The sequence below is a fragment of the Zalophus californianus genome, chromosome 12 (assembly GCF_009762305.2).
Source record: "Zalophus californianus isolate mZalCal1 chromosome 12, mZalCal1.pri.v2, whole genome shotgun sequence".
Classification (NCBI taxonomy): Eukaryota; Metazoa; Chordata; class Mammalia; order Carnivora; family Otariidae; genus Zalophus; species Zalophus californianus.
Window position 1 is genome coordinate 69,168,076 of NC_045606.1, and position 1,153,433 is coordinate 70,321,508.

The 1,153,433-nt window shown below is 39.1% G+C and overlaps 11 protein-coding genes, 1 non-coding gene and 3 pseudogenes across 33 annotated transcripts in view; 7 read left to right on the plus strand and 8 right to left on the minus strand.

Annotated features, from left to right (window-relative positions):
• Positions 1-4,088: 4,088 nt before the first annotated feature.
• Positions 4,089-432,643, minus strand: DOCK4 (dedicator of cytokinesis 4). Of its 10 annotated transcripts, none has more exons than XM_027573297.2 (53): positions 432,274-432,643; positions 240,665-240,748; positions 238,373-238,413; positions 235,895-235,950; positions 231,831-231,927; positions 226,976-227,124; positions 221,890-221,974; positions 214,865-215,016; positions 196,653-196,734; positions 195,332-195,392; positions 191,294-191,426; positions 187,199-187,287; positions 171,404-171,529; positions 162,517-162,641; positions 161,520-161,682; positions 155,562-155,668; positions 144,180-144,336; positions 139,160-139,257; positions 138,968-139,051; positions 138,709-138,809; positions 136,606-136,687; positions 135,385-135,555; positions 130,874-131,066; positions 119,271-119,398; positions 116,964-117,098; positions 104,215-104,313; positions 93,595-93,689; positions 82,683-82,758; positions 80,629-80,729; positions 80,127-80,185; positions 70,200-70,348; positions 68,411-68,496; positions 63,915-63,941; positions 63,675-63,770; positions 62,774-62,834; positions 58,545-58,638; positions 51,485-51,633; positions 49,688-49,774; positions 47,784-47,888; positions 42,698-42,839; positions 41,058-41,224; positions 38,308-38,394; positions 24,545-24,721; positions 23,743-23,826; positions 20,047-20,166; positions 19,587-19,708; positions 19,138-19,258; positions 18,007-18,088; positions 17,768-17,877; positions 15,386-15,458; positions 13,255-13,368; positions 9,989-10,050; positions 4,089-6,718 (listed from the first exon to the last, which is right to left on the minus strand). In XM_027573297.2, the coding sequence occupies exons 1-53, from the start codon at positions 432,308-432,310 to the stop codon at positions 6,278-6,280; spliced, it is 5,922 nt and encodes a 1,973-aa protein (XP_027429098.1). In that variant the 5' UTR covers positions 432,311-432,643; the 3' UTR covers positions 4,089-6,277. The 10 variants fall into 10 exon arrangements, with proteins under 10 accessions (XP_027429098.1, XP_027429102.1, XP_027429103.1 ...); XM_027573301.2 differs by having other exon boundaries at positions 19,192-19,258; positions 432,274-432,472; XM_027573298.2 differs by having other exon boundaries at positions 6,278-6,715; positions 432,274-432,472.
• LOC113911144 (serine-threonine kinase receptor-associated protein-like) lies at positions 75,464-77,014 on the plus strand. The gene is given in 4 exon segments (XM_035723235.1): positions 75,464-75,491; positions 75,494-75,540; positions 75,542-75,830; positions 75,833-77,014. Coding segments are annotated over 4 exon segments (1,047 nt in total). The 3' UTR covers positions 76,516-77,014.
• LOC113911147 (thymosin beta-15A) lies at positions 333,061-333,654 on the plus strand. The gene has a single exon (XM_027573306.2). It carries the CDS (start codon positions 333,115-333,117, stop codon positions 333,250-333,252), a length of 138 nt encoding a protein of 45 aa, XP_027429107.1. The 5' UTR covers positions 333,061-333,114; the 3' UTR covers positions 333,253-333,654.
• LOC113911145 lies at positions 334,839-335,353 on the plus strand (annotated as a pseudogene).
• LOC113911146 (60S ribosomal protein L38-like) lies at positions 429,186-429,514 on the minus strand. The gene has a single exon (XM_035723236.1). It carries the CDS (start codon positions 429,460-429,462, stop codon positions 429,250-429,252), a length of 213 nt encoding a protein of 70 aa, XP_035579129.1. The 5' UTR covers positions 429,463-429,514; the 3' UTR covers positions 429,186-429,249.
• Positions 432,644-432,841: 198 nt separating the features above from the next.
• On the plus strand, positions 432,842-537,731 carry ZNF277 (zinc finger protein 277). 5 transcript variants are annotated; one of them, XM_027574427.2, is made up of 13 exons: positions 432,931-432,992; positions 448,597-448,654; positions 492,058-492,259; positions 497,496-497,584; positions 497,857-497,939; positions 517,468-517,559; positions 520,743-520,865; positions 523,106-523,238; positions 530,078-530,145; positions 531,765-531,861; positions 534,067-534,109; positions 535,510-535,684; positions 537,378-537,730. In XM_027574427.2, exons 3-13 carry the CDS (start codon positions 492,171-492,173, stop codon positions 537,562-537,564), a joined length of 1,179 nt encoding a protein of 392 aa, XP_027430228.1. In that variant the 5' UTR covers positions 432,931-432,992; positions 448,597-448,654; positions 492,058-492,170; the 3' UTR covers positions 537,565-537,730. The 5 variants fall into 5 exon arrangements, with proteins under 5 accessions (XP_027430224.1, XP_027430225.1, XP_027430226.1 ...); XM_027574423.2 differs by lacking the exon at positions 448,597-448,654 and having other exon boundaries at positions 432,842-432,992; XM_027574424.2 differs by lacking the exon at positions 448,597-448,654 and having other exon boundaries at positions 432,842-432,992; positions 520,755-520,865.
• On the plus strand, positions 470,406-470,509 carry LOC113912113 (annotated as a pseudogene).
• A 91,872-nt stretch (positions 537,732-629,603) lies between the features above and the next one.
• On the plus strand, positions 629,604-651,875 carry IFRD1 (interferon related developmental regulator 1). Of its 3 annotated transcripts, none has more exons than XM_027573841.2 (12): positions 629,607-629,932; positions 634,497-634,601; positions 634,747-634,831; positions 635,517-635,641; positions 637,560-637,717; positions 640,372-640,422; positions 640,505-640,683; positions 640,765-640,873; positions 644,042-644,176; positions 648,276-648,404; positions 648,817-648,912; positions 651,138-651,875. In XM_027573841.2, the coding sequence occupies exons 1-12, from the start codon at positions 629,842-629,844 to the stop codon at positions 651,225-651,227; spliced, it is 1,353 nt and encodes a 450-aa protein (XP_027429642.1). In that variant the 5' UTR covers positions 629,607-629,841; the 3' UTR covers positions 651,228-651,875. The 3 variants fall into 3 exon arrangements, with proteins under 3 accessions (XP_027429644.1, XP_027429642.1, XP_027429643.1); XM_027573842.1 differs by lacking the exon at positions 629,607-629,932 and adding an exon at positions 630,778-630,801; XM_027573843.2 differs by lacking the exon at positions 648,817-648,912 and having other exon boundaries at positions 629,604-629,932.
• A 3,791-nt stretch (positions 651,876-655,666) lies between these two features.
• Positions 655,667-666,103, plus strand: LSMEM1 (leucine rich single-pass membrane protein 1). Of its 2 annotated transcripts, none has more exons than XM_027574531.1 (4): positions 655,667-655,898; positions 659,690-659,818; positions 661,532-661,660; positions 665,506-666,103. In XM_027574531.1, the coding sequence occupies exons 2-4, from the start codon at positions 659,695-659,697 to the stop codon at positions 665,634-665,636; spliced, it is 384 nt and encodes a 127-aa protein (XP_027430332.1). In that variant the 5' UTR covers positions 655,667-655,898; positions 659,690-659,694; the 3' UTR covers positions 665,637-666,103. The 2 variants fall into 2 exon arrangements, with proteins under 2 accessions (XP_027430332.1, XP_027430331.1); XM_027574530.1 differs by lacking the exon at positions 655,667-655,898 and adding an exon at positions 657,020-657,111.
• Positions 666,104-724,407: 58,304 nt separating this feature from the next.
• On the minus strand, positions 724,408-724,713 carry LOC113911665 (60S ribosomal protein L37-like). The gene has a single exon (XM_035723362.1). The coding sequence runs from the start codon at positions 724,696-724,698 to the stop codon at positions 724,408-724,410; it is 291 nt and encodes a 96-aa protein (XP_035579255.1). The 5' UTR covers positions 724,699-724,713.
• An 89,735-nt stretch (positions 724,714-814,448) lies between these two features.
• LOC113911058 lies at positions 814,449-866,485 on the minus strand (annotated as a pseudogene).
• Positions 866,486-890,630: 24,145 nt separating this feature from the next.
• On the minus strand, positions 890,631-919,130 carry TMEM168 (transmembrane protein 168). Of its 3 annotated transcripts, XM_027573541.2 has the most exons (6): positions 918,959-919,130; positions 917,555-917,696; positions 913,442-914,698; positions 899,967-900,109; positions 897,650-897,924; positions 890,631-892,657 (listed from the first exon to the last, which is right to left on the minus strand). In XM_027573541.2, exons 3-6 carry the CDS (start codon positions 914,567-914,569, stop codon positions 892,110-892,112), a joined length of 2,094 nt encoding a protein of 697 aa, XP_027429342.1. In that variant the 5' UTR covers positions 914,570-914,698; positions 917,555-917,696; positions 918,959-919,130; the 3' UTR covers positions 890,631-892,109. The 3 variants fall into 3 exon arrangements, with proteins under 3 accessions (XP_027429342.1, XP_027429341.1, XP_027429343.1); XM_027573540.2 differs by lacking the exon at positions 917,555-917,696; XM_027573542.2 differs by lacking the exon at positions 917,555-917,696 and having other exon boundaries at positions 914,474-914,698; positions 918,959-919,125.
• Positions 919,131-938,279: 19,149 nt separating this feature from the next.
• BMT2 (base methyltransferase of 25S rRNA 2 homolog) lies at positions 938,280-1,032,515 on the minus strand. The gene is made up of 5 exons (XM_027574678.2): positions 1,032,209-1,032,515; positions 1,015,611-1,015,752; positions 999,925-1,000,095; positions 959,465-959,579; positions 938,280-941,492 (listed from the first exon to the last, which is right to left on the minus strand). The coding sequence occupies exons 1-5, from the start codon at positions 1,032,366-1,032,368 to the stop codon at positions 940,863-940,865; spliced, it is 1,218 nt and encodes a 405-aa protein (XP_027430479.1). The 5' UTR covers positions 1,032,369-1,032,515; the 3' UTR covers positions 938,280-940,862.
• Positions 995,144-995,277, minus strand: LOC113912090. Its single transcript, XR_003516710.1, has one exon. It is a non-coding gene; the product is annotated as a small nucleolar RNA SNORA31 (small nucleolar RNA).
• A 118,102-nt stretch (positions 1,032,516-1,150,617) lies between the features above and the next one.
• Positions 1,150,618-1,153,433, minus strand: part of GPR85 (G protein-coupled receptor 85) — a 5,568-nt gene continuing 2,752 nt past the window's right edge. For all 4 annotated transcript variants that reach the window (XM_027574011.2, XM_027574010.2, XM_027574008.2 and 1 more), the window contains one exon: positions 1,150,618-1,153,433. This exon is cut by the window's right edge and continues 129 nt beyond it. In XM_027574011.2, coding sequence (XP_027429812.1) covers positions 1,152,280-1,153,392 — 1,113 coding nt within the window. In that variant the 5' untranslated portion in view covers positions 1,153,393-1,153,433 and the 3' untranslated portion in view covers positions 1,150,618-1,152,279.

Consider the following 1,153,433-nt stretch of genomic DNA (forward strand, 5'->3'; position numbering starts at 1 on the left):
TCTTATGTCAGCCTCCTGAAATCTCTGTCTGTGGGGTCAGATGGAGGAGAGGGGTGAGATTTTTATTCTCTCTAAACTGAGCAGATAAAGTACTGGAACTAGTTCCTCGGGCTTAAGGACTCTTGGTAAAAATTTTGTAGAGTACTCTTGGGTTACTGATCGATTTCCTCCCAGAGATGGTCTTTGTTTTTCTTTGCTTGTCTTTTATGCCATTTGTCATTAAAACAAAAACAAAAACGAAACCAAACCCACCACAGGGCAGAATGCAGGCATGGACCATAAGTCAACTGTTCAGACTGGCTTCACAGACAGGTGAATTCAATGATTCTCATCAGACCAGTGTCTGTTTAGACAAACTTTGTTTTGGATTAATGTGCATATGAGGTAAAGGCTATTGCTATGGGACGTGTTGGAAGCTAAAGCTACCGAGTTGGTGGGCATGAGTCGAGCACTTAAAAGCTGTTAGAACATTCACCACCTGACCCAAAGGCTCTCATGTTAGGATAAGTTGGTCACGGAATGGATTAGATTGACACTAGGTCACCCGGAAACCTCAAAAAAAAGTCCAGTGTGATGAAATATACTATAAAACACACAATCTCTAACCTGTGGCACATCCCTCCTAGGTATTAGCATGCCTCCAAGAGATCCAAGGCTGAGCTAAAGTTGTTAATGTGCACATAAGAGAAATAGGATGAGGTTTTTTCCTTTTTGTCTTGTTCTGTGTCAAAGAGCTTGAGTTTGTGATTAGTGAGAATATTCCCTGTGGTCTTCACCACTGGGGAGGGTGCCCTTACCAGGATGCACCTTGGTGGCCAACTAGAATGGGGATCTGAGACATATATTATTAAGCAGCACTCTCTTTGTCCAGCCCTGCCAGCGTTCAGGAATCTAAGAGGTCCCAGCCCACAAGGGACCTTTGTTGTCTCAACCTTTGTTGCTTATTAGTGCTGGCCAAGTCCCATTCCAGTACTGCCTGCCTAGTGTCACAGATTAGCAAGTCTGTGCCTGGAGGTGTCTCCCATTTGTGGGAGACTGGAGATTCCATATATTCTCACCACCTGTGCAACGGTGGTCTTTGCTCTCTTACACTATTTTTGGGAGTAAACTTTTGGATCATAGAGAAAATGACATTTTATGTCTCACGTAGACTTAATTCTTAGCCCAGCTAGAACAGAACAGAACCTTGGACTAAGGAAAATTTCTTCCTCCCCTTCACTACTGACATCCCATTATAGAAAATGAGAATTTCTTTTATTCTCTGTGCATACAAATTCCTTCCTCACCCTTGTCCTTCCAGTCTAATTATATTATAATTTGGAATTAGATCAATATATGTTTTACTTTTCCATGACTATGTAAATATTATAGGTAGCGATCCACACAGTGTACTATATAATTACATTTACTTTTACAAAATTTTTTTGTTCTCTGGAATTAACTTCATGTTTTTTTTCACTTGCATAGCTTTCTAGAAACCCATGTCCTCCATCTCTCAACACTCAACAAAAAGTAAGGACTTATTCTTCATTAAAGTTCAAACACACCAGACTTTTTATCAGCCTCATCTTCTTGGGAACAACAGTTCACTCAGGAGACTGTGGGGTTGACTACAGCTGGTCAGGTCATTGTCCTCACTTCTAGGTTTTGGATTCCTTCACTGATTGTGAATGACAGGGGTAAACTCTGGATAAGTGAGGTTGTACTTGTGTAGAGAATGCTAAGGGTTTTCTAGCTTTTGATACAGAGGATGTTCCTAGCCATCTCTTCTCTGGGATGAAGTATTTTCAGTAGGTGCCATGTGAGTATCAGCATTAGCTTGTTACTTTTCTGTCTTCTCATCTCTCTTTTTCATTTCCTTTGTAAGGATATCAATTTCCTTAGCACAAGATTCTGTAAAAGACTTATTAACATTTTCTCAAATTTTGGGTAAGGCAGCAATATTTTCTTCCCACATAGCACAAAATACTGCATCAATAGCCAGTTTCGTAAAGATATTGCTGGTGGCATTAAGGCTGGTGGCATTAAGATTGGTACAACACTTTTGGGAACAGATTTGCCAATATACAAAAGAATGATAAAAATCATCATTCCTCTGCCTTTGCAATTTCAGTGTAGGGATACATTGTAAGGAAGTAATCTGAACATGGGAAAAGTTGTATGTAAGAAGAGTCAAAGTGGTATTATTTGTAGGAGCAAGAGCTTGGAAACAATATAATGTCAATTAACAGGGGAATGGCTCAATGAATTATGGAATATATACCTGGCCTTTACATATATGTTATATACAAATACATACTACAAATAAAGATAAAATAAGGATAATTTGTCCAGGTTTACTGTGATTATAACTATATAAAACATACACATTGAGAACTGAAACAATCTACCCCATACAGCTGTTGTTTGCATGAATAGGACTCCATATTCCAATGTTCATTAGCGTAAGTTTACTCTACACCGCATCTCTTGGAGAGGCAAATAACTTTATTGTTCATGATAGGAACTTCTCAACAGATCTTATCAAATTATCAGAAAGCATCAACTGACAGTTATATCCTAAGACTTTTTGAACCCCTCAACCCAAAATTCTCGCCTTGCTATTTCCATCAAATCTGAACAATTATATCATGTTTACCCAGTCTTAATGCCTGCTCATTGAAAGTCCCACCTTAAACAAAACTCCAAAATTTCCGTAAAATCGGATCTTGCCCTTCCCTCCCTGAGACGTGACCAAAGCTCTATAGAGGTGTGGAGCTCTCACTAGTGGCAATGAGTCAGCCCTATATTAGCCACAGGTTATGTTGGTGATACTTGGGGAACCATACTCACCAATGTAGAAAAAAATTGAAAGGGATGTGTAAAAATAATAATAGTTATGTTAGGGGATTGGAATTTGGTCAATTTTTCAAGTCTTTTTTACGATACTCTTATGTAATGAGGGCATGGCTTATTTCAATCATCAGTAAGAATTCATTTTGGTACGGCCACGTTTTAATATGTAAAGATCAAATAAAGGCAAAGCTGTGCAACTTGTTACTCTCTTTGTTGTGTTTTGTAGAACAATCAATAACAATCCAGAGAGAAGACTACTTAGGTAGGAAGCAGAGCTATTCATATTGTAATTACGCTTGTAGAATCGAAATACTTATGGGCTCTGTTGTAATGAAAATGATCCAAAAATGCTCTAAAATCACTTAATGTTGAGAAACAATCAGGAGGACATTGACTATGGCCTTTAAATGGCTTTTGGTAGTTAATGGGATGGAGGCTTTAGACAATGGCTTGCTTAACACTGAGTTACATAAAATGTTGTAAACCTAACACAGCACAGACACATCTCACAAAATTAAACGCCAGGTTCTGTTAACAGAAATCTTGTAGTCGATGAGTTTTCCAGTGTTTGTCAAATATGTCTCCCATCTTTTTATGAAAATCAGGGAGAAAAGCTGGCCTGCGTGCGGATAGAGTTTGTCAGAGCTGACAAAGGCAGTTTTCTTTGTATGCCTGGCAGTTATCTGTCTTGTGTCAAGTTTTCCAATGTAAACAAACCTGGATGGTTTTAATATTTTTTTGAGAGAGCGTGTGCACACGCACACCAACATGGGGGTGGGGTAAAAGGGGTGGGGAGGGGCAGAGGGTAAGGGAAAGTGAGAATCCCAAGCAGGTTCCATGCCCAGCATGGAGCCCAACGGGGGTGGGGGTGGGGGGCTGGATCTCAGGACGCCAAGACCATGACCTGAGCCGAAACCAAGAGTTGGACGCTCAACTTGACTGAGCCACCCAGGTGCCCCAGTGACTTGATTTTTTAAAACGGCTCTGGTTAGGTTAATTAAGAGTCCACCACCCAAGTAAGTCTTACTTCTCTACTGGTAGTAACCAATACCATTACCTTTTCAATTTTTTTTCTCTAAGGCATAAATAAGCTTTGTCAGGAGAAGGGCATCAACCAAGGCAAGACAAACCAAAACAGAATCTATCAACAAAGGAGTCTAACAATTTCACTACGATGTGACCAAGAGATTTACACAGCTTCTGTTCCAGGTAAAGACACACTGATAACAGGAATAAAGACAGTTATATTAAGATTAATCAGGTAATTTTATTAAATATTTACCATTCAGCAGCAACCAACATGGGGAACATCTGAGCTAACAGAATCTTTTGAAATGTTCTATATAGCTGCTTCAGAAATACACACACATGATAAATTGAACTCTTCATTGCCAAAAAACTTTTTAAAAAAAAAAATGGCGTCAAGAGCAAATAACACTGATTTATACAGTGCCCAAGCACTAGTCAACAATCTATTAAATTACAAAGGAAAAGGAAATCAGAGAAGCTTTGTTACCTTATGCATGTCAACTTATTTAAATGGAAGGCTTTACTTCTTTAAAGCAACAGGAATATGGAGCTTCCTATGTGTGTGTGTGTGTATATTTTTAAGAATGTGATTACAAACACAAAGTGTTATCATCAAAAGCAGAAGCTAGTTCCAGAAATTTCCGACTGCAAAACTTGTAAGATACAAAGCTAAAATTCATATGTTCCTTTTCTCAATAATGAATACTTCCACTAAACATAAATATTTTAACATATATTAATTTTTCTGACATTCAAAATTGTAAAGTCAATATGGCAGAATTATTGTTAAAAGCACATATGTACAAATATTCTTTTTCCATACATAAAGTATTTGGCATAATTATAACAATCATACTGCATCCACAACTGTTTGCTTTTATTTTTACTTTTTTTTACACATAATGGTATCTCTTATTAAAATTAACCAGTTATGTACAAAAATACTTGAACATTTATTATAGAAAACCTCTGTAACCAGCCTCAACAGCGTATACCTGCTGAATGGTTTCATTAAGAGAATATAAAAAGTGGTCACTGCCTTCCAGGTAAGCTATCAACAAAAACAAACACGGTTAAACTAAAATGAGCTTCCCAACAAAAGAGGGAAAATATTTAACAGTAGGATTTAAAATACAGTTCATATTTATTGTCAATTGGGTGTTATAAACAGTCAGTAAAAGAAAAAATCAAAGATACAAAATACATTACTACAAACAAGGTGCTTTTTCCCCCTCTCCCGCAACTGAGGCATAAGCATCCCTCTCTAGATCTGAGATGCTGCGTAGCAATACTCAAGCCAGAGAGGTCTACAGCCATCTTACCCTTCAAAAAAACAGGATCAGCCAAGAAACCAAGCTCCGGTAGAAGCTTGGAGAGTTGTGAAGAATTTTCTATTTGGTGCAGGGTTGAAAGTTAATGCCCTTACCTTTTAAAAGTCCTTTTGCCATTTAATCATGCTAATATATTTTCTCTAAGGTTTTTTTCTTCGTTTACGCTATTGATTTAATACTGTCCTGTATTGATTCCTGAATTCTTGTTAATGGGACACATTAATTTGTGCCTATTTAACACGTGAACACCTGCTCTTCAGTGACAAATGCTGCAGAGGAAACTATTAAGTACGGAAGCACAAGATTCAAGTAAACATTTCTCCCGGGGTCTTTTGCTTAATCTAGCCGATTGGAACTCTGAAAGTAAATTGCACCTTGAGAAGAAATACAGTAGATACCATGATGTCAGGGTACTAGAGGATTTACCAACCGATTCACAAAGCAGAGTTTTAAGAAAGTAGACAGTGGTCAAATGTCAAAAGCAACCTTAAAGAATTATTTTGTTTCAAGAACAAAATAATTTGCAGCCCTACTCCTTGCAACCTCTTAAGTATATTGTCTAAGTAGCCTGCTTTAACTTGTAGTTCTGCTAATGTGCACTGATCAGTCTGTTCACGGAAAGGGCCAGAAATCTCCCCTTATTTACAGAAGTCTTCTAAAGTAAGGACCATTGTGTTAGGCTGTGCATTGACTTAGTAAGCTTTCTCGGAGTATCAAGTATTCAGTAAAAAGTATACAACAACATCACGCGCCATAGTGTTCAACAATATCCTATTGGCTTTAAGATGAAACTATATAAAAGTGAACGTAAAAAGATACCAAAGAAGTCTTTAACACTATTTACCACTTTCAAACGAGAGACATTGTAAGGAAAGTCAGCCATACTTCATGTAACGTCTGGCGTTTGAGATCAGTAACTTTTAATATTGTGCAACATATTAATAAGCAAGTTTTAATTCCATTCATTGAAAGACAAATCTGAGTAAGTTATTAAAGTGCCTACACTAAACGTCTCCTCGTCATACTGCCTATTCTCTTGTAAACGGCCAGGACTCGTCGTCGCCGGGGACCTGCAAAGGGACTCACAACTGCGAGACCTTGCGGGGCAGGGGCCGGGGTCGCGGGCCGGGCTCAGTCCTCCGGGTCCCGTTCTCCAGGTGGCCGGGCCGCGCCGCCAGCGGCTTGGGGGGCAGCGCGGGCGGCTCGGCCGTGACCGGGATGGAGAGGCTGTGAGGTAGCGGGACCGGCCGCCGCAGAGTCCGCTCGTACACGCTGTAGGGCGGCGGCGTTTTGCTCTCCTTGCGCCCCGGCTCCTCCGACCCGCTGTAGCTCGGCGCCGGCCCCGCCCCCGGCGCCGACTGTTCGTTCACCTGATTTTCGAAGCCTGAGGTTTCCGAGGTGCTACACCGACTGAGAGAAGAAATCCCACTGCTGTAGCTGCCCGACAGGACGGGCGAGTTGGAGATCAGTCCTGGGGAGTGGTACTCCACCGGAGAGGGGGTGAAAGACTGCACGGAGCCCTGCTGGAAGGGAAGGGAAGGGAAGGGAAGGGGGGGGGGGGCGAAAAGCCGGAGGGGAGGGAGACACAGCGGAGTCATCAACACTGTTCTGGGCTGCACGTGTACCTCTCAGATCCATGAACTCAAGCCCTCATCCCCGGTGCTTGGAGTGGGATTGTATCTGGAGCCAGGGCCTTGAAAGAGGGGGGTACCTTAAAAGGAGGCCTTTCGGGTGGGCCCTCATCCGATCGGACCTTATAGGCAGAAATTTGGGTACAGAGGCACGAAAGGTGGGCAAAGACCCTGTTAAGGCAGAGGGAGAAGGTGGCCATCTGCAAGGCAAGGAGAGGGGCCGCGGGAGAAACCCAGTCTCCCGACACCTTGTTTTTGGATCCTGTAGCCTCCAGAACTGTGTGAAAATCCATTTCTGTCGTGGAAACCGCCCAGACTGTGGTGCTGGCTGGACTAATGCAAACACCCAGCCTCTGACTGGAGGCCGTGTCATTCTCTGCAGCAAGACGGGCCTCAGGCATTCACCTGCCTTTCACTCCGTTTACCTCGCTGCCCATTTTACTCATTTTCAGGACAGAACGAGGCTAGCAGTAATCAGGAAGAAAATTCAGAGGTATATAATTAGTCCCATCATTTGAGCAGAAACCGGCAGAAACAACAGAAAGCTTTGGGAGTGCCACTTCCCCCTTCTAGCTCGGCAGGGATGGGCTCAGAACTGGAGGACAGGAGCCGGGGCAGTCTGACTGGGGTGGGGGACGGGGGTGGGGGAGGCGTGGGAGGGGGTGGGGGAGTGGAGGGTGGAGAGGGGGAGTGGGCCTCCTACCAAAGACCTCAGGAAGAGGAGTGAGGCACCCTAGGCTTGCACTAAAGTCCGCTCCCATTCCAGACCGGTGAGCTGAAGCAGCAGCACATGGGCAGCTCTAGACTGAACTGGGACCTGTTTCATCTGGCATGTTTTTTAAAAACCTGACTTGGTTACTAAGTTTTTAAAATAGGAAGATTTCACAAAACCCCAGATTTTTGGCATTTGATAAAAAGATGAGAAGTTCTATCAACAAGGGCTTGCTCTCTCTTAATGGAGATAATCTTTTGAAACAACTGAGCAGGGCCTTTCCCCTGGAGATAGGGCATGAATTCTTCCGTTTACCATATCTGTATGGTATCTTCACATTGTATTCTACCAGCTTCCTTCACTCATGCATGTTAGCTGTCTACTCAGTTGGCATCTGAGTTTGCTACTTCCCTGACTGGCATCCTATGGAAAAGGAGCCCTAAGTGATGCTCCATGTGAGGAGGGTTCTACTGGGAAATGTTGCATCCTATGTACTCCTTGAGTGCATTCAAAGCATAGTAGCATGTTACAGTCTTAACGATCAAGAAAATGAAAGGACGTTGCAGCCCAGGGTTTTCTAAACTTACCTGAGTACAGACCATTTTTTCATTTTTCAAGTGATGACCTATAAAACTACATTCTATGGAACACATTTTGTGAAAGGTTATCCTAGATTAACTCCACCTTGGTCTCTCTTTTTAAACAAAATAATACTGGGAGACACAAATAAATTCATTTAGCAGGAGCCTAAAATTCAGCGTCGCCAATTAAGAGACCCAAATTCACTGCTGTTCACTGTGAACAATTAGACCGCAAGCTTAAAATAAGGCAGGTAAACTCAGTCTTCTCCACAGGATTAACTCCATCATTTAACTGCTGAAAAAACGAAGTTAAGGCAATAAACTGCATCCTAGGCATAGCAAAGCTTGTAACTTGGTAGCAGTGTGCCCTCTAATGTAATGCAGGAGTCATAACAGAAATATTCCCTTCATTTTCTCTCCAAGCCCCATTTGTATAGATATGCCTACAGGGCTACACCTGGCCAGTTAGAACATCACCAGCTCTGCAGAGAGAGAAAGTATATACCACCTTGCTAAATGGGACTGTTTGGTAGCTACTTGAATATTTTTATCCCTTCAGTTCTTTTTACAGAATCAATCTCTAAGACTTGCTGTCTTATTACTACTCTGCAAAATCAAGCTGGAAAATGCAGATGTTAATTGCATAGCAATATGTGGGAGCTCCTTTCGAGTAAGGCTAAATGTAAGATGTGGAAACATCATGTTGCTTCCTTTTCCATCACATCAACGTGACAGTCTATGGCTTCCAGAATGAATGCAGTCACGTGTACGTTATGATTAACAGCTGCATTGCAGAATGACAGAAAAACTAGCAAATAATTTGCACTCTCCAACAAATTTCTGCATCAGAAACGTTGGCAATGCAAATGAAATCACACTTCTTTGCAATTTTCTCCATTTTGGGGCTTTTGTTTTCCAGATTCTCAGTTTCTATCAGCAACTATCCTTAGCAACACAGATGCATTGGATCACGACCTGCCCCTATGTGTTTTTAGAAGCTAATTTGTCTTTTTCTTTCACATTAGCTAGAAATACCTCCTCAACAGAAAGGACACGGAGCATGTAAATCCTCACTCAGATACAAAATCATTCTTTTAACACTCACTTCAACCCCATATTTGCCTCTGGTGCAGCAGCTCTGAACACCAATGCCTATAGGTACTGACAATCCTTGCAGCCAATCTGATTCAATTTGGATAGAGACTAAATATTATTCTTTACCTTCATGAGGGATTTTGTATGTTTAGCGATGTTAAATAGCCTACGTTTACCTATCAATTTAAACGTCTCACCTTTAAAGCTTTTCAATTTGTTTCTTAGAAAATTTTTAATTCATTTTACTGTCGTATTTTTCACGATTAAGTATATATCTCTAATGTAAATGAAAATGTTGGTATAAAACATTAAAGGAGGAAAAAGTTGGGTTTGACTTTGTCAAGTGGTTGGGACAGAAGCAAAAAGGCACAGGAGACCATTTTCTAGGCTTGTTGACCGAGTTTTTCAATTTGTTTTTTTTTTTTTTTTTTGATGTCCCTGAAACCAGAAGACCAGACTGAAAACATCCTAGGAAATACAGTGGGACCATATTTCTTTCCTAATTCAGTGTATATGCAGATTCTAGTCTGTACATTTTCATTGCCACTATTTGGGTAATGAAGCTAATAATCTGAACACAAATGGCTCCAATGGAGGACGCTCCCTAAAGGAAAGCCTAGTAAGTTTTCTTACCAATCTTCCTTCACCCATTCTTTAGATGTTCTTTGCCTGGTCTGTACCTATGAAAGCAGCTCAGTGATACCAGGGATGAATCATAAGGAAAGAAGGAATGTGGGGCCAGTCTCTCGCCTGAGTCTAAATACGAGTCTGTACCTTCAATGGAGATCTCCCAGCAGGTGAGGGGGACACGGACGTTGTATGTCTTGCTGGTGAAGCTGTAAACAGAGAGAGGAATGCTTTGAATTGAAAAAAACCAGAAGGTTCATTATCTGCACATGCCCTCTGTGTACAAACCCATACAGATGATCCAGTGCCTAAAGACCTCCTAGGCAAGGAGGGTAGAGGAGAAACTAAATGACGCCTGTCCAACACGGACCCCTCACCAAGACACGGGAGAATTAGTGAAAAGTCACCAGCGCATACATGATGCTATGCAGAAGTGACAGGAGCTCGGACTGGTCCAATATCCCATTTCCCAGAAGTCCAGGTGCTTTTCCACTGCCTGATCTGTTTCAAAAGGTGCTTTTAGGTGTGAGGTGCCAGGGAGAAGGCTTTGGAAAATAGCTGCCGACTGTGGTCTGAGCAGCAAGGAGACGCACACCATCTAGGCCGGTTAGAAGGGGTCCATGAGCATAAATTGACACCAGCCTCCCCTTTCACTTCCCAACACTCCCAAAATAGAAAACCCTTGGCCACATCCAAACAAGAAGTGAGAAGTTTTCCATTTCTCTCCCTCATGCTTGTACTCAGGTCTTCCCTTTGTCCCTGGGGGGTGGGGGTGGGGGTTGGTGGTGGTGGTAGTGCTCTATGGATTTCATCATTATGGCAAAGAAGTGCTGTCTCTCTGTTTCTCCCCCTGGGTTTTCAAGCCCTACAGCTGGGAGGAGGCACGTGATGGCACTGCTCTGTATGCTCGGGGGTCAGGTCCAGCCCCCTGAAACACAACCATGCGCACGGAAAGCTGCCGTGACACAGTCAACACGATGAGGATAAGCCAGATTTCCCAATTCCACCTACAGAGGTTTCACTGAGTTCAGGGTTTGTTGCTCTGTGATCAGCTGCCCTTCTCCCAGCTGCCAAAGTGAGGTTTGCAACTCTTCAGAAAACTAGAGAGAGGCTGAAGGAAATACAGACAGACAGTTACGGATCTCCCGACAGTGACCACGGATGATGATGTGAGGACAGACCAGGAGAGCAATCAGTGCAGAAGGGAGGGCAGCCCTGCCAGGTAAAAGTGGGAGAGGAGAGGTCACCTGTGTGCTCTGGGTGCTAGCGCACCAGGGGGAGTGGCCCTTTGCGGCCACGTGGGGGTGTGCAGCCCCTGCCTTGCGCACAAGGGCATGCCGTCAGCACCTGCCACTTTCAAACACCAGGGTTCCTTCTAGCCTGTCGGTTGCGGGGGTGGATGACAGAAGGAAGTCCTGTGTGAGTGGAGAGACAGACACTGACTGGGAACCATATTCCTGCCACTGCTGTGTGTGGCGGAAGCCGAAGTTTACTGCCGCTTAGGCTCCTCTTCCTCCCGACGCAGGCATTCCGTGACCCCACCACCGTGGACTCCATAGCAGCCCTTGCAGCCACAGCCTGTCCACAGAGATGTTTCTCTAGAAAGGCATTCTCCCCCACAGACCTAAAAGAGTGCCATCAGTATCCTTGCCTCCAAGTTTGACTGGGCCTAGGATCTTAACTACCATCAATATTACTGTTCCTCTGAAAATGCCTTTCAAGTTTCTGACATGACTGATACAACCAGTTTAAGCTGGAGACTCCTTGAATCTCTGTACAGCCTGAATAAGATACAAATTACTTGGCTGATGAATCTTAACCATCTCGGGCCACAGTGGTATTCTGATGCGGGTTATCGAGGAAGCCTGGTTATTTCTTGTTCTGCTGAAAAATCACACATGCTTTTCAAAACCTATTGGTGACTTTTAGCTTTGACAAGTATAGAACAAACTGGGTAGCACACAGTTGTTTTTTTTTTTTTTTAAAGTCAGTAAAAAAAGAAAACAAAGATGAGATGCTAAAATACAGCAAATGAAACCTGAATGAACCCAGAAAAATCCGTGAAGAAGATGATGTCATATTTTCTCTTGCTTTTAAGGCAGTTGTATTGGTAAAGCTCCAAAACCACTCTAGATGTGTGCAAATGTTGAAAAGACTCTCCCCATCACCAAGATAGGCAGAGTCAGCAGAGTAGGTCTTAAAGACTTTACCATATCAAAGTTACCAAGGTCACCAAGCAAATGGCTTATTCAGTTGGAAAGGGGGTCTGTTATTGCTATAAACTCATAAAGTTTCCTAAGAATTTTCAGTGGTTCTCAAAATCTAGAAAGGTTTGGTAAAATACCAACTCTAGGGCCTTACCCCAGAAATGGTGATCTTCTGATTCAGTAGGTCTAAGACTAGGCCTGAGAATTTGCTTCTTATGGGCTCCTGGGTGGCTCAGTCATTAGGCATCTGCCTTCGGCTCAGGTCATGATCCCAGGGTCCTGGGATCGAGCCCCACATCGGGCTCCCTGCTCGGCAGGAGGCCTGCTTCTCAGACCTCTCCCACTCCCCCTGCTTGTGTTCCCTCTCGCACTGTCAAATAAATAAATAAAATCTTAAAAAAAAAAAAAAAGAATTCGCTTCTGAAACCACCACCCGAGGGGCAGTACCCTAAACCAACCCCTTGGGACATCTCATTTTTTTTTTTTTTTTACGATTTATTTATTTAGAGAGAGAATGCCTGTGTGCAAATGAGAGGGCATGTGGTGAAGGAGGGGCATAGGGATAGGGAAACAATCTCAAGCAGACTCCCCGCTGAGTGCAGAGCTATATGCAACATGATGTGGGGCTCGATCCCACAACCCTGAGATCATGACCTGAGCTGAAATCAATAGTCAAACCCTTAACCGACTGAGCCACCCAGGCGCCCTGAGAAATTTCACTCACTCTTGAATACAGACCTCTCTAAGCAAGGGATAGCAATGGATGTCCCCACAAGCCTATCAAAAATTATAGTCAGTCAATTCCTATGTTGGGGCCATGTGAAACCCTGGCATCAGTCCTGAGAAAGAGTGAAGTTGGCTGAGTTAGCAGAGGTTGATAAGAATGAGGTGGTTCAAGCAAAGGACAGAGAAAATATTAATGGCTCGGCAAAGGTTAGGGTACCTCCCCAAATTTTAAGGATGGTGCCTAGCAGGAGAACAGTCTACAGAATCTGTCTATGGAGTTTATAAGGGACGGAGTACTGTCTGACTTCACAGTAGCTAGAAAGTTCAGGAAAGAGGGAAAACACTGTAAATGAATTAAGCTACTAAGGTTTTGACCTCAGACCCCAAATGCCTACCTTTCTCTGAGGAATTCACGACAAGCTGGAGTAGTCATAAAAGTTATTTTATAAAAGTGATTGTTCAAACGCTTCAAATACCCACCAGTTTGTGTGGGTCTTGGAGGGACAGGGGGAGAGAGAATTTTCCCACTATCCGACATGTTCTTGGCTTCTTTCCCACTGTCCAGGCTCCAGCTGCTAGGGGTGGGATTCACAGCTGGAAGGGAATAACACAGCTAAAAACACATGGTCCACTTTGTCCTTCAAACGCTTGAGATCTTAGAAGAAAGTCAAAATTATCCAGAATGAAAAAATCAACTGGATTTAAAAAAAAAACTTAAAACCCCCCCAAGAGACCTCTTATATACTAAACCTTTATTTAATTTTCTACCTCACAGTTATAGTTGACATTTAATTGGGTGTTAGCATGTCTATTTCCTCTCAAGCAGTCAAACAGAACTACAGATCTCTACCCTAGAACCGTAGAATCTTGTTGAGAATTACAAATGTGTTTTAGATGCTGGATAACAGATGGAGGATGTAGTCACTAAAATATTTTCTTTTTTTTTAAAGATTTTATTTATTTTTATTTTTATTTATTTATTTATTTATTTTTTTTATTTATTTTAGAGAGAGAATGAGAGATAGAGAGCATGAGAGGGAAGAGGGTCAGAGGGAGAAGCAGACTCCCTGCTGAGCAGGGAGCCTGATGTGGGACTTGATCCAGGGACTCCAGGATCATGACCTGAGCCGAAGGCAGTTGCTTAACCAACTGAGCCACCCAGGCGCCCCCAGATTTTATTTATTTTTAAAATATTTTCAAACTTGGTTTTTAGTGGAAACTTCTGGACAAGTGGCACCCCAAAAGGCAGAAGGCAGTGACGGACTAGTATTTCAACTACCTTGCAGGATGACCACGACACACCATCCTGTTGACCAACTCTTTGGGAAAAGGACCCTTGTTCCTGAAATCAATGGATTATAATGAAGTATGTCCTAAAAAAAAAAAGTAATTTGGAATACTGACAGTATCATTCCTTTTTTGTAATTTGTCTGTTCCATGCTTCAGTAAGATGCAGAAATATGGAACAACCCTGTTAGGAGCAAGGGCAAGCCACGGACGATTATAAATAGCTGCTAGGAAATCAGGTTTCCAAAAGCACGTCTTAGAATTTCTAGGGGCTTGCTCCCTGTACAGACACTGCCATCTGATGGACACGGCTAGGATTTCAACATTTTACTCGAAATTACCACGTTACTTTCAGGGGATGGAATCACCACGCTTACAATAATTTTTCTCAGTTCGTTTTAAATTGGCTTTGTGGTTTTCTTTGGTAGAAGGGCTGAGAAAAATACTAAGTTCTCCAGGCAAAGATTAAGATTCAACGTGTAACATTCAAGCAAGATTTGTGTTTTAAAATCATTTCGGCTACCGTCTCACTGATTTCAATCTCCCAAGGAAAGTTTTAATGTTAATCTATCCATGTAGTCCAATGACAATACAGTTCAGTTCTTAATGAGGGCAATTAAAGTGCACTTTATGGGAACATTTCATTGGTGGCTCGATTCATTGGCTTACGGGACCGCATGGATTTTTGAGGCTTGACCCTGCGCGAGGCATATAGGTGACTTGCTGTAGGCCCCCACCTGCACGGTGGAGAGAGTCACATTGAATCTGCTCTTCATCGCCTGCCGTGTTGCACAGACCGATGCTAATTGGCTATTAACTGCTATGCGTGTGCTTCTCATTTTTTGTGTGACCTTGAGGCAGGGCACACTCCATCACGCACTGGATTGCAATTCTTAAATAGTATCTGAGTCACCACAAACAAGAGATGAACTGGCAGAAGGAGCTTTGTAAGGGAAACAAAGAGTGGGACCGGGGAATCCATTTGGGAAGGTGCTATTTTTCACTGTGCTGAATAAGTAGCCTCTTCAGCAGCTCTGTTTCAGGGGCACGGGCATTGCCTGGGTGACCGGACCCCAAAAGCCATGTAACTGAGGAGTTCCTAATTTGCTCAGATTCTGCTGTTCAATCCTACAAGAAAACAGTTTTGAAAGAATGCATCACAAAGGACTGTCTCTCATGAATCCCCTAAAGGGCAAATTAGTCCCAATCATTAAAGATCCGGAGATCTGCCTTCCACATAGACACATGACGGACTGGAGAAAATGAGGACAAAACAAACCCTGACGCCTGCCGGGACCGATGACGGGGCTGGCTTGATACCCACCTTTCTCAGGTGCAGAAAGATTTGGGTCACTGCGTGGCAAGGCCCCTTCTCCAATATGATTAAACAGCAGCCTCTGCAAAGGTACAAGAGTCTATTTTTACGGTGCAATATGCTGTCATGTAAGACCTTCTAGAAAATGAGATGATTGTCTCATAACTGAAACTTTGGGTTCAAAATCATTTTTATATGGTACATGATGAGCCTGGGAACCAAGAATTCAATTACATTTGAGGAAAAAAGGGGAGAAGAGTCTTAAGTGTAAGAAGTTTGTATTAGATTTTAAATGTAAGTGGTAAATATGTTTTCATAATAAAATGGAGGGAAAAACAGTAAGCAGCAGATAAGCTATGGTGCTCTTTATAAATAAGAATGCTCAGACTGACAATATGAAATGCAGATAAGAATTAAGAAATATTAGCTCAAAAAATCTCTAGTGAATGGACATGTTTTCAATCCTACGTTAAAAACATATGAAATGGACAATATTCTACGATTTTTAACCCATGAAAATGCCAGTTTTACATGGTTCTACCTAATACGTTAAGAGAAAAAGTGCAAGTCCTTTAAAGTAGATGCACCATAGCAATGTGTATTATTGAGGTTTTGGCAACTACACACTGCTTCACATTTTACCAAAAGCGGAAAAGTCGGAGGCTAATCAAGGAAGGCTTTCAGAGTCCCCCATGCGGGCAACACGAGCTCCTGGAGCAGATGGGACCAAGTGTGAAATTCCCTTGCAACATCAAGTGACAAAGGGAAGGAAAACTGGTGAGCTGGTTCAGCCAAACGCACTCAGAGAGAATTTCTGCGAGACATCAGTGTTGTGCAGAGGAGGTATCCTGGGGCTTTCGGGAAGATTACACAATCAGCAAAGATAAACCAATCAAGCCACATCCCACTCGCTCTCATCCATTTCCAGATGCAGCTACAGACTTCTGCCAGGGTGGTGTAGAAAAACAGAAAAATTAGCTGGAACATAAGTAAGTATTGTTCTCCGCTCCTAAATTATTCCCAAATCATCAGTAAAACGCAGGGCTACCCAAGAATCTTCACGTTGGAAACCACCCTTCACAGCCCCTGAAGTGCCCAGAGAACCAAGCCCTTGGCCCTGCCCTCACCTGGACTAAGGATGGATGTGGGAAACAAAGGCAGAAGAAAAATTATTCAATTTCCTTACTACCTATACAGCCCATTGACCAAGTCCTTGAAACAGGCAGAGGGATATTCCTCTAGGGACTCAACTGCCTTGATGTCGATACTTCGCTAAGGACAAAAGGCAATCCTAGCCTGACCACATCCCCCGCCCCCACCCCCCCACCCCCAGGATGCTGTAAGCCTACTTTAACATATAAAAATTCTTTTGGAAACTTCCTCTCTAAACCCCCCACCCCCCAGATACATGTTGGCAATCATCCCCCAAGCATATGGCCCATCGATACGCATCTGAAGGGTCTCATGAATCAGGTTTTATTAGACGGCAATAAATGACACTTTCCCAACAATAGCTAGCCCCTCAAGGTCCTGGGAACCTTGCTTCCAAATTCCTTAGAGACTTACGCTATCCCCACCACCCCTCCCAACTTGAAAGTATATAACGGGCCGCTCCTCACGACCCCGGTGCCGCCCTTTCTGCCCACGGGTCCTGTCCCCATGCTTTTATAAAATCACCTTTTTGCACCAAAGACATCTCAAGAATTCTTTCTTGGCCATCGGCTTCGAACACTAACATCTTTCCTACATCAGGATCACTTCAAAATCAAGTCCAGGCAGGAGCTAAGGACCATGGTCCTTTACTCCTGGGGGTGGAGGGACAGCGAAAGCCTGTGCACTGGACTGCTCCTCCCTCAACGCATTAAAGAATAGCAAAGGTGAACAGAAATTGTCCTTGCACTCCTGGGTACCTCAGAAAGGAACCAAATGAAGCTCTCTCAAACTAGGTAGAGGCCAAAAGAAAGGCTGCTGGACAGATCATGTTTCTCCTCAAGGGTCTTTTGCTAATGGAGAAAGTTGCTTGAAATTCCTGCTACACACACATGCAAACACACACAGACACTCCAACTCATTCACCTAATTACCCTTGTACTGTTTAAATAGCAGCAATGAACTAGAGAGGTCAAGGAGGGAAAAATCATTTCCCATTTTCCGCTCCACTTTACTGCTCAGGCAACAACCCATGTATCAGTATCAGAAATATGGCTCCAACAGAAACTTCGAACAACAGGCATGGAGCAGAGGTTCACTCTCCACTCAGATCAACTTGTCTAACACAGCCCATCTGGTTGCCTCTGGCAGGTACAGGGTTTTTCTGCAGAGATATGTAAGCAATTTCAGACACTTGCTTGTTTTCTAGTATCTCCACGCCCCCCCCCCCCAAGGGACTACCTGAGAAGGTTCCACAGGTGTTGGGTAGATGGCACTGCATGGTCTCTCTCTCGGGGACAGGCAAGAGTTTTCTCTGGAATGTTTGTGTTTGTCAGACAACAAAGGGGAAGCTGAGAAGAGAAGGAAAGGAAGGATAGTCAGGGCGTGGTGCTGGATCTGCCTGAAGGACATGTTGGGCTGGGGTGCCAGGGCCACAGCTCCTGGGGCACCCTCAGTCAGCCCCATACCCTGGCACTGACCTCTGGCACTTGATGGGGCAGAACTTGTCACATTAGGTGAAGCAGAGTGAGTCGAACTCAAGCTTGAGGTAGATGGACTTGGCTGCAAATACATGGGAGCTGTTATCATCCACTGCTGAGAGGCTCCAGAAAACAGTGACATACTGAAAACAAGATCCCTGTCCTTTTCTTTCAAAGTAGCCAAAAAACAAACAAGAACAAAACAAAAACGAAAAGAAAAAGGCCATTTAGAAATAGAGAAAAATCTCAGGCTGATAAGGAAGCCTGTCTGAATTAATCAAGAATCCAAGATTTAAAAACAAAATACTCTGGGGGAAAAAAAAAAATCTGAGACTTTGACTCCAGCCAAAGGAACGCATTTGAATTAGTTATTAGTTTTCTGGATCTACTGGGATGGAGGAGCAGGTAGCCCTTGCTGACTAACGGACAAGCAGAAGGACCCCCAGCCTAGGGCACAGAGACAGGGGAGTGCTTCTAAAAAGCAGAAAATGCACCTTCTTGTTTTCTCCAAAAATGTGCTCAAGGTATGAATTTGGCAATATGTAGTATGCCCCTTTTCTAAAGACAGTGGTGAGGAAAATTTCAGCTTCTTCTTACTAAATTATTATAAACGCTGTATAAGCAGGGTCTAAATAAAATTCTGTGTTGCAGAGTTACACTGACTAATGTCCTTAAAAACTATTTTGTTTCTTCAGTAAAAATTTTTACTATGAACATTTTCTGACATGAGCAGAAGTAGAGAAATTGTATAACGGCCCTCTCAACCGTGTATTGTGAAGCAACGAGGCCAGTTAGCAACGCTAAGAGGTAGCCAGGATGTGGTGACAGGCTCCAAGGGTCCCAAATGGAAGAAGCAAATCAGAGGCAGGTTTCAAAGCTAACCCTGTGTAGTTCGCCCAGGCTTTCCCATTCTTGCTCACGTTTCTGAGAGTGGAGGGGGCAGTTTTGGGGGAAACCTCTTTGTAGACTCCAGAGACCAACAAAGCAGTGAGAGTGTTTAAAGGTTTGTCCTTAACTCAATGTTCTTGCTCGCAGATCTGTTCAATAGCCCAGCAGAGTGGACAGAAACTCTCATGATTGAGACAGAAAAGGAATACACACGACCAGACGATTAAAAAGCCAATCAAGTACCTGCATGTTAAAGACTTCATCAGAGCTTTCTGATTGCCCTGTAATATTGCTTACTTCAGCAGAAGCTTGTGAGGACAGTGAGGAGGAAGAATATCGGTTGACAGCTGGGTAACTTAATGGGCTGTTTTGGGGGAAAAAAAATGGTCATTAACTCAGTCTCTGAATTGCACTTTATCACATGCTGGCATGGTATAAAACCAAATGAAAAAAAATATGTACACCCCATTTTGTTGTCTCCTGTTTGCCTCAATATAATCAAATGTTTGATTTTATTTATTTCTCATGCTGTTGCTGTTTTACCAGTGGCAGATGTCTGCAGCTGCCTCGCGGGTTAATTATTTCATTAAGAAATAGCGTATTTGACAAATTGTGCCATAAAGAATGAGAGAATCATTCCAGATCATCTTGGGGGGATGCCAAATTGTGAGATAATTCAGAATATGACTTACCTGCGTCTGGGAATTACCCTGGTACCATCTGGGCTCATAGAAGCAGGTGCTGAGTTTCTACACACGCGGGGGCTTCCATTAGGAAAATGGACTGGACTGGCTTGTATACAAGCAGAGAACTCCTAGAGAGGGAGTCAGGGGAATATTTTAGACGAGTAATTAAAAAAAGGGGAAAAAGAACTCGTGAGGTATTTTAGCATATTGTTATGAAATCTTTACGTAAGGTTATAAAGGTAAGTTTCAGTATTATCAAGCTTTCTTGCCCTTTTTTATTTTCATAAAAGTTGAACAGGGCAAATAGAAAATGATGCAAAATTTTAATACTGGAGGACTCCCTGGTAAGATGGTGCAGTTTGGTAGAAAAACCAAAAGATGTCACTATTGGATACTTCATCGTCCCGCTAACAAACAGCAACCGGCAGTGGTCACACTGCCCCCTATGGACACTTTGGGTACGTACCTGTATCCCTAAACTTGACTTCATCACAAAGAACTGGTCGACCAGCTTTTTGTGTAGGGGTCTCATATCTTGAGGCACAAACTTTTCGTGCACGGCCAAACCAAATTCCAAAATCTGTGCCTTGATAACAAGAAAAGGAAAAAAAACCCACATCAGTGAACAATTCCACCAAGTGCCTGCTAGAGGGTCAAGCACTGTACCATGCATTCTGCATGAGTCATGGCTAATTCTCTCAACCCCACAAGAGAGGAACAATCCTTCATTTACAGGTGAGGACACTGAGGATCAGAATGATCCTGAATGTACTAAAAGACAAATGGGGATTCAAACTTAGGTCTTTCTGATTTTCCTCCTACCCGAAGTTTCTTTCCCATGTATTTTAGATTTGTAATAACAACCCTTTTAAGCAGTTATGTGTTGCTTGGCTCCCCTCTGTACTTCACAGGATTGGGCAGGAGCTGCTCCCTGTTGGCGGGGTCAGGAGCTTCTCCCCAAGGGATCTCTTCTCTGGATGGTACACCCTTTTTCAAGGTACACCTCTTTCTCTTCCATCAGGTTCTGCTGTGCCCATCTCTCCTCTCCCCGCCCCCCTTTTCAGAATTTGGTTGAGGAAGACATGGAGGTAGAATAGGAACAGGAATTCTATAATAGTTGCCCTTCTTTTTGTTTTTGATAAAAATGATTATTCTGGTTCACTTATAATGCAATAAGGAGCAGCTCCTACTTAAAAAAAAAAAAAAAAATAGGTTTTCTGTGGTGAGGACCCAGAAGAGATGTACACAAACAATTCAAGTTTCTTTTGTTCTTCAACTATGTATAGTGCTTAATTCCTCTGAGTATCAGCTGTCTTTTACATTTAAAAAAATGCCCCCATGCTAATGTGGTCAAAAGAACAAATTCCACGGACTGTGAGAAAAGCAAATCACACCATCACCACAGTGGTTTTTATCTTGACATCTTGTGAAGATTCAAGATTGAAAGCTCAGGTCAAACAGGACTGAGCCTGGTGGGTTAGAGTGTCCAGCACCTTCTGTACGTGGGCAGGACTGTGGCAGCGCCTACCCACCGACAGCATATCTGCATAAAAATAAAAATACCTTAAACCTCAAGGACACCTTTACAGGGAGTAGTGAGAGTGGAGTGGATGTCTGAGGCATAAAGGAAGAGTCTGATGACGGGAGAAGGGCATGGAAGAGTTGACCTCAAGGGTAGGAATCCAGTTTCCATTTTAAACACTCGCTGTAAGACTGTTTTGTCCGAATCACGTTGCAGGCTGGGCTCTCCCAGAAGCAGACGTTGGCATGGAGATGAGGATGTTTACCGGGGAGTCACCTGGCATCACTGTCTGTGTGAGGGAGCGGCAGAAGCAGGGCTGACTAAAAAGAAGTCCAGACACACAGCAGTCATGTCAGCCTCTGCCGACACCAGGGGAGCTCTGGGCCTCAGACAGGCTGTCAGAGTTGTGCTGTGTTGGGCCCAGAAGGCTGGGCTGTATATCTCCTCTCCTCAGTCACTGGATTTGGGCCACCCAGGAAGGTGGTGATCGTGGGCCAGGCAGCATGCTGCAGCTGAGGCAACAACAGTGTCTGTCAACAGCCACCACTCCCATCAGCTGGGCCAACAAGTCCTTTCTGGAAAAGCCACCAGGGCAGGGCATCTCCGAGGCCTTCAGGTAGTTTATCTGAACCACCTCACAGAGGTCCAGCTGAGGGTAGTGGCCTTGCTAGCCCTAACCCCTGCTACTACGGTCTCACAAAGATGGTGTGACCTGCCGGAGGTCACATGGCAGTCACTTGTACCGCTTATCCTATGATAGAGATATAAAGTCTCCTATGTCACGGTTCTTTCCACAAGGCCCTGTGAACATAGGCAGGATGTGGAGGAAACAAAGGTACCCAATTTTATTTTTCTTGAGAGTCTTCTTGGTCCTTTTAATTTTAACTCTGGGGAAAGAATTCAGTCAAACTGAATACACCAATAAGAGTCCTGCAGTGAGGCAAACCACTCACAAGAGACTGTGCTCAGGTTAAATACTGATCATTAAATATCAACAAAGGCCACAGTCATTCCATAATCCTAAGAACTGGATAACCTAACTTGCTCACTCCTAGTATCTACATCACCCCCAGGGCCACATCGAGAACTTAACTTATTCTCGATTTCCTTGCAGGTCACCTTAAAGTAACTCCTTTCTCTTTTCTAGAAGCTGCATAACTGACCCTCTTCCAGCCATGGTACTTGTCCATGGCCACTTCTGTCACCCCAGTATTAAGTTCTGTGGATTAAGCCTGCAGAGCATAAAATATGGATGAAAATCAGATACAACCTCATCATTTTCTTATCCGAAAGGGCATGCCTTATTTGTTGATTAATTTTGTATTATCAAGTAGAAGGAGATGCTTTGGTCACATTTTTTCATACGTATTCCATTTTTTATGGGTGTTAAATGTCCTTATTTCCTATTTAACTTAGCCTCTTAACCATCATGTCTCCTACCTCAGAGGTTTTCAAACATTTTCAGGCCAAGAGCTAGCTCCAGGAACATAGCAGGCAAGAGATTACTCTAGTTCTTTGTACTTGCTGGAACTAAATAAATAAACTATGCTTCTTTGGAGTAGAAAATGATGAGCTTGTATCTCGTTTTGTCCATATCCTATCATCTATAGGCTTAGTCTTTGTTTTAAAGCAAAGTCTATTGATTGCCCCTTACTATAACATTTAAGTAAGAATCTCATTCCTTCACTCATTCATTTATCTATTCATTTATTTTGAGTTGGTCTGAACTTACGTGAGCCCAAAATTTTGAGTGAAAAGTTGGCATCAAGCCTACAGCAAGTCTTTAGGGAGAGAACGTTCTAACACTATTCCAAGAGACTACATGAAGTTGTCCATTTTAAGGGGCTGCCATAGTTTACTCATTTTTAAATTTATGTTTGCATTGAAGTGGGAAGTAAAAGTAAAAATTAGCAAGTTGGAATACATTACAGATGAATCTATAATGCTTGGCTGACCTCTTCTGTTAGAACACTGACGTAGAGCCATTTGCAACGACATGGATGGAACTGGAGGGTGTTATGCTGAGTGAAATAAGTCAATCAGAGAAAGACATGTATCATATGACCTCACTGATATGAGGAATTCTTAATCTCAGGAAACAAACTGAGTGTTGCTGGAGTGGTGGGGGTGGGAGGGATGGGGTGGCTGGGTGATAGACATTGGGTAGGGTATGTGCTATGGTGAGTGCTGTGAATTGTGCAAGACTGTTGAATCACAGATCTGTACCTCTGAAACAAATAATGCAACATATGTTAAGAAAAAAGAAAAAGAAGAAGATAGCAGGAGGGGAAGAATGAAGGGGAGTAAGTCAGAGGGGGAGACGAACCATGAGAGACGATGGACTCTGAAAAACAAACTGAGGGTTCTAGAGGGGAGGAGGGTGGGGGGATGGGTTAGCCTGGTGATGGGTATTAAAGAGGGCACATTCTGCATGGAGCACTGGGTGTTATGCACAAACAATGAATCATGGAACACTACATCAAAAACTAATGATGTAACATATGATGATTAACATAACAATAAAAAATTAAAAAAAATAAAAAGAACACTGACGTAGAAAACCAAGGAGATGGGTCTCTGGGAACTATGCAAATCTAGGCAGGAAAGAGAGCAAGTGATTGGCTTTTGCCCCCACCTTACCTGCTCAAGCATTAGCTCTCTTAACCGTGCAATTTTCTCTCCATCTTCAGGGTGACTTAAGATATATTCTTTGACAAAAAATGCCTAGAAAGAGAATGGAGAGTCAGTTCACTTCAGGAAAGTTAAAAAGAAAGTGAAAGACACAGCTGCTTCTAAAGACCTGGCATCTTCAAAGAAACACCACCGAAAACCGCATGTGTGGGGCAGAAGGAATGACTCCTACTGTGGGCAGCTGGTCAGAAAGGGCATATAAGGAAAGGGTTGTTTAAAGAGCCGCGATTGTGTAAATAAGTGTCTCTGGTAAAGCAAGCAAATAGCAAATCCAAATCAATAAGCTTTGTATCCTAAAATAAAGTGCTTTAATATTCAGTATGACTAAAATGGTGGCCTCCTCACCTTCCAAGCTGTTTTGCCTTTCTGTTTAAAACCACAAGGGCAGATGAAAAGTCCATTTAAAGTACCTTCTAAACAAGATCAGACATTTCTATGCCCATGAGTCTCCTTGGTCAAGGAAGTGGTTTTAGGTAGACATTTATTAAACAATCTTGATAATTTCACCACTTTATTCATCCAAGCACACACACACATGCACACACTTTTATCCCCAAAATACCACATTATCGGCAAATGGAATAAGTGTGCATCACAAATGACTATCTGTTTGCTCCATTTAACGAAGAACTCTGTGTCAATTGTAACCCGATATTAGCATGCAGATGTGTGTGCATATTTTGAAAAAAGACTTCTGAAGCCCTAAGAAATCAAATTTAAAAGCTTTCAGACAACAATACCTAATCCTCACCTCTTGATACCTGGAAACTCCACCATTAACCGCAGCATCTATAACTCCATTCAGGCACATAGTCAAGGGATTAATATTCTGCATCTGTCTTGTCTGACACTGACTAATCAGAGTCTTCAGCTGCTGATTCTTATTTTCCAACACTTCAATTGCATTTTCCAGAGGACTCATTTCTACCTGAGAAGCAAATGCACATAAACATATTTTGGATTTTGTGACATTCAAGAAGAAAGTAGATTATCCATGTTCTGAATTATCTGTGCTCCCCTTTGGCTCCCATCAATAACTCTAACAGGGGCTATACAGTAGAATAGACAAGGATGTGGATGACAAATTAGCTGTTCACTGAAAGGCCTGGAAAGTGAAGGGGATTATACTGATTGGTCAAAATGTGGTTGGGATAATCAGCAATCATCAATCATACATTAGAACTGCAACAAGCCATGTAATCCTTAAAAGAAAATTCGAGGATCTCATGTCTGTTAAAACTTATTTTTCTTTTCTTTTGAAGGGCTAAATATTCAGGGGCCCTGCATATTATTATCACCTTTCTAGCTGCTTACTTAATGCAGAGCACCACAGGAGATACAAAGATGCATTTACAAACCCTCTGATGTCAAGGAGCTTTCAGCCCAGTTGGAAAGATGGGACGTATGCCCATATGGACCCCCATATGCATATGTAACAGCACCATAAGGTGGCACAGGATGGTACTCGGTTGGGAGTTATAGAAAATAAGATAATCATATATGCTGCAGGATCTATTTGTTGAAGGAGAGCCAAACAGAATTATAATGATTTAAAAATTCTAGGTTATATGGGGAACGTAAATGTGAAAATGATGAAAGTGTTCTTCAAATGTTTAACATTGTGGCCATTATTGTCATTGACATTCTCTTTGAGGAGAAGGTCTGCCAAGCTCTTAGCTGTAAAGAATTCAAGCTTACAATAAGCACATTTAAATATTGGTTTTTTCAGTTAAGGAAACAAATTAGATTTTTAAAGGTCACTTACATCATCATAAAACAACACTGAAAAGTACTAGAATAATGTGACCGTGTCAAAATTAAGACGATACATTCATCAAGAGACACTATGAAGAGAAGGAAAGATAAGCCAGAAAGGAGATGTTTATAACATATAAAACCATCAAAGAGCCTATGTCCAGAATATATAAAGAACTGTTAAAAACAAATAAGAAAAAGGCAAACAACCCAGTAAAAAATGGGCAAAACACTTATACAGGCACTTTACAAAGGAAGAAATCCAAATGGCCAATAAATATATGAAAAGGTGTTGAACCTCACTTGTGATCAACAACATGAAAAACAACACCACAGTAATATACTACTAAGTGCTCACTATATGGGGCAAAAATAAATAGGACAACAGCAGATGATGGTGAGAATGTGTGTACCAGACTTTCTCAATTTTGGCTGTTGGAAGTTCAAATGGTTTCAGTCACTTTGGAAAACAGTCTGGCACTATCTACTAAAGGTAAAATCTCTCTATTATATTTTATGGTCCTGCATGCAGTTCTATGTAGGCATATACCCGAAAAAAAAGTGGAGTAGGAGATATGTATAGATGTGTGTGAAGAAACGTACAAAAATGGTCATAAATGTCTTGAAAATTCCTATCCATTGATAAAAGAATGCATAAGCATATTGTGGTATGTTCACACAATGGAATAGTATGTAGCAATGCAAATAAACTTCAGTCACAGGTAATAACATGGACTAATACTACAAATAATACTGAGTGACAGAACCAAATTATAATAGAATATACACACTATGATACTGTTACATAAAGTTCAAAATCAGGCAAAACTAAATTGACTTGTTTTAGAGAAACAAACTTTGGTCATCAACCAAGCAAGGGAATGGATACCATATAAAGTGAGGATAGTTGTGACCTGTAAGAGAAAGGGAGTGAGTTGCCACTAGAAAGGGGTACATGAAAAGCTTCTGGGGTGCTGCTGGCAATGTTCTGTTTCCTGACTGAGTGCTGGCAAGTGGGTATTTACTGTCTATTTAGGAAAATAAACATTTGTCTTATCATCACAAAAGCTAAACCATAAAGTAAAAGTCTGAGGACTCTAAAGACTGAAAGTTAAAAAGACATCTTAGAAAGCAGGACAGCAGTTGCCAGGGTTTTGGGAGGTGGGGAAAGGGGAAATGGCCAATGGATAGAGAGTTTTAGTTTTGTGAGATGAATCTGTTGCATAACAGGGCACACAGAGTTAACAATGTACTGTACACTTAAAAATAGTTAAGATGGAAAATTTTATACGTGTTTTGGCCAATGGTAAAAAAAAAATCATGCTCATCTTTATAAATTAAAATGCTATTAATATGAAAAAAAATTTAAAAAGCAAACAAAATGCGAGAATAGTCCAAGATGGGGGAGGGGTAGGAGACCTTAGTTTCGTCTGGTCCCAGGCATTCAGCTAGTTATCTATCAAATCATTCTGAACACCTGCAAACTCAACCAGAGATCTAAGAAAAGAATTGCTGCAATTCTACAAATAGAAAAGCGACCACTTTCTGCAAGGTAGGAGGTGCGGAGAAGCAAATCCGAGGGGATATATGGGAAGATAAACCGTGGGGGGGAGGGAGCCTCTGTAAACCCGCTACCTGAAAGTGATATAGCAGTGGAGCACAAAATCAGAACTTTAAGAAGTCTGCTCGGGTGAAGAACGTCACCTGAAAACGGGGCACAATCCTAGGAGGGATAGTGTGGCCTTAGGATCCCCAAGGTCACAGGAATACCAGGGTGCCAAGTGTGGCAGAGTTTCCAGGCACTGGAGCGGGTTGCAATTAGCGAGCCCAGGAGTGGGCTTTCAGCCCGGGGTTGCCATATACCACAAACAGCAGTATAGTCAGGAGACTGCTCTCTGAGCAGGGGCCCAGTGAGGGGCAGAACCCCGGTGAGAACCCCTCTTCCTCTGCCGGGAGAAGCGGTGCAGGTACATGTCACAGGAGTCTTCAAGGTTTGGAGACTCAGAACAGGGTTGTGTGCCTGACACAGAAATGCTCAGTCACGGGCTGGGTGAGCACGGAGTGCGGATGGAGACAAGAGAGACAGGAGTGACTGCTTTTCCCTGAAGGCGCACTGAGGAGTGGGGCCCTGAGCTCTGGGCTCCTCTGGGGCAAGAGATTGGGAGGCCACCATTTTCATTCTCCTCCTCTAAAGTTGTGTGGAAAACCTTCAGGGAACAAAAGCCACATAGAGCAATCCGGACTCACTTACTTAGCCTGGCCCCCTGGCAAGGGCTGTACAATTACGCCCAGGGAAAAGACACCCGAGAATCAGCACAACAGGCCCCTCCCCCAGAAGGTCAGCAGGAACAACCCGCCAACACCAAGTTTACCGATCACAGAAAACTGCAAAACTCCAGTGCCAGGGGAAAAGAGTATATAGAATTCATGTATTTTTTTCCCCCATGATTCTTTAGTCTTTCAATTTTAATTTTTTTCTCTTTCCTTTTTCAACCAATTTCTTACTTTATCAACTCTTTTTTAAAAATCTTTAAATTTTCATTTTTAGAGTTACATTCTATACTTTCATTGTATTTAATTTTATTTTTGTATATATATGTTTTTCTTTCTTTACAATTTTGGGATGCAGTTTCTTCTAACAAACAGACCAAAATACACTTAGGATATAGTGTATTGCTCTGTTCTGTTCACTTGTCTGATTATATTCTCTCTCTCTTTTTTAAAAATTTTTATTATTTTTTTTCGGTTTTAGCTCTTCTGATTTGTTTAGTGTATATTTCCTTGTATATTTCATTGTTGCCATTTTAGTATTTTGTTCTTTCATCTATACTTCTCTGGATAGAATGACAAGATGGAAAAACTCACCTCAAAAAAGAGAACAAGAGGCAGTGCTGACTGCCAGGGACCTAATCAGTATGGATATAAGTAAGATGTCAGAACTACAGTTCAGAATAATGATTATAAAGATACTAGCTGGGCCTGAAAAAAGCATAGACAACACTAGACAATCCCTTTCTAGAGAAATAAAATAACTAAAATCTAACCAAGTCAAAATCAAAAAGGCTATTAATGAAAGGCAAACAAAAATGGAGGCACTAACTACTAGGATAAATGAGGCAGAAGAGAGAATTAGTGACATAGAAGACAAAATGATGGAGAGTAAAGAAGCTGAGAAAAAGATAACTACTGGATCATGAGGGGAGAATTCGAGACATAAGTGATACGACAGAGTGAAACAATATTAGAATAATTGGGATCCCAGAAGAAAAGGAGAGAGAGAGAGAGGCAGAAGGTATACTGGACCAAATTATAGTGGAGGACTTCCCTAATCTGGGGAAGGAAACAGGCATTCAAGTCCAGGAGGCACAGAGAACCCCCTTCAAAATCAATAAAAATAGGTCAACACCCCAACATATAATAGTGAAACTTGCAAATCTTAGAGACAAAGAGAAAAATCCTGAAAGCAGCTCGGGGGGGGGGGGGGGGGAAGAGGTCTGTAACCTACAAGGGTAGAAACATTAGACTGGCAGCAGACCTGTCCACAGAGACCTGGCAGGCCAGAAAGGACTGGCATGATATATTCAGGGTGCTATATGAGGAAAATATGCAGCCAAGAATACTTTATTCAGCTAGGCTGTCATTCAAAAGAGGAGAGATAAAAAGCTTCCAGGACAAATAGAAACTAAAAGAATTTGTGATCACCAAACCAGCCCTGCAAGAAACATTAAAAGGGATCCTTTAAGTGAAGAGAGAGCCCTGAAGTAACATAGACCAGAAAGGAACAGAGACAATATGCAGTAACAGTCACCTTACAGGCGATACAATGGCACTAAATTCATATCTTTCAATAGTTACCCTGAATGTGAATGAGCTAAATGCCCCAATAAAAAGACACAGGGTATCAGATTGGATAAAAAAACAAGACCCATCGATATGCTGTCTGCAAGAGACTCATTTTAGACCCAAAGACACCTCCAGATTGAAAGTGAGGGAGTGGAAAACCATTTACCATGCTAATGGACACCAAAAGAAAGCTGGGGTGGCAATTCTTATATCAGACAAATTAGATTTTAAACCAAAGACTGTAATAAGAGATGAGGAAGGACACTATATCATAATTAAAGGGTCTATCCAACAAGAAGATCTAACAATTGTAAATATTTATGTTCCTAACAGGGAAGCAGCCAATTATATAAACCAATTAACAAAATTAAAGAAACACATTGATAATAATACAATAATAGTAGGGGACTTTAACACCCCACTCACTGCAATGGACAGATCATCTAAGCAGAAAATCAACAAGGAAATAAGAGCTTTGAATGACACACTGGACCAGATGGACTTCACAGATATATTCAGAGCATTCCATTCTAAAGCAACAGAATACCCATTCTTCTCAAGTGCACCTGGAATACTCTCCAGAAGAGATCACATATTGGGTCAGAAATAAGGTCCCAAATGGTACCAAAAGATTGGGATCATTCCCTAAATATTTTAAAACCACAATGCTTTGAAACTTGAACTCAATCACAAGAGGAAATTTGGAAAGAACTCAAATACATAGAGGCTAAAGAGCATCCTACTAAAGAAAATGAAATTGAAATTGAAAATGAAAACACAACTGTTTCAGGTGGTCCAGGAGGGGAGTATATAGCAATAAAAGCTTTCTCAAGAAACAAGAAAGGTCTCAAATACACAACCTAACCTTACACCTAAAGGAGCTGGGGAAAGAACAGCAAATACAGCCTAAAACCAGGAGGAGAAAAGAAATAATAAAGATTGAGAAGAAATCAATGAAATAGAAACTAAAAGAAGGGTAGAACAGATCAATGAAACTAGGAGCTGGTCCTCTGAAAGAATTAATATTGATAAACCCCTGGCCAGACTAATCAAAAAGAAAAGAGAAATGACCCAAATAAATAAAATCATGATTGAGAGAAGAGATCACAACCAACACCGAAGAAGTACAGACAATTATAAAAACATATTATGAGCAACTATATGCCAACAAATTAGGCAATCTGGAAGAAATGGATGCATTCCTAGAGACATATAAACTACCAAAACTGAAATAGGAAGAAAGAAAACCTGAACAGTCCCATAACCAGCAAGGAAATTGAAGGAGTAATCAAAAATCTCCCAACAAACAAGAGTCCAGGCCTGGATGGCTTCCCAGGGTAATTCTACCAAACATTTAAAGAAGAATTAATACTGATTCTTCTGAAGCTGTTTCAAAAAACAGAAATGGAAAGAAAACTTCCAAACTCTTTTTATGAGGCCAATATTACCTTGATCCCAAAACCAGGCCAAAGACCCCACCAAAATGGAGAATTACAGATCAATATCCCTGATGAACATGAATGCAAAGTTCTCACCAAGATACAAGCCAATAGGATCTAATACATTAATAGGATTATCTACCACAACCAAGTGGGATTTATTGCTGGACTGCAAGGTTGGTTCAACATCCACAAATCAATCAATGTGATACACTACACTAATAAAAGTAAGGACAAGAACCATACGATCCTCTCAACAGATGCAGAAAAAGCATTTGACATAGTACAGCATACTTTCTTGATTAAAACTCTTCACAGTGTAGGGTAGAGGGAACATACCTTAATATCATAAAGCCATATACAAAAAGCTCACAGTGAATATCATTCTCAATGGGGAAAAACTGAGAGCTTTTCCCCTAAGGTCAGGAACATGGCAGGGATGTCCACTATAACCACTGTTGTTCAACATAGTACTAGAAGTCCTAGCCTTAGCAATCAGACAACAAAAAGAAATAAAAGGCATCTGAATTGACAAAGAAGAAGTCAAACTCTCACTCTTCTCAGGTGACATGATACTCTATGTGGAAAACCCAAAAGACTCCACCCCCAAATTGCTAGAACTCATACAGGAATTCAGTAAAGTGGCAGGATATAAAAATCAATGCACAGAAATCAGTTGTATTTCTATACACTAACAATGAGACAGAAGAAAGAGAAATTAAGGAATTGATCTCATGTAAAACTGCACCAAAACCCATAAGATACCTAGGAATAAACCTAACCAAAGAGGCAAAGGATCTGTACTCAGAATAACTATAGAACACTCATGAAAGAAATTGAGGAAGATACAAAGAAGTGGAAAACGTTCCATGCTCATGGATTGGAAGAAGAGATATTGTTAAAATGTCTACGCTACCTAGAGCAACCTATATATTCAGTGCAATCATTATCAAAATACCATCAACGTTTTTCACAGAGCTGGAATAATCCTAAAATTTTTATGGAACCAGAAAAGACCCCAAATAGCCAAAGGAATGTTGAAAAAGAAAACCAAAGCTGGCGGCATCACAATTCTGGACTTCAAGCTCTATTACAAAGCTGTAATCATCAAGACAGTATGGTACTGGCATAAAAACAGACACACAGATCAATGGAACACAATAGAGAACCCAGAAATGGACCCTCAACTCTATGGTCAACTAATCTTCGACAAAGCAGGAAAGAATATCCAATGGAAAAAAGACAGTCTCTTCAACAAATGATGTTGGGAAAACTGGACAGCCACATGCAGAATGAAACTGGACCATTTTCTTACACCATCCACAAAAATAGACTCCAAACGGATGAAAGACCTAAATGTGAGACAGGAATCCATCAAAATCCTAGAGAAAACACAGGCAGCAACCTCTGTGACCTCAGCCACAGCAACTACTTGCTAGACATGTCCCAAAGGCAAGGGAACTAAAGGCAAAAAATGAACTACTGGGACTTCATCAAGATAAAAAGCTTTTGCACAGCAAAGGAAACAGTCCACAAAACCAAAAGACAACTGACAGAATGGGAGAAGATATTTGTAAATGTCTAAGCAGATAAAGGGCTAGTATCCAAAATCTATAAAGAACTTATCAAATGCAACACCTAAAGAACAAATAACCCAATCAAGAAATGGGCAGAAGACATGAACAGACATTTCTGCAAAGAGGACATCCAAACGGCCATTAGACACACGAAAGAATGCTCAACATCACTTTGCATCAGGGAAATACAAATCAAAACCACAATAAGATACCATCTCACACTGGTCAGAATGGCTAAAATTAACAAGTCAGGAAACAACAGATGTTGGCAAGGATGCAGAGAAAGGTGAACCCTCCTACACAGTTGGTGGAAATGCAAGCTGGTACAACCACTCTGGAAAACAGCATGGAGGTTCCTCAAAAAGTTGAAAATAGAGCTACTGTATGACCCAACAATTGCACTACTAGGTATCTACTCCAAAGATACAAAGGTAGTGATCCAAAAGATACAAATATAGCGATCCGAAGGGGCACCTGAAACCCAATGTTTAAAGCTGTAATGTCCACAGTAGCCAAACTATGGAAAGAGCCCAGATGTCCATCGACAGATGAATGGATAAAGAAGATGTGGTATATATATATATACATTGGAATACTACTCAGCCATGAAAAAATGAAATCTTACCATTTGCAACAATGTAGATGGAACTAAAGGATATTATGCTAAGTGAAATAAGTCAATCAGGGAAAGACAATTATCATGTGATCTCACTCATATGTGGAATTTAAGAAACAAAACAGAGGATCATGGGGAAGAGAGGGAAAAATAAAAGAAGAGGAGATCAGAGAGGAAGACAAACCATAAGAGACTCTTAATCATAGGAAACAAACTGGGGTTGCTGGAGGGGAGTGGGGTGGGGAGGCGAGATGGGGTAACTGGGTGGTGGGCAGTAAGGAGGGCACATGATGTGATGAGCACTGGGTGTTATATAAGACTGATGAATCACTGACCTCTACCTCTGAAACCAGTAATGTATCATATGTTACTTTTTTTTTAAAAGTAAACAAAATGCAATAAACACAGGCCAAAGACAAATAATAACTTGGGGAAATATTTCCACATATATTCCTAATTATCGATATTTCTCAAATACTGAGGAAAACCAGAGGGAATAATCAGTGCATTCACAAAATAAATAGAAATGGTAAATAAATATATGAAAATATCTTTTTTTAAAAGATTTTACTTATTTATTTGAAGAGAGAGAGAGAGGCAGAGGGAGAGGGAGAAGCAGACTCCCCCCCGATCAAGCCTGGTGTGGTGCTCGATCCCAGGACCTGGGGATCATGACCTGAGCCAAAGGCAGATGCGTAACCGATTAAGCCACCCAGATGCCCTGAAAATATATCTTCTTATCTAGCATTCAACAAATGCCAAAAAGAAAAAAAATCAACCCTAGTATGATCATTTTCATCTGTTATTTGGAAAGATTAAAATAACACAACACCCAGTGTTGGAGAGGTTGTTGGGAAAATGGGCATCCCCAAGAATAGTTATCCCTGATAGACAGGAAATAAGTTGGTACATGCCATTGTTGGCCCATGAAGCAAAGGTTAAATTGTCGACTCTTTGACAGATCAATTCACTTTTAGGGAAATTATTCTAAGGAGATGGTCAAAGAAGTGTGCAAAGATATTGTGTAAAAAATGTTCATCGAGGAATTATTTTCATCTAGCCCCCAGATTGTGATCTGTAAATCCTCTTTACCACTAAAAAGGAGTCATCGGAGAAATGGTTGCTTTAAGGTCTGGGGCAAGGGGTGTGTAAGTGAGCATGGGGTACCTAGTCATCCCAGTAAGCCAGGAAGGCAGCTGGGAGGAAGACATTAAAGCAGTTGGCCTGTGATCCACGCACTCTCTTCAATGGAGGAATAAATATGCTTGGGGAATAGAAAAGAAGGCAGGTGATTGGGTCTTATCCCCTTGTCAATTGCACCTTCAAGGAAACAGACAAATTGCCCGGAAGAAGAGATGGTATCTGTGTCCTCAGCTAAAGAGTTGCTTATACTAGTAACACCCAGAAGCCAGAAGACATGATTTCCTACAGAATGTCCCAGAAATGTTTTCTAACTCTCTGTAGTATAAAATGGAATATTTCATAATGTAAATTTACTCCCTGGGTGAGGAATCCTGTGAATCTTACTTAGAGACTCCATCTATTCCACGTTATTATTGATGTGGGAAATAAAGACCTGGAGGACAAGGCTTGAGGTCTCAGGTGTCTTCTCTGCTTCATCTGAGGCTCTTGATTGCCTCAAGTTATTAGGAAAGCTTGCTGCTGATTTGACCATCCAGTCCTTTGTTTTAGCTCTGTAGCAACTATTGGGATACTATCAAAAAGACTCAGAAGTCAATTTGAAGAGGCTCCCAACGGGCAAAAGGGAAAAACTTGAAAAATTAGTAAGAGTAATAACTGCAGTGGATTAAAAAAAACAAGTATGCTTAAATCCATGAATTACTAATGATACTAAAACCAAAACCAAACAAATAAAAACTTCTTTGGTCACTTCTGTAGGCTATTATTCTTCCTTTGCTCTACCTCAGGGTAATCATATAGTGGATGAGGGAACGTTTCTCATTATAGAAGTGTTCTGATAAATAAACAAAGAAGGAGTGATAAAATATCACCATTTTGTGATACCTAATAGATTAGGGCTGTCATCATCAGTGGCTGCCCACACAGCTACAAGAAAGACACAACCAGAAGCATGTAATACCACCTATGAAGTACTCTGGCAAAAAAACAATAAAAATAAAAAATCCAAAATAACAACATCGTATCAAGCCTCCAAATCTAACTGCCAATTTACAAAAAAATAGACGGACAAAGAAACACATTAAACTACCCCAATGGTTCAGTCTGCAAATTGTAAGGCAAAAAAGCAATTCAGGGAGAACCTATAGATCAACAGAGACTTTAAGAGACCTCTCAACCCATTGCAGTGTATGGCCCTCATTTGGATCTAAAATCAAACAACACATGATAAAAAAACAAAACTCATAAAATAAACAGACCCTTGGTGAAGTGTGAATGCTGCCTTGATATTTTATGTCAAGGAGTTACTGTTAATTTTTTAGATGGGATAATATATGATATCGTGGTTATGTTTTTTAGTTAACATACATAATTATTTATAGATGAAATGATACGATGTCTGGGATTTACTTTAAAATAATCCAGTATAAAACAGGAAGATGCTGGTAAAACAAAATTGGCCTTTTTGACAGTTGTTTAAGTAAAATGATGGGTAAATCAGGTTCATTATATATTTTCTTTACTTTTGTATGATACAACTTAAATTTAAAAGGGACACTGGATGTTGTGCACAGAGGTGACTGCAGGGGGTTAGGGTAGAAACACATGACCACTTCGGACACTACTGCAGAAATCAGACACTAGATGGTGCTATTAGTGGGGACTGGTGAAGAGTGCACGGATTCTGCCCATATTCTGAAAGTAGAACCACATGATTTTCTGATGGATATTATGTGACATGTGAAACTATTCTCATTATCTGTAGTTGGAGCTTAAAAAGTCATCATACATTTCTTTTGTAGTTTTTTTTATCTTGTTTAAAATTTTTTAAATGAGCTTACTTATTAACCGGAAGAAGTACAGATTTTTTTGTTTGTTCTCAAGACAATAAAAACAATTACTGAGAAAAACAGTAGTTCAAAGGCATTGTCATCTTCGAAAGAATGGGATAATATATTCTGGGGCCATGATTTAGAGAATAAAGGCCCACAATCTCATCTAAAACCTCTGGTGCCAGAAGTTTCACAATTCAGAAAATTTCAGATTTTAGAAACATAATATACAGCACATGGAGTCTATTATGTAATCCTCAAACAGGGTCTGGGGAAATTCTCTTTAACCAAATGCATTAATATTTCTTCAGTAACACATAAGATCATAAACGGTCTTACATCAGATCAGGTTAGGCTTATTACCAATTGAGTTGGGAGCTGAACTTAGGAAAACATCTTTTGGTTTTCAGAATCTTTTAGATTTTGGCATTGTACATAAGGAATTTCAATTCAGGGTGGCATATATTTATTTAGTACCTACTATGTGTCCCTGATCTCAAGGACCTTATATGCCATGCATCGAAGCAGTAAACCAGCAACTTTAATAAAAGGTGGGGACATTCCAGGCAGTGGGAACAAGAGAAAGACATAAGGTTGTTATGAGTGGGCTGTGTTCAAAGAACAAAGTAGCCCAATTTAATTTGTTCTCTTTGAAAGAATGTAAGATTATATATTCTAATAAAGTAGGCAGCTGATGTTTGAAAGGTTGTTTTGTCATGCTTCTTTAATCATTATCAGCATGGTACTTTTTAATGAGTATTGTGTGCGTGTGTGTGTGTGTCTGTGTCTGTGTGTGTGTGTCTGTGTGTGTGTGAGTGCGTGCGTGTGTCTGTGTGTGTGAGTGCATGTGTGTCTGTGAGTGTGCGCACGCGCGCACGTGTGTATGTGTGTGTGACAAGGCTGTGGGGGGGTAATATTTCAAAGGTTAGGATCATTGGTGAGGCCTCAGAGAATTTAACGCTCGGGGTAGTAAGCAGCTGAAAAGGTTCTCTGAATCAGTAATGCAGGGACAGATGACTAAGAACATTTCTGTGGATTGGGCCCATTCAGCATGAAGCATAAGACTTTCTCAGACTGTTTAGCAGCCTCTACTCTTCCACGGAAGGCACCAGGGTATACCATGTAAGCAACCAGCTTTGCGGACTCTTGACGCAGACTCTACAAGAATAGGACTACGCTGAGGCAGTCTACTGAATTGAGTTCCATTTCTTTAGGAAGCCATGTGAATTTTTTAGCACTGTAAAAGGAAAACACCATTAAATCCTTATCTTAATCAAACATGATAAGCTGAGTGGTTTCAATACTTCGTGAGATTTCAGGTAGAACAAGCCATTCTTGGAAGACCATTTGGGCAGGAGCTGCTCTTACATATTCAGTGACAGAGTAGGCTTGTTACCTAAATAGGAAAGGAGTTAAATGAAATTTTCACAATCGTCACTTTTTCAATCAGCTAGAGGACTATGGCGATCAAAGACTATGGCTTCAGTCCTGATGGATGTAGCAAGGGAGGGAGTAGGCTGCTGCTTGGTTGCAGGGCTGCCACCAAGGTGCCGCTAGCCCGAGGGGCGACACAGGCAGCAGGCCAGGTCTCACCCCGATACAGCTGCTGTCAGCACCAGACCTGGGGCCTGGAGCTGGGGCCTGCTTTAAAACCTGAAGGGTTCTTGCGTGCTGTGGTTTCCATAGAATGACACCCAATGGTCTCCAGCTGGTGTTCATCCAGGACAGCTCAGTGAGACTCACAAAGCCACCTCCCCTCTACTGCCACCAGGAACAGCATGGAGCTACTGGAGCTCTGCGCTAGCCTCAGGCTGCCTGTAAGGAAACTGAGCTTGAAGAGCTGGCTGGGACTGGCTGTCCAGGCAGGAAAATCTGGGTTTGAGTCTAGCCTTTTTCAACGTCTTGATGTGATACCTCTGGCAAAGGCTTTTAACTTCTGGTTAAAACTTGTAAAAAGAGGGAGAGGGATACATACCTCATAGTTTCGGTATGATGATTAAATAAGATAAGGTAGAGAACCTCTTCCCACCGGCCTACAGTCATTCGAATTCCAGCTCTTTTACTCAAGGGCCTGCAGGGTTTCCATGCTATAGTCATAGTTCTTTTTGAGGAATGCCTCTTGCTGGCCAGACTAGAATACTCACGTTCCCCTCCAAGCCTTGGTCACAGGGGTCAACACCATAAACATTCACTACCTTACTCTGTGTGCTTCCGGGAACTTGGAGTCGACAGCAGAAGCAATTAATATATGGCATGACTCCCGGTGAGCAACTGTGATGAGAAAGTACTTGAGAATAAGCTCTGATGCTTACCACTTCACGCTTTTCCACTTCAAACCAGCGGGAAATTCCAGGTAAACTCTGCACCAAGTATAATGATGTTCTCTCCACCCAGAGACTCTACGGAATACAAAACAAATTAAGTCCCCAAGTGTCCCTTCTTCCTAGTTACTGAGCTATGACTAACGTTAGCCATTCGATTTGGTCAGGTTTGCTTATTTCTGTAGGCTTTTCTTTAGTATCCCTCTAGCATGTGGGTAATCCCTTCATACTCGTGAAGCCTTCATGGTAAGATACCACTGATGCTGTGTTAATCATTCCCATTCTGTGTTGTCGGACACTTTTTCCTGTGTGGAACACATGATCTACTGCAGACAGCAAGCTTAAAATAGAGTAACAGGCCACCACAGTTATTTCCTTTGCTAGTTCTTTCACATTCCAATTTAAACCCCTTCACTCCTTAAGGTCTTGCCATTTTTATCTGGAAGGGGTAACAGTATCAGCTAGTCAACACAGGTTTAGAATAATAACATCCTCATGGAGGAAAGGTCCATGAAGAATCACGTAGCTCCACCTTTCTATTTTAAAAAGGGAGATGCTAAGCATCAGGGAGGCAATGTGACCTGCCCGGGGGTACATTCTAGTTCCCAGACTCTACCTACTGGAACTTCTGACTTCCTCACTGCACCACATTTTCTCATGCCCATTTGAACTGCCATCATCCAGGAGGATCTGTATTTCAAGAGCCGAGGCTTCCCCTGGCCAGGAGAGCACCCCCTTGACACATGAAGCCTCAGCTGCCTTGATAAAAGCCGCTGTGGGCGACAGATTTCTCTTTTGTCAACCATGTTTCTCTGTCTATGCCTCATTTTTCTCAAGAGGATATGAAATAGTGCCACTTATCCCAGAACAACAGAAACTGGGAGGATTTCTTCGTGTCAGCCAAGATAGACTGAAATGAATACCGCAGAGTCCCTGTGCCAGCAGCTGGAAGCATCGTGGCGGTGAGAGGGAGGTGAGCATGGAGGGAAGGGCTCAGGGCAAAGAGAAAGGAACGCTGGGCTCGAGGTGCTGAGGGAGAGCAGAAGGAAGCAGGCAGGCAGAGCAGCCTGTGGGAGGAGGACGGCACTTCTCAGAGGAGGTGACACGTGAGCGGAATGCTGAAGAGTGAGTAGGAGTTTGCCAGGCGGAGGGATGGGGGAGCGCTGCAGGCAGCAGGAAGCAGCCCGCGCAGAGGCCCTAGCGAGAGAGAGCGAGCGAGCCAGGGGCTGGAGAAAGGGAAAAGGCATGGCGGGAGATGGGGAAGAGAAGTTTGGTGTCGCTGGAGCCCCAGAGGGAGGGTGGGCGAGCGGGATGCGGTGCAGATGAGGCTTCTGAGGGGTAGTTTTGTGCCAGATGCTGAGGGCTGGAAACACAGGAATGAGGAGCCAGACTTATCAATATTTTCTAGGGGGACTGCTATACCACTGATAAATACGCTGGAAATGAGCTGCAGCAGAAAGTGCAAAGGAGAAGGTACTGGAAGGTGTGGGTTGTAGTATAGGGTCTCCGGGTAGTTAGAATGTGACTTTGAGCAAGTCACCTGCCTGACTCCAGCAGATCTCAGACTTTGTATTCAGTGTCACCACCTGCAACGAAAGCTGTATCATAAACTAATGATCGTTAATTGGTTTTGTGGGACACAAAGAAAAATGTAAGTATCCAAAAGGACTAGAAGTGATCATGGATCTTTTCAATGACATCCCAGTACTGTCTTCCAATAGTGTCTCTGCCTTGATAGGTAACCCATCAGACCTCCTTGCACAGAGGACTGCCCTGTGTGGAGGCCCATCAGGACACTGCAGAATGACCCCAGCTTCCCCTTCTGATCACCCGGCTGTTCCCCATTCCTGGAGCTACTGCTGTGGGTGCTGGAAACTGACGCTTAGGCAGAGGTGATAAGGACAGTTAACATCAGAGATCATTGCTAATAGCGTTAGGAGGACGTTTCCCAGCTTAAGTAGAGACTCTGTGATAAAAGAAGCTAAGCCAATTAACCCACAGTAATAGGTCAGTTTTTTAGGGGGGGAAATACTGACTAACCGGGGATCTATCTGGTCCCACTTTGTCACTGTTATCAAGGAAAGAAGAGATTATAACGTATCTGTGGCACAATCCCCCAGTAGGGCTATTAGACAGCCCAAGAGAGCTCGGGATGGCAAGGCTTATTACGACTACTGAGAATGGACGACTCAGCACATACAAGGAGTCTATGGTTGGCTTTCACTCGGTGTCTTCTCAGAAGTCCTAATGACACACCATTCTAACAAGAAAAAGCAGATCACACAGAAATCATTCACTGTACCAGCAGTCTACCTAACTGTTCCCTGTCTCAGATTCTTCATTTCCCCTGTCAGTTAAGCATTCTTTACTCACTGCACACTGAGAACAAATATCCTGTGGTCCCCACCGTTGGTTCAATATGAGTGAATAAGAAGGCTGAGCTCAACTGTGACATCTCAAAGACTGGTCTCAGGACCACCACCAGCATTGTCACAAAGAAGCTGATTCCAGGCCTTTCTCTCAGACCTACTGAGTCAGGATTCCTGAGCTAAGAAGTCTACTTGGTTAGAAAAGCACCCCCACGGCACTCTGATATACAGCTGAGTTTGAGATCAACAAGACTCAATGGTTTCTAGTCCCTTCTGGTTCTATCACTTGACTCTATTCTAAATAAATACTTACGGAGGGGCTTGTTCCAAAGAGCTCATGGGAAATTGTATGTAATAAGAACTGCACGGTACCTTGAATTCATTTTCTTTATCTTTAGTGCCTTTGTGAAATGGTCTGTCATAGCGGAATTTCCAGATATGATTCACTTTATAGAAACTTTTGATGTTGTCCGGAACACCCTCTCTCTGCAGGACCTCCTGGCTCTCTGGGATGGGAGTCACGGCATAGATCTGCAAATCTAGGATTAAAAAGTCAAGGAGGAAACCCGACTTGGCAAACGCCATGGAAATCCAGCTTGAGCTGAGCTGTGGCAGAGAGCAGAGAATGGGTAAACAATCTGGTGTTTCCACTGGGTCGAAGTCATTTAAAAAATGCCAAGAAGGGGCCAAGAACTCAGTTCATGACAAATCATTTCTCAAACTACAGGCCTTGAACTAGTTTTAGGGAGGTGATTCTGACAAAGTATCTGTTTAAAATGTCTATTATGTGTGAATTTATCACTGATTTTCTTTTCTTCTTTTCTTGGTGGGGGGTGGGTGGGAATGGCTTGGATCTTAGGTACTCAGAATTGTATAATACAATAATACAATTGTATTATTCTAATTCTTAAGAGACATTCCAAGCATGTCCCCTCTTAACTAATGTTTGTTTGTAAAATAATGTATCAATACCCATGCAACCATGACCAAAGACAATAACCAGTTCTGACAGTGATTTATATTTACCTGTGTGATGCTCTGTGTCTCCAGCCTTCCCCCACTTGTGGTATCACTCTCCCAAATCTTATACTGATAAGCAGAGTGTTGTTGTAGTTGATATTTAAAAAATTACATTAAAGGGGTATCATATGAATCATTGAACACTACATCTAAAACTAATGATGTACTATATGTTGGCTAATTGAATTTAAATTTAAAAAAAATAAAGGGGTCTCATATTTACTTGTATATTTACCTTCTTCTCTTCTCAAAGAAGGATAGCAACATATTTTCCCTTATGTAATTTCTTGCTTCTGTTGCATTTTATTTTCTACTTTGAAATGGGATCCGTGATTATCAATGGTTGTTTCTTGTCTTCTTCAAGATCTTAAGTTTTGGGAAGAGACAGAAGTATTCACAAAGGAGTGCTGGGGTGAATTCCTTTTGTCTCTAGTGCCTGGATAATTTCAGTTGAGTTGTTTGTATTTAGATAATGAAAGTGTCAATTACACAGCAATCATCAAAGGCTGTCCAAAATGCCATGGCTAAGAATCCCCCAGTACCTTAGAGATACTAAGGTACCTCCTTCTCTGCACTTCCTTCCAGAATAAAAATATCAAGTGAAAAGGGGGTGAATGATATGTGCTAGGAAATATAATGCTATTATTTCCTCCAACTGAAGCAGTTTCCACAGGATATGTTGGAGGAAAATTATTCTAAGGGAAATCACTAAAAGGAGCTTTAAAAGCAGGGTGGAGATATGGAAAAGTTTTAATTAAAAGGAAAAAAAAATTCTTTACTAGAATCCTTAAGGGATTTCCTTTCAACTGACATTGTGATAATAACTAGAACAATTCTGTTCAGAAGGAGCTAAGCTAAAATCAAGATGAGCGAGAAAGAGGGAAAGTAAGAACATGGCAAAGGGCCAGAGGCTGAACAACCTTGCAGGAAAATACTCTGCAGCTAACGGCCAATAGCTCTAACTGCAATGCAGCCCATCTAGGTGTGGATACACTGAGCTTCCGCCTGGAAGATGGTCTCATCAGGCTGGTTGGCATGCTGCATAGCGATGGCGTGGGGGAACTCATTCAGCATTCTCTGTTGGAAGGCCTCCAGCCTTTCGTAGTCATGCCCTCGACACACAAACTCCTTATTCTGGAGGTGAAATAAACAAAGAAAGGAGAGCCATGTAATTGAGTGCGTTCCTTACAGAAAGAAGCCAAAAAAGAGGACCGTGGCAGGAAGTGAGCACATGCCTCACATCCACACACTGTAACAAACCCCCCCAAAAACAGTCTGAAAAACTTGCCCAGATGTGAAAAATGCAAGGCAAGGATCCCGAGCTTCCCTCTCTATTGCTTTTGGTCAGAGCCCCCAGCACGTGCCCCTCCTCCCGGTTCGTTTGCTAAGGTGCAAAGAGGCATCGGATTCTCAGAGCACCAAACAAAGCAATCATGTTCCCTCTAAATGCTGATGAGCACATGTGTTAAAGATTTTTTTTTTTTAAAGAAGAAGAGAGCAGGAGGGGAAGAATGAAGGGGGGTAAATCGGAGGGGCAGACGAACCATGAGAGATGATGGACTCTGAAAAACAAACTGAGGGTTCTAGAGGGGAGGGGGGTGGGGGGATGGGTTAGCCTGGTGATGGGTATTAAAGAGGGCACGTTCTGCGTGGAGCACTGGGTGTTTTGCACCAACAATGAATCATGGAACACTACATCAAAAACTAATGATGTAATGTATGGTGATTAACATAACAATAAAAAAGATTTTTTTAAAAATATAAGCTGGGTATCAGAGTTTAGTGGATAAAGTCTCAATAGGGAGGAAAAGAAAGTAAATGCGATCTCCAAAAATGCATTTTATTGCATTCTTTATCAAGGCCACAGAGATGGGCCTCCACACTGGATCCCGGCATGGAAGAAAGGAAGACTGAGCCTGTTTGTACTCCTGCTCTCAGCAAGGCTGGCCCAGGAAACTTCTCTGCCATCACCAACTCAGCTCAGCTTCCTGTGGCCAAGAATCTTATTTACTGGCCCAAATTGAGATTTAGGATTTGTAGGGACTTGCCGAATGTTGGATACAATTTTTTTTCTGTTTTTGTTGTTGTTGTTGTTGTTGTTCGTTTGTTTTGTTTTAGAAGATGTATAAGTACTCTGTGGGCCGGGACTGTCTCTCGTTCAGGTAAAAATGGTGAAGGTTATCCTTGAGGTAGGCTAGAGAGCTGGAAAGGTGGGCAGGTTTCTTTAAAGCACCTTACTGCTCAGGTTAGGTAAGAGGGAACTCTTCCAGCTTAATGGTTATGAAGTTCCAACTGCTTAAAACAGCCAATGACGAGGCACTCTGTACATATCTTACTTAACCCACTAAACCTGAGAGGTAGTCACTCCCACATCCTGCCCCATTTTAGAACTGGGAACCGAGGATCAAGATCCTTCTGTACTTTGTCCATGCGTACTGTATTCAAGCTCAGATGTGGGACCAAGGCCTGAGCTCTCTCTGCTGAACATGGCTGGTACAGCCAGAAAAAACTCCTAGTTGTTACTGGGACCACAAAAGGTTGTGGGTGACATGCCCTGAAGATCTTTAAGAGAAAGAGGAAGTGGTTCGTGGTCTGGGGGAGCTAGCTAAGGCCCAAGGTTCTCAGCCTGATAAGATTCCTATGCTTGCATAAAACGCCCTAAGGAAGAAATCTGAGCCAGGGGCAGGGGGCTGAGGGTTGCAGCCGAGAAAAAGCAGCTGCAGAGGAAACAGCGGAGAGTGGGCTCTGAAAGCCTGTCACAATTCCTCATAAACCCCCAAATCACGATCCTTTGGTAACACAGGCTAAGACAGACTACCTAGAAATCAGGACCCCCCCACAAGCCCATGTTTAAAACTGTCTAGATAAAAGAAGGTATACCTTCTGATGCTATGTATTTTTTATTCTACTCAAAAGATAATAAATTTGCTTGATAAAATAAGACTACATATGTATATATACGTATGTATATATACAGCAGTTTATAAAATCAGGGGTTACTCTAAGCATATAATCATTCAACGGTGTTAAGAAGTCATTCTGAAATAAAAATAAATTTGGGGACTGATATTGGAGTTGTCAAGAAATTAAAAGGAATTAAGCACTTCCCCCATCAATACATTTTTTTTTTAATCACAGCTTTGATATAGTTCACATACCATAAAAGAGACCCTATTGAAGGTTTTTAGTATATTCACAGACCAACTATCACCACTGTTGAATGTGAGAACATTTTCATTACCTCGAAGAGAAACTCGTACCCATCAGCAATCACTCCCTGTTTCCTCCAACATCCCCCCAGCCTCTGAAACCACTAATCTACTTTGTTCCTATGGATTTGCCAATTCTGGACATTTCAAATAAATGGAATCATACAACACATAGTCTTTTGTTACTGGCTTCTTTCACTTAACGTGATATGCTTAAGGTTCATATATCAGTACTTCATTCCTTTCTTACTGCTAAATATTCCATTGCATGGATATATCATATGTTGTTTATCCATTCATCGGTTGATTGTTATTTAGGCTGCTTCCACTTTTTGGCAATAGTGATTAGTACAGCTATGAACATTTGTGTACAGGTCTTCATGAGAACATATGTTTTCAATTCTCTTGAGTATATACCTAGGAGTGGAATCAGTGGGTCACATTTGTTAATACTTAAATTTTTTTATTGTCTTTTTCTTTTGAAAAGGAAATACAGATCTATGGTAAAAAAAAAAAAAAAAAAAAATTCCCAAACAATACAGAGCATCAGTGAAAAGTAAATCTCTCTCTCATCCTTGACCTTGGTCATTCTCCTCAGACAAATCACTACTCAGAGATATTCTGTGCACAAAGAGATTGTCAGTTTTTCACGAGGGTAAAAAAACTACTCAGATCATACACTTACGTAAATGTATTAATTTACTGCAGCTTGAAAAACTGTCTTGGAATTGATCAACAAGGAAATTTTTAATGTTGATATTTGCTTTTTTTTTTAATTGAAGGACAGACTAGAATATGATTTCCTAAAAAGAGGCCCAGCCTCATGATTCTGAAGGGTGTGGTGCCCTTTAGAATAGAGGGTGACCCTTCTCTTCACTTTGAAGAAAATGCCATTTATATCTAGAAAAGCTGTTTTGAAAAGACTAATAACATAGGTTGATTTTTTTCTAATTGACTTTCTAACAAAATTTATTTTATTAGCCAATATAGTTTTCTAATTTGCTAAATTCCCTTTAAAATTGTGACTCCTAAACTTCTTCCGATTTTTATTTTTATTTTTTTATTTTTTATTTTTTTTTAAGATTTTATTTATTTATTTGACAGAGAGACAGTGAGAGAGGGAACACAAGCAGGGGGTACGGGGAGAGGGAGAGGCAGGTTCCCCGCTGAGCAGGGAGCCCGATGAGGGGCTGGATCCCAGGACTCTGGGATCATGACCCGAGCAGAAGGCAGACGCTTAATGAATGAGCCACGCAGGTGCCCCTCTTCTGATTTTTAAAAAACTTTACACTTTCAATTATCACAGTTTCATTTACAAGATAAACATCTAGGATACTTTACAGTGCACTTGCTAGCTGAACTCAGAATTTGATCAGGGCTACAATATGACTTTTGTGGGCCCCTTCCTCTATAAAAACTTATTAAAAAATCATACTGAGAGACTGATTTGGTATAGGGACAAATAAATACATAATAATCTAATGTATAATACACAACTTAATATACATTATAACAATTTCTTCAACCAAAAAAATTCATTTTTCTTCTGATCTTTAAAAGAAATTAAAATACTTTTGTAGGCAATATTATGACTCGTAAACACTGTACCCACTGTATGTAACAGATTGATTGGCCCTGAGTATGACGTGGAAGAAAAAAGTAATCTTTTACTTTGCCTGATTTTGAGCCGAGAAAGGAATGGGGGTCTGCTGCACCAGAGTCACGTCTGGACCCTCCTGTGGGGTCTCCAGCCCTCTGCGCCAGACTGTCCCCCTTCTACTCACCACCTGGATCCTGGTCATGTACACTGGGCAGGGGGTTGCTGATGACAGCCCAGGCCTAGAATGTCCACTTTCAAAACTTAGTCTTTCAAAGTCAGGGGGTTGCTGATGACAGCCCAGGCCTAGAATGTCCACTTTCAAAACTTAGTCTTTCAAAGTCAGAGAGTGTTCTAAACCTGTCTCCGTTTTTGATCCAGAATCAAGCTTTCCTTTGTCCTTAGATCCATCTGCAGAGTCAGCCTTGTGACTGACTCTGTGTACACCATCATGCAGATTCCCTTTTAACCCAACAAGGAGATTTTTACTTATGTCTTCATGGCACTGAAATACATGGTCATTTCAATCAACCTGTCATTTGAGTGTATGCTTGATGTAATACTAAAATGAATTTTTGCCTATGGTGTTTGGATATTTTGGACTCTAGATTTACATTTAGTGTGTATATATATGTGTATATATATATATATATATATATAGATATAAACTTTATATGTAAATATATGAATAAACAAATACATATAAAACTTTCATTCTAAAAGGGAGCTAAGTTAATGATTATTAAACAAATAATGCAGTCCAATCTTTCTCCTCTCCCTCCTCCTCCAAGGACCCCCATCTTATATTTATTCATATGTGCTGGCAGTTAAAGCAGGATGCAGGGCAACACAAACACCAAAGTATTTGTATGCTGATATCTAAAGTTTGTAATGAATTCACTCAATTATTCCAGATACTTCTCCTTAAATTACTTGGGGAGGTACATTTCCTCTTCCAACCAGTGTTTTCATATAAGTAAGTGTAAGTAAGATGTTATCCACTGAAGGGTTAAGATAGGTAAGACTTTTCATAAGATACAGTGAATTTAGAAATTTAGCAGGGAAAATCAAATCATTACTTGATAGCCTGGGAAATTATTCAAAACAAGGTATTCTAGATTTAGTACGGTGTCTGCACACTAAAAAGTTAAAGGAAAAATCTCATGATGTTATTGTACTAAAAGAACAAAATGCCATTAAACATCTTGGTTTCCTTGATTGGGATATCTATTTTGGAAGTATAACAGCAAATTAAATAGTGTTTTAACTTACTCTTAAGAAAAACGGAAATTTTTTCCCATAAAAGCCAACTCTGAAGAACTCTGGTTCAAGACGTTGCTGGTCCATAATTTTGTCATACAAAGAGGCTTCCATCATCTAGGAAAGCAAAGGAGAAGTTCTAGGCATTTTATCTCATCCTTCAGCTCCCCCTATTTATAGAAGAGTATATTTCTTCTATACAAAGGAGAACTTCACTGTAGTTTTCAGTTTGCAGAAAAGAAGGTTTCACTCCCTTTCTGTGCTTTAAGGCAGGGAACAGCAAACTTATTCTGTAATTGGCCAGAGAATAAAGAGTTCAGGCTTTTCAGGCCATATGGTCCCTGTCACAACTACTCAGTCCTGCCAGGTCCACAGGCTACAGGTTGCTGACCCTGCTTTTAAAGGATCAAATATTATTCCATGTTCTCACCAGAGAAAATAATTTCTATGCACAAAGCCTATCAAGAAAATATTTTCTTCACAATTAAATGAATATGAACATGAATTTAAAAAAATGAACGAACTATCAGAGGCCAAATCTTTCTGGAGAATTCTAGTGCCAGATGTACTCACCTGTGGATTTGGTTCTCCTTGGTCATGGTAATTCAGGACATGTGGAAGGTGCAAGCTTGCACAGGTTGGACAGGGATAAACCAAACCCAAGGAGACCCATCATGCAAAGTGCTGTCTGGGCTGAAAGCTCTTAAGTGTGTCTCCCACAATGTTGGCACTATGAAGCCCATAAAGCTTATGGTTTTCCATTCATGGTATTATCATCCCCAGGGTTTATGGAGAAAGACTAATATTGCTCTTGAAAACTTCTCCCCCTCCCCCTGCCCCCAGTAACAGCACCCCAAAGAGCAGTTGGCATGAAGTGTAATGCTTTGGGTTTATAAAAATCGGAGTGACTATGGTACCCAAGGGCTCTCCCGGGTAAACACTGTAACCTCGCTTCTGTTACGGGGGTGTATGCCAAGAGAAGCACAGAAACGTTTTTATATAAAACTGCAGTGCCTGCCAGCGCCAGCATGATGGACTGAAGTTAAAACAAGGTTTTGTTTTGTTTTTTTTTTTTCTCTTTGGTTTTCATGCTGGGAGAAACATCGATGAACCACTGGCATGAAATACTACACCGGCAGCACAGGACCAGTTCCTACAGGCTGAATGAGTTACGTGTGGGGTAAGGGATTTTATGAGCTGTTAAAGGTTGACAATATCATCTCAGAAACCACTACCTCAGAATTAAAAGGCAACATCATAATCTTCTTCCTATTTTAGAAACCCCGCAGAGCTTAAATATGGTAAGAGGACACAAAATGCTCATGGCTCTTAAGAGTAAGGATTCAGAGTGCAAGAGGGACCCATTTGAACCTGAAAAGAAAAGAAGGGACAGAACATTTGGTGCAGGGACACAGCATATTGAACTCCTGAGCTCCTGGGTACTAAGACCTTGGTTCAGGTTTAGCAAATCAAACACGTTGCTGAAGTTAGAGAGATGACACCTATAGAATTTAGCCCCGAAACAGAAATGGGTCAGCCAGCCATGTCTACTGTTTTGCTGTGCAGATTATGGGACTAAGAATAGTATTTTGTGGTAGAGCTCTGCATACAAGTGAGAAGCTCTTTGAACAGCGTGGAGATTTCTCCTCAATAAACTAAAAGAATTAATCATGGATTAGATTTTACATTTCAGAGGTGATGTTTAGAAGAGATCAAAGGCTCACTTCTGTGTACTAATCAGAAGCACTTGCTATTTCTCTAAATAGCTGAGTATGCTGCAGAGGAAAGACTTCTCTTAAAAAAGCTTTCTGCAAGACAGGTCGAGATGATCACAGAGTTAATTTTATAGAATGATACTGGAAAGTTAATGAAAAAAGGATGCCATTGCCTGATTAGCATGCATCCAGGTTCCTTACCCTCATCTTGCTCAGGTTTCTGTAGTCATAATAACTCTCATACTGCTCTGCAATCTTCCGGCACAAGATGATGCCGTTCTCCCAACACTGTGGACAAACGAATGATATAAATGCTGATGATCCCACGACATTTACTTATTTCCACCCAGAGGTCAGGGTGGGACTGCTTTCAGATCATCAAGCCTTACTTCTTAATCTTTATAACCTACCTTTAATAGTATCACTGCCACTTTAAGCTTGATAACAGCATGCAATGAACATGTAAATTATTAAAGATCCTTAGGAAGTGAGAAAATATGATCCACCACAACAGGCATTAACATATGGTGTGGAAACATTTTCTGGTGTCATTTCAGAATCATCATCTTGAAATAACTACAGTTCTACCATGGCCAAGTAGATGAATAAATGGGCCCTCGGTGCTAAGGAGGGAATTACCACTGACCCCTAAGGCCCAATTATCCACAGCTGGATACCTTGCTTGGCTCAATTGCACTTGTAAATTGTGGGGATCTAACCCAGCTGGTTACTCTCAGCAGAAATGCAAAAATTCTTTCATCTAGCCCAAGTGTCAGCAAACTTTTCTACACAAGGCCACAGAGTAAATAATTCAGGCTTTGTGGGCGATACAGTCTTTGTCACAACTACCCAGCTCCACCATTAAAGCACAGAAGCAGCCAAAATGGATAAGCTTGTCTGTGTTGCAATAAAACTATCATCTAGGGACACTGAAATGTGAATTTCATGTAATTTTTCATCTGTCAGATATTCTTTTTCTTGTGGTATCTTTCAAACACTTAAAAATGTAAAAGCAGTTCTTAGAATGTGGGCGGTACCAAAATGGTGGGTGGCGAGCCATTTGACCCATGGGCCATAGTTTGTAACCCCTGATCTAGCAAAAACCCCCTGGAAGGGCCAAGATAAGCAGAACCGAGATTTTATAACAACTTATCCTATAGATGGAAACTTCACCAGAGGAGGATGCAAAGGCATTTCCTTGCTATTAATGTAACAAATGATATGTCAGGGTATTTAGGTACATAATAAAGGAGGATAGGAAAGAGGCAATTTCCTTGCATCAAATTATGCAATTATGTTTTGTAAAAGAATGACAGCCACTGTTTGTATTTTAGTCTCCTGTTTAACCTTGGCATTTGGGGAGATATATTTAAATCGAAGACACCAATAGCATCCAAATGTTCAAATCAAATAAACAACTGTTGTCAGATTCTTAAGTCTTCCTAAAGGGTATTGCAAGACCTTGAGGAGGGAGATGGGGTGGAGTGAGGTAACGGGCTGAATGGCATCATCAGGTCAGTGAGGTTTTTCGATACCCAGTGGCATCTCTTAAAACTATGACAGGATGCCATAACATTCTTTAAACAAAGTTAGTTTCATTTATTTTACCTTACCAAAAAAGTGGAATGGGGCAGAATACATGCTAATCTGGGGAGGTAGGTGAGGGGTGGTAATGGTTTTTCAGAGAATAAAATACCTGGGTGTCAAAACCTACAGAGCAGTGTTTTTCAGAGTATAGCCCCAAATTTGTACACATTGCAATTTCCTCAAGTCCTTGTTAAAGTCAGAAAATCCCCTGCCCCATGCCAGACATACCCAATCAGAATGTCCAGAGGTGGGACCTGGGAATTTCAGCAAACTCCTGGGTGTTTTTAATGCACATTAAAATCTGAGGGTGCCTGGCTTGAGGAGGTGGGCATGAAAAAACTATAAATGAAAGGTAACATGACACCAGTACAACCACCTTGAGAGAGGCCATGGGTGGGTAGGGCTACTTACTTTGCCTCGGTCAAAATTTTGGATGATAGCCAGGTGCAGGTGCTCCTTGCGTTGCCATTCTGTCTGCATGGGGTAGGTCAGGAACTCCCGGAGGGGCCGATCGGACCATTCCAACAGCTCATCGTATAACAGGAGAGTATATGCAGCCTCTGAAAATTGAGTGGGAAGGCAATGATCAAGACCAGGACCCCTGGACAGCCTCCCCTCAAACGGGGCTGGTTTGGGGCAAATTGGAAAAAATATTTTTTGAATTTCATGATAATGAAGAAAAATGTTCAGGATATATGCAAGAGCCAGTTAATGAGTGATGACTTCCCCCTGAAAGATGGAATTATCAGAGATTTGTATTTCATCTTTTGGCTCCCTACATTCATTCTTCCCCTCACGTCTCTTCCCATACCTCTTCCTTGTTTCTACAATGCCTGTATGCTGCTGGCATAATAAAAATGTTTAAGGATATATTGTTGGAGCTTGTTCAAAGAAATAGGGAGACATGCCTCTGACTGTTGGGGAAGTTCCCTGGTAAATCACTTGGGGTGAGACTGTGGGCATCTTCCAAAGGATGTGATTAGGAAACAAAAAATGGTAATTAAATTCTTTTTGATAATAAAAGGCTGAAAAATTTGAAAATGGTGTTTGGTGGCAGGGTTACGGTATAGGCAGAATTTGGGAGGGACAAAGAAGCCAGAGAGGAGCTAAATGCAGAGAAGAAAAAGAAAAAAAGAAATCTAGTAACAGAGGAGGGATTAGAAAGGGCAGAAGTGTTGGTAAGAAGTGTGTGTGTGTGTGTGTGTGTGTGTGTGTGAGAGAGTGAGAGAGAGAGAGAGAGAGAGAGACAGAGACAGAGACACAGAGAGAGATGACTATTGTGTGTTGCGTGGTATGACCCTCAGTTGGCCCCACAAATCTTCAGTAAAAGTTACTTAAGTCATTACATGTTTGGTGCGGTTGGGATTTCCTGGGAGAACACGTAAAGAAGTAATATTCTAAAATATTTTTTTTAAAGATTTATTTATTTATTTGATGGAGAGATAGAGAGCACAAGTAGGCAGAGCGGCAGGCAGAGAGAGAGGGAGAAGCAGGCTTCCCACCGAGCAGGGAGCCCGATTTGGGGCTCGATCCCAGGACCCCGGGATCATGACCTGAGCCGAAGGCAGACGCTTAACTGACTGAGCCACCCAGGCACCCAAGAGGTGATGTTCTGTATACACACATGGAAATGGTAATCTATAGGCTTAAGCACAGTTGACAGGTAGTGCATTTAACAGAGTACTTGCCATTCTGCAGGTCTCTTCCTGAATCTTAAATATGGCCAAACAAATCAATAGGAACCACAGTTCCATTGTCACTGATGAAGGACTCCAATAATTATTTTGTTCCTTTAATATTATAGTAACCAACTCATTTATTAAATGGAATAAAGTAGACAAACCCTTATGTTATTAATCCATTTAATTATCATCCCTGTATGTCTCTTAAAAGATGTAATAGTTGGCACCTGGGTAGTGCAGTCGGTTGGGTGTCCAACTACTGATTTCAGCTTGGGTCATGATCTCAGGGTCATGAGCTCCAGCCCCGCGTGGGGCTCCACACTCAGCGCAGAGTCTGCTTGAGTTTCTCTCTCCTTCTCCCTCTGCCCCTCCCGCTCGTGCTCTCTCCCTCTAAAATAAATAAATAAATCTTAAAAAAAGATGTAAGAGTAGCTTTTAACAAAATATCAATAAATAGTCATTCTTAATCTTCATTTATTTGCCTTAAGAGTAACTACACGTAAAGCTCTAAAGTAGCAGGTTAAGTCCTATTACTATGATTTGGCCATCTCAGCGTGTAAAATGTAGTTGTAATAAGAAAGGCCTGGGTCCCTATCACTTTTCTCTTGCCTCTTACTTGTGGAAGTCCTGTGAGGCACAGGCTCTGGCCTTTTTTCTTCTTAATTACCTTTGGTGAGCTTAGTCTCCTGGCTTCAATAACTGCAAAAGCTTTCATACCCCACCAGCAGTCTCTTATTCCCCTCTGTTCAGTTTGCACACGGTTACCAGTATGATCTTTCAACTGCAAAGGATCATATTGCTCCCCTGATTCCAAGTAGCCAGTGACTCACAGTAGCTAACAGTAAATGTAGGATTCCTAAAGGGACAGAGAAGGCTGGCCATGATCTGGTCCCTACCAACCTCTGCTCACATTTCCCACCGTCCCTCCTCATAGTACACGTAAGAAGGAGCTCACTGATGTTTCTCCTAAGAAGCCTCCAGCCTCCCTGGTTGGAGCCCCTTGACCCATCATCAGCTTTTGCTGAATGAAACAAGATGCATCCTGATCCGGAGGTAGCTGTACCAGAAAGCTGCCCAAACGGGGACGGAGGTACCTTCTGTTTTAACGGGCACTAGTCAAATTCTATCTTGTCGAAGTTGTACGTGACACGGACAGAGGAGAGTATTGGCTAAAGGGTATTGGTAAATTGGCGGATGCAGAAACAGAGCTGAATCACCACAACGCAGGTTGCCAAGGAAGATGGCTTTTGATGGGACAAAAATGATAATAATGACAGTCAGATCTGCGCTGTATCTGAACAGCTTTCTAGTTTTCTGAGCCCTCCTGAGATGACTTCCTGATCTTTAACTCCCCACATATCCTTACAATAAATGCCAAGCATCTAGGAAAGCCCTAAGTGTGTCCTTGTTCCTCTGTGTGAATAATCCATGGTTCCCTTCATTTACCACATGGATGACAGCTGCAGCCTCTTACCGACTGCTCCTTCAAGCTTTGGCCCTGCACTGCTGAGTAACTCCCTTTTCTCTTAATACACAGCTCTGGAATGATCACTTTTGTCTCTCAGATTTCTTTTGTGTCTCCCCCAGTACCCAAGAACTAAAAAAATACCCTTGCGAGTAATCATTTCCTAGTGAAAAGGATGAAAAGGACCAAGCGAACCCCTTCCCCCGGCTGAAGCCTTCAGCTGCCCACAGGGAGTGACTGAAAGGGCCATGAAGGTCAAATTCACGGAGCCAGAAAGTAGAATGGTGGATGCTAGAGACTGCGGGGAGGAGAAAATGGGAGGTTACTGTTTCATGGGTACAGAGTTTCGGTTTGTGCAGATGAAAAAGTTCTGGAGACCGAGAGCGGGGATGGTTGTGCAACCATGGGAATCATACTTCGGGCCACTGGGCTGTACACGTAAAACCAGTTAAGATGGTAAATTCTATGTTACGTATATTTTACCATAATAAAAAAAATTACAAGGGTGGGGGGCAATGAAGGGTTTTTAGTCCATCGCAACTGCTTTCCAAATCATGCTTGCCCTGGGGTGGTCCAGGGGTGAGGCAGAAGATGAGGGGTGGGTGTGCCCCTGTGGAGTCTGGAAAGATAAGCAGGGATTGGCAAGCCATCAGAAGAAGCTGACTAATGACTGAATGGTGACATGGAAAGGTGTGGAATAAATGACACCTGTCTCAGAATCTGATTCCGGACAAGAATGATGTCTCTCAGGGGTCAATGGTGTGTGTGAAGGAAGCCACACCGTGTCAAAACAATGTGGTAAGTGCTTTACTGAAGCCTGAAAAAGGTGCAATGGAAAAAGAGTTGGAATCATGAACTCAGCGCATGGGAGGGGCGGGCATGGAGTTGCTGTGGGAAAGAAAAGGAAAAGAATTCCGGGAAAAGATAGTAAAAGCACACGCCCTTAAGGATGGAGACAAGGAAGTGGTAAGATGAGTTGCATAGACAGGGGTTGGTTTTATTACGATGCACCTTGAATAAAGAGTTTGAACTTTTTTTTTTTTTTATAGAAGATACCAACTGAAAACTGTTGTATCTAGAGAAGGGGCTGGTGAAATTGTCTTAAAGGGCCAGACAGTAAAAACTTTATAATTATAATAACATAATTATAATGATTTATAATCTGGCTTGCAGGCCACATGGTCACTGCAACTACTCAGTTCTGCCTTTTGTAGGTACAGAAGAAGCCACAGACCATGGCCGCCTCAGTGGGTGTGGCTCAGTTCTAATAAAACTTTTTTCACAAAATCAGGTGGTTGGTCTGCAGGCTGTAGTTTCTGCCCCTGCTCCGGTGCTAATTAAAAAGCAGCCCAGGTGTGAGATGATGAAGGCCTAACGGAGGCAGCTTGAGTGGAAACAATGAAAAGGACGTGGTTTTGAGAGATTGTTAGGAAGGGAAATCCACAGAACACGGTGACTGATGATTTGAGGGAGGCTCAGAGATACCAAAGAGAACATCAAGATCTCCACACTGAGAAAAGAGTGATGCTGTTAATCGATACAGTGAAACTGTAGCTGGAAGCATTATTTAAAATCTGGCCACACAAGGACCATTTCAGAAAGGATTACTTTCTTTTAAAGCTGGATGAGGGACCACAATTCAGGAGTTCCTGGGAAGAATGGTGAGGCAAAAGACTCAGATTTATAGTTCCTACATCCAGTTAAAGGGTTCTTTTCTGGTTACGATGTAGTGAGGACCTTGTATCGTATCTTTCCCCAACTAAAAACCCTAGGCACGATATATAAGGTAACTCTTGGAAGATTCTGAAGAGTAAATAAGAGAAGGTGGGCAGAGTAAGAAAATCAATACTCAAAGAATGACCATAAAAGAGTGAGTTCACGGTTTTTATTTTTTTGCCTTTCATATCTCCTGGCTTTGCCGTCCTGGTCTCCTGGAACTACAAAGGGAAACGGAAAGAAAAAGCTCCCAGGAAATTTCCTCTGGGCAGAGGGTTGAGATGAGGACCCTTCTGGGGTCCTTCTAGGACCTTCTAGCCTCCCCCCAAGTCCTGGGAACACAGCGCAAAGCTGCGGTGCACACAGGGAGGGCTTCACAGTGGAAGCAGAGGCATCCCCGGCTTTCTTATGTTGAGTGCTTGGCCCCCAGGAAGACCAGCTGTAGGGAGTGCATCACGGTGTGGGGAGGATCAAGTCTTGGCTTTGACTAATTTGACTCCGATTAAGTGAGAGTGCTAGGAAAAGGAGCCCTTGGGAGAAAGGAAAAGTGAGGAAGATCACAGAGAGGAGGCACACAGAGAAAGGGATTTTTAAATGTTGTGTATGATGTCCTGGGCTCACCTGCAAGCTGCACGTACGTTGAACAGACCAGAATCAGCATAACAGAGCTTTTGAGAAATGGAACTATGGTACAGACCACTGGTTAGGTCCCAGGCTCTCCCTGGGTGACATATATGCAGGACAGACCAGAACAGTATGGCGAAGGCTTTGAAAATTAAGCAGACATTGGAATCGCAACCTTCAGAAGGTGGCTTAGGACTTGAGGTTTGAATCTAACTGGACTGTCTGCTGAAATTAAAAAAAAAAAAAAAAAAAAAACCCTCAACATTCTCCAGAAGGTTTGAACAGAACCCAGAGTCTCATAATATTCAAAATGTTCATGAAACAACCCCAAATGACTTGACATTCAAAGAAACAGGATAACTGAAAAATTTCAAAGGGAAAAGGCAATTAACAGATGCCAATCCCAAGATTCAGTTGTTGGATTTACAGATAAATACTATGAAGCAGCTATTATAACCATGCTCCTTAAAGTACAAGGGAACACTCTTGAACAGAAAGATATAATTTCCCTACAAAGAAATGGAAGCTAAGAAAAGAAAAGAAAAGAAAAGAAAAAAAACCAAAAGTGGGAAAGGAAATTTTAGAAACGGGTGATACAGTAACAAAAATTAAAATTTCACTGGAAGGGCTCAGTAGCTGAATGGAAATGGCACAGAAGAGTCTGGACTTGCAAATGGACCAACAGAAGTTATCTAATTTGAACAAGAAAGAAGAGAAATTGGGACAAAAAAAATGAACAGAGCCCCAAGAACTTACAGAACAATACCAAAAGGCCTAACATTCACGTCCCTCCTAGTTCCAAAAGTGAAGGACCAGTGCAGAAAATACATTTGAGGAAATAATGCCTGAAAACCTCCCAAATCTGGTGAAGGAAATAAGTCTGTAAATTCAAGAAACACCATGGACCCAAACAGGATAATCTTAAAGAAAGCCATGCCCATATACATCATAATCAAACTGCTGGAAACCAAAGATAAAGTCTTGAAAGCAACCAGAGAAACTTATACATTATACACAGGGACACAATTTAGATGACTGTTGATCTCTCACTGGAAACCATGGAGGCCAGAAGACAGCACAGCAACATTTTTCAAGTACTGAAACAAAAGAACTATCGAACTAGAATTCAATATCCAGCAAACGTATCCTTCAGGGATGAAGGCAAAATGAAGACATTCTCCGATGAAGGAACACAATAAGAAATTCTTCACCGCTAGATCTACTTTTTTGTTGTTGTTTTGTTTTTAGAGATTTTATTTGTTTGAGAAAGAGAAAGAGAGACAAGGAGAGGGAGAGAGAATGTGCAGCAGACTCCGCACTGAGCACTGAGCACAGAGCCCAGAGCCCTACTCAGGGCTTAATCCCACAACTGTGAGATCATGACCTGAGCAGAAACCAAGAGTCAGCCACCCAATTGGCTGAGCCACCCAGGCGCCCCTCACCACTGGATCTACTTTAAAAGAAATATGAAGACAAGTTCTTTAGGTTGAATAAAAATGATAACAAAGAGGAACTGAGAACTTCCATGAAGGAAGAAAGAGCAACACAAACAGTAAATATATGAGCAAATTTGATAGACTATTTAATCCTCTTAAATTCTTTAAAATAGGTATAACTGTTAAAGTAAAAACTACTTTATCTAGTGGGGTTTTCAATGTATGCACACGTAATACGTAGGACAACTACAGCATAACGTTATTTAACTTGAAGTGGTAAAATACCAACTGTAAGTAGACTCTGAAAAGTAAGATATGTATTTTGTACTCCCAAAAGCAACCTCTAAAAAACAATGCCAAGAGATATAGTAAAAAAGCCAATAAATTAAAATGAAGTAGCTAGAAACAGAGATCCAGTTAAAAATTTCAATTTCAAAGTACAAATGCTTGAGTCCTCAGCTCTAATTATACAAAGCAAAGGAGTGACCATGTATAATATACCAGAGTCCAGCCCACTCTCCCCAGCCTGAGCCAAAAGACAGAATTACCTGTGAAGTTTTGCGCTTTGAGATGCAGATCATAGAGTTTGTGGATGTAGCGTATATACATCTCTTCCTTGTTTAGTTCAGTCTTATAGAAGTTCTGTAAAAAAGAATACAAGTATGGATCATTCCTCAACAGTTAGGCCTGCAAATCGCTGCTTTTTACTCTGTGAAATTCTGTGTCTGGAACTATAAGAATGGATGTATTTTTCTATATAAATGTCTTTTTAAAAATTAAGGAAGGAGGCCCAGTGATATACTTTCAATGCAACACTGTGTTAAACATTACCTAGCAATTATTGGATAAGCTGGTAATGCTTGGGGAGTGTTACTGCCAGTGACTCACATTTCTTTGGTACTCTATTATTTTTTTGTTAGTGTTACTGTCTATTCAACTAAAAAAATACTAAAAATAACAGATGAAGCTGCTTACTAAACCTGAGCACTGATATTCAAAGGATAGTTTAATTTCAAATAGCACACATATTTGCTCCTTAAGGAAAAAAAAAGTTTCTAAGATCTATAGGTAAGGATGAATAAAAATAATGTAAAAGCATTTTTTCTTCCCCTGAAGAATCACATAAAAGAGGGTAAATGAAAATGCTCTTTATTGGTAAGGTATTATTCTGAGTTTCTTGTGTTGGAGTTTCAAAATCTCCAGTAAAGGGATTATTAACAAGAGATTTCAAACTATTATTAGAGGTGCATGCTTATCAAAGATATTTTATTTTTAAAAAAGTATCTGGATCTTACTAACCTTCTCTAAAATGTTTTTAACATTAGTTATGAAAGATTCAACTTTGACTTACCTGGACACATAATGTTGGCTTTTTAAAGCTGTAAGCTATAAACATCCACATGTACTCCTTCACCACATCCTACAAAGTACCTTAGCCCTCACTGAACTTAGTAAACATAGGAACAAAAATGTACATGACATTAGGTTCCAGCAAAAGCAGGATGCCGTGAGGTTCTAAATGGGGCACTTATTTTAAGCAGATCATTGTGAATTATGAAATCGCTGCACAAGCCCTCTGAACTGTTATCATTGTTGTTGACTGATCCTCGCTGGTATGGGGAAGACGGGAAAATGAGCAGGGATAGGGGGAAAGACCAGGAATTCTAAAAATCTTTGAAACTGATTAGCTAGACAGGGCTCTGGTGATGAACCGAACTACCCAGTGTGGTTGCTTAAATTGCACTTGGCTTCAAGCCCGTGGACCTTCTGTCAAATGCACTTTCTGTCCACTACCTAATAGTGTCTGTTCTTCAATATGAGAACTCTTATAACCTTGAGATACTGACATGTAGTTGAATGCCTCACAGATTTTTTTTCTTCCAATTTATACCACTATCCTCCCCCTTTTCCTCTTGTCTCCTATAGATCTTGGCATTCCTTAAAAATCTAAGTAAATAATGCCATTCACATCTCTCTTATTACGACCAAATTCATTTTAACTAGCAAGATTTGTTGTACTGTAAACACAAGTCTAACAACCCCACAGCAGGCTTTTTACATTATTAAGGGATGATTTGCTCTAATAGCTTTCTGGTAAGAAGCAGCATTTTTGGGGGAACAAAATAAGTGATCACTCTGTAAGTGAATAATTCTCCTTAAAAGTTAAAAAGAAGAAGAAAAATCTCTCCAGTCAGTAGATGAGAATTTTTCACATATGTCTGGCAAAACTTGTGACACAAAGAACAAAACAATAATTGCATTTCCTAGTATGAGTCATGTCAAACATTATGCATTTTGACCAATTTAACACTACAGTTTAACTTCAATCTTGTGAAGGAAGCCAGAGCTCTCCTGAAGACAACCTGGAATTAATCTTTCCAAAGAGTTAAGGAAATCTCTAAGAGGAAGTGAGTAGCTGAAGACAACCATATTACTACTAGAAAACATCAAGAACTTTCCATATGGACTAGAAGCTAAAAAGATTAGCTTCGAAGTTATATACTTGGCACTTTGATAATAAGCATTCTTGTGCTAGTTTGAAATTAGAACAGCTTTCAAAATGTTAACATTTTTGGGGCACATGGGTGGCTCAGTCGGTTAAGCATCTGCCTTTGGCTTGGGTCAAGATCCCAGGGTCTTGGGATAGAGCCCCGTGTCGGGCTCTCTGCTCAGGGGGAAGCCTGCTTCTCCCTCTCTACCTGCCTCTCCCCCAGCTCATGCTCTGTCTCAGATAAATAAATAAATAAATAAAATCTTTTTAAAAAATGTTAACATTTTCTATACTGTTCTTGGTCAATGTAAAGCCAAAAGGATAAATTCTTTGTGTCAAGTGAATTCTGCTGGGGCCACTGATTTTATTAGGTCTCTGGCTTATTCCTACTGGGCGACTACACATATTTCGAGCAAGCATTCATTCTTTCATCCGGGGAAATGATCTCTTCTGTTACGCCAACTGAGGAAATGAACCCAGAGTCTGCATGTGCCTGTTTACCTCCACACAGAGGGCACTGTGGCAGAAGATGGAGACAAGGGAAGAAGATTCTTCTGGAATAAGATCAAGGTTGTCCTTCGAGGTTATTTATGCAACTCTGTGGCCAGTGTTGGGGAAAAGCTGGGGTTAAGCTGATGGACTAAGAAGACTGAAAGCTTACAGAGCACTTGGCCCTTCTGCCCAAACACTGATGCACAGGTAGGGACATAGAGGCAGCTCGGGCTGAGGATCTCGAACGTGGTAAAGGGCTGGCAGTAGCAGGCAAGACACTGGGGAAGACTTAATAATGACGATGTTTGAGGTTAGAAATGAGGGCTCAGAGGGGAGGTGAGTGGGCTGACCTTGTGAGTCTGGCCTGGGGGCCTGAGGTCACTGCTGGGTCTGATGACAAAAATTATGTCAGAAAGTGCGCCAAAAGATGGGGCCGGGTAGAGGGCTCTCGGGTCTCACTATTTTTAGTGACCGAGTTGGGAGGTGGAGATGTGGGATAAGAGTTCAAATGTGGAAAAAAAAAATTTAAAAAATAAAGAAAAGAAAAAAAATGCAGAACAAGCATTGGGTGTGGTAAAGGACACAGGCATCTACTCGGAGGTGAAGCAGGGTGCAGCGAGGACACAAATCAGGGAAACTGATAACAAGAGAGCAGAAGTCCTGAGCTTTGACAGGGGCTGTGAGGGGAAGACACAGAACACATTGGAAAGACTGAAGCCGGTGAGTTGGACAAGACAGATGAGAGTGGGGGCAAAAGACACTTCCACGGTGCCGACCAGCAGGGCACGTGAGCTATTCCAACAGAGTCAGGAGAAGAATATCTGTACAAGTACTTAGAATAGCTGATGAGGTTTCATCTATTCTGCAACATGAGAGAAAGAAACCGTGGCATCACAAATTTAGACCTGGAAGCAGTCACATAGTCCTGTATTTCATATCTGACTAAGGGAAACTCTGCAAGGCATCAATATTAATATATATATTAATATATATAAGAATTATATTAATATATGAGAATTTCTATATTAACTATATATAATTAATATATAATTAATATAAATATATATATATCTAAGAATGTCTCTATGTATGGTCATTCTTTAGTTCTGTGGTGAGAATACCATCCTATTTATCAGTTAGTGATGAGACATTTTCATACAATTTAGTTTTCCAGGACAATTGTGGCTTAGCCTGTCTTCCTTACATAATATTTAATTTTACTCCAAAAAAATGTCCTCTTTGGGTGATCAATTATATGGTCATCGCAGTTATAATGCAAAACTTCACAATAGTGGTATTAGACAATTTGCAAACAAGCTAGAGAGTGAAAATTAGTATGTTAAACAGAAATTGTCATTTGTTCACAGAAGAAGAGATGACTAATATTCATTAAAATGTAGAATGAATATAAGAAGGAGGACAGAAAGAAACTGTCTATACAGAAGTAGAAAGACCTCTCTATCTGGGGACATGGTGCCTTCTTCTAGGAAAGCCACAGAAGACTCCCGGATGGTAAAGCTCCACAGGAGAGGAGGGGGCATCACTCTCTGATCTCACAGAGCCTCGGGGGGCAGGGGGGGGTGCAGTGCGTGCATTCTGCAATGTTCGCAGCTGAGAATTTTCTGGGATTTAATTCAACCTGAAGCTTGCTATGCTTCTTTTGAAAACACTTCCAAGCTCTTCTAAGAAACATCCAGATAAAAACACATTGTAAACTAAAAACAAACAAAACAGTATTTCTGTGAAAAATCAAACGTTAGGATATAAGGAGGAAAAGGGGAATAGTTTACTAACCAGAAGGCTAACTGTGCAGCCAATCTTTTTGCCATCTACCTCTCCCATTTTCATGCAGTCCCTAAAAACAAAAAGCAAGAGTCAGAACTCAGAACTTCCTTATTAGGGGCAAACACAGTTTCTTCTGGGGGAGTGGGGTGGGGAGTACTGTCAGAGACCCCAGGCAATTCGCAAGTTGCTGTAGAGAAGGAGGCTCTGGGGACTAGGGGAGTGGCCCCAGGCTGCAGGATCTCAGGAGAGACGCTCCTGAGCACCAGTTTCTGCTGCACATTTCCCTTGCCTGTGGGCTCCACTTCCTCTCATTCGCGCAGGGTGTGGGGCGGTGGGGAGACGGTGGAGTGAAGATGCGTTCTTATACACCTTCTTCCAGCGGGGTGGGAAATAGCTGGAAGCCTGGCCATCAACAACAAGAATGAGGGTTTCATTCTTAAAAGAAAAATACCATGCATTTAAGTGGGATGAACTGCTTTAACAGTTGAGATAATTTAAAAATCAAAAAATTACATCTATGAAAGGTAAATAGTGTGTGCTTCGCACCCCACCTCCCTTCATAAGAAAGCAGCCTGACCGTACAATTCTCTGTTACACTGTCTTCACCCTAAAACGGAAGGATCTACTGGTTCTAATGGCTGAGTCTAAACACCAAAAAAGATCCCTTTACTCATGGGACTCTGAGAACCTTCTCAATTCACTCAGACTTTGAAAGAACAGTCCACCGAACAAAAGAGAGAAAAAGGGACAAAAATCAACTAAAAACTCAGAGCCAGCGAGTTAGAAGTCCATTATCTTACTGCACAAGGTTCTGTGGGCTGATTAACTCCAGCGGGAAGTTGACTGGATCCTAACTCTCTGATTTTCCAGCTGGAGCGCAGCACTTCTGGGAAGCAGGGACTCGGCTTACCTGTAATCTAACAACCTCTCCATCAGACGAGTTACAGTGGCAATTAATGAAACGCCACTTTCCCTCCATGTTTCCCGCTCAATTTTCTTTAGTAGACTGGAAAAGAAAGAACCCAGGGCATTTTCAACATTTATTTTTATCAGTCACCATGACAACCATCTTACTTTCATCAGTACCTTAAATGCCTTAGCAACCACTGCAACATCTCACAAGTAGCACGATTTGCACACAATGTCTTACCTAGGATAGGGACCAAATAGTGGAATTCTAATCCAGGAAGCATTGACAAAGCAAATTGATTTTCAGATTATCCAAGTCATAAAACACGAACACATGCATATGATCATATTTTCAAAATATACAAGCACCCCACAGCTCAAAGGCATTCTCCCCTAGCTTCTCTCTTACACTAACAGAGGCTTGAGCCTTACCACAGCAAACACCGTGAAAAGCGAAAACAGGAGTACCTCTAAGTTTACTTTGAAATAAGATCTTGCTGTTATTCACATAAAAATGTTTTCCTACCTCTCGGTAGAATGCATCTTCATCCAGGCAATTTTACTGCAATGCAACTGCTAGAGGAAAATCCTTGTACAGACGGTATGACGTTTTGCGTTTTTTCCTTTCCCTTCACATTTGCCCACTCAATACATATTGTACTATCTGTGCACTCAACAGTTTCATTCATTTTGTCATTAATCACAGGGGATTGTCTATGTGGTTGTTAGAGCAGATTGATGACAAGTACCGAACCACATTCTCTCCTCCTACATTTTCCCTAATCTTAAGCACCTTGGAGCAGAGGCACTATGTAAACACAGAATCACAACAATCAGAATAATCAGGATCTGTTTGACTTTCACTCCTGCCTCTTGGCAAATTAAGCATACACTTGGCAAAGCGTTTATGACTAAACTTTCCCAAAAGATAAAAGTAAGAACACAGGCATGGCAATGTGAGGATCCTTCCCCACCCCTCTGCATTTAATGATCTTTTCTGTCTAAAATCTTGTTTCTCTTTCATCTTGGTTTCGGGAATAAGAGAGAGAGAAAACATTTCTCACAAGTACAATCTAAGCCAATCATATATTGTGTTTAAAGGAAAAATAAACATTAAAGAAAAAAGCCATTCTGCCAAAGCTAGCTAGCTTGCTTCCTTGCTTCCTTCCTTTCTGTGGCTATGTTCTCTCCCAATTTCCTTCTCTATTTCTTCTCGGTGTTGCCATTCCAACACCAGCCTTCTGTCTTGTCTCCTCATCTGTTGCCTCTGCATCCCTGAGCATTCGTTTCCTGGTTTATTCTGAACTGCTTCCTAGATTAAGTGGGGGGAGGGAGGGAGAGAAGCTGTACACCATGGGATGGAGCCCACCCTGACTAATCTCCCAGGGAAGGTCCCCTAGCTTGTTTAAAATGTGTTTTCTTTTAAGAACCCTCTGAACAGCACCTGTTTTAAGCTTAAATGCCAAACTGGTATTGAACCAAGTACTCAAATGCAAATCTGCCTGCCAAAGCAATGCAGGATGATGTAGAAATTTCCCCAAGTGACAGCCCACACCTCATATACTTTACAGGCTGAAAAACAAAGAACTCAAGTTAAGTAATAATTCTAAAAATATATGGAGACTTCTTTTATGGGCATGAATTTCATTAATTTGCACAGCCTCCTGATGCAGTAAGAAATCAGAGCTACATAAACCCTCTTGTAAGAAAAGGCACAGCTCTGCAGAGTCCGCTTAACCTTGACTAATCCCAGACCCAAATGTTAGGACCAAGTCTAGAACCCAATTCATGTGCTTTCACAGCTAGGCTTGTTCTTTCAGTCGGGAAGCTTGTTCTCCCAGTTTATCTGATACAAACTGAGAAGGGGAGCCCATCAGAAAGAAGAAAAGAGTCTAGATAACTTCGGTGAGACTGGGTGTTTTTATTTGGTCTATAATCATGCCCATGTGCCCATGCTGAGTACACAGGGAATTCATCCAGTAACAGTGAAGGGTGATTTCTTATTGCTAGTTGACAGGCAATGGGCCTCCATAATACTGGAGAGCTGGATAAACCAGAATCCTATAGGATGACATAATGCTCAGCAGGTTCTTACTCTGTGAAAAAATATTAACAGGGGGAGGTAGAATCTGACCCTAAATCTGCTTCTCTCTATAACATCATACAATGTTGTTGAGGCCATCACTCCTACAAGAAACACCTGTGTCTGCCCATGCTCTACTTAATCCAAAGAGTCAGACACCTGAGATCTGTGTCGCATATCCACTCTAAAATTAAATGTGTGATCGCCATATAAAGACCTCTGAAATGACCTGGAGTCTTATTTAATTATTTAGTGCAACATATGAGAAAGAAGTGAGAGGGATGGTGGCTCTTCTGGAAAGTGCCCTACTGTGTGCTCCCACAGCACAGTCACTGCAGCATCCCCAGCCCTAGGAGAGTACCTGACCCAGGGAGGTGCTTGGTAAATAAAACCAAACAAGTGAACCAAGCAGAGCCAGGGGAAGCAGAATTTAGTTCTGACACTCTATGCTGGAGATTTCACACTGGTGTCTATGATCTACAATTGCAGCATTATCAAAAATAATAAATCCTGACTTGTACTTATTCAAAAAGATGGAGTATGGGTCCATGAAGATAATGTTGGGGGTAGGGGTGGGGAAAGGTGAGCAAGCTCTTAGGAAGGAAACCACGGCAACTCCTACATGTTCAGGAAGCAGGAAGCTACTTTCAGCTTCTGAACAAATTTGAAGAAGTTTTCAATATGAACTACAGAGAACAAATGAGAATCTGTACCATAACGGCATGTGTTCCTAATTCATAACGTGTGCAGTGACTCACAGTGCTTATACTAATTCATGGTGACTTCTATTGCCGAAGAAGTATTTCATTGTTTCCTGAAATACAGTTAGCTTTTCACTTTCTTTTCTGAGCCCAGGTAGTAATGATATTTAATTATCACTTTAGGTTTTATTTAATCCCAATATGCTAATGAGAAAAGCATGAAAGAAAAATATTTATAGTAACATTTCTAATAATATGCTAAAAATCACAAAAGAAAAATAATCTCCATTGAATGAATCAGGCACCTTAAAACAGTCTTAACTAGAGAGGTTTAATATATTAATTACTGGTTTGATTCTAATGTCAAGGTACATCTTCTGTTTCAAAGCCCCATTTATACACAAGCAATCCAAATTGCAAGCTATAGGCCTTTATTAAAGTAGATAAGAGGCACTATAAAATGATGTATTTATTAATCTTGTGAATTTATTATAAATAATTAATCACAAATCTCAAGAGATTCATTTCACTGAGTGCTTTCTCATTTTAGTTCTTTGTTCAAACCAAGGACTAGTAACTGAAATGAGAGGAGTTTTCAAAGGCAATTTATTACACTGGATGAGGTTTTAATCAGAGTTCTTGCTAAACTCCAGCTGTCATGAAACACAGACGCTTTGTATACTAGAATGAACGAGGGCTTGGTGAATAATTACTAAAAGTTCCAGTTTAATTACAGTATCAGAAGAAAATGGTTTTGTTCAGGAGTCAGTACAAAGAATGTATTTTATCATCACCCACCATCATCCCAAGAAATCTGTATACCCCTTCTTGGCTTTTCCTTTGAATGTAATTTTCTTAAAAGGTTCAGGGATGATTTTGAATCAGGCAAGTTGAAACCTATCAGTCACTAATAATACTTTCTAAACCTGGATACTAATATATCTACTTTTCTAAATTAATGATAATAAAAACCAAGTATACAACTTGGCATTTGGCTATCAGTTCTGAAGCATTAATAGTTTGACGTGACGCTTGGGCACACATACAAGGCAGAGCATACTCTGTGACAGAAAAATGTATCGCTGAATGATTTCTGTACTTCTGAAAGAACTGCAAACATTTTCCAGGCACAATGAGCTAGTCCTGCCTCCAAAAAGAAACACTTTATCAATATACTAGGACTGAAAGTGGCTAAGATCCATAGAAAACTGTAGAGAAAACAAGTGTTGGAATTAAACCCCTAAAGTTCTAGAACACTCTTACATGAACTCTCTGGCCATCTCACACTGTGATGAAAACTTGGGATAAGCCATTCACCCTGGACTGAGATCACATTCTATTAGGAAGGACAACCTCAAACTCCCCTTTAGTCTGTTGTTGTTCTAGCTTCCATCCAAATCCAAATCACAGAAATTTACTAAAAACGACTTGCTTCTGCGATATTCTAATAAGAACATTTAGAAAGCAATTAATAATGCTGAGTGAGCAATCAGTATCGATGAATCAAATCAAGTGCTGAAAAACAGATGCCAGGTAGGTTAGTTTCCCCATCAACAAATCAGCCAAGGATATCCTGCTTTGGAAAGCATTGCACACGAACACCATAATCACACCATTGTCCCTCCCCCCCCCCACCCGCCCCCTTTTCCCACTCTTAACCCTACTTAAAATCATTATCTTGCAGCCCCAGCTTTAATTCTTAGGCTTGAAAAGAGTGAGATTTGTTACAGAACACAAGTGACCTGACCTAATCAGAGATTAAAATAAGGAGCCAGGTCTAATCATCAACATAATAAGATTCATTCACCAGAATTAGGCAATTATCCTTTATTTCACACTCCACAAAGACAAAGCACTCCTGTGAGACCCAAGCTGTCTTTGCAGCTCTCAGCCGCCCAGCACTGACACCAAATCCTCTGAATGGAATCGACTGGAGATACACATATTACTCACATACTGTTGAAGAGCTCGCGGTATGTTTCATCACCTTTGCCTTCGGACATCAGGCTATCCAGTTTGTCAATTAGCTTGGCTTCCACCTGAAACATACCCAAATATTACTCCCTTTCCTCCCCTTCACAAGTGGGATCTCTAGGCAAACCGAAAGGTATTTATATCTGCAAGGAAAAAAACCACAGTAAATTTTGTGAAAGCAACATTAGCATAAGCTGTGGTTAATAGCAGACACCCCCTTGGAATTCTAGAGGGCTAACGGAGATGGAGCAACATGACTTCAAACTCCCAGAGGGGTATCATTTGCTGCCACCAAAGACATCTATTTGTTGACTCAAACACAAATGCTAGCAGCCCAGCTTAAACATTTGAATTTTTTTAAGAGCCATAAAAACTGGCAAGTCTACTTATTTATTTTTTTTTAAATCACTAGATGTGTAAGAACATTAGCAAAGTAACATACCCACAGACATTAATTTAAATCTCTGATGTGTTTTGTATCTATTTTCTTTCTCAAAACAGTTCGAGGTTGCACTAAATCTTTGCTCAAGTTGAGAACTTGCCTTATCCATGTACAGATGGTAGATCCATAGAAAGAGTCTAAGTCAGCAATAAGCTACATGAGAGAGAAAGGACATATTTCCCGAAAAACTGCAGTCAAAACATTTGAATCTTCAAGAATGTAAACTCCTTGGGCCTTGACTACCAGGAAAGCAGAAATATGCCTTCGTCTAGCTGAGACAGAAAGACAGAAAATGAAACACCCCTGCATGGCCAGAGAGAGGTAAGCCACTACAGATTGGGAGGGATATTTGACTTTGTCAAAGGACTAAGTTCAGTTATTCCTTTGAATCAAATTCTAATAAGGCTATGAAGACCAAAGGGAAGGAGAGTGGCCCCGCCCCCCCGCAGGTACAATTTTAAAATAGCCTTCCATTCAGTTATTAGCTTTCTTGAAATGAGGTATCGAAACAGGTAAAATGCCATGCTTCTGCAGTAGGAGGGTTCTGTGTATGCATTCAGCTCGCTCGCAGAGTTGATAATCATTCCCCAAATTTGAGAAAGCCTTCATTTGGAGAAGCATGAAGGCGGGGGGAAGCAGATCCTTCACACAGGTGACTGAGTACAGGTCAGTGAGGTGATTATTCGAACAGAAAGAAGGCGACTATCTCCAACTTGAGTGACCTGGCGTGGCAAAAGCAGCTGATTTCTTATGTAATCTGGTTTTGTAATAAAAACATCTATTCTTTCCAAAACTGGAGCAGAGCAGTCAGAACCTATGTCAATGAGACATAATAGGCTCATCCAGGAATCTAGATGCAAGAATTTCCACTGCTCTCCTGTTTAAATTAATTATCAACACTTCAAGCAAAAAGCAATGAAATACACTGTGCATCAAATGCTCAAAACCTAGCCATTCACCAGGTGCAATGTGCAGACCACAGAGAGGTCAATGATTTTAAGAATCATTAAGCTTCTGATTCCTCTGTGTTGTGTCTAACTGGGAACAGATCAAGTCTCCGCCAGCTCTTCAACAGAGACCCTGGAAATCACAGAAGTTTTCAGCAGAAAGGGATTTTAGAGCTCCCCCAGAGGCTCAGGGGAACATAGGACTGCAGAGGTGACCAAGGCCACCAGGAATGGGAGAAGGCAGGTGAGGCTGGAATCTAAGTCCCTTGACAGCTGGCTCAGTGCTCATTTCCCAACTCGGAGTTGAATCTGGTAGCTCAGAGATGCTCGAGGAGAAATGAAATTCTCCCCAGCTGCTCTGAGAAGCTCATCCGCCTACCTGTTTAAAATTGCCACTCCGCCTCTGCTCCCAGTCCATCATATCATGAAAAATAGGAATCATGACATTCCGGAGATCTGGCTGGGGTATCAAGGTCACTTCTAGGAAAGGGCCAATCAAGGCAGGAATAAAATGAAGCTTGTGCTCTCCTAAATTGAATAAAACATTTGAGTTTCAGTATATTTAATCTTAGTAGGATTTCAGAAAATTAATATCATTAAATTTATTATAAATGATTGCCACAAATATATTCAATTATAGTTGTCTCTCCAGGCAAGAAAGTATTTCCCTAAGCAGATATATAAACAGTGAATTTCCATACGTTGATTAATATTTCTCCATCATTTTTCATGAAAAAACTGTGGATTTACTTTTTCACAGTTCAACCAAAAGCTCTGAGATACCATGAAAAATTACACCACAAATTAAAAACGACAAATTAAAATTACACCAAAAGTTAAATCATTGGGAATTGGTTATGTACACTCTTACACAGTCACACATCAAAATTTTTATGCAGTCACTAAAACTGAGGCTTAGGAAGGATAATAGGCAAAGCTTTTCGATAGAATTGAAAAAGCAAGGTACAATACAGTATGGACAGGTACGTCTTACATTAAAAAAAAAAAAAAAAGCTATATGTAATAGTCAAGAAGATTATATCCCCTAACGTTAACCATGAAGGTTATCTCTGGGTGGTAAGAGTAGAGTCAATTTTTATATATGAAAAAAAGTGGTCCCTGCATTGTACAAATTTTCTTATGTTTTTAAACATAATAAACAGCCTAATAGAAAACTAAATGGTAATCCAAAAAAGGGGAATGTGAGTTTTCTAAAAAGATTACACTTTAACAACAGTGAACTCAAAATGGTGTATTAACAAAGTACACAAAGTATGGTGCTGATGCTTCATTGAAAAGGAAGGTAGAGGGTCGGATGACACTGATGATTTCATCTAGCAGATGAGTGTCGTGTTCCATCCATTACACTAATGGTGTATGTTAAATCTCACAGTTTTACTTTGATAATAAGAATACTGCATGCAATGGAAAACACATCACTTCTCAAGTGCTAACCTTGAGCATTGTGGCTGAAAGCATATGACACTTAAAGCATCCATTTAAAACCCATAGAACAGGTTGGGAAGCTGGGCAGAAGAGAGCTGGCTTCATGATTAAGATAGTTTCCCCCTTATTATTCTTTTCTACCTCTGATCTTTTAGTAGTAAGGATCAAATACACACAAAATCATATCGTTCAGAGTTACTGGCACATTTTGGAGTTACATACCTTCACATTAATTTTCAATTTCTCTTTGTTTTCTGTACTAGGAGGCATTAGGGTGGCCAAAGAGCTCAGAGGTATACAAATCCAGGGTACAAATATACAGTTTACATTTATACTGACTTTAGAGGGGCTTTTATTTTTTATTTATTTTATTTTTTTTTAAGATTTCATTTATTTGAGACAGAGAGAGAGAGAGCACACACAAGGAGGGGCAGAGGGAGAAGGAGACTCTCCACCGAGCCAAGAGCCCAAGACCCTGAGATCATGACCTGAGCCAAAGGCAGATGCTTAACTGACTGAGCCACCCAGGCGCCCCTTATTTTTTATTTTTTGATACAGTGAGTGGTGTGGGGCAGAGGGGCAGAGGGAGAGGGAGAGCATCTTAAGCAGACTCCATGCTGAGTGCCCGGATACAGGGTTTGATCTCATGACCCTGAGATTGTGACCTGAGTGGAAATCAAGAGTCAGATGCTTAACCCACTGAGCCACCCAGGCGCCCCTAGAGGGGCTTTTAAAAGAAAGAATAGGAAAGGAAAAATTTGGAATTGGAAAAAAATGATGAGTGAGATTAGAGACAGACAAACCCAAGTGGGTGTTTGTGAAGTCATTGTGTTTTGTGACTGAAAGTGCCTAGAGACAGTTCAGCCATGTTCAGGATGTGGCCCCCAACCCTTTTCCTCAGTGCTATGGGACCTAAGCAGGACACAAGTCATAGGCCTCGGCCTATCCGAAAGTCCCTTTCCTTCCCAACACTGAGGCCACATCGTCTTTTCCTTTCTCTTTGAGGTTTTTCATTAAAAGTAACTTGTTTGCTCACCATCTTACTTATCCATACCCATTATGTGTGAGGAATAAACTTGGCTTAGAATTCTTTTTGCTTTCCTACCTTTCTCTGTGACCCAGGTACAATCGTATCTCTCCCAAGGGACTCCTTAGTTTTCCTCATCTGACCAAGAACACCTCCTTCTTACTCATCAGAAGAAACTTCCTTATTAATCTAACCTGGTGTATTTTCCTCCAAAAGAATGAATCCTTTCAAGACGGACAAACTCACTGTGGCAGAATAAAGAGAACCATCACTCCACAGTTCTTCTCCCTGTATCTCCCCCATCTTCCCAACATACGCGTTTCAAGCAGGGAGCGAGCAGCCAGCTTTTGCGACTGCTTTCCTTGGTTACGTCTGTCAGGGCAGAAAGGAGCAGCAACCTGAGCTCCATCACTCTTACTGTCATTTGCAAAAGCCTGACCCACTCAGTGCTTACTCAAGACATCCTGACAAGAGAGGAGAAGAGAGAGAAATGGGAGACGGAGACTTCTGGCCCAGCCTGAGATGAGCAGGCCTTACATACGGTCCCTGAGCCTGCCCCTAGGGGATGGCTGCCGGGGTTCTGGGTCCACCACAGACGCTGTGCCCCAGCAGAGCCACACTCTGAAGGGACCAGGAACGCAGGACAAAGGTCACCTTGACATACGACCAATAACCAGGATGGCCTCCCCACAGGTGTGAGACTATGTAAGACACCAAATCTGGGCATAGCTTTTGGGTGTGTATGGGGGGAGGGGAGATAGAAGTGGCAAGAAAGACAAAATAAAACGGAATTTCCTGCCAGCCCGAATAGTCCTCCCTTGCCTATTGAAATGAGACTCAGAGCTGCTACATTATGATCTTCGTTTTTAATCTTTCCTGAGCCTGGCATCCTTTGGCCTCTCTAAAGAACATCAATAGCATGCACTTATTTATCACTGTTTCCCTGAGTATTTTTGAATTACTTTGTTAAAAAGAAAACTCTATTTATAGACATTTTACAACCTGATTTTCTTCTTTTTAAAAAGGTTTTTACTATGTATTGTTCGGTGACAGATAAGGACTACATTTATCCTGGTGAGCACTGAGTAATGTACAGAATTAGAATTATTATGTTGTACACTTGAAGCTAATATAACATTGCATGTTAATTATACATCAATAGAACATTTTTTTACTATGAAAAATCTTACAGGTACACAAAATTATAAAGAATACTAAAACAAATCCCAACATACCCATCATCTAGCTTGAAGAATTATCGACATTTTTGCCAATCTTGTTTCACCTATCACCCCATTGATTTTTCTCCCCTCTAGGGTACTTTAACGCAAGTCTGAGACATCATATCATCTTTAACAGGTGGGAATAGACAGATAGATATATATAATCACAATGCCTTTATTACTTCTAACAAAGGCACACAATTCCTTAATCTAAAACTCAGCCTAACGTACACCCCAATGGTTATAGCAGAAATGTCCACAATAGCCAAACTATGGAAAGAGCCTAGATGTCCATCAACAGATGAATGGATAAAGAAGATGTGGTGTATATATATATACAATGGAATATTATGCAGCCATTAAAAAACCCGAAATCTTGCTATTTGCAACGACGTGGATGGAACTAGAGGGTATTATGCTAAGTGAAATAAGTCAATCAGAGAAAGACAAGTATATGATCTCACTGATATAAGGAATTTGAGAAACAAGACAGAGGATCATAGGGGAAGGGAGGGAGAAATTAAACAAGACAAAACCAGCGGGGGAGATAAACCATAAGAGACTCTTAATCTCAGGAAACAAACTGAGGGTTGCTGGAGTGGTGGGGGGTGGGAGGGATGGGGTGGCTGGATGAGGGACATTGGGGAGGGTCTGTGCTATGATGAGCACTGTGAACTGTGTAAGACTGATGATGAATCACAGACCTGTACCCCTGAAACAAATAATACATTATGTTAATAAAAAAAAAGTAAAAAAATAAAACTCAGCCCTATTAAAATTTCCCTGATTGTCCTAAAACATGTCATTTACAAGTGGTTTCCTTCAATCATAATCCAAACAAAGTCCTTACACTACATTTTATGGCCTTATTTGTGACTGACAGTTGATAGGCCACACCTATTTTTAAATCACTGTACAGGAAAGCATGAAGATAGCCTTATTTACTGAAAACATAGTTTGGGAACACAGAACCTGCATAAACCTGAACAGACTCTCACCAGAGAAAACAATTTCTCCTCGATTAGCAGAGCAAAATTTTGAGCTATGTATGACAACAGCAAAATAAACTTTACTTAAATGATTTCTTTTTAAACTGAAGATTTAGTATACTTTCTCCATCTCTAATTGTCAGCCACATGGTCTTGTTTTGAAGTATTTAGGGCATCTGCTACTTGGGCTGCTGAAGTTTTATATTTATGAGCACAAAACGGCCTGTTAGGGAAGTATTGATTTTTCTATGGCAGTTACAAGACACTATGTTTGCAAATGTGGAAAAAAAAGCCCACTTTATATTTAGTAAGAATGTTAGTTCAACTAAAAATAGCAAGAAAAAACTTACTCTTGAAGCACAATGAATGCCAAAGGTGGAACACAGTAGTCAAGACTAGTCTCTTTCTTTGCAGACTATTCCTCTAAGCATAGTACTAATGTGTAAAATTTGGGGGGAACCTATGCCTTCCCCCTTCTCTTGACAGGGCATTTTTAGTCCTTCCACTTGGAAATGAAAATACTGAGGAAAAACACATTTAAGAAAAGGTATTTACTTTTCACTGCTTGATCTCTACTCTTCAAAAGTACATTATTTTATCAAAACCACAAGGAAATGTCACCTCACACCTGTTAGGATGGCTACTGTCAAAAAATAAAAAAACAGACGGTGCGGGTCGTGGCCGCCGGTTCTCCGGTTCTCCCCCTCCCCTACTTTCCTCCCTCCCTCCCTTTCCCTCCCTTGGCGGCTGTGGGTCGCCCGTCGCAGACTCCCTGACCCATCCCCAACCCTTTCCTGACCTCGGTGCTACTCGATTGGCCTCTTTTCCCTGTTTCTCGGCCCAGCCCCAACCCCCAGTGTCAGGGTGGGGGCCTTGAGCCAGAGGCTCTGCGGCAGAGGAAAGAAAAAGACAAGACGACCCTCGGCTCCACATCCGGATCGCTCGGTTCACCGCCGCCATGGCAATGAGGCAGACGCCGCTCACCTGCTCGGCCATACGCGGCATATGGTCCATTTGGCCTTCAGTGGCATCACGCCCCTATGGCTATTTCTTAATCAGTGCTTGCAAAGACGGGAAACCTATGCTACGCCAGGGAGATACCAGAGACTGGATTGGAACATTTTTGGGTCATAAGGGTGCTGTTTGGGGCGCGACATTGAATAAGGATGCCACCAAAGCAGCTACAGCAGCTGTAGATTTCACTGCCAAAGTGTGGGATGCTGTCTCAGGAGATGAACTGATGACCCTGGCTCATAAACACATTGTCAAGACCATGGATTTTACGCAGGAGAGTAATTACTTGTTAACCGGGGGACAGGACAAACTTGACACATATATGATTTGAACAAGCCTGAAGGAGAACCTAAGGAAATCAGCGGTCACACCTCTGGTATTAAAAAAGCTCTATGGTGCAGTGAGGATAAACAGATTCTTTCAGCTGATGATAAAACTGTCCGCCTTTGGGATCATGCTACCATGACAGAAGTGAAATCTCTAACTTTTAATATGTCTGTTAGCAGTATGGAATATATTCCTGAGGGAGAGATCTTGGTAATAACCTATGGACGATCTATTGCTTTTCATAGTGCAGTAAGTTTGGACCCAATTAAGTCCTTTGAAGCTCCTGCAACCATCAATTCTGCATCTCTTCATCCTGAGAAAAAATTTCTTGTTGCAGGTGGTGAAGACTTTAAACTTTACAAGTATGATTATAATAGTGGAGAAGAATTAGAATCCTACAAAGGACACTTTGGTCCTATTCACTGTGTGAGATTTAGTCCTGATGGAGAACTCTATGCCAGTGGTTCTGAAGATGGAACACTGAGACTATGGCAAACTGTGGTAGGAAAAACATATGGCCTTTGGAAATGTGTACTTCCTGAAGAAGATAGTGGTGAGCTGGCAAAGCCAAAGATCAGTTTTCCAGAGACAACAGAAGAGGAGCTAGAAGAAACTGCTTCAGAGAATTCAGATTCCATCTATAGTTCAACTCCTGAAGTGAAGGCCTGAGCACTGGGCATATGCCACAGATAATGTACCAGTTATGGACTAAAACAAGCAAGCAGAGAAAAGCATCAGCCTCACAGAGTTACTCTCTGCTTAAGGCAAACATGAGCAGTAAATAATGGGGAATGTGAATTAGCTCCAGTGCTGGAACTAACTTGGTGTTACCTGAACGTGAAAAGGCAAGAGTATCAGATGAAGGCAGGTGGAATTAGGCTCTTGTGGTATGATGGCCTGTTGTCTTTTTAATGAATGTGCAAGCCAACATCCAATTTCTCTTATTACAGCTAGATTTCTTGTAGCTGTTTATGTTATTATGGAGAAGAAAAATATATTGGCCTATTTTTCTGACTTTTCCCTTAAAGCAGAAAGCCTTTTTTTTTTTTTTTTTGCTTTAGTTGTAAAGAAGAGGGAATACATGATAAAGTAATGGTTTGATTTCTCTTTCATTGTACATTGCTTCTGAACATCTAATTGTTTTAGTTGTCTAAATAAAATGCCTCTAAACAAAAAAAATAAATAAAATAAAAAAAGGAGGGGCGCCTGGGTGGCTCTGTCAGTTAAGCGTCTGACTCTTGATTTCAGTTCAGGTCATGATCTCAGGGTTGTGGGATTGAGCCCCACATCAGGCTCTGTGCTGGGTGTGGAGCCTGTTTAAGATTCTCTCTCTTCCTCTCCTTCTGTTCCATGCCCTGCCCACACCGCCCCGCCCCCCAGCTCACACCCACATGCGCATGATATCTCTCTCTTTTTAGAGAGAGAGAGAGAGAAAAGAGCAAGTGTAGGCAAGGATATGGAGACACCAGAACCCTTGTGCACTGTTAATGGGAATGTAAAATGGTGTAGTTACTGTAGAATACAGTATGGCAGTTCCTCAAAAAATTAAACCTATAATTACTACATGATCCATTGCTCAAAGGTAAATCTAGGGGATATAATGATCAGATTTGAAAATCATACAGCTCTGTGCTTAAAAGCAGACTCAATTACATGCACCCTTTATTCCTTGTTCTCCACAGAATGGAAAAACCAACCTGTTTCGAGCATATGCAAGAGTTTCCACACTTCTAGGTAAGTACTGATGACCAAAATCTGATTTAAAAATACTGTTCAGTAAAATTTGTGTTTTGTGTTTGTGTATTAGACTAACTGGGTAGTTTCAAGTGGCAAAAATGTATTCAGTACTCGAGTATTATTTCCTCTGTATTCAATACTCTGAGTATTATTTCCTCTTTGCAATTTGTTTTCTTAAAAGTTAGTGTTTTTTATATCTACCAAAAACTATTGAAGCTCTTGATTTCTGAAGTCATAAAGCTTACTTTATTAAAACATGATGATTCGTTTTTATCAAGACTTTTTTGTTCCACAGAAATCAGACAAAAAATATGAGATTTAAAAACTATGCTCTGGGGGTGCCTGGGTGGCTCAGTTGTTAAGCGTCTGCCTTCGTTCGGCTCAGGTCATGATCCCAGGGTCCTGGGATCGAGTCCTGCATCGATCGGGCTCCCTGCTCCGCGGGAAGCCTGCTTCTCCCTCTCTCACTCTCCCTGCTTGTGTTCCCTCTCTCGCTGTCTCTCTCTGTCAAATAAATAAATAAATAAAATCTTTAAAAAATAAAAACTAAGCTCTGTACAGGTATGGACCATTTTTTCTTATATGTCTCCAAATAACGTGCACAGAGCCAGTGCCTCATGAACTATGTTAAATTGAATTTATTGGCCTGTTCCATTGAGAAATGCACATCTGTAACTACCTGAATAAATTCTTCTTTAGCATTCAAAATACTCAACGTGACATATTTATAGGTAAACCAAATTATAACAAATATATTTTCATATTCCTAAGTAACAAGCTGACTTAAGGTCTATAAAGGGTGTTAAAACAGTACTCTGAACACTTAATTTTTCCTATCATTTTGTAAAAATATATGTTGGAAGAGAGGTTTCAACAGTTCTGAACACTTTCCCATTCTAGTTATTGTACAATAGCGGTAACCTTTAACATTCACCTTCTGTTTTGGAAGTCTCAGAAAAGTCAGGACACAACTCTAGGGAAATAATGCAAAAACCAAGGAATGAAGTGAAAATTTACACTCACCCTGCATTTGAACTATGTCATGCTGGGAATTCGTCATTGAGTATAATGAGCCTTTTCTAACAGACTGCCAGAACTGAGCTAGAGCTAGCCTCTAGGGCTGGGAAAACAGAGAAAGGGGAGAGTATCTAAAGCAGTGCTTTTCAATCTTTAGTCAGGAACCACCTGGAGAACCTGTGAAAACTCAGCTGTGTCCCACTCTCTAGGTGATTCTGTCTCAGTAGGTCTGGGGTGAGGCCAGATAATTTACATTTCTCACAAGCTCGCAGGTGCTACTGTTGCCTGCCTATTTCAGAACCAATGTTCTAAAGAGTACTGACATAACAACATCTTGTTAAACTAATGCCAAATGTAATATGGACACTACAGGGCTTTGAAAAACAAAGAATGAACAAAACATAAAGACTGAAAGGAGTACTCTTCAAATAAAACAAACTAATGCTATTTTTGAGCTGAATCTAAAGACACATCATGGACTTCTTCTGGCTGGCCTGACAGTTGGAGGTTGCTTTCAAGATGCTAACTCACTTTTTTTTTTTCCCTGAAATTACCAGCAAGCACTGAACACTGGGCTCAATTATATGTAACAAGGTTCTTCCTCAAATTGCTATGAATATTGCTATGTATATATACAGATCCTGGTCAAAAATCATTCTGTAAATAAACTGAAGTAAAATGATAATGGTTCTATTTTCATTTACAGAAAACAAATCCTGCCATTTACAAGTTGTGCTTGGATGAAGCCCATGAGAAAAGATATTTAGGTCATTACATACTCAATTCAAATAGGCCCATCACTTTAATGAATCACAAGAAGTTTACAATGCAGTAATAGTAAAGGAATACTATAAACTTGCAGAGTTAGCATACAAAATTAAATAAGTTGGAATCTCTAGAAAGAAACCCTATGCCAGTGAGATTATAAAACAATTTATTTTCCAAATATTATTCTTTTCCATGCAAACAGGTCTGGGTCATCAATTTGCTGGAGTAGTATGCTCTATCTGCTGTGTCAGATTAACAAAATTGAATCTAATAGTTTCTTAGCAACTGCAGAGGCTTTAAAATCCTTTGGGTATACTCTTTATGATATAGGTCCATGGTGTTTTTAAGAGTTCCGGTGCACAAGTCAATGTTTCATGAAGGTAATTCTAAATCTGTTATGATTCATAGACTCAATTCAGAGTTCTAGAAATTTTGAGTTGTTACAATCCCAAATTCTGAAAGGTTAGCTCATTGCTAAAAATGTGTGTATTATTGGAGCAATGCTAGATTATAAAATTCATTATTCATTAATAATGAAATACACAAAGGTAAGGTGATTTTTCAGACAGATACCAATTTAAAAATTAGTTATAACCATATTCAATGCCAAAATATCAATTACTTTCTATGGATGACTTTACCAATTTAAACATTTGGATTCAGACACTGTCACTGGTAAGTCGCCTACCTTCACTTATACAGTTAAAAGTACAGTGATAAACTGTACAATGGAGGTAGCTTCTCTTTCCATTACTTACCTAGGTTTTGCCACATGCTAAAAATTTCACAACCCATTGTGACGCGCATGTCACCATACCTGAAATAAAACAAAAAGCAAACCTGATACAAAACCTTCAAAACAAAGAAGTATTTGTGTCTTTTTGGAATAGAGAAGTATTTATGTCTCTTCTGAATTAAAAGACACTATGTTTGTAATTAAGATGCTTAATGTAGATGTCTTGATGCTTCTAATGCAAATCCTTGTATAAATCCTTTAATAAAACAGATTTGTCCTCTATTTCATTTGCTTCTATAATATATTGATTCCTGAAAGATGGAGCTCCGCCCCCCCCAAATAAAAGTATAAGTAAGTTCAAAATATCCAGAAAAGAGTGCTTCTTGTCCTCTTGCTCATTGCTTCTCCAATGTCATTTCCAGTTATGGACATCTGATTTACAAATCATTTGAACTAAACACCCTTTTAAAAGCACAACATTTGATCTGCCTCATATCCCCACCCAATTATACACTGATACTTACTTTTCTAACACCTTTTTCTTTTTGGAAGGTGTGAACATCTCTAACTGCAGACACAACTGGTTTATAAAAATGACCGCAAGGTAAAAGTAGGAATCCCAGATCTAAAACAAGAAATATTTAAATGTTATAGTGTTACAAAAATATTTACAGATTAAGTGACATGATCTCTTGGATTTGCTTCAAAAATGATAAGTGGATGGGGGTACAGGTGAAATAAGATTGGCCCTGTGTGAATAATAGTCGAATCTGGAAATGGGTACATGGGGGTTCATCACCCTATTCTCTCTGCTTTTACATATGCTTGAAATTTGCTGTAACAAAGTAAAGCAAATAAATATTATCTATTTCTATACTGTTTCAGTGCCTTACCACAGGTTTCTTAAGCTCCCTGGTATATGTTAAATGTTTTGTTTCTCTTATAATATGTCTGAGTATCTCCATGGAAGCTGAGGTATAAGTTGGGTTATTTTATTCCTGTGAGAATTCATTTCTGGAACTCCTTTTAATAGAGAATTAAAAAAAAAAAAGGCATACACTTCTCTGGATATGCTAATTGCTTTAAATTCAGACAGTATAAAAAAATTCCCTGCCCAGACATATCTTTTGAGTTTAAGGTTTCTTATACCAAAAACAGCACCAGAAAGAGATCAGAATAAAATTCCCAGAAATAAACTTAACCAAAAACATATGACATAATGGAAGGAAACTACTTCACGGACACCAAGTAAAATTAGAAATAATAAGGAGAAACACTGTAAAGAATTAGTATCTTTTATATATAAAGAGCTCTTACAAACAAAAAATGTAAGACCAAGCAAAATAATGAACAAAAGTCAAGAAGAGATATTTTACAAAATATGAATTTTAATCAGTAATTTCAGGTTGGTGTATATATAGGAAATCAAATATAATTGGTATAACCCTTAACTCAATAATTCCACTTACAAATATGTATCCAAAAAATAATTAAGGATATGTGCCAAGTTTTATTTTGTAAGAAGGCACATAGAAAGAGTGATTTATAAGAATAAAATAGCAGAAACAACTTAATATTAAAAAGTAGAGTTGTGATTATGAAATTTTCATATATTTATTACTGTATGGTATGATATACATACATAGTATGCAACCTTTAAATTCCATTGGTTTTACTGATTTGTGCTTTTTTATATTTTCTAGTTATCCAATAGGGACAATTTACTCAATGTTGAATATGAAAAATGTTATTTAAAAAGAATAGGAAACACAGATGCCAAAACCCAAAAACATCGTTAAGAAGGGAAGCCAAAATAAGCACTGCCCATCTTTGTTTACCAGTTATCATTTTCCATTTAAAAAATAGTATATCAAGGGGCGCCTGGGTGGCTTAGTCGTTAAGCATCTGCCTTCAGCTCAGGTCATGATCCCAGGGTCCTGGGATCGAGCCCCACATCGGGCTCCCTGCTCAGCGGGAAGCCTGCTTCTCCCTCTCCCACTCCCCCTGCTTGTGTTCCCTCTCTCGCTCTCTCTGTCAAACAAATAAAATCTTAAAAAAATAGTATATCAAGAATTCTTAGGCATATCAAATTATATTATAGATGTAGAGAAAGTTCTGCCTTAAAGAATTTTGTTTCTTTTCATTAATTCACTCTAAAAAAAATGTGATGATGGAGAAGTAAAGGAACTGAAGTGTTTACTTTGTAAACATTTTCTTCATATAAACTCTACTTTAAAAAAATGTCTTAAAAACCTATGTTCTAAGTTCCCTTTGTCACACATGAAGACCATACAATAAAGAATGAAAATTTATAGTAACAACAAGGAACTACCTCCTCTTAAGCACTATGATTTCCACTAGGTTGATAAGCATGATTGTAGCACTAACTTGTTCAGAAATATAATGACAACTTCTAATATTATTCATCATGAAAACTGATATAGCCCAAGATTAATTTAGGGCAGGTGGAGTAAATGTGTTTTCCTATTATTAAAGAAAGAAAATATGGTAGGTAATTTCCTCAAGTATAAGGTAAAAGATTTCAGCTCAGGTAGGAGTCATCTGGATGGATACTTACCTTATAATCAAAGTTTTCATTTAAGAAGTTCTTACGAAGTGCATCAGACAGGTATAGAACTGTTGTAATAATAACGCTAGTGATAAAAAAAGAACATTTTAAGTTGGAAACTCTGCATTAGTGAAAATCATTTATTAGGTAGGAATCAAAAACAATTAAGGTAAAAGAAAACCTACAGGGGGCACCTGGATGTCTCAGCTGGTTAAGCGTCCAACTCTTGGTTTCAGCCCTGAGATCAAGCCCCATGTCAGGCTCTGTGCTCAGCTTGGAGTCAGCTTGGGATTCTTTTTTTCTCCTTCTCCCTCCCCTTCCGCTCACCACCGCTCACCACCCCCCGCCACTGTCCCCAAATAAATACATAAATAACTAAATTTTCTAAAAAGGAAAAGAAAACCTTCAGGAAGCATGTGGAATAATATTATTTGAATACCATGCGCTAACTTTTTAAAATTTTCTTTAAAGTAATCTCTATACCCAACATGAGGCTTGAACACATGACCTCCAGATCCTGAGTCACATGCTCTACCAACTGAGCCAGCCAGGTGCCCCCAGTGTGGAACAATATTAGATAATTCATATTTGAAACAGAAAAAAGGGACATCGGGCAAAAAAAAAAAAAATCAATCACTGAAGTTGGGTTCTTTGTAAAATGATACCCAGATCTATGAATTCATATGACTCAGGCAGAAATATATTAATCTCTTGATATTTTGTAATGCTTTTATTAATTTCTGAACAAAGCAAAATGATTAATCCAAATATAATATTCCATATTTAATTAACATGGAAGAAAGCCACACTTCAAAAAAATACAGAAAAAGAAATGGAGCCCAAAGGTGAAATCAATAAAATGACAGAATATATTGAGTATTTGAGGTCTTCTCTCTTGTTCTCCCCCTTTTAAGGTGTTAGGGGTCATGCAAGAGTTACGGAAGGCAGACTCCCTCTCTCCTCGTGACAGAATGCCACTAAAGAAACAATTACAGACTGTGAAATTGTCTATAACCCAGCACTAAGCTGAGAGAAACTGCCAGTGGGTGTTAAGGCAATTCAGAAAATGGGGCATCTCAGGGCTGGAGAAATTAGGGGAAGCCTGACAAGGGGACATATGCAGCCATGTGTAGCTTGCTAGGGAGATTAAAAGAGGATTTGGTGAGCATTCTTGGTTAATCCTAGAGTTAGGCAATTCATTCAAAACCTGCTCCTTTTTGTAGCTATAGGAATTGACATTCAAAACTGAATGCATATCCAGTTGGTTTATTTAATATTACATATAGCATTACACTGAAACAACACAGGCCATTCCCCAGAATACAATAAACTAATGGTGTGTGTGTATATATATATATATATATATATATATATATGGTTGATACTCAAAATCTCCTCAACCTTTGCTGAGACGCATGCCCAATGGAGTGTCTGCTGTCATGAGACTCTAGTTCTCACCACAGGATTTGGAATCAAGGGGTAGAATTCTATGACCACAAATAAAACAAAAGGAAACAAAACACCCCACCAACTTCACACCTTGATTATCCTATCGGTAAAACCTAGACTAGAGGGATATTTACTAATTAGAAGAATATTTAGAGGCTTTGAAGAACATAAAGTTTCATTATTGTTATCTGCTGGAAAACTCACTATGATAGCCTTCTCCTGGGATAGGAAAATATTAATAAGACAAAGGGGTCAGATGGTTGAATGAGAATAGCTCAAGGTAAAAAAAGGGAAAGAGAAGAAAACCACCATTTCTCAGGCACCTGCTCCACCATGAGTAAGCGTGTACATTTTATATATGTCAATTACATCTTTCAATGACTTTTACTGTGAAAGTTAGGTATAAGCAAAGCCTATGAAAATGAAAAGTCCTGTGGTGTCTCCAGTTTCCCAAACAGCAGATATCATCAGTGAATTTCCTACTAAAGAGATAAATCACCTGCAAATAACAGTATAAAGTGGCAGTTTTCCATAGCCACTAGCAGAATCAATGATGATAACTGAAGAAATCATTAAAATTCCCAAAGTAGTTTATCTAAAACTTACATTATGAAACTAAAGCTTAATTATCAGAAAATGGAATGCTATCAAGCAAGGAAGCAGTTCATTCTTAACATGTGGTTCTAAGCACAAACATTCTGCTATGGTATTCAATGGAGAAATACACACAGTCCCACGACACCTGAGTTTCACATAAAAAAACCACCTTCTGGCCCACGACAGTAGCATAAATTGTTGTTCAGAAACAAGAGCATCCAGTGCTAGTGAAACATGGCATATCCGGGATTTAGACTATTGGGTCTAAGGTCCTGGCAAGCAGCCAAAACATTCAACTTTCCAAAGTAAGAAGGTTATTCCACAGCAAAGATGATTCATTTGTTATTTAAATGCTGGGTCCCAAACACATAAAATCCAGTTCCCTGAACTGTGCTCACTGGTAAACAATGTGGAGCCTCTGTGACCTTATTGTCAACCAGTGAGTCTTAACCTGGTTGCTTCCTGGAATCACCCAGGAGCCTTTAAAATACAGAAAGATACCCCCAGAGATTCTAATGAATGGACTGGGGTACAACCTGGACATCAGGAGTTTTAAGACTCCCAGGTGATTCTCCTGTGCACCCAGAACTGAGAACCACTGTTCCAGAAAAAGCAGTGCTTCTCAAACTTCAGTGGGTACCTGGTGATCTAGTTTATAATGCAGATATATGACTCAGTAGGCCTGAGGTGGGGCCTAAGATTCTGCCATTTCTAACAAGCTCCAGGGGATGCTCATGCTGTTCATCCTTGGTCCACCCTTTGAAGAGCAAAGCTCTCCAGAGGCCTAAGCCAGAAAAACATTCCAACAAACTCTGCTTCACATTCTCCTGGCTTCTAGAATTTCAGGCCAGTCATTATACTTGGTCATTCTTTAAGGGAGCATGCAGTCCTTGTTCTAGATTCAATACCTTGTCCTCTCACCAAGGTCGCTTTGTCATTAGGCACAAGAGGCAGAGGGCATAGGACCTACAATCTTTTCAGGAGCTTTGGAAAATATTGAGACCTGAAAAGATGTTATGGGACCAAAAATTAAAACTGCAAAATAAAAACTAAAAAAAGGTTAATTAGATGTCTGTAGAATGCAACATTACTTATATCATTTATTGTCCAATTTCATATTTAGGCAACTTCTATTGTATTAAAAAAAAGTATAGGTTACTTTTTACAACTTCACAAGAATTCCTAAATATACAGAAATGCTGAGAAATCACAAGCAGTTGGAGTTAAATGACTCACTCACAGGCCAATAATTTAAAAAGCAAAATGTAAAAATTGCTTTTTACTTTTTTTCTTCAGTAAAATTTGGCATGTGGGTCTATTTAATATGTTTGATAGGCTGAGAGGTAAGGCCTCCAAAAATAAGACTTCCCAGAACCAGAAGGACCTAAAGTGAGTCTACTTCAAATACTTTGCATTTATGCTTAAAACATTCAGCCCAAGTCACAGAGGCAGCTCCCAGAGCTTTTTTATGGTAACTCGGCACTGAGTCAGGATCCTGGCACACAGGTCTCCAAGCCAGCTAAAGGCAGTTATACATTATTGCTCCTTCATTGTAGTCGATATCTGTGGTGTTTAGGGATCTTTCTTTACTTGTTCTAATTTTTCCAGAACAATGTGGCTCCTTTGGTTTTATTCTTTTACTCATGACTCAGTTTTTGAATATAAGGACATTTCAAATCTCAGCACACCACTTCAATAGCCAAGAAAGGTTTACAATCTGTTACTACAAATGGTCAAACGACTGATATCTGCCATAGAAGTATAGGCACAGGATGATTCCGACAACCTTCATCTGCGGGTATGAGCAGATTACAGCACGGTAAAATTTACACAGAAAAGAGGAACTGGTGCACAGGAAATCAAAGTTATTGCTTCAAATTTTCAGTTGCCACCTCATTCTGGCATTTAGAAAGTTTTTTTTTTAATTTTATTTATTTATTTGAGAGAGAGAATGAGAGAGAGAGAGAGAGAGAGAGAGAGAGAGAGAGAGAGAGAGAGAGAGAGAGAGAGAGAGAGAGAGCATGAGAGCGGGGAGGGTCAGAGGGAGAAGCAGACTCCCGGGATCAAGTCCCACATCGGGGACTTGATCCCGGGACTCCAGGATCACCTGAGCCGAAGGCAGTCGCTTAACCAACTGAGCCACCCAGGCGTCCCTAGAAAGTATTTTTGAAGAAATACTACCTCCCTGCTCTAGAAATCTCATCTATTCTAATTTGTTGTAAACTACTCCGACTTGTTAACGTGCTTAAGCAAAAGCCCACCTCCACAAATTATACCTGGACTGGGAGAAGCACCTTTGTGGATAAACTGGGTATCAACAGGACTAATGTTTATACAATGAAAATCTAGGGAATTCTAATCATGGAGAAAAACAACTTCCCTACAACCTGGGGGGTTAATAGGGGCAGAAGAAATCAGCACAAAGACACTTGGGGCAGATGAAAATCCTGGAAGGCCATCAAGGGAACCGATCTAAGCTAGTGGTCCTCAAACTTCAGAGTCATGACAAAATCACCTCGAGGATTCATAAGACTTCAGAGCCTTACCACCACCGATGGCCTGGTGAGTTCCAGATGGGGCCCAACCAGACGATTCTAATGCATGTGATCATCCTGTCTTGTTTTGAGGACTGTGTTACAGATGGAGGAGAAGACAGCCAAGGGTTGGAACTTGGAGAGCAGTGATGTTGGGGGATCTGGCCTTGTTAACCACTGCTTCACCAAGAGCCTAGCCCACAGTAAGTTTTATTGAATGACTGTAGCCTCACAACTATATGTAAACCTATCTTTGTTATACTTACTTGCTGTACTAGGTAATTCTAAAATGAGAAGCTTGTAGAACATTTTATGCCTTTTTAAAAAGCTATTTTGAAGAACAGACTGAAGGCACTCCAAGTGGAGGGCACAGCATAAGCCAAAATGGAAGCAGGAAATGGAGTGATTGTGCTTTTAGTCAAGCCTGCCGTATGGGTGAGGAAGAACAAAGATTGAAATGGAAGGATTTAGGGATTTTAAAAACTCCCTTGACCTTCTCCACTGAGCGGTACTGGCAGAAAGTCACTCGTGTCAACAGGCTCAGTTTTAGCCTATCAGGCTCAGATCTTAAGGAAGCCTTTAGTTCATGGATTCATTCTTCCTACCAGCTCCTCACAACTCACCAGGACATGGAGTATGCGGGAGGTTCTTGTGTAAATATTTGCTGTCATTATTGAAGTTTGGCACATTCATCTGAGTAATAGATAGTTTTGGTAAAAATCAGCATCTTCTCTCTCCCTTGGACTGTAAAATTGTTCAAGGATTATTACCCTAGTAGAAAAACACCACCACCACCAACAAAATACAGTAGTAGTGGTGTTGGTGGGTACCCAACAGATTAGCTGCTTGACCACCCAACTTTCCATCGTCTCTATCACATACTCTGTCTTCCCTCCTGTTACAGTGCCAAGGCTCCTAGCTAAGGCCAAGCTTTTTTTGTGTGCACAATTTCAGAGCTACTCTAAGTGTGGCAAGCTTCTTTCATTGAGAAAGTCTTACTACAAAAAGCACCGTCAGCTAACCTAAACTGCATGCTTACGTGGTTGGTTTAATTTCCAGTGCAAGCTGATTGTGCACAGGTAACAGGCAGTTCTCAAAGGGCACACTGCAATTCTGCACTTGGCCCAACCCCACTTCCCACGCCCCCAGCTTGTTCCTTCGCTTATGCCTGTTTTCTTTAGTAGCACCAGTATTTCTGTCTTTGCTAAGCCATTCCTCTTTGTAAACTAAAACACTGTATTACTCCATATTTTAAAGAGTCCTTGTCCCTTAACTCCTTCCAGATGTAGCCCCATTTCTCCGCTTCCTTTCACAGCAAAACTTCTAATGAGCTGTTTCCACTTTCTCAATTCCTAGCTGTTCTTGAATTCACTCTAATAAGGCTTTCTCCTCCATCACTGCGCTGAAAGAGCACATGCCATGGTCATCAATATCTACACAACACCGCCAAATCCAGGGGCAACTGTCTTCATCATCTCCAATCTCCCAACAGCTCTTGACACTTCTACCTTCATGAAATACCTTCTTCACAGAACACTATACTCTGCTGGTTCTCATCTTAAATCATGGGCTGCTCCTTTTCAGTCTCTTTTGCTGGATGCTTCTCCATGTTCTGGCCTTTAAAATGGCAGCATGCTCTACAGCCCAGTCCTAAGTATTTTTTTCTTTTTAATCTACTCTCTTCCAGGTGATCTCATTCAGTGCCATGGCTTCAAATATCATCCAATGATCCTCAAATGCACACCTCCAGCCCTAACCTCTTCCCTCAGCTCCATAGAAGCAGGTTTAGCTTCCTCTTCTATGTTTCCATTAAGATATCTAAGACTATTTCAAACTTCTGTTTCACATAAGATTCTTTACCTTCCCCACCCCCAAAGCTGCTCCTCTCAGTATTTCCCCACCAAAGTGAATGGCACCACCATTCATCCTTCTGTTCAGGCCAAAACTCTAAAGGCCATCTTCCATTTTTTCTCTGCCACCCACATCCAGTCATCTGCAAGTTATGTTATCTCAATCTACAAAATTGATCTTCTTACTACCTTCACTGCCATCTACCTGTTCAAGCCATTAGCTGGATTGCTGTATTAAGCTTCTAACTGGTCCTTCTTGGTTTCTTTTTTAAAAAAATATTTTATTTATTTATTTGAGAGAGAGAGAGAGAGAAAGAGCATGCACAAGTGGGGAGGGGGAAGGGGCAGAGGGAGAAGCAGACACCCAACTGAGCAGGGAGCCCACGTGATGCTCGATCCCAGGACCCTGAGATCATGACCTGAGCTGAAGGCAGATGCTTAACCAACTGAGCCACACAGGTGCCCCCTTCTTGGTTTCTCTTAATGCTTCTCTACTCCCTAATATTTGGGCCCTGTCTTCCTCTTCTAACCTCATTGTTACTGGTTCCTTCTCTCCTCATGTTCCAGCCACACTAATAGTCTTTCAGTTTCTTGAATGTGCCATATTCACTCTGACCACAGGGCCTTTGTATAAACTATTTCTGCTGATAAGAACATTTTTCCTTTGCTGTCTGCCTGTTAACCCCTGCTTTGACTTTCAGCTCAAGTTTCACTTCCTAATGAAAGAGCCTTCCAATCCCAGTTCAGAACAAAGTTCCCCTCATAAACATCTTCAAAGAACTATGCTCTATCTTTATGGCATTTCTTTTATACTTTAGGCATTGAAAAAGATTTGCCGAGTGGATGGGTCAGTAAATGAATAAATGAACTTCCCTAAGAATCTTTGGTTTCATAAATCACCTATTTGCTACACTGATCTCATTTGAAAGCTAAATTAGTTGAAGGTAATAGTCAACTAAATAATTCAGTGTTTGGTGAGAAAAAGCACACACACAAAAAATGTATGCTATGTTTGAAGCCAACATGCACACAAGATAAACAAAATAGGGGCCTGAAATGTCAACTGTAAGGCCAGAAGGTTTTACTTTCCTCAGTAAGCAAGTCTGTAATAAGATTTATCTCTTTGAAAATGTATAAAGCTGTGACTTTATTTTTGTACTATATTTTGCAATGTGTATGGGAAGGGGGTGGAGAGAAGCTTGTCTCAAAGTGTCCTGTATTTTTGGTACTTAATTTTCATCTCCCTTATGTTCCTTCTTTCTCAAATTGAGCAGTTGTTCTCATCAGAAACATCTACCAAGAACTTAACAGTGGGGACAATACAACTTTGCACACAAGCAAGAGACACATGTCTCATCCTTGCGCAAGTTAGGCTGGATGCCCTTACCCGATATTAGACATTCAGGTGGAAAGAAACACAAGACCATACTAATTATCAAGTGTCTGGTAACAGCTTTTAGTAGGACTTCAGATAAAGCAGGGAAGCTACAGGATTTGGGACAACACAGTTTATAGATGAAAGTTAAAGGCATTTAACTTACTTGAAAACACAGGAAGAAAGGACCAACACATCAAAGAATACGTATTTTGAGGGATGAGCTAGCTATTCAGCTGAGCTCAAGGGTAGGGCAGTGGCGACTTCTCAGCTAGTTACTATCAATTTGACATGTATTAGGCACATAGTAGGTAGTAAATGTGGGAGTCTGGGTAAAAATGCCTCTTTGAGGGGCCCTGATCAAATATTTGTTTAAGTTAGCAACATGGAAGAAAGGTGGTCAACCTCAGAGACGTGGATCTAGCTCCTGCAACTTGCGCCTACATAGTTTAGCAAAGTGGTCATGTTTTCTTTCCAATATATGCTAACATTTTTTTAAAGAGATTTTACTTATTTATTTGAGAGAGAGCACGCCAGAGCACACACAAGTGCGAGCAGGGGGAGGGGCAAAGGGGGAGGGAGAGAGGGAAGCAGACTCCCTGCTGAGCACGGAGCAGAGCAAGGCAGGGCTGGAACCCACGAACCCAAGACCACAACCTGAGCCAAAGTCAAGAGTTGAATGCTCAACTGACGGAGCTACCCAGGTGCCCCTGCCCTTTAACATATTTCAAATGTGTTTAACATCTTTCAGAAATTGGCTTTTCTACCAATATTATAGTGGCTAATCTTTTTTATGGATAGAGAAGAAATAGTTGAAGGCTTATTTCTGGAATATATTGCATTCATAAGGCAAGAAAAATCTCATTTGGTTTTGTAATTTGAATGGGAAATGGCTAGGGTGGTTGCATGGGGAGAAGAGTGGGAAGCAGAAGAGCAGAGGGCAGTGTCTGTTCCGACTTGGGGTGTTCTCTACCAGACCCTGGAGTCCTCTCTCCAAATTGGGACGGACTTGCCATTGCCGGTGGAAAAACAGTGCCCGTTTCTTATCAGCACCGACTTGAGTGGCAAGAGCAGGATGGTACTGCATTTAGCAAAGGCTGATGGCCTTTTTCTTGGATTTGCTTTGGGAGTATCTTCTGTTTAAATGTATTACACAGAACTCATCTTAAACTAACCCATGCTCCTGTTTGGTCAACACTGTAGATGAAAATCTTGAACATCATGTGTTTACTCAAAAGCAGAATCTATACTTCTAAGTCTGTTACCCATTTGTGTGACCATGAATCTTCATAAATGGAGTGGAGATTTTTAGGTAGAGAGAGAGAGAGAGAGAGACAGTGTTTAATTTTAAAAAGCCACGTTGTGGTCACGGTTTTCAAGAAGCTCAAGCAGAGCCTGTGTGCATAAGGAACAAAATGTCAAATTTATTTTTGGTTTGAATTTTTGCCATTGAATATTCTAATTCAAGTCAAAATATTCCTCTGCACACAGGGCAGGCATAATGACCACATGATGATGTTGTGTGATGCAGATGTCAGCAGCCTGGACCTCTTCCGAGCTGGCTCCCTGGACCACTTCATAGCCCTCTGCAGAATGTTAGATCTTTGGTAATAAGGCCAGATTCATGACCAATCGCTCCCTTTAAATCTATGACATCCGGACATCCAGATGAAAAGATATTTGATTCTACTCACAGATATCAAACTAAATATGCTAAATTCTAAAGAGAGCTATTTCAGGAGTTTCAATTAGTCTTGAACATGGAAAAGCTGCTTCTGTACTTATGTAAAATATAATATGCCATATTATACTATTTGTTACTTCACAAGTTTTTAACACATCGTTTTAACACCTCCACAGCTATAAATGTATACTGCAGCAGAAGCCATATTAGACATATCTTATCAAAATCCAACCCTATATTCCTGGGGCTCTTACCAGCACCATACCTGGCATCTGGGGAGGACATATGGTGTCTTTGGTCTATGGATAGATACCTGGAGAATTCAACCTTTATCCTGAATATGAGGGTGTTCGGGGCCGGACAAGAGGAGGAAGGAGAAGCAGGTAAACGTAGACGTGAAGGAAAGAATGCTTATGAGACAGGGTAAATTACGAGTGTGGAAGTAAACATCAGCCAGTTTCCTAAAGAACTTCACCTGCATTCTGTATCCTGAGATGACAGAGACAGGAAACATGAGAGCAGACACCGCCATGACACTTACTCTCTGGGAAGGCTCCTGCCATTCTGGCAGCTGCCTAATCTCCTTTCCTGGCTCCTACTCCTTCAAGTACTGACTCAGATCTTTTATTTTTTTCCTGGATATGCCTAATACAAGCTAGTTTTGCCAACTTCCAGAGATTCAACTTTATGTCAATATCTCTCCAAATGTCTTCTCTAGTTCCAAATTTTGCTGAGAGCATTATTTTCAGCTCTCTACTGGCTATATCCCTTGGCTGCATAAAAGGAACTTCAATCTTCATGTGTCCAACTCAGGAGTCATATCTTATCCCCAGTGCTGAGCACATGGTAGATGCTTAATATATCCTGCTGAGTTAAAATGAATTAAGAAAGATTAGAAAGGACTCAAGTGTCTAGCAACAGGGCTGGTTAAATAAATGATGGTACACCAATTCAATAGAACATTATATGCCCATAAAAGAAAAAAAGAAACATAAATGAATGAGGGGCTTTCTATGGATTAATGTGGAAAGACTGCCAGGATTTTTAAGTGAAAGAGCAAAGTGCAAAATAGTGTATATGTTATGCTACCTGCCAGGCTCTGTATAAAAGAACACTGGAAGGTCACGCAAGATGCTAATAAAAGTGGTAACTACAGGCTGGGGGTAAGGAATAAATACAGTAGATGGGAAGGGGTTTTTTCAACGTACGCTCTTCTTATATTGTTTGATTTTTGAACTATGTTAATGTATCACCTGTTTAAAACAAATAGTAATATATATTTTTTTTAAATGAGAGAAGTTAATTCAGAGACAAAGAAAAAGAATCTCAGGATTTGAAGATTTCAAACTTGAGATCAAACTAGAAAAATCATTTTTGTATCTCCTCTCCTCCATATAATGAGCTGCAATCATGATCAACTTAAACGTCTTACTTGTTAGCCACCAAGCGCATAACAGTCCAGTCCTTTGGAAACATCTCTGGGCGTATCAATATCCGGAACACAGTAAATATCTGTAGCAGGAAATCCTTGGATAGGGAGGAAACAGATCATTTTACTGAGTTATTTTAACTGTCAATGCACACACACACACACACACACACACAGCACTGTTGTTGCCATTTCCAAAGCAACTACAGAGAAGGAAGCCATGCTTCCATAGCTCACCAGGAGAAGGAATCATCACTATTCTATTCTCAACACCCACTGGCTTGCTACCCTTCCCAAATGTTCTCTTTTCCTTTTCTTTCTCATACACGGTGGAGATGACCTTTCATTCCTCTTTACAAACTCTAAACATTTAGATTTTATAAATAAAGGGGAAGACTGATAGTTGAAGATTAACAGGCAAATACATTCTTTCTTTTATTATAGTGTCCTCAACATCAGAACTTTTCATAGCGAGAGAACGATCAACAGATCTTCCTATTAAGTAGGTGTCAAAATTTAGAAAGTTATGTTCATTAAAAAGCATTTTAAGCAAACACCCAGGTTTCTTCGAGGGCATTCTGAGGATGCAGCATTAATGTTATGCATGCAGGTTTACAGAATCTGAATGTGCTATGTAGAATACACTCAAATAAGGTTGTGTGCTAAGCTGAGCCCAGTGGTGAGTGCTTCATAGCTACGACGGTGTCAAGGAATTATTCAGAGATGCCCTGCCAGAGGGCAGCGGTATTTACTGAGATGTTATCTTTAAACTGATCACCTAGAAACATTCTTGACAAGAAGCTACTGCCAGACACAGAAATATCTCTTCTTAAAACATTTCAAGTGATAGGGCCCCAAACGCTGCAGCATATTACACTTAAAGGGGACTCAAGGAGACGATATACTACATGTACTGAATGACATAAAGCATGCCCAATCAGAAAGAGATTGCCTCAGTCTAGTTTAGATTTGTTAACTAGAAAACTTAAAGATTTGTTGATAACCTCAAGCAATGCTAGGAAAATATATCTACCAATCTGATTGAAAGCAACAGTATGGTGCTGCTTAATTAAAAAAAAACACACACATGAGTTTTATTTATGAAATCCAGCAACACATTATGTGAAACATGTAAGCTGCTTGAATAGAAGATTATGGTTGTCATTCATATCATCAGAAGATAGGAAGAATCTGAAAATATAAGAAACATGTGGTAGCTCTGTGTGTGTGTGTGTGTGTGTGTGTGTGTGTGTGTGTGTGTGTGTTTAACATACTCTAACAGCTTTGATCAAGCCCATAAATATTTTGACACGAATTTATTTTAGCTTCTTTGGCATCAACACACATACGTTGATATGTGTAGTATGTGCCATGTGGAAATATGCCCACTAGGTCATTCGCCTTTAAACGACACTTCCCATGTAGGCAGAATCACCAGACAGAGTTTCCCAAATGAATTCTACTGCAGGTCAGACAATTTGGGGAAACCCCTCACATTCCAGCCCCCTCTTGGGAAAGTAGGTCATTAGCATACTAAAACGGTGAGAAACCCTTCTTAATGCATTTCTAAAACTTGTTTCAAAAAAGTTTTTCAGTTCATTCTTTTGGGTTTTCCAGACATGAACATATATAATCCCTGCAAAAATGGATGTCTGCATTTACTTTTCAAAGAATTATATCCTACTTCAGTTTCCTATCTGGTGGCACTTGCTTAGATAGATGTTTTAAAAAAAATCCTGAAGATGGGGAATCACTTCTCATAGTATACAGTGACTTAGGAATAGTTTCATTTCTAAAATATTGAAATTTCATCTTTTCCCCTCACGACTTTTAGGGAATCGGAAATTGGAGGTAGCACCCTTAGCAATGGGTGTGTGTATGGGGGTTGGGGGGTAGGAGAGAGTGATGGAAGATGCACAGAGAAAGAACTGTCTGAAAAACTGGTTATAGCAGGCAAGACATCTACCTTCTGGGCTGGCAACTTTGGTTGCTCTTCTTTTGTAGGGCTGGGGTTAAAGGGAAAGTTATTCCAGGTGTAGGAGCTGGGGACAGACCATCTGTTTCTGTGCCATCTTATTTTCTTATTCCCACTTATCTCACAAAATCAAAGGTGTGGCGGCGTGCGACACTGGGCCAACGCCCACATAGTGCCAGAAACCTTTGCTTCCCCTAAGAAAACTTTTTAGTGTCTCAAATAGCTTTCTGCAGTACCCATGCAAGTTTCATCTACCTTTATAGAATCCAACGCATTGTGGCAATTTTACAATGACAATGAAAAGCCATTTCAGTGAAAATCAGAAAATCAAGATTTTAATCCTGACTTGGCAATGAACAAGCCCATCGACCTTGGCAGTTTATTTAACCTCTCCAGAACTGAACTCTCATCCTTGGAAACTATGGAGCCTTTAAGGTCCCTTGTAGTGAGACGTGATTTTGAAAAGTCAGTATGATCATTCATCTATTATTATACTAGACAAATGTTTTTTTCTTATTTCTCAGCTGTAGGCTAATGTTTCATCAGAGGGTAACATAAACACCTTCTACTGTGGCACTCCCATCATGTGACTGAGCTCTGCAAGGATTTACTATCAGCTGCCATGCTACTGGTTTCATTCAAACTCAGTTCCAGTATTTTAAAGCACTAATACCTGAATTCTGGATTCTTCAACAGCCCTCTGTCTGTCCTCCCCAAATCCACCGCTGTTTCCCCGTCTGCCCTAAGTACTTTTCAGCTCTCATCATTTCACTGAATGTGTGCTTCTGCATACATATATACGAAATTATTTTGCACACATAACAATAACTAACACATCTTCACCATAATTTAAAACAAGAACATTGCTATAATAATATTCCTATTTGGATAGCAAGAAATAAGTGTTTCATATGCCACTATTTTAAAATTGGTAGCCTGGGAGCAGTTTCTTCTGTTTGTTTACTTCAAATAGCACAACATGGTAACTTAACTGCATTACTAGTTTTATTCAAATCAGGGTTCAAAATAGAAAAAGAAACAGTGAGGTGGTACTTTACAGAAGCACTTTTTTCTGCAGTGCAAGAGGTTCAAGTAAGGAAGTTCATGTGAAAACCACAACAGTAAAAAGGGCCATACTCAAATAGAAAAGAAAGCAAGAGCAATTTTTTATGATTTTAGAAATCATCACTAACATTTATTCATTCATAAATATTGAGTGCTTCATTACGTACCAGGCACTGTGTTAGATGCTGGGGACACCTAGTGGGGTAAGATACATTCTTTTATTTATTCATGCAAGAATATTTATGGAGTGTCTGTGACATGTCATTCCACAGTAAGTTGAATGGAATGCTTGCCCTAAACGGAGTGTACAGTTTGGCGGGAGAGCTGAATGCTAATCTAAAAACCACACGGATCTATGCATGCGCTGCAAGTGAGGATAAGTCTGAGGACCAGGTATTCCACGGAGAGGGAAGAGCAACAGCATGCCTTAAAGGCAAGAGACGACACAGGGCTGCCTGGACTGCAATGGGGAGTGGCAAGAAATGGGGAAATTTATCCTGAGGGCAATATAAGGCAGTGAGGGGCTTTAGGCAGAGGCGTGAGAGGATTAAATTTGTTTTTCACTCATTTCCTGACTATATTGTACAAAAAATTGGCTTTGTGTTTATACAGGATACCGTGGTATCAGCATAGCACAAGACAGAATGAAGCTGATGCAACAGAATTAGTGAGACACAGGAGGAGGTATTCTGAGATCATGAAACATGAGTTAAGAACTCAAGAAAAGAAAGCATCACGACATAAGCAGATAGACCAAGACATGGTCACCTTATAACAAAAGCAATGCCAGGGACAGAGCCTTCTAGGAACACATTTCCTTCACTTATAGTCAAATATTATCTTAAAAAATTTTCTACAAATTTCAAATGTGTAACATCCTTGGTATGGGGCTTGAATTCAATTAAAGGGTGTTAATAATTATTATCACATTGAAATTCATAACCTTAAAGTTGAATATCTAAGCACGTTATGCAAAAATAACTCCCAAGTGGTCTTCAGTCTTTGAGAGCTAGAGAACTATTTTTTATAATAAAATAAAGGCTCTAAGTTGAAATAACTGTACAGAAAAAGATGGTTTGTGAGGTATGCAGACATTTATTAAGAGGGTTGTTTCATTCAACAGAGATATATTGTTCTAGGCTCTGTGCTTGGGACACAAAGACATGGTCCCTACTCTCAAAGAGCACAGTCACCAAGGATCCAGGGAAACAACATTTAGAATGCATTGTTGGGTGCTATCACAGAAGGTGGGGAAGAGTGGGGGTGCGGGGGCACCATATTCTCTGAACACTTCATAAAGAAAGTGATTCCTGAGCTGGATTTTACAGCACGAGCTGAAATCAGGGAAGGATTAATCGGGGGTAAAATTAAGCAATTCAAGTGAGTGAGTAATGGTAGAATAGGCATTTCAGGGAGACACAAAAAAAATGATTCAGAGGAATTAAAAACTGTATGGTTGGTCTGGAATACGCAAGTAAGTTTAACTGGCTGTCATGAAAGGGGTTTGGACGAGGATGGGGGATAATGACGATGGAGGGTCCACTGCGGACAGAGGTTACTTGGCAGAGACTGGGTCCTGTCCTGCAATAATGTGAAGTCCTCAGGGTTTTCAAGTTGGACTGTTACTTGATCAGATATGATTTTTCAAGGCTAGGGGGCCAGTACATGGGAGACAATGAAAGGCTGTAATAGTGCTGTACTTAACTTCCAGAACAGGTATATAACCTCCTGCTTAAAGTAGGGTTCTCACAGTTCTATATGAAAAGTCATAATCAACAAAGAACAGGGGCACCCGGGTGGCTCAGATGGTCAAGCGTCCGCCTTCGGCTCAGGTCATGGTCCCAGGGTCCTGGGATCGAGTCCCGCATCGGGCTCCCTGCTCCGCGGGAAGCCTGCTTCTCCCTCTCCCTCTCCCCCTGCTTGTGTTCCCTCTCTCACTGTGTCTCTCTCTGTCAAATAAATAAATCTTAAAAAAATTTTTAAAAATAAAAAAAATAAAAAATCATATTGCATTGGGGGCAACTGGGTGGCTCAGTCGGTTAAGCATCTGCCTTCGGCTCAGGTCATGATCCCAGGGTCCTGGGATCGAGTCCCGCATCGGGCTCCCTGCTCCTTGGGAGCCTGCTTCTCCCTCTGCTTCTCTCTCTCCCTCTCTCTCTCCCTCTGTCTCTCATGAATCAATAAATAAAATCTTTAAAAACAAAAACAAAGAACAGGAGCCTCAGTGCTTTCCATGTACAAGAAATACCATGGATATGGACAAAACCTTAGCCCTCAGCAGAAGGTGGGGGTATAATAAAACATTACTGACTACAGAAGGAGAAAAAAGAAAAGAAACAGCTCGAATCACTTCCTGGTCTTTGCCTTTGTTCATCTCTAAAATACTGCCATGTTCCAAGGAAGCAAAGGGCTACACAATGCAGAGTACCAGCCCTCTGGTCCTTGCTCCTACATAGTCCTGTTGACATTGTGACTCACACCACTCACACAGAGCACCTGAGGACCCAGGAGAAGAAATGGCATACTGTTCAAAATGCCAGGAGCCACTCCAACAGTAACCCTGGAGACATCCTGATTCTTCAAGCAAGAACGGAATTAAAACACCAAGAACTCCATACTTTCAAAATTTGTTTTCATTTTCATTTCATTTAGAGAACCACTGTGAAATGCTTGGCCAATATCTTTCTTTGAACTGATAAGAAGAAAGAAAAAAGCAGTGCTTTTTTAGCAGTGCCAGGGATAAAGAACAACAAAAATATTAATTGGAACATCTCAACATATAATTTCTCAGTATCAAGGAAGATTTAAAATCCATATATCCCATGATCTATTAGTTCGACTTCCAGGAATTCATTCTACAGCAATAAGGGCACAAGTCCATAGAGCCATGTGGGTCATGATGTTCCCCGCACTACCCTTTCTCTTGGCAAAAGTCAGAAACATCCTGAATGCCCAGCAAAAGGGGAATGATTAAATTATTAGCATCCATAAAGTGCAATTTGGAGGAAGAAATGATACAGTGATATCTACAATATTCATGACATATTATTGTGTGAAAAAGTGCAACTAATATGAATAGTAGGATTCCCATTAAAAATATGTATGTATATATCATAAAAAATAGTCTGTGAGGGCAACCTTATGTATCACCAGTAGCTACCTCTGGGGATAGAATACATGTGTGTGGAGGGGAGAGGGACATACTTTATGACTTTTAACCAGTAGGTAAAATGGGAGTTTTAAGGTCTAATCCCAGTATCAGTTATAATTTTCCATTAAATACCACTTTATTAAGCTGTACCTTTACTTGTATGCAGTTCCCTTATATATTATATATTCCGTTTCTAACCTAAAGGTAGATACAAAAAAAAAAAAACAAAACCAAGTAACTCTCCTTCCATTAATTTGGCCTTTTATGCCCACTTCATGACTGGAACTGCCTTATTACTTTTTAAAGAGTTGACAAATGAAATTTTATGCAATTTGATGGCAAAGATTTTGGTTGAACAAACTTCATTAAAGTATAAGAAAAAGCTGAGTTTAGCTGCCTGAGCAAAGAGCTCAGATGTTAATAGAATTCCAGGCCCTCTCAATTACTTCCTTGCGGGGGTGGAAAGAGTTTGGGGGAGGTTAGCGGGGAGTAAAATGAGGCACTGCAGGAAAAGTGTTTAGCACTGCATGGCCCATGGCAGTGGGGGTGGGGGTGAGGAGGTAATCTATAACTGTCAGCCACCATCACTGTTGTTTATATACGTCACACTCATTTATAACGATTTAGATGCTCTTAACATTAAAGCATTAAGAGAGATTGTTTTATTAGTCTTGATATCCCCAATGCCTAGCCAAGGTGCTCAATAGATGTCTGTTGAATCAAATAATTGAATTTGTAATAAAATCATAATAGTGCCTACCTCAGGGGGTTGAGGATTAAATGAGTTATATGAATCAGTCTTTTAGAACAGTACCTTGCATGTACAAAGTTTTATTTAAGTGTTTGCTGTTAGAGGTCCTCAGTTTCTTTACTACAAAAGTAAAATCTCAAAGTATTCTAAAAATTCGGTTTTATAATCCATTTGGCAGCAAAACCTGACCTGAACTATTCAGTTTTTGTTTAATCCCACTTAGAGTGAATATTTTTTGACTGCAGAAATAGTAAGATATTTAATTAGAGTGGCTATCCCAAAACCTACTGGAGGTCCTATATCATACACAGTATGTGCACCACATTATCTTCCTGAAATGTCAAAAGCTTTTAATTTCTAAAATACACGTGCTAGTAAGGACTTTGCATAAGGGACTGTGGACCAGTGTTACTACCTTTGAAAGATCTTGTAATGTAGGTTTTAGTAGCAAAAACAGGGGTATTTGGCTTTGAAGAAAAATGAGAACAAGAAAAATGGATCTGTTAAAAGGTGACCTCTGAACTTTCAAAATACAGATTAAAACCAGATGACTAATTAGCTTTTAATAAAATAAGTGACCTTTAGCTTGCCTTCCCCCCAGTTACTCCCCTTCCACTCTTATACTGGGAAAATGATCTTCCTCCAGTTAAGGCTACTTCTGTCTCCTCCTGCTGCCTTCTCAGGGAACCTCACTACCCTCTGCACTTCTTCCTTACACCTTCAGCTTCTCCTCTACCAGCTCGAATCGTTCCTATTTAAACATGCTTAAGTCTCCTCCATTATAAATATTCCCATGATATCCAAAGTTCTCTGTCAGTAGACACCTTATCCTCCTTTTCTTGGAACATGTTATACATCTACTGCATCTTTTTCTGTTTCATTCCTCAATTCATGACAGCTTGGCTTCTCACCATTGCACTGAAATTGCTCATCGAGTTCAGCAACAATATTAAAGGACCCTTTGAGGATCTTACCTCACCTCCTTGCAGTAGCAAGCAGTGTCCAACACTTCTTCTTTGATGCTTGGATTCTACTCAGATCCCTTCAGTTACATACTCTACACTCTCCTTGGATGTTCCCATCTACTCCCATTGATGTAAATGACAATTTCCAAATCTATATCTGCAGCCCAGCTTTCTCTCCTCAACTTCAGACACTGTCTATAAGACATCTCCATTTTGATGTCCCTCAGGTGACTGAATTCTAGCTGAAACTGGATTTATGTTTGCTCCCAAACCTGTACACCCACATCTCCTGGGTTCCCCATGCAGTGAATGGCACCAACATCTGGCCAGTTGTCAAAGAGCCTGGGAGTCATCTTCAACTCTTCTTTCTACTTCACCTCTTTTATAAATTCAGTCACCAGGACCTGCCAATTCAACTTCCTTAAATGTCCCTAGAATCTACCATCATGATCATCTCACTTTCAGGCCATAGTCATTTCTAGCACAGACTACTGCATCAGATCCTTTATAGGGTTCTACCTCCTGTTTGACCTTGGCTAATTCATTTTCAGTAGCACAACCAGACAGGTTTTTCTTAACTCAAATGGGATCATGGCTCTCCCCTCTTTCCTAAAACCCTCCACAGAGTCCAAGTGTCCTCAAAATAAAATCCATACACATTCGGAGAGCCTTGTGTCTTACAACTCTCTTCCTCATACTCTATTAAACAATCAACAAATGTTTCTTGAGTGCCTATAATGTGGTGAGCATGTTCTGGGATCTGAGGATACAGCAGTGAACCAGCCAAAGCTTCACACACCAAGGAGCTTATAATCTAGTAGTTAGGGGTTGGGGATTCACAAAAAACAAATAAAGTAAAACATTCCAGGTTTGAGTAACTGTTATAAAGGTGGTGTAGAAAGTGCTTTGTCAGTTAGCATATTCTGGTATCATTTTAGTTGAGAGATCTGAATGTCCTAGCCAAAGGTAAGCCCAGCACACTCCTACTCATCTCTTAGTTCTCAGCTGAGACCTCTTGGGGGACTTTTTCTCATGTCATGAGTTTAGGTTGGCAGCAATTCCCAGATGCTGCAAAGCACCATGGGCTTACCCTGGGAGTTCACTACCTGTGGGGTCAATGCCTATTACTTGACTGATTTCTCCCCCTACAGGGACTGGACAATTTGTACCTGGCCACATAACAAAACCAATAGTTGCCTGAATTTCTCAATCGATATTGCTTAAAGGGTAGATGAAGTAATTAATAGCATTCAATAATTTTCCTGGCCCAAAGGCCCAGTTAATTTTGAAGTGGGAAATTGTGAAAAGGTGTGTGGCTGACTGAAATGAGGAAAGGCCACATAAAACACTTTATTCATGACTTCCATCTGCTTTATTATTATTAATGTGAATAATAAGGCATAAAACTCAATACCTAGATTAAATTAATCATGATTTTCAATGTGTGCTTCTCTATTTTTTATTCCCAGGCTCTGTAAAAATAAGTAGCCTTTCCTATGGGGAAATTTTGAAACATGAAGTCAAAGGCTTCTTACATAAAACCTAGTTCCTTAACTGTTTTACATATTCAACTTCTGAAGAAAGTTAATGACTGCACAATTATCTTCCTTTTTAGCCACATGGATTTCTGTGTGTAGAGTGGGCATTTTCTAAGGCCTTTTATCTGTTTTTAATTCTAAACTCAGGATTGAAAGTAAACATGAAAAACATATTTTTAGGCATGGATATATGCCAACTTACTTTCTGCTAGAGAGACTGTATCTGCCCAAACTATTCTTTGTTTCATGATTCAGCTTGTCAACCACTCCAAAGTAACTGAAAGATGCTTCTGAGGTCATGCAACATCTTCCAGATCAAAGATAAGTGATCCCCGTCCATGATCTATATTAAAAAAAAATCTACAAGTCTTCCCCTGAGGTGCTGTGAAGGCTTCCAGTCACGCAAACATTTCAGCGTGACTGTTCCTACTGTCCTGTAATTCTCCACCACGGACGTGTAAGTCCCCTTCCATTACGATGGTTTACATATGAATGTGTCTGGAAAACTCAAGAGATGAAAGAGAAGTAAAAGTAAATGAGAAGAGATGACAGGTCATTCCTCCAACTGAGGACAATCAACTTCTAAGGTTTTAGTGAACACCATGAAGGAAGCACTGAAACTTCCTAAATCTCAGCAAAGATTGAATTTTTATAAACCTGGCATCAATATTTTCTATTTAATGTCAGCCTGTCACACTAGCACAGCATATTGATTAGACTGTAGCTGATAGAGAATATCAAATACAACTCTGTTTCTCTGGGGTCAGAACGTTGTAGCCAGAACTCCTCATTTTGGTTTTAGAGGGATCAAGTCAGATAATGTATTTATATATTCACCTTTACCTTCTATAAAGGCAATATTCCTAAGTCCACCTAACTAGAGTTAGTCTATTTGCTTTTGTCTCATTAGGTCTGTGATTCTGTTTTAGTTTATTGGATTTTGCTGATGGTATTTCAAATCCTATATCTTTGTACAAAATAAAAGTTAATTGCTTTGCTTGAGTAGCTGAAATCTTAATGAGCCAAGACAGATAGTCAGGTATGTGGATGAAGGTGAGAAAAAACAGCTTAGAATTTAACACAAACAGGTAAAACAACTGTCAAGGAACTATCTTAACAATGATGATGAGAACAAGGAAAGCTACAAAGACATAGGAAATTAAAAAAAAGTCACTTACCCTTAATTCTTCCTTTGTATTGAAACTATCAAGAAGTTGTTGATAATGTCTATCTGTCATTTGTCGTAATAAGGACAGGAGACAAGCCACAAACTCCCCCTAATTTAAAAAAAAAAAAAGGCTTATTTTTTTTTATTAAGAGTAAAAATGAACATCAGTAACTTACTTTGGACTGCCCTCAAATAGAACACTTAAAAAAACCCACTAGGATCTAAAGTCACTCTATGAAGTCTTTAAATCTAAAGTAACAATATTATAGTCCAAATTTCTCGGTATATATGCATTTCCAAATTAGGAGATTTGTTTGTTTGTTTGTTTGACTTGGGTGGAAGCTTTTCACTAGGAAACTAATTTCACACACTTAAAGGAGGTAGGGCAATTCACTGAGCATTTACTCTACCTTAATTCAGTATGTCATTTGAACCTCATTATCAGTGCTATGAGGTAGGGGGTATAATATTTATTTAAAGACAATAAATTGTATGTTCAGTGGGCTAAAAGACTTGCCCAAAGTCACATCACTAAAAAGTAGAGGAGCTGAAGTTATCTATATGTCTTTCTGACTTCAAAGCTCTTCCTGTACCTCTTGCTCCATTTGTGAATTTACACAATCTCCTCCAACTCATTTGAGTTCTGGTCTGCTGATGGGCAGGGTATAGAGAAAGCCATATATTACAATGTTGGTTTCAAACTCCTTTTAAAAATAGCTTAATTGTGATCCTTTTTTGTTTGGGTGCTATGTGATTGACTCCCAAAACGTCCATTCTTAAAAATTAATAATGAAAAAAATAGCATCCATAGATTTGAAGACCTATAAAATCGCTGTCACTTGCTTGCATTTCCCAAAGTACATCTAATTTAAAATAGTTATGCTCTAATGCAACGGTTTTTGCTCAGCAAAAATATTTATCTACTTTTAATGAGAACAATAACATTTAAAACAATATGAACACAACAGGAGAAGCAATCAGTGGTAACTGATGGTAAATTTACAAAAACATACTTTAATTGGGAATTGGTGGGGGTTGTTTTTTGTTTGTTTGGTTTTTTTTTTGCATTTATGTGTAAAGAGGCTATAGACTCACGTGTAAAATCAGGAATTGAAAGTTTTCATAATTGGGATTTTCTAACAGAGGCAGCTAAGTCAGGAAAGTCAAATGTATCCCTTCCAGCTGCCAAGGAAGGTCTGGAGATGCTACCTAATCACCAGGTCAGGGTAACCAAAGATGCAGGTTGGCTTCTTGCATAAGGATAAACATTTGTAACACACAAGTATGGCAAATAATCATTTCCACACACTTAGTGAGACAAATATTTAAGAAACTAACAAGTAAAGGCTAGCAGAAATCTATCTTCTAAGCTCAACATAATACTTTGTTAATGAACAAAGAAACTCTTGGTACTTAACACTAGATATGGAAAATTTAAGGGCACAATGATTCATATTTTAGTGCATGTGTGTGAGGAAACAATCCAAGGCTAGGAAAATAATAAGCCAAAAGGAATGAGAGAATACCACCTGGTGCTCACACAAGACTGGGAATAGTATCTTTTTTTCACCAGCAAGACTGGAAAAACCTTGCCATATCAGGGGATCAGAATACTAAAAAAGACCTTTTCTCAGTAACAGGGAAAAATTACACCTAGAATAAATGCTGCTCTGATCCTACCTAAGAAAGTTCATAAGCAAGATATGAAACAATTAAATAGTTCCTAAGAAACTTAACCTCATTCTGAAGTGAAGTTCAAAGATACTTCTAGGAATTAAAAAACCTATTTTCAACAGCATAATATCCACGATGTCTGGCATTCAATAAAAAATTACCAGGCATACAAAGAAGCTGGAAAAAATAATGATGCAAATGAGGAAAAAAAATCAATAAAAACAGACACAGAAATGACATAAATAAGTAGAATTAGCAGTAAAAGACATTAAAATAGCTATTATTACCGTAGTCTATATATTCAGGAAGCTGTATGAAAGTTTGAACATGTTAACTTCAGACATGAAAGAAAGCAAAAGACCTAAATTGAGATGAAGACTATATTGTGTGAGATGAAAATTTACTTAATAGAACTAATGGCAGATTAGACATCTGCAGAAGACAAGATTACTGAACCTGAAGACAGTAGAAACTCTCCAAAATTAAATTAAAAAAAAAAAAGGAAATAAAAGAAAAACCATCAGTGAACTATAGAACAACTTCAAGTAGCAGAATATATATGTAATTGGAGATCTCAAAGAGGAGGAGGGCATAGAAAAAGTAATTGAAAAAATAAGGGGAAAAATTTCAGATTCTCTGAAAACTATAAACTTAGGTATTAAAAAATTTCAACAATTCCTAAGCACAAGAAACATGAAAAAAATACACAAAGGTACATTATAATAAAATAGCCAGAGATAAAGAGAAAATATTAACAACAGTCAGTGAAAAAAAGACACATTACATACAGAGGAACAAAGATAAGGATGAGATATATCTCATTAGAAATAACATAAGCTAGAAAACCATGGAGCAACACCTTTAGACTACTGAAAGAACAAAAACAACTATCAATCAATCAAGACTGTGTTACCCAGCAAAAAATATTTCAAAAAGAAAGACAAAATACTTTTCAGACATTCCAAAGCTTAAACAGTATACCACTTCTATTCAACATTATACTGAAGGTTCTAGCCAGTGCAATAAAACAACAAAATAAAGGGATATGCATTGGAAAGAATAAAAAAACTCTTTATTCACAGACAATATATTTATGTACATAGAAAATGCTGTCAAATCTAAATGAGCTACTAGAACTACTCAAGTGAATTAATCAATGTCTCAGAACATAAGATCAATGTACCAAAATCAATTTTACTTCTACAGATGAGAAATGAGTCATCAGAAACTGAAATTTACAATAACATAATTTATAATACCACTGAAACATGGAAGTACTTAGTGATATACAGGACAAAAGCTCAGCACACTGAAAATCATAGAACACTGATGAGAATAATTAAAGAAGACCTAAATAAATAGAATATTATGTTCACGGGTTAGGAGATTTAATATTGTTAAGATGTCAATTCTCCTCAAATTGATATACAGATTCAGGGTAATCCCAATCAATATCACATCAGGCCTCTTGTGGGGTAGAAAGTGACAAACTGATTTTAAAATTCATGTGGAAATGTAAAGGACTTGAAATAGTCAAAACAGGGGCGCCTGGGTGGCTCAGTCGTTAAGCGTCTGCCTTCGGCTCAGGTCATGATCCCAGGGTCCTGGGATCGAGGCCCGCATCGGGCTCCCTGCTCCGCGGGAAGCCTGCTTCTCCCTCTCCCACTCCCCCTACTTGTGTTCCCTCTCTCGCTGTGTCTCTCTCTGTCAAATAAATAAATAAAATCTTAAAAAAAAAAAAAAAGAAATAGTCAAAACACTGTTCAAAAAGAATAAAGTTGAAGGACTTATACTATGTGACTTCAAGACTTATTGTGTTATTGGTGTCAAAACAGAAAAAAACAGATAAATAGAACAGAAAAGCCCAAACCAAAAAACAACCCAAATGTCCACCAAAGGGTGAACGAATAAACAAACGGTAGTATATCCATATAAGGTAACACCATTCAGCATTAAAAAAGAATGAACTATTGATACACACAACAACAATAAAGAAACTCAAATAATTATACTGAGGGAAAGAGGTCAAAATGTCACCACCCCCCATCAAAGAAAACCCTAAGAGTAACTATGTACTGTATGATTCCATTCATATAAAATTCTAGAAATGCAAACTTATCTGTAGACAGAAAGCAGGTCAGTGGTTGCCTGGGGATGAGGTAGTAAGGCGGGGCAGGAGGGAGGAAAGAGAGTGGGGCACAAGCAAACTTTTGAGAGTGATGGACGTGTTATTTATCTTGATCGCGATGATGGTGCACAGATATAGACATAGGTCAAAACTTACCAGCTGTATACTTTAAATATGTACAATTTTTTGAATGTCAACTACATCTTAATAAAGCTTAAAAAAGGCATTATGACAACATTTACAGAATGGAACAAGGTGTAAGTTATAGTATTTTTGACTATACTATCAAGTTCATTCCTTGTTGGGTGGACACCATTAACTTCATTTTACAGTAAGATCTGTTAAGGTTAAGTTATTTATCCCAGGTTTCACAGTTAGAAAATGGTGAAGCTGGGATATGAACCCAGGTATCTCTGGTTCTTCTACCTACTGCTCAGACTGATTTGATTTTATAGAGGAAATATACCTGAGTTTGAGGTCATAATTCAAATATAAATAGCCATATAAAAATCTTATCAGTTGATAACCAATGTCTGACTTTTTAACCTCTCTATTAAGTCTCAACTTAAAAACGCAAATCTATTTAGTAGAAACCCATTTAATTTCTCATCTCTTAGTTCTTCTACATCCTAGCCATATGATCTCTAATATAGCTACTATCTTCATATTCTTAAAATGTTTATTCCTAAAACATACCATCCTGTGAATAGTGACATACCTTGAAGTAAAAAGAATTACATATTCTTGCAATAATTTTAGTAATGAGAAGAAAAGTTATTAAAAAAATAGACTTTCATTACATATTTATAGTCAGTGTACATAGGAACACTTCTTTGAATACAGGTTACTATCTATATTTGTCACATCTGGTGTAGACTGCAAACAACTTATCCTGGTATCTAATCTTTGGCACATTTATGATGTGTTCTTAATCCGAACATCTACTCTGCAATGTCATTTTATGTATTCACTTAATCTATTTAGGAACTCTAAGCACATTTAACCTGTTAAGAAGCCTAGATATCCACTGGCCATAGCAACACTTTTCTAGGTATATCTCCTAAGGCAGGGGAAACAAAAGCAAAAATAAACCAGTGGGACTATATCATAATAAAAAGCTTTTGCACAGCAAAGGAAACCATTAACAAAACAAAAAGATGACCTACTGAATGGAAGAAAATATTTGCAAATGATATATCCAATAAAGCATTAATATCCAAAATATATAAATAACAACACAACTCAACACCAAAAAACCCAAACAATATGATTTAAAAATAGGCAGAGAACCTAAATAAACATTTTTCCAAAGAAGACATATAGATGGCCAAAAGGCACACAAAAAGAGGCTCAATATCACTCATCCTTAGGAAAATGCAAATCAAAACCACAATGAGGTATCACCTCATACTTGTCTGAAAGGCTAAAATAAAAAAGAGAAGAAACAACAAGTGTTGGAGAGGATGTGGGAAAAAAAAGGAATCCTCAATGCACTGTTGGTGGAAATGTAAATTGGTACAGCCACTGTGGAAAAGAGTATGGAGCTTTCTCAAAAAAATTAAAAATGGAAATACCATATGATCCAATAATTCCACTATTGGGTATTTACCCAAAGAAAACAAAAACACTAACTCAAAAGGATATATATACCCCTGTGTTTATTGCAGCATTATTTACAATTTAAAATAGTTAAGACACAGAAGCAACCTGCATGTCCATCAATTGACAAATGGATAAGGAAAATGTAGTATATATACATAATGGAATATTATGCAGCCATAAGAATGGATGGGATCGTGCCATTTGAGACAACACGGATGGACCTCAAGGGTATTATGCTAAGTGAAAAAAGTCACACTAAGAAAGAGAAATATCATATGATTCCACTCACAAATAGAATCTTAAAAAAAATGAATAAACACACAAAAAGCAGAATCAGACCTATAAATACAGAACTGATGGTTGCCAGAGGGGAGGGGAGTGAAAGGTTGGGCAAAATGGGGGAAGGGGAGAGGGAAATACAGGCCTCTGCTTATGGTACGAGTAAATCACAGGAATAAAAGCAGAGCATACGGAGTACAGTCAGTGATACTTCAACAGCAGCGCAATAGCACAGACAGTAGGTACACCTGGGGTGAGCACAGCATAAGGTACAGACTCATCTAATCACTAAGTTGTATACCTCAAACTAATATAACATTGTGTGTCAACCATATTCCAAAAGAAAAAGAGGCTTAGATGTCCAATATTTTACTAAAGTATTTTTCATCTATAATGTAATTTTTGTTTGTTTTCAAAATATTTTAAGTGTCCAAGGGTGCCTGGGTGGCTCAGCTGGTTGGGTGTCTATCTTTTGGCTCAGGTCATGATCTCAGGGTTCTGGGATTGAGCCCCAGGTCTGGCTCCCTGCTCAGCAGCGAGTCTGCTTCTTCCTCTCCCTCTGCCCTTCCCCAGCTTGTGCTTTCTCTCTTATAAATAAACACAATCTTAAAAAAACTTTAAGAAACCCCAAGACTCAACAATTTGTTAAAAAGAATCAATGAAAACCTTCTTGGCCAAGATTAGCTTTGTTTCAGTGTGGGAGTTATCTACGTATACATTGCCTTTAAAACATTATGTGTTTCAGTGGCTTGCATCCATTTTATGTATACGTTGCGTATAGTGGGCATTTCTAACAATAATTGAGAATAACAAGAGTATTAGATGGTTACAACAACGGCCCTCATGAAACCTTCTGTTATACACATGCACTATTTTTTCCAGAAATTTCTTACAGAATTCTGTATTCCTCCTCCCCCTCAACCAGAAGCCCACAGTGCATGAAAAGTATAGACAAGTGTATATTTCTTAGACATGGCCTATGTTGAGTTGAGTCACCTGCACCATTAATGGTGCTAAACCAAATTATGGGCAAAGAAAGAAGCATTTATAAATTGTAAGGAACTCTGGAGTCCAATTAGTTGAGGGTGTGAGCAAACGGCCATATACGCTGCTGTTTTAACTCTGCTTCCCCGTACAATGAGATTTTTGAAAGGAACCGATTACAATGGTGTTTTTTCTTCTTTCTAGCAAGAGAAAGCATTCTAAAGTTTAAAGAACAGTTGGTAAAGGAACAAAAAGTACAATCCCTTTAAATAGTAAAAATAAGGCTACTGTTATCTAGAATTATGATGCAGCGGAAGCCAGTCCTCCCGTTAGCATTACGGGGAGGCACGGTGACAGCCATGGGACCCGCAAGAGAACTGGAACACTTCGCCATGACGCCCTGTGGGAACTGCTTTCACCCACAGGACGTCCACTTATTGTGGGCACTTTTTCTGCAAAGACTGCGAAGTGTTCAATGTAGGACTGCCATATAAAGACCGCCTATTATTCAGAGAGCCTGTTCTCCATGAGAAAATGGTAAAGAAATTAAGTCTTCAGTGCCCACAGAGGACTGACTCTGTGAATGACCAGCTCATTCTCCTCACCACAGAATTAGTTATAACAATGTAAGTATTCAGCAATCATAATAAACACTACTGTGACTATTGTTGCTACTATAATAATGACTAAAGTAAACTGATACTGTTTAAGCCCTTACAGATGTGATGAAATCCTCACAGTAACTGAGAGAGGTCCAATTATTTTCTGTTTTATTTTTTTATTTTTTAAAGATTTTATTTATTTATTTGAGAGATCAAGAGAGCGCACAGAAGGAGAGGAAGAGGGAGAAGCAGGCTCCCCGCTGAGCAGAGAGCCCACTGCCTGGATCCCAGGACCCTGGGATCATGACCTGAGCCGAAGGCAGATGCTCAACCAACTGAGCCACCCAGGCGCCCCTATTTTCTGTTTTAAAGACAAAGGAACAGAAGCTGAGAGATATTAGTAAATTGCCCAAGAGCATGCAGGTAATGAAGTGGCAAAGTAGGATTCAAAGCAGATCTGCTTGCGTACCCTGAAAAAAATGTCTTACAGCATAAAACCAAAGGAGCCAAGTAATTCAAGTGCATGTGTGCCAGCAAATTTCAATCTACATACCTTGTGAGAGTTTGGTTTTTTGCAAAACGGAGGAAGGTACAACATAGCTATGCTGGGGAAAGTTTCTCTTTATGTGATTTTCCTAAAATTTAGAAGGATGGATGAACACCCTGCCTGCCTTACCCCCAACTTCATCTGCAAACCTGATTCAATGCCTTCAAGTCTCTTACTTTGCATTGATTATTGTATGGTGAAGGCCTAAAGGCCATGCATACCCCAGAGAGATTTGTCATTGACAACTGTGCCTCTGGATACAAAGCAGTCTGAAAAAGTGTTTTAGCTTCTGACCTCAGGCAGTCTTTATCCAGAGCCAGCATTTGTTCTGAGGTTTGCTGGGCTATTTATAATTTTAAAACTGTGTTAGAACTCTATTGCCAGGAAACAGTTAAAAATGTCACCATCAAAACCATATAATGAAGGAGAACTTTCTTCTGCCTTGGAGAAGATGGAGTAGATATATTTTTACCTATTCCTCCTGCTAAGTACTACTTTACAAACCTCGCTATTACATAGAGAACAAAAAGAAGAGTCTGAAGGTGGAGAAAAGAGAGAGCAGTCTGACCAGGGACCTTGGGACCTGAGGAAGGACATGGTACTGCGCTCTCTGGGTTTTCTTTCTGCTTCGGGTATCTCACACCTGGAGCTGAAGAAGCTGGCCAATTACACCAACAATTACAAACAACAAAAGTTTACTCTCTTTGGCCAAGGGGTCAGATAAAGGGTGGTTTAGCAAGACAAAACTTTTAGTAATAACTGCTCTACTCCAGTTGACGATCACAAAAAACTTTGGCCTCACCCACACCAAGTGGGGAGCTTAGACTTCCATGCTCACAAGGCTGTGCAGAGATGCCCTAATAACCTCCTTAGAGAAAGCCAAATTGGGAGCTGGTGATTTCATTGCCAATGGTCAGTGTTAGTGAAGATAATATGGGGAACACAAACTTCGACCTCCGGCCATCAGGAGTTAGCACCCTCCCTGCTTCCCCTGCCAAGTAGTATCACATAAAGCCAGCTAAAACAGAAGGTTTAAGTAAGATCCAAAGTCTTAGAATATAAAAATGTCCAGATTTCAATTACAGATCACTCATCATACCAAGAACCAGGAAGATCTCAAATTGAAAGAAAAAAGACAATATATGTCAACATTGAGATAATAAAATGTTAGAATTCTCTGGCATAGCTTATGCAAAAATTAACTCAAAATGGTTCATAGACTTAAATGTCAAATATAAAACTCTAAAACTTTTAGGAAAAAAAACCTAGGAGATAAACTTTAGGATATAAGGCTAGACAAAAGAGTTCTTAGACTTGACATCAAAAGCATGATCCATAAAAGGAAAAACTGATAAAGTGGACTTCATCAATATTAAAAACTTTTGCAAAAGACCTTGTTAAGAGGATGAGGAAACAAGCTATGGAAAGGGAGAAAGGATTTATAAACCACATACTCATAAAGGACTACTATCTAGAATATATAAAGACCCATGAAAATTCAACAGGAAATAGCAATTCAGGGAAAAACATGAAGAGACATTCCACCGAAGAGGATATACTGGTGACAAACAAGTATATGAAAAGATGTTCAGCATCATTAGCCATTAAGAAAATGCCAACTAAAATCACAATATTACTACCTATGTAACAGAATACACCCCCCAACAACAAAAAAATGACACCACCAAATGCTGAAGAGGGTAGTGAGAAACTGGATCATTCATCCATTGTGTACATGAAAATGTAAAGTTATATAGCCACTATGGGAAACAATTGGCCAGCTTCTTTAAAAACTAAACATGCAGGGACTCCTGGGTGGCTCAGTCAGGTAAGCATCTGCCTTTGGCTCAGGCCATGATCTCAGGGTCCTGGGATCGAGCATCGTGGGGCTCCCTGCTCAGTGGGGGGTCTGCTTCTCCCTCTGCGCCTCTCCCCGCTCACGTGTGCTGCACTCTCTCTCTCTCTCAAATAAATAAAATCTTAAAAAAAAAAAAAAGTAAACATGCAACTACCATACAATCCAACAACCACACTCCTAGGAATTTATCCTAGAGAAGTGAAGACTTAGGCTTACATAAAAACTGGCAGAGAAACACTTATAGCAGCTTTGTTCATAATAGCCAAAATCTGGAAACAACCCAGGTGGCCTTCAATGGGTGATGGTTAAACACACTGTTGTACATCCACAACATGGAAACTACTGAGCAATAAAAAAAAATAAGATATATAAATATGTAAAATAACTTGGATGAATCTCCAGAGAATTATTCTGAGTTAAAGAAGAAAAGCTTATTACAAAAGGTTATCTACTGTATGATTTCATTTCTATAACATGCTTGAAATGACAAAATTATAGAAATGGAGAACAGATTTGTGATTGTCAGGGTTAAGGAGGAGGTGGAGATGGAAAGGAAGTGGGTTTGACTATAAATACAACACGGGGGATCCTTGGGGCGATGGAAATATTCTGTGTCTGGACTGTATTAGTGTCAGTACCCTAGTTGTGGTATTGTCCTGTAGTTCTGTAAGACCTTACCACTGTGGGAACCGGGTAAAAGCTGTGTAGTGTTTCTTACAACTCTGTAATAATTCTTACAACTGAATGTGACTCTATAATTATCACAAAATAAAAAGTTTCATTAAAAAAACATGAGAAAAAATAAAAAAATTCAACATAAAAAACCCCAAACCTTCAAATCCATAATGAACCCCAACAATGTTGTTGTATTAAGCAACAACATGTTTTGAGCATTTACTCTGGACCAAGTAGTGCACTAAAGAAGCCAACCCTCTGATGTAGGTACCACTTTCCACGTGAAATTGAGAAATCAATCGCTTGCTCTTCTTTCCTTTAAATGAGGCAGTACGGCTATTCCATGTATTAGGATGTTTTTTATACTATCTTTAACTCAGTTTGTTAAAAGAAAGAGTTTAACTTTATTTCCTCAGGTGAATCTCAGCTCTGAAAGCAGAGAAAATAAAATTCAACACAACTGTTTCTCCTGGAACAGTCAGGAGAACTTGGTAGGAGAGTCAGGGCAGACTTTTTAATTTTTTAAGTAAAAGTAAAAATTATTTTCATCAGGGGCTAGGCAAACATTCTTCTTTTTTTTTAAGATTTTATTTATTTATTTGACAGAGAGAGACACAGCGAGAGGGAACACAAGCAGGGGGAGTGGGAGAGGGAGAAGCAGACTCCCCACTGAGCAGGGAGCCCGATGCGGGGCCCGATCCCAGGACCCCAGGATCATGACCTGAGCCAAAGGCAGACGCTTAACGACTGAGCCACCCAGGCACCCCATAGGCAAACATTCTTCTTTAAATTTTTTATTGTTATGTTAATCACCATACATTACATCATTAGTTTTTGATGTAGTGTTCCATGATTCATTGTCTGTGCATAACACCCAGTGCTCCACGCAGAACGTGCCCTCTTTAATATCCATCACCAGGCTAACCCATCCCCCCACCCCCCTCCCCTCTAGAACCCTCAGTTTGTTTTTCAGAGTCCATCATCTCTCATGGTTCGTCTCCCCCTCCGATTTACCCCCTTCATTCTTCCCCTCCTGCTATCTTCTTTTTTTTTTTCTTAACATATATTGCATTATTTGTTTCAGAGGTACGGATCTGTGATTCAACAGTCTTGCACTAGGCAAACATTCTTTTTTTTTTTTTAAAGATTTTATTTATTTACTTGAGGGAGAGAATGAGAGAGAGAGAGCACATGAGAGAGGGGAGGGTCAGAGGGAGAAACAGACTCCCTGCTAAGCAGGGAGCCCGATGCGGGACTCGATCCCGGGACTCCAGGATCATGACCTGAGCTGAAGGCAGTCGCTTAAAAAACTGAGCCACCCAGGTGCCCTAGGCAAACATTCTTAAGAGAAAGGTTCTATTGTGGAGATTTATAATGAGAATGGCAAAAGCTGACATTTTTGTAAATATATGAAAAGTATAGCATCTACTGCCATTTCTGATATTTGGAAGAATATGCTTAATCAGATCTAAAAAAAAAAAATTCTTGGTCAACTGAATGTGAGTTTTATTTTTTATTTTTATTTTTTTAAACATTCTTTTTTTTTTTAAAGATTTTTATTTATTTATTCATGAGAGACAGAGGGAGAGAGAGAGAGAGAGAGATAGAGAAGCAGAGGGAGAAGCAGGCTCTCCACTGAGCAGGGAGTCCAATGCGGGACTTGATCCCAGGACCCCGGGACCATGACCTGAGCTGAAGGCAGACGCCCAACCATCTGAGCCACCCAGGTACCCCTGAATGTGAGTTTTAAATAGAACCCACCCATCCATCCATCCGTCCATCCATCCATCTCTGTCTATAGACAAATACACACACATAAAAATATATACACATACATAAACTATCAGATACATTATTTCTTCATTTTTTATAAATCATGTTATATTGAGCTTATAAAATAGCGGAGCTTGAAGGTTACTTAGAAACTACCATGTCAAACTTTCTCATTTCATAAGCTAAGGAAACTGAGGCCTCCCCAAATTAAGATGCTTGCTATTCACAGTGAGAAATCCAGAATTAGAACTCAGAACACCTGACTCCTGTTCCTCTATTTCATTATTCTTATTTCCTCAAGCAATCTGATGGATAAAAAGAGAATGAAAAGTTATCATGAGGACTAGGGAAACACAGAATCATGGGCTAATTTAAACTGGGCAAAGTGAGAGCTAATAACAAATTTGGCTTTCTGAAATTAAACGTATCTTAATCCAAGATCTTTTAACAAACAGTGTTTTTTATATTCATTCCCTGGTAAAATGTAAGTAACCACATGTGTATTTGAAATACATATGGGTCACTCTCCCAAGGCCAGATTTCCCAGCTTCCTACAGCAACCCACCCTCAAAGTGACCGAAGCTTTCACAAGCACAACTATGCTCTGTTCCCTGTGCCATTTGCTTTATGATCTTACAGTGACATCCTGGAATTGGAGCCTCATGGCAGAGCCGGACGGCTGAGGTCGACTGGTGATCTCCAATATGGTTCTCAGCAGGATGTCCAGCAGGCTGGCCACTATCACATCTATTTCCTCCAACACAGATTTCTCCTTAAGAGAAAAAAAATAAGGAGTTCAGGAAATGGTGGCTTAATATATGTATTAATCTCTCTTTAATGGAAAGGGGAGAAAAAAACCTCACATTTCCAAATACAGAATCAAAAAGTCAGAGGATTCAAGAACTTGACAAAACTGGACCTCACCTACGTCACCTAAGTAAATGACCTTCTTTTACAGAAAACAAAGGCACAGAGAAGTTCACAGCTTACCCAAAAGTATGCAACGAGGCTGGGCTGTGGCTATCGGACATAGAAATGAAAAGGTGGGGTGATGTCCTGGAAAGCACAGCAGATGAACTGAGAGCACCAACTATGCACAGCCCATTGTGTGATGGGGCCCAGGCAGTTGGCCTCTCCAAGTCGGATTCCTCACTGCAAGCCCCTCCTGGTTCCCAAAGTCCTTAGTTTTTTTGATTTCAGCTTGTGCTTACATATACTCTTCTCATCACTTGAGTTGCAAAGGTCATTTTCCAAAACTCTCTTTTAAGTGCAAATGACTATTCCTATAAAAATTATTTTTAGGAAATCCTCCATGTAAGATGGGCAAACAGTATTCAGTGTAGATGAACACCATGAGCTCCAGACTGGATCTAAGGTCAGTGGCCGTGGTGGGTAACTGCTTCTCTAAAGCAAAATTAATACTTGTAGCCAAGTCCCCAGGACTTGAAAGAGAAACCCAAATTGCTCTGCACAGACTGAATGTAGTAGAGTTGGATTCTTATTATACCTGCACAAGACAAAAAACTCTGTGTCCAAAGGCTCCCTACCAAGGAGATTGCCGTTCCAAAAAAGAACCAGCCAAACAAACAAAAACTTTTACAAAGTGTGAGTTTGAAACCGCTTTTTGGCCAGGGTTTCATGATAAACTTTCTTACACTTGCAAGAAAACTACCATGGTTTCCCCTGCAGACCAGAGTTTCTGTTTGAGTTATCAGGTAAGTCCAAAAGCTGACTATAACTTCCAAACTGACAGACAGGAGAAATTTTTAAAAAAATCTTTTCCGCTACTGTTGATAGTCGTTTTCAGTTTTCTGCAGTGAACCATCTCATTTAGCAGAATTAACACAGGAAAGTTTTAAAGCAAAACTAACATTTCCCCCCTGTCATCACTCTTCTCCCCAGTCCCAGCCCAACTCTGAGGCCTGGCATCCTGGGGATGTGTTAAAATCAGTGATCCCTCCCTGGGCAGGTCTCTCTTACTACATTTCTACACACAGAGCTTCTGACCTTTTCCTCTCAAGTACCAACCCTGTTTCCAGTGCTGGGGCCCTCTCTCCTTTCCTTCCACTGGGGTTCCACTCCAGCTCAATGCTGAGCCCTTCAGAAAGCGATCATAAGTAAGAGTGACAAAAATGGGGAAACTGTAGCTGAGTAGTAGCAGGGAGGCAGAGAAACAGGAGTCCCAGCACTGCACTGGACCAGCTGTCGAAGATGAGTATAATGCCAACTCACAGATGAAGATTGACAGAATGAGAACAGGACGTCCTTTACATGTGAATTTCACATGAGTCCCATGAGCCATGGACATGAATACTCAAAGAGTTGTCCCCATTTCTAAGTAAGCATGTGATTTTTCTCTATTTGCCCTGCATCCTCTAATGCAACTGTGCTGTAGCGAGAGTCAGGTATACCCACAGGAATTCCCAAATCCTTAACAATTTAGTGATTACTGTTGTGGCTGAGTAATGACTATAGTGCAAGATACGCTCCTTGTCTCCTGGGGCTTTCCTCTGCTTCCACAATTTCTGCAGGGGAGGGCCCAAGGGCCATGGCCAAGCTCTGAGCATCACCATGCAGCCTTCCACAGAATGGGTCCAAAAAGACTTCACTTTGCAGGCAGTAATTTATTCTTGCCACAGAGTATTCATCATATCAAGATTAAAGACACATGTGGGAGGCTTTGAGATTTCTAATTTTTCTCACTGGGTATTCAGTTCTTTCTCGAAATACAAGTTTAGGAAACCCAGGTTATTTGGGGTTATAGCAATCTTACAAGGTTAAAAAAAATTATTTCAGAGGAAAAGCAAAATGTCCAACCCAGCTGGAAGTAAAAAGGAGAGTCTCAGAGGGTTACTCTTCAGTGTGGTTTCTCTGAAGACTTTAACATTTTTATTTCCAGAAGCCATTTGATGGGAACTACATACTATGACCTGTATTTACTTACTGAGCTATTTTTCTTGATGAGACAAAATACGTTGCTAAGGATACGTGCGCACATGATCAAGTCCTTCTGTTCTTGCAGGTGCATGTGGAGGTGATGTAACACGACAGGCAAGAGAATGTACCTGGAATCTGGAGAGAGAAGAAGCGTTAGTGTCACACTGGACAGTTCAAGCCAACCTCATCCAAACCCTTACCTGTTCTTTAATTGTAATTGTTAAATGATTAACACAGAGAGTTAAAAGGTACATGACTGATGTTGAAAAACAGTGGTTCCTTTCCCCAATCCATGATTCCTGCACTCAAGAGGCCTTTGATTCTCATGCTGAAATAGGTTATTTTTTTAATTGTTTGTTTTACCTCCAAATATCTACATGGCATGCTTATCTGACCATTTTCTGATTTTTCATTGAGATTGACCATCTACTGACTTATTATAGTAGATGAGAATTTGGTTTTTTTTACCCTCTTTTCTTCTCCCCAGTCTCAAAAAACAAACCAAACAACAAACAAAAAAACCCAAAAAACTATCCATCTATCCTCTCACAAATTCTGGCTAAATTAACATTTTCTATTTGCTACCATTCTGATTTCCAGTGTTTTGCACATGACACCCCCCCCCCATTTCTGCTTCACTTTCATTTATCTGTCTTTGAAAACTTTCAGGAAATTATTCCTGGTAATTCAAAATTGCCTGATTGTGTGCCTTGCCTTGGCCCTTGAAACCTATAAACTCATGTCCTTCAGCTCTGGGAACTTGCCTTGAAATACTTGTAGGATTATTTCCTTCTCTCTAGTTTTTCTGTCCTCTCTCTGGAACTCTGACTACATTTACATCATGAATGTCTTAAACTATCTTCTTTTCTTGAGTATTTTTTCCTCCTTTTGTCCAACTTCCTTATCTTCCAACTCTTCAACTTTCTTATTTCTGCTATTGCATATTTAATCTTCAAGCGTTCTTTCTTATTTCCAATGGGGCTGGTGTCACAGGTGTGTGCCCCCTGTGCCATCACACAGGTGCCTGTGCTCAGAAGGGCTCTATACCTGGTTTCATGCTCTGTGCTCCCAGCACGAAATTCCCAAAAATTTTCAAAGAAGAGGTACTGTATTTTCATTATGCAGCCACTCCTGTTTATTTCTTGAATGATATTCATTTATAGCATGCTTCATGGATTTTTTTCCTCTGGGTTAGTCAGAGAAAGTTCTGTGATTTTTTTTTTTCTCCTGGAATTATCTTTTTCTTTTTTTAAAGATTTTATTTATTTGACAGAGAGAAAGAGAGAGAGAACAAGCAGGGGGAGTGGTAGGCAGACACAGAGGGAAAAGCAGGCTCCCTGCTGAGCAAGAAGCCCCATGTGGGGCTCGATCCCAGGACCCTGGGATCATGACCTGAGCTGAAGGCAGACACTTAACCAACTGAGCCACCCAGATGCCCCTTGGATTATCTCTTTCTTTCAAGTTCTTTTTTCAAGTGTTTCTTCATTTTGGCCTCTGCTTTCACATTAAAGGTATTTCTACAAGTATCTGGTGATTGTTGGTTGTCTGTCTTTACAAGCAAGGTACTAAAATGCTAACTGGGGAAAAAAACCACAACCGTGCTCTTCAGAAATCTTATGAACTAGTGAAGCTTCACAGCAGGAAGGGAAGGCACCCAGATGATCCAGATGTTTCATCAGGGGACCCCCAAAATTCAGACTCCAAGATGTCTTTTTTTTTAACGTTATGACCCAGATGTGTTTTTTGGGGGGGCTGGTCCCTTTCTCTACAGAGGAATCTGGCAATCCCCTCTCTGGAAACCATCATCTTTTAGTCATTTGAAATCAAGAAAGGAAGGGGCAGGTAGGGGTCTCTCTGTTTAATTGTGAGGCCCCATTTATGGTGTGGATCCCGTTCTCTGATCTCCTGAATCTATTCATATCTCATTTACTTTCTTTAGAGAGTGAACTTCCCATTTTTGGATTAATTAGAGAAGGGGGCAGGGGCAGGGTACTAACTGTTCCTTCTAAGGATTTTTTTTTTAAAGATTTTATTTATTTATTTGACAGAGAGAGACACAGCAAGAGAGGGGACACAAGCAGGGGGAGTGGGAGAGGGAGAAGCAGGCTTCCCGCGGAGCAGGGAGCCCGATGCGGGGCTTGATCCCAGGACCCTGGGACCATGACCTGAGCCGAAGGCAGACGCTTAACGACTGAGCCACCCACGTGCCCCTCTAAGGATTTTTTTTTTAATCCAATTTTCATATTTCCAGCACCTTTAATCTTCAGATATCTGGTATTTTCTTTTTATTTTCATAATTTTTCTAAAGCTTATATATCTTTTTTAGTAATCTCTATACCCAACATGGGGCTTGAACTCACGACCCTAAGATCAAGAGTTGCACGCTCTTCCAACAGAGCCAGCCACGTGCCCCTAGATAACTGATATCTTCCATTCCTGATCCTTTCTAGAACCACCCTGAGCCATCTGCAGTTCTGTGGAGTAAACTAGTTTGTTCCTTGGCTCTACTCCAACTCCACACACCTGTGTGTGTCAGCCTTCTCTTGTCTACTGTCACCTGCCACTCAACTTGGTAAAAACTGTTGATATTTATGTGTTATCTCCTCTCCCATGCTCCTAAACTTGTGAGATTACACATTTTTCTAAAAAAAAATTCCTTTACCGACCATAGATACAAAAATGCTTTTTACATCTTTAGCAAATCAGTTCTAGCAACATGTAAAATACATAGTACTTCATGACCAGAGAGGCTTATCTTAAAAGCAAGGTTTGTTAAACATCTGCAAATCATACTTGCATACTTTCATCAGGGAAGAAAGATAAATACAGTCCATTCCTGTTATTCATGCCGGGTAAGGTCTAACAAGACACTGGCAACAATGAAACAGCAAATAATGTATCATTTATCCTAGAAGCAATATACATATAGATACAATACACATCCCACATTGATGACAATATTAAATCCTAAAAACAACTCATTCAGTCAGATTCTACTTTCTTTATATTACAGAAAAGAGAGAGATGTTCAGAAGCATTAAGTGACTTGCCTGAGGCCACCCCACTAAGAGGGGCCACAGGTGGTATTCAAACTATGCAGTGGTCCCAAAGCTTGAGCTTCTTGCACTGCGCTGCACTGCCCCCTACTGCTCCATCCTGTAGTTAACCCTGTGTGAGGGTGGGAAGGAAGGCAGAGCGTTGCCTTGTCTGATCTTAGCTGGGAATGTGTGCACTGGGCTACTCAAAGTTTTCACTTCCCTGGGCATGGCCGCGAATGAACGTGAGAGCGTCACAGGGATGATTTTGAGGTTACAAATACATTTTAGTACCTGAATCCATAAATAGTGAATTTTGACTGTACAAGTATCATTCCTCCATTAGTGGAAGTCTTATATTGATCCCTACTTTGTCATTAAATAGGTATTTGAAATAGAAAGGTAACTGACTCATGCAGTATTCATTTCAATCTTTTGGAAAAGTAACAAGTAATTATGATTATCGTCCTGAGTGTTTGCTTTTCAACAGGATGTCATAAGCACAAAATTACTGTCTGTTGTGTGCCCATAATGGTCATGTTATTTGTGGATGTGCCCACTTGCAAATGCCCTAGCCCCTTTCCCTGATCTGCTTGGTTTTTTAAAAGATGTCAGTGGTGCAACAATTTAGATGGATTATTCTTGATTTATTAAAACCCATGTGTCTTATAAACAGTTGCATAAATTATAATTCAACTAGACTCACTCAAGAAAAAATGTACAGTTTAAATAACACTATACCTACTAAAGAAACTGAACTTGTAGTTAAGAACCTTTCCACAAGAAAAATGCCAGGCACAGATGACGTCTATGAATTCTACGAAGTATTTATGGAAGAAATCACATCAAGCCTACAAAATTCCCCCAGAAAATAGAACAGAGAACACAACTAACTCTTTTTATGAGGCCGTCATTATTGATGCCAAAATTAGAAGTATTACAAGACAAGAAAACTACAGATTGCTATCTCTCATGAACACAGATGTAAAAATCCTTATAAAATTTTAGCAAAATAAATCTAGTTATATATATATAAACAACTTATATATATATATATAAACACAATAAACAGGGTAATCATGAAGGCAGATTTGGTATAACATTTTAAAGTCAATCAATATTAATTCACCATATTAACAGATGTAGGAAAACATGCAAAATTCAGCATCTATTCCTGATGAAAACTGTCAGAAAGCTAATAATAGAAGGTAATTTTCCCAAACTGATAACGAGCCTTAATGAAATGCCTATTTTTATTTCATTTTTATTATTATTTTCTTAAAGATTTTATTTGAGAGAGAAAGAGCGTGAGTGGGGGAGTGGGATGGGGAGGGGCAGAGGGAGAAGGAGAAGCAGGCTCCCTGCTGAGCAATGCCAAGGAGGGGCTCCATCCCGGGACCCTGGGATCATGACCTGAGCCAAAGGCAGACGCTTCACTGACTGAGCCACCCAGGCGCCCCTGAAATGCCTACCGTTAGCTAACATAATACTTAATAGTGAAAGATTGAATGCTTTCTCTTTAAGATCAAAATGAAGGCAAGGATGGCCAGCCTCACCAACTCAATTCAACATTGTAGTCGATTCCTAGCCAGTATAAGATACTTCCATAGGTAAAAGAATATATGATTCGGTATCCTAGTAAAAATCATAGGGAATGCAAAATATTTGCAACTGGAAAAGTGCCATTATCAGTGTTCACATGACTTCTCTTATTGGTTTATCAATACAAGGGGGTTTGGCCTTAGGTTTAGCGTTAAAACAAATCACACAAGGCACTGCCTTCTTCACTTCCACGAACATAGATCATTAAAATCCAAACTTCTGAAATAATTCACTGCAGGCTTCCTTTAAACAGGAAGCCTGACCGGGAAACTTAAATACTCATTTATAAATCAATTACTTGACAAAAAGAACCAAGGAAAAGAATCTAAAAAATTACATGACAGGAGTCACTGCCTGGTGACGACTCATTAGGAAGGAAGATAAAGCTTATCTGGTATGTTCCTGCAGTCAAATGAATTTGATTTCTAAAAATTCAATTTGCAACCAACTGTTAAGAGAGTATCTCCTGCACAAAAAGTAGGGTAGACAAATAATTCGTGTGCGGTGTGCATAAAAAGAAATGTATGACTACCTAAATAGATTTGCTTTTTCTCCATTATTAGGGCAATGTCAGCCAACGCAAATGATACAATCGGTGGGTAAATGCCAAACAAGCTGACTGGTTAAAATGCTAATTCTTACCTTTAAAAGGAAACACCTGGACTCATCAAGCAAGACCAAAGGAAAAAAAGAAAACCCACAATTGGACAGGCACTAACTTTCCATAATTTAACAATAGAATCTGTTACGCAGTTTGTCCTTGAAAGGGTCAACACACTTATATTCCACATCTCAGACGAAGCTCACTGTATTATGTATCTCATTGAGCGTATAAAGGAGTGACTCTCATTTCCTTTTTATTTTGCCCATACACACTTGAGTGGGTAAAGCCCGCTCCCATCAGTAATTCTCAGTGCGGAGGAGAAGCAGCTGTGAAAAGCTGATCGATTTCCTGCTTGGGGTTCACTGAAGGAAGTCACAGACTGGTCTTTACCTCCTCTACCAACAAAGACTTAGACAAGGATCCTGGAAGTGAGCATCGCTCCACAGAGGAGCAGGGTCAAGGAGTCCTGCGGTGCCATGCACGGGTGCCAGTCGCTGTCCACACCGCGGTGCAGCATGAGCTGGACACTAGCAGGCCGACCACCGCCCCTGCTCCCAGACAGCCCAGGAGGGGGGCATTATAAAGGCGGTGGGCAGCGACCAGCCCGAGGCAGAGCTAGCGGAATGGCAGAACACCTGAATTCAGAACTGGGTTGGGTCTTGGCTATCAAAGCCACCAGTAACTGAAATGCCAATGTCACAGACAGCAACAAAACGAGGCTTTCACACACTGGAGGACAGACAACCCTCAGAATGGAAAGGACAGCACACAGTGCAGGGGCTATGTTCTTCCGCAGACAATGTCAGAACTACAGAGTTACGACAGGAGAGGCCGAAGGATGATCTCTGACCCAGATTTCATCCCACCCTGGATGCCTCCACCACCAGGTGCCCTTCCTAAAGCAAACTAGATGCGATGAACCCTTGTTACCTTTATCCATTGAGCTTGGCTTCTGGTCTCGGCCTCCCACTGCCCAAGCTGTTCTGTTGTCATATTCATGCTCATCCTTTTCCAGTAAGATTTTTTTTTTTATACACATCATTTATTTAATACCGGTTGCTGCTCAATCCTGATCCTGAATGCATGACCCACTACGTAGTATTCATTCATGAAACCTTTACTGAACACCTACCATGCACCAGGCACAGTTCTGGAAGCCGGAGAGATCCCTGTGATCAGAACAGATAAAGTCCCTGGCCTTGGTGGTTTTCCTTCTGGAGCAAGGGATGAAGACAGACTTTAAACGACTAAAACCCAATTCTTTATTCAGTTCCAGCCATGTTAGGTGTTCCAAGAAGCAAAAAACAAAACGAGCATGAGAGAGAGAACTGAGTAAGCAGGACAGAGAGGAGATGCTTGAGAAAATGAGAGTTAAACTGAGCCCAGCAGGGTGAAGGGGGATCACCTGGGATCGGAGAGGAGCAGGAGAGCATGGGTTCAAGCAGAGTGAAGCATTAAGAGATGGGATCAGGGAGGTGGGCAGGGTGAGGTCACGGGGCCTGAGAGATCAATTCTCTTCTGTGTCCTCAAAACAGAGCACAACCAGGGGATGTGAGCAAGGGAGCTGGGACGGACATCATCTGGTGTTGAGTTTCCAGAAGGGAACTCTGGCTGTGCAGATGGATGGGAGAAGGGAAAGGGAAGCAAGGACGGACATGCCTGAGGGAGTGTGGGCAAGGTGGCGGTGTGGAATGGACCCGTGGCAGGATGGGGGGAAGGGGTTCGCCAGATATGAGATGCTGTGGAGGCCCAAGAGTAGTCTCAGGAGAAGAGGAGATGAAGGGCGGAAGGGAGAAGAGGGTTCCAGGACAGCTCTGAGCTTTCTCTGGCTTGGTGCTGCCACAGACTGAGACGGGAGGGGCTCGCTTGGAGGGATCAGAGGTTGGAGGTGCCTGTGAGTCATCTGTGTAGAGAAGCCGAGGACAGACGGCTGCTCAGGTTTGGAGCCTTAGAGGAGAGATCTGGCCTAGAAATACAAATGTGAAAGTGGCGTCAGCACGTGGGCCACAAATTCAGGTGAAGGAGGTGGGGTGGACCCCAATTCTCATTCAGGCCTCCCTGCTACGCAGCACCTCCTTCCCTTCCCAAATCACAACCGCTGCACCTTATCCATCATAATTCCTTGCTTGAAGTCAGCTTTCACGGTAGACTAGCAGCAGACTGAGGGCAAGAACTGATGTTTCCCTTGCTACAAGCATCTCTAACATCATACCTGGTGTGGGTTCTGCCCACAATGCACATTTGCTGAATGAATGAACGACACCACGAGTCTACTGGACACGAGGGGCAGCTGAAACAGAGATCCCTGTGTCTTCATGCTTCCACACGGCTAGAACGGGAGGAGAGCAGGATGCACATTCTCGGGGTCTGGCTTACAGTGACTCCCTCTGCTGGTCCTCGCCCTGAGCCGCCAGGGGAACGCAGCTACTCCCAAAGCTTCACTGTAAAGAGGGCAACTGTTCATGGAAATGAAACCAAGACACACATCCCGGCCCTGATTTCCCCTGAAAATCAGTGCCGATGTGGATGAGTGACACGTAAGGAATGAGAAGATACAGCTTTCAACCGTTCCCCAGGAATGTGCTTGCTCATGCCAGTCAGTATTGAAAAGTTCAGAAAAAAAGATAAGAAAACAGTTTAAATTGGGCCTTGACGTTTACATTTATTTTCACACAGATAAAACTTAGGGTCAACTATGATTTTGGTGATGCTTCCTCCCCAAACTCTATACTTCAGAACGACTCTTTCTGCCATTGCCAAAGTGGTCTTCTCCAAAATTTAGACCCTTTCCTGGCCCTCAGGAAACAGGAAGAATAGAATTGTGAGGAGAAAGTGAAAATGAGTTGTTCAAGTTTTACACTTTAAATATGTCTGCCTGGACCCCAGATGACTTAGACATCAAATACTGATCTACATAGATTCCAAATCTTAGCACTGGCCTTCAGGTTTGACCAGATGCCCTAAACTCTGACCCTGGGGCATGACTAGGTGTGGGGGGAGGCGTGATTCTTCCTGGCTGTGGAATGGCTCCAGCCCTGAAGTTGCCCAGAGACCCTCAACTCCACCTGGCTTCAGTCTTATGACTTTTGTGGTTCCCTTCTTGTGGTGTTGACTATATGTGTCCCTCTGTCTTTTCTCTGTATTAATTTCTAATCTAAGCTCAACCAGGAGTATTCTATAGTCATGCTGGTGCCTAAGCATCCTTCCTCTGCCTTTTTTTTTTCTCTTTGGAATTTTTGTCGGTTTTTATACATCAACCTGACTGTGCCATGGGGTACCCGGATATTTAGTTAAACACTATCCTGGGTGTGTCTGTGAGAGCATTTCTGGATGAGATTAATATTGGAATTGGCAGCCTGAGTAAAGCAGACTGCCCCCCTCAATGTGGGTGGGTCTCATCCAATGCACTCAAAGCCTGAATAGAACCAAAGGGGACAAAATGGAGAATTTGCTCTCTCTGCCTCTCTTTGAGCAGACACCCGTCTTCTCCTGCCTTCAGACCTGGACTGGAACTTTCACCACTCTCTCAGGTCTCCAGCTGACCAACTGCAGATGTTAGGAATTCTCAGCCTCCATCATCACTTGAGCTCATTCCTCATAAGAAATCTTGTACACACACACACACACACACACACACACACACACACACACACACACACACACCCATCAGGTATGTTTCTCTGGAGAACTCTAACACAGGATTCGAGCACAAAGACACCTGTTAGAACTATTTGTCTTTCCTAGGGAGCTTATAACCTCTTGTCTTTTTTTCTAAAATGTTCTGAAATTTATTTCTTAAAAGTGTGGGCCAACTGTACTCTGTACTCCTCTCTCTGGATAATATCAACTCTCAGAAAATAAGGTCACTTTCTCAGATTCTTCTCACTAACCATTTCTATCTATCTTCTATCTCACTAACCATTTCTTTGCTGATCAGAATTAAGCTGAGAGTAGCAACTGTCTTCACCATACTCTATGTTCTGAGAAGTAGGAACTGTCAAAAACTATGTATTTGATCTTTGATGATGTATCCAGTTGATACCCTGTAATGTCCTTAACTCTACTTTATCTTGTCCTAGTTTAGATTTATAATTTTAATTCAGGAAAGTGTCATTTGTAACGTCCTTCTAGCTAAGATGTATATACGCACACAAGCGCAGTGCTCTGAGTCTCATTTTTTAAACTTTTAATCCATAAATAAAACTCATAGATTTCTAAGTGTCTTTTTTCCCCTTCATATATGCAGGTGAGCTATCACAAGCTTTAGACCCTGTCTGTTTTACCCATATGGGGCAGAGAGAATAATGATCTCCCGAAGATGTCCATGCCTTAATTCCCAGAACGTGGGAAGCTGTAAGGGCAATACAGACTCTGCAGAAGTGATTAAATTAAGGGCCTTAAGATGATGAGATTATCCTGGATTATCTGGATGGGCCCAATATAATCACAGGGGTCCCTGAGGATGAAAGAGTCAGAGTCAGAGAGAGATCTGGCAATGCTCCACTGTAGGTTTTAAAGATGAAGGAAGGGGCCACAAGCCAAGGAGTGCAGGTGGCCCCTACAAACTGTAAAAGGCAAAAAAGGAGATCCTCTCCTAGACCCTCCACAAAGGAATGCAGTCCTGCAGACACCTTAATCACCTTAATTATAGCCCAGGGAGAAGCATTTTGGACTTCTGTCCTATAGAATTGTAAGATACAAAGTTTATGTTGTTTTAGACCATTACATTTGTAGTAACTGTTACAGTACCAATAGAAAACTAACACCAGGTACGTGGTCTGGACTTCTACCCCCTACACTTCGCACCTCTGTTCCTAACCCTGGAGGAGGCCCTGATCACTGAAGAAGAACCTCTATGCCTCTGAGGAGCAGAGTTCGCAAACCACTGCAAGAAACATCCTTTCTTCAGGATGAGATGTTTTCCTGGGGAGAAATTAGAAGGTTTGAAATTTCTTTTATTTCCTGAAGTATCATTTTAGGGAAAAAACAAAACAAAACAGAAACAGAAACAAATGGTCCATCAACAGGAGAAAAAATAAATTAACCAAGATAAATTCATTCACAGTGGAATACCATCCAATAAAAAATAAGTAAGAAAGAATGAACCAGAGCTGTATCTAGTAGCTTGGATAAATATAAAAGTATATTAGTCAAAAGGAAGCACTCTATGGAATGACATACAACATAATGTCATCATACAAAGACTGACAGGTATCTGAAAAGATGAAAAAAAGATATATTTTTATAGATATGTAATAAAGGCATAGAAAATAGAAACAGGAATCTCTGATAGTGGGAATTTCTCTGAAGCAAGTAAGTACATGCAAGAGGGCCTAAATATATCTGTGGTGACCAATTTCTTAATAAAAGACCTAAAGCAAATACCCGACACTGTTGAGATTTATTAATGATTTACTATCTTACACTCTATTCTTGTTTGTACGTTTAAAATGTTTTACAATAAAATAATGTAAAAAAAAAGCTTTTTTTACTATATTTGAAACCCTATTTCAAAAATATTAATACACACATATGGATTCATGTGGAAAGAGAATTCTCAGTAGAGTCAATTTTTAAAAGCTTAATTTAGTGATAGTGGTAGAAACTTTTTAAACTTTAAAATGAGACTGGTATTTTATTTCAGGAAAAACTAGAAGAAAACAAAAGGCAGTGGGATTTAATAACAGATACTATGACAAAATCAACTTAGTAACTGGTTACTTGCTATTAGAATAAAATACAAAATGACAATACATCAAAACTTTCACTCAGTTTCAGAACACAAATTGATGGAAACAACTTTAAGAACAAAAGAGACAAACACATAAGGATCATATCAGGTCCCCATAAGCATCTCTGAAAGAAAATGTTAAATTTTGCTGAAGAAAATAAAATAAAATCTAGGGCACCTGGGTGGCTCAGTCAGTTAAGTGCCTGCCTTCAGCTCATCATAATCCCGAGGTCCTGGGATCGAGCTCCCTGCTCAGAGGTTAGCTTGTTTCTCCCTCTCCCTCTGCCTCTCCTCCCGGCTCGTGCTCTCTCTCTCTCTCCCTCTAATAAGTAAAATCTTAAAAAAAATAAAACCTATAACAAAAAAGTAAGCCTGCCTAACATCACAACTAGTTTGTGATTACAATCAATAAGTTAATCATCAGGATTTTCATTCTTTCTAGAAATAAAGCTTTGCTAGTCATGCTCCTGTATTTGGCTACTTAATAAATTTATTCTACTATCCAAACATACAGTGCTTTCTCAAAGAAAGGAATTTTCTGCTTCCTCTTCCTAATTGCTTCTGCTGACCTATGACTACCCTGGGTAAGTAATGGCTTTCTGGAAGCAATGTTTCATTCACGAGACTCACCACCCTACCTGGATTGGTATAAAGCTGGCTTTCCACGGTTTTGCCGATGCACTGCAGCTTCACGGCCTGCAGGGAGTCATCCACATGCACGATGGTCGGCAGACTGCCCAGGGTGTCCTGCACCAAGTTGGCCACTTCCCTGATATCAAAGAGCTTCAGGAGCTCTGAGTATACAGCTGGGAAGGAGCTCAGAAATACAGCCTTAAAAGGAAGAGATTTCAATCAACTCCAAGATATACCCGAGAAATTTGCTCTAAAATGTCAATGAGTTTAAGACTGTGATAAATAATTTTGAACGATAAAAAAAATGAATGTAAAATCGTTCCCATACCAAAGCTAAAAGGCTGCAATTAAAAAAAGTGTAGCAAAATAGAACCATGTTTTAAAATGTGCAAGGGTACAATATAATAAAACTGAGAAATTCTGGAAAATCACCGACATTAGCAAAATGATTGGCAAAAAATTGCACAGAATCAGCAAAATGCAGCATGATCAAATGGAAAGAATGCTCAACCAAGACCTGGAATGCAGTCACTTATATTTCCTTTCTTTTTGGAGAAGGTTTCTGAAGTGCTCATCTAAATCTCATTTACTTTGAAGAAACCAAACGCATTGATTCCTGAAAGCACTGAAGTTGTGGTTAAAGAAAAAAACAAGAAGACCTCAATTATATGTCCTACTAGCTTGGCCTCTGATCAACTCTGTGACCTTGGACAAGTTTAACTACTTTAGCCCCCTGGGTTTCAGTTTTATCACCTGTAAAATCAAAAGATCTTTATAACAAACCTTTAGGTTGCTTTGAGATTTACTGTAACCCTAGAACTGTGTGTACTAAGAACAATATTCTTTATGTAAGTGGAGAAGCCTGATAACCATTTTTTAAGGGAAAAAAAAGATGCTAGTATCAAATCCTAAGGGGCACACATTGGACCAGGATTATACATCAAAACAAACCTGGTCTTTTAAATTTCACAAAAAGGAGGGCAACAGAAGGAAGCATCGACCAGCCTCAAGTCTACCAAGTGGGGGAAGGAGGCACATGTTTCTAATATGCTAATATTCAAGTGCTAGCTGGCTTACCAATGAGATCTGACACCAGCAGAAAGTAGGTCGAGTCTACATGTGCTGATGATTCAAACACAGACTCAAATTCAAATTCATGGGTTTTGGCATTTATCTGTATAGCAGCGGCAGAAATATCAAGAAGAGCCAAGACACGTTTTTGACACCAGAACCACCAAAATGCTTCAGGGGCTAAAGTCAACAGCTATGTTCTCCTTGACTCTTAAACATTACAGATTTACTTGTATGCATTTAAGATTAATAACTTGGTATTCCCTGTTAAAGACTATATCTATATAACCTTCATTTCACTCAACAAAGAGCTGAGTCATACAGATGAAGTAAAAAAAAATAAAATACAATAAGATGAGCCCAGCGTTCTGATTACTGAAAAGTCAACTATGTTGATATTCCTCAGGAATCTTTTCATTAATCTATTTATTCTGTATTTACAGCTCTTTACTTCAAAAATGTATTTGAATGTGCCTGCAGTGAAGATACATGTCTTAAAAAGGATAAAGGTACAAGAACCTTGTGATAAGAGCAGAATGATAGCTGGACCAAGATATCTAAGCTAAGATTTTTATTGCAAATAACAAGAAAAGCCTAAGTTTATTTTGACCTTCCTGATAGCCAAGACAAATAGAGAAAGAGAATTATTAGGAATTTGGGACAAGGTTTTGGACCTCAACTCCTTCTGACATCTCTCTTCTGCTCTTGGGGATCCAGGGTGGGGATCTGTCTGTGGAGGGGGAATCGAGAGGCACAGCTCCAACGGCTGAGTGAGTTGGCAGCCCTGTTGGGGCCGGGCTCCCAATGACAGAGTCATTAGTGAGCTGGAGTTAGGGCAGGAGGACTAAATGAGCAACCCGACAGAATGAAGATGGCCTGATCTGTGGGGCACTATAAACGGATCCAACATGAAGGTTTTCTGGGATGGCTGCTCTGCCTCCAGAAGACAGAATTTGCCTTGAGTTGTAGCCCACAGTGAAAAAATGCAAAAGAGAGCAAGGAAATTGGGTTTTTGAATTTAAGGCAACCCCCACAGTAAGACTTGGACTGGTGGATATTCTTGGCTCTGGACGTGATTGGCAGAATTCTAAGATGACCCCCTAGACCTTTTTTCCCCGGTGTTGTTCCTGTGCCTAAGTTATGTTACATGGTAAAAGGGATTTTGCAGGTATAATGAAGGTCACTAATGAGCTGATCTTAAAATACGGAGATTTTTTCAGCCCCATATGGGCCTGACCTAATGACATGACCCTTTAAAGCAGAAGTTTTCTCTAGCTCATGGTGGGAGAACTCTGAGAGATTTGAAGCATGAGAAGGATCTGACATACTGTTGCTGGCTTTGAGGATGGAGAGGCCACATACCAAGGAATGAGAATGGGCTCCAGGAGCTGAGAACACCCCTCCTCTCCTCCAACCCCTTGCTGATAACCAGCAAGGAAATGAGAATCTCAGTCTTAGGAACACTTGGGAGATTCTGAAAGTGAATTCTTCCCCAGAACCTCCAAATAAGCCATCAAGGCCAACACCTTGATTTTGGCTGTAGGAGACCCTAAGCAAAAAATCCAATCAACCTTTCTTATCTACAGAACTGTGAACGGTTGTGAATAAATGGATGTTATTGAAAGTCACTAAGCACATGGTTATTTGTTACAGAGCAACAGAAAGGTCATATGCAGGGTCAATCAGATTAGTGACGTCTTCCTTCTTAGAAAAGAGAACTATGAAGGTGTGGGGTCAAAAGGGAACTTGGAATTAAAAAAGGTCTAGAGTATTCCCTTTTCTCCCAAAACATAGAGGGACAAAGTCCTCTTTGCTTGGTAAAGAAAACTAACCACCTCGTCATTTTCTATGAATTCTCTTAGCATCAACCTAAAAGAAAATGATCACATCACGTGGGCCTGTGTCATTTCAGGGCAACTACTAAGATGCAGTGGAAACATAACTAAGGAAAAAGAATATTTCTCTAACTTTATAGAAGGGAAAAAAACCTCTTGAGTCCCTAGGAAGGCATGTCATTGAGAAACCATGACTTAAATTTACCCTTAAAAGTAAGAGAATACTTTTCAGATGTGATTAGGTAAGTTTTGCCCCTAAAACTGGTAAAGGTTTATGATTAAAAAAAATCTCAATTAAATAGCTTTTATAAAAGTAGTGAGTTTCCTTTAGAACTTTGATCTAAAGGAATACATGATTAGCTTGTTGGATTATCCTTTTCAAGTATCAACTGCTGAAAGTAGGGTTTGGCTAGTGGGCAATTTGACTTTGAGGTATCTGGCAAGTTCCTCAAGCGCAGGGATTGTGCCGTTGGCAATAGAGGACAAAATGCCATTAAAAGAGCCTAAATTGTATCCTTGCCCACATGTAAGATTGGCCCACTTATGTAAAGAAGAGATTAACAAGCCTGGTGATAAGTATTAAAGACGGCATGTACTGCATGGAGCACTGGGTGTTATACGCAAACAATGAATCATGGAACACTACATCAAAAACTAATGATGTAATGTATGGTGATTAACATAACATAATAAAATAAAATTAAAAAAAAAAAGAATAGCCCCCAAAAGTCAGAAAAAGCACAGTACTATTATTGGAGGGTTGGTACATTTCTGGTGTTTTACCATTATATGTAATACCTTCCAAATGTCAAATGGCACCAAATTATGTTACTCTAAGGGATCTAGTTAGTTTTGTCTTCTAATCTCCCATTTTTCCCCCTCTAATTCTCAGTGATTATAAATCTCCAGTCTCCAGGGGATGGCAGCAAAGAGGCTGCTTCTCCATCTGACAGGTTTTTAACCAAGTCATTCGAACTAAAATTGTATCAGAAGGATTAAGAAAACGTAAAGTAAGGTATTGAGAATGATTGCTCAGAACACATTCAAGGCCGTGCTACTTGGAAAGTGAATAAATCCCGCTCTTAAACAGAACCCGTGGAGCCACTCCAGGTAATAGCATTTGGCAAGAGCTGCTCAGCATTGGTCATGTAAGATCAGTCCCAGGACGATTAGGGTCAAGTTAAATAAAACAACATGCAGTTTAGCCAAGTCCAATACAATGAGTCTCAAGCTGACAGATTAAAATGCAGTGCAAGGCTTGGGGTAAACAACAGAAACAAGTCGGCTCCAGTGAACTTCCTTCCCCGAGGCTGATGCTGACGGCGTGTCTACTCATCGGCATGTGTTTTGGGAACCGAAATCCAGGCTGCTGCAGACCAACAGCCTCCCCTCGAAGAGTGAGAACAGTCGGAGGAAAGGCAACCTAACTTCTGCTCTGCTGGTGCTCAGAAGCTAGGGGACCTTTTAAAAGTCTGCCAAGTTGTTTACGCTCCATATATCAACTGGAGCAATGGATTTCTCGTGGAGAAAACATTCGCTTCCGCTGCTATGTAAACACGAATAAACTGGACTCATTTTTGCTCTACCAAGCAGAGATGAATAAACATTACCTGTGATTGAGATAATGCTCCTGACCCTTTGCTCTCTTGAGAAAGGAAGAAACGAACCGACATAAGGAGCTCCTGAATGCAGCAGCGAAATTCCTCTTCATTTTGTCCCCCGGTGGCGAGGGAAAAGAGCCTTCGAGATTGCACTATATACTTAAAAATATATTCTTGTGCCTTAAAATGAAATGTTTTACAAGTTAGTCTCAAAGGAAACCGAGAGTATTTAACGATGACACGGCATAAAAACCATGGGACAACATTAGAATTTTAAATTATTGATTTAAACGCTAAGACCCCCAATGAGATTTTCGAATAGTATTTGCTTGTGGGGGAAGAGCGATTTTTCTCTGATGCTAATGAGAGAAAATGTATAGCTAATTTGAAAATTCTTTGTAATTCTCAAGAAGTATGAACCTGAAATGCTTTTTTTGATCCTCAGGTGGTTTTTAAAATTTAGTTAACAGAGAGATACTGGTCTGTTTCTCAAAAATTATTGTGCTTTGCTGGCAGGTACTCTTGCCACTTAGCATTTTACCTGCTGTCAGACCAACATGATCAATTTATAATTAGGAAACCACTTGCTTTTAAAAGTGCACACCTGTCTACTTTTACCTACTGACACCAAATAGAGTGGCACTCAATGAGAGGACATGAGAGGCTCAGAGCAACTACTGGACAATTCCTTTAAGGACTTGTGTTCTTCATGAACATGTTTGCAAGTCAAGTGTTAGCATCTCCACTGAGCACCGAGGGTCCAGACACGTGGGCAGCTTTAAACCACGAGGCCCAGTAAAACCTCAGGTCTCTTCACTGTGAGCCCTGCCAAGCCACCCTAATACTCTCTCAAAACTTCAAATTGTTCTCAAACAGCCTCTGTCAGGGTGTTGGAAGCAAGAGCCAGGAACTTCCAGGCTTAACTGCCTCTCTGTGGTCTTCTGTCCTAAGACCTCCCTCCTGCCAACCCTAGACTTCACTCCAAGGGTTCTGGAGCTCAGAGGTGTAAGGATTCAATCCCAAGCAGTTCCAGTGGGTGAGCCTGGCAAAGTTTCTTTCAAATTTCATCAGCTCTGGAGGAGGATAAACTGATTAAGATCCTTGAATTGGAATGCCGGTAATACATCATCACCAATTACTGTCTATGTAGAGGAAAGCAATTAGTTTAGGCATCACCACCCAACAGTTCTGTTAAGACGACGTTATCTGCTATTGCCAGCACGTCATTACCTTCAACACCTCCTGGATGTGTTCCTGCCGTTCTGCTTCCGTTATCCTGTCCACATACCACTTGAGAACTTTGATGAGATCTCTGAAACACAGGGGAAAATATACAGAAGGTGGACTTGGTCGAGTTCTCAGTTAAAAGCCAACAAATCCAACATTTTTATCACGAGGAGGCTTCTTTCCCCATCAGTCTTCACCGTTTTCTGTCAGACGGCTTAATCTGATGATATTAGGAATGTGCACAGCAACATCTCTACCTCTCTTTGAAGCTTCCTCCCATTGAGATTCTCCTCAACATGGACACATCCCATTGACCCTGCTGTTTCTGGCAAAGCTTCCCAACGGGCAAACACAAATACCATAGAAAAGGACTTTGGCCAAGAAAGGGCTTGGAAGCCTGACCACTTGGTCCATCTTGGACAACTGATAATTGGGATTTCTTCCCCAGTGACCATGTAAACAAGCTGGATGAAATATTCAGCTGAAGGCCAAAGGGGGTGTGGGGAAGGATAAAGCAACAACGCCCTACTTCAAATCACATGCCCATGGACTGATCTAGCCAACTCTCTGACCTATGGGAAGAACAAGGCTTATCATCAGAGCGCCTTAGTGAGAGAATTTCCAAAGCAGCCAAGTTTGGTTTTTTTTCTTTTTTAAGAAACAAAATTTGAATTAAAAAAAAACAACAATTCTCAAGATTGCAGTCTTGCTACTTTTCTTTACCTTTGTTCTGTTCTTGGTTTCTGGGAAACAGAACAATTTTTTAAAAATTCTCCTCTTTTCTCTCAGTCAGGGAAGAACACACGGATGTGGTACAAGGCAGGTGCTGCCTGGAGTTAAGTTATTTTGAAGATAAAGGTCAGTGAGTTTCTGACCACCCATAGCCCAAGAAGACTCCATAGGCCTTATCTGTCTTGTTAGGAATGATTATCCTGCTCTCCTGGCCAACATAAGGTGTTAGAAATTACACCCTTCCTCTCCAGCTTCCACTGATAATTTCAATCACAAGTGAGATGTTACCAGGGCCCCAAATGTTAGGGCGAGTGGCAGAGTCGGGCCAATGTTTCAAACTACCCCTGATACTACATTTGACCCTCTGTAAAAATTCATTGAAATGTTGGAGTATTAAATCTTCACATGCCTTGAGAAGGAATACCCAAGGTAATAGGATCAAATGCTTATTTGATTACTTATCTTTTACATATCACATGATGGAGAAAAAAGGGCAAAACACAATTCCATCTTTTTTTAACACACTTTGGGGAATAAATGATTGTGCGTGTACATGGCCTTCGTGCTTAAGGTATCAGGTAAAAACATGGGCAGAATAGCAACGGCAGTGTTAGAATAGGGAGAAAGAACTTTGGGGAACATTCCAGGGCTGTATTTAAGCAGGGCCAAAGACCGGGAAGATGTTATACATAGCAAAGAAAGAGAGAAGCTGTTGCCTTCTGGCAAATATCAACTAGGCTGCAGGGAGGCGGGTAAGAGCTACAGCTTGTCATTATTCATTCACTTTAGCCTTGTCTGCAGAATCTGAGCTAATAGGAAGGGAAGAGCAGTGAAAATGGCAGCTCCTATCAAAGGGTCGAGTCCATGGCTGACCTGCTTAATGTCGTCAAATGAATCAGCATGCATTAGGCAGGCGGTAGGGACTCAGTAAATATTAACAGATAAATGAATGAAGGAATTTAAAAAGATAGGATGACAAAGGCTGTTTTCCCTTCACATCTCTTTCTTAAAGACTTCTAGAATCAGGGAGGAATGTGGTGGTTAAATGGGGTTTTTGGCAGGCAGACTGAAATAACCAGGCATTTCAGACGAAAGAATATCACATGAAGTAGAGACAAGAAGAAAACACTTTATATTTTAGGTTTTAGGAATAGAATTCAGAAAGGTTTTTTTTTTTTTTGGTCCTTTTAATCACAGTAAGTTGCAGCCATTAAAAAAAGATGTGAGAAAGGAAGAGACTGACTCAAGAGACACTTCAGATGTTGTGGTTCATTTCTTCCTACACTCCCTTTTAAATTTTCCTATATTGCTGGTTCTGCGTAGAAAAGCTCAAAAGGAACTGCTTCTAAACCAATTATAAGATAAAGGCCTTACCTGTATGCAAGTGCCCCAGCAAAGTGACTCTCAATATAAGTGTCCATTACAGGTTTAAAATGATGGAATTTGCTATCTTGCAGCAAATTTATTATGTGAACCTAAAAAGAAAATTGGGCTTTATAAAACCGAATGCAAATTAAGATTTTTTTTTTTTTTTTTTGGTTCTTTTTAAGTGCACATCTCAGAAAGGGCCTTATGAAAGTCAAGACCAAGAGACAAAATTGTTAGGATATAATTAAAGTGAATTTAAACTCACCAAAGAATCAAATACTTTAGATCCATATTTTTGGGAATTTTCATCTAAAATTCCAAATAAGGTATCCAGTGTATCTTGCAGAAACTGTTAGATAAAGAAGTAAATTAATAAAAACAATATCATCTGTCCTTCCCCTCCAAATACTCTTTATTCCATGAATTTCCAAGACAGGGATAACAAAATAGCATATACCTTTACTATCTCTGAGCCATCGATTTCTTTTATTTTAGAAAGACAGCCTGTGATCTTGTCTGGGTGGGTTCTCCATTTCAAGAGATCAAGCATATCACCTTTCCAAACAGAAAAGGAAGATTAATTGCCTTAGCAGAGAATAATCCCTCACATGAAAGTGTTCCACTGGTAAAAGCTTACACATGTTGCCTACCCTCCTGGTCACTCAAGTTTCAGGCTCCCGCAGACTATGACTAGCTCTCTAGGATGGCATTTATTACCATGTATTCTAATTATTTCTCCCTTCCCAATGCTCTTGATTTACAAACTCCTACTCATCCTTCAGTTCCCAGATTAGCTGTTGCTTTACCCAGGAAGTCTTTCCTGAAACATCCACACTGAGCTGTCTCTGCTTTGTGCTCTCACCTCACAGTGGCACTGACCTCACGATTTCAGTTGTTTATTTGTCTTTGCCCTTACCAGATTGTAAACTCCAAGGAAAAAAAAAAGCCGCCATGCCAAATTTGGCCCTATGGTATCCCAGCATGGGTACAGAGCATGCACACAGCAGGCAGCTGATAAATATTTGTTGAATCCTTTTCTGCCAAAGTGGGAGTTTCTTGAGGGTCAGGAACCTGCTTTATTCATACCTGCCTCCCCAACACACAGCACTCTGCCTAGCAACCAATTCTACCTGGCAATGAAGGTCTTCTTTACAATGTGACCCAAAGCTGGCAGGACTAGAAGGTCCCTGCACAAGGATGACAAGTCTGGTCAACTGCTGGATCATCTAGTGAGCCCCTGGACCTGAGAGGGCCAGTTTCTGGATGCCATGGTCATCATCCATCCCAGATTCTGGGCAGGTGCAGGGTCCAGGTCTTCAATTTCCTCCCCTTCCAAAATTGACAAGACACGGGCCTGAGTCTAACAGGGTCCTCTGAGAACCTCTTCACCTGGCGAGGGAGAAAATCCTTCCCTCAGCTTTCCTGGGCAGAAGTTAGAAAGGCTCCTGAACATGGTGGCCAGCTTCACTAGGCGCGGGGGGGACAAGCGTGTCTGGAAGCCAATGAAAGCAGGTAAGAACTGACAAGGCTTGTGTATGCAGGAAGCACACAGGGCAAGGGAACCTGGCAGGGCTGGCTTCCCAGGGCTCAGTGGGGTTGAAAGACTAGAACAGCCAAGAAAGAAGCCAGGAAGGATTTTTCAGGCTTAACAGTGTGAAGTCCACTTGAAAGCACTCGTTTCAGGAGAAACCCAAATGGGACTTGCTGAGAGACAGAAAGACCAGCATGGAATCAAAACCCAGAAGAAAACAAAAACAAGAAATCAAGGAAGAAGTGGTTGTGATGAAAAAGAAAGATGATGCAGTGAAGAGAGATGAGAAAAAGCATAAGAATCTTCAGAGGAAAGAGAAGCAAACTTCACCAAAGCCAGATTCAAGAGAAAAGCATTACAAAGGACTTACAAGTGAGAAATTTAGTATTAAATAGAAATATTTATCTACATCAAACAGATAAGAGGACAGTTTAGAATTAGAAAAATGAAGGAATTTTAAGAATAATGGCTGTGAAAAAGAACTTTATGGTATTTTCATAGAGGAAAAACCCGAATATGCTGAATATGCATGTCTAACTCAGACATCCTAGGGGTGCGATTGGGACCTTTTAAAAAAGTATTGGTTCTATTTAGAATAGGAGGTATTTCCACAGAGGGAGACGTCGGCAGAGGGAGCACCGCATTCTTCTCCCGACTGTTTGCTGCCTCCCTCCCGTGGACTTCCTACTTCCTGCGTCCAACTGTCGCAGGATGCCTTCCTGCCCGGGCATCTTCTCTTACAGTTCCGCAACGCATGACCCCTGCCACTCACTCTTCACTGCCCACTCCACCTCCGTTCCAGCTCCCCCGCCATCTCCCTCCTCTCTTGCCTGCTCCTCAGAACAAGGCCGTTGCAGGGGCGTCCAGGGCATAGCCCAGCGTGAGGAGTGTGTGCGGAGGAAGGAGGGGGCTCTGTAGGCCTCCAAGGGGCAGCCCCAGAGGCAGCAGTGGGAAACCAGGAACAGCACTGTCATCGGCAGAGCTGGAGAAGAGACGACAAGGGTCCAGACAATCAGATTGGGATGGGGCTGTGGACCTTTCCTGCAAAAAGTCTGATGAATCTCTAGACTGCTCATAATGGAGGAAACGGAAGAGTAAAGCAGTGTGTCCATCCGGATGTAACGAATCATCTCTACAAAGTGCTCAGAATTAAGTCAGAACTGCCACCACTTAGGGCTCTATTTTAGCTGTCTGAAGATACGCTGGTTGCAAATTAGGAGCTATGACCTATTGCTGAAAATGCGAATATGCTGTATGTTTGATCATACCAAGAGCTAGAAAATAGGTGGATGACATAATCCCTACTCCTTTTTTTTTTCTTTTTCTTTTAAATCACACTCTCAGGAAGAGACTGAATGAACGAACCACTCATTATTTGGGGGGGAAGGGGATGTGGGGAAGTCAGCAACTCTACAATTATCTGTTAGGCTAAATTTAAGCACTGTTTTTATTTTTAAACTTTTTTAAAAGTTGTGTTTAACAGCCCAAGGAAGAAAACAAATAAGTAAAATAATTTCTTCCCTGACCCCTACTTTTAAGAAGCTTAAGATACCTCCTTGGTCTGGCAGTCACAGACATCAGCAGGGTGCTCCGGCCTTGGTACACTTGCCCTGAACAACACTGGACTACAGAATATGCGCAGAGAGACACACTTTAGGGATCGTGAAATGCAAATCTGCTATAAGAAACTGTTCCTAGAGACTGTATCACTTGCTAAATGCCCAATTGTAATGGAAATGGGATCTGCATATTTTCCAATTTGAGTAAAATGAATACAAAGCAATTTAATTCCAATTTGGAACTGGATTACTTCTACACAGAAATGTGTGTCTAGCATGTAAATTTCAGAAAGATCAACTAACTTCCTTCCTCCTTCCCATCTCTTTGAAACACAGGATTTATTTCCTGGTTCATTTTGAGCTGTGTTACACTGACAAGGTTAATCAAAGTCAAATGATAATTAAGCACTTATCAGTGTCCAAAAATGAGCCAAGCATTGTCCATATAGTGAGATGTTTAATATAAAGATTTTTGAATAGGTTTATTTACCCGTTTCTACCTGAAAATGTTCTCTGCTTTTACAAAGTAGCAACTTCTAATTTTTAGGATTTGGTTCTGTTTTACATTCACAGTTCAGTCTAACGCCCTAAACCTGAGAACAAGAACAAGTTAAGTCTGCAGGGCCCAATACTTTGATGGCAGATAAGCTATTGCTAGGATTATCTGTGTGGTTGGCAGAATAGTGGCCCCACAGATGTCGACGTCCTAATCTCTGGTACCTGTGAATATGTTTACCTTTTATGACAAAAGAGATTTCACAGATGTGATTAAGTTAAAGGTCTTAAAATAGGGACGACTATTGTGGCATATATAGTGGGTCCAATGTAATCACAAGGATCCTTAAGAGATAGAAGCTGGTCAGAGTCGTGACCATGTCCAGACGCTATGCTGCTGGCTCTGAAGACAGAGGAGGGGCCATGAGGAAGGCAGGTGGCCTGTGGCCCCTGGAAGCTACAAAAGGTAAGCAAAAGGATTCTTCCCTAGAGGTTCCAGAGAAACGCAGTTCTGCTGACACCTTGATTTTAGTCCAATGAAAAGGATCTCAGATTTCTGACCTCCCGAATTGTTCAATGATAAATGTTTGTTGTTTTAAGCCAGTAAGTTTACAGTAATTATTCCTACAGTGAGAGATAACTAATACAACCTGAAGTTATTCTACCAGAGGCGATCAGTTAAATGTGAACCCTAGGCTCTGTGACATCATACACACAACTAATCCACACAGGCTAAATACAATTTCTGTCTAAGGGAGTCAACAGCAGGTTGATTTTCTTATCTTCATAATCTCCACAGGGTAGACTGGCACCATAAAAAACACGAGAGGTTTGGTAAATGCTTTATGAACCTTATAGAGTTCTGCCAGTGAAGTTTTTATCTAAGTAAAATCATTCATCACTGAATACGGATAAACTCTTGATGTTTCTTAACTTGGTGATGGCTACCTTCAACCAAATTTACTAAAAATACACAGTTGATTTTGAAAAATATTTCTCCAAAAATACTTTTGGAAGGGAAAAACAAACCTAATACAAATGTGAAAGGATCACTTGCCAAAGTCCTACATAGATATAGCAGCACGGCAAGAGAAACTGAAAGGTATCTTAAAAGAGGTCAATATTTTAGCACGACATTTTACATCTTTTCCGAGGCCATGTTCTAAGAGAAGAAATACTTTTCCTACCACAAATGCTGTTCTGTGACACAGAAGAAAGAACTAATAGTGCTTACCCATGTTTAGGTACAGGAACACTTTATGAGATTCAATACCTTATTATGAAGTGATTCTCCTCAACATAATGAATCTGACTTATTAATATGGCATTCAGAATGCTAGCCAGAAGCCTGACATGGCAACTGCGAAGAACTCAAAAATGTTTAATTTCCTTCCTTCATTACAGGTGACGTTTTCACGACAATTTTCCAAGGAGAAGAACTTGTTTTATTAATCATAACTTGCTAAACAATCACTGACATAAAAAGTATGGTAGAATAGAAAAGCAATATCCATCTAATTAAACAAAAAACAGCCTTTATTCCAAAGCCTGCAATTAGCACAGTTTATGGAGCTATAAAACAAGAGAGATTAAGGTGGTGGGTGGTGTTCTTTGTCTCTTCCTCTCTTCTTTTTAAAAAGCAGCTGGTTTTGAAGCATTGTGCACTTGGGTTTCAATAGTGGGATAATTTTGAAGTCTTTAAATCACATGCATTAATAGGCCATTGGGTCACAAAGGTTTCCATTTTACTGGAGATCACAAACAGACGGATCAGCAGTTTTTCTAGTGCTAAGTTCTTAAATAGAACACTGGTGTTTATTAAACATGTCTACCAAAATTCACAGGAGTGCGTAAGTACAAGGGCTTTCAAATAAAACAGCATTATACGTTACCATTCTGTGTGAGTTTTGTGGAACAGAGAAAAGATGTTATCCAAAAAGACTCCTTTGTGGCCTTGATAGCTTGATGATTATTTCCAAGGAGGATGCCCTTGGAAAAGGGAAGTTTGAGGTAGCGGGTAGTATCCTGAAGATTTGTGTTTTCTTCACACTGTTAAAAATATTAAAAACAACATAAAAAAGGGAGGGATAAGAGACCTCATGAAAATTATTAAGCATAATTTCCATTTCTGTTTACGAACTGGGAAACATTCCACACGGGATTACAAAGAGAATTGGCTTTTAAGTAAAATGCAGCAAAAACAGAGAGAAGGAATTAAGCACGGATTTTGGGCTCAGACCGATTCGGGTTCGAATCCCAGTTCTGCTCCTTCTCCCAGGAGTAACTCCATCACGTTATCTCGCCACTCCAGATCACCATTTCTATCTTTAAAACCTTGGCGTGTTGTCATAAGAATTAGGTTCCATAAAGCCTTTTGCACAGTGCATGATACACAGGAAGTGCTCAAAAAAGTCGTATTTGAAGTGACCACAGCATTTAAAAAAAATGCTTCAATTCTTCCAACATCTCATCTGAGGCTGCTACTGAACAGCTCCTTGCTTTGAAAATTGGTAATTAAAGGAAACTATTTTTCAGGGTCCTCTAAGGGTCCTACCATGTGAGAAAAATCTCTACTTCACCGAAGACACCAGCTAACAAATGTAAACGGAATTACGAATTTAGGAAATATAGTTTCATATCCCTAAAGTAATTCTTTAGTCAAAGGTTGTCACTTAATGCTAAAATCGGCAGGAAAACTGCTGGATAAAGAACTGGACATTTGGGGTGCCTGGCTGGCTTAGCTGGTAGAGCATGTGATGCTTGATCTCAGGGTCATGAGTTCAAGCCCCACGTTGGGCGTAAAGCTTACTTGGAAAAAAAAAAAAGAATTGGACATTCTTACGACCCCAATGTACCAACACACAGATTACTTCCCAGTGGCAGGAGGACAAATATAACCACACGCACGGTGGGGTGGGGGGGGATCAAGTTGTCACTACATTGATATGGGACTGTGCAAAGATACATATTATCATCTACAGTGCATTCTTACTACAGATGTTGAACCTGAATCTACCACAACTACAGCTTTCACTTCCACTTCATAGTCAATACAATGGACAGAACAACATGCTGAATAATACTATAGGGAAGCAACCAGAAAAAACCCTGAAGGCAGCACTTTCTGCAGGATGCCTGGCTTTGTCTCTTCAAGTCCAACATTGGCAGAAAAAAGGATTGTTCTAGACTAACCAACACTTCAGCCAAATGCGACATGTGGTCCCAGATTCGGATCAACCTGCTGAAAAGGATTTTTTTTTTTTAATTTAGATACTGACTTTAGCTCTAGATGAGATTTAAAAAAATAGTGATTAGAAAATCATTAACTGAAAAGGTGGGTTACAAAATATAAATATTATGAAGCAACTAAGATGTTCTTCAGTAGGTAATGTGGTACACCCAGACAATGGAATACTATTCGGCACTAAAAAGAAATGAGCTATGGAGTCATGAAAAGACATACAGAAACCTTAAATGCATACTACTAAGTGAAAGAAGTCAACCTGAGAAGGCTGCATACTGTATGATTCCAACTATATGACATTCTGGAAAAGGCAAAACTATGGAGACAGTAAAAAGATGAACGGTTGCTAGAGGCCGGTGGGGCAAGGATGAATAGGCAGAGCACAGCGGATTTTTAGGGCAGTATGATATTATGGCCACATGTCATTATTCTTTTGTCTGAACCCACAGGATGTACTATACCAAGAGTGAATCTTAAGGGAAAAACTATGGACTTTGGGTGATTATGATATGTCAATGTAGGTTCATCCTTGGTTTAAAAAAAAAAAAAAGTACCATTCTAGTGAGTGAGGTTGATAATGGGAGAGGCTATTCATGTGAGCAGGGGGGCAAATGAGGAATCTATATCCTCCTCTCAATTTTATTATAAACCTAAAACTGCTCTATAATATCATTTGGATAAAAAATACACGCAGAAAAATATCTAGAAGGATATACATCAGAAGACTGATAGTTACAATTACCCAGGTAATGAGAGTATTATTGTTTTTATTGTGAATTATCTCTATACTTCTTTGTAATGATAAGTGTTTTTAAATTACAATTCTGAAAAAAAAATATTTTAACAGATATAGAACTGGTATAACAGGTTATTTTGAGTGTAAGTTTTAAAATTCACATGAACTTTATTTCTTTAAACATCTTCAAGGCTAGTGTCTTGGTAACAGGCAGGAATTTAAGCACAGAATCCCTTTGGCATTCTAGAGTACTATGTGTGATTCATAAAATACTTTTTAAATTTTAAATAATAAATCTTTAGGAAAGACCTAACAAGTTTATTTTTTTTTTAAAGATTTTATTTATTTATTTATTTGACAGAGAGAGACACAGTGAGAGAGGGAATACAAGCAAGGGCAGAGGGAGAGGGAGAAGCAGGCTTCCCGCGGAGCAGGGAGCCCAATGAGGGACTCGATCCCGCCTGAGCCGAAGGCAGACGCTTAACAACTGAGCCACCCAGGTGCCAAGACCTAACAAGTTTAAAGAAACAGAATCAGACTACTACAAGATGTTCTTACTAGCACACCTGCCCAGTAACAGGAGTACCTATAAACACAATAAACAGCCTCTATAATTCTCTTCTAGCATTACAACCCCAAATGTTTTCTTTTATTATTGGGAGATACTTCATGGAGACAGCAGAGTGCATGAAACACACATATAGGGTTTAGATTATCATTACAAAGTGAACACTTCAAATGCCTTCTTCAGAAAAAGTGCTTAGGCAAAGTAATATTCTAGAACCCTTGACTGCCATCCCCTCCCGTCTTGTTCCTGGTGTCAGGGCTTGGACCACAACGAGTCACACCACCCTGCACTGCCCCCATTTCCTACCTGGATCTGTGGGGTCAGGAGCACACTCTGGTCTGCCGGCCCTTGCCTGACCTGTGCTCCACCTGTCTCATCACCACTTACTGTGACTGAAGTTTCGCGCAAACACAACGGACATACTGTCCAGCTATTTCTAAGCCTTCTCTTCAGGAGCTGGAGCTGGCCCTAGCATGCTATGCTCCATCTGTTCACAGAAATTCTGCTCCTATAGATAGAACTCTTATTCCCTCACCCATCAAATAATGGCCTAGTTCATGAGCCCTTTTGGCACCTTTCTTAGCATTTCTGCTTGCTATGCTCATGTAGCTCCACTGGTAGTCATGGACTGACCACTTCTGTGATTGAAGATATGACGGCCGTGTCATGTCCTTAGGGAGTGCGTGATTAGAAGACTTGGCTGCCTTCTCCTGGGCTGATCACTGTGGCCAGATGAGCGCCACCAGCCCAGGTTCACCTCACCTCTCCTCCAGCCTGGGAGCGTCAAGACCTCGGCATCTGAGTGCGTGAGAGGTGTGACACCTTGACAATTTTTTTTTTTTTTTACATTTTTAAAAATTTTATTATGTCATGTTAATCACCATACATTACATCATTAGTTTTTGATGTAGTGTTCCATGATTCATTGGACACTTTGACAATTCTTACAGCTTTAGTCTATCCCTCTCAGTCAAGTATAAATATAACCACTAACATAAATATTGGGACACAAAAGTTATTTCAAGATCTTCCGCCAAGAATACTGGGTGGGTGTGAGTGTGCGTGTGCATGTGTGTGCGTGTGTGCGTGTGCTTGCATGTATTCGTAGAGGAAGAGCAGGTGAAGAGAATTCGCCCCATTAATTCAGAAAAGAAAAGCACATAATCACTCTTGTGTCTCTATGAAACTTTGGATGATAAAACATTTGCCAAGAGTTCGACACTGATTTTTTTTTGTCCAGTAGGAGTCAAAGGACATAATGCTAGGTGTGGGGTCAGAGCTGGAGGTTTTAATCTATTTCTGAAGAGCTGAAGTGGCCTCCAGAAATTGTACAGAGCAATCTCACAGCATATCTTTTGTTGTTCCCTGAGGTTGTTAGCGTGCATCCTTAACACATCATACAAACACTGGAGACTTGAAAAGCAATCCAAGCAATTACCATTTATGATGGTTTACTACATGTCAGGCACTGCAAAGCACTTTATGTGCATTTTCTTATTCTCATAACAACCCCATGAAGCAGGACGCTGTAAGCTGAGGAGCCGTGTGATGTGCTCGACGTCACATTATCAGTAAGTGTCAGAGTCGAGATTTGAACCCAAGTTTGTGTTCAAAACTACTAGGGAACAGCGCCTCCTTCAAATGTTGTTTTCACCAAGTTTTGAGTTTTGCTATAATGAAGTAAACATTTATTGCTTTACAGGTAACATACTGAATAGTGGGTAAGGCTAAGAAAGACCAAAATGTTCAGTTTTCAAAAAAAGGGTCTGTTTGTGGGAGACACCCTGGGAGGCAGCTCAGAGTGGTCTGTGGAGCTGAAATAGCTCCATGTCAAATACACCTAAGAGCCCTACAGCGAGATGGGTAGGTTCTATTCTGAAACCACACACGGAGCAAGGATGATCATGTGACATGGAGGCAATGGGGAGCAAGACCAGGTAGGAACAGATAAGGCACGACACAGGAGCTTGGGAACACAACAGGTGAGTTAGAGATCATCTGCCAATTCATCTGATGAAAGAGAATCAACTGTAGAGAAACTGGGTTGGGGAGCAGTGAAGAAGAGAAATGGTGTTCCAGAAGGGAGGCCTCTAAGGCAGGGGCAGGTATCAGCAAGAGCTGAAGCCAAGAAGGTTCTCCAGCCTTTCATGAGGAAATGCACGGTGGATTAGCAAAAGCCAGGCAGTGAGGAAGAAAGAGTCAGCAGTAAATTCCTCAGGCATTCTTTAGCCAGGTGGGAGAAGGGACTGTGCGGGGAGTACAATTCCGAACCAGGGTATGGAGTGGAGAAACCAAACAGAAGGGAACAACTCCGCTCCCTGACTCTGAGGCTAAGAGTCCATTAAGTCACAGAAAGGAAGCTGGAAAAGGATGGTGCGGCACTGCCCGTGTGTTAACCAGAAATACTGGTACAAAAGAGCCGGGGCTGAGTGTCTGCAAGCCTGTAAGTCTGAGACTGACCACCGTAACACTACAGCCCCTCCATGAAGCTCTAGTGCACACAGGTGAGCAGGCATCTTGTCACCACAGTCAGATCCAGTTACACCCCTCAATGAGAGGAGTGGTTAAATACGAATCACTTGCTTTCCAGGGATACTCGCACAACTGTTTTGGTTTGGCCATAAGGACAACTTTTTCATCACATCCGGGGCAGACATGGAACAAGGCAGTGAGGACATGAGAATAATAAGACACTGTCCTCCGCGCTCCCTCATGACGGACACTGCTAACGTATTATGGGGTGATGGATATATGATGAAAGACAGATGACGGAAGAATGAACTGAGGCACTCCTTCTGGGAGAAACAAGGCAACATGACCACAGCCTCTTGAGGCTGCTACCGGATTAGAGGAACAAAACAATGTCATTGTCACGGTAAAAGACAATTCTCTGTGTTTCCTCCGATAGGCTGGGATCTGTGCAAGTCATCTCAAAATGGTGTGAAGTTAATTTATTACAAATTAGAAAGGGAGAATTGAGAACCAGCCCTCTGCTTTATTACACTTGAGACTGAAATCAGACCTGACAGGAGAAATGTGCTCAGACTCTCACAGAAGAACTAAATGCAGGCTTTGGGAAACAGTGGTGGTCTCAATGAGCTTTAAGATGATACCGCCTGGCTCACAGTCTATTCCTCTGCCCAGGGTTAAAACCAGTTGGCAAAGCAATGGATGGTGCATCATTCCCCAGGCCATGTTTTCTGACCCACCTTTTAGACATGTAAAAGAGAGATGCAATGGTCAGTCAAGAGCAGTGTTCCAGAAACATCATATCTGCAGTAATACAAACTATGTGACCAAGCGATGAGCATCTACATTTTATGCAGAAATAAACTGGTATGGAAATTCATAGTACATTAATCAACTTAAGGGGTCTATAATTTCTGTACTGCAGAAAGTACTGAATTAGATTTTAAAAATACAGTAAGTTAAGACAATCCAGTTGGAACTGTATTTTACCAGTTAATCACAACCAGATTTAAACAGTTGTGGTGGCAAAAGACCTTCTTTTAGGGACTCTTTCAGTATGATTAGCCATCCTGGATGATATTATTAAAAGTTTATTAAATTCCTATTTGTCGGTCCTTTAACTTGGTATTAAGAATGTACCAAGGATGGGTGCCTGGGTGGCTCAGTCGTTAAGCGTCTGCCTTCAGCTCAGGTCATGATCCCAGGGTCCTGGGATCGAGCCCCGCATCGGGCTCCCTGCCCCGCAAGAAGCCTGCTTCTCCCTCTCCCACTCCCCCTGCTTGTGTTCCCTCTCTCGCTGTGTCTCTCTCTGTCAAATAAATAAATAAATAAAATCTTTAAAAAAAAAAAAAGAATGTACCAAGGAAATAAACACAGTCCCTGTCCCTGAGGGCATGATACCTCTGACCTCTGCACTTAGTACCCATGACAAAGCTGTGAAAAGGGCCACTGGATTCCAGCCCTGCTGGGGAAGGGGCTGCCTGACTTCAGTCATAGAGAAGAAGGGGCTCACCAAGCAGGCAAGAGAGGAAAAGGCCTTTTATGTGGAAGAAATGGTAGCTATCAAGGCACTGGGAGAAGAAAGGCACATAAAGGAGACTCCAGGGCCATGGCAATTAAGTGCAATGTGGGATGCTGGATTGGACTCCCAAACAGAAAAATGACATTAGTGGAAAAACTCATGAAATTCAAGTACCTCACAAAGGTTAATTTAGTTTCAATAAATATGCTAAGGTTATGTAAGATGTTAACATAAGGAGAACCTAGGTGAAGGGTATACGGGAATTTTCTGTACTGTTTTTTGCAACTCTTCTGTAAGTCTAAAATATCTTAAAAACACCTTTTTTGTTGTTGTTGTTAAAGTTCAGGTATATTCAGACAACAATGTGTACCTTAGTAAGGCTGGAGCATGGGATTTTTCAATACAAAAAAGCCTTGGAACTGCCCTAGACCTCTCAATTAGGAAAAACCCAAGAGAAAAGCTCCGTTTAGGACCTGCTGAGTTTGAGGTATTCCTGGCGAAGCCAGCTGTGGATGGTCAGTAGGCTGGTAAAATCTCTGGGCTGGAAATCCAGTGTGGCCATCGGCAACAGAGACGTGATGGTGAGAGAACCCATGGAAGTAGCTGAGATGGTTTTAGACCGGAGGAGTCACAGACGATGGCCAAGGATAAAATCCACGGCAACACCCGCATGTAAGGTGTGGATAAAGACAGCAGGGTCCTCAAAAGAGAAGAAGAATATAACTCAGGAGAACACCGTCGGAACAGACCAAAGAACGTGGGATTTTCAGGAAGGGTCATCAATGGTATTACATGCTGCAAGGAAGTAAGGAAAGATTCTGAAAAGTGGCCAGTGGCTTTAGCCACTTTGGGAAGACTGACGATGTCCCGGTATAATTTGTAAGAATGAAGGGGCTTTTGGACATCCCATTAATAGCCTCAGGGCTAAGACCAAGTCTGCCTATTAAGTTATCTCAGCCATTTTTTCTTTTTTCTGTTCAGCATGGCACATTTCTATGCTAAGCATATCAGCTTACTTCTAATTTTTAAAATGTTATAGGCGTTTCATTTTTAATTTCTCTCATGCTGAGTAATAAAACAGGGGTTACGGGACCCAGGTTGGGCACTAGTGACTACGAGGGAGAAAGTTCATTTGAGCTGTGGGGACAGAAGCAGCCTGAAGAGCAAATGGAATGCAAGGAAGTAGAGACGGTGAGGGAAGACCAGCTTTTCATGTAGACTGACGGTGATGGCAAGGGAAGGAGTGTGTGGTCATTTAAAAAGGTTTTTGTTGTTTTTGTTTTTAGGAAAAAGGCTTGAGCAGGTTTATGATCTGAGAGAATCCTGCCAGAAGAAAGGAAACAGATATAGTCACAGGAGGAAGGGCAGGGTCTCTCAGGAGTCAGGAAGGAGGGGGATCCTGAAGGAAGCAGGTGGAAGAATTAGGCTTGGAGAGGAGTCTTGTCCCATCATCTGAGACAGGAAGCAGGAAGGAAGGGAAGGATGCCTATAAGTTTGCAGGTGGCAAAGGAGAGAACACGGGAAGTTAAAGTTCCTGTCTGATGGCTTCTGTTTTCTCTGCTAAGTAGAGGGGAAGTGGTTGGGTAGGTAGAATGGTAAAATCTTGTAAACAGCTCTCTTCGGGGCTAATCTGTAGTAACTCATGTGTCTCTTTCACCCTTGATGATGATAGTTTTATCGATAAGAGGTTTGAAATTTTATGTAGTCAAACTTACAAGTTTTTGGGGTTTTCTTTGTACCTGATTTCTAACATTGAGCCATTCTTAGAAAGGCCCTCCTTACCTCAATGTTATAAAAATGTTCAGTCATATTTTTAAGGCTCTTATGAGTTTTTTTTTTTTTTTTTAAACCTTTAATCTGGAACTTGTTTTGGTCTAAGAAGCAAGGTAGGAAATCCAGTTCTTTCTTTTCCTCCAACACCTATCATGGTCATCTCAACACTACTTATTACATGGGCTATTTTTTCTACTCAATGATTTGAAACCACTCCTCCTCCCTTTTTTTTTTCTCTTTTCTACTTTTTTTTTTTAATAGTAAATTTAAGGCTGCAATTATCAGCAGGCTGTGTGCCTTCCTCCCATGACAGAAGAAGGATAAGCATTATGTTCATAATACGGTTTTATAATCATTACACTACAAGAGGCCTTAGGCTGAAACTGAACTTGCTGGCTCAGTACCATGAAAAAGAAAACCATGGCATCAACTAGACTAAAAACAAAAGTTGCTATACTTGGCGAGAATCCCACACCTCTTTATATAAGCAACATTGAATAATGCTAATCATAAGACAACACAGCTACTTACGGTTCTTCTGTGGAGCTAATGCTTCCTGATGGGTCCCCTCGAAGTAGGTCTGCCCAAAATTAGATAATCTACAGACATCATTCTGAGCCTCCTTTGTGGTTCAGAAAGATCACTGGGAACATTTGCCTTTTAAATTGCTCAAGCTCAAATAAATAAATTTTCCTATGCTTTATGGATCAGAATTCTGAATACTCCATGAAAATCTGTACAGGGGCATGAGCAGATTCAAAGCTCTGCTTCTGAGAAAAGTTTGCCCTTGGCAACCGGCACCCGACAGAACTCTGATATCAGAGTAGAATGGTTCTCTGGGGATCGATACCAGTTGAACTCCTAAATGCTTCCGTAGAGAAGCAAGGCCTGCTACCTGTCCTCCTGGCATCTTAAGAATATGGATGTCTTTAAAAACCAACCGTGAATCTTGGCATTATTTGTATTCATTTAGAGGAGTCAATCTGGACTTGACTGGACACTTAGCACCTGCCCCAAAACACTGTCTAACCCAGAGGTGAGAAAGCCCACACTTGATGTGCCATATAAGAGTGATTCATTCTTCTATATATTAGTGGGAAAACTGGAGCTCACTTTTAATTAACTTAACCCTGCCTTTTCTGAGTCAAGATTTAATGTTACACAGAGACAGTATCACAAACACTCATACAAAGTACCATATGGAAAACTGTAGCTAAAGACATTGCCTGTCATGTATCTCACAAAAGGCACCTCCCACTTAACAGCGAGATAAACTGATCATCTCAGGTATCTAGTACATTGACTTCCTCTGTTCGCTTTACTGATTAAGATACTTTTTCCTTTGTATTTTAACATTGTAAGCATCTTTAAGTCCATTTTTGAAGTGGAGAGAACATAAATGCCAGAAACAGAAGGGACTTGAACTGTTTTGTTCACCACTACATTTCCAGAACCTAGATTAGTGCCTGACTTTTCATTCGTGGTTGATAAATGTGTTGAACAAATAACTAGAAAATAAATGATTCAAGAAACATGCACATACATATCCATGCGCATACCAGCAGAAGTGACCAGGTGTGTTGTGCACTGACACTCATTTTATTAGCAATAATCCAAAGGTAAGGGAAGTTTTTGTTTGTATCTCCTTCATTCATTCAATAAATCTTTGCTGCACACCTAAGGTGTGCCAGAACCCCTGACAAAGTTCTCACTCTTAAGGGACTCCTAAATCTATTGGGAGTAAGCTGAGGGAGCATCAGATAATTAGGAGAGTGTTATAAGTACAATGGTAAGAGATGTGTGCAGATATCTAGAGAACTCAGGGGAGGGCAGTTGGCCAGGTAGGAACACAGGGAGTGGGGGCCGGGGAGTGAGGACTATTCTTCTGATGAAGGTTATGGCCAAGGTGAGCCTCCAAGGATGAGCAGGAGTTAGCCACGAAGAGACGGAAGGGAAAGCATGACTCTAGGGGTGCCAAGGGCAAAGTCATAGCAGGGAGAACCAGCAGCCAGTGGGGGAAGGAACTAGAAGGAGCTGGGTGTGGCCATGGTATCAAGAACAGAAGCACTCAGAGGTGAGGCAGTGGGAGTCGGAAGCCTTGAATATCCTGAGAAGTCTGAGATTTATTTCTTCAGCAATTGGGAGTTTTTTTAAGGGGTTTAAATTGAGAAGAGGCCCCTTTAGACCTGCGCCTTAGATGGGTCACCCCAACAGCTGATGAAATCTGGACCAGAGGGAGACAAGAGCCAGGTGGGCAGGACCACTTAGCTCAGGAGCGAGCTGGTAAGAGCCTGGAATGTCATGTGATTCCAGAAACAGAGAAATGCAAAAGAGAAGTATTTTGAAGAAAATTCTGTATTTTACAGTGACTAGTATGCTTCATTACTACTAGTATTCCCTGATAACTTCTAAGGAGCTCTGGTTTTGTGAACTTTCTTTTTATTGCCTACTACAGTATACTTCGTTCCCAATGTTTTTATGACGATTCCTGATGCACAAAATAGAAAGTAACAACTGCTGATGTTGTCTGGACAGAGGAGCACCATATCTCTGCCTGCTTAGTGAGAGCAGCAAACCAGAAACATGCAATGATGACCCTGCTAAATTTACTCCTGGGGTGGTACCGAAAGCACATATGTACTGGAAATATTTAAAAACCTATTTGTAAGGTTATTTAATCCTCTCACAGCAATGGAAAGAACTTTAAGGTCAACACAGAGACTTTCTCAAACATCTACACCTAAGTTAAGATAAAGATATTAATCATCTTTAAAACACATTTCAGAATGACACAGAACACAGAGACCATCCTTTCAAAAAGACACACTCCTTGCCAGCAATCTTCCAAAAGAGTATTTTTTTCAGTCATTTTTTTTCTCTTTTCCAGAGTGATAACAGGATAATGAGTTAATAATTCAGCCCTGTTTATCACAGCCCGTCGCCAACATCTGACTGATGTTACCTTATGCACGATGAGCTCATGAGTGCCATCTGGAAGAGTCCTACCATCTTCCTGCATCAGGGGGACGAAGGAGAAACCAAACAGTTTCTTCTCTCCTTTCTCCTTTGCTGTGAGAAAAGAGAGAAAGAATTATTTGCTTTTTAAAATGCCTGTTTACACACCTGTGTTCCGACTCACAGATTGCCAACAAGCCTGATCATCAAGACATACAACGCACACTCACCAGTTCCCTCTACACAATTGAGAGCAGCTTTTTGATGAGACCTCTATCTATAGCAGCCACCCTCCAACCCATATTCCTGCCCTGTAGCCTGCAAAGGACACTGCTTGATGAATTTTCTTCATGGGACTCAGTACCTGAAATTATGGTTTTAAAAAATTTCTGGATTGCCTGTTTTTTTTTTTTTCTCTTCATGTCCTACCCTCCACTCCCAGCCGTAAGCATCACTGCGGGCAGGATTCTATGTTATTTTGTTCTAAGCTTGGTCCTCAAAGAGTGCCGAGAACATAGCAGGTTCTCACCAAGTATGTGTTAAATCCACGAACAAGTGAATGAATGGACGTGAAATTCAAAGTTTTGTTTCCAACTTGTGCAAAGGTAGTTTCTAAGCTCTGCCTTGGCCTATAATAGAACTTTCCCTATGTCCATGTGTGTGAAGACAGCCCTGTGGAAGCTACTTCCCTGGGATCTTAGACATGTGGATAAAAAACATGAACTGCTATCTATAGCTTAAGAAGAGCTTATTATAGTAGTATTTTGGAAGCTGGAAATGGGGCAATGAGGTTTTCAGATGCCTAATGAAGACTTACAATGGCTAGAAAGGTCAAGGTCATTGGCAATTATTTACAGAGAAGGAAATTGAGATCGCATGATATCAGGAAATTTGCTCTAGATCTCGAGTACCATTCCAGTTCTTTCCACCAACTTTCCTTTTCTCCAAAAATGGAGAAAGCATTCAACGAAACTGGTTGGTTCTACTGGACTGTCTCCTTGTATTTAGATGGGCAGGGAGGAATTCCAGGGTCTGCAGCCTATACTGGGCTGGACAGTTATTCTTTCCCACACAGGTGTGGAAGTGGAGCATTATACTTGATAGAAGAGTTCAGCTCTGGGATGCAGGAAGGCCTGAGCTAGAGGAGTTAGATATGGTGACCTTGAAGATCAGACAAGAGACTTAGGAACACATCATTCCCTCATGATTGCTTCTGGGGAAGTGGGACACCACACAGAGAATAGTAATTTTGGCTTGCTGGTTTTGGCCCCTAGCAATAGGATATCCCTGAAAATGTGCTTCTAGAAAAGGATTTTCTTCTAAAGTCATTAATTTCAACCCCAGAGAGAAACTGGGAAAATACCACTGTTCTTTCAAGTTAAGTGAAAATCACAGTGAAGATCTCTAGGATGAAATTTCTACATCAGTGAGAGTGCTGGCTATGGAACTTACGATTTAGGTAAGTAAGTAAGATTTAGGTAAGTAAGAAGATTTACTTAGAAATACTTTCCTAAGTTTATGTGATTACCTTTTTGGTGTCATTTTTGGTATTTAATTTGGGAGGGTAACAAAATTTCGTGAATGAATAAAATTAGCAAAGGTAAGAAACAAAGCAATAGTTTCCCCAAATTTGTCTTTTGTTATAAAAGAAAAATAAATAGCAAAGTTTAAAGTACATGGCCTTTTGTCCTGAGCCACTAGATCAGCACCAATAAGGTGAATGGACTACGACGCCTAACATGACCCCCTTTTACTAATGAAGACCCTACGTTTATGGATTCCACCTCCTAACTTTCCAATCCATTCTTTCTAATACCCTAACTCCAACAACTGTGTCCTGGGACCTCCAATTTACTGACCCCCTCTCCATGCCCCTCTGCTCTCACTTGCCATTTCTACGCTTCATCCTTCTAATCACTTCGAATCCTCTCTAACCCGCTACCCCTCCATGCTTCTCATTATTGTAACGTTAACATTGTACTGGGCAGAAACCCAACTTGCACCTTAGTCTACACGTGCACCATACTAATCTCACTTTAATTATGCACATTAACCACACATGGGCCCTGAGCTGGGCAAATCTGCCACATTTTTCTAACCAGCTCACCTTTCCACTTTTCCAGATAGGGATTTCATCCATCCCCTTCCCTTCTCAAGCCGCCAATACCTCAGCATGTTCCTTACTCTCAGCAGATGCGCAGAGGGCTCCCACACGCTCCGCCCATTACCCCACCTGCATGGGCCCTCCTGCACTATGCCTGAACCGTCCGCTTAACCCAGAGCACTGGACCCCATGCTTCCCTTCCTCAAGGGCACTGCTCCTACATTTGACCCCTCTTTCTTCTACATCATCAGCTTGTCCTCTCTACCAAATCATTTGCACCAAACATGTTTTAGAACTCCATCTTAAAAAAGGAAAAAAACCCTCCCGTGACCCACCGTTCCATTAGAGTTACTATCCCATTTCTCTGCTCTTTTGTATTCTTTAGAGCAAAGTTTCTGGAAAGATCTGTCTGTACTACTGCCTGCCCTTCCTTTCCTCCACCTCACTCTTGGACTCACTCGCGCCAGGTTTCCATCACCACAAATCCACTAAAACCACTTGTTAGGTTCAATGACTTCCATGATGCCAAACTAGGTGATAATCTTTCCCCCTGTCCTCCACTTATTTATCACTGGCACCGGACATAGCAGATCAATCCTCTCTTGAAAATCTTTCTTCTATTAACTTCCTGGATTCTCCTTCTACCTCACTGGCTATTCCTTCTTAATTTCCTTAATGGCTTCTTCTCATTCTCCTCAGATCTCAATGTGAAAGTACACCAGAGAGCCGTTCTTGGACTTCCCTTTGCTACCTAAACTTACTGTTTAGAAATCGCATCCGGTGCCATGGCTCTGAAAATCATGGGCATCGGTGATATGCTGGAGCTGGCTGGTAGTGCCTCGCAAGAGTTGACACTGTGCATCTTTTCCCAACTCCAAGTTCAGTGATGGTCATGTTGGTAGCCTGGATTTGGCCATGGTGGGAATATTTACTCGATGGAAATCAGCAAATCCTATAATTCAGGGCTCCCCTCTCCCCCAGCTCAAGTTGTGGTTATTAAATATTTACAGCACAGCACTGAACCGTATGTCCTCCTTCTCAAGCTTAAGTCTCCAGCTCGGATTGCATTCAATTGTCTATTTGACATCTTGAATGTCTAAGAGACTTCTCAGATTTCACATGCAATGTTTGGTTTTTGCTCTCCAAAAATTTGATTTTTCATGTTGCCCTCTCTCAGGCCAAAATCTTGGGGGTCATCCTTGACTTTTCTCCTTCCTTCATACCTAGTCTATCAATAAATCTGTGAAAAAGAACTGACCTACTACCATTCTAATGCAAACCATTTTAACCTCTTACTTGGAGGACTGCTAAAGCCTCTTGAATGGTCTTTCTGTTCCCACCTACAACCTATCATACAAAAGCGGCCAGCCTCTTCTTTAAATCTAAATCCTCTAAGGGCGCTCCTTGCTCCAAACAAAGTCTGAAGTCTTCCCCATGACTTACAAGACAACATGGGATATCTGGTTCCCTTGCTACATCTCTGGCCTCATCTCCAAACTCTCTCAGCTGCTCCTTCTGGCCTCCTTGATATTCCTCAAAACTGCCAAGCATGTTTCAAGCTTAAGTGTTTTATATTTACTGTTCTCTCTGCCTGTTAATAGTCTTTTCCCAGATACCCAAAGGCTCATGCCTTTCTTTCAGCTTGTTGCTGATACATCTCATTATCAGAGAGCTTCTTTGTAAAATAGCAACACAGCACCATCACTTTCCAGCACCTAATCCCAATTTAATCTTCTTTACAGCACTTATCACGGCCTGATATAGTATGTACTTATTTGCTCAGATATTGTCTGTCTTCCCTTTCTAGCACAAAAGCCCTATGAGAGGAGATATTCAGTTGTGTTCACTCGTGTATCTCCAATACCCAGTAAAGTCCTTGACACACAGCAAGTGTTCAGTAAACATGTGTTTCATGAACAAAAGATACTTCTTGAATAAATATATGTACACAGGGGCGCCTGGGTGGCTCAGTCGGTTAAGCATCTGCCTTTGGCTCAGGTCAGGATCTCAGGGTCCTGGGATCGAGCCCCATGTCGTCAGGCTCCCTGCTCAGTGGGGAGTCTGCTGCTCCGTCTCCCTCTGCACCACCCACCCCCACCGCCGCTCATGCTCTGTCTCTCGCTTTCTCGCTCTCAAATAAGTAAAATCTTTAAATACATATAATATAGGGCGCCTGGGTAGCTCAGTCAGTTAAGCGACTGCCTTCGGCTCAGGTCATGATCCTGGAGTCCCGGGATCGAGTCCCGCATCGGGCTCCCTGCTAGGCGGGGAGTCTGCTCCTCCCTCAGACCCTCACCCCTCTCGTGCTCTCTATTTCTATCTCATTCTCTCCCTCTAGAATAAATAAAATCTTTTTAAAAAATAAATACATATAATATATATACATATACACAGAGAAATACTTGGGAGCTCGTGTGATAAAGTAACTGCTCTGATTATTCAGTTTATGGGCTCATGGAGATTTCTCTTCTTTATGCTTGTGCTGTTTCTTCTGAATTTTGACAACGAATATTCAAAAAACAAACTAACACCGTGAACAAGGTTCGAAATACAAGGACAGGAGGACAGAGATCTAATAGGTTTTACTGAAAATAGCCTTTTTTTCCCTTTTCCAAGTTCTAAGTTAGAACAAATTTCTCCAAATGTTCTTTCTCCCTTTTCTCTCATTTCATCTTTGTCTCTTTTTTGTACCTTAAAGCTCAAAGCTCGTATGAGCTCGACTGAGAATTTGTAACAAAGATTGGGGAAGGAATGCTATAGCACCGTTCCAAGTGCTCTACGTGTTGCCACTCGTAGTCTTTTCCACGACACTCCTCTGGGCATTTGGAAGAACGGTAAGACCTTGCTAGTCATCGCCCTACATTCTGAAACATCCAGCGAGTCATCATTACTGGAGCTCCCTGAGCCAATTCCAAAACATGCATCCCCGCAACAGACAGTCCTCTCTCTGAATCCTGGGTGAATGACACAGCACTTGGGCGAGGGCACCGCCTGTCTATGGGCACTGCCCCCATTCTTCCCAGATTAGAGAGAAGTCAGCCATTTCTCCAGTAACGTGATTCCTCTGCGCCTCTCGTTTGTTCCCGAAGCAAGCACTTCTGGTAGTGTCTAAGATACACGTCAGGGACACAGGGATGCCAGAAGATGGGAGTGAGGACTTGAGAGGTTGGTCAAGGGTGCAAAAGAATTAAAAGAGAGATGTCAAGAAATGAAAATTTTAGGGACAGTGATGTTTATATGGGCAAATCCTTTATCATCTCTACATCTTGGGATTTTTTTAGTTCTGTAAAATGAAGCAATTATTTCGCATCATCTCTAAGGCCTATTCGACTGATAATTACTTGGCACGGTGATGCAGACATATGCAAATCAGATATAAATCTGAGCCAATCAGAGGCTTTCCTAGGGACTTCACAGGCCCAGGAAAGTCCTCGTGGTTTCCCTGGAGCTGCCTGAGAGCTGGGTGAGCTCTTGGCTGGAGAGCAGCAGATGGGTCAGGACTGCCTAAGCCCCCTGAGCCAGACAAGTTGTTAATGCTGTGTGTCTCCCCTTTCTGTCTAATCTTTCTAGACTATGAAAGTGATAAACTCATTTTTTATGAAAACGATCAATCTAAGGAGAACCCTGTAGACTTCCGTATGTATTGTTTCCCTCCTTCTCCTTCCTGTATGTTTCCACAGAGGTTATTGGTTCTTTAAGAAGAAGTGAGCCCACTCACCTCTCAGGACCCCACTGACCCTCATTCCTCCCTCTTGCGGGTCTCTGCTTTGTCACCCTTTCTGCAGATTAGCCCATACTGTCACCACAGCTCAGCAAGCACCTTACCAGAGCACAACAAAGCCAACCCCAAGAAACACTTACTGGAACAATGCCGAAATTCAAAGCGGATGTGCGCGCCCCTGAATTTATCCACAGGAATAGGAAGTTTGAGCAGTTCGGACCACCTGGGACTGTTGTTATGATAAAGCACAAAGGAGTGGTACTCACTAGCTGGCGGCTCTCCAGAGCCGAAGGAGATAAAATCCTAACAAAGGAAACATGCAGGTTAAAGACAGCCTCGTTTAGCGATTATCTGAAAAACAGCAGAGCAATTGTTTTGCTCTATCTGCCTGCTCTCCAAACTGCACTTCATGGAGAACAGCCTCCCCCGTCCTTTGCAGTGCTGTTTTGCACCTGCTTCTGCCAGTGGCCGCGTCTGTTTAATGCTGACGCACATCTCCCAGGGCCTCCTGTGCCGAGGGTGGACCTCGGGGACAAGCACGAGACGGGCAACGGCATGCCCAGTTTGGAGTTCACCTACGCGGTGAAGTCCTCAGGCTGCTGCTGTCACAAGCCTCTTCTGTGCCTCCCTGGGAAATGCAGGAAGCTGCGAGGCTCGCACGAACAACTTCTCGCATAAAGGAACCTGCTATCACCGCCCCAATCAGTAATAGCCCACTCCGCATGGCCTATTTTGATCAAAATGAAAATACATGGGACTAAATGTGGCAGTTTTTATTTTTTTTATTATTTTTTTTAACCAGTCGCCAAAGACAAAGTGTTCACCTCCAAAACTAAGATAGATGAAAGGGGGAGAATGGAATGACAATAAAAATGCTACATTTAAGGAAGAGCTGCTGTGAGGAAATTCCTGCCACAATTCATGAGACAAGCCGACTGTAAAACCTTCTTGTTTCTCTACTTTCTTTTCTGGAAGGTATTTCAATGATTAAAAAAAGGAAAGAAAACTATACAGGGGTGGAGGAGAAAAATATGATCGAAAAGACTGCAAGTACAGAAATTAACTGATCACATTAGAGGTGAACCCAAAATGATGACACGGGATCGTTTTAGCAGAAAGTACCCAGTATTCACATACCTTTAAGATCTGGCCACTGTTCTCCACAATGAACATGGTCACTTCCACGTTTCTGGCCACGCTCTTCCCTCCTTTCTCAAATTCGCCCCTTTCCATAGTGATGTATAAATCATTTCTCATTTCACCTAGTAGGAAAATTAAAACCATGTTTATATATATTTATGTGTGTATGTGTGTGTGTATAAAACTAGGAAGTGTAATAAAGTACACTATCAAGAAAAACCTTAGTTCATAAAATGTACCATTATAGCATACATATAAAAGTAAAAATACTATATTTACACTTTTATATAAAGGTTCCCACCCTCACTGCCAATATCCAAGAGAAGTGAAGACCAGCCTCTGCTGGTCTGAATTTGCAATACTGAAAATGTACAGTTAGGAGGTGAATATGGGGATTGAGTAGGAAGGTGTTGTCAAGTTTCACCATTTTTCAATATTTCCCTCATTTCATTTATGAGGTGTGATTACAAAATGACAGCCTAGCAGGGTGGCTCAAAGAAGCCAGTCTTAATACTTTATAGACACAACACTTAGAGTAGAAGAAATACCCAAGTGCAATAAAATGACAGGACTGCAAAGGGTAGAGTTACAATTTAAATCTTTTCCCAAAATTCATGGACAAAATGATCTCACTGCTGGAAGAATCCAGGTTAGTGCTTTATGAACACAGATGTAGAATAATTCAGTTAGGCAGACAAGCTTGGCTGCAAATTCCTTACCATCAAGCTATAAAACAAATAAGATTCAAACTGACATATTCTATGAACACATATGCCATTTATTTTTTCTCCATTAGTGATTTATAAAACTTATTGCCCCAAGAAAAAAGAGAAATTTGATGCCAATGAGCAAACTTAGGCAAAGAGCCTGAAAGCATGCTTTTACCTCTCCTATAAGAATTAAGGGTAAGTGGTGAGTGAATAGGGAAGTGAGAAAGAAGTAAACAGACTGTTACCAGAAAGTTTTTGAAGATAAATACTGGTAAGGTTGGCAGAGTTGAATTCACTTTTACTTAACAGAGCTTTCAAACATTAGAAGAATCACCGTCAATACTCTTTTTTTTTTTCTCTAATAAAAAAACCTCTCCACAAAAAAAGCGCAGATCGCTAGAAGGAACAATAACCATACAAATAAGACCACGACTGGGAGATTTAGAAAACTTCCTGACCAAAGTGTGTACAAGAAAGTACCCCAGCTTTCAAAACCATGGGGGAATACCAGTGTGACTGGTCACCTTCCTCCACGAAGACCAACTTTTGATGATGGCATCATTTACGAATGACCTGAGCTGACCAGGAAACAGATGGGCCATAAAAGAGAGAAAATGAGTAAGTTCCAAAAAGGATGAAATTACTATACGTATTCATTACCATACACATACACATCTTTAATATAAGTGCATTTTAACAATTTAACAATCCCATTACAGAATGAATAGTACATTCACAGACTCTGTCCTCTGACTCAATCAATTACAACCAAATCAAAATAGGCCTGGTATTGCTAATGGTCTGCACACGTGCGATTTCAACAATATGTCTGGGAGGAAATTCTTGACAATAGTTTCCCCACTAACAGATTCGGCAGATAAAAAAGCAACACTCAAATCAAGGTAGCTGAGAGCAAGAGAGGTCTGTTAACAATAGTAAAATTCCTTTGCTTCTTGGAGTAGGTGACACATAATGAGTAGCTCTGCTTACAAATAGACCACAACATACACTGATTAATGGGAAGTGTAGCTACAGGGGTTTCTACCTTAGGAAGTTTTCATAATGAGTCATTAGCTAGTCCAAACCACATGGGGATTAATTGTCCTGCAGAATGAGGAATGTTTCTTGCGGAGGGGCTTTCCACTCTCATCTGCTGGAAGGAATGGCAACTCTGACTTTCGCAAAGGCAAGAGGGGATGAGGGAGGCTTGCAAGCTGACCAGTTTTGCCCACGCTGTAGGCCAGGCCTGAAGGAGGAAGAGGGGCAGTGGGGAGAAGTGTATAGCCGGTGCTAGGAAATTCTGTCTCCACGTGGTCATGCCGCAAATATATTTTGAGTACCCACTATGTGCCAGATAATATTCTAGGCCAGGTAGACCAGGTAGACCCCACTGTGAACAAAGCAAAGCAAAAATCCTTTTCCCACAGAGCTGAGATTCTAGGAACGGGGAGGTCTTTAATAAAGAAGTCAAATATATAGCATGTTGAATAATAATAGGAAGTGCTGGGATAAGAGTAAGGCCGAGAAGGGGCCAGAGAGAGTGACGGATGGGGGCCGAGGGGGTGTTATATGAAGAAAAGACCTCACGGAGGAGATGAGAGATCTGAGGAAGGGAGGATATATTTTGATCAAGGAGCAAGGCTGAAAATGGCATTAGCTTCCCAAATCAATCCACAAAGCCTGTTTCGCTCACACCACAGCTGGACTCTTCTGAATTCAGAAGAGATTGTAAGTTCAAATAAGCCTGAAGGATACAGAGTTACAGCACGACTGGAATAAAAGATCTGGATTCAAGTCTCTCTCTCTCTCTCTCTCTACTGTCTGCACTGTGTGATTGGAGTCTAGAGAGGGCAATATAAACCTCCAGGCCTCACGTTTCTGTGTTATTAAAATGGAGGTGGGGTAAAGGCAGAGGCAGGGGTAAGAGAGATGGTCGGAGGGACAAGACTACTTTTTCATGTTATGCTGTGTCTGTGACTTAGAGAAGAACTTCTGAAATATACACATTCGTAAATAAGAGCCCCTTATGCACACGCTCTCCTTTTCTGGTCTTTAACAGACACTATCCCTGCAACCCCTTTCTCTCTTGCAAACCCTTTAGACTCAAGTAAGACTTCTCTGAAAAGAGAACACACGACAAGGAGAACATTTCTCCTGGGTGACATTCTACACGCGTCTCCCCAGGAATTCTGCAGCTGCCGTGGTCCAGTACTGCGAGGTACCGCATCTCGCCAAAACATGCAGCAGGCTAAAGTTGAAACATGTGCGAATTAAAATCAATACACTTGAGGTCAGCTCTGGGGAAAACTAATAAGCTCAAATGGTGTTAAGAAAGCATCTTGGGTAATTAAGAGAGAAACCATAAAGTGGGTATGAAATGGAGTCATAGCACTAGTGTGAAAAGCTATTTTCCTGACAAGGTTTATTAACACCTTGCACCTCTCAAATTTAATACTCTGTAAATTTGATGTGCATAACACTTTCTTCTGTTCAGCAGGCCCACTGGCTTTGCACTTGTGAAAGGCTTCTGAAAATATCACTGTAGACAGAAAAAAATGTAAGGTCACAACAATGGGAACAAATTCAGAAGAGTTCAGCGACTGCAGTCAAATGGGGTCGATTTATGGCTTGACCTCAGTAGCCAAGAGGTTTCCGTCAGTAGCTGAAAACCGTGATCTTTGATTCTGTGCTATGAACTCCTTGGATAAAGCCACAGAGAGCAAGCTCACCACATCAAGCAAACCACCGCACTCAGCCATGGGCTAATCAAGTGCCTTAATCTGTGCTGGATATTTGTTAATATTTGTGGAACTGGAAAAAAAAAGTTTCTGTCCCTTAGTCAAAAACAAATCAACATATGTCTAAGACTAAGAACTTAAATTATGCTAATGATGAGGACAGTAGTAGCAGATAGATGGTAGTTAGGGACTTTGCCAGGCACTATAAAGACAACAGCTCATTAAATTCTCACATCGAAATTTTAAGAAGGCCCTGTTATTTCCATTTTATTGATAATAAGACCGATTTGTAGAGATTAAGAAATGTGTCCAACATATTATCAGCTTATATTAAAATAAAATCACATTTTTTTAGTATGAAAAAATGTAATTCAACAGGGTGAGAATGGCCATCAAATAAGTGCAGTTCAGCTTTCTTCACCACATCAGTGCCGTGAGCAAGGAAGGTATGAGTCCTTCTCTCTTCTGCACTGGTTGGCCCAGGCCTGAAGTACCGATTTTAGTTCTAGAGACCATCTTTACTGGACCAGGACAGACATGAGCAGTATCACCCAGATCGTAAATGATATGGGGAAAGGACTCAGAACTCATCAGAGGAATGAGGGTGACAACAGAGTTAACTGAATTTAAAAACGTTGAGGTTTCAAGCAGAAAAACTCAACCCAATGGGTAGAAGGTAGAGAGAAACTTGACAGAGGTCATTCTGAGATATGATGTGTTCTCGGTCATTATCAATATTTAAGTATGTGCCAGAAAACCATCACCAGGAACCTGAGGAAGGAATTCATGCACTGGACACACAGGCTGGGCTGCATGGCCCTTCATGTGTGCGGCAGGCAGAATAAGGACACCCCCTGCACTCCCAAAAGATGTCCAGGTCCTAATCCTGGGAACCTGGCAATGTTACCTTACACAGCAAAAGGGACTTTGGGGCTATGATTAATTAAGTAAGGATCTTGAGATGGGGAGATTCTCTTGGATTATCAGGATAGGTTCGATATAATTACAAGGGGGGAGAGGGAGGCAGGAGGACCAGAATCAGAGAAAGGGGATGTGATGAGGAAAGCAGACATTGGAATGATGTGGGGCCGTGAGCCAAGGAGTGTGGGCAGTCTCCAGAAGCTGGATAAGGCAAGGAACTGAATTTCTCTTAGAGTCATCAGAAAAAATGCAGCCCCGTTGATAGGGCTTGCTTTTAGCCCAGTAAGACCTGTATACATTTTTGAGCTCCAGAACTGGAAGATAGTATTTTTGTGGTGTTTTCAGCCATCCCATCTGTAGTGATCTGTAACAGCAACTTTAAGAAGCTAATACAATATGCCATCCATTCCCAAGATTCTATCACTTCATGATACGTTCATGGGTGGGGGGTGGGACAGGGACAGACCACAGGTAACTGGAAATCAAAGCAGACCACAGAAAGGAAACATTTACGGGTGGGTTGAAAACTGAACTTTGGAGTTCTCACATAGAGTGCACTTCTGTGAAATGTTTTCTCTGCTTTTTTTTGTTGTTGTTATTCTCATTTTTGTTTTACTTTAGGAGAGTATTATGAGATATTGAACTTTTGGGGGGCATAGCTTTTTGAGTTTTGCTTATGCCTCTTAAGCAAACAATGGCAAACACTACAATAGCACCCATGATAGGCCTGCCAGTCCTGTCTTGACTCCTGTCAAGACAGGAATAGGGATGGGCTGTGGCTCTCTGATGTCCATCACACTCCAGGATGAGGAATGGACCTCTGGTAGGGCCAGCTGGAGAAAGTCCTACACCCTTGAGTAATGGGGTCTGTAACTTCAACATTTTGGAGGCACTAGCCCCTCCCCCATTCTGATTTGGGGCTGGAATCCCACCTCAGCATAACATGGAGGATCCTCAGCCTCCACCTCTCTCGGATCACTGTGGTATTCATTGGCTGAAAGACTATGACCCCCACCCCTAGCATGATCGTGGGGTTCAGGTCTCAGCCAAGTGGTTACACGTATATGACATGGAGGCCCAGTGACTCGGACTGAGGGGTGGTGAGGTTTGATTTAGGATGTATTTTTAAGGAAGATCAAATCATATCATACTGGCTTCCACCTGCTTTTACCCAAAGAAGGCTTATCTCAGGCAATTCCATCTGCTGATATGCATGTCTCTGTCAGTGACTGATAAAGAATAATAATATACTTAAAAGAAAAAAAACTGCATATCTTCTTAAACATGAGACAAACATATGTACAACATTTCTCTTACCCTAGCCTGTAAATCATTATCTAATCAACTTTGACCACAGAGAAATTTGACTTATGTGAATCATCACCTAACAACGAAAGAAAAAAGAGGCTTACTCTGAATGACGCTTGAAGAATAAACTTAAGTAAATCTTGAGAACACTGTCAAAGCTACTTCCACGGGCAGCCACTTGAAACATGGGCTCTGCTGACTGTTTTCAGCGTGAGCCTCTAGCCTCCAAATCTCAACCCCTCCCTCCTCCAACACTCCACAACTTTTACTTAATTCCTTTCAGAGTTAGGAGCTTCACAGTCTTTCCTCCTAGGAAAGACTGAATGTACCGGAAGGAATTAATTAGGGGTTTCCCAAGAAAGAATGACAGTTTGACTAGTTGATACATGGGAACAAGCCTCCAAGGGAACAGGGCACAAATGGGGAAGATAAAGTAGGAAGGCAATGATTAAAGCAAAGACCATTTTGCCTAGAAAGAACCATTAAAGTCAGAATGAGAATGGACCTTCAGGGTGGGAGAGGGCTCGGCCTGACCTCCCATGACATTCCGGACACATCAGCCAGCTTTGCTCCAAAATGTCTGGTGGATGGAAACTTCGTGCTTCCCGATATACAGTACGGTCTGTTAAGACATTTAGAGGCTGGCTGTCCAATACCGTAACCAGTGCCACATGTGGCAAGTGAGTACTTGAAATGGGACTTGGCTGAAAAGAGACATGCTGTAAATGGACAACAATCCCCAGCCTTCAAGGATGGAGGTGAAAAAAAGAGAGTATACAATAAATCATTAAGAATTTTTTACATGAATTATCTACTGAAATGATACCATTTTGGATGTAGTGGGTTAAATAAAATACATTATTAAAATTAATCTCAACTCCTTCTTCTCACTCTTTTGAAAGTGGCTACTAGAAAAGTTAAAATTACATTTGTGGCTCTCATTACATTTCCACTGGACAGCACGGACTGAAATATTTTTGCTGCCCTCCCCATCATGGGTCAGAGAGCAGACGATGGAACTTTCGGCAGAGTTATGTGGTTTGTAGGCAGCAGTGATGGAGCTTCAAAAGAAAGTGACTTATCCTCTTTGAAAATTAGGCACTCTAAGAAACAAAGTGCTGGATGACCGACCCTTAGCAACAGGGAAGGGTCATGGTAGCTGGAAAGCGTGTGGCCAGATCACCTCTCCTCACACTAGATGACATCTCAGACACATGCCCCTACAGCTGCCAGACCAAGGGGAGAGTTTCTGTTTCTGTGTTTTTCCCATTCCAAAAAGAGTCTGGCACAGATTCCATGCTATCATGCTCAACAGGAGTTTTGTGTATGCTCCTGTCAGTGTCAAGACCACAGAAAACTCCTTCTACGGGGACGCGGCAGCTGTGTTGATGAATCTGTCCCCTTGGTCCAAGCACAACCCTCACCTGTCCAGATCCCTATCCGAACACAAATCAACTCTGAAGGATGAGTCTAGAAAGTGAAAAGAAAAAACCATGCCAGCAGACGGTCAGGGCAATACTGGCCTCAGAAATGTGCCCATACATTTTCTCATTGAAGAATTCCGCTCAAGTTTTCATTAGAGCCACCAGTGAGAATTAACTGACAAGTCAACATTCTGAAAATAAAGGGAAACAGAACAATGAACATATGTTTGCCAATGGAAAAAAATTCCACTGAGTTTAAAGTTGCTTTCAGCTGTTTATGTAAATACACATGTCTTTCCCTTCTTCCTCTAATTTGGAAGATTAAGAAGCCACACAAGAAAAAGGAGAAGAGAAAAAGAAGCAAGAGCTTTAAAATAATCTCTTGGCATCCCCAGCACTGCGGACTTGTGTCCGGGAGGACTGATTTCCTGGGCAGAGCAAACCTCGCCGCTGTAATGTGGTGCAGCCGGGGGGACAGATGCGAGCCTTCTTCCACACAAAGTTCATTTCCATCATTAAAGCCAGACAGAAGTGGCATGAGCACAGCACATCCCAGACAATTATTCAGCTGGTGAAGTGTCATGTGGCTTTATGTTTCTCCACTTCTCAATGATACTGCCCAGAGACCAAGCTGAGGAATTCTTCCAGCAGCTGTCTGCATTCTGTCTGGAAATATGTTTTTTATATTAGATTTACCCATCAATTTGCTTCCCAGTGGCATGAAATTTTTTCTTTGTTACAAAGGAAATACCAGTTATTTATAGCAACTGAAGGAAATAATGAAGAGAGTCGCTGAGTAACAGGCCACCAAGTAAACAGTTCTATAAACAGTCATTTTCAACAACAGTAGCATTAGATGCTCAGGCACAGCGGGTGCCCAGGCCAGGTCAGGTCATTTCAGGAAATTTCCAGGCTCTCCCTGAGCCCTCCCTGCACGAACAGATTTGCATAAAGAGATCCTGAGATGCTGCAACAGGGCAATGCTGGTCACTTTGTGCATCCCATCAGGTCTTCATCCGCAGCAGTCTTACCATCCCTCTCACACTTGTGCCGGGAGCCCTGTCAGATGCAACTTCCCGCGCTTGCTTGCACACACGGGATTTAAACAGATTTACCTGATCTCCTTTCTAAAAATACTGTCCACAATTTCAGAGTATTTCAGTTGGTCTACTTTTCTCCTGGTTGTAGAAGGTGGGATGTGGGGCACTGAGAAAAGCTACTACCTGGCATTTACTTGAACAGTGTGATTCTCATGAATTGCCACCTTCCCTACTTAGAAACAGACACTTTTTTTGAGTCCTTTTAGGTTGTGAAAAGAGACGTGAATAGATCTCAAACAGAACTAGGAAGGGTGTAGAAATACATATGGTATTTGCATATGGCTGCTTATTTACATATACATATCTTGGTAGAAAAATCCTCCAAGAAGGGCGAACTGCTGCTCAGTAATTATTCTTATCAAAACCTGTAAGGATTTCCCCTAAGTGACTTCATCAACATTTTCCATCAAAGGGTAAAATATTTTCTGGATCCTACCCCGGTTTCCCTTCTTATCATGGTCATAAAGGAAGCGGCATGGCCCTCCAAGTTACCCACCCTATTATAACCAAAATGTAAAGATATTTTTAAGAAACTTTTGCTTATTTATTATCATATACCTCATTTCCTTCTTTAGCATGGTCCGTTTGAACTCTTCAAACCTGACAATTTGAAAAATTTCTCAAGTGTCAAAAATAGACATAATACCCATATGTCAACCTTTGGTCCATCCCAAGTCACTTACCAGGCATAATAATATTAGAAAAACCCAACTTCCTCGTTATAGACACTCCGTGAGAAAATACTGATGAGTATTCTCTTCTGATTTGTTCAATGTCTCCATGTAATAGCTGTAGGGAAACTGCTAAACCTAAAATAAATGAGAGATACCAGAGTAAAAAATAGAAGGACAGAAATAGCATGAATGGAAATCTGAACTTGCTTCAACAAGCCCACAACTATAATAGCATTGTTTTAAATGAAAGGTTACTATGCAGACAAAAATCCAAACAATCTATAGGAATCGTTTCTAGAAAACATTTTTCCAACTTGACTACCTGAGTTTTCCTGTGTTTAAGGAGGTTCATAGCGAGTGAACAAAACTTGAGCAGAACACTAAAAAGAGGAAGTCTGGTTTCTACCCCCTACAACCTCTTCTCCAGCCCCTCCCCCGCCAGACGGAGATGTCCCTGCACAGACATTCACGCCAGCAACTGTCCATGGCTACCTGTCCCTAGAGGTCCTTGAACTCTATAAGACCTATGAATACTTACTAAACACCATAAAGGTAGACAGAAATATAAAGTCATATAATTACTCAAGGATTTTAGGGATATTCATAGACATTTTCTTAAAACTTAAGCAAAAGGCGCACCTGGCTGGGTTAAGTGTTCACTCTCGGTTTTGGCTCAGGTCGTGATCTCAGGGTCGTGCCAATGAGCCCTGCGTAAGGCTCCACGCTCGGCTTGGGATTTTCTCACTCTCTCTCTCTCTCTCTCTCTGCCCTTCCTCCTGCTCATGCACACCCTCTCTTGTCTCTCAGATAAATAAATAAATAAATCTATCTTTAAAAACTTAAGTAACAAAAGTGATTATAACAAAACCAAGATTCTATTAATATTATGTGCGTTAGAAACTCCTAATGGTATTATTTTCTACTGAGAAGAATTTAGCAGGACAAATAGAAGGATATTTAGTAAAATTACCTTTTTTCTTAACCCCAATTATAGTGACATTACTAGAGTGTACATTTTTCCTCTCTTTTCCCCCCAAATCTCAGGCAAGAACTACAGAAATTAATGCCATCTTGTGACTACGTTTGTATATTTCTGAGATGCTACTTCTCTTTCTGCTTTTTAATTCCCTCTTGTTTTTCTTCTATTATTTTAAACAAGAAACAACAACAACAACAAAAGGAATGGAAAAAAGTCCATTACTTACATTAGTGATAGAAAATGAAGCCGATCAAAGCAGACTTATTTTTAAAACTTCCAGTCATCATTAAATTGAACTCAATTTTTTAAATTTATTTTCTTATTTGTTTTTAATTTAAATTTTAGGTAGTTAACATACAGTGCAATATTGGTTTCTGGAGTAGAATTCAGTGGTTCATCACTTACATATAACACCCAGGGCTCATCACAACAAGTGCCTTCCTTAATCCCTATCCCCCATCTAGCCCATCCCCCACCCCCCCACCCCCACCCCTCCATCAACCTTCAGTTTGTTCTCTATCATTAAGAGTCTCTTCTGGCTTGTTTCCCTCTCTTCCTTTTTTTCTTTTTCCCTTTCCCATATGTTCATCTGTTTTCTTTCTTAAACTCCACACATGAGTGAGATCATGGTATTTGTCTTTCTCTGACTTATTTCACTCAGCATAATACACTCTAGCTCCATCCATGTCATTGCAAATGGCAAGATTTCATTCTCTTTGATGGCTGAGGAATATTCATTGTATATCAATATACAACACCTTCTTTACCCATTTATCAATGAACATTTTGGGTCTTTCCATAGTTTGGGTATTACTGATAATGCTGCTATAAACATCGGGGTGCATGCATTCCTTTGAATCTGTATTTCTGTACCCTTTGAGTAAATACCTAGTATGAACTCAATTTTAAAATGTATTTGGATGGTGGACTCAAGAGGATGATAAATCTGTGCTCCAAAGATTCTCTACCTATATCATGACTTACCATGTGCAAGTTATTCCCCATTCATAATTTATTGTACTACAAAGCTATCTCAAACATGAACCATAAGAATGACAACAATCATGCTCGAATAAAAAAGAAATGCAAAGATTATTTAGCACACATCTACATAAGGATCTTCCTTTGGTTCTCCCTCAACAGTATGAACAGTATGAACAAACAACAAAAGCAGTGTCTTGTTAGTTTGTTTGCTTGGTGTTCGATGAAGTGGTTAAAACATCAGGAAAATTTGTTTGGAAAAAAAAAAAAGCATTAGGCTCAGAGAGAAGATGGAGCCTTTCCTGGGGCTCAAATCTGACCTAGATGGGGCATACCCAAGGGTCAAGGACTAAAGAAATGAAGAACAGGGCAGGACGGCATCATCATGTCCTCACACTTTTTGGTGTGTGGGTCCTAAAGAATTTAGGCTAGGTTAAATCTGGCAAGTACTCAGGAACTTTAATTAAATGTTCATTCCATTTTTACCTACCTGTCCTTCATCCCCCTCCCTGCCCCCACTCCATTTGAGTTGGGTGACTGAAGGCAGCAGAATGGAGGTGCATCTGTCCCCCAATATCCACAAGGAATGACAGAGGGGAGTATAAATGGTCTGGATGGTTGGACGGTGAAACAGTCAGTGCAGCTTTGGGATACTTCTATGTCGTGCTATTGGTTCCTTTTAAAACCCAGAGGCAGGAGGATGAAGACAAACTAACATGTGTTATAATCCATCTGTCCCAGCAGCTATTTCTTCCTGACTCACGCTCTCCCACTACCCCCACCTCATTACTGGTGTTTCTGTTCTCTTCCCGCTTCAGTCCTCTTGCCTTCAAAATACTCACCCACACCATCACCATCACCACTAACATCATCAGGAGCTGATATTTGTGAATAGCTGCGTGTGCCAGACACGCTACATAAGAACAGTCCCTCCCGCTGGGAAGAACACTGTTCAAATCTGGGGTACCAGAAACAATGCTTTCAAATAGAGAATCAGATGGATTTAACAAAATTCTTGAGGTCCTGTAAATTCTTTTGCAAGTGAAGATCAATTTACTAGGACTTCTCATCAAAGGATCCGATCAGAGACACTGGCAACATTATGTAGCACGTGTAAAGGAAGAAAAGAACTGAAAAGTAAATGAAAAGCAAAGACATCATGCTATTAGGGGTAGGGGCTGGAAGATGGTAAAGTGACTAGTATTCTGGTTTTGCCCTATCGGAGCCAGAATTCATTTACCCATTAGTGATTTTTTTTTTTAACGTGAGCTGAATACCTAACAAAGGATAAAATAATGAAAAAAAGAAAAGCATTCAGTCAGAGACAGTGCTTAAGAAAATCCAAGATAGAAAAACAATATGTATTAGGGAAGGATATATGTAAACATGAAAAGAGAAATACATCAATGTACTCTAAACAGTAAGTGCCATAGAGATTAGAGAATGCAAAAGGATAGAGAGGACCCAATTAGGGGAAAACAGGGAGGAGCCAGCTAGTAGATAAGTGAAGGAAATGAGGAAATGACAGGGGGATATCAGACAAAATACTACTGAGGGGGGGAACATTGCATTTAAGAGTTGAATGTATCCTAAAATTTGGTTAGAAGGTTCGGCAGTTTTCATTCTGGAGGTTTAGAAGATATAGATTAAAGCCCTAGGTGTAATGATTTCATTTGTCTTGCTGAGTGATACCAGTTTGGAGGAGAGGAAAAGGTACTGCCATTTTGAGGTGACTCAATTTCTTCAAACTAAAGAGCTCACAGATAGTCAAGAATTGGAAAGGCCAACTGAACTGTGGGCTTCACCACAATTTACTTGGCTCTTCCTAAATTATCAACTCAGTTTCCATTTAAAGAAAGAAAGAAAGAAAGAGAGAGAGAGAGAAAGAAAGAGAGAGAGAAAGAGAGAAAGAAAGAAAGAAAGAAAGAAAGAAAGAAAGAAAGAAAGAAAGAAAGAAAGAAAAAACAAACAAAGAAACAAACAAAGAAAGAAAGAAAGAAAGAAAGAAAAGGAAAAAAAAAACCTCCCTCAACACTCAACATGCAACATTCAAGAGTGGTGTACTTTTTCTTTTTTTTTTTTAAAGATTTTATTTATTTATTTGACAGAGAGAGACACAGTGAGAGAGGGAACACAAGCAGGGGGAGTGGGAGAGGGAGAAGCAGGCTCCCCGCGGAGCAGGGCTCCCTGGGACCATGACCTGAGCTGAAGGCAGACGCTTAACAACTGAGCCACCCAGGCGCCCCAAGAGTGGTGTACTTTCAATAAAAGAAAGAAAAAACATGATATAGTGTGAGTCCACAGGCACTAAACCACAAAGAGCCATTGCAATACTACTTATTTTTCAATCAGGGAAACTCCTGATCCTATTTTTATTGTGGCCCTTAATTACCATGACAAAAACCAACAGGTTGGGTACAACAGTCACCAGAACAACAAGAAATAATGCATTAAGATGAGGAAACTACTCATCACTACTAAGGAGAGACTAATCAAACAGTTACCCATTCCAATTAACTGAGAATTAGCCCTGTCCTTTCAGGAATGGTCATTTATGACACAGGGTATGTTCTCAGAGCAGTATTTTTGTTTCTATTCCTTTCCTTGTCAGCCGACTTCTCTGTCCTCACCTTACCTGCTATCTCTGGGGCTGGGACTTCTAACTAAAATTTTATGTGTTGTACACCTGAAACTAATATAACGTGGTATATCAACTATACTCAAAAGTGTTTAATTTAAAAAAATACAATTTTATTTTTACACTGAGGGAATTTGAAAGTTCAGGGAAGTTTTTTTTTTTGGAAAAAACAGGCATTTATGACAACCAATAAGCTGAAGAATTAGGTTAGATTTTTAATTTCACAAAATATATCAATCATGTTTTACAATCACTTTTTCTCAGTCCTTAATCTAAGTACCAAAAATGAAACTGCTAAGGGAGAACTGTTCCTCTTTTTAAAAGAAACAATCATTAAACTGAATGTTTTTATCTGCCTTGATGTTTAAGAGCCAATTACAATGATTTGATATCTAATTTTAAACAAAGCATAGACATTGATTAATCTTGAGACTGTCACAAAATAATGTATTTTTCACGATGAAGCTCCGCCTACAGAGCAGAGGTACAGGAAAGAAAGGCTTCGTATCTGTTAAATCAAACATGGTTGATTATTTGGTAGCTCCCATTTCATAGGAATTGAAGTTAACTCACTCCATAAGATGGCTCCTTATAAATTCATGAAGTTCTGCACTTTTATATAAAAAATGCCAAGCACAGCATGATTTATAAGTAGCAGGCAAAATTAATTTTAGACTAGATCAGCCTTTTTGCCACCAATGAACCAAATAACGTGTAGCTGTGAATGTAGAGCAATGCAAAAATTAAAAAATGACAAATATAAGTGATAAATACAAGTAGGCAATGTGCACAGACATATGGGAAGATGGGAAAATTCCTAATTGTACAGGGGAAGCCAGAAAAATAAACAGGACTCATGGAGGCCATAATTAATTACTCTTTTTCTAAACACAACAGTAAGTCAAAGGAGAATTTTAAATAAAGGAACCACAATCCAATTTGTGTTTTACAAAAGTCTTCTTAGTGTTATTTGGCAAATGGGACTGGGTAGATAGAGTGGAACTGATGAGCACAATTAAAGGATACTAGAGACACAAAGGCAGGAAATAATGGAGGCCATGCTGATATGGTTACAACAGAGATGGGGAAAAGTGGTAAAAAAGCTACATATTGGCATACAAGAAGTCATGTCTTTATGGAATATTCGATGTGGGGGAGTGAAAGAAAACAAGGAATCATGGAAGTCTCCTGAGTGTCTGACCTGAGAAACTGCAGAAAATGTGGCTGTGTAGAGTTGAGATTAGTTAAGAAAACAAAGGAGAAGAAACAGCCATCTATACAGCCTTTTATAGGTGTATAATTGACCTTTAATGGTGTTATGTTTTGTAAGATTTTATTTATTCGTTAGAGGGCGAGAGAGAGACAGAGAGAGAGAGCACAAGCAGGGGGAGTGGCAGGCAGAAGGAGAAGCAGGCTCCCTGCGGAGCAGAGAGCCAGCTGTGGGACTCGATCCCAGGACCCTGGGATCATGACCTGAACCGAAGGCAGACGCTTAAAGACTGAGCCACCCAGGCGCCCCTAGCGGTGTTATTTTTCATGAGGATTTAGATTATGGTCTGGGTCACTTGCTTTCAGCCTGAAGAACTTTAGTACTTCTTTTTTTTTTTTTCCAAAGATTTTATTTATTTATTTGAGAGAGACAGAGAATGAGAGATAGAGAGCACGAGAGGGAAAAGGGTCAGAGGGAGAAGCAGACTCCCCGCTGAGCAGGGAGCCCGATGTGGGACTCAATCCCGGGACTCCAGGATCATGACCTGAGCCGAAGGCAGTCGCTTAACCAACTGAGCCACCCAGGCGCTCAAGAACTTTAGCACTTCTTGCAAAGCAGATTTGTGTGCAAAAAATTCTTTGTTTTTTGCTTTTCTTTATTTTGCCTAGAATTTTGAAAGATAGTTTTTTGTTGTTTTTTTTTTTTGCTGGATCGAAGATTCTTGATTGACACTTTGGTGGGGCTTTTTTGTTTGTTTTTTGTTTTTTAAAACGTTCAGCGCCTTGATTATGTCATCACTGCCTTCTGACCTCCACTCTATTTTATGAGAAGTCAGGTATTTATTTCCCAGGGGTTCCCCTGTGTATGATGAGCAATTTTTCTCTTGCTGCTTTCAAAAATTCTGTGTCTTTCAGCATTTTTACTATGATGTGTTTGGGTGTGGATCTCTTCCTGCTTATCATACTTGATGTCGCTGGGCTCCTTGGATGTGCAGATTAATGTTTTCCATCAAATTTGGGAAGTTTTCTGCCAGTATGTCTCCAAATATTTTTCCTACTCTTTTCTTTCTCTCCTCTCCTACTCCCATTTTGTATATGTTGGTGCACTTGATGGTGTATTTTTCTGAGGTTCTGTTCATTTTTCCTCATTCTTAAAAAAAACAAAACAAAACAAAACAAAACAAACAAAAAAAAAGGCACTTTTCCAAAGTCTCCACTTTCAAGAATTCCCACAGGCTTAAATTTCCCCATACTCTGTTTTGAATAAAGTCATTTCCTTTCAGGACAGCTTTTGAATCTTCTCTCCTTATGAACTGCCTCTTCCCCCCTGCCCCCGGGACGTATCTCTGATCCATTACTCCAGAGTTGGAGGTGGGTACAGTGGTCCATTCTTTAGAGTGACACGTCTGCCTCATGGGCAAGGTACCAGGCTGGGGCAGTAATCTCTGGTTTTTTCAATTGCCTCTCTTTGTGTGGCACCTCCATCCAATGAGCAAGCTGGGGCAAGCGCAATTGATGCTCCAATATTCTTGGCCTGCTGCATCTCAGGAAGAGCCACTGTCCTATGAGTGGGGGTAGGGTAGAAGAAGGGAGACCCCCCCCTACCTCTCAGCCACTTTTGCCAGAAATGTAGCCTCTGCAACTCAGAGCTAAGGGAGATGAAAAATGCTGGGAGTCTTTACTTCTTAAATCAGACATGGTATCCCATGACTGAGAGCTCAGGGAAGGAGTCTCATCTTCTTGGTCACATGTGCCTGGAGTAGAACATCCATCATACTGAGCAGGGGCAGATGAGAAGGAGCAAGTGGGTTGTGGCACAGCTGTCACCAGCTCTCTCTACTCTTATCAAGATTTAGTCTGACTCCTGAATAAGTATCTCTTTATATACTGTATGCTCTTAGAAAAATGTTCAGATCTTATATAAATATACGATCGTTACCAGTTATAGCTTTCAGTTTGGAGTGCATCTATGCAGCTCCTCAGGCTGCTCTTCTGCAGTAAAACTCTAAAAACACTATTTCTTTCTTTTTTTAAAGATTTATTTATTTTAGAGAGAGAAAGAGAGAGAGCAGGTGGGGGAGGGGCAGAGGGATAGAATCTTCAAGCGGAATCCCTGCTGAGTACAGAGACTGACATGGGGCTCAATCTCATGATCGTGACCTGAGCCAAAAACCAACAGTTGGACACTTAACTGACTGAGCCACCCAGGCGCCCCTAAAAACTATTTCTCGATAGTATTTGAATACTTTGTGTTTGGGAGGTAGGGGCAAAGGGTAAAACATAATTGCTAGGACTTCTAAACTTGAAGTACAAAATCACTAACATCATGAGGTAGCAGCAAAACTTGCAAAAGATGGTATTATTAGATTCTTTCATAAAATCATCTTCAGTAAAATGTGCTTTTAAAATAAATACACTAGAAGCATTTATCTAATATGGGTCCAACTCCAAGCCAGAGAGAACTTTCAGGGGTAGATCCTGGCTGCATCAAGTAGTAAAACCCTGGTGGGATTATGGGAGGTATTTACAAAGAGATGTCAGAGACAGGATCTCAAAGAGGAGGAAAGAAAGGAAGCCAAATGTCTAGCAGGAGCACTGTCAAGTGAGATAGCACTGTTGGAAAATGAGTCAATGAAGCAAAAGTCAGAAGCACTAGGAAGATACTAGAGCGTCAAAATGAGCCAGATTAGATAAAGAACTAAAATGGGAGCTGTGACAGCACTAGAAACCTCCTGAATGGTTAATTACATGATGGAGGGGCCTAGTTGCTTAAATATCTGTCCAACAGGACCAGATTACCCAAACAACAACTGTTCTTTAACACTGTCTCCATCTTGAAAATCTAGACAGTATATTATTAATGTTGCCAATGCTCAAATTTGGGGATGTAGCTCTTCTTTCAGATATACTTTCAAAGCCAACTTACAGAAAAAAAAAAAAAGATAAAGTAAAAGAAAGTCACTCTCGTTTCTTAATAGTCACACCTCTATTTCTGACTTTCAAACAGTATTATTCAGTTTGTGAATGTGCCTATCCCTGACTGTTTCTTTAAATCACCTTAACTAGTAGAGGATGTGATTTTGACACCACTGAGGATAATCAAAGGGTCTGACTCTATACTCATCTTCTGAAGATCATTTTCCTGAGATTTCTGAATAGGTAACCCTATCGATTGGGATGCCTATGGTCTATCATGTAAAAGGTATAAGTATGCACAAATACTCTTGTAATTATAACTTCTAGTCCACAGATCTGCTATTTCAAAGTTTTGGGAAGACTTTAATGCTTTCTTTAAAGAAGTGGTTAGCCGATGGCTAAGAGTTACAGCAAAAATAAGATTGAAGGAATACCTAAGTTATGGAACATCAAACTAAAAGACAGAAGAGACATCTGAAACTGTTTACTTTCAGTGAGTCGTAACCAGAAAAGAAATTTACTGACCAGGAATGAGGGATGGAGAGGGGCCCACTGGCATGCAGCAGAAGCTGTAATTGTAGGAGTAGATGAGACCATTCAGAGGAAATTCACATTTCCTCCTTAACAGAGGCGAATTTTCATCTTAAAATGTCCTTATTATGATTTTGGATATCGGCATTTCAATGGTTTACGTAAGGATTCTGTCAAGGTTAAAAAGTTGTTTGTTTTTTACTGGTATATAATAATAGTCATTATTATTAATTTGTAATTTTTTCAAAACACAAAGCACATAGTAAGCCACTGGCTGAAAACTATTTTTTAAAAATGTACAGAGAGGGGCGCCTGGGTGGCTCAGTCGTTAAGCGTCTGCCTTCGGCTCAGGTCATGATCCCAGGGTCCTGGGATCAAGCCCCACATCGGGCTCCTTGCTCAGCAGGAAGCCTGCTTCTCCCTCTCCCACTCTCCCTGCTTGTGTTCCTTCTCTCACTGTTGTCTCTCTCTGTCAAATAAATAAATAAAATCTTTAAAAAAATGTACAGAGAACATACCATATATGAGTATAACTTAACATCCAATTATTTTAATTTATTCAAATACTTGCTTTTATAACCTGCAAATTTTTTCTATATACCAAATCTTCCAAACAGTACTGCTAATGATTATGTCTAAATTAGCAAAATATAAGTAATTTGGAGAACAAAAATCAAGCTCTAATCATTACTTCCATTAGTTTATAATTTGTTTTTTTTTGATACTGCATGAAGCTTTAAAAATACCTTAAAGCATAGTTTAATACTATATTTGAAATTCTTTTTTCCTCACTGTCATTAAAAGAGAATGGTTTAGATTAAAGGAAAATGAAAAGACATTACAACTGCATGTGATATAGCCTGGGTTTCTTTTGTTATAAAGCACATCGAGAAACCTGTTGAAATATGAGTAAGATCTATAGATACGAGCATTACATCAATGTTAATGTCCTATTTTGATCATTGTACTTTGGTTATGTTGTCATGTTCTGAAGTAAGCAGAGGCAGAGAGGAATCATGCCTGCAATTCATTCTCAAACAGCTCAGGGGGAAAAATGTATGTGTTGTGTGTGTGATGTATGTATATATATTTGTGTGTGTGTGTATTTTATGTACACTGTATATATATACACACACACATATATATAAACATTAGGAGCACTGAAGCAACCTTAAGAATTACACCAATTCAGTAATGCTATAAATGATTATAGAGAGAGAGAGCACAAGCGAGTATGGAGAGAAGAATAAAGCAAACGTAGTAAAATGTTAACCTCTGAGAAATTAGGAATTCTGTGTACTACCCGTGCAACTTTTCTGGAAGTAAATTTGGTTGAAAACAAAAAGCTTTAAAAGAATAAAAAAGACAGCATGCTTTAATAGCTAGGGAATTTCAAAAGTGAGCAAAAAGGTCACATCCCACCTTTCTAGCCAAGAGATGGTGCCAATAAGTACCAGCTACTTTTAACAATATTAGAAAGCAAAGTTTCTAAATGCAATGTTCAAAAATCAGGAGCATTGATACAATCCTCAAGAATTCTAGCAGTTCAATAGTACTGAATTAAATGACCGCACTGCACTGTAAGGGTAGGATGTCCAACCCCAAAATGCAATCTAACCATCAAAAGCCTCCTTTCACCTCAGCCAAAGAAAGAACACTGTTCACTTCCTATATGGAGTTAAACTGCTCTCTCTGCATCCATGGGCTCCTCATCTAGGTAATTCCTTTGAATTTTCTGCGGGGGTTAAAACGTACGGTTGGTAGGAATGCAACCGTGTATGCTCACCTTGCGAAGGCAAAAAAAGATTGCAGAAATTGACCTGATTAGTCAATATGATTTCTTCTAGCTGTAAACTACACGTGCAAACTGCAGGAAATAGGATTTCATAAATACACAGATAATATGAAAAGATTTTGAAGCTTCTCTCAGGACATACTGAACCAGAGCCAATGATTTTTACACAATTTACTTCAAGTCATAGAAGTGAATTTGCTTCAGTAAATCACACTGGCTCAGTCTTAGTTCACATTCCTAGCATTCAACTGTTAATGTCTATTGGAGGTGACATTTATAATAACCATTTGCTCAACAAAACTAAGCCAGGCTCATGTCATGAATATTTTTAGAATTTCAAATTCTTACAATATTACTTTTAGATTTTAAAATTCCCACAGAGCACAACTGTGGAAATTTCGAATTACTCAACCTAGCTAAATCTGACCAGAGAGATATGTTAATTCAATTATTATTTTTTTCATCTTTAAAAGCTAAATGGATCACTTGCAATTTTCTCCCAGTTTCTAAACTCGAAGGTAGTGGTTAATGTGCCTTTGCAATATAAGTTTTAGGTTAGAGGCGGGAAAAAAACCCAGTTAACTAGACAAATCCCTTATCTATTAAACAGACAAAATTACAACTCCAAGAGATAGGAAGACATCAATGAAGCATAAAGGACCTGGAAATTAGCTGGTAGAATTTGTTCCCCAAACTAATTCAAACTTATTCTTTTTTTTCTTTTTTTAGTATCAGTGACCAAGGAATAGTGGGAGGAAAGCAGGAAAAAAAGTACTTTGTTGAATGAACTCAGTTCTCTTGAAAACATCCAACTGCACTGCTTCCATTTAATCAACAATCCCATGGTTCAAGGAGAAAACAATGGAAGTCAACCGATCTAACCACTGTGATAGTTTGAACATCAGGCACCCCAATTTCCAACTTCAATTTTGTGTACCCTTCCTTTCCCCACTATTTTGTTTTTAAGGGTTTTAAGTAACCTCTATACCCAAAGTGGGGCTCCAACTCATGAGCCCGAGATCAAGAGTTGCATGCTCTTCTAAGCCAGCTAGGCACCCCGCTTCCCCCACTATTTTTAAGTAAGGCATTAGAGGGCCTCCCTCCCAATAATAAAGCCAAATAGCTCCTGACTATCTCTCTTCTGTTCTTACAAGTGCCCTTCTACAAGAAGGAGAATAGATCAAGGTGACATAGAACAATCATCCACCAAGACTGACGGGTAGAAACTTCAGTGGAAAAACCAGAAGGGAAGGCAGATAGATGCTGGCGGCGGGCAGCTGGCTGGGGCTCAGGCTGAAATGGAGAAGTATGGAGAGGGGTGGTCATAAGAACAGGAAAACAGACAGGGCTCTGCAGCAGAAGCCAAGTATAAAGAACATATAAGCTGGCTGCCTAGGAATCAAAGTATTGCAGTAGGCAGCAAAATGGAGGAAGGATTCTGCCAAAGGTGAAATCTTTCATGCAGGGCTCTACAGTACAATGGCTCCTTTCACTCTTTCCAAAGATGCAGCAAGTAGTTTTTCATTTCAGTATGATGGTTGTAAACAGACCAGGGAGCACTCAGGGAATAAGGTGGTTTAGATGTCACTTACTGGTAGTCTCATTCAGCGTTCTAGCAAGAATAAGCGGTCCATAGGTCAATAAAACTGACAAAGCACATGGAATATGGGGAGCATGTCTATAAGCACCTAGAACTTCCTAAGGAAATAGAATGTGCTGCCCTTCCCTCCTGGAGTTAATCTGTGTAATCACAAGGACAACAATTAAATTGAAAAGACCTAGGAAGAGATATTAGCAATCAAATCAGGAGAGACAAGATGGAAGACACGAAGTAGGAAGGCCCAGTTCAATGATCTAACCTATCAATAATCCAACTGTGTCATTCTCAAAGTCTTCATTAAGGATATCAAATCAGGACCCGCTCTCAGAAAATGAAACTGACTTAAGAAAGGGGTAGAATATTCTAGATGATGGCTCCAAAGAGAGTAAACGATAATAGCTAACAAGGAATAGATATTCATCCGTATCAAGCACTGGCCCCCCCAATAACACTTAGAAGATGATATTACTGTTATCCCAGTAAAACTTTGATTCCAACCTAGGACATCCTATTTCCACAGGCAAAGCTCTTAGAGGCTATAATCTCTCTAAGATGACTCTCATCTATAAGCAGAAAGAAATGTGTACTTTGGCTTTACTGGAACCTTGACCTCACAGGATATAGAATCTGTTATGTTAGGAATCTATCTGGAGGTATACATCACAGCCTATCACTGAGACCTTCACCATGATTCAAGAGGCAACTGGGAATCACATCAGAGTCTGGACAATGATATATTCAAACAATCCAAGAACAGAGGAATTTTGTTCTGCAAGAGGAATAATGGAAAGAGGAAAGGCTTTGGAGGCAATAAGGAGTTGGGGAAAAAAATCGATTGGAGCAGGCAAACACATGCTGCTTAGTCAAGACTGCATCTGTGATGATAAGGAGAGAAGGCAATGCATGAGAAAAATCACAAGGTCAGGGTTAGTTTTACATTTGTTTATTCACATAGGAGGCAAATTAGGAGTAGTGGGACTCCTGGGGAGAGGCATGAAAAGAATTGAAAAAAGCTTTTATTTTTTTTTCTTAAAGATTTATTTATTTATTAGAGAGAGAGAGAGCACATGCGCATGAGTCAGCATGTGAGGGGGGAAGGTGCAGGGGGAGAGAGAATCTCAAGCAGACTCTCCGTGTTGAGCAAGGAGCTCAACGTGCGGTTCGATCTCATGATCTTAAGATCATGACCTAAGATGAAATCAAGAGTTGGATGCCTAACTGACTGAACCACCTAGGCGCCCCTGAAAAAAACCTTTAAATCAAGTCCAGGGCAGCACTATCTAATAGAAATACAATTGGAGCTCCCAAAGAAATTAAAAATTTTCTAGTAGCCATGCTAAAAAAGTAAAAAGAAATAAAATTAATTTTAGTAACATATTTTATTTGATCCATTATCTCCACAATGTTGTCTTTCAACATGTAATCAATATAAAATTAATGGGATATTTTACTTTTTTTTTGAAGTACCAAGTTTTTGAATTATAATTTTATAATTATAGCACACCTCGATTCCAGTGCTGTGAACCTCCTATCTGGTGCTCAATAGCCACATGTGGCTAGTGCCCGACGAACTGGACAGCACAGGGTTAGAGGGTAATTAATGATAAAAAATAGTCCATGGTATCATGAAGCCCTGAAAGGTTTAGAACAAAACTAACCAGGATTTAGCTAGAAGTCTACCAACGAATATGGCAAGATTAGTGTTAAAAAAGTGGTATCTCTGCCATCTTACCGAGGGCATGTTTAAATTAAATCCTTTGGTCCATACACCAGTGCTATTTTCATTCTTCCACAAAAAAAGTGAAGACAAGTCCATATCCCAGTTTCTAAAGTATCTTATCACTTCTGGGACACCTGGGTGGCTCAGCGGGGAGCCTGCTTCTCTCTCTGCCTCTGCCTGATGCTTCTCCTGCTTGTGCTCTCTCTCTCTCTCAAATAAATAAAATCTTTTTAAGAAAATAAAGTATTTTATCACTTCACGTTGTATTCTACTACTACCACCTCTTCCCGATCCTTTAGGGACTCTGCCCTCAACTGCTCCAAGTCTCTTGTTTATTTAGTGGCAGCTGGAGGACTTCGTGTGGATTATTTAAACCCAAGTTCCCTCCCCAGCTCTTGGGAAAAGGAGGAGAAACTGACCTCACCACTCATTACAACCTGAATGCTGCCACATGTGTGACTTGTGGATGCTTAGGGCTCTCAGTGAACCACAAAAGTTTCTGTCTGCAGTTACTTTTTCTTTGTGGGTCAGTTTGGCCTAGTAAGATGGGCACAGTTCTGAAAAGAAGATCGTTTGAGTTTAGATTCTTGTTCTGCTAGATTACCAGGCAGGTTGGACTAGAACATAAATATCTACACTCAAGTTACTTTAAAAATTACTCTTAAAAAACAACGCATTCAGTTCAAATAGATTAAAATTTGCATTGTTTTTTAATGTCAATGAAACCACACAGCTACATAGTTTATTTTGCTTCAATATGGGTTTGAAGGGGCCACAGGGAGCAAAGAATAGTCACCCAGTATTGTCCACTGATCAAACTCAAAGATGTCACTATACATGCTATATAATGCAGTATCTATGAAGTTACCAGGTTAAGAATATGTACCACGTATCATATGATGCTATATATTTCAGTTCCCTTAACAAGTGTGCCTACATTTTTCTGTATGCGAAACTGCAGTCAACATCATTCATCTTCCTAGCCAATTTCAACACATGAACCTGTATGTATGTTCCCAGTACACAGCGCTGCTCCCAGCTATAGGCAGTGAAGCATGTTTTTCTTGGACCTCACTGACGGATTTCTGTCCATCAAACCTACTCCACACAACAGTCAGGAACCCAAACATATTTGTCATTTGGGTTTTAGTAACTGGAAACAATTTAGACGCCTCACGACTTGGTATTATTGAACAAATTCAGATACTCTGCCTTGTTTCAAACCGGAACAGAAGACATTTTTTAAAGAGAGTTATGACTACAAGCCTGTCATAACACAGGGAGACGTACCAGATTGTTCGCTGCACATATTTAAAGTTATGAAGCAAATGCAGAGAAAAACAAAGGGCAGTTCATCTCCTTCTTACACAGATATGTAAAATAAAAGGCCTGAAATGAAAAGTAGAAGGAGAGTCAGCCAGTCCCACATACTCACCTGCGTTGGAGCCCGTCAAATTGTAACGTGCATTCAGCTTCTTGATGATGTTCTCATGGATTTGGTACCACTCACTCTCTGTGTTACACCTATGAAAACATCAACACTCTGTTAAGCTTTGATAATGGATGAGATCAAACAATGACCTTAATAGCACACCTGCTCTTTCTGGAATAACCACCATACTGAACTTCCTTAAATCTCCTTGGGAACTCCCCCAAACTAGTCAGTTTGGGATAGCTGCCCCCGTGATGAGCAGGATGCCTGTATCTCGTAAATGCATGACCACCTACGTCATGCCAGAAGTGGCTGTGATGAACCCACAATTTATGAGAGTTCCCCTCACCTCCAAACCTCAGAGAACAATGCACACAGCAGAAGGCAGGGCAGACTAAAACCCTATTAACTGAGTTACGTTCTTTGGGCAAGGTATTCACGCTCCCTGTGCCTAGATTTATTCATCTGTGAAAAGGGGGGTAATATACTACAATTAAATAATAAGCTTGGGCCTAGGATAATGCCTGCCATATACTCAATGCTCCATGAATTTAGTTCTCATTCATGGGTCTCTACCTACTATAATATGACCAAGTTTGGTTAGCATCGAAATGCAGCAAAACAAGCAAAATGTAACTGAGGTTAACACAACTTACAAGGGGGTCATTAAAAATTACCCTTGCCCTGAAGGGTAATCAAAGTTCCCCAGCTTTTCCGCTTCTGGCCTCAGAGGCATCTTTCCATCTTCTTATTCTCATAGCCATCTGTACCTTGTTCCTTTAGCACTTGTCACTTGCTAGCTCATGTCATCTTTGTTCACATGCTGTAGTTCACCTAGGAAACTTTTAAGGTTCTTGAGGAATGGATCCAGGACCTAGTGATATGTGTCCCCCCTGGGATTTTGAACACTGTGGGTGCTTAAAAGCATGCGATGCATTAATGAATGGATGGATGTCTCTTTGTCTGGCAACTCCTGATGGCTCCTAAATATTGAGGTTGGTCATCCTTCCTTACTGCCGTGACTGCCCTGGTTAGGCGGGGGGTGGGGAGGGTGGAGGGGGCTGTCTCCCTCACCTGAGTATGTTTGTAAATCACTACTAACTTTTATTAGCCCCAAATGCTCCCTTCCAAGGATCCTGAATATCAAGATTCTATACACTATCAATCAAAATGTTCCATAGTAGATTCCTTTTCCTTGTGATCTCATCTGTAGCTGATGGTTCACAATTCGATTACATGTTTATTTCATCACCATATGCTTTTCCAGGATGAACATGATGGAGGTCATTTTTGAGCCAACTTAACAGTAGGGTACCAGACAGAGCACTGAATCTTAGAAGGCGGAGAAATTAAGATGAAATGAAACGATCCCACCTGCCCAGCTGCAGGACATTAAATTGTAATTTAGTATATTCTGCCTCTAGTTTTCTTATTTCAGCTCAGTGGGGAAGGAAGAGAGATGGCTTGCTTCCTATTAGTGCAGTGACTCCAGAATTCATGCTTTTAACCTACAAAACTCCAAAACTCCACGTAAAATCAAAGCTTCAAGTATGTGACTGAAATAGCTTCCAGGCTCAGTTGAGGTATTTGTTACTGTTCCATATTTGAGTCCCAGATGGGTTAGGGATTCGGTCACACTAACAAATAGAAATTTCTTCCAAATTGTTTCTAACAGGCACTTCTTTAAAATGTTCTACTAAAATCACACTTTCTTCTTAATCTACAGTGACTGTTTTGATTGGCTGGCATGTTTCCTGAAACAGATTCAAAATTTGCTGAGCTGGCATTTTTAAGGGCATCTCTTTTCCAGCAAGAATAATCTAAAACCCTATTTGATGCTTATAAAAAACAGACAGTAACAACCACAAAGAGCAATATGATTTATTTTTATGAGAGCGAGCATCTCCCATAGGCAGAGCTAGAATTCCTAGGTCTTCTTCAGTAGGCTACCTAATCAAGGGTGACGCATGTGACCATCGGTCCTGTTTTCCCAATGGCGAGATAAATATAGGGCTTGTTACCCACACGTGGAAAGACTACCCTAAGAAATGATGAGACTGTTTATAAGGAATTCTAGTTTTCTTAAAAAGCAAGGCCACACAACAGCATCATTATCACATTACTACACAGCAGTATCAAAATAACACCCGAAAGCATAGGACCTGAGACAGCTCAAGTTTAGGAGTCAGGTAGTCCTGACTTCAAATCTGGTTCCCGTTCCAATTAGCCAGGCGAATGGGGGCATCATCTAGCCTCTCTGTCCCCTTACGTGGAAATCAGAGCCAATAGCATCTGCTTCATGGGTATGTCACGAGTATAAAGTCACATGATACATGGAAAATGCTTAACACAGTTCCTCGCACGTAGGAAGCACAGTGTAAATGCTGGCCAATTCTCCCCAGAATTACTTCAAATACATTATATTTTATGATCACCAGTAGAGTTTGGAAAGAGGATTATCATGGAAATTGAGGGCTGCCACATGATAAAAACAGTGAGTTGTACTACCCACTAGTTTCACCCCAAGTTTTCAAGTTTAAAATCAAGGTCACCGATTATATCCCTCTTAAAAGAGAATAGACAGGATTGCCGGTCCTAAACCACGGGCTATAGACAAATCTTTGTCAACTAATTAGCAAATGTGTGGCATAGGTCCCGGGGGCACTGGGTGGAGGATGGATAAATCCATGAAACCCTCCAGGAGTGGTCAAAAAACAATTTGAAGTCTATGTCCTACAGGCAGTGGGCCATTTGTATTAACCTAACATAGGAAAACTATTGGCATATGTTGGGTATATCAACTCCACAGACAGAAATGAAACGAAAGCCAGCTCACTCATGGAGGTGGCCAGCAGTACGGTCCTCAAACCAGGAATGATGGAACCCCACCCCATCCTCCTACCCACTCCCCCTCACCCGACGGTGAGGATATCACTGTATGTCAACTTTCAATTTCCAAACCTGTGGGGAGATGCTCAGGGTGGGGTGATCTGAAACCATGTGCATTTAAAAAGTCAACTAACTTAGGATTTTTTTTTTTTTTAAGATTTTATTTATTTATACAGAGAGTACAAGTGGGGCAGGGGGGCGGCAGGCAGAGGGAGAGAGAGAAGCAGACTCCCTGCTCAGCAGGGAGCCCGATGTGGGGCTTGATCCCTGGACCCTGGGATCATGACCTGAGCTGAAGGCAGATGCTTAACCCCCTGAGCCACTCAGGTGCCCTCTAACTTAGGATTTGGAATACATTAAGTGATTTTCTTAGTAGAATGCTATGAGTTGAACTGTGTCTCCCCCTAAAAAGAGAATATTGAAGTCCTAAGACCTAGTACCTCAGAATGTAACCTTATTTGGACACAGGGCCTTTACAGAGGTAAACAAGTTAATATTAGGTCACTGGGGTGGGGCCCCAACCCAATCTAACTATGCCCTTATAACAGAGGGAAACGTGGACACAGAGATGAAGGCAGTGATTGGGCAATGCATCTCTGGGTCACAGAACACCAAAAATTGCCAGCAACCACCAGAAACTAGGAGAGAGAGGCATGGGACAGACTGTCCCTCCCAGCCCTCAGAAGCTATCAGCCGAGCTGCCACCCTGACCTAGGACTTGGAGCCTCCAGAACTGAGACCATCCCAACTCCCGAAGCTTAAGCCTCCCTCCTCTTCCTGGCACTCTGTTGGGCAGAGCTAGCCAACTCCTAATACAGGAAATAGAAGGGAAATCACCCACCTGCGCTTTCTCTTCCTAATTCTAATTAGTTTATGTTAAAAACTATGTCCGTTTTCCAAGAACAAGTTAACTCTCTGAGGGTAAGGACAGGTTCAGTTTTTAAATTCAGAGGAGGTACTCTGTGAAGGAGACAGTCCACCCCACACTACTCTGTTTGTATCCTTGGGTTCTTGATTCCACAGTTCCTCTGACTGCTGAATGGTGACTTGGCTCGCTTGCTGTGAGTTTTCAGATTGAGTTTCTGAGGGTAGCTCATAAACTCAACCCTCCCCCTGCTTTCCCATGTCCCCCTTGGAGCGGCCTTCACCACATGGGATGCACGTGTGCCTCCGCACCCACCCCAGCCCCTCCATGCGCATGCTTCTTACATGTACACCTTCAGGATGAGGTCATCTTTTGTCTCTCCTGTCAGCAGGTCGGCAATGCTAAGAACTGCACAGCCAAAGGGGCGCCGGTACTGGACGCTACAGGCATTCTTTTTCTCTCCTGCTCCCATTCGACCTGTTCAAGTGAAAAGCAAACATGGCCCATGCAGCCATTTGACCGGTGCACCTTAAACAGATACAGAGGCACTATCAAATGTAACTGCGCAATTAAAAGGGCCCAGAAGATGCTGCTTCAGTTCTTGACTCTCCTTTCCAAGCACCTCGCTGTGTGACCTCAGGCTCATCGATGAAACTCTGGGCACCAGCTGTCACCAACAAAACATGGAGACTGGAGCTGATCCCATGTTTGGGAACCCTCCCCCAAGGACTCATGAAGGTAACCCAGGAGGTTCAGGTCAATAAATTCAATAATGGTGCCCATTTCATTTTTCTATTTTTAAAAAATTTCCAAACTTAAAGAACCATTTCAAATATTTCACTTTGAAAGGAAGCAGTGTGAGATCCCCTGAAGGTAAAACAAGTAAGCAAAGATGAACAAATGAGCATGCAGGCCCTTTTCCCGACCCAGGGCTCAGGCTGATTATAATTCAGCCAATGGCTGAAATCTCCTAGGATGGTTTTCACTCTTGACACAGTTTTGTTTCAATTGTTATATATTTTTAAGTATGTTATTGAGATACTGTTTTAATTTATTATTATATTTGCCAATGGATTATTTGAAGACAGAAAGCAGAAAGAATACTGAAGCTGAAATATAAGTTAATGTGAGGAAAAGTAATGAAAAAAATATGCAAATCTGTTTCCAGGTGCTTGGCAACAGATATAGAAGTTGTTTTCCATCTGAGCAAAATTCTCCCATAGCACATCTAGAGGACTCCAGCACTTCCCAAATCCAATGTTAAAGAGGTTAAAAAAAGGGGGGGGGATGGCAATATTCAGTTTGGCTTTCATTCATCAGTAATAAAGTAAAACTAACATGGCAATGCATCATTTTTAGGGAAATGTTTACAAATAGCATGAAAACTTCTTATTTTATCAGTTAGACTCAAAACTAAAAAAACATGCCAGTTGCCTTTTAGATGTGCAAAATTCAAAGAATCATGTTTTCATGACATGATGCTGTAATATGTGGCTAAATTTCAACCCATGTTTTAAAATAAATTACACTGGCAAATCAAACACTTCATCATGTCATACTTGAATTTATCAACCAATTATACTTTTACTCACAAAACTGACAAACAAATTTACAACTCTGACCAATTGTGAAATGGGAGAAAAAAAGCCTAGGTTATCTCTATTTTGAATATTATTACAGATTGGATTAGGATGAAATATATCCTCCAATCCTTACCAACATCACGATTTATGTTTCTTGCTTAATCATTCCCTTGTAAATGCAAGACGACAAAGTGACTAGAAGATCTCTGAGTGGAGTATTTCAAAGTCATTTGACATCAAGCAAGAAGTTTAGTAGTAAAAAACAACCACAAAAACCCTGCAACTCATCACAATTATTTCCACGGACTCCTCTGGCTCTAAATTCCTAGAAGTTTAGGCAGAGCAGGACTAGCACCCTGATTTTTTTGACCCCCTTCAGCTAGAACTGCAGGAAAGGAAAAACTGTAGGTGACTGGGGAGGGCAGCCCCTTACGGGGGATGCAGGAAGTGCTCCCTCGCAACTTGAAGACGGCAGGGAGGTTTCGGTCCCTCTCTGACCGCTGGGCACCATCACTCCTGAGCCTCCACACCGCTCATGTCCTCAGACCCTCATTTCTAGTTTTCTTTCCCGGCTCTGCAGGCACCACACTATGGATACCAAAACTTTGGTCTAAGCCCTGTGCTGAAAAGACTCCTTGATGCCAGTCCTGGTGTTCCGAACTCTACAATTAATAAAAGTTCACAGTTCTGGTCAGATTTCTAGGAAAATTCTCTGAGCAGAAAGGAAGGTAGGCATAGGGAAGTAGAAACAGAGAGGTGGGAAAACCTTTAGCAGGGTGGCCAGGAGGATAGGGAACTATTTATTTCTCTTTTTTTCCCCACCTCTTCTAACCAAAATCCGGGCTCAGATTCTGAGCCAAGGTGCCATCGCTCCCCTTCTCTGCAGCCGGTGACGGTCAGCGTGCCCTTTTCTTACTAAAGCAGGTACCAGGGACATTCTAGAAAAAGTAAGAAGTATCTGTCCCTGATAGACAAGAATCCTCTGCTCCTTAATTTCATTGCAGCAGACGAAGCCTTGCCCTTTCTTAAGAGTTTCTTACCTTCAATCTAATTTCTTCTCAGTCTCAAAATGTCAAACCAGTAAATGGGACCGGACCATCAGGCAGCTTTTGCAGTAATCTCAGTGAAGGATTAATTTGACCAAAGCCCAGGGGGTAAAGGGGGTAACAGGTAATTTCTAATTCAACATTCATTCTGATGGCTTAACGATCATAACAATCTTAGGGGAAAAAAAATGCAACCACTAATGCAACACCACATATTCAAAAGATAGCCATGTGACCGGTAACATTCACGTGGCTTCCTCAGCATTAGGGCCCCCCCAGGCCACAGGCGAGCAGGGCCTGGAGGTCCCTTTCCGCATGTGTTTCTACCATCCAAAACCTGCAGATACCCTTCTAAAAATCTCTGAAAGCAAAAGGAGTTTTTCTCTAGATACTGTAGATTATATTCAAATGCAATGTTTACATGAAGGTATCGAAAACCATATCTGACATGAACAAATGGCGAAATTATGAATTTGAATGAAAAGAACACACAAAGAATTATCTAACAAACTGCACCCCTGCCACCCTGGGAACACAAAAGCTTTCTCTCGTAAATACTCAGCAGCATGCATTCCAACTTTTCCAATATTTTTAAAGATTCTTTTCAATTTTTTCCCATATCTCACTCATAAAAAGAAAATTAAAACGAAAAACAGTTTACTTTTTTTTTATTTCAACTGCCCCTCAAATCAAAAATTGGCATACAGTGAAAATGGGTTTTCAGAACTGATTATTATGAGAAAAAACAGAAAATCTACGTTAGAATGGCAACATGTTTTATAGTCTCTCCCAATGCACAATGCAGTTAACAGATGCATAAGATAAACGACTATAAAAATAAAGATCACGATGCAGGATTACATGGCAATATATGACTATCCTGCAGAAGTATTCCCAAGCAAATAATGGAGCACAGTCAGTGAAGAAGTGGGAATCAGTTACCAGTATCAGCTGGTTAGCTTTAATAGAAAAAATGTGTAGGCTATACCATTCCTCATTGTACCTAGCTCCTCTGCCATAAAATACCTGCTTTTAGAGGCATTTTATGAGTAAAAACAAATGCACTTATTCTGGCTCTGTGGTGCAAGTTTGGTGTAGAACACCCAAAGCGTGCTCTGCAAGGTATTAATAAATGTTACATTATATAAATGTTTCCACGGTCAAATCAAATGTGGAGAAAGCTAGGGCCAACAAAGTTAGAGAGGCATTTTAATATTTTCCCGGAGGACTTCTGAGACCCTTTAATGAGCTGATGATATTATAAAAGTGGAAAAAGTATACAGCAGTCAGGGTTTCAGAACCTTTTACTCGTAGCACTTTTTGCAGTCATGCTCTGTAGCATTCTGCACTTTGGAAAATGCCAATTAGTATTAAAATTTTCATAAACTTGTAGGAAATCCAGAGCCTAGAAGAAGTTTAATTAATGCTGTTAACAGAAATTAGAATTTATAAAGACAAATACCAAATTTTGAATCAAATATGCTTAGGGAGTCCAATAAAACAAAACAAAGCACAACAAACTACCTAATGACTTAAATGGAAAGAAAACAAAGTCTATTTATGATGCATGAGGAGGCTATCTGTGAGTTTGGGGAGACAAGGGAATAATTCCCCAATGCGGTGATTCTTAGACTCCAAACTGGCTTTCCCTTCCTTCTGATCCAGACAGCAAAGAAATCACACCAACACGGCAACCTTTCAGCACCTCTTCCCCCTGCTGTGCACATATCACACTGCCAAGTGTTGGACTTACCAATTCGGATAATGTGCACAGTGATATAGATGTCCCTTCTTAGCTCGCTGCTACCCAAATCCTACCGAAAAAAAAAAAAGGATTATTTTAAAACTCATAATTTATATAGAAGTATGAAAGGTCATAGCACATTATTCCCACAAATAACAGAAGGCAAAGGTAATGTAGACATTCTTAATGGAATTTTGTAGCAGAAGCACATAATTCAAATCCTGTTCTAAAAATACCACCACAGTCAACTTAATACTCTTAGTCTATGGATGTCAAATAATGCTTAAAAAAACAAAACAAAACAGCCCATTCTACAATAGCCAAATTATGGAAACAGCCCAAGTGTCCATCAACTGATGAATGAATAAAGAAGATGTGACACACACACGCGTGCGCACACGCACACACACAACGGATTATTGCTCAGCCATAAGAAGAATGAAATCTTGCCATTTGCAACAACAGGGATGGGGCTAGAAAGTATTATGCTAAGCAAAATAAGTCAGTCCGAGAAAGGCAAATACCACATATTTCACTCATATGTGGAACTTAAGAAACAAAACAAATGAGCAAAGGGAAAAAGAGAGAGGGAGAGACCAAGAAACAGACTCTTAACTACGGAGAACAAACAGGGTTACCAGAGGGGAGGTGGGGGGGGGGATGAGTGATGAGGATTAATGAGGCACCTGTTGTGAAGAGCACCAGGTGTTGTATGGAAGTGTTGAATCACTATATTGTATACCTGAAACTAATATTACACTGTGTTAACTAACTGGAATTTAAATAAAAACATAAAATAAAAATACCACTAGAAGTTTACAGTGTAAGTCTACTGATGTCAAATAATACTTAAAAAAAAATTCTTATTTTAATCTCTCACTCATTCTTTAAACATTTATTAAGTACATTCTAATTGCCATACGTCATGTGGAGTATAACAGTCTCTAACATACACCAAAGGAACAGAGGTGTGTCTAGGATTCTGGGCACTACTGTACTTTGGTGTTTTTGTTTGTTTTGTTTTCTATCGAGCACTTTTACTTTATTTTATTTTATGCTTTTTATTATTATGTTCAATTAGCCAACAGATAGTACATCATTAGTTTTTGATGTGTTCAACGATTCATTAGTTGCGTATAACACCCAGTGCTCATCACAACACGTGCCCTCCTAAATACCCAGGCCCACAGCCCTGCCCTACTGTACTTTGTGTGTTATTTACAAAGTTTAAGCAAAGTCACTATGTTCTCTCACAATAATTTATTTCCCTTAAGAAACATAAAGTACAATTAGAAGAATCCGCCTCCTAGAGGAAACAAGATCCACTTACCACAAAGAGAGAGCAATGTCGTTCTGGCTTATCTGGGGCTTTGGGAAGTCCGTTTCTATTCAGCCTCAAAAAAAATCTTTCACTACAAGAGAAAAGAAGTTTAATATTCTGAAAATTATTTGATATCTAAGGACTTCTCACTCTTCTAGTTACTCTTCATCTTAAGAGGTAAACTCAACATATTAGGTCCTTCATTTGATGTTAAAATTGCTGATGTAATTTAGGAGCATGCCCAAGACAATAAGCATTTGCTTCACTTTTGGCAATACTGGCAAATCAGCAACTGCAAAAGCAGAAAACATAAATATATATGCAAACAAAAAATTAACTTTTAAAAAGAATAGGTTTCCGTATCAGTGACATCATTCTTAGCACTCCAAAGAGTAGAAACAAATGCACTATGGGAAAAAAGAACATGACCTAACATGTTTTGTGTGTTTGTACCTAAGAGTATTGTTTTTCATGTTGTGTCATAGTATTTAACATCATATAAGGACACCATCCTGCGTGCTAACCATCTAGTAGAAGGCTTAATTTTTTGTGCTCTTATAAATCTATCATCCAAAACACCAAGAGAAGGCCCAAGAAATGAAACTTGAATTTGCACTGGTCCACAAAGGAAAAGGAGACCTCAAACTCCCCAAAGAACTTTCATTTATAAATACAGGGTCCCCACATTCAAAACAAACACAAATGCTATTGATGAGCCACTAATTCAATTCAATATATACTTGTGGACATCATTTAGATCCAAGGTAATGTTACCCCATTTCTATTCAAATAAATAAAAAAATAAATAAGTAAAATAGAGGGGTGCCTGGGTGGCTCAGTCGTTGAGCATCCGCCTTCGGCTCAGGTCGTGGTCCCAGGGTCCTGGGATCGAGCCCTGCATCGGGCTCCCTGCTCAGCGGGGGGCCTGCTTCTCCCTCTCCCACTCCCTCTGCTTGTGTTCCCTCTCTCACTGTGTCTCTCTCTGTCAAATAAATAACTAAAATCTAAAAAAAAAAAAAAAAAAAGTAAAATAGAAAGAATATCAGCCCAAGGAAAATTAATGTACCAGCAACCATGAGCTTCTGAATTTCAATATCCTGGTGCCTATGACAGAATCAAATGGCTGCCTGCCTCGGGCAAAGAACACACAGCCAACATCCACAGAATGCAGTACTGGGGTATTAGCACACAGTGTGGCCTTGGTTAGAGTAGCTTCAGCCTGGGGACCAAGCAGGGAAAGAGAGTGTAGGGCATTAGTGAGGCTCAGAACTACCAACTCTATCTCCATGCTTATTCACCACTCGATCCTTGCCTTAAATAATGGCTCTGTCAACCCAAATCTCCCTTCTCTCATACAGGGGAAGAAATGAGAGCCATAACCACATCTCTAAAGAAGCATATGGATAAGAATTTATGACATTTTTACTCTCTTTTGTGATTTAAATCTAGATAGATACATGTAACAGATTCAACTACCTGGCTTACCTTGGTTTTTTTTTTTTTTCTTACATTATACCTATTCCTGCCCTCTTGTATGAGAAAGGGCAACCAATGCACATTTCTGTGGGGTCATTTCCACACCTATTATCTGTGGGTTTTTTGGGTAGTTTTCCAAAGTGGTGACTGATGAGGTCTGAATGAAGAGAATATAAATTGCTGCAAGGATTCTCAAATGAAGCTAAAGTTCCCACATGATATAATTCTGAAGGCGGGGCTGGGAATGACAGATCCAACCGAGGATGCAGAGTTAAATTGATATTACCCAATTGTCACTTACTATAATTCAAGGAGAAGGGCTGTAAGCTTTCTTCACAGTGGAAGAAAATTCACTATTTTTTCAAATTTCAGATATGCTTAAAGGAAATGTATAAAAATTCACCTTCAGATAAATGAATTATACTTAAATAATCATACTAGGTAATACTATTTTTGAAAGAATTCACCATTTGATGGCCACTCTGCTAAGGACTTTACGGGAATTGATCCTCGCTATGCCCTTATAAAGACAGTACTACTATTATGCCCATTTTATAGATGGGAAAACTGAGAAATAGTAAATAGTTTTGCCCAAGATCACAGACCTGGTACATGGCTGAGTATTGATTCTATCCCATGTGTTAATTCAAAACCTTTGCACTTCATATGAATACTATAAGGTAATTTTTTTCTCTGTTTTATAGAAATAAAGAGCAAATATTTCCAGAACGTTGAGATAAGAGAGAAGTCATTCATCTGCTTGGGACACCCACTGAATCAGTCAAGCCTGGTCCTAAGAGTACAGGGTCACTCTCTCCCCACACCCTTCCTGGCCTCATGGGAATGAAAGAAGTGGAAATCTGGTTTAGCAGATTTCACAGCAGTCCCTGGCTTAAAATAGTTCCTTGGTAGTTTGCTCAAGGAAACATACCTAGAGAAATAAATTGGGAAATAAATTATTTTATTAAACAAATGCAGAGCTCCAAAATGATTTAAGAACCTGGCTTTAGTTAATCAAAACTCCTGAGATTTAAGATTGGTATTTGGTTTTGCTTCTTACGCATCAAAAAACGTTTATTGATTATATTTTAGCCCCAAACACAAGCAATGTGACCATTTTCCCATCTTCTGTATCACGGACAGCATGCACTACTTTATATTTTTACATTTTTTTTGAGATGCACTTATGTTTGAGGCTCCTTTTTATCCCTACTGGAATGTTTAAAACAAATTTCACTTTATCTTCCGACAGGCCAGTCTAAAATAATGAATACCAGTAAGATAAATATCCAAAAGTCAACAAAGCACTCTAGATATTAACACCTTACCTTCAATACTGATATAAAATACCCCTCCATATTTGCAAGTTTCATCAATATTCTGGTAAAGCAATGTTTCCTAAAGTATTCTATTTCAGAAAGAGATTCCTTTTGCTCTGTCACTATTTTAATTTCACCAGTCTAGACAGAATCCTGTTATGCAAGTATTATACTATATCATATCCTGTTTCAGAAAGAATATCAATATGTACTAAGCCAATGACATATCCCCTCACTTAAGCATGCCTTAAGGGGGAGATAAAAATAGACTGACGATGGGTACTATGGAAAAATAACTCATGTGCAATTTTTTTAAAAACAAGACTTCTATTAAAAGGAAAAAGAAAACCTTTGTGGCCAATTTAAAAAAAAATCTTTTTTATTCACTTAGTGACAAGTTATTATACAAACTCAAAACAAGTTCTCTTCAGCTTTGGTGACGCAGCAACTATTTAACCAGCAAATGGTTTCAGAGGTAAGCAGAAGACCTATAGCAACACATTTCAGACTCTTCGAATTACAAATAAATATCCCCTCACCCCTAGTGTGGAGAATACCAAAATGTATGCCTTCAAAGCTGGGGGAGAAAAACCAAACAAATCACTGACATTTCACTCTGGTATATCTTCTACAATTCTCTCACAAACTTTTGTGGCCATGCACAAAGGCATTTTCGAGACTCTACTGTAAGGAAAAGGGTGATGTCTATGATTAGAAAACAAAAATAGTTTTTGTGAGCTTTTTAAAAAGTGTCCTATGATAAGATGTGAAGACCTCAATTATGTCGTTTACATTTTTTTCCTAATCATAACGTGTGTGTGTGTTTCTTGCTAATACATTGTGAGTAACTAGAGTACAGGGTGATCATCATTAACCTTTATGTCCCCAGCTGCTAGCCAATGACTTGGTACTGCCTCAGTGTTTAATTAAAGACCGAACAAATACAATCTTTTAGGAAAAAAAAAATACAACACAATCCAGATAACCGGGGAGCTTTATTTGCCTCCCTAAGTTTCCCTCTCGTCCCCATAATGTCCTTTACTTTATGGTGAGAAATGCATGAAATTCTCCAAAGAGACATTTCAATCAATGGTGCCTCCCCACCAGATGTGAGAGTCACCTAATTAACTTCATGGCACCCCCAGATTCTAGATCATGCTTTTAACCTTGTCCCCATGCACATTTTATATCTTTATTATATTAAACATACAGTAATGGAAAAATCTACAGTGACATCATATATTTCCAAATGAGAATACTGTGTCCTTCTTTATCATCAAAGAATGAATAAGCAAATAGAAACAATTCCAGAAACACTGAGAAATGTGAGTTGATATTACCAGCAAAGGGGGAAAAAAAAGTCCTCATCTGACTTTTCCATATACTGCCATGTTCTCCCAGAGGAAATTTCACTGTCAGAGAAATTTAGTGTCCACCTGAATTCTGTGTGTGAGCCATTATTATAAATCATTCTATATTATAAATCAACAAAGACAGATTCTTTCTTTGGAAAGAAAGAATAAAAAACCATAATTATTTATTATCTATGACTTGCCTTCCTCTAACAAGGATTTAAGGAAACCAAGATGATGAAATAAAAGCGTAAATAAGCATCTCCAGGATGGCCCCAGGGGAAAAATAGTACAGGTAAATATTACCCTGTGCTAGGCACCACGATTTACACTTCACATGGATTTTCTCACTTACGTCTCACAACCGCCCTACATGGTAGGAACCACCTCCATCCCTACTTTCCATATGAGAAATCTGGGGCTTGGAGACATTAGGTAAATCGGCCAAACTTACATGATCAGCAAGGGTGGAGCCAGGACATCAATTATTCAGGGCCTGACTCCAGAGTCTCAGCTCTCAACCACAATGCTAAGCTGTATTTAAAAGAACAGATTACCTTGAACTAAGGAGAGCAAGACTAACCATGTCACGTGAATGAAGGGTTTTTATTGTGAATGTTTTCAATAAAATAACAAATAATAATGAAAACACATGTAAGTGAAAATGAATGAATGAATGAATGAATGAAGCAAGCCACAAACGCATCTGTGTTTAGGGAGTTTACATCTGTGCACCTGCTCAGCTGTGCTACTGCATTCCAACATACTCAAAAAGATCTCTGATAATAAAGAGTGTATTTCCATAGCAGAGTTTGATAGAAAAGTTCTTACCAGTGATCAGATAATGTGGAGTGTACAATAGGGATGTGAAGCCCTCTGATGTCTTCTGTTCCCATTCTCAGCAGGACATGATGCTCTGGTATTCTTGCCCCTCTGCCTGTCATAGCCACTGAGAAGCAGTCACCCTTCTGTAGGAAAGGCCTTGCCTTGGGTCTTGGAGGTCTGCAGGCCAGATGTGGGAGGGTGCTCCCAGCCTTCTGGGTCATCCTATCAAGTGGCTCTCCCATAGGGTGTTCCTAGGATAAGCAGTTGGCTTCAAAGAGCAATGCATCTAAAGTTAGGAATGGCCAACGCCAAGGAGACTTTTCTATTTCTCTGTATGGATTCATGTTTACCTCTCTATAGTTCCCATCTTGTAAGAAGCAAAACTGCCCGGTGATTTCAGATTACGTGAAAATTACACAACCTGTACTTCATCCAAAAATATGTGAGTGGGGAATATCTTGGGTTGAAACATGTGATGTGAAAGATTAGTAGCCTAGACTGATCCATCTACAAAATATTACAAAGAATATTTCCAAAACAGTTAAATCACTGAAACAAATGTAGGATCCCCAAGAGTAACAGTAACAGAACAGAGAAAACACTCAGATGCTCATGTTCCGGGAAACTAATCAGAACTGTCTGGTTCTTTTACACTCATACTTTATGAAACCATTTGAACAAAAACTACTACACGTAGTAGTGCCTTTGAAAATGCAGAGTCACTTGTTTCAAAGTTAACTTTGCCGTGTGTAAGGATAACAATTAATATCTACTCTACGATGAGCAGAAGTGAAGGGAGACACACCAGGAGCCAAGGCAGAAACAGTGGGAGTGAGAGGTCGAGGGCAAGAGTGAGAAGACCTAGGGGCACAGCTTAGCTGTGCATGATCATTCCAGAGCCTCTATCCACAAGGGAGGAGAATGCAAACATAGGGTGATTTCATGCTTCTGTTTCACTACTTCTTCATTTTCTCAAATGCTTTCTGACTGATGAACCGTATAAGATATTGCCAACAGTCTGAAGGGGACCATTACCGTGTTCTTTCCTAGAACAAGTGGCAAAGGACAACCCAAAACAGGAAGGCTCAAGCAACTTTCCAAATGTGGACTAACGCCCCCCATAAGCCGGTGCTATCACCATTCAGGCAAGACTCTGGGGACATGGGTGGAGGCTGGGCTGGCCACTGGACCAAGGGCTTCAGTGCTCACTGTGGCACAGAGGAAAGATGACAGGAATGCTCAGTGGGAAACAAAGATACTTGCCCACCTTCTCATCCGGGGGCTCCTAACCCAGGTGTGCATAACATGCTCTTGGGAGCTGTATAAAACCTGGGCCCTAACCTGGACATCCTGACTTACTAGGTCAGGATGGACCTAAAAGCTCCCTGAATGTATAAAAGCCCAGTCATGTTTAAGGACCACTGTTTTGACCCAAATACCCAACAAGTTAGAATTGCTGGCTGTCTTTTACAAGAGTCATATATACCAGAAAACAGGCAATGCATGCCTGGTACCTTCAGGCCAAAGACTTTTTGCTTTTCTTCTCCCAACCATATCACCAGACAAGGGACAGTTTCTCCTTGGCAATAAATGAAACAACTCCTCAAGCAAGACTTCCTAAATGAAGCTATTAATGTGCTTTCTAATTTTAAAAACTGAAGCAACATTAGGGTCATGAGCTTTTTTCTGATTATAGGGAAATGGAAAGAGAGTGACTGTCGCTACCAAGGTTTTTGGAATTCACCTAAAGAGTAGACAGATTGAGTTTTCTGTTTTTAATATTAATATCCATGCCCAGATTTACCCTAAAAATATCTGAGGGTGAGGGACTAAGCAACCAACTAATGTGATGGCTTTGTCAGGACAGCAAAGGATTTTTCAGTTGAATGATACAAGGGGAGATAATTTTTTAAACTATAGTCAACTCTATTGCCAATTCTGAACATCATGCTGATTCTTTCTTACTACTTAAGATGACTGAAAAGGACTTCTTTTCAGAGAATAAAGCTATCTGAATCAAAACTCTTTCTAGAAAAGTGTAACTCAATGAAAAAAGAAATTCCATGCTTTTTAAAGTTATAAATAAGTGATATACATATCACCTGCCATTTTACATTGCCTGTGCTATCCATCACTGACTGATGAATTTTAAAAAATGATCAACATTGACTGATTTGAGAAAAACAGTAATGACTATAAGTTCAAAAGAATTGAGACCCCAGAAATCCCAATGTTGAATTCAAGTAATATCCTTAGAAATAACTATACCATTTGGGAAACTCAGGGAAATACTTGCTTGTACCATCTCTAGAGAACTCATTAAAAATTTCACTAGAAAACAAGTTTCTCAGAGAAGTAACAAATAGTAGGCAATGATAGGACCTGGTCAATAGCAACAGGAACCATGAAATAAGAAGGCCTATATAGGCAGAATATCTTATGCTTATTCTTCTGGGAATTTACATAATTTGATCATTATAGATACTGTATCTTTGACACACCGTGAGGGAGGAAACACTCTGGTCCATGCACGGTAATTATTCTGACCTTTCTAACAACGCCTCTTTGTTAGGGAAAGCACTTGTAATAAGAAATCTTGAAAATAGAGCATCCCTGAGCTTAAATATAATCTGGATTGAAGCACGCAGTTCCTTGAAAGGAAATCTTAAATGAAAACAGAATAAATAATAAAACTGGAAGTCAAGCCCTATAAAACCACTAAGTGCAACACATCTTTCATGCATTTATTATCTCAAAAAGATGTTCTATTTTTTTAAAAGAAAATAACCAAAAATCAAATTTCCTTTCAACAATTTACTGGCAGATTCTTTGTATTCATTACAAGTTTAAAAACTGAAAACTATCTAAATCATTATTAAATACTATTTATTTAGCTAAATGACACATGCAATTGGGCTTTTTAAAGGTCAAATGATTTTTTTTTAAAGAAAAACAAGACAGCTACAAAGTGTCTAAACTGATATACAAATGTTAATGTGTATAAGAACAGGTACATTACTTTCCATAGAGGTTATAGTTTCCATAAGTTTGAGAAGGAGCCGAAGGTACCAAAAAAGTTAAAACACCTTGCTTTAGACACTGCAAATATTTTCGTGAAATGGAAACACTATATTGGTTAAAATACAAAGAGATGGTATAGAAACTATCTTTAAAAATACTTCTTGACTTAAAGCTTAAGAGTATTTTCAGTAGCATTAGAATCCAAGTTCTGGAAGGACAGGGATTTTTTTTTCCTGTATTATTCATTGATGTGTCCCCACTTGCCCAGATCAGTGCCTGGCTCTGAGGAGGACAGCAGTAATTGTTTGCTCAAATGAATGAACATCAATGACTCAACAGCCACAGTGTGGAATCATGCTCAATGGAAATAAAAAGAAGACCTAGTCTCCGTTTAACTTGCTGTCAAAAATCTCTAAATAGAAATACTGAGGAAAAGGCACTGTATATGTGTCTGCCAATTTTTATTCACATTTTTTAGCATGACAGATTTTGCAAATGATGCTCCATAGGGACAGGTCCGACTGTGTGCTTCTGATGCACACAGAGTAACACGAAATAACTCCATCAACACTCCGGAAGCCCTCAACACCTTGAGTTCTCCCGCTCACTGATAAGCACATCCCCACCAGAGTAGAAGGATGACAACAAAAATGAAGACAGTAATGGCATGATCTTACAATGTGTTGCCCCAACAACAACAAAAGACTTATAAGCTTCCTACAACCGGCAATGGCCACCCAGTGGACACAAAAAGATGATGAGGGGATAAGGTCTTCTCTTCAGAATAGGTGCCAACGAGGACCCTATCATTCATTATTCCTTTGTCAGTGCTCAACCGTCTTACAACAGAAATGGCACCGAATACCAAAGCAGTCCTTGAGAGATGGGTTGCTCAGTGTGACTGTAACTTCTTCAGTGGGGAACTTAGGAAAACGAAATCTGAATTCCCTACAAGCAGCAAACACAGCGCAGAGCAAGAAAGAGATGACCAGCTTCTTGGTGAGAAGAACACCAACCTGGTCGTCTTTCAAAACACAGGAAAGGGGGTAAAAGGACCTTCTGGTCATAGTCTCCAAGACTGCACTGTCTAAGTAAGAAGAGGCAAGGAGCCAGAATGAGTGGGGAGAGCTAAGAACGAGGAAAGCCAGTTCTGAATCCACGGACTCTTGAGTTTTCAGTTTTCTGCCACCTTGAATTTCCAGCCACTTATCATTACAATCATGTATTAATTTGCAATTTGAAAAATAAATGCAACTGTAAGGCTCTTAAAATGCTACAGATAAAAAGAGTGGATGGCTTCTGCCCTGTGTGTTCTCAGCACGAATGAAGTTATTTCTCTGCTTCTTTTGTTTTAATTTAGATCTTCCTCCTGGTCCGTTTCTTAAAATGTCCCCGATGAAAGACATCACCACATCTCCAAAGCGATTATTTGTTGTTGTTTTTTTTTAATATGTGACACAGAAGTGTGACCAAAGGGGAAGCAAACCACAAAATCTGATTAACTCCAAAGTGGCGACGGTGGCAATTTTCACGCACCTGCTGGAAGAATTAAGTGATGGGAAAGAAGAGGGAGAGCGGGAAGCGGTGGCACCTTTAAACAGGAGGCCCCAAGGGAGGTCACTGTGGGTCACTGATGGACAGACACCCACAGTAAAATGTGTGCCAGCACGTCTAGACACAGCAGGAAACACTCGGGGCCATACGGCATAGCTCATGTCGCCACAATCCAAGGAGGAGCTCTGAACGCCTTCTTCATCTATTTTTGTTCTCAAGCAGAGTTGTGCTCCCTGCATGTATGGCCAGACTTTGTCTCTACATTGTTGCCGTGCTTTGGAGAGGTTACAATTTTGAGTTAGCTTCGTAACCCAAAACTCTAAGAAGAGTTCTGCCAGCTATCTTTCAGCATTCACAAACCGTAAATGCTCTTCATTTATGATAAAAATATCAATGCTGAACTCATGTGATCACACTCCAATCAGTTGCAAATGATGTATGAAATGAGAAATTCTAGCACAGTGCTCGGAGAAGTAAAATTTCTGATCCGCCCTCTTAACTGTGTTATGTACAATACGTACAATGTACTACAAAGCACACAACACAGACACACATTTTCCCTAGTCTGGGCTGAGTAACCATTCTCTCTGACAGCTGCCTTCTATAAGCTCTTGAAAAATTTTCCCAGTACCTGTAAAAACAAAATAAAACACCACTTCTTTAATTTCCTTTAAAAAATGAAAAGACTATTATTAGATCACATCTGCCTCGGAAGAGACCTATCAGAAGCTACGGCTGTCATTTCTTTGCTTCTCCTCATCATGATGCTAGATTCCCAATCTTTTCTTTCTTTTCCAACTCTGATGCTTCAATCTCCATCTCGTCAGCACCTGCTTCGGACCCCGACTTCCTGAGCACCCCCTGGAATTAGCTGTGTAACTTGGGAGCCAGGATTCACTACCCCTTTCAGATGTCTCTCTTCCGAGGGGCCTCACCACACACAGCAACTCTATTACTCCTCACTAACTCACTTCCTATCACACTTCTGCTCAGCGTCTGCTCACCATGTTCCTGTAAATCACTTTCGGCCCCCACTTCACTCTCTCTTTCGCTCTCCAGTGACAGCAGATCTTGCTTCCCAGCCTTACCTATACAAGATCAAGGTCACAAACCCAGTCTCTCCATCTCAACATTTTCTGTCCATTTCACTGCCCTCACCTCCCTTCCTCCCAAAGTAGATTCCTTCCCCTGCATCCTCGATCCCTTCTGCCATTTGCTCCAGGATTCGCCTTTGAATCTCCAGTAAGGTCTCATTCTGCTAGCACCCAACAGATGCTCCCAGGTAGCCTGTGTCATGAGGGAATGAAGGAACAACTGAATGGGCAGAGGTAATCTGTCATTCACAGAACTGTTGCATTCCTTCACTTTTGAGAGGCCACACCTGTACTAATTCAGAGTTCCTGGGAAGCTGGTGCTAATGAAGACACAGGATTTTGCTTGAGCATGTAAGGTATTTCCTTTCACAGAATCTTTATTCATCTGCTAAAAGCTGCTACACTTTGCTTTATATATAAGTCAAAGCTTATGCTTTAAAGGTAGTGTTATAATGCACATATTATAAAATACTGAATGTCCTAGACCTTAGGAAAACATTCCTCTCAAGTTGTGCCAAATCCATTATCAGGGATATTATTGTCAGTTTATATAAACCCAGGAATATTACCGTAAGGCAGAATGGATCCAAGACCATCCATGCAACTAGTGACTAGACCGGATTAATAAACCAGTCTTCTTCTTCATTGCTTTTTTGCCTATGTGCAGAAAACATCTGAAGCAGGTAGCTCATTAACCATACACACTATATATTGATAAAAGTTAAACCAGGAACCCATATACCTACCACAGGGAACCCACAACCATTAAATTAGCTCCACTATATGGCTCCACCTATCCTTTTATTCTTTGTTTCCCTTTTTTTTTCTTCTTGTTGCTGAAGTATTTTAAAACAAATCATAACCCTGATGCCATTCTATCTGTTTACTAGTACACTAGTCTCTCTGAATCTTACCTAGACTATAATAACTTGTACCTAAAAAAAATCAACAATAATTCCTTATAAAATGTAAGAATTCAAGACCAAATACTATTTATCATTTCTGGTTATGTTAAAGTATATTTCCTATTTGGGTTTTTGAAAATCGTAATCGTTAGAGCTACCATTTACTGACCAATTACCAGGTATCAAGCATTATACTACGAAGTATATCTATTATCCCATTTAATCCTCATATAATCCTGAGAGGAAAGTGTTATTATCATCTTCATTTAGCAGATAATTAACAGCCATAAGAAAAATGAATTAACTCACCCAGGCTGATTCAGCTACTGAATTAAAAACAAAACAAAACAAAAAACCCAGGATTTGAACCCAGGCTCTCTGACACCAGAGCTGGGCCATTTATAAACTATATAGTGGTGCCCGTACCAGATATAGGAAGATATGTGTCTTGAGGACAGAGATACATTCAGACATACTTCATAGTTCTGTATGAATTCACGTTTAAAAAAACCTGTGCCCCACCAATAATATTCACTACTTATCTTTTTCATAAATGACAGAATTATGATGATATACTAAAAAAGAAGGTGATTGTGGGCAACATAAAATTTACATGGAAATGAGGCATTTCAAAGAAAATGAAGACTGTATGTATTTCCTACCATGTATGATGGTAGGAAAAATACATAACTTCAGGAAAGAATGCGAATAAGGTACCGACAGAAAATAAATTTTATCTGAATTTAACTACTATGAAAAGACTTTTGGAATTGAATCACCAGAATAAGACTTTCCAGGAGTACTACCCTGCTGCTATTTTCTCAAATAAAAGCCCAAGCCAGCAGCATGCATGCATGAGCAGCCCTGTACTAAGCTAAGTACCCATTTGTGGCACTTAGGTCCTATTAAATAAATTCTCTGATGAGAATGAAATACAGTAATAGATTAGTCGTGAAACAAATTTACAGCTTTAATTAATGAAGCCTTAGGATACATCAGGAAACAAAGTAATGAAAGTTATAAGGGAAGTAGTCAGCCAGTGAACGATGTCATTTTCATTGGCCCATATAATTTATAGTCTGTTGTAGATTAATTGGCACATATCCACACAGGGAAGATATGAATGAGTACACACATGCGGAGCTTACAGCCTATGGAAAACAGAAGCACCGGGAGTACTCCTGTCACCGAATTTTTCAACAACCAATTTTAAATGCAAGCCAAAGGAGACATTTGTAGCATATAATGTCAACTAGTTTGATTTCTTTATATATATATATATATATGGACATATATAAATATATACATATATTAAATATATATATATATATATATATATATAAAAAAAAAACCTCCTGATATTCCCAATCCTATAGCTCAGTTTATGCACATCCACGTCTTCTGCAACCCTGTCCCTTTCTCTGGCCCCTGGCTCATCTCCCTGCCTGCAGTCTCAAGCCCATTTCCTCATGCCTCCGAAGGGACAATGATCCACCAAAGACTTCCCCTGTCCTCTGAGTGCAGCCTCTCCTTTGTTACTAGATCCTTCCTGTCAACAAGCTCATTTTCTCTCCCACTCCGGTTTCTTAAAAAAACAAACCCTCAACAGACCCCTTACCACACACCGGTGAATAAAACTTGGTTGAGGAAGAAAACAGGATATGATAAGTACGAAAGATGAAGAGAATGGGTATAGAAAAGTCATTCAGAGTACTGACACCTGCTGAGGCTGCAAGTTAAAATACCAGCCACACGACATACCAGCTGTGTCACCTATTAATCACTCTGTGCCTCAGTTTTCCCATCCATAAAAAAATGAGGAGAGTAATAGTACCTACCTCATAGGGTTGTTACAAGGGATAAATAAGTAAATATTTTCAAAAGAGCTTAGAACAGTGCCTGGCACATCATAAGCATTATGTAAGTGCTTTGTTAAATAAATAGAATAGAAAAGAAGAAAATAAAATTACAGATGGTATCTAGGGAAATGACTGCCTGACTTTTCCAGCTGTAACCTTGCAGACTGGGGAAATTACAAACTTTCAACCAGACAAATGTTCTCTAAAACCACTTTACTCACATAAAACGTAATTTATCAAACTCATTTTTCTACTGATTATGTAAATGTCAAGACCATACAAAACTCAAATAAATTAAAGTATGTTTATTTGCTGATAGTTGAGTCCAATGTAGCTTTATCTGCAGGGGGCTCTGGGCTGGTGCTGTTACACACGGAACTGGGGAAGGTAAGCTGGGAAAGGACAGCTTAGGTGTATGTGAGCAAGATGGTGTCAGAGGTTCCCTAAGTCTTTTTCGATTACTTACAGCAAGAGTTGTCTTGCATCAGAGGCCTAACATTCAGGGGCACCTTCGGGTAGAAATTGTTTTGAGATAAAATTAATGGGCTTTCTAAGCACGGTCCAGCTTCAGTGACAGTTTAAGTCTGTTTTTGGAAAACGTACCCTTCCTGGTATTGAGGAGACACATGTGGGTCACTGTTCCATTGAGTGAACCAGACGGTGACAATTTTCATATGTTATCTCCTTTTGCATTTGCCATCTCCAAGTACTGCTAAGCTACTTATCACTGGCACAAAGTAAGAGTGGATGCTACTTTGCTTTCCATAAAGTACTTGAGAAGGACTCAATTCAGAAAAGCAATTTCTGTAGCACAGAGTACTTTCGTGGCCCTGTGTTAGGTTTAGTATTATTATTATCAATAATTTATAACAGCTTATTATTAAGACTACCAGTCTCCGAAGTTCTAACTCTGGCCAGTAAAATCCTGCTTGACTACGCAAACTTTCTGTGCCCTCGTTTTCTCACCTATAATATTAGTGCTGATGATATTTTTAAAGCACTTAGAATGAAGTCTGGAAAATGGTTAGTGCTCAGTAAATATATGCACTTCAGGGGCGCCTGGGTGGCTCAGTCGTTGAGCGTCTGCCTTCGGCTCAGGTCATGATCCCAGGGTCCTGGGATCGAGCCCCGCATTGGGCTCCCTGCTCGGCGGGAAGCCTGCTTCTCCCTCTCCCACTCCCCCTGCTTGTGTTCCCTCTCTCACTGTGTCTCTCTCTGTCAAATAAACAAATAAAATCTAAAAAAATAAATAAATAAATATTGGCTGTTTGCTTCTTAGAGGAGGAAAGTTAAAAAAAAAAAAAAAAGTCCCAACCAGTTGTCTGCCTTGTGGGGGGAACAAACAACTACCTCTCCTCGTACCTCCTCCACATGTGCACATGTTGGCCCTTCCGCCTATACCCGGACAAGGTAACTTCCTGTGATTAATGATCAGGATCAATGCTATAAATATTATACTTAGAATGTGTTTTATTTTTTGTATATTACAGCACTCATGATCTTCTTTAACAACAAAAGCATTCACTTAAATATACCATCTTTTGTCTACAGATTTACATTGTTTGGACTGGACTTGGAACTCAGGAAAAAAAAAATCAAATGATCAGATTCCTCAACAAATTATGAGAAAATTTAAGAGGGAGAGAGGGAGGGAAACTGTAGCTGAAAAGTGACTTGTGAAACTTATTAACCAGCTGTAATACATCTTATAATTTACAAATTCCTTATCTGGCGTTCCAGATAAGGAATTTGTAAAGATTCCAGATAAGGAATTTGGGATTCCAGATAAGGGTTCCAGATAAGTGCTAATTCCAGATAAGGAATTTGTAAAGTTACATGAGTCCATATGGGAAAACTGAAGGCTGGCAGGAGATGGATATTGGATCATAATGGAATACTAATTTCTTATTAGGCAGTAATATGGAATTCCCCTTTTTAGATATACCCCAAAATATTTACATTTGAAAATAGGATGTCTGGTATTTGCCTCCAAATAATTTGGGGTCAAGGAGGAGGACCGGAAAGGGCTATGTTTACAAGACCAGGTCTGAGCTGATCACTGTTGAAGCTGGAGGCAGGTACAGCAAGGCTTTATGATACTATCTGACCTTTTCACAGATCTGAAATTTTCAAAAAAAAAAAAAAAGTTTAAAAGAGAAATGCAAGTTGATTTTAAAATACCCATACATCCCACACTGTTGGACCTAAGAAAAAACACAATTTCTCAAAATCATATTTTACCTTTATAATACCTTTTTCTGAGAAGATGCAAATACTTTACACTCATGAGGTAGGCTGGGAGCAATGTGGGAAGCCAGATTTGTCACCAGTTTCAAGATGAATGAAAAGACAGAGGGGCAAGTGAGGGGGTCAGGGACGGCAAAGGTCAACTGCAAAGACCAGAATCAAGTCCGGTCTCCAGATCTGCGCATCCCAAGGCCTCTTCGAAAGGTAATGGTGACATTGCCCTGTGCCATCAATGGAAACAAAGCTACTCACAGCAAGGTTCTGAAAACTCCCTAAAAGAATCATCACTGTGTTGCCCAAGGTCTCCGAAAATCAAGAAAATAAATCTGACACGGTTCCATCACCTCGTAAGCATATATATTCATTCTTACTTATTCTTTTGCTGATCATCTTGACGGTGATTACGGGTGCAGAAGTAGTGAAGAGGGATTTAGGCTTGATTTCTTCTAGGGTCACTACTTATCAGGTGGATTATCAGAGGAGTGTGTGTGACAGAGGCAAGGGGGAGGGGAAGACAAAGAAGAGGGGGAGGGAGAAGAGAGAGGCAGGAACCTATGGCAGCCCAACCATGGCAGAGAGCAGGAAAAAGGCCCAGCTCCTGGTCTGAACTTGGGGACCACAAAAACATATTTTGGGGATCGGGTACCCAGGTTATTTTCCTACTTTCATCAAGTACATAGGAATAAAAGAAGGGGAACTCTGTTGCTTAAAACCTAAAAGGATGTTTCAGGAAATTTCAAAATGTTTATAACAAGACAAAACTAAGAGAGCGGCTAATATTAATCCGAAATTAACACGCTCCTGTGGTGATACAATGTGAACATTAATGGCAAAGGGGAATTTATATAGTCTTCAAGACCTTAGCTTAACACGAATGAGCAGAAGAGTGACCTCATTTCTCCCTTTTACTTTTCCTATATAGTTTGTTAAATATTTTCTTTTTAAAGATTTTATTTATTTGAGAGAGAGAGAGCACATGAGAGGGGGGAGGGTCCAAGGGAGAAGCAGACCCCCCCGCGCAGCAGGGAGCCTGAGGCGGGACCCGATCCTGAGCCCAAGGCAGTCGCCCAACCGACTGAGCCACCCAGGCGCCCAGTTTGTTAACTATTTTAGAGACAACATATTATATAGACAATGTTATGAGGAATTCTTGTTAAACTACCTGGAAACCAAGCTCTCTAAGACACACCTCAGTATGTTAGCAAGTATTATCTCTTCATAATCTTTCACATTTCTAAAGCGCGGGCTAAGCTGCAATTTGGATCTGTTTTTCAAGCCTTTATTTTCTTCCCTTTTTAGCACTGCTGGTTTGTGTTTCTAACTTACTGATTCATGTCCTTTAAAAAGTGTATAAAGCAGATTTTGAAACTATAATCATTGTTATTTACACAGCTTACAAATTCTGTCCTTCCTGTCCAAAAATACTATCTTTAAATTCTATGGATTCGGTCCACTTGTCAAGAATAGAAGGTACCCTTACTAGTAGGTTATGATTAACACATAAATTAATTCACCAAAGATTTTATAGCTATAAATGCATTAAAAATAAACTTAACACATATTTCTTAGAGAAAACAAGTATTTTTTTTAACCAGGAGAGAAATACTCCAGAATTATTTTGTGTTTAATTTTCTTAATTTTTTAAAATTAACATAATAATGTATTATTTGTTTCCAGGGTACAGGTCTGTGATTCATCAGTCTTACACAGTTCACCGCGCTCACCATAGCACATAACCTCCCCACTGTCCACCACCCAGCCAGAATTATTTTGTGTTTATGAAACAAAATACGTGGCCCAGAGTTGCTTAAAATTGTCGGCATTTTAATAAGCATCATTTTGTAAAACACGGTAAAGTTGGGTCATGTGAGATTTGTGTGATACAATTTTAATCTAAATTTAAATCTTTTAATGTAAAAGGTGGTGTGCATTGTGTTCAACGTTAAAACAAATACAAAAAAAAAAATTTGAAACATAAGGAGTGGAGGCTTTTGAATAACCACCAAAACATTCACTACAGGTTTTTCCTAAATATTAAAAACTTGCCCTAAGAGAAGACTCTGAGAACTGAGAAAGAAAAATAATATGTGAAACAGTTTACCATTTCGCAGTTCTGAAACTCTAATGGGAAGGTTTCCAAGTACTTACCCCCTCTTGATATTATCTAATGCAGAGAGGACAAAAATAATGCAATTGTTTACCACAAATGTGAAAAATACATGTTGACCTTGATAAGCAAACCAACTTGGGGCTTTGGAAATATTGTCTTCCTTGCATTATCAATACAAAGTAACTCAACAGACCTGATATCAATGACATACTTTGATTTAGTAATCATTATCATGGTTCTACACCCCTTTTGAGTTTTTCAAAGAACTTCTGTATGCATCACCCCAATTTAACTTTCGTGGGAACCTCCAGAGGGTAGGCAGTTTAGAAATTCACATAGTTCTACAAATGAGCTCATAAAGGAAAAGTATACAAGGTCATATATCCTAAAGCTTGTCAATTACAAATGCTCACCGTTCCAACATTAAGAAATTCCAGTCCTGTTTCCAGATGCAGTTACCTGATTGGTCGATTCTCTTTACTGTCAAAGAGTGAGAAGATGACCTCAAGCTCCTCCCCCAGGTTAGAACACATGAGGCTCTTCATCTGCACAAAGAGGTGGTGACTGCTGGCCTGCACTGGGGTGTCTTTCTTCCGATGTCGGTGCTCCATCTGAATAACACCCCCCAACAAAAACACGATCAGCGTGGACTAAAGAAAACAATGGGGTCCAACAAACTAGTTAGCTACGGTAAGATTATGATGTCCTGTGGTATCTTCTTTCTCTTTTCCTGTGGATTTGGCATCTGGTTGGATGTTACATTCCAAATTTTCTTCCAACTTCTAAAATAAGAAACCATGAAGTTTGCAGACTATCAAGGAATCTTGCCTTAAGAATTTGGTTTGTTCTATCTATCTATCTATCTATCTATCTATCTATCTATCTAATCTATTTATTGACGGAGAGGTGGGGGGGGAGAGAGAGAATCTTAAGCAGGCTCCACGCCCAGCGTGGAGCCCAACATGAGGCTCCATCTCACAACCCTGAGATCATGACCTGAGCTGAAATCAAGAGTCAGATGCTTAACTGACTGAGCCATGCAGGCGCCCCAAGATTTTGGTTTTAAACCATTAATGTTAAAATGATACCAACTTGCTGAGTAGATTCAGGCAGCATGATGTTCAAAAGATTCTACTGTTCCCTTATCAATTTCCAGGGTGAGAATAAATTATTAGTCATCTTTAAAAAACCCGACTAAATTGTATCTGGTCATTCACTGATGGTAGCTGAACAATGCAGCTGTGATTTCACATTTTTCATAATTAAAAGTCCTGTTAAAGTATATTAAATTGCAAAACTGTGGTAGTTTTCTGAGACACGCTGTGGCAAGTGATATTCAATCATGAGAGCAAGAAAATGTTTCTAACTTGCCGTGGAGCTAACAGGGCGGCAGAACGGGGAAGCCGGTGAGATGGCTAAGGGGAGAACAGCATCCATGTCCATCTTACTTCTGCCTAGCGTAGGCTACACTTGGGAAGCAGGATCAGAAGTGAACATTAACACAAGCTGAAGGAGGAAAGTAATCACCGACAGTTCCAGGGTGAAGAGAACATGGGGGTGATCAGTCCGGAACACACACTTGTTAAGTGTCTCTTATGTGCCAAGCAGTGGGAATGCACTGATGAGCAAAACCAGAAATAGCCCCTACCTCCATGGATCTTATCTACCAGGGGGAGCAGACACCAACAAAATCATCCCACATACAGACGGGAAACTGCAACTGTGACAAATGGAGGGGAAGAACCAGATTATCACGACGATCTGGAAGGATGCGATCTGACTTGTGTCTGGGCAGTCAGAGCAGGCGTCCTGAGAAAGGGACACTTTGGCCAAGAGCCAAAGAGGCAGCAGGACCAATGAACCATCTAGGACAACTACGTGCAGGAAAAAACCCAGTTGTTCTTCCCCCAATCTACTATAGGCAGATATTTCCATAACAGACAATAAAGATGTCATGGTAATATTAGAACGTTATGAAGGTTTCTAAACCTTTACTCATCACTTTTGTACTTGGACCAGTTACAAACAGTTCATGGTCCAGCTAGTTCTTGGACCACCTTCAAGGAGAAGAGATTCAGGGCAAGAGCGCAGGGGAAACACACACAAGGACCGTGTATCCACAGAACAGGTGCTAAGAATGAGGAGTATTTTTGCTTTCCTAACCCAGATTACTAATGGCCACCTCCTCTGGCTCACTAGACAATTAAAAAAAAAATAGCTTAGGAATTAATCCCACAGGAATGGGGTAATATCCTTGGCTTAGGGGTAAGGCACCTAACCCTGTTTCTACATTAACCATCTTTTTTATGTTTCTTAGTTCAACGATTCCTGACTGACCAAGATTTGAAAGGAAAAAACACCATCTAAATGTACAGTTGTAAATGCAGCAGGATGAGATTACCAGAATTTTTCATGCTTTTATCTTTTAATTTAAACTACTCAAAAGGTAAACAGTTAAAAATGCAATTAAGCAAATGCATCTGTAATCACTGTATACTCAACAGGTACAATGGACATCTCTCTGCGAAAGTGAAGGGTACACTTTCTTGTAAAGTGCACCTCAGCACTGTGTTATGTGTTAGTGATAATTGCTAGAAAAAGCTTCCTGCAGAGAAATATTCTAACTATAGGGGGCAAAAAAAAAAAAGTGTAATTCTGCCTTGTTTTCTGAGAAGGTCGCTCTGTTTTGTGCTTTTAAAATTTCTTTTTTTACCAAAGCAAAAGAAGCAGCGTACGTTCATAAAACTACATCTCTTTAACTCACAAAGAAGCCTTTTATTTTCTGAAAATGCTAACTTATTTACGGATATACTTAAAAGTTTAGGGTAACACAGCATAAAATACTATGAAGAAATGAATGACTACTAAGGACTAGAGTGGGAAAAACAGGTATAAAAATCTTATTTAAATAAAGGACCTCAAAGAGGCATCTGGTCTTTATTTCAAACAGTGCAAAGTTCCTAGCATCAGTCATGACATTTACTAAAAATGGAGCAAAAAAAAAAAAAATTAGCTCCTTTACTGATGCAAGGAATTCAATATATCTAGATCAGTGGTTCTCAACCTTGACTGCACTTTAGAATCACCAGGAGAGCTTTTAAAAAATACTTATGCCCAGGACCTATCCCAGAACAATTAAATTAGAATTTCTAGGGGATGGGGGTCCAGTCAGTGATAGTTTTAAAAGCTCCCCAGGTGATTCTAATGTGCAATGAGGGCTGAGAACTATTGATTGAGATCATATGCAAAGACAGGCAAATCAAAGCCGACTGAAAAATGCATTGTTGCATATTCTGTACAATTACTGCCTTGGAACCATGGATCTTTGCATGCATGCCTGTCCTAAGCCTGTCTGCTTCTACCCTGATTATGCACATGTGACATGAGTCATCACAAATGGCACCAAAATCTCCCCTTCTCTCACCCACCATTCTTCCAGGTCTGGAAAAGATGTGGACGTAAGTAGGTTATGATGACTTGTTTATCTCTTGGTAAGTCACTACAATGGGGAACTGCTAAAAATATCTCTGTGAAAATATTATTACAAAAACAAAATTAAAAAGGCATGTTCACACTTCAAGGGCTATAATTTGGTAGTTATAACAAACAGACAAAAATCCATCTGTGAAATAAATTACGGTTACAAAGGCACCTACCAGACACTCTAAATGTGCTTATAATTTAACTAGACCTTTGATTAGGAAAAGAAACAGATTCATTCTAAAGATTTATTGAAGGGATGCAAATTTTTAATCCTCATATAATGTATAAATTACTGGGTGGATTGCCTATACCACAGCTTTTCCACTTCAGCACTACTGATCATTTGGGCTGGATATTTCTTTGTTGTGGGGGCTTTCCTGGGTTTTGTAGGATGTTTAGCAGCTTTCTCTGGCTTCTATACACCAGACCCAGTAGCCCCTCTCTCCACCCCCATCCACCCCACCCCCAATTCTGACAACCAAAAATGTCTCCAGACATTGCCAAATGTCCCCTGCTCTCTGTTTGAGAACCCCTGGTCCACCCACTGAGGATCACAAAGCAAGAAGTTAACATAATCTTATAAAACCAAGAAAGGTTTATAAAAAGATACTCTGTATGCACAGATAACCAGAGAATCTAGCTAAGGCTCTCTTTATTTATAGGCGGACTGGGATGTGGCCTTTGGCAGAAAACCAAACGTTCCAAGTGGACATATGTTAACACTGTGAGGTTTAGCACGTTTTACTGGTTAGATGAACATAATTAGGTGAGAAAGACCTGCTAACAGGGCTATCCAAAACCTAAAGCAAGACTTTTTTTTTTTCTTCTAATGATGCAGTATGGATTTAGCAATGTACAAACATCTGTGTTTCAAATAGGACATGGAGAAGACACAGTAAAAAAAACAAAACAAAAAACAAAAAAAACGAACAAGTGGCAACAATCAATCAAACATCCTCTACTGGGGCATGCATGCCATGGCCCTTGATCCGTGATGATAAACAACAACGACAGCAAGGGACTGAAGGTGACGCCTGCGAACTCTCCCTGGTGAAGTCAATATAGTCAGTCCCTTTTATATTGCCCAGAGAAAAGGACCAGTGCAATGGACAATCTGATTATTGCTAGGCCAGGGCATAAACAGAAACCTGCCTTGAAGATAACAGGTCCTTTTGAAGTTTATAATAATTTGGGTTATTCTTGGGCCACAAACAGTAAAATACAACCACTACCGGGAGAAATTAAATTTTCATGGAAAATCAGAAATGAAGACTCTGGGCTAGGATCTGAGCTATAAAAATGGAAAACACCCTGGCCTGGCAGTCACTACTCATCAGTGGTAGTCCCCTGCACCAGTGACAGCCATTGCTCATCAATCATAGCCCAGATGAGACCCCAGAATTGTATCAACATGGCGCTCCTGGCGGCCATCACAAACAAATCAGAATGTTGAAAAAGATGAAATCAATTTGCCATCCCATATAGGACATTAGGTGAAAAGAACAAAGATAAACTCACACACATACAAAATCAAACTAGAAAAACTAAAATATATTTGTGTCAGACACTGTTAGTTGCTTATCAAGTATATGCCATCCCTAGCTAAATACAGGGATGTGACTATGTTCTGGCCAATGAAATATAACTGCAAATGTGGTGTGGAAATTCTAGCAAAGCTCTTTAAAGTCTTTGAACTAAGAACCTTTCTTCTTCCTACTGCTGGAGAGCAGACGTAATGGCTAGAGCCCTTGCAGCTGTATCGAACTTGGAAGTATCCTTGATGATGGAAACCATGTACCACTGGGCAGAAAAATAAGAACCTTATTACTTTCGACACCATGAAACCACACACAAGCCCAGAACTTCCTGCCTCCTGGCTTGCATATTGTGATAAAGAAATAACTTTCTATCATGTCTAAGCTTCTATTATTAATTTCATTGAACACAGCCAGATCTAATCTTAAGATTTAGCATATAAGGTATCAATCACTCTTGCCACTTGCCTCTCTAATAAAGATAAAGCAAAGGTGAGCAAGGAATGAAAATCAACTGAATGCTTAGGTGCTCTGCAAACATTAACTGTCAAGGAAAGGTCATTTACATGCATTTATTTAATCTTCCTAACAAACATGGTAAGAATTATTTCCTTACTTAACAGAGGAAGAATGTGAAGCTCTGAGAGACTAAGTGATAAGCTCAAGACCACAGACCTGAGAAAAGGGAATCCAAATCTAGTTTTTTGGATCTAGACCCATGGTCTTTCCATAATAACATGATGACCTCAAAAACAGTGACTGCTTATTAAGCAATCGGTAATGCTTATTAAGTGTAAAGCACTGTACAAGATTATCTTGGGCATGACAGAAAAAGTATAAGACAGTGCCTACTCTGAAGAAACTTCCAATCGAGTGAGATTAAAGAAGTGAGAGACACATTTGATGCTCAATGAGTTAAAGTAACTGCAATAAAGATGCTCCACTAGAGGATGTGACTCGCAAATAAGTTATACAGATTTTACTTGTTATGCAAGCGAAGAATTAGGGATAACTTCAACTTGAAACACTCTTATTTTGTTTCCTTCCTCCTTCTTTCTCTGCCTCCCTCCAACTGACATTTAAATGTGGTTTTGCTATGTGCCAAATATCTACTTAGCAATGATACCACAAAGGTATGCCACACAAAACATCACTCTCAAGAAGCTCAATGTGAAGGGCATTCTCTACAAAAAGCAGAAGTAATTCCAACTGACATAATAAGGTGTAGATAGATAATCTGAACAGATCAGCGACTAAGGAAAAAATTGAAAGTGGTAGAAATGCTTTCTAAAAATCAGACATAAGCTCTGATGGGCCTACTGATGATTTTTTTCCCCACATTTCTCAGATCCAGATCATCTCAGGTCAAGAATTTCCCACTATTCTATGAAGACTATTGTACACTTGGGAAGCTATCCAGAAGAGGCAGGATCTTCCAAAAAGGAGTCTTCTCCTTTACCACAGGAGCTGTTCCTCTGAACATTATAGTAAGACGCATGGGAAACCATATCAAAGTAAAATTACACTGGCGTAATGGCCTTTGAAAGCCCTTCCCGGCCACAGTCTTCTTTGATTTGGGGTTTTAAAAGAGCTTAGTTAATATCAAGAAATTAGGTAATTTTTATACAAGTATTAAGATATAAGGCTCGGGGCGCCTGGGTGGCTCATTCGGTTAAGCATCTGCCTTTGGCTCAAGTCATAATCCCAGGGTCCTGGGATCGAGCCCCATGTTGGGCTCCCTGCTCAGCGGGGAGACTGCTTTTCCCTCTCCCTCTGCCTGCCGCTCTGCTCACTTGTGCTCTCTGTCAAATAAATAAATAAAATCTTAAAAAAAAAAAAAAAGAATACAAGGCTAAATACAAGGCAGATTGGACCAGATTTAACTTACCATGTAACTCGGAAAAAACTCAAGTCATAGGTGATGGGCAATATGATCAAATATCTTAGAATTATTAACAGACTTCAGCACTGAGGATGGATTAGGGCCTAGAAGGGGTGGGGTAAGATCAGCAGTTGGAGACAGTGAAGGAGACACTTTCAAATGGATTCTGCAGATAGTGGTAATGGGGGCAGGGGGTGGGGGTAAAACATGTTGGGGAAGAATAACTAGGTATCATTAGCTCCAACACCGTCCTGGAACACAACAGATAAATATGTATGATTTGTAGGCATTTTACTAAACTAACAAAATGTACAAAGATGTACAAAAGAACTTAAAACTTCTTTGGATTTACTTCCTAGTATCTAAGACTTGAGAGCGCAATAGAGCACATCATATGATTCTGGAACAGGTAAAGTACCTCAGTTATTTACTTGGGGCATGGTCACCTCAGCTCTCAATTCTCTTTATTTGCTCCAAATTAAACTTGGAACATCCTGTTCTTACAAAATCAATCAAGTATGAAGAGCACCATAGAAACCACAAAATTAGCAGTGAGGCTGTGAACCAAGATTTCTTGTACCTACCAGTCGGTAGAGCTCGGTAATGCTGATGTCCTCTGGATCTACCATTGCATACTCTTTCCTAGGCACCAGGTCCAGTCCCAGTTGTCTAGAAAACACATGGCAAAAATTTGGGGAAAAAGTCACCTCCATAGAAAATATTAAAGATCACTATTTTTACTGTGTCACCTTGAAATTAGATATGTCGCCCACCATCCTTCTATTTTCTGCCTCTAGTAACTGGTTACCACATTTGGAGTAGCCAACATAACTAGGCTGGACGTCGGGCCTAACTTGAGAAAGATGACAAAGGCAGGTAAATCGAGGGGATAGGCAGGCACTGTGAGTGGTGTGCCCCTGCCCCTGGAGGCCCCAAGAACTATCACCACAAAAACCCTTCCATCGTGGACTTGTGTAGAAACAAGAGCGAGACATACATTTGTTCTAGAAATCAGAGTTGAGAAGAGGGAGGTTTGGCCGGCAGGCTTTGATCTAGCACTAAAACACCTAGTTATATCCAGAGCGAACACATTTCTAATGTGAATCTCTGGCAACGTGTGTGTAGTCCTCAGTCTTAGAGAGTTCTGGGGTCAGTCATTAGGAGAAACTTAGGAGAGGCAGGGGACAGAAATTAAGGTAGCACAGTTTTAGGCCTGGGGTGGCGAAACGGTTTAAACTCTTATGTCGGATTGACACAACTGACATGTGGCTTACTGTGCTGAGAAGTGTTCTAAGGTTATCCATCCAACCTCAGTGGGAGCAAGTATGGTGACTAATTTGTGACATCCTACCACAGATGGAGGAACATCAGTGTAACTACCACTTCGCCTCTAGTGACCTTGGTGACATCCTCCTCTCCAGGGTGCCCACTTGACTACAATGAGAGCAACATCGTATTGTTCTCTTCATCTCCTGAACCTTCCATGGCCATCCCAAAGATGTCACGATGTCTTTGTGATGCCCTGTAGATCAAGGCCAAGATACTGTTTCTCTCCCAGACTCCCCTCAGTTACCCCGTTCCAGGTCTCACTGTTAATTCTCTGATAATTTTTCTGTGTCCCTTTCACATCCTTTTCTAACACGGAAGCCTTCTGCCACGGCATTTCCAGTTATAAAACCACAGCTTTCTCACTTGTGTATTAAAAAAAAAAAAAAAAAAAAAAAAAATCCTGAAATTCTGTACCCTCCCCCAAACTTCATTAGAGGCTTCATAAGTAGAACTTATTGATTTGGCACTGACTTCAAGCCAGGCACTGACCCAGCCAGGCTGAGGGACAGCTGTTCTTAAGAAGGTTACATGTCTGTGACATTCTTAATGGCAGTAGTTGTCCTTGACATGAAAAAAGTTTAATTTTCTTCAATTATGTTTCACTTTGAGAAATTTAAAAATCACACTTCCATTCTCTAATTTTTGTTGAACTTTCATATCACAAACAGCACTGTGATTTGTTTTCCAAGTATCCATGTCTCCCTGTTATAGACTGAATGTGCCCTCCCAAAATGTTTATGTAGAAACCCAATATGGCCAACCTCATCATGACTATATCTGAGGATAGGGACTATAATAAGGTAATACAGGTTACATGAGGTCAAAAGGGTGGGGCCCTAATCCAATAGAACTAGTGTTCTTATAAGAAGAAGAGACCCCAGAGATTTCTCTTCTCCATGCAAGCACAGAGGAAAGGTCATGTGAGGACACAGCAAAAAGGCAGCTGTCTGCAAGCTGGCAAGAGAGTCCTCCGCTGGTACCTTGATCACGCACTTCTAGCCTCCAGAACTGTGAGAAAATAAATGTGTTGTTTAGGCCACCCACTCTATGGTATTTTGTTATGGCAGCCCTAGCAGACTTATACATCCCCTTGGTCCACCTCACCAGGGATTCCGATAGGGTCTGTTCCCCATTCTTCGTCCCCTCCCCCAAGAGAGAACCACTGCCCTACATTATAAGACATCATTTGACACCAGGTCAGTACTGCTGAGGAAAGATTATCACGCAAAGTAAAGAAGATATATAACCACACATGAATCATGGCATCAACCTTACCCACAGCTCCTTCTCTGAGAAGCTGTCCTACCCTGGGAGGCATGAGGAATTGCTGAGGCAGTCTAGTCATCTGACCATCTCCCCTTCCCGAGCCACACCTGACTGGCCTGGCCCACAGATAGACACACCTGACCTAAGGACAAATAATCCATGGACTGCCCAATAGCTTATGAGTGGCTGGTAGAAAATGCTCAGTCTAAACAGGAATAGTAGATTTTGACTTTCAATGAGATTCCTTCTTTGAGAACTTGGATACAGAAACTCAGAGCATCAGCCATATGCCATGAGGAAGAAAAGATACATGAAGGGCAACTAGTCCCTATCACTGTAGAATGAGTAAGGACCAATTCTAGCTGCACAGGTTCTGGAGCAGATGTGAAATCCAGAAACCTCCCAGGCTTGGGGCTCCAGGAGCCTTTAACTTGCAAGTCTCTCTCTCTCTCTCTCTCTCTCTCTCTCTCTCTCTCTCTCCTAAAGCCTTAATTGTTCAACTTCTGCTGGCTTCCTGGGTCCTAGCTGTATGAAGAGAGTTTCCTCCGTATCGATTTTGTTTTGTTAATTCCTAGGTATATCCTTAGGATAACTCTCCCAGTGTTTGAGATTTTCCTAGCTCACAGAACAGGATCGGGGCTGTGCTTTAATATCAGAAAGAAGAAATGAGGGAAAATGAGAAAGGAGAAAATGCTCAGGATACAGGAAACCAGAGCAGGGAGGGGAGGGGCACATTCTTTGTCATTTCAGTCACTGCACTGCTCTGGGCATCAGGAAAGAAGGATGAACAGAGTCTCCCTTCTGTATGATCTTAGCAGGAAAAGTCAAAGGACAGCACAGGACTCTATGGGGAACAGAAACGGGTACCATTATTTTAACTCTGTGTGACACCTGCAGGTGAGAATACTTCTCTTCATGGCTCTGTTAAGGAACAAAAGGAACAGCTCCTCCTTCTCTTCCTCCCAAGCTTCCCACACGCAGACAGCTTCTCTTTACCACTCTTTAGCAGTGTGACACACAACTCGAAAGTGAACGTTCTTAATTTATGGCCATCCAGAGATCTACATGCGGACAGATAATTTTGCAGGACAATCTGATCTAGTTTAATATGCAAGAGAATGATCTGAATTTGCTTTTCATTTAGCGCTATTCAATAAGAAAACGGATTTATACTTACAAGAATCCAGTAAATGCACAATCTGTGTGCTGAAAGTTGTTTTCAAGTTAAGGGGTCAAAGAAAACCAAATGAGACCTCAGAAAATTCATGAATTTGAGGATGAGCTATATAAATTATATTGTTCATTTTCACGCATCAATGTTTTACCAACTTACCATAAATTAGCCACAGAACTGCCCAAAGTACAAGCTAGAACTTATATGAGTCATGTTTCAGTCATAATTAATGTTTTTCTCTCTGTCATCATCTTCCTTCCTAAAACTGAAAAAGTATCTTTCTGCCTCCTCTATATTTCTAAGCTATTTTTGATAAGCTACTTCATCCAACTTTCTTCCTATTTACAAACTAGTCTTTAAACGAGGACCAGCATAATGACTAAGAGCCAATATAAATCAGTGAAAACTCAAAGTTTTTATCAAAATGAAAAAGAAACACTTGATAGACAGCATGGGTCCCCTTCAAACAGCCTTGAGATCCACCCTGCCTGGCCTGCCTCATCTCAAACAGCAAGACTGGAGGCTCAGTGCAAATGGCTGCCACGTTTTCTTCCTCAGGAAATGCTGTTGGACTCCTACTGCCCTGGAGCCGAAAGGGTCCAGGGACCTCCTCTAGTTCAATGTACTCCTTCCACAGGTGAAGAAAGTGAAGTCAAGAAGGGCTCAGGAATTTGCCTCATGTCTTAAAAAAGCAGCATTCCTAGTCCAATGTCCTGTTGCCATTCCACATCTATGGCTGTTTTTTCTTTCCCCCCACAGGTATCAATCTTGTAGAGGTAAATAATTTAGGACTACCATACTGCTCATCTGTAAAAGGATGAATGGCGCATCGTACTCAACAAAATAACAGAAGTACTCAGGGTGAGCATGAGGCTTCAAATGTATCGGTAGGTCCATGTGCTCCTATATGAAGATGTCATGTTCAGCAGAATCAAAAGTGGCTTCTGAGAGAGCAACTTCCTGCAGTCAGAGGAAGCAGCGCTCTAGCTTCAAATCGGCTTTTCCAGATTCAATAAGAGGTGAATTTATCTGTGGTGTATGTCCTGCCATTTTCTCCTTCTCTACCGGCTTTTCTTTTATTCTGTAGCCCTAAGATCCTCTGAAGGTCCAAATAGCCAATGGGGATTTGGAAGAGGAAAGGAAGGGAGGACATGACCATGACATTGAGGGACCTTTTAACTTCCTGCAACAAGCCTAGGATTATAGTCAAAGCGTATTCTAATTTCTCACCCACATATTAACATTCATACTTAGCACAATATCAGCCTTGATCAGAGCTATAAGTGATGAGATTTACTAGAAGTGCTTGGCGGTTATTTTTAAGATTAGTCAGTTTTATTTAAGAGTAAATCTTGGTCTGCTTTTTACGAGTTCTCCCAAGCAGCTCCTCAAAGGGGCCAATACATACACACAGGCGGAATCAGAGCAATAACGAATGCCCTACCAGTGCACCTGTTTTAAGACTTTTAATAGGAGGTATTAGCATCAGTGTCTCCCTCCAGATTACTCTGGTGACATACTACCACGATACGGAAGGGGTATATATTAAAAGCAAATACACATGCCAAACCTAAAGCTTATTTTTAAATAAGACCTATGGAACAAAAGCCATATCTGGTTGATCCCTGTAAACATTTCATATTCTGTGAGCATGTGCACACTACCTGACCTCACAGGGCACTAGAGAACAAACAACATCCTGGTGCCCTCACCAACCCTAGAGGATACGGTTCTCAGCTCCATCAATGATAGTCTTCCCCTAAGCCCCCACAAGGATAAAACTGCAAAAGCCCCATCTGCTGTGTTCTGGAGATATTACCGTGCACTGGCTCACACCAATGCAGCATATGTCACCAGGGACCCCCCCCCCCCCCACCACCAATGCGAAGGACAGTACTCACTCATTGCCCCAGTCCAGGCGGGCAGTAATGTGACGCTTCACATCCTTCATCCGGTCGTGGGTCAGATGGCCCACCAGCACCTGCCGCCGCAGATCCAGGATTTCATTCATGATGTGCCACAGCCGGTGGAAGAGATCGCCTTCATTTCTCTGGGAAATACACAAATGTGGAAGCGGTGGTCAGTCCCCACAGTGAGTGGTGAGGAAACCACACAGGAGACGTAAGGCCAAGTCCAGCTTCCCTCCATGTGCTTGCCACTCTGTGGGCAGACTCTCTGTTAACGGCTCCCTCTCCCCTCACACTCTCACATACACCCTCTGCTCTATATGCTTTCATCCAGGCTCACAACACTGCTCTCCAAGGATCCAACTTCACTTCTCAGACTCCCCGGCAGAGAGTCCTCACCACGCCTCCACACCTGCTGCTTACATACTCGGGCTCCTCTTCCACCTCAAATCCTCCTCTCTTTAACTCCGTCCCAATTCTACTGTCTTCAAGCCTCCACCTGAATCCACCTCTGTCAGGAATCTTCCCTGACAACTCTCACCCACATTCTTTTTTCTCTTCTCTCAACAGTGGCTGCACATAATTCAGGCCAATTCAACGGAAAATGCTGTTTGCTCATTATTTCTTGCACGTTGGTCTTAATGCTTTACTGTATCTCCCATCATAAGCTGGGTACACAGAGGGCTCTCAAACTCATTCACTATTGCTATTATCTGGTCACTATTCAGACTTCTATGAACAAACACTGTTTTCTTTCTTACTTGTTAAATATGCGTGTAGATTCGATACTCTCCTGTGAAATTCGTCAAGCAAGGCGACTTAATGTAAGGAAGATGTGTTAAACTCCCAGCTTCAAATCCTGCTTTTGCTACTGACTCGTTTTACAGGCTTGGCAAGTGAGTTCTGTCATCTGTGAAACAGACAGTACTACCTTCCCATAAGGCTGTTTTGTGGATTGGAGATAATGTTTGTGAAGAGAGCAGGACAGCATTGTAATGAGGAACACAGACTTGGGAGCCTGACTACGCGATCTGCATTCCAAGTCTGCCATTTACTGGCTAAAAAACCTTTGGCAACTTATTAACCTCTTGGTGTGTATTTTCTTATAGCATGGATATTATAATAACTACCTGATAGGGTCACTGTCAAGATTGATGAGTTAATATACCAAAACTGAGAGTAATGCCTGACCTAGAATAAATATCACCTAAGTGTGGGCCGTTATTAATACTGTTACTGCTATGGGCTTGGCCCAGAACAAGCCCTCTACTAATGTTGTGTCTTCACCAAAAGCTAGCCTGTATCTCTTACCCAGAGACACTGAGGGCAAAGCCATTTCTAAGTATCTACCCTTCATCTTTCTTAACCAGAAGCTATGCTTTTACTTTCTACTAAAATATTAGTAGAGGACATGAACAGTGATATGCAAGGATTGAGATTATCATACATCTGAAGCCCTCTGCAGTGATAAACTGCCAGAAATAGCGAAAGTTCTGTGTGATGGGGAAAGACGCTCGGTCAGAACACATTTTTTTTTTTAATTTTTAAAAAGTCATGATATGTCTTCTACTTTATCAAGACTTGGTGACTTGGGAGTGTTTTAATGTTCTGTGTAGATGAGACAAATGTGCTGGCTGAACAGCAAAGCATTCTCCCTTGTCCTCTGAGATACAAATAATTGTGCTTGCGACATTTAAAGCACTCTATTGAGCTTGTTCTTCTATTACCTCTCACTCTACTCATGTTATACGCTCCCATACGAGTCACTACAGACACACTGTAATGCAATACTCTGGTAATTCACTGCTCAGGGTCTGTGCTCTCCACTGGATATAAGCCCCCAACCACAGACGCTGTGTCTCCCTTGGGTAGCCCAGCAGCTGGAGAAGGAGTGGACACCTTGATTTATAGGAGGTCATTTTGTGGATCTTGAGAGGTAGATTCTATTTAAGTCATAGGAAACAATAAGGGAAGATCAAGAAAAACTTGAGGTCAGTGGTCAGTGGAAAGGTCCACAAGAGTCAAAGAAATTACATAAGGAAGATATAAAGTAAGCCAAATCTTATGCAGCAAAATGGAAAGCCAGCTCTGTTTAACTGACTATCCCAGTGTGAAAGTCATCAGCCCTGCTCTCGGGGATGGTGTTTTGCAGTTGTGTTTTTCTCATGATGTCACCTCTAGTACTTAAGTTGAAGAGAATGCTAAGATGAGAAGGAAGCTGGATCCTTCATAAAAATGAAAATCAGCTGGTCAGCTTTCCTTTTATGGAAGGGGACGCAGGAAGCCTGACATTCTGTAGCCCTAACCAGCAAACCTGCCCTCCTAATGGGAAAGTAGTACATATCGGGTCTGGGCTCACAGCTGGTCATAAAATGATGAGTCTGGAAAAAGCGTACTGTAAACACTGGACAGTTATGAAGACTATTTAGAAATATGAAAAATGCTCTTGGTTTAACATTAAATGAAAAGGGTAGGGGTACGATATTCAACCCTTGGAATAAAACAGTATCTGTAAGTTCCTGCAATATATGGGAAACATAGCAAAAAACTAATTGTATTAGTGTTTTGGAGAACGGGTACGTTTTCATTTGCCTCAAAACGAAAACAGCACAGGTTTTGAAGCAGCAGATTTACCTTTAGACTCAGGCTTTACCATTTAGCATGAGACCCTGAATAGGTTATCTCTGCTAAAGATTTGAGAATAAAAACAATTTGGCAGAGCCCCAGGGAAGAAAGTTATAAAATAGCCAGGCAAAGGCCTGCACAGAAGTACTTAATAAAAGATGGCTGCTGTATTTCTCCTAAGCTTTTTGTGGTTATATTACTGGTATTTTATTAAGTGATACTTTAAAGAACATTATTTAGGCTCTTACCAATGATATGAAAAAGAGCAACTAGCATTTCTCAAGTATTTACCATGAGCTTCTAAGCTAAATGTTCTACTTATACTAAGTATATCTCATCAACTGCTCACAATTTATAAGATATGATTATCCTCATCAAACATCCGCCAGTGGAGAAGCCAGGCACCTTGAAACTATTGGAGAAGAACAAGGATGAACTTGAATCAAAACACTGGGCTCGAAACACCTGTATAAAGAGAAGAGAACCCAGAAGGCCCAACACAGCCAAGGCAGCCTCATTCTCAAGGTCGAAAATCTGTTATCTCCAGGTTCAACTTCATATTTGTCCCTAACATAACTGACTACCATGTCAGTATCCAGGGGAACTTTTAAATAATTCTCTCTCTGTGTCCATTATTCAGGACATCAGGAGGTGGAAAAGTTACTCCTAGAGCTTACAACACATAGATTTTCAAGCCAATCAAGTACGTCCCCAGAAGAGATGTTCACAACCTGAAAAGCAGGTAAAAATAGCTAGGTAAGGCAGAATCAAGAGGAAATTCAACTTTATTCCCCACAAGCTGCCACATAAAAGGCAACGTGCTGGTGCTCTAGCTCAACTAATGGATGACACTTACACTGCCATTATTTTTATAACTCTTCTGTTGGGTATTTAAGATGCAATGATGTGAACATTTCCAATAGTTTCATTTCCATGTTAATATTATGCACAATGTTATTTTAAGTGAAACAAGACTCGGATTTTATATTCTTCCTAATATAAATTTTTTTTCAAACATCTGAAAAGGAGATCTGCATTTGCTTTGTAGCTTCTCAGCACAGACCCCTTGAGTTCAGTTATCTTGACTTTGCATTTATCTCATTCCAGCAAAGCTCAGCCTGGCATTTCATCTAAGACTGTCTTGTGGATTTTAGTAGTGAGTCCTAAAGCCACCAGCTCCAGGAGGGCATGGTCAGAGAAATCCAACATCAAAAGGGTTTTATTTTTAAGATTTTCTTGCCCCAATGAAATATCCTATTGCATTTTATATGTAAGAGACAACGAAAACTGTCATTCTGTGCCAATGTCCTTCACTAATTTGGATTTCCTCTTTGACAAGCTGTTTCAAATCGTTTTGTCAGGCTAAGTACACCTTTGTATTTTGAACGCATCCCTTCAAATGATTAAGCTGTTCTATAAATGTCTTCGAAAATAAAAGGAGAAATAGTATTCATCTTCCTCCAAACTTCACCACCCCCAAATTTGTGCATATTCAGAGATCCAAAGTGAGACCACTAGATTCACACCAGAATCCCAGCCCAGCCATTTTCCAACTGCGTGGGTGACAGCAAGTACCTCACTCTGCCCCATGTTCCTCATTCGTAAGCTGGGGTCATCATTTCCTTGAGTGATTGTATGAAATCACTGCATATGGAGTACTTCCCCAGGGTTTGCGACATAGTAAGCTCTCAATAAGTATAATTTGTTATAATAGGTAAATAAGTACATAAAAAACTACTCCCCAAACATTAACCTGACCCCCTCCTTTTTTTTAAGAAACGTTCCTTTCTCTTGTATATTTAAAATATTCTTGTTCATTTGGCCTAAGAAGTCTATCATTTTCAGTATATTTGAATCATTTACAGAAAATTAAAATACCACCAATACTCCAATTGCACTGAAAATAAATTTCTTTCTCCTTGAAAATTAAAAATACTCAGAAAGCCTGACCCTAACTAGCTCCATGTAAATCATTCTAACTGATGAGATGCCAGAAAAATCATCGTTTACATTCCTGCAGCTCAAAAAAGAACTTACAAAGCCCATGCTTAGTGGACACACAGATTACAAGACTATGTCTTATTAGGCTCTGTATCTCTGATTTCTGGAGGACCGCTAGTGCCTTAAAGCAAGTGCTCAATTATTAGTTGATGCTGACTCCTGTTCAAGTATTTCTTAAAACAATTCTCTATCCAAAATATTATGCTGTTAAAAAGTTACTTACCACATAGAGCTGTTTCCACATGGTTCCCCAGTCTCTTAATGTTGATGTCATTTCTGTTATAACAGAGTCTTCAGTGGGAATAACCATTTCAAATTGTCTGTGAAATTAAAAGAGAAAAACAAAGTCCACATGCAATTATCATAGATAACAATTTTCTCTGAAATCCTCTGAAAGACAAAACTAGGAAAGGAAACTGCCTGTTATTTTGGGTTCTGCAGACAGTAACGAGGATCTGATTAAAGACCCATGTGAGGAATGTTATGTGGGCCACGGCAGTACAATACCAAGAGGACCAGCCACTTCATCCACATCAAGTTTGAGGAGTGTGATGAGAAGCAGCAATATCAGAAGACTTCTGCTCCAGCCACAATGTGACCACTAAAGAACAACTGATTTAACCTCCCAAGCCCAAAAGCCTTTATGCAACATGAGGTCACTGAGCCTGCCTAAACTACGAGATAGCTTTTGCTTTTCAAGCACTATGACCATAGGACTCACAGGGAGTAACAGACTTGTTCCATGATCAGGATATTATGGCTGCAAACATCCAAACTAACTTCGTGTTAGAAGTATCTAGACACCAAGGTACAGATTAAACACTCACTTGATCTTATTAACACTTCATTTTTATTATTTATAAATGGGACCAAGAAAAACAATTAGTCTATTAGTAACGTTAGCATGCATCACTGAACTTAAAAACTTTTGCAATCACAGATGTTTGAATATCCATTGTGCAATATTCCTCTCTCCGATTAGGGTCATATATCCTTCCTGTTTCTTCTCTAAAAATGAAATACTATACTTGGAGAACATTCATACCAACACCTCCTAGGTATGTAAGTGGTCCTGATATTGAGGAGATACATGAAGCTATGGACAAAAAGAAAACCCGAATTTCCTTTATCCTCCGTGTCTATCCTTGACGTACAACAACCTTTTTCCTCATCTCGAATTTCTTTTTTCAAATTCTTTTCAGTGAGTGTGTAGGTTAAAATGCTTAAGTGGCTATGATTACTACAACTTCTCAAAAGAATGCTACCAGCTATTTAATGGGAATTATTTTCTTAACATTTGAGTATGTATGTTTTCAAGGACAGTATCTAATATGTACAAGGTAATAGCATTTTAGACACTGAACCAGGTTGTCTAGATGATCAAGGGAAAATTACTTCTTAGCATGAGGCTAATAACTGCTCTGTAGTTCTTCTGTAATGCTATATCCAAAGGGTGTATAATTGTCTTTTGTAAAGTCTTCTTGACAGCAAGTAAGAGAACTAAAATCTTCACCAAGAGAGCATGATTTCCTCATTTCAGAGTGCTGCTAAAATACTTGCTCTGTGAATATTTCCCCTCTTTCTACAGCTTAAACACAGCTGAAAATATAAAAGTAGGATTTAAAACTAGAAATAAAAGTAAACAGTAGTATATGACTTGCGACATACACAGAACCTTTTATGAAGTCTGTGTGACATTTTCAAATGATAGTGCCTTTATTTTGCTTTTGAAGCAGCTGTTGCAATTTAACTGATGAATATTTGGAGACAGAGATTATAAAATGATCAGATGTAAGGTCAAGAAGGGAACAATGAATTTCCAGGACAACTCGACAACCTACTTAACATTTAAAAAGTGGCATGACCTCAAGCAGCAATTAAACACTATAGAAGTGGCCTCGTTGTTCATAAACCATAATTTAATTTAAGGACCCCCATCAGCCCGACAATGCTCTGAAGACCAAGGAACGACCAAAAAGGCAATCCAATCTGTGAGAAGTTGATTTGGGGTTTGTTCAACCAAAACGTAAATTTTCAAGAAGCTTTATAAAATCGCCGATTTCGGCAAAGCAGTTGTTTCCTCTTAATTATATCAAAACCAAAGTCAACGTTCAAGCAGTTGTAAGCAGTGGCCCCTGAAATTACATTTTGTTCAGTTATTCGTAGATATCCTTTATTAGAGTATAAGGATACAAGATATACTTATTCTGAGATATACTTCATCCCAGTGGGCCATCAGGCTGCTGATCTTAAAATAAGAGAGGTTAACATCAAAATCCCAAAGAAGTTCCTCTTTGGGAAAGCAATCACCTGGTAATATGTGTTCTCAAATGTTCTCAGGGTCAAGTTTTTCTTCCAGTTAATGGTCCTAGAATCTAGGGTCTCAATCAATTCCAATAATTTTTTTTAGAACCCAAAAATAAATTTGGGTTCTACCCTCAACGTTCTCCTGTTACTTAATGTTCATGATGCCCTGTGTCACATGGGGAACCACCAACCAAGTCTTAAACTTACACAACTAAATTTTGAGACACCTTTAGCCTTATTTAAACTTCCTCAGGCTCAAGGAAGGGGACCAGACACACACCAGTTACTGCCTAGGACAAAAATAAATAAATAAAAGAAGGCCCTTATTTTGATAATGACCCACCCCAATCTGCTGTGAGAGGGAGGACTTCCACTGGGTGGAATGATGCTTGACATCATCTTTGCTAGCATCCTCTATTTCCCTTGCTCAGGGTGTAGGGTGGGGGCTGAGTGGCCCTTTGCTCTGCAGAGTTAATGGGGTAGGGCTGGTCTTGGGACAACAGCCGCAAAGAGAAATGGTTGCACGGGTCTACCCAGGTGGACACTGTAAGGGTTAGGGTAGAGCCCCTGGGGTTTCCACACTGTCCAGCCCAAATCACTAGAGCAGAAAGGTCGGAACAAAGAGTGAGCCTATGGCCTAAGTATTTTCTAGAGTTTCTTCTGGTTTACTTGAAGGGAGTTGGACAGTGTCAGAGTAGCCTGGTAGGAAAAACACCAAAAAGACTGATAACTCTACTTAATTCATTTCTAGGTGGGGTACAGCTGCACAACCTTCCCAAAGGACACACGTTTATTAAAAACAGTAGTAGCAGTGGTAATTATTCATATCAGAATTATGTTTTTAATTTACTATTTTAAATAATTAGTACTGCTACTGCTAGTGATAGTAATATTGCTTAAAGTAGCACGTGTGTGTGTGTGTGTGTATACAGTATAAGGATCTCCTACACTTTTATCTATATAGGTAACTCTCAGGGTATTTATACCATAGACTCTCACCCACCTGCATAAGTTATTTCAATGAACTAAGATAAATACTTTGCCTTTATAGACAATGGATATAAAAATCATCCATTTAAACAGCATCCTTGGAACTCTTTTGGTAAAACTCAAGTTTGATGATGTCATTTACTATGATTTAAAATGTGCTTTAGTCATTCAAATAAACTGCTATTTTTTTTCTACTTGAAGTAAAATGTAATTTTTATGGCTGAATCTGCATGGTTTCTTCTGTCATAAAACGACAATCGTTCAATGGTCCAGTGCGTATTCCTTGTGACACTGGCAGTGAAGGTTTGGGTCCAAATCCATGACCCACTTATAATGAATGATCTGCTCATGATAACCACTTAGATAAGCAAGTTCTGCTGTTTTATACTATGATACTTTATTTGAATGATCTGTTATCCTGACAGCTACTTCAAGTCCTTTTGGAAATAGACTGGAAAAACTTCCAAAATGTATGAGAAATCTTAGGTGATCAATGAGCTCAAAGAACAGAAAAGTCATTCCCTAAAATACAAGAGTGGCTTTGTGAAGTGGTCACACAAGGATACGGTACGATCCCCAATTAGGAAAAAACAGTCAGACTTGGCTGCTTATAATCAGTGGTAAATCTCGGAAATTCTTAGGGTTTGAGACATGACTCAGCACTCCATGGGCTGGCTGCCATGCTTCTCTATATAGCAGGAAACCAAAAAGAACCAACTCCTCCTGCTTAAGATTAGTCTGATTCCATGATCTGTGGACCACGAGAGACCTCTGATGCCCTCGGTTCTCCTCTAGTCCAGCACATGCAGACGTAGGGTATTACATTTTCTCCACCAACTGCCTTACTGAAATCCACCTTTATCAAACCACACAGACAACGGCAGGATCTCCTGTAGTTCATTTGTCAAGACGATTACTAAGCCTTTCAAATTCTCAAAAAAGCAATGGTTCTGTGAAAATCCTCTCACATTAATAAAACTCATTTCTTACCCTTTGTTCTTCACACAGGCATTTTTCAAGTGAACGTAGCTGGAAGGAAAGATACCCTGCGGGAGAAAACAGGAGGTTATGGTGACAGGTGACTGGTAAGGAAGGGGTGCTTTCACAAGTCATACAACTGTAACAGTTCCAGGAACAGGGAAAAAACACATCTCTACCGCACTGCATCCATTCCTTTTATTTCCTACCATTCACTAGTTTACAAATTCAGGGATTCTTGAAAATAAATATAATCAAAAAAACTAAATCTCACTCAAAAGCATATTCTTTATAAAAGAGAAAAATTTTAAGTTTTCAGGAATTCTGCATAGAATAGAAAGCATGTTACACTGAAGAATTTTTTAAATATTGCATAGTTTTTTAATATTGCATTAATTTTTGTTTGTTTTGGTAGTTGTTCCTTTTCTTCTCCCTAAAACAGTTGTGTCTATTTTAAAATATACACTAAAAAGGGGCACCGGGGTGGCTCAGTTGTTCGGCATCTGCCTTCGGCTCAGGTCATGGTCCCAGGGTCCTGGGATCAAGCCCTGCATCAGGCTCCCTGCTCTGCAGGAGGCCTGCTTCTCCCTCTCCCACTCCCTCTGCTTGTGTTCCCTCTCTCGCTGTGTCTCTCTCTAAATAAATCTTTAAAAAATACACACACACACACACACACACACACACACACACACACACACACACAGTAAAAAAAAAATACCACTATGAATTGGGAGACAATACATATATTATGTGTTATGGAAGATCTTTTTTTTTTTTAAGATTTTATTTATTTATTTGACAGAGAGACACAGCGAGAGAGGGAACACAAGCAGGGGGAGTGGGAGAGGGAGAAGCAGGCTTCCCACAGAGCAGGGAGCCCGATGTGGGGCTCGATCCCAGGACCCTGGGATCATGACCTGAGCCGAAGCAGACGCTTAATGACTGAGCCACACAGGTGCCCCTGGAAGATCTTTGATGAAAACACAGCAGCAATTAATCACCAGGCTGCATTCTGATGGAACAAAAATTAAAGAAAAGACAGCATGCTAGCTTGAAGCTTTTTATTGTAGAGAAAAGATAGGGCAAGGAAATTGTTCCTTTGTTCTAAATGGGAAGTTGAAAGAAACAACATAAAAAAAAATTAGCATCAGTTTTATTGTCCATTAAATGATAACAACCTCTGAATGATTTTTGATGTATCATCAAATGACAAATTCAATTAAATATTTAGGAAAGCAAATGTCATTTGAATATGTTATCACCATTGTGGATCCAAGGATAACATAAAATTTAATAAGCAAATTCTGTACATACAACAGTAGTAAATAGACACACGTTAAAAAATATATTTTTTCTTCAAAATTTAACTCAATATGGTAGGATTAACAAACAGAGTAATTATAATTCATAAGAAAAAGTCAGAACTTGAGGTTAGAAGAGTGGCAGAAATAAGCCATAATATATTTTTTCAAAATTATTCCAAATGGATAATTAAGTACTGAAGCTACATTTGCATGTGCCTTGCAGATGTCCAAAAATAACTTTAAATGAGGGCTAAAGTATCTTAAAAAATTAAATTTTTACACTGTTTTGTTCCTCAGGCTCTCTTTAGAATGACCAAAAATAAATGAAATACAGTTATTAAACATAGCTGGATGATCTAGAAAAAGGTATATTTAAGCAGAAAGGCAGGCAGAAGAATTTAGACTACTTACATTACATTCTGAGAGTAAGCAATGATACAATTTCTTATCTACAATCCTAATAAAGCCAGAATTAAACCAAGAAATGAACATGACATGCAAGAGAATATTACAGAATGTGGGAAGTATGGATGAAAGTTGGAGAGATTAGAATACAGTAGACAAACACAGACAATAAATAGTAAGGATGAGTGTCAAAGTCATAAAGTATACAAATGACAGGTAAAACAAAAATCATACTACTTCCTACTGTAATTCCTGAGGATGTATATGAACATATAAAGGATGAGTCTTAATTTCTGTCTGGAATGGTAGGAACAGGGAGATCTTTATAATATGGTTTCCCCATGTTTCACCTGCCCAAACCCAAAAGGGAATCTTACTAAGCTGCTGAAATCCACGTGTTTCTCTACACCACTCTTTTACAAATGACACCACAGAAAATTCCAAGATTAAATACCTCTATTCAATTTTTCTTTTGGAATATCTATTTCCCCCGCTTGAATTTTAATTTCACTCTCTGCTAAACTAACACTTCAAAAAGATTTTGTTTATATATAATGAGCTTATTAAGGTCTTCTCAGTACAAACTGCAAGAGCTATATAAGATTATCATTTGAGTAGCATGTCTTAACTATAATCCAAGTTCAAAGGAATTTCCAAAATTATGAAAATCTGTATTGCCATTTGGCATTTCAACTAAGAGTCCCAACTGTAATTTCAATTATAAAATAAAATAACTTAAAAAAATCCTATAATTATGACTATGAGTAATATTTTTCATTACCTTGACATTTGGGTTTTTTAAGGCAAATCCTCTGTACCAGCCTGCGGAGAAATAATCATGGTCATTATTTTGATAAACCACTGTAATATTTTAAAGAAAAGAAATGATAACAAATAAATCTGTCCTTTACTGATGGAATTTTACCCTATAAATAAATATTCTGTGTATGAACAAGATGGGAGTTGGATTGGGCGAAACTATAGCTCAAGTGACTACTAGTTTGTGTTCTATTAATAAACTGTTTAAGAAATTGTAATGGAAATTTATATGAAAAATAGAAACATGCATAATGGAAGTACAGGGCTTGGAATCAGAATATTGGGCTTAAATTCTGGCTTTTCTACTTATCAGATTATCTTATTCTGGGCAAGTTAATTTATGTGAGCATAGTTTCTCCACATTGTATAAAAGGCTACATTATGTCTCAGGGAAATTCAAGAATCTGCACAAGATTTAATGTTTCCAATTTCTCTTTGCCTGACTACAAGGCCCAGATCCTATCACCAAAGCATAGGTAGGGCTCAGCCAACAGTCACAGAGTAAATTTGCACATCCTTAAGCCCATCATCTAGGGTTAGGATCAGTCTGATAGCATAAGAAGAGGGAAATCAGGTATCATCCATCAAGAAAAGTGATGGGTACTCTTATCAGCAAAACGTCCTACCGCCTGAGCTCACCCTAACTTTCATTCTGTAGAATGCCTATGACTCAACCTCCAAGCAACTCTGAATCAGTATTTTACAGCACTATCCTGAAAGAAGACTGTATCTTTTTATAGTTTAAAACAAGTATAAGGTATATATGTGAAAATGTATAGCAAATAAATATCCCCCATAAATGTATTATTTTCAACTTACAGTTTCTTCATGGAACCATTTTGTTTATTGGTAAGAAATTACCATGCAACAAATATTTTGTTGAATTGGACTTTTTTGATTAATTGGAAATATTTGAACATTGTATTTAAATATTAAATATTTATATAAAATAATTTATATAAAATTTCTATAAGTATTAAATATAAATATTAAAATTTGTTTGTTCCTTATAAGATATATTGTAAAATGCCATGACTAACAGCTTTAAAGTCAGTCTGAAGAAAGCAAAATGAATTGAGCAGAAACTATCTCAGGATTAATAAGATCCCTTAAAGACAGATCCAAGAAATATATCCATTCTTAATTATTTTAACAGAAACCAAAACTTTTTGAGAACTGCAAAAGTCTCATAGAGAGGTCTCTGTCAAAGGTTTTTAGGTTACAAAACAGCTTCCATTAGTTATGGAGCCCATTTTCATGCACCAATTCAAAACAGATTTTATATTCATCTGTATACAAAGTAAAAATAGACAAAATGCATCTGACAATAGTATGAAAGACCTTATTATATTTTTAAAGATATCATTTACAGTACACAGAAATGTCCATGTATCACCACCATTTAATGTGAGGTTCTAAGTAAATATAAGAGTTCTGTTTGGAGGAACACAGTTTAATGAATCTTGACATGACAGAATGTTATCATATTATAAATTCCTATTAAGAACAACATTTCAGGAGGAAAATGGGTGGTTTGGGATATACTGATAGGGCTTTAAAATGTGGTCATCTTGTTAACGAGGAAAAAAATAGTCATTTCAACTGGGATCTTTTTAAATACGAGAGCTTAAGGGTGTTTTGTGGAACAGGAATGGAAACATTTGACAACATATTAAGTATTTGATTTAATGAGTTACATGCTGCATAAATTAATAAAGTTCTTACAATATATTCCACTAACATTTCAGATGCATTGAATAACTTTAGTTCAAGTTTGGGGGTGGCAGGGAAGAAGACTGCTGACTAGAGCAGAGTTGGCCTTGGCAGGAGTCCTCCCCAAGGCGTCTGATTACCTAACCTTGGAGAAGCCATTTCTGCTTTGGACCTCTGTTTCTTCCTGTCCTGGGGGACCGAGTAGACCCTTGAGATTCTGAGAAAGACCTTCTAGTTTGGCACTGAGTTATGAATTCCCACAAATACAGTAGCTAGCCTCAACTGCTTTCTATGGTGGCATCTAGTGACTATAAGGAAATAATATTAAGAAAAATATATCAGCTTGAAAACAGCAAATGATGCCTTTCCATAAGCCAAACACTGAATACGCAAGAAACAAGCTTTGCCAAAAATGGTTCACTGGGACCACTGGAAAAATCCCAGAAATTAACAGAAGGACAGAATTTGTAAACATTATGAACTGTCCAATGGTGAGGAGGTTGGTTATACAACCTCAAGTAATCATCATTAGCCCACTTACCATCACACTTTTCCAGGATCTGAACTGTATCTCCAATTTCCAATGACAGGCCATACGAGACAGTTCCTCGAAAACTGGCAATAACTGTAAGAGATGTTACAGAATATATGAAGATAATCATATCAGTTATAGCCAGTTATACTACTTACTATTATATGTTACTGACTAGGAAAAATGAATGTGAAGAAGAAGTACACTTTGAGAGCTAAAACCTGCTGTCATATTTAAATTTTACAGATTTTTGAAGAGAGTCAATCTAGTTTATATATATATGTATAGTTTATATACTTTGCCAACTTCTGGGTCAAATAAGTGTTATAAATATGAATTCTAAAGATACGGAATTTACTAAAATAATACAAAATACCAAGAGTATTACTCAATAATCTATGTGACAAGATTATTTCCTGACGAGCCTGGGTCACTTACTGCTATATTCACTCTTCATCCAGATTCCTTGCCCACCGTAGTTACTCAATAAATATGTGTTCACTAACAAATGATGAATACATATCTTACTTGCTGTTTAGCTTGGTATACTTTTCTATTAATGTTGCTTGAAGGAGATTTCTTTTTTCCTAGACTGTAAGCTCCTCAAGAGAAGAGACTGCATCTATTTACTTGCTAATATGTCCCCAGGGCTTAGCCAAGTATGTGGCATAAAAGCAGTCTTCTTGAGTAGTAATCAATAGTAACATTTTATTTGGTCATGACTAGACTCCTCCCCTAGGACTAAACACACAGCCACCATGCCAATTCCCATATGCCTTAACTCTCGGAATAGGGTGTGTGCGTCCAGGGGTGTGGGTAGGGTGTCACCATTCAGCCTTAGCTAGTGGTTATAGACTGGCTGGTTTCTGAAACATTTCACAGGGCTGGGCAGGACAGGATGTTAATACCAGAGAAAGTGTGGATAGGTTAGTCATGTCTGGGTAACTCGAGGAGTTACAGAGAGAACGAAGCACAATAATTCTCCCCAGGGGAGTAATGCCTGAGTCAAAAAAGAGACAAGGATGGAGAAATAACAAAAATGCACCTCAATACATGAAAAAAGAAGAGACATCTCTGGCTCAATACAGTGCACTGTAATCAACTTGCAATTCACATTAAAAAAAAAATGATAGTAAACGCTTTGAGCGATTTTTAAAAGACCAAAATTTTGGAAGTGAATTTTATAATTCTGTCTCAGATAGTGAGGTTTAGATACACCCCCAATCCCCAAAATAAATTATTGCTACTGTTGTGAATGTATTTTAAAAGCTTGAAGAAACACATGAATCTGTCAAAAATCAGGACATGCTGATAAAAAATGGGAGCCCTTTGATAATCTCAAAACAAAATTAACAGTAGAGATCAAAACACAGGACAGAAAATATAACCCACAGTACATGAGATGGATGCAAATAACTGTACAGTAACCAAGTTAGAACATTTTAGACAAGCACTAATTCATGATGTCATTCTCTAACTATAGTCATAAATACCATATGACCTCATATTGATGTGCTAGATGTTCGCTCAAAAAATAATACAAGGTCTGTGTATCTTGACAGATTATCTCAAATAATTTTCAGAGACCTCTTCTTCTAAGAGATCACAACTGAACAGACACTAGACTGATTACAGAGCAAGCTTGCACCCAGAACTGCCTTTCTACATTCATGAAGTTACCTTGACCGCTCACAAGCCTAGTGGTTCCACACTGCTCCTCTTCGAGATCTAAGTGCATGGACTCCCCAACACAGCTCTCTATATAGCTCTGACCACTCGTAAATGCCCTGGTAACCCCCAAGGCTGCATGTCCTCTCCTAGCCCTCATCACCTCCTTGAATACAGTAGTACCATTCCTGGACTTCATCTCCTCTTCCTCCCTTCATTCTTCAGCCCACTCAATCCAGCCTTCATTGTGCTCTGAAACCACTCTCGTGAAGTCACCGTCCCCTCACTGTGACCACACGCATATCACTTTCAGGAGTCTATCTTCTCTTGAACCGTGTCTCTCATACTCCCCAGCCTTCTTCTGCAGACCTTTTCTTAGCCCTGTTCTTAAATGTTGGTGTCAGCCCACATTCTATGCCCAAGATGCTGAAGCATCAAGGCTGGGGAGCAGGACAATAGCATCAAACTTGGCATCATGAGACATGAGTTTGAGCCCAGGTCTTACCAGTTATTAGCTGTGTAACTTTAGTCAGGATACCTCTCAAAATCTGCATCACCTCCATCAGGCAAATGGGGGTAACAATAAAAGAACTGCAAAAGGTACTAGAGGATTAAATAAGGCGCCTTTTGGAAATAACTCTCTACACTCTCTGGGACATTCTAGTCATTTAATAAATACCTCGGTTATTTAAACTCTACTTTTTCCTTTCTACCCATATACATTCTTCCTCTTTGGAGAGAGTTCCAAGACTTCTAGAATCACCTGTTGACATGTGGTTTGCCAAGTCCCTCTCCAGTTCTGATTTGTGCCCTGAGAATCTGACACAAACTTGCAACTTGTGTATCTCTGTTCAGATGTCTAAGCACCTAAGACTTAGCATACCTCCAGCTGAACCCGTTATCTCCCCTCATCCTCTAACCAAATCAAGCTATTTTCTTTCTCCCAATCACGTATTCTGAAATGTTAATCTAAAGTATTATTCTATTGACAGTCCTGCTTTATCCTGCTATTACTAAGTGGATTTCTCTGTATCCCTCCACAGGGCCGCTGTGAAGACTTCTAGGTGTCTCCCTGGTTGTCCTTCCTCAACACAATGTCCACGATGCCCCTAGTTACCTTTGATTCTGTCACCTTTAGGCTTAAGGTTTTGTGGGTTTTTTTTGTTGTTTTTGTACATGTTTTTCTGTTTCTGTATGTAGCATCAGGATAATTTTTATATTTCTTCCATTAGATTTCTATTTCAAGGTGATTAAACATATTGTGCAGTACTGGACAAGAGCTTGATCAGGCTAATTGTTTTCCTTTTATTTCATGCTGCCATTTAGCTCATACAATCCTTAGGTGTCTCCAAACCAGATCCTCCTCCACCGTTCCCAGTTCTATTGAATGCTAGCACTATCCATCGACTGGAAAGGCCAGGAACTCAGGGGTCATGCATTGGGCCCCTCATCCCCATATCCAATCCATCACCACATCACAATCTTAACTCGGAAGTATCTCCCGAAGGCAACTTTTCTCAATAATTCTGCTCCCACCACTCTCCAAGCCTTGCCTGGCCTTCTCCCATGCTCTCCCTAACAGGTCCATGTTCAGATACTCAGTATCCTCCCCAATCCCCTTCTCACATGACAGTTAAAAAGGCCATTTCAAAATGCACATATGATGTCATCCTCCTTCTAAATATCTCAGAGCTCTGAGAATAATATTGAAATCAGTACCACAGCCTAGAAGGTCCTGCCCTTCTTAACCCTGACTTTCTGTACTCCAGTTACAAAGACCTTCTGTCAATACTTTGGTTACCATACTCCATCATACACTGGACTCTGCCCATGGCTGACTTCCTGCAAAGACTCTTCCTTTCACTCCTTGCCAAGTGAGGCCATATTCCTCCCACAGATATGAGCTGAGTGGTCAGTCACTTCTAGGGCAGCCTTCCTTGATGCACATCCCCTCATCACAACTACATGCACTCGTAGCAACATAGACTACCCAACCACACTCATGTGTGCACATTTTTGAATGATATCTCCTCAATAAACCGTTAAGTTCCACAAATTTAAGGACTGTGTTGCTCTTAGCTCCTCACTGTATACCCAATTCAGTACAGAACTTGGTACTCAATCTGAGCTCAGTAAATCACCACTGAGGGAATGAATGAGGGTGTGGTCATTATTGCTAAATACTCTTATCTTAAAGAGGCAGGTTCCTTATTATTGCCAACACTATTTTTAGAGGGTACTCAAAATTTTAAGATCCAAACTGTATTACCTATAAAAACTCATGCTTTCATAGGAATTGCTGAAACTGGGATGACAGTTTGTCTGGGTTATATCTGTGTATCATCTCATTTCTTATCCAAGCAGTCTATATGGGTGAATGCTGATTTTACTCATCAGCTGTATAATATTTGAAAACAAATAAAAGCATGCTAATAAGTTCTCAATCTCACTGGGCTTCAGATGCCTCCTCTATTAAAACAAAAGAGGTAGACAACATAACCTCTGCTCAGTCATACCCCAAATAACAGCAAGCTCTCTCTTGCAGCCCTCAGTGCCTTTATACATATTATTCCCTTTTGGGGAGTTGCCCACCCACCGCTTAGACACTGGGAACTACAAGTAGTCTTAGTTTGAGTTCTAGCGCCAAGGTTAACTCTTTTGATTTCCTGATGCTACCCTTTTCCTTCCCCCATCCTTGCTTCACGTGGAATCAATTATTCTCTTATCTGCGCTCCAAGGGTACTCTGACCACACCTCAAAGAGGGTAAGGCACCACATAATATTATACCACTTTATTCATCTGTGTCTACTTGAGAATATGAACTATTTCTAATTCACCTTCAAGACCCAGTATATGAGTGTCTGAGTACAGGAATGGAGAATGAACACACACATGGAATAAAGCCACTTAAAAATAGCATCCAGGTTTGAGAGATTCACAGAATGTTAGGGTCACCTCTTACAGCCGAGAACACCTGAAAGTAGGTATTAAACTGCAGATCACATTAGAGAGTTGCACTTTTTTTTTAAGAGTTTATTTATTCATTTCAGACACAGAGATACAGAGAGAGAGAGAGAAAGAGAGAGAGAGCATGAGCAGGGGGAGAGGCAGAGGCAGGCTCCACGCCAAGCCAGGAGGCCGACGTGGGGCTCGATCCCAAGACTCCAGGACCACGACCCGAGCCGAAGGCAGACGCCCAACCATCCGAGCCACCCAGGCGCCCTAGAGAGTTGCACTTTTTCAAGATATGGTTCAGGCATGACTTTGAACTTTACCCTCTAAAATGGCAAGGCATTTTCAATCTTTGAGTTACACAAGGAACTCCACCTTGCAGGGTACTAAACTTGTCAGTGGATGGATGAATGCTGTATTATTTATGCTTTGGGTTATGAAAAAGAAAGTCGAAAGGGAAAGGCAGTTCTAGGCAAAAGAGCAAAAGATTTGAAAAAAGGAATGGCTCATGTTTAGTAGTGGGAGCGTGTGATGTATCATAAACTAAGCAAACTGGTTTAGCAAAGCCAAGATTCACAAGATAACATAGGCTTTCACAAAACCTCAACTTGCATTTCCATCAAATATACTTTATGTTATTTTTAGATTCCATTGTGGATACAACTTTCCAACTAAATCTCTTTAAGTTCCTTCAGGGATTTTTGCATGAAACAAGTCTTTTTAACAAATAGTTGAAAATCCACTTTGTCCCCAGTTATTCTAAAGAAGCTATGGCTTTATAAAAAAGTCTTCAGTGTATACTTTCCAGGGGCATTTTTTGCCCCCAGTAATGCTGGAGTCTACTGAACATGACCACACACTGTCTTGATCCCTTGATTTGCTTTTGTTTTCTTATAAACAACTTTAGTAGCTACAGAAAAGATCACAGAGAATGAACTCTTCACAGAACTGAAAATGTAAAGGTCCAATACTATTGTTTCAGTCACAAGCCTTGAGAGTATAATTTTAAACAGCACATATAAACTCCTATACGGTTTTGTGTTCATCTCTGCCCACTTGTTATTACATAAAGAAAATTATTTGGATTAAAAAACATGCATATAAACTGAAGTTATATTCAGGTCTTTTAAAAATACACACGTAAGATCAAAGTGTTAAATGTAAAGCATAATCATCTTGAAAATCATATCATAAATAGATTTTTATGTTATCACTGTTATCACTCCTGTTATTCCTTTATATAATAATAATCAGTTTAGTACCTATTGACAATTTATTTGAAATTAAATGGCTGTGGGAAACATCCTCATATAGACTTGGAAGTATTTTCTATGAAGATAAAAAGAAAGCAAAATATTTCTGTGAAGCAGGGACTCATACCTTAGTTTCAATGATACTGTTTGTTCATGCAAGCAACAAACTCACATTTTAAAACTTTTAAGCACTATAGAGAAATTCAATCACAGAGTTCTATGACTTTTAAAAGCAAAAATAGAAAAAAATGATTAAAAAAACTACTCTTAAGTCAATCATGTAGCTCTACATCACAGACAATAATAAGTTCATCATCATTGTCAAAGTAATATTTACGTGATTCTGCTCACCACAATTCAACCCTGGCAAAGGCTGCCCCTTGCCCTTTATGGGCTGACAATCGAAGATGAATGGAACATAATGTAAAAAAAAATAATGAAAATGCTTTGTCCCTTGTGACACAAAGGAAGGAAAAGCATCTCTCAAAGTCAGAGTTTGGGCTTCATCTTTCTAATAATAGGATCTCCGACTCATGAACAGGTAGTGGTCTGAAAGGTCACTTGTGAGCTATTTACAACACAGAACATGGTGCTATTGTCCTCAAATCCTGAGACTAGTCCACAGAATCCTATTTAATACAAAAATGAAACTGCTGTTTTTCGCCACAAAAAATATGCTATGACTGCACCAGAAACCAAATAAACATGTTGATGTGAGCAACTGTAAAATCTTGACGCACAGCAGTGACAGAAGACAGTGATGAAGCAGGTGTTGACCATGTAGGCATGCTAAAGAAACGCTTCCTCAGAGCACATTTAAAAGTGGTTCTTGCCTGTGTCTACATTCATTTCACATTGTACGTTCAGCTCTGGCTTGTCACGGATGTATCTACATTGAGGTTTATCAGTTTTGAGTGTCATTGGTGGTAGGGGGAGCACAAATGGAAAAGGGGAGATAGTAGGATTTCTGAAGGACCTGGATAAGAGCTGGAAGAGACATAAAACGGGAAAGGAGATTAATGAGAAATTCTTCCCAGGGACTTTATTTCTTGAAATGGTGAACTGTGGAAAGAGACAAGGGGTCACCTCTCCTGCACATGTACAAAATCCTCCTGTAGGCAAAGATACAATATGGTGGGGAAAACCAAGATACTAGTCTAATCAAAGACTCTTCTTTCTTTATAGCTGTCTAGAATAGGGCTTGAGGGCAGACAGAAGTCACTTGGAGATGTCTATTGGTACCATCACTAGTACAGGACAGAACTGTCTTTCCACAGGTCCTCTCTCTTTCCCTTCCACAGGTTAGGAGCAAAGTTGTCATTCCTAACCTCAAGGGACTCCAGGCTGGCTATCCGCATGACAGCAGGACTGTGGAAGCAGATGGCCCAGAAAGACCGAAGAAAAAAATCAGATGAAATGTGGGAGGGGGGCACCTGGGTGGCTCAGTCACTTAAGCATCTGCCTTGGGCTCAGGTCATGATCCCAGGGTCCTGGGATGGAGCCTGGAGTCGGGCTCCCTGCTCGGTGGGGAGTCGGCTTCTCCCTCTCTCTCTCTCTCTGCGCCTTCCCCCCACCCACCCACTCCACTTGTGCTCTCTCTCCTCTCTCTCAAATAATAAAAAGAAAAGGGGAGGGGGGAGAAGGGAGAGGAGAGAGAAAAGAGAAAAGAAAAGAGAAATGTGAGGGCAGAGATGGAATGGGAGCTCCTGAATATTGCTTTGATGCTGAAAATGAACTAAGGAAATGAAAGAACTGCTGTGCTCCTTCTCATCCTCAGACTTGCCATGAGCTTGGGATGTGGCTCCGTTCTGGAATGGTCCATGCCCGAAGGCCTCGTACACCTGCAGGCACACCTGAGAGGCACAAATGTAGGCATGCTGACAAGCAGGATTCCATTCCGATACCACAGTCACTACGGTCAGGCTTGAGACATGTCCCATGACTCCCTTCTGGCCTGAATGACTAGGAATCAGAAGCGCACTGAATAAAGTATATTCGTTTCTGACATTTCACAAGGATCACCTGAAAATGTATTGCTGTCCTTGACTGTTAAGAGGACAGTGCTCAGGCGCCTGGGTGGCTCAGTCGTTAAGCGTCTGCCTTCGGCTCAGGTCATGATCCCAGGGTCCTGGGATCGAGCCCCACATTGGGCTCCCTGCTTGGCCGGGAGCCTGCTTCTCCCTCTCTTTCTACTGCTTCCCTTGCTTGTGCTCTCTCTCACTCTCTCTGTCAAATAAATCAATAAAATCTTAAAAAAAAAAAAAAAAAAGAGGACCGTTTTCTCAGGGACTGCAGACCTTCATTCTGCTTGAACCACTGCCATTTGGACCCAAGGTAAACATCACGTCTGGGGGAGGCTGCTGCAACACCAAGAAACCCTCTTCAGAAACGCATGCCCTATTCTCCCAGCTGCGGAGAGCGTTAGGGCAGGTGGCCCTTGGCTGCCAGCCCCCTTCTGGAATGGTCTCTGCTGAAGAGAGCTGCTTGGCCCAAGGTCATGCCCTCCTCCCAGGGTAGCCTGCATCTGGTGACGGACCGGGTGGGAGTAAGAGGGCCACGTCCTCCTGCTACCGCTTGGTACCACTCTGAAGGGTCACTCTAGCTCAAGGGACCAACGTTGTCACTGGGCCAGCCTACAGGTCAACTTCTCCCTCTGCCCTGTCCCGCTTCTTTCCGCTCCCCTCCATGCGTGTGAACCCCAAGAGCACTCCCTGATAAACACCCCACAAGCTAATCTCCAGCTGAGTCGGCTTTCTAGAGAGCCCAACCTGCTACCAGCTTTACAGCTTTACCCATTCAGAATTTCTTCCTTGCAAAAGTTATTTTCAAGGGAGAAGGAAAGTAACCTTATTGCATTACTACGTTGTGTTAAGGGTTTTGCTAAATTCTTTAGGTATTATTTCTAATCTTCTATGATGTAGATGTTTCCATTCCCACTTTAGAGATATAGAAAATGAAGAGGAGAGAGGCAAACAAGGAAACAAGTCAGTGGTATCAGGAGGGAATTATTCCACCTTAAGACTCATTTGAAGACACTGTCACTGTGGCAATAAACGAACCAGTTTTATTCTCCAGAGTTACAAACATATTCTTCACCTTCGTTTTAATGCTACAAATGCAAAGGCATTTGCCTAAGCGGCTACAAGAGTAACTGAATGTCAAACAATAAAACTCTGAACTAATTATTGCATCAGCCTATCAGTACTTTTTAAAAACAACTTAAGATGATAGAAAAGGTTATGGTTTTGGCCAAGTGCCAGCCAAGAGGAGGAAAGAGACAAAGTTTAAACAATTATCTCAAAAGCATCCCAGCACTTAGGAAAGGGAGACAAAGTTAAAGAGAGAGCTGGAGGCCTGGGGCTTAGCTCCCCTACTTATGAGCCACATGGTCCTGGGTCCTTCCATTTGCTATCCTGGGATGACGTCACCTACCTGGCCTTGCTACGGAGATGTCACAAGGATCACACAAATGTATGAAAATGGGATTTGTAAGCCTACAAAATGTAAGGAAATATGGGACATTATATTTTCATCATCATTGCTAACCAGAAACTTGGAGGCTGGACCTGAGTCTGTCCTAGGCAAAAATACACTTACAACAGTAAGTCAAAAACTCATTCTGTTATTACAGCTTCTTGGAAATCATTATTAACAAGTTAAACTTAGAAAGATTCAGGTTTAGCCACCTGAGGGAGATAAAAAAAAAAAAAAGCTGATAAAACAGGACATCCTTGGCAAATGAGACTGATAAGGAAAGTAATGGAGCAAAGTGGGATTTTCCTAAAATGCAGAGATAGGACAGGAAGGAGATTCCGCTCCAAACATTCACTTTGCCTCAACAGTACTTGTCTGAGGGGTAACAGCATCAGGAGGGAAAAATTACAAGATGGGCTTCATGTCACAAAGTGGAATGAAGTAAAAAGAAACAATCAATGCTTTCTTTCCCCATGACCCAAAGGAAGAATTTTCACTACGAAGCAAAATACCATTTCCAAGCAAACATATTAAAACTACCACCAACTATTTGGTGTGTGTGTGTGTGTATATATATATATATATATATATATATATATATATATATATATATATATATATAAATAGATGATATATATAGGATATATATACATATATATGCACATATATGTGTGTATATATATCTCATATTATATATACACATATATAATGTGCTCTTTTCCCAGTGTGAGGTGGTTAATATGAAAATTATGCTATTTAGGAGAATTTCTGAAACACAGGATTAAATTTCCTGACATTTAGGGGCGGCTGGGTGGCTCAGTCGTTAAGCGTCTGCCTTCGGCTCAGGTCATGATCTCAGGGTCCTGGGATCGAGCCCCACATCGGGCTCCCTGCTCCATGGGAGGCTTGCTTCTCCCTCTCCCACTCCCCCTGCTTGTGTTCCCTCTCTCACTGTGTCTCTTCTGTCAAATAAATAAATAAAATCTTAAAAAAAAAAGTTTCCTATTTTTTAAAGGTGTTTTTGCTATAAGGGAAGGGAAAAAAAAAATAATCTGTTGTCTTCCTGTGCCTTTTCTTCCCTCTCATTTCTCTCTCCAAGAACTAAATACTCAGTCACAAAACAGAGCAGAACTGAAGGGCATACCTGGACCTCAGCATCTATGCCATCTGTACCACAGCGGAATGACCCCCAGGCCACCCCAAATTGGGGAGACCCCAGCTTCTTGTCGCAGCCTCTTCTAACATTCTGTCCAAACTAATACTCAATCCTGTCTTATCTCTGGTCATTCATCTCCCCCCAAACAGTGAAGCATGCGTATTTCTAGTTTTTCCTCCATAAGCTTTTCTTTTTTCAATTTGAAGTTTGACTTCCATTCCCAAAGTTGACTTCTCAAAAAGTCTGCTAGTCTGTCACCTGCAACTTGCATAATTCCCATCTGAAGGGAATCAAATTTTACATTCCTATTTATTACCCCCCTTCTGCTCTGATAATTAAGCCAGCTTCCAATTTTGAACAAACACTAGTTCTGACTGGTTTGGGCCATTGAAAACCAGTCACAAACAATTTCTTTAGAAAATGGGGAGCCAGGAACAGTTCAATGGAGAAATAAAACAAAGTCCGAAGTTTTTTCAAAAACCAGCTCTTATACACTTATCCAGCCTTGTCCTTCATAAACTGTATTCAACAGTCACAATGAACCTCTTATCTGCCTGAGCAAATGCTTTTCCCTCTACCTGGGATTCGGGCTTCCTATTGCCTTTCCCCACCAGGTGTTCTTCAAAAAAACTCAAGCATCTTCTTCAAGAAAGGATTACTCCATGTACCCCTCCCATGTACATCTCTCTGGTACACTCATCACCTCTAGTTTTGCAGCTCCTTTATGTTTCCAGTGCCTAGCACAATGTATGACACCCAGTGAGGACTCAAAAAATATTTATTGAATATACAGCATAATGAAATCACCAAGGTGTGCAATTTCCTCATTTATTCAGCCAGCGGCCACCTTCTTCTGTGTGCCAGCTCCATGGTAGGCACTGGAAATACAATGGTGAAGACAACACTTGGCACCTGCTTCACTGAGTTCATAAATCATGAGAAAGAATGCTTCTTACATCTTCTGGTTCCTACAAAATGCATTTATTTTGCAGCCCCAGTAACTTTTTTTTTATTTTTATTTTTAAGTAATCTCCACTCGTAATGTGGGGCTCAAGCTCACAACATCAAGAGTCACATGTTCCACCAACTAAGCCAGCCAGGTACCCTTCCCCAGTGACTTCTAAATGTACACAAAACTGACACACTTACAGTTCTATTTATTCTTATGTGGAAAAAAACTGAATCCATGCCTATTTTGTTAATGTTTAATTTTGAAATAATTTCAGATTTATAAGAAACTTATAAATTGATACATCCTTAACTTCCCTTCATCAAATATTAAGATCTTAAATAAATAGAGCACACTTACCAAAACCAGGAAGTTAATGTTGATAGAGTTCTATCAACTACCCTGAACAGATCATATGCAAATTTCACCAACTGTCCAAATGATGTCCTTTTTTCTGGTTAAGGATCCAATCCAGGATTCCACATTACATTTCATTGTTATATTCCATTAGTCTCCTCCCATATAACAGTATCTCAGTCTTCGCGTTTCATGACCTTGATGCTTTTAAGAATACTGCCCAGTTATTTTGCACAATGTCTCCAAATTTAAGTTTGTCTGATATTTCCTCATGATTAAATGTAGGCTAGGCAAATTTGGCAAGAATACCAGGAAGTGATGATGAGCCCTACTCAGTGTACCTTATCAGGAGAACTACATTGGCAATGTGTATCATTACTGGTAATGTTAGCCTTGATCACTTGGTTAAGGCGGTTTTCCCACTATAGAGTTACTAGTTTTTCTTCTGTAATTAACAAGTATCTTTGAGACTATGCAAATGTACTGTTTTTCATCATACTTTATAGCATCCATTGAGGATTCTTGCCTGCAACCTTAGCCATTTAACTCTGATGTTTTTTCATAGGGTTATTCAGACACAGCTGAATTATCTTAATTGCAGTCAAAACCTATAATGGATCCTTTCTGAAGTGGGCACAATATCCTGAGTTTAGTCTTGATTTTTTTAAGCATAAGGCATAAAATTAACACTACTGCTACCAGAGGCATCCTTGAGATGACCTACTCATATCAAACAAAATAAAACCTTAACCTTCACTTGTTTTAGAAAGTGAAAAAAATTAATATTTTTGCTCAATTTTCAGTACACCACGTGTCTTCTTCAGGTACTATTTCCTTAACCAATGAAAGTGTGTGTGTGTGTGTGTGTGTGTGTGTGTATTTGGTCAAAGACAGCTTTTGAACTGTTCCAACCCAACATTTTTAAGGAAAATTGGATGCGTGCTGTCATTAACTAAAGCCATCTGCAGGTCTGAATTAAACTTTTGGGTCTTTACTGTACTTACCGGTGCCTAATAAGGGAATCATGGTAAAATTTGCTACTTCTTTTATTTCATGGAAGGAATCTAGCCTTCTATGATGGCTAATTGGTCAACTTGACTGGGACTCTGGGCATCCAGATTAAACATTATTTCTGGGTGTGTCTGTGAGGATATTTCTGGAAGAAATTAGCATTTGAATTGGTGGGTTCAGTAAAACATTGCCCTCCTCAATGTCGGGGTGGTGGGGGGGGGAATCATCCAACCCACTGAGGGTCTGAAAAGAACAAAGGTAGAAGGAAGAATTCCATCTCTCTGCCTGACTGCCAAGGTGGAACACCAGTCTTCTCCTGCCCTCAGCTAGGACCTCCAGTTCTCAGAACTTTATCACCAGCTTGCATTGTGGGACTTCTCTGCCTCCATAATCACATGGAACACTACAACAAAAACTAATGATGTAATGTATGGTGATTAACATAATAAAATAAAATTTAAAAAAAAGAATCAATAAGTAGATTCTCAAGTGACCATATAATAGCCTAATCGATTAAGCAGCTTATATGATAATTTCACATGCAATGAAAACTAGGGGGTAGGAGAGATTTTTATAGAGGAGGTACACTTTGGGGAGGTGGTGAGGTACTGGCCAATGTGGAGAGACAATGGGCATAAGCTAACTCCTTCCTAATAGCATGTTTCTCATCCTGGTCTCCTAGAAAACCTCCATCCCAGAGAGGACCACTAAACCTCACCTGGCCACGACCTGGTGATCCAGCCACACTGCTCAGTGCCCCCAATACAAACTGCATAATTATGAATACATCTTGCTCTTCTTCCTTTTATCACTTCCCTTTTCCCCAGAGGAACATACATTACAAACACATCCCGCTTTCAACTCCACTCCCACCTCAATACCCAGTGCAGACCCAACAGCTACTTGATCTGTGGGAGCTGAGAGAATGCATGTGGGAGTTGGCTAGGATCTGATAGGTGCCCAGCCCAGCCACTCTTTAGATTTGCAGAGTGGTATGACCAGAAGAGCCTTATAGAAATAATCACAGTATTATATTATACGGTACTTGTAAACCTGGTATTTGTGTGGCTCATTTTATCCAAGAAATTCATCTAACCCTATTATTTCCACTTTATAAATTCTCTATGAAGCCTTTCTGTTCCCCCTCAATTACTATTTTTAAAATTAAAAGATATTAAAAAGAAATGCTGCCAGTTTATCTTTGAGATTTTAATGACAAGTTAAGGCAAAACTCATGAAACTATAATGGCCAAATCAGGGAACCAGGATAAAAATGAACATTACCAATTCAGCACTTATCAATTATAAATGAACTTTTAAATCCTTCCTCAGGGTTTTTAGAGGGCACCAAGTTTCTCTGGGGATAGTGCCTCTTCCAATTTTATCAACTAATGAAGGAACTGCTTCCCAAACCTTTCTTCTCACTATGAATGCCAGCTACTAATCCCAGATGTTGTCTATAATAACTGAAATCTGGATTCTTTGTTAGCAAATTGTTGCACTATTCGAAAGAAACTTTTTAAAACTTTTTAAAACTAAAACATTCCCTCCCCCAACCACATTCCTCCCACACAAATACATCTCATTTTTTTTTAATAAAGATTAGAAATCACTGTGCATGGCTGGGGTTAAAAATCTTTGTAACTATTTATTCTTTCCCCTCAAACAATGAAACTCGCCAAATAAACTAGCTAGGTTTTCCAAAATATCTTCAAAAACAGACAACAGGTCTGGTGTTAGAGCCAAAAACCAGTCATTTATTTCACAATATGTTAATTAGGAACAATCCATTTATTGCAGTTCCTTGGTCTGAATGATAATTTTGCATTTGTTTTTGTTTTTCTGAGTATCACTGGAGGTGACTCAGTCTGGTCATGAACTAAATCTGACAATGTGAATGCCCTCGGGGCTTACGTACAAAGTGGCTGCCTTTAATATTCTAGCTAGTGCAGAGTGAAATAACAAGTGCCCAAATACAGTAAGATTAGAGAAAAAAATTTCAAGCAACATGGAAAATTTATTTTTTGGAAGATAATCTCAAACTGCCGAAAATAACCTCAACATATAAAATTAAAATGATCATGTGTGTGGTCATCCACACACTTGGTGTGTGGGAATTTAAGGAGAATTCCATTTAACAAAATCAGAAGAATTAGGACCTCAAATTCCTAAGCAGCACTAGAATCAGTTACATGTCCATGAAAAGTACATGTGAGAAGGTATGACTGTTTCTTCTTTTATTAGTGACTATAATTAAAAGTATCTTATTTTAGCCTCTGGTGACGGTTGTAAGTTAGTTATCCCTTATAAAGCACTGACAATTTACTAAAAGTTAATAAACATAGGTAAACAGAGTGAATTCTTAAAGTTAAAAAGCAACCCGTATAAATGAGTAATGTAGTTATTTCTAAATATAAATGAATAGATCAAAAAGTAACTATAGGCTATCAAGACTCCAAAATAATAAGCTCAAAACTTCTGAACTTACCAACTTGTAAACTTCAAATACAAAAATGTAAACAAGTGAATATAAATAAACATCACTGTCCTCTCCCCTAACTCTAGCTCTTACAGCTGAGTGAAGTTTCAGTAAAAGATTAAGATACTTCTTGAAAGTTTTTCTCAGTTACTAAGTTTCAAGGTCTTTTTGTGTACTACATATTTGTGTCTTTTTTAACCCTTTCAATGAATCTGGAGTAGCAGATCTGTCTACTAGAGAATGAGGTTTTAAAAAAATTCTGCATTTTCCTCTGAGTTCTTAAAGACATGGGTGTCCAAGAAGGTCATTTGTTTGTTTGTTTACCTAATAAATGTAGAACAAATCTATACTATGTCAGGAAATTCCAATTTACAATTGGAGCTATAGTTAAAAATACCAAACATTACAGGGGAAAAACTTTCCTACACTGGGTCTAAAGCTGGGCGACAGAAAAAAGTCCTAAGTGCTTCTCAATCATCTCTTCCCCACCAGTTGCCCCAGTTCTGACAAAAACAGGCAAAGAGGACATATTAACCAAGATCTCATCAAAACAGAGAAGCTAACATGTACCCACCCTTCCCTCCATCAAGCTATTATTTCCCTTTCTTTGCCTTAAGACTGAACCTTTTTCAGTTCATGATACATACATAGAAATAACAGATCATTCTGTCAGTTTCCCAAAGACTAGTGGGGTCCTGCTAGATGTAAGATACATCAAGTGACTTAATGTGCATCAATCTCAAATTTCCAAGATGAAAAAGTTCAGCTTCATACAATTCTCTAGCCATGAGAGTCCTTCTGTTTGTTTTTAACAACAACAAAAGAAACAAAGACCTTCTCAGTTTGAATCCCTGATGCCCTTCATTCAGTCTGCAGCTTGCTCCTAGTGACCTTGAGAAAACAAATTTCTGAATTTACATTTGTTTATGAAAAGGAGTTGTCAATCATTTATTGAAGCCTTTGGCTTAAATGATCAAACTTTTAGTATCCCAAACCCAAGGGCTATCCATGTAAGATCACAGGATTGGGAAAATAGGCTGAAATGGATTTTGTCTTCTACGCCAAAGAGCCACTCATACCCCACAAGTAAAATTTTTAAATGAAATGTAATAAATGAACAAAAGCTGGGTAAAAGAGCCAGGGAGCTAGAGCATAAGGAAAAGGGGCGGTAGCTGCTAATCACAAGGGCCTGGCTTTAGACAAATATTATCTCCAGATTTAGGTCCTAAAGACTTGAGGGTCTATAAAATAGTGTAGTTTTAAGGAGTTAATTTCGGCTCCTATAATCAAAAAGCACACTGCTCTCTCTACAGCCCCACTTCCTTCTTCCACACATTCGAATACTGTCATGAGTAAGTTTTAACATCAGGAAATTTGGGGCAGGGGAAGTGGACGTCTCTCGGATTTACAGATTCACATTTGATTCTATAGCTGAACAGTATGTTTACATATTATCATCTGTATTTCTCATTCCCAGTAATTTCCTATGCTCCTAAGCCTTCCTCCCACTGGGGCAGCTGCATGGCTTCCAAGGGACAACAAAACAAAGGAGACATGCTCAGTCTTCTATTTCCCAAACAGGCCTGCTCATTTGCCAGGCAAGAGTTGTGAAAATCAAGGCTTTCATTAGCCAGAGCCTGGCTTTGCTGGGATAAGTGTCTTCCAAACTCCTAAGGCTGTCTTTTAAATATCAAGAATTAGAACCTGGAGGACTCAGAGTCACGGCTCTAAGATACAGAACATGAAGATGCAGAAGGGGAAGAGCTCTTCCAGGAGCAAGGAGGAGGCAAGCCAGAGGGTGGCATACAAACCTCGGGCCTGTCTGGGATCCTACTGGGGTCAAGACCCATGAATGGAGAGAGAGGCTGAACAGAGAGTCCCTGATGGAGTTTGGAAATTTCAAAGCAAAGGGGTCTATGCTCACCGCTCCATGGAACTCTGGGAGGGCAGCAACAATAACAAAGTAGAGGAGAAATGGCAGGCCGGTATAGTTAATAAGTTGGGTCTGAATTAGCTAGCCTTCACACCTTCCCTCAGGCAGCCTCTCCCCCTTGAGAGGGCAGTAGAAGGCAGTTGAGAATACAGAATCACACTTCTACCGGGTCTGCAGAGGCTGTGGAGTGGACAGCCCAGAGCCCGGGCTGGATGGACTATGAGCTGAATCTCAAAGGCTCAACACCACCAACTAGATCTAAGGTGGAGACCAGGTGAGGCTGGGAGATGGGCCCATTACCATGTCCTGCCCATATCAGGAGACAAACACCAGTGTGTATGTGGAAGACAAAAGGTGATGCCCAAAGCCATCATACTATTTCTCAATTGTTTTGGTCCAGAAATCAGCCCTTTAGATTTGGGCATAAAAAAAGAATAAACTGCTAGAATGAGTATCATGAGCTTTAAAGCACGGACTTCAGCAAATCCATGTTGTTTGTTCAGAAAATTACTTGTTTGTTATTGGCCATGTTGTATATAGGTGAGGTGAGTCCCGGCGATAAAAATGTTATAAATATATCTGCTCTCAAAGGGCCTATACCTACATGAAGAAAAGGGCAGATACAAATGAAAAAATAAGTGAAAACATCAATCCTTTTTATCCTTTGAGTATCCCTGAGTAGCTAAAAAAAAAAAAAAAAAAAGTAGTGCATGAATTCCATACACAGTTCTCGCATGTAAGCTGAATAAAAACTCCCCTGCAGTACAGGAGGAAGTCTAATACCTTCCAACAAGCAAGTTAAGCTAATCCACTCTGTGAGTCTGTCAGCTTAAGCATTTGGTATCATCCACAAAGGATCCCATCATTTCCATAAATGCACCCAAATCTACTCAGTCAGCTAATTTTCCCCCATCTGTTATCAGTTTCCTTAAAATCTATGTCTTTTCATTTACTTACTGCACAGGGAGTAAGATTCTCAAACCACTCGTATTTGTCAGATAGGACTATACAAAAAAACGGACCAAGACTTTTTCTTTTTCTCATTTTTTTAAAATCAATCTTTAGAATATCAACTAATGCATGTTTGCTAAAATATACATTAAAACAACACTAAACCATCTAAAGTAAGAAAGGAATGTCTATTCCGTCTCCAGCTGCCTTCTTTCAATCCCACTCCCTACAATTAACAGTTCGTTCTTTCTCTTTCCCGCCCTCTCTCTCCTTCCCCCTCTCACATAGTGTTTTTACTCATTACCGTTAAACTTGGATTTGTTTGGTTTCTGCAAATTCGGGCTCATCTTATACATATTTCTCCCTGACTTGCTTTTTCATTCAACAACACAAAACTAGGGAAATTCCTTATGACAATGTAATGCCTGAGATGCACAGTGGAAAGTATCTTAATTCATGGAAGCAACCTGTTATCAATGGGCATTCAGGCTCTTTTTTTTTTTTGCAAATTCAGACCAAAGCTCTTTCTTACAGGTGTTCTGCAGAGCACCTTCTCCCCACTTCCCTGGTTGATACAGGCCAGGTAGGTTACTGACCCAACAGAACGTCCAACAGACCACAGAGCCGGCTAACGCAAGCCCAGAAAGCCCAACGTCATGTTAAGGGCACACCAAATGCTATGTCTATAAAATATGCATCTGATTATTTATGCTCCTAAGTAATGTCAAAACTGTAAACTGAGAAAGCCCTGCAGCCATCAGCAGGGACACGCTTTACTTAGCACTATTCTGTATCATGACAGCACGAGGAACACTTAGAATTCAAAATGTTACCTTTCCCTCCTCACATGCGTCTCTGCTCTGTCCCCACCAGGGTTTCTCCCAGGGGAGGCTGCAGTATGTGCTTAGCAAACTATAATCACCCAATCAGTACATGTTTATTAAGCATCTGCCACAGACTGGGTAACACTGTCCAGACTGAGCCACAAACCTGTGACGATGATTCCTCTCAGCATCTCCCCACAGGAGGTCTTATTATCTGTACTCTCTAGAGGAAGAAGGCTGAGCCCGGACAAGTGACGAAGCTTGAGAGCCGTTCCCAGGAGGGTTCAAACCCCCGTCGGCTGATGGATGTCCCCGCAGTCATTAGCGCTCCTCGAGAGGGGAACAGCAACACAGCCGTGGCGAAGAGAATCATGCGAACTTCCAAGCAGGTGAGCTCCAATCCCATGTCCGCTACCTATGAACTGCGGGCCCTCAAGCAAGCTATGACCCTTGCTTTGGCAAGTTTCCTCCAACTGTAAAATCGGGATAAGGACAGTATGTGCCCCGTCGGGTTAGGTGAGGACAGAATCGCTGAACACCACAGCAACAGGCACTGCTGGCGGCCAGTATGCGTGCGGCCACCACTGCTACACTCACCGGGCAGGTAGGTCACGTCACAGAACGGTCCCTGACCAAATGCTTATTCCCTCAATTTCTAACCTCTGTGATTTATTGGATGCAAATTCCTACTAAGCACTGGAAACCAAAAGTCTGCACACTGCTTCTATCCAACAGAAGGCTTCTCTAAGCAGCCTTCATGACAGGATGTCCAGAGTTGCTACGGAAAGCTGAGGCAAGCGTGCGTGAGTGGCAGTACTTAGGCTGTAAGATGCACTTGGAGCAGAGTCCATGCAGAGAGCTTCAGCAAGGGCCTCTGGGTTCCCCTCCTTTAAGATTCGGCATTTACTTCCATTCAAGTTCTAACGAGGATCCGATAAAACCAGGCCAAGCAATGGGGCCAAGTTACACTCCCACTCATAGAGATACGGCATCTACTTCTCCTGGGGCAACACCTCAGTAAGAAAGTACAGTATCAGACAGCATCATGCCTTCTGAATCAGAAAGGAGACGTTTTACGGTATTGTGCTTTCTACAATGCTTAAAATCGGTAATGGTGAGGGATTTTTTTTTTCCTTCCCTAAACTTTGTTCTTGGAATCCACCCACTAGATACTCCATCCCCTGAATGGTGGTAGTGCGGAACTTAGACCACATCATCTCAGCAACTCCAACATCTGCAAGGAAAATCCTCAACGTATCAATTCATACTATGTCTCTCAGGAACTAACAAAAATAATTCTCAAAGTCAAACTTCCTCTTTAATCTACAGTCGAGCTCTCTTCATGTCATTAAAAAAACAAAACTTTGATATTTACTGTTGCTAATTGCTAGCCAGGAGACCAAGTGATACCAGTACCACAAAGGGTCTCTTTCCCTTGCTTTGTCAGTCATTTGCTGGCCAACAGCTTTTCTTCCCAAACTGCTTTGTTTAGGCTCTTCAGAGGCAAGACGATATTTATCATGTACATGCTGGTTAACCTTGACTTGGTTTTCAAGAAAGACTATGTGTACCTTTGAAAAGACATGATCAAGGATACAACACTCAATTTTCTAATAAAATGACTTCATAAAGATAATCAATTTGCCCTAAACTTTAATGCACTCAATTTTCTAATAAAATGACTTCATAAAGATAATCAATTTGCCCTAAAATTTAATGAGTATATAATTCAGGTGTCACAAGAGGCCTCTCTCAGCCTGCTGGCCTTCAATATCATCTAAATGCTGACGATTCCCAAATGGATCTATCTAGTTGAGACTCTTCCCTTGGATTGCAGATTAGTACACTCAACCTTCTGCTTGATACTGCCATTAAACTGAACTCCTAATCTCCTTTTCCCACCGAACCCTAGTCACCGGTCTCAACTCCATTCTACTCCCAGCCCTGTGTCTCCCGAAAGTGCACTTCCCCTTCTAGACGCTCAGGTCTGAAACCCAGGAGACACCCTTGCCTCTTTTCTGTTACAACCTTGAACCAATCCACCACCAAGTCATGCTGCCTACTTGTAAAGTATGTCTCGAGTCTGGTCACCTCTTCCCTCTCCCACTAATACCAGACTTGCTCAAACCACCATCGTCGCCAACCTGGGATATTGCAATCGCCTCCCAAAGCTCATCCTACTTCCAAAACCTTGGCTTTCAGTCAATCCTCCACCAAGCAGCCACAGTGATTCTTCTAAAACTTAGGCCATGTCATGTCTCTGCTTAAAATAACACAATTTCTCCTCTACTGTTCCTTGACAGACATTGGTTTTTTTCATAGGTTGGGCTCTCACAAAGAGTGCTGTTATCAAGACCTGTTGTACTCAGCCACGTATAATGTAAAATTAGCAAAGTGATACAAAATCTTTCACAAAATTAGCCATGATACAACTCCTTCCTCATTATTTCATGCTACTAAATACATTTACAAAATAACCAAATCTCCAAGTTTAGTAACTTGGGTCTGCATAACACAGCTGGTCATTGCGAAAGCACTAATCAAGAGAAATGTTCAAGACCCACCTAAAGTACTTAGTGACAGTAATGATAGTACAGATGTCTTCCAAATGCTGATATAAGCCAAATCCTCCACGTTCACTCAGCAGCTCCCATATGCTGGCACCATGCTGGGTGCTAGGATCAGGTGATGGATAAAAAACGCCATTTCTACCTTCTCTTCACTGAGTTCCCTTAACTCTCCCTGAGCTTCCCGGTCCGCTCTTTTCTACGCATGTGAAATCACTGACAACTCACAGACCCCCCTGGATGAGGACAGGCAATAAACACAGACCCAGCTTCCAATCTACATTGTAGATGGTAGCAACACACTGTTTATTTGAGCTATTTGGGGTATTTCTTGGTCTTTTTGTCTTAGTTCAGAGTGCTTAGTTATCAGAGCAGCCAAGGACATGATAACCTACCCTACCACTATGACAAACTCCTCTCTCAGCCGCACTCATGCTCCTTCGGGTCTCAGCCCCTCTGATTCTCCCTCCGTGCAGGTGCCAGCACGATGCACCGCAGGCAGAGCTGGGTCTCTTCCAGGTAAAGCCCTTCGGTGCCCACGCCCGCGACTGCTGAGACAGAGTTCACATCCTCTGTGGTGTAGCCCATAACTGCCTTATTTGGGGACCTCCTCCCTCATCATCTTTTAATTGTATCAGCAACACCAGATCCTGTAGTTCCTCCCACTCATGAGGCTGTTTCTTAATTCCTACTGTCTCACTGTGAGTCCTTCTGATGGGAGCAGCCTGCACAGCTTCATTCCCTGCTTGGTTTATTCTAAGTCATTTTAATTCAAATAGAGGGTATCACCTCCACCAGGCAGCCTTTCCTGCCTAGTCCTATGCACAGAGCTATCTCCCCATCCATAAGGCTCAGTTAAGTGTCCTGACTTGGTATCCCCATTATACCCAGAGCAAACACCTCTCACTATACTCACCCGTGATGTGTACAAGCACCAGTCTTCCCCACAAAAACTTTAAGTTCCCAGAACTTTGTCTAACACAGAGTACATTATCTAACACACGGAGGGTATTTCATAAAGGCCCCATTAGCACCTTCACAACTGTCCCCTAGAACAAGGGTCAGCAAATGATGCACCACCAGCCACATACAGCCTGCCACTTGTTTCTGTAAGGCCTATGAGTTAAGGATGGTTTTCACATTTGTCAACGCTTTGAATAAAACCTAAAAAAGAGCACTAATTTGTGACATGTGAAAATGTTACGGAGTTCAAATTTCAGCATCTGTCAACTTTGATTGGATCACAGCCATGCTCACTGATGCGCACACTGTCTACGTCTGCTTGGCAGTGCATGCTACAGCAGAGTTGACTACCAGCAGCAGAGACTATAGGGCACCCAGAGCCTCCAATATTTACCATCTGGCCACTTACACAACAGGTTTCCCGTCTCTGCTCTAGAAACCAACTCCTTTGCCTATGACTCTCCTAGTCATCACAATTTAAGAGCACTTTGAATTGATACGAAGAATGCAACAAAAGTTCACATTAAAGAGAGTCCAAAAGATCCCAAGTGGCTGAAGAAGAGAGATGGGCTCCAGCTGGAAAACGGTTTTGCTCAGAAGAGAGTTTTATGGCAGAAGCAGCTCAGCTGCACCAGCTGAGGACAGGTTGAGTTTGGATGAACTCATGTGCTACTCACTGGCACTTTATAATTTGGGGGCAACTGTAGAAAATGAGATAATTCAACCCACAAATATGCTGGAAAAACCTGATGCTTTCATAGAGTTCAGAGGGACAGATCTTTAAATACAAAGTAACTTTGTACACAGGCAGGCTACCTTTTCTTACTCATGTCTTTATGGATTCTGTTAACTAAAGAGAATAACAAATTATTAGTAACAATAATTTGTACAAAATTGATAGGCAAATAATAAACTAAGCTCGTTTGGCTTTTGCTATTTTGGTCAAAGCAGAAAACTAAATGCACTTTAAAAAACAGGACACTCATGTGCTGGGAACCTGTGCTGGACCAAAGAGCCTTGAGTTTAGGGGGCCACAGACACATGAGCTTAGGAACAGAGGGAAAAGGAAAAAAATAAAAAATAAATAAAATAAAAATAACCTCCATTTTTTTAAAGGTTAATTTGACTTCCTTCACCAAACCCAAATGCCCTTCAACAGTCATTTCTTAAGCGACTGAGTGCCAGGCAGAGAGGCTGAGACATGGGTGAGTAAATCACAGTACTTTCTCTAAACTCAGAGTCTAGGGAAGCGATGGACACGTGCCGCCCAACGGTGACAAGGCAGTCTGAGAAAGATGCCATTAAAGCCGTATACCGAGAAGAGAAGAGAGGCACAGAGGTACAAAGAGGCTTATTGACAAATCCGGGAGATGGAGGATAAAGCCTCTAAAGAAACACAACACCTGACTGAGTTTTAACGGATGAAAAGGATTAGAGAGAGAAAGGGGAAAAAAGGGCAAGCCACTTAGGAACCCACAAGGAGGTAAGTCTCCCTAGAGCATAACGTACAGTTCCGAGAGGGGGAAAAAAAGGCAGTGGAATTAGTGAATCCACTTTTTTAAAGATTAACTTGAAGAAGGCCCCAACATAGGAGTATGTTCCAAGGCCAAGCTCTGCAAGGGCTGAGACTCCTAGGCTAAGAAGGTGGCAGCAAAAATAAGAAATGGGCTCCGACATCCTCACAGACCTCTATGGAAACATACAACTTCCCCAAGAGCAAAAGCATTTTGTTGGCAGAGCGGAGGCTGAGCGCTTGCCTCAAAAGGACCCACCCGTACTTGCTTGGAAACTCCCACCCCCCGGTTCCCAGCACACAACTACCTCCCCTCACTGGCATGATCTCAGCAGAAGTCACTGGCTGGATTGTAACTGCCCAATAATACCTAAAAAGATTGACTTAACCTCTTCATATAAAGAATCATCACATGGCTGAAATCAATGGGAATAATTTCAACCCAGAAGGAAAGCTTTCTGAAAGAACCTAGATGAAGTGAAATGGAAACTCCGGAAGGAATGAACATCTCCGATCATCGTCTGCACACATCCCAGCAGTGCTCTGCTGTCTGGCACAAAAAGGCTCTACCTGCCTCATTACCTCCCCTTAGTCCCTTCCTCTCTCAGCACAGAGGACACACCTCCCACACCAAATCATACCTCAATTCTGTCCTGTGTACTTGTGATTTTTTTTTTTCAGACTTCTAATTGTTTAAAAATAATAATGCTGGAGCTAAGACGTTTCAACCGAATACCTAAAATGTACATCAGATACCCAGCAGGGCTGATCCTCCACTGTTACGATACAAGCAAGGTACATTCTGAGCTTCCCCTCCTTTGTCTTTTCGCATCTAGAGCTCCTTCCAACTGCCCTTGAAGACTCTGTGGCTGAGCTGGGGGCACCCAGCTGGGAAATGTGCCTGCTCATTCCCTAGTTCTGTCTCCCATCACCGGGGCCCATGAGACCTGAAGCAAATCTGATAAGCTAATCGTTATGAATGTGCTGGCACAGAAAGGCTAAATGGCCAGTATCAGGAAGCATAATCATTTCAGCTACAGGCTTTTGCAGGAAGATTATACATCTACCCTCCCAACTTCCCAGCCCGGCACATCTGATTCACCCTGTGACCACAGGAGGATGAAGAGCACTTCAGACCCCTCAGATTATGCAACACAAAACCACTTCTTTCACAGGTAGGTCCTGGATATTAATCTGTTTTATAAAAATGAAAATCCTAAGCCACTTCCAGGGGTAAAAATAAATAGGGAAAAATCATTCATAAAATGTCATCATTCATTTTCAGCACAGGACCAGCACTTGGTGTCTGCAACATCTCGTGAGAAGTCAAATCAACACTGGAGGAGTCCTGTTATTAACCCTTAAACTTTCGTGCTAACATGGACAGGACTTGTCACTTTCATTTGGATAATCTCAATTGTCAGCCAGCAGTCACTCTTGAACTTAACGTGGAAATTTATTAATTCCAACAGACAGCAGTGCTAATGAACACAGTAACTGCACTCACTGGTTGGTTTGTTTGCTTGTGTTGACAGGAGACACTATTATGAACCGATCTGATCCCATTTAATCCTTGGAAGTACAAGGGTAAACTACTAGATGCATCACAGAAATTATTTTTTTAAGAAATATGGCCGAAACTAAACAGTGTCATGATTCACTGTTTTTCTAAACATTCATGATAATTAAGTAGCTATAATCTTTCAAATAAGATCTGAATGTCTAAAATTTAACAGAATTTCTGGTTCAAAATGACTTGAAGAATTTGCTTTCATAACATAAGCAAAGCAGTTAAGGGGGAGACCACTACCTCTGCAGGAAAAACTTTACTGGTGTCAAGAACTTTTGCTACTATCATGTGTCTACTTCAAGTGCTGGCTTCAGATTCATACAGACCAACAGAGAGGACTAAGACTTTGGTTTGCAGAAAGCAGAAGAGATGACCTTTTAAGCCAAATCAAGTCCCACATTTGGTCGTGAAAGAGCAAGTTCCAGGTATCTCTTTCCTAAGGAGAACATTTGGTCATGAAACAGCAAGTTCCAGGTATCTCTTTCCTAAGGAGAACACATAACACCAACATTGAGCGGGCGCAATGGGATGCAAGCTCAGAATGAGTCTGAACAGTGAATGATCAAGTCTGAGACACATGAAATCCACTGTACAAATACAATCCCTGCCCGAAGCCAACCATACAGAATCCACTAGGCTGTGTTAATGCAGCTAAAGATGGATTCATAGTTTCCAAGTGTTTCTAAAATCACACCGAAAACACAAAATCATGAAACACTAACAAGGTGAACTGACATTGTGCACTGTGTTTTTTATCTTTTCTAACCATTTTCTAATCATTTCACTCAGTCCCTGTACCTTGGAGGGGAAAGGCCCCTCACATTTTACAACCCTTCTAGCCAGGCACTGAGCAAGGTCTAGCAGATTCTTCCCTCCAACTTCAGCCAGAACTGATGAGAAAGAAGAGCTTTCATCTTTTGGGACTCTGAGCTCTAAGAGATGCAAAAGGCTGGAGCAAGACAGAACTTGCTAGAAAAGAAACCTTCCCAGAGGGATGAAGAGAGCTCTGCGAGTACAATCAACTCCCGGAACCAGCAGTTGCTCCTGCAACAGTCGGCACCTCAGGTTTCCCAAGTTAATGAACATTTTTAGCTAGTTTGAATTTGGGAGAACTGCCACACGTAACTAAGAACAGCAGCCACATACTACACAAATACTCAGAAAGGGATGCAATGTAAGGCAAGGGTTGGAGCCCATTAAGGGAGAGGTTACTGGCTCCTATTCTCTTGTGACTTGCAGTTCATCATGGTGAACCCATGCCTGTCTGCCCCCTTCAGTTAGTATAACCAAACCAGAGTAGAGCAGAGAGAGAAAGGGCAGGAACATCATACAAATAGCAGAGCCATTACACAACCATGGCCATGACCTACCAACAATCATGCCATAAAATAAGAGATGCCAGCAACCATGAAAGCCAAGCAAGGATGACCCTGGATCCAAGGCTGCTGAAAAGAGGGGCTGGTCCAGCTCCAGTCGCAGTTCAGGCTGCTAGAGACAGTGGCTTGAGACAACAACATTTTACTTCTCAAAGGTTCTGGAGGCTGGGGGCGCCTGGGTGGCTCAGTTGGTTAAGCGACTGCCTTCGGCTCAGGTCATGATCCTGGAGTCCCAGGATCAAGTCCCACATTGGGCTCCCTGCTCAGCAGGGAGTCTGCTTCTCCCTCTGACCCTCTTCCCTCTCGTGCTATCTCCCATTCTCTCTCTCTCAAATAAATAAATAAATAAATAAATAAATAAATAAATAAATAAATCTTTAAAAAAAAAAAAAAAAAAAGAGTTCTGGAGCCTGGAAGTCTGAGATCAGGGTGCCAGCACGGCTAGGTTCTGGTGACAGCTCTCTTCCAGGCTGTACACCGACTTCTCACTGTACTCTCCTCACATGGCGGAAAGAGCACATTGGCTCTCTGGTCTCTTCTGATGAGGGTTCCAGCCTCCTGACCTCATTACCTCCAAAGTCCCCACCACCAAACACCATCCCAATGGGGTTAGATTTCAATATATGAATTTGGGGAGAACACAAATATTCTGTCCGTAACAGATCCCTAGCAAGCAAGGGTGGCCTTCACCTAATTCCCTGCTGACCCAACTAAGGGGTCATCCTGCATGCAGTCAATTGACTCCCTTTCTTGTCTGCTGATCTTCAGCGGAGCTGGAGTATCACTCTCTCACCTATTTAAAGCAGGATGGGGGCTTCTGGGCAGCTCAGTCGGTTAAATGTTCTCCTTCAGCTCAGGTCATGATTTCAGGGTCCCGGGATTGAGCCCTGCATCAGGCTCCCTGCTCAGAGGCGAGTTGGCTTCTCCCTCTCCCCCTGTGACCTCTCTTGCTCTCATTCTCTCTCAAATAAACAAATAAAGTCTTAAAAAAAAAAAGGTAGGATGCCAAAGGGTTTCTCTTTCGGAAAGCTTAATTCCACTCTCACTCTTCATGGTTTCCTCCCTCCCTCCCTCCCTCCCTCCTTTCCACCCTTCCATCTTCCATCCCACCCTTCCGCTCTCTGTCATTTGGCCTTCTTCATATAAGCTTTATATTGTTAAAGACGGATGACACCTTCCTACAAACTTTTCAAAACGCACACCCAACCCAGTACCCGTAACGTCCCACTGTGTGCACTGCTTGCTAACCCATCATCGAGTCAGAACCTCTTCCTCACACCTCCCCCTCCCCCTTTCGTTGTCTTGAGCTGTAACTCATGGGCAGACTCATAGCGGGGGAATTTGCTATGTGTAGTTCATCATTTCAAGCTTCTTCAAATTAATCTCATTGCTACAGGGCAGTTTCTTACTTCCCTCCAAGAACATTTGTGAAACTATTAGATTCACCCTTGAAAAATACAGACTTAGAAGGGAGATACTGACAAATCAGAATTAAGGTGAGGCGAACATCTCGTTAAAATGTCTCCTGCCAAAATGCCAAGAGATACATACAGTGTCTGTTAGACACTCAAATCAACCAAATCAAATGGCACTCCTTCCTGAGATTCACAACAAAAAGCATGTTTACCAAAAAAAGAAGGCAGTGGGTTTGCATGACAAGGCTGGCCATTATCTCCATAGGAACAAGACTAGAAAACACAAGCCTAAATGCTGAATTCACCAGAATTTTTAATCTTGTCGTAGGACCCTTAAGTAGGTCATAGCAAGCTTAAAAAAAAAAATTGACAGCAAGAAAAGTGTGATATGTGACAATGTGTACACCATCTCGGGAAGAAAAGTCATATTTTGCTATTCTGACCAAACCTTGACTGCATTAAAATTATGAAATATTTAGGAAGACAGTGTACAAAAATACCTTCTCAAACAGAGAAACTAGGAGTACTATACCATCTTTAGCCAAAATATTTGATAACTGATTAGGCTTAAAGTGCTGCTTGCCTTAAATTGGAAATCCCAAGGGAATGGCTATAAACACCAAATAAAATTAAGATGTTATTTATGCAACTAAGCTAATTTTTGAAAATAAACCTTTCACATATTATTGAAGTGAGGTCTCACATGAAGGCTGTTCTTGGCTTCCATTTGGGGGGCTGCTTCCTTTACTTTAAAAAGAGTCTTTTGGTATTCTGGCATTCATTGCAAGTCATCAAAGTACTCTGGAAGGATCTGTCTTATTCTGAATTCCTCACTACACGATACTGTGTTGCAGTCAGATTCCTGTGTATTACGTGAACACCATATAAAACAGCAAGTCCAGAAGTGGCTGGAAGGTAGACTAGATTGTATTTCCAGCCATACCTTTGTGAGCCTACATTAGTTACTTTTATTGTCTCATTCCCCACCCCCAATGCCCCACCCTCACCTAAAAAGGGGGGAAGTGGTAGAGAGGGGGTGAAAATAAATGTAAAATAATGTAGTGCCTTTTATTCACAGTTTCAAATGAACACTTAAGTATCAACTGAATAATTTTCCCCAATATACTTTGCTTTCTATGAGGAGAAAACATTCTAATCCCAAGAGAAAAAAAATCATTTCTTATAATATCCCCAAAGGAAAGGAGAAGGGAAGTGTTATAGCACTCATTTATTCAGCTAACCAATGTAAATAAAGTAAAACTCATCGGAATTTTTCTTTTTTTAAGATTTTATTTATCTGACAGAGAGAGAGGTATCACAAGTAGGCAGAGCGGCAGGCAGAGGGAAAAGCAGGCTCTCTGCTGAGCAAGGAGCCTGATGTGGGGCTCGATCCCAGGACCCCGGGATCATCACCCGAGCCGAAGGCAGCCGCTTAACCGACAGAGCCACCTGGGTGCCCCAAAACTCATCAGGATTGTTTCTAACTTCAGTTACTAAATGCATCTGTTTATTTCAGCAGTCATAAATCTGAACAAACAATCCAATAAGACATAGAGGTACATTTTAAATTTTTTTCCCAATTTTTATATTGCATGTATTCCTGGAAAGCTCAATAAAAGGCAAATAATTCCAGAAGAAAAACAAAATACAGACAAATACAACAGAAATCGAAAATAGGCCAAACTTCTTTATCTTTCTAGACTAGAAAAAATGGGCTAACACAAGCAAATATAAAAACTATCATATCTCTTGTTATCTATTGTTTGAGGCTTAAAGAAAAAACGATGAAAAAGCACAAAACTTCGAGTTTATAAATGGATTTTTGAATAATCTCAATCCCATTCATTAAAACAAAAGAAAGCCAAACAAAACAAAAAAACACCTATGGGAGGGTAGAGATAAATGTCCTTTATTCTGATGGCACATGCTACATCCTGGTATTGAATTCAGCAGTACTTCTCAAGGTGTGCCTTAAATTTCCTTTTGAAATTTACTTGAAATGCTTTCTCAACCTCATTCAAAACTTCAAAACTGACCCTCTTGTAAGTTGTATCAATCACAATGTAGCACTGTTTTTCTGACCATATTGGTTAAGACGGGGCTTCCTTTTTCTTGACTTTATGGGTTACGACTGCTTGATCAGCTCGTGTAGACACAGGATTATTAAAGCAGCTTGGGGGAGGGCAGGGACAGAGAGCTGCCACTGTTCTCAATGTTCACTGCCTCAAATAACGCAGCAGTCCTGGGAATCTGAGCTACTCCACTGTTGGGGGATCATAGTCTTCTTTATACTTTAAAAAAAAATTAAATCTTTAAAGAGAATGAGTAAGCTCAACATAAAACCCACATCAGCATTAATGTTTCAGTGTTAAATAAAGTGCTCAGTGTGAAGCAATCCGTAGAAATAGAAGTTTCAATGATAACATCTAAATTTATAAATCCTGCAATAAAGGAGCATTTTCAATTCATGGGCTAATCTATTGTGCTTTTGATTGGGTTTGGGTTCTGAGCTCCCTCTCGAACCTTTATTTTTTATTTAAAGGGCCTAATGTTTTCCTTTGCATATATGTCAAGGGGTAGGGGAAAGGGGGGGGGAGAGAAGTTGATTCATATGTGTGTCTGGGGGCAGGAAGGGGGAAGGAGGAAGAAGATATGAGGATGAATCATGTGGCCAACTGAGAGAACCAAAGTTTTACAATGGACTGGGCAATTTTACATAATCAAACAAGATTATGAAAAGTACTTCCTCAAATGGCTAACGGGAATTTTATTTTTTATTTATTTTTTTTAAAGATTTTATTTATTTATTTGACAGAGAGAGACAGCGAGAGCAGGAACACAAGCAGGGGGGAGTGGGAGAGGGAGAAGCAGGCTTCCCCGGAGCAGGGAGCCCGATGTGGGGCTCGATCCCAGGACCCTGGGATCATGACTGAGCCGAAGGCATACGCTTAACGACTGAGCCACCCAGGTGCCCGCTAACGGGAAATTTTAAATATCTTTTTAAAATGAATAAACAAGGGAAGGAAACTAGGTGTGTGCCATCTTTTGAAACGTGGCCACTGCAAGAAACAAAGACTGCAGCATACCTCTGAGTCCTACCCTGTGTTATCCTGCCAAGAAGTGGTAATGAGGAAAAACAATGAGCTGACCGAAACCCCAAGCAGACTCACTTAAACGCTCTCAAGTGGAGAGAAGCTGAATTGGAACTCTTTAAGGAAAAAAAAAAAACTGCTTGACACGAGAATCCTGCACTTCCCCAGGTGCCCCAGGTTGGCCACATTCCAGGGTACGAAGCAGAGTGAGGGTAGATCTGACCCAGCCGTGGCCACACAGAGCAGAGACAGGCCTAGGTCCTTTAAAAATACATAGAAAAGAGAATATCCCAATAGGGTGACCAACCATCCCGGCAGGCCTGGAACTAGGAGCATTTCCTGGGATGTGGGATTTTGAATGCTAACTCTAGGAAAGTCCCAGACACACCAGGATGGTTAGTCACTCCAGGTCCAGATCCTCCAACAAAGGCCATACTCTGCTCCAGCTGACTTCTCCCCACTCTCACACCCTTGGCTTAGGAGTACTACAGTGAGGCTGCCAGCCCGCCCTCAAATTGTACGTAGGGATTTGATAGACAATTTAGTCCTAGATAAAGGGGAAATAGGATCAGGTGGATTCACATCTACTTGATCTGAACAAACAGATGCTGTGGAAAGTGGCCTCAGTTATGCATGAGTGAGATGAAATAGGGACAATTTAAAAACTATACTAAAAACATACAAGAAAAGGATCTCACATGCAAACGTCAGATGTGGAACTAAGATTGTAAGGAACATCACCTTAGAAACAGCACTTTCAGTGAGGGTTTCACATTCTATAAAAACTTCATACAACTATGAAGTCTATAAAACAAGGACTCAAAGACTAGATGATAGAACAAAAGGCCAAGATGAAAGGAAGATAGCAGAAATAAGGAGATTCATAGAAAATAAAACATCATTAGCTAGCTAGTAAACAAATTAGAAATAGCAAGGGGTAGAAGAGACGAAAATCTAATGGCACGAGTAAAGGTTAGAGGTAATCATGCTGAATGTGGCAGGAAAAGATAAAAAAAAAATTAAAGGAAGTAGAGAGAAGGTGACATTTGATATCAAGATAATCAAATGTAAGGATGACTGTTGTTTCTGAAGTAACACGTACATACGCACACACACACAGGAAAGAGAAAAGCAGCATTCATATTAAAAAAAAAACTGGACTACAGGGACACGTGGGTGGCTCAGATGGTTCAGCGTCAGCTCAGGTCATGATCTCCAGGTCCTGGGATCGAGCCCCGCATTGAGCTCTCTGCTCAGCGGGGAGTCTGCATCTCCCCTCCCTCTGCCTCTCCCCCTGCTTGTGCCTGTCTCTGTCTCTCTCTCAAATGAACAAATTAAAAAAAAAAAAAACTGGACTACAAAGAAGAAGGAACCATCATGCATTGTTGGTGGGAATGCAAAATTGGTACAGCCGCTGTAAAAAAACACTAGGAGTTTCCCTCAAAAAATTAAAAATAGAATTATCATATAATCTAGTATTTCCATTACTGGGTATTTACCCAAAGAATATGAAAACACCAATTTAAAAAGATATATGAACCCTATGTTTACTGCAGCATTGCTTATAAATAGCCAAATTTGGAAGCACCCAAGGGTCCATCTATAGATGAACAGATAAAGAAGATGTGATATACACACACACACATATATATATACATATAGATATATATATACACACACACAATGGAATATTACTCAGTTCTAAAAAAAATGAAATCTTGCCATGTGCAAGTGCATGGATGGAACTAGAGGGTATTATGCTAAGTAAAATAAAGTCTGAGAAAGACAAATGCCATATGATTTCACTCACATATGGAATTTAAGAAACAAAACAAAGAGAAAAAGAGACAAAAAAACCCAGACTCTTAGATACAGAGAACAAACCAATGGTTACCAGAGGGAAGGGGGGTGGGGGATGGGTGAAATAGGTGATGGGGATTACAGAGTACACTTATTGTGATGAGCCCCGAGTGATGTAGAGAATTGTTGAATCACTATATTGTACACCTGAAATTAATACAACACTGTACATTATTTATACTGGCATTAAAAAATTTAAAACAAAACAAAACTGGAGTACAAAGAATTATAACACACTAACCAAAAACTCTCCAAATAAAGGAAGAACCAAAACTGCAGATCAAAAGGGCATTCTCATGCCAGGAACAATTTATACATAATACAAAAGAATTGAAGCAATGGCTTAAGTTGTTGAACAGAAGAATAAAAAACCTTCTGGACATCAAGTGTAAAAAGCAAGCCATCTACTAGAGGGAGAAAGACCACAAAACTAGGTGACTATAGACATCTTCATAATAATGTTCAATGGCAGGAGATAGTGGGGCCATGTGTTTAAAAAAAAAGGAACATAGGACCTAAAAACATTATATTATTAAATAGTTAATTTGTGGTTCAAGTATAAAAGCAAAACACAGGCATTTGCAAACATTTAAAAAAAACTCAGGAAATAGATAATCCACGAGTATTCCTTTAGAATAAACAAACCAAAAAAACTACTTGACCATGAAATCTGGATAAACAAGAGATGAATCAAAATAAAGAATTCAGAAATGGAAAAATTGTGGCAAAGGACCGTGGTGAGCACAGAATCTATTTAAATATAGAACTAAGACTAAACAGCCAGGGGATTATGACTGCAGATCAGAGTATGAATGCTGTAAAACCTGAAAAAACAAAAATGAATTCAAGCAACAGAAGGGGCAGTGGGATGAAGCACCAGTTTGTTCATTCTTCTCTCTTTTTTTTTTTTTCCACAGGAAGACAATCCATAATATGTAAGATGCTTAAATTTAGTTAAAACAATTTTCAAGTTGAGGTATACTTATACATAATAAAGTACACAGATCTTAAGTGTACACTTTGATGGGTTTTGACAAATACATACATTCGTTTAACCAATACCCCAATGAAAATACAGAACACAGATGTCACTGTAGAAAGTTCCCTTTCCAGCCTATCCTCCAATCATCTCATAGGCAACCACTGTTCTGATTTCCATCACCAAGGACAAATTTTACCTGCTCTTAAACATAATATAAGTGGACTCATAAAATATATGCGCTTTTGAGTCTGCCCTCTTTGCTCCTACCATGTTGTGTATCTTTACAGTCCTTTCCTTTCTTACTGATGGATACAATTCTATTATATGTACGTACCACATTTTGTTTGTGGACATTGTTTCTAAGTACTTATGAAATAAACATTCTTTTTCTTTTTTTAAGATTTTTTACTTATTTATTCATGAGACACAGAGAGAGAGAGGCAGAGGGAGAAGCAGGCTCCCTCAATGCGGGACTCGATCCCAGGACCCCGGGATCATGACCTGAATTGAAGGCAGACATTTAATCGACTGAGCCACTCAGGCACCCTGAAATGAACATTCCTGCACAAATCTATTTGTAGACACAAGGTTTCAATCCTAGGGAGTAAATGTCAGTGGATTACTGGGTCCTAAGATCTTATTTTTATATGAAACAATTTCCTGTAGGGCCTCTATCACTTTACATTCCCACTCAGAGTGTATGAGACTTCCAGTTGTTCCATATCTTCATACAAACTTTCATTCCAGCCATTCTGATGGTTGCAGAGTTGTAGTACCATGTTGACCCCAACCTCTTAATGGTCCTTAAGTCTTTTCCTTACCTTGGAGGCATTATTCTAGATATTAATGCTTTTATGATGAAGAAACTTAGAAATTCAAAAATCCCTCCAGTTTCATTCCATTAAATATAATGCTTTAAATTCTAAAACAGCATGTACAACATGAACACACTATTATAAAATTATGCATACCAACCTACCTATCCACTCATTCATTCTTCAAGTCATGAATTTGCATAATACTCCACAAATGATAATATTTTATTTCTCGCATGTATGATGATTTGGAAATGATCTGTAACTGTCCTTTTGTGTTTTTCTACATTCTTCGAATTTTATAAAATGAGTATGTCTCATAGCTTAGAAATGTTGTGAAGTCATTCTTTATTGCTTAGTGAAGATCACAAACCATGTAAATGCAAATAGAGAAAAATATGGAGGTGAGATCAAAGTCCTCTTGAAAAATAGCCATCTCTATTTTGAGGACTTTCAACTCCTCAAAAACTCTGTAGGGAGGAGCAACAGAAGAGGCTTAGGGGTGATAAACACTAATGTCATCATGCCACACAACTGGATGAGGACTGTAGATCATTATGTCAAGTGAGGCCAAGAACAAACAGCTTGAAGGAGGCAGTATTGTCACTCCAGTGCCACCACTGGCTGTGGAACTTCAAGGGCACTCTGGACAGGCTACGCCCTATACTGTCCTGAAAACCAACACCAGTGGGACCATGGGTCTCTCCCAGGTGACAAAGTAACAATAATGCGAAATCCAAGTTGAATCTGGATAATCCTCAATCATGAAAGTAAGTCAAACCCTGTTTGGTTCTATGGAAAGGACATAACTTTTGTACCAGCTACAGCCAACTTCAATCCCTGCTCCTTAGTTACCATCTCCAATGTTGTGTTACAATAAAAGGATCATGTCTACATCCGTCAATGGGAACTTTTTTAAAAAGCCACATATTAGACCAACTGGAGCAATTAGACTACCTTCTGGGCTGAAGAAATGGTGCCTACCAACATGTTCACCCACAAAGATGTCCTCTTTAGGCTGGTACTTCTCCTCTGAGAGGTGGTTTAGTCTCTGCACAACAAAGACTAAATAACAGGAAAGGGATTTAAACAGGGAAGCAGACAGAGAAGCTTGGAGTATTAACATTCATATACTGTGACATATTATATTGCTTCGGGCTCAGGGAATCTCCAAGATCCCCCAGAATCATCAGCCATATTGAAACAAGCACTTCAAATGCATTCCACACTTAAGTATAAGTGATATCAGAACTGTCTCCAACTTTTACATTATTATGTCAGTGGAAAGATATGTACTGATTACGTACAGTATGAGGAACCCAGCACAATTCCTGCTGATAAGGTTGAATTATCAAGCACTTACTGTGCTATGTAGAAAATTGAAGATTTTAAAGAGAATTTCATTTGGGGGCCTTAGAAATGCATAAATCTAGTTTTAAACTGTTACTCATTCTTCTTCTTAAGTAATTTCCTACTTGAAATCTTCTGGTTTTTATATATCATACCTACCCTTAAAGTAACCCTGGAAAAATGAGCATAGAAAGCAAAACATTCTCTTTCCAAAGGAGGATGTCCAGATTCCCAAAGAGCTGAAGACTTGCCCCGCAGGCTACCTCTATATCTAGACCTGTGGACTTCATTAGATCCACAAATGTCCCCTGTTTCCTTAGCACTGTGTTTTAAAACAATTATAATTACAGCCAACATTTATGAATGAGGAGTTTTTCATAAATAAATTTAATTTCCAGCTTTTCTTGAAAAATCAGAAAAATCCTGTTACTCTGGATCCTTATTTCCCATGTTAATAACTCAGTGTGATTTACATAACAAATGACCCCTCTGGATGAAAAACATAACCAATTAACCCTATTCTTTATTATTACTTATTACTTGGTCCTGCCCACTCATGCCTGGCACCAATCAGCATTTGAATTTTCAGCCCCCACCACACAGGAGGTGTCTTCTACTATAACTACCTTATTCATACTGCTGCCTTCATTAATAAAGTAAGAGTGAGTTAGGCAAGGTTTTAAACCATCTTGTACAGAGCCCAGTAGCTGAGAAAATCCTCTCCCTATATGTATGCAAAACCAATTTAAAGTGAGGTCAAAATGTTTTGCAGAGAAAATTTAATGAGATCAATATGAAATACAATAAGTGATTAGATGGAAATCCTTCAACAGGATTCTCAAGTGATAGCAACTAAATTTCCAGTTTCTGTGCTATCAAATCTTATGATTAGAATTCTAGGTAAAAGGTCATCATATTTAAGTGACACAAATAGGGGAAATTATGCACAGGTAAACTCTGTGCTTTTGTTTTAGAATGTTCAATAATAAGGATCTGATTAAATAAATCATGGTGCTCCATACAAAGGAAGACTAGCATTAAGAATGATGTTATACAAGGAAATACAACCACATGAGAAATTGACCAAGAAGTAACATTCAGGGAAAGGAGCATGCTGTAAAACAGAAAGTCCAGTTATTACGCATATATGCGTTAAGTATGTACAATTATATAGATGAGATTCTATAAACACACATTTTAAAAGACAAAGTATGTACAATGCTTAAAGCAGTTCTCTCTGGGTAGTGGATTTATAATTATTATTTTCTTTCTTTTCTTTTTTTTTTACATTTTAACAATAACCAAATATTTTTTAGTAAGACAGTGATAACAACCAGTTCAGCCTGAGATGAAGCCTAAAGTTGAAACCAGTAGTTGAGACATCTTATGAACTATTTTCCTTAGGTTTAACAGGGAAACACTGATGAACGCCGCCGATAAAAATCCTTCCAGAGTCTCCAGTACCCATCTACTGTGACAGGAAGGTCACAGAATGCCCAATTATTATAATTCTTTTCAGGAGAGGTGAGACCCTGAGGTGTAGCTGTCAAAGCAGATAAGAATATACAATTATAGGAGTTAAAAAATGTATTTCCTCTGACCTCAAGGAAATGGGGGAAGTGAAGAAAATGGGGTCATAGTATATTTCCATACTAGTCAACAGTTTTCATCAAATTACAACCTTGAACAAATTTTAAGTACCAAATATGGCACAACTCAATGTATATGAACAGAACAACAAATTTTAGGTAAAAGGAGGGTCACTGACAAATCAACTGTTCAATGCATAATGAATAATTTCAAAAACAATAAAAATTAATTATTCCAAATCACAACTACTATGATTTAACAATAGATCTGGACATAAAAATCCGGTCTTCAAATTGCAAACCCAATACTGTTTCTACTCTATCACCCTGCTTCTTGTTCCATTTCACCATGGGTGTAATACAAGACTCAAAAGACATTTTAGTTATGGTCCCTGTATTCCTATGAGCTTTCCTGTTAGCAAAGACACTTCCCATTTATGAGTTTCCTTTCCTTATCAATAAAATGAAGAACTAGACCTCCATGATTTCAATGACCCTCTCAGCCCTAAAATTCTATGACTTGATGGCAAAGAAAAGACATTCGCTGGGGCCCTAGACTGCCCCTCTTTGCACCACGTAACCTACTTCTAGCCTATTGGGTCAAGAGTGGCCGCCCTCATAGGGCAGCACACTGCCAATGTAAAGATTCTCCAGTCCCTAATGGAATACAAGCAACCAGCTGCAAGGTGATGGAAGAATAATATTCTCTGAGGATGTTTATCTATCATTTTAGTGCAACTCTATTCACTGGAACAGACATCACTGTAGTCCAGAGAAATCAGTGACCAGGAAATGAACACACCAGGCCCCAAATTCAGTTCTTACTTGCCTTAGGACAGGAAGATCATGTCAAAAAGTGTGAAAGAGAGGGGTGAAAGAGAAAGCTCAGTTAAGTATCTGACTCTTGATTTCAGATCAGGTGATGATCTCAAGGTCCTGAAATTAAGCCCCACATCAGGCTCCAAGCTCAGCAAGGAGTATGCTCCTCTCCCTCTGCCCCTCCCCCCAGCTCATCCGCTCTCTCTCTCTAAAATAAATAAATAAATATTTTTAAAACAAAAAATGTGAAAGAGGATACTGGACCACAGATAATGAGACAGGATCAAGAAGTCATCAAACACTATTGGTAAAACTCACATCTAAGACAGCAAAGATTAATAAAACTTGTTACATGGGGAAAGGGTAGAAGATGAATATGTGCTAAGTAAAAAGTCCATAAACACCACATGACAAAAATTAGAGCAAACACACCAGGGGGAAAAAAGGTATTCCGCTGGTAATGCACAATCTATACAAAATAAACTTGTTGCTGTTCTACTGCTTGCTATGTGAATGATCAATCATCTATGGACAATAATAGATCTGTCAACTCACTTTACTTGACACTTCGGACATCAGGCACAAGAAGGAAATAAGCAGACATTATAATCTACCCAATGAAGTAGAGTGTGACCTTGTACATGTCTTGACCAAAACTAGGTCACCAAATCTTCTTTATAATCAAAAAATCCTAATCAATAATCTCATTATCTCTCTGAAAAATTTAACAGTTTTACTAATAAATCATATTAAATTCTCTACCCTCAAGAAACTGCCAGAAATCAACTCTTAACCACAAAGGATGGGGTCTTAAAAACAGGAGCTTACTTGTTTGGATCTGTACACAATGATGCAATGATAATGTAACAACACACCAATGAGAGGTTACAGTATAGATAATCAAGACATTGCCTAAAAGGTTAAAGGCAAGATGAAGATCTCTATTAAAAAGGCAGTCATAAAAGCCATCAGTGGAGAAAAAGAGGTGTCACAAAATCATGAATGAGTAGTAAAAAGGCAGATAAGCCATTCTGATAGAACATAATCAATTTAAAGAACAAAATAAAGTTCCAGATTTTTATGTCCAGATCTATTGTTACATATTAGTTGTGATTTGGAATATCATATCAGAGTTTGTTACCAACCAAATACAAGCACCAGTAGATCCAAATGTCAGGGAGAGAACAGACAACTCTGGATTGAAGGGATATGAGAATATTTGACTTCACCAGGGCTTATACATAATATTTGAATACCCCTAGGTATCAAGCTAATTCTGGGTCCCCCAGAAGTTCTAAGAAAAGTTCTTAGCTTCCATTATGAAATAAGAATCTTAGACAACATTTAGCAGGGTACACTATTTTGCATCTGAGCCAGGACACTCAGGTTAAAACACAGACTTTGTGAAGATCTTGCAACTAGTAAATTAGAAAAATAATAAAAATAAATATTATTAATACTATTATTATTACAGCTGCAGCTTCATTTGGATTGCACTATTTAACAGGTTTTGCTTGAAGTGCTTGACATATAACCTGTCAATTAATCTTCTCAATTACTCTATGGGGTAATTATTTTTATCTACCCCCATTTACGGATAAGGAAACTGAAGACCAGAGAAACTAGGTTATTTATCCAAGGTCACAAGGTGATTAGAACCTAGAAGGTGTGTTCCAGAATCTATGCTCTTTAACAGTGCCCACCACCACTGTTTATTATCTCTGGTTTGTATGTTAGTGGGACTTGCCCCATTTTATTACTGTAACTTCATGGATGGTAGACTGCGTGCTGGTTTAGAAATAAGGGATGAAGAGCTGAGTGATATGGGTTTCACCAACAACCTACATGCTCCTGGGTACCTCATTCTACTTTCCTAGGCTTCAGATTCTTCATTTTCATAGAGTATGTTCTGTTTTAGATGCTCTTAAATGTTATTTTTGTCTAATGCTCAAAGTACATGAGTTTGTTCCTCTTACTTTTTTTTTTTTTAAACATTTTATTTATTTATTTGACACAGAGAGAGACAGCACAGCAGGGGGAGTGGCAGGCAGAGGCAGAGGGAGAAGCAGGCTTCCCGCTGAGCAGGGAGCCCGATGTGGGACTCGATCCCAGGACCCTGGGATCATGACCTGAGCCGAAGGCAGACGCTTAACCATCTGAGCCACCCAGGCGCCCTGTTCCTCCTACTTTCATCATAATATGCCATAACAACAATTTTGTTCTCTAGCCCAAACTTCAAGTCTCAGTCCACACTCATCTATCCAAGATCTCTCTGCTTGTGTCTAATACGTACCTCAAGCATACCAGATCCAAAATCAAATTCTTTCATCCCAAGCACACCCTCCAAATCCCCTGATCCCCATTCCTAATCACCCTATTAAACATAACTTTCTCCTACCAGTTCAAGACCAAACACATTACAGTCATCCATGATCCTGAGTCTCCTCTTTTTTCACACTGTACATCCAATCCTTCAGCAAACCCAAGGATGGGTGCTTCAAAATACAACCTGAATTGACCACTTTTACCACACAAGTACCCCCATCCCAGCTCGAGCTCTTCAGATTCTCACGGGGACTACTTCAACAGCTTCTAACTAACCCCACATCACCCCCAAAGTTTCTTCCCCTGCTTCACAGGGCAGCAACCAGAAGGATACTTCTAACACCAGAGTTCAAGTCTCACCTCTTCCGCAGAATCCTCCTGGGCCCTTCCCCTCTAGCTCACATAGAAAGCGCACACCCTTCACACCATGCTAATAAAGGCCAAGTGGTTCCTCACCCCAATCTCCCCCCCACCTTGGGGAACTTACCTTCTGCCATCCTCCCCTTGCTCATTCCAATGGCCACTTGAGCCTCTTTGCAGTTCTTCAGATAAACTCAAGCACCCCTCCTTTGCTAGTTTTTATATCTGCCTCTGCAGAACACTCTTTCCCTCAGACAGCTGCATGATCTGTCTTACATCTTTAAGGTCTCTGCTCAAACGTCACCTTACAAATAAAGGCCTTTCTGACTACAAGATAAAAGTAGTCCCTACCCACTATCAAGGTCTATACCATTACACTAATTTACCTTTATCATATTTCCTATACCTCCACCTCCTCATCACCTCATTAAAATATGACCTCCGTAAGAGTAGGTAACTATTCACTGCAATGAACACAAAGACGTATAGTATCTGATATACCGCAGATTCTCAGTAAACACTTAGTAAACAAATAAAGAAACCAGCAAATAATTATCACAATGTATTATAATATCAATTGATACTGAATGCTTGTCAGCGGAGAACAGGGATCAAGTCTTCTTTTCATCCATACACACTCAAAACTTAGCCCTTGCCTAAAAGATAATAATTGATCAATAATATTTACCAAGCAAGAGCAATTTTTTTTAACCTTGAAATATACTACTTTCCATAACAGGGTAAGAACTAGTAGATTCAAAAGTCATGTCTCTAAATCTGATAGGCTGGTGAAAGCATGCCATTTTGTTCAAGAGAGCACAGTTAACCAAAAAAGCCCTAACAGACATCAGAAACACTGCCCTAGCAAATGTTACCATTTAAAAGATGAGGGAATATAGGTCAACTGCCATTTGCCAAAAGTTAAAAAAAAAAAAAGTATATTAAAATTCATGCCTTATAATGTGAAGTTAACAAAGCAACAGCACTTTTTCCATAGAGTAAAAAGAAAGCAAATTCCCTTTAAGCTACCATTTTTAAGTTTACACTCACGACATATGGAACAACTGCTTAAGGAAATCAATGTTCAACACCCTGTCCCTTGAATAACAACTGCACTTAAAATAAACAGAAGAACTTGCCAACTGAAAACCTACATCTCATTTGAACATGCTTTTTGTGCTGGATATACTTGTTATTCGCTAGATTCTGGGATGTTTAGCGAGCAGTTGTTTAAAAAAAAAAAGGCAATCCTAGGCCATTATACTTTAAAATCTATACAAGACAACGTAAAAGGTAATCATCACCCACATCCATGCAAATAATCATCATTCATACAACTTTGGAATCAACAAAACAGATAGCATCCATCAGGGATCTTTGGATACCAGTTAGCTTGTATCCAAGTCTGGGGCTAGTATCAAGAACCAAAGGTCTCATTCATCACACTTCAAACATTTAAGAAAATTTAGAGAGTTGAAAAAAATAGATTTAGGGAAATTATATTCCTTCATAAAAAAATAAAAGCCAGTAATGAAAAAGTACAAACCAAGATAAAGGGAAATAGTCTCCCATCAAGCTGCCAAACTGAAAAAGAAGAAAAAAAAAAATCCTTCAGTGTAAATTTACACCTAATATTTCTGCTTCCAACCAAGATGGAGTAATAGGAACAAGATTTAATCTGCTGCCTGAAACAACCAAAACACTGGATAAAATCTATGTAACAGTGGTTTTCAAGAAACTGGACATGGGACATTGATTGACAGTGATTCTTGAGAGAGGGATACACATGAGGTGAGCTCTGTGATTGCCCCAGCTTAATGCCAGGCCAAGGAGTACTGAGGAAGAGCCCAAATGGAGCCCAGCAGACTCTCTGAGTTGAGGAAATAGAGTTGGAAGTCCGGGGGAACCAAGGAAGCTTAGAGTAGAAAAGAGGCTAGAGTTACCCAGAGAAATAATTGCAAAGGTCTGCAGAAGTTCTACCTTGAGCATTCAGAATACTGATTAGTGCATGCATATGAGGAAACTACATGAGTCTGAGGAAAGAATCACCCTGAAGATTTAGAAGGAACAGTGTCTGGAACTCACAGAAGGCCTGTTCCCAGAAGCCAAACTGGAAAACCTCATAATTCATGGGGCATTTGGTAGAGAAGGGTTTTGCCTCAGTAGTGGGTGAAAGTACCCCTAGACTAACCACTACTCTGTCCTAAAAAAATCTTAAAAGACCCAAAAGGATTAAATTAACTATACCCCAGCATAAAGGTTAAGAATATTTATAGGAATTTATTTTTTTTTAAGATTTTATTTATTTATTCGACAGAGAGAGATACAGTGAGAGAGGGAACACAAGCAGGGGGAGTGGGAGAGGGAGAAGCAGGTTTCCAGTGGAGCAGGGAGCCTGATGTGGGGCTCGATCCCAGGACCCTGGCATCATGACCTGAGCCGAAGGCAGACACTTAACGACTGAGCCACCCAGGTGCCCTATTTATCGGAATTTAAAATATCCACCCAAAATGGTAAAAGCTATTAGAATTTGCAATAAGAGAAAAAAACCAGAAATGCAAATATTCAGGAAAATATGGTCCTTTGTGTGAACAAAAATCAGCCAATGAAAACTGACTCAGAACTAATACAGACATTACTATTATAAGCAAAGACACTGGAATAGTAGTACAACTGCATTCCATACATTCAAAAGTTAAGTAGAGACATTGAAAAGATATTAGAAAGACTTAAATAAAATTTTTAGAGATGAAAACTATCAGGCATAAGGTGGGGGGGGGGGAACCACTAATGGGATTAACAAAAAAAAAGGACTAGTCAATTTGAAGACAAAAATAGTAACTACCCAAAATGAAATAAACAGAAAAAAATTTTAATTAACACAATATCAGTGATCTATGCAACATCGAGTGGCCCATTACATGTGTAACTGGAGCCTCCAAAGGAGGGGCAGGGACAAAACATGCATTAAATAAATAATGACAAAAATTTTTCCAAATATGATGAGAACACAAATCACAGATCCAATAAACTTAACAAGGGCCAAGCCTAAGAAACATGGAGAAAACCATACCACACCCAACAGAGATTGCTTAAAACTGGTGATAGGACAAATTAAGGGCATAACGAGAAAAATACACATTATGTACAGAGGAACAAAGATAAGAATAATAGCAGACTTTGTGTCAGAAACAGCTGCAAGTAAGAGGAAGGAAGAGAAATATCTTGAAGGCACTTAAAGAAAAAATATCCATCAACCTTAAATTCTACCAAATATAAAAATATTTCTCAAAGACAAAAGTTAAATACAGACTTTCCAGACATTCAAAAGCTGAAAGAATTTATCACCAGCACACCAGCACTCCAAGAAATGTTAAAGGAAATCCTTCGGCATATGAAATGTATGGAGGAAGAAAAGGAATAAAGAGCACCAGAAATGTTAATTACATGGATTTTTTTTTCAATTTGCAATTATTTAAGTCACTTTACCAGTAAGTTGACTGTTTTAACAAAAACAATAGTAATCTACTCCACAGCTTAAAATGTATTTATGAATAAAGTGTGACAATAGCACAAAAATCTGAAGGAAAGAAACAGAAGTACACTATTTTCAGTTTTATTCTCCATGTGAAGTGGTATTATCACTTGAAGGTGAACTGTAAGTTAAAGATGTGTGCTAAAAACTCAAAGTAACCATTAAATAGCCAATAGAAGCCAAAAGAGATTTACTTATTTATTTGTTAGAGAGAGAAAGAGAGAGGGAGTGAGAGCATGAGCAGGTGGAGCAGCAGAGGGAGAGGGAGAAGCAGGCTCCCTGCTGAGCAAGGGAGCCCGATGCGGGACTTGATCCCAGGACCCTGAGATCATGACCTGAGCTGAAGGCAGACGCTTAACCAACTGAGCCACCCAGGCATCCCAAGAGAAGCTAATAGAAGTTGATAAGCCTATAGAAGAGATAAAATACAATCATAAAAAAATAATCCAAAAGAAGGCAGGAAAAGAGGAAACGAGTAAATAACAAATGGGACAAAGAGAACGTACACACCAAGATGGTAGATAAAAATCTAAACACGTCAATAATTACATTAAATGCAAATGGTCTAAACACCACAATTAAAAGGTAGGGGTTCGGCGCCTGGGTGGCTCAGTTGGTTGGGCGACTGCCTTCGGCTCAGGTCACGATCCTGGAGTCCCGGGATCGAGTCCCACATCGGGCTCTGCTTCTCCCTCTGACCCTCCCCCCTCTCATGTGCTCTCTCTCTCGTTCTCTCTCTCTCTCAAATAAATAAGTAAAAAAAAAAAAAATCTAAAAAAAATAAAATAAAATAAAAGGTAGGGGTTGTCAGGTAAAAAAAATCAAGACCCAGTTATATACTGCTACAACAAAAGCAATTCACATATAAAGGCACCAGTTAACTTTAACATGGCAACATTAACCAAAAGAAAGCTGGAGTAGCTATATTAATATCAGACAAAGTAGATTTCAGAGCACAAAATATTAGCATGGATAAAGTCATTCCATAAAGGTAAAAAGGTCAATTCAGTAGGAGGATATAACAATCCTAAACATTTACATACCTAAAAACAGAGCTTCCAAATTAATTACAGTGAGATCAAGCCAGATGTGCTGGAAAGAATGTGATATTTAGAGGCCTACAGACCTAAAACTCAATATTAGCCTAACCACTACTAACTTTGTAATACAGGGCTTCCTATCTTGATCTATGTTATGAGTAGTCTCAAACCCTTCTATTTGAAGGATGTAAGAGAACTTGTCTCGGGGAGCCTGGCTGGCTGAGCTGGTGGAGCACGTGACTCTTAACCTTGGGGTTGTGAGTTTAAGCCCGATATTGGGCATAGCTTAGTTAAAAAAGGACCGGCCTCGACAATTAGCATAATGTCCGATACACGGGAAAAACTCAAAATTGGTTATTATCCTCTCCTTTTACTTGTCACCGTGACTGTTTCAGCATTCCTTCTAAAATGAGAGATCTGCCATCATAAATAAAATCTGGCATTTTCCCTCAGAATTTAAAGAGGCTTCTCCTAAAAGTCTTCAGAATATTGGTCATCTTTGGTCCAGCTTTGTTTTTGTTTAAATTTTTAAGGGAGGCCGGGTGCCTGGGTGGCTCAGATTGTTAAGTGTCTGCCTTCAGCTCAGGTCATGATCCCAATCCCAGGGTCCTGGGATCGAGCCCCACATCGGGCTCCTGGCTCAGTGGGGAGTCTGCTTCTCCCTCTCCCTCTGCCTCTCTCCCTGCTCATGCTCTCTCTCCATCTGTGTCTCAAGTGAATAAATAAAATCTTTAATAAAAAAAAAAAAATTTTAAGGGAGGCCTCCAACTGAGATAAAAGGAAAGTGGACTATGGTGGTAGTTCTGTTACCATCCAATGGTAAGGTCAGTGGGTCTATTCCCTGACTTTAAATTAACTATACACAAGTCAGAACAATTCCAAACATGGTGTTTACTTTCCCAAAAGCCTTTACTGTAGTCTGCTTAATCCACACGTTATACAATTGACCCTTGAATAACAGTTTGAACTGCGTGAGATTTTTTGCATAAATACAGTAAAGCATAGTAAATGTATTTTCTCTTCTTTATGATATTCTTAACATCTTCTTTTCTCTAGCTTACTTTATTGTAAGAGGAAAGTATATAATACACATATAAAATATGTATTTATTGGCTATTTATGTTATCGGTAAGGCCAAAAGTAGGCTCTTAGTTAAGTTTTGGGGGATTCAAAAAAGTTATATGCAGATTTTGGGCTGCATGGGGAGTCAGTGCCCCTAACCTCTCCATTGTCCAAGGGTCAACTCTATAACATTACACTGATCCAGAAAGAAATACTTTTGGGTATTGGACTCCAGTTGGCCTTCCACATTGTTAAATAACTATTTATATAGAAAATTAAAGGTAGTCATTGATATAAATGACATATAAAAGTATTCCTGATAATACTTTTTATTTTTCTTTTCTGATAATACTTTTTAAACAAAAGCCAAGTGTTGGAATTCATTGGAGAACTCTAAAACAGACAAACAAAAACAAAAAAATGAAACATTGAGCTCCAGCTTTGAGAGCATACTTCTTTCACAACAAGGAAACTGCTAGTCTCAATTCCAATTTTTCACTGATTTAAATGTCTGCATAAGATTTCAGGTTGTCTGGGGCACCAGTGTGGCGCAGCCAGTTGGGCGTGCGACTCTTGGTTTTGGTTCAGGTCGTGATCTCATGGTTGTGGGATTGAGCCCCGCATCAGGCTCCACTCACAGTGTGGAGTCTCCTTGAGATTCTCTCTCCTCTTCCTCTGCCCCTTCCACTCATTCTCTCTCTCCCGCTCTCTCTCAAATAATAAATAAATCTTTAAAAAGAAAAAGGTTTCAGGTTGTCAAGCAAATTCAGATTGCCAAGTATTACTAAAATCCAAATTCTGAAGCTAGAACATCCATGATCTGATTTTAACTCAGTATTTCAAACTTAGTAATTTCCCATTGGGCATTATACAGATGAAAATGAATTGTGAACATCCATCCTTTGCAAGATGGCCTTTTGGGCTAAGAGTATAATATGGCCACTGACCCCAGTTTAAAAAAAAAAAAGGATAGTATTAGGTATACATAATATTTGTACTGTCTAATATTACTATACAATACTATGCTGACACATAGAACAATTAGTGTACAATAGAAAAGTAAGGTGCTATTTTTAAGGTTTAGGAAGGTAGGGCAGTAGAATAGCAGAAGTAGGGCAGGGAGGAGTTGTGAGGCAAGATTTCATGAATGAAGCTGGAATTTCTCATGGCTTTCGGGATGGAAGGTTCAAAACTCTCAGAGGATGAGGTAGGACACTTCAGCAACAGGATTTACTCATATGATGGAGGGTAAATTTAATGGCACCCGATTAAAAGAAACCTTTAAGTTTCTGCATACACATTACACTTTTAAGATGGAAAAATATCAATGACACTGAATTAGAGACTCTTTTTAATGACCTCTTTTACTAAAGAGAAGAGGAACCAGGAACTGTGAAGGAGGAGTTAGGAGAAGAATATGTAGGCTTGATACTTTTTGATGTTAATTTCTGAAATAAGATATCTGAAAATGATTGCAATCATTTTTTAGAGAAGTCATTAATAGGTCAGAAAAAGATCAGACAAAAGCATGGCATTTTCTAATAATAATAAAAAAAAAACCTAATTTGCACCTGGCTGCAAATATTTTTTTCAATAAAAACTTGAGAGCATGAAGGAAAGGAACCTCAGGAGCTGTTCAAACAGTACGTTATTATATGAGATGATCTGATATCACTATGAAAAATATTCAAGCATTTTTTTAAAAGACCAAAAACAATACTCTCATACCTTCCCAAGACTATTCTATTTCTCAGAAGACTTACTTTTAATTAAAACCTAAAAAAAGGTCTAGCTAGGGACATCTCTATATAGCTAATGTATATTTATAGATCTATATTCGTAAGTATTTTCTTATGAAATATAGACATATTTAATACAAAAGTATATATATATATGTATATATACATTTTAAGCTATCCTTTAATATCCAAAGCCTAATTTTGCTCTTACAGCAAGTGCTATAAATACAAGTTGTGTTCAGAAGAATTTTGAAGTTTCATTCAACGTTCTTCATTATTTTCTATCCCTTCCCCCTTCTGGGGCATAGACTATATTACAGATTCCCATGCTAGATTTCTTTGAAATCCATTGTAAGGTTATCTTATTTCAATGATGGATCACCGAACCTGTTTCCAACATACCAATTTACCATCTGTATCTCCACATTCTGTCTTGATGCCCTAGACCCAGCCATGGACTGTTACACGAAAAGCTTCACTGCTTCCCACTCACTCACTGCTTCCCCCCAGCAGTAATGGTTGCTGCTTCCTCATAGAGGCAGTTGGGCTCCTACACCCACCCCCTCCCACCATTCTCCTTTGATATGTCTCTGCATTGATTTCATACTCCTCTCCAATATTAGTAAGCTCTTAATTCTTCCCCTCGACAGTCTCGTTTTATAGTTTTACAAACTAAGGCCCACTATAATTTGCATAATTTATACAACATATACAGTCTGTCCATTTTAGAATCAATTGAGAGAACACACCCATGATTCCAATTTCTTGTTCTGCTTCCTATACTGGCAAACTTAAGGGAGTTAAAAAACCAAGTGAAAGCCCAGTTAAATGCTACAGTTCCCCCTACCTTGTGTTTATTTATTTCAATTATTTTTATTTCAAAAGACTCATATATAATGAGACTCAATGCTCTTACCCATTCAAAGCCTAGAGCTAATAAAAGCACTGATTCTTACTGACCAGCCATCATTCTGGAGAGGCAATGGCAGGCCATAAACCTTACTAATTATAGGACAATATTTGGCCACATGCAAGACCCCAGGGTGTTATTTATATCCTATTTCTCAGATCAAGTTCAAGGGTTTGAAGTTCAAGGGAAGGACAAGCAAGATGCCACAGTCAGACTACACTGCTGCAGACCATACCACAAGATGAAACACAGGCAAGTAAAAACACCCTTGCTCATCTCATTTTTATAACTTATTCCATGTGTTTATCTTTAAACAGATTTTTCTGTAAGAAAAAAGGAGAAATCATTCTACTCATTTCATCCCCACTCCGATCCCTGTTTCTCAAAAGTTCAAGAATGTAACCCTGACTCCTCTTAGGGAAGAAAGCACCATTAACTAGTACAATCCAAGGCATCACCCAGCTTAATTACAGTGTCACCAACATGATAATAACAAAGTGGTCTTTGCAAATACTTGCCTATACTCAACTTAGGCTACACAATATGAACATTTGTTTTGATAATTTATTTAGAATTTCCCTTGCTTTCCCACTCAATGGTATGAATGCAGTTACTAAATCTTGCAAAACCAGAAATGTCTATCAGAACCTGTGGGAGAAAGGTCCAATGTTAAAGGCACTGTCAGCCATACTGTAATCCTCACAGGGAGAGTCAATCATCTGGGCTGGAACCTGACCCAGGCACGTAGGGGAGGGGTAGAGAAGTACAAGTTGCAAATGAAAATGGGAGCTGGCCCAGCCTGCTGAACAGGCAAACAACAAAAGTTCAGGAGGTCACCCCCCTCTGAGCTTCTCTAGCATCCTCCGTGTGAAGTCTCAAGGCTCTTCTCAGAAAGCACTCCTCTGAAGAAATCGGGGACTAATGAACAAATAAACGTATTCAGAAGAGTGAGGTTCAGAAAATGAGTACCCTGATTTCTGAACTGGGTCACAAAATAACGACTCCCTCATCATTTAGGTCTGGGAAGGCAAAACCTTAAATTCCTTGGATAGAAGTTAATTAATAATACTTTCCAATTCCAAAATGGTGAGATCTATCATTATATACCTTGATGATGTGTCCCCATGACAACTGACTTCCAAGTTAAAACCAGAGAGCCCAGATGTTCCTCTTTTGTAAACTAGCCTCTGAACTGGGAATCACTGGCCAAAAAAATTTTACAAAGTAATAAGATACACTATGTATTTTTCAGTTCCTGTGGATAGAAAAAAGATTTTCCTACAACATTGGATTTACCTGCAGCTGCTCCCAAAACCTTTTAAATAAGTCATTCACTACATTTTTGAATTCACTTCTTTTAAATTTATTTAGAACTTTTCTTCTGAAAATATTACGGTTAATTTTTGAACCATAATAAGATAGGCGATATTTTCAAAGTCCTTGCACTTATTCCAAAAGAGACTAAAGTAATTTAAGGTATATATATTACAGGAAGTTAAAAGAAATTTAGCTTGTTTAATATAAAAAGAAAATAAGAATCAAAGAAATGTGAAGCAAAAGAGTATAAAAGGATGAAAGTATGAGAAAGCCAGGAGTGGCCCTGATGCCCCAAATGTATTCCCTGCATTTCCATATATTGCAAAAGATGGAACAGATGGAACTCAACACCTTATGTTTAGTACAAAAGATGAAAGTGGCTCTAAGCTCTTCCTAAAGAAAGGCAAAGAGGGATATGATCACTGACAAGAATGTCAAGGTCCGTAAGCTAAAGACCAAGAGACAGCAAAGGAGAAGCACAGTGAGATGTGACAGTAAGATCTGAGGAAATGTTTTCCTTCCTGTCTTGAATCCAAGCGTCCTCTGCTAGCTTGAGCTGGGGAGGCAGGAGGGCGGCAGGGGGGAAAGGGGTAAGGCAAAGGAGATCCCAGCCCTTCCACACGGCTTCAACAACAGCAGCGCTGCTTATTTTTTTTACATAATTGGCCCTCTGTAATCGGTTCTTTTTAAAAAGGGTTATGTGGCTTTATTTTAAACAAATCAACAACCATTGATAGAGTTAGGTCTGCAAGATGAGCCAGTGAGGCACAGAAGAACAGAGAATTTGTGTGTGTGTGTGTTTGTGTGTGTGTGTGTGTGTGTGTACAAAATACATATATGTAAATTTTCTACCTTAGAAATAAATTAAGGGGCACCTGGGTGGCTCAGTCGATAAGAGTCTGCCTTCAGCTCGGGTCATGATCCCAGCATCCTGGGATCGAGCCCCCCATGGGGCTCCCTGCTCTGCGGGAAGCCTGATTCTCCCTCTCCCACTCCCTCTGATTGTGTTCCATCTCTTGCCATCTCTCTCTCTCTCTCTGTCAAATAAATCATCTAAAATAAATAAATAAATAAATAAATAAATAAATAAATAAATAAATAAATAAATAAATAAAATTAAGCTCTCCTAATGTGTACTGTCTGAACTCTCCCTGGTGCATTCTCTAAGTCACATGGTATTGGAATTGTAGGGCATCCGGAGAGCAGAGGGGAAACTCCACCCCCACCCCTGCCAGGGGGAAGGGCACATGCAGTTCCTTACTTTTAGCATGTTGTGAAAGACAGCAATGCACCTGGGCCAGGCTAAGTGGATTTACAAACAAGATTATATCAGTATAAGTGAATTTGCTTACAAAATGGGCAAATGCTTAAAAAGATTCCTGAAATCAAAACACAGATCAAGGATAACACTGATAACATAAACAGATGCACACCAACAAAAAATGGTAAAAGTGACACTTTCATGGATTTACCTTAATCAACCATATGTTACAGATAAAAATCAAAGATCTAATCGGATCTGGAAATAAAAGGGCTAAACAAATCATGCAACACAAGGCTGATATAATCAAGAAAACTATTTGAAATATTTTATACCCATTCTTTTCTTTTAAAGATTTTATTTATTTATTTGAAAGAGAGCGCGAGAGAGCACGAGAGAGCGCGAGAGAGCACGAGAGAGCGCGAGCAAGGGTGGGAGGGCCGGAGGGAGAGGGAGAAGCAGGCTCCCTGCTCAACAGGGAGCCGGACACGAGGCTCAGTCAAGCCCAGGACCCCAGGATCCTGACCTGAGCCGAAGGTAGACGCTTAACCGACTGAGCCACCCAGGCGCCCCTTATACCCATTACTTTTAATAACAAATTCTGACCAAACTCTATTTTGTACATTAGATATCAACTATTAAAATCAAATATCAAAAAAAAACTTAGTCCAAAATTTATCAAAGTGCATACTTTAAAAATGGCTGCAATATTGTACATAAATTATAATAAAAACAATGAGGCCAAAGATAATAAAGTACTTAGAAACCAACCTTCAAATGGCTGTACCACAAAGAAGCTAAGATTAAAAATAATGAACTGGGGCGCCTGGGTGGCACAGTCGTTAAGCCTCTGTCTTCGGCTCAGGTCATGATCCCTGGGTCCTGGGATCGAGCCCCGCATTGGGCTCCCTGCTCGGAGCGAAGCCTGCTTCTCCCTCTCCCTCTCCCTCTGCTTGTGTTCCCTCTCTCGCTGTGTCTCTCTCTGTCAAATAAATAAATAAAATCTTTAAAAAATAAATTAAATAAAAATAAAAATAATGAACCATATGTAAACACACTGCTCTCATGAAAATGATATCATTATGTTCTCTGACTAAAAGGGTTTGATAGTACTAATAAATATTAAATGATAAAGTTTATTTTGCTTTCATCTCTTCCTATAAGAATGTTTTTGTAAGTGCTTTATATTATGCTTAAAAGGTATGTACTACGTGTACACAGCTTGCGGGTAAAAATATGTATTTTGGGAGTGCAGACTCATTCTTTTACCAGCGGAGTTTGAGAAGATCCTGTATGAACTATATAAAGTAGAAATGTCTGGATTGGATAGGTACCTGCAGAGAAAGAATCCCACTAGCAGTAACAGCGTCTTATCTTTGCCCCCACACCCCTGTCTATATTCCTCTATCTTCATTCCTACCATGGTAAATGTATTTTTATAATATGCAGTCTAGGTAATTCCTTTTTTTTTATAAATCATTAAAACCTCTGTTACGAGAAATAGCTAGTACTGTCTCCTCTATCCCATGAAGGCTCCAAAGCAATAAGAAGTGATGACACAATATAATATGCCTGAATTATTTTTGTAATACGAATTACCCTAGCATAATTCACATTACATTTCATTGGTGACCTTTCATCTAAGCCACCCTACTTGATTAGAATCTCTGCTATGTCTTTTCCACCCTTTCAAATGCCTACCATCATGCACGGGGCTTCCATAAACTAAATTTGTCACCTGCTCCCTGTTTCATTAACCCAATCATGAACACATTAAATACTGAGTCCCTTGAGTCAAGGCTTCATGTAACCAGTTCTCAGAGCTTCAGTCAGGCAAGAGCCTTGATTACAGTTTTGTTTGCTGTCTTACAGAGAACATGGCCAGATAATAAGCAAGAAGACAATGAAATAAGCTGGACAGAAGAAAGGGAGAGAAAAGGAAAGAAAATGAAGCCAAATCTAGGAGCAGGTGCTATGGGTGTATATTGACAAAGGTCGAGGCCGACTTCCGCTTCGTCTTACCGCATCTACAAAGGTCACATTGTCCTCTTGATAAGTAAAGGCAGAGAGCTACAGTTCAGAGAGGAGAAAAACAGCTCTTCTGAAGTCACAGATCAAAACTGAGGGAAATGCTGAGTTGGGTGAAAGGTTAAGCTCCACTGTAAGGAGATCAAGGCTTTCTGAATCTGATTTGGCCTATGTTTCAGAAGACTCAGGAGGACGACCTGTTCAACCACTCAGGACATTCAGAGACAGAAGTCACAACAGTGTTCTTACACACATGTAGTAATTTCCCATTCATAACCTTATGCTGCAGCATTTCAGAATTTTTTCAATTCAGTGAATATAAAATCATCATGGCAGAACTTAGGAGCCTACTCCCTTTCACTTATGAAACAAAGCTATGGTGATGATCCTCTATTTTCCTTCATTTTCATTTAACAGCAAAAGCGACATATGATTATTCTCCCAACTCAGGAGGGAATATAATCAAAGAGAAATCTAGATATACAACCCTGACTAACCAACCCCGTCTCCTCCAAGAAGTCTCTCCTCTAGGTTTAATAGGGATGGTTGACGAAAGCAGAAATTTTTTGATTAATATAAAAATTAATATAAACATGGACACATCAAAAGAAAAAAAAGATGAAAGCCATGGGACAGGGAGATTGATAAGGAGCTCCAGAAATGGGGCTATGGACACTTTCCAATGGCTGCGTCTAAAACTTTGAGAAATCTTTCTTTTCAAATACTGGCATCTACTGACCTCCCTCGTAGCACTCCATACAGATACAACCACTCACTACTACTGCTGTCAGTGTCTACACCAACTCTGAGTAAGATGAGAATACATTTAAGAACCAACAAAAAAGTTTTAAGGAAATTCTTCAGAGAAACCTTAGAAAATTTCCTCAGCATAATGGAAAGAATTAAGATCATATCCAAGGTGGTGGCTAAAAGGGTTGCCAGCTCCAACAGAGAGTTGCTTTTATTTCTAACTCCTTCCAGGAGGAACTACAGAGAAAACAAATGGATGAGCATTCATCCTTGATTTTTTTTTAATTTTATTGTTATGTTAATCACCATACATTACATCATTAGTTTATGATGTAGTGTTCCATGATTCATTGTTTGTGCATAACACCCAGTGCTCCATGCAGAACATGCTCTCTTTAATACCCATCACCAGGCTAACCCAACCCCCACCCCCCTCCCCTCTAGAACCGTCAGTTTGTTTTTCAGAGTCCATCGTCTCTCATGGTTCGTCTCCCCCTCCGATTTCCCCCTCTTCATTTTTCCCTTCCTACCATCTTTTTTTTTTTAACATATAATGTATTATTTGTTTCAGAGGTACAGGTCTGTGATTCAACAGTCTTGTATAATTCACAGCACTCACCATAGCACATACCCTCCCCAATGTCTACCACCCAGCCACCCCATCCCTCCCACCGCCCTTGATTTTTAAGCCATCTAAAGATCAAAAGCAAAATCTAACAGGAAAACAATGGCCTGAGTTCATCAGGTTAAGATGTATAAAGGTAACTGAATAATCCCTCATGTCCTACTTTACCACGCTCTCTCCTTCTGCATTCCTTTATTTCACACAAATGAACACTCTCCAATATAAAAGGGAAAGGACAAAGTTGAAAACTACTCACCTTTCCCTCCCTGTAACTCCCCCCTTTCATATTCGGATGTCTTTCCCACAAAGGGATGATGATCACACATGGGTAGATGAGCGTTTCCAGTAATGACCCCTAGGGATGGCTTCGAGGCCACAGCCCCACAGACCAAAAAGGACTGCCTGCGCGCCCTCTGGAGAACAGCAGCATCCTGCCCGGGCTGGCCTGCTCAATACCCTCGAGGACTGCAGAGGTGGTCACACGACCAGGCAGTTGCAGAATTCAACCACAGATGTTCACAGTCACGAAGAGGACAGCCACGCTGGGAAAGACTGTCATGGAGTGCCAGGCTTTGGGGTTCATGAGGTAACTCAAGGCAGATGCCCAGGAGTAAAAATCAAACAAGGCCTTGCTTCAGGGGAGCTGAGCCCTGGGCCTGCTACACACCAGCCTTCCCGTCACCTGCTTGCTACTACCCTATCTTTCCATCTGATAGCAAACAAGGATCAGCGCCCAGCGAATTGGCGATAAGCGCTCTGTGGCCACTTGCTAAAGTCTTAAAAATAAATACACCAAAATTTTCCTTTAAAAAATAATTATGAATGTAACTTTGATTCGCAGTAGTAGCCTTTCCCAAATTTTATTATGTGAAATGACACTCTAGGAACATGTTAATAATGTTCCACCCACACAAAAAAATGGTGTACATAATTTTCAAAATGTCAACAGGTTCCTCTGTTGGAGAACTTCCCAGGTCTTTGTTATGTTAATCTTCACTGGGAATCTCCCAGAGAGGAATAAAGTCATGAGAGAAATGTTGATTGAGGCCAGACCGGCATCATCTCATATTTTTTACATGGATTATTTTACTTAATCCTTAAAACAGGCATATGCAGTAACTAAAATTATACAGTATAAAAATAAGGAAATTGAGGATTTGAGAGATCATGATAAGACAGCTAGTGAGTAGCAGAGTGGGAACTTGAACCCAGATCTGGCTCCGAAGTCTGTTTGTTCTTTTTATTCAATCACTCACTCACGCAATCACTCACTGGGCTAATAAATATTCACTGTAAGACCCTCCTAATATGTATTCTGCCCTAATCACATTGGTAATTATGACCACCATCTCTCCTCCCACTAACTTTATATTTTTAAAAATTTCAAAACTACCCAAGTTGAAAGAAAAGCACAATGAATATCCTCCTGACCTTGAAATTCACTTTGGGTAAAGGAAAGTTTCAAAAGAAGAGAACCACATAAAGGAAGTCATGAAAGTGGGAAAAAGCACTATAAACATTCATAAGACATTCTGAAGGAACTCTCTTGCCTCCAGTAAAAACAAGGCTAATTCTTAAATCTTGTATTTTATTCCAAAGCGAGGACAGGTGTCAACATGTGTATATTTAGATAGTGCTTCATACAACACTTCTTAAGGAAAATATTGTAATGACCACCAAGATGTGCTAAATACATCCTTACCTATTCTGTATCTTCAGCGCCAAAAACAATGATACCATGAGTGATGCCTGAGGGTCGACTTTACACAATTCTATTTGTAAATGCATGCATATAGGGAAGTACCCATTCTCTGATTTTAGCTGTGTCCTTCCTGATAGTACAACAGCTCTCCTGCCTTTCCATCATGTGTTACACTCAGGTGAGACTGTGCCATCTGCACACAGTTGACCTCCCACGCCCACCCAAAGGTGGAGCAGTCACGTGCGGGAAAACTATTAGAGTCCACCTAAAGGACAAAGAGCACACGGAATTCCCCACTTTAAAATAAACCACAGAGGTGAGACATGGACAATACCTTCCATTGTGACCAAACCGGAAAGAACCATCCTGAAGATCACAGCTATGGCTCAAGACGAGCCCCAAGTGAGAAGCCCAGGGGATCTCGAATGCTGGGTCTGCGCTGGCTATGTGCCAGCCTCTCGTTCCCAGCCTTCTGCCATCCCTCTACCTCACATGATGCAACTGTGAAAAGGAAGGGCGGTTACTGACGGGACTCGTAAGATTCCTCCATGCTTCATCTCCTACTTTATGTTCTGTGTGTCTCACCCGTGGCCCTCTCCAAGATGTAACAAACCGTGAGCACAGTCCCTGCTCGTGTGTTATAATGCTGCCAGGGTAGGACTGGGAGATGTCAAGTGTGAGCATACCTTGGAAAAGTGGATTGTAGAGAACATCTGTCATAATTTCATTTGTGGGCTCCCAAATTCCATTCTTTCTTGTCTTTTTTTAAGAGGAAGGGGACATCTTTGACAGCTCCCCATTCTGTGAAACCTCCCCTGAGGCTTTGGTGCAGCCATGAGACCAGGTCCCACCACTCAAGATGTGAGTTTTGATTTGGAAATGAACCCTGTGAGGAAAAAAGACAGGCCCAGGACATCCATTTTGCTGGCCCAGGTGATGCAGAGGAGTGGGTGCTTTGTGGGTCTCAGCAGAGGCAATGTGGCTCTGGGGGTGGTGCTTGCAGCCATTCTCTTGTCAGACTAGTCCCGTGGGGCAGTTCTAGAAAATGGGCACGGAAATGTCACCTACAGCATGTTTCTACATCCTTTCAAGGAGTCTATACAATAGCTAATATCCCATTATAAATCTCACTTAAACCAGCTAGGGTAGATTCTCTATTATCTGCATCAAAAAACCCTGGCAGATACAGAATTCTCTGGAAAGGAAAGGTTTTGAAACTGCAAAAAGTCCCAGCCAATGGAGCAAAAATTTCATAAGCCAGTTCCCACTTCCTACCCCTCCAACTGTAATAGAGGTTGTAGGGACACTAAGCCAGTCTCTCTTTTGTTCAGGGTATACCAATTTAAAAAACTGAACTTGTTATTTTATTTACTGTAATGGCACAGACTCCCGTCTTGGTCCTAATAGCAGCTGACAAACAGGTGCTCTGCTTTGTTAGACTGACTCCTATGACAAATGGGAGAATTTGTCAGCTACATGCTGGCAGCTCTTACCAGATGAACTATGGCCTGCCCCAAACTCCTATGCCGAATCCCTCATCTCTAGGACCTCAGAGTGTGACTGCATTTCAAGACGGTGCTTTTAAAGAGGGGATTAAGTTAAAATGAGATAATTCGGGTATCCTAAGAAAAGGAAATTTGGATACATACAGAGACACCAAGGATGCCCAAGTACATTTAAAACCGTGTGAGGACACAGCAAGAACGTGGCCATTTGCAAGGAGAAACCTCAGGCCCCAGGAGAAACCAACCCTGCTGAAACTTTGACCTTGGACTTTCAGCCTTCAGAAATGTGAGACAATAGATTTGTTATTTAAGCCCCCTGGTCTATAGTATTGTGCTACGGCAACCTAAGCAGACTAAACCAGCAGCAAAGAAGACACTGACTGATGGGACATGAAATCCACAGGGTAGGTTCCAGCCTTCATTCCACCAGTTACTAGCAGGGGTACTTGGGTAACTAGTTAAAACAACGCTGAACCCATCTCTGCACTCTCTCTTCTCTTACTGCATTGCAGACATACTGCTCTTCAATTCCGGAAACATCCAAGCATTTGCTCACCTTAGGGTCTGCGTGCAGCATGCCTCTGCCTAGGGACTCTTTCCCATACTCTTTGTGTGAGTGGTTCTTTCTTAGTCTGCAACCCCTGAGACTTTGTGCCTTTCTCTGAGTGGATACCCCTAACCATTGTATCTAAAATTATTCTCTCTCCGTGCCTTACTTTTAAACTACTTACCATAATATAATGATTATGTTTGCTTGCTTGGTATCTCATTGTCTTCCCTAGTCAAACACACATCATAAGGGAGAATATCATGTCTACCCATGTATTCCCAAAGCCTAGCAGGGTGGGTGCGGAGCTCCCAGGAAGCCCTCAACAGATAGTTGATGAATAAATCAGTGAATTGGCTCCCAAATTCTAGTCCACTGAATGGTGCTGGGCTGCCTGTAGAAACTTCCTAGGGAACTTACAAATCCCAGGCTCTAGCCCTAAGACTCTGTTTCAGTTGGCACAGGATGGTAGCAGTTTAATAAATTCCCCAGATATTCTCATGCACAGTTAGGTTTGGAGTCACTGGACGAGATAATCTCCAAGGTGCACTGCAAAACTAATTTTGTCTCCAGACCTCTGGGTCATGATACTGTTTTCCCTTCAAGTTATCATGTAAGCTGTTCCAAGTAAAAACAAACCCTGTTTGTGGAATTATTAAGGAAGAGCCCCTCCTGTCACCATGTGATAGGACACCAGGCATCCAAAATAGAGCTTCTGACCAAGAACAAAAAAAATTTAAGGGAGTGCCGTGGCGCTACCAAAGATAAAACATCAGAAGTCCACAATGACAAAACATCAGACGCCCAAGGACAGAACACACACACACTGCCTGTCACACCTGAGAGTAAAAGCAAATGGCCCAAGATATGAACTCTGGTTATCTACAGCTGTGAATTCATGGGTGATTTCACATACTTTGTTTTTATCTCTTTTAAAAATGTTACAAATGAACATCATTAAATTCATAATCAGGAAAAAACAAACATGCAATTAAAAAAGAAGAAGAAGAAGAAGAAGAAGATTCCTATTCCTGGAATCAAACCGGATACTGCCATGATACCAAACAAAACACACCAACATCCTACTGTGGAGAACCTGGCCCGAAAGGCCAAGGAGGGAGGGCTCTTTCCTGTGTGGTTGGCCAGAGCAACAGAGCCATTCCAAATAGGCAGGAGAGAGGGTATGGGAATGAGTCAGCCACGGAGGAATTCCCACAGGAGGTACTTCAGCTAAGTCTTAAAGATTGGAAAATAGACTGAGAGAGAAAATTCAGGTGATAACCAGAGGTCTGCAAAGGAAAAAAAAAAAAAGTATAAATGACATGCTAAAGCCCTGGGGCCCTTCCCTGCTTCGAAGCAGTATTACTTTCAGGAAACAGGCAGGGACAGGTTTCCTGACAGCTCTTTTAGAACGGATAGCTCCTCGCCCCAGGACCTCTGGGGAAGAGCAAAGCTCCCTAGAGAAGGACAGATGTACAAAACATGCCTTCAAAGGCCACCGCTTGAAATCCTTGGAAATTCTTAAACCCTTGCCACCTGAGTGCTGCGGGAAACTATAGCAGACACCTATCACAACTCTGACTTCTTTGTCACCACCAGCAGTTTAATTATTAGCATTTTTGGTGAAAGATATAGAAGGGCTTAGGCGACAGCACAAAGGTATCCAGGCTCAGCCCATGAATCACTGCACTTAGATTTCATCTCAAAGCAGATATGCAATTACGTATATACAGAGCCAAGAAAATCATCCCTGTCCCACACAATAAGGGGAAAAAAATGAATTGAAGGAAAATATAATAAACTCTAGATCTCGGTTCCGGCATGATTTGTTGTTCTTGTTTAATTGCTACTGGGGAGTCGGACAAGGAGACCTGGACTGTCTTACTCACAACTCAGTACTGCCAGTTAGTAAGAAGAGTGACTTTAGTCTTGCAACCCCTCACGGTCAGTTTCTTCAACCGTAAAATGGGAAGGGGGTCTTGTATCCCTCCCTGGATCCTTGAAATGATCAAATGATGTTAGATGACCTTGTAATGACCCTGGCAGTTCTATTTTCCCAGGTTGCTTGGGTTAGATAGAAAGGCAGGATGGCAGAGTGGCTTTGGGTATGAATTCCAGCTGCATCCCTTGTAGGTATATGAATGTGGGCAAGTTACTAACCTCTCTAGGCCTCAGTTTCCTCATCTATATGATAAACGCAATAATATCTATCCCATAAGTTTAACACGAAACATTTCAAAAATAATTCACGTAAAGTGCCTGGCACCGTTCCAGATGCATTACAAATACATACAAATTATTATTTAATTATTACCTCCATCTGAGGCAAGGAGAAGCCTCCAAGGCAACCTAAAGAAAACCACACCTTCCCTGACAGAAACTTTCAGGCATCCCCCAATGGCCAGAGGGAGACTCGCGTTTCTAGAGAGTCCGTTTCATCCCGGCATCCCCAAGCACCTCCCATAGTCCCCTGCGCTCTGTGGGTAATCACACTCTGGTTAAATTAATGGTCCCAAGATGCTTCTTGGGGATTCAACGAGCCCTCTGACAGATGCAGGATCTCTATCTCTGGGTTACCCTCCAAGTGGTACACTAGAGAATCCCTTCTTTAATGAACTAACATGAGAGTACCCAAGAGAAGCAGTTAAAAACAAAAAAAGAGGAATATTAATAAATGATAACATCAGGATGGTTTCTCAACTTCTATCTCTGATTCCACACTTACACAAAATGTTTCTCCTTTAGAGCAGTGATTGTGCCTGACATTTAAAATGCATTTTTTTAAAAGATTTTATTTATTTATTAGAGAGAGAGCGAGAGAGGGAACACAAGCAGGGGGAGTGGGAGAGGGAGAAGCCGACTTCCCGCTGAGCAGGGAGCCGGACGCGGGGCTTGATCCCAGGACCCCGGGATCATGACCTGAACCAAAGGCAGATGCTTAAGGACTGAGCCACCCAGGCGCCCCTAAAATGCATTCTTGAAAAAAAATAAAATAAAATGCACTCTCAAGTACCTTGAGTAACAGTGACCAGCTATTCTGAGCTCCTAATGATTACCTGTTGCCTGACAGGAGTACTGTCAGGCCATGAGTAAAACAATAAGCTTTTGTCATCAGGTGGATGATGGCTCAATGCCTTTCTTCTAACAAGAATGTGTTATCTTTGGCTATGTAGACTAAATACTTTTATAATGTTCACACCTTTGCTCATCTTCTCCTTCAAGCATTCACTTGACCAGTTATTAACGAAAGACACAATTCCTGCTTTCAAGGGATTCTCTGTCTAATGAGGAAAGCAACACGGTGTCATTGGTAGAAGGTAGGGCTCCGCAGTAAAAAGAACTTATTTAAACATCAATTCTACCTCTTGTTGGAAGACTTGGAGAAAACTGCTCAACTTCTCCAATTCTCTTACCTATAAAATGGGGGAAAGAGTACCTAGCAGTCTCCTGACCAGGATTAGTGCCCTTGTAAGCAGAAGCCAGAGAGCCAGCTAGCTCTCTTTCCACCATATGCAGACAGCCCCCTGCAAACCAAGAAGAGGGCTCTCCCCAGACCATGCTGGCACCCTGATCTTGGATCTCCAGCCTCTGGAAATAAACGTTTGCTGAGAAATCAATGTTGTTTGAGCCAGTCTATGGTAATTGGCTATAGCAGCCTGGACTGAGACATTATTATTAGTGGTGGTAGATGTGCAATAACAGAATCATGTGTGGGCTCATGTCAGAGCACAGGGTAAGAGTAACCCACTTAGTGGGAGGAAACAGAAACTCCCAGGGGAAGAAACTACGTACTAGAAACAGTCAGACGGACAAAAGAACAAACAGGAAAGATAGCAAAGCCAAAATGGCATTTGCCTGCAGGCTTTTTTTTTTTTTAAACTATGAAGGTACAAAGAGGATGTAGCTGGATGGCCCACAGTTCTTTGAATTTTTCTTTGAGTAAATATTACTGTTTACCTCACGTAGACAAATATTTAAAGTAAAGCACTGGGCAGAAGATGGTTCGCTACACTGGATTTCTTTCAAGCAAACCAACAGCGCTTTGGGTTGTATGACAAAAGGAAAAAACAATTTGTTCTACAAAGCCATTTTGTTTTTGAAATGGTAACACTGGTTACGATGCGACTTTACCATGGTCCACAATGGGACCCTCCTCTTTAAATACCTGGCAATTTTGTTAATATCTGATACTGGCAATAAATGTGATTGCTCTTGCAAAATTTTTTCTACCGTCCTCAGCCAGTATTATTTACTTCATCAGTATTACTTAGTTCTCATTCATTTTTATTTTCTTCACCTCTCGTATCTCTATCTTCGGCAGCCCCTGCCTGGTAGAGCATACTTAAATATGTCAGAAAAATCAATACGTGTTGAGTGAAGGGGGAAAAATTTTTTTTTACATAATTCCTTAGCCATTATTATTAAGGATAGTTTGAAATTTAACCGACCCTACAAGATTTAAATTGTAAATCTTTATTATTCTAGCACCTGAAAACAAAAACATCTTTTTAAAAATGGTTATAGTTCTATTTTTTTCTTTTTTCAAGATTTATTTTTTTGAGAGAGTGAGTGAGTGCAGGTGTACGAGTGGGAGGAGGGGCAGGAGAGAATCCCAAGCAGACTCCCCACTGAGTGCAGAGCCCATGACCCCTGAGATCGTGACCTGATCACGACCAAGAGTCGGCTGCTTAACCGACTGAGCCACCCAGGCGCCCCAGTTCTATTATTTCTTTAACCGGAATGAACTCAGGAATGATTCTCTCTCAAAAGGAATGTTATACAAATTGTAAAAGTATTCCATTCTCAGAGCAGTTTCAGTCTTCTCAAAGGAATTCAAGTGATTCAAGTTCTCTTATTTTCTACATCTTGAATGTATTTTTATTCACAATTACCTGCCAAGTTCTTATATTCATATTGGCATGTCCCTGCCCATAGCATAGAAAACTAAAAGTATACTAACTTGAGGAAAATGCACCAGGAGCAGTACGTAATACTGACAGAAATAAAGCTGGGAGTTACTATCTGAATCCTGTCAAAGGAAGTGTAGAGCCTTACCTCCTAGTTTTTAGTTAGAAGGATTAGTCTAATGAAACCCCAAATTACTCCTCTTTCTACAGTTTTAGTGGAGTTTGTCTCTCAGAAGTTGAATGAAATACATACCCTCATCCTGATCAACTCCCTTTACTACAAACCAACATGAAAATTAATTCCTGAGTCATAACCTGCTACATCGCCATAGCTCCTGGGAATTGGAAATATCTTCTGTTTTCCTTTTCAAAGGCTCTAACAAAAGGGCTTCCATTTTCATTTGCAAAACTCTAATAAACCAGAATATCTCTACGCACTCAGGAATGACAATGAGCTCCTAAATTTATTACCTCTTTAGAAATTCTCACATGTAAAAAAAACTAGCCGTGACCAGATTATCAGCTTGGAAAAATAATATAACAATAGCAAGTCAGTCAACAATCTGTTTTTATTTCATTGAATCTTTACTAACACCTACAAAAGACATTATATACAATATATAGGCCATTATATATGCCCCTGTGATCCAGATCCCTTATCTGAAACCGTGGGGCCAGATGCCTTGTGTAATAAAGCGTTTTTCCAGGTTTTACAAAGGCAGTTGGGGGGCGCCTGGGTGGGTCAGTCGTTAAGCGTCTGCCTTCGGCTCAGGTCATGATCCCAGGGTCCTGGGATCAAGTCCCACATCGGGCTCCCTGCTCGGCAGGAAGCCTGCTTCTCCCTCTCCCACTCCCCCTGCTTGTGTTCCCTTTCTCTCTGTGTTTCTCTGTCAAATGAATAAATAAAATCTTAAAAAAAAAAAAAAAAAGGCAGTTGGGTTAAATATAACTTTCCCAGACAGATGCCCATTCAGGATCAGTATTTGTGCAGCAACATGGATGAATATTATATCAACACGTTAGATTAGGTATCACTATCAAATGAGATATGAAAATGTTTAGATTTAGACACTTGGGGATTTGGGGGTAGCAGATAAACAAGATACAATTCCAACATCAAAAAACTTATAAACTCAAGGAAGATAAAACTCATTATCCGTCTCAGCCAGTTAATAAGCCATTATCATCTCAGTACCAGCTGGCTGGCCGCTGGATCCTAGGCGCACGGGGACCCTGCTCTGAACTCAGCAAAAGCAGCACCCTCTCCTCACAGTCCATTTCAGTTCTGTCGTTTCTAAGTTTTAATAACCTAACCTCTTCCTTACAGCTGCAACCTTCCTGACACGGCACGGTTCTCTTCTCACCTTGTCGGTTTCCTTGGTAACACCTTTATACCTAGTTAACAATTTTTTATATTAAAGTATCACTATTCAAATAACTAGTGTAGTTACTGTCCCTGATTGGATTCTGGCTGATAAACTAGCTACAACATGCTATAATAAGTATGGGAACACACATCATGGAATAAAATACTCTTAACAGTGGGGCCAAGGAAAGACACTGAAGAGTTAATAGCTGAATTAACCCTACATGACAAGAAGGAATTCACCCGTTAGAAAAAGGGGGAAGGAACATTCTGGTAGAAAATACAACAGCAGCAACCACACAGAAAATGCAGAGCCTCCTCATGAAAAGAATTTTTATGGGGGAAAGAAAGGAGGCCAGGCTGGAAGACAGGCTTTTTGCTGTTACTTAGTAATGTTTTTTGTCAACAAAAGAGAGCTACTTAAGACTCCCATGCAGTTCCCTGCATTGGATGGAACAGCACTGATGGTGGTGCAGTGGACAGCTTCGAGGGGAAGTACAGCATAGAGGAGAACTTGGAGATCAGGAAGAAAGCTTAATGCTAAGACAAAGTCTTTCCTCTAAAGATTTATATAATTTAACAGGAAATTCAGACACAACTCACTAAATACTGTATAATTAAATTTAACTAGTTCCCATATTTGGCAGCAAACAGTGGAATTTTAGACCAGTCCAAAAAATGGGATGACAACTTTAATTTCTGACCTAAGATTTTTATTACAAAGTACTTCTACATGGATTCAACCACCCTCCCACATACACACATAGAACAATGAAACTTGTGAGCATGTAAATGTCAGTGGGGCTACACTTTGCCTTTATGGGGAGGGGGGAAGTTCCCTAGAGAAATGAAGAGTATATCAGGAATAAACTCTTCCAGTACAAAGGAAGTACCCAAATAAATGCAGTGACTACTGATTTCTTAACTTGATTTTCTTTGAACTCCTGGATAATACAATTATCACTTACTCATATCCTTGCATTATCTGTTGTTTTATCTTCTCTTAAGCTAGATCATAAAATTACTTTGTCAAAGGGAAGTATCACATGTGACACCTTTCCTATACTCTTCTAGAGTCTGTCACAGTGAATAAAAATTCCTAAAATATTTCTTGATTTATATGCTAAAAATACAGTATTCTCAGATATTCATTTAGAAAACTCTATAACACATACCACATGAAACCATTTTGTTAGAACAGTTCCCAGTAATTTGAGGTGAACAGTGCGATTTCTGTACTTTTATATCCCTTGGAAACAAGCATAACACCTTGTTCACAGTAGGTATATAATACATATTTGCCAAGTTGAGCTGACCAGGGAAGAGAACCGAGGGTCTTTAAAATATTGTGAAATCTGGGGTGCCTGAGTGGCTCAGTCGGTTAAGCGTCTGCCTTCAGCTCAGGTCATGATCCCAGGGTCCTGGGATCAAGCCCTGCATCGGGCTCCCTGCTCAGCGGGGAGCCTGCTTCTCCCTCTCCCACTCCCCCTGCTTGTGCTCCCTCTCTCGCTGTCTCTCTCTCTCTGTTAAATGAATAAAATCTTAAAAATAAAATAAAATATTCTGAAATCAGATTCTTCATTATTTTAGGGTCTGGACAATCAGAGTTAATAGAGACAAACTGGATTTGGCAAAAATAGTTTAAATTTTTGGAACTCATTTTCATATCAAATAGGTATTTAAAAAAAAAAAAAACAGATGAAGAAAGCTTAGGACACCTTGGCACACTTCCACAGATTATTTTAATGATCAAAGACATCTGGCTTTTCTGACTATTTACGGAATTCCACCCTAAGGCCCACTTGATATTTTCAAAATATGTTTTGCAATATTTGGACATTCTCCAGGTGGCTGGTTTAATTCACATTTCCTCAAACACTCATCTTATTGGAAAGTTTGATTATTATTCCTTTATGGTTATAAATAAGCCCTAAATTCTAGGTGAAGTGTGTTCAGGGTTTTATGAAACAATATGAGTTTCTTTTAAAAATTCATTTTTCATTCAAAATTGAAACGAAGCTTAGAACCAACTGCTTGAGTGGTCAGAAGTCTCATTTTTCTGCATAATAATATAGGTAAAAACTAAGCATTACACAGGGTTTATTTTTCAAGAAAAAATACTACATTTAATTGTGAGATAACTAAATATACTATTTCTTAAAGGTTGACAGGCACAGTATTGTTTTCATAGCCTAAAACAAAGACAGTCTTATTTAGAGATTCTTTTCTCGAAGAGATCTGTTAAACATAAATGTCAAGGTGTGTATGGTAAGTAAAACAGTCAGACATGTTTGATTTTATTCACTGTGAAGCCAAAATGGGAAAAAGGGAGAGACAAGTCAATGAGACAGGGGAAGAGCAACTGAATGCCAACCAATATCCAACAAATAAGATTAATGTCGGTCAGTAGTCAGAAGTTCAAAACCCACAAGCAATATGCTTTTCTGATTTAAATAACTTGAGATAAATCTTTCCTCCATCCCCAACAAGGCCAATTACATGGTCAATTAAGTTATCCAAAAAGGAAAAATGGTACAGAAGTTGCTAAATATCAGGGCGCCTGGGTGACTCAGATGGTTTAGCATCTGCCTTCGGCTCAGGTCATGATACCAGGGTCCTGGGATCAAGCATCAGACTCCTTGCTGGGCAGGGAGCCTGCTTCTCCCTCTCCCTGCTGCTCCCCAGCTCCTCGCTTGTGCTCTCTCTCATGCTCTCTCTCTCCCTGTCAAAATGAATAAATAAAATCTTTAAAAAAAAAAAGTTGCTAAGTATCTTACTAGCAAAAAAAAAAAAAATGCAACATATTTGGGATACTTCAGAACATTAAAAATAAAAATGGAGTAGTACTGACATCGGCATGATGGGAAAAACAACTCCTATGAAAGGAAACCACATTAGAACTGTTTTCATCTTATACTTCTAATACTATGAAAATATTTTAAATATTTCTAGAAACTAACATGACTTTTAAAAATATGTTGTTTGTAAGACAGAATTATGAACCAGTTCTGCTCTGTGAAGAATAATGAAGTTTTTGGAAAAAATCTTTCACCAATAAATCACTTATAAGTGCTCCATAATGAATTGTGGGTACCACGTATTATACTATCATGTTTTAAACCACGGTGTGTAACAGACTGCCTTCAAAGAGCACCTACAATTTATTTATTTATGTGTGTATATATGTATGTTCTAACACGCCAGTTCTGTCTGCCGTATCACAGCAATATTTAGGCTGAATGTTGATACTAGAAAGCAGTGAGTAATACTTATAATTTTCTCCATAATGCTCTCAAATTTTTATCCAATATGATTCATTGTAATACCTTTGGGAAATAAGAACTATAATCAGTAAACTTAATGGATTAAAGGTAGCTAAAAAATGTCAAAGCAGTCTCAGAAAGAGAATAATCATAAACGTTAATCACTTTGTGGTAGTTATGCATTAAAAGTACAAGCCAAAGTGAGTGAAATTATGACTATTTATTGAACACACCTGCACAGATATGATGCTAATTACTGATCATGTTGACAAATACAGAAAACTGTTCTCTACTAAATGGTATACTGATAGAAGATCAACTCCAGATACATAAATGTATTGGATTCTTCTTGAAATTTTAGGGCTATCAGGTATATAAATATAATTTTACCTTTCGTCTGGTTTTAGAGATGGTAGAAGATTCTTTCTTTGTTGGTATATCTAAATCTGGGCTTTCCTTAAACCAACCAGAAGTGCCTTTTGTCTCACATTCTGCCCCGAGGTATATTTACTACCATTAGAGCTGCATATTTTCTAACATGAAATAGAAATGGTCTACAATTCCCCAGGTAAATGTTTCTTCCTCTTATTAACTCTCTGCTACTTTCATTACTAAGAGCAAATATTAGGAGTCTCACTATTTCAGGAGAAACTTTACAGATGCAAGCAGGGCACAGAATGACATGGTGATTTAAGGATAATATATCTGAGTAGGCAGGATCATTGTGGATCATCAAAGGAAGGTGGTTTACGAGTCTGTCATGTCAGGTTCCAACAAAGAATGCTTAATGTAGCTCCAACCTTCCTCCTTAAGACGAGATGGTCAAAGAGTACATAACACATTGATAACAGTCCATCGTCCCCGTAAGCCAAATGGAAGGACAGGCAGAGGCTAGGAATGTCCAAGTAAAGACACACAGAGGAGAAACTCATGTACCCATGCATGCATGCAGTCTGGATCTCTGTTCTAAATACGTATCATTACTACCATTATGATTTATTAGATGCCATGATACCAGCCAGGAAGAGCGAAGTAAAATGAAATAATTTATAAAAATCAAACAAATACAAGTGAATTCCTATGCATTTGTTTAAAAAAAAAATTTTGCACAAAAACTGGAAAAGACTTGGCTTGCTTGCATTTTTGTGTAGATAAGGAACCTAGAAGTTTTACTTGAAGAAAAACTCAGTCTGAGTCAACTGTGTCATATGAAAATACGTTCACCACCAAAAAATAAAATTACTAAAATAAAAATTCATATAATCCTTGGACCACCATTAGAACCACAGCATCCAGTAAAAAGGCCATTAAAACATCCCAATGTATTCTGCTTTTAAATTATATTACACATAAAATGTACTTTTAAATTTTGACCGTAATACATCCAAGGGCACTGACAAACCACAGCTAACCCAGAGGTGAGCAGCATAGAAAGCAGTCTAGACACTTTGTCTTACAAGGAATCAAAGAGGTGGAAACTTTAAGACTATAAAAGAGAAAAATACTTCAAGGGTTGGCGAAGAGATGTGTCCTTGGTTAAGCTAATTAGCTTCTCTGTGCTTTAGTTTCCTAATTGATAACAAACAGATATCATAAAAGTACCTGTCTCAAAAGGTTGTTGTGATGATTAAATAAACTAAAACAAACCCTGCAAGACTGCCTGGCACAGAACTGATCTCAAGAGGGGCTGGCTCTCATTAGCAACGCCATTATTTTCTAGAGCCTCCAGGGGGCACAATTAGGAGCAATGGGGACATGAAGGTAAAGAAAAACAGATATTGACTGAATATGAGCTATAAATCCTACTTTCCTGTTTCTAGGATTCTTTACCTTCATTTTTAATCAAATCAAGTTGCATTGACTTCAGACAGGTCAGTTTTTAAACTCCTATGCTTCCTTAGCTAATTAAAATTGTATCAAAAGAGCTAAAGTTAGACCAATTTGCTTTTATACACATTATTTACATTTAAAAAAAAACAACATTCTTAACTGACCTAAATGTGGATCAGTACACTTTCTTAAAAGCAGGATTTCCAGATAAAATAAGAATGCCCAGTGAGATTTTTGTATTTTGTAAGTATGCCCCTATTGTACGGAGCAGACTTGCATATAAATTTTTTTCATTGTTTACCTGAAATTAAAATTTAACAGGGTGTCCTGTACTTTCATTTGCCAAATCTGGCAACTCTACTTAAAAGGGTAAATGTTAACAAACCTCAAAGGAACCGAAAATATTTTGTGGTTTTTTTTTTTTTTAAACAAATTTTTTGAGGATCCCTTTTCACTTAGGATGTTTTCTAACATTGATAGGGAAATGTTGCCTATCTGCCACTTTGTTGTTTAATCGACATTTCAGAAAATTTTTCTCCCTAACGCACCCTTTAGTCATAGTATCTCGGATCTCCAGTGCCAGCTTCAATTGCTCAAGAAGAGGTTACAATCAGCCACATACTTGTGAGGACCTGCAAGAACATCACTTCCCATTTGGCAAAAAGGAAGACAGACCTGATGGCAGACTTTGGTTTTCCCCTCTGGTAGGCACAGATAACATAGTTCCTCTATGCCAGGAATATTTACACAACTAACCTACCCAACAATTTGAGATGACCACTGTCCGAAAACACACCTTCTATCATTTTCCTCAGGCTCCACAAGTACACCATCACCTGAATACTATAAACTAGCCACTGGATGCAGATCGGGAGGTATTGTGAGGCTTCAGCATTTATATTTATGTCATTAAAACCTAACATTGTATGATTTATGGGGTGTAAGAGATGAGAAAGCAAATTTAAGTAACTGTTCTAGGTGGTGTTCACCAATATGAAAGAATTTTTAAAAGGGCACAAGTGACCGCTGTGGGGTATTTCTGGAGGGTCTCCCATTAACAAAAATGCCAAGGCGTGAAGAGGCAGGCAGTGCCAGAACAGCCTCTTCGAGAACTGAAACAGGAAGAATGCCACAGAAGAGGGGAATGAAGTCTGGGGAAGCAGTGAAGGTTTGGAGGAGCTTCACAGAATGTGGGCAAGCTGTATTACATGACTCAGTTTCCACATGACCACTACTTGTCAGGGTTGTCAGGAACAAACAAGACAATCCATGTGAAAATATTCTGCACGCTATGAAATCTTTAGGAGATGCTGGTCATTGTGGTCATGAATCAGCATCCAGGGCTCAGGGTGAGGGCAGAGTCCTATGGGGAAGTCTGAGATGGAAAGTGGCCACAGGAGTATTCACTATGTCCTGCAGAACAGACCAGGTAGACAAATAAAGGACATGGAAGCAGGACCCTCAAGTGAGACTCTTCCAGACAGCCCCTGTGAGGGAAGTCATTTTATCCTGATGATCTTTGAGATTTATTTTCAACCTTCTCTTATTGTATGCATTTTATCAGCTACCTCAAGTGCTCTGTAGACTGTAATAGCAACAAACCAATGTTTAGAGCTCCATTTCCTAACATAGTAAGCACTCCTCGCACAGCTGATGTTTAGTACATGTGTATTAAATAAGTAACGAATGGCTGTTTTCTTTAAGGGACCAAAAAGAAATGGTAATTGAACTTGGGATGTGAGAATGAAAGGAGGGAAAACTATCTAAGGTACCTTAGTCCAAAATGTCAAGGCCAAAGGAGGTAGATTACAGAGCAATGGGGCATTTAGCACAGTGCTCCTGAGTACAGGCTCTACAGGGAGCATACTTGGCTTGGAGCCCTGCTCCCTCTCTTACCAGCCATGTGACAAACTTGGTAAATTGCTGATCCTCTCTGGGCTTCAGAATCCTCATGTGTCAAATGGATATCATAACCACACTTATTGCAGAGAGTCATGGTAACTAAATGAGATTATATATGGAGAGTTTGCCACAGGTCTCTGGCATGAAATAAACACTCAATAAATGGTAGCAGGAATAGCAATAATAGCAGTAGTAATGAAATACTGAAACATGAAACATTTCTTTGAAAAAACATATTTCATGACCAGAGTGAGAGGACATCTAGGCTAATGACACCATGCTTTGTAAGATCTCCAATACACAATGTTTGGGGCACCTGGGTGACTCGGTTAAATGTCCAACTCTTGATTTCAGCTGAGGTCTCAATCTCAGGATCTCACAGTCATGAGTTCAAGCCCCACACTGGGATCCACACTGGATGTGGAGCCTACTTAAGAAAAAAATACATAATGTTCAACCCTGAAATTCTCATAAATTACAGAAGTATCAGTAGTAGAAATAAGAGTCACCACTAGACCCTCATCTGTGGTCTGGAAGATCAAAGAACACTCCAGGTAGGGAGCTGATAACTCCACAGGAAAGTCAAAGGGAATGGAAGAATGGGTAGAAAGAAATAGCGGTGGTGGGCTCTCTGGTATGAAATCTACTTTTTTCTCCCCCTAGACTGGGAAATGATAGAATTGGAAATCCCTCAATAGGCTGGCATTTCTCATCAAATCAAACATTGTGATTATAGTTTACTGCAAAACTTGTTTCTCTTCCTTTAAGAAACTAGAAAATCCTACATCAAATGTATTGTTAAATGAAACACTTAACGAATGGAGATGAGGGGGCACTTAGGGATAGTGGCAACTCCACTTCTCTCTCCTACTTAGATTACATTACATTTCTACTACATTTAAGGTTCTATATTAAAAAAAAAAAAAAAGGAGAGAAAAAACTAACCACCATATCACTTGCTGAGACACTTCATATTAAAAGCAACTATCTGAGATCGGCAGTGCCTTTACATGCATCTGGAAAATATGTAATTTTGTTTTGTTTTGTTTTGTTTTTTAATTGATTGATTTTTTGAAGATTTTATTTATTTATTTGATGGAGAGAGACACAGCGAGAGAGGGAACACAAGCAGGGGGAGTGGGAGAGGGAGAAGCAGGCTTCCCGCGGAGCAGGGAGCCCGATGCGGGGCTCGATCCCAGGTCCCTGGGATCATGACCGGAGCCAAAGGCAGACGCTTAACGACTGAGCCACCCAGGCGCCCCGAAAATATGTAATTTTGTAAACATGGTAAAAATCCTATTCATGTGATTTAAGTAAGAAATAAATTTGAATTAAGGAAATATCATTTATTATAAAACATATTTAAACAAAAACCATTTTATTACTTTCAGTTCATTATGGAAATTGTCAATTCAAAGTCCACTGGGTGTGCTTTGTGAATAGAGTAAGCACACTTCAAATTAGCTCTAATTTAATTAGCATTGATTATATCCCCCAAAATAAATGTTCTAAATTTTATAATGTACTATTTTTTAGTAGGTTCATAACACTAATCTTTTTAATAAACCCTTTCTCCATCGACTGCACTAAGGTAAACTTCAGTGCAACTTAGGTAGAATGATTATGAATTATGAATTAGAATTTTATATTAATAAAATTTTAAAGTATTTGAAAATAATTTTATTTGGTTTGTGAATACCACCACAATTGCCTCAGGCTTTCACATCTATCATCTCCACTGGTTTCATTTACAAGCACCCAGAGATTAGGCAACTTGACACTAGAAGTTCTGTGAGTTGGTTGAAGATAAAAGATTAGAATCTGAAAATTCTAGAGTTACTAGTGTAGTACATGACCCAGTTGCTATAACAAATTGAATTAACCTCTATTTCCTAGGGTTTTACCTTTACATGCTGAGTTAACCCCTTACTCCCAGAAGTCAAATGCCCGGTAATACCAGGGATCCTTTCTGAGACAAACTGTGCAGAGAAAAGTAAAGAAAAAAGGTTACCAAGTATCTAAAATAGCCATGAAAATGCCTCACTTCCCAGAAAAAGGCCTTAAATCCTCATGTAAAATTTATTTCTCCTTACCTAAACATGATTCTTAAAAAACTTGGTTATCTGTGTACAGAACAAGCAGGATGAAAGGCAGGGTTAATGGCAGGGTTTTCAAAGGTAAAACAGTATCTGTATGTAACATCAAACCATGTTAGATAATCATACCAATGACCCTGGTTATTGGGATAAATTAGATACTGTTTGGCAAACTTTTTCCCTCTCCACCTTCACGAAAGAGGTGTACTTCCCTGATCTACTGATGTTAGGCTCAGTCACTTACTTACTTTGACCAATGGAATCAAGTCAGATGTGATACAAGTACCCTTGGGCTAGCCCTCTTGTATCTCTGCAGTCAACATCAGAAAAGCTTCCCTTGGTTTGCTGCCCCTTCAGACTGGGCCCCAGAAGAAATAATCTGTGGAACAGACCTAAATCTACTCCACACTGAGGACCCAAGCCCAGACCAGACAGGCAGGCAACATTGCCTAGGACACTCACTCCCAGCCTATCAGCATCCTGAAGAATGAAATTTATTTTAAGCCATTGAGTTATGGGATTGTTTGTTATATAGCAATAGCTGACTGATGCAGTCATAAAGCAAAAGTTAGAGACGTTTAAATTGTCTCTGCTTAAGGCACTTACACTTTTAGTAAAATTTGTATCGGAAGCTCTGAAAATATTTTAAAGTTTAGCATTTGAAGAGGTTAACTTTCAACTGGCTGGAAAAATCATTTAAATGGAAAACATCCCAAAGCCACTACTTAACAGTGTGATGCACGGTTCTTAGGAGTTGAATGTCCAGAAAAAGAGAACAAGCACTTTCTTTAAATAAAGTCTGCTTAGCTTAGCTGAACAGTAGTACAAGACCCTGAGTTAATACACATTCATCAGGTTTCACACTGCTGATGAGCAATAAGAAACAGTCACATGATGCTGTGCGCTGAGAAAATGTTTTCTTCACATCCCACAAATAAACCAGTGGAGGAAATTTTAAGACCTGAATAATGAAAATGAAAGAAAACCCTCGCTTTCTTAGAGAACCCCCCTTTCTATCTGCACAGAGTGAAGTAACAGATTCAGATTGAGTGCCAAATTCCAGGGACATGATTTGCTACCATTTTATTCTATCACTTACTCAACATTTCCCATATGTGGCAGGCTTTGCGCAGGGCATTTCACCACTATCACTTCAAGTGATAACCTAAGAAGTATGTATTATTACCATCTGCACTTTGGAAAATGAAAAAGCTAAACTGTAAAGGGCATGAGTAACTTGATAAAGCTGTCGAACTAGGAAGTGGTCAGGCAGCGATCTAAAGCCAGGCTGCCTTACTCCAAACCAGTGCTCTTACTCATATCCTATACCATGAAAAAAATACTTCTCATATCTCCACTTTGAAATTTCCATTCAGAAATGACCATGGAGATATTACCACAAAGCTATCTTCCAATCTTTTCTCCCCAAATCGAAGAGATCTAATATGGTAACATTTAAAAAGAAATACTTCATGGCTCCCTCTTAACCCCCAAATGCTTACATGTAATCAAGCCATCAGGATGCTCACAGAGCAATTTCAAACACCCTTCAGAAATCAATAAACAAGCTTAGAGATTAAAATTCCATACCTGATCAAAGACTGATGGGGTGTGCGAAAAAGACACAGGGATCAAAGTGGCTGAGAGTGTTCTGGGGAATGTTGCCTGTCTGGTCTGGGCTTGGGTCCTCACTGTGGAGTAGATTTAGGTCTGTTCCACAGATTATTTCTTCTGGGGCCCAATCTGAAGGGGCAGCAAAACAAGGGAAGCTTTTCTGATGGTGACTGCAGAGATACAAGAGGGTTAGCCCAAGGGTACTTGTATCACATCTGACTTGATTCCATTGGTCAGTGACTGAGCCTAACAACAGTGCAGCAGGGAACCTCCTGACCTACGTATCTTGAGTAGATCCGCTGAAAGGGCAGCAGCCAGACATCAGGTCCTTGTCGAAGGAAGGTAAAAGTCAACGGTGCCACCAATGAGTTATTTTTGCCAAAGGAGTAAAGAAACAAACAAGCCTGAATCTCATCACATCTCTGGATGGAAGATCCAATTTACAGGTTCTAGAGGAGCAAGTGAAAGGATAGTGCCCACCATGTGAAAACCAACAGCAATATGGCACATCTGAGCATACAAATGAGCTCATCATGTCAACAAGTCAATGGCATGAGGGGGGATAAAAAAACAGCAGCAGGGGAGGGAAGGACAATAATAAATAAAAAACTTAAGAGACCCAATAATCACTGCAAAATGTGAACTCTGTTTAGATCCTAAACTGGAGCAGAAGCAAATCCTTGAGATTACCAGAAATACGGACTGGCTGTTAATATTAACTTTTGAAAAACTGTCTCCATTATATTAGGTGTAATGATTAAATGATAATTACTTTTAAAACTAGTCCTTCTCAGTTGGAAATGCATACTGAAGAATTTTGAGGCAAAATAACATCCTATCTAGGATTTAACTTACAATTCTTCAGAAAGAGGGGGGGGAAAGGATAATTAAGATTGACAAATGTGTATAATTCCTCAAGTTCAGAAAACACATGCAGGTATTTTATACCACCTTTGTATACATAGATGTTCAAGTTTCTATAATAAATTTGGGCGGAAAGTGAACTCAAGAAAAACTAACACACCATAGCTAATGCCCTTTTAGATATGGGGACTATTAGTAATGCTTCAGTTAATGTTCTCTTGCCTATCTCTCTCTTTCCTTTTCTTTTAAAATTGTAGTTTTGTGTTAAATAAGTTTGAGAGAAGTTGTGTTCTCTACAACATGAGAGTCAATAAAACTAAAAAAAAATAGAACTTAAAGCACCAAAATTCATTCATTCAATAGTTGTTGAATCGCTACTTCTCCTCACCAGGCAAAAACTCAAGGCTGTGGGGACAGAGCAGATTCAAAGACAGAGGTGCCTCTTGTTAAAACAGTGGTTGCTAAAAATCTGGCAAATGTCAGCTTCCCCATTACAATCAGAAATAAGGATGTGGTAACAGATGCAATTTCCCAAATCAACTTTGGCATGTAAAATGTCAATAAAACCCAGCTCCAAAGTCACATCTAACTGATCTTGACGCGGTTTATGCTGAGCCCAGGCCACCCTGCCCAAGCTCATTAATTGTTAACTGTGAAGCACATGCAGGGGAATTAAATAGTATTCAAAGATTAGAATGGGGTTTTGTCACAGTTTACATGGTCAATAGCACCAGGAAAAGAAAAGCAAAAGCACTCGGGACGATTGGAATACTCCACCCCCACCCCCACCACCCCTGGAGGGGAAAAAAAAAAAAAATCAGGAAAGGACCAATTTCAGTGAGTTAACAATGCGTGCTAAACCCTTTGCAAGAAGGAAAAAAGTCAGAAAAATTAGAGGACCCTCAGGATTCTCAGTTCTACATTTTGTCACCGGGACTGTGACAAGCCATTTCCGTCTTTTGGGTTCCAAGATGCCAATTGAGATGATGTCAGTTTCCAGTGCGGATCCCTCTTTTCAATGGCAAATTTCCACCCATTCATTTTCCTACCTCGAGGGATGATGTTAATACAGGCAGGATACCCTAATGGTTAACATCGCCCATTCTAGAGCTGGATGGCCTGAGACTGTCCTAGCTCTGCCAATGAGTTGCTCTGTGATCTTAGGAAGATTCCTTAACCTCTCTGTCCCAGTTTCCTCATCTATAAAATGGGAATAATACTAGTATCTACCACTTAGGGTAACTGAAAGGATTAAAAAAAGTAATCCATTTAAAGAGCTTAACATAAGAGGCTCTTAACTACAGAGAAGGGCTGCTAGAGGGGAGGTGGATGGGGGAATGGGCGAGATGGGTGATGGGGATTAAGGAGGGCACTTGTTGGGATGAGCACTGGGTGTTATATGGAAGTGATGAATCACTAAATTCTACTCCTGAAACCAATACTACACTATATGCTAACTTAAATTTAAATAAAATAAAATAATAATAAAGAGCTTACAGTGACACTTGGTAAGTACTCAATAGTGCTTGTTATATATGTTGTCAATGTAAAAGACACACTGGATTCTGAATTTTCTTCTAAAAAAAAGAATATATAACATCTCAATTTTTATGCTGTTACATATTCAAAGGCTATATTTTGAGGAAATATTGAGTTAAATAAAATATTACCAGAATTAATTTCACCTTTTTCCTTTTATTACTTTTGTAACTTTTTAGTGTGCCTACTGGAAAATTTAAAATAGTATGTGTGACTGACATATTGGACAGGGCTACTCTAGAAGGCTGATCTCTGGACTACAGACCCATCACTTTTCCTCCTTTCCAGAGTCACAGATTAGATTTGTTGAATTTAAGAACACCTGTGCTACAGATGATCAATAAGACAATCTCCACCCCCGCCAACCCTCCAGGCCTAAAGAAAGCAGAAGAGATTCACAAGGGTATTTCTCAGGTCTTTCTTTACCTGGAGAAGAAGACTGTACCCATTTAAGCCCCTCCAGTTAACAACGCACGTGCTACTGAGGTTTGAAATGAATGGTATAGTCCATACATGACACCCAGAATCTTCCCTGTGCCTTCTGAAGGCATCAAGAACTGAAAAGCAACAAACTTGTGTAGTCCATTTTATAAACTTGTTCTCTCTTCTGGAGTATCATGGAGCAATCGAATAAGTCTGTCTCCCCTTTTGACCACATCAGCAAGCCACACTGCATTCTGTCCTAGGTGTGATGTTCTCCCTGACTCACAAAACCACCAAACATTCAGGTGAGCACTCCACAAGCAAACTATTAAAGGTTTTCCTGTGTCATGAATAGAGTCAAGGCCCACTCTCAGCTCCGCTAACACCACACCCTCACCAAGGCCGGTTATGCAGGAACAGTGATAAATGAAGATGCTAGGGACTGCATGAACTATTTCTTGCCTAACACACTATAAATATTCACCCTGTGCCTCACCTTCATCCACCAAAGGAGTATACATGCCACACTGGTCTGTCATTTGTGAGGAAATAAATGAACATTTATTGTCTACCATGTATGAAGCATTACTTTAGGGGGTGCACGTTTTATTTCTTCATCCCCGCAACAACCCTCTGAGGTATTTTACACTTTCCAACAGATAAAGATGCTGAAATCCAATTATGTGCCTATAAAACGGCTCTCTGAAGATCTGACATGTGTGCACTTTTGATCTCAAAGTTCAGAGAACTCTAGCCAAAGAAGTGACGGCCTCTGTCTACCTCAACGGGGAGAATCCGCACTCCCGCTTGTCCTTGGACCTGCCTAAGGACTTTGGGCCCCAAGCATCTTCAAATCTCTTCAAAACAACATCTGAAAGCACTCTAAGTGAAAAAACAGTTTCTCCAAAGGATATTGCACTGTGAAACAGCTCAAGATGACCTTGCCTCAAAGAAACCACGATTTGCATTAAACTTCCTTGCCTTTCTTTTTTAACATGTCCGAGAGGCAACGGTGGATCAGAAAGCCATAATCACTATTCCAGTTTTGAAATTGCACTGGCCTCCTTTGGAATAAAATGCACAGACAGCAGGCTCTGGGTACCAATAAATTACACGCACCCCCCCACCCCCCCGCAAACTTCAGGATGTCAGAGAGGTGCTGTGCTCTCAGTAGGCATTTGGGAGAAGGTGGAACAGAATGCTGAAATCCCTACCAGCCTAGAAACTCAAGGTGTCCTGAGGAATCAAAACTCCAGGTTAATGACAAAGGATTTACCGTTCCTATCTTTCCCATATAGGCATTATTATGGAAGATTTGGGCACTTGTGGAGATAATTACAACGGGAAGACAGAAAAGAAAGTAACCCGAATGTGGTGAAAGTATGCTGCTGCATTCTTAAATAGGCAGATAGTTACACTGTTGCTTCAAAGGACGTAAGTGGGTACAATATTATCCAGGAGTTGCTTACTGGTCACAGATCTTAATAAACATTAAGTGCTTCTTATCCTCTGTGCTTTCTCCCAATGCCCCCTCCACCTCCTACTCCCCACAAACCACTGTTCTTACTAACACCATAATGAATTCTCTCAGGGCAACTAACTTGTTAAAAGTATCATCACTTAAGCTGGTCTACAACCGTCATTAATCTTCACAGAAATAACCTACTACTTAATATTGCTGGTTAAATTAAAAGTCATCATACATTTCAAAAGAGGAGAAAAACATATTAATATTACCACTCTGGACTCTGGTGGTGACTGCCCTCCTGGCTGATTCCTGTGCACCAATAATTCTAAGAAGCAAGTCTAAGAAGCAATTCTAAGAAGCAAGTTTAACCTGTTTTAAACATCACTGCAGTAGAGCTGATAGTCTGCAAAGATGTTGTTTCTTTTAAATGAGAAACATGGTATAAGCAAACCTACCATTCTGTAAGGAAACTCTTATTACTGTAATACTTCACCTCAAAGACTAGTGCAAAAAAAAACCAGTGATTTTGATCCTAATTTTTAAAGAACAGAACATCCGATGGCCACCTCGTATGAAATTAGCTTTATAAAGCTTGCCTTCACAAAAAAAAAATTAACAGCTTCCAGAAATATAAGGGAAAATCAAAGAAAAAACACAAAACTGTCTAAAATGGTTATTGTTAAAAAATTTTTTAAAGATTTTATTTTTATTTATTAGAGAGAGAATATGTGCAGGGGAGGGGCAGGGGGAAGAACAGAGGGGAGCAAGAGAAGGAGACTCCCTGCTGAGCAGGAAGCCCTACCTGGGCTCCATCCCAGGATCCTGAGATCATGACCTGAGCCGAAGGCAGAAGGCAGATGCTTAACCGAATGAACCACCCAGGCGCCCTGGTTATTGCTGAAATTTAAAAATTGTAAATTTAGTTTCTATCTCAGAAAAACATACCGAGCCTAGGTATTATAAGACTATTTCATTTACATGAAGTAAGTAGAAAAACATACTGAAGTACCGGCAACTGACTAGAAAATATTTATATAAAAATATACATCAACAGTTTCTTTCAAAAGCATATTCATGCCATCTTTCTATTTTAAAAAATTGTAATTCATTTACTTCCACTAAAATAATATGCTCCTTACTTCAGTAACACTGGTCTGTTGTAGGTTAAATTAATGGTCATCACAAGGAGAAAAAAAAAATGCAATATTATCAGGTCAAAGCTCAGGAATGAGCCACAGGGAATTTTCTTTTGTGACAGAGTGACAAGCTATATAGATGAAGGGAGATATGAGAAATAAAACTGCATTTCAGCAAGGCCCATTCCTCCTCACCTGAAAGCCTTATCAAATGCAGATAATTTTAAGTCAAAACATCTTCCAAAGATTTCGAGTTTACACCTGGAGATTCTCTAATCTTTATCAGTACTACAACTTAGAAAAGGACACTTGGCAAATTACACCAGCTTCGTTGTAGCTAACTTGAAAGACAGAAACATGACAATTGTCTATTAAAATAAAACATATATAGGGATTTAAAATGTATATGATACTCTGAAATGAATAGCACATTATGTGTTAATTGAATTAAAATTAAAATAAAAAATGTATATAATAGAAAATGGTAGAATCAACAACAAAGAAAGTTCTAAAGCTGAAAAAGAACCAACTCTTAACAGTGTATTTCAGTGATCTTAACAGGAACTGTATTATGAACTTTTCACAGCAAAAGAATAATTTGCAGTCCTAAAAAAAAAAAAATCCCTCTATTTACTATTGATCAGCCTTCCACTTGTATATGGCAAAAGTTAGGCTTATTTTATACAGAACAAGGACAAGATGGAGTCAAAGAAGGCAATATAATAAGAAAACAATACTGAATTACTAGAAATGGACAAAGACTTTGCAGTTCCTAAAGGAATATAAAAGGTTTACAAGGAAAGCAATGGGGAAGGTAAGGGATTTCAACTGCTTTAAGAAATACTTAGTTTAGATTCACTTTAAAATCAAAGGAGAAACAGTGAATAGGAGACAAAAGGGGAGTCAAACCCCAACATTCATTTAATTAATTCATTCATTTACTTATTTTAAGAGGGAGGCGGGGAGGGACCTGGGGAGAGGGAGAGAGAGAATCTTAGGCAGGCTCCACACCCAGTGGATTGACTCCCAACCCTGAGATCATGACTCGAGTCAAAATCAAGTCAGATGCTTAACCAACTGAACCACCCAGGTGTCCCAAAACCCAACATTTTAATCTCTTAAGAGACAGAATATATTATTAAGTGACCCAAGACATTTCTTGAAATAATTTGGATCCATGAATCCTATGAATAAAGAATTCAGCAAATATTTCACAGAAGTCTTTTTTCTCCTAATTGCTCCGGTGATAACCCCACCAACAAAGAGCTTCATTCTTTCTAAACATGCATAATAACTTGAAATACTTTTATAAAGTTCACTGAAGTAGAGAGGGCCAAAATAAATGCAAGAAATTTTAAGAAACAAACCATGAAACAAAAATATTTCACCAAATTCCCTGAAGAAGACTGAATAATCAAGTTTCATGAATTTAGGTGTAACCAGAAGTGAAAAAGCATGGGTATAATTAGGTCTCTCTGAGCAAGTTCTACAATTAGGTAAAATTATGTCTGTGTGTGTGTAACTGGGGGAGGGGGCATTCTTATCGCATCATGTATCATGTACTAATTTTGTTCTCTCAACTAATTACGTGGCTCTAGAAATTGGTATCAGGTCTCACTTGCCTCTTTGTCACAACACAAAGCATTGCCTTTATACATTTGGTGCTCAATAAATGTTTATTCAGACACAAGGAATTCTAATGCTTTTGAATTCTACTTAGTAGCCAAGACAATATTAAATGTCAATGAGGTACTCCAGAGTGAGTGAGATTTGGTGTTGGCCAAACCCAAAGACTAAGATGTAGCTGATTAGTAAAGTTCCCAGTGAGATGACCCAGAAAGACATAAGCCAAGACAGCACAGAGGTGAGCAACTGGGCATCCCAACAATGGATCACAGGGCACAGCACTGGGGAATGCAAGAACAGAAAGTCAACTGGTGTCACAACATATATGCAAGTAGTCTGTGTAAGGGAGGCAGAGTAGCAGGGTCTCAAGGGCAGGATTCAGTCTTGGGGTGGGGGGGGTGAGTGTCTGTCTATAGAAAGCAGGGCACCAATACAGAATAAATGAAATGCCGATCAGATGGAGCGCACCAAGGCAGGGCATGAGAATGGAACCCAGGACCTGGTGACCACAACTGGAGCAAATTCTTGTCCAAAGGAAAAGAGAAGAAGCTGAATGAATAGAACCTGAGTAACCAATCACAAAAGAACAAGTAGTAGAAGACTTCTGGTATTAAGTCATCAAACCATCAAATTAAGGATTCTTAAACTTCCTTGGCTGGGAAAAGGATTGGTTCTACAAACTGGGAAAGGTCTAAACATACTAGAAGGTTTGAAAAGCTCTAGGTAAAGGGATGAGGATTCAGGTTGTTCTGTGAGCCTTCTGTAGACTACACATATGTTTTGAACATTATTTTTATAGCGAAAAGCTTAGTCACACACACCTTTGCAGTTCTGTTTGTAGTCATCACGCAAGCGTAAGCACAGACAGAACTTTTTCAAAAGTTCTGGGCCTATTAATTCAAGGCCAGTTGGTACCACCTAAGCTGAGAACAGCTTATTCACAACTTCCTGCATCGGGCTGAGATGCAGGAGGCAGCAGAGAATGTTAGAATGCCAGCCAGAGTAAGCCCCGGTCCGAACACAGAGTTTAGGACACCAGAAGGCTGCCCACAGCAAAGCAGAAATGCCTCAGTGAAGTTCAAGGGATTCCACTGTGGCCTTCAGCACTGAAATTTTGTTATGTAACAGGGCTTTAAATACTCCATACAAATAGTATGCTCTCTCAGGAAATATTTTCTCTTCTTCCGCCCTGCGTCTCAAAATGTTTCCATACTGCACAATTATTAGAAATGACTTGAATGTGAGGAAATGCCAAAATTAAAAGGCGTAAGCACTAAAAAACAGAAGGATAACCTACATCCCTCTGCTCAAATTCTCTGAAAATATTCAACTGTTAAAGGAAATTGGACGTTTTTATTCTATAAATTACATATATATTATAATTATATATATAATCCTACATAATTTCCTTTAGTGGTGAATAGTTTAATATATACATATGTATGCATATATCACACGATTTGAAAGAAGATAAATACTAGATCCAAATTAACACAGACTGAACTTTAAATAGACCAAGAGACACTTCACAACACCTAAAAAAAAAAAAGTGCATATTAAAATTTCTTTAAAACTTACTATCACCATTTACAGCCTAGAAGGGCAAATAAATAACAGTCCACAGAAATAGCAGACACTAGCCCTGATAACCAGATCTATAGTAGGACCCACCACACACATGCCTCTCTTCAACAGTAGCCCCTTATTCTCTTTAGCAGGAAGAAAATAGTTTATTGTGTTCCTAAACACAATCGATAACTATGTACTGACTTGTTTGTTGACTCATTCAATGCCTGCCTGCAACACTTCACTGTAAGTTCCATGAGGTCAAGAAAGGGGATAGTTCTGTTCACCACTAAGCAACTATCCTAGCTCATGGTGGGCATTCATTAAAACTGATAGATGGATTGACTGAATTCATGAACAAACACTACTTTCTTTTAGGTTCATAGACCTTACATCAATCAGAAAAACTTGCCTTTCAAATCAACCAAGTATGAAGTTGTCCCAGAAACCCCATAACATGTGGGTCAAAGGAAAGTCATAGATAGAGCTGAGCTGACAACTGGCGAGACAGACACACAGCAGAAGAAAGAACTACCCCTTCACTCGTACTTAGAAATATAGCTGGTGCTACTGAAGCCGATTAATACATTACTACTGACATGATTATAGGTAAGATATAAAATTAAGAATGAAAAAATAATGAACAGGTTTTATTTTCGTGGAATTATTGCACAAATTAAACACCGATAAATATTTGCAAAACAAGGACTCACAAATAGTATTTTATCCTTTTAATTCTAGGCTAAACCGTATCTTTCTTCTTAGACTCCACAAAATAGTTTAACAAAAATAAATTCTGGCACTGAAAATGAGCTGTGTTTCAAGCCTACGTATGCCAAATATCATACCTCTTTCCCACTGTGAATAAGGAACATTATGCATGAAGCATTTCAAATGTTTTGGTATAGTTACAATTCAGGTATTAGTAACTATGTAAAGCAATTGTTAAATTACATATCTCCAAGGAAAAAATTACACATAATTCTACCCAAAGATAAGTGAGTTATCTAACTAGAGAGTGCTCTTTGCTCTATCTACAGCAAGCTCCTTTAAGATCTTGGGCACTCCTGTAAGATTCCAATGTAGGATGCAATGCATCTGGATCCTGGGTTAACACAGTATACCAGGCTATCCATTCCTTTGGGTTTGCTTGTTTGTTTAAGGTTTATTTATTTGAGAGAGAGAGCATGAACTGGGGGAGAGCAGAGGTGGAGGGAGAGAGACAAGCAGACTCCCTGCTGAGCCCGGAGCCCAGATGGAGCTCAATCTCAGGACCCTGAGATCATGACCTGAGCTAAAACCAAGAGTCCAGACTCTCAACTAACTGAGCCACCCAAACACCCCTATCCATTCCTTTGAGAAGACAGATACACAGCAGCTATTCAAAGTCAATTTGTCATCCACAGAGGCAAGGTGGGCATGAATGCTCCAATATTTTACATAAGCCTCAGAACACCTCCATCTTCCCCCACCAAGCCACCTGAAGGACTGCTTCTTTCTTAGGATTCAGACCAAGGGCCCCAGCTTTGCCCCCATCCACTGGGAAAGCCTTGCCACAAAAAAAAGAGATAGCTATTCCCTCGTCTGGACTCCCACTCTACATCCAGGGTTGCATATATAAAAGTGCAATGGAATTACTTGTTCACATCTCTCTCTCCCCATTACAATCAGAGCTCAGTGAATTCAAGAACCCCACCACCTTCACTCCCATATCCCCCAGGCCCAGCACATAGTAGACATTCAAATGTTCACCCAAGGCAAAGAGGAGGTCAGCAATTGTGATTACTGAAAGCTAGTGATTTCTTCCTCCCTCCTTCTCTCTTCCTCCCTCTCTCTCTCTCTCTCTCTCTTTCTCTATGTCTCTGTCTCTCTCTTCCACATGTGAGCAGGGCTAAGGGAAGCATTTAAAATAAATTCCCCCCTTAAAGAATGGTTTATATACCGAACTCTGATGTTTGAATTCAGACTTAAATAACCAAGTGAACAAAGCAATACTAACAGGTTTCTAGGAACAGCCATTCATCTATTGTAAGAGTCTCCTGGGAACCAAGTTTGGGTTGTGTTACAAAAGGACAGGGCGGGGGTGACACACACAGTGAGATTTCCAGTTTTGGCACCACTTCTAAAGATGAGAATTATAGTAACAACCCACCAAAAAATGTCATCTACTCAGAATTAACAAGCAATTTTATCACAGGCAGACAGTCCTTCAGAATAAATTCAACTCCACTCTCCCAGTTGAAGGTTTACTATATATTTCACATACTAGTTAAGAAATTCATCCATAATATCACCCTCAAAATGTCTTCTGAATCAAGATGATGGTGACCCTGCCTACGCCACAGCTCTGGTCCCCAGAGGGGTGAAATATCTGCTATAAGGAGAGAGGCTTGATTTTTACACACGGTTGCTTAGCATCAAGTACTTCTATGTCAAAAGACAAATGGCACCAATAAAACAGCTTATTACAAAGGCTACCAATCAGCCCTAGAAAAGTCATGACCCAGTGCCAACTTCCCAAAGCAATTCTCTCAGTTGAATTTGATATTTATTGTTGTTATGATTTTCCACACAATGAAATCCCTCAGAATCCCTCTCCCTTGGTATTTTTTTAACTCAAATACCTCACTATCCAACCATAACTTTTTTGCCTTTCCCACACTGGCAACTACAATCATTTTTCCTTTTGCCCTCAAATAGATCTACAGTTCATTCCCTACCCTTCTACCCTCCTTATCCTTCACCCTTCCTTTATTTTTTTTTTAATTTTTTATTAATTTGACAGAGAGAGACACAGAGAGAGAGGGAACACAAGCAGGGGGAGTGGAAGAGGGAGAAGCAGGCTTCCCGCCGAGCAGGGAGCCCGATGCGGGGCTGGATCCCAGGACCCTGGGACCATGACCTGAGCCGAAGGCAGACGCTTAACGGACTGAGCACCAGGCGCCCCACCCTTCCTTTAAATGCTGATGTTCTGAGGCCGTTCCTGAGATTCACACACACCCACATCCACACCCACACACCCACACCCACACCCACACCCACACACCCACACCCCCCCCCACACACACAGAGTGGATCTGTCCCTTCTACTCCCAAACTCCTTACTCTGTGGTTTATGTATCTATCTTCCACTGCCAGGCTGAGGTTTTTGAGGACAGGAAATATCCTTGACCACAACACCTAATTGATAGCAGGTCTCACTAAATATGAGACTAGTGACTAAGCAAATGAGAAACTGTTATGTGGGTAAGGAAGAAAAAGAAAACTAGAAACACTGTGATTTCTGAAAACAAGCATAGCATAGTGGTTAAGAGAAAAGACTCCAGGGGCGCCTGGGTGGCTCAGTCGTTAAGTGTCTGCCTTCAGCTCAGGTCATGATCCCAGGGTCCTGGGATCGAGTCCCGCATCGGGCTCCCTGCTTGGCAGGAAGCCTGCTTCTCCCTCACCCACTCCCCCTGCTTGTGTTCCCTCTCTCGCTGTGTCTCTCTCTCTCTCTGTCAAATAAATAAATAAAATCTTTTAAAAAAAAGAGAGAAAAGACTCCAGAGCAAACTGCAGGGTTTCAAATCACAGCCCTGCATTCTGCAGTTGTACGGCCTTCGGAAAGGGACCTACCTTATGAAATGTTCTGAGGAACAATGGAGTTAATGTCTGTCAAACACTTAGAAAAGTGTCTTTAAACATTCCAAACACTTTGAGTATTGGAAATTAATGTTTACACAGTGAACTGGCCTCTAAGAATTCTGGTTAATCTAATAAAAACTTTAATAAAATATATTTTTTCTTTTTTTTTTTTTGAGTTTTCTTACTGGAAAGGAAGCCAACTCATAGATGCCTTGACTTCTGCCTCTGGTAATGCTGACTTGTACACATGTCTGCCTTTACTTGTTATAACAAAGAATTCATTTCAAGTATCTACAAATTCAACTCAACTTAAATGAACACTTCCATTATAAAACTTATAAATATACCCATTTTTCCCCAAACAGTGTTTTAGGAAAAGAACACATGATTAGTTTTTTAAATTGTTAGATCAAAATCCCCAAACTTGGAGAACACATGGGAAAAACAAAGCATAATTTTTCTAACAAGACTGTAGGTGCAGAGGTACTGAAAGATGAATGGGAACTTGAGGCTAGAGAAGTCACACTCACAAATTCACAGCCCCAGGCTCATGGGAGCCATGTGGAAAAGCCCAAAGGACCACCCCCTGGCCTCAGCAGGAAGCCTACTTACCCAGGGGAATCAGACCTACAGAATATTTGGTCATGGCCCTTAAAACCAAAGGTTGAGTCTTAGGGCAGTATAGACTGGTAAAAGATGACCTATATAGGACGTAAAAAATGATAAACCCATGACTGCTCTGGCCCTAAGAAAAGTCCCCAACAATCTTACCCTTTTTCGGAGACCCAGGACCCATCTTACCTATCCCTCTGGGCCATAGTGCCCACTCTCCAAGGACCACCTGACCAGCCTGAGCTTTCTTGCTCAGCCTACTGCACCCCATGCTCTATTCTCCCCTCCCTACTGAGGCCAGTGTTGCAGGGCAGGCTCTCCAGGAAAATTCAATCTGAATTTTTCCTAGAATTGCAGTCATTAGAGAACAGGGGTTAGGTAGGTTAATGCTCTCTCCATCTTATAATGATACTTCCACAACAGATGTGTTATTGCTACTGTGTGCTCTGGAATATGAATCATACCATGCAGCAATTATTACTGAATTACTTTTAAGTACACCACTGAAACAGAATGCCTCATTAACCAAGCCATGCTCTCTCCATTTGCGAACTAATCATTAGAGTAGGGCACTCTAAGAAGAAGTGGGGGAAAAATTCCCAACTCAGAACCTTTACAGCTTTTTTTGCACATAATTGCAGGCCGTGGCTTGTGAAATGTGGCTCACTGATTGCAAGGGAAGCACCCAAACTCAATATTAACCTTGACTTTTTACCAAACTCTGAGAATCAGTCATCAGAAGAAATCTGCTTTTTCCCCCTATACTGGACAGCGTAATTTAGAATGGACAAGTGTAAAATACCACTGCTTAGGAGAAAAATATCCAAATGACCTCCTGTGTTTTAGATTTCTGCTAAGGAATGTATGAAGAATATAAAAACTAGAAGGCAGAAGTTTCAAAATGCTTATAATATGGTGGGGAGAACAGAGTAAAAGGTAAGTTTAGATCTAAATAAGGTAGTAGATAATTAACCCAAGGTGTGATACCAATAATCAGCAGTAAATGGGCTTATTTACTAAACAAGGGTGAGATCAGTAATGCTGGAGGTGGTAGGTGCAAGACTAACCATTAGGAATCAAGAAAGGGATTAAAGCATTATTTAAATTATCCCTTAGAAGTGAGCTTAATAATCTTCTGGGAGCATTAAAAAATGGGAAAATACTTGCCATTATCAGAAACATGTCAGAGATCATATGGGGGACATTATTCTGATTTTATATCCAAGAAGAAAAACTCTTAGTCCCTATCACCTTGGATGCTGATCTGAAACATGTTTAGGTTAACTCAAAGGTGACAGAATCCTGTTATTTTTCCTTATTTACTAGCTTTGATTTATTTTCAGTCTTTCTCTAAATAAGTTATAGGAAATCACAATAAAGAACATAGCATTAAGTTTAGAAAAACAAATTGAAAAATTAATATGAAAATCTAAAACTCTGCTAATATAAAACAGATATTTAAAAAAGAAAGTAGACACCTACCATAATGGTATATAGGACCTCTTTGTATTATTTTTACAACTTCTTACTAAATGTATAATTATCTAAAAATATTTTTTAAAATCATCATGAGAACAAAATCAAAATGCAAACATTATAACTGCATGAGTTAACTTGAATAACTATGGCAAAGTTTAAAATTTGGTAGTAAGCTTCCTTGAAGCAAAGGCATAAAGCCACCAAATTCTAAAAGAAATTTCTCCTAAGCTTTATGGTTATATGAAGGATGGGAAAACCGGTAATGAACACTGGACTCCACAGCAGATTCTGTTTGGCAGTTCCCAGACGCTATGGTCTGAATGTTTGTGTCTCTGCAGAATTCAAATATTGAATCCTAATCCCCAAGATGATGGTATTAGGAGGTTATTAAGTCGAGAGCAGAGCCCTAATGAGTGAGATCAGCGCCCTTATAAGAGAGGCCACAGAAAATCCTCTTGTTCTACCATGTGGGGGAACAGCGAGAAGATAATTGTCTATGAATCAGAAAGTGGGCATCACCAGACACGGATTCTGCTAGCACCTTGGTCTTGTACTTCCCAGCCTCCAGAACTGTAAGCAATTAATGTTTGTTGTTTATAAACCACCCAGTTTCTGGTATTTCTTTACAGCAGTCTGGTCAGTTAAGACATGTATCCAGTCTTTGGCAAGAGGAGATCCTAACATTCAGGTACAGCACTGGGAGGTGGCCATGAAACCCGAAAAGAACCTGGTACCTCGAGGTGCACATGGATACAAGTCCTTCAGGCACAGTGAATGCCCCTTTCTTTTAGGCAGGTTTCTGATCAAAGCTGTTTGCCAGAAAGGCTGAGGTTACACTCTAATCTGCTCCCCGGGACTGACGTTCCCAACTGCTGATGAGGACAACTCTAAAACACCAAAGATCAGACCAGCAGACAGCAGAGCAGAACCTGGAGAGTCAAGTTGAGATATTTAACCAGATCTTTCCAAGCCAAGCACAGACACAGAGGGGGTTGCCGAGGCGGCTGTGGGCCAAACAAGACATCCTCTTGGACATCAGCAAAGATTTTCCCCTGACATTAAGATGTGTATTTGACAGAGCTTCTAGGTATCAGCACATTGGAGGATGGCAGAAATGCTCTGAATCTCTTAAGTTTTCAAAATGGGAATAACTAGCTTCTTAGTCTAACCCAGTGATCATTTTAAAGTATTTCCAAGGAATATCTAATTCCAGGAGCATGGCTTTCTGATAAGGCCTTTGATGTCACTAACCCCAGAAAACTGAATGAATTGGTGAGTTACACCCAAGCATTATTCAACATTTGCCAACTGAATGCAGAGAATGACTGCCCAAGGGCAGTTAAGATTCATGTGTGGATTTAAAAGGTATATTAAGTTCTATTTTGACTCCTGTTTTCACCTTGAGTTTGTAAGAATGAGAAAGGATGTATGCAGAACGTCGTCCTGTGTGTGGAGTGGCGTTGGTCCAGCCGTTGGCCTTTCACCCGTCTTCAAGCCATCAGTCTTTCTTTTAGTCAAGATGAGTGATAAGCCAGATTTGTCTGAAGTGGAGAAGTTTGACAGGTCAAAACTGAAGAAAACTAATACTAAAGAAAAAAATACTCTTCCCTCAAAGGAAACTATCCAGCAGGAGAAAGAGTGTGTTCAAACTTCCTAAGATGGGAATCTCCTCCCACAAGCAGTTTTCAACAATGCCTGAGTGTCTAGGTTTGGGGCTTGTTTTTTTGTAAACCTATGTGCTTGTAGAGATTTTAGGCACCTTCTGATGCTTCACACCCATACTCCCTGGCTAAGATGTCAGGAGTAGCCAATGTTCCCTTACGTTCATTTTTAAACTTTCCATTGACGCATAAACTCCAGCTGGCAGATGTTGTCCATAATCCCACCATTGATGACCTTTGTGTGTGATGTTCTTCTACCCCCTACAGGATAAGCTACTTTTCACCTTCTACAATGGGTGTCTCCATTGCTCCATAATCTTCATGAAGGGGCATGGGTTTGCAGATTTTCACAGTTTATTTTCATTTCTAATGTGGCAATAAAATAATAAATCAAATCAGAAAAAAAGAAAGGATGTATGCAAAATGAGCATTACTTAAGTCTGAAGGAAAAAGAAGAGTAACATATTATTCTGGCAATGTTTTTTTTTTTTTTAATTACTTGGCAGCATTTTGCCAAATCCATAAAGAAATCTTAAGTACCATGTTTTGGCCATAGATCATTTCCATAGAGCCTAATAACTACACTAAATTTTTGAACAGTTGATTTAATTAAAATTAAATTCAACAGATATTTACTGACCATTTATTATGTATGAGGCATTAAACTAAGACCTGATAAGCCCACTGATACAAGGCTCTGTCTTCAAATACCTCACAATCAAATCAGGGAAAGGAAAAAGAAGGCACATCATATGTATAAATAGCCACCGTTTTGGACTGAATTGGTTCCCTCCTCTGCCCCACAAAAAATTAATATACTTAAATCCTAACCCCCAGTACCTTCGAATATGGCTGTATTTGGAGACAGCCTTCAAAGAGTTTACTACAGTTAAATGAGGCCATATGGATGGGCCCTTGTCCAATCTGGCTGGTGACCTTCTAAGAAGAGGAAGAGATACCAGCGAGATATGTGAGGCCATATGCGGACATGAAGAGAAGTCACTAGTCAAAGAGAGAGGCCTCACGAGAAACCAAACCTGCTGACATCTTAATTGTGGACTTCCAGCCTCCAGAACTGTGAAAAAAACAAATTTCTGTTGTTGAAGTGACTCGGCCTGTGGTATTTTGTTATAGTAACCCTAGCAGACTAACACAGCTACTCTCTGGGGGAAGTAATGATACATACCATAAAAGGAAAGTTGTATTTTATTTTATTTAATCAAAGGAATCAAGAACGACTTCATGGAAGTAGCCTAGGATGGATGCAAGGAGTTCTGAAAAAAATGAAGGTGCGGGAAGAGTGGGGGAAGAAATCACTGCAGGAATGAGCCAAGATCACAGGGTGGGCAAGGAGTAGAATATCTGGCAAGCAGCCAGTTGCCCAGTTGGGTGACGTCCTCACTTCCCATAACCAAGGAAGTAAGATCCTATTAAAGTCATATAGCAAGGGCTTTGAATGTCAGCATGAGGAATTTATCCCGAATTTGGTAGAGGCAGGATTGCAAATAAAAGAGAAATCATCGGTGTGCGGCTGCGCGGGGCTTCCCATCCCTCACACCAGCGGCTCACTCCGCACTTTACAATGCCTTTCACCTGAGACCCCTTCCAGCACCCTACGTTGGATAACGATGATACCTTCCTGGGAAAACTCGGGGCTTCCAAGAAACTGCCATATAAGAACCCAGGTCACCTTGCTCAGCAACAGGAACCCTGGAGTCGGCTCCGCTCAGCTCCCACAATCACCTCCATGAGGCGGGATGTTTATTTTTTTGATCCTGAGATACCAAAGGATGACCTGGATTTCCGCTTAGCAGCCTTGTACAACCACCACACAGGGACATTCAAGAACAAAAGTGAGATACTCTTACACCAGGAGACCACCCAGGATACCCATGGAATCATCAAGACCCAATTCCCTGGAGAACTTTTACCCCTCCTCCACCACCTTCCATCACTTCCCAAGCTCACATCAGACACTGGATCAACCCTAAGAAGGAGTTTATCCACAGCATCCAGGGATCCATAGTGTCCCTTCATACTGCAGCCACCAATGGAGGCTACTCCCGAAAGAATGATGGTGGCTTCTTCTCTACCTAATGTTGACAGGTCCCTGGACTAAATTAATCATAGTGGTACATCCTGCTGCCCACCTCTATTAGATAGAATTGTGCTGGAAAAAAAAAAAAAAAAGAGAGAGAAATCATCAATTATATGGCCTTTAAGGGCAAGAGGAAGGACTATTTCAGAATATGGAGAAGTGTCTTATAGAGGGCAATAAAGTTAATAAAGTTTCTTAGTTTTTCTTTAAAAAAAAAACAACAAACACATGTGGGGTGCCTGGGTAGGTCAGTCAGTTAAGCGTCTGCCTTCGGCTCAGATCATGATCCCAGGGTCCTGGGATCGAGCCCCACGTCAGGCTCCCTGCTCAGCCAAGAGCCTGCTTCTCCCTCTCCCTCTGCCCCATTCCCCTGCTTGTGCGCGCACGCTCACTCTCTATCAGATAAATAAAATCTTAAAAAAAAAAAAAAAAAACACATGTACACCAAAGTTCTAAGTACAATTTATTGTAAAATTCTACGATTATTATAATACAAACATTTCTGGGATTACATGCTCAGATATACAGTGATATCATTTCACTGCAAGCTAGTCCAAATTCTGAAGAGCTTGCAAAAATAAATGCCACTCTCTAAAAAAAGAAACTACCCTGAATTCTAAATTCATATCCATTCCATAATATGTTAGGTGTTACACCCAACATAGAAATGATGCATATCCTTCTAGGAAACTGAACAGAAAGTGACGGAAATAAACAAATCCCTCCTTAGAAGCCTCCTATGCCTCTAAATTTGATAGTACAAGTCAGGGAGACCCGTACTCTCCATCTGAATTGAAATTCCTACCTCAGTTCATAAATGAGAATATTTTACACCATTAATTGCACTACATATTATTAGACCATTGAGGACACTGTTAGATCACTCTCTTGGAACAAGGCATTTATTTATACTCCCTTAATTTGCAGACCCCAGTGAAACTTAGACAATTAAAAGGGCATTTAAAACTTAAGTCAGTAAAAGAACACCGGCCAAACCCATAAGTTTCCACAGATATCAAAATAAACTAAAAACTCATTTCAGGAGCTGACCTTTAATTACATTCTTTCTATTTATTGCAGACAAATGTCAAAATGCCCACATGAATGCATTTCAATGCCAACAGAAATCCAGCAATTGCTGAAGAAACCATAAAAATGGATGCTGTAATCCTGCCTCTTAGGGATGGAATCTAATGGAATGTAGGGGATTTTAATTTGCACTAAATAAAGCCAGAATCCTTATTTCTAAATGTTGCTACGGACCAGGGAGGTAAAAGTGACCAGTCACTTTCAGTGTTTGGCCCCATTTTATTTATTGAAAGAGGAGAAAAGGAAAGAAAAAGTATTCCAGTTCGAATCCTATTTCAAAAGATGGACATGAGAAGAAAGCGCTTTACCTCTCTTGAAGGATTTCTCTCCATAGGAGACGTTTCTTTCCTTTAGGCCACATGGTGACATCCCAGTGGCATGGCTGGGAGGCCAGGGTTTCCCCCATGCAGCAGAATGGGCAGGCTGGTGCCCATGAGCACCCAGCAGGGGCTCCAAACAGTCTTCCTCCCACTACCATTTCCCCAGGGAAACAAAACAACACAAAAACAGGAGTGGGCAACAGGGAACCCTTTCTTGATTGTTGTACAGACAAGATGAAAGATCTCTGCTGATCAGATGTCTTCCCTCCCAGTTAGGATTACAGAGGAGGCAGCACTGAGGGTCAGACCCCTGGCCAACTCAGTTTCTCTGCAGCCCCAAATGAGACACAGAGAAGGAAAAAAATATCTGGTAAACTTAAAATATAAAAAAACAAGACTTCTTTTGAAGAAAATGCTATATAAAGTCAAGCAATCCAACTCTCACACAAATGGTACCAGTTCTCATGATAAAAACTCCTGGGCCACCTGCTCTCTCAAGGTAAAACTAGTGAACTAAAAATATGAATGTATTGATTTTTAGGGATATTGTGTCTCAGACGAAAAGCAAGGTCCTCAGGTTTTAAGAAAGTTTAGGGAGGCTGGTTATTGAACACATGCTACAATATTTGTGAGCAACTAGGGTGTGCTTCTATATATAGCACTATTTTTTCTGTTAAGCTGCAGTAAAATCATCTTTAAACACAGCATTGTATCCAAAAGCAAAGTCATTTGTGGATGCCCTCCCAGAGAAGCCAAAAGACTGCCAAACATGAATACGAGCCTCCAAGTCTCCTGATTCTGGTTTGTTTCATTAAAATGTGTATTTAAAAAAAAAAAAGTAATATATTCACAGATAATTCCAATAAAGGTAAAAAAGACTTCAAATACTAAAGAATCTTGTCTTAAAACGTTGTTAACACCTGCAGAACTCAATTATGATTAGCATATAAGTCCAAGGAAATGAGTATCCCATACAGCTACGTGCAGTGGCCTGCATCTCATACGTCTATCTACGCACATTCCTCATTCTATGCAAAGTCTTACCCATCCATCTCAGAGCCTTAGTCTTCAAAGACATGACTCAATTATTATATGCCAAGATACCAAATTAAATAGGACAGGGAACATTTCTGTGTTATTACCCCTGTACTGGGGCTCTGACATTGGGCCTGTCCAGAGAAGAGCATGTGGCAAACAGGATCTTTGGGCCACCTTTGTCAGCAGATGAGGCAGGGAAAAGGTCAAATCTCACAACCATTACACACGGGGTGGGGAGGGCGGGTCGGGGGGGGGGGGGGTCATCCAGAAATCTCTCAGCCAAGAAGGTGGAGGCCCTGCTTTCCAGGGCTGACTTCATCTGTGTCTGGAGTGACTTCCCGATTGCAGCCTTTCAGATCAGTTACTCCCCACTGCCATCTCTCAGACACTCCCACTACAGACCCAGTGTCCAGCCCTCAGGGAAATCAGACAGGTGGTCAGCTGGAGGCTGCGATGTGAGCTGCTGCTCACATCCCACAGGGTCAGTGCAACCTACCTCCCCATGGCGACACATCTGTCAGCATCTTCGCCATTCAGAATGCACCCAAATCTAAGCAGAGAATTCCTGCCTATGTTCCATCTATTTATCTTCTGCAAGCCCCCCTCACCCTTTTGACATCCCCCCTCGGGTCTTTACATAGCAGAGTACAGAATGTTCAGGAGAGCCACATCAGAAAAGGGGGTGTGGTCATTTCTGAGAAGCACCTACAGCAGGTGATGTCACCAAGGTACAGGAAGAATTGGCCCTTTAAGCTCATCATTTTTGGGGCACCTGGTCCTGCTACAGCTCAACAGCGGATTCTTGACAGCACTGAAGTAGAAAAGATGACACTAAGGAGGGGTTGTGAGAACACTGGGGAAGGATGGAGCCACCTCAGCCCAGGCAGTAACGGCTTGAGGTGTGAGCAATGGACAGGAAGACACTGCCTTCTGTGTGGAGGAGATAAGGGACTGCCTCAGTTCCGGTTACTTCGGTCTGCGTGTCTTTAGGACATCTCTGAGAGTTCTGGTCTCAGTGGTGTCTGTATCAGGCTGAGAAAAACACTTTAATTTTACAAATTAGTTGAAAATCACCAGTTTACATTTAGATCATTTACCATAGATTCAATTTGCATCTATGTGGGGCATTTATGCTCATCATTTGTTATCACTTTATCTTAATTCCAGTCAGTAATTTCCATTTTTACATATCTAGCCATCTTTTGCAATTTTTCATTGAATACTTTTAGTGTTTATAAAGCCTTTACTCAGAAAACTTATCACTGCACAACACTTGAGTTTTTGCTCTCAGAACTCATGTGATGGTGTCCTGAACTGGAGAGGCCCTGGTTCCACAAGTGAAGCGTCAGGGAGGGGTAAGGTTCCTGTTCCAGACGGACTATGACCTGCCTGTCTCACCTGGGATCACTAGATATTTTCATTAAGTCCAATAGTCTCCCCTCCCCTACGGTTTTGCTTTCTACAGTTTCAGTTTCCCGTGGTCAACCACTGCCCAGAGGTAGATGACCCTCCTTCTGACGAACGGTCACGAGGTCAACAGTCACCTAACACTACATCACAGTGCCTACCTCACTCACCTCACTTCACTCATCTCCTCGGGTAGCCATTTTCTCATCTCGTAAGGGTAAGTACAGTACAACATATTTAGAGAGAGAAAGACAGTCACATACTTTTATTGCACTGTATTTTTATCACTATCCCCTTTTATTATCGGTTACTGTTGTTAATCTCTTACTGTGCATAGTTTATAAATTAAACTTTACCATAGGTATGTATAGGAAAAAACATAGTATATAGAGGGTTCAGTACTACCCACTGTTTCAATCATCCACTGGGGGGGGGTGTCTTGGAAGTACCCCCAATGAACAATGGGGAACGGCTGTACAGGCGTCTTCATTCATGAAAAGGAGAGATGAAGAGTCTACGTAACACTCATAATACCTTCCCCAAGGCCGTTATATTTCTCCTCAGCTCCAACCTGGGTGAAGACTTTTTTCCACATTCATCAAGAAGATTCCTCTCAGAGTAAACTGTGAGTGAGCAATATGGGTTTTACTAGAGTTCATGGGAAGAACCGCCGGGGCGTTCCCACCCACGGAATTGCACCAAGACCTGTAGGCCTATCTCTTTTCTTGAATCTTTCTCTTCAGCTCCAGCTACCAGCCCGCCTTTCCCTCACCTTTGCATGACAATTCTCTGAAACTCATTGGCTTTTGTGTCCCCTCACCTGGCACTTAACATGGTCTTAAGGACCCAATGAGCTCTTACTGTGAGAGAGCTGATTCTAAATTCAGCAAACCATAGATTTCTCACAAGGAAGATCCCTGGAAGGCAGAAGGGGATTACCAATAGGGGGAAAAAAATTATACGATTGCATATTCAATAAAAACGAGCTTGCAAATAAACAACAGCAACAAATTAGGTCAGAGGCTACCGTGAAAGGAGCCATTATTAGAGAATTCCTGAGGCAAAAGTGGGGCGTTGGCCAGTTCTAGCAGTCTCAAAACCAAAACGATTTGTTCCTTAGTTCTCAAATACAAAGCCCAGTATCTGAGACCGGGAAGGGAAGTCTTGAGTGACCCCGGTAAGCGCAGGGCTGAGGAGGGAAGGACGCCTGTGCGAAGTCCAGGGCTTCTGACAATGAGGTCAGCAGCCCGGAGGGGGCTAACTTCTGGCACTATAAATGATTTTAAAAAGGAGACAAAAAAGGAAATCATGACTATTAAGGTAAGTAAGAAAGGGAAAAAAAACCTTTGAAAATTGATTTCTCTGTATCTAACTCCACAGAAATCTTCCCCAAACAGAAAAGCTACAATAAGTTTAGCTTATTTTGGATACATTTAAAGGAGTAAGAAAACTGCCTATCAGGACTTAGCCAAAAGCAATTTTTTTTTTTTTTTTTTTTTTTTTTACCCTCCCCACAACCAGTACCCTTACTTGACTTCCCTGTATCATTAAAAGTACTATTGCTGAGGAGGTGAGGGGGGATGAGGAAAGTAGCTGAAGGGGATCAAGAGCACACTTATCACGATGAGCACTGAGCAACTCTATTCAGTACCTGAAACTAACACAACACTGTATGTTAACGACACAGAAATTACAAAATTTAAAAATCCTTTGCAGACATACACACATACACTTCTGCACATTTGCTAGAAAAAAAATGTGGTATAATCTATACAATGGAGTATTATCCGGCCATAAAAAGGAAAGATGCACTGATTCGTGCTGCAACATGGATGAACCTTGAATGTATCACATCAAGTAAATTAAGTGGAACACAAAAGACAACACAGTGTAACTTTGAACACATTATACTAAGTAAATGAAGCCAAACACAAAACACAACATAGTGTATTCCACCTATATGAAATGCCCAGAATAGGCAAATCTAGAGAAAAAGAAAATAAATTACTAGTTGCCCAGAGTTGGGGGTTTGGGAGGAAATGGGAATGACTGCTAACGGATATGAAGGTTTTTTTGCGGGGGGGGGGGGGGGGAGTGATGAAAATGTTCTGAAATTGTGTTGATGGTTGCACAACTCTGTCAATATACTAAAACAACCAAAATGTACATTTTAAATGAGTTAATCGTATGGTATATGAATTTTATCTCAATAAAGCAGTTCATTTAAAATAACATAAAGAGGGGCACCTGGGTGGCTCAGTTGGTTAGGCATCTGCCTTCGGCTCAGGTCATGATCCCAGGGTCCTGGGATCGAGCCCCGCATCGGGCTCCCTGCTCCGCGGGAAGCCTGCTTCTCCCTCAACCACTCCCCCTGCTTGTGTTCCCTCTCTTGCTGTATGTCTCTCTGTGTAAAATAAGTAAATAAAATCTTTAAAAAAAAAAATAAAATAACATAAAGAAAAATAAAAGTTTTACTGCTTTCTAAGTTCATTGGGCTCAAAACATCTGTGCCAGGTTTTGGGAGTTTTCATCTGACCATCCCCCAAACAGGTGCCAAATGCTGAAAATCCGACCTACCGCATTGTGTTCCATAAATGAGGGCGTGAACACACCAGCCATCCTGGTCAAATGTTCGTGGCACAGTCACTCCCCATGACTAATATTGGAAAACACTGGCTCACTTAGTAATGCTGATCTTCCACATGTTGATGCACTTCATTACACCCTATCAAAATATCGCAAAATCACATCAGAAAAGTTTTAAAGTATCGGTACACTAGTAAGTTCACGGTGACAGACACAAATATTTCAAAATTCTCATTTTTGCTTGAAAGGACAAATTTTATCATTGGCAAGAACTGCTGTCAAATGCCTTGAAGTGACAGGCTCGTGTCGTTCATTTCCAAGAAAATGTCTGCCAAATATCCAAGTCTGAATGATGATAATATGTCAATTAGCTCCCACGAAAACACGATGCTCCCTGAAAAACGCAGCCAGTTCATCGTGCAACCCAAACATTGTGGAAGGGCTTTCCCTCCAGACAACCAACATTCTCTCGTATGCAGAAGTGCTTTATGAGTGCTTTCCGTTTTGTCACAGAGAATGTTAAAGAGATGTGAACACGAGGGTTGAGATTTTTACTGCTTCATCAAGGGCATTCTTAAGTGAAACTGGTATTTTTCCTGCAGGTCCAACAAGGTGAAAAATAGGACTGCAGCTTGTGCCATGGCCTTGATTTCTGCTAAGGCACCAAAAGTTTCCCAAGCATTGGTTTTGCACCATTAATACGAACACCAAACCCAGTGAAAAAACACTAGTAGTAACATCTTAGTATTACTATGAAAATAGCTTCGTCTTTGCAGACCCTTCCCCAAAAGAATCTAGGGAGACACCTAGGAGCCTGCAGACTCCACTCTGTGAACCTCTGGTTTCGATCATTAAAATTCCTTCCTAATAGGCCTCCCTATCTCCAGCAATCTACACAGCAGATCATTTTTATCTCAAAATGCTGCCAGACGCACTTATCTAAAGAACAAGTACAGGTATCTATCCCTCCTGCCCCCATCAAAATCCTGTGAGTGCTCCCCACTGAAACAAAATGAACTGCAGATTCTCACAGTGACATTAAAGATACTCTGTGAGATGACCTAAACTGCTTATTCTGCCGGGCTCCTCCATCCCCTGCACTCGAACCCTCTGTCTAGTCAAAAAGAACATAGGGTCTCCCAGCTTGACATGTGCTTCTATAATTTCCTCTGCCCAGAACACACCTGTCAATATTCAATGGTTCCTTAAACCTATGGTTTTCACCCCTGGCTGCTAGTGAGAATCATCTGGGGAAGTTTTTCTTTTTTTTAAATACCTATTTTTAGGCCCCTCTTTCCAAAGATTTGATTTAATGTGAACAGGGCCAGGCCTGAGAACAGGTATTTTGAGAGCTTCCTAGTGACATTTTGTTCTGCCTCAGTGAGACCATTTTATGTGCTATTGCCTGGAGGAAAGCCTCTTGGATTTTTCCAGAAGGGCAGGTACACTTCCTCTCTGGACACTTGAAGCCTCCTGTTCTCACCTCCTCCACAGAGCATTTCAGTTCTGCCTTATAACCTATTGTTCTATTTACCTCATCTCCCAACTGAGCTGTGACAATCTTTTTTTTTATATAAAGATTTTATTTATTTATTTGAGAGAGACAGAGCACGAGAGAAAAAGAGAGAGTGAGCACAAGAGAGAGCACAAGCAGGGGGAGCAGCAGAGGGAGAAGGACAAGTAGACTCCATGCCGAGCAGGGAATCTGATGGGGGGTTCGATCCCAGGACCCTGGGACCATGACCTGAGCTGAAGGCAGATGCTTCACTGACTAAGCCACCCAGGCGCCCCCATTTTAACTATTTTAAAGTGTACAATTTGGTAGCACAAAATAGATTCACAATGTTTTGCAACTGTCACCACTATCCAGTTCCAGAACTTTCTCGTCACCCCAAGTGGGAAACCCATCCCTGTTAGCAGTCATTCCCTATACCCTGCTTCCCCCTAGACCCTGCCAACTCCTAACCTGCTGTCTCTATGGATTATAGGACATATAAGCCTATCAAAACAGACAAGTAAGCCCCATGTGTTGCTGGCTTCCCTCTGACGGCTTCCCAACACCCACCATTCACAGGAACTCACAAGTTGCAGCCCCTCTGAAACCCACCTGCACAAGCAACTTCAGACCGTTTTTCAAGCAAAAGTGCCCTATTTATTGTACTATTTATGTATTTCTTAACCATTTAACATGTGTAAAACCATGCTACCATTTTTACTTGGTTCCTATCTTCTTCATTAATGTGTCCCTGAATACATTTTTGAATGCTGGTCCCTAACCCTATTTTCTCTCTCAGTGCTGTGGCTTTCATCGCGCAATTTTGGACAGCATGGTGATTTTTAGGAACGCAGAAGTTGCAGGATAGTAGAACTGACTATATATATGGCTTTTACTTCAAAATAGAAGCTTAGGTCCAAGACCAGGCTTTCATGACCTGCTTCTTCTTTTGCTCTGACTCAATCCTGGACATCCAAAGACATCACTGCACTCATGAAAAGCCTCTCTCCATCTAACTACTGTTAGAATTTATTCTCATACCGTATTAAGTAGGTAGAGCCTCCTCCTCTGTAGTCAGAAAAATCCATGTAAGATTTCCTGCACAAGATACAGAGCTATTATATAAAGAAACTCTCGTTGCCCTCATCAAATCACCCATTTTCCACACAAATCTCTGATCTGCTTGCAGATCTCTTATTTACAAAAGAATGACAACAGAACCACAGAACCAAGATTGGAGGAATTGTTTCTCTCAAACTCCCTGGAGCTTACTTACACCATACTCAATTTTCCCCTTCTTAAATGTATGGGAATTATCGAGCAATTTATTGCCACACTTAACCAGACTTAACTGGACTCCTTCAAATGAAAATCATTCGGAGAGAGAGGGACAGGGGCAAGATGTTGGTTAGAATAAACAAGCGAGCTTTCAGAGTAATTTGAGAAGAACATTTTGGCCCCTCAGTGTTCCCAAATATACCATCAAAATAAAATTCGCACTTCATGTAAAAACAGAGTAACAATTATTCAATGGCTCTACATTATATAGAGAAATAGTTGCAAAAAAAGCCTTCCTCTTAAGTCTCATAGTTGGGCAGCCAGTAGGACTTCTCTGCTTGCTTATAATACCCCTTTACTGCCTTCCTCCCCTCTGTAATGCAGACTGAGATGCAAAACCATCTTCTCTTCTAATTCCTAGAACCCCTGGCCAGGGCCTGTCCTCAACCCATGAATCAAACAGGCCCGTGTGGCCCAACAGGCAGTGACAAGAAGGGACCACAACTGGGGTAGCTGTTAGGTCACTCCACCTCTATCGCTGCTTCCCAAACTTCACATTCGGCTGTGTGCATGAATTTGCAGCCCGACTCCTTCAACGACTAACCCAGAAGGTGCACCAAACCTTCACTTCCCCTTAAATGCAGATGTGTCTTTCCCTGGAAGTCTAAATGCTCGGTGCCCACCAACAGCCCTCATGCATCTCCGCCTTTTCCTAATGAGACTGCATGTATGTGAAAAAGAAACAGCGATAGGGCCAGTTAGTCACCCCAGTTAGCTCCCTGTCTCCAACAACTGTTGGCAGTAAAAAAGTCCAGGGAGTTATGTCATTCCACCAAGGACCCCGGGCAGGAGAGGAGATGGGAATTCAGCCCCATGACAAGAAACAGAAACCAGGGGCGCCTGGGTGGCTCAGTCGGTTAAGCGACTGCCTTCGGCTCACGTCATGATCCCAGGGTCCTGGGATCAAGCCCCGCATCGGGCTCCCTGCTCCGCGGGGAGCCTGCTTCTCCCTCTCTCTCTGCCTGCTGCTCCTCCTGCTTGTGCTCTCTCTCTCTCTCTCTCTGACAAATAAATAAATAAAGTCTTTAAGAAGAAAAAGAAGAAACAGAAACCAGAGCAGAAAAAAGCCAAGGGGGAAAAATGGCAGAGGAAGATAGGAATTGAATGAACTGCAGAATCCCAGACGCTTTGCTAGAACCCTCTACCTGCCCCCTACTGTCTCTATGGATTATAGGACATATAAGCCTATCAAAACAGACAAGTAAGCCCCATGTGTTGCTCTGTCTCCCTCCCTATGCTGCAGGAGATCACTACCAGCTCAAGCACGAGGTGCAGGGGTGCAGGGGAAGGGATGAATGCCTGAGGACGGCACAAAATTGAGGACAGAGTAATTCCCAGCCTTCCCAAGTTAAAAAACCAACATGGTCTCAAGATCTCAGAATGGCTTTATGATCTACAGTGCTGCTGGCACTGAGACACCTCAGACACGTTAAGGCTGGCACCAGAATCTACTACTTATTGGAACAGCATCTATGGCAACTGCATCCTACACAAGAAATACAGCCCTTTGATGAAAACGCAGTGCAGGGCAGTGACAAAGCATAGGTTCTGAAGTCAGATAACTTGGCTTCAGATTCCAGCACCACTCTGTTCTGGCCTTGGTTTCAGGCAATCACCTTAGGATGCATTTATGAACTAGCAGCTCTCACTTATTAAGTACCTACTATATGCTAGACACCATGCTATATACCTCGTATATGTTATATCCTCATAAGCAAACTGCAAGATTAAATAACTTGTCCATCACATAATGCAGAAATGCTGGGATTTGAATCGAGGTCTGACTCCCAATCTCATGCCTCCTTCCTGTCTCAAATAGTATTTCTACATTACATATGCTATCTTCTGGATCTCTCAATAAAGAATCTCTGAATTCCAAGCAGTCTTCTCCCTGCTTCATGGAGAGCAGGACTTCATGCTGTGACTAGATTCAATGAATTCTCTCATGTGTTCTGTTGAGCACAGGTGCCTAGTGCTTCTTAAGAAGGCCCACACCCATTTTCCATCAACAAAGTGTGGAGCATAGTCTCCTACACATCCACAGAGAGAAAGTTGTGTCTCCTTTTTGTCCACAGTCACTAACCTCTTGGCATGAGGTTCTTTCTCTCCCTTGAATTTTCAGAAGCTTCCCTTCCAAGCTTCCCACCCCTATAATTTCATCATCCTTGTCTAGGAACTCTTCATCCACTTGAACATGAGAGAACAGAAAATATTGTTTGAAGACTTTTACCTTTCACAAGTTAGATTCCATTTGCAAACAATCAGCAGAGAAAATAACTCAAAGCAGAAAGACTCACAGACCAACATATAGATATTTTAGGGTCTGTAGGCCTCCTTCTTCTGGTTCCCCATTATTCTTCTACATGAGGAATGTGGTTCTGACTATATGCATCCACAGAAACTGCTCCCACAAAAGTCACTGATGACATTCCAGATGCCAAATGATAATTGATTTCTTATTTAATATAGATGAAGTTCCCTTCCATTTGAATATAGAGTAGGAAAGTTTTCCACCACTACAATACTTTGTCAATTTCTCCATCCAATTCTATTAGTATTTGATTTGCATTTATTCCTGAATGCAAAAAAAATTCTTAATTGAATTGTTTTATCTGATATTAATAATGTCATACTTGATTCTCACTTGCCATTGTTAACAGATCTTAGCCTGTCTTTTTATTTTTAGTTTTGGTGGGTCATTATGTTTTTTTAATTGTGGCAAAAACCAAATGTGCCATCTTAACCATTTTTAAGTTTCTGGTCAGGAGTGTGAAATATATTCACGCTGTTGTGAAACAGATCTCTGGGACTTTTTCATCTTGCAATTCTGAAACTCAATACCCATTAAACAGTGGCTCTCCCTCCCCTCTCACCCCCAACTCCTGGAAACCACCATTCTACCTTCTGTTTCTATGAATTTATCTACTTTAGAGGTGGGTCATTATGTTGCAAGACCATCTCTTATAAACAGCCTTTAGTTGGATTTTTTAAAACCCAATCTCAGTTTGAACCCTGCAGCGTTTACCCCAAATGCATTTGTTGAGATGACAGAGATGTGTGAATTTATTTTTTACATTTTGTTTAATCCTTTTTGTTATTTGCTATGTACTTTATCTTCCATTTCATTATAAAGAATAGAATATGTCTTGAAGTTATCTTTGTCTTTATCAAAAACAAAGTAAACCCTGTATTTCTCTAATGATAAAGTCCAAAGCAAGGTCACTTGCAATTCTGTCATATGCAGCAATAAAAAATTCAGCACCACAAAAGAATGACCTGAAGGGATGGTTGTCTTTGTAAAAAGTACCATGAACAAACTTTTGACTTACAGTCAAAATAAAGGCCTAGTTAATTAAACCCAGTCTCCCAACAATCATTTCTTTAATTCAAGCAAGTCACATCTGGAATTTTAGCTATCAAGGTAGGTAACCTCCTACCCATGGAATACTCATGGTAAATTTTACATTCTGGATCCAATACGAACTAACTAACTTCTTACAACGTCTATCTGTTAAATTCAAGACAGGCAAACTAAACTTCCATTCACTCCTAAATCAGCTGTAATGAGGAAGGAAATCTGCTTTAAAAACTAAAAAATATGTTCCAAACCATAATAAGGAATGTATCTAGATAGAAGGAATCTTTCTAGAAGTAACAGAAGGGCTATCCACAGGGAGGTTGGCACCCCCACTACTCTGTCCTTATACTAATTATAATCAGGTCTTTACCATGAAAATAAGGTATTAGTTTTCCAGATCATGGAGAAAACACTTTGACATCATAAACCAACAATTCCCATGGCTTATTCTTACACGTAACACATCAGGTGAGTGAGAAATGGTTAACATGGACAAACTTTGTCATTTACACTTAAATAAGAAATCAACTGATGAGCATTCTACCTAGACCTCACAGCCACACTAAAGGATACTTGACCAGCAATAACCCCTTTTCCGGCCATGGAACAAATCCCAGCCCTATTTTTCCTTCCCCCAGTATCAGAGGGAAGATCAGGGCCTGGAAACAGAACAGTAATTGAAGAGAGGTCTAGCCACTCACTGGCCATGTGACTCGGGAAATCTCATTTTTCTCATTTATAAAATGGGGATAATATCATCAACTACTTCATAAGACCATTTTAAGGATAAAATAATGGATTATCAACTACCTAGCACAGTGCCTGGCCCATAGGAGCTACTCATTAAATACTGCTAAAAACAACAACAACAACAAGAAAACATTTGTTCCATTACCTTGTTTTTAATTCAAGGAACAAACCCACATCCATTAAAGTGATACATTTACTGATACATCTCATGTATAATTTAGTTTCCTTTTTTTCATCACTTTCCTAACTATAACCTGCTTAAGCTTCTAAAACATAGGCTGTATTTGAATCTATTCCTGTGCTGAAAAGTGATAAGAAATAAACAGACTGAAATGAGATATTCATACCAAAAATGAGGTTGGTTCCCAAACATCACAACATCTTTTCACAGGGAAACTTCATGTGTAAGCGTGGCCCTAAAGCACAGAGTTAAACCGGGGCCCCACTGGGAAAACAACAAATCTGAAAATCCATAGCTGCACCAAATTTGAAATTATAAACAATACTAACTCTACGTTGTAAAAGTTATGTCCCTGATGAAGAGATGGGTGAGTTCACTCTCAGGTAATTGTAATATCTATTACTTTCTATAATATCTTTATGATTTAAATTACAGTGTGTAAGGAAAATCATGTTTCAGAGACAATGCTTCCCCCACCCCCACAGGATGACCCCAAGGCTTCTCTATCATGTCATTTACGGTAATCATCTTGCCTCTCAAAAATCCAAGCCAGCTATTTAAAACATACTAAGGTTAGTCAGATTCTTTCTTTCTGAAATATGAGGTGATTTTGTATGTGTGGTTGCTTACAGTGACTTCTAGACAAAACTCAAAAGTTCTTCTCAGTAGGTTGGCTCCCGATGAAGGCAACAACCAAAGCACTCCAGGTACCATCTGTACCTTGTAGGGAGCTGCAGTTAAAAAAAGCAACTGATACTAAAGAACAGGTATAGAATAATGACTAGAGCACTAGAGGCAAGCCACTTCTGATAAAATTCCATCTTCCCAAGATATATTGATCTTCATCAAGTTAATTAGCCTAAGACTTGGTTTCCCTCATCTAAAAAAATGGGTATTATAAGTGTACCTAGTCATGGATCTGCTACAAAGTTCAAATGAGACATGCTTATCAAGTATGGCATTAATTATGTTATCAATAAATGGGACGTTCATCATCACTACTCTTCTTATTAAAGAATCAGCAATGGATTTTTCTCTCTTTCATAAAACTAGAGCTAATGAAAACATTAGCAATTTTAATCAACATAAAAATTCATCAAAAAGGCATAATATTGAAATCCTCAAAGACAGAGGATCTCTGAGTATCTACCATAATCCAAGAAGTCACGCTATTATCCTACTCAGTGCCCTTGACAGCCCAGCAAATTAGGTATTATCATCTCCAAATTAAAGATGAAGCGAAAGCTCAGATAAATACCCACAGCTAAAATGGGGAAGAGTTGTATGTTCAACACCAGCTTCATCATCCCCAAGTCTCAATCTGCACATGAGATCTGGGTGCCCCCTGTGGTGACTGATACTAGCAGTGTCCCACTAAATGTTTGCCAGTGAAAACACTGAAAAGCAACAACAAAATAAACCAGTATTACATAACCAAAAGCATGTGTGAAAGTGCCTTTGCAAAGAACATCTACTATGGTTATGACTTGCTTACTTACTTAAAAACATTCAGTTAAACAAATAGGACCATGAACACATAATTTAGACACCCCCTTAATATCTACTGGCAAGGAAAGGCCATCCAATGCTCGAAGATTCCGAATCCTGTGCCTCACATGACTTTGTGAGGGTTAAAATACTATCACCTTAAAAACTGAGCCCTCTCATACACTGCCGGTGAAAATGTAAAATGGTATAGTCACTCTGGAAAGCAATTTGGCAGTTTCTTATAAAACTAAACATGCACTTACCATACGACCTAATAACTGTACTCTTAGGCATTTATCCCAGAGAAATGAAAATAGCCCCAAACTGGTAATAACCCAAATATTCTTCAATGGAATGGTTAAACAAACTGGTTTATATACTATGGAACAGGACTAAGCAATAAAAGAAATAAACTACTGATATAAGCAACAACTTGAACAGATCTCAAGGCATTATGCTTAGGAAAAAAAGCCCATCTCAAAAGATTATATACGATTCCACTTACATGATATTCTCAAAATGACAGGATTATAGACATGGAGAACAGACAAGTAGTTAGCAGGAGCCAGAGAGAGTGCAGAGATGGGTGCACTAACAAAGCAGTAGTTAAGGGGGGTCCTTTGTGGTGACTCAACAGTCTGTATTCTGATTATGGTGGTGGTTCCACAAACCCATACATGGAATTAAACTGCATCAAACTATACACACACACACTAGGACACCTGTAAACTGAGCAGAGCATGTAGTCAAGGTAACAGTAATGTACCAATATCAGTGTTGTAGTTTGATGCTGCATCACAGCTAAATAAAAGGTATCGTCTTTGGGGGAGCTAGGTGAAGGGTACATGGAACTCTTCATGTGTAAGTAACCTTCTGTGAGTCTATAATTTTAATTATTTCAAGATTAAAATAAAAGTTTAAAAAACAAAAGGCGCGGGGCGCCTGGGTGGCTCAGTTGGTTAAGCGACTGCCTTCAGCTCGGGTCATGATCCTGGAGTCCTGGGATCGAGTCCCGCATCGGGCTCCCTGCTCGGCGGGGAGTCTGCTTCTCCCTCCGACCCTCTTCCCGCTTGTGCTATCTCTCATTCTCTCTCTCTCAAATAAATAAATAAAATCTTTAAAACAAAACAAAACAAAACAAAACAAAACAAAAGGCGCCTGGGTGGCCCAGTCGTTAAGTGTCTGCCTTTGGCTCAGGTCATGGTCCCAGGGTCCTGGGATCAAGCCCCACATCTGGCTCGCTGCTCATCGAGGAATCTGCTTCTCCCTCTCCGTCTGCCCCTCCCCCTGCTTGTGTGCCCTCTCTCTGTCTCTCTGTCAAATAAATAAAATCTTTAAAAAAAAAAAAAAAGTCCCTAGCAGCTTTTTAGCCCATCCATATGTAGATACCTGTAAACAGCCTGGGCAACATTCCTCTTTTCTGAGGTTGTGATTTCCCCAAAGTTCCTCAAACTAGCAGCAGACTGGAGATTCCTGTCACTTAACTCATAGAACGGTTCTCTATCACACCTTTTCTAATGGAATAAAATGCAAATGCAAATGTATGAATATATCCACAGTTTTGGCTTTCAATAAAGTCATTCCCTCAGTGTTTGAGTCCTTGGGGATCCTGATCCAATGCACAGGGCCTTGATTACATCTAGACTTGGAAGCACCTAACTCTGCCTGGAAAGGTCATGGGAGGCTTCCTCTAAGAAGTGAAATCTGAGCAGAGTCTGAAGGTTGAGGCGGACGTCACCTGGCAGAACTAGAAGGAAAGAGCATTCCAGGAAGCTGCAGGCCTGGGACAGCACCCCAGGTTTAGCCCCAGGTTTAGAGAGCTGCCAGGAAGGGGGAAGGGGCTGTGACGACAACACAACAACCCGTGGGAAAGAAGCGGTCTTAAAGGTCCACAGTGCCACATCCTAAAGCTCAGGGACACACACCTGCCACACTCCACCACACACAGGCAGTCTCAACACCTCTCTTTACATTTTGTTTAAGAGACCTACATTAGATTTTGCCTCCTCACATGCACACCTTTTGCTAGTTAATATAAATAAGGTATCATGGTTCTAACAATTTCCCCAATAATTATGATAATACAATGCTTTGTTGGTTTTCTAAGCAAGGCAATGGGGCAGTAAAATTAAGCCTGTGAGGAATGATATCAAAATCACTAGCCCAAATTATACACAAAAGCTAAAGGAATCTCATGCAACATACTCCGAGTCTGTTTTTATTCAATCTTGCCCTTTCTCAAAGCTGGTCTATACTCTCAAAATAAACTTAAGCCATGTTTTACGTTAGTAATTGTGGGGAAAAGTAAAATGGACAGGGGGTAAGTAAAAATACAGAGGTGTCCTACCAAAAGGAGCCAGTAATTCTTGCTTTAACTTTAACAGCTTTTTTCACTGTGGCAGTAAAATATTAATGGCCCTGCAAAGTTGAATTCACATGGGCAGTAATTCACAATCTCTGGAACAGAGTCTTTATGTCAACTCATTACGTCAGAAAAAGTTACCAAAAATAAATCCATTTGACTTCCAGTATTTTAGACAATAAATAGAGCCATTTCTCCCAATGTCAAATTAGCTTTGAAATACACAGGCTTATAATGGTGAAAACCCCCATGTTATCAAAGAAATGGCATGCCATATCCCATAAATATGTCTTAAAACTAACAAATGTGATCCTGCTTCTTGTAGTTTTGAGCTGTCTTCTGTTCTCTGAATTAATCTAAAACTCTGAGTATGAATTATGTGCTGCGTACTGGATGGGATCAGCTCTCCCTACAGTTCCTGAGATTGTTTTCAAATGTGCTGGACCCATGATTGATCAATGAGTCTACAATGACCAGAGCATCAAGTATATGCAGTAATGTGATCTCCCGTCTACCTGGGGAGGCAAACAACTCTTGTAGGATACAGGGATGCCAATTTAATGGACAAACATCAGGGTAAGTCATTCACCTCATGAGGTACTTAATTGTCCACAGCTTTCACAAGACAAAGAAGAATCCAAGAACCTTTCTATTTGATAAACCTCGGGCTTTTTGACGGTAATAACTGTCTTTACCTCTCTATAGCCCCAGTCCCTAATACAGTGCCTCTTAATAAATGTTTTTTGGCTGAATGAATAAATGACAGAATGAATGCATGCCTGGTGCAATTCAAGAAACAGTTAAAATATGATATATGCATTATTTATTCATTCACTTATTTTTTTGTTATGAACATTTATCAGGTGCTCATAATGAACCAAGTACCATGCTAGCTAATGAGGAAGACAAAAAAAATCGTACGTCACAGGGGACGTAATCAGAGATGTGATAGGAGAGAAAGACATGACCCAAGTGACCCAAGAGAAGAGAAAGGGAAAAAAACCTAAGTACGGTCATAACAAACTGCATGGTTTCAAACTGATACCCTGGTATGGGGGATGGAGGAGATGCTTTTAAATTCCATCCCTGGAAAGAAAGCCAATGTCCTGCTGGAAGGCAGAGGACTAACTCAGACACAAGGGGCCTTCATATGCTTCTCATCTGTGGGTCTGAAAGCTGTAAAACTCTCATTTCAGAAGCATTTATTAATATCTGGATTGAGGGCAAAGATCAAAGGGTTGTGGGACCACAGGTTGGCAATTCCTCAGACCATTAGGAAAACAGTGGACTGTCATGGTGTTTAGTTTAGGAGTTTCACTTTGATAGGATCCCTTAACCCCATGTAAATTGGCCCCCTACTTCAGAACCCGAGGTCATTTTCTTTGTGGTTGTTTTGTCTTAACTACAGGGATTCCTGAGGAGGTTTAAGCCACACAGTTTCAAAGGCACAGTGTTACTTGAAATTCGGTTCAACACAGTTAAAGAACAGATTGCCATCCCAAAAGGATTTCTAGCTATCACGAACAAAAGAATGGAACTTAACCAGGAAAAAGCTGGGGGGAAAACAGGACACGTGGTCATCCCAGCCGGGTGGGAGCTCCTACAAAGGATGCAATGTTAAAAATAGAATCAACAAACATTCACACGGAGATGGTATCTAGAAACAGCACAAAGACTGATGGCATCCCTCCCCTGAAAGGACCTTAAAGGAGGAAGCTACAGACCACAGGCATGCCTATACACAGCAAGGCATGCGGATTAATGCTTTAAAGGAAAAAAAAAATTTTAAAGGACTTCAGTCTTGCTATTTCACCTACATTCAATGTCTTTGGTTAACAAGTAGGAAGTAGCATGGAATATTCAAAGAACAGAGAATGGTTAGTGAAAGATGAGCAGAATATTCTCTGACCTTAGGGAAACTGACTCCTGGTTTAGGCTTCCCCTGAGGCAGTTGGCCCCATGGCTTGACAGACCCACTGTCCTTGCAGAATTCACATTAACCAGTCCTAACGGTCAGAAGTCCCGGGTTTCACTCCCAGGTTTCAACTGACAAGGTTAAGTGAAATGGATGAATCCATTTAGGATTCAGGTACCTTAGAATTTAGAATCCCAAATCCCAGAATCACCACACACCCCTAAACTCCAGAATTATCTACTTTCTGAGACTGCCAGATCTTCAACCTAATTCCCAGAATGGGGCTACAGGTCCTAACTCTCCTTTTAGGAGTTGGAGGGAGAGGAGGTGCCAGGCAAGGGTGAGGTGGTCATGTGTGTACCTGCCGGAGTCACTGAGTCTCTGAAAGGCAGAAGCATGTCCAGGTATAGTTCTTTTTAGCTAGACCAAAACAAAAAGGGAATCCAGGGCTGGCTGAGGCAGAATTTATCTTGCCATTCCATAAATGTTCTTGTCATGAGCCTTCTTAAACTTCCTCAAGTATATAAACCATGCTTTCTTGTTTAATTTTATAATTAGGTCTTTCAATTCTGTACCTCCTTGCCTCAGTGAAAAAGAATATGGTAATAAAAAAGCTGCTTGGGGGCACCTGGGTGGCACAGTCAGTTAGGCCAACTCTTGGATTCGGGTCTGGTCATGATCTCAGGGTCGTGAGATGGAGCCCTGAGTCAGGCTCCATGCTCAGTATGGGGTCTGCTTGAGATTCTCTCTCATCGCCCCCCGGGCCCCCGTGCTTGTACATGCTCTCTCTCTCTCTCTCTCTCTCAAAAAAGTAAATCTTTAAAAAAAATAAATGGATGTGTGCTTATAAAGGACAAAGACTGCTTTCTTTGGTGAATCATCATATACAGTCAGGTGTTTATTACTTTGGATTGGAGTTTCTCAAACTGTGAGTTATGTCTCATTAATGGTTCCTAAAATGGCTTAAGAAATCAATTTTTTTAATGGAACGGAGTGGGGTGCAATGGAATGGAATAGAATGGAATGGAAAAGAAAATATCAGAATATATCACATGTTGTCAGGTTATTATTTGTTGAAACTTGTACTATAGTGGAGGCTAGGATTTAGCTTTCAAAGATAAAAAACAAAAAACAAACAAACAAAAACACCCTATTCTGAGTAATGTCAACTTGACATTTAGAAAAATATAAATGCACTATTCATACAACTCATATTACTTGGAATTCTTCACTCCATTACAATGATTCAGAACCATTTTAATTTTAATTAGACAAAATCCCATACCCTTTACAATTTAGTCTCAAGAAAAAGGATATTAATAGAATGGGTTGAGCCTTTACTACAATAACATTCCTCCTCCCTTAAAGCTTGCAGTGACACCAACAGCTTGAGGGAGGGGTAAATCCACCATGGAAAACCACCGAATTCCTAAATGCCTAAAGAAATCTCCTCCAAAGACAAGGCAGACTGAACCAATAAATCGCAGAAACTGACCCGATGAACTGTACGAGTGTTTGTACTAATATTTCAAAATAACTTTTAAAAAGTTACAGTAGAAAATATATCTATGACCAAAAAATCCAGATTTTAAAATAATATCAAGGTAGGTTTCAAAAAACCTTCATGTGTGCTATCATATTTAATAAGAAAATGCCTGGCCTTTGATTCAATGAGGCAAACTCCATTTCTCAAAGTGGCAGTAATATGTCATGATAAAAAAACCAAAACAAACAAACAAAAAAACCCTTTACTTCAGTAATTTTCTTAATCACTATTCACCCTCGATTGCTGTAAAATTTATTTCACCCTTAAAAAATATCATGCAAATAAATTTTAAATACAAATCCAATCTTTACTTAATAAAGTCCTTTCCGTATAATTTACTCTTTCTAAATCCTTGGTCAATCAATTTTGCTCTAAGACATAATTTGCTTTAACTAAGACATAACTATTCTGAGTGGGCCCTTTAAATTGATTCTGTTATACTGCTAAATTAAAAGTCAGTATATTTTTCAAGTAAATATGATCCAAGCTTATTGATAAAGATGGAGTAAACTTTAAGTCATTTAAAAATAGCTAAAACCATGAAAGTAAATGGCTTTTTAGTATCTATTTAAGCTTTACCTTTCTCTCCTTCTTTATGCTTTTGTCAAAACTATGGCATTAAAATCTCAATCTCTCTCTCCCTCTCCTTCCCTGAACAGTACCATATATATAATAGGTACCTGAGGAAAAAAAATATTTTCTGAATGGAAAAATTACACAGGACACATTAAACTTATTCTAGTAGCCAATTATAGCCAAACTTATTTATTAAATTTCATTCCCTAATGCAAGCTCTTATTAGCTATATAATTTATCTCCTTCAATCAACAGAAAGCCGTCAATCCAAACCTTCAGTACTACATCCACTCAACTGGCAGCTTGCCGTCTCGGTTAAGCTGTGTGTCGACTATTACACAAGGAATTACGGAACATTTAAAGCTAGAGATTCAACCATTAAAATCTTAAAAAAAAAAATAATAAATTAGACCCAACAGCTTTTTCTAACTCTCTCTCTTCCAAGGGTTACATACGATTCTAAACATTCCTCCCACCAAAAAATGAAACCGCTCCCAATTACCCCAAAATATAATGATGAAAAATTGAATTTTGTTGCTTTCCCAGGAATATCTGACGAGGCTAGTGGGTATAGAAAATAATGAGAAACACCAACCATCCCACCATCCTTGTCAATTCCCCTCCACATTCATCCTAATCCCAGGCCACTTGCTCCCAAATAATTATCTAAATCTTCAGCCAAAAGGAGGAAGACCAAGTATTAAGCAACAAACAAGAATTAATCAGATTTCTCGCTCCTGTAATACACCACCTGCCACAGGTTGAAAGGAGAATTCTCTGGGCCAATTTCCAAAGATGTCACTATAAATTAAACATACTCTCATAACTTTTTACCTCACTGTGGTTTAGAACCCAAATCAATAGCTTGCAAAATTTCGAAGAAACTGAGAGGGGGGAAAAAAAAAAAAACTTGTTTCATTTTATGTCTACTGTAAGTGTTTAAAAATGTCTTAAAGTATAGAAACTATGAAGAACCAGCAACACACAAAAAGCCATTATCTGCTTGTAGATTTTTCTTTCTGTGGTTCACTTCTCATCTGCAGTCCTAGGGATGGCTTGTAAATCACTGGGTCTAAAATCATGCCAAAATTCCCACACCCACATACAAGTACAATGCACTCAGGGAACAGAGGATAATTTTTATTAGCTTAATCCAAACATATATGAAAAGATAAGTCTGCTACAAAATTCAGTAATTCATTCACTTACTCACATATGTTTGCATGTAGCACCTGCTATATGTCAAACCCTCTGTGGGAGGATTATGTGGCAAAGATTTGTCTCCGCCCTCAGAGCTTGTAATCAGGTGGAGGACAAAAGAACAGATAGAAATAATTAGAGTTCAAGGTCAAATGTTGTATATGCCATCAGAATGACATAAACAAAATAGGATTCAAGAAGAGGCAAATTATCACTAGTTTATGTGGTCATGCAAGGCTTTTTAGAGATCCAATTTAAATGGGGTCTTGAAGGGAGAATAGCATTTTGAAAAGCAGAGATGAATGGGTAATTTGAGAAATGAGAAGACAGAGAGCACCGACATTTCCCAGAACGCTAGTGTGTATGCGGACACTGTGCTGAGTTTTCATTTATAATAGCTTGTAATTCCTTTTCAATGGGGAAACACGATGGGATTCAGCTGTAAGATCTGGAGGGGAAACAAAACAGTAGGCAAGACGGGGTGGGAGCAAATGTTGCATGCCTCCAATTCTGAGCCAGAAAATCTGGACTCTACCAGAGAGAAAAGTAAAATAGAATATTACCAGCTATGCTTCTGAAGGACCAAAAAGAAGAAAGAAAGGGAAAAAAAAAAAAAAGGAAGAAAGAAGGGTGGGTCACATACTGCTATCGATGACTGGCACAGAGAATTGCTAAGCACATTTTCTATTTTTTGTGACTGTTCTGTGGTACCCTTTATATTTATATTACATAAAAAATATCAGGATTTGAAAGGGTCCTACAAGATCATTTATTTCACCTTCTACCCAATTGCATAAATCCCTTTACATCATCCAGGAAAAATCCTCTGGCCAGTCTCAGTGCTTACACAATGGGCAACTTTACACTGAGCCGCTGCTATGTGTCAAGCCCTCTGACATAGGAGGTTACATTTCTCAGCTGCTTTGAGAGGGTAGGAACCATTTCCTTAAACTAAAGTCTTCCTACAGCTTGGTCCTTCCGTCCTCAATCTAGAAGAACACAGGACATTTTTCCATCTAAGACATGCTTTCTTCACATTGTAACAACTATAAAATCAGAAGGAGCCTTGCCATTAATTGTGTCATCATATTAATTGGCAGCAATTTTTCTTAGTAGTGAACAAAATAATGATGTATCTTATAATCACTGGTCTCTCCAATGCAATAAAACAAATCAGATAATAATGTCTTATACAGGTTTGGCCTAACCCCTCTTCATGGGCTAATCTCTTCTGTGACAAATGTCCTCAAAAGCAGAGGTGACAAGTATAGGCCCTGGACACTGGGGGACCCACAGCAGTCCCCCATGTACTAAGTGGTTGACCTTGACCCAAGTGACCCTCCTTTGTACTTCAGTTCTTTCATTTGAAAAATGGGACTAAGAAAAAGACCTGCCTCCCAGACTTTTTACGTGTCCATTACATGGAATAACACATGTAAAAATCCTCTGCGTGGGGTTTGGCACACAATCAACATTCAGTAAATTGTTACCCATTATCATCAACTACCTCTAGACTACATCATTTCTTCCCTATAATCACCCTCCATAAGACAAGGTTTCTAAAACTTGCCCACTTCTGGATCCACTCCAGTTTGTCAACATCCTCCTAAAAAATCTTCTGTCCAGAAAGGAACATGGTATGTTCTCAGTGGTTCAGAAATACAGGAGGACAATTATTGCCCTTACTCTTGACATTGAATATAGAGCAAGGGCTACTGCCTGTTTAGTAGAGTTGAAATAGAATGACCAAGAAAGCATCTGTCAAAGAATTTTACAAATTACATATTCGGGTAACACATGTGAAAACCGAGTCGGAACACCAGAATGGCAGAATATGGGAGCACCTGGGGTGGCTCAGCCGTTGAGCAAAGTGACTCCTGGTTTCAGCTCAGGTCATGATCTCAGGGTCCTGGGACTGAACCCCGTGTCGGGCTCCGTGCTCAGCACGAAGTCTGCTTGAGATTCTCTCCCTCTCTCTCTCTCCCTCTCCCCCTGTTTGCACTCTTTCTCTCTCTCACTCGCTCTCAAATAAATCAATAAATAAAATCTTTAAAGAGAGAGAGCAAATGGCAGAATACTGTACCAGAAGAGGACCTGACTGGTTCCTGACTTCAAACAGATTAGAAAAGCTCATCACATGCCCGGATTCTGAGAGGAGACACCACAGCACCCTGTCCCTACCCAACTCCACCACAGCTGCCTGCTCTGCAGAAAGCTGGTGGTACCAGCAGCAGCTCCTGCAAGGGCCACTCTGTACATCCCAAACTAGGGCCTCTGGGATTTGGGAAACAATCAGTCATGGCACGGACTCTGGCAACCTCTCAAACGGCAAAAGAAGCTACCTCCCACCTGTTAAGTAGGAAGCACAAAATTATACCCCAAAAGGAGTATAATTTTGTCCTGGTGCCCGTGCTGGCTACCAGAAATCCTACCGATAAGCCTATCGTGAGGATGAGGGTTCATCTATAATAAACAATTGTCATGGGAAAAAAAACAAAAACAAAAACATTATTAATCCCCAAAGCAAGGCAGGCTGCCACAAAAAAAAAAAAAAAAAAAAAAGGTTTCTGGTTCCAAGAACCAGTAATCCCAATGGCAGGCACTCCCACTGGTTCTTTGCAGAGAGGTTTCATCAAGACTACCATTTTTGAAATATAAAGAACAATCTGTGGAAAAGAAAGAGCATAGGAAAAGGGCAATATCTAAGTCTACCCTTAGAATGTTTGAGAATGGAATTTCTCTTATTTAACCAAAACTGAGAGGGAGCTGGGAAAAGTATCACATTAAGGAATTCAGCAGTAGGCCGGTACTTTCGGTAGCCAGGTGTGACAAAATAGTAAGTGTGTTACGGACTAACAGTGATAATTCAAAGTTTCCCTGAAAAATATATTAATAAAATCAAGGCCACACAACTAAGAGGACCAATAAAGATGCAGTGAAAGGACAGTGAGGTCCCTGACTGAGAAGGAACAAAGAGATGGCGGAGGCTGGGGAGTGAAGAGAGCAAGACAGCCGAGCTACTGACAAGAGTGACTGATGTGATAGGCCATGGGCAGCACTGAATAGAGAGAGTATGTTAGCTGGGGAAAGAGCAGAGGAATAAAGGGACCATGAGAGGCTCCAACCAAGATACAAGTTTTGCTAAGACCCAGTTTAGAGACAAAGTAAAATATAGTATCCCTACTCAAGCACCTTGTGGTTAAGATGGGGGAAAACAGGCCCAAGCGACTTGCCTTCAGGCTCTGAAGCTAAAGCACCAACTAAGCCAAGATTGGACACCATAGTTCCCAAGTCCAAATTCACTGCTCTTCCCTCTCAAAAGCTGTTATGGAGTCCCAAGAATAAACACTAACGCAGCTGGAATTCTCTCCAGAAAAATCAAGGGTTAAAATGCATGGTTCCAATGAAGGATAAAAGGAGGTTAGAATAACCAACCAGTACAAGGCTCTGTACTCTCCCCGAGCAAAAGAAACTCTGAAATGTAGACACGTTGGTGCCACTACCCCCCACCTCCCTCACTGGACACTGTCACCCACTCTGATGCAGCAATGTGCAGACCACACCAGAGCCCATGGACCCAGCTCCTACATGTTTGCTCTACAGTGTTGCAGTATGTTCCACAGAGAACATACCTTTTGAGATGAAATTCTGAAGGTGAATTTCTGGGGTTTTGTGTCCTTCCTTAAGATTAATTTCAGATTGGGGCACTGGGTGGCTCAGTCAGTTAAGTGCCTGGCTTTAGCTCAGGTTATGATCCCAGGGTCCTGGGATAGAGCCCGGGGTTGGGCTCCCTGCTCAGCGGGGAGCCTGCTTCTCCCTCTCCCTCTGCCCCTCCCCACTGCTGGTATACTTTCTCAAATAAATAAATAAATAAATAAATAAAGATTGATTTTTAGATTTTCTAGTCAGTTTATTTTTTCATGGAAATAAAACACAAATATTAAGTATTTTAAGTTGTTGTGAGTTCTGAAAAAACATGTAGAAATGGAATATTGAGGTTTTATTCAATGTACCTACTCCTCCACCAACAAAAATAAAAAACTAAGCTCAAAATCATCTTACCTGATGCATTATAAAACAAAACAAAACAAGGCAGAGACAAACACACATGGAAGGATTGTTTTTGTCTTGCCTTTCAGTCTCTCTTATAGCAGCTCTGCACAAATCTCAGAGAAACAAGGCTTTGGGAGAATTCCTTTTAAGTCCTGTTGGCATCCTTCCAATGCACAAAGCCACATGAGGCAAATGGTCGGGATATATATTCAGACCTTGTATTGATACCTGACCTTGGGCAGGAAGAGCACATGCTTGTATACCTGGTTTTCAGGAGGCTCTACAACTGGTGAAGAAATCTAGTCCTTCCTAAATGCCCTGTCTTCCTCCAAACTGCCCTAAGAGTCTCCTCATGACTACTGCCAACCCTGAATGGCATCGCCAGAACGAACAAACCCAGCTTTCCTGTCACCCCCTGCGAGGAAGCACCCTGCATCATCAATCACCAAGGTACTGCCTCACAGGTCCCAGCTCAGATACAACAGCTTCATTTGCAAAGCTCAGAGGTTCTCCGAATTTTTTATATTCAACTCCTTCAAAAATCCTAAATGCCACCACAATCCTCTACTATTAAGGTCAGAAAAAAGTCTATAGACTCTAAAAGATACAATCTGTGATGGTCAGTTTCCTTTGTCAGCGTGGCTAGGCTCTAGTACCCAGTTATTCCACCAAACACCACCCTAGATACTGCTGTGAAGGGGTCTTGTAGATGTGGTTAACATCCAACAAGTGGGTGACTTTAGTTTAAGACAAATTATTCTTGCTAATGTGGGGAGGGCCTCATCCAATCAGCTGAAAGGCCTTCAAAGCAAACACAGAGGTTTCCCTGAAGAAATTCTGCCTCCAGATTGTGCCATCAACTGCTGCCCAAAGGTTTCCTTTATATATATATATATATATATATATATATATATATATATATATATAAAAATGGGATATAATATGAATAGAATATATATAAAATCTCCTACCAGTTCTGTTTCTCTGGAGAGCCCCAATTACTGATACATAATCCAGTTCCCTATGTGCATCACTACAGACCTTCTAAAATGACGGTGGCAAATGCAAATGCCAATGGGGGCTGGACAGGTGACGTCACTGGGCGGAGTGGCTGTGAGACAATAGAGGGCCCTGACCGGGCTGCCTCAGTGTCCGGGAGACAGAAGGGGATGCTAGGAACTACATTCCACTGGGAACATTTCTACCAAGAGGGGACAGCAGTGTTACCAATGGAGAACCAGGGTCACTGCATGTTCTGCTTCTTCAAGAGAAGCCAGTAATACATGCTTTGAAATGTAACCCTCACCCAATTCTTAAGTACAGGTAACTAATTCAAATTTAAGAATTCTAGTCATCTGAGCCTATGGAAATCAAATAAAGGGAGTCTGTGAGCCAGAAGGTAGAGAAGAGAACAGGCTCTGCAGGCATAACTCACTTAGTCCTGCAAACAACCCCACAGGCAGGTACTATTCTTACGCCCCTTGTGCAGACAACCAAACTGTAGCACAGGAGATTAAATAAGTCCCACAAGGCCACGTGGCTAGTAAATGGGCTGCCAGGACCCCAGCCCTGGCAGAGGACAGAGCTGCAGACAACCCTGCTTACCTGTGTCTAGAGTCCTCATACTGAAAAGCTTGAGGCTCTTCGTTTTCTTTTCTGTATGTTGTATGAAGCTTGTAAAGGCAATCATGGAAACTACAGTAGAGAAAACGTGACACAGAAAACGAGGCATGGGGAAGGTCTCACCCACGGAGAAGAGCCAACTAGTCAACTGCTGCCTCCCTCCTTTACCTTTCAACTCTGAAGGTGCACTACCCGGTCAGGAAAACGAATCACTAGTGCATCTCCAGCGAAGAGCCTGGCAGGGCTTTGGCATGATCCTTATTTTCTAAGTGTTAAATTCAACACTCTAGTCATTGAAAAAGTTTAGAAAATGAAACAGTGAGCCACTGAGTGCCTACCATTCAGTTTGAAAAATTAAATGTCCCAAGTACAACAGACAGCTCACATACATTCCTGACCACTCAGAGAAGCAGCCGGGAGCCTGAATTTTCTGAGTGATCGTTCACACGTACGTGCCAGTGTTTACACTGTTACCTCACATGCACATAAAACATCTAGTGCTGCGCTGCATGCTCTCACCCCGAGTGTATACACCCTTCCTCAACTTCATTTTACTTCCTCAACATGGTGCCTTTGACGTTTATTTCTACTATGACGTGACATTCCCTCACATAAATATTACACAGGGTATTTATCTATTTGCTTGTTATTATTTACTTTGCATTATGCACCACACAACCAGGCAAATTCTTACACAGCTCTTCCTGTGCACAAAGGCGAGGCTTTCTCTGAGGGTGGATAAGCAGGGGTTCTATAAGATGTTAACATTTGGGAAAGTGGAATGAATGAGAGACGGGAGAGGATTCTGTACAGTTTTTGAAAACTTTCTGTAATTCTAAAATTAGTTCAAAATAAAAAGTTTTAAAGAAAGAAAAAGGACACGTCCTTGGGGCCACTCAAAGCAATTCCCAGGGCACCCAGGTGGCTCAGTTGGTTAAGCATCTGACTCTTGATTTCGGCTCAGGTCATGATCTCATGGGTTGTGAGATCGAGCCCAGCATCAGGCTTCGTGCTAGGTATGGAGTCTGCTTGGGATTCTCTCTCTCCCTCTGCCCCTCCTCCCTCCCTCTCTCTCTTTAAAAAAAAAAAAAAAAAGGCACTTCCCCCTGGGACTGCAAAGCTTTGGGCTAAATACCAGGCACAGAAGAAGCCTCCAGAGCCAGTGGCAACAGAAAGAGGCTTACTCCTGAGCACCCAATCCCAGAAATGTCACAACACTGCCAGAACACGGCTGTTTAGAGCGATTCAAATACCGGAGCTTACATATGGTCAAGTACGGATAAGTAAAATCAAAGTAATTTTTTTGAAAATTTATAAACCAAGACAGGAAGGAGTTTTTTGGGTTTTTTTTTTTTTTTAAGATTTTATTTATTTGTCAGAGCGAGTGCGTGCACAAACAGGTGGAGTGGCGGGCAGCAGGTGAAGCAGGCTCCCCGCTGAGCAAGGAGCCCAACTCAGGACTCACTCATAGGACCCTGGGATCATGACCCGAGTCGAAGGCAGATGCTTAATGGACTGAGCCACCCAGGCATCCCAAAAGGAGTTATTCAAATTGAAAGGACAGCAAAGATTCATTAGAGTCAAAAAGTCTCCCAAGCTATAGCACCTCTATCCAGTACATGAAATGACTTGTCTTTTTCGTTAGGTCTAAATTGAATGCGATATATTGTTCCATTCTGTGCATCTGGCAACACATCTAAAAGTTTGAGACCCCATAAACTATCAGGGACAAAAACTCTCTGAGTACAAACATCTCTTCTTTCCAACCAGTCAGATATCCTATGCAATGAGAAAACCGCGTTTCTGTAAAGGCCCAGCGACTGGGAGTGAGGAGAGCTACACAGGCCAAACCCAAGCCCAGCCATCTCTCGGAAGCCTGCCAGGACTAACCTCATCTGAACCACATCACTCATCTCCTCCTCTCTCCCTCTGGACTGCCACATTCCCTTTGGCCTCAATCACTTAGCACTTGTACATGTTTTGATTGGGATCATCTGTAAGTCCCTGTTGTGTTTTCTCTTCCTACACTGATTATAAACATCTCAAGGCATTATGTCAATCCATCAACAAGGGCAATTGCCAGAATAGAGCACCAAGAAGCTGCAGTGGAAAAGGGGATAAGGCATAGTTTCTAGTAAGATCTCTGCAAACACAACCTAAGGATGTTACAGTCTTTTGGGGGACTTAGTTTCTTCATCTTTCCTCAGTTTCTAAGACAGTTTCCTCCCATTAAATTCTATGTGTAAATCACTCAAACATTTCACTTCCCTCTACTGACAGTTTATTAAGTGCAATTTACATGAACCATGGGAGATACAATCTTTGCCAGTAAGAAACATCTGATTATTTTATTGCATATTTTGGTATCTCCCACAACATAAGTAGCCCACTATCAACCAAAGACTACCTAACAAATGTTGGTTAAAGTAACAAAGTGAAAAAGCCAGTAGCTGGGGAATAAAAGCCGCAGTGGATCCATTATCTAGTGTGTTTTCTCTATCTAGCTCTTCAGTCATGGCCCACTCAGGAACAGTGTGACATTTTAGCACCATATGGCTCAGCGAGGATCCAAAGGCCACAGCAGAATCTGCCAGGCCATTTGGCATTTCCTACATTTGCCCATGAGGATGGCACCAGGACCCCAGCTCACAGCTGCAGCCTGAGTCAGGTCTAGGAGAACCGGGGTCTCCCCAGGATGCCAGGTCAGCAAGTAGCCAGGGCAGGGGCCACGGAGTTTTGTGGTTCAGCATCCTGTCGCCAAAACTAATCATCTAGTGCTCATTTTACGCAAATTTCTGGCATGGCTGAGAAAACACACTGGCGGTTTTGTTTACCTTCCATCAGAGGTATCCCGTAATCACATCCTACACCAACACGCCATACCTCTGAAGCATGTTGCAGTAGGCTCGCTTTCCTTGGGATGCCTGAAAACATCAAGGAACCTATCAGGACAGGGAGAGCACAAAGGTGTTCCCATCCCAAAATGACCTCCTTTTCCATAGGCCTGGATTTCATCGTTAGAGATCTTTTTCCTACTAGGTTATGAAACACCTCTTGCTTGTTAAAACTTTTTAAAGTGGTATGCTTTATAAGCTATAAACTCAGAATTTCTCTTGTGCCTCTGTAAGGGCAGCTCCCTATGTCATGGAACAAGATTTACATGGAGAAAAGGAGAGAAGCAGAAGGTACCAGGGCTGGGGCTGGGCACCGTGGGAAGGGATAAAGGTAGCAGCACCAGAGAGAAGAGGGAACACGCAGCAGTAAAGCCCTGCAGAAAGGCACAGCAAGGGTGCATCGGAGACATTGGCCTACTCAAGGTCTGTAATGAGGGCATTTGATAAACATAAGTATTTGGAGTTAGGCCGTGATCACTGAACCACATCCTTAAGCAATACTTGGCTTTAACTGGCCATGTCTCATTACTCCAGGCCCTAAAATCCCTCTTAAATAACATACACACACACACACATACACATATGCACTAATAAACTCCCATCCTAGACCTAAGATTGGTTTGGCTCACATAAAACAGAGCCACACGCAAGCATATGTTGTTCAGGAAAAGGGCCTTGGGGCTTGCAATAACGCAATGCTATCTATGTGGAGACACAATAGAAGTCTTCCCAGTTTATAGTGCCAAAACTGGCTATTCGGGGGATGAGATATTCCAGACGGGCTTACCATTCCTCATTTAATAAAATTCATCTATATAAAAACCTAACAGGGTCATTAAACAGGATTTTTATACTTCCTTCAGGCTCACCTAATTCCATCCTTTCTCTAGTAACCTTTGCATTCCACTAGGCATACATAAACTCTAGGGATGATTTTAGAAACATGATTTGCATGGAAATGTTTATACTCATCTGACTTCTCCTCTAAAATCAGAAGTCCAGGTCACAACTTAAACAAGTCACAGAACTTGTTAACTGGAAGAAAAAAAAAATAAAAATGATGCAGGGAGGCTACGAGATCAAGTATGTAAAAATTAATTTATGATAATTATTCCATGTCATCTAACTTCTCTTGAACTGCATACTTTGTTAGAATGTGCACAAATGTTTATTTCCAATATAGAAAATGAGAGAAATAGAAGTTATAACATTCTAATAGGATAAAATGTGCCTCCCACAGCCAGAAGCCCACAGAGCAAATCCAAAGATCCAACATATAAAAATCACAATGGGGCAGAGCATATCAAATACCTATAACATAGACCAGTCTTGGTAGCAGAAACCCAAGGTGACTTTATACATGGATTCAGCTTTGGGAAGTGGCTGGACCTTAAATGCTTTGCCAGACTTTGTGAAATAAGGCTTTTTTTTTTTTTAAGGCTGGCATGGGAAGGAGTATCAAAATCTCCAGTTCAAGGCTACAGAGGTCCTGAGAGCTCATCCTGCAAAGGGTTAGCCCGGGCTTTCCTTAATAAACTGGTAAAACCCGATGACCCCTGCTTCTTGGTCACCGTGACTTTGGGAGTGCCAAATAAAAGGCAGGAATTACAGCACCTCCTAAGTTGTTTTATTGTCCGTGTGACAAAAAACTTTGATACAGAAAGAATATTTGACAATCAATGTTCTCAACAGGCTTACGTATTCCTTCATCCCATCTGATTTTTGTTATTGATTTGTGGTTAAGGCTTTGTGATAATTTAGCTAAGTTTAACATTATCCAAAATTTTAACATTTTCTCTAAAGAAAGGATACAATAGGGAAACCAAAATGCAAATAAGAATGATTTTCCAAATATTTAAGAGACTTTCTTAAAAGCCTTTTATAAACACATCTACCTACAATGGCATGTGACTAAGATATACTATTTATTTATTAAAGCAGAATCCTTAGTAACATGCAAGTTTGTTATATTAGATCTAGTTATTAAAAGTATTTGAAGGTTTTATATATATATATATATATATACACACACACACACAATCTTGTCCCTAATTCAGATTACCCTCAATCTGAATTGTGTTTTCATTAGAAACATACACATGTAAGCAGTAAGTTGTTGGTTTTTTAGAGACTATAATTCACATAAATCCAACCATTCATTAAAACTGTCTTTCCTAAATGGTAAGTAAAACATGTTTTGGGGGTCTCAAGGCAATCCAAACCCAGGTTCTCCTATTTCCAGAATAAATAATTTTTTAAATTGCCTAGACCTAGTATTTCAGCATAGCTATTTACAGATATATCAGTGTATGCTTATCACTTTTTTTTAAGATTTTATTTATTCATTTGAGACACAGAGATACAGAGAGAGAAAGCATGAGCAGGGAGAGAGGCAGAGGGAGAAGCAGGCTCCTCGCTGAGCCAGGAGCCCGATGTGGGGCTCGATCCCAGGACCCTGGGATCATGACCTGAGCTGAAGGCAGACGCTTAACCATCTGAGCCACCCAGGCGCCCCATCAGTGTATGCTTATCACTTTAAATTCTATTCTGCATCCACTTTCCCTGTAATATTTCCCTTGTGGCTTAACAAAGACTCAACATTCTGTTACTGGATATTTTACCTAAAAATATTTTCTCCTGCACTGGTTTTTACCCTTTGCCCAACACCTCCAAATCCTTAAAGATAGGCACTATTTCCTACAAGCCCAGAGTCTGCCTACTTCCCTCTATTCAATATAAAATGTGGACACACCACATCATAACATTCTGGCAACAACTTGAACTAAAATCAGGGAGTTATCTGGGAAGTAAGGGAGCCTTCACAAGAAAGCCCTGAGTCATGAAAGGTCCATAGTGAATTCAAGTAATTGAAGACACGGGTAAAGAATCCATCCTTAACTACATAGGAACAGTTCTCAGGAACAAAAGTAGATTTTGATAAGGAGAAGCTTCCATCAGAAGGAGACTGGAAAGCCTCAATTTAATTACTTCCCCATCTCCTTATTATTCCACCCGATGTACTATTTCCCCAACTCATTTCACAGCCTCTACCGGCTCTCCCCTCAGGCCTCATATTACCACTCTGCCCAAGCACACCCTCTCCGCCGCTCCTCCCCACTCCCAGGGCTGCAAGTCCTCTGCTCTCTGTGTCTTGCTTTCACGGAGGCCAACTCTCCAATAAACAGTCGCTGGATCAACACCTCTCACTGGAAGTCTACATAGACAGCATTGTACTGAAGAGGCAGAAAAGCTGAAGAGAGTCTCCTCCTCTAAGATGTATCAACCACAGATAATACAGCCGAAAAATTTCTGTTGCCAGAGTCAAAAATATAGAAAAGATGCCAGCGACGCAATAGATACCGAACCTTTCAAAGTCCACATCTCAGCTGTCCAGAGCACAGGCAAGGGGACATGGTGGGGAAGAAAACAGAAGAATGGCTGAGAACTGGAACAAACATAGAGGCAAAGGACCGGAAAACAGGGTTCTTAACTTTTAGTACTCTGGACCCCAGCTGACAATCTGGGGAAGCCTACTGACTTCATCTCAGAATAATGTTTTTAAAAGCATAAAAGACACAGGATTACAAAGGAACACAAGTATACTGAAATACAGTTATCGAAATGTTAAAAAAAACAAAAATTTTTTTTAAAGATTTTATTTATTTGACAGAGACACAGCGAGAGAGGGAGAGGGAACACAAGCAGGGGGAGTGGGAGAGGGAGAAACAGGCTCTCTGCTGAGCAGGGAGCCCGACGTGGGGCTCGATCCCAGGACCCTGGGATCATGACCCAAGCTGAAGGCAGACGCTTAATGACTGAGCCACCCAGGCGCCCCCCCAAAAAAACAAATTGATGTAGTTGTACTTGTGCTTATTAACACACTGTATAACAGGATCTAGTGGCATATTTTACAGGTGTTACAATTTCAAATGTTAACTACTAACCTGATTTGGTGTCTATATTCATAACCGAAGGAAATGTTAAATTTCAGCTAGGGATTCGTGAAAATGAGGACCCCCCCTCCCATTCAAGTGCAGAGACCCTGGAATTTTGTTCATAGGCTCCCTGGTTACAAATCCCTGCCACAGTTATTTTTCCTGGATTCTAAAACAGTTGAGGCTTCTTACAGGAATTACCTCTAAGTTCATGTCAATGCAAATCCAGGGTCAAATTCAATTCAGTGATGATGGGACACACAGCTACTGGACCTAAGGGGTAACTAATTCCTGTGTTTTGGGGATGCAAGGAAGCCTCTGTGGCCCTGAAGTCCAATTCCCTGGGGCCAAGGGGAAGGCTCTGGATACCGCACATGGGGCTCTCGCTTTCAATGGATAGGTGAAGCATCACCTCATTCCCAGACACTGATTTTATACTTCTCAGAGTACAGATTCAGCACACTTCTGTGGACCCATGAATCATGCTTCCTTTTTCAAAGACAATCAAGTTTTTTTTTTTCATTGCAACATTAATCAAATAAAGCCTTATTGGGGGAGGGGTGACAACATTCAACAGATCCACTGATTTTAAGACACGTATAATTTTCAGACATTAAAGTGTGTACAGAGAGGTAGAATGACTCAGAATTGGATAAAAAAATATAAGTGACTTCATGTTATTATGAGGATCTGAAGTATCACGCTTAGGTTGAAATGAAGACATTCATTTCATCAGTGAAATATATCCAGTTTCAAAATATTTGCCCTCAGATTTCATGCATTCATGGAATCTATCAGATAATTGATTTAACCAATGTTGGACTGTATTGTCTTCTGCAGAAACATACCAATCAGCTCAGCAGATACCCATGACTAATCAGTTTTCAGTATTTAATTATTTAACAAACATTTACATAATGCCAGGCATTATTCTGAACACTTTATAAATGTGAACTTGGTTAATTTTCAAGACAAGCCTAGGAGGTAGTAGCTAATATTCTCATTTTACAATGAGTCAACTGAGGTACACAAACGTGGAATGGCTAGCTTGAGATTGCACAACCACTAAGTTGCAGAGCATGCTTCGACCCAAACAGTTTGGCTGCTGGGGCCAGGTTCTTGACTGAGCTCTACTGCTTTGTCTTGCTCTGTTCCTGATTATTGGAACATCACTTAATCAATTTTTTTCAAAGTCTTAATAAGTGCTAATTGCTAACACATCTCTTTTTGGCATGTGGATACAGAGACTCTCCATGGGAATTTTTCATGCCAATCAGCAGGGACTTAGGAGTCCTTAATATATATGGAATAAGATATGATGTGGATGTAAGACCATTACCAGGCTCTGCAAGAGAGTGTCAATGCCATCCCTTTGTCACGATAGATTCTTAGCTTCCCACTTGAATACACTATCTCTACGTTCAAGCACTGAGCCCACTGGCTCTTTTTGGCAACTGGAGCTTTCAGAGTACAAATTCAAAGCATGTATGATACCTTTTCTGTTACCACGCCAACATGGGTCCTAATAACCCCTCTGCCTGTGAGAATCTAGGTCTTCTTAAAGACTCTGTAGGAAAAAAAAAAAAAAGAAATTTAAAAGAAAGAGAGAGAACGGTATAAAAAAATATACAATGTGGGGCGCCTGGGTGGCTCAGATGGTTAAGCGTCTGCCTTCGGCTCAGGTCATGATCTCAGGGTCCTGGGATCGAGCCCTGCATCAGGCTCCCTGCTTGGCGGGGAGCCTGCTTCTCCCTCTCCCTCTGCTGTTCCCCCTGCTTGTGCTCTCTCCCTCTCTCTGTCAAATAAATAAATAAAATCTTTAAAAAAATAAAAATATACAATGTAACCTCATTTTACAGAAGATAAAAGAAGCCTATCTAAGAGAAAATCAACTATTCAATCCTGGACAGAACAGAAGTTCACATAAGCTGTGAAAAGAAACCTAGCCCTCATTAGGAGATACTATTTTTGATATGTCTACTTTCTGGCCTCGGTACATCCGGAAGAAGGATGAAAGCTATTGGTAAAGAAAACAGAATGAGCTTCCAGGCCAAGCCACCTGATCTGCTGCATTCATCAACAGGCAAGTACTCAAAGGCTTCTGAAACACGCCCTAAGGGCAGCCCCCAGGCGAGGCTTCTGGGCCAGGTTCAACCACCGCATATTCAGCTGATGGGGAGGCTGGAGGACAGAGGACAGCTGCTGACATTTACTCAACATTTACCCTGGACCAAAACAAGGTGTGAAGTGCTTCACAGGCACATCTCTCATGCTCACAAAAGCACTTTGTTTGTTATTATTCTCCAACATTTTAGAAAAGAAAATGTGGACTTAGAGAAGTTGAGTAATTTCCATAAAAATAACAAAACGAGTAGGAGTCTAAGTCTGGATTTGAACATAGGTTATACCCCAAAGCTTTGAAACACTTCCCTGCCTGAGGAATTTCTCCTCCTAAGACCCTAACATTACCTTTATAACCAAGCATTTTCCCAAAATGTCCATCACATGTTACAATTGCAGTGGTAAATGCATATTGTTTTATTATAGTTGGCAGAAATATCAGGGGACAAATTACCCAGTGACTTCAGGGTAATTTATGGGTAAAGAGCCTCAATTGACTCAATTATTTTTACTTCACGAATGAGTCCCTCTCCACGGGCACCCAGTTCCAGCCTCTTTGAGCCATGTGGCTCTCAGCCTGCACCCCTCACCTGAGAGCGAGAACCTTGCCTCATCTTGCTTTTCCCCCCTTATGTAGCACTGTGAATTATTTCCTTCAACGACAGAAACAAAGCCCACCATTTCAACAGCAAGTCATCCCTGCTCCCCATGCAAACCAACCTCCAGATGTTGGACCGTGGAGCAGCTTAGTTGTCACTCCCTGCTCTTCCCTGAGGTGCTTTTCCAACATCTGCTCAGCTCACCTCTCTCAGCACTTGCTCCCAGTTTCTGATACAGCTCCAAGTCTTCTGCTCTCAGCCCCAGCACGACTTCCCCAGGACTTCCAAAGTCCCCAAGTGTGACTACAGCCCCTCCTCAGGGCTTCCAAACATTCAGACACCATCTCCTAGCCACTTCCTTCTAAAACATTAGCAAGACCGGCAGCCATCTCCACGACTTAATTACAGGGGGCCTGGGGATGCTGACAGACTCGGCAAGGTTCATTTGTTTCAGTCACACATACCCCCTCAAGACTGATGGTTCAGAGCTAGTGGGGGGGTGGGGAACACTGCTTCCTTATCTCCACGAAGCACAACACATCTCAAGTAAGTGACATTCAACTCTGCGGAGAGTAACTTCATTCTGCATACTTTTATTTACACCTGGGGCCAATTCCTAGGACAGGTGACGCAACACCCTTCTTTGGAGCAGTTTTACAACAGGAAAGATGTGTACCCACAACTAGGACAGTGTAGTGGCTAAAGCCGGGGGCTGCAGCACCTGACCCTGAGTCAGCAGCCGAGACGCAGTAGCTACATTAGCCTCTCTCCACCGCAGCTTCCTCACGTGTATGACCATCATGATATCTACCTTAGAAGATTGTAGGGGGCGAATAAAATAATGTAAGGCACTTACTCGAAATCCAGCAGCTATTATTTAGCAGTAAAAAGGGGAATGACTCAACAGCGTACCTACTATACTGCAACTGTCACCCAGCTTCGGTGGGAAAGACAGCTGCATAAGGATCCACTTGATTTTCAGTTCCATGGGCAGGCAGGCACATTCGAGATTCAGATGGACACCCCTCTGTCTGGAGCTCATCATCAGTATGCATCTCTGAGTCCTACACTGTACTGGAGCATCCTTTCCCGAATCCCATATTCATGCTGAGGTTAAATCCAGCAAACGTGAAGTTGTATTACTGAGTCACTGAATGCTTTCCTTACAAAGAGCTTGGCTGCTTTTGTTTTTATCCGATGAATGTCTTTTTCCAATAATGAGGGAAGTTCAGCAAGAAGTAGAGAGATAGAGGACAAAAAGGTATAATTTAACATAAAGGTTTCTGTGACCCAACAACCTACACAAATCTATTATTGAAAAGGTACCTGTGTCTGGCTAGAGATTCAGCGTGATGGGCAGAAACAGCAATCACACACAAATACAGAATGAAGAACCACCTATCTTTAACTAGAGCACCAAAGTGCTAATTTTTTAGAAAATGAACTCCAGCTGATTCAAGCTAAAATGCAATTACTAGATGCCTAGTTGCATCTGAGACAGAAAAACTAAAATCCATTAAAAGGCATACAAAGGAATAATAAATGCTATTTTCTCAAATGCTCTATTTATATAAAGGCACATGCTCAACTTTAATTTAAAAAAAAAGCTCAAGAAAAAATAACTCTTCCATTTACTATGTAACAAGCTCAGAAAATGGACAATAAGACCATTCCATGACAGAGGATTAGCATTTAATAAACTTGTATAAATATAAGCAATAAACAGTTTCGGCACAGCTGGCTTCTGAACACTTCAATATTAACAAACAGACTTAATATTCTTGATTTACTACAGATTTTCCCATCAAATGAAACAGTCATGGTGATGATAATTGGCCCCACATGCCACACAGCATGTCTCCTAAAGACACAGCTCGGTAGTGTGACGGGGTACAAGTCACAGATTCCAACAGGAAGGCAACATGTGCAGCATTCCTTAGGTTCTGTTTCCTCCATTCAACTAAAAATAAAGAAAAGGGGTATATGCCCTCCTAATGACCCTGTCACAGATTTTAAATCACACACACAAAAAAAAACTCTCCTCCTCCACTCAAAACATACCAAAGACTGGACTCTTAGGACTTTCACAGTTTACAGCCACCAAGCTAAAGGACATGCCTCAAGTCCTTGAGTAAAATAGGAAAACATTCACATTTATTCAAATGAAGATCCTGTGAAGGTAAATGTCTATGATATAATAAGATTTTAAACATATTTTTGTGTTTAACCATTTCAAAAACGTGACACAACTAGGATCAGTGATCACACAAGATACCAGTATCAGTCTCAATAGTAATATAAAGACTACAGAGTTTGGAATGACAGATGGGAAATATTTATCTTGCAGTCTTTATACCCCAACAGTATTTTACAATGAACTGTATTTACCTTTGCACGATGTAGCACAATAAATTCTTAGACTTAGGCCTTTGTTACCATGACCATGTACTAACTTATTGAGTTTTTAAATAATTCTCTTTACAACAAAGGAAAACCAGTGTGAATCAATAAAATGAGACCATTTTAAAACTGCATTTAATCAAAACAAAAGAAATCTAAAAGCCACAGCGCTTTTAGCAAAACTTTGGCAAATAAAGCAGACATTAAATTTAGCTCAGCTTCCACCAGTTGCTAAATTTTGATTTGTTTTAGCTTTCAGGTTAAAGTTTCTACGAAGGGAGGAAGCTCCTACACTAAGAAGTCAGAAATAAAGTTTAGCAGATATGTTATTTGGAATTTATATTTAAAAAACGAGCAAGCAGTTCCCAGCTTACCAACTTAAGTTATTGGCTGTGTAAAATTTAGCTCTAAGTCAGTTTTTGAGAGCATCTTCAGATCCTAGCACATATGTTTCTCTATCAGCTGAGCCATTTTACGGGTTAATTTAGTTTGGTGGACCATTCCGGGAACCAACCCATTATTTATAACATTATCCCAACTGCAAAGTCAATTGCCAGTTCCAATATAGAATGTGGGATGTGTGTGAAGGACACATTGTCCTAGCAAAACAAAGAGATCACCCTCCAATTTCTACCAACCCCAGTTATTGAACCACCAAGCAATGTGTACAAGGCAGCAGACTAGGTCCTTCACAGGACTGAAAGCAAGAGCATTTCAGTGGTATCGGCATGTAGGCTAAAAACTAGGAATGATAAAAATGAACCATTGTGATATAGATGACAAACCTGTCCAACTAATCTAATGATGTGGCATATTTTTAATATATATATTTTTTCTAGGTAAAAATATATTTTTTTAATATATATATATATTTTTTTTAGGTTAAAAAAAATAAGGAAGCTTTACTTAGGTCAGGTAAGTGACAGTACACCTGAAGAAAGTACAGGTTTGAGAATGAGAGTAGCCACCCATCAAGAGTCTGCTGCTTCCCCAGCTAAGGGGGACATCTCCATACTGCTTGGATATGGTTTGAACGACTCTTTTGTCTTCGCACTTGCTTTCTGAAATGCAGATTAATATGAAATCATTGTAGACAATGATGGTCTACATTTGTCACAACGTCCTTCTAGACTTAACTAGTAAAAGTGTTAGATAACTTCCCCTTTCATGAATAAAGATAGCAGCTGATACACAGAGTATTGTCTACTATATATCAAGACAACTGTTCTCGGGTAAAGAAGTGCTAAGACGGAGACTGGTATTTATTCCTCCATGAGATAAAGACTGTCTCATCTCCCAGGAATATTGGCTCAGGGTGAACGAGTTCATAAAAGGAAGACAGCTCATGGCACCAGGATCCCTCCTCCTCAAACAAAGTATTTTTCATCATGTCAATCATATCACTACTGACCCTCTATTAAGAACAAGATCCTTCACTGTCAGCCCAAGTCAGAGATGCAGAACAGCAGAGAGCACGCTGGGAGAGCTAGGCCTCGGGCAATACCTTTCTGTTGCTCTGCTTTCAAAAAAGGTTCAGACAAGAGGGGACCCAGGAAAGGACGCCATGCTAACACGTGCACAGAACTGGTGGTCTCCCAGGCACTACCATATCCGTGAGTTCATTCAAGTCGCCAGTGTCGCTGACAAGCAAGGCAGATGGCATTATTCCAATTTATTGACAGAGAAATGGATAAGGAAATTGACAAAGCTCAGAAAGGTCACACAGCTTTTTTAGAGATCCACAGGAAAGTACTTTTTCCTTTTACAACGCTGCCTCACTGTGCAAAATGACCTCCTTTGTCCTACTACTTCTAAATACCATAACAATAAAATATGCAGACAGTAAGTTGCAAGTCCTTTTACGTATCCCCCCCAAAAAAGTCCTTTAAAAAGTCTACTCCCTGTGTCAAAAAAATTTTCCTGAAGACAGCTTACTAAGGATTTTAATGTTAATATGTTCAAAATTCACTGAAGTACATCCTGAATTTCAATTTTCACTAATTCCTCCCCATTTTGGTTTACCCTTCCCCAACTAATTTAAGACTCGCTGCTGAGAAAATATTAATTGAATTTAAAATAATAATTTGTACCTGGCAGATCAATGGTTTGGAACTTATGCAAACAAACAGAAATCACTACCCTTCTCATTGTCTAACCTATTTTTAAAAAAATGTTTTTGAGGTAATATTCCATATCAACTAGTATGATGGTTAAGATGCAATCCCCAACCAGTGGATTATGCAAATCTTCTCTTTCAGCCAGGAGGCCCCAGACTATGGACAGTGTAGATTCCAAAGTTCAGAAAGATATGGGGTCTGAGTGGCTAAGAATGAGTATAAGTCAAAGTCCCAAAGAAGTATTTATACGTTTATTAGTGATTCTGTGAAGACAGTGGACAGGAGCCTGTAAGGACTTTCCCAGAGGCAGCCTCCAGACCAGTATGGTCCAACAGAACTTTATGTGATGGAAATGCTCTATCTGTACTATCCAATGTGTAACTATCAAGTGCTTGAAATGTGGTAGTGTGGCCAAGAAACTGAATCCTAAATTTTATTTAAATTTATTGAGATTTAAATGTAAAGAGCCACAGGTAGACAGCCCAGCTCTAGAGTAATGACATCACTCCACACAAAAATCATAGCCTAGTTTTTTGTTCACAGGGTTCATGGACCCTGAGGCACCTAGATGTAACAAAAAGAACACAGGCTTTGGAGGCTAAGAGACCAGGGTCTCTTACAAGCTGCACAACCTTGAAGCAAGGTAACTTCATTGAGCCTCCGCATCTTCATCTATAATGGGGATCTCACCGACATCTTCTTGGGACGGCTGGGAAGAAAGGGGTTCCCTCTCACACTGTCTAGCACATGAGCTAGAAAACGTTAGTCTCGCTCCCTTCCATCTTTCTCCATCCTCTCACTCCAAAAGAACTGTACCAGGCAATTATGAGATACTTCATCAACAACCTATAAAAATGTCTGAGTTTCTTCGAAGTGAGGTAATTAAGAAAAAAGAAAATTACACCCGAGCTTACATTTTAACTTGGCAAAGATTTCATGCAAAGAATTATAAGCTGCACTCATTTTTTAATATTTGGTTAATTACAACCACACTTTATAAATGAGCCAGAAAGCTAAAGCATGTTCTTCTCTTATCTCACAAAGCATGACATTCTATAATAGAGACTATAAAAACCATATAAAATTGTTTAAATGTTACTTTATATGATGTCGTTTTCACAAACAGCAGATATGGAGACTATATTACTGTGTAGGGGGAGAACCATCCAGCACTGTTCTACTTCTTAATAAATGTTTGACGGTAAAATAGAGCTCATTAATTATAGAGAACAAACTGATGGTTACCAGAGAGGAGGTGGGGGAGGAGGGTTTGTTCAGTAGGTGATGAGGATTAAGGAGTAGACTTGTCGGGATGAGCACCAAGTAATATATAAAGTGTGAACCACTGTATTATATACCTGAAACTAATATTATATTGTATGTCAAGCAACTGTAATTAAAATAAAAAGTCGGTGCACCTGAGTGGCTCAGTCAGTTAAGCATCTGACTCCTAGGGCTCAAGTCATGATCTCAGGGTCATGAAATCGAGGCCCACAATGGGCTCGCACTCAGCAGAGTCTGCTTGAGACTCTCTCCTGTTCCCTCTCCCTCTCCCTTCCCCTCTGCCCCCTCCTTGCTTACGTTCTTTCAAAAATAAATCTTTAAGATAAAAACTTAAAAAAATAAAGAGTTCAAGAATAATTACTGACATCCTTAATTATATATTTGACTAGAGAGATTGTTTAAAGACTATTCACACACACACACACACACACACACACGCAATTCAAGAGAGTCAATGCAATTTTATTTATAAAGAAAGAAAATGGACAACAATCTTAACATTCCATTACAGTGGAGTTATATAAGCAAAGACACATTCACTCAATGGAATTTCATGTTGCCATTAAAACATGTATTAAGAACTTATAGTGAGGGGCGCCTGAGTGGCTCAGTCGGTTGAGCATCTGACTCCTGATTTTGGCTCAGATTGTGAACTCAGGGTCCTGAGATCCAGCCCTCTGTCAGGCTCCAAGCTCAGTGGGAGTCTGCTTGAGATTTTCTCTCTCCCTCTCCCTCTGCCCCTCCCCCCACTCACATGCACGTGCACTCTCTCTCTCAAATAAATCTTAAAAAAAAAAATTTACAGTGAGCCATTTTCACTAGGAGATAGAGCAACATATACATTCTTTCCCCTCACACTTTTCTCCTATCTCCCTAGATTTGCCAAAATGACTGTTTGACTTTTATATTGGGAGGTTGGGCACAAATGTTTTTTAAAGTTATTCACTGTGGTTGAACCCCAGTCATCTTTATTTCCCATCATTTGAGACAAGAGCTCAAACCACAATACCTCAAATGTGTTTTGTCCCCCAGCAGCCTGGCAACCAGACAATGAGAGTAACTACAGAGTGCCCGTCCACCCCTCCTTGCAGCAGCCACTGGAGACATCATCTTCTCTTCCCTGCCCCGAATGATGGCATTCGAGGTTCTGTACCAGTTGCTGGCTTACTCTCCAGAGGTAAGAACATTTTAAGGCTGAACAAGCACCCTCTGGTAGCAACTACACACCTAAGTAATCTGCTTGATTTTTAAACTATGAAGTCTGTGGTCAAATAATTTTGGGGATGATTATTTGAAGGAAAAACACTACAGCAGCGCAGAGAACAGAACCACTAGCACAGCCTGGGTTGCTACGGAACACCTGGCTCCGGAACTTAGGTGTGAATGAAAGTTCTCCAGGCAAGGAAGGAAGGGAGGGATTTTCCAGGGGGAGGACCAGTCAGCACGAAGGTGAAGATGTCATGGTACAGTCAAAGAACTGTGGGATAATTTCTGCTCAGGTTAAAGTACAGTGAGATCTTGAAAATGCAGACAAGATCTAGACCGTGAAAATGTCTTGCAAGCCATTCTAAAGAATTTGGACTTGATCCCATGTGACCAATAACAACATGATTCATCACCAAGAAGGATTCCTCTGGCTCTAGTGGGGAGGATGAGCTGGGGGAGCGGTAAGCCTGTTGAGGCGGGACACTTAGGTTGTGATTTCAATAGCTGAAGAAGGAAAGGAGTCTTAAGATAAATTAATAACATTGGGGATACAGAAGAAAGGGAAGATTTGAGAGGTACCTCAACAAGAGCATCCACAGCATTTGATGAACTGATGGATTAGAGAGAAAAGGAAGGGGGAGAAAGAGGCATGCAGGCCAACAGGATTCCTAATTAATTTTTTCTGTGTCATAGACCATTTTTGCAGCCTGTTGAGGCCCAGAAATGTGTCTCAAAATGTTAAGTACATAAAATAAAATAAAGTTAAAAGGGAACTATTAACACCGACACACAGTTCAGTTCTGCCGATGGAAGCCCTAAGAGCCTATGGCTCTCAGCCTTTAGTCTTTATCAGAATCACTAAGGAGGGCTTGTTAAAACAGATTGCTGGGTCACACCTCCAAATTCCCAGATGATGCTGATGATGCTGGTCTCAGGAACGCACTTAGGAAGAACTGGACCAGAGTGATGCCCAAGTTCCTAGCTAGAAACCTGGGTGGACTTGGTTCTACTGACAGGTTTGCTTACCTCTGTACCCCAGTGCCTATGACTTAAGACATAGTATGAATTCAATAAATACTTTGTGGACAAATGAAGTAGGAATACAGATACAATAGTGAATTTAGTACTTAATATGCTTGGGTAAGTTATACCTTTGTTTTTGTTATGTTTTGGTAATCTTTGGGACTCCCAAAGACAACGGATTACACTCTTTTGATCTAATTTACAAGTTTCTGTAAGATCTTCAGGTGACCAGTGATATTCCTCTATATGAATAAATATGTACAGCATGCATTTATGTTTCAAAATAACACCTGGCCAACCTGTTAAAATGCTGAATCCTATTTATTCATATATAAATCTCTCTATTAAGGCTAACAGTGTCAAATCCTGAAAATTTCTAAGAAACTATCGCTTTTCATAAAGTCGGTGAAGTCCAAAGGTTTGCCCAGTAAAAGTCTATAAGGAATCTTTTGTAATAAATGGCTGAAAATGATCTTTAATTAGCATCTCAATAGTTTAGTTATAAAAGGATGTTTCTCTAACTCCTGACAGTGCTTTAAAAATCGTATGTTTCCATAACTATTTTATTTTTTTTTTAAAGATTTTATTTATTTGACACAAAGAGAGAGACAGCTAGAGAGGGAACACAAGCAGGGGGAGTGAGAGGGGGAGAAGCAGGCTCTCTGCAGAGCAGGGAGCCCGACATAGGGCTCAATCCCAGGACCCTGGGATCATGACCTGAGCCGAAGGCAGACGCTTAAAGACTGAGCCACCCAGGCACCCCTCCATAACTATTTAAAATAGTCCTGGTTTATTCTCCTTCACTATAACCATGGTGCAAGGTTTGATTTAAGGTAAGATTCAGCCCAGGTTCATTTAAGTTACTATAAACCCACTGAAAGAATCTCATTACTGATTTCAATATGTATTGGTAAAGTAACCTGATCTGTGCTAGATGCTGTGGAAGACGTTGCAGAAGCCAAAGATTTGAGTCAGCCACAATTTAACTCTTTGAGTATAACCAAAGCCCTTTGATATTCTACCTATCAGTATATCACCACAAACGTGCCCTTCTCAGAAGCATGTTATCTTCTCTTGGAATGAAGCTCCAGTATCCTTCCAAGTCTACACCATTCTACAGATTATATAACCCACCGTGACTGGGGCTATCCCTTTTTCCTTCCCTCTCTCTTTCATATTAACATTTCTTCCCATCACCCCTGTCCAAGGACTCACCAGGTAGACCTCTGCAATAGCCTCTTAACCCTTCTCCCCATCCCCAGTAGCTCCCAGTTGTATGCCCACCACGCAGCCTCTATCATTTGGTCCCTCCCTCCAACATGTTCTTGGCCCAACCAAGATCCTTGGTCTAGCACCAAGGTCCTCCATCATTTGATCCCAACCAGAGTTTCTGACCTATTTCCTTTCTGCTTCTCTAAACAAACTTCTCACTCCAGTCAAATTATCCTACTTCCTCTTCTCAAAACACGGCTTATACTTCCTTATTTCTTTTGCTCTGTTACCTCCCTGACAATGATGTCCTGTATCTGTCAAAGTCCCACCCATATGCTGAAATCCAGGGTGTATGACACCCTTCTCCCCCTAGAAGCCTTCCTTATCCCACTAAACAATCCTCCCTTCCCACTTACCACAAAATAAACGGTCACGTATTTTATTTAACAGTGCCCAACTTCTCTTCTTGGCCTGATTGAAGGCTTCTACATAACAAGAGCTGCTCCTCCCCTTTGCTAGCATCCATTTGTCCATCACAGGGCACTTGCATTCAGAGCGATTGCTCCATAAATGAGTCCAGGAGCCACATTCCCTGAGCCTCAGTTCATCTGCAAATGTAGGCTCCTGCTGCACCTCTCCCAAAGGGCTTTCATGAATATCAAACGAGATAATAAAATATTTCCTTTGAAGACACTCCACAGAGTGAATTGGTGGGATAACGTTGAATTGGAGAGGCAAATGTATATTCACACAGTACCAGAGAAGGAAACAAGACAGGGTGATCTCTAGCTCTAACACTGTTAGGACATCACGGGAATTCGGATAGCAGACACCCCTCCCTGCAGGCTCCTCGAGATTACTGGGGAAAGTTTTCTCTGGGGAAAAGAATTCGAAGCAAGCCCGGAGGGAGGTGTAGGATCCCTACCAGTCAACTGAAAAGGAGCAGCTAACACAAAGGAGGCCTACCAGCCTGTCCGGTTTCTCTGAAAACTACCTTAATCTCCTAGTAAACCATCAAGAATCCGAACATGGTAGTCAGAGGTTACTTAGAAATCTTCTAAACAGCACTGGGTGGTCTCCCTGAACAGGCACAGTCATGGCCCCAGCCCCAGGTCAGGGGCCAAGGCAGGAAAGAAAACAGAATGCTTCTTCAGTGGGGAACAATAAACTTGTTAAACTTTAGCTTTCCGTACATTTATCTTTCTAAACAAATTGCTTGTACTTGGCTGTAGCCTCTATTAAAGAACCTATCATTGCATTCATCAGCTTATATTTCACCACTCTTTCCTGAGAATGCAGGCTTGGCAAGTATTTTCACACACTACCACGGACTCTGCATCCTGTAAGGCCAGACCCAAGGCCCCCCATCAGGGTCACCACGGGGACCCTCCACTTCCTGTACTCTGATACACACACGTCACTCATCTGTGCAGGTACACAGAAAGAATTAACAACAAAAGGGAGTCTTACCATTTTAATAATTAAAAACTGGCCCTGAAAGCCGACACATACAGAAAAGGCTGATCAGTGGCACATTTCCCATTGTTTCCTTTCCTGTTATGATGGCTACCTGGCGACGGACAGTTACTCTTCAAATATACCCCATACACACATATCTCTAGAATACTGAACGCATTTATTATGACCCATGTAAATCCAATATAGGAGAAAAGGCTGAGAAGAGACTTCTGTGAACTAGTGAATTTGCTGGGCTTGTTTAGAAAACTGAATGGGACATGAGCCTGTTGTAGAATCCAATTCTTGAACCGTGCCATCTAACCTGATACATAACAGCAAAGAACAATCTGGCTAGGCACGCAGGAACAGAAAGGAAAGCTAAATACATCTTTCATGTCTGGCATGGAAAATCTAATGGAAGGCTCTATTTCCTATAAATTCTAATTAGACTAGAAAGGGTTATCAGAGGATTGTGCCTTGATCCCAGGACCTGTCTTTATCATAGTATCAACCTGTGAAGCACAAAAGCGGCTAATTAATTCTACATTCGAATTTCACGCAGCAAAGCCTTTTACGGTAAAACAAAATGCGGTCCATGCTGACTGTCTAGAGAGATTGGGCTAATTTACGTGATATAAGTGATGCTTTATTTATGGGAGAAAGTAGGTTTAGCTCTCCTGGGCATAACAACTTCAGCTCTGGAGCAATCTCTCTGGACCACTTAAGCAATATCAATAGTTCACTTATGACATTTACACATCTTGGTTAATGTGGCATAAGAAAACTAGAGAGCCTTTATGCCAAGAATTTCTTTCCACTGTGACTGTAGGTAAACAATGACTAAAAGCCTTCATCCTGAGCATCCTAACTAAAGAGTATTCTGAACTCACAGTTGCTATCCCCCATCCAGACTGGTTTCAACTTTCCTCTTAAGATTTGGAGGACAGAAATGGAGTACATCATTACTATTATGGTGGCTAAAAAGCTAGTGAAGAAAAGGTCCCATTTCCATTACAGAATAAGTAATAAAAATTTGATTAAAAAAATGATAGTGTAAGTAGTTTTTGTTTTTTTTTTTAAGTGCACAATTTTTATTCTGCATGTTTCCAAAGAGAGCAAGTAACTTCAAAGTGTGAAACCTCATTTATCTGGCATGGAGAGAACAGAGCTCTGGAGGAGTGGTTTCCTGAATAACAAACACTCTGCCATTCATTTCCCTGGAGTGGAAGTCTCTCTCCTGCCAACATTCCTCCCCTAGAAAACTCCCCCTCCTCCCCTCTGTGTACTCTGGTGGGACTGTCACTCAGGAGAACACAGCCCCCTTGCCTCAGAGGAAGCATGTGACCCAGACCGGACCAATCATAGCCCAAATCCTCCCAGATACAGTGGTGAGGCTATAAGCAAGCATGGGACCCAAGCAGGACCTGCAGCCTTTCACTTCGGGTTGTGGACAGTCGCCGGGAGGCAGAGGGTCTCTTCTCTTCTTTGCCCAAAAGACCCAACCACACAGACATGGAGCAAAAGCAACAGAGTCCTAAGAAATTCCACTTGACCTCCTGAATACTGCTTGGCCCCAAGCCAGCCATACCTTTGAACTACTGGTTGCATGAGTCAACATTTTCCAGATGAGTTTTTATCACTTGCAAGAATTCTGATTCAGACAATGCCCAAATTTCATATCTGATTTAAAATTTACCCAATGTTACAGGAAACTGTCCCAAAACAAACTGAATGCTTCTCTACCTTAGTTTAGTTTAGGTGTTTTTTTTTTAAGCCATAGTAAACACAATTTAACCTTTTCTTATTGATCTAGTCACTTACATGGTAACAGATGATGTTCTCAAGCACTAGTGAATTATCCCGAGATACTTAACTCTTCACTAAAGAGGTCAACACTGCTTTGTAACAGATTTGTGTCTATTACACTGTAAACAACATAACACTGTCTGAGTGTGTTGGGGCCAAATGTGAATCTGTCCTCCCTTGTAGCTGGGGCTGCCTCTACTGCCCCATCCTAGAACAGGTGGGGTTTTTCCTAAACAAAAAACCCATTACCAATGGGAAACAAATTAAGACATGCCAAGCAAGTTGATGTGCATAACTCATCACCCCAGCTCCTTTGTCTCACAAGAAAGAGCTTCACTCAAGTTACAATACAAACAAAAAGATGAGGGGTGGAGGAAACAGGAAGCGCATGCTACATATATGCACCCCCCAACATGGCCTCCCCCCAACCTCTCCACTTCCTCTGTTTCTCTGTACAACACGCTCCACTCTCATGGCTGCCCTGGCCCATGCCACCCTCTGTGGCATGCATCCTCTAAGGGCCACCCTCCCCTCTGGATTGTAAACTGCCTCTCTCACAACTAAGTGGCTTACTTTCTCAACTTCCCAAGCATACCTTCCTGGAAGAGGGATCTGACCTAGCTCTTCTTCTTGGACTGGCCAACATCATGGCAATGTCAGCCAAGGTCAGTCTCTGGGTTGGATGTCCACTCCTGGCACAATTAGTGGTAGTGAAAGAGAAGTCCCTTTTATTTACTTATTCAATATTTAATCATTTAATATTTAATCATTTAACATTTACATAGAGCTTAACAGAGGCAAGGCACTCCTCTAGTGTTTTACAAATATTCATTAATACTCATAATAAACAAATGAGGTGGTACAATTACACCCCATTATACAAATGAGGAAACTGAGGCATACATAAGTAAATAATTGCCCCAAGGTCCTGAGCCAGTAAGTGGATATAAGCTGAAGTTGTCTAGGCCCAGAATTTATACTCTTAACCACTATGCCATGGAAAAATTCATAATCAGTTAGGACTGCAAGGGACTGGGAAAGCCACCTTCTGAAATGAGTTTAGTACACATTTATCCATTCATTCCAATTTTTTGAGCATCTGTTATATGTGAGACACTTTTTAGTCTCTGAGGAGACAGCAACAAACACACAAAGATCCTACCTTGAAGAAGTCTATATTTTTTTTTAAAGATTTATTTATTTATTGGAGAGAGAGAGAGCTCAGGCAGCAGGGAGAGGGAGAGAGAGTCTCAAGCAGACTCCACACAGAGTGCAGAGCCCAATAAGGGGCTCAATCTCATGACCCTTGAGATCACAACCTGAGCTGAAACCAAGAGTCAGAGGCTTAACCAACTGTGCCACCCGGGTGCCCCAGAAGCAGTTTATATTCTGATCACAGTAATATTACCCTGCACATTTTCACTTAGTGTTTTTGTAAATATATACTTTTTTTTCTTTTTATAGTCTAAATATAGCCATATTAATAATACTTTTATTATTGTTTTACAGTCTATATATAACCATATTAATAAGGTATGCATTTGGTAGACTTCTTGAAAACGGAATAAATAACAATAATCACAGTTGTTCTCTAACCTGTCTGGATTACTAATTTCACCCTGTGCCAGGAACTCTACTAAATGTGCATTACTTCATTCACACAAATACACTCCAAGTCTATGTGCTCTATCTAAAATCAAACAGACGAATATCCATCTCACCTAACCAGACTTAGAATTGTCCAGAGAGCCTGACTCATGCTCAGTATTTACAATTAATTTAAAAAACCTTTCCAGAGCATCAAGTATGCCAGGCAGTGCATTACATGTTTTACTTCATTTAATTCTCGTAGCCATCCTGAGGGGGGTACTATTAGTCCTTCACACAGATAAGGAAGCTAAGGCTCAAACACCCAGTAAGTGGCAAAGCCAGAATATAAACTCGGTTCTGCCTGAGCTCCACTATAGACTATTGGGGAAAGTGTCACTTATTGATGATAGACATGTTCTTAAAACCTCATGAGACACAGAACTATCCATTAAGGAGTACAAAATCTTCTAAGTACTAACATCAGTAGAAACTCTAATTAATACTAATATTAAGCAGAGTATCAACTTGGCTTTCAATCTACAACTACAAACAAAAACTGTCCACTACATGTCTCTAAAGTGGATTTCTTTCCCAGGGTTACAATAAACTCCAAAATGAGAACTACTACCCTATTCTCTTATCTGGATATTTAAATATCAAGTGCATTTCTTAACATGACATGAGGAAAAATCAAAAAGTTTGTATCTTTCTCTGAGAAACTGAATTAAGCATAAGGTTAAATTCTTTTTTTTTTTTTAAGATTTTATTTATTCATGAGAGACAGACAGAGAGCGAGGCAGAGACAGAGGGAGAAGCAGGCTCCCCGCTGAGCAGGGAGCCCGATGCAGGACTCAATCCCAAGAACGTGGGATCATGACCCGACCTGAAGGCAGACGCTTAATCGGCTGAGCCACTCAGGTGCCCCAAGGTTAAATTCTGTTAGAAGTATACCAAGGTAAATGAGAGCATCTGGAAATCATTCAAAAACACAAAGATGACCAAACAAACTTAATCCTTAAACATCCTCTTCACCTTCCTCACCCTATTCTAAGCACTGGAATGCCTTGTGACCCCTCCCCTTGAAGTAAGTGCCACCTTCTGGGACCTGTGGCAGAGTCACAACCCACAGTATCACCACTGCTATTGAGGAGTAAGTCAACAGGCCACCCTTCCCTACCATTTCTGTCCTATCTTTTCTCTTTCCAAGAGGAAAATCACGTGCTAGGCAGCTGCTGCTTGTATCATGTCTATAAGTAGCAAAGAAAGTGAGAGCCCTTCAAACACCACTGTCCACTACCCAACGTGAACCAGGTATCTTGGGAAATGAAAAGGCATATGAGAAGCATAAGATGATCTGGCCAATAGAACTATGCCATTAGGGGCGCCTGGGTGGCTCAGTCGTTAAGGGTCTGCCTTCGGGCTCAGGTCATGATCCCAGGGTCCTGGGATCGAGCCCCGCATCAGGCTCCCTGCTTGGCGGGAAGCCTACTTCTCCCTCTCCCACTCCTCCTGCTTGTGTTACTTCTCTAGTTGCCTCTCTCTCTCTCTGTGTTAAATAAATAAATAAAATATTTAAAAAAAAAAAAAGAACTATGCCATTAAAGAGACAAAACAAACACTGCCAAGAACAAGTGTTTTGTTCTCCTAAGCAACTGCTCTGGAAGACTTTCATAATTTACTTTGGCCATACCTTGTTACTGAGATGCCTTCAGAACCTACAGTTTATTTCAAATCAAAACCCTTATGAGTGGATTTGACTTTAAATTCAAATCACAATCCCCTCAAGATAATGGTGTATAGCAACCCAGCTACAACTCTTAAAGTTGAAAAAAAAAAAAGTGTGACCTCCTAAGGCTGTAATAAATTCCTGTTTTCAGTAATGGCAGCATTCCTGAAAAACAGATTAAATATTTAAAGTAACTTCTCTTAGGTCCTAACAGTTACCTGGAAGAATAAATTCTGATAATTATATCTGTTATAAAATCTAATAGGTGAAATGGTTTAAATTTTCGAAGTTTCCCATCATACATACCTCCAATAGTTCTCCACTACAGAAGAACTCATTCGTGGACAAAAATTCAGTCAGCCTAATAGCCTAGAGCTGGACCAAAGTCCCAGGATCGCAGTTAAGAGCTGTTATTTTTCAGGTAACAAAACCAAGAACCCCGATCATTCATCGGCCTCCCCTTTCCAAGGTCTTCCAAGGAATTTTTTTGAAACTGATTTTGAAAAAACAAACTGAGGGTTCTAGAGGGGAGGGGGGTGGGGGGATGGGTTAGCCTGGTGATGGGTATTAAAGAGGGCACATTCTGCGTGGAGCACTGGGTGTTATGCACAAACAATGAATCATGGAACACTACATCAAAAACTAATGATGTAATGTATGGTGATTTACATAACAATAAAAATTATTAAAAAAATAAATAAATAAATGAAACTGATTTTGATGCCAGAAGAACCACCTCCATTTGCAAGTGAAACAGAGAAACAGACACAGGTGGTCAAGGAGCTAAATTGGCCAAGCTTCCGGCCAGTGGCCACATGGCCTGAATTCAGTCTTGGCCAAGGTTCCCAGTAACTTCCCAGTAACTTCCCAGTACACAGCTGTCCAGTGGCCAGTCCCAACTTTACAAGAAAAGTACAGTCTTGTGAAAGACAACAAAAGGCATGGCCAAATAAATACTCACTTGATTATAGAATCTGCTAATGCAGATTAGCAGATTCTATATTATATTTTCTATAATCAGAAAACCAGCCTATTCATTTAAAACGCTCATGGCCACATAAACAACAGCAAAGACAGCTAACTCCGGGGAGATGGGGCATATATACTCAAGGAATTTAAGATACCAATCATCAAAACTCTCCTACATCACTCTTATGGTTCATTTTAATGCCTCTGGGTCTTTTTACTATTTCCTCAATTGCTGGTTCAAATGCAACTTGAGTCAGCTTAAATTCAATTAACTATGCTGGGCCTTGATTGTTTCTTCAGGGAAAAAAAAAAGAGGTATTATACTAAATAATCTCCAAGATCTTTTTAAGTTTCTTAATTTCATCACTATAAAATTAAAACTTCTTGTAGGACAGTAAGTATCTCACCAGGCTTTCCTCACCCTCCATACCTCACAACTGTCCTGCACCTTAAAACCTATTGACTTGGATGCATAATACAGTCACGATCATGATTCACCTAAATCAAAAGTAGAAAACTGTATGACTTTTGAATCATTGACTCCACCACACATCACATTTTCTGGCAGAAAAATACTATTATTCATGAGTACTTAAAAATACTCTCTCAGTTTGGAAATAAAAGGTATCTGGTATTTATTAGTAAAATATCAGGCACTGACAGGTTTAAAATGTCTTTACATATCAGATACATCATACTCCTACTGGTATCTGTGCTTTCACCTGGATGTATTGTTTGGAGCTGTATAAGTCAAAGTCTCTGGAGAAAGTGACTCTACATTTTGGGCAAAATACCAGCATACATACAAAAATTTCCTTTATAAACATAGTTAAGCAATACAAGGAATTAGGCAAGGTAAGTGCTGATGACCATAGCTGATCACCGAGGGGGAGAATCAGGTACATCTGTTGTCCCAGTTTAAGTCAGGAGTCCATGAAAAATTGCAAGCTAAGCATGGCAATCCTAAGAAAAAAAAAATCAGCACCCTGGGTGGTCCTTTCAAGAAGATACACATCCGTTTTATCACTATTGCTCCGGCGCTATAGTTTTCCAAACAAAATCAGTAGTTAACAAAGCTAAAAGGATGAAATTTTATAAACCAAAAATAAAATGCCAAGACTGAAGGATTAAGTGGAGAATTCTACAAACCAGGTATTTGCTCTTTTAATGCAAGCACTTTTGGTGGGCGAGGGGGGTGAGGGGGTTATAAATTATTCTGTGGTTGACTCCATGAGGAAATTTTTGAAATACATCTTGCTGATAGCTAAATGTATGTAGAATTAGTCACAGGAGCCTCAATTATGCATTTGTGGACTGGCCACGCCTTTCTCTTGCAGCCTTTGATAAGAATTATGGCCTCTATCGGAAGGTACAAATCAAGACTGAGAGAAACAAAAACTTTTCTTTTTCAGCTGCAAAAATGGTCAGAGCTGACAAGAGAGGGGGGAGACAAATTACTTCTGTGATTCGCCAGCAGAATTCAGGGCACTGGCCAGTGCCAGCACTGGGTAGAACTCACCTACAACAGGAACCCCGTAGAAGTATATTAATCTTAATAGGTAAACAACTCAAGAAGGTTTCACACACTCCATTTGTACTTTTTTCTGAAACAGAGCTTCTTAGAGTTTTCAAGCAGGTGATTTATACACAACCACTGTAAGTTCAATTATTATAATCTCCATTCCCACAAGCAAAGCAGACATAGCAAATTACAAGGAGGCGAAGGGGCTACAAAGCAGCAAAGAAAATTATAAGTGACGATGTGACAACAAAATAGAGGAAGAAAGTATAAAAGGCAAGTAAAACATTCAAAAATCATATATATTTAGGGTTTATTGTACGAGTAAACTATACTTAACTGAATAGCTCCAACGACATCATTACATTCCAGAACAAGAATTGCTTTCATAATGATGACCTTGATTATTTACACAAAAGGTCAAGCTATATTTAGAATACTCTAAGAGGGAAAGGATATTTAACACCTTTTACAAATATTTTCTTAAGAAATATTCTTAACTAGGTACTAAAAGGGAAATCTCAGGCATCCAGAAAACCTAATAAAGTGCTCAAGTAATCTAAGAAATTTTAAAACCAGACTTTTAAAGCCAAATGCTCCCTATGAATAATTATCAAGATATTGAGATACACAGAAATATTGCCAGCTACTACCTCAGAGGACAGTATACACTCGGAAGCAGGACCACATGCGCTTAAAAGAGTGTTTTTCTAGCACAATGATCTAATCAGACACTACCTTGCAACCACTGCCATGCATTTAAAATGTGATTCATCAATATGAAAAATCCCTACAGTCAAAGCACACAGATGCACACACACACACACACACACACAGATACAGGTTAAAGGGACATGAACATAGATCAGACGTACTTCCACTAAACACCCACAACTTACTCTCCAGAGCATGGTAAATACCCTCAATTCTAAATATTAGAAAAACTTTCACAAGCAGTGCCTGACCCTCCTTTGCAGCACAGATATTTCAGGATGATCGCGCCTTTCAGGATGATCGCGCCTCAACGGCGTAAGCCTCTGCATTTTCTTATCACATTGGCAAGGCTGAATAGCTCACTTCTGATATTAATTTCCCCCTTAAATGGAAAAATAATTAACCCATTTCCCATGAAGAAATAACTAATGAATACAATTACAATCTGCTTCCCAGAACAAACTAGCTTTTGAAAAGAAAAACTATCTAAATGATAGTAATAAGAAAAATACTCTGACAATGTCTTCTTTTATTTCACTAAATATCATCCATGTAAATAAGGTGGGTTTTTCCCCTTTTTTATATCTAATGCTTTTTCCTTTATCTTTAACATAATATTTGATCCATGGAAAATCACATAATGTTAAATAACGTAAGGTAGAAAGCATAATGATGTAAGGGAACACAATCAATCAACCACAGGACCCCATAGCCTGAGCTTTCCCAAAAATGTGCATCTAACTAGGTACTCCCCTCCCTTTACCCTACGCCCCGGCCCTCCTAAAGGTGATTTCTTCACACCTCCATGGAAATGTTCTCCGTATTATTATAGCTGGAGAACATATCCCCAAATATGTCAAATGACTCTTCTGCTGCCTTATTTGTTTGCTGGGGCTGCCAAAACAAAATACCACAGAGTGGGTGGTTCAAACAACAGAAACTGATTTTCTCACAGTCCTGAAGGCTAGAAGCCCAAGCTCAAGGTGTTTGTAGCATTAGTTTCTTCTGAGGTTTCTCCTTAGCTTGCAGACAGCTGCCTTCTTGCTGTGTCCTACACATGGCTGTCCCTCTTTGAACTCATACCCCTGGTGTCTCTTTGTGTGTCTGAATTTCTTGTTATAAGGACACCAGTCAGATGGATTAGGGCCTACCTTAAAGACCTCATTTTTTTTTTTTTATTTAAATTTTAGTTAGTTTACATACAGTGCAATATTGGTTTCGGGAGAAGTCAGTGATTCATCACTTACATACAACACCCAGTGCTCATCACAAGTGCCCCCCTTAGGGGCACCTGGGTGGCTCAGTCGTTAAGCATCTGCCTTCGGCTCAGGTCATGGTCCCAGGGTCCTGGGATCAGACCCGCATCAAACTCCCTGCTCGGCGGGAAGCCTGCTTCTCCCTCTCCCACTCCCCCTGCTTGTGTTCCCTCTCTCTCTGTGTCTCTCTGTCAAATAAATAAAATCTTTGGGGGGGGGGGGAACAAGTGCCCTCCTTAATCCCCATCACTCATCTAGCCCATCCCCCACCCACCTCCCTCCATCAACCCTCAGTTTGTTCTCTATCATTAAGAATCTCTTATAGAGGGGGCGGAGCAAGATGGCGGAGGAGTAGGAGACCTAGATTTTGTCTGGTCTCAGGAATTCAGCTGAATAGGGATCAAACCATTCTGAACACCTACGAACTCAACAGGAGATCGAACAGGAGAGTAGCAACAACTCTCTGAACAGAGAAGCGACCACTTACTGGAAGGTAGGACGTCCGGAGAAGTGAATCCGAGGCGATATTCGGGAGGATAGACGGCGGGGGAGGGGCCTCCGCCGGCCGCTTCTGGCAAGTGCTAGAGCCGCGGAGCACAAAATCGGACCTTTTAAAAGTTGGCTCGGCAGAGGGACGCCGCTGCAGTGGCTAAGCGTGGGGTGGAATCCTCCCGGGACAGTGTGGTCTCAGGACCCTTGGGGTCACAGAGAGACCGGGGGTGCCTGAGTGCGGCAGAGCTGCCAGGTGTCGGGGCGGGGAAGCCGGCTGCAGATACGGACCAGAGTCGCGGGCTCTCAGCTCGGGGTTGCCATAAACTGTGATCTGCGGCCCAGTCGGGGCACGGCTCCCCCAGCAAGGACCCAACAAGCAGCAGATCCGGGGAGACTCCCCTTCCTTCCCGGGGAGGAGCGGTGCGGGAACGCACTGCAGGGATCTGCTGGGTTTGGAGACTCCGAGCGGGGTCGGGTGCCAGAGATAGCAACGCTCGATCACAGGCCGGGTGAGCACGGAGTGCGGCCGGAGACCGGGGACACGGGAGTGACTGCTTTTCTCTGGGGGCGCACTGAGGAGTAGGGCCCCGAGTTCTCGGCTCCTCCGGGCGGAGACTGGGAGGCCGCCATTTTCGCCCTGGTCCTCCAAAGCTGTACCGAGAGCTTGCAGGGAACAAAAGCTCCTGAGAGCAAACTGGAGCAGCTTCCTTAGCCCGGACCGACAAGGGCGGGGCAATTCCGCCTCCGGCAAAGACATTTGGAAACCACAGCAACAGGCCCCTCCCCCAGAAGATCAACACAAACAGTCAGCAAGCCAAGACCAAGTTGATCGATCAAGGAGAATAGGAGAACTCCAGCGCTAGGGGAATACTGCACATAGATTCATGGCTTCTTTTTTTTTTTTTTTTTTTTTTTTTACCATGATTCATTATTTCATCAAAGTTAATTTTTGTTGACTTTTTTTTATTTTTCTTTTTCCCTTTTTCAACCAACATCTTATAAATCCCTTTTTAAAAAAAAAAAAAAATTTTATTTTTTTTTTCATTTTTAGAGTCATATTTTATCCCTTCATAGTAGTTATCCTTGTTTTTGGCATATATATATAAGTTGTTCTCTCTTTAAAATTTTGAGGTACAGTTTCTTCTAACAGATCAAAATATACCCTAAACCACTAGTGTATGGCTTTGTTCTAGTCTAGTCTCCTGCCTGATCACATTCTCTCCCTTTTTCCTTTTTTTTTTTTCCTTAAATCTTCTTTCTTTTTTCAAACAACTTATCTTACCAAGTCCTTTTATAAAATCTTTTATAATTTTCATCTTTACAGTCATCTTCCATCCCTTCATTGTATCAACCCTTATTTTGTACATATATGCCTTTCTTCCTTTAAAATTTTAGGAGGCACTTTTTTCTAACAGACCAAAATACGCCCAAAATCTAGTGTGTGGCACTGATCTATGCACTAGCCTGATCATATTTGATCATATTCTGCCTTTTTTGAATTGTTTTGTTTTTGTTTTTATCTTTTTTTTTTCTTTTTCTCTTTCTTTTTTCTTTCTTTCCCTTTCTTTTCCCCTGGTTTCAGGTCTTTTCTGATTTGTATACAGTATATTTGCTGGGGACGTTGTAAACCTGTTAGCCTTTTGTTCTCTCATTCATCTATTCTCCTCTGGACAAAATGACAAGACGAAAGAAATCACCTCAGCAAAAAGAACAAGAGGTAGTACCGTCAGCCAGGGACCTACTCAATACGGACATTAGTACGATGTCGGACCTAGAGTTCAGAATCATGACTTTAAAGATACTAGCTGGGCTTGAAAAAAGCGTGGAAGTTATTAGAGAAACCCTTTCTGGAGAAATAAAAGAACTAAAATCTAACCAAATCGAAATCAAAAAGGCTATTGATGAGGTGCAATCAAAAATGGGGGCACTAAATGCTAGGATAAATGAGGCAGAAGAGAGAATCAGCGATATAGAAGACCAAATGATGGAAAATAAAGAGGCTGAGAAAAAGAGAGAGAAACAACTACAGGATCACGAGGGCAGAATTCGAGAGATAAGTGATACGATAAGACGAAACAACATTAGAATAATTGGGATCCCAGAAGAAGAAGAGAGAGAGAGAGGGGCAGAAGGTATATTGGAGCAAATTATAGCAGAGAACTTCCCTAATGTGAGGAAGGAAACAGGCATTAAAATCCAGGAGGCACAGAGAACCCCTCTCAAAATCAATAAAAATAGGTCAACACCCCGACATCTAATAGTAAAACTTACGAGTCTCAGAGACAAAGAGAAAATCCTGAAAGCAGCTCGGGAGAAGAGATATGTAACCTACAATGGTAGAAACATTAGATTGGCAACAGACCTATCCACAGAGACCTGGCAGGCCAGAAAGGACTGGCAAGATATCTTCAGAGCACTAAACGAGAAAAATATGCAGCCAAGAATACTATATCCAGCTAGGCTGTCATTGAAAATAGAAGGAGAGATAAAAAGCTTCCAGAACAAACAAAAACTAAAGGAATTTGCAAACACGAAACCAGCCCTCCAAGAAATATTGAGAGGGGTCCTCTAAGCAAAGAGAGAACCTAAAAACAGCAAAGAGCAGAAACGAACACAGACAACAGACAGTTAACAGTCACCTTACAGGTAATACAATGGCACTAAATTCATACCTTTCAATAGTTACCCTGAATGTAAATGGGCTAAATGCCCCAATCAAAAGACACAGGCTATCAGATTGGATTAAAAAACAAGACCCATCAATATGCTGTCTGCAAGAGACTCATTTTACACCCAAAGACACCCCCAGATTGAAAGTGAGGGGGTGGAAAACCATTTACCATGCTAATGGACGCCAAAAGAAAGCTGGGGTGGCAATCCTTATATCAGACAAACTAGATTTTAAAACAAAGACTGTAATAAGAGATGAGGAAGGACACTATATCCTACTTAAAGGGTCTATCCAACAAGAAGATCTAACAATTGTAAATATCTATGCCCCGAACATGGGAGCAGCCAATTATATAAGGGGATTAATAACAAAAGCAAAGAAACACATTGACAACAATACAATAATAGTGGGGGACTTTAACACCCCCCTGACTGAAATGGACAGATCATCTAAGCAAAAGATCAACAAGGAAATAAAGACTTTAAATGACACACTGGACCAAATGGACTTCACAGACATATTCAGAACATTCCATCCCAAAGCAACGGAATACACATTCTTCTCTAGTGCCCATGGCACATTCTCCAGAATTGATCACATCCTAGGTCACAAATCAGGTCTCAATCGGTACCAAAAGATTGGGATCATTCCCTGCATATTTTCAGACCACAATGCTTTGAAACTAGAACTCAACCACAAGAGGAAAGTCGGAAAGAACTCAAATACATGGAGGCTAAAGAGCATCCTACTAAAGAATGAATGGGTCAACCAAGAAATTAAAGAAGAATTAAAAAAATTCATGGAAACCAATGAAAATGAAAACACAACTGTTCAAAATCTTTGGGATACAGCAAAGGCAGTCCTGAGAGGAAATTATATAGCAATACAAGCCTTTCTCAAGAAACAAGAAAGGTCTCAAATACACAACCTAACCCTACACCTAAAGGAGCTGGAGAAAGAACAGCAAAGAAAGCCTAAACCCAGCAGGAGAAGAGAAATCATAAAGATCAGAGCAGAAATCAATGAACTAGAAACCAAAAGAACAGTAGAACAGATCAACGAAACTAGGAGCTGGTTCTTTGAAAGAATTAACAAGATTGATAAACCCCTGGCCAGACTGATCAAAAAGAAAAGAGAAATGACCCAAATCAACAAAATCATGAATGAAAGAGGAGAGATCACAAGCAACACCAAAGAAATACAAACAATTATAAGAACATATTATGAGCAACTCTATGCCAGCAAATTAGATAACCTGGAAGAAATGGGTGCATTCCTAGAGATGTATCAACTACCAAAATTGAACCAGGAAGAAATAGAAAACCTGAACAGACCTATAACCACTAAGGAAATTGAAACAGTCATCAAAAATCTCCCAAGAAACAAAAGCCCAGGGCCAGATGGCTTCCCAGGGGAATTCTATCAGACCTTTCAAGAAGAATTAATACCTATTCTCCTGAAACTGTTCCAAAAAATAGAAATGGAAGGGAAACTTCCAAACTCATTTTATGAGGCCAGCATTACCTTGATCCCAAAACCAGACAAAGACCCCATCAAAAAAGAGAATTACAGACCAATATCCTTGATGAACATGGATGCAAAAATTCTCACCAAAATACTAGCCAATAGGATCCAACAGTACATTAAAAGGATTATTCACCATGACCAAGTGGGATTTATCCCTGGGCTGCAAGGCTGGTTCAACATCCGCAAATCAATCAACGTGATACAATACATTAACAAAAGAAAGAACAAGAATCATATGATCCTCTCAATAGATGCAGAAAAAGCATTTGACAAAGTACAACATCCTTTCTTGATCAAAACTCTTCAGAGTATAGGGATAGAGGGTACATACCTCAATATCATAAAAGCCATCTACGAAAAACCTACAGCGAATATCATTCTCAATGGGGAAAGGCTGAGAGCTTTTCCCCTAAGGTCAGGAACGCGGCAGGGATGTCCACTCTCACCACTGCTATTCAACATAGTATTAGAAGTCCTAGCCACAGCAATCAGACAACAAAAAGAAATCAAAGGCATCCAAATCGGCAAAGAGGAAGTCAAACTCTCACTCTTTGCAGATGATATGATACTGTATGTGGAAAACCCAAAAGACTCCACCCCAAAACTGCTAGAACTCATACAGGAATTCAGTAAAGTAGCAGGCTATAAAATCAATGCACAGAAATCAGTGGCATTCCTATACACCAACAACAAGACAGAAGAGAGACAAATCAAGGAGTCTATCCCATTTACAATTGCACCCAAAACCATTAGATACCTAGGAATAAATCTAACCAAAGAGGCAAAGGATCTGTACTCAGAAAACTATAAAATACTCAGGAAAGAAATTGAAGAAGACACAAAGAAATGGAAAAACGTTCCATGCTCATGGATTGGGAGAATCAACATTGTGAAGATGTCAATGCTACCTAGAGCAATCTACACATTCAATGCAATCCCCATCAAAATACCATCCACTTTTTTCAAAGAAATGGAACAAATAATCCTAAAATTTGTATGGAACCAGAAGAGACCCAGAATAGCCAGAGGAATACTGAAAAAGAAAAGCAAAGCTGGCGGCATCACAATTCCGGACTTCCAGCTCTATTACAAAGCTGTCATCATCAAGACAGTATGGTACTGGCACAAAAACAGACACATAGATCAATGGAACAGAATTGAGAGCCCAGAAATGGACCCTCAACTTTATGGTCAACTTATTTTTGACAAAGCAGGAAAGAATGTCCAATGGCAAAAAGACAGTCTCTTCAACAAATGGTGTTGGGAAAATTGGACAGCCACATGCAGAAGAATGAAACTGGACCATTTCCTTACACCACACACAAAAATAGACTCCAAATGGTTGAAAGACCTAAACGTGAGACAGGAGTCCATCCAAATCCTAAAGGAGAACACAGGTAGCAACCTTTTCGACCTTAGCCGCAGCAACTTCTTCCTAGAAACATCGCCAAAGGCACGGGAAGCCAGGGCAAAAATGAACTATTGGGATTTCATCAAGATAAAAAGCTTTTGCACAGCAAAAGAAACAGTCCACAAAACCAAAAGACAACCGACAGAATGGGAGAAAATATTTGCAAATGACATATCAGATAAAGGGCTAGTATCCAAAATCTATAAAGAACTTATCAAACTCAACACCCAAAGAACAAATAATCCAATCAAGAAATGGGCAGAAGACATGAACAGACATTTCTCCAAAGAAGACATCCAAATGGCCAACAGGCACATGAAAAAGTGCTCAACATCGCTTGGCATCAGGGAAATCCAAATCAAAACCTCAATGAGATACCACCTCACACCCGTCAGAATGGCTAAAATTAACAAGTCAGGGAACGACAGATGTTGGCGGGGATGTGGAGAAAGGGGAACCCTCCTACACTGTTGGTGGGAATGCAAGCTGGTGCAACCCCTCTGGAAAACAGTATGGAGGTTCCTCAAACAGTTGAAATTAGAGCTACCGTTCGATCCAGCAATTGCACTACTGGGTATTTACCACAAAGATACAAATGTAGGGACCCGAAGGGGTACGTGTACCCCAATGTTTATAGCAGCAATGTCCACCATAGCCAAACTGTGGAAAGAGCCAAGATGCCCATCGACAGATGAATGGATAAAGAAGATGTGGTATATATACACAATGGAATATTATGCAGCCATCAAAAGGAATGAGATCTTGCCATTTGCAACGACGTGGATGGAACTGGAGGGTGTTATGCTGAGTGAAATAAGTCAATCAGAGAAAGACATGTATCACATGACCTCACTGATATGAGGAATTCTTAATCTCAGGAAAGAAACTGAGTGTTACTGGAGTGGTGGGGGGTGGGAGGGTTGGGGTGGCTGGGTGATAGACATTGGGGAGGGTATGTGCTACGGTGAGCGCTGTGAATTGTGCAAGACTGTTGAATCACAGATCTGTACTTCTGAAACAAATAATGCAACATATTTTAAGAAAAAAGAAAAAGAAGATAACAGGAGAGGAAGAAAAGGGGAGTATGTCAGAGGGGGAGACGAACCATGAGAGATGATGGACTCTGAAAAACAAACTGAGGGTTCTAGAGGGGAGGGGGGTGGGGGGATGGGTTAGCCTGGTGATGGGTATTGAGGAGGGCACGTTCTGCATGGAGCACTGGGTGTTATGAACAAACAATGAATCATGGAACACTGCACCAAAAACTAATGATGTAATATATGGTGATTAACATAACAATAAAAAATTAAAAAAAAAAAAAAAAAAAAAAAAAAAAAAAAAAAGAATCTCTTATAGCTTGTTTCCGTCTCTCCTCAAGGCCTCATTTTAACTTAACCACCACTTTGAAGGCTGTCTCCAAATGCAGTCCCATTCTAAGAAACTGAGGATTAGGACTTCAACATCTAAATTTCGGGGGAACACAATTCAACTCAAACACTGTCCAAATGAAATTTAAAGCAAATATTCCAGTAAGTTTCCAGTGATGTGAATTTTAGGATTCTTTATAGCAACTTAAAGAAAATGTCCTCCATCTAGAAGGCTAATATTCACTTGGCCAAACAGGAAATGTCCACAAAAAAAGAGAGAAACACTCCGAGAAAAAGAAAAGACAGAGGCTTTATCTCTTCGTGGGCTCACATTAATGTGCCAGACTCTCTCTTAGGTCCCGCACTGTCTTTGGAAGAAGTTTTCCCAAATTTCTGGGACGGCTTGTCCTCTCTCTCTAGTGAAAAGTGAACCATTAGAAGCACCTGATCTCAGATAAAGGTCAGGTATTCTTCATTCCCATTGTATGAAAAAAAAAAACAAGTGACTTTTAGATACTCACTGCCAGCATTAGAAACCGAGGTAAAAATCAGGGCAATTGCTCCTCTAAAGCCTAGACTACACTAATTGCCTAAAATTACAGTAATTCACATTTTCAAGTGTTTATCTTGTGTAACAGAGATAAATTCATTAGCTTGCAATCTATCATTAAGTGGAAAACCATAATACCAAATGGTAAATATTATATGATCCTGTTATTAAAAAGAATGCATCAAATACATTTTAAAAATGTAAAGACACAAAGGAAACACCGTGAAGAATAATAATAGTAGGTTACTTCGGATAATGGCATTATAGATGGATTTTGGTCGAAATTCCTTTACATTTTTTCCCACATTTTCAACCACGAAGAGTTAAATCTTATTTTCTGCTATACAGATGCGTAGGTAAAAATGACGGCCTGTCGTCCCAAAGGACCCCTATAGGTAGACCTTAGCCCAAAAGACATAGTCTCAGATATAAACAAAACCTGGGAACCAGAAAGAAGCTTAATTACCTCCTATGAGCCCTTCATGACAACCAGTCTGATCCCCTGGACATTTATCTTTCCCTGATACCAAAGACATCTGGCATGTCAACTGCTCAAAGGCCAACCGATGATTACCCAGAATCCAAGATAATCCCTCCGACATTCTGTACATTTCCCTGATTAATTTAGTGTCAGGTTTTACAGGCATTCTGTCCAAACACCAGGGAGTAAACAAACCGCTAAAATGCATGATCTCCCTTGCGCATTGTGTGAGAAAGAAACTGCACAAGGAATGGTGCCTCCCCAGCCCCCAATTCATAATGACTTTTCCATGTTTCAACACAACTGTTTCAACTCAAGGGAAGAAGGGAAATGTCACTTCCGGACAATAGACCTTGTTGGATTAGATTATTTTCCATTGTCTCTTTCTAAAGACTTAGAGGCCAGGCAGCTGTTTTGTAGGCAGCAGGTCCTCTTATCCCGGTTCCCAAAGGAATCATTTCCTAAAGAGATTAATAAAGGAGCAAAACAGAAGTGGCTTTGAAGCCTGCACCACTCTTTTCAAGGCAGTCGGCACTTAGTTCCAAAGGGTTCCACTGGGATCTCGTGTGGCTTTCCAAACAGTTATTAGCTGGGCAATATTTAGGAATCACCTGCTCCTGAAGGCTCCCGCACACTCTGAACACAATACAAAGACCTGCTGGACACCGCAGTCATGGCTGTGCCGGCTGAAGCAAAGCTTGGAAATGCCCAAGGGCCGGCGCTGGCCCAGCAAAACCCCACGGCAAGACATTTCCAGTGGCAATTCCAAGTGGAAAATGGCCCCCAAGAAAGGCTACATGAGCCATAGTATGTTGGACAATGCAGTGACCAAAATAAGAGAGCAAATAGGGTATCTGTGCAGACTGACCACAGGGGGACTGGGCCCCAGCAGGTGTCCCACGTGCATGTCTCCCAAGAGGGCCACTCTGGCCCTTCTAGTGCAGCCTTTTCTCCTTCCTCCTTACCTTTCCTCACCCCTCCCCACCACACACGGATTCCCTCTTGATTCTCCACCTGTGATCTGCCCAGCCTGGGCTTGCCAGGTGTGGTCTGAACTATGGCCAGGACCATGCCATCTGCCAACTCCCACCCTGACCAGCTGAAGACCTTCAACTTTTCGGTTGGCTCTGAGAATCTGTGGTGTCCCATCAGACATTAGTACACAGTCGGACCTGGCTCCTACTATCTAAACAAACTGTTCACACAAGCACACATAATCTGGAAAAGACTGCTGTGATCCTTGAAACACAATGTCTTCTGGCTTGATCTTTTCTCTCCCAATGGCTTTAACGAGTCAGAAGCTTATCCAACTCACTGCTCAATTTAATGATGAGCTGCTGACCTTCCATCACAGAAATGCATGTGAGTGCCACCTTGCACAGAAGCCCAGGCTCACTGATGTTCACCTTTGTGTAGCAAAAGGACCCAAAACCTTCTCTTCACTATCACATCAGATCACTCACACACACACACACACACACACACACACACACACACACACACACACACACCCCACATAGACATACCTCCATATATATGAAAGAAATCATGATTATAGGGAATAAAGGCAGACATTTAAATAATAAACTTTTATTACTATAATTAAAAGTTCTCACCACCACCTTAGGATAGAAGATGCTCCTCCAAACACCTTTCTTCATGTGGCCCCAAAAGGCTCCAGAGCTCTCCTGATTTTAGGGCTCTTTGTCCCTTCCATATTGTATTCCCGCATTAATGGTACCTGGTTCTCACTAGATGATGCTTTTTCTCCACGTTTTCCCCAATGTTTTTGCCTGCATGCCTACTAAAAGAATTACAACTATGCTTCCCCTCACACACGTTTAAGTTGACATCTAAAGTTTTTCATCTCAAATTTAAATAGTTACAGAGGATCTAATTGCCAAGGTATCATATAATGACATTTGAAAACTGAATTGTAACATGATTCTCTAAAGTGAATTCAACTAAATCAAAACATCAGAACTATTTGCTATCATTATTCATTAAAAAAAAAACTGAAAAAGCTCTTGAGAAACAGAAATTTCTGTTTGATTTTATAGTTCCATTCCAGTTCCCCCAGAGAATTTGGTCTCAGTGTAAAATATTTTTGTTTGAAAGTTTTACTAACCATTCTAATGTATATCTCTGCAAATTAAGTATAAATACATATGCATAAATCACAGAAAAATGTTACATATGTGTAAATATCTTATGGTCACAAGAAACTTGAAAAATTTACATATATTTTATGGTCACAGGGTCTTTGTAGATTTACACACATGAAAACAAAAATGTGAATTTTTTAGTTTTCTTTGACCATAGGACTTTCATAATTTTTTTCATCTGGGTTTATATTATTAGCTGTATACAAATGATAAAAACACAAATAGTACGTATCTTATACATGATTATTAAAAATAAAAATTAGCTGCTTCAGAAATGCACCACTTAAGGACTGACAAATGAAATACTTTTTCTAGTTAAATCATGCATCTGTGGAAGAATATTGCTAAAATGAGACAGAATTCATCAATTTTATTTGTATCTGCCCCTCCTTTTATTAATCTAAAGGCTGAGAAAACTTGTTCACATAAATAACTACACGGAAATTTAAATGTGTTGTAATAATGTTCCTCAATAGTTTGAATTCCTTCTGGAACATATGCCAGAAACAATCTCAGGGTGATCTATCATCAAAATTATGTTTAATGATCAACTGACAACTCAATTAAGTCCTCTTTCAATTTGTGAAAAATAAAGAATTGGATGCCACCTGAATTGCAAAAGTATTTGTTATCCTGTCATTAGAGTCATTAATTTTCATCAACACTAACACCACTATTTCAATCATCCCTTTGTTTGCGGTCCAGGAGTTTTTCTAACTCAGGGTCTGAAGAGCACCCTAGTATGATTAGGGATGCATGGGAGACTGGCCTTCCTATCAGTGGGAGAAGACCTACCCAGGAAAGCGAAGGTGGGAAAGGAGACTATAGGTAGTAAAGAAAAAATATATATGGAAGTTGAGATCTGGATATTGATTCCCTGAAATCCACCCAGACCCCTCACCTGCTCATTAGTCCACGGGTCTGTGAACCCCTGTCTAAAGATCTCCTCTTGACCCCACGGTGTTCTACTTGGCCCTGACTCCAAAGACAGCATGAGGCTGGCTTTGTTCTTCCCTCCTGCAGTAGTAATGCAGATCTGTCTGTGTGAGCTCTCTTTTTACCTTCCCATTATGAATAATGATACAAAATTATTTTTAACAGATTTATTTATTTTTATTTTAGAGAAAGCACAAGCACAAGAGGTGCAGAGGGGGGCGGGGAGGGAGAGAGAATCCTCAAGCAGACTCCCCACTGAGCAGGGAGCCCAATGTGGGGCTCGATCCCAGGACCCTGAGATCATGACCTGAGCTGAACTCAAGAGTCGGTTGCTTAACCAACCACACCACCCAGGCACCCCCGATACAAAATTCTTAATGACTCAATTTGTTGGCACTGAAAAAATATATTGGAAAAAAAAATTTCATACATAGAACACCCTTTTTTGACTTTTCCAGAATCAAAACAGAAAAACCTTTATTTTGCGCAAAATGCCAATTACTGTATTTTAATTACAGCAATTTTTACCCCCCAGAGTCTTCTAACCACGAAGTGCTGCTCAGTAACAATGTGGAAACTGACTCATTATAGTAAGCTGTCTCCTGAGTACCTACTTCTTTTAACCAAGTGCATTTGCTCTGAGAGTACTATATGCAGCAATGAGTTTGCACATAAAATAAAAACAAGTTCAGGGGTTATTGTTTGTATTTGTCTTCAACGAAAGCACTGCACAGATGTTGATCATCTAGGTGTGAGCAGCCTTATAATAAGATATTCCATAAGGTTGTCCTTTTGCAACCTAAGTTGCCCTAGGTTACAGGGATAGTGAAGCAGGGTGAGTGTAGAAGGAAAAACAATTCTCCTGCCAACCAACTTCCAATTCCAGTCATCCCTGTCCGACAATTCAGCTCCAGGGCACGCAGTTACAGCCAGACCAAGTCGTTAGGCAGAGACACTGGGAAGCTATGTTAGCCCTGCAAAGTGGTGCCTGTTCTGTTGTTATAGACATTGGGACGCAATCAGCATTGCCCAAGGAATTTCAGAGTTGATGTTCAGGAATCAAGACAGCCCTGGGCACAAAGTCTGATATCACCCCTTACTAGAGCTGTGTGACCTTGGGCAGGTAATATTGCCAAACCTCACACAGCTCCTCCAAAATATAGGGATGATAATAACAGCATCTACCTCACAAGGTTTTTGTGAGAAGCAGACAAGCTAATAATGCATTTAGAAGCACTTACCCGGGTGCCTGACAAATAGAACTATTCATTTAATAGTAGCTATTGTTGTTAAATAAAATATCCTTTCATACATTTGTAAACCAATTTCTTTGGGAGTCAATTCATAGATGATATGTCAAATGCAATAGAGGAATATTGATTTTTTTCCACAGAAATTTGAAATAAGCCCTTTTATAAGGTGGGGAAAAAAAGTCACCTTTTGGGGGAAACCTCGATCTTTATCACCACGGCATTAGGCTTGCTTTACAGAAATGCTGTGCTTCCTGCTATCCAGATACCATGGGCAGTCTCTTGGGCATGGACAGCCACCAGTGGTCACCTGCTTAGCATAAGCTGTGTGCATATGCACGCATGCACACAACACACCCTATGACACTCGTCCCCTGGGACTTTCCTGGCTATAGTAGAATGGCTGCAGAGCCAGGGTCAATCCAATAAACAAACTGTGTTAAGTATCCAGCATCAAGATTAGAAAAATCCCAAAACGCCTAATGACACCAGAAGCACACTCTCATTCCCCAAGAGAAGGCTGCTTCTGGCCTCATTTCCCTTCATCACAGTTATGGATGTAATGTACCAATGTGTTATAGCGGCGCACATACTGAAAGGTGTCGTGTCCCCGCTGCAAGACGTAAGGAGTCTGGCCCTCTCACTCACCTATGCACTTACAAAGGGAGGCCTTTTGTCCTGTTTACATTTTTAATGGTCCTAAGTCATTCCATAACTTAAATGAGTCAAGAGCTTTCTTAGAAGAGAATCAAGGGGGGAAGATGAGTGCCCGCCAGGGGAGACAAGGGGGGGAGGGAGTGGAGAGAGAAAATGAGCAGCAGTAGCACCTCTATCTCCCTTTGTATTCAAAAGACTCACTTTGTGTGCGCCTGGGTGGCTCAGGTCACCGTCTCAGGGTCCTGGGATCGAGCCCCACACATCGGGCTCCTTGCTCATCAGGAAGCCTGCTTCTCCCTCTCCCACTCCCCCTGCTTGTGTTCCCTCTCTCGCTGTGTCTCTCTCTGTCAAATAAATAAATAAAATATTAAAAAAAAAAAAAAAGACTCACTTTGTAAAACTCTTCAACTTCCAGCTGAGCCAGGAACAGAAACACCAAGCAGAAGGAAGCCACAGAGAGACACGACAAGAGGTGAACTGAGAATATATGGTTTCCTCACATCCCTCCTCAAGGACCACCTGACCCCTCCCATACACCGAGTCCCGGCCTTACAAAGAAGCTGCCAGAACTCCAATGACAAGGACATCACTTGGTTGCTGGTAGCAGCTAATCACGCGGAAACAACTGGTTTTGTGTGCTTTTAAGAAAAGTGATCCGAAAAATACAAATAATTTTTCTATCCGTCATCCATCACACTTCCCTTGAATCGACCTTTTCATCCTCAGTTGAGAGCCACAGCAGAAAAGCTGAACACGCTGAACATACGTGCACATGCTGCAGGCTGCCAGATCAGCTTTTGTGAAGATCTCACTATGCTAACCAACCCTCAAGAAACCAGGGCAATATCCATTATAAAGGCTACCTGAAAGATGCAGCAACTTCAGACATAAAATGAACCAATGATGATAAAAAGAATCAACATTTTTAAAAACTGGGTTTGAGTTTAGCCAAGTCCTCAAGAGTTATGATAAGAAATGCTCAAAAAGTTAGGACCCTTACTTAGGCAGAGAAAGAGACATCAAAGTGCCTACAGGAGAAACACTTCTAAGTGCAGTTCCTAGGAACCCTGTCTTATAGATATCAAGTAACACAGTGGTAAAGCGTCATTACCTGTTAGGGAGCTGCAGGAAAATGCCACACACAAGGAGTTGTTTTTTTTAAACCTAGATACATACCCAAACCCAGAGGTGAATTAAAGATACTTGGCACGCAAAATACCCCTTCAAGGAACATGCGAGTGCCTCAAAAGGACGTTTTTCCAGAAACACAATATGATTTTTAACTGACACACAAAATCACCTCAAAACCCTTTTTTCCACACTCTACAAAAACCTAACTTAATTAGAAATATGGAAATAAAAGTGGCAGTTTATTTAGGAGATTAGAATAGCTTTGCAGAAAGCCTTCACAATTAGACATGTGCCAGGGAAAAGGTATCTGAACTGTGTGATGAATACTGAATGTACACTTGCATCACCTTAGTATAAGCATAAACACTTTCCATTTAGACTCTCCCTATTGTACAAACTTCTGGCTTGTTGTCAGTAAGCTGACAAGTTGTCAATTCAGTTTGAAAAGGGGTGGGAGGGGGGACAACATCAGCTCCTTGTTCTGTAGTAACAGTAAGTCCAAAAGGCTAAAATAGAACATGACTAGAAAACAAAATTCCAAAGTAAAAATTCAAAACGTGATAGCTTCAAAGTCAACCACTGAGCAGTTTTAAGTACCGTGCACCCAGATTTCATCATGCCTACAACTAACGGTACAGAAGAAAGGGTGTCCCCTGAGCCCAAGGTGCAGCAGCACACAGCCAGGACGTCAACCCAGACCTCCAGGAGGCTGCAAAACCTCCGGGGGAACCTTGACCTCCGAAAACCCGCCCAAGAAGCATTCAAAGGCCCAGGGGCATCAGGAAAATGGAGGCATAGCACTCCCCCCCCCCCCCCCCCCCCCCGCGGATACACCAAATCCTCCCTTCCTTTTGCAAACAGCCTTTTAGTCCACACAACACCATCTGAGATCTGCCAGGCAGATCACACAGAAATTCTGCTCTTTCAGCCTTGAAAGTAAGCGTGAGTTGATCCTGTGGAGCCCAAGCACTCTGAAATGCAATCTGTGTGCGCGGAGTTCAAAGCACTGCCTTTTCCTCTGAAAACTCTCAAAGCACCGACGATAAAAGCACAAACTCAAGTCACTCATGGAGCGGTCTCAATTCCACGATGACAGTGTGAGCTGACTGTCAGCTTCTAAGAGGCACTGTCCCAATGATGGCACCCTTCTCTGGAGCAGCTGGGGTTCCGACAGGGCCCCCCAGGACTTCGTGGCTATGCACCGCTAACACCTGGGAGGAAGGACCGGCACAGGGGGCTGGTTTGCGTATTAGAGGACACTAAGTCCAGATTCCCAAACCAGTCACTGCTTGCCCCTTGAGGAAGCTTCCTGGGGTTGATGACATGATGCAGGTGGCTTTCCTGAAGTTGATAAAAAAAATGCTTCATAGTAAACGCATTATTAAAGGAAAAGAATGACAGACGTTTCTTAGGAAAACAGGGAGTATCTGCCTAACTTGCACATCACTCTTGAGCAAATGAATCCTATTGAGACTGGATAAGCTGAAGATAAATAACTTCAAATGCTGTTGATTTCCCTCATTTGGTGTACTGACATCACTTAACAAACTAACACAATATTTGAGATAATATCCAATGCTGGCAAGGGACTGAGGAAACAAAGACACTGGAAGGAGCACACAATGGTACAGACTTGTGGGAAGATCATTTGTCAAGATCTATAAAAAGCTTACACGTGCACCCCTTCTGACCCAGCAATTGTACTTCCAGGAATATACTGTACAGAGATATTCCCATGTGTCATTACATGATTGCACATATCTGCATATAATAAACAGAAACATCTTTGAGGTGGCATTGTTTAGAACTGCATGATACTGGAAACCACAAAGAGGTGTTTAATAAATTATGATACATTCCTACAGTATAATAACATGCAACTATTAAAAAAAAGGTAATTTATTCACAGCAGCCAAGATACAGAAACAACCCGAACATCCATCAAGGGATGAATGGATAGTGAAAATGTGGTATGGAATATTATCTAGCCTTAATAAAGAAGTACATCCTGCCATTTGTGACAACATGAATGGACTTAGATGATACAATGCTGAGTAAAATAAGCCAGACACAGAAAGACAAATACTGCAAGATTTTACTTACATGTAAAATCTAAAATCGTCAAACACATAGAGCAAAGAGTAGAACTGTGATTGTCAGAGGCTAAATAAAGGGTGATTGGAAGCAGGATCACAGGGCTGACATGGATGGACAGCAGATGTATTTATATCTCACTGGTATAAAGAAAACAACTTTTTCTGTCCATGCACTGCCTTCTGTGTTAACAGGTCTACAGTGGAGCATGGACATGTGTACCCAACTGGCTCACAATGAGCTGACAGAGGGCTGCCCCAGGGATGAGAATTTCAGGATAAGGGCCAGGAACCTCAGTTGTCATCCGATCACTACCTTTTTGCATCTTTTGAATTTTATACCATATACTATCAAGTAGATGTAAGAATATCCATTCTGAAGCACCTACCTTCAAATACCAAAGTTACATCCTTGCCCTGCATGATCTCAGACAAGTTACCTGATCTCTGTACCTCACTTTCTTGGGCCAAAAAATGAGACTAACAGTACCTATCCCCATAGGGTTGTCATGATACATAAAAAGGGCTTAGAGCAAAGCAGACACATGGTGAGCCTCAATTTTAAGTATTACAGTTATTATTATTATATATAATTTTTCAAATATATAATTTTTCAAATACATTAGTTTTTAAAAGACAGCTAAATTTATAATATACTTCTATGGAAAAATACATTAAAGGTTGCAAAACTTAAATAATGTGATCACATTTTTATTTTTTTAATATTTATTTATTTTAGAGAAAGAGTGTGCATGCACAAGCATGAGCAGGGGGAGGGGCAGAGGGAGAGGGAAAGAAGCTGACTCCCCGCTGACTGCAGAGCCCAATGGCGACACTCAATCCCACAACCCTGACATCACAACCTGAGCCAAAATCAAGAGTCAGACGCTTAACCAACTGAGCCAACCAGGCACCCCAATGATCACATTTTTAAAAAGACACACAGCAACAGAATGTTAAAGAATCCAGAAGGCTCTACCCCAAAGCATCAGTAATGATAACATAAAAAGGAGAGTGGGGGAAGGTGAAGAGAAACTTCAGCTTCATACTCTCTTTGTTGTGAAGTTTTAATCACAAACGTGCAAACTGTATGTGTGAGAGACAAAATGTAGAGCTCACAGAGCACAAAAGTCTTGTTTCACTAAAGAAACTAGAGGATCAGGTCAAGTAATAAATAACACCCCTTTCATCCACTGGAATGAAAGAGGAAGCAGGTCAACCAATAGGGATCAAAATGTCAGCTAACAACCAACCCCACACGGAACGACATAGCTGGATGTGTACACACCTGCTCACTACCAAAGCAGAACATATAAGACCTAGAAGCGCAAACATAGAACACCTTATAAACACCTGGTTCCCTGGAGATCAGCTGGTGACTCCTTCCTAACAGTGGAGCCCTGCTCCTATCGTCACGGACCTTGGACAATGGCTCCCAGAAGCATGAGCCAGGTCTTTTCCCAAGGGGCTTTGTAAGTCTGCTCCTTCACAAACCCCTGTGTGACCCCCAAAATCCCTCCTGGGGCTTGTGGCAGGTCTTGAGCAAAGGAGTTATGGATGGTATCATGACCAATTATTCCAACTAGAGCTGATTTCCATCTTGAACTTAAGGTCATCCATAGTAATTCCTTATGCTTGTAAAGCCCTTTATAATTTCCATGGCTTCACAAGAATGATCTCACCAGATCATGATAATTACATTGTGAATAATCGAGGTAGGTATTATGATCCCTGTTTACAGAGCAAGAAACTAAAGCTTAATACCCTTCCCATACTTAGAACGTTTTTAAATAAAACTGACATGGGCTATAAAAATGATAAGGAATCCACAGGAAACTAGTAATACTGAACTACAGAGTAACCAGGACACACAGCACTGACAATGTGGAGGCTGAGTGTGGTCTGGGGAACACAGCAACAAAGTACGGGCTGGCACACTGATATTCTCGTCTACACACGGTGGCCACCCATCGGGACCTCGTTCAGTCCACTACTCAGACATGTCCATATACAAAGCATGTGGTAAATGGTGGAAGCCCTGCAGACAGGGAAAATACATATACAAAAGAACAAACTGAGATAGTCCTTCAAACAGCAGAGCTGGGCTGTCTTTACCTGTCACATTTTATTTGTGCTCTGCTGGTGACTTCATTCCCTGGGCCTTAACTGTGTCATCATGAAAATGGGAAACTATCTCCTCCTATCTACTTCTAAGACACTAAAAGAGATCAAAGAGGACAAGTGAGAAAGCATTGCAATTTTTAAAAAATCCCCATATTAATGGAACAGGGTATTATTATTCTACACACAGGAAAGGTGTCATTTAAGCACTCAAGTCATTTTCTATCAGACCTCATGACTTCACAAGGGAGTGGGAACATGGGTCATCCTCAGTGAGCTATCTGGGGCAAAAGTCACTTGAAATAAAAGACACCCTCAGTCTGACCACAATACTTAACTTACAGGATGGTGTTATCATTACATCTCCCTGGTACTGCCACAGAGCCCTCCCTCTGCCCTATCCAAAGACTTGGCAGGTCTCTACCATTGTGCATTCTGTTTTCATTACCTGCCTTACCCACATTATGAGTGCACTGTCCTACACTGCCTTTCCTAAGTGGAATCCAGCCTTTTCTACATGACCTGACAGATGATGATGACATCAAGGTGGGAAGGTACCTGCCATCACTGGCTGCAGCTGAGGGAAGGGGTAGATGTGTCCATCCCAGCTGCACTTGGGGCTGTTGCAACACCGGGCTCCTAGAAGCAGCCCCTGTTCAGCTGAGTCCCAGCCAAAACTCCCTTCTGATGAGCCCTGGGGCAGTGATGGGCTGGCCTAGAGAATCTCACTGGGACATCATGCACACTCTCAATAAGGAACAGATGATCAAGGGCCCAGCCCAATGCAAAGGTTTCAAAATCACAGGCTTCTAACCATTAGCTTTGGCTCTATGTCAGTAAACACCTTACACTCTCATTCATCCTAGTGGAGTTGCTGGTTTCAAAAGAAGTAACGTGCTGCAATTATAACTATGGATTTTGTCAACAGCTTATCTTTAGGGTAGTCGACACCCCCCAAGTCCCATACTACTACCAACAACCCAAACCAAAACAAATGGGCAACAAAGACCTGACTGGGGAGACACCATAACATAGTGGTGAAGGCACTGGGCTTTGGAATGTGACAGAAAATCAGAGCTCCACAACTCATTAGCCTTGAAATCTTCTGCAGGTTCTATAACACTTCTGTGCCTCAGTTTCTCATTTGTAAAACTGGGATGAAATAATATGCAGTTGTCATGAGCAGAGACCGAAATGTCTACACAACCCTGGCATGGTGCCTAACACAAAAATGAGTTTCAGTACACATTTACTATTATTCTATAAATGAGGTGCTGCCTGTAATAGTCTGTATCATCACAAAATATGGTTGTGTTAACAATTTGACATCAAATTAACATTAGTACTGAGGTACAAATATAAATGTAAGAATCTTCCCATTGTGCTTAATGAGACACCCACAGAAAAACAGCAGAATTTGGACATAATGGTCACCAATTATGTCATAACAGTTTTCCCCTTTGGAAATACTAAAAACACAAAAAAAGTCACTACCCCCTTTAGAGTACTGCAAGAACTCTGGAGGGTGATAGAATTTCAGAGGCCTACTGAAGATGTGGCGTATTAGAGAAACAAAGGTCCCCCAGCAAAAATGCCATGGCTATCAAAAAAAAAAAAAAAAAGAATCAGAAGGGGGTCCCTAATTATACATTTTTGTACACATTCATGTATTTCTTTTTTTATTTAAGATTTTATTTGAGAGAAAGAGAGAGAGCAAGCATGCAGACGCGCACAAGCAGGGGCAAAGGCAGAGGGAGAGAGAATCCTAAGCAGGCTCTGTGGAACCCAACACAGAGTTCGATCCCATGACCCTGAGATCACGACCTGAGCCAAAACCAAGAGTCAGACCCCTAACTGACAGAGCCACCCAGGAGCCTCTGTTTCTCTTTAAAAAAAAAAAAAAAAAAGGCAATTAATAATGATGCCTAGAGGGAGAAAAAAACCCAAATGTTTTTAAAAGCTAACCATGAGATAGACTAGCATTTGTCAGTTAGTTGCCTTTTTCTTTTAAATCCTGCTTAAAATGTGCAATTGCCCAAATAAGTTTAAGTATGCCAAAATACTAAGAAATTACAAAACTCAATACCAAAATAATTCATGTGTTACAACCATAATTACTTCTATAGTTAGAAAATTATTATCCTCCTGAGAAAATCCTGGCAAACTGCTTAAACCATTTCCCTTCTGAGTGAATCTAGGAGGAACAAAATGAAAAATCAAACACTTTGATGTCCCTATGCCTGAAAAGACTTTATCTCCATCAATTACCTACACACAAATAATTTCAAACACCTATGCAATGATGTAATTCCCTAGCTTATGAGGTCTTCCTTCTACCTCCACCCCATTTTCATTGTCATACTTGTTTCTGTGGAATAAATACGAAGGAAAGCTTTCTTCCTGTTTCTGTGCCCTCAGCTTTTTGCAACTCTTTGTCTGATCTACTCCAGACAACCACAGCCAGAAAGGAAATGCGAAGGAGGGTAGGGTTTGGTTTTGCTCTCAAAAGCCACCATTTCTCAGATGGAAAATAAGGATGTCAATGCCATGATGACATTTTGCCTTGTGCCACAATGATTAATAGTCCTAATTTTTTCCAATTAGGGAAGTAATCTCAACCAGTCAGTGGAATCTGACCAGTCTTACACAGTGTGGCCTCTGAGTGGTGTAATTTGGATGTGAAATGAGATCTAGGATGATTCTTCTCTTTTTGACAGTTAAATGTAATATATTTCCATCCCTGAGCTTTTTTCACAACTAAACAAGAAAAAATGCTTTTCAGAAATAAATTATTTCCAAATCTGACCCCTTCAATCAATTTGTTTTCTTTGAATTGGTACAATGTGACTCGAAAATAGGCAACGGGATTTAGTTTATTCATTTGAATAAGTTAATAACCCTGGCAAATGCCTATTAGGGACAGAAAGACAGGGGAATAGAGTGGCTTAATGTGATATTTATCAAACACTTACCAAAATTCACACAATCAAATTCCATAGGGAATTGCCCAAAAGGTTTGAGATAACACATAAAGCTGCAAATGCAGTAAATGGTCTGGCACAAGTGAAGACCACAAAGAGTAAGGGTCTCATACACTTCACCTTCAGCTACCTAAACACAAACTGAAATATTTCAGATGCAGACTGTTTCAATCAGTTCCAATGACATCTAGTCAGAGTGCCCAAGGAAATCTCTAACTTACAATGGAATTCTAGAATTTCAAGGAATATTGGAAATCCCTTCATCCAACTCTCATTTTACAGAGAGGCTTTAAGAAGTCCCTAAGAGATACACGCCTTCATATAGTTCGTACAGGTATTACGAAAGAACCAAAATTAGAACCCTAGGCTCTTGCTCTCATAAACTCCCATTAGCCCTTTGAATTAGGTTCTTTATATTATGATGGTATCAAACAAATGCTTTTTTCAGACATGAAAGCTTTACTGCATCAATATAAATGGGGCAAACTGTCTCCCATGGCAAATGCAATAACTCCATGACAATCCGTACCCCACAAACCAGAAGACTTCTCCACCACCAATGAAAGCAGGAAGATGTCAGCTCATCAACAGAATTCGGACAGTAATTTCAAAGCCGAAGAGAAATTTAGCTGCAATACTCTAGTGTCATTACAATGCATTCTGGTACATCAGTGATTTTCAAACTTGGGTTTTTACAGTCAAGTTTTCTTATTTTTTTTTAAATGAATTCTTGGATAGAACCCCAACATATAAAGCCAATAAACACAGCATTTTATCCTAATAAATTTGTTTAATATTTTCAAAATTTTATCTGCTCAATATCAATTAAGAATAACGATCAGAGTTCCTGTTAGTTCTTACCACACTACTATGCAAATTAGAGAGTATCCCTTCTTGTCAAAGGCAACATTCCCAAACCCAGCCACCTTGTGCAGAGCACAACCTGCAGTCCCACACACAGGGCATGACAGATGGCTTCTAATAAAATGTTCTCATGAATAAGGCTGTTCTCACGAAAACAACAACAAAAAATGAGAAGCTGGGGCGCCTGGGTGACTGACTCTTGATTTCAGCTCAGGTCCTGATCTCAGGGTTGTGAGATCCAACCGAACCCTGCATAGGCTCTGAGTTCAGTGGGGAGTCTACTTCTCTCCTCCTTCTCCCTCTGCCCCTCCCACGGTGTGTGCTGTCTCCCTCTCTCTAAAAATAAATAAATTTTTAGGGACACCTGGGTGGCTTAGTCGGTTAAGCGGCTGCCTTCCGCCTGGGTCATGATCCCAGGGTACTGGGATCGAGTCCCACATCGGCTCCTTGCTCAGCAGGGAGCCTGCCTCTCCCTCTCTATCCCTCTGCTTGTGCTCTGTCAAATAAAATCTTTAAAAAACAAAAAAATAAAATAAAAATAAATAAATTTTTAAAAAATGAGAAACTATGAATGGTAAGTGTAGTGTATCTCTTCAGCATGTCATAGATCTCTGTATTTTTTGGTGACAGTGCTGTTTCTCACCAAAGGCTAAGTGCATACTTGGTAGCAGTTTTGGTTTTTTTTGTCTGTTGATAACAGCCTTGCAATCTTGGGATACTCTTATTCTGAAAAAGCAGCAGTATGAAACTTCTGTTGCAAAGTTGAATCACTGACAAGTTGGAAAAGAACCCCAAATGAGCAGGAAGCACTAAAAATGTCTAAGATACAAACAGACCCTTACCTCTAGAGAACAAACTGGTCGTTGCCAGAGGGGAGGTGGGTGGGGGATGGGGGAAACAGGTGATGGGGATTAAGGAGTGCCCTTGCCTCGATGACCACAGGGTGATGCATAGAAGTGTTGAATCACTATATGGCACACCTAAACTCATATTACGCTGCATGTTAACTAACTGGGATTAAAATAAAAACTTCAAAAAAAATGTCTGAAATACAAGGTTAGCCAGAAGACCTTTTTTTTTTTAAGATTTTATTTATTTATTTGATAGAGAGAGACACAGCGAGAGAGAGAGAGAGAGAGAGAGAGAGAACACAAGCAGGGGGAGTGGGAGAGGGAGAAGCAGGCTTCCCGCCGAGCAGGGAGCCCGATGCGGGGCTTGATCCCAGGACTCTGAGATCAACCTGAGCCAAAGGCAGACGCTTAATGACTGAGCCACCCAGGTGCCCTAGCCAGAAGACTTTCTACAATTACTTACTACATGGTGGCCAGACCATGTGACAAACAGATGTGCCTGAGCATCTTCCGACATGTGAATGGAGTCCGGCAGCCGCATGCCGCTGTGGAGACTTGACTTGTGAAGAGTCCATGAAAAATTTAGACCTACCCACACTGACTCAAATAAAATTTATTTTATTTTTTCATAGTATAAATCATATTATAAAGTATGTAGTAAATATTATACTAAGTGCAGAGAATACAATAGGAAAAAACGCAGTCCTGTCTTCAGAGTTTAGTGGTTAGTAGATCTCGTCTGCTGTTGAAATAGCACTCACACATTTTTCGTTTTTATTCTCTATGTGGATTTTTTAATGCCAATTTTATATGGTCACAAAACAAACAAAACCCTGATGTATGTTTCAGAATTTATGTAGGTAGCTTCATAGACTCTCGACAAATTCTGTCACTTCTCTGACAAATATTTGTCTTTCTCTGGACTAACACGTTAGGATGTTGGGGACATTCCCCAGCTAGTCTAGTTGCTTCATCTTCTCAGAGGCTGACTTATGCATTCTGGAGAACCTGGTACAGAAACCTAACAAATAACGACAACACACTAAGTTTAGAGATTTCCCCTTCTTCCAAGGAACCCATTCACTCTGATCTGAATGTTCATGCCTCCTCCCCAATTTGTATATTGAAATCCTAATGCCCAATGTGATGGTATTAGGAAGTGGGGCATTTGGGAGATGCTTAGGTCATAGGGGTAAAGCCTCATGAATGGGCTTACTGCTCTTATAAAAGAGACCCCAAAGAGCTCCACAGGTCCTTGTGCCACGTGAGGACACAGCCAGAAGTCCACAATCCAGAAGAGTGTCTCACCAGAACCTAACCATGCTGGCACCCTGTTCTTGAGCTCCCAGTGTCTACAACTATAAAACATAAATCTCTGTTGATTATAAAGCTACTTAATCTGTGGTATTTTGTTATAACAGCCTGAATGCACTAAGACTCCATTCATTCACTGACTCACCACTTACTGGGCCTACTAAAAGTTAGCTCTGTATTTATCATCCAGGGAAATCAAAGCTGAAGAGCACAGCATCTCTGGCTTCAAAGACTTCAGAAGCCTGTAGCAATGGTAGACAGTTCAAACGGCAGTAGGAAGGGTCCTGAAAGAGGCACAGGTACAGATGTGGAATGGGGGACAAGAGTTTTCATTTCTGTGAGGAGTCAGAAATGGAAGCTCTTAGAGACAAGACACCACAGGTTTTCCAAGTAAAGAAGGGGGAGGAGGGTGGCCAAGCAAGGCAAAGTTCCAGCAAGCAAAGAGACCTAGATCTGAGAAACTGTAAGGGGTTTCCTAGGATGGAGCCCAGGGTATGGGACAAAGATCCACCTGGCACTGGACTGGACTGCAGAAAGGAGCCAATTTAAAAAGGGCCTCGTGAGCTATGAAATGACTGTGAACTCTACCCTAAATGCAAAGGAAACACTATAGGTATTGTTTCTCCAGACAAACCACACCAAACAAAAATTCGCTTTACAAAACACATCACTTGCAGTTTAATGCAGAGCATGTTCTAGAGAAAGAAGAGACTACATAGGAGACAAATTGAGAGGCTACTGCAGTAATTTAAACAAGGGGCACCTATCCAGCACACCAAGGTTGCTCAAGGCACCAGCTCACTGGCTCTGCACAATGAGGCTTCCCCGAGCACAGACCGGGCAGAGTGAGATGCCTGGGCCCATGCAAAGCTAGGGTTTCCAGCATCAGAACCACAAGTCTCACAGATTAGGGCTTCCGTGGTTCTTATCATCAACCACCATATCCCTTCTAGTCTCCCAGACACACACCCCTGGTCACTGAGAACTTGCAGTTTTACTCCAGGGTCCCTCCTTGTTCCTGGTCAGGCTTGGCTAGGGTCCATCCTCATTCATGGACACACACTTCTATTCCCTTCTGGTCACACAGCCCGGTCTCGTCCTTGCCTCTCAACCCCCTATTCCCCACACCCTTCTGGCACCATCAACTCCTGACCCATCCGGTGGCCTCTCCAGCACCACTGTGCTCTATCACATCCCCCACCTACAAGCAGGCAGCACACTGTGGGGCCGACCACCACCACCAGAGACTAATGTGGAACAAAAAGACGATGTGGGTACAGGTTTCCCCTGCTATCCGAAAGTAGAGCATTCCTCTGAAAACTTTCATAAGAAAGTTCATAAGAAAAGGCATAAGACAAAGAAGCAATTACCATTAATTTACATGGAAAAATTTATAAGCATTCCCAGACTCAAAAAATAACCTCTCTTAGGCCTTTTCTGATAGGCGGCTTGATGCTGAGAGGCTGAATATGGTTCCCGGGGAAGTGCTTGGTGGTGCCACTCTCTAACAGCTCTCTGCAAAACAGATGCTGAACGCTATTTTCACTTTTTGCCTTTTTTGTAAAAGCAACAATCCTCTTTGGATTTCTTTCAGTCTCCAAAAACAGGTACTACTATAGGTCTGTCATAAAAGGGAAGTGGTATAGGGCAAACTTTTGCAAAGCAGCAGATACCTGCACATACTGCACACACTTCTGGTATTAATACCAGCATCTCATTTAAAAAGTAAAGAATGGTGACCAATGTCTTCATCACTATCCATGGAACCCCAAAGCCTGGGGCCAGGCCTCCAAACTCTGGCTGTAGGCCTGCCTGTGTGCACAGAGGAAGGTGGTATACCACAACAGGGCTACAGCTTTGGACTTGGACAGTGTGTCCAAATCTCAGCTCTGCCACTTACCAGCTGGGTCACCTTGAACACATCACTTACCCTCTCCAGATTTGCACTAAGGCTTCAGTGTGTTTGCATGGGACCAATCACACAGGCATAGACACACAAGCATTCATCTTTAAGTTTCTTCCCTGCTTACCCACTCTTAGTTTTCTGTAACTTAAGCATTTAACTATGGTTTTCATTTATCGCTCCAAAATTCTCTTGAAAAATAAGAAATACTGAATCTTTCTTCCTCTGCCCAATCTTAGAAGGAAACTACAAGAAAAGGCAAACCATTTTCTAAGGTCCTTAACATGGTGAGGTGATAGGAATGTGCTGGGGGACGGGGCAAGGGGACATGGGGGGTGGGACATGGAAAATGCCCAGTAGGAAGAGGAAAAAGGTTTTCCAGCTATTTAAAGTACAACACGGCTCAAGTGTTTATATTGGACAATCCTGACAGCTGTTGACTCACTTCTATGCAGAGTATCTTAAAATGAAACTTCTATTCTTTTGTTGTACAAGTTCTGAGTTTTCCAGGATATGAGACACTCCCTCTGCAGGGCTGTTTCCTCAGGCTTACAAGTAATACCACCATCCCAAGTCCTTATCTTCATTTTAAAGCTTGAGGGGAAATAACTGTCTTAACCTTCACACTGATTTCTCTGTTTATGCACTGCCTTACTGAATTTTTAAAAAATAGATAACACCTACCTTGAATAAATGTACAAATTAAATGAGATAAAAATATGATACACGTCTTGCTTTATCACTTGTTCATGGATCCAGATCTATGCCTCCTTATATGCCCCATCAAGCTAGCACACTGCCTTATACGTTGTAGGCATACTCAATAAATAATTATCCAATGTAAGTTTTTCCGTCAATGTGTCACAGGATATGCCTTTATAGTTACCACGAAGGGAAACAAAAATAGGTAGCAAGTAAATTCTTACAGGGATGTACTACCAGCTATCAGGAAAAACATAATTAAGGACAGAAAATAGGGGGAAAATTTCCCCAAATATTGCCTTATTCTCCGCAGGGACCTGGCATTCAACACCCAGGCCTTTCAAAAACAAAGGATACCAAAGTGATGTCTCCAACCAAATTTCCACATAATAAAACTGCATTTCCCTGCTTAAATGCTAGCCTTAATGGTCAAACCTATCACCTTGGGTTCTTTATAAATAATTATGGCAGGAAGACATGAAGCATCTCAAGACCCTACTTCTCTGGATGCTTTCTAGTTGGATGCTTTGAAGGCATCCAATGTGATTTGATGCCTTAAGACAATGTAAGTATCTTTGCAAACAAGCCGTATTCAAATAAACATATGCCTAGAGCAGATAATCGTCATCAAACAGTCCGACTCAGCTAAGTCTGTGCTTCTGAGCGTGGGCCAGGGGAGTCCGACCTCAGCCATGGCAAGGATCTACGCTGATTACATCTATTACACTGAGGTCCAGAATTCAGCTTCTATTTACTTTGTCCCTCTTCCTAGTACCCAAAACTGTTCAAATCCATTGTGTTAGCTCAGGCTGCCATAACAAAACACTATAGACTAGGTGATTTAAATGACAGGAATTTATTTTCACACTGTTCTGGAGGCTGTGAGTTCAAGAACAAGGGCCAGCAGGATCAGTTTCTGGCCAGAGACCTCTTCCTGGCTTGTGGATGGCTGGGTCTTACTGTGTCCTCACAAGGCCCTTCTTAGGTACCCATGTGTGCAGAGAGCAAGCAAACTCTCTAGGGTTTCTTCTTAAGAGAACACTAATCCTACCCAATCAGGGCCCACCCTTGTGACCTTGTTTAGTCTTTCTCACCTCCTTACTCCAAATACAGCCATGCTGGGGGTAGGAGCTTCAATATATGAATGGGGGGGTGGGGACACACAGAAACATTCAGTCTATAACACCCATGAATAAGAAATTATTCCCCTGATTGCTAACTAAAACCTCTTAGACTTGTTGACTCTCTCTGTTGATGAATTTCTCTTGCATAAATGATCCCAGGGCCCACCTCTCTTGCATAAAAGATCCCAGGGCCCACTGAGTTCACAGAACAAGGGAAAGTGAGCAGTGACACCCACATCCGTTCTCTAAATGAATACATCATGGAGAGAACAGCATTTTTATCTTAAGTGAGTTTGAAGCTCTTTTTCAAAGAAGGATAAGGGCTTTTTGTCAGACTTCTACCTCAAGGTCATCTGAAAGCACAGATTCACTGTGGCTGAGGAAGCATGAACAGGGCAGAGACATCACAAGTAATCAGACAGTACACCAAGGAAAGCCACTTTGAAACTCTGGAACAGAGTACTTCCTGGACATAAATGACAAAGTAAATTCAGATATTCCAGACTCAAGTTCCACCAGTCTAACTCTAATCCTGAGAGGAAACTCTACAGGAAATAACGGTCAGCTTATAAAAGAGCATAGATCATTATTTCTGATTATAAAAGAAATTCATGTTAATTTTGGAAATTATTAAAAGTACAAAGTTAAAACAATGCCACTTCTCAACTGAAACAATTGGTTATAACAACACAGCAACATGGGATTTTGTATCCCAATTCTTCATTTCTCTTAAGTACTCATCAGTGTATTTTTAACATAACTTATACCTAGTGTTCTAACATGGGGCCGAGAATGCAAGTATCTGGTTGTCTGAATCATTTTCTATTAATTACAGCTGGGAATATTCGGTGAAATGTAGAATACAATTAATATACATATAATTCTCCTTAAAAAAAAAAAGCAAATTGAAGAAACAGCAAATTTTACTATGTGTGTAATTTTGTAGGAATGCTATCTTTTTTTACTGTTTATTATCCAGATTTCTGGAGAAAAATCTCAGTAATTTCTCCTATCTTTATTCTTTCTGCAACTACCTATTTATGTTTGAATTTTCATGTTTCTTTGAGAGCCCAGGTAACCTCTTAGGCTTGCTATCAAGGAAGCCCTACCACCAACAGACTCTTCAACCAACTTCGGACGCCTCAGGAGAATTACCAACAGGCTCTCTCCTCTCCCCAGGACCCAGGTGAAGGCTGTTTTGCCTCCCATACCCGCATGCCCATGCTACCGAACATGTTCACCTAGGGTCACCAGTGACAGGCAAGATACTTTATTTTGAAGAAAAGAAAAAGACATAGAACACAATCTCTACATTTCTGCTTAGAGATTTCAGGGAGACATTTTTAGGTTAATGTCCAACTAATACTCATAAAAATAAACAAATTGCTTGGTTTATGAAAATGATTTACAACTGGGAGAGGAATGGTTATCTAATTCACCAAGGGGAAGACTTGCTAATTTCATATCCAGAAGAATTCCCATACTCACCCGGGACATGAATAGGGGTGGATAATACACATATGTATTGGCAATTTCCAACAGCCTCCCTATATGAATGTCATGCTTTCCCTTCTTCCTTCCCAGCTAAGAAACAGTCATGTTTTAGTTTATTACTAAGTGACAGATGCCTGTTTCTAGATTTAGTTGCTTTCCTTCTTCTGTAGGGATGCAAATGTGATCACTGGTTCTTGAACCTCCCTGCAGTGCTTTGAAGGTGGCTGAAAATGAAAGCGTGTTGAGTCCCCCTTACAGGCCTTCCTTCAAAATGTGGTTGATGTGTACAGCTCTGAGTCAAGTTCCCGGCTATAAGCCATCATATTCCATGTGCCATGGTTTTTGGCAATTCAAGTGAGATCATCTTTTATCCCTCTGCTTCTTTGTCACCAAGAGACTGCAGGCAAAACTACAATATCCATCATGCTTTGTTACTGCAGCACTTCAAGGGCAACCAGGAAATCACTCTTCTTATGGAGGCCAGAGTACACGTCTCAAAGACAAAGTAGCATCTTCCATAGACTCCTTTCTACCCATCCACCAACCCCCTTCCCGTCCCAGTTGTTTCTGAAGTGGTTATCCCTCAATGGAAATACAAAGACGGGGTGGAAAGAGAAGGACGATAGATGCCTCAGGCAGTAAAGGAAACACTCCAGGTTGAAAGTATTAATCTGACCTCTAAGCTGGTGACATGGGGACAGACAATGGTCTTCCTGCCCAGGTCACTGAAGCTGCTCTGCTTAATGAAAGAAAGCAGAGAGAAACCACCAATTGGTTTTCTTAATCCAATTCCACCTGCCTTAGGGAAATTACTCCCAAATTTTGGCAACAGGCTTTATGTCAGACTTGATTTTTAATATTATCAACGTTTGCCTCTTTATGTGCATTTATTGGTATTTCAGTGGGAAGTTATTTTAGGGGAAGGGAGCCCAATGCCTTCTTAAGCTGGAATCCCTTACTTCAAATGACATGATTTTCAGGAGTGCAGTAGTATAACTTTAAGAATTCTAAATTTGACCTTGTGGTTCCTAAGAGATACTATATATCTACCACACACATACATACACACACACACACACACACACACACACACACACACGAAATCTGTATAATACTAATATATTGCTTTGGATATCTGAGCATTTTCCCATTTTTGGATGTGTATACACTTATATGCTGTTTGAGGAATGTATAAATCTTGCTTATTGAAATATTTGTTCATTCTGTTTTTCAACATCCTGTTGGCGAAATCTCACAAACATGCACAATCTGGCGTGAAATTTTTGCTTGGGAGAGAACTGTCACAGAAATAGAGGTAACTAATGTCTTAGCCAGGCAAGGCACTAATGGGAAGCAAGAAAAGACCATAAAATTTAGTTTACTACCAACTCTACCTGGACAGGTAATATTTCTTCCTTTAGAGTGCTCTGTACCCATATTAATAAAGTGCTCCAAGATCACTGCTCTTTGGAAATTTAGGACCTGTCACTTTAAAATTTAGAATGAGCAAGCAGACTACATAATCAAAGTCGATACAATGAATAAAGTCTTATCTGGGTCAACCATTTCAATCGTCACACATAAACCGAAAAAACTCTGTAACCACACTCTTTACTCCAAAGCCTCCCTCCTTTGCTCCAGGCTGACTACCTACCAGCTACTGCCACCTGAATATTTGACAGGTATGGTAAACTCAAGGTGGCCAAAGGAAACTCAATCTTACACCATAAACCTGCCCTGCCTACAAAAATGTCTCATATGTTTACCCACTGTTGCAACCAGAAACTCGGGAGACACCCTAAACTTCTTCCTTTCCCTAACTCCTCACATCCAATTACCAAGCCCTGTTGCTTCCCATCTTCTAACCATCTCAGATCCGTCCAGATTTCACCATGCAATGATTGCTAAACTGGTTCCAGTACTCTCTCATCTACTGCAAAAATCTCTCTTTTCTCATTTTTAAGTCACCCCCCCTCCTCCACAAGCAACAATGTGTGTGCTTTAAAGTTTCATACTGCTCCTATTTCCAACAAAGGGAGTTTTTTAAAAAAATAATTTGCTGATTATCTCCATGTTGTAACAAAAAGAATTACTCTGATCTGTGCATTAACTGCATCTTCTCTATATGCTGCACCTTCTACAGTTTCAATCATAGTCGAGGGGTGCCTGGGTGGCTCAGGTGGTTAAAAGGCCGACTCATGATTTCAGCTCAGGTTACTATCTCAGGGTAGCAGGATCGAGCCCCGTGTTGGGCTCTGTGCTGGGCATGGAGCCTGCTTAAGATTCTCTCTCTCTTCTTCTCCCTCTACACTCCACCCCTGCCGTACACACACTCTCTCTCTCTTTAAAAAAAAAAAAAAAAAAAGACAAATTAAGGCATCAAGGTGCCTTAAAAAAAAAAAAAGGTTATACAACCTGCCTTGTTTCTTCTAACAATAATCAGCAATCAACCTGAGAAAAGGCAGAAAACAATGATAGGTGGTAATCCCACAACCGACAATACAGCTCAGTAGATTTACTGCATTTATTCTTGTTACAGGAGCCAGAGATCATTTTCAAAGGACATTATGCAGAAAACACCCAAAATCGGTCACTAAGTAGTACATACCAGTCTTGTCAAAAAGATCCTAGTTGGAAGACACATGTGAACTTGAAGAGACAACTTATACAATGCATGTGATGGCTTTGGATATTTGTTTTATCTTTAATAAGAAATAATACATTAAAAGGCAGATTTTTGACAACACTGAAGGAAAAAAGTATGGTTACTAAATTCTAAGTAAAAAATATACACAAACATCTGTTAAAAAAAAAAAAAAACCACAATGTCATGAATGAACTTGACTAGAAACCCGAACAGGGTCTCAGTTCCAGTCCTTCCTGTATTACAAATGTAGTATCTAGAGAAGTGCTTTTCAGACTGTGGGTAGGGATGCATTAAGGAGTCATTAAGTCAAGTTAGTGATGAACTTTTTTTTAATGATAAAGAGCGGAACATCACACAGAACACGAGCAAATACTGTTTGTTGTACTCTATGTATGTGGGCTGGTGCTGATGGTATTTGTGTATACACATCAAATGAGGAAAGTAAATGTATTTCCTATTATGAGTGATATTATGAATTAATAGGATAAATTTATTTCCTATTCAATGTATTTCCTAAACACGATTAAAAGTCACTGACATAGAGTAAGTCACTTAATCTCTATGAAGTTGCTTCCTCATCCCTTACATGGAACTTACCATTCTATTTCAGGGAGTATACCCAAATAAAATAACCTCACAATATTTTTCCAACTATAAAACATTGTATTAATATGTTATGGTTACAGCATTTTGGTTGGGTTTCCTCAGAGTATAGTGTTTCCCTGCCATATATGCTCACAGCATAAAGTCACTATGCTATAAATTTGGACATCCTGAATCAAAGCTAATTCTGAAAATATAGTCTCCTCAAGAGTAAAGCTGGAGACAGGAAAGCCTGAAGTTTCTCAAAATTTGTCTAATCTCCTTCATAGTACCTACCATACTGCCTCTAGGAAAAAAATGAAAAAACAAAACAAAACAAAACAAAACAAAAACAAAAAAAAACACTAAAGACGAAAGACAGTATCTCTGTCTTTCTAGGGCCTCGTGAAAGAGTCCTCACTTAGTAGAATGGCCAAAAGAGGGAAACATGTTTATGGGCTACTCCCACAGGAGACCGGCTCAGGAACATCAGCGGCCATCCTGCTGTCCCTGTACAGCCCTTCAACGCTACTTTGCCTGGAGACATAAATACCTCCTTTTTGCTTCCCATTTATTAAAGTGTAGAATCCTGTGCCAGGCTCTAAATGTCACAAATAATTTCAGGCAGCACATTGTTATTTAGCTGTACATGTCATCTGGACACATCATGGTACCACAAATAGGAAACATTTTAAGACACTAGTAGCTAAGAAACTGAAAACAGCTAAGGCTAAGGCATACTTGCTCTTAACTCTCCCACACAAGCTACCATTAAAGCACGCTTTTTCGAGGAAAAGATATCCCAAAGATCCTGTATAATAAGAGAAGGTACCTCTTCCCCTAACATGGAGGAAGCTTTAAAAAGGAATAGGATTCCGGGGCGCCTGGGTGGCTCAGCGGTTAAGCATCTGACTTTTAGCTCAGGTCGTGATCCCAGGGTCCCGGGATCGAGCCCCGCATCCAACTCCCTGCTCGGCAGGGAGCCTGCTTCTCTCTCCCCTTCTGCAGCTCCCTCTGCTTGTGCTCTCTGTCTCTGTCAAATAAATCAACAAAATCATAAAAAAAAAAAAAAAAGGAATGGGATTCCTACTTGAAATGGAGGACAGGAATAGTTTTGAGGACTCAGTGATACAAGTATTAAATACTTCTTTTAATTTATTTTTTTTAAGATTTTATTTATTTGACAGAGAGAGGGAGAGAGCACAAGCAGGGGGAACAGGAGAGGGAGAGGAAGAAGCAGGCTCCCCCGCAGAGCAGGGAGCCCGATGTGGGGCTCAATCCCAGGACCCTTGGATCATGACCTGAGCTGAAGGCAGATGCCTAACCATCTGAGCCACCCAGGCGCCCCTAAATACTTCATTTTTAAAATGACATTCATAACCTTCAGATCGGCTCCTTCTGAGTTTTGTTTCTTGTCAGGCTCAGGAACTTTTTGTACTGATCAATCCAGCACATAATCTCCCTCTAAGCTTAACCAGGCTCACACATGTTAAACATCTGGCTGGGGTTGAGAGGTGCAGTTTGCAGCTCAGTAAGACATGCTGGCTCACCTGGGAAACCTGTGCATACATGGATACTGAACAAATGAATACAGAAATGTACCTGCAATGGTCGTAATGTAACTTTCTCTGTGACTAGAGGTATGACTGATGAGGGCAGGCAGGAAGCAGATAGTGATCATAAGGAAATTTGTGAGGGGTCTATCAAGAATGCTTTTGTCACTGCCCATGGAGCTCCTCCTAGAGAGAGAGAATCAAACAGATTGAAAAATGAGTAACTATTACCTGGGTTCTGGCAGCCTGCCAGGCAGCTTTTGCTTACCTTTGATCTTCCTTAAAAAACTATGTGGGCTATGTCACAACAAAAGTGTCTTTTTTCTAACAATCTCTACACCATGGAGATATTTTTATAACCAAAGGACACATTTGTTTGGAAGAGGTCTCAAGAACTAATACTGGGAAGGACCTCGGATACCATTTGTCCAAAAGGCTGGCACTCAGAAAGGTTAAGTGATTTACCTAAGGTCACACAGCTGGCAGCAGTGTCTAGCCTAGGACCAAGAGCTAACCAGAATTTCCCGAGAAAAATATGCCTATCATTGTGGCTATTAATACAGTTTTTTAAGTTTTTTTTCAAGATTTTATTTATTTGGCAGAGAGAGACACAGCAAGAAAGGGAACACAACCAGTGGGAGAGGGAGAAGCAGGCTTACCGCCTGAGCAGAGAGCCCAGAACCCTGGGACCATGACCTGAGCCGGAAGGCAGAGGCTTAACGACTGAGTCCCCCAGGCGCCCCGCGATTAATACAGTTTTAAAGAGACAAGGTCCCCTATCCCTCAGGACTATAGCTTTATCACTATGCCTTCTTTTTTTTTTTTTTTTAAGAATTTTTAAAACTTTAATACAGTTCAAATCAGTGGGCCAGGTTCACTTCAGCTCCTTCACTGCCAAACCTGGGGGCAAGGACTGCTTCAGTTTCTCTGCCTTCTCCTTGTCCGTGATGACCAAGGTGTAAAGGTATCTGCTGCACCGAACTTTAAACTTCACATAATCCTTATTTTTCTTGATCTTGACGGATTTGGCATCCTTTCGCCTGGCCGTGAGCAAAAAGTCCTTGATTTCCTCGATTTTGCGAGGCATGGCTACAGGGGGCGCACGGGAGCGCGGGGCCGGCACAGCAAGCAGCAAGAAAGAAGGATGGAAAAGAAGCTATCACTATGCCTTCTAACTCCCTAGAATCAGTACACTTAGGTATATAAGGTATACATTGTTTTAAGACCATCCATCAGTTGAAGAGTGCCCACATGTCAGGTTTGAAAAGGAATTTCTATCTCTGATACATCTTACTACAGCTATGAAATTTAAGTAAGTTTATCCATATTAACAATATGTTGTTTGAAACAGAAACATAAATATATAAAGTCACATAATTATCTCATATATAATTGATGGTGGCTAAGAAGTATCATTGGAAAAATATACAACTTGCACTAAAACTTCAGTTATTCCAAGTTAAAGACTAATTTATTTCAAAGAATGAGGAACTGAATTACTACTACACCTGATAACAACCATTTTTGCCCATAAATTATCTTTTCCTTAGTATTTATAAGAACTAGATGAGAAAAGCACATGTACTAAGGAAGGTTAAAAAAAAAAAAAAAACTCACAGCATATACAGCTACAAATAGTGCTCTCCAGGGTAAGAAATCAAGTCCACACTTAAGTATCCTAGCAAAATTTTCACCACACAGACACACACACACACACAAATGCACACACCTAACGGACGGATTCTTAAAAACAGCTAAGCATTCCATAAGCCAAATGCTCAAAAATTAACAAGATGATTAACATTCCTGTATGTGTGATATTGTATAAATGAGCAGACCCCTCTCTGCCCTCACTTCTCATCTCAACCTCCTTTTCCCAACGCTGTGCTCACCCTTCTACCTCCCCCTACTCTGCAACCAAATCACAACCACCCAAAAGCAAGGTGTCTGCTGTAGCCCAAAACACTTGACCCATAATATCGGGTTTGCCATTCCAGGAAATCCCAGAGTGTGTTTTAAGCCTCTGCCCAAGGCTTATAAAGAAAGGCGAGAGAAAAACTAATCAATACCAGCACCCAGCTGTGACCTGGCATGTAAAGAAATCAAGAAAATAAATCCCATCCATAATCTGTATAATTTAACACTTGGAAGAAAGCAACATCTGGGATCGACTCCAAGCGGGACAGTGTTGCTGGATGGATCCATGCTTCTTGCACGGAGTGTTAAACCCAGTGAGTGACAAGGGGGACGCTCCAGTTCCTCACCATTTCGGCAAAGGCAGTATCTTTTCCTAGCAAGGGTTAATCTACACAAAAAGGGGGTGGAAGGAGGGGGTCAGAAGGAAAATAATAACCACCAACACCTACACTTTGCCAGTACAGTGTCTTGCAAAGGTTCCCCCCCACACACTTGAAAGAGAGGGAAGGCTGGAACCCCTTCCCAAAGGTGGGTCTAGGACAAACTATTGTCTCGCCAAACGGTCACAATCAGAATGAAAGCTAATGAAAATATCGGAATGACTTTGTTTAATCATACAGTCCTTTCAGGGGACTCCAAAGTCCTACTATCCCCATGGGAAGTTAAAAAAAAAAAAAAAATCCCCTATGACTACGATTCCCTGGAAAGGCTTTCCAGATTTTTTAAATTACAGAAAAATTAATTTAGAACGTAAGCAGATACCTACACATTGTCTAAATCACTAGCTCTGTACCCAATTAACAAAAAAAAAAAAGTACACCAATCAGCAGGACGGGGCATTAGAGGAATAAAGATTGTTAGTAAAATCCAAAATGCTTTCACCCTCTTAAACCTTCTGAGAGGTTATAATTGCATTTGGCTGCTGCAGGCTTGTCGAAGAGCCTGGCTTCTTAACAGCCACAACCCTAAAAGGAGTATCTGTCAAGGAGAGACCCAGCTGAAATCAAACAACAAAAACGGGAACTGTAGTCAGCCTGAAATGGTAGGAGGGAAAAGAAGGGAGACTCTTGTATTCATCAGTCAACATTAATGTCCTTTGTTGTTCACCTTTGCACAGAACAGCGAGCGCTACCCTGCTCCTTTTCCTCCGAACGCCAGTGTCAGAGTAATCCTTTCCTAAAAGCTGTCTCCTCGCCTCGAAGACCCAGGTTTTCCGATTTCCCCCTCCCCATGATCACTCCACAGCTGTCCTCCACCCACCCCCAACGCGCTTACCCCGGGCCGAGAGGGTGGCCAGAAGTAAAAACATTGCTGAAATACCCGTTCCCCTCCAAAGACCAAAGAGGCGCAGATGTTGAAATTTACCAACCCCCAGCCCCTCAACACTCACACCCCAGGAACCCGGGATAGGAAGGAGGAAGGAAGCTGGGGTCGGGCTCGGTCTGTCAGCACGGCTCTTTTGAGGACGGTGCCACATTCCGCACTCGGGGAATGCCGAAGGGAGCCGGAGAAAAGGTTTTGCGCCTCCCTTCTGTTTTGAGGGTCTTCTCTCTGCGCAGTAGTTGTTGTCTCCCTCTCCACCCTGGGGAATCGTTCAGCCCATTGCCCTCTTTGGGGAAAAAGAGGAAGGAGGCTGAGGAACGCCGTTCGCCCTCCTCTTCCAACTTGACTCGCACACGCCCCGTCGCCACTCCAACTCCGCAGGCAGAGCCCGCAGCGGGAGGGCTGGCCGAGCGCTCCCCCAGCCGTCCAGGCGCTCGGGGAGCCGGTGCGGGAAACGCCGAAGGGGCGGCGAGGGGCGACGAGGGGCGAGACCCCGGCGCACACCCCGAGCAGACTCGGCAAAGCCCCAAACCCGCAGCGCGATGCCAGGACTAGGCATTTCCAGCCCCGCGGTGCGAGAGGGGCGCAGGAGCAAGGACGCGAAATGCGCACCCGCTCGGGCTAGAGAGGAATAAAAGTTCGCCCCGCGGAGACTCACCCACGCCGTATTTCTCGTGCTCCGTAGGTATCCACATGGCTAAAGGGGGGTCCGGGGTCTTCGGGCTTTGTAATCCCCGCACCTTCTCCGGCTCACAACAATGCACAGCTCCTGAATAGCGGCTGCAACGCTGGAGCCCAGCGGCTCCGCGCGAGCTGTGGACGCTGGGCAAGGTCTGCGCTGGAAGCTCCCGAGCCCGGGGTTGACACCGCGCGGCTGAGGCTGCGCCGCCCGCCGCTCTCCCGGCGGCGGCTGCTCACAGTCCTCCGACGCGCTCCCGGGGACCCGGCGGCGCAGTCATTGTTCTGATTCACTGAACTAAGCTACACGCCAGGATACTCTCCGGCGCACCCCCGCCCGCCAGCGCCTCTTCCAGCCCTCCCTGTCCCAGGGTCCCTGCAGCACGCTGGGAATTGTAGTTCTGGGCCTCGCCATCCCGGAAGGGGGCGTGGCATTAGCGGCTAGGGGCGGGGATTAGGCTCCGCTCTCCACGTCCTATTGGCCCAGAACGTGATGGGGAGGCGTGGACGTGGAGGAAACCCTGCATTGATGGGGAGTTTGCCTCCAGTCGCGTTTCCATTGGCTCCGGACCCGCCTGCCTGCCCTCCCTTTTCTCCTCCGCCGCGTAATGGCTGCTCGCGAGACCCAGGGGGCTGCTGCCGGAGGGGAGGAGGACTGTGAGGGCAACCACAGCGAAGCCGGGGGTGTCAGTTATGAGGGTGAGTACGGTGCCACTGAAGTGTAAATGGTTTGTCTCCCTTTCTCTCCGACGAGGAATGCAGCTGACCGCCAAGGCAAGCCCCAGGAGCCTGCCACCTCTAAAGCCACCTGGGCGCGAGGGGGCTACGGGCGGGCCCAGACCGGCGGGGTGGGGTAGGAGGCGGCTACTTGGTGGGGGCTCTCTGGGGAGGAAAGAGAAAATGGGATAGAATGGCCTTCCCCGCAGCCAAGGAAGCTCCCTGAGCGTTTGTCTTCCGTTTGGAGCTCCCAGCTTTGCGCTCGCTGCGGGGTAGGTGTGTGTCAAGTCACGTTCGCTCATGTGTGATTATAACTCCCCGGGATTAGCAGCTCTCTCCTCTCCAGTACCCTGCCTCCGCCTCGGTTGGCCTCGGGAGATATGTTTTATTTGTGTTCGGGAGGATTTCCAGTTGAAGACTGGTCACTTCCCTCCACTCTACGATTTGCTCAATTGCTGGCTGGAGCGGCCTCTGAAGGGAAAATGTGCCTCTCACAGCCTCTCTGATCGCCCCAGGCGATCTCCAGGATTGTATGTAGACCCTGGCTGAGTTCTTGAAGAGGAAAGGAAGTGATGTTTTGCATTATTGGCTTCAGAGAAAATTTGAAGGTGGTTATGAAAATCATCGGAACTACTTTGGCTCTTCTTTTCTTTTAAGTTGCCCTGTGATCCACTGTAGAGATCAAAAAAACCAAACTTTGGAGGCTGCCAGGGGATTGTCTTGAGGATTCCTCGCCCTATTCTTTTACCTTTAGTGCATCTATCCCCGTCCGCCTCCCTTCTTTTTTGTCTTGATGTGTAATTCAGCACCACAAGGTGTCTTTTTCTATTGGACATGGTTTGTGGCTCAAAGGTTTTCTGTCCTTGTTTGATATTTTTGGGTTACTTTGTTTTTGTTTTCACGATTAAATTGACATTTAGTCTCGAGTTTTTATTAAGCAGCACAGAGATAAAGTGCAATTTCTTCCCAGTGCCCATCTGAAATTAATTATCTTAATACCTCTACCAAAGAAATCTTTGATAGGCTCCTGACTTTAAATAGTTATACCCACACCCCAAGCAGTTCATTTGGGGGCTCTTACCTGATGGTAAGATACTAGTAAGGTTTCCAGATTCTCAAAGTTCCAGAGGGCTGGCTACCTGTGTAACATTTAAAGATGAAATCTTTGAAGAATTTATCTCACAGATTAACTCATAAAAAAGAAAATTGAGAATTCCTTTCAAAAACATTGTAGAACTTTTAAATATCTTTAGTTATTATAAAAATTTTTCATAATAAATATTTGAAGCCAGTGCATTTAAGTTAAATGAAAGTTCCTCCACCACACAGTTCATTCCCAAAATAGCAACTCTTAAAAGTTCGTTGTGTGTTCTTTCTCACATATTCCTCCGTGACACACATCTGTATTGTTTTGATTTTGAAAAATAAAAAGGGATCATTCTGTGTAAGCTCAAAGATCTACAACCTCCTTTCTCCCAATGATCTATTATAGACACCCTTCCATGTCGGTATATTTGTTGCTTCATTCTTTTTAAGGACTGTGCCAGTTGTATTCCATAATATGAATGTGCCATACTTTAACCATTCCTCTGTTAATGAACATGTAGTGGGCTTAGTGAACAACTTTATATACATGTCCTTCCCCCTCTTGGTGCATATTTCTTGAGGAATTGATAGGTCAAAGGTAACACAGGTTTAAAATTTTGGTAGATGTCAGATTTTCCCTTTGAAAGGTGTCAATATACACGCCTATCAGTAATATATGAGTCTTCTTTTCCCATGCGCTTACCTGTGTGAGGAAATCATTAATCAAGGGCCAATGTTTAAATGACTTATTGGATTGAATTAAGTGCTATAAAGCATAATTTTATGTTCCAATTTGTTTTCAACAAAAGTATTGAGCAACAGTGAATTTGAAGCATCTGTAACAAAAAAATTACTCACCTTGGCTCATAGCTGACAAGTATTCTTATTAATCTGTAGCAGTCAATGGAAGAACTAATGGTTGATTTTTATATCATTCTTATAAGGTAAGGTTGTCATTAAAAATCCCCTTAATAATTTATGTATCATTTTATAACTTTATCCAAATTCTTTTCAAAGCCTGCAAAGTGTGATACAAATTTTGGGTGGAAATAGTGATACTAAAGGTATATTCTATTTTTTTGTTAAACAGTTACTTAGGTTCTCAAGAATGTCTTTCCCTGTAAAATCATTAATTTCTTGAAAACTGTTTTTTAAGAAGTTTCACTCTTGGTCTAATTAAAATATCAGTCTGTGTGCTTAATGTCCTGGGACTAAACATTTCTACTCCAATGTCACTGAGTGGTGTGCAGGCAGGTACAGTACCTTACCTGAGATCTGTGCTGCCAGACTTCCTGAGGCTCCATCCCTCTCCAGAAAAGTCCCTGATCTTGCACAACACTGCTTTACATACATTTGAACTGTAACTGGGATATCATATTATCTTCTAAAATTAAGAACAGATAGTAAATACAAGATAGTATGTTAACAGTAAATTAAGAACAGATAGTAAATCACACGTGGGGATGTATTACTGGTATTTTTTCTTTTGCTGTTTTTAGTCAGAGGCAGTAAGATAACAAATATAGTTTATTAACTGACAGTATTTACAGGAAATTTTTGTCATGGAGGTGGTTTTTTTCTGACAGTATTAACTTATGTATTCATATTGTAATATTCGGACAGAGTTAACTTTTTTCTCTGCAAATCCATGCTCACTAGATGATAATCCTAAGAATGCTACTTTGGATTTATAATGTACTTCCTGTGGAGACCTTATTAACTAATTTGTGATGTCTCTAGAAGGAGTGGGGTAGCAGGTGGTGTCAACTCCTCATTCTTATATTTGCTCTTTCAGTAAATAACATCAAGCCTTAGCTAGAAACCTAGGAAGCATCCTTGATTCCTATCTTGCCCTCATATCCTGAATCTGATGAGTTACTAAGCCTTATTTTTCTGTGCCTAAAATCATCTTTCGAATTTGTGCTTCATCTCTTTAGCCTCTATTCTATTTCTAACCCTCACCATTACTGCTGAATTAATTACTTGTGTCCCCTATCCTCCAAACTGTGTTCTTGGGGACCGAAACTTTGACATGTTTGGTTTTGTCTGCCTGACCCTGTCTTGGCACTTTGTCAGTATTTAATCATTGTTTAACCAGAAATGAATTCCAGCCTGCATGATTGCAAAACCTTCCTGGTGATCTCACTGACTCTTGATTTTTCCCTCCTTTAGTCCATATTCCAAAACACAAATGGGTTCGTGCGTCCTCACTTCAAATCTTCAGTGTGACCCTCATGCTTATATAATGAGATCTAAATTCTCTATATGGCATTTAAGATTCAAATCTACTTTTCCAGCCTCATCTTCAGTCATCCTGCCTTTCGTTCCCACATCTCCACTATCACACTTACCATATCATACTGTACTTATTTATTGGCAGCTTTGTCTACCCCAATAGACTGTAAACTTCTTGAGGGCAAGAGTTGTCTTATTTTACTTTTATTACATCCAGTGCTTATCCGAGCTGCATGAAGTAAACACTCTAACAGTTAATGGTTAGAATCTATTTGAAATTTATTCAAAGTACTTAGAATGGCTGCTATTTTACACAGAGGAATTGAAATCAAATGAAAAACTGAGTATATGTTTCATTTTTTTAATTTTATTTTATTATGTTATGTTAGTCACCATACATTGCATCATTAGTTTTTGATGTGCTGTTCCATGATTCATTGTTTGTGTATAACACCCAGTGCTCCATGCAGAACGTGCCCTCTTTAATACCCGTCACCGGACTAACCCATCCCCCACCCCTCTCCCCTCTAAAACCCTCAGTTTGTTTCTCAGAGTCCATCGTCTCTCATGGTTCATCTCCCCCTCCGTTTGCCCCCCTTCATTTTTCCCTTCCTACTATCTTTTTTTTTTTAAAAACATATAATGTATTATTTGTTTCGGAGGTACAGGTCTGTGATTCATCAGTCTTACACAATTCACAATGCTCACCATAGCACACACCCTCCCCAATGTCCATCACCCAGCCCCCCCATCCCTCCCACCCCCTCCCCTCCAGCAACCCTCAGTTTGTTTCCTAAGATTAAGAGTCTCTTATGGTTTGTCTCCCTCTGGTTTCATCTTGTTTCATTTTTCCCTCCCTTCCCCTGTGATCCTCTGTCTTGTTTCTCAAATTCCTCATATCAGTGAGATCATATGATACTTCTCTTTCTCTGATTGACTTATTTCACTTAGCATAATACCCTCTAGTTCCATCCACATCGTTGCAAATGGCAAGATTTCAGGTTTTTTGATGGCTGCATAATACTCCATTGTGTGTGTATATATAGATACATATATATATGTATATATATCACACCTTGTTTATCCATTCATCTGTTGATGGATATCTTTGCTCTTTCCATAGTTTGGGTATTGTGGACATTGCTGCTATAAACAGTGGGGTTCATGTACCCCTTTAGATCACTACATTCGCATCTTTGGGGTAAATACACAGTAGTGCAATTGCTGGGTCATAGGATAGTTCTATTTTCCACTTTTTGAGGAACCTCCATACTGTTTTCCAGAGTGGTTGCACCAGCTTGCATTCCCACCAACAGTGTAGGAGGGTTCCCCTTTCTCCGCATCCCCGCCAACATCTGTCATTTCCTGACTTGTTAATTTTAGCCATTCTGACTGGTGTGAGGTGGTATCTCATTGAGGTTTTGATTTGTATTTCCCTGATGCCAAATGATGTTGAGCACTTTTTCAGGTGTCTGTTGGCCATTTGGATGTCTTCTTTGCAGAATTGTCTCTTCATGTCTTCTGCCCATTTCTTGATTGGGTTATTTGTTCTTGGGGTGTTGAGTTTGGTAAGTTCTTTATAGATTTTGGATACTAGCCCTTTATCTGATATGTCATTTGCAAATATCTTCTCCCATTCTGTCAGTTGTCTTTTGGTTTTGTGGACTGTTTCCTTTGCTGTGCAAAAGCTTTTTATCTTAATGAAGTCTCAATAGTTCATTTTTGCCCTTGCTTCCCTTGCCTTTGGTGATGTGTCTAGGAAGAAGTTGCTGTGGCTGAGGTCGAAGAGGTTGCTGCCTGTGTTCTTCTCCAGGATTTTGATGGATTCCTGTCTCACATTTAGGTCTTTTGTCCATTTTGAGTCTGTTTTTGTGTGTGGTGTAAGGAAATGGTCCAGTTTCATTCTTCTGCATGTGGCTGTCCAGTTTTCCCAACACCATTTGTTGAAGAGACTGTCTTTTTTCCTTTGGACATTCTTTCCTGCTTTGTCAAATTAGTTGACCATAGAGTTGAGGGTCCATTTCTGGGCTCTCTGTTCTGTTCCATTGATCTATATGTCTGTTTTTGTGCCAGTACTACACTGTCTTGATGATTACAGCTTTGTAATAGAGCTTGAAGTCCGGAATTGTGATGCCACCAGCTTTGCTTTTCTTTTTCAACGTTCCTTTGGCTATTCGGGGTCTTTTCTGGTTCCATACAAATTTTGGGATTATTCCATTTCTTTTAAAAAGTTCATGGTATTTTGATAGGGATGGCATTAAATGTGTAGATTGCTCTAGGTAGCATAGACATTGTCACAATATTTGTTCTTCTGATCCATGACCATGGAATGTTTTTCCATTTCTTTCTGTCTTCCTCAATTTCTTTCATGAGTATTCTATAGTGTTCTGAGTACAGATTCTTTGCCTCTTTGGTTAGATTTATTCCTAGGTGTCTTACGGTTTTGGATGCAATTGTAAATGGGATTGACTCCTTAATTCTCTTTCTTCTGTCTTGTTGTTGGCGTATAGAAATGCCACTGATTTCTTTGCATTGATTTTATATCCTGCCACTTTACTGAATTCCTGTATGAGTTCTAGCAGTTTTGGGGTGGAGTCTTTTGGGTTTTCCACATAAAGTATCATATCATCTGCAATGAGTGAGAGTTTGACTTCTTTGCCGATTCGGATGCCTTTGATTTCTTTTTGTTTGATTGCTGAGGCTAGGACTTCTAGTACTATGTTGAATAGCAGTGGTGATAGTGGACATCCCTGCAGTGTTCCTGACCTTAGGGGAAAAGCTCTCAGTTTTTCCCTGTTAAGAATGATATTCGCTGTGGGTTTTTCATAGATGGCTTTTATGTTATTGAGGTATGTTCCCTCTATCCCTACACTCTGAAGAGTTTTAATCAAGAAAGGATGCTGTACTTTGTCAATGCTTTTTCTGCATCTATTGAGAAGACCATATGGTTCTTGTTCTTTCTTTTATTAATGTATTGTATCACATTGATTGATTTGTGGATGTTGAACCAACCTTGCAGCCTGGGAATAAATCCCACTTGGTCGTGGTGAATAATTCTTCACCACTCTTGGATCCCATTGGCTAGTATTTTGGTGAGAATTTTTGCATCCATGTTCATCAGGGATATTGGTCTGTAATTCTCCTTTTTAATGGGGTCTTTGTCTGGTTTTGGGATCAAGGTAATGGTGGCCTCATAAAACGAGTTTGGAAGTTTTCCTTCCATTTCTATTTTTTGGAACAGTTTCAGAAGAATAGGTATTAATTCTTCTTTAAATGTTTGGTAGAATTCCCCTGGGAAGCCATCTGGCCCTGGGCTTTTGTTGGGAGATTTTTGATGACTTCAATTTCCTTAGTGGTTATAGGTCTGTTCAAGTTTTCTGTTTCTTCCTGATTCAGTTTTGGTAGTTGATACATCTCTAGGAATGCGTCCATTTCTTCCAGATTGTCTAATTTGCTGGCATATAGTTGCTCATAATATAATCTTATAATTGTTTGTATTTCTTTGGTGTTGGTTGTGATCTCTCCTCTTTCATTCATGATTTTATTTATTTGGGTCCTTTCTCTTTTCTTTCTGGTAAGTCTGGCCAGGGGTTTATCAATCTTATTAATTCTTTCAAAGAAGCAGCTCCTAGTTTCATTGATCTCTTCTGCTGTTCTTTTGGTTTCTATTTGATTGATTTCTGCTCTGATCTCTATTATTTCTCTTCTCCTGCTGGGTTTAGGCTTTATTTGCTGTTCTTTCAACAGCTCCTTTAGGTGTAGGGTTAGGTTGTGTATTTGAGACCTTTCTTGTTTCTTGAGAAAGGCTTGTATTGCTATATACTTTCCTCCTAGGACTGCCTTTGCTGCATCCCAAAGATTTTGAACAGTTGTGTTTTCATTTTCATTTGTCTCCATGAATTTTTTTAATTCTTTAATTTCTTGGTTGACCCATTTATTCTTTAGTAGGATGCTCTTTAGCCTCCATGTATTTGAGTTCTTTCCAGCTTCCTCTTGTGATTGAGTTCTAGTTTCAAAGCATTGTGGGGTCCAAAAATATGCAGGGAATGATCCCCATCTTTTGATACCGGTTGAGACCTGATTTGTGACCTAGGATGTGATCTGTTCTGGAGAACGTTCCATAAGCACTAGAGAAGAATGTGTATTCTGTTGCTTTCTGATGGAATGTTCTGAATATATCTGTGAGGTCCGTTTGGTCCAGTGTGTCATTTAAAGCCTTTATTTCCTTGTTGATCTTTTGAGTATATGTTTTATGCTTGTGGAAGTTAATGCACACCAACTAGGAAATGCAGAATATATCATCATGAAGATGATATTCTGTAACAGGTAGTCATAGTTAGCATTCTCACATAGTTTTCAGTCTTTTTTTTTTTTTAAGTATTAGTGTTGTTTAGATGATTAAATTTTTAAAAAAATAGTTCATGCCTATCCTTTATAACCTTGAACCCATAACTGAGTGAGCTGCCTCATAGAAATTGAAATCAGTGCTCCATCATCTGGGAGTTATCTGGTTTTCCACAGGTTGTCCTATTTCCAGCTTAAGTCCAGTCTCATACATTTGTAGTGACAGTGGAAAGAGAGCTAGACCCCATCTTGGAAAAACTATATTTGAATTTCAGTTCTGATGTTTAGTAGTTGTGTATAGCTTTATTACATATGCTGCTGCATTTATGAAAATGTGAATATAATACCTACTTTGCAGAGTTGTGATTATTTCATTCAGTTATATATCTGTGACAGCCTGGCATTATCTCCTTTTACCATCTTGGAATTTAATAAATATTAGTTGTTTTCAGTGTAAAGGTATGCCTAAATGAACTATAAAACTGCCTACCCTCTGATTCTGTATTTACTTAGGAAGCAATCTACATTGTGTCATAACCAAGGAGAAGCTTAGGAATGTGTTGGTGATACCTGCTTAGGCTGCCCTTGCATTCCTGGGGGTCGTCAGTGTCTGTTGGTGCTCTGTACTAGTATTGCAACTATGTGCTCTGAAAGCCTTTTATATTATCTTCATACCCCTTCTCACCCCTACCCAGTGCTGCCCCCTCATCCCCAGCTCCCCACACACATACCCACATTCAGAGTCAGCATGTTCGGATAATCTTGCACACTGGGATGGCCTTGCAAGGTACAAGGCTAGAGGATGTCATGGAAGAAAAAGAATTATAGAAACCTCATCTTGTGGGTTTGGTGTAAGATTCTGAGGAGGCCTCCTTCAAAACATCCTTTGTTTTCCTATGAAAAATATGTGGAAATTAACTTGTAGGATATTAAGAGGAAATTTTATAAAAGAGGATATTATAATAATGGTGGTGCTGATTCAAGTAGCTAACATTTGTTGAGCAGCAGCTGTGTGCCAAGGACTGTTTCAAATGCTGTCATAGGTCTTATATCATTTCATCCTCACAGCATCCCTGAAGTAGATACTCATATTACCCCCTTTTCATTTATAAGTGAGGAAACTGGTGCAAGAGTGGCTTGTACAAGGTTACACGGTAACCAAAACAGACCTTTTATCCTATTTACTATTATAATGACAGTGGATAAGGTCTGAAACAGACTTTCCTTGAACATAAATATGTTCCAAAGCTAATGTTACTCTAGAAAGGCAGTGTGGTATAGGAGAGTATGTGGGCACATTTTGAGGTCAGGCCAATGTAAGATCAAATCCTGGTTACTTAACACCCATAGGCAAGTTAATCAGCCTCAGAATCTCAGTTTCTTATCTGTAAAATGGGTAATAATCACATCTCTCTTGCTGAAATGTTGAAATAATGACCCAGATGATAAATGTAGTAGACTGGTCTTCAATAAATGGTGACCTACTTCAGACACAGGTATAGGCTCATCTTTAGCATGTGTGCCAGAGGTGATACAGGTAATGATTTTGAGTACTACAACCTTAATGTGTCTTTTCTGTTTCATGACGAGGCTCCTGTTGCGGGATTACTTGGAGTATCACAGAATTTACGTACACTTCTCATTGCGTTGACAAAGACCTTCCATTCATGCAAAAAAACAGTGCCATCCTCCACAACACATACACTTCCCATCTTGAAAAATTGAAGATAATGTTGACCAGATTCATGTAATAAAAATTATACTTTCTTCTAAACATAAATCCATGAGTAAATAGAAACAAAGCAGTATACTGCCATCTCCAGTGATTGAATCTTTACATGTTTCTGTTAGCTGTTTTTGGAGAACTTTGATACAGAATTAGAGTTCAGTTTTGCTACGATTTATTTAACAAACTCACCACACTCTGAATGGATTGGCCTTTCACTGACAGCATCTTAAACAATTGTCATCTCTTGCTGAAACAAGTGTGTTCTAACTGACCTTATTGATCCAAACGTGCGCAGAGCAGCTTTTTCCAAAAGTGGTAATGGATTTGACTGATCAGTCTTCTGCCTCTGTTTTCATCTCAGCTAATACTCTTTGTGACCAGTGTCATTTCTTTGCAAGAGAGCCAACTGGGGTTGGGTGCTATCTTTAGCTGTAGGGACCAAGTAAAGTTTCTAGAAATAAACAGGACTTAAACCTTTGCTTCATTTGGGGAGGGGGTGTCAACAATTGACAAGTCGTAGAATATTTTAAGTGATTTAAGTCAATGTGGGATACATTGAGTAAAAATGTGTGGAAAGAAAAAATGTATTCAAAGTCTGAAATACCAGACTCTGATCATGAATTTGCTGCTTTATAGCGGTGTGAGTTTGGGAAAAATTATTTAACCTCTGAGTCTCCATTTTATCATGAAAATGCTGCAGTTAACTACCTATCTTTTTGGGAGTTTGAGTGAAGCAGTGAATGAATATAGGGATGAATGATGCTGCTGATGAAAGTATCACAAGAGGCTGCGACAGGTCTTCGGAATAGGAAAAAAATGGATTCAAAAGTAACTGTCAGTTACAACCTGGGTGAGCTCAAGCAAGTAGTTTGACCTCGTTATTATTATGACTACAACTACTAGAAAAGTCTGGATATGACTTAACTGATTGCAGACTAATCAACATAAGAGTTTGAGTCAAGACATACCCTTGATTTTGTAATATGTAAACCCTTTAGGGGCAAAGACTGTCACATATACCTTAAGATTATTTCATCTTCTACAGTGCCATGCAGTGATGGCATTTGGTGTTGGTTGAGTGGTGACTGTGGATTGGCTCCATGCTGGGTCCTATATATGAGGCACAAATGAAGAAGAACCCCCGGCTTTATCAATGGGAACATTTCACTGTGATTGGCGGGACTCTGCAGGCATATTTTATCAGAGCTAATTGGAGAGTCCTTTCTGTTTCCATATCACAGTGTGGGAAGAAGTAGATACATTTGAATCTGCAATTTGTATGCATTGACTAAGGAGCTGAAAGCTTTTAAATGTGTTTATTTTTAAAAGAAAGGAAATGCATGTTCTGGCTCCTGGTTTCTCTAACACTGTCCTCATTTTGTGCTTTCTCTTAACTGAAAGATGCATCCTCCCCCAAGTAATTACAGAGGCCCTGCCTTATAAGAAAAAATAAAATAAAATTTTAGTGTTTTCATCAAAAAGTTACACAGATTTGTTTTGTTTTTTTAAAGACTTTTTATTAGTTTGAGACACAGAGATACAGAGAGAGAGAGAGTATGAGCAGGGAGAGAGGCAGAGGGAGAGGGAGAAGCAGGCTCCCCACCGAGCCAGGAGCCTGATGTGGGGCTCGATCCCAGGACCCCGGAATCACAACCTGAACCGAAGGCAGACGCCCAACCATCTGAGCCACCCAGGCGCCCCCACAGATTTGTTTTTTAAGAGAAGGACCTCAGAATTGTAATTGTGGTTATTTAACACAGTTTTCTGTTATGTAACAAGCTGCTATTCACCAGTAATAGCCAATTAGAAAAGAAAATATCTTGTACTACTAATTGTAATTATCATTATAAAGCAATTAATAGCAGGAAGTGTGGTTGAGCAGTAACAACAGCAATCAAGCTGTCTTTGTTAAAGCACCATACACCTAATTTCCACAACTGGAGGGGGGGAGGGGTGGGAAAAGAGGTGAAAAAGTGTCTGGAAGCTTATTGGAATTTTTTGCAAGCCAGTTCATGAATGATATTTGAAAGCTTTTTAAATATGCACCCGCATGAGTAAAAGTAATGCTAATAACCTACTAGGACTTTGAGGGTTTTTTTCCAGCAGCAATGATCATAGATAGTACTGTTTCATAGAAAGCTCGCTGGAAAAGGAGGCAGAGACCTGAGTATTAATTTGACTTCTGCTTCTAACTGACTCTCTGATTTTAGAGAAGTTATTTGCCCTCATGGTTAAGATTTCCTAGTTTGTAAATGAGATAGTTCATTTATATTCACATCCTTTCAACTTCATCTTTCAAATATCAGTAAAATAAAGAGAAGGCAGGTTTACAGCTAGGGAGTCAGTTATACATGTACTAGAGTCTGTGTAGAAAGAAAACAAGTATATCTGTGTATTCCCTTAAGAATTCATTGCACATGTGAGTGTAATTGATCAGGTGTATCAAGGTAGAAAATTTGTGGAGAACCACTGCAATAGGTAACTTCTAAGGTCTCTTATTCCAGGAGCGTATGGCTAGATGAGTAGGACACATATCGGGCATGGATATTTGCCAAAGCAAGAGATAATGAAGACCCACACTAGAATTTAATAATATGCCTTTGTTAATGAAGTCAGGTGATTGCTCAGTCCTGTAAAGAAATTCCTGAGATTAGAAAAATAATGCTGGTCACAGCAGGTGGCATATGAAGATTCTCCCTTTGATAGGCTGAGCATCCGCTTGGGCCCTGTCATGAGGAAGGCCCAGAGACAGCAGGCAGAGAATGCCACAAAGATGATAAAATAGATGTCAATTAAGTATAAACAGGTCTAGAACCGTGCTCAATTCCAAATACAAGGAAAGACAGGGATTTTTAGCCAAGGAGCAGGTTAGGGGCAGGGGGGTGGAAAATTACTAAGAGGAAATATGGCTAAACAGACTTGACAAGATTCTTGCTAAAGGCAGGCCAGGGTGAGATATCACATAATGAGGTATCACCTGGAGGATGGTAGAGGATGAGGAACCACATCAGATATGGAGGATGGGAGATTCTCTCTGAACTGACTTAACAGGATTCTTGCAAAAACTGGGCTGGTGAGGCCCAATCAAGAAAAGGATTCAGAGGAGCCTTTAGGAAACCAAAGTTTGGTCAAGGAGAGACTCTTTGTCAGGAGGAACACAATCACAAATAAACTGGACTTTAGGGACAGGTCTCAAGCCATTAAAAAACCTGAGAGAAACAAGTTAAGAGGAACATAGATTCTGGGTGAGGCATCAAATCAGACAGCTTACGGAATCAGCGCAACGGGTTGAGGACTCAGTTACTGGAAAAGGTATACAAGTTGAGGCTTGGTTCCAAGCTATTAGTCGCATGCCCAGTGATTAGCATCCTGGACCCAGATGGAGATGAGGCCAAGACTGGGTTGATGTGGAACCACTGGACTGATGTAGAGCCACTGGGTTGAGGTGGTCCCCTGCTGGAGCAGAGCCAAATTGCTGGTGGGTTTAGGGACCCCTACCATGCTGATTGGCAGTATTGGCAGAGGCCTATCTCCAGGCAACTCATTACAGTTGCCCATATGGCCACTGAAATCCTAACCCTGAGCTCATTAATCCTGAATAATCAGCCAGTTGTAATATAATTCTCAAGTATAAGGTAATAACACCCTTTCTTTCTCATGACCCTTAGACTACATGGAATTTGATGCTTCAGAGAAAGATTCCTGTTCTTGATCTTTTTCCTTGTGAAACATCTGAACAGATTATGATGTTAATACTTCCCCCCCGTTAATGTGATATTTTTATGTATCAGAAGTTATAGTTGTTTCTATATAGAGCACAATCCTGTTTTCCTTTTATTACATGAAACTCTGAGTACATCCCACCATATGAATTTATACATTCTTAGAGCCTAAATGAATTAAACTTTTAGGTAATGGACCGAAAAAAAAATTCATTTTTTGCTGTCATGCTTTTGAGAGATATTCATAGAAAATTGTGTTCTCATTGTTTTCATTTGTCTATGTGACCAAAGTAGGTAGGGCTAATGTAAATTTAGTATGCTGTTTATGTTTTTAGGGATGATATTTCAGGACTCCATAGAATCATAAGATAAGAGTATTATATATATAACGCCTTTTTACACAAAGAATTTCATGATCAAATAATTTGCAGTTACTGACTTAAACTTATAGCTTCCTTACTTCAGGACTTTAGTATGCTAATTTTTGTGACCAGGAGATAAATATTATACTGTAGTTTCCCAAATAGTAGACCACTATCTTTCTCAGCTAGCACACATTAACATTTCATGGGATACTAGTGTTCCATGGAATTTGATTTGGGAAATACTAGTCAGGGTCATTTTCCTCTTAAGCAGATCATATTTTTTAGGAGCTTAGACATCCCAAAGAGTTCATCTGTAAACATGTTCAAGAAGAGATTGTTCATCCTGTGTCTATACTAATAACCATTGTCATTCATTTTTATGGCTTTCCTATTTTACTTCAAGTCCTTAGTGGGGGGAAAATAAGCATAGAGTAGTAGGCACAGGGTAGAAACAAAAAGCATAACCATTTGTTCTGCCTCAGGGAGATGTAACATCCTCTAAAGAACATCACCCCCCCCCCATTATATCCAGAACGCCAGAGTTCTTTTGAAAATGTCCATGGTAGTAAGGAAATAAATACTTAAATAAACAAAACCCAACCCTCGAGCACAATATGAGAACTCTTCAAATCAGTGTCTTTCGTTTCTTTATTTTAGTACCTCTTTCTTAGAACATTTGAATTATCTGAATATTGAACAATAAAAAAGGAAAGTGTTCCTACGTTACCGATTTTTGACCTACTGTTCTAGGGCACTCAAGCCTGTGCTTCTTATTAAGTCAGGTAACCACAGCTACTTAATGCATTATTTAAGGTTATAAAAATTTAATTCACGTTCTTCTATCAACTTTCATTTACTTGAAGAATGTAGGTTGGTTGCAATTTTTTTTTAATTGCCTGTATATGGCATCATTGTCAGAAATGTCAGAGTTTCTGAATTACTGTTTATTAATGAAATGATGAATCCAGGCAGCTCTTTGATGTAAAATCCACAACTACTGTGATGTAGAGGAATTTTTTAGCGAAAGGTTTTTTAAAACAGCTTAGAAATGATTCATTGGACCATTGTTATTCACTTCTAGTTAGCAGTATTCAGAACAAACTGGCAAATCTCCATCTCTTCAGGATTCTCACTTAAAATGGGATTTCAGAGTAAACCAATTAAGGCAAGCAGTGTATATGTGAAGGAATCGGATTGTTCTCTTTATGTTGTCACCTTCTTCTAAAATTTCATGTTTGTTGATATCCCTTGTGATAATACATTAATCAGATTCTGAATTCATCTTTTATATGGATAATTATCAGAAGTTATTGTCATATTATTAATATTAGCTGATCTTTGGACCCTGCTGTGAAAGTCACGCATACTTGTAGAAACTCAAACACATTTTCAAATACTTACGGACTTTTTTTTTTTTAAGTTATGTACTGCATAAGTTACACTTATCGGTGTAAACCTCCTCCCTTTCTCTTTCTCTCATACTTATATTTAAAATCTTAGCTTAAATGTCACTTTTTATATGAAGCCATTCTTGAACCAGAGACTGAATTAGCTACACACTTCTTTGAAGCCTTAATCATATAGTTATCTAGGAGAATCGCATTACCTGCTTGTAGAGAGAGAAATTTTAATTCAAATAGTTCAACTGATATAAACTGTATGAGTTTCCAAAGGTCACCTGGAACAAATTACCACAAACTGGTGGCCTAGAAAAACAAATTTATTCTGTCACAGTTCTGAAGGCCAGAAGGCTGGAATCAAGATGTCAGCAGGGCCACATTGCCTCTGAAGCCTCTAAAGGAGAATCTGGGAGCATCAGTCATCCTTGGCTTTGGCCGTGTAACGCCTACTTCTGCTTCTGTCTTCATATAGCCTGCTTCCCTATGTCCTTGTGTCTCCTCCTTTTCTATCTCTTGTAAAGACTTCAGTCATTGCATTTAGAGCCCACCCTAATCCGGGATGATCTCATCTCAAGATATTTACCTTAATTATATCTGCAGAGACCCTTATTCCACATAAGGACACATCTGAGGTTCCAGGTGAATCTCTCTCTTGAGTCACCATTCAATCCATTATACATATTTAAGATACTCCCTTTTTTTCAGGTTGCCTTCTTCCTGACCTAGCCAAGGAGTGTATGCACAGGCGAGTGCTTGTTTTCATGTAAGTTGGGGAGAGGAAGGGTCCCCCCCTCTCTTTTTAAAGTATTCTGCAGCACATGGTACCTGCTGTGTGACTTTATGGACATTGGAACTTATACGTTTACCTTATTCTCATGAATATTAAGCTCCTTATAGAAAGTCACCACCAAGGATTCGGATAGAGCTTATGAAATATCGGTAATCTTATGCTGGGGCTTTTCCATCACTGTTATTTTTTACTTTCCTCATTTTTTATTGTTTTAGGTACTCAGATTGTTCATAGTACCTGCTAAGTCCTTTTGCTTATTGACTGATAGCTATTGTCCTTTGTACTTACAGCCCCTGAAATTTGGTCTCTTCCTGAGGTTGAGAGCATAGTATAGTGAAAAGAACACTAAACTTATAGACAAGAATCCAGTTCATGTTTTAGTTGTGTGACTTTAAATACATTATACTCTCTGAACTTCTATTTTCTCATAATTACAATAAAAATAATAATCTTTCTTATCTGGCAGTTTAATACCGAGATGCTTAGGAGATGATTTTATAAAATGTAAAGGGTTATATAAATAAAGCAGAGGTATATATTTTTTTTAAAGATTTTATTTATTTGACAGAGACAGAGACAGCGAGAGCAGGAACACAAGCAGGGGGAGTGGGAGAGGGAGAAGCAGGCTTCCCGCCAAGCAGGGAGCCCGATGCGGGGCTCGATCCCAGGACCCCGGGATCATGACCCGAGCCGAAGGCAGCCGCTTAACGACTGAGCCACCCAGGCACCCCAAAGCAGAGGTATATTAATATCATGCTGAAATGTGCATCTTTGGATTTACTGATTAGTGCCTTTCTACCTTGACCATTCTTTCTATCCTGAGTATGACTGGGCTCTTTCCCCTTTAAACTGTCAGTCACGTATCAGTTAATCTAAATATTTATAGAGTATTTGAGCTGGGAGTGACATTGGGATAAGTCACTTTGGAAAATATTTTAAAAGGACATGACATAGTTTCTGTCTTGCTTGTAGTCTAAATAGAGAAGAGACACACATACCAGTAACTAGGTTAAGCTCCCATCAGTGGATAGAGGAATGGATAGAGAAAAAATTTGCTTGAAAGGGATGATCATAATTGGCTTCATGGAAGAAGTGAGAGAGACCAGAGGACTAGGAAAGACTCTAGCAGGCAGGAAGTTGGATAGAGTACCTGAGCCTCAGGGAGAAAAAAAAGAGCCAGGTGTCATCCAGGGACATTTCAGAAACTGCTTAAAGCTTCAGAGTAAAGAGAGAAGTAGTGGGAGATAAAATGGAATAAAAGACTACATCTGATAACCATCTTAGAAGAACCAAGAAGCTGTCTAGTGCTCAGGCCCTTATTTATGAGGTTGTGGATATTTCACGATTTGGATCTTTGTTCTCCTTCAGGCCAAATGGTCTCCAAAAGTAGTTAGTAGAATCTCCCTGATTAAAAACAAGAGAGCACACAGACAATTTGCCTTACAGATTAAAAAGGACACTTGATTTTCTTAGGCTCTGAGTTTTACCGAGCATTTATTGAGCACTAATTACATGCTAAATCCTGAAGGCACAAAAAAGTAATAAGACAAAATTCCTGCTCCGAAGGAAACACTTGTCTTGTAGAGGATAATAATGCAGAAGTGCAGTAAAAGATCACACTGAAGCAAAGAGGTAACTGTCACATGTGCTTCTTACCTACCAGAGAGGTTTGGGTAGGCTTCTCCATACATAAGCCAAGGTCTTTGCCAGCTGAGGTAGGCCTTTTTAATAGAGGAAGCTGCATGAGGAAAGGCTTGATGATGCCCTACAAGTATGTATTATCATAGCCTAAAATGATGTGGTGGAGACAAGCCTGAGAGACAAGCCTGAAAAGGGGGCAAGGGTTGTATTAAAAAGGAGTCTGTGGACCTAGCAAAAGAACTTGGATTATCTCCTACATGATGGGGAGTGTTTTAGGTGAGTGAATAACATGAATCAGATTTGCTGGCTAAAAACCACCTCGTGGCAGTCCTAATGTGAAGATGCATGTACAGAGGCAGGACAAGTAGATCAGAAGCTCTTGTTAACGGAGCACGTTCCTTAAGCAGTTCAAACTGGATGTCAAGGTCAGTAAGTCTTTCTAAAATGTGTAAACTATCATGTCACCTATGATTTCTCCATGCCTATAGGAAAAAGCCCCAATGAAAGTATATCCTCATTCAAGACTCCTCATTGCCTGTCACCACTAATTTAATCTGCTACTTTACCACAGGTAGCTGAGGGTTTTCTTTTTCTCCCTTAGAGGTAGCCCCCTCCTCAGTTGGGAGATCAGCCTTAGGAGAATAATCTAAGAAGCTAGATGGAGGCGTTAAGCCTATCCATGGAGTGCTCACTTGACTTTGTCAAGTGGAAATTTGCACTTTGAATTTTTATTTTCTAGATGAAAGTAATTTTTAAGTTATGTTTTTCTTAATTATTTCTAAGAAATCTTTTTTTTTCTAAGAAAAGTTGCTGTCTTTTCCATCATTAACAATGGCCGTATAACCCTGCACTTCTATATTTTTGTTTTGATCCATGGCAACTTTTACCAGATACTCATAATTAAGCTCCAGATTTTGTACAAATCTGATAAGAATTTTCAAACAAGACCACACATCATTTGGGAGGGGTGAATGTGTATATTTAAAATTGTGTGTGTATATGTATGTGCAATAAAAATTTTGATTTGTTGTAAACGTTTTTAAATGTTGATGTGTTAATTTGGCCTGATTAACCAGAAAGTTGAAATACTGATTTGTTGCTATATTTTTTCTCTTAATGAAAACTTAGATATATATCTACTGCAGATCCTTCATCTGGTCTAACACAACTGATATAAGTCCAGGGTCATCCTGATCCAGTATTCAGAGGTATTGAATTTTCCAGTAGGATACTTCTTTTTTAGTGATAAACTGCATTTTTTTGTGAGTAGCTCAGTTAACTTTGAAGTCTCTGATGAATGCCATCTGGTTCTAATGATGGATCACAGTTTTTCAGATTGTTTTTGGCTCCTTTCATCTCCCCATTCTCCTTTTTATTCTATTTTGATAATTTATTTTTATAACATTACTTCCTTACCTGTGAATGTTTTTACTGTTTTTTCTTTAAATTTTCTTTAACGTGAATGACATATCAATTTCTGAAAGTAAGCAAACATACCATCATGGCACTATTATATATCATGTGTTGGGATCAGGACAACCATAGAACTTTCCTCATTCAAAGAATCTTTCATTTGATCAGTACACAGCTTATTTTATATATTCCTCCCTAATACCGAGTATATTTGCTTGGAAATAGGTACGTTGGGTGGGAAAATCTTGTCTATTATGATGGTAGTTTCCACTTCATTAGGAAAGAAAATTGGTATCAGTTTAAAGTATTCTGCTGTCTCTTAGCTCCCTTGGTGAAAACAACAGCAGTATCCAGGGACTGCCACCCATCCCCCTCCAAAAAGGGTTTCCCCCCCCTTAACTACAGTGATTCAAAGCCTTTGTCCCATAAAGGTCATATATTAAAAACTGAACAGATGATTTTTTTTTTAATTTGAGAGAGAAAATGAGAGACAGAGAGCACATGAGAGGGGGGAGGGTCAGAGGGAGAAGCAGACTCCCCACTGAGCAGGGAGCCCGATGTGGGACTCGATCCCGGGACTCCAGGATCATGACCTGAGCCGAAGGCAGTTGCCCAACAAACTGAGCCACCCAGGCGCCCTGAACAGATGATTTTTAAAGTAAATAATGAGATCTGGGGAATTAAGATACCATTGGGAGTCAGTATAATCGGGATTAAAGTCTCAGGGGATAGACAGACAACATGAATTGCAAGAAAGAGGAACAAGGTATCAACTAGATAAAAACATTGTGAAATCAAATAAGGTGTGTCCATTTGGAGATTAGAACAAAGTAGTCTGTTTGAAATAGTTTGTGGATTAACACTTAATTCATGAAGGATAATGCTCAGAATTTGTAAGTATGCCTCTTCCTATTTTGAGTTGATTTTCCTACTTGCAATTAATTTGAAAGCCAGATTGCAAATAAAGTACTGAGAATTGAGGCCACTTCTCTGAGATTACTGGTAGTGCAGGCATGTGTGTGTGCACAAACAATAGCACATAGCAGTGTTTGATGACAATTTAGGCATTATAGTTAAAGTTGTTCTCTGGGATGATATTCCCCCAAGATCCCCTGAGTCCTGACTCTGAATAGCAATTGTGTATCAAATGTTATATTCAGTGTCCATGTCAAGAATCTAGTGATGCAGTTCTTATCAACCTTACCACACTGGTTTTAATCTGTAGTCACTGGGATACCTTGTAATCTTCAGAGTGATGGCTGGCCATTCTAAAAGCCTTGAGGTACTTGAATAATCCACTTCCATTATCTCTGCATATTTTGAGAAAGTTTATCATCTTTTGACCAGTCTAACCATAACTCATATTCTCTCTGCCTAAAATATCTTTTTCCTGCCCCTCTACCTTACAACCCCTACTCATTCCTTAACACTTAAGTTTAGGTATCATCTCCACCTTTTCTGTGAAATGTTCTTGCTGACTCTGCCAATACCCAAAAGGTAACCCAGCATTTCCTCTTCTTAACCTTTCATTTCCATTATCGGTTTCTTATGTCATCTCCCATTTGGGGATTTTGACTGTGATACACTTTGCTCATATATATGTTTTTATTTTTAAGTTTTTGTTTTAATTCCAGGTAATATACAGTATAATATTAGTTTCAGGTGTACACTATAGTGATTCAATATTGCCATACATCACCTGGTGCTCATGATGACAAGTCCTCTCCTTAATCCCCTTCACCTATTTCACCCATCCCCCTACCCACCTCCCCTCTGGTAACCATCAGTTTGTTTTCTGTAAGAGTCTATTAGTTTCTCTCTCTCTTTCCCTTTGTTCATTTGTTTTGTTTCTTAAATTCTAGATATGAGTGGAATCACAGGGTATTTGTCTCTGACTGACTTTGCTTACCATTATACTCTATCCATATGATTGCAAATGACAATATTTCATTATTTATGGCTGAAAAATACTGCAGTGTGTGTGTGTGTGTGTGTGTGTGTGTGTGTGTGTGTACCACATCTTGATCCATTCATCAGTCAACAGATACTTGGGCTGCTTCCATAATTTGGCTATGGTAAATAATGCTGCAATAAACATAAGGATGCATGTATCCCTCTGAACTAGTGTTTTTGGATTCTTTGGGTAAATACCCAGTAATGTGATTGCTGGCTCATGGGATAATTCTATTTTTAACTTTTTGAGGAAACTACTGTTTTCCAGAGTGGCTGCACCAGTTTGCATTCCCACCAACAGTGTATGAGGGTTCTTTTTTCTCCTTGCCAACATCTGTTATTTCTTGTGTTACTGATTTTGCCTTGCTCTTATATTTTATATTGAGATGCTTAGTAAGAGATGTCAGTGTTACTCCTGACTTGACACTTGCCATTTGGATGGAATTAGACATCTGTCTGCTGTATGTCCAGGGCTGAAACTGAGGCACCTCTGGTTACATCTCTTTCTTCCTGGCTCTTGGCTAGTTGGAGGCTAATGTCCTTGAAGAGCCAATAACTACACCAGCTTCCCTCCACAGTCCTCCTCACATCATATGCAAGTCATTTTTTCTAGAGCATTGTTCAATGCTTGATTTCATTATATCTCCTCAGCTACATTTAGGAGATGAACAAATTACAGAGCAAAAAGCATAAGTCACAACTAGTTTTAGCAAGCAGTACTATTATTGGAATTGTATCTACTTACCCTTAGGCATTATCGTCATACCACACCAAAAATCCTCTTGTGCCGTCATTTTAAATATCTCTGCTGTGAAAGAATAGCATTTTTAGTTAATAATTTGTATATGATATAAGGAAGTGGTCCAGCTCTGTCTATGGACATCCAGTTGTAAAGACCATCATTTCCCCAACTGAATTGTCTTGGCATCCTTGTGAAAAATCTGTTGCCCATAATGTGAGGGTTTATTTCTGTACTCTCAATTCTATTCCATTGATCTATATTGATTTTTTCTTATGCCAGTACCAACCTGTCTTAATTACCATAGTGTTTTTTTAGGAAGTTTTGAAATCAGTTAAGTGTGAGACCTTCAACCTTGTTCTTTTCAAGATTTTTTTTATTTACCTGCCGATTTTTCCAGCATCAGGGTACATCTAAAGAAAGACACACATCAGTAGTAACTCTTTAGTTTAGCATATAAATAATCTCTTGAAATTTTTTCTTAATGTACTATTTTTAGATAATATTCTTTGGTTATACTAGACCTAGTTTTTTGGGGCTTTAATTTTTTTCTGGTGTTTAGAGATTAAGTCACTTAGATAACTTTCTAGGTTCCTGACAGCCTTTAAAAATTTGGGCTCAGTAATCTCTTCCTTATGCAGTTGAACATGTAAGTAAAGTATAGTTGAGAAAAGGAATTTCCTGGCGAGTTAGTATTAATGAAGCACGCATGGTGTACAATTAGCAGTAAGTTTTAGAATGAAAAGCTGAAATGGTTTTGAGTACTACAATAAATACCTTAAGTTTTGTTGACCCTGGAAATTCTGCATATCCTCTTTCACTAACAGTCATCCACATTTCATGTTAGAAATTAAGCGCAATCTAGTATTTTTAAATAGAACCCAAAAGGCAATTTTAGAAACACTTAAACTGTCAGAGTCTCTGTGCAAATGAATGAGGTATTACACCTGATTGAAACGTATGGATTTTTATATTTCTGTTTCACCCATACTTCTTTTAACAAGCATTCTTCCTTCTAGGTTCTCAGTTTATGCGACCTATTGAGGTTTGAAGTGGGTTTTTTCTGTTGTAATTTAGATCATAATATACCTCTTTTCATCATAATGGACCCATTGACATTCTGAGTACCAATGACTTCAACCTCTTTAGAATTAAAACAGAAAAACTCTAGAAATGAATTTATATATACAGAGATAAAGTAGAAAAAGAATAGAAGCATAGTCCCTAAACAGGTGTTTTAGAGTTTGTTTCAATACCATATATGTATATGGTTTTCTTTATTACCTCTTTCTGCTAAAGATACCCAATAATCTCTAAGTTTATGATGTCATTTAGTTGCCCGGTTTTATTAAAGTATCTAGATTAGGGGTGCCTGGCTGCTCAGTTGGTAGAGCATGCATGAGACTCTTGATCTTGGTCAGGGTCATAAGTTCGAGCCCCATGTTGGCAGTAGAGTTTACTTTAAAAAAATAAAGTCTTTGAAAAATAAAAAAAATAAAGTATCTAGATTAGAATTTATGGTCATGTGATCAGTTGATATGTTTTCTAAAACAATCAACGTTTTCTATTTATAATCTTGATATATACATTAAACATAATGTTTATAATTTAGTATTTTAAAGCCTCCCTCATTATATGCAATTATTTATATGATCAGAAAAAAGTTTCAAAGGGCAATTACAAACAGTTTTCATAAATGAAATATAATGTGCTTTATCTGTTGTTACGTAGGAAAAGTAGCACAAATCCTGTTATTGTATTTCTACATTGAATGCCTAGTTACCAGTACAGAAGAGCTCAAATTATATTTCTTTTGAATAAATGCTTCTATTTGCAGTGTCCAAAACAATTTTTTTCCACACTCTTCTTTTTTAGCCTTCCCTTCAAAAAATTATTCCTCTTTCTGGTTTTCTGATGTGCTAGTGACAACTCTTTTCCCAGTCATTTTGGCTCCTGATTCTTCAAATCCTCATTTCTTCTTTTCATTGCCCCTTCACCCCTACCCCAAGACACTGACAGCAGTAGGCCTGTACATTGTTTTGGGATCCAATAGGTTCTGAGGGTCAGTGTAGCTGCTGAAAGGTGAGAGAATGCTAGCTAAAGCTCCAACTACCATCTCTCTTGTTAGGGTTCTCACATAGGTTGAAAGCAGGAGAAAGCAGAGAAGTAGAAGAAAGAGCAGACAGGGAAGAAAGTGAGGAAGATTCTGGGTTTGCTATTCTATCCTGACAGACTTCAGGAATCAGGCAAAGTTGTTTTTCTCCTAGAGACACTGTATATATGTATAATGTACCTTTTTGCAAAAAAGAGTTTTGGGTTTGTTTTGTTTTTTCCCCCCCTCAGTGACTAAAGAAAACACAGCTCTATTTCTGTACTGGACACAAGAACAATATTACCATGCTGTGGAAATGCGTAAAGAACAGCAGGGTCTTAGGGTGACAAAGGCACTTTGTTCTCAGTTCAGTATTTTACTTGGTGGCCTTCTCTTCAATTGCAATAAGCTAGCCTCTTGCATCTCAAATGCAGTTGTAATTCCAAGGAAGTAACCATATCAATGAATGTTTCATTGGCTGTATATTTCTTAAATAATGAGATAAGAAAAACATAAATAATGGGTCTTTGCAGTGCATGTAGTTCAGCAAAATGAACCAGTTCATGTATACATGCATCAGTATACAAAAAAGTTATGTAAACCCAAGAGGCATGAATGGAATTGAGAAATTAGCAATAAGCTCACAAAACTGGGTCAATCTCACAAATTAACTGCAAATTTAGATGGCCTGATTTGAGTGGCATTGGAAAGGTCTCTATTCTTCGAAAATCTATCCTGTGGGTTATCTGCTGATTTTTTTTTAAAAATCATATCTTTATCAATCCATTCTTTTGCATTACACACTAACTTATATCAAGAGCTGGGTTTTTTTTTTTAATGTGAGATATTACTCACAGGCAGTACCATTGTGTCGGTCACCTCAGAATTTGTCACCTCAGTATGAATTTTACCAGATCATTTGCAAAATTAATTTAAAAATGAATCAATCACCAGAATGCTCTGCTTTACCTCTGCACTGAGCTGAGCACAATGGGGGGAAAGATAGATAAGCTACTTTTAAGGAGCTCCCAGTATAATTTATGAGACAAAACATAAACATGTAAAACAAAAGTACCAATAACAGTATTTTGTTGAGTGGCAAATGATTTAGTATATTAGCAGTATTTCTCCAAATTTTCTTTTAAGTGATGGAACTATTTTCCAAATTATCTTACACAAAATCCGAACATATAAAATCTATAAAAGCTAGACCTCTTTAGTTAAAGAGGGTGGGGGGAGGCCAAGGAGCCATCTATTCAGGTTGTCCCGTCATCCCCAGTGGGGCTCCTTGGGACCTGAGGCATCTGGGATTACAGTTAAAAATCATTAAAGTTAGGACATAAATGTGGGGTCTGACAAGGAGAGGAAAGCTCCAAGTAGGAATTCCTTCCAAGTTGGTGTTTAAAAGTACATAGACAATATGAGGGATAGTGAGAAATAAAGTTAGATAAGAAAAGTGGATAGACGGGGTGTCTGGGTGGCTCAGCTGGTTGAGTGTCCGACTCTTGGTTTCTGCTCAGGTTGTGATCTCTTGAGTCGTGGGATTGAGCCCTGTGACCAGCTCCACACTGGGCAAGGAGTCTGCTTGAAGATTCTCTCCCTCTGCACTTCCCCCACTCGTGCATGCATATATGCGTTCTCTTCCTCTCAAAAATTTTTTCTAAGCCTCATGAAAAAAAGTGGATAAATAAGCTAGAAAAGCAGGCAGAAAAGTTGAGATACATTGAGAAAGAAAATAGAGAGATACGAGGGTTTTAATTTTAGGAACAGATGTGATAAAAGACTTGAAGAAGGGAGACTGGGAGCAGGTGCAAGATGGTTTAGATGAAGAATTGATGTATATTTCAGGTTCTTCCTCCCTCTCTGGCTCTTGTTAGTTTCATTTTCTAAGAGACTAAGAGCAGGCCATCCACCTACCTTCTCCCTTTCTCAGTCCCCAGAGCTGTGTGTCATACCTGCCTGAGCCTTCCATCTCCATATTGTGCAGAACTGGATCCAAGTGGGCAAAATCCTCCTTTCTGCATAGCCACTAGTCTTAGGGTCATCATGCCTAACTGTACTTGATAAAAACCTCTTAGTGCCATTTCCTTCTCCTTTTTAAAAGATTTTGTTTTTAAAAAATAGTAATAATAATAATAAGAGATTTTGTTTTTGCTTCTCTCCCTGAATTGCAGAGGAATTGTGCACCCACTAAAGATGGCACAATCTATATGTGGCTACATCTCATTGTTAAAGGAGAATTTATACCTTAATTTATGTAAATGCCAGAAAATGGGCAATGTGACTTGGCTTTATTTTCTCAGAACTGTTGTTGTTGTTTTACTTCATCAATTCCTCTCTTTTCATTTTCTTGTGTACTGCTGATTCCTCTCCAGTTGGTCCCCATAGCAACACTGGATCATGCTAATGAAACTGCAACATCTTAAGCTCTCCCACAGAGCATCTCTGTTAAAATAACCATGAAACACAGTTGCATTTATTATTTTCTTTCCTTAAAAGGAATCGATAATTTGGAATCCTTCCCTTGATCAAGACTTAGCCTCCTAAACTGTCTGACCAGAATTGCAATCTAATTTAGAGAAGCTTCTTTTTGAAGGGTGATAAACCATAATTGGGATACCACCTTCTTCCTTGCATTCATACCCCCTTTTGGTGTATGACAGTGGTTCTCAAAACATGGTTGCCCAGCTGCATCAGCATCACATGGGAAGTTGTTAGAAATACAAATCCACATGCCACACCCCAGACCTACTGAATCAGCAGCTTGGGATATGGAGCTCAGTATTCCATTTTAACAAGTCCTCCAGGTGATTTGGATGTACCCACTGGTGTACGGGGTGAACAGCACTGTAGTAGGCAACAACATCATATCCAGTTTGTGATGGATTCTGCCAACATGATTAGAAATATTAGCTGAATACCAGTTTGTGTTAAGATAAAATATGACAGTGGAGAGTGTCTGACTGATTTCAGCCGATGAAAAGAAATATTTCCTAGTCCTTATTTATCCATTATTAACAAGCATAAGAAAAAGCTAAGTAATTGCCCTTAAGTATGATAACAGGTAATGACTCAGACTATAAAAGCATGTGGTTTTTTTCCTGGGTTTTTGTTGTTGTTGTTGTTATTGTTTCTTATGTTTTGATGTGTGGATGATGACAGGTATCCCCCTTTTTGAAAGGAGTATTTTAAAGAGTGCTTTTTCTGCTTGTAGTAATCCATCCTTTATATCCCATAATGCATTAAACGCAGGCAGTAAAAGCAAGAATCTTTTAGAGGCCATAACTTAGAGAACAAAAAATAGGAAGTAGATGTAATAGAGAATTGTACAAAGGGCAAGTTTACTTTGTCATGTAAAGTTGTAAAAGATGGGTAGGCCCCAGAACTCAGAGATCCAGGCTGCAATTTGAGCTGGAGAGGCAGGGTGAAAGTGAAGGTATTTAAAATTGCTGGTTACTGCAAAAACTGAACTATCTGTATGCCTGGATGTTGGAACAGAACCTAAGGAGTTGTACTTGTTGATAGGTCCAATTTAAAAGCCAGGCTATCAGACATAGCAAAAAAACAAAAACAGTCAACCAGGATTCAGAAATCAAGAAAGATTCATCTGGTCAGGAATCCAGAGGTCTTTCAGTCCAAGGAAATAATAGCAGCAGAGTGATTCTTACCACTCATCTGATAAGCACCTGGAATTTGCTCCTGTTGATCACCACTGTCCTAATTCAGACCCTCCTGTATTACACCAGAACCATTGCTGTTGCTTCCTTGCCATCAGATCTCTGAATACAAGTAAAATTTGTATTGCCCTGAATATGCTGTCTTTACCCTTCTGCCATATTTCTCCTTGAAGTATTCATGGTCTCCCTGCTGTCCCCAACTAGGTTTCCTTCTCCCATATAGTATTCATATTTGCCCTTAAAGTCTTAATTCAAATAACTTCTACTGGATTTTGATTGGCAGACAAATGCCCTCCATATCCTGGATTTTCCTTATACCTTGCACATATTATTTATAACAAATGCTGTAATTGCTTGTGTTTCTACCTATGTTTTGGGAACAGGATCCATGTCTTCCTCTCTTTAGTCTTTTCTCCTAGCTTGGTGCCTGGTATACTGTAGATTTTCAATAAATATTTTGGAATGAGAGAGATGCTTACATATTATAGGCATGACGAACAAATTTTGGATTTTCTGAAACCTGATTTGAAATTTTTTTGTTCCATTCTCTCGGCTGTAGTAATTTAAGGTATTGCTGTAACCCAGAATTATCTCCTTACTGTCTTACAGGCAGAAATAAAAATCCTTTAGATGAAGTTACCATGTACCAGGGATCTGGAAAGAGGAAGAATATATCTCTGCCCTTGAGGAAGGATGTGTTAGCCATTTTAGGAAATCTCCAGGGAACTCCATTAATGAAATACTAAGCTAGGGGATAGGATAGAGTGTTTTTGTGCTTGTTTGAGATGTTTAATTACCATAATCTTGGACCAAATTGTCCAGACCTTATTAAAAAAATCTTCTTTCTTTGTATTTCCACACACATTCAGAACTCAAAGTATTAGGGAACTGTGATTAGAATTGGGAAATTTTTTTAAATTCTGCATTCTTTCCATGGGGTAATGGATTATAATGCGCTCTAATTTATCTGGCAACATCTCAGAAAACAATACAGTATTTTGTATAAGGAGTTTACCAGGTTTCTGAAGATTATTATATTGAGCAGTTATTTTTCAAAGGGGTCACATAAGTCACTGACTATCAACGTAGTCAACACATTTTTACCTACTGATTCTCTATCAAATATTCCTAAATTGCTTTACTTTGTTTTTTGTTTCCATAGTATTCCTTTGCTTCAAATAGTATTCGCTCTGATGCCCATGTCACTTTGCACTTGTTTTTGTACTTTTTGAGATTCTTTTATTCTCCTGATATTCCTGATATTAACCATCTGTATTAATGAGTTAATAAACTAGGCTTATTGTTAATGAATTGATTCATTCAACTGCTAGATTTAATTAGAAAGACATTTAACATGCCAGCAGATGTTCTGATTTTGTTTCATTATCCCCAAATATAATAAGATAACATGAATTTTTATATTTTCACATGAATTAAACTAAAGCAAGTTTTGTTACTCTACCATGTATTATAAAAGGCTAACTGATGGAGTTTTGTCTTCATTCTATTCCAAATTTCAGAAGGAAAACCAGTTTTCTTCTTGAAACACTCACCTAACTCTAATTGGCACAAGAATAAAGTCTAGGAATAAAGAGTATCATCCTGACCCTCAAATCTATAGAAAGGAAACTAAGCCACAGATGCATCCCCAAAGATTTTTTTTTTAGTACTTTTATAGGGGATGCATTTTCTGAATTAAGCAACCACTTAAAAAGTTACCTAAGAACTGTAATTCCAGAGACACTATTCAGTGAGTTTGTTTCTTTGTTTGCTTCTCATGTTTCTGCTTATAGTGTCCAAAGGGACTTTTATTTAGAAGAGAAAAGAGAGAAAAAGGCAAGGTTTTCAGAGAGATTTGAATGTTCAGAGCTTTTTTTAGAGAAATTGGCAGGGAAAGACTTAAATGTGCTGGCACACGCGCAGACGTAGCAGCTCAAATTAAGCAGGCCTCACTTGGGACCTTCGACCTCTAGTATGCCCCCCCTAGAAAAAGAGTAACTTTCTGGAGATTTGCAGATACCAAGTCAGTAGATAATGTGAGTTCAGCAATACACACATACAAAGCAATTACAGATCCATTAGGAAAAAACTTTCTTTTAAAAAATTACCATGTTATGCACCTATCGTGGGCAAATTTCCTGAGATATGGGCATAAAGGCTTCTAGCATAAAGATGACAAAAGGAATTCCTTTCCCTCATCCAGCTTAGCTTTTTTGTTTTCCTTGTTTGGTAGTTCCTTTTGTTTAAAAATATGTTACATATTTTTTAAAAATAGGGATCGTAGTATAAATATGCTTTTGTATAATTTTTCCTGAGTGCTTTCTCATGCCACTAAATCTCTTAAAACACATTTTTAATGACTTACTTAATTTTTGTGTTCATTTAATCATTCTTTTATTGTTGGAGATCAGGTCATTTCTGTTTTTTTCTATCATTAACAGAAAGATATTCTTGAATAGACCCCTCAGTCTTGCTTTTATACGGCAGTTATCATGGGGAAGGGCTCACCCTTAGTTACCAGATAAATTTTAATTTTCTTATTACATTTCAGAGTATAAGGAATGTGTCAGTTTTCTAAAAATAGGGCAAGAAGAGAATGAAATCAGGAGGTTAGGTAGGGAGCAAAGGTGATAGAAACAGAAAGTTGCGCCTACTCTGGTGTCTGTTCCATCTTTTCTGACTTCTGCAATGAATGGTTACAGCACAGAGTGATTGCGTTTTTCTCATCTGAGGTTCACTTCTTAAAAATTTGGAACTTTTTTTTTCTTTTCGTCTTAACGATTTTTTCAGGATTTGGTGGAATTGTTAATATCAGTCATATCTAATCACAGGAATGTGTGTGAGAAAGAGATTAGAGTTGGGTGATGATAGGCCACCGTAAACCCTAACAGTGGTCTTTAAGTCAAACTTGCCTCAGTGGTTCTCCTGCTTACAGGTTTGCTCAGGAAGCTCGGGAAGATTCCAGCCACCAAAAAATTTCATGCCATTACGTAGCTTCAAAATTTTTAAAGGTGTTTTTTTGGGGGGGGGTACTGCATTAGTCTTTGAATTCCCTACTGGGCTTCCCCTGTGCTAAAGTCTGTCTGTCTCAACCAGGTGCTTGGGTGATTGGAATGAAGCTTCAGCTCTGACATTTTCTTTTAAAACTAGTAATAAATGTACCTGGAGACCAACTGTGTCTCATTTCACCATTTGTAAAGTCTGTTTTACCTAACAGGCAACAGTTTGGTGTTCTGCCTATAAAAAATGAGAGGCTGCAAAATAAATTTGCTAAATCCCAAAAAGAGCTAATGAATGACATTTGATAGGCCTAGCTATGTCTACTTTCTGGTTGTTTTTATTTTCAAATTAAGAAAAGTGATTTCTTCATTGGGTCCTTATTGATAACCATTTCTTGCTTTTTCTGGAAGAAAAGAATGATAACTTGTGTTGAAGTTGGAAACAAAAATCTCATTTTTTAGTGTTAATCTCTCCCCCATTTGTTTTACTGCTTCTTTTCTGAGTATTACCACATGTAACGGTTACACCCGGCCCTTATATTCTTTAACATTTGTCGTCCCTTTAAAATTGTGTCTGTTTCATGAGTTTCTTAATAATCTTCTCTGCATTAAAAGACACCAATGCTTATTTGTATAATCCTTTTGAATATCAAAGCCTCTACTCAAAGATCTTGTGTCATTCTGCTTGCTTTTACTTGAATATTCTGTGGTAGAAAGCTGTTTTAAAGCAAGGTGACCTGAACTACCCTTTGTTCAAAATAAAATTCTTTATTTCGTTTTTAAATAACAGCCTTTGACTTATACCAAGGCAATAAACACCTTAGAATTCTATTTAGTTTTTTAAGCATTGTGCTAAAAGTTTAGAGTCTTGTCCTCTACGAAACATTTATTCTTCTGTTCATTGTCTTGTAACGTATGAGTACCAAGGGTGTACTCATTTTCTTTAGAATTTGATGTTGCCTAACTCATTACTTTATATTTCTCTACAATGAGTTCTGTACACTGCTCTCAGCCTGCTTGCATTTAATAGCTCTCCTCCTTCCTACAATCTGCCCTTCTAGTTTTGCAGGCTCCATAGAGTTCATCTCCCTTTATGTTCTGTTTTCCAAATTACTGAAACATTTTAAAAAGCAATAAAATAAAAAAGGGTTATTATTGAGCCATGTGTATAGACTGCTTGCCCAGATTTGTGGATCTTAAAATGGCCAAGATTCTGGCCAAGAATTTTTAGCTTTATATTAAAGCTCAGAAAAAAAGCCAAAGGGAGAGCATCATAGGGGAGATAGTCATTACCAAGAGAACTTGGACTTTCAGTTCCCATGGCAAACAATATTTTTAGTTTCAGGGTTTTTTTAGAGATTATCTGTTTGTCTTAATTTTTTATTTATGAAAAATATACTGCACATGATTTATTTATTAATTTAATTGTATCAGTAAAGGTAGTTGAATGACAGAAAAAATTTTTTCCATGGCATTATCTCTGAGAATGTTTTGTAAACAATATAGAAGGTATATTTTCTAAGATATATTTTGTCTTAGTACAAAAATATATTGTTATTTATATTTAGAAACTCTTTGCAGCTTAGCATTTAAGAGATTATTATGTTTTAAACTTTGTGTTGTAAAAGTTGGTGGATAATACTGCCTAACTTTATAGGGACTTAACATGTTCACAGTGTCCATAGAAGAATAAAATTAGGTGCAATAGTAAATTTCCATGTGCTGTCTTTTTTTTTAAGATTTTATTTATAGAGAGAGCATGAGTGGAGTGGAGGGGCAGAGGGAGAGGGAGAAGCAAACTCCCCGCTGGGCAGGAAGCCCAACATAGGGCTCAAGCCCAGGACCCCAGGATCATGACCTGAGCCAAAGGCAGGCACTTAACCGATTGAGCCACCAAGGCAACCCCCCATATACTGTCTTTAAATAACATTTCTTTGGTCAAGAAAAGGAGGGGGAAATCAGGGTCTCCATATAAACCATCATAATCCAAATATTAAGATACTTGCTTAGGGTGACTATAATGACTTAAAAAGCTTAGGGTCTGGAGTCAGACTGCCTGGATTCCAATCCTCTTGACTCTAACTGGTTGTATAACCCTATGTAACCTTCCTCTGGTCAAGGAAGAAGTCACTCACTAGTCAGTATGTGAAACAAGCTGGATTTACTGTTGCTGGACAGTGGAGACCTGTACTTGTAAAAACGTAGGCCTTCTCAACAAAGCAGGCTGCTGATTATTTTGGATCAGGGGAGCGGCAGGGTCTCGGAAGCAGGAGTGTGTGGGGATTGGTAGACCTTTAGCTATGGCAGCATTGTCACTGAATGAAGCTATTGCCACTGTTGGTTGTCATTGACCTATTGAGATGAGTTTAAAACTGTTTATCTTTCTTGGGGCTCCTGTGTTGCTCAGGTGGTTAACGTCCAACTCTTGATATTGTCTTAGGTCATGATCTTGGGGTCATGAGATCAAGCCTCTTGTCGGTCTTGGCACTCAGTGGGGAGTCTGCTTGAGATTCTCTCTCCTTCTGCCCGTCCCTCTGTGTGTGCTCTCCTCTCTTTCTCTAAAATAAATAAATAGTTTTTTAAAAATTGTTTATTATTCTCTCACTACCTAATAACAAAACTGCCTTTCTTATAGGATGTTTCTGATAACTAAAACAGATACTATATAAATTTCCTAGCATAATTCTAGGAAACAAACTATCATCTTCATCAGTTTGGCCTTGAAGAGAGTAAAACCCCTCCCATGAAAGCCCCAGCTTTTACAGCATTAGATCATCACATCAGGGCAGTGTATAGCATCTCAGATTTGTCTCACTGTTCGGCATTATTTAGTACAAGCCATTAGTTTTCATTTATGTGTGTGCCTAACACACAGCTCCACAAGGTCAGCATTTTATGCAGTGTTCATCTCACTTTTAAATAGACACCATTTGCTTCCTAGACGGGTGGGCTTTTTGTGGGTTTGGTTAGGTTTTTAAGCTTTTATGAGCATCACAGATACCTTTAAGAACCTAGTAAAAGCTGTGAACTCTTCCCCCTGAGGAATATATGTGCATATACACATTTTTGTATTCAGCCTCTTGTGTTGTCAGACTCCATGAAGGTTCAGGCCCTGCTCTTCAGAAATACTGTTCAGAAGGGTAGTGCTCGGGGTGCCTGGCTGGCTCAGTTGGCAGAGCATGCAACTCTTAATCTCAGGGTCATGAGTTCAAGCCCCATGTGGGGTTTAAAAAAAGGGGAAAAAAAAAGTAATTCTCTGTCAGATTCTTACCTCCAGGTTTCAGTTGCAGGACATTGGGTAATACCAATAAAAATAGCCCTTTGTGATAGAAAACATAAAGCATATCTTGGAGTTTGAGGGTAACTGGATTAGGTAGGAAGGTGCCACATCCTAGAAGCTACTGTGACCCTTTCTAGGCAACAGTGTAGGCTGGGGCAGTAAGTTCTGAAGATCAGTGTATGTCAGCACCACCTGGGGATCCTGCTCTGGGCAGCAGAATTTGATTAATTAGGTCTGGCACTTGGTGATTGTGGTCCTAATCCCTCCAGGAAGAAACCTGAATTACTTTACTAAATCCCAACATTGTTATGACACAGCAAGTTCTCCCTGACCAGTTACCTGCCTTCCTCCAGTTCTGTTTTTGCATCTGTCCCCCTTGCACACTATGGAAAAACTTAACAATTTTTCTAGAAGATCCTAAAGATCTCTAGGCCAGTGGTTCTTAACCTGGAGGGCTTATTAAAATGCGAGACTTCTGGACTCCACCGTCGGAGTTTCCCATTAGTTGGTCCTGAACTGGGGCCCAGTAATTTGCATTTCTAAGGAGTTTCCAGGTGATAATGCTGTTGCTGGTCTGAGGGTCACACTTTGAGGACCACACAACTCTAGTCATGGATATGTCATTGGTCCCCCTGACTCACTTACCACCGGTTACAAACACTAGATTGTTTATACCAGTTACTCAAACTCAGTAATTTAATTTGTGTTAGGTAATTATTTATAGTAACTCTAGGTCAGTTGAAAGGGGTAATTCCTCTTGGTTAGTGTCTAATAATGAAAGTATTACAGAAATATTTGGGACAAGGGCAGAAAGTTTAAATTAATTAAATAAATTATTCAGTAAATAAACCCTGACCATAGTAAAATGCTGATTGTTTCCTCTGGGCCGTAGCCTACCTCTGGTTAAAAGAAACTTAAACAGAGGCTGCATCCCTACTCAAGAATAGGTCACACTTATAATAGGGCCCTATTCAGATTATGCTTCCCTAGAAAGGAAATAAAGAGCTCCTACAGCTGGGGAGACAGCGGCATATTAAGTGGGGAAAAAGCATGTTATCGAGAAAGTGTTTTTTTGGATTTTTAATAAAAATATATGTTGAGATAAGATGAAGAAAACCATAAATTGTGGTTATTTCTGAATGATGTTATTATTGGTGTTTTTCCCCTTCGTTTCGCTCAAAAGTTCTGTAGTGAACTGTATATTCAAGTTTTTGTAGTCTGAAAATTTTGTTTTAGAAAACTGTATGGCTTAGTCAAACTAGTGAGACTTTGAATCAAAATATTACATCAGTCAGCCAAGAAGTACATGACAGTTGAGAGCTCTTCCTTGTATCTTGAATCGGAGGAAAAGGTGGAAGTCCCGAAACAGTACTGGGTGCCTCTCTGTAGAAAAGAAGGATCAGCAGTGGAGAAGGAAGAGTGCAGAAGGAAACTACGGGGGGGGCAGATATGTTCTGACTGTGCTCTGCTAACCTTTAAATAATAGGGACAAGTAGAAGCTGTGAGTAGTATTATCATTGCCTTACAGAGAGAGGCAACTCTGCCTCCTATTATTAACATTTCTATATTTATTTTTTTAATTCCTAAGATAACTGTATAGTTACTGTCTGGCCAGTGAATCACTAACAGTGGTTCAGTGTTATCACTGGCTATAAAATCACAAACCAAAAATGAAAACTTTTTGAACACAATGGGTTAAGAGTTGCCACAACTTCTGAAATTTCCAATACTTGAAAAACCTCACCAGTATATCACAACTGACTTCTGAAAATAATTATAAAATTTAGATGTGTGAAACATTGAAAACCTTATTCAAAGCCCTAAGGTCTATTGCAGTTCTGTAACAATTGCTTCACCAAAATCCAGCAATGCCTAAAGTGTTGTGTTTTCCTTGTTTCCTAAAATATCCCATGGCTCTTTATAGTTCTGGTTCTTCTCTTATGGAGTTATTAGCAATCACACAGACTCATCCTTGAAGTTTCTTAATAATCCCTTAATGCACCAAAAAAGTATATTTATCTTTTTATAAATGTAGGAATGATGTCTTTGATATTCATAAACTTTCTATTCTTTATTCCTGTGAGTACAAGTTTGTTCACCCCAGTGACTTTCACCTGGAGGAGTGGTTTATGAAGCTTCTCAAATTACAACAATATCCTCCTCTTCCATTACAAATTACTGCTTTAGGACACAGCAGAAATGATAGCTCTTGGTGAGATTCAGAGTGAAGCACCTTTCTACTCTGCGATAGGTTCCTTTGACCACTACTATTCCTCTTAATACATTCTTAAGTATATTGGATATGTTGAATAGAATTACTCTCCCATTAGCTTATTTTATATAACCCAAATAACTTATTTTGCATTTTTATATTTCATTTAGTGGCTGTCATACATTATCAGTGAATATTGTTCAGTGGATTGCTGGGGTTTGGAAAACCTAGTGTCTTGATTCTGATCTCATTTTTTGTCAATTTCATCAATTAGACTTCTCCCCGTTATGTTTTAACTGTAGGATCCTTTGAAAATAATTACATTCTGCTCAAAAAGTCTTATTTCTTAAATACTTTAAAACTTTATAGAGTCAGAGCTGAGAATGAGCAGGAGTTGGAGAATTAAGAAGGAAGAGAAGAAGGGCAATGAACAGCCCTTGAATAATTGCTAAGATTTGATTAGTTTTGCTGCCTGCTTTTCTATTGTTTTTTGTTTTACTTGTGCCTTCTCTAAAAGTCCTTTTCATTTTTCCCCTTCCCTGTTTTTTCATTCTTTTTTGTTAATGTACCTCTTTTTGCCAGCTGACCGGAAGAGGACTAGGAGTTTTCAGGCATCATATCTAAGATGAGGAAAACAGTTTTCTCAACTGTTGACATTTCCTCATTCCACAAAGGGGACCTGAGCCCATTGCACTTTCAAAAATAGCAGTGGTGGCAGCTTCACCCTCCCCGCCAACAGAGATCTTCCCCAAGATTTCTCTAGATGCTCCCACAGATGATTGAAATTCTCAAGCAACAGGAATTCAGTCTCTCCTTTCATAGGCAAAGCTAAACATTTTTATTAACTCTAGCCCAGTGTAAGACCCAAGTCTGAGTAACCACTCAGTGGTTGAGTGCCATTTCTGGAAAGTCGAAGGTACTGCCTGAGAATTTGACATGAAGGTATATTTATGTGTTCCTTAAGGATTTACAGTGTGTTGCATTTTTGCCTTTCTGTTGTGTGTGTGGTTTTTTTTGTTGTTGTTTTTTGTTGTTGTTATTGTTTTAAGTAATCTCTACATCCTGCCTGGGGCTTAAACTCACAATCCCAAAATCAAGAGTTGCATGTGTAGGGCACTGCGTGGCTCAGTCAGTTAAGCGACTGACTCCTGATTTTGGCTCAGGTCCTGATCTCAGGGTCCTGACATCGAGCCCCGCATTGAGATTCTCTCTCCCTCTACCCCTCTCCGCCCCCCCATTCACACTCATGCTCTATCTCTCTCTCTCTCTCAAATAAATAAATACATAAATAAAATCTTTAAAACAAAAAAGAGTTGCATGCTCTACTGACTGAGCCAGCCAGGAGCCTCTTCTCTGTCCTTTATACAGAACTTTATCCCACATAAGATCACGAACACTAGAAATTTGGAATGATTTTACAATGGGAGAAGTACAAAGAATAGTTTACAGATCATTGTTTCCAAATGTCTTTTTGTGTACCCAAAATTCAAATCCAAAGTCAGAAGATTTTCTGGAACCATGTATTCTTATATCAAAGTAAAACATACTAAAGCTTTGGATGGGTTGCTGTTATTTTGTCAGTACATATAATCTTTCCTTGGCTTATTTTGAATTACTCCCAATTTTTTTAAGATAATTACTGTATATCTGTTTTATATGGTTTATGTAAACATCTGATTAGGTTTCATTAAGTGCCACTTAATAACTTCAAATGCATAATCGCTTCTCGGCCTTTTGGCTAAGATCAAGTGTAATAACTTCAAATACATAGTCACTTAGGCATTTTGTTTTAATCTAAATTTCTTGAGTTTCTTCACTTTAAAGACTACATTTCTTTGATATCAGTGTTTTATTCCATGAGTCAGTACCCCAGATCTTATAGACTGGGACTGTTGAGTAATACTTTATTATCTTTCTCCGTTTAACACTTTTATCTCTCTGTATGGCAATTTTATATCTGGATATTTTTGGAATAGATCCATTCCAGTAAAATTGGTTATGAAGCAGTTTGGGCTAAAAAAAAAAAAAAAAAGGCACTATTTCCTCATTGTTTTGCAGAATAAAACTGGAACCGCATTGGAGAAGGACAAAGCCTCCTTGTTGATTTGGTTATAACGTGATGCCAAAACAGTTAAAATAGCCAGTCATTTGGCATAATGAGCATTGGCCTATATAAAAAGCTTGTAAAGCTTTACTAGGGATGCAAATGAAGTAGAAAAAAGCTTTTAGGTCATAGTTTTCTTATCTTTAAAGTGGAGTTTTGATTCTAGGTCCTCATTAGCTAGTAACCTATGATACGTTATACTGGAAGCACTTGTTCAGTATTTAGAGTACCCTGATTCCTCAGCCGCATCTTCTTTTATTAAGGTCCTATAAAAGTCTAAAAGCTGAGCTGTATTATCAGACTTAGGCAGTAATCCCAATGTATTGTGCCCTAAAAATACTTTGCTGTATACAAATAATAGAGGTGTTTCTGCCCTAGTAACCTTAGATTCATTCCTGAAAAACTTGGCATTCCACAAAATCACACAATAAAAACAGATCTCATGTGGGGAATAGGGTTGGGGACAGATCACTCAAAACCAATAGAACTTTGTAACCAGAGCAGTCCTAATAAAAAGAGTAGCCAAGTTAAATCTCCACTGGATTTACATTCAGAATCACAGTCCAGTTGATTCTTTGCATCCTTGAACTCTGGAATTCATGCTGCCTCTTTCAGTATCTGACACTGACTCCAAATGAAGACCAGTTTAATCAAAATTAAACAACTGACTCAGTGTGTAGACCTTTGTTAATCAGGTATTTTGTTATTAAGACTTTATTTTTTAGAGCAGTTTTAGGTTTACAACAAAATTGAGATGGAAATACAAAAATTTCCCCTGTTCCCCCCAATCCCACACATGAATAGTCTCTCCCGTTATCAACGATCACTCACCAAAATGGTACATTTTTTTAACCAAAGATGAACCTACATTGACATACCAAAATCACCTAAAGTCCGTAGTTTAATTTAGGGTTTACTCTTGGTGTTGTGCACTCTAAGGGTTTCGGCAAATGTATAATGACATATATCCATCATTATCATACAGAGTCTCATCAGTGCCCTAAAAATCCTCTGTGCTCTGCCTAATCATCTGTCCTCACCCCTAGTAACCATTGATCTTTGTATGGTCTTTTTTTTTTCCTGCCCTTTCCAGAACATCATATGGTTGGAATCATACTATATGTAGCCTTTTCAAATTGATTTCTTTCACTTAGTAGTATGTATTTAAGATTCTTCCATGTCTTATTATGGCTTGATAGCTCTTTTTAGCACTGAATAGTATTCCATTATGTGGATCGTACCAAAGTTTATCCACTTACCTACCGAAGGACATCTTTAGTTGCTTCCAAGTTTTGGCAGTTAGGAATAAATCTGCTATAAACATCTTTTTACAGGTTTTTGTGTAGACATAAGCTTTCAACTCCTTTGGATAGATACCAGGGAGCATGGTTGCTGGATTGAATGGTAAGAACATGTTTAGTTTTATAAAAAACCACCAGAGTGGCTCCCAGAAGCAATGAATGAGAGTTCCTGATGCTCCACATCCTCACCAACATTTGGTGTTGTCAGTGTTTGGGATTTTGACCATTATTACAGGTGTGTAAGTAGTATCTTGGTTTAATTCGCATTTCCCTGTTAACATACATGGATCATTTTTTTTTTTTTAAGATTTTATTTATTTATTTGACAGAGAGAGACACAGCAAGAGAGGGAACACAAGCGGGGGGAGTGGGAGAGGGAGAAGCAGGCTTCCCACCAAGCAGGGAGCCTGATGCAGGGTTTGATCCCAGGACCCCGAGATCATGACCTGAGCCACCCAGGCACCCCGGAGCATTTTTTTTAATATGTTCATTTGCCATCTATATATCTTCTTTGGGGATGTCTGTTAAGATTACTGGCCCACTTTTTAATCAGGTTTGTTTTCCTACTGTTGAATTTTTAAGAGTTCTTTGTATATTTTAGGTAACAGTCCTTGATTATCAAGTGTGTCTTAGCAAATCTTTTCTCCCAGTCTGTGACTTATCTTCTGATTTTCTTGATATTGTCTTGCAGAGCAAAAGTATTTAATTTTAACAAAGTTCAGCTTATCATTTATTTCTTTCACGGTGCATGTCTTTGATGTTGTACCTGAAAAGGCATCACCATTCTCAAGGTAATCAAGGTTTTCTCCTTTGTTATCTTCTAAGAGTTTTACAGTTTCGTGTTTTACAGCTAGCTCTATGCTACATTTTGAGTTAATCTGTGAAGGATGTAAGGTCTGTATCTAGATTCACTTTTCTGCATGTGGATATTCACTTGTTCCAGCATCATTTGTTGAAGAGACTCTCTTTGTTAATCAGGTGTTTTTTAAACACAGGAAGAAATGCCTTTGCAGCTTCCTCATCTGCATCTTTAGCTTCCTTGATTAGCTTAACAAAGTGGAAAGGGTAGCAGTTTTTTTGTTTTTGGTTTTTAAAGATTTTATTTTTTAAGTAATCTCTACAGCCAACGTGGGACTCAAACAACCCCAAGATCAAGAGTTGCATGCTTCACCGACTAAGCCAACCAGGCACCTCAAAGGTAGCAGTTTTTGAAGCCCCTCCTTCCTAGAATTTTCAGTTGTTTTTTTTTTTAAAGATTTTATTTATTTATTTATTTGAGAGAGAGAATGAGAGACAGAGAGCACGAGAGGGAAGAGGGTCAGAGGGAGAAGCAGACTCCCTGCTGAGCAGGGAGCCCGATGTGGGACTCGATCCCGGGACTCCAGGATCATGACCTGAGCTGAAGGCAGTCGCTTAACCAACTGAGCCACCCAGGCGCCCTAGAATTTTCAGTTTTGTTAAAGAATTTTCTATATTGCTTAGACTTTATTCAAATATGCCCTGATTGATTCAGATCTTTATTTTACTGGGAAAAAAACACAATACAATTTCTATGTTATGCTGACATTATTCTTTAGTTTATCAAATGTGTATGAGTCAACTCATATTAAAGAAACATATTGTATCAATAAAGGCTTTAATTTGATTACATTTCATAAAGTCCTTCCTTTTTTAGTCATCAGCTTACTATCTACAAAATATATTTTTGTCTATCACAAAATATCCCTTCTATACCCTATAGGAAAGATGTTTTTCCCAAAACCAGAAATGATTTTTTTACTCTTCCTTCCTGAAATGTCTAGCTTTTTATACTTACACTAAATTATAAAGTCATAGAATTGATATATCAGGTTTTCCTTAGAACAGTAGTTTGTGGCTTCATATAAAACATGTCTCAGTTACCACAGAGTAATTATATTAGAATCTCTGTGTAAAAAAATCAGTATATTTCAAAAGCTCCCTAGTTGATTCATAATGTACTATCAGGTTTGAGAATCACTGCCTGAAAATAAAAATAACTAAATGTATTCAGGTTGCATTTGGACATTCCAGTGAAGCCTATGCTAGTCAGATTAACCGCCAGCAGAATTCAATGTTTACCATTGGGTGAGTAATTTCCAACATGTACCATTTATGTTAACTGACTTCCATCTTGTTTTAGAGATATGAGATTTATTATATCACTTTGTGGATTAATATTTGTAATTGTGACATAAAACATAGGAATTTAATTCTATATCTGAAATGTTAGGACTAAAATCTGTTGTGTGTTTTATTGTCCAGCATCATTTTATTCCCTCATGGTTTGTGTTGGAAGTCAGGTGATTTTTGTGATGTGATCACATATTTGTAGATTATGTTGTATCATGGAGATGGGATTTATACTAAATTTCACTGAAGATGCAAGAGAGGTTATCATTAGACAAATGAGAGTTATATTTTTTTAAATGTCCTGAAAACATGACTGAATCTCAGGTGTTTTGCAGTTTTAAATACTACTCATAACTATGTCTTTATAAAAGAAACCCAAATCCTGGAAGGTCCAAGTAACTTCCAGAAAAAGGATTTGTAAAATGCTTCAAAATAAGGCCAAACAACTACTCAAGTGGCTGGCATGTGATTGGAACTGAGTCAGTGAATTCAGTGCTTTGGAATCTTAACTTGTTGGATAAAGGCCACCTTACCATTATGCTTTTTTTTCTTTTCTCTCCTCTGGTGCTTGTGACTTTCTCGGTTGTGTGAGATGTTGACCAGCCTCCCTAGTAGAAAAGATGTGGGTTCCTTGAGGGCAGGGTCACTCTTACTTTTCTTCATTTGGTCCTCAGTATCTAGCACAGTCTTTTAAGCCTAGAAGTGGCCTGGAATGGAGAATTACTTTCTAGGGAAACATGTTTGTAAAATGGAGTGATACTATGAATTTTTCATATTCAAGTCCTTTAGACCCTTGCGATTTCAGAGCTGCTTCATTGCTGAGGAGACTCTTATAAAGAGGTCTTTTACTATTTAACAATTAAAATCCATCAGTTAGAATCTTAGCTGATTTAACCAATGCTGAATAATCTAGTAAATACTATCACTGCCAAGTATTAATAATAGGTTTTCTTCTAAAGAAGTTAGACTGAATTAGTAATTGATAATTTTACCATCTCACCCAAAGATCAAAAAACAATTAGCATGTTATCTTAATTTCAGAATCTTTTGTGGTATTTACTGTTTAAGATAGCAGAATTGCTTGTCCAGAGGCAGAAAATATATTCAGTGACTTTTCTCCACATAAAAAATTCATTCAACATAGATACTGATTTGAGACTACCACTTGACTTTATTCTAAATTATTAATATGTTTGGGACATAAACCAAAGAGTGAATTGCATTTGTAGAGTTGTCAAAGAAACAGAACACTTTCCAGTCAGTGGAAGGGCAAAAACCGATTTTTTTCAAGGAACTAATTGATATCTAATACATACATACATATCTCAAATCTATACATATAAAAATATATATAGTATATCTCATATATGTCTTATGTCTAACATTTCTCAGTATATCTAATATATCTCATATAGGAATTCAAATGTTCTAAAATAAGAGTTTAAATCAGTGGTTATATGGTACTCTTGAAAAGTCTATATTGTCTTTTTCTGTGCCTAAAAAACTATTCTTAACCTGTTTCATGAAAACAAACTATTTATTATATTTAAAAATGTTTATATTGATGAATTAAGTTACTGAATACTAAAATAAAAAGATGGCATAGCTCTTTAGTTTTCTAAAAAGAGTCTCACAACTCAGAAGTTTGTGGTTCTATCAAAAACACTAATTATACTTAATAGGAAATATCAGATTTAGAGTTTTCAAGTTGCCAACCCATTTCATTAAAATATTTACTAGAATACTAATTCCAAAGTAATTGCCTGTCAAATCAAATCAATTAAAGCAGGTTAAAGCCAACCTTTGTGGATACACTTTGTAATTTCTACTGGGTACCACTTATTTAGAGACAATTTGTTATTGTTATTGGGATAAGTCAGGCCAATAACCATTCAGATCTTTCTGAGTTAGAATCTACCCTTCCTTCCTTCCTTCCTTCCATCTTTCCCGCCATAGATTTCATTATATCAAAGCATTCACCAATTCACTTTGTTTCCTCATTCCTGCCAAAAAGTCTTTTATTTGACAATGTCTTTGTTACATGGACCCTTCTGTCAGGATCACCAGCATTGTTTGCAATAGGTTATTCTGGTTAATTAAATTTGCCATTAAATGAGGTCAGAATTTTAATGCCTCTTTTGTTTATTTCCAGATTTATATTCCCAAATCCCTAATGTCTGACCCCTGACTACTGTCTTCTGCTGGTGGAAGGGGATAAAATTGAGGACTTAGTTCCTGTTTGTTTCCATTATTTCTTAGAATGAAATATATATGTATCCAGCCTTGAATTCCACTTAGAGCCCCAGCATCCCTGGTCCTGTCCCTATCAAATAAGAACTTTTAGTAGCTTTACACTTAAGTACTCTAAAATATCTTTGACAAAGTACAGTAGAAGTAGTAGGATGTGAAAAAATATTTAAAGTAATCATATATCGCAGTATAGTCATTTATCCTCCATTCCTTTTGGATTTTAAATCTCTCATTGGCAACAAACATTAAAGAGTTAAAATATTTCCAGAGAACTGAATATATTTAACCATGTATGTTTTAAAGCGTATATTTAACAGTAGTAATCTTGCCTGATTTAAGCTACAAATTAATCATTTATCATATTAATACATTACATTATCTTCCTAGGATTTATTTCCCCCTAAAATATCATGAATTTATAATATTTCTAACAGCTGCTGCTGTTTGGAAACATTTCAAGTAATAAGTAACATTATTATTACTACTGCATTATTAAACTAGACACTGCTAACTCCTCTTAACAGAATAGATAAGAAGGTATCATATATAATAATCCAGAGACATGTAATCTATAGTCAAGAAATGAAACCAGTATACCATTTAGTTTCCCAGTTTTGCGCCAAAGTTGCCTGAGAGGAAACTTTGTTATGTTTTGTTTTTGTTTAAAGTTTTTATTTTTTTAGAGATTTTATTTATTTGACAGAGAGAGACAGCAAGAGAGGGAACACAAGCAGGGGTAGTGGGAGAGGGAGAAGCAGGCTTCCCGCTGAGCAGGGGAGCCCAATGTGGGTCTCGAGCCCAATGTGGGTCTCGATCCCAGGACCCTGGGATCATGACCTGAGCCAAAGGCAGACGCTTAACGAGTGAGCCACCCAGCTGCCCCTAAAGTTTTTATTTAAATTCCAGTTAGTTAACATCCTGAGAGGAAATTTAATCACATTTTCACTATTAGGTAGTTTTGAAAGTAAGAAATGCAGCATGGAGGGGCAGCAGCAGCCAAAATTTCTCTGCAGTGTTTTCATAGTCTAATAAGAAAAACGAGCTTAATCAGTATTATCTCAGTAGCCATAGTATGGGTGGAAATCAGACTATTTCTACAACCTCTAGTCTACTATATCGCTTGCTCCTAAGCTCCATTTTTTAGTAACTAATTGAGAATTTTCTAGACAAAAAAGTGTAAATCTGCAAATAACCAATTTCTGAGCCCATCCTTGGGGAATTTAATAGGATGGACAGTGCTTTGGCGATGTATAAGAAAGCAGTTTCTGAGTATTTCTAGAAAAATTGGACATGGTAATAGCTCCAGCATTACAGTAGCGTGGTTGTCATCCAGTCTTTTTCTGATTCATCTTTGGTATTGGATTATGCTTGCATACAAACTGAACAGACTGGCTTGGCTAGAAATAATTAGGTGATAGAAGTCGGGCTCTCTGCTCATCAGGGAATCGGCTTCTCCTTCTCCCTCTGCCCCTCCCCCTCCCATGCACACACTCTCTCTCAAATAAATAAATAAAATCTTTAAAAAAAGAAAAAGAATTAGGTGATAGAATGTGCTGTAGAGCTTAACACCTAAAACAGTTTTTCTTTATAGAATGGGAATGTAAAAAAAAAAAATCTTTGGGGAGCAAGAGAGTTGTTAATCCTGATTCTATGTGAAAAACATGTTGCCTTTTCTCAAATCTTTACTGTAGACAGGATGTAGTAATCTGGTCCTATTAGAGACTTTCTGGAATATATATCCCCATAGATAAAGAATCCCATTATGACTGTTGTCAGATAGTAAATTCCTGTATTTATATAAAAGATAACATTTTACTTCCAGAAACAGTAGTCCACAGGGTTAACTTTAATGGCAGGGATTTTAGGCACTGTGATAACCAGTTTAAAAAAAATAGTTTTGCCGGGCGATTTGTCTGTAGTTTCTACATTATATCCTATATAATTATGCCTATTCTGTCTTCAGGCTCTCTCCTTCTGCTCTGGCTGCAAAGTGAGATAATTTAAATCCTACTGCAGAATGGTGATTAATTTAGTTATTTGATTGCTTGAAATCCCAACATGAGGACACTTCACATACACATCATAAATAAAAATGTTAGACTAAATGATAGAAATATATTGACAAGATATGTGGTTTTTAAACTTTTTGGAGTCCCCAGAATTCTTTAAGAATCTATTAGATCAAAAGACCTTCCCAGAAAAATTCACATACATATCATTTTGAATATAGTTTCACATTGAACTCTGTAGACCTGAGTCTGTGAATCAGCTAGGTGCTTATGGACCCAACATTAAGAACTTTAGCACTAATTAGATCTGCCCTGTCTAATATGACAGTCAATAATCACTTATAGCTATTTAAATGAAAATTAAACACAATTAAAGTTCCTTATTCTCACTATCCACATTTTCAGTGCTCAATAGCAACATGTGGCTACCATATTGGGCAGAGCAGATATAGAATATTGCCTTCATCTCAGATTGGACAACACTGGGTTAGATGTTTCTAAAATAGCCTACTTAAGAATCTTATTATGTATATATGTATATGTGTTTGTGTAGAGCTGCATGATTTGACAACCTAGAACATAAATGTTGTAAGAAAAATCAGCTGCTTTTAGGCACAGAATACAAATCTTTTCCTGAAACATAAATATGTCTCAAAGTAAGGCTTCTAGCTAACCTCAGCTGGGCCTTCAGGACTTTTCTACTGTGATTTCTTTTTTATCTTGTGTCTAAATTGCATTTTCCATAGTACTAGTTCTGAGTCTCCTCCACTTTTCCTTAAGCTCTTGCTTTTCAGTATGGTTGGAGACCTCATGTATTCAGAAAACTGTGGCTATCAATATAAATTTCTTCAACTGCCCTTATCTCAATATTAAAAATCTCATTGAGTTTTCTTTTATTATAATGTGCTACAGAAATAGCAAGGTGATCAAGAGAATGTAGAAGCCTCTGAATTTCAACAATATAATCAGAACCTAACAGTAGGGCGCCTGGGTGGCTCAGTTGTTTGGGCGACTGCCTTCGGCTCGGGTCACGATCCTGGAGTCCCGGGATCAAGTCCCGCATCGGGCTCCCTGCTCAGCAGGGAGTCTGCTTCTCCCTCTGACTCCCCCCTCTCATGCTCTCTCTCTATCACTCTCTCTCTCAATAAATAAATAAAAATCTTTAAAAAAAAAAAAAAGAACCTAACAGTAAATAGTTACAAAGTGACCTTATGCTTTAGAATCATGGACTCCATTTTCATATGATTTGATCCTTTAGGTCCAGGTTAGGGCTGTAGAACGTGTATTTTGAATTAATCCACAGGAACTTCTAATACACATCAATGTAGATAATACCCACCCTCAAACTTACAGCCATACTCATAATTATCAGTAGTAATACTAGGACGTTTGCTGAGCTTACGTGTCAGTCATCCATATGCTTTACATTAATTTCCTCAATTAATCCTCATAACTACTCTATCAGTGATCATTATGATTAATCCATTTTATGGTGTGGAAACAGACTATGAGAGGTTAAATAACTTGCCCAGGACTGGTTAGTAGGAGTTAATGGGACCAAATGTACAGTATTTTTTTTTAAGTATTTATTTATTTGAGAAAGTGAGAGAGCATGAGCAGGGGGAGAAAGGCAGAAGCAGACTCCCTGCCGAGCAGGGAACCCAATGAGGGACTCGATCCCAGAACCCCAGGACCATGACCCGAGCCGAAGGCAGACGCCCAACCAAATTGAGCCACCCAGGTGCCCCCTTTTTTTTTTTAAATTTGGTTTCTTTTTTTTTTTAAAGATTTTATTTATTTGAGAGAGAGAATGAGAGAGAGAGAGTGCATGAAGGGGGGGAGGGTCAGAGGGAGAAGCAGACTCCCCGCTGAGCAGGGAGCCCAATGTGGGACTCGATCCCGGGACTCCAGGATCATGACCTGAGCCGAAGGCAGTAGCTTAACCAACTGAGCCACCCAGGTGCCCCCTACAGTATTTTTAAATATGTGTACATTGTTGTACAGCAGATCTCTAGAATTTTTTTACCTTGCATGATTGAAACTCTATACTCAATTGAACAACTACTCCCCATTTTCTCCTCCCCCATCCCTTGACAACCATCATTGTACCTTCTGCTTGTCTGTGTTTGACTACTTTAGGTACTTCATATAAGCAGAATCATACAGAATTTGTCCTTTTGTGACTGGCTTACATTTAAGTCTTCAGTCCATTTTGAGTTGATTTTTGTGTGTGCTATAAGGTAGGGTAAATGATTTCATTCTTTTGCATGTGACTATCCAGTTTACACAACAATGGTGTTCTTCAAGAAATGATTGTTAAACTGTTAAACTTTCCCAAGTGTCGTCTTGGCATCTTTGTCAAAGATCATCTGACAGTATATGTGGGGGGTTATTTCTGGGCTCTCTGTTCTGTTCGCTGATCTCTGTATATCTGTCTTTGTGCCGGTACCGTCTGTTTTGATTACTGTAGCTTTGTATTATGTTATGTAGTCAGGAATTGTGATGCCTCCAGTTTTGTTCCACTTCGTTCCTCAAGAGTATTTTGGCTATTCAGAGTCCTTTGTGGTTCCATATGAATTTTAGGATTGTTTTTTCTATTTCTGCAGAAATCCCATTGGGGTTTTGATAGAGATTGCTTTGAATGTGTGAATTGATTTGGGTAATGTGGACATTTTAACATTTTAAGTCTTCCAATTCATGAACACAGGCTGTCTTCCCAACTATTTGTATCTCAATTTCTTTCCTCACTATTTTGTAGTTTGCAGTGTACAAGTCTTTTTGCCTTTTTGGTTAAGCTTATTCCTAAGTATTTTACTCTTTTTTTTTTTTCTTTTTAAGATTTTGTTTTTAAGTAATCTCTACACCTAACGTGGGGCTTGAACTCACCACCCGGAGATCGAGAGTCACATGCTCTACCAATTGAGCCAGCTGCACGCACCCTGTATTTTACTCTTTCTGATGCTATTTTAAATGGAATCATTTCCTTTTCAGAAGGTTCACTGTTAGTGTATAGAAACACAACTGATTTTTGAATGTTGATTTTGTAGACTGCAGCTTGCCTGAATTTATTCATTATAAGTGTGTGTGTGTGTGTGTGTGTGTGTGTGTGTGTGTGTGTGTGTGTGGAATACTGTAGTATTCTACATATAAAATCATGTCATCTGCAAACAGATAGTTTTACTTTTTCTCTGATTTGGATGCCTTTATTTCTTTTTTCTTGCTTAATTTCTCTTGTTAGAACTTCCAGTATTCCATTGAATAGAAGTGGCAAGAGTGAGCATCCTTGCTTCTTCCTGATTTTAGAGGGAAAGCTTTCAGTTTTTAACAGTTGAATATGATGTTAACTGTGAGCTTTTCATATATGGTCTTCATTATGTTGGGGAAATGTTCTTTTCCTCGTTTTTTGAGTGTTTTTATCATGAAAGGATGTTGAATTTTGTCAAATGCATTTTCTGCATCTGTGAGATGATCATGTGATTTTTATCTTTCATTCTGCTAATGTGATTTATCAGAGTGATTGATTTTCATATGCTGAGCCATCCTTGCATCCCAGGGATAAATCCCACTTGATTATGGCATATAATCCTCTTAATGTGCCATTGAATTTGGCTAGTATTTTGTTGAGGATTTGTGCATGTGTATTCATTCATTGGAGATACTGGCTGGTAGTTTTCTTGTAATGTCTGTCTGGTTTTAGTATCAGGCTAATGCTGGCCTCATAAAATGAATTTGGGAGTATTCACTCCACTGATGTTTTGGAGGAGTTTGAGAAGGATTAGCACTAAGTCTTCTTTAAATGTATGGTAGAATTCTGTGAGGTCATCTGTTGCCAGGCTTTTCTTTGGAGGTTTTTCATTACTGATTCAAGCTCTTTATAGGTCTATTCGGATTTTCTGTTTCTTCATGATTCAGTTTGGCAGGTTGTATGTTTCTAGGAATTTTATCCATTTCATCTAAGTTATACAATTTGCTGGCATGTTTCTTATGATCCTTGTATTTCTGTGGTATCAGTTATAATTTCCCCTTCTTTCATATCTGATTGAGTCTTTTTTCTTAGTCTAACTAAAGATTTGTCAATTTTATCTCTTCAAAACAACTCTTGATTTTATTTTTTTTGCATTCTTTATTTCATTCTGTCCTAATCTTTATTATTTCCTTCCTTATGCTAACTTTGAGCTTAGTTTTTTCTTCTTTGACTAGTTCCTTGAGTTAGATTGTTTATGAGATCGATCTTCTTTTTAACATAGGCATTTACCACTATAAGCTTCCTGTTAGTCCTGTTTTTTGCTGCATCTCGTAAGTTTGCTGTGTTTTCATTTTGTTAGGACTTGTTTTGTGACTTAATATGTTATGTTACTTTCTTAATCTACTCACAACTTCCAAATTAAATATAAATCCTTGGGCTGGCATTAAGGCCCACCAAACTGTGATCCATCTACCCTTGCAGCTTTTTCTTACTTAGACTCTAGCACTAATTGGCTATTTTGACTTTTAACTACCTATATATACTTGCTGGAATTCTTTGCCATTTCAAGAATCCTCTTTCAATGAAGGGGTGCCTGGATGGCTCAGTCGTTAAGCGTCTACCTTCGGCTCAGGCTCAAGCCCCACATTGGGCTCCCTGCTCGGCAGGAAGCCTGCTTCTCCCTCTCCCACTCCCCCTGCTTGTGTTCCTCTCTCTCTGTCAAAAAATGAATAAAATATTTAAAAAAAAAAAGAATCCTCTATGAAGAATTTGCTTCCTTTCTCCTGATTTGTGTGCTTTTTTCCCTCCCTATCCCTTAACCCTTGATTTATATGGTCAACTTTGCATATGTTGACTAGTATTATAATTATTTGTATAGTTGTCTCATTTTCCTAGCAACTTCTTCAGGATAGGGATTTTATGTTAATGATCTTTGTAGTTTTGATAGTGTCTAGCATATACTTTCTGAATAGTAGGCACTCAATTTTAAAATTATAAATTTAATCAGAATTTTTCATCTTAAAAGTCAAGACTTAGAAAATGGCCAAATAAAATTATGCTTGCTTTATTTCTTTCTCTTAATTTTATCTGTCACAGTCACATTGAGGAACTCATCAGATAACTTGCTTTTTATTTAAAAATTTTTCTGTGTTAGGGGTGTATGGGTGACTCAGTTGAGCATCCAAGTCTTGATTTTGGCTCAGGTCATGAGATCAAGCTGCGTGTTGGGCTTCATGCTGAGTGTGCAGCCTGCTTGGAATTCTCTCCCTCTGTCTCCCCCTCCCCCACCCCTGCACAAAGCTCATATACTTTTGTGCTCTCTCTCTTAAAAAAAAAAAAGATTTCAATGTTAAAGAAAATTGGGGGTAAATGAATGCATTCATAATGTTTTTCTTTTGGGATGTTTTCTTTCAAGCCTTGTACTTGTATGTGGGTATATGTAACTTGTGTTTGTGTGTGTGAGGAATTGTATGCAATTCATTGTGGGTTGGGCTCTTTTCAACAAATAACAAACATGATTTACATTATTTCTCCATTGTCTTCATAATTGTCATTTAGCAAATGTATAATACACAGCACAGATATGCCTTTTTTTAAAGATTTTATTTTTTGTTTTTTTTATTTTAATTTTTATTGTTATGTTAATCACCATATATTACATCATTAGTTTTTGATGTAGTGTTCCATGATTCATTGTTTGTGCATAACACCCAGTACTCCATGCAGAATGTGCCCTCTTTAATACCCATCACCAGGCTAACCCATCCCCCCACCCCCTGCCCTCTAGAACCCTCAGTTTGTTTTTCAGAGTCCATCATCTCTCATGGTTCGTCTCCCCCTTCGATTTCCTCCCCTTCATTCTTCCCCTCCTGCTATCTTCTTCTTTTTTTTTTCTTAACATATATTGCATTATTTTTTCAGCAGTCTTGCACAATTCACAGCACTCACCATAGCACATACCCTCCCTTTTATTTATTTTGAGAGAGAGACAGAGAGTGAGCACAGGTTGTGGGAGGGGCAGGAGAGGGAGAGAGACTCCCACTGAGCTGGGATCCCGATGAGGAGCTCACTCCCAGGACCCTGAGATCATGACCTGAGCCAAAGTCAGATGCTTAACCAACTGAACCACCCAGGCACCCCTGCCATATTTTAAAGAACTGATTTTCATTTGCATGACACTTAGGTTGTTTCTATTACTTTGCTTTATAGGTGATGTTGTAATAAAGTTTTTATAGCTTTTTGCTTGTGTTAAATTAGCTCCTTAAATTTCTAAGCACATGTTTATTAGGTTTAAGGGTTGAATGTGTTTATAACCCTTTTTCCATACCAAAGGCTGTGGCAAACCCGCTAGCTGTAGCTGAGCGTACTAATTCAATTCAGCACAGCCTCTTCAGCAGTCTCAGTGTGGTGTCAAGAATGTATAACAACACTCACTTGAGTCCATCCCCCCTTGCCCATATTCCCCTACTCTTAGTAGTTGTATAGTAAATTAATCTTTTTTTCTTTTTTTAAAGGTTTTATTTATTTCTTTGTCAGAGGGAGCGGCAGGCAGAGGGAGAAGCAGCCTCCCCGCTGAGCAGGGAGCCCTCTGCAGGACTCAACCCTAGGACCCCGGGATCATGACCTGAGCTGAAGGCAGACACTTAACCGACTGAGCCAGTAAATTAATCTTTTTAATATTAGGTCTCAGTAATTTACAAAATGAATTATTAGCCCAAGGGTAGTTAAATAAGCGTCTTACATTCTTACTCTGAGCTTTAGAGATATGTCGTAGTTAAAAAGACCAGACCCTGTCTTCTCCATTTTCCAAATGCATCTGTGTGGGGCACACACTTAGAAATTAAGGAAATGACAAAAAAGAGAGAGAAAGAAATTAAGGAACTAACTTGTTCAGAAAGTAGAAGGTCTTTTTTGTCTGTTGGTTTGTTTGTTAAGAGAGAAGTGAGAGAAGTACTCTGAAGAATTTAGGAATAAAGTTACCTTCTTGAAGTTTAACTTTCAGAATAAAACTAAGACATAATAAATGAGATTGAGTTGGCATCGGAGTCCTATGGAAAGGGATGATGTTTGTCAAATCAAAAGCTTAGAGAACAGGCCTGAAAATATTATCCAGACTTGATAAAATACTAAAGAAAGCAATCATCAAATAAATTACACTAATATAAATAAAGAACAAATGTAAAGGAAATGTTTACTTTGGAAATTAGGTGTTTGTTTATAGCATTTTCTAAGTTAAAACTACAAAAACAGAAATATCCTGCCTGTCTTCATATTCCAAATTTTATGATTATCAGATTATCAGAGTGTGATAAGAGTAGCAACTAAACTTATTGGATCTGGGTTGAGTATATCACCACATTATGAGTATATCACCAAATTACTGCTTTGTTTTTTTCAAAGTTTTAGCAGTGTGATGGTAGTGTACGAAGCAAAGTGTAGGTACTTCCTTAAAGGAGAAGTGATGTGTGAGGTGTTGTGCAGTTCCCCATGAAGGAATGTTGAAAAACTTCTTATCAATTATTTGTTGATATGGGCTTTTCTTTTCTCATTTGACTTAAGGGGGACAGAAACCTCAGAAGCTTCTTACTTTTCCTTCAAAGCACCAGCAGCTTTTATCTGCTTGGCAGAAATGATAGACTGTAAAGTTTAGGGATATCATTTTAGCACATAGATGTATTATGAATTTATGACTGGTTTTGTCCCCTAGATAGAACCTTACTACTCAAAGTATGGTTGTGGATGAGCAAACTAACATCACCTGGGAACTTAGACATGCAGAATTTCAAGCTTTTTACCTCCTAGACCTACTTTGTTAGTTCATGTCCTCCAAGAAGCACACACTGAGGTGGGATTTGACATGTAAGAGATTTTGGGGGGAAGATACCATAGGAGGGAAAAAGGAGAGAGTGCTGGAGGAGGTAGCAATGTAGGTCTGACCCCTGTGAAGGAAAGAGGGAAGGAAGGGCAATGGAGTAGAATGTCAGACTGCGGCACAGTTGTAAGCAAGCTTGTGACAACTTGATGGGAGTCCTCCAGCCAATGTCAAATGTCAGTGAAACTCCATGTCTCATAGGAACGAGTCTGCCTTACTATTCCTGCTGCCTCTAATCATGTACTGAGAGCAGCCTGTGGAAGCTTGGCTTCAGTGCAAGTAGGATTTCAGAGCACAGCACCTGAGACTATCTTTCTTTCAATTATGCTCATAGCAGCAGGAGATTGGATTGGCATGTTTCCCTGGCCACCATACCTCCTGAATCAGGATCTGCATTTTAACAGTCTCCAGGTGAATTATAAGCACATTAAAACTTTGAGAAGCAGGATCCTAGAATAATAATTTGGCACTTTGGGGATTGTACCCAGAGTCAGTAAAATTGTTTATAATCAGCATAGGATCTCCTCAAAAATTCAGCTCTCTTGGGATGATATTTTTTACAGTTCATTTGAACAGAGTTGCTGTTCAAAGTGAGAACTAGAGCAGATAATTTGTTGTTAATTTATAACAAATGTGTGAAACAGATTTGGGGCCAAAGCAGAGTTTCCAAGATGCTTTGCCTCTTTGCTGAAAGGAGCTAGATACAATTTATTTCCTTTTGCCTTTTCAAGTTCAAGGTCCCTATAGCAAAGAATTCTGTATTTTGTGTATTTATTGTTTTTTCACCATGCAGTAAGTTGTAGCTATGATTCTTATGGTGGCAGCTAGAAATAATCTATTGGACAAATCTTACTGAGTTATCTCTGCTGACCCTGTGCTTAGTATTTGAGAAGCTCTCTTTAGGACAGAATACAGTATCAGGTAAGCTTTGCCACAAGGCTCTGTTCCCTATTTACAGACTTTTCCATGAGTTCACCGTACTCTCATGTATAATCAAGATGTCTACAATCCCCATGGAATCATCCTTTGAACCATTGATCCTCAGACTTCAGTTTAGGGACTACTGCTTGGTAAAAGTTACATTTCCTCAGTCCACAATAAAGTCTTGAAATCATTACTTTTTAAAAGCCCTCCAGGTGATGAAATGCAAACAGATTTGGAAACCACTACTCTAAAGTAAAATATATATTTGAGATTCAGACCTTTCACATAGAAACATTCTCTGATGGAGTGGTATAATTTACTCTGCCTTCCAAATGCCTCTTGTCTCTGTCTACTGGCCAGTATCAATGAAAAATTTAAAAAGAAGTTAGAAATTCCTCATTAAACATACTTTAATTATACTCAATACTTAGAATTTAGTGTAGTTTTTACATCATTCTTCATTATCTGTGGGCTCATTACACCAAGGCCCACAGCACTAAAGATTTGGATGTCATTATTCTATACTGCTCTCATTCCCCTAAAGACAGACAGCTACAGGTGTCTCCTGAAATGGGGCTTACCTAGAAGCTGGGTTAAAGGTACAAATCTAGTTTTAAGTAACTCTAAGCTTACTCATTCTTTCAGACACTTATCAAATGCCATCTATGGTTCATGCACTCTATAGTCTACACTAGAGATATGAAAATAAGATTTAGTCCTTGACCTTGAGGAGTTCTCATACTGACCTAGAGACACATATTACAACAGAGATACTTGCTCTTGTTGGGCATGGAGAGATGGAGTCAAAAACCTCGAGGAGTTGGGGGGGTTGAGGTGCTGGCAAACAAAGAAAATAACACAAATGCATCACATGAGACTCCAGTCACTGCTGTCCTTGTCCAGCAGCCATGCCAGGAATATCTAACTTTGGAGCTAGTCACCTGGGCTCATCTAAAGTTTAATTCATTATCCATCCCTCTCACAGAACAAAAAAAAAAAAAAAAAACCTGCTTTTCTGCCTACATTCCTAGATTGGTAACTGGCACCCCTCATTCATACTGCCTCGCCAGCCAGAAACTCAGAAGGCATCCTGGTCATCTTCACTCCTTATAGCCAACCCGTAATCAGGAACTGTCAGTTTAAGCTCTGCAGCATCTCCTCTGTCCATCCCGTCAAAGCACTGCCAGCATTGCTGCCTCCATTCTGGACACTGCAGTAGTCTCCCAGCTGGCCAGTGCCCTCATCTTGATACTTGTCTCTTTCTCATCTGCTCTCCCCAAAGCAGTTTTAAACGTAGAAGTGGCTCTACTTCCTATAGGAAAAGGTCCGACTTCCTCCGTCTTTTGTACAGGGTAAGAGTGCTAGTGCTTACGCCAGACTGCCTGGAGTCAAATCCTGGCTCTACCGCTTACTGGCTGTCTAGGGCAAGGCACTTAGCCTCTCAGTGTCTCAGTTTCCTCAACTATGAAATAGGGAAGGAAATGGAATCTCTGTCCTCGGGTTATTGTGAGGGTTGATTGGGTTAATACTATACATATAAAGTTAACACTGTACATATAAAGTGCTTAACAATGCCTGGCACAAAATGAACCCACAGTGCTGGTGGCAGTCCTGGTGCGGTAACACAGTGTACATGCCAGGTAAGTAAAGACAACCAGGATTCACCTGGCCTTGCAGGGTTTAACAGTCCGAAGTGGGGAAAGAAAGACAAGTAGGTAAACAAATTACTTCTTTTGATTGATGCTGTTGTACATTTGAGCATGATGCTAAATGATTAAGGAGTCAGAATGCTAAAGTCTTATTGTCCAAAATGTTCTATTAAAATTATTTTCTGGGAGTGCTTGGGTGGCTCAGTTGGTTGGGTGTCTGACTCTTGATTTTGGCTTAGGTCATGATACCGGGGTTGTGATATCAAGCCCCCACCTTGGGCTCTGGACTCCTCTCGGAGTCTGCTTAAGGTTTTTCTCTCCTCCCTGTGCACACGCTCACTCTCTCTTCTCTCAAATAAATAAATCAATCTTTAAAAAAAATTTTTTTTTCTTTTCTGGATTATGTAGTAACTTGAGTTCCCAAACAGCTTAGTACCTCCTAAACCACAAGTTCCTTATACATGAAATTTGCATATTTATAGTTTTGTTCCTGTATGCCTTTACCCTAACCACAAGCAGTTTGGTTCTGGGATGTGTGAACATTTAGTTTCATTCTCTTAGGAATAATTTGAAGAAAGAGAAACTGGACATTGAACATCCAAAAGGGAGGAGAGTGAACCACAGAATATTAGAGAATTTGTAGTGAAACCCTGGGAAAGCATATGGACAATGACAGAGATAAACTGTACCCAGTGGTTTTTGGAGGAGGTGGACTACTGGGATTTGTTGGTGGAAGTAGTATTGCGGAGACTGCAGGACGCTGGCAGAATATACAGAAATTCAGTGTGGCTTGTAAATACATATGAATTCAAAATAGCACTGAGTGTATACTTTAAAGAGAAACACAGATTTGGGGAAATGCCTTTTGGAACTGGGGGCAAAATAGTGTAGTGTTTGAATTTAGTCTTAAATTACTATGTTTATGCCCCTTGATTTAACAGAAAAGTTAAAAAACTCTCAGTAGTCTCATCTGTAAGATGGGGGTTATAAGAGTACTAAGTGGAAACGTAGCTATGATTGAGAAAGTGCCCTGAAGCCCTTTGCTGGTAATTTACAAATATCAAACACTTAGGGATGTTAACTCTTGCTATTGGTGATGATTAATACATTGTTTTCTGTAGTCAGGCAAAATGAATTTACACATACATCATTCAAATTTGGGGAGAAGGGTGTAGGGTGGTACCTTTTATTTTCTAGATGGCCAGTAATGTTTACTAATGGTACCTTTATTTAGAATATGTTGTCTTTTGTTGCCCCATTCTAATGAATGTAAAATACAGTTTCATAAGTATATTACCTCTCCTCCCCCATCCTATTTTTAACATGAGGGTTTAAGTTCCTACAGAATTTAACTACAACTGAAGAACTATAGAACTCCAAAACTCCTTGCTTCCATTGTATAATTTAACAAATGTAATGGTAACACATCACTTTTGTTAATAGTGCTTCTTGAAGTGCTTGTGTATTTTAAATATTCTCTCCATTGTCATGTGTACCCTATTTTCACCTTTTCTGGTATTAAATAATTTTATGGAACTAAGAAGTTTAATTTAGCATACTTTAATGTGAGCAGAGTATTGAGTCATGTATTAGAGGACATGTCCCTTGGGACGCCTCCCCACCCCTAGGATAGGAGAGTCCTATCCCCATGCCCCCGCAGACCCTATACATTCTGTCTCTCTCTGTCCTTCCCACTTACTTGTACCGTCAAACAAGTTGCAAGCACATTAGCCTTGATAATAAGGATCCTATCATGCAATGTTAGGCAGAAAAGAACATCACTCAGTAGCTACTCAGCTGATTTTTGCGGAGTGAATGAATGCTTACCCAGTGCTAAGGCCATGGTCATTAGTGCACCAGTGACTGTATCCATGAATTAGGCAATTAAGAAGCCCTTTAGAAATAAAGATAAAAACAAGAAATAAAATTAGTAGTAAGCTAATTCCAAAGACATTTCTGTGGAATAACTTTCTTTTTTTTTTTTTTTTAAGATTTATTTATTTTAGAGAGGGAGAAAGAGAGAATGGAGGGGAGGGGCAGAGGGATAGGGAAAGACAGTCTTAAGCAGACTCTGCACTGAGTGTGGAGCCGGACATGGGACTCGATCTCACGACCCTGAGATCAGGACCTGAGCTTAAACTAAGAGTTGGATGCATAACTGACTGCGCTACCCAGGCACCCCGGAATAGCTGTCTTTCTTTATGAAGAAGATTCCCTGCCCTTCCTCAGATACTAAATGTCTCACCCTAGTTGCCTACTTACTACTCAGTAGCTTGCATAAGGTGACAGGTCCAGCCTTCCTCCTTGGAAGACTGAAGAGGGCTCCTGACACATCTGGCTGTGGTTTGAGGCCTGAATTCAGAACTATAGACCTTACACAGCTCAACTCTTAAAGATACCATAGATGATGTTAGGAAAATGAATAGTATCGGCAGGAAAAATGATTACCATGTATGTCTAGTAATCAAGCATTCATCTCTTTGTTCACAAGAACTTGAATTATGGTATGTAATTGTGTAACAAGCAAATGGTAGACATATATCAACATCAAGAATTGCCACCTGGGCCACCCAGCACGTGCTGTGTCAACCCAGTGTGAGAGCTGTCTTCTTTGCATGTGACAAATAATCAGAAACAGGAAAGAGTTTGCAGGTGCAACAGGAAGCAGCTTAAAAAACTGGCCTGGTATCATCTGGAGCCTCAATATATACCATTTACTTCCCATAGTGTGATGACTATCAGCCATAGGTCACAATTGCGCCATAGAACCTTAACCTAGCATGTTGCAGCCATCACCTGGCAAGTACCCCCGGAATTGCTGCCATTGGCCAGTGTCCAAGAATGCTTGAACAGCTGCTCTGACAAATGGGTTTCCCCCATTCAAGCCGGCAAATGGGAAGTTTGAGCTGCTTTGCAACACTCCCTGCCTCTAGGTTGCAGAATCTATTTAAAATGATAATAAAGTATCCTGCTCTCTGGCACTGTGTATTTTTCATTTTGGAAAGACGTAAATATCTTTAGGATGCAGGAGGTGAGAAATGATCCTAAAGAGTTGATTTCAGCTTTTTCTTTTTCTTTTTCTTTTTTTCCTTTTTTTTTTTTTTTTTTTTTTCCGCTTTTGCTTTTGCTTTTTCTCTCTCCCAGACAGTAAGGATTGTATCCTGGAGCCGCTTTCCCTGCCAGAAAGTCCAGGTGGCACCACCGCTTTAGAAGGTTCTCCATCTGTGCCTTGTATTTTCTGTGAAGAACATTTTCCTATGGATGAACAAGACAAACTTCTGAAGCACATGATTATTGAACATAAGTTGGTCATAGCTGATGTCAAGTTGGTTGCTGATTTCCAAAGGTAAATTTTGTTTTTGTCCATGAAAGAATTAAATTCAGTATTCCATAAAGGAAAGACATAACTTATAGGTAAGTTTATATATAAAATTATTCTTATGCAAATATGAACATTCACATTTCTTTTTGAAGCATTGTTGGGAATGGGGATCTTTGGTTGGAACCTGTCAGGCCAAAAGGGTATTGTGCAAAGAACTCTCCATTTAAATGCTGTGATGAGGTTGAGAACCAGAAAGAAAAAAAAGTCATTCAACAAGCCAAAGGGGTATAAGTAGACAGCTGTTGAGGCCAGTGAATGGGGTACTGAGAGGAAGAAGATGAAGAGGATGAAGAGCAGATAGGTAGAGGTGAGTGGTTGAGGAAATGCCAACCATGGGCATGTGTGAAATGTAGGAACTTCCCTTATATAGCCAGGACCCAAAGTGAGCTGAACTACAATTTAAGAGCACCTGACTTAGAATCCATACCGACAGGTAATATAAGCAATTATTAATTATTTTCTAATTCCTAATTCCTAGAAGTGATTATCCAAGAGAAATGCCTTTTCTTAAGCAGATGGAGTGAAGCACTTATGTTCATGTTGTTATTAGTTGACACTTGGAAGCATTTTCCATATACACAATAGCATGGTAACTAACTGGCTTTGTACAGTTACTGAAAGCATACGTTTTGGTATATCTGGCCAGGACCCATTTTGAGATACTCTGCCCTGATTTCCCTACAAAACACTGCAGTAGCCCAGATGTTGTAGTATCTCTGCATCTAAGTTCTATATATCTGCCAGGCCACATCATTCCTAGCAAGCAAGTTCTTTCTTACGATGGGTCTTGCAAAGCAGCAAGCTGTATCACTAAGAGTAGACTATGAAACCAGGCAGGCCTAGGGTTGAATGCAGACTTGGTGAATTCCTGACCATGTAACTTCTAACAAACTACTTAAACCACTCTAAGCAGCAGTTTCCTCATCAGTAAAACGGGATAACACCATCTCGCATAAGATTGTTGAGTATTATGTAAAACAGGACATGTATAGCACCAGCTAGTGTCTGGGACATCTTTTCTATCCACCACATGGTAGCCAAAAATTTCATTATATTTGGATTACAAAAGATATATATTTGAAATCTTACTTTTCCACAACTATAGCTTGAGTTTTCTATAGGTATTTATGCTGTCTGAATGTCTAATTATTATTTGTCAAATACAACTTTTGAGAAAATTGAATTTAGGATCCTAAATACGCTAAACTTCGAGAATGAGTTTGTTTTTAAGTTGCCTACAGTAGTAATATTAGCTATTCTCTAACCCTTCTCTCAACTGCCTAGCACTAATACAGAATGTCTGTTAAGTGCTTTCTGTATTATTATGGCCCCTTATATCCACTCAGCATTGAGATTTTTTAGTAAATTTTGGTGTTGCCTGGTCAGGAAGCAGAGATAGAATAGTGAAGGAGAGTTATATGAATGATATATGCTATCAGCTGATAGAATAAACCAATTACTACATAATTTCAGAGGAAGCACTTCATACTTCCCCTTCTCATTCCTTAATCTTTATTTTCCGTTAAAATATTTGTGTTTTTATATATATGTATGTGTGTGTATGTGTGTATTTTGGGAGTATTCTCATACATGATTTCTAGTTGTATGTAGTCATGTCTGTTGGATTTGTTTTAGATACTTCTTAGGCTGGAGATATCAAATTCTTATCAAGTAACCATCAATGGGACTATCAAATGAGCTGTTCTTTGATAAGTTGTATCACTCAGCTTTTCTTTGATGTAAATCTATTCTTTTACTTCGCTTTATCATGTAAATGCAAATTCTCCCTCAGGAATTGGAGAAAAATAAGATGACCTGCCAGTGATGATTGAGATTTTTCTTTCTCCTAAATCTGTGAGGAATATCTAAATTTGAGTTTGTATTTTCCTTTGTGTTTACGTATGATAGCTAAGTAGCTATATTTGTACTGACCTCTCTTTTGTATCTTTTGATATTAATCTCATCTGTATGTGGGCAGGAAAATCAAATTATTTACTAGGTCTCAGACTTAGGAGTCAATAATTAAATGTTGGAATCAGTCACCCTCTAAATGCAGTTATGCAATAAAATGGGTGCTTTAATTAAAAAGCAAAAGATACATAGCTGATATATATATAAGAACTTTCTATATAATAAAAGTGTGTGGTTAACATGTACTTTAAATTTGGAAACCCAGATTTTCCTTGTCAACCGTCCTCTCAGGAAGCTTCACTCTGGTGGTTAGTTCAGATTGACCAAGAATGTATGTGATAAACTCATGCTTTTAAGTGCTTTTTAATATATCCAGTCTCCTGTAGATAATACCCTCCTACCATTTAGGAAAACTAAAAATTCCTCTCCAAAAGAATACAAACATTGGCTCTGTGAGAGTTAAGTTGGAATCTTCTCAATGCTACAGGACTTTTTCCTAATGTCAGAAAAGTCACAGGGGTGGATATATGTGTTTGTGTATGTATAGATTTACGTGTGTGTGTGTGTATACATATATAACTTCTCAGAGAGGAATTGTTTCTTCTGAGTACAATAAGTAATAAAAATGATAAATAATAGATGAGATAGACTGACTTTGTGCTTTACAGGAAAGAAGCTATAAATTTTCATGTTAAATATATTTAACATTTTCTTTATTGGAAAAAAGTTAACAGTAAAACTTTCTCAGAATAAAACAAAAATAAAAATCTTTCCTTTCAGCCACTTAACGTCGTTATTTATACTGAACTATTGGTAGCTTTATTCAGTAAATAAAATTTTTCCAGAAGATAAATGCTAACTCCTTAATTCTTACCCCTTTCTATATTAAATTCCACTCATTCAGTGCTACTTAATTAGCAACCATATCTCAAATCTTTAGGCCGTTGTCAGTAAGTACACCAATTACAGTGAGGGCCTGGGCGGGCAAGATTACTAGAAGGATTTTTTTGGGAAAGAATTCAGTGAAACATGATTGAAATTCTTCCAAAAGAAAAAAGTATTTGCTAATGACCTAATAATTACTCTTATGGCTTTTTAATTAAGTATGAAATGCTTTGATAACTGTCCTCCCAATAAAGAATTCGTATCACATATCATTTCTTGGCTGCCTTTAAATATTGAGTGATTACAACTGTAGCTTTAAATACACTAGAGTAGTAAGAAAACATGAAGAAAAGACATACTAAGTGATCCCTTAACATCGACTATCCCCCAGATGGTCTTCAATGGAACGGTAATCAGGGTGAGGAACCTCTCCATGGTTTATTGTAGCAGTATCCGTGATGAAACTCCTTATGGAACTTGACTGTCCTGGTGTTTGTTATCTCAGCACCCAGTTCTGCTGTATGAATTTGATTAGTCATGAAAATAGATGGCTATGTAGTACGGTTTGGAAGAATCCGTCTTCTAGTCCTGGCATCTCTAATAGAGGTTCTCCTGCGTTCCTTCATCCCTGGCACCACTTTGCAATAGAAAATATGCTGAAGGGAGAATAAGGAAGATGGCTGGGAGTGTCTTTTTTTTTTTTCTTATGTCTTCTCATGCCTTTTATTTCTCCCTTTTTCTCTCTCACCTGGTCTGGGGTTAAGTAGTGGGGAATGGAAAAGAGGAGAATGAGAGTAGCTGTGTAAGATACTGAGGAGTGGACAGTGCTGTCACTGCCCTCTGTGACCAAAGAATAATGTTTCTGCCTTTTGTAGGTACTTTTCTTCTTTTTGTGCCCATTGTTGGATCCGATATGCACTTGCCTTCTGCATCTGACACTTCTAATATGGAAGCCAACCAAGCTAGCCATAGTGTCAGTGGTTATGGTTTGAGGGTGAGTTGGAGCCTCAGATACATCATTTTTAGATATCTTAAGATAAGGTCTAGCACTATTCTATAAGGAAAGAGTTCTCCCCTTATTTATCCAGCCAGGTCAACAGTGTGGTTGTACATGAGAAGAAAGAACTAAAGCATGGTTTTATTTTCATACATTATTCTTTTACTTCTTTTCCTTGTCTAAACTCAGTCTTGTCATCTGTTTATATTTTTCTCTGTCACAGTTCTCTCTTTCTCTCAGACCTCTCTTACAGCACTTTTTTTTTTTTTCAAATACGTGAATGCCCTTTTTATAGAACACTGTGGGGTTGGGACATTAATGTTAAGAAAAAGGGAAAGAAGAGTTAAAAGGAGACAAAATAGTGAGAGTTGAAGGCTACTTAGAGAAACTTACAGGAATCTGTAAATGCTCTTCGACTCTTAAAAACATTTCTTGCTAACCTACTATGTACAAAACATTGCTAGTTGCTATATCAAGCCATTTAAAATGTCCAAATTTTTACTGTCTCTTACTAAATCTATTTCAGTAAGTCCCATCCCTTGCAGGGGTTTTTCTTTTTCTGCTATAAGTTTTTTGGGGTTTTTTGGTTGTTCTATGTATCAACCATATAGCCTGATAAACTGTCAACCTTTCCATGTCCCTTCTCCCCATGAAGGAAGCTACCTTCTTTTCTTGGTACCATTTATAAATGAGATTGCAATTGCCAATATAAATCTTGTTAGATAAACAGGAAAATGAACAGGTTGTTGAATCCTGTCATCTTACTCCTTTCATCAGACAGTGCAGGTCTGGGTGTTATGCTGTGCTTTATCATTTACCCAGGCTGCTGCTTCTAACTCCAATCTTTAGATACAATAATTGTAAGCTTGGCTATTTTTCCAAAAATCTGCCTCCTTTCAGACACACTGTGCACATACAAAATTTTTCTATCTTGTCATGTAGGTATTGAAGTTAGACTGACGTCTCATTGCGTATTTTTTTGCGTTCAGTTCTTTTTATGTATAAGATAATGACCCAGCTTTCAATTTATTGGAAAATGTGTGATAAGGCCTATTTAATCATTGTTGCATTTTAAATTCACATAAACTTAGATGTGATTTCTGAAAAACTTCATTATCACATAAAAATAATTCATTTTAACTTCCTCATATGTCTGTTTATTGAATTTAGTGACAGTAAAGTTTAATCATGTCCAAGCCTTTACAGAGTAATTTCATTTCATTAAATATTTATTTCATATTTCTACAATGCTCTACTGCCTTTCCATTTACAAATTTTCTAGCAGTTCTCAGTCAACATTTGATTTATTGTTTTGGGATAATTAAAATGGTCTTATAAAACCTTATCACTCTACAGTAAGTAGTATATTGAGTCTTCTTACTGTCCTTTCTTTTTGATTATTCTAAGGTACATTTTATATTGGAGGAAAAGGTTCACTGAACAGCCCATTACAGATTTTTGTAGTGTGATAAGAATCAATTCCACAGCTCCACTTGGTAAGTATACATCTTAGCTACCATATTTTCCCTACAATCCAAAAATTCAAATGAATAATCTTACTTTCTTAAATTAGAATTCTCTCACTTTCATGATAGCTAAAATTAAATTGCTCTGTTTATGTTGCCTAACTTCAATAAAGCTAAACAGAACTATATACCAGAGGAGAGATCCTAATGGACATACATATATGTGTTTTTTAAAGGAATAAATCCTTCTGGAAAAAAATGATAAATATCATTTCTTATTTATTTTCCTAACCTCTCAACAGAAGAACAAGACAATTACTTTTTGTTATGTGACGTTTTACCAGAAGATAGACTACTTAGAGAAGAACTTCAGAAACAGAGACTGGTAAGAATGGTTTTAGAGGATGAATGTGTTGGAAATACATGTAAAGTCACTTTTGTTATTCTTTTTTGTTTGTTCTCACTTGTTACTCTGTAAACTTTCAAACATACACAAAAGAGATAATATATAAAGATCTTAAAACAGAAGATAAAGATACACTTGATTGAAGATTAAAGCGTTTCACGTTAAAAATGCAGTGAGAATTTTTGGCTTTGTTTTACTTCCTGGATTATCTCTAAAATAACAACAGAGCTTACACATTTTAGTGTAATTTTAGCTGCCTGGCACATGCTAGGGTTCAGCAGTCGTGGAAAAATGCCCTCAGCTAAAATTGAGTTGAATTAATTAACTTTTTTTCTCTCCTCTTCACTGGAATGTGCTATGCACTAGCACTTCTTTTATTCCCCTTTATGAATTCAGCATATGGTTTGATCATAGTAGCCTTTCTCATTTTCAGCTTTAATCATAAGCAAGCTAATTTGAAAATCTCAGCATTTTTGGTCTTAAAAAAGGTAACAACATATACAATTGTGAAAATTTCTGTTTTCATAAGTTGAACAGAAATTGGTTCATTTTTTAAAGTTAATAATTTTGTTTATAAGTATGCAGTTTTCCATTATTTGTGATTTAATCTCAACTATTACTTGAAAATGACTTGCTCCTCCTTTAGCGGTACCTTTAAGTGTTCCTTGTGTCTTTGGATTTGGCTAGATAATGTTATGACAGAGAGCTGTGATTTCATTGTTTTCTGCTAAATTCTCAAGACATCGAAGAAGAAAATAAATTCTGTCTATCATAGTCATAGCATTTAAGGAAGTCTCCTGAAGCATAATATATTTTGTAAACACCCCAAATGGTTATTTCTCACATAGGGAGAAAGGATATTGTTGGATGTTGCCCTATATGTCAGAGAAGTTATGCTTTTACTGTGGCAACAAACCCAGTAAAGAAACAGGACTTAAGTCTTTCCTCTTTCCCTATTGTAGTGTCTTAAGTAATCTATAAAACAAGGATGAATTTGCAGTCATATTATGTGTTTTGTTTTTGTTTGCTTGTACTTACTTATAATTTTTTATTGCTTTGAGTTTTTTCACTGTTGCTCACAGTGGCCTTAATCAAGAATGATCAGACTGACGTAATCCTAGTGTCCCCAAGGATTTCTTTATATCAAACGCTACTGCTTCAGCCCTTGCTATTACTCTATACACAGAATCTTTACTGTATGTCTGCAGATAGATGCAGTCCCAGAAATACTACATCTCTAAAATTTAGGTGATCTTTTAAGATTCGGACACCAATTTCAGCATGTGTTTTTTTCCCCAAACCACTAAGCCATTCTCCAACACCAGCTGGGTGTCCTATAGTTCAACTCAATTCTGACACTATCTCCCCAGAGATAGTATCAGATTCTACAGATTGAGGGCTCAGTCCCACAAAACTGTCCTCCGCTTCAGATGATAGTTGCAAATCCAGGTTGTTACCTGTGCTTCTGACCCACTGACTGTAAATCAGAGGTTTCCATGACCCCCACCCCCCGCCCACCTTGGATTTCATTAATTTGCCAGAGTAGCTCCCTCTGGGAAACCAATTTACTCACTACATTACCAGTTTTACTACAAAGGCTATCAAAGAATATGAATCAATAGCAGATGAAGAGATACATGCATGGGATGAGACCCCAAGCAAAGGAGCTTCTGTCCCTATAAGAGTTTGGGGCCCAGCAAGGCAGCACATGGACACATTCTGGCTCATCAGCCTGGAGGCTCTCCAGACCTTGTCCTTTTGGGATTTTTGTGGAGGCTCCATTACTTAGACATGACATTGGCCTTTGGTGACCGAACTCAGTCTCCATCCTCTCTCTCCTCCTAGGTGGGGGGTGGGGGGGGGCTGCTGAAAATTCTAACCCTCTAATCACATGGTTGGCTCCACTGGCAACCATCCCTCACATCCTTAGGTTACTTATGTGCTTTCCAAAAGTCACCTCATTAACATGTCAAAAAACACTTTTTATAGCTCTGAACACTTAGGACTTTAGGAGCTATGTGCAAGGACAAAGACCAAATATGTGTTTCTTATTAAATCACATCACACCTTCTTACTAACTTTATAGTCTGACAGAGTGATAGATTTGATGAAAGTGAGTATTATGGCAGCGAAACAAAATGTGAAATTGCAGTCAGTTCATATATATGTATATATTCGTTGAATTCCTGCTTAACTAGATAATCATACAAAGGAAAAAATGCAAGGCATGACTCATGTCCTAAAAGAGCATAGAGTCTAGAGAAAAAAGGCAAATTTGTGTTCTTATCTCAGTACTGGAAATGATAGAATATCTTGTGCGGCTTGTGAAGAGATATTGTGAAGTAGATATTGCATGTAATACACTTAGTATCTGCCACGTAGAAAGCACTCAATAAAGGTTGCAAATAACAATAATAATACTGTGTATTAACAATGAAATGGATTTGGGCAATTGGAGAGTTGTGCAAATGGGAGGAAAAATGCATATGGATCTAAGTATTCAAGATGTCAGGAAAGTTAATTAAATCCAATCTGGCTAAGGTAGAAAGATTTTTGGAGGAGGAATATGAGATGGATTTAAAGAGGTGAGGTGGAGCTAAATTGTGGGGAACATTAACTTTGTAGTGATAAAGATCCATCGATGTGTCCTCATTGTCTATGGGAGTGAAGTGGAGAAAAGATGATAAATATAGCTGTGTAAAAATCCACTTAAAGCTGACAAACTCTGGCAAAGAGCAGACCGATGTGGAATTACGGAAAGAAGCTAGCAGTTACTGAGTGCCAGCCATATGCCATGCCTTGCCTTAGGTCCTTGCTTTATGTCAACCCTGTGAAGTAGCTATTAAATGCGGTTCTGTTCATGAGGAAACTGTCATAGAAAGACTCATTTGTGCAGGACCACGTAGTGAACAAGAAGCAAGATGGGGTTTTAAACCAAATGTGCCTGATGAGTGCCTTTTTAAGGAGTGCCATGCCAGTCTAGTAGTAAGTTACTCTTCTTACAGCTTCTCTAGACTCTGGGAATTGCTCTGTTGTGGATGCTCAGAGTCTGACAGGTCTGTATAGGGAAGGGATTCAGGCTAGGATTGGAGTTTAGGGAAAACAGAGGAGATTTACAATAGGCTGCCGCTGAGAATCATGGCTAGAGGATCAACAAGAAAAGATTTGCCAAATAGCAGGAAGACAGGTTGAATTTGCAGTCAGCCATTTCATCACAATTTTATGCTCTAATAATATGGAAGCATGAAGTTGGTGTGGGTGATGTTCCTTTGCAGTGGTGACAAGTTGTCTCTCTTTTATATATAATGAACTCTACATTATCAGTAACAGGCATTTGCAGAAAGAAGTCCGAATGATCAGATGGAACAGCTTCGAGCAAAAGTAATAGTACACCTTTTATCTTCTATCAAGGACAAGAACTTTTACAGATACTTTTAAGAATATGAATTGGTGTACCATTCCTGAAAGGTGCTTTGTCATTGTGTATTGGAACACTTGAAGAGATTTATGCCCTTGGTCCTTATTCTCCCTCTAAGAATTCCTCCTGGGAGAATCATACACCCAAAAGGTTAAGTCACCCACTCTGCCACAGCTTGGCAGTTTTTTCCTTATTTGTTATTGGTTGTATTTTATCAAAGAATTTCTCTTCATTCATCAGAGTTTCAATCTAGCTTCTGGAAAATGTAATTTAAACCAATTAAGTTGCATTATGGTACTGGATATATAATGTAATCTATGTTTAAGTGAACTCAGCTTAAAGTCAATAGGATCTCAACTCAAGTCCATGAGGGAAGGACCCTCAAACTGGAGAACTAGTGTGGCATATGCTTTCCTGATTTGCATTCATGGTAACTCATATATGGATTATATTCTTTGGTATTTACTCTCTCATTTGAAACTCTCAATAAAGTAGTTAAATACTTTTGTATGATTTGAGTTCAAATTGACTTTGTCACTTCTTTGAGGGCAGGAATTATGTCTTATATTTAAATATTCTTCAGTAGTATTCAATATATTGATAAGTTCATGTTGGCATTTTCCCCCAAACTCCGCGTTTTTTTTTAATTCCTATTTCTGTTGAGTAACTGGACATATATAAAGTCTAAATGATTCACTTCAGGTTACCATAGTAGATTTAAGTCTAGAACCATATTTCTTTTTCCATTTTCTTCTAGACCTCACTGTTTCCTTGTGACATTTGTGAGATTTGTGTGTGTTCCTAGTTTTCTTTTTGAAAAGCTTGATTCCTATTTAACACTTCTTTGATTTTTTTTTTTTTTATTTGTACTCGGAAGGGAACTACAGATTAGGAAAGATTCTTGAGAGTTTAATAGCTTGTATACCTTCCTTTCTTTAGCTTTCTTCTTTAAAAAATGTTCCCTTGGGTGCCTGGGTAGCTCAGTCAGTTAAGGACCCGACCAGTTTTGGCTTGGGTCATGATCTCAGGGCCTGCATCAGGCTCCACACTCAGGGATTCTCTCTCTCTCCATCTGTCCCTTCCCCCCAACCCCCCAACTTGAAGGAAAGAAAGAAAACCTTTTAAAAAATAAATAAAAATGGGAGTGCCTGGGTGACTCAGTCGGTTAAGCATCTGCCTTTGGCTCAGGTCATGATCCTGGGGTCCTGGGATAGAGCCCTACCTTGGGCTCCCTGCTCAGCAGGGTGTCTCCTTCTCCTCCTCCCTCTGCCGCTTCCCCTGCTTGTGTTCTCTCGCTCTCGCACACTCTCTCTCTCTCTGAAATAAATAAAATCTTTTTAAAAATAATAATAAATAAATAAATAAAAATGTTTCCTTGATCTCATTATTCTACCTTAATATCATCCAGTGGCCCTTTACCCTCTTTTCTCTTCAATGGGTGTATATAAGTTCCTCAAGGTCATTCCCGCATCTAGGCTGTGCACTCTCAGAACTACTGCCGCTACAGATAGCTCAAATATTGGTGCTGGTGCAGAGTAGGCAGTCAGAATAAATACCTGTTGATTGAGTTCATCTACAGCTTTCATCCTGGCTTACCTCTGAACCCCAGTTCTGACTCGCCTTATGTTAAACTTCTCCATATGGATTTCCAGTCAACACCTTAAGTTGAATGTGCCTAAAACTGAACTTATTTCTTTCTCTCCTAAAATCTGTGATTTTCTTGTTTTCTTATGTAGTGGTACCACCATTCTTCTGGTCACTCAGTCTGGAAATTCCTAGGATCTTTAACTCCTGTCAGTTCCACTTCTGAGTCCCATTTCATACCTTTCTTTGTAATCCTCATACCTTTTATCTTACCTTGCCTATGGACTCACCTCTCCAATCAGTTGACATTGCCTCCAAAATTTTAATATTAATATAATTTGGTATTTTAATATTAAAACATATAGCAGATCATTTTGTTCTGCTAACCCCTGCTGTGGTCTTTATCATCTACATATTTTTTGTTGTTGTTGTTGTTGTTCCTTTGTTTTTTATTGGAAGTCCAAGTGACACACAATATTATAGTAGTTTTAGGTATACACCGTAGTGATTCAACAATTATATACATTACAAAATGCTCAGTATTGTAAGTGTAATCACCATCTCTCACCATACAAAGTTATTACAATATTATTGACTATATTACCTATGCCACACTTTTCATCCCCATGACTTATTTTATTTTTTATTTTTTTCATTATATTGTTTTCTTTATTCTTCTTTTTTCTTTTTTTTTTTAAAGATTTTATTTATTTATTTGACAGAGAGAGACAAAGCGAGAGAGGGAACACAAGCAAGGGGAGTGGGAGAGGGAGAAGCAGGCTCCCTGCAGAGCAGGGAGCCCAATGCGGGGCTCGATCACAGGACCCTGGGATCATGACCTGAGCCGAAGGCAGATGCCCAAGGCCTGAGCCACCCAGGCACCCCTCTTTATTTTTCTATATGTTTGAAATACTACAAGATGTTTTTTTAATGTTTTTTAAATTTTATTTTATTATGCTATGTTAATCACCATACCTTACATCATTAGTTTTTGATGTAGTGTTCCATATCATCTACATATTCTTAAGATTTTCTGAGGTAAGCCTGCATTTCCAGTGTCGTTTATCTTTCAGTTACCCAGTGTCCAGTTCATTCATTTATTGAATAAATACTTATCTTGCACCAGACCGTGTTCTAAATGCTGCTGTTCTAGCAGTGGATGAAATAGGCCACAGTCCCTGCCCTTGTAGAGAATGCACTCTGGTGAAAACACTACTTGCCTCACATTTACTCAAATGTATTAGGTAATTTCAGGACTCTGCTTCATCAACCAGGAATGCCAGCCCCACCGGTCCACCTGTATAAATAACATACCCCTCAAGATACTGCTTAAATGCCACATTTTCCACAAAAGCTTCCCAGATGCCACCTATCAGAATTAATAACCTCTTCAGATTTCTCTTAATTTACTATTTTATTTGGCTTTTCCATTACAGTTGTTCAGAAATCTGTCTTCCTTGCTGGAATAAATGCCGCTTAAGGGTTGGGATTGTCCTGTTTACTTTGTATCTTCTCTGAACCGTGTTCATAAAGGTTTAACTTAAATTTAATCCTCAAGTATTGGTGAGATATGTCTATAAAACTGTATAGTCAGATCTCCCTGATTTTTAAAAAAGATATAAAATAGCAAGGCAAACATCTTTAATCACTGGGTTACACCTTAGTATTAAAAAACACTAGTTTTTCAATTGGCCTATAGGAGAAGATGTGGCATTCATAAGCTCTCAGTAGCAAGATGTAACTTTTAATTAAATTGGGATAAGGGGAGACATCCATTTAACTGCATGGAAGTTTCTCTTTTTTTTAATCACTATTATATCACCTTGAGCAGTCATTCATGACAACTATAAGTATTTTATGGCAATTAAATTTTTTAAAAGATTTTATTCATTTATTTGTCAGAGAGAGAGAGAGAGAGCACAAGCAGGGACAGCAGCAGGCAGAGGGAGAAGCAGGCTCCCCACTGAGCAAGGAACTTGATGAGGGACTCTATCCCAGGACTCTGGGATCATGACCTGAGCCAAAGGCAGACGCTTAACCGACCAAGCCACCCAGGCATCCCAAAATTTTTTTTTAACTTAAAAATGTTTGATTTTAATGCCACTTCATATATTCCACCTCTCCCCCCATAATAAAACAACAACAAAATGAATTTGTTTCTCCTACTAAGTTTTATTTTCCCCTCATGCCACTTTTCTTTATAGATTTTAGAGATTTTTAGTAAAGGGTTAAATTATTTTCTGTTAGTGTCTTTAAAGTAAAAAGTCAGTTTACATTTATACCTTTCTGGCCTAATTCCTACCCTTGTAGCATATGCCCTCTAATTACATCTAGAATAACTTTCGCAAGCATAATGTGATATTTTCCATTGAACTGTAACATTATTAACAATCAACAGAGATCAAGTTAGCTAAAATGACCACTGAGCAATTTTAGCCTTCAGATTAGTTAATGTTTCTATTTAGGAAATAAATACAAACCCAGTCTGAAACTATACTAAACTGAATCCTAAAGTTTACCACTTTGAACTCCTTTAACAGAACTTAAAATTTACATGGCATTTTTTATACACATTGGCTCTATGAGACCAGTAAGACAGTATCATTATTTCTGTTTAGATGGATAAAACAAGGTCAAAATTGTTAGGAGAAATGTTCGAGGCCACAGTTACATACTGTGTAAAATAAGAAGGGAAGCATCTCAAACTCCTGCTATTTCCCAAACCCCATGCACCATTCTTTTTCCAATTGTACCAGGATCCTTCATTCAATTTGATCTTCCCTCTGTAAGCAAAAGTGACATTTTCTAAATTGACATTTGTTACAATTAATAAAAATGGATGAGTAGGACATAGATATATATGTAAATAAATAATAGTGTTTTGTTTCTATTGCTAAGTTTTTTTTTTAAGAAAATCTAATTTCTTACTTTATTAATAATCTTAAGTCAGTGGTAGGGAGTAAATTCTTATTCCTTTGGGCCTAAACTGCTTACATTTTCTTTTTAAAAGTTGAAGTTAGTATGTTTTCAGAGTTTTCCCTATCTTTAGAGAAACATAAGAGTGTATCTGACCTTGAGTTTATCTAAGAAAATACTTCCTCAGGCAGGTTATACTGTACTGATCCATGCCCTGCCGTAGCTCTCTCTTCTAGTATAAGAGGAGGGCTTTTTGCAGTCTCCTGTAGCCACCTTTCCATTATTAAAATCCTCTTCTTCTTGCCTAGGCTAGATTCCCTCATATCTTCAGTACAAATAGAAATTAGACTTTTCTATTTCTCATGTGTTTAACTCTTGCAATTTTTTTTCTTCTGTCCTTTTCTTTTTTTTCAGTGTAATGGTCTGTTCCATATTAATGGTTACCTTTATGTAATTTTTTTCTCTACTAGTTAATTCTGTCTCTTCCTTTCTCTTCAAAAAGCCACCTCAGTGCAACTCCAAGTAGAAGAAAAATGTTGTCTTTCTGTCCTATGTAGCAAGCAGATGGTTGTTGCTTTTATCATTGCTGTTTCAGAAGGGGTGGGAGGTGCTGATGTCTTTCAAGAAGGTGGAATATTAGTCACATCAAACCTCGTGGATTTGTGGGAGTATATCATAAACCAGTTAAGAAATTTCTCTCTGGCTTTTTTGTTTTACAGTCTTGCTTTAGTCATTGACATGTCTTTTCTCATTTATTTATTAAGATCCTTGATATTATTGACAGAGCTAACTTTCTGTCAGCTCTCATAAAATGCTGATTTATTTTAAGAAATGGTAGTGTCATTGATAATCCTTGCTTTAATACAGTTATTCCTGCCTCTACATGCAGAGGTCTGTTTTTGTTTAAGTATACTCAGTATATTGTATGGGTATACTACTAACATGAATTCAAAATGCTCAAGTCATCAGATTCTGGCAGACAGGTTAGTCTTTTCTGGGACTACCTAGCATTTTTTGATACTTAAAAAGGATTTCTTTGGGGAGTACATAGCTTTTTACTTGACCCCTGCTCAGAGGGCTTCTAAAATATCTAAGTAAGTTGCAGGCAAATTCTGTTGTGAATGTGGTTGAAACTATACATCAGTATCTTTACACAAAATTAATTTCCATTTTACTTTGTTAATCAGACTTGCCCTCCATTCCTTAAATTGGTGGAAGTTTACTGAGCTTTTTATACTTTAAACTTTAATTTCCTCATATTGAGTTTTTACATTAGAGAAAGGATGTGATAGAAAAATAAGCCTTCACCATAACTCTGAGTGAGATCAAAATGAAAATACCATGCTTACTATAAGAAGATATGAGAAATGGCAGAAAGAACGAGAGGATTATTTTTTGTCCTTCCTGAGTTTGAAACAATTTTAAGACCATTTCAATAGTTTATGTAATGTTCACTCGTTCAATTTCATATAACTCTAGTAAATGAAATTTTCCAATACTTTCAAAAATTTATTTGGAATAAAAATCCAGACCCCTTACCAAGATCCCAAAGGGGCTGGTACCTGTTTCTCTCCCCCACTTTGGTCACCATATCCAGCCACATGGCCACATCTCTTGTCTCCAATTCCTTAGACACAAGCTCTTTCCATTCACTTGCTGTTTGCACTTGCACTTGCTATTGACTGTACTTGGAATGCTATTCTCCAAAATCTCATGGCTTTTCTGAAGGGGAAGGGAAGAGTTTTTGGAAAAGCTGATATCTGAGGTAAGCATCTAGAATGGAGCTACAGGCAAATGAATGCTTTGGAAATGCTTTTGGAAGATAAAGACTTTTTAAAGAGTAATTCAAATGACTGAATTGACTTAGGAAGAATTGGTTTCTGTAGAGAATTAGCTTTAGCTATCAGCTACAAGGTAGATACTCAAAACTTAATACTGACTGATTAATTTACTGAGAGCTTTTCTCTCAGTGAGGAGGAAAGATTTAAACCTATTCTGAATTCCACATTATGACCAAAAAGAAGGCATAGGTCACAGTGCCCAGTATAATACCAAACCTTCAGTTAAATTTTGGAAAATTCTTGCTGGGTAAATGGCATTTGTTTTAGCCCACTGGTGTGTCCCAAGTCACCTGTTTTCACCAAAAAAACAATATGAAACCTTCTCTATGTTCATTTCAATTCATTTACTCCTTTGCGGGGAGTGGGGGTGTGGAGAACAGGAAGTAGATTGCAAACAAACTTCTCTAGTCTCTTTTTTTATCACCAAAGATAGCTGAGATACCATTCTCCATGGCTTGATGTCAGTTTCTCAAAGGACTGCCAGCCCAGAAACTCCAGTGCTGTACTTAGAAGCTGCAGATGTTCATACTCTTAAAGAGAAAAGGCTGATCAGTGTTCCATATGTATTAGGGGGCTTTGCCATTTGGTATGCAGTCTGGGTTCTGGTACTATAACCAAGTCACTTCAAAAGAAAGCTAGTACTTTGTGACTCATTTATATCAACAGTACAGACCTTTTTCTGCATCTGACTAATGTATTTTTTAATATTTATTACTTTTCTTTTAAACTTCCATTTTGTTGATGGTCTACTGTTTTATTTTTTACCCTAACTTGTACTGATGGCTGAAAACTTAAGAAAATCAAATTCTAAACTGTTCCAGGATTGATTCTTCTTCAAGGTTTTAACTCCTCTAAGATTCTTAAATGTTCATGCCATCATCGCTTTTCTTAAGGGGATGATCTTTTGTAATCCCATCATTGAAGTAAAAAATAAATGCACTCTGGACCTTTGCTGGTCCCCGGACATATAGGGGAACAGAATGACCAAGGGGTGGTGTGGCAAGTCTCCTTGTCTGCCTTCTTTCCCTGCTGTCATCCCATCAGGTTGTGGCCAGACCTACTCTGTCTTTTTCTTTTTAAAAAAAGATTTTATTTATTTATTTGACAGAGAGCGAGAGCAGGAACACAAGCAGGGGGAGTGGGAGAGGAAGAAGCAGGCTTCCCGCTGAGCAGGGAGCCTGATGTGGGGCGCGATCCCAGGACCCTGTGATCATGACCTAAAGCAAAGGCAGACGCTTAACAACTGAGCCACCCAGGTGTCCCCACTCTGTCTTTTAGAAAGATAAACCTTCATTTCCATAAATTTCAAATATCTTAAATATTTTTTAATATTTAAATCCTTTAACACCAAAATACATGCCTATAACTTGCTTGAATGTTCCAAGAAAAAAATGCACTATAGAACTTGCTTGGCAAACTGCCATTTAGAGTCTCCTGGGCCTATCTTCATATCCAGCTCTTATACCACTGAACACTGTTGTACATTCACAAAGAACTCAGGAATGATACTTTATTTCTCAGCATTCTTGCCCTCTCCCCTAGCAGCAGCAAACCAATGCTTTGTAGCAATGCAGACTTTGGGTCCTTCCCCCAGCAGCTTCTGGCTTTTGCTTTGAATGCTAAAGGAATGGTCCCAGAAAGCAAGTGGGTTTTGTGCCTGCTCACCACTGATGGGCTGTTGTTCATATTTCTTTCCCCTACTCCCGATCTTTCTCCTGAGAACTTGAAGGAAACACGTGGAAAAGAGCTAGACCATTTTATTCCCAGGGACTTAGCCTTTAAAAATTCTGTAAAATTTCAGCTATTTTCTTCTACTTGCCTTTTCCTCCCGTGTTCTCTCAAACGGGAAATAATTTGTGTCTGCCTCTCCTGGGAGTGGTTTATCGCCTTCTGGAATTCAGTTTGTCTGGTGCCTTGTGACGTCAGATTTTTTATTTTCTTTTAAAAAATAACAGCTTTATTGAGATATAATTCACAGAAATACATTTCACCCTTTTAAAATGTACAATTCAGGGGTGCCTGCCTGGCCCAGTCAGTAGAGCATGTGACTCTTGGTCTCTGGGTCATTGAGTTCGAGCCCCATGTTGGGTATGGAGATTACAAATAAACTTTTAAAAAAATTAAATGAGGTGCCTGGGTGCCTCAGTCTGTTAAGCGCTGGACTCTTGATTTGGGCTCAGGTCTTATCACAGCGTTGCAGGATGGGGCCGGCCTCGGGCTTGGTGCTCAGCAGGGAGTCTACTTGAGATTCTCTCCTTCTCCATCTGCCTCTGCCCTGTACCCCCCTTCCCCTGCACTCATGCGTGCACACTCTCTCTCTTTCTAAGATAATAAATAAATCTAAAAAAGAAGTCAAAAATAATGAATTAAAAATAAATAAAATGTACAGTCCCATGGTTGCAAGTATATAGATTTTTGGATTCAAAGTAAGGAATGATTTTCTTTTTCTTTTCTTTTTTGATTTTTCCAGCTTTTTCTCACTGTAAGGATAGTCTCTGACTTTTTTTTTGTAAGATTTTTTTTTTCAAAGGTTTTATTTGTTTATTTGACAGAGAGAGACGCAGCGAGAGAAGGAACACAAGCGGGGCAGTGGGAGAGGGAGAAGCACGCTTCCCGCCAAGCGGGAAGCCTGATGCGGGGCTCAATCCCAGGACCCTGGGATCATGACTCGAGCCAAAGGCAGACGCTTAACAACTGAGTCACCCAGGCACCCCTTTTAAGATCTTTTTTTTAAGTAATCTCCACACCCAACTTAGGACTCAAACTCACAACCCTAAGATCAAGAGTCGCACGCTCTGCCTACTGAGCCAACCAGGCACCCTTCTGTGGCTTTCTTAATCCTAAGCAGGGTAATAGAGCAGAACTCCTCCTCCTCCTTCTCCTTTATTTTAATTAATATCTTAGTGATTAAGTGCCACTTTTGGTTAAAGTAGATGCTTTTCCTTTCACAGAGTTCAAAAAGATTCGTATTTGTCTATTAAAAGCCAATTTAATTGGCTTGAAGAGACAATTGAATCAACTAACTAGTTGTCATAAATAAATTCTAAAACCTATTCTTGTTTGGTACTTAATCTTGATCTTTTAACCAAATTGTTAGTGATACGTATATCAATAAATTGCTGTATTTAGTTACCTTGATATATATTTGGCCAGAATTTTGTCTTTGCAGGAGATGCTAGCAAATTATGTCACTCTTTGCCAGGTGTTATTTGGTTAATTTTCTGACAATCCCCCACCCACCCATCCAGTCAGGGCTAGGCAGCTGGTGACACCTTACTTAAAATGTAATCCATGCTGAAAATTGTGCCATGATTAACAAAATACAACTTTAGAGACCAGTAGTTGGTGTTGGGAGGTTGAAATGCAGATTAAGAATGATTTTTTTAGGGATTTTTTTTTCTGTAGTTTGTGGCTATTCTCTTGAGTCGTTTTGACAAAGAATTAAATGACTTGCCATGCACGATCCAATCCATGTTTAGCACTATGCAATTTCCATGAGAGTATCAACCCACATGTCTCCTCATTACCTTTTAAGGCCTGTGACTCTACATCCAAGTGAGAGCTAGAAAAGCAACATTCTAGGTGCTTTACTGAAAAGACAAAATCTAGATTGTTATTGACCAATATTTATAAAAACTACATTCGGGGAACATTGAGTTCAGTAGTTTTCCTAGATAGTCTTAAACTTTCAACCTCCAATCAGGAGGAAGCAGGCGTCTATATTGTAACCCAGCAACCCTCACCCAACCCCTCTGCACGTCACCGAGTTTGAATGTGCTTATTTTGAGGACCATTATGAGAAACATCCATGTTGTTTGGTCTATTTATTCTAAATATATTGTCCATTATATTGTATACTTGTTGTCAATAACTTCTAGCTCCCCAGAGCTAAGCCAGACTTCACAAAGCACAGTCCCCCACAAGACTGTCTTTATGTTAACACCAACCACAAGTGGGGGATCTCCAGGCCACCTTCACTTCTGACCAGCTGGCTACAAATTCAGGGGTTCCTATTACCCCACAACTCTCAGAACTCAGGAAAGCACTGTACTTAGGATTACAGTTTTGTTATAGAAATAGATACAAATGAGAACCAACAAGAGAGATACATAGGGGGAAATCTGGCAAAGTCCTAAGCACAGTTGCCATCGTTTCCAGGGGCCTGTTGCCCTCCCAGCACATCAGTGTGTGGCAGTACAGAGTACAGCCAACTAGGAAAGCTTACCTGAGTTTTGGTGTCCAGGGTTTTTACCAAAACCTCATTAAGCCTGACTGAGTCATTGACCACAGAGCTGAACTCAACCGCCAGTTCTCCCCCTCTTTCTGAGGTAAGGCTGATAGCATGTGGCTCAAAGCCCTGAGCCGCTAAGCACGCAGTTGGACTTTCTGGCATGGCTGCCTCCATCCTGAGTTACCTCATTAGCATTAGCTGTCAGGTGCTGTCAGAGGGCTCACCCTGAGGAGGAAAAATACTCCAGCTGCTCAAGAAATAACCAGGGGTAAAGAGGTTACTTCTGAGGAATAAGGGACAAAACCAGCACAGATCCCTGTCTGATCGGTTTCCCTTTTCTAAGAAAGCTGATAGCCAAATTTGGGGTCCACCTTTAGGTTTGAGTTGTGTGTGTGTGTTATTTTTATTTTTTATCTTCAATTTATGTGCCCATCCTACCTAAGTTTTTTCTTTCTTTTACTCTCATTTTTATGCCACATTATTTTATAGCAGCCTGAGGCCAAGGAGGTGTAAATGAAATAATCCCAAAGACCTCAGCAATAATCCATGGTTCTGAAAGTAGAAAGCAGGAGGCCTAGGAGATCCTGCTGCCTTCCTTTGGAGGCTCTGGGCCACCGCTCTGACTTTAGTAGGGACATTTTTTGTGTTCTCTGTTGAAGGAGCTCAGCCGGGCTTCTAACCTGAGAATGCCTACCTGGGTTCTACTGTGCTGCCTGTGGGCTAGATCGGGAGAGAACCTTTGGGGTGTGCTGTTTGCTCTCACAGTCACTCATACAGCCATTCAGCCAGAAAGTCTGTTGTGAATCTGAAATGTCAGTATCTAGAGAACGTTTTTGGTATCTATAATTAATAACATTAGCCTTAGTTTTCCTTCATGACGTTACACAAGCTATCTCCATTGGATAAGCATCAGTTTCTGCTTTCCTGTATACAAATACTTAACTAAATTGAGATTTTTCTAAATTGCTTTTTCCTAAATTGCTGATTTTTATAACTTTCAGCCTAACTCAAATTTTCATTTTCTACCTATATATGTCAATCCCTTATGACTGTTGAATGCCATCTGCTCTATCTGCTGTTTCATTAATGTTTCCTCTGCCTTCGGCTTATGAATAAAGATGAAAGACTCTGCACTGACCCCTTTGCTGCCATTCTTGACATTTTAAACCAATTAGACAAAAATACAGCTTGTTATTATGACTCGTTGCCTAATACAGAAGCTGATCTTGTATTCTTACAACTGTGGTTTTTATCCAAGCCTATTTTGTAATGAAAATTTTATCTGACTTCATCAGATAAGTTTGAGAAGTTCAAACATATAACATCTGTGACTTTCTCTTCATCCTACTATTCTATAAATCCATGAATAAAATCTAGTATGTCTACCCAGCATGAATTTTTTTTTTTTTAGAAAAATAAAACCACAAAGCTGGTGGGCTTTGATTTACACATCTTTGTGATGCTTTCTGTGGATTATCTGTTAATATTATACTTTTTTGTTTGAAAGTGAGGTAAAATATGTGCTAGAACTAATCAGATACCAAGCTTTACAAAAGAAAAAGGAAAGAAAGAAAAGGAAAACTATTTTTTCTTGATTGACCTCTGCTTTCTGCTTATTTCATTTACATAAGACTTCTCTTATTTTAATATTATCAAGTCCAGGAAGAGCAGAGAATCCAAATAAAGCTAGTCCTTGTGTTCATTTTTCCCAATTATGAAATTCTTCCTGGACTCGTTTATGAAAATGAGAGAAGTCTTATGCAAATGAAATAGAGAGCAGAGGTGGAGCAACAAATGGTTTAAAAGTAGCTCCCCCTCAAGGAAGGTCTGGAAAGGAGTTTAAAAAGACATTTTGCCATGGACAAAAGGCAGATCTTAGTGGAATGAACTTGGGTAAAAATTAAAGGAGTTGTATGGGGCCTGCAAGATCAGGGATGACAAGGGCACTCCAGAGTCTTTGTCTCTCTTATCGTGGTTGTCGGTTGTGCAGGTAAACTAGCTGAGAGTCCTTGGTACCTGCCATCACCATATGGGAGAGGCTCCAGAACAGAGCAGCCTGGTTTCAGGTCCTTGCCATTAAAGTGATTTTTCTTATTGTCCTGTCCATCCCATGCCACCTAAATATACCAGAGTGTAAATTAGGCTCTCCTAAGAAAAATCAATTTCTATCACTTCTAATGTTTACATTCGGGTTGTACAATTCAAGGTCAGTTGATAAAACTTTAATTTGGCCAAAGAAAACCTTAAATGGCTTAGTATCCCTCTGGTTTAGACTCACAAATCTTTTGTGTTTGTGCTGAGCCAAAAGCAAGGAGATACTAAGTTGAGTAAGATTTTTCTTTAGCAAATTAGGTTATATCATCACAAGCTTGAGAAATATGAGCCAGAATGGTGACTTTTAATGAGCACTGAGTCTTGTGGACTGAAAACAGGAAAAGGCAGAGAAAGTATGGGCTCGGCCTTGGCCTTACTGCACCACTAGTGATAGGGTTTATTTGCTGGGTTTTTGTTTTTGCTGCTAACAAAGTTATTGATATAGAGCTCTGAAATGTGTTTTCTTTTCTTTTCTTTTTTTTTTTTTAGTCAAACCAGGCATGTTTATAAAAGTTCAGTTTCCTTTAACAATACTTCTTTTATTTGACTTCTCCTATCCATTTCAGTTTTGATATAAGGTTCACTTAAACTCAAAAAGCAGTAATTAAAATGGTCTGGTACATCTACCTTAGCTCCTTTATTTCTCTTTTATCTATCCACTTGCTACCAGCATGTAAATTTAAAGAGTTTCTTTTATATTTGCTGTATGCCTGAAGTGTTGAGCAAGGTCTTTTCTTTCTGCATGTCAGAACTCCAACATATTCCAGTGCTATAATACTCTGGGATCTCCATTAAGCTTCACAGCCCCTGGAAATTCCTCCATCAGAACTCATGCATCCTTCTTTGTACATGTACAGCTCAGTATTTGGACAAAGATCAAAAGAATCCCAGTACAGGTTTCTTGAGCTCCCTCTCTTCAGCTCTCTTCTCTCTAGTACCTTGTCCTACAAAGTGCACTCGCTTTAGTATCCTGAACTCCAGTCTTTTTTTTTTTTTCTTTCCTCCAACCAGTGAGATAGCTACACCTCATTTGGTTTTCACTTCCCTATGTTGTAATTTGGAAAATACCACCCAGCAGAAAACTGGCAGTGTATTATTTTATTCTTTCATGGATCACAACCCTGCACTATTATCCAATGTCTGAAAACAGATAAAATAGATGAAGCAAGGTATTTTATAGTAGTTTACAGGGGGAGGGTAAGTGTGATAGCCATTATTCCATCGTGGCTGAAACCAGTTCCTTGAATTGATTTTTATCACGGTAACTTCTTAATTTTTTTTCTTCAAGTGGATTAGTATTTCTAGATGTTTGGTGATACATTTCCAGAAATGCCACAAGGAATTTATTAAGCTTCTAGATTTTAGCTCATTTTTTTATGCTATTCTATAAGTATTCACAGAATCATCAATAAACTTCTTATTTTAATTTTTTTTTAAAGATTTTATTTATTTGACCGAGAGAGAAAGAGCACAAGCAGGGGAAGCAGCAGGCAGAGGGAGAGGGAGAAGCAGGCTCCCCACTGAACAGAAAGCCCGATGCGGGGCTCGATCCCAGGACCCTGGGATCATGACCTGAGCTGAAGGCAGCCGCTTAACCGACTGAGCCACCCAGGCGCCCCAGCAATAAACTTTTTAAAGTTCCTATTTTGAGCTCCATGTTGTAAGAGAAGCTGGAGAGTAGTATGCCATTCTAAGAACAGCATAAAGACTTAATTTTAACTCCAAAGAGTTTTCATATCCCTTCAGAAGACAAGGCAGGCAAACAGTTAACAAAGAGATGATGGTAATAAACAGTGGAAATTGACATTGGCAGGATAACAATATCCAATATTTAATGACCCATGCACAATTTGAACTCTTTACATAAATTATCTGATGTAATCCTATAAACAATTCTGTGAGATAATATTTCCATTTTCGTCTTAAAAATGAGAAAACTGATGATTGAAAAAGTTAAATAAAATATTGAGTACCACTGAGGGCCAGAGTTCAAATCCAAGTCTACTCAGTGTTTCAGAGCCAGAGCTCATAACTCTTATACAGTAGTCTAGAAATGGAAATTTTGATAGAAATGGTCTTAAGTTACAGATTAAGATTTGTTAACAGGCAGAAAGCAAAGAGAAATAAAATGACCTCAAGGAATGATGGTGTGTAGAATCACCAGGGTGTGTAGAACCACATTTGATTGGAGCAAGTGTTACCAAAGCGTATTTAAAATTACTTGAGTTGGGGGCGCCTGGGTGGCTCAGTGAGTTAAGCTTCTGCCTTCAGCTCAGGTCATGATCCCGGGGTCCTGGGATCGAGTTCCTTGTCGGGCTCCCTGCTCCACGGGGAGGCTCCTTCTACCTCTGCCTCCCTCTCTCTCTCTGTCTCTCATGAATAAATAAAATCTTTTTAAAAAATTATTTGAGTTGAAGAATAACAAGATGATAGGGTAGGAGGAAAACAATGTTTAAGAAAGTTTGCCTCAGAGCAAAAAGAAGGATGGATATGATGAAAAAAGGACTGAGATCCTGGAGACCCTCTAGGAGACTTATTTATAGTAATCCCATGACTGATTAAAAACTGGACTCAGGGTGATGGCATTGGGAATGGTGGAGAAAAGTAATATAAAAGATAGTTCAAGTGAAAAATTTGTCAGAACTTGATTGCAGACTAAACTGAGAAGTACCAAAAGGAGCAAATCATAAAGCCCACCACATTTTTGTTTGGAAAAGAGGGAGAGAATGGGAGTTGAGTAATTAAAACAGGAGTAGGGAAGGATGATGAGACCCATTTGAGTTTCCTGCATAGCTATCCAAATGGAGTGTTCTATCAGCATTTGCAGTATAGACTTGGGGCACCTGGATGGTTGTGTCGTTAAGCATCTGCCTTTGGCTCAGGTCATGATCCCAGGGTCCTGGGATCGAGCCCCGCATCGGGCTCCCTGCTCCTCGGGAAGTCTGCTTCTCCCTCTCCTACTCCCCCTACTTGTGTTCCCCCTCTTGCTGTGTCTCTCTCTTTCAAATAAATAAAATATTTTTTTAAAAAACAGTATAGACTTGCAGTTTTGATACAAGGACAGAAATGGAGAAATTTGAAATAGTGTCAGTATTCATATATTCCCTTTGTGCTTCTTCCCAGATTCCTCCATTCATACTATAACATATTTCATTAGCTAACTGTGGATTTATTAAAGATAATATCAGGGGTGCTTGGGTGGCTCAGTCGGTTAAGCGTCTGTCTTCAGCTCAGGTCACGATCCCAGGGTCCTGGGTTTGAGCCCCCTGTCAGGCTCCCTGCTCAGCAGAGAGCCTGCTTCTCTCTCTCCCTCTGCCTTCCATTCTCCCTGCTTGTGCACTTTCTCTCTCCCTCTTTGTCTCTGTCAAATAAATAAATAAAATCTTTAAAAAAAATAATCTCATATCTGTTTCTACTTTACAGAAAGAAATTCTGGAACAACAGCAGCAAGAAAGAAATGATAACAATTTTCATGGTATTTGTATGTTTTGCAATGAGGAATTTTTCGGGAACAGGTTTGCCTTTATGCATGTCTTTGAATATTATTGTTTTTCATCTGAAAACATCAAAACATTCGTAATGGTTATATAAATTAAGTTCTGTGGATTAGCTCAGGACCCTTTCATATATCAGCAATAATTTTTTTAATATGCCTAACATCAAAGATGGACTGTAGTTGCTCTAAGCAGAAGAGGGGAATAATTTTTTCTTTTTTTCTTTTATTTTTTTCCAAGTTTTTATTTAACTTCCAGTTGTTAACTTACAGTGTAATATTAGTTTCAGGTGTAGAACTTAGTGATTCATCACTTACATACAACACTAACCCCAATACCTGGGGCTCATCACTACAAGTGCCCTCTTTAATCCCAGTCACCTATTTAACCCATCCCCCCACCTCCTCTCCAGCAACCATCAATGTGTTCTATGTAGTTCAGAGTTGGTTTCTTGGTTTGCCTCTTTTTTCTTAAATGCCAAAAATAAATTTGTGTTTAATGTCATAGGACTTTTTCACTTGGCTGACAGGCAAGACCATGTACAACACACTACTACAGACACACCTTTCTATATTGTTAACTCTAAACCTTTAGCAGTTTTTGATGTTTCACATTTGAATATTAAAACTAATAAAGATTAGGGATGCCTGGGTGGCTCAGTCGGCTAAGCATCTGCCTTCGGTTCAGGTCATGATCTCAGGGTCCTGGGATCAAGTCCCACATCAGGCTCCCTGCTCAGCTGGGAGCCTGCTTCTGCCTCTGCCTACCTCTCTCTCTCTCTCTCTCTGACAAATAAAAATAAAAATCTTTTATTTATTTTTATATATAAAAAATAAAAATCTTTTAAAAATAAAGTTAACAAAGATAAAAAAAAAAACTGGGGTATTGATAATTCTTTACCACTCCCAACTGGGTCCAAAACCAAGTGGCATACTGTAATTCGGTTCTAAAACTAGTCGCCCAGAGTTAGCATCAGGCTCTGCAGGTTAAAGGGCATCATCCCCAACAAGACTGCTTCCATTTTAGATATCAGCCACAAGTTCAGTTGACCACCTGACTAAAAATTCTAGGATTCTCACCAGTAATTTGTATCCTTCAGTAATTTACAGAATGACTCACAAAACTCCGGAAAGTGGTATGCTTAGGACTGCAGTTTTGTTACAAAGGAACAGCCAAGTGAAGAGATCAGCAACAGCCAAGTGAAGAGATGCATAGGGCAAGTTTTAGGAGGTTCCTGAACTCAGAGCTTCTGTGCCCTTTCCCCCAAAGAATCAGGACATATCACCCACCCAGCACATCAAGGTATTCACCAACCTGGAATCTTCACTCAGCTTTGATTTCCAGAATTTTTAATAAGACTTCATCACATTAGCATGATTGATTCAATCATTGAACTTAATCTCCAGATCCCTCCCCTTTCTGGGGGTCAGGCTGGCTCAAAATCTCTACCTTCCTAATCCTGTGGTTAGTCTTTTCTTTGACTAACCCCCATTCTGAAACTAGCTAAGGGCTAGTCGCCTTGTCAGCATAACAAAGATAATCCTATCATGGAGAAATTCCAAGGATTTTAGAAGCTCTGTGCCAGGAATCAAGGACAAAGACCAGACAGATTTCTCATTATACAGCATTTGATATTTACAAATGAACATGACTTAAATACAAGTCATGAAGTTGTAACCTCTAGTAACTGGGAATAGTTCAGTGGCAACATGAGAGTGGACAGTCAGAGGGGCGCCTGGGTGGCTCAGTCATTGGGCGTCTGCCTTCGCCTCAGGTCATGGTCCCAGGGTCCTGGGATCGAGCCCCGAATCCGGCTCCCCGCGGGAAGCCTGCTTCTCCCTCTCCCACTCCCCCTGCTTGTGTTTCCTCTCCTGCTGTGTCTCTCTCTGTCAAATAAATAAAATCTTTAAAAAAAAAAAAAAAGTGGACAGTCAGAATATCATTTTCTACCCATTTCAAAGAAGGCGGTCTACAGTATTAAAAAACAAAAGAGCCTGGCACAGTAACTGACATTATTACCTGAAAAACATTGAGGAGAGGGTAGCTACAGATACAGTACTAATTTGAATTTAGAAAATGGTTTGGTTGCAGCACTGATATTCAAAACACCGCTAATGAAGATTTGATTCTTCTGTAGGGCAGTTGGCATAGAGAAAAATCTGTGCCAAAAGGGACACTGTGAAATACTCTATGAAACACTAGTTTTATTCAAAGTTATCAGTAATAGTTAAGTGGTTAGCCAAAAGAGCGTTTTAACTATGAGATTAATGAATGGGATTCCTACATAGTTAAAAAAAATCAACATTTTCATAGGGATGGTTGCTTTATTTTATTTTCTAAAGGAAAAAAATAACCCTAAAAAACAGTGATTTGGAGGCCAGCTTAGTGTCCTAAATAAGCTAGATAAATTGTATAACGTGTCACTGTGTATAGTCTATCAGTGGTTTGTGTACTAATGAGTTCCCCAAAACTGTCACCTTCATTTTATGAACTAAAGTTGTGATAAAGAGGGTGCCTGGCTGGCTCAGTCCGAGGATCATGCAACTCTTGATCTCAGGGTCCTGAGTTCAAGCCCCATGTTAGGTGTAGAGATTACTTAAATAGATAAATAAACTTAAAAAAAAAATAAAGTTGTGATAAAGACCCAGTAGAATAATATATTTTACACATAGGCATTTTTGCTATGTAAAACTTAGATAAATGAAAATTTTCCTTTTCAGCATGAACTAATCAACAGACTGGTCATGGTGTATTCAGTTTATGGTAACCCTTACGTATACTTAGATTTGTTAATTGTGGGTTCCAGGTCGGTGTCTGATCATGAGCTGACTAAAATGTCTGTGATCCCAGGACATATATAGAAGGACGTATTTCCCTTTGGCAGTTGTCTCTTCCTCCTCCCCACAGTGAATTGGAAAAGTAAGCAAAGCACAGTTTAATAGTTTAAAGGACAGAAACCCAATTCATCTATAGAGTATATTCCTGTCCACTGGCAGATAATGGAACAAACTTAACTCACTTTAAAGAACTATTGTGATTATATGTGTACTTAAATACTATATAACATACCACTCTTTCAGAGCCCAAATGTGTGTTTTAGTGTTTAACCTTTGCATGTACTTCTGATTAGTGTAATCATTATAAATGTGCTATTCCTGACCTGATTTGTTACTAGATGATTTGGATATAATATAAATTATTCAGATTTCTTCCTAGATCTGTTCTTTTGAACCACATGGCCAGAGAACATGCTTTCAACATTGGATTGCCAGACAACATTGTAAACTGCAATGAATTTCTATGCACATTACAGAAGAAACTGGACAAGTAAGTATTTTTTCATGAAACACAACCTGAAGCTATTTTAATTTTGGACTCTTGGGAATTTTTTTTATTGTCTGTTGTGAATGTTTTAAGATTAATCTAATAGAAGTAATTAATAAAATGGAATTTTCTAATTTCTCATGTTGGAGGAGTTCACATTTTGCATGACAGTCTTCTTTTTGTCTAGATCATATTGCCTTTTACTGTTTTTTTAAAAGAATATCATATATACCAAACAGTGTACATGCCATGTAACATATGCTATATAGGGTTTGAAGAGTATACTCTACATCTGGCCTAAGAAATAGAACAGGGACGCGTAGGTGGCTTAGTCAGTTAAGCATCCAGCTCTGGATTTCGGCTGAGGTCATGATCTCAGGGTCAAGTCTACTTGAGATTCTCTCTCTATCTCTTTAAAATAAATAAATCTTTTTTTTTAATAAAGAAATAGAACATTATTAATTCCCTGGAATTTTCATATGTGCCCTTCCTCATTCATATCTCCCCATTTCTTAATTTTGTAATGGTAATTCATTTTTCAGTATAATTTTGCACATATTTAGTAAATATATTGTCAAAATGTTGTATGTTATTCAGCTTTATGTGAGACATAACATACTCTGTGCCTTCTTTTACCTTTTAGTATTTATTCACATTTATATATCATGACACTCCACTTTTCCTAAGATCATATTCTGGTGACTGTATCTAGTGGGTATCTAGAGCTTAGCTTGTAAAATAAGGAAGGAAATTCTCTAGGTCACTAAAATGGCTTTCAAAAAATCTATCCACATTTTTCTCTAGGAGAGGGCCCAGTATTTTTTCCTCTCAAAACCTAGGTTTTTTTGTTTTTTTTCTTTGTTTTTAAAGATTTTATTTATTTATTTTTAGAGAGAGAAAGAGAGCTTGAGTGGGGGAAGGAACAGAGGGAGAGGGGGAGAGAGAATATCAAGCAGACTCCGCAGTAAGTGCGGAGCCCAACATAGGGCTCGATCCCACAACCCCAAGATCATGACCTGAGCCAAAATCAAGAGTCAGACACCCAACCAACTAAGCCACCCAGGTGCCCCTGTACTTTTTTTTTTTTTTTCAAATGAAATCTCAGCCCACAATATTCAGAACAATAACATTAAGAAAGAAATATTAAAAGTTCTGAGTTCAAATTCTGGTATCAACACTGCATTAATGTCCTTTCACTCTTACTAAATGATCCTTCATTTATAAAATCATAACAGATGTGCTTTCTAGCAAGATTAGCATAATTTTTTTTAAGATTTTTTATTTATTTATTTGACAGAGAGAGAGATAGCAAGAGAGGTAACAAAAGCAGGGGGAGTGGGAGAGGGAGAAGCAGGCTTCCCGCGGAGCAGGGAGCCCAATGCAGAGCTCGATCCCAGGATCCTGGGACCATGACCTGAGCCAAAGGCAGATGCTTAGCAACTGAGCCACCCAGGCGCCCCAAGATTAGCACAATTTTTTAATGCCATAATTATTTGCTATAAAAGAATATAATTATTTCTGTGACACAAGAAATGGTTCAAAGGGTGTTTAGGAGTGATGACAAAAGAATTCGAAATTGAAACAACTGATTTCACTCATTTGAGAGTTTTCATGTAAAAGGGAGCTTAGATATAATCTGGGTGACTCCAAAAAGTGGAACTCTAATGACTGGTAAGGAGAAGTTACAGGCAGTATCCACTGTCAGACTTAGGTTAAGGAAGACATTTTGTTAGCAATCTGTTCATTTTCATTAGAAAATGAATGTCAGTAGAGAAGGCAAGTAACTTGACCAAGTCTCACAGCTAGTATGTACTGGAACTAGGCATTAAACCCTGCAAATCAGCTCACAGAATATGCCAAACCATGGACTAATTTGTTGTACTCAATGGAGGCAGCCATTGCTAGTTATCATTGTAATTATTTGAAGAACATAACTACGTTTTCATTTTTAGAAGAGATAATTTGATTAGAAAACACCACAATAATTTTTGGGTATTAGCTATCTTTGTCACAGTTTGACTACATAGCCCAGTTGGCCAATGTAGCCAACTACAAAATAAACCAAGCATGCATCCCACAAAGCTGAATGAATGAAGTGAGAGAGGTTCTGACAAGGATGTCGTATCCTACTTAAAGATTCTGTAAACTAAAATGAATAACTGTAAGACTTAAAAATAAAGGACTTTTGCAGCAGCTATCCAGGAGACTTGTGTAATCTGTCAGTGTTTGTGTATTTTTTTTAGCTTGCAGTGCTTGTATTGTGAGAAGACCTTCAGGGACAAAAATACACTGAAAGACCATATGAGGAAAAAACAGCATCGGAGGATTAATCCTAAGAACAGAGAATATGACCGATTTTATGTCATCAATTATTTGGTAAGGCTTTCTCTTCATAATTTAAAATTTGATTGCATTTCCACAAACAAAAATCTTTCTAAGGGCTGTCTAATATTTAAACAAGCAATTAGTATAAAGGTCAAAATGTAATCGAGGGACACTTCCAAGCAGTGATTAGCTTCATAATGGTTAGCTTACCAAGCATAACTTGATTTGGTTTGTCTATGATTTGCCAGATGTTTACACAGTAAAAATGTCATGTCTCTAGAATTCGCAGTGATCTGGACCAAAAAAAAAAAAAAAAGTAATAATAAACATAAAGCATTTGAGTATCTACATACTCTTGCTCATTTGTTATATTATCTATTACCTTGAGTCCAGAGACTTATATATTCTATTCAAAAACCATCTTTTGACATCTAGATGTACTAAGTGTCGTATGCTAGATAACTTTTTAAAAACAATCTCTTCATAGGGCGCCTGCGTGGCTCAGTGGGTTGGGCGTTCAACTCTTGATTTCCGCTTGGGTCATGATCTCAGGGTTGTGAGATTGAGCCCCTAAGTCGGGCTCATGCACTGGGCATGGAGCCTCATTAAGATTCTCTCTCTCCCTCTGTCTTCCTAAACACCCCCCTCAAAAAAAAAAAAAAAATCTCTCTCTCTTCCCTCTCTCCCCATTAAAAAAATCCTTTTCCCACAAAAAAAATTTACCATCCTCCTTGGCCAGCTTATCTTTGATGGAAATTTTAGAGAAACCAATCATTTCGCTACGCAAGAGGACTTTGGTTTGTATGACTAATAAAATATAATAATGGTGTTATCATGTCAAGGATTTTAAATACATTGAAAGTTTTCCTTGCCTAGAAACCTCAATACCATTTCCTGAGCTTTTTGGTTAAGAGAAGGTATTCAGTTGGAGGCAAGTGTCACTAGGGGGGCATTTAGAAATGGAAGAGGGGATTTTGACTGACACAATGACTGGGAGTTCTACTGGCCCTGCCCTACTCTGCTGAATTTAGGGGTGTATATAACAAAGGAAATAATCCACTCGTGTAAAGAAAAGGGTTATGTAACTCTCCACTTGAATTAGGAGAAAGGGAGTTGTTTCGGACACTTTTCTTAAGCAAATGGAAATTATTTTTTCCTCTCAATGGGAATGAATTAGAATCCAAACTCATGGCCACAGAGGGCATAATTGATTATCATCAACCATTTTATCAATTGGACAGAAATAAACATATCCTGAAATAATGTTGGAAATCTCTTGGTGGGGTGGAATTTTTGCCTGTCCTAACTAATCCTTGTAGAGTTAAAATAAAATTCCCCTTGAGAAGCAAGTTTGACATGTGTTTGAAGATTGACTCTGAGAAGTTGCCATGATCTGCTACAAATGTTTTACAACTAGCTAAAGGCAAAGGCACCCTTTGAGTCCTCATTCTTCTCTTGAAATCACTGTCATTAATTCCTAGAACAAATGCTGCTTCAGGGCTCAGCCCAATCCAATGGGGAGTGGACTTCAGTGTTAGCTCTAAGAAATATCAGCTACTGCAGAAAGCTGTGGAAGCAATTTAATAGCACTTCCTTCTGGGGATCTTTTAAAATAATATTCAAGAGCTTGGGACTAGCAGAACATTATATATATAGCTGGAGGTATTTACCTTTTAGAGGAGACTTCAAAGGGACTGTTCACTCAGATTCTGCTGGCGCTTTTAGAAAAGTATGATGCTTTATTGTCTGGGCATCAAGTAGTATGTCTTTCAAAACTGAAATTATCTACAAGGACCAGCTGTCTCTAGATGGGCATGCTAGATTATACTGCCCACTGAGTGCCCAGATATGATGTGGCATGAATCATAGCTTAGGAGCAGTGTTTCAAGAAAACATAAAGACTTTAATAGTATATAAAATGAAAATTAAATCATTTTAGGAGATTATTGATAGAAGTAATTTTTTCTTTTAACTAGCAGCATTTGACTACTTGCTATATGCCAAGCACTCTCTTGGATATTATTAAGTCATTTACTCTTAACCATATCCATATGTCACAGATTTTATTATCCCCATTTTATAGGTTTGGAGAGTAGGCACAGATCTTTTCCCAGAGTCACATAGTTAGAACAGGATACTTAACCTCTCTCTGTATCAGTTTCCTTCACTTTTTCCTCAGTTGAAATAAGGTACCTACCTCTTACTTTTTTGGTTGGGTTTTTGGTCAAGTAATGATGATGAATTCGTAATGATCTATTCACCACCTTCTTGCCTGTTCTCTTTTGTACTAAACTAGAAAGTGAGTCAAGGTCAAAGTAAAGCTGACTTTTTAATAAGCTCGTTAAGGGCTCTGACCTACAACCTTAGCCTTCTTAACCCTGTATGCTTTCCCACTGAGGTAAATAGCCCACAAGAAGAATGATTTTTAAAAACAAAACCTAAAATGTGTTATGATTAGCCTTAGCATTTTGGAAATTATACAAAATTACCTTAGAAAAGAATTGAATTAGCTAATAAAGTCTCTAAAGATGGAGAACTGTCCTAACGTAGAGAAGTGCTTACCGGAAGTATCAACCTTAATACCATCCTGAGTATTGTTGTAGGGATAAAAGGTATAATATATAGAAGGGGTATATAAAAGACTGTTCCAAATACTAATACTGTATGGTTAGAGAAAAATGAGGGTCAGAGATTGCTCAGCATCATTTTAGTTTCCTTTCAGACACCATGAATGAAAATACTTAATATTTCACAGAAATATTTAACATGAAGAATAAATTCTTCTAAAAGTTTACTTAAGCAATGAATAATGACATTGCTTTAGTTTTAAAAAGGAGAAAAAAAAAATGCTGACAGACACTCACTGTGTATTCCTCTGAGGAACAAGGCTGACATGAGTGATGAATGTGGGGCCAAAGAGAGAACTGTTGTATTAGTCGTCAGGGTCTGCACGTCCATGTCTCACATCCTCTTCCCCGCAAGAAGCACTTCCATTGGCTGCATACATTCTACACACATTGGAGTGCCTTCCAGTACCATACACTGGTGGAGCAGAAAGAAAAATATTACAGACAAGGTGGCTGATATAAGTCACTACTCAGAGTTTAGAGGTCGTATGAGAGACAGACATGTAAGCACATAATTTCAGCGCTTGGGGGTGGGGTGTACAAGTTAATGCGTGGCCCTCTCCTGTAGCAGCTATGTGCCCATGGGGTTCCTCAACTCCGTCAGAGCAGAAGCTCCAGGCAGCAAGTGATGGCGGCGCCCAGGGTATCCCTGGCAAGATGCACTCTAATCATCATCAAGGGTGGGAGGGCTAAGACACAGGGTGTTCTTGACTCTCTTCTGAGCTCAGCAAATTGACAGGTTCCTTTTTCTTCCTTAGATGAGGTAATTTCCATACTTAATAATTCATATCAGTTTTTGAATAATAACAGACTTGCAAATACATTAAAAGTCACTATGCCTAGTCTAGATTACCTACTGCACGTTCTCTGTTTTCTCACAACAAAAATGTTCAGTGAATAGCGGACTAGAATGGTCAAGGGGACAATCCCAGGCAGTTGCACATTCAGATGCCCCTGCCATCATCACTGAGCCTTCAGCTACCTAGTCTAAGGCATTCATGTTTCCAGCCCTGAGTTTTCCTAAAGGAAATTATTTTTGCAGTGGTTTTATCATTTTTTATTTTTTTTTATTCTTAAAGACATACAAAGCCATTTGTAACAAAAGCCGGCTCTTAACCTGTTTTTCATAGTTTTAGTATAGTTCTTTCTAATGAAATTATTTACATTTAGAATACTTTTTTTTTTTAAGATTTTATCAATTTGAGAGAGTACAGGTAGGGGAGGGTGTGGCAAGGGGAGGAGCAGAGGGAGAGAAAGAAGCAGGGTCCCCGCCGAGCAGGGAGCCCGATGCAGGGCTCAATCCCAGGGACCCTGGGATCATGACCTGAGCCGAAGGCAGACGCTTAACAACTGAGCCACCCAGGCACCCCCATTTAAAACACTTCTCAGCTAGAATTTAAATTAAAACATGGAAAAAAAATAAAACATTTCTCTTTCTCTGTTTATAATGGGTTTTTTGTGTAAGTACCTATAGAAGTGTCTGTGTTGGAGCAGTGGGGACGCTAGGTGAAGGGGCTTTATTTTTTGTTTTTCTTGTCCACCCTCTCATTGATTAAAAACCATCTGATGTAGGGGGTTGAGGGGGTGTGCTGAACATCTTTACTGACATGCCTTCCAAACTTTGTTTTTCTTGAAATCTTTGCTTTTCTAACATGATTCATTACCAGGCACAGCATCTTAATTAGAGAGTTCTGTCTTTTTTTTCTTGGGGGGGGGTTCTTGTTCCTATAATAAATCATATATATTTGACTATACAAGGCAGAGCATTCTAGGAAAGTCTGGGCCAGTGTCACATGCAAACCACTTGTTTCTTAATACACTAACGAACACCAAGTTCCATTTTCCTCTCAAGTGGTAAATGGTTAGTGCTGTTGCCTAGGAAAACCCCTACATGTTATACTGAATACTTGCAAAATAGTGTACTGAAAGTTGCAAAATAATGCTTTGGGTGTGGAAGTTTGACACTGAAAGCTATTCTGTGTCTCTTTGGCCAAAACATTTATTGATAAGCAACATTTGTCCATATCATTGAAAATGGTAATAACACAGATGGCCCTTCTTTGAATAATGTCGTGCAGCGATGACCTTAAAGTACAGGTCCAGAGAGATCGAGTAATCCATGAAAGATGTAGTAATTCATCACCAAAAATTCCAACTAACAAGGATCCTGTTGGCAGTGTTGAAGCCATTCCTCATGCCCATAATGAGGTTCAGACGTTTCATGATAACTCTTGGAAGTACATTATAGAGTTCAAATTAACTATCTCTAATGACATTATGGTAAATCTCTGTGTGTCTGAGTTTATGCATCATTTAGCTGATAGATAATGACAGCTTCAAAACCTCTCATTAAGTTGATGAATGATAGATTTTCTTTTTTCCCTAAATCATAATGGACCTTGTAGTTCTTTGTTTTTGCTTAAATGAATACCTTTTTTGAGAAAAGAAAAAAAGTTCAAAATTGAGAATAAATTTTAGTTATTTTTTTCCAAAAGAGGAATATCAAACAAGAATGTCTATATTTATAGCAGGTCAGGTTGGGCTTGACTGTAACCATAGTTTAGCTGCTTGGAAAGGTGTCCATTATTGTTCCTACATCCTTCTTTAGTGCACTGTCTGCTTTTGCATGGCACAGTGGGAAAATTGGATGGAGGAAGAAGAAAAGATAAGAAAGAGGAACAAATGACTCAAGAATAGAAAAGATAAATGGTTAGGCCAAAAGAAATCATTCCTGCTCATTACTCCATAAAGTTTTGCTGAGACTATGACTAAATTTGCCAGACATAGCCCTAAGTAGGTACAACTTCTCCATGAACTGTAAGAGATAAAAGGGATTGAAGTAGATATGTGAGCACTTAACTATTGCCTGCTACCGTGTACTTTATATACAGGGATACCTTGTTTTATTGCACTTTGCTTATTGTGCCTCGCACATTTTTACAAATTGAAGGATTGTGGCAATGCTGTGTTGAGCAAGTCTATCTGCGCCATTTTTTCAACTGCATTTGCTCACATCATGTCTCTGAGTCACATTTTGGTAATTCTCGCAATACTTAATTAAGGTATATACATTGTTTTTTTAGACGTAATGCTTGCACACATAATAGAGTGCAGTGTAATGTAAAAATAACGTTTATATGCACTGGGAAACCAAAACATTCATTTGGCTTGCCTTACAGTGGTAGTCTGGAACCAAACCTGCAATATCTGTGGGGTGTGCCTACACATGAACTAATTTATTTAATCACCTTACGAAAACCTTTTGAAGTAGGATCCAAATTGGCCTTGAATCTTTAGACTTTTTCAGTTACAATTCAATTTAAAAATACTCTCTAGTACTTACTGTATGCCCGGCTCTGGAAATGGACATTCCGGTGGAAAAAATGAATAGCGAATGAGAAAACAAATAGATACACAGAAGTGATTTCAGGCAGTGATTGATGTTTAAAAAAAATAATAAAACATCATAGGGGAATAAAAAGTAACTGGGAGCAGGGGTGTTGCTTTAGACAGAGGAGTCAGAAGAAGAGGTGGTAACATTTAAGCAGATGCCCCCCACGCCTGAGCCACACAGTTATGTGAGAGAGCAGTGCTCAGGCAGACGTTGCAGCAAGTCTGGAAGTAGCCAGTGGATGTGAGCTTTCTGCTTTCAAGGGACAGCGGAGACACTGATCTGTCTGGAGCAAACTGAGCCAGGGAAAAAGTGATGGGACATAAGGGATGGAGAAGGAGCCGGAGCAGATCTTCCAAGCCATGATAAGGCCTCTGGATTTTGTTCTAAGTGCAGGAAGAAGCCTTGGGAGGGTTTATACAGACAGGGAAGTGTCCTTTAGAAAGATCACTATGGTTGCTGTTTGAAAAATAGACTGTAGGGGCCTTGGGAAGAAACAGTCCAGCTAGCTGCGTGTTCCACAGGCCCCAGCAAGAGATAGTATCGGGTTTCTAAAAAGGTCCCCAAGAGATTCTACTGTGCGTCCAGGGTTGATAAACTGGTTTACATTTAAGAGAAAGGAATTTGATTAAAAGAATATCACTGCTTCTCCAAGAAGAAAAACATATTAAGAGTATTTTAGGATACATCCTTCCTTGTCACTGAAATAACTCTTTTAATATATCCTACTTGAATTGATTTAAAACCAGTGAGTATGTGGTTTTGAGTGGGTTTTTTATGGGTTGTGTGTGTGTGTGTGTATTTTCTCTCTCCTTTCCCCTCTTCCCCCTGCTCCCTCCATTTCCCTAATCTCTCTGTTCTTCCCACAAAAGGAACTTGGAAAATCGTGGGAGGAAGTTCAATTGGAAGATGATCGGGAGTTGCTAGACCATCAGGAAGAGTAAGACTTGTTATAGCTGCTAATTAATTTCTGTGTTTTAAGAGTAGGAAAACATTTCTTTAGTTTGGTTTAAAATTATTATTCTGAAGAGAATAGAAATGAAGAAAATTTTCTCCTTGAGTCATGCATCCGTCCATGTAAGTGCAAAAACTTGAATTCAAAGTAACTTTGACATAAAATCACTAAAGCAACTGTTATTCCAGCCAAATAGTGTTTTGCCATTAAAATTGTTAATTGAGGGCTGCCTGGGTGGGTCAGTCGGTTGAGCATCTGACTCTTGGTCTTGGCTCAGGTCTTGATCTCAGGGTCGTGAGACTGAGCCCCACATCAGGTGCTATGCTCAGTGTGGAGCCGGCTTGTCCTTCTCCCTCTGCTCCTCCTCCTCTCTCTCTCTCTCAAATAAATAAATAAAATCTTTAAAAGTAAATAAGTAATAATAAAAAAAACTTTAGGGGCGCCTGAGTGGCTTAGTCGGTTAAGCACCTGCCTTCGGCTCATGATCCTGGGGTCCTAGGATGGAGCCCTGTGTCTCCCTGCTCAGCAGGGAGTCTGCTTCTCCCTCTCCCTTGGCCCTTCCCCCCACCTCCGCCCCCACTTGTGCTCTCTGTCACTCTCTCTCTCAAATAAATAAGATCCTTAAAAATAAATATGTAAATAAATTAATAAAAATGAAATTTTTAAAGTTTTTTAAAAACTGTTAATTGAACACACAAGCAAAATATAATGCAGAGAAAAATACATTCCATTGGTGTTTTGCTCACTTGATTGGTGCCCAGACCTTGAAGTTACACCACCTTTGAACTCTCCATGCTGCTTATCATTGGAGTAGAGAATGTAATGGAATTAAAGTTAACCTTGTTCCATGTTCATCCCACTGACCTAGTTAAAACATTCACAGCTTCTCTCCTTAGAATTACAAGCTTGGGAAGTGTTCTTTTCAACCTAAAATGATTCCCTGTTATTCATCCTCTTTTCCTTCAAAGCTGCTTGGCCCTTTTCTTTCCTGGGATTTCAGTTTTCTGGGCTTAGGAATGACAAGAAGTTGGCAGTGTCTTAAAAATAAATGCAGGGGGTGGGGGGTAGGCAGTGTAACCTGGGTCCTGTATGGTTATTGACTTCTCTGTTTACTGCCAGATTTAACACTTGCCCCATTTAAATGATCAGTGTTTCTCAATGAAAGATACATGGTTTGCCTTTTTAAAACACACCAATTTGTCATGCAGAGACACACTCCCAACATCGCACCTCACAGCATGTGTACTTAGTGGTTGTGGCTAATGAGAAAGCATCTACTGATATGCCTCCTTTGCAAAGGAAACCTAGTTGTGTCAGAAAGACATTATACTGATTCTGTAGTAAAATAGCTGCTCAGAAGAGAAGCAAATAGAAGAAAATAGAGCAACACCTGTTCGCTATTTATATTAATTTCATGGTGCTGCTTTGAATTTCAAAAGCTGTATCAAAAAGTCATAATATGATGTGACAATCTTTACAAAGATGTCAGAGTTGAAAGAGATTGGCAGGGTTTCCCAGGGAGGAGGAAGTAATACCAAGTGACTGCGTAGTACACCCTCTTAATGAGGAGAATCTCTTTATTTGCTGTTTGCTTTTTAACACAGTGACTGGTCTGATTGGGAAGAACGCCCTGACTCTGCTGTCTGTCTGTTTTGTGAAAAACAAGCAGAAACAATTGAGAAATTATGTGTCCACATGGAGGTGAGATATTTTAATTCTTCTGAATTTTGTTTTGTTCTGACAGGGGGAAGCTGATCATGATTGCAATCTTATAAGCTTATAAATTTAATTTGTCATTATCCTATTCCTAAAAGTGCTGTAAGCAGGGCACTTGGGTGGCTCAGTTGGTTAAGCATCCAACTCTTGGTTTCAGCTCATGTCATGAACTCAGGGTTGTGAGATCGAGCCCCACGTTGGGCTCCACACTCAGCATGGAGTCTGCTTGAAAGATTCTCTCCCTCTGCCCCACCTCCTGTGCTCACTCGCACCCTCTCTTTCTCTCTCTCAAATAAATAAATAAATAAATCTTTTATTGAAAAGAACGTGCATTAGGCAAAAAAAGAAGAGACAGGCAGATCCATCAAGGAGAACCAGAACTCAGGGCAATTTAGTACAAGGCAAAGGATCTGTGCAAACTGTTAGGGTGGGATTTCAGAGACCACTGATGCCATCCTACCTCTGAGATATTTATGAGATAATTCTAGTTTAGAATGTGGGGCCTGTAACCATGATTAACAGTACTCAAGACATGGACAGGTTCTGAGTCTTTTTTCACTGCTTCCTGTGCTAGTGAATAAGGAAAGCGGAAAGGGGAAAGTTCCCTTCACCAAGCCCTTGAGGGAAATGGGGCAGGGGGACATGGGGGTTGTAGAGGCAGAGAGGGTATGGGGTGTGCTTGTGCAGCTCCTACCGTTTGGATTTGGAGGGAAGAAATTTGAGGGTATTTCCAGTTCATGTATTCCCTTCTGGATGCCATTTTTATGTTATAATGAAGCTTGAAGCTAGTAGTTCTAAACCTTTTTTTCACCCCGGTATATCAGAGAGATGACACACTCCCAACATCTCTGATCATCGGCTGGACAGTGGGGGTGAGGAGGAGAACATCTAATGAGTCATGACAGTATCACAGCTTGGGGTAGAGGGGTGATTATAATAAAAAAAAATATTATGGGATGATTCCAATGTGCTCTCCCTACCCTCCCCCAGCCATCTCTGCCAACAGTGACGCAGACTAACCTGTTTCACCCACCTTCTCCCCACTCACATTCAGAAACACTGTTCTTAGTTCCGTTAAAAAGAAGAAACTAGGGGCGCCTGGGTGGCTCAGTCGTTACACGTCTGCCTTCGGCTCAGGTCATGATCCCAGGGTCCTGGTATCGAGCCCCACATTGAGCTCCCTGCTTGGCGGGAAGCCTGCCTCTCTCCTACTCCGCCTGCTTGTGTTCCCTTTCTCGCTGTGTCTCTCACTGTCAAATAAATAAATAAAATCTTAAAAAAAAAATTAAATAAAAAATAAATAATTTTTAAAAAAAAGGAAACTAGAAGGCCATGAGCATTTACCCCTATGAAAGCAGAGAGTCGTTTTCTCTGGAACAGGTTGCTAATAGTATATGTGTATAGTTTCCAGTGTTTAACTTTAATTCATAATATCTTAATATCTTTGAATTGAAAGGAGTCTTAATACCCCTACCCTGTGTAGGAATTTCCTTTGCAACATCCTTGACCTGTGTCCTCAGCCTCTGCTCAGTCACTTTCAGTCATAAAGTACATGGAATTCCTAATTATCGTGCCTCTGATGTTACACTGAATGCCTTCATAGGGAGTTAGGTGGTCTTCATTCTCTGTAAGCTTTTTTAAGTTCAAACATTTACCCAGATGGACGATTGCACGAGTGAAACTATTCTGCATTGTAAAAATCAAAAGAAATGTAATTTATGGGAAGATGTCAGTGAAGAGAAATTTGCATTAAACAGCGTATTTAACAGCATAAAATGAAAAGCAGATTTGTAAAATTACCTATCTGCTTGTGTAGCAAAGGACCTATATCCATAATTCTAGTCCAGGCACACAATATAGTAAGTAGGGCCACATCTTACTAGAGACTGAGGACACTTTTGTCAGACTGCAGAATGCATACATAGTAAATTGTGAAAACTGTAGATACAAACTGTGAATAATTAAAATGTTTTAACTGATTGGCATGACTTGTTTGGACTGTGCTTTAAAAAGTAGTTGGATGTGGTGGGGGGAAGCAGTTATATTTCGAATACTTCAAAAGCAGAACATGATGAACTGAGACTGAGTTTCAACAGTGTTCAAACTCCTATGAATAAGCCGTCTGTTTATAACTTCAGCCTAAAAGATTAAACAATTTATATGCTCACAGATATTCATTCCTTTTTTTAGGATGCTCACGAGTTTGATCTCCTTAAAATAAAGTCAGAACTTGGTGAGTTTGATTCAGAAGTTGTTTTCCATGATGCTGCGTTTTTATACACCATCCTGTAAGTGATGCCTGTGTTCAGTAGTCGTGATGAGAGAATGCACAGCCAAAATGTGTCTCTCCACAGATGGTCTCACGGGATTGCCTGAAGCAATGATTCACAACCATTTTGAACTGTAATATTCAAATATGGTTTTTTATTTCATATGGTCTTTCTTCTTTCCTACATATATGAATGCTTCAAATAAAATACAAGTTAATGGTTAGTATCTATTATAAATAAAGTGGAGGGAGCTAATGGAAAGACCATGGATTTTGAAGTCAGACTAGAGTTCATATTCCAGCTCCAGCACTTAATGGCTGTGTGACATAAGGCCTCGGGTCAACAGAATGTGAAGGGAGTAGATAATGTATATAAAATACCTACTGTACTGCTTGGCGGTGTAGCTAGATTATTTATCACAGATGGACCCAATTGCATCATTCTCAGTATCAGTATGATGGAAAGATTAGGGGCATGAAGATGTAAATTACTGACTTGCTAATGGATCAAAGACAGAAAGCTCACTTCCCACACCTCAGCTTACTACTTTCCTAGACTCTGGAATGTGTTGCTTTACTTTGCTATTCTTACAGACATGTATATATGTCAAATATTGGCTCTACCACTAGCTATGCAACCTTGGACAGTTTCCTAATAGATAATGTGGATATGATAATACTACCTATGTGGTAGAGTTTTGCAAGAATTGAACATATTAATGCATGGAAACTGATTAGAACAGTGCCTAGCACATAAGCCCTATATAAGTATTGGCTGTTATTGTTTGGTATCTATTATTCTTTATAATTGTACTGCCTCTTCAGGCTGGTTAATAAAGAGAAGTGGCTTGGGCACTTGGGTGGTTCAGCATTTGACTTCGGTTGACATCAGTTAAGCATTTGACTTCGGCTCAGGTCATGATCTCAGGGTCCTGGCATCGAGCCCCACCTCGGGCTTCATGCTCAGTGCAGACTCTGCTTGTCCGTGTGCCCCTCCCCCTGCTCGTACTCACTCTCTCTCCCTCTTTCAAAGAAAATAAATAAAATCTTTTTTTAAAAAAGGAGACATGGGGCGCCTGGGTGGCTCAGTCGTTAAGCGTCTGCCTTCAGCTCAGGTCATGATCCCAGGGTCCTGGGATTGAGTCCCACATCGGGCTCCCTGCTCAGCGGGAAGCCTGCTTCTCCCTCTCCCACTCCCCCTGCTTGTGTTCCTGCTCTCACTGTCTCTCTCTGCCAAATAAATAAATAAAATCTTTAAAAAAAAAATTAAGAAAAAAAGGAGACATGGCTCTTTTAAAAAATTATAACAGTACAAAAATGGGTCTGACCAGTTGTCTAATGATTGTATAAACTGTCATTTTCAGGATTAAATTTCTACCAACAAGTGAAACTGGTCAATTTCATTCGGAGGCAAATTCACCAATGTAGATGTTATGGCTGCCATGTGAAATTCAAATCCAAAGCAGAGTTAAGGACTCATATGGAAGAAGCTAAACATACATCACTGCTTCCTGAAAGAAAGACATGGGATCAACCAGAGTGAGTACTACTCAACCAAACATATACTTCTTAGCTCCATATCCCTTACTTGTTTTTATTCATTTCTCCAAACCTAAATAAAAGAGAAACGTGTATAGAAAAAAGTAAAAATCTTCAAAAGCCTTATTTTTAAAGGAATCCCCCTTTTATAAGTGCAACCAGATTTTGTGGTATGAAGATAAAGATGTAGATATAGAAGTATAGATTTTTCCATTATATTTTGTTAACAGAATATTATAAGCATGTTTCTATATCTAATACATACCGATTGCATCATTTTTAATGGTTGTCAAATATCCCATTCAATAGATATACCCTAATTTGCTAGATATTGAGGTTGTTTCTTGCATTTTGCTCTTTTAAATAGTAATACAATGAGTATCCATCCATATGCCTGCATTGTTGCACACTTACCCAATTTTTCTTTTAGATAAACTCCTAGAAATAAAATTACTCTGTCAAAGAGTACACAACTATTAGGGTTTTTGGTATATATTTTTCATCTCAGCACTTTAAAAATGTTAAGCAGTTGGTCCACTGATCCATACTATGGAGGTGGTATCAGACTCCTTTGCCAGTTCAGCCATCTGGGCTGGTTCTCATAGTACTCTGGACAACCTCAGCTGAGAGAACCTCTGAGAGGTTATAGAGTTCTAGCTGCCTAGAGGTTCCTCTCTTCTTAGGAAATGTTAAATAAGCCTCCTCACTGCCCCCCCCAACTCTTCCCCAACACTAGCCCCAAAGCTCTAGATTTTCCTCTAGAAAATCCCAGATTTCAGGGCACCTGGGTGGTTCAGTCGGTTAAGTGTCCCAACTCTTGGTTTCGGCTCAGGTCATGATCATATGGGGTCATGAGATCGAGCCCCACATCAGGTTCCACACTCAGCACGAAATCTACTTGAGATTCTCCCTCTGCTCCTCCGCCTGCTCACACTCACTTGCTCTCTCTGTCTCCCTCTCTCTTTCTCTCTAAAATAAATAAATAAAACCTTTTAAAAAAAGAAAGAAAGAAATAAAATCCCAGATTTGTGAGAGGCAAAGTCGGTCCTGGATTGCCTGAGACCCTGTTCCTGTAATTCTTAAATAAAGTGAAATCTTTAGAGATACTCCAGAACTAACTCCTAAGTGTGTCCAGAAAAGGAACCTGAATAATAGACTTAAAATTCTATAGATGTTTTAATTTTTGATCACCTAGAATGAAAGAACCAGGAGTGATTAAGTTGGGAAGAACACACACACATTCAAGGGAAACAATGTTTTCATCAGATTTAAAGGATTCATGTATGAAAAAGTAGCCATATTTGAGTTTTGGTAATCTGTAGGGAAGAACTGGGACCTTTGAGTAGAAATGAAGGGGATGTCATTTTTAGCTTCATCCATGGCACCATATCTACCAACTAGAGCTGTCCAGTACTGGAGTAAGCTGCCTTTTGAGATAGTGAGTTTTTGTGGGACTATCAAGCACAGGCTGAATGGGCAGCTAGCAAGGATACTGGTAAGACTGATATCAGCCAGTAAAGGTCAAAGTAAAAGTAATTCAGAAGTTGTCTCCCATACCACCTTTGCAAAATGCTGTTGAAATTATTGGCAAGGAAACCTAGCAGAATTACAGTAAAGTGTATGTTCAACTGCCTAGAAACTTTACTGGATAATTTATAGTTTGGTTGTTCAATATATCTGTGGTTCTTTTCAGGTATTATTTTCCAACCTATGAAAATGACACTCTACTGTGTACACTGTCTGACAGTGAAAGTGACCTGACAGCTCAGGAACAAAATGGAAATATTACCATCATCAGTGAAGATACATCTAAACTGCATGCTTTGAAACAAAGCAGTATTTTGAACCAGTTGCTACTACAAGAGGGCTTGAAAAACTAGAAGAAAATGCCACAGAAGCAACTTTTCATGTTTTTCTCTTATGAAACAAACTCAGAAAAATAGTTTAAATTTGAACAGCAGCAAAGGATTAGTCCTTGGTGAAATAAAATTTTTAAAAAGTACTTTGCAAAAAATAAAATGAGGACTTTTTGTATTTTTGGCTCTTAAGTTTTACTATGTAATCATTATAAATGATCTCATTTCATTAGACTCGATTATCTGTAATAAGGAAGACATGTGGGGCACCTGGCTGGCTCAACTGGGAGAGCATGTGACTCTTGATCTCGGGGTTATGAGTTTGAGCCCCACGTTAGGTGAAGAGATTACTAAAAAAAAATTTTTTTTAATAAGGAGGACATGTAAATCACAAAGAAATGAAGTGTTCAAATTATTTATAATTATTATATTATTATAAAGTTAGTTTCACCAGTAATTTCAATTTCCTCCCCCCAAGTCACAAAATTTGACTACACTGGGTAAACTTTAAATGTAGTGACCAAAAAAGGAGCCACAAAAGAAAGGAAAAATGGTCAAAGACCTGGAGAATGCATAAATCAGAAACAATTTTAGAAAAGTCCAGATCTGACTATATTATCATTACTGCTTTCTGCCTAGAGTAACTCCAAACTCCCTAAAATGGGCATCAAGCCTCTTGTCTTCTACAATGTATATATCATTAGCAGATCAATACCATTTTTAAAAAATATAAACACAAAACCATTATGACATCTAACAAAATTAACAATACCTTCTTAATATCCTATGTTTTCAATTTTCCCTCACTGTCTCAGAATGTCCTTTTACAGTACTATCAGTTACAGGTCAAATACTGTATACTTCCCAATTAGATGCACTGAGCATGACAAAATATGCTTAAGGATTCCTCCCAAAAATGCGTAACATGAATATAACAAACATTAATCAAACCCAAATTGAGGGACAGTCTACCAAATAATTGGCCTTTATTCTTCAAAAGTCAAGATCATGAAAAACAAAGACTGAAATACTCTTCTAGATTAAAGAAAACTTCAGAGATAATACTACATGTAATCCTGGATTGGATTCTGGACCAAGAAAAAATTTTCTTTTGCTATAAAAGATCTAGTGGGACAAATGGCACACTTTTAATAAGGTTAAGCTAATGTTAATTGGTGTTAATTTCCAGATTTTGATAATTGTACTGTGATTATGTAGGAGAACGTCCATGTCTTTAGATAATACACGGTGAAACTTACAGGTAAAGGAGCATTTTTGGTTGCAACTTACTCTCAAAAAACAAATGTGAATATGTAGACAGAAAAGTGCTAAAGTGAATGTGATAGGTTGTTAACATTTGGGGAATCTAGGTGAAGGTTATATAGCAATTCTTTGTACTACAGCAACTTTTCTGTAAGTCTAAAATGCCTTTACAGTTGGTTTGTTTAAATCAGATCCCATGGGACACCTGGGTGGTTCAGTCGGTTGGGCAGCTACCTTCAGCTCAGGTCATGATCCCAGGATACTGGGATCTTGCCCCGCATTGGGCTCTCTGCCCAGCAGTGAGTCTGGTGCTCCCTCTCACTCTCCCTCTGTGCTCTCTCTCCATCTCAAATCAATAAATAAAATCTTAAAAAAAAAAGAGAGAAAAGGGGCTCCTGGGTAGCTCAATTGGTTGAGTGACTCTTGGTTTTGACTCAGGTCATGATCTCAGGGTCCTGAGATAGAAACCCACTTTGGACTCTGTGCTCAGTGGGGAGTCTGGGGCGTCTGCTTGGACTCTCCCTCTGCCCGCTCCCCCCCGCAAAATAAATAAATCTTAAAAAAAAAAAGGGCAAAGAAATAGAAGCCCTTATTATAATGGAAAATGCCTAAGTTAAAGACACAATTGAGTTAAATTGTTTTAAACCGGAAGATCTAAAGAAGGCAGTTAGTCCTGTGCCTAGAACCTTGTGTGTCTAAGAATCAGATTTGTTCAGGAAATCAGGGAATGTGTAGAGTGTTTCTAGAATGTGCTTCAGTTTTAGAACAGGAGCAATGAAAGAATGAGAACAAAATTAAGAATAATTAAGCTTGTGAAGGAGAAATTTTTTTTGGAGAAAGTTTCTGGAGATAAAGTTGAGATCTTAGAGAACAGATCAGATGGATATAAAAGGAAAAATGAAATCGAAGGACAGATAAAAGGGAAAAGATGATGTACTTAGGTTTAATTCATATAAAAGGTTATTTTTAAAATGAGTAGATGTTTTGGAGGTTTGGGTTTTTTTTGGTTTTTTTTTTTTTTAGCTCAGAAATAATAACTTGGTCCCCAAAAAATCAAACAAGAATAGAAGCAAAATCACAGCCGACTGTGCTGACTCTCAGAGGGAGCAAGAATATAAACCACTACTGGCAAAGTACTCTCTTAGAGCTACACAGAGAATAGAGACTACTTGCCAAGAACTGTTGGGAATTCCTCCTTAAAGATTGGGACACTGATGCCAAGTGTACCCTGAAAGGTTGGACAATTCAAAAGGGGAGGATCAGTCAGACGGAAGTACACTATTCAAGGGATTATTGAATGGGTTCCCAGATGTCACTGAAATTGTAAATAGGAATACAAGTGCTGTCTATGCCCAGAGGGAACAGGCTGAGAAATTTTGAAATTTTAGACTAAATGAAGGCAACCAGAAAGATGAAACATAACAGCCAATCAGGACAGTGATAAATGGAATCCAAGCCCAGATTGGCTGTTGGCCTAATCACAAAATGCATGCTGATTATCTAACTCAGAAAGGTGAGAGTGGCCAAGGTTTTTTTTTTTTTTTGAACAATGGTTGCTTTTGGCCGAGCAGACCTAGTGATTTATCTCTCAAAACAGAAGACCCCATTAGACAAAATCTAGAAGAGAATGTCAGGTAAGTACATGTCTAGGCCAGAAAGAAGAGAAAGATAAAAAAAAAAGGAAAGAAAAGGGGGCATCAGATTCTACAAATACTAGGCCTTTATTAGGGAAATTTAACTTACTAGGAGGTAAGTTAAACTGTGACAAATCCAGCTGTTCACCTTGAAAAGTATAGAGGGGAAGTCAAGCCCGAGGACATAGCCACTATTGCTGACAAAGGCAGAGTGGAAGGAAATACTCCTGGAAGCCTGGAGCAATCAAAAGCAAGGGAAAGTGGAGTGCTGAGGAGGGCTCCACAGAGGTATCTGTCCTCACCAGTGCAATTAATCTGGTAGTCCAGTTGTCCCCAGTATTAATTCTCCCTCTCTTAAATTAGTTGGGTATACGGCAGCCTGGAATGAAGACTACACTTCCTAGCTTCTCTTGCAGCTCAGGATACTTGTGTGTTTACATTGTGGTAAATGAGATGTAAACAGAAGAGTCAAGTGTGAGAGCTTCTAAGAGTCTTTCTTAAGATACTAGACACAGCATTCTCTGGCTTTCCTTTCACCCCTTCCTGCTCCTGTTGCCGAAGATACCTGCATATGGGACAGGGAGGTCAAACCAAGCATGACGGGGCATCAGTGTCAAAGGAATATGGATAACACCAGCCCTCAAACGCTGACCTAGATGTTTATGTGAATGGAATAAATATCTACCTTTCCACTGTTATTTTGGGGGTTTTGTTATTCATAGCTGAACCTAGAGATTCAGCTGCAGAAATGTCCATAGCAGCTTTAGTTCAGGAATCTGCGAGGATGTTTTCTGGTTGAAAAAAAACGAGGGACTGGGGCGCCTGGGTGGCTCAGTAGTTAAGCGTCTGCCTTCAGCTCAGGTCACGATCCCAGGATCCTGGGATCGAGCCCCACATCGGGCTCCCTGCTCCTCGGGAAGCCTGCTTCTCCCTCTCCCGCTCTCCCTGCTTGTGTTCTCTCGCTATGTCTCTCTGTGTCAAATAAATAAAATCTTTTTAAAAAAAGAAACAAGGGAGCAAAAGAGAGGCTACCCTTACAAGACAGGCTTTACAGGCATGTCATTCCACAACAAAGACCAACAGCAGGAGCCAATGTGGAAACCGTGTGGTTATTTAGAGCCTAGATCCCACAGATCAGGCAGGGGATATTGTAGACAGAAGGCTCAAAGGGGAAAGGAAAAGTAAAACGGTCTTTAAGATTCGAGATGGAAAAGAAAGACCTCTCAAAGCAGACTCATGATCGGGCTTGCCATCACTGGAGATTTCTAAACTTTGCAAGAATGCAAATATCTTACAAGGGCAAAAGATTCACCTCTGCCCTCTAAGGTTCTTCAGCTGGTTCTGCAAAATAAACTGACAAAAGAGAGATTAATATGAGAAAAAATATATGAAGTTATTTGATATTGGGGCGTATGGGTGGCTCAGGCAAGCGGCTGCCTTCAGCTCGGGTCATGATCCTGGGGTCCTGGGATCGAGTCCCGCATCAGGTTCCTTGCTCAGCAGGGAGTCTGCTTCTCTCCCTCTGCCTGCCATTCCCCCTGCTTGTGCCCTCTCTCTGTGTGTGTCAAATAAATAAATCTTTAAAAAAAATTTTTTTAATTAAAAAAGTTATTAAAAGTTTTACACGGGGGTGCCTGGGTGGCTCAGTTGGTTAAGTATCTGGGAGATTCCTCCCAATCGAGTTTGGTGTTAAGTGTTTTGATGATACTCTTTAAAAAGTGAGGTATACCAGGGGCGCCTAGGTGGCACAGTCTGTTAAGCATCCAACTCTTAGTTTCCACTCAGGTCATGATCTCAGAGTTATGAGATCAAGCCCCAAGTCAGGGTCCACGCTCAGCACAGAGTCTGCTTGAGATTCTCTCTCTCTCCCTCACCCCTCAACCCCCTCCCCCAGCTTGCACTCTCTCTCAAATAAATAAATAAATCTTTTTTTTAAAAAAAGTCCTTAAAAACTGAGGTATATCAGAAACTTGGTGTATAATTAAACTTTTAAGATTCTGAAAAAAGCCACACCAGTGGTTCTAGTGAGACCCTGTCCAGGTTGCTGAAAGAGCTACAGTGCTATCCAAGGCATGAAGAACCCATCTGGTTCAGAATGAACAGCATCAGAAGGATGATTTTCAGATTCTAAAGTCTTTAATTCGAGCATACAAGAGAATCTAATCTTTCAGCTTTTTCTCCCTGGGAAATTCACAATGGTAGAGGGGTTATATTTAAATTGGAGGACATCACTATTTTACTGAAATTTTTTTATTGAGGTATCTTTGCATTGTCATATAATCTCTTTTCAGAGCCTCTGATAGACTGTCCAAACAACATGGTTAGACATAATCAGGACTGCAAAGTGAACTGGGGAACTTCCAGCTGGGCTTCAGCTTGGCCCTGGAATTAGTTCAGTCACTGAATTGCCTTCTGAGGGCAATAGCTATGCTTATCAGCCATTCGGATGGGAAAAGCAGGGGGATGTGCTTGTGGTGGGAGCAGTACTTTCAGGATAGATTGCTGGTCTCCTGCCAAGGAGATGGTCACACCCTTGTTGGCCCTGCATGTAATGGTTAAGCCCAATGAGCTAAGAGAACAAAAAAACCCTGGGAGTGTCGGGGAGGGGGAACCCCTTTCCCTAGCACCTGGTTTCCACAAGAAAATGAATCCATTACAGTAACTTTCTTGGTTTCTTTCTGCCCCCTGTCACTGCTGTGAGTAAGGAGTATGAATTTTCTGACTGGAACAGGAACTAGGCATCTATGACTCAGCCCCTTCCTCCTCCTTTTTCTCTTTCGGATATGTCTGTCCGCCGAGAGAGCACATCCTGTTCTTCTCCTCCATTCTGCAAACTTTAGAGTGGCAGGCTCTGCCTGTGAAGATGAAGGCCTGCAGTTACCCACAACTATATGCCATGCTCTCCAACAGCATCTTTATTAGTAGTAAGGGTGATGTTTCATCTCTGTCTGCGTGACTCATGTATCACCTGGCCCCTCTGGAAGGTACACAGTCTCTCGGGATGGTAGGTATAGTCAGGATTACTAGGAAACCACGTCTTGGAGAGTTACTGGTAAATACTCTTGAGTCCTGGCAGTCAGGAGGCAAAACAGACTTAGTACCAGTCCAGGACTAAGGCTGGGCAATAAAGCCAGAGAATTCTAGATTATCAATGGTGAGCTAGCTGCACGTGTACTTTTTGAAAGACCTTTAGAACTAGGGTCTTAGGTTGAGTTCCGCCAAAAACAGACCTTAAGAGAACAACTTGAGTGCAGATAATTTACTCGACAGGTAAACTCAGGAAATGTCAGTATAGGAAGTAAAAAATGAAATGGAAGGAGCACAAAAGTGTGCATTAATGGAGTTACTGCTTTGGGAACTGGAGTTCAACCTTACTGAGGACTTCTGAGGGATTGCATGGAACACTTAGAGCGGCCCTCCACCCACTACTACCACTACCAGCAAAAGAGCTGGGCTGTTGATCCACCAGCCCCCATTGGTCGAGGATCTAGGACTGCTCCTGCGGCATAAATTGCCTGGCCCTCCCAGCCTGCCTTGCACGTTGGTCTAGTGCCTTACACAAAGACTGAGGAAGCAGTAGTGCAAAAGGACACTAGCAGTAACTGCTACGAATATAGATGTTGCATGACCACAAAAGAAACATTTTGTGTAGAATTTAGCTGTCCGCACAACTTTTCCATGTATCACTGACCTGACCCTCAAAACAATGTTAGGAGCTCTCTAGTCAGGAATGTTTATCCTCATCAAGGGTAAAGACATGATGAGATAACTGAGGAACAGAGAGATGGGGACTTGTTCAAAAGAAAAAAGCCCCACCAAGTATTTTGTATTTTAATGACAAAATAATATATGGGAATTTAAAATGAAACAAAGCCGAGTCCTGAACTTCTTTACTGAATGGAGGAATAGCAATTCTTTTTGAAAGGACGGACTCAAACTTGAATCAGAACAAGAATGGATTCTTTAAAACATTAAGTGCTTTGCTGACGTCATATGCAGAATTAACGCACCAGTCCACTTTCATCAAGGGCATCGAACTGCAGCTATTGTTTGCCCAGTCTGCAAAAATAGCCATCCTACATCCTTGAAGTTTAATTCAACTCTTTCAATAAGCTTTAGATGATGGATTGCCAGAGGATTAAACCAGGAGCTGCAGTTGAACTCTTATGCCTCATAATTAATACTTTGAAAAGCTAAAACATGTTCACTTCCTGATGATAGCAATTTGCAAGACTGAATGACATTGCAAGCATATTAATTCAAACTGAAAACATTCAGCTAAGTTAATATTAATTTCACAGTGTTCCGAGATTCAAGTGAAGCTGAGTTCTGTTGGGCTTATAAAATTAGGCTACAGAAAACAGGCTTTTTTTGAAGATAATTTCAGTCAGTTGACTTGGATACAGGGTGAGCAGTAAATCAGTCTAATGAAATCATAGATTTTCATTTTGGTGTTTTCATCATTTGGAAAACATTAAAAAAGCAAAAGAATATGCTGTGGTAAATTATAAAAAAAAAAAATTAAAGGAGGAAGAGAAAGTGAAAGACACCAAAACCCAAAAATTCTTAATCTCTTACTCTCACAAAAGGCAACCCACTCCAACACCTCCATCATTGCCTACAAAGATAATGTCCAAAGCCTGGCACTTGAGACCTCTCAGAATCTGGTTACAACTATCTCCTCCATCATCCAACCCATCATTAAGTCCAGTCAGTTCTATCCCCCAAATGCATCTCCTCAGGTTGTACCACCCCTGGACTAAACCACTACAACATTCTACTAGTTAGCCTCCCTCCTTCCATGATGGCCTCTCCAGTGTGTCCTCCTCATAGCAGCTAGAGTGATCTTTTACAATCCTTCCATGGTATATTGAATTTTGGGGTTACTTACCCAGCACCCACTTCCCTTTTCTTTCTTTCCTAAATGTTTCCAAATTATCTTGGGAGGACCATTCCACCCTCACTAAGTAGCAACATGCCATCTGGGATTGACCCCAGCCCTAGAGACAGGAGGGAGGGAGTCCTGCCTGGAGTTCGAGCTTCACTGCCGAGATTCGGTGATGCAGAGAGGCGCCCCCTGTGACTGGCCCAGGTTGATCCAGTCAGAGTGAAGGTGAGGGATTCTGTTCACTGGCTTACAGAAGCTGGACTCTCCCTCTCCTTGCAAAAAAAAGAAACAGGTACCATGGTTGATGCCAAAACCATCTTGTCATCTTGAGAGAAGGACTCTCAGAGAAGAGGAAAGGCAAGATGAAATGAAACCTCACCTCAAGACTTTGCAGTTACTCAGGCCAATAAATTCCCTTTACTGCTTGAACCCTTTAAGTGGGGTTTTCTATTACATACATGAGAGTGTCTGAGCTTATATACATGGCTTCCCGTTGAACGTGGAATCAAGTGTAAACTTCTTACATGACCCCCAAAGCCCTCCTGATTTGGACCTAGCCACATCTCCAACCTCGTCCCTTGCTACTCTCCTGCATGCCCACTACTCTTCAGGTCTCCTTGAACAGACAACACTTCTTCCCACCTCAGTGTTTTCGCACATGTTCTCTTTGTCTGTATATTCTTGTGTGGACTCTTTACATCACTGTCTTCTTATCATCCAGGCCTCAATTTCACCATCACATGCTGGTCCATTCCAGTTTAGAGTCCTACACTATCTTGGTTGCTGCCACTGCAGTTTCAATTCCAGCAACCACATGAGAAAAGAACTGGGAGAAGGCCAGGCTGTGAGTTGGAAATATTCTTGGTGCCACAAGTCCAATATGCATCTGGTCCCTCCCTACTCTCACTTCTGAGGAAAAAAATGAATGTGTGGGGACATCACATTTTCCTGGGGTTAGGATGGAGAATTTTATTCCCAAGAATGCCGAGAGGCTGCTCGCCATGAGACAAAAGCTGGACAGGGCTTTGCTGCCGGTTGTGTGGGATCTAGAAGGCCTTGTGCTAGAAGCTGGTGCAATGGTGCCTAAGGAGAAGGTGAGAGTTCCAGAGGGCAGCAAGTCAGGAGAAGACTGGCAAGAGACTGCAGGGCTTAGAGAGCAAGCAGTCTCTTTAGCACTGAAGGGAGGGTGAAAAGGACTTTAATGATATTTTTATGGACAGCAACACATGGTGTACTGGTGTCTTCCTTAAAAACATTCCTGGGGAAACAGAAAATCCTGTTCCCAGGGAGAAAGGGGAAATGGAGAGTTACTGTGTGATGGTTACAGAGTTTCTGTTTAAATAATGACAGAGTTCTAGAAATAGATAGTGGTGATAGTTGTACAACACTGTGAATTTTTTTTGAGAGAGAGAGTGGGGGTGGGGGCGGGCAGGGGAGGGACAGAGGGAGAGGGAGAATCCTAAGCAGGCTCCACACCCAGTGCAGAGCCCCACATGGGGCCACCATCCCGAGATCATGACTGAGCTGAAATCAAGAGTCAGATGCTTAACAGACTGAGCCACCCAGGTGCCCCCAACATTGTGAATTTATTTATTTATTTATTTATTTATTTATTTATTTATTTATTTATTTGAGAGAAAGCACAAGCGCAAGTAGGGGAAGAGGGAGAGGGAGAAGCAGACTCCCCACTGAGCCAGGAGCCCGATGTGGGGCTCCATCCCAGGACCCATGGATTATGACCTGAGCTGAAGGCAGATGCTTAACCAACTAAGCCACCCAGGCTCCCAACACTGTGAATTTAATTAACAACACTGAATTTTTTATTTTAAAATGTTCAAAATGATCAATTTTATGTTATGTATATTTTACCACAATAAGAAAAAGATTAAAAAATAAGCTGAAAATGAGCAAAGGACCTGAACATTTTTCCAAAGAAGGTCAATAGGCACATGAAAAGATGCTCAACATCACCAGTCATTAGGGAAATGCAAATTAAAACCACATTGAGATATCACCTCATAATGCTGACATATCACCTGTTAGAATGACCATCATCGAAAAGAGATAATAAATGTTGGTATGGATGTGGAGAAAAGGGAAGCCTTGTGAACTGTTGGGAATGTAAATTGGTACAACTGCTATGGAAAACAGTAAAAAGAGAGGGGCACCTGGCTGACTCAGTCAGTGAAACATGCAACTCTTGATCTCAGGGTTGTAAGTTCAAGCCCTATGTTGGGTATAGAGATAACTTAAAAATAAAATCTTTAAGGGGTGCCTGGGTGGCTCAGTCAGTTAGGCGTCCAACTCTTGATTTTGGCTCAGGTCATGATCTTGAGGTCATGGGATCGAGCCCTGTGTTGGGCTCCACGCTCAGTGGGGAGTCTGCCTGAGATTCTCCCTCTCCCTCTGCCCCTCCCCCTGTTCACGCTCTCTCTCTTTCTCTCTCTCTCAAAGAGATATTTATTTCTCAAAGAAATAAATAAATCTAAATAAAATAAAATCTTTAAAAATTTGGAAATACAGGGGCGCCTGGGTGGCTCAGTTGTTAAGCGTCTGCCTTCGGCTCAGGTCATGATTCTAGGTCCTGGGATCGAGCCCCACATCGGGCTCTCTGCTCGGCGGGAAGCCTGCTTCTCCCTCTCCCACTCCCACTGCTCGTATTCCCTCTCTCGCTGTGTCTCTCTCTGTCAAATAAATAAATAAAATCTTTAGAAAAAAAAATAAAAATAAAAATTTGGAAATACATCCAAAGGAAATGAAAACACTAACTTGAAAATATTTCTGCACTCCCATGTTCATAGCAGCATTATTTACGATACCCAAGACATGGAAACAACCTAAGTGTCCATCAATGGATGAATGAATAAAGAAGTTTTGGTATATATAAATACATACATGCAATGGAATATCATTAAGCCATAAATGCACTAGAAGAAAATCTACTATTTGCAAAAACATGGAAGGACCTTGATGGCATTATGCTAAGTGGAATAAGTCAGAGAAAAGCAAACACTGTATGATCTCACTTACAGGTGGAATCTAAAACAAACTCATTAAGAGATCAGACTTGTGGTTATGAGAGGCACAGTGTTAAATTGGAGGCAGGTAGTCAAAAAGTACAAACTTGCAGTTATAAAATAAATAAGTACTAGAGATGTAATGTACAACATGATGATTATAGTTAGCATTGCTGTTTGATATATAGGAAGTTAAGAGAGTAAATCCTAAGAATTCTCATCATAAGGAGAATTTTCTTTCTTTTTTCTTTTCTTTTAATATATTTATATGAAATGATGGATGCTAGTTGAACTTACTGTGGGAATCATTTCACTATATATAAACCAAACCATCATGCTGTATGCCTTAAAATTATACAGTGATGTATGTCAACTGTTTCTCAATAAAACTGAGAAAAACATTTAAAAAATAAACTGGCTGTATAAAGGAGGAACTAGAGTAGGCCAAGCAGACCAAGAAAGAGGTTGGAACATCCATCTGATCAGGAGCTGATGAGAACTTCAACCAGGACAATGAAAATCAGGAAAAATTTGGAAGTAAAATGATCAGGACCAAATGCCTATTATTTTGGACCTGCTGAATTTGAGGCATGTGGTGGATGCTCCATCTCCCTCCTTCAGGATTGAGGCCCTCATTCCCCTAGCTGGCCTGGGTGTAGACTGATAATAGCCCACAGTGGCATCCCTTTATGGGCATTGCCCTTGGCCAAATGGAACCTCATTGTGCAGTGTGTCATGGAAACTTGAGAAGAAATGGTTACCAGAAGGAGGGAGTGAAGGGCAGAGAAGGCAATCTGAGAGTTTCTGTTGGATTTGGAAACAGTGAGGTCTTTGGTGACTTTGGTAGGAGTTTATTCAGCGGGACAAAGTCTGGATTGCAGGGATATGGAGGCCACATGGGAGGCCAAGAGGAGGAGCTAGGCCTGCGTCTTGAAGGAACAGTAGGAAGTAGACTACTGGAAGATGACCTGCCAGGCAGGGAAAATGGTGTTAGCCAGGGAACCCAGTCTGGGGAAATCACCCCGTCTAAATGGAGATCAGGGGAAGATGGGGTAAGTGGCTGGAAAGTAGGTAGTGCCCAGGCATAGCTGTCTTAAGTGATAGGTGTAGAGTTTGAGCAGAATCAACCAAGCGGGTCTCCACACACGTGCCCAAGTTCCACTGGATTTGGGAAGCTACCTTTAGTCGGAACTGGGCTTTCTCTCCCCAGAGTATGGCCCTGACCATTTACACGAGGTGGATGATGTTATGACCGTGGTCCCTTAGACTCCATGTTTATGAATGCAGATGTAATACATTTTCTGCAGTGAGTTCCATTAAGCCAGTTTAATTCCTTGATCAATTTCCTATTCTATCTTGTAAACTTGTCTGTAATACTTTTGACTTTTTTTTTTTTTTGAAGATTTTATTTATTTATTTGACACAGAGAGACACAGCAAGAGAGGGAACACAAGCAGGGTAAGTGGAGAGGGAGAAGCAGGCTTCCCGCTGAGCAGAGAGCCCGATGTGGGGCTCTATCCCAGGACCCTGGGATCATGACCTGAGCCGAAGGCAGACGCCCAACAACTGAGCCACCCATGCGCCCCAGTACTTTTTACTTTTATTTTACTTAAATTATTTTCAAAGAATTCACTTCCATTTTGTGTAAATTGTATGGGAAGTGTTTAATACATCATCAGATTGTATCCATTATAACTTCTGCCATTGTAATTTTTCTTTTGTGACCATTGTTTTTGTCAAATCCAATTTCCCTAGACAAATACTTGCAGATATAAATTTTATCGAGACAATGGGGTGGCTGGGTGATAGACATTGGGGAGGGTATGCTATGGTGAGCACTGTGAATTGTGTAAGACTGTTGAATCACACACCTGCACCTCTGAAACAAATATATATATTAAAAAAAAAAGAAGATAGCAGGAAGGGAAAAATGAAGGGGGGAAATTGGAGGGGGAGATGAACCATGAGAGACTATGGACTCTGAGAAACAAACTGAGGGTTCTAGAGGGGAGGGGGGTGGGGGGATGGGTTAGCCTGGTGATGGGTATTAAAGAGGGCACGTATTGAATGGAGCACTGGGTGTTATATGCAAACAATGGATCATGGAACACTACATCAAAAACTAATGCTGTAATGTATGGTGATTAACATAACATAATAAAAAATTTTTTTAAATTTTAAAAAATTTAAAAAAATTTTTATCAAGACAATTTGATCTTTTTTATTCTCTAACAAATTGTACAGTGTGAAATTTTAACCATTATCGGTTCTTTTTTGAGGAAATTATTCCTTCTAATAAAATTCATTATGACTAGGAAAACCAATTCCTTGATAAAAACCTGGTGTCAAGGCTTCTGAGCTGGATCTGTGTTCTTTTTGGACATGAGGCCAGAAAGAGGAAGACCTCAAGACAACCTCGTGGTAGTCGAGTTACAACTGGAGAAACACAAACTTCAGAGTGAAACTTAGTGTCTCCTTTTACCAAAGACATTCTGAGGCACTAATGAAAGAGTCTTTTTTGCCTCATCATGTCCCTACCTTATAATCAATGAATGGTTTCAGCTCTGGAGAGAATCTGGCTTATTAATGTATAAGATTATTTTCGTCTTTGCATGCTATTCTTTTCCTCAGGAAGTGTCAACACAGTTATTTTAAATCTCCCTTGAAACCAATGACAATATTAATCATGTTTGTTTGTTTATTTATCTATTTATTTATTTAGGGGAAAAAAACAGGGGAGGGGCAGAGCGAGAGGGACAGAGAGAATACTAAGTGGGGCTCAATGCGGGGCTCGATCTCACAACCCTGAGATCATGACCTGAGAACATGACCTGAGCCACGATCAAGAGTGGGATGCTTAACTGACGGGGGCATCCAGGCACCCCAGTTAATCATGTTTTTTCAATGCCTTGGTTAGTTAAGTTCTTTCTTTCAGCAGCATTTCATTACCTCAGCCATTGAAATAACCTGGGCTGTTATTAAAACAAACTCTCACCATGGGGCACTCAATAAGCAGATTTATGATTAGGTTGAACCCTGTAAAATTCCTTTATTTGTAGCATTTGGAACCTGAGAAATGGCAAATTCACATGGGTCAGGCTAAGACGATTGGTTTTAAAAGTTAAGGTTGGAAGTAAAAATTATCTGGCAGCATACAACATACCAAGATGAAGACTGTCTTCATGTTAGGGTAGAATAAGAAATCCTCATGTCTTGGCAGTAGATCTGACATCAAAGCCTGAAGTGTCCACTAGGTCCCTATTTAATACAAGCAAATGAGGCAGGCAAGGCGGAGACTGCCACTGCACACACTCCCCACAAGGGACTCACTGCTGGGGTCCTGCTCATTTTCCCTCAGCAGTCCTGTGCCAGTTACGACATCACAAATTCAGGCCCAGGGGGTCAAATCTACTGTTTTCAAAAGAAGTCAGAAATCGGTATTTTTAGGTGAAATTTCCTGATTTATAATTCCCATCTCAGGGCGATTTCCTGTTTATGACTCTTGATATGGATGGCATGATAAAATAGGATAACAAATTCATATTGCACTGACTATAGACCAGATATGCACTTGGAATATTTTTAAATTTTTATTTGTGCGTATTTATGGTATACATAATACACTAGAACAATAGTATCTATGTATTAAATCATAAAGAGTAATTTATAAAGAATGTGTATAGGGGCACCTGGGTGGCTCAGTCATTAAGCCCCTGCCTTCGGCTCAGGTCATGATCCCGGGGTCCTGGGATCGAGCCCCGCATCGGGCTCCCTGCTCCGCGGGGAGCCTCCTTCTCTCACTCCTCCCTGCTCGCTTGTGTTGCTGTCGATCTCTGTCACTCTCTTTCTCTCAAATAAGTAAATAAAATCATTTTTAAAAGAATGTATATAATTTGGAGAAAGAATGACAATATCCTGAGAAAACATCTTTTAATACATCTTAAGATAAAGGTATAGAATCAAAAAAGTTCAGACAACCTCTGATGGAGACTATACCTCAACAGTATGTCATTAAGCCACAGTTCTGAAGCTTGGATGGACTGAAAAATCTGGTTTCAGATGCTTATCCCTAGACCTCACACACCACAGTTTCTGACGCACTAGGTCTAGGGTGGGAATGAGAAATCTGCCTTTCTAACAAGTGCCCTAAGTGATGTTGGGTCAAAAACCTATGAACCACACTTAAACACAGACATATTGTTAGGAGTAGAGGCTCTCGAGTCAAAAGGTCCTGGTTTCAAATCTTGGCTCTGACATTTATCAGCCATGGGACTTTGAGAAAGTTAACTCTAACTTCCGAAAGTCACAAATTTCTCATTTGTAATCTGGGAATAATACTAATGGCTACCTAATAATAATAAGTTTGTAAACCAATATTCAGCACATAGGAAAGGTAAAGTAAATATTAACTATTTTGTTATGATTGATTAATTCTTAAGCTCTGTGGAAGGGAGCTGAAGTGTTTTTAGGGCAAGGTGAGCTACCCTGTTTCTTTTGTCATCCATCTTATAAAGAGCTTTTGTCTGAGCAGGACTCCTCCCTTTTATCACAACCTCCTTTGTCTGTTCTTTCTCAAATTCTTTTCCTCTTCAAAGCTGCCCTTGATGTTCTTTTTAACTTGACTTCATCTACATAAAACATTCACAGACATGGGTGCTCATCATACTAATCTCTCTACTATGAATATGTTTGAAATTTTCCTTAAAAAAAAAAAAAGCCTTTTAAAGTCTTTGTTCACATGAACCGCTCTAAACTTTACCCTCCGTACGGAGAGCTCTGACTAATATCACCTGAAATTTACACCTGGGCAGTGAATTTTAGGCACCATCTCTTGAACTCTCCTCATACATACAAGGTACATACAAGGTCTGAGACTTATTCATGACCCTAGCAGGGCATTCTCTGTGAAGAACATCAACAGTCCTAGGACATATAATGTCAGTCTGTCAGGGGTGTCAGAGTCTGCAGGCAGACTGCCATCTCACTGCTGGGATGATCCAGTTGGCTGGCGCCATCCTGGGTTCTGGGGTCCCATCCCCAACTCCAACCAAGGCACCCCACAGATAAAAGCAGATGATTCTGGAACAAAGTAAAAATAATTTAGCTAGATAAACATTCATTGTTACTATTAGAAAATAAATTCAAAGCACATGCCCTAATTTCCATAACTCAGTGTCAACGTCTTTGTAAAAAGGTACTAGATGGGCAAGTGTAACTTAAAAGTTACCAAAAAAAGTTAAAAAAAAAAAAACCAGCAAGCGATTTTCTAGTCTCAAATGTTTGAAAACCTCATTCTCCAAAATATAAAAATTCCAAGTGAAACATCCCCAAAGCTAATACTATTAGGGTTTAGGCTATGCTGCTATAACAAAAAGACCCAAGGATACATCGGTTTACCTCAGGGTCTATTTGTCTCTCTTATCACAGTCTTGAGGTGCTCCAGGGTGGTAGGGCTTGGCCATCCCTACACAGGGCTTCCAACCCAGTCAGGAGGAAGAAGGGGAAGAGCCACAGAGTATATGAGTGTTTCTTTCTGGGTGCACATCTGAGAAGTGCACAGATCCCTTCCACTGACTCTCCACACACCGTCCACTCCACTGGACAGAACTGATACACATAAGCCACACTTAACTGCAAGGTCTACTGGGAAATGCAGTCACCAGCTGGGTGGCCATATGGCCAACCTAGACTCAGAGTCATGGTATTAAAGAAAGGGAGAATAGAGGATGGTGAACAACTAGCTGGTTCCTTCTAGATCTTCCTCACTTCTTGTTCAGTGGAAGTGCAGAAACTTTTTAGGTTATACAAATCCTCAGTGGGAAATCTGTTCAGGATGATTGTGAAGTATATAGTATTTGGAGTCTATCTGGGTACAAAACCTGGTTCTCTCACTAGCTGTGTACCCACAGGCAAGTTCCATAACATCTATGTGCCTCCATTTTATTATGTGTATTTGGGAAATAATAATAGTACCTCTCTCACAGAGTACCATAAGAAATAAATGGGAATATATTTTTAAAGCATCTAACATAGTTTCCACAACGCAACCCCTATCAAAATCCTAATGGTATTTTTTTTTTTTTTTGCAGAAATAGAAAATAAATCTTTCCTAAAATTCACATGGAACCTCAAGGCACCCAAATAGCCAAAACAATCTTGGAAAAGAAGAACAAAGTTGGAGATCTCACATTTCTTACTCTCAAAACATATCACAAAGCTACAGTAATCAAAGCAGCATGGTACTGGAATAAAGACCAACCTCCAGACCAGTGGTATAGAACAGAAAGCTCAGAAATAATAGTTTCTAGCATGTGTGAGGCACTCAATAAGTGTGCCATCAACATCATCATCATCACCACCACTAAGCTGGATTATTTTTTCCTCCTCCATATATTGCGTACTGATGTCAGTCATTTAGTTCAGGTGTATTTATTTATTTCTTTATGGACTTCGAGTTTGGCAAGTGTTAACTGAGTACAATGAGAAATATGATTTAAGCAGAGGTTAACTGAGGAAGGGCAGGTTCCAACTTATTCAGCCCCAAGGACTCAACCTGACAGAATCTTTTCTACTTTCCAAGGTTTTAAGTAGAAACGAAGGGACTTGGGGCGCCTGGGTGGCTCAGTTGGTTAAGTGTCTGCCTTCGGCTCAGGTCATGATCCCAGGGTCCTGGGTTCAAGTCCCTCATCGGGCTCCTTGCTCAGTGGGGAGCCTGCTTCTCCCTCTTCCTGCCTCTCTCCCTACTTGTGCTCTCTCTCTAAAAATAAATAAATAAAATCTTAAAAAAAAAAAGAAGGGACTTTTTGTCTTTGTCTCATCGTTGGGAGTTGTTGGATGGGCAGTGGTCAGCAAGTCTATAGGCAAAGGCACAGCTGACACAAGGCCAATTCTGGGCCTCCAGGGGCTGTTGTTAATAACTAGTACAGAGTCCTCACAGCATGGGAGGCCGGATGGGGCTTGTGGTCTTGAATGCCACACTGCTGGGTAAATCTTCCATATCTCACCGCACAGATAAGGAAACGGGTCAACAGTCTAGGGGGGAACTTTATTGTGTCAGAGCAAACTTGAGGTCAAGGAATAAAATGTTGGGCAGGCAGCTCAGAGGTCAAGGCCTGAGCATGCATTTTTCCACACCAGCTTCTGGAGTTTCAGAGGGGCTTAATGAGAGCCAACAAAATTTCTAAGCGCTTGTTCGCAACTATGGCAGAGAGCTAGATTGACATTCTTTCAGAGCAACATCACTTGATGTTCCAGGTGGAAGCTGTTTGCGTCTTTTCTCCTCTTAAATAATAACTACAATTCAAATATAATAAATGGTGATGACCAATTTGTGTTCCATTTCATATTGTAAAAGTGTTCGTCCCGGTTTACCACACTCACACCACTGTGAAAGTCTACTGCTGATTTTTATTTAAAGGTCCATGTCTGGAAAATGGTCTGCTTTCAGTCTTCTTTTTTACCAGGAGATAATTATAACTTCATCCACCTGCAAGATGGTATAACTCTTACAGACACAGTTAAGAAGGGCGTACCGGCCTTCCTCTCCAGGATATATGCTCTTCCTGCCGTATCTAGTGGAGAGTTTTATTGGAGTCCTCTTCTCTTCTCACTTAACCACACCCAGAGCAGCTGGGGATGCCTTCCAGACTTCCAAACCGTAACTGTCAGGCCATGAGTGTCTGAATCCTTGGTCTGTGGGCCTCGGGGCAACCTGAAATTTGCAGAGAATTAACACAATAGGGAGACTTCTCTGTTTTCCCAGGAATTGGGCCATGATTTGGGCCATGATGAAAACCAGAACACTTGTGTACCCCAACACGATCACCCTCCAGAGTCATGGAATGATCTATATTTAGGTAAACAGGCATTAAATATAGGTGTTCACAATTCTGGACTTCAGTGAATACCAGTCCTGGTTGTCTTCGAGAACAACATGACAGACCAGGGGCTGGGTCTGCCTTGCAGTCTCAGCTATGGGTTTGAAACCTGGGGTCCCTGGACCCTCCCCCAATGGATCCATAGCTAGAATTCAAAGAGTCTCTGAACATGAATGGGAAAAAATGACATCTTGATTTTCACCAACCTTAAACCGAAACATAACATTTCGTTCCACTACGAATGTAGGCAATACATCACTGTAGAATTAGCAGTGCTTTTGATGATAGAAACCACAGATATATTCATATCGCATTCAGCAGTTGTAGACATCTCAAAATATCATCTATACTCATTAATACTTCAAAATTCAACAATTACTGGGCTCACCACTGGATCTTGTTGAATGCAATAATAAAGATGCACATATATTACTGTATCTTAAATACTTTCTAGTGTTTTTAGTTAACCGTATTTAACATATTTGATTTCGTTTGTATTTAATTTTCTTTTTTGAAAAGTATTACTCTGAAAAGGTGTCCATAGACTTTACTAGGTGGCATAGGGCAGCCATGACACACACACAAAGTTGGGGGGTGGAGGAAGCCCTGATCTAAAAGATGTCACCACTACGCTACTGATGGGACTTTTTCTCTCTAAGACTGGGTATAACTTTAGAATCCCACTCAACACAGTGCATCAGGTAGCCACCAGCAATCAACTGAGATGATACCTATTTACCATCTCTGGTCAATAAGAAGGAACTGATACAATGACAGGCATCTCCTGGCCTCCACCAGGTTCAGGTTCACTTAGAGATTAAGACATAGCCCTGGATTACATCTGCCCGAGATATTTCTGCCCATAGGGAAGGTTTTAGCGGAGTGTTTGCAGCCAGTCCCTGGGCATCCTTGGAGCTCCTGAACAAGACTACTACCAGAAATGATCAGTAGCTCAAGGATTTTTCTCATCATAACACCAGTGTTGTTCAGGAAGCCACCATGTGTCATCCATGTGTCACTTCCAGAGCTGCTACCAGTATAGCAATGTGCATTAGTACAATAGTAAAAGCTCCTGGGGCACCTGGTGGCTCAGTTGGTTAAGTGTTTGCCTTTGGCTTGGGTCATGATCCCGGGGTCCTGGGATTGAACCCTTCGTCGGACTCCCTGCTCAGTGGGGAGTTTGCTTCTCCCTCTCCTTCTGCTCCTCCCTGCCCTGCTCATTCTCTCTCTTTCTCTCAAATAAATAAATAAATAAAATCTTAAAAAAAAAAAAAAAAAGCTCCTACCAGTTGGTAAATAGACACTGGCTCAAGCTCCCTGAAGGCCCTTTTACCACGCCAGCCACCTCAGCCCTAGGGAGCCCTGGTCAGCACTGGAGAGAAACAGCCCTGTAACTGGCCAAGGCTCCAGCATGCCTGAGGCTGTCCTATATGCCCGCATCCTCCCTCTCCCTCTCACCATCAATGATGCTATGAGTAGGCTCAGACACAAGTCCCTCCGGGAGAAATATAGGGCTACTCCCTCTAGAAATAGAGGGAAATATGCCTGGTGTATACCTGGCCACCCCAAGGCTGTAGAGTTTTGATGCCTACCACCAGGAATCACTTTTACTTGTCCTCTTTGGGTCCATAGTGTACAATACTGGTTGAAACATTTTGACTCTTCCCATGATCACAGCCACTCTACCTGCTCCCAAATCTCTGCCACTTTCACCAAGGAGATACCAGGGGTTCGTACTTACTGAAATGGTTGTGCGAGGGATCCCAATATCACTTCTCCAATTTTCCTTGCTCACCACCGGATGAACAGGAATTCACAAAGAAAGGCAGTGTTGCACTGGACGGGAGGTGGCTTCTAGGCACTTTGGCTGTGTCACATCAGCTGTCATTCATTGAACCAAACCCGTTCACTGGGGCTCAAGCACTGTGGTCCTTGGAGGGCTGAGGCCATGGCATCATTGTTCCATCTGAGCGCACCTCTAAAACAACTGACCATCACTAATATCTAGATTTGGATCTCTGAGTGAAATTGGCTAAGTAGCATCGCTCCACCCCAGAAAGGTGGGGGGATGGGGCTTTTTTCTAACTCACAGCGCTCATACATATAGATGGCTTCATTATCGCTTTAAAGCGTGGTATGAAAATTTAGAGAAAATTTTGGAAATTTGATCCAAGAAAATCCCACCCAAACAATTTCTTCACAGTCTGGTATATTATTTCAGACCCTAAATGGCGAAAAATGCCTTGTGAACATCATTCAACTACAAAGTGTGTGCTGATTTCTGTGGTGTGCTGCTGAGCGGTTGCTAATGGCACCGCACTTGTGCGCCAGTTGGGAGCGGCTTTCCTTCTCTTCCCGTGGGCTGGGCACTTGCAGTCAAAATAGCTGAGTGGATTTTTTTTCTCTACCACTTCCAAGCTGCATGCCTTGGGGAGCCACTTTGGCTTTCCAAGCCTCAGCTATTTATCTAAAACAAGTTGGTGTGGGGTTTAAAGGAATGTAAAAGGCCCAGCCCAATGGCTAACATGTAATAAGAGCGCAGTCATTTGTTATTTTTGTTGTTTTAATGCTCTTTGGTATTTCAGTGAGCCAAGGCGCTGCATGCAAGCAAAGTAATGGTGCATTTGGAAGGATATAGGGAAGGCTCAAGCTTATTACATAATTGTTGCCGGAAATTCTCCATTAGAGAAGCATTCTTTGGATAATCACTTTTGAAAAATGCAAATACCTCTCTGGGTGCACTTTATTAAACTATTCGCACTAATTTACGTTGCTAGGATATGTGTGATTGGCCCAAAAATATAACATGTGAGTGTCTAGAGTTTTCCTCCCCCGGGGATTGACAGTGAATGTGGAAGAAGAAAAAGAAGAAATACACTTAGAGAGAGAGAGAGATGGAGAGGTGGGGGAGGGCTCTGTTGCTGCAGAGCCCAGCGGTTCTCTGCCAGGTGGGCCTGAAGTCTGGGACCCACTTTGGGCTGTGTGGCCTGAGCACTGAGAGAGAGTGCTTTGGGTAAGCTCTAAAAAGAGAAAACTGAAGCAGTTAATACTTAGGAAGAAAGCTGATGGGAGAAGGCAAAAAAGGGGACTCTCAAGAATTACTGCTGTGCTTGACATAATCCTTGTTTCAGGTAGGTTCTGCAGGAGCAAACGCTAAGATGGACCTTGGTTGCCAAAGTCTTACTAGGGACCCACAGTAGGGGAGGGAAGAGGGCGAAAGCAGCTGGCGGGCGTGCCCAGCCGCAGCCAATCACGTGAGGAGCTCTGGGCTAACACCGCCTCTTCCGGCCTGCGGGCTTAATGCTGTGCCTTCAGCAGCCCGCCCCGCTCAGCCTCCGTTGGCGGCGTGAAGCCGGGACGCTGGAGGCTGTCTGCTCACTGGACTCCCGCTGCTGAAGCGGAGGTGGGTGACACGGCTCTGTGTCTAGCATCTTCTCCCAGCTCAGTAGCCTCATTTCCAAACCCACTGGCCGCGCAGTTCTTCTATGGCTCCGTGGGCCTCTCTTCCTGAAGGAAACTTGCAAGAGGGTGGTGAGCGGATGAACGACTCATCGTCTTCCTACTTTACTGCCCGTTCTGAGTTCCCCTTACCCTCATCTACCACCTCTGCTGGCCTCAGTGGCCCACCTGGTGCTAAGACCGACCTACACTTTTATCCCCAAGAAGCCCAAGGTTCTGGTCACCATGCCCTTCTTAAGCCGGAGCAACTACACATGCCCGAGTACCATCACAGCCGGGCAAAGGAATGCCAAAAAGTGCCCAAGTGGGCTGCACCCATATTCCTGCCCGTCCCCCTTGTGTGACAACAGGCAATCACCCATGCCATGGGGGTAAGTTCTCTTCCTGCTGGTTCCTGGACACAGGGAGCTAAAGATGACTGGGTGACTCTTGCTATGTCTCCTGGCAAAAGTGTGGCTGCTTGGAGTGCCGGGTCTTCTAACCCTGCAGAGCCCAGAACTGAGAAATCACAGTCTCTGTGGTTGGGTCATTGAGATCAGTGGCGTGTGAGTCCACTCCTGTTTCCACTCTTATTTCTTGGTCCATCTTTTCTTTTTCTTGGAGACAGCATATAAAGGTCTCCCATCCTATGAATATACTCTATTCTAGAGATTGGCACCCCATCCTTTCAGAGTCCTGCTTTTGACCTGGTACCTCCAGCAGGCAGTTTCAGCACTCTATCAGGCTGGCTGCTTCTGAGGAATGTGGCATGTGCTGCAATCCCATGATCATGGGCTGACTCCTGTTCTTCCTTTGCTGTGAAATGGTTCCCTGGTCTGACTAGATGTTATGTGGGATCTCGTACCAGTGGATGGAATACTCTCTAAGCCCTTGAGGGCTTACAGGTGGGAAAGGCAAATCTGTACCCAGAATATGCATGTATTCCTCAGCTGCTGGCTTTTCCATGATTGAAGGGGCCCAGTGTAGTTAGTTTGTTGCCAGGTTAGCTAGTTAATCTCTTTGGGGTATGGTGCCATATCGGAGGCTCAATTGTGGTCTCTGTTGCTGGACATTCAGCAATGCCGGTAGTTAACCTTACACCTTTTCTCTTTACATTCTAAGTGAATGACCAGTAGTAAGATTGGTCTTGGTAAGTGAAAGCCCATGCTACTGGCTCAGGTATTTACCTCCATCTTTGCCACTGTGGCCAAATGCCAGCACTGGGACAGCTGATGACAGGGGCTGGCAGGCATCAACTGGCCTGGCTATTTTATCTACTTGATTGCTGATTGCCTTTTCTGTGATAGACACTGTCTGGTGGATGCCAACATATGACACACAGACCTTCATACTTTGTGCCCTGGCCCGTATCCTGTGTCTCACTACATGCTCTTTCCTAGACCTCTTTGTCCCCCAGCTTCTGATACTTTTCCTTCCATGCCCCTGACCAAAGGCTGGTCCTTTTGATACCACCTGTGAATCCATAGATATTCTAACCTTGAGCCATTTCCCTTACTACACAAAATGAATAACCAGGTATACCTAGTTGTTGAAGAGACTTTTTCCCATGGCATATTCTTGCATCCTTTGTTGAAGATTAATTGTCTCTATAATTGTGGGTTTGTTTCTGGGCTCTCTGTTATGTTACATTGATCTATGTGTCTATTTTTGTGCCATCAAATCAAAACCATATGGTTTTGATTACTACAGCTTGGTAGCATAACTTGAAATCTGGAATTGTGATACCTCCAGCTTTTTTCTTTTTCAAGATTGCTTTGGCTATTCGAGGTCTTTTGTGGTTCCATACAAACGTTAAGATTGTTCTAGTTCTGTGAAAAGTGCTGTTGAATACTTTGATAGGGATTGTATTAAATCTGTAGATTGCTTTTGGGGTAGTATGGATATTTTAAAACTTTGTTCCTCCATTCTGTGTGCAAGGGATATCTTTCCATTGTTTGTGTTGTCTTCAAATTCTTTCATCAATTTTTTGTCATTTTCAGAGTACAGGTCTTTCACCTCCTTGGTTAAATTTATCCCTAGGTATTTTATTTTCTTTGGTTCAATTATAAATGGGATTGTTTTCCTAGTTTCTCTTTCTGCTGGTTCCTTATTAGTGTATACAAATGCAATGGATTTCTGTACATGGATTTTGTATCCTGTGACCTTACTGAATTCATTATGAGTTCTAGTAGTTTTTTGGTGGAGTCTTTAGGGTTTTCTATATACAGTATCTTATCATCTGGAAATAGTGCATGTTTTACTTCCTCTTTACCAATTGGGATGCCTTTTATTTCTTTTTCTTGTCTGATTGCTGTTGGTAGGATTTCCAGTACTATGTTGAATAGAAGTGGTGAGCGTGAAGATCCTTGTCTTATTCCTGATCTTAGGGGAAATGATCTCATTTTTCCTCATTGAGTATGATGTTAGCTATCAGTTTTTATTTTATTTTATTTTTTATTTGTTTAAAATATTTGTTTATTTATTAGAGAGAGAAAGAGAGTACGCATGCAATCGGGGGCGGGGCAGAGGGAGAGAATCTCCAGGCAGACTGTGAGCTGAGTCTGAAGCCTGACACCAGGGCTCGATCCCACAGCCCATGAGATCATGACCTGAGCCGAAACCAAGAGTTGGATGCTCAACCAACTGAGCCACCCAGGCATCCCAGCTGTGGGTTTTTAATGCATGGCCTTATTTTGAGGTATGTTTCCTCTAAACCGACTTTGCTGAGGGTTTTTACCATGAGTGGATGTTGTACTTTGTCAAATGCCTTTTCTGCATTTCTTGAAATGATCATATGGTTTTTATCCTTTCTCTTATTGATGTGGTATATTATGTTGATAGATTTGTGAATATTGAGCTACCCAGGCATCCCAGCAGTAAATCCCTGACCAGAGCTATCTCTGAAAGGTATTGCCAATTAAGAGAAGGAGGTACATTTTCTAACAGTTTTTAGGTTGGGATGTCTAAGATTTCTATTTCAATATTTAGAATTTCTTTTAGGTAAATTTGAGCAAACTGTTGTGGAGAGGTTAATGGTATCTGAGAGATGTTTATGGCTGTGGCATTGGCAGTCCAACTTCCCATGGATACGGAGAGACTTACCTATCTGCTGTAGCCAAGGAATGTGCAGTTCCTTAACACCACTGATGCATGAGCTAATCCACCCACCTGCCTACCTACCTATTTATCCATCCATCCACCTAACCAGTTAACATTTACCAGTACCTACTGTCTGTTAGACCCTGTGTAATTGGTGGAGAAAACAATGGAAAACACAATAGTCACCATCCTTATCTGTAAGCTTATAATATAATGGTGAGGCAATCAAATAAAAAGGCCTTTGCAACACAATGTGATTCTTGTGCTATGAGAAGTGAGCATAGGGGGTATGAATGAGTATAGGTCTACCCTGATAATCAGTCCAAACAGTGCTCACCTCATCCAAACCTCTTTTTACACAGATGGCCTCCCTCAGTTTTCTTTCTTCTTCTTGCTCCCAAGTAACCATTTTCTCTTACCCAGTTAACTTTAAGATGAGTAATAAGGGAGTAATAGGAATATAAAATTCTTATTCTATATAAAGCATTTTAATAAAGTACTCTTGGAATATTATAATTTTATATCAGATCCTTGCTTCTGTATTATAAATAAATGACCATACTGTCAAGATCACAGTCACATGAATGTTCTAGAAACATTGTAGCAAGAAGCTCAAATTCATTGAAATAATTGGGTTAATTACCTTCTCTTCTGAGACTTGATTTTTCCTTTCCCTAGTAATTCTCTTTAGACAAGTTTTATTGCCTAGCCCTATGCATCTGTCTCCGTCTGTGATAGATGGTTGGTTTGGGTTTTCCTATGTGGTTTTAGCAGTTCTGGAAACTTGTTTGCCATTATTTCTTCAGTTCTGTTATGATTTGAGGTACTTTGAAAGAAGAATGGTTTGTTGCTGCCTGCATTATACTGACCACATCCTCACCTGTGTCAATGCACTTCAGAGTTCCTTTTTCACCACATCATCAATCTCTGTAATAATGATTGAGTTTTTAAGGATTACAGGTGCATTTTTATAATTTTTTTTTTTTACTTATGTAGTCTCCCAATTTTGATAGAAACCTGATATTCATACTTCAAGAAGACCTGGGCAATTTCTAAGATTTTGAGTCCTTTGAAGTAGGATATTGCAGGAAGTATGCTGTTTCTAGTTTTCTTTATAATATCTTAGCATTTAAAAATTAGAAATGAGAAGAATTTAAGAAATACTATACAGATCTAGATACTGCATTGGAGATGAAGAAAAGGGCAATTGAATGCTATTGATTTGTAGGAGAAATTTAAATACTATATAATCAGTTCTGCAATAAAGACCTCATTATAATGTTTGAACAGGAGATCAGATGTCATAGTTTGTTTGCAGTATAAGTATTGCTTTAAAAAGTTTTTGAAAATTCCAGTTGTTTCTGCCTTAGCAGAGTGGTTTCTTCCAATTCAAACTAATTAAGGGAAAAAAAACTAAAAACTTTAATTACTCAAGAAAGATTTCTAATTTGTTATTACTGTCAGTACCACTCAAATTATGTAAAAATCTTGACTATAACTACATAATGCGTTTTTATTGAAATGATGTGCAAGAAAAAGATGAGTAGAATAAATATAAGATACATTGTGGGGGCCCCTGGGTGGCTCAGTAGGTTAAGTAAGTGTCTAACTCTTGGTTTCAGCTCAGGCCATGATCTCAGGGTCCTGAGATAGAGCCCCACGTAGGGCTCTTTGCTCAGCAGGGAGTCAGCTTGAGATTCTCTACCTCTCCCGCTGCCCCACCCCCCTGTTTTCTCTCTCTCTCAAATAAATCTTTAAAAAGATACTTTGTGACTTTTGCATATCTTTATTACTCTTCCAAACATCACCAAACCATCAATCAGCTATGTGGATATGCACAATAATAATTTTTAATTCTATGTGTTTTATATTTTGCCAACTTTCAAATTTTGCCCTTATTTATCTTTTTGTCTTTAAGAAAGTTTATTTGTCAAGGTAGGTGAAGAGAACATATTTTATTTAACAGTTTGTTAGCTTGATTTATAGGTTTTACATTTGTAGACCTGCATTTGTACTCTTGTCCCCGGTTCCACAAATGCTTGAGGAAAGCTTACTTCACTCCTTAGTTTAAAAAGGAAAAAAAAAAGGGCATGATATTTATGGATTCTAAATTTTTTTTAAAAAATTGGGAAAAGGCACATATTAAAAATTCTGATTGCCACCCTAATCCCATCCACCACATTCCCACCTGTGCCTGTAAACCCTTTCCCAGGTAGCCCCATTTATTGATTTCTTATATAGTGGACACAAATAAAACCATATGTAAATGTGGTCTCTTAATTACCACCCTCCTTTTTACAGAAATGTTAGAATACCTTGTATATTACTCTAATCTTTTTCTTTTCCACTTAATATATATTGGAAATCTTTTCTTATTAGTACATGGGCAGTTTCTCAATCTTTTAAAACCACTGCATAGCATGCCATTGTATGAATGTACTTTATTATTTAGTCCCATGTCAAGAAGCACATTTGGATTATTTCCCATCAGTTACCATTACAAACAAAACTACATTGAAGAGACTTCTACATTTATCATTTTGTTTGTGTGCAAGTAAATCTGTGGGGTAAAAATTATAGGAAGCAGGAATGCAGTGTGAAAAGGTAAGGTGGGGTTTCTGGGCTGAGGTGGGGGGATTCTTCCTTGTTTAGAACCGCCCTGCTAACTGTAGCACGTTCACCTTCGCCGTTCCTCTCCGGTACGTGCTGAGAGCACCCTCTGTCACGGAACTCAGCTAATATGGCTCTCTCACCTTTCCAGCTGCCTCCGGGGAGCTGTCCATTAAAATATACTAACTGGCCATTTGTAGGGACCTGGTTAGATAAATTGGATATATACTTATAATTAAATATAATCTGTCCTATAAAACCTTCTCAAATGCTAGGCCCTTTTCTGAGTACTGTAAGTATTAATATGCATTTGATCTTCACAACACTCCGATGAGATAGATGGTGCTATTACTCCCATTTTACAGATGTAGAAACTGTTGCATTGCTCCAGGCCACACAGCTGATTGGCATGGGAACCAGGAGTTGAACCCAGGCGGACTGACTCCAAAGCCCGCATTTGACCATTGTGCTGTCCTGTCTCTTAAGCATGAGGCACAAAACAATATAGGTGTATTTAACACAATTGAACTGTACACTTAAAACAGGTTCATGTGCTAAACTCTATGTTAATGTATATTTTACCACATTAAAAAAATCTATTAAAACAAGAGTGAGGCAGATCTATACAACATAATCTGGAGGGAAAAGGCAATGAAGAGGTAAGTAAGGGGAAAAGGGTAGAACAATATGTAAAGAATACCTACTGTTTCATTATTGAAATAACTTTGTTCTGTGTGTAATCTGAAAAAAAATATATATATATGGAATTGCATGCACAGGAAAAAGTCTAGAAGAGAAACATCCAGTTGTTAATTGTGACTTCATGTAGTTAGAGGGGTTAGAGAAGAAGCATGTTTTACTTCATCCTTCTTGTCATTTTTAGAAAAAAAAAAAATCACAATGAGTGAATATTCCTTTGGGAATCAAATAAGCAGAGAGGATGTAACCCCCGAAAGACACCCCATCACAGTATCCACGCCACGGTCCCAGGGGCTTTATGTCCTTCCTTGATCCTCTACTTTACCTCAAGGACAGGGGCCAGTGCCTATTGGCCAGTTGGTCTGACATTGCTCAACAGAAATCTCTCACTCTCTGTGTTTACCCAGCACTGGACCTCGGCATTTCTTTGTCTTCTTCCTTTATATATTTGTCTGTTTAGGGATACTCCAAGGGCTGATTATAAAATGGATGCTTAATATTTCACCAATATACTTGTATGTAAAGCAGCTTACAGTTTTAATTAAAAGCAGCCACCAGTGTGGGACACAAGTAATACAAGTGGTGGGACATATCGCAGTGTTTTCCCAAAGATCATGTAACCTCCTGAGTGAAAACAACTCTTCTCTTTTGGTTGTATTTTAACTTTTTGTTTATGAGCCCCAATTATAAATTTTCGGGCTATAGAACCCTCTGGGTTATTAAGATGGGTATACCCTCCATCTCAGTGATGGCTGTCATTCCTTCACTGGCAACAAATGTGGACCCCATGTTCTTTCCTGTACTCCTTATCACAACATCCCTCACCACCTGTGCCCACTAGCGCTCTTCAGACTACTTGATTTCTCTTCTTTCTCTCTTCCCTGATACTCACCTGTTTGGGTACCATCAAGCCAACTATGAGAGAGCTGTGTGTGACCAGTCACAGACAAAGGGCTCTTAACAGCGTCCTTTATCTGCTTGAAATGCTTCAATGAGTCCCCATTCCACCCAGGTCCTTCCATGGCCCTAGGAAACCCTATATAAACTGCACCCTGCTTACCTCATTCTCTGTGCCTCTCTGTTGCTTGCTTACTCTGATGCCGGCATATGGGCCTCCCTGCTTTTCCTTGCACATGCCAGGCGTGGTCCCAACCCCGGGGACTTTGCACTTGCTGCCCTTCTGCCTGGAACACTCTTCTTCTGGGTGCCACCTGACTCACTCATCTCTTTCCAGTTTTCGTTCAAATGTAGCATTTCCACAGTAAAATCTTCCCTGACCACTGCAATCCACTCAATGCCCCAATTTTATTCTTCTTTTCTACTTTATTCTCCCCCCTAGTAGGGATTTTATCTCTTTTTTATACACTGATGAATTCCTGGCATCTTCATCAGTATTGAGCAATTAGTACACGTACATTGAATATTTCAGGAATGATTTTATACCTTTTAGGATCATGGGTCTTCAGGCTGACTAAGCTATTTTCATTGCAACTTGGTCTTTGAAGTCTTTTTTATTATCTCTGTTCATATTTAGTATAGATATTACAGATAGCTATTACAGATGGTTGAAATAACTGATTATTCAAAGATTACTCCTGGGCCAGGAAGCTGAAAAGGGAAATCCTCAAAGAGAAGGATTATGAGGATCAGTCACACTAAGTGTGCACCTGGAGAAGGTAGAAATAAAGCAGGCCACATCCCAAGAGACTTTGGTCCATCTCCATGAGAACTTCAGAAGTGTCTGTGTCCCACATGCCCAAATCTAGCCTCAGGCTAGAACCAAGGCACTTACGTTAATAACTGGTATCTCTGATAGATGCACTCCAGGGTTATACCAGCAGGAGCAGCTTACCCCAATTTCCCTAATTTTAACAGGTTTTAATTCAGGCAGTCATCAAAATCGAGCCCTCTTAGCACCTAATCTCTTAAAAGAGAGCTTGACTTTTAGGGGTGCAGTGAGTCAAACTGAAAGACCTTAAATAGCCACCCACTGCTTTATGCCCACATCTGAGGGTAGGGTATTTTTCCTAGATGACTCTGCTGTAGCCAGGGGAGGCTGAGGGGGGTTCTTCTGTGCAGAAACAGCAGGTGGTGTGGCAGATGCTCTTCCTCCCACTTACCTTCGAGACCAGGCAGAGCAGTCCTGTCACAGTTGCAGGGAAGGCATGAAGTGCTGGTCAGGTTTTACATGGCCTTTCCCGGGTAGTCTAGAGGCCCCTCCAGTGACTCATCAGCTGTCCTGTGTGATGCAGTATGTATGGCATTGTTAGTATGAGGTCTGTTTCTCTACTTCAGAAGAGGAACATGTTCTGAGATTGGTTAAATCCTGTATCTGGTTGACTCTAAGGGAGTCAAAAAGGATAGCCCTTTTATGTCTCTTTTCACTTTTTTTAAAAAAAACCACATGATTTCTGGAAAATCTTTGATTTCTGTGTATGTGCTTAGCAAATTCTCCAATCTTTCTCCCTCTTTATTGATTGAGGGCCTATGGTACACAACAGGTTATACTCTTGGTCCGAGGACCTTTGGAACACTTTTGTCCTTCTTAAACATAGTCCTTTGATGCAAGCTCTGTGGACATATATTTGTCAGAAATGGGCCATTTCCGTGATACATAACATTCCAAGATTGGATTTGCTAACATATCACATTTGCTAAGCACTAAGAAAAGAAGTTTAATAATTCCAATTATCAATGAAAATGAATAAAAATATAGCAACACAGATTACTATACATTAATATAAATATGAGCTATGAGGCCTATCTGGAGAAGAGAACATTTTTAAGATTATTAGAACTTGATACCTGAAACTTTGGATTCCCTCTCTTCTCTCTTATTCTCTCCCTCTTCCTGTGTGTGTTGCAAAGTTTTTTGCCGACATTATATTGCTGTTTTCATCGAGTAGGGGAATGTTTGGTTTGTTTGCTAGTTTATTTGCATAGTATTACAAATCCATTCATATATATATTGATGTGATATTTTCTAAAGTGTTCTTAGACTATGATATATGTAAATTTTCTTTGTGGATTCACACTCAAGGATGCATTGTAACTTAACATTATTCTACCTGTTGTTATAATCCACTAGTGACATGTGATATTTTTCTTTTATTATTATAGAAAACATAACCAAAATTATAATTAAAGCAGTTGATTGAACAGTGCATAAAATATATAACATAATAGTCTCATACTTAGATATTGCTGATTATAATTCAGTATAATGAACTATTTTAAAATTATTCATTGTTATTTATTTGCCCTAAAAGAAAGCTTATTTTGAGGTTTTTGGCTCACTGCCTAGGCATTTTAGTGTGGGTAATAAAACCATGCTAAGTTCTATAGTAGTACATATATGTGTATGTATATACACGTACACATTTCATTTCTTTTCACAGATTTCCTCCCTGGATGAGACGAAAGTTCTACCTTACCAGTTAAAACTTGTTAGTGAAACTACTCATTTGGGTAGGGAAATCATGAAGTACATATAATGCCCTGAGGTTTAATAAGCAGTTTCTGGAAAGTTGCAAGGCTGTTGTTGGGTAGCTATTACTATGAGGTTGTTATTATTTGATTAGCTCACTACAAGGGAGTCTTTTTCTGAGATTTAGCCCTGGATCACTGTCTGCATTTGACAGTTTTCTCTCCTTAGTTGTAGAGGTAACCCAGCCATTCATTCTGGAAGATCAACTCAGGGATGTTGCCATGTTATGCTTTTAGGAAAAATCACACGTTTGCTTAATCTGTTTTAGGCTGGTTAAAAGTGAATTTCCACAGCCTAATTGGGGGAAAGAAAAAAATTTCCTGTTGATAATCTCAGAAACAATTCTGGAATATCCAGAAGTATAATCCATTTCTTGAACAGTTAGAAACCTGGTTAAAAAGTCACTTTTAGTGACATATCTCTGTCATTAGGAGCAACCCTTCTCTTAGTGTCTTTTGCCTCAGACCCAGCCCTACATGCACCTGGAGTGCCGAGGGAGGAGGAACTGCTGGAAGATTGAAGAAGGCCTAAAGAAAGATGCAGCCTTGAACTGGATCCTGAAGGCTGAGTAGCGATTTTAAAATGGCATTTTTCTGAATTGTTTTAATTACATAAAGGAACTGTAGAAGGTTTGAAAAATAGAGACAAGAACAAAGAAGACGATTTAAAATTTAAGAATTTAAAGCCTTCAGTAATTGTCTTTATAAATAATACTGTGATGAACATCTTTGTGCATAAATTTTGTGTGTGTCTCTGTTTTCTCAGGATAAATTCTGAGAGCTGAAATTGTTCAATTTAAGACTTCTGAAACTGGGCGCCTGGGTGGCTCAGTTGGTTAAGCGACTGCCTTCGGCTCAGGTCATGATCCTGGAGTCCCTGGATCGAGTCCCGCATCGGGCTCCCTGCTCGGCAGGGAGTCTGCTTCTCCCTCTGACCCTCCCCCCATCTCATGTGCTCTCTCTCTCTCAAATAAATAAATAAAAAAAAATATTTAAAAGACTTCTGAAACTTAGTAACTAAATTGCCCTCCAAAGAAGTCAGACTAATTTATCCTCGTACCTGCACTGTATAAATCTCAAAGCCCCTGCATCATCAGACAGATGTAGGGAGACGTTAGTGTTGTCCTTCTCAAGAGTCACATGAAAGCCACGTTCAGGTAACAATGGTACTGCTACTCCACAGTCTATGAAGCAACTGTTTTGGGAATTGTTAATAGTCAAATTATGTGCCACACGAAAATCCCTTCTTTATTTTGCTATCAGTCTCTATGATTCTTTTTTGTTCCTATCGATGGGATTAGTTTAACTCTATTTTCCAAAACTTAATATCAGTACCCACTAGGATGGCTATTAAAAAAAATACAGATGGGGTGCTTGGGTGGCTCAGTTGGTTGAGCATCTGACTCTTGATTTCAGCTCAGGTCATGATCTCAGAGTTGTGAGATCGAGCCCTGTGTCGAGCTCACACGCTGGGCATGGAGCCTGCTTAGAATTATCTCTCTCCCTCTCCCTCTGCACCCCCCTTTTAAAAATATAGATAATAACAAGATGTTGTTGTGGCAAGCTTGTGGAAAAATTGGAACCCTCATACATTGCTGATTGGAATGTAAAATTGTACAGCCACTTTGAAAAACAGTTTAGCAGTTCCTCAAAAAGTTGAGAGTTCCCATATGACCCAACAAGTCCACTCCTAGATATATACCCCAGAGAACTGAGAATTGAAAACACATGTCCATGCAAAAACTTGTGCACAAGTGTTCATAGCAGCATTATTCATAATAGCTAAAAAGGGGAAATAACCCAGATGTGTACATCAACTTATATATGAATAAAGTGTGGTGTGTCCATAGAATCTGGCATTTTTTCCGCACTAAGGAGGACTGAAACACTGACACATGCTTTGATGTGGGTAAATCTTGAAAACATTATGCTAAGTGAAAGAAGTCAGTTACAAAACGCTCCACATGGAGCATTTATCTAAAATGCCCAGAACAGGTAAATCCACCGTTAGAAAGTGGATTTTTAGTGGCTTCTAGGGGATCGAAGGAAGGGGCAATTAGGAGTGACTGCTAATGGGTACAGGGTTTCTTTTTGGGATGATGAAAATATTCTGCAATTAGATAGTGACAATGGTTGCACAATTCTGGTGACTATACTAAAAACCATTGAATCGTACACTTGAAAACCCTTATTCAACAGAAATAAAACATCTACGCAGAGACATGCATGTGAATGTTTATAGCATTCATAATAGCCCCAAACTAAAAACTCAAATGTATATCATCTATTGACTGGATAAACAAAATGTGATATACCCATAGAATGAAATACTCTTCGGTGATATATTGAAACAAAGTACTGATAGATGCTACAACATGGATGAATTTCAAAAACATAATGCTAAGTGAAAGAAGGAACAAGAATCACATACTGTATGATCTTACTTAAAGAAAATCTCCAGAAAAGGAAAATTTATAGGCATAGAAATAAGATCAGTGGTTGCCCAGGGCAGTGGGGATTAAATGTAAATGGGCACTGGGGAGCTTTATGGGATGATGGAAACATCCTAACATCCTAAAGCTGGGTTTTGGTGATGATTGCACAACTATAGATTTATCAAAAATCATTGACATAACTGCATAAGGGGTGAATTTTATGGTCTGTAAGTTAGATCTCAATAAAGCTATTAAAAATAAAAACCTGACCAATAGAATTGGATATAAATTCCTTTAGACATTCCTCAAATTCCTTGCTGTAAGGATGAACATTTTCTACATGCCATAGGGTATGAATGGAGGGGAAGTTGCCAAGATGTTTTGAGCAATAGTAGCATCAGATTTCTCCTCAAGAAACTGATGTGAAAAGAACAAACCTCACTTCGTTGTCGCAGTGCCGGTGTGTCCCTCAGCAGTCGGATCCCTGTGTTGTGTCTGATACGTGACTCTTCCCTGTCTATGCTCTGCAGCCTCTGGGAAGCTTCTGAGTGAGGGAGGGCAGTGAAGACTAGGGGAACCTCAAGACAACTCCCAAGTCACAGAAATAAACACGTCCCTCCCTTCCATGATAATGGAAATTTCCCCTAATTGAATAAGATTATACAAAATTAACACAGACTTCATTTATAGAGGCCCTTTGACCATCTTAATAGAGATAGTGGTGTGATTCAGGGATATCGGGAAACAGCATCTTTCCCCACCTTGACCTACCCCTGTGTATAAATACCACACGTATACAAATGCATTTCATTATAGCTCAGTAACAATTGATACTCTTCAAAGAACAATATGGTTTGGTGGGGATGACTATGTGCTCATATGACAAGGTATGTGAGTTTGAATTTAGGTTCTGCCACTTACTAGCTGTGGAGACTTGGGCAAGGTTTAACTTAGTGGCTCAGTCACCTCATCTGTAAAATGGGGATGACAGGATTTTTATGAGGATTAAATAGGTTAACGCATGTAAAGTGCTTAAAATATAGTCAGGCACATAGTAAGTGCTCACTATGTGTCAGTAATATTCACGCCCTGGTTCTGATAAGTACCAGTCTTAAGACTAAAGAGAGTGCTAGAAACTGAATGTTTTGTCCCCTGAAGAATTCATATGTTGAAACCTAATCCTCACTGTGATGGTATTTGGAGGTGGGGTCTTTGGGATGTGATTAGGTCATGAAGGTGCAGCCTTCACGAATGGGATTAGTACCCTTATAAAAGAGACCCCAGAGAGATCCCTGGCCCCTTCCACCATGTGAGGACACAGTGAAAGGGTGACTATTTATGAACCACCAGACACTAAATCTGTCAGAGCCTTGATCTTGGATTTCCCAGCCTCCAGTGAGAAATAAGTTTGTGTTTTTTATAAGCTATCCAGTTTATGATATTTTGTTATAACAGCCCAAACAGACTAAGACGGGGAGTTATTTAATCTCTGTACCTCAACTTGGTCACATGTAATATAGTGATAATAACACAGCAGTGATTACATCTCCAGATTTTTGTAAAAGTCACATAATGTGTAGATAGTGCCTTGGGAAGCAGCAACCCTTATGTAAATACCTGGGCTTTTCAATCGTGGGTCTGTGTAAATTACTTGGAAGCACAGTGGCTGTCACATTTGTTGAGAGGTCAGAACACTATATCCTCCTATGTCTAGCTAATTTCTTCTTCAAGTCTCAGCTTCGGTATTACTCCTATAGGAAGACTTCCCTGACCTCTCTCATAGTATTTGTATTAGGTACCCCTTCTACACCCTTCTGAACACACTGTACCTACCTCTACCATTGCAGTGTTTATATGTATTGTAAATACTTGCTTACTAGTCTGATTTTCAGATCCTTGAAGACAAGGATAACTATGTCTATGTTGCTCACCATTTATGTCCTTAGCCCTTGTCACAATGTCTAGCACATAGTAGAGGCTCAATAGATATCATTTAATGAGTAATTGGGTGAATGCCTGGAAGTCATGATGCTCTTTTAGAACAACACAAATATGAATATATTCAACACCATGATACCAAAAAGGAACAAGTTTATTATCAGACCATGTGCACCATACTCACACAAAAATGTCAAAAACGCACACACAAGCACTTGTGCCCATGGAGAAAACCTGAGTTGAGGAATAACGTATGAATGATTGTTTGGGGGTTTTCTGTTAGTTTAAATGTGTCAATGACCAAACATTTTTTATGCTTATTTTCCTATCATTCTTCTTTTTCTTCTCAGACACATTGCTCCTGCAATTTTCTTCTCTTGTTCCTACATTACCAACTTTTCTCTCTCTTTTAGATCATACCCATTGTATACAAACAGGCTGTGCTATCCCTTTTAAAAAACAACAACCACCTTCAAATTTTAAAAACTCTCTTGACGCCACATCTCCCTCTGGCTGCAGTCCCATTTCTCAGCCTCTTTTTTTTTTTTTTTTTTTTTTGGCAAAACTCTCAAAAGGCTTGTCTATGCTTTCCAGTTCCAGTTCTGCTCTCCTTTCCTGAACTCCTAAGTAAGAGGGTTTGGCTCTCCCCGCCCCCTCCCCCAGCTACCAAAACTTGTCTCGTTGAGATCAACAAGCACTTAAACACTGCTCATTCAATGGCCAGCTCCTAGTATTCCTTTTATTTGACCCATTAGCAGCATTTAATCCATTTAACATAGTTGATCACTCCTTCCTTCTTGAAACTATTCTTCACTGGGCTTCAAGGACACTGTGCTCTCCTGGCTTCCCTTTTTCCCTTCTCGCTGTTTGTTTTTTGTTTCTTGTCATGATTTCTAAACACGGGAAGGCTCCTGGCTTAGTCCACAGACCTGTGTTCGCCATCCACATTCACTCCTTTGGTGGTCTCATGCAGGCTCATGACTTTAAATACCATACGTGGACCATCTATGCCCAACTCAGACCTCTCACCTCAACTCCAGATTCAAAGAGCCCAGTGGCCCCTGGACATACCCACCTGGATGAGGTTTCTAAAGGATCTCACTCTTAAAATGTTCAAACCTGATTTGGCTCTCTATTAACTCTCTGACCTATTCTCTGTGGCTCCCTGGTGCCCACTCACTCTGCCCAGTGCTTTTCCAAACATGCCAGGCATGCTTCCACTTCAGAACCTTTGCATTTGCTGTTCTCTCTTCCTGGAACACTGTTCCACTAAATCTACATGGCTTGCTTCCTCTTCTCCTTCAGGAATTTGCTCAAAGATCCTGTTTTTACTAAGGCTTCCCCTGACTACTCTTTTAAAAAATAACAGATCACACTACCTTAATAAGCCCTTTCCATCCTCCCTTCCTATCATATTTTCCCTGATAGCACTTAATCACCATCTCACATACTATTTATTTATTTGCTGATTTGTTACTTGTCTTCCCTCACTAGCTTGTGAATTCCGTAAGAGCAGGGATTTTTTAAATCACTCTTACTTGCTGTTTATCCCTAGTGTCTAGAATAATGCCTGGCACATAATAGGCATTCAGTAAATATTGTTTGAATGAATAAATCTTAGAGTGTTTGGAAATGTAAAATTTCCTTTATGACTTAGGGTCATCTATATTTGGGTAGTCTTTCCTTAGTACCCCTTTTTTTTCTCCCATTCTCATCAGAGCAGAGTTTTATGCTTTCTCTTCTCTCCTACTGCTGTCTCTTGCACGTACTTTTATAATTGGACCCTTCTGGGCGCCTGGGTGGCTCAGTTGGTTAAGCGACTGCCTTCAGCTCAGGTCATGATCCTGGAGTCCCGGGATCGAGTCCCGCATCGGGCTCCCTGCTCAGCAGGGAGTCTGCTTCTCCCTCTGACCCTCTTCCCTCTTGTGCTCTCTATCTCTCATTCTCTCTCTCTCAAATAAATAAATAAATAAATCTTTAAAAAAAATCATTTATAATTGGACCCTTCACACTGAATTCTAATTTATTAATAAACATGTCTGCCTTCCTTTCCACACTGTAGGCTCTTTAGGGCAGCAACTGTATCTCATCCATTTCTAAATCCCCACTACCTTGAATAGTGTCTGGAACTGGTTAGACACCAGTTAAATGTCAGTTGGAATGAATTACCCACACGCAAAAGAGTAGGTGCAGACACAGAGTGTGGGACATTTGATTCGAAGTGTGATTGAGTTTGTTGTTCTACTCTGTGCAGTTAATGTCACCCTCCTTTTCCCTCAGCTTACTGAATCATAGGATCAGAGTACTTCCACTTGGCATGTGAAGTACAAGTAACTGGCTGTCTCCTCCACCTTCTGCTCCCTCTACACAGTAAAATCTCCCTGCATCCCACTTCCGAGAGTTAAGAACAGAGGCACAGCTCCTTGCCATTCCTCTTTGCCTGCCTCTTTTTCCGCTTGCAGCACCCCTACCTCCATCTGAGGCAGGACTGCCCCATCCTGGTCCCACCTCCCTTCTTCATCCCTTCAGTGTAGGATCCGCCAGGCAAGCCCCTTTCTCATTTTGCATACTCTTTCTTGATGATCTTATCTAGTCCTTCACTTCCACCTATGAAAATACCATCAAACCTATGATTTTAGACAGAATTTAGGACTATGTAGTATTAGGCACCTTCTAGACAACCTAAAATTTGGCTTCCCAAACTTAGCATTTGCAAACTATCTTCACAATTTCCACCTTATCAGACTATTGCCTATATATCGTAATATTCCTTAAAAACCAACATGCCTTTTTTCTTCGTTTAGCCAAAGAAATAATGTCAATGAAATCAAGGTTTTCTTGAGCAATAATTTTTTTTTTTTTTGGAAAACACGTGAAAATAAATACAAAACATTAAAATGAGGTTTCTCTCTGGACCACCTAAAATCCTGCAGTGTACCATGCTTTGGGGACCTTGGATTTAACACAGCATTTTCACTTTGTAGAGGAGGAAGCTGAAGATCTAGAGGCTTAACAACACAACTTTGGCCACAATTTGAGTTGACAGTGAGCCTTGACTCCATCCTTGACCCCGTGACATTCAGCCCTGTACCCTCTCCAGAGCCAGAGACTAGTTTTCCCAACTGCCTGCTCTCATGTCTCCTTAGATATCACAGCAACATATTAGACTCGGTCCTAAACGGAACTCATTTTCCCCCCTCTCAAAAGCTGTTCCTCTTTTTGGCTTCCATTATTGCTACCCAGACTCCAAGCATCTGCTTGATTCTTCCACTTAATTGTAGTTAATAAGGCAAGGTAAAAGCAGCGTGGGGAGTTATGATTTTAAAGTAATCATGTTAATACTTCAGTTGCACATTTTTAGAAAACAACATACATGTAAGTTTTCTTGATGTTTTATGAACTCAAAGGCAGTGTTAGTATAGAGTCAGTTGAACTTGGCTCCAGGTATGAAATATGAGACATTTCTAACTTGAAGATCGCTGTAAAAATCCAGCTTATTGTTGGTCACCTGTGACTTATAATGAAGGTACAGTCTGTTCATCAAACAATTAGCCTGTTTGAAGTATACACAGGACGATAATTAATAAATATGTTAATTACTTTTTCAGGCCATGGACAGTGCCAGCATTCAGCTTTTAACTCAAGCATGTGTACTTTCTTGGTAGCAGAAGTATAAGTCTGTAATACTGTTATGACACATTATTTACAAGTTACTAAATTGGGAAGCTCTAGAATTATGTTCTTAAATATTTTTTGTCTTATGCTAACTAGAATGCCAGTTTCTTGTTTCTTTGGCCAGTTAATTCCTTATCTCCTTATATCATTTAAAATCAGGCTTAAATCTCATCTTCACTGTGTCATCGTCTCTGGTTCCTGGGGAAGAACCTAGGCATTTTCACTGAACCACTGCCACAGGTGACTCTGATGCAAGGTGTTCCTAGGCCACACTTTGTGTAACTCCACACAAGACTAGAAGTGTTTTAAGAATGAAAGTCTCCTTTCGTTTGTATCAGTAAGACCTGTATAGACTATGTGTTGTACATAGACACATAATGAAGGTACAGTCTGTTAGTCAAACAATTAACCTGTTTGAAGTATAAGCAGACACTCAATATATGCATACACAGCAAATGAATGACCTCAGCCACTGTGTATGTATCACTAAAACACCCATCTGAAACCCAAACCTTAGTTTTGTTTTTTAATACAATTCTGTAATAGCTGCTTTCTTGCTATTTGCCTTGGTATGCAGTATTAAAGCATTTTTACTATTATTCCAGCATCAATACACTGTAATTTATTTAGTTTATTTTTTAAGATAATGTTTACTTACTTTGTAAAACTCAGTTACAAAGGTAATAAGTAGTTATGGTAGAAAACATGGAGACCAAAGACCCAAAGAGGAAAATACAAATCACCTCTAATCCCTCCTCTGAGAGATGCCCATTGCTAACATATGGGCCCATGCTATAATTGAATTATACACAGCTGTACTTTACATTTTTTAATTAACAAACTTATCTTTTAATGCCTCTCTTTGGAGAAGATAGGTAAAGATAGAGAACAGTTTTATTTTGTAAGTTGTAAAATGTGAGGACATGTTTGAGGAGAAAGTACTTTCTCAGCTTCCCAGTTAAACATTTTACTCTATTCATTAAAGCATTGTTCAAGCAGCAGAAACTAATTCTCACTAAATTGACCAAAAAGAAGCTTTATGGGAAGAATATAGGGGTCTCATGAGATTGAAGAGAGGCTGAAGAACAGGGTTTATAATAGACAGGGATCTAGAGGTCTTGGCCCGGCCTGCCTTCCTTGCTTCCACCTTTGTTCTTAAGAATCAAAGTACTAGGGGCGCCTGGGTGGCTCAGATGGCTAAGCGTCTGCCTTCAGCTCAGGTCATGATCTCAGGGTCCTGGGATCGCGCCCCGCATTCATCTCCCTGCTCAGTGGGGAGCCTGCTTCTCCCTCTCCCTCTACTGTTCCCCCTGCTTGTGCTCTCTCACTATCTCTGTCAAATAAATAAAAGTAAAATCTTTAAAAAAAGAATCAAAGTACTAGGAGAGAATAGTTTTTGTTTTGCTTTGTTTTGCTGAATTTAGGTTACATAGAATTAGCTGGGCTTGGCGATAGACTGAGTATGGATGGACAGGGAAAGAGAGGGACCAGGAATAATTTCCAGGTTTCTGGCTTGCATAAATACATTGGTAATGGTGCCATTTCCTAAGATTGGGAACAATGAAAGACGACCAGGTTGGCTAAATCTTGGGAGGGGTTGCATGAATGGTTTCATCTGAGGTATGCTGAATTTCAGGTGCCTTGAGACATCAAAAGATGTTAAGTAGGTGACCAGATATATGGGTTGTGCTGCACATTTTCTGTCTGTGCCTCCAGATCTCCTCTCCACCCTGCTTGCAGCCCTGGGAGGCTGACCTGCATCAACAAACTCCCTTTGCCTCTGGCTTCAGATCAGGTTAGTTCAATGGGGTAAACTAGCAGGAGATCAAAGGAGGAAAAGGAATGACTTGGGTCTTTGTTTTCCTGGCTTCTTCCCTGCCAGGTTGCTGTGGAAAGGCTGCATCCCTGAACCAAAGGTCACAGCTCTTGTCAGACACCTTCCCCTCCAAGTCTTGTCTCCAGGTTCTGGCTGCATTCTTGCTTGTTCCAGAACACTGTGCTCCCTCTTTTAATTTCCCTATATCCTGTCTACCCACTCAAGTTGTGCCAGTCTGAGTGTATCACTCATTTCTGCCAGGGTCCTGACTGACACATGAATACAGAATTCAATGGACAGGTTCAGGCTAGAGATGCATTTTGTGGACCCTCTGTTTATAGATGTAGCACACGCTGATGCGGATGATAAATTCCTTTGTGGGAGAGCACAGTCAAGAAATAGAGAGGACTTAGGCCTGTGCTTTAAAACACTCTGCCTTGCCACTCACTGAAACAGGGCAGTGAGAAGAAGGACCTGATCAAAGGAGACCCTAGAGACCCCCTTGGATCCATTAAAGAGAGAATCTATTCATGACCATCCACCATGGCCTCACACAGCAATAGAGAGGCAGTTCAATAAAAGGAAATCAGAATGATATTAAAAATGGGAGAATGGGGTGCCTGGGTGGCTCAGATGGTTAAGCGTCTGCCTTTGGCTCGGGTCATGATCCCAGGGTCCTGGGATAGAGCCCCACATAGGGCTCCCTGCTCAGCAGGAAGCCTGCTTCTCCTTCTCCCTCTGCCTGCTGCTCCCCCGGTTTGTGCTCTCTCTCTCTCTCTCTCTCTGTCAAAAATAAATTTAAAAAATCTTAAAAAAAAATGGGAGAATGGCTGCTGGGTAGCTGGACCTAACACACACACATGCCCACATGCATGTATGCAAACACACCTACATAACTTTATTAAAATGGGATACAAATATTCCTGCTTTGTCACCAATATTAATTCTGCTGTGGGTGACAGAAAATCCAAAATGGTAGTGATATAAACAAGATAGCCATTTATTTCTCTGTCATGTAAATGAAGTTTGGAGATAGTTCAGGGCTGATAGAGACAGCACTCATGGTGTCAGGGATCAAGGTCCCCCCTATATTGTTGCTCCGCCATCCTTGGCATGCAAGTTCCAACTCATGGTTCAGGATGGACACTTGTGCTCCGGTCATCTTGTCTGCATTTAAGCCAGCAGGACTCTTACAAGATACTGCACATAACGCTACTGCTTATATCTCACTGGCCAGAACTTAGACAAATGACCATATCTACCAGGGAACTACCGAGAAATATCTTTGTTTCAGATGGCTATTTAAAATCAGAAGTTCTGGGGCGCCTGGGTGGCTCAGTTGGTTGAGCGACTGCCTTCGGCTCAGGTCATGATCCCGGAGGGCCGGGATCGAGTCCCGCATTGGGCTCCCTGCTCAGCGAGAAGCCCGCTTCTCCCTCTAACCCTCCCCCCTCTCATGTACCCTCTCTCTCTCTCTCTCTCATTCTTGATCTCTCAAATAAATAAATCTTTAAAAATAAATAAATAAATAAATAAATAAATAAATAAATAAATAAATAAATAAAATCAGAAGTTCTGGGGTGCCTGGGTGGCTCAGTCGTTAAGCATCTGCCTTCGGCTCAGGTCATGATCCCGAGGTCCTGGGATGGAGCCCCGCAGCGGGCTCCCTGCTCCGCGGGAAGCCTGCTTCTCCTTCTCCCACTCCGCCTGCTTGTGTTCCCTCTCTCACTGTGTCTCTGTCAAATAAATACATAAAATCTTTAAAATAAAATAAAATAAAATCAGAAATTCTATTATAAAGGAAATAGAGGGAGAATGGAAATTGTGATACCACTTCGGTTTTTGCTAAACATGGTATTTAATGTTTTTCAACTAGATTTGATGACTCCTTACCAGCCATAGCTATTTTGTAATATCTTAGTGTGTACACTGCGTGTCGTTATCCAAACACACATGAAAAATATCGTATGACATCAAGGATTCAGCACATGGCTAGCACAGCTTAGAAAGATTCCTTAAATGAACTCGGCTGGTCCACAAATACAACATTAGAGTCAAAAGAACTTCTAGAGAACTTCCAGTCCAGGAAATGGAGCAGCAAAAGATCAAGGTGCATATTTTGGGAAAGTGCAGCCTTAACTCCCAAAGCCTGCCTCTTGCAGCTAGTTCTGACTTTCTATGATTTAAAAATACTAGAGAATCTTTGATTCATGGGCACATTTTACACCCTGCTTTAGGCAGATGTGAATGTGCACATGTTACCCCTGGCTACACATCAATTTCTAGACAGGAATAAACTACCCATTGCTTCTTTTTCTAGGAGGCATATGATGCTGTGGTGAATGAGGCCATAAATTTCTGCAGGAGATGAAAATTCCACAGTAGGCAGTCATTACCATGTCATTGGACTGCCTTTTCCCATAACAAATATGGTCAATTTTGTTTATGGGCTTGTAAGGAAGGTAGTTGTTGGCTCAAAGAATTTGGCTCATTAAGCTAGAGTAAACCTCCCCTCCAAAAAAAAAAAAAAAAAGTCTTAAACAATGTGGAATAGAAAAAAAACAAAGTCCAGCCAATGGTGGGTTGGGAAGGCAGTAGGGTAGTAGGATTTTTCTCATTATGATGGACTTATTTACTTTTTAATGCAGGCATTTCATGGCTTAAGGAACCAACACTTACTCTGTTTGTGTCAAATTGTCTTTGAATTCTAGAGTTATCAAACCCTGCCCTAGATACATAGCAAAGAATAAGCATGGTGAAAAGTGCTTATGATAAAAATATCTAGTACACAGGATTTTTGGTGAGAAACAAATGAAACTGTAAATGACAAATAATATAAGCTTTAAACTTTAAACCAATGTTATTTTAATCATTTTTTTTAAATCTTATGTCTCCAGCATGGATATTATTTAGCCAGTAAGAGCTATATATATTAGTCTGATATAATTGTTAGGTCCCAGAGAGGCTTAGGTTATTAGTCCCGAAGGTACTATCTTAGCCAGATGGCCAAAAGGTTTCATGGAGCTCTGTTCAGTGGGAGAATTAGTGAGTCATATAATTTTACCCATTTGTGTGGGTAGAAAGTTGTTTAACTTGAACATAGCACCAGCAATTAAAGATATCTCTCTGGAACACTTTTAAAAAGAACCTAATAATTCTCTTAGATTATAAAATGAACCAAGTGTTACTTTGGTTCCTGGTAAACTCCAATCTCTGTATCATACTGCTTATTGATGGCAATAGTTGAATATATTATGGTGCCAAATTATTACAGATTTTGAATCTTCATGTAATAGCCTGCTACACGTTGACTTGTTTACTGATCCATGAAAATGCTATGGTACACAAAGTAGCCAGAAGGGTTATTTTCCCCTATATTATCTAAAAGGGATCTTCAGAATTTCTTCAGGAAAAGATTAAACTGCTGAATAATTAAACTATATTCTACTGCTGTTTGACAAATTTTCCCAACCCATAGAGGCTTGAAAGAATTCCTGTGTGTCAGGAATCTGAGTGCAGCTTACCTGGGACCTCTGGCTCCAGGTCTCTTAGGGGGTTGTGATCAAGCTATAAGCTGGGGTTGTAGTCTCACCCAACAGCTCGACTGGTGGTAATGCTAGCATCCATTCCAAAGGCCACATATGTGGTTGTTGACAGGCTTTAATCACTAGTCAATTGGGTTTTTCCACAGAGTTGCCTCAAAACATGGCAACTGGCTTTCCATTGGGCTAGTGATGAGAGAGAGAGAAAGAGAGAGAACCCAAAACAGAACACAGTCTTCTTATAATTTAATCTCAAAAGTAACTTGTTCTCACTCCTGCCATATTCTATTCATTAGAAGTGAGCCAATAATTCCATTCCAGAGCACTGGGAGGGAGTACGCAAGGGCATGACTATCAGGTAGTGGAGATCATTAGGTATTGTTGTAGAGACTTCCTACAATGATGGCATTGGAGTTTTATATTTTTGAAATGATTGTTTGGCAGATGATCTTGATTTTAATAAATTATTTTGATTTTTACCTAGCAGCTAATTTGGATATTTATTAATGAAATAAGGCTCTGTGAGGTCAGAAATATGCTGATAATTTCCTAGAAAATGCTTGATGTCAGGTCAAGTTTTATGATCAACTTTTAGGCATTGAGCCTATAAAATCTACATACTATTTTTTAATAGGTTGAATACATTTCATCTAGTAACTTCTTTTTCAGTAAATTAAATAGTAAACTAATTTCTACAACTCCCAGTTTTTTTGAAGTATTGAATAAAAGTAAATTTTACATGATGAGAATTTCATTTATTATATATTGGGCATAACTGGGCTAAATGTTATACACACTTTGGCAATTATATCTTTAACTATGCCCTTCCCCTTTCTTCTAGGACTCCAATTACACATATATTAGAATCCTTGCTATTGCTCACAATCATTGATACTGTGTGTGTTTGTTAGTCTTTTTTTCTCTCTGCTTCATGGGTAATTTTTTTTTTTTTAAGATTTATTTATTTTGAGAGAGAGAGCACACGTGAGGGGCAGAGGGAGAGAGAGTCTTAAGCAGACTCTACGCTGAGTGGGGAGCCTATTGTGGGGTTCAGTCATGACCCCGAGATCATGACCTGAGCCAATATCATGAGTTGGATGCTTAACTGCTGCCCCATTCATGGATAATTTTCTACTGCTATATAACAAATTACCATAGACTTTGAATCTTGAAATAACATCCATTTATTAACTCACAGTTTTATAAGTCAGAAGTCTGGCACAACATATCTGGATTCTCTCTTCAAGACCTCACAAGTTGAAATCAAGGTATTGACTGGGAATGAGGTTCTCATGTGAGGCTTAGCATCCATTTCCAAGCTTAGTGGTTGTTGACAAAATTCATTTTCTTGGACTTACAGAATTGAGGTCCCTTCCCTGCTGCCTCTCAGCTCATAGTTGGTCTTATGAAATAGAGACTGTCCACATTTCTTACCATATGGTCTCCTCCATTGTGAAGCCAATAACAGTGATTTGAATACTTTTCTTGCTTTGATCTGTAACTTCCTCTCTGTGATCAGCCAGAGAAACTTTCTGCTTTCAAAAAGCCCATGTCCTTAAGTCAGGCCTGCATGGATAATCTCTCTTTCTTAAGATCATCTGTGTCATGTAACATAACATAATCACCAGGTGAAATTTCTCATATTCACAGTCGTGGATTATGTGGGGTTTGTACACCAGGGACATGAAGTCTTGGGAGTACATCTTAGAATTCTGTCCACCTTAGATAGTTTTACTGCTCTTTCTTCAAGTTCAGCTATCTTTTTCTCTGCAGCATCATGCCTGTTATTAATACCATCTAGTATATTTCTCATCTAGACACTGTATTTTTTATCTCTAAAAGTCTCATTTAGTTCTTTTTAATATCTTCCATTTCTCTCCTCATAATGGTCGTTTTTTTCTACCGTCTTGAATAGTTATAATAACTGTTTCAGTATCTTTGCTAACTCATCATGTTTTTCATTTCTTATTTTTTAAAATCAAAATATCTCCTGGTTATAGGTAATATTTCCTGCTTTTTTTGCATGCATGGTGATTTATGATCAGATGTTAGACATTGTGAACTTCATATTTTTGAGTGTTTGATTTTGTTGTATTCCTTCAAATTGTGTTGGATTTTGTCCCAGCACACAGTTAAGTTACTTGGAACGAGTTGGATCCTTTTAACTTTGAAGCTTTCTCTGTCAGGGCAAGTCTAGAGCTGCCTTCTGTCAGGAGATAATTTAGCTCTACTACTAAAGTGGCACACTTGAGGATTCTACACAATGCCCCATGTATTATGAAATCTTTCCCCTCAGGATTATTTAAAACAAACCATTCCCAGCCCTATGTGACCTCTGGGAATTGTCAGGCCTTCTCATTTCCAGTGGTTCTTTTCCTGGCCTTGGGTAGTTTCCTTTTAGGCACTCAAAGAGTAACACTCAGCCAAATACTTGAAGGTATGCCTCTGAAGCTCTCCAGAGCTCTTTCCTTCTCTCTTGGTAGCTCCCTCTCTTCTGGTAATTTGTCTTGAAAATTTTTCTTGCCTTGTCCAGTATTTCTTTTTTGTTTCTTTAATTCCATGTATGAGTGGAATCATGTGGTTTTTGTCTTTCTCTGACTGACTTATGTCATTTAGCATTATACTCTCTAGCTCCATCCATGTCATTGCAAATGGCAATATTTCATTCCTCTTTATGGCTGAATAATATTCTATTATACACACACACACCACCTCTTCTTTTTTTTTTTTAAAGATTTTAGTTATTTATTTGACAGAGACACAGCGAGAGAGGGAACACAAGCAGTGGGAGTGGGAGAGGGAGAAGCAGGCTTCCCGCTGAACAGGGAGCCCGATGTGGGGCTCAATCCCAGGACCCTGGGATCGTGACCTGAGCCAAAGGCAGACACTTAACCACTGAGCCACCCAGGTGTCCCTATCACTTGTTTGTTTTTTTTAAAAAAGATTTTATTTATTTATTTGACAGAGAGAGACACAGCAAGAGAGCGAACACAAGCAGGGGGAGTGGGAGAGGAGAGGCAGGCTTCCCGCGGAGCAGGGAGCCCGATGTGGGGCTTGATCCGCAGGACCCTGGGATCATGACCTGAGCCGAAGGCAGACGCTTAATGACTGAGCCACCCAGGTGCCCCCCTATTACTTGTTTTATGGTTGTTTTTGTAGTTCTTCTCTGTTTCTTTCTTCCCTTGGTCTCTTCTCACCATAAATTAGCTTTCTTTAGTGATATACTTGGATTCTTTTCTCTCTATTTTGTATATCCATTACTGATTTTTGATGTGTGGTTACCATTAGGTTTATATATAACATTTTTGCATATAGCAGTCTATATTAAGTTGATGGTTGCTTAAGTTTGAACCCATTCGGGATGCCTGGGTAGCTCAGTCATTAAGCGTCTGCCTTCGGCTCAGGTCATGATCCCAGGGTCCTGGGATCGAGCCCCGCATAGGGCTCCCTGCTCGGCGGGAAGCCTGCTTCTCCCTCTCCCACTTGCCCTGCTTGTGTTCCCTCTCTCGCTGTCTCTCTATCTGTCAGATAAATAAATAAAATCTTTAAAAAAAAAAGTTTGAACCCATTCTTTACTCCCTGCCCCCCCCATTTTAAGTATATGGAGTCATACTTTACATCCTTTTATTTTTTGAGTCCCTTGACTGATTATTACAAATATACTTATTTTTGGTGTTAGCTAGGTTTGTGCAGGTTTGCTATGGGAGGGGACCAGGTTGGAGAGGGAAGATCCATAGGAGTGTGCAGGAGTGGGGCTGCTGTTAGCAAGGTAGGTGGGGAGTGTTTTTTGCTGTGCTGATTTGTGTATCTAGGCTGGGGAGGAGGGTGAGAGATGGAAATGGCACCTGCCAGCCCCTTTGTTCTAATAGAAGTCTCCCAAAGATCCCTGCTCCTCCAGCACAGGCCCTGAGATTGGCAAACAAATCTCCCTCCCATACACTCCAGGTGTCTTTCAAATTGCTGCTTCTGTGCTGTATCTCAGCAGGGCTGTTTGTTGTGCTTTCTCTTTGAGGGCAGTTACTCAGTTTTCCATCACCCTCCAGCTTTCCTAGAGCCAAGCCCACTGATTTTTAAAGTTCCAGGTGTTAAGCCCCACTAATTGTAAGAACAATTAATTGTTCTTAATTCTTAAGTAGTTAAGCCCCTTTGGTTTACAAAGTCAAATGTTATGGGGAATCGTCAACCTAGTGCAGTGCCTGGGATGTCTGGGGTGGGGTCTGATCCTCCCCTCTCTGAACCTGCAGTGTCCCTTTCTCCTGTGGCCATCGTTTGGGTCAGTTTGGCTCCCAACTGCATCTCTTACACTGATGTCGGTGTTCTCTAGGTGCATCTGTGGGACAAGGTGAGCTTAGGATCCTCTTACTCTGTCGTCTTCCCCAGAAGTCTGGATGCCCATTTTAAAATGTCAGCACCGTCTTTAGATCCAGGCAGCATGGGTTTCCTTTCCTGAACCCTGTGCTTTAGACACCAGTATTGACTCAAAGGTACAGAAAACACGTAAGGTTCTCTGTCACTGAGATCCAGAGCTTGGCTCTCATCTAGTACATCCTGTGACATTATGCATCTATCTTCAGGGCCAATACTGTTCAGGACCCAGTGAAATATGTATCCACATCTTTTGCCCCAAGTACTTTTAAACAATAGGCATTGGCATCTGAATGCCTCACTGAAGGTCTGTGCTTTACCACTACAGACGTTGGAGATGGACACTGCTTTAGTGTGAGAATTTGAGTAGCAGAAATGTTTAGTAAAGAAAAGACAAATTAGTTAACTTTTGAATGCCTCCTCTCAGGTAACTTGAATATAGTAGATTCTTGCACAACAAAATATCATTTTTCAGTAGTGCCCAAGTGTCCATGTTCTTGCTTCTCCTCATGTTCCAATCTGTGTTTCCAGAGCATGGTGTTCACAAAAACTGCAAATGGTGGCCAAGGGACAGTTTGCAATATTAATTCATATGATTTTAAATATTGTATATATGTGGGCCTAGATGTGACCAGAATAAAATGCCATGCCAATTCTATATGCTGTCAGCTAAATGGATGCTAAATGCTAGAAAATTGTACCAATTTGGGTTTTTCAGGAAACAGATGCCAAGATAAAGTCAGAAGTACAAGGGATTTATTTGGGGAAATGTCTGTTAAAGGGAAAAGGGAGCAGGAATGGGTCAGGAAAGCCTTCAGACCACAGTGTAGGTCTGACATCTATGAAGAGAGAGAGGAAAGGAAGTAAGTTTGGGTAGGAGGAGCCTCTGACTGCAATATAGTTCTGAGAAAGTCTTGACCAGCACAGTGGGGATCTCTAGTACAAAGATTGCCAGGAAGGAAGTCCTAGATTAAGCAGAAATGGCTAACCCCTCGTTTCCCTGTCTTGCAGCCTCTAACTGAGAGCTCCCTTGAGATGGCATAGCCTCAGACTGCACACTGAGGCGGGATTCTGAAGGTGTGGCTAAAGGCCATTGATAACTATATACTTCATGGCCATTTTTCTCTTGGGAAGTGAGATCTGAGTGGCTCACCTCCATGGCTGGCAAAAATTGTAAATTATTTTTATAAAAAACATAGTGAGATTTAATATTTCCAAAAAAACAAAATATCACTAATGCTACAACATGGATAAAATTTGAGAATATTATGCTAAGTGGAATAAACCAGTTACAAGAAGACAAATACTGCATGATTTCACTTATATGAAGATCTAAAGTAGTCAAACTCTTAGAAACAGAAAGTAGAATAGTAGTTGCTAGGGGCAGGGGGGAGGGCAAAAGGGAAGTTATTCAGTGGGTATAAAACAATATATATAGTTTCAGTTTTGCATGATGAGAAAGTTCTACAGATCTGTTGCACAAGGTGCATGTAGTTAACATATTGTCCAGTATGCTTAAAAATAGTTAAGATGGTAAATTTTATGTTAGGGGTTTTTCACCACAAAAAACAGCTTTTATTGGGGCACCTGGGTGGCTCAGTCGTTAAGTGTCTGCCTTCGGCTCAGGTCATGATCCCAGTGTCCTGGGATCGAGCCCCGCATCGGGCTCCCTGCCTGCTTCTCCCTCTCCCACTCCCCCTGCTTGTGTTCCCTCTCTTGCTGTATCTCTTTCAAATAAATTAATTAATTAAAAAAATAGCTTTTATTTTAATTTAATTTAATTTAATTTTAAAAAGTAGCTTCCACACCCAATGTGGGGCTTGAACTCACGACTCTAAGATCAACACCTGAGATCAAGAGTCAGACATTGCAACCACTGAGCCACCCAGGTGCCCCAATAAATAGTTTTTAAGAGTCATTCATTATAATTATGATTTTGCCTTTTCATTTTAATATAACATTTTGAAACAAGAATTAAAAATAAGTTTTTTCTTTTTTAATTGAGGTATGATTGATATATAACATTATATGAGTATCAGGTGTACAACATAATGATTCTATATTTGTATATATTGTGAATTGATTACCACAGTAAGTCTAGTTAATATCCAACACCACTTGTAGTTACAAAAATTTTTTTCTTGTGATGAGAACTTTTAAGATCAACCCTCTTGGCAACTTTCAAATATACAATACAGCATTGTTAATGTAATCACCATGCTGTACATTACATTCCATGACTTACCTATAACTGGAGGTTTGTGCCTTTTTTTCACCTTACCCATTTCTCCCACCCACCCCCCACTCCATGCCTCTAGTAACCACCACTCTGTTCTCTGTTATCTATGAATTCAGTTTTGTTAGTTTTGTTTTAGATTCCACATTAATGAGATTATATGGTATTTGTCTTTCTGTGACTTATTTCAGTTAGCACATAATACCCTCTAGTTCCAGCCATGTTGTCACGAATGGCAAGTTTTCTTTTTTTCTATGGCTGAAGATCACATTTTCTTTATCTACTCATCCATTGGTGGTTACTTAGGTTGCTCCCATGTCTTGGCTATTGTAAATAATGCTACAGTGAAAATGGGGGTGCATATGTCTTTTTGAGTCAGTGTTTTCATTTTCTTCAGAAAAATACCCAGAAGTGGAAATGCTGGATCATATGGTAGTTCTATTTTAATTTTTGAGGAACCTCCATACTGTTTTCCAGAGTGACTGCACCAATTTACATTCCCACCAACAGTGCATAAGACTTCCCTTTTCTCCACATCCTCGCCAACATTTTTACTCTAGCCCTAGGCTCCACAAACATTGAGATCTGCTGAGCTTCCATTTCTTTCGGACATAAACCCCTCTGTCCTAAGTATAGCAATCTGATCCTAACAGCCTGTTTCTTTTATGTCCAGTTTGTTGTTTCAGAAATCTGAGTCTTAACTGCAACTTGTCCCAAATGATTTAAAACAGTGCAAGAACCCTTGCCCCTGGCACATGCTGTGTCACATGGACAGAGGGAGGGGTCAAGTGGGAGGAATGAAGTCTCAGAGGAGCAGAGCGAGGAGACCTGTATAGTATTTTCTGTAAATGTTGCCAAGATTGAAACCAGCAGTGAGGAGTGGGTGTTACAAGGCAGGAAAAGTCTATCATCTTTAGAGGAAACTGAAGAGTGAAATTAATTACAGCCCATAACTAACATATCTGGATTTTTCATTTGTCTTAAAGAGAAAAATTGTATCACTGACCCATTTTTCAAAGTTTCAGCTGTTTTAAGATGTCAAAAACAAAAGTGTACATTCAGAAATATTAACTAGAAACTTTGAATTCATTCTCAATATTTTCATTAAATCAGACCCAACTAGTATTAAGCTGTTTTCAAAAGGCTAAAGACTGGACACAAGGTGTAGATATGTGGAGAAATTTTGGAATTGCATATATCTGAGCAAAGTGGTTGTGTCCTATTATTGGGAGCATTGACTTATTATGGTATTGTGTGAATGAATACAAAAGAACAGGCCCGACTGGGCAGTATCCGGGGGGCAGTACTTCCAAGTTGTTTGGCTTTGGAATAGTCACTTAACCTTGCTGTGCCTTGGGTTCCTCATTGATAACAAGGAGAGATAATGATCTAGTAGTCTGCCCTTATTGGCAGTTTTGCTTTCTGTGGTTTCGGTGACTTGTGGTCAGTTATGGTCCAGAAGCAGATGATTGTCTTTCTGATGAATCGTCAGAAGGTCAGTAATAGCCTCACTATGTAACAATACCTACATTATTCACCTCACTTCATTTTATCAGGTAGGCATTTCATCATCTCATATTATCACAAGAAGAAGGGGAGGGTAAAGTACAATAAGATGCTGGGTCGGGGGAGACCACATTCATATAACTTTTATTACATATATTGGTATGACTATTCTACTTTATTTTTTGCTATTGTTGTTAAACTGTTACTGTGACTAATTTATAAATTCAACTTCATCACAGGTGTATGTATAGGAAAACATTGTATATCTAGGGTTCAGTACTATCTCTGGTTTTAGGCACCCACTGGCAGTCTTGGAATATATTTCTTGTGGATAAGAGGGAACTTCTAGTATTTCTTATCTTATTAGGCTACTGTGATGATTAAATGAGATTATGCATGTGAATAAAATACTAGAGCAGGGCTTGGCACATACCAAGCATTCAATAAGTGTTATTCATAATTATTGTTTCCTTATCCATGTGTATTTGCTCCCCTCCATGAATTGATTATACATCTAAGCTAATTGCTGCCTTGCAAAATGTGTTCATTAGGAGACTGTTGAGTGGACCAGTTTAAACTCATCACCACTACAAATAAAAATAAAACTACTCAGAGATCCTATGATAACGGTGTGTGTCCATTGTCATCCTTGTACCAAAAGACTAGCATTAGATTAGGGTGGATGGTCCATTTTAAATCCCTACCATAAATCTACCATTCAGGTTTCAAAATGATTCTTTGAAAGGGCATAAAAGCAGTTTATTTTTCATGTCTGTTCTTCAGATATACTACAGACGCTATGAAAAAGGAGGAGAGGAAGTAGGAGGCAAGAGTTCTTAGATGAATGTGAGATTTTAAGATGCTACTTGCCAAAGAGTTATGGTCTCGTTTTTATATATTTCAAAATTGTGTCCCACAGGTTTCAGTGATGACACCCAAAGTTGGCTGTGTGGCCCAATGAGAAAAGCAAATGGTTCTGTCTGGCACTTCAGGACCTCTGCTCTACTACTAACCACCATTCACCCCCCACTCTTCACTGCTGTTCACTATTCACCCAGAGAGCTGTGGGACCAGAAACCCCCATATCCCTTTGTAATTCCAAATTGGTGATATCAACAGGGAATATGGAAATTTGAGGGCCTTGAAAATAACTTGAAATTATTATATGGAATTCTATTTGAATTCTATTATATGGGATTCTGTTGATTTTTTTTTCTTCCATTCTGACCAACCTCACCATGCATTAGAAGCCAGAATCCCTCTCATTGCCCCCACCCCCCAGGAGCCAACTCTGAACATTTTTCTTCCTTGAGAGACAGACCTAGGAAAACAAAGCCTCCAATATCCGATTCCATTCCTCACCTGCTTCTTAGCCTGGAGTTCCAATTCCACGTGTGAAGAATAATTCTCTCTTTGACACTGGGTATTTCAAGGGAGAGGGATCTCCCCAGCCCAGAATGGCCTTACTTGTTGGTCTTGACCCTCTCCCCATTTTGACACAAAGGTTCTGAAGACAAAACCAGCTCCCCTCTAACTGCTCACAAAGTGGCAGGTGTGCCATCTAGAGGCACACATGATGACTGCTGCCATGACCCAGCCACAACTCTTGAAATGGACTCCTTGTGTCTCTTTAGACTCAATATCCCAGGTTCCTTCCACTCGCTTGTTTTCCAGGGCTTTGAATCCCCTTCCTCTCCTGTTTAAAATTCTTATATTACTTTAGGGCCACCTCCCTCTGAAAGTGAGGTCCCTGGAATGAAATATTTGACTCCAGGTGTGGTGTGACAGGGCCAGGTACGTAAGTGATAACCAGGGAAGGAGATTATTTCTCCTAGCTTCTGGAGAAAACCTAGACTATACTCAATAAATACTTCTGTCTACTCTTAGGATGGTTAAGGCATCGAAGCTGTCATTTTAATCTTTTCTGCTTTGAAGTTCCAGGGAGAATCTTATGTAACCTTGCTCTTACCCTCTGACTTTAATTAAAAGGCTTCTTTATCTCACCCAAAACCCTGCCTCAGAATCCAAAGCCTCCAGGCTGCATACAACCTTATGAGAGCCAGTAGACTTTTTTCATCTCTTGGCTATGGATGGTCAAACTTACGTAGCCAGTTTATGGATGAACTGTCCTCAGACATAGCATGTTGGATTTTCTTTTCTGGCTCTGGGCAAATGACATCTATTTCTGGTCTCTTTCAGTTATCTCAAGAGGCCTGTTTTCAAGGTATTAAAAACTCCTATCTTGACTAAGTCAAAATTTTACCTCCTATCCTCACCTCCACCCTCTGTACTCAGCTCTGGGCTGACCTGCAGTCCCACAGACCAGCAGTGGGGTCCGTCCTTCTGCTTACCTGCTCTGTACCTCAGCCTCCTCCAGGGTTTGGCTGTGGAAGAGGATGACAGAAAAAGAACAGCCTGTCTTTTAAATTAGCTGGAGCTACGTGTAGTCCTCTCCTTGATAGCAAATACCCCTTGTTATGGGGAAGGTCCAAATGCTGCCCTTTCTCTGCTGAGGAATTTCTAGGCACACCTCTCCCCTTTCATCCCCCCATGGGCCTTGTAATTACACCATTTTCTGGCTCAAATACAGTACTTCCTAAATTATGACTCCCCCTCAGGTCCTATTCCAGAGACCTTACCTGGGTTCTCCTCATCCCAATGGGCATCCTTCTGGGGCCCTATGAAGATGATGACATTGTGATGACCTTCTGTGATGTCAGTCTGGGAAACAGCTGGTACGAGTGCTGTGGGCTTCCACCACCCTGCTCTTTTCTTGGCTGGCAGCTCTAACCAGTCCCTCACCTTACACATTTTAGATGAGAATAGGTACCAGTTTCTATGTTCTTCAGACTCTGGGGGCATGTGTCAAGCTTTCTTACTTTGGTTTCACAGTCGTCTTTTCATTGGCCACTCCTTTCCCCTAAAACATTTAATCGTAGGCTGACTGCTCCTTCAGTAAATTCCCTGTGATCCGTCTCCTTGCTAGGAATTCTCCATTGAGCTGCACTCTTAATATTTTTGTAATTTTCTGCATGTATGGTAAGCTCCAACAAAGTTTATGTAAACAACAATTATGGGACTTCATCAAGATTAAAAGCTTTTGCACAGCAAAGGAAACAATTGACAAAACCAAAAGACAACCGACAGAATGGGAGAAGATATTTGCAAATGACATATCAGATAAAGGAAGGGCTAGTATCCAAAATCTATAAAGAACTTATCAAACTCAATACCCAAAGAACAAAAAATCCAGTCAAGAAATGGGCAGAAAATAGGAACAGACATTTCTCCAAAGAAGACATCCGAATGGCCAACAGACACATGAAAAAATGCTCCACATCACTCAGCATCAGGGAAATACAAATCAAAACCACAATGAGCTACCACCTCACACCAGTCAGAATGGCTAAAATTAACAAGTCAGGAAACGACAGATGTTGGCGGGGATGGGGAGAAAGGGGAACCCTCCTACACTGTTGGTGGGAATGCAAGCTGGTGCAACCACTCTAGAAAACAGTATGGAGGTTCCCCAAAAAGGTGAAAATAGAGCTACCCTACAACCCAGCAATTGCACTACTGGGTATTTACCCCAAAGATACAAATGTAGTGATGTGAAGGGGCACCTGCATCCCAGTGTTTATAGCAGCAATGTCCACAATAGCCAAACTGTGGAGAGAGTCCAGATGTCCATCGACAGATGAATGGATAAAGAAGATGTGGTGTATATAAAATGGACTACTACTCAGTCATCAAAAAAATGAAATCTTGCCATTTGCAATGATGTGGTTGGAACTAGAGGGTGTTAAGCTAAGCGAAATAAGTCAATCAGAGAAGGACAATTATCATATGATCTCACTCGTATGTGGAATTTAAGAAACAAAACAGGATCATAGGGGAAGAGAGGAAAAAAATGAAACAAGACAAAGAGAGGGAGACAAACCATAAGAGACTCTTAATCATAGGAAACAGACTGAGGGTTGCTGGATGGGAGGGGGGTGGAGGGATGGGGTAACTGGGTGATGGACATTAAGGAGGGCACATGATGTAATGAGCACTGGGTATTATATAAAGCTGATGAATCACTGACCTCTATCTCTGAAATCAATAATACATTATATGTTGAGTTTAAATAAAAATTTAAAAAAATAAATTACACAAGATGAAAAAAAAACATTTCACAGTGAATCTTGCATTGACAATTACACCTCATCTTTGCTTCAAGCTGCTTAGCTGTAACCTCTGACAAGTTTAGGAATATACGCATGCACATAGGGAGCTCCTTTACCTCCACCAGGACCTAACACAGGGTCTCTTTAAAGCAGTGGTGAGCGTCCTTATGTGACCTGGGGGTTCATTTGCAATCACCATTAGTCAAAATAAGGAGGCACTGGCTGTGGACCCTAAAGGGTCTAACAGAGGAATTAGACATTTTCCCAGGCTGCAAGCTGCCTGTGGAAAACACTCCAGCAGCTAAGAGACTTATAATTTGATCATGAGAATAGTGGGGTATTTGTTCCTCTATTTTGTAACTTCAGACTTGTTGAGCAGGTTTTTATAAACTGAGATATATATATGAACTGTTTTGTTGACACCAAGAACAACCAGTTGGACTGTGGAGTAAGCTAGGTGCCCTAAGGGCACTTCATCCCCTCAAAGAGAAATATATATATACATTTTTGCTTGTAGTTTAAATACTATACTTAGGATAGTGACAAGTGTCTTAGACCTTTTTCATCTTGCCTCTCATTAATCACCCCCTCAGAGAATGTGTCTTACCCCCTGGAAACAAAAACTTCCCCTTTGGGAGATGATTCTGTATTTCTAGGTAATTCTAGCAATTTTTCTGTAAACCCCAGAGCCCACCCTGGCTATCTGGGTACCAATGGTGGGACCTTACTTTGGTTGAAAAGCTCTGCCTTAACCTAGAGCAACTCTTTTTCTCTCATCGAAAATCAAGCCACTTCCTTGTTGTCTTTGGGTGTTTCTTTTTAAAGCGAGAAAGACTGTTAGAGAAGGTGACCTTCTGATTCAGCTCTTCATGCTTTAACATGAGGCATAACAGCTGTGTTCTGTGGAATAAGCAACTTCCCCAAACAGTGGCCCTTATTCATCATTAAGGTTTTCACGGGGAGGTAAAAATTACCACTTAAAGTTAAAAATAGGTTAACCAAATTTGCAGACCACTCATTTTAGTGTACTGTGTTACTGTGTAGTCCAAAAAGTAGAAAGACACGGTCTAACAGCTTATGGAAGAGAATATGATAATTTGCTCGTAGGCTGAAGATGTTCTGATGAGTTACAAAATGGATTTCACTCACAAGGGGAAATCTATCTTGTAATCCTGGAGGCATCTTTTTCTTAAAAAAAAAAAATGCACAGCTCTCTTATGCACACTAATTTTGACATTTTATCAGCATGCAATTAAAATCCCTTTGTCTAAGGTTTTGGCTCTAAATTCTTGACCAGGCAGAAGCCCAGAATGAACTGTGTTATACATTTCAGAAAGAAGAAATTAATTTGACAACTGGTACAGTTCTGTCCCTGGGAGGGCGTAAGCAGTGCAGTGCTGCACTCTGTTGGGCTGCCGCAGAAACAGACAGTATGCATTTTGTTTGTCTGCCAAGAGAGTCTTCCCAAGGAAATGTCTCCAGTCACTTCCCTGGGAATAACCTGGCAGTTGATTCAACACAGAGACTCTTTTAACAGAAGAGCAAGAGAAACACAATAAGCTAAGCACCAGAATAAAAAATGAAATGGTAAAACTCCTTTGGTGGGTGGTGAATGTCTGTATGCCCCCCACCCTAAATATTATATGTTGAAGCCCTAATCCCCAATGTGATGGTATTTGGAGTGGGGTCTTTGGGAAGTAATTAGGGCATGAGAGTGTAGCCCTTGTGAGTGGGATTAGTGCCTTTATACAAGAAATGCTTTTTTCTGCATCTATTGAGATAATCATATGATTTTTATTCTTAATTTGTTAATGTGGTGTGTGATTATTGATTTGTGTATGTTCAGCCATTATTGCCTCCCAGGGATAAATCCCACTTCATCATGGTGCGTGATCCTTTTACCAGGCTGTTGAATTTGGTTTGCTAGTATTTTGTTGAGGATTTTTGCATTTGGCTGGCAGCTTGATCTTGGGCTTCCTGGCATCCATAACTGTTAAGAAATAAATGTAATCTAGTTTTGGCCAGTGCAATATAAGAGCAAGTAGCCTGGGGGATAGATTTTCCTCTCTAATAAGAGCAAAAGCTGCAGGAGAAGAAAGTTGCATGTGTCTACTCATCCCTCCCTGCTTATGGAGCTGTTATAAGAGGCTGTGCTGCCTAGAATGTGGCAGACACCTTGTAACCAGCAGGTGTTAATTCTGTGGATGAAACTAGTAACCTGCCGACCACCCATGGAGGAGCGGAGCTTGGAGCTTCTTGTTCCTTATGGTTTAAGCTTCTGTGGTTGACTACTCTGTTACTTAGAGCCGGATGCTTTTCAGCTGCTCCAAATGGTTTAAAGTTTGGGTAGGAGGTAACGCTTCTTCACACCACTGCCTGGAGGAGTGCAGTTAAAACTGGCCATCCTGCCTTCTCTTAAGTCCCTTAGTGCTTTGATTGCTCAGTGACCTGGGAACCCTAATGATTACGGTTCAGTAAGGCTTGAGATGCGTAAAAGCAGACTTCCGACCTGAAGCCAGCCTCTAAAAGTGTGGTTTGGGGACGCCTACCTGGCTCAGTCGGTAAAGCATGCCACTCTTGATCTTGGAGTTGTGAGTTTGAGCCCCATGTTGGGTGTAGAGATTACTTAAAAAGAAAATCTTTACAAAAATAAAAATTAAAAAAATAAAATCTTTAAAAAAAAAAAAAGTGTGCTTTGAGTGGCGTCAAAAATCTTCCACTCAGCAGATAAAATAAATTTCCTTATATCCTGCTTTCAGATCGGAAATTCTACTGGTAGGGATTATTTTTCTCAGAGTCTTTAAGTGTTCTTTCTTAAATTGCATATTTTCTTGAGCCAAGACTAGCATCCTGTAGTCTTACCAGCTCACATATCAACTGAGATGGAGTCACCTTGCCTCACACCTTTATTTTGTAGATGAAAAACACTGTGGATTGGAGACATTGGGTGGTTTACCCAGATGACGTCCACCTTAGAGCCAGAATCCTGGTTCTCAGACTTCCACTTCAGTGAATTTGATAATCCGTTGCCACCCCCAAAGTAAGTGTTTTAACAGTATCTCTGTTAAGAAAGCTTGTTGCAGTTTCTCTCTCTGGGTCTGGAATCTGTAGGCTTGAAGCTTGGTTTGAGTAGTAAATATACTTTTTGCAGTTGCAGGGGTGAACAGCAGGAAAGGAGGAGCAGATGGAGATTGGAGGGAAAAGATACAAGGCCAATGGCCTCAGAATTTTGTTGAGGTCTAAGCCTGCTTTGGCCCTCTGTCTGTTGGAAAGGGCAGTTCCTTCTCTCCCTCTTCCCACCTTCATTCTTACTGACCTCCAAGGCTAAATGCATAATTGTCTTTAATAAACAACCCATTTAACATTTTTGACACTCGTTAGCTCATTTAACAAATGTCACTGCATTCTATATTTACAAATGCATCACATTCTTTAAAGAAAGCCATTTCTGAGATTCGTCAAATTAATCACTGCTATGCATGTTCATTTAAGTTTCAGAGACTTTATTTCTGTGGGATTTTCAACTAAAAGTATTTCTTAAAATTTAGGTTAAATTATTTAGACATATTCCCATATTTTTGTCAGGCATTTAAGGATCTATAAAGAAATGCATCATTTAAATAAATTCTGACTTTTTATAAAAAAGCAAGAACTGTCAGTAGTAATCAGTCACTGCCTTAGGCATGCTGTTTTTATTTATCTATTTATTTATTTTTTTAAGATTTTATTTATTTATTTGACAGAGAGAGACACAGCGAGAGAGGGAACACAAGCAGGGGGAGTGGGAGAGGGAGAAGCAGACTCCCTGTTGAGCAGGGAGCCCGACGTGGGGCTCGAACCCAGGACCCTGGGACCATGACCTGAGCTGAAGGCAGATGCTTAATGACTGTGAGCCACCCAGGAGCCCCTGGCATGCTGTTTTTAAATATGATCTTTCAAAAGAACCACACTTGTGGTGTTTTTGTTGTTTATTTTTGCAAAGATACCTATACAGTCCTTCTATTCCAAACACTCCTTGGATCATAAATCTTGGAATGGTTTCTGTGTTCTTTTGCCCTCTGCTGGCTAAATTGAGACCTTCCTGAAAATCATGTCAATCAGATAATCTTATAGCCACCAATGTACATCCTCTGTCCTGCTCATTTTTAGGTCTATGTGGCAAAAGCCTTCTTAACAATCTTTATGCCAGAAATAAAAATCTAGCTTTAGACTACCGCTGTTTATCAAGGTGTCTGTGACCTGAAGGCTCCAGCTATGAGATCTGTCCATTCTCAAGCATCTTTCGCATTTATCCCTGGCATCCTATGATCAGTACCTCATTATATACTATCCTATTTCTGAATTGTCTCTACTGCATAATTTAGTAGACATATCAGTGGGTAAATATAAATCAGCTCTATCATTCTGTCTTGCTTATTAATTGCTTGGTGTTTATCTTGTTTTCTCAGTGTGACTTACCAGTTTCCTAGGCCTTCATCCCCACCCACTGGATTCAAAAGAGGCCTCAGCCATGGCAGCTAAGCCCTCACACATCCTCTAGCCTTTAACAGGAATGATGAGGGGGCCTTCATTCTTGCTGCGAACCTGGCATTCCCAGACATCCTCCAGCCCACCTGCAGCGCTCAGGATGGAGCACAAACATTTGGGTAAGGCCGGCCCTTCCCTGGGGGGCCCAGTGGAGGAGAGTGAACCAGCTCATGGTCTTAGACTTGTATTCTGCTACTCTTTTGCTGGTGGGGAACCCAGCCTGATGTTATTCAGGTTCTGCTCTCACCAAGACCCAGCTGCTCTTTCTCCTCTTCCACATAATTCCCACAAGCCTGGGTTTCTGGGGTAGGCTACAGAGCGACTCCTGCCCTTGGATCGCTACTTTCCATTTACATCTAAACGGAAGTCTGCTTCCCGCCCTCCCCCCGCCCCAGCTTTATTAATCCGTTGGGTTTTTTTGTGTTCTTTTTTTTTTTTTTTTTCCCCTGGAAGGAGAGTGTGTGAAAGATTGGGATTTGGGTGGCTGGCGTTTTTATCCTAAGGGAAAACTGCAGAAGTTCTCTTCTGATTTTTTGTTCTGTTTTGATTTCTCAATGAGGTAGAAAACAAAACCATCCGCTGAGAGGGTGGGGGAGGGGAGGGGAGGGGATCTGATTGGCTGTCGGGGTTGCTGGAGGCTGAAAGGCAGGGCAGTGTGACCCGCTAGGGAGCAAGAAGGCACCGCCCGAGGTCTGTGGTAATAAATTTAAAGTAAGACCAGTCAGCATGACCATGGGCTTTTCTCCAGCCACAGTCAGCTGCATCCTGTTGTGGTTTTACCAAATGGATGCAAAGAAATGTGCAAAACAGATAGGAGGGCAGCTTGAAAGCACTCTGTGAAACACAAATTGAGACGAACAAATAAGAAGACATCTCACCTTCTTGGGTTAGACAATGTAGCCTCAGGGAGATGCCAGTCCTCTCCAAGTTGGTATATACATTTATTGTGACCACATTAAAATTGGCCTTTGTCTCTTGTTTTTTTTCCTGGAATCAGAAAGTTTTCCAAAGTACTTTACTGAGAAAGAGGCACAATGGACAAAAGATATGAACAGGTGGTTAAAATGTTTTTAAAAAATTTAAAAGGAAACGGCTTGTAACTATCTGAAAAGCTACTCCATCTTGCTTATACTAAGAGGAAGATGAATTTAAAAAGTATTTAAAAATATTACTACTCACCGATGGTAGCTACTACAGTTGTGGTGAGCTTAGCATAAATGTGTAAACTTGTGGAATCACTACCTTGTACACTTGAAACTAACGTAACATTTGTCAGTTATACAAAAAAAAGTCACTGCTCACCTACCTGACTGGCAAAACTCAGAATGTTTGCTAATGCGGTCTGTTGGTGAGGCTGTGGAGAAACAGTTGCTGCCTTAATTGTTGGGAATGCAAAATGGTACAGCCTCTATAGAGAATAATCTGGAATTAACTAATAAAGTTACATTTCATTTACCTGTTGACTTAGCAATTCTACTTTTAAGACTCTCTAGAAATTTGAAACACTATGTTCAGGGAGTTATTCATTGTGACATTATTTATAATAGCAAAAGATGAAAAACAATCCGAACAGCCATCAATAGAGGACTTGTTAAATAAAGCAAAAGAGAAAACAGAGTAGCTGTTAAAAAAAAAAAAAAAAAGCAACAGCTCTCTAAAAACAAGATTCAGAACAAAAGATTGGTAAAAGATATATGTAGAATACTCTCTTTTGTGTAATAAAGGGGGAGGAATAAGAATATGTTTGCTTATTTCTGCCACAAAGGCCTTGGAAGGAGAAGTAAAAATGTTAGTAAAAATGGCTTTCTAGAAGGAGCAGGAAAAAGGACTGAGAAGATGGAGGTGGAGGTGACACTTTGTTAAGTACAGTGAAGAGTGTAAACATTTTACAAATTTAAAAAATAATAATAATAAAATGAAATGTAAGAGGAAGATAAAAGCAAACCCTCAGACTGGACACAAGTGAATCTAACATGAATAGCAGATGGAGGTATGCCATGCCTCTTGTTAACCCTTCACTTAGGAGCTTCCCCAGGAAAGCCAGCACTTCACACCCAAATCCTGGGACTCTGGAATTTGCACAACTCGTCTCAGTTATGTTTATTGTGTCTTGTCTGTCTTTTCCCACTCGGCAGCCAGTTCTTCAGGGCAGAGATCTTTGTTTTGTTTACTGACGTACCTGGCCTATACAGTGTCTGGCACATAGTAGGTGCTCAATAAATATTTGTTGACTGGATGAAACTCTTTGTGGGCAGGGAAGCCATTTATTGTATGTACTTATTTTAATGCCCCAAGTCTTGTACTGGGAGAGCTAGCATAGGGATTGCTTCATATACACTTTTATCTGAGTCCAAAGGTTTTAGCAGAACTACAACTCCATTTCTCTGCCCCTGTCGTTTATTCACGTCTGGCCAATAGCCCTAGATGATGCTGCCATGACTTTGTCTGCAGCTGGAAGTCCCTGGAAGCTAAGACATTGCCCAGGCTCATGCTGTGTTGAAAGTGGCCCAGACTGTCAAAGATTTACTCTCCTTTCTCTTTTGGTAGAGCTGAGCTGCTAAGCTGCTTTGGAGATGATTCAGAGCGATTTCTCCATTTCTTTCTACTCAGCTTATAATGATAGTGATATTTTGGATTCGTGGAGAAATCAATCTCTCTTTGAAAATGGCTATATACAGATGAAGAGATTTCTTTCAGTAGGTCTGATTTAATAATAAACTGGATAGATCCGACTCTCACTAAGAACAGCATCAACCTTCTGACATCCTTCTCTGGACATTTCATTTCTCTCCATAAGATCCACGGAAAGGCTTCAGTTGGGAATTCACTTCATACAAAGTTTTGCCCTGGGAGTGAGACATGTGGATTTGAATCCTCACTCAGGCAAGTTGTTAACTCACCTTTCTAGACTCAGTTTCTACATTTTCAGCAACACCTGTCTTTCGGAGTTGTTGCAAATATGTATGTCACCCCCCTAGCACAGCCCCAGTTCTTCACTGAAGGGTGCTAGTAATAAAAATAGGCTTCCTATTCTTAGTAAAAATTGTAGGAAAAAGAGATTGGAAGGAAATATACCAAAATGTGGACAGTTACTGCCATGGGGTGGTGAGATTTTTGTCCTTTTTATCTTGGTGATTTAAACTTTCCTGGATTTTCCATATCTTGTAAAACATTATACAATAGTTTTATAATCAGAAAACAATAAAAATAATTCATGTAACCCTTAATAGTTAAAAAAAATTATCAGTTCTCCTTCCATGATTCTATCCTGTTTCTCAATAATAACTCACAACAAAAACCAAATTAAATAAAACAAGTTGTGTCAGACCATTTCATTAACAACCAGGAGAATTAATACAAGCACACAGACCTAGAGCCTGAAAATAAATTAGTCTGCAAACAAATATGAATAAGAATGAAAACCAAGGACTTGATCTTTAGCACAGATGTTGAAGTCAAAACTTTTAGGACCTGGTGAGCAGATGGCAAGTCTTTTAAGGTGTTGGCCAAGAAGAACAATCTCAAGATAGGGAATGGCTCAACAGAGTGCCCTGTGTGAAGCAGAGAGAACAGAGGTGGGGTGCATATTTCCTATCAAGCAAGGCACCCTTTCTCTGCAGGAAGGCATCTCAGGCGTTGAGCAGTGAGGCAGCAAGCAGTGCCACCCCCCCCCACCCGCCACCACCACAGCCACCCTTGGTGATAAGTGTGGATAGGAGTAAGATGTCACAGCCAGGTTGTACCTGTCCCCACAGGGGGATGGCTACATTTGCATCACCTGGGGGTGGGGAGTGGACAGGGGACAGTTATCAGAGATTGAAACCCAAGAGGGAAGGAAGTGGTAGAGTTGGTGGTTAGTGCCCTTCAGACCTGCCAGCCACTTCCACCTCCTGTCACTTGCAGGGACTCTGGTCAGAGTTGCCGGAGAAGTGGGGACAGAGGAGGCTTTTGTGACCACTCAGTCCTTGTGCATCAGACTTCTAACCGCTTGGCATTTCACAACTGAGGAAACAGGAAGTGGGGACGTAGAAGGGAACATGGGGGCTGGGAGCAGTATACTCAAGACTTCAAAGGGCAAGTATTTTTGCCAGTACAGGTTATTCAGTAAGCAAAGATGCTGAAATGCATTTCCCGTGTGGCTTTTTCTTTGTTTAATATAGTGTTGTTGACCAGCTCTGTAACTCAAGACATCTGCAGTCCGTTGCAGGGCTCTGAAGCCTGAAAATCAGAACAAACCATTCATCTCACACAGGCCTACAGCACAGAGCAAGGGTCAATTAGTTACCAAAATTGACACTTATTATGGGGAGAATGTGTAACAGAGAAGAGATGGCAAGCCGCCTTTATAACTCTGGCAGCACGCTTAGATCACCCAGATAAGATTAGGAAATTAATAAAGCAGTTTCGTCTATCTGTCTTCTGGAAAACATAGCTAGTTTTTTTTTCTTTGACTTTTCTTTCATCCATGTCCCCTTGGAGCAGGTTTTTTAATTTGCTTCCTCCTCCCTCTCATTTAACTCTTTGAGAAAAAAACCTTGAGCGGGCTTTTTGGGAAGAAAGCACCTTTTTCTGCTCAGGGCATACCCTGATTCCCAGGTGGAAATTCCCAGGTATCAGTAGGAGCACCTGCCCATTTGGCTCTGGCTCGAGAACTGGGGTCTGGAGGCTTGTGCCCAGAGAAGGAATATAACCAGTTGGATCAGTGGGCGAGAGGTGAGAGCATAAATCCGGCTGAGACAAAGAAAAGGTCAGCTGCAAGTGGGTCAGGAGATCAGAGTGGGCTGAGTAGGCCCTGGAATGCTTGGCTGGGAGGCCTGCCAGAGAGGATTTCAGTCCCTGACACCCCCACCCCCACCCCACCCCCACCGCCCACCAGGTCCCTGCAGGGTAGGATGACTCAGCATTTCCTATTAGTACTAATAAGGCCAACCCCAGAGGCCCTAGCAAGGCTGACTACTGTTAAAACCAGACCAGTCTCCTTCTGGCTTCTGGTTCTTTCTAGGTCTATATAGCAATAGGGTGTTCCAGAAGGGATGTGTAAGTCATCCTAGTATTTAATGCTCTTTCATTACTTTTTTTAACTTGGGCCAACAGCCTGAACCGGTCAGGCTTTGGGCTGATGCCAGCTACTTTATCTGGGTGCATTGTCACATAATAACAAGTAACCTTTTTTGGTGATTGCTAGGTGCTGACAGTGTGCGAACTTTACACAGACATCCCTTTTAATTCTCAGAAGCAAGCCCCAAGGTATGTATTATGTCCATCTGCAGATGAGAAAACTGAGGCTCAGAGATGTCATTGAAATTGCTCAGGACTGAGAATCTAACTCAAGCCTTTCACTTAAGAGTCCATGTATCCTGTTAACCAGTACCCTCTACTGCCCAGCAGTGATAATTAATGGCCTATTGAATTTAAATGAAAGTCGGAAGGTGATCATATGCAGGAGAACATGGAGAAAATTAAAAGCAAACAGAGGGCCAAGAATGTGATGAGAAAGGAGACCAGAAGGAGAGAAGCATGTGCTCCTGGTGGAAAATCCAGGTGGTAGAACCACTGGCTCTTTATGGTCACTCAAGGTCCTACCTGGAGTCTTGTTTACCTATTAACATCTCTTCAAGATGGACATGGCTTGTTATCTTTATTTTCTATGTATGAGTTCTGTGGATTTATTATCTAGCTTTGTATTCTTCCAGCCACCAGAGGATAGGTGTATATTCAGTGTGACTGTGTGTCCCATGTGTCATGCTGTTTCCCCATCTACCCTCCTGGAAGATTTCACTACTAAAATAACTGGGTAACATGGCAACCGCTGGGCATTGTCTTCAGAAGTCAACCTTGTACATGCTGTCCGCCAAGTCTGATTCCATGAAGGCAAGGATTTTGTCTTGTCCATCTCCATGTGCCTAGCTGTGGGAATGTAGAGAGGGATCTTTATGTACTAAATGAGGGGTGTATAACTGAATGGGTTGAAGAGGAGGCAGAGTGTCTCTCGGAGCCTTTGTTGAAACTCTTGTCTAGGTGATTCACTGACTTTGCAAAGTAGAAAATGGGACAGGGTAATAGGTGATACTTTGGGGGATGTGTTTGGGTGGAATTAGGGGCAGGAAAGTTTGGGACTTGGGACTCTGTGGTGGGAGAGCTGGAGAACTGGTGGGTAGGGTAAACTTCCCCATACCTTCCTTCCACTTCCTGTGTCTCCAGACGGGCCTCTCATCCCTCCCTCAGCTTCAGGGGAGGAGTCCTTAGGACTCAGCAAGGCTGCCATCTCTAGGCTTAGGTCTCCTGCAGCATCTTTGATCCTTATCTCCACTGACCCCTTCAAACAAGCACGGGTATTCCTCCTCCAAGAAAAACAAACCAGAATCTGGTTCAAGTCTGTAGTTTTTTCTAGTCACCACCCTATTTCTCTTCTTCAGTTTACTGTTAATCTTGAATGAATGATCTGTACTTTTTAATCTTCATTTGTCCAGTACCCAGTAACTCTAAGTTCCTTGAAATCGGGCTTTTGCTTCTTCTGCTTTACTAAAACATTCTCTTTTCCTCGCTCATAGAAAACCAACAGAACAGAACACTTTCCATCTGACCACTGGTCATCCCTGGTATTCCTTTCTCTTTTTTTCCTTTTATGAATAAAACTCTCCTGAGTTTTAGCTGGGCCTATCGATGCCCAACTAGAGACTACATTTCCCAATATCCCTTGCAGCTGGGTATGGCTGTTTGGCCAGGAACTGGGGGCAACTTGTTGCTTCTGCCTGTCCTTCCACTTTTGTTCTCACTGTTGCCTAGAAGCAGCCTTGGAAAGTGGCGGTCACGAGACAGGGGTGGCACGTTGAGGACAGCCCGGCTGCTCCACTAGCCCTGGACTGATCACCTTTGGGTCTTTACATGAGAGAGAAATAAACTTATACTGTATTTTAATAGTTTTATTTTGGGGTCTCTTTGTTTTAAGCAGCTTAGCATGTACCCTAATAAACTTATTTCTTATTTAAAAAGTAGTGTGCATTCACTGTAGAAACTGTGTAACTTAATGATAAATAGAAGATGACACAATTCCTGTTAATCCTTCTACTTTTCTGACTATTCTCAGTAGCCTATGCTTAATTGCCTTCTTTTCTTTCTGTCACCCACAATAATGGGCATAGCCCAGAACTAAGTTCTCTACTCTCTTGTCTCTCTGTGTTTTGTCACAGAGAATGACTCATACAGTGATTGATTCAGTCATTAATTTGTTCATTCAAAAACAATCTAGTGAGGACCTACATTCTGCTAAGTGCTAGGGATACAAACATGAGTCAGACATGGCCCCTACCCTTGAGTTAATGACAGGCTGGAGAGGAGAGGAAAAGGGAGACAGAAATAAGTCCTCTTTATGTAGTGTGCAGAGTACCTTAAGGGAGGTGGGAAGGAGGAAGATGAGGAGAAAGGGAGACTCCAAGCCAAGAGGTCAGCCAGGAACTGAAAGCCTGGATGTGAAAACTTTCAAGGTGTTTGTAAAGAAATACAGGCTGTAAGTTGTGGATACCATGAAGAGTTGAATGCTGAGGTTGCTGAGGTACAAAGGACAAGGTCATGGAGGCCTTGCTTGTCATGCTAAAGAGGCTTAGAGCTTTCTCCTAACTGGGGCTTTAATGAAGGGTAGTCAATAGATGTGTGAAATTGTAGATTTACCTTTTAGATAGAGTGTTCTGAGGGTTAGGGTCAAGGATTTCTGGGAGGTAAACAGCACTGGGAACAGGGAACCTGTTAGGAAGCTATTTGTAGTAGAGTAGGTTAGAGGTGCTAATGACTAATGTATTGGTATTAAAGAATGGAAGCAAGAGGGGCACCTGGGTGGCTCAGTAGGTTAAGTGTAGGACTCTTGATTTTGGCTCAGGTCATGATCTCAGGGTCATGAGATTGAGCCCCACCTTGGGCTCTGTGCTGGGCATGGAGCCTGCTTAAGATTCTCTCTCCCTCTGCCCTTCTCCGCCTCTCCCCTCCTGTTTGCATGCTCTCTTTCTCTCTCTTTCTCTTTCAAAAAAAAAAAATGAAGAAAGAAATGAATTTGAGAAATAATTAGGAAATAAAATGGGCATGACTTGGTGACTGAAGAGGGAGTAAGAGGAAGAATCAAAGATGACTCCTGGGTTTCTAGCTTGGGTGGTCAGATAGGTGGTGTGATAGCGTTAGTGGCTTTAAGCTATCACTTACCCATAAGGTAGCTTATTGTGAAGGTACAGAAGCTTAACCTTCAGGCCTCCTTCATTATATAGGTCCATTCAGAGGCTCTGGGAGTGGCAGTTTTGTATTTTTTTTCTTTAATTTTTATTGTTATGTTAATCACCATACATTACATCATTAGTTTTTGATGTAGTGTTCCATGATTCATTGTTTGCGTATAACACCCGGTGCTCCACGCAGAACGTGCCCTCTTTAATACCCATCACCAGGCTAACCCATCCCCCACCCCCTCCCCTCTAGAACCCTCAGTTTGTTTTTCAGAGTCCATCGTCTCTCATGGTTCGTCTCCCCCTCCGATTTCCCCCCCTTCATTCCTCCCCTCCTGCTATCTTCTTCTTTTTTTTTTCTTGACATATATTGCATTATTTATTTCAGAAGTACAGATCTGTGGTTCAACAGTCTTGCACAATTCCCAGCGCTCACCAAAGCACATACCCTCCCCAATGTCTATCACCCAGCCACCCCAGCCCTCCCACCCCCCACCACCCCAGCAACCCTCAGTTTGTTTCCTGAGATTAAGAATTCCTCATATCAGTGGGGTCATGTGACATATGTCTTTCTCTGATTGACTAACTTCACTCAGCATAACACCCTCCAGTTCCATCCATGTCGTTGCAAATGGCAAGATCTCATTCCTTTTGATGGCTACATAATATTCCATTGTATATATATACCACACCTTCTTTATCCATTCATCTGTCGATGGACATCTTGGCTCTTTCCACAGTTTGGCTGTTGTGGACATTGCTGCTATAAACATCGGGGTGCATGTACCCCTTCGGATCCCTACATTTGTATCTTTGGGGTAAATACCCGGTAGTGCAATTGCTGGATCGTATGGTAGCTCTATTTTCAGGCAGTTTTGTATTCTTAAATATATATTCTTTTTCTTAAAAATGACCTACACCCTCTTTAAGCTGATGATAGCTTCAGACACACAGAACCTGAACCCAACCCTGCCCATCCTCTTTCAATTCATTCTTCTGATTACTAGATTGATCTTCCTATAAGAATCATCGACATCATGTCACTCCTCTCCTAAGAAGCTATTGTTTTCATGTCAGTGGACTTTTACCAACCTGACAATTTTACTTTGGGACTGCCTTTTACCTCCTCTTTCTAAAATTGTCTCCCAACAAATGTTTATAGTTTCAGAAAAATAGCTTTGACCTGTCTGCCAAAGAGCAGGGACATCATTTACAAATGTCCTTGAAGACCTATCTACTAAAAGTTGCAGTTATTCTGTTGAACTTGTTCATTACCACTCTTTCTTATTTTCCTTTTCTTTTTCTTGTTTTTATACCAGTTGTGGCTTTTCTACCTTACACACTTGTTTAATCTCAGACGTGGTCATTCAGTAGTAGCTGGTGTTTGGATTGTCTCATACCTACAGAAAGCTTCCTTGCATAAGCCAAATATCACATTGCATTTTGGCCATGGTGTACATCTACCATGTGATTATGCTTTAATATTTTAATATTTAATATTTTGTTTTTGATAATGTTGAATCAAAGGTGGTTTGCACTCATTCTGGGCTATAAACCTTTGCACATTAGTTATGCAATAGTTCCAGTATCTGGAATATAATGTGCTGTCATCTGCAGTCACAGCTATCCCGGACCATTCTCTCATCTGGAAGAAGAGTTGTGTTCATTTTTGTTGGCTGCATCACCACTTGATAAATTATTTCTGAGGGTTTTTCTGCTCTCCAAGCAGCCGCTACTCCATGTATGAAATATCTAATTTCACTTCCTAAGCATTTTTCCCATAATGCCCCTTCTGCTTCAACAAATTCTCATTCAAACATACTAAAATGGGACTCATAATAATCAATTTATTATTTTAGCAGTCTCAATAAATAAGGCAGTCTGTGTTCTTTCTCACCGTGTTCTTTTTTCTTAGGGATAAGGCAGACCTAGCCTTTTTCTATAAAAGAACACACTGTATGGCCTCATGTTACAAAATTTCAGCTTGGTTAAATTATAACAGACAGTCCTTCAGTTTTTCTTGTGAGAAGATCACTTATTATGAATAAAAATTGTTACATAAAAAAATGAAGATAGAATGTTACTATTAGGAGACAACTGTGAGCTGTAGAGCACAGTGCTGATGTTTCACACCAGATCTCTCTCCTCTCCTCTCTTCTCAGGGTCTTCCTTCTGCTTCAGTTTCTCCCTCTGCCACATGTTGGCACATCCAGATCAGAGGGGTAGTGGGCTTGACAGCAGCTGCAGAGGCCCAAGGGCTTCTCTTGGGTAAACGGATTTAGGTCTGCCTGCCATAATCCCACAGAAGGAGTCCTGAACCAAGGAAAACAAAAAATGGTAATACTAGGAAATGTGGAGCAGATGAAATGTGGGGCAGGATGAGGACTTGGGGCCCAATTCAGTTTTGGGAAAATACCATTTTCTATAGTGGAAGTTCTTTTCTGTCGGCATAAGCCTTTTGATCTTCGTGGTGCTTTGAGGGATTCGGGCAGAGGCACGTGTCCGTGGTGGCGGTAAAACAGAAGAGGAAGGCTGACAGCACCCGGGGAGCCTGCTTACGACACAGGGAGCCGTAACCTGCTGAGAGCTGAGTGGCAGCCTGGCTCCAGGCTCCAGGCTCCAGGCTGCTCGCTGGGGACGGACAGTGGGTGGTGCTTTTGAAGGATTCTCCCAAGTACCTGGAAGGAGAATCTGGTACAAGAAAAATTTCCTTTTTGTGACACATGACAGGACCTTCAGCTTTGACCCTTGCTGCCCTTGGAAGACTGGAGAAGTTTTTAACAAACACTGATGAGTGCGTGTCCAGAACGGGGCTAACTCGCCACCTCCCTTCCACGTACACGCTCCCTCCCAGCTGCCATTCATGCCACTTCTGTCTCTTCCATTTGGAGTGGCCCAAGTGGAAGGGGAAGATTGGAAGATTATTTTATATAAACAGAGCAAGGAGGATTTCAGATGCTGACCACCTGTTTGTAGCTTGGTACCCTCAAAAGTGGCCCTGGGCACTCATGTAGTCTGGTGTCTGAAATAGAGGGTTCTTCCAGCATCTTGTTTCATGTAGGTCAGCATCATATTCCTTTTTCTTTTTTTAATTATTTGTTCACTTTTTTAAGATTTTATTTATTCATTTGACAGACAGCACAAGCAGGGGGAGGGATAGACAGAGGGAGAAGCAGGCTTCCAACTGAGCAGAGAGCCCAGCGTGGGGCTCGATCCCAGGACCCTGGGATCATGACCTGAGCCGAAGGCACACAATTAACCGACTGAGCCACCCAGGCGCCCCCAGCATCATATTCCTCAGTCAACTAACGCAAATGCCCCCCAAAGGCCAGTGGGGGGTGAAAGGGCCATTCCTCAGCGCTCCTTCAGCTCAGTGTTTTACATAATTAATCCTTGATATGGCTGGACCTTGTTAGGTTAGTTATTTCTTGCCTTTCTTCTCTCTCCCCTCCCCCCTTCTCTCTGCCCTCCCTTCTTCCCTTCTTGCATTTTTGGTCCTGGAAAATTTTCTGTTCATTCTTTTTCAGGCAGTGTTGCTGCTGCTTCCTGTGTCTTGTGTTCCTTGTTGTGGCCAGAAATCTGTATCCATCATTAAAGGCTTAGAGAGGACCACAGGAGGCTGAGGAAGCTTAAGGATAGGCCTTCAGTTTACTGCTTAGACCTTTTTGCCAGGAAAGGCTTGGATGAAGACCTATCACATTGTTTTAACTCTGTGTCCTCTTATATTTTGCAATTAAGGCTCTCAATATAAGGATGTATGACATCAAAATTTAAATTGGTAATTCAGCATGACAGCCCTGGGCTTTTTCCTCCTCTTTTTTTTTTTTATTTTTTTTATTTTTATTTTTTTTAAATGAACATGATTTTATTTTTTTTAAGATTTTTTTGAGAGAGTGAAAGCACACGAGAGGGGGGAGGGTCAGAGGGAGAAGCAGACTCCCCGCTGAGCAGGGAGCCCGATGCGGGACTCGATCCTGGGACTCCAGGATCATGACCCGAGCCAAAGGCAGTCGCCCAACCAACTGAGCCACCCAGGTGCCCTCTTTTTTTGTTTGTTTTTAAAGATTTTATTTATCTGACAGAGAGAGAGAGACACAGCGAGAGAGGGAACACCAGCAGGGGGAGTGGGAGAGGGAGAAGCGGGCTTCCCGCGGAGCAGGGAGCCTGATGTGGGACTCGATCCCAGGACCTGAGCCAAAGGCAGATGCTTAACGACTGAGCCACCCAGGCGCCCCCCTCCTCTTTGATCAATAGTTACTCCAGTATGGCTTATGGACTCTACTTTCCTATCTGTCTTAGAGAACAAGAATGACATGGATCAGCATGGAATATTTTAGGTGAGATCACCGAGAAGCCAGGTTACAGATGAGGTGTAATCATTTATCTTTAGACTCACGGTTACAATTTACCCTCCCTCCACCCATTCTTCATTTCTACACAGCCCTCCTTCCCATGGTGCCGTAATAATGGGAGGGTAGTATCCAGGGCAGGAAGAACCTCCCTTGTCCTGACCTCCAGAGTCATGGCTTCTATACTCTCTATATATGTGACAAAGGTCATAGGAGCCACCTCCCTCTAAATGGGTGGGAGCAGAAAGGTCACAGTTAGGAAAGTAGTATTTGAAATAAAGAGGAAAGGGACTACCAAGTGTCCTGTATGTTCACTGTGATCTTTTTGAATCTACTTGATTGGATGGAACATATTAGTCATCAGACCAGCCATTTAGCCGTGTCCTCTCTTGCCTAGTCCAGTAATTACATGATAAAAACAAGGGTGTGAATGCCCATAGCATTCTTTGCATCCTTTTTTTTTTTTTTTTTTTGTATCTATTGGTTTTGAAAATCAAAAATCAGTTATTGGTTCTACTATGTACTGGGCACTGTAACTGTGACTGGCACTTTATATACATTTTTTGTAATTCTTAAATAGTGCTGTAAGGGATTATTTTCATTTTTTATTCATTCACTGGTCCATTCAACACCAGCCGGGCTCTGTGTTAGATGCTAAGGACATACAGTGAATGAGACAGACAGCATCCTACCTTCCTGGTGCTTAGAAGCTGAGGCATCCAGAAGTAACTGGTAGTTAGGGGACACAATAAGTGGGCAAGCCTGAATGTGAATCTGTTTGTTTCCAGAACTCTGAAAAATAGTGACAGTCCATTACAAAGAACCTGCTAAGTGCCAGTCATTTATAACTCAACTCAGTTTTAAACCTTCAGACCAGGGGCACCTGGGTGGCTCAGTCGTTAAGCGTCTGCCTTCAGCTCAGGTCATGATTCCAGGGTCCTGGGATCAAGCCCCGCATCGGGCTCCCTGCTCCGCGGGAAGCCTGCTTCTCCCTCTCCCACTCCCCCTGCTTGTGTTTCCTCTCTCACTGTGTCTCTCTTTCTGTCAAATAAATAAATAAAATCTTAAAATAAGAAAAAAAAAACAACCTTCAGACCAATCCCATGTTACCTCCATTTTCCAGGTGAGGAAATGGGACTCTGGGAAGTTAAATAACTTGCTCACAATCATAGAGCCACTAGACAGCAGGGCCAAGACCTGGATGCAGGTTGGCCTGTCTCCAGAGCCCATTTTGCTTCCACTTGACTGTGTTGTTGCCCTACATAGCAGAGAAGACAAAGGTCCACGAGCCCTGCCCTGTAGGAGCTTACAGGCAAGAGAAGCAAAATATAATTACAGTGAAAAGCAGAATAGTGTAAGGCCACAAGAAGAGTGTAAACAAAGTGCTTTGAGGTTGAGGAGGAATTATTTTAGTCTGAGTCCTTGAAAACAGAGGATAAGAAAAAGTACTCTATTTGATAGATCTACTGGGTGTCATCTTTCAATTAGAAAATGACCTATTATTCTGACTGAAATATAAAAATAGAATTTAGAATTATTTCACTTCCTTAATTTTTTTGCTTAGCAAATGTATTCATTATATAAAATTTATTGAGTGGCTGACTGGGTATAGCACTGTAAGAAACATTAATTTCAGAGACTTTGAATTGTTAAAAAACGTGGATCTTAGAATCAAATACAACTTTTTTTTTTGAGTAAGAGTGTATACTGTATTTGTTCAAAGTGTTTCCCTATAGAAAAAGTATGGAAGAGTCCTAGTATATTTTTACTTCCATTGGCACTCAAGTGGGGCGCTGTTTACAGTTGTACCCTTTGTGTGATACACAAAGGTACCCAGCTGAGGGGGTGGGAAGGGGTTGAAATCCAATCACATCTCCCATGCCAAACAATGCTCCCCATTGGAGGACTGCCTCCCTCTCACCAAGAGAAGGGCATCTTGGTGACTTTTTAAATTCTGTAGAAGTTAGAAGAGATTCTCTAGAGGCTAGCAATGACCCTGGGCCCTACAGCAAGAATGCTGATAACAACACTGCAGCAGCCAGGGTTGAAGTGTACTTGTTATTTTGAAGTTGAAGAATAATTGACATATGGTATTATATTAGTGTCAGGTGTACAACATAGTTGTGATTTGATATTTTCATACATTATAAAATGATCACCTCGATAGGTCTAGTTACCCTCTGTGACCGTACAAAGTTACTGCAATATTATTGACTGTATTCCTTATGCTGTACATTATCATCCCTGAGACTTATTTATTTTATACCTGGAAGTTTGTACCTCTTAATCCCCTTCACCTATTTCACCCATCCCCCCCACCCCTGCCCTCTGGCAACCACCACTTTGTTCCCTGTGTCTATAAGTCTGTTTCTCTTCTGTTTGTTCATTTGTTTCTTAGATTCCACATATAACTGCAATCATATGGTATTTGTCTTTCTCTGTCTGAATTACTTTATTAGCACAATATCTTCTAGATCCATCCATCTTGGTGCAAATGACAAGGTTTCATTATTTTTTATGGTGGAGTGATATTGGAATATTATGTATATATGTACACACCCATAACACATCTTCTTTAATAATTTATCAATGGACACTTGGGTGACTTCCATATCTTGGCTATTGTAAATAATGCTGTAAAGAACATGGCAGTATATGTTTCTTTTTGAATTAGTGTTTTCCTTTTCTTCAGATAAATACCCAGAAGTGGAATTGCTAGCTGTATGGTAGTTCTATTTTTAATTTTTTTAGGAACCTCTATACTGTTTTCCATAGTAGCCTCACCAATTTACATTCCCATCAACAGTGCATTAGAGTTCCAGCCTTTTCTCAACATCCTTGCCAATACTTGTCTTTTTCATAATAGCCATTCTGACTGTGTGAGGTGTATTTCATTGTGGTTTTGATTTGCATGTCCCTGATGATTAGTGATGTTGAACATCTTTTCATGTGCCTCTTGCCCATCTGTATGCCTTCTCTGCCTATTTTTTAACCAGGTTGGTTTCTTGTTGTTATTACTGAATTGTGTGAGTTCTTTATATATTTTGGGTATCAACCCCTTACCGGATATATCATTTGCAAGTGTCTTTTCCCATTCAGTAGGTTGACTTTTCCTTTTGTTAATGGTTTCCTTTGCTGTGCAAAAGCCTTTTAGTTTGTTGTAGTTCTAATTGTTTATTTTTTATTTTGTTGCTCTTGCCCGAGGAGACATATCCAAAAGAATATAGGTAAGATCAATGTCAAATGGCTTACTGCCTATGTTTTCTTGTAGGAATTTTATGGTTTCAGGTCTTATATTTAAGTCTTTAATCCATTTTGAGTTGATTTTTGTGCATGGTGTAGGAGAGTGGTCCAGTTACATTCTTTTGCATGTTGCTGTCCGGTTTTCCCAAAACCATTTGTTGAAGACACTGTCTTTTCCCCATTGTGCGTTTGTTTGTTTTTTTTTAAAGAAGTGTATTTTGTTGTTTCTATTCTTTTTTTAAAAGATTTTATTTATCTTTTTGACAGAGAGAGACACAGTGAGCGAGAAAGAACACAAGCAGGGGGAGTGGGAGAGGGAGAAGCAGGCTTCCTGCCAAGCAGGGAGCCTGATGTGGGGCTCGATCCCAGGAGCCTGGGATCATGACCTGAGCCGAAGGCAGACGCTTAACGACTGAGCCACCCAGGCGCCCCTTGTGTTTGTTTTTTTAAAAAATATTTTATTTATTTATTTGAGAGAGAGACAGAGATAGCGACAGAGGCAGCAAGAGAGAGCATGAGTAGGGAGGAGAGGGAGAAGCAGGCTCCCCGCTGATCATGAACTGAGCTGAAGGCAGAAGCTTAACCGAATGAGCCACCAGCCCCCCACCCCACTGTACATTCTTGCCTCCTTTGTCATAGATTAATTGGCCATATGAATGTGGGTTTATTTCTGGGCTGTCAATTCTATGCTATTATCTATGGGTCTGTTTTTGTGCCAGTACCGTTCTGTTTTGATTACTATATCTTTGTTGTATACTTTGAAAACAGAGAGCATAATACCTCCAGCTTTGTTCTTTCTTAAGATTGCTTTGCCTCTTGAGGGTCTTTTGTGGTTCCATATAAATTTTAGGATTATTTGTTCTAGTTCTGTGAAAAATGCCATAGGTGTTATGTTAGGGATTGCATTGAATGAAGTGTACTTAATATGACAACATGTTCTTTTTATATGTCTACTAATAGACCTAAAAGTAATGTAGGACCTTATTAAATCCCAAATTAAACTTAAGATTAAATAATTATTAATATCACTGAAAAATCTGTTAATGGAAAGTTTTATTGATTCCATGTTATCACATAAAGACAAATTGTAATATGAGATAAAATATAAATTTATCTCATATATAATTTTATCTCAAATATAATTTCAGGGATTCCACAGCCCTGAATCTAATCTAACCCCATCTAAATCCCATTTTTGGACTTCAGATTAGAATACCCATAGTATTTTATGGAATGATTCAAAAAGAACACTTAACAAATATAAACATGTGGTAAAAGCCTAATACTTTCCCTATGGCTAGACACTTAAAAGGTCACCCACAGTTTAATACATATGTGGTTGTATATTACCTGGTTACTGAGTAGTCTACTTTGGAAGTGTTCAGTACTTTTTGAATCACCCTGTATCATTTTATCAACTTCCTGGGAGAGGTTTTAAGTGCCAAGTTGGCAGTCCTAGTTTTGGGTGCTCCTGTGCCATGAATACATATTTATTATGGCTCATTTTGCAAGTTGACTTTTATAGGTTGGATTAATGATGAACAGAGTAGTTCTTTATTGGATGACAGTAATTTTACTTGAGATTTCAATGAGTGATGATGGCATTACCTCCCTACTGCAATACTCAAAACCAGATTGAAAATATAACTTCCCCCAGATCTGGAGCATCTCTTAAAGGTTAAGAATGGTCATAGTGACCATGAAATTATAAGCACTTTACTGTGGGAGAGAATGAAGTTTCCCAGGACAATAAGTCATTATTAAAGCAGAGAGAGGGGCACCTGGGTGGCTCAGATGGTTAAGCGTCTGCCTTCGGCTCAGGTCATGATCCCAGGTCCTGGGATCGAGCCCCACATTGGGCTCCTGGCTCAGCAAGGAGCCTGCTTCTCCCTCTCCCTCTGCCTCTCTCCCTGCTCATGCTTTCTCTTCTCTTTCTCTGTATCTCTGTGTCTCAAATGAATAAATAAAATCCTTAAAAAAAAAATCAGAGAGAGCCTCTAAATGGTTCCCTCTTTAGACCAGCCAGTGTGCAACTGTGAAACATGCATCTGACAGTGTGGTTTCCATCACTCACCGGAGGCTGTCTTCCACTTCGCAGACTGTCTCATGAAACTGTCATGTTAAGTGTTTATTTTTCTGGCCAAATGTCATCTTTAAGCAATACCATTTCATTAGAGAGTTTGCTGAGAGGAGACTGGCTTGGGATTTTTTCTTTTAAGATTTACTTACTTGAGAGAGAGAGAGAGAGAGAGAGAGAGAGGGAGAGCACATGTGAGCAGGAGGAAGGGCAGAGGGAGAGGGAGAGAGAGAATACCAAGCAGACTCTGTGCTGAGTGTGGAGTTCAACATGTGGCTTGATCTCACGACCCCGAGATCATGACCTAAGCCGAAACCAAGAGTCTGAGGCTTATCTGACTGAGCCACCAGGTGCCCCTTGCTTAGAATTTTTACCATAATCTAGAGGACATCTGCTGTAGGTAGAGGGGGCGGGGGACCACTAGTTCACTAGTTGAAATGCCATATGATCTGACTGCAACTATATACATGAGCTCTATCAGCCAGTATAAATTAAAGTTTTTGTTTATTTTTAAGATTTTATTTATTTATTTGATAGAGACACAGCGAGAGAGGGAACACAAGCAGGGGGAGTAGGAGAGGGAGAAGCAGGCTTCCCGTGGAGCAGGGAGCCTGATGTGGGACACGATCCCAGGACCCCGGGATCATGACCTGAGCCTCCTGAGCCGAAGGCAGATGCTTAACAACTGAGCCACCCAGGCGCCCCTGTATAAATTAAAGTTGACCTTAACGGCATTGCATTTATCTGGTCAGTTTAGATAATAGCTCTTTGTAAAATTTTAATTTTCTCTTATTAATAACATTCATATGTTAGTGTATCATTAATTTTGAAATGTTTTATTCATTTTACTCTGTTGATATTTTTCTTCTTGAAGGCATCAAATAACATTGACTGATTATAAGCCACATTTCCTTAACTTTTTCCTTTTTAAAACATGCAAATATTTGTTCAAAGAAGACATGTTTTAACCATGAGTGAAAGCTGAATATAAGCAATGCAATATGAACTCACCAGGGCACATGGCAAGCATTTTGCTTTACTATCCAGAGCAATAAGGATGAAAGTGATTGCAGACAGGATTTGTATGCTAAGGATATTCACTATCCATGATTCAAGGTGGCAGTTTTCCTTGCCTAACACATAGATGATCCATAATATTTGTGGACATTTTGTTTATTGGCACATATTTGCTGAGTGCTTCACCTGTGTCCATCACGGAGTTGGGTGGCTCGGATACACAGATCAGTAAGGCAGGGCCTCTGTGTGTTGCATCCTGGGTAATCAGTACTTTATGAAAGAGGCAAAAGATACTGTGGGAGTACAAAGGAGGGAAGGATCAGGTCTAGCTACAGAGTGGCCATGAAGTCTGGAAATGCAGATATATTATTTCATCCTATAGTGTAACATAATACCAACAAAACTATTATGTATTTGCCTGTGTTTCTGGACTTGGTGGCCAGCTCTAAGATGGTCAGGAAAGACTTTAAAGGAAAAGATCCTTGATTTGGTTCTCAAATGTAAAAAGAAATTCACCAGGTTAGGAGAAAGAGCCTGGGAAGACATTCCCAGTTGAAGGCAGTGTTTGTTTGGGGAGCTACAAGTGATCTTGCTTAGCTGGAATGTAGAAGATGAAGTGAGACATGTGTGTAGAAGCCAAGTAGTAGAAGTTTTGTAAACGATGTTAAAGTGTATGGATTTTATACTATAGGCAGTCAGGAGCCCATGGAGGGTTATGAGCCAGGCAGTAACATGGTCATTCAATCAAAAAGTGTTCGTGTAGTGCCTACTAGTTTTCAGGCCAGTGCTAGATGCTGAGCTACAAAAATGAATTAGGTGCAAGTAAGTCAAATCCTGGTAAAGAAAAATATAGAGAAGTTGGTGCAATTGAAGCCATAGATTTTCTGTAATCATAACCATAGCAATATTACATTTATTTTTTTAAAAAAGATTTTATTTATTTATTTGACAGAGAGAGACATAACGAGTGAGGGAACACAAGCAGGGGGAGTGGGAGAGGGAGAAGCAGGCTTCCCAAGGAGCAGGGAGCCCGATGCGGGGCTCCATCCCAAGACCCTGGGATCATGACCTAAGCCAAAGGCAGACGCTAATGACTGAGCCACCCAGGCGCCCTGTATTATTACATTTATTGAGTATTTACTATGTGCCTGGCATGTGCTAAGTGCTAACATGCATTATCTTATTTAATTCTCTCAATAATTCTAAAAGCACTATTGATTTGTGCCACATTACAGAAGAGGAAACTGAAGCACAGAGATTCAGTAACTTGCATCTGGTAAAGGGTGGAGCCAGGGTTCAACTCCTCTAACAGTCTGACTCCAGAAAATGCACCTTTTACCACATCAGAGGGCACAGTCCATTCTGCTGGGACAGAGGTGGAATTTGGGAAGTCTATATGGATATAGTGATGGGATTTACTTTAAGGAAGATCACTTTTTTTTAATAAAGATTTTATTTATTTATTTGACAGAGAGAGACACAGCGAGAGAGGGAACACAAGCAGGGGGAGTGGGAGAGGGAGAAGCAGGTTTCCCGCGGAGCAGGGAGCCCGATGCGGGGCTCGATCCCAGGATCCTGGAATCATGACCTGAGCCAAAGGCAGACGCTAATGAGTGAGCCTCCCAGGCGCCCCAAGGAAGATCACTCTTACTTAGGAATGGCAAAAAGGGAGAAAGAAAAGGATACTAGGGAAAAAAGCCCAGAAAACACTCTCATCCAATAATAGTGGGAGTGAAGGAAAGGAAATTCTCCAAATAAAGAGTTTTAACAGGGTGTCCTTGGACAGACTTCTGTGGAGGCGGCATGAAGTGGGCAGTGGCACTATGTTGGTACATTCTATGTACAAAACAGCAGATGACAGGAGTGAGGATTTCAAAGACATTTTCTTTCTTGGAACATATGGAACTTTGAAGGGTTGTAGGGGAATAGTTGAGGAATTATTTTTAACCAACTCACTTTTAAACACATATAAGAATGTTAGAAATTGCCAAATGCTACCATCATTTTAAAGAGATTGTTAGATACAGCTATATCATTTGGGATCCTTTCAGCCCCAAGTCACAGAAATCTCCAGTTAAAATTGACTTAAATATTAAGTACTTTTATTATCTCACATAATGAGTGGTCTAGAGGTAGTAGGTGATGCTACTTGGTAACTGAGTGTCTCAGAAATCTCACCCAGTTTTTGTAATCCTTCTGTCTTGCAGTTCCTGGTATGTTAGCTTTGTTTGCTGTCATTGGTCTCAAATGACAGTATCCAGAGAAAGAGAAGACCACCCTTTTGTTTGTATTCCTCTTGGGAAAGAGCAGTCTTCCTGCCAAACCCCTCAACTCTTACACCTCATTGGTTAGAATTATGTTGTATATCCAAGACTAAACCGACCATTCATAGGAGGAATCAATCACGGGATCATTTATGACCCAGTGCCTGGAGCTGGGGCTAGGTCCATCCTTCCCTGAAGCACATGGCCACTCAAAGGGGGTTGGAAATCTGCACAAAATTGGGGTTTTGTGAACGAGAAGGGAAGATTGGATAGATTTGGGGTAGGCAATCGATGGGTGTCTTTCAAATTAACTACAAAAGCCTTTCTTAAATGGAATGACAAAATAATTATTAAATGCATCTTATTAATAAAATTTTCAGTCTTTTAGCAGTGTGTTCAATAGCCAATTTTCTCTTATTTTTAATAAAATAATTATAATTTTAGAACTACCTACTATAAATATTTCAATGCAATAAACCTGGTAAGATCAATTCAGTTTGGTTTAGGTTTTTAAACTAGCTCTTCAGGATTCTTTTGGCTGGAATGGTTCATGGTAAATATCACTGATGATGAATGAAGTTTGGCAGTTCGCTCATTCTCCATAATTTAGAAAAATGCTAAAATGCTAACATGCCTCCAAAGTGTTGGAGAATCAGTTCCTACTTCCTACTGCCTTTCATCTGAGAGTAGAGGATAGGCTCTGCAAGTCCCATTTGCAACTGCCTGAACAGTTTCCTGGGTCTCCAAGAAACAACAACTCAAGGAAACAGGGGAGTGCCAGGCTGAAACTATCAGTTACTCCGGCTTGCAAGAAATAGAAACTGACTAAGCCTAAACCTAGACCAAACTTAAGCCTAAAGAAACGGTTTATTTTAAAAGTTCAGGGATGGGCGCCTGGGTGGCTCAGTTGGTTAAGCGACTGCCTTCGGCTCAGGTCATGATCCTGGAGTCCCGGGATCGAGTCCCGCATCGGGCTCCCTGCTCGGCGGGGAGTCTGCTTCTCCCTCTGACCCTCCCCCCATCTCATGTGCTCTCTCTCTCTCATTCTCTCTCTCTCTCAAATAAATAAATAAAAATCTTTAAAAAAAAAAAGTTCAGGGATGATCCTGGAACCCAAATTCCGCTGAGTCTTAGGAAGTTCTGTTCTCTGAAAGTAGAAGCGCATCAGGAGCTGGGCGGTTTCCTCACCTGTCCCTCCTGCTTCTCTCTGCAGTGCAGTTTGGCTCTTTTCTCTCTGCACACTGAATTTGTTGTTTTTTCAAGTCTGTGGTGGGCAGATGATAGCTAATTTATATTCCTTGATATCACAACCCCTCTGCTCAAAAGACTAGTCCAGACTCTGAATGTCTCTACATTCTAACTCTGAATTTCCCAGGAAAGAGAATCTAATTGACAAATGAGGAAATTGCAGCTTAGATTGAGTGTCTTGCACAAGATCACCCAGCTAATAAGTGGTAGATAAGGCCTTTTGAGTCTAGGTCTGTCTGGATCTAAAACCTGGTGACCTTCCAACAAAATACGTGCCCACCAATTAGATTTTCAGAGGCAGTGCTGGATGCCTTGTTGATTCAGTCTAGTCTTGTCCTTGCTGGTAAGCCTGCTTTGGGGGCTTGGTACAGTTCTTCCTTTTACCCCCCTCTATCAGCTCCTAGCCAAAAGACCTAAGATCGTCCCTTGCTGACTGATATCTACAATTCCATCATGACGAGAGTCATTTTTTTTCTTTGGCTTAACATATGGAATATTTCATCATTACTGAATACCTGATAGGTTACAAAGACTATATAATGATGTCATTTTATTTTTACTACAATCCAGTGACATAATAGGCAGGGTTATTTACTCCCATTTAGACTTAAAGAAATGGAGGTTCACAGGAGCAAAGTGATTTGCTCCAGAAGAGAGGACTGACCTCCCTGGGGAGCCTGTGGCTAGTTGCTTAGGGGTAGATGGAGGATCTCATTGGTCACATCCCTGGGGAACATGAAAGTATCACTTCCAAGGGGGGCAGGACAGCCACAGGCCACTTGGTGCTGAACTCTTGATAGATTGGGAACTTTGTGAGGACAGATACTATTCTCACTCATCACTTTGTTCTCAGATTCTAGCATCATATGTTGTACATAGCAGACACTTGATGAATGTTTGTTGAAGGAATATGGGACTTCTTAAAATGATAACCCTCCAATATTGGGGTGATCTGCCTTGAAAGTTGTGTGATTCTTAGCACTGGCAGAGGTTAAGAAAAGATGGATAAATATCTGCTTCCTAATATTAAAGACTAACATTTATTGAGTGTTTACTATGTGTTGGGCACTGGGCTGAGTACTCTACATAGTGATATGTCATGTATTCTTCATTACAACTCAATGCAATAGGTTCTCTTATTATTCTAATTGAAACCAAGGCACCGAGAGGTGAAGTGATTTGCTCAAGAAACCATTGCAAGTGGCCTAGATTTGAATCCTGGTAGACTAAGTTAGAGATCAGGATCTCAGTCGTGTTGCCAAAGCACTTCCTAGATGAGACAGGAGTTCGAAGTAGATGACCTCAAGTCTTTTTTTTGACTGAGATTCTCTGTTTGCTTGGCCAGAAATTGGTGCTACCAGAGAAAGTAGGGAAGGAGAACTGGCTGTAGGTTTTAGGATAGAGGGGTCAGCAGAGAAAAAATTGATTTTGATTAGGTTTGGTATGAAGATATCCAAAATCCAAATGAAAGAATCCAATTATAGCTCTCTCTTCAAGGAAAAGAAAATCCATGTGTATGCTGTTTTCATGAAAAGCCCTTTCAATACAACATGTGATAAACATTACTGTCTGGCTGTGTATATTATCGTATTTATGGCTCACAGGCCTCTTCTAACATAGCCGTATACTGTATTATTGATAAAACCACAACTTTGTGAGATAAGCAACATTCTCTTTTTAGAAGACAATTGACAACATTGTTGTTTTTTATTTTTCAGGAATTTCATTAAAGACGGTGTATGCAATTTCAAAACCGATAACCACAAAGAAATGTCTCCTATATAACAAAAAGAAAAAAGGCAAACAAAATATATTTGAAGGCTTAGGAGTTTTAACTAACTTTGCCACTGTATCCCTTTTTAAAAGAAATAAACAGGTACTTCATATTTAGCATGTTGCATTATCACCTTCCCTGGCAATAAAACAAAACTTGCAGACAGGTAAAGAAAGCAACACACCTAAAATATAATAGGTGATAATCCCTTTAAACCTTATTTGATTGAATAACATTGCTGTTTGATGATTTAATTCTGCTATAGCATTTGACTTATCAGAAAACTCTGAATCTGCCAAACAATAGAACAAACAAGCAATCAACAAGGGGTCAAGGGACACTAAAAAAGAGGCGGGGGGCAAGGCAAGATTCTGCCCACATGGGCCTGTCCTAGCAGGACTACATACATAACCCATGACTCCTGGAAAGAAGCATTCAGGGTCCCATGTGGCCGAGGTCAGCCAAGGACAACCTTGGAATCAGATGGGCCTGGACTTTAATCACAGACAAACTATTTACTAATGGTACAACCGTGGGAAAGTGGCAAAACCTCCCTGAGCCCAGTTCTTCATCCACAAAATGTTAAAACTAATCTGTCCTGCATACGGTCATTGTAAGAAGTGTATGAGATGCGTGAGATGAACCTACAATGAATGTTCTTATCACACACACACACACACACACACACACACACACACACGCAGGGTAGGAAGAAACTTTTGGAGGTGATGGATATGTTTATTGCACTGATTGTGGTGATGGTTCCAGGGGTGTATACTTATTTCTAAACTCATCAGGTGGTATCCATCAAACAAGTACAGCTTTTTGTATGTCAATCATACTGCAATAAAGTGGTAAAAAAGAGAAAAAAACCCTACAACAGCACCAGCAGTGGAGGGAACTTCCAGTAATTGTTAGTGCCATCCTTTCCCTCCACCTTAGTTTCTGTCCTTAAGAAAACTGCTCCGATATACAGGAAATCCTGTATATATAAACCCCCTCACTGAATTAAACAATTATTGTCTACCAGGGCCACTGTGTATGGATGGACAGGTTGTTCCCTGATGAAGGGAGAGAGGGGGCTGAATTCCAGCTCATTATCACCCGTCAAGCCAGGTGCCCCAGCCTCGCTTTGTAATTTGCACAAAGGTGCTATATGTAAAGCTCAGGTACTTGTAAAGCTCTGGTGTCTGATTCAGTAATGATGATCTTGGGCTTTGCCCACTTTGTGTCTGATGGGGAAACGGTAATCAAGAATTATAATACATATAATTAATGCTATTCTAGGGAAGGCACTATATAGGAACATAGAAGAGAGACATTAAACCTGGTGGGGTTGGGGAGGGAGGCCCAGGATCTGTGACTTAAAAGATGAGGGCAGAAGGATGTTCCAGGCATAGGAGTGACATTGAGTTATTTATCCATTTATCCATTCAGTAAACATGAGTATCTACTGGGCGCCTGGGTGGCTCAGTTGTTTAAGCGACTGCCTTCGGCTCAGGTCATGATCCTGGAGTCCCGGGATCGAGTCCCGCGTCGGGCTCCCTGCTCAGCGGGGAGTCTGCTTCTCCCTCTGACCTTCCTCTCTCTCATGCTCTCTACCATTCTCTCTCTCTCTCAATAAATAAATAAATAAATAAATCTTTAAAAAAAAAAAACACGAGTATCTACTAAGAGCCAATACTGAAGATACAGCAGTGAATAAAATGAAATCTCTTTTTCTCGTCATTTTGACATTGTAGTAGGGCCAAGAGGAAATAATGACTGAACCTGAGAAACATTAGGTGGCGAGATGTGCTTTAGGAGAATAATGTGCATGGAGTGGTGGTAAGTGGGGTGAGGGGACCACGTCTGAATGGAGAGTAGGAGAAGCCTCCTCAGGGAGGTGTCACTTGAGCTGAGAGCTGAATGGCCATTGTGGAAGCTCAGGGGTGAGGGAGGGCTGTTACAGAGGTCTTAAGGAGGGGAGTGAACTTTGTATTCTGAGGTGGCAAAGGAGACATTTAGGCAAAGTGTATGGGTGAGAAGAGGAGCAGGAGAGGTAGCCGGGCGTTGGGCATGATAAGCTCTGAGACCTGCCAGGAGTTCCATATGGCAGAAGGGAAGATCTTTTGGCTAGGAGCTGGTAGAGGGGTAAGAGGAAGAACTGACAACACAGTCCCTTCCCTTCTGCCATATGACTGCGTTGTTAGATGATGAGAGATGAGCTGGGAGAGATAGGCAGGAACTAGGTTATGACAAGTCTCAGCTGGATCTGGGAGACATTTAATTTTGCTTAATGCTATGCAAAGAATCTCAAGGATTCTTGAGATGCCATGACTAAAGTCATTCAAAGACAACCTTTTATATTTATGCCTTCAAAGGAGGTTTGAATACCAAGTCTTATTTGTGTTAATTGTTCTTGAACCATATTTCTCAATATACAGACCCACTGGGAGCTTAGAACTCTTCTCAGGTGTGCCCACAAATTCAGATTAATGTACAATTTATTTTTGCAACAATGAAGATATTTACTTGATAGTGATATCTGTTAGCTGGAATGTTAAACTGAGTAGGTTGTATTTTACAGGAGGAGGAAACATGTTTCTACTACTAAGAGGTGAGAGGCAGCACATAATGTCAAGTTGGTAACAAATATGTGATATTTTATTAGAGCATGGAAAAACTTTGCCTCATAGTACATGAAGGAGACACTGCTAGCTGCCTACCCGACATCCACAATCTCCCCTTTATTCTTATTGACAGAACCTCAGATTTGCTTGTCAATAAGCCCAGCTGAAAATACTTGTCTTCTAGATTCCCTTTTGGCCAGAGATCATTGTGTGACAAAAGTCTGGCCAGTGAGATCTAGGCAGAAGTCCCTAGAGAAGGTATTCTTTCCTTGAATAAAAAGGCAAATCCTGACTAGGAGAAAGCCCTGTGTCCTGTTCCCCTTTCCTCCTGCTGTTTGTAGTCATTTGGTGACTCAATGTTGTTGGGAGTCTTGTAATTTCTTTAAATATGTTGTAAAGCCAACATGTTGAATTAAGGACAACTGTCTTATGAGGTCTATGACTAAATCTTTCTGGCACTTGTACTGATCTGAGGTAACTACAGACATAAAAATATATTAAGATGATTCTATCAAAAGTACCTCTCAGAGTTCATAATTTGAGGTATCTTCCATGTATGTCATGTTTCTCCCTGTTTTTGAACTAGAGAAATATAGTCAACAATTATTTCTTTTTCTTTTTTTTTTTAAAGATTTTATTTATTTATTTGCGAGAAAGAATGAGATAGAGAGAGAGCATGAGAGGGGAGAGGGTCAGAGGGAGAAGCAGACTCCCTGCTGAGCAGGAAGCCCGATGTGGGACTTGATCCTGGGACTCCAGGATCATGACCTGAGCCGAAGGCAGTCGCTTAACCAACTGAGCCACCCAGGCGCCCAACAATTATTTCTTAACCATTCATTTAACATATACTGACTATCTATAATTACAAAGATAATACTTTTTTACGTGCCATGAGGAATAGAGATAATGAAACCAAGGTTCTTGTTCTTGGGGAGCCAACAATTTTATTAGATGACAGATGTGTTTGTAAATAAATGTAAAACACGTATGCATATCATGTGGTAGGCCATGGCTGGGCCTGCCCCAGAAAAGCCTCTAAGTGGACATGAACATGGATGTAGATAAAAGGAACATGCCCCCAAATGCAGGCAAAGCACACATTCAAAGCCTGGAACCTGGACATACAGCTTGTATGGATGGCAATGTGCTCACACTGTAGCAAAATTATTGCCTTATGTGTAGTATTAGTTATTTCTGGATGATGGAGAGCCTGGTGTTATAAAAGGTATGGATTTCTGTGCTCCTCCAACCTGGGGTCATCTCACTCAATGTGGGCCAAGGTCGCTACACTTCAGATATGTAGTCATGTGGAGGGATGATGGAAGGAAATCATGGGAGCTGTGTCCCCCAACCTGCATCCTTACCTGGTTTACATGCGCTGTGTGGCTTACTTGCTGTTTCAGGATTAAACGAAGGAAAAGCCACCCTAAAATGTGGCCCCTTGGAGAGTATCTTTGAACAGGCTATGTGACCTGTAGGGATATAATAAGTGGCAACAGAGCATTACAAAGAGTGCTAAGAGTTGTGAGGAGGAAGAAACAATCTGGTTAAGGTTTCCCTAAGGCTTCACATGGCTGAAGAATGGTATGTGTATGGGGAAGCAGTGAGAGATGGAGCTGGAAAGGGAGTCCAGGCCAAGCTAAGAGGGTTGGTATTGAACATATTGGTAATGGAACAAAGGAATGTTTTTGAGCAACTATTAAATTAGTGAATTAGTAAACTAGGGGATCATAAATAAACCTGGCAGCATTATCATGTATGAAACCTTGGTGAAACGACTGGAAGATCCCTTTAGGTGCCCAGCTTTGAACTGAGGCCATGTGTGACTGGAGAATAGGATATGAACTTTGGAGTTTTATTGTAAAACTGATTATTTTGGGGGACACTAAAGAGAGCGGGGAACCATGTATGAAGTTGAGTTTTTGAATTTGGACATACAGGAGGATAGTAGTACTGTGAACACACAAAGGGCACAGGAAGAGGGAAACAGTTCTTGTTTTAGCGATATTGGATTGAGGCGCTGGTGGCACATTCAGGTGGAAATGTTCTACAGGCAGCTGAAAATAAGAGAAGGAGCCCAGGAGAGAGGTGGAACGGGGGATGAGTCACCTACACTGAGGTGAGTCAGTGAGTTTGGGCTGTCATAAGCATAATACATGAACCTAATGACAGATCCCAAATACATAACAAATATAACAAGGAAGACACATCTAAGAGCGCTTTGGAAAATAAAAAACTCTGTGATATTGATATTTATAGTTTATGTTTGTTTTACCAGCTGTTAAATTCTCAGAAACCAACTCTTATCCCAGAATGACCTCCTAATTGGCAGGTAGAATTGTCAAAGGACTCATTCTTGTGTAGAAATGTGACTCCTGTGACACTGAATCGCCAGATCTTTCTAGTCTATAATAGGAGAAATACACGAACTACACGACTAAGTAGATTAAAGCACACCTTTTTTTTGGAGGTAGGGGAGCACACAGCCCCTCAGTTATAGATATTGGTGATCGCTAAACTAATTCAACAACTGAAACCTTGGAGGTGTTCCCGAGCAGGGGTATGGCTGTGCCTGGGCGGAGGCTGCACGGAAGCAGGGGAAAGATTAAACAGAAGAACTCAAGCCGCGAGACAAAGATGAGCTAAGCTGATTGCGTAGCTCCCAGTTCGAAGCTGGCCTTCGTCATCAGGCATACTCGCTCCAATGCTCATCGCCCGGGAACGACTCGGTCTATTCCGAGGCGGGGTCGCTGAGAAGCAGGGGAGGGGTCACTAGAAGGGAAGCAAATGCTCAGAAAAGCCCGGAGGACCTAGGAGGTGAACTTTCCCACCAAGCCTTACTACATTTCCCAGAATTCAGTGCGGCAGTGAAGCGTTGCTCCTTGGGCGCTGCTGGAAGATTTGCGACATGGGATTGGTAGTCAGCACCATCGGCCGCCGGAGGTAGGACTCTGGTGTGGAGAGCTATTGGGATTGGCTGGTGAGAGTTCGAGTCCCGCCCACAGGTGGTGACGACAGGCGGCGGTCTTGCTACTTAAGGCGTCGTGGCCCAGCCCGCCCCGCCTTAGCTCCCGCGCTAGAGAGAAACATGTATCGTTTCCGATCACAGCTCTTCACGGGGATTTCTGCTGCTGCCACCGCCCACTCGTACCCCCGCCGCTTCTCGCCTCTGTTGTTAGCTGAAGACTCGCCTCTTAGCCGCCCGCCGCACAGACGCACGAGTAAAAAGTGCAGCTCCATCGGCTGATCCTCGCTAAGTTCCGAGTTTAGGCGGCACCGGGCGTCCCACGATGCCGAAGAATAAGAAGCGGAACACTCCCCACCGCGGTGGCAGTGGTGGCAGCGGCTCAGGGGCAGCTGCAGCGACGGCGGCGACAACAGGTAAGGGGGTATCCCCGCCGCCGGCATCCCAGTTGCCGGCCGGGCTAGCGAGTCTCTTAACTTCGGGCACCGTGGGATTTGTAGTTCCATTCCTCAGGACATATGTATTGGCCGGGCGCTTTGCTTGGCTGGCAAACTACAATTCCCAGCGTGCCCTGGGTGCAGTCCCTCGCGCGATTTGGATCTGGCTTGCGAACCGAACTCTTAGGCACCGGCCTTGGGGGCGCGGAGGAGGGGGGCGCGAATAGGTTCTAGGGCCCGAGAGTGGATCGGGGTCCGGGGTGACGGATTGCTGGGCGGGAGAGGCACTGTTCTCGGAAGCTGGTGCTTGCTCTTCAGAGCCCTCACCCTGACGGAGGGTGGGGCCGAGATAGGATTTGCGTTTTGCTGTCAGTGGTCGCCTTTGACCCACCGACTCCAACATGGAGTTCTCGGGAATGCCAGAGGTCCGGCGGGTTTGGCCAGGCTCTTGCGTCACGAGGCCTGGCCCTTGCGCTGTGGGGCCGGCGTGACGCAGAGGCGTCCGTGTGGCATCCCGTTCGGTTGCCTTTTTGGGCATCCCGCGTGTCCACCTGGCTGGGCGGAGGCGTAGGAGGCTCGGGGCCACTGTCCCGGCCTAGGCTCTATTCCTGCTACTAACTGGTACCTGCAGAAATCCCGCGCCCCCGCTTCCTCTGCGGCCGGACGGTCCAGGAAGACCTCCTTCTCCCCGGGGCAGAAACCGCGTTCTCCTTTGTGCTACATTCTATAGGTTTTGTGCCCTGAGACAGGGATGGGCGAGGTGGTGGGGAACTCCGGTTGCAACTGGCCAAGAGTTGAGATTTTTGTGTGTGTGTTCTCACTGCAAAGTTGAAGCTTTTCCTGGATGGGTAGGTGCTTCGATGAACTCATGATTCTCTATTACTAACTATATAGGGTTAAGAAAAAAGGACTTCAAAGCGGAAAGTCCTATGAGACACCACTAAACTTAAATCGAGTATTAAGTTAAACTGGGTGAAATCATCTCTTTTAGTAATTTTTTGGTCGAGATTTTGAAGTTAAACATTGGAATTCTCAGACTTTATCCCATCGGAACTACTGGCCATTATGTATTTGTCAACACAATTGCTAATCCGATCCTCGGAATGATAACGCCTTTGTTCATTAGTGAATAGTCCGGTTTTCTTATTGAAGATAATTGGAAGGTGGCGTTTAAAACGCTCTCCTGTAGGATTTATAGCGGCGTAAAAACCTGTGTTCCTGTATTAAACATTTAATAATTGACAATAGGAATGAATTATGATAGTTGCAGTTTTTTTTTCCTTTTCTTTATATCTGTTTTGATTGTATGCCCAGGATATTCATGAAATTCATTCTTTTTTTTTTTAAGATTTTATTTATTTGAGAGAGAGAATGAGAGATAGAGAGCATGAGAGGGAAGAGGGTCAGAGGGAGAAGCAGACTCCCCGCCGAGCAGGGAGCCCGATGCGGGACTCGATTCTGGGACTCCAGGATCATGACCTGAGCCGAAGGCAGTCGCTTAACCAACTGAGCCACCCAGGCGCCCATGAAATTCATTCTTGATCAAGATGTAAAATACAAAATTAGTTTGTTGTAGCATCTGATTGCTCTGTGTGAATAGGGGATACCTCTATTCTCTGTATTTCAGCTTTTCCTTCTCTGAAGTAAATTTGAATTGTCTGGGAGGTCCTTATTCATTTTATTCTCTTAAGTTTTACCTTTTGTTGGTGGAACACATGATGGTGAAGCCTCAAGCCAAAGTCATTTTAAAAGTTGTAACGATGTTACTAATGGCTTCCTCGAATCACAAATCTTTATTCCCTCAGAGGTTCTCAAATTTCCTTTCTTCCTGGTGCTGACCGAATAACCTCAGGTGGTATTGGGGGATTGCCTTTCAAATTTTACCTCCAGGCTCTTTCCTCATCTCTCCTCAGCCTTGTTGCTGTTGCTTCCCCCCCCCCCCCAGTAGAAAAGGTAAATTTAAACAGTGAATTTTAGCTTATTTAAACAAATGGAAAAGAATTCTTCGATGAGTTTATAAAACTGTACAGGCTTTGGATATCTTTGGAAGTTTACACTAGTATTTGTTATCTGTGCTTACATCTGGTAAGTGGGGTATGCAGTGGGATTTACTTTTTTAAGACCTTAATTTGGTTCTGTGTGAATGTATTTCTTTTTAAATGAATAAATAATAAGTGAGTAGAAGAGACAGAAAGTTGTCACAAATTTGTACTTACAAGCCACTTACTTTATTGGTATTTTTAAATGACATCTAGAAGAGATGGGATTCAAATGAGATCTTAACATGTACAATCAAGGGATAACCAACTTCCCTATCACTTTAATTGATTTTCCATTTAAATTCTTTCTCTTTTAAGTTAGCGGGAGGTTCTAGAAAGCTGATAAAATTGGCAAGTATTCATACTTTTCATTGCAGTTAAGGAGAGCTTTTTTTTTTTTTTTAATAGAAGAACAGAACCTAAACTCCCTAAAATATAAGGACTTGATGTGTCTAGAGTGTCACCTAACTAATATTACTTGGGATTGCATGGTGGATGAATTTGATCTAGATATCAGATATTCATACAGGATTCTTTTTCTTGATTTGTTGTTTTTGTTTGTTTAACTTCTCTTTCCTGTAGTCTTGGAAACTGATTGAAACTTAGAGAAAGCTGAGTAAGAGCTGTATAGGAATATTCTTCTTGGCAGTTTAGAAGTAGACTGAATATGAAAAGTAAAAAATATGAATTGCTTGTGAACATGTATTAATAGAAATCAGATGACTCTCAACTATTCCCATGACTTCAAATCATGAAGACAATGAAGATAGATCCAGAAATAGAATATGATGTCATAGATCTTGGTTTATTTGTTTATTCCTGCCCTAAGCACTCTGATTAATATGTTATGGTATCCTGGCTTCATAGCTTATTCTTTATGCTTTTCCTACCTTGATTGGTGAAGTTATTCCTTTGGGATAGCAAGCAAATTTGAAGGCTGCTTGCCACTTTGTGTTGATTTAAAAATCAGCCAAATTCTATTTTGATTAAAAAAAAACTATAAAAAAAATCCCCAAAAAACTAAACTTAGCAAGCTTCAACATAGAAAATTAACAAACAAACTCTTAAGGTAATAAGTGCCATGAATTTCTTGAACATAGGCACCTGGTGATGTTTGGTGCAATCTTTGATTTTACTGATAAGGGAACTTGGGCTCAAAGGTGAATCAGGTGGCTCAAAGTCACTTTTGGGGCAGATTTTGGGAATGACTTTAACTCATTGCTCAGTGTAATTCATGACTAGTGTACTTTTATTATTAAATCCCTGAAAAGCAAAACATAACTGTGGATTTATATTTTAAGTTAACTTGAGGAAAGATTCTAGTTTTAAAAAAGATTTATTTTGGGGCGCTTGAGAGTCTCAGTTGGTGGAGCATGTGATTCTTTTTTTTTTTAAAGATTTTTTATTTATTTATTTGAGAGAGAGAATGAGAGATAGAGAACACGAGAGGGAAGAGGGTCAGAGGGAGAAGCAGACTCCCTGCTGAGCAGGGAGCCCGATATGGGACTCGATCCCGGGACTCCAGGATCATGACCTGAGCCGAAGGCAGTCGCTTAACCAACTGAGCCACCCAGGCGCCCTGGAGCATGTGATTCTTGATCTTGGGGTTGTGAGTTCAAGCTCCAAGTTGAGTGTGGAGATTACTAAAAAAATAAAATCTTAAAAAATAAAAAGATTTTTATTTAGTAACAGCCCTGATGTTTTTAAACTGTTGGATGTGTTAACCTTTCTTTTAAAGGTGAATCATCTAACAGACTTTTATACTATATCAAAAGCCACAATTTCTGTTTTACCCCCCTTTTTAGTAAAGATTTTATTTATTTGAGAGTGTGCACATGCATGTGTGCATGTGCAGGGGGAGGGGCAGAAGGAGAGAGAATCTCAAGCAGATTGCACTGAGCCCAGAACTTAGAGCCCAGAGCCCAACATGGGGCTTGATCCCATGACCCTGAGATCATGACCTGAGCCGAAATCAAGAATTGTATACCTAATTGACTGAGCTAGCCAGGTCCCCCCTTTCCCCCCCAGTAATTCAAGTTATCTTTAAAACTACTATCTCTTAATGTCTCAATTCTTCACATACGGTGTGTAACTTAAAAATTAACCCATTTACCATGTTTATGTTTACTAAGCTCAGTCATTCTCCTTGAAAAATATGCTTTTCTCATTCTTATGGCCTATTATTTCATACTCTTTCTGGATATATTTTCATTGTCTTCATGATTGGAAGTCATGTTTTGGAAGTACTTTTTTCAACCGTAATACCAGTTTTTGATATATTTCTGAAGTTGATGTATATTGTAAACAGTTGGTGGTGTGAAAAACAGATGAATTGACTTATTTTAGAATATTTTAGTATGTTCTTTTGTAGCGTAATCATCCCTTTTAAATAAGGTTGGGTTTTTATTACTGCATTTCTCCTAAATAAATTTAAAAATTCCCAAGTGAAATTTTTGAGCATGTGGCAACATAGTCATCTACTTCCATCCTCTTTTACCTAATAGGTGGCCAGCATCGAAATGTTCAACCTTTTAGTGATGAGGATGCATCAATTGAAACAATGAGCCATTGCAGTGGTTACAGCGATCCTTCCAGTTTTGCTGAAGATGGTATGAGTTTTAAATTTAAATTTGCAACTTTAGATAAAAGGGTGTTTTAGATAGAAGAATTCTTATAGCTAAAGCACGCTATCACTGTTTCCTATCTGCTTTTTTTCTACTTAAATTACAATGGTTAGTTTATATTATTCCTTAGGACCAGAAGTCCTTGATGAGGAAGGAACTCAAGAAGACTTAGAGTACAAATTGAAGGGATTCATTGATTTGACCCTGGATAAGAGGTAGGAGATACTGGAAACTTTGTTCTTCTGTGTGATTCTGATCAGCCACTTAGGTGTATTACATACAGTTCTCTGATTTAACAGTATGTTTTTCTAAAGCCTGATTTGTTTACTTTGGACCTTTTAATGTTTCTTGTTCCTTTGGACTTTTATCATAGGAACATGCCACTAGAATTTAAATGGACTCAGATTAGTCATTATTCTAGCATAATAGCATATAACTGTATTTGATTACAATTGAAATGGATTTGTTGGATTAAAAGTTAATCTTCAGCTGGAAAGAACAGCTAAACTTTGCTTTAAGCCTCTTGTCCACTTTTTATTGCAGATGTGAAAAATAGCAAAGGTAAATTTTTTTATTTCACAGTAGTTTTTAGACCTGACTTACAACAAACAGAAGTAAAAAGCCCCGAAGATGCAAACATGAAGTCTAGACTTTTGTAGGGTCAAAAAAATGTGAGTTTGCTTAAATATGTAATACAGGAGAACATGTCTTTTGTGTAATAAGGTGAATTGTGGAAACAAATTACTGAAAAATAGTTAGAGCTTGATGACAATTATATAGAAAGAAAGAATCTACAAATCTATAAAGAGAAATTGAGAGGGAAGTAGTGTAGTTTTTATAAGTCATTGACCTATGGTACCCTCCAAATTGATCTTCCGATTTTTTTTTTTTTTTAAATAGTGCGAAGACAAGACAGGCAGCTCTTGAAAGTATTAAAAATGCACTGGCTTCAAAAATGCTTTATGAATTTATTCTGGAAAGAAGAATGACTTTGACTGACAGCATTGAACGCTGCCTGAAAAAAGGTAATGTCCTTATTTTTGAGTCAGGCGTAGAACTAAAAAGGAATTTGCCACCTTCTTTGCAGTAATATTTATTAACGGAAATGGAAGACTGGCTCACTCTTTAACTTTACATTTGTCAAGAATACACCATGCTTATTCAAATTCAAAATGAGACTTGTTAGAAGCTTTGTTTTTGTTTATGTAATAAACAGCTTGAAACTAGGATTGTGGTGGATTGTCATCCTTGTTTATATTGGAAGAGGTGTTTGCCGTTCTCATGTATAAGAAAGTCTTGAAAGCTTGTGTCAGATTTTAACAAAAGTTATTATTAAAAAAGCCACCCTGGGCGCCTGGGTGGCTCAGTTGGTTAAGCGACTGCCTTCGGCTCAGGTCATGATCCCGGAGTCCCGGGATCGAGTCCCACATCGGGCTCCCTGCTCGGCAGGGAGTCTGCTCTTCCCTCTCGTGCTCTCTGTCTCTCATATTCTCTCTCTCTCAAATAAATAAATAAAATCTAAAAAAAAAAAAAAGCCACCCTACTTCATTTTCCTGAAATTTAAAAAAGTATTATAATCACATAGCTCATTTTCCCTTGCAATTACTTAAAACCTGTCATACCTGTGGATGACATCATTTTCAGGATATCCCTTGAAATATTTGAATTCTAGAACTTTGTAATAGAGATTCTGGAAGTCGTATTATAATCATAGAACTTTTAAGAATGAAGAGAGACCTTGAAGATTAAGTCTAGTATCACCAGACTTCAGTTTTAGGAACCACCAAAGTTAAAAAGATCTGGGCCTGCCAGCTTAATTATTTTGCCAAGTAAGAACATTGTGAGAATAATGATCTTCTATCATTAGGTCTTTATTAACAAGATATTTCTAGCACCAGAAATGTGGGAATTACACATCCTCTTTTAAATTGAATGAGCTTGTTACCTTTATGTCCTTGTTTTTCTCATTTTACCTCAGGTGAAAGCTTTGTCATAGAATGGGTATTTGGAAACCTTTCATCCATTCCATCTCTCTCATTGTACAGAATAAAGGCCTAGGAAACGTGAGATTGGTCTAAGGTTATATAACTTCTTGGTATAGTTGATAGCACAGCCAACTTTTTTGAAACTTTCCTGTAATGGTAGTTGGATTAGATGACCTTTAAAAATTCCACTCCAATCTGCTTATTTTATAGATTCTTAATTTGTCGGGTAATAATTTGGTGTCTGCAGTTTTTGTATGGTTTTAAAGAATCCTTTATTTATTTATTTTTAAAGATTTTATTTGAAAGAGAGCATGCATGTGTAAGCGGGGTGGGGAGGGGCAAGCCGACTCCACTCTGAGCGCAGAGCTAGATGCAGGGCTGGATCTCATGACCCCGAGATCATGACTGAGCCGAAATCAGGGGGTCAGATGCTTAACCAGCAGAGCCATTGAGGCGCCCCAAGTATCCTTTATTTTTAATCCTTTATTTATTGTAAAAAAAAATTGGAGGGGAAACCTGAAGGTTTAGTTTACCTCATGGGCTGCACACATCTGAAATGCTTGAGAGACTAATTCAAAGGCTACCTGAGCACTGTTCTATGAGTATATGAAAGATCTGGAAGGTCAGGTCAGCTTGAAACACGTTATTTTGCTGAATTGTTACAGTGTTCCCTTAAGACAGATGTTAATCTCCATTTCACTGCTGAGGAAATATGTTTTGAGAATAGGAGTTGTAAGTCGTTTGGCTGATAAGTGGTGAATCTAGGATTTGAGTCAGATCGGTTTCCAGAGTTTGAGCTCACTAGGTTTGCAGCTAATGTCAAAGCTTAGGACGTATTATGGGGTTTTGTAAATGGTAGATAATATTTTGGAATTGTACAAATTTGGGAAATTGCTGTCTTAATAAATTAGTCCTCTCAAAATAATTTTTCATGGTTTTACCTTTGCTTTTTTCATAGGTAAGAGTGATGAGCAGCGTGCGGCTGCATCATTAGCATCGGTTCTTTGTATTCAGTTGGGCCCTGGAATTGAAAGTGAAGAGGTTTTAAAAACTCTTGGACCAATCCTAAAGAAAATAATTTGTGATGGAACAGCTAGTATCCAGGCTAGGCAAACTGTAAGTATATGATTTTTTAATTTATAAATCTGTCTAAGCATGATATCCAGATACTCTGATGAATGATCTAGGAAGGTTACATTTTTAAAATAGTAGATTTTTAACTAACGTTTTATTTGCATTTGTCTTTTAGTTTGGGTGAGCAGACTTAATAGGACAATTGTTTTCTTAAATTTTCTGAGATACCATAGAACATCCCAGCTGGAGCAAATCTCTTCATCTTTATACTATCTTGAGTTATTTAGGCTGATTGAAGAATAATTTTGGTTGGAACTTAAGTGATCTAGACAGTGTTTATTGGGTGGTTATTTTTTATTCTAAGAAACGTAATAGGTATTTTTAAAAGACTGGCTGCTGTGGCCTTTAAGTCCTTATGAAAAAACTGAATGCTTTATTTCCATGGGTGGATTTGAGTAGATGTGGGAATCTGTAACTTGTGAGATACTCATCTGGTCATGTCATGAGTTTTGAAAAACCTTTCTCTAATTGTTTGATATTTATCACTCATGACAGTTGACTTTAGATTGTGGGGTTTTTCGTTTTTTTTGGTGTGCTTAAGTGATTATCACAAACATCTTTCTGGGTTTGGAAAATGGATTTGAATCTTAATGGATCTTAAGAATCTTATTGGATCTTAAGAATTTAATCTTAGTAGATTTAAATCTTAGGCTGTTTTCTTAACAAGAAACCAGTTCAAGTTTGAAACTTTTTAATATTTTTAATACTGACTTTTCACATTAGCTTTCTCTTTAGTATTACTTAAAGTAGATGACATTGATCTTTGTATCAGATAAACCCTGAAATCTTAGCGGCTTAATAAAAGTTTATTTCGTGCTCATATCACTGTGTAAGTTGGCAGAGTCTTTGGGTGTCCATCCTGCAGCTCTGTCCTACCTTTAGGTCCTCCGTATGGCAGCTGTAGTGGCTAGATGGGGAAAGAAAGAAGACAGATGCTTAGGCCAGAACACATCACTTTAGTGACCGGTTCCTTGGTTTACCAACTATATGGTGGCTGGGAATAGTTAAGCTGTTTCCCCAGAGGCAAAGAAATAGAATTTTGGTGACTTCATAGGAATCTCTTGCCCTCCAGCAGTTCGTAATCCCCAAATAGCTAATTAAGCTTTTGCTGTTTACATTTTTATCCCCTTTTTGGGGGTTTTCATGCAACTTTTAAATCATGCAGGACTATAGAGGTATTTTTGAAATGTTTGACAGAAAACACTGTTGGGTGGATACTTGTAGTGAGCCCTTAATTTTCGTTGCGTGTGTGTGTGTGTTGTCTTTTTTTTTAATACGTTTGATGCTCGCTGTGAATTAAAAAAAAGTACTTGACAGTCTCATATTAGCAGAAGGAATGTAGGCAGTTCTAATTGTGAAGCTACCTTTTTTGTCTTAGAAGCCTCAAAAGGAGAGATGTGGCTTTGCCTCTGCTTCTTGTTTAGGACGAGGGATTATAGATCGGAAGTTTCCTTTATCGAGAATCATGCCTAGACTACTTATTAATTTTAGCAGTGTCCAGTTTTTACCAGGACGAAATAATGAAAATAAATAGTGACACTGAACAGATGAATGCCACAAATATCCTCAGGATACCGGGAAGTTGGGCATGTGAATGGTGACTTAAAGACTTCACGCTTTAGTGGCACTTGGAACAAAATGAGAGGATTTTAGTGAAAACATGGAGAAAAGGGAAATGGAGAATAAAAAAATCTCAAAAATTAGAAATTGTTTTCATAGGATTTATTTGTTTAGAGCAGTGTTCTGAAAACTAATGGCTCCCGTTTATGTTGCAAGGAGATTGTATATAAATTTTGTATTCTGAGCTCTATTTTATTAGGTAACTTATACCGTGGTAGTCCTGTATGGTCATCACTTGTTTAGCCTCTTTTTTCCCCTAACAAAAGGCAGTTATAGGATTCCTGACCGGTTTTCAGCGTATGTGGAAAAATGTGAAATCCGAATTAATGAGACCCTTCTTTAGGTGGCAAGTTTGAGGACAATTACTTAAATTTGAAATTTCTGCTCTTGGTGTGCTTATTTCTTGGCAACTGATTTCTTTTAGAAGTTTTCATAGTAGAGTCTTCGTGAAAAGAGATGAATATAAATGGTTTTAAATGCTTAAAAGCCTAAAACAAACAATGTGTTTTAAAGGTTTTTAATAGAGTAGGCTTCTTTATCTCCAATGTGCAGACTTCATCTTTGTCTTTGAGTTGGAGTTGGAAGTTTAAAAAGGATCTGTTGGATTAAAGAAGGAAGACCTGGGAGAAGTTGAGTAACTTTCCTAAAGTTGTATTGTCAGTTTGGTAGCAGAGATTGGGCTGAAACCCACTTCCCTTAACTCTTGATCCTATATTCTTTCTCTTTTTGTATTTTTTTTTTAAAGGTTTTTATTTGAGAGCGAGAGAGAGAGCATGAGTGGGGAGGGGGGCTGTGCAGATGGAGAGGCAGAAGCAGACACTCTATCCCAGGACCGTGGCAGACACTTAACCCATTGAGCCACCCAGGCACCCCTCTCTCTTTTTATTCTATGCTTGGGACCAGTGTAGTCATGTAGTTGAGAAAATTTTCACATTGAATTATAAAAGCAGGAAGATATGGAAATAATAAGAAACTTATAAACATTAATGTCTGTATTTTTTCCTTTTTCTTTTTAGTGTGCAACTTGCTTTGGTGTTTGCTGTTTTATTGCTACAGATGACATTACTGTAAGTAGAAAACCCTTGACTCCACTTATTTGCACATTTCAAATTTAAGGTGGTTACCTTATTTCATGTTCTTATGCATTAGGAGCTGTATTCAACTCTGGAATGTTTGGAAAGTATCTTCACCAAGTCCTATCTCAAAGAGAAAGACACTAACGTTATATGCAGCACCCCTAATACAGTGCTTCATATCAGCTGTCTTCTTGCATGGACATTATTATTGACCATATGCCCTATCAATGAAGTGAAGAAAAAGCTTGAGATGTATGTACTCTTAGCTTCATGTTTTATAAAAACAGCATTTATTGACATAATTGTGTTCACACAGTAATGACTGTTTTTTAGGCATTTCCATAAACTTCCAAGCCTCCTTTCTTCTGATGATGTCAACATGAGAATAGCTGCTGGTGAATCTTTGGCACTTATGTTTGAATTGGCCAGAGGGATGGAGAGTGTAAGTATCTGATGAATAGAGGAAAAAGATTGTGTTGCAAGGATCATTATTCTACCATTCTCTTCATAATTAAGAATTGGATGATAACTTTGGAGAATAAAGTGATTGATTGCCCTGCTTCTTGGCAGTGGTGATACAAAAATTTTAAGAGCATAAACGGGTAGGGGTTGGTAGAGCAACATTTGAGTGTAGTTTATTACACTTAACTCTTGCTGTCTGTAGAACTCAAATTTAGGGACGATAATTACTCGTGGAGAGAGTTGTCTACTACAGTCTTTGTGGTTCTGCTTGGATTTCTTGGACACAGGGCACATTAAGGTGATTCAGGCATGGATGCTTTATAATAAATGTCAGACAAATGGATGAAATACTGAGTCGACATAGGTTTGAGATCAGATGAGTTTAGTCACTGTTGTTTAACTTCTCTAAGCCAAAGCTGAAAGCAAACATGGCCCTTTAGACTGGGTTATGTGCCTTGCAGTTCCCCACCCACTGTCTGTCCATGGATGTTTATTACCTCAACTTGGCTCTCAAAGGTATTTGAGTTTGTGATAGGTGACCAACTTTACTGGTTTACCCGGTTCTCTTGCAGGGTTAGCACTGAAAATTCTGTCTTCCAGGAAACCTTTCCTCTCAGGCTAACTGGGACATTTGGTCACCCTGGTTTGTATCCTCTGTTGTGAACCTTGGCTTACTTATTAGCTGCTTTTTAATGTAAGAACAAAGACTGTATTTCTGGAATGAAACCTTTTCTGGAATTAAATATGTTATTTAACAGTGAATAATTCCATTCTAGTCCTGTGTTTAAAAATACCTGGGAAGTGTCTTTTTTAGGCTTCCCCCAGCCTCTCCCCTTTTCTTTGAAGGATAGCAGGGTATGAATGGAAAGAAGTTATCATAATGCTTTCAGTAGTGAATGAATCTACTTACATGAGAAATTGGACTCAAGTTTAGCAATCAATTTAATTTTATTGAGCTAGTTAATGGCTCCTTAACCTCAAGGCACAGAAGCCAGATGTTCCAATTTTTTAATCTTCTGTGGGCTAGAAATGGTAATTTCTTTTCTTTTTCCTTTGAAGTGTATCTTAAAAGTAAAGTAATAATGCAGTTTAAATTATACATGTGGAATTTTTTAAAAAATTTGTAAATATACATTTATTGCTCACATATCTTACGTTCTCTGGGTTTAATAAATCATATGAGGTAGCTAGGAGAACTCAGATCAAATTAAACATGTTTGGATAAGTCCTTGTTTAAGGACAAAAATGACCTGGGTTACAAAACAGAGCCTAGAGTTTTATTTGCTATTTTTGTTAAGTAAGCTTTTTGAAAGGAGCGAGTGTGTGGCTGTGGTGGGGGTAGTTACAGGGTGTTCAAAAAATTAATTAAACCGTGTGTTGATGAATACATAGGCTGATTTAAATTAGGGTTTTGGTAGCAAATTCATGGCATTGAAATATTAGCCTTTTGCTAAGATGATTATAAGCTGACATGCAGAATTAGGAATTGTTTGTGAGAGCTCTCTGCTCTATAACCAAACAGGTAAGAGTGTACTCTATGCCATACTCCCAGGTTCATATCTCTTTTCCACCCTTACTAGTTGGATGATGTTGGGCAACTTCTCTGCCTCAGTATCAGTATCTTTAAAATGGAGAATAAAATAGTAACTACCTCATAGGGTTGTTGAGAACATAGATACAATGTAAGTGGTAGTTATTACTGTAACTGTTCATTAAAGTGCAGATTACTTCCTCCTTCTGGCTTTTAGTAGTAGCCTTTTAGGGGCTCTCTAGCATAACCTGTAGTAAGACAGACTATTTACTGGGCAGAATTACAGATCTTGGGAGCCACATAATGTGCTGACTCAGGAAAATATACCGAAATATAGTATAGACAGACCTTCCCCAGTTCTTCCTTTCTTATCCCCCACCTGACCTGACGTGGGAAGTGCGGCAGAAAAGAGACACACAGACAAACACACACCCTTGTGTAATAGTGATTATGCTGTTTTCTTGATATTATTGATAGGAGTTAAAGTGTTTATTTGTACCTCCAAGAGCCCATTTGTCCCTGGGCGTATAGTTTTACTGTAGAGTTACCCTGAACTCCAGTAAATTGGCTTTTGGAAGCTGGTTATGGACTGTTTTTTTATGTTTTACATTTTCTTTCTTTTTAATGCCCAAACATGTTAGAGAGACATTTCCCTACAATATTTAATATTTATTTTTCCGAGTTAGTACTATGTGGAACTCAGTAATTCAGACTGTAAACTAGATTGAGTTTTACTGATTGCAGAGGTCAATTACAGTGGGATTTCTCAACCTCTGCAAAGTTGATACAATACATTACTGGGCTGGATAATTTTTCGTTGGAGGGGGATCAAATCAAGGTAATAGCAAATAGTAACACATTTCGTGGCTTCTCTTCAAAAGGGATTAAAATATCTTCTTAGCTTGAGTAATTAATTACTCAAGCTGATTTAAATGCTTTATTGCTTATTTGAAATATGGCCGGTATATTAGAAACTAGGTGCTTTAGGCATTACTGATAGCTTGTACTTTTGGAATAAGAATATTTGGAATTCTGGGGTTATGTGCCTTGGGGACTGAAGAGCCAAAGGATAGAAGCTGTGTTGGTATTTGTGGTATCTCAGTTTCACTGAACTTCTTTGAAATCCCAGGAAAGTCTTTAGAGAGAATGAAAGATAGAAAGCACGAGAGGGGGGAGGTTCAGAGGGAGAAGCAGACTCCCTGCTGAGCAGGGAGCCCGATATGGGATTCGATCCCGGGACTCCAGGATCATGACCTGAGCCGAAGGCAGTCGCTTAACCAACTGAGCCACCCAGGCGCCCCCAGGAATGTCTTGAAACGGTAGAAGCACAATAAGTATTTGTTGAATGTATCTGGATATACTTGGAAGGGGAATGTTAATTTAGTGGTAGTATATCATCTTGTAGTCAGCATTTCTGGATTAAAACTTCGGCATGATGTTGTAAATGCATTAATGTGTGCCTGTGCGCCAAGATCTTTAAAGAGTTCAGAGATTTGTGGTGCTGTTTTTACCCCTGCTGGGTATTTTCCGGAGTGGAGTGTTCTTTGTTAGCACTAGGAAAGGTTGAGGGTGGGGGAACCCAATAACGAACTAAACAAAATTGTTTTTCCTGACCAGGACTTTTTTTACGAAGACATGGAATCTTTGACGCAGATGCTTAGGGCTTTGGCTACAGATGGAAACAAGCACCGTGCCAAAGTGGACAAGAGAAAGCAGCGATCGGTGTTCAGAGACATCCTGAGGGCAGTGGAGGTAGGTCTCTTAATGCTATAATGGCTACTCCTTTGTTTTTTTAAAGTAGACTGCATGCACTCACCGTGGTGCTTGAACTCATGACCCCAAGACCAAGAGTCTGTATGCTCCACTGACTGAGCCAGCCAGGCACCTGCTACTCATTTTGAAATGAGATTGTTTTAGGCTAAACTGGACAATTGGGTTTTTTTTTTTATTGAACTTCACTTTTGATCAAAAGTTTACTCCTTTTAAGCCTGGTTTTTAACAATATACATAAAGACGACTTTTTTTTTTTAAACAAAGGAAAATTTAATTCTGATGCATAAAGGTACTTTTTTTTAGGTTAAAAAATATGACAATTTCATAGTTAGAATGTGTATTTCACTTTGTTGTACTTGCCATCATTTAAGCAGTGGTGCTTAGCACATAGGTATTTAGTACAGTGTTTTTTTTGAGTGGAAATTATTGCCTACCGCTCAGTACTTTAAACAAAGACCTCTGTATTCTCTCTGGGAAGCCTAGGTGTTAAAAACGGAAATAACAAAATCCAGCCTTTAAATAAGGGTTTAAAATCATCTGATGCTTGAGTACCTTCTACAATCTTCTAACCTATTTCAATCTACCTGGCAAATAAATCGATTTAGAAACTTTCAGGGATTTGAATAGAGTGCATGGTTAAAAGGAACTGTAGGATATGGGGACTTTTACTGTGGAGAATACCTAAGTCTTTTTTTTTTGGCCAGGTAAGAAGTATTTCTTGAATATAAAGAATAAATATCTCAGGTTCTTGCTATCTGATAGGGCAGTTCATTTAAGAATAAGTTTGTCACTGAAGAGTCATCAACCTGACATGTATAAGAAAATTTAGAGTGGGAATTAAAAAAAATAAAAATGCTAAGACCCCATTCAGGTCCAGTTTTGAAATGTTCCAGTGATTCTCATACATAGCCTGCTTAACTACTTTCTTCATTTTAATCTAAGTAAAACCTAGGGTATAAGTATTGAGATCTTCTGGGATCTGAACATTTTGGTTAATGCTAACTCTAATTGCATTATAGTAATATTTTATATTTACTCTGGTTTTTATAATCTAAAACACAAAATAAAATCCCCAAACTTGAGCAGACATCTTTGTTAACAGTTGATCCTTTTGATCTTAAAATTTTAGTGTGGTGGTATCTCCACATTAAGCCATTTTCTTGAATAACTACAAACTGCTCCAGGGCACCTGGGTGGCTCAGATGGTTAAGCGTCTGCCTTCGGCTCAGGTCATGATCCCAGGGTCCTGGGATCGGGCCCCGCATCAGGCTCCCTGCTCAGCGGGGAGTCTGCTTCTCCCTCTGCCCCTCTCCCTGCTCATGCTCTCTTTCTCTCTCAAATAAATAAGTAAAATCTTTATAAATTACTCCTCTATTTGGATAACGTTGCCTCCAAAGATAAGATAATGGCATGTTGTGGGTTTTCTGGTTTAGACCTAACATCACATTTTCTGTCTGGATGCATTCTCTCTGGATAATAGATTTTAAGAGTCAAAAGGATCTGAGCAGACCCTGTTGACAAACCCATCAGTGTAAGCCAGCCACAGCACACAGTATTGATTCTCCTGAGAAAGACACAAGCCAAATCTCAGTGTACACCAGCCTTAACAGGTCTCTTGTGTGCCCATCGCTCTTGCCCGGCACTACAAAAAGTAAAAGCCCTTTCTTTGCCTCATAGTTCTGACCTGTGGTGTTCTCCCTCCCAGGCCTTAAACACCCTCTCCTCTCCATCTCAGGATTTCTGTTCCTCCCCTGCCCTTTGACTGGCTTTCCCGAGCTCCAGCTCTGCTTCAATGTACCTGCCAGAGAAAGGGCTGGCCCCACAGCCTTGCTAGGTGTTTCTGTTTCTTTGCTTTCACTGGAAGCTGCTTCCGTGATGGATGGAGGTTGTTAAACTGCTACAGAGGAGAATTCTCCATTTTAGATGTAGTTGTTGCTGCCTGTCATTTCTTTTCACTAAGGAATCATTCTTTAGGATCATGTATTTCTTAAATCAGCAAGCATTTAATGTTAGGTGCCTTGAGATACAGTTTTCTTATTTCAGTTCCTTTATAACACTTAAGCAACAGAATATCTTTTTTTTTTTTTTAAACTTTCAGTGTTCTTTTTTTTTTAAAGATTTTATTTATTTATTCATGAGAGACAGAGAGAGAAGCAGAGGGAGAAGCAGGCTCCCCGCAGAGCAGGGAGCCTGATGTGGGACTCGATCCCAGGACCCTGGGATCATGACCTGAGCCGAAGGCAGCCGCTTAACGACTGAGCCACCCAGGCGCCCGCAACAGAATATCTTTTTAAGGAAAAACAGAGACTAAAGACATAGTTAAAGAGCAGTAAGTAGCAAAGCTGGAATGTGAACCCACTGTACTGTGCTGTCTTTCCCCAGGGCCAAATGCTGCAAATGGGCAGGTGAGAGAGAGTCAAGAGTGTCCATTGGATTTTTCGGTTAGGTCATTGGTGGATGACCTTTATAGGTGCCACTTCAGTTAGAGGGATGGCAGAAACGCTTGACTGGGGTGGATTGAAAAGTGAATGGGAAGTGAAGAAGTGGAGATGGTGTGTCTTAACTGTTCTTTTTTAAAACGTGGCTATAATTGGAAGGGGAAGAGAGTTGACCACTGGACTGTGGGAGGGTGTGTTATTGTGTCTTGTTTAAGATGCTGGATGCGGTTTATGGGAGAAGGAACCCGTGGAGAAGGGAGCATTTGAAAATATAAATGAAAGATTGAGAGTGTGATGTAAATGGTATGATTTGCCTTGAACTGGAAAGATTTAGGAGAGGAGTTGGTGAGGAAGCAGTTCAGTTTAGAGGGAGTTCTTTCCTGGTGTCTCAGTGTTTTCTGAAATAAGGAAGTCTGAAATAATAGAACCCTGGTGGGTTTTTTTGAGCTGTTGTAACAGACCAGGCGCTCTGTGTGCTTCACAGACAGACTTTGTCTTACATTTCTAATAACTGTGGTAGAGGGATGGAAAGACCCACTTGACGAGCAGGGGAACATACCCAAAGGGGTTAAATTACTTGCTAAAATGACAAGCCAATGAGTGACACACTTGTATAAGTCTAGAGTTCACGTTATTTTCTTCCATGTTAGATGCTGTGTCTGCTGAGAAAGAAGGGGGCAAGGTAGTAGGGAGGTCGATTGGAGTGATCAGGTTCCATCTCCTTTCTCCTGTCCCTGGTGATCTCTTCCTGTTCTCTTCCTGTTACTCTTTCATAGTCATGATTCATCAAACAATGGAGTGGCCAGTTCTTTCCATCCCAAGTTCTGCCCCTATTCTGGGTAACTCCTCTGTGCATTTGGAAGACCCTATCCTGTATTTGTTCCAGTGATGTTTACTTCCATTTATTTCCATTCACTTGATTCTCTCTCAGGGTCATACTTTAGAAATTGTCTTCTGGCAAAATTGTTCCATCTCTGAAGTCTTAAACTCAGGTATTCCCTCTCATTTTTTTTTTTAAGGTTTTATTTATTAGAGCACGAGTGGAGGGAGAGGCAGAGCGAGAGGGAGAAGCAGGCTCCCTGCTAATAAGCAGGGAGCCATGTGGGGCTCGATCCCATGACCCCAGGATCATGACCTGAGCTGAAGGCAGATGCTTATTAACCCAGTCGCACCTGCTCTCGTTTTCTTAATAAGCCTGCTCTTAGACCCTTGGAGCCCTCCAGTTGTTGGTCCTCTACTTTTTGGTTGGTCTGTTAACCCCATTTGTGTTCCCTCCACCCTGCTTCCCCTCAGCTCCACCTCTTCCTCCTCCCTTCCCACCTCACCCCCCATTTGTAGACCAGTACAGATAACTGGTTTTTTTTTCTTCAGGTTTCTTGAGTGCTATTGAAATTTAAAGACAGTCACAAAAATGTGGTTTTGCCAGTAATATTTATCCGAACTCACTTGTGCCAAGTCTGTGACAACTAGACAAGCTCTATACCCTTATAGGATAGTACTTTCTAGTCTCTTCACATCTCAGGGATGGAAATACCAGTTTACCTCAGCACATAAATGTGTCTGTTTAGAAATTGTATTTATGTAGGATCTCTTTAAGTCATCCTAATTCCTCTTGAAACTTTGGTTCTTCTGTTGTCTAGGAACGGGATTTTCCAACAGAAACTGTTAAATTTGGCCCTGAACGAATGTATATTGATTGCTGGGTCAAAAAACATACCTATGACACCTTTAAGGAAGTTCTTGGATCAGGGATGCAGTATCATTTGCAGGTGAGTGAGTGACCTCTTTTCTGTGTGTTTGCTTTTAAATTAGGGAGCAGTTTTGAATGTAGTTCATTGAGTGGGCAGAATGCTTTCAGCATAGTACAAAACTACATTTTATTAATTTATTTTACATTTATTTTTTAAAGTAGAATTGAGTAAGTATGAAACTCTTCTTTTTGTATTGTATAAATCCGGTGGAGCATCTATAAATTCGGTAGAGTGCTGTTGCTTTCCTTGTAACTTTACTGGATTCAAGGCATTAGAAACAATTTAGTCTTACAAAGAGAAACAGAAAATAAGTGACCTAAGTTCTTATTTATAAGCTCCACATAACTTCTGTTAATCAGATTTGACTTTATGTAGTAAAAAAGAGCTGATATTTAATAATGAGCCTTATTACCTTTCTATTTTACCGAAGTCAAATGAATTCCTTCGTAATGTATTTGAACTTGGACCCCCGGTGATGCTTGATGCTGCAACACTTAAAACGATGAAGATTTCTCGTTTTGAAAGGGTAGGTTTTGTTTTTGAAGGGTAGGTTTTGTTTTTGTTTTCATCAGAACTAAGTGCATTGAAGAAAAGCGGAGCTGATGCTTTGATTCTCCCAGGCGATAGGTATATAGTGGAGTCTGGGGGGCCTTTAGTGCCTCATGCTGTTTCAGATACAACAGCTGTATTAAGATTGTAGAAACTTCACTGCATTTAGAGTATGGAGGGGTTGTAATAAATTTTATCCACAATCCTATTAACATAGGAAGTATTTTCCTTTTTTGTTTTCTTTTATTCTGTTAACTCCTTTATAAAGAGTAAATATTTACTACATAGTGCTTCTTTTGTATCAGATAACTAAACCTACTTAATAAGTACCAGATTTATTTTGCAAGTTAAGGAAACATGGTTTAGAGAGTTTATAATGTTACTTATAATGTCACTTAACTTTTTAAAAATCCTTAATTATATTTTTATGTTTTTATTGAGGTGAAATTCACATAACATAAGCTATTTTAGTGTACAATTCAGGGCATTTAGTACACTCACAATGTTGTACAACTGTCTGTCTAGTTTCAAAATATTTTCATCACCTCAAAAGGAAACTTATACCTTTAAGCATCCACTTCCCATCCCCCCCACTTGCTGGCAACCACTTGTGTGCTTTCCGTCTCTGCATTTACCTTTTCTGGATGTTTCATATAAATAGGCTCAAATAACGTGTGACCTATTGTGTGGCTTTTTTCATTCAGCATTATGTTGCCCAAGGTCATCCATGTTCTAGCACATACCAGTACTTCAGTCCTTTTTGTGGCTGAATAATACTCCGTTGTGTGGATACACCACATGATTATGCAGTCATCAATTGATGGACATTTAGCTTATTTCCACTTTTTGGCCATTGTGAATTGTGCTGCTATGAACATTTGTGTACAAGTTTTTGTTAGAGCACCTGTTCTCAATTCTTTTTTTTTTTTTTTTTAAGATTTTATTTATTTGAGAGAGAGAATGAGAGAGAGCGCATGGGAGGGGGGTGGGTCAGAGGGAGAAGCAGACTCCCTGCTGAGCAGGGAGCCTGATGCGGGTCTCGATCCTGGAACTCCAGGATCATGAGCAGTCGCCCAACCAACTGAGCCACTCAGGCGCCCTTTTCTCAATTCTTTTAGGTATATACCTAGGAATGGAGTTGCTGGGTCATATGGTAGTTAATATGTTTAATTTGTTAAGGAACTGCCAAACTATTTTCTATAGGGACTGAACCATTTTGCATTCCCACCAGCAGTATATGAGAGTTTCAATTTCTATATCCTTATCAACACTTGTTATTCTGGCTTTTTTGTTTTTGTTTTGTTTTAAATTATAGCCATACCTAGTGGGAGTGATGTGCTTAATCATATATGTATTTTTTTTTTTTAAAGATTTTATTTGGGAGAGCGCATGTAAGTGTGCGATTTGGGGGAGGGGCAGAGGCAGAAAATCTCAAGCAGATTCCATGCTGAGCGCAGAGCCCAATGTGGGGCTTGATCTCAAAACCCTGAGATCATGACCTGAGCCGAAACCAAAAGTCGGAGCTTAACCGACTGTGCCACCCAGGCGCCCCTGAAGTGCTTAATTATATTTTTATAGACTCTTTATAGTTAATCATTTTTATGGTCATATAATTGTTGGATTAATATTAGTATCTTTACATTATTTCTCTTTTGAATTTTTTTTTCTGAAGAAATCTTTACATGGGAATATAGGGCCAGATTATGACTTTTTTGATATGTACTGCCAAATTACCTTCTGAAGTTATTCTGTCATTTTTAATTATTTCTAGTAATGAATGAAGGCATGTAGCTATTACATATTTGACAGCATTGAGTTTTATGATTTAAAACATTTGTTAGTTTAATTGGCATTAAGTTGGAACCTTTTTTCTTTGCTCTTTTAATATTTTGGGTATGTTCACTTTAGTAGTTCATGATTTGTTTTTTCTTTGATCAGATTAAATGGTGATGCATTTTTTAAAACTTTGTTGGAATTTTCTTGGTATTTTACATATTTGATTAATATTTTTTTCTTAATACAGAATATCTATTATGTGTTAATTTTCCCTCTTGTTCTTTGTGTGTGTTTTATAAACATTTAAAATATTGATAAGGTTGAGTTAGCTCATTTCTTTCCTTTGTGATTTTTATTCATCCTTGTCTTTATCAGAGTATCTTAAGCTTTAGTGATCCGCATGTGTTTTCCTTTGCTTCATTTCAGCACCTGTATAACTCCGCAGCCTTCAAAGCTCGAACGAAAGCTCGAAGCAAATGTCGAGATAAGAGAGCAGATGTTGGAGAATTCTTCTAGATTTTCAGCAGTTGGAAGACCACTTTCTAATTTTTTTTTTTTGTAATTTCTAATGTATTTAAATTAGAGACAGTTTTTATCTAGGGTCAGCTTAGATAGCTTTTGTAACAGGTTATATTATAATTTAATGTGTACAGTATTGCAAATGGTGAGTTCTGATTATTGAATATTCTCTGTAAATCATTAAACATAAATAAAGTGTAATGTTTAGTCATTTTCTATTTATGAAGAGAGCAAAAACACGGTATTTCACTTGATTTCATAATGAGGAAAACTATTACTCAAGGTTAAATTTATTATACTGCGGTTGTCCAAAAATATTGATTATAATGATGTAAATATACAAGGTATTTAACTTTAAGATGTTAGGTGAGTTCTGGATACAGTTTTGGGAGCTAGTTCTTCTGGAAAAGCTGCTGTATTTTAATTTTTAAATGGAACCTAATTTAATTTTGTCACTGGGATCAACATAGAGAATTTATTCGATGAGACCTTAACAGCTGCACTTAAAGGTCATTCAGTCCAGCTTTTGAGAGTTCATGAAGAATTAACATATGCCAGAAAGGCTGCTAACGACCTCTGAGGGTACTAACACATTTTATCTGCTATATTCTTGTATTTTGAAATAAAGATCTTTTCACATAAAAAGTGCTTCTTTTCTAGTAGAAGAAACATTTATGGGTCTGAAGTAGAGTTCAAAATGACCAACCTAGGTAGGGAGTGAGACAGAACTTACTTTGTATATTTGGACACATGAAAATAAATGAAAAAAATGTAGCAATGTCATTGGGAATATTACTGTAGAATAATATTGTAGCATATCATTGGGATTCTAGTTACTGATTTCTTTGGTATTAGTGCAGAAAACTAATAAGTATGCACGAGGGGTGGGGAAGCATGTACACTGTAGAGAAGAACCAAAATCATTGAAGGTACTTCACAAACTAGCGTTTTTCCTCTCCTGCATTTTCCACATCTATGGGAGGTCTGATGGGGCCCCTCCTTGCACATGGGCTGGCCCGAGGGGGCGCTCTTGCTGCTGCTAGTGTCCGGCCCACCCCTCAGATCGGGTGCAGAGGAAGACTGCCTTGGAATCCAGAACTGGAGTGTGCATGCTGTCACCTCCTTGTACTCCCAAGTAGGTTAGAACTGTGGAAAAGAGATTGCAAGTAGTGTTTTTGCCCCCCAAATTGTCAATTTCCTGTATGTATACATACTTTTAAATAATGAATTTTTATTAAAATCTATATACATAGCTTAATGGTACTGCAAAGATTGTAAGGAAAAATGTTCGCTCCTGGCTCGTCCTTTAACATTCCCTAGGGGGCATTTCAGCCTTGAGGTTTTTCCTAGCGCCTTGGTTTCAGGTTTCTGAGTAATAGGCTTATACTGCCTATTTATTAATTTACTATGTTTAGAAACCTCTGACAGCTTCCTATTTGATAGATGAAAGTTTCTGCCTTTTTACTTTTTTCTCATTCTCCCAGTATTTTTTCATTAAACTGGCATCGTTGCATTATAGCGACCATATTTCTGTGTTCATTCCTGAACTAGTTTACTGTGCTTCTATTTACACTCAACATTTTGTCTTGGTTTTACATACACATCACTAATTCTTCCAAAACAGTCTCAAATAGGTAAAACTTTCTTTAAATCTGTTTTTGACATGGTCAAAGCTCTACCATATACTTGTTTCAGTCTAAACTAATTTCTTTCTTACCCATGTATAGAGCTGTTTCCTGAGACTTCATCATCCTGGGATTTGTTTTCCTCTCGGGCTGGAATCTGCATTTCTTGAGCCCTACGTCTTGGTTATTAGATTACTTGCTAAAGTAGAACACTTCCTTCCTTCAGTAACTGGGAATGGGTGCATGGGAGGTCAGTTACTTTGAGAGTACTACTATGTCTGAAAGGTAGTATGGATTGGTATATAAAACTTCAGGTAGATAAGAATTTCAAAGGCATTGCTCTATTCTAAAGTGTTGTACAGTTTTTATTCTGATTTTTTTTTTTGTTAGAGGCTCTTTAGCATTCTAAAATTGTATGATACTGTGGTTTGGTGGCCCCTGGCAATCTGGAAAATATTTGTAAGTTCTTGACCCTGCCCTGCACCACACCCCACCCCCAAACCAAAAAAACCCAACAGCGCGCGTGCGCGCACACACACACACAGACACACACACACATTTTCTTTGTGCCCAAACCCCATGACATAACTAGAGCTGCTGGATTGAGCCTCTGACCTTATTTTTCATTCATATATTTTTCTTTCTGGGAGATTTCTGTAACGCAGTTTTCCAGTGTTCATGAAATGACCTGCCTGTGTTTAGCTCCATACTTCATGTTGTGTTTAGCTCCATACTTCATGTTGCCTCCAATTCCTGAGCCTGCCTGGATTCTGCAATTCCCCTCACTCCTCAGTGATCGTCCTCTGGAGTCCTGCCAAGGCAGGCTAACAACCACGGTCTCTTCCATATTCAATACATTTGTTGAAATCTTGTTCAGTGTTCCAATTTTCATTCTTGTGGTTTTGTAATTTTTATTCCTATTCTGCCTTTTTACTGGGGTTTTAGGAGGAAGAAGAGAGAAATGAGTGTTAATCTGCATATTAAGTTTATAGATGGGTACATTTTCATGAAATTAAGGGTGGTTGCTCAACAAGGGATTCTATACAAATGTTTGAGTTTTCTGGAAAGTAGTAAAATGGTGTATGATAGACGAGTTCATTCTTTGATTCTTCATTAATCTTGCTGGTTTAAAGGAATTTAAAAGGGTCCCTGCCTACTAAGTTCTTTATTTTGAAGCTCAAACATTAATTTTGGAGCAAACAAGCATTCCACGAAAGCATTCCAAGTCTTTGATGACATTTACTGAATTTCCTGGGAGTTGAATTTAGATAGAATAAAGTATTTGAAATAAAAGTCAAATACTTACAGATGCCCCCAGATAATTCAGGTGGGAATACCTATTTTCTTGTGGCTCTGAACTGTTGTTGATGTGCTCTTTCAGGTATGTAATAGATAAAATGAGGTATGTCCTCTTGCTTTGCTCTTAATGTGGTTCTCCAGAAAATTGGAGACGATTGGTCATAAGCCATAAAAACTTCCATCCCCTTCACTGGTTTAAAAATTCAGGGGCACCTGGGTGGCTCAGTTGGTTAAGCATCTGCCTTCAGCTCAGGTCATGGTCCCAGGGTCCTGGGATCGAGCCCTGCATCGGGCTCCCTGCTCGGCAGGGAGCCTTTCCCTCTCCTCCCCGCTTGTGATCTCTCTCTCAAATACATACATAAAATCCTTTAAAAAACCACCATGGTTTTATTCGGATTTCGGTGTAAGGAATTGCTTAGGCTCCATCTTCCTCATCCCTGAAGGGGGATTGATACTTCACAGGTGGTAAGGCTATAGGAGAGAGAAAAACTAAATGCTCAAAATGAGGCCATTCTATTATTTTTTTCAAAAGTTTGATGGTTTAAGATAGGTAGTATGGAGATTATTTCGAAAACAGGATGATAATAGCAAACATTTTCATTTTTCATGGAATTTGGCATAACTTTTTACTGTACAATATACCTCTGAGAAGACGGTTACTAGTTATATCGTCTTCCTCCATGAATTGGTCCGCTGGTACCGATGAGGGATAAGAAAAAGGCATTCCTTTCCCCTAAAAGTAGAGTGAGCTCCATACTGAATATAAATGTAAAGGAAGTCCTGTGAAGCAAACATTTTCTCAATGAGGTACAAAATGTTTCAAGGACGAATCATGTCCATCTGGAAGTGGCAGTGGACGGTGGGATTCGGAAGGACTGTGAATCAGTTTACTACCTAGCCCTCGGCGTCCTGCAGGGAGGGATAGCCTGTCCCCATGGCCGGCAAATGGGACTCACTGTAGCTCCTTTTATGTACAGCAGAGGGCAGAAGCTCCTTGGCATGTGTGTGAGGGAGCCTCACAAGACAGAGCCTGACATTCCTGAGAAAGGAGCATGCCTTAAAACCCACAGAGTAAATAAAGCCTTCGAGTAGAGTAGAGAGGGAAGTGGATGAGACCAAGTGCTTCCCTCGCCTGCGGTGGGTCTGAAGCCATACAATCTCCCACTCACAGTCCTGTTTCGTAGCTCCTGGAAGCCCTAGGAACTTTCCGACGCGCCATCCCCCTAGTCAATACCACACCCTTACTCTGTCCTTGCTGATTGCCGTCCTCTGGTTGGCCCGGAGTCCTCTGCAGGTTAGCTGTCAGAATGGCAGCTCCAGTCCGCTACTGGATATTCATATATGGGAGCATAGAGGGGCCGGAGCGCTAGAAATGTGTCCGCTTACACAGACACAGGAGCCAAATAAGGACATGAACTTGGGTCCAATAAGAACCTCATCAGTTACCAATTGAATCAAGGCAGGGTGGCTTTTTCTTTTTAAAGCATAGTTTCAGTAATATATTCACGAAAAACCTCAGACATTTTGAGAAAAGTTAGTATTTGGGATCTTACGTTGCTTGGCTAAATTAACACTAAATATAGACAAGAATCATGCTGGGGTTTCTGGGCCCTGTAGGAGCACCTGTGCGCTGAAGGAAGGCAAAGAAAGAACCACAGAATTTGTAGAAAGTTTTATTGCAGTTGCTTCTGAATAGTTTTTTTTTTTTTTTCCTGGCAACCTAGCAGTCAAAGCTCACATTTTTGTAAGTAATTTGCATGCTATTACTCTGTCGACCCTGAATTATGATTCTTGAGGCTGGGATGTTTTTTGTGGCTCGTGCTCTGTGCTTTTAACTTTTGATAGAAATGATTTAGACTTGATTTAAAAAATTAATTCCTGAATGTGAAGAGGCACTGACTCTGAAATGGAATTAAAGAACAAATTACCATGATTCACTCAATAAAGCTTCCTATTAGCTTTGAATTAAGCCCTATTATAACAATAAGGATTCTGTGGCAAACAATACTGGTGTGTTATTTCTGAGCTTTGATACTGAGCACTTATGGGAAAAAAACTAAAGAGCAAAGCCATTTTTCATAGACAGCTATTTTGTCAGAATATTTATTTGTAGGTAGCGAAAGAGTCCTTAAGTGATGAAAAGAATCAGCTGTGAGCATTGATCTAAGCTGGAGGAAAATGAAATTACTTACATGTTTCAGTGCAAGGTATCAGAAAGGGCCCCGTTAAAAGGATACTGCTTCGGTCAATCTCAGTGAGCAGATTTGCACACCAGGGTCAGGGAGGAGGGCTGAGCTAGTATGATGCAGAATTTAGTAACCAGCCCTGCTGATTGTTGCCCTTCTATGGAGGTGCCAAAGATAGCAACAGCTGGGTGCCAACAGCCGTGGGTCCTAGTTTTAGGGCCAGGTGACCCCATACCCATCTACTCACTGAGTCATTGGTAAGCCCTTGGTGGCCAGGAACCACAGACACCCAACTCTGTTTTCTTCGTCAGTTCTTTATTTTCCATTCACATGTTGTAGTTAATCTAAAAATACATGAAAACGGCATCTATTTATATTGTGACTTTACCCTGAAGAAGAAATTTACTTTCAGGGCGCTTCATAGCTTACTTGAAGTTGCTGCCTTTGTGCTTTTGGAGTTGATGTTGCACTAGTCACCTTTGCAGTCAGTAGCAAGGCTAATAATTTGGAGATTTAATTAGCTGCACGGCTCTTAGGTTAGCTTTTGTGGCTAGGACTTTCTAGTTGGCCCTCCATTTTGTAAATGTCGATTAAGCTTCAGTATGAGATTTGAGCAATAGGAATTCCATTCCTAAAGGGGAAGCTAAGGCTCAAGGACATTAAGTCAGAGACCAAAAATGAACCACGCGTCAGTCACCAAGCCTAAAATAGAAGCCGTGGCCGGAATGATGATCTTATGATGTGACACATACAACCTTTATGCCTCAACAGGTATTAGTATTGGGGATAGTAAAGTGTAAGAGATGATAAAATGCAAAACATCTCTGGAAGAATAGAACTCTGTGACCATGCTTTAGTCCCTATGGTTTTGTCTGTGAGAGGATAAGATTTGATTGATCTCTAAGGCTCCTTTATTTTATATGCCGTTGCTGCTTTTTAAAAAAATGATCACTTCATGTCATTCCCTTAGGAATGCTCCATGGGTATATTTGGGATTCAGTAATATCAATATCTAAGGTGATTTAGTAGTAGCTAATCTAAAGTACCCAGAGAATCATGTGTTTTTGTTAATTAAAATTTCAGGATAACTGAAACACCTTGTTTAATTTTTAGCTTTGATTGAGAAAAAGTTTAATTAGTCCATGACATTTTTTTAAAAGATTCATTTATTTGTTTTAGAGAGAGAGAGAGAGAGAGCCCGTGTGGTGGGCGGGGCAGAGGGAGAGAATCTTAAGCAGCCTCCGTGCTGAGCGCGGATCATGAGACAAAATCAAGAGGCAGCCGCTCGACTAACTGAGCCACCCAGGCGCCCCAGTCCATTTTGAACTGTTTTTCTTAGGGCTTCAGGAGCATTTTTTTTTTTTTCCACAAGTACTAGTGGGTTTCAGGTATCACTGGGAAATTCCTGGTTTTTAATATTTTCAAATGCAGTTTAATCTATTTAGGAAATGGCTGATTCTTTTTCAGATCTACAGGTGTTCACATCTTTCTTTCCCCTGAATTTGGTTTCTCCTACTTTCTTCATTCTGTAACTGCTATTGAAAGAAAAATTTTAAATGTTCACAGGAATTAGTGTTGTCCCCTTATCAGCAGGCACAAAGCTTATCGACTTTACCAGAGACCAAGTAGATATCACATGAGGATTTTTACACTCAGTTTTTTTTTTTACACTCAGTTTTATTTCTGTTAGTGTATTTATTATTAACTGCCTCAAATTCTTTTGAAAATGGTGAGCTTCAACTCTTGAATAAAATATTTTAGTTGCTCCCACTTACCGTAAGTTACTGGCTTATATATTTGACACTGAGTATTTGGAGAATAGGATTGGTGCCCACCCTCAGGAGTTTTAAGTCAGTTGGGAAAGTCAAAGATGTGAGCAATAAATGCTATAAAATAGTGTAAGTGTCCTGGTGGAAGAATGTACCACATCCGGCAAAGGCACAGAAGAAAGGCAGGTTGATTCTTAGAGGAGGTGAGGTTTGAGCTGAGGCTTGAAAGAGGGTTAGGGAGAGATGTAGAGAAGAAAGGGACGACACATGAACTCTGAAGCAAGAGGCCCGCTTCCAGCTCTGCAGCTCACTAAACGTATGGTCCTGGGCATTCACCAGCTCAGCTTCAATTCCTTCACTTGGAGGAAGGATGGGGACCAGACTGGAACCTGTCTACAATCCCTTTCAGATCAAAAAGCCCTGTATCACTATTAGACTCATTTTATGAAAAGAGGTAACTGTGAAAGAGACGGCTTTGATAGTAATTTGAATTTGTCTTCCTAGAGCCCTGTATTTCATGTAATTAAAGGGCTGCAAGTTCTTTGTTGTGCTGGACAGACATCTTAAAATAGACCTTTTAAATCCACTCAGGCTTTTTGGGGTTGCTTGAAGTTGTGCTGTCGTTAGAAAATGTAAGCCTCACTTTTAAAATTCTGTATTATGTAAGTGACCTCGATCTAAGGAAACTCAGGGGGAAGAGACCTCAGATGTCCCAGAGTCTAGCCTCCAGCTCGCCATACGGTTCCTGTCTGTAGCACCTAAGCTTGGGAAGATTTTGTCTTGAGTCCTCCCAGCCAGCATCTCATGGTTAAAGGATACATTTAAGGTAGAAACTCATATGCCATATTGAGGGAGAATATAAAAATTGCAGTTTTGTGCAGTTGGTTGAGTGTCTGACTCTTGATTTCAGCTCAGGTCATGATCTCAGGGTTGTGGGATCGAGCCCCGCGTCTGGCTCCGTGCTCAGTGTGGCGTCTGCTTGAGATTCTCTCTCTCCCTCTGCCTCTGCCCCACTCCTCACTCCCCAAAAAACAAAATCTTTAAAAGAAAATTGCAGTTTTGTTTTAAAGCCTCATACAATTAGGATGGTTCACCATAAAATTCTCTTCCCCCTTCAGAATCTTTGGGCCACAGGCTGACTAGCTTAGTTTTATCTTTCTATATGTTTATACATACTTTTCTTGGGCAAAGGACTTGAGGCATCTCACAGAATATAAATAATGTAATAAAAGAAAAATATTTTAAAATAACTTTCAAAATAAAAAGCAGGCCCAGGAAAAATAGTGAGAACTGAGAAATCAGAGGAGGAGGAGGTGGATATTCAAAGAAGCAAGGTATAAAGGGCTCACATTGGGCCACACACTTGAGTCTGAGCTTCCTGGCAAGCCAAGCAAAAAAAAAAAAAAAGGTACAAAGTTGTCCCCACATGGAAAAATTTCCTTCTGGACAAGCACAGCTTTTCTAGACCTTCAGCTGGAAGTAATGCATGTGGGGGTTTCTTTATGTGCCTGTGGCCTGTGATTCTTGTGATTCTGGGCTCTGGGCCCAGCCTTCTGCTTCCTGTCACTGTTTTCTTCCAGGAACAATGAATCATTCCCAGGACACCGGCCCTCGAGGCATGCCAGAAGACAGAAAACTTTATATTGTGGATTCCATAAATGACTTAAACAAACTAAACCTCTGTCCTGCTGGATCACAGCACCTGTTCCGTATGTGTGCCCTCCCAGGCTTGGTGGCCCTTCCTAGCTTCTAGGCCACCTAAAAATAGCAAATGCTAATCTGGACCTGTAGGGGGTGTGTGTGGGGGGGGCAGGGGAGGCATTAGGAACACCTCAGCTCTGGAAGGTCTATTTATTATCAGGCAACTTTTGTTTTTGTTCTCTTAATACTTGGCAGGCTTAGGGGCTTGACTCCTAAGCAAGATGTGGAATCTGTCTTAAAGAGTTCTGAGACGTTCTGTGGAGTGTCTCTCCCTGGAAAGGGGTGGAGCCTGCAGGTCTTCCAGGAGGTTTGCTTCTCCCTCTTGGCGGCGGTTGCACCTTCTGGGGACCCCAGCCAGGTCACCGGTGGGGCCCACTTTCCTAGAGAGCTCTGACTTCGTAGTGGATTCCTGGAAAATACTCCACGCATTCCTCCAACTTTTAAAAAATCATTAGAATTTTTCCGGGCAAAGAAGTCAACTCCATTTTCTGCTTACAAATTACAAATGGCGCCAATTAAAGGGTTAAAAAAAGGAGGGGGGAAGCAAAACAAAAATCTGCTAAATACTAAATGTGTACTTTGTTCCCTAAATATTGTAAACGAGCTCGATCAGCTCATTCTGAGCCCCATTTTTCCAGCTTAAACTCTGACAAACACAAGCATTAATTTTCCCCTGGCCACTTGTTCCGTCCCCGTTCTGAACTCGGACTGTCCCACATTTGTATCTATCATTCCCCTTCTCAATCCTTCCTGAGGTCTCGCTTTTTTCTTCATTTCAATGCGTTCGGGTTTTCACCTGCCTTTATTGCAGTCAGTCTCAATAGAAATAGGTGTTTGGGTGCCAGCTTAGGCCATCGCTTTGATTAGGAAGCAAAAGTTGTTGCAGGTGACGGAGCCCAGGACACAAGCCACCCACCCAGCTACAGTCAAGCAGCACAGTGTGTGGGACAGATGCCAAGTAGGAGAGAATACAGAAAGGAAGTCATTCGTCTCCATTACCCCAAGTTTCTCTATTTCTTACTGATTTTAATTTGGGTGTTACCAGGCACACAGGCCTTAAAAATGATGGCCACATGCAGACACTTCATGCTCTGGCTGACCCAAGCTGCTCTAAGAAGCATGGTTGCAGTCTCAATTTAACTGCAGAACATTTAAAAGAACCTTGTTTCCAGAGCAGGTCCATCCCAGAGAGAGCTCTAAGAAACCAAAATACATTGGCGCTATTTTTCTGTTTAAATGGATGTGGGCTAAACTGATCACTCCTATGCTGCAAGGAGTTACCTGGGAGACATCCCACAGTATTTAGCCTTCTACTCAGAAGAGGTGTCCCAGCCAGCTGTGTTTTACTCCTGGGTCACGTTGGGGGAAATGGTGATAGAACCTCCATCTCTCTGAACCCTTAACGTATGCAGCCTCCCCCACTCACCCAAAGAAAAGCCCAGGTCCTGCTCCTTCAGTGTTAACACCATCTTCAAAGAACTTTCCAAGGAGATTGCTTAACCCTGCTTGTTTTTTGAATAGCGATGTTGAAGAAGGTAAAAAATTCACAAAGAGCACCAGCCCAAAGACATTCCTAAAACATAAGTCACTCTCCAGGGCGATGACAGGGGAAAATGGGTGTATCCCTTACTCACACCTCTAATCATGGGGGACCGGTCAGGTCTTCGGAAAAGCTGTCTGCTGAGGAGTTTTTGTCCTTGTTTTTGTTTGTTTCATATCAGCCCTCCAGGAGAAAATCCCAGACGTTGGCACTAACTCAGGAAATGGAAGTCATAGTCTATTTTTTATGGGGCTGATAACGGTGCTGATTGTCAGCCTGGCCCTGGTTTCCTTCGTGATTTTTCTAATAGGTAAGTACCACCGACATGTTCTCATTACTTAAACGCTCTTACTTTGTGGCTGGTTCTTTAACTTTGTTCTGGCAAGGGGTCCCTGCTTTTTGGCACTCACGGCTACGCTCCCTGAAGGACAGAGGGAGGGCGGATGCCCTGAGTGAGCCCTGCAGTTCTGAGAGGGTCGCAGAGACACAAGCCCACAGTGCCCAAAGTTCACAAATGCCTACTATGACTTTACTGTCTTACTTGGAGTCCCTCGCTGTCAAATGGTCGGCGGCTTATCCTTGCTGATTCTCAGTTTGCTTGATCCGGTGCATAACCGCTCCATTAATTCCGCTCTGTACCAGAGAGTCACGTTCAGGCTTCAAACTCCTTTCCAAGGTTTCTCACTTAGGAATCAGCTGGAAGCACTGAGGACTGGGGCAGGGTCCCGGTGGCAGCGTTAGGGAGGTGATGAGGCCCTTCTCTCCTGCTTGACACTGCCCAGGCTGTGTGAGCTGCCACCACCTCCCCTGGTGACCCGCGCTGTCCCACACAGCTCCTCAGCCAAGAGACCCTCCCAGACCTCAGTGCCCTGGCAGGACCAGGGGTGCTGCCCCCTCCCCTTGAGCCCCCCAGTTTTCTCTCTCGGCTAACCCCTGCGGGCCATCATCTGGGATTTTTCAGCTCCCTCCCGGCCCCGAGAGAAAGAGTGGAAGGAGCCCGAGAGGAGGGAGTCATCTTAGACACCTTTTCCCCCCCGCGGATCCACCACACCGTCATTTCTTCTGCCCTTTCCTATTCTGCACGCCGTGAAGCCTTCAAACGTCTTCAAGGAGAAGTAGAGCCCTTGTCTTTGGAATGCCTTTAATTTAAATTCATTCAGGATTAGAGGTAGAGGTGGTGGTGATGGGGAGGGAGACAGGTGGGCAGAGGGCGTGACTCTTTTAGAGCTTCTGATGCCTTTTCTTCCCCAAATTCCTGCCTTCCAGCTAAAAGGTCTTTATCCAGCCTCGGGGGTGGGGCAGGTGGGGAGGCATGATGTTTAATTGCTTCTCTCTCGCCCAGCCCTTGCCTTCTTGCACTTAGAAGCTGCAAGGGCAATTCTCCTTACAGTAATGATGCCCTTGTATCTGACCGCCTGTTGGATGTGGGCTGTTCCTGAACTTCCAGGGCCAGAAAGAGCCCATGGGTTACTCTTCTGAAATGTTACACCAACCAAAATGAATGCTCCAATTATCATTCTGCCACATGCATCTGGGACAATGACTGAGTTAAACTACGAGGAAATTTTAGGTATGCCCACAGACAGGAGAGCCACCCAAAGGACCTCCTCTCTTCTGTGGGACGATAGGTAGTAAGATTAAGGGCACCGCTGATAACATATGCTATCTATTGGGCACTCACTGTCGCAGGCACTGGGTGAAGCACTTGATGCCTGTTTGCTCACAATCTCATAACAGCTCTCTGGTGTAGCATCTACTATTACTCTGGTTTTAGGGAGGCTGAGGCTTTGGTTATTTACCGTGCCCAAGGTACACAGCTGATAAGTGCCCAAAGACACTCCCACCCGACCTCAAAGAGCATGCACTTTATCACCATCATTATAAATATGGTTTATTTTAAATTTGCTGCTGGTGTTTTATATTGAGGGCAAAGTCATATGAAGAAACGGAAAGAAGACATGAATAAAGAATGTCTTTATTGGGCAGTTGCTCTGTGCCAGACACATAAATCCATTATCTTCAGTCTTTACCTTTTAAGATAGTATTTAATAATCCTATTCCATCGATGTGAGACTAAGTCCCAGAGAGTTTACCTCTCCATGTTTACCCTGCTAATCAGAGGCAGAACTGGGATCCACACCCTCATCTGCCTGGCTCCAGAGGTCCCCTGCCCTCCATTGCCTACGTTGAAGTAATGAAGTAAGGACTTCCTGTGGCTTTCAGACAAAGCTTAACCTAAGACCAGAGTTGGCACAGGCATCTGGAAATGAACTTGGCCTGTGCTCATCCTTAACAAGGAAATCTTTTTGCTCTCAGTGGGATTTAGTGCAAATTCGTAGCCTTTCACCAATGAGAAAGGACCCGTATTCTTTATAACTCGGGTCTTTTTACATAAGAGAGAGAAGACTTATTTTATACCGATTACTTTCTTATTAAACCATGGGGTCTTGGGGCGCCTGGGTGGCTCAGTCGGTTAAGCGTCTGCCTTCAGCTCAGGTCATGATCCCTGAGTCCTGGAATCGAGCCCCGCATTGGGCTCCACGCTCAGCGGGGTGTCTGCTTCTCCCTCTCCTCCCCGCTTGTGCTCTCTCACTGTCTCTCTCTCTCTCAAGTAAATAAATAAAAATCTTAGAAAAATAAAAAATAAAAGCCCCATGGGGCCTTTATGTTTTTGTCATAATCTGTCCAAAAGAGGAATAATAGACAGCAAGGGTAGATTACTATGGATGCCTCTGCTGGCAGTTTCTAGTGGCCAAGCAGTGTATTCCAGAGAATACTGGATGCATGGGATATTATTAAGTGTGGCCTGGAGAAAAAAAGGATTCTATGGTCAAATGCTGAGTGAGAATTGCTGAGTGAGCTAATGCTCAAAGTGTTTTTTACTTCCTGTGAGTTTCCAAGAGGGAAGTCAGTATATAATTTTTCGGTAACTTTTTTGCCCGTGCAACTCTTTTTCTTTTTTGGAATTAAATTTGGAATCTGTGTATCATGGGACACGCTTAAGCCAACATGACTGCTGCTTCCTTCTCTGTTTGATTAATGTTCTAGGAGGTTCCCAAGAGGGGAAAGGATCTCATGTGTTAGCCATTTACTTCCGTTTCACATTTTCCCCCAGGAGCAAGTGGGATTCCTGCCTTGCTCTGCAGCAAATCTCAATTAAGATCCTTTCTTCATGTCTTGGACCCTAATTCATCCAGCCTACTTTTTTTTTTTAAATATTTTATTTATTTATTTGACAGAGAGAGAGAGAGAGAGAGAGAGAGAGCACGAGAACAGGAACACAAGCAGGGGGAGTGGAAGAGGGAGAAGCAGGCTTCCTGACGAGCAGGGAGCCTTATATGGGACTCGATCCCAGGACCACAGGATCATAACCTGAGCCGAAGGCAGACACTTAATGACTGAGCCACCCAGGCGCCCCAGCCTAATTTTGTAAACATGGGGAAGAAGCAGATTCTGAGCAAAAATTTGTCCCAAGCCTGGAGGGGAGGCGCTAATGTCTAGTTTCCCTTCCCACATTAGTTTATCCACTAAAGCCTTGTGGCATGTTACCAACATCATTAGTTCCTGAAACATGCCTTGGAAAATTTAACTCTGTGATCAGCAGACCTCAGAGTGTTCCGTTCCATAGCTGACTTCATTGCAAGGAGTTCTATTTTGAAAGTATTGTCTCTGTTCTTAGGAGGGTCTGATGGGAATTCTTACATATTCGTTTATGGGCTGGTAATCCAGAACCAGCAGAGCTATGTCAAAAGAGGCTGAAACCCAGAAAACCTCATTTCCTGAGGAGGAGCTCAAAACCTTTTGAGAAGAGGCCTCTGAAAAAGACAATGTAACAATCCCTTCTCTGACATGCTCACAATGAGACATGTTGGGGGGTTTCCCTCTGTTGCTCACAGTGATGTTTCTCAGCCAAAATCTGTGCAGAGCTTCCAAAGGTAGTCGAGGCTGGCCCCAATGAATTATAAAAATAATCCACTTGGTAGATAACTTGAGTCTTCAGCAATTTCTCTCCCGGGCTTCTGGGCTGCCTGGGATATCGGAGCAGGGGACTTGCCAAGGGAACCTTTCAGCACTCAGCTAAGCTCCAACACAAGGCACTAACGAGCCGGAACAGCCTGGAAACCAGTGTAACACAGTCTGTTTTCTATTTTGAAGTTCAAACTGGAAACAAGATGGATGATGTGTCAAGAAGACTAACAGCTGAGGGAAAGGACATAGACGATCTTAAGAAAATCAACAGCCTGATTGTAAAGCGACTCAATCAACTGGACGCTGAACAAAACTAAAGAAATGAGCATCCAAAAGCAACTGCTAACGTCGGAGCCTCACACTTTACTGGGCGTGCACAGGGTTATGAAGTGAGCATGCGCATTTCTGCAGGCAACAGAATATCTGGTTCGTGATCCCAACCCTGGGGCCAACTTTCTGCTACAGGGATGGGAGCAACTCCAAGGCAAAGGGGCATGGGGATAGCAGCCAGAGAAGGGCTGTTTTTATGGTAGGGTCCTTCTGCTTCATTGGGGTTTAGGGTGGCTGGCATGAAGGAGAACCAACAGTTAGCAAGAGAATTTGGCTCCGTACCTACACCTTCTCTTACAAAAGGAGTGTTGTCACCAGAATAAGTTCACTGTGCCAGTGAGGTTCATGGCACCTCATGCACCTTTATGAATTCCTGTGACAGCCTAATGAATCCAGTGAATTATTTGTATTCAAGGGAACCAGGTGATGACTCTTCTCAATAAAAGAAATTCTGCTCAGGTGATTAAACTCTGACTCTTACTTCCCCAAGGACAGGGGATGGGTGGGTTTCAGAGCCAATTGCCTTCTGGTATTTGCTAGTAGTATTGATATGATATATGGTAGGGTGGGGGTCAATAGAGAGAGCCTAAGTTATTCAACCAATGTTTATTGAGCTCTTTGTGCAAACCATCTGTCTACTTTAGAAGAGTTTACATTCAATTAGGGAACAAAGGAAATGTATGGTTATATATAAATTATATAAGCTTTGTTGGCATTCTTTCTCATGAAAAAAGAAATCCTTCAGTGTTCTGCTGATTAATTTTGAAGAAATCTGATAGGTTTGTGGTCTTTACTAAACTACAGTAGGAAATTGTGTATTTGGAATATTTGGAACCTGCCCTGTTTTAGCACAAAAGGTAAGGTACACAGTTTGTGATGTAAGATATGGTGTGATATAAATGAGCTTAAAAAGCAGATGAGTCTTAGAAAATCTTTCATTTAATACAAATGTATTGTGCAAGTTTATTGAAGAATGCATTGCGACGGGGCACCTGGGTGGCTCAGCTGTTAAGCGTCTGTCTGCCTTCGGCTCAGGTCATGATCCCAGGGTCCTGGGATCGAGCCCCACCTCAGGCTTCCTGCTCCATGGGAAGCCTGCTTCTCCCTCTCCCACTCCCCCTGCTTGTGTTCCCTCTCTCTCTGTGTCTTTCTCTGTCAAATAAATAAATAAAATCTTAAAAAAAAAAAAAGAATGAATTGCGATTCTGTCATTTTGGGCTGATCAAAACCCTTTCATTAACTATTTTTTTTAAAGATTTTATTTATTTATTTGAGAGAGAGAGAATGAGAGATAGAGAGCATGAGAGGGAAGAGGGTCAGAGGGAGAAGCAGACTCCCCGCTGAGCAGGGAGCCTGATATGGGACTCGAACCCGGGACTCCAGGATCATGACCTGAGCCGAAGGCAGTTGCTTAACCAACTGAGCCACCCAGGCGCCCACCTTTCATTAACTATTAAACACATACACACACACATTTACATTTTACAACACTAGTTGATGAAATAAACACAAGACATTTTACTTAACCATTTTTGCACTCAAAAACATTTGTCCTGCATACTCACTCTCTCCATATGGATAGATATCATATAGAATATTTTAATAATCTAAAATTTGTGTTTACTGGAAAATTCTTATTGCACTGTTGATGGGTTGTGGCAAATAATTTATCAGGAGGGAGAGAGACGCAGGGCTCAATCCCAGGACCCTGAGATCATGACCTGAGCCAAAATCAACAGTTGGATGCCCAACTGATTGAGCCACCCAGGAGCCACTTTTCGTTTTCTTTCTTTTTTTTTTTTTAAAGATTTTATTTATTTATTTGACAGAGACACAGCAAGAGAGGAAACACAAGCAGGGGGAGTGGGAGAGGGAGAAGCAGGCCTCCTGTAGAGCAGGGAGCTGGATGCGGGGCTCGATCCCAGGACCCTGGGATCATGACCTGAGCCGAAGTCAGACGCTTAACGACTGAGCCACCCAGGTGCCCCTTTTCTTTCTTTTAAAACAGCTTTTCTGAGCTATCATTGACATATAAAAATTGTATATATTTAAGGTATACAACTTGATGTTTTGATATACATATATTGTTGAATGAGTACCACAATTAAATTAATTACCATATGCATCACCTCTATACTTACCATTTGTGTTTGGGGGGACTTGGGGGTGAGTATATTTAAGATCTGTCCTCTTAACACATTTCAGGTATACAGTACAGTATTGTTAACTGTCATCACCATGCTGGACGTAAGGTCTTGAGAACGGATTCGTCTTGCATTACTGAAACTTTGTACCCTTTGCCTACACAGCAGTCCAATATGGCAGTTGAGACATGGGCTGGGGAACCGAACTTCCTGGTTTGGATCTTGTTGCCACTATTTACTGTGGGTTTTGGAAAATTAACTTCAGCAAAACTGGATAATTATCAAATCTATTCCTTAGTATTGTTGGGAGGCTTAAAAGAGATGACAAAGCACCGAAAACTATCAGAAACAAAGTAAGTACTAGTTGTTATTGTAATTATTGTTAAAAGTAGTAAGTATGGTATAGTGGAAATAACCCACTACATTTGAATCTCTGCATTAAATCTTTGGGACTTAAAGCCAAAATAATTTTTCTGCTGCAGTGTTTAGGACCATAGCATCCTGATCTCATCTGACCAAGGATGGATGATAGGGTGAGAAGCTTTGTAGCAAAAATTTACTATGCTCTAAGAGGTGATCAATAAATGCAGGAGGGTTTTATTGTTTACCAAATAATCTAGTGTGACGAACATTGGGATCCACATTTCCTACCTGAGATGGAGCCAGGAATCCCTCTGTCTGTCCGGCACTAATAACGTGACCACAGGCTTCAGGGGAATGAGGTAGCAAGTAGAGGAGGAGAAAAAGAAATAGAAGAGATAGCTGACCTGAGACATGTCCTGATAGGAAAAGAAAAGAACATTTGCATCATTCTTTGGACTCTGAACGTGTTCACAAGGGCTCAGAGAGAGGTTTTTTTTTTTTTTCCTGGCAATGGGCTTCACTGTGATGGAAGGATTACACACACCTTCTGCTCCTAGGTCCCAGGCCATGCAGTTTCTATTCCATCTTCCTCTAGCCCCTCAGAGAGTTCTGCCTTGGCAACCACCTACAGGTGAGCCTAGCCCAGCCTTTCCCACCACACTCTGCTGTTGACACCTGGAGGCCACTGGGGCAGGCAGCAACCTGGAACTTGGGGGCCCCAGCTTTCCCAGCTTGGCGGCTGAGCTGCAATTTAGGGGACACATGTTACTTTTTTTCTCCGGGAAACACCAAGGCCCTCTGTCCAAGACTCTGCCAGTGGACGCCTATCTCCAAAGCAAGGCTTTTGAGTAAGAACAAAGGAGGGTTAAAAATAACACAAAAACAATTGCTTGCTTTACTAATGACAGCCCATGGGAAAATGGAAGAGTTTTGGTGTGCACATCATGTTGAATAACTGAGGGGTCTTAGAAATACAGCACAAACCATTGTGTTCTAACCCATTTTTATTGCTTAGCAAGATAATTTCAGTGGAAACAAGTATGCTCTGAGTCAGGGTGTATAAAATAATTTTATTCCAGCTTCACATAATGACCCCATTTAAATTCAGACGAGGATGAGGGAAAGAGAGAGTCAAATACTGGTCATCTATCCCCTTTGTGAACGAGTTTGTGCAGAAGAAGCTGTGAAACGGAGAAAGGGCCATGAGCTATCTTTCCACAGAATCAGGAAGTGTATTTTTTTAAAAAGAGGAAAACAAATTATTATTGGAACCTGTGCTCCCCCTTATTCTTAGTTCGTGAAGATAAAAGCTTCTCAGTAAAAATTTTTATGGGAAAAACACTGCAGAAATAGCATTCTACTTTTTGTGAAGGTGAAAAGGATTTTTAAAGACGTGATGAAAAAGTAAGTCAGAACAAACTTAATTCTATGTAACGAGTGGGAATTGAGCGTATGTGCCGCAGCCAGTGCTGTGGGCTGTGCCGGGCTTCCCTGAGCCGACGCTGCAGAGGATCCCAGAGGAGGCTGAGTGAGGTGTGGTCCTCTCTCCAAATGGGCTTCTGATCTATGTCATATGGTATGTTAGTAACAAATTATTTTCCAACCTGGGGAAGATAGGTGGAACATTACCTTTCGTTGGGGATGGAGGGCATTTTGATAAGCATATAGATTTTATGACAACAACTGATCAAATACATCCATGTTAATTGCTTATAATGGTAATACTTCCAGCACCTGATAATATGCTGTCTTAATGTCATGGAGAGGCCTTGATATTTAAGATTTTTAAAAGAAATTTTGTTCCTTGAACCACAAGATTTGGTTAACACCCCCATATGTCTTGGTTTTTAAATTATGAACAGCCAGAGAAAACAGATGGAAGCATTTAACGTGTTGTGTTGCTAAACGCCTGGCTCTGCGCTGGTTTCTTTATATAATTTTTTTAATCACAAGAATGTGTGCGGTTTCTTAAAAACGGATTAGATGATTACTTCAGCCTGAAAAAAAAATTTCTTATTGATTTCAATTTCGTTCTACAGAACAAGTGAATTGTAATCGCTGGAAATGGGGGTGGGAGGGGGGAGAATGTTTGTGCAAATAAGACATGAGAAACCAGTATCTACCCGTAGCCACAAACAGGAGACCGCGGTGGCCAGCATGCTCACTGAGGGAGCACCTGGGAGGCTTACAGGAGACCGCGGCGGCCAGCATGCTCACTGAGGGAGCACCTGGGAGGCTTAAAAAAACCCCGAGTCCCAGTCTTACTCTCAGAGATTCTGAGCTAGCAGGCAGGGGCTGGGGACGGGAGCTCATGTTCTGAAAAAGTTGCTGTGATGATTCTGGTGCTCCGTTTGGACGGGTGGCAGAGCAGATCATGGATTTGGAGTAAACTTGGGTTTGGATTCTGGTACTATGCTTGAATAGTGTTGCCTTGACCTCTCCTCACTTCCTCAACTTCCCTGACTTTCAGGTTGTTCCTCGGTAACATAGGAGGGTATTGCTTCTGGTGAAAATGGGGAATTTGGTAGAAAGTCCTTTAGGCTGTGTAGTGTTTATAAGTCATTAATAAGTTGTACATTAAAAAGGGGGACCATCGGGACGCCGGGGTGGCTCAGTCGGTTAAGCGGCTGCCTTTGGCTCAGGTCATGATCCTGGAGTCCTGGGATGGAGTCCCACATCGGGCTCCCTGCTCGGCGGGGAGTCTGCTTCTCCCTCTGACTCTCCCCCCTCTCATGCTCTCTCTCTCTTTTTCTCTTATTGTCTCTCTCTCTCTCTCTCAAATAAATAAAATCTTTGAAAAAAAGGGGGGACCATCTGATCATTCGTGGGTATTATTTTTAATCTCCAGGGAACATTCATGATCTCTTGTCAAAGACCAATGAATGTCTTCAGAAGAACACTCCACTTTCTACTTTTCATTTCCTTCCCTTAGCGCATATCCAGACCTTCTCAACTGCACTTGGCTTAAGCTCCAGTTTGAAGGGGCTATTTCACTTTCCTGAAGAGCCTTTGAGAGCCATTCTGATGGCAGATGTGAGTGAGAAGCTGGGAACCCTGAAAGGTAAGGGTCCTGAAGAAAAGCCAGACAGGGACTCCTGCCCCAGGAGAGCAGAGAAGGATGGTTCCTGAAATAGTAGCTTTGTGGTACCATGACCCGTGGGCTTCCTGGCAATGTGAAACACAAAAACCTGACCAGGCAGGTAGACTGTCCAGCAGTTTGTCTTTTCACATACATTGGAAAGTGGTGTCTTTGACCTTGATCTAAAGACACAAAAGATTCAGATTTTAGATTTTTGGTTGAGAGAGGTAGTGCTGCTCTGGGCGCTGCCTAAGGGAGAGAGGCCTGGTTGCACGTGAGAATGACCCGCCTGGGGTCAGAACCCCATCCCCGCTCATTCTGTCAAATTCCACCTTGTCTTCATTTCGAATGAGAACCTCCTGTCTTCGACATCTTCAGCTGAAGACATTTTATAGGTCTTTTGACAGACTACTGACGTTCCCTAGGGACTAAAAATACTGTTGAAGAATGGTCAAATGTCCCTCCTCTTTGACGTAACAGTTACAAATGACTTAGAAATAACTCTACAGAGGTGGTGAGATAAAAAAATAGAATCAATACCAAAATACTCAACAATCAACTGAAACCAGTGACAGTCACGGACAATGAAGTGAGGCAAATGATGAATCCAGTCCTCAGCACAGAGGAGCAGAACCAAGCAGTGGAAATGAGCTGTGACTCTGTTTACACAGAGTGGTGCATCTCTTCAAACTGCCACGAGATGAAAACCGGGCTTCTGTGTCGTTGAATTTAACATCTTTGCAAGAGTTAATTGGGGCAAAGTTTGTGTTGCCCCTGAATTTCCCTCACCATCTAAAAGAGATCAAGCTGGACCTATAGGAAGTCACGTAATTGGTCAGAAGGAAATTCGAGGAAGCTTTTACCTTTATTTCTTGCTTCTTTTTTTTTTCCCTTCTAAGTTGATCTTGCCAATAAAATAGTAAGGATTTTTCTGTAGACCTTTGCTTTCAGGCCAGGAAGGTGCGGAGTAGGTTGTGGAGGGGATGAGGGCAGAGAAAGCAGCCGTGGTGCGAAACAGCCCACAGGCAAGGCTGCCATGTTTGCAATCTTCCCAGACGGAGGCAGACATGGGCTAGCTGCTCTGTGTCTTCCCACATAGATGAAGAAGGCATGGGCTGTGGGAAAGGAAGTCACGATCCTAACTTTTCCTTGTTCTTTTTTTTTTTTTTTGGCTTCCTCTGACTCTCCTGTCCCTTTCTAAATTTCAAAACATGATGCATTATTCATGGACGAGTCCTCAGAGACACAGGTTGTAACAACCTTGTTCCGTCGGGAACATTCTTGCTGATTGTGGAGCGCTGCTGCCACAGAGCATTTATTGTCTGATGAGCAAAGGGAGTAGGCCAAACAATTGAAAGACCAGTTAATAATTTAATTATGGCTTCTTAAATACCAAAAATGTCTAATTCTCCATGCCCTAAAGTCATTTTAAATATTGCCACAGACTAAATTATAATTCTCTTGCACATCCTCACTCACCCAGACTTCTTTAATATTGATGAGTTGGGGGTCAACTTCTGAATCACACTTAAGGGCTCACAAAGTTTCCTACAGACTCAGAAAATAAACAAGGAAAAGACATGAGGACCTATTTTTAAAACTTCATTCTGTACAGATGATAGAAAACCCAAGTTCTTTCCATATTACTCGTAGAAGTCACAAAGGAATCTTCCATAATCATTACCCCCCCCCCAACAGTTTGATGCCATCTCTTTCTCCTTTGAACTAGAATTTGATTTGAACCTCTCTGATTTTGCCCTGTCATTGCGTGCTTGCGTTGTACCCTTTGCATGGCTTTCTCATCTGGGCTTCCTCGGGGCATAGTACATTGCTCAATAATGTGAATGTGTGTAATTGAATCAAGCTAGGAAGTCTTTCCAGTTTGCCTGCATTGCCTCTGATTTGCAATTAGAATAAAGTGGTGCTCACTAATAGGAGACGAGGGACACCTGGTGGCAGTTGGTTATTTCAGAGGAAGGAGGTCACTTTGAAAGGAAGAAAGGAGGCGAGTGTCAAAATATAGTTTGATATCCATGGGAGGGTGAATGGTTGTTTCAGACATAGGACGTCTGAGGGCTTATGTCTGGGGAAAAGGCTATTAGACTAGAAGATCGCCTAGATAGTGGTGAAGACTGTGTGCTTTGGGGTTGAAGGACCTACCTTTGAATCTGGTTCTGCTGCTTGCCGGCTGTGTGACCTTGGCTAAGCTATTTACCTTTTCTGAGTGTTGGTTATCTTACTACAAAATGGGAATGATCCCACCTAATAAGGTTGCTATAATAATTGAACAAAATGATGCCTAGTACCTGGTAAGCACTTAAGTAAGGAGAGTGGCTGTTATTTTTCTTATTCACAGCAAAGAGCTGAGAGCCGAGTTTGATGCCAAGGAGCGGGTTTTCTGCTGGCTCTGGTGAGATGTTCATAGTTTTCTTGAATTTTGGGAAAGTCCATAGAGGGGGCCTCTTTGATCCCACTTTTAGGAAGGTCTGCACAAGGTCACCTTGTTTCAGGTCTGTCGGGAAGTATCTCCCTATGAAGCAGAGGAATCTATCAAACTCCTTAAGTGTCTTTTCACCACGTAGACGTTCCACCCTCATGGAGCTTACCCCTAAGTGGGAAGATAAGATCACCACACAATGGAAAAACAAGAAATAAGGCATAACCATTTGGGGCATAACCCCAATTTTGTGACTCGGAGAATAAGAGCTGGAAAGGTTCAGGGAGGCAAGGCATGTCCCTGAGCCGACAATACGCTGACCAGCTGTCCTACTAAAGCCTTCTGTCCCCAGCAAACTGGGATTGTTTGTCACCCTACCTTCAGAGAGACTACTGAAGCCATCAGGAGGGTTTCTCTGAATGGCCATCTTCTCTCTCAACAGACCTACCTACAGCCTCACCTCAACTGTGGCTTTTCCTCAAGATTCTCGTCAATGTGCTGCGCCTTTTGTCCTTGATCTCAGTCTCTTTTTCTAATCTGGGACCATGACCTTTCTAGTTTGTCTGTCCTTTCACACGAGCTCCTTCTTGATACCCACGTATGTCTCTCCTACCCTAATAAATCCTTCTCCTGCTCTCTCCTTTAGCCACTGTCTTTTTTTCTTCTCCTTCGTATCTGGAGTTCTCGAAATGGTGGGCTACACCTGTTGTCTCTTATAGGTGGACCTCCCATCCATTCCTCACTGCCTGCTGCAATTGAGCATTCACCCCTACCTGTCTATGGAAACTGTCCTTGCTGAGGTAATAGAACTTACGACCTCATTGCTAGGTCCAATGCCCATTTCCCAAACTTTTTCTTAGTGGACTTCTTTTTGTTGGATTTGACCTTATTAAACATTCCTTTCATGAAACTCTTCACTCTCTTGGTCCCTGGGTCAGCACTCTCCTGGTTTCCCTTCTGTACTCCTGGGGTTTCCATTCTCTTCCCTGCCAGGGCCCCTCTGGCTCTGCCTCCCTTCTCCAAGTTGCCATTCCCTGGGGTTTTGCCCACTGTTCTGTCTCTCCACACTATTTCTGGGTTAGTTTATCTTATGGTTTTAAATGCCACTTATATATAGATGATCTCCATATCTGTTTCTTCAATCCACATCTTTCTACTGTGCTTCAAATATAGAATGAGTTGCCTGTTCAATATCTGGACTTAGGTAAATGGAACATGTTTAAAAGACTGGACCATAACAGCCATGAGGGTAGAAACTATGCTCTGTTCATCCTTGAATCCTCAGTACCCGGCAGTGCCTGGCCAGAGGGGGGGGACTTTTTGCATATATGAATAAAAGGTTGTAGCTATTAGAATATATTACATCCATGTGTATTTCCTACAACTTCTTAGTTATTAATATTATTTTGGGATAAGAAATCTCTAATTCTCTCAGGCCTTGTAAGCCTGCTGTCCTTTCTGCTAATGTAGCTTCTTACTCGCTGAAGACAGATTGTGGATTCTGCAAGAAGAAAGGTGATTTAATCTGGAAAGGTTAGAGTTGTCGCTTGACCAGAGAAAGATTTTATTAACATGGAGTGATCTCTGTGGAGGAACCCATTGTTCTGTGGATTCTTACGATGCAGCTCAGGCTGTCAAAGCACATACTCATTAATCTTGTGCTTACTGTCTTGGGGAAGGAAGACTGGGGAAAGTCAGTTGGCAGGTATGACAGAGAGGGGTGGGGGGGGTCTTGCAGAGAAAGGGGGTGAAGGGATGGTCCTTGTTCTTGCTTTAATCTCTCTCTAGATTTATCCATTATCTTAGATGTGGGGGGAAAGATTCTGTGGTAAAATTCTTTGTAGTCTTGGGTTTATTACAGGATCAGCTATCTAATTTATGGGGTCCAGTGTAAAATGAAATTGCAAGCCCTTTGTAAATTATTAATTTCAAGATGACGATAGGAGATTATTAGACTAAACAAAGGGTCCTGTGTGACTGCATGGGTTGATTGCCCATGAAACTGCCCTGGTTTGGAGACTGTAACTTGTGTTGGAGACAAGAAAATCTATGTGTTGCTGGCTTTTAGTCAGTGTTGAGCTCAATTTCTGACTCATGAAGTTTAGAAAAAGAAATACCTGGCCAGCAAGTCCTCTCTCCTTCAGAAAGCTGGCTTGTGCTTCCTGTAATTCACACGAGTTGTTCATTTGTCCCAAACCCCAAAACTCTTTGCATTATAAGTCTTTCCAGGTTTAATTCTTTTGTCCTGTTCTCATCTGCTCTCTTCCTGTTAGGATTTTTGCACTGTTTTTATGACAAAATTTCATCCACGTATCCTTCTTTGCTTTTACTGTCTTTCAACCAGATTTTCCATCTTTAATTAACTTAGGTTGTCCTAAAAAAAAAAAAATCTGCTCTTCTATGATCACTTTTAGTTTTCCTTGGATTCTTTCCAATTTTCATTTGTTCCTCAGCAAATAAAGTGCTTAAAATGGAGCATGGTGTTCGAGGAGCCATGGATGTGTAGGCAGCGCTTGGCTGCCTTATCTTAGGAAACCTAGCTTACCCATGGATGGCTCACCAGCCCCCATCCATTGTTATGGTCCAATGGTTAGTTAGCACTCACCTTTAGTTGAATCTCACTTGATTTTGTGTCTATTTCTCAGCATTCTCTGGCTTCATATCAACTTATTCTTTGGCCTTAATGGTTGTATTAAGGTAAGGAGGGCCACCCATATTAGGTCAGATCAGAGGTTTATTTGGTTTAGAATTCTGCCTGTGGCACTCAAGGATATTTTATGGGTGAATATGGTGGTTCTCCATAGCTCCTCTGAATGATTCGAAATTAAAAACACATTATAGAGCTGTATAGCCTATGACATTACTTAAATTCTTTGTAGCTACTTATTTATATATTCTATTTTATTTTCATTTTTTACTTCCCACCTTCCCTGTCAATCTATCACCTATTTCAGGGATGTAAGATGTCCTCTGCCATTAGCTTTCTTGGTCCCTTTTTAGGAAATGATGTATACATGGGAGGGTGCTAATATTGAATACCCCAACTTAGACTGCCTTCAGTTGTTTTTCCAAGATCAGGAGAAGAATGGTTACCCACCCCCCCCACCCCCCAGTGAAGAGATTTAAAGATACAGGAGATGAAAATATAGTTTTGGGTTTTGTTGTTGTTGTTGTCGTCAGGAAACTCCATGAGTTCTACTTGTTCAATGTATCAGATACTGTTGCTTAGGCAAAGAAGAGAATTTTTTGGAAAGACATTGGCTAATATGCTGAAATCCAAGGAAAAGTCAAACATTACACCTTAGGAAATGGGAGAAGGGATTTCTGCTTCTGATCAAGACAGAGTAACTAGGACTAGATTTAGCATTCCCCAAGATACATGCAACTATGGTTTCAAGATAATGGGCGTCAGGCATTGGAGGACCATTATCTGTAGAGATTGGAAACAAACAAGGTAAGCCCTACTATTGCCCCAGTTTACTACCTTGAATTATATACCATATGTTTAAAAAGCTAGAGAAAAGGAAAGTATAAAAAAGACCCAAATTAAAGCATGTAGAATGAAACTACAAGGCATGAAATGAAAAATGCACTAGATGTATTTATAGCAGATTAGACATTGCAGAAGAATTTTTCAGTGAATTCAATGGCAAGGTAATAAAAACTGAAGCAAAAAGAGAAGGCAGCAGAAGTAAACAGAACTGTTTTACAGAACAGAATTCCTCAATAAGCTGTAGGACAACTCCATGCAGTCTGACATTTGTGTGGTTGGAGAACTCAATGGACAGAAGGAAAAATATTTGAATAAATAAAGACCCTCAATTTTCTAAATATGATGGAAACTGAAAATCTCCAGGTCCAAAAGCTCCATGAAACCAAAACACAAGAAACATGAAGAAAGCATATTGTAATCAAATTGCTCAAAACCAGTAATAAAGAGAAAATCTTAAAAGCAGCCAGAGAAAAAGACACATTAAATACAGAGGTACAGTGATAAGGATGACAGATTTTTCATGGAAAACAATATAAAGTGAAAAGACAGTGAAATGATATCTTTAATGTACCAAAATTAAAATAACAACTGTCAGCCCAGAGTTCTGTACCCATCAGAAATAACTTTTAAAAACAAGAGAGAAATAGACTTTTTTCAGACATACAGAAGCTGAAAGAATTCACGACCAACAGCTCCACACACTACATGCAGTGCTAAAGTTCCTTTTCCAGAAGGAAGTGAGAAGATTTAGGAATGAGGAAGAACAGATGGAACGAGAGCATTTCCTCTGTCTGTTTCCTCTGGAACTATGTGGTTCCTTTGTCTCTGCTTCATTCTTCTTTCTCTGCAGATCCATCTTTGCTTTACTGTGCAAAAACTTCATCATAGCCTGTAAGTTCATATGTCCTCAGTTCCAGAAACAATCTGGTTCTCTTTGAACCCCATTCTAAGTTTCCAGGAGAATCTGTGGCTCAGTTTTTACTAGGTGACTATTTCTGGTCCATTCACATATGGCTGAATTGGAGTGTGGGACCATATTGTATGAAAAGGGTAGTTATCAGTGAAAAGGTTTATTATGAACTGGACATACACTCTAAAAGGTGACTAATCGAGCCTCCAAACTGCCTTATTTTCCATCCCTCCATTGAACTCATCCTCAAAACATCTTGATCTGGATTAATCCTAATGTTTACTGAGAAATGGGGATGCCAGGGAGTTATCAATATGGAAATTCTATGACCAAATCTGATGGAATAAAATGAGAAGGAGGAGGTAACATTAGTTTGGGTTCAGACTTTTCAGAACATAAATTCTGAACGTGGGGGATAAATTGGTGTTGGTGACTAAGAGTATGGTATGAAAATGGGAGCTGAAGAGAGAAGAGGATATTTGGGACCTCCCCTCCTCATTAAGACACGACAATCCAGAAAATATTAAGGCTCCCTTTAAAAACACAGAGAGGGAATTTGTTGACAGGATACAGCCAGTATTTTCCTTGACTGAGGAGTTAGGAGGAAAAGGAACGACGTACATTCAGATGTAGGGCACTCATACAGGGTAGGAAGTTGAGGCAGATGAAATAGGAAGATTGAAGATGGTCTGGGGAAGTGGGACACTCTATTTCATGGTGTAGAACCCCAAAATGAATGAATCAAATGCCAAAAGAGATGTGCAGGCACCTGGATATTCAAACAGAGGAGCAGACAAGACATCACCCATGTAAGGTAGGACCTTGGACTTCTGGAAGGATTATTTCTGTGTCCCTATTGGCAGGTGTTTTTTTTTTTTTTTTTTTTTTCTTTGTTGTCTGAGGCCAGTGATGGAATGACCTAAAACCAAGATTCCATCTGGAAGAAGGAAGAAAATGTGGAAAAGGGCAAAGATCTTATTTTTCTTTTGGTGTCAACTGAGGCAGATTTAATGCTAGAATGGACTGAAGTCTCTCAGGATAATGAACCATTTTTGTTCCCTCTCTTCTCCGCTTCTCTTCTCTGTTGCCTCGGTCGGATCCTCAGTCCTTAATCTCTGCACCAAGTTTTGTGCCTTCAAAACTATTGCCTGTGATGAGGTAGTCAAACTAAATAAAACATCAGAAAATCCTTATCTATGAATACACATAGAATTGTTGTCCAGTCATTGTGAACTGCAACCTCACAATCTACAGAAAGCGTGGGGTCCTGCTTCACGGTCTTGAGGGAAAAGACCTTCTTTTTTGATTTGTGTGACACTCATAGATTGATGTGGCTGTGAATTTATCATGCTTAGCACGTCCAAGAGATTAAAACTGTGCCTGATGTCACCCACTCGTGCCTATATCTTGAGGTTATCGACACTAAATGAATACAAAAATGAAAAAAATCCTAACAATGAAAGTAGATCTCTGCAAGTCCCAGTAACTATTGCTTGTCTAAGAAATGGAAACATTGCTGAAGCCTCTGAGGCCAAAATTTACAGCATGTTTCATTGATTAAAGCGTTCGAACAGTTTATTCCCTTAAAGTGAAGTTTTCAAAGTGACCTACATAGGTAGCTCATGGCTAACAGCTAATATATTCTAAATTCTAAAAAGGATTCAGAGTGAAAGATGGAGAGTTTTTCCACTAGGTGGTAGGATTTTGCCATGGTCCTAAGTCTCAAAATATGGTGAGGAGGGAAAGTAACTTAATTAAGAAGAGTTGAATTAAGATAGAAAGTGACTGTAATAATAACACTACACATCGATCGAATAGATTTCTTTTCTTGGTACAAAAACAGAAAATTACTCCTAATGGTATTCTTGCTGTAGGTTCAAAATAAAGCATCAGAGATTCTAAATTTCCAGAATAAAGCTGGGCATTTAAAAAATACTCTTGGAGGGAAACTTAGTTGTAGCTTATACCCTTTTATACCTGTGGAATTTTATACCATGTGCATGCTTTACATATTAAAAAAATTCGTAAACTTTTGACTCCTTCAGGCTTGAGGGAAAAGAAAAGACATGGCTCTCAGCTTGAGTGACTCCCATAGACGAACATGGATGTGAATTTTTAAAGAACATCTTGGACCTCTGTGAAACCCCAGTCCTTTCTGATTATACTACCTTTCACCAAGTCCGCTATTCCGGATTTTTCAGAATGGTTATTTAATTAACACCTTCCAGAGAATTTGAAGAGAGAAAAATGTCAAAAAGTAGAATTATTTACTATCAAAATAGTTTTTTAAATTGAATTTCTCATTTTCTTTCTAAGGAAATCTTCCTTTTAGTATCTAAGCTCCCTGGACTGCTTTATTTACATGTTGTGTTGGCAGGTCATTATTTCCCATACTACCAAACACGCTTGCAATCCATGAATCCTACATCTAATTAGGAAATAAGATTAGATATTTTTACTTGGTTTTTACTTGGCCAGGGAATTCCCATGTCTTCATTTCCATCGAGTTTTCCTGAATAAAATCCTGGCTTCTTAGCCAAACTTTAATATTTCTTTATCCAGGAAGTGAGTCTTCCTGATCCCTTCATCAGTCCCCAGTGTGATACCCTGGCCCTTTTCCCTAGATCTTTTGAGCGCCATAGATGCCTCTGTTGAAATAGGATTCAGCTCAATAGATGTGGGTCAGGATCTATGATTAATAATTAATTTCAGGCCTTAGATAAAGGTCAGCTAGACATTGTTTCTCTCTCAGTCCCTTTGTGATCTAAACTCACAGTATAATTTGCCATCTGGAATCATAGCCCTGACCTTTTAGCCTTTCTGCAAACTGGGTCTTTCTTCCAGTGCAGAGCTTGCCTTCCATTAATGAAAAATTCACACCCTGAAAGCTGGTTTTGTAGAGGATTTGGGCTGGGGCTCTTGTCAACCCTCAGTGATCTGAGGTGCTTCCCTTCATACAAGAAGATGATACATCCGATTCACTGGGTGTGTGTTCCGGACTGTTTTTCTCCTGTTGCCTAATGCTTTTGGCCAGTTGTCTAGTGTTCCTGTGGCATTACCATACTGGAGATTGGTTGGACCGTTATTATTGATTCCCTACTTTTTGCTAGGTATTGTGCAGAGTGCTGAGGAGATACAGATCCGTAGAGGTAAATGTGGTCTCTGACTTCACAGACTTAATGCCTAGTGTGGGTTAGGGATGAGCAGGCTGGCAATGACAATTCAGTGTGGAAATGTAGAATGAAAAAAGCACAAGATGCCATGGGAGTCCAGAGAATGGAAGCCAAACCCAGACCTGTGGGGCCGGGAAAGTGTATCAGTTAGTAGTGCTGGGCAACAAATTGACCCAAAACTTAGTGGCATAATACCACCATTTTATTACACTCACAGAATTTTTTTGTGGATCATGCATTTGGGAAGGACACAGCGGAATCAGTTCTCTTCTGCTTCACAATGTCTGGGACCTCAGCCAAGAAGACTTGAGTGGCTGGGGATAACTTGATGGCTGGAATCATCAGTGGTGTCTTCACTCACATGTCTGCACCTGGCAGAGGCTATGAACTGGACCACCAACACATGGCTTCTCATTGTGATCCAGGCTTTCTCACAACATGACAGCCTTGGAATAGTCGGATCCCTTACATGATCAGCTCAGGGATCCAAAGAACATGGGGGGTAAAAGATACTGTCGTGGCCATCTTCGGAAAATTCCTTCCTAACCCGGGTCCTACCTAGTGCTGCATAAATCACACTATTAGATGATCTGTTGAGGCTGAGGGTCCCCAGGTAAACAAAGACATTCTTATCAGGAAGGCCAGCTGAAGGACCTAAAGATCACTTTTCAGGAGCCAAGGCAAAGGCCAGACCTCTCTTTGCATGAGGTTAGTTCTTTGCTACCCAGTGGGGTTAGTGGTAAGGTTAAAGGAGGGAAAGTAAAAACCTGATGGCTTTGCTGCAGGTGATTGAGACAACAAAGGTGCTATCATCAGAAACAAAGCCAAGAAGTAGAGCTGGTTGGGAGATAAGGAGGACAGGCAGAAAGGAGCATGTTTGTGAATTGAACTCTTGAGTTTGAAATGATGGTTCAATATCCAAGAATCTTAACTCACTTCAGAGTGGCGTGGGCAATGCTGCATCAGTAGGATGGCAAGGAGAGGCCATGGGCAAATGGGGGGAGACCCTGAAGAGAGAGGGAGAGAGAGAGAGAGAGTGAATGGGGTGTCCAGGGCACCAGGAACCACCACTTTCTCTGCCAGGCAAGTCTCAGATTACGAAAATGACCTCTGAACAGCCCCCTTGCCAGGCACTTGGGGGAATCACTCTTTTTATAAATACCTTCAATCACAAACCTGTCACTTTGGGCCATTCTGTCACACTGTAAAGTTTTAGCTACCATATAGATGTGAATTATTATTTTTTAAAGATTTATTTGTCCGAGAGAGAGAGAGAGAGAGTACAAGCAGGGGGAGCGGCAGGCAGAGGGAGAAGCAGGCTCCCCGCTGAGCAGGGAGCCCCATGTGGGACTCGATCCCTGGACCCTGGGATCATGACCTGAGCCGAAGGCAGATGCTTAACTGACTGAGCCACCCAGGCATCCCAGATGTGAATTATTTTTTAATGAACTAAAAAAAAAAAAAAAATCTGGGGCGCCTGGGTGGCTCAGATGGTTGAGCGTCTGCCTTCGGCTCAGGTCATGATCCCAGGGTCCTGGGATCGAGTCCCGCATCGGGCTCCCTGCTCAGCGGGGTGCCTGCTTCTCCCTCTGCTTCTCTCTCTCTCTCTTTCTCTCTCTCCCTCTCTCTCTCTCCCTCTGTCTCTCATGAATAAAATAAAATCTTTAAAAAAATAAAAAAAAATCTTTGAAGTTTATTTCCATTAGGGTATTTTGCCCCCATTTCAATTTTAATTTCTAAGGTCCCAGTGCTACCTGCCAGATAATTCAGAGCACACGATATACAGACCAGAGACTGGCTTCTTTTGGTAACTTCCAAATGTCCATTGTCCTAGCACACCCATAAAACTTTCTGTTTGTAATATCCCTTACTTAACTCTGGTCTCAATTTGCCTTTAATTTTTCTTTGTAAAGATGCTTTGGGGATTAGCAGAGCACAAATGCCTCCCCTGGGTATGCTTCTGCTTTCTGTGTTTTCTCCACTAAGCGAACCTTCCCTGGGCCATCTCATCTACAGTCAGTGAATTGCTACTGCCTTTGCCCAGAGCCTTCCTGATGATGGCAGCCAAACCACAAGCTACCTAAGAGCGAAGCCAGGGATGTAAACGGGACTCGGCAAAGCTCTAAGCAGATGCTCCTGGAGGCTGGAAAACAAACATGGCCCAGCTCTCAGGGAGGTAACAGGATGGGCTGCGGCATGAGACTGGGGACTTCTCCTCCCCTTACCTCAGAGCTGGAAGAGGCAATGCATCACATTTTTCATTCTCCTGGAAGATGGCAAATCCCCCCTATTGTTGACTCCCTTCCCTGCATGGATGGGCTGGCTAATGCCTCTTGGAATCTAGAAAGGAGATGAGGCTCTTAAATGTTCTGTTTTTCAGAACTCCCCATTCCCTTAGCAGAGTCGTCAGTGGGGGAGAAGCCTATTGAAGAGGGGTCCTCAAAAGTCAGTCTCACACACTCTTCAGGTAACTGGCCACCTTTAACATCCTCGCTGTGCTCTGCCAGGTGCCACTGCATTCACACCACCCCTCAGCTCTTCTCCCAGAATTACCTGAGTGGAAATTTCATTAATGGGCTTCAACATAGCAGAGACCAGATGGGTAACTGTGTATCTGTGTCACAAGGCCTGGACTAGAACAGAGATACAGCTGTGTCTGGCATATGGAGTGACAGCCTTCCTCTTCATATGTCTATTTGCTTCCACGTGTATAACAAGGTACCCCATAGAGTGTTTTCTCTGAGCCTCTTTTCTCTTCCCTTTTCTCTTCTCTCTGTTCTTTTCTCTTCCTCCTTCCTTCTTGCTTTCTCTTTTTTTCCTTCCTTCATTTTTTTAAAAGATTTTATTTATTTATTTGAGAGAGAGAGAGATGGAGAGAGAGAGAAAGGATGAGTGGGGGAGGGCCAGAGGGAGAAGCAGGCTCCCCACCCAACAGGGAACCCGATGTGGGACTCGATCCCGGGATTCCAGGATCATGACCTGAGCTGAAGGCAGTCGCTTAACTGACTGAGCCACCCAGATGCCCCCCACATTTTTCCTTCCTTCCTTCCTTCCTTCCTTCCTTCCTTCCTTCCTTCCTCCCTCCCTCCCTCCCTCCCTCCCTCCCTCCCTTCCTTCCTTCTGAATTGACAGCTGTATTTTTAATGGAATCACATGGGACCAGATCTTTAATGGAAGATTCAATGCAGTGGGTCCTCTTATTGGTTAGTGTAAGATCAGCTGGCCCCTGCTCTAGGCAAAGGGTGTGAGGCCAGTTTCTGTCTAACTTAGAAGAGTTGCCCTCTCCCTTGGTGTGTAAAATCTGGGAGAAGATGGATCAGTTTGCATAAGAAGCCATGAAGATTGAGGACTTTGTTTTAGGAAAAATGCAGACTTTTGAGTGAGCCTAAGTGGTCCTAATCAAGGCCCAAGGCCTGTAACACTGGGGCTCGTGAGGCTCAGCGACTGAGTGTTTCCCGGATAGAGGCCACCCTTATATCCTGTACCTTGACAGAGACAGCCTCTGAGCGGCCTCCACACTGGGAAGGGGGCGGCGGGGGGCATGTCGTCAGCGGGATGGTGGCGAGGCCATGCAGGGACCGTGGGGAGAGTGGCATGGCAGAGGCTGGTGTCTAGGGACAGCTCCAACTGGTCTGTGAGAATGTGTGAGGCAGTTTTTGTGGACTCCTCCTGAGGAGTTTACTCCAGCCTTCGTGGGGCTGGAATAGAGAGAATGCTCTAGAGTCAACAAACATTGGCTTTATTTTTATTTTTATTTTATTTTTTTAAGATTTTATTTATTTGACAGAGAGAGAGAGAGAGAGAGCACAAGTAGGCAGAGCGGCAGGCAGAGAGGGAGGGAGAAGCAGGCTCTCTGTGGAGCAGGGAGCCCGATGTGGGGCTCGATCCCAGGACCCTGGGACCATGACCTGAGCCGAAGGCAGACGCTCAACCAAATGAGCCACCCAAGCGCCCCAAACATTGGCTTTAAATATCCACAGAATATCTGCATGGCTGAAGGGGTAACCCACCTTCTCAGCTTGCCTTCTCAACACTGAGTTGCCTCATCCCCTTCAGAATCCCCATGTACTCAGCCAGGTTTCATGGTGTCTTAATCTGCTTGGATCATCATAACAAAATACCAACACTGGGTGGCTAAGCAACAGAAATTTATTTTCTCACAACTTAGGAGGCCAGCAGATCTAGATCAAGGTGCCAGCACTCTCTTCCTGACTTGTGCATGGCCACATTTTTGCTGTGTCCTCATATGGCGGACAGAGGAAACAAGCTCCCAATCTCTACTTAAAAGGGCAGTCTCTACTAATCCCATCATCAATGTCCCACCCTCATGACCTCATTTAATCCTAATTACCTCTCAAAGACCCCCATCTCCAAATACCATCACACTGGGGATTAGGGCTTCAAAATACAAAATTTGGGGGACACAGTTCAGTCCACAACACATGGGTTGCTCTGAACTCTTCCAGTCATATTCCCAGCCTTCCTAGAAAGGGGAAACTGTACTTGTTCTTCTTTTTTAATTTATGACCATAAGTATATGTTTGTGCTTATTTTTCAATAGTGAAATGAAAGGATAAACAACCCTAAGTCATCATTTTTACCAGTATCTGAACTTGGATTCAATTTTGTGATCTGACCCATTTCTTTGATGTAGTCTATAAGTTAGTCAAGAATACCATACTTTAAATGGATGTTAGGCAAAGAAAAATGACAAGCATGAAATCTGAAAATAATGGATTTTACCTTTTTGTTCACATTCATTGCTGGGGAAGAGGACCTACAGTATTCCCACTTGAGCAGCAAACTCTTTGTGAAGGCTTTTACGTATGTATGTGTGTAGTTTTAAGTTTTTATTAAATTCCAGTTAGTTAACATATCATGTGATATTTTAGGAGTAGAATTTAGTGATTTGTCACTTATATACAACACCTGGTGCTCATCACAAGTGTCCTCCTTAGTACTCATCACCCATCTTGTCCATCCCCCACCCATCACCCCTCCAGCAACCCTTGGTTTGTTCTCTATAGTTAAGAGTCTGTTTTATGGTTTGCCTCTCTCTTTTTTCCCCCCTATGTTCACCTGTTTTATTTCTTAAATTCCACACATGACTGAAATCATACGGTATTTGTTTTTCTCTGACTGACTTACTTTGCCTTGCATAATACACTCTGGCTTCAACTATGTTATTGCAAATGGCAAGATTTCATTCCTTTTTTTTTTTTTTATGGCTAAGTAATAAATACCACAGCTTCCTTATCCACTCAGCAGTGGATGTATGTTTGGGTTCTTTCCATAATTTGGCTGTTGTTGATAATGCTGCTATAAACATTGGGGTGCATGTATCCCTTTGAGTCAGTATGTTTGTATCCTTTGGGTAAATACCCTAGTAGTGCAATTGTTGGGTCATAGGGTAGTTCTATTTTTAACTTTTTGAGGAACCTCCATACTGTTTTCCAGAGTGGCCACACCAGTTTGCATTCCCACCAATAGTGTAAGATGGTGTCCATTTCTCCACTTTCTCACCACACCTGTTTTTTTCTTGTTAATCTTAGTCATCTGACAGGTGTGAGGTGCTATCTTATTATAGTTTTGATTTGTATTTCCCTGATGATCAGTGATGTTGAGCATCTTTTCTTGCAGTGCCATCTTCTTAGGGAGAGAGTCTAATTTTTCTCTGGGACTCATTCTTCTGAACATTCATTTACATCTTCCTTGACTTGACTCTTCCAAGTCAGTCCTTCAGTCTCCTCCTTATGGCACATACCCACGGCCTTCTTTCCTCCCTTGACACAGGGGCTGTGTCACAATTATGAAGAATAAAGAATTTAACTCTGCCCTGCTGCTCTCCTCTTCACACCTCAGGGATGAGAAGATTGTCTTCAGGCCTTGTCTCATTCTCCTGTTGAGGTGGGATTTTGGGAGGCAGCCCCAGCCTAGAAAACCTGCAGGGTTTGGAGGCTGCCTCCCACAGCCTAGAAAACACTGCTAACCCCCCACTTTGTTGGGTCAGAACTTTTACACTAGAAACAGTGGTGATAATCAAAATATTAAGCAACCAGTAACACAGTCAGAACAGATGCTGACCGTAATAAGACATAGATACAGACCTATAGTTGAAAATTACCTCAATGTCATTTCTAGTCGTAAGAGGACTCCAACTCCAAGTGAATTAAATAAAGAAGGGCTCCCACAGTCTATGGTAGGGTTGGAAAGGGGGGCAGTGTGTGGATATGGCTTGAAGTTTGACTGGATCCAGGGGCTCAAATAATGTTGCTTGGTCTTTGTGCATGTCTCTGTCTATCTCTCACCTCTACCTTCGCTCTGTGGGTTGGCCTCCTCCTGCAGACTGGCTCTCAATGTGGTGAAGAAGATAGCTAATGGAAGTCCCATGGAAACATCCTTTCTGTTTAGCAACTCCAATGGGAAAAGGCACTTCTCTGTCCCCTTGTCTATATGTCATCATAGGGAAGGACTCTGATTGGTCCACTTGGACCCTGTGCCGTTAGATTGACTAATCACTGTTGCCAGGGAGATAAGGTCAATTTTGTTACTCTGTGTGTGTGGTTTGCTTGATTGCATCATGAGACTCCTATGGAACAGAAAAAGAATAGTTCCTCAAAAGAAATAGAGAGGTGGGGCGCCTGGGTGGCTCAGTTGGTTAAACGTCTGCCTTTGGCTAGGGTCATGGTCCCAGGGTCCTCGGATCAAGCCCCGCATCAGGCTCCCTGCTCAGCGGAAAGCCTGCTTCTCTCTCTCCCTCTGCTGCTCCCCCTTGCTTGTGTGCTCACTTTTGTTCTCTCTCTCTCTCTCTGTCAAATAAATAAAAAATTAAAAAAAATCTTTAAAATGCTTGGAAAAAAAATAGAGAGGTACTGGCAGGGAAAAAAAAAAAAAGAGATTCATCCACTATCTACTTGTTAATCAATAGCAAGATGTTAGGTAAAGAGTAGAACTCTCAGCACAGATTTGAGCACTGCTGCACTTGACGTCACCTCCAGTTGGGATGATGCTTCTATAACAGGTGGGTGGAAATCCCAAAAGGCTGACTCCTGGTGAGTAGCATGGTGGAGGGAAGAGGGGATTGCCTGTGTGACTTGGCTTTCTTTTTGTGATGAATTTCTTTTTGCAGATGAATTATTGGGTGCTCTGCCTCTGTCTTTTTTCTGAGAGCATCTAGTAGACCCTGGTGCAGGGCAGGGAAGGTGAGGGGGTCCAGGGTGCCTCCTAGTAACTTTCTCTCATGAATTGTTGCCCATGCAGACCTCCCTGTCTTGCACATGCTGTGTTTCTGTGCAGGGTGTGGAGACAAAGCTCTTCATGGTTCAATGAAGAGAGGTTGGATTAAACTGACTCATTCTATTTTTTAAAGGTTTATTTTTATCAGTAGTGGGTGGGATGGGGTTAGAAGGTAGTTGATGATGTTTAGGTGTGAGTGGGAACCTGCCTCCTATTTCCATTCACTATAATTGGACGTGGATGGGTTTTTGAGGACAAGGTGGAATGAGAGGGGGCTTAAAGAAAGGACGGGAGGGCTCATAATAGGAGGCCGCTCCAGGCAGAGCAGCTAGAGAACAGGACAGGTTTACAGCTAAAGGTGGGTGAAGCCAATAGAAAGGGCAAGGAGGAAAGGCATCTTCCCGGCCGCGAAGGCAGGCTGTGGGGAAGATGGATGGGGATGCAGGGAGGGAGGAAGGGAGGGAGATGCAGAGAGAGGGTCTGATGGAGGATTTGCCAGCTAGGAGTAATCTAGTGAAGCCGTGATAGGGAAAGGAGCTGAGGAGAGTTGTGATGTTTGTGGATCAGCCACGTAGATAAATAATTTTAGCTGCCATGGTAGAAAATGCATATCACAATTCATGCAGTGTGCAAAGTAAACCCTAGGAGCAAAAAGATTACAGATGGTGGTCCACTGTCACCCACACTTCACTAATTTGATTCCGTAGCCCTTTAACAGGGGCTAACACACATTCATTGGATGCTTAATGTGTGCCAGGCACAGGGCTAACCACGTGACCAGCATTATCTCACTGAATCCTCATAACAGCCCTACGGACAGGCACTGTCTAAGCAACCTGATTCTATAGATGGAGGAATAGGTTCAAAGAGCTACACGTTGTCTAAGATCACACAACTGGGCTCTGGACTATGACAGCTAGATTCTAGTGCCAGGGGACTGATCCCTCTCCTACCCGCTCAAAAACCTTCTTCCTTGGCCCCGTGAACTAGTTGCCTAGGGCTGCTCTAATAAAGTCCCACAAACTGGGTGGCTTAGAACCACAGAAAGTTGTTTCATGGTTTTAAGGCCAGAGTGTGAAATCAAGGTGTCAGCACGGCCATGCTCCCTTTGCAGGGCCTCGGGAGAGATCTGTTCCAGGTCTCTCCCACAGCTTCTGGTAGCTTCTTGGCTTGTAGCAGTACAATGCCATCTCCGCATGGCATTCTTCTGGCCTCGGTCTGTCTCTTCGCATGGTGTTCTTTTTATAAAGACACCAGTCATATTGGATTAGGGGCCCACTCAACTCCTGTGTGACCTTGTCTTAACTGATGACACCTGCAACATCCTATTTCTAAATAAGGTCACATCTGGAGACACTGGGCATTAGAACTTCAATGTATGAATTTGGGGTAGTGGATAGTTCAACCCACCACCCAGGATCCCATGGACAGGGGTCCTGCAGGTTGGCGTCCTCTCAGCCCCTTCTCATCTCCAGCTGGGCCTCTGGAAAGGTTCCCTGACCCCGCTGCTGGCTCTGGGGCTCAGCTGGAGGGTGCACACTGCAGTGATGGCCTTGGCCCGATGGGCTGGAGTCGCTGCCAGGGGCAGGTGTTTATCCGCTGCCGCCAGGGCCAGCCGCATCTTTGTCATCATCACCACGTCCTGCGGACCCGCTGAAGAAGCTCCTGCTGTGCTTGTTCGCCATCCTCGTTTGTCCTCTGCAACCTAGACTCCAAGCCTCCATCTGTGTGCTTTTCTGTGGTGCTGATGTACTGTTCAGTAAATGCTCTTGGAGAACGACTTTGTCCTGACTGCAAATGCAGCACGATACATTTCCCCCTTCCTTCCTGTGGCCTTAACATGAGTCTCCACCTCCACCTGCTAAGACCCCAGAAAGGCAAATGGAAATAATATACCTGCGTGGGGGTGTCCCCCTATCTTTGAGAGTTGGAATCATCAGCACCCTTGCTCTTTCTTACAGTGACTTCGAGAGCTGAGGCTTGTTGGACTAATTTCATGACTAATTTCTAGGTGGCAGCACAGTTGGTAGGAAACTGTGATTTGAATGATCGTGTTAACTCCCCAGAAAAGCAAGACCCGTTGTCTCTCCTCTTGCTGCTTTGGAAGTCTGCAGAGGACACACACAGTCACATTCCCCTTTACTGTATAATGTTCCAGTCAGCAGCGAGCATAATGAAATCCAATTAATGTGTTAGGCTGTTGTGATTCTAAAAATATTTTACATTCCCCGGAGGGGCTGAGGAAATTGGAGGAATCAAGGTATTATAGCAAACCCGTAATTTGCAGGAAGGTTCTCAATCATTTTGGAGGTGGTAGATTTGTTCTTGAGAAAACAAAAATAGATCACCTCTCCAAAATGAGGCTCTGTCCCTGAGATCATTCTGAGGATTCTTTATTCAGATGCTAGGCCTTTTGCACAAGTCTAATGATCCCTCAGTTTGGATACATATGAATTATTAAGGTCAGTTAATTAACACATTTTTCTTCTGCTGAAGTAATTAGATGAATAGAGCTCTTGCCCTCTTTTTTGGCTTTCCTGGCAGTTGCTCAGGGCTGACTAGAGGCAGTAAACATATTGCCACACAGATGCTAACCAGAGAAGTAGTTTTTCGGTTTCCATTTGATTTCTGAAGAGTCATCCTGCCACCGTAGGCAGCTTTCACTTGGGGACGGGAGTGCGAGGGCTGAGGGAGCTAAAGGAGACAGACGGAGGGCAAGAACCAATAGCGAGCTTTCGTCTAAAGCTGCCTCGACGCATCTTCTGGATCACCAATATTCATTTGTCACTCTGCCTAATTTTAGGCTTTACATCTTACAATTTTGTGTTCCCTTTGTGAAGCCTCTATGTCATTTGTATAAAGGTTATCTGAAGTGAATGGTTATTATGGCTGTTTGTATTAATATTCCAAGGCCATTTCCTTTCTGCCCCCAGTGTGAACACAGATTTTATTGTTGCCAGAAATTAGAAGTTGGTATTTTTAAAGTGACTTTTCTGTAATTTGTGTTTCCTGATTTTCTAGGTCAGTGGTTCCCAAGATTGCCTTTGTATCAGAATCATCTGGGGAGCATAATAAAGTACAGATTCTCAGCCTTCTCCTCACATCTGTGGTCTTGGAATCTCTCGAGATGGGGCCTGGAAATCTGGATTTAAAAAATGTCCCGGGGGAGTCTGATGCTCAGTCAAGTTTTGGGGACTGTTATCCTTGGTAAGGACAATGGAAATGCCAATATGCAGCATCTCTCCTTTTCTTTGCTGAGAAGCAGTCTGTTAACACTGTGCACGTGGGTCTTGGTCTCCAGCCTGTGGAGAGGCCTTGCAGATCAGCCCAGGCAGACACACAAAATGGCACTGGTGGCTTGGGTTGTAGGTGTGGTAGGTCTTCACCTGCGTGGCTTGATGGTTTTGTCTCCAGGGCTCTGCTGACCAGAATAACTAGCGTTTTATAGAAATGACCTGCTGCGAGAAGGCTGGCCAGCTGGGGATGCAGTGCCTAGTAGAAGAGAATGATAAAGACATAGGTCCCAACTGTACAGTGATATATTCAGAGTCCCAAGTCAATTTTAGAGCACTGTGTCATAGAAGGATGATGGTGGTGGTGGTGATGATGATGATTCAGCAAAGCTCTGATTGGAAGCAAGGGAGCAGAATGGGGGGTTGGAGAAGAGGAGGCAGAAACTGTGCCGTCTCTAAGGTGGGGCAGGTGGCCCAGCAGTGCCCCACCCCCGGTCCCTGGTGTGCAGACCATAAAGGTTTCCTGGCTCACCATTGCCTTGCTGAGGTTTAATGTGTTCTCTTGGTACTTTGCCCCCATCTTCTACGCTTCATGATTACATTTGCAGATTTTAATAATATTGGCCCTAAAATTGGATACAGGGGAAGGTCTTCCATGGTGTGATTTACCCCAGCTCACACCTTCCAGGGGGGCCCTGCAGACAGGTCTTGGCATGGGAGTAGGAGGGCAGAGCTGCTCTCTAGCACCCATCTTGGGAATGTGGGGAATTTTCGTGAAGACTTGCTAGGATTCCCAAGAAAAATGGTAAAAGGGGCATGATGATTGGTGGTGGGGCTGATAGATTGTAACGGTGAGAATTCATGATCAAAAGCAGGAGTGAAGATACTGCTGGCTTTGAGTGCTCTTTGAGATGGCAGAGTTGAGGCACTTGGGTTGAGTAACGGGGATACTGGGTCACATTTGTTGTCATTTGGGACGAATATCAGATTCTAAGTGCTTTATATTCCTCCCTTATTTAATTCTTACAGAAACTCTGAAGCAAATATTATTATGAGGGGCACAACCCCTTATCTGCAATTCTGAAATCCCAAAAGCTTTGAAAACCTTGTTTTTCATAACTCATTTGAATATAAAGCTGATGTGACCTGAAATCTTTTGATAGGAAAACAGAACTTGAACTTATGTGAGACTATTTATAGTTTTGCTTTATCCCACTTAGTGTGAATATTCATATGTTTCACTGCAGAAATATATTTTTCTGCAGAAATAATAATGGACTTGATTATAGGAGACTGTGTTAGGGCTCGCTGGGTATGTTACATAATATGTGGAATGGACAATGCGTTACTCTTCGACAGTCCAGACAGTCTGGATTCTGGGGACCCATCTGACCCCACTCTGAATTTTGTGATAGGGATTTTCATTTTGTCTCTCCACTTTAGTAGAAAAACTGAAGCTTAAGGAGGTTAAGTAATCTGCCCGGCGTCACAAAGCTGCGAAGTTGGGAGCTATGGTTCTAATATAGGTCCATTTTGAGCTTTTCTGCTAAAAGTTGCTATTTATTCCTTGGTTTTGAATTGTGTCCCCCAAAGCTCCACTTTTTGTTATCTTGTTTGTATGGCAGGCCCCAGGAGGAGAGATGTGTGTGTGTGTGTGTGGGTGGGTGGGTGTGAGTATAGGGATGGAGTCAGGTCTTCCTGCCTAGCTGCCTTCCCTCTTTCTGCCCTCCACTCTGTAAACACTTGGCATTTGTCCTAAAACACAAGTCTGACCATTCCACTGATCTGGAATGTAAATCCTCCAGGGCTGCCAAAGTCAAGACCAACCTCCTTAGGATGGGATATAAAGTCCTCTCTGAACTGGCTCTGCCCTCACTTGAGCATCATTGAGGGCTTACATGTGTGGACTCGGGAACTGGGCCAGAGGGTAACACTCCCTCTCTACAGCTCCCGTGCTCGAGCATGTCCCTTACCTCTGTGCCTCAGGTTTTTTTTCTTCTGTAAAATAAGGGTGATCATCATCTCCCTCCTGGGTTGTAGTGAGGAGTGAATGAGTTAATGCCATGTAAGCTATTTAGAGAAGTGCACACAGAAAGCACTCAGGTGAGGTTAGGCGTTATTATTAGGGTTTCTTTAGTGTTTTTGCTGGTTGCTGAGACTCCTTCCTTTCCCCACCCAACCCCATACTTTGACCATCTTACCAGAGTAGGGAAGATGATCCTAGCCTTCTTGACCTTGATCATGCTTTTGCCTTTGCCTTCGTCCTATTGCCTGGCTGCCTGTCAGAAACCTGTTTACCTTTTGCAATTCAAGGGTCATCTTCTCCTTGAAGACTTTGCCAAATTGCCCTCTTCCTCCCTGTCCTTCAGGCCTCCATGATGCTACATTTGTACTTCTGTCTTGGCCACCTTCTTCTTGGTTTGCTGACCATTCTCTTTCCCTGAATTGGAAGGCCCTGAGAATGATGAGTCCTGCAAGTGTTTGTATCTCCTCTCTGGCAGAGAATCTAAGTCATATAATCAATGTGTGTGAGTAAATGCTTTGGGGAGAATTCTTTCCAACTTGGGTAGGAATGTCTGCTACAGACACTATTTACAAGCAACAGAATTCACTCTTGATAATTGGAGCCCGAAAGGAATTTATTAAAGGATTATTAAGTAACTCACAGGATTTCCAAGAAACCGGAGAATGGGACTTGGATGTTTTATAGCCAGGAACGGGATAGAAGTTATTATCTGTGGGTTGTTCCAGTGGAGGCCCTCTTGCCATGCTGAGCCACGACTGTGATCTCCCTTGCTGACACTGAGCATGGGGCACTGCCCCTCCCCCGATCATTGCCACTGCTGCCTCTGAAACCTGACCTTCTCTCTTGCCACCCTCCCCCATCCTTGCCAGCATCTTGTCACGTAGTGCCTGGGTATTGCCTTCTAATTGAATTTCTTCCAAAATGAATTGCTTTCTTGCAAATTGGAATCTCCCCCGAGTGCACCTGATTGGTAGATCCTAGGTCACATGACTGTGTGTAGCCTGCAAGGGAGTCTGGGATGAGTTCAGGATGTGGGGGGTGCCCAAGCATGGAAGGGGGTTTCCAAGGTGCCGGGTGGCTAGGATGTCTTGTGTGGTGAGGTTGGCCATGGTGGCAAGGGTACATCAATAGCTGTAGAGCGGAGAGGGTTTCCTGGGCAGCAGGCGGAGAACTTGTATACGCTAAGATTGGGACACCCCTAAGATTCTGTGCAGAAAAATGAGGGGGACTTTCCGAGCTTGGAGTTCCAGAGCACTGACTTTCTTCACATGTGCTCATCATTATCCACTCTCATTCTTCCCGGTGAAGACGGATGTTGTCTGGGAAACGAGGATCACACGCATCTCAGTGGCTCTCCTTTCTGCACTGTTGACTGCAAGGTAGGTGTTCATGGATAATGGAGGAAGGACTTATTCATTGTCTAAATCAGGGCTGTTCAACAGAGGTTCTTTATATGCACTGCCCAGTAGCCACATGTAGATCCACTTGATATGTGGCTAATGTGACTCAGGCATTGCATTTTTAATTTATTTAATGTTAATCAATTTAACTGGAAGTAGCCACATACAGCTAGTGGTTGTATTGTGCAGGTCTAGTTAATGTGACCAGTTGAAGAAGGCAAAAAAGGTCACATTTTATGTGTGAAAAAATGCATAGAATATACATAATATATAACCACACATTGCTTCTTGCCAAATAAAGCCTTTAGTTTATTGATAGAAATATTGGGGCACCTGGGTGGCTCAGTGGGTTAAGCGTGCAACTCTTGATTTCAGTTCAGGTCATGATCTCAGGGTGGTGACATGGAGCCCCGTATCTGGCTCCCTGCTAGGCATAGAGGCTGCCTAAGATATTTTCTTGCCATCTGGCCCTCTCTTTCTCTTTCTATGTCTCTCTTTCTCTCTCTCTTAAAAAAAAAAAAAAAAGAAGGAGGCGCCTGGGTGGCTCAGTTGGTTAAGCGACTGCCTTCAGCTCAGGTCATGATCCTGGAGTCCTGGGATCGAGTCCCGCATCGGACTCCCTGCTCGGCGGGGAGTCTGCTTCTCCCTCTGACCCTCCCCCCCTCTCAGGCTCTCTCTGTCTCATTCTTTCTCTCTCAAATCAATAAATAAAATCTTAAAAAAAAAGAGAAATATTTGGTGGCATGCTGATTTAGCAACAAATAAGTAAATGGTAAAATACTGGATTTAATCTTCAATAGTAATCCCTCACTTTAAGGTTTGTTAAACTAAGAATCTAAAAACTAGAGTTTGCAATATTTTCCAAGTAAAACACTTTGAAAAGCACTATTATCTGCCAAAAATAGAAAAAGGGTCAGTGTTGAGGACATTGGTCCTCAAACCACACATCAGAGTACCCTTGGCAGGTGTGTCATGACATAGATTGCAGGGTCCCGTTTTCAGAGCTTCTGATTGTCTAGGTCTGAGTGGGACTGAGAATTTGCATTTCTGACGGGTTCTCAGGTGATGGTCATGCTGCTCGTCTGGGGACTATATTTGAGAACCCCTGACTTAAGAAATGCTCTGTTAAATACAGTGAAACCAAGCTTTTCATTGTAGGACAGCTCCAAATCTTTCATCTGCAAATAGTAGTCTGGTATTCTGAAGTTTCCCCGGCGGAGCTACGTGTGTGGCATTATCCCACATTGATCTGCTCATAAAACCCTTTTCCACAGGGTATCCCAAGGACTAAAGTTGGAGAAAACACAATTCTGTGAAATTCTATTGAGTTAAACATAAAGCTCAGTTTCTCATTCTTCCACTTCCTTTATCCAGCCAACAAAATTGGATTGCCCCTGGGCTCTGTTCTTTTTTTTTCTTTTTTTAAAGATTTTATTTATTTGTCAGAGAGAGAGCAAGCACAAGCAGGGGGAGCTGCAGGCAGAGGGAGAAGCAGGCTCCCCGCTGAGCAAGGAGCCCGATGTGAGACTCGATCCCAGGACCCCGGGATCATGACCTGAGCCGAAGGCAGACGCTTACCCGACCGTGTCACCAGACATCCCTGTCCCCCCCACCCCCACCCCTGTGCCCTGGGCTTTGTTCTGAGATGCTTTTTCTTTTATATCTCTCCTCATAGGAGAGCTCATCTAAGGCCAGGACTTTAATGAGGAGGACACCCAGTTTGACATGTCTACCCACTCTCTTCTCTGAACACATAGTGTATCCATCCACTGCCTACCTAGAATTTTTATCTCAAATAGAACATGTCCTGAACTGAACTTTTGTTTACACTCCCACTGGCCCAATCTGACGCCTCTCCTGGTTTCTCCTTTTTTTTTTTTTTTTCCTGGTTTCTCCTTCTTAGTAAAGGGCATCACCATTTGCTGCCTGGATTGTCTTCAAATCCATCAGCAAGGTCTATGATTTCTGGCCAAAGAAGTTATGTATGAGAGTATATGTGTATATACTTCATACACATGAATTCAGCCACAAGACGTGTGTGTATATACGAACAGCACCAACATGGTTTCCAAACACACCTTCATAAATAGATATACGTCTCCTTTTACTCGTTGATAATGCCACATGCTAGTTCAAGATAGGCATTGTTTTTGATCATACCATCGCATTCTTTTAAAATGGAATGACTCATTTCCCTAGGTTACACCATCCTGGAGGTTACAATGGTGTTGTAATGTTAAGAGAAAAAAAAAGGTATTTTTCTAGCTCTGCTCCCATCTGTAATTGTGGAAACTCATATAGTTCTCTGATCTTTGCAGCTAGCTCAGGAAGACTCTGAGATGCTTTGCCTGTACTTGGGAGGTAGCCCTCTGTGTCAGCTTGCCCACTCTTCCTTCCCCTACTGTGGCAATGTTACCTGTCACCCAGGGAGGGACGCAGATGCATATCATTCTCTCCTACCTCTCCTCTCTTCCGGAAAGAGGTGGGTCCCACTTCAGCCCTGGGCTGCTCTCTCTCTCTGCTCTAATGAGCTCCACATTTCTCTGAAGTGGGATATGAAGAGATACTGAGCTCTTCTAGATTCTGTTAGACAGGCTGTCAGAGTTCCTTTTTAACGTTTTGCAGAGGACTGTTTTTATGTTCTGTTCCTAACTGAAAATTTAGTGAAATAGATCTTTTATTTTTCATTTCTTTTATTTCAGACTCTTTTCCTGGAACTCAGGCAAGTAAGTGTCCCGGTATCTCCTTTCCCTCCACACATGGACCTTGTGTTCTTGGATCAAGTTTGTATAACTTTATTCTCCTTTTCTTTAGGAAGACTTGTAGAAAGTGGCTTCTTGTGCCTCATACAAACAGAACTGTGGGAGAACTGTGGGGTCTTCCTTGTTTTCTTCCTGTGATATACCCAACCTCTCACTAACTATGTATCCTACCCCCCCGCCACATTGCCATAAATGTTCCTGACTGTGTGTGTGTCTATTAAGTAAATGATAGGTCTACCCCTCTCCATTTTATTTGAACCATACCATAACATCCAGGAGTGGATATTCTGTAGGCTTCTCTTCCTTTCGTCTTCCTTTTGGAGTGTCCTAGATTGTTCTTACTTACCTTCAGAAACCATGTATGAGTGTCAGAGATAGAGATTTTATCCTTTGAACCATGCTGGATATCTAAAGATCATTAAGGCCCTGTGTATACTTCTTCAGACTTTATGGACTTTGCTGACATGAAGAGAAAGATCCAAATTGCAGTCTGAGCTTCAGAGGAGAGCCTCACGGAAGAGCAGAATGCTCTCCTTGTCTTTCTCTGTCCACCGCTCAGTTCCACTCTTTGCTCTTTCCACCAGAGCCAGCCCTCTTGCAGCTCGCAGGGCACGTGGGGTCGCAGAGGCTGCCGGGAGTCGTGTAGGTGGACGGGGGCTTGAAGCACAGCTTAGCATGAGTGCTGCCTTGATTGCTCACCAGAAAACCATGTGGACAGATGGTGGGTCTTTTTAGTTTTTCACTTATTAGCAGTTTGTCATGTAGCATAATCCTACTTAGGCAACTGGGTACAGTTAGGGCTTCTGTAATTTAAAAGATCAATAAACAAAGAATGAAGGAGTCATGAATTCAGTGTGTGGTGTGTATTTTTTCAAACTCAGAACAGCACCAACATGGTTTTAAAACACACATTGAAAGGGAAACCATGTCTGTGGTTGTATCATAGTCCCGAATAAATAGAGATTCACTTGTCTAGGCACTCTGCCAGTTTAATCCCAAATCATTCATGTCACTGGATGGATCCAATTTTCAACTGACAGTTTTTCAACAATTAAAACAAAATCTTATAGTAGAAAGATAGAAACATCTTCTCCTGCCTGTCTGATGGAAGGGAGATTCTAGGGAGAGCCTTCTCTTAAACCTTAGGGGGAAGGGGAAAGAGTGGGATTTGTGAGACCCAAAAGGCGATTCCTGATGGTTTCCTGAGGATTCTGAAGGCCTGCTGTAGACAGAGGACCAAATGTGTCAACAATAGCTTTAATTTTCCTTCCAGAACGGGTTTCCAAACCTGATTGCACAACAGAATCACGGAGGGAGCCTATTAAAAATAGAGATTCTTGGTCCAGTTTGGGCTATTAGATCCAGCAGGTCTAGGGGTGAGGAACTAACCCACCCTCAGAGCAGGTAGCAGCCACTTGAATTGCTTGGCTTCTGGAATTTTTGCCGAGGAAAAAACATAAGCTAAAGATAAGGTGGTTCCAGGTTTTCATTAAAACCTAACCTCCCCGAAGAGCTGCTTCTACTGGATGACCGGTCCCAGTATGGTTTCTTGTAAAGTATTTGGAACAGCTTTTTATTTCTTCTCAGTTTTCTTGCAACTCTCTCTTCAAATCTTTATTGCCTGCCTGGCAAATATCTGGTGGGATACCATGTACCTCCCAAATGCCCTCATTATCATTAGTGACTGTTACTAATTAATTGCTCACAATAGAATCATTCAAAAAGCATTGTTTTTTGGCACATGTCTTGCATTGCTATCAGAGTTATATCATTTATTCAAAGATCTATTCATCCAATTTGCTGGTGATTTATTATCTAGTGTTATTTATACAATTTAAATATCAGCACATAGTTTAATAATAGTATTCAAAATGTATGTATATATGGATGTTTGCTTGTATTTATATAAGTAGGTAAAGTAATCAGCCATTTCTTCACTAGAAATGACATATAAAGGAAAAATGTAATCAGCTATTAAAAATTAGATGCAAATGAAACTTCGTGCATTATTATAAACATTTCTCTGAATGTTCAGAATCTAAAAATTCTCATTATATCTCCTCAAAAAGTGATGAAAGGAAACAAAATCTTTCAAGGCAAAAAACAACTTAGCGCCTTACTAATTTATTTTCTTGCTACCATGAAGCTAATTTGAATAATAAATTTTTTTTATAGCGTGATAACTCTGATCTAAAATTCATCATTCAAGTAAAGGACCAACATCACTGGTGTATTCACTAAATTTGAAATGGTTGCGATTATGTCTCAACTTCATCTTTCTCCCCTGGTCCCCTTCCTTAAGAGACAACCCTCGATCTTTTGCCAGGCTCAGATCCATGCCTCATGGCCATTGGCATGGAGTGGCTGGTAGCAGTCGATGCTTGGATTCACAGAAGTGAATTTCACAGTGTTGAAATGAGTTGCTATCCCTTCCGTTTCACACTTGATTTCCTTGTGAGCCATTGATCAAATTCCACCCCAATCCTGTGATTAATAGCATTTAAACATCTCTACTTGCTCTTTATCTTTCCCTTTTAAGGAACATTGCTGTTTTCTTTTTTTCTTCAAAGTTTCTTCTGAAATTCAGAACTTTCTTGCAGGAGACAATTGTTCTCACAGGAAACAGTTTTTACCTTCAGGCAGTTCTTGCTGTAGGGAGCACTTTGTACATAACATAGAAGTAGACTCCTTTTGGGTGTCTGCTCAACCCACAATAACCACCCTACCCCCCACTTTCATCTGAGGATCCACAGGCATGACCCTCAGCCTCCAGGTTTATCCTAATAGCCTTGACTACCTCCTCTAACCATGGGGAGGGGAGACCACTTGACCCAACGTAAATCTATTGTAGTCTCTCTCCTCAGAAAGCAAAGTGGGGATTCAGACACAGATAGGCTTTGTGAGTGACTATAATTATGACATGTGTCATTTAACTATAGACATAATAATGCTGCAAAACAATCACAAATCCCATGGTCCTAGGCCCTTCAGTGTCGGTTTATGCTTATATTTGGCTGATTTAATCTGGGCCCAACTGAGCAGCTCTGCTATGTGGGCCTTTTCTCCTCATCTCAGAACCAGTGCCCTAGGCTGAGCATGTATTCATGGTGCTCTGATGTGAATGTTTGTGTTCCCAACTGTGTTTGTCTGTGGACATTCTAACCCCCAAGGAGATGGTATTAGGAGGTACGGCCTGTGAAAGGTAAGGAGGTCATGAGGGTGAAGAACAAAGTAAACACAAAGAATCAAAAGGAGGGATGGAAAGTCCTGATGATTTTCCTGTTCCTGGGTCCAGGTCCTTTTTCAGTCCTGGCAACATTTCTGCCCTAGGTTTCTGTGCAAGATCTCTGCCTACTTTTAATAAATCTATCTCTGTGTGGATACTAAGTGGAAAGTGGCGAGGAGGTCAAATGGACCTAGCTCAGTCACAGCACCAGTGCATGCTCATCTGAGCCCTAGCTGCAAGTGGGGCCCGGTAAACAGGTGAGTAGAGAACACTTCTCCCAAAGACATTTCTAAAATTATGATGAGATCAGGGGCATAGGCAGCTTCCCACTTCTCAAGAAGCAGGGTCAGTTGGAGCAAGCCCTAGATGGTCCCTTAAAAGACAGCTTTTGGAGGATCTTCAAACATTGGGAAGCTTTCCACTCTTTGCAGAAAGCCTTTAACCTTCTTTTGGGTACCTTTCCTCAGTAGGGATGTAAATAGAATGCAAAGCTCTGTTGGTCAAGTAGGTAGAGTAGAAAACTTTATTCTAATGTTGACATGTTACACATGATGGATGATCTCCAAATGTGTATCTGCAGTCAGTTCCAGCTTCTACTTTAAGCTCCAGATTTGGATACCATCTGCCTTTTGACATGTCTATTTAGAGGTCTAATGGGCATCTCAAACTTAAGTTGTCTTAGGTGAAATTGCTGACCACCCTCTCTCTCCTCAAAACACTTTTTGCTCCTCTCCTCTTCTCCAGTACAGTATCTGGTACTTCCTTCGATCTAATTGTTGAGATCAGACACTTAAAGACATCCTTGTTTCCTCATTTTTCTGCTTCTAATCCATCAGCCCTACACTTGATTTTCTTTCTTTTTTTTTTAAGATTTTATTTATTTATTTGACAGAGACACAGCGAGAGAGGGAACACCAACGGGGTGGGAGAGGGAGAAGCAGTCTTCCTGCCGAGCAGGGAGCCTGACGTTTGGCTTGATCCCAGGACTCTGGGATCATGACCTGAGCTGAAGGCAGATGCTTAACGACTGAGCCACCCAGGCGCCCCTAACTTGATTTTCAAAATAAATCCCGCCTCTGACCACGTATCACCTTCACACTGTCACATTTTCCCTGAGTCATTGTTCTTTTCATCAGCCCCCTGTATCCTCTCTTACTGCTCTGAATTCCTTCCTTAGAGTAGCCAGAGTGACCTTTAAAAAATACTGTCAGTCACTTTGCTCTCTTGCTCAAAGCTCTGCAGTGACTTTCCATTAGACTTTATTTTTAATTTTTATTTTTTAAGTAGGCTCCACGCCCAACGTGGGGCTTGAACTCACAACCCCAAGATCAAGAGTTGCATGCTCTACTGACTGAGCCAGTTAGGCACCCTTCCATCCAGCTTCTAATACAATTCACATTCCTTTTGGCTTGCTCCTTCATATCATTCAGGTTTTTGCTTCGTGATTACCGGTCAGAGAGGTCTTACCTGCTCATTGTCTGTAAAACAGCTGACCTGCTTCACCCACCCGCAGTCCCTGCCAGTTTCCTTCACTTCTGTTTTTCCTCATAGCCCTTACTATTTGAAGTTATGTATTTACTATTTCTTATAGCTTCTGTGTCCCATGAGAATGTAAAATCCGTGAAGACAGTGACTCTGCCATTTATGTTGCTATAGTCTCAGTTTCTAGAACAGAGTTTGGCATGTAGTAGGTGCTCAATAAATATATTTTCTGAATGAAGGATTAAATGAATCCTGAAGCACGAGGTACTCAGCGCTGCTGTGTGCATGACTTCCTGGGACTGGATTCATTCCCAAGACGCAGGTGGTAGTTTGGAAATTGGTGAAAGACACACCTATATGGTGGATATTTCACAGATTGTTTCCTAAAATTATTTCCACCCATTCCTTCTGGAAGTTTGAGGGATCAGAATGGGAACTTCAAGCGGCTAGGTAGCAAGAAGCTGTGTAGGTGAGCATCTTTTCTGGTTTTTTTTTTTTTTTAATAAGATGGAATAGGAGGAATCCTTATAGATTTTCCTCCCATTGTAACCTTCTGTTTTCACTCAGATGATGTTGGGTTAATTTGCTAAGAGCTTTTGGTCATTCTGTGAACACAGAGCATAGAAGCAAGACTTTTACGTATCCGAGAATAGTTCTATTCAATTAACCCTAAGTATTTCGTCTCAGAGTAGAAGAATCTACTCTGTATGGGAATCCATAGCAGCCTTTTGAGGGGGAAAGAAAAGCCTGAGCGGTGGCATCAGGACAGGATGATGATGAATTTCTGGGTCCCTTCGGGGACCCATTTGGTTGTTAAAGGTTTACACATGTTAGGTTAATATACCAGAGCCTGCTGCTTGTTTTTATTTTTTTCTTTAATAAGAGAGCTTAATGAGGTCACTAAGTGGATTACTTTTACCTTAATTCCCAGATCAATTGCTCTTACTCCTTTAGGCTCCTTTCCTGACCCAGAGGCCAACCATCCTGGATACCCAGGGGGAGCTGTTCTCCTTGGAAGCTCCTGGCCACCCATGGTCAAGTTCCCCTGCACAGCCTAGCAAAAGTGAATGACATCGTCATGTGCCAAGTGTTTCTTCTTTCCTCATCTCTTCATCCCAGACTTCTGATGGCAGCTCAGTGTCCTTGTGTAGGCTCACTCTAGAACCTTCATTTCCCCAAAGCAATTTCCTCTTTATATCCATTTCTGCCTTTCTGATCTAGAAGCTTCCCTTTTCTTGTGTGGAATATTTGGCCTAATTGAACAGAGTAGAAGTTCGCGGAGTTTCCTGTATCATCTCCTCCCAGTTGAGTTCGATGTTCAGTGTCCCTCCCAGGCTGTCATGGAGTTGCCTTTTAAGCAATTCTTGTTTGATACAAGATCCCAAACCCAAATGTTCTAGCTAGGATGCTGATTTGGCTGGCCACGGTGCTCTTAATTTAATCTTCACCTGGGATTTAGGCAGGAATTTTTGTCTTTAAGATTAAGCAGAGGCAACAGCAGGTTCTGTTGAAGAGGTCTTATGCAAATTTACTGCCTCAAATGTTCAAGCCCGGTTGAAACAGATTGTTTCTTTCTTTTTTTTTTAAACAACCTCTGTACTCTTTGTTTTATATCTTTTTCCTCTTCTGTTCTTTCTCAAAAATATCCTGGCAACTCGTAGGCAGATGGGTATCTTGACAAGGGAGTGTCCACTCTCTTTCATTCCTGAAGAGAAACTAAATTTTTATCTAAATCAGTAATGAACGCTGTAGGAGCCAGTTGAATTAACAAATTGTAAATACACTGAAGCTTCACCATAAGACCTACGTAGGGAAGTGTGTTATGGAATTATGTATTCATTAAAATATGGTGCAGTGATTTTTTTTTTTTGAGAATTAAAATCTGTGGTACAGGACCCAAGACTGATTTTTGTCTTAAAATTTTCCAGCTTTATGGGACTAGGTTATGGTGGCAACTCTGGCACCCTTATTGGGCTTTAGGAAGTCACTTAAATTGATGATAGCCTAGTTTGTGTAACAATGACTTGTCTATAGCTTTCTAGGAAGACCAGAGATGAACTAAAGATGATAGCATTTTAACAGTTTATGTTTTATTGAAGAGATTTAGCACTGGCTTTTTCAGACAAGATTTCATTTTTTTAAAGATTGTATTTATTTGAGAGAAAGGGGGAGAGTGAGCACGAGAGAGCTAGAGACGGCGCGCACCAGCCGGGGGAGAGGCAGAGGGAGAGGGAGAAGCAGGCTCCCTGCCCACCGGGGAGCCCTATGTGGGGCTCAATCCCAGGACCCCGGGACCATGACTGGAGCCGAAGGCAGACGCCCAACCATCTGAGCCACCCAGGTGCCGCAAGATTTCATTTTTATAAAGCATTTTTCTTTGCAATTTTACTACATTTCCACCATAGGGCTATTTACATTGCTAGACATATTCTCTTGGGAGTTTTTGCTATTATTTTTATTTAGATTTGGCTGCCTAGCCTGTCCCAAATTTGGGAGATAATTGAATTTTCCAATATTTTCCTCTGGCTATAGGCCTTGACAAAAAATTAATGTAGGGGAGGACAAAAGATTCATGCCATTTTGAGGCAGCCTAATTGTCATATCTCTAAGCATCGGTCTTAAAATCAAGTGATGGCATCATAGATATTCCCAACTTCTTTGGTTCAGGGGTGGCATGAGGTTTAGGGAAGCCTATTGTATACATTTCTAACTTCTATTTAAAAAATAGAGAATGCTTATATTTGATAAAGCTGCATCCACGTGACTACATCAAAATGTTCCTCTAAATCAAAACCACAATTGCAAATTGACCCTGCTCTGATATCCTGCTTTTGAAACCACTTCAGTTGAGACAACCACATTTAAGAACAGAACAGAATATAAATGGTATCAACGTCAAAAACAGAAAAGCGACAAGGTAGCTGTCAATAGATGGGAGGGGGAGGGGAAAATGAGGTAGAAGTTGAGGTAGAGGTGTTAATATTTTCATTTTGCAGACTGTGGAGTCAAGAAATGGCAATTTAATTATTTAAAATTACAAAGGTAAGCAATAGATGAAGTAGCGGTAGTTATCTAAACCTCGAAGATGAGGAGGAGAAGGTGGGCAATGATGTCAGCTGAATCCTTATGGCTTGTGGCCGAAAGCCCACAGATTCACAGTGCCCAACGTTGATGAATCAAGAAATAGCAGGATGTGAACATTCTTTAAAGATATTGAGGTAGTAAGCAAAATAAAAGGGAAATGGTTTCATGTGGTGGTCTCTGTGGAACAGGACTGGAAATCAGAAGGGGTTGGGTGAGAGATGCTCGCTTTTCATGAGAAGTTTGGGGCCCGTTATTTATACCATGTGTATAAATTAATTTTAATTTTTAAATCAAAAGGTATTTCAGTAGAAGTCTTAAGATCTAAAAGTTATTTTTTTCAGAAAGGGAAAAGGCCCAGAGTCTGCTGTAGCGTGCTCTCTCAGAGCTGCTGTGGAAGCCACAGGAAGGTGACAGCTAATTAGGGAGTGGGGAAGGCCTGGGCAGCAGGACTGTCATTTTGTCCATATATAGACAGAGAGAGGGGTGGCGTAGAGAAGGCTTACTGTCCTGTCCACACAGGACCGCCTGTACAGAGGGCCCGTTCCAGAGCTGGCTTTCCCATTCGCCTCCCACCAAATGATACGCTCTCACCCAGCTCCCTCAGGGCCCATGAGCTCTCTGCAGTTTGAGCTACCATCAGCTAAAGTAATCTCCTGAGTATGATGGTGGTGGCTCAATTCTTAATAGGAAAGAGCGAGTTCCAAGGCCTTCTCCCATCTTGCTGCTGCCCTTGAAACTGCTGTCCATATCTTGCTTCATGGAGCTCGGGCTTTCTGGCTCTTGGCCACTCATTTACCCTCTCCCTAAGGTCCTGACCCCTCACAGTCGGCTTTGCTGGAGGGTGCCTCAGGCCTCGGTCCAAGGGCATCCTCGCCGTTAGTCCATAGCCCCTCATTCATGCCTATGGCTCTAAACACTGCAACAAGATTTCCTGATTCATGTGTGTGTGTCCAGGCTCTATACTTAATTGCCGACTTCATCTCACCATTCAGCACCTCAAATTTAACTTCTCTCTAACTGGACCCCACATCTGTTCCCTTAAAACTGTGCCTTTGAATGAGTAAATGAATGAATTGTGGTCTTCCGCAGATGATGCTGTAATCAAGAGAACTGGATCTAATGGTGAAAGTTTTAGGCAAAATTCAGGCCGTTAAGTGATGTGGGGTAGTCCATATCTTATATAAAACTGTAGTTTATGAAAACAAATCTCTCTCTCTGTCTCATAGATGTGCCAGAGAAAAAGTATAATTCCTTTGTGGCCCCCTCCCCTACTTCGCCAAAAAGGAGAGATCCTTGGGGCATGAGGGAATGAGGGAGTGAGGGAGAGAGGGAGTAAACTGTCTTTGTAGGTGTGTCTTAGAAGGGGGGGGCTTTGCATGGGGGGTGGTGAAGAAGGAGAACCCGCTCTGGAGATAAATTGAGACAGACTTTTTTGTGTGGAGGAGGTAGAAGAGTTAAAGTAGGCGGTGGCATCCCATTGACCTACCTTTCATATGGAGAAGGGAAATGGAAGGTTTCCAGATCTGTCCAAAGAAAACAGCTGGGCCCCTGTGGGAGGACAGTTGCCACCTTGTGAGGTGGCAGGGCCTTAGAAAGTCATAGAGAGGGCTGACCCTGAAGTACCTGGCTCTGTGGGTAGTGGTGAAGGTTTTCTTGGCCAAGCTTGGCCTGGAGGAGGTGGAGATCCTGTTGACACTAGTTGCCTTCCCGTGGATGGGGGCACTGCCCACATGGACTGAGAATTCCGATCTCCCTCCTCAGTTTTCTAGGTCTTGGAAGGCCTAGGATTCTGTATGATCCGAAGGGAGAAGATGGCGTCCTTGGAAGTCCACAAGTACTTAATGTCTTTTCAGTCTTGTGGAGAGCAGAGGAGGAGTGGGCTCAAATGAGATCTATTTTGAAATACATCTTTTAGAGAATTGGGAGGGAATTCATATCTGTAATATTTGTGGTGACATTAAGTCACCCCCAATGACTGTATCCTCTGTGTTTCCAGATTGACCCAGGGTTTATTTCTAATCCCTGGAAAGAGCCAAGGACTCATTCATGCAAATACAAATTGGCCATAAAAAAACAATTTCAAAACCACTGTGGTGGTGGCACTCTAAAAAGAGTTTTAAATCATGTTTATTAAAAGCAAATATTATCTTTTAATATTTGTCCCTTAACAAATTTGTGGGTTTTGTGTGGGAAGCCAGCACAGTTAAAAAAAAAAAAAAAAAAAAATTTTTTTTTGTTTTTTTGTTTGAAACTGGGAAAATGTGTTACAAAGCATCTCAGGCATCATATCTATAATCTATGGATGGCCTCTCCTGCCAAGTCACCATGGCATCCGTCTGAGAACCATGACACGTACGTCAGGGGTGGGGCGAGGGAGAGAGGGTGGGAGATGGCAGAGTTTTGAAGAACTCTGCACTAACTACTGGACTATAGTGACAGGAGATCTAGAGTGGATTTTTAACTCTGTTTGCAAGAAGTACTTGAAATACTCTGGAGGAATTATAATTCCCATGTTATTGAACCCAGAAGTCTAGCAAAGCAAATTCTCAGTCTAACAGCTTTTATTATTATTTTTTATTTTTTAAAAGATTTTATTCATTCATTTTGAGAGAGAGAGAGTGAGATAGCAAGAGAGAGCACAAGCAGGGAGGAGAGGGAGAAGCAGATTCCCCACGGAGCAAGGAGCCAAACTAGGGCTCAATCCCAGGAGCCTGGGATCATGACCTGAGCCAAAGGCAGATGCTTAACCAACTGAGCCACCCAGGTGCCCCCGTCTAACAGCTTTTAGATCTAGATCCATGCTGGTACCCACAGTTGGTGTTTGTGGCTCAGCATGAACCCAGAGGACCTAGCGGAATACCTGCAGACTGAGACTAAGCCCATATCCCCAGTCATTGGTGGGAGAAAATTGTCACAATCTGGACTAGATGAAAATAATATGAGAATCACTCCATTGGTTAGACATTTGTTAGATTATATTACATCTGTTTTTGGTCAAAGCTCTTTAGTAAAGTAGGGTAGAGACTGCAAAGGGTGTGGAAGAGAGACTAAGAAGATCAAAAGATGTAAAGTATAGCAAGTCCTCATTAACCACAGACCCAGGTCCCTATTTCTGTTTAAAATCTACAAAGTAGAGGTACCTCATAGACTCTCTGTTTCTCTTTAGAGAAACTTTGGCAGTATTGACTTAGCAATTAGAATAATGGCTGCTTTAGTAAGTTGGCTCTTACTAAAGCCAACAAAAAGGATTTGTTAAAAATTTTAAAGAAAACCACCAGGCTTTTTACATAATTATTCTGCTTTTGCTTTAATATTTCATACAGTATTACAGGTGTGGTTAAAGCTCCCTTTGCAGTTTTACTCACTTCTTTTTTATCTTTCCCAAAGCTAACCCATTATCTTGAAATGTGTATCTTTCTGTCTAAATTATTATTATTTTGAAAATTTTTATCATAAAGTACGGTTGACCTACAATATTATAATAGTTTTGGGTGTATGGTGTAGTGATTGGACAGTTCTGTACATTATGCCACACTTACTGCAGTAAATGTAGTTATTTCCACATTCTTGACTAGATTCCCTACACCATACTTTTCATCCTCGTGACTTATTTATTTTATAACTGGAAGTTTGTACCTCTTAATCCCCTTCACGTATTTTTCCCATTCCAACCCCCCCAACTCCCTGCCCTCTGGCAAAGGCCAGTTTGTTCTCTATGTTTATGGATCTGTTTCTGTTTTATGTTCATTTGTTTTTTAGATTCCACATATAAGTGAAATCATACAATATTTGTCTTTCTATGTCTGACTCATTTCATTTAGCATAGTACCCTCTAGGTACTATGTTGTTGCAAATGGCACGATTTCTTTTTCATGACTGAGTAATATTCCATTGTATATTTTTACCACGTCTTCTTTATCTATTCATCTATCAGTGGACACTTAGGTTGCTTTCATATCTTGACTATTGTAAATAATGCTGCAATAACGTAGGGGTGGATATATTTTTTTGAATTAGTGTTTTTGTTTTCTTTGGGTAAATATCCAGTAGTGAAATTACTGGATCATATGGTATTTCTATTTTTAGTTTTTTGAGGAACTTCCATACTGTTTTCCATAGTGGTTGCACCAATTTACATTCCTGCCAACAGTCCATGAGGGTTCCCTTTTTCTCCACATCCTTTTTAACACTTGTTATTTCTTATCTTTTTGATACTAGATGTTCTGACTGGTGTGTGGTGGTATGTCATTGTGGTTTTGATTTTGCATTTCCCTGGTAATTAGTGATGTTGAGCATCTTTTTCATCTGTCTTTTGGCCATCTGTATATCTTCTTTGAAAAAATGTTCAGATCCTCTGCTCGCTTTTAAATCAGATTATTTGTTTTGTTGTTGTTGAGTTGTAAAAATTCTTTATATATTTTGGATATTAACCCCTTATTGGGTATATTATTTGCATATATCTTCTTCCACTCAGTAGGTTACCTTTTTGTTTTGTTGATGGTTTCCTTTGCTGTGCAAAAGCTTTTTATTTTGATGCGTCCTACCAGTTTAATTTTGCTTTTATTTCCCTTGCATGAGGAGACTTAACAAAAAAAGTGTTATTAAGGGGCGCCTGGGTGGCTCAGTCGTTGAGTGTCTGCCTTCGGCTCAGGTCATGATCCTGGGGTCCTGGGATCGAGCCCTGCATCGGGCTCCCTGCTCAGCAGGAAGCCTGCTTCTCCCTCCCTCTCTGCCCCTGCTTGTGTTCCCTCTCTCGATGTCTCTCTCTCTCTCTCTGTCAAATAAATAAATAAATAAAATATTAAAAAAAAAAAGTGTTGCTAAGGCCAATGTCCAAGAGATTACTGCCTACATTTTCTTTAAGGAGTTTTATGGTTTCAGGTCTCACATTTAGATCTTTAATCCATTTTGAGTTTATTTTTGCGTATGGTGTAAGAAAGTGGTCCAATTTCATTCCTTTGCTTGTAACTGTTCAGCTTTCTCAGCACCATTTATTGAAGAGATTGTCTTTTCCCCATTGTATATTCTTGCCTTCATTGTCATGGATTAGTTACATTATAATCATAGGTTTACTTCTGGGCCTTTTATCCTGTTTCATTGATCTGTGTCTATTTTTTTTGCACCAATACCATACTGTTTTGATTACTCTAGCTTTGTAGTATTGTTTGAAATCAGGGAGTGTGATACCTCCAGCTTTGTTCTGCTTTTTCAAGATTGCTTTAGCTGTTCAAGGTCTTTTGTGGTTCCATACACATTTTAGGATTGTTCTGTTCTAGTTCTGTGAAAAAAGCTACTTGTATTTTGATAGAGATTACAGAAATTTTAATGATATTACTTCTTCCAATCCATGACCATGGAATATATTTCCATATGTTTGCGTTGTCTTCCAATTTTTTTGCATTGGTGTTTTATAGTTTTCAGAGTACAGGTCCTTCACCTCCTTGGTTAAATTTATTCCTAGGTATTTTATTTGTCTTTTGTGTAATCATAAATGGGATTTTTTTCTTAATTTCTCTTTCTACTTTAATTAGCATATAGAAATAACAGATTTCCACATATTAATTTTGTATTCTGCAACTTTACTGGATTCATTTATTAGTTCTAACACTTCTTTGGTGGAATCTTTAATGTTTTCTATATATAGTACCATGTCATCTGCAAATAGTGACAATTTCACTTTTTTCTTCCAATTTGGATGCCTTTTATTGCCTTTTCTTGTCTGATTGCTGTGGCTAGAACTTCCGGGACTATGTTGAATAAACGTGTTCCTCCCTAAATTATTTCTAAGATGTATGTTGTATTCATGAACATTAAAATTTTTGTTTTCTGTATTTGTAAACTTTAAATAAATTATATTATAACATAAATATCATGTCCTACGTATTAACTCAATAAAGCTCCTAATAAGGAGCTTTATTGAGATAATTCATATACCATACAATTCATCTAATGAAAGTGTACAATGTAATTTTTTTGTAAAATAACATGTAAAATCACATTGTGTTGTAGCCATCACAATGATTTTTAGAACATTTGCATCATCTAAAAAAGAAAACCTGTGCCCATTAGCTATCACCACCCTGTCTTTCCCTTTTTGTCTCACCCCCAATCCTAAGCAATATATCTTGTTTCTTAGGTTTCCCTATTATGCACATTTTATAGGAATGGAATCATATAATAAATGGTCTTTTGTGACTGATTTCTTTTACTTAGCATAATGCTTTCAAGGTTCCTCAATTTTGTAGCATGTATCAGTACTTAATTCCTTCTTATGGCCATAAAATTAAATTGTATGATATAATTCCTTTTTACGGCCATAATTGAATTGTATGGATATATTACAGTTTGTTTATCCATTCATTCATTGGTGGACATTTGGGTTGTTTCCACCTCTTGACTATTAAAAATAATGCTGCCATAAACATTCATGAACAAATTTTTGTGTGGACATGTGGTTTCATTTCTCATAGGTATATACCTAGTAATAGAATGCTGGGTCATATGGCAACTACACATTTAAACTTTTAAGGAAGTGGCAGACTGTTTCCAAAGTGGCTGTACCATTTCACATTTCCATCAGTAATGTATGAGAATTCTCATTTCTCCACATCCTCACCAACATTTGTTATTATCTGACTCTTTTATGTTAGCCATCCTAGTGGGTGTCTCATTGTGGTTTTGATATGAATTTCCCTGAAGACCAGTGATGTTGAGAATCTTTTTATGTGTTTATTGGCTATTTTTATGTCTTCCTTGGAGGAGTGTCTGTTCAGATCCTTTGCCTATTTTTAAGTTGGGCTATTTGCTTTTTTATTATTAAGCTATAAGTGTTATTTATATATTCTGGATACTAGTCTCTTATGAAATATGTGAATTGCAAATATTTTCTCTAATTCTATGGTTTTTTCACTTTCTTCATGGTATCCTTTAAGGGATATTTTAAATTTTGATGAAGTCCAGTTTGTTTATTCTTTCCCCTCTGCCCTCATGCTTTTGATGTCATTTCTAAGAATCTATTGCATAATTCAAGGTCATGATTTATCTCTGCTTTTTCCTAAGAGTCTATGATCTCATATTTATGTCTTTGATCCATTTTGAATTAATTTTTATATTTGGTGTGAGGTAGGGGTTGACTTCATTCTTACGCATGTGGCTATCCAGTTGTCTCAGCACGATTTGTTGAGAAGACCATTCTTTTCCCATTGAATGGTCTTGGCATCCTTGCCAAAAATCATTTGACCATAGGTATATGGATTTTTTGTGGACTCTCAATTCTGTGCCATTGATCTATATGTCTATCCTTGTGCCAATACCAAACTGTCTTGATTGCCATTGCTTTGTAGTAAGTTTTGAAGTTGAGAAGTATGATTCTACTTTGTTCTTCTTTTTAATATTGTTTTGGCTATTATGAGTCCTTTGCAATTCCATATGTATTTAAAAATCAACGTGTCAATTTCTGTAAAGAAGTCAGTTGGGATTCTGGTAAGTATTGAATCCATATATCAACTTGGGGAGTATTGCCATTTTAACCATGTTAAGTCTTCCGATTCATGAACTTGGGATGTTTTCCATTTATTTAGATCTTCTTTGATTTCTTTCAACAATATTTTATAGTTTTCAGATTATAAGTTTTATAGTTAAGTTAAATTTGTTCCTTGGCATTTTATTCTTTTTGATGCTACTGTAAATGAAATTTTGTTAATTTAATTTTTAGATTGTTCATTGTAGGTGTATATAAAAACAATTGATATTTGTATATTGATATTGTATCCTGCAATCCTGCCGAATTTGTTTATTGGTTTTACTTGATTTTAGTGGATTCTTGAAGATTTCTGGTACACAAGATCATGCCATTTATGAATAGAGATAGTTTTACTTCTTTATTTTCAATCTGGACACTTCTCTTTCTCTCTCTCTCCCTCCCTCCTTCCTTCCCTCCCTCCCTCCCCCCCTCTGTCCCTCTCTCCCTTATTTCCTTCCTGCCTGCCTGCCTGCCTAATTTCCTTGGGTGGAACCTGCAGTACAATGTTGAATAGAAGTAGCAAGAGTGCACATCTTGTCTCATTCCTGATTTTAAAGGGAAAGCATCAAGTCAGTCATGATTAAGTATAATACTAGCTGTGGGTTTTTCATGGGTTGAAAAAGTTCCCTTTTATTCTTAGTTGACTATTTTATTATGAAGAGTCAATAGTATGCTACTAAGTTTTATCTATACATCAGTTCATTAGCTCTAGTTCACTCATTTAACTGTTATATAGTATCCAATATAAATATACCATAATTTATAAATTTAAATTTCTCTCTCTCTCTCCCTTTTTTTTCTTATTACAAGTTATGCTGCAATGAACATGCTTGCACATATCTCCTGATCCATGTGGCCTAAAGTATCTCAAGCATATATTCCTAATGGAATCTTGGGTTTTAGGACAAATTCAAATTATTATAAAAGGTTTTGGCAATTTATACTCCCACTTGCTTATGAGAGTTTCTTATTCCCATATCCTTCCCCAAATTTGTGATTGTCATTTTATTAAATGTATGTTAATTTCATGTGTTTAAAATATATCTCATTTTAAATTTCTATTTTTCATAAGTTTATTTGTTGATGGGGTTTTATATGTGATTTGTCCATTCCCACTAATCTTTGCTTGTTTTTTTCTTTTTTAAAGTTTTTATTTAAATTCCAGTTAGTTAATATACAGTGTAATATTAGTTTTAGGCGTATAATTTAGTGATTCAACATTTACATACAACACCCAATGTTCATCACAACAAGTACACTCCTTAATCCCCATCACCTTTTAACCCATCCCCCCACCCACCTCCTTTCTGGTAACCATCAGTTTGTCCTCCATAGTTAAGAGTCTGTTTCTTGGTTTGCCTCTCTCTTTCTTTTTCCCGTCTGCTCATTTGTTTTGTTTCTTAAATTCCACAGGTGAGTGAAATTATATGGTATTTGTCTTTCTCTGACTTATTTTGCTTAGCATAATACTCTCTAGCTCCATCCGTGTTGTTGCAAATGTCGAGATTTCATTCTTTTTTATGCCTGAGTAATAGTCCAGTGTGTGTGTGTGTGTGTGTGTGTGTGTGTGTGTATGTATGTCACATCTTCTTTATCCATTCATCTGTCAGTGGACATCTGGGCTCTTTCTATAATTTGGCTACTGTAAATAATGTTGCTATAAACATTGGGGTGCATGTATCCCTTTGAATTAGTATGTTTGTATTTTTTTTGATAAATAGTAGTGCAATTGCTGGATCATAGGGTAGTTCTATTTTTAACTTTTTGAGGAAGCTTCATACTGTTTTCCAGAGTGGCTGCACCAGTTTGCATTCTCACCAACAATGCAGGAGAGTTCCCCTTTCTCCACATCCTCGACAACACCTGTTTTTTCTTGTGTTGTTGATTTTAGCCATTCTGACAGGTGTGAAGTAATATCTCATTGTAGTTTTGATTTGCATTTCCCTGATGATCAGTGATGTTGGGCATCTATTCATGTGTTTGTTGGCCATCTGCTTGTCTTCTTTGGAAAAATGTCTGTTCATGTCTTCTGCCCATAATAATCCATTCATGACAAAAACCCTCAACAAAGTAGGTTTAGAAGAGCATACCTCAACATGATAAAGGCTATATATGAAAAACCCACAGCTAATATCATCCTCAATGGGGAAATACTGAGAGCTTTTCCCCTACAGTCAGGAACAAGACAGGTATGTCCACTTTCACCATTGTTATTTAACATAGTACTGAAAGTCCTAGCCACAGCAGTCAGACAACAAACAGAAGTAAAAGGCATCCTCTGCCTGTTTTTCAGTTGGGTTTCCTCTTGATTTGTAGGAGCTCTTTAGATAGCCTGGATACTAATCTTTTGTTGACTTTCCACAGTACAGATATCTTCTCTCAGTTTGTGGCTTATCTTTCTTTTGTGTGTTGTGTTGTATAAAAGTTTTAGATTTAAATGATGCCACTTTTACCAGTTAGTTTCTTTGTTGTTTGTAGTTTTAAGCCTGTTTAAGAAATCCTTCCCTATCCTAAGACCACAAACACACTTTCCATTTGTTGTTCTAAAATTTAAAATTTTTGCTGTTAAATTGAGTGCCTTAATCCTTCTGAAATTTATCTTTTGTGTATTGTGGGAGTAGGGATCTATTTTTCCCCATATAAAGTACCATTTATTGACTAGTCCATTTTCCCCCTTACTGATTTGTAATTCTACCTCTTTAATCTATCATGTTTTTGTATATGTGTTGTCCTGTTTATAGCCTTTCTATTGTTTGTAATTTGTTATTTACTGTATCGGTGATTCCTTTAATCTCTGGAGCATGAGTAGATTATACATGTATATAAGTGTGTATGTGTGTGTGTGTGCATGTGTGTAAAATATAATTTAAAAGAGAAAGTGAGAAAATTTATATCCAGTAGGGCAAGTCTTCCACTTGTTACTTTCTAAAATTATTTTGGCTTTTCTTGATCTTTTATTTAAGTGACTATTAGTGTGAGCGGGTCAAATTCTCTGAGAAGTCCTGTTGGATTTGCACTGATCATACATATTCATTTGGAGAGAACTGACCTCTTCTACATGTGTTGATTTTGTATCCAGCCATCTTTCCGATTCTAATTCCAATAGTTTGTCTATAGCGTCTCTTGGATTTCTATGTGGAAATCCTATTTTCTCCAAAAGGTGACAGCTGTGTCTCTCCACATTCTATTTTTAAACTTCATACAACATTTTTTAGTATTGCAACAATTATGACTTTCAGTATACCTTGAACAGTACAAGGAATAATGGCAGTTGTTCTTTTGGTTTTTACTTCAATGAAAATGTTTCCAAAGCTTCATCTTTTGCTGTTGGTTTTTGATAGACTACATAGACTCAAAGCTATGCCAGAGCAGTGATTCTTAACCTGGATCCACTTTGGACTGCCCTAGGGAGCTGTATAAAAATATTAATGCCTTGTTCCTATGCCCAGAAATTCTGATCTGATTGATTTTGGATTCAGCTTGGGCACTGGGACTTTAAAAACTCCCCTGATGCTTCTAATGTGCCAATTTGGCTAAGTTAGGAACTGCTATTCTTGATTAATGTCTACATATATTGGTCAAGAGTCTCTTAGGGATGGGTGACAGAAACACATGGATAAATAGCTTGAGACAAATAAAGAGGAGGAAGTTTATAAGCTTATAAGATCATGGCAGTTGCAGAGCTAGGAATAACTGGATCCAGAGACAAGGCTGTCTGGATCCTTTTTTTCTCCATTGCCTGTCTCTGCTCTCTTTGCAAGGGGCAATTATTCTCTACTACAGCAGTGGGCTGTCTCCAGAGAGTAGTAGAGAGCCCTGAATCCATCTTGTAATAGCTCCAGTGACAAGAGCATCTCTTTTCTGCTAACTGTACCAGAGAGATTGCCAAGAAAGGCTCTGATTGCTTGACTTGTGTACCTGCCCTTTTCTGAACCAATCCCTATGGTCCACATATGGGCAAGTGATTGCAGGGAAGTCTTGTTGGGGAAACTGAGAAAGTAATTTATTTAACATTTAGATTTTGGTTAACTTTAACTTTCTTGAATACAGCCGTAAATCTGACAGTAAAGAAAAGTCTCTAAGAAGGGTGAAAACAGAATTCACAGGAGAGTTGTGAAGCCATTCTTAAGTGTTGTGTTAAATTATGTTACTCATTTAATCAAATTGGTAATTTGGTTTTCCCTGGCAAGTTGCCTAGGTTTTAGAGAAAAAGACACTAGGATCAAAGAGAGATTACTGCTGAAGCTGATATACTGAAAGTGGTCATTTGTAACAAAGAAGAGTGGTAAATCATCTGGTAAAAGCCCAACAACCTACCTGGCTTGTTTAGTTACAGGGGTAAACAGTACTTGAGGGAACTCCCAGCAAGAAATAGCTGTAAGAGACAATTATCAAAAGTATTAAGGAGGGCACGTATTGCAAGGAGCACTGGGTGTTATATGCAAACAATGAATAATGGAACACTACATCAAAAACTAATGATGTAATGTATGGTGATTAACATAACATAATAAAAAAAAAGTTGAAGGGGAAAGAATAGGAAGGGGAATTGGAAAGTTTTGGAATCAGACAAAACTAGATATAAATTTTAGCTAAAATAGATATTTGATTTTGGATAAGTTAATCTTCCTAAATCTTAGTGTCTTTATCTGTAGAATGGAGATAACAATGCCTAGTGTAGAGGATCATTGAGGAAGTTAAGTATTATATATAGGGCACGTAAAGCAATAAATGCACAGTAATGCCCAATAAGTGTACAATAAATATTACTTCTCATCCTTTCCATCTTTTACAATAATAAATAATCATAACAATGACCTTGAGTTTACAAGCAAGATTGTATTTTGTACAGTATACTGTGTATTGGGAAGGTAGGAAAATTTTAGTGAGATTTATATAACAAATGGCTAAAATTAAAGGTTTAGTTCCTACAGTAGTAAACTTTAGAAAATTGATTTATTCAAAAAAGGCATTACATTATTACTATGATGTAGAAGAATTTGAGAGTGCCAACTTTCTACTTCCAACATGTAACTATAATCTTGAATTTATTTGTTAATAGGCATGTTGTTTTGTCAACCTTGCCTGATTCCATGATTTCTAAAACTTTTCCCATTGACATGAAGCTGTCTTGGGCTAGCTGCTGAAGAGTGGGATAAACTGTTTTCTGCTTTGTGGAAACCATGGAACCGCTGGCTGACCTGAGCTAGGAGTGCAGATGAGGACTTTTCTGTCCTGGACCATCGCCATCATGGAGGCTTCCAGGAAGCCTGGTGGGTGGTTTCAGGTGTACCCAGAGGTTGATCTTGGATACTTGGGCCTGAGGTCCTAGAGAAGACCTCAAACCTATGCATTTCCAGACAGAACTTCTGTTGGATTTATCAGATGGGGAAGGAACACCTGATCAGGCCCTTCTCTCTCAAAGGCTCCCCTCTCTTTATTTTGTGTCGCTCTCCCCTCCTGTTTTCCCTACAAGTTCTCTAGTCTTCGTTCTCACCCTTTTCTACATTCTACATGTTTCTCTTGGTCCTTTCATTCTCACCTACTCTGATGATGTCACCCACCATTTAAATGTGGCCACTCTTAAATTTATATTTCTAGACCTCAACCCCTCTCCTGACCAGTTTTTTTTTTTTTTTTAAGATTTATTTATTTATTTTAGAGAGAGAGTGCACAAGCATGAGCCAGTGGGGCAGAAGGAGAGGGAGAGAGAATCTCAAGCAGACTCCAGGCTGAGTGTGGAGCCCTACGTGGGGCTTAAATACACAACCATGATATCATGACATGAGCCAAAACCAAGAGCCGGTCACTCAAATAACTGCACCGCCCAGGCACCCTGACCAGTTTTCACATATGCCACACACGCATTTTTCTAGCTGGCTGCTTCCCCAGGTCCTTCTAACTCAGCATATTTTTCATCTTTCCCTCCTCTCATTTACACCTGTTTTTCCTTTTGTATTTTCAGCCTAGTGAAAGGCATGTCTGTTTACCAGGCATGCAATTCAGAAACCTGGGAGCCATCCCCAACTCACTGTTCCCATCCAATATTACTACTACTAGCTGCTATTAACAACAACAACAACAACAACAACAACAATAACAGAAGCTGTAATTTCTGTGAGTCTTACTAGGCCAGAATTATTAGTAATAGAGAGACAGCATTCACTAGTCTCTGAGTCCTGCTTTTAATCTCTCTACTTTAACTGTCCGGCCTCACTGATTTTACCTGGTCGTTACATTTTAGATCTTTCTTCTTGTTGTGTAACCTATATGGCCTGTTCTTTCTTTCCCACTCTGCATGCCTTAATCCAATCTTCCAAATTGTCTCTCTGCTCCATCTTGCCTTCTTTCAATCCTCAATGCACTGCAGTGAGATCTGAACCCCTTTCTGAGACTGACCACAAACCAAATAAGCCGTTGGTATTTATCCTTCTGTGTTATACTACCCCTTTATACCACCCTCAGAACAAATGTCTCCTCTTTTCTCTTAGAGCCCGAGCGAGCGTGATTAACATTTTAAGCAGCTGAGACAGTAGCTAATCAGGTGTTCTTTCAGTGCTTAGTCTCAACATATTTAGTATTCACAAAAGATTCATTTCAGCTTTCCTCAGCGCCTTGCGGCGTTCCTCCCAGCTACAGCTCTCACTGACGGAGATGAGTGCTGCAGGGCAAGGGAATTAGATGAAAAATGCTCTCATAATCTCTATCAACACAGGGATTGAGATACTTTGTGAACATGGGAGGTAGGACTTGCTGGAGAGCCACAGGAGAGCTTTGGGGAGAACTGGTGCTAATATCAATAGGTTGATTTTCAAGTAGAGAAGAATGCTACACACTAGAATCTTCCCCTTGGAGCTATCGTGGTTAATTAAGAACAGGTTAAGGGTCATAAGATCCTCTGTAACCAATAATAAACTATGCTGGTTGGCAAATCAAGGTACAAAACAGGCTCCTTTCTTTGAAAAAATTAAGATGAATAAACAGGAAAGTTTGTTAGAATTTGTTAACTTGCTACAATGTGAAACAACTTTTAAAGAGGCAAAACCCATTGTAGGTTACAAATTATTTTCTAGAGGACTTATGGAATACATAGGATTTTAGAAACCAAACTTTTTGAGTAATATACAAATATAGGATACAAAATTCAAAAAGTGAAAAAAGGACAGACTTTAAAAATAAAATTCCCTCCTCAGAGGTAAAGCTGTTAACAGTTTTTTTGTGTGTGTTTCCAGAGATATTTAATCATAGAACACATTTTGAGTAAAAATTTTATGAAAATAAGCATCTCCATCTCCCCAGTACCAAATGTATTGCCTGCTATATAGTAGGTATTCTTTAAATACTGATTAAAGGAATCTGTTTCTGAAGAATGTTTCAGTAAATTTTATGAAAATATTTTCTAAGTTAAATTACCTTTGGCTTGCCACATAAAAACAGAAACAACATGAAATTAAGCAATGATGTAAAAAATGGGGGTAAGAGGTGTATCTCATCTGAATTGCTTTGTTGCAAGAGCACAGCTAACATCATAGTCAATAGTGAAAGGTTGAAAGCTTTCCTGCTAAGGTCAGCAACAGAACAATGATGTCTAATGTCACCATTTCCATTCAGCATAGTACTGGAAGTTCTAGCCAGAGCAATTAGGCAAGAAAAAAAAGAAGGCATCCAAATCAGATAGGAAAAAGTAGATTGTCTTGTTCTGCAGATGATAGGACTTTATATAGAGAAAATCCTAAAGACTCCACCAAAACACTGTTAGAACTAATAAATGAATTCAGTAAAGTTGTGGGATACAAAATCAACATATAAAAATCAGTTGTGTTTCTATACATTAACAATTAACTATCTCAAAAAGAAATAAAATAATCCCAGGTATAATAGCAACAAAAATAAAATATGTAGGAAAACATTTAGCCAAAGAGGTGAAAGAACTGTATATTGAGAGGTGCCTGGGTGGCTCAGTCGTTAAGGGTCTGCCTTCGGCTCAGGTCATGATCCCAGGGTCCTGGGATCAAGGCCCACATCGGGCCCCTTGCTCTGCGGGGAGCCTGCTTCTCCCTCTCCCACTCCCCCTGCTTGTGTTCCTGCTCTTGCTGTCTCTCTCTCTGTCAAAAAAATAAATAAAATCTTTAAAAAAAAGATCTGTGTATTGAAAATTATAAGACACTGATGAAAGAAACTGAAGAAAACAAGTAAATGGAAAGATAGCCTATGTTCTTGAATTGGAAGAATTAATATTGTTAAAATGTCCATACTACCTAAAGCCATCTATAGATGCAATACAATCTCTATCAAAATTCCAGTGACATTTTTCACAGAAATAGAACAAGCAATTCTTAAATTTGTATGGAACCACAAAAGACTCCAAATAGCCAAAGCAATCCAGAGAAAGAACAAAGTGGGAGGCATCACACTTCTTGATTTCAAACATTATTACAGAGTCATAGGAATCAAAACAGCATGATACTGTCATCTGTCATAAAAACAAACACATAGACCCAGAAATAAACTCTACATATATGGTCAACTAATATTTGACAAGGAAGCCAAGAATACTCAGTGGGGAAAGGAATCTCTTTAATAGTGCTGGGAAAACTTGATATTCATATGCCAAAGAATGAAACTGGACCCCCATCTTTTATCACTCCCCCAAATTCACTCAAAATGGATTAAAATCCTAAATGTAAGATTCAAAACAGTAAAACTACTGGAAGAAAAGCGTAAGTAAAAAATTCCTTGTCATTGATTTTGGCAATGATTATTGGATGTGACACTAAAAGTATAAGCAGCAAAGGCACAAATAAATAGGTGGTACTATATAAAACTAAACGCTTTTTCATAGCAAAGGAAATACTCAGAAAAATGAAAAGGCAACCCATAGAATGGGAGAAAACATTTGCACACCATCTATCTGATAAGGAGTTAATATCCAAAATATGTAAACAACCCCTACAACTCAATAGGAACAGTGCAAAAACAATCCGTTTAAAAAATGAACAGAAGAACTGAAAAGACATTATTCCAAAGAAGACATACAGATGGCCAACAGGTACATGAAAAGATGTTCAATCTCACTAATCATTAGGAAAATGCAAATCTAAACTCCCAGGAGATATCAACTCCCACCTGTTAGAGTGGCTATCATCAAAAAGACAAGAGATGTCAAGTTTCGGTGAGGATGTAGAGAAAAGGTTTACTCTCATGCACTGTTGGTGGGAATGTAAATTGATACAGCCACTGTGGAAAACAGCATGAAGGTTCTGCAAAAAATAAAAATAGAACTACCATATGATCCAGCAATTCCACTTCTGAGTGTATATCTGAAGGAAATAAATCAATATCCTGAAGAGAGATATGCATCCTCATGTTCACTGCAACATTATTTACAATAGCCAAGACAGGGAACCATCCTAGGTGTCCACTGATGGATGAAAATAAAGATAAAGAAAATGCTACACAGACACAGACACACACACAGACACAGACACACACACACACACACACACTAACGTTATTCAGCCATGAGAAGAAGGAAATCCTGACTTTTGTAGCAACATGGATAGAGGATGTTACGCTAAGTGAAATAAGTCAGTCAAAGAAAGACAACTACTATGTGGTATCACTTACATGTGGAATTTAAAAAGGCCAAACTCATAGTAGAGTGGTGGTTGGGAGAGGTTTAGGCAGATGGGAGGAAGGGGGAGATGCTGGTCAAATAGTATAAACTTCCAGCTATAAGATGAATAGGTTTTGAGGATCTAACATACAGCATGGTAGGGCGCCTGGGTGGCTCAGTTGGTCAAGCGACTGCCTTCGGCTCAGGTCATGGTCCTGGAGTCCTGGGATCAAGTCCTGCATGGGGCTCCCTGCTCAGCGGGGAGTCTGCTTCTCCCTCTGACCCTCCCCACTCTCATGCCCTCTCTGTCATTCTCTCTCTCTCAAAAATAAATAAAATTAAAAAAAATATTTAATATACAGCATGGTGACTATAATTAGATACCATATTATATACTTGAGAGTTAGGACGGTAGATCTTAAATGTTATCACTACAAAAAAAGGATCATTATGTGAGGTGATGGATGTGTTAACTAACCTTATTGTGGTAATTATTTAGCAACGTGTGTGTATCAAATCATTATATTGTACACCTTAAATTTACATATGTTATATGTCAGTAATATCTCAATAAAGCTGGAAAAAATACCTTTCAGATGAATCAGACTTTAATGTAAAAAATAAAACTATAAAAGTCACAGAAGAAAATATGAAAGGAAACTTCCTGGGGGATAGGGAGTGTGTCACTGTGCGTTCACAGTGTAGTCACTGTAGACTCTTTTGTACTTTATGAATGTTGTACTAGGTACATGTATTACCTAGTCAAATATTTTTTAATAAACTGAAATAAATAAGATATTATCTCTGCCTGAATATTTGAGTCTAATTTGTACCTCAAAAGCTGAGTATTAACTCATTTCTTTCAAGCTTCATTTCTGCTGTGACAACACAAACCTGAAGGCAGTTGTTCTGTAGATCTCGCTGCTGCTCTCTGAATGGGAAAATGGGAGAGAGATTGTAGGGCAAGAGGAAATACTGGAAATGAGAAAGGAAACATCAGATAATATTTCAAAATATTTATTTGGACTCCCCTCTCTCTTCACTATCTCATCTTCCAGTGAGGATAATTTGTATGCTTTATAATCTAGTATTTCAAGAAAATGACTACAATTTTGGGGTTTCCTGATCAGTGAGTAATTTACAAATTACTGATCTGGGTAATTTACAAATATAAGAACCTTAGTAGAAACTCTGTTTTGTTTATTTTCTTCCCATTTCAGACTGTAGCTGACTAAAACTGTTATCACAGTGCATGCATCATTAACACAAGTAGATAATACTCAACAGTTTAAACCCTGAAAAAGTTGATAGAACTTAGAGCAGAAAGAATCTCCAATTTTTATTCTAGATTGGTTAATTATTACTTTACATTTTTAAGGAGTTTGCTTTTGTTAATAACATAGAGGTGAAGTGGTCCAACAAATTCCAAGCAGATAATTACAGGTTATGGAAAATGTCCAAAGCAGAGGAAAGCCAGAAGAGAGTTTAATTACTGATGAACTGGAAGGAGTAAGAATTACAAGTTTTTTTTTTAAACCAGAACGTTTATTGTGTGACTAATTGTTGAAATCCTTAAGATGAACTGGATGCTGCAACAGCTGCCCTCTTGGGCTTAGGTGTTCCTTCACGGAATCCATGCCTGAATCTGCGGTATACAATTTTTAGGTGCCTCGTTCGACCCGTCCCAGTGGTGTTTCGTCTTTTAGCCTTGGCACTCCAGTTATACTTTCTCTTGCGCTTGGCAGGATAGCCGCATTTGCCACAGGTGGACTTCTGAAGGTGGTAGGCCTTCGAGCCACAGCGGCGGCACAACGTGTGCGTCTTATTGCGACGCTTTCCAAACGATGACGTCCCCTTCGTCATCTTGTTTCCGCGGCAGACCCCCAAGAATTACAAGTTTTTCTAATGCCCAGAATAGCAACTGAGAAAAACTACTAAACACTGCTGAGAGAAATTTTAGAATTTAAGATTTAAATAAATTGAAAGAGATGGCATGTTCATGGATTGGAAGATGCAGCATAATTAAGATGTCAATGAACCCCAAGCAGATTTATAGATTTAGTAAAATCCCAGTAAAATATCTGAGTGGGAAATTTAAAAATTAGAAATTGACAAGCTGATTCTAAAATTTATATGGACATGTAACAACTTAAAAGAGCCAAAACAATTTTGAGGAAGCAAAACTGGATAGCTTTTGAGTGAGAAAAAGAACAAAGTTAGAGCACTTATTATAACTGATTTCAAGATTTATTATGAAACTACTACAATTAAGATAGTGTAACTGATATAAGGATAGACATATAAACCAGAGTCCAGAAATGGCTCTATTCATACATGATCAAGTGATTTTTGACAAATGTGCTAATATAATTCAATGGAGGGAAGAAAAGATGTTTTTTCAACAAATGCTGAAGCTTTTGGATATCCATATGCAAAAATAGTAACTTCCATCCTTACCTCACACCATATAAAATTTTTAACAAAAGTTAGATGATAGGCCTAAGTATAAGAACAAAAACTATAAAACTTCGATAACATAGGAAATATGTATAATCTTTCATTAGTCAAAGATTGCTAAGGCAAGATGCAAAAAGCATGAGGAAAAAAACTGATAAATTGGAATTCATTACAATTAAACATACACCTATTAGATAAGTTATTTTCTCTCCTATTCCTGGCTATGTTAACAGTGGAGCTGCAAACTGTAAATATTTCTTTGCCAGTTAATGTAATGCTAGATTTTGTCAGTAGAGGGCACTGGAGCAACATTGCAGATGATAGTGGTAGGAATTTTTGGGGTGATGGAAATGCCACGCACCGTCTAATATGGTAGCCACTTGTCACATGTAGTTATTTAAATTAAGATTAATTAAAATTAAATAAAGTTACTAATTCTGTTAACTCAGTCTCTAAGCCACATTTTAATGTCTTACATATTGGTCAGGACAGATACAGAACATTTCTATCATGGCCAAAAGTTCTACTAGACAGCACGGCTCTATAGTCCTGATTCTGTTGAAGGGTGCAGAGCTGTATACATTTGTCAAAAGTCATCAACTTGTATACTCAAAGTTAGTGGATTTTGTTACATGTAAATTACACTTCAATAAAAATTTAGCAAAGTGCTTTCCTTTTAATTAAAAAGGTGTTAATGAACTAGTCTAGGGTTTTAGTGATTTTTATCACTGAAATTGCACCATTAAATAAAAATATTGTGAACATCAATATTGCTCTGCCCCCCTCATTTTTTTTTTTCTTTTTGAGCCAGGGGCAAGCCGTGCTGTAGTGTTTACAGTCTTGTGTGTAGCATTAATATGAATTTCCATTTTTTTAAACCAGGTTTTTTACCACCTATGTACCTTTAGAAAATTAAAAATGCATCCTTTGAAGATTTAAACAATTTTGTGGCCATTTTTAAAATGCTATTCATGAAGCTTAATATCCTAAGAGAACTGCCAAGCATTTTTTTTTTTTTACTTTTTAAATAAGTTTATTGTATGAAGGAAACCCAGATGAATATTATAGTGAGGAAGATCTCAATTTTGCTTACATTTTGGTCTTAGTTTATTTTTTAAATTTTTTATTGTTATGTTAATCACCATACATTACATCATTAGTTTTTGATGTACTGTTCCATGATTCATTGTTTGCCTATAACACCCAGTGCTCCATGCAGTGCATGCCCTCTTTAATACCCATCACCAGGCTAACCCATCCTCCCACCCACCCCCAGAACCCTCAGTTTGTTTTTCAGAGTCCATCGTCTCTCATGGTTTGTCTCCCCCTCCAATTCCGCCCCCTTCATTCTCCCCCTCCTGCTATCTTCTTTTTTTTTTCTTAACATATATTGCATTATTTGTTTCAGAGGTACAGATGTGTGATTCAACAGTCTTGCACAATTCACAGTGCTCACCATAGCAGATACCCTCCCCAATGTCTATCACCCAGCCACCCCATCCCTCCCACCCCCCACCACTCCAGCCACCCTCAGTTTGTTTCCTGAGATTAAGAATTCCTCATATCAGTGAGGTCATATGATATAGGTCTTTATCTGATTGACTTATTTCGCTCAGCATAACACCCTCCAGTTCCATCCACGTCATTGCAAAGGGGGCAAGATCTCATTCTTTTTGATGGCTGCATAATATTCCATTGTATATATACCACATCTTTATCCGTTCATCTGTTGATGGACATCTTGGAGAACTGCCAAGCATTTAAAAGCGTTTTCTAAGGTGGTTTAAACAGTTATTAAAAATTATCTTGAATCATTCTGTTGTGCACCTGAAACTAATATAATGCTATATGTCCATTATGCCTCAATAATATGTATATTTAAAAAATTATTAGATACATGAAATACAATATTCCTATCTAGTTCAACTCTCAGATGCTAGACGATTGCCTTTCCTAGAAAAATGAATAGCTTTTGAGTGAGAAAAACCTTGGAAATTACACTATGGTGGGAGAGTAGGGGGGCAGGTAGAGACCATGCCTATTTTGTTCAAGAATTACCTTCTTGAGCCCCTGAATAGTACCTCATACTCAGTAAATTTTGGTTGAATAATGGAGTGAATGAATGGATTCAAGTATCGGAGGAAGTCCGTAATTGGTTTTGGGTTCTGAAACATGGCATAAATCACCAGTAAAGAATGGAAGAGAACTGGAGAAATACATAGCTGTAATTTATTTTTTACTGAGACATCTCTCCAAATTTCTGTTGACTGAGCATCCGGGCCAATTTCTTAATTTCAAACTGAATTTACTTACATATTCTAGGCATTTTAAGTTAGCAAATATTGAGCTTTTGTGTGCCATTTGGTTTAAGCATTTGAAACAGATGATTTGAACCACAACCTTGGGGACTTATATCCAACTACCTCCAAACTGCTCCCCCTTGATGTCCTCCAGACACTGCAACATCAATGTGCTTAAATCCAAATGCTTCATCTGTCCCTAACTCTCCTCTCATGGTCTGCTTTTTGCATCTTAGTAACAAGAACAATCTTAGCCACTCACTCCAGCCAGAAACCAGGGAATTGCTAGATTCTTCTCCTCTTTCTTTCCCACCTTCTAGAGGCAATCAATTGCCTAACCTTTGGGAATTGCAAAAGCATTTTAAACTGAACTACCTCTAGTCATGTCCAGAAGTATCATAGGGTTGGGGGATGGGTGGGTATGAAGGCTGGAAGAACAGACTGGAAACTTGGTAGGTAGGGAAGTATTGGTTCCTTTGGGGCATATTCTCAGAAAGTGACCCCAATTTTTTCACAATAATTGTTATGATCAGGATAAAGATTCTTAAAGGAAACAACATGAAGTTGAGACTGATATAGAGAAAATAGTTGGAGCAATGGTACCGTTTTTATTTATTTTTCCTAAGCAGCCAAGGACTGACACAGATGCATTCTCTGTTAGAATTCTTTATCTCTACTCCTACTTTTTATTTCATTTCTTTTCCCATTTTGATGACAAGGTCATCAACTAAAATTTTTATTCTCTACTTAAAAACTTTTACCACTTGACATCCAGTAGAATGGCTAGAATCAAAAAAACTGATAATAAAAGGTGCTGATGAAGATGTGAAAAAGTTGAAACCCTCATACATTGCCAGTTATAAAATGATGTGTCCACTTTGGACAATATTCTAGCAGCTCCTTGAATCATTAAATGTAGAGTTACCATATGATCTAGCAATTCCATGCCTAGGTGTATGCTCAAGAGAAATGAAAACATATGTCCACAAAGACACTTGTATGGAAATGTTTATGGCAGCATTATTCAGAATAGCCAAAAGGTGGAAACAACCCAGATGCCCATGAATGGATGAATAAATAAACAAAATGTGCTATATCCACACAATAGAATATTATTTGGGCATAAAAATTAATGAGATACTGATATGTGCTACAACATGGATGAACCTTGAAAACATACTAAATCAAAGAAACCAGTCCCAAATGACCGCATGTGATACGATTCCATTTCCTGTAAAGTTTCCAGAATAGGCAAATTTATAGAGAAAGAAAGTAGACTAACAATTGCTTAGGGCTTTTGGAGGACATAGGGTTATGGGGGTTGATGGCTACAGAGTATAGAATTTCTGAGGTGATGAAAATGTTCTAAAATTGTGGTGATAGTTGCAAATACCTATAAATATACTAAAAACCAATGAACTGTACACTTCAAATGGGTGAATCAAATATACTAAATATATTAAAACCAATGAACTGTACACTTCAAATGGGTAAATTTGAACTATATATCAATAAAGCTGTTAAAACAAAAATTAAAAAAAAAATCCTTTACTGTTCTACCCAATAAAGCCCAAGGACATTTCACCCCATTCTGTACTTTCTACAGTTCTGGCTTCATCACTGGCTCCACAAATTATGTAATTATTCCTGACTCGATGTTTCATCCACATACTGTCCTTGGATATTCCAGACTGCTCCATGGGTCCAAGTAACTCTTGCTCATGCTGCTTCCTTTGCTTGGAATGTCTTTCCCAATGGTGACTTCCTTTCAAGATCTGTCAGGCAAACACCTACTTACCTTCCAAGTCTATTCATTGGTCACCTCCATTTTGAAACCCTTACCCAAGCTCCCCAGACTGAATTGGCCACTCCCTCTTTTGTACTCTGGTTCTACACCTTGTATGAACTTTTTATCACAGCATCTCTGGTGCTTGTACGCTTGCATGTTTCTTTCTCCCTTTTTAGGCTGTGAGCTTTTCAGTGGCAGGGATGTCACTGTGTTCTTTTTCTCCTCCTTCCTTGACTCAGTGGAGTTGCACACACCTGCTAGCCCTTACCTACCACATACTGAAATCAGAGCTTAGGACAGAGACCAGACAACCCTATCTTGGTTTTACTCACATCCTGCCCCTACTGCTTTGTGGTCCTATGCCCTGTGATGGCTGGAGAGCCTCTTTCCAGATTATCTGTCCAAATACTGAATCTGAATCTTGAACTCTGACCCACACCACCAAACTTTTGACTATGTTGTGCATACCGCCTGGCCCCTGGTGGGCTTGTATCTCTGGACATTGCAGCCTCTGTACTGGACTGTGAACCTTGCCAAGTCTCTCCAGTTTAACTAGATAGCTTACATTCTCAACTCTGCTTCATTCTGAGATTGATGGAATCAAGAAGTCTAAACCTGTGCCATGCCTGATCTGTCCCAACCCAGCTCCTGGTTCTGCTCTTCCTGATCAGCCTTATCCCATGTTAGCTATATCTTGGCATGTTCTCCTCTAATCCTAACACCACCCTCTCCTATCAACACAGTTTTCTCTGACCCTTTCTCTTTCTCTGCATGCCCAAAACTTCACATGCATACATCAGTTGTATATGGTTACACCTAACAGACTACCCTGCAATCGTTTCTCTCTGAATGTCTTTCTTTTCCACTAGACCTCCAGGCTGGAGCTGGTCTACACTTTTTTTCTACTTTGACCTATGATGATGAATTTCGTTTGCTAACACATTCCCATGGATTTATCCACATGATGGGCCACAGCAAAGACAGGGTAGAATGTGGATTATCTGCAGTTTGTGAATCATAACTCTACTGCTTTTATTCCTACTCAGGAATGCACATCATGATGCCAGTAAATGAGTACTAAGTTATTATAAGGACAACTGAATCCATTCTAATTTTTTGAAGTAAATATTTCACCAACTTCAGCACTTTGTTACTCAGAACACATTACTTGTGCTAGCCCTCCAAGGGGGTTGCACTACACCAGTGTGTTCCAAGGGCCTCTGTTTAGGATCTTGAATCCTTGAGAGCAGGAACTTGATAACATTTGTGTCTGTAAATCCAGCATCTGGCACACTTTCTGACAATAGCAAGTGCTCAGTGTATGTTTAATTGGTGACTGATAAACTATAAGATGAAATTAATTTAATTTACATTTCTTTTTTAAGATAAAATTAATTTTAAAAATTCCCTGTGTTTTCATAAAAACAAACAGGAGATTGAAGCTGACCATCTCCAGATATTTCCAACTGTGTAAAGGCAGCTCCTAAGGCCAAAGTTCTTTAGAATTGGGTATTCTTTCACAGTCTGGCCATGATAGAGATTGCTGTTCAGAAAAAATAATACACAAAGTTGGTCCACTCTCCTGGATTGTTACCTTTACACACTGGTGAGTTGTTTCTAGTCTGTTATTGTGGATATCTTTTGAGTATCCACGTGAAACCCACTAGGTGAATCCATAAATCTTTATCATAGTCTTTTAGTCAAATGCTCACAGAACAGTACTTTTAGGGTATTATTACTCCATGGAGCCCACAGTTGTAAGTAGCACAGTGGAAATAGTTTCCTTCTTAGAGAACATGATACTGATACAGTGCTCACTATCTAATGTGTGACTTTAGCCTAGTCAACTCTACTTTGCTGAGCCTTTAAAATGGGAATGAATGAGTAATTTCTAATCTCCTCATTGACTCTACGATTCTTTTTTTTTTTAAATTCTTGATTCTAACAAATACCAGAAGAATTAGAAAGGATGTAGACAGACTGTCTTCTTATAAAATGAAAATAGGATATTGTAAAGGTTGGTCAAAATCTTTATGCGCCCTTCCGAGGAGGAAAGCTTGGTGCCTCAGTCTCCATGTCGTAGGAGATACTGGGCTTCTTTGCCAATTCCTATACAAAATGGGTACCTAGCCTGAGGAGGAGAAACAAGGATTCCAGGTTTGCTGAATGGCTGGTGCATACGGATTGTGTCTTGGGGTAGTTCCATCACTAGATCCAGACAGGGTACTTCAGGGCAGTACAGTGGGGTTTGGATTAGATGATAGTTTAGACAGAGCAGTCCTTCTTTTAGCATTTGGAATCCTTGAGCCTGCAGGTATCCTCACCAGTCTGTGTGATCTGTAAGAGGCAAACTGCCTAGCTTGCAAGAATGATATGATGGGATCCAGAGCCCAGTGGAAAGATTAGCCTCTGCAGAGCAGAATGATACATTTTCCATTGTAATGGGAGGAAAGATGGAGAAACAGGTATTGACACAGGTAAGGTTTATAAATGGAAGGGAGGATGTGGGGGAGTTCCTACCTAATGATGTCTAGTTTTTTAGAAAGTAGAAGTCAGGATCATCAACAGAGAGTGAAAAAGAAATGGGTATATAGAAGGTTTTGGTGAGGGGAGGAAGTTTGAAATAATTGTCTTAGAGAGTGGGAAAGTGAGCTTCCCAGGGAAACATAGTAGCATTCTAGGAAGTGTTATATACCCATTTAAGATTTGTATTTGATGATTTTCTCTAACATCATTCAAGGCACAGGAAAAGTGGATATTCATGTTCAACCGGGGTTTTGTTAGGATAGTACACTTGAAAGAGAGTGTGTCAAGGGATTGATAGTGCTAATGGACCATAGCATCTAAGGTTGGATAAAAGGTAATTGAAGATAGGAGATGGGTATTTCAGCAAAAGATAAAAGGTCACAATTAAAAATTGTAGCAGTGGAAGAGCTTGTTAATAGAATAAGTAAGCTCAACGAGAAAAAGGTAGTGGCCAGAAATGGGATGTTTGAAACTGAGATTATGGAAGAGATAATTCCCACAATATGGTTATGGGAATGGCTGGCTGAGGTGGTATGGAAAAAAAAGTTCCTGTTGTAGAGGCAGTTAAGAAATTAATTGAGACACCAAGATATATGATGGGTTACCCAGGTGGGATGTTATCATCACTAAGAATGATGACAAAAGTAGGGGTGATAAAAAAGACTCTCATCTAGGATCCAGGATTGAATCTTGTCAAAGACAGAGGGGAACAACTTGGAGTTAAGATGATAGCATTGAGCAGGTAGAGTGGTGAGTATAGCTGGTGGGCATGAGCTTCAAAGCAATAGGAGGAAGGGGGAAATGATTTGAGGTTGTGGTGGAAAGCATAGAGGACAATCTACTGTCTAACTCTTTAATGTGGACACGTGAGAGAACAGCCTCTACTTGAGAAGATTTCTAGGGAAGTAATACCCTTAGATGACAGCCTGGTTTCATTTAAGGCAAAGAGTAGATGGGTATGTTAAGATATTGAAGGTACAGTGTTCACTGCTTAGGAATTTTAGAAAATTCAAGAGGAGGATGTGGAAGGGAAGGTGGGGAGGAGTGCTGGGTCACATCTGAGGATGTGCCACTGGAGTGGGGAAAAGCAATGACCATGGAAGAGCTTCAGACTTCTAAAAGGGGAGGGATAGAATCACTAATATGAGGTCTCCACCCTGAGAGGGCCAAGAGGGTCTCAAAACACTTATCTTTGTGATGAGATGACTGGGGTGCCTTGCTATTCTAAGCATTAAAATTGTGAAGGCTTTTAGATAAGAATAGGAGTAAAGCAAGCCCCCGGGGCATGCACTTAATTTCAAGTTATAATTAGGAACTTGTGGGTCAGGTAAAACTTGTTTAATAAATATGCTGGTAGAAACATTTAGAGCTCAGAAAAGAAGGCCTTGGCATTTAGAGACTATCTAATGATGCACATCGACTGGTTGAAAAGTGAAAAATCATGTTCCTCTCCCCATCATAAGTTCTTCCCCTGGCCCAGTTTTTGTGGAGAGAGAATCTGTAACTTTCATTAAATTCTCAAAGTGGTCTTTGACCCCAAAAGATTTCCAATCACTAGTCTACATGATCAATCAAATATTGGGCAAGTTTCTTTTTTTCATTAACTGAAATTAGACTGGATTTACCAAGTTTTTTTTTTTGTCATTACTTGGACACAACCTTAATCTTTAGCTTACATAATTGACTTCTCTGTGAACTCTTGTTACAATGTAGTGAGAAATACTATACAGAGGAGCCTTAGTAATTTCCCATCATTACTAAGAGAGTTTTAAAGTGGATTGCACGTCATAAATCTATGAGTAAATAAACAAAGAGAAATGGTAAACAGGCAAGGGCATGTTGTCCCTGTGAATATACTTGACTCTGTAATAAAAAAGTCCCTATAGGTGGCACCTGGGTGGCTCAGTCGTTAAGCGTCCGCCTTTGGCTCAGGTCATGATCCCAGGGTCCTGGGATCGAGCCCCGCATCAGGCTCCCTGCTCCGCGGGAAGCCTGCTTCTCCCTCTCCCACTCCCCCTGCTTGTGTTCTCTCTCTCGCTGTGTCTCTCTCTGTCAAATAAATAAACAAAATCTTAAAAAAAAAAGTCCCTATAAACCACTTGGGATGTACAGTCATGCTTTGAATAGTACTCTACGCAAAAACAAACACCTCATTAACAGACTTCATTGGAATTGGTGATAATTCTGACCTGCAGAATGGAGTAGGGGGATAACTCTGCATTTAAGAAAATGTGTTTGATATGAATATTAATTATGTAAACAAAGAAAATTGGTAGCTTATTTCAATGAAGTCCCTTAGTCCGATAAGCTATTTTCAAAAGCCTATTTATAAACCATGTTTATAGTATTTGAATAGTACCAATGAGTATGTAAATGACAAACGATTAATTATTTACTAAAGAACTCATGAACGTTTCCTCAGTCCCACAGCCCCGTTTCACTCCCCTGCCAATCAGCAGTGAGATTATAGGTCTGTGTGCTGTGAACCCCAGACTTGCTCTCCCTCCGGGTAGTGTGAATTTATTACATGTAATCCAGTTTTAAGTTTTTCCTTCCTTTAAGATCCATAAATATAAAAATAGTCTGGAGTCCTATTGTAAGAGACTGTTTTGACACAGATATTCAGGCTTATGAGTTGTGGAAACCAATAGTTTCTTTTGACTTGTGGTAATTTCAGATAACGTGAAATGATTAAATGATAGTTGGAGAAGTTGAAGTTTTTAATTCAGGTTTCATTTTCCTATTCTTACAACAGTAGAAAGTAAATCAAATTCTATAATGTTAGGAGTTAAAATAACAAAATTTAAAATCCAAATGTGAAACTACCATCTATAAATTGAACTAGATTGTAAATCTCAGAATGGCAGGGGACCATATCTGTGTTTTATCCCCAACACCTAGCAGAGGGCCTGGCTCATTGTGAGTGTTCAACAAATATTTTCTCTAATGACTGGATAAAATATGAGAAATAATTGACATTTTTTTTAAGATTTTATTTGTTTATTTGACAGAGACAGAGATAATGAGAGCAGGAACACCAGCAGGGGGAGTGAGAGAGGGAGAAGCAGGCTTCACGCTGAGCAGAGAGCCCGATGTGGGGCTCGATTCCATGACCCCAGAGTCATGACCTGAGCCAAAGGCAAATGCTTAATGACTCAGCCACCCAGGCGCCTCTGACATATTTTTGATGAATAGAAAACATTAACACTTTGGAGAGACGTTGTATCACAAGTCATTTTCTGTGGCTCAAGTTGATTAAAGATATGTATTTAAATTAACTTGATATATAGAATTAAGAGCTTTTCTATTGGTATACATTTTCTCGTTCAACTGTATATGATCAGCAAACATTTACTTACTTACATATGAATGTAGAACTACAAACAGTCAAGCAAATCATGGTGCACCAACTAGATTTTATAGCCAAAAAGTCTTGTAAGATGGAAATAATCTATTACAAATTTATTTCAAGGAAGACTAAGGGGAAATGTATTTAGGCTACACTTACTAGGAATGAAAATCTTAAATATATGTTTTCTTATTTGGGCTAATTAAGTCTGCAACTTGGAACCACAGGCGATTGCTTAAAGACCAAGTTTTCTTAAAGAATTGAGAGATGCAGGCAGAATTTACAGCTTGCCATCTTACCCAACGTTGGTAGAGTCTACATTCCCATTACTTTCTGTCTTTGTGGGTATGAATTACATTAACAAAAATGTATTTGGAAAACGTCCACGATAGGTGTTTAATAAATATTAAGTAGACAGATGAAAAAATAATAAAAAATGATTTTTTAAAAAGATTTTATTTTTGTCATCTCTACACCCAACCTGAGACTTGCACTCACAAGTCCCGAGATAAAGGGCCGCATGCTCTATAGACAGAGTCAGCCAGGCACCCTGATAAAAATTACTTTTGCTGTTTTTGTACTTGAATGTTCTGGTTCATTCATTTAGTAAATATTTATTGAGCATGTATTCCATGCTGGGCACTGTCCGAGGACTGAGATCAAGTTCCTACCCTTGTGGTACTGATATCCTAGAATTCCAGGCTAGCCCTGATAGAGTACTTGGTTGCTGCTGGGCAGAGTTCTAGTACATCACACACATATTAACTGTTGGATCTTCACGAGAGCTCTATTCAGTAAGTGCTTTTATTACCCATCCTCATTTTACTGATAAGGAATCTGAGGCTCAAAGAGGTTAAGCAACTTACCCGTAGTCACACAGTTAACAAGAGTTGATGGTTTTTAAACCTAGGCAGTACAGCTCCAGAGCTGTCTCTGTGACATGTTCTTGATTACGGGAGAAAATGAAATAGGAATGAGGTTTGGCAATGAGGCTCTAAATGGGCAGCTCTTTTGCTAAGGGGTAAAAGTTTTATAGTAATTTAATTGTCAGTCAAAGATCATTTCACATGTATTGCTTGAATAATTGAGTGACTCTTCCTAGAATATTGGGTGAAAGATTTGGTACTAGAAGGTAAGATTCTTGGACAAAGTTTTCTCTTTATAAACCACTGTGACAATTCTCACAGTCGTGATTATAAATTTTTTAAACAAGAAATCTGATAATATATCCCGTTGATGCATTTTTTTTCACATTTTAATCCTAAAGATTTGAAAGAGAGGAGGTCCCAATAAAGAGTCAATAGAACGATCTAATGCCACCTTAGACATTCCTGAGGAGTAATAGTGGGAGAAGTTTTCAGATATCATATTTACAAAGGAGTTCCATTAAATCCATTTACTGTAATACAGAGAAGTCTGCTTTTGGTGATTTGTTTCACACTCTGACCCGAACCAGAGATTTCTTATTCCTATGGTCTATAAATACATACAGTTTCAGAGCTGTAGTAAGATGCTGACACTCTGACCAGAGAAAGGCAGGGCAGAGCTGGATTATGTGGCTGATGTCTAGGCAGCCAGTCTGAACAGATTAGGAGACAAGAGGGGACTGATCCTATTTTGAAAAAGTAGACTGAAGCCTCAAAACACTTGAAAAGAGATGTGTGAAAGAGAATAAAGAAAGGCGCCAAAGAATGCATATGAATTAGAAGGTGGTGAGCTAATGTCATAGGTTGAAAGGAGGGACAGCATCCTCAGATGGGCTTTTCTAGCTCTGAGACTCCAGAGCACTCCCTGGGGAGCAATCTGCTCCTGACGCAGGAAGCTTGGTGTCCCATTTGCATCCTCACTCATCAGCAGAAGGGAAGGACTGGCGGGCCTCTCTAGCTCCACAAGCAGCTGGGACCGAGCTGGCAACCAGGGGCAGGAGGGCTCAAAAATGACTTGCCCAAGCCCAGACCAAACTGTATTTTTCATTAGGGTTTGGAATAGAACTCAAAGTCCTTCTGCTTATGCATTATGTAGCCTTCAGTAGATTTTCAAATGCGTGACCTTTAAAGTATGGGTCCTTCCCCCTGCGTGCTTTTCCATGATTGAGCATATTTAAGAGAACAACTGAAATTTTAAATCTCCTTCCGTTGTCAGTAAAAGCAGCAGAAATGACGATAAAAGAAGTCTTGGCTTCTATGACTGAATCCATGACCAGTCCTTTCACATTCAAGGAAGCTCATGGGACTGTAAGCAGTGGTCTGCAGTACCATTATCGCTAAAGGCCAGCCAGCAATTTTGTTACGGAATCTTCTGAGGCAGCTTGTAATTCGGCTATTTAATTAAACCTCACCAGCCCAGATTGCAGAGGGAAAGCACTGGGAATTTTCCACTGAACTGTCACTTTAAAACTGTGTTCTCCTATGGATTTGATGTCAGAAATCATAACAATATTTAATGCCAGATAATTGGCCTAACAATGATCTTGAGTGACAGCTTGCATACTTGGGAAGTTAAATTAAAATTGATGTGCTTATTTGTCTCTCAAACTGTCAATTCTGTACGTGCACCTTTTGCTTTTCCAGCACTGCTATGTCGTGGGGCAGTTGGCTGCAATCACTAGTTAACTCTGTGCCTTAAATTAGCAACAGAGTGGATTTGATTCCATTTCTTTCTTTCCTCCTCCTTCTTCTTTTTTTTAACCTTAAATGAGCATAATGAGAAGAATGCTAATGGTAAGTTTACCAAACTGAGGCTGTAAAAATTTAAATGTTTAGATGAATATCTTCTTGGCTTAATTCATCTGTCCAGGGAGTTTAGGACGTGTCAATTAGCTCATAATGGCAGTGGCTACCATTATTGGGTGTTTACTCTGTGCTGGGTACTAGGTTCCAACTCTACCATTCCCTCATTTAAAACGTCGAGCCTCTCTACAGCGGAAGGTGATAGCACCCCCTCATAGATGAGGAAACATGCCAAGTCCCGCAGCCAGTAAATGGGGGCTCTGTGATTGCAGCGCAGGTCTGCCTCACTCTGGAGCCCATGTTGCAAACTATGATTATATCGTAATGCTTTCTGCCACAAAGGACACCCTTCTCTGCCAAAAACCAAATTCTTTTCCTAAAAATCTAAATTTGGAAGAGGTTTTTCTTATATAGCCTTTTACCCAGAGGAAAAATATTTATTCTAGAGCAACATACAAAAAAAAATTAAAGGTAAATGTAAAAAATTTAATTCAGGGGCACCTGGGTGGCTCAGTTGTTAAGCATCTGCCTTCGGCTCGGGTCATGATCCCAGGGTCCTGGGATCAAGCCCCGCATCGGGCTCCCTGCTCCGCAGGAAGCCTGCTTCCCCCTCTCCCACTCCCCCTGCTTGTGTTCCCTCTCTCACTGTGTCTCTCTCTGTCAAATAAATAAATAAAATCTTAAAACAAATTTAATTCAGCTGCTTTTACCTTAAGAACTTAATATAATTTTACAACAGTTAACATTATTATTTTTATTTCACTTCTATACTGTGGCTAGATGAGAGAGAGAAGTTGAGGTGAGGGAAAGGGGAAATGGGAAGGAGAAATGAAAAGGAAGCCCTGGGAAGTTGAGGGGAAAGGAAGATCAATGGGAATGAGGAGAGGGAGGCATGGAAACAATTCCTAGAAACAGTGGGGAGAGGTCCTAGGAAGGCTCTTATACCCTTTTTCGCCATTGCCCCTGGGAACTTTCTCCTATGTCTCTCTTTTTATCCAGGTCTTTCTTTTAATGTAGTCAATTTCTTCCATCTATTGGCTTTATCCTTTTTGCTCTCAAAAATACACAGCTCCCTTTTAACATGAAAAATCTTCCCTCGGTCTTAAGTCCTTTCGATCACTGGTTGAACTAGTGATTAACTTGAGGCATGAGGTCTGGACCTCCATTTGCCAGGCATTAGCTTCTAGATTCTAGGGCTACAGAGTAGCACAAGATAGAGGTCCTTCCTTTTCATAAGTAAACAAACTTTCTGAATGACTGGAAATTCATCATGAGCTAATCAGTAGGTAGATGTCAAAGACCATATTTTATTATGATAATTGAATCAATTAAGAATAAAGTTCTGCCAAATCAGTTTATAGTGTCCTGTAGATAAATCAGTCACCATAGTGATTGTTTTCCTTCTTTTCACCCACTTACTTCTTTCTGTGGGCTTTGATCACTATCTTCATTTCCTTTCTGTCCACTCCCTATGATAGTTTGGTACACACATGTCCCCCTACTAAGCTGCACTTGAATGTCCCTAATTACTTCCTAATTGAAAAATATTTTTTACTCTCATGCTTTCTCTTCTGTTGTATGCATTGTATTTATATATTGGATGGTCTCCTTCATCTCTTCACTCTACCCTCAAATTATTTCTTTCTCAAACTATAGCTTAAATATTCATTCCATTCTAGAGAAGCTTCATCTCAAACTTGGTTAGAAAAGTCTTGTTGGGGCACCTGAGTGGATCAGTTGGTTGAGCGACTGCCATGGTCAGTGACAGCTCAGGTCATGATCCCGGAGTTCCGGATGGAGTCCCACATCAGGCTCCCCGCTCAGCGGGGCATCTGCTTCTCCCTCTGACCCTCTCCCCTCTCATGCTCTCTCTCACTCAAATAAATAAATAAAATCTTAAAAAAAAAAAAGAAAAGAAAAGCCTTATCTTGAACTTGTGAGGTTGGCTTGCTAAATTTAGGGTAAGCCACTCAATGGGAAATTGAGATTCTATTTATGCTAAGCGGTATCTTCAGGTCATAAATTTCGTTCTTTAACATCTGGGAATATATACCTTCCAGTGATGAAAGGAGATAGTGTCTTTATTGTGTGCAACTTGGGGGGAGGCAATTATTTTATTTTTGATGAACATAGAGCAGAAGGAAATACGGATTTTGCACATCTAATTTTTTGATATTCAATGATTTAAGCCTTTTGGCTCTCTGGGTATAAAATGAATGTGTGTGTGTGTGTGTGTGTGTGTGTGTGTGTGTGTGTGTGTGTAGAGGAGACTCAAGTTTGATAGAAGTAATCTAAGTTGAATTCTAACTGTCCAATCTACCTTCTCTTATGTTAGAGGGAAGACCACCACACTCCTTGGATCTTACTATAAGAATCTTTCTTCAACAACAATGTCCTCACCATAATGGCACAAAGTACCTGCTTAAATATTATTCATGTATTTCTGAACTCTATTTTGTATGTAGTCATCATGGAGTTACTTATTTTGGGAATTGAGTATCCTATGAAATTGGTCATCAACTTTATTATAGAGATACTTTCTCTTTGCCCTCCTCTGCTTAGAATGACAAAATTTAGCTGTTTAAAAAAAAGTATTATTCTGCATGTTTTGTTTACTGACATAGTAAAGATATTTGGGTTGTGTCCATATAAAGAAGAACTGAGTGGTTGAGAAGAAGGAAAACAGTTACTATCATCATGAATCTATCTGTATGACACCAAAAAGCTGGTTTGGCAGCTTCTATTTTTAATTGATTCGATTATTATTATAAAATATGGTCTTAGATATCTACCAGCTCATGATTAATTTCTGATTCATAATCCTGCCTTTCTGATTAGAAATTTTCTAATAGGATTGAAAGCTTGAAAAATGACTCTTGGCTAATTTGAAGAACAGGGAGCCCAAATGAAGGAAACAGAGCCAACTTGTATAATGAGACTAATTCATTCAGCTTTAAAAGACTATATAACATTTGGGTTCTTTAATTTTTTTTTAAATTTTATTTATTTATTTAATTTTATTTTTTTAATTTTTTTAAAAAGATTTTACTTATTTGACAGAGAGAGACAAAGCAAGAGAGGGAACACAAGCTGGGGGAGTGGGAGAGGGAGAAGCAGGCTTCTTGCGGAGGAGGGAGCCTGGTTCAGTGCTCAATCCGAGGACCCTGGAATCATGACCTGAGCCGAAGGCAGACGCCTAATAACTGAGCCACCCAGGTGCCCCTTATTTATTTATTTTAAAGTAATCTCTACATTCAACATGGGGCTTGAACGTGTGACTTAAAAATCAAGAGGCTCATCTCTTCCAACTGAGCCAGCCAGGTGTCCCTGGGCTCTTGAATTCTTAAGAATATTAAACTTGGTAGAAAATATCCACATTTACATTCATTATGTATATTATTATTCCAGTAGAGTGGGTGAGGTCTTAGTTTTAATAGTCATGGATAAATAATGAGAAAAGAACACATGTGAACTATAATTTCTATGTAACTGTTAATAACAGTAGTTATTATTTTATTTTTTTCTTTTTAATTTTTTGTTATGTTAATCACCATACATTACATCATTAGTTTTTGATGTAGTGTTCCATGATTCATTGTTTGTGCATAACACCCAGTGCTCCACGCAGAATGTGCCCTCTTTAATACCCATCACCAGGCTAACCCATCCCCCCACCCTCCTCCCCTCTAGAACCCTCAGTTTGTTTTTCAGAGGCCATCGTCTCTCATGGTTCGTCTCCCCCTCCGACTTACTCCCCTTCATTCTTCCCCTCCTGCTATCTTCTTCTTTTTCTTTTTTCTTAACATATGTTGTATTATTTGTTTCAGAAGTACAGATCTGTGATTCAACAGTCTTGCACAATTCACAGCGCTCACCATAGCACATACCCTACCCAATGTCTATCATCCAGCCACCCCATCCCTCCCACCCCCCACCACTCCAGCAACACTCAGTTTGTTTCCTGAGATTAAGAATTCCTCATATGAGTGAGGTCATATGATATATGTCTTTCTCTGATTGACTTATTTCACTCAGCATAACACCCTCTAGTTCCATCCACGTCGTTGCAAATGGCAAGATCTCATTCCTTTTTATGGCTGCATAATATTCCATTGTGTATATATACCACGTCTTCTTTATCCATTCATCTGTCGATGGACATCTTGGCTCTTTCCACAGTTTGGCTATTGTGGACATTGCTGCTATAAACATTGGGGTGCATGTACCCCTTCGGATCCCTACATTTGTATCTTTGGTGTAAATACCCAGTAGTGCAATTGCTGGATCGTATGGTAGCTCTATTTTCAAACAGTAGTTATTATTTTAATCACCTCCAAAAGTCAGGATAACTCTCCATTGTCAACATAAGAAGCATGCAGTCTATGGCAGGTTGTATCAGTCAGGATTCAGATAGGAAATAAATGGCTCACTTAAAAGAGTAATGGAGAAGAGGTGAATGAAAGGACTATTTACAAAGTTGTAGGCAAGGTCAAAGGAATGAAGGACTTCAGCAAGGAATGAACGAGCAGGAATGAAGCACTACAGGGCTAGCAATAGTAGGGAACCACTATCATCTTAGGCCTGAAACAGCAAGACAAGAGAGCAATTACCAGAACCCCAGAGAGAGAAAGTAGCTATAGGAAAGTCTGTCTGACAGGTGTTGAGGCCTTTAGCAGAGCGAAAGAGTTAAACCATGGCCAAGCAAATAGATACCTTGTCTCACTCCTCTCCCTCCCTTGGATGTTCTACTAGTGCCTTCCATTGGCTGAACCCAGCTGGAAGCCAGAAGAAGATAATACAGCCCATTGATACAATTCATGTAAGTCAGTCACCAGAATAGAGAGCAAGGAAGAGAAGTTTGGAAAGTAAATTTGTTCTGGAAAAGCAAGTGACATATTTCCAGCTTAAGGGCTAAGCTTGATCTCTTGCCTGCCTCAGTTCACTTGGGGTCTTCTCTTTTATTGGTCTAGATATTGACATCACTCCTTCTCTTGAATGACACCAATTACTTCCTTCTTGCCATATCAAATGTGTCATTTACTCTCACACTTTTTCTTCTATTTATACACATTGGATGATCTTCCCTACATTTTTCCCATTCCAAATTATGTACTTCTAAAACTATAGCTCAAGTCTCCATTCCAGTCCAGAAGAGTATTATTTTGAACTAGATGAGATGGCTTCCTAAATTTGGAACAAGCCACGTGAAGGAAATTGAGGTTCCATTTGGTGCTTCCCCAGCCCCACCCAAGAATATGTAAAACTTAGAAGGGATTGTTTCCTTGGGTGGACAGTTGGGCTGTGACTTCTGAAGTCCATGAATACTGTGAGTTAGACGCATGACAATATTGGCAGTATGCCAAGTACACAATAGCTGTCTTTATGGATGAATTATCTTCTGCGACAGTGTCTCCTGAAAACTGTCAGGCAAATGGGAAAAGGAAAAAATGTCCTATATCTTTCTGAATTTACACAGGAACTACTCTATCAGGAAGTCTTGAGCTGTTAGAAGACTTGAGTGTCTTTAAAACACACCTTGTAATACTATCCAGTCTTAGTATCTTTAGAGTCTTAATGTGAATAGATCTGTTGGATAATGGCTCAGCAAGTGTACCAACACACTTTGCCAAGATGAGATTACTTATAAGGAGGCATAATTTGGCCCCCACTTTCTCTCCAATCTCATCTTTCATTATTCCCTCTAACACCCATTGTGCATGTCCACATGCCCAGACATCTACCCACAGACAGATATGCTCTATTCCACCATACTAAACTTCCTTTTAAACTCTAGGTTTTGCGTGTGATGTTCACCCTGCCAACGACATTTTCTTTGCTTCTTTTATTTTTCCTATCCTGCCATTCATCATACTGCATTCTATTTGGTTATTAATGACATTAGGCTCTCATTAGGCTGAGAGCAGGAGCTATTTCTTACTTATTTGTCATGTAATCTCCAGGACAGTGCCTGGCATATCATAACTTCTCATTATCTATTGAGGTAAATGAATGAAGGAAATAGCAAAGGGAAAATTTTGTTCACCAATGTTTATCCTAAAGTTAGTTCTGCTTAGGATGGATCTCATTTGTAACTGGGAAAGAAAACTGGAAAGTGTCTGAGTAATTCACAAATACAAGTTCGCTTCCTGAATAAGCAGCAGAGTAACAGACAGCGTGCTGCACTGGGAGGGTCCCAGACTTGTTAGACCATTGTGAGGACACTGGCAACTACTAGAGTGCTTCTCAGATTAGATGCCCACCAGAATCCCTTCAGATTACTTGTCACATTTACCCAAGCTAGACCGTCTGCATCCCAGACTTTCTGAGTCACCACCTCTGGGGGTGGGTACTGAGAGTCTGTGTTTTATTAACTGCCCCCATCATCCTCCAGGTGGTGGTTCTGGTGTGTACTCAGGCAGGAGAAGCTTTGCTTGACCCTGAAATGTTTTCAAGCTCCCTGAGGACCTGTGATCTTACCATGGGCATGAGTCACCAACAACCTTAAGTTTGTAAATGATATTTGTAAATATTCACAGTTTTATGTTTTAATTTTTTATGGCTTGTAGGCTTTCCCCTGGGGAGATGTTTAATTTTCTTGTGCTGTTTTGTATTTCAGGGTCTTATTCACTTGATTAGTTTTTAATTGGAGAATCATGCTGAGCTATTTCTAGACTATGAGTGGAAGCAGCTCTGTACTGCTTTTCCAGGGGAATTCTGATTAATGTACTTTCACTGTGGTCCCCGGAGACCACCAATTTCCTTGTCCCCCAATTATATGTATTCTGTTGAGAGAAAGGCAGAAAGTTGGGGAAAGGTAAACACGCTTGAGCAATGTTGCGATGTGCTGGGTGACAGTGTTAAAACCTACTTTTACATGCCTCTAGGTATGAATTTAATTGCATGTGTCCATGGAATCATCCAAAGGAATGCTGCGTCTTTGTTTTTACAATCACTTGTTTTTATTAGAAAATTGTTTGCTCTAAAATTAAGCATTTAATCTCATCAGACACCTCTGCTAAATCTTCCTAATATGCATCCCAGTCTAGAAAATGATTGTTAGAGTTGTTTTTGTTAGCTGGTTCTGCTGATTCTTCTACTTAGGCTTGTTATTGAAGCCAAGTGAGTCATTTTCCTATAACAGCTCATTGTAACTCGACCAATGATCTTTAGAATGGCCAACAGACCTCTCCTGATGGTCACCCGGTGGCCTTGCCTTTCTCCTTGTGAGCCAGATTTTGAGTCTTTCTACAAAGCTGCATGAAAATATTAGATACAGATGAAGCATGGCATGTAAGTTCCCAGAAGGATAGTATATTTGTTGTCTTGTGCAGAGTAACAAATTACCACAAAGTTAGTGGCTTAAATGACACCCATTTATTCGTAGATTTGGGTAGGTCAGAAATATGGCAGGGGATCCTGTGGGTTCTCTGCTTCATATCTCACAAGGCAGAAATTAAGGCATTGGTCTATGGGAGAGGGGGAACTCTAATCTAGAGGCTCTGGGGAAGAATCTACTTCCAAACTCATTTAGGATGTTGGCAGAATTCAATTCCTTTCAGCTATGAGACTCAGGTTGCCATTTCTTTGCTGGCTGTTGGCTGGGGGATCTCTCTTAACTCTTAGAAGCTGCTTTCTGGTCCTTGCAGACAACCCCTCCATCTGCAAAGCTGGCGGTAATGCATCAAATTCTTTTTCATGCTCACATCTCTGGGACTTCACCCTCTACTACCAGCCAGAGAAAATGCTGCTTTTACAGGGCTTGTGTGATTAGGTCAGGTATATCGTCTGCCTCTAAAGGTCAATTGATTTGGGGCTTTACATCTTAAAAATCCCGTTAGAACAGTATTGCGATTAGCATTTGATTGAATAACTAGGGGACAGGGATCTTGGGAGTCTACCTGAGAATTCTGCTTAAAACATCCAGGGACATTATTTAAAATGATAAGAAAATGATTATATTTATAAATACATGTAATCTATATTATATATGCAATTTAGATTATTCAACCTTAATTGGCTGATAATATGGCTGCTATCTTTGGGAAAGATCCTAGTTGTGGCAGTATATAATATCATTTATGCATTATATGAAAGCCAGAAATCAGACTGCGAGGATATATAATCTTCTGCTGAATTTAAAGGTAAACTTCCTCTTGAGTTTTACACAAAATAGTTCATCTCTACAGGTAGGACTTTTAGGTCATCTAAATGCTCACTCTAATGCTGTAATCTACTAGGCATTTCCCAATAGTTACCTGTTAGACCTGAGGGCCCACTATTTCTTATCTGTTGCCTGGTTTCAAGCATTTCATGATAGCTAATACAAAACCCCTGTCATGATTGGTTTGTGTTGTATTTAAACCACCAACGTTTAGTGAAAAGTCCTTTTCCTGACCAATTCAACAGGCCAGCTAGCATATTGTATCAAAATACTTAAAATTCTTATTAAATGTGTATCTTTAAAAAAAATCTTCAATAGTATTGAGTGGTGAGTGAATGAAATGTTTAGGATAATGTACTTAAAATCAGTGAGAGAAAACAGTGTTTACAATGAGTAGGATCATAAGAACTGGGTCAAAGATTAGTGTGTATGGTTGAACCGTGAATTTGCATATCAACATGGGGACCAAGAACAAAAACTATAGCAAGGTGTGCAAAGAAGAGAGGAGATTCAGGAGGATGAGACCAGGAAAGTGCCCAGGGGACGATGGATAACCATAGCCAAGGGCTGTCCAAATTGGTCAGAGCGAGGTTGTGGTTCTATGTCTGGGCACACCCTGAAGCCTGAGTTTGAAGCAAGGCAGTGAGTCAAACTAGAAGGAAGGCAAGAATCAGAAGAACACAGATAATGGCGATCAGTGGTTCTCAATTTCTAATACAACCTATTGTTCTCCTTCCTAACACACACACACATATACACACACATACACACAAAACTACACATACAATTTTGAATTTAATTCTGGACCACGTACGGATTATGACTCTGTATAGATGTTTACATCAACAGACACCCAAGACAGACTCTGGAATTTGGATACAGACCCAGAATTGAGACATTGTCTGAAACCTCCTGGAAAATCATAATAGGACCGCAATCGGCAGGCACCAAGGTCCTTGATTCTGAAGTTACCCACTCTTTCACCAAGAACCTCCTTATACACTCTGGTCACTCAGTAACCAGTATTATGGTGTGCCCCCTGCAAGGTCTAGAAGGAGTGAGGCTAAAGAGGATGAACTTGGGCGTGTAAGATAGAAAGAAGTGTGAGCCCTAATATCTAGATTATATTCTCAAGTGTTCTGATGGATACTTAAACTGGAACTACCTTTTATTTTTCCTTTAAAAAATTTTTGTTCTCTTTACACATTTCTGGCAACTTTATGGTGCAGTTCTTAAATCTCTGCATCTGAGAAAATTGTTAAAAGGCTTTTTTAAGCTGCATGTTCACACAAGCTTACTTAGTTTACATTCCTGAGTATTTAAATAATTAAGAAGGAGCCTCAAGAAGTTGTCAAATGAAAGAGATGCCTAATAATTGATGAAATACAAATGACTTTCTACTAGAAAGACAGAGCAATGGCAGATTTAGCCTCCAAAGCTAAGTCAAGAGAAAGCATTTACAAATATATTAAGTTTTGTCTAGGATTACTTGTCAAAAAGTCACTAAAGTTAGAATTTTAAGATGGTACTTTCTTCTCTCCCCTTTATCAAATCTGTAACTGGAAAAACTATGTGGGTTGAGGATTTCATTGATTATGAACATCTACACGGCATCCAAAGGGGCCTAAGAATTCTCTACGTAGACTGTTCCATCAGAGGGGACTACCCTGGTCCATCTGCATGTTGCATCTGTACCAGGGATTCAGTGTACCACTTTTTCTCCCTGACTGGTATCACCCTCAGTGGTTTATATTTAGTTTCAGAAAGAAATAGTTTGCGGGAATTTTAGGCATGTCACTGCAGTCATAACTGGAGGTTAGTCTGTGTTCTGAGTTTAGTTTCTCTTTAGGTAGGAGACATTGCTAGTAACTACGGGCATCCCAAATGCTGGGGACTCCTTCTTAGGAAGGGGATTCATGTACAGGGACGGATCCAAGGAAGGGACCCTGGAAATGAGGATGTGTTGGGGAAATCTATTGTAAACAAATGTGTTTGGAAAAATCCAACTACTCTCACTTTTAGTGACTAATCGTTTGTATTGAACACGAGTTAATTGAGTGTAGGTTGGAAATGTTGTTCGTAAATCATTTACTGTTCCATTGTTAGCCTTTCTCTGTCAGCATGCACATCTTTATAATCTTAAACCACATACGTCTTTAGAATGCAGTGTTCTTAGGTGCAGTATTTCTTTGATGGTTATAACTCTATGAAATAGGCAGGAAAGTTGATAATATTCTTAGCTTTAAAAGATGTCTAACTGAGGCACAGAAGGATGAGGTAACTTGCCCAAAGTTACACGCATTGTAAATGGCAGACCTAGGACTTAACCTTGTCTTCTCACTCTTGCATATCTGTAGATGCACTTCTGCTCCACCACCCTGAGGAAAGGTATTCTGTGATTTGTTTTTCCAGGGGCAATGATAAACTTGTGCTTTTTAGTGGTGCCCTGGGGAGCCCCAGTAGCCACACTCATGTCAGGAGTGAGTGTCACAGCTTGGGCTCCTCATGTTGGGCTTTTCTTCAAGTGGCAATTAACTGGGATGTTATGATGATCAAAACATGTTTTATTCAACTTGAGTAGATAAATGCAAACCAACTCCAATGAAATGCCCAGAACAGCGTCTGGCACTTGGTAGACACATAAAAATATTTGTTGAATTGACTGTTCTTAGCATTACATATTTGACTGAAACTTTTATAGGGTGAGTTTAGTCAGAAGAGTTTATTCATTTATTCATTAATTCAACAAATATATAGCAAGGACCATTCTGCCCTACCATTGGCACTGCTCTGGGCCCTAGGGACTAGGGGGTGAGAGAACAAGGTCCCTGCTTTCATGAAGCTTATAGTCTAGTATGGAGAGATGGATATTTAATAAATAAGAAAATGTCATGTATGATGAGTGATACAGAGAAAATTTAAACAAATAAGGTGATCAATGGCCGAGCTGTGGTGTGGGCAGGCATTTTAGAAAATCCTTCTCTGCGGAGGTAATATGGATGCGAATAATACACAGGTACCTGCTGGGCAAAGATTCAGGTGATGAGCTTTCTGGGAGAGGACTCTTGGAAGTTAATAAGCTAGGCATGTCTGAGGAACCAAACAGAGGGCCAGCGAAGTTGGAGTGTCGGCATCAAGAGCACAAGGAGAATATGATGAGGATAAAAAGACAGTCTTAGGGACCATGAGAGAATTTGAAATTTATTGTAATTATACTCAGAAATTGCAGGAGGATTTGAAGCAGGGTAGTCATAAAATCTGATTTATATTTTAGATGAGTCAGACTCTTGTGTAATGAGTGGGCTGTAGGGAGCAGGGGAAGAAGCAGGGTCCAGGTGAGAGATATTGATGGGGGAGGTAGAGAGGGTGTCAGTGGAGGTGTTGAGAAGTGGTTGGGTTTGACATGTATATCCTGAGGTAGGACTTGACTGATCTGATGGGCGGAGGAAAGGGCAGGGAAAGACACCGATCCAGGATGATTCTAGGATTTAACCTTGAGCCACAGGTGAATGGTAGTGCCAGTTTCTGGGGAACAAGACTGGAGTTGTGTGGGCGAGGATGGAGAATCAAAAATTGCTTCCCAAGAGCACCTCTGCTACCAAGAAAACTCTGTTTGTAAAGGGAAAAGATGAGAGAGAGGAATGGATGGAACCAGGATGCAAGAAGTTTGGGCGTTCTTCGATTACTCCCTGCTTGTGGTATTAGGTCCGGGAGAGTATATTCATAACTCTTTTTTCCTATTTCCTCACTTAATGAATAGCAAGATTAAATACTTAAAAATGCGTGTGCACAGTAACCTCCCCCAAAGTGTTTTGAGCTCCTTGGATTTCAGTGTTATACAAGTGTAAATGGTTCCCCGAAAGGTCAGACAGTTTACCTCCTTGAGAGTGATTTATGTTAGCAGCTCTGGTTGTTTATCTCTTCTGCAGCTCTGCTGCCAAGAATAGAAAGAAAATCCTGAGACATCTTATTCTTCATTAGGCAGCAGGGAAAGTGGTTTAAAGCTGCTGTCCAAGTTATTAATTAACCACTTAACTCAGTTCTATAATAAAATATAAGGAATTCTTTCTTCCCATCTTAAAGGAATATTGAAGAAAACAAGAAAAATATGTAAACTAAACAGTGTGAGTAGTAGAGGTTACTGAAAAATAGCACTTGTCTCCTCCCTGTGCTTTAGTCTCCACAAAAATAATTCAGGGCTTTGAGCATCCATTATTATTTGGTTATAATTTAATCAACTTTTTCATTCACTGGGTAAAATAAGCTGTCACCAGGAGATGATACTTGGGTACTAGCAAATGACTTCTCTGATTTTACCAAGGACTCTAGATGGTCTTTAGATTGGCACTAATAATAGGAGTAATGAGTGAAGTTAGCCAGAATGGTTATCTACCATACACTGATGTGATTTTTTTTTCTCTTCACATATTTAACACTCAAAGATTGCCGAGCATTTTTAAAACCCTAAACTTGTGAGACTTTTAACAGCTGAGAATTTGAGGTACTGCAAGAATGGAGGGCTTATCTAATGGTATGCCAGAATTAGACTCCGAAGAATCTAAGTCTATAGCAGATGAAAGGGTGGAAATGTATTTCCAATGACTAGTGCCTCCACCTTCCTTGTCTGCCTTATTTCCCACCCAGAGAGACCAGGGCCTTACTGTGTACACTTCCTAGAGCTCTGGTTTCAGAAGAAAAGGTTGTTAGTAACGAATTCATGGTTGAATCAGATTGGTGACAATTTAAAACGTATTCCTCCAGAGGGGATTTGAATTTTTAAGACTATTCAGAGAAATGCTTCACTGAAGGGGGAAGAAGTTAGTCCCTGATAGTGGACTCTTAGTCACGTGGCCTCTGGTTGGACAGGTGTTTGAGGCCAGGAGCATCTTCCTGTTTTTCTCAAGTCATAACAAATCAAAGATTGCCTGCTTTATCACTGTGAAGACTGTCCAGATGGGGCTTCCTTCGATTCTCTGAAGCCCATGAGACAACAGAGATCAAAATATCCATCCCACCACTTGTAGGGTGGTTTTCTTTAAAATAAAAAGAGTATTCTCAACCATTTTGAGTCTATTTTTGTGTGTGGTGTAAGGAAATGGTCCAGTTTCATTCTTCTGCCTATGGCTGTCCAATTTTCCCAACACTATTTGTTGAAGAGACTGTCTTTTTTTCCATTGGACATTCTTTCCTGCTTTGTCGAAGATTAGTTGACCATAGAGTTGAGGGTCCATTTCTGGGCTCTCTATTCTGTTCCATTGATCTATGTGTCTGTTTTTGTGCCAGTACCATACTGTCTTGATGATGACAGCTTTGTAATAGAGCTTGAAGTCCGGGATTGTAATGCCGCCAGCTTTGCTTTTCTTTTTCAACATTCCTCTGGCTATTCGGGGTCTTTTCTGGTTCCATACAAATATTAGGATTATTCCATTTCTTTGAAAAAAGTGGATGGTATTTTGATGGGGATTGCACTGAATGTGTAGATTGCTCTAGGTAGCACTGACATCTTCACAATATTTGTTCTTCCAATCCATGAGCATGGAACGTTTTTCCATTTCTTTCTATCTTTCTCAATTTCTTTCATGAGTATTTTATAGTTTTCTGAGTACAGATTCTTTGCCTCTTTGGTTAGATTTATTCCTAGGTGTCTTATGATTTTGGGTGCAATTGTAAGTAGGATCGACTCCTTAATTTCTCTTTCTTCTGTCTTGTTGTTGGTGTATAGGAATGCCACTGATTTCTGTGCATTGATTTTATATCCTGCTACTTTACTGAATTCCTGTATGAGTTCTAGCAGTTTTGGGGTGGGGTCTTTTGGGTTTTCCACATAAAGTATCATATCATCTGCAAAGAGTGAGAGTTTGACTTCTTCCTTGCCGATTTGGATGCCTTTGATTTCTTTTTGTTGTCTGATTGCTGTGGCTAGGATTTCTAATACTATGTTGAATAGCAGTGGTGATAGTGGACATCCCTGCCGTGTTCCTGACCTTAGGGGGAAAGCTCTCAGTTTTCCCCCATTGAGAATGATATTCACTGTGAGTTTTTCATAGATGGCTTTTATGATATTGAGGTATGTACCCTCTATCCCTATACTCCAAAGAGTTTTGATCAAGAAAGGATGCTGTACTTTGTCAAATGCTTTTTCTGCATCTATTGAGAGGATCATAGGGTTCTTTTTCTTTCTTTTATTAATGTATTGTATCACATTGATTGATTCACCACACACAAAAATAGACTCAAAATGGTTGAAAGACCTAAATGTGAGACGGGAGTCCATCAAAATCCTAAAGGAGAACACAGGCAGCAACCTCTTCGACCTCAGCCGCAGCAACTTCTTCCTAGAAACATTGCCAAAGGCAAGGAAAGCAAGGGCAAAAATGAACTCTTGGGACTTCATCAAGATAAAAAGCTTTTGCACAGCAAAGGTAACAGTCAACAAAACCAAAAGACAACCGACAGAATGGGAGAAGATATTTGCAAATGACATATCAGATAAAGGGCTAGTATCCAAAATCTATAAAGAACTTATCAAACTCAACACCCAAAGAACAAATGATCCAATCCAGAAATGGGCAGAAGACATGAACAGACATTTCTGCAAAGAAGACATCCAAATGGCCAACAGACACATGAGAAAGTGCTCAGCATCGCTCGGCATCAGGGAAATCCAAATCAAAACCTCAATGAGACATCACCTCACACCAGTCAGAATGGCTAAAATTAACAAGTCAGGAAACGACAGATGTTGGCGGGGCTGCGGAGAAAGGGGAACCCTCCTACACTGTTGGTGGAAATGCAAGCTGCTGCAGCCACTCTGGAAAACAGTTTGGAGGTTCTTCAAAAAGTTGAAAATAGAGCTACCATACGATCCAGCAATTGCACTACTGGGTATTTACCCCAAAGATACAAATGTCGTGACCCGAAGGGGTACGTGCACCCCAATGTTTGTAGCAGCAATGTCCACAACAGCCAAACTGTGGAAAGAGCCAAGATGTCCATCGACAGATGAATGGATAAAGAAGATGTGGTACACACACACACACACACACACACACACACACACACACACACACACACACACAATGGAATATTATGCAGCCATCAAAAGGAATGAAATCTTGCCATTTGCAATGACATGGATGGAACTGGAGAGTGTTATGCTGAGCAAAATAAGTCAATCAGAGAAAGACATGTATCATATGAACTCACTGATATGAGGAATTCTTAATCTCAGGAAATGAACTGAGGGTTGCTGGAGTGGTAGGGGTTGGGAGGGATGGGCGGCTGGGTGATAGATATTGGGAGGGTATGTGCTATGGTGAGTGCTGTGAATTGTGCAAGACTGTTGAATCAGATTTGTACCTCTGAAACAAATAATACATTATATGTTTAAAAAAAAAAAGAAGAAGATAGCAGGAGGGGAAGAATGAAGAGGGGGAAATCGGAGGGGGAGATGAACCATGAGAGACGATGGACTCTGAAAAACAAACTGAGGGTTCTAGAAGGGACGGGGTGGGAGGATGGGTTAGCCTGGTGATGGATATTAAAGAGGGTACGTTCGGCATGGAGCACTGGGTGTTATACGCAAATAATGAATCATGGAACACTACGTCAAAAACTAATGATGTAATGTATGGTGATTAACATAACATAAAAAAATGAAAAAATAAAATAAAATAAAAAGAGTATTCTCACTCATGCGCTCTTTATTAAATATTATTTACATACATGTATTTGAGAAAAGGAGCAAAATTTTTCTTAAATTCTCCTTTCTGCCACGCTTCCTCCTTTCTGCTGGTACATAAACAAGAGATAGCTGGTTAAATTAAAACCATTAACTGGTTGAATGTAAATGAATGAGAGCTTACTTTAGTATAGTGGTTCTCAAAGTTGATTATGCAGTGGGCATTGGAATCACATGAAGGGCTTGTTAAAACACAGATTGCTTGATCCCTCCATGGAGTTTCTGATTCAGTAGGTCTAGAGTGGGGACTGAGAATTTGCATTGCTAACAAGTTCCTAGGTGATACTGATGCTGCCGATCTGAGGACCACACTTTGAGCTCTTCTGAGCTAACCTTTACTCTCATCTGACTCCCCTTAAGTCTATATTGGAATAATGAAGAGTGGACATAACAGTGACCAGTACTTTCCACTTCGAACCATAGGAACTTAAGCCTTAAACCTTTATCGCTACATTACTCTCCCCCTGAATTTTATCAAGAACATCTATTTCACATGACTTACTTTTTAAGGATTAAAAATTGTCTACACTTAGACAACTCCTCCAACTTGTAATAACAGTTCTGGAGATTTCTCTCAGTTCAACCAGATGCATCTCTGTCTTCCCATGGACTCAGTGTCCCTAATATGTTGGAAATTAGTGCTATCTACCATTTGGTTTAAAAATCAAGCCACAAACAGAGGGGGTCTTTACTGGGTTGATAAAGATCAAATTACCTAGTGGTCTGATTTCCTTCAGCTGTGCTGTGGTAGAATGGAGTTCTTCAGGCGCTATTTCAAATGTCACCTTTTCATGAAACACTTCCCCTCTCAAGCAAGAGTGAGTTGCCCTTGCATGGTCTACACCACACTTAGTTTACATGCTGTTGTTTATTACAGGGAATTACAATATATTGTAACACAAGTCTTTTACCCTCAGTAGACTGTGAGCTGTTCAAGAAGGACCAACTTTTTGTATAGCTTCAGTGCCAATTATAATGCCAAGCATGTAATAGACACTAAATAAATGTTGCTAAATTAATGAAAAAAATTTTTTAAAGATTTTATTTATTTGAGAAAGAGCACAAGTGGGGAGGGGGGCAGGGGGAAGGAGAAACGAGAAGGGGGAGGGGCAGAGGGAGAGGGAGAAGCAGAATCCCAACTGAGCAGGATGCCTAACGCAGGCTGGATCCCAGCACCCTGGGATCATGACCTGAGCTGAAGGCAGACATTTACCTGACAAAAGAGCCACCCAGGTGCCCCAATGAATGACATTTTAAAAATGTTGTTGTGGAACAAACATTGATAAATAGCCAGAAGAGGATAATCTCATTTTATCAATAATGGTTCACCATTTTCCTTTTGGAATAAATGATAAATTCGATGATAACAGATATAATTTATTAATCTTGTGGCTGTTGTGAAGTATAAAGAACATTTGTTGAATGAACTGGTTTTGACTATTAAAAAGGTGACTTTTATTATAAAACTAACATATATCTATTGCAAGAAATCTGGAAAACACAGAAAAGAAGGTATTTTCAAAGTCGTCCTTCAGTTTACATCCAAATAACAAAAGTGTATACAGTTAAAACAAAGTTCCCTTTTTTGCTGTCATGTCCATTCTCCTCTCCTAAGAGATAACCGTGTTAACAAATTCGTTTACCAATTTCACATAGATGAGATACTATTTAATATATTGTCCTTTTCATTTAATATTCTATATTCTGATTACTCTGGGTACCCTTATCATAAATTTACTTTGTATTCATCTGCTTCTTGTCATGTTTTTGGATAGTTTGGCTTTATAAGGGAAGGAAACCAACAGGCTAGGGAATGTTTCCATTTTCCCAGATCGACTTCCTCCTCACATCCAGGGTGTTAGACCTGGAGCCATCTGCTCCCATCCAAGAAGTAATAAACTTACCTCCTCCAAATAGGGAAACATTCCCGGCTTGTAAGCTCACACATGCTTGTCTTATCCTTCCCCTGGCGACATTTATTTATATTCCAAAGGGTAAGAGCCTAGCATCCTTTCCCTTTTGTTCCTAGGGAGAATTTGTTTGTATTTGGGAACAGAGGTCTCTCTACCTCTGAGGGGAGAAGCCAGGAAGAAGCTCCTCCTCTTCTGTGTAAACTCCCAGGTTCATGTTTATGGGGTTCCCCACCTGGACTACAGACCCTTCTAGAAGGGGGGGCGAGACCTACCCAGCTCTCATTCTCTCATCCCAGAAAGGGGAAGACTTGGGACAAAGGGGAAATACTAGTTATTGTGAGTAATAATCTGGCCCTGCCCAGAAATTTTGTGACTACTTTTAAAGATACTATGAATAAATACAGATGTTAAAAACATCATTTATTTCATAGAATAGCTATACCTGAGTTATTTAACATTTTTTCCTTTTGAAAGCATTCAGGTTGTCTACATTTTCTGCAGTCACAAATGAGGCTTCATTAAACAGGTTTCTGTAAGTCTGATTCCTAGGAGTGAAAACGTTCAGTTAAATGGCATGTGCCTTTAAAATTTTGTCAATACTAAATGGCCCTCCAAAAAGGCAACACTGATTATACTTCCATCAGCTGTGTATATTACCATTTAAAATACTTTTTTTTGCTAATCTGATAAAAATCACACTACCTTGTTTTTATCTGCATTTCACTCTTTACTGGTTGGGTTAAGAATCTTTTCATACATTTATTGTTCATATATATTTCTTTTTCTGTTCATTGCTTGCTTTGATGTTTTGTTCGTATTTCTACTGTGTTGCTTTTCTTAGTGATCATGTTCTTCCAATCCCTTCTGATCATTTTCTAAGCATTCGTTTCTGTGTATTTAGTTGTTTTCTGCTTAAGCCAGGTAAATAATTTCTGTTATGCTCAGTTAAATCCTGATTAGTATACTTTGCAGTGCTTCCTTAAAGCTATATATTCATTCTCTTATATTTTCTCTCTTTTTAAAAAATATGTTATTTTTTTAAGTAATCTCTCCACCTGACGTGGGGCTTGGACTCACAAACCTGAGATCAAGAGTGGCGTGCTCTACTGACTGAGCCAGCCAGGAGCCCTTCTTATATTTTCTTGTAATACTTTGTGGTTTTTGTAATACTTTGTAATACTTTGTGGTTTTTCATTTAACTTGGAACCACATCAGGAATTTATTTTTGGTTTTAGTATTGGATAAAGATACAACAGATAGTTATTAGTTCCAACAAAATTCTTTGAATAGTCCATTCTTCCCCATGAATCTCGACTCTTACATTTTTCTTAGATCAAATCCCATATTTACAGATACAGGAGACTGTTTAGGCTCTTTGTTCAATTCTCTATTATTTGAAATATTTGTCTGTTATTTTAATGAATATTACATTGTTTTTATTACTGAAGTTCTCCAAAGTATGCTTTGAGATGATCAAGCTGGATCAAGTTCCCCATCATAATCCTAAGTTTTCATCATTTCTGTAGGTAGTTTTTTAACATTTACATTTGTATTTGAATTTAAGAATTATCCTTTTCATGCTCTGTAAAAATTTGGGGGGGTGATTTTATTTAGAACTGTGTCAAAATTATTGATTAATTTGAAAAGAACTGATGTATTTTTATTTTTTTGTTTACTTTATTTTTTTAAGATTTTATTTATTTATTTGACAGAGAGAGAGCACAAGTAGGCAGAGTGGCAGGCAGAGGTAGAGAGAGAAGCAGACTCCCTGCTGAGCAGGGAGCCCGACGTGGGGTTTGATCCCAGGACCCTGGGATCATGACCGCAGCTGAAGGCAGCCGTTTAACTGATGAGCCACCCAGGCGCCCTGACATATTTTTATTAATAACAATTTTACTTTACATAAATTAACTCATTTAATTCTCAAAAAACCTAATTGAGTAGATAGTATTTTCATTTCCATCTTACAAGTAAGAGAAATAAGATGCAGAGAGGTTATTTACCCTGCTTATAAAACTAGAAAAATAGTATATCCAGAAACATAGTATGTCATTCCCTTAATCAAGTGCTCAGTATCTCCTTCAAAAAGTTTTATAATTTTTTTCTCATAGGTTTGACACATTTTTTATGATGTTTATTCCATTGTGTATAATAGGCTTATTTTACAGAGTGGCTAATGCCAGCGCTCAGGAAAGCAAATCTCTTTCATATGTTGATCTTATATCTAGCCAGCTGGTAAAATTCTCTTATTAGTTCTCATAGTCTTAAAAATATTTCACAAAAATTATGTGTTCACTGTGATTACTGATAAGCCAAATCCAGAACATCACAAAAGGATCTATACACACACACAGATGTATGTGTGCACACAAACCATTCGAGTGTGCACAATATAGTGCAGAGCACTCGGAGCCCTCAGCAAACACCCAGGGTTTCAGTCCTGCTGACTCAGCTTCTACAAGCCTTGACAGCTGTCCCTGCAACAATAGTATCCCTGCAACTCCGGGCCAGAGTGACAGACCAGTTGGCTCTGGGCATTCATTCCTCACCCTAATCATCCCCAGCCTAATTCCCCCAATCATCACCTCTCTAAAAACTGCAGTGTTTTCCATATTTGAGTTTTCAGTAGAGTTGTTCTTGCCGTTCAAATTCCATAAGTCAAAAGCCTTTTCTTTCTTCTCTTGGATAGTCTAAATGTTCTCGGTTAACCAGATCTCCTAAATTATCCCCAGGGCAGCCAGTACCTGAGTGCTAACTTCTCCTTTACTAACAAGAAGACACAAAAGCCCAGATGCCCACGACAGAGAAATGGATAAAGAAGATGTGGTATGTGTGTGTGTACACACACACACACACACACACACACACACACACACACACACACACACTGGAATATTACTCAACCATCAAAAATGAAGTCCTGCCATTTGCAAAGATGTGGATGGAACTAGACGGTATTATGCTACGTGAAATAAGTTAATCAGAGAAAGACAATTATCATATGATTTCACTCATATGTGGAATTGAAGAAACAAAACAGAAGAACATAGGAGAAGGGAGGGAAAAATAAAACAAGATGAAACCAGAGAGGGAGACAAACCATAAGAGACTCTTAATCATAGGAAACAAACTGAGGGTTGCTGGAGGGGAGGGGGGGTGGGAGGATGGGGTAACAGGGTGATGGGCATTAAGGAGGGCACATGATGTGATGAACACTGGGTGTTATATACAACTGATGAATCACTGAACTCTACCTCTGAAACTAATAATACAGTATATGTTAATTAATTGAATTTAAATTTTAAAAAAGAATGAAATAACTAATAAAATGGTAAAATAATTAGGGGAAAAAAAAAGCTCCATCCCAGTTCCAGGTAAGGAAAACTGAGGCCATGGCTTGGCTGTCCTCTTGAAAAGGGGTGAAACTATCTTTTATTCTTAATGTGTTTAAAGGAGTGGGAACAATACTCACATTAATTTCTTACAGAATACCCTATTCTCATGTTATTCCTAGATTACTGAGTTTATTTTAGAAACAGTTTTGAGATTTTTTTCAAACTCTATTACAAGAATCATATAGATTTTCTGTTTTTTTATTTATAAGGAATTAATAAATTTCCCATTGTTGAACAATTTAGCCACTTTTTTATTCTTATAAGAAGTCCTACTTAGTTGTGATATATCATTCTTACAGTTTTGATTTGTAATTTTTGAAAAATATTTTTACTCTCATAATCTTATATGAGATTTAGAAAAGGCTATTTGGGGCAGTCTTTACTCAATTTGGTGTTATACTAGGCTTATAGAACAAGTAAAGGAATTTTATATCTATTCTGTGGCCTGAAACAATTTAAATAAAAGGTGGGGGGAAAATATCTGCCTTTTAAAGGTTATGTAGAACTCACTCATAAAATGGTTTGGGACTGATGCCTTTTTTAAAGAGTAGATTTTTAAAAAGTATGTTTTCAGTTTTTTCTGTGGCTATTTATTGTTTTATATCTTCTCTGATACTAGCTGATAATCTATATGTGCCAAACAATTTTTTTTTCTAAAATTTTAAATTTATTGGTGTAAGTGGTAGATGTAATTCTTTGGATTTTGCAAGTATTATCCGTGTGTTTGGCTGGGTTTTAATTCTTATTTGGGGTGTTATTTCTCTCTCTCCCTCCCTATCATCAGAATTACCAGAGGCTTGTGTATTTTATTGGGCTTTTCAAAGAACTAATTTTATTTTAATTAATCTAACCTGCCTTTTGGGGTTATTTTCTATTTAATCTAGTTCTGTTTTTATCTTTTTAAATTTCTTCCTAATTTTTTTGTTTGGTTTTGTTGTTTTTCTCTCATCGTGAGGTGAAAGTTTAGTGCATTTATTTTCTGTCTTTCTTGTTGTCTAATAAATGCACTTAGAATGTACATTTCCACTGAGTATTGCTTTGGCTGCGTGCCATAGATGGGAAGTGTAGGACTCTGCTCTTCATTTTATCAGTAATTTTGGATTTTTGCTTTAACCCAAGAATTACTTAGAAAAATGGTTTCAAATGTCTTAAAATGCCTTTATTTTACCCTCACATCTTTTTTTTTTTCTTTTCAATAGATGAATTCAATTGTGCTCTCAATGTTACAGACACATCTTAAGTATCAGTTTCCATAGCTTGGCAGCTCCCGGATGTTATTAATCTGCCTGCTGAACTGTTCCTTTATCAGAGACAGTTAACATCCAAAACATTTCTGATATCCTTGTTTTTAACTATCGTGGCTTTTTGAATTGAAGCAGCTGAATGCAACACAAGTTTAGAACTTTTTCCTTCAAGAATTACCTCATCTTTCTCAGCTTGAAATACTGAATAAGCAATGGCCTGGTCTTCTCCAAACCTTGTGGATATGTTTTTCACCCAAGCACTTTCTGATTTCAAGAAGAGACCCATTCTCCTGAATCACAATGTTGTTGGAGAAGTAAGCCTACACAGACCTCATCCTGTAATGAAAGATCAGTGTGGGAGCCTTATGATGTTTGTACATAATGACAGAGTGGGAACTACGTTTTCCCCACTGTTTGTCAACCAGGGCCTTATTTCTCTTTCCAAGGAGACTGAGTTCCACACTGATGTGACAGAAGTCTCTCTGTTGTCCTTTGTAATAAATGCACATCCCTCCAGGTTAACTAAGCTCTATGCTGTTGGAGTTAAAAATAAATAAAATACAATCCTTAAAAAGAAAACAAAACAAAATACTAGCAAAGGGTGTCATTCTCCCATCTTTCAAGACAGGGAAGACTTGGCCACCTGCCTGACTCTTCTGTAGCTTCCCCATCAGCAGAAAGAATAGGGGGCCAAGGATCTCCACAAGCCAAGCTTTCTCTAGAATCCTCAGCTACTGGTCTGCCTTCTTCCTGCTGGTCCCCAGGTGTACCTTAGGTTCATCTCTCCATTTCACAACTGACCTGAAGAGCCACACACCCTCCAAGCCCAGGGACCGTTTGGCTGGAAAGTAATACGGCAGTTGGATTGGAGGTGAGGGCCGGTGAACATGAGAGCAGAGACCAGTTTAAACTACCCCCTTCCTCTCCCAGACTTTTGTGTTTTTGTCAGTCCTACAAGCACAAAATGGTATTTCATTGTGTTAATTCAACCTTCTCTAATAACTAAGAAGTTTAAGCATCTTTTTTTTTTTAAGATTTTATTTATTTATTTGACAGAGAGAGACACAGCGAGAGAGGGAACACAAGCAGGGGGAGTGGGAGAGGGAGAAGCAGGCTTCCCGCCGAGCAGGGAGCCCGATGCGGGGCTCAATCCCAGGACCCTGGGATCATGACCTGAGCCGAAGGCAGATGCTTAATGACTGAGCCACCCAGGTGCCCCAAGCATCTTTTTATATGGCCATTCAAACTCTCTCTTTTGTAAATTGCTACTTTTATATTCCTTCCCATTTTCCTGTTATTTCTTCTAATAATTTGTACAAATATATATATTTACATATTATATATTTTATAACATACTATTTTATATTATATATAAAATCTTATATAATGTATAATACTTATACATTATATAATATAAATTTATATATATTCTGAACACTAATCCTGTGTTGTTAAATGCATCACAAGACTCAGTGTATCTTCTCTTCATTTTGTAGTGTCTTTTGTACAGAAGATTTTAATGTTAATCTAAGAAGCTTATTTTTTTTTCTTTTTAAAGAAGGAAATAAAATTGACTGAGGATACCCTATCTTCCCCACTGCCTCCAGTTCCTAAGAAAATGTTGAAAGGAGAAAATTGATGATTCACTTCTCTATGTTAATAAATAATAGGTGATGTTAATAGGAAAAAACCCAGGCTGTTTTAACATTTTATACTAGAGTTTTAAAAAGCTGCTTAAATGTCAGTTTGTGCTAAATGACAGGATTTAAAGAAGGCCCACAAAATGAACTGTCAGGGTTATAAATCCTCAGAAAAAACCCAAACCTTAGGTCACATGAATGTCTGCCAGGACTGTGTAATTCTCACTTGAACCACGTTTTAGTTGACAGGACTAATCTGTAAATGCCGAAACCTTCTTATTTACAGGACAGGGTGGCTGAGTCATCTTGATATTCAAAGCAAAGTGTTTAAGTGTGTTGTGGATCATCTTAATGCTGTAATATTAATGGGGAAGACACATATAGAAGGAAGAGATTTGAAAACAGTGGGTCTAAAACATTACTACTCACTTTTATCTCTTATGAAAGGACGGTCTCTGGCTACCATGGTAACTGCCTTTACTTGTGAACTCATATCACATACAGATACAGAGTAGACTGGAAATAATAAAGATGGCAAATTTTGCATTTCAAAACCAAAAGTGAATCATCTCATACAAAAAAAGTGGTGTTTTTTTTTTTGTGATTATATATCTAATGGCCCCAAATCCTCACCCAAACTGCATATTTAACTCTTGGTAAGAGCATACACTTATTTCTAGTTGACTTATTAATTCTGAGAACTGGCTTATGACATTTTTAACAATTTAGTGGCTTTTGGCTATAAATGGCATTTTTTATATCCATGAACGACATAGGAAAAAAACCTCAAAATAATCAACTTCTAAACTAATAATTGAAGCAATTTATTTCTCTGGTCTGTAAATGGTGACCTCCTACAAGCTTCTGCCCTCTTCCCAAGCCTCTAGGGCAAACTGAGTTCCACATCTTGAGATGGACCCCATCATAGGGTCAGTCTTTTATTGGCTCCATTGTTGGGGGAGCCTGTGACCAGATGCACCTGGGGGGGGCAGCTATTTCCCGTGTTGTTTCTGGTTGCTGATCTGGCAGCCAGTTCTATATGACCTTGATCCTGCTTCCATCTTCTAACTTAATCCAGGCCTTCTTCATCCATGACATCCTTGACCTGTGACTTGGACCCTGGGCAGTGCCAAGCAGCCTCAGTAGTTGTCCAGATGGTTCTGGTTTCCATCCCTGTCTTCACCTCCCAGCCAGTTCTTCAGCCTTTTTTGGATGGTGATAGACAACAACTTTAAATCTTTATAAAGATGTTCTTCTCTTCTAATAGTTTGTCCTTTTTAATTAGAAAAGTTGACGTGTTGATGGGAATGGGGAACAAGCACCCCTTTCTGCTCCTTCCTTGTTCCCCAACTCCCTCAGGTCGGCTGCTCCCACATCCTCCAGTGCTGGGAGCTCTTTTCCCTCACACAATCCAACTCTGGGGGCCTCAGCCTTTAAATCAAAAGTTTCACGTTCTCCCCCCAGAGTGAGAGAAGTCCCCAAATTTTCCAACCCCAAGCTACTGTCTTCGAGGGGAAAAGAAAAATGCCTTCCTTTAAGGAGGAACAAGACCTTTAAGGAGGTAGAGTGGGGGTGGGGCACCCTGAGAAGGGTCCCTAAATGATACAGAATATATAGTGACGGTTATTGCTGTTACTGTTGTTAGGTTTTCAGTTTATGCACAAACAACTGGTGTTTCCTATTCCAAATATACTTGGGCTTCCGGGGTAACAACAGTTAGTATGTGTTAAATTCTCTCTAAATGCTTTACAGTGCAATCCCTCCATTTTTCCTCATAGCCACCCCATGATAATGGCCTGTGATGATTTGCATCCCCATTTTAAAGATAAAGACACCGAAATCTAGAAACGCTAAGTAATTGCTAAGGTCACAAAGGAGATGATGCCAGAGGCAGTTCAGAAGCCCCTGTTGGAAGGGTCCAGAGGCCATGTTCTTACTCCCAGAACAAAGCCTTGTGGCTGTACGCTGACCTGGCCCCATGCCAGACTCTTACTTCTTTGATGGGATATTCTCTCACAAGGGTCCATCTGGATTCTCGCAGCTTCCCTCATTCCTACCCTGGTTCATCAGATAAGTCTTTGAAATCTATACATCTGAATTTGATTTTTGGTTCAAGATTTTTTTCCCTAAGAGGTTCTCTAGCACCTGTGTAAGTCACAGGATAGGAGAAAGTATTTAGTTGCTAAGCAATTCCAAGTTCTGGCTATAGTCTAATCAGTCTGCTACATGTAGGAATCATGATCCTGAAATGCAGATGCTCCTCCCTCCCTCCCTCCTTCCCTTCCCTTCCCCTTCCCTTCCCTTCCCTTCCCTTCCCTTCCCTTCCCTTCCCTTCCCTTCCCTTCCCTTCCCTCCCTTCCCTTCCCTTCCCTTCCCTTCCCTTCCCTTCCCTTCCCTTCCCTTCCCTTCCCTTCCCTTCCCTTCCCTTCCCTTCCCTTCCCTTCCCTTCCCTTCCCTTCCCTTCCCTTCCCTTCCTTTCCTTTCCTTTCCTTTCCTTTCCTTTCCTTTCCTTCCTTCCCAGAAGCTATATATTTCCTCCTGCTCTCTAGGTCTACAATGCAGGAAAGTTGCTACCAGGTGAACAGTTACACATGGATTGCATTTTTAGGGTGTGATATAGATTTGGTTTATTGAAAGTATGAGCAAGCCACCTTTCCACTCAAATCAATGTATTTATGTTTTCATCTTTTTCCTTGCAGAGTTGATATTCAGGAGGCATGAATTGGTATGACCATATTGGTTGTTTGCAGCCAGCCTCTGTTACAATTAGTTGATGCTGAACTGGTTGTGAAATATTTTGAGTATCATTTGTGTGTGTGTGTGTGCACACGTGTGTATATTCACAGAATCTATCTCTATTAAAAGAAGAAATCCATAAACTCAGAGGCATACAATTTTAGATTTTAGATTTGTATACTCTGAATCATGAGTGAAGACACAAATCATTAATGGCTACATTGGAAACCAGAAAGCTTTTGTGGCTTACCTAAGACAGAACCAATAAGAAAAGGAATCAAGCCTATAACCCAGATCTGCCAAGTCCCTGGTTTAAGAGCACTCTGCTGTCTGTTGACAACTTCCATCAGAGATCAAAGATCAAAGAAAGATAAACTTCCGAGTATATTTAGGAAAATTGTCCTCTACCTTTTGACAGAGCCAATCATTTTTATTCTAAGCTTTGGTTCTTCTCACTGGCCTTAGTGTCTTAACTATTGCTAAACACAGTGAATGTAAATACATTAGGATTTTTCCTTTTTGATACCACTTTCCTCATCTTCCAGCTCCTTCTCCCTGGCTTCCTCCTCCTTAATATTCCTAGAATTCCCATTCTGTAGAAGGTGTCTGGCTAGTGAAATGTTCTCCCAGACCTGCCTGACCCCTCTTTCCCTACTTGAATTCCTATGCCTAATTTGTTCCCATCAGAAGATAGTAATACTCTCTTCTTTTTCACATTGCCTTCCATCTTAGTTTCATTTGCTTCTTTCCATTATATATTTGCTTAAAATTAGCATATAATGGTTAAATTTGCTTATTTAACATATCCTTCATCATTATACCTTTCCTAAATTTTTATAGTCTGTCTTTTGCCATTTATTGGTTTTGAAAAAAATTTCAGATATAAAGTTGCAGTTTGTCCCAGATATAACTTTAAAAAGTATTTTTAAGGAAATATAAAATGATTTTGACATGAAGGGTTTCCTCACATATATTTCCTAGCCTGGTCATTGAACAGATTTTATACTTAACAACAGATTCCAGAACCCCTAAAGCCATTTAATTCTAAATGGGAGATTTTCATCTTGATAAATTTTATGATTTAATTCAATTTTGGCACTTCTCCCATTGATCTTTTATATTTTAAAATCACTATCAAAATGTTTACAAAGAAGGGCATTTTCCCCTTTTCATTTTAAGAAATGGAAAATGAGCAGTGCCAACTGTATTGCAACATAGGTAAGGGTAGCTAATGGAAGAACCTGTCAGGAGTATAAAAAAAATATTTATTAATTCTCTGTGTTAGAAGGATTGCCACTAAAAAAGGTGAAGAAGCCTCTCCTCACCTCAACAAAGGTGGGTTGTCAGATTTCTTTTTTTTAAAGATTTTTATTTATTTATTTGACAGAGAGAGAGAGACAGTGAGAGAGGGAACACAAGCAGAGGGAGTGGGAGAGGGAAAAGCAGGCTTCCCGCAGAGCAGGGAGCCCAATGCAGGGCTCGATCCCAGGACCCCGGGATCATGACCTGAGCCGAAGGCAGATGCTTAACGACTGAGCCACCAAGGCGCCCCAGATTTTTTTAATTGTAAACATAAACAAGTGTAATAACATTGCACGTGCTTTCAAAATGGCAGAACTGTGGTTATCAAGTATGTTTATTCCCTGGTATTTAAACTCTTATAAAATATCTTTGTAAACCCTGGACCATACAAGAGAAGTAGAGGATGTACTTCCTGTATTTAGGATATTTCTTCTAGTTTGGCAGAGAGCTATATTGAGTTTATTTAAATTACTAAAACAAAAATATAAACACATAAAAAACCATCACGTCAACAACTTTTACCAAGGGCCTGCCAAGTGCAAGATAATATAATGTCAACCTGTATCAAAACTTCTTCTGCCTTCAAGATAGTAGCAAATGTTTGTTATTTGTTAAGTGCAAAGGGATTTTCAAATACCATTTCATTTGGGTTGAATTGTGCCTCCACAAAAATATGTTGAAATACTAATCCCTAGTGCCTTAAAATGTGGCTTTATTTGGAAGTAGGGTAGTTGCAAATATAATTAGTTAAGATGAAGTCATACTGGAGTAGGGTGGGCCCTTAATCCAGCATTAGGGATTCTCCAGGAAGAACTGAGGAACACAGGGAAAAGGTGGTCATGTGATGATAGAGGCAGAAATTGGAGTGATGCGTCTACAAACTAAGGAACACCAAGGATTACCGGCAAACACCAGAAGCTTGAAGAGTCAAGGAAGGATTCTTCCCTACAGATTTTAAAGAGGATAAGGTCTGAATAACATCTTAATTTTGGAGTTCTAGCCTCCAGAACTGTGAGATGATAAATTTCTTTTGTTTTAAGGCACCCAGTTTGTGGTCTTTTGTAATGGTAGGCCCTAGAAACTAAGATACCGTCTCATCTAACCCTCTCAATAACATATGGCTTAGGTAATATTATTATCCGCATTATAGAGACTAGAAAATGGAACAACTTGCTGAAAATTACATAGCTAGTAAAAGAACAAAAGTAGAGCCAGGATTTGAAGCAAGACTGTTAAGTAACTGTTGTCCTTAACTACCACCCTCAATGCCTCCCACAGACACAAGAGTGCACATTCTTTCCCACTGCCAGTTACCAGAAGGTCATCAACTAGCCTGCACCTGGTAATTAGATGGAGCTGTTCTTCATGCAATCCTATCCAAGTGCAGCACTGCAATATATAAGCCTAACCTCCCAGCTCAAGCAATGGACTTTCAGGGCAACTGGTTTTTCTCCAATATTTCATGGAAATTCATTTTTCCCATTAGTAACTATCTAAAATATTTTAGAGTAAGTTATAGAAATAAAAATTTCAAAGAAAAAGCCCTCATGCGGAGATTTTGTTTTTTTTCTGGAAATAAATAACTTTAATGTATTATACATAATATATCTAGTCAGTTCTGTGTTTTAGAAAACCTTTCTGGCTTCCTGATAGTACCTAAACATAATTTGACACATTCTTAGTAAGCTAGTGGAGCCTCCAACAATCTCCCTGAGGAATATTACTTCCTTACACTGCCCTTCCCTCAGACCCACCATTTCTAACAGTTTCCTGCTTCTGTAAAATCCTATGTTCTCATCTTGAGCTCTCCAATTCTTGGACATAATTGAAGGCCCAGGTGCTACTTCCTCCATTCAGCCTTCTCCAGTCTTCTTAGCCCTGGGGCCTCTCCTGCCCTGATGCCTAGGGTTAAATTTATGTATCCTCAGAAGACATGTCTAAGTCCTAAATCTGGTACCTGTGAATGTGACCTTGTTTGAAAATAGGGTCTTATAGATGTAATTAAGGATCTTGAGATGAGATCATCTTAAACTTAGGGGACACCCTAAACCCAATGGCATATGTTCTTATAAAAGAGAGAAAAAGAGATGACTCAGGGACACACAGATACAGAGGAGAGACAAGGATGGAAAGACCACGTGAAGGCAATGACAGAGATTGGAGTGTAGTCACAAGCCAAAGAATAGCAAGGATTTCCAGTAGCCATCAGAAGCTAGAAGAGAGTCATGGAACAGATTATCCTTCAGAACCTCCAGAACAAACCAACCTGCCATGAACTTGATTTCAGATTCTGTCCTCCAGAACTGTGCGAGAATAGATTTCTGTTGTTTCGAGACACAAAGTTTGTGGGAATTTGTTACCAAGATTGTCACTGTGGTAGTTAAACAGTCATGTTAATAAGAGATAAGGCCACTACTTTATTTCTGGTTCCTAAGTTACTTTGATGATATAGCACTGCTGCTTATAAACCATTTATTAGCATTTGTGAATTATAATTTAATAATATTAAAGCAAATAAATTTAATAAAGCAATACACTTAATATTAAATATTACATTGATCTGGACTGGAAATAATGGCAATGTCATTTTCCTTTGTTAATGCTGCAACAGGGAACAGATATATATATTACACAGTTCCCTCATTCTAAGTAAGATTATTTTAAACTTAAATAACTGAGTAGATGGAATAATGTATTTTTTATAGACCTTGAAGTCTTGACATTGAGATATTTTAAAATAGAAAAGCTGAGATGGACAGTCTTGGTGAAGAGTGACATATTTCCTACATTAAAATTTTTTTTAGCTTTTTATGAAGCAGCATATGAGAAAATTCTTGCTGAATATGGAAACAGTATAGAAGTACATGGAGTAATAAGTGAAAAAGTGAAAGTTTCCTTTTATGAATATGTGTTCTTTATGTATTATGGATACACATCCTCATCTGTTCTAGATTATTAAATATTTTCTGCTAGTTTGTCCTTGATTTCCCCTTAAAACTTTCTTCATGGTAACTTTTACCCTATAGAAGTTTTAAATTTCAATGTAGTCCAGTTTTTCAGCCTTTTTCGTTATAGTTTTTGAGTTTTGTGTCTTGCTTAGCAAGACCCTTCCCTTCCCAAGATTTTGAAATTTTTCTCATTTTTTTCCCAAAGGCTTTTTTGCTTAGATATTTACTTTTATGTTACATAGGGAAAAGAGATTTAATTCTCCCCCACTTTAAAGTATCACATTATATTTAGAAGAGTTCATCAATTCCGCACAGATATTAAGCATCAGTTTCATCGAGCATTCTATTTCCATATATCTGAAGAGCAATTTCTAGACTCTTTAGTCTGTTTCATTGATTTGCTTTTCTATATCTCAGTGCAAATTCAACTCTGTTTTTATTATCAAGACTCCATAGTATGTTGGAATAAGAGGGCAATTCCTCTCTTACTCTTTTTCTTTTTCAAACATTTTCAGTATTATTGGGTATTTTTTATTCTACATGAATTTCAGAATCAGCTTGTTAAGTTATATACACAACAAAAGTCCTGTTGGGATTTTGAATGAAATTATATTAAATTAATAGACTAATTTGAAGAAACAATCCAAGACCAAGGTGGGCTTCTGTATTTATTTGAATATAATTTTATATCCTTTAGGTAAGTTTTATAGTTTTCTTCATGTACATTTTAAACATTTTGGATAGGTGTGTTCCTATATATTTTACACTTCTTTTGCTATTATAAATGACCATTTTTCTACTATATTAAAAAAATGATTATCACTAGTATATCACAATGTTGCAGAATTTTTATATACCCATCTTATATCTGCCTATGTTACTAAACCCCCTAAAAAAATCTAACAGTTTTTCAGTGGGTTTCTCTTGACTTTCTAGGTAAACAATCATATTTCCTTGCAAAGAATGACAGTTTGGTTACTTTTCTATTATTTATCTCACATATTTAGTTGTCTAATTGTGTTGGGTAGGATCTCATGTTCATGACTGAATGGTCCTGGTGAGTGTGGACATCTGTATTCTCTTTGTGACATCAGTGGAAGTACTTCCAATGTGTTCACATTGAGTATGATATTTGCTCTTTGTTTCTGGTAGATATTCTTTATGAATGAAGAAAATTTCCTACTATTTCTAGGTTGATAAGATTTTGTGTTGTGTTCTTTTTAATCAATAAGATGTGACCTTCATCAAATGGTGTTAGTTTATATAATGTATAGATCTTCTTTTTTAATCTGTTTATGTAGTGAATCACATCAATCGATTTATTAGCATTAGGTTATCTTTGCATTACTGGAATAAATTCTACTTTGTCAACATATTAGTATGTGGTTTTAGTTACAAGCAACAAAACCAAACTCATGCTAAGTTCGGTAGAAAAACAAGATATTAAAAGCTATCAAGGAACTCCTGGCATCTCTGGGAAGTCAAAAGAATCAGGCTTGTAGACTATGTGGTCGAGAACAAAGTCTCACATTATTTTGTAGAACTGATCCAGCAAAGACACACGGTAGAAACTAGTGAGAACCGACACCCTAACTTTTATCACCTAAGCTGGACAGCAGACACGCCCTTTGGCCCCACCACCTTTGTACTTGAATGTAGACTCCACTGCCCAACAAATGGATTCTGAGCAGTTCCTGCTTCTTCTCGTCAGTCGCTTTCAACCCAAAGTCTGCAGTGGTGGTATCTGATGGGAAAAACTTAGGTCATGTACCTCTTATTTTAACTTCAGGGAGAACTGGGAAAGAAAATATGTGGTATGGGTAGCCTCTTTGATGGGAGATTGGGAAATCCCTAAACAACAGAAAGGTTTTCAGATACTCAGTAGCCCAGAAGGATGACTAGTGTCCCTGATAGTTCTAATGTTTTATTTAAAAAAATAAGCTGCTGGATTCCGTTAGATAGTATTTCATTTAAAATTTTATGATAATATATTAAAATGAGATTATAATATTCTATTTTTGAGCTATCCTTATTTATTTTTGATATGAAGTTAGGCTATTCTTATAAAATGATATGGGAAGATTTGCACACTTTCTATGCTCTGAAAGAATTTACACTATATAGTAATTACCTACCCTTTATAGCTTTAGTAAAACTTATAAAACCATCTGGGACTGGAGCCTATCTTTAGGTTAGAACTTTGACAACTTTTACAATTACTTTTACAATTATTGTTATATTCATGCTTTTTTCTTCTATTTGATTCAATTTGATAATATACATTAAATATTTGATAATATACATTAAATATATAATATATAATTGATATCATTTCATCTATATTTTCAAATTAGTTGGTATTAGAAAGTTTAGTATTCTTTTATAGTTTAAACAGTGTTGGGGCACCTAGGTGGCTCAGTCAGTTAAGTATCCAACTCTTGATTTTGGCTCAGGTCACAATCTCAGGATCGTGACATCGAGCCCCATGTTGGGCTCCATGCACAGCGGGGAAACTGCTTGAGATTCTCTCCCTCTCCCCCTACACTTTCCCGTTCTCACACACACACTCTCTCTCTAAAATAAATCAATCCTAAAAAACACAGTCTTTTCTGTAGATATATCTCTTTCCTCATTATTTTTCCTCTTTTATTCTTAGTAAAAGATTCAAAGGTGTTATCTGTTTTATGGGACTTTTCAAAGGGCAATCATTTGATTTTATTGACCAATTTTATTCCTTTATGGTTTTTATTTTATTCTTTTAAACTTAATCTTTATAAATCCTTTCTTTTCTTTTTCTAAAGGTATTTTATTATTCTTTTACTACCTGCTTGATCTGAGCAATTAACTTATTTTTTTCCCTTAAAATTATAAATTATATCAAGCAAACAGGAAAATGTAGAGAAAGATATGTTTATATTCTCCATGCAACTTAGACTAAATTCTAATATTTTGCCAAGTTTGCATCAGATAATTTAAAAATAAAATATTTCAGGTATTAAGTCCCTCATGTATTCCTCACCAGAAATAGCTACTGCCTTCAATTGTAGTAGAAATGCTTTTCCATTTATTACATTTATATGTGCCCATAAGCAACATAGAGTTTATCTAGTTTTCAAACCTCATATAATTGGATCATCCTGCATATGTCCTTTTGCACATTGCTTTTGTTGAACACATTATGTTTAAGATTTATTTGTGAAAATGCATACAGCCTCAGTTTATAAATTTTAGCTACCCTATAACTTCTTTTGATGAATGAGTCACAATTTATTTTTACAGTATCATGCTGATGAGTCTGAGGGAACAAAAACTTTATCCAGGATAATACTAAAAGGAACAGAAGACTGACGGTGGGAAGAGATTTATATTAGACTTCAGACGTTGCTGCAAGAGTACAATCAGAACTTCAGCTGGCATCATGTTTGAAAATTATCACCTTTCCTACTTCTTTGTCAAAAGTTTTTGATGATATTTATTCAGAATTCTTTTTGTGGGACCCAAATAGAAACCACTTGGATAATGTGGTTAAAATTTATTTTTCATTCAGTGGTCACAAATTTTTGTAAAACCTGTCCCCCCTTCCCCCTTAATTTAAAATTAGGAAAAGAGAAATAATTGCAAAAAAAAAAAGCTGGATTTTCTGAGGTTAGAAATAACTTAAAGTAATACTGGTATATCTGCTCAACTTTTATCCTTTCAGAATATGATGAATACTGGATTTTCATCTACCTACTTTCCTAGATTCCCACCCCCCTGCCCCCCACTCTCTGTTATACTCTGCCTTAAGTCCTTAACTGAATATGGTACAGAACTAAAATATTGAGTGGCTAGATATTCCCTGTTCTAAATTTTAATGTAGAATATCTCTATTTCCTCTTTAATATAAAAATTGCTTTTTGATGGATATTCATTCAGGTCAGAAGCCTCAATTTAAAAATGCATGGGGTGGGGGGAGGTGGTCCTCATCTGATTTAAGGCATTTGAAACCACAATAAAGCCCTTGAAATTGGTACTTTACATATCGTTTCACAGAAACCTCATTCTATAGGATGGACCTAAGCTGGATGGTTTGTCTACATTCTGGCAACAAATCTTTCATTAAAAACATCTGCTATATCTCCAGGTCAAAATGTTACATATATACATATAATTATATATATTTTATAAATAATACATAATATATAATTTATATGAATTTATATATATAACTTATATGACTATATGCATTCATTCATTCATTCACTTATTTATTTTAAGATCTTAAAACACCCTCCATCCCTAGGCATTTTGAACTCAAGAAATATATATGTGATTATTAAGAATGGATTATCTTTTTTTGACTTTAAGCATGTTATTACAGAGGTTAAAAAAAAAGTGCCAAATATATCTTGCTAAAGCTGTGTAAGACTAAGAAGAAATGGTTGATGCATAGAGAATAAGAACGAGCTATAACATTTTGAGATATATTATCAGAATATATTTTAAATTTGAAAACAAAACTTAAAAAAGCTCCAAAGAAGAATATCAAAGAATTTGAAGAGAATCTCTGCCATTCATAAATATTCCTTAGTAGAGATGGTAGTCGTGAGGAATGTAGAGAAGGTGGGTTTCTCTTTACTATCTACCATTTTGGCTGCAGGGCTAGACCTGAGAAAACTCATGAAAACAGCCTGAAGTTCCTACTTACTTCTTTGTCACTTAAATCATAGTATTGAGGTAAACTGAAACATCTGTAAGCATTCACCATTTATTTAGTCAAGAAAAATGTATTTACTCTATGTTAAGCACTGTGCTACTTTCTGGATACATTGGGGAATTGAATAGATATAGTTCCTGCCCACAAAGGGACTTCCTGTGTAAGGCATTAATTTGGGTATACTAGAAGTTTTATTTTTTAACCTGTTCTTTCTATTTTGGAGTCTTTTTACTATTTTACCTATATATTAAAGATCTGAAACATGTCGTTTGTCTTCTACTTAAAGGACAAAAATGCTCTCTGTCATTAGTGTCCTTTCAGAGAGGGACCCAGTGAGCGTGACCTCATTAATAGCAGTATGATAGAGCCAGCTGGAAAGGCCCAGCCTGTGGGTCATTCTTGCCACGTGCCACCAGAAAGACACTGGAGGACAGATGCATGTTAGGGTGTTGAGACTCTCATCTGGTGGGTAAAATATAGCCCCTAATAGCAATAGCAAGCACTTAAATAGCATTCAAAATGTTCCGTGTTGTATAGCATCATTCTTGTATTAGCTTGTTTACTCTACTCCATACCCCTGTGAGGTAGATACTGGAGTCTGCCTTCCTATCTTAATTCAGGAAACAAACAGATTCAAATAACATGGGATGTCTCTTATTAACCCCATTTTAGAGAGAAAGAAACACTGAAGCATGCTGAGGTTAATGATTTGCTCAAGGTCACATGGTTGGAGAACTCATCATTCAAATTCACACAGTCTGGCTCTAGAATCTGTGCTTTTAACCACTGCACTGTACAGCCTCTCCTTCTCTCCTCCAAATACATATATCATAATAAAACTTCAAATACTAATGTAGATCTGAACATTTTTACTAGAAAGTGTCCAGATCCAAGACAGTCTGACATGGGTTAAAGGAGGGCCTAATTACAGTGCCAGCTGCAGAGAGAGCATCTGTGCAGGGATGGCAATCAGACAGGGCTGACATTCTTGATGGCCCTTCTGTCAGACCACACTCTGTATATTTCTGTCAATACATTTAGCTATATTCGGCTTCTTCCTTCCCATTGACTAGAATGCAGAAAGATAGTTGAAGCTTGAGTAGCCATCTTGGATCTGTGTCTTGAGTATGATAAGTCAATAGGACAGGAGGGTACTGGTGATCATGAAACCACCATTCAGCCCTGAATATCTACCTATCTCTCATCTATCATCTCTCATCTATCATCTATCATCTATCTATCATCTATCATCTATCTATCTATCATCTATCTATCTATCTATCTATCGATCATCTATCTTTCTTCTATCTATTATCTATCTATTATCTATTATTTTTCTATCATCTATCTATTATCTACCTACCTACTTACCTACCTCTGGGCTTTATGGAAGAATAAAATAAAATTCTAACAAGTTTAAGTCATTATTATTTTAAATTTATATTTGTCATAGCTAAACCTAATCCATACTAATACAGATATAAGTAAATGTAGTCTCTCCCCTTATCCTGGGGGCAGTACCTGCCCCTATATCTGCTCTCATTCTCCTTTCCCACCAACCGCCATTATATCTTCTTATGGAACTTCCAGTAGACCTCTCACCCCAGGCCTTTATCCTGCCTCCAGGGGCTCAGAATGGTCAGGCCTTGGAATTGGCTGATGTCTTAGAAAGTACAAGGGGATTTTGAATAGGATAGTAAGGTTTTCTAATTATTAAGAATTTGTTACTGTCCTGTGACTGTTGGATAGTCTATTTAGAGACAGTAGGGGTAAAGAGGTGGGGGGACTTTGTGACTTCTTTGCCTTTTGGGTTACATTTCCTTTGTGACAATAGGTTATGTGAACTGGTATCTTGAGAGTAAAATGATGGCCATGCTTTATCCTTTAGTCACATTGAGCATTCTGGTTCATGATCCCTTGCTCCCTAGCTGGGTGGCCTGGGTTCTGACTCCCCAGTATTGTCTAGCTTTTTGAGCCTAGATTTTTTTAAAAAGAGATTTTATTTATTTATTTGAGAGAGAGAGACAGAGAGAAAGAGAGCATGAGCAGAGTTGCAGGGGCAGAAGGAAAAACAGACTCCCCACCAAGCAGGGAGCCCAACATGGGGCTTGATCACAGGATCCTGGGATCATGACCTGAGCTGAAGGCAGCCGCTTAACTGACTGAACCACCCAGGCAGCCCTCATCCTAGATTTCTTATTTCTTCCTTTATCTGGTTTCTTTTACAGCATAGGTCCTCAATCTGGGATTCATATATCCTTAAGGCATTGACTGGAGGTGAGGGGAGGCTATGAAACCACTTGCATATATATATATATATATATATATATATATATATATATATATATGGACTTTTATGGATATGTACATGGATGCATTTCTTTTTTTTTTCTAAGTGGACAACCTGCATTTCATCAAATTCTCAAAGGGATTTCTAACTATGAAAGGCTAAAGATTTTCCATTTGTTAAAGCTTGATTGAGTCAAATCTTAGGTGAAAACATGGGACTTATTATTTGGCATCATAAAGCCTTTTTTTTTTACTAAATTGCTTTTTAAAATAAAAAAATATTGAAATATGATTGACATATAACATATAATTGACATAAATATAATTGACATATAACATATAACAGGTGTACAACATAATGATTTGATATTTGTATATACTGCAAAATGATCACTGTAATAAGTCTACTTAATATCTATTACCATACATAGTTTTAATTATTTTTCTTGTGATGAGAACTTTTAAGATCTACTCTCTTAGAAACTTTCAAATATGTAATACAGTATCACTAATTGTAGTCTCCATGTTTTACATTACATCTTCAGGACTTATTTCATTGTATAAATGGAAGTTTGTACATTTTGACCATCTTCACGAGCCCCTCCCCCTGCCTCTGGTTTCTTTATCTACATGAGTTCAATTTTTTGGTTTTGTTTTGTTTTGTATTGTCTTAGATTCCACATATAAGTGAGATCATATGATATTTGTTTTGCTCATTAGTGCAATGCCCTCACATTCCATTCTTTTTTTCACAAATGGCAAGATTTTCTTTTTTTAATGTGTGAATAATATTCCATTTTATGTATATAACACATCTTCTTTATCCATTCATCCACTGTGGGATTTCTATTGTAAATAGAAATACTCGGACACTTGGCTATTATAAATAATGCTACAACAAACATGGAATTACATAAACCTTCAAGTAAGTGTTTTTATTTCTTTTGGAATTCCAGAATGGAATTGATGGATCATGTGGTAGTTCAATTTTTAATTTTTTGAGGAACCTCCAAGCTGTTTTTTATAGTGGCTGTGCCAATTTACATTCCCACAAATAGTACATGAAGATTTCCTTTTCTCCACAACCTTGCCAACACTTGTTATCTCTTGTCTTTTTCATAAGAACCCTTCTAAGAGGTGTGAGGTCATCTCTCTTATCATTTTGATTGGCATTTCCCTGATCGTTTGTGTTGCTGAGCACTTTTTCTTGGACCCATTGGCCATCTGTATGTCTTCTTTGGAAAAATGTCTTTTTAGATCCTCTGCCCATTTTTAAATTGGATTTTTTTTTCTATTGAGTTATATGAGTTCTCTATATTTTGAATATTAATCTCTCATCAGACATATGGTTTGCAAATTTTCTCTCCCATTTGATGGGTTGTCTTTTCACTTTGTTGATGGTATTCTTTGCTGTGCAGAAACTTTTTAGTTTGATGTAGTACTGCTTGTTTATTTTCACTTTTGTTGCCTTTCTTTTGGTTCAAAATCCAGAAAATTAGCACCAAGACCGATGTCAAGGAGACTTCCACCTATGTTTTCTTCTAGGAGTTCTGTGGTTTCAGGTCTTACATGCAAATCTTTAATCCGTTTTGAATTAATTTTTGTGTATGGTGAAAGAAAGTGGTCCAGTTTCATTCTTTTGTATGCATCTGTCCAGTTTTCCCAGCACTGTTTATAGAAGAGACTATCCTTTCCCCATGGTATATTCTTGGCTCCTTTATCATAAATTGACCAAATATGCATGGGTTTATTTCTGGGTTTTCTATTCTGTTTCATTGATCTATGTGTCTGTTTTTAATACTAATATTATACTGTATTGATTACTATAGCTTTGTAATATAGTTTGAAATCAGAAAATGTAATGCCTCCAGCTTTGTTCTTCTGTCTTGAGATCGCTTTGACCTGGTGACTTCTGTAACTATTGTTTCTCTTATTTTTACTGCCCAAAACTCAACCACAATTTGTGTCCCATCTCTAGTTTACCTATAATTTTATCTTATTTTTCACAACCCAGTTTTATGATCTGCTCACTTTTAATCTCTTGTGTGTATATTAAGTAACCTGCCTTAAATTCTTTTTTTGAAAAAGTATGATAAAAATACACAATTATAACTTATTTGAAGAATTATCATTAGTTTCTTATGACAGACTCTTATATTGTGCTAAGGGTGGCACTAGCCAACATAGCATGGCACTATGCCCAACATTAAACATAATTTCCCCATCCATCTTCAGAAATGCTTAAAGCAGTTGTGACCCAGGATAATATCAATCTCTTTGTATCTGTGGTCTACCTAAAGGGTGCAGACTTGTAAAGTTCAGGACTGAGGGAAATGGCAGAAAAGAATTGGAGAGAAAACCTGGGAAGATGACATAGATTTTGAAGGAGAAAGTGATTTTTTCTTCTGCAACAAAAGGTAGAAAAGGATAGAAGTGAAGATACGCACATTTTAATATGGATAGGAGGTGAGAAGGAATATACAAGTGATGGCTCAGTATGTTCGGTAAAGAAAGAAGTTAGGGGGAGAGTTTAAGTTATCTGCATGGAAAAGGGAGGGATGGGGGACTGGGTTAGTTCTGATATGAACAACCCCACTGGGGTAAGAGGAGTCAATAAAAGAGTAACAAAAAAAGTAGGGAAAGAATGTCACTTCACCAGTTCAACAAACTTCTATGAGCATTACTCTATTCTACAATACCGTGTAGGTACAGGGTCAGAGAACATATAATCCCTTTCCTTGTGGTTGTCACACTAAATGGGGAAGCCACCACCAGGGCCCAGTTGAAAGGAGATGAAAGTGAAACATTAGCATAATCACATGATGATCTTCAGGGATGTTAGCTGGATGTAGCAGGAGAGGAAGTGGAGTTGGGGGCTGTGAAGATTCATGTTTACTAACAACCTCATAAAAGTATTCCAGGCAACACTGGTCTTGGTCAGCATGATGTCCGGATGAGGAAAGGAGATGCGTAGAGTAAGGGGAAGCACAGCTCCTGTGGGGAGAGGTGGCATAAGCACCAGGAAAGGAGTTAAAGGAGCCATCAAGTTAGAGATGATTCATGTGGTAAGAGGCCTCACAGTTAAGCCCTGATGGTGGGTCACAGAGATAGTGTAGAGGGACATGGATGAGCAAAAGTGTTGTAAAGATGTAATAAGGGCTTATACATGTCATAATATGATTAAACAAATAGGAAGGATACAGGAGTTGTGGGGAGTTGGATCCCCACAAATCTGAGAGAGACCAAGACACATTAGGCCCAGCTCACCCCGGGAAGTCTCTAAGTACAGGAAATTCTAAAATCACCTTCATTTATATTGGTTTATCTTTTTGAGACACTTAGTTACTCCTGAGTGGCCTTGCTATGAAGATTCATTACCTTTTCTTAGCTCTTCTTATCTTTGGCCTGTTACCTGCCTCAGGTAAGACTTTAGCATAATAAAGGAAGAGTGATACAAATAAGAAGGCCATATGAAATGACACAACAATTGTCCATTGGTAATGGTATGTTGTAGGTGCTCAAGAATGTTTTGAATGAATGAATCATTGTTTCTTTATGATGATCCCTGGCGAATAGAATAGAATTTGGAGAATTCCAGGATTCTCTTTCTATTTCATACTAAATTTCTCATTTCAGTTATGAATTAAGAATCTCAGATTATTTCCAAGAAAAGGAATTTAGAGATTATCTGCTTTGTCCCCTCATTTTACAAAATGATTTTGAGTCCTTGAACCCAGGTCTTCTGACTCCCAGTACACCATGAAAATTTTATTTCCACTGTTGTGTTTCCCTACCTATTATAAGGAAGGTACAAATAGTGCCTATTTCATAGAGTTTTATCGTGAGCCTTAAATGTGTTAATCCATGTAAAGAGCTTTTAAGGAGTACTTGACAAATAGAAAGTGTTCAAGAAGCGTTAACCATAATTGTCACCATTACAATTTTTACCTCTTCTTTAGTTTATTCCGTTCAGTAATTTTTCCTTTCAGTTCAGAATATCCTGAACAGGATGAGCCCAGAAAAAAAAAAAAAACCTGTAAAGTTTTTATCTTTAGAACTCCAGGTACCCATGCAGTGATAGCAGCCTGATAGGATTAAGAATGGAAAGGAAGAGGGGTGCCTGGGTAGCTTAGTTGGTTAAGCTTTGACTCTTGATTTCAGCTCAGGTCATGATCTCAGGGTTGTGAAATCAAGCCCCTGTGAGTTGGGCTCTGCGCTTGGTGGGGAGTCTGCTTGAAGTTTTCTCTGTCTCCCTCTGCCTCTGTCCCTCCCCTCCAGCACCCCACCCCCACGCCTATGCTCTCTCTCTAAAAAATTTTTTTAAAAAGAAATGGGAAGAAAGGAATGGAGGAGAGAGAGAACACCAGGAAGATGAAAACATTGATGGTATGAAGGTGAGAAGAGGGAGGAAGAGTCATTGATGGTGGCGGGGGTTTAGGCTGAGTCATTTAGAAAGTTTTGGTACCATTAATAGAAATGTGAATGCAAGAAAAGGAAGCTGGTTTGGGAATGAAGCCTGTTAAAATGATTTGAGAAATGGTTACTTTGAAGTGACAGTAAGACATCCAAGTGGAAATAATCTAGTAGACAGACAAGCAGGGATAGGAAACCAGGAGAAAGCTTGTGGCTGAAGATAAACATTGTGGGATCTTCCACAAAAGTATGGCAGCTGCAGTTCTGTGGATAGATCACTACTCCGAGGATCTCTTTCTCTTTCCTTCCTCTGTGTCATAGACATGGTGACAATAAGCACTGTGTGTTAGTGGAGGACAAAGACAATGCGGAAAACTGTCATTCTCTTTTCTTTGCTAATCCTTCTCTCTCCTCCTTTTCACTCTTCTCCCCACCTTGCTCTCACTCCACATATATTTTTCCTGTTCCTGAACATATAGGGAAGTTCATGAGTTGAATGCAATGCATTTTTTAAGCTAGATAATTAGTAAGAAGATTCAGACAGAGGAAAATCAGCTTAGAGAAAAGTAATTTGAAATAGTGAAGATATTGTGTTCCAAAATGATCCCTGGGTGAGATACCTGACAGTGGAGAATAGAGGAAGTCGTTGATGTGGATTCCAGTTTGGAACATCCTGAGAAACTACACCTTTATGTACCTGCTTGTCCTCACATGCCTGGAATGGCAGGACATCCAGCATGGCATCATCTTCTAGAAAGTTCAGTTCTGGCCTTTCTCCTAGGATCATCCAATAATGCTGGGCTTGTTCAATCCAGAGGAAGTCAATCAGTTTTTTACACTGAGTCAGGAGCACCTGCAGTCCCTGTCAGTTCCTTCTAAAATGTATTTTTTTAACCTGATTAAAAACTGTTTTGTTCTGGGATGCCTGGGTGACACAGTTGGTTAAAGCACCCAAACCTTGATTTCAGTTCAAGTCATGATGCCAGGGTCGTGAGATCAAGCTCCATGGTGGGCTCTGTGGGCTCCGTGCTCAGCATGGAGTCTGCTTGAGATTCTTCTCCCTCCCTTTCCCTATGCCCCTCCCCCCTTTGCTCACCCACACACACTCTCTCTCTCTAAAAATAAATAAATAAATCTTTAAAAAAAAAACTATTTTATTCCCATGGACCATTGCCACTGACTCCACAAGTTTTCGTACTTGCAATCTCTACTAGAACTTTGTGAATATATCCACAAATGTAGTCCCCTGTCTTTGCTTATTTATCTATCTGCTTAATTTTAGGAACTGAAGATGATTATGTGGTCACTAGCTTCCTGGACTGTAAAAATCAAACATCGTGTAGTTCTCCAAGTGAAAATGGAAGCTGTTCTCATGTTAACAAGAAGGTTGGAGTATGTGTCTTGCGTTTTAGAAAAAGTGCCCAGCAACCAACTATAAAGAAATAGAAAATTAGGAAGACGGAACAATCAACACCCTTGTCTTATTAAAAAATAAATTCTGTTCTCTCTCCTCTTTTCTTTTATAGTGACACATTTATTTCTTGACAGTTTGTACAAAAGTTTACCAAGGAATGACAGTGAGAGCCAATATTTCTTTTCATCCGACAGATAGGACAATACAGATGAAGAAAACAAAAGAAGACCTATTCTTTCAGGGTTTGGGTGGAAATTTGGAGGAGTATGGTATGAAGTGTGAGAGGAAAAGATCTGAAGGGGTATCCATAGTGTGTGTGTGTGTGTGTGTGTGTGTGTGCGCGCGCGCGCGCGCGCGCGCGCGTGCGCATGTGTGAGGTGTGGAAACGCGGAAGGAGTAGAAGTTACTGTGTTTTACTGCATATTGTGAATGGAGTCTTCCCTTTTGTTTTGCAGATTTTGGTGAAGTCTTAATTTGCTTTTCAATGATTATTTTTGGCTCAAAATGTTTGATTTTAACAGGTTAGTGTTTGTATCATAAACTGTGATTTCTTTCCCTGACTATTGAAGCCAAATACACATACAGTATCTGGGCCTGGTACAAAAGGGAAGTGAGTCTTTGAGCCTGGGACTCTTTCCCATTGCCCTGGGAACCTCGGATGCCCATGCTCTAGGCAGCACCCCTAATTCCCTGCTCAGCAGGGCTGCAGGAGGGTGGGCCTGTCCTCCGCAAGTACCTTAGCCACCAGGATTCACTGATTCTACTCTACAGCTTCCCCCGGAAACTGCTCTCTTGGCTTTTTAGGAAAAACCCACATGATCGAACGATTCTAATTTGGGTAGAATAGACTGCCTACCCATGCAGAAGTATTTGCATTTTAAATAGAAAGCTTAGTACTAGTAGGTGAACTTCAGACTGTGCAACTAACGTGAAGAATTTTAGGTAAATATGGGTCTACCGGTCAGGGCTCTGGCCAGAAACAAATGAGACATTCCAAGAGGTTCCCAAAGGTCTGAGCAGGGGCAAGGTCATCAGACAGTGGGACAGCCACCAGGGAAAGCAATGTAGGGAAGAAGCCTTTCATTGACAAGTCTCGCGAGCCTCGCCTGAAGGGGTGGAGAATGTTAGCAAGGAAAAAAATTAGCATGTGAACAACACAGCTTTGTCTTTTAGTATTAATAGAATGGGGGCAGCAGTAAGGCTTGTAATGGAAAATATTGGTATGGATGTGCTTCAAGGAAAGAATTTTTGTTCGCCTGCTTGTTTTAGAATTCAGGTCACACCTTTGGGTCTAGGTGGCCTCCCAGAGAGGTGCTATCCTCCACCCTGGGTCCTGCCCCTCCCCAGGTGAGCTGGTCCCTTTGTGATGCTGATGTAAGTGCCCAGGAGGAGCTGTGACAACCACTCCATCTCATCCCCTACTCTCAGTCTCCACCTGCCACCTGCCCTGGGCAGATGTCCCTGGCAGATGTGGGTGAGATGTCCCTGTCCAGCAGGTCACTGGGCTTGGAGCAGTGGGTGAGGCAGTCCACATGCCACCAGCAGCCAGACATGGTCTCCTTGGTGCTCCTGGCTGAAGTCATCCACTCAGACCTCCCCTCCCTCCTGTTGATGTAAGGAAAGCAGGCTGGGCCAGCTAGGTGGTTCCTGTTCCCACAGAGCCCTCCCTGCTCTGGATCATGGAGATTATAGCCCTAGACACTGTTCCCAATGTCTTGTGTGCTTTAGAGAAGGTACATTAAAAACATGTAAAATGTACTGTTCATTCCTCTCACTGCTGTAAATGTATCATTTTCTGTTTCCCTACTCGTCTCCCACCCCCACCCCACCCCTCAAATGTCCAGGGATGGTTGCACTAGTTTTCCAAATGGCCTCCCAGCCTCAGGCTTGTTCTCAAATTCATTCTTCATTGTCCCACCAGAAAGGGTGTGTGTGTGTGTGTGTGTGTGTATGTGTGTGTGTGTGTGCGCGTGCGCGCGCGCGCGTTTGAGAGAGAGAAGAGAAAAGAGGGATGGGGGATGGGGGAGGGGATTCTATGGGTTATCTATTTCTTTGGGGGCAGGATCCGAATTTTATATGCCAAGATTCATGTGTTGACTGGTATATATACTCAGAGAGGACTTTTGAGTATATATGGTGTATTTATAGTCTCTGGGAAATGAGTGCCAGAGAGTTGCTTGAGCCTTGCTTTTACTTTGGCGAGCCAGGGTGCACCAAGGTCCTATCCTCTGAGTCAGCAGGGCTGATAAGTTAGAAAGAATGAGTCACTATTTCTCTGGCCATGTTGTAAACTGGATGGAGTTGCAGGTGGTACAGTGCTCAACCCCATCCTCCCCCACCCAAAAAACCAAACAGTAGCAACAAGCAATAGCAAAACCAGCCAGGCAAAAAGACAATAATTAACACTTGCAGTGCTTATTCAGTGTGACATAGGTAGTATTTATCACTTGTGTGCATGAAGAAATTGAGGCACCCGAGGGCTAAAGAACCTTCCTGGGATCATGGGGGTTGTAAGAGGTGGTGTCAGGATTCAAATCCAAGCAGAAATCTTTACCGACTCTCTGAAGAAAGCAACCAGAAGGCATAAACTTGAAGCAACATAGAGTGACTGGACCAAGTTCAAAATAGGCCAAGGCAACCACCTTGATTGAGTAAAGGCTGGAGATCCTTTAATTTCTACACAGAGTCATGTTAACTTGTTAAGTGGAGTATTCGGGAGCTGGAGAGAGTGATGGGATCCACAGGGATTATACAGAGCAAGAACCAATTTTAAAACATGGTCCATGTAAAAAAAGTCCTTTTAGCCTATAATATCCCAAAAGGAGTCAGTTAAAAATATAAATACAAGAGACTGCAATCTCCTTTAAGAAAAATAATTATAGGTACTAATACCAGAAAGATGTCAGTTGGAATAAACCCTGATCTAGTCACGTTAATATTAGACAGTGAAGCCAGCAGGCTTTAACTCAATCACAATATATTCAGGAGTGTGATGCATTACTCTTGGGGTAACCAGAAAATAGAGTATGTATCAGTAAATTTACATCTGAATTTATACTGATTGATTGACAAAAATATGTTAGGCTTTGCTTGCACATTTCCCAAGCAGTATTAAAAACATTTAACGAGATGATTGTGAAGTTCCAAGCTAAATTTGGAAACAGCGCTACTGAGTTTCTGTCTCCCTGAGCAGCATCCTAGTTGTGCCTGCTGGAGGAAAGATGTCTGCAGGGGGCTCAGCCTAAACTAAGCAGCTGAGCAGTCTTGGGACCTTCACACAGCCGAGGAAGCAGACATCAGAACTTGTGCTTATTAGAAACAGACTGTGAAAACAGATGATCATATTTTGATTTCCCTTTAATTCAGCAAGTTGATTGGGTATTTATGATGTTTGCTACATAGTCCCAGTTTAAATACAATTCTGCATTTGAGAGTCTCTCGGGCTCATTTGTGTAGGAACACCATGCATGCTTCATAATGTAAATGATTTCAAACAGTTGCCTGAGATAATGGGATGATGTTTTTATCAACCAAGTTGACAAAGATCATAGCGTTGGTGAGGGGGTAGAAAGTTGGTATGATCTTTCTGGAAAGCTGTCAGTCTGCATCCAGAGGCTTTAAATGCTCTTTAAAAAATTCCACTTCTGGGGGCGCCTGGGTGGCTCAGTCGGTTAAGCATCTGCCTTCTGCTCAGGTCATGATCCAGAGTCCCAGATCCAGCCCCTCATCGGGCTCCCTGCTTGGCGGGGAGTCTGCTTCTCCCTCTGCCCCTCACCCTGCTCATGCTCTCTCTCTCTTACTCTCTGTGTCTCTTTCTCTCTCAAATAAATAAATAAAAGCTAAAAAACAAAAAGGTAAAAAAAAAATTCCACTTCTGGTTTTATACAGGAAATAAATAGAGGTATGCCTAGAAATCGGGTTAGAAGTGTATTTATTACATGTTCCCCCACATTTTCTTGCTCTTCTGTCATAGCTGACCACAATGTTGAAGTTCCTCACTCTTGCCATTCTTCTCTTTCCCTAGTCCCCTTCATCTTGCCCATAATTTCAGTTACCTTCTCTTTATAGAAACCTACAAATTTCCTTCTCCTCTCACAGAGCAACCAACTGACCAATTGACACATCTACTTGGATGTCATGAAGACATTTCAAATTCAGGAGCCCCAAATGGAACTCATGTTTTTCTCCCTCATCGTCTTCTAGTTTTCCTATGGGGAAATCATGTTATTCCTGTACTAAAGAGACTTCAGTGACTTTTCATTGCTCTTAAAATAGGGCTATGCCATGTAATTATAAGGGTGGAAATAAAATTCCAAAAATTAATATGACCAAGCCATTAAACTCCCTTTTTCCCTTCCAGTTTTAGGTTGTTGAACATTACAGTGAAGGTCTGGACTTTCTAAAGCAACCAGAAATATACCAGCTATCTGACCCTCACATTCCTTTAGCTCAACTGGTAATTTCTGACTTTTTTGTCAAAGAGTCTTCTTCTGGGTAATAATAATAGGATGATCTTTGAAAATAGAAATGAATTTCTGGAATGAAAAGTGCAAAGTATATATTATGATTTTCATCATTGAAGGTTTTTTTAAAAAATATTATTACCCTAACAGGTATTCTGTTATGGATACAATGTAGGGGTTTTTTTTGTTTGTAGTTCAGAAAAACCAGTGAGCCTGGATCAGAAGCAGATGTGTTATTTGTAGGCCCTTCTTAAATGATTTATGCAACATCCTTCTGTTGGATTCACCTTTGCAAAGAATAGAACAAAACAAATCAAAGTAGTAGACAGAAAAACCAAATCTATCCACTCGGCACCACGAGAGTACTAGCCAGTGAGGCTGATAAACATATAAACTTTGCAGTGTCCGGTTCTCGAGAGCAGGACTTCTCACCAGGGGTTGCACATGAGACTGTCCTGGGGAGCTTCGAATATTTGGATACACTGGCTGTACATCAGAACCTCTGGGGCTGATGAGTCCTTTCTAAAGCTCTCAGGCAATTTCATTGAGCAGTCAGGCTGGAGAATTAAGTATGAATGTATCACCTTCTTAGTGAATCTTAATTCTTTTAAACTTTGAGAGAAGCCTTCTAAATATGAGTCTGAATTTAAAACACATGCAAATTTTAACGTGGGGATCACAGAAGCAGATTTGGAGTTCTTTTCATACTGTTTTCACTGATGGAGAAGGGGAAGAATTAGGAACCAAGATGGTGTGACTTTTAGGCAAGAAAGCAGTATGTGAAAACATTCTTAATTCATTGTGATACTTCAAAACTCGGTTTCTTAGATTGGGGGAAAGAAACATCTGAGCAGACAAACTTGTTTCATGGCAGGCTGTGGAAACGTGCTCATCAGCATGCTTTGTAACCCAAGTGTGAAAGAAGTCTCATCAAAGCCTATTGTATTTTCTACGTTGGCACTACTGGTGTTGATTTTAGAAGCGTTCATTCGCATGTTCAGATCAGAATAACTGTTCTGATTAACTTATTTTCTTCCTCTTGAAGATATTGAAGAGGTAGAACTAAAGCTATGCCAAGTGCTTGAATGTGCACTTGCAGGACCGTTTCTCTGTATCTTCTATGATGATACCTTCATTTTGCCAACCAGCGCTTGGCTTTGCATCTTACTGGCACTCCTCCTCCTCAGAAAGCCACCCCACTCATTCAGAGCTCAATAGCAGGGATAGGGTTTTCATGCTTCCGAGGTATGATTGGCATTCAGAAGCTCATTGGAACAAGCCACAACAAAACAGAAATCAGTGCCAAGGCATTTTCCAGTGAAGGCTCTCCCAGCCCTCCTCACCATCTTAATGTCACCTGTTTTAACACGTCGTCTTCTAAACCATTACTTACTAAAAATTATTAAGTGGAGATTTTGAATTCCTCATTAATTACCATACATTTTTTTGATCTCATTGTTTTTTAGGGAAGAATAACAAACCCATCTAAATTTATTAGGGAGCACATATTTAGAGGATTTTTTTAACTGTGCTAAAATTGTAGTTTCAATCAGTGAGATTCAATATGCTTTGCAAATAATCGGTTTCCATAAATATTGTTCCAAGTATGTTGGTGGCAATGATATCTGATGGAGAGATTATAGAACAATTAAAATGACAAGTGTCATGCTTAAATAGAAAAGATGATTTGCCAAGATTATTTTGGGCAGTATTACCAAAATCATCTTGGGCGTGACCACCACTGGAATAAATACCCGCACTTGTAGAAACCCTGCTTGTTGGATTGCAGGTCAGATTTTGAGTTGGCCTTCTGTTCCTAACAATGATGAGGGATATTTTTTGGAGCTTATGGTTGCTTTTCACGATACCTAAAAAGGCTAAGCTGTCAGGATGCTCAGGTGGCTCAGTCCGTTAAGCATCTGACCCTGATCCCAGGGTCCTGGGATCAAGCCCTGCATTGGGCTCCTTGCTCAGCAGGGAGCCTGCTTCTCCCTCTGCCTGCCGCTCCCCCTGCTTGTGCTCTCGCTCACTCTCTCTTGCGCATGTGCATTCTCTCTAGCAAATAAAAATAAATAAAATCTTAAAAAAAAGAAAAAGGCTAAGCTGTCAGACATCCCTACTTTGTTTTTTATGTCTTGTCTATAAATTTATCATGAATTTTTCTAACAATTTTCTGAATCAGTTTATATTTTCAGTTTAGGCTACAGGTTCAATGTGGGAAATTAAAATGTACAAATGATACCTTCTTCAAATATCAGCATTTTCTTAGGATTTATATGACTTCTAAACACATAATCCATGGTTTAATGAATTACTGTACTATGTTTTTTATTTTTATCAAAGTGATATTTGGATAGAGTGTTTAAGTCAAATACTGCTATAAGGTTTTTAAGGAACAAAGAGTAGCCCTCAGATATTACCTCATCCCAACCCAGATTCCTGGTCCAAGTCTTTCAATTCAATGGTTTTCTCCTACAATTTACATCTGTATTTCTCAATAACATGCATATAGTGCTATTTTTTTGATGTTTCTGTTCTAGACATTTCATATTGACTTTCCATTCTGAAAGATGATGACTTAGCTCTCTTAAATCATCTCTCTCAGACAGAGACTATCTCTGGACACACACACACACACACACACACACACACACACACACACACTCACACTGCTCAAGCTGCACGCACTCCACATACACTCACCCTCTCTCCATCCCCCCAATGTTAATTATTGCACAGTGTTCGGTTAAGTCCATATTTAGTATTTACATCATTAGGACACAGTTATTATTCACAGATGTCCCACACATAGTGTATGATGGCTACATTTCCTTTCTTGTACAGCTTGTTGCTTTTCCTGGCATTAATATACTTCAGTTTTTTTGTTTGCTTGGTTAGCTATTTTTTACTGAACACAGCCTATGGCAGACGTTGTGCTAAACACTTTATAATAGAACAACACTTTATCTCTTGCACTTCTCCTATGAGGTAGGTATTCTTATCATCCCCATTTTACAAATGAGGAAACTGAGTCACAGAGAGGTTGAATAACTTGCCCAGGTCAGAAAGCCAGTAAGTGGCCACCTTGAGATGTGAACGCAGAAGGTCTGACTCCCCCTTAAACACAGCAGAATACAAAAAGATGTCTGAAGCTTCTGAGGCTAGAGGCTTGAGATAAGAGTGGTGTTATTAGTGAAAATGAAAGATCTGGAGAAATGATCTAGCCTGGATTTTTCTTGGCAAGTGGAGAAGAAGGAAATAAAATTTTGGACATATTTAGAATGATGTATGTCAGGATATAAAAAGATCTGCTCTCTGGACAGTTAGGCATATGTGATTAGGGTAGAAACTTGCACTGTGGATACGGATTGGAGAATCTTTAATATAAAAAAGTTAGAAAGTTAGGCTAATGGGTTAGAAAGCATGCGAGTGCATGTACAGAAAGAAGAGTAGAGAAAATGGAGTTGAACTTTATGGTAAATACATAGTTAAAGATGAGAGAAAAGAAGAGAAAGCTAAAATCAGAAACAGTTATAAAGGTGGGAGGAGAATCAGAGTAGGGCTAAGACCCCGGTTAGGAGACACTTTCTCAAAAGGTGAGCACACAATAAAGACGGTTAAGCCTTTCAAAGAAATAAAGGAGAGAGACGAATGAGAAAAAAACGGGTTTGGGAAGTAGGTGGCGATTGGTGACCTTCAGAAATTATTATAAAGTGTAAACAGTGGTAGACAATACTACACTTTATTTTGTATTATTTGCTTTTAAATCTTATTTTGCTTCTGCGACATTATCATTTGTTGTCTGAATTGTTGCTTTTCTTAAGTGCTTCCAGGTCAAGCCCCCAAAATCTTGCCCAGAGCTTAGGTACCGGCAAGTCAGAGGACCACAGAATGTCAGCAATGAGAAGGACCTCAAGAGTTCATCCTGATTCATGTCATCTTATTTGGGGGGGCGGGGGGAGGGAATTGAAGCAGAGTGTTTGAGTGACTCCCAGCAGAGAAAGCTCCCTGAGTTGGGCCTGGAGGTCTGAGCTGAATCTGGGTCCCTGGCTCTTTCTGATGTGTCTCATTGTGGCTTTGCAACAACAGATGGAGTCAGCTAGAAGACTCACACTCTCTTCCTACTTCCATATATCCAGCTTGCTCTAAAGCCCTATCATGGAGGGAGACCCTAGACCCAGTGAAGAATATCTTGTTTTTTGTTTTTAATCCCCCACTGTTGAATCGGAGCATTGAGCTGTGCCTGGTTGGGTTGGTTCAGTGCTTTGGGTACCTCAGAGCCCCGTGTAGATATAAGAGCATATTTAGAATCAGTAGTGTCAGAAAGAAATACATAGTCTTTCTGGAAAGGGATATCTATTTAAAGACTTTAAAATTGTGACACATAACTTGTAGCATTGAAAAATATTGAAAATAACGGTGGTTGAGATTTTAAGAATGAATTTTTGGATAATCGTGTGTGGTTATCACATCACCATAGTGACCAGCTGCTGGAGCCAGCCCTGGGACTGTTCTACTTATGCTGCTCCCACAGGAAGCGTGTGTCACTGTTTCAAGAAGGAACTGTAAGCTAGTTTGTAACATAAAAGAATGTGACTGCAATTTCAAATGGCGGCGTTGCTCCTAGACCAGTGAAGGCTTGGGGCTGCACTGTGCAGGGATCCGTGAAAGTGTGATCATAGCATTGTGAGCTTGCTTCAGCTCTGTGTGTCTTCGACTCGTCTGTTCTTGGCGGCATTGAAGAGATTGAGGCAACTGAAACCTGACTTCATGGATGACATTAGATAAGGGGCAGAAAGAATAATCTGTTCTATCCTTTGAACTTAGCTTTAAGGTTGCTACTTAAAAAAAAAAATAAATAAAATGAGACAAAACCAAACCTAAAACACCTTAAATACTTTTGACACCATTTTTATCTTTCTGCTCTATGTGAGACATTTTCATTTGGCAGTAGCTCTCTAAAACCCAAATCTCCACAAGGAAGCCATGTAGCAATTAAATGCGGTAAAAATTGCCTCCATCGCAAAGGTAAACCTGGGGAGCTATTGCTTAGAATTCTCAAGGAGCAAATTGTAGGACTGTAATGCGCTGGTTTTATCACAGCGTGTTTATTTGAAGGTGACTAACAGCCAATGTGTTTGCAGCAGCAACACATGACATCATGTAAAATACATGAAATTCTCCAGGCCAGAAACACAACACATTGCTCGATTTGCCTTGGGCAGGACCATAAACCATTTTTCTGAATATTTTATGCTGTCTCATGTTTTGTTTTGTTTTTTAAGTAAATATTTTTCAGCTTGTAGAGGGCATACATACTCTGTGTCGAGAACTTGGAACATGGAGAAAGGTACAAATTCTACCAACCGTAGCATCTTGTGTTTCCTAAAGTGATTATATCACTCTCAAATATGTAAATGAGAGACTTTTGTGAAGAACAGAATTTTTTGTTTTACATTAAATATGTGTCTAATATCACAAGCTTAAGGAGAGAGATTAGCCCTTCCGACTATTTCCATTAGCTGTTTCTTCTGTCCAAAATCTTTTTTTTTTCTTATCATTCAAATCTGTAATAGAGACTAATACTCAGAAGTGGAGTGTTGCCATAACAAAAGCCTAAAATGTCCTATTGATTTGGCAGTGTGATGGCAAGAATGAAGGACACTGATATTCTTATTACTACCACTACTAAACCCTCTCCCTGAGCACTTAGCGTCTGTCAGGCAAAGCACTAAGCACTGCACGTGAATTTTCTCCCTGGGTCTTCACAAGAAACCTACTGGCACTATCCTCAGTGACATCATACGGATGGATTAGTGGAAGCACAGAGTGATCTATAACATGCCCCAGGTCACAGAGCTGGTAGCGAGGGAACTAGGATTCAAACTCCCTCCTCTGAAATCCTTGTACTACCTCCCAGTGGAAGGAGCGGAGGAGAGAATTTACTGAGTTTCTCCATCGCATAAGACGCTGTGCTGCTTACTTCCCTTACGGATCCCATTCAAGCCTCACAAACTCCATATATCCTGCTCGCTCTAAAGCCATATCATGGAGGGAAACCCTAGACCCAGTGAAGAATTTTTTGTCTTTTGTTTTTAATGTATCATGGTCATGGTCATTTACAAATGTGGAAACTAAGGCTTAGGAGATTCAATACTTCATTAGAAGTTACACAGCCGAGAAGTGGTGGAGCTAGGAAGTGACTTAGCTTTCTGTTTCCAAAGCTGTCATTTCTAGTCAGCCACATGAAAAAACTACTTTTATGGTTCTTTTTCCCACATGGATTTATAAGATGAAAATTGTTGCCTCGTTTAATAGATTTGTACAGAATAATATACAAACTGGATTTGAAGACTCTTTAGCTCCATCAATTCACACCGACTCAGACGTTGATGTCCAACCTGGAGAATTCCACCAGATTCACCATCAGGCCTAAAGATTCTATTGAATGCACAATCTCATGTCTTGAAATTTTAACGTGTAATCTCAATTTCAAATAAATTGGGAAGAATAGATTGGACACTCCAGCCTAAAACAACATTTTTAAACTGTATAGGAGGATTTCAAGCATATTGCTGAAGTTTTCCCAGTCAACAGTGCTCTCATTTACTGATTCAATAACAAATGAAAAATCAATGGGTTTGTCATATTATGTAGAATGTACTTTTGTCTATTAAATAATTTTTATTTTTAATTAATTTATTTTAAAGATTTTATATACATATATATATATATTTTTTTTTTTTTTTTGACAGAGTGAGAGCATAAACAGAGGGAGCAGCAGGCAGAGGGAGAAGTATGCTCCCTGCCGAGCAAGGAGCCTGATGTGGGGCTCGATCCCAGGACCCTGGGGTCATGACCCGAGCCGAAGGGAGATGCTTAACCGACTGAGCCACCCAGGCGCCCCTATTAAATAATTTTTAAACGAAATTATATATAGTAGAGGGAAGAGATAGGAGACACCTGGGGTAAGAGTGGTATCACAGTTTGTTCATTCAACAGATAACTAGGTGCCTAAGATACAGCAGTGAGAAAAGCAAAATCCCTGCTCTGAAGATTACTTTCTTGTGGCAAAATACAGACCATAAGCATAAGACAAGTTGATAAGTAGTAAGATGGTGTGTTGTGCGATGGAGAACAATGAAGGAGGATAACGGGAAAGGGAAGCGTGGAGTGTAGGGGAGATTATTGTTTAAACAGAAAAGTCAGGAAAACAATAGAGAAGTCAGAGATCTCCTGGTGAAATGGAATCTATATTTCCTGCCTTATGGTGATGTTATAAGAATGTGGGATCAAGTATTCCTAGCTCCCTGTGCGGAGCATAGAGGAAGCTCTTGTTATTTTTGGTAGATGAGAAACAGATGTGGATTAATGAGGTCAGTTTCACTCAGTTACTTCTAATTGGCAAAGCTAGGATTTGAACTCAGATTTTCTGACTCTAAAATCTGTGATCTTCCCTTTCACCTTGCAGTTGTGCTGTGTCCCAGGGGTGTTGATCACTCTTGGATAGACACTGAAGATAGTATTTGCTTGCAACCTAAAATAAATGCTTATTTTTCATTTTCATAAAATTTTCTGTGTGATGTATTTGTTTTGAACGTATATTTATTGTAATTTTGTATGTGTCTGTTTAGATGTATTTTAAAAGTTATAATCTCCAAGGATGTGGATTGATTTATATTAATGTGTAACTAATGTTATAGCTCCCTTTACAGCCTCTCGGGTTTTCACCTTGTTTTTAAAAACTGAGTGCAGGGCACCTGGGTGGCTCAGTTGGTTAAGCGTCTGCCTTCAGCTCAGGTCATGATCCCAGGGTTCTGGGATCAAGCTCCACATTAGGCTCCTTGCTCTGCAGGGAGCCTGCTTCTCCCTCTCCCTCTGCCTGCTGCTCTCCCTGTTTGTGCACTCTTTCTCTCTCTCTCTATAAAGTAAACAAATAAAATCTTTAAAAAATAAAATAAAATAAAAACTGAGTGCAGTTACAGGAAACGCATTTGAAATGATGGCATAAGTTAGCCCTAAAGGAATAGCAAAAGTCCTGGGAGTAGTCTTGTAGGGTCCTGTCAAGATAAGTAAGAGCAGTGATTTAAAATAAAGAACTAATTGTGCTAATGCCATTATGGTATAAAAATATTGTTAGATTTGTCCCAACTAATTTTTGTATTTGGCAATTCATTAAATCACTCTGAAAAATTGCAGCACCAAAGAAATGACAGAGAAGTGTTTTATTGTATATAATCAGAGCTCAAGATGATATATAAAGAGTGCACTTAGTTATAAGGGAAAAAGCAAGACCCGATTATAATTGGCAAACATATAAATAAAATGTCATCAAAGAAGTAGGACTATTTAGGAAATAGTAAAAATGTTTGTGGTTGCTAGTAATCATAAAATGCAAATTACAAGGCAAAATAAGTTGTTTTCACTCAGATGAGTTAAAAGAAATGATTGAGAAGGTATAATGAAAATGGTATTTTTATACTATGCAAGTGGGAAGATGAATGCAATCCTCTTGAAAAACGGTGAGGCAGTATAAATCAAGAGCCATAAAAACAGCCATAGTATTTTTTTTAAAATTAACATATCATGTATTATTTGTTTCAGGGGTACAGGTCTGTGATTCATCAGTCCTACACAATTCACAGCACTCACCATAGTACATACCCTCCCCAATGTCCATCACCCAGCAACTCCATCCCTCCCACCCCCCTCCACTCCAGCAACCCTCAGTTTGTTTCCTGAGATTAAGAGTCTCTTATGGTTTGTCTCCCTCTCTGGTTTTCTCTTGTTTCATTTCCCCACCCCTTTCCCTATGATCCTCTGTCTTGTTTCTCAAATTCCTCATATCAGTGATATCATAGGATACTTGTCTTTCTCTGATTGACTTATTTCGCTTAGCATAATACCCTCTAGTTCCAGCCATGTCGTTGCAAGTGGCAAGATTTCATTTTTTTTTATGGCTGTCTAATATTCCATTGCCACATATTCTTTATCCATTCCTCTGTTGATGGACATCTAGGCTCTTTCCATAGTTTGGCTATTAGGGACATTAAAAGAGCCATAGTATTTTAACTAGCATGCCAATTTATTGAATTTATCTTGCAAAACTAAACTAAGGGGAAAACCTTGTTGAGGAAGATATTCATTGAAGTATTATCTATAATGGCAAAAATATTGGAAGAAAAAATAGCCTATAATAATATCATATCATACTAGGTAAATTAGGAAAGATCTACTTGTTAGAAGATTGTGTGACTAGTAGAAATGATAATGAACCTCACATGGCAACACAGAAATGCCTTAGATAGAATGTTAAGTGAAAATATGAAATAGAATGTAGGCTGTTATTAACTCTATACAGTTATGTACAGAAGACCAAAAGAGAACATATCAAATAGGTTGTAACTTATTTAAGGATAGTGAGATTATGTATTTCCCTCTCTATTTTTCAAATGTTCTGCAATGTTGTTATAATGCTTTAATAATAAAGTTTCTCATTCATAGTGTATAAATGGTATTCTTCACTTCTTTCCAGGATGACTCTAGCATTGGCTGTAAATATGAAACTTTCTTCCACACACCAGTATTTTCAAGAATGGCATATTCTCGTGCAGTATGTGGTAAGATGCATCATTTCCCTCTGAACTGGGCTATATTTTCAACCTGTTTCCTCTATGAAATTAAGTTTCCACGTGAGACCTCATGGTCACTGTATATAAACAGTAATTAACAAAAAGCCATTATTTTGAAGTGTCAAGTGCTTTCTATACTAGGATGTTTTTATACATTTATAACTCACAAACAATCAGCTTGATTACAGCTCTGGGATTTTAAAAATGCATGGGACAACCTCTTCATATGCCCAGGAGACAAACACAGAGGTTCAAACACAGAACTGTTTATGAGGGAGGTCATGGATTTATTTTATTTTATTTTATTTTATTTTATTTTATTTTATTTTATTTTATTTTATTTTACCAGTTAGGAAAACCATACTGTGGGTGCCAGAAGAGCAAAGCTTTCATCCCTTGGAACATGAATGAATATCACTTTGTTTCTATCATTTACCTCCTAGATCTCCTAAGACCGAACTTGGAGAGAAATCCACTTTGTGGGTTAAGCCGAGAATGGTGTAAATAGCTTGAACACAGACGCTGATGTTGTATCCAATTTCACACAAGATTCCACATTCCTGACCCTTTCTCCTCAAGTCTGCATCTCTTCCTCCGTTCCCTATCTTGATTCATAGTTCCATCTTTCAGGAATTTACCTAAGAGAAACAGCTCGGAGTTATTTCAGACTCCAGTCTCCTTCATCCAGAGACCATCACCTGTCAGCTAAACCTCTAAAATGCTCCTTGAGTTGATTCCCTCTTTATTTCTACATCTGGACTACTGTATTAGCTTTTGATGGTCTTCTACCAGAGTTATCTTCCCCAGATGGTATTAAAAATTGTTTTAGGGGCACCTGGGTGGCTCAGTCGGTTAAGCGTCTGACTCGATCTCAGCTCAGGTCTTGATCTCAGGGTCATGAGTTCAAGCTCCACGTTGGGCTCCATGCCCAGCATGGAGCCTACTTAAAAAAAATGTTTTTTTACTTTCATATAAAATAATCTTTGGTGGCTCTTTACTGCCTGCAGGAGAAGACCCAGATTTCTTTTAACTTGAAAAATTAAAAGCTGGTAACTGTTCACCCACCTTTAATTCTCCTAGCTTTATTTTTTAACTTTCCTTCCCTTTATGCACTTCACATCTGATTCAGACACAGCAAACTATTTTAATTTCCTCAGTCCAGAAGACCTTTGCTTGAATATCTTTTCTATAGCATGTTATAGACATTTGGCCATTATCTGCTTATATCTGTCTCCCTCACTAGATTGTCAGTCACTCAGGACAGAGACCATGTCTTTTTCATCACTGTATACCAAGCAGATAACAGAATGTAATTAGAGGAACATAGATTCTGTGTTATCTTTCCTATAGCCTCCCATAGATAGCTTTCTTAAAGCAGATGGGCCAAAGTTATATTTTCTGCTAAGATCCCAAGATAGAAAGAATCTGTGTAGGTAGAGTAGAACCCAATATTTGGACAGGCACCTGAGTTGAGGGCAGAGCTGACTTCCACTCTGGAGTATTAAGGAGCTTAACCAACACAGGCATGCACCAACAGTTAGAACTGGACCAAAACATTTCAGTTAGAAGAAACAGAATATAGAAGAAACAAGTTCAGAGATGAGGGATTTCTAATGCTCTCATTTTGTGGAAAAATAGGATATGAGAGAGCAGTAGAGAAAAGGATCATTGACTTTTGGAAAAGAATGAAAGATCTGAGGTGTCTGATCCCTGTCTCCTGGTGTTCACAGGTAATCCCTTCCCCTTAAATGTGGGTAGAAACTGTGATTTGATTTTAACCAAGAGAATGTGGCACAGGTCATTGCATGTCAGTCTCGTGCTTGCATTACATCCTGTAATACTCCATCTTGCTAGTAGACTCACTCTCTCTCTTACCTGGATGGTTCTGAAGAAATAAGGGCCATAAATTTTATAGCCATATAGAACAGAATGCTGCCAGCAACCTCTTAAGCAGGGAAGAAAATTCCCCCTAGGTGGGACTTCAAATAAGAATGTCACCCAGTTAGTGGTGGGGATTAAGGAGTGCGTTTGTCTCTTGTTGTGATAAGCACTGGGTGATTAAAATAAAAACTAAGAAAAAAACAAAAAAGCAGGTCACCCTAGTCAGCACCTTGATAACAGCCTTGTGAGATTCTAAGCAGAAGACCCAAGTCATGTCCACACCTTTGGCCCACAGAAACTACAAGATAATAAGTGTGTGTTGTTTTAAACCATTAAGTTTGTGGTGATTTGGTATGCAACAATAACAAACAAACAGATTTTAGCATCTGGAACTGTGATGCTGTTGTAGAAAATACCTAAAAATGTAGGACAGGCTTGGAAACCAGACAGTACGTGGAATCTATAGAAATTTTAGGTGTCATGCTAGAGAAGGCCTAATTTGCTTCAAACAGGTTGTTAGTAGAAACCTGGGCTTTAAGGACTCTGTCAGAGGGTCGGAGGATCCAGAAGGCAGTGAGGAGCGTGTTACTGAAAAATGGAAGACAAGGGATTCTCATTATGTAATAGCACAAAGTTAGAAAAATTGTTTCTGGCAGATATGTGGAAAGCAGAAACACAGCTGAAGATATTTCCAAGCCAAGTGTTAAAGGCACTTACAGGGAAATGTGTGAGAAGAGAGAGAGAGATTGTGGAAAGAACTATTAAATATCAGGGAACCAGGACCTGATGATTTTGAAAATTCTCTATCTCGGCAGATGATGAAAGATGCTCGAATTAAGGCAATGTGATCTAGAGACAAAGCTGAGGACATGACTGTACAACCATTTGTTTAATCTTCAGAAAGATCAAAAGGTCAGAGTATTCCATCACACAAAGGTCTTTTCAAGAGATTAAGGGTTTCCTGACAGATCCTCTCAATCAAACCCTAGGGACTCTAGAAAGCTTTAGTTTGTTGTTCTTCAAGCATCTCAATGGGAGCCAAAGATAGAAAAAAGATTATCTTGGAAAGATCTGTGGGTGTGGCTTTCATCTCATGGAATGAGCCCATTGAAATCCATGGGAGACACACAAGATTTTTGAGAAAATTATTTCAGCAGAAACACTTCCATTTTTCGTGGAAAGAGAGTACAAATTGAAAGGAGGCTGTTGGACTCCCAATATTTTCCTGTCAGCAAGGAGGCTGATAAAACTTGCTATCATTTATGAAAAAGGAAGGATGATTCAAAGAGCAAAACCAAGATCCCAGATGACTGAGCTGAGAGCCATGGAGAATTACTGAAACTTGATAAAGGACCTCCCAACTTTTGTCTGGCTAGACTGATTTTTGAACTGCTATGGGTTGGTAACACTCTTTTACCTTCCATTTCCCCCCTTTATGAACTGGAATGTCCATAGCTGTTCTCCTTCACCTATCCCACCATTGCATGCTGGGTACGTTGGGACAGATAAGTTTAGTTTCACAGATGTGCATATGGAGAAGAATTGTTTCTCAGGAGCTATGCTTAATAGATCATACCCAGGAGCCTAATCTGCACCTGGATCTTTTTTAGATGTTGAGAGTTTGAACTTTGTGCTCGGACTTTAATGCATTGAGACTCTTGGGAATCCTACAAAGAGAAAATGTTGCATGTGGAAGAGATGTGAATCATTGATGGCCAGAGGGTAGACCGCGGCAAACAGACTCTAAGGTGGTCCCCCTGATCCCCATTTCCTGGTGTTACTACCTTTTCCTGCAGGACCCATGACTTGATTCTAACAAATAGAATATGGTAAAGATAATGGGATGTCACTATAGTGATTTTGTTACATTGTACTAGATCCTGTCTTCCCAGTAGACTTTTATCTCTCTCTTCACTTGCTGTTTTTAGTCTCTGTAGCTGCAAGGAAGTGAATGCTTCCAACAACCACATGAGTGAGGAAATCGATCTTTCCCTAGTTGAACCTCCAGATGACAGCCCAGCCCTGGCCCGAGTCTTTGTGTTGCAGTAATTAGTTACTTAGCAATAGAAACTTAGTACGTTAGCCTAGGATGCAAAAGCTCCTGATAATCTCCACTTTCATCCCCGGGTATTCAAACAGTTAAATTATTAAGTTTTGAGGGGGAAACAATTGCATTTTATCTTACTAAGCTTTGTCAAAGCCTTCTCAAGCATTTTATTAGTTTTCTATTCAAAGAAGTAAAGAATTATGAAAGCCAGCTTTCCACTCAGATTAATCTACTTTCTTCTCTAGCCTTCCATATCTACCGATCTTCGCTTCCAACCCGAGCTATGTCCAGAGCACCTCTGCTGGTCTGGGTTCAGGTGGGAAGCCCTTTACTGACATCAAATGCTTTTAGATTATCCAGTGACCCATTTTTATTTTAACCTTTTTCTCATTTTATAAATGTGTGAGAATTTCAGCATGTCCTGTGGTGACGTTCAGTGAATTGTAACTGTTTATGAACATATTATGTAAATAAATATTAATCAGAATATTGTACACATTTATTATCCATTTGTCCTTGACAATAAAATGTAAAGAGAGACTATGGAAAAATATACTGACTCTTGATGTTCTCTACATTGACTTAGGGCAGGTGAGAGAAGCAAAGCTATTTCTTTGGACATCCTGAACCCAATAGTTTGACAAATTTTAAAAGTAAAATAAATGCCTAATAGTGGAGCACTCTTCCTATGATTCTTTTCCTTATCATCTCTGCTTGCTATTTTTTTAGATATTATAATTACTTCTTCCTGTTTTTATGTCTGTCTGTGCCACTGTATATCCCCTTGACTAGTTTTTAAGTCAGTGGAAATTGTGCACCTTGGGATATAAGAATGAAATTGAGGAAGACTTAAGTAAGTTATAAATTACTGTGATCAGTAACATTATATTATAGTTTATTTACTACTATACATCGACTTCATAAACTGTGCTTTTAAAAACTTCTTTTTTTTTTAAGATTATTTATTTATTTATTTGAGAGAGAGAATGAGAGAGAGAGAGCATGAGAGGGGGGAGGGTCAGAGGGAGAGGCAGACTCCCTGCTGAGTAGGGAGCCCGATGTGGGACTCGATCCCGGGACTCCAGGATCATGACCTGAGCCACAGGCAGTCGCTTAACCAACTGAGCCACCCAGGCACCCCTAAAAACTTCACTTCTGCATGGAGCACTGGGTGTTATATGCAAACAATGAATCATGGAACACTACATCAAAAACTAATGATGTGCTATATGGTGACTAACATAACATAATAAAAATAAAATAAAGAATGATGCTCAAAAAAATAAAACTTCACTTTCAGTGAAATAGATTGATAGTGTCACATTAATATTATTATTAATTTATCACTAAATGTTACATACAGTTTTCTAAAAAGAGAAGCGGAGCTAATGACTGTAATGAAAGTACACGCATGGAGAGGGTGACTATTAGGTCTATACCTTGAGAAAATGGAAAGATACCTGTTTCAATTCTCTCATTTTGCAGATGAGGAAACTTGAGATCCAGGGAGCTGATTGATTGAAGTAATACGGGCTCAAGGGCTAGCAGGTTGTAAAGGACACCGACACTGAGAAGCATCGTTCCCATGGTCTAAGTTTAGACCATGGGAATGGTGCCCCTGAGTTTCCAGTGCATTGTCTGCATGACTGCAAGTTAGTACAACCCTGTTCATGCAACTCATGGGACCAAAAGGCAGATCTCTGAGATCCTGGGCTGGGGCTCTTTCAGCTCTGCTAGCCTGCCTTATATCTTTTGTGCTTGTTTTGATTCTGCTTTTTAAAAAAACCTGATTAACTACTTTTTTCATGACTTTTAGGTTTTCCAGGATGTGCACTGTGTTCGGGCTCTCATGTGGAATTCATGCAAGGAAATCAAAAGAGCCCTTTATGACTTGAACTATGTCCTCAGGCTAAATCCTTCCCACATTTGTACCTTCATATTCAGAGGGACCATCACAAAGTCTGTTATAGAGAAGGGTTTGAGGAGAATGAAGGGTTTGAGGAGAATGAAGATCATGAAAAGGTAAATGTAATTTTCAAAAAGCTTTTGACATTATGGATTTTAAGTTAATATACATTCCTTCTGTTAGCCAAATTTTTTTTTAAATTTTATTTTATTATGTTAGTCCCCATATATTACATCATTAGTTTTTGATGTAGTGTTCCATGATTCATTGTTTGTGTATAACACCCAGTGCTCCATTCAGTACGTGCCCTCGTCAATACCCATCACCAGGCTAACCCATCCCCCCACCCCACTCCCTCTAAAACCCTCAGTTTGTTTCTCAGAGTCCATAGTCTCTCATGGTTCGTCTCCCCCTCCGATTTCCACCCCCCTTCATTTTTCTCTTCCTACTATCTTCTTCTTCTTTTTTTTTTAACATATAATGTATTATTTGTTTCAGAGGTACAAGTCTATGATTCATCAGTCTTACACAATTCACAGCACTCACCATAGGACATACCCTCCCCAGTGTCCATCACCCAGCCACCCCATCCCTCCCACCTCCCTCCCCTCCAGCAACCCTCAGTTTGTTTCCTGAGATTAAGAGTCTCTTATGGTTTGTCTCCCTCTCTGGTTTCATCTCGTTTCATTTTTTCTTCCCTTCTCCTATGTTCCTCTGTCTTGTTTCTCAAATTCCTCAAATCAGTGAGATCATATGATACTTGTCTTTCTCTGATTGACTTATTTCCTGTTAGCTAAATTTTTAACCTTAATATGAAATGTGGGGTGAAAACACTAATTTAGTAATTATAAATTTGGGGGGAGAAATTTATAAATCATTGCCTCATGATAGCATAAAAAGCCTAGACAAAAATGATAAAACAGAAGACCTTGAGTACATGACTGATGTCAGGGTGTATCACATATACTCTCAAGGTATAATACACTAACATGCTTTTTCAATTTTAAGTATCTCTGAAAGATCTTTAAATCTTTGCAAATTGTAAATATCTTTGGAAAATGTCTAAATGAAACATTTATTTTTACAGCTGGTACATCAGTGTCACCTTGATGGTACCTGACCATTAATTAAGCAGGAGATGAATTGCAAATAATCCTTCTGTTTTTGCCAGGAACCCACCTTGCAGGATATAAAGCTGCTTTTTGGTATTGTGATACATGCAATTTCTGGCCAATCTGATGCAATCCTGTGGAATTCTTCTGAATTCAATAAAAAAAAAAACTTAGAAAGCTTAGACTTCTCAATCTTTAGTTTCAGTCCAATCTATTGCCGCATAGCTCTTGCACCTGTGTTATTGGGCAGGAAGGCAAACCTCATCTGACCTTTGCCACACATCTTTATACGGGATTTGTCTATCTCAGCACTATTGGCATTTTGAACTAGTTAAGTCTCTTTTTTCCAGATTTATTGAGATATAATTGACCAAGATTGTATAAGTTTAAGGTATACAATGTAATGATTTGATATATGTATATTTGCAGAATGATTACCACATTAAAGTTAGTTAACACATCTGTCACCTCACAGAGTTTGTCTTGGCTAATATAAATAATGCTGCAGTGAACATGGGGGTGCATATATGTCTTCAAGGTAGTGACTGGATTTTGTTTGAATACATACCTAGAAGTGGGTTGGCTGGATCATATGGTAGTTCAATTTTTAATTTTTTGAGAAACCCCCATACTCTTTTCCATAGTGGCTGTACTAGTTTACATTCCCACCTGCAGTGACAGTGTTTCCTTTCCTTCACACCCCCACCAGTCCTTAATATCCCGTCTTCTTGATTTTAGCCCTTCTAACTGGTGTGCGACGATTTTCTCTGACTATTAGTGGTGTCGAGCACTTTTTCATGTACTTGTTGGCCATTAGGAGATCCTTTTCTTATTTTAAAGATTTTATTTATTTATTTGAGAGGGAGAGCACAGAGGAAGAGGAAGAGAGCACAAAGGGAGAGGGGGAAGCAGACTCCCTGCTGAGCAGAGAGCCCTACTTGGGGCTCGATCCCAGGACCCCAGGATCATGACCTGAACCGAAGGCAGATGCTCAACCGACTGAGCCACCCAGGCCCTCTCTTTGCCCATTTTTGATTAGATGAAGATGATGATAATGATAATGGTGGTGATTTTGCTTTTGAGTTGTATGAGTTACTTTTGGTTGTTAACCTCTTGCAGATATGTGGTTTACAAATATTTTCTCGCATTCTTCAGGTTGCCTTTTCATTTTGTTGATTGTTTTGCTGTGCAGAAGCTTTTTAGTTTGAGGTAGTCCCCCTTGTTTATTTTTGCTTTGTTGCTTGTGCTGTGTGTGTCATATCCATAAAATCATTGCCAAGACCAATGTCAAGGAAGTTTTTCACCATGTTTTTTTGTAAGAGTTTCATGGTTTCAGGTCTTGGTTAGGTCTGTACCATGTGGGGCTGTCCTGTCCATTGAAGGATGTTTAGCAGTATCCCCGGACTCTACTCACCAGATGCTGGTAGTTCCCTCTCTCTCAGGTGCAAGAACCAAAAGTGTCTCTCAACATTGCCAACTATTCCCTGGGGGGCGCTAAACTGTGCCCAGTTGAGAATCATTGCTTTATCCCTTTGGATTCATGTAAGGTTTTTAAAAAAGGTTATGAGCAAAAACAATCTTATCTTCTGTTGTTTAGGATTTGCTGACACTGTTAAAGTTTTCCAACCCTGTCAAGCCCCAGACCTGTAGATATTCTATCCTTTTACCTCTTGCAAACCGGCCAGTCCTTGCCTGATCTCATCTCTCTTGTAATAACTTGCCAAAAAGAGGCAAGGAGCTGCAAATGCATAGTGATGTTCTGGCCTTTTTTTTTTTTTCCTGCTTCCCTTAGAGTTGTTAGCATGATAAGCATATGATTTGTCTTCTAAATTATCACAGGAGACACTGTTACCAAAAGTTTTGCTGTGGCATAGCAAGAGTCACCAGATTTTTAGTGTCCTTTATTCTTGCCATCATACAGCTAAATCAATAGGACATTTTAGGCTCTTGTTATGGCAACACTCTACTTCTGAGTATTAGTCTCTGTTACAGGTTTGAATGACAAGAAAAAAGAAGATTTTCTATAGAAGAAACAGCTAATGGAAAGGTGCAAGAGTAGGAACATGCTTGGTCTATTTGAGGAAACAAAAGAAAGCCAGTGTGAATGGAACTGAGTGGAAAAGGGATGGAACAGTCTAAGATGAGATCATAGAGCTAAGCAGGGCCCAGGTGTGTAGGGCTTTCCAGCCAGTGTAGGAAGTAAAGATATTTTCCAGGAGCAAGGGGAAGCCATTGGAGTGTGTTAGGCAGAGAAAGAGAAAAAGTTGGGTCATTGTGGGTAGCATGGGAGAAATGGGCTGTAGGGAAATGAGCAGGAGCAAGGAGTCTTATAAGAGGTTCACATGAGATATGGTAGTTGCTTAGATGGGAACTATTGTCAAAGAGATGGAAGAAAATGGGTGGGGATAGGAAATTTTAAAGATAAAACTGGAAGCTCTCCTTGATAAATTGAATATTGGGTGTAATTAAAAAAAAGAGATCAAGGATAATTCCTGGATTTTGGCTTCAGTAATTGGGGGAATAGCGGTTTAATTTGTTCAGCTGGAAAGGACTCAATGGTAAAAACAAGAGTTCTATTTTTTTTTTTTTTGGTCAAATTAAGTTTGAAATGCCATTAGTCAGTCATGTGGTTACATTAAGTGGCCTACTTGCTATACAATTCAAAATTTCCTGGAAGATATAAGGAATAGAAATTTTGACTTGAGAGTCATAAGCATTTGAGGATATTGAAAGCCATGGTCCTGAAAGAGGTCATTAATGGAGAGTGGAGAAGAGAAGGGAGCTTTGCATAGGCTCTGGGCTTACCAACATTTAGCATTTGAGGATAGGAAGTAGAAAAGTAAAGGAAACTGACAAGGGGAAGAGAGAGGGGTAGAAAGGCCCAGAGAGACTGGGAATCAGGGATGAGAGGTGAATCATATTTATGCTGCTGACTTCCAGTCCTTTCGCCAGTAGGAGTTTTGGATATATCCTTCCAGGAGGTATAAACAGGTAGTTAATACAAGAGGATTCATACACTTTAAAAATACTCAAATCCAGACAGGAAGATATAATACATTTTGCAACTTGCTTTCTTAACAGTATGTTTTAAAGATCTTTCCATATTGGGGCACCTGGGTGGCTCAGTTGTTGGGTGTCTGCCTTTGGCTCAGGTCGTGATCCCAGGGTCCTGGGATCGAACCCCGCATTGGGCTCCCTGCTCCGTGGGAAGCCTGCTTCTCCCTTTCCCACTCTCCCTGCTTGTGTTCCCTCTCTCGCTGTGTCTCTCTCTGTCAAATAAATAAATAAAATCTTAAAAAGATCTTTCCATATTAACACACACACACTGACCTTTTCCATGACTTCATAGAATTTGAAATTTATCTTCAAAGTCTAAGTAACTCTCCAGTTTTCAGATGTGTTATAAAAGGATGCTCTTTCCTCTCTTTCTCTCTCATACACACACACACACACACACACACACACACACTAATAGTAGTAATATAAAGAATAAGAAGCCACCCCAACATGAAACATTCCAACTTGAATTAATGAGTACTTGGAGCATCAGATTTGACCTTAATTTTGATATTTAATAATTGCCAGAATGGAGAGTTATGGAATACCAGCAACAATGTTCTCAATCACTAGAAGAGAGACATGTGGAAAAACAAGAGAAAATGTTCCCTTGTGTAGGTTTCATGGACTCAAAAGTAATAGAATTAAATGAATACCCTTTGACAATGCAGAGGAATGGAGAGTTATTAAAACTATCCAATCATAACCCCTGGCTGCTGGAATCCTCACTCCAATTAATAAAACAGCTTACTTTGCTTTTATTGAGTTATAAGTAGAAAAATTCAACCTGTTGCTGTCTGAAAAAGTTAGTAACCGTGGGTGTAAAAAATTTCTTCTCTATATTTCTGAACAGTTACGTTTCTTACTGCAATGAAGCAATGAGCCTGATTAAAAGACTAATCACTAGATGCTTATGTTACCAGCAAATTATTCATATTCATTTGTTAGATTGCTTGTAATTGTAAAACAGCTTTTTGTATCACAGAAATAGACTTTGTATAATAATAAGTATACAATTAGTCACCATAAACAAACTTATAACTTAAAACAGTAATGACTTTTGAGAGAAAAATTTCTCACACTTTTGTTCAGTAAATGATCATTGCATTTAGGCATCATTAATGAAGTGTTAACAATTCCCATTAATACAGTTGAGATGTCTTTTTTCTTTAATAGGTTTGTAAAATATGCCCAACTAATAAGCATTTTGTGGATGTTACAGACTTCAACAGTCCCCAAATGGCTGATTTCTATGACAAGTAAACGCTCTAATAGATGAGGAGAATTTAAGCTACCTAAAAAAAATTCACTGTTATGGTGAAATAGGCTTCATTAATTTTTTTCAAGCTGTTAGCATCCACACCGAGGTCTGAGGGCCTGGGGAGGGAAGGAGCCTCAGGCCTGGGCAGCTATATCCAGTCTGTTCTTTTAACCTAAAGTTATGTTCCAAACCCACACAGAAGTCACTCTACAACTTGGGGACTATATTTTTTCCTGGGAGAGCTCTCTTTCTGATCTGATGCACAGGCTCCATGGCCTCAGGCTCTCCCTTACTCTCATTTTTCTCCCATCTGGTCAAGTTTGTACGTGTTGTCAAGATCATTATCCTTAAAACATTTTTCCTTACACCCTCTTTGCCTTTCTTCTGCTGGTAGACATTTTTAAAGGGCAGAGTCTGTGTGATTCTTTCAGCGTGGGCTCAATCTCTATTCACCGGTAATACTCTATTCACCGATAATAGGCAAGAAGGATTCGTCTTAGGGTGTTTTTCTTTTTCTCACGGATTTCCACACTGACTGCCTGGTCCCTCAATGTCGGGTTAATAGTTTGTTTTATTTGTTTCTCAGAATTTTGTCTGCTTTCTTCAGCAGTTTCTTTCTTCTGTACTGTTTTCTCAAGAGGCTATAGAGCATGTTGATTCCTGACATTTTTTCACTTTGTTACAAATGGTTCTGGTTTAAGATAATGTTTCTCAAAATGTAGGGTCTGAGTTTGGGACCCTTTCCTATTGGCAGTGCTGAGTGCTCATTGCTCTTTTTTGTTGTTTTTTTCATCTGGTTTGCGGGATGGGCTTCTTAAATTCTGCCCCAAACTACCAGTTATCTAGGACATAAGCCCCCAAGGGCAGGATCTTGTTTTGTAATCCACTGTCTGCCTAGTTCCAGATTATTTTAGAATAACGAATGACTCTTCCACAAGGTCCGCTGAATGACAGGTTATATCAGGTATCCTCCGCCTATGGAAACTATATTCAGTTGAGTGGTGTGGACCTACTAGACTTAAAGCAGTGGGGTACATATGTATGTTTCCATCACAACCATCAGCTCCTCCTCCAGGTGGACAGTCTTCCTTTCCAGTCCATGGTCTCTTCTCCCTCTCCCACTTCTCACAAAAGGCTACTTCTAGCCATCTGCACATCTCAGTAAGCACTGAGAATTGCAGGGGATGAAGTGCATTTTAGGCGCTTGGTCTAATTCAAATGAATGCTCTATGCTAGATATTAAATACTTACATACAGCTACAGAAGATATGGAAGAGATTTTAGGATATAAATATATTTTATGTAATATAAAATAATTTATATAATATATAAGATAATATATATATTTTATATAAATATAATTTTTCTCAGCATGAACAGTTGTGTACGCATTGATGAAACCAGCAAGTACGTTGCCCACCTGCTGTATGCCCGGCCTTGAGTGCCCAATACAGTCATGACTGGGATAATCCCCACCCTCAGAGGGCTCATGACCTAGTGAGAGAAGAAAGTAAATACATATTACATACATTTGCAACCTCGTTTCAAGGTATGGATGAAAACAATTCAAATCCTGCAGGATCCAGTCACTATTGATAATAGAGATGAAAGTTAAGAAAAGTCTTTTTTTAAAAGATAGATTTATTATTTATTTATTTGAGAGCGAAAGATCAAGGTAGCAAGAGAGAGAGCACAAGCAGGGAGGAGAAGGAGAAGCAGACTCCCCGCTGAGCGGGGAGCCCGATGCGGGACTTGATCCCAGGACCCCGGGATCATGACCTGAGCCAAAGGCAGACGCTTAACCGACTGAGCCACCCAGGCGCCCTGAAAGTTCAGAGAAGTCTTTACATTTTATTCCCCTGCAGATTGGAGGAATAGATTGGTGATTGTTTTTTAAAGCTTTTGAAATTTTGCCTGAAATTCAAATGAAAATTTTGCATAACATTTCTGGGCTTTAAAGAGGAAAAAAAATATATTTGGCAACCTAAGGTATCTTTACTTAAGATAGGAATCTTTTCATGTTCCCTGAGTACACACTTGAAGTCAAAGATTCACACCAACTATTCAAATGCAAAACCCTCATTGAATCCGACAGCTTTCTCTTCTGCTTTTAGCTACTAGTTTATTTTCCCCTTGCTCTTTGAAAATGAATGCTGTATGAAAATTGCTAGGTATACTTGCTGAGGTGTAGGCATAAATGGTTCCATCTGGTATTGTTAAATGCATTCTACCGAAATAGCTGTACCATAGAAGAAAGTTAACTGCTATTTGATTTACTAAACCAGGAAAACTTGCTGTGTTTATTTTAACCCGATATCTTTTCATGGCTGTATTTCCGATGTTTTAAGATTTTTACAAGAGAAAATTAAAATTCTGTGTTGCTTTTTTTCTAGTAAGCATGAGTTCTAGTTTATTAAGATCTATTTCTCATACATTCTTGAAAGAGCCAAGCAAATCCATGTATGTATCTTTTAACTTTATGGAATATGAAATAAGGATAGGAATGCCAAGATTTGGGCATCTTTTAGATTTTCTTCTCTCTTTTTCTATTGATCTCTACTGTTTCAAAGCAGATTTCTTTCACATTTCTGAGGAAATGCCTATAGCAGTGCCATGTTCTCAGTCTGGATGACAAAATAAGGTGCATGGTTTCACAATTTCTTTTACAAAACAAAACTCTTGCTATTAAGCCTCCTTATAGCAATAAATGTGTGACCGACATCATTCATAAGCTTGGAGAATTTGAAACTAATTGAATCTACATGAAAGAAACAATATTTGAGTAATGCATCAAAAAATAAAAAGTATACATTTTCCAAAAAAATTTTTTTTTCTTTCAACTTACACATTTAAAGTAGGAGATAGAGGAATATGCATTGTTTTCCTTTCTGCCCTACCTCAGACCTAAATTCTAGGATCACTAACTGACCTTTTCAAACAAAATAAAGAATCTGCCTCTGGCTTCACTAGAGGCAAGAGCGAAGGGTAGACTTGGCACTAGCCTGTGCAGTGGCCTCAGAAGTAGACATAGCCCCAGCTGAAATTGTGGCTTGGATTTTCTCTTCATCTTGCAGAGTCTCCTCAGAATGATGTGTGAAAGAACTTGGGTTAGTCCCATAAACCCTGGCCAGAAACTCTAGGATTTTCATCTTGGTGGTTTCAGTGTGGGCTCTTGGGCCTCATAGAAATTCCAATTGTGTAGGATCATTGTGGAACCACCTACTGTTATTCCAGGTACTTTTCCTTCATGAAATCTTTGGTGATGAGCACCCTAGTCTCCCCAAAGACAAAGTGCTTCCTCTCAGAATACATCCCCATCAAATTCAGAACTTCCTAGACTTCCCTTCAGTGACACAGCTGTCCTTCACGAAGATCATACCCAGGATAAGTATCAGGATGCTGGTCTCAGGCCCACCGTTTTCAACATGCAGCACCCTACAATATATGAGGCCCAATTTGATGAGATCTACTTCCTTCACATCAAGGCCAAAGATCACCTCCATGGGATCAGAGGCTCTCAGGACAATCTCAATGACGTGGTTTTCATACTTGTTGATGACAATCTTCAACATATCTGCCTTTGTCATTGGTTCATTCATTCGATAGCTGAGCAGCATGAAGTTGACCAATGAATCTACTACTCTCTTATCTGGGCACATTCTTGGGGTCTAGCCCAGACTGTGAAGTGCTGTTTTAGTTCTTCTTGGCTCTTGGATCCCGCACCTGATGTGCTTGATGAGGTGGCTGTGGTGGCATTGGAAGATGAATGGAAACTCTGAGGATTCTCTGGAGTACCAGTTTTACCAACATCAGGAGCCTCCTTGAGATTGCCAGGCTTTAGAGGATGGGAGGAAAGACAGGTCTCCTCCAGAGCCTTGGAGACCTGTATATCCCCTGGGTCTTACTGGGTCTCACTTCAGGTCTGAAGAGGTAGATCATGTAAGCACCGTGGACTCTTCTGAGATAGAGGCATGATGTCTCTGGTGGATGGCAGTGAGCAGGAGTGTGGACGGGAAGGTGGGCAATGAGGAATCACTGCCAAATGTTGGTAACGATGCAGAGAAGAGCCACCCATACTTTGCTGGTGGTAATATAAAATGGTACAGCAACTCTGCTTTTTTACTATCAGTCATATCCCAGAAGAAGATGTCTTCTTGAGACTGAGTCAGTGTAGCTTGAATTTTTGGAATCTAATGAATGTAGATTTTCTTGGGGATATCAAAATATCCTAGAAGGCTCAGTTCTGTTATGTATAAAATAAACTAAGCCTTCTTCAATTTTGAGGCATTCAAGAACATAAAAGATAGATCATTAGTTTATTATAAAAGGATACAACTCAAGAACAGCCAGGTGAAAGAGAGGCACGGGGCAGGGGGCAGGGAGGGTTGTGGAAGGGAGTGGGGCGGGGGGAAGTGCACGGAACTTCCACACCCTCCCCAGGTGTGCCACTCTCCCAAATCCCCACATGTTCACCAACCTGGAAGCTCTGCATTATTGTTTTTAAAACAAGTATTTTTTCATTCCATTGTCCATTCCTTTCCATTTGCTCATCCCACTTTCTATGAGAAACAAGGTACTTCTTCCTCTTTAAATTGTTCTTTGTTCTTGGTAGCCTGCTTGGAACCAGGCTCTGCACCGATTTTTAGATATATGATCTGGAACTTAATGGAATTAGAAACAGAAACATGTCAAAACAGTACTTTGTCATTACCTGCCTTCTTCCAGTATCACTAGGGAGAAATGCAAAGATACAAATGTCCTATTTGTACATGGCAGCCCCTCAATGCTTTCTCTGAGAGTGGAGGAACAGTAATTCGAGGTCATCCACATGTTACCAGGACAAACATTCTGGGTCTGTCTAAATCCTGTGAGGAGAGAGAACTGCATGCAATGCTACCTACACCTGTATCAGGTCCTGTAGATCTTTGCAGAACTGCGAACCCATAGAAGGCTGCCCTGCACAGATTTCTTTCAGCTTCATATCTGGGTATCAGGAAAAATATGCAGGTAAGACAGACTCACAGCTCCGGTCACCAGCCCAGGATTCTGCCTCTGATATTGGTATGAAGGGAATTGGTTCCTTCCTCCTTAATTTGTCAAGGAATTATTGCATAGCAAGCTTTAGTTGCAGAGGATGAAAGGGCAAGTAAGACCAGATGCAGTCCCTGCTCTCATGGAGGTTACAGTCTCGTAGAAAAGAACTAACATCAAATAATGACACAGATAAATGTGCACTTACAGCCTGAGTGAGTACAGTTCTGGGAGAGTGAGGAACTAACCTGGTTGCTGGGGCAGGCAAGTCTTCCCGGAGCAGCAGTGTCTATGCTGAAGTAATTTGGGGGAGGGGGTGGAGAGGAAGGATAGTCCTTAGGTGGGAGGAGAGCATGTACAAAGGCACTGTGCTTAGAGGGAGCAGAATGATTGAGGAACTGAAAGAAAGCAGCATGGCTGGGGTGTAGAGGGTCAGACAGAGTGTGGTGTGATGTGATCCTCGACAGACAGGGGCCAGACAGGGACCGTATCGAGGTGTTGTGGAAATAGGGATATCATTACAAGAGCAGTGGGAGGTCCCTGAAAAGATTTAAGCAAGGGGCTGGTGTGGAGAGAGGAAGTTGGGGTAAGGTGGCATGCCCCCAAGTCTCTGGATTCCTTGTGGGTTTAGCCTCTGTAAATATTCTAACCTATTTTTTTCTTTTTCACATTACCCACATTAAAGGACAAAAACCAACCTAGTGAAGTTTAAGACCTATTTGCTTTTATTCAACAATTCATGACTCGGGCAACATCCCATCTAACAAATACAAGAGTGCTTCCAGGAGTCTACAAAATGGAAGGTGTTTATGGGCAGAAAGGAGGTGGGACAAGGAAGTTATTAGCAAAAGAAAAGATTGTTTCAGACAAGGTCACCTTCCCTTAGGGGAAAGGGCAGGAGGTCTAATCATGCAGATTGTCGCCCAAGTGCTGATCAGGAAATTCCACACTGGTTGGTTTCGGATTCCGCTCTTGGGACAGGCTGAAACTGCAGTTAGGTTAGGGATTAAGTCAATGGCACTTAGCAAGTGATTCCATTTTGAGCCTGTTGTTTCTGTTTAACAAGAGTCAAGCCTATTTTTATTTTCAAATAAATGGTAATGACTCTGACTATATAAAGATAAATAATTCCTAAATTGTGACCAAAATGTTACTACTATTGGGAAAACAGAAAAATTTATTAAATTATTTTTCTGATGAAAATTTCTACTATACTATTTGCCTTGATCAGTCTGAAATCTTGCTCCTTTTAAGATGACAGATTGTATTCTTTTAGTGCCTACTCTATAAAATAGTACTTTATTTTTTCATCTTTATACTACTTTTATTCTCAACGAGTGCCCCAATCTCTTTCATGTTCAGACAATCCAAACCCTTAGTAATTTTTATTTTTATTTTAAAATTTTACCTCCTTTCAGCCTTTATATGTCTGGATGAGAGAGGCCAGTTTCTTTGAGGATATTACTCTGCAAGTCCATTCATCCCTACTTAAGTCAAATCTTCAAAGAAATGGAACCCCATTGCCAAACATTTACTTGCTCACCCTTCTCTGTCTTGGGTCTGTCTTAATTCACCTTTACTGTTTTGTGGCTTAAGGTCCAGATAGAAAGGTAGGTAAATTATCAGCAAGTGTTCTACACGTGGGGAGATGTATCAGGTAGAAGTTGTTGGTTGCAAGCAACAGACTAATAAAACATGAATGTGTTAAAAGAATTTGCTCACCAGGTTTCAGAAGGAACAGAATCAGGGCTGTTTCAGGATCTCTGTAGCAGTCTTAGGAGGGTGCTATGGAGACATCTTGCTTCATGTATTTGAGAGATGAATATGTTAATGTATTGTGGCAATGGCTTCATCTTAACATTTAAGTGAAATTTAAAAGACCAAAAGGAGCCAAAAATCCAAATAAAAAAAGAACCTAACACACAGAAAAGAACCTACCACTCATATTTTTGGATGGTAACTTGACTGTATATTTATAGCTAGGAAAATGATCATGTCCTCTGACCAGTAATCTTAATCTTATAAAATTAAAAAAAAATGTTTGTGTTAGTTATTAAGCTTACACTTTTGGCAAATTTTCAGAATGCATTTAACTTTGACTTTCATTTGGAGAATACTTTCAGAAATTATGATTCTGTGGAATTGCAAATTTTTTTTTTAACAAGAACCAAGTTTATTTGTTCATTTCTTGCATTTGAAGTATTCCTCAATGACATCCTTCACCTGAGACTCTTTGCCATAGTCCTTAACCACCACACAACTGCAACCAACCACTTTACCGGGTTTTCCCTCTCTGTCAATTTTACAGAGGCCTACCCATTCCCCTAGTTTCTTGTTGTCATCAACCTTGATTAGGTTGATTTGGTGTTCAGCACAAAGGGCCTCCACCAACTTGACATATAGGCTCATCACAGTTGGATGCAAGCACACAAAGACGGGCTTGGCGCTTGTCTAACGCTTTGGCAGCTCCGTGAATTCCACGTGCTAGGCCCTGGTGGATGAGGGAGATCTAAGCAACTCTTGTAAAGCAGTGTTAACGTCCATTACACCTCCAGCAGCAATGCCTTCCTCGGCCTGGTGGTGGATTACAAGTGTACACGACCTTCCGTCTCCGCGCAACTTGGCGGCAGCAGGGAAAGAGCTGGAATTGCAAATTTAATCAGTATTTCAGAATATTTCTTGGATAGCTTTGTGCCTGCCCATGAGATTTAACACTCTCAATCAAATCTGTGACTTAGAGTTGCAGCAATTCCTCCCAAGGGGCACCATTCCTAAAGATGTGCAGTCCGAGTCAGTGACTTGGGCAGAAAACCTTAATTCACAAAGGGCTGCGTTCAAGCCAGTTCCCTGAATCTGAGACTCACAGACATACCTCTGCCTTCAGCTAAGTGCACTTTAAACTTGGAATTGGAATCAAACTTAGCACCAAGTCTTATGAAGTGAAAGGTCAGCTATTTAATGGTATAGTTTTAATTAAATGATAATGGCTTTTTGTGTTGCATAAAAAGAAAGTAAGCAAGTTCCAAAATGGAAGACTGAATAACTAATTCTAATGAGGAAATCAGACTTAGGAACACAGACAGCAAAGTTCTTATTAATTGCTTTTTTTAATGAAAATTTATTTTGTTCCATTTGCCTCTGCATTAGCTTTTATAATGGAGTGTATTTCCTATATTTATATTAGGATTTTAATTACAGCAAATGTTGCTGAATCATCTTACCCAGAATGTGGAAAACAGAACAGGAATACTGAAGACATATTGCTATTGGAACTTAAGATAAACTGTATTGATCATGAAAACTTGCTTTTCAGTATTCATTATTTTAGAAACAAACTTTTAAGTTAGATATCATATTAATTCAGAGTCAAAGTTATTTTTCCCTCAATATTGGCCATTTCTATCTCAAAACTGACAATACTTCTCGTTTCTGTAGATAGGGTTATAAATGTTCATTATTCAGTTTATGGTTACTATGGTTAATTTAAATCATAGGAACCAGAGCGACTTTGTGAAGATTCTCATGAAAGCAAAAGTAAAGATTGAGTCATCAGCAAATCTAATGTGCACGGGAACAGGCTGATGCACTGTGTAAGTCTGCATGAGCCCGTGCTGGCTGCTTCCCTCTTTTCAACGTTGATCAACTGACTGCCTCCCTTTACTTCTCAATTTCACCTTATATAAAAACTTGAAACCTGCCTTTTAGCCAAATTACTCTCTTGAAAATGTTCTGAGAAATCCAATGATTTTCTAATTGCTAGTGCTATGGATTTTTAATATATTTTTAACTGAAGTTTAACATAACATGTTGAAAAATGCACCGATCATAACTGTACATCTCAATGAATCCTCTCCTCTAAAGGCAACCACTGTCCTTCCCTTTATGGTTTAGTTTTGCCTGGGTTTTGAACTTTATGTAAACAAAATCACACAGTTCTCTCTTTCTGGCTTCTTTGTTCCACAGTGTATTTTTAAAGTTCTTCTAAATTGTTAGATGGAGGTATTTATTTTCATTTCTGTACAGTGTTCTATTACAGAATATATCATAATTTATCCATTTTACTGGCAATTTGAGTTATAGCCAAGTTTTGGTCATTTTGAGTGCTTCCATGGACACTTTGGCACGTATATTTCTTTTGAGTTATATATTTAGGGGTGGACTGCTATTCCATAGGATGAATATTCCAACTTTCGTAGACAATGCCAAAAATTTTCTCAAAGGGGTGGTAATAATTTAATTCCTCCACCAGTAATGTATGAAGCTTTTCATTACACAAACATGTTATTTTGAGTCTTGAATTTAACTGTTTTGATAGGTGATTAGTGCTATCTCATTGCATTTTTTATCTGTGTTTCTTGGATTACTGATAAAATTTGTTACTTTTCACAAGTCTGTTGTTTGGATTTCCTCTTTTGTGCGGTACTGGTTCAGGGCTCCTGCTCATTTTTTTTTGTTTTATTTTTAATGCATTGTTTTTTTCTCATTGATTTGTAGTTTTATGTATACACATATCTCCTCCCGGTCTGTGGCTTGAATTTTTACTGTCTTAACTGTGTCTTTTGATGAATGTGCATTTTTAATTTCAATCGAATCAAATTTGTCAGTTTTTTCTTTTACTGTTACTGTTAGCGGTATGAGGGTCTGCCTTGTGTGAATAGAGGTCTCAGTTCTTGGATTCCCCACGAAAAGATTTAAGCGAGGATCTGCAATCAGATAAAGACACCCAGAAGGAAAGTAGCAAGCACAAAGCAGTTTATTTAAGCGAAAGTACACTCTCCAGGTGGGAGAGCAAGCAGGTTTGCCAGGTAGAACCAGCCCCTAGGTTGTTTTGGGATTGGATGTTATTGCATCTTTCTGAGCTGGGAGGACCTGGGAGGTACAGTGGGGTGGTCTCTTATGGAGGCTGCTTCCACCCATTGTCAGCCATTGACAAAGTTTGTACTGCAATTGTCATGGCCTCTGTACATCTCAATGAAGCCCCCTTTCTCAAATTTACTGAGAGATGTAAAGCCCCCCTAATGCAAATGTATTATAATGAGTCTAAGGGTTACCTGGGCAGGTAGAAGGGGAGAGCGCATGCTCTGCTCCTATGGCTCTTGGTCTGTCAGCCCTAAGGTCTTGGAAGCCACAGGGTGGGGATGTTGTGCCCCTGGTGTTCTAATGTGTAACGTATTTATCAGCCTTGCCTCCAGCTCAGGTCTCTCTCATTCCCCTTGGAAAACTTGGGACTCTGCCTCCAGTGTTCCTTCCACTGCTCACAGCTAGCTTCTACCTAACGTTAGTACTTTTTACATTCTGTTGAGGAAGTCCTTTTCTCATCCTGAAGGCATGAGAGTATTTTCTATATCGTCTTCTAAATGTTTTATTGATTTATCTTTTAGAAATCACTTTTGGACGTTGTAGAATTAGAGATCAAGTCAAACAAGGCTTGTAGGGGTGTTATCTAGGAAAAGTGGAGATCTTCAGTTCGATATAAATGGTTCCAAATCAAGGGCTCAAACAGTTTTTACTGGAAAAAAAATTATATAGTCTGAGGTTCAGAAGAAGGGAGATATAAATAGCATTTTTCGGGACAATGATGATTGTTCATCCTGGCGTCGGTGGGCTTTGTGATTTGCCACTAATTGGATTGCAGTTTCCTGAGTGTGCTAAGCAATGAATTGCTTTGGGATATGAGGAATGCAAGCCCAGCTTCCCTGAAGACCATCAGGCGGAGCAGCATACCTCATTTTGAGGAAGGGCTTTGAAATCCTTCCTTGTAGGAACAGCAGTATAAAAGAAATAGATGTTTGGAGAAATCATAGTGCTGTTTTCTTCATAGTTGGATTTTTATCTGAATTCTGGTGTGTTTGTTACTGAATAGAAAATAAAACATGAGCCATTTAACTGAAAGAAAAAAATATCAAAGAAATCAGCTTCATAATTACTTAAAATGGAATCTATTCTACATTGTTCTTTTTTTTTTTTTTTTTTAATAACTCCTATCTTACACTTCCCAATTAGCAGTATTTTCATGGAGTAGCTAACAAATGAAATAAAACTATTTATAGATATGGAGACAAATATACTGGTTCCGCTTGCCTTGTTAAATTGGTTTCCAAACAAAATGGTTTCAGTACTCTTAGTTGAAGAAATTATTAATGATGAGAGTAGTTGGGATTTCTGGAAAGGGGCAAAGACTTGAATTGAGTCATGAATAAGTATGTCTCATTTGAAAGGACTTGAGTGAAGGAATCACAGCAATGTGAATGGCATGGATTGGGCTAGATCCTTGTTGGGTGGGAGATAGCAGGAGAGTTTTCAAATTTAAGCGAGGCCTGATTTGGAAGGCATTGAAAACGAGGCAGAGGTGTGTGCATTTGATGTGTCCGGAAATGCGGGAAACTGTTGGAGAAATTGAAGTGATGAAAACCATGTTCCAGAAAAGCTAACTGTACGGTGGTGATTTTGTGGAGGGCAGACCAGCTGAGGGTCTACATGGTCGGGTAGAAATGGCAGGTGCTTTCGAATCAGAAAAGCCTAGCTGTGCTCCCTGCTGTACCAGCTAGCCTCTCCACGAGCCTCCATCTTTTTGTGTTAGTCAGTAATCATTTGCTGGCAAGTGATTGAATCTCAATTCAGTCTAGGCTTAAAAACAAAATCTATTGGACAATTACTGGATGGACTGCCAAAGCGGAGGGATTGCAGAACAGCCAAGCCTGGGGAAAACATGAACTGAGGCAGCTGGGGGCACTCAGGAAATAGAACTAGAGATTTCTCTTTTCCTCTGTGGGGAAGGGCAGGGTACAGGGTAGTTTTCACTTTTCTCACAACCATAGTACTGGAGGGGACTACTGGTCACTGTGTGCTTCCTCCCTCTTCCTAGTTTCTCTAACAAAGAGAAAGGGTCTCTGTCCTTGGCTAGAGTGATTAAATTCTGAGAGAAGAATTTATGACCTAGCTTAGGACCTTAGGCAGGTTCCTTAACCTCTCTGTGCCTCCGTCTCCTCATCTGATAAATGAGAAAAATACTGGAACCTATTTCATAGGGTTGTTGTGAGGATGAAATGCCTTCAAATGTTTACAACATTGGGAATGGTTGCCAGGACGAAACTGCTGTGGTGGTGTCACCGCTGTTAGGGCCACCCTGGACCATCCCTGTGCCAGGAGTGTGTGGTTTCATGGTTGACCCCAATGTGCCTGGAAGGAGGGGGAGGGGCACTGTCATCCGTACCATGAAATTGGGTGGGGAAAGGGCAATGCCCCACAGAATGGTGAGGGGAAGCCAAGGGCTGTCAGGCAGACAAAAATAATAGCTTTCCTCCATTTCTCATTTGTAAAAGCTTTGCAAATTGAGTTGCAGTGCTACTGCTGAGAATTAATAAAAATGTATGTGAAGTGCCTGTCACACGGCAAGTCTGTAAGATACGTTTGCTCTAGATCAACTGCACATGAATAAAACCAGGGTCTGGGCTGGATACCAGTAAGGGGAAGTAATGGAATGAATATTTGGAAGGAAAATCTGATGGACTTGGATTGGTGTGTGGATTGTGTTGATGGTGAACAGGGGCTATCACTTCAGCTGTTTTGCCTTTTGGCTGCGCCTTATGACAAAGAGCAGTTGTATACACAGATTTTCCCATTAAAAATATGGGTTTGGGGGTGCCTGGGTGGCTCAGTCAGTTAAGCGTCTGCCTTTGGCTTAGGTCATGATCCTGGAGTCCTGGGATGGAGCCCCAGTTGGGTTCCCTGCTCAGTGGGAAGTCTGCTTGTCCCTCTCCCTCTGCCTCTCCCCTCACTTGTTCTCTCTCTCTCAAATAAGTAAATAAAATCTTAATACACACAAACAAACAAACAATGAGTTTTGTTAGTTCCTCCCGTGGGTGGGAGGGTTGCTCAGAGGGTGGGAGGTGTATCCTGCAGTCTCTGCAGCTCCGTGCTATTCAGTCCATGCTAATAGAGATTAGGGTCTCAGCATCCCGCAGGTCCTCTAGGACCCTGGGTTATGCTTCCTTCACTCAGAAAGAGTGACCTCTTCAGTCATCAGTCCCAGCAGAGAAAGCAGCGTGCATGGTTGGCCAGAGAGATATTGCTAATTTGTGGGAGAGGAGCCTCCCTTTCTATGAGGCTAAGAGGGTATTGTGGCTCTTACCAGTGCTACCGGATGATCTGGTCATTTACTCTTTTCTTCATACTAACGTTCACGTTATTCAAAATCCAAACCAACATTTATAGCATCATATTACATTGTTCATAATTTTGGGCTATAGGCTTCCACTAATTAAATTACTACTGTAGTGGTCGTTTTTTTTTTTTTTTTAATCCATTATATGGTGAATTGAAAAGGGGAATCAGGTGTAAAAGAGATCATCTCAGACCTTCCCCAGGCTCAGAAATGAGAGAGAGGAATGAGTCGGGGATAATTCCAGGTTTTTAAAGCTTCAGCTAAGAGGTGGGAAAATACGTTTTCATTTCAAGTTCTTTGGAATGTCCAAGTAAACACGCACTCAAAGATCTTTTTGTGTATGATGTCCTCAAAATGAGGACGAAAAACTACAAATTCCAGCAAAACAGCATTGTGACATTGCTCTGAGAAGATTTTGTGAAAGGAGTTGTGTAAAGATTTGATTGACATAGATTATCCCTGCAGGAAAGAAAAAGCCTGGGAAGAGAAAGAGGCCGAGAAAATGGAACTTCTGATTTGTCCGACCAGTGCAGGGCAGACCAGAGGGGCTCCAGGAGAGGAGGCTGGGAACAAAACGCAGAAGGTAAAATGCAGGGGGTAGAAAGAGAGGCTGCAGAGGACTCTGTAAAACAGAAGGCTCTGAGATCTCTTTGCCTCCAGCTGATACTCTCCAAGGCGTAGAAAAGTGTGAGAGGGGTTCTTATTTCAGAGTGGTTTATTTGACCTCCTGTTAGGTGCTTATGACATTCATTGACCAGAGCTTGCACCTAACTTTTATTATTTCTTATGATCTTAATCATTCCTGGGGCTGCCATATGTACACCCGCCCCTGCAAACACACACCTGTATCTATATGTATAAATGTTATAATTGTGTTAGAGAAGAAACAAAGCAGTGCTGGTCACACCCATTTGTGGTATGTGCCTATGGAGCATGTACCTCATTTACTTCTATATCAGTTTCATGTTCACTTTATTATTAATACATCAGTTCACTTTGTACTCTGAGTCTTCTAAATTAGCTAATTGTATTGATCAAATGAATTCATAATCACCAGTCACCGTCCTAATTAGTTAATAGCAGCAGGAGCAGTAACAATTTTCTGCCTCTCTAGTGTTTTACAGTTTACAGAGTGCTCTCACAGATTTATCTTATTTGATAAATGAGCTTGCAGTGTGTGTGGCATCCATTCAACCAGCCCTTTAGGCAGACAAAAATGCCCTCTTTAAGTGAGGGTATCTCTTTTTCTCACAATCACAGAGAATGACCTCTGTTCCAAGGCCTATTTCAATAAATGACATGGAGATTTTAGTTATAAATATAGACTAGCTGAAACCAGGACTCTCAGACAAAGATTTATTTCTAGAAATACATATACATTTCCCTAGAATCATGAAGTAACCAAACTTGACATAGAGAATGTACATAGAATTGAATATAAATTTATAGATATCTGGACCCAGCCCTCCTCTCCTACTTTATAGGCCTTTCTTCCTTTAACATGAATGGCATGGGGCAGTCATTTTTGCTTTCACATGGTAATGGCCAGCATCCCCATTCCACACATGGACCAGCAGCCCCATCCCTTCCCACTTTCCTAGAGATTTGGGGGCCTCCTCCTCATCTCTTGCTTTGAGTTCCTGCTTGCACCAAGCTCTTGATCTCTGTGTCTTGCCTTCTGCAGCTGGTTTCTTCTTTCTGCCCCACATCAACACAAATATGGAACAGTCTGCTTTTCTGCAATCCCACAAAGTTACGCGAACACAAGTCTCTTGCAGTTAGTAGGGTAGTATTGCAGGTTTGGGGACATGGAGGATCTAAGAGGCAAAGGGCAAGGCACAGCACACAAGACACAAGAGTAATCCTTCTCAAACCTGGTTTATAAGTGGATCACTTGGAGATCTTGTTAAAATACAGATTCGGATCCTGTGTGACTGGGGTGGGGCTTGAGATTTTGCTTTTTTTTTTTTTAAGTAGGCTCTGTGCCCAGCTTGGAGCCCAGTATGGAACTTGAACTCATGACCCTTAGATCAAGACCTGAGCTGAGATCAAGAGTCTGACACATAACGGACGGAGCCACCCAGGCATCCCGAGATTTTGCATCTCAGATAAGCTCCAAGTGCTGCTGCCGCCGCTAGGATAAGAACTCTGCATTTAGAAAGTCTGGTGTGCAGCGATCTAACTCTGCTTATCTTATTTTCATTCTCTGCTACATTGGCATTAAGAACATACAGGAGACCTCAGGCATCCTGCTAGCATTAAGAAAAAAATTGTTTTATAAATGTATGAGGAAAGGAACTATTTTACTCCATGGAGTTCTGATTTAGGTAAAAAAAAAAGTCTCTATTTTCCTCACCTTCAACCGCTGACCTACCCATCATAGCTCTAGCTACTTGAAGGTTCTGTTTAACTAGAGTATAAAACCATATGCATGATAACGAGTCATCCTCAAACAATATAAAAGAATTGACCTTGATCGAATCAGGAACTCACCAATAGTGAGCTTTGAGTGGTTGGTATTACCAACTCTAAGCATAACCCCATAGGGGCAGGAATTACATGAAAGGAAAAAGCTCTAGATTAGTGTCATGGTTAAGGGTAGGGGCTGGAGCCAGAGTGTGAGGGTTAGAATCTTAGCTGCACTGATTACTAGCTCTGTGGCCATGGCAGAGCCACTCCATACAGCAGTGGAGGGTATACAATGGTGCCCACTGGAGTTGGGTGGTATACAACTTGCACAGGCCTATGTATAGCCCTGGACCTTGGGCACCTCTTGAAATTATTCTCTGTCTCTTTTCCCTTATTTGTAAATGGAGGCAATAAATACCAACTTCCTAGAATTGGGGAAAGTTTCACATGACTTCATACTTACTAAGTGTTGAGGACAGAGGCTGGCCTATGGTAAACATTCAGTAAATTCCACGTTGCCATTCATTTTCTTTACGATGTAGGCAAAAGGGCAGTGGGGATTTCCATGAAACAGGAATTTTTTGTGGTTTTTGAAAGACGTAGGAAATCAAGATTAGAGAGAAAAGAATATTTGATGTATGTCCTTATTATTAATACAACTCTACTGAGAATTAATAAAACAAAATACTTAGACAGCTAATAATTTTGACCCCAAATATCCAGCTTCAAGCATCTCATGTCAGAATGAGGGACAGTGTGTTTGCCTAGGAAGAAATCAGCTCAGGATCAAGAACAGTAGAAGTAGCTAAAGGAGAGAGATGTGGGAAGGCTTTCATTCAACAGTATTTGACAAGTATTTATTGAACACAAATGATAGGTGCCAGAGATGCAGTGAGGAATGAGATTACAAGGTCTTGCCCTCTGAAACTGATGTATCATTCAGCCAGAAAGGCAGACAGGAAAATAAGCAATTACAGGGTGATGCGTGCTGTAACAGGAAGGACAGGGTGATTGAGGGCAAGCATTTTCTGTTTCAGCCTAGGATTTGCTGTGTTTTTCTGAAAAATTTGAAGGAATATGTTTAAAAACATTTTAATGGTAACAATTGAAAGGGAGGTCAATTGTGACTATAGAATACCCTCATCCTAAGGTTTCCCATGGGTCATGCTCCCCGGGAGCATGTGACTGCCCAGGCCTGCCCTCCATGCTCACACCCTCGGCGTTCCTTCACCTCCCACATGTTAAGGAACAGGTTGGGAAGAGGGTACGTGTGATAATTTCCTGTTGCAGTGAAAGGTAATTTGGGTTAACTTGGTGAGGGTCCTGTCAAAGTAATAGACTATTTGTTCTCTATCGGTGAGATCCCAGAGAAGACAGGGAAATGACCGGAGGTTCCTGAAGAAACTCAGCCAACTAGCTTCACCCTTAGGCTTTGTCCCTTGTTTCTTCACTCTTGGACCAGGTCTTTGCATTTTCCTTTTTGCTCCAGAACTCAGGTTGACTACCTCTGGTGCAGGAAGGGATACCCTATGACTTCCCTCTTCACCTCAGCCAGGCTCCCCATCCCATTCTTGAGTAGGCTGTTACCCCTACTTGATTCGTATCAGCCTCATTTCAGTTAGAAAAGCTTTCACAGCACGGTGACTTAAGACCCTGCCCACAGATTCTCTTAAGTGTTGATCTGTGCATCAGTCATACGAAGAACATTTCCTGTAGCTTTTAAGGAACCAGTACTGAGACTCCATCTATTACAGGCATATCCCAGAGATGTTGCAGGTGTGGTTCCAGACCACTGCAATAAAGTGAATATCACAATAAAGTGGGTCAAATGAAATTTTTGGTTTCCCACTACATAAAAAAGTAAAAAATGTGCAATAACATCGTGTCTAAGAAAATGTATTAGCCTTAATTTAAAATACTTTATGGCTATAAAATACTAACCATTTGAGCTTTCAGTAGGTCATAATCTTTTTACTGGTGGGGGGGGTCTTGCCTCAGGTTGATGGCTGCTGACTCATCAGGGTGGTGGTTGCTGAAGTTTGGGATGGCTGTGGCATTCCTTAAAATAAGACAATATGAAGTTTGCTTCATTGACTGACTCTTACACAAGTAATTTCTCTATAGCCTGCAATGCTGTTTGATAGCATTTTACCCACAGAAGAACTTCTTTCAAAATTGGGATCTCCTCACATCCTGCTGCTGCTTTGTCAACTAAGTTCACGTAGTATTCCAAATCCTTTGTTGTCATTTCAACAGTCTTCACAGCACCTTCACCAGGAGTAGATTCCATCTCAAGAGACCACTTTCCTTGCTCATCCATAAGAAGCAACTCCTCATCCATTGAAGTATTACCGTGAGATTGCGGCAAGTTAGTCGTATGTTCAGGCTCTACTTCTTGTTTTGGTTCTCTTGCTATTTCTACCACATCTGTAGTCAGAACACACAGAACATTTATCGATTAAGTTTGCCATTTTATTTATTTATTCATTTTAAAGATTTTATTTATTTATTTGACAGAGAGAGAGACAGCGAGAGAGGGAACACAAGCAGGGGGAGTGGGAGAGGGAGAAGCAAGCCTCCCGCTGAGCAGGGAGCCCGATGTGGGACTCGATCCCCGGACTCCTGGATCATGACCTGAGCCGAAGGCAGACGCTCAACGACTAAGCCACCCAGGTGCCCAAGTTTGCCATTTTATAGGGACATGGTTCATGGTACCCCAAAACAATTACAAGAGTAACATCAAAGATCACTGGTCACAGATCACCATAACAAATACAATAATAATGAAAAAGTTTGAAATACTGGGAGAATTACCAAAATGTGACTCAGAGACATGAAGTGACCAAATGCTGTTGGAAAAATGGCGTCGATAGACTTGCATGATGGAGGGTTGCCACAAACCTTCAGGTGCAATATCTGCAAGGAAACACTGCCTCTGAGAAGTGCAATAAAGTGGAATGCAATAGAACGAGGCATGCCTGGACATTACTCCGTAAAGATCAGTGTGATTTCTTCCAGAATGTATTGCCAGGCAGGTGATGGTCTCTGGAAGGAGTGAGAGAGAATCACAGCTGTGAAGCCACCTGCCTCAGCTGTGAGGCAGCTCAAGGAAGCGCAGAGCTAAATTTAGTACTCAGGCAGAGGATTGAATCACCCTCACCTTCCTTTTTTCCTATTAACTTAAATCTCGGTCTTAATTTAACCTCCCTGTGTATATATGTATGTGCCTTTTCTATAAGAAGACTGGATTCCATGATGGTAGTAGTAAAGTTGTAAATTATACATGTATTTTAAAAACAGTAATATATTTGATAATGTCTCTACCATTTTTCAAGTCACTCAGGCCCAAACCTTGCAATCTTCTCCCCTCCCTTCATTCCCTAAAGCTATGTCGCATCAATTCTTTTCTCTCGCAAATCCTGAGAGCCGTTTTTTTCCTCTGTCACCACCACCCCCACTGAAGTTCAGGCTCTCACTATGTTATGCTTAGATTATTCTGCCATCCTCCTGTCACACTCTGAAGTATGTCCCCTTAAGTCAAGCCTCAGCATCCACATTCCGTAAGTGCTGCCTTCATCAGGCCACTCCTATGCTCACAAACGTACACTGATTCTCGATTTCTTTGCTAAGTTTTATTTTCATTGCCAGGTGCTTGGGCCATCGTTGTGTGCCTGTCTGACCTTTCTTCCTTTAACCTCTATTATCCAAACTCCATTCTTGTCTAGCTTGTTTCTTCACTGCCAGGTGCCCGTCTCCCAACCTTTGCTCATGCGTCTCTAACAAAGGATGCTTTCCTTCTCCTCTCCCCTCCTCAACTGAGATACTTTTTTTCCTTTTTTTTTTTAGTGTTATTTAACAAGTGACATCAGAGTTTGTGTGAGGGAGAGAATCATCTTTGTTTAGGGTACATGTAAGAACAAAACTTTGATAAGCTGGTTGGGTGAAAAATGGGATCTTGAGGGCATGGGTCAGTAGTGGCTAAGGCAGAAAAATGCCTGCTGGCTCTGCATGAGAGACAGAATGGGAAGGGGAGAGAGCAGAGGAGAGTGGGGTGGGGGGCTTGGCAAGCAGAGGAGAGTAAGGGGGGGCGGTGGCAAGCAGAGGAGAGTAAGGGGGGGCGGTGGCAAGCAACAGGTGGAATGCTTTAAGAACAGGGAGGTTTGATTTTTACTTTGAAATTACTTTCTTTGCTGTAATGGAAGCCCCCTCTTCCATTTTCCCCAACCTTCACTTTCATTTGCTCTCTGCACACAAGCCTAGTATGAGGGTTTCCTAATGGAAACCACAGAAACGGGTTGTTTCACATGTGATTCAATGTAGCATGAACATCTGTTCCTTGAGCTAGATTTCAAGCTCATGGAAGGCAGGAGTTACAATGTATTTCCCTTCAGAATTCTCCACAGGGCCAAGCAGAAAGCTGGGCAGTCACATACCCAGTTTACCAATGATGAAAGTAGGAAAGTTGTACTACTTGAGGTAGATAGGATGAGCAATTCTCAGGTACATTTACAACTGGCACAGTGGTTAATATACCCACTTGTAAGAGGAAAGTCAAATGTTATGAAACCTGTTTTTTAGGAAGTGAGTGTAAGTATTCTCATTTATAGCAGAGGTTGGCAAACTTTTTCTGTAAAGGGCCAGATAAAAAATATTTTTGGGGGCTCCTGGGTGGCTCAGTCATTAAGCGTTTGCCTTCAGATAGGGTCATGATCCAGGGATCGAGCCCCACATCGGGCTCCCTGCTTCTCCCTCTCCCACTCCCCCTGCTTGTGTTCCCTCTCTCGCTGTCTCTCTGTCAAATAAATAAAATCTTTAAAAAATATATATTTTTGGGGCGCCTGGGTGGCTCAGTTGGTTGGGCGACTGCCTTCGGCTCAGGTCATGATCCTGGAGTCCTGGGATCGAGTCCCACATAGGGCTCCCTGCTCAGCAGGGAGTCTGCTTCTCCCTCTGACCCTCTTCCCTCTCGTGCTCTCTATCTCTCATTCTCTCTCTCTCAAATAAATAAATAAAATCTTAAAAAAAAATATTTTTGGCTTTCTTGGCAATAATGTCTTTGCCATAGCTACTCAACTTCACCTTGTAATGTGAAAGCTGTCATACACAGCAGGTAAAGAAATGACCATGGATGTGTTTCAATAAAACTTTATGGACACTGAAATCTGAATTTCACATACCTTTCATGTCTAATGAAATATTGTTCTTCTTTTGACACTTTACAACAACTTAAAAAATGTAAAAACCATTCTTCATTGGTGGGCTGTATAAAAACTGGTAATGGGCAGGGCCTTGGCAGGTAAACTCTAATTTAGAGAATCTATCTTGCTTACTTAGGTACTTTACGAAGTAAAGCTTTTATTTTTAAAAATCTACATTCCGGGAATTCCATGCATAATTTTGTTGGAAAATAAAGTTTCCCTGCTTTATACAAAGTTTGAGAGCTCTTGGTAATGATTTTAGACCACCATCAAATGGTTTTATTTCCCTTGAGCCATTATCAAAACTATGAAGTGTGCATCAGCACTAGCAACTATAAATGACTCAGACACATGGGTCTAGAGAGAACACATACAGGGTATGAATACCCAGGCATTTATATATCAGCGGGCTAAATCACAGAGACTGGGTTTTTTTTTTCCAAATCTCTAGAACAGTTGGAGACTGTTTCAATTAACTACTTAAATGTGTGCCCATTTGCATCTTTGCCAGTGTTGGAGGACTTAAAATCTGTCTATATTAAATTTGTGCAACATCCCTGAGCTTGGTATCTGGTAGCTTTAGGAATATTATATAAGTTTTTAAGCCAAAATTCAAAAGAATATTTTGGCTTCAGACTGAAAATAATACAAGGTTTTTGTTTTCTTACAGAAACTCCTAAAGTTAGAGCTTGACTTGCCTAGGGAAGAAATTCATAATTCAGTAGACCCTGTTAGTTTTTCTGAAGCCCAGAAAAGCTTGAGTTTAACTCATATACTTATACCCATCAAACTTTTATTTTGCATTTCTCCTACTGGGGGTCATTTAGCTCTAAAATCTCATTAACCATTTTCATAATGCTATCACAATATACTGCAGGGATTATTGTAAACATTAAAAAAAACTCATTCTGATAATTCATTTTACATTGATTATACTCCTGACTCACCATGGTTACAATACGTTCTGTTCTAAATTTGTCCACAAGGCCTAGAGAAAGACTGAAGATAGAAAAAGATAATGATACCAGGAAAGTGAAAATACACTTCAGTAAACCCCTGGAAAAGAGGCATAGATATTATCACACCAAATTAATGCAAATGTACTGGGTCCCTCAAGAGAACTAAAGATGACATGATTCATAACCTGATTGCCTCCCGGTGTATATCAATATGATTTCCCTTCTTATTGCTATAGTGAATTGTATTTGGAAAAGATAACAATTTCATCTGGTTTAATGGTTTTTCTTTCTATTATGAGTAACATTTAATCTTTTTGTGTTAAATAAAAATGAGTGCAGTTCATAGCACATTTAAGTTAACCAAAACAGTAAAGAAAATTTGAGGAAAGAAAAGAAACAGTTATATTTCTCTAATTAAAATTGTCATTCTTCTAGATTCTTACGGTCCCTAGATGTTCCTCACACTATCACAGTGGTAAAACTATCAGAAAAATGTACTTTATCTTCTAGCAGTATACATTCAGATCTGGGTGCGTATGTATAAAGTTGAGAATAAATGTTAATTAGAAAAGTTGTGTTTGATTTTCAAGCCATTAGAACCAATACTGACAAAAGGAGGAAATGTAGTTTTTCAACTAGAAGCAAAGTTACCAGAAGGACAGGCAGAAACCAGACAAATTTGGGCCCCCACTGTGTGTATGGGTGATGGATAATTAGTGTCAGTTTGGTTGTGAAAATCCAAACTGCTTTGTTAATAAGTAAAATTATAATGTGATGGTTGACTTTTTCATCCTTTTCAAGCAGTTAGATTTATTTTACTTAGCTACAACCTGTGTAACACAGGGGGGATTGGAAGTGTAAGGTTATGAATGATCATAAATCAAAGAGAGAGAGAAAGACAAGAGAAAAGAAAGTGATGTTGGCCCCTGGGAATGGTTGGATAATCTTTTCCCCCCAGTGTCGAGTTTTGAAGATTCCAGTGACTATAAAATTCACTCAGTTGAAGAGGATGAAAATCAATTTTCAATTTGCAGGCTTGTCAGGCAGATTACCAAGCAGCTTGGGGGATTGTTTGTTTGTTTGTATTTATGTTTTCAGTCAACACTAGAATTAATTTTAATTGTACATAATTATATTTAAGAGGTTTTAAATATTAAAGCCACAGTGCAATGCTTCTGATTACTTTCTTCCCAGTCTCTACCCAGAGCCCTAAGTGGGACATGTGGGGAAAATCAATGTTTTAAATGTGAAAAATTATTTTAGAAATTCTTTTTTAGTTATTTCTCTATTCAGTCATAGTTAAGACAGGGATCAACAAATTGTGACTCATGAGTCAGATTAGGTCAGCCACCTGTTTTTGTAAGGCCCATGAGCTAAGTATGCTTTTATATTTTTAAATGGTTGAAAGTAATCAAAAGAAGAATAAAATTATCCCAACATTTTTCACTTGAAAATAATATGAAATTCAAATGTCTGTGTTCATACTAAAGTTTATGAGAACACGGTCATGCTAATTCATTAACAAATTGTCTTTTGCTGCTTTTGCGCTATAACAGTGAGTTAAGTGGTTGAAACAGAGACCTGAGATCCACAAAGCTTAAAATATTTACTATCTGGCTCTGTAGAGAAGGTTTGCCAACCTCTACTCTAGGGTAGTCTTGCCCACAAACTGTGCATATAATTTAAAGAAAGGACAAAGGAAAGAAAAAAACCAGCTACTGACTGATAACAACAAACATTCATTGGCAATAGGCAAGTCTGTCTTACTGGTCTGTGAATGAATGCCTGGCCAAGATGTTGGAATTTGGCGAAGGGAATTAGAAGAGAGGAGGCTTTATAGTGTTTAGGCGATATCTATTTTTTCTTGTATATAATGAGATTGGAACTTGTTTCAACTTGATCTGTGAAGTTTCACCCTTCTCTACTAGAACACCCACTGGCTCATAAACAACTACAATTGTAATTGAGGCTACTTTATAACTTGTAAAGAATGATACAACTGTCAAGAATTAGAATATATTTTTAATATACTCATCCATCAAGATCGTCTAATAGATGGCCTCAATCTTTTTTGATTGTGTGCCATCAGCAGCAAAATTTATGGAATGTAATTTCCACTCTTTTGTTAAAAACAGTTTTATTGAGATATGATTCATACACCATCTAATTTATCCATTTGAAATGTATATTTCAAAAGTTTTTAGTATATTCACAGATATTTGTAATCCCTATCACAGTCAATTTTAAAACATTTTTATCACCTCACAGAGAAACCCCATAATCCTTTACTTATCCCATTTTCCCATTTCTCCCAGCACAATGCAACCACTAATATACATTTTGTTGGTATAGATTTGCCTCTTCTGGGCATCTCTAATAAATGGAATCATATAATATGTTGTCTTCTGTGACTAACTTCTTTCACCTAGCATATTGTCTGCAAGATTAATCCATGTTTCAGTATGTATCAGTACATGTATCAGTTCCTTTTGTGGCTGAATAATAGTCCATTATATGAATATACCACATTTTGTTTATCCACTCGAGCTGATGGACATTTGCGTTGTTTCCACCTCTTGGCTTTTGTGAATAGTGCTGTCATAAACATTTGTGTATGAAGTTTGGTGTGCACATATGTTGTCATTTCTTTTGGGTATACTTTGTAGTAGAATTGCTGGGTTAAATGGTAACTTCATGTATAATTGTTTAAGGAACTACGGAAATGTTTTCCAAACTGGCTGCACCATCTTAGATTCCCATCAGTGGTGTATTTGAGTTCAGCTTCTCCACATTCTCACCAGCACTTGCTTTTATCTGACTTTTTCATTCTAACCATTCTAGTGGGTGTGAAGTGGTATCTTATGTGGTTTTGTATGTGTTTATCATATGTCTAATGATACTGAACGTCTTTTCATGTGCCTATTCGACATTTATACAGTTTCTTTGGAGAAATCTATGTTCAGATCCTTTGTCCATAAACCACTTTAAATTGGTTAAAATGGGTATTAACCCATTTTATAAACATATTACATAAATATATAAATTATGACTATATAAATGAAGTCCAGCTTATCAATTATTTCTTTCATGGATCATGTCCTTGGTACTGTATCTAAAAGGCATCACCATATTTCAAAGTCATCTAAGTTTTCTTCTATGTTATCTTCTAGGAATTTTATAGTTTTGCATTTTACATTTGGGTCTATAATCCATTTTGAGTTAATTTTTGTGAAGGATGTAATGTGTGTGTCCAATTCACTTTTGGGCCTGTGGTTGTCACTTGTTCTAGCACTGTTTATTGAAAATACTATCTTGGCTTCATTGTATTGCCATTGCTCCTTTGTCAAATAACAGTGGAGTACGTTTAAGGGAGGTAGCGTAGGTCTGTTTATAGGCTCTGTATTTTATTCCATTGATCTATCTGTCTATTCTTTTGTCAGTACCACACTGTCTTGAATACTGTAGCTTTGTAATAAGTCTTGAAGTTGGATAACATCAGTCCTTCAGCTTTGCTCTTCTTCAATATTTTGTTGGCTTTCTAGATCTTTTGCCTTTCTTTATGAGCTTTAGAATCACTTTGTTGATATCTGTTAAAAGAAACTTGCTAGGATTTTAATTGGGATTGCACTGAATGTATAGATCAAGTTCAGAAGAACTGACAACTTGACAATATTGAGTATTCCTGTCCACGAACACGGAATATCTCTCCAGTTATATAGTTTTTCCTTGCTTTCATTCATTAGAGTCAAAGTTTTCATCTTATAGATCTATATATTTTGTTAGATTTATACCTAAGTATTTCATTTTGGGGGGTGCTGATGTATGTCATAATTTGTTTTTAATTTCACATTCTACTTTGGTTTTGGTATAGAGGAAAGCAATTGACTTTTGTATATTCATCTTATATCCTGCAACCTTGCTATGATTGCTTATTGATTCTGGGAGGTTTTTGGTCATTTCTTTAGGATTTTCTATGTAGATGATTATGTCATCTGTGAAAAAAAGCATTTTCATGTCTTCTTCCTAAATCTGTATACCTTTTATTTCCTTTTCTTGTCTTATTGCATTAGCAAGGACTTCCAGTATGATGTTGAAGAGGTGTGCCCTTCAACCAGATCTTGCCTTGAACCTGATTTTAGTGGGAAAGCTTCCAGTTTCTCACCATCAAGTATGATGTTAGCTGTAGGTTTTTTGTAGATAGTCTCTATGAAGTTGAGGTGATGGATTACATTAATTGATTTTCAATTATTAAATCAACCTTGCATACCTGGGATAAATCTTACTTGGTAATGATGTATAATTCTTCTCATATCTTTTTAGCTTCAATTTTGCTAATATTTTGTTGAAGAATTTTGTCTGTGTTTTTGAGAGATATTGGTCTGTAGGTTTCTTTTTATATATATAGTGAATTCTTCATTTCAGTTATTGTACTTCTCAACTGCAGTATATCCATTTGGTGTTTTTTTTTTTCAATAATTTTTAAACTTTCTATTGGTATTCTCTTTTGGATCATACCTTCAAAGGTTGTCATACTTTCCTTTACTTCTATTTTTTAATTTTTATTATTGAAGTATAGATGACATACAATGTTCTGTTTGTTTCAGGTATACAACATAGTGATTTGACAGTTCTTTACATTATTCAGTGTTCACCACATTCCTTCACCACATTCCTTCACTTTGTTAATCATGATTTCCTTTAGTTTTGGAACATATTTACAATGACTACTTTGAAGCTTTTGTTAATTTCAGCATCTGGTTGGTCTCACAGGCAGTTTTTGTCACATGCATTTTTTTAAGATAATGATACATCTTTTTTTGTTAGAAACTAGACATTTTAGAAAATATATTGTAGAAACTCTGGGTACTAGTCCCCCTCACCAGCACTAGCGTCTGCTACTGCTATTTGCTTATTTGTTTAGTGGCTGGCTGGATTTTCTTTTAGTGAAGTCCATTTCCTCCCTCAGTATGAAGTCTCTGATGTTGCTCCAGGGTGAGGGTGAGAAGGGGTGGAGGGGTGGGGGTATGTGCAGCCTTGAGTAGGCCATAATTAACCCTGGGTTTTGGCAGGGCTCTCTTAGATTGTCTTCTTCCTGACCACACCCATCTCTTAATTGCCAGTACTCTTGGCTGGTTGTTCTAAGTTTTCAACATGCCCTGCGGCGTAAATTGCTTCATCATCTGATCCAATCAAATTCAGTCTCCTTTGAAGGGATATGCCAGATGTCATTGCTGAGACTTTTACGGAGCCGCGGAGGAGGACTTCTCCCAGATGTCTCATCGCAGCTGTCTTTTTCCTCTGACAAACTAGATGGTGTATAGTTTAGCTTTTATCTCCAATGAATCTATCAACCTCTTCCAAGTTGCCTTTCCCCACAGCCTTCCCTGTTTTTGAGAGGATGCTTAGGATTTAACTTCCCTACAGTCTGTTAGAAATGAAGTCAGTTACTTTAGGAGGAGATCTGGAGCTCTTTTACATCCTGATTCCCATTCTGAGCAAAATCTCTGAGTCAGAGCTTGAGCTAGGGGTGGGGTCATTGTTGCTTTTCACTCAGCGTGATACCTTCACTGTAGGAGTTGACTGCTAGTGGAGGGGGATGGCAATAGCTTCAGGTCTTCTCATCTTGCCTCTCCAGGCTTGGAACCCCTGATTTACAAACTACAAATGAGTCGTGACAAAGATGGTCTGGGCCCTACTATTCCTAGCACGCCACACCTAAGATAGAGGCTGTATCCACCAGGGGGCAATTGACACACATTCACTTCTTTGTGGTACTCATCCAGAACTTAGCTTCAGTAATAGATAACTGGGGGCAGGATGAGGAATGCTGACATCCTCCTTCTCCTGGACCGATAGCCCTCTAGCTAGGATGTGGTGGAGAGGGAACCATGTACCAGTCTGGAGAATAGTTTTTGTCTCATTGAACTGTAGAGGGATAGGATAGAAGCAGGTATTACTTAAAACTCCATAAACTCTGTTGTTATAGCATTGTAGTGGATCCTGAATAAATGTTTATTTGCTGTATGCTCTTAAGACCATTCCCATTTTGTTTTAAAATAATTTTCACTGGGGCACCTGGGTGGCACAGTCTGTTGAATGACCTACTCTTGGTTTTGGCTCAGGTTGTGATCTCAGAGTCCTGAGATGGAGCCCCACCTCCAGCTCCGCAGAGTGGAGTCCGCTGGAGATTCTCCCTTGGCCCCTCCCACCTGTGCTCTCTCTCAAATAAAGACATCTTAAAAATAATAACAATAATTTTCACCTATTTCACTAGGGAGTGAGACTGTGGAGCCTTTCACAGTGTCTTGCCAGAAGTGGAATTTGATTTTAATTAATTGGATATCACACACACACACATATATGTATATATACACACACATGCTTTACTAGTACAATATGCACATCATAAATAATTTACTCAAATACAAATTTTTAAATGAAGTAATTTAAATAAACTATTTTTAAAAGATACTTTATATATATTCATAGTACAAAATATCTTACTGCTTTTATCAAGATATTATTATATCATTATATTTTAAATGATTGCAATTATACTAATATTTTTAGTGAGAGTAATGTGATTGAAATGCTTCCTTATTTTTAAAGTCTTGGATCTATTTCAGTTTATTTGATAGTTGGTTTTAATAGTGCTTTGGCTGGAAAAACACCTAGATCTAAATGGAAGAAGCACATCATTGGATGTACTTACTAAATCACTTCCAATTCTATTCAACAAGGAACCAAAGGCTTTTGTTGAAAGTTGACTAGTAAATTTCCATCTTCTGTTATGCTCATCACTTGCTTTTGTAAACTAAATTAGATAGTTTTGCATTTTTATACATTTCTAAAAGGGGGTTCAAAAGCCAATGAAATTCTTTATTTGAAAGATTTTAAAACAAATGAAAAGTTCTGTTTCTAATTTTTTAAAGTGTTCAGATATAAAAATTTGCCAGTGATAAATCACATTGTTTTGCCCCAAAGAATGCATAGCATGGGAGATATTTTCAAAATACTGTTTGTATAACACAATTTATTTTGAAAGAGTTTTCTTCAAAAAAATCAGGTGTTCTCTGTTTTGTTTTGTTTTTTAACCTTTAAAGAACAGGGAGATTAGGTGTGTTTATGTGTTTGAAAATATTTGATGGCTAGCCTACTACTTAACAGTCACCTGTCATCACAGAGGTGGTCAGCAAATTTGTCTCTGTAAAAGAGAAATGTCTGCCATATATAAACCTGGCCGCTTTCTTAAGTGTGAGGTAATCAGCGAACCTCTAATTAAAATTTTAAAATTAACTATCAGCTACTCATCTCTTTACAAAATATTAGTAAGATACTATATTTCAATGTCTTGTTTTTATGTAAGTAATTACATTGCTACATGCTTTAGTACTATGTTCATTAGTGACTTTACTACTTTGCTGCAATACTTTGCTTGTAATATTGGCCTAGAATCATTTTTAAAAAATTATTCCAGTTAAAGTAGCAGTTCCAACTAGCATAGTTTTCCTCCAAAACATTTTTTTTTCAGGCTAGGAAGTGATTTACTGTTAAGACTGTATCTTCTGTGATGCATCTTTTCTTTATTGACTCACAAAAAGGGAGCTCTGTATGTTGTAGAATGTAGAGACTTATCTTTAACAATTGTAGGTGTATATACTAATATTTCAAGTAGTATTCTTGGTTTTGTTTTCTTTCTTTCTTTCTTTCTTTCTTTCTTTCTTTCTTTCTTTCTTTCTTTCTTTCTTTCTTTCTTTCTTTCTTTCTTTCTTCTTTCTTTCTTCTTTCTTCTTTCTTTCTTTCTTCTTTCTTTCTTTCTTTTCTTTACTTTTCTTTTCTTTTCTTTCTTGACTTCCTGACTTCTTGACTTCTTGACAAATCTAATTTCATGATCATTTTTACCTTGCAGTATGGCTAACAAGGGCTTATACTAGGAATAGAAATACCAGGTCTGCGATTTTCTTACTGTTTGCCTGTATTTACATTATTAGGTCTGTCTTTATTCCCTGTTTTCTTTGCAGACATCTTTTAAAGCTGTTTATTTATTTCATCAAAATTATAGAATATAGTCTGTAAACTCCCTTTCCCAGTGCACATAGCTATAATACATTGCATCACACTGAAAGCTAATGAGGATGAACATCACAGTTACACCCCATTACCCTCCATTGCTTACCCCTCCTTTAAGACATTCTCCTCTCATATGGACAGACTCACATGTGGAAGGAATAAGGGCTCCACCGTCTCTCTCTAAATTTTGAATAAAGCCTAATTTATTATTTTTAGGATAAAAATGTAAGGAGGAATCTTGATTTTCTTCTGTTTCCCGTAAGATTTTCTTATGTATCTCTTGGGCATTCACCTATCTTTGGAGAGCTAGGAAAAAACCTCACAACCCAGGGATTATTTTTAAAAATGTGAATTTTAAAATGTGAACCCAGGGGTTATTTTTAAAATTCTAAAAACCAATGACATGTAGCAGTTCCTATTAACAGAAGGATTTGCTAACTTATCAAAAAGTTCTATTTTACTGACTTTATATGGCACTTATTATGCACCAGGCACTATTTTAAGCAGTTTATACATATTATCTCATTTAATCCTTAGAATGATCCTGTGGAGTAAGCACAATTATTTATGTAGGGAACCGAGGCCCTGGAGCTGGGAGGCTGTTTGGTTCTTAACCAGTACACTCAGCTATCTCTGCCTATTGAACAGTTATTAGAAACGTATAACCCAAGTTTGGAAGGCAAATGGCAAATCAAGTTCCAAACTTCCTCCTCACTCCCCACCAATTCCAAGGTCAGAAGTCCTTTTATGCTTCATTCTAGGTTGCAAGTCCCCCATAGATTGTTCTGTTTTCTCAAAATAAGTCTGTAGGTCATGGTCTGGGAAGACAAGTGGAATTAGAATATTATTTTCTTCTGTTTAGAATAAACTCTGCTCTTAGGAAAACCAGGATTCAGGAGACAAAAAGTTGGTTATTATAGAAAAAAAAAAAAAGAGGCCCTCTGAACCCAGGTGGTGATTAGGAAAAACAGAGAAGGAAGAAAACAAGTATGCTTTGGAGGGAAAGCAGAGTGCGCTGAATACAGTTCCTATATGTTTGGGGTGGGGGGAAGAAGGTGAAGGATAGCAAATTGACAAAGACAAAAGAGAAAAGATCTGCCAACAAAATTAGGGGACTAAGGAGGTGTAGTTTTTTTTAACTTAATTTCATTTTTAAAACTCTTCTTGATTTCTAAAGCCCCTTTATTATGAGAAACAAATACCAAAGTAAAGATAATTATATGCATGACCTCCTGTGTGACCATGACCAACTTCCACTCATGGTTAGTCTCATTTCATCTATATAACCATACTCCCTTTCCTGGCAGAGGTTTTAAAAAATAAAGCTCATACATCACATAATTTCATCCATAAATATTTTAGTACGTATCTTAAAAAGATAAGCTGTTTTAAAACATAATTTCAATACCATCATCACACCTAAGCAAATCTAGCAATAATTCCATAATATTATCAAATAGTCAGTATTCAAATTTTCTTGATTGTACCATCATTTTCTTCCAATTTGTTTGCATCAGATTCAACATAAGATCCAAAAGGATGTGTGTCTTAAGTCTCTTTAATCTATAGGTTTGTTACATTTCTCTCTTGTTTTTTTAAAAATTGCAATTTATTTGTTAAAAAAGAGGGTGGCTATTGGGGCAATGAATAATTTGGTGCTGCTCGCATTGCGTTGGAGGTGCCGGTCGAACATCCAGAGGGAGCTGCATAGGCAACAGCTGGCAATGTGTGTCGGGAGTTTAGGTCAAAGCAAATTATATTGATTTGGTAAATATTTAAGCAAAGGTTTATATTGGAGCCATGGGAGCAGATGAGATCTCATACTGAGAGGCCACAGTGCAAGAGGGCTGGATGAAGAACTGAGCTGTGGGGTGGGGGGAGAGTGAGAACACACAGAGCCAGAACGAACCAAGGGAGCAAAGTGCTTCAGGAAAATGTCAACAGCGGCAGTCTCTGAACCAGAACTAAGGAGGATGACTGACACATGAATTCTAGTATATAGTTATCCTGGGAGCTCTGGCAGTGAAGAGGAGGGATAGTGCACAGTTTGGGGAATTGTGTTCTGTTTTACTTTAACAATATTGGAACTCTGAGCTTGTTTTGGTAAGCCCTGGAGAAATACCCAGTGGAGAAGGAAAGACTTGTGGTCTCTCCCTGGTGAGGGAGAGACAGTGGAGATAGGAAAGAATCATTGACGGAAAATATTTTGGAGGTTGTGACTGATGGTGGAAGCAAGGACACATGAAGAGGAGTTGGCACTGGGAAGGCAGAAGGGAGATAGGATGGATAAAGGTCCAAAGAAACTTAAAGTGCAGAGGAAGGGAAGTTGAGGGAGCCAACATGGAGAGGGTTTCGTCTCCTGAGACTGAGAGTCTAGGAAAGTGAAGGTAAAATTTGGGACATGAAGAAAAGTAACCAGTCTTTACTTCTGCTAACATAGTTCTCTTCTCCTAACCTTATAATACCAACCTGAAAGATAAAGAAGTGGGGAGTTAGGACTGCCAAATTAATGTCATGTCGGCTTTAGAGTTAATCCTGAAGTTTGTGCATGCTTCCTAGCTCTTGTAAAATTTCTACCCTGCAATAAATTATCTTTTTGACTGGTAAATTTTGAAACACGGAGCAGGTTTCACTGTTTGAACACCTCTACCAACAAGGGAAATACTACGATTACAGGCTAAATTGTGTCCTCTCCAAATTCCTGACACCCAGTACCCCAGAATGTGATTGTATTTGGAGATAGGGCCTTTAAAGAGGAAAGTAAGGTAAAATGAGATCATATGGTGGGGCCCTAATCCAAAATGACTGACATCCTTATAGAAAGAGAGGATTGGGACATGGAGAAACAGAGGGAAGACCAGATGAAGGCACATAGAGATCATCTGCAAGCCAAGGAGAGAGGACTTCCGAAGAAACCAATCCTGCCAACACCTTGGTTTTGGATTTCTAGTCTTCACCATTGTGAGAAAGTAAATTTGTGTTGTTTAAGCCACTCATTCTGTAATACTTTGTTATGGTAGTCTTGGCTGCCATACATGTACCCTCTTGTGAAAGTCATTTGCATCCTTCAGACTTCAGAATATGGCTCCCTAGAGCAGTGGCCACAACTGCAGGAGTAGACAGTCATTGCCTCAGGTACCACTGTAGTGGAGAGCACAGTCCTGTCCCATAAGGCTGAGTAAGTGCACTCTCTGAAGTCATCACAGCTCTCTCTGGAGAAATCACCAGAGCACAGCATCCTCCTGGGCAGTGTGCATTTAATAAAGGCTAATGCAATGTAGAAGAAAAAAATTAAAGGAAACTGATGTGCTGTTAAAAAGTAAAAATGGAATTGGGAGAGCCAATAAATAAAAAGCCATTTAATAGTGGTTTTTTTTTTTATTAAACTTACCAAATTTTCATTAGATTCTTTTAAACTTACCAAATGATCATCATCCATCACAGAGCATTGTTTATCTCTAACATGCAAAATCTAGCCATGCTACTATTTTTTTTAAGATTTTTTTTATTCATTTGAGAGAGAGAGAGAGTATGAGCAGGGGGGGAAGGTCAGAGAGAGAGGAAGGAGCAGACTCCCCGCTGAGCAGGGAAGCCTGATGTGGGGCTTGATCCCAGGACCCAGGGACCCCCCCGCATCATGAACTGAACCGAAGGCAGCCACTTCCTACTGAGCCACGCAGGCACCCCTAGCCATACGTTTTATTTTCCTACATCATACTGCCAATTCTTAAGTTTCACAGTCCACGCCTCCCACCCAGTCTCCTTACTGTCCTCAGACTACATTTTCTTTTTAAAAGATCATTTGATAAGGAATTGAAACAAGATAGGGGAAAGCATCTAAAGAATTACACTGGACAAATATGTTGATATAGTGGAGATGGGGGATTATGTACATTTATCATTTTTGTGGTTATCTTAGAAGGAGCTCTTTAGTCAGAAAAAGGAATTTGCCAAACTGCATGGGCAGGAATTGGGATTAGTCAAACTGAAAATCTTGATTCTGTTTCCTTTTGTTGTTTATCTTAAATAAAATTTGTCTTCTGGCCAGTAGACACATTCCAGGGGAATTGATAACAAGTTTGCAGTAGGGCTCCCGTAGGGCATAAAGTCAAACATTTATGTGCATGACTAATTGATTTTGGTGGCTGCCCATTACCCTAGAAGAGAACAAAGACCTCTTGGTCAGATAAAGCTTTGATGAAGATCTGTGCCCCAAGCATTTCTTGACTGCTGCAATGCCTCACCCAGATGAGTTCTTAACATTCTTAACATCTCTAGGCTGTACCAACTTCAGATTACACTAATACTGATAATCCCTTTGTTCTATTTCACAAGATTCATAGGGATACTATGAACAAGAAACAAATAGGAATTCCTAATCCTTGGGCAGACATGAAATGAATAGGCTAAGCCATGGGAAAAGTGAAAAAGGGACAGTTGGTATAAAGGAGGCCAGGCATGTTAGTCTAGCGAGAGTAACCTCATATAGAATCATTAGAAATATGAATAAGTGCCACCTCCTCATATCCTTCAATCTGACAGTCTGGATCTTCTATTTCTGGTAGCCTGCTTCTGGTAATTGTGGGAGACGGCAAGGCCTAATGCTAAAATGGGTGTGTCATGATTTATCTTCTGGGTGTGGGACTCATTTCCTGGAGGGGTGTTAAGCAGTAAAATTAGTAGTAAAACAGTAAAGCTAACTGGGGTACTGCTTTGCCTTGCTGATACTAGAGGGATGGTTCCTATTTTAGCCTGTGGGAAGATATCACTTATCAGCCAGATCCTATTCCGCCCACCATCTAAAAAACAAAACAGAGTCCCACAGCCAGAAGACACACTTTGCTCAGCAACAGTAGCAGGGGAGTCGGCAGTATTCTAGCTGCAGCTGCCCACTTGGCCACCCTAAAGTTTACCAAGTCCCTCCCTTTCATTCCTTGGGTCTTTTGACTCTGACTTAAAAGTAATCCTGTAGCCACAGCAATCTTTTCTTTGGGGCTTGTTTTGGGTTATCATTTCCTATTTTTTTCTCCAGAAATCTGAACCTGTCTACTTTTTATTTTTCAGGTGTTTCTCAAAAGTTTTGATCCTCCATATTGTTTCCTAGTGTTGTTAATAATTCATTATTTTTAGAAATACATCTTTTTTTCTTTCTTGAAAGTTGGAAGGAATAGGGAAACTTGCTATCTTGATCTAACTAAAGATGAAAAGTTACTTTTAAAAGGAAATTATTGTTTGTAGGAAGACAATTCAACTATTTACACTGGGTGTTAAGCTATCATCTTACCCATGAGTGCTAGATATTTAAATAAATACACAGATATTTTTAAAAGTTATTTTCTAAAAATCCATATACCAAGGTCATAAAGACCACGGCTACTAAAACCTGGAGATTCATTTTCAAATCGTATTATTCTAAAGACTCTACCTTATTTATATAGACTTAAAATTATTTTATGTTAAAGAAGAGGCAAAATTTATAAGACGGATTAAGATAATATCACATTTACTAAATAGATGCTTAAATAAACACTCTTACATTTTCCTATTTTCTAATTAGAAGATGTTCCATGTTATTTTGCAACCTGTTCCCCTATTCATGCTCCATGTTGTAGATTTTTAGCTAATAACCATTCTAGAATGCCAGAAGTAGCAAATTATTTATTGTTAAAAATACACATACATATATCCATTGGACTCTCTTTATTCCACTTCAAAATTTAGAATTAAAGCAGTCTAAATACTTTGGGTACAACAATAATACTGTTGGGGTATAGGAAAGGGAATTAGTGTAGAGTTTTCTTCCTCTTGGTCAGGAAAGCACCTTAAGAACAGCATAGACTCCCAGGTAAGGACCAAAAAGCACAGGACCCTGGGAAGAGCATGACCTCAGAAGGCTGGGCCCTCTGTAGAAAGAGAAACATTAATTCTACATGAATATACCATGTTTTCCTGACTCTCTTCTGAGGTTAAGCAGTTGCTGAGTGGGTGAGCCAAACCTATCCTTCCCTTGATAAGTCTGGGTATGGGAAGACCAAATTGCAGAGAAGTTATCACCAGTACCTTAGTAGAGAACTGGCTCCTTGCCTGCTCCATCATGATCATCAGCTCACAGAGGGAGAGGTCACTTCGCCTATCGTCATTCACTTAGTGTACCCTCAAATCAGACCTGAGCTCTGTCAGTCAATAAAGAAAAATAACATCTAAGGGAACCTAGTATCCAGAAATGAAAATTAGGCCAAAAAACCAAACACTTAGTGAAATAGAGCTGTTAGAGAAAACAAATTAAAAACCTGAGTTATAAAATATCAATATGACTTAAGGAGATTCAAGCAGAGATCATAAAATGGTTTTATAAATGGTAACAAAACATAATTCTTCAATTAAGCGATTCAATAAATAAAATGAAGTTGACTTAAATTAGTGACCTGGAACATCTAGTAGAAGAATGATCTTGCATTTGTTTCCTAGGGCTGCTGTAACAAATTACAACAGATATGCATTCTCTTACAGTTTTGGAGGCTTAGAAGTCCAAAAAGGTCAGCAGGGCCATGCTTTCACTGAAGGGTTTGGGGGAGAATCCTTTCTTGCCTCTTCTTAGCTTCTGATGGTTGCTGCCAGTCTTTGACATTTCTTAACGTGGCAGCTGCATCACTCCAGCCTCTGTCTCCATCATTCCATGGCTTTCTTCTACTTTGTGTCTCTGAGTCTCCAAATTTTTCTTTCCCAATAACAATACCAGTCATTGGATTTAGGCCCCACCTCCTCTTCCCTTATTTATATCTACAAAGACCCCATTCCCAAATAAGTTCACATTTCAGAGGTCCTCGGGATTAAGACTTCAACATACCTCTTAGGGGACACAATTTGACCCACACTATATCTCAAAGCACAAACAAAAATATAATGAGATATAAATCATTAGAGAAAAGGCAAGAGAATTATACAGTATCTCTAGGAAAGTAAATCTGGAAATAATAGCAGCTTCAGCTGAAAGGTAAATCTATGAATGAAGATAAGGCTCTAATAAAAGCTAAAGAGGAAGACAGTGTCCCTGAGCTAAAGATATGAATTTTTAGATTGAAATGCTCATCATATTCCTGGCCAGATTGATGAAGAGACATATAATTAGATGTATCATAGGAAGTTTCTGAGTTCTGATAAATAGAAAATATTCAAAACTTTCTGTCAAGAAGAACTAGCTAACCATAAAGGAAAAAAAAATTATACTGGCTTTGAACTTCTCACTTGCAACACTAGAAGCTAAAAAATCAGTGGAATAGTATCTGAGGACAATTGAGAGGAAAGAATTTCAATCTGAAAATCCTATATACAACCAAGAAATTATTCACCTGTCAAGGCAAAATAAAGATATTTGAGGATATGCATGTGTTCAGAGAGGAAAATTATCAAGAAAAGACTATAAAAACAAAGAATAAATGCCATAGAATACATCAGAATTCTAAATATGGGAAATCGAAGACATGAGAAAGCAGTGATGAGCAACAATTGTTTATATATTAAATCAATATTACCTATTCAATTGAAATTCAAATGAATAAGATGATTATAAGGTAAATGGTAAGTAAAAACCATAGACACAGAAGGGATGTACAATAAGGGATATTCTAATAATAGTTTAAGCATTTTAAATTATATCAGCAAAACTCAAGAGTTAGTAAGGAGTAGGAAGAGATAGGGATGGGGAAACCAAAATGTTCATTTACTGGGGGAGGAGAAGAAGTAATAAGGAAAATGAGATTTCTTTAAGGTCTCATCTCACTGGGGAGAAGAAGAGTAGGAAAAAATAGGATGTCTTTGTGGCATCTTATTTTCAAATAGTAGTAGAAAAGCATATGCCTTTTATAGGAGGAGGGAAGATGAAAATAATATTAATAAAATTTTAAAAAATAGAATAACTTTCAAATAAATAAGAGAAAAAAATGAATGAAGTACAACTTGATCAGTCTGATAAAAAAATAAAGAGAAAATAGAAAACAACAATGTAAAATAAGTAATAAGTAGAATATATGATAGAAAACTAAAATAAATGTCATTACACTAAATATAAATGAACTTTTCCCACTGAAGGGCAGAGAAGATCAAGTTGAGTTAAAAAGTAAACCTAGTTGTAAACTCTTTACAGGAAATACATTTAAAATACTAAAGAAATGTTGAAAATATAGGCGTGGAAAAAGATATAAGAGATTTAAAAATGTAGACAATATGAGATGATGTAGAATTTAGATTAAAAACACGAAAAGCATAGAGGTAATTTTGTAATGAAAAAGATACAATCTATGAAAAATATAGTCATAATTATGAATCAAATAACATAGATAAATACATAAAGCAGAAACCTATCAGATATACCGAGACCTCTTAAAAAATAAAGTTATAGTGTGAGACTTTAATATATGATTGGAAATATATAGTTTTAAAATGTGATGTAATGGATAGAGAGTGTGTCTGTGTACATATTTTCTAGCTCCTTAATAGAAAATAAACTTTATCTTATATATTTTCTTTGCCATATATATTTCTGAGAGATTTATAAAAATTTAAAGAGGTAAATATAGTTCACATTTTCTCATTATCCAATAAAGCCAAAAATATGTTAAAAAGAGTGACCAAAAATATCATAATTCTTGGAAATTAAATAATCTATTCTTAGATAAGCCTTACACGAAAGAGGAAATCAAAGGAAAATGTATAAACTTTTAGAAAGCAATGAAAAGAACACTTAAGTACACTTCAAAACTTGAGACTCAGTGAAAACTTAGAGGAAAATTTAAAGCCTTAAATTTTTTCATTATTAAAGAAAAAAATTAATACACTAAGCAGTTATTACTGTAGTGTTTAAGGTGGCCCAATATTAATGGCACTCCTTCCGGACCAATAAGAAAAAGTAGTAAGACAAATGAAAACCATAATATCGCAAAATATGACCTTGATCACTTCCAGTCTTATTTGCTTGGCCAAAGCAAGTCATCTGATCACAACTGAATTCAAGAGGAAGTGCATTCTTACCATTTACCCAGAAGTAGAGAGAACAGGAATATTTGTGAAGAGCCCTAAAAATATCGTAGTTCTTATTCCCAAATGTCACTTGCCTAGAACTTAGATGGCTGTGATGTAAGCTCTGACAGTTGTTTTGTTTTGTTTTATAATACAAGTGCCTGACTTAAGCTTTGATTGTGGACACATCCATTTCAAAGAGGCATCCACTTCAAAGATGGCTATCTCAGATAAACGCATTGACAACCACGGGACTAAATGAAGAGCCTGACCACCTCCTTCTACTGAGGCTCCTTTATTATAGAGGTCTTAGTTAATTTTTATAACTGACCATTTGGGCTACTTCTCTTTTCCTTACACTTTAAATTCCTGCCCTCATGTTTTAAATTCACTCATAAAGAGTGAGCCCACAAAATCTAGACTGCCATCCTCAACTCCAGTAAAACCAGACCCCTTGGCCAGTGTGTGTATAAGCACCACAAGGGTGGATCCAATTGTAACATCAATTTGGAAAGGGCAGATGTCTGTGGGAAGCTCATTCAGGCCCAGGTGAGTGCCCCCAGGCATTTCTAGCCAATAGCATTACTATTAATAGACTGAGTCCAGCACGAAACAATGGCATATTCATATTCACCTTCCCAATCCCAATGCCTGTTTAATACAAAATGTAGGTGAAATAGGATTTACGTGTGCCTTTAGCCACTGAAAATCTCAGTCCATCAATCCTGAGCTTCCTTTAAATGTACTTGAAACTCTCTGGGGCTGATAGGGGTGAGTTGGAGAAATCTAGAACTACACAGATTTCTAGGCATTAGTGGGTGAAGTATCTGGTGAGAGAGTAACAGCAATTCAATCTCTGTATATATGTCATTATTAGATTAAGTGTTAGTAATGGAGTGCATGTCCACCTCATAGTTAATGGATCCTGTAAATAATCTCCTTGGTTAGAAAGTACTGGTCTGAATATAAGTTATTTTATTTTATTTATTTTTTTTAAAGATTTTATTTATTTATCTGACAGAGAGATACACAGTGAGAGAAGGAACACAAGCAGGGGGAGTGGGGGAGGGAGAAGCAGGCTTCCCGCCTAGCAGGGAGCCCGATGCGAGGCTCGATCCCAGGACCCCGGGATCATGACCTGAGCCGAAGGCAGATGCTTAATGACTGAGCCACCCAGGCGCTCCTGAATATAAGTTATTTTATAATGTAGGTATTTTTATATTTATTGATAGTTCGATGATGTAAGTATAATATTTCTGTTAAAAGGGACAGTTCTGTGTCTTACTGAATTAATAAGCAGGTCTACTCTGAAATATAGCAGTCCTATCATTAACAATAGTGTTTGTGTATTTGCATTTACATTTACTACCCAATTAGTTAAAAGATTATGCTTATGCTGGGGTGTTAAATTTTTACAAAAATATTATTAGGCTCTGATTCATTGTTTAAAATACCAACAAAACGGGGAGGCTGGGTGGCTCAGTCGTTAGGCGTCTGCCTTTGGCTCAGGTCACGATCCCAGGGTCCTGGGATCAAGCCCCACATCGGGCTCCCTGCTCCACGGGAAGCCTGTTTCTCCCTCTCCCACTCCCCCTGCTTGTGTTCCCTCTCTCGCTGTGTCTCCCTCTGTCAAATAAATAAATAAAATCTTTAAAAAAAAATACCAACAAAACACATACAGAATATTATAGTTACTAAAGGAAAAAATTCGCAATTTGAAATTGTACATTGCTAAACAAACTTTGGAATATAAAGAGGATATGATATAGAAAATTTGTTTTGATTCTCTGGAGAGCACTTTTTAAAAAAAAGATTTATTTATTTATTTTAAAGAGAGAGCACGCGGGTGTAGGTGCACAGGAGTGGGGGGAGGGGCAGAGGGAAAGAATCTTCAAGTGGACTCCAGGCTGAGTGCAGAGCCCAATGTGGGGCTCCACGTGGGGCTCAATCCCACAACCATGACATCACAACCGGAGCCAAAACCAGGAGTCCATCGCTCAACCAACTGAGCCATTCAGGCACGTCTGTCTTTTCAAAGACAACACAAAGAACTCAAGGACTATCCTCTTTATTTACAGAAAGACTATCTTCTTTATCTTAGTAGTAAGACTTCCATGACCCACCAGTAACAAAATCATCCACTATCTCTTTCAGGTAAAAAATAAAAAATAAAGTCCTTGATTAAAAATAGAATAAACAGGGGCTCAGTCAATTAAGCTGAGCCCTGGGTGGCTCAGTCAGTTAAGCGTCTGCCTTTGGCTCAGGTCATGATCCCAGGGTCCTGGGATTGAGCCCTGCATGGGGCTCCCTGCTCAGAGGGGAGCCTGCTTCTCTTTCTCCCTCTGCCACCCCCCTGCTTGTGCTGTCAAATAAATAAATAAAATCTTTTAAAAAAATTAGAATAAACATACAAACAATCCCCTCTATGTAATGTGTATACCAAGAACTATGATCTTGGGCGCCTGGGTGGCTCAGTTGGTTAAGCGACTGCCTTCGGCTCAGGTCATGATCCCAGGGTCCTGGGATCAAGTCCCGTGTCGGGCTCCCCCTGCTCTGCAGGGAGCCTGCTTCTCCCTCTGCCTCTGCCTGCCACTCCCCCTGCTTGTGCTCTCTCTCTCTGTCAAATAAATAAAATCTTAAAAAAAAAAGAACTATGATCTTCACTCTCTCTGTTTCCCCTCCTTACTGATTGATTACTTTATTCTTTATTAAATAAGACCTGAAAATTTTAAGTCATTTCAACTTAGCATTTCCTCCACCTTGTATAAATATATTATGATATAATTGATTTTCTTAATTCCTTGGATGCTAAACATCTTATGTAAAGTCTTACAAAACCATTGATAAGCCTTAATCACCTCAACTCTACTCAGAACTTTTCTTAACTCAGTTTTCTCTCTCCTTTTACCATTCATGTTATTTCTGGAATTCTTAAAATGTTTGGAATATCTTTACAAGTATTCTTCTGTGGCATAAAACTTTTCCCTCATTGCTACCTCCTCCCCCAAACCTGGGACAGACTGTTGTGTTTGATCCTGTGTTTGACAAAGGTGCTCAAATTATAATGAATATTTAAGACAAGCAATTTATTTAGAATGCTCCAAATAATTTTAAAACTGATATTAGATTTTTGTAAGGGTGTGATGGTGATGCTCCAATATCTATATGCTCTAATATCAAAGGGACAATGGAACCATAAAAGTGCCTAACTGGAATGAAATAGACCCATGAGATCTTTTAATTTGTTTGCTCATGATTACATTGGTACTATATATGATCATTGTAAAAGGTGTGGAAATTTAAGAAAGAATAAAAAGATAATAGAAATCATTATAACTTCTCTACCCAGATGTAAGAATATTTTGATTAAACTTTGTTTTAAAATAGTCTCCAAGCCTCCATAGACTTCCCTAAGACAATCAAAATAAATGTCTTTGTCTTTCTTTTTCTTTTTTTTTCTTTCGGAGACTCCAAAGAGCAGTACTAATCGAAGGAGAGAAGAATAAGCAGGAAGAGGAGAAATTAAGGTTTAAAGGCCACCATGTACTTGCATGTCAAAAGAGAGCCATTCATGTGCTTTTTCTGCAACACTTAAAAAAAAAAACAGTTAAATTTGGCTGTTACTTCCATTTGGCAAATTATGTTACAGCAACCATCTATTGTAAATACTGTGTTCTATATCAGTGTTTGACATTTTTGGTTACAAAATTAAGCTGTGGTGGTTTAAATATGTCTGACACATAGACTCTGCTTGTAATCTTCATTTTTCTTTATTTTGTCTCAGTCTATGCATTATTTCAGTGCTTTAATCAAACATCTTCTTGTGCTTTTGCAATGTAATTAAGCAAGACAGTGAGTGTCAAGATCAGTCATTTTCCCTGTGCTAGGAGTTTTATGAAACATCTTGTCTCTAGGTCAGGCTTTTCTCATCTATTTACTCTGTCTTGGTGCAATTAGAATCTATCTTTGGAGCTTTTCTAACACATATACAAACCTTTGAAGGATATTGTACATTCCTGTTCCACTTTCTCTTCTTCTTTTTTTTTTTTAAAGATTTATTTATTTGAGAGAGCGAGAATGAGAGAGAGCGAGTACATGTGAGGGGGGGGAGGGTCAGAGGGAGAAGCAGGCTCCTTGCTGAGCAGGGAGCCCGATGTGGGACTCCATCCCAGGACTCTGGGATCATGACCTGAGGAGAAGGCAGTCGCTTAACCAACTGAGCCACCCAGGTGCCCCCACTTTCTCTTCTTTAGGCTATTCTTCTTCATATACTCTTTCCTTGAAATCCAATTTTTATAAATGAATAATTCTATTTCCTTCTGGAATACCCAAAGTTACCTTTTCCTGTCTCCTTCAGTCTTTACTTGAAAATAAAATATTATTCAAGACAAAAAAAGTTTTTGACAAACTTTCCCACTACTGGAGCCCCAAGATTTTATAATAGATAAGTATTTGAAGACTTTTATTTATTTATTTATTTATTTTTAATTTTTATTGATTTTTATTTTTTAAGATTTTTATTTATTTATTTCACAGAGAGAGACAGCAAGAGAGGGAACACAAGCAGGGGGAGTGGGGGAGGGAGAAACAGGCTTCCCGCCGAGCAGGGAGCCCGATGCAGGGCTCGATCCCAGGACCCTGGGATCATGACCTGAGCGAAGGCAGACGTTTAACAACTGAGCCAAGAGGCGCCCCGTGTATTTGAAGACTTTTGAAATCAGGTCAGGGGTTTACCCTTCTATGCTGATTCCTTATGTACAAATCTCTATCTTTCTTTATTTTATTTTCTTCATTATAAAATATTTTTATCACCCTTAAATGTAGTTCATTGACTTAGGCTTGAACATAAGAAAGTCATCCTGCCTTATTCTCTTCTATAACAATATCATATTTAAAACTTTTCTGTAACATAGTTACACATTTCATTTTCAGAAAATATTAGCAAGATCACATTTTCAATGTAAAAGACAAATCAAAGCTTGCTAATTGAGAAATAGAATTAGATCCATAAAAAATGAAATGGCTTTTATTTAATTAATTTTTTTTGAAATGGCTTTTATTTAAATTAACTGTAGCACCTAGAAATCTCACTTGAAAATGGAGAACCACTTGATATTATATAAATACATAGCTTGGAGAAAAATGATTTTAAACAGAAATCTTATGGCTTTATACATGTCTCAGCTAAGTATAGTTTTAAAAATAAATGGACAAATATAAGACTGGTTAAATGAGTCTTCTAAAATATATTTCTAAAAAATAAATTGTTTTATCATGTAGAAATAATAAATATATTTTAATGACATAATTAATTGGTGGATTGATTTAAATGCCCAGAGACATATATCTGAAATAGGAAGCAGTTTTTAAAAATCTCTAAAAAGAAGCGTGCCTGGGTGGCTTAGTCAGTTAAGCATCTGCCTTCAGCTCAGGTCATGATCTCAGGGTCCTGGGATCGAGTCCTGCATTGGGCTCCTTGCTCAGTGGGGAGCCTGCTTCTCCCTCTGCCTCTCTTTATTCCCCTGGCTTGTGCTCTCTCTCTGTCTTTCTCTCTGTCAAATAAATAAATAAAATATTAAAAAAAAAATTCCTAAAAAGGATTTCCTCAAAACTTAAAAGATTTCAAAATGTGGCACTAGCCTATTAGTCTCTAACATTAAAAAATATGCATCAGTAGAACATCGAAATCTAACAATTCTTTTAAATCTGAATATTATAAAATCCATATATGCCTTGATTTACCTTGGAACTCATTTATTGATTACCGCGATAGGTAAGATGAATTTCAAACCAGAAATCTTGGCTCAGGCTTTTCAACATGTATTATACTGACAAATGGAGAATTAGCCGTTATTGAATAACTTGTTTCCCAAAAGATATTAAGCCTAACTCTTGGATCCTCTGAGTTTAAGAGTCAGATTCCATTAAAACTTTTAATTTGCTTGAGTACATCGCTATCTAGTTAATGCCTTCCAAACACTCTCAAATTAATTTCCCCCTTCCCTCCTCTTTTCTTTCTTCCCTGAATTCACTGATGGACACATTAATTCCTATATTGATTTCTTGTTGATTGCCTCTAAAGGCCAGGATCTGTGCTAGATATTGGGAATAGAAGATTGGTTAAGGAACATTTCTGCTTCTAACTATTACAGAGTAATTGGCACTAGATTAGTTTTCACGCTGTAAGAAATCACGTAACTGTACAAAGTATATGAGGCCATTGTTTTCAGTTATTGGATGATGAACAGCATAAGACTGTGATACCTAAAAAGAAAATTCATCAGATAATATCCCATAATCACCCTGGCTCTCTGCCTGGCAAAGATGAAGCAAATACAGCACAGTGAGGTAAAGTCCAAGCAGAGCATGGAAGTCCTGCTTGGAAGAAATTTGAAGTGGGGAAGATACAGTCACTGCAATGTGTGGGGTAGGCATTGAGGAGAGAGCAAGTGTCGGGGAGGGCATAGTTTATGTGTCCTAAACATGCATGAGATGAGACTACACAGAGAGTGTTTGCAGTGAGGCAGAGATTGAAACAAAGATTCTCAAGGTTGAATGCTGTGGGGGGACATTATAGTTCCAGCCCAGAAAGAATGTTAACACCCCAGGCATCCATTTGAGCAGCAGGAAGGCCATGCCTCAAGAGGTAGACCTATGCTTTTAGAGAAAGTCTATTCTAGAGCTGTCCGAAAAAAACTAAAAACCACCAACCTTTAAAGTCTGTATCTAGTGAAATCCTCTTTCCAATGTGAAAGAGGAAGAAAGATTTTCTTGGACAAACACAAATGGAGGGAATTTGTTGCCTGTGGCCTTACATCACAAATGGTAAAAGTAGTTTCTCAGAAAGGAGGAAAATAATATAGGACAAGAAATTAGACCTACATAAAGAAAAGAAGAATGCTAGAGAAGGAATAAATAAAGGTAAAATAAGATTTTTTCTTCTTTTTCTTAACTGACCTAACAGAGAACAGTTTGTTCAAAATAATAATAGCAATCTAGTTGATGATTATAGCATATGAAAAAGTGAAGTAAATGGCAGTAATATTATAGTGGACAGGAGGGATTAGGAATACTCTATTAGAAAGCACCCACACCAGGGGTGCCTGGGTGGCTCCGTCGGTTAAGCATCTGCCTTCAGCTCAGGTCATGATCTCAGGGTCCTGGGATCGAACCCCGCCTTGCTCCCTGCTCAGCAGAGAGCCTACTTCTCCCTCTCCTCTGCCCCCCCATTTGTGCTCGCTCTTTCTCTCTCAAATAAATAAAATCTTAAAAAAATAAAAAATAAAGTACCCATACTAACTATGAGGTAATATACTATTATATGAAAGTGGACCTGCGTTAGTTGAAAATGTATATTGTAAACTCTAGGGTAACCACTAAAAAATATTAAGAAGTATCACTGGTAGGCTAAAAGAGAAGAGGAAAGGGAATCATATAACATGCTCAATTAAAAGCAGAAACCAAATCACAAAACTCTACCTCTGAAACTAATAATATATTTTATGTTAATTAAATTGAATTTTAAATAAAAAATCAAAAAAATAAGAGCAGAAACCAGAGAAAGCAGAAAAGAAAGACACGAGGAAGAGGAAGGTGTAGGAGGAGGAGGAAGAGAAGAAACAAAGAAGAGAAAGAACAATAGCGGCAACAAGAAGTGCAATGAATAGAAAACAATTACAAAAATGAGCAATATTAATCTATCACTAATCCCTTTATATGTGAATGGTCTGAATACACCAATTAAAAGACAGAAATGGTCAGAGTGGAGACAAGAAGACCGACTATATATTGTGTATAAGAATCTACTTTAAATGAAAAGATAATTTAAACTAAAGCAATGGAGAAAGATATGCCCCAGTTAACACCAATCAAAAGAGAGCTGAAGTAGCTGTATTAATGTCAGACAAAGCAGACTTCAGTGCAAAGGCAATTATCAGGGATAAATAGCATCATTACATAATGATCAAAAGGGGTCAATTCTTCAAGAACACATAACAATCTGTACTGTCTACTTGCCTACTAACAGAACATCAAAATATGAGGCAAAAATTGATAGAACTGCAAAGAGAAATAGATAGATCTATCATAGTTGGAGACTTCCACACCCCTCTCTCAGTAGTTGACAGTTCCCACAGGCAGAAAATCGGTAAGATGTAGTTAAACTAAACAGTCCCATCAATCAATATGTCTAGGGGACATACATAGAATGCTTCAGCCAACAACAGTAGAACATTCTTCTCAAGGTCACATGGAACGTTCACCCAGATAGATGATATTCTGGTAAGCCAAATAAAACACACCTCAACAAATTTGAAAGAAGAAAATCAAACAAAGTATGCTCTTAGACTACAATGAAATTAAACTAAAAATCAATTTCAGAAAGAGCTGGAAAATCCCAAAATATTTGGAGATTAAACAACAGACTTCTAACCATGGTTTCAAGAGGCCTCAAGAGAAATTTTAAAAATACTTTGAATAAAAATGAAAATACAACTTATCAAAATTTGTGGGGCGCCATGAAAACTGTGCTTAGGGGGAATTTTATAACGCTGAATGAATAGTAGACAAGAAAGATCTATAATCAATAATTTAGGCTTCCACCTCAGGAAACTAGAGGAAGAAAAGTAATATAAACCTAAAACAACCAGAAGAAACAATAAACATTGCAGCACAAATCAATGAAATTGAAAACAGAAAATTAATAGAGAAAATCAATAAAACCAAAGTTGGTTCTTGGGAAAGATCAATAAAATTGATAAAACTCTATTCAGCTGACAAAGAAAAAAGTGAAAACACAAATTACTAATATCAAAAATGAAAGAGAGGCTATCATTGCTTATCCCCTGGACATTAAAAGGTTGGGTTTCTCTGGTGGAACCTTGAATGACACAGGTCCATAGATATAAATTCATACATGAATGCCAAATACAAGGTATGAAAAAGTACTCATCAAAACCAATAAAATATTTGAGTTTGGGGAGGGACCTGGGATAGAGTTTGAACTTGGAAGTGAGTTTTAGTCTTATCAACTTGTTTTTTTTAACCAAGAGAAGATATTCCTATATTCCTTGTGCACTTAAACGCTTTTTCAAAGAAAAGAACAGTTGAGCGTCTGGCTAACCACCTAGTCAATACTACACAAAGCAAAGGGGAAGTGTTAACACAAGAGTGCACAAAGCAAAGGTGAAAAGAAAAGCGTTTTATCATTTCTGATCACATTATACACTTTGGGTAAGTGCTTGCAATATGCCAACAAAGTAGTAGGGATAAAGAAAAGAGAGGCAAAATGGTGTCTACTCTTCTGTGAGGGAGGTGTCATCATCAATACCATGTTTTGTGCATCTACTCTTATCCCTCAGAGTCAACATTTATTGAGTACTAACCAAATGCCAGGCACTGTTCTACCTGTTTGCTGTGTTTTACATGTATTTTCCGGTCAACTTTCAGAACAACCACATGCATGTAGGTATTGTTTTTATTACCCAGTTTTAAATATAAAAACTAAGCACAGACCGGTTCATAACTTGCTTAAGGTCGTCCAGCTAAAGGCTGGTAATCAAACCGAGTGGTCTGATCACAAAGCCCGGCTTCTTAACCACTATGCTTTGCTACTAACACTAATTTGCTTCTTCTATTTTGTTTAATCCTCACCAAAACCTGGCTAAGTGTTACCCACTATTATTTACAGATAGGGAGACTGAAACCCGAAGAGGTCATGGAATTGGCACAGGTCACACTGATAGTAGATGGCAGAACCTGGTTTAAAACCAGCTCTTTCTCCAGTGTTCTTCTATATGCGGCTGTAGAAATAAATCACTGTGATAAAGTGTCATGGAGGTTGGATAACAAACACCTGCTGGGTGGCTCTTTGGCCTCTTTGCTACTCTATGTCTTCTGTTGCTTCGTTCCCCTGTCTCCTTCGCCTTGCTCCTCGTTTTCCTATTTCTCAGCATGGATTTCCTCTTCCAACTCTTGATAGCTGCTTTCTCTGTCAGCCTTTCTCTCCTCTGTCTGCCTGCCTCTCTTACTCTACCCCTTCTGAATGCTCCCAAACTCCCAAGTTAAAAAACCAAAACTCTTTAGTTCTCAGCTGAGTGAGGAGAAGGCGAGGAAGTGTTGATGCTCTTGTTTAAATTCAGGTCTTTGGGGCACCTGGGTGGCTCAGTCGGTTAAGTGGCTGCCTTCACTCGGGTCATGATCCCAGGTTCCTGGGATCGAGTCCCGCCTCAGGCTCCTTGCTCGGCACGGAGCCTGCTTTCTCCCTCTGCCTGGCGCCCTGCCTACTTGAGCGCTCTCTCTCTGTCAAATAAATAAATAAAATCTTAAAAAAAAAAAAATTCAGGTCTTTGACTACTGATCAATTATTGCCCGAAAAGTTAATAGTTGCTGTTCACGTCTCACAGGGAATCTGCCTGCAGTGGGGTGACGTTCGCATCTGCGTACCCTCCTACACGACACACACGTGCCGGTGGAGTAGTCCCCTTTATTGGTAAGAGTTGCCTGCTGCTGCCTGGGGTCTTATACAGTCTGTGGCTCTTGAATCATATGCTGAAACTTTGTATAATGAAACCCGAAAGCCGCAGAAGCATAAACACAGCTGCTTATGCCTGTACATAAGCAGTTTACAAGGGAGACTATAATCAGGAGAATCTAGTGTTTAGGCAATTACATTAACAGCAGACAAAGAGAAATCACATGTATTTGACAGGAGGCCGTTTTAAGAAACCGTGTATTTGTGTGTTGCAAGTGTAATGAGCCGTCTTAGATGTCATCCATTATTCATGAATTTGAATAAAATACAAAGGGCCTTCCCCTAAAAACAGAATATTAAAATTCTGTTAAAAATGTGAGCATTTTGATTTTAGTAGCTCATTTTATTTCTTGAATTGGTTCAGAAGTGTTTAATTTTTAAGTGATCACAACCAAAGAGATTTAATATCTCTTAAGTATGCCAAAGATACTGTCTCAGAAAACCTGTATGTTTGGGATATCCAAGAGTGTAAGAAATACAATCTGTCGGAACTTGAACTGGGTTGGGGGAGGGCCGTAGAGAATAGTCAGACCCAGCAGAAGGTGGCAGGTGATTTGGAACGTTACGTTGATGGATGATAGAAGGTAATCAGTCAAGACGGGGGAAACTTGCGGCAGTAAAGGTCAGAGGTCAAGCCAGAAAGCTCAAAAGACCCACTGCTGGCTCACTGGTAGAGTTTCAGCCGTTGGGATCAGAACACACACAAGAAAGATCACCGATGAAATGAAAAAGGAACCGGAAAGACCCCTGGGTCAGGACAAGAATGCATGGCTTCTGCTATTGGATTTGGGACTCAAGGCATTGGACTGGTACAAGGACCATTTTCAGGACGTCTAGCTATAAGGTAGTGTAGTCATTTATTTCTTAAATTCTACTGATTAAGGACTGTTTTGAGAGCCTGGAGTGGGGCTAAGTCTTCCAGATCCAGGAACTCTGTCCTCATTATAAGGTCTGCGCAGAATGGGGGAATACAAGTTGCAAATGACATTTTACTAATCTGGTATAACGAGAGTGGTGATATATCAATAAAGTTCCAGTGAGAACAACTGGTAGTCACAAACTTCACAAAGCATTTCCGAAAGCGTTTCTAAAATTCAATTATGGGACTGGAAGTGAATAAATAATAGATAATAAATGGATAAGGCACATGGTTGTGTAATTAGCAGAGATCCCTAAATGACTGTGCATGAATCAGTTGCTTGAGAATCACTTGGTGGTGCTTTAAGAACTAGCTTCCCAGGCCCACAGGCTGTCTATGAAGTCAGGATCTGAGAGTAAAGCCTAGGAATCTCATTTTCGGCAAAGTCCCCTTTAGAGCCCTGTCAAATCGATTCCACAGACAGCAATTCGAGTGCTGCAAAGAATTTAAGAATTTTTAGGGCGCCTGGGTGGCTCAGTCGTTGGGCGTCTGCCTTCGGCTCGGGCCCTGGGATCAAGCCCTGCATGGGGCTCCCTGCTCAGCGGGAAGCCTGCTCCTCCCTCTCCCACTCCCCCTGCTGGTGTTAACTCTCTCACTGTCTCCCTCTCTCTCTCTCTCTCTCAAATAAATAAATAAAATCTAAAAAAAAATTTAAGAATTTTTAGTCTTTGTTATCTCAAATAGTTGAAGCACTCCCTTTTAATAGTATCCTGTAAATACATGGACAAATACAGTTCCTTCTTATACCGTGTTGTATATAGCTTTAGCTCGGTGCTCCCCAGAATTACCATGAATTCCAATTTTATAAGTCTACAGTTGGTGAACTTTTAATTCCAGAAAACCATCCCTCTTTCCTCTGCGGTTGTAGGGTACCCCCATGGGGCACATCATCTCATGGAGTCCATGTGCTTGGGACAATCCCAACTATATCTTGTGTACTTCATTCCTTACTATCTTTCCTGTCATGCTGACGTGAGTAGTAGAGATGTGAGAAGACTTGATCCAGGTCACCAGTCAGATTATTGTCCCAGGGTTTGGAAGAAGACACAGAGGTGCAGAAGACTTTGCCACCTAAGGAGGCTTCTTGCCACCAAACCTCTCAGCAGGTCTCTCTGCCTCGGTGGCAGCTGAAGATGGTTTCTAAGTCTGTTCATGGTCCCTAGCAGTTATCCCAGACTCCTAGAGGGGAATCGGGACTGGAGTCCTGGTTTTGCCTCCAGTACTAGCCTGCTGTATGGCCTTACCTAAATAGCATCATTTCTCTAGTTTGTTGCAGTGGTAAGAGCTAGGGTTTAAATGCTAACTACACTTCGTATATACCTGGCAGGTTATTTAGCCAGGCAAGTTATTTAGCATCTAGTGCCTCAATTTCCTCCTCGATAAATCAGAGGTAGTAAAAGGACCCATCTCAGAGAGTTGTGGCAATTTGCTCAGTTATCACCTGTTTAATACTTAATACAGTGCCTGGCACAAAGTTAGGTTTTCTATAAATGTTAGCTATTGTATTTAAGAAGATGTGGGATAATAGATGTGAAAACCACTTTGAAATGGCTCAAAGTCCAGATGTACACAAGGTAAAGAGAGAAAGATAATAGTATTGGCTGTCTAATGCTGTGTAAAAAAATAGTAGCTTAAAAACTGACAGCCTCAAAATTAATTATATCATCTCCCAGTTTCTGAAAGTAAGTTGTTTTGACTCAGGATCTCGACTCTCAGGAGCTTGGCTAACCTGGACAGGGAGCTGAGCTGTTAGGTTTTGGCATAGCCAGTTAAAGCAGCAGGCCAAAATGGAAGTAACAGTGAAGCCTTTAATCACTATGGCGATAGTGTAAGAGGCTAAAACCAGAGAAGGTGAAGCCTGTCCCCACTTCCATTTTGCCCCATGGAACAATGTGCCTGTTAAGGGGGAAGAAAGAGTGGAAATGAAAGCTAGGAGTGGAGTACAGGGTACTTGGTTTGAGAGGGGAAAAAAAGTCTTCAGGGTCCTGCCCCAATAAGGAGGCCTCCACAGAGTCATCTTGGCTGAAGGGTGTCTGAGCTAGAATTGCAAATACACATAAGAGCCTGGCTGGCCAGAGGGACTAGAGTCCTTGACTGAAGCTCCCTTCAGAGACGTTAATGCATTGACTGTGCACCAAGCCTAGTATGGAGAGGGTAGCATTTCCCATGAGGCCTGCCAGGTAAAGACATTGTAATTGTCTGTGGTCAGGCCTGAAAAACCACACACAGGTTTTGGGTCAGGAGCTGGACTCCTCAGCCGGCATAGATGGGATCCGCTGTGGAGGCAGTGCCAGGTGCATGTGTCAGAAGCAGGGCAGCTGAAGCAAGGACCTAGAGCCCAGTTAGATAAAAGCTGGAGGGGAAATGGAGGGCAGGGTCAAATAGATCAGTTCAAACAGATATATACAGGAGGTCAGGCAAACAAGGTGAGCAAATATCAAGAGGGCCAAGAGTAATTCCAGCATCCAGAACCCGGGCCCAAGAGTTGCTCAATGTGTGATGCTGGGACCAGCTGTGTGGTCACCTCAGAAACTCATGAAACATTCCCGACCCCACTTCAGTTTCTCACTAGTCTTCAAGTGGAACCAGGACCTTTAAAAAACATTTTTAGCAAGTTGCCCTGTGATCTTAGTGCATATAACAATTTGAGTACCACTAGATGAAGAGATCAACCATGAGGAGGAGAGGCTGGGCCACAGCAGGGTCAGGCCATAGGCACCGACTGAGCACAGTACCCTCTCTCCTTGGCTTTGTTCCCCTCTTTTTCAGATGGGAATATTCTGTCACTGGTTAGATCTAGTCTGGAAACACAAACACACACGAAAGGTAGTTGGGAATGACTTAAAAGTCAAGACTTCAGGGGCACCTGTGTGGCTCAGTTCATTAAGCATCTGACTTCAGCTCAGGTCATGATCTCAGGGTCCTGGAATTGAGTCTTGCCTTGAGCCCCGAGCTCAGCAGGGAGTCTGCTGCTGCTTTTCCCTCTCCCTCTGCCCCTCTCGCAGCTCGTGCTTTCTCTCTCTCTCAAATAAGTAAATAAAATCTTTTTTAAAAAATTCAAGACTTTGTAACTAAGAACAGGTATGGCTCTTAATAGTGGCTCTTAATAATCACACCATGCCAAGCAAGGCTGGTCTTGACCCTCTCTCTGGCTTGGATTTTCCACCATAGGTGGAAAATGAAAACTTGGATTGACCTGTGAACTAGGAGGATTGCTTCTCACACGTGATCTGCACACACCTTGTGGCAGGTTGATGAGAACTACTTAGCTTGACTTGATTTATCCAGTTCAACCTCTTAGGAATATTTCAGATTTCAATGAACTCACAATGATGCTAAAGCAAAGAATGTTTTACTGTGAGAAAGCCACCTGGACTTGAGTGGTCCTCTGAGATAGAGTTCATTGTTTCAGTGGTGTAGTGATTATGGTCACTGGTCACAATGAGTAGTAGTTAGAATGAGTAGTTAATAAAGTGTGCAAATCCTAATGACTGGTACCTAACTGAGCAAGAGGGGAGAATCATAGAATTGAGACAGTCACAACTTTCATTCTTGGTAACATACTAGAGTACCATCAGCATTTGATATTTGTGCTTTCCATCCCCACTGGTCACAATCAGCTGTCCAGAAAATTCTGGAAAGAGTAATCAAAATCTAAAGGTCTTGAGGATCTTGAAAAGGCCAATGGCATAGCCTTAAGAAATGTGGATGATACTTGTAATCATCTCCTGATTGTTTTCTGACCAGATTAAATGTTACACAGAGGTCCACTTGAGTGAAGAGAAAGGTTTCACACCAAAGAAAGAGTGGGGATCCACTTTTAGCCTTATTATGAGTCAAATATTCTGACAAGCCATTTTGCTGAGATACACATAGGTTCTAAACAACAAATATACTTTTAAAAATGGCTGAGTTTGCAAGAAAGTAAGGAAAATTCCCAAGAACGAAAAGAAACAAACAGCTGTGAGTTGATATCTGGGTGGCAAGTGAATGTAGAGGCCTGACTCCTCCGCAAAAAAAACACTGATACCAGGAATCCAGAGCGCTGGGATTTATAATTGCTAAGGAAAATGAAGGGTTAGACTTGTGGCCATGAAAACGAAGGAAACAGAATTTGAAATGCATGTATAAAGTCATAACCTGTTGAAGGGGCTATATGACCTCAACGGACTACTGTGTAAGAGAACTATCCAACAGTCAGCAAAGAGCAGCTAAGAGGAAATCTGCTTGGGTTGTAGCACTGGGCTAAAAACAACCGTATCATCTCTTCTGAGAATTTTTAACCTTATCCACTTGTGATTTGGGGGTTTTCATTTATACTCTGCATTGAATTTATACTACCCACAAGCAGGAAAATCCCAAACTGAAAAATAAGCTAGTCCTGCATTGGAAATATTCCCTGGTGCCTGGCACAAGCAAATACTAATCCTAGAGAAAGCATCTCCTACTTGAGGCTTCAGGATTCTTATATATTTGATGAAAACAAATAAAAATTCCCAGTGAAAAATTACCAGACATAAGAAAACAAGCTCTAATGAGTGAAAGCCAGCAAACATGACAAACAATAGGTCTAGATCATAAGGAATTCAGAAAATGGAATTATCTAATATTGACTATAAAACAGCTATTTAAAGAAACGACAAGATACAAAATGCAAAAATTAAATATTAGCAAACAATTGAATACCACATTAAAAAACTAGTATTTGTGACCACATGAGATTTATTTTAGGAATGTTGGTTTAATATTAGGAAATTTAATAATATCATATACCATATTAATAGTTGGGGATGGATGTACACTTTTTAAATAGCTTTATGGAGATAAAATTAACCTATAATAAATAGTACATATTTAAACTGGGTAATTGGTAAGTTTTGACACATGCACCCCTATGAAACCAGCATCAGGTCAAAATAATAAGCATATTCATCACCTCCAAAAGTTTCCTTGTGCTACTTTGTGATCCTTTCTTCCTTTTCCTTCTTGTGTGCCCTCCACAACTTCATGTGACAACTTTCTGTACCATAGATTAGTTTGCATGTTCTAGAATTTTATGTGAGTGGAATCATACAGTATATACTCTTATTTTGTCTGGCTTCCACTCAGCCTACTTATATCAAGATTCATCAGTGTTGGTGCATGTATCAGTAATTCATTTCTTTTTGTTGATGAGTGATCCATTGGTTGGCTCACTTGAGAAAATCAGTGGTAGGTTCTCTCCAGCTGAGTGGACTTTAGCAATTTTGCAGCTAAAAAGCAATGGAAGAGAGGAAAAGACCTCTACTTGCTTCTTGAGATTTGGCTCGACAGCCTTGTCTGTGTGGATTCAGAAGCATCAATGATCCTGAGGTTTGGATCATCCCATGGGAGTGAGTAAAGCTCTTACTGGAAGTGAGACTGTGGATCTAACTTGTTTTAGTTTGTGACTGCAGTGAGGCAGAAAACCCGGCCAGTGGGCTGCGCTCCCTGGTGTTGGCACTGCTGTGCATGTTGGGGAATTGAGCCACATTGAGGGAGTTTTCTTCTTGATTTGTTCTGAAAAACTTGGGCCTTTCTTTCCAGCCAGGGTTGGGTCCCTCTTTATCATGGGAGCCCAGAAAGAAAATAACTCAGCTCTCCACTAAAGATCATATTACATGGGGAGAGACGGGGGGAGAAAACGGCTTTGAAATAGATAACAATAATTCATAACTACCCACAAGCACACTCGTCATCCCTTGGATTTTGTGATATAAACTGCTCAGGTGGGGGAAGAATTTCCAGGACAGGAAGCAAGACTTCAGGAGGACTTCTAACTCATCAAAGCTACAGAAACCTGTGGGTCCACAGCGATTTCCTCCACTATCTTTCATGCTAGGATGCAGCCAGCAACAGACAGAACTATAGAGACTGGAGGGCAGGACCAGAGCAACTGCTACAGGTTCTGAATAAAGAATATGGAATCAAAGGAGGGGGCAGAACAGTTCAGAGAGGTCACCCTGACCTGATAGTCTAGGAAGCATTGGGGGTGTGGGGGGGTGGGTAGGACAAACTCTGGCTGAGCTTCAGGAGGACGAACTCTGAGTGGGCACAGGGAATAACCATAAGGAGTGGGAAAGGAGACCGAGAACTAGCCTATGACCACGTTAGGAAAGGTAAGAATGACTGATAATGGAAAAAAGTAAATAAGCAATTTTCAGACTTGAAAGATGTATTAGCCAAAGGCGTTTGCCATCTCTTGTCTTGCAACATACGCCCTTCTAACCCGCACTCAAACTGTCCTCAAGCCACTGTCTCGGAAGCAAAGAGAAAGGGCTGCTAGAGGAATGTGTAGTGACAGGAGGGAAATTGACTTTCCTAAGGGCATCTTCAGCATTCCTGACAAAGCAGGTCTTTGCTTAAAGAAGTTTTTTGAATAGGGGCTCTTCTAGTCCCTTAAAAATAGTTTGATTTATATACAGAATTTCTGCTTGGTAACCAATGTAATCTATCCTAAAATAATAATTGTAATTGCCACATAACTGTCATCCCCACCTCAAATGCAGATAAACACGACCTATGTTTGTAAGTGGTCGGTTATAGCATCTGCAGCAGCCAACGCTACTTGGGCTTGCTCTGTGTCAGAGGCTGTTCCGAGTGCTTTCCAAACATTAATTTATTTAATTCTCACAGCAGTATTAGGAGGCAAGCAGCATTATTCCCATTTTGTAGAATAACCTGTTTGCATTTCACCAGGCTATTTATTCATTAGGCCCACAGTATTTTTTTTTAAAGATCATGTAGTGAGTATGCTAATAGTATTTGGGAAAATTTAAAAATCTGTTCAACTAATGATATAAAATCAGTTATGCTAGTAGTCACATTCATTTAATGAATTTTATTTACTAGAGATTTTTAGGTGGTCATATACTGACAAGAGGATCTTAAACAATGTGTCTGTAATCTCTTTCTTGATTATGAAAGAAATGTTTAATTATTGTAGACAGAGCAGAAGGTTCTATGGGTTGTTTTTTTTAAATGTAACTTTCAATGACTTCTGGTTTCTCCATTTTGGTGACGATTTATATTGATTACCTAGGACAGTTTACATTCAAACAAGCACATTGTCCCAGAAAATTACAATGAGACACAGATAGAATAAACAAATTACATTTTTAAATTAGTTGTTATAGAAGATAAGTAATTCTTGGGGCATCTGACTCTTGATTTTGGCTCAGGTCATGATCTCAGATTATGAGATTGAGCCCTGCATCAGGCTTGTGCTAGGCATGGAACCTGCTTAAGGTTCCCTCTCTCTCTCTCCCTCTGCCCTTCCTCATGTGCTCTCTCTCTCTTTAAAAAAAAAAGTAATTCTAAAAATGAAACTCGTTCTAAACTGGTTTTGACCAGTTTGGTTTTGAGAAGTTTTGCATCTTTAACAATGGTCATGTTATGAAAAGATATAATTTTATTAAATATTTTATTAAGGAGAAATTAAATGTAAAATGTATACATTCAAACACATTTCATCAGTAATATATCAAGGATGCTGATGACACCCATGTTCATGTAAAAAGAACACAAAATGTCTAAAGGCAGTGTTTTCTTCCCCCACAATAAATTTAGTTAACTGATATGTCAAGTGTATGTAGGAGACTGCTAAACTTTCTGCTCTGGGTGCATAAGAAGAGGGAGAAATAGGAGAGAGGACTTCTTTCGAAGAACTGGAAGAAGGAAAGACTTTGTCATGCAGACAGGTAGAGAAAAGAGCTGAGTTAATAAAGGACATAGAAATTCCTTTCTGGCTAAAAGTATGTCCTATTGGCCTAACTTGGAACCTGATAGTTGGAAAGGTTAAAGCATTAAATCTCTATCTTCCATGGCAATTCAGCCAGACAATCATGTTGCATTTTAGACTATAACACTTTTCCTAATTTCTTCCCACCCACTTCTCCTGAAGGAAGGAGTAGGGAGAGAGGAATAATAACACAGGACAAAGGGCTTAGTATTTCCTGTAGGACATGTCCAAGCTGAATGCACATGGGACACACTGGAACTTAAACACCGTCAGGAACCCTTCTGAGCATGGACTACACGGGGTCTCACTCGTCTCAACATGATGAGAATGATCACTAGATACTTTGGCAAGCACATGGTGTTACAGAGGGCTGTAAGCAAGTCAGCTGGACACCAATCCTAGATCTTGCCTTTTCCATTCTTCAGCCTTCCCCACTGGAGCTTGGCATTCTCCTGGCTCCTGAGAGCATCTATATTCTGCTGACTTCCACATTTTAAATTCCAACCCAAACTCGCTTCTGAGCTACAAATCCGCATAGTTAATCTGACTATTCGACATCTCCACTTGAATGTCTCCCGAGGCACTGGGATGCAGCAGTGAACAAAATAGGCAAAAAAACAAAACAAAACAAAAAACAACAACAACAAAACCAAACCCTGTCTTTGTGTAATTCACATTCTAGCCTATACTCAGTATGTCCCAAACTGAAGCCATATACCCTAAATCTATCCACACCACTCAGTTGCTCTGGCTAAAATCCACATCTTACAAGCTTTACCTCTAAGGTGTTTTTCTTCTTTGGTGCCAACACATTGATCCAAGAAATCCGGCACTTCTTTCCTGAGCATCTGTAAAAGGCTCCTAACTGGCTTCCCTTCATCTGTTTTTATTCTCCTCCCTTCCAAGCTAGAATGGTTACTTTGTTGCCTAAGAGTGATCTTTTTAAATGGAACCTCTGGTTGTGACAATCCCCTGCTTAAATTTTTTTCAAATGCAAATAGAATAAAACGTAGAGCCCAACAGACGCAGCAGGATCTGACTCCCATTCTCCTTCCCAACATTTTCCTCTTGACTCGAGTTCCAGGCACAGTGACTTTCAGTGCATTCTTACCTATGACAGTCTTTTTCACTTGAGTGATGTTCTTCCTCTTCCATTTGACTCAATTCATGCTCAACTCGCAGGATGAACGTCATTTTTTTCTAGTCTACAATTCCTGCCACATCACCATGAGTCCCTTCATGTATACATTCCTCGTATTTTTTTTCCTTATGCTTGCTAACAGTGTAATTAATTACCTGTGTGAGGCTCTGCTTACCGTCTGTACCCACCACTACCCCGTAAGCTCCATTGGGGCAGGAACCAGATCCAGCTTTCTCACCACAGACTTTGCAGAGAGATGACTGTGGAAATGGTAGCCACTCAGTGAATATGTGTTACATTGGTTAAATACAAGGAAAAGCGATAACTCCTTCAATTAAGCCACTATTCTAACACATTAATGAGAAATAAAAATTTGCCATGAGGGATGTAATTATGGAAAAGGAAGGAGTACTAGTGGGCTAACTAGAAAAAATAATGTAAAGAAAACTTTTATTGTCTCGGTGACAATAGTGAATTAATATAAATGTTACAGGGGAAAATTAATGTTGATAATGAATGAGAGTGATAGGAACAGAGAAAAACACCGTAGCAGCTCCAACCTGGAAAGACTGAATGGTGCAAATGTCATTAAGGATGGGAAGTGATCTTTCTATAAGAGGATCCAGCAAACCTCACAGTGATTGTTAATAGGATTTCTAGGGACCTGTCTTGCACCAAATGTCTTTGAAGCTGTGATCTCCCTATGCTCAGATATTCAGATGTAGTTGAATAGAGTTGTATAGAGAATAGCACAAAATGCTAAACTGGAATGGGTGGGAAGCTAAGCAGCTGGTAAATAGAGAAAGAAGAAAATACTGAATAGTGTGCATGCAGGTTGATTCCCATGATGACTTTTAAATATGGTTTAGAAGGAATAAATAAGGAACTGAAAAGCTTCAAGGTTGGGAGTGGCCTTCTGCAGGTAGAACATGGACATCTTCTGCACATAACTCCTTTTGATTTCAGATTTCAAAAGAATAGACTGGGCCAAAATTACTTGCTGTGCAGTAATGATTTCATAATGGGAATGTTATGTCTCAAGGTTTAGAACTTTTTAAATTATTCAGAAATCTTCTGAAATTTTTATTTTTCAACCTCAAATGATACAGTTTATCTTGTTTTGGGAAGAGAAAATGCATCTATATTTCTGAGAGCTTGTTTTTTAATAAAAGTAAACCAAGATGAACAGGTTTAGATATTGGGAACATATGGGATATGTTTCCCATATTATGATTTAAAAATGTTAGGTTAAACATTCAGAATCTGCTCCATGCCAAATATTACATCGATATATCATGTAAGTACTACTGATACTGAGCTCCTAGGTCAATGTTAAAAATACTTATGAAATCTTGATTTGCATTATTAACAAATAGCTTTTCTTTCAAAGATACCTCATAATATTGCACTGTCACCTTTTCTCATTAATTAAGCTATGATAAGAGGGTCTGAATAGAATTCTAGTTTCCTATCCTGTAAAAGACCTAATCTTGAATAAAAATGTATTTTCCTTTTCTTTCTGTTGTATGGTCATTGTTAACAATAAACAGAACTACTTTTTGAAAGATAATAATTCTCAGCCACTCTGGAAAAGAGTTTGGCAGTTTCTTAAAAAACTATGCATTTACCATACAATCCAGCAGTTACACTGTTGTGCATTTATCTTAGAGAAATAAAAACCTCTCATATAAAAACTTATAAATGAATATCTATAACAGCCTTATTCCTAATAGCCAAAAACTGGGAAATAACCAAATATTCTTCATTGTGTGAGTGGCTAAACAAACTGTGGTACATTTGCCACTCAGAAATAAAAAGAATGGTTTATTAAGATACAGAACAACTTGGATGAATCATCAGGGAATTACACTGAGTGAAAAAAAGCCAACCCCAAGAGGTTACATACTATGTATATGATTCCATTATATAACATTTTGAAATCACCAAATAATAAAAATGGCGGACACATTAGTGTGGTTGGGGGGCAGACAGGGAATGGAGGAAGGGAGTCGGGGAGGAAGTACAGTAGCAAAGGGAGTGGAGTGTGGTTATAAAAGGGCAACATAGCGATGCTTGTCTTGATGAAAATATGCTATATCTTTCTTTATCCATTCACTAGCCAGTGGACATTTGGATTATTTCCAGTCTTTGGCTACTATGAATAATATTGCTATGCATATTCATGTACAAGTCTTTATATGGATATAAGGTTTCATTTTCTTGAGTGGATACCTTGGAGGAAAATTGCTAGATAATTGTAAGTTAACTATCGTAATAGTTAGTGTTTAACTTTTGAAGTAATTGCCAAAATATTTCCCAAATTGGCTGTGCCATTTTACATTCCCACCAGCAATCTAAGATTGCTAATTCCAGATTTTTCTCATACTTGCTAACACTTGGTATTCACAGTCTCTCTCTTTCCTTCCACCTCCCTTCCTCCCTTCCTCCCTTCCTCCCTTCCTCCCTTCCTCCCTTCCTCCCTTCCTCCCTTCCTCCCTTCCTCCCTTCCTCCCTTCCTCCCTTCCTCCCTTCCTCCCTTCCAGGGTTTGATTTATTTGACAGAGACACAGCGAGAGAGGGAACACAAGCAGGGGGAATGGGAGAGGGAGAAGCAGGGAGCCCAATGCGGGGCTCGATCCCAGGACCCTGGGATCATGACCTGAGCTGAAGGCAGCCGTTTAATGACTGAGCCACCCAGGCGCCCCAGTCTTTTTTTTTTTTTAGTCATTCTGATGGGTGCGGAGTGGTATCTCACCGTGGCTTTACTTTACATTTCTTTAATGACTACAGATGTTGAGTATCCTCTCATGGACTTATTAGCCATTCATATATTATCTTAGTGAAATATCTGTTCAAACCTTTTGCCCACTTTTAAATTGGGTTATTTTTATTCTTACTGAGTTTTAAGAGTTCTTTATATATACTGAATATAAACCCTTTATCACATCTGATTTGCAAATGTTTTCTACTAATCTGTGGCTTATCTTGTTGTTAATGATAATTTTTGAAGAGCAAAACCTTTAAACTTAAATGTAAAAATTTAAAGTCCAACTTACCAACTTTTTCTTTTATTGATCATGCTTTTAGTGTTATGTCTAAGAAATCTTTTCTAACCGAATATCACAAAGATTTTCTCCTATATTTTAGAAGTTTTATATTTTGTAGCTCCTCTATTTAGGTCTATGATCCATTTTGAGTTTATTTTTCTGTATGGTGTCAGCTAAGGGTCTAAGTTTTTGCCTATGAATACCCCATTGTTTTAGCATCATTTGCTGAGAAGACTTTTCCTATTGAATTGCTTAGCACTTTGTCAAAAGTCAGTTGACTATAAATGCAAAAGTTTATTTTTAAACTTTCTCTTCTGTTGTATAGATCTGTATGTCTGCTCTCATGTCAATATTACACTGTTTTGATCACTGTGATTTTACAGTAAGCTCTGAAATAGAGTGTAAGGCCTCCAACTTTTGTTCTTCAGAATTGTTTTGGCTATTCTTGGTTTTTTGCATTTCCATATAAGTTAGTATTGACCTGTCCATTCCTACAAAACAAAACAGAACAAAAAACCTTGCTGAGTTTTTTTTTATATTTCTTTTCTTTTTCTTTTTTTTTTTTTTAAGATTTATTTATTTGACAGAGAGAGATAGCAAATGAGACAGAGCACAAGCAGGGGGAGGGGCCGAGGGAGAGGGAGAAACAGACTCCCTGCTGAGAAGGGAGCCAGATGCAGGGCTTGATCCCAGGACCCTGAGATCATGACCTGAGCGGAAGGCAGATGCTTAACCAACTGAGCCACCCAGGCACCTACCCTTGCTGAGTTTTTGATAGGGTTGACATTGATTTACTCGACTCTGTAGATCAATTTGGGAAAAATTTCTATTTTAACAATTTTGAGTCTTCCAATCTACAGACATGTGTCTCCATTTATTTAGGTCTTTAATTTCTTTTAGCCAAGTTCATGGGGTACAGGTTTATGTCCCCTTTGCTAAATCTGTTCCTAAGTATTTTATTCTTTTTAATGATACTATGAATGAAATTGTTCATTTTGTTTTGAGACTGTTCATTGCTAGCACATAGAAATATAATTTATTTTTTGTGTGTTTGGTATCCTGAAAACCTGCTAAACTAATTTATTTATTTTAGTAGTTTTTTGTATGTGTATAGATTCTTCAGGATTTTCTACATATAACACCATGTCATCTGCAAATAAAAACAGTTTTACATCTGCCTTTCTAATCTGAATGACTTTAATTTGTCTTCTTGCCTTGTTATGATGGCTAAACATCTGGTACAAAGTTGAATAGAAGCGATATGAGTGGATATTCTTCCTTTTTTCCTGATCTCAGGAAGAAAACATTCATTCTTCCACTGTGAAGTATTACATTAGCTATATGGTTGTGCTTTTTTTTGGGAGGGGGGACTTGTGGGTTTTTTTGTGTGGGTTTCATTTTTTTTTTTTTTTTGGTGATGTAAAGAACATTTTCAGCATTATGTGCTATCTTATCTTGTAAAATTAGGAGGACCTCAAATGGCCTAACCACAAGTTCTCCTCATTCTCTTGCCATGAATAAGGTCCTATAGCTAAACAATCCTCCCTCAAATAGACCAAGTGAAGTTCATGCTTATCTCTCAGTATAGGGTTTCACTTCCCTGCCAGCCCACGATTCATTCAAATAAGCCAATCACATTCTCTTGCAGGCACCATGGGGCACCTCATCCTTTTGATACTACAAAGCCTGCCTCCTTCAGCCCCTGGTTAACTCTGTTCCCCACTGCAACTACTGTGTAGCTCTTAATGGCATGTAGTGTCCTCCTCCCCTGGGCTGTGAGTGTATGTGATGCATAAACTGCCACTGATCTCATCTGTCAAGCTCAGGTTTGTGTGTTCAGTCACCCCCTGAATCCTAGGGTAATAATCCCTCCTCACCAATGGGGCAAATAGGAGGGAATTGATACATTTTGTAGACTCCCTCTATCAGGCTGAGGAAGCATTCTTCTACTTCTAGTTTAAGAGGTTTTGTCATGAATTGATGCTGGATTTTGTTGAATGGCTTTTCTCAATTTATTGAGATAATCATGTGTTTTTGCATTTGTTCTACTAATATGCTGTATATTATATTAGTTGGTTTTCATTTGTTAACCAAGTTTGAAATCCTGGGATAAATCCCACTTGGTCATGGTGTGTGATTTTTTTTATATGTTGCTAGATTTAATCTCCAGTATTTTGTTAGGAATTTTTTGTGTCTGTTTATGCCAGTCTGTTTTTCTCCTTTCTTATGAAACCTTTGCTATTGGTATCAAAGTACAACTAGCCTCTTTGAATGAGTTTTGAAATTTTCCCTCCTCATTATTTTCCTGCTCATTATTGCTTTTCTTCTGTTTGTTTTGGGTGTAATTTGCTCATTGTCTATTCTTATTATGCAAGAAATTTACATTATTGATTTGACACTTCTTTTCAAATATTGGTATTTAGAGCTATATACTTATTTTTAAGCATTGTCTTAACTTTATCTTATACATTTTGAAGTGTGCTTTTTTCATTCGGGTTAAAAAATTTTCTAATTTGCCTTGTGATTTCTTTCTTCTTAGTCTCATAGATTAATTGTAAACATGTTATTAAATTTCCAAGTATTTGGAAATTTCTCATTTATTTGTGCTATTGATTTGTAGTTGAATTTAGGTCAAAGGACATACTCTGATTGTTTTATGGTTTACCATATGGTCTGTCCTGGAGAATGTTCCACATGTACTTGAAATGACTTTATTTCTCTGTTGGGTGGAAGGTGTGTGGTTTTATGTATCTTATTATAATCTATATCAGGTTAAATGAATTGATAGTGTTCAATTTTTCTATATCCATTTTTATTTTTGTATCCATTCTATCCACTATTGAAAGTGGGGCATTGAAATCTCTAATTATAGTTGTCTATCTGGTCCTTTGAATTTTGTCAGTTTTTATTTTTTCTGATTTGAGACTCTTTTGTTAGGTGAGCATATATTAAAAATTGCTTTCATGATATGTAGATGCCTATTACTATAAAATATATCTCTTTAGTAAGAATTCTTAAAGTTCATTTTGTCTTAATGTAGCCATTCCAACTATATTAATATCCTTTCATTTTCAACTATTTGTGTCTTGCAATATGTATTGTGTCTCTTATAGACAGCATATAACAGGGTGGTGCTTTTTAAATCCAGCCTGACAACTCCTTTTGATTAGAGTGTAATCACAGTAATGTAATTATTTTGTTGGAAATATGTCTGTATTTTGCTATCTGCCTTCTAGATGTTTCATGTATTTCTTGTTTATATGTTCCTCCTTTGTGGCCTTCTGTGTCAAATATTATATATCATTTAAATTCCTTTGCCAATTTTTTTTAAGTACATTTGTGGAGTTATTTTCTTAGTGGTAGTGTTAGAGATTATATATGTCATAATTTATCACAATCTGTGTCAGGTTAATATAGACTTAATTCTGGTAAAATAAAGTAATTCTGCTCCAATACAGCTTCTTTTCCTTCCTCCTTCTTTGTATTATTATCGTCATATGGATCACTTCATTTTAGTTTACAAACTCAGCAATACGGGGTTATAACTACTGCTTTATATAATCTCATGTTTCTTTAAGTAATTAAAAGGAGGAAAGAAAAAATATTTATACTCTTTATTTTTGGTACTTACCCACATATTTACCATTTCTGGTGCTCCTGGTTTCTTTTTGTCAATTCAGTTTACCATCCTGAGTCACTCCGATTAGTATGAAGGATTTTCTTTAGTATTCCTTTTTAAGCAGATCTAAGATCTATCACACTTTTGTGGGTACAGAATTCTTGGCTGGTGGGTTTTTTTTTTTTTTTTCCAGTACTTTGAATATATTCCTCTACTGTCTTCTTCCCTCCACTGTTAAGGCAATCCTAAGCAAATTTGGCTCCTACTTTATTTTTGAACTCAAAATCCAGGTCCTTTCTAGTCTATAATTCTGGCCTTTATATCATCCTCTTTTGGACTCTCTTGGTCTGTGTTTCCTATTAGTCCTGAAAATTCTTGAGCCTAGGCAATTGTGCTTCCCCATTATACACAGACTAATCTCTGGAAGAAAATAACTTTGTTACTTGTTCATAAAAGCAATGCTATTGCCATGGCTGGCCAGAAAACCGTCATGAGAAAATATAATCATTGACTCTTGGCATAATATTATATTTAACAAAAATTGGATATCATGGCCACATCTTTTTAATGGCTCAGGAAGAGTATGTGACTGTCTTAGAAGGCACACTGTCTCATGTAAGTGAACATAATGAGAGACATGGCTGGAATCCATTCTGTCCATTAAGATCCAGTCAGGAAACAGTCACACTAGCCATTTAACAGAGAGAATATAACACAAAAATTACCAATTAGGTATGAAGTTAATTATATGACCAAAAAGACAAACAGAAAAAATAAGGAAGCAACTACAAGAAGCAGCCGCCACCCCTAGGACTGGGTAAACAAAGGGAAAGGTGACTGTATGAAAACTTAAAAGCTTGGTGAAGAAGCCACATGGAACTGAAACTCAGATTTCTAAAGAGGGGTCTCCAGGCCACTGGTCCTGGGTATCTCTGAGGAAGTGTGCTTATAGGAAGTGTTGTTAGGGTTGTGCAAGTGTATGTTATGGGAAGGAACTGCCATCTTGGAGTGCAGAAATGTTGCTGGGTTGATGATCCCAGGAACAGAAAGCACACTGACAGCAAGTAGTTTCTTCTTTCTCCTTCCGCCTGACACTCTCCTTCTATCACCTCCCCATGCAAACAACCCCCCCCCCCACACACACTACTGCCACCACCACAGACCACCACATACATACCACATACACATACCACATACACATATTACCAAACATAAAAACACACGACCATGTACACACACACCACACACATCACCATATACCAGACATCACCACATATACACACCACATATACACAAACACCACATACACAACTACTACAAACACTGACACACCCACACACTGCATTTGGTAGAGCTTAATAGGGAGCCAACTAGCAAAGCAGAAATGTGGCTTGCAAAGTCCACATTCTGACATCAGGTAACCCAGCAGAAGGGTAGATTTGGTGCTGAGAAACAAAAACTTAGGAACTAATATAGTCATTTAATTCTCAATAAAACCTTTCCCCTATCTATCCAGTGTCTTTGTTTCCTATGGACTTGAGATCACCAGGATATTTCAGTATGAATTAATCAAATGTTATTGTGGTTTATGGTTTCCTATAATATGAACAGAGGTTGAATCAAACTCGACTTCCTATTATTTGGAGGGATTAGTAGGAAAAAAGGGAAGGCGTTGCTCTTCGTTTCCATAATGGACCTAATTTTATTGTTAACCACCTCAGGTATGTTGGAGATGTATGGAGTATAAATTGTAAATAAATAAAACTAAGCTGTGCCAACTAATAAGATTCCTAACAATTCCCTAAATGTCTAACCTTGGGAGGGGAGTGCAATTTTAATGGTGGATATTTCAAGTTAGGCAGCAGGAGAAGATGGAAGAAAGAAAAGACTGTGTGAGCAAACAGACACAGCATTTCTTCAATCTCACCTGCATTTCTCATCATCCGAGGGCCACCAGCCTAAATGTGTGGTGCCTTCCAATTTCTGGATGGAAAAGCCACTTTGGAGATACAGAAAATGACCAAGGACATATGTATCTAAAGTAATAGAGCTAAGATTTCTTTGAATTAAGAGCAAGGTGGAAGTAATTTTACTCTGAAAACCTTCAGAATACCGTAGAACAATCTTTGGTGCATTAAAAGGAGCCTTTAATTACTTTTTCCCCTTTAACCAAGATTTTAAAAACTAACAGCATCTTTGTTAATTTAGGTGTGAAAGAATCTTTAAAATGGCTGTAAAGATATATACTGATACATCTTGTTACATGATGGTACTTAACATAAAACACATGTTTTTACTTTATGCTAAGGAAAGTTTGCTACATTATATGCTTTTAAAAAAACATAGAGCCTTCCTCCCAGTCATAAAAAAGTATGGTCTGGAAATTCCAAAGGATCTTGAAACTCTTGTTACATTTAAGAGTTTTGAAGAATTCGTGAAGCCTGGGCGGCTCAGTCGGTTGGGTGACTGCCTTCTGCTCAGGTCATGATCCTAGGGTCCCGGGATTGAGTCCCACATCGGCCTCCCTGCTCAGCGGGGAGCCTGCTTCTCCCTCTGCCTGCCGCTTCCCCTGCTTGCGCTCTCTCTCTCTGACAAATAAATAAATAAAACCTTTAAAAAAGTAAGAGTTTTGAAGAATTAGGGAAATATAGCCTATACTTCATATTTTACAAGAATGGTGGGGTTTGTGTTTTTTGTTTTGTTTTGTTTTTAGGAATGGTGGTTTTCAACATAACATAATCTTGCAGAAGGGAAGGGTAGGCTGGTATGGGCTATTTAAAACTTTTCCTAGGTGGCTTTGATACCTGCCCTCCCCTCACACACCAGGTTTACAACCAGTGGAAGAAGGAAACGTGGTGGAGAATTGGAATATCAGAAAACATGTTACCCCTGTACAAAAAGATTTTCCATCTGATATTTGTGATTTTTTAAAATTATTTTGCATTACAAACTGTCTTAAATAACAATAGGCAGAGCACTAACAAGCACCGCCACCAAAAAAAAAATCATTGATAACAGGGGATTAAAATGGCCCATCAAGGGGCACCTGGGTGGCTCAGATGGTTAAGCGTCTGCCTTCGGCTCAGGTCATGATCTCAGGGTCCTGGGATCGAGCCCTGCATTGGGCTCCCTGCTCAGCGGGGGGCCTGCTTCTCCCCCTCCCTATTCTTCTCCCCCTGCTCATATTCTCTCTCTCTGTATCTCTGTGTCTCGAATGAATGAATAAATAAATAAATAAACCTTTAAAAAAATAAAATAAAAAATAAAATGGCCCATCAAGGCAGGCAGGTCAGTGTGACTGGAATCTGTCACAGGGAATGTTAGGTTGCACAAAACAGTAGAATAGGAATGAAGACACAATGTAATTAGGCAAGGACAAGTCATGCTGAGACAGGGCTAAGGGACATGGAGATCAGAGCCTCTGGGGCTGCCCAAAGAGTGGGGTACAGGAGACAGAGGACCTGCCAAGAGCAGTGAACTGCCCTGGGAAAGGGCACTTCTCTGGGGACAGGGCCCTGGGCTCTTGTTCCTAAATTTTCTATAATACAGGTAAAGAATTTCATCCTGCCAGGTCAGCAGCCCAGCTGAGGGCTTTTCCTTTTCCTGATGAGATTTGTATTCTACTCCTGCAGTTCAGACTCCCTTGACTTGGAAAAACAGGTCTTGAACCAACCCAATTTCCACATTATCTGAACATTATTATCCCATATTTCTCCTGTATTATCTATGTTAGAAAAACTTAGTTATCAGAATAACTTTGTTGCTGCGGTCTCAAGTTCTGCTTTTTGTTTTATTTTGTTTTGTTTTTTATTTCTAAGTAAACTCTACTCCCATCATGGGGCTCGGGCTCATGAGCCTGAGCTCAAGAGTCACATGCTCCACTGACAGCCAGCCAGGCGCCCATGTGGTCTCAAGTTCTTAAGGTAAAACTTTTCATGAGAAAATTTATAAAAAGGATATAGAAATACATTAAACCCTTGGCATTTTTAGAATATCTGTGGTGTCCTCTGCCCTCATTTGCAAAATGTCCATGTCATGTGTCTATTTATTTATTTTAAATATTTTGTTTATTTAGTTAGTTGGGGAGGGGCGAGAGATCATGAGCGGAGGGGCAGAGGGAGAGGGAGAAGCAGGCTCCCTGCTGAAAAGGGAGCCCAATGCGGGACTCGATCCCAGGACCCTGGGATCATGACCTGAGCCGAAGGCAGACGCTTAACCAACTGTGCCACCCAGGTGCCCCTCATGTGTCAGTTTAAATGAAGATAATCCACTGTAGTCTATAGGGTTGTTGTGAGAATTAAATGAGATGATAGAGTCCTGAGCAAGAATTTAAATGTCAGAAGCTGAAAGTCTACAGGTATTTTTTTAGGAAAGAATCCAGTGAAAGTCCAGTAATCCAGTTAATGATTGACTCCATTTTGAACATTCTTCAAGGCTTCCTGTATATACTAGAATTTCACCACATATTCTTCTGCCTTTAATGAAAGAAAACATTTTACACTCAGTATGAACACTTCAGTTGAAAAGAGACCGCTTCAGACAGTGGTTAGAATCAGGCTTCAGAGAGAAGGACCACCCAGGTTAGATCCCATCTTTTCCTCCTGAGTGAGGTAGGCAGGTTAGGCTATCTTCCTGCCTCATTTCCTCATTCCTAAAATATCAATAATGATTGTTGAAAAGATTAAATGGGTTACCATATGCCAGGGCTTTCAACAGAGGTTGGCTGTTAGTCAATGTTAGCTATTCTGTAGTGGTAAATTAAAAAATCTCTCCTAAATCAATCTGGCTTCTGGAAATTTATTTTTAACTTAGTTCCGGTAACATCAAAGCTAGCCCTAACAGTTGTGCCCCACATTGAGAGCAAACTTACAAAACCATGTTTAAAATCTTATTTTCTACTTATTTTTTTAAAAATGACAAAAAAAAACTATTCCAAGGAACTCTACAAAGCTCATTGAATTGTTTACTAAGTCTGTGGAATTGGCATCTCCAGAATCCACTTTGAAAATTAATATATTTGGCTCATTTTAATCTGCTTTGTTCTGATATGCAACAATTTCCAAATCTGTTATCTTTCTATCAACAACAAATACCTAGTGATGCAGACGGCCTGACTGTGGGATTGTCAGAAAGCTTGGCTGAAAGATGCCATGGAAACACACTCAAAGAAAGCAATGGTATCTTCATTTTCCAAAAGTATCTTCATGATATGTTGCCAATTTTTAAGGTCATTGCAAATCAAGTAGCAATTATAGTTGCCACATTTGACATTTCATAATTAGTAATTTGTATCACAAAACAACACTGGCTCATCAGCTTTTTGTTTCTTTGTGAATTATTCTTTGGGATGCTTTATATAGATAATACAGTGAGCATCACAATGCAACTAGCTTATCTTAGCTTAGTTTAAAATGTGTATAAAGAATGGTAGAAGCTCATAAATGATGAACATAGGCATTAAAAATCAATTGCTGATAGAACTTGGGCATAAAATTAATGAGGCAGTTCATGTTTTCTGGTAATTTTTCCTCTCTTGCATGGGATTTTCTATTAGAAACAGTTTAAGGGCCAATGTGTCATCCATTTTTTTTTCCTAGTAACAGTTTTTCTTTCCCCAACTTGTTCTCTTGTAATAGTCTTGGGACAAGCTACAGTCACTTCAGCATTATATTGTATATTAAAATATAATGAATAAACCAGAATAGAAGGCATTAGAAATTAAACAATAAAAAAAAAGTGAAGAAAATAAAAGTGAACGGACCTGGAAATAAGTGACCTGCAGGAAAACCATCAAAGTCTTCCTTTTTTATCATTTGGGCAACAAAGTTCTCATTTTGTGGTAGATAATGCATTCCTCATTTCTGAAAGAGTATAAAAATAGGTTGAATGCTTTTAAAAAGCAATATGGTTGGACTATAACTGTGCTGTGTAAAGAACCATAGCCAACATCAGTTTCTTCCTGGGAAGTCATTAAAAGAGAATTGATTAGCAGGTTTGATATTCTTTGGCATAAATTAGATTTTATTTTGGACAAATCTTGGCTGGAAATGAATTTGCAAATTAAAATGTCTTCTAATGTAATTACATTGTCTTCTAGTATAAATCATTTCAGAAATGAAAATTCTAGTTTTAGCAAGAAATGAATGCATATTCTTAGCAGAATTAGATGGAGATCCAAATAGAAACTGAAATGCATATGCATTGTGGACCACAAAATGGAAAAATATAGGATGCATGGCACCTCCAAAATGCTTTGAATATGAGTAGCTGCACACAGGACTATAGGCTAAGTTTGGTACATTTGTTTTAAGGATCTATTTATTTGTAACTTGAGAAATCTCAGGAATCTGAATTTTTAAAAAGGGTTTGTTGCACAACTTCTGTCCATCTGTTTCTTGTAGGCATTTAAGAACTTAGGATATATTTAAATAACATGACTAATGTGTGTTTACTAAATGGTGGAGATTGTGTCGTAGTGGGATGTGTGTTGAGGTTGGGATGAATTTGAACTGGTTTGAATCCTGTTTTGTCATTTACTATCTGAGCAACCTTAGGCAAGCCTCATCTCTAAAATGGGGATAAAAAAACGTACCTTGCAGGTTCATGGTGATGATAAAAAGACAGGATAGATGAGAGTGACTTGCTGGTGCTCTGGGTTCCTGAAATATTCAAGAAGTAGTGATTTTTAAACTTTATGGGATCTTATTAAAAAGGATGTCCTAGGACAAGGCAAATAGTTTGACTAAATCAGTTACTCTCTTTTCTGTCATATTCCCATGTACTCTCCTCAAAATCTTAGAACACTAAATGTGGGTTTAAATCTACCTTCTGTCTATGTATCATGCCTTTTTTATGTTCTGTTTTCTCCCTTTCTTGCTTTCTTTTGGAATCGTTTTTTTCCATTTTTTTTCTTTTATCAGCCTGAAAATGTTCCCTCATTTTATGGGAATACATTTATGCCATTTTTTATACTAGAAATTACAAGTTAATTAGTATTTTAACCCTACCACAGGAAAATACAACCAGTTTGCTATTATTTGCATATGTTCTTTATTTTCATTTTCTCTGTATTTTACACTCCCCAAGACTTATTACTTAACATAGGCCGTGTTCGTTTAAATTCGCCCACTTGTATATGATTGTCTTTGGAATTCTTCCTTCTATAGTCAGTCTTCTAACTGGTGTCCTTTTCCTTCTGCCCAAAGAATTCACTTCCTTCCTTCCTGAAGATCTGCTGGTAGCAAATTCTCTCAGTTTTTGCCTGTAATGTCCTTACTACATCTTCATTCCTGAAGGATATTTTTGCTGGGTATAGATGTTGGTCATTATTTTCTCTCAGCATATTGATTATATAATTTTTTGGCCTTTGGTTTTTCTTGTTGCTGTTACTAAAACAAAGCATACATTCTGCCTCTTTGAAGATACTATTTTTTTTAAAAATCTAACTGCTTTAGATTTCTCTTTGTTTTTTTCTGCAATTTCATTATTAAAGTCTGGATGTAAACTTTTTAAAAAAATTTCAACCTGATCAGAATCCATCACTAAAATAATTCCTTTTCACATCATATCTAAAGTTATAAGATCATTCCTAGTTAGAAACCCCCATCTGCAAAAACCTAGTTTTAACCACCATTTTCTACAATCTTAACACCAACTACACTCAAAGAAAACAATTTCTTGACTTATAAAATAAAGGGACATTGAAATTTTAAACTTTATTTTCCACCTCTCTTCTGAATGACAGAATGTGAATAGAACACATTACTTTTTTTAGCTTTCTACTCCTACAGGTGGGAGGTTAAAAATGAAGGGTAAGTGACTGTCCAAGGATGCAAGAAAAGCAATTGAATGGTTTTATTGATCTCTTTTTGACTATGGAAAACCTGTTGGGCCTGAAAAACATTGTTTTAATCTACTGTAGCAAGTGTGACCAACCAAAGTGTTGGCAAGTATGACTTGGTGTTAAATGGTTGAATTCATGCATTATCCAGAAGGGCCAGATGGAAAGACCTGAGACAGGGTACTTCACGTGCTTTAGGGATACTCCCAAGCAATCATGGATTTTGTTGAAATTCTTACCTAGGAGCCTTCTATCTCAGCCAGGACAAAGCTGTCATCCCTAGCCTATGGTAGGAATGTCTAATTTTAAGTGCCAGAAGAAATTCGGCTGTATCTCTTGGTAAATGGTCCTATTCATAAGGGGCTGCAGTAAGTGTATGCAAGCAGAAGAATTATTTCCTAAAGTCGGCCCAGGCATTCTGTTGAAACATTGTCTTCCAAGAGATAGGGAGAATGGTTCCATGTGAGGAGGGTCTGTGTTCATTGGTGTTTTGGAAGTTTTATCCTTCATGGCTCTGTAATCCTCCACAAGGGGGACCCCAGGGACCCGGGATTGAAAAATGGTTTCAAGTTTCTCATATATCTTATATATCCTTGGAGAAATCTCTCTGATTTGGTTGTTATCTAAAATATGCCTTTACCATATACATTAACTGACAAACTCTTTCCAGATATCATTTGACCTGTAAGTATAGTTAAAAGTGAATTTCTATATTCATTGTATTGACAGTGTGAATAATCTTGCCTCAATGCTGGCTTTACTCTAGCATTTGCTTAAAGTACCAGCAAAGCAGGGGTATAAAAACAAAGTATTTTGAAGAAGTTTGATATTTAATAAAAATATTTTAAGTTTCCCTTGTGACTTTGACCCAGGATTTACTGAGAAGTTTGTTACTTTACAGTATTTGGGGATTTTTCTAGATGGCTTTTATGATTGATTTTTAATTTATTTCTGTTACAGTCATAGAAAATATTTTGAGTCATTGTATTTTAATGAGTCTTGTTTTTTGGCCCAGCATATGTTCTATCTTGGTGAATATTCTGGGTGCATGTTTAAGCCCTTTGGATAGGTAGGTCTTTTTATCAATTTGAAATATCTCTATTTCTGGAAATGCTCTTTGTCTTTAAATTAGCATTGTCTGATACTAACATGGTCACACCAGCTTTCTTATGATTAATATTTGCATCTTTTCCCCATCCTTTTCCTTTAAAACTATTGGTGTCTATATTTAACATATATTTCTTGTAAACAGCATATTATTGGATCTTGTTTTTCGTCTAGTCAGGTGGTTCTCAACCAGGAGTGATTTTGTTCCCCAGGGCACATTTAGAACTATTTGGAGAAATTTTTGGTTGTTATAACTGAAGGGAAAGGGGTTATGCTTCTGGTACCTAGTGGTAGAAGCCAGGGATGCTAACATCCTTGTAATGCACAGGACAGTTTTCTACAACAAAGAATTATGTGGTCCAAAATGTCAGTAGTGCTGAGGTTGAGAAACTCTGATTTAGTTTGACAATCTCTGATTTTCACTGAAGCAATTAGTCCACTTACATTTAATGTAATTATCAATAAGGTTAACTTTAAATCTGGTATCTTGGTACTTGTTTTCTATTGTCCTATTGGTTCTTTCTCTGTTCTCCTTTGTTACCTTCTTTTGAATTAATCAAGTGGTTTTCTTTTTAGCACTCTATCTCCTCTATTGATTTTATTATGCCTCTTTATTTTAATACATCTTGTTCTTCAAAGTTTTTATGTATGCATGTATTTCTATCAGTATGGGCACAGTTTCCTATTTTACTCAATGGGCTATAGTCTGCTACTATCACTGTTTATTGTTCAAATTATCTCAGCTCTGGCCATTGGGAGTTGCTTCAAGCTGACATTTGTGCCTTTTTAACTGTTACCTCATATTCTTTGAGCATTGATTGCTTTCTGGAACTAATAGATATTCCAGGCTTATCTTGTTCTTTTGCTGCTGCAGCAAAAGTTGCAAAAAGTAATCAGTTTTTCTCCAAAGAACCCTGGTTTCTTTTAGTGGAGAATAATTAAGAAGGCACAATATGGGACCTAGGTGTATTCATCGCTTTTGGGGGCACTAGTAATCTCAAGGTCTCTTACAGGCAAAGTTAGGGATTATAGGTACAAATATACACACACATACATGTTTAAACATATTTACATCTCTATTAATTTTTTTTTAAGATTTTATTTGTTAGGGCATGGGTGAGAGAGAGTGAGTGAGAGTGCAGACAGAGGGAGAAGCAGGCTCCCTGCTGAGCAAGAAGACCGATGCGGGACTCGATCCCAGGGCACTGGGATCATGATCTGAGCTGAAGGCAGCCGCTTAACCGACTGAGCCACCCAGGCGTCCCTACATCTCTGTTAATTCATCTATCAACTACTTCTTCTTCCAACCCAACATCTTAGAGGTCTTTCTAGGTCTGTTTTCATATTTGCAATTCTCTTTTGGACAGAAAAATATGTTCCTATCATCCTTAACATATTTTTATATTTGATAAATCTCTCCTGTGTAACCAATCTCCCATTATCCTCTCTCCCCTAGTGTGCCCTTCTTAGCACATGCCAGATCACCCCTTTCTGTGGTTCTAACATGTTATGACATCCCATGCCATGGACTACCCACCCTGCCATGAGTGCTATCCAAGGATTTCTTTATTTCTAATATATTTATCAGTCTTAGAATATCTATTTGGTTCTGAAATTTCCTCTTTGCCCATTGTATCCATCCTTTCCTGTAAATTCCTCAACACAACTTAGTTTTTTTAAAACATTCTTGTCTGCTAGTAACCTGCAAGTGTCTGTTGACCGCTTACTCTTTTTTTTTAATGTCTACCTTCTTTTTATTATTATTTTAATTCTAGTAAAATTAACATACAGTGTTGTATTAGCCTCAGGTGTACAATATAGTGGTTCAACAATTCAATATATCACTCGTTGCTCATCATGATGAGTGTACTCTTAATCCCTTTTCCCTATTTCACCCATCCCCCCACCTACCTACTCTGGTAACCATCTGTTTGTTCTCTGTAGTTATGAGTGCTTTGTATTTGTCTTTTTTCTTTGTTCATTTGTTCTGTTTCTTAATTTTATGTGAGTGAAATCATGGCATTTGTCTTTCTCTGACTTATTTCACTTAGCATTATACCTTCTAGATCCATCCATGTTGTTGCAAATGACCGGATTTTATTCCTTTTATAGCTAAGTAATATTCCATTGTGTGTGCGCATACACCCACACACATACGTATATACCACATCTTTATCCATTTACCTATTGATGGGCACTTGGGTTGCTTCCATAATTTGGCTATTGTAAATAATGCTGCAATAAACATATGGGTGCATATATCTTTTCAAAGTAGTGTTTTTGTATTCTTTGGGTAAATAACCAGTAGTGGAATGATAGATCATATAGTAGTTCTTTTTTTAATTTTCTGAGCAAGCTCCATACTGTTTTTTACAGTAGTTGCACCAGTTTGCATTCCTACCAACAGTGCCTGAGGCGGTTCCTTTTTTTCTCCACATCCTCTCCAATGTTTATTGTTTCTTGTGTTTTTGATTCTAGCCATTCTGACAGGTGTGGGGGGGTATCTCATTGTGGTTTTGATTTGCATTTCCTTGATGATGAGTGATGTTGAGCATCTTTTCATGTGTCTGTTGGCCATCTGCATGTCTTTTTTGGAGGAATGTCTGTTCATGTCTTCTGCCCATTTTTTAATTAAGTTATTTGTGGTTTTGGTGTTCTTTATATATTTTGGATACTAACCCTTTAAATGATATGTCAGTTGCAAATATCTTCTCCCATTCAGTAGGTTGTGTTTTTTGTTGATAATTTCTTTTGCCGTGCAGAAACTTACTTGATGTAGTTCCAATCTATTTTTACTTTTGTTTCCCTTGCCTCAGGAGACATATCTAGAAAAATATTGTTATGGCCCATGTCAGAGAAATAACTGCCTGTGTTCTTTTCTAGGATTTTTATAGTTTCAGGTCTCACATTGAGGTTTTTAATCCATTTTGAGTTTATTTTTCTGTATGGTGAAAGAAAGTGGTCCAGTTTCACTCTTTTGCATGTAGCTGTCCAGTTTTCCCAACATTTGTGGAAGAGATTGTCTTTTTCCCATTGCATATTCTTTCCTGCTTTGTTGAAGATTAATTGACCATAAAATTATGGGTTTACTTCTGGGCTCTCTATTCTGCTCCATTGATCTACGTGTCTGTTTTTGGGCCACTACCATACTGTTTTGATGACTACAGCTTTATAGTATATCTTGATACCTGTGATTGTGATACTTCCAGTTTTGTACTTTTTAAAGATTGTTTTGATTGTTTGAGGTCTTTTTTGGTTCCATAAAAATTTTAGGATTATTTGTTCTAGTTCTCTGAAAAATGCTGTTGGTATTTTGATAGGGATTACATTAAATCTGTGGATTGCTTTGGGTAGTATGCACATGTAAACGATATTTGTTCTCCCAATTCATGAGCATGGAATATCTTTCCATTTGTTTGTGTCATCTTCAATTTCTTTCACAGTGTTTTATAACTGTCAGACAGGTCTTTCACCTCTTTGGTTAAGTGTATTCCTAGGTGTTCTTTTTGGTGCAATTATAAATGAGACTTTTTTCTTAATTTCTCTTTCTGTTACTTCATTATTAGTTTATAGAAATGCGATAGATTTTTGTATATTTTGTATCCTGTGGCCTTACTGAATTCATTTATCAGTTTTGGTAGTTTTTTTGGTGGAGTCTACATAGTATCATGCCATCTGCCAATAGTAAAAGTTTTACTTCTTCCTTACCAATTTGGATGCCCTTCAATCCTTTTTCTTGTCTGATTGCTGTGGCTAGGACTTCCTGTTGACTGCTTACTCTTAATAATAGGTCTGATTCCTCCCCTCTTGATGCCTTAGAATTTTAAAAAATGTATTCTGTATTGTACATAAAAGAACAGTGGAGAGTAAAGTGTAAGTTTGTGTTTGTCGAGGGAGTGCATGCCTTTCATTCTATGGTGATGAGGGAGAGAATTTACCCTTCAGAATTCTCCACAAGTTGAATTGAGCTAGAGCTGGGCTGCAGCTTTAATTAGATTAAGTTCACCTTCAGTTAACCCAGTCCCTAATCTCTCATGCTGTATCTGTCAGACTGAACAATTTGATTATTTTAGTGTTTGAACTGGAGTAAGAGTTGTGTTTCACTTTTAGTTTGGATTCAAATGTGGTTCCAACTCTGGCAATTGTGATGCACAAAGCTACATAAATTCTCTTTGCCTCTAAGTCCACCTCTACTGCCCGTTTCTTGGCAAAATTCCAGGGCAGTTGGGTCAAGCTTTTAATGACCTTTCAGACCCATCTCACCAGCCCACAATATCCTCGAAAGTTCAGCCAGTTTCTTTTTTTCTGCAAAATCTCGTCTATGGCAGCTCCATTTCTAAGTCACCAGCATCCAGATAGGCATGTGTCCCAGGTATAGAAGCTGCTTCAGTCTCTGCTTACTTATGAAGAACTCATCTCTCTTTGGGATTTATTTCACCTAGACTTGCTTGTGTATACTACTCTGCAATAGCTCCAATAAATTGTATGTTTATTTTATCCGGAATTTTTCTGTTTCCACTGAATCAAAGTTCTTTTGTATTTTATATCCTAACCAGAAGTGGAAGTCAATTTCACCATGTTTTTGTAAAAATGAAATTTATATTCACTTCAAGATAGTGAACACATGCCTTTGTATTTTCTCCTCCAGTTCCCATTAAATTACTAGTAAAGGAACAAGTACATGGTACCATCAAGATGTAGAGAAAGGAAGGATCCTTCTCACCAGACTAGAGATTTCAGTACACAACCAGAAGACAAAATAGATAGAAGAGTGTTGAACTGGGGAGCCAGAGAAAAGCAAGCTGTAGCCTAGTAACTGCCTCACAGAAGATGCTTCTGGGGAGGAACCTCTGACCAGTCCAGGACAACCCCAGAAAGGCTCCAGCACCAAACATTGCCAGGAAATTAAGGGAGGGTCTAAAAATTGAGGGTGATATTAGTGCAATTAATAATTGAAGATCTTTGTATTGACCAGTTGCTCCTCTTGGGTATGCTTATGTGCTTTTTGCCAGGTGTTTGGCCCCTTGACAAAATACTCAAAAAACAAAATAGGTCAGTCAGAGAAAGACAAATACCATATGATTCATTCATAAAAGTATATCCATCATAAGAGGTGGTTGTGAGGATTTAATGAAATCATGTGCACAGCAGTGCTTTGCACAGTGCCTAGAACATAAAAAACCATTCAGTAGATGATAGCCATTGTCATTTTTACTGTTATTGATGAATTAGTTGCTTTATTGGGAAAGGAATCTAAAGCTTAGGTGTTGGAGAAAAAGGAGTATGGTAGAAGAGATATAGTGGATATGAATTACAAATTAAAACCCTCACCCCATTTTCCTTACCAGTACCTACTTGTGTAGAAGAAGAAATCAATGTATGTAAGGACTCCAAAGAACTTAGAAATGTCTATTATAAAATTGTATTAAAATGGCAACTGAGATTCCATATATATATAGAAACAAAATTATTTGAGAAAATTCATTGTGCTATTTGCGTTTCTAAGCCAGAAGACAAAGGATCCTTTAAAAAAAAATTCTCTATATAGAGCGTCATTAACATCCACTATCAGGGTTATCTTCAATGTCCTGGGGTTTGAAGGATAGAACAAATGACCTGCTACAAAAATAAAACTGCTTTCAAGTCTTCTGACTTACACTAAAAATTAATGTAAATCCTGCTTATCAGTACATTGGTATATTTTGATATAAAAATACTTTTACTTTACATGGAGTAAACGTTGCCGGCCTAGGAAGATATACCATGTTCCTCTCTGATCCTTGGCATACTACTAAAAATCTTCAGTTTGGGGGATGCCAGGGTGGCTCAGCCGGTTAAGTGTCTGCCTTCAGCCCAGTTCATGATCCCAGGGTCCTGGGATCGAGTCCCTCATCCAGCTCCTTGCTCAACAGGGAGCTTGCATCTCCCCCTGCTCGTGTGCTCTCTCTGACAAAATGCTCTCTCTGATAAATAAATCTTTTTTTAAAAAATCTTCAGTTTGGGATAGATCAATTTTTATAGGTACAGACCAAACAATAACAACAAAAATTTACTAAAACTGTCTACTTATTCTAATCTTTTTAAGTTAATACCTATAAAATGCTGTGAGGTCATCACACAAGATGACTGGTCAGTTTTATTTTTTAATCAAAATGGTTTTTACGTATTAATATTTAAAAACCTAGTGATGAACCTACAGATTTCAATTTCGAATCAGCTTTGGTCTAAGTAAGAATAATAATAGCAACAGTATTTCCTAATACACATAAATGTAAATTGCTGTCAACAAAAGTTGCTCAAAGCAATTACTACTTAAAAGTCATTGTTTCATACTTGATGTATTACAATTAGTAAATAGGGAAGATACCCCAAAAGTGAGATACTTGTAGTTTCCCTAGCTTGTTCTCAATCTGTTTATGTTTATAGGCCAATTTTTTTCTGACTTTACAGTCTGTCACTGATGAGCATTGCCAACTTCTTTGTTCATCACTTTCTTTTAATAATTTCCATTTGTGGTAAGTCTCCAATTTGTCTATGTTTCTAATGGGAAATCGATGAAAGATTCAGTATCATATCGGAGTCCAATGAAAATGAACTCAACCAGCAAAAAGCTATCTTTTTTGTGACATGAGCTATATATTCATTGAAACCTGAGTTTTTCCTTCTTTAATCCTGACACTACTTTTTAAAAATGTGAAATGTTTGGGGCACCTGGCTGGCTCAGTCAGTAGAGAGTATGGGACTCTGGATCTTGGGGTTGTGAGTTTAAGCCCCATGTTGGGCATGGTGTTTACTTAATAAAAATATATTTTAAAAAATGTGAGATGTTTTCCTTTTACCGATTCTGTAATAGTCTTTAGTAATTATTTAATGAGGATCTTGAAATAATATCCACTTAAAATTATAAAGAAAATGAAGTAATTTACAATCAAGTTATTCCAATTTCTCCTTAGGATTCTAAATTCACTCAGTCAAAAATATTCTTATACTACCTCCTATTATGGGGCAAGGCACCCTTCTGGGTAATTGTACACCAGAAATACCAAGGTGTGTGTTTCTGCCTGAAAAGGGAGGAAGATCTAGTGTGTTTCCAATAGTGGAGATGTTCAAAAGTAATGACAGATCTAACTCCTTTGAGCATTCACTATGAAAGATACCTAACAACTTTCTTAGTTGTTAGGCATACATTTTCTTCTGGCATACATGTTAGCTATCCTCTGTGGAAGGTAATGTAGAACACTACTTTGAAGGAGACAACTCTAAATGGCAAAGAATACATATAAAAGGCAGTACCCACAACAGCAAATATATTTAGGCCAAACTTAACAAACAAAATGTAGAGTTACAAATAGATTCTAATTTAAGTTACAAATAGATTCTAATGAAGATTTTACTTAAAAAAGATCTACCCACTAATGCATTCAATATAAATGCATTTTAATTAGTAATGCAACTTTTAATAAACTTACGAAAACACTGCTCATAAAAATGGTCTTCTGTACAATTCTGTATTAAGAGCAAGATAGAAAGCTATGCAAAGAGAAATCCAAATATCCCAGGGAAGAAGAGTTTAGTCAGAGCAAACTAAAACAAAAATTCTTAATGAAATAATAGCATAACTGAAAAATTATAAGAAGAGAAAGAACTTGGCTCCTTAATTCATCACGAACAGTATATAGTTTTTTAAAAGATGTTTTTAGGGGGTAGTGTTTTTCTGGTTTCAGCAAGGTATCGTATAAGAAAAATTAAATCAACATTATATTGAAAAACATCTCCATGTTAACTATTTTTTAGTGGGGTGATAAAGTTTTGCCCTAAAGTAATCCTATCACTCCCAGTAACTCCTTTGTAAACATACGGTATATAAAATGAAAGCCATGAGAAAATTATCCTTACTAATTGTCAGATCTAGTTTTTAATCTTTAAGTTAGAGTAACCAATCAATTTATCCCTCCTATAATGTTCTTTATGTTCTGTCAGTTACTTTAATGTTTTAAAATGGCAGCTTTAATTTAGGATGCCACCTCTTGTCATTTTATAGTTTTTTGTTTGGGAGGGGAATTCATCAAAGTGGGTATTCTGTGACTTTGTGGTTATTAATTGGCTTGAATCACATTTTTAGCTCAGAACTTTTCTGGTCATAGAAAATGGATATCAGAACACTAGCTTTGTGGCTGTAAAGTCTGCTACCTTTTGAATCGGATTTTTAGTACCATCTTACTTTATAGAGAATGCAGAATATACCTTTATATTTGGCTTTCTCAGAGTAAAGATATATGCTTTAATTAAAGCTAATTTGCTCAATATTGGCTTGGAAATTTAAAAGATTTTACTTAATGCTATTTTTTTGTAGCTAAAAGCTCATAATTTTAACACGACTTTTCTGCTTATACTAATTCTGGATAGTAATGAAACATTAAACTATTTCATTTGGATAATGTTGATATAAATATGTAACCAAATCTTGGAAAATTTCAAATCAACCTACCAACCATGAACTCTAATAACACATGGGCATTTTTTATGACTATCACTTTTAATATATTAAAATTATTCAGTAACTGTTTTTTTGCACATTACATGAAAAATTTTTAAAATTTTATTCAAAGTATTAGGAAAATCATGTTCAAAACACAGAAATCATCAGACTGTAACAAGGCTGCATAGATAGTGGTATACAAGTTCCCTGACACTAAGTGACTTCTACCTAACAAAAACTTCAATGTTCAAGTCACCAGGTAGAAAATGGTAGAGGCATTAGTTCCTCTCTCTGAGGCTGGAAAAATGGCTTCAGTGGTGAGAAGTCACACTTTAAACAACAAAGATTAGATTATCCCCTAATTTACTTCTACTCCTCTCTTGTTATTTCTCAGATATGAAAATTTAGAATGTAAGGATTACTGGAAGGGAACAGGGGGTAAATTACCTCTTAGGGGATACCCTGATCAGTGCCTGCTTTAATCAGACAAAACACTGAATTAAGTTTTAAAAATTACAACCACACCATTATGCAAACTAAAACTAAAAACTGGCAAACTAAAATTGCCAATATGAATACTTTTTTTACATAATACATTACATGTATACAAGAAAAAAAATGACCTGTTTTCAATCCTTTGACCTTCTGTAGAAAAAAATGTCATCACTAATGAGAGATCTGAAAGATAATTTTCATGGCAGAGCATTAATTCCATAGAGATCAAAATCATTTCTGAATAGCGAAAATAGCCTCAATCAATGAGAAATTGCTAAATTTTTAAAAAGTTTACTTTTCGAAAGGGAAGACAATTTATTTGGAAGGAATTTGTAGCTGGAAACATTGTTCATTAAAACAGTTACCCTGAGAAAGACTCTTAAAATTGCCAGTGCTTTCAGAGCCCCTCCCTCCACCCCAACAATGCAGGAAGGAGCGATCTGTAGGCTTCTAGCCTCTTACAGTTACCTACAGGAAGAATGTTTTGATCTCAACAGTCTTTTGGGCTTTACTACTACACTGGTAATAGGCCACAACCAAGACATCTGAATGGTAGACTATAAGCAAATTTTTGCACTCATTTCAGGCTTCTCCCTTTATCCTTTTTTAAGAAAGAGTTTGTAATTCTTCAAATGGTCTTGGACTCAAACCTACTGTTGACAAAAAAAAAAATCTTTTTGTAAGCAAATTGGAAATTTTCTTATAATAGTAAACGGTCTGGTCTACAATCTCTAATCTATGCCTAGAAAATAAGGCATTATTAATTCCTCATTGGCCACTGCAGAGCACAGACAAGTGTTTTCTTTCTAATCAGAGGCATATGCAAACATTCCTCAAAGTGCAGTTATTTTTAACCTCTGTGATGCATTTACACAGCATCAGCATTTACGACTCCTTACATACTTGTAGGATAAAATGCTTATTCCCAACATCTTACATACACCATAATTACTTGAGAAAAGACAAAGTGAGAGCAGCTACAGAAGTAGCAAGGTATTTTTCACAAATAAAAAAACCATATACAAAAAATGGCAAGTTAGTGGTAACTGGTAGTATGAACTCTCAATAATATTCCACTTTGGGTTCCAAATTAAGATTTGACAAGTTTGAAGCCTTGTCCTGTGTCCAGCACAGTAGGAAGAAACCAACTCATTTTTAATCTTTTCAAACACCTAAAACAACTTTTGCAGATCCAAAAAAGGTTCAGACCGCACAACCAATTTGCCAAATGCACCAGTGGATATGTAATACGAGGAAAGTGTAACATCCAGTGCTTGGCCACATCGCTGCCTGTTGGCAGATGCAGAGTGTAGTCACTCCACCGCTTTGACACACCGTAGACTGCTTTCACAGTGCGTCCCTTTTCAGTCCAGCAGATGTTATTACTGGGGTTGCAGTTATATTCTACCCAGTCCTTTGTAAAGTCACCCAGCTGTGGTGGGTCAGCTTCTTCAATATCTATGGTCTTTGTCATCTCTGCTCCTTGCACCGCAATGTACTGATCATTGATTTTTCTCACTTCTTTCACCCACGGAGTTGAATTCTCACTGTCTAATACGATAATAAGGCGAGAACAGAAGGAGGCATTCTTTTCTCTCCACCATTCTAAAAGTGTGTCAAGGCGCAGTATGTCTCCACCTGTGAACAAAAGAAAATTCAATAGAGTAATAATTTCTGAAGCCTCTTCTTAAGTATAGTTTAAGTTCCTGGAATTAAAGATGTAGGCCAAAAAAAATAGATGGAACCTTCCTTTCAAAGTCTCTTGTCAGAAGAGTTTTTTAAAAACAGACTTTCCACTTCAGGTAAAAAAAAAAAAAAAAAATCCTTGTTATATTAAAAAGGAAATAGGTTATAATAAATTAAGAAAATTGTTTTTATGAAGTTAAATTTAGTGAAAAAATTAAAATTTAGTGAAAAAAATGAAAAGCTAATATTCTGTATCACGGGCAGCAAATTGTGGCTCATGGGCCAATCCAGCATGTGACCTGTGTTTGTACAGCCTGAGAGCCAAGAACTGATTTACATTTTTACATGGTTAAAAATCAAAAGAACAAAAGTTTGTGACATGTGAAAATACAGGAATCTCAAATTTCTTATTATTTCCATAAATAACATTCACGTGCATTCCGTCTATGGCTGCTTTTGTTCTACAGTGCCTGAGCTGAGCAGTTACAATAGGGACCTTAGGACTACTAAGCCAAAAATACCTGGCCCTTTACAGAAAAAGTTTGTTGGTCTTTTGATAAATCACTAATCACTCATAAATTAATGTTACCTTGCCTTGTATATAGGCATCTACCAAAGGAAAAAGAAACACTCTTCCTACCTGTACCAAGAATGAGTTTAGAATGGACCTTTAAATGTGTTTTATTACCTGAAAAACAACACAGGATTAAAAAAAATACATAACCGGAAAGGTCTAAAGCAAATTTGTCTTAAAGCTAGTAGGTTTTACATCTAATTCATTATAATAGGTCTTTTTGTATTAATTTTGATTTTTAAATATATTGCACTAAAATACTATCTTGACTATTTAATTTTTGGCATCCTCTTAAATTCTGTGACCCAAGCAATTGCCATCCTTACCCTACTCATGGCTCTGTTTCAACAGTACATTAATAATTCATAGAATCATTCCAATTCTAGGGAATTTATCCCACAGAAAGGGCAGAAATGGGGACAAAAATTACATATAAAGATCTTCTCTTCCCACTGCTATCTATGATAGTGTAAAATCTGAAATGACCAGGAGGAATGGAAATAAATTGTGAGGGAGAATTATAATAAAATGGTATTTATAAAGAAATTTTAATGATGAGAAAATGTCTATGATACTAGGAGAGAAAGCATAACATGGAAGTGTATCAACAAAAACCATAGTGGTATTGCTGGGTGTTTGGATTTCAGGTGGTATTTGTTACACTTTCCTGTATTTTCCACCATTTTTATATTGAGTATATGTTACTTTTATGATTAGAAAAAAGTCTTAACATGGTACAATTTACTGGCACAAGCTCCAGCAACCTCAGATACACATTTCTACCTAGAGCAACCATTCTCTTTGCTAAACTATCAAAATGACACTGGAGAGAGAGAGAGAGAATCCTTTAGTATTTGGATTCTTTTAGGAATATGACCTCTGAAGCCAGGGCATAACACATTCTTTATGAACAATTAATATTCTTTTATTCATCAGCCTACTATATCTTAGATTCTTGACAATGAAAAAGTTGTTTCATGGATTGTTCTTATACTCATGCTTATCATTTCAGAGCCACTATTTCAATACATGGTCTCCACATATTACTAATGTGTTGCTTCACAGAGAGCTCCCAGAAGATAACCTTTTATTATATGGTAAAATGTTAACTTTTCATTATTATCAGTTCTCTTCAATTTCTCTAGCGGTCAGAGAATGACACAAATTACAAGAGCTATTATACAAAAATCCATCTGCCACAAAACATCATGTCTAACTTGCCTTCTACAACTATTTCAGTAAATATTCTAAAAGCACATTCTACACTAATTCTCTTATATACATGCTCTTTAGATATCAATAAAAGATTTAAAGGGGCATTAAAGCCTTTACAAATGACTATTCCTCTTCTCCTGTTTGGTTTGCTCTGCTTTCTCCTATGAATAGGTTCTATGTTGCATTTGGCTTTTGGCCCAGATGGAAAGTACTTAAATTTATCTCAGCTAACAGCCATCTGATGCAGTTAAAGTAATTGAGACTGCTTTTTAAAGGCTTTGTTTATCTGTGATAAACTGCTTTATAGATTATCTACATTTTTTTCATTTATTTCTCTCTTGTCATTATCATAATTGTTTTTACTCTGAAAGAGGCAAAAATATCCAATTCCATATTATGAAACTCCATAAATGTAAGGAGATTACTACATATTCTAAGAAGTAGTGTGAGTAAAGTTAGGTGATATAAGGGCAAACACAGATTTTCTTTCTCACAGTGGTATTTAGTTCTGGACCTGCTCTTAACTTGCTAACTCATGTAAAATCCAGTCATGTTTTCAATTTTACAGGTTTTTAGAAAGATAATTCTCAGAGCTCAAAGCTGTCACATGGGCTGGAATGGATTAAAGCATTTTCCTCTGAGCAGGAGGGTTCAGTACTATTTTTGAGTACTATCTGCCTTTGAGGGCTATGTCTCTAGCAGCCCAGGGCAGGAATTGACTGAAAGGAGGGCTCAGCCTCTATGCCTGGTTCAACCTGGTTACCTCCAAGTGGGCTTGGTGCCTCAAGCTGAGAGAGTACAGAGTTGCTGAATTAGGATGGATGAACCTACCCATCCTGAAGGCAGGGCTATGCGCTTTTTCCATTGTGTTCTTCTACTTTTTACAGTAAAGTCTCCAACAAAGAAAGTTACACCTACAAAAACAAATCTTCTTGGCTAAGAGAGGAATTCTATAATGGTCAACTCATTGGTGACATAGTCAAAAAATATTATAAAGATACCATTCCAGAATGTAATTGCTAGATATTTACCTAAAATATAGCCAGACTTTAGAGTTTTTAAGTCTTCATAAATTATTGCTAACTCATAGTGAGTGAAAATTTAAGAACACTGATATATATGTTATTTATCTTGGTGTCTATTTTTCCTAGGAAAAGAAAAGTTGATGTAAATAGTAGTAAACTGTACATCTAGAATTTTTTCCCAAAGCCATCATTTAAGATAATTGAAATAAATTTTTAAAAGATTTAAGAGGAAAAATATAAACTTACTGAAAAATGCTTATATTAATAAATCCTTCATGTAAACATCAACAAGCTTACTTTTAAAATTACTTTCTTAAAATACTTAAAATAACCAAGGATATATGCATGACCACCAAAATTATGCCTTTTCTCCCCATTTGATTTGGGGAGAGTTCATTATTATAAGCATTACAGTAAGTTTTCAATAATCAATCCTGGGTTGTAGGTCTGAAATTCTATTTCTGTAAAGATTTCTGAATTGACCATAACTTTTTCTTCTGTGCTCTAAGGTCAAGTACACAGAATGCTATACTTTACCTAGAATTAAAATAGCCATAAAAGTTTAAAAAGTTTTCTACATTGACTTATTAAAAAGCTACAGGTCAAGTAAAAGATTTCACAAACTATATTCAAGTAATTTTGATGTTGACTACCTTCTTCGATAGTATTTAGAAAATGGGTGAACAGCGCTAACAAAAATATCTACTAAACGAGAACATGATTTTTCTCTACCTTAATGGTTTTAGCCTTGGCAGCACATGGTACAATGGGGGAAAAATACACTTTAAGGGGTTAGGCAGATCTGGATTTGAATCATGGTTCCATCACTTGCCAGTTGTATGACCACAGATATGTAACAACTTTAGATTTTCATTTTATTCTTTGAAAAATGAAGATGATAGAGGTGATAGTACTTTCCTCAAAGTTTTTTAAATGAAGATTAAATTTAATGTATATAAAGTACCAAGCATAGTAACTGCTTCAAATGTGCCCAATAAATGTTTGCCTTCACTCCTAGACAGCCATTAAGTTATTCAATATTTATTTGCAAAACCAAAAATTACAAGTTTTTATGATGAAACCCTCATTACAAACCTAGCATGAAATTAGTGAGACCATGATGGTTTAAAATCATCTCTACTTTAACCTTGAATCATCTCTACTTGGAGTTCTTATGTCGGGAGCTCTACCTCTGTCCTTCCAGAACACTTCTATTTATATATGTCCTTGATCTGAGTATCTATTTCTACTTATGTCTATTTTATTATTTGTAGGTGTTCTTAGTATAAAGCATCTATAATATTTAAGAAAAAAGCAGGATAGAATTAAGTTCTAAAAGAACTATTTCTAACATAAAATAAGAAAATTACGCCCCCCCCCCCTTTTTTCCCCATGATTCATTCAATGATCTATTACTTGAGGATCCCTACTAGGGATCTGCTAGGCTCTGTTCTAGGTGGTAGGCAAATAATTCCTAAGACAAAGCCCATGACTTACATGGTCTCTCTTCTAGTTGGGAAGCCCAAAGAACAAATTTACATATAATATAGATCTCATTTTACCATTGGCAAGAAGATTTATTATAACCCCCTCATTTTACAGAGGAGAGAAATGAAACTGAGAGAAGTTGGTGACAAAAATAACACTATTGTGACAAAATCAGGACCAGAACCAAGGTCTCCTGACCTAAGAGCTACTCCCACCATTTTATCTCACTTGGCTGTTTAAACTCCTGGTGAGTTTTCTAACTTAAATAAAACTGCACATGCGCATAACTATTGAAATCAGCATCCATAACATTTAAAGACTTAGAAGTACTAGTCAAGTTAATCAGCTTCTGAAAAATATAACTATATTTAATAATTCTGAAAATACATTAAAGGGAAACTGATAATGTCTCAGAGTAAGATTTTTTTCTTCCAACTAAGACATAATTCTCAAAACCTTTAGAGATTACTAATACTATGCTAAACAGGTATGCTAGAGAAAAACAAAACAGTCATCTGTATACTTAGTAAACTGTGAAGTAGAAAATTGAGAATTTTGGAAATTTAATGTTTCAGTGTGAAGGGCAGATTTCCATAAATAGGTCTATCTTCATAACAGTTAAATTGCCAGAGGTGCATTTACCTGCAAGAGCCCACTCTCCCGTGCCATGGGTGTGCCCACTGTAATACAAAACATACGTATCATGTCTAGGTCCATCCACAGTCCGAAGTTCAAGGAAAGATTTCAGTTTGGAATGTAGAGTATCAAAAGACAGTCCACTTGTGGAATAGTCACATCCATAGGTCTCAATCATATGATACGCAAAAAATCTTTGGATAGCATTGAGCATGCCAGTAGACCTCAAATTTAACTCCTGTACATGTTCTGGGGGAAGAAGTGTTGGCTGACCATCAGGACTGAAGAAAAAAAAAATTATTTTGGTGTTTATAAAGAGTGTCATTCTATGTCACATTCTTATTCTTCATTTATAATTAGCATCATAAGAGTTGCTGATAACTAAATGGCAAGAATTTTTTTTAAATCTTCTTTTCTAAAGTGCTAAGAATTAAGCTTGAACATCGAAGCCTAGTTTCTAAAAGTTGTATTTCTATATAACTTTTATATAGCCAATAAAACAATCACCAACCTGAAAGCTGGGAAAAGATCTCCAAAGGTAGATAATACTATTCTTTGTTCTGTGTTCATACACTTTTACCAAATGACAGATATTGAATAAGACTTTCTAAAAGCAAGATCATACTGATTTTACCCTGTGTTTCAAGAACACTCAGGTGGGAATTATAATGAAAGAACTTCTTTTTCCTTAACAAAAAAATTTTAACAAAATATGGAAGCAATGTTTTATATTTCTATATTGAAAAATAGTCTTTATAAAGTTGCATTCAAGTTCTAACTTAAGGAACATAAATGACAGAAGAAATTGTTAGTAAATGACATTTTGAAAAGGTTATTAAAATTTAGGCCCACTGCCTTATACTACTGAACACTAAGTGAAAACAGATCTGATCCTAGAACAAATGTAAAATGGTACTGTAGTAAAGATGAAAAACCATGTCTTAAAGCTAGCAGAATCAAAATATCAATATCGAGCAAGAAAAAAAATCATCACTCCTATCCAGAAAAGGAATTTCTTGCAGTAGTTTTGAAAACCTCATATTTTGCTTCATATATTATCAGTACTATTCTAATGACACTAGTTTTCATTAAAATAAGAAGACACTTTGTTCTCTATTTGTAACATTTAGCAGTCACAAAGAGTAAAAGAATAAGCAATGTATTAACAAAAATCAGAATAAAAATGTGTGCAAATTACTATTTCCACATATTCTCCCTGCTAAACTGTCACATCTTACTTTATGGGACCCTCTTAAATCTATTTCTTCTACTCCTCATAAGAATTTGCAGCTCTTTATAAAGCCTTCAACATGAAGGAAAATATTTACTACAAATAGTCTGTTTTGGTTTTTATGTCAAAGATTTGAAATAAAAAATTTATTTCTAGTCTTCCCCCTCCCCCACCCCAAAAACCACCAAGGATAATCAAAACTTATTAACAGCAAAGAATGATTTTTTTCTGTTTCAAAGGTACTTACTATAAAAAAAATTTTAATGTGGCAATATTTACAGATTCAAAAAGATTTGCCACACAATTTAGGGACAAAAATTATTTTGGAATAAAACTACAACGAAACTAATACATGTTTAACTTCATTCCCAATTTTTCCAGTAAGCAGAGTATTTTTACATTCATATTCTCATTAGCTCTTCATAATGTTCCTCTGAGATGGGAAGACTAGGTATTGTTGTTTGCATTTTTTTTGAGGGGGGGAGGGGCAGAGGGAGAGGGAAAGAGAGAATCTTAAGCAGGCTCCATGCCCCACGCAGAGCCCAACGTGGGGCTTGATCTCACCACCCTGAGATGATGACCTGAGCTGAAAACCAGAGTCGGACACTTAACCGAGCCACCCAGATGCCCCTGTCATTGGCATTTTAGGTAAAAACACTGAAGTTCAGAGAAGTTATGATTTGCTTAGGGTAACACAGAACTAGCATTTAGGACTCTCAGGTCCAGTATACATTCTATTAAATTTCACCATGTTGTTTCACAGGACATTTTCTTAAACAAGATAACCTTTTCTAAAGAAAGGGTAGGAACTTTCCTTAGAACCATTATTCCTATTTTCTGATTTTTAGCCAAGTATAAGCTAATCACATTTATCAAAAAAATATTTAAATTGAATCCTGAAGATTACATCATTATGCAGAGTAAATAAAAGTTTTTAAACATTTGGCATAAATGAAAAAAACTGCAAGAGCATTATATTTTGAAAATATACTTTTGAAAAAATGAGCTATCACATTTTATATTCAAATTCATACAAATATTAGGAAAATGTTGAGTAAAACAGTCACTACTAATTATACTAGATTACTGTACCTGCAGAAGTTGGTGGGAATCACAATAGCATATCCAACAGATGTTCCTCCTAAACAGTTACCCAATTCATGGAAGAGTCCATGAGCCATGGATTCCAATGGTAAAACTATCAGAAACATGCTCAAGAAGATTCCATTTGTTGGCTAAAAGAAATTTAAAACAGCATATTTATACAGTGTGTGATTGCACTTACGTGTGTGCATATGTACATATACATACATTTGCCCCTACTTCCAAAAAAGATGAATTAATAACCTAAAAACAATTATAAGCTGGAGCAGAGAAGTATATATGGATGAGCAATGAAACCTAAATTAATCTGGAAGCTTCTTGGAAGTTGTGGCAAAACAAATACAGCACATCATATCTTTTTAATTTGCCAGGTAATATCCTACCCAAACTAAAAAACAAAACAAAACCCTCTTGCTATGACAGAAAAATCCAGAAAACAAATCCTTTCCTGTTAAAACCAACATATTCTAAATCATTTTTCAAATAACATACTCATTTATCAGAAAAGTTACTTTAGAAAGGGCTCATTTTTTTCCTGTGAAAAGTCCAAAATTAAACATCTTACAGAAATCTTAAGATTCTAAAGCTATCAAAATGAATCCCATTCTTATAAACTTTTAATAAACTTTTCCTTTGAAAAGCTCTAGACTTTGTAAATTCAAAGTTGTAAAAAAAAAAAGTGTGTGTATATATATGTTCTATATACATAAAGGGCATCTAAGCATCCTAAAAGCAGAAGAGAAAAAGGGAAGCAGAAAAACCCAGAAAAAATAAAGGATCCATTTAAGTGAAAAGAAAATGGAATGATGATAGTCACTCAGTACTGATCTATAGCTTCACAATACTAATAATTATTCCATATTCTTTGTTTTGCTACTGCACATAGTATATTGTTATGTGCTTCTGTGCATGAACATGCATTTTTCTAACGCTAAGAGATGGCTGATTCCTTCAGAATTTTAATAAAAAAATAGGTGATTCCCATAATGGAAAAATGGGTATAATGCCCTATTTTGGGTACATTGTTTGCTATCAATTGCATAAAATACAGTACATGCTCAATTTAGAAACATTAGAAAATACAATTAAAAGAGATAAGTCATTAAAATCATTGCAAGTATTGTCCTCCACACGTTTTAAAATATTCTGACTTCACATAATAATGTTTATCAAAGGATAATGTTCTGTTCACTAATATATTGTAAGCCTATTAATATAACGCTAATCATTTGTAAAGAATGGCATTCTTATATGTATAAAATTTTAACTAGCTGATCCATTATTGCTATTTAGATTCCATTTAATTTTCTATTCTAATAAAACCAGAATAAGTATTGAGTTCTCTTAATATTTTAAATCCCTTTGATAATTTGAGTTTCATCTTTGGTGAAGTGTTAAATATTTTACTCATTTTTCCATGGGGCTGCCTTTTTATTGATTTATAGCTTTGTTTTGTTCTCAGTATATTTAAGACTTTTGTGGGTTGTATGACAAATGATTCCCCCCATGCCTTTTTTTTTTTTTTTTTTGCTTAGCATGGTTTTTTTTAAAAAGATTTTATTCATTTCTTTGAGAGAGAGTGTACATGCACGGGGGAAAGGCGAAAGGGAACATGGGAGAAGCAGACTCCAAGCAAAGCGCAGAGCACAACTAGAGGCTTGATCTCACGACCCTGAGGTCACGACCTGAGCCGAATCCAAGTCTGACATTTAACCAAATCAGACACCCAGCTGCCCCCTGCTTAGCATGTTTTTAATTGTAATGTCACTCTGTGTAAGTTAAAGAAATCTTCCTCTACCCAAAGGTCAAAAAGATTGTTTTACATTACCCTTGAAAGGCTTTATTGTTTTGCCCTTCACATTTTTAGGCCTACAATCCAAATATAATTGATTTTTGTTTATGGTCCAACTCCATTTTTTCTATTTGTATACTCAATTACCAATCACTGAAAATCTCAACCATTCCACACTGCTCTACAGTGCCGTCTCTGTCATTATGGGATTTGTTTTTATTAAACTCTATACTGTTCCATTGGTCTGTTTTGTTCTTCAAATACCTCCTTTGGCCTTTATTTCCTCCTTTCTTTTGGGACTCCAATAAAATAGAGATCTTCTCACTGTATCCTCTTTGAGTCTTAGTCTTCTGTATTTTCCCTATTTTTTGTGTTCCTTCTTGTATAGCTTCTTCTGAAATTTATCTTCCAATTCACTAATGTTCACTTCAGCTTTATCTGTTAGTCTTGCACACTGAATTAACTTCAGGTATTTTATTTTCTGATTCTAAAACTTGTCCTTTTTCAAATCTGTCTTGTCACTATTGTATAGTTTCCAACTTCCTACCATTATATACTACCTTTGCTTTTATTATTTTCAACTTGGTAAATATGGTTTACTCTCTTTGATAATTCCAGTATCTCAAGGTTTTCTGGTAATCTCTTGTCTGTTGGTCCTGCTGCTTATTGCTCTTGATGCCATGTGTGTATGTGTACCTGGTTATATTTATGAGCTGAACATTGTATGCAAAAATACACACATGTGCATATATATGTATATACATATGTATATATTATCCTAGGCCTGAAATTAGTCCTATAACTACATCACACATACAGACACACACACACACACTCATAGGACTAATTTCAGGCCTAGGATAATGATACCTTTCTCCAAGAGGAGTTTTGTTTGGTTCTTCCAGGGAGCTGGGGGCATTACAACTCAGTATCTTAATACAGGTTTGACCACTTAATCCAGGTCAGATCACTCACAGGACACAAGGTCTGGATGCAAATTCACGACAGTGCTGTCTTGGACACCGTTCCACTCTTTTCTTTCAGTGTGTCATCTTAAAATGGGAGGTAATTTACCAGACACCCGACCTCTGAAGTCCTGGGCTTTGATTTTTGCTCCTCTTGATGGCACTGGAAGTGCCGCTCAGCTTTAAACCTTCCTTCCTCAGTTTTAAACATGTCCACAGGGCACAGCGTTTAGTACTATCCCAGAAAGTCTGATATATGTATTTTCATTTATTCAAGTCTTCTTTCAAAACCTTCAGTGGAGTTTATATATCGTTGTAAAAATGTCTTAAGTTTCTTTTAAACCTTTTTCATTTTATGCTTGTTGTATGAATGGAATGATTTCCATTACATTTTCTGATTATGGACTTACAGGATATTGACTTTTGTATATTTACCTGTTGTTATTTGCCACCTAAATGCATTAAAAATATATATTCCCACTATACACCATTTATTTCTTCTTATACTACCTACATCCTACAATTCCAAGACAATTTACATAGTTTTTATCGTGGCTAGGTTTTAATGATAACTATCCACAAAATCAACCTTTTATGACAGAGTTTAGGATGTTAAAGATGCAGCACAATTCTCACAACTGTTACTATAGCATTTTCAGTTGATTTTCCAGTTAACTCTTAGGTTTGTCAGGTAATCATCTTACCTACAAATACTAATAATCTCAATACTTTCTTTTTCTATACTTCTATTGTATATGTTGCTCCAGGATAACAAAAAATCTTTTGTTTTTAGGGGTTTAATTGATCAAAGGATTACTTCTACATTATGCCAGCCATTCATATAAAAGAATGACTAAATAACATAACCAATATGACAACTTTATTATTTCTACCTTTAACTTTATACAAACAGTACTTTTCTGATCAAGATAGTAATGTAAGAAACTAAATAACTCACTATGCTATAATTTATAGCACAGGTCACAAAAGCCTTCAGGTGCCAGAAAAGTGGTATGTGAAGCAGCTGTGATAAACAGTGGTAAGGATTCTAAAGGAAAGTGCACTGCTGCCTAAAGGCATACATTTTTTTAAAAAGGCATCTGTAAAAACTTATTGAAGTATAATTGACATACAATGTTATACTGGTTTCAGGTGTGCAACATAGTGATCCAACAATTCCATACATTACTCAGTGCTCACCACGGTCAAGTGTAGTCACCATGCAACGTTATCACAGTATTATTCACATTTCCTATGCTGTATTTTCATCTCTGGAAGTTTGTACCTCGTAATCCTTTTCATCTCTTTTGCCCACCATCCCACCCACCTCCCCTGTGGCAACTACCAGTTTGTTCTCTATATTTAAGAGTTTGTTAGTTTTGTTTAGATTCCACATATAAGTGAAATCATACGGTATTTGTCTTTGGCTCACTTATTAAAGGCACTTGTTTTTTAAAAAATTTTCTGGCTAGATAAAGCTGGTCTATTCAATCTTACAGGCATGTTTATTTATTTATTTATTTTGCTATACAGACATAATTACAGGATTTAAAAAATATATTTACAAAAAAAATAGCACCCTCTTAAAAAAAAGAAGTCCCTGCACGTTATTTCAAAAATTAGGATAGTTTCTAGCAGCAAGGCTGAGAAGTTCAGGTTTGTACAAAGACTTTCTGTACTAAGAGTTACTAGGAAATTTCATGACATAGATACATAAAGATAATTCGTAAGCAAGGAACTTGATATTCTAGAGTGGGGAACTAAATTTTGACATGTAAATTGTAACAGAATGTTGTACCATGAAAAAATGTTAACTTTTCATTTTGTTTAATCAAACCATTTTCCTTTATTTAAGACTATTTATTAACTTGATGTCTCATCTTTCCTATTTCTTAAAGACAATGGAAATTTCCATTTCTGAAAGTGGCCCAGAAATATTTAAATTTGGCCCTACTTATCAAATTATGTCAAGGGTACAGACTAGCCTTTCTTTAAATATTCGTATGGACACAATACCAATGGTTATTACTGACTTCTGTATTACCTTAAAGAATTTTATAAACCTACTAAGATTTTTTGTGAAATTAAAATACCCTAATTTTACCATTAGAAAAAAGCATTGCATTAATGTAGTTCACTGCTAAATTATAAACTATTTAATGATAAACTTCAATTGCAAGTTAGTCTGTACGTGACTCAAGTTGGAAGCCTTATTAAATAATTTAAAATTCCAATTAAAATGTTAACATAGTGGTGTTATTCAATACTCTCATGTCAGTTATACAACACTGATGGTAATATTTAATAGGACTAAATAAGCAGATATTCAGAGTTACTGATAATTCATATATAATAGATCTGTTATTTTTATAATCTTAGAGAATTGATAATTTTATGTTATTGATTTTTAAAAGTCCAATTTAAAAGAGAAAATGTTAAATATTTGTGTTAGGTTATCAAGATAACACACACAAATAACAGTGAGCAGTTCGGCAACACCAAAAAATTAGCAATCTTAACTGAACAGATGGTAAATATGTCCGGGGGGAAAGAAAAAATAAATTTAGGATGTTTTATCCACTTGCCACTTTCAGAAAGCTTCGATTTTACTGGCATGCAAAGATTTATAGCTTTAACCTAAAAGTCATTTTTGACTTTGGTGTACTCCTTATATTTTAAACAGTTCCCTGTAATAAATATGATCAGCTTACCTAATCAAAACTATTAAGCGTAGGTACTTTTTCTTCCTCCATTTCTCCAAATCACTGTAAGCTCACTATCGAACTATAGGACATGAGGCAAATTTCAAAGCAGACAGAATCTGAACATACTAGCAGACCAATAAACAACTCTAAGTAATATCCTTTGTAGAAAAGTAGTTACTAGCTATTCTCTGTTCAGCTGGGCTTTCAAGTCATGGTCAAAACATTCAACACTTTCATATCATAAAATTTCTCAGATAATAGGAACAAAATCTCTATGCAATATACAGATATCAAAGTTGGAATTTCATATTTAAAAATCTGGCATTTACCTAAGAGATAAAATTATTGTTTAGAAGTATTTTTGTATGAGTCATCTTAAGTAAACTAGTTTGGGAAAGAGTATACATGAAAGTCTAAAGAAAATGAAGTCCAACTTATTAACAGAATATATAAATGTCTATTACACAGCAATATATAAATGAAGGTATTATGCTCTTTAATATGAGAAACCCGTATTTAAGAAACAATGGCAGCCTCCAAAAATTTCCTCAGCAGAGGAAATTTTAAGAACATTAGGAAAATCAGAGGGGGAGACGAACCACAAGAGACTATGGACTCTGAGAAACAAACTGCAAGTTTAGAGGGGAGGGCAGTGGGGGGGATGGGTTAGCGTGGTGATGGGTATTAGAGAGGGCACATACTGAATGGAGCACTGGGTGTTATATGCAAACAATGAATCATGGAACACTACATCAAAAACTAATGATGTAATGTATGGTGATTAACATAATAAAAAAAACATTAGGAAAGCTACCTCACAGTTTTAAAGTCAAGTGATTTCTTTACACAGAGGCAATAGGGTCTAGTGCAAAGGACTTAAGCTTTGGAGTCAGACTTTGGTTCAGTCCTAGCTCAGCCATTTACCATCTGTGAGTACATGAGCAAATTAATTAACCTTTTGAGTCACAATCTATAAAAGGGAACTACTATTTATTAATTAACCTTTTGAGTCACAATCTATAAAAGGGAACTACTATTTATTTTGTGAGCCTGTAGTATAGATTAGAAATATGTGAATATGGCTAGCACCATAAATGGTAGCTGTAATTTGCAGTGAAGCATTTTTAAATTGAAATGAAGTCATGAGCAAGACAATAAAAAGCTAAATGACTGTATAGGAGATACTGATGTAGAGTTAAAGCTCTAGTAAATGTATTAGAAATCTTTTTTCTTCTTTTGAGTAATCTCAAACTACAGACAGCAAAACCAGACATTTTTTAGATGACAATCCTGGTAAAGGTAAAACAACAGTGGTATGGAAATCAAACTCAGGAAGTCTACTGAATTTTACTTTTCCCGTGGGCAGAATAAAGAGGTTACATCAAATAATCTCTATCCTCATTTCCAACTCTAAAAATACATGGAACTAAGTAAAGTGGTTAAGAGCTGTGAAGGCAGATTGCCTGGATTCATACCAGCTCTGCAGCCTTGAGCAAATTTCCTAATCTCTCACGCATGTTTCTTATTTATGAAATGGGAATAATAATGGTACCTATCTCAGAGTGTCAGGAGGATTAAGTAAACACAGAAAGTACACAGAATGGTGTAGAGCACATTGACAACAGTTAATAAATGGTAAATCTTATTAAATGGAAAAAATTCTCTACGGTCATTAAAATTTTTAAAAGTTGGGAAATCATCTGGGGGAAAAAAGAAAAACCTTGTTTTTACCTCAAGAAAAACAAAATTAGGACCATTGTTGGTCTTTTAGAAAAAAAAAGCAAAGTACTCCTGTTTCATAGTGTTCTGGCAGAAATAAAACATCAAATTAAAAGAATGCCTTCAAGCTAAAAAGAATTAGTGCCCCCCCCATCTAGACTAGCTCAAAACTTTAGAAAATGAAACAAAACAAAAAATTATGAAACATGTGCACTTCTAGTTTTGGCAGGTTTGAAAACTCCCTGCTCCCCATGCCAAGTGAAGTAATATGGCTGATCCTGCCATCTTGCTAGAAATGAAACTGCTACATCTGTGGATTTCATCCCTTCATTGGATGTGAGGCTGATCTTGTTCCATCTGTCACACTCAGTGATTGCTATTGCTTGCCCTATAGAGAAATCAACGGATTATAGTTTTTCTGGTTTGGGTCAAAAGGCTTCTACTAAAAGTTACATCATACTCCCATGGAATCTGCAAATGACAAGGTTGGCAAGGAAAGGCATATAAAATCTCATGTGAATGATATCGGAAAGAATCTCTAAACCTAAAAGTGAGCCATGGGGTATACTTCCTTGGGTATCTGGATGCTTTCCTCCTTTTATCTTTATATGAATTATCAATTATCACAATTTCTGAAAAGCCTATAGCTGAGCAATAATACTAGTACCAAATGCTGTGGTACTAAGTCTGTCTTATTGACTTATTTAAAAAAAAAAAAACAAACACAAACAAGGATAAAAGAGGAAAGCAAATAGTACATCAAATGAACATAACACAAATTGCAGGAAACAACAGCTGTAATGTTCCATTTGAAAGTTAGAATGAGATTATGAATAGAACACAACAGAAGTTAATGGTAAATTCCAGATTTTTAATGTAAATGACTTAGAATGATACTACTGACTCATTCTGAGAATGCTATTAAACTCAGTAAAACTAAGGAAAAACAAAGAAACAAAGCTATCCATGTGGGATAAGCTAAGATTCTATTCAAGTGAAGTCAAAGATTTCTTAGCTAGGACATCAAAAGATTCATAAAAGAAAAAAAACTGAAGTGGACTGTGGCAAAATTTAGAACTTCTGCTCTTCAGAAAACACGGTAAGAGAAAAGATAAGCCACACACTGGAGAAAATATTTCCAAGTCCCATATCTGATAAAGGACTTCTATCTAGAATATATAAAGAATTCTCAGAACTGACTATAAGGAAAACATGCAATCCATATTTTTAAAAATTGCCAAGAAATCTGAACAGGTACTTCACCAGAAAAGACCTACTGTAGCAAGTAAACACAAGAAGATACTTAACATCTGTAGTTACTGGGGTAATAGAAAATAAAACTACAATGAATTACCACCAGACACCTATTAGAATGGTTAAAAAACAAAAACAAATAGATAATACCAAGCACTGGTTATTATGTGGGGCAAATGGAACTCCTATACACTGCTGGTCGGAATGCAAAATGGTACAGCCACTTTGAAAACATTTTGGTCGTTTCTTAAAAGTTAAAAATGATTCATGTTTATCACATGACCCAGCAATCCCACACCAAGTTAAATAAAAATTTACCTTAACAAAAAACCCTGTCTATGAATGTTTCTAGCAACTTTTATAATCACCAAAAACTAATTTCAACATCCCTCAATTGAGAAATGAATAAACTGTGAGATACCCATACAATGGAATACTGCTCTGCAATACAAAGGAATAAACATATACACAACATAGATGAATCTATATGAATTATGCTAAGTGAAAGAAGCCAGATTCCAACAGCTATATAATGTACGATTTCATGTATAGACATTCTGCAGAAGAAAAGTGTCTAGGGACAGAAAACAGATCAGTGGTTGCCAACTACTGGGGGTTGACTACAAAGGAGCAGGAGGGAATTCTGGGGGGTAATGGAACTGCTCTATATTTTGACTGGTAGTGGTAGTCACACAACTATATGTATTTGTCAAAACTGCAAAATTACACACAAAAAATGGGTGAATATTACTATATGCAAATTTTTCCTTAATGAAAAAATTTATATATTATTAAGCTAAGTAAAACTAACAAAACCCAAAATTAACATGCAAATAAGCTTAATTTAAAAAAAAAATTTTAAAAAGCTTAAAATAAGAAAAAGTGGCTAAGCCCATTTTTGGAAATTAAAGTCCAAGCTACAATTGTGATCCACGAGGCAGGTTAATCTCATGCTTTTGCTTGGTTTTACTCCTCTGGTAGTAAAATAATAGTACATTGGACTCTTTAAAAATATACTTAAAAAAAGGTCTATAAAATGTTTTGTTCATTCCAAATGCCTGCTAGGTCAGTAACTCAATGAAATCCATCATCCTACATTCCCAAGTGCTCTCTTTATTCTTTCAACATTTTTTTTTTTTTTACATTTTAAGACTACCCACCACGTCAGAACATTATTCAACTCTACATTTCATCAACTTATTGCAAGTTCTCTTTATATTATACTTCTCAACAAGACCTTAGGGAAAAATTGCTGTGCTAAGGGTAAGACTATCACCTTAGTCCAGGTCCTTATTTTTGCTCCTAGCTACACTTGATTTCAGGCTATCTCTACTTTCACTGATCCTATCTTTGGCTGACTGATCTGCTCAAAAGGTTTAATTCTTTTTTTTTCCTGCCACACTGGGTCTGCCCCCACCAATCAGTGGAACTATTTTTCCAGTGCAAATCCATTAAAGCAAATTTTAATGAGACAATGGAAAATATCAGTTTACACTTGAATATTACTCTCACAGAAATGTGAAGAAATGGGTTTAGAATACATTGTTAAAAAGCTAATCACTATCTGTATCATTTAGGAATGTTAAACATTGTTCAATTTCTACAAAACAAAATCTAATTTAAAGAATTTGAGACAGGGCTTAGAATTTACTTGGATTAACAATGACGTTATGCCAAAAATAGTCCTGGCCTTACAAAACTCTTAATTTTCTGCCTTTCACTATATAATTTTCTGATGCTTTCATCAGCCAAAAGGGTTGGGACTTTATATAAATCCAGTGGAGTGTTTCCTAAATTATGTTTCATAGGGAGGTTAATAGGTGTGGTGGGAGGAGGTCTTTAATGAGGAGTATAGGCAAGAATTTCATGGTAAGTTTGGAAACGTTTCTCTTTCTTTGACACTTTTTCTCTGAGTATACTTATTAACATCTCACCCAACACCGGGCAGAACACAGTTCGAGAAATCTTTAAACAGAAGACTAATTCAATTAAAATTAAGTTGAAAAAATTTCATTGCATCAAAGACACTGCCTGCACCATAGGCAGCAGTTACCAAATAGCAACTAACTGGGGAATGCAGACACAACTCTGGTAGATGCATGTTAGTCTTAAGTAGCTAAATTAATACCTTGTTACTCAATGGGTATACTTTTGACCAGGAGTTTCTGCATCACCTTTCACTGTTCAAGCTGTCTCCCAAAATCAATTTCAATCTTCAGAAATTTAACAACATCCCCACACGATTTCAATGCATGTTAAAGGTTGAGAAGCACTGGCCTACAACAGGAGTTCCCAAACTTTCTGTAAAGAGCCAGAGAGTTAATATTTTAGGTTTTGTGAGCCATGAGGTCTCTGTCATAACTACTCAACTAGGCTGTTTATTATAATGATAAAAAGGTCTATATATTAAGAAGGTATAGTAATTAAAGATGTATATATATACTTGGAACACCAAAATACACTGAACAAGAAAATGACAGAATCAAAAGGACAAAACCACAATTTAGCAACTTATAATGAAGGTTTTTAATATCCCTCTCTCTGTCCTAATGGAAACAGAAAATCTGCAAGGATATAGATTTAGGAAGAAAACCCACCAGCTTGACCTAGCTGGTATTTATAGAACACTCTATCCAATAACAGCAGAATGCTCATTCTTTTCAAGTGAACATGGTGTCTTCTCTAGAATAAAACACATGGTAGGCCACAAAACAAGTCTTAATAAAAGACTAAAATCATATAAAGTATGTTCTCCAATCACATGTAATTAGAAATCAATAACAAGAAAATGTGGGAAATCCCTCAAATATCACATCAGACAACCAATTTTTAAGTAACCCAAAGGTCAAAGAAGAAATTTCAAGAGTAATTAGAAAATATCTTGTGAGACAGCATAATACTAGTATAAGGTCAGACATACAGATCAATGGAACAAAAAAGAGAGCTCAGCAATAAAACCTTATATTTATATTTCACTGATTTTGGACAAAGGTATCAAGGCAATTCAACAGGGGAAAGGAAAGACTTTTCCTGGACCAATCAGAAAGCCATATTTTGCAAGTCAGATCCTTACATCATACTACAGACAAAAATTTTTTCAAAATACATCATATACCTAAAGGTAAAAGTTGCAATAAAACCACTAGAAGAAAGCTACTATAGAAGAAAATCTTTGTGACCCAGGGTTAAGCAAAGACTTCTTAGATATGATACTAAAAACACAGTACATAAAGAGTAAGTTGATAAACTGGTCTTCATGAAATTAAAAACCTGTACTCTTCAAAATATGTCTTTAAGAAAAAAAGATAATTCACAGACTGGGAGAAAACATTTCCAAATCATCTAATAAAGGGCCTGTGTCCAGAATGTAAAAAGAACCCTTAAAATTCAATCATAAGAAGAGAAGTAACTCAATTTAACAACGGGCAAAAGATGTGAATAGATATTTCAAAAACAAAGATAAGTGAATGACTAATACATTAAATGATGCTCAACATCATTAGTCATTAGAGACATACAAATTAAAACCACAATGAGATAGCACTCCACACCTAAATTGAGAGGCATTCTCAAGTAGATCAACTTAAAAAAAAAAAAAAAAAGTTGAATGGAAGGACAGAATCTGGAAATTGATACTCTTAAAATTATTTTTGCTGACCTATTCTTTGGAAAGCTTTTGTGTACCTCCAGTGGTGCACATACCATATTTGAAGACCACTGGTATAAGAAAAACAAGAAAGATACGGTGGCTTAGACAGTAACACTTAACACGATTTGATGATCTGGAAAGGTGTCAAGCATGAATGAGGCTGATGGGGGGGGTGAGGTAGTTAGGGCTGGAAAAGGAGCTAACAGGAAAAAGGTGAGGGAAAGAAGCAGAATTCTTTTAAGAGTTTCTGACAACATCCTCCATCATCATCATCATCATCATCATCATCATGATTCTGATAGTCCCCAGCATTAGCAAGTAAAGTGAGGAATATAGCCTCAGGCAACACCCACAATGTTTTTATCATTTACTTGACTCTCCCACAGGCTCCCTGCCCTAGCCCACACTGACAAAAAGACACCATGCCCAGGCAAGTCTCTACATTTCCCTTCAAACACTCACATCTAGAAACCACTCTGTAGCAAGTAACTGGACCAAAGCAGAAAACTGTACCAAGCACAGGTGACCTTCCCTTTTCCCCTACATCTTAATCTGATGTACTCAAATTACAACATTTCTCACACTGTAATAATTGTTTACATGCTTGCCTCTTCCCTAGACCATTAGAGACTGTGACTTAAGACAGACACTTCTTACTCATCTTGCAATCTTCAGCAGCCAATACAGTATCTGACCTATCCTGCAGTCAATAAATGTTCAAAGAATGGAAGACTAGGCTTGTTAATTCTATAAATATAAACTCCAACCATACAATTTAAATATCTTTGTCTACAAAAGAACTTTTTTAACATATCATGGGCAGCAAATGTATTTTAAAACCCAATTTTTCTTTCTTAGGAGAGCCACTAATCTATAATTAAGAACCTGATATGTTATATATCTAATCACCTTTTACATACATGGGAAGTGGCTATATAAAAGAAATGTGTTGTAGTGAAAAGACCAGTGAACTAGATAGAATCTAGGTAACCCGGTTAAGGGCTAGTACCAGACACTCTGTGTCTTCTCAGGCATTCAGTTTCCTCCTTTGTGAAATGAAAGGATTAATGTGCAATCTCTAAGCACCCTTCAAATGTTAATATTTAAGAATCTTTAATCTGAGTGTTTAATGAACAATTAGAAGGCAGGAAGCATGTCAGTCGCTGAGTATTCCTAACATTTTGGTACCTCTTTGCTAGAGATCAAACTAAATGATACTGTCAATATTCATTCAGTACTTCAACTCCATGAACAAAAATAAAAAGAATCTCCGTTTGAAATCAGGAACGTGACTTTTCGATTCTAATAATTTAACTCTTAAAGCACACATTAAATCACACATCAGAGGCATTGACATAATAAACAAACTAGACGCTTACCTGCCAGGAAACTGCTCCTAAAATCGCTGTTGCAAGAAGACTAAAAAAAACTAACTGCTCTGAAATTAAGCAAAAGTGACGCATCCCTTTGGATGCCATGATTCTATCAAGGCTATTGTTATCTACCCTGTGGGTGAAATATACTTTATGGCAGTCATTTAATTTGGTATGGAATCCCCAAAGAGTTAAGAGAAAAATAATATGGCAAATCATCCAGAAAATTCCAAAAATGGAAAAGCCTGGTATTACAAAATACCAGAGGTGAGTATCTCTAAGTTTAAATGCTGAAAGAATAAAAAAGGTAAGCTCAATCATTCCTGTGAAAACGACTGAAAGTCTTCTGCATATTCTTCCACGGTACAAAAAGGGTTTCCACCTTTCAGTCACTGAAAGTCCACTAAAATAAATGTCAAGGAAAGGGTCAGTTATCAGGCAGATGAAAAAACATGCAAAAGCAACTGGATTTTTGGGAGTTTCCAATGAGGAGAAAAACAGCAAGACTGCAAAAATAACTAAGTTTGGAATAGCTAAGAAAGACTTCATTCTCAGGTCAATAATCAGCATGGCCAAAGCTACAACAAGTAAAATGACACTCAGAGACTTCTCCACCAACATGGTTGTGCTGGCAATAGCAAATCCAACAAGTTCCAGAAATTCAACTGTGGTTAGTAAAGTGGGTCGATGATGGACATACCCAGAAATTCTCTCCACCAAAGCGCATAAGATCCTTAGTACTATGGAAGTTAGAAGCAAATATTTGGTTGACTCTTCTTTCACATCATTTTTAAAGGATGAATTGTCAAGAAAACATAGGAGGCCAAGCAAGAATCCAAACCAAAGATTGGAGAGACTTAAACTTGCTGCTTCCATTGAAAAATAATAATAGAGTATGCTGGCAATTCCAAGAACGAAAAGACCAAGAATAAAAATTACCAAAATTAAGGAATTTGCTGTTTTTTCCCATCTTACATAAAGACCTAAGCATATAGCAACCAATAAATTGATTCTGGCTAAATAGCCAAGATAACGCACTGAAGAATGCATGTTCACTTCTCTGTTGACTTCTTCCAGTCTTGTCATTGCTAAATACAGACAATGACTAAAGCAGTAACGCAGTGATTTACACATGTAATCTGGCAATTTGGGCTTTCTCCCCGTGGTACAAAAATTTACTGCTTGTTTTTCATCCAGCAAATCCAACGTATCCGTAACTCCTATTTCAGCATTTCCTCTGGTGGAATTTTTGTTTATAGTAATCTAAAAAGAAGAAAAAAAAGGTCAGTGTTAATTTTATATAATTTATATTTTATATCTCTCTTCTTTGTAGAAAATAATAAAGAAATGAGAAATAAAGCTTCTTCTGAAACTCAGTTTTAAATTTGACTTGCATGTATCTTAATGGTAATTGTTTCTGGTTTAAAAACTCAGTTTATCCATATAAAAATGGCAGCGCTTTCTGCTTAACATATGCTAAGAAGTATGACTAAATCACCACCAGCGAAACTGTTTTTCCAAAGATTAAGCCATTCTTACTTCAATGGTTAGTTTTTCAACTACAATGTGTAAATGTGAGATATTCAACCTAGCTTAGATAGTAGAAGACGGATCTGGCACAATCAAAAACTACACAGCAGCTAAACGGAATGATGGGCTTCATCATTACATCTACTTTGAAAAGCACTAGTATCCAGTAATAGCAACCATTCCTACCTAAAATCCTCTCCATCTTTTTATAAGGCAGCTCTAACAGGCTATAAAATCTTAGTCTTTACACTGTTTAACTAATAAACTTACCAAAAGTAAAGTTTAACTGCATTAAAGTTAGTCCCTGAAGTTAACCCATAATTTTCCCTATACTTTGATCTCTACTAAATTACTTGGATTATCAAACCTCCTTTCTAGATCTAAATACTGTCCTGTAGCAAACCAATTCCTGAACTTTCTAGTCAAAATTCTGAAGTTAGAATGCTAACCAATATTTACTATAAGTTAAACTTTATACTTTTTTTTTTTTTTTAAGATTTTATTTGACAGAGAGAGACACAGCAAGAGAGGGAACACAAGCAGGGGGAGTGGGAGAGGGAGAAGAGGCTTCCTGCCCAGCAGGGAGCCCGATGCGAGGCTCAATCCCAGGACCTTAGGATCATGACCTGAGCCGAAGGCAGACACTTAACGACTGACCCACCCAGGTGCCCCCAAACTTTATACTTTTACTCTTAAAAAGTTAACAATTATTCGTTAAAGAACCCAGATAATTATTTTAGTCTTTGAGTGCCCCCACAAACTGCACTTAAAACATGACAATGGCCAAAAAATGCTTTAACTATCTACCAGATAATTCTTCAAAGTTTATGTTATACTGTTTCAGAACTGATCCATTCAACAGCTCATGGTCACAATAAATATCCATGGAGAACTCAACCAGACAAAAATTCAAAAAAATGTTTGTGATGGGCTTATTTATACTTTAACAGTAAGACACATGAGAGGCACCTGGGTGGCTCAGTCGGTTAAGCGTCTGTCTGCCTTCAGCTCAGGTCATGATCCCAGAGGCCTGGGATGGAGTCCTGCACTGGGCTTCTTGCTCAGCGGGGAGCCTGCTTCTCCCTCTGCCGGCCACTCCCCCTGCTTGTGCACACTCTCTCTCTGACAAATAAAATCTTTAAAGAAAAAAAAAATAGTAGGACACTAAAAGACTCGACAGAAACATGATAACCTGGAATTAACCCTTAATTACTCATTTGGCTGGAGAAGATTTTACCGAGTGACAATCTTACAGTCTCTGGGACGTTCTAAGTACTATTACTAATTCTACTTCTCACTAATTCTGCTTCAGCAAGTGTATTTTTTTTACAGATAAACCTATTTAAGTATTCTGATTTTCCTCAATCACATTTTCATCCAATCATTTCTTAAGATACCATACACCGCTTAAAAAAATGTCTTCCTTTGGTATATTCTGGCTTTATCTTTTTGCTTATATGTAAGACATTGATAAAATCCTGAGTGCTTTGCATTTTTTTTTTTTTTAGCATCACTCCTGTAATATAATCGTTCAACAAACAGGTTGGAATACAGATCCTCAAAGGGTTGATGGTACAGTCTGGGCTTAGAAAAGACTGCTGAAGAAAAAAACAATCACACACCAGGCTCAATGGTTGCCACTCAACTCATGAGACATCCTTCTGTTTCTTTGGTCAACACTCTCCCATTCTGTGAGTATCCAACCTCTCTTCCTTAGCCTCAAATCTCTGACACCCACTTCCCACGCACTGCACTCTCACTAGATGACTGCCTCCAACAGAGTTGTCAGAAGAGAGCTTACTTGAGTTTCCAACACCACAAACCCACCTCTACTGACATCTCCTGATACAGGGGAAGAAGGGTGTCCCTTCCCTATCTAAGGCTAAATCTTTCAGACATACTGGCTATCTTTCCCCCTCTACCTCTTCCAGAACTTCACAGTCTCTTGGCTCTTCAAACTCCCACTCTTCTCTTATCCATTAGCACTTAAACATTTGCAAAGCTCTTTTTAAAATCAATACCAAAAAAACCCAGAAACAAAAACAATCTTCACACATCCCCATCTTCTCTTCCAAGTTCAATCTTCTGTCCTCTTTTGACAGCTATTCTATGATTGCTTCACTTCTCACACCACTCAACAATGGTTCCCACCATACAACAAACTGCTCTGCCAAATTCTAAAGTGACCTATAAGCTCCTAAAACCAACGCGTACTTTTCATTTATTATCCTGCACTTTCTTCAAACAACCTTTGACATTGTTGACTCCTCTCAGTTTCTGAAACCTGCCCTTCCTTTAGCTTTCAAAGACCAGCCTCTAGATTTTCTTCTAACTCAGTGACCTCTCCTTCTCCGTCTTCTTGCAGACTCTTGATTCTCAATCCATCCTTTGGATGTTCAATCCCAGGCCTAGGCTTTTCTCTCACTGTACACTTTCTATGAGCAATCTCAACTATTTCCATGTCTTCAATTATTCTCTCTCTCCCTAATTATATACATATATTAATCTGTCTGAAAGAAATAAAAGCACCAGCTCTCTTAGAAGTAAAACCCTAGAAAAAAGGTAAACAAGGGCGCCTGGGTGGCTCACTCGGTTAAGTGGCTGCTTCAGCTCAGGTCATGATTTCGGGGTTCTGCAATCAAGCCTCACGTCCAGCTCCTTGATCAGCGGGGAGTCTGCTTCTCCCTCTCCCTCTACTCCCACTGTGCTCACTCTTTCTCTCAAATAAATACTTAAAAAAAAGAAAAAAGGTAAACATGTAAATTATACCCATAACATCCAGATCATAGAATATATGCAACCACACTGTCAAAATCAACATGCAGAATATTTTTGAATGGCTAATTTACAAGTCTTTCCACATTCTGAACTTCTTCAAAGGACAAACTGGCTGAATCAGAGAGTAAGACAACAAAGCAACAGAATCTTTTCAACTGGTCTGCCATTACTTGATTCAATGAGAAATTACTTGTGAGACAGATAAAAATGGAGCACGGAAGAGTCAGTCTGCAGAGGGCAGCTCCCAGAGTCTGTTTTATAAAACCCCACATCCTACTTTAACCCTCCTCTCCTTCACCACCTATATTTAGTAATAGCAAAGTGCTGATTGTCATTTGCTTAAGGTCTGCATTCCCACTAGCTCACAAGGTCTCTGAAAGTTTGTCTTTAATACTGTGTACCCGTGTCTTGTTAGAAAATTTGGCACCAAGCAGATATTCAACAAATACCTGTGAAAGAAATAGAGACTAATATAGAAATAATTATATTTAATAACAATGCCAGTTATTGGACACTTAGTAATACATGAAGAGACTAAAGTTGTAATAATATCCCACAGCACGTAAGTAATAAAACTAAGGGAGAGTCCATGAATGTTTGGTTTGTTTCTCTTTTCGCCTTACTTCAGCCTTCACTTAATTCATCCAAATTCCTCTAAACCAGTGAGTTCTCGTCCGTGTCCTACCTCTAGGGAATGGCTCAATAGAGCCACTACATACACACTCTTATCACTTGCGTCAGCTTTGGACTCAGAAACAATTTCCGTCCCATCTAGGAGAAGCGTCAAAAGCTGAAAGAACTATACCGAGCACCTAAGGTCGGGGAATTCCCGTGCTTTGATTCTATGAATTCATGTTAACCCTCTGGGCCCACTACATACGAGGAGAATGGCAACTTTAAATATTCAATCTCTTAGTACTGGGGCAACAACAGCAATTCTTCCAGAAAGAGCCTGCCTGTTCTCTACCACCCCTCTACTTTGGGAGATGGCAACGACAACTGGGGGCCCAAGTGCCTGGGGAACGGCGGGGGATATGGAGCATCCCACCTTCCAGCCTCCAACCCCCACCGTCAACTCCTCCCGGGGCAGGTATCGCAATCTCGGCGCCGGGTGACCGACAGGCTGTGCGGAGCTAGGGGCTCGAACTACGCAGAGACCTGGGCGGTGTCTATGCTCAGGTCCTGCCACCCCGCTGTTCACCCCGACCTCCCTACCTGACTCGGCCGCCGCCACCAACGCTCTCTCAACCCCCGGAGTCGGCTCTGGGGCCAACACAGTAAAGGGAGGGCCCTTGGGGCTGAGCTTGCGACTCGGAGCTGGGAGGTGGCACGCCGGGGGGGAGGGGGGTCCGAGGGCCCGAGGCCACAGGCACTAACAGAGGCCAGTCTCCTTGGAAACTTTCTCCGTTACCGGCCCGACCGCGGCCGCCATGTTCCTGCCGCTCGGTCCGCGACGGTACGGAGCGCCGCCGGGGTCAAACCGCGCGGCGCGCTTCCTCCCTGAGGCCCGGCCCCCTCCCCGCTCAAACACCCCGTGCCGCCGCCGCCCCAGGTGTGCCCGGCGCTGCGACAACACACAGAGCACCCCCCCACACATAGGGTGCCGGCTGAGTCCGGCCTCCGTCGCCTTCTGGGACCTAGGATCGGCGGCGAACAGGGAGTGGGAAGAGCACGAAGAATCACGTAGACCGTGCCCATGAAGACTTCAGGCCGCCGCCTCCGGCTGGACGGAAAGTGGGACGGGACGGGCGGAATGGTCCACACTTGGGCTGTATATACCGCAGGAGGCGTTGCGGTTCTTTAGTATCCGTAGCATAATGCATGGCTTTGTGTCCGCTGACCAGCAGAAGCCCAAGTTTCTTAGGCTCGCCTTCAAAGCCCTTCTAGCCTCCTTTTCTAATTAAGACTCCTTTTAAATCACTGCCTGGGTCTTTACTCCACCGACATACAGCACTGAGCTCCCCAGGCCTGGCCTGTTCCATTCCCCTTCTTCCACCTATCCCTTACACGTTCAGCAGCCTTTTTTATTTTTTATTTTTAATTAACATATAAAGTATTATTTGCTTCAGAGGTACAGGTCTGTGATTCATCAGTCACCCCGGCCTGATTCTCATTTGTACTCTGAACTCATTGAATAAACGTAGGGGGAGGCAGCACTTCACAACAGCTGAGTCCGGTGATTTTGGAGTTTGGAACCTGGTTGCTCCTCTTTTCTATATGCAACCTGTGTTTCTCTGAAAAACAAACAAAACAAAAACTAAACCTTTCTTGCAAAGATATTGTGTAAACTTTTTTTTCTGGCAGAAGGTAGGCCTTCAAAAAGTATGAATTCCTCCTCTCTGAGAAGCCTTCCCTTTCTGCCTGCTTTCTATCCCTCCCATCATTTTCTGCTGCTTGTAGCTCTTAGGTCAATCTCTCTGAACCCCAGTTTCCTCAGGTGTTAATTGGACCCTAATAACACCCACCTTACAGGGTTGTTGTAGGGATTAAGTGAGATCATGTATGTAAACAAATACCTTACAAACTTTAGATGTTTTATCCCCTTTAGGGTAAAGCTCAAAATCCTTCAACAGGTATGGACAAGTTCTGTAGACTGGCCCTTTTTTACCTCCAGCGTGATCTCCCACAACACTCCCCCAATTGTGTGCACCCCAGTCTGCTTTCATTTCCTCAAATGCCAGGACATGTCCAGTTTTGCTCACCATTAAATCAGCCTGGTGTAGTACCATAGTTGGTACTTAAATATTTGTTAAATAAAGTAATAGTACACAATAGGCCTTCAGCAATCACTAGTTCTCTCCCATTTTCTGTTAGTATCATCTATGCTATTCCTGTCTTTGCTGATAGAATGTGAATTTCTTCATTTTCATTTAATAGATGTTGGGGATTTGGGGTGTGCAACAGATCAATAGTGATAAAGCACTCTCAGACTCAGATTCCTCCTACGTAAATAAAAAGTGTGAGATTCTGTCCAGACTCCTGTCTTAACTCTAAAAGCAGTCACTAGCCAACTCCCAGATCCATAACTCTGGCTCTTTGGGGGAACACATGTCACATTTCCAACTACCTGCTAGATGTTTCTACTTGAATTGCCATCACTTCTAATTCAACTTACCTTTAATGGACATTTATTTATACGTATATATTTTGTTGGTTGGTTGGTTTTGTATTCCCACCCTCTGAACCATCATTCTGCGTTTAGGGAATTCCCCACCTCAGTCTAGTGGCTGAATCTGAAATGCCACATACTTGTTCTACCAATCATGTTCACCAGCTGGGAGCTGTTGACTCAAAAAAGCGAACACAAGCAAACACAGAAAGCCATGCTTCCTGGGTAACTGCAGGAGTATAGCAAGGTAGGCTCCTGGGGCAATAGTGAGAGTGGTTCTAGTGGTCTGCATCCAGCATCCAGGATTCGTGGTGTCTGCGACTCAGTATGCTTGTGCAGGCCACGGCAACCCTAGAGCCCTCTCCCATCAGTTCAGTGTGTGTTGTTACTGGTTGTATTCTGACCACGCAAGTCCAAGCTCCGTTTCCAGCTGTCCTGTGAGCTACCCACTAGCCTCCAATAAATTTTTCTGCTTAAATCAGCCACAGCTGTTTCCTGTTCCTTAGCATGAAGGTCCCTCATTAAAATGGTGCCTTTTCATCTTCCTCAAACATGATCCACAGCCTTGTGACCTTGAAACTATCTTTGATGCTTGCTATCTTGTCAGTATACTTTAGAATACTGCAGTGAGATGTGTATGTGTTTGAGAGTTAACTTTCATCTGCACACTCCAGGGTGGATAATTAGCATTTGAAAGACTAATCAGGAATCTTCACTATAAAGTTGGATGCACAAGTGTTTCCACTATCACTGTTAATCTGCACTAGAGGTATGTTAAAAGATGATAATTTTTCGTTGTGGAAATAACAGGTGTTCAAGATACATGGCTTGCTAGGATATTGTACAGGCACTTCTGTTTTTGCCTAAATGGAGTTTGTGGAAGAAGCTTCAGATTATGGCATACTGACAGCCTTCAGAATGGCTCCCTGAATCTAGAATGCTGTTTAGTGCTTTGGCACCAAATATTTTTTTGTGTAGTGTTTTTTTGTGCCTGCTTGTTGATAAATATTTATCTGTGTAGTTACAAGTCTGAAACTTGCTTTCACTGGAGGACACTACCTAATAGTAAAGGGAGAGGGTAGCTCTCATCGATCTTTAGTTGTTGAAGGCTGTCAGTATTTACTAAAAGAACCGGACAACTGTGAAGGCCAAGTGTTGTTCGTCTTTATTCACTCCATTTCTTGCATTTATCATATCTTTTCACATCCCATTCCTACTACCCAGGTTGAGGTCCTAACCCATGAATTACTTCAGTAACTTCTGTGGTTTGTCATTTTGATGTCAGCCTCACCCCCGTCTAATCCATCACACTGATATTCTCAGAACACTATTCTGTGTCACTTCTTAAATTAAAACCAATGAATTCTACCGGCTACAGAATAAAGTGCAAACCCCTTAGCCTGGCATCTGAGGCCCTCCAGAGATGAACCAAACCCCCTCTGCCCAGTAACATTTATCCCGAAGTTAGAAGTATTAGGTTCAGTTCCTGACATCTGACACATCCTCAGCCAAACACCTGGATATAAAACAGCCACTTGGGAACCACCCCAGTGACAGGAGATTTCAAGCTGCATTACTGATGGCAGTGTAATGATCTTAATAGCAGGAACATCCATTCTTCAACACTGGCTTCCAATGCAGGCAAGGTCTGTGTGCTCCGGGCCAAATAGTTCACCCAGAGGAATTATTTCAGACTAGGAACACCTGTGGAAATACCATTTTTTTAATCAAGGGAAGGAAGGAAGGTAGCACCTGTGGCAGGAGAAATGGAGGATCCTATCTATTTCAGTCCTCTGTAGCAGGGAGTCACAGAGGAGTCCTACATTATTTCTCCCATCTTCTCTCTTGTTTTTCCCCCTACTTCTTTCAATTCTTCAATCCTGTTCCGGAGCTGAATGGACTCAGGATCTCCACAGATGATCTGCTGGGTGTACTCCCTTGTTATTTCTGTGTAATACTTTGAGATTACAAAGTGCTTTCACCTATGTCCTATCATTCACTCTACAAAACCCGATGATGTAAATATTATCATCATCATTTTACAGGTAAAATAACCAAGGTCCAGAGAAACTACACTGTACTGAGCAGTTGCTTAAACCTCAGTCTTTTGGCTTCAAATCCTAGGTCCTCAAGTGCAGCTTTCTAAATATCATTCCCGTCTGTGGGGGAACACAGGTATTTCTGTCTCATTGCTGTAAACAGTAAGCAGGAGAGGGTTACAGTATCCTCTCCTGGCGTACTCATAATCATCTTGAAGATTTTTAACCTACACCCATACCCAGGCCCAGCACAGATCAATTAAATCAGTCTCCTCTGGAGTGAGTCCCAGGTAGATGGTGTGTTTTATTAAAGACTCTCCCTGCGCCCGTCCTAGCCTCCGCCGCCCACCCCCACGCCCCGCCCCAGTGATTCTAATGTAAAACAAGTGTTGAGAACGAGTGGGTTATTATCTCCATCAGTGCAGTGGTTCTACAAGTGTGGTCCCTAAACCAGAGGTATCAGCATCATCTGGGAACTAGTTAGAAATGCAAATTAGATTTCAAGAATCTATGCAATGAAAATGCATTATTTTTAAAATGTTAAATATTAGCAAAAATAAAAGAAAATTAAAGACAAAGCTTTCTGCTGCCAAAAATGTAGTTAACTGACAGCGGGACCACAGAATGGTTTCTTCCTGGTAAGAAAATCAGCAGCATTTTCCCTCAGCCCCAGCCCCAGATACACTGAATCAGAAACTCTAAGGTAGAGCCCAGATCTTAGGATTAGGTGCAGGTGTGTATATCAAAAAGTTCAACAACCGAGGCTTAATACCAGTTTATTTCTCACATAAGAAGTCTAGAGGTAGGTATTCTAGAGCAGATGTGGTGCTTCTTAGTGTTAAAGATCCTGCTTCCTTCTCTCTTTTTCCCCTTCCACTCAGAACATGGCTTCCTCCTCATAGTGCAAGATGTCTGCTTAATTTCCAGCCATCACTTCTGAATTCCAATCAAGAGAAAGGAGGAAGTACAAGAGGCAAATGTACTCCCCTCATCCCTACTTTAATGACACTTCTTGGAAGTTACATGAAACACTTCAGCTTATATCACTTTGACCGGTATTTAGTATTTATAGAATCTGGGGAAAGTGGTAAGTTTGGGGGTAGCTATATGCCCATCTAAAAATCAAAGTTCTTGGAGTGCCTGCGTGGCTCAGTTAAGCATCTGACTTCAGCTCAGGTCATGATCCCAGGGTGCTGGGATGGCTCTCCGCTAAGTGCTCAGTGGGGAGTCTGCTTGTCCGGCTCCCTTCACCCCTCCCCCCACTCATGCTCTCTCTCTCTCTCTCTCTCTCTCTCTCAATAAATAAAATCTTTAAAAAATCAGAGTTCTCTTTCTGAGAAAGAAGAGATAAAGATGGCAGCAAGCCATGTTTGCCAGAGTTTAACTACACTTTTTCCTCACATCCCAAATTCTTAAGTCAGATAATAGATGTCATTATTGTTTCAACCACTTTTGACTTGCCCTTTCACCTAATGCATCTTATCTCATTAGCACTTACTCTGTATTACCAATGGCAAATATTGCATCATATGGCTCAGCCATGATTTAGTTAACCTTTTCCTTAATTTGGAAAATTTAGGATGTTTTTGATTTTTGTTCTCAAATTCTACAACTTTGGCTCATTGCACTTGTGATATGTTACATTTCTGATCATCCTTTTGGAATAGATTCCTAATAGGCTAGAGAATATGAACATTTTTAAGGCTCTTAATTAATACTGCTGATTTTCTTACCAGAAAGAAACCATTCTGTGGTCCCGCTGTCAATTAACTACATTTTTGGCAGCAGAAAGCTTTGCCTTTAAATTTTTTTTTTATTTTTTGCTAATATTTAACATTTTAAAAATAATGCATTTTCATTGCATAGATTCTTGAAATCTAAAGATGCCAATAAAAACTTTGGTGCCAATCTGATTCCCATTCCTTTGTAGGTAATATGTCTTTTTCTCTCACTCAGCTTTTAGAAAACTGTCTAAATCTTCTGAAATTTCGTATGTGTAAGTTTAGAAAAACTGTTTTTATTTAGCAATTCTTTTTTATTGAAGGATTTTAATCATTCTTAAATTCTGGGAAAATGTTGGCATTTTTTTTTTTCAGCATTTCCTTTCTTCTCTTTTCTCTATTCTCTGGAACTCTGATTTCTAAGATATGTTGGAACTCTATCTAATCTTCATGTTTCTTTCGTATCTTTACCTCTTTATTTCTTTGTGCTCTTTTCTGGAAGAATTCTTCAGTTTAATCTTACGGCCAGTAATTTATTTCTTAGGCTATTTAAAAATTTTTTTCCTAGGTTTCTACTTTCTTTTTTCTTTTCCTTCCTTCCTTCCTTCCCCTTGAAGTATCTGCTACCCTTTAATGAACTTTGTTATTTTATGGCATTTTCCTCCTTTGAGGATACTAAACATACATGTTTTAACTTGTGTTCTGTATACTCCTTTTATTCCATTTCATCAGCTTCCAAGTGCTTCCATTTGTTGGATTTGTCATCTTTCATGGTGGTGACTTTCTTCAGGTATTAGGAGCTTCTTGCTTTGCCACTGCAGCTTCCCGGCTGGGGTCCCTGAGTCTTCCTGTTTTAGTCTTTTGGACTGAAAAAGTATTGCTTGCTTTCTGTTCTTAAAGAGGGCTCACAGTTCTCTGGAGACTTACCTTCTAATTTTCAATGCAGCTATATTTATATCAAATGATTTAAAACATGCTATTATTTCTCTGGAATCAATATAGGAAGGAGCTATTATTGCATATGCTGATTTTGCCTTCTTGAATTTCGTTTTATATTTTCTGAGTATTACTTTATAGAAAATATATTACATTTTAAAACATTTGGCCATCTCACTAAATTTTTTATTAAGCACTTTTTTCTAAAAATAATAATCACTTATTTGCTTTTCATTTGTTATGCCTCTTACTTTTTAAATCCAGATTTAAAGCATTGTTTAATAATTTTTGTTCAAGTAAGCAGTGAAAGCAGGTCCTGGCATGTTCCTGACATTAATGGAAACACTTCTAGTATTTTCATCATTAAACATAATCTTGATAGTTAATTTAAAGGGAATATTTAAAGAATGTATTTTTTCATTCTTAAGAAATTTTTCATTGTGTGTTTTGTTTCAGATATTGGTTTTGAATTCAAATTCTTTTCAAGGATCTTTTGAGATGTTCATATGGTTTTCCCTCATTGATGAACTGATAGGTTAACATCTCATACTAACTACTACGATTGATCTATCCTCGAGATTCTGGAATAAATCCTCATTGGTCTTTTAGTGAATTGCTAAAGTAAGTATTGAAGATTTTATTTTTGATATCACTAAGTTTTTAAGTGAGAAGTGTACATGGTTTTATTTTCTAGTACTATCTTTTTAGGTTTTGGTATAAGTGGTGTATTTGTTCTTTTGAACAAATTGGATAGCTTTCCCCTTTTCTTTATTTTGTGCAACAGATTATTTGGTATGGAAATCTTTTCTTTAAGTTTGAAGGAACGAAATCCTGAAGCATGTGGATCTAGAGGTGGTGTCCTTTTGAGAGGTAATTCTTTGTTACTATAACATACGCTATGCTCATTGGTCTTTCAGATTTTTATTCCTCCTTAAGTTTATTTTAGTAATGGACACGTTTTCAGAATATTGACCATTTAATCAAGATTTCCTAATTTGGTAGTTTAAAAAGTATCCCCTATCACTTCACATATTTCATTTATAAATTTGATTTTTGAGAACTTATTTGATATCTTTTATTTCTCTGTTCCCCATATACTTCCCCAAAATATTTTGTCCCAAGTGTCGCACTGGTTTCTGGGCCTCTCAGCCTCCCTCCTTGGCTCAGCCATTTGGTATTTCTTATGAGAAGCCGTACAGGGTAGTGGTTAAGACTGAGCGTTCTGGAGCTAGACTGTCTGAATTTGATTCTGTTTGAAACTCTGACTAGCTCCATGTGTAAAATGAAAGAAGTATTTATTCATGGGGTTGCTGTGAGGATTAAATGAGTTAATATATGTCAAGTATTTGGAACAATGCCTGACACTGAGTAGGTTCTCAGTTGCTAAGCCATTTTCATTTTTATACAGATCAATATAGGCTCTCAGGGCTTCATTTAGTTTTCCCCTTCTCTAATTTTTCAGATAAGCTGCTTAATTAATACCCCAAGCTCAGCATGGGGCCAGAAACCTTGTTAGGACACAGGGGTAAGGGAGAAGCCTACAAATACTCAAAATATAATATCCTTTCTTTTATCTTTGTCACATCTAATTATAAAAACAGATAAAACAGTAACTTTCGACTTTTTTAAGTGAAGAAATTTAGCTCAGCTTTGTCTTTCTCCTCCAATTATTACTTTCCCACATATCCTAAGATATAATAGTTTTTTTTGAAATGCGTAACAATTTTTATGGAAGTTATTTATGCTTTATTTATGTGGGTTAATTTGGTTTCAGTGTTCACTACCTTTCCTTTCATACTATAACCCAAATTATATCTGGTTAATGGCCCCCAAACTGCAAGGGAACTTTTTAAATACACAGACTTTGAGATGCCGCATAAAACCTACTGAATAATAAGTTGTAGAGTTGCTGCCTCCATGTTCTTTAATTTAATGTCCTCATTCCCAGGTGATTCTGATTAACTGCTATGTTTGGGAACCACTTTTCTAGCCAATAGAAAAATGAAACTAAAATTTCCAGACCAGCGGCACCTGGGTTGCTCAGTCGGTTAAGCATCTGCCTTCGGATCAGGTCATGATCCTGGGGTGTTGGGATCGAGCACCGCATCGGGCTCCCTGCTCAGCAAGGAGCTTGCTTCTCCCTCTCCCTCTGCCTGCCGCTCCCCCTGCTTGTACTCTCTCTCTTTGTCAAATAAATAAAATCTTAAAAAAATAAATAAAATAAAATTTCCAGACCAGTGAGGGTAGTGGTGGAGAGGTGGTGGTGTGCTTGACCAAGATCCATGTTCTACTTCTCATCCTACATCTCTGACTACTTTTTCTTTGCTTTGTTTGAATTGTTTTAAAAAACTGGTCTACTACCTCCTGAGCAGATTTTTCTTGAAAATCCATTTTGGTCCTCTTTTCCTTTCTCTGCCCCCTTAGCTAGATCTTGATGTTAATTTTGACTTCTCTGCAGCTGATCCCCAAGCCTATCCTTAAGCTCTTCTGAAATCTGGCCACGTTTTATACTTCCCTAAATGCAGAACCTCCCAGGGTGAACTCCTCCCTCCTCACCGCTCCCTTGTATATTCTCTACTCAGAGCCCTGCCTCCTTCTGCCTCTGTCTCCAAGTCTCTGCCACAATTCGTGCTCATTTCTTCTGTAAAGGACTATAGCTTCCAGTTGCCCTTCAGTGCATCCTGGTATCCAATGAAGCTTCTTAGAATATTAGTCTATCACACGATTCTTAGGCTTGAAACTTTCAGTTATTTTTCACTATTTGTAGAGTCAAAATCTTTAGCCCGATAACCAAGATTCTTCAAAAATACTGACTTAACTACGAAACTCTTAATTCCTAATAATTTCTCTTCAGTGCCCTGAATTCTATGAAGTGGAAATATTCCCTAATTCAAAGTCTATTTCCTCTTGTGTGTTCTTATCTTACTCCTCTACCCTCAATTTTACTTGTTCTAATCTTAGCTTTTCCTTCAAACTTCATTTTAAATGCCACTTCCTCTAGGAACTTTCCTTGATTGCCCAGGTGACGATATTTTCTTCCTTTGATTTCTCATAGATTTTATGTGAGGTGACTAAAGACACCTCACTTTCTTTTTTGTATTTTCCTTGTTTTTGTTTTAATTGCTTTAAAATGTACAAACTGGGGCACCTGGGTTGCACAGTCCATTGAGCGACCGACTCCTGGTTTTGGCTCCCGAAGCGATCTCAGGGTCTTATGATCTAGCCTGGCGGCAGGCTCCGCCTTCGGCGTGGAGACTGCTTAAGATTCTCTCTCTCCCTCTGTCCCTCCCACTGGGGCTCGTTCTCTCTCTAAAATAAATCGTTAAAAAAAAGTGCAAACAACTAAGTATACAGAGTAGTATAGTTTAGAATTTCCCCTTCACTCCTTTGCCAAAGCCACTCAGGAGCCTGCAGGTAAATCGTATTACTCCTTGATAAACTGTATCCCTCTAAGTTGGAATTTCTCAAGATGCTGGCCATGGACTCTCTAACTGAAATCACGTGGGAGATTGTTAAAGGTGGAGGGAGGTGCCTGTGCATCAGCCCCGACCTACTGAATCACAATCTCAGGAAGTGTCACCTAGGAAGCTGCCCTCTTAATCACACTGTTTTGTGAGTTATTGATTTTATCCTCTTTCCATGTGTCAATAGGAGTTCTTATACAAATGTATAATTTTGTTTTTTGTTTGGTTATGTTTCTTCTGTTATTCAACTTCTTTTTTTGTTTTTAGCAATTATCTTAGAGATGTTTTCAAGATAGGACACAGAGATCCCTGTGGGGTTTGGTTTAAAAAAAATTTTTTTAGAAAGATTTTATTTTTTAGAGAGAGAGAGAGAGGCAGAGAGAGAGAGAGAGAGAGAGAGAGAGCATGAGTAAGAGGGAGGAGGGAGGAAGGGCAGAGGCAGAAGCAGGCTCCCTGAGGTAGGGTTCCTTCCCAGGACCCCGGGATCATGACCTGAGTTGAAGGCAGATGCTTAACCAACTGAGCCACCCAGGTGCCCCTAAAAAAAAAATTTTAAACAACTGTATGGGATGAATGTATTAAGTTTCATGTTAACTATTTTTTCTTTTGAAGGATTTTTAGACTTCCCAGTTTTTTGTTACTAGATCTATGCTTCAATGAATATGTAAAGTTTGCAAACACTGTGATATGTTTATGGATTAGAAATTGCTGGATTAAGTCATACTCAGAATGTTGATATTGCTATATTGTTCACCAAAAAGACTTTTTGAATATAACAAATTTCTACCAATAGTGAAAGAATATTCTTATGCCCATACCTGTTATCAGTAGTGCATATTATCATTTTTTATTTCTCTTAGGCTGATGGATGAAAAATAGTATTTATTGCTTTCATTTGTTCTTTTTACCATTACTAGTAAGTTGAGCCCCTTCTCATTTTATATTTTCTCTTATGTTAACTGTTGCTCTTTTTTGTTCATATTATCATTTACTGAATTGTCTATTACCAGCACAAGTGAATTGCCCTTTTTTCTCTGCTGATTTGAAATGTCACATTTGTCCTGTACTGAATACCTATACGTACACTGGCGAGTTTCTGGACTTTTTATTCTGCTCGGTTAATCTTTTTGCACCTATGCCTTACTATTTATATTATTATAGGTTGTATGTTTTTATACCAATACCTTCTCTATTCTTTTTCTAAAATTTTCTTCCCCCTTTTTTGTTGCATATGAAATATTTTCAGCTTATAAAATCAATACAAAGATCTTATTTGGAAATTGATTGAGATTGCAGTAGATTACTGATTAATTTGGGGGAGATTTGACGTTTTCCAAATCTTGACATCTCCCCAAATCACAGACTTATCTCTGAAATTTAGTCTTCCCGTCAGAACCTGGCAGTGTCTGTAGCTATTTAGTCTTATGTTCTTTGGTAAAGTTTTAGTATATTATTTATATAGGTCTTAATATATCTTTTTGTGTTTAATTTATTGCTAAGTATTTGTCATAGTTTTTTGTGCTGTTTATTTTTACAACCACGAATGGGGTATATATTATATTAAAGCTAACCTAGCAAACTTTGGTATTAAGTCTAGTAGTTTTTTGGTCATTTCTCTTGTACTTTGTACTCAATGATAGGTATAGATAATGAGCTTTATCTCTTCTTCTCCAGATTATACCTCACTTATTTATCTCATTTTACTTCATCAAATCTGTACATTGAATAGTCATGGTGCAACATGGTGCATACATCACTGTTATTCTTTTTGCCCTTAATGAAAGGCTTCTAGTGTTTCTTCATTATGAGGTTTCCTATAGGTTTCTGGTAGACTCTTTTGTCATGTTAAGAAGACTTTCTTCTATTAATCTAAGAGCTTATTTATGAAGGGGTATTGGATTCAATACATGCTTTTCTCAGCATCCAGATGATCATAGGGTTTTTCTCTTTAATTGGTGGATAGAGTGACTTACATTATTCCTTGCCTGAATTCATTCTTGGAAGAAAAAGAGCTCTCTTTGATATTACTGAATTGTGTCGATATATGACTTTTAATTGTTTTTTTCTCAGTATTTTATTTACTAGTTTTGCACTCATAGTTATAGCTGAAAATGGCCTGTGAGGTTGGCGGAATAATGGCCTTCCAAAGATTTCCCATTTCATGGAACCCTGTGAATAGACAACTTCACTTGGTAAAAGGAAATTTGCACAAGTGATTCAGGTTAAAGACCTTCTGATAGGGTGATTATCCTGGATCATTCTCATTGGCCCAATCTAATCACGAGTCCTTAAAAGGAGAAAACCTTTTCCAGTTGCAGTTAGATACAGAGAGGGGTAAGCTGATGATGGAAGGAGGTTCAGAGCTACGATATGAGCAGGACTTAACCTGACATTGCTGGTTCTAAAGATGTAAGATGAGAGCTTTGAGCCGAGGAATTCAGGTAGTCTCTAGCTGGAAATGGCAAGGAAATGGATTCTTCCTTGAAAGCTTCAGAGGGAACACAACACCTTGACTTTTGTCCAGTGAGACCCATGTCAGAGTTCTGACCTACAAAACTGTAAGATAATGTATTTTTTTAAGGCAGTAAGTTTGTGGCAATTTGTTATAGCAGCAATAGATAATTAGTATAAAATGTAATTTTGTCTGTGTGCTCTCTAAATTTGAATCAGTTATGGCTCAAAGTGCCCTTATTTTTTTTTCAGTGCTTTAGAACTGATTTTAGGAAAAAAAACCCCCAGAAGTTTGATAAAACTTACCTATAATATTGTGGTTTTTATGCTTTTTAAAAAAAGATTTATTTGGGGGGGAGGGGCAGAGGGAGAGAATCCTCAAGCAGACTCCCTGCTGAGCATGGAGCCTGATGCGGGGCTCAGTCTCACCACCCATGAGATCATGACCTGAGCTGAAACCGAGTTGGACGCTCAACAGAGTGAACCACCCAGGCACCCCTCTCGTGCCCCCCCCTTTTTAAAGATTTTATTTGTTTGACAGAGACAGAGATAGCAAGAGCAGGAACACAAGTAGGGGGAGTGGGAGAGGGAGAAGCAGGCTTCCCACTGAGCAGGGAGCCCAATGTGGGACTCGATCCCAGAGTCCTGGGATCATGACCTGAGCTGAAGGCAGACATTTAAGGACTGAGCCACCCAGGCACCCCCACTCTCGTGCCTTTTTAAAGGAGGAAGTTTTTGACTCCCTTTTCAATTTCTTTGTGACATCCCTTTTATTCCCTTGTATTATAATTTTCATGGATATATTTTGTCTTCCTTGATGGAAGGAAGCTTCTTGAAGGTGTAATTTATCTGGGTATCAGAACTCAGTATGTAACAGAATTTTGTGCCCATTGTTTATGAAGCAAGTTTCAAATACATGTTCTCATTCAGACAGCCACATTGATTAGGCAACTCCAGTAACGTGGTGAATGAGCATAAGCTTTGAATTCAGACCCAAATTGTATAGTGGCTAAGCCACTTTTCAAACTCTGTAACTTTAGGCAGTTGCTTAACATTTCAAAGACTTACTGTCCTCACTAGTACCACAGGGAGAATAGTACTTCGTAGGCTTGTTGAGAGAAGGAAAATGAGGCATTGTTTGTAGAGTGCTTAGCATAATAATACATAATAGTTGCTTAATAAATGATGCTTGTTATTATCATGACCATTGAAAGGACTTTATTTAGAACTGAATGGTATTTTTCAAAATGTCTTTTCTGTTGGTCTTGTAATTTTCTAGGCTATTATGTATTTTCTAGGCTGTCATACTAAGTCTCCAATGTGTTCTGTTTAAGGCCTCTGTAGTGCCATACGTTGGTGGATTCAGACAAGTATTCCCATGGATGGGTTTATATTCATAACTTCAAATGTAATAAAAGCAATGGTGGGTGTGTTTTTGTGGAGCTAGAGAAGTCCTTTAGAAACTGAACTATGTTTCAAAGGTTTTCTTCCCACTTAATGATGAAATAACCCTAATCTCCTCCTACTCTTAAATAAATTGGTTACATTCCTGTTGGGGAAGGTCATCGAAAAGATGTGACTGCCAGTTGACCTATGAGCTGGAACTGGGGAATCGGAGGCTCTTCACACCCTCCCCTGTCCTTGGAATGCCGGTTCTGCTTACCTTTCCCACTCCTACAGGCTGCTCCAAGGACATAGCCTTGAGATAATGATGTGGTGTTGAGAACACCTGAACGATATGCATAACTAAACCCAGTTAAGGCCTTTTTATAAGCTTTTAAGATTTCACGAGCAGGTGTAGGGATCCATTCGTCTTGCTGCTGCCCAAGAGAAGCCTTGTGTAATAAGTTCCCTTTGCTTATTAAAACTGCCACCTACCAGGTTGGAGTGGTCTCTTTCTTTGGTCTCTCCCTGACCTTCACATCAGGGCCTGTTTCAGATTACATTCAGGAAGCTCTTGAGAGGGTTGTGAACCAACAACTACTTCATATTAACTGATGTCCTTTATATTTATGGAAACTCTTTCATGATTAATAGATAGTTGAATCAAACATACTGAGGAAGTGGTTACCCATCTTTATGAATTCATCTAATAAAGAGACAAGACGATCTTGTGTTGAGGTTTTGTAGTTTCCAGTGTAATCTTGCAGGGTAGGTTGTAGTAGATTGGGTATTTTTTGTCTTCTGGGGATTCATAGGGGAGAAAATTGAACACTGACTAACTTGCTCAGTAAGATTCTAAGGAGTGGATATCAGATTTTGAATTGGTGGATGGTGGAGATGAAATGGTCAATGTGCATGGAAGGCACAGAATAGTCAGGACTAAGATAAGAGGAATGGGGCTATTAATGGCTATTTGCTAAAATAAATAATAGAAAATGTGTGCTGATCATACTATGTGACAAGATGATATTATTTGCTTTACAGAAACTTGGTAAGCTTACCAGTAACCCTGTAAATGAATTTTGTGGATTAAGAAATAGGTCCTATGAAGAAATTTGCCCCAAATTCACAGTGTTCAGTGGTAAAACATATCTGCAAAGTGGTTGGCATAATGTAATCCTTACATGAATTAAGAAACTGCTGGAGCACTGCTTCTCTTGTGGAACCAAAGAGGTCAACTAGCTGAATCTTCCTGAGATGTAGCAAAGTTAATGATTGTGTATAAACTTCAATTCTTTATTGTCAATGAGAGGAAGGTAGGGATTGGATAGCATTGACAGAGACATGGTGAGAAAGTATTATGAGATTAAGATGGAACGCATTTAAATGAGTAGAAGGGAGAAAAATTATATGGCTCCAAATCACTTACTATTGATCTAAGTGACATTTTCTACAAACCAATTCAGACTTTTTCTGAGGTATAAGTTGACCTACATCCTAATTTTGAGAATATATTATTAATAAACTAACAAAACCAGACCACCCTGCAAGATTCATAAACTAAGTATCAGCCATGGTCCTGTGTCCTCTCAGTTGGATTTTGTAAGGGCAGATGAATTTATAATAAATATACATATATATAAATTTACTTATACTTATTGATCACCTGCTTTGTTGCAAGGCACTTTGCTAAGCTGAAGATACAGAATAGATGAGGGCCTTGGCCATACATATAGACAAGGAAAAAGATAAGACAATTAGTTAAGCAGAGACTTTTAGTGGTGATGTGAAGACTACTTGATTACGTGGACTGGGAAGCACCCCCTAGGAGGTGACACGTAAGCTAAAACCTGAATAACAAAAATGAACTACTCCTACAAATCCAAAGAGGAAGAAATTCTAGGCAGAGGGACTAGCTGGTGCAAAGGTGGGCACAGGCTTGTTCCCTTCCCCGTACCCCAGGACTTGATCATAGAAGGTTAGGGAGAACATGCTGGAGGTTGACTTGGAGAGGTGGGAAGGGGCAACATGATTGACATTTGGCACTTGCATGTTGAGGGATATCCATATTTGAGTAAATTGCATCTAGATTCGTTATGAATATAATGCCAAAAGGTCATGTGGACAGATTTCATTGCTATGTACCACCAGATGCTGCAGCGTAGTATGCTATTCTGCAATTTTAAAGTTTTTGTTGCCTCATATTAAAGCTAATGCATTTTTTTTTAAAGTTACATTGTCAGCCCTGGAAAGCACAGCAGACGTACATTCCTTATAGTACCTAGTCCAATGTAATTGTGCAGTAATTAGGTCTCAACTTATGAGTCAGTATTGAGTGAATGGTAAAAACAACTTTGCTGTTAATCATTGCCACAAACTGTATCCCTAGCTTGAATTACCTATTTCACCAATAATCCTCATGATTATTTGGGGACCATAAGGCCTAGTTGATCAGTGAAAATTCATCATTACTCAAAAACAACTCCAAGTATATTTGTTAAGTTATACTGTATACAATCTAAAATGACCTGTTACAAGATCTATACTTGCTCTCTTCTGAATTTCATGCTTCACATTCTTTGGAAAGGGAAATTAACCTATAGAAGTATTATTATCCCCTTATATTTGTCTAGAATACTACCTCTACACCAATTATGTTAAAATGGTGTTGCTTCTTCACACTTGAGAACTTTTAGAAAGAAAAACATGTGTTCATTAAAAAGGACTTGTTTTGACTTTTTGAAGTATAAAATTGGTATTAGCAGTTTTTTTTAATGTGTCCAGTCACAAGCAAGACTAAAGAGATGATCTATGACATCCTAACTCCCATTCCATAGCTCCTCATTCCAACTGGCACCATTCTCCATGCCACTGGGATCCCTTCTGTCTTGGTAATACTTATGGTTACACAAGCTCCAAATGATCACATTTCCCCTTGATCAAAATGTTTTCTTCTTTAAAATTCCCAGGTCCTTACTGTTTGCACAGTAACCTCTCTGGGACATTAATTGGTGCTAATGCTTCAGTGAGTTTAGAAAACAAAGCTCTGTTTTTATAGTTAAGCCATAGCCCCTCTTTCTGTCTTAGGTCTGTTTCCTTAAGCATTTCTTCTTGCAGGGAGGCTCTGGGAATTTGGTCTGACTGCCTCTCTTCTTGCCAGCAATCACCCATCTACCTTATTTCCAGAGAATGGTTCATCCATGCTTGGTTTTGGGAAACATGTTAGTTCTTGGATTCCTAATGAAAAGGACTGTGTTAATTAGGAGACTGTTTTTTGTTGTTGACTTTATCTTTTCTACATCTAACCTGTGTCTGCAAACTCTCTCATCAAAACAAGGATGTGTTACAGAAAAAGAGTTTGAAGAACTAAATTAATACTGGCCATGGCCATGTTTGTATCCTTTTTCTTGGGTACAAGGCAATAGGCATAGCTAAAGCCTGGCATTAGTTAGCTGTAAAAAAGATTTGTAGGTGTAGGGAACAAATACAAAGGGCTTAAATGTGGACTCTACAATAGCTTCATATAGAATACCTCTGGGCCCACAAATAATTTTCTTCTAGATACCTGTTTTCCCTATGGCAGCTCAAAGAACTATAGAATGTTATCAGGACACTACTGAATGACTTACTTGGTTGTGACTGCCTTTAGTAGGTGAGACATATATGCAATAAAAGTATGCAAGTATATTCTCCTGACTTTTCTCCTTAAAGTACTGCAAAAAGGCTTGGGTTTAGGAAAACTATTGGCATTGTTTTATATTTTGAGCAATGCTCCCTACCACTTTTATGGTTTATACGGGCATTCTAATCCGGTAATATTAACAAATTTGTTTTACAGCCTTTTCATTATTTATGACAAATTCAAGAAGCAATTCTGCAGTCAATATCTATGACCTAATTCTTTGGGTTTTCCTTTAATTTAAAAAAAAAACAGAAATAGGTAACCATCTTGGTACTACTGATGGACCCAATCTAAGAAATTCTTAAAATCTGATATAAAGTAGTTGTATTTCTGATTACTAAAACTATGCAGTGACATTAATCACAAATGTTTTATATGGCAAAAAGTAGAATAGCTTTCTATTAATAGAACAAAAGTGTTATGGTTAAAAAAATTCAAAGTAAGTTGAACACTGCCGATGTTGACCAAAAGTTACTACTCAACAGTGCTAGATGTAACAAGATTCTTAGTTGAAAAATGCATACTAAACTACTGAACTCATTCTTAAATTTAGGATGATAAAACATTCAAATCTAAGTTTAAGACAGTCTTTCCAATTGTTGGGATATAAATTTCTCTAATAAGAAAAATAGGGTTTAGAAAACCCAATACTTCCCTCCTTTTATAATATTTACAGGTCCTTAATGAAATTGTTAGCTCTTGTAGCTTGTTTATTGAGTACTGTGTAATATAGGCTACCGCTAATCTTGGGGAACTTTTTGTTGGCAGTGGATCACGGACATGAAATTTTTGTGAACCATTATGGAGATTACTCCAATTTTTTTTTGGAAAAATCAAAATTTTAAAATATATTCTTTGTAATAAATGTTTTTTGTTAAGAAAAATTTCTCTTCCACCTTTGCTATTACCTACCAATTTGTAACACCAAAAGGGAACCAAATGTTAGTGTGTGGACTCTTGAAGAGGAATACCATTCTGGCACTGTGCTCAGAAAAATGTGGGGAAAATGGAGTGACAGCTTGATTTCCCCATTTTTTTTTTTTACCTGCCCTTTACAATCAGAGAATAGGTTTGTAGCTTGCGCTTTTCTAGAGAGAGGAACAATACGACCCTCTTACCCACAATGTGTTCATAATTTGTTGAACAGTTGTGTTCAACACATGCAAAACTTTTTTGCATTCTGTTTCATTTTTGGTAAATTAAGGGACTTGAGCAGGGGCAAACGTGTAAGGATCAGTAGGCAATCATTCCTAGATACAGACGTTAACTTTATGTAGGATGCTTATCTTCTCCATTAGATCATCAGCTCCATGAAAGCAGGGGACTATGACCACTCCAATCCTAATGTTTCCCCAGCATACTGTATATGGTAAAGTTCAAACATTCATTCAATGGATAAAGAACTGTTCGATGTCATGAGAAAGCCATCTGCTGCCGTAAAATAACTAATACACTTAGTTATCTCAGATATAAGTAACTTTCAAGGAAAGTAGACCTACAATGAACTAGAATTTGTGTGGGCTGTTGTCCCTGGTTCTCTGATAAACAGCATAACAATACGTAACAATATGGTAGTCACTTGAGCTCTCTGTATTTTGGTGAATCAATTTCTGAAATGAAGGAATTTGAGTAAGTGAACCTAGCTTGAAAATTCTGGATGTCAAATTCTAAACTGCGTCCCAATTTTGAAATCACTCAGTATCTAAGTCAAAGAGCACAGAACTTTCAGGTTTTAAGTAACAGACAATGAATATTAGAAAATTTAAAATTTTAATAAATGTGCTTTGTTCACAAAATGTGAAAAAATACAACAAACACAAACATACATTTTCAGGTATGCCATCTCCCACCATTTGGCAACTATGATATAAACCATTTTTGATCTAGTCATGATCCTGAAGAATCTAACCAAATGATCATTTAGTTTTAAAACTCCAAATTATTTTGGAGAATCCTGTTGTGAGACAGGGAGACCCCTTAAAACTTATTTATATCCAAATGAAATCATTCTCAAGAGTACCCATTCAGTATTAGAAGGCTTTGTTAACTTCTCTTGTCATTACATATGTAATCTGGCACCAAGCCACAGGACTGCTTATATTTTAACATTTAAATGTTAAATTGGCTTTGGTGGAATATGTTGTTAGTTTAAATCCTGTACCAACCTAATATGAAGCTGAATTTATGGTAACAAATGATATTTATAAATCCAAACAAATTTATACTAAGTGGGAGTAGGTTTTATAAAGAGACTTTTCTTTAAAGTACTACTTAAAATACATCATGCACACTTTGGAGCATAAGCAGAATCAACATCTGTAAACAATCAGAAGAATTTATAGCACCAACATGTTAGCTGTTAACACAAAGGCTGACTCCAAGGTCATACTTACACCAGCCTCTCAAAAGCATGGTTTTCATTTACTTTCAAAGCACTTTAATTAGATACATTGTTTTCTTTGCCCTTAAAGATCAGATTTAGCCAAATCAAAGGAAAAGGGCAGTATGGGTAAAAGAAGTACTACCAAAACACAGTTTTGTGTTACCTGAACACAGTGGAGTTTTTTTCCCCCTTCTTCTGGGGGAGATAAAGATGTGACCTGTAGTGCTTAATTGGAAAGAAAAGTCAATCTTAATTATTAAGGGCTCTGAAGCTATTGAAAGTAAATGAAACATTTCAAGCTACCTTTTGGCATATTTGAGCAACCAAAATTTATTGCGTTCATTCAACTGACTTTTTAGGTTAACTACAATCCTGTTACTTTGATTAATTTAGAACGTGAAATTTGAGAAATATTGGGCATATATATACCCAAACACTTAAAGGGTAATTTTGTCTTTCTAAATAAAGTTTGACATTCAAAGTTAACTACAACAACTCACAATAAGCACAAAAACATCAGTTTTACCAGAGTAAAGAAGTGCAGTTTATGAAATTTAGGATCAACTATTGAAAATGCAAGTTTCCTTTAAAAACACACACACACACACGCACACACACGCATTAACCATGAATTCTGAAACTGTGATATTTCAGTGCAAAAACCTCAGTATGAGGTAATTTTAATGTAATAACCACTTGAAAAAAAAAATCCACACAGTGGCACTCTTAAAAATGACTGCTTACATGACAATTGCTGGCTGACAGACAAGACAATGTGGACCAAATGTTCTTAGCTATTTAAACTAATCTTGTCTTGTTTGGACATTATTTTTCTCCTTAATCATCTGCTTCTGATTCAGAAACACAAAGTCATTTATCAATGTGGAAAGGGAAAATTCCCACAGCCAACTAATGGTTTATATATTCAAAGAAAATTTTCTGCTAGAATTTTGATAGAAATTCGAATACCAAAAGGTCAAAACCATTTTATGAGATCGCTAGCAGAGGGTTAATTTAAAATTTTTCTATATACTTCCAGACTTGTAGTGCAGCACACCTCCTTAATGGAAAGGTGAGAACCCTAACAAGGTTGGTCTAGACAGAACATAAACTCTTACAAGTGCAAACCCTTTCACAAAGGTGTTTCAGGTCAGGATCGAGTATTGTTCCTTGTTTAAATAGAAAATTTTGTAAATGAAACCTAAATTTAAAAAAGGTAAGAGTGACCTCTCACAGTTAAATATACTTAACACCAAGGCCTAAATCAATATGAAAGATATGAACATTCTACTTTGGCAATGGTGTTTATTGTACTGTACTAATGAAATTAGAATACATACTTGGGGGAAATCTTTCCCCAAATGTCTGATGCTGCCAAATGAGCAAAAAAGAAAAAAAAAAAAATTCCAAAAAGTTGAGGAAATGCTGGATCATCAGACAAAACTGAACAGAAAATGGCTTTCTGTAACAGATAACAATTTAGCTAGAAAAGAGAATAAGTGCATCACAAAACAACTAAACCAATCTAGCTCTGTGTCACATTTAACTTGTGAGTCATCAAAGTGCAAGCTACAGCTTTCTACATATCTTTCTCATTGCAATGGTTTAAAGTCAACACTGAAAAGATTAAAAAAGGAAAATACATAGCAAGTTATGCTTCATTTTCACAATAGCACTAAAGAAAAAAGGTACCTTTCTATGATATCTTAGTGCTAAATGCTAAAGTAACAGTGGTTTCTGCTATGACAGGAGTCACTCTGCATGAAACTTTAAGCTTTCTATATAAGAATAAATTTTAAAATCCAGAAGTAGAAAAAAATAGCAAACTCTGTAAACCTTTGCATTTCTTCTATGCAAACCAGGTTTTAAGTACTGAGTTCATGTTAGTATTTCTGATTAGTGTAAGCAATTAGTTTAGAAGTCTGGACTGAAAGGGCCTTATACTTTAATATTAACTTAAAAGTAATATGGGATCTTCTAGCTCATAGAAAGGAATAGAGCTGGCTTGACTTTCTCCAGAATCTGAGTCGTATGGAGCATCAGGGAGCTCTGTGAAACCATATGCTAGTTGTTCATCTTCTATATCTGATCGAACGTAGCAGGAAGGGTTAGAATATTCCTCCTCTTCTATACTGTTGAAATCTTGAGGAATATATAACATCCCTGGGTAGTTCCTACTAACCAAGTCACTTGTGGTTTTTAGGGAGATTTTTCTAAATGCCATCAAATGCATATGTGAAAATTTTGAATACTTGAAACGTTTAAAGCCCAGGGATTCTATAGCAATCTTCCAGCTTTTCATCATCATAGCATGACGGTTTTGATGGGAGGAATCAGGTGTGATGATAAGCAATAAACCATTTAACACTAACAGTTCATGGGCTTTCTTGCAGCAAATCCATCGTTGGTAAGGTGATGGAAAATAAGAAAGGAGGAGAGAGAAAACCACCACATGGAAAAGTTCTCCAGGAAGAGAATCAATAGGGTTTTTCAGCTGCTTCAAAAAGGCATCTATAGCATCCTGTGCAAGCTGGAGTGGCTGCTGAAGCTGTAAGTTCAGGAAGTCACATTTATATACACTCTGCAGAAAGGGAAAAACAAGGCATATTAAGAATATGAAGATTACTTCCACCCTATTACACAGATTTTTACACCAAACTGTGGCACAGCATTTCTACATCATCCAAGCTTTAATTTTGAATCTTTCCCTTCTACATTATTCTGCTTGCACAAACATTCAAACTAAACTTTTACTTACTAAAATCTTGAAGAGTAATCAAGCCCATAGAATTTCTACTCATTTAAAAAAATATTTCTGCCTAACAATTTGAAATTTTAACTTGGGTAAGAGTTTACAAGAAAGATTTATCTAAACTTTGTCATATTTACTTATTTACTTTCACTTCAACATTTACAGTTAACAAAGATGGGCCAATATAAAGACTTTAAATAAGAAATACCATGAAATAAAGACGAATCAAAGAATATAATGAAAGGGGCATTATAAATTTGTACAAGCAGAGCACCAAAACTTTTTAAGGTTATGAAAAATGTCCTTAAACCATTAGCTCGAACTATCTTAAAAATAATTTTAGTATTACATTTAATCTATTAACAAGTTAATACCTGATTTAAAACTACGTATCAAAGTCAACTTAGATGACAGGAACTACCACGACAAAGTTAATATACAATACTCCACAATTTGCTGAATATTACAACTCCATGGAAATGATCCAGAATAAAAGTTTTAAAATTAGATAAAAATTAGTGCCCTTTAAATATAATAGTTATTAATTAACAATGTTACAGACTAATACTGTATTTCCTCATTCTTGCTAGTAGGTAGACAAGCTGGCCACATAATCATGTGGACTATCTATTAGGGAAAGTGATATGTAAAGTTCTATTACACAGAAAAAGATGTTTTTCTTTGTCCCTTTGCTCCCCCACCCTTTTTTTTTTTTTTTAAAGATTTGTGCGAGAGTGCGTGAGTGTGTGCAAGTGGGCGGAGGGGCAGAGGGAAAGAATCATCAAGCAGACTTCCTGCTGAGCAGGGAGCCCAACGCAGGGCTCAATCTCATGATCCAGGAGATAGATCATGACCTGAGCCGAAACCAAGAGTCAGACACTTAACTGACTGAGCCACCCAGGCACTGCCCCCTTTTTCCTCTTAACTTTACTGAAATATACTGATGTACAAACAAGTATAACTGACACAAAGTATATTTAAAGGGTACTCATTGATAAGTTTTGTCATTTAAACATTCATGAAAGCATTCCCACAATCAATGAATAGATCTAACACCCCCAAAAGCTCCCTCCCTGAGCCTTTATAATCTCTTCCTTATACCTTTCCTGTTCTTCCTGGCCACCAGGCAATCATTCATATGATTTCTATCATTACAGATTAGTTTGTATTTCATAGAATTTTATATGAATGGAATAAGACCGAATAATGTATTCTTAATTTGCCTGGCTTCTTCCACACAATACAATTATTTTGAGATTCATCCACTCTTTTGCATCTATTGATAGTTTATTCCTTTTTAATTGCTGTAAGTTATCCTACTCTATTAACAGTTTATCACAGTTTATCCATACATCTGTTTATGAACATCTGGGCTGTTTCTAACTTTTGGCTATTTTAAGCTGCTACGAACATTCCTGTTTGACTTTCAGTGGACATGCTTTCATTTCTCTTGGGTAAATACCCAGGAAAGGGGTGGCTGGATCATATAGTAGGTGCATGTTTAACTCTTAAAGAAACTCCAAACTGTTTTCAAAAGTGCTTATACAGTTTTACATTTCTACCGTGAGTGTTTTAAATATTCTAGTTCCTCCAAATCCCCATCAACAATTGGAGTAACCAGCCTTTTAAGTTCTAGTCATTATAATATAGGAGTGGAGTGGTATACTGTGGCTTTAATTTCCATTTTCCTAATGTGTAGTGATGTTTATCTTATTTACCTATACTTACTTGCTATTCGGATATCTTCTTGGTGAAGTGTCTGTTTAAATCTTTTGCTCACTTAGAAATAATTGGGTTGCTTTACATTAGAAAAAACTATTATTGAGTTTTGAGAATTCTTTATTCTGGATACAAATCCTTAATCAGATGTAGGACTTAAAAGTACTTCCAGATTCTGGCTTGTCTTTAACAATTTTTCATTTTGATGAAAGACCAATTAATCAATGTGTTGCTTGATGGACTGCTTTTGGTGTCATACCTAAGAAATTTTTTCCTGACCCAATGTTATGAAGCTTTTCTTCAATGTTTTCTTCTAGAAGTTTTATAGCTTTGTTTTACATTTAGGTTTATAATTTGAGTTCATTTTTGTATACAGTGTGAGGTATGGACTAAAGTTTTTTTCTCTTTTGTATATGGATATCCAATTGTTCCAACCACCGTGTGTTGAAAAGACCATTTTTTCCATCTGGGTTGAAAATCAGTAGTCCATAAATTTGGCCCTTTTTGTGGACCCTCTCTTATATTTCACTGATACTCCTGACATCAATACTACAGTATTTTGATTACTGTAGCTTTAAAATACATTTTGAAATCAGGTAGTGTTACTCAAACACTGTCCTTTTAAATTTCCTCGCAAATTTTAGAGTAACTTTTTCAACTTCTACAAAACTGCTAGGATTTTGACAGGATTGCATTGAATCTATAAATTTTTGGAAATTGATGTATTAACAATACTGAGTTCCTCCATGAATAAACATGGTATATCTATTATGTATCTAGGTCTTTAATTTCTGTCAAATTTACAGTTTTCAATATGCAGGCTTTCTCCCATCTTTTATCAGGCTTATGTGAAATAGGTATTTCATACGTTTATTAAATATTTCATATTTTTGATGCTATTGAAAATGGTACTGTTTTAATTTCTAATTGATTGTGGCTATATATAATATATATATTGATTGTGGTTTATATATATAAACCAGCTGACTCTTATATATTGATCTCCCATCTTGCAACCCTGCTAAACTCATTTATTCTAGTAGCTTCTCTGTAGATTCCAAGGAATAATCTAATGAATGATCAACGTCATGTGTGAATAAAAACAGTTCTAGTTCTTTCCAATCTTGATGCCTATTACTGCTTTTTTTCTGGCTCTACTGCACTGGCTAGGACTTACAGGGAATGCTGAATAGAAGTGGTGAGAGGAGATACTCTCGTTCTAGTGGGGAAAACTTTTTTTTTTTAGTATGATGTTAGCTGTAAGTTTTTCATTATAGCCCTTACCAGGTTGAAGAAATTCAGTTCAGTTCCTCCTGAGTGTTTTCATAAGGAAAGAATGGATTTTTATCAAATGTTTTTTCCTATCCCTATTCAGATTACCCTTTTCAGTGTGCTAAGATAAACTGTTTTCTGAAATTAAACCAATCTTGCAAACCAAACTTGGCCATGATGTATAACCTGTTTTAAAATATTATTGCATTCAGTATGCTCAAGTTTTGTATAGAACATTTGCGTGTATGTTCACGAGGGATATGGTATATAGTTCAGGAAGGTCTCTAGTTTGGTATCAGGTAATGGCCTGATAGAATAAGTTGGGTAGTATTCCATCCATTTCAATTTTATGAAAGAGTTTGTGTATAAATAGTATTATTTCTTCCTTAACAGTTTAGTCAATTTTCTTTTAGATTTTACTTATTTGAGAGAGAAAGCAAGCGAGCATGAGTTGGGGGGGAAGGACCAGAGAGAGGGACAAGCAGACTCCATGCTGAGCATGGAGCCCATCCTGAGATCATGACCTGAGCTGAAATTAAGAGTCGGATGCTTAACTGACTGAGCCACCCAGGCACAACAGTTTAGTCAATTTTACCAATGAAGCCATCTGGGCCTGAAATTTTCTTTCTGGAAAAGTTTGTAACTCTCAATTCAAATTTCTATAATACATTTAGGGCCAGTTAGGTTATCTATGAGTACCCTGTGGTGGTGTCCGAGGTTATTTGTCCTTTTCATTTACATTGTGGAATTTATTGGCATAAATTTTTTTCACAGTATTTCTTTCTTATCCTCTTAATATTGGTAAAATCAGTAATGATACCACTTCTTCCTCTCTTTCTTAATCAGTATGGCTAGTAGTTTATCAATTTTAACTTCTCAAAGAACTAGCTTTTGCTTTAATCAGTTTTCCAAGCTGTTTTTTTCCTCAAAGTTTTCTATTTCATTGATTTCTACTTTGATACTTACTTTCTTGTACTTTGAATTTAGTGTGCCTTTTTGTCTGTTTGGAACTTTGTCATTGGTTTGAAACCTCTGTTATTTTATAATAAAGGGGGTCAGGGCTATAATTTTCCTCTAGCAATTTAGTGGCATCCTACACATTTCAATCTCTTTTTCTCTTCATTCCAAAATATGGTCTAATTTCCCCGATGAGTTCTTCTTTGACACTCTAATTGTGGTATCAATTATTGAGAGAGAGGTTTTAAAATCTCCAATTATAATTTTATAAATGTCAGAGCACCTGGGTGGCTCAGTTGGTTAAGTGTCTGCCTTTGGCTTAGGTCATGATCTCGGGGTCCTGAGATCAAGCCCTGAACTGGGCTCCCTGCTCAGTAGGGAGTTTGCTTGTCCCTCTCTCTCTCTGCCCCTCCCTCTCCCTGCTCATGCTCTCTCTAATATATAAAAAATAATATTTTAAAAATGTTATAAATGTCTACTTCTTGCTATTTTATCAGTGTTTGGTTTATGTATTTAGGCTGTTTATAGATGCCATGAATGTTTAGGATTATTTTGTACTCCTGATAAACTGACCTTTTTATTATTTTGAAATAACCATCTTTCTGCTGATAATTTTCTTTGCTGCCAGTTTCTTTGTCTGATCACAATGTAGCCACACCAGCTTTCTTTTTGTCTAGCTTCTTGCTCTTAATCTATTTGTATGTTTATAACTGAAGTGCATTTCTTAAAGGCAGCATATATTTGGTGATTATTTTTTCCCCAATCTGACAACCACTGCCTTTTAAATAAATGGCTTACAATTTACCCATTTCTCTGCACTCCCTCTGAGAACTATCAATCTGTTCTCTGTATTTGAGTTTGGTTTAAAAAAGATTTGTGTATCTTTAGATGCTACATATAAAAGAGTGTATTTGTCTTTCTCTGACTCCTATAATTTCATTTCATTTAGTATAATGCCCTCAAGATTCATCCATGTTGTCACACATGGCAAGATTTCATTTATTTTTATGCACAAATAATACTTCATTATATACGTACACACTAAATCTTCTTTATCCATTCATTCATCAATGGACACATAGGTTGTTTCCAAATCTTGGTTACTATAAACAATGTTGCAATGAACATGGGAGTGCATATCTTTTCAAATTAGTGTTTTCATTTTCTTTGGATAAATACTCAGATGTGGAATTGATGGATTGAATGGTAGTTTCATTTTTAATTTTTTGAGAAGACCCATTTTCATAATGGTTGCACTAAATTTGCATTCCTACCTACAGTGCACAAGTGTTCCCTTTTTCTCCATATCCTCAGCATTACTTGCTATTTCTTGTCTTTGATAACTGCCATTTTGACAGGTATAAGGTGGTATCTTATTGTGGTTCTATTTGCATTTCCCTGATAACTGTGTAGAGCATGTTTTCATGAACCTCTTTGGCCATCTGTATGTCGTCTTTGGAAAAAATGTCTATTTATATCTTCTGCCCAGTTTTTAATTAGACTGTATGTTTCTTTGCTATTGAATTGTGAGTTTTAAAATTTATTTTAGATAGTAGTCCCTTACCACATGTAAAATGGTTTGCAATACTTTCTCCCCTTTGGTAGGTTCCTGTTATTGGTTTCCCTTGCAGAAGCTTTTTAGTTTGATATAGTCTCGCTTGTTAATTTTGCTTTTGTTGCCTTTGGTTTTGGTAGTCAGACTTAAAATAGCACCATAACTGATATAAAGATGCTTACACTCTGTTTTCTCATAGGAGTTTTATGGCTCCTGAGCCATGTTCAAGTCTTTAATCCATTTCTAGTTTTGGTGTGTAGTGGTCCAGTTTCATTCCTTTGCATGTGATGTCCAATTTTCCCAGCACCATTTATTGAAGAGACTGCCCTTTTCCCTCTGTATATTCTCTGCTCCTCTGTTGTAAATTAATTCACCATATATATGGTGAATTAGTGGGTTTACTTTAGACTCTCTATTTGTTCTATGTGTAGGTTTTAATACTAGTATTATAGTGTTTTAATTACTATAGCTTTGTAATATAGTTTAAAATCAGAGTGTGATGCCTTGAGTTTTATTCTTTCCCAAGACCGCTTTTGGGGTCTTTGATGATTCCAATTCAGTTTTAGGACTGTTCTGTTTCTGTGAAAAATGATGCTGCAACTGTGATAGGGACTGCACTAAATCTGTGTATTGGTTTGCATAGTACAGATATTTAAAAGTCTTTTAATCTATGAGCACAGATTATCTTGCCATTTATTTATATCTTCAGTTTCTTTTATTATTTTAGTTTTCAATATACAAGTCTTTCACCTCCTCGGTTCGATTTATTCCTGGGTACTTTATTCTTTTTGACATATTTGTAAATGGAATTGTTTTCTTAATTTCTCTTTCCAATATTTCATTATTAGTGTATACAAATACAATGGATTTTGTGTTGATTTTTTTATCTTGCAACTTTACTGGATTTCTTTATTCTAACAGTGTCCTGATTTGAATCTTTAGGATTTTTATATATCGTATCATGTTATCTGCAAATAGTGCCAGCTTTACTTCTTTCTTTCCAATTTGGATGCTTATTTCCTTTTCTTGCCTAATTGCTCTGGCAGTCCTTACCTAGTACTGAATAGTAAGTGGAAAGAGTGGGCATCCTTGTCTTGTTCCTGATCTTAGCAGAAAAACTGAAAATCTTTCCATAGTTGAATATGATGTTACCTGTGAGCTTGTCATATTTAGACTTTCTACTATGTTGAGGTACATTCCCTCCATAACCGCTTTGATGAGAGTTTTTATCATAAATGGATGTTGTATTTTGTGAAATGCTTTTCCACATCTGTCAAGATGATATGATTTTTATCCTTTATTTTGTTAACATGGTCTATCATATTGATTTGTGGATGTTAAACCATCCTTGCCTCCTTGGAATAAATCCCACTTGATCATGGTGTATGATTATTTTAATGTACCACTGAATTCAGTTTGCTTATATTTTGTTGGGGATTTTTGTATCTATGTATTAGGGATATTGTTCCCATAATTTTTTTCTTGTGGCATCTTTGTCTGGTTTTGGTATCAGGGTAATGCTTTCCTTATAAAATGAGTTTGGAAGAGTTTCCTCTGCTTCTTATTTTTTGGAAGAGTTTGAGGAGAATTTTTGTTTGTTGGAAGGTGGGTTTTTTTTTTTTAGTATTTTTAAAAATTTAAAATCAATTAACATATAATTATAACTATTATTAGTTTTAGAGGTAGAGTTTAGTGATTCGTCAGTTGCACAAAATACCCACTGCTCATTATATCAAGTGTTGTCCTTAATGCCTATCACCCAGTTACTGCATCCTCCCACCCACCTCCCCTCCAGCAACCCTCACTTTGTTTCCTAGTTGACAGTCTCTTATGGTTCATCTCCCTCTTTGATTTCATCTTATTTTACCTTCCCTTCCCCCATGTTCATCTGTTTTAGTTCTTAAATTCCACACGAGTAAAATCATATGACATTTGTCTTTCTCTGACTTATTTCACTTAGCATAATACCCTCTAGTTCCATCAACATCACTGTAAATGGCAAGATTTCATTCTTTTTGATGGCTAAGTAATAATCCATTGTTTATACCACATCTTCTTTATCCATTCATCTGTCAATGGACATCTGGGCTCTTCTCATAGTTTGGCTATTACAGACACTGCTGCTATATACATTGGGGTGCAGGTGCCCCTTCGAATCACTATGTTTGTATCCTTTGGCTAAGTATATAGGAGAGCAATTACTGGGTCTTAGGGGAGCCCTATTTTTAATTTTCTGAGGAACCTCCATACTGTTTTCCAGAGTGGCTGTACCAGTTTGCATTCCCACCAACAGTTTAAGAAGGTTCCCCTTTCTCCGCATCCTCACCAACATCTGTTGTTGCCTGACTTCTTAATTTTAGCCATTCTGACTGGTGTGAAATGGTATCTCATCAGTTTTGATTTGTATCTCCCTGATGCTGAGTGATGTTGAACATTTTTTCATGTGTTTGTTGGCTGTTTATATGTCGTCTTTGGAGAAATATCTGTTCATGTCTTCTGCCCTTATCTTGACTGGATTATTCTTTGGGTGTTGAATTTGATTAAGTTCTTTACAGATTTTGGATACTAGCCCTTTATCTGATTAAGACATTTGCAAATATCTTCTCCTATTCTGTAGGTTGTCTTCTGGGTCTGCTGAGTGTTTCCTTTGCTGTGCAAAAGCTTTTTATCATGATCAAGTTCCAATAGTTCATTTTTGCTTTTGTTTCCCTTGCCTTTGAAAACGTGTCTACCAAGAAGTTACTGCAGCTGAGGTCAAAGAGGTTGCTGCATGTGTTGTCCTCTAGGATTCTGATGGATTCCCGTCTCACATTTAGGTCTTTCATGTTGGACGGTGTTTGATTACTGATTCAATCCACTTACTAGTAGCCAGTCTGTTCAGATTTTCTATTTCACCTTAATTCAGTCTTGGTAGGTTGTATTGTTTCTAGGAATTTATTCATTTCTTGTACGTTGTTCAATTTGTTAGCATACAATTGTTTATCATAGTCTCTTATGATCCTCTGTACTTCTGTGATACCAACTGTAACATCTCCTGTTTCATTTTGGATTTTATTATAATCCTCTCTTTTTTTTCTTGGTGATTATAGCTAAAGGTTTGTCAAGTTTGTCTACCTTTTCCAAAAAACCAGCTTTTAATTTCATTAATCTTTTCTATTTGTCTTTTTAGTCTCTATTTCATTTACATCTGCTCTGTATTTCCTTCTATCTTTGGACTTTTTTTTGTACTTTACCTGGGTCCTTGAGGTGTACAATTAGGTTGTTTGAAACTTTTCTTGTTTCTTGAAGTAGGCATTTATGGCTATGAACTTCCCTTTTAGAATTGCTTTCCTGCATCCCATAAATTTTGGTGTGTTCCATTTCTATTTTCATTTGTCTCAAATTATTTTTATTTCTCTTCTGATTTCTTCTTTGACCCACTGGTTTAATAGCATGTTTAATCTTCACATGTGTAAATTTTCTAGTTTTGTGTAAATATCTCCTTTCATACCACTGTGGTTGGAAAAGGTGGTTGATATGATTTTAATCCTCTTAAATATGATATAATGCAAGTATTTCCAAGACATATGATCTGTCTTGGAAAATGTTGCACTTTCATTTGAGAAGAAGAAGGTGCATTCTGTTGTTTTGAATGAAATGTTCTGCAAATACCTATTAAGTCCATCTGGTCTAATGTGTCATTTAAGACCAACTTACTGTTGATGTAAGTAGGGTACTAAAGTCCCGTATTATTACTGTATTGCTATTTCTCCCTTTTGACCTAATATGTATTTGCCTTATATATAGATGCTCTTATGTTGAACGCATATTTACAAATGTTGTATTTTCTCATTGGATTGACCCATTTATTATTTTTGATAACCTTCGTCTCTTATTACATTAAAGTCTGTTGTCTGATAAAAGTATAGCTATTCCAGCTTTCCTTTGGATTTCATTAGCATAGAATATCTTTTTCCAACCCTTCACTTTTTATCTGTATGTTTCCCCTTACATCTAAAGTGAGTCTTTCAGATGAGTCTTGTTTATTTTATCCATTCAATAAACTTTTATTGAAAAAATTAATGCATTTATATTTAAAGCAGTTATTTTTTTTAAGATTTTATTTACTTATTTGACAGAGAGAGAGAGAGAGAGAGAAAGCAAGAGCAGGGACACAAGCAGGGGGGATTGGGAGAGGGAGAAGCAGGCTTCCCACACAGCAGGGAGCCTGATGCGAGGCTTGATCCCAGGACCCTGGGATCACGACCTGAGCCGAAGGCAGACCCTTAATGACTGAGCCACCCAGGTGCCCCTATTTAAAGCAATTATTGATAGGTATGTGCTTATTTCCATTTTGATAATTATTTTCTGGCTGTTTCTGTAGTTCCACTTTGTTCCTTTCTTTTCTCTTGTTCTCTTCCTTTGTGGTTTGATGACTTTCTTACTGGTATGCTTATATTTTGTCTCTTTATCTTTTGTGTATTTACTATAAATTTTTGCTTTGTGGTCACTATGAGGCTTAGATAGAACAACTCAGATCTCTAACACTCTATTTTAAGTTGATAACAATTTAAATTGTTCACATTGTAAAGCTTAACATTATTACCCATCCCCATGTTTTATGTTTTTCATATTTTGGACCTTTTAATCTTGTGTGTCCTTTAACTATTATAATCACTTATTTTTGCACTTTTGTCTTTCATCTTTATACTTTATAAGTGATTAATCCACTATATTTACCATATATTAACCTTTCCAGTGAGATGTATTCTTTCCTATTTTTTCTTAATACTAATTAGTGCCTTCTGTTTTCAGTTTAAAGAAGTTCCTTTAACATGTCTCATAAGGCCAGTTAAGTGGTGATGAAATCCTTTAGCTTTTGCTTGTCTGGAAACTCTCTCTCCTCCACTTTTTTTTAAAAAGTCACACCTAAGACATTTACTGTTGGATTTTAAATAAGCAATACATATCCAAATTTCCTCATTTATGCCCAAAATGATTTTCTTACCATGATGAGTGCACTCTTTAATCCCCATCATCTCTTGGACCTGTCGACCCACCTCCCCTCTGATAACTATCAGTTTTTTCTCTACAGTTAAAAGTCTGTTTCTTGGTTTGTCTCTCTCCTTTTTTTCCCCTTTTGCTCATTTGTTTTGCCTAAATTCCATGTATGAGATCATACAGTATTGGTCTTTCTCTGACTTATTTCACTTTGCATTATATTCTCTCTAGCTTCATCCATGTTGTTATAGATGGAAAGATTTTGTTCCTTTTTATGGCTGAGTAAGATTTATTTTCTCTCTCTCTCTTTTAGAGTGATACAGGTTCCACACCCATTGTGGAGTCCAAATGGGGCTTGAACTCATGACCCTAAGATCAAGACCTAAGCTGAAATCAAGTATCAGATGTTTAACCAATTGAGCCACCCAGGCACCCTTTGAATAATATTTCATTGCATACTACCTATCTACCTACCTATCACTTATTCTTTATCCGTTCATCTATTGATAGACACTTGGGCTACTTCTATAGTTTTTTTTTTTTTTAATATAAATAATACTGCTATAAACAGGGGTGCATATAGCTGTTTGGATTAATGGTTGTGTATTTTTGGGGTAAATACCCGGTAGTGTGATTGCTGGATTGTAGGGCAGTTCTATTTTTAACTTTTTGCGGAACCTCCATACTGTCTTCAACATTGACTGTACCAGTTTGCGTTCCCATCTGCATGGGGGTTCCTTTTTCTCCACATCCTTGCCTACCCTTGTTTTTGTTTTTGATTGTAGCCATTCTGACAGGTGTGAGTGATATGGCATTGTAGTTTTGATTTGCCTTTCCCTCATGAGTGATATTGAGCATCTTTTCATGTGTCTATTGGCCATCTATTATGTCTTCTTTGGAGAAACGTCTATTCTGTCTTCTGCCCATTTTTAAATAAGATTATTTATGGTTTTGGTGTTGAATTGTAAGTTCTTTATATATTTTGGATACTAACCCTTCACTTGCAAATATCTTCCTATTCAGTAGCTTGTCTTTTTGTTTTGTTGATCATTTCTTTTGCTGTGTGGAAACTTTTTATTTTGATGTAGTCCCAACAGTTTCTTTTTTGCTTTTTTTCTCCCCTTGCCTTAGGAGACTTATCTAGAAAAATGTTGTTATAGCCCATGTCAGAGAAATGGCTGCCTGTGCTCTTTTTCTAGGATTTTTATGGTTTCAGGTCTCACATTTAGGTGTTTGAATCTATTTTAAGTTTATTTTTGTGTATGGTGTGAGAAAGTGGTCCAGTTTCATTCTTTTACATGTAGCTGCCCAGTTTTCCAAAGACCATTTATGGAAGAGACTTTTTCCTACTGTATATAAATTCCTCCTTGGTCGAAGATTAGTTGACCCTATAGTTGTGGGTTTATTTCTAGGTTTTCTATTCCATTCCATTGATCCATTTGTCTGTATTTATGCCAGTACTCTGTTTGATTACCACAGCTTTGTATTATAACTTGGAAATCTGGAATTGTGATACCTCTAGTTTTATTTTTTAAGACTGCTTTGGCTATTTGGGGTCTTTTATGGTTCCATAAAAATTTAGGATTCTTCTAGTATTGTGAAAAATGCTATTGGTATTTTGATAAGGATTTCATTAAATCTGTAGACTGCTTTGGGTAGTATAGAATTTTAACAATATTCTCCCAATTCACGAACATGGAATATCTTTCCATTTCTTTGTGTGATCTTCATTTTCCTTCATCTGTGTTTTATAGTTTCTCTGTCACTTCTGAATAACTGCCAGGTAGAGTATTCTTGGATGGCAGTATCTTTTCTTTCAGTCCTCTGAACATAAAATGCTATACCCTTCTCGCCTGTAAAGTTTCTGCTGAAAAATCTGCTTATAGATTTATGGGAGTTCATTTGTATGCAGTAAGTTGTTTTTTGCTTGCTGCTTTTAATATTTTCTCCATTTTCCATTCTTTTTTGCTGCTCTGTGTTGTCTTTATGTTGACTGATGCTTCTGCTGCTTCTAGTCTCATGTTGAACTAGGCCTCTAGTGTATTTTTCAGATCAGTTATATTTTTCAGCTCTCTGACTTCTACTTGGTACCTTCTCATATTTTCCATCTCTTTGTTGAAGTTCTCACTGTTAATTCATTCTTCTCTCCAGTTTTGTAAGCATCTTCATGACCATTACTTTGAATTCCTTATTAGGTAAATCACTTATCTCTATTTCATTAATTTTTTTCCCTTTAAGTTTTATCTTTTTTCTTTTCTTTCCATTTGGAACACATTCCCCTCTTTCTTCATTTTACTTGACTCTCTGTGTTGGTTTCTATAGCAGATGACACCACAGCCTCTTCCAGTCTTGAAGGAGTGGCCTCGTGTAGGAGATGAAACTTGTTATTCAACTCTGTCTCAGTTCTTGGTTGTCTTTCAAACCTTTATGCTTGTCCAAGCAGCCTATTACATTTTTAATAGCTTCCAGTAGTTGGGGATGTGCCAAGACCTGTCAGCATCCTGGTGGGGGATGATCTCAGTACCTAGATTGAAACTGACTAGAAGCCAGACCTCCAGGCATCAGCTTTTAAAAGTATGTAAATATATTACAGTCCTGTGGGACCACAAATGTAAGCCTCCACTGGCCATAAGAACCAGGCCATCTGGAGGTATCCCTGGGTGGCAAAGTGATCAGGGCTCCAGACAAGTGTATAAGGTCTTTTTTGGGTGATAGTAATGAGGTGGAGCAAGGCAAATGGAGAATGCAAGATGGTGTCCTGAGCCTATGTTCCTTGAGAGCAGCTTTGTATGACACTAAATGTGTGCCAAAGCTGAAGGAGGTCACTAAGGCCAAAGCCCCAGACCAAGCAAAGATGCCTCCTTCACAGAAAGACTGGGGAGTGTGCCTCAGTCTGTTGTCTGTGCAGTGCCCTGAGGGTAGTAGCCTGCTAGTCTGCCAAGAAAAAAATCTCTCCAAGTGCTACAGCCCTATGGGGCCCAGGAATGCTAGTCCTCCACCCCCTATCCCAGCACCAGAGCCAGGTGATGAAGGGGTGCTCCCTGAAGGCACCTACAAAAACTGGGGCACCAGATTCATGTACAGCTCCCCTCTAGGCACTGGCACTTGGGAGCACAGCAGAGAGTGAGCTCAAAGATAGGGCCCACCCACAGAAGTCTCTGGAAAGGATTATAGTCAGACCCAAGATGTGTGTTTAATTAGAAGTTTGCCACTCAGTCTGTAGTCATGATGCTTAGCTAATAATCTTCCTTCACAGGAAGCCTGAGCTCCTAGGTCTGATGCCTCTTGCAGTGCCCTAGAGGGCAGAGCTATTAAGGAACTTTCTTCATTGATTATAGTTCTGTGGGACCCATGAGTGTAAGCCTTACTGGGCACCAGAGTCAGGGATGCAGTGATGTACCCTGGCAGCAGATGCAAAAACAGATGCCAGACAGGGGGTTTGAGCTCCTTTCTGGGTGACACTATTACAGTGCCAAAGAACAAGGAATAGATGGCTCCCTTGGCCTCCACAGCCAGGGGATCAAGACTGCAGCCTATTTAATGTAATTATCGATACACTAAGGTTTAAATCTATACTTATTTTGTTTGTCCTATCTCTTCATTATAGCCTTTGTCTTCTTTCTCCCATCTTTTGAATTAAATGAATTTATGATTTTATCTTATCACCCCTATTGGCTTATTAGCCTTAACTCTTATTTCAGTGGTTGCTTTAGGATTTAATGTGTATCTTTAACTAATAGTCTACCTTCAAGTATTTCACCACTTCATATATAACAATGCCCTTAAAATAGCATATATTTCCATTTCTCTAATTTCATCCTTTGTGCTATTACTGTCATACATTTTTTTTTTTTTTTTTACTTATAAACCACACTCCATATTATTCTTGTTTAAATGGATGTATTAGTTTGCTAAGACTGCTATAACAGAATACTGCAAATTGGGTGGCTTAAACAGAATGTATTTTGTCACAGTTCTAGAGGCTAAAAGTCTGAGATCAAGGTGTCTACAGGATTGGTCATTTTGAGGGCTGTGAAGGAAAATCTACTCATGCCTTTATTCTAGCTACTGGTTGTTGGCAATCTTCGTGGTCTTTGGCTTGTAGAACCCCTCTGCTTTTGCATGACATTTTCCCTGCGTGTGTGTATTTTTCTAAGCCAGGATTTCTCCTTTCTATAGAAGAATATTACAATCATATTGAATAAGGACCCACCCTAATGACCTCATTTTAACTATTATCTCTGTAAAGACCCTATCTCCAAATAAAGTAACGTACCAGGAGTCAGACTCCAACATATCTTTCCAAGGAGGAACAGGACAGAATTCAACCCATAATAATGGCCAGTTGTCTTCTAGAGTTTAAATAATAAAGAAAACTACATTTTTTTATAACTATGTTCTTTATCATTTTGTGTAGATATGTATTTCCACCTGGTTGAAGCACTTCTTCCTTAACATTTCTTGAAATGTAAATTGGCAGATGGTGAATCCTTGAAGATTTTGAATGTCTGAAAAATATTTTGTCTTTATTTTTGAAAGATATTTTTGCTTGGTGACAAATTATCTTTCAGTATTTTAACATGTCTTCTTTAAAAAAATCTGGTTCCTTTTAAGAATTTCTCTTTATCACTGTGTTTTGATTTTGTGTATGTGTTGCGGGGGGATTGATTACCATGTCCCTTGGTGTAATTTTGTTTCTTGAGCTTGTGGGTTTGTTGAGCTTGTTGGACTTGTGAATTTTTAGCTTTTATCAAATTTGGAAAATTTTAGGACGTTATTTAATCTCACTGCCTTCTGGGAGGGACTCCAATTATGCTTGTATTTGGCCACTTGATATCTCATTGCTCACTGATGTTCTTCCAACTTAAAAAATTATTTTCATATTTAATTTTGGATAGTTTCTATTGTCATATCTTCAATTTAACTTTTCTTCTGCAATACCTAATGTGCTTAATTCCATCTAGAATGTGTTTCGTATCCTACGTGGTATTATCCATCCCTAGAAGTTAGATTTGGTATCTTTATTTTTATTTAAAGATTTTATTTATTTATTTGAGAGAGAGAGAATGAGAGATAGAGAGCATGAGAGGGAAGAGGGTCCGAGGGAGAAGCAGACTCCCCGCTGAGCAGGGAGCCCGATGCGGGACTCAATCCCGGGACTCCAGGATCATGACCTGAGCCGAAGGCAGTTGCTTAACCAACTGAGCCACCCAGGCACCCCAGATTTGGTATTTTTAAGTATGTTCTAGGTCTCTAAACTTTTTGTACATACAGAATACAGTCATGCTGTGTCTATTTTATGTCCTTGTTTCCTAATTTTAACATCTATGTCAGTTCAGGGTTGGTCTTTGTTGATTATGGCTGGTTATTTCTTTATTGGATGTCTAACATGGATTTTTACCTTTTTGGGTGCTGGATGGTATTGTATTGCTATGAATATTCTTGAGCTTTGTTCTGGGATGTAGTTAAATTACCTGGAGACACTTTGATCTTTTTGGGTCTTCTAAGATTTGTTAGGTGGAACTAGACCACTGTTCAGTCTAAGGCTAAATATTTTCTAGTACTTAGGTAAGACTCTTCTGTGTACTCATACTTAATGCACTGTGATTGTTTAGGTTTTTAGTATGGCTGATGGGAACAGGTACTATTTTCATCCTATATAAGTGCCAGGCACTATAACCTTGACTCCTTTCTAGTGCAGTTCGAGTCTCATGTAGTTTTCTCACACATGTCATGTACTGACCAGTACTCAGCTGAGTACTCAAGAAGGACTGTGCCTCCAGCTATCACATAATTAGTACTCTGTTCTCTGAACCCTAGCTGCCTTGGTTTAGGACTCTCAGCTCTACCTCCACAACTCAGGGAATCAGCTGGGCTTTGCCTGGGATTCCCTCTCTGTCATGTCCTAGAAACTCTTTGAAGGCCATACACTGGTGCAATAGTAGGGCTCAACTCATTTGTTTTTAGTCTTTCAGTGATCATCGTCCTTTATCATCTGATATTCAATGTCTTGTAAATTATATTTTGTCTACTTTTTGTTGCTTTAGGTAGAGGAAAGATCAATCTGGTCCTTGTTACTCCATCTTCGCTGGAAGTGAAAGTCTCTGTTTTAAAATTAGTTATAGCATTCTGATTCTACTACTGAACTTATATAAAGAAGTTCTTTGGCCTTCCCCAATGACTACAGTTTAAGGTTTATGGCTCTCTATATAAACAAATTTAATATTTATTTGACCCCAAAGTTTAGATCAAATGGTTACATTTCAGGCAGTCCCTAAAGGATATCTCTAATGTGTGTCTTGAGGAAAGAAGAAAATCCATTTACAAAACCAAATGCATTTTAGAAGTATAGGTCCTGATGGCACAGGAATTCTTTGCAGTGATAAACTAAGATCAGCTATTTTACCATAAAGCAAACATCTGTCCACCTTTCAGAAGTAGAGATAATGGTAATAGTTAGCATTTTTTCATCAAAAATCAAAGGATTCATATGAAAGTTCAATCTCTGGAACTTTTCAGTAAGAATGGCAAACATTTCTTTAGCATTCACTATGTAACAGGCACTGTGCTAAGTGTTTTTAAATATTTCTTAACTAGACATTACTAACCCCATCATACAGGTAAGAGAACAGGCTCAGAGTTGCAACCCCAGGTTGAAATAAGATTCTATTCTTTTATTCAAGATGTAGTTAATGAGTACTTCATGTACTAGGCACTCTTGGTGCTAGGAATATAGTAGCACAGTGAAAAATTTACACTGTAACACATTCTCTTTATAACATTAAAAACAATTTGTAAACAATTTTGGTGCCTAATGCCTTATCAAAAGTAGAATGGCAAACATGAATTTGTCATTAAGAAAAAAAATCTAATTTTAAAAGCAGGGGAAATATTTTAAGTAGTTTGACCTACTAAGTACAAATGGCTGGGATTTAATCAAGTTTTAACTGTCTCAAAAGCCTTTACTCTTGACATTATTCCATAACAGCTCTACATCACAGTACACTTCAGAAAAAGATACTTAAACAAAAAGCCCAAACCTTACAGCTATCTGGAAATCTTTGCAATCTACTAAAGTCTCTTGATTACAACAATAGATAAACAGGAAACAAAATAAATAAAAACCAATATGATTTTGACCAGTACCGTATTTGTCAACTAAATGCTCAAAAATTTAATGGAGTATTTATTTGCTTTTGAATAGAAATTTCATACCAACTTGTTCAAAGAGAAAACACTTGCTATTTTAGGATTATAAAGACAATGCTTTTTCTTTGTAAGATCTTCAAGCCTCAAAACAAAACAGAACTATGCATACCTCTACAGCAGGTACAATGTCTATGCCAACAGTTAGAAATTCTTCAAACTTCAGAAATGGGTTAAAGCAGCTGCCAACATCAAGTAATCTGATCTTTCCTGAGGTCTGTAGCAACCTAAAAATAGATGATTTTCAGTTCACCTTTTACAGGATAAAACCAAGTATAAGACAAAAATTCAAGTATTTGAGAAAAAGATCATAAAAATCATTGGCTAAATTTTTGGTCTCAAGACCCCTTTACACATTTAAAAATTACTGAAGGCCCTAAAGACCTTAGTACCATATTTGAAATTAAAACTGAGTAGTGAAAAAACATTAATTCATTTATTTAACATGCTGCAGTAGGTTTTAAAAATGTAAATTATACTTTTAAGATAAAAAGTCTAGATTGGAAAGATAATAAAAAGTGAGGTATTGCTTTATTTTTTCAAGTGTCTTAATGCGTGGTTTAATAGAGGACAGATGAATTCTCATATGGGTTTTTCTGTACAGGCTGTTGTAACATCACATGCCATACAGTTTGGAAAACTCTACACTCATGAGAGAAAGAGTAATAAAGACAAATGACATCTTAGTATTATTAAAATAATTTTTCACCCACAGAGATCCTGGAAGGGTCTCAGATCCCCAGACCACACTTTGAAAACTGTCCTTGTAAAAGAACACATTCACAAATCAAATGTCATTAGTCAATATAACAATGTCCTTGGACTTCAATTTGTCTCAGTAATTTAAAGGAACCAACAGAACATCATAAATAGTATTTTTAAACTTATGAAAAATTTTTATTGTGTGCAAGAGCTTTTCTCATGTCCAAAAATAGTCATTTCTGGTTTTGTGTACCTTCTTTTTTCTACTATTGTATAAAGTTGGTCACCTACAACTACTATCAATCTATGTAGCAGCAAGTAAGGATAAAGGAAACTGGATTTTATTGGACCCAAGCCTGTTCAGATAGTAAAGCAATAAAATTAAAGTTCAGACATATTCCATTTCCTTTGATAATTTCCTTTAAAAAAATTTATGAGAACATATTGGAAAAATAAAGGAAATAAAATATAGGCAAATAATTGGGTAAAAATAGAATCTCGGTTCTCTGAAGTATAAAGGGCAGAGAGAACCTTTCCAGCTTCTCTTCCTTACACCTTGGCTACCATTTTCCTTTGGATCCACTGGGAGATGTTAAACTACAGACTGAAGATTAAGCTCCTGAGCAGTATAAGACAAAATAACAAAGTTGATTTTTTTTTCAGAAAAGGAATGTAATAAATAGGGGTTATATTTTTTATGAAGCGCACGATGCCTAACATTTTATAGAAATGACCACCATCACCATTTGATAGAGTATATGGCAGGGTATAATATGATAAAAACAATACGAACTAATTAAGAACTCAACAGAAGAGCTATGAGGGTATAAGGAAATAACTCAAGATGGCCTTCATTGTCCATATCTGTAAAAAGACTCAATACCTCTGAAAAATGACCTCTAGATGGATGTCAGTTCTTGAAAGGAATAGCTAGCAACTCTGCCAGTGAAAAGAGCCACTCCAAGAGGTAATTTCCAGTACTGCAGCCACCCAGGAAGCAGCTTAATATGTAGTTTGGGTGAGGCATATAACAAAAAAAGATCTGTAAAGTTGAATTAAGTTTGGTGATACTTGAAATATCGTAATATACTAGGTTCCAAGGAAGAAAGATGTCAGCAAACCTATGTGACATGGGTTCCCAGCTGCTAAACAGAGCAAAAGATCCAGTAGATAGGGACCATAGGAATGCCTGGCATTTAGCTGACATTTGCTGCTGAACACAAATTTGAATACCCAAATCATAACCAGTTAGAATAAATGAATATCTGTAACAATAATAACATATACACTATTAGATAATCCTAGCCTCAAGTAGGATTATAGGGACTAAGAACAAGAGTTCTGAAATCAGAGAGATGAGGATCAAAACCTGATTCTGTCCTTCACCTGTGTAATATGGGGACAATTATGGTACCCACACTTATGAGTTATTTCCAGGATTAAAAGATAATGCATTTATAATGCTTGGCCAATATTTGCTACATGGCAAGTGCTCAAAATTGTTAGCTGTTAATGTTACAGATGGAATTTTTTTGTGGTTAATCCAGTAATGATCTTCCTGAACACAGTAAAAGCAGAATTTGCCTCATATTAAAATATATACTAGTAGATTCTGGTAAACTGGCTAGCAAATTCCTGACAGTCTCCTAGAAGTGCTGCTTGTAAATTTTTCTATCTGGATGGAGTATTCTAAATCATTCAAGTTAATTCAACATTATGATACAATCACCAATAACAGCATCATGGATTTATTCTCAGTATGTACCTCAGTCTGTTTCAAATTCTTTGGTTCAGCTCCTTAACTTATTTGCATCAAACACATATTTACAGTTTACTTACCATCCAGGTCAAGAAATGAAACATTGCCTACACCCTGGAAGGATGACCCTCCCTGATGACATCCTTCATCCCTTTGTGTAACTGTAGCCACTATCCTGATTTTCATGGTAATCATTCTCTTCATTGCCTTTTATAGTCTTACTACCTATGACCACATGCCTAAACAATATATTTTTTTGAGAGAGTGCATGAGAGTGGGCAATGGGGAGGTACAGAGGAAGAGGAAGAGAGAATTTTTTTTAAGATTTTATTTATTTGAGAGAGAGAGAAACATAGCATGAGCAAGGGGAAGAGCAGAGGGAGAGGGAGAAACAGGCTTCCCACTGAGCTGGGAGCCCAACACAGGGCTTGATCCCTAAGTCAAAGGCAGATGCTTAACCAACTGAGACACCCAGGTGCCCCTAAACAAAGTTTTATACTATATTTTGCTTTTGTGACATTTAATATTGTTTGTAAGAGTCATCTGCACTTCTACAACTAATTAACATTAATTGCTGTATAATAGTAACTTCATACACTATATGCCACTGGGATTTTTGACATGACACTAAGTGTAAAGATCATTTCGGGAAAATTCACAGCTTTAACATACTGAGTCTTCTAATCCATGGACATGGCATAGTTCTCCCTCTATTTAGCCTTTTTAAAATTGTCTCCCATATCTTTTGTTGGATTTGTATTTCTTGGTATCTCATTTTTTTATGGTATTATCATTTTCCCCTTATAGATAAATGTTACTTAAAAAAATATCATGCTTCATTGCTGGTTATATAAAGGACGTCCAAATTGTGACACATAGTAATTAAAATGTTAAAGGTTAGAGATAGAGAAAAGGAGCAAGAGAGAAGCAAAAAGTGATGTACAAGGGAAACCCCATAAGGCAATCAACTGATTTTTCAGCAGAAACTTTGCAAGACAGAGAAGAGAGCAGCATGATATATTCAAAGAACTGAAAGGAAAAAAACCTACCAAGAAGACTCTAGCCAGCAAGATTATCATTCAGAATTGAAGGAGTTTCTCAGACAAATAAAAGTTAAAGGAGTTTATCATTACTAAACCAGCCTTATAAGAAATGTTGAAGGGACTTCAAGTGGAAAAGGCCCTAAGTAGAAGAATATTATAAAAAAAAAAAGATGTAAAACATGACAACATATATAATGTGGAAGGGGGTAGTAAAAAGTTCTTTTAAAATGTGTTCAGACTTAAGTGACCATCAACTTAAGACTGATATACTTAGGATGCTTTATATGAACCTCATGGTAACCACAAACCCAAAACCAATAAACATTGCTGATAAAAGAAAATCAAGTGTAATACTATAGAAAGTCTTCAGTCACAAGTAGAGCAAGCGAAGAACTACAAAATACAGGAAAAAAATTAACAAAATGACAATAAGGACATACCTATCAATAATTACGTTAAATGTAAATGGCCTCAATGCACCAATTGAAAGAGGAAGGATGGCAAAATGGATGAGGAGACTCATTTCAGACTTACAGACTGAAAGTGAAAGGATGAAAAGAGGTATTCCATGCAAATGGAAGCAGGGATGGAAAAAGGTCAGGGTGGCAATACTTGTATCAGACAACGTAGACCTTCAAACAGAGAATAACAAAACACAAAAAAGGGTACAACAATGATAAAGGGGTCAATCCAACAAGAGGATATAAAAATTGTAAATATCTATGCACTCAACATTGGAGGACCTAAATACTTAAAGCAAGTATCAAGACATAAATGGAGAAACTGAGAGTAATACATAAACAGGACTTTAACAACACCCTACCTACATCAATGGATAGATTACACAGGCAGAAAATCAACAAGAAAACAGTCTGTGAGCAACACATTAGACCATCTTAAGATGGACTTACGAGATATACACAGAACATTTCATCCCAAAACAACAAAATACACATTCTTTTCAAGTGCATGGGAAACATTCTCCAGGACAGATCAGATGTTAGTCCACAAAACAAGTCTCAATAAATTTTAAGATTGAAATCCTATCACACATCTTTTCTGACCACAATGGTATGAAACTAGAGATCAGTCACAAGGAAGAAACTGGAAAAAACACAAGTGGAGATTAAACAATAGGCTACTGAACAGCCAATGAGTTGATAAAGAAATCAAAGGTACATGGAGAAAAATGAAAACAAAACATCAATGGCCCATATAATTTTTGGAGTTCTAAAAGGGAAATTTATAATAATACAGGCTTACCACAAGAAACAAGAAAAAGCTCAAACAATCTAACCTTAAACTACAAAAAGAAGAACAAAGGTCAAGGTTAGTAGAAGAAAGGAAATAATAAAGACTGGAGCAAAAATAAATGAAAGAGACCTGACAAAGGTAAACACCAATAAAACCAAGAGCTGGTTCTTTGAAAAGATAAACAAGTCTGGCTAAAGATTTATCAATTTTATCAAGAAAGAAAAGAGGATTCAAATAAATAAAATCAGAAATGAAAGATATAATAGATTATATTATAAAATATATGCTCAATACTGTACAATTTAGAAAAAATACATAAATTCCTAGAAATATACAATCTTCCAAAACTGATTAAAACAGAAAAATCTGAATACATTGACTTTTTAGTTATGAAATTCGATCAGCTATAAAAAAAACCACAACTCCCAACAAACTCCCATCTAGATGGATTCACAGGTGAATTCTACTAACATTTAAAGAAAAGTTAATACCTGTACCCTTCAAACTATTCCAAAAACTTGACTAGGAAGAAAGATTCCCAAATTAATTTTACAAGGCCAAGATACATCAGCCTGATACCAAAACCAGACAAAGACACTACAAAAATAAAACACTATAGGCCAACACTGCTGATAAACATAGATGCAAATATCCTCAATAAAAGATTAACAAACCATGGCATTCAATAATCCATTGGAAAAAAGGATCATTCACCACGATCAAGTGGGAAGTATTTCAGGGATGCAAGGATGCTATGATATTTGCAAATCAACATGATACAACACAACAAAAAGGATAAAAATCTTAATAGATGCAGGAAAAGCGTCTGTAAAACTCAACATCTGTTTGTGATAAAAACTCTCAAAAAAAGTCAGTTTAGGAGGGGAAAAACCTCAGTATAATAAAAGCCATATATGAAAAACCCACAGCTTACATCATACTCAATGGTGGAAAAACTGAAAGCTTTTCCTCTAAGATCAGGAAGGAGTCAAGGATGTCTACTCTCACCACTTTTATTTAACATATAGTACTGGAAATCCCAGCCACTGCAATCACACGAGGAAAATAAATAAAAAGCATTCAACTTGGTAAGGAAGATGTATAAAACTCATTTGCAGATGCCATGATAGTATAAATAAAAAGCCCTAAAGATTACACCAAAAAAAAAAAACCCAAAAAACCTACCAGAATAAATGAATTCAGTAAAGTTTCATGATACAAAATTAATACACAGAAATTGGTTGTTTCTACACACTAACAAAGTAGCAGAAAAAGAAGTTAAGAAAATAATCCCATTTACCATCGCACCCAAAAGTATAAGATACCTAGGAATAAACTTAACCAAGGAGGGGAAAGACCTGTACTCTGAAAACTATAAAACACTGCTGAAAGAAAATGAAGACAACACAGACTAATGGAAAGATATTCCATACCCATGGAAAAATTACTGCTGTTAAAATGTCCATACTACCCAAAGCTATCTATAGATTCAATGCAATCCCTGTCAAAATACCAACAACATTTTTCACAGACCTAGAACAAATAATACTAATATTTGTATGGAACCACAAAAGACCCCGAAGAATCTTGAGAAAGAAGAAAAAGCTGAAGATATCAGAATCCCAGATTTCAAGATATACTACTACAGAGCTGTACTACTCAAAACAGTATGGTACTGGCACAAAATCAGACACATAGATCAATAGAAGAGTTCAGAAACCAATGCAAGCCTAAATGGTCAATTAATCTACAACAAAGAAGGAAAAAAATATACAATGGAAAAAAGACCATCTCTTCAATAAATGGCAAAACCAGAAGCTACATGCAAAAGAATAGAACTGGACAACTTTCTTACACCATACACACAAACTCAAAAGTGATTAAAGACCTAAATGTGAGACATGAAACCATAAAATTTCTAAAAGAAAACATGGGCAGTAATCTCTCTGACATGGGTCCTAGCAACATTTGTATATCTGTCTCCTCAGGCATACATCTCAACACCAAAAACCCAAACAATACAATTAAAAAATGGTCAGAGGACCAGAGTAGACATTTTTCCAAAGATGACATACAGGTGACCATACAGATACATAAAACATGTTCAACATCACTAATTCAGGAAATGCAAATCAAAACCACAGTGAGCTATTAATTTACATTTGCCAAAATGGCTAGAATCAAGAAGACAAGAAATGCTAAGTGTTGGCAAAGATGTGGAGAAGAAGGAACCCTTGTGCACTGCTGATGGGAATGCAAACTGGGTCAGCCACTGTGGAAAACGGTATGGAAATTCCTCAAAAATTTAAAAATAGAAATACCACATGACCCAGTAATTCCACTGCTGGGCATTTACTCAAAGAAAATGAAAACATTTGAAAAAATATACGCACCCCTATGTTTACTGCAGCATTATTTACAACAGCCATGATATGGAAGCAACCCAGTGTCCATTGGCAGATGAATGGATAAAGATGTGGTGTATATATATATATATACACACACACACAATCACAATGGAATACATATATATTTTATATACATACAATTGTATATATGTGTGAGTGTACACACACACACACACACACACACACACACACACACACACACTGGAGTATTATTCAACCATAAAAAAGACTGAAATCTTGCCAACTGCCACAACATGGATAGACCTAGAGGATATTATGCCAAGTGAAGTAAGTCAGAAAGAGAAGGAAAAATTTCACAATTTCATTTACATGTGGAATCTAAAGAGCAAATGAATCAACACACAAAAACGAGAAACAGACCCATAAACACAGAAAACAAACTGGTGGTTGCCAAAGAAGGGGGGGCGGCAGTGGGAGATACAGGCTTCCAGTTATAAAATGAGTAAGTCACAGGGATAAAAGGTATAGCATAGGGAATATATAGTCAACGGTATTGTGCTAGCATTGTATGGTGACAGATGGTAGGCATACCTGTGGTGAGCACAGCCTAAGGTATGGAGTTGTCAAATCACTATGTTGTCCACCTGAAACTAATGTAACATTGTGTGTCAACTATATTTCAATAAAAAAAAAGTGAATATAATCATGTGACTCTTACATTTGTTTTATACATTTTTTTTCTCAAGATTTCATTTGACAGAATGAGAGAGCACAAGCAGGGAGAACAGTAGAGGTAGAGGGAGAAGCAGGCTCCCCGCTGAGAAGGGAGCCCAATGAGGGGCTTGATCCCAGGACCTTGGGATCATGACCTGAGCCAAAGGCAGATGCCCAACCATCTGAGCCACTCAGGCACCCATTTTATACATTTTTATAAAACATTTTTATAAAAGTTACATGCATGGTTGAAATGAATATTACTTCGCAGTTTTAGGGTACCCTTTCTATTTTTAGCCATTAAGGCAAGTTTGTTAATCATGTTAAAATGCTCTATAGTCTTACTGCTTTTTAATGCTTGCTCTCTCAGTTCTTGAGGTGTTAAAAGTCATCCATTTGTTTTTGAGGAAGCAGAAAAGAAAGATCTCTGTATTGATTTGAAAGGGTATTATTTTTTTTTTCATTTTTGGAAAAAAAAAAAAAAGCCCTCAAGATGGAAAACCAGAATTAATAAAACCTCAGAGGTTTTGGAAATGAGGTGGATGTTTTAAGGAAGGGACGGGACATCTAAGTACACCTTCCTTTGTATTCCTACTTTGTAGTTCAGACCTTTTAAAGTCAGTAATGTTTTACATATTAAAAAAATAAAATTAAATCACAGGGATAATTAAAAACACAAAACGAAAAGAAGAGAAAGTAAGGAACCTAGTATGTATCAAGTAACAGTGAAGAAAAAAAAATTCAGTAACTTCTGAACGTAGCATTCTGACTATAATAATCTTAATAGGTAATATTTTAAGGACAAAAGAAATGCAAAGAAATCCTGAATTTTACTTAGTATGTTTGCTGTAGTACTGACTGGTAGAGTCAAAAGGAAAGTTGTTCTTTACAGAAGAGTAAGAATCAATAAATGTTTAAGCTAATAAGATACTGAAAAATTACCATTTTCTAACAACTACAATAAAACAAACTTGATATAAGCAAAATCATTAATGGATACTAAAGCCACTGGTGAAAATTATCAAGGAACAGGAAATACACTCAGTCTTCATGTATAACCCCACATGATACAGAAACCTTTATAGTGAAGCAATCTGGTGGACACCATTTTAGTCAAATGATTGAACTTAACATCACTGAGAATGAGACAAAATGACATGTGCCCTCTTACACTGAGAACACAGGATAATCTGTGTAGTGTGCCTATCAAATGTTTTACACGAATCTATACCACAGGGAATGTTCTAGATTAATGAAGCCTAAGAGATAATTCAACTAAATATAATATGTAATCTTTGGTTCTCGTATCAAACAATCAATTACCAATGTTACAGCTGTAACAAACTGTAACTATAGTTACATTGTTGCAACAATCTGGAAAATTTGGATATGAACTCTTTTATATAACTATACTGATGTTAATTCCTGAGTGGTGATAATTGTATTGTGGCTATGTAGGCAAATGTCCTTGATCTCTGGTGATACTTCAACCCTAAATACTTGAGCATGTAACTCAAATGAGCTCAGAAAAAAACAAAAGGAAAAATGTATCTGTTTGTAGCAAAATATTAACTATTAATGAATCTTAATGAATATAAAGGTATTATTTATAGTACTCATAATTTTCCTAACAAGTTTGAAATTTATCAAACTATAATAAAGGGAAAAATTAGATTTATCTGTCAATTTTTGCTTTATATTTATTAAAGCTACACTACTAGACATATATGAATTAAACATTGTTATATTTTCCTGTAAAATCACACCTATCATTTTGAAAAAATCTTTATCTGTAGAAATAATGTTTACTCTAAAGTCTTATGCTTTGGATAGGTCTCTCAAAAGCAGCATAATCTGTCTTTTGAAATCCAGTCTGACAATCTGTCTTTTAATCAGAGTATTTAGATCATTTACATTTTATTTAAAAAAGATTTATTTATTTGAGAGAGAGAGAGAACGCACACATGGGGGGAGGGACAGAGGGAGAGAGAAACTCAAGCAGACTGCACTGAGCATGGAGCCTGATGTACACTCTCTCTCAAATAAATACATACATAAATAAATTTATGTGCATGTATCCTCTCTCTCAAATAAATAATTTTAGTGGGAGGGGCAGACTCCAAGCAAAGCGCAGAGCACAACTAGAGGCTTGATCTCAGAACCCTGAGATCACGACCTGAGACTAAACCAAGAGTCGGATGCTTAACAGACTGTGCGACCCAGTCACCCCTAGATTTTGATGTGATTTACTGAAATATATTGATTTATATCTATTATCTTACTTTATACTTTTCCATCTGTTCTACCTGTTCTGTTTCTTTTCACCCTGGGAACTTTAAAATCTCAGACATCCTGATTTAATTGGTGTAGGATGAAGTCTGGGCATTGGGATTCTTAACGGTTCCCCAAGTACATGCATTGTACAGCCAAGGTTAAGAACTGGTTTTAGATTTTTCCTTCAAAATTTTAAAAATTATATAGACATATTTTCATTTTGCTGATTTGAAAATTTTAGTTTCTATTCTTTTAGGAAAATGTGTATTTAACTACTGGATAACAACCTTCTCCTACACCATACAAAGGCTTTAGGATACTCAAATCTGTTACACACAACTGATGTTAGTCTTTCAGTGTATTCTGTTTTATAAATGCCTATATTTACCAATATATTTACCAGTTTTTTGGTTCCTCATTCCTTCTTTCACCTCAGGCTTTCCATCTCGGTTCATTTTCCTTTTGCCTGAAATACATCTTTAATTTCTTTTAGTAAGGGTTTGTATTCCCATTCTTTCCTTTCCTTCTGCAACTCTAATAAGAGGTTAGACTTTCTCATCATTTTATCTTGTGTCTTTAAGCATTTTAATTCTATTTTTTGAATACTGTCTGTACATGGCATTATGGATAATTTCACTTACTCTGTCTCACCCAACTGAATAATTTCCTCTTCAATTCATGCTCTACACTGAGTTATTTTAATTATTTTATTATTTCTACAAGTTCTATTTTTTAATTTTAGTTTTGCAAAAGGCTAACAAGTCCTTAACATTTTTAATCCCTGTAGAAATTTTCAAGCAATTTTTTTTTTTTTTTTTTAAGAGAGGGAGGGAAGAGGGGAGAGGGATAGAGAGAATTCTAAGCAGGCTCCATGCCCCAGTGAAAAGCCCAACTTGGGGCTCCATCTCACAACCCTGAGACAGTGCCCTGAGCAGAGATCAAGAGTCAGATGCTTAACCAACTAAGCCACCCAGGTGCCCCTCTTTTCTTTTTTAAATATAGTTTATTTTATAAACAACGTTATAAATTCTAGTATCTGAGGCCTTTCTAGATCTGTTCTTGTTATCTGCTGGCTTTAGATCATGGCACTTTGTTTCCATATATACTTAATTATTTACTCTGAGTGGTTTACTTTTCTTATATATGAAGATTTTTGAGCAGAAGTATTTATTTTTGCTTTTGTCAGGCAACCAGGGATACCACCAGTGTAGGACCGCTTTATCTAAATAAATTCAGGGTCTGAATTTTTTTGAACAAGCCTGGTGATGTAAATTTGGACTATGAGTGTGCTTGGGATGTCCTGTAGTTTCAACTTCTCAGGGTCTGTCATGCTCTGGGTGAATGAGATAGATTTAGATTTTTAGAAAGCAGTTCTTTGGAACTTCAACTCTGTAAGAGTGGAATATGAAAACCAGAGTTCAAGTTTGCCACTTTGGATTCTGCTTTCTGTTCTGGGTTCCTGCCAGAATTTGCATTTTGGCCATATCAGTTCTTTGATTTTTTTTAAATACTTTTTTTAAAAAAATTAACATATAATGTATTATTTGTTTCAGCGGTACAGGTCTGTGATTTATCAGACTTTTACCCAGTGCTCACCACAACACATACCCTCCCCACTGTCCATCACTGAGCCACCCCATCCCCCCACGCCCTCCCCTCCAGCAACCCTTGGTTTGTTTCCTAAGAGTAAGAGTCTCTTATGGTTTGTCTCCCTCTCTGATTTCGTCTTGTTTCATTTTTTCCTCTCTTCCCCTATGATCCTTTGCCTTGTTTCTTAAATTCTGCGTATCAGTGAGATTATATGAAAACTGCCTTTCTCTGACTGACTTACTTTGCTTAGCCTACCTTCTAGTTCCATCCATGTTGTTGCAAATGACAAGATTTCATTTTTGATGGCTGTGTAATATTCCACTGTATATATCTATAACACAACTTCTCTATCCATTCATTTGTCAATGGAAATCTGGTTCTTTCCATAGTTTGGCGATTATGGACATTGCTGCTATAAACACAGGGATGCAGGTGCCCCTTCGGATCACTACATTTGTATCTTTGGGGTAAATACCCAGTAGTGCAATTGCTGGGTAGGGTAGCTCTATTTTCCACTTTTTGAGGAACCTCCATGCTGTTTTCCAGAGTGGCTGCACCAGCTTGCTTCCCAACAACAGCGTAGGAGGGTTCCCCCTTTCTCGCCATCCTCACCAACATCTGTCATTGCCTGCCTTGTTAATTGTAGCCATTCTGACTGGTGTGAGGTGGTATCTCATGGAGGTTTTGATTTGGATTTCCCTGATGCAGAGTGATGCTGAGAACTTTTTCATGTGTCTGTTGGCCATTTGGATGTCTTCTTTGGAAAAATGTCTGTTCATGTCTTCTGCCCATTTCTTGATTGGGTTATTCGTTCTTTGGGTGCTGAGTTTGGTAAGTTTTTTATACATTTTGGATACTAGCCCTTTATCTGATATGTCATTTGCAAATATCTTTTCCCATTCTGTCGGTTGTCTTTTGGTTTTGTTGACTGTTTCCCTTGCTGTGCAAAAGCTTTTGATCGTGATGAAGTCCCAAGAGTTCATTTTTGCCTTGCTTCCCTTGCCTTTGGCGATGTTTCTAGGAAGTAGTGCTGCGACTGAGGTTCTCCTCAGGGATTTTGATGGATTCCTGTCTCACATTTACGTCTTTCATCCATTTTGAATCTATTTTTGTGTGTGGTGTAAGGAAATGGTCCTGTTTCATTCTTCTGCATGTGGCTGTCCAATTTTCCCAACACCATTTGTTGAAGAGACTGTCTTTTTGCCATTGGAAATTCTTGCCTGCTCTGTCGAAGATTAGTTGACCGTAGAGCTGAGAGTCTGTTTCTGGGTTCTTTATTCTGTTCCATTAATCTAGATGTCTTTTTTTGTGCTAGTACCATACTGTCTTGATGATTATAGCTTTGTCATAGAGCTTACAGTCCAGAATTGTGATGCCACCAGCATTGCTTTTCTTTTTCAACCTTCCTCTGGCTATTCGAGGTCTTTTCTGGTTCCATACAAATTTTAGGATTATTTGTTCCAGTTCTATGAAAAAAACTGATGGTATTTTAATAGGGATTGCATTGAATGTGTAGATTGCTCTAGGGAGCATAGGTATTTTCACAGTATTTGTTCTTCCAATGCAGGAGCATGGAACGTTTTTTCCATTTCTTTGTGTCTTCCTCAATTTCTTTCATGAGTTTCATAGTTTTCTGATTACAGATCCTTTGCCTCATTGGTTAGATTTATTCCTAGGTATCTTATGGTTTTGGGTGCAACTGTAAATGGGATTGACTCCTTAATTTCTCTTTCTTCTGTCTCATTGTTAGTGTATAGAAATGCAACTGATTTCTGTGCATTGATTTTATATCCTGCCACTTTACTGAATTCCTGTATGAGTTCTAGCAATTTTGGGGTGCAGCCTTTTGGGTTATCCACATAAAGTATCATGTCATCTGCAAAGAGTGAGAGTTTGACTTCTTCTTTGCCGATTTGGATGCCTTTGATTTCTTTTTGTTGTCTGATTGCTGTGGCTAGGATTTCTAATACTATGTTGAATAGCAGTGGTGATAGTGGACGTTCCTGACCTTAGGGGAAAAATTCTCAGTTTTTCCCCATTGAGAATGATATTCACTGTGGGTTTTTCATAGATGGCTTTTATGATATTGAGGTATTTGCTCTCTATCCCTATACTGTGGAGAGTTTTAATCAAGAAACGATGCTGTACTTTGTCAAATGCTTTTTCTGCATCTGTTGAAAAGATCATATGGTTCTTGTCCTTTCTTATATTTATGTAGTATATCACATTGATTGATTTGCGGATGTTGAACCAACCTTGCAGCCCAGGAATAAATCCCACTTGGTCGTGGTGAATAATCCTTTAAATGTACTGTTGGATCCCACTGGCTAGTATTTTGGTGAGAATTTCTGCATCCATGTTCATCAGATGTTCATTACAGATATTGGTCTGTAATTCTCCTTTTTGGTGGGGTGTTTGGTTTTGGGATCAAGGTAATGGTGGCCTTATAAAGAGTTTGGAAGTTTTCCTTCCATTTCTATTTTTTGAAACAGCTTCAGAAGAACAGGTATTAATTCTTCTATAAATGGTGAGTAGAATTCCCCTGGGAAGCCATCTGGCCCTGGGCTCTTGCTTGTTGGGAGATTTCTGATGACTGCTTCAATTTCCTTGCTGGTTATGGGTCTGTTTAGGTTTTCTATTTCTTCCCTGGTTCAGCTGTGGTAGTTCGTAAGTCTCTAGGAATGCACCCATTTCTTCCAGATTGTCTACCTTGTTGGCATATAGTTGCTCATAATATGTTCTTATAATTGTATTTCTTCAGTGTTGGTTGTGATCGCTCCTCTTTCATTCATGATTTTATTTATTTGGGTCCATTCTCTTTTCTTTTTGATAAGTCTGGCCAGGGGTTTATCAATCTTATTAATTCTTTCAAAGAACCAGCTCCTAGTTTCGTTGATCTGTTCTACTGTTCTTTTGGTTTCTATTTCATTGATTTTTGCTCTGATCATTATTATTTCTCCTCTCCTGCTGGGTTTAGGCTTGATTTGCTGTTCTTTCTCCAGCTCCTTTAGGGGTAGGGTTAGGTTGTGTATTTGAGACCTTTCTTGTTTCTTGAGAAAGGCTTGTGTTGCTATATACTTTCCTCTTAGGACCGCCTTTGCTGCATCCCAAAGGTTTTGAACAGTAGTGTTTTCATGAAAACTTTTTAAATTCTTCTTTAATTTCCTGGTTGACCCATTCATTCTTTAGTAGGATGCTCTTTAGCCTCCATGTATTTGAGTTCTTTCTGACTTTCCTCTTGTGATTGAGTTCCAGCTTCAAAGCACTGTGGTCTGAAACTATGCAGGGAATGATCCCAATCTTTTGGTACTGCTTGAGACCTGATCTCAGTGACCCAGTATGTGATCTATTCTGGAGAATGTTCCATGGGCACTTGAGAAGAATGTGTATTCTGTTGCTTTGGGATAGAATGTTCTGAATAGATCTGTGAAGTCCATCTGGTGAAGTGTGTCATTCAAAGCTCTTATTTCCTAGTTGATTTTCTGCTTAGATGATCTGTCCATTGCAGTGAGTGGGGTGTTAAAGTTCCCTAATATTACTGTATTACTGTTGGTGTGTTTCTTTGATTTTGTTATTAATTGGCCGCTCTCATTTTAGGGGCATAAATATTTACAATTGTTAGATCTTGTTGGACAGACCCTTTAATTATGATATAGTGTCCTCCTTCATCTCTTATTACAGTCTTTGGTTTAAAACCTGTCTAATATAGGGGCGCCTGGGTGGCTCAGTCGTTAAGCGTCTGCCTTCGGCTCAGGTCATGATCCCAGGGGGCCTGGGATCGAGCCCCGCATCGGGCTCCCTGCTCAGCAGGGAGCCTGCTTCTCCCTCTCCCACTCTCCCTGCTTGTGTTCCCTCTCTCGCTGTCTCTCTCTGTGAAATAAATAAAATCTTTAAAAAAAAAATCTGTCTAATACAAGGATTGCCACCCCAGCTTTCTTTCTTTTGATGTCCACTGGCATGCTAAATGGTTTTCCACCCTCTCACTTTAAATCTGGAGGTGTCTTTGGGTCTAAAATGAATCTCTTGCAGACAGCATATTGATGGGTCTTGCTTTTTTATCCAGTCTGATACCCTGCGTCTTTTGATTGGGGCATTTAGTCCATTTACATGCAGGGTAACTATTGAAAGATATGAATTTAGTGCCATTGTATTGCCTGTAAGGTGACAGTTACTGTATACTGTCTGTGTTCCTTTCTGGTCTATGTTACTTGTGGACTCTCTCTTTGCTTAGAGGACCTCTTTCAATATTTCTTGTAGGGCTGGTATGGTGATCACAAATTCTTTTAGTTTCTGTTTGTCCTGGAAGCTTTTTATCACTCCTCCTATTTTGATTGAATATCCTAATGGGATAAAGTATTCTTGGCTGCATATTTTTCTCGTTTAGTGCTCTGAATGTATCATGCCCAGTCCTCTCTGGCCTGCCAGGTCTCTGTGGATAGGTCTGCTGCCAATCTAATGTTTCTACCATCGTAGGTTACAGACCTCTTGTTCCGAGCTGCTTGAAGGATTTTTCTCGTTGTCTCTGAGATTTGTAAGTCTTACTATTACATGTCAGGGTGTTGACCTATTTTTATTGATTCTGAGGGGGGTTCTCTGTGCCTCCTGGATTTTGATGCCTGTTTCCGTCCCCAAATTAGGGAAGTTCTCTGCTATAATTTGCTCCAATATACTTTCTGCCCCTCTCTCTCTTTCTTTTCTTCTGGGATCCCAATTATTCTAATATTGTTTCATCTTATGGTATCACTTCTTTCTCGAATTCTGCCCTCATGATCCAGTAGTTGTTTATCTCTCTTTTTCTCAGCTTCTTTATTTTCCATCATCTGGTCTTCTATATCACTAATTCTCTCTTCTGCCTCATTTATCCTAGCAGTTAGAACCTCCATTTTTTATTGCAACTCATTAACAGCCTTTTTGATTTCGACTTGATTAGATTTTAGTTCTTTTACTTCTCCAGAGATTCTCTTGTGTCTATGCTTTTTTCAAGCCTGGCTAGTATCTTTATAATTGTTATTCTGAACTCTAGTTCTGATATCTTACTAATGTCCATACTGATTAGGTCCCTGGCATTCAGTACTGCCTTTTGTTCTCTTTTTTGAGGTCAGTTTTTCCATCTTGTCATTCTTGCAGAAAGTGGTCACTTTTCTATTTGTAGTCACAGCCATTCTTTTCTTCAATCTCCGGTTGAGTCTGCAGGTATTCAGAATGGTTTGATAGCTATCTAGCTGAATTCCTGGGATGAGAGGAAATTAAGGTCTCCTACTCCTCCACCATCCTGGACTCTAGTTCTCTGATGTTTTTAAGATTTATCCAACATGTAAAAAAAAGGAGTACCTTTTACTCACAGAATATAAAAAACAAACAATTTTGCCAGATCATATGTTCTAGTTTTTGATGTGGAAATATGGGGGCTGTCAACCTAAAAGCTCAAGTTTTAAAATCAGAAATAAGATTAAATTTTGGAAGGAAAAGTTTATATTAAAAAGCCATAATCATATATAGTGAAGACTGTTTACTATTAGTTTAGAAGTCATTTGAAATTACTTATCTAAACAGATTTCAAATCTTTTACAAAAAAATCCAAGGACCTTTAGTATCATTTAAAAAATAGCTTTAAATATGTACATATCTAAAATATGACAAACATTTAATGAATATCTATTGTACCTGTGTTCAGTTAGGAGCGTGCTACAACAAGTTGAGTAAAAGTCCTGACACCCAAGGAATTCAGTGCAATGGAGAAGATACACATGCAAATATGTGACATGAATAGAATGCAATAACTGCATTCTAGAGGAGTGTACAAAATGTTACAGGAGTAAAAGAACACTGGTGGAAGACATATAGATGACCAACAGATACATGCAAAGATGCTCAACATCACTTATCAGGAAAATGCATATCAAAACTACAAGGAGGTGTTACCTCATACCTGTCAGAATGCCTAAAATAAACACAAAGAAACAAGTTTTGGAGAGGATGTGGAGGAAAAGGAACCCCTGTCACTGTTGGTGGGAATGCAAACTGATATAACCAATGTGGAAAATAGTATGGAGGTTCCCAAAAGATTAAAAAGTAGAACTACCATATAATCCAATAATTCCACTACTAGGTATTTACCCAAAGAATATGATAACCCAATTTAAAAAGACATATGCACCCCTATGTTTAATGCAGCATTATTTACAATAGCCAAGATAAAGCAACCCAAATGCCCATAATAGAGGAATGCATAAAGAAGATGTGCTCCCTAGAGAATGCAATATTACTCAGGTATAAAAAAAAGAATGAAATATTGCCATTTATGACAATATGGATGGATCTAGGGAGGATAATGCTAAGTGAAATAAGGCAGAGAAAGTCAAATAACCATATGATTTCACTCATTTTAAGAAACAAAACAAATGAACAATGAAAAAAGAGAAACCTACAGACTCTTAACTATAAACAAGCTGATGGTTGCCAGAGGGGAGGTGGATGGGAAGATACGTGAATCAGGTGAAGGAAACTAAAAGTACACATCACGATGAGCACTGAGTAATGTATAGAATTGTTGAATCACTATATTATACACCTGAAACTAATACTGTATGTTAACTATACCTGAATTAAAAGTAAAAAAAAAAAAGTATCAAAAGTCTGATACCTTAAAAAAGGCTCTGCAGACAGATAATCAAGAGAATTCCATCTTTACTCATGCTTTACTAACAAGTGACCTTAGAAATTTTAGTTATTTTTTTTTTGCATCTCAGTTCCCTCATCAATAGAACAAAAGGTTGGAGTAGATGACCTCCAAAGGCCATTCTGAATTTCAGAACAGTTCTTCAGAGAATAAAATAGCACTCCTTTGCCTGATTCAAATTTGTCCTTATCAACTTCCAGCTGGAAATAATTAACAGAAATTAAGGCTTCTTAGGAAAAAAATTACAACCTACTGTATTTAAGGGCCAAATTTTATAAACATCTATCAGATTATATCTAATAGCAGCAGAGCTCTAAGGGGCTCCCTTTTCAATATGCCATATGTAGGATATAAACTTGCATAACTATGGCACTGTGAGATCCAAATATAATAAACCAAAGGTTGCCTCTGCTTCAAGATGGAGACAGAATAAAAAGGGACTCTGTCACTGCGGAGGGAAAGGCCACGATGCTCTTTACCAGTAGTTCTTTATCTTTTTGGGTTAGAGACTCCTCCGAGCATCCGAAGAAATCTATGGCTCTCTCCACCCCTGCAAACAATGCACATGACACACAAATCACATTTTGATACAATTCAGAGTGGTTCACAGACTCCCACTTGCATCATCTGAATTTCCATGCATAGGCAGTGATGATGAAGACAAGGGTTTACAGAATCATTGTTTCGATCTGCTTTAGTTTAGCTGCAAGAACAGAAAACCACTAAACTAGCTTAAGCAAAATGAGGATTTATTTTAAATATGTAAGAATTCAGTTTTAAGAAGTACAGGTGGTCTTCATGAGAACGGAGAAGTTACTAGGCAGAAACTTTTCTCTCTCCCTCCCTTTCAGAAAGTTGCTTCAGTTGCCTACAAAAAAATTTCTGGACTCCAATGACTAACTAAAGTAGACACAGTCCTGTATCCCTGGATATTATTAAAGTATAAGTTATTACTTCAGTTTAGAGTACTTAGTATTTACATATAGCCAAAATACAAACTAGGAATATTAAGTGACCCCCATCAAATTAATCACAAATATTAATATTTGTGATGCCATCTCTGAATTCACATTTAGCATTGTTAGGATGTGCTCCTTAAATTTCCTTCCAAGACACCTCTTACCCTCAGATGGCTCTTCTCAGGTTACACTTTCCATACTCTTCACACAGCAATCTATGACCCATCACAGCCATATAATTTTCTGAAACATCTCTACAAAATTAACACCAAATTCAACCACAACCGACAATTTACCAAAATTAAGAATGTTCAAAAGGAATGTGGTGTAGGTATGGTAACATTATTAAATAGTTTTAATAAATTTTGTGGTATATGACAGTACTGTAGAAATATGCTTATGTTCTCTGGACAGTACTCCGGGGGTATTTGGACACATTTTTCTAAATGTACTGTATATAAAGCTATTTTTTCCACATGCAAAATGTGATTGTGGATAGACTGAGCAATTAAAAAAATATCTATGATCATACCTTAAGAGAAACATAACAAAAAGAATTGCTGCATTTATTAATGATGGTAAGGCAAATATGTGGAAAAATTAGCTTGTTCTAGAGTAAGAAAAATCTATATAAACAGGTCAAGAGGTTATTAGGAAGCAAATGACTTACTGAAGGACAACTTTTCCAACAAATGAAATACTATTAGACTGGTTTCTATTTTCAGCATATCTATATTACCTCTCCTCATTTACCTTCTGTCAGGTGATAAAACACACTGATTAGAAAACAAAATTTGGTGGGGCGCCTGGGTGGCTCAGTTGGTTAAGTATCTGACTCTTGGTTTCAGCTCAGGTCTTGATCTCATGGTTGTGGGATCGAGCCCTTTCAGGCTCTATGCTGAGCATGGAGTTGGCTTAAGATTCTTTCTCCCTTCCCTTCTGCTCCTCCCCCAACTCACTTACACTCTCTCTCTCAAATAAATTAAAAAATAAAATCTATTATAAAAAACCAAAACAAAATTTGGCTAACAAAATGATCCTTTATGCTTCCTTTACATCTAAATGCCTCTTTGAAATGTTCATTTACATTCCTCAGTAAATTTTCATTTTTTGGTTCTTTATAAAAATTCATACAGGGAATCTTAAAATTTCATTATTTAAAAAACATTCTTAAAACTCAAGAATTCATCATAGTGTAACTTCATTTGATAGTTCTTCATTCTTTATACAATAGAAGTGTTAAGAAAAACCCTTATTATATGCAGAAATGTATAGCCTGTTCAAATAACCTTCTATTTAAATTTCCTATGTTGTTTTCTATTCAATTTGTCTTTGTTCTCTTTTCCAAAAACAGTTAAGAGTATAAGATCATATTTCTTTACTCTTTTCCCCTCAATTCCCACCCTGCTTGGTTAAATAGTTTAATAAGGAAATACAGGATTTTATTTCCTACATAATTTTCTCTCTGGCATGCTGCCAGTGTCAACAACAGCACCTTAAATTTCTCAAGATATATTGAGAGGGAGATGTATACTCTATGCATAATTTTTTACTCATTACATAAGAGAAGCTGGTCAGATTTACCCAAGTGTATAGTTTACAACAGTGGTTTATTTCAAAGTGCTTTCTACAGAGCTGTAGGTATTTTCTAGGGTCCAATCAAGGGCCAACAAAGGCAGACATGGGAGATACTGAGAGGCTACAACTTCTATACCCTTTGACCAGACCATAATCCATTTCTTCTAAAAAAAAAAAAAAAGTTTCTATGGTTAAAATGGTCAAAATCCAATGCTGTAGGCCTTATTTATTAACCCTGCTGGTTTGAAGTAGGGGAAAGGAAAAAATAGGTTTCTCTTTCATATCTTTTTGAGGGAAAAACACAAGATGAAAATACATTTTTAGAGTCGATGTATAAATAGCATTATCACTTCTTGAATCCATGAGTCAAATACACATGAGAGAATTTTCTAAAGCCAACTTTTAGAGCTTATAGATGACAAGTAGGTGAAAATTACTAGATACTGTGGATCACATAAGAACCATTAATTCCAACTGTCCTTTGTCTCAATCATTTCTTCAAGAAATAGCAGAAAAATAGGTAAAATAGACAACTTCTAACTCTGATCAAGATTATCATTTATTTAGCAACACATTCTCATCACCACAAAGAATGTACTGGAGGGAGATTAAGTGTGGTGAGTAATGGTTGTGATTACATATATATAATATATATTAATTGTATTATATGTAATATATAATAATTATGATCTAAATAATCTGCACTAAGTAGATGAAGACAAGTGTTGTTGGCTACCCAAGTAGATTTCATGAAACAGTCTTTTAAGATGCACCATTGTCAATATATTAGTGTAGGAAATATATTCTCTTTTTAAAGAATAGAAACTATATAATAACTCTATAATAAACTCAATTTTTTTTAGTTCAATGTTTTCCCAAATTTATTCTGCTGACAAACTGCCTTTTCAGTTATTACCTATTTTACAGAACTTCTCTGGGAAAATTTAGAGATTGGAGATAGGAAATAGAATTTTCAAGAGAATGGCATGGAGATCTAGTTTCTAAGCAAAACATCTGAAAAAACTGAACAGATAACCCAGAAACTCCATATACAGAGATCAGAGAGGGGTATAAAGAATCAAGTGAAAAGATCTCAGCCATGCTTTCACAGGAATGCCAAGATTCTTGCTCTTACTGACAACTTTCTTTGTGTTGCCATCATGGTGATCATTGTAAACATGTAACAATGGCCACTACTCATTAGTGAAGTTCTTATGAGTAGGTATATTTGGATATAAATGGGAAAATGATGTAAAGGGATGAGGGAAATGCTAAAAGTAACTAAAACTAAATAATACTAACCCACACTAGCAATCAAAAAAAGAAACAAAAATATACACCTAAAGTTGCAGACTGTAAAAATTATAAAAATATTTTGTTCTTACTGAGGTCAAAGTGAAGTTTATATACATGACTGTCACACCAATGACAATGGAAAATGATAAAATTCCTGAGCTGTGCTGATCTATATACTGTCTTTGTGATTTACAGAAAAGGTAACCTTCCTTCAAATAAAAAAAATATTAAGATAGTATATTACTGCGCAAATTAATTGAATGCAGCAGCTCAGCCTGCCTCCGCCCAGAGAGGATTTCCAGAGCCCAAGAGAAGCAACCAGGCTGTGCAGATATGTGCAAACACACCCCACACCGTGAAGTGCACACACTTCTGGCGACCCATTATAACCTCTATGGCGCCTTCAGTGAGATGAGCTTGTCAGTGTCAGAGTGGTAGGTGAACAAACACTGGGCCTCCAGACAGCAAGCAGGAGAGAGCGGTAACCCCTGGGATGCCTGGTATGGATGGGATAAAACAAGTTATGTTATGTGTGAGGGTATTATTTCATGAATAACAGTGTTCTCTTTTGCTGCTCCAAGCTAAGACAGGAGGTAACACCACCACCCACTCTCACTTAATTTAATGTATATGTAAACCATGTGAATGACTCCCTCCTGCGATGTGATGTGTTTTTACAGTGCACAACCTGAATATTACTTGTAGCAACCTTTTATAACTTTTTGTAAAACAAAATGGAAATATTTGGCAAGAACACTGAAATATTCATATCTTTTAACTTGTACTATTATCACTATAAATTTTATGGACATGACAGAAGATATCAAACATGAATTTGATGAATTAAAATACAACTATTAAATACAAACACCATAGCAGACACCTATGTTTACCCAGCCAGTGAAAATAGAATATTTATATATTATATATATATATACACAAAGTATATATATACACATATATACTTTGAGAGCACCAATGTAAAAACATACATGCAAATGAAAGGTAATAGTAATTTTGAGATGGTGCTATCATTAAAGAATGTTTTTTAAATGTTTATGACTTTTTTTAAAGTCTGTAGTTCCCATTCTTAAATGTTTAAATATCCCAACTGTAATACTTACATTAATTTGTTTAAAAATCCTAGTTACAGCAAAGATAAATTTTTCATGAGATATTAATAATCATGAATTTAAAATTAATGAGGCTTTATTATATGTCAGAGATTTACTTCTGAAAGCCCATATACTTAATGAAACATTCATAAGTATTTTCTTTGAGTGTTAACAATTAAGGCTATTTGTAAAGGACACCCACTACAGTGTTCCTAAAAGTAGAGAAAATATAAAAATCATCTGTCAGTATAGGAAGCCAGTATCAGAACTTCTATTTATCTGTGATTTTTATTTCTATACTAAGAAATTAAGCTTTACTGGTACATGAATTGACACTGACATTCTGTGATGGTTATTTTTATGTTATCTTGACTAGGTGACAGTAACCAGGTATTCGGGTCAAACACCAGTCTAGATGTCACGGTGAAGGTATTTTTAAAGATGAGATTAACATTTAAATTGGCAGACTGAGTAAGGCAAATTATCCTCTATCATGTAAATTGCAGGCCTTAATAGAAAAAGACTGAGGTTATCTGAGGAAGAGGAAATTCTGCCTCCAGACTGCCTGTAGACGCAAGATGCAACATCACCTCTTGCCTGGGTCTCCAGCCTCCTGACCTACCCTGTAGATTTTGGACTTGCCAGCCCCCACAATCATGGGAGCCATTTCCTTAAAATAAATTCTCTGTCTATATACATACTCACACAGACTGTTCCTTTGGAGAACTCTAATACACAGCCCACAGAGTCTCTGTGTTTAGTGATCAAGCTTCCTATTGTTGTGTAGGGTTACTTGAGGGATGAGGAGGAGTTCCAAAACATGGAGGAATGACATTGGCATTATCACTACTATTTGTTCACTAGCAGCAAAGCACACATCCTGAGCTTCCTTGCTCCCAGGTGAGTGAATAGATAGACTGAATTACTAGTTTTAAACTAAGCCTCATGAAAGAGTAGTTTATTAAGATTCCTGGCAAAGAAACTCAAGATTGAAGATAATGGAAAAATGCAAATACAATGGAATTACAAAAAAAAAATCCCAACAGATCTGACATTTCTATTCCTAGTAAAAACATATTTTAGCAATACTAAAGCAAAAAATGACTATATCAGATCTGGCAAAATGTTAACTGACATGCAGATTTATATTCAATAATGACCTTGTCCTAAGTGACTGTGTCTTAAGATATCATTTAACATGACAGGGAAGCTATTATAATTAATAAGGTATTTCTAAATACTGTTTATTTCAACTTTTTCATCTTATTATTTACAAACAACTTATTGACAACCTACACTTCAGTACTTTTTTAAAAGATTTTTTATTTAAATTCAATTAATTAACATATAATGTATTATTTGTTTCAGGGGTACAGGTCTGTGACACCTCAGTCTTATCTAATACCCAGTGCTCAACATATACCCTCCCCAATGTCCATCACCCAGTTACCCCATCCCTCCACTCCTCTCCCCTCCAGCAATCCTGTTTGTTTCCTTTGATTAAGAGTCTCTTATGATTTGTCTCCCTCTGGTTTCATCATTTCATTTTTTCCTCTCTTCCCCTATGATTTTCTGCCTTGTTTCTTAAATTCTGCGTATCAGTGAGATCATATAATTGTCTTTCTCTGATTGACATATTTTGCTTAGCATAACACCCTCTAGTTGTATTCATGTTGTTGCAAATGGCAAGGTTTCATTTTTTGATGCCTGCGTAATATTCCATTGTGTATGTATGCTCCACATCTTCTTTATCACTTCAGTACTTTTTAACAACTCACAATTTTGTGATTCTTTAAGGGCAAAGATCTAGTGCTTGAGTGAGAATGTATTTTTTATGTAATGGAAAATTTTTTTTTTAAGATTTATTGATTTAACTTAATTTTAGAGAGCATGCACATGTGAGCACATGGAACAGGGAGAGGGGCAGGAGGAGAAGGAGAGGGAGAGAATCTCAAGCAGACTCCCTGCTGAGCATGGAGCCCAACTCAGGGCTTGATCTCACAACCCTGAGATCATGACCTGAGACGAAATTAAGAGTTGCACGCTTAACCTGCTGAGTTACCCAGGTGCCCCTGTAATGAAAATCTTTTAAGAGTTGTTACAGACTTACCTGTCTTCTTAAAAAATGACTTAGTGAACACTATCTTTTCTTGACAATAGGGTCATTCATCATAATTATTAATAATTTTTACAGATGTATATATAAGACTGTCCCTACAATAAATATGCCTACGTTTCTGGAATCATTTGTCGCTTTTTACTTGGTCTTTTCTCTTTCACATTGTATTATTATACATTTGACCCTTCTTCTATCTTCTTAAAGTCTCTAATCTGTTATGCTTTGAAAAATTCTCCCCTTCCCTTTTTGTTTCTTCCTCTTCACTGTTGTGTATGAGGCCCTAGTTCCCTAGCAATTACTTGAACTGATCTCATCTTTATTCAAGATGTTTATTAAATACAAATTGGCTGAAACTGGATATACTGTCTTATATTAACAAGGGTAAGAAGTCAAGTGGTACAGAGGTATTAGATCACCAATGTATTCTGAAGACAGAAAGCACACCCCCATCCCCTTTTTAAAACCTCAGTCTACTTCTAACATTTTAATTCTTTGTTTTTCTTCTTGGGATCATCTATAATCTGATGCATTTATGGATCCATACTACTCTAAAATACTTTGGGCCAACATTATCTTATGCAATATTCAGAACTGAAAAAATATTCTAGGGATGAAAACAAAGGAAATGAAACAGAGTACTGTTGAGCCCAGAGTAACATGGGGGTTAAAGTTGCCAACCCCCCTGCAAGTTGAAAATCCACATACAACTTTGGATTCCCCCAAAACTTAACTACTAATAGCCTACTACTGACCAGAAGCCTTACTGATAACATAGTTAATTAACATGTATTCTGTATATGTATTATATACTGTATTCTTACAATAAAGTAAGCTAGAGAAAAGAAAATGTAATTAAGAAATTCATAAGAAAGAGCACATACATTTATAGTACTGTATTTATTTAAAAAAATCTGCATGTAAGTGGACCGATGCAGTTAAAACTCATGTTGTTTAAGGGTCAACTGTACTATTAGTTCTCCATTTCTAACCTTCAATATCCATTTCAATTAAGTCATCTCTATGTTCTAAAGTCAGCGAGTTTTGTTAATCATGAGATTGGTACTATTGGAGAATTTTGCTTAAAATTAATTCTGCAGTCCCTTCTAACAGAGAATTCACTCATTCACTCCTTTACTACATTCCTTTATATGTAAGGCTACTGTGCTAGGCCCCAGAATTATAGCAGAGAATAAAACAGGTGCAGTATCTGTGCTCATGGAGTTTTATACACTAGGATAATGGTTTGTAAAATTATAGCGGTGAGGAAGATTATGATGCCCCTTGGGCCAGTAACTAAGTAAACAACTTAATGCTTTTTAGAATTTTCCAATACTTTAAGTTCTCAACTACTATTCAGGCCTTAAGAAAACCTGACACAGATTGTGTCTCCAGACACAGGTTCTCTTGTGACTTTATGATAGAGTCAATTAATTTACTTGAATACTGTGAATTCTGTCAAACTACAGACTTTTCCACGTTTTGGAAAATTGTTTCTACCTTTGAGAATATGTATTCAACCTAGAGTTAATCCAATCTTGGGAGAAACAGGCTTTTCCTCTTAAAGCAAATAAACACTGCCTAAAGGTTTAGAGACTGAATTAGGTAGACAATGTCATTCCGAAATACTTGACTACTCTATGCTTACATTTATAGCTTAAAAGTTTTGTGCTATGACCTCAATCACTGCTGCTTTAGATAAAAACGCATGTAACAATATTTCTTTTAAGTCTAAAAACTACTTCTTTGGAAAACTGAGGTGGCAAAGAATCCAAGGTTCTTTGACAACTTACATATTTCAAAGAAGACTTCTACTTGAAGTTATATTTTATCTGTTAAGTTCTTAAGGCCATGTTCTTAATTTTAAAACATTCTCTAGAAGTAAAGCAATTATCCCCCAACATTCTATATTAGATTATTCAACAGTTTTCATATTTTTCTTTTATTTATTCAAATATATACTGTGTATTTATGTGCCATGTATTCTATGGGTGTCAGTGATAAACAAGCCAGTTATTATCCTTAAATTTACAAAGCCAGAATATAATTTAGTAATTGCTATATAATTAAAATGTATTATGAATTATTTTCACATGTCTTTCTATAAGTGACAACTGAAGAATGGGAAATATACCCAATAAAATAAAAATATATAGTACCAAATGAAGAATACTACTTCAAAAAAATCAGAAATAATATGATTTGAGGAATGAAGTATTCATTTTGGCCTCCATGCACAGTTACCTAATACGATGAATTTGGCTACTGTCAGTATAATAAGAATAAACTTAGTACATAATGTGTTATTAAATTTGGTGCAGGGAAACCATTTCGGAATTCTGTGCAACACTGGCTAATCTAAAGAAGCCAGCTCTGACTCTGGCAGATCCAAAGGTAAATTAGTCTCCTAGGGCCAACTGAAGCACAGAGAATGGAGAGAGCCAGAGAAGGAAGGGAATGAGATCCAGTGGTCGACCACCTGTGGTTACAATAGCTGCTGCCTGGTGAAACAGGAGAGGTCAGGTAAGGAGTAGGCTGAAACTCAAGAAGGTGGCTCTTGATGCTGATTACAGAGTTTCAGCTCCAATTGTATCTCTTTAAATAGCAGTTTCCCCATAAACTTCAAGGTAGAAAATTCAGAAAGCCAAAAACACTAACCTTATTCTTTCCTCTAGGTCTCAAACAATAGATCCTGTCCAGGCACGAGTACTAGATCTCAAAAGAGTTTTAAAATTCCCTTCTTTGTTTTACAATTAACAGCAATCTTCAAATTTATCCATACTTTCCTTCTACCTCCAAACCACGGCTTTCAAACGTTACAATTATACTTTCTCAAAAGAATGAGATTGTAAGCAAAGTAGGGAAACTGTTAAATAACACCAGGTGAGGGTATTTAAAAATGGGTTCATGTTTTCCCCTACATATGCCATGGTCAATTAAACAATTTATTGCACTGTCCAGTATTTCATGCAAATGACAGGAAAATTAAAATACCAGTGACTTGACAAGGAACTAAGTTATCAGTCTTAGCGAATTTTTAACCTCTAATTTTATACCCACTGGATATATAATTGAAAAGTTTAAATTAAACTGTTTGATTTTATGATTATTAAAGAACAGGTATACTGGAAATATACTGTCACTAATTCTGTTAGAGCATGAGGTATAATTTAGAATTTTATTTTTTAAGGGAATGGGAATAAAAGACCATTTATAGCTATCCAACTTTTATATGAATTCATTGGACTCATTTAAATATTTTTCAGGAATTCTTCATGTATGAAAAAGAATTACATGTACACAGAGAGGTTACAGGTCTACAGGCATAATGCCACTTAGTACACTAGAGTCTAAGTAAAATTAATCTGTTCCACATCTTTTTCTTTGCTACGGTAATATGATTTGCATATCAAGACTTTTTTTGAGTAATACTCCTGGATGGATAAATTATAAAACAAGACATAATGATTCCCAAAAGCACAAGATCTTTTTTCCTACACTCAGAAAAGAACTTCGTTTAAATTAAAATGCAAACAAGTCCATTAGTTTGACTACTAAGTATTATTAATATTTAAAAGCAAAACATGGAAAATAATGGCTTTGCTCTAGGAACACCTTACACTTGCAAACTACTGCATTTGCTATTAAGCAACCAAGAGTAACAAATACAGAAATACATAGTTGAAGAATTAAATGTAAACTAAGCCACCTAGTACTTTTACATATTTATCTTAGTATTATGTTATGTTTTTAAAAAAGTCTTATATTTCTTTTTCTATTTTCCATGTTACCTAGCACAGAGAGCTAGAAATAAGTAGCATTCAACAAATACTTTCTTGAATGACTGAAAATATACCTGCCCAGGTATTCTGAATGCTGAGGCCACATGATGCCTCACTCTACTGGTCACCAGTATTTCTGCCTTTTAATTACAGATTTTCAGACTGAATGTCTGTTTTTAATTCCATTAGTCTTTACCTTTTCTGTTCGCTTGCTCTTCTAAGCCATGAACAAAATGACCCAGTTCTTACTGCTTGGGAGAAGTGAAGTCATCAGCTAAGTCATGATGTCTATTTACTTATCTCTTTTGTCTGCTCTCTAAATCTATTCCTTCTTACTGTATATTTCTTTCTTTTATTTAAATTCAATTAGGCCAACTTATAGTACATCATTATTTTCAATACTTTAGTGTTTAATGTAGTGTTCAATACTTTATCAGTTTCATATAACACCCAGTGTTCATCACATCACATGCCTTCCTTATTGTATATTTCTATATAAGCTATGGTTATATTATCAGTTCCTTGTTTTATAGGTAGGATCACCATATAGTTTATAGTCCAAACTTGGATACTTCTGAAAATAAAAGGAAACACTATTAATAAGCATAAAGCAGCACTGTACAAGACAAACCAGGGCATATGGTCACCTATTTATAACAGGCAGTATTAACAAAATAAAAATTATAGTACAAATTGATGGTTAAGCATTCCACCAGGTTAAATTTGTCCTGACCTTCCCTTTTAATAACTGAGTATGATTCTTCATTGTCTTCGTTAGACATATCCAACTATGTTCAGTATACTCTAGCATGAAATATATCCAGATTTACCTAAAATCTCTGAAAATTGGTATTATAGGTATGGCATCACTAGTAAAAATCTGCATAGGACTATCCTTAATCATGACAGTTGCCACAGCAATATTTTGACACTTTCATAACAAAATGCTGTGATAAGGAATGAGTTACATTTATCAAAATGCAAGTAATTTAGAAAAAAAATGGCAAAACATAAGTAGCATCACTCTCCAATATCTCATATAAAATTAGTAAATGTTTTCTGAGGTTTAATACCAAGAAATCAAGGTATCCCAATTAACTAGGCAGGATAGCATGAACTAATGGAAAATCCATTCTCTGAGTATAATCACTAAGTTTAAGAAATTAAAGAAAAAATTAAGGACCAGAAAGACCTATCTACAAATGATGGGAAATAAGAGCAGAGTTTTTAGGTAAAGTATCTTTTGGAGAAGTACTAAATAGGAAATTTTTTATTAAGAAAGTGATCCTCCTAAGGATAAGGAGGTGATGATTAAAGTTGTAGCACTAAAAACATGATTTATTCTTCAACCCACCCAACTCTATACGTGTGTGTGCGCGTGTGCGCACACACATATCTTCTCTTCCTTGGCTTTAGCCAAGTGCTACTCTCTTTTCCATTCCCTAATTTTGTTAATGCTGTTGTATTTACATTAAAAATAAATTCAGTTAAATTCTTATTTCAGGGATTCAAGATAACAAAAAAATTTATAGATTTGGGTAGAACTGATCTGAATTTCCCTAAGGACTTATCCTATCTTAACCTTTCTACTCACTTTCACACTTAAGAGTATAAACTTCCAATGAACGATCCTCTTAATCTGTATCCTACTGTTGATTACCCTTGTGAACTCTTATGTTCACTGCAACTTCCTTTTCATTCCTGTTATACGTGAACATCATCCCTCAACATCCCTCAAGTTCCATAATTAATGTTTTTTTCTTTCCTTTTTTTACTCTACCATCTTTCTCCAGACTGATTCTGGTGATATTCTGTATATCCAGATAGTATCATGTCATTCCATCAGTCAAAAAAAATCCCCAAATGTAGATGAGACTTCTATATCTATTTTCTGATTTTTGAATTCCTTTCTTACTTCAGACTCATATTTTCAACAATATGCAAAATAATAATCAACATATGCTTGTTGAATTCATTATTTTAATGAGTACTTATTGGGGGCCTAATATGTGTTGACCCTATGCTAGGAGCTGAGTTACCCACAAAGCAATGTGGATGTTATCTTCACAGAAAGACAAACCATGAACAGAATCAGGGAAATACAATGTGTTGTTAGAGGAGGGGTTTTCCAACTTTAGTCTCAGAATGCCTTTGTACTCTTAAAAATCACTGAATACCCCAAAGAACTGTTGTTTATGTGGGTTGTATTTATTGATATTAACTGTATTGGAAATTACAGGCTGGCTCAGACGGTTGAGCTCCTGACTTTTGGTTTTAGCTAAGGTCATGATCCCATGGGTCCTGAGACTGAGCTCCATAACAGGCTCCAAGCTCAGCGGGGAGTGTCCTTGAAGAGTCTCTCCCTCTGCCCCTCCCCCCCACTCACAAGCACACGTGCATGCTCTCTCTCAAATTAATCTTTAAAAAAAAAGAAATTATAGTCGAGAATTTTTAAATTTACTCATAAAAATAGCAATAAAATCATATATACATTAAAAAAAACCCCTATTTTCCAAAAGTAGTGAGAAGAATCATTTTCCCCTTTTCCCCCCTTTTTGCAAATTTCTGAAGTTTGGCTAAACAGAAATAGCTGGATAATCATCACGACATCATGGCTTTATTTTAGTATGCAGCAGAAGCACTTTTTGTTTACTTCACATTAAATGGCATGTTAAAAAGACGACTGCTCAGGAGTTCAGTTTAATAAAATTTATATCTTTCACTGCTTCATCAATGACATTCTTAAGTGAAACTGGGCTTTTTTGAAAATTTTTAGGGCATGGTAAAGAACACAATGACTATTAACATATTTTGGTTCCACTGCTTAATTTTAAGTGCTAAGATGCAAGCAATTTTATCCACCATTACTTTTGAACTATAAGTACAAATGACCACACAGTAAAAAAGGTAAATATCTTAACATGGAAATATTTTGAATTCACAGCTCTTCCCAAAAAGCCTCAGAGACTCCTAGAGATCCATGGTCCACACTTTGAGATCTGCTGTGTTAGAGGAGTGTGTTGTCCTTGTTAATGATACCAAGTCTAGGAGTAAAGGAAGTTCTTCCTGAGAAAGGTGAATGTTTAAGACTGTGTGTAAGGATAAACAGCAAATTTTGAGGTGACGGGTTGTGAGAGAATGTTCTAGGCAGAAGGAGTAACACCAGGAAGGAGCTGGAACTCTACATGAATAAAAGGGAGATCAATATTATTGAGCTGTATAGTTAAAAAGAAAAAGTACTGAGAAATGAGGGAGACAAAAGTCAATCATGGAGGATTTTTTATGTTATGTTAGCAGTTCGGATTTTGTCTCAAGGGAAAAGGGAAATCACTGAAAAATTTTAAGTGAGAGAGTTGGTATTATCAGGTTTGTGTTTCAGAAAAAGTTCTCAAGTTGTACCGTGGAGAATGAATTGGAGAAAAACTGGAAGTAGGAGACTACTGCAATAGCCCTTGTAAGAGATGAGAGTAGAGATAGGAGATAGACTGAAGCATATTGAGAACTTAGAACTGATAGTAAGGCTTGGTGACTATCTAGATGAGGGAAGTTAGATAGGGGAAGAGTTAAGAAGAAGATGTGGTATATATACACAATGGAATATTATGCAGCCATCAAAAGGAATGAGATCTTGCCATTTGCAACGATGTGGCTGGAACTGGAGGGTGTTATGCTTAGTGAAATAAGTCAATCAGAGAAAGACATGTATCATATGACCTCACTGATATGAGGAATTCTTAATCTCAGGAAACAAACTGAGGGTTACTAGAGTGGTTGGGGGTGGGAGGGATAGGGTGGCTGGGTGATAGACATTGGGGAGGGTATGTGCTATGGTGAGCACTGTGAATTGTGCAAGACTGTTGAATCACAGATCTGTACTTCTGAAACAAATAACGCAACATATTTTAAGAAAAAAGAAAAAGAAGATAACAGGAGAGGAAGAATGAAGGGGAGTAAGTCAGAGGGGGAGAGGAACCATGAGAGACGACGGACTCTGAAAAACAAACTGAGGGTTCTAGAGGGGAGGAGGGTAGGGGGATGGGTTAGCCTGGTGATGGGTATTAAAGAGGGCACATTCTGCATGGAGCACTGGGTGTTATGAACAAACAAGGAATCATGGAACACTACACCAAAACAAATGATGTAATATATGGTGATTAACATAACAATAAAAAATTAAAAAAAAGCCCAATAAAATAAAATCAATGAATGCTAAAACTGAATAGAAACTAAACTAAAACTTAAGGAAAAAAGAGAATATTAAAATGGTATTCAAAATCACTGTTACAAACTGAACCTCCAAACTGGCATTAATATGTCTAATTCGGTCTTCTTTAGTATTATATTACCTCCGTCACAAACCTTATATGGCCAATATCTTACATTCTAAGGCAGAATGGAGATAAGGCCTATAGTAAGATTCTTGGTTCAGCAGAGACCATCTAATTAATAGTCTTTATTATTTTTGGAAAGTATAATGACAGTATGTGTGCCAGGTTTCAATGCCATGTCAAGTACTAGAACTTCATAGAATGAATTTTATTTTCCTGATTTAATATGATTTCCCTTTCTTTGTTTTATTTTATGTATCTGTTAGAAGTGCCTATTAACCCAGGATGCCATTTTATTCCATCACATTAATAAAGAGTTAAAAAAAAAAATAGAAATACTCAGTGCTCATGAGTTTTGGCAAAGTGGGCACTTATGCTTCTAAAAGTAATGGATTTAGTATCATTTTTCTGGAAATTCATTAATATGTACAAGTGCCCTGAGTCACTCAAACTCTTCAACCCAGAAATCTGCTTCTGGAAATCCACCCCAAGAACATAAAAATTTAAGCAAAAAGAGATGCTTAATTCTGAGATGAAACAACCGTGAGAAAGAAAACCTACATGTCCAAACTTAAAAAGAATATGTATACAAAGCAAGATCTTTCCACCATATTATCCTTCAAAAACAGGGCATTATATTTGAGTCCTTATAAAGTCTACATTATTGAGCCCTCTCAATTTCTTTACTTTGACCAATAAAGTACTTGAGAAAAAACTAACATTAGCCCAAAATGACTTCAAACAATGTTGCTTGGTTGTTCACTTATTGAAAAGCCACTTGATGAACTTGGCCAAAAAGGGGGCAGTGGGTGGGGAGCAAAAAATTTAGTACATAATTGGAGTGGTGGTGGTGTGGGAGGGATGGGGTGGCTGGGTGATAGACACTGGGGAGGGTATGTGCTATGGTGAGCATTGTGAATTGTGCAAGACTGCTGAATCACAGATCTGTACTTCTGAAACAAATAATGCAACATATGTTAAGAAAAAAGAAAAAGAAGAAGATAGCAGGAGGGGAAGAATGAAGGGGAGTAAGTCGGAGGGGGAGACGAACCATGAGAGACGATGGACTCTGAAAAACAAACTGAGGGTTCTAGAGGGGAGGAGTGTGGGGGGATGGGTTAGACTGGTGATGGGTATTAAAGAGGGCACATTCTGCGTGGAACACTGGGTGTTATGCACAAACAATGAATCATGGAACACTACATCAAAATCTAATGATGTAATGTATGGTGATTAACAATAAAAAAAATAAAAAAAATTTAGTACATATTTAGTAATTATATGCAGAAGTACAGTTTTACAATTTTAATTGGTAGATGTTTTCTTATAAAGATCATATTAAAAAGAAACATCATGAGACAACTAGATGAATTCTCCAGTCTCTTTCTCACCTCAGATTTGTTTCCATCACAAGCAACTAAAGCATAACTTAACCCCCAAATACAGATAATAATACAGTCATTATCTAATCATGTTTATACAGTCAGTCAGGAACACGTCAATTTTACCACAGAATAGGGAACTGGAAGACTGGCTCAGCGTCTTAAACTACATTCTGCTGGCCTCACAGCACGAATCAGGAAGTATTCTTTGATTCTATCTTCTGGAACAGACTGCAGAGAACTGGTATCGGTTCTTCCCTTAAGTGTTCAGTAGATTTCATCAGTGAAACCAACTGGGCCTTGTGCTTTGTGTTTTGGAAGGCTATTCATTATTGACTTGACTTCCTTAATACGTATAGACCTATTCTGATTATCTTTTTCCCCTTGGGTGAGTTTTGGAGATAATGTCTTTAAAGGAATTGGTCCATTTCATCTAAGTTATCAAATCTGTGGGCATAATATTCCTACAGTATCCTTTTACTGTCCATGAGATCAGTAGTGATGGTGGCTCTTTCATTTCTGTTATCAGTAATTTGTGTTCTTCTTTCTTGTTTTTCTTGGTTAGCACGGTCTGAGGTTTATGTTTTATTAATGTCCTAAGAAACGAGTTTCAGTTTCACTGCTTTTCTCTACTCTTTTCCTGTTTTCAATTTCATTGACTTCTGCCGTAACTTAATTTATTATTTCTTTTCTGCTGCTTACTCTGGATCTATTTTGCTCTCGTTTTCCTAGTTTCCTAAGGTAGGAGCTTACAGTACTGATTTTAATCTTTCTTTTTTTTTTTTTGGAGTAAAACAAGATTTCATTGTTGACAAGGTTACTTCTGAGTTGCAGAAATTCTTCTGGTTTTTCCCTGTACTCCCCCATTCAATCTTGACTGCCATAATGAGACAGACAGAAAGCACGAGGACACTTTTTTCTTGCATCTGTAGTGGAAACCTTAGCAGCAGACAGGAACTGCTCCAGGTCTGTCAAACGGATGCATTTAATCTTTCTTCTTTTTTAACATATGCACTGAATACTACAAATTTCCCTCCATGTACTGTTTTCATTACATCCCATAAATTTGGTAAGATACATTTTCATTTAGTGTGAAATATTTTGAAATTTCTTAAGATGACTTCTTTGACCTGTGTGTTAATTAGAAGTGTGTTGCTTATCAATGTTTTGGGATTTTCCAGCTCTCTTTCTGCTACTGAGTTCTACTTTTATTCTATGGTCTGAGAAAATACTCTGATCTACCTTTTAAAATTTGTTAAGGTATCTTATGGCCCAAAACATTTGAATGTTTTCAAAAAATACAAAATTTTTAAAAGGTAGCAAAATAAGTAATTTTGTATCAATTACAAGTATATATGTACAAGATGAAAGAGGGTTGGGACATAGGTATCTTAATGTTAGGAGGAATGGGTAGTAATTGGGACCTGGGCTAAAATTTCCAGCAATCATATTATATCCAGATTCAAAAAGTATTACATCTTAATTTTGAGATATAGAGGACTTAAAAAGTGACTCTAGCAGTAACAAACATTTGGTGTTAAATTTGCTTTTCATGAAATATAAGTACAAAAAAAGAGGTATTTTTGCTGTGAGTCCTTGTTACCTGCACCCAGAAATCAGAATGACTTGAATACATATTTTGAGATAAGACTGGGAAAAAGAGAACCCTTGCTATCTATTATCCAAAGTCAGAAGCCAAGTAGATTTGGATGGTAAGGGATATGCATCTTCCCATATAATAAGTATAAATAAATAAACATCTGACTCCTGGTTATTTCAACTACCTGTCTGAGAGAGAGAGGAGATGATTCTCTCTGGGCAAACTGAGTATTACTTTGTATTCAGAACCACTTTATAGTCAGACACATACACTGGTGGGTTTTGTGATGAACTATAATGCAGAATGAGTGTTTTTACAGCATGGGAAGAGCAGTTTACAAAATTCGTTATACTACATGGTCTCTAATTGTGTAAAAAACAATGCCCATTAAAAAAACTGGAAAGAAATGTGTCTAAATTTAATGGGGACTGAGCAGTTTTTCTACATCCACAGTCGTCTTTACATGCAAATTTTTTACACTGTGATCTTATTTCATTTGTAGTCAGAAAAATACTCAATAGTGGTTTTCATACAATATTATAAATACTATAATAGAGTTATTTATAAAAAGGTTTAATATTGGTGTCAAAGAGTATCAATTCTTTTGGGAAGTTCAAGTTAAATTCTGGAAAGGGAGATGCTTCAAATATAGCCTAATATAATACAGCAATAGTTTATCGGAAAGAGGACATGTTGTACTTACAACTGCCAGAAAGTGAGACCAAGCATGTACCACTAGGGGAATTTAAATAGTTCCATATGACTAGAATAAAGGCTGCAAAAACGGCAGGAAAAGCAGGAGGAATAATGTCTACATACATGTGTTGGGGCCAGATGGTATATGAAGGAGTCTAGAGTTTTTAGAATGAAGAAAATCTAAACCTAGCCATGTTGAATAACTCATTTCAATGTTTAATTTCAATACTAAGTAAATCCTGACCTATAACAATCATATTTGGATACTTTCTTTTAAATACTTAAAACCAAAACTAATTTTTCTCCTTTAAAGCTAAACCGGAGGGGCACCTGGGTGGCTCAGTCATTGAGCGGCTGCCTTTGGCTCAGGTCATGATCCCAGGGTCCTGGGATCGAGCCCCACATTGGGCTCCCTGCTCCACGGGAAGCCTGCTTCTCCCTCTCCCACTCCCCCTGCTTGTGTTCCCTCTCTCGCTGTGTCTTTCTCTGTCAAATAAATAAATAAAATCTTTAAAAAATAATAAAACTAAACCGGAGGGGCGGCTGGGTGGTACAGTCAGTTAAGCAGCAGACTCTTGGTTTCTGCTCAGGTGATGATCTCAGGGTCTTGAGATCAAGCACCGCCTCGGGCTCTGCGCTCACCATGGAGTCTGCTTGAGATTCTCTTTTCTTGACTCTGGCAGGGTAGGGTTGGCAAATGCACTTCTTAAGAAACAACTATAAAACTGGACACAATAAGCAAAACCCATCATTTTGGAACTCAAACAAAGGCAAACAATTTGAGAAGTGTTTATTCATGAAAACAAGCTGGTCCTAAGGTAAGAACAGTGAGGATCTATTTGCCTAAAGCCACTCTTATCACCCTCACCCCTTGCTCAGTTGGTATGGAAGTTCTTCAAGGACAGGGATGGCTATGAAAAACAGCAGCTTCACTGCTAGAAGGGGCTAACTTGATTTGGAGCAAAGGGTAAAAAACCCACATAGAGCATTATCAGTAAAAGCAGAAAGCAAACAAGAGAAAGTCAGCAGCTATGCTACCCTGAGGTTGCAGCTTTGGTTGGGCTAAGCTCAGCTGCAGACTGGAGAATTAGTAAGAAATTTAACCAGAAAAATCCTGGAAATGAGAAAGCCCCTTATAGAAGCTACGTAAGGTCTCCACATAGTCTTGAATGACCTGGAGGCTAAGTGAACATGCAGAGGAGCTCCAAGAGGGCCTGGTGAAAAGTAAATGGTGAGGCAGACTGGAAAACTGCCTAAGTTTTAAAAGCACTCCCCAATCAACACATACCCACTGGCAGAGGGTGGAAGTCTATCTTGCTTGAGATATATTTGAGAACAACCTGTGCTCTCACTGACCACTAAGCTATGCAGACAGACTCTAGGAAAACAAGCCTAAAAACTAAAAATAACAACACCATACAAACTGCAAGGAAGGCAAATCCCACAGATTAAGCCCAAGCAAATTACTAAAAAACGACCACCACCATCCTCCTTGGAGAAAAATCCAAAATGAGAGTTTCCACAATATATTATCAAAAATATATTAGGTGGCTTTTAACAAAGAAATTATGAGACATAAAAACAAAAATAGGAAAGTGTGGTCCATACTCAAGAAAAACAGCAGTAAATAAAAAATGACTGAGAGCTCAAAGGTTGGATTTAACAAAGACTTCAAATTAGCTATTATAAAAATGTTCCAAGAATTAAAAGAAAACATGTTCAGAGAATTAAAGGAAAATATGATGACAATGATTCAACAAATAAGGTAATCTCAACAACAGACTATAAAAAAGAACTATATAGAAATTCGACGTAATCTCAACAATAGAGACTATAAAAAAGAACTACATGATATTTTCCATATGTACCTGTCTTTGATAGCAGTGTAACTATATTTTTATATTGTCATCATTTAAAAAATACTCAAGAATGTTCATAACACCTGAGTTACAGGATGTTCAGTAAGTCACTATGCTTTGTAAGCTTTGTAGTAACTTTTGAATAAAGATAAAGATGCCTTATCCTTTCCTGCTGAACTAATCAAAGGTATGTCAATTAATTTTTAAATGAAATTACTTACAACTGATTAGATACTATTTTCAACATGGTGTAAAATCAAAAGTAACCAGAGGTAATGCTATGTTTGATATCTACAAATTTAAATTGTTAAGAGGCTAATAAATTTTATTTTCATGTTTAGCTTTCAGTGTCTATCAAGAATGTTTCTAGAATTATTCAAGTTTAGCATTTTCAAGAGATTAATAAAGTATTATTTGATACTACGAATCTATTCTGGTACTATTGTATATACGCAATTTTAATACTACTATTCTTTAGATTATAATATTTACTTACATGCTTTTATACACACACACACACACACACACACAACGAAATACTATTCATCCATAAGAAAGAATGAAATCCTGCTTTGTTATAACATGCATGGACCTTGAGGCCATTATGCTAAGTGAAGTAAGTCAGAGAAAGACAATCTAAGACAAATACTTATATATGGAATCTAAGAAAAACTAAACTCAGAAACAGAGATGTGACTGTGGTTGCCAGAGGTGGTGGTAGGGCTGGAATAGAGAAATTGGGTGAAAGATACAAACTTCCAGTTAGAAGATAAGTTAAGGGGATGAAAGATACACCATGATGACTTTAGTTAACAACAATTGTATGTTTCAAAGTTGCTAAAAGAATGGATCTTAAAAGTTCTCACCACAAGAAAAAAATTATAACTGTGAGGTGATGGATGTTAACCAAACTTGTAATCATTTCACAATATTTACATATATCAAGTCATGTGGTATACCTTAAACTTACACAGTGTTGTATCTCAATAAAACTGGAAAAATATCCATGTACTTACTAAATAAATAAAATTTGTGCCTATGCATACATATATTACTAGTAGACAGATTTTCGTATCAAACAATAAAATAATGGCAATTGGTTCCATTAAAAATCTTCCATTATTCCTTGTGATTTTTTAATTAGTGGATACCAACTTTAAACAGTTTAAAATGGACTTTGTTATTTTGATTCTTTGTATTCCCATAAGAGTAATTATTACAACATTTAAGAAACTATTCTTTCTCATTTTTCCTGAACACAATCTATTACAGAACCATTAGTTTTCCAGATATCCTTTAAAATTTTATGCTAGTTTTCTACCTTGTAATATTATAAATCTGTGTTTTTCAGCCTACTCTATTATCAGGGGAGCACGCAAACGACGCACTACTTGTGGTAAATCATTACACTATTTTACATTATTAATACAGCTATCTAGGATGATGTTAGTAATTGGATTAGAAAAAGTATACTTACTCAGTTATAAATTCAGGGTTTGTAAAGCTGAGGTTGGTTAAATGACCTTCAAGTTTAGAAGACTCGTGGGTATTTAAGGCTGGAGTGGTCTTAGTGGCGAGTACAGCTCTTTTTTCATCTTTTTCAAGTGCTTTTCTCTTCCCACCATTTTGGAAATACTCTCTGCATACACTACAAGGCAAAATGAAATTATATTTTAAAACACTAGGTATAAATATAAAGTGGAAAAACAGTAGCCTGTATTAATCAAAATGGGAAACTTTCAATTATAAATTCTTACTTTGAAAATGTCACATAGAGGTAAGTTTGAGCACCCTGTAGCACTTTTAACTACTATACAACAAAGCATAATCATAGATTATATTTAATAAATAAAAAATATGTTGGAGCACCTGGGTGGCACTGTTGGTTCAGTGTCTGACTTGGTTTTAGCTCAGTGGTGATCTTAGGGTTGTGAGATCGGCCCTGTGTCAGGCTCCACGCTCAGCACAGAGTCTGCTTTGCATTCTCTCTCTCTCTCTCTCTCTCTCCCCCCGCCTCTCCCTCTGTCCCTCCCACTTGTGTGCTCGCTCTTAAAAAAAAAAAAAAAAGGTATGTTTTCAGGGGTACAGATGTGCCTGTATGTTTTGCTGAACTGTATTCTTAACTAAAACGTAAGTTCCTCCAGAAAAGCTTAGATAACTCTGCTATTCAGTGACAGCATAAAAAAAGAACAGTCCCAGTTAATTCTGAGCCAGCTTAGCTGGTGGTAGACAGATATCCTAATAGTTGTTTCTTAGATCCCTGCTGGTTTATGAAAACAAAGTCAGGATGTCAACATATTAAGAATCATTAATCTTCTTATTTGATCTGAGAGAAGGGAAAAAAAATCTAGTTCAAGTAAAAATGGTACTGTATCATACAGGTAAACGTTCAAAGAACAAAAGTTTGAAATGTAAGAGTGGTTTTTTAACACCTAGAAATTATTCTTATCCATCAAGAGATCATTCCTGCTTGTCCCAATTCTTACACTATTAAAATGAAGATTTTTTTGAAGATGTATCATTTTAAGCTCATAGTTTAAAACAGATCAGGTTGCTATCCAGAATCAGAAACTGATGATTGACATAACCTTAGAAACAATTTTCTTCATACCTAATACAATTAAAGAGTGAGTAATAGTAGGGTACCATGCCTGGGTATGTAATAGGACAACAAACATGAACCACAGAATTGACTCAAATATTTATTAGCTATTAAAGAAAGGAATCTTAAGGTAAAAAAAAAAAAAAAAAAAAAGACTAATGAGACCTAGCTCTGGCCCTTGAGCTTACACTGTGAGAGGAGATACACACGTGAAAACAACTGATATAATTATCAAAGCTACTTGAAGTGTAGGAAAATGGAATCTAAACAAATTTTCTTTTTATATCCTTAAAACACATTATTTGTACATAGAGCTCATATTTTGAACAAAGCTAGACTATTTTTCTCCATAGACATGGCTTGGTGAATTTCCAGAAACACATGGCAAGAGAAGAATTGAAGCATTAACTTAAAACTGGTTTCTGCAAGCAGAACTATGGTCTAAGGGAACAATGCCCATCTCTCCTCACACAGGATGCTATTTGTTCAACTTTAGCTTTTCTAAGTAACTACTATTAAGACTTCTTTAAAAAAAAAAAAGACTTCTTTAATTTTTCCTATGTAGATTTAGTTTTTAATTCTTGTATATAGGAGGTGAAACCCATTCATCATAAATCAAGTATTAAGAATAGAGAGCCCCCAGGTGCCAGGCACATCTGTGATGTGAAAACAAATTCAGTAAGTCATTGCTGTCCTCAAGGAGTTCAGATTAGTGAAAGAGACAATTATGCAACAATAAAGAAAATAAAATTGATAAAGATAAAATATAATTGATAAACAACCCAATCAGTGATATATGCTGACTTTAAACATATGACTAGGAATAAATCAGGCAAGGAAGAATGTTAGTTTGGGAGGTAAGTGCTTTCCTAGCCAGAGAATAGCATGAGTAAAGGCACAGAAAATAAAAAGCATCATGGATCCTGCAGAGGTGGACATCCATTCAAGGTTATGTGAAATGTAAAGTGCTGAGCAGAAAACGGATGGATGGACTCACAAGTAAAAATGCCCTGAGGCCAACACAAATATAGCGTGTGGGGGGTAGGTAACTAGGTGACACTGGAGTGATAAGCAAGCTTCAGATCTGGCAAGGCTCAAAGGCTGATTTAAAGATGTAGTCCTTAGACATCTAATCTAATGACAGAAACCACTTACAGATTCCCTGGGGTGGGGCTAATTTCAAAAGTGTAGAATGGAGCTTTTTAATGTGATGGAAATATTCTGTATCTTGACAGTGGTGGTGGTTATAGAAGTGTAAACAATTGTCTATATCCACTGAATTGTAGGCTAGAATGGGTGCATTTTATTGTATATAACTAAACCTCAGTAAAGCTGATAAAAAATGTAGCCTTTATAACCTTAGAATGAATACTAAAAATAATGCCTCTACAATATATAACATTTCACTAAGGCATGAAACACAAGAGTAAAGAGTAAAGAGCTTTCTTACCTTTCTATTGGGCAGCACTACATACAATTGCTGATATTCAAGAATTCTTGAATTACAAAAATTGCAATTTTATATGGTTCAACATCATAGTTATCTAGAAACTTGGCAGCAAAATACTTAAAGGGCTAGAATTCCAGATTCTCATAAAATAGCAGCCATCTAAATTCCAATCTTCCTACACATCTTCCACAGAATATACAGATATTTCAGTGGAGCAAATAAAAGCACATACAGTTCATACCTATGGCGTAACTAGAAACCAGAATAGCACTTCATTTTACATGTAACTGGAAAATAAAAATCAGAGGCCAACTGAATTGGCTTTGGAGCCCCCCAAAGTAGAGCAGATGAGGACTCTATAAAAGAGGGTAAGATATGATGGGGTCTTAAAAGTGGCAAAAAACAGATTAACACCAGCTAAGATACACCATCCAAGAGAGGGGTCCAACTCTGAGTGGGGAAATTAAGAAAAGATTTGTGATGTTGTGAACCACAGCATTAACCACTGGAAGGTCAAAAGGACATTATACAGACATATACAAAAAGTGTATGTCACCAAAAAGGAGAGCCTTGAAAAGACTGCTTCTGGGGTAGAAAAGAGGCACCTTGAAAAAAGGAGGTATCTCTGGAGGCTTGGTGATAAAGGAAAAAAAATAAAGCAATTAAGGATAATGAGATGTTATAATCTACACATAGTAAAAAATCATATGTCAGACCAAAAGAGGAAATATTTATTAAGGGAACCATACTTTTGTATTTGTAGCAATTAAGCAAGGTTCTTTGGAATTCAAGAACAAAGTGAGCCACCCAAACCCCTATCTACCCATCTACAGACACTCCAACATAATAGACAAATACATAAAAGAAATGCTCAATGAACCTAGAAACCAGACAAGGTTGTATTAGAGGGAAAGAGAACAATAATCAAAACTTTTCAGTGAATGAAAATTCTCAGAAACAGAACCAAAAATAGCTATAAAAGAGAAAAAAACTACCATTTCAATATTAATTACATATAATTAAGCATTTGCAGATATGTGAGAACATTTCAAATTTGAAATAAAACTGAGAACAAAAAGGAATAAATAATGGAGAGATATTCCATGAATATGGATAGGAAGATACAATACAGTCACAATGTCAGTTCTTCCCAAATGGATCTACTGATTCAATATAATCCCAATCAACATCATAGCAAAGTATTTTGTGGATACCAACAAACCAATTTTAAAGTTTATATGGAGAGGCAAAAGACCCAGAATAGCCAATACAATATTGAAGGAGAACAACAAAGTTGGAGGACTGACCACTATCTGACTTCCTATAACTCACTATAAGTTATAGTGATCAGAACAGTGTGGTATTGGTGAAAGAATGGGCAACTAGACCTATGGAACAAAAGAGCTCAGCAACAGACCCACACAAATATACTCAAGTGATTTTTAATAAATGAGTAAAGGCAATACAATGGGGGTAAAGACACAGTCTTTTCACCAAATGGTGCTGGGATGACAACTACATACTAAAAAATGAACCTAAACACAGACATTATGCCCTTCACAACAATTAACTCAAAATGGATCACAGTAAAATACAAACCTATAAAACTTTTAAGGGGTTTTATAAATTTCCTAGGAGAAAATCTAGGTGACCTTGGGTTTGGCGATGACTTTTCTGATACAACACCAAAGTCAAGATCCATGAAAGAAAGAACTGAGAAGCCAAACTTCATTAAAATTAAAAAGATTAAAATTAAAAATACTTGCAAAGACATAGCTGATGAAGGACTGTTATCTGAAATATATAAAGAACTCTTAAAACTTAATAAGAAAACAAACAACCCAGTTTAAAAATGAGCAAAAAAACTGAATATCTCACCAAAGAAGATATACAGATAGCAAATAAGCATATGAAAAGATGCTCCAGGTCATATGTCATTAGGAAATGCAAATTAAAATAGCAATATACTACTATACACTAATAGCATAGCCAAATCCTGAACATCAAAACCACCAACTGCTGGTAAAGATGTGGGGCCAACAAGCACTTTCATTCATTGCTAGTGGAAATACAAAGTGCTAAAGTTGCTTTGGAAAACAATTTTGGCATTTTCCTACAAAACTAAACATATTTTTACCATACAATACAGCAATCCCACTCCTTGATATCTGCTCCCCAAAATGAAAACTCACTTCCACACAAAAACCTGCAGATGTTTACAGCAGTTTTATTCATAATTGCCAAAACTTGGAAGCAATCAAGGTGTCCTTTAGTAGGTGAATAAAGAAGAACTTGTGGTACATCAAAACAATGGATTACTACTTGGTGCTAAAAAGAAATGAGCTATTGAGCTATGAAAAGACATTGAAGAACCTTAAATGCATATTATTAGGTGAAGTATGTCAATCTGAAAAGGCTATATACGGTGATTCCAACTTGTTGACATTCTAGAAAAGGCAGAACTATAGAAAGAGTAAAAACGTCTGTGGTTTCAGGGGAGTGGGGAAAGAAGGGATGTGCAGATAGAGCAGAGAGGATATTTTAGGGCAGTGAAACTATTCTGTGTGATACTATACCGGTGAATACTTGTCCGTATACATTTGTCAAGACCCAAAACACCAAAAGCAAAGCCTAATGTAAACAAACTAGGGACTTTGGAGGATAATGATGTGTCAATGTAGTTCACCAATTACAATAAATGTATCACTCTGGGTGGATGTTGGCAGTGGTGGATACTGGGCAGGGTGTACAAGGGAACTGTACTTCCTGCTCACTGTTGCTGTGACCCTAAAACCACACTAAAAAATAAAGTTTACTTGAAAGGGAAAAAAACCCCAGGTCAGAACAGATCTCATGTGCCTCCTGATGTAATACACTGAGGACACAATATCATGTATGTGATATTCCTGCTAATATGCTTCACTTAAATCTAATCACAAAGAAACAACCATACAAATCCAAACTGAGAGTCTATAAAATTTGTAAAATGTGTCATAAAAGACAAAAATAAAAAGAGATTCCACATATGAATGAAATCATATGGTGTATGTCATTCTCTTACTTATTTCACTTAACTATAGAGAACAAACTTAAGGGTTGCTGGAGGGAAGGTGGGTAGGGGGATGGGCTAAATGGGTGATGGGTGGGATGCCTGGGTGGGCTCAGTCGGTTAATGTGGCTGGCTCCCCGCTCAGTGGAGAGTCTGCTTTTCTCTCTCTTTCTGCCCCTCACCCCACTCATGCTCGCTGTCTCAAATAAATAAATAAAATCTTAAAAAAAAAAAAGGGCATCTAGGTGGTTCATTCCATTAAGCAGTCGACTCTTTATTTCTGCTCAGGTCCTGGGATAAAGCCCAGCGCCCCCGGAAGCTGGCTTCAGGATTCTCTCTCTCCCTCTTGCTCCTCCCCCCCCCAGCTCACATATTCTCTCTCTCTCTCAAATAAATAAATAAATCTTTATGGGGTGCTTGGGTGGCTCAGCTGGTTAAGCATCTACCTTCGGTTCAGGTCATGATCTTGGGGTCCTGGGGTTGAGCCCCACGTCGGGCTCTCTGCTCAGTGGGGAGTTGGCTTCTCCCTCTCCCTCTGTGTACTCTCTCTCACTCTTGCTCTCTCTCAAGTAAATAAATACTTAAAAATTTTTTTAAATAAATAAATGTTTTAAAAAACCTATACTCTAAATGAATGAATGAATGAATGAATGAATGAATGAATAAATAAATAAAATGGGTGATGGGTATTAAGGAGGGCACCTGTTGTGAGGAGCACTGGGTGTTAAATTTAAGTGATGAATCACTAAATTCTACTCCTGCAACTAATATTACACTATATGTTAACTAACTAGAATTTAAATAAAAACTTGAAACAAAAAAAAAAAAAGAGAGAGAGAGAAAGCTAGAGAATTTGCCTCAACTAAGTGCAATGATACACCTTAAATATTCAGGAATGAAAGTCTTGTGATTTCTGCAACTGACTCCCAAATAGTTCAGCAGAGAGTGAAGGGAAAAGGAGGAGGAGGGGGTGGGGAGAAAGTGGAAAGAGGATACAAAATAAGATTAAAGTAGAGAAACATTATTTTCAGAAGCTGAAGGAAAGAAAGTGTGAGTCAAGGATTTTTATCTAGCTAAGCTGTGCATTTTGTAACAAAACTACAGAAAAACAGCTTTTGGTATGTAAGAACTCAGGAAACATCATAGTTGCAAGCTGTTCTTAAAGCATTTACTGGAAGATGAATTTCACCCATGAGATGATTGAGAAATGTTGATGAAGAGACTGGTAATGAATAAAAAAGGGAAAGTTTATAATGGTGAAGGCCACAATTTCCAAAGAAGATGTAATAGTTATGAATATTTATGTGCGATTTATCATAGCAGCCATCTTCACAAAGCAGAAACTCCATGAGATGCATGGACAAATAGACACAACTAACCATAGGGAAACTTAATACACGATTCAATCAAGTGAACGAGTATTAGGCAAGATTAGAGAAGCCCAAAAGAGCAGAATAAAGTTTATCTTATCTACGCAACAAACTCTGCTCTCTAATAGAAAGTATAGCTTCTTTTCAACCATGCATGGAATATTCATAAAAATTACCATATACATGTATTATGTCATGAAGAAAACCACAGTAAGAGCCACAGAAAAAACAACACAGATGAAATCATCCAATCACAATGCAATAAAAGTAGAACAAAATAAAAAAAATCTTTCATCTATAAATTTAAATCCATTAATATAATTCACTTTATTCATAAATTTAAAGAGGAAACTCATATTCATTTCCATAGATGCTGAAAGGACATTCAGCAAAATTCAACACCTATTCCTAATAAAAACACTCTGTAAAATAGGAATTGGAGAATACTTCCTAACCGTAAAATCATACATATCTATCAGCCAAAAAGCCAGCAATGTTTTTAATGGGGACATACCACACACATTATTGCTAAATGAATAAGGCACAGCTATGTAACAGACAACAGAAAAAGTATTAGTCAAAAGAACTGGAGAGAAAGAAAACTCTGTATATTCACAGATGAGTTTACCTAGACAACCCGAAAGAATCAGAAACCGGTATCAACGGTAAGAGAATTCGGTAAAACAAGATGTAAAACATACAAAAATCAAAAGCCTCTCTCTCTATATGTATACATGTATATTATATATATCTATCAGCCTGTCTGAATATATAATGGAAGGGAAGATCACATTTACAACAGCAACAAAGTGATAAAATAGCTAGGAATAAATATAACATGAAATGCACATAACCAGTATTCAGAAAACCTTAAAATACTATTGAACAACTCAAAAACAGACTGGAACAAATGGAAAGGTATATATCTTTTTCATGGACATGATGATTCAACATTACAAAGATGTCAGTTTTCTCTAGTTATTAAAAAATTTAATGTAAACCCAATAAAAATACAAACTTTTACAAATTTAGTTAGAACAGTTGGTTCTAAAATACATTAAAAAAAAAAGGAGAGAAGAGGAAGAAGAACCAAGAAAACCCTGAGAAAGAAGAGCAGGTGGGGGGGTAGGGGGAAGATGTTATAGAATAACATGGATTAAATGACAGAGACAATGAAATGTAACAAAGTCCTAAAACAGAACCAACTATAGCATATAGTTGGCCAACTTGGCATATAAATGTCATGCCAAATCACTGTAGAAAAGGGGGACTTTTTCACAAATAATGTTTGGGAAATGGATAATTACTTGGGGGAAAAAGTTAGATCTATATTTCCCAACAAATACCAGAATGAATTCCAAACGGGTCAGAGATCTAAATGAAAAAAACGATATCATCCAAGTACTAGAAGAAAACTAGTGAGTAAATGAGTAAACTGCTATTAGGAATTCTTATAGTCTGGGAATCAGGAGAGCTTTTCCAAGACAACTGAATTCTGGAAGCAATGAAAGAGGTACATATCTCATTATGTAAAAACAATTCTACATGGCAAAACAAAAACCTGCATGGCAAAAGATATAAACGGTCTAAGAAAAAGGGCATGTATCTGTAAATCATATAAAAAACTATGAAAAAAAATCAAGAGAAAGGAACCAAAAAGCAATGGGGAAAAAAGTATCCAAAACATAAACACATAATTCACAAAAAAAGGGCAAATAATTTTTAAATATATGAAAACAGACTAACCTCACTCACAAGAGGAAATAAAACCACACAGATACCAGTTCCTACCTATCAAACTGGCGAACCTTTAAAAGGCAGGTGAGACTGTGAAGAAATAGGTATTCTTGTTTTTTGCTGGTAGAACTGCAAAATGATTTAACCTTATCTAAGGCTATCTAAGGTGATTTGACAATATCTAACAAAATCACAGATACATTTACTCTTTTACCCTGCAATTCCACATCCAGGAATCTACAAAGATACAATGCCAAAAATTCAAAATGAATATGCACAAGGTTATCCACTACAGCACTATTTGTAACAGGAAAAACTTGAAAATAATTGACTAAGATGAGGAAGATTATCTATATACTTGTAATTGGTTAATTTATGTTGTCAACTTGACTGGGCTAAGGGGTCCCTGGATATCTGGTCAAACATTCTAAGTGTTTCTGTGAGGATGTTTCTGAATGAGATTAACATTTAAATTAATAAACTGAGTAAAGCAGACAGTCCTTCATAACAGGGATGGACCTCATCCTAACACTTTAAGGTCTGCATAGAACAAAAGGCTGACCCTCCCCAGAGTATGAAAGACTCCTGCCTCACTGCCTTAGCACGGGGACACTGAATTTTTCCTGCCTTCAGATCAAACCGAAACATCCATTCTTCTATTCATTCACTCAAGGCTGCCAGCTTCAGGACTAGAACTACACCACTGGTTCTCCGGGGTATCCAGCATGTCAACTCATCCTGCAGATCTTGGGATTTGTCAGCCTCCATAAACATGGGAACCAATTCCCTGGAGAACCCTGACCAATACAATACCAAATAACAATCTCCATAAGATATTATTAAGTAAAATAGAAAGGTATAAAGCAGAGTATATAACATGTCCCACTTGAACACAAAGAACTGGTGGATATATGTGTATGTGAATTTGGTTATTCTGAAAACAAACCCCTCCCCCCAAAAAATCAGGATAAAACAAATGAAGAAAAAGGATGGAAGCCTTTACTGAATACAACTTTTTATGAAGTTTTGAGTTTTGAACCATGTGTTTTATATTCCCACAAATTAAAATAGGGGGAAAAACCCATAAAAATTAAAGTAAAGTGAATACAATCATATACAAAAGAACTGTTTCATATAACTTTTAAACACAGGATCCTGACGTTTAGTGGGATATGTTCTAAAGACAAAACAACTGCAAAGAAATTTTAAACTTCATCCAGTTTATTGTTAAAAGTAAAACTGGCACTGAAATTTTCAAACTACTTTATGTAAATTGTAGGACAAAGCAAATGTATTATAATATTAATATAATAAGAACTAAGTCCTTCAGCAGCACATCTAGTACCCAGATCTTAATTTAATTTCTAAATGCCACTTTCCACTAAAAGAAAGTAGGGCCTGTGAAGAAATAGTTTGATTATAAGTCTTGGACCGCAAAAGTAAAGGCTCATTTTGTACTAGATAGTAAGAAAGTGCTCACAGGTGATGTCAGAACACAGAAGCCAGCTTTGAAGGGGCTCCCACCAGCTACATATGGAATAATTTGAACATCTTCCCCCCTCAAAAAAAAAAAAAGACTGATGAAAGACTGAATAAATAACAATGTAAGAGGCTATAGTGATATTCCAAAAATATAAAAAACATGCCAAAACCAAAAAACTTACTCATCACAACTGGAACTATTACATCAATTTCTTATTTAGAAAATTGCTAATTAAACAGAAAGAATTAGGTATCCGTGTACGTTTATTTTTACCCAGCCTTTCTGGAGAACATGTAGTCATTCCCTGTTCATAAAGAAAAGCTTTTATTTACAGAAAGCCAAAAAATGCATAGAATGTTAGAATTCGAAAAATCATTTTGCAACTCCAAATGAAACAGTTTATTTAATAAACAGAAATAAACCTGTTAGCTGAAAGATTGTCAGGAGACAGGACTGATCCACAAGCCAAAATGTCACTCTACATATTACTTGCTAATTGCAAAGGGAAAATATAAGGTTACAATGGAAGGATCAACCTAAAGCAAATGGCAAAATTTAGTATCTCTCCTGCTAGAATAACCTGACGATAAGAACCTGCTAATGTAATACAGTAAGAAGTGTGCAGTTTTACCTAATAGATATCTTGGTAAAAATAATATAACCTGAATCAATAGTTTAGATCCAAATTTCATATTATAAGAAATAAAGGAGATTGAAAAAGTAGTTAAATGGCTCCATGAGAAAACAATCAAATAAATCCAAAATATAGTACACAAAGCTAATTTTGGATTAGGATACAGACAAACACAACAAGCCCCTGGTTATGCTGTTACTAGGGGGAAAAAGAACTATCCAATCTAAAAAACAATGTACTAAGAAGAAATCAAGAGAGCTGAAGATACAAAAGATCTAAAGGAACTAAAGAAAGGCCTAGATGAGAAGAGATCACAGGCACTTTGGTGAAAAGGTACATGGGCAGCAAAGGATCAAGTCTTCCAAAGTAGAGGGATTTTGTCTGATTAAAGGGAAACCAGCTGAGCTTTTAATGGTTGCTTAGAATGGTGTGACTGACTGGAATCTTTAAGAAACCCAAATGCAGCGATTGTTCTCCCTGTTCTATTCCTGCATCCTCCCCACCCCCCATAGGTCTTGATTTTCGAATATGAAAAAGGCAGTGGTGCAGCACTAGCTAGAGGCATGAAGTGGGACTAAAAAGCAGAGAAAAATCTTTGCAGTCTTCTGTAGGCTAAGGTCCCAGAGTCTTGCTAGAGGAATGTGCCTGTAATATACATTAAAACAGGGCTCACCCTCAAAGCATTTGAAGCCAGAGATGAAATGAAACTATGTAATCCAGCTTCAACTCAGTTTAACCCCTGATGGATCAAAAAAAGCATGCCCTCTCTAGGGAAAACTAATATTTATGCCAGTCTCTTCAAAATACAATGTTAGTATATATATATATTTAAAAATTACCAGACATATAATGAAGCAGGAAAATGATCCATAATAACCAAAAGAAAAAACAGCCAAAAGAACCAGATATAGGTAAAACATATATTGGAATAAGCAGACAAGGGCTTTAAAATGATTATTATAATTCTTTTTAATTCACAAAAGGTTAACTGAATAGAACTTCAAAAGAAAAGTTAAATCTCTAAAAGATAAGCCAAATAATTATTATACAAAAATTGAGAAAAATGGTATCTTGAAAATATCTCTCTTGGTAACTGATAGAAAAGCAAAAAAAAAAAAAAAAAAAAAAAATTCCGTAAGGACATACAGATATTTTGAACAGTACTATCAACCATCTTGAAACCAAGAACCACAAAACAGAGAATGTGGGATATTTTGAAAATTAACTGATATTTCACTAAAAACTCAGTATTACAGAAAACAAAAACAAGAACCTAAAGAAATGTAACCACCAAATGCCATGCGTGGGCCCTGATGGGATTTAGAAAAAGAAATTATAAGGACATTTTGGGGACAATAAAAAAAAAAATCTGAATTTTTGAACTAAAAATTTTAGGAAATGAGCAAATTACTGTTAATTATCTTAATGTGATGATGATATTGTGGTTATGCAGAAGAATGTCCTTATTCTTAGGAGATGTGTGGGGATGAAAGTCATGTTATCTGCAATTTACTTGCAAATGGTTCAGGAAACAATGTGTTTCTCTGTATGTACAATGAGTTAGAAAAAGCAAATACCTTTGTATTGTGTTTTGTTTCTAGTTTTTAGTATTTCACACTACAAATCAAATTTTATCATTTTTCTTGAAGGAAATCATATGTAGAATTCTTCAAGCTAAACAGCCAATAAAATCTTAGAATGGTAATGTCAGTAAGGCTTATCTCATATACCAAACTCCTATAACGTTTTAAGTAGTAAGTATAATTAACTGGAAAGAAACTTGTCAAACCCTTTTTAAAGCCCACTTTAGCTTTCAAATTACCACTGCCTTCTTAGAATTATCAACAGAGAAAGGAATTATATATAACACAAGTTAAAATTACAGATAAATCAAGTTTCAAAATTCAGTATTTTTTTGAAGCCTTTTCCCTCAAGCTAGTTTTAAGTTCAAAGACATTATAAAACTCCTCGTGGATTACTTCCCATAGTAAGATTAGTTTATGATATTTTGCCACTGTTCTTTTTCAGCAGTTAGACCTAAATTCTTATGAATGTTCCTTTTCAGCGGTCTGACCTAAAAATGACCTCTTTCAGAACACGTGTAGATACAATAACTATTGATAAAAACTACAAATCTAAGGAAAAAAGAAAGAGTGAAGTGTGAGGCAGATTCATTATTCACGGAAGGTATAAGCAAAAGCTCCTATGAGAATGCCACCTATCAAAGTCCATTTAAGAAATAAAGTTTGAGAGCTTGCTTGGTGAATTTGAATACTAATTTTATTTTTTTAAATTTTATTGTTATATTAATCACCATACATTACATCATTAGTTCTTGATGTAGTGTTCCATGATTCATTGTTTGTGCATAACACCCAGTGCTCCACGCAGAACGTGCCCTCCTTAATACCCATCACCAGGCTCACCCATCCCCCCACGCCCCTCCCCTCTAGAACCCTCAGTTTGTTTTTCAGAGTCCATCGTGTCTCATGGTTCGTCTCCCCCTCCAACTTACTCCCCTTCATTCTTCCCCTCCTGTTATCTTCTTCTTTTTTTTTCTTAACATATATTGCATTATTTGTTTCAGAAGTACAGATCTGTGATTCAACAGTCTTGCACAATTCACAGTGCTCACCATAGCAAATACCCTCCCTTGAATACTAATTTTAAAAGCAGTGCTGCTAAAAGCCAAGAATGGTGGTCTTCAATAGTGATGGTGCTAATATCCTGACTGGATTACATTTATTACTCTGTGTTATAAGGGAAATATTTGGTTCAGTAGTATACCTCATTTTGCATTTCTTAGGTTGAGGGACAAAATGTATTTTTTGTGTAAGTCAGATTTAAAACCATTTTCTCTCTAGAACCAAACAAAAAAAAACACCAAACATTTTAATTCCAAGCATCCTATTTCCTACTATTCTGACTCCTTTCTTTAGTTCTCCAACTCCACAATTCTTGGGGTCCACAATCCATTGGTGGGTGATACCACCTTTTCACTCCCCCTCATCCAACTCATATTTATATATCATTATAATCACAATATACACACCATCATTTCCCTTCCCCCTCTCTTGAGTCATTATACTCATTTGAGCATTAATCTTATTATACTAATGGTTCTGTCCATTCACTTTCTCACTCTCTAAAAAAATTGTTTCCCTTTAACTTTATACCTCGATTATTACATTAGCTTCCTAACTGATTTCCTTACTTACACCCTCCCCTTCCTATAGTCTATCTTAACACAGCAATTAATTCTTAAGAATTCTTGACACATTATAAAAGGTTAATAAAATCCTGTTGATTTTCTTAAAACACCCAATGACTCATTCACACAGAATAAAAGTCAATGTCTTTACAATGGTTACAAGACCCTACAAAATCTAGCTGTTCATTATCTTATTCTCTACCACTCTTCTTCCCCTCATATTTTGCTCTAGCCACGCTGGTCTCCTGTTTCAGAAACATCCCAGCATAATCTGTACCTCAAGGCCTTCGGACTTCTTAGGCCTTTTCTCTCACTTTTTTTTCGTGTTTTTTATACATATTACTTCAGTGAGGCCTATCCTGTCTACCCTACTTAAAATCGTTTTATTTTTCCTTGCTTCATTTTTCTCATGGCACTTACTATATCTGACCTAGTATATATTTAACTTATATATTGTTTCTCGCCTCTAACCCCCACTAGCATGTAAGCTCAAAGAGAGCAAGGATTTTGGTTGATTATTGTATTCCCAGTGCCTATGATGTGACTAGTACACAGTAGACAATCATTAAAAATTATTTATTAAATGAATAAAATAACTAAATTAAATACATTTTTTCCTCTGGATTATTTGTTGAATGAGTGAAATATGCATTATTATATAACTTTTAAATGATATTAAAACAGAAATCGTGGATAAAATACCTACAATGAAATATAAATCAGAAATTATCATAAATTTATTATCTACACAGAAAGATAATACTTTGTTTTCTGGGAATTTTTATTAATTTTTTTATTTATTTACTTTTTCAGAGAGAGAGAGAGAATGAGAGAGAGAGAGAGGAGAGGGAGAGGAGAGAGAGAATCCTAAGTAGACTCCACGCCCAGTGCAGAGCCCCAGGACTCTCTCTCACAACCCTGAGGTCATGACTTGAGCCAAAATCAAAAGTCCATTGCTTAAGGGACTGAGCCACCCAGCCACCCCTGGGCATTCATTTTTAAATTCAGTCAACATACATATCCAATCTTCTCATTTTACCACCTTGAGAGAACTGACCAGCAGTATTTCATTTTCTGATATTTTAAATGTTAGAATTTGTCCTATGAATTTAGACTATGATAAAATAAACATTATCCAAAATAAATTTAAGTGCTGCAGTACTCTGAGTTATACATCCAAAATTCAGGATTTTAACACTTTTAAGATGTTTTCAAATTTTACACTGTAGAAACGTATTCACTTTTACTTGAATCCAAATATGGATAACTACGAAATGAAATTTCTATACTATAACTTTTTAATGAAGAGTTAAAATTCGTATTTTAAATGTACTGGTGTTTAAGTATATTAAATTCATTTAAAGCTATACTTTTATTTATTTTTAAAGCTATACTTTTAAAAAGTTGAAAGAAAATTTAGTTATGTCCAAGAAAAACATTTGATTAAAAAGAGATGAATGATATAAACCTAGGGAAAGTGAGGCAAGGGGGAAAAATTATTTAAAAGACATAATCTGTTTTAAAACAGTCCTATTTTGGTACAGTGAATTATACAAAGCATTATTTGGATTTAAGAGTTTAAACAATACATTAGAAACCAAAAATGTTAGTTCATAAAAACACTCACCTACAACACCATTCAATACGACCTTCGCCCTCACAAGTTTTTGCCCAATGGTTATCTGCCAAATTTTTCATTGCAACAGCATATTCACAAAGTGTTTCCTCATCCTCACAATGTTCTCGCCAGATCTTATCAAAATCTCCCACTAAAAGCAAGGGAAAAAAATGAATTAAGTTAACTTCACTTAAAAATGGCTTTTAAAAGTTTATTTCTGCATAACCTAAAATTACTTAAAAATGAGAAAAGCAAAATCATGAAATCAAATTTCATGAAGCTTAAATTTTTTTAATTTTAAAAGCTCCTTTATGCAAATGATGCATCATTTTAACTATGATGATTTGATAATCAAACAAATTTCACCATTTTAAACAGATGGATTTGTGAAGCTGAATGGAACTAATAAACATAAGTAGATATAAGTGTGAGTTATCAGTTTATAAACCAAAAACACACAGAGAACAATTATGGCTGGGCATTCAAGCATTAATTATCCTGCTACCCCTTGGGCAATATGACCTTGCAGCACAGAGTAAAGTTACTTAAGCCTGCTTCTTGTCTATTATTTTCTTGGATCTCTACATACAGTTTCCTATATTAAAAAGGGGTTGATGGGTGAGATGGTAACATAAATTAGCAAGCAAGCTAAATATTTTTATTTACACATTGGACATACTCTCGGCATACTGTACTTCAAAAAATTATAATCCTAGGGCAAAAATGCTGCTAGAGAAATTACCTTGGAAGTCTCTCCAAACTTTTAAGTCTTTATAAAATGTTCTGAATAAAAATTATAAGCTGACTATATTATCTGGCCACGACATTTTTAAAAACATTAAATCAGTCACCACTTTTAATATGAAATCTGAAAGAGCGAGGTGCGTTCTGATAAAGAATGTAATGAGAATGCTATGGCCAAATAAATGACATTAACATAATTGTAAGGGTAAAAGAATAAACAAAAGGATAAACAAAAATTATCACTCAACGTCCCAAATCATAAGATTAGGTTTTCTTGCCTTATGTTCAAATGCAGGCAATTGTTTGGTGACAGAATTAAACTTAAAAACATAAAATAAAACAGCAAAATTTGAAGATGATTAATAGTTATACTCAAATTCTCTCCCCTGGTGAGACTATAAGATTCTAGCATTTAAGAGGTGTATTTGGTTTTGTTTTGTTTTTTAACACAGAAAAAGAATTATAACAGTTCAAATTATCAAGACTTTACTTATTCAAAATTTGAAAAACCTTATTATTGTAGGCACAGTGTCCAACAAGGACTGTGTTGAAAATCAAAATACTAGCCCTTTAGTTTGACTAAATTACGAAACAGCAATGAAAGTACATACATGCCCTCACACACAGTGTGTGTGAGGGCATGTGAGACTATCACAGTCTCAATCTTGGCCTGAATACCGACTATAAACCCAAAAGGGATGAAGGGTTCTCTTTTGGGGGATTATGTATTTATACAACAATATTTACATTAACCAGTAATATTTGTGTAGTGAGAGAGCTCTCAATTTGTTATAGAGTGGACTGTAATAACCATCCACTAAAACAAGCAGGCAAACGTATTTCCTAAATTCTCAAAGAAAAACTCCTCAGTTTTAGCAACATCTTTCAGATATAGTTATTTACCAAATCTCTAAATAGAACTACAGGAAGTAAAGTCTTTGAAAAAAATATTTTGATTAATGATACATTAATATACCTATGTGTTCCTAACACTTCCTGACTATTCATCAGACTTGGTATCAAAGGGTTCATTAAGGTATAGTATCATTTTAAAGGTGCTTTATCTTTTATTAAGATGGATATCTTCAATTCTAAAAGGCCTTTTGGTTGAACTTCTAAGTTTCACTGTCCTATATAATATGTAAAATAAATACATAAAATTACTACATCTGTTGGTAATAAGAATCATTCAAACAAAAGCTGTATGGGAAAAGCTATGTTTAACATATTTAAACAGATTTCCCTTAAGGCATTTTAGCTTAGATTCTACAGAAGATACAACATAAGACAAAGACCTAAGTATAAGTAGTTTGTTCGGGAGAGAATCCTAGGAAACAGGAGTGAGGGAGTGGGGAGAATGAGCCAAGGCAGGAAAAAATGCTAATACAAAGGTGCACTATTGAGTTCGCTGCTGTGGGCGAGAGAAGCGTATGAATGCCTCTGGAATTGTGCACCTAAAAAACAGGAGGCTGGAACATTTTATGCATCAGCTACAATCCCCAATTAACTAAGAGTTGTTGAGAACCTGTACTTCTAGTTTGCACTTAAACACTGAGTAAGGGACATCCTTAGCAGGCTCCAGCAGTGCTGAAGAACAGTGGAAAGCAGAAAAGAAAGCAGCACTCATTTAAAGTGTGACTTTGTTAGGGCTGGGTGCCTCTGAGCTCAGTGTTTGTCCACCACAGCTGAAGACCAAGGGTAAGTTATGTGGAGCACCAAATGCATCTACTACAACTCTATCTCTGTATACTGTGAAATTCAATTTACTCTAGAATTAACTGGAGTTGCAAAGGCAATTGTATATATACAAAGATAACTGTATATCTACAGAAACCTCCTGCCCTTCAGCTTTTAAGAAGACCTGTAGTTTTTCACATTCAACAAGATTTTGTGTACATACTATCAATTTCTTGTAGGGTTTTAAAGCTTACTATCTGCTCCACTGAAGTTTTGAGGAAGGATTCATATTCTGTCTGTAAAGCCTATTTAACTCAAACTGTTTGCAGAAAACTTCGAACTTAATGTCTTCGTTAACATTTAAGTCTCGAAACTCTCCCCAAGTATGCTGATACTGAAACTGATGTGTGATTAGTAACGTGCAGTGCACTTATATATAATCGAGACTAAACAATGTAACTGTATATATCTTTCATTCTTCCAATGGATTTCCTGGGGGAAAAAAATACTCTATGTCAAATGCTACCCAGAATAACAAAGTTAATGAGCTAGCACTGGCATCAAAGAAAGGGAAGAAGGTATGTCATAAAATGTGGTGTATGCTATAAGGTATGAACCTGATTATGTTCCCTATGTCCTATATAAGGCATCCTGGGCCCAGAACTTTTAAATCATATACAACAAGAATGTATCAAACCCTGTCTGCTAAGAATACACTATGTTAAATGGTGGTTACAAAGTTGAACAAAAAACATAGTCTCCAGTTATAAAAAAATTTCACGTTCTAGAATACCCTTGAAAGCTTACTATTTTTTAAATAAAGTTATTAAAAATAGAATGGGCAAATTCAGTTTTTTTCCATAATAGTCCATTCTTTGTTTTTACAGTATTCAAAATAATGGTATTTATCCTTCAAGCCAAGTATTTTCAAAATAATTTATGATTTGGGTTCTAAAAGCCAAAACCAGTTAAGGTTGACAAGTGACCAGTATACATAATGAAAACTGCTCTGCTAACTTGGTCAAAATGCATACACAAAAAATATGTTAAAACTTGATTCTAAGAATTTTTAGTTATCATTTAGTAATTAGGTCAACCAACATCTAAAAGATTTAATTATTTAAAAGAATAATACTTTTTCATTACCAAACAGCAAATCAGGAACTAAGAACTTCCTGAGATCTGCATCAAAGATCTAGTCAACAGAACCAGAAATGCTTATGTATTCAAGCTCAGAGTTCTCAATGAATTAGCAATCAGTCGTACAATGATTTTACAATGATATTGGCATTTGTGATGACTCAAAATCACTGTGATTAATATCTATTTTCTTGCCCACTTCTTACGGACATCCTCTAAAATATGAATGGATCTTTAAAAAAAAGAGAGAAAGAGAAAGAAAGAAGAGGAAGGGAGGGAAAAGTAAATCTCCAATAAATACATTTCATTTTGTCCGAATACAGAGAATTCAAAAATTATTTTTAGAAAGCACAATTAAAAATATATGCCCTCTAGCCGAACTTGAAATTAATAATCAGTGAACATTTTATGGTCAAACTAAAATAACAAACATAGAGAAGAAATCAGTAATCATTTGTTCAAATACATAGTTTGAAAGATCAAGTTAAACCTCTGCTTAGTCTAAAAGATAAAGTCATCAATTTGCCTAAGAAGATTCTAGAACTAAGTTAACATGACTTCTATTTATTATATTCTTCTATTTAAAAGTTTAAAACAGTGATTAAAAAAAACTAATAATTTAAAACACAACTAATGCCAATTCAAGTTGTCAAACTAAGTTCAATAACAGAAATCAATGAACCAAGTTATTTTGAAGATTGGTCCTAATATCAAGACATTATCTTTTTTTAATTTTTTTGTAAAGATTTTATTTATTTATTTGAGAGAGAGAGAGTACAAGGAGCCCGATGTGGGCCTTGATCCCCGGACACTGGGATCATGACCTGAGCCAAAGGCAGACGCTTAAATGACTGAGCCACCCAGGCGCCCCTCAAGACAATATCTTAATTATTGATTAAATTCACCTCCACAAACATTCTGTGTGACAACTAAAAGAAAAAAATATGAGCTACTACTTCCTATGAAAAGACAGTACCAACTAACTAGGAAAAAATTAATAGCACATTAATTCATTAATTGAGAAGACAAAGTTCCATGGAATCTAAAACAAAAACAAAAAAACAAGCTTGTGGATACAGAGAGCAGACTGGTGGTCGCTAGAAGTGTGGGGTAGGGTGTGGGAGAAATGGGTGAAGGGGGTCAAAAGATACAAACCTCCAGTTATAAAATAAATAAGTCATGAGGATGTAAGGAAAAAAGTTCCATTTTTAATAATTTTGTGATTAGTTTAAGATATTATTGAGTGCAACTGTCTTTTAAGAACCAAGTATAATGGAGTTAAGGAGTTACTCATTTTTGCTCTTCTAAATAACCTCAAGAAAAGCTCCAAACTCAAGTGAACCAATGGAATCCTCTATTTAAAAGTTGATACTATTCTTTCTTTTCGAATTAACCTCTCTCCTGCCATTTGTTATAAGCAACTTTCCTTCAAACAATAACTGAATTCACATATTCAAAAAGGTTTATCTGCTTCTTACCTGATCATCTTAAAATTCCTTCCTATATGTATCTGCAATCCTTATAGTACTTTGTCACTTGTTTATGTATATTGTCTATTAAAACCATAAGATGGTAATTTTCCCATTAGAAAGTATAAATTGAAAGGCAAAGACTATTTTGATTTATAACTTGTATAAGCTATAGGAGTTAGTGATGGTGCCCCATTAATGGTGGAAAAATGTTTTACATTTTTGCCATGCTGAAAAAATACACAAAACACCAAAATCATAAATTAAATTTGGTGCTAGAGTAAAATTCAAACTATAGTTGACAACTGTCAATGGGTAATAGTGATAAAAAAGTAAAATTTGAATACTTCAAAATAGTGTTCTCAAAATATGAGTTACAAGAGGCTTAGAAAAAGAGTAGATTCAAAGTCAATTTTCTGGAAACTTCACTGTTTTATGCTGATTTATAATATTTTTTACTTTATGTTATTGTCAAAAGAAAAACTTGCAGCTGGAAATGCAGTTGTATCCATTAAGTTATTTGATAACAGTACATGCATCTAAATAAAACTGTGAAAAAACAAAATTCAAATAGCATTTCCTACTAAAATAGAAAAAACCCCAACAGTACATATATCTTTTGGGAAAAGCTATAAGCTTAAGGAGAAATTATTGGCAACAACACTATTTAAATAGATGAGCTACTTTTACGTGGGAAAAAAAAGATATATGGTGCTAAAGTACATGCATTTTTATATGCCAGGACCATCTGATGTTTATAAGTATGTTAGAAATAATATTATTTTCTCAATAACTCCTAATTTTCACTCCTAAATTTATACAAGTTTCACTTTAAAAAGATAAAGCACAGAAGATAAGAAATTTTGTTAAGTGTAAATCTGAGGCTAATTTTAGATAAGAATAGCATGTCATTATTCTTAGTGGTTTACCCTTGTTGCTTCATGATATCAAAGATCAACACTGCACTGTTGTGGTTCTTACATGGTATACAATACAAAAGAAATCACATGATTCCATATTCACAAAACTCTAAAAAAGAAGACAAATTTATAGTGAGAAGGAATCAGTGGACGTGGAGTACAGAGTGAGAGAGGTGTGACTACAAAAGAGCATAAGGAAATTTGGGAAACAAAAGAAATGTTCTATATCTTTAGTGTAGTAATGCTTCATAGGTGTATACATCTGACAAAACCAATCCCTATCAAAATACCATCAACTTTTTTCAAAGAAATGGAACAAATAATCCAAAAATTTGTACGGAACCAGAAAAGACCCCAGATCGCCAGAGGAATGTTGAAAAAGAAAAGCAAAGCTGGTGGCATCACAATTCTGGACTTCAAGCTCTATTACAAAGCTGTCATCATCAAGACAGTATGGTACGGGCACAAAAACAGACACATAGATCAATGGAACAGAACAGAGAGCCCAGAAATGGACCCTCAACTCTATGGTCAACTAATCTTTGACAAAGCAGGAAAGAATGTCAAATGGAAAAAAAGTCTCTTCAACAAATGGTGTTGGGAAAATTGGACAGCCACATGCAGAAGAATGAAACTGGACCATTTCCTTACACCACACACAAAAATAGACTCAAAATGGATGAAAGACCTAAATGTGAGACAGGAGTCCATCAAAATCCTAGAGGAGAACACAGGCAGCAACCTCTTCAACTTCAGCTGCAGCAACTGCTTACTAGAAACATCGCCAAAGGCAAGGGAAGCAAGGGCAAAAATGAACTACTGGGATTTCATCAAGATAAAAAGCTTTTGCACAGCAAAGGAAACAAACAGTCAACAAAACCAAAAGACAACCAACAGAATGGGAGAAGATATTTGCAAATGACATATCAGATAAAGGGCTAGTATCCAAAATCTATAAAGAACTTATCAAACTCAACACCCAAAGAACAAATAATCAAGAAATGGGCAGAAGACATGAACAGACATAGACATCCAAATGGCCAAAAGACACATGAAAAAGTGCTCAACATCGCTTGGCATCAGGGAAATCCAAATCAAAACCTCAATGATATACCACCTCACACCAGTCAGAATGGCTAAAATTAACAAGTCAGGAAATGACAAGATGTTGGCAAGGATGCAGAGAAAGGTGAACCTTCCTACACCGTTGGTGGGAATGCAAGCTGGTGCAACCACTCTGGAAAACAGTACGGAGGTTCCTCAAACAGTTGAAAATAGAGCTACCATATGATCCAGCAATTGCACTACTGGGTATTTAACCACAAAGATACAAATGTAGGGATCCGAAGGGGTACATGCACCCCAATGTTTATAGCAGCAATGTCCACAACAGCCAAACTATGGAAAGAGCCAAGATGTCCATCAACAGATGAATGGATAAAGATGTGGTATATATGTACAATGGAATATTATGCAGCCATAAAAAAACCCCCGAAATCCTGCCATTTGCAATGACGTGGATGGAACTAGAGGGTACTGTGCTAAGCGAAATAAGTCAATCAGAGAAAGACATCTATCATATGATCTCACTGATATGAGGAATTCTTAATCTCAGGAAACAAACTGAGGGTTGCTGGAGTGGAGGGGGGTTGGAGGGATGGGGTGACTGGGTGATAGACACTGGGGAGGCTATGTGCTATGGTGAGCGCTGTGAATTGTGTAAGACTGATGAATCACAGACCTGTACCTCTGAAACAAATAATACTTTATATGTTAAAAAAAAAAAAAAAGAAGATGGATGGGAAAAATAAAAGGGGGGAAATTGGAGGGGGAGACGAACCACGAGAGACTGTGGACTCTGAGAAACAAACTGAGGGTTTGGGGGGGGGGAGGATGGGTTAGCCTGGTGATGGGTATCAAAGAGGGCACGTACTGCATGGAGCACTGGGTGTTATTGTTATACGCAAACAATGAATCATGGAACACTACATCAAAAACTAATGATGTAATGTATGGTGATTAATGTAACATAATAAAATTTTTTTAAAAAAACCATTGAATTATACACTTTAAATAGGTTCACTTTACTGTACATAAATTGTACCTCAATAAATTTCATTTATTAAAATGAAAAAATTAAGTGCCATGAGCACAGTAAAAGTTACAAAATAAAAAATTAATTGTATTCATTAAATTTGAGGGTCATCATCTTCTCTAAAAAGAACAAAAACCGATCACAAACAAATCTTGAACTTGGAGAAATTCAGAACTAAAAATTTATTTAATTTTTACTTAGGTATATTATCAAATATGGGCAGTAAGATGTATTACCTACAGATGACCAGATTACCAAATTCACATTTTAAGAACCTTTAAAGATCATTTCCTCTAATATGAGGTAAGCAGATAACCTCATGACCAAGTGGAAAAAAGTGAAACAGCCATTCAAGGCATTAAAGTGTTTAGGACCAGAGCGTCTCACAAATACAGTTAAACCAGGCTTCTCAGAATTCCTGAGCACCTGATATAGTGGACACACCTAAAGGGGAAAAAAACATCCAAGGTGTGTGGTGTAGAAGCAGCTCCTCAGATTCAAACACAAGAACACCTGAAAACCTGCATCTTATACCCAACATGCCACAACTAGTCATTTCTCTGATGAGGGAAAAAAACCAATATTGTAATGTACTAAGAAGGTCAGATCTTTCTTATAAAAACAGAAATATAAGAAGAAAGGGGAGGAGGCAAAAAAAACCTGTTACAGGGCGCCTGGGTGGCTCAGTCAATTAAGCGGCTGCCTTTGGCTCAGGTCATGATCCCAGGGTCTTGGGATCAAGCCCCGCATTGGGCTCCCTGTGCTCAGCAGAGAGCCTGTTTCTCCCTCTCCCTCTGCCTGCCTTTCTGCCTACTTGTGCTCTCTGTCAAATAAATAAATAAAATCTTTTAAAAAAGTGTTTAAAAAAAAAAAGCCTGTTCAGCCATTCTAATACTGAAGAAGAGAGACTACAGAGCAGTCTCAGTAGAAATTCCAGGAACCAGCCAATCTTCAATGTTATAGCCCTTAAAAGCACCCAGGGAGTACAGCTAATGATATACATCTATTATTTCTTAAACCATGTATTTAACAAATTTAATGTTTCCTATGTTGCAAATACTGTTTTAAGTACTTCACAAATATTAACTCATTTAATTCTAATACACCCATTGAGGCAGATATTTTACTTTACAGATAAGGAAACTGAAGTACAGGGAGATTAAGTAAACTTCTCAAGGGTACACATCAGACCTAGTAGTCAACTGCCAAAGTCCACACTTCTAACCACCGTACCACCTTGCCTCTCTTTACAAGTTTTTCATTTATGAACGTTCACAGATATGAACAAAGCTTTGCACCAGAACAAAGTATACTGACTCTACTTGCCACAAACAAATGGTCTTTTGTCAGTCAAATGCAGTTATTTAGTCTCTGCAACTGCATTAACTGTTAGATTTCTGGCAATGGTTTCAACTCTGGCTGCAAACTGGAATCACCCAGAAGTTTCATTTAATTGATCAGGAGTGGGAACTGGTTATTTATTTTAATGCTCCCCAGATGAAGCCACCGTGCAGTGATGGCTCAAAACCACACGTCTATGGTAAGACTGTAAACTCAAATGCCTCCTGAAATATACATATCAGTGAGGCTTGGGGCATCCTGAAGAGTCAAATTTAATTAAAATACAAAACACTGCATGGATGAAACTCAGTATCTACAAACACAATTTAGCCCACAGTCTATCTTGTGTTTGGAGCATTCTCTTTTTATAAACATATTTATGATAAAAATAATTCAAAATGTAAAACTGAGTATTTCCTACACTTGAGATGGAAAGAATTAAGAAAAGTCAGAATCAACGACATCAACATCTGTTATTCCCTTATGAAACAACTTTACTGATGTGCACAACCACAGAGATCACTTGCTTAGTGTAAACAAAGGACTTATGAACAACCTTCTGAGAATTAATTTCTGTATAAATGGGACTAGGAATTTCTATATTAGGTAGAGAAATTTCTTTATAAATGAGAAAAGGGGATATTCAGATGCCCCTCTAAAGGAATGGTGATTAGCCATCTATTCTAAAATAACCCTTGCAATGGGCATCAACATACCTACACTTAGAGCACAATAAATTAGTATAGTTTACATCAGTGGTTCTCAGATGTTTTCATTTTGCAACTAGTACAAATTTCACTTCCAGAATTCAGGAGATTGATATTGGGGTTGTAAAACTTTTATCTCTGAAGTTACAATACCTAAGTAAATATACACTCATACATAAAATTATTACCATCTTCTAACACTAACACACACAGACATACAATACAATATCCTTATTAGTTCTCATTTTTCTGTTTGGACAAAACTTTTTTTTTTTTTTTTAAATCTTTGGCTAACACTGGTATGTAGGAACCAATGGGTAGGGAAAGAGGAGTAGCAGATAGAAAGAAGAGAAATTCACAGTATACACTAAATTAAGGTAAGTTGATTCAACAAACATGTACCAAATGTTAAGGACAAGGCACTTTACAATATCTATATTCTCCACTATTTACTGTTTTACTTACAGAGAAACAGTATGATGTTTATATTGATAATTTCAACCATTTTTAAAAGAGTAAAATTAATCTAACTATTCAATATAAGAAGCCAGGACCATAAATTTTTTACAAAAAAATTGTACCCAAAATTTACAATTTATAAATACAAATGAATATAAAAAAATTAAACTCAACCATCTGGAAATATCTATATTAACTTCTTTCTTTTTGTGTGTGTCTTAAATTTATAAGGCATATAAAAACAAAAGGCAGAGTCCTACTCCAGGAACTAAATTTAGTGGGAAACAGGTAAATGAAATGGTAAGGGATAAATACAATAAAAGCAAGCACAATTGTGGTATGGGAACATAAGACAGAAAGAGGGGCACTAATGTAAAATTGGACACTACTGGTGTCTTCCAAGGATCTGTACTCAATTATACATTATCATCACTCTGTGGGGCAGTTCATCTGGCCTCAAACTTCAACTTCCACAGACAGGGCTTCCAATCCTACACTTCCAAAGGATATATTCCAAACTAAACAATTACACCATCCCTAAGACAAATCAACCTGTTTACTCTGTTCTCCCTGGTCCCATCCCAACACAGACACATCTCCAAAATGGACGAAAATGGGAACTCACATTTTCCCAGACAACAAAGCTAGACATCATCTCTGACTCTTCCCCTTTACTTTTACTGAAACTACTCACTCTGACCTTCAAAAAGTCTTTGGTATATGTTTCTCTATTTTCATGATCACTGTTGTTATTGATGCTATCATTAACTCTAAGTGAGATTAGAATAAGAGTCTCCTAGGTGATCTCTTTTCTTCTAGGTTCCTTCCTATTCTATAGTACTTTTTAGCTCAGTGTTCCTTAACTCCTCTGTCCATTATAAAACCCATGGAGCTTTTAAATACATATGCCTATGTTCCATAAAGTTCCACAGACGATACTGATGTGGAACCAAGGCTAAGATCCACGCATTTATTGTTTTTTTCCCCCACAAAACAATCAAAAGGATCTACGTCAATCAAGAGGATCTACTTAATTTTTACTGTACCTTTTGAAATGTAAAAAAAAAACCTACAAAGATGACTAAAAATAACAAAATCAAATAGCTAATATACCATGTGCCTCTCACTGAAATGGCTGTTTATCAATGTTCTCTTTTAGTGTTACTAATTATTAAACCTTTCATTTTTTTTCTCCCTGCTAGAACGGCAGTTCCAACTCTCCTTGCGCAAAGTTAACAAAGCCCTTCTGTGGACAGTCTTCACCTTATTTTGCTGACTAAATAAAGATTCTATCACAAAGCAACACTTTCTGATTCTCTATCAGAATGAGCGTGACTAAAAAAAAAAAAAGTAAAGAAAACAGAATAAAACCTCACTTTAAAAACGTAAAAAAAAAAGAAAAACTGTTCTAAGTCTCTTAGGGTCACGGAGTTGCTTAGTATTTTGAAGTAGTGTTGAAGGCCATAAAAGGAAAAAAAAATCAGGAAATTTCAATGAAAGTCTGTTATCCTAATTTTAAAAACAATTTCAAAAGTTTGTTTCAGGAAAAACACAAACATTACATTCATTCTTTCATTTTTAGACCTTTTGGTGTTAGTTTAAAATTATTTCTAATTCAACAGTTTTTCCCTCCTTGCCAATTCTCTTGTTTGAGGTGTTTGCTAAAGAATAACAATCACAAACGTATTTTTCAGCCTATCCTAAACTGTTATTCTAGCTCACCCTTTGTCTCAAACTATGAAGAATTTGAATAATCAATAAGAATTAAACATCTCAACTAGACTATTTAGTAGGTGCTTCTTAATATGCTGCTCACAACTGTTTATCTTTGAAACATAATTAGTCTACAGAACCAACATAGCCTGTGTTCTCCTTTTGTGCTTCAGTATCAGTAATCTGTCTTAACTGCTTTTATAATATCATCATTGCTGTTACTAACATTGATTTTAATATAGGAAACTACAATAAAGATCACCCATAATCCCATGACCTTGAGAATATCACTGTTAACAGGTTATTATGCATTTTTACTTTTCTGATTGATTTATAAGCTGTATGGGTTTGTGTGATGAACTGTTTTAACTTGTTTTGGCATAGAGAATAAATTCAGAGTGAATAAATTGATGAAATTTACTAAAGACATCCACAGAATGGAAATCACACTTTTATTTCTAACAACTGTAGCCTTTACATTTTCTCAGGATTTTTACATCATTGAAAACTTTAAGTCTGGAAAAAGAGATGCTAAGCATAGTAATAATCATTACAAGAACAGGATTATGTGACTAGGATTATGGAAGAAAACATACAAAGACAACTTAAAATACACATGGCTCTACTTCAGTTCTCAATTAGATATGTACTCATCAGGCAGATCGGATTAAACAATGAAGTCCCTGTTTGGAAAGCAAAACTAGCTGTTTCTCATTAAAAAGCTGTCTACAACTCATGATACATTTAAAATATTTCTGGCCTCCCATCCTGGTCAGTACTTGGATGGGAGGCCAGAAATATTTTAAATGTATCATGAGTTGTAGACAGCTTTTTGTGGTGTTATTTTTAAAATTCTGTATAGCAAAGACAGAAAACACGTATATCTGCAAGCATATTTCCATTTATATAAACTCAATCTAAAAGACTGTCCCTTAGCTATAAATGGCTGACACTACAAACACCTCCTCACCACTGCTAGACATTTCTCTACCATTTCCTCTTGGTAACTACTTAAGATAAATCAGCACTGCCTACAACACTGACCATTATCACCAATTCTCACTTTATACAAATTGGCAAAGGATCTTTTAAGTGGTGACAGAGAACAGGCAGTAAATGGAATAGAGAGGAAAAAAGTGGTAAAAGAAGGAGCGCACTAAATCCACCTGCTTGTCTTTACCATTCTATCCACTACCCTTCCCAACCCCAAGCCTGCTCAACCCCATCAACAACCATCAGTTGGACAAATGGACTGGGAAGGATGGAGAGAAATCTTTTTCTACCACAGCAGGAAAATCTTATTTTCATTGTTATTCCTGCTTCATTTTCAATTTCAGTACGAGATATAAGGGAAGGGAAAACTACAGTATCTAACTCTATACTCATTATCCAGCGCTCACTCCCGTCCTTATCATCCAGTGAACATTCTTCATTCTACCCTAATTAATTTCCTTTCCTGCCATTTCTCATGCAAAAACCCGTACCTCATATAGTCCCAACTCAACTAATCATACCTATCCCATGGATTACCCCATTCTCATCAATTTACATCTTTTTACCCAACACAAACTTCTGCTTCCCATTTTCCCTCCTATTCCACCAACATGTGGAGTCACCATTAGGTGTGCAATTAGGAAGAAAAACCATTATGCCCATAAAATACGTACAGTGCTAATGGTGACCTATCCAAACTTTAAGCAAGTTATTTAAGTAGTTTGGGGATTTGGCACACTCATGTGTAAAAAGGAACGAGCTAGTTAAAATCCCCATTTCAAAAACTGGCTGACAAATTTCCAGGCCCCAGTGACAAGGATTCTGAAACTATATACCTAAGGTAGAAGACAGGAATTTTCTAAATGGCACCCAGATGAGTCTACTGATCAGCATATTTGGGAATCAATGATAAATGCTAAGGCTCCTTCTAGTCTCACATTCCAATATTCTAAGCTGGAATCTTCACTGCATCTTCTGATAGGAATACTGTTATAAAAGGTGTGTAGTTTACATCGCTGATGGTCTTACAGTTACTGTTTAAATAGGCCTGTATAACCCGACCTAGCATCTAAGCTCCATTTACATCATTATTTTATGATCACAGGTGACTTGCAAATGAACTTGTATGTTTGCAGACTGTAGACCACCAGTATTATAACAACACTAAAACCTCAGAGGAAAACACTAAAAATTATTTTCTTGGGATTATGTGCATAATTAAGACTTTTCCACAGCCTTTTCACCTTTTCACAGATTTCTGCCCAATCACAACTAAGATTTGACCTACATGTCAGAAATAAAAGTAGGAAGGGCATGCTCTTAGGATCTTTAACTTTGCTAGTTCACTGATGGGGCTTTGTGTATCACTGAAATAAAGCCTAGAGAAATCTAGATCATTGAGTGAATTCAGGGCATTGAAATGCCTAATGAACAGTCTCACTCAAATGTTTACAGACTGCCAGGACTTCACCTGCCCAGAAGCACACTAGATCATTCATTTGTGAACCACATGTATCTATTCTAGCTCTAGTAACTTCCAACTACCAATTCTCATTATAAACAAAGGTTCCCTTGGTTAATATTCAAGTTTAAAGACATGTTTCAACATGTGAGAACTAATCAAGTAAAAACAGCACTTGAAGACACGATGACACATTAGTAGTGTGTTGATTTAAGTGGAACCTCTTCATATATGAATAAATTAATAATATTATTATAAAAAGGTAAAAATAGAAACCATTATATGCTAGTCAGCTTTTTCCTTAAAAAGACGTACTTGGAGTTTTACAAAATAGCATGATAAATTAAAGGAAATTGTGTCCATTTATTTCTTCATTTCTCCAGTGGATTTCTCCAATCTACAGTGAATGCCATTATGTAAGTGCATTCTCTGAAAATCAAGAATGATGCAATGGTTGCCATAACAACTACTCATTTTATTGAATAAATTGTGGGTTGGGGGTTAAAGCGTTCTTTTAAAAAACAAATGTCAACATCTTAACTATGCCTGATAAGTCTCTTTCTATTGTTACCTATTAAACAATAACTATAGGCCATCTTTGAGGATGACTATTTAAACAGCTATGTAAAAAGCTAGGCTTGAGTTGCCAAGGGAGGAAAACTTTGAATTTAAAGTTTGAAAAATGAAACATATCAACTACACTCAAAGGAAAAGATACTTCTTTTTAATCTTCTACAGCAATTGAAAAGTGTTTGTAAATCAAAAGTAACATGGTATTACATGTCACTGTAACAAATTTTGCTTCTAATCCTAAATTTAACTCACTATAAGACTAACACTAGAAGACTGCCGACTTTTCAGTTTGCAATTAAGCCAAAGTGAGAACAAGTAGAAGGTTATTCCTCATTTTGATACTCAAGAAATTTCTCCTGAGTGTGTAAAAAAACTGGGAATTTTCAATGTCAAGTGACCTATAAAATAGCTCTGTAAAGAAGCCTATATTTAAAAACACCAAAGATAACTGTAGACCCCAACTATAAACGCTCCTCAGGCGAAGCAAAAGCTACTAAAGGCTTCTTCCTTTGCTTAAGATCTTCCACAGGACAGGTTCCCAGCGATGGCCAGCTTCACTGGCATCTGTGTCCTTAGGAGGCTTGGTGGTTACACAGACTATTCAAAGCTAAACAGTATTTTGAGAACCTGCCCCAGATCTTTTCCTTCCCCACCGAAATAAACAGTAAGATCAAGGTTTTGAAGAATGGCGGGGGGGCGGGGGTTATGGATGGCGCCCCTCCCCCCTTTAACAAGGTGAAGTCCAGTCAGCTAGAAGGCCTGCTGACTTCGCAGCCCTGGAAACCAATGCGAGGAAGCTCCAGCACTGCCTGGCTAAACCCACAGGCAAGGGGTCTGTCGGGGCAGCAAATCAAACAGCCTGCTCAAGCGCAAGGGAGAGAGTGGCAACTCAGGCTTCTTTCAATCTGTCTTTCACAAATGGCTTTTACCTGCCTTCGTATTTTACCTTCACCTCTCTGGCGACAAGCGACCTCCGCCTCTTCTGGGAGGGTGCGTTTGTTTGTGTGTGTAGTGACAACAATCTCAGCACCCCGACTGGGAACAGGGGATTGGAAGGGGTGGGGACTCAGTTCCTCCACAGCCTTGGAACTCTCCTGAAGGGCCCTCGAAGAAAAGGGGGCGGGAGAGCGCGCCTGACGCCGACTGAGGACTCGACCAAGAAGGGGGCGTCGGGGCCTGGGAGAGCGGCACTGGCAGGGGCTGACGTGCAGCTCCTTCAGGTTGTAATGGTGGCCCCTTGGGGGAGGGGAGAGGTGACAAGGGGCTGGGGGCAATGAGGCCTCCCCTCCCTCCTCGCTCAAGCTCGCTGTTTACCTTCCCGGTACTTCTTGCGGAGCCGCCGGTGGACGCTCTTCACCACCCCGGAGAGCTTCTCCTGCTCCAGCTTCCGCTCCTGCTCCCGAGGCGGCGGAGTGCTCGGGGGCCCAGCCCCGTGCCTGCGAGCACTGCTTCGGCCGCCGGCCTCCGGCTCCATATCGCTGCTGCCGCCGCCGCCGCCGCCGCTGCCGCCGCCGCCGCCGCCCCTCGGGCCCCCGCAGACGCCTGCCTGACGGAGGAGGTGGGGAAGGAGGAGGCAGCAGCGGAGGCAGCAGCCGGGGGAGGCAGAGGAGCCGAAGCGTCGGCCTCGGAGGTGGTCCCTTACCCAAACGCTCAAGCTGATTGGTGGACGGTGGAGGGCTGGGCGGAAACGGAAAAGGCTAAGGGCCAATGGACGGAGAGCGCCGGCGGCGCACCCGGTTGTTTGGGACCGCGAGCAGCTGGAGGAGGCGGGGCTTGCGGGCTAAGGGGAGCTGAAGCATTGGGAGCGCTGGGCCCCAAAGCTCCTTTCTGTTCCCCACCCCTCGCCAGATTCTGTGCGCCGGCGCTGTGAAGCACGCGCTTGCGCGTCTGAGTTTGCTTCGTTGGGGCTCGATTGTACTGTCCATCCTGTTCATGTCTTCCAGCCATCCCATCCCCTGAGTCCTCTACCTGAACCCCTGCTGTACTTTGTTACTTATAGGTTCTCTTTAGCTGCATAGCGCGGGGAAGCGCTTTTGAGATGACTCGATGCACAGGAATTTTACATTTCAAGGGATCCAAACAGAGATGCTTTCATTGGCGCGAGGAGAGGTCTGACTACCAAGTGGTGACTTAATTCACGGGCCGGCAGTGGTTATGCCTTCAGTGCCACAGCTGGGCGAAGGACATAGGAAATGGGAAACGGAGAAGGCCAAGAAAAGCAGTAGATGATAGCGGAGAGAAAAGGAAAAATGGAGAACCCTCAACACATGCCCTCAAGAACTTTTGTGGTGGCCCGGGTGTCACAGGGAGCGTGCCCTGATTTAATTTGCATCAGAACTGAGTGCTTTTAAAAATTGGCTTGGGTGTCCTCCTGTCCTTTAATTTGGTGGGTTAGTCTATGTGAAGTGTACCTAAGTGGGTTTGGCAACCTGTACCATCACCTGCACCCCTCCTCGCCCTTTTCTTTGGAAATTCCCGGGGAGTGTGGTTGTTGATACCCGTCCCTGCTCCCCAGAGAGATGTTGACTGTATTAGTTCTTGAAGTGGTGTTGAGGCTGCTCAACAAAAGGCTGAAAGCTCTTAAAGGATTGTGTTAAGTTGTAAGAGTACCCCCGAACTGCAGTTGTTGGTTACGTGATGTTGTTTGTAAAATGTTGCAAAAATTTTTTAAGCATTGATTTTACGAATATAAATAAAGCTTGCGTTATGTGACTTTTATATGCCACCTTCTCAATAATGAAGACTCTGAAGAGCAAAGCACCGTACACACTCTCTAGAACATAGGAAGAACAGGAGGGAGTAAATGAAGGGAGAAGACTGGTGGAATATAAAGATGGAAGATGTATTCCTACCTGCACAGTGAAGAGGCAGATCAAATACAGATAAACTTCAAAAGAACTAATTAAAATGAAGTTACACACACATGTGTAATAAATTGAGGCTATGGTGGTCTTATTTGGGAGCTTTTCATTAGAGAAGAAAGAGAAGCTTTAATGACACAGTTGTTTTGGCTCTTTCCGTATATTTTAAATATGTATGGGAGGTGAAAAGAGGTGTAAATATTTGGAAGTTACAACCATTGTAAAGAGGGCATTAAATTTCATTTGTACTGAATGGTACTAAAAAAAACTCTCCCTGCTACTACTTGCAAATGAATTTTGAAGTCCTTTTTATTTCTTTTTAAAGGTTTTATTTATTTATTTGAGAGACAGAGTGATAGAGAAAGAGAGAGAGAACGCACACGAACAGAGGGAGAGGGAGAAGCAAGCTCCTCGCTGAGCAGGACCCTGGGATCATGACCTGAGCCAAAGGCAGACGCTTAACCGACTGAGCCACCCAGGCGCCCCTAAAGTCCTTTTTAAAAGTAAAGGTGTTTACTGAAGGAAATTTGGAAAATACAGATGGGAGTGAAATAAAATTGCTGAGAGAGAAGATCTTAAGTGTTCTCATCACAAAGAAGAAATGGTAAATATGTGATGAGATGGAGGTGGTAGCTAATTTGATAGTGGTAATCATTTTACATTTTATAAAATATCAAGTCAAGATGTTGTACACCTTATGCTCACACAATGTTAGGTGTCAATTATATCTCAGGAAAGCTGAGGGAAAAAGTAAAAGTCACCTGGAAACCCACCACTTGGAGATAACAACTGTTAACATTTTTTTCTTTGCTTATATATCTTTATTTCAAATGGTATATTTTTGATGGATGTAAGGTAATCTGTTATATGAATAGCCTTTCACTTTAGTAACCAATTCCCAACTATAGTATATTTATGTTGTTTCCAGTTTTTTGGTGTTCCAAATAATGCTGTGATGAACACCCTTGTACACAAATGTTTATCTATTTAATTATACATTTTAGTAGGCTAAATTTCTAAAAGTCAAATTTTTTAATCAAAGGGTCAAATTTTTAACTAAAACATGAGTCATATTTTTAACTAAAACATGTTAAAGTTTTTAATATATATTGTCAAATGCCTTGTCTGAAAGGTGGTGGCAGTTTATGTCACCTGGGGCAGCATATATGAATGTCTATTTCACTGCACCCTTATCAAATATAAGTATTACAATTGACAAAACCATTAATGAGATTTTTTAAAGGTCTTTGTTTTTAAGAAACTGACTTTTCTGCTGTTTTTTAACTAGCTATTCTAGTTGGTATAATATTAACATCGAATATTAATATAAAAAGTAAAAAGAACTTATTCAAGACTCTCTAGTTGTGATTTTTTCAAGCAAATTAAAGAGCTTCATTTTTTTTAAATGTGTTTTTGGTTTCATACTTCCTTGAGAAGGGAATTGGAAAGCTGGATTTTATTCTGAATTTGCATGAATTCAAATAGAGTAAAGGCCAATATAACCAATACTGACTTTTCTTAGGAGGACTATAGCAACTGGCCATAGACCACAGTTTAAAAGGAAGTTTATAACCTTCCTCTTGTGTGATTAGAAATATTGGAAAAAGATTTCTATCTGTTAAAGTAGCGGATTTTCCATTTAAGTAAAATATTTGTCCCAGTTGCTGCTAAGGGGGGTTCTCTGCAGGAAGTATGTTCGGTGCCATAGCCAACAAGCACATCCTACGTGCAGGAAAATATCAACACCTTTGCCTCCCATGTGATGACAGGATTTCATTTACTGTAAATATCTTATTTTTTTAAAATTCTCTCATTATTTTATTTTTTTAAGATTTTATTTATTTAAGAGAGGGAGAGATAGAGAGTGAAAGAAGGGGGTAGCAGCAGAGAGAGAGGGAGAAGCAGGCTCCCCCTGAGCAGGGAGCCCGATGTGGTGCTCGATTCCAGAATTCTGGGATCGTGATCTGAGCGAAAGGCAGTTGCTTTACCGACAGAATCACCCAGGCACCCTCTCATTATTATTTTAAACGGCTGGTGGAAAAGGGGATGTTGGAATAAAACAGTATTCACTGAGCAGGATAAACCAGTCTGGGAGTAAGAGGCATTTTTTCTCATGACTGCACTAAAGCCCGGATAACTAAATTTCTCATCCTCATTCTTTGCCTTACCTGAGCAACTATTGCACTCCTCCCCATGCACATTTGGTGTGTCATAGTAAGTTTCTCTGTCAAAGAACCACTCAGTATGGGAAAAATGTCCTTGGCAAGAAAAACACCTGTCTTCTTTGTTTGCAGTTATATTCTTTATAAGGGAAACAAATTCCCATAGATAATAAGAGTCAACATGTAAAAATAAGGTGCATTCTATTCTCAGTGAGAGCTCAAAAAATATTAGTGATGAAAAGTAAAATTTTAAAATCCATATCAAAATCTGAGTGATGGCACTGAGTTAGTGAATAGAAAGATTCTGGGTACACTTTGCATAAGTGTACTTTCCATTATTTATTGAGTATTCCTGTAGGTGGGATAAGACTACACAGTAGAAATTGGAGTTCTTTCGATGGTCTAAAGCATTAATCATTTATTTTTATTCTCCACTATGTTTTTATTTACTCCTCTTTGATCCTCTTTATTATCAAAGTCTTAAAAACAATTAGGTTTTATTTTTCCAGTCCTCATTTTAACTGAATTTCTGAAAATTATATTTCTAAATAGCCATGAGCCAAAGATTTGGCCAGCTTGGAATATATCTCTATCTTCCATAATAAAAAGGGACATCAAGTCTTTTTACACTCTTGATGTACACCATTGTACATTTTATAAATGTAAGTTTAGTATTAATACCTCAATTAAAATAATAGTGGAGAACTAGCAAGAAAAGACGTATTTTCAGTGATATGTTTCATTCAGTATGGTGGATTACAACTTTAAAATTCCTTCTATTTATTGAAAATAGAATTATTTTCTTAAAGAATTTGTTTATAACTACTATCCAGTGTCTCTCCTGCAGTTCTTAACATATCTGCCAACATAAAAATCTTTAAAATAGCACAGTTTACCTCTCTTTCCAGAATTAACATACAGAATTGTTTTAAAACCAGTATTAACTAGAGCAAGTGAAAACCATTAATTAGTGCCTAACTCCAAATGCAATGATAAAATTTACAGTATTTTTTTAATATACTAATTAATGAAATTCATTTAATTTTCACAACAGGACTAATGTAGGAAGATGTCTACATAGAAAATGGGAAGTATTCTTCCAGGTGATAGATGATGTTCTTATGATGGAGCATAGGACTAAGAGATTTTCTGCATCCTGATTTCAGCTTTTCATTAACCACCAGGGCATTAATCACTTGATTTCTCTAAGCTTTATTTTTCCTTCTTTATATGTTAAATGAAGAGGTTAGATTTGACTTGTGTTTTTCAATATTCTTTTTTACCATGACACACAGTAAGAAATACATTTTTTTAAGTAATACATTTTACTTGTTTATCTTGAAAAACACACAAATGGGCAACAGATACATGAGAAGGTGCTCAACATCATTAATCATCAGAAAAATTAAAATCAAAACCATAATATTATTAAAGGATATTAGGTGGCCCCCAATCTCCAGAAAGACCAAAGTGGCAGACTTGGAGACTACCCAGCTTGGATCAACACCTAAGTCAGACCCAGTGCATTCTATCCGGTCAAACCCCACTGGCTCTGTTTCTTGGCATACAGGGCAAATGTTGGACATTGAATGATGGAACTTCCGTCACTGTAATACTAAAAAACCCACACCTCCACGGTCTCCCTTAACAGACCAAAAGATTCCCTGCAGCTTCTGCTTCATTGTTTTGCACTTTTCTGAATAGATAGTTCACTGCAGAGAATATAGTTAGCAGAGTCTTAAGTCTCTTATCTGGGCTGCATTCATGCCAGAGGAAATCTCCCGGATGTAATAATGGTGTTCAAAAGGAGCTGAGTAGCCTCTATATGGCAAGGTACATCTCACAAAGTGTTCTGAAAATTAAAGTGAGTCACAGAATTATAGTGGTTTGGAGGGTGAAAGGGATCTTTTAAATTGGTCATGTTTTCCAAATTTAGGCCAATACTCAATAGTGGACCATAAAATCAATATAGTGTGCTCCCCAGTTTTAAAAACTAAAATAGAATTGAAAATACCACCATGTATTATTGCACTTAATGAAGGTAAGTATTGTCTGGTGGAACTTTTGTCCTAAGTACATATAAGTGTCTATATTTATATATGTATAGTATATGTTTAAGTGTCCTGAGCCCCAATGTAAAATGTAAAGATAAACAAGTAGATCAGTGGAACAGGAGAGACATACAGAAACAGACCCACACTTGTATAGACAAGCGATTTTTTCACAAAGTTGCAAAGACATTTAGCAGAGAAAGGACAGTCTTTTCAATAAATGGTGCTGAAACAATTGGACATTTATATGCAAAAAAAAAAAAGAACTTCAGCCCAAGTCTCATGCCATATATGAATATGAACTCAAAATGGAACACAAACCTAAATATAAAACCTAAAACTGTTAAAGTTCTGGAAGAAAACCTTTTTGATCTTGGGTTTGGCACATATCTTTTAGAGATGACATAAAGTACAACCCACAATAGAAAAAATTAATAACTTGGACTTCACAAAAACTAAAATTGGCTCCTCTTCAAAAGACACTGCTAAGGGAATCAAAAGACAAGCCACAGTGGGAGAAAACATTTGAAATCATATGTCTCATAAAGGGCTTATATCCAGAATATGCAAAGAATTCTCAAAACTGTATAATAAGAAAACAAGTAACTTCCTTCCTTCACCAAAGGGGAAGAAGATATGAAACACTTCCCTAAAGATGATGTACAGATAGCAAAACGCACATGAAAAAATTTAGTCATTAGGAAATTAGTCATTAGGAAAAAACAAAAGCACATGAGATACCCACCTATTTGAATGTCTAAATTAAAAAGACTGGCCATACAAAGTACTGGCTGGGACACAGAGGTAGGGGAACTCTCATACAGTTCAGGGGCAAATGTTAAATGGTACAACCATTTTGGAAAACAGTTTGGCAGTCTCTTAGAAAGTTAAACATACACCTACCATATGATTCAGTCATCCCACTCATAAGTATTTACACAAGAGTAATGAAACTATATATATATATATATATACACTTTATATATATGTGTGTGTGTATATATATATATATATAAACATTTACAGTAGCCATATCTGTAACAGCCCCAAACTGAAAACAACCCAACTGTCTATCAATAGATGAATGATAAACAAACTGTGGCATAGCTATATAATAGAATACTAGTCAGCAATAATAAGAAATAAATTGATTCATATGACAACATGAATTAATCTCCAGTAATTAGTGCTGAATGTCACAAGTCAGACAAAGAACAATCATATACTGTATGGTACTTACCTATATAAAACTTTAGAAAATGCAAATTAGTCTATAGTGGCAAAATGTACATAAGTAGGTTATGGAGGTGGGGTAAGAAGCGGGTAGGAGGGATTAAAAAGGGGCATGAGGAAACTTTTGAGTGTAATGGATATGTTTTTATCTTGGTTTTGGTAATGGTTTTTTGAGTCTAAATTTATCAAACGGTACACTTTATATGTATACATTTTATTATATATTTATTATACCTCAATAAAGCTGTAAAAATAATAAATTTAGCATCTATTATATGCCAGACCTTCTGCTAGGTATTGTGGCTTCAGTGAAAATAAAAAGACATTACATAAATATATATTTTAAAGATTTTATTTTATTTATTTGACAGAGAGAGCAAGCACAAGCATGGGGAGTGGGAGAGGGAGAAGCAGGCTCTCCACGGAGCAGGGAGCCCGATGTGGGGCTCGAACCCAGGACCCTGGGATCATAACCTGAGCCGAAGTAGGAAACGTAACAGACTGAGCCACCCAGGTGCCCCGACATTGTTTATATTTTTATAAAGTTGACAGTTACTAGTAAGAGGACACAGATGAAATTCTATTTTTTTTACTATTTATAAAACAAAGTAAGTGGAAATTTGATACAGTCTAGTTACCTCTTTTGCTACCTAAATCAGCTAAGTGATCAACTTGTGTGAAAATAACAAGGACTCTCTGTTAACTGAGAAGATATGTAAAAATAAAAGAGATAAATAATTTTTGAATATAAGTCTCTTAACAATGCCTGTGACTCTGAAACAGAAAATGATAAGCAAAGTTTTAAATTCTTAATGTGTTCGAATTCCAAATAGTTGATAGTTATGGGAACTGCAAAAATTACTTAGATTTTTGTGCTAGATTAAAATATGTTACTCGGGCGCCTGGGTGGCTCAGTCAGTTAAGCGACTGCCTTTGGCTCAGGTCATGGTCCCAGGATCCTGGGATAGAGCCCCACATCGGGCTCCCTGCTCTGTGGGAAGCCTGCTTCTCCCTCTAGCACTCTCCCTGCTTGTGTTCCCTCTCTCGCTGTGTCTCTCTCTGTCAAATAAATAAATAAATAAAATCTTAAAAAAAAAAATGTTACTTAATTGTAGGAGAATATGTTTTTTAAAGAAAATTTCCCATTGAGGTTTCATACCAGTTGAAGAGAACTAGTGGTAGACTGGTTGAAGAGAAATGTATTTTTTGTTTTATTCTGTGATTCACTTTATATGTTTGAGGAAAAGCATCAGATGGAGAAAGGCTTTTGTTGTTATTTAGAAATAGTTATCTGCCAAGTTGATCTTAGCCTATAATAAACTGGCATATGAGATAGTGATTAACTTTTAACAATTGAAAAAATCTACCTGGGGCACCTGGCTGGCTCAGTCAGTAGAACATGCGACTCTTGATCTCAGTATTGTAGGTTCAAGTCCCATGCTGAATGTAAAGATTACTTAAAAATAAAATCTTAAAAATAAAAACAAACAAAAAACCCCTACTACAATAAGTGACATGGTACTTTTAAGTAGAGAAAGTAAGCAAGGAAAAATTGTGAGCTAGGTAACTCAAAGGAATATAGCTTAAATGGGATGTTATGGGTTCCTCTATGGTGATTTTACATATTTTTTCTTTCTTCTTTATTACATACCCACCCCTACCCCCCATCCTTTCAGCACTTGAATCTTAAAGGTATTCCTATCTTACTTTGTTAAAAGATTAGTAACATTAAAAGGGACACTTTGAACTTTTTATAAAAAATAAGTTAACCAGTCATTATATGACATGGATTTTAAGGATAAATACTTACGGTAAAGTGGAAGAGAAGACAAAGTTGGGAATGTAAATAATAGTGAAGCAAGATGTTCTCACGGATAAACTTTGCTTATGTCACACTTTTAACCCAGCTGAAGAAAAAAGGCAGTTATTCACACCAAAATTTTGTCATTTAAAACAGTATCAATCATTTATTTTCTCAAATTTCTGAAATTTAGGCAGGGCTCGGTAATGGTGTCAGGTAGGTAACTCAACCAGTCCTAGAAGACCACTTCCAAGATGGTCTCACTCACATTGCTGGCACGTTGATGCCTGCCTATTTCAGTCAAATAGCCTCAGCTCTCTACCTGACCTCTCCACATGGACTGCATGGGTTGGGCTTCTTACAGCATGGTATGTTCACTTAAACTTCCCCCAGAGCACAAGACACTTCTGGCCTTTTTGTGGCCAGGCTCGCCTAACAAATCTAAGCAGTCCTACCCCTTCTTTGGGTCATCAAAATTGTCTCCTCTTACCTCTAATCCCTTCCCCAGGCCTTTTTGTTAACCCACCTCTTATACTTCCTCCACGATCCAGCACAAGGAGTACTTCCTTCATGAAAACTTTTCTAATTATTCCATATTGATATGGTAGCTCTTTCCTTTTGAAACCTGATAGCTCTTAGTATCTGCACTACTCATTTCTCACTGAAAATGTGCTATTTTATATTATCATTTACTTGCCTACGAATGGCCTGTCCTATGTCCTCAACCCATGGTATGGTTCTTGAGGACACAAACCAAGGTCTGTATCTCTGTGCCAGTGCCCACCATCTAGTATGTGCTAATTAAATGTTGATAGGGAAGGCAGTTGTACACTAGGGCATTTAGTTCTTTTTTAGAAGATATTATTCCATTTGAATTGATGTATATCTTGAACTTACATAGATGCTTTTAAAAGTGTATTTGAGAAGAGTTTACCTATACTACTAAAGAAGAATTTAAATTATTCTAGGTATAATGAATTCAGATCATTTATTTTATTTTATTACATTTTTTTAAATCTTTTTTTTTTTCCACCTCATGTCTCTTGGTTTTTTCTCATTGATCCAAAGAAGTAAAAGCTTTTTAGGATGTTCAGCATCAGTGAGGTAAGTAAGTCTAGAAAATGCAAAGATAAAACTAGTTAGCATGGAAATAATGAGTATAAATGTTTATAAACCTAATTATCTTTGACTGGAGAGAGAACTAGAGGAACTTTAATAGTATTCCTTTTCTGAACTACATTAGCTCTATCAACACAGCTATTAAGTCATTTCGTACTCTATTTCTCTGTATGTTTGCCACTGTTGTGACTCAGAGAGTAATAAATGTACCATTGCAATGAGAGAGGAAAACAGGTGCAAACAGAAACTTGAAATGGAATATGTCGAATTTATGAAACATTAATTTAAATAAATCCAAATTTAAATCCAAAAAAATGTCTCCACTTATAGACATGTCAGCATCTTCAAAGTAGTTTTCTTTTCAGGACACTGCAGTGATTTCAGTTTGAAGAAGTTTCTGAACTTTTAACTTAAGGTAATGAGCCAGTTAATAGGAGACTGGGTTTTGTGTAGGAAGCAATTATCCCAATAGATGGGAAACTTGAGAAAATAAGCAAAGCGTTAATGAGATTGGCAAAAAGGTCATGTATCTGAGGGCTGAGATGGAGTAAAAAGGAATGATGGTGGAAGAAATCATTAAAGACAATGCCATGAAAACCAATGAAAATAAAGATGAGATACAATATCATTGGATCTACCTCTCTAACAGGCCACAGAATTATCTCACCTAAAAATAAGGTGATCTCTAGATATCTGAGAGTCAGGAATCCGTGCTTCATTCGGGAGCTTTGTCAATAATTTAGTTTCAGTCCAACCCAACACTGTGATAAAATAAGTTTTAATAGCATAAGTCATTATACACTGATATATATACGAGTTTATACACAACTTTTGGGAAGAGCAGGTCATAAGTGCTGCTTCTGCTTCCTCTTCTTTCAGTGGCTTCTCAATTCACCACAATCTGGCCTCCACCTCCACTCTGCTGCAATTGCTCTGAGAAGGTCAGCAATGATGTGATTGTCAAGTACATTAGCCTTTTTTCAGCTCTCAGCCTACTTTTCCTCCTAACATAATTTGATATTGATGATTGTTTCCTCCTTGTACAGCTCTTTCTTGACTTCAAAGCCATGCTTATCTCTTATTCTTCTTATATGGCCCTGACCACTCTTCATATTTTTTCCTCGTTCCATCTCAGCTGCTGGAGTTTTCCAAGGGAATCACCTCACATGATCTTCCCATATGACTGCCTGCAGTCCTAAAGTCCTATTACCTATATTCTTCTCAAATACTGATTTCTCAACCTTTTCTTGAGGTTTTTCAATCTGTTGTTGGATTTACAGTAACTCCTCATGCTCGATATTTCCCCCCAAACCTTTTTTTGTTTGTTTCTTTTCCTGTTTTCCATGTCTCCATTATCAACAATCCTATTTACTCTTCTGTAATCTATTGAAATCTTGGAATAATCTTTTCTTTTTCACCCTTCCTCACTGCCTATGTTTAAGTCTCGTCCATTCAACCTCTGAAGTGTGTCTGGTATCTGTCTATGCTTTTCCATGACTGCTATTGCTGTCCCAATCCAGGTTCTTATTATTTTTTACTTGCAATTTTTCTTAGTGGTTTCCTAACTGGACTTACCTCTCTGAATCTGACTAGTCTCTATTCCTTATCTATTCTTTATGTTGCTGCTGGAGTTACTTGTTAAATGATGAGTTTGATCATATTACTTCAGTGTTTTTTAAAAAATCTTCCTGTGTCTTCATGGTTTGAGAGCTGCCTGCTTAACTTCCAAAAAAATTATCTTTTATGAGTTTGAATGCTGATCCACAGAAGTGGATCTCTGTGACAAGAAAAATTTTTGGTTTTCTGAGTTTTTGAAACTTCTGAAAAACAACTTTTGTTTTTCTGAGTGGCTGCCTTGGCATTTTACAGAATGACAACCCTCCTCATACCCAGAGTCTGGACATTTAAATAGAATCTGAGTTTAGGATTTCTGCTGAAACTTCTTGCTTTGCTTTCCTGTTGTACCATTCAGAGGAAAGCCCCACAGAAGTTAGTGATCTCCACCCCAAATACCTTGTAAGTAATAGATGTTTGCTACCCTGCTCTTTACCTCTTTCTCACTCATGACCTGGAATGGAGGACTGCCCTTCCTCCAGTCATGGCAGCCCCACTATCCGCCACCCCTCCACCTACCCGTTTCTGGAATTTGTAAAAAAACAAACCTTGTGACTTTACTTCTTATGTTTCTTATGTGTGGGTTACTGAAACTTTGCTTTCAATCAAAACAACCCCAGGTTTTGCACTTTCCCAAAGTAGGAGTTTGGATGCTGAGGAAGCTACCAGCCAACCCTGTGTGGGTGGTTTGTGCCTCCTCATTCAGCAGGTCACAGACTACATACTCTTACTTTAATACACCAGCTTTGGCTTCTAGCCTTCAGAAGCCATATTTATTCCAAATGACTCCCCACTCTCCAGGTACATTTGATTGAAACAAGAACAGACACCTGAACTGGGCCAATCACTCTCCCTCTTATAAAAAGTATACTTATGAGCTATGGGGTCACTATATTTTAATATTGTGAAATGAAGAAGAAGTAAACAGGCTGAGAAATCTATTTTACATTTAGAAAAAGGAATAATCATATATATATTTATGCATATATATATTATCATGCCATTTTGTTGATGAAAATCATTTAATAGATTCATATTGCCCTTAGAATAAAATCCAAACTCTACCATAGGCTACCAGGCTGTGAATTTAATACTTCTTACTGAATTATTCCTATTTTTTCCACTTTCAACTTGTTCTGCTTTCTATTTATGCTCCAGCCATTGGATTCTTTTGGGCTCTTGAGCATGCCAAATTTTTCCAACCTTTAGTATTTTGAACATGTTATTTCCTCTGCTAGAAACCTTTTATGCTCTTTGCGTTCTAGCCTTCTTCTCATCAGTAAAGTCTTAACAAAAATATTTTCTCCCTAAATAGGTATTTTATGACCATTCAATACAAAATAGTGCCCTCCATCTGACCAAAATTCTTTATCACAACATTATAATAATTTCCTTCATAATATTTATCACAAATTATTTCTTTGTTTATTACCTTTCTCCCTCACTAGACAGTAAGCTCCCTGAGGACAGGTATCACATTTGCCATATTTGCCACTACATATGCTTGCACATATGTGCATGGCACATAGTAAGAGTTTAATGAATGGATGTTGAATTAATGAATAAGTTAATGAATGTATACATGCTAGGCTTTCTCTTCACCACTAATCCCTAATAGATTGGGAGCTTCTCAAATACAGGACCGTGTTTTATTCACACTTATATACCTTACTCTGAGCATAAGTCCTGACCCATAGGAAATGCATGATAAATACTTAATAATTTTCAGCTAAAATTAATGCAAATCATCAAACATTTTTTGGTAAAATAACTGCTTTGCACTGCTGTGCTGTGCATCATCTAGAGGAATTCTGCCATTATATACAAGATGAAAATTGTTCCTTGACTTGTAATAACTAATTTGTCACTCATTCATTCATTCATCAAATTTTGAGAGCCTATTATGTGCCAGGCACTTTTCTGAGCTCTGGGTATATAAGAATGAACAAAGTAGAAAAAAAAAAAACCTGTCTTCATGAAGTTCATATTTCAGTGAGAATAGTACATCAAATATTCTGCTTTAGTTAATGAGGCTTGGTATACAGTATTTAAAAATCTGCCTAGCTAATTCCAATGTAATGTACAGCTAATCCTTTTTTTTTTTAAACCATGCATCTCTAGTGACAACTTTTCCTATCAGTGTGTGTTAGCTCTCAGTGTGTCACTACAGTATTTGCTTTTTAACTTAGAAGATTTTAGGATAAATGAATATGTAATAAAATATGCATAAAATGCCAAGTTATAGGGATTTATTCTGCCTCACTAGGCACAGAATCCATTCCAAAGGAGTGGACAAATTTGAATTCTCTTCCACTTAGAATGTAAATTTGAGTCTTGAAGGCAAAAAGAATTTTTAACAAGGAACAGAAAATATCTTTGGTAGTTTCCTTTTCCCAAGTAAACACTGTTTTGTAAGATTGGAAAATTTCTTGTTCCTTTTTTTTTTGTATTCTCATTGTTTTCTATATTTAGTATTTATATTTTATTGCATGGAGAACTATATATAGTGATAAATTTTCATGGAGAATAAATATATGCAATAGGTTCATATTCTCTAATGGTGTTGAAAAATTTAAATTTTATAAGGGATCTATAGATACTTTCTGATACCATTTTTTTTGAGGTAAAATATATTTACAATCTGGTGAGTTACAACAGATGAATACATTCATGTAAGCATTAATTCAAACAAGATCGGGAACCTTTTCATCACTCTAGAAAGCTACATTTTGCCTCTTCTAGTTAGTCTCCACTTAGCCACATGTAATTGATGTTTTGATTGTATCACTATAGTGATATTTTTCCTGTTCTTGAGCTTCATATGAAAGGAATCATGCAATAGGTGCTCCTTTCTGTCTGCCTTCTTTCAAATGACTTAACATCTTTCATATCTATTCATGTGATACCATAGTATATTATTTTCCTATTGTTGAGTAGTATTCTATTGTGTAAAAAGATCATAATTAGTTTATTCACCCAATGATGGTCATTTGAGTTGTTTCTGCTATTAACAATTTTTTTGTTTGTTTTGTTTTTAAGATTTTATTTATTTATTTGTCAGAGAGAGACCACAAGCAGGGGGAGTGACAGGCAGAGGGAGAAGCAGGCTCCCTGCTGAGCAAGGGGCCCTATGCGGACTTGATACCACAACCTTGGGACCATGACCCAAGCCGAAGGTAGACACTTAACAACTGAGCCACCCAGGTGTCCCTAACATTTGTTTTCAAGTATTTTTGTATACATATGTTTTAATTTCTCTTGAATAAATACCTAGGAATACATTTTACTTTATAAAAAACCGCCAAAACTTTTTTCCAAAGTGGCTGCATCATTGTATACTCCTACTGGCAATATCTGAAAGTTCCAGTTTCTCTATATCCTTGCCAATATTTGATATTGTCATCTTTTATATTTTAGCTATTTCTAAGGCTGTGAAATAGTATTTCATTGTGTTTGAAATTTGCATTTTCCTGATTACTAATAAAGCTGAATGCTTTTTCATATGCTTATTGAATTTTTCTGTTCTAAAATTTTTAGGGGCACCTGGTGGCTCAGTCAGTTAAGCAACTGACTCTTGATTTTGGCTCAGGTCATGATCTTAAGGCCGTGAGATGGAGACCCACGTGAGGCTCCACACTCAGCAAGGAGTCTGCTTGGGATTCTCTCTCTCCCTCTCCCTCTATCCCTGTACTCCCTACCCCTGTGCTTTCTGTCTCTTTCTATAATAAATAAATACATCTTTAAAAAATTAAAAAATAAATAAATAAAATTTTCATTTGGTTCTTTTATGTAGTTTCCTTTCTTTGATGAGATTTGTCTATCGTTGACTCATTTTGATCATCTTTTTCTTAAATCATGAACATCTTCATAATTATTTCTTTTAAGTCCTTGTCTGCTCATTTTAACTTCTTAGGTCAACTTGGGATCTCTTTCTATTAAGTCTTTTTTCTTTTGACTAGGGATTATACTCTTGTTTCTTGGCATGTCTAGTACTTCGTGATCGCACATTGGATATTGCAAATGATGCATTGTAAAGACTCTTGATTTCATTATAATTCTCAGGGAAATGTTTATTTTTGTGTGACCAAGCAATTTAGTTACTGGCTGATCACCATGAACTTGTGGAGGCTTGGTTTTTATACTTTGTTAGGGAAGGTTTTGCCAATAATATTAGGGATTAGTTTTGCCCTTAGTCTTAGGATATACAATTTATTCCTAGAAAGTAGTCTTTTTTATCAACAATCATGATTGTTCTGGGATTTAATTGGAAAGCTTGAGGTGTTTATATAGCATTTCACTTTGACTTGCCTCAAACTCCAAAGTCCATTTTTTGTGAGGTAGTCAACAGCTGGATTCCTTGCTCACTTTGTTTCACTTTTTTCTTTTAACCTTCTAGCTGTTGCTTTTTCCTGGTCTCTTTGTATCTGTCTGAAACATATGCAATCTGGGGTCTCCGCAAGGGTTTGAAGGTAGTTTGCATCAAGATTTTTGAGCTTGGCCTTCTATGGCCTTTTCTTTTCTGGATTTATCCCCTAAATTAAATTTGGGAGCCCCAAATTCTGCCTTCTGATACTTAAGGAAGTAAGACTATGGCTTTCTCTTTATGTTCTAATTGCTTCATATCCTCATGGGGGGAAATGTATAAATATGGATCTCATCGAGTGCCAGTTCCTTCTTCTTTCAAGTGTTGAATTCTTCCCTAGTTCCTGCTTGCATTTGATCACTATACCTTGCCTTCAAATTGTGTGTGTGTTTGTGTGTATGTGTGTGTGTGTGTGTGTATTTTCAGGGTTTGTAATAAATATCTATAAGAGATTTAGTCTGATACTAGCTACTCTGATATTACAGTACTGTTACCATTATTATAAGGACAAATTTCCCTATCAATGCTATCTTTTTATAATCCTTCTTCATGAAATAACCAAGAATTATGGAAGGCATGGTCATAGTAGAGGGAACAGATTATTTAAAGAAGGGAGTAGCTAAATTCTCATTTCAATATAAATTTGCCAATTTGCTTATGTTATAATGTTCCTATATTGTCTTTCCTGGAGATAAAGGATAAAATCATAATATAAGACTGCAGAGATGTTCCTGCTGATTAAGAATAAACTTGTGGTTGTCATAATTAATGAACATCTTATGCCAATTATTTCTAACTTGATCTAAAGTAGAGAAACCAATACTTTGAGGGATTTACAATGGGTATCAAGTATTATGGACTGAATTTTGTCCCCACAAAATTCTTGTGTTCAATCCCTAGCTCCCAATTCCCTGTTGTTGAAGATAGGGCCTTTGAAAAGGTAATTAAGTAAATGAAATCGTAGGAGTGGGGCCTTAATCTGGTAGGACTGGTGTCCTCCCATCCAAGTGTCCTTACAAGAAGGAGAAGAAACACCAGAGCCCTCTGTCTCTGTCTCATTCTCTCTTGTCTCTCAATCTACACCCACACAGAGGAAAGACCTTGTGAGGACACAGAGAGAATGTGGTTCTTTGCAAGCCAGGAATAGAGCTCTTACCAGAAACTGAATTTGCCAGCACCTTGATCACGGAATTCTGTGAGAAAATTAATTTCTGTTGTTAAGCCATGCCATCTGTGGTGTGGCAGCTTGAGCAGTCTAATGCATCAAATTTGAAATCTTCTTGACTATTCATTATTGAACCTTTGATGTTAATTACTAAGGTTTATAACTAATAGCTATTTAGAACTCTTTGACCAGAGAATACTATTTTTTTCCTTAAATTTTCTCTTCCTCTTCTTTATATTTTGAGATCATTCATATTTACAAGTAAGATAGGACCTGATTTTTAAGATTTCTTGAATGATTCAGAAATTCTCAAGAAATGTGGAAAACCTGAGAGTGAAAAGCAGTATCTCAGTCATCATATTTCAAAATGTGCCATCAGGGCGCCTGGATGACTCAGTGGGTTAAGCAGCTGCCTTCGGCTCAGGTCCTGATCCCAGCATCCTGGGATCGAGCCCAGTATTGGGCTCCCTGCTCAGCGGGGAGTCTCATCTCCTTCTCCCTCTGCCGCTTTCTCTGTCTTTCTCTCTCTCTCTGTCAAATAAATAAATAAAATCTTAAAAAACAAAACAAAATGTGCCATCAAAGTTACTTTGGCTTCATATAATGTCAAATGTGCCACTCAAGTTTCTCTTCAAAGTAGGTATCACTGAACTCCAGACATTAGACAGAGTAAGGAATCTTTCACTATTGTTCCTGTGTTTACTTTGACAGCGGGGGACGTTTTTAGTTTTTCCAGTTTAGTTCCCGTGGCTATATTGCTAATGTTGCTAACTAAACAAACAAGCCAAAAAACAAAACAAAACAAAACAAAAATCCCATTCTATCACTAGAATTTATAACCCAACACTATAATTGATTTTATAGAATTCTATAATAGCATAATAGCAAGGTATGATACTGTACTTATTCAGTGCTTTATTATATGGTGTAGCATAATGCTGACTTATTGTCCGTTTTTAACACAGTTATAGCAACACAAAAGAAAAAGTTTTAAATCTAAGGGGAAAGGGGGGGACATTTGAATGTAGTAGACAACTGCAACTTCACAGAATGGTTACCTTATTTCATCTTTAAAATCCTAAATATTTTCTAGTAAGTTGATTGGGTTTACCACAATGTCCATTGTATCATATGTGTTGTGATTTTATAATTAAAGAGACCATGGCTTCATTTCTTCAATAGCCCTGCCACCATAGTGGAAAAAATCTCGTAACTAGGCCTTTATAGGCCTATAGGAAGTGATGTTCATTGAAAACCTGAGTTTAGGAATGCAGGGTGAAAGGGGAGATGCATTTGCTGGCTAACAAGTTGCTAGGCCACATTATTATCTGATGATATGACCATGGAATGCCATAAATGGGTACTTAAATCTTAGATTTTAGATTATATACTTTAGCATCCCTGTTTTATTTTTTTAAAGATTTTATTTATTTATTTATCTGAGAGAGAGAGAGGGAGAGCACCGAGGGAGAAGCAGACTCCCCGCTGAGCAAGGAGTCCAATGCATGACTCAATCCCAAGACCCTGGGATCATGACCTGAGCCAAAGGCAGATGCTTAACTGCCTACCCAGGTGCCCCTAGCATCCCTATTTTATAGATGAAGAAAGGTTCATAGAAGCTGATTACAGAGATTCCCCAAAGAAGTGATAAAACATTTTAAATCATCTTTTATTTCCCCATATCTTAATTCAGTGGTAAACATGCCTCTTTGATAATCATTTCTCTAAGCATATCATGTCCCATGTATGTAGAAACTCAGAAAGAGTCCTCTGTTTGCAAATGGTAAATGTTTGTTTCTGGTACTTGAATTAAAAAAAAAAAACTACACTATGAGAGTACAAAATGAGAGCTAAGAGTGAGAAATGGGATTTCATTGACAGTGCAGATTGGATAGCAGAAATACCTTGAGTTTTAGAGAGGGATGCTGAAAAGCTCAATACAAAACATATGGGCAAAGAAAACAAAAAAATGCCAACCTAAATCTTTTAAAATTTAATCAGCAACATTCAACAATATTTAGACTTTTCTAAGTTATTGTATAACTTAACTAAGTTATTTTGCACCTTGCATGGCTCTAACAGATGTTAGATTTCATACATAATTTGGTAGATATAAAACCCTTGCTTTTGCTGGGTAACATACATCATATTATCACCATACTTTCTGATGCTATGGAGTCAGCTATTCATTTAGATGCAATACTCTTCAGTTTCTTTGGCAATTACCAGAAAGTATTGAGCGTACCAAACTGAAAAATTATCTTGGTTCTGAGATGGAAGAATCCACTTTACAGTCTCACTTATATGGACCTGTTTGTTCTTTGACAATTCGTGTAAAGTTGAAAAAAAAGATAGGGAAGGAAGTCAACAGTTTTAGCATTAGAAGCAAAATTATTATTCAAAGAATGACCTGTGAAAGGATGTTTGGGTGTAGTCCCACAAAACCAGATTTTGTGTTTCTAATAATTGTTAAGCTTCTGTTTTCACAGATATCATGTGATCTGAGAGCATGTGTACAATTCATGGCAAGATGTGGAGTGAACTAATTCCAGATGAAAAGAATTAAATTTGGTTGGTAATTCTTTCCTAACCAAAGAGTTAATTCACAATGTAGAAGGTGGCATCTTTTTGAGGCTCAAAGAATATGATATTAATGTTTTGAGTTAGAGTTTTGTTAAAAGATGTAGGGAAAGAGTGTATGAGAAAGAGAAATTCTGAATATCTTTTAAATGTGTAATGCTAGAGTGATACCAAGACTGAAATCATCCATCAAGTACATGGAAGATTTAGCTTTACAGAGACTGGGTATTCAAATTTATGTGAACTAATTTTTTTTTAAGGTTTATTTATTTATTTATTTTAGAGAGAGAGTGCATGTGCAAGCTGGGGGAGGGGCAGAGGGAAAGGGAGAATCTGAAGCAGACTCCCTGCTGAGCACTCAGGGCTTGGTCCCACGACCTTGAGATCATGACCTGAGCCGAAACCAAGAGTCAGATGTTCAACCAACTGAGCTAGCCAGGTGCCCCTTATGTGAATTATTCTTGAGATTACACTGGACTTTAAAAACATCTTTTTAAATAGATCTAAAGGGGATGAAATTCCAAGAGTTGATTAACAAATGATACAAAGGATTAGATGTCTTCAATTTTTGTACAGGAAATTATAAAGTGACACACTCAAAAAGTAAAACTGGCAAGAAAGTAATCTTGTCCAAATGTGCAACTATTATTTCAGATAATACCGGTAGGCTGATATTGCTAAATTTGGACAACTGGAATGAAAATAGAGAAACTTACATTATAAAGGACTCTATTTTGACTGAATTCAGAATATTTTGCAGTCAGCAGATTGTGTCAGAGCTTTTAGCATATGTCCATATGATATACACCTGACAAAGAGGCTTAATGGGTGGAGAATTAGGAATACAATAGTGATCTCAGATGACACAGGAAGGGTGAAGTAGACAACTCTGTAAGCTTGCTAAAGAAATATAAAGACCCACATCAATGCCATGATTAAATTGTATATTTCAAATTCTATATTTGTATTTCTAGGATCCAGGTATGATAATTAGGAGGGAGGATATGATGCTGAGATTGTTTCCAAGTTTTTGCCTTCTCAAAGCTCCTACCCTTCTCACTCCATTATAAATTTTTGAGACTTGATATGAGTAATTTGGTCATTTATAATAATTCATATTTCGGGGAGATATGTGGAGTGACCGCCAGTAAAAGTTAAGTGAGGGTTACAGGTCTTCTCCATAATTTCACCATGAGGTGATACATTAGATGAAAGCAAGACCAAAGTTGCCACACATATGAACATTACACAGCAATATTTATTGGGAAAAGTTCATACAACTGTTCTTTAAATTGTATCATTTTTGGCACTCTGCTACAACCTTGCATACAAGCTTCAATATGGATGAATGTAATTGTATTTTAATGTCAAGTATAACTAACCTTTTAGTTACAGCCAGGTGACAAAATCTTTCATTAGGCAGCCAAATAATTTATTCATAATCCTAAACCAAGGCTTTATTCTAAAAGGTGTAGAATATTGAGTTGTCTAAGTACTAGGCTATTCATTCAAAAGTGGGAACATCTGTATAATATTTCTAGACAATGCGTACATCTTGAACACCACTCATTTCACCAGTGGGAAGTCACTTCTAACATCTAACAAAGCCTCTGGTGTTGATTGGAAATAAAGATACTTGAAAAGCTGATATAACAGCCTCTGGATTGTGTGCTATGGTTAGAGCTACCCAAAGTACCCAACAACCTATGAAATGTATGTTTCTGATTAGAACACTTTGAATGATAATTACCTGCTTGTAGGGTAGAACTATCTACACTGGAGTATCCAAAGGTAAATTACAGACAATATTGAACAATTTCTTTAAAATGTTAAAATAGCAATTATTTGGGTTTTATTTTTAATATAGATAAATGAAATGGGAATAATGGGAAGCAGCAATTTTCAGGCCTGAAGTGACTGAGCCCAAAGTAGAGACTGTTGTGTCAAGGGTGGCTCCCAGAAAGCCTCAGGTAGAAGCAGGGACTAGGAAGTGACCTTGAGTCCCCAGAGAACCAGGAAGTAGACCTTTGTAAGGACCAGTCCCCATTGGAATATAGGAACATGATATTTTGAAATAAACATTTTCTTGAATGTTTTCTCACAGGATTTCTGAGATGTATTACTTAATTCCTTCTCAAATGTTTGCTTCCCATTCTTCAGACTTGACCTAACCTAAGATAGAAAATGGTTTCAGACCAGTTCAAAATGATGACTTTTTTCACATGGTGAGCTTTTTCAATTTTCTCCCCACTTTGCCAAACTCATCCTACGTATCTGTGGGTAATTTAAAGGAATGGTACTTAATATTTGTGACTGCGAAATAATTTCAGAAATAATTTCCCTCGGCCTAGACCAACAAGCTCTTTATGTTTAAAACATTTACAGACATGAATGAAATAAGAGAAACTTATGTTAGGAATAGTACGCCAAAGCAAAAAAAGAAAACAACTTCCTTAAGAATTAGCATAAATGTGCAACTACACTATTCAAATACGGGGAAAATATAGCCTGCCTCTATTGCAAAAGTGAGGAAGGAAAATGCACTTTGCATGATAGTCTTCAAGTTTTATGATATAGAGAAACTTACTTTAAAAAAAAAAGATTTGTTTATTTATTTGACAGGGAGAGAGAGGGAGAGAGCACAAGCAGGGGGAGGGGCAGGCAGAGGGAGAAGCAGGCTGCCTGCTGGGGCTCTATCCCAGGACCCTGGGATCCTGACCAAAGACAGCCGCTTAACTGACAGAGCCACCCAGGTGCCCCTAAATCTTACTTTTAAATAAGTTGCTTACTTTAGTTTTCTATTAGTCGGGTATTAGATAAATTAATTTAGGAAGTCATTTGGAAAATGGGAGTATAGACAGAGTTTTTAATATTATAAACTCATGTTTATGATCATTAGAATGTGAACTTGGAAACACCTTTTTGCCCATTTATTGTTTTGTCCGCAGAGTGTAAAACAGGGCCTAGAATGGTACTTGGCACATAATAGACATTTAGACATAAATGAATTGGCAGTGTTTGGGAAAATGTAGATAAGTATGATTTTATCTGCATGAACATAAGCCTGATTCAGAACAAAGTAGCATTTAATTTGTAGATATTTTGCATAATTAAACTCCACGATCCTATCATCAATTGTGCTCTGTAAAGCAACTTCATTCTAGCTACTTTAACCATTCTTTTATTTAAAAATGAAAAGCTTTAGGGGCGCCTGGGTGGCTCAGTTGGTTGGGTGACTGCCTTCGGCTCAGGTCATGATCCTGGTGTCCCTGGATAGAGTCCCGCATCGGGCTCCCTGCTCAGCAGGGAGTCTGCTTCTCCCTCTGACCCTTCCCCCTCTCATGTGCTCTCTCTCTCTCTCTCTCATTCTCTCTGTGTCAAATAAATGAATAAAATCTTTAAAAAAAATGAAAAGCTTTAATATATTAACTGCACTAGTTCAATGTAGTCATATTATAATATATTGATTTCCTTATTGGCTAAATATCCACAAAATACTTTTGGAATTTAAAAAATAAAAGCTAATACGTTCATGCCATTTACTCTATGCCATACAGGGTTCTAAGCATTTACATGTGTTGATTCCAGTCTTCTCTGACGGGGGTGCAATGTGTCTGTTTACAACTATGGACACTTCACAATTTTCTTTGCAGCTATGAATGACCATGTGTTCTAGTTCTGGCTAGTGAGATGTAATCAGAAGTCATTAGACAAGGAATCCAGAAAGGCATAGACTCGGTGGACAGTGCCTGAAAGTGAAGCAGCCCTTTTAAGGTTGTGAGGAAGGAACCCCGTGCTAAGGGTCATGAGGTAAAAAGGCTTAAGAAATAAGGCACTAACATGACGTGATGAGCACTGGTGTTATATACAACTGATAAGTTATCGAACACTATATCTGAAACTAATGATGCACTATGTTCACTAATTGAATTTAAATTAAAAAAAATCATAGGGTATTGGACAACAACAACAAAAAGAAGGCACTAACTGGGACTGCCGACTTTACACGAGAAAAATGAACTCCTTTGTAAATCACAGTAGTCATGTTTCTATTATACACATCTGAACTCTAAGTCTTTAACTGATTCAGGGGGTAACAGAAATATTTTCCTATTACCAATTCACTAATTCTTTAATTCAACAAATATTTGTTGTAGACTTATTGTGTACCAGATACAGTTTTAGGTGGTTGGCAAATATGGTTGCATAAAGCAAAGAGATCTGCTCCCAAAGAACTTATACTACAGATGTGGTGGACAAACCATAAGTAATAAATGTAATAAACATATTCATTATTTAGTTTATTACAAGATGATATGTGCTATGAGCAGTGTAAGCAACATCATTAGTGCCAGGAAGACAGCAAAGTTGCCGTTTCAAACAGGGTGATGGTGTAGCCTGACTGAATAAGTGGTACTGAACGTAGATTTGAAGGAAGTACAGGATGATGGCAGGTGGGTGGCACGGGCTATGTGGAGGTCTGAAGTGACTGAGTGGTCGGTATGTTTGAGGAGCAGCAAGAGGGCCTCCTTGTAGTTTAGGTGGAGCGAGCTGGAGCATGAGGTCAGGGAGGTAAGGTGGAAAGTAAAGTGGGAAGGAGCCCGCATAGGAACTTGCTGCCACTGTGAGGACTTTGGCTTTTCGTCTAAGTGAAATGGAGAATCCCTGTAGGGTTTTGAGCAGAGGAGAGCAGACAAAGGTTTTAAAATTATCTCTGTGGCTTCTGTGTTGAGGAGGGGCTATCACATAGAAAGGATGAAACAGAGTCGTTTGGAGGCGATTGTAATTCAGGGTGTAAGAATCCGTGGTGGCCTAGGTCAGGGCCAGCAGCACGGTGGGAGCAGGGGAGGAGTGAGCGGTGGTCAGGTTCTGATGTATTTTCAAGGCAGAGCCATCAGAATTTTCTGAAGATACAATGTGGCGATGGGAGAATGGGAAGCTCAAGGATGATTCCGAGGGAAATGATACAGAGGTTTTTAAGATAACTTATCTTTGGTAGCCCTTATAGCTAAGATATTGTTTTCTGGATCCCCAGAAAACAGGTCTCTGTGATGCATTAGAAAATTCCAAGGGTTGGAGCCCCTGGGTGGCTTAGTCACTAAGCATCCGCCTTCGGCTCAGGTCATGATCCCAGGGTCCTGGGATCGAGCCCCGCATCGGGCTCCCTGCTCCTCGGGAAGCCTGCTTCTCCCTCCCTCTCCCACTCCCCCACTTGTGTCCCCTCTCTCTCTGTTTCTCTCTCTCTGTCAAATAAATAAATAAAATCTTTAAAAAATTCCAAGGGTTAGAAAGTCCAAGCTGAACAAATAAATCTTGGAAGACTTCTCAGTTAATGATGACTATACTTCAGTGTTGCTGAACAAACTGCCTAACTTGGGCATTATCAAGTTTTGCAAAAATCTTCCCCTTCGGCAAGAATGGAATTGATTGTGGGTAACGGTCATGAGAGATGCCTAAAGACCTTATTTTTGACAATTGCAGTGTTGGCAGAAACTTTGTAACATTCGGCGTGTACAGACATGCTGAGAACGAGAGGCAGTGTACCGAAGGCTGGAGGGAGATGATCTCAGAACTGGGACAAAGAGCATGAAATTCTAAGAGCAAAATTACTAAAACCTTCACACAATTGATTAAATTAGCAAATCTATGGGTATTTTATTGGTCCAAGTTAGAATTGGATCTAGAAATATATTTAAATATGATTAAATGTGAAAAGGAGCTAGAGGCTAATTAATGATATGAACACATATCTGAAGACAGATTGGTTTATAGAAGAGGGAATATCCATCTGAAGGGACCTGTAGAAGAGCAAGAGTGAGAGTCTGTATGTGTTTACTCACACCCTACGTACTCTGATCTGAGCATCTGCACAGTTTTACAATTGCTTGTGTTGGAGAATGGACTTCTCGCCAGCGTGAGGAATAAGACGTAATTTAGAATTTAGTTTGGAATTAGGATCTTCTCCTTTTGGATTCCTGGACCCAATTCCAATGTGGGTGTGTGTGTGGGGGGGGGTTACCCCCCCACCAGCAAGCAATGCTTAGGACACAGCGGGGTATCCTATAGTTCACCTCAATTTTTTTTTTTTAAAGATTTTATTTATTTATTTGACAGAGAGAGACACAGCGAGAGAAGGAACACAAGCAGGGGGAGTGGAAGAGGGAGAAGCAGGCTTCCCGCTGAGCAGGGAGCCCGACGCGGGGCTCGATCCCGGGACCCTGGGATCATGACCTGAGCCGAAGGCAGACGCTTAACGACTGAGCCACCCAGGTGCCCCACCTCAATTTTGACACTAGCTTCCTGGAGCCCACCAGATCCCACAGGTTAAGGGCTCCGTCCTGCAAGACTGCTCCCCACCCAGCCCCTTACTTCAGAGGCCATTCAAAAGCTAGGCTGTTACCTGTGCTTCTGACTAACTGGCTACAAATCGGAGGTTCCAACAAACCCCTCCAAATGAGGATGCCGATTACAGGCCCAGGTTATTTATTACCTGTACTTCTGACCCACTGGCTAGAGGTGAGAGGTTCCCACAACCCCCTCCTTGGTTTCTATTAATTTGCTAGAGCAGCTCACAAAACTCAGAGAAACATTTTACTTACTAGATTACAGGTTTATTATAAAAGGATATAACTCAGGAGCAGCTGGATGGAAGAGACACAGGGGACAGGTGTGGGCAAAAGGCACAAAGCTTCCATGCCTTCTCCAGGCTCGCTCCTCCCCTCATCTCCACAGTGCTCACCAACCCAGAAGTTTTTCAAACCCCATCCTTTTGGATTTTTATGGAGACTTCATTACATAGGCATGCCTGACTAAATCATTGGCCATTGGTGACTGAACTCAATCTCCAACTACTCTCCCTTCCCCAGAGGTAGAGGGTGGAGGGGGACTGGAAGTGCCAACCTCTGATCTCATGGTTGGCTCCCCTGGCAACCAGCCCCCATTCATAGGTTACCCAAGGGCTTCCCACCTCATTAACATCACAAAAGACATCTGTGAGTTTCTCAGAACTTAGGAAATTCCCAGGGTTTCAGGAGCTCTGTGCCAGAAATGGGGATGAAGACGACCAAATATATGTTTCTTATTACAAATCTCCATATCACCCTTTTATATAGCCCACTCACAAGTTTCAGCCAAAATAAAGGCTATACTCAGTGCCCTTGAAGAAGAAGAAGATACCTGTACATTTGGAAATTGCAGCCATTCAAGTTTTCATAGACTCTTGTTTCTCAACCCTGCTCCTAAAATAGGATTAAGCTGAGTGTGTTCTACCTCAGGACAGCCGAGTCTGATGTTGGATGGGATGTTAATCACCCCATTGAGTTATTCTCTAATTTTTTTATTCTTAAGTGTTTATTTTAATTCATTAGTTAATATATTCTCAAATCTTCTGAATCATATTCTTTGTTTATTTTTGCTTTCTTGGAGAATATCTTGTGAAATCTATTCACAACTATTTGTAGGTTAGTGAAATGGTATAGTGCCTTGGACACAAATTCATAATGAGTGGAACCAGTTTCTTCCCAAGATTTTTTACCTTACCATTGAAATGGAGAAAGCACCCTCATGAAGGAGCAATACTATGTATGCACAACTTCTTTCCTCCTATTTCAGAGGAAGAAGTATTTTGCTTCCTTTCTAGGTCTTATAGTTCTGCCTGTGTTCCTAATCTCAGTACTACTGGTTTGATTTATTTTTTTCATTAAATGCCTATGTGGCATTTATTTTGTACCAGCTACCCTGCCCTTAAGGATCTCACACTCTAGAAGGAGATATGGACGTATGTGAAATGAACTTCAATAAAAGATGTTAAGTGTTCAAAAGAAGTGTGCAAAGACCTAGGGGATTGCAGATAGTGCAATAAGTGATTCAAATCTGGTTGTTAATGATGGCTTCATAAGGACCTTTGAGTTAGTCCTAAGACATGATTATGAATATGCCGAACATGAAAAGAAAGCCAAAGAGCATTTCAGGCAGGTAAATATAAAAGTGGGCGGGGGAGGGTTAGCAGTAAATGAGGCTGCAGACATAATATTTTTCCCCTATTATGACAAAACTATTTTTCCTGGTAAATAAAAGGAACCATCAAAATAAAAACATTTTAACCAAAAATGCAGAAGAATATATTACATTTACTTACTATTTTTAGAATCTTTAATTTTACTAAGGTGCTCTCTAAATAGGAATTTTAAAAAGTACTTTAGTTGCTGAAAATACAGAGCATTCATTTTTAATCACTGAAAGTGTCTTGTAAGCTAGTATGGGATCACAAATATTGTATTGTATCTGTTTCTGAACATGCGACATTATTTGTTTTATCAAAAACTTAATATAATCATATCGTTAAGAAGTAAGATGAAATTTCTGAATATTGTAATTTGTTTTCTAGGAGCACTGAATTAGGAAAATGTTGTAGTATATTGAATCTGTGCTTCTGAGCAGCTGTGAGTTGGGATAGAGAAAGAAACAATCTTATTATCTGTTTAAATTATGTCATACTCTGTTCCAAAATGCAAAGGGTATTTTTTTTTAAATAACAAACACAAAACAAGTGGATTTATAGGTGAGGCAAGGCCTGCTATCCCCACTACCAAGGGAAAATAAAATGTGAGCCAAAGTGTACAATACAAATTTGGATTTCAACCCGCTCTGGCTTCAAAAAGGGAGAAGGATGGGCATGATAAAGAAACATGGTGAGAAGAGGGAGTTTTTCTGCTGATTTGAAAAATGCTGTCACATGGAAGTTATACTGGGCAATACTGGACATATTCAACCTGGTCTCTTTCTGTCAAATCCTGTAAGGGAGGAAAAGTTAGAACTCTGCAGCAAAGGGAGTTAAACTTCTGGGGAAATACTTCACTAGCTAAGTCAAAGGTAAGCTGAGATTGTAAGTAACTATTAAAATGAATAAAGGTGCAGGGGCACCTGGGTGGTGCAGTTGGTTAAGTGTCTGACTCTTGGTTTCTGCTCAGGCTGTGATCTCAGGGTAGTGAGATGGAGCACACCCCCTCCCCCGGTATTGGGTTCAGTGGGGAATCTGCTTAAGATTCTTTCTTACCCCTCCCTCTTGCTCTCTCTCTCTCTGTAAAATATATGTCATTTTTAAAACAATGAAAAAAGGTATAATAAAATTTTCACTCTGACAGTTGAGGAACTCTGGACTTCTAAAACTTGAGAAAAAGAACCTTCTATTTAAATCAGTAGGGAACAGAAAAATTGGATTAACATTCATGATTGTTACAAATTAATGAAGATGCTCTCAAATTATGCCCGAGTATTTAGAATCCTTTAAAGTTTGATCCAAATGATCTAATTTTTAAAATAGATTGTTCTTCATTTTCTTAGTTGGTCTAAGTTTTGTAATCTTTAAGATATATGATTATTTATTTTGGGCAATTTTACTATGCTATGCAAAAATATTATTGCATTTTATTTTGTGTATTTGAATTCTGGTGAGGTCAAACATATCTTTCAGCCATCATCTTATGTGACCTGTTGATTCAGTCACACATATTTTCATCTTTTGTGGTTCTTTCGTCTTTTGTTACTAATTTGATGAACATACTTGTAGGAGTGTTGAAACATTGCTATTTTTACTGCTGAAATATAATATCCTAATGTGAGTAAATGTTTCATAAAAATAACATAATCGAGTATAAATAAATGTTATATTTTCATCACAAAGTAATTGCCCATAGAAAGTCAGACTGCTTGGATCTGGAGGCTAGCCCAGGGGCTCCCATTCATTGAGTAGCTAATTACAAGAATTTTAGGTATGTAATTTAGAGGAAATAATCCTCAGAGGGCTTTTCTTGCAACTCAAGATCTGTATAGTAACACCAAAGTTATAGCACAAAAAGTCAATTAACAAAAAAATTAAGGATCTCTGTGTGTAATAATCAAAAACAAGAGCATTAGACTCCTCAGGAAAATCATTCTGCAAATAGAATTTCTAAGGATAATGCTTAGGGTCAAAGGAATGAGACACCGTGCTTCACATCTTGCTAAAAGTTCAGGTCAAATCCTGCTGTCAAAAGATCTTTGTAAATAATAATATTTAATATTTACATTGAACCAGATTTCCCCCTCTGCTTGAAAATACCAAATCAGTAATGCTTGAAAGCTGAATCACACTTTTAGGCATCAAAGAAAGAAAAAATGGGACACTGAAAAACATTTCAGAGGCCGTATAAGCAACACCTTATAACATTTCAGAGGCCGTATAAGCACGTCTCACGGATGAGATCTATCGTCTTAATAGTTCCGGTATTTGTCACACTGTTGTGTAGGCAGCTTGCATCAGATGTATTTGACAAATGTTAAGGTACACTGGGTTCAGGACTGCTTCTGACACTGAGTGCATAGATAGAATTTTACCGTTTCCAAATACAGACTGATCCCTAGCCAAGAAAATCTGTAATTCTAGATAGAGCATCCTGACTTATAATGAGGACTCAGTTAAATTCATAGACGAGCTTGTTTGGAGGGCAGAAGGCTTTGCGTTAAATGTTTGGTTGTAGGGAATTGATGCACCGTCTATGGTTATATGGGCCTTTCTCTAGCGCTCTCTTTCTCAGGCAGAAGACAAAATCCTTCCACCCAGCTACAGGGGTGACTCAGAACAATCCGTAGTCATTTATACCTCTGTTAATATTTTGACTTTTGCAATAAAAGTGTGTGCCTCCCTTGGTTGTAGAATTTCTTACTTTAAAGTTTCCAGGAGAAAATCAGAGCTTTCTGCTACCTGTGACGGTCTCTCAGGCCCCATTCCATGTGTAGAACCGTCCTTGCAAAGAGTAATCAATGACCCTCTAAGCCACTTCAATTGTCCACTTTATAACACTTGTTTCATACCTCCTGAAGAATTCAGCCACAGAGATAATTCTGCCTCAATATGTAGTGTCTAGAAGGTTCAAACCGAAGCTCTTTCCCATTCTATTACCAAGTTTATGTTACGAAAAGAAGAAAAAAAATCCTTTAACTTATTTTACATGATCAACTATTCAACTTTTTAATTTGCTGGGTACTTGTCTTGGTATACAAGTAGTGGCAATTAATTTCCATATTCTCAAAAGGCATATTTTTTTCCTACAATATACGTTTCCTTAGACTGAGTTATGTATTTCTTTGTATTTTTTTTGGAACCAGGATAAACCTAAGTTTTAGGTAGCTTAGATACCATGCATAGCAGGAGTTCAGAGCAAATGAAACACTGAAAAGGATTCAAGAGATGATGGTTATTCTGGTAATGGAGTCGGGGCAAACTGCTATCACGCGAAAAGAAGCAGAAGAGAATAATTTAGGAGACAACGATTTCCTTTATGCTTCATGAGCAACAGGTTAAAGCTCAACTGGTTTTCTAATATAACAGGGTGCCAAGGATCCTTGTTAATAATACACCACTGAAAAACATTTCCCCAAGGTATGAAGAGCTGATAAAACTTGAAATATGTCTACCTGCCAACCATCAGGGTTTCAAGGTCTTTAAGCACTTTATGTGCAGCAGAGGGTTGTAGTCATTACTTGAAAGGGCGACCTGTCAATGGGATCCAGTGGTATGGGAATCTGACATACAACTTGGAGATAAAAATGGATGAGCTGGATAACTTTTTGAAATGGATAACCTTTTGAAATCCAGGGTGGCAAAAAATGATATTCTTGATCATCATTAAATAATGCCAGTATTGTGCCCAGGGGGATTTTCTTGCTTATAGCAGTTGTTCCGGAAAACGGCTTAAATATTTTCATGCTGATACTCCCCACTATAAGATGTGTGTGTGTGTGTGTGTGTGTGTGTGTGTGTGTGTGTGTGTGTTTAAATTAGAATCTGATTTTCATCTCCTAGGGGCTTTTAAAGGCTGTCTCCATAGTAATAACCAATGAGAGGAGAGAATTTCACAGGTTTCCTTCTCAGTACACATAGCACAGTCATCTCTTTTTATGTCCTTCCGTTTGCTCCCTATACGCCATTACTGGCTGCCTCCATAGCAACAGCCAATAGGCTCTTGCACATACATCATTGTACCCTCTGCGCATGCCCGCGTGCACTCAGTGGCATCATAAATTATCTGAGAGCCGTGCATGTCCAGTCAGGTGGGTCTGTGCGCCTGGCAACCTCTTTTTCCTTCCATACCCTCAGGATAGCACCAATCACAAGTATCTTAAAAACTGCACCTGTGTGAGCTGTCCATCTGCATCTGGTATACAATGGTCTTCTCTGACTCAGGTCCCATGGATATAAGGAGTTGGTATATTTGGAGATGTAAGCTTATCGGCTCCAAAGCTACGGGAGAGCCCTAACATGTAAAATATCAAGGCTTGATGAGAGATAGCTGTCTAAATCTAGCAGTATCTTCACATAAAAGGAGACATTCTATTCACACATTTTAGCATTTCATGCTATTGCTTAGTGGGATTCAAAACCATTCTGCTTTAAGTTTTTACCGTTTTGTAAATAATTACTGTTTTGATTTCTTTGCATGCGGTATTCTATTTTTCCCTAGAGATACAAAGAAACATTAAATTTGCCCTCAAGAATCTTGATTACTTTGGCAAATGACCATTTGCTACATGCACCTTGATGAGATAAATGCCTAAGAGAAGGAATTGATGGTGATCCCAAGTAATAATAAGGATCCATTGATTAACTGACCTATGAAAAAAACCTGGCTGTGAATGCAGGTGACTGAAAGTATAAATTCTTCTTTATTTTTAAAGAAAGGAAAAAAAATAAAAATGAGAAACAATTTGATGTAAAGTCTATTTGTGTGAAAACAAAATAAATGTTATTAGTAACATATTGAACAATTACTGCTATTCCTCCACACATGTATTTGGGAAATGTATGGCTGAAAGATATGATTCTTTGGAATCAGTCTAAGTTATTCACGAATAAATAATTTGATACCTGCAATAAACCAAAGATTGGTTACTAAAGTTTCTATCATACTGATACTTTAATTTGGCCTGATAAATTTGATTTAGACCTAATGACATTAATCATAAAAGTTTCCAAAGTCAAAATGTTTAGCTCAAAGTTCTGAACCATAGGACAGAATGAACCTATACAATTATTAATCATTTTTTCAACTTATTTTTTTCTTTTTGAAAAATTTTTATTTAAATTCAATTAATTAACATATAATGTATTATTTGTTTTAGGGGTACAGGTCTGTGATTCACCAGTCTTATATAATACCCAGTGCTCATTACAACATATACCCTCCCCATTGTCCATCACCCAGTTACCTCATCCCTCCACCCCCTATTTAATTGCTTTCATGGAGAAAGTATTTACTCGTTCTCCCCAAACTCTGTAATGAACTGCATAAAATGCAAATGTGCTCATTTGGTACTCTGGCCTTGGGGGCCTCATAAATATAATTCTGTTATAAATTATCTCAGAGTAAAGGCCCTTTATTAATAAGAGCAATGTGGGGAGCCTGGGTTGCTCAGTTGGTTAAATGTCTGACTCGTGATTTTTGCTCAGGTCATGATCTTGGGTTCCTGGGATCGAACCTTGAGTTGAGCTCTGTACTCAGTGTGGAGCTGGCTTGAGATTCTTTTTCTCCTTCTCTCTCTGCACCCACACAATCTCTCTCTAAATAAATAAATAAATAAATAAATAAATAAATAAAGCAATGCTACCCATTCAAGGTGTGAAAATATTTTTGAAGTTTCCTTAACTTCAATGACACATTAAAGGAATTGCAAAAATGTGAAAGTGGAAAAATTTAAAGTCTAAAATATTACATTTATAAATTTATTTTAAGATAGGCAAAAAATTAAAGAGAACAGAATGTTGATGAATAGTTCATAAAAATAAGGGTGCTATGTACATTTAAAACGTCAATATGGGGGCGCCTGGGTGGCTCAGTCATTAAGCATCTGCCTTTGACTCAGGTCATGATCCCAGGGTCCTGGGATCGAGCCCCACATCGGGCTCCCTGCTCAGCGGGAAGCCTGCTTCTCCCTCTCCCACTCCCCCTGCTTGTGTTCCCTCTCTGGGTGTCTCTCTCTGTCAAATAAATAAATAAAATCTTTTAAAAAAACCAATACGGGATAAAACTAAAGAGAAAACTAATCTAGATGTTTTGTTATTTCGCTTACACTTGACTTTTAAATTTTACTGAGATATTTTAACTAAAATCCACTCTATTATAATACCACACTTGTACTTCCTATTTCAAACTTTAAAAGCATCATTTAATTCATGTCAGTTAGAAGTTTAGGAGCATAGTTTAGATTATTTGAACTTGACTACATCGAGCTATTTTCATCATCTTGTGTTTTTTTAAAAATTAACAACAAATATTGCAATTATATATAATGTGTTTTATACTGGTGATCAATTGGCAGTAGGACTCCTTACAAGGAAATGCTCCCGACGACAACATTCTCATGAATAGGGACATACTGAATTGGTGTCACCCTTTGTAAGGGAAGGCACATACTTGCTTTTCGCCGATTGGGTCCTGCCCTGGAGTCCTTCTTGAATGAGGGGTTGTCATGGTCCCTCCCCTCTAGGCGAGAGACATGGGCTAAGGATTGAGTAGACCCGCGAAGATCAAAAGTCCTGAAACATAGTCATATGAACATCATAACATTTCTTAAACTCTGTAATTTTCCCATGCATTTTGGTTTTGTCATCCCCTTAAACCAGAAGTCTTATGTGTTTGTGTTTGGAGAGAGCAAGAAAGCTTGATGCTGCAGAGATTACTCCTCTTTGCTAGGGTAAATAGTATGATTGCATCCAAAGTTGTTATTAAGCAATACTTGGGAATCCAGCTTGTTTGGAAAATTTCTGTTGCTTTTAAAAAGCAGCTTCATGTTCCTACAGCTATGGAGCTATATTTCAGTAACTCCTCACATGCCTCCATATTTTCCTCTTTAATTGTACTTGCCTCCTGCTGCAGAATCAGATGACCAGCCACAGAACATTTGCCGTCATTCTTTGTTTTTCTCTGTTTGCCAAGTGTCGTTTTACATAATTGTCCAATATCTGCTTCTCCGGCCCACTCTGTCTTACCCTCAGGTGTGAGGTTCTACCTCATTTGTATGCAGGATCTTCAACTTCCAGGTAAAATGAGTGATTTTTCTAGAGTTAAACATTATTCTTTTCTCATTAAAATATAAATAAGTAAACAATTCTTCTCCTTTTGCAGTTTTTAATCATGTATCCTCATGTATTTCTATTTGTTTCCCTTAACTGGGGTTGAACCAAAAGCTATGCAAAATCAGAAATCTTTTAAAGTTTATACCCTTGCTATAGTTGTGCAAACAAGTAAAAAGTCATTTCCAACACTAAAATTCACATTGTCGGCAGGGAATGAAGTTTCTGTTCCTTTTTTTCCCTCCAGTGTTCACACTGATAATTAAATCTCATTGACTCATAAGTAAATTATAACTTTTGTGCATTATTATTATGGAATTATTATTATTATTGAGAAACCTTTATATTTCTCTATTTACAAGCTGAAATGTCCTCAAAGGATCAAGAAAGTAAGCCCTTTTCTACCTTCCACTGACAACCCCATGTAAGCCATGTTATAAGAGCTCCTAACACGCCACAGAAGTTCATTTGATCCTTCCAATATTAGTGGTCAAGTTTATTGATGGTTTCTTATATGTTAGACAATGTCCTAAGCACTTCATGTACATTTACTCAACTTATCCAACTCTATAAAGCAGGTACTATTTATCCTGACCTTATAAATGAAAACACTGAGATGCAGAGCAGTGATGTAACTTGCCCATAATCACACAGGGAGTGAGAGTAAGAGTTGGGGTCTGACTCTGGGCAATCTGGCTCTGGGTTAACCATTACTTTACAACTCCTGTGATCTCCAGATGTTTTTATCTTGGTGCATCAGGAGACTCAAGTCATCATCTCTCACCTCCTAAATATGCTAGATGAACAGTGAAATTTCCAAATTATAGAGTTAATTAAACTATAAAATAAAAATTGAGGTTAGGATCAGAAAGGCTGGAGGAGACACCAGTGTGTGCCCAAAAGAAGCTACATAAGCTCTGTTTCTCCCAGGTCCTTTGGATTTCATTTTCATATAAAACGCTTGCCCATAAGAATGCTTTAAAATATTTTGGCTTTAGCAGGATGCTTGTGTTCTTTTAATGCATTGATACTGAGAAGACAAAAGAGGTGAAGGAGCTGGGAAATCATAAGTGTGAGTGAGGTAAATGTAAATTGGTGACGAAAAAATTGTTGAATGATTTTTGAAATCTATTTTTAAAAGCTGGATTTATATAGGCCCCACTGCTTTCAGTAAATATTTCCTAGCTACTCCTAGGATACATGGCATTGAATTGAGTGTTCTGAAAAGCTCAACTTATATGCTATCTTCACTTATCTCACTTAAAAGTGTTGGAAGTCCTCAAGTGAGAAACCATGCTGGAAAACCAAGAAACACTGCTAGTAAATGTCACTCTTTCAGTTAGCTTACTTTATCAACCATTTTTGAACACATGTGTGGTGAGTTCTCTGTCGCTGGCTGTGCTGCTTGAATTTCATAGCTATGGTTTTATAGGGCACTGCCACCTCTACTACTGGCAGACGTAAAATGAAGCTAATGTTTATTAATAGGATGCACCCAAGCCTGTCTCTGAAGCCCTGAGTCTGTTTGGGGCCTATGTTCTGAAGAGCTCCAAAACCTGCTGGGAGGCATCAGATGAGTCTATGGCACAGGCGATGTGACTCAGGCCAGGCTGGAGAGAGGACCTTGCAGGAACCTCCCCACTCTGGACAAGTATGCACATACTTAAATTCAAAGTTCTTTCTTGGAAACAAAATATTTATGTATTATAAAACTATATGATAACAATGGAAAAGAAAAAGATTATCACCACTCTATCCAAACAACTTTCTTTTTATGTTTCATAAGCATATATATTTGTATACATATAAGTGGAGTCCTGAGGAGAAGCCTTTTTTTACTTTGCACTTAACCTTGCTCAGCTCTGTAATTTATCTGCAAAAAGGGGGCTAATTCTGATTGTGAGGAGTGGATGTTTTCCCGAGTACTTGGTAGGGAATTGGGAAGGGGACTCAGATTGCACAGGACACAACAGAGACTTGGTAACATTTTCTGTTAGATGGCTCTATACTCTTCCCCACCTCTGTGCCTCTCTCCCCCACCCAGAGTCTCCTCTCTCTTCCAGTTCTCCACCCAACCCCTGATATTCCCCTCAACCAGCCCTGGCCATTCAGCTCTTCTCGGCTTTCATTTCCATCTTGGTGAAAGAATCAGCCATCTATTATTGGTCAGGTGTGGCCCTCTGGGGTCTACTTTACTCCCCCCCAAAGCAGATGGCAGGCCTGCCTTAGTCTTTTGCTATAACAAACACTAAACTGAGTGGCTTACAACAAACAGACCTTTATTTCTTTCAGTTCTGGAGGCTGGAATGTCCAAGGATTAAAGAGCCAGATTTGGTGTTTGGTGAGGGTCTGCTTCCTGGTTCATAGACAGCTGTTTTCTCTCTGTAAACTCAATAGGGGGAGGGCGCAATGACCTCTCCAGGGTCCCTTTTATAAGGGCGCTGGTGCTTTTTATGAGGGCTCCATTCTCATGACCTAATCTCTTCCCAAAGGCCTTATCTCCAAATAAAATCACACTGGAGATTAGATTTCTCAACATGAATTTTGCAGACACACAAACATTCAGTCCGTAGAAATGGCCTTGACAAGTGTACTTCTGACTGACAGGCTTTGATAAGCTGTTTTGCAAACCTTTTCCTGGGCAGTGGACAAATGCGGAGTGTTTAGGCTGTGGGAAGTGGTGGGGAGTCGTTGCGGGTGGAGGGATGGAGGAGGGACCTTCAACTAAAATGTATTTAGGCCATTATATATAACTCGTTTGAAGTACTAATTCTTGTTTAATATTTGAAGTAAAAAAGAAGGAGAGGAAAGAGAAGCAGGTGAAAGGAGCAAAAAGAGTTTATTTTTTCCTCTTTGGGGGCATTTCTAAGTACCCCCATGTATTTTGGGTTCGACCACCTTCTTCTATGACCCATCTTCCTTTGTGACTTCCGGTGCTCTTTTGTGGTCCCCAGACTCCCATGCTCTCTGCTGTACCAAGTCTTCCGTTCCATGTCTGGGTCTCCCATTGCCGATATGCTTACAAGCCATAGCCTTCTCTCCGCGCAGCAAAGCTAACATCAGCTGGCTGTTTTGAGGTCATAAAATGAAGCTAATGTTTATTAATAGGAATAAAGTATCTGCTAATAGCATAGGAGATAGCACTTTACTCTTTCAAAAGGTATTTGTATTTGTATTTTAAAGAGAGACGTAAATGAAAAGATGATCTTTTTGGTAGAATTCTATGGGGGGGGGGTAAAAAGTGAAGTGTAAAAAACCCAACCAAATCAGGAACTCTTGTGTGGGGGGGGCGGCAGCGTGTGGGACAATCCTTAGGCAAGAAGCTCAGTTTGGGAATCTGGATTCAGGGTCTGTTTCTAGTTTTCACAGCTTCTTCCCTTAACTCACTCTGAATACACGGATGGTCTAAAAATTCCGCCTACCTGCGCTCCTCCTTTTCTACGCCCTCCAATAGGCTACCTGGCATTAGTTCCGAGGCTTTTCTGTGGGTGTGGCGGTGTGTCCAACGGAAGGGAGAGAGGGTAGGAATCAAGGAGTGGAATTTATGGGTCATTAGTAAGTGTTGTTTCTCGAAGTAAGACATTGCTTGAACTGACAAGCAGCACTGTCTGGCCAAAAGTTTTAATAATTAATTTATAAATTATAAAAGTAACACGACCATTATAACTAATTAAAAGTATTCGAGCAGAAAATACATGATATAAAACTGATAATTCCAATCTTTCCTCAGCTCTGAGTCCATCCCGTAGTGACAACCACTGTTAGCAATTTGGGGTATTTCTTTTCATACTTTTATCCATGCTCAGCTAATTTTGGCTCTGCATAGTCTTGATATTTAGCTTTTCTAGCATTCTCTTGGGCCATCTTGTGCAAAAAAGGTAGGTCAGATTTACATCTGGGCTATGGCACATAATAATGTGTCTTTTAATAAAAGACATGGTGCTGTAAAGAGAAAGTTTTCCGTAACATTATTTTAGAGTCAGCTGCTGAACATTCGGTACTTTGTAGCCATATGCTGGTTTATTAACATCTACAAAATTTTTTCTTGAAAATATGGCTTCACTTAAACTACTCATTTATATGTTCCTATTTTGTTCTTTTGTCATTTTAGCTTTAGGTGTCTGTTCATGTCCTTATTCTTTGCATTCTGTTTATTTGGGGATACATTTGAAATGGAGAAGTGGAATATTGGATTGGAGCCCAAGACCTAAAACAAACGAAAACCCTCACAACTTCAGAAAACTTTCTATTCCTTTCCCTGTATTGATCAAGGACAAACACTTCTGTTTCTTCATCTATAAATGAGGATACATTTTTGAACAAGTTTGCTATACGGTATACGTTTTAAAATAATCTTTTATATCTTAAAACGATGACTGTCTTCTGTTTTCTTTTTTCCAGACGGACTAATTCAAGCAATTTTCCTGTCAGTTTACTTCATCTCCAGTAATTGTTAATTTGATTCAAATGCTTCCAGGTAAAGACTGTTTTTTGAATGTGGAATTTGCTTGAGAACAGAGGTCAGCTTTTGTTTTTTACTTACATCACACTTTTTAGGGGCTCTCTGCTTGAAAAATTTACTTGAATTGTATTGATTGTGCAACTGCTCTATGCTTCAGATACTATTTTTTTAATTTAATTTTATTATGTTATGTTAATCACCATACATTACATCATTAGGTTTTTTTTTATTATTTATTTATTTATTTATTTGAGAGAGAGAATGAGATAGAGAGAGAGCATGAGAGGAGGGAGGGTCAGAGGGAGAAGCAGACTCCCCGCTGAGCAGGGAGCCCGATGTGGGACTCGATCCCAGGACTCCAGGATCATGACCTGAGCCGAAGGCAGTCGCTTAACCAACTGAGCCACCCAGGCGCCCAACATCATTAGTTTTTGATGTAGTGTTCCATGATTCATTGTTTGGGTATAACACCCAGTGCTCCATTCAGTACGTGCCCTCCTTAATACCCATCAATGGGCTAACCCATCCCCCCACCCCCTCCCCTCTAGAACCCTCAGTTTGTTTCTCAGACTCCGTAGTCTCATGGTCCAATCGTCTCCCCCTCTGATTTACCCCCCTTCTTTTTTCCCTTCCTGCTATTTTCTTCTTCCTTTTTTATTTTTAACATATAATGTATTATTTGGTTCAGAGGTACAGGTCTGTGATTTTAAAATCTAGGACTGCAGAAACCAATGAAAATCAGTTACAGGGGTAGAATATTTAGTGGTAATATGGGAAAATAACTCTGTAAGCTCTGGGAGTGTTAGCATACGTTAAACTCGGGATATGAGTCAGCCATGAAATGCTGTTATCAAAAAAGAGAATGCGTAAATAAGGCAATTATCTGTGCAAATTTTGCAACAATATGCTGAATTTATTATCATTTTATTCAAAGGATTAACTAAATAGTATATTATAAAAATGGGGAAATTAAAGTCTGTTCAAATACAGTACAATATTTTAAACCCAGAGATATAGGAACACTGTATATGCAGAAGCCTGAAGAACCAGACCCATGTGGGGAGAAAGGCAACATTAAATGTGAAAACACTTTTTATCACGAATCCTAATGACTTGTGTAAAATCTTGACTGCCCTCTAAACTCGATGTTAAGATCCATGCCTCAGAAGAAATGCACTCTTTACTACTTTCCCTCCTTTCTCCCAGGACTTTTTTTCCATAGATTCAAAGGGGGAAAGTCTTCTCTCTGAGAAGATATTTCTACCAATCTCACTCCGCTTTAGAATTAGTATTGCTCTTTCCCACATACAAGAATTAGGCTGGCTTCTGTCTTAATGATCGGTGTAGTCATAAGTTTCTTCTTTCTGTGGCTTCATGGGCATTTTATTTTCTTTTTAACTTTTAAAATGATTTCCATTTATTTGTTTGACAGAGAGAAAGCAGGAGAGCACAAGCAGGGGGAGCAGTAGAGGGAGAGGGAGCCTGGCTTAGGGCTCAATCCGATCCCAAGACCCTGAGATCATGACCTGGGCCAAAGGCAGCCCTGCTCAGCAGGGAGCCCACTTCTCCATCTCCTCTGTGCTTGCGCTCTCTCTTGCTATCTCTGTCACCATCTCTCTTTCAAATAAAAACGATCTTTAAAAAAAATAAAATAAATGAACAACTGCAGGAACAAAGTGTAAAGAGTAAAGATGCCTTTTTGCATAGCAGAGCAGGCTGCTAATCATGTGACATGATTTGAAAGGCCCTAGAAAGACTGCCTGGTCCCTTAATTTGGCAAGATATAATACAGTGCCTGGGAGTTTTACCTCAGGTTTATCAATACTTTATGTTTAGGTATGAAATGATGTTCTAAAATGGAAATTATTCTGGAGGTAAGTCTGAATCAACAACCAAAACCTAGTGTAAACCAATATAGCAGTTTCCATAGTTTGTCATTAGTCTGAGAGATTTAGTACAGAAAAAAAAGCTTTGACTTCTGGAGCATAGGGATGAGAGGCAGAAGTGGGAAAGATTCAGAATCTGGAGTTTGTATTCAGAGTATATGAAGGAGTGAGGAAAGCGCTGGCCTAGCAGGTGGAGATCCTCTCTGAAAATGGGGCCAACACAGAGAAAGTGCTAGTAGCTGTGGTCATGGTGGGTGGTGCTATAGGGCTCAATGGAAGAGAAACTTGACCACCTTCACAGTGTAGCCCACCTGTAAAGGAAAGAGAACCAGACTGATTTACCACTGTGGTTTTTTCTTTATAACCAGGAAGGCAAGAAAGGAAAAGGAGGAAAAAAAAAAAGCAAAAAAACTACTTCTAACTGGCTGTTTGTTGAATTCTCCAGAGAACAGTTGAACTGTCACAGTAGTTGCCTTTGGGGCCTTGAGAAAAAGCCACTTCCTTACCTTGGTTTTTGCATTCATGCGTCTTTCACTCTAGATTCCGGGGGAAAGGAAGGGGGTATAAGAAGCCAAGGGAGGGGGTGAGGAAGACTACTGTGGCAAATAATCTCTCAACACACTGGGGGGACCTGCTTCTTGCAGTTGTTCTCTGCCTTGTCTTCTCAGTGGTTTTCAGTGCCCAGGACTGTGTGCGGTGCACTCCCTCAGCCTGGCAGAAAAAATGACTAGCAGAGTCGAGAAAGAGCCCTCCTCTCCTGCTGGAGAAATGTTCTCTCGTCATAGAAATACTCCACTCACTCATGGCTCCACTGTAGAGTCTGGGAGTCAATCGAAACGGAGCAGATTTGTAACATTCCTAGTGCTGCAGTGGATTTTCTGTATAAATGAACTACACATAGGTACAAACTATAGCTCTATGCTTTTATTATATTTTTGTTAAACTTTTATAGTTATACTTTTTGGGGGATTAGAACACTGAGAGATAATAATAAATAGCAAATTGATAGAGTCCTTTCTTTCAAGAAGGTACATTTTCTAAAGCAAGTGATTTTTATTTTTAATTGTGACGAAATAACATAAAATTTATCTTAACTTTTTTTTCAGTTGAGAAACTTTATTTTTTAGAGGAATTGTAGATTCACAGCAAAATTGGGAGGAAGGTACAGAGATATCCCATATACCCCTGCCCTCATATGTGCATAGCCTTCCCCATTATCCCACCCCCAGAGGGGTACATTTATTATAACTGATGAACCTGCATTGACACATCATTATCACCCAAAGTCCATAGTTCACATTAGGGTTCACTCTTGGTGCTGTACATTTTAATTTATAATGTCACACAGAATGGTTTCATTGCCCTAAAAAGTCCTCTGTGTTTCACCTATTCATCCCTCCCTCCCTCTAGCCCTTGACAACTATTGATCTTTTTATTTTCTCCATAGTTTTGCCTTTTCAGAATGTCATATAGTTGGAATCATATAATATGTAGCCTTTTTAGATTGGCTTCTTTCTCTAACTAATATGCATTTAAGATTCCTCCATGTCTTTTTATGGCTTAATAGCTCATTTCTTTTTAATGTGGAACAATATTCCATTGACTGGATATACCACAGTTTAGGACATCTTGTTTGATTTGGGGCTTGGGCAGTTGTGAATAAAGCTTCTATACACATCTGTATACAGGTTTTGGTGTGGACATAAATTTTTTATTCCTTTAGGTAATACCAAAGAGATTGATTGCTAGATCATGTGGGAAGAGTATATATTTTAGTTTGTAAGAAACTACCAAACAGTCTTCTGAAATGGCTGTACTATTTTATATTCCCACTAGCAGTGAATGAGTACTAACCCCCCTCCTTCTTCACATCCTCACCAGCATTTGGTGTTGTCAGCGTTCTGGAGTTTGGCCATTCCAGTAGGTGTGTAGTGATATCTCATTGTTTTAATTTCTTACATATTTTTAAGTGTACAGTTTACTAGTGTTAAGGTTATCCACATTGTTGTGCAACTGATCTCCAGAACTTTTTCATCTTGCAAAGCTGAAATTCCATACCCGTTAAACAACAACTCTCCAACTCTTCCACCCCCTTGGACCTGGCAACAACTATTCTACTGTCTGTTTCTACGAGTTTGATTGTTCTTGATACCTCATCTAAGTGAAATCATACCGTATTTGTATTTTTTGTGAATGGCTTATTTCACCTAGCAAAATGTCCTCAAGGTCTACCTATGTGTAACATTCGTCCAAATTTATTGTCTTTTAAGGGCTGAATAATATTCCTTTGTATGTATGTATTGCATTTTGTCTATCCATTCATCTATTAATGAATGACTATTTGACTATTGTGAATAATGCTGTTATGAATATGGCTGTACAAATATCTCTTCCAGATGCTGTTTTTAATTATTTTGGGTATATATTCAGATGTGAAATTACTGAGTCATATGGTAGTTTTATTTCTAAGTTTGAGAAACCACCATACTCTGTTCCATAGTGTTTGCACCATTTTACATTCCCACCAGCAGTGTACAAAGGTTTTAATTTTTCCACAGCCTCGCCAACACTTGTTATTTTCTGGTTGTTGTTTTGATTTTTTTGTTTTTTGTTTTGTTTTTGATAGCAGCCATAGCAACTGACTTTTTAAAGGTTGCTTTCACCAAGCTGTCATCTTTCCTTTAGGGATATGGAAATTACAGTTCAAAAGAGAAGTGATTGCCTTTAATGTAGCTAAAGGATTGAAACCCACGTTTTCTGAAGAAAAAAAAAATACCCTGAAAATCCAGGTTCTTTGTGTGACAGCAGGCTTTTTGCAACACATCAGACCAAACTACTGGAAACAGCAATCAAGAGTATCTTACAATAAAAGAGATGAAGCATTAGAAGTGTAAGGGAGGAGGTTGCTGTTCTTTAGTGTTATGTTTGGCTGTGCAAGGATAAGAATCTGTTGGTAATAATACTGTCAAAAGGAGGAAATTAGTTTTTAAAAAAATTAGCTATGGGAACGGTAAAGCTTGACCTTCATTGATATGCACACATTAGCATTATACGATTTACATAGGTGTTAACCCAGGTGTTTGGAAGAGCAGCCAGGAGAATAACCTCTGATCATTACAAAACTGGAGACGTATCTTCTGTCCTTCTCTGAGGATTTTCAAATAAACGTTAATTATAATGGCACCAAATCAGGAATGGCTGATTACATAATTTCAGCAAAAATGTCATTATCTGTGAATATTTCATGAAATACAGAAATACAGTATTTTTTTCATAGCTTTATGAAGAAACTCTTTGAGCAAAAAAACAATCGAGAACTATGTTTCTTACATAATTCTCAGGCCAGGCAAATACTACTTCTGGAGCATGGAATTATACCTATAGATTCAGATATCATGGTTGATCTTCCTGGCTTTCTATTATGGGTACAGTGGCAGAAACTGCTGAATGCTTATCAGATGGCAAACTTGCCCTTTTACATGAGGGAGGGAAATAAGATGCTGTGATGATATAAGTGCAATGCAGTTCTCTGCACAGTTCAATATCCTGCAGTTTCTTTGTGCTCTTCCTGCTTGGTATGCAAGTTGCTTCTAAAAATCCTGAAAAACCACTGTTCGTGGAGAACTTAAAAGTAACACTGGGCACTGTGACAGCATTGTGCTGACAAAACTGTGACAGAGCCCAGTGAGAGTCGTGTTCAGTCCACTCTTAAGCCTCTTCATAATATTACTTCAATTTTATGGGTAACAAATGTGAAGAAGAGAGAAGTCAGGAAAAGACAATGCCAAACCAATCCTAGAAATGATTGGCTAATCAATGGATTCATTTATACAAGCAATATTTACTAAGTACCTAATACATGCCAGGCATAGTACTAGACACTCATGGGAGTGATAAAAGATGAAAAGACATCATTCATGACCGCAAGGACCTTGAAAATAATCTCTATGATGCAATGGTTCTCAAACATCAGAATCACGCATAGGGCTTGTTCAAACACAGGTTGCTGGATGCCAGGGCTACACTTTCTGATTCAGTAGGTATGGGTGGGGGTGTGGGGTGTGGGGTGGGGAGATGGGGCAAAGATTTGCATTTTCTAAAACATTTCCAGAAGATGTTGATGCTACTGATCCTGGGACTACACTTTGAAAACCACCATTATAATGGAACTTTTGTAGCAGCAAAAGGAGAACTGAAATCTTAGAAATCTTAATTGGTAAAAGCATTGTTTGCTTATATGTGATAAAAAACATTGAAGTTTTAGGTAGTCAGTTGAGACTGCACAATTAACATAGGCTTTAAAAGAGAACTTCAAAGGGATAGAATAATTATGTTTCTGACCTATATATATATTTTAAATAGAAATGAAGAAATGGGACTTAGATGAAACTACTTTGAAGACTATGGATGATATTTAGTGTACTATCAACAAAAATAAATACCTATAAAGAAAATGAGACACAAGTAAAATTATTGAGGGGAAAAAAGTGTCTTCAAATTAAATTATATATACACGAAAAAATCCAAAAACTCATAGCCAGATAAAGCCACACAAATATTAGAGAACTAATAAAAGAAGAATAAAAGGCCATAAAGATTATTCTGTTACATTAAAAATGATATAACAGAGGACAAAATAATAGGTATGGACTTTGCTATAATACAACAGCAGTTGTATCTGATTTTAAAGAAATAATCTAATTTCCCATGGATTGGCTCCTTGATGGCATCTTTTCAGTTGTTTAATGGTAAAACCAATTTAATGAGGGAGTAATGATGGATACATTTCTTTAGGTAACTGAAAATACACATAGTGCAAAATAGAAGCAATGACTTGCAGTGATCAAGAAAGATTTGCGTGTAATGTGAATGAGTACAGAAAGCAGAAGTGGTTAAAAGTAAGCAAAAGATAATTCACGTTGGAATTATGTGACATCCTCCTTCTGATGATCTCAAAAAATATTGACAAAGAAAACTCATTGAGGGGCGCCTGGCTGGTTCATTCGGTTAAACGTCTGACTCTTGGTTTTGGCTCAGGTCATGCATTCAGGATCCTAGGATTGGGTTTCCTGTTGGCTTGGCACTCAGTGCAGAGTCTGCTTGTCCCTCTGCCTCTGCTCCACCCCCCCCACTCTCTCTCTCTCTCTCATAAATAAATTCTTTAAAAATCTTAAAACAAAACGAGAAAAAAGAAAACTTAGTGATTTGTATTCACGATGCCATGGAGAGGGAGTAGCCGAGCATTATTAATTATGTTGCCATTTGTTTGAGATGGAAAAAAAGAAGCATGGTGTTCCCAACGCTTGGTACTAGAGGAGGAGGTTAGGATCAGTTTGTCTTGTTTGGTTTGTTTGTTTTAAATTTTGGTCTAGCTTTAAATACCATCTTACATTGTTTATGTAAGATTTCTAGGAGCCTTTGTTTCAGAAGGAATTTCTAGGGATTTAAATTGGTTAATTTCTATAGAGCTGAGTTTATCTTCACAGGTAGGTGCTGCAGGCAGCTGCTCTTGGTGTGATCCAACCTTTGCCACAAGACTGTCTCATCATTAAATCTCTCTTCGTGGCAGCCTAGAACCCTAGTCTTCTTTCCTATTTTTTGCCAGATATTCGACTGCCAATAGTGTCAATAGTGCAGGATGGTGACATGCATAGGTACTGGAATCAAGCTGCAGTGGTTCAAATCTCAGCTCTGCCACTGATTAGGTTTGTGACCTTGAAAAATGACTTAACCATTCCAGGCCTGAGTTTTCTCATCTGTAAAAATAAAAGTTTGCAGGAGCTGGGCTTGAAATGATGGGCAGGTCGGGGAAATACAATAAAGCCATTCTGGGACCAAGCCAATTTGTAAAATGCAAAAGAGGAAGACTCTCTTTCAGCTTTTATTTGGCTTTGAAAAGTGACAGGAGAGCTGGCCAGTCATCTTAAGCTTGGGACATATTTGGTTAAGCTATTTTGTCACTTTGGGAGGCTTCTCCAGACTGAGGATTCCTTGGCCTGAAAGGACCATCTATTTGTTTAGGTTGCAATTTTCTCAAATAGGCCTTCGTCCTAACCTAATCTAATCTAATAGGACATTTCAATGGGTTCTAGAGCTTCTTGAGGTGCTTTGAGGTTTGGGCCCGGTGTCCCTGTAGCTCTGAGGAGTTAAGTGTCCATCTACTGTCAGTGACTAATCCAGCCAATTTAACCACTAAGCAGAAAAGAAAGTTGTACTGGTCTTGAGGTAGAAGATATAAGTCAAACTCTAATAAGTGGACAGAAGCTAACTGCAGCTTTAATTAAGAATTGAGCTTGTAATGTGAGTGGTGGGAATGACAGAGAATAAGGCAATTTGGAGGGAAATTTCTGTGTATTTTTCTATTGAGGAAAAAAGCTAAGATATTAGTCTATAAACTATTAAACTACACTTATTTTGTAATTAACAACATCTAGGTTAGAGTCTGCATATGATTGTGCTAATTCTTAGGATGCACAAAAAATAAACCAAGGTCTTTTTGAGGGGTTAATTTTTTTCCAACAGAGTTATAGAATAGCACAGTAGGACTTCCTTCACTTGTCACTCAACTTTTGTAGCATGCTTATAGTTATGCTTGCAAAATACTCAAGGACTTCTTCAGGGCCTCTTTTGAGGGACTTACTTTGTCATCAGATCTCTATTTTTCAATAGATTAGCTGTTATTCTGATTTCACTTTTATGGGCTTCATGAAAACCTGTACATTTTGTAAGATTTTCAGTTTCATTGATAATTATAGCATGTTACATATATTTTTCTTTTTTAATGATTTATTTATTTATTTGAGAGAGAGAGAGAAGGAGAGAGAGTCTAAGCAGGGAGAGGGGCACAGGGAGAGGGAGAATCTCAAGCAGATTCCCTGCTTAGCAGGGAGTCCTATGTTGGACTCTATTTCACTACCCTGAGATCATGACCTGAGCCCAAATCAAGAGTCAGTTGCTTAACTGACTGAGCCACCAGATGCCCCAACATGTCATAGTTTTTAAAGAAAATGGCAAAGATATGAAAGTATTGCAAATGATAAAGCTAGTATAAAGCAGAAAGGGATTTTTGAGTTTGGACAAATTTTGTATGTAGTAGTTTCCTATCGAATATTTTTGTTTCATAATATTTTTGCTTGTCTATGAACCTTATAAGTTTGAGAACTTGAATAGTAAATATATGGATAACAAAGACAGCCTGTGTAATTTTGTTGTCTACTCAGACAGGGCAGCAGTTTTGTGGCTTTGTCTTTCCTAATGTGTTATTGCCAATACAAACACCCACATTACTTTGATATTGGCTCTATTTCCAAGAATTAGGATTAAGAGATTTGATAATTCTCTTCTCAAATAAAATATTTCTAAGGAAAGTATGCCTATATTCATAGAGTAGCTTTCCAAGTTGTATTTATTTGACACATATCATAGAGTTGATAATCGCACAGAGTGAGGACACCCAACTAGATGAATTCTTAAAACGGCAAATCTGTCCAGTGGTTGACTAGTTATGGTGGACAACAGATTTCTTCCTCTGGTATAATGAACCTGGGACACTTGGTAGGGCAGGCTCCACTTAGATTTGTCCCTATTTCTTGCTGCCTTTCTGCCCAGGAGACTCAGAAGGAACTTCCATAAGTGTAGACTTCAGTGGCTCCTATAGAGGCTGGGTGGCTGTCTAAGCAGAAGTCCTGACTTTAGTAGCCCTCCTTCTGGATGCACTGGTGGATAAAGTCACCTCTGAGCAGACTTATCATTATTCCTACAACATGCCCCCTGGGGAAGTTTCTTTCTAATTTAAGCTTTCAGTCCAGTGGCAGAATGAAGTTTGCTAGAGTCTGTCTTCTTCTGTGGGCATTGGAACAATTGCATTAGCTTAATGTTGAAATTCTTTTTTTTTTTAAAGATTTTATTTATTTATTTGAGAGAGAGAATGAGAGAGAGAGAGCACATGAGAGGGTGGGAGGGTCAGAGGGAGAAGCAGACTCCCTGCTGAGCAGGGACCCCGATGCGGGACTCGATCCCGGAACTCCAGGATCATGACCTGAGCTGAAGGCAGTTGCTTAACCAACTGAGCCACCCAGGCGCCCTAGTGTTGAAATTCTTGAAGTGGGCTCTCCTAAAGCATATTGTTGGGGAACTTACAAAGGAATGCTCAAAGTGCAACAAGAACAGGGATTCTCAACTTCAGCACAATTCACATTTTGAACTCAGTAATTCTTTGGGTAATTCTTGTGGAAATCTGTCCTGTGCAACATAGGATGCATAGCAGCAACCCTGGCCTCTCTTCACTAAATCCCTATAGCATGCCTTTAGTCATGACAATCAAAGATGCCTCCAGACATTGCCAAATATCCCTTTAGGAGGAAAAATAACTCCTAGCTGAGACCCAGTCTAGCCCAATATTAGGAAATTCTATTGACTGTATCTTCAAAGTATATCCAGAATCCAACCTCCTTTCACCACTTCTACTTTCTGTCTTTGTTTGAGCCAACATCATTTCTTGCCTGGATTGCTGCACTAGCTTCCTAATTAGACTCCTGTAGTCTGCCCCATCTTCTACTCTTTCCTTTTCAGTGTCTTCTCAATACAGCAATCAGAATGATCCTTTTAAAACCTGTCAGTTCATGGCACTCATCTGCTCACAATCCTTAAATCATTTCCCATTTCCCTTAGAGTAAAATGACCTACCAGATGAGTTCAGGACAAAGGCATGCCAGGACTTATGTGATACATCACTATCACTGCCCGAACCAGGGATTTGCGCAGGAGCCAGACATACAGGCAGCCAACTTCTCCTGACAAAGCTCTAAAACCTTTCCGAAGTCCTTTCTGAAGTTGTCTTTGGAGCCAGTTTAGTCAGACAAGAATGCCACCCTCAGGGGCGCCTGGGTGGCTCAGTCCTTAAGCGTCTGCCTTCGGCTCAGGTCATGATCCCAGGGTCCTGGGATCGAGCCCCGCATCGGGCTCCCTGCTCTGCGGGAAGCCTGCTTCTCCCTCTCCCACTCCCCCTGCTTGTGTTCCCTCTCTCACTGTCTCTCTCTGTCAAATAAATAAATAAAATCTTAAAAAAAAAAAAAAAAAAAAAAAAAAAGAATGCCACCCTCATTCCTTATAGTCAGATACCTTTTCTCCTAAATAGTCCCCCAGTCTGCTCATTAACCTATTTACCAGACAATGGATGACAATGATCTCTATCAAAAAAGAAAAGTTCATACTTAAAAAGATGAAGATTTACTACCACTGAGTTTATTAAAACAAAGCAGTCGGTTCCAAAGACAAATCCACAAGAGGAGTTCCAAAAATTGTTTTAAAAAAATGGCAAGATTGATGGAATAAAAGTAGAAATTCCTATGGCAGTCATATCGAAGGAGATAATATCCATTTAAATTTTTAAGTTTTAGGGTGTTAATTAATATAATCTTTCCTATAATATTCAAAGCTACTTCCTAGAATAGTAATTTGGTATTTTAAAATAATATTTTGTAAAATTTCAAGAATGTGCTTTAGAAATATGAAAAACCCAACACAAATTCAACAAGATAGATAAATTAAGAGATGGAGAACTGTAATTAAAAAGGACCAAAAGGTGGTTTTCCCCCAGACCAACATCAAGTAAAATCCTATGAGAACAGCAAAAGTAAAGGACAGTTAAAGGTGGCATTGTTACCAAAAAACCCTCACTTTGATAAACAAACAAGGTCAACAATCTGTTGAGCACCAAAATAGTGATTGCCCCTTTTCTTACAATTTAGGCCAATGCACTTGGCTTTGCTAATCAGCTTTCAGTCTCTCCAAATAGGAAAAATATAACTAACTGGATAATTTTCAACCAGGAGAAAAGGAGCATAAATTCTAAAAAAAGTTATGTAAAAATTGATAGAAAATGATAAAATGGTAAAAATGTTTGATGAGTTCTAAATGGGAAGGCACATAAGAAAATATTCGATAGCTGTGTGTAATGGGGTAAGGTTAAACAAAAGCAAATTGGAAAGTGGAATATCACAGAGAATATTTTGAGGATAAATGGTAATGTCCTGTTGCACAGCAAGAGTCCCACAACACAAGGGAATTTGAAGGTAAACTGGGAATACTCGGAGAGGTTCTCAAAGATACAGTCCTTTTCCAGTGAGAGTGAGATCATTCCTTGGGTTTTTTCTTCCTGACATATTACAAACTTCTCATTTTTCATGGGTTTTTAGGAAATGTCATCAAATGTTTTTTCTTTTACTGCCTGCTTTTTGGCCATCACATTTCTCTAGGGAGAGAATATGATAATCTGACAGAACATGTTAGCTCATACACCCTAAACTTTAATCTCCTAATAAAAAGATAAGTCTATTTTTTTCTGTAGGCTTTTGGCTTGGGATAACCTTTTTACTGCCATGAAAATACTGTCATTTTTCATAGACAGTTGCAAAAGTAAACTTCCTCTAATAACATTCTAAAACTTGATTATTAAACACAAAGATGCAATCTAATGAGAAGCATGGCCCATAAAGTCATTTGTTAAGCGCATTCATTAATAAAACACATTTTCCCACACTGGAGACTCTGTAAGTGGTGGTTATGGTCTCCAGCTAGCCTGCCAAGTTTATTTAATTCACAATGCAGTTGAAACTGAATGTTCTATAAATCAGATACATTATGGGTTAATAGGGCCTTTGGGGAGACTGAGATTGGAGGCAGTGAGAAGAATAGTCAGGGAATCTGACTGCCATTATAAATTATTTCTAAGGCAATTGATTTCCAAGTCAGAGCTCAAGATGCAAAGACAGCTACTATAATGTCCTAGGAAACTGAGAGATTGGGACAGGAAAGAAAGGAAGGATAGGACATGGGATTTTCTTCTTCTCAGGTCACAAGGGTCAGTGGAAGCTCACCCAAACTCAACTCTCACCAAATGAAGGGGCCTTGTCTCCCTTCGCACCAGGAAAGCCATCAGGAAAAGATCCTCTCTCTGTCCCTCTGGACTCTCCCCAGAAATCATTGCTTAGGATTGTTGAGAGGCAATCTTCCATGAGTCTCTTTCATTTCTACATGTCTTGCAAAGCAAAGCACTGATTGTCCTTTGTTCTCAACCATCTTTTCAAGGATGTTTATAATGAGAAAAGAGTTGGAAGATGGAGATACTGTCTCCTTCCAGAGGAAAGGTTAGGGTTGCTTACAGCCTTGGATCATAGAAATAGTACCCCTGTCTGGAGCAATGGGCAGGTACATTTACTGCCTGTTATAAAAGATTTGAGTTCCCTACATTTAGGATTCCTCTCTTATCATGCAACACTATAGGAATTGGGGCTCTGGGTGTCAGTGCAGATGCTGATACTCTGGTTGTTGCTATTGCTCTTAGTAGTAAATTGTCCTTTGTCTCTGATCCAGAAGACTCATGTCTTCTAGCAGTAACCATGTAATTGTGGCAGACTAACTTGTTAACTTGCAAGTAGTTAGTGTATTAGCATGTGGCAGGCTAACTTATTAGCTTACTGTTTTTTAATAAAACAGTACATTTTGATTATGATTCTGATGTATGTATACATCCAAATCCAAAAAATTATTAAGTATATCACCTATTTCTTTACAGATAAAACTGCTCATTTATGTAGCAAATAATTTAACACAAAGAACAAGATATTTTGTAAAAAGAAAGAACTGATTTGTAAAAAGAGATTTGGGAATTAACTGTGGATGTCAATTTTTATGCTATTCAAAATTATATTTTCATTGTAATACTCAGTTTTATATATCCAATTCTACAGTTTTAAGTGCTGTGTATTGTTTTTTTCCTCTCATCTAAGTATTTGGAGGTAAAAAAAAAAAGTAGAAAAAATAAATTTGCTCAATGGCCCAAAGGACAAAGACAACCGAAATTTCCTTTTCTACCTTCAAGTATTCTGAATTTACCCTGTTACTTGGGAGCCTATTGTTCCCAGTGTTTCCTAATGTTTATGGCAGAGGATGGCTTAGTCTTGACTGGGTGTGGTCAGAAGTGTAGCCTAACATAACTTTAAGGGTTAAACACAAAAATAAGACCCACATTTTATGCCTTTAAAAATTTTATTGTTAGTTTTAAAGGTTGATATAGTTTTTCATGGATTTTTTTTCTTGATCCACATTCATTCTTTCACTCTCCTTACTTTATAGTTTAGATTAAGCTTTCTTAATTGTTAAAACAGCTTTCTCTCAAGATCTACCAGCTTCTGGTATAGACAAACGGTATAAAAAACGCAGCTGCTTCTCCTGCTTCTTAGTGACTTAATTATTATTGTATTTTTAGGGCTTTGCACAGAGCAGGATAGCAGTGAATACTGGTTAAACACAAGAGTTGAGTATAAGGGTATCATTATTCTTTAAGACTACCCTCACAATGAGATTAGAATTTTACCCAGGTTATATCAATCAATCAAACAGCAGTGTAGCATGTGCCCTTTTCTCTTATAAATATAGACAAAGAACTATCTTACCCAAAACCATTCTTTAACTAATTAATAACCTTGAAAATCCAAAGATTGCAATGGAAAATATACGCATATTGGGATCTTTAAATGATTGGATAATTGGAATTGTCAGGATAATAATCATTTCATTTCGGAAGGTCTTCTGTCGGATTTGACACAAAAGGATAATAGAAAATAAGTTGCAAAATCATTTAAAATGTTTGTCTTTGCCCAAACTTTGAAGCTCAAGTCTGGTTCTGTAAAATTAAATACCCACATGCATGATTATTTAACTGCAGGACAAAACCAACTCTTAAAACATTTAATAATAAAAAAAAATTGGTGGAAAATATTTAGCTTCCAGGGGAGTATTAAGTCTTATTCCTGCATCATCTCATTTGATAGTACAACTATTATTATCCCTATTTTATAGGTGAGGAAACTGAGGCTTGTAGTAAATTACATCATTTGCCCAAGGTCACATAGTAATAAGTGATCGAATTTTAATTCACTACTGTGAACCCTTACAGTCAGAAAATGAGAGCGTTTTTCAATGAAAATGAATATTCTGTTGTTTTTAAGAGTACTATTTGGTGCTTGATCTTATCTCAGAAACCAAATCCGATGAAGAGATTTACATATCTTCTGTTTCATCCAGTTCAACCCTCAACCTGGGACTCTGCATGGAAAAGAAAAGAAAACAAATTATGCATATGCCAGGAATAGCTTGTTAGAAAATCATTAACTTTTAACTATTGAGATTTTTAACCACTGAGGGTATTAGGTTAAAGCTATCACTTAAGAAAATTGCAAAATGTCTCCCTTGGGAGGAAATTAAGTCAATTCTATGATGCTAAGACTGCAAACTCTACAACTAGATGGTACACACTTTAGCAGCACTAATCAATTAAACCTCATAATCCTGCTGATTTTGAGCTCCAGCTTTCCCAGAGGCCACACGGGCAGACATCTATAACCTTCAACTGCAGACGCCCCAGTAGGTCTTTATCCTGGGCAGCTGTGAGACTGTTGCTGGTTCCCATTAGCTGCTTGGGCAGTGTGAGTGGCAGCAGTTTCTTGGATTACCAATGTTTGAGCGGCCTAAATTCCAGTGTTGGTCAGGAGAGAAAGCATTTGTTCTTGATTCTGCTCTGCCCTTTCTCCCCAGCAGTTCTGCAAAGCAGTTAATCTCTCCAAACCATGATTACTTTATTCAGCCAGTCAGACCTCAGGGTGGCCTTGCATGTTATTAAAGAAGGTAACTGTTTCTGTGGTGTGATTTACAGGACCCGCAGGAAAGGATATTGTTATACATTACCCCACTCTTTCACTCCCTACCCAATTGCCAGGGGTTGATCTATAATTTTGACATGCCTAGAAAACCTCTGATTATCTTATAAAGAAAGGATTTCAGTGATTTAAATGATTTTGGGGGGCATAATAATTTTCCCTGGATGACATTCAAACTTCTGTGCACTCTTTGTTTTTCTTGTTTTTACAATTCTTGTTAAACAACACAAACCTCTCCTCTCTCTTCTTCTCTCTGCTATCCAGGTTCAGTGTTCTCGAGGGGATGTCTGACTTTATTCTAGCTTGTGCTCTTGCCTTAGCCGAGTGAGACCACTACCAAAGGCCCTCAGCTCTGAATTCTCAGTCTTATGCCAACCACCTAACCAGCATCCCCTCCAGAGATCCTGTCCAAGCTCTGACTCACTACTATATTTATTCAAATCTCAGAACTGAGAACTCGTTCACAACTAAACTGCCCCAGCTTCATAGGGAGTAATCTTCAAACTTCTCAAGGTCTACCAGTCTCAATCCAAGCCGTAACCTGGCCTTACCAGAAGCCAGTTCTGTGTATGCATGCACCCATTGTTATTCCATCCGTGAGGCACTGCCAAGGGAAATTGTAAGGGTACGGCCACTGCCTCAAACTCACCCAGATGAGATTGAAAACTGCACATCCAACTCTGATCTCTTTAATTGCGATAGTTTTCATCAGAGAAACTGTTTTATTCAAACACAATTTCACCCAGAACCTACCTCAGTATTGATTGATGTATTTGCAACTACTGAGCACATATTAGGGGGCAAGCATTAAATATATGCCTCAGTAAATGGAAATGCATTCATCCATCATATAGGTCTAGCCCAAAATGAATGGGTCACCCTGATTCCTCTCTTTTCCCTCACTGCACATATCTAGCTCATCAGTGATGCTGGTCAATTCCACCTCTACTATATATCTCCATTTCTTCCACTTGTCTCTAGCTACACCTGATTCAAGACACTGTCATCTCTTGTATCTGCCAGGGTAAACCTTCTTGCTGCTTCTGCTCTTGCTCTCCTAGAATAGATTTATTCTACACATGGGAGGCAGGGCAATCTAATGCTTTAGTATGATTTGCCCTTCTCTGTATGATCTGCCCCCTGCCTGCTATTCCCATTTAATCTCATCCCTGTCATTCGTAAACCCCCAGATACAGCAGACTTCTTTATGCACCTTTATGTCAAAATTTTTCTAGCCCAGGTTCCTCGCACTTTCTGTTTCCTCTTGCTCGAGTGCTCAGCCACCATGTCTTCTCATGGCTGCCTTCAGCATTTCATTCCCACCTCAACTCAGTGTTACTTTCTGAGAGAGACCTTCCCTGCTCGGCCAATTTCAATGAACTTGCCCATGCTCAGTCACTCTTTATCATATTCTCCTGTTTTTTTTTTTTTATTTTTTTATTGTTATGTTAATCACCATATATTACATAATTTGTTTTGGTGTACTGTTCCATGATTCATTGTTTGTTCATAACACCCAGTGCTCCATGCAGAACGTGCCCTCCTCAATACCCATCACCAGGCTAACCCATCCCCCCACCCTCCTCCCCTCCAGAAACCTCAGTTTGTTTTTCAGAGTCCATCATCTCTCCTGGTTCCTCTCCCCCTCTGACTTACTCCCCTTCATTCTTCCTCTCCTGCTATCTTCTTCTTTTTCTTTTTTCTTAACATATGTTGCGTTATTTGTTTCAGAAGTACAGATCTGTGATTCAACAGTCTTACACAATTCACAGCGCTCACCGTAGCACATATCTTCCCCAATGTCCATCACCCAGCCACCCCGTATTCTCCTGTTTTCTTCAAAGCATTGGTCACCATTTGCAGTATCATTATTTTACTTGTTTACTTATTTATTGTCTGTCTTCCTTACACTCCTCTATAATGTAAACTCTTTTCATAGCTGTGTTCCTTAAATTAGTTGGCACACAGTTGGTACTGAATGGCTATTTGTTAAATAAACAGTGGGGGATAAAGCATAGTCAGTCCCTGGCTTCATAGAACTTTCAGTTAGACCAAAAAAAAAAAAAGTAAATAGTGAATAAATACAAATTGGGGTAGATGCCATGAAATAGTAGATGCTTTGTGGCTAGGCAAGGCTGCTTCTTCAAGGTAGAATGAAGAAAGTGAGCTGAAAGCAATTCAGTCATGTGGATATTTGAGGGCAGAGTGCCCGAGAAAGGAAACACACAATGCAAAGGCCTTAAAGGCCTTTTTTAGACATGTCTGGCCTGTTTGAGGCTGGAGTGGAAAAAGCCAGAGAGGAAAGTAATAGGAGATGAAGTCAGGGAGGTAATGGGTTACAGTATTTTATTGAGTATAACTCCTAATAATTTAGACATTAAGGCACACATTCCTCTGAAGAAGGCAGTACACCTGGCAAGTAGTTCAGCCTTCATGGAAAATTAGTTGGTTCCACTGAGGTTGATATGATATCAGACTGTTCTAGTGTATCCAATCACAATAGACATAAAAGTCCCAGAAAAGAATGCAAAATTGTGAAGAACAATCAGATTTTAATACTGGACCTCCTAGAATTGATTATTTTTCACTCTCAACAGTTGGTTAATTATACTGTGTGAATTTGGATCAAAATGAGGGCCACAGTTTGATTCTGATATTTGAGTCCCAAGTAATCTGATGGCTTTTGGCAGCTTGTAGCAGAGTGTTCATAAACCAGAGAAATATTTTGTTTTAGTTTTCAGGAACACTTCTAACTTTCTGGGGAAGTATTTCACTTCTTAAAGTAAACTGCTAATGAAATATAAACTTTTTGATGTGGGAAATTCTCACATAGCTCAATAGTGTGGTTACTACACAGAACTTAGGTAAATTTATAATTTAGTATGGAGTACAAATATAGGGAAAACCTTGGTACTTAACCTCAAGTTGTTCATAGTTTAATAACTAGATAAGGTACACACATGAAAAAGGAAATATTATAGTGACGATATATCAGTACAAAAAAAATGACAATTTCTGTAATGTTCAAATGAAGTACCTGACCGTCAAGATCCCCAAGACAGCAATTCCCACAAAGGAAGCAAGGTAAGCTAACCCTTGACTGTAAGCTGAGGCTTTAACATTATACCTCCATATCTAGTGAGCTAGACCCTGGGAGGCTGGACTCTAAGATTACCTACAATTTCGATGTGGTTTGTGAGTTAGTGTGATAGCAAGAGACAGAATAATGTATAAGAGACCAGAAATTTGTCCCAATGCCCATGTGTGATTTGGGGACAGGAAAAGACTTCCAGGCCTGTTTTCCTAGCTGTATGGAAACAGATGGGAGATTGGGGCCCTGCCTTACTTTTCCAGTGCTTTGGAAGGAAAACAGCCTCAAAGAACTATCTTTATATCTGTGTAATCTTTCAATCCTTTTTAATACTCTACCCTCTTGTGCTGTATAGTCTAATTGAGATGGAATACAATGCCTATAATCTAACTCACATTTAGGAGAGGGGATAAGGGAGAAAGGGGAATCTTTAACTTCTTTTCTAGGAGGAAAATTGACAGGTGAGTCCATGATGGGGAAGGAACAGATGTTGAAAAGACAGGGTAATATGAGGTGAGGATGATAATGTAATGTCAGGTGGATTATGGAGAGTCAGGAAGTCAGGATAAAGAGATTGGACTTTTTACTTTTATTTTCTTTATTCATTCAATAAAATTTCCTAGGTCCCACATGATGTTTGTGCTGAGGTGACAATGGTGAACAATGTAATCCTTTGCACTGGAGTAGTCTATAATCTCTAGAGGGAAATAAAGAGGTAAAGAGGCAATTAGAATAACATATTAGTGCCATGTCTGGAGCAGATGGAACTGTGCCAGGAAGACATATAACCTAATTCTGGGAGGGAAGAGAAAGAAGGGGACATTTGAGAGTTAGTACTAAGGAGCTCAACCAGCAAAGAGTAGCAAAAGGTACTTAGGCAAAAGGACCATAATGCAGATAGATCGGGAGGTAAGCATGGCATATTAGAAGACCTGTATTACCTTTCGGTTTGTGTGGAGTGTGAGCAGGGAAGCAGTGAGTAATGAGACTGGAAAGAGCTAAATTGCCAAAGTCCTCATAAAACGCATGTTAAAGAGTTTAAAATTTGTCCCAAGAGCAGTGGAGGCCACTAATTGGCTTTAGGTAGGGAAGTGACATGATCAGATTTGCACTTTTAGAACCATCACTGTCTAGTATGGAGAATGGGCTGGAAGCAGGCAAGACTAAAGGCAAAGAGATCAGTTAGGAAGAAACAGGTAATCTAGGCAGGAAACAATGGCCACTTGCAGTAAAATCGTTGTATGGCAGCATGTACTTGAATTCTTTGGTTGCATCTCCAGATCCCCTCTTTACATTTCTTGCTGCTACATGGGCCCTTGGGGATGCTGCCCCACATGGGCCACATTAACTTTGTCTTCCAGCTCCCAGTTAGATGTAGCCAATGGGAGATACCTGCAGGTGATCGGAGGAGAGAGAAGGGTGAGGTTGAGGTACTGATTCCCCTCATCCCCCACATTCCTCCCAGTTTGGCCGCAGCAGATTGGCTATATCCCTCTAGTAGAGGCCATGGTTGGTGTCTGGCAACCCTATCTATATAACTCTCCTCTCTGGGTCTGGCAACTACTCACTCCTCTTGCTGCTTCTGGCGAGGTGTGTAGTCTCCCAAGGCACTGCATTACTCTTATGGCTTCCTTTAGCCCTGCTCACACCTTTGTAAATATTCTCATTATGAAACTCTCCTCAGATTACATGGCTTGAATGTACCACCTGTTTTTTGCTGGGGCTCTGACTGATGAACAAGAGGACAGTGAGAGTAAATCAATGTAGAAACTGTAAAATAGTGTATTGAAAGGATCCTGTGTGAGACAGAGTATAGGAGAGGGAGCAGTTGCCGATGAAAATTCCTGTAGATAATGCATTTGAGAGATGTTTCCAAAGGAGGCAAGGCAAGAAGACTTGGTGAATAAATGTGTGGTGCCACAAAGAGAAGGAGTCACACATGCTTCTGTCACTGAATATATGTAAAAGATGTAAGTCACCCTTGATAATGTTCTTTCTCATATTTTTTTGGCCAGCAGACCGGCTACCAGTTTTGGGTAGTTGCAGAAAACTGTATTACCGTGAAGTCCTTTTATGGTTTTAACTAATTTGCATATATTGATTTGAAAAGCACAGAATTCTATTTTTGCCTATTCTTTCTTCCTTTCCCCCAGTAATACATAGAAACCCAGGAATGCTTTCCAATCCTTCTTGCAACTTCACCAAGGGGAATATCTGCAGAGAGAGCTGGTCAGGAAAACTCTTATTACTGGCTGACAGTTTGGCTATAATTGGGCTGAAGGGGAAGCAGGCCAAGCAGCCTTCTCTGCTTTTTCTCTTCTAAATTCATACTTGAATCTTGGATTGTACTTCTCTGATGGAAAAAAATAAGTCAGTGCTAGGGGAAGGAATAATGAAAAGAGCTCGAGGAGGTGATTGGGGACGGGGCATCCTCATCCTTTAGCTGCATTGGCATGCATCCAAAAAGGCAATATGAGATTCTCAAGAAATGGAATCCCAGGTGAAAAATAGACCCTGTTCCTGGCACGATGGTACACAATAGTGCTTTTATCCCTGACCAATCTATATTAGCCTCACTTTTGGAAGGAAAGTTAAATAATAGCAATGCAAAATGGCTGTATAAAGAAGGTTTACAACAAAATTCTTAAATATGTACACCTGTGCCTATGTGTATGTATAATTAATTCAGTCACAAAACTAATAACTCAACCACAAAACAACAATAAAAGAAATGAGCACAAATAACTTATTTTAACTCACCAATCAAAACTGTTAAAACAGATGTGCACACAAACATCATTTAAGTCATGGTCAATTTTTCATGTTATATAGGCCAATTATTTTGTTCACAAGTGCAAGAAGCTTTTACCAGGAGATGTAAAAATGCCTTCATTATCTTTCTTGTCTCACAGTAAATGTAAAAGGTTATTAAGTTATTTTCTTTCTTGAGAAGAAAAATTTTGTTGCCCCTAAATCCACATTACCTCTTAGCTCAAAAGGAAGCATTGTCATATTGACTTGAGCAACAGAAATAGAAGCAAATTTGAATGAAAGGGGGGGGATTCTCTGGCATTCCACTGCTGCAATTAGAGGTGGCACGATAGTACATCCAGATACTGCATGCACATATAGCAAATGAGCTTCATTTCTTCAGTGTGTGCTTTTGCTTAACCATCACTTGGGACGTTGGCTCACGGATGCTGTTCTGTATTTGCGTGAGCTTGGTCTGATGGGAACCTCACTTCTCTACCTCATCCAAGGCTGTTGCTCTATGGTTCAAACAAAAATCAGGTAAAAGCCTCAATTTTCTAATTTCTTTCTTTCGATTTGTTAATTAAAAAGAATAATTATGATACTAGCTAGTATCTTACTAAATGTCAGGCATGGTGCTAGATCTTTAAATACATCATCTTTTTTATTTTTATTTTTATTTTATTTTTTTACCATACCAATTTATTTAAAAATAATATTCAAAATGTTTGACAACAAAGAGTCTTGTTTAATCCATAACAACCAGTCCATGGAGTAGACAGTGTTCCATTTTGTGGATATGAACATAACTTGGCTCAGGTTACCCATGCACCGAGTGGTAGAATTCAAATTCATCTCTGGATGACTACATTTCATTTGTATGGAGCCCTGAGGGTATTTGCTGGATGCAGATATTCAAGTTTACTTAGACTACATTTATGTTATTGTGAATGGACTATATTCAGAGGATTTGAGATTGAGTTTTTGGGTTCATTTTCTTTAATTAATTATTTTAGAATTTTTATACTCTGGTTTGATTGTTAAGAGCCTGCATAAACTCTTTGACATAATTTTCCAGGCTGCGTTTTGGCAAGATTCAATCTATGTATTGATTGAATTGATCATTTTGATTGAACTGCGTCATTAACAGTGATGTTACATCAGATTGTGGAAAGCATTAGGAAAGGTAGAAAACAAAACTTCAGACAAGAAGGAAACAATCATTGACTCTATATGAAAAGGAATGTAAATGTGTATATTTCTTGAAAAAAATTAACATTCCATGCTACATTTGCCACCAGAGGGAGTCATGTGAATACCATAACATATGACAAAGGCAAAGGAAAAATCTTTACATATTTTCTTCCAGTTCCATTGATACTTCAACTAGCATCAGAATTTGGTAGAACTGGTCTAACTATGGGAAAGAGCTTACACATCTCACTGTAGGATTGAAAACAGAAGAAACATCTTGCTTAAAATAGTCATTCAGGGTGAAAGATAAACCTCAACACAAACAAATAGACAGATTCCAGATTTTAGCAGCATGGGCTTAACGTTAAAAAATCAAGCTGTGATCTCTCTTGTTCCAAAAACCACTTTCTGCTATTACCAAAACACTGATCTAAAAAAATTCCGGGAATCAACAATTTCATTGATGTTTCATTAAGCCCATTTTGTTTATCATTATATTGTCTGTACCAGGATGACTGTGCTTTCTATTGTCAGTAAATAAAATACAACGGCATTGAAAAGAAATTTCATAGGTAGAAAAATTCAGTATCAAAAGGCCATTTTATGTATCTCAGCTTTCTGAAACCTAGGCCAAGATTTTCTCAGTTGGGGAAAAGATGGATTATTTAGTAACTGGTAGGTTTGTAATCCAACTTATTTTATGTCTAAGTTTAGATCAATTAACAGCATTCACTGAAACCTACTGTGTACATGGCACTAAACTATTAAAATCAAGATTCAGTGATGATTAATATTAGAAAGATGAATTCTGAAGTGATATTTAATGCCTTTATATAGATCAATAGTTCTCAAAATGTGGTCTCTGGACCAGCCTTACCACAATTGTCCAGGAACTCGTTCAAAATACAAATTCTCGGGGCGCCTGGGTGGCTCAGTCGTTAAGCATCTGCCTTCAGCTCAAGTCATGGTCCCAGGGTCCTGGGATCGAGCCCCACATCGGGCTCCCTGCTCTGTGGGAAGCCTGCTTCTCCCTCTCCCACTCCCCCTGCTTGTGTTCCCTCTCTCCCTGTCTCTCTCTGTCAAATAAATAAATAAAATTGTTAAAAAAAAATACAAATTCTCCTGTCTCAGTCCAGATCTGTTGATTCAGAAAGTCTAGAGATGGGGGCTCAGCACTCGGTTTTGACAAGCCCTTAGGGGTGATTCTGATCCACACTTAAAGTCGAGAACAACCGACAGAGATCTATTATATAGTTTCTTGAAACTAAGTCTAGCAACTTATGCAAATTGGAACATGTGCTTTTTGTGTTCTATTTCATAGTTATTTCCTTACCCGTAAACTAAATTTAAAAATAAAAATTGAATGATCATGGGAAAATCACAATCTTTTGTAATAGCAAATAGTCATAAAGTAATTAATTAAAGGATAACAAATACGTGTCAGAGAGGCAAGAGTAAACAATATGTACTTTCTGTCACATGGCAGGGGAATTCATTTTTTGTCTCTCTCCACCAGCATTGCTTTTGCCTAAAGATCACAATTTATGGATTTTTCCATTTATACTTTTGAGATTAAATGATAATTTGGGGACTTGGAAAGAAGATGCTCTAAAAACACAAACTTTACAAGGGTAAAATAAGATTTGCTCAGAAAACTAGAAGCAAGGTTAATAATACAAGATGATTTTAACTTTGTATTTCATGTACTTTTTTATTGTCTGAATTTTTTATAAGATGCACTAATTACTATGCAACAGAAAAAATATTTTTATTAGAAAAAAAGTCTTCAAATTAAGTTTCAAAGTCTAGTTGCAAGAAAGTAACTTGAACATGACAAAATAAACCTGGTTTTTACTTTGGTTTACCTAATAAGTACTGAACTGCTGGTGTGATTATTTTTGTATCATAGTGGCTATTTCAGATAGAGTCAAGCACAATGCAATCAATTAGATTATAAGTGGATGGTCTAATCAATTCTTTGTGATTGACCTACATGAACATAATTGGTTCCAGTGATCACTTAGAATTGGTCTTAAAGATTGACCTGGATCATTTTGTTACAATATATATAGGGCATAAAGAAGTAAGCACACCAAGAAAATACAACTGCAAAGATTTATTTGATGCTCATCTAATTAGATTGGCATATTAAATTAATATCTGCCTCTAGTTATTTACTTTCCTTATATACAAAGAATAATGTCAAGATGAATTCTTTCTCCTGGTTGCAAGGAAAAGTAAGGTTATGTACACATTTGCTGAAGATTGGATGGATAGATATCCATCCAATATGCCTGAACTTTCCTGACCCTTTTGTAGAAAGTAATGAGAGTTTTTCATCTTTCTTCCTGTTCTTGAAATGGCCAAATTCACATAACAGAAAACAAAGTATTGACCTGGCAATTATCTGTCTATAGTAAAACTTCTGAAATCTGGGACGTTGAAGAATGAGGTCACAATAAACTTTCCATACTCCTTTTAAGGCTCAGTATTGGAAGCTGCTGATTAGCCTTTCGAGATTATTCTCATGATTGCGGATGGTCACTGGTTGGAGTTATGTGAAGTGCATATTGTTAGGGCAACATAGTTCTCCAGACAGAAATCATGGACTTCCATTGTGAATGTAACCTAAATATTGTTCTGGGTATATTATCCTAAGTTTTAAAATACACTCAGATTGGAAACTCAGAATTTTATACAATGATGCTTAAAAGAAAGATTGTGTGAGAAAGTTTCAAACTATGTATAAATTATCATAATTCATATGAACTATAATTGTTTTCAATGTGTTTAAAAAACTCTGTATTTATATTGATTTTTAAAACACTTCAGAAAAAGAATTAGTTTCAAAACTCCTTGACAGTTATCTAAAGGAAGCAGTATATCATCTTCAGGAGGATAGGATGATATCTATCAGGATGATATTTGAGTCAGGTTTGATTTGGAATTCCCACCATGTCTAACCTGTGTGGCATTGGTCAAACATCTTTTAATTTTTTTTTGTCTCCTGTTCCCATTGCTTCCTCCATAAAATGGAAATAATTATAGTTCACCCTTCATCTAGGGATTATATTTATGATGCAGGACAAAAATACAGCTATTTTTTCCATTAAATGTGATGAGATTTCTTCTGTTATCTCCCAAAATGTAAAGAACTAGATGAGGTTAAGTTTGTGACTTATGACTATAAAATAATGCCTGACAGCATCCCTCTTGAAACTTGGACACAAATGATTTTTATTAATCTTTCATTTTATGTAGTGTTATTGCTTGGTGGCAAGTGTGTTCTAATTCTATGGCAAGAAAGCCATCCCAAATGAAGAGGTTCCTAACCTGATGACTACAATTATGCAGACTTTTGAAAATCCCAAGAATACAATTGTATTTACCATTCTAATTTTCAATTAAAAAATTTGTGAATCAATAGGGAGAGGATCAAGAAATGGAGAGGGCATCTTGTTTTTTCTCCTATAGTATCTACAATGATTGGAATTTGGCATATTCTTTTAGTTTTAAGAAAGATGTTTTGTAACTGCCAAATGAATATTGTTGAAATTAATATTGACATAAAGTTTATTTTGTCTTCAAAAGTGAGAAATGTTGAAGGAAGATGTAGATAATTGGTAAAACCATGGGGCACTAAGCCATCAAGGACAGTGGTGTAAGGGCCGCAGGGTTAGGCAATCACCTAACACAGCTCGCTTAAGAAAAGAATATTAAGCAGCTGTGAGCAGCACTATGATGTGGCTTTTTTCCTCTCTTTTTTTTTCCCTTTAAATTTTTTGTTGTTATGTTAATCACCATACATTACATCATTAGTTTTTGATGTAGTGTTCCATGATTCATTGTTTGTGCATAACACCCAGTGCTCCACGCAGAATGTAACCTCCTTAATACCCATCACCAGGCCAACCCATCCCCCCACCCCCCTCCCCTCTAGAACCCTCAGTTTGTTTTTCAGAGTCCACCGTCTCTCATGGTTCATCTCCCCCTCTTATTTCCCCCTCTTCATTCTTCCCCTCCCGCTAACTCCTTCTTTTTTTTTTTCTTAACACATATTGCAGTATTTGTTTCAGAGGTACAGATCTGTGATTCAAAGTCTTGCACAATTCACAGCGCTCACCATAGCACATACCCTCCCCAATGTCTATCACCCAGCCACCCCATCCCTCCCACCCCACCCCCACTCCAACAACCCTCAGTTTGTTTCCTGAGATTAAGAATTCCTCATATCAGTGAGGTCATATGATACATGTCTTTCTCTGATTGACTTATTTCACTCAGCATAACACCCTCCAGTTCCATCCACGTCGTTGCAAACGGCAAGATCTCATTCCTTTTGATGGCTGCATAATATTCCATTGTATATATATACCACTTCTTCTTTGTCCATTCATCTGTCGATGGACATCTTGGCTCTTTCCACAGTTTGGCCATTGTGGACATTGCTGCTATAAGCATCGGGGTGCATGTAACCCTTCGGATCCCTACATTTGTATCGTTGGGGTAAATACCCAGTAGTGCAATTGCTGGATCGTATGGTAGCTCTATTTTCAACTGTTTGAGGAACCTCCATACTGTTTTCCAGAGTGGCTGCACCAGCTTGCATTCCCACCAACAGTGTAGGAGGGTTCCCCTTTCTCCGCATCCCCGCCAACATCTGTCGTTTCCTGACTTGTTAATTTTGGCCATTCTGACTGGTGTGAGGTGATATCTCATTGAGGTTTTGATTTGGATTTCCCTGATGCTGAGCAATGTTGAGCACTTTTTCAGGTGTCTGTTGGCCATTTGGATGTTTTCTTTGGAAAAATGTCTGTTCAAGTCTTCTGCCCATTCCTGGATTGGATCATTTGTTCTTTGGGTGTTGAGTTTGGTAAGTTCTTTATAGATTTGGGATACTAACCCTTTATCTGATATGTCATTTGCAAATATCTTCTCCCATTCTGTCGGTTGTCTTTCGGTTTTGTTGACTGTTTCTTTTGCTGTGCAAAAGCTTTTTATCTTGATGAAGTCCCAAGAGTTCATTTTTGCCCTTGCTTCCCTTGCCTTTGGCGATGTTTCTAGGAAGAAGTTGCTGTGGCCGAGGTCGAAGAGGTTGCTGCCTGTGTTCTCCTTTAGGATTTTGATGGACTCCTGTCTCACATTTAGGTCTTTCAACCATTTGGAGTCTATTTTTGTGTATGGTGTAAGGAAGTGGTCCAGTTTCATTCTTTTCTGCATGTGGCTGTCCAATTTTCCCAACACCATTTGTTGAAGAGACTGTCTTTTTTTCCATTGGACATTCTTTCCTGCTTTGTCAAAGATTAGTTGACCATAGAGTTGAGAGTCCATTTCTGGGATCTCTGTTCTGTTCCATTGATCTATGTGTCTGTTTTTGTGCCAGTTCCATACTGTCTTGATGATGACAGCTTTGTAATAGAGCTGGAAGTCCGGAATTGTGATGCTGCCAGCTTTTCTTTTCTTTTTCAACATTCCTCTGGCTATTCGGGGTCTTTTCTGGTTCCATACAAATGTTAGGATTATTTGTTCCATTTCTTTGAAAAAAGTGGATGGTATTTTGATGGGGATTGCATTGAATGTGTAGATTGCTCTAGGTAGCATCGACATCTTCACAATATTTGTTCTTCCAATCCATGAGCATGGAAAGTTTTTTCATTTCTTTGTGTCCTCCTCAATTTCTTTCATGAGTATTTTATAGTTTTCTGAGTACAGATCCTTTGCCTCTTTGGTTAGATTTATTCCTGGGTATCTTATGGTTTTGGGTGCAATTGTAAATAGGATTGCCTCCTTAATTTTTCTATCTTCTGTCTTGCTGTTGGTGTATAGGAATGCCACTGATTTCTGTGCATTGATTTTATATCCTGCCACTTTACTGAATTCCTGTATGAGTTCTAGCAGTTTTGGGGTGGAGTCTCTTGGGTTTTCCACATACAGTATCATATCATCTGCAAAGAGTGAGAATTTGAGTTCTTCTTTGCCGATTTGGATGCCTTTGATTTCTTTTTGTTGTCTGATTGCTGTGGCTAGGACTTCTAGTACTATGTTGAATAGCAGTAGTGATAGTGGACATCCCTTCCACATTCCTGACCTTAGGGGGAAAGATCTCAGTTTTTCCCCATTGAGAATGATAGTTGCTGTAGGTTTTTCATAGGCGGCTTTTATGATATTGAGGTATGTACCCTCTATCCCTATACTCTGAAGAGTTTTGATCAAGAAAGGATGCTGTACTTTGTCAAATGCCTTTTCTGCATCTATTGAGAGGATCATATGATTCTTGTTCTTTCTTTTGTTAATGTATTGTCTCACGTTGTTTGATTTGCGGATGTTGAACCAACCTTGCAGCCCAGGGATAAATCCCACTTGGTCGTGGTGAATAATCATTTTAATGTACTGTTGGATCCTATTGGCTAGTATTTTGGTGAGAAATTTTGCATCCATGTTCATCAAGGATATTGGTCTGTAATTCTCCTTTTTGATGGGGTCTTTGTCTGGTTTGGGGATCAAGGTAATGGTGGCCTCATAAAACGAGTTTGGAAGTTTTCCTTCCGTTTCTATTTTTTGGAACAGTTTCAGAAGAATAGGTATTAATTCTTCTTGAAATGTTTGGTAGAATTCCCCTGGGAAGCCATCTGGCCTGGGTTTTTGTTTGTTGGGAGATTTTTGATGACTGCTTTAATTTCCTTAGTGGTTACAGGTCTGTTCAGGTTTTCTATTTCTTCCTGGTTCAGTTTTGGTAGTTGATACATCTCTAGGAATGCATCATTTCTTCCAGATTATCTAATTTGCTGGCATAGAGTTGCTCATAATATGTTCTTATAATTGTTTGTAGTTCTTTGGTGTTGGTTGTGATCTCTCCTCTTACATTCATGAATTTGTTGATTTGGGTCATTTCTCTTTTCTTTTTGATAAGTCTGGCCAGGGGTTTATCAATCTTGTTAATTCTTTCAAGGAACCAGCTCCTAGTTTTGTTGATCTGTTCTACTGTTCCTTTGGTTTCTATTTCATTGATTTCTGCTCTGATCTTTATTATTTATTTCTCTTCTCGTGCTGGGTTTAGGCTTCATTTGCTGTTTTTTCTGTAGCTCCTTTAGTTGTAGGGTTAGGTTGTATATTTGAGACCTTTCTTGTTTCTTGAGAAAGGCTTGTATTGCTATATACTTTCCTCTTAGGACTGCCTTTGCTGCATCCCAAAGATTTTGAACAGTTGTGTTTTCATTTTCATTGGTTTCCATGAATTTTTTTAATTCTTGTTTAATTTCCTGGTTGACCCATTCATTCCTCAGTAGGATGCTCTTCAGCCTCCATGTATTTGAGTTCTTTCCGACTTTCCTCTTGTGATTCAGCTCTAGTTTCAAAGCACTGTGGTCTGAAAATATGGAGGGAATAATCCCAATCTTTTGGTACCAGTTGAGACCTGATTTGTGACCTAGGATGTGATCTATTCTGGAGAATGTTCCATGGGCACTAGAGAAGAATGTGTATTCCGTTGCTTTGGGATGGAATGTTCTGAATATGTCTGTGAAGTCCATTTGGTCCAGTGTGTCATTTAAAGTCTTTATTTCCTTGTTGATCTTTTGCTTAAATGATCTGTCCGTTTCAGTCCAGGGGGTTTTAAAGTCCCCCACTATTATTGTATCGTTGTCAATGGGTTTCTTTGCTTTTGTTATTAATTGCCTTATATAATTGGCTGCTCCCATGTGAGGGGCATAGATATTTACAATTGTTAGATCTTGTTGGATAGACCCTTTAAGTAGGATATAGTGTCCTTTCTCATTTCTTATTACAGTCTTTGGTTTAAAATCTAATTTGTCTGATATAAGGATTGCCACCCCAGCTTTCTTTTGGCGTCCATTAGCATGGTAAATGGTTTTCTACCCCCTCACTTTCAATCTGGGGGTGTCTGTGGGTCTAAAATGAGTCTCTTGCAGACAGCATATCGATGGGTCTTGTTTTTTAATCCAATCTGAGAGCCTGTGTCTTTTGATTGGGGCATTGAGCCCATTTACATTCAGGGTAACTATTGAAAGATATGAATTTAGTGCCATTGTATTGCCTGTAAGGTGACTGTTATTGTATATTGTCTGTGTTCCTTTCTGGTCTATGCTGCTTTTAGGCTCTCTCTTTGCTTAGAAGACCCCTTTTAATATTTCTTGTAGGGCTGGTTTCGTGTTTGCAAATTCCTTTAATTTTTGTTTGTCCTGTAAGATTTTTATCTCTCCTTCTATTTTCAATGAGAGCCTAGCTGGATATAGTATTCTTGGCTGCATATTTTTCTCGTTTAGTGCTCTGAAGATATCATGCCAGTCATTTCTGGCCTACCAGGTCTCTGTGGATAGGTCTGTTGCCAATCTAATGTTTCTACCATTATAGGTTACATATCTCTTCTCCCGAGCTACTTTCAGGACTTTCTCTCTGTCTCTGAGACTCGTAAGTTTTACTGTTAGGTGTCGGGGTGTTGACCTATTTTTATTGATTTTGAGAGGGATTCTCTGTGCCTCCTGGATTTTGATGCCTATTTCCTTCCCCACATTAGGGAAGTTCTCTCTTATAACTTGCCCCAATATACCTTCTGCGCCCCCCCTTTCTTCTTCTTCTGGGATCCCAATTATTCTAATGTTGTTTCATCTTATGGTATTGCTTATCTCTTGAATTCTGCCCTCGTGATCCAGTAGTTGTCTATCTCTCTTTTTCTCAGCTTCTTTATTTTCTATCATTTGGTCTTCTATATCGCTGATTCTCTCTTCTGCCTCATTTATCCTAGCAGTTAGTGCCCCCATTTTTGATTGAACCTCATTAATAGCCTTTTTGATTTCGACTTGGTTAGATTTTAGTTCTTTTATTTCTCCAGAAAGTGTTTCTCTAATAACTTCCATGCTTTTTTCAAGCCCAGCTAGTATCTTTAAAGTCATGATTCTGAACTCTAGGTCCGACATTGTACTAATGTCTATATTGAGTAGGTCCCTGGCAGACGGTACTACCTCTTGTTCTTTTTGTTGAGGTGATTTTTTTCCATCTTGTCATTTTGTCCAGAGGAGAATAGATGAATGAGATAACAAAATGCTAACAGGGTAAAAACGTCCCCAGAAAATATACTCTAAACAAATCAGAAAAGACCTGAAACCAGGGGAAAAGAAAGGGAAAGAAAGAGAAAGAAAGAGAAAAAAAAAGAAAAGAAAAAGATAAAAACAAAACATAACAAAACAAAAAAAAAACAGAATATGATCAAATATGATCAGGCTGGTGCATAGATCAGTGCCACACACTGGATTTTGGGTGTATTTTGGTCTGTTAGAAGAAAGTGCCTTCCAAAATTTTAACAAAAGAAAGACTTATATATGTACAAAGTAAGGGTTGATACAATGAAGGGATGGAATATGATTGTAAAGATGAAAATTATAAAAAATTTTATAAAAGGAATTGATAACAAGTTGTTTGAAAAAAGAAGAGGATTTTTAAAAAAAGAAAGAAAGGAAAGAAAAAGGGGGAGAGAATGTGGTCAGGCAGGAGACTAGAACAAAGCCATACACTAGAGATTTAGGGTATATTTTGATCTGTTAGAAGAAACTGTATCTCAAAATTTTAAAGAGAGAACAACTTATATATGTATGCCAAAAATAAGGGTAACTACTATGAAGGGATTGAATATGACTCTAAAAATGAAAAATAATTTTTTTTTAAAAAAAGGGATTGATAAGATGTTGCTTGAAAAAAGGAAAAAGAAAAATTCAAAAAAAAAAAAGACAGTCAAAAAAATAACTTTGAAATACTAATGAATCATGGTCAAAAAGCCACGAATTCTATGTGCAGTATTCCCCTAGCGCTGGAGTTCTGCTGTTCTCCTTGATCGGTAAAGTTGGTCTTGGCTTGCTGTTCGTGCTGATCTTCTCCGGGAGGGGCCTGTTGCCGTGGTTCCCAAATGTCTTTGCCAGAGGCGGAATTGCCCTCCCCTTGCCCGGTCCGAGCTAAGTAATCTGCTTGGGTTTGCTCTTGGGAGCTTTTTTTCCCTGCAAGCTTTCCATACAGCTTTGGAGGACGAGAGTGAAAATGGCGGCCTCCCAATCTCTGCCCCTGAGGCACGGAGAACTCGGGGCCCCAATCCTCAGTGCGCCCCCAGAGAAAAGCAGTCAATCACTCCCGTCTGCCCGGTTTCCAGCCGCACTCCATGCTCACTCCGTGACCGAGTGTTCCTATCTCTGGCACCCGACTCAGTGTGGAGTTTCCAAACCCAGCAGATCCCTGTGGTGCGCTCCCGCGCCGCTCCTCCCGGGGGAGGGGGGGGTCTCCCCAGATCTCCCGCTTGTTGGGTCCCTGCTGGAGGAGCAGTGGCCCGACTGTGTCACCGATCATAGTTTATGGCAACCCCGAGCTGAGAGCCCACGCCTTGGCTCCGTCTCTGCAGCTGGCTTCCACACTCTGATACCCGGGAGCTCTGCCACACTCAGGCACCCCCGGTCTTTCTGTGACCCCGAGTGTCCTGAGACCACAGTGTCCTGCGAGGGTTCCACCCCCCGCTTAGCCATTGGAGCGACGTCCCTCCGCGGAGCCGACTTCTAAAAGTTCCGATTTTGTGCTCCGCGGCTCTATCACTTGCCAAAAGCGGCCGACGGAGGCCCCCTCCCCCGCTGTCTATCCTCCCAAATATTGCCTCGGATTCACTTCTCTGCACGTCCTACCTTCCAGTAAGTGGTCGCTTCTCTGTTCAGAGAGTTGTTGCTACTCTCCTCTTCGATCTCCTGTTGAGTTCATAGGTGTTCAGAATGGTTTGATCCCTATCCAGCTGAATTCCTGAGACCAGACAAAATCCAGATCTCCTACTCCTCCGCCATCTTGCTCTGCCCCCCCCTTTTTCCTCTCTTAACAAGAAAAGAAAGCAAGGAACAGAATAGAGGATTATCCCTTCATATAGTTTAAAAAGCAGAGAACTTTTAATTCCTCATTATAAAAAGATGTCTTTTAATATAAGAAAATCCTTACAAAATGGCAAGGGTAGATGTATTATGATAAGGATATCTCCCTAATTCTCTATTTCATTATTTTACAGTAGTATTTATCTTTCCATAAGATCTTATTTTTGTTATGCTGTGAAAATTAGCTCAGATTCAAATACCGTAAAAAGGAGAACAATCTAAGGGAAAAATATAGCAATTCTTTTTTTAAAAAAGATTTTATTTATTTATTTGACAGAGACACACGAGAAAGGGAACACAAGCAGGGGCAGAGGGAGAGGGAGAAGCAGGCCTCCCGCAGAGAAGGGAGCCCGATGCGGGGCTCCATCCCAGGACCCTGGGATTATGGCTTGAGCCAAAGGCAGATGCTTAACGACTGAGCCACCCAGGTGCCCCAAAATATAGCAATTCTTAAGAAAATTTATTTTGCACAGATGACGTTGCAAGGTGGGGATGAGGCTGATGTGTTAAAAGTTTTTGTTATAAACATCTTTTGCAACATTTGAGGATCAGTTTATCCTGAAATTTAATATTACTCTTATTTCCAATTTGGTTTTCCCTGTACTTTGCTTGATTAGGAGAAAAAAAGGAGTATAAATGAGATAGATGTTAATGAGTTATGAAACCCCTGGTATGAAAAGTTGGGGTTACTGTCCCACTGCTCCCAAGGTTCACATATATTGAATTAGGATGTCTTTAAAGGTGAGTCATTGAATTTAGTGGCTTTCTATTGTGGCTTTAAGGTTTGTGTTTTCAAGACTAACGGCCAGACTAAGTGTTCAGTGTAGGATCACAGATTAGAGTGACCTAACATGCCCTTAACTTCTTTAGAACCACACTCCAACCAACGAGGCAACTTGCTCATTTTTTAAATGTTCATTTGGTAGCCATTATTTACTGATTCAACAAACATTTACCCTCTTATCTATCCTCTTCCCTTTTCTTTTAAAAAATGATTTGTTTTTAAAAATATAATTTCCCAAAAGAGTATAATTTTTCAGTAATAGATTTAAGTTGTTCAGTGTAGTCTGCTATTTGTTTATTGATGCAAACAATGAAATCTATTTCTTTTTTTTTTAAAGATTTTATTTATTTATTTGACAGAGAGACACAGGGAGAGAGGGAACACAAGCAGGGGGAATGGGAGAGGGAGAAGCAGGCTTCCCGCAGAGCAGGGAGTCTGATGCGGGGCTCGATCCCAGGACCCCGGGATCATGATCCGAGCCAAAGGCAGACGCCCAATGACTGAGCCACCCAGGTGCCCCGAGCTCTATTTCTAATACAAGTATTGGAAATAATAATAATATTATTTTCAATAATACAACTTCCAACTGGTACAGTGGCTTTTACTTCCATTATTGTTTCCAAAAGCTTTTCACCAGTTCTAGTTTTTGCTGTTGTCTGGGAGAAATTACTGGAGTTTTGCTTGTATATCCTGGCCAATATTAAGATAATTATTAAATCGTATTTGAAAACAATATTATACATATAAACACACATACTATTATTCTTCTTGTATACCCATTGCTACCCCTCCTTGTGATTTGGTACATGTATGCTTGTATCGACAAACAGAACCAATGATATAAATTTATAGTGAAAAATAGATTATCTCATATAGTACAGGAAAACTTTTTTGTTGTTGTTCTTAGTTTGGTGCTAAAAGAACATAAATGAGACCATCTTGAAAATAGTACCTGAAATATTTCAAATTTTATAATGCCATTTTGTCAATTCTTCTTACTCTAAAGGAATTTGAAATTAACATTAATTACAACTGGTGATGTACTAGTAAATGTTCAATAACCAGCTCTCTGGGGGAAAAAAGAACCTTGAGTAGTAGTGTTTGCTGATTTCCATGGTGTAAATACTTTGATCTAGGCTGATACCAACTACCAGCCTGACATCACCTAATGCTGAGTGGAAAAAGATGCACATTATTCATTTTCTTGAACCAGTATGAGCCAGCTCCAGCCTACCCCTGATTATAATTTCATTTATAATCCCATTTCTAGAAGTAGTCATTTGACCTAATAAAAGCTGAAATTATAAGATTGTTTTAAATGAAGTTTTAAAAAGTCCCAATAGATTTTGTTACATGCTAAATTTATATATATTAAATATAAATAAATAATATATATATGTATAAATATATATACATTTTTTTCTTTTTAAGAGGAGTAAGGTCAGAAAATGAACTGAGTACTTCAAATAGATGATCATTGCAGGAAACTGTATTAGAACAAATTTCAGACATCAGAAATAGTGCCAGGTAGTCAGAGACATAAATTACTCCAAATCTTTTTTTCATCTGGAGAGCAATCCCTCCAGGTTAACACTGAGTTTTACTGCTGCTATTTCTAATATTTGCTATCTATAACAAAGATGAGTAGAAAACAACCCTCTACTGTGAATTTCATGATTTTGAAAACATACAGCTTTATTTTGTTCATAGAAAGGGTACTCTAGAGTAGTGCTCCCCAAACTATGGTTCACAAATTGGTGTGGGTCTAAGAATTGTGTGTAACTGTTCTGTGATGAGAAAAGTGCCAAAATTGAAGTGAGGGTTTAGGAGCTTTTATAGCAATTTGGCGTTGCTGCGATGTACAAGTTCACTATCAATAGACTTACAGAACAGGGCTGTACTTGCTGAACAGAGAATAGGTCAGTTTGGGCTTTAAGTGTTCTTTTAGAGGATAACTTGTTAGATCTGGCTATGGTGAAGGATTGAAGATGAATTTTGAAAATACATCAATTGTCTCATTTTGTATAAAAGTTAAAAATAAAATAAATACCCTGAGCTTGCCAAAATTGCCTTAAAAATCTCTTGCTCCCATCAATATTTTTCTGTGAGACTCGTTCTCTGCTTTTGCGTGTTATTAAAGCAAAACAGAAACCATTTAGAAATAAATCCAACTTTGATTAAATCATTTAACAAGCAAGAAGTAAGCTCATTTATTGAGTTAAAATTGTTAAATATTGATATGCTAGAGTTTGTTCAAAGTGTGTGAAGAGGCATTTCACATGGAACATCATTATTTCCTTGCATACTCTTTAGTTATTGTTGTGAAATGACAATAACAAGTGTATTAATAATTCTCTATACTAATTGCCTGTGTATATACTTCAAACATGTTTAGTTTTGCAATTCTTTGTAATTCTGTTTTCCCTTTTGGTTATGTTTCTATCTGATTATATCTACTGAAATGTAGATTTTATGTTTGTTGAATCTAATAACAATAAACTTGGATTTTATATCTTTTAAATTCATTTGTCTAATAACGTATTTTTATTATATTATGTAAAAATATTAGTCAACAATGAATTGAGAAAGAAAAGCAAAAAACTGGTCCTTCACCAGACAGTTTTGAAAAGCACAAGGATAGAACAATATCTGGCATATAGAATTATTCAATAATTATTTATTGAACAAATAGAAGGTTAGCGCTCCCAATAAGATATAGGCAGAACCAGAGATTTTTGAAGTCTCACAGTATTACACATTAATTGCATAATTTTTAAAAAAGATTTTATTTATTATATATAGAGAGAGAGCATAAGCAGGGGCAGAGGGAGCAGACTCCCCACTGAGCAGGGAGCCTGCCGTGGGGCTCGACTTGGGGCTCGATCCTGGGACTCAGGGATCATGGACCTGAGCTGAAGGCAGATGTTTAACTGACTGAGCCACCCAGGTGCCCCTAATTTTATAATCTTTTTAAAAATCTTCAAAACAATCTTTAAAAAAATGATGTTGTTAATCATAAGATACTTCTTACTTGCAGACTATAAATTGCTTTGTTGGGTGTCAGTGGTAGAAATTTCTGTATATCTGCCTTGAATGGAAGTTGCTACATTTTCTATTGTGTCTACTATTAGGTCCAAGGTCACAGTAGACAAAATAAACTTTTAAAAATATAAATCTCGTTGTACTGCCCACTGTCCAGCCTAAAACTCTCTAATGGCTTCTCATCACATTTCAAATAAAATCCAAACTCCTTTTAATGATATGCAAGGTCCTACACTATTGTACCCTACCTAAATATCTGACTTCATCCTACCCATAGTGTACTCCAGCTGAGCTTATCTTACTGTATGTTCTGTGAAGAAGCCAAGCATGTATCTCCCCTCAGGGCCTTTTACTTGATGTTCCCTCTGCTAGATACCCTCTGCCAAATCTTTCCACAGCTGGCTCTTCCTCATCTTTTGAGATTTCAATCAATACCACATTCCAGAGAGTTTCTTCCCTGACTTCAGTGACTCATCACATGGCCTTCTTTTACATCTTCATGGCACATACCACTATTTGAAATTACCTTGGTTATTTGTTACTCACTTATTTTCTCTTTTCCTTTCCACTAGAAGGCAAGCTTCACGAACATGGGAAGCCTGTATTTCTTGTTTGTGTCTGTATTCTTTTTTTTTTAAAGATATTATTCATTTATTTGAGAGAGACAGAGAGAGAGAGGGAGAGCAGGAGCTAGGGGGAGGGACAGAGGGAGAAGAAGTAGGATCCCTGCTAGGCAGGGACCCCGATGTGGGGCTTGATCCCAGGACGCCAGAATCATGACCTGAGCTAAAGGCAGGTGCTTACTGACTGAGCTACCAAGGTGACCCTGTGTTTTTATTCTTAAAGCCAGTGTTCTGGGTGAGATCGTAACATATAACATGTACTCAATAAATATCAAATTAATAAATGAATGCATGTGGGGGAGAACTATTTTACTTGTATTGGCAATACTGAGCCATTTGAATTGGCAATGATGAGGCCTAGAGGAGATTATCTTGCCAAAGATAAATAAGCCAATAGAGGCCCTTCTATCACTAATAAAAGCATTCATCTAGGGAAATGGGATCTGTTGCTCAATAGATAGATAAATACAACTTCCAATAATCACCCTCCAAAATCTCCTGAGATCCCATTCAGTAAGTTCACTGATCCATTTTTCTTTTGAGAAGTCCAATGCATTTCATACAGCCCAACTGAAAAAATCAAGTATTTGTTACAGAACACAAGTTTTTAACCTGGGATCCATCGATGCCCTGAAATCAGATACAAACTGAATATGTACATTTTTTAGAAAGGAAAATATCATAACTATCATCAGATTCTAAATAGGTTCATGATTCTTGAAAGATTAAGAATTTCTTTTACATGAACTTCAGAAAAAATAAGCAGGAAAGGCTCAGAAATGATATACAGTCTGTGATATTTTGGCACCAGTTTATAAAACATACAAAGAAGGAGGTGGAAATTTACAAAAATACTTATTTCTATACAACTATTTTTGGATATATCTAGAATTAAATTCTCCATCATGCCTGTAGTAAGATTGATAAAGAAAGTTAAGTGGCAGCCTCTCTGAAGATAAGACCCATTCTGCAATTAATTATTTTGATAAAATAACATAATCAATGAAACTCACTGTGTTGATTTTAGATAACTCAAGGGATAACAACAAAAATTATATGGGATTATTTTCTTGATATGTGAATAATTTCCCCTGTTAAGTATTCTAATAGCTCTAATCATGACTAATGGCTGAAATCCATCACACTTGATTTTTAGTCTACTTTGATTCCGATCAAAGGGATTATTTGAACTTTGGTTTTTAAAAAAATAAGGTCCAGAAATACTTAAATGATTTATCACTGCATGTCCATTATTTCATTTTGAGTACAGGATGCATTAAATAGATTTAGATGTATATTTCATCTAATTTAGTGTATAAAGAGAGATGCTTTACTTACGCCATTTAGATGTATTCAATCAACTCTAATCTATTTCAGATTATTGAAAATATCACACATGACAATTTCTGTTGTCTCATTTTAACCTTTATAATAAAGAATAATGACCGTGTCACTTTGAAAAATCTACTCTGTGTATAATATTTATTTTGCAACTACAGCTTGCTAGATGTTAATAGACTGGCTGTTATTGCCTTCAACATTATAATGTTAGATGGATGAATATACAAGCATATATTTTTCTTTTTTGTATTTTGAAACACATATAATACGCACATACATCTTCTATATTTTTTTCACGAGATATTTACTTAAGTTGTTGAAGTCACTATGAACACAGAGATGATATTATGATGTGAATCATGTGGTGAATGTGAAATATTTTAGAATTTTATACCTTTGCTCTTTTAATTTTCTAGTACTTTATGGAAGGCTTCTAAGCATTCTACGGTGGATTCATATTTCATGTAAGGCCAATATATTAAGAACTCATGGGGGAGCACCTGGGTGGCTCAGTCGGTTAAGCGTCTGCCTTCGGCTCAGGTCATGATCCCAGGGTCCTGGGATCGAGTCCCTTACCGGGCTCCTTGCTCAGTGGGGAGTCTGCTTCTCTCTCTCCCTTTGCCTCATTCCCTGTTTGTGCTCCCTCTCTCTGTCAAATAAATAAAGTCTTAAAAAAAAAGAACTCATAGGAGAAGTTTAGGAATTCCTTTGTGATTTTGATATTCAATATATCAGAATGACAAGAGAAAAATGTAATTAGAACAATTCTAATATTTTTTTCCTCAGTCATGGCACTAGCAATTTTTATATTCATTCTATCCAAGATATATTATGTAAAATCAAAGATGCATCTTTTCCAAAAATACAGGAAAAGCTTTGAGCATTCCTGAGGCTACTCTAATTTCTTCCATGTTTTTCTTAAAATGAAGCAATTGAGAAACCTACCAGAAAAAGTCATTACATGCCTTGCTTGCACAAAAATGTCTTCCATTATGTCAAGCATTTACTATCTTGTGAATCATAACAGAGAACAGTAACTATAAAGAGGTGTTTCTGGCCATTGCTGCCCTATTTTTTGGTGGTGGAGCTGGGCCTGTGCATAAAATATCAGATGGTCCTGAGGTAGTGGCTGCTTTCTGATCAAAATGAGTCTCATCTACAGAATGGAGCACAACTCATAAATTGAAAATGAGGTCTACTCTTTTTCTGTGGGTCCTCAAGTTCCACAGTTAATTCTATTGCCATAATACAATTTGTACTGTTTCAACCTCCTTGGGATCTGTATGCTTTATTTTAAGATAGGATTTTTTGATTGCAAAAATACCCTACAAAAAACAAGATTCATTTTTATTATCAGAAAAAAATCACCAATTGAAATTTTTGTTTTTAAAAATTGTTCTTGTATAGAAGACAGCATAGTTCAGTGTTAAAGAATGGGGCAGGGTAATTACATGTGCTGATTCAGGGGTCAGATTGTCTGGGTTTGTAATGTAGTTTTGACCCTAACTAGTCAAGTAATGTGAAAACTTACATAGTCTCCCTGTGCCTCAGTTTTCAAAAGAAAAATGGAAGTAATAATCCACACCCAGAGTATTATTATGATGATTAATTGAATTATTACATGATAAGCAATTTAGTCCTGGTACATGGTATGTGCTTGATAAATGTACGTTATTAGGTGGAAATTATAACAAATGTAGTTCATATAGGAGCTTTTTATAAGAAAATATTTGCTAGTTTTTATTTTTGATAGGTTGAACTGAATCATATTGAAAAGATTGTTAAAAGACTGCCTATTATAATGTACATAATTCTTCTGTCTTTGTATAGGAAGTGACCAAGAAGCCTTGATCAAGAATCTATTTTGATTTTTTATTGAGATATATTTGACAATTAAAATTGCATATATCTAAGGTATATAATTTGATTATTTGATGTCCATATACACTGTAAAATTATCACCACAATCACGATAATTAACACATCCAGGGGTGCCTGGGTGGCTCAGTCGGTTAAGCGCCTGACTCTTGATTTCAGCTCAGGTCATGATCTCAAGGTTGTTAGATCAGCCCCACATTGGGCTCCCCACTCAGTGGGGAGTCTGCTTAAGATTCTCTCTCTTCCTTTCCCTCTACCTCTCCCCCACCCCTTAAAAGAAGATAATTAACACATCCATAATTCAGGTAGTTACCATTTTCTTTCTTTTTTAATGGTGAGAACACTTAAGATCTACCTTCCTAGAAAATTTCAAGAGTACAATAAAGCATTGTTAGCTATAGTTACATTGTTGTGCATTTGGTCTCCAGAATTTATTCATCTTACATAACTAAAACCTGGTATCCCTTGACCAACACTTTCCATTTCCCCCTTCCCCTGACCCCTGGTAACCACCATTCTACTCTCTACTTCCATGATATTGCTGTTTGAGATTCCACATATAAGTGAGCTCATGCAGTATATGCATTTGGCTTATTTCACTTAGCATAATATCCCCTAGGTTCATCCATGTTGTTGCAAATGGTAGGATTTCTCCTTTTAAAAGAGGAATAATATTCTATTGTATGTATATACTACATTTTCTTTATCTATTCATGCACTGACAGACATTTAGATTGTTTTCATACCTTTGCTATTGTTAATAATGTTGAAATGAGCATGGGAGTGCAGATATTTCACCTGGGCAGGATTGTTAGATCATAAATAAATACTACTATTTAAATTTTAGGGGAACTTCCATACCATTTTCTATAATGGCCATTCCAATTTACATTCCCACCAACAGCATACAAGGGTCAGCTTTTCTCCTCATCCTTGCCAAGGCTTGTTATCTTTTGTCTTTCTAATAATAACCATTCTAACACCTATCAAGTGATAGCTCACTGTAGTTTTGATTTGTATTACCTTGACATTAGTAATGTTGAGCACCTTGTCATGCATCTGTGGGCCATTTGTATGTCTTTTTTTGAGAAATGTCCATTCAGACCCTTTGCCCATTTTTTTAATTGAGTTATTTGAGTTTTTGTGAATGAGTTGTATGTGTCCATAGGTTGCCTTCTCACTCTATTGATTGTTTGCTTTGATGTGAAGAAACTTTTTATTGATTGGTTGGTTGGTTGATTGATTTTTTTCTTCAGCTAGGACAGCAGAAAAGATGATTTATCGTACACATGTTACATTTAGCCACAACTGACAACAGAACTAACCCAGAACATCACAGGTCAAGGGCAAAGACCATAAAGGATGTTTTGGTATGAGCAAGGTGAGTCTCTCAGAGGTGGTTATGAAGATCATTTGGTAATAGATGTTCAAGATGCACTGAGACAAATTCTAGAGAGTAGCATAGCATGCAGTCCAACAATTTCTACCTGTGTCCTGGACCTCCAGCTTTCTATATCTCTGCTCCTGGGGCTTATGTGGGTGCACAAGCTAGTGGTTTACTTGGACCTCTGCTTCAGCTTTCCTCTTCCTTTACTTGGCTCTCCTGGCATAGAGGTTTCTAAGAAGACAAAGCTAAGGATGAGAGCCATAGAAGATTTTTAGTTTGTAGTTTCTACTTTTGCTTTTGTTGCCTGTGCTTTTGGTGTCCTATCCAAAAAATCATTGCCTCAACTACTATCAAGAGAGCTTTCTGCCTAGAAACATCGCCAAAGGCAAGGGAAGCAGGGGCAAAAATGAACTCTTGGGACCTCATCAAGATAAAAAGCTTTTGCACAGCAAAAGAAACAGTCCACAAAACCAAAAGACGACCGACAGAATGGGAGAAGATATTTGCAAATGACATATCAGATAAAGGGCTAGTATCCAAAATTTATAAAGAACTTATCAAACTCAACACCTAAAGAACAAATGATCCAATCCAGAAGTGGGCAGAAGACATGAACAGACATTTTTCCAAAGAAGACATCCAAATGGCCAACAGATGCATGAAAAAGTGCTCAGCATCGATTGGCATCAGGGAAATCCAAATCAAAAGCTCAATGAGATATCACCTCACACCAGTCAGAATGGTTAAAATTAACAAGTCAGGAAACGACAGATGTTGGTGGGGATGCGGAGAAAGGGGAACGCTTCTACACTGTTGGTGGGAATGCAAGCTGGTGCAGCCAGTCTGGAAAACAGTTTGGTGGTTCTTCAAAAAGTTGAAAATAGAGCTACCATACGATCCAGCAATTGCACTACTGGGTATTTACCCCAAATATACAAATGTAGGGATCTGAAGGGGTATGTGCACCCCGATGTTTATAGCAGCAGTGTCCACAATGGCCAAACTGTGGAAAGAGCCAAGATGTCCATCGACAGATAAATGGATAAAGAAGATGTGAGATATATATATATATATATATATATATATATATATATATATATACACAATGGAATATTATGCAGCCATCAAAAGGAATAAAATCTTGCCATTTACAATGACATGGGTGGAACTGGAGAGTGTTATGCTGAGCGAAATAAGTCAATCAGAGAAAGACATGTATCATATGTCCTCACTGATATGAGGAATTCTTAATCTCAGGAAACAGACTGAAGGTTGCTGGATTGGTGGGGGGTGGGAGGGACGGGGTGGCTGGGTGATAGACACTCGGGAGGGTATGTGCTATGGTGAGTGCTGTGAATTGTGCAAGACTGTTGAATCACAGATCTGTACTCTGAAACAAATAATACATTATATGTTGAAGAAGAAGAAGAAGAAGAAGATAGCAGGAGGGGAAGAATGAAGGGGGGAAATTGGAGGGGGAGATGAACCATGAGAGACGATGGACTCTGAAAAACAAACTGAGGGTTCTAGAGGGGAGGGGGTGTGGGGATGGGTTAGCCTGGTGATGGGTATTAAAGAGGGCACGTTCTGCATGGAGCTCTGAGTGTTATACGCAAATAATGAATCATGGAACACTACATCAAAAACAAATGATGTAATGTATGGTGATTAACATAACATAATAAAAAAAATACCAACTAAAAAAAAAAGAAAGATTTCTGCCTATGTTTACTTCTAGTAGATTTACAGTTTTAGGTTTTATGTTTAAGTTAAGTTTTGCAATAATTTTTGGATATGGTGTGAGATAGGGTTCAATTTTATTCTTCTGCATGTGGCTAACCAGTGTTCCCAGCACCACTTATTGAAGGGACTATCCTTTCCCCATTTTGTGTTCGTGGCATCCTCGTTGAAGATTAGTTGACTGTAGGTGTATGGATTTATTTCTGGGCTCTCTATGAGTCCATTTTGATTTTTCAGAGCTATTTCAGGGCAAGAGTTTTTGCTAATGAGAGAATTTTTTCTTAAAATAGATTAAAAATTCTGTTTCTACTACTACAAGTAACACTTTGTGTCAATAAATTTCAACACACAGATTTACAGTCACTTTTCTCTAGTCACAGGTCAGTCCTTACTTGAGTTGAGTTCATCAGCTCTGGGAGAGATGCTCTCCTGGAACATTTTTACCTCATCAACAGCAGACAAATTGTGAAGCTCAAAGAAACTTGCAAGTGACAAAGGATGTCATGAAGCAGATTTTTGGGGGGGGAAATTGACCTCTAAAACCCCATATTTCTCATTACTAAGCATCCCCTATAGAGTCATTTCATTCATTGAGAACAAACAGAAGTGTTTATGAATGAATTGCCATCTATACCTACTCTATTTTTAAAAATGCACAAGGGAGGATGTGCTGATTTTTCTCTGACTGATAAACCTACCCAAGGAATATCTTTTGACCCTTATACTTGTTATGAGGAAGAATATTATGCATGCTGGGCATGTTTTTGTAACTTTTAAAGTCACTATAGTAACATCAGGCAGCAACCGGTGCTGGAGCTAGCTCATAACAGTTACTGGGTTTTTTTTGCCTAAACCTATCTACAGTTTCACACAAAGCAAATATATATGGAACACTTAGTATGTGCCAAGCATGGTGCTAGAAACTGGCAACACAAAGATAAGTAAGACATGATCTTTTTCTCCAAAAAAGAAATGGTTTAGTGAATAAGGGAGACTTTAATAGAGAAGTTACAATACAATGTAGTAAAGGCTGTGATAGAAATAGAAATAAATAGCTAGCTGTGCGTTCTCAGTGGAGGGCACCCCACAGGAATCTGACAACAGAAGAGAGGAATAAGGACACTGAAGGTAGGGGAACAGGACGTGCAGACTTACAGACCTTTTCAGGATATTGTCTTTCGGGATGTATAAGGACAGCCGGAAACAGGACAGCAGTGGTTCAAGGAACCAAATTACATGGATCTTTGTCTAAAGATGTCCAAATCAGCCACTGAGCAAGTGGAGAAGCAAGAGCTCTTAACCAGAGACATGGCATGATCAGATTTCTTTTTTTAAAAAAAAGATTTTATTTATTTGTTTGAGAATGAGAGAGAGCCTGAGCAGGGGAGGGGCAGAGGGAGAGGGAGAAGCAGAGAAGCAGGCTTCCCGCTGAGCAGGGAACCTACTGGGGGGCTCCATCCCAGGACCCCGGGATCATGACCCGAGCCGATGGCAGACGCTTAACCAACTGAGCCACCCAGGTGCCCTGGCATGATCAGATTTCATAAAGAAAAATTTGACAGAAGTTCTGGAAGCAGGGGCTGTGCAACAGCATCTAAAATTCTCTTTTGTTTTTTTAAGAAAAATGTGATTGCCGCCTTCATTGTCGAAAAAACAAACTCTCTCTCCCCGACCCTTTTAGAAATATTTCTTTTAAGGAGGTAGACATACCAACTTAAAGATGGAAGAGACCCTAGAAGATGTCTGGTTTACTTGCTTTGGGTGCACACGAGGAAACAGATTTAAGCGAGAGCACAAGAACCAGCGCTGTAACTTGATCTGCAGTACTTTCTGCCCCACCAGTCTAGTTTGTTCTAGTTTGTGAGGGCAGATCAAATTGGGAATGCTGCTCTGTTCACCTGCATTATGTGTACAACAGAAGATTTTATTAGGACAAATGGATAGTTAAATGAATTCTGATATTCCTGGAGGGAAAGAATGGAATAAAGTTTTATTCGATTTGGACTTGATTTATTTTCTCTACACAATCTTCAGTATGAAAGTGATTTGTTTGACAATGGATTCACATTGTAAAATCCAACTTTATACAAAGACATAGCACTCAGAAACGTATTGTATATATTAACATACATAGAGCTGCAACTATTAGTCATCTGCTCTGTTTTACATGAATATGAGAATCATTTTTCTTTCCTATATTCTCTTTACTGACTAAGCCTATTGTAAAACCCCCAACCCCCAAGCTACTCATTCAGAATCTTGCAATATATTATAAATATTTTGGACAGTTACATGGAATAGAAAAATAACGTGGCAAAAATTTAATGTGCATTAGTTAACAAACGTGGCTAATCTCCAAGGTGTCTGTTCTCAATATTAAAGAATTTTTAGCATTTTTCCAGAAAATCTATTTTTGAAGTTATCTATTTTAACAATCAAATAACGTTGGCCCTTTTTACACTATTTAATTTGAGCTTTATAGATTTGCTGCTAGAGAAAGCAGCTGGGGAATTCATATTGCTTTAGCCAAGAAAATGATCTCCAGAGGAGGAGTTTTATCTTCTAATTCAAAGAAGGATATATTTCTAATATAAAAATTTATCCCCAACATATCCCCAACACAAAACTTTGCAAATAGTCTTGGAGATGATTAAATTTCATTTGGCTCTTTGTTGCAAACATGTGTGGTAGGTCCATTTTAAATATGGAAAATAGTTCATTAAAATGAGTCTCTTACTTAAAGATACGTAACCTCTAAGGGCTTCTTATGGAAAACAATAAGTTGACTTGCTGACAAGAAATTTAACCGGTCTTAGCATGGGAACTATGATCATTTCAGTCCTTGTGCCAAATAAATGCAGATCCTACACACTTGCTTGGCTTTTATAATCAGATCAGATATCCTTTAGTTTGGATTTAATGCTTTGAACTGTTCACACACACACAGATGGAGTAGAGGTTTCAGAAGGTCGTTAGATAATTTCATTATTGTAGATGATTAAAATGTATATTTCTGAAGCACTCTGTAATTTCTCTGAGGGCCAGAATTATCTAGATTGGTGTTTATTTTGCTACATCCGTAGTTCATCTTGTGAGCATACACAGTGTGAATCATGCTGAAGTAAAGGCTACTACTTTCCAAACAATTTGTGATACAGGCAAAACGGGGGTCATATTGAAATCCATGTTATATTCCAAAAATAATCTCTCTGATTAATTTTCAGAATGGATTCACCAGAAGTGAAATGCATGTTCATTCATTCTTTAATTTATTCAACAAATATGTATTTGCTGAGCTCTGAGTATTTGCCTGGCAGAATTCTAGGTGCTGGGGTACAGGAACGAACAAAACAGATGAAACTCTTCATCAAAAAGAAACTTTATGTTTTAGTGAGGGAAAACAGACCATAAGCAAATTAATATATAAATATATAGTATGGTGGGTGGTGACAAGGGCTCTGAATAAATAAAGAGCCGGGCGAAGGAGATGGAGGCTGGGTGGTGGTGTGCGTGGGCTATTTTATATAAGATGCTCAGAGAAGATTTCTGATACGGAAACAATATAAACAGAGGCCTGAAGGAAATGAAGTGGGTCTAAGCAGAAATTTGGGCATAGTGATTATTGGGTAAAGAGAACTGTAAGATCATTGGCCGGCCTGACTATGTAGTATTTTTTCCACTCCTACAGAAAAAAGAGACTGGGATGGAAGAAAGAAGAGTAACCATCGCAGAGTCATAGAACTTGTGGTGGGTTGTACTGGGACTTGAACCTTGGTCTGCAGAAACATGTAGAATGTATAGAGATTTTAGCTCTATCTGGGAAGGAACATTCTAGGTAAAGTCAAGGCCCTTAGGAGAGCATGTCTTCCCTACAGGAACAGCAAAGAAGTCAATGAGGCAGGAACTACAGGGATCTAGGGAGAGAGTGGTGGGGGTGAGGCCCTGGACGTGGCAAGGGGTGAGGTGGGGAGGGGAGCAGACTGTGTAGAGCCTTTTATGCTATTATAAGGTCTTTGGATTTTATTCTGAGGATTCAAGAAGAGTAATATGATTTTTTTTTATGTTTTCTGAAGATACTCTATGTATATAGCAGCTAGAGTATCTCTAGCTAAGAATTTTCTAGTATTCTCTACCTGCGAATATCTTCAAAGGGTGGCAAGGGTGCCAATAGGGAAATAATAAATCAGCTATTGCAATAGTCCAGATCAGAGAAAGATTCCTGTGGCTTGTTCTAAGGTAGTAGTGGAGGAAGGGATGAGGAGTAGTTGCACTCTGTATATATTTTGAATGAAGAGCCATCAAAATTTGCTGGCATATGACAGCAGATAGTATAATGAGGTTCTAGTAGAAAAATCATAAAAATTATATAGTCAAAGCAAGCATGTTTTGAATTGATTCACTGAGAATAAAGCCCACATTCAAAATCTGCATTTCTTTAACTTGAATGCTTCCAGCAGCTTCCTGCTAGTACCATTTTCTGTTTGACCTAAATAATGCTGCCTAGAAATTACTCACGGAGCCTTCATTTATACCAGGAAGGCATGATCAACATCTTAGACTCCTGTACGATATATTTGTAGAACATTGTATATCAATTTTTGTTGCAGCAAACTCTACTGTATTTTGTTATTTTTAGATAATGAAATCATCTCAAGCCCTATTATCCACAAGACAGAATCTGGTCTTTTGGTGACATTTTAACTAATTCAAACATTTATACTTACATTAAAGACATAGTGTGTTACTATTAAGGATGGAGTAGGTGACCCTACCAATTTAAGAAAGATGAAAATAGCAATTGGAAAAATATGTGAATGAGAGTTCTTACCTCATGTATCTGAAAGAAAATTGTTTTGAATTATTAAATTTTATGTATTATTTCACTTGACCATTTGTTTCTTGTGTTCTATTTCCCTTAAGTCAAAGTAATTGCATCACGTTAGGCAGAGTAAAAAAAAAAAATCTCTTCTTCAGCATTTTTTCCATTTGTAGCAATATATACATTAGCTTATGAATTAAATGACATGAATTATATGCATATATTTCAAATCCTGTGCCTTATGAAGTTAAAACTGCAAAGTTTGCTACATCTTCTTGTAGCCTCAAATGGGCAGGTAATCTATTCTCTTGCGGTTGTGTTTAGAAATAATGAGACATTTGGGTGGACCTAAGGCTTAGGAATAGATAGATTTGGATTCAATATTAAGATTTGTGATCCTTAAGTGGATAGCGGCTTGAAATCATGGAAGAGATGGGACCTCCTGGGGATGTGTGTAGGACAAAATAGTGCCTGGTACAAAAGCTCAGTGATATTACTGTATAACAGGCAGGTGCAAATAAAGGAACCATCTGAAGCAGATGTGTAGTGAGTGAGGCCAAAGAATCAGGGATGAGAGCCGTGTAGGCAGGCTGGAGAAAATGTTAGGAAGCATGGAGTTACCAGTGTTAAATATTACGAGGGAACAGAAAAGACAAGGGCTGGAAATAATATATTGGATTTAGTAATTAGATCTTTATTAAGAACAGTTTCAGTGGTGTGCTAAAGACAGAAGATTTTAGTGAACTGAAGAAAAAGTCAGTGAGAAAATGAAATCAGACTATAGACAACTTTTTCTAGAAGGCTGAAGGACAGAAACAATATGTGATAAACTGGAAGAAAGAAGGGCTTGAGTATTATCGGCTAAAAGCAGGGATCCTATGGAGAGGGGAGGGCAGAGAAGAGGAGAGATGAACTGTTGGAGCAAGGTCCCATGCAGAGACATCATGGAGGGCATAGAGAAGAGTAGGTTTTTGTAGGAGAAGCCTTATTCCTGTTGATACAAAAGTAGAGAAAACAGGATGTGTGTTGTGGAAGTAGATTTTCAGGAAGTCTGGAGTGTGGAGAACGGGGAGAAAAGAAGCCTGGGCTCAGAGCTGATAATCTCATTTTGTAATTTTACCAGCATTACCCTTGTATCTGTGATGCAAATAAAGACATTTCTGTTAATTTGAAACTCATTGATCAAATTTTCTTTCCCTCATCCCCAGCCCCAAACTGTATAACTACAGTATATTTTGTGGCGATTTTGCCGTATGGTTTTAGTTATGTGTTCTTGGCATGTTGATAATATAGTCAGGAAACTGGTGTGATACTCATGGAAATATGGACATGATTATCCTGCACATTTTCACAAAAGGAAAAGTAGTAAGCAAGCATATCAGAAACAATTTTTTAAATTTAATTTTGAAAAATTATGATATGATAAAAGTTGCACTGTTCAGAAAGAAAGAAAGAAAGAAACTGTATGTAGGACAAATAGGATTATCTTCTTAATGATGCTAATGTGAATTACTTTTAATAGCATTTAATCTCATGGGGTTAGAGTAATGGAGAAAGAATCATCTCAACTATTTTAATAAAATGTGCCTGAGTGGTATATAAGGATTCCAAATAATATTAGTATTCTATAGGTAAAGCATTTGCGGGATATGATTAAAAATCATCATTCAAAGGGTAGGAAGCTTTGGCTAAAATGTTTATACACAGCACTATCCTATGCAGCATGACACAGTGGAGAACACTTTTTATGAATCATTTTCCAATGAGGCCCCTGAAAATGGATTAAAGATTCATTGGATACTAGTATAATAAGAATTTAGAACATGATGAAGATGGCATTTCAAAACATCAAAAAAGATAGATAATTTAAGAAATGATGTTGCAACAGTTGACTATTTGGGAAAAAATAATATCAAGAATTTCCAGATAAATTAAACATTATATATTTGTGCACACATATATAAATATATATATGTACATATGTAATTACTAATATACAGAGCAATACATACAGAATCTTGGGGTGGAGAAGAACTTTTTAAGCATGATTACCACATGGGCAATCATAAAGAGAAATATTTAAATGTTTGATGATATAAACTAAAAGCTTCTGCTACCAAATACCATAAAAAATTGAATACAAATATACTGAGAAAGAATAGTTGCATTATTTATGGGAGGTTTAGTATTGGTAGTATATAAAGGGTTAAAAAAAAACAAATCAACCTTCCCCTTAGAAAACAACCCTCATGGGGTTCCTGGGTGGCTCAGTCCATTAAGTGTCTGCCTTCAGCTCAGGTCATGATCTTGGGGTCCTGGGATCCAGCCTCGCATCGGGCTCCCTGCTCAGCAGGGAGTCTGTTTCTCCCTCTCCCTCTGTCACTCCCCACAGCTTGTGCTCTCTCACTCTTTCTCTTAAATAGATAAATAAATAAAATTAAAAAAAAAAAGACAACAACCCTCATAGAAAATTGGGCAAATATCATGAAAAGGCAACTTATGAAAAAAGAAATACAAGTCGCCAAGAAACAAGACACCATTATTCACTCTTCAAACAACAAATACGAAATAACTAATGATGTGCCATCAAAGTGAAGGGGACCAGGCACCTTTGTACAGTACTGGTAGTATTAATATGGTGGACACGATGCGTGGCTCAGGTTCTCCTTCAATGAAGCAATTACTGATCCAGCTGCTGGGGCCATCTCACCTATAGGGATCCAGGAGGAAAGCTTCCTCTAAAGACACATCCTTTCCTTGGGTGGCCCCCATCCAGCGATTGATCAGTGTGGAGGTATAAATCCCTAATCATCTCAGCCTTACTCAGGATAAGTCGGAAGAGCCATTCTAGCTCCAGTGGGCAACTGTTTTGTTTTTGTTTTGTTTTGAGGGCAAACTGATTATGGGTTAAAAAAAAAGGCTTAAATGTGGCTTGTCTTTTGAGTCAAAAAGTGCATTTCTAAAAAATAGTCATGTATGTAAGAAAAGATGTATTTATAAGAATTGCACTACAGTGCAATTGATAATACAGAGACTGGTAAAATTGTTTTGACCATACAGTTATCATGAGGTGATGAAAAATAATACTGTGGGAAATACTGATGATATATTACGTAAAAATAACAGATTTTGAGATGTATATTCAGCATCATCTCTTTTCCCCTCCCAAAGTAGTTATCAATGCATACAAAGAAGATGAAAAGGAATTGTATCAGTGAGATCATATGATACATGTCTTTCTCTGATTGACTTATTTCGCTTAGCATAATACCCTCTAGTAAAAAAAAAAAAAAGGAATTATAGTAAAATGTTATTGGTTTTCTCTAAGAAATAAGGTTATATAGCATTTTAATTTTTTTCTCTATGTTCTTAGTTTTCTAAATTTTCAGCAATAATTAGAAAATTCTTATAAATTTAGAGAAAAAAATGCATATTGTTTTAAGTACATTTTTTTTTTAACCCCTTCACAAACTCTTGAGACCCATCATGGAAACTACTTGGATTCTGATGGATTTTGTTCCAGTACTGCGGGACTCTATAGAAACACACTTCTGTTTGGCAGCCAGTAGGTGACTATTTCCAATGGGACACCCCACTCCCCTATTCTGTGCATCTTGCGTGTGGTTGTCTTCAGCAACACGATGCATCTACACTCTGGAATCTGGCCACAGAGTTTTAAACTTAAACTGACTGCTGTTCAGAACCTGTCAGAGGCTAGGTGATAGGAGCTTTACCTGAGAGGTAGTCAAAAGACCAGTTAACTAAATATTTCTTCTAGAGCAATGGTTTTTAAAAAGTGCTCTGGGGAGGTTTACCCAATCCTTGTAGCCAGCCAGACAGGGCAGGCGAGTGAAGTACAAGGGGGTAATTTAAAGGTAGCATCCCAGGCCTCCCCTGTTCCTTCTTAAACCAAAGCAGCTAAACTTTGATCTGTCTTTTGTGTCTGGTTTCTGAGTTAGGTATAGTCAAACAGAGTTATCTTTGGTCTGGAATGGTTTGAATGACAGTTTTCTATGGTCTTTCAGTTCTACCCCTTAGATCACCGAAAAGTATTTGGACTGCATTAGCTTAGCTATCCTTAGAAATAGAAAAGCCTTCAATGAATTACGGTCTAATATCTAGTTTATATAAGGAGCAAAATAAAAAAAAGTCAATGAAAAACATTTTTACATTTTTCAGAAGCACGTTGGAAGAGTCCATTATGTTATATTCAATATCCCTTTTATATAAGAAGGCATGTAGAAAATTTCTCCTAGAACTTAGGATAAAAAAGACTTTTTTCCTGTAGTGCAATTAACATGAGATTTTTAATCAAGGAGAGCTAGACAACAAATTGAGTTTCCATTTTTGCATTGCCAAAGGGATGCTCAGAGTCAAATTCAGTGCCCCATTTTCAATGGTAATTATCTTATTTTTCAACCACTGTTCTGCAAATATCTTTCTTGTCCATGATTCAGTCTCTCTTATTTTCATATTTAAAGGCCTATATACCTATGGTCTACTTTTATTATAATTTATCCTAAAGCTTTTTGACAGTTAAATGAAGTATACGTTATAAATGATATTTTAAAATGTCAGAAAATCTTGCAAGAACTTTATCAAATATGACTTATTTATAATTACAACTAACTTGTTCATTATTTGAATGAAAATATTGCTATGGGCTTGGGTTAATGCTGTTCCATTTTACATATTAGATCTGTACTTCCACTCCTCCCCACACTTCCATCACCACAGATTAGTGTACTTGCCTTACAAAGGTCCTATATGCCTCCAGAGCACATGGACTGCTCACTCTAGACTAGATATTTCCTTTAAACACTTGCTTTTCTCCTCACGGCTGGGAAAGTGATTCCTGGCGTGTAGAGTGAAGTTACAGCAGAACCCTGATATGTAAAAATGTTTTCCTAAGTTTCAAAATTGCATTACAAACACGCAAAAAAGTGCACGCGTGCACATGTGTGTATGTGTGTGTATAAATATTAAATCTCTCTCTTTAGGGGAAATTAATTTTGAAATTTGAAGTGTAGGATGTTTCCATAGGGAAAAAAAATGATTCATTTCAATTACAGAGAAAGGCATTTTAGTAGTCAAAAATTTATCCAGATAAGAATTACATGAATCTGTTGAGATTATTTTTCTAGTTTATATCACTAAATAGTGGAGCAAAGCCTTGTTTCCTCTTCTTTTAGACATCGGTGAACATTGTCTCTGTGTTCTTTTTAGAATTAGTGGGCAGCCTCTCTGTCTTTAAACACTTAACTACTAATATTTGGGAAAAAAGATTCACTGTCCTGCTTTGGTCCTCTAATGGGGGATTGCAGTATTTTGAGGTTGTGTGAAAATCTGCAGTTGGCTGTTTGAGTGGGATCCTTGGTTCCTAGTGAGGGAGTGGTGATGGTGCCAAAGGGTCTTTCTCCCTTTTAGCCCTCCTATGGACTCCTCCATTCCCTGGAGGAACAGAGGGGCTGGAAATGATGAAAGATGTAGGAAAAAGTAGATTTATAAAGAATATTATAAAATAGGTATGCTTTATCTTCTATAAAATAGGTGTGCTATTATCTTCCCTTTGTTACCTGAACTAGTTACGCAGCCTGGAGTAAATACTGTTTACTGTTTGGTTCTTCTACCTTAAAGTCTTTATTCATTCATTTATTCAACAAATACTTGTGGAATACCTGTTTGGACCGTGATACAGTGATACACCACCTGCTCATGCAGTGGTGAGCAAGAGATCATCCTTGTTCTGGTGAAGTTTATAATTTAGTGTGGAGAGGCAGGGATTAAACAATTTTCATAAATACAAATGCAAGTTGGAACTCTAATTTTTTGCAGGAAATGTTCAAGAAACCTTACTTAAATTGAGGGCCAGGCTTGTAGTGGGAAGTCAGCCCAGACCTAAAGATGAATAGGTGTCAGCCAGGTGAGAAGTGAGAAGTAGAATATTTTAAACTCATTTTACTTGACTTAATCTCTTTCTCTGAATGCTTAATTACAAGTATAATTAATTGGCACCTTTCTAATTATCACATAGATCACAAAATGAGGAATTATTTACAAAATGAAAATAAAAAAGACAAAGTAAAATCTTTCATGTCACCCTCCATGTGTACTTTCAAGTTTCATACGTCATGACATTTCATATAAAATTTTCACTTTAGTCTTTTTTAAATTTTATTATGTTATGTTAATCACCATACATCATTAGTTTTTTAAATTTTATTTTTATTATGTTATGTTAATCACCATACAGTACATCATTAGTTTTTGATGTAGTGTTCCACGATTCATTGTTTGCGTATAACACCCAGTGTTCCATGCAGTACGTGCTCTTTTTATACCCATCACCAGGCTAACCCATCCCCCACCCTGCTGCCCTCTAGAACCCTCAGTTTGTTTCTTAGAGTCCATAGTCTCTCATGGTTCATCTCCCCCTCCAATTTAGTCTTTTTATTATTATTATAGGAACACTACAGGGCAAGTTTTCTTATCATCAAATTCTTAGATCTTTTCGAGGTATTCCTTGGAAAACCAAAGGCATAAAAGGCAACTATTCTTCTGGATTGCTAAACCTTGGCATTTTGAATGTTGTCAGCTTTTCCTAAAGGATTTTTAAGATAAGACCTTTCTAGAACTGATTTCTGGCCTCCCGGGACAATCATTTATTCTATTTCTGAGAAACATCTTCAGTGAAGGACCATTTGTCTTCAATAACTTTTAGATCTTGACATGTTTTAATTGTGGTTCATCAAACTTATATTGATTGTCTTGTGGCCTGAGGCTGAACTCCTTCCAGCTTTGCAGAGAGAACATGATAGGAATTCAGGATAGAATGCTTGTCTTGTGGATTATCATATCACAAATTTGCCATCCTTTGCATTATTCCCACTGCTAAACTTGCACTTGAATGACTTGTATACAGTCACTTCAGCAGACAGTTATATGCACACAGGTTGTGTTTATGAATATATGAATGTCTAAGCATCCAGACAAAAAGAAAATACTGCAGTCAATTGTCCAAAGACTTTGTCTGCATGAGGCCAAACATGCAGAGGCTTGCCTGTACCTCCTTTCTCCCCACTGCTGGACACTGTGGGAAGACATCAAGACCAAGCTTAGCCCCTAGGGAGACTGGATCTCACAGCTCTGATTCCACCAACATTTTGCTAAGTCCACCGTTATGGGTTGAACTATATTCCCTCAAAATTCATATGTTGAACTCCTAAACCCCCAGTATCTCAGAATATGAACTTATTTGGAAATAGAGTCATTATATATGTAACCAGTAAGGACGAGGTCATGTTGGAGTAGTAGAGTAAGCCCTTAATCCAATAAGATGATGTCTTTATAAAAATGGGAAAATTTGGACACACACACACACACACACACACACACAGAAAACCATATGAAGATGAAAGCAGAGATGAAGGTGACATTTCAGGCCAAGGTATGATGAAGATTGCCAGCAAACCACCAGAAGCCAGGTGAGAAGCATGAAACAGATCCCCCCTGACAGCCCTCAGAAGGGACCAGCCCTGCATAAACCTTGATCTCGACCTTCTAGTTTTCAAAACGTTGAGCCAATAAATTTCTGTTGGTTAAGCTACCCAGTGTGTGGTACCTTGTTATGTCAGCTCTAGTAAACTGATACACTTACATTTTGGTTGGTCCATTGGGACTGGTTGAGTCTCCAAACCCCTTAATTAAGAAAATTTTACCTACTTTGCAGCTCTTTGCTTGGGTCTTCTGGCTTCCTTCATCTCTGTGATACTCAGTACCTCCTCCCCACTTTGCCTCTTGTGGAATATATACTTATTTCAGTTCAGCTCTTCCCATGCCTGTCTACTCTATCGACTCCCCTCCTCATCCTCTACTAGTTTCTTTCCCTATGCTTGAAAAAAAAATCCTTCCATCTTCTTTGACAATTTCTTTTGCTTTTTAAACTTTTAAATAAAAACTGGCATTTTTTATCCTAACTACTGGCATAAACATACTTTGATATCCATCACCATGAAATAATGTTCTGTGACCAATATCTTGTCTCTGATTCTTCCTCTGTCAACAACCATTTTTTTCTCTTCCCTCATGCTCTCTCTGCTTCTCCCTTTTGTGATCCCCAAGTCCTGGACTTCTCACACTTCTGCCAGGCCTCTGATTCTGTGTATTCACTTGCCTTCTTAACCAGGCTGGACTTTTGGGTGTGTGTCTTCAGTGTTTCCTGTGGCATTCTAAGATTCTTTGCAGTCTTGACTTTCTGACAGATTCATTATTGACCATAAGTTACTCAAATTGCCCATTTCTTTGCTCCAATTTTGTTGGACAAAGTGACAAAATCGTGCTGTTGGGTCCAACATCTACACATACTATCTAATTTCAACTGGACCCTCACTATTGCATAGTCTTATCACATTTTCATAGCAATTCTTCTGTTCTCTTCTCTAATCAAATTCACCTCAGGTAAATCATCTTGCCTTCCACTTTGTTGGGACTCAGCCTATATGACTTTGTGCTCCCAGTATCTAAAAATGAAACTCATTAAAAAAATAAATAAAAATGGAACTCATTGCATTCCTTCTACAAATAATTTCACTCTTTGTATTCCTCAGAATTGTTTATGCAGTCAGTCAATGCAAGCCTTCAAATGTCAACCCAAGTTTACTTTCCTGGGAATATTTTCTGTTTATATCTTGGGCTATAGTTTAAGTAGAATATATGGCATTTCCCAAATAAGCTTTAAAATAATCCAACTTCATGCATCTGCTAATATTTCATGTTTCTGAGTGCCGCTATGTTTCATTCTCCATCTTGTCTCCAGCAAATAATTTCCACCTCTCAAGACCCAATTGAAAGGCTGCCTCTCCATCAGGCCATTCCTTATCATCCACCTGGTAGTGATCTTTTCCCCTCTTATGACATTCCACAACTATTATGGTAACTACTTCATTATTATAATGTATGCATTCACCTTTTCTATATTAATAGATTCTAAGCTTCTTTAAGGCAGGTATGCAATCTTAATCTTTCTATCTCCCTTGTTGCCTGCATTTAATAGATGTAAAGTAAATAGTATTTAGTAACAAAATAATTTTTAAAATGACTCTTGAATAATTATAACCAGATAAGTAGCTGTGTGTTTAATTATTTACCCCAATATCTGGAGATATAAAAACATAGAAATCTCAGTATAGAAACCTCATCTTTTTGAGATGATAAAATAATTTTCCAAACCAAAACCAAACCAAAATCAAAACAAAAGGAAAACAAAAACACTATGGAATCTGATACATGAAGTTCATTTTTTTATAAGCAGTGTGCTTTATTTAGTCTTTCTTACTGTGAGATATTTCCTAATTCAAAGGAACATTGTGAGGGTAAATGAGAAAACAGGTTTGGTTTTTTCTCTGTATACAGGTGAATAAAGCCGCCAAAAGCATCTTTCTAGTGTGTATGTCTGTGATAAATTTTGTAGATTTACTCTGAATACTATTTATTGTTTCCCAGAGGATTTTCAGTGTAGGCATTTTTTCCTTTATCCTGTCTACAGCAAGCCACACTAACATAATTCTGAGAAATACAAATACAAAACCAGGAGGTTAAATCCTGGACTTCTTTGTTCTGTAACCTCAAAAAGGCAACAATGCATAAAATGCTGTCATTTGGGAACACAAAAAGAGATTCATGCCAAACATTCTGTTCTATTTTTTTTTAAATACAGCAGTAGCCACTGTATCTAGCGCTTTAGTGCATTAATTAGACATATTTTTTTTCCGAGGTTATGCCTAGCAATTGCTAGTGTAGGTTTTCCCCCATTTAATCTTAGTTCCCCTCCTGTCTTCTAATCTTTCTGTTTATAATTTCTCTCTTCTTCTTGCTGTCTAGTTGAGTTGACAGATGGAACTAGAGGACCTGTGAATGAATTTGTTTGGATTGTAACATTTAATATTTAATTTTGTTTATAGTCTTGAGCCATACATTGTGGTCTTGATAGCACATTTTGCTATTGGTGAATAGAGCATGTGCTTTTGAATTCAATAAACCTAAATTTGAATTCCAGTTCTACCATTTATCCCTGGTGACCTTGAGCAAATTGCCTAATCTCTGTCAGCCTCAATTTCCTTGTCTTTAAAAAAGTGATCATACCATTTACTTTGCAGAGTGGTTAGGAGTTTTAAGTGAAATAGTGTATGTAATGTACATAGCACAGTGCCTGGCACTCCATGCACAATAAATGGTAGGTATTATTCTCTTTCTATTTAGGGAGACATATGATAATGTTCATTTAAATACAAGTTTCATTGGCTCTGCATTCTCTTTTTGTAATGCTAACAATTCACAACTGTGAATCAACTTTACCCCATGACTCCTCCACCACTTTGCCCTCCAACTTATTTTGGAAGGTAGTTTCTCTGAGAAGATAGGGGTGAACTCTAGAGTTTGATGAACCACAGTGTGTAGAGTGGGGAGGGGACTAAAGGCTGTCTCTTCCATGTCATTCTTACGTAATTTGCCCATATTTCACTGTTTTTTTCTATCTTCTATCTCCCCAGGGTATTACTGCTGAGAAAAAAACTTTCTTAAGTGCCAAGCAAGGAACAATGTCTGCTGTGAAGCTCTGGGCAAAGGATACCATACCTTCTTTCACACCAAAGTCGTGATTCCACTCAGGATTGGACATCATGATGGACTTACCTTCTTGGAAAAAGAGCTACTTAGGACTCTCTTGAGAAGAACCTTCTTAGGTATCCTAATTTGTTTTTCCAGATCATTGATATTATGACATTTTCAGGAAAAGATGACGTTTTTCCATTTGATGGAAATAAAGTTTATACAGGACATCTCAACTTCAACTTACATAAGAGACATTAATGAATTTTCCACAAATTAAAAGCATCAAAAGCTTTAGTTTTTTTTATTTTTACTTTTCAGAAAAATATTATGAAAAAGAGCCCAAATGAATATTTGACAATGTTTTAAAAATAAGCAGAAATTTTAATTTTCATGTGGTAATAGTTACAGAAACATTTTACCAGCTCATTAGGTTGGTTATATACACTCAGGGTACACTTTTTATTGGAATGAATATGCAGTGTTCTCCTGTTCCTTTATTGCCTTTATAATTATGAAGTTTCCTGAGATTGTGCATACAGTACCATTTTATTTAAAAAAGTTTATTGGCCATTATTTTATAGATTCAGTAGTTTATAATGTACATTTATGTGCATCCAATTGAATAATAATTTCCAGTTTTGTTTTTGAAGGTTTATTTATCTTATTTTCTAACAGAGTCATTTATTATGACATTAGGTCTCAAATTACTAGTCATTAAAAAAAAACTCTAAGCATTGATAGGATTGTCTTATTTTTCCTCCAAAATTAAATTGCCCTTTCTGTAATCTGTTTTGAAGAGCATGGGGCAAATTAGTTGTATGGAATTTGTGGTTTGCTTATTGGAATTAAACTAGTTACAGCAAAATCTGCTGATTCCATCCAGGCTGAGCCTATGAACGAAAAGTATAAAATCTGTTTTAGATAAGAGTCAGTGAATTTAGTCCCCATGAATGATGCCAGGTTGGCAACTTTTGAATGGTGCCAGATGGACATGGGAGATTTTATTTTTTTTCCTTTAATGAACAGACTAGAGAAGCAGGTGCTAGAGGACTACTCTCAGGGTGCCGTGGGGGAATTTGGCTTGTATTTCCATTCTAGCATTATTCCTTGTTTTTAAACAGCTAAAAAGTAGGGATCAAAGGAGGGGGTGAGTGGTCACCAGTTGGGAATTCCTGTGATATGAATTATGACCATAACTACTACTGTGGTGTAGCTAGACTTGCAATTAGGATTTCAGTCCTCCAACATTTAACGTATTAGAGCTGTTAGACTTATTAGCTTAGCATCACTGTATCTCAGAACTGAAAGGGGTCTTAGCAATGCCCTATCCCCAAACTGTATTTTTACAGATGAGTCCAAAAAAAGGCCTACAGAAAAAAGGAGATTTGCCCAAAGTTACATGACTAATTAGTAGTATACCCACACCCCAACTCCGGATTCCTGACTCTGAATCTGTCACTCTTGCCATCATGCTATATTGCCAAACTCTTCACGAATATCATCTGCTGACTTTTTTTCCCTACAGAGTGAACTTGTGAAACAGACAGACAGACAGACAAACAAGGGAAATAGCTCCCTGTTGGTACCTTTGCATCAGAACACCTCTTCCGTATTTGGCAGATTCTCCCCCTGAGTTTCCACATAGACTTTCTTCTTTGGCAATTAGCAGAGTAGAAAAGAAAAATATTTGCAGCCTAATTTAAATCTTCTAATTAACAGTCATTATTATTTTTAATATAATCCAACTGCACTATAAACATTAGAGAAAACAATTAAGGCAAGCTCAGGGAGAGAGAAAACCTATCACAACCACCACACTGCTGATCTCTTGGAAATCATTACGGATAATTTCTTGGAGTTAAACAAACAAACAAAAAAGATCATTCCCCAGTTTCTTTATCTGGATTGTTTGGTATATGACTGTGTCCACATAACCTAAAAGAAATGCTCTGTATTAAATGATTATAGCCGTGAAAATTCTGTTTCATCACAACACTGCAGAGAGATGAATTAAGTTCTAGGATATAAAGTTCACAGAAAGGGAAACATATATAAATGTGGAAATGTGTCGTGGTTTATAGCCAGAGCTTATGGTAATCAAACTTTAGCTGGTTAAGAGGATTTTATACTGATTTCTCCACATCCTTCCTTTTCCCTTTATTATTTCTATTACCAGCCACTCATTCTTGGCTTGATATCTAGCCATCAACTCTGCAGGCCTGGAGCCGTTTAATCCTCTAGGAAGGCTCTGTCCAGATTGCCTGGTACTCCACTTCCCTTCATAGACCTCTCCCCCAGGCCATCTACCCCTTGACCCAACCTGACTGGCCCCTACTAGTATCAGTTATGTCCAGGCCTGCAGGAAGGAGAGACTCTATTTCAATTCACCCTTGTTAATCATGCGGCCCTAACCCAGGACCCCTCTCCTGGTAAAGATTAATTTTTTGGAAGAGGGGTAACAATGCAGAGCATAAGCATTTGGGCTTTGGAGACAAGCAGACCTAGATTTAAAATCCAGCTCCAACACTTCTTACCTGATTGACACTAGGCAAGTACTTTTCTGTATCTCAGCTTCTAACTCTTAGGGTTGTAGGGAGGTCTACATGAGATAATTAATGCAATTAACCTGGTAGAGAGTAAGCAACAATATATAGTGTTTATTCTGATGCAAGGCAAGAGAGCTGGTGAGTAAGAGCTTGAGTTTTGAATCCTAACACTGTCCATCACTAGTAAGTTATTTTCTTCTCAGTCTCTATTTTCTCAACCGCAAAATGGAATGAATAATAATGCCTACTCCACAGAAGGTTTAGTGAAATAATAGCTCTAAATCATTTGACATTATATGTTATATCTGGAGAGAGAATGCAAGAAAGCAAGTTCACACTGTATTATATACTTCCCATGACTTTTTTACTGTCCGGTCAGCTTTTCCATCAGAAGATTGTGTTACTGTCTTGTGGGTCTCCCAGAAGCTGAGTGCATTATCCACAGCACTGGAGGAAATCCGCATTCATTCATCAATACGTTATTTATTCTTCAACAATTATCTATTATTAACTATTGCTGTCCTTTCTTTCACCTCTGTTTTGGACTTCCTCCCAGAACTGACAACTAGGTCTGACCCCAAAGTCTCCCATTTCTTACTGGGCAGGCTTAATTTGAAGTCACCAGCAACTTTCAGTCTGCACTGTCCTGTTATGGTTACTGAGCCATATCCCATGACCACTGCCCCCCTGAGCTTGTCCTCGTCCGCTTGTGCCTGATTGACACTACTTTTAATCCAGAACTTTCTGCTTTTAAACAAATGCTCAAACCTTTCCTCCTCCTGAAACTTATTTCTGCCTTATTTCCTTCTTTCAGGTCCAGGTTCTTGGGCCATCCAACAGGACAATAAATTAGTTTGATAAACTATTCTGAACTGATGGGGAAAGTTATTTATCCAACCAATATTCTGAGGACCTACCATGTGCCAGGCACTGTAGAAGCTTCTGTGGAAGTCAGTGGTGAATTAGACGGATGCAATAGTTGTCCCCATAGAGCTTACAGTCAAGAGGAGAAGATGGGGAAATACACAGACAATTAAAACACTGTGTACTAAAGATTTCCGCAACAAAGGAAGCACATAGGATGCATACCTAATCCACACTTGAGGGGTCAGGGATGGCTTCTTGGAAGGAGAAATATCTTAACCAAGAGAAAGGGGTGGTTGGAAGTTGGTGTTCTGGACCAAAGCCGTTAGAAAAGCTCTGAGTAAAGAGAAGGCACGACTTGCTCATGGTTTCAATAGGAAACATTCGGCATGCTGGAGAATGGAATGTAAATAGAGCTTGAAAGTAGTTTAGGTGAAAGAAGTATGAAGGGCCCAGGTTAAAAGTAGCTTTATAAGATACATCAAGGAATTTAGGTTTTATCTGAAGCATTAGGGAGCCACTTAAGGGTTTTAAATAGGGCAGACACATTATCAAGTTTGGTTTTAGAAATCTCATTTTGGCTGAAGTAGAGAAAACTGTCTGGAAGGAGGGCAATTCTAGAAAGGGACCATCCAGTTAGAAAGCTTTTGCTGTGATTCACATGAGCAATGAGATTGAGCCAGAGAGATGGAGGAAATAGGCAGGCATTTGTGGGTCCATTTATTTATTAATTCAACAAATACATATTGACCCGGTGCCAGGCACTATGCTGGGTTTGGGGGGCTAAATGGTGAATGGAAGAGACTACAGGGCTCCAGGCTCTTGTGGGGGATTCTGACTGGTTGTAATAGGAGCAACAACTGAGCACTGAGGTGCCACAGGGTACATGTCTGGCTGGGACTTGAAGAAGTCACCTGAAAGGCAAGTAAAATAAGCAAATGGCAAACTCAGATCTGCATCCAGTTATTCCAAAAATATTTATTAAATATTTTATTGTGTGCCAAAAACTCTTCTTGGCATGGAAGATATAGCCGTAAAAAAGACAAATTCTCTAGGTCATGGGGCTTACATTTTAGTGCGAAGCCTCCTTTCTAGCCTTCTGATTCATGAGTATCAGTATGAAGCTAGAACAGGGGATGGAGATAGAGAAATTTTATGAGATAGATTGATAATCAGAGGTGAAAAAAATAAAGCAAGACGATTGTCTAGAGAATTCAGGAGAAAGAGCAGGTCTGGCTAAGAAATGAGAAGCTGAGTTTTCTACATGTTGAGTCTGAGGTACCCAAGAGATGTCAAACAAGAATTTGTCACTTAAAAAAAGGAATTCTTTAGTAAACAGTATTGTAATATAGTTATACATTTGGGCTCTGTAGTCAAACATTGACTCCACTACTTGCAAGCTCCATTACTTTATTTATTTATTTTTTAAAGGATTTTATTTGTTTATTTGACAGACAGAGCACAAGCAGGGGGAGCAACAGAGGAAGAGGGAGAAGCAGGCTTCCTGCAGAGCAGGGAGCCCGATGCGGGGCTCGATCCCAGGACCCTGGGATCATGACCTGAGCCGAAGGCAGACGCTTAACAACTGAGCCACCCAGGTGCCCCAAGCTCCATTACTTTAGACAAATAACCTAACCTTCCTGTACCTCAGTTTTCTCATCTGTACAATGGAGATAACAATAGTACCAATCTCATAGGGCTTTTGTGAGGATTAAATGAACTATATGTTAAATGTTTAGAACAGTGCATTTCACCCAGTAAGTCCTAAATAAGTGTTAGCTATTGTATGTCTGAAGCTGGAGTTTTCTGTATGGGAATCATACGCATATATTTGTATGAGTTGTGCATGACACAAAGGTACCGCATCCAAGTTGACACCATTGGTATCATAGGTGTTGTAGATTTGTATATATGCTGTAACAGCTTTCTGCAGAGGTAAGTGAGGAAGGAGTATCTTTTTTTAGTCTGTACAAAGGTGCTGAAATAGTTAACAGTGGCCTTTACACAGTTGATCATCAGTACTATTTATGCTATGAGATTGTTAAAGGAGAAAGTGTCCAGAGAGAGGCAGGTATGAATGGCCTAGGACAGCACCTTAAGGATCAACAACAGCATTTAAGGAAGAGGTAGAGCCTACAAAGAAGACTGAGAAGGCCCAGCCAGAGAAGAAGGAGGAACGCCAGTGGCTCATGTTACTGTGAAAGAAAGAGAATGTAACACGAAGGACATAGTGGCAAACTGTGCCAATGGTGCCGAGGAATAAGGCAACCTAAGGATCAAGAAGTGCCACTGGATTAGCAGTCAGGATATTATTGGTGATAAATAATATCCTCCTCAACTCTCCACTGGTACTCACATACACCTTAACAGTGTCCTTCTGGAGGCTACTCCTCTTGCAGGGCAGGTAAGTGAAAAAATTATTTTTGGGGAAAGAATCTTGTGGCCCCTCAAATTATACACTGTGGATGGTCATCTACCCTGTGTAAGGTTAGTCTTAATCAGCAGTTGTCCAGATTATAAACTGACCCCTGTACCTGCAATAAATAGTTCTGCTCTCTATGGTTGGATCAGTAATATACCTTTTTTTTTTCTTTTTGCTACAGATGATTAATTTTAAGCTGTAAGTCCTATATAAAGCTGCAATTATTTTTAAGTTATCTAAATTCTCTTGAGCCTTCATTGTACACCATTGGTTTTTGCCACTATTTGGTTACTATAACCATAAATAAAATAATAGCTTCTACCACTCAAGTCCCCAGTGGGATCTGAATCTGGATGTGTTACATGTCCCATCCATCTGATATGTTATTTCAGTCATTCTCTACCTATCCTTAGAAGTGGCAAAGTGACATGATTCACTATCTTTCCTCCTAATATAAAGAATATTTCCCCTTCAGTCATTTTATAGCTTGTATAACTTCCAGAATATATGTATATAAAATTGTTTCAAGTTCTTTTCTAGGGGCCCCTGGGTGGCTCAGTTGGTTAAGCATCCCCACTCTTGACTTCAGCTCAGGTCATGATCTCAGGGTGGTGAGATATGGGCATGGAGCCTGCTTGGGATTTTCTCTCTCCATCTCCCTCTGTCCCTCCCCACCACTCGTGCATGCACGCTCTCTCTCTCTCTCTAAAAAAATAAAATAAAAAATAAAGTTCCTTTCCATACATGGAAGGCATTTTGTGTGTAGTGTGCATCCTTTATCACATTTAGAACCCCCATAATTTCTTTTAGACCATTTGGGTACTAGTTATGGAAATAGGGTTCATTGTTATTAGAGGGCTTCTTTAATCTAGTCGAAGGAAATAATGCAGTGTATGTGAATTAAATTTCATCATGACAGTCTTAGTAGAATAAAAAAAGCATAGTTGAAACAGTGAAGGAAACCGGTTAAGTCTCTGACCAGGAAGAGTTTGTCTCAGGTTGTTTTAAGAATGATGAAACTGAGGTCCAGTTTCAATAAGTTAGTGGCAACATCCAAATTAGAATTCATGTCTTCAGACTTATAGAACTGCACTTTGTGTAATATTACATTTTAAAAACACCTATTCTGATTATTTCTAAATATGCCTGTATAGTTAATTTAAAAGTAAAAAATATAAATAATAAACATACATTTTTGGCCATATAGTATCTATGAATAGGGTAACTAACACTTTTTTCCCATAGAAATTTTTTTGTTCTGTGTAAATACGCAAACCAGTGACTGTCAGTTGATAACATACCGAAACTTCAAGACATAAATACTTTCAGGGAAGGCTTTCAGGATGACCAACAAAACAATTCCAGCTCCCCTGAAATGTCACTCTATCCAATGACTTTGTAATTCATTTTATTTCACTGAAACAATGTGATGTGCTATAATAAGAATTCAATCTGTTGTGGTATTATTGCCTGAGAATATTCATCAGACTCACAAGCTTAGAGCGATTAGGTCTGTCTTCAGAGCTTTTCAGACTCCCTTTTCCTATTAACTTATCCCTGATGTGGTATTTACTCTTTAGAAATGCCTTTTTATATCATAGACTTAAAATAGCTGTTTGTATTATTCATCCCACGGTGCCATTTATTTCGTCAGCAGGAATCACGACCTTTGTTTTGTGTTTTTTCTTCTATTACTTTGGTGGGTGCACGAGACTGAGTCTTTGGGCTTTTGAGGGCAATGTGGGGTGAGCAGCCTTGGTTTTGTGGCCTCTGATTTGCCCTTCTGCAGGCATCCACTCAAAAATGGATTTATTCAAATTCCTTATACCACAGTATCCTGGAAAATCTTAATTTTATGGTATATCCCTTACAGAGAGGAAGCACTAACAATTTCAAATCTGTACAATGATGATGAGGAAACAGAAATAGAAAATTGCATTTTTCATTTGCTTTCTTTTAAAGTGAATGCAGTATAATTGTATCAGAATTTCTCAAAAATAATGCTCACTAGTAATTTTCAAATAATATAGAAATTTAAAGTGAAAGCAATACAAATTTAGAAGCATGCAATTTTTTTAAAAGCAAAATCAATAAAGAAATATCTGTACTGGTCACGGTTATTCAAAACATTCATTTGAATCTCTTGACCCAAAAACCATTGCCTATTATTGCTGATGTATTTGGCATTGACATGATGGAGTCAGGCTAGTATTAGTTTTTAGCCCTTTTATGAAACGATGGCAGGTGAATTGTGGAAAGGAGAGGTAGAGCTAGTCCTAGAGAAATAACAGGTGTTTATAAATTTTTCTGCTTTCCAAAGAGGCTAATTTCTCCATTATCTTATTCCCACTGCAGTGTTGGCTTGTTCAAGGTTCAAAATTGAAAACCCACTTGACTATCGAGTAGGACCAAAGCCACCAGTGGGTCACTCTCAGTCTCCCTGGCCCATTGTGCTATAATACCATTCTCAGTGAATTCATTCCACCCACAGGTGGAATGAACAAGCCTCTCCTAGGCTTGTCCAGCACCGCCCATATTCATGGACAAGGTGGCTTTGGGGTAAATATTTCTAAGCCAAAAACAGAAACCCATGCTGTCCTCCTGTTTTTGGCAGCTGTCCTTGCAATTTAAAAACCAATGCTAATCAAATCAATAATAATTCATTTCTTTCCTACTAAGTATAGAATATACCAAATCACACATTCCTCATAAATGAATACTCTTGCTATATTGCTGAAACTTGACTTTTACCAGGAAGCCTGGGGAGCTAGCCAGCAAAATGACTTCACTGAATCACTGCACAGACATCGTATTCCCACCTGTTGGGAACCACTATAAGCTTAGAAGCTAATGGTCTCATTTCCCCAGCAGTGCCTGTTATCTGTGAAATGCAGTTTGATGATAGAACTGATCCTTTGCTGAAGTTAAGATACCCAGAATTCAGTGCTTTCTGGGAGGATGGAGCATTTGCTTTTCTGATTTGGGAAATAAGCTACTTCAGGTATGAATCTATGGGATGATTTTGTTTTCTTTAATCATTAACATTTAAAAGTGAGGGTAAGGGGCGCCTGCGTGGCTCAGTGGGTTAAGTGTTTGCCTTCGGCTTGGGTCATGATCTTGGGGTCGTGGGATCGAGCCTCCCGTCAGGCTCCCTGCTCAGTGGGGAGTCTGCTTCTCCCTCTCCCTCTGCCACTCCCCCCTGCTTCTGCTCTCTCTCTCAAATAAATAAATAAAATCTTTTTTAAAAATGAGGGTGAAAACATTAGTTATGGCAATAATTTTTAAGTGGTAAAATTCTTTTTGGAGTTGAGATAATCAATTTTTCAGATTAGGAAAACGTGTAGAAAAACTACTACTAGTGTTCTATATGAAACAGATACTGTGTGTTTTATTCATTACTATATCATTGCACTGAACATGTGGAGTGGAACATAGTAGGTGGTACATAAGCATTTGTTGAATGAATGAATAAATGAATGAATTCTCTTGAAAACTGACTTACAATAATTAAAACATTCTTTTTTAATGTCCCTCCTTAAGAAATAAACCACAAGCCACGTTCGGTTAGCTGAAAAGAGAAAAACATAACTGTTGGTTATTCTGGGTTAATAAAATAAAGGGTTATAATTATTTGTCTCTGACTCTTAGAATTATTTAACTTTCAAAAGAAACTTTAAACTAAAGGTTTTAGTTTTTTTTTTAAGTACGAGTTGTAGAAATGGGCTTATGTAGACATATGCCCAATTTTTTCTTTTCTTAAATAATTATAAATCAAGAAATGTAGTCATTCAGTTTTATTTATCACTGATAAATACCCAGAGTATTAATTTCTCTGAGAAGCTAATGAGATTTAAAGTCTCTCTTACTCCTATGTCCAACTGACACACAAATTGTCCTCATTTATTTTGATTTAAAATAACTTGATCATTATAACAATAATTTAACAAAATAGGTGCCCTCACACACCAAATTCAACAACATTTATGTTAGTGTTAACAGCCTATTATACATTTGAAATGAAACAAAATTATTCTAAAGTATACTTGAATATACATTAAAAATTCAGTTGCTATTAGAAGATTAATATTCTTAGCACGTAAAAAATAGAAGTAAAATTATAGGGTTATATTCTTAATGGTATTTCAGAAAGATTTATAATCACGGCATTTGATCATCTGATAAAAATTAGGTTACTCTAGAATACATTTTACAAGTTTATTTTAATTATTGGGGAAGTATACCAATGTTAAAACAATATTTATTTGCACTTGATAAGCCTAACTCTTGTTCTTGATCTTGTTCTTAGTGATGTAAAATACATTAGATTAGTGTATCCTGAAAAAAAATTTCATTACACTTTAAGTAATTTCGAAGTGATGATGTTTTTAAAGTTGTGATGAGTTACCTATCAGATTCTAATTTAAATCCTTACTGTAGCATAGATTAAGAGATATCCTTGATTAATACAATGTGTTCAGCTGTGAATATTGTCCAATGTGAAGAATATTTCAAAATAAAAATGTCTTTAAAAATTTGCAGATATAGGGGCATCTGGGTGGTTCAGTTAGTTAAGCGTTTGCCCTTGGCTCCCTCCCCCGCATCAGGCTCCCTGCTAAATGGGGGTTCTGCTTCTCCCTCTCCCTCTCCCTCTGTGCCCTCCCCCCCATACGCACATGCGCACATGCTCTTTTTCCCTCAAATAAATGAAGAAAATCTTTTTAAAAATGTGCAGATACAGGTTCAACATTGCTTAGCATGTTTTTTTTAAGATTTTATTTATTTATTTGAGAGAGAGAATGAGATAGAGAGAGAGAGAGAGCATGAGGCGGGGAGGGTCAGAGGAAGAAGCAGACTCCCTGCTGAGCAGGGAGCCCGATGCGGGACTCGATCCCAAGACTCCAGGATCATGACCTGAGCCGAAGGCAGCCACTTAACCAACTGAGCCACCCAGGCACCCTTGCTTAGCATGTTTATATTAAAATTGCAGAGCTATATAAATAAAACATCACATAGCCTTTCTGATTATATGGGCTATTTGTGTAAAACTGATCACAAGGAAGACAAGTGAGAAAGTGTGAATAGTTCAAAATTCATTACCACTAAAGAAAACTTTAAAGTTCACTGGCTTTTAGATTAATAGTATATTCACTTACAAAAGGAAGGGCGAGATTATCTAGATTTTGATTATAGATTCTTTCTCTCTCTTCCTGTTTTGGGGAAATAACATTTGAATTAACATCTCAACTTGGACAAGGACCAAGAGATTTCTAATAAAAAATTTCTAAAATTAAGATTTTTCTCTTCTGTTCTTTTATGTAAATAATATTTCTACATTTTAAGCATTTTATTAATTGCCTAGTAGTAAGATAGGGTTCTTTTGTGGGGGTAGAAAATAGATGACAAGGCCCATGAGCTTACAATCTTACTAGAGAAACCTGAAGCAGTCAGAGAACACCATTATATCAAGTAAAACCACACACAGATTAAATATGATCGAGGCATGCAGATAAACAAGAAATTAATGTGGGTCAAAGTGATCAAAGGTGAAGCTTGAGTGGACTTATGGATTGAGTCAGATATCTTGTGGTGTAAGTATGTGCCTGTATATTGGGAGAGGTGTCTGTGTGTATTTATGTGGCGTTGATAAGGAATGTAAAATGGAAAAGAATGAGAGAAGAATATAGATAGATGAGAGCATTGCTTTATCATAAAAGGTCTTCATAAAGAGTTTTGAATTTGATCTTATGTACACAATAGAGAGACGTTGCAGGTTCTTAAATAGTGGGGTCAATTTCTAAACCACTTAAAATATTAGCCCCATTCTTTCTTCCTATGACTTTCAAACTTCTCAAACTTTCTCACTAATGAATTTTTTTTTTTTTCTGGTGTCAGTTTTTCCCATCCCTGGAACCACCTTACCCATCCCTCTCAATTCTTTATGTGACTTCCCTTTGGTCATTACATACCTATGTCCTGCTGTATCTTGGTTTCTGCTACTAATGAAGAAATGTATTTAACTGTCTTCTGCCATACAGAAACATCTAAGGAGGAAGTTAGGTCTGTAATTTCCTTTGTATTTCCCCTCTGTACATTATAATGAACTTTATATTTGAACTTTGAACTTTATATTTGAATATATATAATGAACTTTATATTTATATAATGAACTCTATAATTGACCATTAATATCAATATAAGTATAGTTTTAGTTGGTTGAAAACAGAATAGTTTTTAGTTGAATATTTATGAGGATGTTTTATCATATACATACAATTTAAGTCTGTCTTAAAATTACAACACAGAGCAAATATTCTCTAGCAAAACTCAATACACTAGAAAAATGTCTTTCTCTTTCATTTTTTTCTTCTTGAAAATGATGTTTTCTCATGCCCATGATGGAAATACAAAGCACTGGAGCTCTGGCACTGCAGAAAATGCTCAAGACCTTCCAGGCATAACAAATAATAGCACCACTGAGAAGAACACAGGTTCTTTCTGCATCAGGGAACTGAGTGGCATCATATCGAAAAGCACCGATGCAATAATTGTACAGAATTCCCAATGCACTGTGAGTGTATCAGAGCCACATAAACATGGGAACATTTGTTTCCTTGAATTATGAATTCTAGGATGCATGAATATTTTCCCCATATTACCTACTAAATTCTTTATTAGTAGCTAAGAGTTACTACCATGATAAGAATGTTATCTTTTCTAGTTCATTCTCTTGAAAGTCAACAAGCCACCAGACTCAAAATATATTTAAAAAGGGTGTTTTGGTAACTAAATAGTTTTGTTGTTGCAAATCGGAAATTGTAAGTAAAAATGCACCATTAATTATAGCCATTTAAATCTAAGCGTAGGGTGTGATTAAAAATAATAGGAAAACACTTTTGTACTGGGTGGAATTTAAAAACCAAAGTCTTCATGCATGTAAAGCATAACAAAAACAACTGCAAAAAGAAAACCAGATTTGTGTTCATTTTACAAGTCTTTAAGACTAAAACCTCAGCCAAACCAGATTCAATAACAAGGTTTATTAAGCACCCAGTACAACTCCTTGTATCAAAGTAGATGCTTCTTAAATATCTATTCAAAAATGGATCATTCTATAATTACAAACTGTGGAGGTACTAAAATATCTTCCTAAATTTTATGTTTCATATATTTGCAACAGGAACTTGAAATAAATTTGGTGCCCTTTAGAAGAAATCCATGAATTATTTATAATTAAGAATAGAACATAAAAAGGAATAACAGGGCCCAAATATCTATAATTTGGTTATTTGAAATGAAAGCAGAGCATCAAGTCTGTCTGATTAAAATTGAAAATGCTATTACGAATAAAGCAAGAGCCCTATGAAAGAATACTTTAATATGCTATAGATATTCTCTAGTGTTGATGTCAACAAGCTGGGTTCAGGTTGGGCCTACAACTGCTTAGGTATGATCCTCGTTCGTTGAAATACTGTACATGGCAAGTGGCTCTCCGTGGACCACGGGTCATCCGTGGGGAAGCTATGTTTGTTAGAAATAACCATGTCATTAATGTCCTTAGGGTATCAGTGACCCAGATGGACAAACCATAGATTTTTCCAAGCTGGAGGAACTTTAGAGATCAACATCTTCATTATACACTCGAGGGAACTAAGAGGTCAAGTGAATTGACTGCAGCCTGAAGCTGGTCAGCAGCTTAGCTCCTGACACCCAGGCCGGCACCCTTTCTCTTTTTCATGCTACACAAGATAACTAAATAAAAACTATGTTTACCGAGATTGCAAACAGCACCAAACTGGAGTAGGGGGTGACAGCAACTGTTACTTTAGTAGATGAAATCACTTTGGTAAAATTACTGGTAAAGTAAGAGGTCAAATAAAAAGACTGAAGCTCAGTTGGGATGAATGTAGGGGGGAGTTCAAGTGGGCAAAGCAACAGCTTTAAAAAATGCAGTGAAGGATGACCAGATGTGTAAACAACGGACCATGAGTCAATAGTTAGAGACTAGTCAGTAGTCAATAGTTAGAGGCTACAGGAGCCTCTGGAGAGGTTTCAGAGTAGGGAAATTTAAATGCTGGTAGTTGGAAAACGGCTGGGAATGGTCATCCTAGAAGGTGGATCTTTAAAGGGAGACTTGACCACTTGACACAAGCAAGACTCCATGAAAGGCTTTTCCCCAGCCGGCGGTAATCATCCACTTAAAATCTCCACTTAGTGTAGACTGGGACCAAACCGGTTTAGGACTGGAGAATATGAACCAGATCTAAGAGAAATTCTCCACGCAGCATGAGTTGGGTCTCCCACTTTAAACCTGAGTGATGTAATTTGAGCAATGTCCTTCTAAAAAGTCATTTGAAAGATGAGATGGATTCTCCTATTTCCGCAGTAATATGATCCTCTGTGAAAGCAGTCAACTACTGTTCTTTGCTTCCTCTAGATTCTCGGTGTGCAAATGCGGGGAAGAGCAAGGTGAAGCTATGGTCTGAGGCTGCCGCTCTGTTTGGGCTGTAACTTCCGCTCCCATTAGTCAGTCTCTGACCTTCCCAGTGATTGTGTGGAAATCCACAGTAGCAGCAGCAACAAAAGCCAACATTTATGGAATGCTCACTCCAGCCTGGGTACTGTGCTAAGTGCTTTACATCCATGTTTGCCTAGTGCTAACTTGTGTCCGTGACTTAACTTCTCTGGGCTTCAGTTTCTTCGTTTATAAAGTATGGATCATAATAGCATCTACTCATTGTGAAAACCAAACGAGCTAATATATGAAAAGTGTTTAGAACAATCTCTGGCACATAGTAAGTACTTAATAATCGTTTGTTATCATTATTTTATCTATTTTTTTAAGATTTTATTTTTAAGTAATCTCTATACCCAACATGGGGCTTGAACTCATAACCCCGAGATGAAGAGTTGCACGCTCCACCAACTGAGCCAGCCAGACACCCCTATTCGATCTATTTTTATTATACTATCTCATGTAATCTTCAAGCAACTCTTTAAAAGTAATGATTGCTACCACTTACCACCCCCACCCCTGCCATGCCAGATAAGCAAATTGAGACTCAAAGAGTTTAATTAACTTGTTCAAAATCATAAAGCTAGTAAACTAAGGACAGAGTAAGGACTTAAACGTTCAAGTCTTGTGCTTTTGAACCTCTGCACCACATTGCCCCTCCCCTTGCAGGGACCTAAGCTCCAGCCACACAACATTAAATTTCTCTGATTAGTGAATTCCTAATGTTGAACACATCATGAGCTTCAGAATCTCTTTGCCTTTTGCTCATTTTATCATTTCCTCTGTCTGCAATGGCTTTCCCAACTTTGTCAGGCAGATGAAATTAAAATGATCCTTCAAGACTGAGTTCAGTTGCCACCTTTCCTGTCTCACCTTCCTTCTGCTATCTTCACAGAGTTAATTGCTTGTCTGTGTTTCTTTAACGCTAATCTCTCACAGCACTTATCACATTGTCTCATAATTTGTTTGTATCTCTGCTGCTAGATGGTGAGCTATGAGAGAGCTGGTAAAAAGTAAAATTTATTTAAGATGCCAGACTCTCTCCTAAGGGCTTCGCAAGGATGCACTCACTGAATCCTCTCAATAACCCCAGGACGTTTGTACTATCATCTCCTTTTTCTTGATGAAGCACAGAAAAGTTAAGTAACTTGCCCAAGATCATACGTGTTGTAGGCACACAATAAACGATTGTTGATTGAATTATGTCTAAGGAAAATGCTTACTAAAAATGACCTAACTTCCTTTTTTCCCTAGAGAAAATGAATCTCTCAATTCAACATTTTTCCCCCCTGATGGAGGAGAAACAGACAAACTCTTCTTCCTTCATCTAGTCAGATTTTTCTTTCTTAAAGCTATGAAAAGAAACAACTAATTAACTTTAAGCTAGTTGAAGCTCGACTGTCAATTCAGCTTTAAAGTTTTTAAATATTATAATACAGTTTTCCAAGTATTATAATAACTTACTTCCTCATCCCATGATCTTGAATACCCATATCAGTTAAACGTTTTTTTATTGTCTATTCAAAACCCCATAAACCAAGATGTACATTACAATATCAATTTTAATATTTGTGTCAAGACTCTATTATTTTTCTAAACACACAGAGGGGAAAAAAAAAAAAGAAATTGCTTTCTGCCTCCAAGCCACGCTTGAAAACTTGTGTCTTTCTGAGGATGATGTTGTCCAGTGGCACCAAAAGGAACTAGGAGCTGGTTGTGAATGTCAAGTGTGAATAATTCCAAGTCCCACACCATCTGTGGCGTTTTTGAGACCTTTTTCTACAATTACTCAAAGGTAAACACATTCTCTTTGCTTTCTTCCAGGGCTTTGATAGGATTCCAGCCCTTGTATCAACTGCCTGATCTGGTGGGAGGAAAACTGGCTTTAAAAGCCATTTAATCCAAAGGGTTTGCGTAACTCATGGACATCATCCCCTTGGCAAAAGGAGATGATATAAAAGCTCCTTTTCCATTTTAAAAACCAGGTCTTATTTATATAAGCCTTTTATAAAGTTAAAGCCTCTTGGTCTTAATATATTTTTTAGGACCTGTTACATTGCAGTATAAGGCAAACAGCCAAAAAAAAAAAAAAAAAGTCCCTCTGTTGCTCGAGTTCTCAATAACTATAACTTATTTTACTGTTTGACTAATGGCAAAAAAAAAATCCAGTCAATTATGAGACTAATTATGAGCTTGTGCCTCAAAATGAAGCAATTCTATTATTTTAATATGATGTAAAAAAGAGTTTCTGAGGAAAATGGGGAAATCACAGAACACTAGCATGCCCAGATTTGACAACAATAAAAAAAAAGTCAACAATAAACAATTATCCTAGTAGACCCTGCAATTTCCATTCAAAACATTTAGAAGAGAATATTCACAAACATGAAAATGATGTATTTTTACATAGACAAATAAACTCATGAGGTTTGGGAATTGTAAATAACCCACAATTCTGGCAACAATCTACCTTAAATAATGTGTTTAACCAGTATTTGAAACATTAACATTTATCATCTTATTTTCTTTCTTTTCTTTTTAATATGGAATCAATATAAACTGGTTTTTGTTTGTTTGGATAACAATGTGGAGTAAAATAAAAAATGAAACAAAATAAATTTATCTAATGGTGAACACACAGAAGTGAAGTTTTGGTTCTGTTTACAAACTGTCCTATAGTAATCCCTGTTGCAACACAACTATTACATGGCTTAGCTGAAAAGAAATATGTCTCTATAATTGTAAAGATCTTTAATCGTATTTGCAATAGAAATAAATTTTAGAGGCCAAACAAACCTTTCAGATTATGGGCTTAAGGAGTTTTATGGTGTCTACAAAAAGCGGCATTAAAAACTTCGCAGTGGCATGCTTTAGCAGTAAAAGATATGCACCCTGTTGCACAGGTTATTCCCATCTTTGCTTGAGCACCATGGGAGGACACCAGGAGTTGGCTTCTTAGTGCCTTCTTTGATGACACTTTACCCAGGCATTCTCATGCTACTTTGTAGTAAGTTATGAGTATGTAAGAAAAGACACCTCCAAGTTTCTTGAAGGAACTGAAATATCTCTCACGTAGACATGGACAGTCAGGACATGGGGTAATTTTAACACTCAGTTTTGCTGTTATTTTGTGTATAGCATTAACAACACGGGAACTTCGGTTCCCAAATGTAACGTGGTGATCCCTCTAAATGAAGTGTGAGCAGAATGGGAGGTTCCTTCTGAATTGAGGCAATATGATATATAAAAGATCCCGAGGAGTACTGGGAAAAGATATGAGGTAAGGCACTGAAGGAAAAATGGGAGAACAGTCCATTTATGCCATTAATACCAAGTCCATCTTAGAAATGTTTACTATCATAACACTTGGAACTCGTTGCTGCTACATATTTAATTGTTGTTCCCACTAGACTAAGAAATCTTCATGAGAGACTGTTCTGTCTTGTTTTCCACTGTGCTCCCAGCACCAAGCCTAGGGCCCAATACATACTTGTTGAATGAATAAATAAATTAATAAGCAATTCAAGTAGCAGTCATGGAGGTAGAGATAAATGGATAAGTGGCCATATCCACGTGTTAGCAATGACAAATCATCTAACCTCTGAAAAATGCTGGTATTGAAATCCAACCAGCTAACACTTGAAGGTGATTCAGTCAATAGGTTGTCCTACAAATAATTTTTTTCTAATTAGTGTGGTTAAATTTATGTTATTTAAATGGGGCCTCTGTGGGAAACTGGGCAAGTTACTCACCTCCTTTTGCCTCAGTTAATAGCTGCATAGGATTCCACAGTCAGACTGAATGCCTAGTTCCAGCCAGGCATCTCACAAATAAATCCACTGTGCACCAAAGGAACCAGATGAGGTAGTATAGACACATCCATGCAAACATATCATCACTATTAAGGAAAACAATTTGAAGACTGTTCAGCTCAGGTGTAATTAGTCCAGGAGGGACGCATTATTATTGATAATGGGATAGGGAAGTTACACTCACCAGGGAAGTTAGACTCACCAGTGGGAATATTTGCAGGGGTTGAAAATTATTAACATTTTCAAGTTGAATTAGTTACCGACTGCTTGAACATTGGAATGGGTGCCAAAATAGATAATGTGATTTGGTCATTAAGACACAGAAGCAGACTTTTACAGGATTGCTACCATTGCTCATTGACTTACAAATGACATCAATTAACTGGGGATGTATCTCACCCAGTGCTTGCCCCTTGACCTGAAATGCTAAGTTAGTCAAAAGGAAGCTTAAGTAAAAGTCATGACGACTCTGCATTATTCACTGATCACTTACCAAAGCTGTTGGAATCTGTTATTCCAAATAGCTAGGTAAGGTCAGGCAATCTCACTTGGCTCTTGCTCTTGACTCCTCAATCCCCCACCTTCAATCTATGCCTCAGTTTTCTTGTCTATGTTATGGAGGTTAGCGTTGATAATAGCTAATCTCTGGCTACAAGACAATCGCTGAATGTTCCACTGATTGCTGGTGATACCTGAACCTCTAAGCAAAGTTCTCTATAAATATAATCATTGTAATTACACCTCTACTATAACTTTTTTTTTTTGAGTTGGAAACAATGTTATCAGAATACATTTTGCTAACATTTCCTTTATTGCATTTTGGATAATGATTTTAGTATCAACAAGGGGCCTTTATTGCTAGATTCAACTCCTGTTGTACATTAAACTTTGTCTCAGATCCAATCAACTTTGGTATAAAGTAAAATTAGGTCAAACACAGTGCTCACTAAATTATGGCTTGAGCTGTCCTCATATGAGCAAAACTGAATAGTTGCATATATAATTGACACATTCCAGTGATTTATTTTTCCTTATTTATATTTATATTGATATTCTCTTTACAGAAGTACTGTAGCAATAAAGAATTCTGTTCCATTAGATTCCTAATCTTATTTTTCAAGTACCAAACCAAACCAAACCAAACAAAAAAACCACAAATGAAAACAATGGAAAACAAAAACAGTAACTTTTCTGGTTTTGTCATAATATTATTGTAAACCATTCTTCTTAGATGTTATATATTTAGAATCCAAAATTTCTGCAATGCTCCAAATTAAAATGTGGTATTTATATTAAAATTTTGAACCATCAACTAAGCAGGTATGTATCTCTAAACATTACTGGTTTGTAAGAATAAATAGATAAATAATTATGATAAGCTACCAAATAATGCTTTTGTAGATAATATTGTCAGTTTATCAGCTTTAAGCTCCCTATCATTTGCGCATTTCCAGTTCCAAAACATAGTAGCTACAAAAATAAAAAAGCAAAACCATAATAAAGCTAGTCTTCCTACTTTGTGCTTGCCTCCCAGGTCAAAAGAAATTGTTAATTGCCAAAAATGTAAAATTTATTCCAAGAAAAGTAACAGGCTACACAGGTAAATTTTGGCAAATGCAACTTTATATTGAAATTCACACATCTGTATCTTAAAGAATGAGACTCACAGACTCTAATGTATTTCTAAAATACCAGAAATCATATTATAAGCTTTCACAAGTTAAAACTGAAATAATTTAAACGACCAATACACTGAATGTGCAGAAAGTATAAACAAGACTGTGCCTTCGGTAGAATAAATGCTTCACAAATTGTGCAGGATGTCATACTAAGGCTGTGGTCTCCCTTTGACAGCTGATTTAAAATATAAACATACATCAACTGCCTGCTTCTTAGAACACACCAGAATGGGTAGCACACCTCAGAAGAAATTCTCATTATCCCAGTGATGTGCACCTTAATTTTCAAACCATGTGAGGAAAAAGGAAAAAGAGTATTAAATGATCGTCCATGCACTTCCAGATGCATGACCATGACCAGTTACTAAATCGATTTCCCCTGACTATTTGCTCCAATGCTAAATAAGATGAAAGATACTAGATAACCCTTTAAGGCAACATGTGTTTATTCTGCATTATTAGAACTGCTCAGTTGTGACCAGTTGGTACCATTAATGTTGCCTCCCAGACCAATATCTAGCATTTGTAAAATATAAATGAATTGGAAAAACTTTATACCAAATCAACAAAAACCACATAATACAGTTCAATGCTAGCAATTTCACTAGTAGGTAAGGAAAGTGGTATTTAGAAATAGTAATGTATTAATACAAAAAAAAAGAGTAAACTCTAATTGGAACCAATATACTGCTTTGGAATGCTCCCCAAACTTACAAGGCGAGTTTTTTAAAAGTGTGATAATCCAATAATTCATGGCACATTTTTAGTGGATTACAGTACTTTAAGTCCCCAAATATTTTAGTCTTTGCAAAACAATAATAGTATGAAATGTTTTAAAGTCTTCAAACTTCTAAAATTAGTTTTTATCAACACATTTACCTCATGTCAACTTAATTTATTAAGATGTCCAATGCTAATTGTTTTTTTGATTTTTTTTTTCATAAGTAGTGATATACACAGCATTTAGCACTGATACTTAGCACCTGCTACTTTCATTATCTACTTTTCAACCACATAAAGAAACTTAGGGCAGTGGTTCAGTCCTTTCTTAATTACAAACCTTCGCCGGCAGTCAGCAGGATCACTCTGAGATTTAAAATAGGATTATAGGTGAACTATTGCAAAGACTGCAGAATGTTGCCCAAATCCTTATAACCGCTGATCCCATTCTTGATTTTCTTCTCAAGATATGGCTACAGGCCACGATTGCTTAGCAGAGAAGGTTAGTGTTTCACAAGGCTAAAGATTTCCAGATGCTCCTTCATATAACACAGTAAGGTTCCCTTGGTAACCTGGATTTTCTGCAGTAAAGGAGGGTTGTGCTGAAACAGCGCCTCAGCTCCCTGTTGGAGAAAATGCAGACAAAAGGATTGATTCCTGCTTGGGCAAAACTCATCCAGACAGCGGCTGTTAGAAATCCCCCTGGTACTACAGGCCCTCTTGCAAAAACTCTCCAATAACAGGCCACCAGGTATGGGCCCCACAAGGTTAGGAAGAGAAAAGTCATTATATAGAACATTCTGCTGATTCTTTTCTCCATTTTGAACTCATCTAGGACCAAGAGCCTTCTTCTGCCCGTGGTGTTTGCATTTTGCCGGATGCCCAGCAAGGTGGGTGGTGTGGGACCCCTTCCAAATCCTGCTAGCCAATTGGCAGCTGCCTGGCCACTGGCGCCAGGGCCATGAAAAGTCCAGTTCTGGCTGACTGCTGCTACAAACTGGACTGGCTTCATTTTCCTTCGGTCGTGGACAAAAAATATCAGCTTGAGGTAGACAAGCTGTGTGGCTAGGAGGATGAGAGCAAGGAGCAGCATAAATCCTAAGGAATCATTAGCCCTGAAGGAGCGGTGTTGGAAGGTACATTGATCTTCCTCCCTAATGAATGAGTAAGTGCCCACATCTAAAACTGGGGGGAATGCCATGGCCACAGACAGAGTCCACACCATGCAGATCACAGCCAGACACGTCCAAAAGGTCAGCCTCTTTGTATAGAAGCGGTGATGGGCGATAGCTAAGTATCTGGTGACGCTGATGCAGAAGAGCATGAAAGCAGTGTGGAAACAGGACAAAACCCCCAGAAAGGCAATCACTTTGCAAGTCAGAGTCCCATAAGTCCAGGTAGAGCCATTTTTGACAGAGTTGAATACAAATGGGAAACAAATTGCAGATCTGAGGATATCTGAACAGCAAAGATCCAACAGGAAGTAGTAAGGTGCTCTATGCAAGGTCTTATCTTTCACTAGCAAAATGGAGATCAGAAGGTTGCCCACCACACTGACTCCTATTATGAAACCCAAGGAAGTCAGTTTCAGAAAGGCTGTTAGAGGAGAGAGATTTTGCAAAATGTTGTCAGCTGCATGGCTATAGTTCGCCATAGATGGATGGAGGATAAAGATACAGCCTCAGTCAAGTGTCA

What these genes read in the sequence shown, in the direction of transcription:
- LOC113911147 (XM_027573306.2), top strand. Translation starts at nt 333,115, where the DNA reads ATGAGTGATAAGCCAGATTTGTCTGAAGTGGAGAAGTTTGACAGGTCA.
- LOC113911146 (XM_035723236.1), bottom strand. Translation starts at nt 429,462, where the DNA reads ATGCCTCGCAAAATCGAGGAAATCAAGGACTTTTTGCTCACGGCCAGG.
- DOCK4 (XM_027573297.2), bottom strand. Translation starts at nt 432,310, where the DNA reads ATGTGGATACCTACGGAGCACGAGAAATACGGCGTGG. An exon ending in ACATCCAGGAGGTGTTGAAG is followed by an intron (nt 135,556 to 136,605) that starts GTAATGACGTGC and finishes TTTCATTTTAAG; the next exon opens with GCACAAGAATATATTTTTAA. An exon ending in CTGGGAGATCTCCATTGAAG is followed by an intron (nt 6,719 to 9,988) that starts GTACAGACTCGT and finishes CTTCCCTTCCAG; the next exon opens with CAGGGCTCCGTGCAGTCTTT.
- ZNF277 (XM_027574423.2), top strand. Translation starts at nt 432,902, where the DNA reads ATGGCTGCTCGCGAGACCCAGGGGGCTGCTGCCGGAGGGGAGGAGGAC. An exon ending in TTTATGTCATCAATTATTTG is followed by an intron (nt 523,239 to 530,077) that starts GTAAGGCTTTCT and finishes TTCCCACAAAAG; the next exon opens with GAACTTGGAAAATCGTGGGA. An exon ending in AAGACATGGGATCAACCAGA is followed by an intron (nt 535,685 to 537,377) that starts GTGAGTACTACT and finishes GGTTCTTTTCAG; the next exon opens with GTATTATTTTCCAACCTATG.
- IFRD1 (XM_027573841.2), top strand. Translation starts at nt 629,842, where the DNA reads ATGCCGAAGAATAAGAAGCGGAACACTCCCCACCGCGGTGGCAGTGGT. An exon ending in GATTTGACCCTGGATAAGAG is followed by an intron (nt 634,832 to 635,516) that starts GTAGGAGATACT and finishes TTTTTTAAATAG; the next exon opens with TGCGAAGACAAGACAGGCAG. An exon ending in TGGCCAGAGGGATGGAGAGT is followed by an intron (nt 640,874 to 644,041) that starts GTAAGTATCTGA and finishes TTTCCTGACCAG; the next exon opens with GACTTTTTTTACGAAGACAT.
- LSMEM1 (XM_027574531.1), top strand. Translation starts at nt 659,695, where the DNA reads ATGAATCATTCCCAGGACACCGGCCCTCGAGGCATGCCAGAAGACAGA. An exon ending in TGGATCACAGCACCTGTTCC is followed by an intron (nt 659,819 to 661,531) that starts GTATGTGTGCCC and finishes GTTTCATATCAG; the next exon opens with CCCTCCAGGAGAAAATCCCA. An exon ending in CTTCGTGATTTTTCTAATAG is followed by an intron (nt 661,661 to 665,505) that starts GTAAGTACCACC and finishes TCTATTTTGAAG; the next exon opens with TTCAAACTGGAAACAAGATG.
- LOC113911665 (XM_035723362.1), bottom strand. Translation starts at nt 724,698, where the DNA reads ATGACGAAGGGGACGTCATCGTTTGGAAAGCGTCGCAATAAGACGCAC.
- TMEM168 (XM_027573540.2), bottom strand. Translation starts at nt 914,569, where the DNA reads ATGTGTAAATCACTGCGTTACTGCTTTAGTCATTGTCTGTATTTAGCA. An exon ending in TAGGAGCAGTTTCCTGGCAG is followed by an intron (nt 900,110 to 913,441) that starts GTAAGCGTCTAG and finishes AATTTCTTTTAG; the next exon opens with CCAACAAATGGAATCTTCTT. An exon ending in ATTCCCACCAACTTCTGCAG is followed by an intron (nt 897,925 to 899,966) that starts GTACAGTAATCT and finishes TTTTTTCTTCAG; the next exon opens with TCCTGATGGTCAGCCAACAC.
- BMT2 (XM_027574678.2), bottom strand. Translation starts at nt 1,032,368, where the DNA reads ATGGAGCCGGAGGCCGGCGGCCGAAGCAGTGCTCGCAGGCACGGGGCT. An exon ending in CGTATTGAATGGTGTTGTAG is followed by an intron (nt 1,000,096 to 1,015,610) that starts GTGAGTGTTTTT and finishes TTTGCCTTGTAG; the next exon opens with TGTATGCAGAGAGTATTTCC. An exon ending in ACATTGTACCTGCTGTAGAG is followed by an intron (nt 941,493 to 959,464) that starts GTATGCATAGTT and finishes CCCTTTCTGCAG; the next exon opens with AGTGTATATAAATGTGACTT.